The sequence below is a fragment of the Phymastichus coffea genome, unplaced genomic scaffold (assembly GCF_024137745.1).
Source record: "Phymastichus coffea isolate CEN01 unplaced genomic scaffold, Cenicafe_Pcof_1.1 PCOF00012, whole genome shotgun sequence".
Lineage (NCBI taxonomy): Eukaryota > Metazoa > Arthropoda > Insecta > Hymenoptera > Eulophidae > Phymastichus > Phymastichus coffea.
The window spans coordinates 4,223,647-5,154,616 of NW_026706823.1; the positions used below are offsets into that span (position 1 = coordinate 4,223,647).

General features: G+C 38.3%; 3 protein-coding genes and 1 pseudogene across 4 annotated transcripts; all 4 read right to left on the reverse strand.

Annotated features, from left to right (window-relative positions):
- Positions 1-13,236: 13,236 nt before the first annotated feature.
- Positions 13,237-642,996, reverse strand: LOC131672672 (Golgi to ER traffic protein 4 homolog). 2 transcript variants are annotated; one of them, XM_058950047.1, is made up of 6 exons: positions 642,644-642,988; positions 605,318-605,396; positions 420,701-420,935; positions 229,869-230,007; positions 149,669-149,809; positions 13,241-13,648 (listed from the first exon to the last, which is right to left on the reverse strand). In XM_058950047.1, exons 1-6 carry the CDS (start codon positions 642,748-642,750, stop codon positions 13,408-13,410), a joined length of 942 nt encoding a protein of 313 aa, XP_058806030.1. In that variant the 5' UTR covers positions 642,751-642,988; the 3' UTR covers positions 13,241-13,407. The 2 variants fall into 2 exon arrangements, with proteins under 2 accessions (XP_058806039.1, XP_058806030.1); XM_058950056.1 differs by lacking the exon at positions 149,669-149,809 and having other exon boundaries at positions 13,237-13,648; positions 642,644-642,996.
- Positions 642,997-669,671: 26,675 nt separating this feature from the next.
- Positions 669,672-671,611, reverse strand: LOC131673022 (uncharacterized; annotated as a pseudogene).
- An 11,048-nt stretch (positions 671,612-682,659) lies between these two features.
- On the reverse strand, positions 682,660-684,018 carry LOC131673029 (uncharacterized). The gene has a single exon (XM_058950669.1). The coding sequence runs from the start codon at positions 684,016-684,018 to the stop codon at positions 682,660-682,662; it is 1,359 nt and encodes a 452-aa protein (XP_058806652.1).
- Positions 684,019-684,286: 268 nt separating this feature from the next.
- On the reverse strand, positions 684,287-773,911 carry LOC131673035 (uncharacterized). The gene is made up of 7 exons (XM_058950682.1): positions 773,613-773,911; positions 761,049-761,117; positions 760,565-760,769; positions 760,368-760,475; positions 703,690-704,080; positions 701,966-702,367; positions 684,287-685,254 (listed from the first exon to the last, which is right to left on the reverse strand). The coding sequence occupies exons 1-7, from the start codon at positions 773,909-773,911 to the stop codon at positions 684,287-684,289; spliced, it is 2,442 nt and encodes an 813-aa protein (XP_058806665.1).
- Positions 773,912-930,970: the final 157,059 nt, after the last annotated feature.

Below are 930,970 nucleotides of genomic sequence, written 5' to 3' on the forward strand. Positions count from 1 at the left end.
TCAAAATTCGATTTTCAGTCAATATGTGGACAGGCTTGATTGGTAATCAAGTTATTGGTCCGGTACAACTTCCAAACCCACTAAACGCTGAAAATTACCTTGAATTCCTGCAGGATATACTTCCAGGATTGCTTGATGAAGATGGTGTGTCAGAAGAACTGCAAAAAAATCTTATTTTCATGCATGACGGTGCACCAGCACATACTGCTGCGAATGTAAGGAATTATCTTGATCAGGTAATTATCATAGTATACATTGTTGTTGGAAATATGTAAAAGCATCTCACCTATTTTGCTCTGCGCATGTGCGAGACTACATCTCTCGCTCTCTCTTGGCGGATAGCGGAATTGCCGCTCAATTCGTTCTAGTCTCTTCCGTGACGCGGACGCCAAAGGCTTTCTCTCGAATAAAGTATTTCTTTTCTACAACTGTTTATTCACTTATTCTGCCTGCTTTACCCTTCCTTACCAAAAATTGTATTACGCGATTTCTCCTAATGAAAGTCTTAACGCTCTGAAATTTCATGTAGGATAATTTTGTCGTGGCTTTATGCCAATTATTTGCTGAAGGGAATATTGCTCTGACTTGAAATGAAATTTAATTACTTTTATATTATTCTTTATAAAAATATAAAAGTCGTTCTAGGACAGATAGCCTTATGAAAATTTTCTACTTTGTATCATACTTGACGAGTTTTATTTCCGTCGCTCAAAGATTCTCAAATCTCAATTAAAATCCGCTCTCCTCCTCTTTCCCTTTTATTTCAACTCTACTTTGAATATAAAATTTTTTAATCTCTACGTATGCTGTCAGTATTTTGATTACTCGTACTACTTTAGTCTACAGAAGTTTTAAAACCAACACGGCTTCATTAGTATACTTTGGGGAGCATGTGAGAGTACATTCACAGTACAGCGCTAGAAAGCAAACATGTATATGTCTGTACATGCACCTGCATGTACAACTGTCGGCTAGAAAAATTATTGGTTTCAAAACAAATTTTACGCAGGTATATTAAAATCGCTTATAAAATATTTTAATTCTTCAAGGTATATGGCGTCCATTGGATAGGCAATAATGGTCCAGTACGCTGGCCAGCAAGATCTTCTGATTTGAACCCATTGGACTACTTTTACTGGGGGACATCCAAAGAAGCAGTTTATCACAATGGCGGCCTCAATGACCCAAATGACATGATACAAAGAATCCAACATCACGCCCAGCATCTAGAACTCGAAAAAATACATGCAGCTACACATCAGATAAGACGTAGAGCTATTTTGTGTATTCAGCAACAGGGGGGGCATTTCGAACAATGCTTGGATGGTGATGATGGTGGTAATGGTGATGATGGTGGTAATGGTGATGTTGATGGCAATGATGAAAATGGAGAAGATGATGATGATGATATGAACAACGATGGTGAAAATGATGGCAGCGAAGACGGTGAGGCTAATGATAGTATGGATGAAGATCTCTCGTTATTCTACCTTTTTTCCGCTCTCGTCCTTCCTTTCCCATATTTCCCAAAACATCGACTACGTCTAACTCTTAATCATTGACACTTATACCACAGCTTTCCTTTGGTCTGTTGCATTACCTGTTCCGCCCGTTGCTTTTGTCTTTTAAATATTATCTGCACGTCTTCTACGGCTAAACCAGGCCACACTGTGCTCCTTTGCCTTTCTACCAAAGTCCATGTTTGACTCTGACTCTTCTATTAAGCAGCACTGAGCACATCTGCCCTTCACACAAATCTCTATATATCTGACACACTTCTGAGACCGCCCTAAGGTTGACCGCGTTTTCTTCCGAGTCATTGCTCTACCTTCCCATCTTCTTAAACTATGCTCGCTCCGCCCTATTTTTTGAGACTCTGCTTCGACTAACTCTTTCTCCAAGTCAGAATGGCCTCGTCCGCTCTCTTTTCCGAACCCAATTTCGTCTAACTCTATTTTAAACCTGCATTGGATACATCCGTCCTCTTTTTCCGAGAACCCGCTCCGTTTAACATAATTTCTAGTTAGCAATGTGGTCGTCTGGGATCATTTCCGCGCCCTTGCTCCGTCGGACCCATTCCTAAGACCCTATTATGACCGCCTTATCTTGTCCCTAAGCCGCCTGCTGTTATTGCTCGTCGTTAACTGTCAATCCAAGTTAACACTATGCTCGATTGGCCTTTTCCAGAGAAGAAATGGGCTCGACCACCTTCTTATTCAAGCCCGACTTAGCCCGACCCTTTTCCAAGGCCACCCCCTGCTCGTCTAGCCTACAACTAGCGCCCTCGCTTTTATGTGCCGTTATTCCCAGTCAGCACTGCGTTTGCCTAAGCGTTTTTCCGCACCCACACTCCGACTAACCCCTTACTAAAGCAGCACAACTTTTGCTAGGCCTCCCCATATTCGACTGGCTACAAGCTATACAACCACTTCCTCTGCCGTTTTTTCCATTCAGCACAACGCATCTGCACTCTTTTCTGCGGACTCGGACACGGACATAGCCCTGTGCTCGTCTACCCTTCTGAACGCAACCCCCCGCTCGTCCGTCCATTTTCACCCAGCCCTCAGCTTGTCTGCCCTTGAGGATGCAGCTGTCTGCTCGTCCATCCTATTTTACACAGCCCTCCACTCGTGTGCCCTATTTCACTCAGCCCTCTGCCCGTCCTTCTTATTTCGAAGTCTCCCCCTCGCCGTCCATCTATATTTCGACGTAGCCCTCGGCTCGCAAGCCCTTTTAGATGCAGCCCTTCGCGCGTTCGCATTATTTCACACGCTCCCCCCCCCTCCGTCCGTCTCGTTTTACTCTGCCCTGCGATCGTCTGCCCTATTTCATCATGCCCACAGCTCGTTTGCCCTTTCCGACATAGCCCTCCGCTCGTCCGTTCTATTACGACCCGCCCTCAGCTTATCCGTCATATTTCGACGTAGCCCCCAGCTCGTCTACCCTTTATGACGTAGCCCTCTGCTCATCTGCCTTTCATGACGCTGCCCTCTGCCCGTCCGTCTTATTCCGATGTCTCCCTTTCACCGTCCGTCGAATTTCGACGTAGCCCTCCGCTCGTCCGTCTTATTTCTATGAATACCTCCCACCGTCTATCTAAATTCGACGCAGCCCTCTGCTCGTCTGCCCTTTATGACGCAGCTCTCCGCTCGTTCGTTCTATTACGACCCGCCCTCAGCTGGACCGTCACATTTCGACGTAGCCCCCAGCACGTCCGTCACATTTTCGACGTAGCGCCCAGCTCGTCCGTCTCATTTCACCTTGACTTCCGCTTGTCCGCCCTATTCCGCTCAGCCCTCTGCTCGCTTGCCCTTCTAGACGCAGCCCTTCGTTCGTCTACACTTTTCAACGTTGCCCTCGCTAATCTGCCTTTTTATATTTCCGCACTCGACTCATACCCCTTTATCGTAGCAACACTAGACTCGTCCGCTACTTTTTAGAGCAGCACTGGGCTCGTCCGCCCTTCATCAGACCAGCGCTCGGCTCCTTTGACATTTCCCGAACAGCACTGGGCTCGTCTGCTATCTTCCCACCGCCGTTGCTTCGCTTGTTGTATTTTTAGTCATGACTGCGCTCGTCTGCCCTGCTTCATAAAGTCCCAGCTTCCTCCTGCCTATTTCTAAGGCCGCGCCGTGCTCGTCTTCTTTTCCTCCCCGTGCCTCTGCTATATGTGACCTTTTTCTCCGAGCAGCTTAGCGCACGTCTACCCTCTTCGCCTAAACCTCGGTATTATCAGAATTTTTACTTGAGCCTCGCTCCGTTCGCAGCTTTTCTGAGTTCGCACTGTCGTTTATTATAATCATGGAAGAGCAAAAATCTTATGACCGTCGATTTCGGTTCTAAAAAAATTTTGAAAGCATCATGTTTTTTTCCAAAAAAAGTTTTTTCCATTGTATTTTTTGTCGTTGACCCCGAATCTAAAGTCAAATTGCCAGTTTGACAGTTAGCAGTTGTCATGACAGCTGTGATGACAATTGACTTCAAACTCGCGCCTAGGAAACGCGAAAAGAGTAGGCCGACTTTTTCTGTTTCCGCATATCAAATTTTGTCGAACTTTTAAGTTGTCGAAACAAGTTAATTTCAGATTCGTGTTCAGCGATGAAAAATACAATGGGAAACACATTTTCGAGATCGAAAAATAATTGTGGAGCGTACAATTTTCAACGCGACCTTCCTGAAAGCGAAAAACTGAATTTCCCAGTTTTTGACTGTGAGCTCGAGAAAAAGTATTACACCGAACTTTGTAATCGCAAAAATCAGTATCCTTTTTCATTCTAGGCCCTTCAAGGTACAACTTGCTGCTTTCAAAATTTTTTCAGAGCCAAAATCGACGGTGTTAAGATTTTTGCTCATTTTAAATTCAAAATAAACCTCAATGGGCCGTCCCATCTGCGTCCGCAATTCTCTTAGGTCGCACTGCGTTCGTCTGTCCTCATGCCCCCCAGCCTCATCCACCGTTTCGTTTATTCTTCTCAAAATCCGCACCTTCGCCACATCCACTACTCTCTCCGAGCAGCCTGGCACCTTTGACTCATTACGAATCTTCTTTCATACGTCGGTTTTTTAAACGATGAAGTTACCATGCGGAACAGGGCAACGAGAGATTGATTTTTAAAAAAATTATGGAAATTTGTTTTTGGAATTTCTTTTCACCGAAAAGTGGCGACGACTTTTATAATTTTCAGTTTTTTATTATTTATAATTCTTAATTCAACTTAGAAAAATTGATGTACACACATTTACGCACTTTATGAAAAGCGTTTCGCTTCCCAGACTACGACTTAAAGTTCTAATGGGTTCTTCAATAATCCTAACTATTTTGATAAATGTAGCTTGCTCGTTAGATTGATAATAATATTTTAGAAATGCGCAATGTATTGTAGATCTAGTCTTCAGCATTGCGATATTTTCTTTATAATTATTATGTGCTAGAGATAATTTCATGACTAATGATCATTACTGAAATTCAAATTTCACTTACTTGATTCGAGGCGCCGAGTTACTGCAAGCTATCGTAGCGACAGCATTCTTGTTTACGAGCCGCCTACTTATCAAAACGCATTTTTTCTCGGAGATTTAAAGCTCCTTCTATTATAGGCTCTATTAGAGTCTCACCCATAGTCTCAAATTCAGATGTGATACGATACGCACGCGTGAGAAATTGTAGGATGGATTTCCTGTGTGTGACTAGTGTAAATCATCTCGCACTCGCGTATTGAGACTTTGTTCCAAGTGTGATGACATATCAGGAGTGAATTTCCCACATGGGAATTTTCAGCCGAGGGTTGTCAGTATTTATTTATTATTATTATATTTCTTAATCTTAAAAAAACGTATAACCAAGCTAATTGGAAACACACTGTACGCTTCTACCTATTGATCTCAATTTTCTCAAACGCAAAAAAAAGCAATGATGTAGAAGCCGATCACAGCGATTTTCAGCATTAAATGAACATAATTCTTAAGTAAGACAGCGAGTTTGAATTCGACGACCACGAATACTAAATAACCTATTTCGCAAAGTAAATACAAAAGCTTTCACGTGTATCATTGTTATTAGTCAATCGGTATTGAACCATTCTTACTATTGATACGCGTTCAATCAATGAATACGTATATCAGTATGTAGACATGGGAGCTCCGTGTTGCACGATTGGGTTGAGTACCGCTTGCAATCAGCGGCGGCGCGGGCCGCTGGCCCCCCCTCACTGCTCCGCGCTCGCCACCAAGCACCCGTTCTTCTAAAGCTGTGCGCTCATTGGCCGATCTTTGAAGCTAATTATCTAATTACCTAATTATTTAATCGAAAAACTAAGAACACAATTCTGAATTAATTTTTCGAGACGAATCGAATGGAATTATTAGTTACTTATGTTTTTGAATCACCCTGTATAGTGAGGGCTTATCAGAAAGTTTCGAGACGCACCAGGGGCTAAGGCAGGGGTGCCCATTAAGCACTAACCTATTCTGTTTGTTCATGGACGATATGGATGATAGTTGGAAAAGAAAGAAATAGGAGGAACGGCAGTGGAAGGGAAAAAATTCTATTGTTTAAATTTCACGGATGATATTGTAATTGTGGCGGATAATGAGGAAGGAATGAAGGGAATGTTGAAAGAAAAAGAGATTTACAGTGACGGGAAAGGGATGGAAATTAATACAGAGAAAACTAAGATAATGATTTGTTGTGAAGGAAAAATAGGCAAAGAGAGGATTTTTACATACAAGGGAAAAAAAGTGGAGGTAGTTAGGGAATTCAAATATCTGGGGTACTGGTACACTCAAAAAAAATGTGAATACAACACATATAAATAAAATAACAGGGAAAGCAAGTAGGGCAATCAATGCGGTGTGGGGTATTTTGAAAAGGGCAAAAATTGAAAATCTAAGGAAAAGGCTATATCTTTCGGACAGTCTAATGAAAGCGGAATGTTTATATGGGTTAGAGATTTGGGGGTGGCAGAAATGGGAAATTCTTGAGAGGGTACAAAGAAAATTTATAAAAATGGCCATGGGATTAAATAGTAACACACCAAATTATATAGTGGCCATTGAAGCGGAAGGGCATCGATGGAGTTGCAGACAGCTAGGACGGTAGTTAAGTGTTTGGTTGAGATAGAAAAAATAGAGAAAGGGAGATGACCAAAAATTTGTTTGAGGGAGTAAGTGAGGAACATACGAAATAAGAACCCGACAAAATGGAGAAAGAAGGTGCTAATGCTATTGGAAGCGGTAGGGGATGGGGAAATTTTAAAAATGATATGGGACAAAAAAGAAATCGAAAAATATAGGGCAAAATATAGAGCGGGGTAGAAAGTAAAGCAGAACAAGAACTACAAAGCCTGTGGGGCTAAATAGACGGCTCAACATATAGCGAACTTTATAAAAAACTGAAAGAGACGGTGGAGGATGAGGCTTATTGGAGGGATAGGAAGATTCCGGCAAAAGGGTATAAAGAAAGTGAGTCTAGAAGAGAAGAGGAGAATTTGTAGCAAATTTTAGAATGTAGGAAAGCAAAAGAGGAAATAAGGGATAGATAGGTAAGGGGGCTTGAGGAGCAAAAAATTACCGGTAGGTGAAGGGAAAATAAGAATAAATTGATTAGAATATTAAGGGGAGCTCGAATAAAGCAATTTGTAACTATGTATACATTTTCGAGAAGTTGGCCAAATCGAGGAGAGATCGTGAGCATCCTGAATAAGAACAGAGGCAGTAGGGTAAAGAGCAAATAAGGGAGAGGGAAAGTATATATGTACAAATATTTATATTGTTAAAGCGAATATAGGTGGATTATATAACGAAGCGGTTGAATTGAGGTAGTTTAAGTTCTGAGACATTAGGTGTTAATATAAAGTGAAAAATTTTGTAAAAGGCCGTGAAGGCTATACATGAGCAAATAAAATACTACTACTACTACTACTACAAGTACTTATACAAATAAATAAATAAATAAATTTTCCAGTGGTACCCCTGTGCCCTACGCGCTAAATGTAGCAAAGTGCTCGCTCGCCCTTCTTTTAAAGCTGCCAAGCTACGGTGCATGCCTCAGGTCTGAGAAAAGGGTGTTCCAAAGACGGACACCCATTATCTGAAAAGACCTGCAGGCCGACTCCATTTTTGCTTTAGCAACTCTCAGTTCCGCCTGCCCTGCCCTGCCCGAATACCTTAACTTATGCTCTTTGAAGAGCTATGCCAGTTAGCTTCATTCATACGTAGGCACTTGTATATGAGCAGGGATACAAAATACTCCCTGCTCATATCCACTTGAAGCCAGCTCAACTTTAGCTTAAATGGAAAGACTGAGACATCACACGGGAGACCATAGATGTATCTCATATATGAGTTGCTCAGTCTCTGGAGACGTTTCCTCTACTCAGCCGAGACTCCTAGACCCACCACAATACAGTAATCCAGATTATATAGATTGGACCATCGATTCCATCAATTTATGCCGGAGTAGCTCTGTAGTGCACAGTCTAAAAAAGTGTAGACTGTACAGAGCCCATCTGACTTTCGCTGCGACATGGTTGATGTATGATCTCCACGACAGCTTACTGTCTAGCACGATCCTAAGACTAGTTACCTCCTCGCTGAAGGGAATAAATACACCCAGCTGTATTTCAACGCCAGGCAAGTCTTCCGCATAGATTTCATTTATTTCTTTATCGATATTTTATAGAATCTCCCCGTATTATGACGTCTTTATGTTTGATTAATCAGTGGTTATGGTTTTATAAATAAATAACATGATTAATTATAAACTGAAGATAATTTATTTATAAGTAAGCTCAATTACAGTTCGTTGCAGGTACATGCGAAGGTCTTACGGGATCGAGCCCGGTAGTCCAGATTGACCATATATTTGCCGTATTACAATGGCCCGCGGAGAGCGTCGTAGGTCGTGCAGCTGCAATCGCGAAAACTATGGAAAGCAAATGGAAAGAGAGAGTACATAAAATAAAAGGGCAGGGACAGTAGGTATGCAAGAGTTTCATGTATATTTGTATATTATACAAGTGTACTGGGCTGTGTAGAGAGAAAAGCAAGCTAGGCAGAGAGAGAGAGAGAGAGAGAGAGATAGATAGATAGATAGTACATTTATTACGCCAATGAGGTAGAACCCCGTCCGGCCATTTGAAAAATGCTTGAACATACAAATAAATAATCAATGACGTGACATAGAAAATTTACAAAATAGAGAATAAATATAGAATACAGGCGTTAACCTAAATTGGACGGCATAAGAGACAAAAATATAAAATGAAAATGTAATAGAGACGCCTAAATTTACAATACGAAACGCAGAAGAATATTAGAAGGTGCTCACTCTCCTATTACAAGACAATACGAAAGAATAAGATACGGTACAATAAGATTGATTTACATAGACATTTACATTAATCAGAGCTGCGTGAAAAGAAACGTGTGAGGTGTTCGTCAGAAAAGATTTGAGTTAAACAGATGTTATTTATATCGCGCATACAAACGGTTCCATTTCTAATAATCGGTGGTGCATAACCTATGGATTCAGACAGTTTTCTAGCTTTTACAAATAATAAGTATGTGTGTTTTGGTAGCAAGTTTGTTACGCATAATTTACTTGAGGTTTGGGTCCCGAAGAGTAAATTTAAACCTTTATGAGATCTCGCTCTCTTTACAAACTCATCGCGGATTGTCGGCGACGCAAACTTAACAACAAAAGAATGAGATGATCTTTGCAGATTTATAGTTTTTACCATTTTCGGTTTCCATTCTCTAGTATACATAACATGACTGATGACATTTGCTAGATTCAAGAACGTGAGAAATTTGTTTACAATTTGAATGGGATTTAGCTTTACAAACGATGGAATGCCCGTTATAAGTACTTCACATGGATCATCACTTATTACGCTCTTATGATGTGATGTGATTTTTTGGCGAGATGGAGATATACAAGATTTTGATTTTGATTTTGAGGACGCGACTACGCCAGCATCCGGCTTTGCAGAAATCTTAGGTTGTGGTACATTGAGTTCAGCATGAGACCTAGCTGGCACTGAGATATGAGATTTCAGCAAAGCAACCTCATCTTCGAGCTGAGAGATACGCGAGGTTAGACTTTGAATTAGTTCAAGTTGTTTTGAAGATGTTTCGCTAACCATATCAATGACCTCGCGAAACATATCTCTGACTTCCTTTGTTATAGTATCGATATGCGTTTTTGAAAAAGATTGGAAACATACATTAAATTCACGCCGCGTAACAAATTTATCGAGATCCAGGTCAGGCATTCTGAAAACAAGGGCCCACTGGTTGCCAAGACCTAGCGACAGTTATATAATAGATTATGAGTTCCGAAAGATTTTAATTAATAGCGCGGGTGAAAACAGTGGCCCAGCAGAAAACTAACCACACACGATCAAGCGAAACTCACGAACAGGCCAGAGAGAGAGAGAGAGCGAATTCGCAAAGAAACGATGTGTAGGTAAGATAAATGCCACTTAACGGGATTTGTGGTATAATAACACGTAGTATTATAGAACAGAAACAGAGATAATAGGTTGCGAAGTCCACAGATAATCAATAAATAGGGAGCACGAGATTATACAAATATAATATATAATAATATATAATAAATATATTATAAATATATACAAATTGACAAAAATTATTGCTTGAGCACCATGTTACACGTTGTTTTGCAATAATAGTCCATAGAAACAATAAAATTCGATTGCAACTACACCACTCTACACAACAGGATACACAAAAAGACTTGATTTAACACTGAATCGTAATGTAAAGACGTAAGAGAAAAACGATAACACAGTCACTAGTTCACATATTCAGAGAAGACACAATTTTCACTTCCAACGCTTTTTGGTGCGATTGACTGCAGAGACAGCAAATGATGAACCCAATTCAGTTTTTTCTTCTGAGTAAGATGTAGAGAGCCAGGCCTTGTGTGTGCTTATGTGTGTCTGGATGTGTGTGTGACAAAACTTTGAAGGCAGATGGTAAAACACTCGGCTGATGCACAACAAAGAATGCAATAGTTAGCGAAAGCTTGGGCCGAGATGTCCACCCTGCCTGAAAAGAATTCAACTCAAAAAGTTGAAGAAAAGATTAGTATTCTGTATACTTTGCAGAGATACGAGCGGAGCCGTGATAAACACGTCCGACACCTACCGTGAGAGAGAGAGAGAGAGAGAGACGTAAAGAACGGTCGGTAATTACTTAAAGCATAGCCCTCGTGGAGGATCGGTAGGCTTGAAATAATGCAATCACGCTGCCAGCTATATCCTCAGGAAGATCGCAGTAACACACACTCTTCCACCGTTCTACGCGCGATACAATGCCCCACACACGGGGAAAACGTCTCGGGAAGCCAAGCGGTAAAATCGGCTAGAAGTGCCTGTTGGAAACTTTTTTAATCGCCTGAGGCTTGCTGGGCATCCTATCGGCTCGGAAGCAGTTGGTTAATTGCCGGCCCTTTGTCACGCGGCACGCGGCGTGCGGCTCGTCACCCATACCACGTCAACACACATACGCGCGCCCTACTCTAACTGTTGGCTGTCTCTCCTACCTTGGCTCTCGGTTGTCGTCGTCTGCTGCTGCTACTAAATAAATGTATAATATTTAAAAAATAATAAATATATATAAATTTACATAGGGGTACATTTTACATAGAGAGAGACATGGCGAGTTGACAACAAACTAAACATAATATAATGGATTATACACTTTTTAAAGCAAAATAATGAAGAAATATAATTAATCGTTTATCATAGCTTATATTGTAAATTCAAAAACGCTATATGCTTGAAAATCTAGTAAGAAAGCTTGTATATTGACCCATTGGTTGATATTACCGGCTTAATCTCTTTATTTACATTTTGCGTATACCAAGTAGTATAGTATATATAGGGCTCATACCCATAGAATCGGATGTGATTACTATCAAATTTATTTATTTAACTAAAAAATGATACGTAACTTCAAAGACCATGTTCAAAGACCCACGAAGAAAATCGAACAAAATAGTGATTCTTTTACCAAAAAAAGAAAAAAAACATGTTAAGTATAGGACCAAAGCTGATTGGTATAGGTAATACAATATACAAGCACATGTCTTTATAGTTCAAAAAGATAGTGAGAAGTGGGCTTAAGATTGTAATGTTGCAAGAGAAATAACTTATGACGAACCTGTTTCTGCAGGAAATTCTTGTAAGACTTTGTTAAACGAAATAATCGTTTATTCCTGTTTTTCTAAAAAGTTAGATCTAAATTTTATTTATACTATGAAGGAATTTCGTCAAAGTTATTTATATTTAAATATTAATGTTACTTTTAAAGCTCATACGATATTTTATCACGTATCTATTTCTGTTTAAAAAATAACAAAGGGCTTGGGTTTTTCAGTAAACAAGTAATGGAACCCGTTCATTGTGATTTAAAAAAGACTTGAATGGAACGCAGCACACACCCAGAGCTCGCAAATAATTTATTAAAAACTATATATAACAATGAGAGTTATTTGTAAGCTATGACAAGCAATTACATTTCTTCATTATTTTGCTTTAAAAAGTATAAACTTCATTAAATATATAGCTTAAAAGTATAAATAAATTATCTTAAGTTTATAATTAATCATATTATTTATTTATAAACCCATAACCACTCGAACCTTAAAATGTCATAATACGGCTAAATTTTATAAAATGTCGATAAAAAACTTTAAATTAGCCAAAAAAATAAAACCGCTAAATTCTAGATTTTGATTTCACTTGTAATAGTTTTGTAAAGGGTTCTACAATCACGTTCAGGAATAAAATCCATAAGTGTTTTCCATTTGATTGATTTTTTTTTAAAAACAACGTGGATAGAATGGCGTTAATGATAAAAGTGTCATACACATTTTCGATGTATTTTTTTGCGTACAATACAATTGTGCTATCAATTTTATAATAGAATGTACCAATAAAGTGCTAGAAGCGAAAAATCGCATTTTTTAGTATTATTTATTTGTTTTAAGATTGTTACATTATTTCAAAAAATTTGAAAAAAAATCATACATATTGTTTAGTATATAGAACGTGCTAAAAATTTTTATTCCGTTGTATATCAGAACCCGAAAAAATGATGAAAAATTTAAGTTATTGAATAGCTGTAAAAATTTAAATATCGTACCAAAATTATTTTAGACTTAATAAGTTTGTAGGGCTTAAAAGATCTTATAACTTGCTTTTTTTATTTTTTTTTCCTAACTCAAAAATTGATTAAGATACCCAAAATTTCAGAAATTGATTGAAAAATACCCAAACCGACACAATAGCGACCCATATTGCCCCGCGGTGCTTTAGGAATCTGAAAATTTAGATATAGTCATAACTTTTGAAGACAAAAACGTCGATCAAGTCCGAATTCCGGTACCGTCTAAGGCATTTTTGACATGCTTACCCGACAGACTCTTAATTAGGTATATCTTTTTTGTAGTTTTATTAGATTTTGTACTTTTTGTATCATGAAACTGTCTAACTACGTAAGACAGCTTTTAATGTTGGATTGATCGTTAGTTCAATCTTAATTTTTAGTGCTGTCAAGATCTCTAACATTATAGAAATGTAATAACCATCTCTGAACGTAAATATGACGTTCTATTATAAAAAAAAAATTATCCTGAGTTGTGTTTCAAACTTAAGCAATAACAACTTAGTTTGTATCAATTTCAAAATCTTTTAAAATTGATTTAAATTTATTATATGTATCTTAAACATAAATATATAATAATATAACATAATTTAAAAATGAGATAAAAATCACAACTTTCTGAATATTTCATTATTGATAAATCGATCCAGATAACTTTATTTACGTAATTATTTTTTTTAAAAACATTGAATTGACTCATGAAGTAATCAATCTTTAGTCTAAGTCAACCATTAAGTCAGTTGATAATTCATTTTTTTCAAGAGCCTTATCTTCTTCTATACCATCGAACAATGATTGTAAAAATGAGCTAAATAATCCTCTGTCGGAATTGTGGCTTGATGATGTATTGAAATATTGCTTGCCGATTTTCTCCAAATAATGTAAAAATGAAGGGTCTCTCGTCAAACTTGTAAAATATTGTTCACACAAAATAGTAAATGAAGACAACGTTCCACTGTAAAAAATAAAAATTATGAAATAATAATATTGATATAAGCATTACAAATTTGCAGTGACTGTAAGTTGATTCAATAAATTATTTCTTTAAAATATTATGAATAGAAAAGTAACATAGGCATGTAGAGAACAAAGTTGCCTGCACACAATCAACGTACATATATTTTTATATATTTGATACACTGAATCCAGATCTCGGATCGGCTCAATTCCATGAGTAAAAGGTCAAGTTCATTTCTAGGTGAAATATATTTATTTCACAAAAAATGAATTTTCGACTTTCAGCTTAAAAAAAAACGAAAAATTTTACGTCCACGTAAGTGTTTTATTTTTTTCTATCATATCATTTCAAAGTCACATTATTTTATTATACAGAGACTCTATATAAAAATTGCAAAAATAGGAATACGAGGGTGGTCCGATAAGTACTTAGCCTCACCGCCCGATGGCGCCACTCTCGCAAAAGATATATTCTATCACGTAGTACAACATTCTCGATGATTACTGTCAAGATTTCAACCGGATCGGAGTTGTAGTTTATTTTTGAGAGCGTGTGAAAGCAAGTGTGTCCGTTGATTTTTGAAAAATGGAAAAAGAGCAGTATCGGTCGATGATTCGATTCTTGCTTTTGGAAGGGAAATCACGCGGCGAAATCAAAAAGCGCTTGGATGCTGTGTACGGCAACTCTTCTCCTTCGATGGCGACCGTCAAAAATTGGTTTAACGAGTTTCAACGTGGTCACACGTCGATTTTTGAAGAGCCACGTCCAGGTGCTCCGAAAACGGTTACCACGGAGGATAGCGTGACAAAAATTCACGATTTCGTATTGGCATGAAATTTTGGGCATGAGAAAGCTGTCGGCGCGATGGGTGCCGCGTTTGCTCAGTCCGGACAACAAACGCAAACGTGAGACAACTTCAGAGCAATGTCTGACGCTGTTTAAGCGCAATCCGAAGGAGTTTCTGCGTCGTTTCGTGACAGTCGACGAAACATGGATCCACTGGTATACACCAGAGACCAAGGAACAGTCGAAACAGTTGACTTTACCCGGCGAAAGTGCTCTGAAGAAGGCGAAGACTGCCCCATCGGCCAGAAAGGTGATGGCCACCGTTTTCTGGGATTCACAAGGTGTGATCTACATCGACTACCCAGAGTGGCAAAACGGTCACAGGGCTGTACTATGCCGAATTATTGGGCTAATTCGACGTCGAATTGCAGAAAAAACAGCCCCATTTAGCCAAGAAAAAAGTGCTCTTCCACCATGACAACGCACCGGCTCACACCTCCGCCTTGGCCATGGTCAAATTGGTCGAATTAGGCTACGAACTGCTGCCCCATTCACCGTATTCTCTAGATTTAGCTCCGTGCGACTTCTTTTTGTTTCCAAACTTGAAAAAGTCACTCGCCGGGCAGAAATTTGAGTCGAAAGAGGAGGTAATCGCTGCCACGGAAGTCTACTTTTCAGACCTCGAGGAAACGTATTTTTCAGACGGGTTAAAGAAGTTGGAGCATCGCTGGGCCAAGTGTATCGCACTAAAAGGAGACAATATTGAAAAATAAAACGCCACTTTTCCAAAATTTTCGTTTATCTTTTGTAGGCTAAGTACTTATCGGACCGCCATCGTATGTGACTTCATAGGACTAAATTAGTGTATTAACATACGTGGGGTTACTGAAATTAAATATGGGGTATGTTTGATCCTATCGGGAAAGCTTCCAAAGTATTTTAAGATGAAATACATTTAATTTAGAAAAATGATTTTTTCACTACAGAATTTGAAGACAGAAAATTTTACGTGGATATTATTTTTCTCGTCAAGGCTCCAAAGTTATTTTAAATTCATATGATAGTATCATATGAGGGGGGGGGGGATCAATAAGTGTTTACAAAAAGAAGGAAAAAAAAGTTTTGCGTATGTAATTTTTTTTTATTTTTCAACGTAATCTCTTTGAAGGTCGATACATTTTATTAAATGGCCTTACAGTTTTTTCAGCTATCAGAAAAATATGATTTCTGAAAACCCTCAAAATAGGCATTTGACTTCTTCATTCGACGTGAATCGTTGTCCGGCAAGCTATTTTTTGAGGTTAGGAAATAAGAAAAAGTCACTGAGAGCCAAATCAGGCGAATATGGTGGATGGTCAATTAATACAAACTTTAAATCGTTAATTTTTCCATCGAAACTGCACACGTGTGAACTCGAGCATTGCCTTGAAGAAAGAGGTATTTTTTTTGTTCAAGTGAGGACGTTTTTCTCTGATTTTTTCTTTCAGCTAACCAAATAATGATGCATAATATTGTCCAGTAATCGTCTGGGCCTTTTCCGAGTAGTCGATGTAGATGATTCCATACGCATCCCAGAAAACCGTGGCCATAATCTTGCCAGCTGACTTTTCTATCTTTGCCTTCTTTAAGGCTGGATCTCCTGCGGTAATCCATTGTTTGGACTGTTCTTTGATTTCAGGAGTGTAGTGGTGTACCCATGTTTCGTCTGCAGTTACGAGTCGACGCCAAACGAGTACGATTACGAGTACGACGTATGCGTGCCAAAAGAGCCTCAGAGGTGACACGCGGGTTCGTTTGTTTTCAACAGTGAGCAAACGCGGCACCCATCTTACTGATATATTTTTCATCCCCAATTTTTCTTGCAAAATTGAAATAATTGTACCCTTTGATACCCCTGTGGCCTCAATTAATTCTCGCAATTTTAATCTTCTATCACTCAACAACATATCGTGGATTTTGTTGTCCATTTCGGGTGTACTCACTTCTACGGGGCGTCCTGAACGAGGTTCATCTTTTGTTGTTATACGGCCGCGTTTAAATTCATTTACCCAGTTATAAACAGTCTTAAGCACAGGGGCAGACTTGCCATGAACGGCGTTCAACTCAACTGTGATTTCTCTTGGTGTAAGGCCTTTTAAATGAAAATGTTTTATCACCGCTCGAAATTCCGTTTTTTTCTATTTTTCAAATAAACCAATAACTTTTTGTTCAACCAACGCTCACAAAAAAACGACTTAATGAATCCAGCTGAAATTCTGTACAATATCTAGTTAGTAGTATTGCTTGCCAAAAAGATCATAATTTAAGCGTGACGAGGATCATCTCTTGGATTTTGTAAAGACTTATTGATCCCCCCTCGTATTCATTCATATTATAGAGCACCAGGTACAATTCATTCACAAAGCACTTGGGACAACATTTTTAATAATATCGATACACATAGTCATGGGCGATTTTAACGCTCATCACACAGCATGGAACTGTAAAGATGCTGATGACAATGGTATAAAATTTTTGAATTCCTACCTCAATTCTGACACATTTTACATAACAATGATTCCCTGACTAATAAAAATATAACTCCAATAATCATATTTTATACTCCAACTGGCGATATAATATTTATCTTTATAGCTACCATACTCTGTTCAGTTCATTTGATATTGATACTGACTTTGGAAACTCAATTAAGAATGCTACGGATCCTGACTCACTCATTAACCTTAGACTAATCCAAGATGCTGCTTGTGCAATATTCACAGACAGCAGTAAGATGGCTGGCAGCAAATCTGTGGGATCACCAGTCATTTGCGATCATTTTAATATTAAAATAACTCGTAGTCTCCATAGTGAAGCATCCATTTTTACAGCCGAATGTATAGCCATCAACGAAGCTATCAAAATCGCTATGACTAATTCCAACCTCAATGTAAACATTTTCACCAATTCTCTCAGTGTGCTGCTATCATTAAAAATATCAAGTACAACATAAAAATTAATCCTTATTTACTTGAAATTAAAATAAATCTACTCAAATTCCAGACGAAAAGTATCAATAATAGTAAACTTCAACTTTTATGGATGCCAGCTCACTCAGGAATACAGGGTAATGATAATGTAGATTGCTTAGCCAAACATGTAACAGAGTTACCAGCTACGCGTAACATCGATCTTAAGATACCTTTTACCGACTTAAAACTGTATATAAAAAAAGTTCGATCCTTAATACTAGTGAAATTATAAAAGAGGAAGGCTGTAACGGGGGAGGTTATCTAAAAAAATGGGAAATTTACTTAAGAACAAACTCCCACGGTGCAGAGCTAACCGCCGCTCCGTTAAACACGTATGATTGTACGTGTATTCGCTTTTACGTCAGATGATTTCGCTTAATTGTATTCTATCGAACGGAGATGAACTCACCTTAACCCATTTCTTCCCAAGGCGCCATTTTATAGTCGATTTGTTTTTGACCGAGGAAAACCTCAAAATAATCGAAAATGTATACTAGAAGTCACTTTTCTATTGTAAAATTTCCCGCTCTTTATGAATCTGCAGTCAGAATTAGGATATTTTTCACGGAAAATTACAAAATGGCGTCTTGAATGTTAATGAAAATTTAGTATTACATTAGAATTTTTCTTTCAGAAATTAGTTGCTGAAATTTATAGAATCAGGATGAAAATGTAGATTTACATTGAAAATGTTAGTTCTTTGATAAACCTAGGCATTACGAATTTTCCTGGAACATTTTTCCAAGATGGCGGCCAGTAACATGTTGACAAGCGGGGAAATCTAAAATTTTCTAAATAAAAGCCGATTTAGAGAATGAATATATATTACCTATACTTTCGATGTCGCTGAATACAATGCTAGTGTCAATTTCAATTTTATAAAATGGCGGATCCAATATGGCGTCGTTAATACCAAAATGATGAGCACTAGTGAGTGGGTACTCAATTCCTATGTTTTCGATATCGCTGAATACAATGCTAATGTCCGTTTTCAATTTTACAAAATATCGGATCTAATATGGCGTCGGTAGTACCAAAATCAGGTAATGTTGATAAAATTGCGAATCTAATTACTATATTTTTTTCTGGATTCTTTGTCCCTACAGTGAGATAAATCCTTTGTCTTCTTGAGTATTGTAAAGTGTGTATTTTATAACGGTCTTTTTCAAGATAGTTAGAGCATATTCATATTTTCTTCGGCTGCCTTTCCAATAGTCCTTTTCAGGATAATTGGCGAACTTTCCCATCTTGTGGAGGATTGAAAAGTGCGTATTTCTCTAACGGTCTTTTTCAAGATAGTTGGAGCATATTCACTCTTTTTCTTCGGCTGTCTCTCCAATAGTCCTTTTCAGGATAATTGGCGAGATTTTCCATCTTGTGGAGGATTGAAAAGTGCGTATTTCTCTAACGGTCTTTTTCAAGATAGTTGGAGCATATTCACTCTTTTCTTTGGCTGTCTCTCCAATAGTCCTTTTCAGGATAATTGGCGAGCTTTACTATTCACCGAGTATTTTTTCAAGATAAATATTTATCAGATTTGGACTCTAAAAGAAGTTTCATAAAACTGGCAAAATCATGCCGAAACGTAAGTCGATGAGGAATGCCAGTGTTGATAGCAGTGTTGTAGAAAACAATGATCATAGTGATGAACTTCTAGATTCACTGATGCAGTAGCCTTATCTTATGAAGAAGTGTATCAAAATTTTTCCGCGAACGAGAAAAAGTTAGAAGCCTCACATAAATACGAATAGATAGATCAAGAAAGACCATACGATGTTCAACTTGAATCAGAAATATATAATTTTGAAGCAATAAAACAAAATGTACTAGGAAAGGAACCTCGAGAATTATTTGAAATGTTTTTTTGTGATAGAATGAGAGATTACATTATTGAAGCGATAACTGAAAATGGATTTGAATTAGATCCAGATCATTTCAACAAATTTTTAGGTATTATCATTTTTTCCACTTCCAATATTCGTAAAAGCTGTAGAGATTACTGGTCGACTGATGAAATGTGGCATTCCGATGTTGTTTCAGAAACGATGAATAGAAATTTGTTTGAAAAAATTAAGTCTAATTTGAAAACTTCGAAAAATTCGGATAAGACTGATAATGACAAAGTTTGGAAAGTTCGTGTAATTTTAAACATTTTCAGAGAAAATGTAAAACAGTTTGGATTTTTTTGCTCTTCTTTATCAATAGATGAAATGATGATTAAATTTTTAGGTCGCACGCTTCTAAAACAATCCATCAAAGACAAACCAATACGTTTTGGAATAAAATTATGGGCTCTTTGTACTTCTAATGGATTTATTTTAGAAATAGATATCTATTGTGGAAAAAATGATTGTCAAAGTGACACGAAGTTCTCTAAATGCAGTTTAGGATCTCGGGCAATGATGAATATGCTTCATGTTTTTCTAACATCGGTCGATAAGAATGATGTAGCTAAATATCATTTATATTTTGATAGATTTTTCACATCCCCTGATTTACTGGTACACTTGAAAAAACAAAACCTGCGTGCAACAGGTACGGTTAGAGATGATCGTGTTTTTACAAAGGAGATGTTTCCAATAGTGTTGGATAAATCAAGTAAAAACTCAATAGATAGATAAACATAAACTAGATAAAAAGAAAGCTGTTAGAGGATCTTATGTTGTAAGTCATGATAAAACCAGTGGTATAAATTACATTACGGTAATGGACTCGAAACCAGTGTCCATATTATCTACAGCCGTTGGCGTTACACCTACTATTCCAATGGAACGATTCGATAAAACAGCTAAACGTAAAGTACCAATTGAATTTCCTGGAGTATTCAAGACATACAACAAATTTATGGGAGGAGTTGATCTTCATGATCAATACTGCAGTGATCTAAAAACGAATATTGGTTCAAAGAAATGGATATGGGTTATTTTATGTAGATTGATCGAGTCTTCACTGACAAATGCTTTGATTTTGTACAATATGGTGAACAAAAAGATAATGTCTAGTAAAGATTTTGCAAAAAGTGTTGCAAAGTCTTATTTAGAGCAACCGATTGAAAAGTTATCAAAGCATTTGAAACTCACAATAACTGATCGTAGACGAATGTGTATAAAGTGTACCATAAGAACAATATTTTATTGCTATGAGTGCAAAACTTATTTCTGTGATACTTGTTTCAGAGTGTATCATCATATCCACAATAAATCCACAAAATCTTCACAAAGAATATGCAAAGCTAGCAATGACTGCAAGAAACGTACGAATATTTATTGCGAACGATGTCAAGAGTATCTATGTGCAAATTGTTTTGACTCTTACCATCTTGAAAAAACAGGTACGCTTGATGAATAATTTCTTCCACTATTGCATCAATTATTTTGGAAAATACTAGAAAAAGTGCTAAAAATTCAAGATAAAATGTAGCACTTAGATTTGCGATTTTATCAATACAAACTGATTTTGGTATTACCGACGCCATATTGGATCCGCCATTTTGTAAAATTGAAATTGACACTAGCATTGTATTCAGCGACATTGAAAGTATAGGTAGTATATATTCATTCTCTAAATCGGCTTTTATTTAGAAAATTTTAGATTTCCCCGCTTGTCAACATGTTGCTGGCCGCCATCTTGGAAAAATGTTCCAGGAAAATTCGTAATGCCTAGGTTTATCAAAGAACTAACATTTTTAATGTAAATCTACATTTTCATCCTGATTCTATAAATTTCAGCAACTAATTTCTGAAAGAAAAATTCTAATGTAATTCTAAATTTTCATCAACATTCAAGACGCCATTTTGTAATTTTCCGTGAAAAATATCCTGATTCTGACTGCAGATTCGTAAAGAGCGGGAAATTTTACAATAGAAAAGTGACTTCTAGTATACATTTTCGATTACTTTGAGGTTTTCCTCGGTCAAAAACAAATCGACTATAAAATGGCGCCTTGGGAAGAAATGGGTTAAGCTACTGGGAAAATTAAATGACGTAATCGGCGAATAAATTTGACTAACTTTAATTAACAAAAATAACTACAGTCTTTATTGGGCCGAAAGACTAACGCTCGCGAACAGGATTTTACAATGAATACTATCCAGTGAGAGAGAGAGAGAGAAGATTCGAATTTTACCGTGAACTAACACTCGGAGCGAATACAAAAAAAATCGCTATCACGATTGACAAAATACAGAAAGTATTTTGTCACGCAATAACGACGGGAGGTGCACCTACCCTTCGGTGCAATTACGGTGATCAGCCGTAATTGTTGATGAAATATATCAACTGCCGCTGCCCTCCTATTTATCAGCTGCGCTGCCTTACTCTGCCTTTAATCTGCTGCAATACCGTTTCTGCACTGCTGCTACTTGCTGCTGCAATACCGTCGTTGCACTCACGCACGTAATTGTCCCAGAAAATCTTTAGTAACGGCGAAACACGGTGCAAAACAATATCGGCGGTAAACTCGCGTAAACATCTGAGGCGTAACTGTTTATTCAAATGATCGCGCGCCCCCTCTCTCTCTTAATTATTCGTACTAACACGCGAGAAGCAGAATCGCGAACGGATCGAATAATTGAATCGACTACCGTTGCAAGGCACATATAAGGACAGTCACTTTTTCATTTACTTTCATAATAACAAAGCTAAACCATGGTTTTCTGGTCTTAACCTGCCGCGTATAGTTGTCACTACGATCAACCGCTGTAGGTCCAATCACTATAAATTAAAAGCTTCACTCAATAAAATAAATTTATGCCATAATACTACTTGTGACTATGGCTTCGAAGTGCAAGATCTTTATCACATTTTATGGCAATGCCTTTTATATGATATACAAAGAGTCAACTTCATTCAAAATCTCCACCGCTCTAATATCTTCCTTCCATCTTCTAGCACTGTACTTTTATTCAATGTAAATGCTACTATCACTTTCACTAACTGTAAATAATTAAATGATTTCAACCTAGCTATATAAATTCTTGTATTCGTACTATACATATCATACGCTAATTATGTTAATCTTTATGTACTTCTTAGCAAAATAACCCAATAGGGTTCAATTTGCTTAAATAAATTAAAAAAAAAAAATAATTTGCATGTTCCGTGCATGGTAATTTTAAAATCCATTTTTTACAACCATTTTTTGAGAATTCAACATTATGTAATATTTCTTACGAACAACGTTCGACTGCTTCATTCTTATTAGTTAATTTTAATGAAAAGATAAAAGCTTGCATACACTGCTATTTCGTGCGGTATTTCATGAAAATTTCGGATTTTCAAGTAACAACTAAAAGCTTTTTACGAGTCATTACTAACCAATATATTATATAATATAAAATTAGTGTTTGTCAGTGTTTTGTTATATTTGTTGACGAGAGGATTGACACATCAAGCGCACAGGGGGCAAAGCCCATCTAGTGTACAAACACATACACGCTGGGAGTTTATATTTACACAGGTATATACTTTGCAACGATTACCGAAAATCGTAGACTCGCGCGAGGTTAACGAGCGGCTAAGCGCGAGGAGCCGCGTTCGGTCCGCGGGAGAGAGAGAGTGAGTAAGGGGCGATGACCGGGAGAGGAGGCTCCGATCGGCAGTATGACTGTGCCACTCAGTCCGTGCGTGCCTCCGCTGTTCAAAGTTTTCGTTGTTTTTGTCAATTGACATTGCGAACTGGAGTGCGTGGGTGGGTGCTAGCAGCAGCAGCAGCAGCAACAGTGGCAGCAGCAACAACTGCAGTAGCAGCAACAGTAACGACAGCAATAGCAGTAGCATCGGTAGCAGCAACAACAACAGAGCAACAGTTACGAGGCAGCACAGCGAGCATCGAAGCGGCGTCTAGCAACTTGTTGTTCGGATACGGTTGGCCACCGTATCCTCATCGATATCGCGGTAGGTGCACCTTCTTTCCCCTGTTAATTGTTGTAAAATTGCGAGCGATCCCGCGCGGCGTGCGCGAGGAGAATTTATCTATTGCGTGCGAGCAGGTAGTTCGCGGTAATCGCGGTTTTTTTTCTCTCTCTCGATCAGCGTGTGTTGTCATTCACGCGTGCGTGCGTAAGTCTCTCGGCCAATTCCCCCGTGTAGGTTAATTGCAGTAATAAAGTGCATTTTTTACCGTTTCTACCGAATTAAAGAGTCGTTTTTGTGTCTTTCCTTTGTCCGGAGGTCGCGCCCGTGTTTATTTACATTCGTTCCGAATTCGCCGGTTGCGTTGCACGAACCGTGCGAGTGCAGGTAGACGCGGATCTTCAACTTAGGTTCTAGTAGCGGCCGCTCGAGCGCTACTAACAAGGGGCGACAGCGCCGCCAAGCGGTGAGTTGGGGGAACTCAACTCGGAACGGTGAAGAGACTCTGCGCAGGCGCACTTCGAGGCAAGGTAGGTTACTGTGCCTGGTGCACAGAGATAACAAGGGGTCGTTTAGTCGCAATTAAAGGTACGTCTGCAGGATTATAGACTAAACGGCAGCCTGTTACAACTTTTTTATAGCATTATTTTATAAAACTGCCAAAGTAGGATTCGTAAATTTTCAAAAAAATAAACGATTATGATCTTGGATTTAAGCTTGAAAGTTAGTGATCAAGATAATTTGCAGGTAAACTTTGTTTTTTTTTTTCAAGACGATGCTTTATTTTTTATTGCAGTTTCAGTAATAAAGTTAAAGTAACAGTTCGAAGTAGAAAGGTCAAATTTTTTGGCATTGAACTTCCTTTCTTTAATTAAAATTCTTAGTTTATCTTCCTATCGATTAATTATCCATCAAATTTGAATTGATTTTCATCCAAAAATAGCAATGTTTCTTCCCTGAACTATTATACTTCTACATATCAATTTACATACTTCTCTTTGTTCAATATTATTACGTTGTCTGTTCAAAAAATAATAAAAATAATGTCAATGTATAAATAATTATTTCCGTTTATGAATACTTATACCATTGCCTGTATTCTATCATTAGTAGAATATCCAATATCCAGAGCCCACGGCGAAGGGGTAAGAGAATGGATTATCGAACCTCGATATGATTCAATCGATGAAGGAAAAACTCGAGAACTCAGCCAAACGGGCAATGTTTGAGATTCCAGGTTATTTGTTATGTAACGGTCCTGTCTGATTTTTGCTTTCCTGCGCAACTACAGTCTAGCAGACATCTAAAAGTTTGATTAAGGTGGTATAAATCTAGCGGCGCTACCTCGGCTATATATAAATGAGTGAGAACATTTTCACAGAAATTTGACCATATAAGGAGCGTGACATCACTATATGCTGAATTTTCTGGCTAATTTTCACAAAATTTTGTAAAAACAATTAATAAGTGCTTTTTTAATTAACAAAAACACTTTTTTTTAACTCATAGGTGCGTAAAAATCGAATAAGTAACATTAAAACCAATTTCATTGTTAAAAAATAGTGAAAATTAACTGTGATTATTTAATGGTTAATAAAATTGTTAATATTAATTAATCAGGCGGTTCAACTTCATTCATAAACGACAATTAACCAAACCAAAGTAAGAATTTGTTCTACTACTAGCCAACTACCAATAAAAATTATAAATAAATAAATAATAATTTTTTTTAATAAATTAAAATATTTGTCGAGATAGAGTTCGATCTGTAAGTCAAAGATTATGAAAAGCGAGCGTAAAACATTACAAGAACTTATATCAACAATTAAAAATTATGAAAATTTTAAAATTTATTTATAATTCTATAACGAGCGGCCAGACCCTCGTTATGTCTCTCTCTCCCCACACATAATTATAATTATTTTTATATAAATATATTTGTCACATAATTATCTCACTTGTATGGCAGCCAAAGGTAAGTCAGAGAGAGCGCTAATAGAGGGCGAGCTAGAGAGAGAGAATTCGGGAGGCCGGCGCGACGCGCGCGAGTAGGAGAGTGGGGCAGGAAAAAGCCCCGCGATAAGAACTCTCTCTTGTACCGGCGACTTCGAAGCACGTGGACGTGTGACAAGCGGATATACGTGCTTGCGACCTTTTGTGATCTGCGACTATTTCCGCGGTGTTTCTGGCGAGTACGCGAGTGCCCACTCGGTGTGAGGTTTGGTGCCGAGATTGCTCAGTGTTTTGGCGAGCTAATTCTAGCGACTACGCGTGCGAGCCTTCAAAGCCGCCCGCCTTTTGACCGCATTCGAGTTGCGTACTGCGCGTCCTCGCAGACCACGTGCGAGGCCGAGAACACCGTCTCCAGGGCTGACTCCGAGACGTCATTGTAAGTACCACCTCGAATACGTGTCTCTCTCGCTAGCTTTTCGCCGCTCTCTCTCCCGCTTACGCTGCGTACTAACTTTGTACTATTCTCTGTAGTAAACTCAATGCTGCTCGTATATCTGTTTTCTTCCTTTGCGCTTCCTTTTTACCTATCGTAAACAATCCCATTCCGTCCGGCTTTCGCACCTGAATTTCGTGATCGCTCCAAAGCGCCCATAGGACTACACGACGCTCTCCGCGGGCCAAGGTAACGGACGCTGCACCACGACGTTCCTGTTGCTGCTGGGTTAGGCTTTGCGCAGCCTATTACGAGGCCCACACCGAGCTGTTTCTAATTCCCTCGTAATTTATATAACAAGTGACCCGCGCTGGGTCAAAACCCCGTTATAATTCAAATTCTATGGTTTAAACTGAAATACGAAAGACGCTAGTATGCTCTAAGAATTAAAAGCTATTTTTTTATATAAATCAAATTTATAATTTTATTGTACATTTTGCGATATTAACTAAAAAAAACATTATTTATTGTACGGTCGGATAGCCAATAATAATGTTACGTTCTGGTATAATAAATAAAACACGCAAAACACAGACTTTAAACTTTTTGAGCTGTGGCGTAAACTTTGTTAAATATAATGCAAAACGTAAACATAAACATAATGTCTCCAACTTGACGCTCAGACGTCAATTAACTGAACTAAAAAAAACATTCACTCTGACATTGCCGCGAATACAAACGTTTGAATTAGACATTCAAAATCACATTCGTAATATTACCCCCTCCTTTGAAAAATTGTCGTCCTCGACAATAAGAAAATCTTTGAATCAAGCGGGTTAATCCGTCTTCAACCAATGAAGGCTCCAAGGTTGCCCAAAACACCAAATCTTCAAGCACAACCAAACCAACATTCCGGAAGAAAAATGGGACCCGTCTCTTGACTCTTGAATCTTCTCTCTTGACTCCCAGCAGGTTAATCTTCAGTCTTCCAATGATAACTCTAGGCCTCAAGCCAATTATCACTCCAAAAAAACAAAGGATCCATCTCTTGAACATCAGAAAATTTCGAAAGGAGTATTATCGGGCACATACACGAGATTGAACTTGGTTGGGAGTTGACGCTCTGTGGTCCAACCCAAGATTCTGTTCTGGCATCTGCCCATAGCGTGAGGAAAACCACAGCACTAAAAACTCAAGCAGAACAGTTCTCTAATTAACAATGGTCAACGTATTTCACAAGTCTATCACTATGTACAATTTTATTCTTATGTCTAGGGGACTGTCTTATACAATAAACAACGTCATTAATCTTTCGAATAACTTTAAATGGACCTTCCCAATCGGATTGCAGCTTCGGGGTTTTTCCGATTTTTCTCTTCGGATTGAGAAACCAAACTTTTTCTCTAACTTCAAATAACTTAAAAGCAGAAGACTTGTCATAGGTTATCTTGGTACGATTGGATTGTAAATTCATGTTCCTTCGAGCAACATCATGAATTTGGTGTAATTGTTGACGAACTCTTGTGACATACTCGTAATTGGAGGGAGTTTCGAGAACAACGTCGGGTGGACATCCTTGGAATAAATCAATAGGCAACAGATGATTTTGTCTAAGGTACATCTCCGCAAGAGTCATCCTAGTTGTCTCATTTCGTGAAGGACGAAACGCCAGAAGAAAGAGAGGAATAAGCTCATCCCAATTCCGTCGATTCTATGAAAACGAACAACGACAAATACTGTAGAATTGTTCTATTGAGAAGCTCAACTTGACCATTAGATTGTGGCTGTAAAGGTATAGTTCCAGATTTATGGATAATCAATAAATATCTTAATTCTTTAAAAAAATTTGACTCAAAATTCCTACCCTGATCTGTATGGATTTCTAAGGGAATTCCATGACGGGAAATGACCTGGCAGACTAACGCCCGAGCAATTGTCTTCACCCAAATATTTTTTAAAGGAATTACTTCAGGCTATCTCGTAAAACAATCAACTATAACCATTTAATACCTATTACCCGATGAAGAAGGTAATTTACCTAAAATGTCAATTTAAAGTATTTCTAATGGAGCTCCAACATTATAAACCTGTAAGGCATTTTTATTTCTTCCTGTTGGTCCCTTTTTAGCATTACAAACATCACAACTCTTACACTAATTTTCAACATCTCTTTTACAGAAATCCTAGTAAAAACGACGACGAACCTTGTACAGAGTCTTGTTTATACCAAAGTGGCCACTAAGTCTAAAAAGAAGATCATTACGAACAAACCGAGAATCCCAGTGAAAAAAAATAAAATTTAAACGAAGGACTTTTTGAAAAAATAATACCTCTATCAGGGTGTTTATCCTCCCTTTTAACTTTAAGTAGGACACTAATGTCCTCATCTTTTTCTCTTTCTATTTTCCAATCAATAGAATTATTCTCAAGAAGACAAATTCAACCAACTACCTTCTCAACAGCATAGTTGTCTTCAATTTTTTAGCAATATCTACAAAAAGATTCATCGCAGGGACGACGTGAAAGTCCATCTTCATTACTATGAGAAGATCCTTTCCTATGATAAACGTCAAAATTAAATTTATTCAATTTTCCTAAACACCTGGCTAACTAATCGTCTAAATTCCAGAAAGACATTAACCATTAAAGAGCTGAATGATCTGTACGAATTGAAAATTTTTTACCAGTGAGATAATGAGAGAAATATTCAGAAGAATCTATAACCGCTAAAAGTTCTCTTCTAGTAACACAGTAATTGTTCTCAGTCTTAGACAAAATCTTACTATAATACGCAATTGCTCGTTTAACACCATCCTGAATTTGAAGAACAGCACCAATGCCATGTCCTGACGTATCAGTATCTAAGATGAATTCGACATCTTTATCTGGATATGCTAAAATAGGAGGGTATTTCAAGGCCTGCTTTAACTTATCAAAAGCTTTCTGACATTCTGAAGTCCAAACAAATGGAATGTTTTTCTCAGTCAACTTATAAAGAGGCTTGACTATCTCAGAAAACTTTGGGACAAATCTTCTTAAATATGAAGCGAATCCAATAAAACTCCTAATCTGTTTTTTTGTTTTAGGAATTGGCCATTCCAAGAGAGCAGAAACCTTCTTAGGGTCCATACTTATGGACCCTCCTGAGATATTACATGACCCAGGTACTCTGTCTTCCTCTTAAAGAGTTCACGCTTCTTCGGGTTAAGCTTCAAATTCGCCTCATCTAAACGAGAGAAAACCTTACCTAAATTACACAGGCCGACAGAATTTGACAAAAATATTTTACCAAGAACCCGAGTATAGTTTTCCGAAGGTTTTTTGCGCGCTGAATCCGAATCCGAGGTCAGAATTACTCTGGTGGCTCCGGTTTTCGAGATATCCTAACCTTAAAGTGCAAAAAACGCGATTTTTGCTTATATTTGAGGTTATGTAGCAAAGAAAAGAAATTTTTTTTCAAAAAACTGTATAAATCAAATTAAAGTATGAGTTTTCTTCTTTCAAATGCCGTTGAGTATGCTCGGATATCTTTTTTTTTTCACGAAGTTACACAAATTTGAAAATTTCAAATTTTATGAATTTAAAAAGCACCACACCAATCAGCCGAAGCTATCTAACAAGTAACCATATTAAAGAGCCACTCACCAAATTAAACCAAACTTGGAAATATGACAAAACACTAAAAAATATTGTGAGCATCGTGCTTCTATTTACAAAATGCTCTCTTACGGGTAGAAACCACCCCTGCCAACCCCTAAACAGGCTCACCCACATAACCCTGGGTAGAGCAAGTTTAATTAACTGCTTTTTGATAAAAAAACTCATTTTCTAATCACAGGTATGCGTACTAATATGATCTAGATAGGCCTCATCCCCAAATACCTCCTCAACCCTTTAAAACCAGCCCTCCCAACCGCGTACAAAAAATAAGCTGCGTATGTCTATCTGTGATTAATTCCTTCATCGAATTTCACATGATTAAAATAGCTTACCCAGGGTTCTATGATTAGCCTGCCCAAGGGTTTTTAAGGGTTGTACATGTATACAGGGATAAGGCATATCCAGGTTAAGATGTGTATGTCTATTTGTGATTAAAAAATTAATTTTTTCATCAAAAAGGATTTAATTAAACTTGGTGTAACTAAGGTCACGTATATAAGCCTGCAAGGGGTAGATAGGGGTGGCTTTTAACCCTTTTCGGCATACATTTTTCTATTGACTATTCTGGCTTAAAATTTCTTACTCGGAGGTTTTCGGGGTCGCTGAATACGAATCTACAGTCAGAATTTTCATTTTTGAAAATCCAAGATGGCAGATTCAAGATGGTGGATGAAAATCATAGAATTAGCATATTTTTGGTTGGAAATTAGTACTCGGGGGTTTTCGAGGTCGCTGAGTTCGAATATACTACCAAAATTTCGTTTTTTCAAATCCAAGATGGCGAACGCCAGATAGCGAATTCAAAATGGTGGAGGATATTTTTTTGAAATCAATATTTCGCTCGAAAAATAGTAACTTGAAGGGTTTCCAAAACCCCCGAGAATGAGTTTTTTTTACCGAAAAGCAGTTGATTAATCTTGCTCTACCCAGGGTCATGTGGGTGTGCCTGCTTAGGGGTTGGTAGGGGTGGTTTTAAAGGGTTCAGCAGGTATTTGGGGATGAGGCTTATCTAGGTCGAGATTAGTACGCATACCTGTGATTGGAAAATGAGTTTTTTTTATCGAAAAGCAGTTAATTAAACTTGCTCTATCCAGGGTTATATGGGTGAGCCTGTTTAGGGGTTGGCAGGGGTGGTTTCTACCCGTAAGAGAGCATTTTGTAAATAGAAGCACGATGCTCACAATATTTTTTAGTGTTTTGTCATATTTCCAAGTTTGGTTTAAATTGGTGAGTGGCTCTTTAATATGGTTACTTGTTAGATAGCTTGGGCTGAATGGTGTGGTGCTTTTTAAATTCATAAAATTTGAAATTTTCAAATTTGTGTAACTTCGTAAGAAAACTCATACTTTAATTTGATGTATACAGTTTTTTGAAAAAAAATTTCTTTTCTTTGCTACATAACCTCAAATATAGGCAAAAATCGCGTTTTTTGCACTTTAAGGTTAGGATATCTCGAAAACCGGAGACACGTAATTCTGACCTCGGATTCGGATTCAGCGCGCAAAAAACCTTCGGAAAACTATACTCGGGTTCTTGGTAAAATTTTTTGTCGGCCTGTGTTATTTAACATTTCTTCGAAGCTCTTAGCCTTAACCATCATATCGTCTAAGTAAACTAAACAAACTTTGCGGATCAAATCTTGAAGAATGTCCTCCATTAACCTTTCGAAGATAGCTGGAGCATTGCATAAACCGAAAGCCATAACTTCAAACTCCCAAAGACCATTACCTACAGAAAATGTTGTTTTTTCTTTACCCTGAGACCTAAGTTTAATTTGCCGATATCCTAACTTTGAATCTAACGTCGAAAACCAAGAATACCCTATCATGTCATCGAAAAATCTGAAATATTTGGCCAAGGAAAAGAAAGGAAAGGAAAGGAAGGGAAAGGAAAAGAATCTTTAATTTTAACAGCATTCAACTTTTTAAAATCTACACAAAACCGTAATGAACCATCCTTCTTTCTTTTTATAACTACAGGGGAACACCAAGAACTTTTAGATTTCCAATAGTTCCATGTTCTTGCATCTCCAAAATTATCTTTTGGATTTCTGCATTATAGTGAAAAGGGGGTCTACAAAGAGGTTGTTTAACCCATTAACGTCCAAAATGTCAAAATTTCTTGCACGTTTTCAAAGTGATTTTTTTCTATGTAATTGGCGTTGAAAATTCTTGAACCACATATTCTGATGTAAAATTGCATGCTCTTTCAGAATCCGTTGCCAGAATCATGATAAAACTCACAGAAAAAGAGATATGCTCGATTGAAACATAAAAAACACCTAAATTTTCGAAAAAAAAAATTTTTAGGATTTTTTTTCGAAGTGTTACGGTGAAGATATCACCTTGCGACCGTGATCAAAGGTGATCATGGGATTTGAAGTTTACCAGGGAATTTTTTTGTTTACCTTGAACCATCGCTTCTTCACAAAATGGCGGAAAAAACGAATTTTTTTTTTCAATCTTCATCAATTTTTTTCTCAAAATCTATGGACTTTAGAAAAAAATTCATAAAAACAAAAATGCCATAGCATCGCTCGAGGAACATTCTCAAATTTTTTCAGAATTTTTTGAGACAATTTTTGATTTTCCGGGAAACTTGGGAAATGGAATTTTCAAAAATATCTCCAAAAATTCTGAAAAAATTTTAGGATGTTTCTCGAGTGATTCTAAGACATTTTTGTTCTTATGAATTTTTTTCTAAAGTCCATAGATTTCGAGAAAAAAATTGATAATGTTGAAAAAATAAAAATTCGTTTCGGCCGCTATGTTCTAAAAACCTATTGGCAAAAAACGATTTCTGTGCAAATTTTAGGAACATTTTTTTACTCTTAGCGTTACCCAGAGACTACGGCGTGGACATGGTAAAATTCTGTCTCCTTTGGGGTGCTTTTTTCCCGTGAGTCCCCTTGCCTCTCACGTCTCGGGGTGCTTGTTTTCCGTGAGTCCCCTTGCCTCTCACTTATTCATACTTTTAGCTGTGCTTTTTTAGCCAACATTTATTGCAAATATTTAAATTACATGTTTTGCAGAAAATTTTTGTTCTTATTGGACAGTTTCCATTCGAACAAATCCTCAATTTGTCACTATTAGATCGTTCATGTGCTTTACTTTTGCGACTACTTTTTTGTAAGTAGTATTTGGCAATCGAAATAGTGAACTCTTTTATTCCAACTTTTTTCTTTCCATCGTTAGCAGCATTGAAAATTACAAGAGAATTAGTAATAGACGCCTGTATAAGTCTCATAAAAACTACCCATGTCCATTTTTTTGATCGTATACTTGGGAGTATGTCATTGCAATGTCCGTCATGCAGGTTAACACCTCCCATGAATTTGTTATATAGGTGAAAAGCTTGCGGAAAAGGTATTTCAATTTTAGATTTAGCCTCTGCGCTGTATCTTTTTGAAATAGATAGAGGATTGACACCTGCTGCAGTTGAAGCTATTGAGACGGGCTTCGAATCCATGATAGTAATGAAATTTATGCCACTGTTTACGTCGTACTTCACCACATATGTCCCTCTTGGAGCTTTCTTATCAAGCACATTTTTTTCTTTGACTCGATTATCTCTGATAGTACCAGTGCATTTCAAACGCAATTTCTTCAAATGTAATACCAAATCCATATTCGTGAAGAAGTTGTCAAAGTACAGATGAAATTGAGAAATTTTGTTATAACTTATTATTTGAAAAAATGGTTGTAATAAATATAATACTACTCGTGAACCTAAAGCACATTTAGATAACTTATCTCCAATTTGAGAATTCTTGCCGCAATAAAGATCCAAATTCAGTAGATAGCCGTCCGAAGTACACAAGCCCCAAAATTTCAAACCAAATCTTATCGGTTTTCCTCGAATAAATTGTTTCAAAACAGTTTTTGAATAGGATTTGGCCATCATCTCATCAACGGATAGAGCAGTTCTCCATATTCCGAATTTCATGATGTTATTTTGAAAAAGTTTCAGTAGAGAACGAACGCGCCATCCTCGATCATTTGAATCTTTGTCTTTGTTTTTTGAAAACTTCAATTTAGATTTTGTGATTTCAAATTGTTGGCGAGACATTGCAGAAGAAACTACTTCATTAGATAAATACGGATCAGATGACTAGTAATCTTTCTGTGATTTTCTGGGATTGAATGTAGAAAAAATAACTATTCCAATAAAAGTATCAAGATCTTTCAATTTCAGATCATAACCATTGTCTTTACACGCATCAATAATATATTTTTTCATTTCAATAGAAAAAAAGGTTTCAAACAATTGAAAAGGTTCGCTCCTACGTATTTTCTTTTTTTGCGATTCGGACAATAATACTTTATCTTCACAAGAATCAGGGTGTAACTTTTCACCCTCAATCCAAGTGAATTCATGACCTTTTTCAAGTTTATCTTGTTTTTCAGAATAATTTGCACAAGCTTTATTGTAAGTGATATTGGGTATTTCATGTTCGCAATCTGAATCAAAATCGGAACCAGAATCATCGGAACCTGAATAGTCAGGATCCGGAATCAATACGTTGCGTTCTGAATCACTATCTGAAGAATCTGATTCATATTCAGAAGATCTTACACGTTTCCGCGACATAATGTATGAAATTAATGATTTCGTTTATTTATCACTCATCCGTATGTACAAAAACACGAAAGAAAAGAACAAAAAAAGACGAATATTCATGAATACATGAGACCAAAAATTACGCTTATCTGGCGAAATGAAATGGAAATAAAGGATGAATTTTTTGTCGGAATCTATAAGTCTTTGAAAAAAGAATGAAAATAAGTTAGAATCATTCGAGCAATATTAAAATTTTTTCCGAGTTTTCGTAGCAGAACGTTTTTTTACCAATAGGTTTTCAAAACATCGGCCGTAACGAATTTTTATTTTTTCGACTTTATCAATTTTTTTCTCGAAATCTATGGACTTTAGAAAAAAATTCATAAGAACAATAATGTCTTAGAATCACTCGAGAAATATCCTAAAATTTTTTCAGAATTTTTTGAGACATTTTTGAAAATTCCATTTCCCAAGTTTCCCGGAAAATCAAAAATTCTTAAAAAATTCTGAAAAAATTTGAGAATGTTCCTCGAGCGATTCTAAGGCATTTTTGTTTTTATGAATTTTTTTCTAAAGTCCATAGATTTTGAGAAAAAAATTGATGAAGATTGAAAAAAAAAATTCGTTTTTTCCGCCATTTTGTGAAGAAGCGATGGTTCAAGGTAAACAAAAAAATTCCCTGGTAAACTTCAAATCCCATGATCACCTTTGATCACGGTCGCAAGGTGATATCTTCACCGTAACACTTCGAAAAAAAATCCTAAAAATTTTTTTTTTCGAAAATTTAGGTATTTTTTATGTTTCAATCGAGCATGTCTCTTTTTCTGTGAGTTTTATCATGATTCTGGCAACAGATTCTGAAAGAGCATGCAATTTTACATCAGAATATGTGGTTCAAGAATTTTTTCAACGCCAATTACATAGAAAAAAATCACTTTGAAAACGTGCAAGAAATTTTGACATTTTGGACGTTAATGGGTTAATGGGACGGGGGTCAGAAAGCTCTATCTTATGTTCAACCTTATTACAAGCACCAACATTTACTGACCCATCCGTAAAAGATGACTTATGTTAAACAAGAAAGTCTTTGAACTTCTCTTTCTGAGAAATATTCAATTCAATACAATTTCTCTCATACAAGTCTTGTAAATATCCAGAAATTTCTGAGGAAGAAGAAGAAGAAATACAACACAAGTTCATTGCTCAGAAACTGGGAGATCACCAAAAAGGCCTGTTTTTATACAGGAAGTAATGCCTGCATCATCAAGAAAAACTAACCCTAAAATGCAATCAACTTCTATGTCAGCAACATAGATAATTAAATTCAAATAATGCTTTCCTAATTCCATACTAAGAGGTGTCTGTGTCAAATACACAGGAACATTTTCACCTGTAGGAAATTTAAGGTTAGAAGAACCACAAGGAATTGTTTCTTTACTGGGATCAAACAATTTAAGATTAAAAATTGAAACATCAGAGCCGTAATCAATTCTAAATGTACATAAAGTTCCATTACCTTTACCACAAAAATAAAAAACTTTCGAATTCCTTGAAATTCTTCCGAAATAAAAAGAATTAGGACTACACGATTGCAATGCGGCTTTGTTGCGATCTATCAAACTCGCCTCAAATAGTTTGATAAATTCTAATTTCTCTTTTTAGTAAACTTAGAGCAATTAACGCCGATATGATTAGTGGAACCACCCTCCCAACAAAACCCAGGATCAGTAAACTTTCTAGTGGGACATGCTCGTTACCGGGGAGAGGTTTTATTGTTAATGGAAATTTTGGATAGTCGCAGTTGGGATAACAGGAGCAAAACCAAGCAATGGCGGTGGAACCTGTGGAGTCAATCTACGATTCTGTTCCCGAATAACTTTTATCTCAAAAGCACGAGCGACAGTATTTTTTGAAAGGACTACACATTCTAACTGTAACTGTTTACGAATAGCATCAACAAACAAAGCAAGGTTAAATTGCAAACAAGCAATCTTATCCTGTTCTTCCGGTGGAGAACGAGCAAATACTGATCTGGCTAATCTCTCCAAATCCATAGCCAGTACAGCGAAATCTTCATTCATTTGTTGACGTCTATTTTGAAATAATGAAAAACTATTCAATGCCTGAAAATCATCACCATAACGAAGGTCTAATTTTGAGCGTAAATCAACAAAATTTACACAGCCATCCTCAAAACTATCTAACACGGTTCTAGGTTGTCCACGTAAACAAGAAACTAAAACAATACAACTTTTGCTGTCATCCCATCTATTAAACTAAGCAATAATGTCGAACTGATGAATGAAATCACGGAAGGATGAAGTACCATCAAAAGTGTCGGATTGTATGTTATATCCTAAACTGATATGGGTATTTACAATTGGAAGTGGTTGAGTGTTAGAAAGGCTAGATGTGTTTACATTTGTAGTTGATACAGGAGTATATAGCGAACGTTAAGGGACTGAAACGGATGTATGTGTAAGAGTAGGGTTATGTGTTTGTGGGGACGGTTGAAAAATAGAGGTAGATGGAACCGGTACAACATTACAAGAAATCTATGGTGGAATGACAGATGTGGTGCAGTTACTTAGCTGCGTCAATCGTTACTGCATCTCTGCTAGCTCTCTGCGAAACTGCGACTTCATGTCGGTTCGTAAGCGATGCTCGTCTTGGCTAGCTTTCGCAAATACGGCTTGTCGTCGAGCTAATCGCTCACGTTCCTCCCGGTTGGCTTGTGTATCTTCCTCTTGAAGACGATGTAAAGCCGCAACTTTTAGACGCAACTTTTCTAATTCTGCCTTCGCTGCATCAAGTTGGCGAAGAAAAGACTGTTGTCCATCAACCGACAGCACACCACATTGCATGGGTGGTTCTTGACGTAAAACTTGTATTTCATCCACCGACAGAGAAGCTAACAACCGTGAACCTTGATCCAGCGTCATCGAGTCATTCGGCAAGCTCGAAGACGAAATTGTTTATTGAACAAATGTACAATGAGAAATATCAACGGATGATCTACTTACATTTTCGATGGTGGCCTCTACTTCGAAAATATCCATTGTAGCAGTGTCGTCCGAAGCAGCAGCAGCAGTTGCAGCTTGAATCGCAGACTGCGCCCTCGTCTTTGTCTGCGGCGGGACGCGTAGTGGTGTACGTGTTGTTTTCCCGAACTTTTGGAAACTCATTGCCGTTTTACACAAACGGCTCACTGCCATAAAAATACATAGAACCCGGACAAATTCAAAACGGACGAGACCCCAAAATATTACGTTTACATATAATAAATAAAACACGCAAAACATAGACTTTAAACTTTTCGGGCTGTGACGTAAACTTTATTAAATATAATGAAAAACGTAAACATAAACGTGATGTCTCCAACTTGACGCCCAGACGTCAACTAACTGAACTAAAACAAATCATGCACTCTGACGTTACCGCGAATACAAACGTTCGAATTAGACATTCAAAATCACATTCGTAACAATATAAGAAGTGTGCAGCAATCCATCAAAAAATTGGTACAAAGACAAATGAATTGAAAATAAAATAATATTTAAAGTAGATTTATGAGTAGGCATGATAATCATACAATTTCTTTTATTATACTCAAACTTGTTCTTCAATCTTCAATAGTTTTATGCTATATTAGTTTCCTTGAACAATTTTATTCCAACCTTTTTTGTTGAATATAATGCTGTAATTATAAGAACGATCAAATTCATAGCTACTTGTTTATGTTTTTTATTAAAAATATATGTTATACTTGAATAACACTACTTAATATAGCTTGTAACGGGGTTGATTAACTGTTGCAATGACGGTTTGTAGAAGAACAATCGCCCACGATGCAGAGCTGACCGCCGCTCCGTTAATCACGTATGAGCATACGTATATTCTCTTTTACGATTGATACTTCCGCTCCAATGTCTCCTTTCCAACACAGTTGAACTCACCTTTAGTCACCTGACTTGTGATACTTGTATTATCCTAGGTGTACGAAGACTAATGTATATTTCCCACTATTCCCTAGACAAAATCGGCTTAAAATATTTCAGGAAACGGATCCATTAAATTAAAGGAAACAAAAGAACGTAATGCTACCAATAGAAATGAAACCTTTCATAGGATTAATAATTGGAGTCTTTTATGAGTCGAAAGACTTACGCACGCGTATAGGATTAACACTTATCCTTGGAGAGAGAGAGAGAGAGAGAGAGAAAGAGAGAGAGTACAAAATTCTACTACGAACTACAACGCTCGGCGCGAATACGAAAGGGTCAACGGTCACGTACAAATCTACGCTCGGAATTATTTCGCCGTGCTGCAATAAGGTGGTTGACCTATCCTGCGGTGCGATTACGGTAATTATCCGTAACCAATTCTCAACAATATTATTACGGCTCGTAGGACAATGCTGCTGCTCCACTGCCTCAATCACCGTTGCTACCGTCGGTGTATGCTGTTGATGCCACACACAAAAAACTGCTGTCGCTACTCGTTCAAGTGGAATGTTGTTGCTGAGACGCTTCTTAATCAGTACACCCATTTTCGTCTAATAAACTCAAAAGCACGACAATCGCAAAACAAAAAGAAAATCAGGCGGTTAACCGATTAACAGTTAAGGTTATACTGAAAACTCGCGCGCGCCTCCTCTCTCTCTCTTGACCGTTTGCTGTAGCGCTTCGAGTCTTGCCAAATCGCGAACGTATCGATTGTTTGAATAGACTACCGTTGCAAGTACAATTCCCACTATTAATGTTGTTGCTTTTGAATAGTAGAAAAAATATAAGGTAACTAAATAGTTTTATGCGTGTTCCATCATCGCTTACGTCGCTCATTTCTAAGGGATTGTACTTTCGTTCAATTTCCTGTTGAAACATCATTAACATCATACGTTGAAATGTTTCCAATAGTGGAAATAAAGTTTGAATAAACTTTATAACAGTTCTCATAGGGCCCGTCGTTATGAAAATCAAAACGACTGAAACGGTATGTATGATTGTCCTGATATTACAAATAAAAATATTTCTTTCGTTCTATCAATACAGAATAACATGAAAAGGTACAATGATATCTTGTCAGAAAATGTAAAAAAATAAATTTAGCTGTATGAATTGAGATATGTGAAGACAGTAATTTATACTCATATCAGGCACAGTATCAATCCGGAATCATCATAGCTATGTATGATTTTGTTTCGTTATTGATATTCATAACGACGGGCCCTATGAGAACTGTTATAAAGTTTATTCAAACTTTATTTCCACTATTGGAAACATTTCAACGTATGATGTTAATGATGTTTCAACAGGAAATTGAACGAAAGTACAATCCCTTAGAAATGAGCGACGTAAGCGATGATGGAACACGCATAAAACTATTTAGATACCTTATATTTTTTCTACTATTCAAAAGCAACAACATTGATATTGGGAATATAGAAACTATTACAATAGACAATGTACAGTATATATAACAGTTACTTATTAATTGTATCAATCTACTCGTTTAATAAGATAAGTGATGTCACATCGTTCTCTAGTTCATTGCAAGTACAAACTAACATATATATTTTTTTAATATACTTCTATGACGTTGTAACTATAATTGTAACGATGTAGGTTGGTCATGGCCTATACCGTGCGTCTCTTCTCTCTCTGACATCGGCAACGGCTCATGGCGGGCATCTGGCGAACGTATGTTTCGTGCCTGATGCCAGTCTTTTGTTTCAGCATCGGTTTCTCTCTTCATCTAGAAAGAAAGAGAGAGCAGCAGCAGTATTAGTGGCCAGAAGCGCGCAACAACATGCGCTCTCGTTAGTCACAGAAAGTGAGAAAGAGAGAGAGAGTGCAGCTATAGTGTGGCTAGGCGCGCGACACTGGCCACGCTTGGCGGTGCCGCGTGCCGCCGATTAGGTAAGTGACTGGGGAGGACGTGAGAAGCAGTCTCTCACTCACTATTGCGTCGTTTCTCGCGAGCATTAAGGAAGTGACCCCACGAGCGAGAGCATACCAGTTAACGCACCAATAGTATTCTCGAGAGTAGCCCTTTGTCCATCAGTCATACCATATCCGAGGAGGTCACCAGCCGGCAGAAGGACGATCAACGTGCCAGCTCAGCGGAGTTCGCCAATAAACAGGTCATACTCTCTCCTCTCGTTTCTCTTCCTTAATCGGTTTCAACCTTTTTTGGCTATTCGCGACTTGTGCACTGTACCAGGCTCTCTCGGGCCGGCACAGCTGAATTAGTGATTAAGTTTTCTTTCTTTATTGTGTATCGAGTCGGTCGTGAGATGGCAAGACGCTCACGTGCCGGTCATCTCATTTAGTTGGTAAGAAGTTATTGTATATTAGGTTAAGGTTTGATAGATTGTTCTATTCGTCATCGCTCAATCAGGTAGCGATTTTATAATAAACGTACATGTTTGGTAAAAGATGAGAATATTTATTGCGATAGCCTTTCCTCTTCTGCCTTGCTGGGAGCGATACATCGCCTCCCTTACCTCTCCCTTAAAAGAATTTGGTGATAGCGGCCAAGGACGGCCGACGCTATTACATGGCATCCCTTGTGGGGAGAGGCGAGGCAGTAAAAGAGGACGATCATTAGTGCGCGAATTTTTTAAATAAGGTAAAAGAGCGAACGCAAGTGATTTCTTTTTTTTTTGTGTGAACAAGGGCAAAAAGACGTATGTTGGAAAACAATGTGCCGCCTTGTAAGTATAAGTCTCAGATATCGACTCGCGGTGTAGCGGGGTCGTTTGCGACGTGACGTGTTCGTGTTGAGGAATTCGGCTAGTGGAGGTGTTCGCTTACAACCGCGTGACGCATTCCTTTGTCGTCTCATGCTAGGCGATAACTTGCCAACATATGACGCGTCGAAGGCACGGTTAGCTTAGTTTTTGTTTCGTTTTCTCTCGTTTCTTTTATGTGTTGTGTTGTTAAATTGCTAGCGTGTTGGTTATCACGTTCTACGCGCTTATTTAACTGTCCGTCACCATTGCAACTGCACCGTTAAAAGAAAACAAATTTTTTTTCAATATGCCGCTCGCATGCAAAAATCGGCTTACGATGCGTAGGTTGCTTCGCGATGCCCGCGTTAAGAAAGTCAAGCGCCGCATTGATTCTATAAAGCCGGCCGCCCAGCTTGAATTAATGCGTTACCGTAGGTTAGCGTTGCACGGCGAGATGGATGAACTTAAGGAAAGGTACTTGCGTTTCATGATCGCGTTAGAGAGGCCAGAGTTTGGGTCACCCTTACAGCCGAACGATTTTACGTCGTAGTGGGCGACTCTTACAGAATTCAAAAAGAATTTTTCGGCTAATTTTTGTCGTCGACTTAATCGCGAACAGCTGTATAGAGAGCTAAGACAGAGATTGCAGGGAGAGCGCGAGCGTATCTCTGATTATGTAGCAGTTTTTCAATAGATTTTGAGACGCTTCGATCCTCCGATAAAAGACAAGTAGCTATCATATTAGAAGGGCTACACCCGCAATACTAGCGTTATTTAGAGATGAAAACCTTCAAAAATTTGAGTCAATTCAAGGAAATAGGGTTAGCTCTAGAAGACCGTATGGCTGGTTGGAAAAGGTGGCAGCGTCCACCGAGTGCGAACGTTACGCTCGTATCGGAGTCTGCTTATACCGAACCTAAAAATCTGGCCGAGAAGGAAGCAGTCGCGGCGGTAGAACAGGTAGCAAGCGAAATAGATGAGGTTTTGGCGTTAGAGCCAGCCAAAAATACGCGCGCGAGCAAGAAGAAAGCAAAGACCAAGGGCAATGGGCCGAAGGGCGAAGTTGCCGCGGCTGCTGCTCAAGGCACCAAGCCGCAGGCGACGAATCGCCCTTCACAGCAGGCAGCGAAGCCGAATGTTGCAGCGCAGCTGCCGGCCGCCCAGGTGCCGATTTTTTTTGCGCCGAGCTTAATTCCTTAACAACGAGAATGAGCGAACGGCGGTTAAACAGACAATGCGAGAGGACAACGTCCTTTCGCTGGCGCGTGTTTCGCGTGTGGTCTGGTTGGCCATCAGAGGTCTCAAGGAATTTCGATCGCGCTGTTAGTAGAGTGTTAGGTGAGAAGTCGGGTGCAATCGAAAGAAAACAAATCATTTGTAGGTCGGGTAGTGAAGTTCCTTACGATGTAGCTAACGAGAAGCTGGAGAGATCAGATCTCGTAGTTAGTGAAGAGTTTATTTCCTTGGCGTTGGACGGGCCTATAAAGCCAGAGAACCAAAAATTAAGTAATTCGCAAGGCGAAAAACACTTGGTTCACCGTGTTAGTGCTCGGGTCGGTCATAAACAACGGGACGAGGCGACAAGCGGAACATTGTTTAAGTACGATGCGTGGGATGCGGTCGGAAAGAACAAAGTTTAGCTGAACGTGGACTCTTCTACATCTAATGACGTAGCGGGCTCAATAAATTCGGTTATAGAAAATACACAAGTATTTAACGAACCCGCTAACACTATAGTTTTGGGCAAACGTCCGGTTGTCTGTACAGATGCATCGTCCGTTTCGGTGAGGGGAGAGACTGAGTATGGCTCAGATGTACCTTTGCTAACGACGGAAGAGTCAGATGAAGCGCTAGTAGCCGTGGTCGAGAATAGGTTTTTCTGGAAGGTAAAAATAGGCAATGAAGTCTATACCGCGCTGTTAGACTCGGGCGCTCAAGTAACAGTTGTAGGAACGAGGCTTGCACAAAGGTATGAGGAACGTTTAAGGCCGCCTATGATATTTATTCAAGGTATTTCAGGTGAAAAGCCGCGAATATTGGGCGATCTTAGATTGTGCTTTGAGATCGGTGGTAGATTTGCTTGGTTTACCGCGACGGTCGTGTCAACTTTAAAACACGACCTTATATTAGGCGCGAATTTTTGGAATAAATGGGACATTAATATTAATTTGGGGAATCGTTCCTGGCGGTTATGCGATCAAAGCGACTGGTATCAACTAGCCGACACCAATAGCGAGGTAGTTGATGTGTATGCAGAATGCGCAGGTCTGAATAGATACGAGAAAACTCAGCGCGAGACGATCATGGCGCTCGTTCGCCGGATCGTCCCTGAGCCCGGAGACCCGCCGGCTGTCACGAGTGTTATCGAGCATATCATCGATGTTGGTGATGCGCACCCGATCAAAAGATCAATGCGTCGAATGTCGCCGAAAATCTTGGCTTTCACACAGGAGGAAACAATGCGCCTGTGGAAAGCAAAGATAATCAGGCCGTCGAACAGCCAGTGAAGTAGTGCGCCGGTAGTTGTACGGAAACTAGACGGAGGTTATAGGCTCTGTCTAGATTTTAGGCCAGTAAATAAAGTGACGAAGATTGATGTGTATCCAATGCCGAGCATGGACTCAATCTTGGATAGGTTGCGTGGCGCGGTTCATCTTTCAAAAATCAATTTAAAGTCAGCGTTCTGGCAAATTCCACTCTCGGAATCGAGCAAGCAGTACACAGCTTTTGCAGTACCGGGATTAGGTCTATGGGAGTTTGAAAGAATGCTGTTCGGTTTGATAAACGCGCCGGCAACATTCATGAGAGTCATGGATGCACTTTTCGGACCTGAATATGAACCGCATGTTTTCTGGTATCTTGACGATTTATTGATAGTTAGTGCTGATTTCGATAGTCATGTCGTTTGGTTAGAAAAAGTTTTAAATAGGTTAGTAAGTGTAGGCCTAGAGATTAATCTCGATAAATCGGACTTCTGTACCGGAATAACGTACTTGGGCTATCGCTTGGACAGCGAAGGTTTGCGACCGGATGACAATAAAGTGCAACCGATTGTAGATTATCCGGCTCCAAGCAACGTAGCTCAGTTGCGCCGCTTTCTCGGGATGGTAGGTTGGTATGCGAGGTTTATTGAATACGAAAGTGATATCAAAGTCCCTCTGACAAAATTAATTCGTGAAGATCAACCGTGGGAATGGGGTTAAGTACAGCAAGTAGCATTTGAATGGTTGAAGCGCGCATTGACTAAGGCGCCTGTTCTTGCGCGCCCGGACTTCACGCTCTCTTTCTACTGGTATTACGACGGATCATCTTTTGCGGTTGGCGCGTGCTTAGTACAAATATTCGAGGACGGTGAGCATCCAATATGTTACGCCAGTCGAATGCTTAATACTCATGAGTGTAATTACACAGTTAGTGAGATCGAGTTTCTAGCCGTTTTATTCGCTGTAAAGAAGTTTAGACCGTACATAGAAGGAATCCACTTAATTGTAGTTACTGATCATAGTGCGCTTAAAAAATTCTGAATAAAAGAGAACTTACTGGTCGGTTAGAAAGATGGGTACTTCAGTTTCAGCAATATGATTGTGAGATGCCAGACGCGCTATCTAGAGAATTTGAGGATGAGTGCGAGGTATGCGCGTTCGAGGATACGAACGATAAATGGCATTTACAACGGATTCAGGACGTATTGTCTAGGTCAAAAAAGTATAGAACTTGGAAAGTAGAAGGTAGCACGCTCAATAAGTTTATGCCGAATCACTTGCTCGATCCGATTACAAACAGAGAGAGTGTTGGTGCATGGTAGTTCCGATTGAGCATAGGGAACATGCATTGCGCGGCGGTCATTGCGAACCTTCTTCTGGATATTTGGGTAGGGAAAAGACTTATGATAGAGTAGCACGTGAATACTACTGGCCGGGCGTTTGGTGCGATGTTAGTACTTTCATTTCTGAGTGTAATAAGTGCCAGGAGTACAAAACTGTAGAACAGGCGCCGTTCGGTTTAATGGGAAAACGTGCAGTAGAGAGCCCATGGGTCGTAGTAGCCACGGATGTAGTCGAGCTACCACGTAGCAAGAATAGGTTTCAGTATATGGTCGTGTTTCAGATCTATTCACCAATTGGGTAGAATTGAAACCGCTTAGGTCGCAGATGGACCTGCTCTGGACACTGCCTGGGAAGAATTAATTTTATATAGATGGGAGACGCTAGAGTATTTAATTAGTGACAATGCGAAAGCATATAAGAGTGTGGTCTTCCAGGGCGTATTGCGGGAGCATGGCATCGAGCACGTGCTGTGCCCTGCCGATCACCAGTAGAGCGATCCAGTTGAACGTGTTAATAAGGCATTAAAAACTATGATCGAAATATTTGTCGACAAAGACCATAGAAGCTGGGACCGTTACTTGCACGAGTTTAGGCACGCATTAAATACCGCGACGCAGTCGTCCACGAAAGTGTCGCCGGGATTTTTAAACTTTGGTAGGGATCCTCAGCGGGTTAAATATCTTACGAGGAAGATAGAAAAGAAAATTGATACGCAAGCGTGGACGGACCGTTTAATTCAACTCAATGTGCTTACAGATCTAGTAGTGAAGCATATTGAGGAAGTTCAGGAAAAACAGAAGCAGCAATATGACCGAGGCATGAAGCAAGTACTTTTCCAAGTAGGAGACTTAGTATGCCGGAAAGTTCATTCGCTCTCTAACGCTGCCGCGGGTAAGAACGCGAAATTAGACCCTAAGTATGACGGCCCATTCAAAATCGTTAAAGTATTATCACCGGAAGTATATGATTTGCAGACGGACAACAAACATCGTAGTGCGCGAGTGCATGTATCGGAATTAAAGCAATACCTTGCACCTCGAAAGGTTAAGGGATATTAGGATATTAGTTGAAGGCAAGGAGGCATGCAGTTTATAGGTGTGATAACTTGGATGTCTGTTATTTTATTTTTAAGGTGTTGATAACGACGATGGATAATAGAGCGACGGATTTGGGAGCCACCGCACCTTTTGAGCCCGAACGTACCGCGCAGTCGTCTGCCGCGATCGGGATGAGTGTCCCCAACGTAACGCAGCAGCCGATGGCGCCGGAAGTTGAGGGGTTGAGCCAGACCGAGGGGCTTGCCGATTGTCCTTCACAAGAAGAGCAGGCAACCACACTGGTCGAGGCTCCACCACAGCTTTCTGGCACCTCGAACGAGACGTTTGATAGTGCCAGTCTCAGGTCGCGAGGAGTGCCGACTCTTCCACCGTTACCGATGGGTCCGGTTCCCTACGAAACGTCGGGTTTGGTGAGCCTTAAAAAAGGCAAGGCCCCATCCACGACGTTGCGTTTGGCCGATCCAGTTCGGTACTGGGGAGAGGCCGTACGCAAGTGTGCGTCCTACCGCCTGACGTCTCTCGCAATACGCGAAGCGGCGGAGAGATCACGTGTGGCTTTCACCGCGGAGGGCCTGTATCAGCCCATGGTCGATATAGATACCTGTTTAGGATCGTCACCGGATCGGCGGCGTATCTCGATCGGTCGTTCCCCACGGCCGAATTTCCGGAGAGTCACTAGGACGCGCGCGAATTCACGAGGACGAGGCGTCGGTCGCAAAAGTACGGTATTGTGTTCCGCGGGTACTAACGGAGTGTTGGAGATCCTCGACGAAGACGGCGATGTGGCGAAGGAAATTTCATAAGCTCCTGAAGTGCCTCGAGTGGCACCCCAGAGGCACGTACATGAACCTTTGCCGTGGAAACCTCTTCGAATCCAGAGGCTCTCCGATCCCGCTTATTAATTCGTGAGGGCTAGTGGACCGGGAAGTTATATGCCGACTTGCTTCTCGGTTGATGAGCGAAGGCGAGAACATAAAGAGCGCGTTAATGCAGGGCGGAGGCGGCGTCGGGCTCGGCTTGATTTGTCCTCCTGCAACATAGAGTCGCCGTTGCGCTCTGGGGACCCGCAGCCGCCACTATCCGTTAGGATGGTTGCGGACGCTGCATCGGTGGAAGCCGACCAGCGTCCCGTGGCCACTACGGATCGGGCGGCGAGTCAATCCTTGACTCGAAGGCCTGGGCCCCGTGAGCGCGTCGACGGACCTATGGAGGCGGAGGAGCCGCTGCTACGTCTGTCATCTCCTCTGGCCCGTTCGTCCCGTGCCGACAACTAGGCATGCCTAGACATCGTTTGAGGCAACCTAGTTTGTAAGGCGTGGGGAAAGGTCATCGGTTGGATCGGCCCCGGCGAGTGTGCCAGTTAGGTCTGGCACTTCAGAAGCAGGGTTCGGGCTCGTGAGGGGGCTTTTCTCCGAGGATTAGCGTCTGTGCCATGGGATAATCAGTTAAACCTCCCGCTGTTTAGGTGTTTTAATTGCCGAATGGACTCCCACCACAGGGCCGACTGCACAGAGCTGCCGCTCAGATGCGACTGCTACCGCAATTGCAGACGGTTGGACACAACCGTCAGCATATTCCCGCGGTGTCGCCTGGCATACTTGCTGGAACAGGCGAGAATTAGTTCTAGCCGAGATGCCCCAGCTCTGGTCTTAAGTGAGCCACTGCCCAGCGTGCCGCCTGTTCCACAAGACAGACCGGCGCCATAGCAGACTCCTCAAGGACACGGACCTGTGACAACGGGACAGCCCGTTCCCCTGGTCACCTCTCCGAAGGTTACGCGAAAACCGCGCCATCGATCGGGTAAGGCTTATCGAAAGAGGCTGGCACACAAAAGTGCCCGTCAACAGACGAACGACGCGGAGTCGCGGTCGCGAGACGAATCCAGTTCGCTCTCGACGGAGGTAGCCCCGATGGATACATCGGAGGCTGCCCCGATGGATACGTCGGAGGCGTCCCCAGCGTTAGTGACTGCTGCGTTTGTTCATCGGCTCAACGGTGCTAGCGCCCTTACACCTGTAGCCGAGGAGCTTAGGGCCCTCAGGCTCAAGTACCTGGAGGGTGTAACCGTTAGTCGTCGAGCTTTAAGGTATGGTATTCTCATTAGTAATCTAACTATCTTTAAAGGTGAATACGCACGCAGGGTGTCTTGATGCATTGTCGAACCGATGGTTGAGTTAATTTTCTTTCACAGTGCATGGACCACGCGTTTGCCCTTGTAATTAACCCTTGTAAAATTTAGTCGTCGTTATTAAGCTGAACTTCAGTTTTGTTCTTATACTAACTTAGAATTAAGCTAATCATAAGCCTATTAAGTTATTGAATAAGTTATCTATTGTTCCGTCAGGCCAAGTCGTAAGTCTATGCCGAAAAGGTGAGAGAAACTTGAGGTTGGAATAAGGCCTTGTTGTCCTAGGGAGAACTTAGGCCTTCGGAGGGGTTGTAACGGTGTAGGTTGGTAATGGCCTACACCGTGCGTACCTTCTCTCTCTCTGACATCTGCAAGGGCTCACGAGAGAGAGAGAGAGAGAGAGAGAAAGAGAGAGAGAGAGTGCAGCTATAGTGCGGCTAGGCGCGCGACACTGGCCACGCTTGGCGGTGCCGCGTGCCGCCGATTAGGTAAGTGAGTGGGGAGGACGCCAGAAGCAGTCTCTCACGCACTATTGCGTCGTTTCTCGCGAGCATTAAGGAAGTGCGCGAGAGCATACCAGTTAACTCACCAACAGTATTCTCGAGAGCAGCCCTTTGTCCATCAGTCACGCCATATCCTGGGCAATTCTTGGCTATTTCAAACAGTTTAAAACTTCAAATCACCAATTTTGTTCAAAGTTGGTAGACTTGTTACCTATACAGAGTTCAATATCTGTGCAGAGTTTTAGATCAAAATATTGATAAGAGACCGTCTTATCAACTGTTGAAAAAATATTGGACTTTTTTTTATTAATTCGATTTCTCGGAGACTAATAAAGATATGGACATGATGCTTTTTTTAAAAGATGCGGAAAGAGTTTCACTTTTAAAATGTATCTAATAAAATACCAAATCATTTATTTATGCCATTGTTACAAACAATTTTTTCAAAAAATCGACGATATCTCAAAAAACGATATATTTTTTTAAAATTTTTGTACCATCGTGTTCTTTGTCATTTTTTACATAAGAAACCGTTGAGAAAATTGAGTGCCCGCTATTAGGATTAAGATAGCACTAAAATGAAACGAACCGCGCGCTAGCCGCTCGGCCGCATGGCCGTCTGCTACTTGTGCGGTTCCAACGTTGCTTGCTGCAATTGCCTTTATTAAAGAATAAATAATTTCATATTCTAACAGTCTATATGTATTTATTTAAATAATATATAAATGTATTAATTAAATAAGTAATGTAAATGAACTATTTTTTTATACAATCTGATATAATATTGAAATTAAACATTTGCTCTCTGCGTTTGAGCGGGCTTGAGACCGACGCATATTTAGGATGCGGCCGCATTAAAAATGTTTTTTTATCGGACCTATACCATAATACTCTTAATAAGTTATTTACAAGTAATTTTACAAAAAAAAACCTCTAAATTATGCGTTTTATTTCAAATTCAGAAGAGTATGAAGTTTTTTTTACTTTAATTTCCGTTGTATTGTCATCACTAACTGGAATGAATGCAGGCAGTGATTGTCTTCCTTGTATAGTAAGAGCATCTTTTAATTGACTATACATGCTACTTTCAAAAATTTCATATTCTTATTGACTTCAGTAAATAAACGTTATTTTAGGCATAGCTTGCTTGACCCATTTGTAAAATTCTGCAGAATTACTTATGATTTTACCGAGCAAGCTTTTTCGTTGAGCTAATCTTTTTATACCTCCACCAATTCCATCACACGGACTTTTTTTATAGTATAGTATAGTATAGTATAGTACTATAGTATAGTATAGTATAGTACTATAATATAGTATAGTATAGTACTATAGGATACTATAGTATAGTACTATAGTATACTATAGTATAGTATAGTACTATAGTATAGTATAGTATAGTTTCATTCAATGTTGTTTCAGATTGTACAAAATAATAGTTCATTTATATTACTTATATTACTGTTACGTCGCGTGCATCAACTACGAATAGCTAATGAATGAGACGTTCCAATATGTTGACTAGTGGTTAGATATGTCTCATTTATAATAAATGTATGTGGAAATGTAAATATGTATGTATGATAATTGCACTACTTTGATAATCGTAGTTTTTAATTGTTGATAAAAATGCAGCAGGCTTTAACTGCTTGTTGAATTGTATTGGATAGGTCGTTGAATAATACTTGCACGATATGACTTTGTAACAGTCGCGAGTTTATTAAGTAAAGTAATCATCAATTGTCGGACCGGTGTGTACGGAGTTGAGTCTCACAGGTACTTATTGACTGACTGACGAACTACTGATCAACTGCCCCCTGAGTAATTTTGTTCATTCCTTTTTATATCTTTTACAGCTCTTTTCAGCTCAGTATTGCGATATGGTGTGACATTTTGTTTTTTCTGAATATAAATTCTTGCGTCCGGTGACTTTATTACGGAGTGTCATTTACCTCGCGTTTCGTCAGCTTTTTGCTGACGTGTGAGTAGTTTAGCAGCTTTAAATTTCATGAATGTGAATTTGTTACAAAAAGGATGCGTCGTAAGACGTAACACCCCAGGGCCTAACACATTGCAATGTTTGCATGAAAATACTTCTGAAATTCAAAGCTACTAGCGGTTTATACAGAAATTTTGCGGTGTGTGCACTTTATTTAGTATATAAGGAGCGTGGTTGCTCGACTTTGTACAGATCGATTTTGACTTGTAATTTACAATGCTTGGACCTCCAAGGAAGCGTCATTTGATGGTCTGCGTAAGTATTTTACAAATTGATTGTAGTTCTTGTTACTTAGGTTTTTTTTATTTTTTGTTTTTTTTTAGTCGTTGTTATTATTATCATTATATATTTTCCTTTCTCTAGTTTGCGGATTACTCTTTTATGATTTGCCAGCACATTGCAACGGCCCTTGTCGAGCACGCGTGGAGGCTCCTAATGATTTCCACAATGCAATCACAGGTCCAAGTGCGGACCATCGATATAATTGCAATTGTATATAAGTGCAATTATATTTGTAAACATAATTGTAATTTTGTAAAAATAAATATCTCTTTTTCTTTTGTTTTTAGATAAAAAATTTGTTTTTTAATTTAAATTCCTTTGCAGTCTTAGCCTAATATCCTAAAGCGAATATCTCGCTTCCCTCCCCGCTTAAAATGTAGCCATGACGTAAAGCATTTGGGGTACTGAATGATACGACAATTAATTAGACTTCTGTTGAAAATAGGTCATGTTTGTATTTGATTAGTGTTGATTCAAGAGGTAAGCTTTGTTGAGGAATAGAACAGTGGGTATAAGGGTAAATTTGTATCTTGACGTCTGTGTCGTTCAGGTTTGTGTGCCCTGTGTCCAGTTGAATTTCTGCGTTTTGTTTGTTATTTTTTGTCATACTGTCATGGTTTTGTCGTTCTAGTATCACTAGCAGGTGGGTTATTGAGCTGAAGAAGGCCCATAGTAGGTTCATAGACCAGCCATAAACCATGTGCAGCGTATATCCTCTGATGATGGTATCAATCGTCAATTTTATTATTTGCAGTAATATTAATATCATTATGATAACTGATGAGATTGATCAGCACGTGATTAGTTTGTTGAACATGTGATTCCAAGTGCTTTCAGCCAATTTCGCAAGTGTATTTTCTGTAAAAATGTTCTTTGTTGTTCCTTCTCCTGATATCTCTTTAGCTATAATATTTAACAGAGATGCTTTTTCCATAGGGAACATTATTTGTTGTTGTAGTTGGTCCAATTCTTGTTGTGAGTATATACCGTTAGTTGCTAATGAATCTATGGATTCAAATTTCCATTTTATGTTTGTGTTAGGTTTGAGTGCTTGTGGTGGTATTTTTCCATTGGTTTGGGCGTTAGTTTTATCCATTTGTTGTTTACTTTGTAGTATGTAGGTATTATGGAGTTGCAGTTCATTGGAGTACCTCTTCTTTTGAGGATATGTGTTTTTGGAGTAAGAAACCAGGTTTTATTGCTTGAAATTACTGGTAATTCGTTGTAGCATTCGCTGAGATGCTGTGCGTTCACTACAGTAGAGGTGCATTTTATGACATGAACTGCTTCTCCTGCGATCCTGGCAATGTATCCAGGTTTCTTCATGATGTTGTATGCAAATTCGTCAGGGAGAGGGTTGCAAGGGATAGGGAGTTTTGTATTGTTTTCCTCTCTACTTCGCACCAATCTGTAATGACTTTTCTGTAAAGGTCGTTCAGCTGTCTGCCCAAATGCTTTTCGACATGTATAAATTTAGAATTTACGTATGTGAATAAATCTATGTTGACCTTGCTTTTGCTAGTAACAGTATCTTTATCGAATTTGTATTTGTTGAAGTTATTGTTTTCTTCCGCGATAAAGAGTTTTGGGTGTTCTGTTCTTATGAACTCTCTGTAGCATTTCAATATTTTATCTTTAGCTGTTACAGCAAAGGTCGTGTCGCTAGTGTTTACCATGTATATTATGTCGTCATTGTGTGTGTTAGAATATTTTGTTACTGGATCTTTATATAAAATATCATAAGTGTTAGTAAAACATTCTTCCTGAGGTAAAATGTCCCAAAATGTATAACCCCCGTCAGAGTCTACGCAAGTTGTGTCTGAAAATGTACACGTCGTTCCTGAGCTTAAATGTAATTTGTCATTACTCAGACAAATTTTCGCATAGGCTTGTATTAATGTGATTTTAATTGTGCCTTGAACAAGTACCTTACTCCACGATCCGAACATGTCTGCGTAGGCTACGCCACTGCAGCTTCCTGCATCGCCAGCGAAGTCTATGCCCTTGGTTGTTGTGGCGTTTATTTTTAAATCAGCAATCGTATGAAAATTGTCATATTTAAAAATTCTCGTTTCGTGGATAGTTTGGCATTGTCCGTGGCTCAATTCATACATGTATTCTTGTTCTCCGTTTTGTTCAGGTTCGAGATGTCCGAATAATCCGCATTGGTATACTGTCCGATGGATTTCAATTTTGCATTGATGTACTGGAACATCTCTAAATTCGGCTGCTGGGATAAGTTCTACATTTACTATTGTTGAGTTTATGGTTTCGGTGTTAAAGTCGCGTTCGTCAGAGTCCAGTAGGGAGAATGTTGTGATGTTAGTGTTTGTGGTGCCGCAGTGATATCCAATGTATGCATAAGTAATTTGAAAGAATGTAATGAATAACGTTATTTTTAAAAACATGATTTCTTTGTCCTAAAACAGAGAAAAGTTTATCAGTTTATAGTTAGTTAGTTTATTTATTTACAACTTATATGTTACATTTGGTTTACATTTCTTATATTACTATTTGTGTCTCGTATCCAGTTTGTGTAGTTGATTATGTATGTGTTTTGTGTGTGTGTGTGTGTGTTTGAGTGCGCACGTGCGTGTGTGTATATGTGTTGTGTAAATATGTGCCTTTGTAGGTGTGTCTGCAACTCTTGTGTCCCTGTCTTCTGCGCCTGCCTGTTCCTCTTTTCTTCTCATTTTTCTTCTGATTAATCTTCTCTTCCTCTTTCTCAATCCAAAATCTTCTCTTTTTTTTTTTTTTTTTTTTTCTCTTTCTGGTATGTTTTCTTTTCAGCTTTTCCTTTATTACTTTCTTTTGCCTTTTCACCTTTGCCTTTCCTTTGCTTTTGCTTTCCCTCTTGCTAATCATTTCATCTATCTTTCTCCTTATTAAGGCTTTGACACCTTTTTCTTGTTTCCTATTGCTCCCTCTGCCTTTTCTTTCCTCAACCTCACTTATTTTTCCTTAGTATCTTATTATTTGCCTTCTAGTTTACCTTTTTCTTTCTCTCCTTCGATTCTTCTTCTTTTCCATTTTGCTCCATCCTCCAATACCTGCTTCCTCTCGCTTGTGTAGTTGCTGTTACTTGTGTCTTGTGTGTGTGTGTGCATGTGTATGTTTATGTTTGCGCGAATGTTTGTGTTTTGTGTGTATGTGTGTGTATGTATGTGTGTGTAGATGTGTCTGCGAGTCTTGCTTCTCTGTCTTCTGTTTCCGTCTCTCCTTAGGGTCTTGTAGCTTCGTCTTCTTGCTTTTCTTTTTCTTTCTTCTCTTCATTTCTTCTTCTTTTCCATTTTATCTCCATCATCCACGCTATCTTTTCTTTGCTTCCTATTATTATTTTTTCCCATTCTTCCCCTTCCTTTTTGCTTTTTCACATTTTTCTACCATGTGCTTCCAATTTTCTACCTCTTTCATACACATTCTGCATCTCTTATTTTCTTTTTTTTCCCAATACCTGCTTTCTCTCGTTTCATTACCTAACCTAAACCTTTCCCTTATTTGCAGGTCTCTTATTCTTCCCTCTCCTTGAATTTCCTTTAACCTATACCTTTTCATTTCTTCTTTCAGCTCTTTCCACTCATTTATGTATCTTGATTTTTTTAGTTTTTCTTCTAGTTCTTTTTCATCTTTTTTCTTCAGCTCATCTCTAATTTCTTCCCAAAACTCTTCCTTCATTTCATCTCCCTCTTCTCTCTCTCTGTATATTTTACTTTTTTCCAGCCTTTCCTCTCTCTCCTCCTTCTTACCCTTTTTATCTTTTTCATTTCTTTCCCTTTTCTTTAATTCTCTCCATGCTTCTGTTTTTATTGAGCCATCTCTTTTTTCTCTTATTTTGTTTTCATACTTCATTGCTCTTTCTAATGCTGTTTCTTTCATTTCTTGTTTTCTTGTTTCCCATAGTATTAGGTAACTTGGCGTGTTTCTATCTAATCCTAATACCCACTTTATGTATTTTAGTTGTAGTCTATCTATTTCCTCATATCTCTTCCATCCCCAGATTTCTGCTCCATACATAATCACGCTTTTCGCCAGAGCATCGAACAAGTTCATCCTTAGCTCCCAGTTTTCTCTAAATAGCTTTTCTCCTAGCCCCCCATAACTTTCCGAGTCCCATATTTATTTTCCCTTCTACCTTCTTTATCTGCTTTTTATTTCTGTTATTTCTACTTATCACATATCCTAAGTAGTTGTACTCTTTCACCATCTCTATCTTCTCATCTTCCCATTCGAATTCTTCTTCCTTCCCCCTTCCTCCTCCTCTCCTGCATTTCATCACCTTTGATTTTTCTACATTTAATTCCAATCCCCTTTCTTCCAGGTATCTTTTTAATTTTTTCAGCATTGCTTTCATTCCACTTTCACTCTTTGCCATCATCACTATATCATCTGCATATCCTAATGTCCATATTTTCTTCCTTCCTATCACTACCCCTCCTTCCTGCACCTGCTTGATCTTCACTTCCAGGTCGGCGAAGGCAAGATTAAATAGCGTGGTGCTCAAAGGGCACCCTTGCCTTACGCCATTGTAAGTCTCAAACTCCCCAATTAGTTCTCCTCCATCTTTTACCTTACTCCCTGTTTTCTTGTAAATTTCTTCTATTCTTTTCCTAATTTTTCTATTTATCCCTTTCTCTTTCATTGTTTCCCATATTTTCTTCCTCTTTATTTTATCAAAAGCGGTATATCCCGTATCCATCAGCGTTATTCCTCTATAGTTTCCTACTTCTTCTTTCCTCCCTTTCTTATATATTGGTACTATTATTCCCTTCCACCATTCTTCCGGATATCCTTCTCCGTTCCATATTCCTTTTAAGCATTTTGTCATATCTTTTATCAAGCCTTCCGTGCCTTCCACCCACGCTTCATTTGCTATACCATCTTCTCCTGTCGCCTTTTTCTTTTTCATTTTTCTTATTACCTCCTTTACATCTCTTTCTTTGATTTCTTCACCTTCCTCTCCTTCGATGTCTTCGGTTTCTTCCCCTTTACTTTCTTCCTGTTCTTTCTCTCCCAATTGTTCCTTGTAGTGCTTTATCCATTCTTCTTTTCCTATATTTTCATCTAATCCAATTCTTTTTTTCCTATTGCCATTCACTTTATCCCAGAATTTTCTTCTCGTCTTATCTGTTCTTATTTCTTCTGCAACTCTTTTCCCTTCATCTTCTTTTGTTTTTCTTATTTCCTCTCTGTATTCTCTCTTTGCTTCTAAGTATTTGCCTCTGTCTCCTTCCCCTTTTCTTACCTTATTTAACTCTGCCATTACCCTATCCCTTTTTGCCTTACATTCTTTTCTCCACCAGCTTTTTTTTGATCCTTTTTTTCCTTATCTTCTTTTTTACAACTGCGTTCTTCACTCTATTTTTTATATCTTTCCATTTATCTGTTCCCTCTATTGCGTCTATCCATCTCTGATACTCCCTTATACCTTCTTCACTCCAGTCGTCTATCATTCTTTCTTCCTCTTCTTTTCTTTCTTCAGCTATTTTGTCTCCCAATTCCACCTCTATGGGTAGGTGGTCCGACTTTACCGTCTCCTTTATTTAAACCTTTTTTATCGCCTCATCACCTTCCTCGTTACCTACTACATAGTCTATCGTTGACATTCCTCTCGCTCCTATATATGTTATTTCTCCCTCTTCATCTCCTTCTTTTCTCCGATTCGTTATCACTAAGCCCATTTCACCTAGCCATTTTATCATTTCTTCTCCCTCTGCGTTTAACACTTTATCCTTGGCCTTAATTTCTTCTAGGTTTTCTTCTGTCTCCCATTCCCTTCCTTCGTTTCCTATTCTTGCGTTGAAGTCTCCTCCTATAATTATTGTTTTTCCTCTGTTCTCCTCTATCTCTTCACTTAGGTATTCATAGTTTTCCTTCTTCTCATGTTGCATATACACCGATGCTATCATGTACTCCCTCCCACCGATCTTTATTTCTCCTACTATTACCTCACTTGTCCTTTCTTTCTTCCATTCAACCTTATTCATCCCTTTCCTCTCTCTTACCGCCATTATTCCTCCCCCTATTTCTCTCCCCCTTCTTCCTTCCCTTCTTGAGTCCCTCCACTCTATGCTGTACCCTTTCAGTTGTTTCTCCACACCAGTTCTTGCCCCTTACCTCTTCACTCAGGTTTCCGTCAGCACTATTATGTCGAATTCCCTAACATATTCCCAGTCGTCTTCCTCCATGCACCTCACCCCCTACACGTTCCAGAATAGTATTTTTACTACCTTTCTCCACTCTCTCACCCTTCTCTCCTCTCTCTCTCTTTTATTCCTATTATATTCGAAACCCTTCCACTCCCTTTCTTACCATTTTTTTCTCTCTCTCGCTCCATCACCATTCTTCTTCCTCTGATTTCACCCAGTTATGCCACATCTTTACCTCTTTACCTTTACTTCTTATTTCTTTCGCTTTCCTTCTTACTTCCTCGCTTATCCTTCTCTGCTTCTACGTCCAGTCCTGATCTATGTATATCTTTTTCTGTGCCAGATTCTTTTTCTTCTTCATAATTCCTTCTTTTTGTTCCCATGACGCGCATATAATTTGCCACATGTTTTTTCTTCTTTCTCTCTGATCATCTCTCTCCGCTGTTCCTCCTATTCTTCTGAGATTCACTATCTCTCCTTTCATTTCTAGTACCTCCCTTAATCAGACCTCTGCCTCTCCCTTCTTTTCCCATCTTAACTCACCCTCTAAGTCTGTCACTATTATATTGTTTATCCTACTTTCTCTATCCATTTTTTCTCTCGTATGCTCTAATTCTTCCTTATTGCCTACTTCTGCTCCTCTTTGCTTCTTGTTTCCTCCTTCTATGCTTTCTTTTAGTTTCACGCATTCCTCTTCCAACTGGTCCATCCTCTCTCCCCATTTTTCCTGCAGTTTCTTTTCTCTATGTTCTGCTTTTTCCCTTTCTTCTTTTGTCTCTTTCTTTCTTTTCTCTCTCTCTTGTTCTTTCCTAACTTTTCCTATTTCCTTCTCCCACCTTTCTTCTCCTCTTTCCCCTCTGCCTCCATTCTTTCCATTTTTCCCATTATTTCTTTATACATTTCTGTCCATTCTTTCCTTTCCTCCTCCCATACCTCTCTTAATTCCCTTATGTCTGTCCGTATCTTTTTCATTATATCTTCTGCACCACTACTTTTTCCCACTTCTCTTATCGTGTTGTCCAATCCTTCTCCCCCCTCCCCATCCATCTCGCTTCCCTCGCACTCACTCTTGCATCTCTTTGCCTCTCTCATTTCTCCTCTATTATTCTCCCTCAGCGCTTCCCCGCTCTCTCTCCCCCTCACCACCTTTACTCTTTTCTTCTTTTCTTCCTCTGGGCCTTTCTTATCCAACTTTCCACCTTTATCTCTTAATTTTTCTGTTGTCACAAATCTTTCCATCCTATCCCGTACGCCTTAATTCGACTCTCTATAACTACCCGTGATCCCACCTTTATTCCCTGTCTTACCTTTTCTGTCTCTGCCTTTACTTCTTACCGCCCCTCCTCTCTGCCTGCCTTTCCCGCTTTCTAATTTTCTCTCTTAACCTCAATTTTTATTTTTTTTCTTTATTCCTTTCTCTCTGCTTTTTCCTGCTCTTCTCCAGGCCTCTCTCTCTCTCTTCTCCACTCCTTCTCCACCTCCACGCTCTTTTCACCTCTATTTCTCTCCTCAAACACTTTTCCTCTTTGACTTTCTCACCAAAACTCGCGCTCACATCCAAGACACGTCCACACTCCCCTCGAGTGAAATCTAAGCTCCGTTTATCAGTTTATATACTCTTGTGTAATATTAATTTATTTGCATGAACTGTATTTGGTTTTCCACCCTTATTTATAGTTACGTTATATTTATCTGTGATGTTTAATATTTCAAAGGGACCCAGGTTGTGATTCTTGTCTAATTTTCCTGGTTTAGGTTCTTTAATGAGCCACACTTGATCTCCTATTTTGAAATTGTAAGGGTTTATGTGGCGATCATAGTATTTTTTTGATTTTTTTTTGCTGTTACGAGGTTTTCTCGCGCTAAGTATGCAATATCCTGCATGTTTTGTATAAGTGTTGATAGATAATTATTGAATGTTGGTAATTGTTCTGAAATTTTTAACGGTTCACTAGACGGTAATCGTGGTGGGTAAGCGAAGACCAGTTCATGCGGAGTAAATCTATGTGCGCTGTGAACGCTTGTGTTGTAATGAAATTAGGCTAATTCTAATAAATTGTCCCATTCAATTTTTTTACTAGAAAAAATTTTCAAATATTCACAAAGGGGGTGATGTGCTCTTTCTAGGGAGCCTTTTGATTGTGGTGAAAATGCGGTTGTTTCTATTTTTGCAAACTTAAATCTACGAGCAATGGCTTTTAAGATTTTACTTGTAAAGTTCGCTCCTCTGTCGGTGAGGACTACTTTTGGTGAACTAAAAATACATATAAATCTTTTGATTAGGGCGTCTGCAATTGTTTCTGCGGTTTGATTAATGAGTGGAACAACTATTATGAATTTTGAGAGTAGGTCTTGTATGTTGAACTGCTTGAACGTTTTCATCAGTTGTTGACGTGCTTGGGCGTCCAGAGCGAGGCTCATCATTGGCATCTTCCCGGCCATCTTGGAAGTTTGTACCACTTGTAAACATTTTTTTTACTCAGAACAGTTTCACCGTATGCCACCGTCAACATTTCGAGTGTTTCACAGCACTTTATTTTATTTTTTACACAAAATTTGATGCAAATCCTTTCATCCATATTTTTCGATAGCAAGAAATCGCCGAGCACGCAAAACGCTTATAACCTTTACGCCTCTCACAACCAAACAAAAATGCTATACACTTGAAACTTGGTACAGATATTCGGGAAGAGTGTACCAACATAACAACATATCAAAATCGATAATCGAAAGTACATTGCCCGTGAAATTTGAAAAGTCACCTTACTTTTTGAACACACCTCGTATTTTGGTACAGTCGTTTATAATTTGTTGATTAATATCAGTACTGTTTTTAGCTATATCTGTCTGTAGCATGGTACTTTCTATTTTCTTTACATTTCCTTCGAATTTTCTGTATACGAGGTGTGATAAAAAAGTAAGGTGAATTTTTATTTTTCTCAAAAAATATTTATTTATTCATCAATTTTTATTTTATCTCCTTCAAAGTAATCCCCTTCGGATATAAAGCACTTGTGCCAACGCTTTTTCCAATCCTCAAAGCATTTCAAAAAATCATTTTTTGTGATCTTGTTTAGTTCATCCTTCGATGCCGTCTTTATCTCCTCAATCGAGGCAAAACACCGTCCTTTCATGGACCTTTTCAGTTTTGGGAACAAGAAGAAGTCACAGGGAGCCAGATCTGGGGAATACGGTGCCCGTGGCATCGTTACTGTGTTGGTTTTAGCCAAAAATTCGCGCACAAGCAACGATGTGTGAGCAGGGGCGTTATCATGGTGCAAAAGCCAATTTTTATTTTTCCACAAATTCGGACGTTTCTGGCGGATTGCTTCGCGCAAATTGCGCATAACTTGCAGGTAATATTCCTTATTTACTGTTCTACCCTGTGGCAAGAACTCATGATGCACCACGCCCCTGCAGTCAAAGAAAACTGTAAGCAAATCCTTTACATTTGATCGAACTTGGCGTGCTTTTTTTGGTCTTGGTGATCCAGAATGCCTCCACTGGGACGATTGAGTCTTAGTCTCGACGTCATAACCGTATACCCATGTTTCGTCACCTGTTATAACCCTGTTGAGTAAATCTGGATCATCGTTGACGTCATTCAGTAGCTCTTGGGCGATGCTCATGCGACGTTTCTTTTGGTCGAAATTGAGCAATTTCGGAACAAACTTCGCTGACACACGTCTCATGTCTAAAACACTCGTCAAAATTGATTGGCACGAACCAAATAAGATGCCAATATCATCAGCAATTTCTCTAATGGTAATTCGACGATTTCCCAACACTATTTTCTTCACTTCTTCAACATTCTCATCAATTGTTGATGTGCTGGGGCGTCCAGAACGAGGTTCGTCGTCGGTGTCTTCTCGGCCTTCTTGGAAGAGTTTATACCACTTGTAAACATTTTTTTGGCTTAAAGTAGACTCACCGTATGCCACTTTCAGCATTTCAAGTGTTTTGGAACATTTGATTCCATTTTTCACACAAAATTTAATGCAAACTCTTTGATCCATGTTTTTAGACAGCAGCAAATCGTGGAGCACGCAAAACACTTCTAACCTTGATGCCTCTCACAAACAAACCAAACATACTACAAAGCTGAAATTTGGAACGTATGTTCTAGACGAGTGTACCGACATAACCAAATAAAAAAGTCGAAGATCGAACGGACGTAGCCCGCTAAATTTCAAAATTCACCTTACTTTTTGATCACACCTCGTATATCTATGTGTTGTTTTGTTTGTGTTGGGAGAGTGGATGTTTCGTCGTGGAACGTTTTTATTGTCTGCTCATTCCGTAGGCGTTCCTTGCCAAAGGAGCTCCAGAGTTTTCCGAGTTTATCCCATATTTGCGGCATTGTTCTGTTGTATGACCGACACCTTTACAGGTTCTGAAAAATATTCTTTCTTCTTGTAATCTTTTAATTTTTTCACAGTTATCTATGTTATGTCCTGTTTCCTTGCAACCTTCGCATGTGATTGAAATATTTTGAAGTGGGTAATTTTTTAGTCCTTGTAGTTTCCTACATTCACTCGCTGTGTGATCCATATTTTTGCAATAGGCGCAGAATTTTTTCCTTTGATCGTTGTTACAATTGTTTCTGTAGCCGTTATTGTAGTTTCTATTGTAGGTATTGTAGTTTTGTGGAGTTTGCTGAGGGTTTGCAGATTGTTGTGTATTCGCAATTTTTCTGCAGAACTTTGCTGTGTGACCTAATTGATCACATAATTGGTACTTGTAACTTGATTTGCTTCTTTGTTCTGTGAAATATATTCGCGTTTCTTCACAATCTTGTTCTTCATTTCCCTGTTCTTGGCATAGGTTGCATATTCTATAAGGTGATCTATTTTTCCTGTTGTGCAAAATTTGATAGAGTGACCTTTTTTGTTGCATTTTTTACAAAAGACTTCAGGGCACTCTTGCGTTGAATGACTTCCCTCTTCGCAAATATCGCATTTGTTTACTTTTTGTGTGATCTTATTTTTACACTTGATGGCTTCATGTCCCTTTCTCCACATTTCCAACATTTTATGTAGTCGGCAATGTAGGGGCATTGACCTACCTCATGTCCTACTTCTTGACAGTATTGGCAATGGATATTTCTTTGTTTGTTTAGCGGGCAAGCGTTTATTGAGTGTCCTTTTTGGCTGCAGTATTTGCATATCAAATTGATTTTGTCTACTCAATTTTTACAGTTATTGGAAAAGTGATTTGATCCTTTGCAATAGACGCATGCTGCAGAATGGCAAAATAGCGCTTCGTGTTGGGGGTCATGACAAATTTGACATATCATAATTTTTTTTGGTAGTTCAGGTCTATTATAATAATCATTGTAGTCGGCATATGTGTTATTAATTGTCACATTGTCTGTTGCTTTTCTAATATTTATGTCATTTTCAATTTCTATAGCTTTTTTGGACATTTCTTGTAATGTTGTCTCGTTGCCCAATTCGTATTTTATTTCCACTCGCATTCCTTTTTTAAAGCATTTTGCTGCGTCTGCATCTAATTTTTCGTTGAAATTTTTTCTGGCTGTTTCATTTGTTACTTGTATTCTGTATATTTTTTTTATTTCTAATACTAGTTGACATAATCTATTTGTATATTGAATAATTGATTCTGTATTTCCTTGTGTTATTTTGCGTATCCTAGCACGCAGTTCGTGTATGTCTTCTTGAATTGGATATAGTATATGAGTAGACTTCGTATTGCTGTAATTAATTCCTCTATTGTTTCCACATAGCTGTTTCCTAAAGCTTCTTCTGCTTCTCCCTTCATTCTCACTTTCAATAGTTCTACTACATTGTGTTCATCTTGGTTATCTACTAGATTTTTTACTCGTCGTAGTCTCCTGATGTACTTTGCGGGCGGCATAGTTTTACCATTGAAGTCCGGGACATGATTTACCAATTCTTTGAGAGATAATTTGATTGGATGTGAATTTGCCATATTTATTGGGTTTGTTGCTGGGCTTGTGATACGTTGGTTTTCTTGAATTTGTTTTCCTTGAATTTGCTGAGTATTTCTTTCACTCTCTTTTTCTTTTGTGTATTGTGTTTTGTTTATTTGCCTAATGTCTTTTTTTGAGTCTTCACTGTTCTGGTGTTGGTTAATAGATTCGTCAGAGATTTTTGATAATGCGTATTATGTGTAGACTGATTCTTCGTTTTTGTTTATGGTGAATAATATGTCCTTTGGTGTCCCTAATATTAGACTTTGTTCAAAATTTTCTAAAAATCCTCCAATGTCTGAATATCTATCGTGTTTTTCTGAGTCAAATGTGTCAAACGTCTGGTCTAATAGTGATTATCTATCTGATTCAGTGTAGTCTGTTATGTTTGTTTGCTTTTCTGTTAAATCAACTAATTGGTCAGCTGTCGGTATGATTTTCTTTATTGATCCTGTGATTTTCTCTTTTTCTGCGATTTTTTCTTTGGTCTTAGTCGGCGATCTTCGTAGTTTGTTACTCTTTTTGAAAGCTAATTCATCCGGTTCTTTTTCTAAAAGGTTTTCTAATTTTGGATTCTTGTCAATTTGTGATCGTGTAAGTTTCCTAATTACGGATGATGTGTCCTTCGTTGTGCTGGACTTCTTGCTCATTTGGGCATTTTTTTTTTTTTTTTTATAAACAAAGGGAATTCGACAAAATCAAAATAGAGTGAAGCAGGGAAAATATAAGAAAAATTATTGTTAGCAAAAAAAAGTTATGGTAGAAATATATAGAAGCACAATTACTTATTGAGATGGCAAAAAAAAATTGTAACAATGAAATTGTTAGATAAATAATAATATATATATTGTTTGATTTTCGTACCGGAACCAATTATTACGTCTCGTGCATCAACTACGAATAGCTAATGAATGAGACGTTCCAATATGTTGACTAGTGGTTAGATACGTTTCATTTATAATAAATGTATGTGGAAATGTAAATATGTATGTATGATAATTGCACTACTTTGATAATCGTAGTTTTTAATTGTTGATAGAAATGCAGCAGGCTCTAACTGCTTGTTGAATTGTATTGGATAGGTCGTTGAATAATACTTGCACGATATGACTTTGTAACAGTCGCGAGTTTATTAAGTAAAGTAATCACCAATTGTCGGACCGGTATGTACGGAGTTGAGTCTCACAGGTACTTATTGACTGACTGACGGACTACTGATCAACTACCCCCTGAGTAATTTTGTTCATTCCTTTTTATATCTTTTACAGCTCTTTTCAGCTCAGTATTGCGATATGGTGTGACATTTTGTTTTTGCTGAATATAAATTCTTGCGTTCGGTGACTTTATTTCGGAGTGTCATTTACCTTGCGTTTCGTTAGCTTTTTGCTGACGTGCGAGTAGTTTAGCAGCTTTAAATTTCATGAATGTGCATTTGTTACAAAAAGGATGCGTCGTAAGACGTAACATTACTTTACTTATATTACTTTATATTACGTTATATTAAGTAAATAAGTCATTAAATTTAATTTAAATTTAATTACTTATTTAATTAATTAATTTATATATTATTTAAATAAATACATATAAACTGTTAGAATATGAAATTATTTATTCTTTAAAGAAGGCAATTGCAGCAAGCAACGTTGGAACCGCATGAGTAGCAAACGGCCGAGCGGCTAGCGCGCGGTTCGTTTCATTTTAGTGCTATCTTAAACCTGATAGCGGGCACTCGATTTTGTCAACGGTTTCTTATGTAAAAAATGACAAGGAACACGATGGTGCAAAAATTAAAAAAAAAAATATCGTTTTTTGAGATATCGTTAATTTTTTGAAAAAATTGTTTATAACAATGGCATAAATAAATGTTTTGGTATTTTATTATTTACATTTTAAAAGTGAAACTCTTTTCGCGTCTTTTAAAGAAAGAATCATGTCCATATCTTTATTAGTCTCTGAGAAATCGAATTAATAAAAAAAAGTCCAATATTTTTAGAACAGTTGATAAGTCGGCCCCTTATCAATATTTTGATCTAAAACTCTGCACAGATGTTGACCTCTATATAGATAACAAGTCTACCAACTTTGAACAAAATTGGTGATTTGAAGTTTTAAACTGTTTGAAATAGCCAAGAATTGCCCTCCTCTCGTTTCTCTTCCTTAGTCGATTTTAACCCTTTTTGGCTATTCGCGACTTGTGCGCTGTGCCAGGCTCTCGCGGGCCGGCACAGCTGAATTAGTGGTTAAGTTTTCTTTCTTTATTGTATATCGATTTGGTTGTGAGTAGGCAAGGCGCTCACGTGCCGGTCATCACATTTAGTTGGTAAGAAGTTATTGTGTATTAGGTTAAGATTAGATAGATTGTTCTGTTCGTCATCGCTCAAGATAGCGATTTTATAATAAATGTATTTGGTTGGTAAAAGGTGAAAATATTTATTGCGATAGCCTTTCCTCTTCTGCCTTGCTGGGAGCGATACACCACCTCCCTTACCTTCCCCTTGAAAGAATTTGGTGATAGCGGGAAAGGATTATCGGCCAAGGACGGTCGACGCTATTATATAATAAGTTGTGTTATTCAAGTATAACATATTTTTGATAAAAAACATAAACAATTAGCTATGAATTTGATTGTTTTTATAATTACAGCATTATAATCAAGAGAAAAGGCTGGAATAAAATTGTTCAAGGAAAACAATATAGCGCAAAACTATAGAAGATTGAAGAACAAGTTTGAGTATAATAAAAAAAATTGTATGATTATCATGTCTACTCGCCTGCAGAAGTTTACCTTTTCTTAAAGGCTGGGTGGTGGGAGGGAGGGTGGAGGGGGGAGATTTCATTCACTGGACTAGGTTCCTGGATAATCTATGAACAAATTCATGATTTATTAAAAAACGTTTCAAATGAAATTAAATCGTGTTTTAAGACTTATTGCTTATATTTTGAACTAGGAATTTCGCGGAGAAAAAATATATAGGCACTCTTAGCGCACTTTGGCCATTGTTTCTTATTGACGTATAAATTAGCAACTTTGAACCACTGATTGTCCCGTTTAAGCATATTATAATAATCGCATTGTTTAAAGTCAGTTCCCACGGGGAACAATCCGCTTATAACGCTATAATGTCAATTATTTATTTTTGACCGTTTAATTTTTTAGTTTTTGACATCTTTAATTTTTATATTTGTAATATCCGATACTAGGAATTGTAGAATTAATAGTTTTTCGGATGCGAAACATTGACTCTTTGGTGAATTTTTCTATTACAACTACTGGCACAAGGCGTATTCGTTTGTAACCAGTTACCCATATTAATATCGATGATATTCTGTAAAATTTCGTTTATAATATATAATTACTAACCATAAATTTCGAGGATTTAAAATTTTAAGTACTTATAAGCAATATATGATTTTAAATACAATGTTATAGAAGTTATTTGAAAATATATAAATATATATATGGGACGATCCATGTCAACCGGATCACTGCTATGTCCAAAATTTGATGTGACCAAAAAAATCGTGCAACGACTCATTTTAAAGCTTAGGATATCTACTTTCTGATGCTGTGTGCGCCTTTGCAAAATCCAACATGGCGGCTCCAATATGGCGGCTACAAAAGACAAACTCGTAAACAAAAAATTTTATTTTTCAAATTTTTAGTAATAAATGTTAAAAAAATTAATATTTCATATTTTTTTATGAAAATCTGGCTCATTTCCTACAAAAAAGTAACAGAGACCATTTTCGCTAAAATGAAAAAAAAAAAGTTATAATTTTTTGAAAATTTTCAAAAATAAAATGCGATTTTTTTACTCGGAAGGAAATGACTTTGGAAAAAAAATTTAAGGAAAAAAATTGCTTGAAATTCATCAAAACACAAGTGTGAATTTTTTCGAATTCCTTTGAGCGATTTTTTTGAATTTTTGTAAAAGATCTTGGGAAGTTTTTTAATTTTTCAAACAATCCGATAAATCCAAAAAGCAAAAAGTCGCTTAAAGGAATTCGAAAAAATTTACACTTGTGTTTTGATGAATTTCAAGCAATTTTTTTCCTTAAATTTTTTTTCCAAAGTCATTTCCTTCTGAGTAAAAAAATCGTAAAGTTTTTTATTTTTGAAAATTTTCAAAAAATTATAACTTTTTTATTTTTCATTTTAGCGAAAATGGTCTCTGTTACTTTTTTGTAGGAAATGAGCCAGATTTTCATAAAAAAATATGAAATATTAATTTTTTTAACATTTATTACTAAAAATTTGAAAAATAAAATTTTTTGTTTACGAGTTTGTCTCTTGTAGCCGCTATATTGGAGCCGCCATGTTAGATTTTGCAAAGGCGCACACAGCATCAGAAAGTAGATATCCTAAGCTTTAAAATGAGTCGTTGCACGATTTTTTTGGTCACATCAAATTTTGGACACAGCAGTGATCCGGTTGATATGGATCGTCCCATATATATTTTTAATTTTAAATATATCCTTATTTTTTAGAAAATCATAAATTATTGTGTAAAATGGTTGCATAAACATCGTCTTATTGTAGAAATAAGTTTTGCATTTCAGATATGAAAATTGTGAAACAAAATATTTTCAGCAGTTCAATGTCAGCATATACAGATCATGTCGAAGCTATTAATATTGGCCGATTCTATCTCAAATCATACAGAGCTCCATGGGCACCCATGAGCAAACTACACCAAACTATTTTTTTGAGATTCTATGATGAAAATAAAGCGACACGTATTTTTTTTTTGCCTTAGACGCATATTTGATTTAATATTGAATTTTGAAAATTCACTTCTAAAATTCAAAGTTAAAAAAAAATTTTGAGAGTTGGATTTCGACTTTCTACTGCTCGGTCATTATTAGTCCAAATCGGATGAAACTTTTTTTATATTGTAGCAAAATTGAAGACCTTCAAATGTACGTGATCAAAAATGTGCATAAATGCATTTTTCAGAAGATTATGCACTTTTGCATAAAAATTGCATCCTGTAAAAATACCGATTTATCTCAAAAAAGCCATCTTTTTTTTGGCCCATTTTTTTTTTGTAGATTCGTTGTACCATCGTGTTCAAACGTATACCAGTCCGGTTTCCGGTTTTTGCTTTTTTATGGAGAAAAAAAATAAAAAAAAAATTTTTTTCTTCCGTGTCGAAAATTTGAATAATTTACGTAAATGTATGTTACTTCTATAAAAAAAAACTGTAAATCATTGAACGCTCATGTTTACAAACACTGCCGCATTCTTTGAGTACGCGAGTACTATCCACATACGCTTATCTGGAATTTGACGACAGTAGAAGCTTGGCTTTCTTGTAGTTATCATGTCTACTCTCGAAAATTATTCTGCAAAGAGACTGAAATGCCCCGATTATTTTCAAGTTCACAAAAAGTGCGTGTATCAAAGTAGAACATTGAACTTTCAAGTTGTGGGTGATTACGCAGGATTTTTGCAAACAAAGTTTGCAGATGAAAGTATAACTGCTAACAGTAGTGTATGTAGTAATTGCTACAAGCGTATTTACAGAGCTCATAATGATAGTGTAGATCATAATGATACGGTTGAGATCCCCGATTCGGTGGAAGTGAATGTGATTAACGTTGGTGGTGATAGTGAGTTTGAACTGGATTCTTCTGTACATGTTGATGAATTCAATAATGCAGTTATTTCAAAATTGGAAAATCCAGTATCGCCTTTGCGAAAAAAAGGAAATCTTTCCCACATGAACATCGAAACATATGTTCTTAAAAAAAAAGACAACTCGTGTCATCGTTTACTAAAGCTACGAGCCGGAAGTTAAGAAAAATATATGATACACCACTTGAGGAAGAGCAAAGCTATTTGGGTCATATGTCCAAAGAATTAAAGGATAACGTAGCTAAAGCCTTTGATAGTTGTCGGAATATTTCAGACAAGATCAAGCTCTTGACCATTATAGCTCCTATATTATCTAAATGCCAAATCTTATCTTTGTTTCCACAAGTTACGGCTTACATGGTTGATAAAGCAAGAACAATTTCTTCAAATGAAGGTAACTTTATTTTTAAAATATTCAAAATTAGATATATTTGTTGATAGTTTATTCTAAAAGCAGAAGTTTTATTGTGTAATTTTCGATTATAGGAATTTACAGTGAACCAGATCGCTATAATGGACATCCATTAGAAAAAGAAACAAGTGAAATAGTCATGCAATATTTTTTGAACGATGATTTTAACTGCTCAAGACAAAGTCCTAACAAATGTGACGTTATTACTGTGATTGAACATGGGCAAAGGGTGAAAAAAGTTAAACGTTTTTTAACGAGGAGTATGAAGGAAGTATACAAAGTTTTCAAAGAATACAATCCTAGTATAAAAATTAGCAAATCAAAATTCTACTCAATGCACCCAAAATATGTACTAATAGATCCAGTGAACGATGTATGCTTATGTATTTATTGTGCAAATTTTGATCTACTTCTCATTGCTTTGAAAAATTTTATTGGGCAAACAAGTACTAGTCTTTCGAGTATGCGCTCTGAAATGTTATTAAATGTTGTTTGTTCAGCCCCTACAGAGTCTTGTAATTTTCAAGAATGCACTTCATGCCCTGGCGCTAATGGCATCACATTCGACAAATTAAAAATTGACGAATCTGAGGTAGATAGTGAAATATCATTTGCATTTTGGAGTAAAGGTACTCTAGAAATGAGAACGGTATCTATTGCTACGTTCAAGGAAGAGATTGCAGAGCATACCATCAAAATTATTTCTCACTTAAGGATTAAGGAAATACAAAGGTTAGAAATAAAATCTGAAAAAGAAGCAGTATCAAAAAACTGTCGATGGTTATTGATCCATATTAATTTTGCTGAGAATTGGACAGTAATTTTGAAAAATCCCGTTCAAGGAAACCACTGGGTAAACAAACAGATTTCAATTTTTACTGCAGTTATTTATGTAGGAAATATGGTGAAGAGTTTTTTTGTTGTCAGCGATGACCAAAAACATGATTTTTGTCATGCTTTATTAGCGATGAAAAAAATTATTGATATAATTGAAAGCACACTTAGTGAAGACAATATTGTACTGGAGTCGATCACCATATTATCGGACGGTGCTGCAAGTCATTTTAAAAATCGTTTTCAGTTGCATGAGTTTCGAAAAGGAACCATTAATAAAAAATGGATATTTTCTGCAACCGGTCATGAGAAAGGTGCTGTTGATGGTTTAGGAGGTTTAGTAAAAAATTATGCAACGGTACATAATTTACGTTCTTCCGAGATCGACGCTATTTAATGTGCTGAAAAATTTGTTGAATATGTTCAAAGCTATACTACTTCAATACAGTTAATACACCTAGAATCTGAAGAACTTCAAAATTTTCGTAACGAGAAAATTGAAGATAGGAATAGTTCCATGAAATTCGATGGTATCCAAAGATGCCACATGTGGAAGTCTGAACCATCCAATGGGAAGAGCAAGTGTTTTATCGCTAGAACTGCAGTACATGAATGGATTGAGATGGAGAAAAAAGTAAAAATGACTAAAAGGAAAGTCAAGGTGAAGAAAACTTCGGCTAAAAGAGGAAAATATGGTCAAGTACGTCAAAAGAAAAATAAAGTTTTATCAGGAAAAGTTAAGAAAGTGAATAACAGGCGAAAAAACAAAAAAAAGAAAAATAAATAAAGAATAGATTCAAGATATACTAAAAAATAAATGTGAAACATTATTTTATTTACTTTTGAACCTTTTTTTTTATAAAAGTAATATACATTTATATAGATTATTCAAATTTTCGACACGGAAGAAAAAAATTTTTTTTTTATTTTTTTTCTCCATAAAAAAGCAAAAACCGGAAACCGGACTGGTATACGTTTGAACACGATGGTACAACGAATCTACAAAAAAAAAATGGGCCAAAAAAAAGATGGCTTTTTTGAGATAAATCGGTATTTTTACAGGATGCAATTTTTATGCAAAAGTGCATAATCTTCTGAAAAATGCATTTATGCACATTTTTGATCACGTACATTTGAAGGTCTTCAATTTTGCTATAATATGAAAAAAGTTTCATCCGATTTGGACTAATAATGACCGAGCAGTAGAAAGTCGAAATCCAACTCTCAAAATTTTTTTTTAACTTTGAATTTTAGAAGTGAATTTTCAAAATTCAATATTAAATCAAATATGCGTCTAAGGCAAAAAAAAATACGTGTCGCTTTATTTTCATCATAGAATCTCAAAAAAATAGTTTGGTGTGGTTTGCTCATGGGTGCCCATGGAGCTCCGTATGATTTGAGATGAAATCGGCCTATTATATAATTGTATTTGAAAATTTTATATAAAAGTACATGTTACATTTTTTAAACAACATTTGGAGTATTTTCTCGTGTACCCTCTATTTGCACTAGATTGAGTTTCATTATTAATTTCCACAACGAAGAACCCGACAAGTAGTCTTATAACTTATATTTGTGGCTTATGGTGACTAATAATTAACGTTGAATTATGTGACTTATAACCATATTTTTTTAAAGCCAACATAGTAATAGTTATATTTATTAACTATATGAATAAACTCGCCTTATGTATAAAAATGTTTTCATATTATTCTCTGGTTTACTGAAAGTTTAGACTACCGATTAAATTTTTTAGTTATATCTCCTAGTAATTTTCGACTACCTATATAGAACAAATAATATGCATAATTATTCAAATATTATCTTTTCTGTAAAAAAATTGAATTGACTTAATGATGTTGAAAATGTTCGTATGATTGACTACAGAAAATTATACTATGTTAGTAGGAAATATTACTGATTACACAGAGCTTTAGGCAGGAATAATATTTTCAACTATAAAAAAAATCTTTTTTACAAATCAAAGTAGATACAATTAGGCAATATTTTGAAATAGGTATTGTATGCAAAGATTGTGTAATGTCTACTCGCCGACTAGTTTTTAACTTTTTTGAAAAGTATGTGGGGGTGTGTGATGATAATTACGCTGTAAGGAAAAAAATAATATCATTATGAATATTTCAAATTTATTAAATAAAATAAGAAAATAAAAAAAAATATTAACTGTAACGGGGAGGGTTAATTAACTAATACAAAGGGAATTTATTGACGAACAAACTCCCACGATGCAGAGCTAACCGCCGCACCGTTAATCACGTATGGTTATACGTGTATTCGCCTTTGCGTTTGATACTTTCGTTTCAGTGTCTTCTTTCTAACAGAGTTGAACTTACCTTAAGTCACCTGACTTGTGACACTCGATCTATCTTAGGTGTGAGTGACCTAATTCTTAATCCGAGTAATCCCCTAGATGAAATCGGTTTAAAACTTAATCCATAATAGATTCGTTTAACTATTAGGAATGTGGCGAATAAAATTAATAACGTTCATGACTAAAAAATCACAATCTTTTACGGGCCGAAAGACTAACGCACACGAATAGGATTTACAATTATTAATAATATGGGGAGAGAGAGAGAGAATTCAAACATTTGCCGCGAAAACTAACGCTCGGCGCGAATACAAAAAATAAAGATCGTGTTAAACAAAATACTTTCGATAGTATTTTGTCGTGCAATAAAAAGGGAGGTGCACCTACCCTGCGGTGCAATTACGGTGATCAGCCGTAATTGTTTATCCAGCTAATTCAAAGGTACTCCTCGGATCCAAATCAGCTGCGCTGCCTCACTCGTAATATCTGCTATTACTCTGCTGCTGCTGTAATTGCTGCTGCTGTAATACTGCTGCTGTGATGTTTCCTCGTTACACTCGCACGTATTAAAAAATCCAGGAAAACTTTTCTATGAAACGGCGAAAAATTGTGCAAAACTAAATTGGCGGTACTCTCGCAAAAGCAGCTGAGGCTTAACTGAACTTTTCAAACTCTCGCGCACCCTCTCTCTCTCTTAGTCGTTCGTACTAACATCGCGAATGTACCGAATCGCGAACGGATTGATTAATCGAATCGACTACCGTTGCATGAACAAGATAATATTACAATAACAAAAAACACTATATTATATTATATCTACCTTGATAAAAAATTATATAATCAAGAGTTATATTAAAAATAAATCAATTTAAATTAATAATATAATAAAATATGATAATTTTATAATTTGATATAAATAAATTTGATATAAAAAATATTGATAGATAACAGTGCCTTTTTCTTTCATTGAATTTCAGAGTTTGATCTAAGTAACGTAAAATATAACGTAATATAAACGGTATTTTGATATACACCTGGGAAAAATTATTATATTTATTAATTATTATAGTTTGACAAAAAATCAAAAGAATTTATTCTTGAATAACTTTTAAAAAACAGCAATAATTAAAATGAATTTTTTTGAGGCATAGATGTTATCATCAACTTTTAATTTGACTGATAGGAAACCAGAAGGTTTATAGGAAAATAGAAAAAAAAATAAAAAGATTTCAGTTGGCTTGAGAACAGCCATTTTACTGTATAAATAGTGTCTGTCGGATGGAGTTTCGACCAAATTCGTGCGTACGCTCCTGCGACTGTCGACCGAGACCCTTGATCATCAGAAACAATAGGCAACTGAATCCGAGTCATAAACGTAAAAAAACTATTTCGAACTCCTCTTTACATTAATAAAACAAATTTTATCTACGCAGACAGGCAGCATATTAACGTAGAATAGTTGAAAATAAATGATTTCATGAATAAATTTGATTATTATATTAAATTGAATCGCATATTTATGGTTTTGCATGATTATTGATACTATACCAATGAAGAACCACGATTAAGAATCGAGAACCATGGATTCATCAATTTTCGTGAAACAACATAAAAGATCCTCTAATCTCATTGTGTACCATAACAAACAATGATGAACCATGAACCCATCGAGATCCCATGAGGAACCATAGAGAACCATGAATTCGTCGAGATCCGTCAAACAACATAAAAAACCTTAAAATACCATGGACATCCATGAATACCATGAGGAAGCACGGAGAACCATAAATTCAATATCCGTAGAATACTGTAACGTCGGGCCGTTTATTATCAATAAATTATTTTTTCCTTCATGTACTTTTGCGTAGCTTAAATTTTAACTCCGTAAATGAGCAAAGGGAGAGCATTCAGCTGAAGCGGCTGGGGGACACGTGTACATAGCCGTCCCTTTGTCGCGCGCTTTCCGAATTTTACCTCGAAAGTTCGTAAAGTTTTTTTTTAGTAGGTTTAGATATAGAGTAAAGGAGCCGCGGAATTCCGCCTGCATCCTGTTCTTCGATTTCACCCAAAAGTTTTCCACTTTTAGAAGCTAAAACTTTTGCTGTATAAAAAAAAATCTTAATAATTGATTTTACACAAATGAATCGGGAAAATAACAGCATGATAGGAAAATTTCGCAGCTTCTTGAAACCTCCCACACACTTTTTGATTAGAAACATAGTTACCGCGCAATCATCAAAAATATCTCAAAGTTTTTAAATTATAAATTAGAAAATGAGATAAATAGTCGAAAACAGTTACTTGAATGAATTTTAACAAATCAGTTATATAGTTCACAATTAAATAATGCCCCTTTTTCATTCCATATTATTTAAAGAACGAATTGAGTTAATTATTTAAGTTACTAATTGTAAACATGTAGGATCAAAGATTTTCGCATAAAATATGTTAAATATTAAGAATTGCGTTATTATTAATTGTAACAATTTTACGTAATAAATAAATTAATAATTATAAGAAAATCTGTAATGAAAATGGTACTTGGAGAGTCATCTAGCGAGATAAGGCCCAAACTCCTGAACGCGCGCCCCCAATTCTCACCACGCCCCTGAACCAATTAGGGCCCGAAATCCGAAAGAGAAAAGGAGGGAAAATCTCGGTCAGCCAATTAGAATTTACTAGCATTTCCACTCTTCCCAAATTTTGAGGGACTGAAAGAGGGATTTTCCTCCCAACCACCCCCAGGGTTTAAAAGGGCGTGCGCAAGCGAAAATCGTCCACTCTCTCGCTCCTCGCAAGCTTCATAAGTATACCTCGTTCGATCAAGTGTCAGGACTCTCCAAGTACCAGTCAACTACATTGCATAAAAAAAAAGTAAGTTTAAACAAATTTTTTTTATTGCTATCTCTCCTCTTCCTTTCTATTAAGAATAGTTAGACCGGAATTCGAAAAAAAAAGCAAGTCTTCGAAAAGTATTTCAACAAGGATTGGGATACTTTTCTATAAGACAGTCGCGCCGTTAAACAAAATTTAAATACTTTTCATGTGATAATTCTAGCAAGGTTTGGGATTTTCACATCCAAGTCCCGATTCCATTGGACCCTGGTGTTTGATGGAAGACTTGCAGTTGTAACAAAACTCGATCCTTTGTTACCAATTCTTTTGCGGGGTAAGTGAGGCACTTTCGCTCATGACAATTGAGAGAGAAGAACGAGGGGAGGTTGATAAATAAATTATACACAGACAAGAATCAAATCTCACTTACAACCTATTATTATTAATAGTTATCACACAGAACATACGCGCGCATAACATAATCTAAATTACCGACCAACAAACTACAAATCGAACAATAAACTACTTAAGATAATCACAAATGAACATTTCGCATTTTATCCTAATACTTAATCGCGTACTTAACCTATTACAAACTTACTTAAAACTACGCGAACTAATACCGGGTAAATTGCCCGGCACGTAGGCGCCTGGACAATTCACCGGTCGCAACTTATATCACTACAAATTAATCTTAGCGCGAACCTTCAGATGGCCGGCACGTGAGTGCCAGGCTATCTCTTTCACCGCACACCGGTCGTCGCATCAACAGAGAGAGAGAGTGTAGAGAGAAAGAAGAAAAGGAAGACTTGACCTTTTTTTCTTGTTCCTCGCAATGTCGAGAATCCTGGGCGATATGCTGCCGCAGGAAGTACCGGGCGTCGTCGCTGGTCAGATCGTCGCTAACCGCTGTCGCTGACCAGGTCTCCGTCGGCGACGTTGACTCTCCTGGCAGGTGGGCTGGCTGCAGTTGCTGGCAGAGCCGTTGCCGGTAGGGTTGATCTTCCTTCCTTCCGGCTATCCCAAACTGCTCTCTCTCTGCTTGGCTGGGACTTCCGCACTCTCGCAGGACTAGGCTTCTACTCCCTCACTCTAGTAAGGCTCGGCTGCGACTCTCCTCACGCACTAATTCTTGCGCGCATCTTGCAGTCGCTCAGCGGCGCTCGCTCCTCTCCCTACCTTGACCTATTAGTTAGGCGGCACGCGACGCGTCGCTTATCGGTCACGCGTTGCGCGCCTGCCAATCCCTGCATAGGCCTAATACTCTCTCTCTCTCTCTCTCTTTCTCACTCTCTCTCTGCGCTTTTCAACTTTTCTTGCGCTCAACTGCGCTGGCTCGTTCTTGGCGCTGAAACAAAAGACCAAGTGTTAGGCGCATACTTAAATGCGCCCAACGTTGGCCACCACGCTTAGCCGAGTGGGGGAGGGAGAAACGCGGACGAGAGACGGGCAGACGGCCTGCGCTCGTCACACAGTCAAATTTTATTTTTCACTCTTTTAACGCGAAACGCGAAATAGAAAAGCTCTGATTCTCCAATTGCTCGTCCCGGTTTAAGCGTACGCACGCAAACCAAATAGAGCACCTGAGATTACGTCCGCCTCAGACGTACCTGAGAAAGTGACCCGGACGTCACAATACCATAAAACACCCATGGAGTACAATAAGGAACAATCGAGAACCATGAATTATTGATTATTTTGTACGTGAGTAGTAGACGTAAATGACGTAGAGATGTATAAAAATAATAATTTTAATTATTGACCGCATCATCAATTATTCTTATACGTGAGTAGTAGACGTAAAATACTTAAATACATAGAGACGCATTAAAGTAAAACAAAGCGTAAAAGAATCTTAAAATGTCGAAAAGCAACATTATTCAAAACTTCAAACTCAAATAACTTTCTTAAATCAAAAGCTATCGAAGTAAATCTTTTTCGGATAATAGAAAAGATTCTAGACTTTTTAAAATATATACCACATTAGGAAATCGATACGTAGAAGTATAAAAAATAGGTATATTCTATTTGACCAATCTGATTTTTCTTTATTTTACTACATAGAGTGTTGCGGCCGGCCAGCAGTCGTCGTGGCCACTTCGTGCCTACTCGCCTACGGCTCTCAACCGCGACTCCTGATATAATTTTTTCTTTTCATCGAATAAGTATAAAAATAAGATTTTTCCTATAAAGAGTTATAATAGGAATTCATATACATTTTTCCAGTTTATTTTAATTAGAAACAGGAGTCACAATCCCTATAATTCAATTAAAAAGATAGAAACTATTTAACTCTATGTCCTTTTGAATTACAAATCAAAACTAAACTATTGATTTACTGCGATAATTCATGTCAATTTTTCAATTTTTACGTATCAAAAATAGGAGTTGCAACTTCCAATAGTCAAACACGCTAGAATTTGTTAGACTTTTTAGAGGATTAATACCCAAGTGGTTTTACTAAATAATATAGATTAGGAGAAAAGTTATTTGAAAAAAACTGTTTTTGGGGTGAACTTTGGGAATAAATTTTATCTGTAAATATGTTTGTCCACTGATAAAAAAAATTACGAATCGATTAAATTTATTACAACATATACAAAAATTATCAAAATCGGTGAGTTCGGGTTGGATACCTTTTTGTAAGTCATTTCAAGATAATCTTTATTTTTTTTATAAAAACCTTATTTTGTATCTTGGATTAATGTTTTATGTATAATCTACTAAGAGACTTCATGCTCTTTCAAATAACCTCATGTCCCAATAAATCAAGATCACAATGAATATTTATTATCAGTTGACTATTTAAATCGAAATGAAACGAGAAAGAACATTTTTGTTTAGAAAAAAATCTACAACATAGTTATATACAAAAGTAAACTTCAAGGGCAAAGTTTTCGTTCTAGGCGAATCTAGATATTTTACTACAGAATAGATAAACTTGTCGAAGTGTGAATGTCGTATATATTGATTTGCTTTCATTTACTATTATTCTCCAGAAGTTAAACTAATTTTAAAGGTGATTTTTTATGTAGTGTTGTAATGTTTTCGTTGCTATCGTTGCCTCTGGGTGTACTGTTAAAATTGATGTATCATCTGTATATGTTGCTGTTAAGATATTAATAGACTTTGGTAGGTCCGAGATATATAAAATATATAGTATTGGACCTAGAACACTGTTGGTTATTGGTTTTCCAGTGGATATTGGATTGTAATTATTTTTTGTAGTATTTTATACAGTACTATGTCTCTGTATGTTGGAGTTGATGATCTTGATCCCCACCACGAATGTTTCGCGTTGTAATCGCCTTCTACTATAAAGCGATTTCTTAGTGTATTGGAAAAGTCTGTTCAGTTTTCTTTTGTTTTGTTTGTTTTATTTGGAGAACAGTAAACAGTTAATATTTTTATCGATCCGTCTTTATCCTTGACGATTAAATTGGTTTCTTGTAAGTAGATTTTACTAGTGCAAGTGTGGATGTACTGATTTTTTTTTATTATAATCGCAGTACCTCCGTGTACTTTATTAAACGGATGAATGGTTTTATGTACAGTGTAGTTAGGTATATTAAGATAGTTTTTATTTGTAAAGTGTTTTTCTGACATCAAAATAATGTAAATATTTTTATAGATTACAAATATTTTAATTCAAGGTGCTCTGCATAAGACCGTTTGTATTCCACGTAGCGAGTTTTGGATTGCTCATTATGCCATTTAATTTAATAGTACAGTTAAAAAATTTAACATGGTATCAATTCTTTACATCAGCTGCATCATTATATGTTCTAGTTTATTAATTGTGTTTACTTCGTTGGTATGTCTACTGAGCTCTGCTTGAACAGCTGTTTGTTTTGTAACGGAGAATCTCGGCTATGCCGATTTCGTCCGTTTGGTTCTCGCAAATATCCGCGCGCCGCGCCAAGCTAAGAGTGTGTACGTGTGGCACGCACACTCATGCTGGGATTTTTGTTTTCGAGGTGCAATGTACGGGCTGAGCTGACAGCTGGAGCGATCGAGATGGCGTAGAAGGAGAGAGAGAGAGAGAGAACGCTCTAGCTGCGAATCACCGCAGAAAATTTGAGAGAGTATCTGCTGGGCTAGAGCAGAGAAGATCACGCGCGCAGATTAAAACCGTAGTTAACGGTTTTCCGGAGTTGTCCCCGCGACCTCGTCAATGTTTCGTTTTTCGGAGACACGCCCGGTACGTGGACGAGAATTAGAGTGTTGTGACTGGGTTATGCCCAGCTGTTTCCCGAAGGATACCCGGCACCAGTGCGTGTGGGTAACCGGCGAGGTGCGCGGATGCGCGCATAGGTAGTCTTCGTTGCTGCTGCAGTACCGAGCAACCGAGGGGTAGCGGAAACAACAACAGCAATCAACGAGCGAATAGACTGAGGTAGCAATATTGGTAAAGCGAAGGAGAAGACGAGCGAGAGAACAAACAGCGACGACAATAAACACCAGCGAGGCGGTCAGCGAGAAGGAGTGTACGAGTGACGTCATACTGCGAAGCGTTATAGCCATCGGAGAGGCTGAAGGTCGAGATCGGTGCCGCGTTCTCTCTTGTCTCTCTCTTGCGTGTTTAGGCGCCAGCTGATGGGTGTGTAGTGCGGCAGATCTGCCGACTACTCCGTTGATGAAATAACGGGGCATTTATTATAATAATTAGTTTTAAAAAAGGAATCGGTAGGCTGACCAGCCACCCATTCACCTTCGCGTTCGCGTTTGTTATTGTGCCGCTTGTAGTGGTTTTGCTCGACGCGTTATTCAGTCATGGGAACGTCTTCTACTTACCGAATCTCTAAATAAATAATTTGTGCGGAACGCCGCGAGCTACCCAGACGGGAACGGTTGCATTTCTCCGTTACAGTTTTGATATTTCTATCTTACTCTTATTGTTTTGTTTTGACATTACTTGTGCATATATTATGTTTGGTCTAACTCTATTACCGTTGACATTTAAATCGAAATTGGAATTTTGATAGGTTTGAATATTGTTTTGATTTAACGTTTTCTTTCGTAGTCATGAAAATAGTTTTTGCTGTAATTGCTTACGAACTGGCCATCCTTTATAGTTTGCGGTATGATTTCCTTTGCAGTTTGGGCATGTTACGTTTGGTATTTTTTGTTTAATAGACATTCTTTAGTTTAGTAATGTTCATCAACATATTTCACACACACAGGACTTTTTTAACAATAGTTTTTGTACGAGGTGTGTTCAAAAAGTAAGGTGAATTTTTTAATTGAGCGGGTTACGTAGATTCGATCATCGATATTTTTTGTTATTATGTTGGTATACATGTCCCTCACATATGCTTATAGTTTCAGCCAGTTTGTATGTTTACTTTTTTTTAAAAGACAGAAATGCTAGACGTGTTTTCTGTGCTCCGCGATTTCTGCTGTCAAAAATCTGGATCAAAGAGTTTACATAAAATTTTATCTAAAAAATGAAATTAAGTACTCCAAAACACTTGAAATGTTACAAGTGGTATAAGCTCTTTCAAGATGGCCAAGAAGACACCGATGACGAACCTCACTCTGGACGCCCCAGCTCTTCAATAACTGATGAAAATGTTGAAGAAGTGAAACAAATGGTGTTAAAAAATCGTCAAATCACTATTGGAGAAGTGACTGAAGACGTCAGCATCTCTGTTGGCTCGTGTCATGCAATTTTTTCCGAAGTTTTGGGCATGTAACGTGTAGCAGTAAAATTTGTTCCGAAGCTGCTTAATTTTGAACAAAAAGACCGTCGATGGAGCATTGCTCAAGAGCTGTTAAACGACGTCAATGATGATCCTGATATGCTCAAAAGAGTCATAACTGGTGACGAATCATGGATTTATGGTTATGACGTCGAAACGAAAGCCCAATCGTGCCAATGGAAGACTCCAGAAAAGCCAAGACCGAAAAAAAGCCCGTTAAGTTCGATCAAATGTCAAGGTTTTGCTCACTGTTCTCTTTGATTATCGTGGCGTAATAAATACACAAATTATTTCATAAATTAAAGTTTAATATGTAGTGGAGGTAATAGGACCTGTTTACTGCCAATCAGTGGATCTTTAGAAACGTTAGGGTCTCCAGCTTTGAGAGATTTACAAAGAGGCCAATCGTTTTTTTCATAATGCTGTTTCTTGTATCTACTATCCCATAAACATATGAAACATACGCTTTTGTGTAACCAACTTGTTGAGCAAGAACCATAGATATGTTTTAAAAATCTCCACATACTTTCCACTTATATTCAATTGCATTCAGAATAGTCTTTACATTTTCATAAGATTCCTTAAGACATATTGAATGAAGAATAGCTAAAGAAGCGTCTTGATTTGTACTATGTAATAGGACTGCTTTGAAACCTATTTTAGAGGAATCAAGAAACAACCTCCAATCCACTTAATCCTAACTTTTCCATCAAGCCACATATGTTACTGCAATAAGCGTAATCACTTTCTTTAGAAAAAAATGTACTAGTTTCTTTTTTTATTGTCTGTACCTTGAAAAAGTAGTTATAAGGGCAAGAAAATTTCTTTCGTTTAATTGCGAACCTAATAGCTTGGATTTATCTTTGGGTAAGATTAATTCCCTCACTAAGTCATTAAGTGCAGCTTGAGTGAAAAGAATGGGATCAGAAGATTCATCATCAGTTTCTTCTCCTTCATTAGAAATAAACGCGAATTCAGCACATTCTTCTTTCACCCTCATGACTGGAGGAATTGGAAATTCGCCAAGGCTTATCTTGATGAGATATGGACAATTTGAAATAATTTTTATAAGGGATCATGACGTTTTCATTAATACAAATCTTTTGCTTCTCGAGCGCCAAACGACCACATATGTAGCAAAATTTGTCAAGATGACTTGAACACTAACGAGATGACATGCTGACAGTGACCGTTTATCAAAACAGAAACAAAAAACAGCAAAACCCTGTACGAAAACCCTGATGTACAAGCAAGTAACTAACAAGGGAACCACCCCAACCCTCCGCCTCCGATTTTTCTGCAATTGAGATATGTTATAGTTCGTAAAAAAATAAAAGACCCGTATATTTTTATCGGCGGAAAAAGCTATCTAAGGGATGAAACCCACCCTCAAAAAACAGCCCCAAAAGCAGTTCTATAGCAATATCTTTAGTTGTAATGAATATTTTTTTATGAAACAAAAAAACACAAGATACTTATAAAAAAAGTAACAGACACATAAACTTGATCCCCGGGGGTTGCAAGCCCTATGTTGTATAGGGGACAAACTGTATTTTTAAGTGTATTTTTACCTTACAAAAGCAAAAAATTATGTTAAAAAAATTAAAAAAATGATATTCTAGTAGAAAATGATAAAACAAAATTGACGTGTTTCGGGATTTTCCTATTATCTATTATTTCGAGGGTGAACTACTCCTTAATGTCATTAATACAATATAAGCAGTTATTAATCGCAGATTATGCAGGTTATTTCATGTTATATGACGCTCAAAAAAGCCAAACACATGTATACTTTTGTTCTACCGAATAAACTATTTAGAGGGTGAAAGATACCTCCGAAAGTTACCCCTCAACACCATTTTATAGCGAAATTTTCATATTTTATGCACAGTTGTCGACGAAAAAGAACGTTGCGGGCGCGTTTACCAGGCCGAAGGGCATTCTTTCGAACTCCTACAGTCCAACCCCGGAACCGCAAACGCAGTAAATTGTTTACTTTCCTCGTCCAAGGGGATCTGCCAAAACGCCGACCTAAAATCAACCTTTAACAAAAATACGGCGCCGCGCAATCGATCCAGAATTGAGTCGAGACTAGGCATTGGGTACGCATCGATCTTTGTCACTTTATTTTCTGGTCGGAAGTCCAGACAAAATCGATACGTCCCGTCTGCCTTTTTCGCCACGACCGGCGCGCTACTCCATTAACTATCTGGCAGCCTGATTACCCCCGTGAGCCACATTCTCGTCGTCTCTTCCTGAGTAACCTTCAAGATCGGTGGCGACATCCGACGTATAGGCGTTTTAATCGACCTCGCATCCATGCATCCATGCATTCCAAAAATCCGCGCCCAAGATTAGGTCATGCGCGCACTACGCCACGGCACACGCGATCAACGTCCCGCTTTTTCCTCCTATCTCGAGGTATAATTTAAGATCGCCCAAAGGGTCGGGTTCCTCACCCGATACTCCTCTTACAAATATCGTTGGCGGCCTCAATCGCGACCTAAACCTACTCGCTAATCCTGGGCCCACGACCGCGACCTGAGCACCCGAATCCAACAACGGTAAATAATTAATTGTTTCCATTTATTTTAATGGCCAGAAAAAATCTATTCTCCACTACGGCCACCTGGGCTGCGTTATTGTCTTCACGAGGGCTTGCGAACCGATCATCTGAGCTGGCCGGATCCTCGACCACCGATCCCTGTTGCATCGCTTCACTGCCTCGCTCACGAGTATCCGAGAGCCGCGGAGAGGATCGCGGTGATTCCATCGCCCCGTGCTCCCCCCGCGCTCCATCGGACCTCTCTTTTCCTTTTAGCGCATCCGAGAGCAGCTAGGAGCGTCGTGGCGACTCTCCGGCCACGCGCTCAACCTGCGCTCGATCGGATGGCTCATTCATTACTCCGGACTTCCCTTTTTCGACAGTACGATCCTCCCCTGTTTCGATTCCTACCGTTTTCCCGAATTGAACATCCTCGAGATCCGACACGTTCAACCGCTCATAACGGCGCGATAGACTATCCCAAAATTCCTCTGCCCTATCCTGGGTTGCTTCGGAGTGTGCGCCTCTAATTCCGCGCACTGGTCTATCAATCGCGCCATTCTTATTCTGGTCGCGCGGCTCGGCTGCGAATAACAACGCAGTCTCATCGAGCTCGACCTCTTTATTACCATTTACTTCCCCGTTAACGGTTCTCATTGCGCGAGCTACCCTGTTCCGGTGCACTTCAAGCGCCAACCGCGCTCGCCCGAGCAGATTCAAACAGAGGTCGACGAGCGAGTTTCGGCCCCCGCCTGCGAGTTTCCTTGTGGTGCTAGACCACCCACACACGTGGGGCAGTTCTGGAAAACCACCCGCAGGGTCCCACAAACGTGGTAGCCAACCACGGCCCCCGGACATACATTGGTAAAGTGTCCGGCCTGTCTACACCGATAACAGATGGGGGGGCGGCCTACCTCCCTCGCGGTTAACGCGATTCGGACCTTGCGAACTCCTATGCCTCCGTCCTCCACACGAGAAACAATTTCCTCCGAACGCACGCGGACTCACGCCTGCGCCCTCACTGCCTCGCTGCGCGCTCCTCTGCTGGGGGTTCTGTCTCTGTCCTGTCTCCTACATTCGGGTCCACCGGAGCGGCCGAGGGTACGGAATTATTCGCACTTTCTCCCCCTCCGGCACCCGAGGTTAGCCTACCATCCTCGCCTTGCTGTGCTGCAGCAGTGAGCACTTCGTTCCTTGACTTGTCGCTGCTCTTTCTCTTTGACCGCCTCTTTGAACGTCGCGCACCCGATCTATACTCCGGTGTCACCTCCATGTTCTTTTCCGCCTCTATCACCGCGGTTCTTGCCACTTTTCTCGCTGATCCCACTGAACTTCGATTCACCGCGTCCTGAACCAGTATACTGTCGGCCGCCGGGGGCGGTCGCCACCTCTTCTCCCTTGCCCGCAGACGCTCGAATTCGCAACATACCCTTTTCAGCTTCTTGAGCGTAGCGAACAGCTTCCCGTACAGATATCTCGCGAAGGTGGGATGCAAACCTTCTTTGCAAATCGCCACCTGCCTTTTCTCTGAAGGAGGCCTATCAAAATGGCGAACGATACATTGGAACGCGGTCATGTAATCACCCAGCGTCTCTCCCTCAGCCTGCGCCCGTAACCGTAACTCCTGGTATAAATCCTCCCTTTTATAATGCCTTCCTCATTCCTCCTTTAAATCCGCGAGAAACTCCCTGAGGGTTCGCCAAGTATTTTCATTATTCCGGTACCAGAGCGCCGCCTTTCCCGTTAATACTATGCCCACCGCCCTGAGTATTTCATCATCTTTCAAACCGTAACAATCCTGACACTTCCTAATATCGCTCGCGAAACCAGCCACATCCGCTCCCCTGTCGCCCGAAAACTTCAGCGACCAAGACCGAAAGGCTTTCACCGCGTCGACCGGTTTATAACGTTGAGGCTGACGTAGCCCTGAGCGCCTGCAAGTACTCCAGCGCTTCGGTCTGCGATTGGCCAGCCCTGCTGCGCCCGGCCCGTACTCCTCCGAACTCGATGACTCGCTCCAACTATCCTCCCATTCGCTTGCCGATGGGCACCTCGGCCTATATTCCTCCCTAGAACCCCTCGGATCGGCAAACCGTGGTCCAGCGCGCGGCGACGTTCCCTCTTTTTTCACAGCGTGATCGTTTTGAACGCCGCCCTTCAACAATTCCCTTACTAAGTCTTCCCAGTTCTTCATGGCCTCCCCTACCTCACGTGGTAATGCCGGGGTACTCGTTCTCCTGTCGGATGACCCCAATATTTCCAGCCCGGTGGCGTCGCTTTCTTCCTCGGAAAAGAATTCGTCCTCCGAAACCGGGTCATGCGAGCTATTTCTCCGCCGCCGGCGCGACGCAGAGCGAGACAATCGCTCCTTCCGCTTCCGTCTATGCGGTGTCCGAGCTGCCGTCATGCTCTCAGCGCACGGCACATCCAGCCTACCAGCCTGCATCCCCAACGCGGCCTCTTCTACGCGATATAAATTATTTGCGCTCTCAGATAACGCTGCTCGCACTTCCCTACGCATAACCAATTCAGGCAGGCTCGCGATGATGTTCCACGTCTGTCCGAAAACGTTAGACCCTCCCGCGACACCTTGGAACGCTACCTCTCCGTGAGGTGCCAACTCTTTCCTCGCATCGTCGGGAGCCGTCGCCCCATCATTTGACGCAATTTGGGCATTATCCTGCACGCCCTCGCTCCTATACTTTAACCCGCTTCTCTGCGCCGCAACTGGTTGCGGCCGCTCGTCCGCGGATGTCAAGCTCTCGCGCCTGCGAATTAACGCAAGCTCGATCCGGCCATTTCTTAAATTGCCTCGTTTATCCGTTCTTTTACCGGCCGTATACTATACGTATGGTGAGTAGTGGCCTTCGACACGTTAGGTCGATGACTCACTCGCCCGTGCCAGAGCGCAGCAACGACAACACAACCATGCTACAAATTCGACCGCGTATCTCTCTCTGGATCGGCGCGCTCTGTGAACTCGAGATGAGGAGTGTAAACAAACACTGTTCGAGCTGCGACTTAACGCAACTCAGCCGATCGTTCGATCATCTCCCCTCTCTGCCTCAACCAACCTTTTCGAATTCCTTTGTTTTCGCGAAATGCTTTTCTACTTTACAATTACGGACTATAATTTCGCGCCCTGTCTCTCTTTCTCGCGACTATTTCAATCCCGATTTCCACGAGTTCACCACAAGGGATGCCATGTAACACGTACGTTAATAATTTTTCAATTCCGCGTGGAAAATAAGCCCAAACAACGTCGCGTCACAAATTATTTTAAGGGGAGAGGCTCGTAAAGCGTATTCGCTTCGAGGCGGAAAATTAACGAGGGCTTATGTCATCCGGTAGTGTCAATAATCGCGGTTTACCTAATTACGGGAGAGAGACAGGTTATACAAAGAAACTTATCACTTCTAATAGTTATTTACATTTTATTACAACTCTTATCCTACATGCGGCGTTCGACGTGTGTGTCGGCCAAGTCCGGGCTAGTCCGTTCCGTGCGAATTAACGCACAGGAGATAGAACATCGCCTTACAATTTTCCCGCGAGTTCCTGCGAGTGCGGTGCGAATTCACGCACGCAGCCACTCGAGAGAGAGAGAGAGAGAAATCGAGGCGCGCACCGAAAAATGGAATAGAGTACCTGACCTTAGGTGGAAGCGCTGCCGTGGAACTCCACGTCTGCTGGGCCAACTACGTAGTTCTCGAAAAGGGGGATATCTATGTAGGCGCAGCTGGTCTTCCTCTTCGATACTGTACACTCGATAGCAATGAACTGGTCACGCACTTTTCGTCACGAGGCTTATCCAGCTCGGAATTCGTCGCTGGTCAAAGCCATACTAATGCCGCGATCTCGCGCTTTCCGCGGCGTCATCCGCGCCCCTCCCTATAGGTACCTAATCGGCCGTGCGCCGCCGACTACGCACACATGTGCGACTCATGCCGGCGACACTATTTCTCTCTCTCTTCCTCTCTGCTCTTCGCTCTCGCTCCATCCCTCCAGCGCCAGGCATCTCCACCGATCAGGAATGAAACCTGCAACAAAGCTGCATCATGCGTCGATACTCGGTTTTAATCAACCGAGACCGATGTGGCAGCGGCTCAGGGGAAGGCGCGCGAAAGAGAGAGAGAGGCGAACAGGGCAAGCGAACTCAACGGTCGCTTTGCCCGTCACATGCTATTTTGTCTCCCAATTCCACTTCTACTGGTATGTGGTCCGACTTTGCCTATTACCGAGTTACCTACTACATAATCTATCGTTGACATACCTCTCGCTCCTATACGAGGGTCGTTTGAAAAGTCCGTGCAAAAATAAAAACTGATTGATTTTTTTAATAAATCTTTTTTATTTTTCAACATAGTCTCCTTTTAGGCTAATACACTTCATCCAACGCTGCTCTAGTTTGTTAATTCCTTCCAAATAATAGGATTTGTCCAAGTCTGTAAAATAGGCATTTGTTTCTGCAATCACCTCCTCGTTTGAATAAAATCTTTTCCCCGCCAGGAATTGTCTTCGCCTTTTTCGGAGCAGATTCCCCCTTGGTTACCCATTGTTTAGACTATTCTTTGGTCTCAGTGATCTATCCATGTTTCATCTACAGTGATGAAACGACGCTTAAAGTTTTACGGATTTTGTTGGAACAGCTGCAAACCATTCTTGCAACACTTCACACAATCTCGTTTTTGGTCAATCGTGAGCAATCGCGGCACCCATCAAGCGGAAAGCTTTTTCATGTCCAAATGTTGGTGCAAAATATTATATACCCCTTCGCTCGAGATGCCTACAGTACTAGCAATCTCACGCACCTTCACTCTTCCTTCAGCCATCACCATATTAAGGATTTTATCAATGATTTCTGAAGTGGCAACCTCAACAGGGCATCCAGAACGTTCAGCGTCTTTTGTGCTCATATGGCCACTCCAACAATTTTGAAACCACTTATAAACCGTTCTAATCGAAGGTGCACAATTACCATAATGTTTATCAAGCTGCTGTTTAATTTCCTGAGGCGTTTTGCCTTCGAAAAAGCAATGTTTAATCAATACACGAAATTCTTTTTCGTGTTTTTTTAAAACCACTCGATTTCTTTGATTGAAACGAATGTAAAACGCAAAGTAATTGGCCGATCTGGCTGAAACTTGGTGTGTGCTCTTCCAAGATATGCCACTAACTGAAAATAACCTTGATACGCACTAGTAGCGCCATCTCTTGGCGCTATCCTTGGCATTTATTTCTTCTAGGTTTTCGTCTGTCTCCCATACTCTTCCTTCATTTCCTGTTCTTGCGTTGAAGTCTCCTCCTATAATTATTGTTTTTCCTCTGTTCTCCTCTATCTCTTCGCTTAGGTATTCATAGTTTTCCTTTTTCTCATGTTGCATATATACCGTTGCTATCATGTATTTCCTCCCTCCAATCTTTATTTCTCCTGCTATTACCTCACTTGTCCTTTCTTTCTTCCATTCAACCTTACTCATCTCTTTCCTCTCTCTTACCGCCATTATTCCTCCCTCTATTTCGCTCCCCCTTCTTCCTTTCCTTCTTGAGTCTCTCCAATCAAGGTTCTACCCTTTCAGTTACTTCTCTACCCCAGTTTTTGCCCCTTGCCTCTTCACCCAAGTTTCGGTTAGCCCTAATATATCGAATTCCCTAACATATTTTCAGTTGTTTTCCTCCATGCTCCTAATCCCGCCACTTTCCAGAATAGTATATTTACTGCCTCTCCTCGCTCTCTCTCCATCCCCCCTCTCTCTCTCTTTTTTCCTATTGTTTTCGAAACCCATCCGCCCTTTTTTATACCATTTTTCCCTCCCTCTCGCTCCACCACCATTCTTATTTCTTTGACTTCACCCCGTTATGCCAGAGCTTTAACTCTTCACCTTTACTTTTTATTTCTATCGTTTTCCTTCTTACTTCTTCTCTTATCTTCCTCGGCTTCAACGTCCAGTCCTGATCTATGTAGATCTTCTTCTGTCCCAGCTTCTTTTTCCTCTTCATGATTCCCTATTTTTGTTCCCATGATGCGCATCTAATATTTATCACATCTTTTTTCCTCTTTCTCCTCTATCCTCCCTCCCCGCTGTCCCTCCTATTCTTCTCAGATTCACTACCTCTCCTTTCATTTCTAGTTCCTCCCTCAACCAGTCCTCTGCCTTTCCCTTCTTTTCCCATCTTAACTCACCCTCTAAGTCTGTCACTATTATATTGTTTATCCTACTTTTTCTATTCATTTTTTCTCTCATATACTCTATTTCTTCCTTATTGCCTACTTCTGTTCCTCTTTGCTTATCGTTTCCTCCTTCTATACTTTCTTTTAGTACACTCTTCTTCCAACTAATTCATCCTCTCTCCCCATTTTTTCTGCAGTTTCTTTTCTCTAAGTTCTGCTTTTTCCTTTTCTTCTTTCGTCTCTTTTTTTCTTTCTTCTCTCTCTCTCTCTCTCTTTTCTGTTTTTTCTAACTGTTCCTATTTCTTTCTCCCATCTTTCTTCTCTTCTTTTTTCCTCTGTCTCCATTCTTTCCATTTCTTCCATCATTTCTTTAGACATTTTTGTCCATTCTCTCCTTTCTTCCTCCCATACCTCTCTTAAATCCCTTATATATCTACCCGTATCTTTTCCATTATATCTTCTGCACCACTACTTTTTCTAACTTCTCTTATCGTGTTGTTCAATTCCTTTCCCTCCTCTCCTTCCATCCCGCTCCCCTCACTTTCACTCTTGCATCTTTTTGCCTCTCTCATTTCTCCTCCAATATTCTCCCTCAGCCACTCTTCGCTCTCTCTTCCCCTCATCACTTTTACTCTTTTCTTCTTTTTCTCGTCTAGGCCTTTCTTATCCATCCTTCCAGCTTTATCGCTTAATTTTTCTATTGTCACAAATTTTTCCATCACTATCCCGTACGCCTTAATTCATCTCTCTAATTCTGCTCGTGATCTCACCTTTATTCCCTGTCTTATCTTTTCTGTCTCCGCCTTTACTTCTTACCGACCCTCCTCTCCACCTGCCTTTCCCGCTTCCTAATTTTCTCTCTTAACCTCAACTTTTCTTTTTTCTTTATTCCTCTCTCTTTGCTTCATTCTGCTCTTCTCCAAGCCTCTCTCTCTCTCTCTCTACTCCACTTCTCTTCCATCTCCACGCTCTTTTCACCTCTATGTCTCTCCTCAAACACTTTTCCTCTCTAACTTTCTCACCGAAACTCGCACTCACAGTCATAACACGTTCACTCCCTTCCACAAGTCGAAACCCACTCCCACCTCCTTTTATTATTGTACGACAAATTACTTTCGATAGTATTTTGTAGATCGCGAGCGTAATTTTTTGTATTCACGCCGAGCATTCGATTTCACGTCAATTTTAAAATTCTCTCTTTCTCTCTCTCAACGAATTATAATCTATAATTGTGAACCCTATTCGCGTGCATTAGTCTTTCGGCCCATAAAAGATTGTAGTTTTTTATCAATTAAACTTTGTTAATTTTATTCGCCAGTTACGTCATTTCGTTTCCTATTAGCTTTATAGATATCTATAAAGGCTTAAGTCTTAATCCAATTTCGTCTAGGGGATTAGGTGGGTTAAGCATTCAGTCATTCCTAAGGTGTTTACAGAACGATTGTGACATTTAAATATGACATGAATTCTGACACCATGACAGGTTGAAATAGGATATGTCATGAGCCACTGCGCAGCAAGCCATGCGCAGGTGATTTCTAGGGATTTTAGAGGGGAGCGTATTTTGAATACAAAATGATAAAAATGAAAACAAACAAAAACATTACAATTTGTTTTCATTTTTATCATTTTGAGAAAAGGGTAAAACTATGTAACGGGGATTCAGACTTCCCCGTGGAGGGTGGTGCTAGGTGGCTACTCAGCTTGTTGGTAGCTCGTTTCGGGGTCATGCGAGAATCAGCCCAATGGCTCAGTCATGCCACCGGAAGGCAACCTTGCCTTCGGCCCGCGTGTTAGCAGAAAGAGTGTTTGCTAAAACGAAGGTAATAGCGAAAGCATACAGGTGGCATGAGCCGTGAGAGAGACAAGCAAGAAGCGAGCGAGAGAGAGACTTATGATCGAGCAGGCACTTACACGTCGGTTTCGCAGCAGCCTCGGATTCGCTTCTGACACGCGCAGGTGTTCGGCCACGAGGCAGTTCTCTCGGCCTGGTCGACGGTTGTCCGCACGTACGCACGCTCGCATACGCAGTCCGCAGTAAACTCTCGGTGCCTTATCTTCTCACCCACTTGCACGCACTCTGCACTCTCGTTCTTTGTCGGCGGAAAACACTGGCTACGTAGCGCGGGGCACCTATTCGTCGCACGGTGACAGCCGGGCTTGCGTTCGTCGCGAAGGCGGGCAGCTAATTGTTGCTCGCACGCGGAAGAGGTCCCCCTCTCTCTTGCTGGCTATTCGGCAGCGGCGCGTTCCAGCCAATTAGGCAAACGTGTGCGACACTCGAGCGTCCACGCACTCACGCATACACGCGGATCTCTCTCTGCTCAGTGCTCTCTCACTTACCTCGTGCAGCATCAGCAGCTGTGGCCAGATAGGAAAATTACATAAGAAAAATACATAAGTTGTTAATAGATGTAGGCCCTTGGATCAGCTAAGACCTTCTTAACCCGATTCCGGTACCAAGGGTCTTTCGTGTCTTGGCTGATGCTGAGAGAAGCTGTAGTGGCGATCTCGTCCTCGTCAGTCTCGTATATACGGGAAAGCGCATCCGGCACCATGTTATCTTTACCGCTCCGATGCACGATGTCGAAGTCGTAGGCTTACAGGCGCAGGGACCAGCGACCTAACTTCCCGTTGGGGCTCCGCAAGTTTCGCAGCCACACCAGGCTGTGGTGGTCTGTCACCACTGTAAAATGGTAGCCCTCGATGTAAGGGCGGAACTTCTCGATCGACTAAATTACAGCGAGACACTCCCTCTCTGTCACTGATAGCCTTCGCTCTGGAGCAGTCAGAGCTCGACTCGCGAAACAGAGTACGCGGTCCACTCCCTCGACGTGTTGTAAAAGAACACTGCCCAGTTCTGTATCGCTAGCATCACATTCAACAATGAATGGAGCGGAGAAGTTGGGCCTTGAGAGCACTAGTGCGGAGGCCAGTAGAGCTTTCACCTGCTCAAAAGCCGTCTCCTGTTTTTCTGTCCACGCGTACTTGCAATCTTTACGAGTGAGTGCGGTGAGTGGCTCGCTCAGGGAAGCGTAGCCCTCGAGGAACTTCCTATACCAAGAAGCCATCCCTAGGAAACGTCTCAGCTGCTTCAGGTTTCTTGGCGCAGGGTACTCAAGGATCGGGCGGACCCGCTCTGGATCGGGCCGACAACCATCGCGGTTTACCAACAAGCCAAGGTATCGCACTTCGGTCATGCAAATCTTCGACTTTTTCCGGTTTATCGTTAGGCCCGCCTCGTTTAGCCGCTTCACGATACACGTCAACCACTTAATGTGCTTCGGGAAGGTTTCTGTTGCGATGAGGAGGTCGTCCAAATACGCAAAAGCGTAGGGCTCCATTTCAGGTGTTATAATTTTGTCAGCTAACATCTGGAACGTTGCGGGACCCCCCGTTAGGCCATAGTGCATTCTACCGAACTCGAACAGACCGAGTCCTGGCACGGTGAACGCAGTGATTGGTATAGACCTCTCTGTAAGAGGAATCTGCCAAAAAGCTCCGGAGCAATCTAACGCGCTTATGAACTTGGCGTGTTGGATTTTTCGCAGTATCACGTCCATATAAGGCAACGGATACGCGGTCACTCTCGTCTGCGCGTTCACCTTCCTGTAATCTATACAGAAACGATAAGTGCCGTCTTGCTTCGGGGTCATAACGACGGGGCTCGACCACTCGCTTTTCGACCTCCGGATGATTCCCATGCGCAGCATCTTGTGCACCTGCTCGTGCATCACGTCCTCAATTTTCTTTGATACGGAGTAGTATCGTTGCTTGATAGGACGCGCGCATTTCAAGTCGATGTCATGCTCAATCCAGCTCGTACAGCCCAGCTGTTCACAGGAGGGATCAGACAGCAGACTGTGCATTAGCTCGTCGATTTCTCTGCACTGACTTTCGGTAATTTCCTCTATCCCGAGCGAGGCTAGTAACATAAGCTCCTCAGCCCGCACTGACGAAAGAGCAGCCGGGATTTGCTCGTCACAGCCCTTAACCTTCAGCGTATTCGTCTCTGGGTCGAGCATCGCTGAGAAAGCGCGGGTGAAGTCGGCACCTAAAGTGCACTCTGTGTCGACTTCGGACAGAATCAGAACATCGAGCCAATGCGTCACCCCCCCTAAGGTGAAAGGTAGTTTTGCATTGCCCATTACTGGCACGTAGTGTCCATCGACTGCTTTTGTCCCCGGGCCTACGTACGGATGCACTCGGCGATTGAGTGCCGAGGCGATTTGTAACGCGTTTGGACCAAGGACAGTGCGGGATGCTCCGGTATCGTACAACCCTCTAAACGAGTAGCCGCCGACGTCTACCGTCATCCACCACCGGGGCGACTTCTCTACGACGGTGCTGGCTACAGTACCTCCATCGCACGACGGTTGCGCGTCGATCGGATTACTCGGGGCTAGCATAGAGTTACCCGCCATGTTGCGAAGCGTCTGCGCTACTCCTGTAACGCTGTCGGTAGAGAAGGTCCGGTTTTCCTGAGGAGCGATAGGGACCATTTCTATGCGCTCCCCATCTCGTTTTTTGGCTCTGCTAGTTTGGCGGAGCACTCCGGGCAGGAGAACCGGGTATGACCGGGCAAGCTGCAAATGCAGCAGAGTACTTTGTTGCCACTGGGGCCAATATCTTTGTCCTTGTTCTTGTCGGACTTTGGAGTGACAATCTGGGCCTGATTACCTCCGGGATGGCCGCTTCTGCCTCCACGGCTTCCACCTTTCCCGCCTCGGCCACCGCCTGGTGGACCGGTTTAGCAGGTGCTAAACTGACAAAAAAAATTTTAAACCTCCCAAATTTGAACCTAAAAGTACCTTTCTAATTTTTGTAAATTTATTAAATGATAACGTACTTTTTCAATGTTCATCGTTCATGACATTATTAATCATTCAATATTTCTTGACATGAATCTTAAAATATCAGTATATAAGTAATTCATTCCATAAAAAACTAATTTGAAGGCAATCTCGTAGATAACTAAATTTATTTACATGAGTGTTTTGATAAATAAAATGAATCAATCGTAATTATATTTCTTCTAATTGATTTATAAATGTAAAAAATATTCTCGTGTTAAATATATAAACATGCATCGGCCAATGAATCAGACGAGCTTTCGTTTTGTTTTTTACCGTATTCATGTGAAACTTTTATATTCGAAATATTTTCCATCGCTGTCCCGCTGTTTTGAAGGAAATAGAACGAATGTTTACGTAAAGTGTATTGAAGGTGAACTATTTTCAGTATAAGTATGTCTTACTTGTTAACTCATGCAGAAGAACATATCATATCTGAATAATACTAGTGTAGTTTTTGTGTTACTCTTACTTTGATTGAACTTTGCATAATTTACATTTATCGCTCATCAGCTTCAGGAAGTAAGTATTCGTTTATATTGTTTGATCTATTTTATTATTTTTATAATTTAACTGTTCATATTCATTGTAATTACAGAATTCTTTTGTGACTTATTATTCAATAATTTATTTATTAATGTGATCTATTTATTACACATTCTGTGTAAATATTTGTATTCTTTTATAGATGATTCGTGTTATAATGCATAGACTTAATGTGATTAATTTCATTATATTTTATCTTCTTAGCGCAATATTGCATGGTTTAAGGACGTTCTCTCGCTGCAGTGGTGCTCAACTTGCACAATATTATTAAAAATATAATTAAGAGTGTTCGATTGTCATCAAAAGCCTGATTTAGTCGGTATACATGACAATGTACATATACATGACAAAATAATGAAAAAATGTTAACATAAAAAAGAAAGTATAAATACGATATTTGAAATTCGTAACCTTTTACGATACCACTATATAGATATACAAATAACACGTCAGTTTTTCTTTTAACAGCTGTATCTTGGAATTTAATGCCGATTGCCCTATTTAGTAAAAAATCGTCGTAATCAGTATTTTGTCAATTATAACATACTAATTTATTTTAAAAAATCAAGAAAACTCGTGTCTTAAACGACAAAAACGCTTTAAAAATGCTACTGGGAACCACTGCTCCCATAAGATCCTGTGTTAAATAAAAGCAACTTTATATTACAATAACTCATAAGTTAGGTCCGGTATAGATAAAATACTTAATTAAGAACATATATTTCAAATTTCACGAAAAAAACAAGAAAAGTGAAAATTAAGAGAACGCCCTTAAAGCCATAAATATACTTTAGTTATTTATTATCACTGTTATAAAACTCTTCATTCTACTAATCTATGTGTATGTGATATACTAGTATGAAACGGAAGGTGCGATCCAAGAGTAAAAATAAGGGTAAAAAACGAGGCAGGCCGAGTAAAAAAGGTGGGAAGAGGTTGAATGCGGGCAGAAAACGCATGTCAATAGAAAATGCTTCTAAAAAAACAATTCGTAGGCGAGCTCAAGAGTTGTTACAATCTGAAGAGTATAATTTGGACGTAATCAACGTAGCTGTAGCTGCAAGAATCGGTGAATCCAAGTTTACTAATGTTAGTGATAGTGATGACAGCCTTATTAATAATCATAAGGAGAAGGAAATTCGTAGACACTCTAAAGAGTCAGCTTTAGCATTTTTCTTAGAGTACGATTATTCTGTTAAGAGTTATAAGGCTTTAGTTAGTGATGCTTTTGAAAAAAAGTGCCCCATGTATCCTGCTTATGAATTTGTCCATAATGCAATGGTCGAATGTAGACCACAAAATTATAGTGTGGAGACTGATGTAGAAGTTATGGTATCCCTTCAGAACATTTAGATAAATCTGCCGAACGGTTGTGTGAAAGTGTGGCTTCGGACTGGAGTGAGCAAGATCTACGTAAATTAGAATTAATCGTGACTTTAGGCTTCGACAGCTCATCGGGACATGTTAATCCTCAACAACAATGCAAAAACTCTGAAAATGAAAGCTCTAACGCTCTTCAGTCGCTTTTCGTGAGCAGTTTCATCATAATTAATTTAAGAAGTATAAATTCAGATGAACCCTTTTGGCTGAATCCCACACCACAGAGTATTCGATTTTGTCGACCTCTACGAATAGCCCTAGAAAAAGAGGACAAAGATGCAACACTACATGAACATGTTCGCTTAAATGAAGAAATAAAAAATCTTATTCCATACCGTTTCAAAATGTGCAATGGCAAATCAGTCAGGATTCAGTATAATGTTTATCAAACATTATTTGACGGAAAATGCTTAAATACTATTGTACAGAATGATTGTTCGAGTCGATGTCCTATATGTTTGCGTACGTCACATAAATTTTCTAATTTAAAAGACGACTTCACTCCAACAGCAGCATCTCTTAAATATGGATTGGGACTGTTGCATTGCGAGATAAAATCGTTTGAACATATGTTGCACATTTCTTATCGAATCAGAATAAAATCATGGGATGTACGGAAACCAAATAAAGGTAAGTTTGACCTATTTTTGCGTTTTTACAAAAAAATTTTGCTAAGGAAGATATCTGGAACGTTAAGAATTAAATTGTAACAAACAACGAATACTAATTAAAATAGTCCTATAAGAATTTCTTAGGGGTATATTAAACCTGTTAAAAAAAATATTATTGCAAAGTATAGCTTATGATTCTTCACTCTCGAAGTTACCATGTATTTTTTAAATTGAAGTTCTTTTTTATTTGTAGCATTGGGTGTAATTTCAAGCCAATGAAAGTAATAAAATCAAATGATAATGCTGTCAAGCATTTAACTAATTGCTTGCTTATAATATACAATATTTTACTATTATAATATATCAAATTTAAAAACAAAACAAACGAATTTTAACGTACGTATAAAGGACACGGGTAGCTCCTGCAAGTAGGTTGTTATACTTGCAGGGGCCTCGACTGTGGCCCTTGATAACATAATATAATTGCACATAAAACTACATTTATTAAATTCTAGTGATTGCACTTGTCTCAAGCTTAGAATATTAAATTTAATTTTAAAAAATGCTCAAACTATTGAATATAAAAACATCTATTACCCTCTTGGGATTTTTTTAGAGGAATTTGAGGAACGAAAGAAAAATGTACAAAAGCAAATTTATGATAAAATAGGTGTGCGAGTAGATCAAATTTTACAGGGTCATGGCACCACAAATACTGGCAACCTTGCAAGGCGATGTTTTGCTCGTCCCAAGGATTTTGCAGAATCATTGGGAATTGATTTACAATTGATAACTGATATTGCTAAAATAATATCAGCTTTTAAGTGTAAGAAAGAGCTGAAACTAGATGAACTGGAAAAATTTTGCTGGAAAACTTATCAGTCATACTATAAGCTCTACCCCTGGGCACGTATGAGTCCCACCTTACATAAGCTTCTGAAGCATGGCTGTGATATTTGTCGACAACTACCTCTGCCAGTAGCATTCTATGCAGAAGATGCCAATGAATCCTGGCATAAGTATTATAGACAAAACATGATTCGTCATGCTCGACAGGATAGTAGAGCAAATCGGATAAAGGATACATTCGATCGAGCTCTGTATGCTTCGGATCCTAAGATATCGCTGATTCTTATAGATCGTCGATTGAAAACTACATTCACAAATGATTCCTCCGATGTGACAGAATTTCTTGCAAATCCGTAAGTAAAGTAAAGAAATGCTTATTAATCATACTTCAACTAGAATAAAATATGCAAATGAAAATAATTTACAGATCCACTGCAGAAAACGAATACGAATCCGACGGTCATGATTCCTATGTCAAATGAATATCAAATACTTAATGAAAATAAATGTTATTATTAAAAAAACTCATAAAAATTAGGCAGAAACTTTTAAGTTCAAATTTGGAAAGTTTAAAATTGTTTTTTCACTTTAGTACCTGTGATTCGAATTCCTTGTTGTAAAATCTACAAAATAGGATAGTTTGTATGATAAAAAAATTTTTTTCAGAAAAATGCGAGATGAAAATATACATTTTTTTCAAAAAATCGTAAGTTTGACCTTGAATTTGAAGGTCAAATTTGCATTTTTTCGCTCCCGGACTATTTTTCCCTGATTTAAAATTACTCAATCATTCATTTTCTTTTTTTTTTAATTCAAATTTAATATCAATCGTAAGATAATTGATTTTGTCCCTCATTTTATCAAAATAGTACACTGTGCGCCGCCTGAGTACCCTGCTCGGGCTTTGCTACAGCACCTTGACTTCGGGTTGACGACGTCTGGGCCTTCGCTTCGTTGGCCGGCTTGAATTTTTGCTCTAAAAATTCCCTAAGGCATTTTTCCCAGTTCAGCTCCGCAGCTTGTTCGCCGACTGAGGCGATGCCGATTGACTTTATCATGGCCGCTCTCGACCTGGGCTTGTAAGCCGCTTCCGGCAGCATACTTTGTTCCGCCGGGGGAGGACGTCTCCAATGGCCTACCTCATCGTCTTCTGCTTCTTGAGCTTTTTCCAGCAGCTCTTGGAAGTCGGTCAAGCTATCCTTGCACCACTTTAGTCGTCGCTGCAGCCGTGGAAGCATATTATCTATGACCAGGTTCACTTGGTCCTGTGCCTCCCAAGGCTCCTCGAATCGGCTGAGAATGATGAGGAGAGAGACGACGTAGTCTCTCACAGGCTCATCTTCCCCCTGAGTGCGCAGTTGAGCTTCCACGATCAGGCTCCTTCTATTCCTCTTAGTCTTGCTGTACGTCTTGAGTGCCGTGTCCTTGAATTCTTGGTACGTTTTCCACGCGGGCCTCAAAGCTCGAAACCAGAACAGCGCGGGCTTCTCGAACAGCGGCGTCATCGAGTCCAGCAACTCGTCTTTCGCAACTCGGTCCAGCCGGCGATTCTCCTCTACTTGCTCCAGGAACTCCTCAATACTGACTCCTTTTTCGCCCGAGAATTTTAGTTTCCACTCTCGAACCGTCTTTCCGAGGTGCTTGCTCGTGAAACGCGACATTTCCATTGTGTTGATTGTGTCAGGTGAGGGCCCCCCTGTGCTGTGGCTCGCTGCCTGTCTTGGTACCGGCAGCGCGAGCGAATCGTCCGCCGTCCTCCGGACAACCCCCCTTCCCTAGCTCGAGCTTGCGGGGACAAAAGGGCCGAATAGCTGGTCACCCGATCCAGCAGCATACTGTGGTTTTGGAGTGGCTCCCCTTCCCCCGATTGTACCTGCGGAAGTAAGCTGTGGAGCGTATGTTGTTGTTGCGATCGTTAAATGCGTACTTGCTGCTGTAATCGCCATTCGCGGCGCTTCGTGCTGGTTTTGAACTGACGGTCTTGTAGTCGAGTGAAACATCGGCGCTTGCGGGTTCAGTGTTAAGGGTTACGGTCGCATTGAGCCATCGAACTGGCTTGACAGCTCGTAGTAGTTTAAATCGAACGTGTCCTGGAAATGAAGCCCTTTGCCTGTTCGTGTCGCGTTCAAACGCGTTTGGTTTTCGGCCGTCTGCTGCTGAGCATTAGCGACTACGTTTTTCATTTGCGCCTGTAGGTTGCTGTTTATTCGCTCTACATTGCTTTTTTCTGACCGTAATGTGGCGATGGTTTGCAGCAGTTCCTCTATTTGTTTTTCCTGTTTTGTGCTACGCAACATTAACTCTTGTGTTTCTGCTTGCTGCGTAGCTCAGAGGTCGTTCAAATTTTCTTTTAGAACGCGCGCCTGGAACTCTGCTTGCCACGTCCGTTTTAGCTCTGCAGCCGCCGCCGCACTCAGCCAATGTTCGCTTTGATCGGGGAACATTACGCGCATTGTTCGGTTTGTAGCTAGAAAAGTGGCCGGTTCGACTGCCGGAGCGGCGTAATGTTGTGCAGTATACGTCTCGCTGCTATGCGTTAAGCTCATTGCGCTTGCCGTAACCTGGGGCTCCGACTGCATGCTAGAGGTCACGATCGGCTCGCTCTGCGTAACGTTCGGCGAGTTTAAGAGGTGGTTAGGATTCCAGCTTTCGTTGACTGGCGTCTGCACGCGAGCTCTGCCCTGAATAATCGGTGTTGCTTGCGGGTTCGCTTCTAACGTGAGCGATCTTCATTATGTTAGGTTCTAATAAAACAAATTATCATTATTTATGTTATTATAAACAAATGTTGCTACTGCAACGAAATCTATTACGTTTTGAGAATAAAGATTTTTATCTCGCTAAACTAATACATAGATTAATAATAACAAGAATAAATGAAAAAACGACGAGATTCATATTTTTGTAATATTAAGGCTAAAATTTTAAAAGTACTTCATTCTTGATAAATCTAATATATTTTTTTGTTTTACCTCTAAATGACCTTGAACTGACCTCAAAATGACCTGATAAGATCAAACTCACCTTGGATTCGGACTCAGCGACCCCGAAAACCTCTTAGAGGAGCCACATTATCCTATTCCATTGTCAAAACGTGTATATTCGTAGCTTGAGTACGAACTGGTGGATTACAAACTTCAGACGTCAATTAGAGGTCAAATATCAACTTTTATCAAAAAATTCTTCTTATGAAATTTTCGTATTTTTTACCGTAGAATCTGAAAAAAAAGTATGCATGTTCCATTTAAAAAAATGAATTTTCAGGTACTTCCGTTCCGAATAGGCCATTTCCGGTTGGAACCGGAAGTTGATTTTACGTCCAATCGATAGAGCGTACTCGATTTATATATAATTGTGTTATCAATTTTTGAAAAAAAAAAAATTCTTCGGCACACTTTGGGGGGTGGACGGGTGGTCTGAGACACCCTGTATAGACTAATTCACGTAATTATTCAATGATTGAGTGAATTTCATTAATAAGACTAAGATTACTAGCTGTTTTTTTAGCTATAAGTAATCTTAGTCAATCAACAAGCTCATTCTGGTCATTTCATTTTGTAGCGAGATAAAAGACCATAACCACCGATAGACTTTTGTTCCTTAGCACCACTATGTAGCGTAGAAAAGTAAGTTAAGACCAATGTAGGTTTTGAATTTTTTTACATGTTTATTTCAATGTTCTCCATTTGATTTATATTGCTTCAGATGAGTATTAGTATTTTCAAGAATTTTTAGATAATTTTCTTCATTCAATGAGATAATTAATTTAGGATTGGGTTCTTTACGAAAAAAAATCTTCATTAAACCTAGAGACTTACAATTACTGTATCTTTCATCATTTACCATGAATTCATTACTTTTGGAATAAATAGGAGTATTACCAACCACACTTATTTTTCTTTAGACGGACACCAAATGTTTTATCTAGATTACTTTTCATATCATTTGACGAATACGATTTGTCAAAAAATATAGTAGTGGTATCTATGGATTCATCATAATCATCACTTGTTGAATTCATCAATAGTGTAATCATTACCGTCAGTAGTAGATTCATATAGTATCAAACAGTTGCAAAGCATTACTTAACTCGTTGGTAGTACTATTAAAGTATCGTGATCTCTTAGAACTGTTTACTTTTGCTGCTTTTGACTTAAATATTTTTTCATAGGTGATTCTATTCTTTCGTCAGTGGTAGGAAAAGTATTATTTTTCTCAGTAGCTGTTCCTACAAGCTTCTTCAAAGGATCAACATCCAATTTAAATATTTTATTCAAAGTCTTTTCTAAATCTGTTTTTTCGCTTTTTAATAGTTGATATTCAAGATTATTTGCATCGCGAGTCTCAATTAATCATTGAAGTACTATCTTTTTTCGTTGAAAAGCAGTCATGTTGTTGGCAGTTATATCAATGAAAGAGAAATAACACTCATTGACTTATTCTTTAATATTTATCGCAAAATAATCAAATCTGTTTCCACATCTTTCATGATTTTTTGGTCTATTTCTATCGATAACTAAAAATTATCATCCCTCCAACATTCTGAAAAAATCTCCTTAAATTATTCTAAGGGCATACTTGAGTTAACGTGATCATTATTAATATATATGATGTTAACATCATTTTGTCGAAGTAAATCTATTAGTGTTTCAGGTATTTACCCTCCAGGACATCGAAAACGCGCCGCGCTCTTCACTTTATTTTATTTTTGTTTTTCATTCGTATATTATCCAGGAAAGTAAGACCGCTGATGGCCAACATGTTTCCTTTTACACCACTTGTGTCACATCTGCGAGCGGGTACCGAGATGTCATCAGCGGCGGGTTATAGATGCGAACATAAGGAACGTGTCGTGGCCATAAACAGCTCACACCCATAAACGACGAGGTCGCCTCGTTGTAATGACCATGTGGTGGTTTCCATCGACCGCCCGCTGAGCGGCACGCATGTCCCGGCTGGGTTAGCCGTCCACACTTTCACGGTCTTTCGGTCGGGCGCTTCACGGGCCCACGACGTGCCCTCTCAGCCCCGTTTATTACACAGACTAACGGAGAGAGGGGGTATCTCACACCGACTTATACCAGCACCGCTTTTCCGACAAGAGTTAGTTGGCGTCTCAGAGTCGACGAAGCGGATCTTCCGCTCTAGGATTGATGCCATCAGTGGTTGCGTCATTAAGTGCAACGGTGACTGCGTCACCGAATCAAGAGTAAGTACGATTGTGCGCGCCTATCACCGATTACGACCAGTGAAGTATCACGACCGGGCCATGGACAGGGCGACCTGCTGCTATAGGTGAGAGTGCGCTCAGCTTTCAGGGATCAAGCACGCGGCTCTGCGCAAACCCATCAACTTAGGCGATGTCGTAGCAAAGGCTGCTCCTATTCCCGAGACGTCAGCTTAAAGAGACATAACTAAAAAGAGCTTCTTTCAAAGCAGCACACTCTGCTGTGTAAACGGACGAAGAAGAGTCAATATTTTGATCGAGCGATACGCCGAGCTCTGGGCATGAACAAGCAAATCCTACACTTGAAGAGGTTTTACTATCGGCCGTGTACATAGTTAATGCGCTGTTTTGCGCAATAAGGTCATGTAAGATTTTATCCGGATCGTAAGAATTCACCAGAGACTTTCCTAGAAAGGTATCTGTGGTAATAGTTGAAAACACAATTTAAAAATCGAAGCAGTAAATATTATAATTTGGTTTTGTAATCACTTCTGGAGTGTCATTTAGCCATTCAATTAAAGCTTTAGTAAAAATTTTACTGGTAGGTGCTTTTTTCTTTTTGCTTATATGCAAGTAACAAATAATGGCTCGAAAAGTTTGCATATTATTATTAGAGATGACTTTGATAACAAAATTTTTGTAACCCACGTTGTTAAAAGAGGCAGCTTCGAATCGGCTAATCGATATACTTAGGGTGCTGATACGAATACCGAGAGCGCAATGACCGCGCAGTTTTGAATACTTTCCAGTTTTTTAATTGGATTTTTACGGGTCTGTAAGTAAATGAAATTTGCATAGTCGATAATTAACTCAAAAAAGCTTTTATATAGCGTGATGAGAGTTAGGGGATTAGCAACTTACTAGGTACCACAAAGAAACTTGACGATGTTTAAAGCTCTAAAACATCTTTTATGTACCTCAGCTACATGTTGATAAAATGTAAGTTTACAATCAAAGCAAATATCTAAAAAGCGAACTGGTTTAGTGGATTCGATTTTATCTTTGATTTTAGCACTATATATATATATATATATATATATATATATATATATCATAATATATTCATTCTAATAACTATATAGAGATAGAAACAAGTAAATGTATACCCAAGGTATTAAAAAACGCAATAAATAGCCGATATAACACTTCTCGTGCTACGGATCGTTTGGTGGGGTGAACATTCTGAAGTTGGTTCAATAAAAATTATTAAAATTCATAAAAGTATTTGAATTATTTTAACAAATTATAATTTATAATATAAGAGGTCTGACCGAAAAGTATCAGGCCTACATTTATATTTTCGTGCTAGCGTTATTCTTTACCATCTGGTGGGTGGCATCCTTCAAAGTAATCCCCACTTGATTGAATAACACGGTTCCATCGATGTTTCCACTTTTCAAAATAGTCCTCGAACTCACTTTTAGGGATAGCCTTAAGTACATTCGTCGCATTGTTTTCAACCGTTGTTTTGTCATCATATCGGTGTCCTTTGAGTGGTTTTTGTAGTTTTGGAAACAGCCAAAAGTCACAAGGGGCTATGTCAGGACTGTAAGGAGGTTGTCGAAGCAATGCGATATTGTGTTTGCTCAAAAACTGCTGCACAAGATTGGATGCATGCGCTGGCGCATTATCGTGATGGAGAAGCCAGTCACCACTTTCCCAAAAGTGCGGCCGTTTTCTTCTTACTGCATCACGCAAACGTTTCCAAATTTGAACGTAGTATTCTTTATTGATTGTCTGACCTGTTGGTGCATATTCGTGATGTACAGTACCTTCACAATCGAAAAAAACAATCAACATTGACTTAACATTACTCCGACTTTGACGTGCTTTTTTGGTCTTGGCGATTCAGAATGCTTCCACTGTGAAGATTGTTGTTTTGTTTCAAGATCATAACCATAAATCTATGATTCATCACCTGTAATAACTTTTTTAAGCACATTATCATCATTATTGACCATTTCCAGATTGTCCAGAGCGATTTCTAAGCGAATGTTCTTCTGTTCTGCTGTGAGCAATTTTGGGATGAATTTCGCACACACGCGTTTCATTCCTAAATTTTCGGTTAAAATTTCTGAAATGATAGTTTTTGGTATCCCCAGGTCTTCTTCTAGTTCTCGCACAGTCATACGACGATCTTAATCGATTGCAAGTCGCACCCGCTCAATATTATCTGCGGTTTTTGTCGTCGAAGGTCGGCCGGAACGAGAATCACTATCGACAGAAGTGCGACCATCCTTGAACCGTTTATACCACTCTTTTATTCGTGTTTTGCTCATACACTCGCTTCCAAAGGCTTTTTGCATCATTTCAATAGTTTTCGAACTCGTTTTTCTGAGTTGAAAGCAAAATTTGATGCAAATTCGTTGATCTTGTTTTTCAGTCATTTTTGACAATATCAAAATCCGACGAACGCGAAAAAGGCACTGTAAACAAATACACGCTGCGCATGAACTACACGTCAGGTGGTCACCGGCAGGTGTCAGTAAGTAACCAATAGATTCGTGAGGCTTTACTGTTGACGTTTCTGTCCGGTAGAGGTCGCTCGAAATCTATGGCGCGAAGATATAAACGTAGGTCCGATACTTTCCGGACAGACCTCGTATATTTACATTTTCCAAAATAGGCAAGCACCAACGATATTTTCCATTGTTTCTTTTTATTTTAAACCAAGTATAAAAATTTAAATTAACATTTTTATAACACTTTTCACCAGTGGAATTTTTGAATATAAAAATTGTTATAACCAATATATAGCTATCCAAAAAAGAAAGAGAATATGAACGGGATTAAGAACAAACTTAGAGTGAACGAAAAATTTTTCTTATCTCAAAATATAATTCCTCCTAGTTAATTATAAATTTTTTTTAGATTCTGGAGTGAGTTGGGGTTGTAGACGTGACCTATAATTTTTTTAAAACAAACTCCTATTACTTATTTGTATGGAAGTATTTTTAAAGGTATTTTTGTCCTTTTTTGTAAGCCATCACAGCAAATCCTTTAATCGTATCGTGTATTTATTTTTAGTCTAAGTCTGAATTTCATTTTAATCGAAGACCATTGCACCGGTCTTCTGATCGCATAAGAATATACCCTTTTTATGGAGAGAGAGAAAAAAAGAAGGAGAAAGAGAAAGAGAGAGAGAGAGAGAGTACGCGTTCCCCTTCTCCGCGAGCTCGGATCCTATACCAAATATGTAGCTAATATAAACAATAAGAACTCTCCATGGTATATGCGGCAGTGCTTCTAGTAGTAAAATACTCACCTCCGGAACTAGAATATGCGGGTTTGATTTTCTTAAATTAGTCAAACATCTCTCTTTCCATTTTCAATTTGAAATTAAACATTATAAATAGATAAAAATTTTTAATAGCAACATAAATAAAATTTTAATATGCATTTATATAAATTAATTATACTACCAAAACGAGAGCACGAGGGTTCATAAGTAAAAGGGACTTTCGCCACCCCCAACCACGTGGTCTCTCAAAGGAAATGGTCTGGAACATACATTGCTATACTACTCGGGATTTCAATATCGCAATGAATAAAAAAAATGAGTTAAAAAGCCTCATGCTAAAAGCAAAATCTTCAAAAGAAAGAAATGGATAACCAGTGAGATCATGGTATGACGCAAAAATGAGAAAATACTGTATAGTTTATGGAAGAAAAACCCGAAAATTGAGATACTGAGAATTGATTACAAAAAAATAGATTAAAATCTTAGACAAAGTTATAAAAGATGCTAAAATTAAATTTGAAACAGAATAAGTGAAAATAGAGGCGATAAGTAAAATAAATTATGGAACATAATTAATAAAAAACATATAACGGGAGAGGTTATCTAACAAAATGAAAAATTTATTTAAGCACAAACTCCCACGATGCAGAGCTAACCGCCGCTCCGTTAAACACGTATAGTTGTACGTGTATTCGCCTTTACGTCAGATGATTTCATTTCGGTGTCTTTTTTCCAACTGAGTTGAACTCACCGTAAGTCACTTGACTTGTGGCACTCGATCTATCTTAGGTGTGAGTAGCTTTATACCTAATCCGCTTAATGCCATAGATGAAATCGGATTAAAACCTAAGCCTTTATAAATCGCTTAAGCTAATAGGAAATGAAATGACGTAATCGGCGAATAAAATTAACTAACTTTAATCAATAAAAACTACAGTCTTTCATGGCCGGAAAGACTAACGCATGCGAAAAGGATTTACAATGAATTATTAATATTCGATGAGAGTAGATAAACAATGTATGTTCTAGGACACAATGGAGCCGACAAAGGATGCCGCCAATGTATAAGGGATACGTGTATGTTCTGGGACATAAAGGAGCCGCCTGATGAAGGTGTCATGGTAGCGACACCTGTTAATTTAAGGTGAGATCCCATGCTGAGTGTTTAAAGGGCATTTGATGTTCGTTTAACACCTCCCGCGTGCCAGTGGGCCCCTTCGACAGTGCCCCCCCCCCCCCCTCACCCACTCACCTTCAGAGGTTGATAAGGTAGGATGCTGTAGAAGTCGGTAGGGTGTCTGGTAAACTATATGATGGTCTCCCCCCCTCCTCTCTATCCCTCTCTCTAACTCTCCTTCGATAGTAGGGTGCTTATGCTGGCTGAGCGTGGACCCTCGGAGAGGGGGTAGCGTCTCTAGCTTGTTAAGCGCGTACGCCGTATAGTGTGGATGCTGTTTTCTCTCTCTCTCTCTCTCTAAAAGGTATTTGATGTACCTTTGACACCTCCCACTGAGTACCTAAAAGGTAATCGATGTAGCTTATGCATTGAAGATGCGCCGCCAATGCATAAGGTATATGTGTATATCCTGAGACAGAAGCCAGTGGGCCCTTCGACAGTGCCCCCCCCCCCCATTCATTCACTCTCCCACCCACCTACAGAGGTTGTTAAGGTAGGTTGCTGTAGAAGTCGTTGCTAAGAGTCTAAAGCACAATCGATGTTCCTTTATAAATGAAGATGCGTTCTAGCAGCGTGCACTATCCTTTTTCAGGATCACATTTAATTTAGAAAAGTTTCGACCACTCACACCAGCTTGCACTCTCTCCAATAACGCTTAACCTCATGCTAAGGGTTAAAACGCATTCGATGTTCCTTTTTCAATGAAAATGCGTTCGAAAGTATGTATTACGCAACAGGTGATTGGAGATAGAGTAATCTTAATGACGAATTGTCTATTAGTCATTTTATTGCTTTTTGCCTTATGGATAGGGTTTTTGAGTTAGCCTTGATTAGTTGCGTTAACATTCCCCACATGCTGAGCGTCTAAAGCGAAATCAATGTTCTTCTTCCTTTAAAGATTTTTATCAATTTGACTAGAGTTTCTTTTGGAGAGTAGGAATCATCCTGATTTTTCCGAAAATCTTTTCCGGACTCAATCGTTCGGTAGTGCTCAAGAAGAATACATCGACGAAGCATTTAGTATTTTTTAGTAACTGTTCTTTGGTTTTTATAAAAAAAAAATTAAAGAAATGGATAGTGTACAAATAATTAGTACAATAAATGCCATGATTATTTTCATGGTTAATGTAAGTATTTTATGTCAGTTTAGTTTATTTATTTACAACTTATATGTTACATTACTTTACATCTCTTATACTACTATTTGTGTCTCGTATCCACTTTGTGTAGTTGATTATGTATGTGTGTGTGTGTTTGTGTGCGTGCGTGCGTGTGTGTGTGTGTATATGTTGTGTAAATATGTGCCTTTGTAGGTGTGTCTGCAACTCTTGTGGCCTCGCCTTCTACGCCTGCCTGTTCCTCTTTTCTTCTCATTTTTCTTCTGATTAATCTTCTCTTCCTCTTTCTCTCTCCAAGATCTGCCTTTTTCGCTTTTCTGTTTTTTTTTTTTTTTTCTCTTTCTTGCATGTTTTCTTTTCAGCTTTTCCTTTATTACTTTCTTTTGTCTTTTACACCTTTGCCTTTCCTTTGCTTTTGCTCTCCTTCTTGCTAATCATTTCATCTATCTTTCTCCTTATTAAGGCTTTGACACCTTTTTCTTGTTTCCTATTGCTCCCTCTGCCTTTCCTTTCCTCAACCTCACTTATTTTTCCTTAGTATCTTATGATTTGCCTTCTAGTTTACCTTTTTCTTTCTCTTCTTCGATTCTTCTTCTTTTCCATTTTGCTCCATCCTCCAATACCTGCTTCCCCTCGCTTGTGTAGTTGCTGTTACTTGTGTCTTGTGTGTGTGTGTGTGTGCATGTGTATGTTTACGTTTGCGCGTATGTTTGTGTTTTGTGTGTATGTGTGTGTATGTATGTGTGTGTAGATGTGTCTGCGAGTCTTGCTTCTCTGTCTTCTGTTTCCGTCTCTCCTTAAGGTCTTGTAGCTTCGTCTTCTTGCTTTTCTTTTTCTTTCTTCTCTTCATTTCTTCTTCTTTTCCATTTTATCTCCATCATCCACGCTATCTTTTCTTTGCTTCCTATTATTATTTTTTCCCATTCTTCCTCTTCCTTTCTGCTTTTTTCACATTTTTCTACCATGTGTTTCTAACCTAAACCTTTCCCTTATTTGCAGGCCTTTTATTCTTCTCTCTCCTTGAATTACCTTTAACCTATACCTTTTCATTTCTTCTTTCAGCTCTTTACACTCATTTATGTATCTTGATTTTTCTAGCTTTTCTTCTAGTTCTTTTTCATTTTTTTCTTCAGCTCATCTCTTATTTCTTCCCAAAACTCTTCCCTCATCTCATCCCCCTCTTCTCTCTCTCTCTGTATATTTTACTTTTTTCCAGCCTTTCCTCTCTCTCCTCCTTCTTACCCTTTTTATTTTTTTCATTTCTTTCCCTTTTCTTTAATTCTCTCCATGCTTCTTTTTTTATTGAGCCATCTCTTTCTTCTCTTATTTTGTTTTCATACTTTATTGCTCTTTCTAATGCTGTTTCTTTCATTTCTTGTCTTCCTGTTTCCCATCGTATTAGGTAACTTGGCGTGTTCTATCTAATCCGTTTCTATCTAATCCTAATACCCACTTTATGTATTTTAGTTGTAGTCTCTCTATTTCCTCATATCTCTTCCATCCCCAGATTTCTGCTCCTTACATAATCACGCTTTTCGCCAGATCATCGAACAGGTTCATCCTTAGCTCCCAGTTTTCTCTAAATAGCTTTTCTCCTAGCCCCCATAACTTTCCGAGTACCATATTTATTTTCCCTTCTACCTTCTTTATCTGCTTTTTATTTCCGTTATTTCTGCTTATCACATATCCTAAGTAGTTGTACTCTTTCACCATCTCTATCTTCTCAAATTCCCATTCGAATTCTTCTTCCTTCCCCCTTCTCCTCCTCTCCAGCATTTCATCATCTTTGATTTTCCTACATTTAACTCTAATTCCCTTTCTTTCAGGTATCTTTTTAATTTTTTCAGCATTGCTTTCATTCCACGTTCACTTTTTGCTATCATCACTATATCATCTGCGTATCCTAATGTGCATATTTTCTTCCTTCCTATCACTACCCCTCCTTCCTGCACCTGCTTGATCTTCCCATCCAGGTCGGCGAAGGCAAGATTAAATAGCGTGGTGCTCAAAGGGCACCCTCGCCTTACGCCTTTGAAAGTCTCAAACTCCCCAATTATTTCTCCTCCATCTTTTACCTTACTCCCTATTTTCTTGTATATTTCTTCCATTCTTTTTCTAATTTTTCTATTTATCCCTTTCTCTTTCATTGTTTCCCATATTTTCTTCCTCTTTATTTTATCAAAAGCGGCCTTCATGTCTGCAAAGAATACGAACAGTTTCCCTCCTTTTTCCCTTTTTTTTAACATAAATATCGCGTCCATTGTTCCTCTTTTCTTCCTAAATCTCATCTGCGTATCGCTTAGCGTTTCTTTAGCTTCTAGTTTTCTTTCCAGCTTTTTTCTCAGTATTTCTGCATATATTTTATATCCCGTATCCATCAGTGTTATTCCTCTATAGTTTCTGACTTCTTCTTTCCTTCCTTTCTTATATATTGGTACTATTATTCCCTTCCTCCATTCTTCCGGATATCCTTCGCCGTTCCATATTCCTTTAAAGCATTTTGTCATATCTTTTATCAAGCCTTCCGTGCCTTCCACCCACGCTTCATTTGCTATACCATCTTCTCCTGTCGCCTTTTTCTTTTTCATTTTTCTTATTACCTCTTTTACTTCTCTATCTTTGATTTCTTCACCTTCCTCTCCTTCGCTGTCTTCGGTTTCTTGTCCTTTGCTTTCTTCCTTTTCTTTCTCTCTAAATTGTTCCTTGAAGTGCTTTATCCATTCTTCTTTTCCTATATTTTCATCTAATCCAATTCTTTTCTTCCTATTGCCATTCACTTTATCCCAGAATTTTCTTTTGTCTTATCTGTTCTTATTTCTTCTGCCACTCTTTTCTCTTCATCTTCTTTTGCTTTTCTTATTTCCTCTCTGTATTTTCTCTTTGCTTCTAAGTATTTGCCTCTGTCTCCTTCCCCTTTTCTTACATTATTTAACTCTGCCATCACCCTATCCCTTTTTGCCTTACATTCTTTTCTCCACCAGCTTTTTTTGATCCTGTTTTTTTCCTTATCTTCTTTTTTACAACTGCGTTCTTCACTCTATTTTTTATATCTTTCCATTTTTCTGTTCCCTCTATTGCGTCTATCCATCTCTGATACTCCCTTATACCTTCTTCGCTCCAGTCATCTATCATTCTTTCTTCCTCTTCATTTCTTTCTTCCGCTATTTTGTCTCCCAATTCCACCTCTATTGGTAAGTGGTCCGACTTTACCCTCTCCTTTATTTAAACCTTTTTTATCGCCTCTTCACCTTCCTCGTTACCTACTACATAGTCTATCGTTGACATTCCTCTCGCTCCTATATATGTTATTTCTCTCTCTTCATCTCCTTCTATTCTCCCATTCGTTATCACTAAGCCCATTTCTCCTGGCCATTTTATCATTTCTTCTCCCTTTGCGTTTAACACTTTATCCTTGGCCTTAATTTCTTCTAGGTTTTCTTCTGTCTCCCATTCACTTCCTTCGTTTCCTGTTCTTGCGTTGAAGTCTCCTCCTATAATTATTGTTTTTCCTCTGTTCTCCTCTATCTCTTCACTTAGGTATTCATAGTTTTCCTTCTTCTCATGTTGCATATACACCGATGCTATCATGTATTCCCTCCCTCCGATCTTTATTTCTCCTACTATTACCTCACTTGTCCTTTCTTTCTTCCATTCTACCTTATTCATCCCTTTCCTCTCTCTTACCGCCATTATTCCTCCTCCGATTTCTCTCCCCCTTCTTCCTTCCCTTCTTGAGTCCCTCCACTCTACGCTGTCCTCTTTCAGTTGTTTCTCCACACCAGTTCTTGCCCCTTGCCTCTTCACCCAGGTTTCCGTTAGCCCTATTATGTCGAATTCCCTAACATATTCCCAGTCATCTTCCTCCATGCTCCTCACCCACGCCACGTTCCAGAATAGTATTTTTACTGCCTTTCTCCCCTCTCTCTCCCTTCTCTCCTCTCTCTCTCTTTTATCCCTATTGTTTTCGAAACCCTTCCACCCCCTTTCTTACCATTTTTCCCTCTCTCTCGCTCCACCACCATTCTTCTTCCTCTGATTTCACCCCGTTATGCCACATCTTTACCTCTTTACCTTTACTTCTTATTTCTTTCGCTTTCCTTCTTACTTCCTCTCTTATCCTTCTCTGCTTCCACGTCCAGTCCTGATCTATGTATATCTTTTTCTGTGCCAGATTCTTTTTCTTCTTCATAATTCCTTCTTTTTGTTCCCATGACGCGCATATAATTTGCCACATGTTTTTTCTTCTTTCTCTCCGATCATCTCTCTCTCCGCTGTTCATCCTATTCTTCTCAGATTCACTATCTCTCCTTTCATTTCTAGTACCTCCCTTAACCAGACCTCTGCCTCTCCCTTCTTTTCCCATCTTAACTCACCCTCTAAGTCTGTCACTATTATATTGTTTATCCTATTTTCTCTATCCATTTTTTCTCTCATATACTCTAATTCTTACTTATTGCCTACTTCTGTACCTCTTTGCTTCTTGTTTCCTCCTTCTATACTTTCTTTTAGTTTCACGCACTCCTCTTCCAACTGGTTCATCCTCTCTCCCCATTTTTCCTGCAGTTTCTTTTCTCTACGTTCTGCTTTTTCCCTTTCTTCTTTCGTCTCTTTCTTTCTTTCTTCTCTCTCTCTCTTTTGTTCTCTCCTAACTTTTCCTATTTCTTTCTCCCATCTTTCTTCTCTTCTTTTCTCTTGTGCCTCCATGCTTTCCATTTTTCCCATTATTTCTTTAAACATTTCTGTCCATTCTTTCCTTTCATCCTCCCATGCCTCTCTTAATTCCCTTATGTCTGTCCGTATCTTTTCCATTATATCTTCTGCACCACTACTTTTTCCCACTTCTCTTATCGTGTTGTTCAATCCTTCTCCCCCCTCCCCATCCATCTCCCTTCCCTCGCTCTCACTCTTGCATCTCTTTGCCACTCTCATTTCTCCTCTATTATTCTCCCTCAGCCCCTCCCCGCTCTCTCTCCCCCTCACCACCTTTACTCTTTGCTTCTTTTCCTCTTCTGGGCCTTTCTTATCCAACCTTCCACCTTTATCTCTTAATTTTTCTGTTGTCACAAATCTTTCCATCCTATCCCGTACGCCTTAATTCGACCCTTTATAACTACCCGTGATCCCACCTTTGTTCCCTGTCTTACCTTTTCTGTCTCTGCCTTTACTTCTTACCGCCCCTCCTCTCTGCCTGCCTTTCCCGCTTTCAGATTTTCTCTCTTAACCTCAACTTTTATTTTTTTTCTTTATTCCTTTCTCTCTGCTTTTTCCTGCTCTTCTCCAGGCCTCTCTCTCTCTCTTCTCCACTCCTCCTCCACCTCCACGCTCTTTTCACCTCTATTTCTATCCTCAAACACTTATGCTCTTTGACTTTCTCACCAAAACTCGTGCTCACATCTAAGACACGTCCACACTCCCCTCCAGTGAAATCTAACCTCCATGTAAGTATTTTATGTATATATTCTATTAATTATTATTCAAGACAGTTTTTATAATAAATTTTTTATTTTTTTAGACTCCGCCAATCCTGCTAGCTAGTTTATCGACTAGCATATTTTATTATTTATTCATTGCGATTTTAAGAGTGGTAAGCATTTTTTATATAATATCAAATATATTTATTTTTAACCTTTTAATTTTTTCGTTTCAGCTAAATATAGTCGTGACGGAGCCGTCGCATAGGCGACATATTCAACATATATTAGAAGTAGTTTTAAAGGTATGTATATATATAAATAATTATATTGAAATAAGTATATTTAAATAAGTATATATATATTTTTTTCTTAGTTACAGAGCGATGTTGAGAGAATAGTAAGGGCTGCGGCCGAAAGAGCTGCGGCCGAAAGAGCTGCGGCCGAAAGAGCTGCAGCCGAAAGAGCTGCAGCTGAAAGAGCTGCATCCGAAAAAGCTGTGGCTGAAAGGACCGCAGCGAGAGGGCCGCTGAGCTCGAATAGTGATTCGACGATTTTCTAGAACAATTTTCTTCACTGCTCGAACATTTTCATCAGTTGTTGACGTGTTTAGGCGTCCAGAGCGAGGCTCATCATTGGCATCTTCTCGGTCTTCTTGGAAGAGTTTGAACCACTTGTAAACATTATTTTTACACAGAACAGTTTCATCGTATGCCACCGTCAACATTTTAAGTGTTTCGGAGCACTTTATTTTATTTTTTACACAAAATTTGATGGAAATAATTTGATCCATATTTTTCTATAGCAAGAAATCGCCGAGCACGCAAAACACTTATAACCTTTACGCCTCTCACAACCAAACAAAAAATGCTATACACTTGAAACTTGGTACAGATGTTCGGGAAGAGTGTACCAATATAACAAAATAAAAAAATCGATAATCGAAAGTACGTTGCCCGTGAAATTTGAAAAGTCACCTTACTTTTTGAACACACCTCGTATGCTGCTCTCTCTCTCTCTCTCTCTTTCTCTAAGCAAGCGGTATAGTAGTTTCATTAGATTTCGGGAAGCTTACAACCTCACAGTTGATTTTATTTGAATATTAATTAATAAAAGTTATAGCATTTTAGTTTAATTATTAATTTATTGTTCATTCAACTATACATTGAATATAATACTGTCTGTCTAAAATCTTTATTTATAGTAGTTGACATCGCTATATTGAAATGTTGAGTTGAATTTTTATAGTAATATTGTCAACTTCATCAATACCTTCCATTTCAGATTGCTTCCGTTTAGCTTTTATCCATAAAAACAATCTTTGTGCATCTATAACGGCACATACAAAGTTAGCTGGTTTATCGAAATGATATCTACATATTGTTTCTAATGGGTAAGGTAATGCGCTCATTGGTGGACATTTCATCTCGCTTTCAAGTTCTGAAATTTTTCTAAAAAAGGAAAAAAATTTTTAATTAATAATGATTTTAATTTCTAACATAAAAAAAAAAAAAATACTTACTTTTCAGGTAAAATTTTTTGTAACTATTGTTTCTTTTTTAATCCTTATACATAAATATTTCTAGAATTATTTAAATGATTGTTTAGTACACGTGCTAAATTTTTATATGGAATAAGACCGGATCTCAATCATAAACCATGATCACACGTTTCTAAGAAATGATTCACTTTTCGACACTTGGAAGGAAGTTGAAACCAATGATATGGTGGTTCGAAGAAAAACACATTTGGAACAGTATCTACATCTAATGGTAGATATGCGAGTTCTTTTCAAACAAAAGTCTCGTTTAAACTTTGAAAGCCTTGAAAATCTATTACGAAATCCATTTGAAAAGATGCTGAAGTTAATGTGAACTCTACTAGTTCCTAAAACCGTTATGAGAGTAGAGGCACGTGTTTGTTCTACATAAAGCCTATACCTCACTATTCGAAAGTAGAGGGCGCCATAGTCACCATACCTCACCAATCGAAAGTATAGGGTGTCATAGTCACTATATAGTATGATTATAGGTAGTTTTTATTAAATTCCAACAATATACATAATTTATTTTCTTTTTTATTGAAAAGCATTGTATACATTAATTATATAATGTCTTGTTAATTTCAAACTAATTTTTTATCATCACCAGTAATTGGGTTATATTGTACAATACGGTCGTGTAATATTAAGCAGTATGCTGCAGTATCTTCAGGAAAATCAGTCCGAGTTTCAAATTCTAGGCGAACATCGACTGGTGCGCTTTTTAATGTTTCATTTGGTTTGGAGCAGTCTATAACTATTAGCGGTACTTTATTAATGAAATCTTTTTTATTGAGTAACGGCTCGTTTTTTTTACCATAATAAACGGTTTGAAAATTAGTATACATATCGTTGAGTACAGCATACTGATTTTGATTGATATTGAAATTGAGATTTCCATACGGATAGCATTGTGAATAGCTTCACATAACTAATATTACAATGATCAAAATTACTAGAATTAACACTCGCCGAACTTTTACGTTTAGTTTTGTAACGGTGCCGGTGGATTCGACCTGCACCGTGTGTTCCCCATCTCTCCCTACCATCGGCGTGGACTCATGGCAGACCTATAGCACATAATTCACGTGCCTGATGCATGCCTGTATGTTTTCAGCATCGCCACCGCAACGAGCAAGAGGAAGAAGGATAGAGAGAGGCAATGGCATTGGTCGGCAAGAGCGCCTGTTACTATGCGCTCTTGTAGGAGAGAAAGAGAGAGAGTGAGAGAAAGAGAGAGATAAGAGAGAAAGAAAGAACGCGATTAGTGTAGGCAGGCGCGTGACACTAGCTGCACTTGACGGTGCCGCGTGCCGCCGATTAGGCAAGAGAGTGGGGAAAGCGTGAGAAGCAGTCTCTCACGCACTCGGAAGCGTACTCGCGACCAGTAGTAGAAAGTGGCCATTAGCAGAGAGAGGTGTGCTGACCCCCTGCAGTCAACCGCAAAAAGATTAGAGGAAGCCGAGACGATATCAGTATCGGCTACGGATCTAGCTAATCTTCCGCCGAGTTCTTCCGACCACGGACAGATTTGCCTGTAATCAGACGCCATCACCATCTTCGGCGAGGCCCTGCATCGAAGATCTTCAATCGTCAGGTCAATTTTCTAATCTCTCTCTCTCTAATTCTCACTCTAAGGCTACTCACGGCTTGTGCGCTGCGCCAGGCTCTCACGGGCCGGCGCGGCTGGTTTGGTTATTAGCCTAAGTTAAATTATATCGAGTCGGTATCGAGATGGCAAGGCGCTAACGTGCCGGCCATCTCCTTTCAGCGATCGTAGATTGTAGTGTAGATAATAAGACGCGCGTTTAATTGTCCGAACTGTATGCTCAGGGTAGCATGATGTAATAAAGGGTTTACTAAGATATGAGGAATGATTATTGCGTCCACCTTTCTCTTTACTTTGTCAGGAGCGATACACCGCCTCCCTTGTCCTCCCCCTTCTAAATAATTGGTAATAGCGATAGGTGCATCGGCATTGCAAGCAGACTCTATTACAGTTTAAAAAGCTAAAATAACAAAGCGAGGCTTTTCCAATTGATTGGAAGACTTAACACTCCAAACATGCTTTGATGTACGAGGTAATTTTGGATACTCATACATTTCCCAAGTACTATAACTCATAGTAATTGCACGCTCTCGTCCAATCTGATTAAGTAATTTGATTTTTTCTTTGTCTGCAACCATCACATATGGCATCAACCATTCAACCTTAGTTAAAGTAATTTTTGATTTTTCTGAAGCAACAGGATTCCCTATTGGAGCACACAAAATAGCATTCAAATCATCTCTTAATCTTGTGAGAATAAGTTCATGCTTGACAATGACTACAATTTTCCGATAATCTTCAGCAAAGCCCATCAACATACTAAGAGGTATAGTAACATCAAAAAAACCTAGAGCATTACATATTAAAACTTCATTGTTATCACCATTCCATCCGGCATTTTCAGCAATAGAGCTCTGACATTATTAAGTGAAAGCCAATTTTTCATGAGAGTTGTTAAGCGTACATTTTTCACTTTATCAATTTCAATAGCATTTATTTCATATAGTATTTCCTCGAACAAATGACAGAGGGCGTTGTTGACAGCTGAATGAATGTCTAGAATTCCCTCCATATTATTGTTGTTGTTGTTGTTGTTTTATACAAAACACTAATATGCACAATATTTTCTTCCACGATTTTCGACGACTTTTAGTCTCAAGCTTTTCAGGAATTGAATGTTCTGAGGTGTGAGCGGTCTGATAGCTCGCTGTTGACTGGCTGCTGTTTGACATTTTTGTCTTTTAATATAGCCTCGGCCGCTCTTTATATTGTAAATGATACCCATTACTAAGATATGGACTTTATATGTACTTGCACCGTGATGACTTCTCCTCGAAAGTTAACTAGGTTTTCGTCTTGAACAACTATACGAATTTGAAAATGATAAATGCTCCTCACAGCGCCTGGAAGGTAAATGACGTGAGAGGGAACTTCTATAATCTTATATCCAGGTGGGACTATTGGGAAAAATTCATATATAGTATGTACTTTGCGATCGTTTATCTAAGAGTCTGTAGTAATATTGCACTCTACACGTAAAGCGTTGACTTTGAGTTTAGTGACGGGTAAGTCAGAACTATGTGTTTCGTTTTCAACGAGCGTGCGTTTAGTGAAGCCTAAAATTGATCCAATGGAATATTTACGACTACAATAAATAATCTTAAAAAATCTTTAAATATAATAAGAATACAATTACGATCGTATGGAGAAGCGATTCAATATTTACAAACAAATAATGACAATAATAAGGAGAAAGAAATAAGGATTACGCCGTTTGACTTTTCATTCAATTATAACAAATAGATTGAAATAATGAAAGATCAAAGAGTGGTGGATGAGTTACATAAACCAGCACGTCGAAACTATCCTCGTCGAAAAGTCGATATACGCGGAATAGATGAGACGTGGCAAGCTGATCTTGTTGATATGCAAAGCTATTCTAGAGAGAATAAAGGTTTTCGCTATCTATTAACTATTATAGATACGTTCTCTAAATATGCTTGGAGAGTTCCAGTAAAACAGAAAACTGCTACAGATGTCACTAAGGCAATGGAGTCTGTATTAAAAAAGGGACGCATTCCTAAAAATCTCTAATTGGATAGAAGCAAAGAGTTCTACAATACAAATTTTCAAAGTATAATGAAAAAATATATAATAAACCTTTATTATACTTATAGCAATCTTAAAGCATCAATTTGTGAACGTTTCAATCGAACACTAAAAAATATTATGTGGAAAAAATTCAGTTTAATAGGAAATTATAAGTGGATTGACTTTCTCCTCAGTTTAATAGAATCTCATAATAATCGAAAACATCGCACAATAAATATGAAGCCTAAAGACGTGACTAAAGAAAATGAAATGCAGGTCTTGACACGATTCTCTTACGATCATCGTCTTTTCAAAAAGCCGAAATTCCAGGTAGGAGATAAAGTGCGAGTAAGCAAGTCTAAACACGTTTTTGAAAAAGGATATACGCCTAATCGGTCTAGAGAAATTTTTACTATTCATCGTATTTCGAGAACTAAACCTGTAACATATCACCTACTAGATTATCAAGAAAATCCCATTGTTGGTGATTTTTTTGAGCAAGAACTACAGAAAGCTATGTATCCTGATATTTATCTTGTTGAAAAAATTCTCAGAAGACGGGGTAATGACGTCTTTGTAAAATGGCTTGGCTTTGATAATACTCACAATTCTTGTATAAATAAGGAGACTATACAACAATGAATTACAAATATAAATTTATATGTATCTAGCTTGTATTTAAATAAATAATTGTTTTCATTTATAAATATTACATTGTTTTTTTTTATTTTAAGGATAAAAGTCCCAACCTTCGCTTTTACCTGTGAGGTACTTCCATTTTTATATTCGACACTAGTGAGTCCATTAAGACAAGTCGAAACCTGCTTTAATAGAAACACTAATGACTCATTTACCTCTCCAGAAAATAAATTTATATAATATAATCTTTATTGAAATATAATAAGATATACAAATACATTTTACTTAATATTAAATTGAAATCGATCACATCCATGATATTGAATAAATAATGCATATTTTTGTACTGGATCAGAAAGATAAATAAAAAGATCTAAATGATGAATTATCGCTCTTGACATTCGGTCCGGTAGAACAATTTCGAACTCACAATCGAGTTCAAGAATAATTCGAGATTCATCTTATCTCATGAATGTTATCAGATAATTTTCATTTTCATGCAATTCATAATGACTTTTTTCAAGAAGTATATCGAAAACTTCATTCCAATGTTATTCAACATTTCAAAATTTATCTTGCTGTAGGTAAAGAGATCTAAAATGTTGCGTATTCTTCTTCTAATACTATTTCTACTACTACTTATACTACTGCTCTCACTGCTGTTGGTACTGATGCTGCTGCTGCTGCTGTTACTACTACTACTACTACTCGATTCTTGAGACAGAACGCAGCTCTTCGAGGCTCACAGCTCTTTTAAAACCTTTTCCCACTACTTTGGTTTTCGAGCGGCCACAACCGCCTCCCTCTACTTTAAATTAGATTTCCATTTTATTTAACATATATATAGTGTGATGATTTTCTAATATAGGACCGAGCATTCGATTCATCATCAATATATGTTTCTTGAGTAATATACGTGATATAACTTTATTCAATTCAGCAATACGTCTTTGGAAACGTTCGTGATCTCGTGCTATCTGCTCCCAAATACCTTTTCTAGAGTCATTTTCTTCGTATGGAAGATGATGTATTTTAACTTTCTTCGCAAACCATACATGCTTAGAAGAGGAGTGAGATCTCCTGTTGTCTCTTATAGCTGGCATGGCTAAGCTTCTACTACTACTTCTTCTTCTTACCACTGCTTCGAACAGAATGGGCTTCCTATTAACATCTTATCGCTATTTTAGAATATAACCCCACTACTTCGCTTTTCGAGCCGCTGAAATCGCCCTCTTCTTTCTTTCTTATTTTTTTGTTAGGGAATGGTGAGAGTCCCAACCATCGCTCTCACCTGTGAGGTGCTTCCACTACTAACATTGCTTATGAGACCTGTACACTAAGTCGAAATTCGGTAGAAAGAACGCATAAGTAATTACTTCAACCTGTCCAAAAAAAAAAGGATTTGAAGGAATAATTAAATTAGGATTAAAGACATAATTAAAATTTTAAATATAAATTTATTTACTATGTATACATTTACACATTATACTAGATTAATTTTTAAATTCAAAATTCGAGCCTTCTCGATGGTAAATAAACAACTTCTTCTTCTCCATAGTCTCGAATAATTTCTTCAACATATCTTCGTCTTTTTCTAACGCTAAGCTTACTCGCTAAGGTAGAAAAATTTCAAATTAGTCGTCTACGGTTATTATAACACTGAATCCATAACGAGTATTCAGCCATCTTAATTTCGTTATCATATAGGTGCAGTTATTTTCTAATTGCGACATTGTTTTTCTAGGTAAGAATGCCGATTTGGCTATTTTGTTAATTGATGAAAAATCCATTCTACAATAAAAAAAAATCAATCAATAATTAATACTACTAGGATATAGTTAGAGAGCTACTCGTATACAAGAAACTTACTTTTAAGAGAAAATCTAGAAGTCGAATAGGAGAACTAGGAAGAGAGACTACTGCTGTTGCTTCAACCTACTGCTGAATAACTACAACGGACTGAGGTGTGTTCTCCGTTTTGTACCATGCGTCCCCTCTCTGAGAACTCGAGCCGCCGTAATTTCCCTCTCTTTTCGCCTTATCCCCACTTGAATAATTTCTCATATGATTCCATTGCCCATACTCCTCCGACTTCTGTCGCCATGTGTGCCGTGGTCCCCCACTTTACCGTTGTCCCCACTCTCTCACTATTCTATCCTTAGTCTTTTCCTAACTAAGCCTTCTTCCTCCGCACTATTACTACTCTGTTATAAGCGACTTCTATCGGAGGTTGGAGACAGCTTACAACTTTCTTGAGGATTTTCTTCCATTTCTATGATCTTTTTTTTCCTGCGTTATTCCGCACTCTTGATTTTAAGCTTTGACGTTTCAATAGTTTTGTAATGACCCCATGGAAGTGTATCAGGATTTTTATCGAATATACATCGTTTATCATCATATGGACTAATTGTAAGTGCTACTTTCTGCACTCTTTCTGTCCTTACGTGGTGCAATACACTTCGTATATTGCATTGCTCACGCCTAATAATTTCTAAATCCAATAAACAGTTTCGAAAACCTTCATGATCTATTGTTTTTCTGACAGTACGTGTTTTTGCGCCTTTTGCTTTCTTTATTGCTTGATGATTTTCTATTAGTATACTATACATTTTACTTCGAATTTCAATGAATTCTCTCATAATATTACCATTGCATTCATTTTTCATAATACCGAGAACTTTTTTATTAACTAACGGCATATTAAACTGATTATTTTCTGAGTAATCTGATGTATCAAATTTATTGACATCTTCTTTCATTATTTCTTATATATTAACACCTTGAAATTCATAGTATACGAGGCTATCTGTATCAGTATAAAGTAATTTTGCTTTATGAGGTAGTCTTTCTTTTATGTAGCCATAGTGGAAGTCGTATACTAATGTTTTTGAGAGATCTAGCACACAAAGTCCAATATATGTTGGTTTTTTAATACTAATAGACGTCCATGATAACTGTATTGCTACTAAATTTTCATCAAAGATTGAACTACTATGAAAGTTGGGTTGGGCGATCCGTGCTTCTGCTCCATATCTGCCACTCCATGCACTAATTAATTTAACGTCTTTTCGTTTCCTTTCATCCTCCATAGTCTTTCCGTATACTGCATAAATCATGAGTTTATAGAATAACTTTTCAAATTTTCATTTTTAGCATGTTTTCAAATAATAACTTTTCAAATAATTTTCATTTTTAGCATGTTTTCTCTTTTCCGTATTCAAATCTACATAAGTTTTAAGCCACGGCTTTTGATTAAACTGAAGTGCTCTGTGTATTTGTTTTATTTTGAGTCCGTATTTAATAGCCTGCTTTAGCGCTCTATAATGAAAGACATACCGTTCTTTATTATACAGTGTTGTTAAAAGTTTTTTTTGTCTTGATCCGGGTGGTATATTATGTTCAGGACAAAGTGGAAGGTCCTTATGTTCGTCGTGTAGTTCTTTTGGATACTATAGATCAACTTCTAAAATATATCCAACCTCATTATTATCGGAAACATTGAAAAAATGAGGCTCATCGATGTTAGAGACCCACTTAAAATTTTTATATGGTAATGATTGCGTCATCGCCCATCCATATAAATTGTTAACATCAAAGTACATCAAAGTATTGCTAGGTTATTTTTCATTATATTCCGAGCCCATATATCGATTATTAGCTTTTGAATATCTATTACAGCATTGACTAATACCTCCTCGAATACCTTTTTGGATGAATAAGACCATGTCTACATCGGTTAAAAGTTCTAGCTCAATTTTTGTACACTTTAACATAGTATCCCATGTTAATCCAGGAGTAGTATAATAGTGTGCTGGGTCGAGTTGATACGCATCCATACAAGTTTTACGAAAATTTTCAAAAATATGGGCTAAGAGTAATACGTTAGTTTTTAAATATAAATCAGAATACTGTCCTAAATCAATGATGTCTAATGCATGCCACAGTTTTTGAGCATGCTCATAGTCAGCTTCAGAGATGTTGCTATCTATCAATTGACTATGAAAATCTTCGATAGGTGGTAATTGAGTCTGTTTTAATCTTTCAAAACTGTTAACATACTCATATGGAAAAACTCCTTTTCTCTTCAATAATTCTATTTGTGTTTTTGTATATTTATCTATCTTGAATTCATGCTATACGATATTTAGTTTGGTTAAATGTGAAGCCAGTTTTTCGAGAGATGATGGTATAAAACGAAACGAATCAATAAATCGAAAATTTATAGTACTACCGTCCACGTGTTTTGTGAAAGCTATATATCTTTCCTTGTTTTCAGCTAAAACAGTTACATTTCCCTCAAGATCAGAGCTAGTAGCTATTTCTTTTATTATAAAATGAGAATCATATCCAGTAAGGTTATGGAAGATGACTGGTATAAAATAAGGATTCTTATAATTTAAATTACAGGATGCGTGAACACCACCTCTAAATCGGCCCATCAAATGACAATGATCTCTAACTCTTGTTTCATCACGTTGAAAATATTTTCTACAAATATGACACACTTTGCTCATCTTGAAATCCATTTGATTACGCCATGAAAGATTCATTTCTATTGCATTCTTATATATTTGATTCATTTCATCTAACAAAATCTCAAATTGTTTGATAATCCATTGTGCGGGTGATTGTTCTTCATTCAGTTTTTTCTATACATCTTAAAGACTGATTTGGAATCATCATAACTACATTTTATATAAAGCCCCAACTAAAGGCTTCATGATCTTGGAAGGATCGTCCATTATTTACTGGTTTCAATAAGCACTCTAAATCAGCATAGATAATAAACGGAACCATTTCTTTTCAATCATAATGATTAAATTTCAGAAGAGAAAAATTAGGTAGATTAACTCTATATATTTATTTAATTTTGAACAATCTGTCTCGTGAATATTCAATTTTTCTTTATTATTAAAATAGTGGAGACAGCGCTCACATAGATAAATTTGTGCAGTATGTTTCGTTACTTGACTTCTAATAAGAGCAGATAAGATTTTAATCCGTACATAGTGGAATTTTAATTTGAAATTATCATTGTTATTTGATCTATTAGATTTTTCTGTTTTATTCTCATCAATATAATCACTTTGTAGTAACAAAAGATTTACATGGTTATCTTGTTTTAAAGTTGATATATAATATGGTGAGATTTTGAATTTAAACCCGTCTTTTTTTAGTATGTATAGATTTATTGAAATACTATTTAATTTTTCAAATTTAAGAATATTTTTTACCTCAACAGGAAAGTTTATATCATCGAATTTCAATTCATTCGCAAAGGGCATATAATTTTGAACTCTTTCGCTATGAAATCTAGCTGGATGAAGAAGGCAAGCACAGCCTATTTAAAACATTCATTATCTGTATTTTGAACGTTGATAATTGCTTTTTTATCTGCTATTTGTTTTGGTAGTTGAATATAGGAGCCAGGTTTGAAAGGATTAAATTTATTTATATTAACAGGAGGTTAGATTTCACTTGAGGGAAGTGTGGACGTGTCTTGGATGTGAGCGCGAGTTTTGGCGAGAAAGTCAAAGAGGAAAAGTGTTTGAGGAGAGAAATAGAGGTGAAAAGAGCGTGGAGGTGGAGGAGAAGTGGAGAGGAGAGAGGGGCCAGGAGAGGAGCAGGAAAAAGCAGAGTGTGAGGAATAAAGAAAAAAAATAAGTTGAGGTTAAGAGAGAAAATCAGAAAGCGGGAAAGACAAGCAGAGAGGAGGGGCGGTAAGAAGTAAAGGCAGAGACAGAAAAGGTAAAACAGGGAATAAAGGTGGGATCACGGGTAGTTATAGAGAATCGAATTAAGGCGTACGACATAGGATGGAAAAATTTGTGACAACAGAAAAATTAAGAGATAAAGGTGGAAGATTGGATAAAGAAGGCCCAGAGGAGGAAAAGAAGCAAAGAGTAAAGGTGGTGAGGGGAGAGAGAGCGGGGAGGGGCTGAGGGAGAATAATAAAGGAGAAATGAGAGTGGCAAAGAGATGCAAGAGTGAGAGCGAGGAAAGGGAGATGGATGGGGAGGGGGGAGAAGGATTGAACAACACGATAAGAGAAGTGGGAAAAAGTAGTGGTGCAGAAGATATAATGGAAAAGATACGGACAGACATAAGGGAATTAAGAAAGGTATGGGAGGATGAAAGGAAAGAATGGACAGAAATGTTTAAAGAAATAATGGGAAAAATGGAAAGCATGGAGGCACAAGAGAAAAGAAGAGAAGAAAGATGGGAGAAAGAAATAGGAAAAGTTAGGAGAGAACAAAAGAGAGAGAGAGAAGAAAGAAAGAAAGAGACGAAAGAAGAAAGGGAAAAAGCAGAACGTAGAGAAAAGAAACTGCAGGAAAAATGGGGAGAGAGGATGAACCAGTTGGAAGAGGAGTGCGTGAAACTAAAAGAAAGTATAGAAGGAGGAAACAAGAAGCAAAGAGGTACAGAAGTAGGCAATAAGGAAGAATTAGAGCATATGAGAGAAAAAATGGATAGAGAAAGTAGGATAAACAATATAATAGTGACAGACCTAGAGGGGGAGTTAAGATGGGAAAAGAAGGGGGAGGCAGAGGTCTGGTTAAGGGAGGTACTAGAAATGAAAGGAGAGATAGTGAATCTGAGAAGAATAGGAGGAACAACGGAGAGAGATGAGCGGAGAGAAAGAAGAAAAAATATGTGGCAAATTAGATGCGCGTCATGGGAACAAAAAGAAGGAATTATGAAGAAGAAAAAGAATTTGGCACAGGAAAAGATATACATAGATCAGGACTGGACGTGGAAGCAGAGAAGGATAAGAGAGGAAGTAAGAAGGAAAGCGAAAGAAATAAGAAGTAAAGGTCAAGAGGTAAAGATGTGGCATAACGGGGTGAAATCAGAGGAAGAAGAATGGTGGTGGAGCGAGAGAGAGGGAAAAATGGTAGGAAAAGGGGTGGAAGGGTTTCGAAAGCAATAGGGATAAAGGAGAGAGTGAGAAGAGAAGGGAGAGAGGGGGGACGAAGCCAGTAAAAATACTATTCTGGAACGTGGCGGGGGTGAGGAGCATGGAGGAAAATGACTGAAAATATGTTAGGGAATTCGACATAATAGGGCTAACGGAAACCTGGGTGAAAAGGCAAGGGGCAAGAACTGGTGTGGAGAAACAACTGAAAGGATACAGTATAGAGTGGTGAGATTCAAGAAGAGAAGGAAAAAGAGGGAGAGAAATAGGGGGAGGAATAATGGCGGTAAGAGAGAGGAAAGGGATGAATAAGGATGAATGGAAGAAAGAAAGGACAAGTGAGGTTATAGTAGGAGAAATAAAGATCGGAAGGAAGGAATACATGATAGCATCGGTGTATATGCAACATGAGAAGAAGGAAAACTATGAATACCTAAGTGAAGAGATAGAAGAGAACAGAGGAAAAACAATAATTATAGGAGGAGACTTCAACGCAAGAACAGGAACCGAAGGAAGGGAATGGGAGACAGAAGAAAAACTAGAAGAAATTAAGGCCAAGGATAAAGTGTTAAACGCAGAGGGAGAAGAAATGATAAAATGGCTAGGAGAAATGGGCTTAGTGATAACGAATGGGAGAAAAGAAGGAGATGAAGAAGGAGAAATAACATATATAGGAGCGAGAGGAATGTCAACGATAGACTATGTAGTAGGTAACGAGGAAGGTGATGAGGCGATAAAAAAGGTTTAAATAAAGGAGAGGGTAAAGTCGGACCACTTACCAATAGAGGTGGAATTGGGAGACAAAATAGCGGAAGAAAGAAATGAAGAGGAAGAAAGAATGATAGATGACTGGAGCGAAGAAGGTATAAGGGAGTATCAGAGATGGATAGACGCAATAGAGGGAACAGAAAAATGGAAAGATATAAAAAATAGAGTGAAGAACGCAGTTGTAAAAAAGAAGATAAGGAAAAAAACAGGATCAAAAAAAGCTGGTGGAGAAAAGAATGTAAGGCAAAAAGGGATAGGGTGATGGCAGAGTTAAATAAGGTAAGAAAAGGGGAAGGAGACAGAGGCAAATACTTAGAAGCAAAGAGAGAATACAGAGAGGAAATAAGAAAAGCAAAAGAAGATGAAGAGAAAAGAGTGGCAGAAGAAATAAGAACAGATAAGACGAAAGAAAATTCTGGGATAAAGTGAATGGCAGTAGGAAGAAAAGAATTGGATTAGATGAAAATATAGGAAAAGAAGAATGGATAAAGCACTTCAAGGAACAATTTGGAGAGAAAGAAAAGAAAGAAAGCAAAGGACAAGAAACCGAAGACAGCGAAGGAGAGGAAGGTGAAGAAATCAAAGATAGAGAAGTAAAAGAGGTAATAAGAAAAATGAAAAAGAAAAAGGCGACAGGAGAAGATGGTATAGCAAATGAAGCGTGGGTGGAAGGCACGGAAGGCTTGATAAAAGATATGACAAAATGCTTTAAAGGAATATGGAACGGCGAAGGATATCCGGAAGAATGGAGGAAGGGAATAATAGTACCAATATATAAGAAAGGAAGGAAAGAAGAAGTCGGAAACTATAGAGGAATAACACTGATGGATACGGGATATAAAATATATGCGGAAATACTGAGAAAAAAGCTGGAAAGAAAACTAGAAGCTAAAGAAACGCTAAGCGATACGCAGATGAGATTTAGGAAGAAAAGAGGAACAATGGACGCGATATTTATGTTAAAAAAAAGGGAAAAAGGAGGGAAACTGTTCGTATTCTTTGCAGACATGAAGGCCGCTTTTGATAAAATAAAGAGGAAGAAAATATGGGAAACAATGAAAGAGAAAGGGATAAATAGAAAAATTAGGAAAAGAATGGAAGAAATATACAAGAAAACAGGGAGTAAGGTAAAAGATTGAGGAGAAATAATTGGGGAGTTTGAGACTTTCAAAGGCGTAAGGCAAGGGTGCCCTTTGAGCACCACGCTATTTAATCTTGCCTTCGTCGACCTGGATAAGAAGATCAAGCAGGTGCAGGTAGGAGGGGTAGTGATAGGAAGGAAGAAAATATGGACATTAGGATACGCAGATAATATAGTGATGATAGCAAAGAGTGAAAGTGGAATGAAAGCAATGCTGAAAAAATTAAAAAGATACCTGAAAGAAAGGGGATTAGAGTTAAATGTAGGAAAATCAAAGATGATGAAATGCTGGAGAGGAGGAGAAGGGGGAAGGAAGAAGAATTCGAATGGGAATTTGAGAAGATAGAGATGGTGAAAGAGTACAACTACTTAGGATATGTGATAAACAGAAATAACGGAAATAAAAAGCAGATAAAGAAGGTAGAAGGGAAAATAAATATGGTACTCGGAAAGTTATGGGGGCTGAGAGAAAAGCTATTTAGAGAAAACTGGGAGCTAAGGATGAACCTGTTCGATGCTCTGGCGAAAAGCGTGATTATGTAAGGAGCAGAAATCTGGGGATGGAAGAGATATGAGGAAATAGAGAGACTACAACTAAAATACATAAAGTGGGTATTAGGATTAGATAGAAACGGATTAGATAGAACACGCCAAGTTACCTAATACGATGGGAAACAGGAAGACAAGAAATGAAAGAAACAGCATTAGAAAGAGCAATGAAGTATGAAAACAAAATAAGAGAAGAAATAGATGGCTCAATAAGAAAAGAAGCATGGAGAGAACTAAAGAAAAGCGAAAGAAATGAAAAAGATAAAAAGGGTAAGAAGGAGGAGAGAGAGGAAAGGCTGGAAAAAAGTAAAATTTACAGAGAGAGAGAAAAGAGGGAGATGAAATGAGGGAAGAGTTTTGGGAAGAAATAAGAGATGAGCTGAAGAAAAAAGATGAAAAAGAACTAGAAGAAAAGCTAGAAAAATCAAGATACATAAACGAGTGGAAAGAGCTGAAAGAAGAAATGAAAAGGTATAGGTTAAAGGAAATTCAAGGAGAGGGAAGAATAAAAGGCCTGCAAATAAGGGAAAGGTTTACGCTAAGTAATGAAATGAGAGGAAGCAAGTATTGGGAAAAAGAAGAAAATAAGAGATACAGAATGTGTATGAAAGAGGAAGAAAATTGGAAGCACATAGTAGAAAAATGTGAAAAAAGCAGACTGGAAGGGGAAGAATGGGAAAAAATAATAATAGGAAGCAAAGAAAAGATAGCGTAGATGATGGAGTTGAAATGGAAAAGAAGAAGAAACGAAGAGAAGAAAGAAAAAGAAAAGCAAGAAGACGAAGCTACAAGACCCTAAGGAGAGACGGAAACAGAAGACAGAGAAGCAAGACTCGCAGACATATCGACAAACACACACACATACACACACACACAAAACACAAACATATGCGCAATCATAAACATACTCATGCACACACACACACACAAGACACAAGTAACAGCAACTACATAAGCGAGAGAAAGCAGTATTGGAGGACGGAGCAAAATGGGAAAGAAGAAGATTCGAAGAAGAGAAAGAAAAAGGCAAATTATAAGATACTAAGGAAAAATAAGTGAGGTTGAGGAAAGGAAAGGCAGAGGGAGCAATAGGAAACAAGAAAAAGGTGTCAATGCCTTAATAACGAGAAAGATAGAGGAAATGATTAGCAAGAATGAGAGCAAAAGCAAAGGAAAGGCAAAGGTGAAAAGGCAAAAGAAAATATGCAAGAAAGAGAAAAACAGAAGAGAGGAAAAGGCAGATCTTGGAGAGAGAAAGAGGAAGAGAAGAGTAATCAGAAGAAAAATGAGAAGAAAAGAGGAACAGGCAGGCGTAGAAGGCGAAGCCACAAAAGTTGCAGACACACCTACAAAGGCACATATTTACACAACATATACACACACACACGCACGCACGCACACACACAAACACACACACACATACATAATCAACTACACAAACTGGATACGAGACACAAATAGTAATATAAGAGATGTAAAGTAATGTAACATATAAGTTGTAAATAAATAAACTAAACGATTTATATTAACAGTAATACCGATGATAGTTTTTAATGTACAACTGGAATCTTTTTCTTGAAATTCTTCTAAATTTTTAAGTATAACATCTTCAATATTTTCTGTAAACCATAATTTAAGATCTGTCGTTCTATAAATAGAAACATTTTCGCTGTTGAAATACTTTACTTGAATATCCTCTACATTAACTTTTATTACGATAAATTAAGTTGACATTTCTATATTTATTTTTAGAGCATTATGAATTGAAAGATATTTTGGTATTTGTAGTTGTAATAGTTTATTTGCTGCTTTTAAGAATGACTTTATATCTGTATCTTCTTGATAGACTATGAATCCAGTAATGATACGTTTTTCAAATGCTGAATCTATTTCACGCAAAATAACTCCGTCCCCTTCAATTTGGTTTGGAATGACTCGTAATGAATTAACATTTCCTCCGACTTTTATGAAATTATTTAAATTAATTACGATTGAATTCAAATGAGTAGCACATGTTTGACATCTCTGTCGTATTGCTCTACTTATATTAGGCCGTAACATATATTCTTCAAGAGAATTCAAAGAAGTAATTATTATATTTTTCCATCTAATAAAATCATCCTTATTAGCGTCTGAGTTGTAATAGGCTTTCCATAAATCGCGTACTGTATTTTCAAAATAAGAAATAGAAGCCATTGTAATGAAAATGCGCATAGGATAATTAGTAATACTACTACTACTACTACTACTACTACTACTACTAGTACTACTACTACTACTACTACTACTACTACTACTACTACTACTACTACTACTACTACTACTACTACTAGTACTACTACCATCAGAAAAGCAGCGGATAAGGCATCGGCGGTTACACAATCGCTCAGTCGACTAATGAGAAACGTCGGCGGCTCCAGGGCCAGCAAGAGGAAACTTCTAATGTCAGTCACAGACTCCATCCTACTCTATGGATCGGAGATATGGGGAGAGACACTGCAAAAGGAAGTTTACCGCATAAAAATAGCTCGAGTCTAGCGTAGGGCTGCTCTCAGAATTAGTAGTGCATACCGCACGGTATCAGAGCCTGCGGTATTAGCTATTGCGGGAGTTATCCCAGTAGACTTGCTGGCGATGGAGCGGAAGACGCTTTACGAAAGAAGACGCGACGCAGAAGGAACTGGCCAAGCCTTGGACAGAGTAAAGATAGCGACAGAAGAGAGGACTGCAACTGTCGACCAGTGGCAACAGAGGTACGAAGGGGACCACCGAGGCAGGTGGACCGCACGCCTCTTACCAAAACTTAAAGAGTGGATAGAAAGGGGCCTCGGGGAGGTAAACTACTCGTATTACCTTACCCAACTGATGTCCGGACACGGGTACTTTCGATCTTACCTGTACAAGCGGGGAAAGGTAGCAAGCCCTAACTGCCTCGGCTGCGGACACGACGCCGACAGTGCAGAACACACTTTCTTCACGTGTGATCTGTGGCAGGCAGAACGACGACTATTAGAGAATAAGATTGGACAATTCACTCCAGAAAATATCGTGGAGTTGATGCTCAAGAAAGAAGAAAACTGGAACGCCGTAGCCAAGTTCGTGGAAACGGTTCTAAGGTTGAAGAAAGGACGTGGACTGGTCGACGATTAAGGTATGACAGTACGAAGACGTGAGAATGCTTGGTCGACAATACACGGCACACATGAGATGACGACCTAGCACCACCCCTGTGTCTTTTGAGGCGCAGAACAGTATTTTTTCGACGTGCCATAGGCGAAGAAGAAAGAAGAAAGAAGAGACTACGCAAGCCTGGAAGCGGGCGTGGGACACCGATGAGTAACCCCGTGAGTGATCTCCGGAAGAAGAGGAAAAGAAAGGAGTAAACGCCATACCAGCGAAGAAAAGGCCACCCTTTGTAATGCGAAAGCGTGTCTAGGGTGGTGTTCTCATGTTCGATGAGAACTGGTAAAAAGAGGAAGGGTTTTAGTGGGTCGTACAAGTAAGGTACAGCCCCACACACCAGTGAGTCTCGCATGGCCACTGACGGTGCGGTTGCGCATTTCCCCCCTCTTCGGATATATAAAAAAAAAAAAAAAAAAAAAAAAAACTAGTACTACTACTACTACTACTAGTACTACTACTACTACTACTACTACTACTACTGCTTGTCATTGCTAAGAAAGCTAGTGAAGCGGGCTGTCTCGAAAGACTGCGCTCTTTTCCAATCGAGCACGGCTTTGAAGCACTATGGTGGCGCTGAAAGCAACGGTTTCGGCGCTGTAGGTTCAAGAGGGGGTAGTCAGACGAAAGGTGGGAGGTGGGTGGGTGGGTGGTGGCTGCGCTTAGCAAGCTAGAGACGCTACCCCCTCTCCGAGGGCCCACACACAGCCAGCATAATCTTACTAAGCGCCCTACTATCAAAGAAGAGCGAGAGAGAGAGAGAGAGAGAGAGAGAGAGAACAGCATCTGCACTATACGGTGTGCGCGACTAGCAAGCTAGAGACGCTACCCCCTCTCCGAGGGGCCACACTCAGCCAGCATAACCGCCCTACTATCGAAGGAGGGCGAGAGGGAGGGATAGAGAGAGAGAGAGTGAGAGAGACCGTCATATAGTTTACCAAACACCCAACCGACTTATACAGCATCCTACCCTAACAACCTCTGAAGGTGGATGAGTGGGTGAGGGGGGGGCACTGTCGAAGGGGCCCACTGGCACGCGGGAGGTGTTGAACGAACATCAAATGCCCTTTAAACACTCAGCATGGGGTCTCACCTTAAATTAACAGGTGTCACTACCGTGACACCTTCATTAGGCGGCTCCTTTGTGTCCCAGAACATACACGTATCCCTTATACATTGGCGGCATCCTTTGTCGGCTCCTTTGTGTCCCAGAACATAAATTGCTGATCTACTTGTGAGAGAGAGAGAGAGAAAATTCGAACACTACCGCGAAACTAACGCTCGGCGCGAATACAAAAACATTCAATATCGCGGTTGACAAAATACTTCCGAACGTATTTTGTCACGCAATAATAAAGGGAGGTGAACCTACCCTGCGGTGCAATTACGGTGATCAGCCGTAATTGTTGATGAAAAAAATCAACTGCCGATGCTCCTCCAATTAATCAGCTGCGCTGCCTCGTTCTCCAATCCGCTACAATTTGCTGCTGCTATACTACTGCTGCTTACTGCCGCTTTACTGCTGTTGCACTCCCGCATGTAAAAATCGTCGCAGGAAACTTTATGAAAACGGCGAACACAGTGCAAAACAATTTGGCGGTATTATCGCGAAAGCAGATGAGGCATAACTGCCTATTTCCAATGCTCGCGCGCCCTCTTTCTCTCTCTTAATCGTTCGAACTAACACGCGAGAAATAAAATCGGGAACAGATCGATTAATTGAATCGACTACCGTTGAAAACAATAAATAATAAAAACAAGATAAATAACATTCAAGTTTACACGATAAAAAATAACAATAAAGAAATAAAAAGCAAACTAGAGATTATATTAGGTGTACAAATAAGTTTCCGCGGTTTGTCAAAAGATGGCTCCACCAGAAGGTTATGGAGAAATTGTCAGATGTAAAACGTAATATCCCAAGTTTTGTCATCCGGCAACACCATAACCTTAAAGTACTAGTGATTCCGTATCAGCATCACGTAATTTTTTTCGTGCAAAAATGTCAAGTTTTATTCCGAATAAGCATCATTTGCGGGAACTTATGATTTACTTCTTTAATTTGAAAAAATCTGCAGCTGAGGCGCATCGATTGCTTCTAGAAGCATATGGTGAAGCTGCTTTAAGTGAGAGAAGTTGTCAGGAATGGTTTCAAAAGTTTAAGAACAGTGAGTTTGACGTGAAGGACAAAGAACGCAGTGGAAGGCCGAAAGTGTACGAAGACATGGAATTAGAAGTACTATTGGAGGAAGATTCGTCCCAAACGCAAAAAGAACTTGCACTTACTCTACAAGTGACTCAACAAGCAATTTCACATCGTTTAAAATCGTTAGGAATGATTCAAAAACAAGGAAATTGGGTTCCATATGAACTAAAGCCGAGAGACGTTGAACGCCGATTATGCATGAGTGAAATGCTGCTTGCCAGGAATAAAAAAAAAGAGTTTTTTGCATCGTATAGTCACTGGTGACGAAAAATGGATTCACTACGATAATCCAAAGAAGAGAAAGTCATGGGTTAAGTCCGGCGAACCATCAACATCGACAGCTAAGCCGAATATTCATGGAAAAAAACTCATGCTGTGTATTTGGTGGGGTCAGCTTGGTGTCGTGTATTATGAATTGCTGAAACCAAGCGAAACCATTACTGGAGCTCTCTACCGAACACAATTGATGAGATTGAGTCGGGCACTTAAGGAAAAACGCGCCCATTACTACTCCAGACACGACAAAATTATTCTTTTACACGATAATGCTCGTCCACATGTTGCGGCGCCGGTAAAAACATACTTGGAAACACTCAACTGGGAAGTTTTACCCCACCCGCCGTATTCACCAGACTTAGCCCCTTCTGATTATCACCTGTTCCGGTCGATGGCACATGGTCTGTCTGAGCAGCGCTTCACATCATATGAAGACACCAAAAATTGGGTAGATTTGTGGATAGCGTCAAAAGATAAAGAGTTTTTTCGACGGGGTATCCGAATGTTGCCAGAAAGATGGGGAAAAGTAGTGGCAAATGATGGAAAATACTTTGAATAAAACGTAATGTACTTTTCCTTTACAATAAATTCCTAATTTTTTATAAAAAACCGCGGAAACTTATTTGTACACCTAATAAATTATATGAATAATTTTTTTTTGTCAAATAGTCCTCAACGTAGATCAAAAATACGAAAACTGAATAATGAAAAATCAAAGACATCATCATAAAAATAGATATAGTTTACAGTAATACATAATAATGAAATGCATAAAATTGTTATTAACATAAAAAACGAAGCGAGTGTGGTTAATGGAATAAATGTAAATATAAAAAAATATTATTAATTGTATAAAAGAGTCGTTGCAGTAGATATTACAATATGTGTATTGAAAAGGCAATTTGCCTAGTATACTTAAAACTGCAGAAATAGTCCCATTTTACTAAGGAGGAGGAAGGTTATATGTGTCGAAATATCAACAGATATCATTAATATCAAATTTCGCAAAAATATTCAAAAAAATTATATATAATAAAATACATTCTTTCCTCGTAAAAAATAAAATAATATCAAGTAAATTTTCTGATCAATTTATATAGTATATGCATAAAAACCTCGATAAGAGTGAACCTACTAAAGTAACTTTCTTAGATCTGTCTGAAGCTTTTGACACAATTGATCATTAAATCTTGCTATATAAATTGTAAAGATATGGAATAAGTGGTCATGCATTTGAATTAATAAAATACTATCGTTCTAAGAGAAAGCAATTTGTCAGAATAAATAGTAGTAACTAATATGACTACAGTTCAATTACCACTAGTGTTACACAGAATACCATTTTAGATTTGAGGACTCCTACTTTTCAGACTTTACGTAAATGATCTATTGGGAGATATGATGACCATAGAAATAGAAATCATATGTGGATGACATTATTATCATTCTCAGTAATACTACGTGATCATCCACTACAGATGCAATGAATATTAATTTGCAGTTCCTCGCAATTTAGCTTGCATTAAATAAATGATCTCTTAATATTAATAAAACTGCTGCAACGGTAGTCGATTTAACTAATCGACTCGTTCGCGATTCTGCTTCTCGCGCGTTAGTTCGAACTATTGAGAGAGAGAGGGGGCGCGCGATCTTTTGAATAAGCAGTTACGCCTCAGCTGTTTACGCGAGTTACCGCCAATTTGTTTTCGCACTTTGTTTTCGCCGAATAAAGTTTTCTCTGGGACAAATACGTGCGGATGTGCAACGACGATATTGCAGCAGCAAGCAGCGGTATAGAAGCAGCAGATAACAGCTGATAGAGGAAGTACAAGGCGGAGCAGCTGATTAATCGAGGTGCAGCGGCAGTTGATAATTTTACAACAACAATTACGGCTGATCACCGTAATTACACCGCATGGTAGGTGCACCTTCCGTCATATTAAGCGAAACAAAATACATTTGGTATTTTGTCTACTCGTGATAGCGTTTTATTTTTTTGTATTCGCGTCGAGCGTTAGTTCGCGGTAGAATTCAAATCTACTCTCTCTCTCTCTTTCTCACCAAACAAAATTAAATTGTAAAATCCTATTTTCGTGCGTCAGTCTTTCGGCCCAACAAAGACTGTAGTGATTTATTTTATTAATTAAAGTCTGTTAAATTTATTCGCCGTTTTCGTCATTTGATTTTCCTGGCAGCTTAAGTATTTGAAACAGGCTTAGATTTTAGTCCAATTACATCTAGGAGATCAAGAAGTTTAGGGGAAAAGTCGCTCACACTTAAAACTCATCAAGTGTAACAAGACACGTGACTTAAGGTGACTTCAACTCCGATCGATAGAAGACAACTAGGATAAATCATCTGACTTTAAGGCGAATACACGTATTATCATACGTGTTTAACGGAGCGGCGGTTTGCTCTGCATCGTCGGAGTTTGTTCTTAAATAAATTTCCCATTTTCAGATTTATCTCCCCCGTTACATGGCGCCCAACTGGTATTAAGACCCGTTTCGTGCGAATAGGATTGTGCATCGAAGGTAGTCGACGCACGAGAGAGAGAGACGATTGCGCGAGCGCTTAGGAAGGTTTGATCGGGTGGTAGTGCGAGATCGTGAGCGGTACGCCATCTGCCGGGGAAAAAACGAAATCACTTCGAAACTTTTAATTAAAATTGTTAAGTTGATTGTAAAAAGGGCCGAAAGCGATAATTGTAAGTAGGTCGAAGTGATTTCGGGTCGTTCGGAGTAATCAGGTGTTAACCTATTTCAGCTATAGTTTGGTGGATAAAGGGGAGTTGGAAGCACCTGATCGACGACAAAGGCAGAGAGCGCGACCTAAGCGTTCAGTCCAGAAAATATTAGCCAGGCGGAGCAAGCAAATAGCAGGCTCCGACCTTAGGTAGGATATTTTTATAATATTTATAGATAGTTTGCGGAGACTGCGCGCCCTCATAATCTCGCGAGCTTGTGCCTTATAAAAAGGAGGCATTAAGGGTAGGTACACTAAATAATGTATACCCCGCTCATACCTTGGGTGATAGAAAGCGGTAGTAGTCGATTAGGCCGATAATTTCAAACCTCGACCGCATCCTACACCCGTGCGGAGGCAAGATGGATCTGTTGTCAGCTTAGATGGACAGTTGGGCATTAGAGCTGACCTCCGCACAGAGCGAACGCTACTTGGCGGATTTAGAGCTGCGCAAGGATGGAAGTGTCATTCAGCAGGCGGCTAGGCTTGGGAGATAGTTGCTAGGAGAGTACACCGTCACAGATTTTGAGGAAACCACGCACAGTAAAGAGGTGGCGGGGCTCAGGAGGCGCACCCGACAAGCGTGGCTCGACACAGTCTGTGACGAGTTGGAAAACCACAGCGCAGATGAAAACAGCGACCATCCCCTCAGAATCATCAATAGGGAGGGAATATCCTTGACAGATATGTCAAGGACATTCGCCAGCCCAGATGAGAGTTCTGAAGGTGAAGCCAGACGCCAGGAAGAGGACGAACTCATCCGCAAGGCCCTCCACACTCAGGAGCAGGAGGAGGGAGAGAGGAGACGGAGCAATCCGGATCTCAGGTCGCAGGAATCCTGCACCCAGAAGGAACCTCAGGAAGAATTATCCTTGAGTGAAGCTTTCCGGGAAATAGAGTACCTGAAGGAGGGAGTCGACCGTAACCGCAAGCTGGTAGATCGAATCCTAGAAACCCTTCAGACTCTACAGGGAATACAGGTGTGTGCAGAGCGCGAGACACAGGACATGCGCCTACGAATACGAAAGCTGGAAGACGCAATGCATGAGATGGCCAATGCTAGCCGTTCTTCTCAGCGCGATTCGGTTCAACCGCGCTCCGGACGTAATGTGGACTTTCAGGACACATTCACTAAGATTCTGGAATTCCGGGAAGCACACCGGCTCCTCCAAGACCATTACCCAGAAGAAGGGACGTCACCCCACCGGAAGCCCTCCGTAGAAGAGGAGGTGAAGAGGATCCGGAAGAATATGGGAGATCCGCACCTATTCGACAGAGGAGTCGAAGCGGATCATCTGGCACCGGTCCTCAACTATCCTCAGGGCTCTCCACAACCCGAGATGTTGGAAAAATTGTCCGCGGATGGAAATTGAGGTTTACAGGCAGTAGGGCACAGAGCATAGATACGTTTCTGTCAAGGTTGGAAGATCTGCGCGTGGGCGCAGGGCTAACTGATGACGAAGTGCTTTGTTCCGTATCAGAGATCCTCGAAGGTAACGCGCAAGGATGTTGCGCAAGTTGGCCAATGAAAAGCAAGGTAGCCCTCCAGAACAGCTTAAGAGCCGATGGCGTGGGGGAAGGAAAAATTCTCCTTCTCCCAGGTCTCCTGGCGAGCGGCGAGAAGGACAGAGGCGGAAGATCGACTTCACCAAGCCCTCCAGTGTTCCGCTTGTGGAAAACTGGGATTTAGTAGTAAATTCTGCCCAGATTGTAACAAGGGAAACGGCAAGGAGAGCGAAGAGAAGAGGTCATCTTCGCGCCTCCAGTAGATTTGACCTTTCGCTGCGGGTCGCCGATGGGAAATAGCAAGTTGTCGACGACCCAGGGATCCAAACAGGTCCTGGAAGGGCATCAAGAGAGCCCGGGGCCTAGCGGTATGTTGGGGCAGAAGGCGATCGAACCTGATGCCAGCCATCGGCAGAATAGAGGAGTGGTCATTCTGGAGGGACCAGATGGCTACATACAAATTGTGGAGGAAGGGGAAGAGTCCAGGGAGAGCCTCTCTACACAAAAAGCTCCTCTGCCGATGGAATCCACGAGTAGAAGCAAGTCCACCGTCGTCGCAGCAGCGGATGGGAAAAAGCCACTGAAAAGCACGACGATGGGAGGCAAAGATGCGACTCGTGGATATGACCCTGAGGATAAGACTAGGTGGTGGTTGCGGGTAGACATAGGTGACTTTAAATTTAGAGCACTCTATGATACCGGCGTCTCATCCACGGTCATGGGTTAATTAGGTCTGAGATTGGCATCAGAGATGGGACTCGGATTGAATGTGACCAGAGCGCGCGATGCAAGGCTCGCTGATGGGCGACCATGCCCTATAATTGGTCACGTGATGTTCCCCTTTAAAGTAGGAGCAATCACGAAGGAAATCAGAGTCGCCATTACGCCACTGCTCACGGACGACTGCTACATAGGCGCAAACTTTCTAAGAGAGTTCCGCGCAGTTTTGGATCCCGACGAGGATGAGTTATGGCTTAAGGACGCCCAAGTGAAAGTACCAATGGAAGTGGCTGGAATTGATGGTACGGCATTTCTCGCACCGGTAGGACTGTGGAAGGCCACGGAAACACAGATGGAGGAAATAGAAAACCTCGTTAATGGATTGATTCCTGATGGAGGTCAGGCTTTAGGCTGTGCCGTGGGGGTTGAGCACGAAATAGATGTTGGAAATGCTCGACACATCAAACAGAAATATTACCCAGTCTCTGATAGAGTGCGAGAGGAAATGTACGCGCTGGTCAAAGATATGCTGGATAAAGATGTAATTGAACCAGCAACCAGCGGATGGTCAAGTCCAATAGTAATGGTAAAGAAGGCTGATGGAAAATATAGGTTTTGCGTGAATTACCAAAAGGTAAATGCGATTACCAAACTTGATGCCTCCCCTTTACCATATATGAACGACATCCTAAGACGAATAAGGAATGCAAAGTTCATATCTACTCTGGACTTGAGCAGTGCGTACCATCAAATTCCCCTAGAGGAAGAATCGCGTCCGATATCAGCGTTTACAGTACCTGGATTACGGCACTTTCAATTCAAGAGAATGCTCTTCGGACTGTCATACGCAGGAGCGACATTCCAGAGGTTGATGGACAAGGTGATAAGCCAGGATATGGATCCATTCGCTTTTGCTTACCTTGACGACGTAATTGTGGTTTCGTCGTCCTTTAAAGAGCATAAGCGGCGTCTAGAAATGGTATTAAAGAGAATTCTAGATGCGGGCTTAACCATCAACAAAGCCAAAAGCCACTTCTGCAAGACGGAAGTCAGGTACTTGGGAGTTCTTGTAAACCAGGACGGAGTAAGACCAGATCCAGAGAAGATACGACCGATATTGGAATATCCAATACCCCGGACTATCAAACAGGTGAAGCGATTCATGGGAATGACCTCGTGGTATAGACGTTTTATACCCGACTTTGCCATGATCAGTGAACCTATAAACCGCCTGACAAAGAAGAACGTACGTTTCTCTTGGGAGGAGGAGCAAGAGCGAGTTTTCACGAGGTTACAGAAGACGATGACTTCCGCCCCAATACTGCAATCTCCCGATCCTAACGGTCAGTTTATACTACAAACTGATGCTAGTGACAGTGGGATCGGGGCAGTCCTCACGCAAGACGTCGATGGAGAAGAGCGTGTGATAGAATACGCTAGTCGATCACTCAACAGCGCTGAGAGAAATTATACGGTCTCAGAAAAAGAGTGCTTGGCAGTGGTATGGGCTATTGGAAAGTTCCGGCCGTACATTGAGGGGCATCACTTCAGGGTCATTACTGATCATAGCTGCCTGAAATGGCTCCACAATATGAGAAATCCCACGGGAAGACTAGCGCGATGGGCGCTAGCATTGTAAGGCAATGTCTTCGATATTGAATATGGAAAAGGGGATCTCAATGTGATGCCTGACGCATTGTCTAGAGCCTATGAGGAGGAGGGGATTGAAGTGAGTGCCATAAATAGTCGGCCGGAGACCACTGACGCCTGGTATTTGCAACAATACCAGGAAGTATGCCAAGATCCACACTCTCACCCTACTTGGAAGGTAGTGGGAGGGAGGGTGTATCATTATTAGCCTGACGAGGACAATGAAGGGTCCATCGACAACGATGAAGCGTGAAAGCTTGCGGTGCCTAGGGAGAAAAGGCACCAGGTGCTCCAGGAGGTCCATGATGCTCCTACAGCAGGACATCAGGGACGAGAGCGTACGTTCTCCAGGACTAGGCGCTTGTACTACTGGCCTAAGATGTATGATCAGATCAGGGAGTACGTAAAGAGTTGCCCGGTGTGTCAGCAATGCAAGGTGGAACAAAGAGCACCTTGCGGGCTGATGGGTCGTAGACAAGTGTCACGACCCTGGCAGGTGGTGGCTGGTGATGTCACTGGTCCATTTCCCAAAAGCTCTCGAGGTTTTGAGTACATCTTAGTCTTTGTAGACTTGTTTACTTGCTGGGTAGAGTGTGTTGCAATACGTAAAGCCAATAGGAAAACAATCGCAAGGGAATTACACGAGAGAATTGTCACTAGGTTTGGTGCGCCCGAGGTATTCATGTCGGATAATGGAACCGAATTTAAGAATCAGGAAGTCGATTCATACCTCCAGACGAACGGCATTCAGCGCGCCTTGACTCCCGTGTATCATCCCCAAGCGAATCCCACAGAGCGAGTAAACAGGACACTCAAAACCATGATCACGTCTTACGTAAGCCGTGATCATAAGAGCTGGGATGAACACCTGTCAGAGTTCAATTTCGCGTTGAACTCGGCAACTCATAGCGCCACGGGATATAGTCCTGCGATGCTCATGTTTGGACGTCAGCCGGTACCTCTTTTGACGTTCAGAAGAGCCCAAGATCAATAGGCCCTTGAATGTTCGGAGGGTCAAGCTGTGGTGGATTGGGCTGAACATATGGAGAAGCTCCCTAATTTTTGGGAGAGGGCCAACTCCAAGTCAAAGGAGGAAGCTGCGCGTCAGGCGGCTTATTATGACCGGAAGAGACGGCAACCCGAGTTTAAGGTCGGAGATTGGGTTTGGAAGAGGCTCTCTTCGGCTGCCCAAGGCATATCAGCCAAATTGGCGCCGAAATATGCCGGTCCGTACGTGATTGAAGAGGTTTGTGGTTCCAACACGTACAGACTAGGCAATCAGCTGGAGATCCTGTCCGAGCTCTTCCATGCCAAAGACCTTAAACCGTACTACGGTCCGGGTGAGGATGAGGAAAGCGAGGAGGTCATCGATCCTCGCGAGCCGCAAGTTGAACAACCGTTGGAGGCGAACGATTCCGCGAACGCGTGCGAAGATCCGGGGAGAGATTTACCGGATAGCGAGCGGATCGAATTAGCAGCCCCCACGCCGTAGATAAGGATCTCACCGAGACGTCGGATTTACCGGTATCTGTCCCAACCAAGAGAGGTCGAGGTCGACCTCGAAAGGTCCCAGAGACGGTCACCGGTCCAGTAAGAGGCAACAACTCTCCCATGAAGGAAACTAGAGGGAGAGATAGGCTTCGAAAGACCGTGCCCGTCGTGCAAAAGACGGTTGGGCCGATAAACCCGAACGGTAACCGACGAGGGCCAGGACGTTCCCGCAAAGAAACACGAGGGAACGTATAACTCGGTGGGATGCGGCGTATATTTTTTGTTTTGGATGTTTTAGATGGACCGGAGAATCGTCGTCGAAGAGGAGACCTTCGAGGTGGTCACTCAGATACTGTTGGATCTGCAAATGGGCCCTGATGCTACGCAGTTAATAGAAGATCTGCGGATCTGCAGGGTCCAGTTGGAGGGGACCAGCCGAAGGGAGCGACAGAATGGTTCGGTGGCAGACGTTGTCCGGGACTCATCGCGGGTCGTCCCGAAGAAGGCTTCCCGGGACGCTTCGACACAGACTTAAGGTGAGTTCAACTCCGATCGATAGAAGACAACTAGGATATATCATCTGACGTTAAGGCGAATACACGTATTGTCATAGGTGTTTAACGGAGCGGCGGTTTGCTCTGCATCGTGGGAGTTTGTTCTTAAATAAATTTCCCATTTTCATATTTATCTCCCCTGTTACACTGTATTCTGACTTTTGGAAACTATAGTAATAAAAAGATAGAAATATACGAGGTCTATCCGTAAGGTATCGGGCCTACGTTTATATTTTCGCGCCATAGTGTTCGAGCGACCTCTACCGGACAGAAACGTCAACAGTAAAGCCTCACGAATCTATTGGTTACTTACTGATATCTGCCGGACGTATAGTTCATGTGCAGCGTGTCTTTGTTTACAGTGCCTTTTTCGCGTTCGTCGGATTTTGATATTCTCAAAAATGACTGAAAAACAAGATCAACGAATTTGCATAAAATTTTGCTTTCAACGCGGAAAAACGAGTTCGGAAACTATTGAAATGATGCAAAAGGAAGCGAGTGTATGAGCAAAACACGAATAAAAGAGTGGTATAAATGGTTCAAGGCTGATCGCACTTCTATCGGTAGTGATTCTCGTTCCGGCCGACCTTCGACGACAAAAACCTCAGATAATATTAAGCGGGTGCGACTTGCAATCGAACGAGATCGTCGTATGACTATGCGAGAACTAGAAGAAGACCTTGGGATACCAAAAAATATTTGAGAAATTTTAACTGAAAATTTAGGAATGAAACGCGTGTGTGCGAAATTCATCCCAAAATTGCTCACAGCAGAGCAGAAGAACATTCGCTTAGAAAAGCATTACGTGCATGTCAGAAAAGTATATGTGACTCATATATTATATTGAGGTGAATGAGTATACAACGACTAAAATTGAAATGGAATAGAAAGACAAATTAATCGGTAGTTAACTGCGGCTATATGTTTTGACCGAAGAATGCTTGCTAGGATGTATGTATGGAAAGTAAAGTACAAAAGCGAATAAAATGACTTATATAAAGTAAAATTGATTGAATTGTATGCGACTATATTTAAAATACGATAATCGTGTATATCAAAATACAAACATTATATGATTCATTCATATAATAAATTGATACTACACTGTACAAGTAGCCAGACATAGTACGAGTATATAGCGAAATTGATCATACCAACAATTATACCGCAAATTAGCATAAAATAGAAAAAGTGCCATTGACACTATACAATAGATAAGCCAATAAAAGGGTAGCTTTCAGAAACCAATTTCCGCTCTTATCAACCATGTGCTCGTAGGTGAAAGTATATTTTAAACACGAATTGAAATATATTGATAGACCAAATGGGGGTTAAAACAAATAAAATATTGCCAAAATTTAGGAGGAATAGAGAGCGCATTAGACATCTGAATTAGCGAATCCGACCAATTATGAATTTCTTTTATGTCAAGAGGGGAATGAAAAAGATTTTGGAAGAAGATGGACCGATACTCGTCAATTATTTTAGAGTTCACTAAGGTGCGTATTGATTTTTACAGTCCGTTTACTTGCTGACCACGACATTTTTGCATTGAGACGATTCGATCAATTTTGGAAGGTAAAGTACCACTGTAAGGTATCTTTATTAAAATAAAATAAAATAAATAAATAAAATAAATAAATAAAATAAATAAATGAAATAAAATAACTAAATAAAATAAATAATAAATAGTTCTCCATTAACTATTCGTTGTTAATTCTGTCGTATATTCGTAATTCGGAAAGTATGAATCTGTCGCCACCAATCACGGACCATAGGATAGAATCGTAAATTCACCTCGCTGACCATCTACCATTAGCAGTGATCGTGAAATTAGTTGCGGTTTCTGACCTCAGAGCGAGTTTAAAAAATTAATGGATCTTTCATGATTTCTTAGATGGATCCAAGATTTTCAACTGACCCAAATTATGCCCGCGATAATCCAAGAAAAATAAACGTCAATAAATTTTCCGTTTTGTAAACATCCGCTAATACCCTCCTCTGGATTGGGGTGCAATGACCAAGGACTATTATTTGGACTAAAAAATTTTTATAAAAGGACTAATATTCGGAGCAGAGTATAATCAATTTGAATCACGCCCGGTCATGCAAAAACGCCGTACTTGTCGTAGTCGGTAAGTTTATGCGAGTTAGTACTTTTTTTGCGTTTTTTGACTAAAATTTCCCACGATTGTTGTCAACTAAGAAAAGCAGTCTGCCACCCTGTTAAATTAGTCGGAGAGACGAGTCACCACAGGGTAAGCTATGATTCGAAGTTTTACTGGTGGATAAAACACCTAAAATGCTCCGTCACATTGTATATATAAACAAAATTAAGAAATTGCAAAAAGACACTGTTTTTAATTTTAAAACGGGAGGAAAATATAGTTTACGTTGACAAATTCAAAATGAATTTAGAAAAAGATTGTATAAAATTTTTCTTACGCGGATTGTGGTAAGAAATAAAACTTCATAAGTAAAAACCTATTACGTTGAACAAAGCTAGTGAATCTGCTACAGAAATAGAGCGTGAATAAATCTGTTCAATAATAAATAATTCTAAGGAGTAATTTTATACAAAATAAGTTAATAAAAATCGTACTTATTTATTTAGATGTATTTTTTTTAGGAAGGCGGTGTAACATGGTGGTTTCTGTCGACTAATAGGTTACCATGATACTGGCGGTTTAGGTAAGAAACTAAGAAGGATTAAGAGGAAATAAGGGCGCCAGGCACTTCTATGTCTAGGTATCAGTATGTAACGGTGTAGGCTGGTCATGGCCTACATCGTATGTTCCTTCTCTCTCTCCGACCTTGGCAAGGGCTTATGGCGGGCATCTGACGCACGTGTATTTCCGTGCCTGATGCCAGCTTTTGTTTTCAGCATCGGTCTCTCTTCCACAAGCAAGAAAGAGAGAGCAGCGGCAGTACCTGTCGCTCCAGTCAGTCACCGATGGAGAGAGAGAGAGAGAGAGAGAGAGAGAGAGAGAGAGAGAGAGAGAAAGAGAAAGAATGCAACTATGGTACGGCTAGGCGCGCGGCACTGGTCACGCTTGGCGGTGCCGCGTGCCGCCGATTAGGTAAGTGAGTGGTAGGGGAGGCGTGAGAAGCAGTCTCTCATGAACTCGTTAGTCCGCTCTCGCAAGTATTAAGACCCTCGCAAGTATTATCCTCGCCAGCGTCAGTGCAGCAGTCCAGCGCAGCAAGACAGTATTTTGAGCCAGCCTTTGTCCACCGGCCGTGCCATAACTCACGAAGTCGCCAGCCGGCAAGAAGATCCATGTGCCAGCCCAGCGGACTTCGCCGATTCTTCAAGTCATCCTCTCTCATTTTGTCTCACGTGCCGACTATCTCATTTAGTTATTAAGGATTTAGTGTATAATAGGTTAAGGTATGTGATAAAGTGTTTCGACCGTCAACGCACGAAGCAGCGTTTTATAATAAATTTGAATTCGTTTGTGACAAGGAGAGTCGTCATTGTGATCACCTTTCCTCTTCTGCCTTGCCGGGAGCGATATACCGCCTCCCTTGCCTCCTCCTTAAACAATTCGGTGATAACAGTGTGACACTAATGATTAAAATCTAACGCGTTTTGGGGAATGGTAATTCCTACGAGCCATGCAAGGGCCCGTGCCCAAGCGCCGTATCACAAATTATTTTTTAAGAGGAAGGTAAGGGAGGCTCATTCGTTCCTCTGAACGGTGACGATGGGCCTCATCACTAAATTGGCATTTTGGGCTTCGGTTTGAGAGGAAAAGAATAACATGCGCACACAATAATCACTCACGATAACCGTTAACAATATTTATTCTCGACGTTTAACAATAAAGAGCGACGGCGCGAGTTCATGCGTCGTCCTCAACGCCCTTGTCTGCGTTCATGCGGACAATCGCACGGGGGCACGGTACAATGATTTGAGAGGGTTACAAAGGAGGGACTCGTTCTGATCGTGAAATTCACCGTGCTCGCGGAAAATCGCGAGCACTTTGCCGACCCGTCGCGCACTCGCGAATAGAGAGAGAGAGAGAGAGAGAGAGAGAGAGAGAGAGAGAGAGAGAGAGAGAGAGAGAGAGAGAGAGAGAGAGACAACCTGACCTGGTGAAGGCTGCTGGCAGGAGTCGCTGCTGATGCTGCTGGCAGGAACCGTTGCTGAAGTTGCTGGCAGGAAATGCTGCTAATTCTGCTGCAGGAAGGAAATGCTTCAAGAACTGCAGGCAGGCTCGTGGCAGGCTCAGATGTGGATTCTACGATGCTAGAGTCGTTGGAAGTTCTTTTCATGCTGCAATCTGCTCGTTGTTCTCTGCTTTATTTGTCTGTTTAGCTCTCTTTCACGTGCCCTCGCTCAGCCGTCAAATGATCCGTCTTACTCAGAATCTCGGCTTGAACTCTCTCCTTTAATCGTTCGCGCATTGGCTCGAGCAACGCCGGCGGCTTCGCTCTCGCGAGCGGATCGCCGCGGATCACTCGCGCTTGCTTACTCTCTACTCGCGACGCGACATTCTCTCTCTCTTCTTCTTGCCGCAGCCGCTCTCGCTCTCAATTAGCTCCTAATGACGATACCCGGCTCAGGTATTGGGTCCTGAAATAAAGCGGCGCGAGCATCGGTATCGGCTCGTAATTTTCAAACGCTCGCCAGGGCAACAGCGAAGAAGGGAGGCTGTGTGAGAGAGAGAGAGCGAGCCAGACAGGGACGGCTATTCTAGCCAGGGCCCCGTTACAGCGGGAAGGAATTACCGGCCACGGACGGCCGACGCTATTACAAGTATTACTCAAATTACCTAGAATCCGAAGGGGTGCTACTTCGTCTAATTATTCAGATTAAATAATTTAATTCTAGTTAATAAATTTGGCGAACGCGAAGTGCTAAGGCCAAGGCCGGCTTCGAATGATAGAGAGTTGAACGTAATCAAGGTCGCGGTTACTCCGATAGCAAATAGTCGGATTAACTTGTTTTCTTCAACTTTTCTTAGTCTATTGTCTTTCACGGGAATTATGACGCGCTTAATAATGTAAATACAGGAGAGGAAGGTGAAGAGTAAGAAACTATGAGATTCATACGGCTGATAAATTTTGGTATAAAAGTTGAGCCTTTTATCGACCAAGTTAGAACGTGTAATTGTTAGTGTAGAATTTACAAAATAAAAATTATATAAAGTGTAGCGTATTGTATGAGTGTGTTGGATCGGTACTTAAAATTAATAAGAATGATTAAGTTGCAAAGTTATTTATAATACGCTAATGAGAAATTACAAAGAAATTGATAATTTTAAATAAGTAATAAAATTAATACTAGAATCGCGGGAGCGCTAATCAGTACTCCACATTGCTTTTACGTTACCATTGAAATTCAATTGAGAACCGGCACGCAATATCTTCCGTTAAATAGTGAGAGGAATTGCTTAAAAATTAAGGCTGGCTGAATTACAAATCTTGTGGTACTCACTCTACGGAAATGGAGTTGTGATTCCGAGTTTATAATAGAATCTTAGTCACCCAGGGCTTCCAGTAATTAAATATAATTTTCTACAAATATTCCGGCAATTCCACAGGCAATCACTAATTATGAAAATTATTCTGAAAGCTCAATAAATCCTGGAGAGTTGTTTAACAATTTATAAAAATTAATTACAATGGGCACGAGCGAGCTATGATGCTAACACTTTAATTTTAATTTACGAAATTGCAACAATAAATTAATTATAAAAACTCAGAAAATTGATAGCTGGAACTAGACGTCCAGTTTATCGTAAAGCCATCGGCACACTCTCGGCCTTCCCTCTCTTATCATTTTCTCCTAGCCGTAGATCTTAGCAGTATCAATTCGAAGTAGCGAGATATTATTAACTAGCGCTGTCCTTTTCTCATATGATTTGGCTATTAGTCTATCTCTCACTAGGCCACGTCAAAGTAAATGCGATGAGCTCCCCTTGTCTAATTTATGAAGCTATCTCTTGAGTTTCGTGTTATTGTAAGCCTATTGTAGAATGTTCAGATTCAATATTTTTCAAATGACCATATCTCCGTTGAAAAAATTATAAAATTAATTTTGAATAGTGCTTTTCGTATACCAAGAGTTGTTATTTTAGAAACCATAGTTAGAATTACGCAGAAAAAATCCTTCGTCATGTTACAGGTGGTCAAATATAGCAAAAAATCGTGTTTTTAATGCTTTTAGGTTAAGATATCTAGAAAACCAAGGGTGATAGAGCAATTTTGCGCCCAGATTTGGAATCATCGTCTGAAAATCTATTATACTTTGTCTGGTTTCAGGTTCTTAAAATTGTTGGCCCGTAATTATCAGACTGTAACTGACTATAAGAGTTTCCTACAATTCACTCAGTAACTTCAGAAATAAAATATATAACATTTATGCTGTGGTTTAAATAACTATTTTTATTAAAGGAAAACATCAAAACATGTGAAACAAAGATACTTGATAGATATATGTCTATAAAAGTGAAGCATAGTTATAATACTTGTGCTATTACTGACCTATAATAGTTCAATGTGCTAGCGACTAAATGCAATGAAAGTATTAACCATACTTACTACTATATTTTACCATACCCTCATATGCCACACATGATATGCGTATCATTCATCATTTTACTTTATTGTTCTTATAAACACAGTACCACTACGAACTATTTATGGCACAGGCAGCAATTACATAAAAGCGGATTGAAATCACGCAGTACCATAAGAATATGGATAAACATACTTACTTTTTAGTTAGCTCAAGTAATAAAAATGAAAAATTCAGTAAAGGTAACATAAATGGTATTGTTCCTTCAATTTTTGGATGTTTTTTTATATAGAAATCAAATGCTTCCATTGCAGAAATTTTATCATCTAAGCAAAGATACCTAAAACAAATAAAAATATTATTTCTGTATAAATTACTCGATCACAAATTGAAAATCGGTTTTATTTTTAATAAATCTTGATAATAGCATTTTATTAGTCATTTAATTGTAAAATTTCCTACACACACACAGATACACATACACACAATACTATTGTGACTCTTCAATGGACAGATATATACTCTTATACAGGAAATGAAGGAGTGAGTACTAGAGAAATACGTCAAGATGGAATACAACTGTCTGAGAGATTTAAGACTGTGGCTGTTTCAGACTAATTTAATAAAGAGGGCATACCTCCGGGATGTATTATTTTGTAGTAAACCTGGTGCAGACTGATAGGAAGGTTCATCTCCTAGAACGATCGTATTACCATCATTTTCGAGATAGGAATATCAAAACATAAAATGCAGGAGAAAGCTTAAAAGCAACAATTGGAAAGGATATAAGGAAGAGTTGAAAGAAAAATTGGCTTACTGCTGTTGGAAATAAGGTAAATTCATATTCTCAAGCTCACTTGTCATGTTCATTTTCTCAAGTTGTACTGCGGGAACTCCAAAATAGGCGGCGCGCGACTCGTCGGCCCCCATTAACTTATTTAAATACGATAACGAAAGGTGTGAGCGATGAGCGAATAAAATGTACTCACTTGCTTGCCGTTCAAATCGAAATGCAAACAGACGTATAGAATAAGGCTATTATAGCCATTTAATAATAAATACCATTTTTACTAATATCGTGCGTCAAAATAATTTAACCAACTTTATACACCTCATTCCAAGAACTTCAAAGGATGTTACAGCAACAAAATAATAAAACCAAAACTATATAAGAAATCAAGTAACATGCCATGATAGAATAAACACATTGAAATAGCGAGAAGAAAAGCTCGAAAATTTTTCAACAAGACTACAAAATAAAAACCCCCCCAAAAAATGGAGGGTGGACAAAGAAATATTCAAAGACTTCAAGAATGAGATAAATGAGGATGAAAAATAAGTATGGTAGGACTACTGTTCAAGTTTGAGTAGCTCAATAGATACAATTAAAATAGCCCGGCTTCTGACCACGGAAAATAGTTCTCGACTACAGAGTCTTAGAAACAGATCGTACGAAATAGAAGAAGACACACTTGAATTCCTACTAAAAATAAACTTTCCCGACTTTGCAATGGAAGGTGAGATACATTAAGCAACTGAAATCAACGAGGGGAGAGAACTTATAGAGGAACTGACTGGGAAATCGCAGCACAGGTGATGACAGAAATGACCCCGAAGGAACTAAAATGAGCAATAAATACCTTTGAATCTCATAAAACATCGGGCTCTGATAACATCTTTTCTATAATGCTCCAGAGAGAATGTAAAAGCAATCTAGGATTAATTAAGGGTCTATACAGGGTATTCCATTTTAAAGGAACCACCCAAAAATTATCGACGGTTGGCGTGGTACAAAAAAATTGTCCAGACAACAGTTGTTTGGGACAATGGGGTCAACCTTTCTGTGAAATCCGATTTGACCTTGAGATTCATTTTCAAGGTCATTTCAGGGTCAAAGTCATGTTTTGAATAGGAACCCATATTTTTGATCCCGGATTCGGAAAGAGCGGAAAATTCTACGTTTAGATAACGTATTACGTGTGGGGTGCGGTTAACCCCCCCCCCCTCGCCCAAGATCGTGTAGGGGTCAAATTTATGATTTTCTTCATCTATGCACAGGGATGATCGGGCAAGGGTAAGGTTAATTGTAATAACCCAATAACTCCAATACCCAATAACTTGATAACCCCAATAACCCCAATAACCTAATAACCAAGAGATATTTTGAATAAGGACCCCCATTTTTTATCCCGGATTCGAAAAGAGCGGGAAATTCTACGTTTAGATAAAGTATTATGTTGGGGGAGCGGTTCACCCCCCCCCTCCCACCAAGGCAAGGGTGAGGTTAATAAGGTATTGATTACCCAGCCAGTGAAGGCAAGGTATTGATTACCCAGCTAATGAAGGCAAGGTATTGATTACCCAGCCAATGAAGGCAAGGTGGGAATGTAAAGAGAGAGACGTCGACCCCGAATACGCAGAAATCGTCGTCGCATTATGATGCCGAACAACGATGATCCACGAATTCTCGTCGTTTTGGCAATGGTTGATTTGGATCATCATATCTCGTTGCGTGAAATTCAGAGACGTACTGGAATCCCAAGATCAACAGCCAATAGATTTATGCAGCTGTACAGATTTCATCCGTATCACATAACTTTGACTCAAGCTTTGATACCAGATGATCTCCGCCGCAGACTCGAATTCTGCAATTGGGCACAAGCAAGGATTCGTGAAGATCCTGAATTTTTCAGATACGTCATGTTTTCGGACGAAGCTACATTTCATGATAATGGGCAACTCAATCGCCATAATAGTAATTATTGGTCTATCCAGAACCCTCATTGGGTACGTCATGTTGATAATCAGCATAGATGGAGCCTCGTAGTTTGGTGCAGTATAATAAATGGTTATCTGATAGGACCTTATTTTTTCGATGGGAATGTCAACGGCGCAGCATATCTTGATTTCCTGCAGAATGAATTACCAGAATTATTGGAAGATGTGGACTTGGAAACCAGAAGACGATTATGGCTTCAACTGAATGGTGCACCGTGTCATCGCTCATTAATGGTTCGTCACTTCTTGAACCAACGATACCGAAGACGATGGATAGGTATTGGTAGTGACATTACTGAGTGGTGTCCAAGATCACCAGATCTGACAAGTCCAGATTTCTTTTTATGGGGCTATTTGAAAAATGTTGTTTATGCACAGCAACCAACAACTTGGCAAGATATGATTCAACGCATCATATAAGCTTGCAGAGCTATTCCGCGTCACGTTTTGATGTCCACAGTTGAAAATATTGAACGTAGAATTCAACACTGCATAAATTTGAACGGGAGTATTTTTGAACATCTTATAAGATAAATGTTTGTATTACAATCTTGACCATAACTCTATCTGTAGTCAACGTCTTGTCTTGATCGGCTGAGCATTCCCACCTTGCCATCATTATCTGGGTAATCAATACCTTGCCTTCGCTGGCTGGGTAATCAATTCCTTGCCTTCATTGGCTGGGTAATCAATACCTTGCCTTCACTGGCTGGGTAATCAATACCTTATTAACCTCACCCATGCCCCGGTGGGATAGGGGGGGGGGGGGAGTGAACCGCTCCCCCAACATAATACTTTATCTAAACGTAGAATTTTCCGCTCTTTTCGAATCCGGGATAAAAAATGGGGGTCCTTATACAAAATATCTCTTGGTTATTAGGTTGTTGGGGTTATTGGGATTATTTAGTTATTGGGTATTGGAGTTACTGAGTTATTATAATTAACCTTACCCTTGCCCGATCATCCGTGTGCACAGATGAAGAAAATCATAAATTTGACCCCTACATGACCTTAGGCGAGGGGGGGGGGGGGGTTAACCGCACCCCACACGTAATACGTTATCTAAACGTAGAATTTTCCGCTCTTTCCGAATCCGGGATAAAAAATATGGGTTCCTATTCAAAACATGACTTTGACCTTCAAATGACCTTGAAAATGAATCTCAAGGTCAAATCGGATTTCACAGAAAGGTTGACCCCATTGTCCCAAACAACTGTTGTCTGAACAATTTTTTTGTACCACGCCAACCGTCGAAAATTTCGGGGTGGTTCCTTTAAAATGGGACACCCTGTACTTCTACATATCAATTTACATACTTCTCTTTGTTCAATATTATTACGTCGTCTATTCAAAAAATAAGAAAAATAATGTCAATGTATAAATAATTATTTCTGTTTATGAATACTTATACCATTGCCTGTATTCTATCATTAGTAGAATATCCAATATGCAGAGCCCACGGCGAAGGGGTAAGAAAATGGATTATCGAACCTCGATATGATTCAATCGATGAAGGAAAAACTCGAGAACTCAGCCAAAAGGCAAGATTTAAGATTCCAGGTTATTTGTTATGTAACGGTCCTATCCTTACTAATCGGATTGCAGCTTCAGGGGTTTTCCGATTTTTCTCTTCCGATTGAAAAACCTAACTTTTTCTCTAACTTCAAATAACTTAAAAGCAGAAGACTTGTCATAGGTTATCTTGGTACGGTTGGATTATAAATTCATTTTCCTTCGAGCAACATCATGAATTTGGTGTAATTGATGACGAACTCTTGTGACATAATTGGAGGGAGTTTCGGGAAAAACGTCGAGTGGATATCCTTAGAGCAAATCAAATGGGCAACAGAAGATCTTGTCCAAGGTACATCTCCGCAGGAGTCATTCCCGTTGTCTCATTGCGTGAAAAACGAAACGCCAGAAGAAAGAGCGGAAAAAGTTAATCCCGATTCTGTTGATTCTCTGAAACGCACAACGACAAATATTGCAGAATTGTTCTATTAAGACGCTCAACTTGGCCATTAGATTGTGGGTGTAAAGGTGTAGTCCTAGTTTTATGGATACCCAATAAAACTGTTAATTTTCTAAACAAAATTTACTCAAAATTCCTACCCTGATCTGTATGGATTTCTAAAGAAACTCCATGACGGGAAATGACCTAGGAGACCGCGAGCAATTGTCTCGACCCGAATATTTTTTAAAGGAATTACTTCAGACCATGTCGTAAAACAATCAACTATAACCATTAAATACCTATTACCCCATGAAGGAGTTAATTTACCTAAAATGTCAATTTAAAGACTTTCTACTGGAGCTCTAACATTATAAACCTGTAAGGCACTTTTACCTCTTTCTAGTGGTCCCTTTTTATCAATACAAACATCACAACTCTTACAACAATTTTCAACATCTCTTTTACAGGAAACCCAGTTAAAACGACGTCAAACCTAGTCCAGAGTCTTGTTTATACCAAAGTGACCACTAGTAGAAAAATCGTGGGTTTCTTTGAGCACTTCATTGACCCTACTCTTTGAAACAATCAATTGCCACGCACATGTTTTCAAATCATATGAATCCCAACGTCTAAAAAGAAGATCATTACGAACAGAGAGAGAATCCCATTGAAGAAAATAAAATTTAAACGAAGGACTTTTTGAAGAAATAATACCTCTATCAGGGTGTTTATCCTCCCTTTTAAATTTAAGTGGGACACTAATGTCCTCATCTTTTTCTTGTTCTATTTTCCAATCAATAGAATTATTCTCAAGAAGACAGATTCGACCAAATACCTTCTCAACAGCATAGTTGTCTTCAATTTTTTAACAATATCTACAAAAAGATTCATTGCAGGAATGACGTGAAAATCCATCTGCATTACTATGAGAAGACCCTTTCCTATGGATAACCTCAAAATTAAATTTACTCAATTTTCCTAACAACCTGGCTAACTGACCATCTAAATTCTGAAAAGAGATTAGCCATTGAAGAGCTGAATGATCTGTACGAATTGAAAATTTATTACCAATGACATTATGGGAGAAATATTCAGAAGAATCTATAACCGCTAAAAGTTCTCTTCTAGTAACACAGCAATTGCTCTCAGTCTTAGACAAAATCCTACTATAATACGCAATTGCTCGTTCTACACCATCCTGAGTTTGTAGAAGAACAGCACCAATCCCATGTCCTGACCCATCAATATCTAACATAAATTCGCCATATTTATCTAGATATGCTAAAGTAGGAGGGGATGTCATGGCCTGTTTTAAATTATCAAAAGCTTTTTGACATTCTGAAGTCCAAACAAAGGGAATGATTTTGTCAGTCAATTTATAAAGAGGCTTGACTATGTCAGAAAATTTTGGGACAAACCTTCTTGAATTTGAAGCGAATCCAATAAAACTTCTAACCTGTTTCTTTGTCTTAGGAATTGGCCATTCCAAGACAGTAGAAACCTTCCTGGAGTTCATACTTATACCCTCGTGAGATATAATATGATCCAGATACTCTGTCTGCCTCTTAAAGAGTGCCCACTTCTTCGGGTTAAGCTTCATATTCGCCTCATCTAAACGAGAGAAAACCTTACCTAAATTATCTAACATTTCTTCGAAATTTTTAGCCTTAACCATAATAACATCTAACAAGGGAACTACCCCAACCCGACCTTAATGATTTGAATGATTTTGGGATATGTTATGGTACTGGAAAAAAATTAGATACGTTTTTTTTTTATCGGCCCATAAGGGCTTTTAAGAGGTAAAATCCACCCTGAAAATCAACCCCTAAAATAAGTTTTTTTAATATTTCTCAGCATCAAATGAATATTTTTCAGTAAACTCAAAGATAAAAAATTTCTTATAAAAAAGGCGCTTTTAAGGACATAACATTTATACCGAAGGGTTGCAAGCCCCTTTTTGATAGGAGAAAATACACTATTTTTTGTACTGTTTTACGTCATGTAATATAGTAAATCAGCTCGAGTGATTTAAAAATCGCAATGATAATGAGAAAATACCAAAATTAAATTAACGTGTTTCCGGATTAAAAAGAAATATAATTAAGGGGTATTTCACCCCCTAGAAACAACCTCCGTCAAACTATTAGCAGGTTAATCCACAAAGAGTAATAATAATAGTTATTATTTTTTAAACATAATGTTAAATCGTAATAAAGAAAAATAACAAGTAATAACAGTTAAAAATTATTAATTTCAAAAGTAGAAGTTTAATATAGTTATTATTTTTTTTTTAATCATGTACAATTTGTCAATGAGAAAAGAAATTATAACAAATAATTGATTATATTAATAGTTATAAATAGTTATTATAGTCTCAATTCCTATACTTATAACCTGTTTACTTTTTTCAATTTTCACTTGTGGTTTAGTTTACTTTTTGTTGGTACTTTACTTTGCTATACACTTTATCTTATTTACAATTTTGTCTTATCAATGGCTCGAAGAAGATAAGTTATATCAAATTTACGCCCCTTACGATAATAAGACATCCGATACATATTTCATTATTCATAGTAGTTGAAGAAAAGTCAAGTATTTAAAAAGTTAAAGTTTTTTATAGTGCTGGATTTATAAATAAACTTATTTCTATATTTACACACAAATTTCCCGAACACCAAAATATAGTACATAACAAGAAGAAAAGTTTTTATCTACTACGTAAGTATTTATGTCACTTATCATATATAATTTTATTCAAATATTTTGATTTATAAACATGTGAAATATAACTGTTAAAAACGTATGATCGAATTCTATCTATAGACTAGGTTTTCTTTTGTCTTTTGTAAAATTATTCAACTGCAAAAATGAGTATTTATATCTTGATTTTGTTTTGGATTAAAACATGAAGATAAATCCCTTGAACGTAGTCAATTTATTATTAGCATATTTTCAATACAAATACCAGATAGCGAGATTAATTTCAAAGAAATTAAATTGTCAGAAAAGTTGAAATAAATATTAATAGATACCGTGTATGAGTTTAATGATATTGATATGATTGTTGAAGAGACGTTAGATTTTCATGAAGATTATAAAGATACTAATGCTAAAACAATCGAAGATGAAGTTCAATATCACTTTCCTGATTCTGATTTTGCACCAACAAATCAGTGCACAAATGATGAAGAAGAAATCACATTTGATTATAAACAAAGAGCCGTAGAATTTTGGAGGAGCGGAAAAAACAAAAACTTAAAACTGGATACTGTACAACATAGATTCAAAAAAGTTTCATCTATAAGTCAACTTAAACGTTGGGCGAAAACAATTAAAAAAAATGGAACTTACCGAGAAAAAATTGCGCAAATTTGCCAATACACGTTCGATAATTTAGAAGCCGCTATTGGAGCTGGTACGATAGTGCATGATCGAGATATACGGAAATGGACATTGCAAGCTCAAAAAATTGTTGGCCATAAAGATATAAGATTTAAGGCTTGTCAAAATTGGTTACTAAAATTTAAAAAAGCTCATAGAATAGTATCTAGAAAAATAAATAAATTTATCACCAAAAAAACATTAAAAATTAAAGAAGAACTACAAACTAATGCTGATGCTTTTGTAGCTGATGTTAAATCATGGTAAATCGGCATTGCAAACTTTTATAATTCAGATCAGAGTGGATTCCAATTAGAAATACACTCGGGAAGAACATTAGTAGTTGAAGGAAAAAAGCAGGAGCAATGTCTGGTATAGTCGGTTTCATCGACAACGCACAGTTATACAAGTCAGCCAACTATGTCAGCAACCGGGAAACTTTTATCACCACTTTTTATAGTATTAAAAGAAAAAAGTGGTCAATTTGGTCCCATAGTGGAATCTTCATTATTTAGACCAAAAAATGTGCATGTGGAAGCATCTAAATCTGGAAAATTAACGACAAGTTAGTATATTTTTGTTTAGTATAATGCAATGACATAAAAAAATTTTGACATTTTCTTATTTTAGATCATTTTAAAATTTGGTTGAAAGAAGTTTTTTACCCAAATGTTGGACCTCAATCTGTACTTTTACTCGACTCTTGGAGTGGACAGTAATGTTTGAGTATTTCTCACGTATGTTTTTTCATCTAAAGACGTTTCACTATATCTCAAACAACCCACTACATTATTTATTTCAAAAGTTACACTCTCCTGCTCAGTATCCATTTTCATCCTTAGACTTCTCATAGTATCATAGCCTATGATGCAATCCTTTACTAAATGTGGAATAATGAGGAAAGTTAGATCTACGTAAAGGTCACCTAATTTAACATTTAAATAACTTTGCTTTTTCAGCTTAACCGTTTTTTGTCCAGTGGCCACTTTAATTACATGTCCACTAATAGGCAAGGTCGGTTTTAGATTGAAAGTGGATGCATTTCGATTATAAAATTCATCGGAGATAGCTGAAATCTCGCTACCCTAATCAATCAACGCGTTAACCGAAATGCCTTCTATAATAACTTTAATTTCAGGGCATTTTCTAATATAAGTGTTATCTTCGTTGTTTTCAAGCTCATTCTTAATCTCATCCCGAGGATCATCAAATATAGTGCATATTGATCTATCCTTTGAATCTATACTCAAATCGCAATTATTTACCGTTGCTACTCGCTGAGATTTGTTTTTCTTATCCGAGTTGCGAGAAGCAACGCTTACTCGTTTCCCGAGGATGCAGTGTTTTCTTGTAATTTTACTGAGTCTTCACTGATCTCCTCAAAGGAGGCTTTGGGCTTGCGCTCTCGCCGTTTATTTTGAGGTTTTTGAATCGAAGAATTGATTGAAATGCTATTGACTTGGTGTTCATTAGCGTTCTCTTTAGATGAGTTGCGATTGCTCATATAATCGTCGTTATCAAATGAAGAGAGGATTCTAATAAATTCAGAAACTTTGCGTACGCTTTTAGCTTGCACTAGTAAGCGCACGTCCTTATCAAAATGACGTGAGAGTTTATCGATGAGTTCTTCCTCCTCTAAGCTCTCATTAATATCATAAGCTAAATTTATTTTGCGAATTGCATAATTATACCTAGATATTTTACCACTAGGGTAATACTTTCCAAATTCAATTTCCCGCATAATATTTCTACGGATTTCTGCATTCCAAAATTTTTCTCTAAACAAACGTTCAAAATCATTAAAATTATTGATTTCCCGTTGTACTAGATCATACCAAGCAGAATTCACACCGGCTATTGATTGGGAAATTAAACAAAGCAACTGAGCCGTGTTACAATTGCTTGCTTGTAAATATCTTTTGAAATCATTTAGATATTTAATGGGACGATATTTGTAGCTGTCATCAAACTTTGGGCACGTCAACGTGGGCTGTTTGAAAGTCTCTACTATCGTCTCGTTAACCGTATGTTTACTGTTTTCATTTACTATTGATTTCTCTACTTCTACTCTAAGCTCTGAAATATTCTCTTTCATTTCGTCAATAATATTATCCTTAGCGCGGATAATATCATTTAAGTTTTCATCACAACGTTCTTTCAATTGTTCGATAATTTCATTTGAGTCATTTAAATTTGATTTTAAGGTAGAGATCAATGTCTCTTGTTCATTTACTTTGCTTGTTAGTCTTTCGACTTTGTTGCAAAGTTTGCTGATAGTTTCAGACATAGTAGCAAAATCATGAAATAGTTTCGTTTGTTCACAATCTAGTTGTTTTAACTCCCCAACAACCGCTTTTTCCCATTCTCGAGTTTTCTTATCGTGATCGTTCAAATCATCATCCAGAACGTCATTATTTAACTCGTTTAGGATCGCTTCTGAAGTGATTTCAGTTGACGTGAAAATAGAGCGTCGTTTATTTCCCGACATTTTGGGAAATTAGCTTAAAACGTCGCCTTGATCAAAGAAATAATGAGAGAGTCAAAACATAAGAGATCGTACTTTAATTACTCAAATTTAATAAACAACAAACCGATGAAAGACTACGCTATATTTTCTAACTACATAAATACATTTGAATAATAGAGTAAGAAGTAAAGCATGTTTATATCAAGCACTAGTCATTAGGCTGCTGGAACGGGCAGCGAATCGACCATGAATGTACACATATTGTGTACAAACAACAGGTCCTCGTGTAAGGTACGAATATTCGTCGCCGTTACATGGCACACCGTCTCGAATCGCGATTCTAATATATTAATTCGTTCTCGCAATTCCTGAACTTCTTTTCGCAACGCAGCATTTTTGCGTTTCGCTAACTTCAATTTTCGGCTATTCGTCATTATACAGATTCGAATACGCACGCGACAAATCAATAATCTTTCGCTCGAAAATTGTTAACAAACTTCTAAAGAGTCCCTGTTCGGGCGCCAAATGTAACGTTTGAGTATTTCTCACGTTAATAAAAGTTCGGACTCTTTACAGAAAATTCGCAATAACGTTTCCGAAAAAAGCAAGAATTTGACACGCGCGCAGTCTGAAAAATCAAAAGGAAATCTTTCGAGTGGCAAACCACGACGTTTGCCAACTCGATGAATCGTTTTCGAGATGTAATTGAGAGCAATTGCATCTATCGGGGAAAGGCCCGACAGCGCCGCAATTACTGCTCAATCTGATCTCTCAATAGCAAGTGTATTTAGAAGGGAAGATCTCTAAGGCTGCTTTTTTCTCATGAGAGATATGGTCTCATGAGTTGAGCTCTTAGAGATCTATAGGATGGGAAGTTAACAGGCTAACCACTGATTAAGAAATTCGTCTCAGGAGATAGCTGAGGCTTTATTTCCAACAGTGCTCGCGCTGCTAAGCAAGGTAGGAGAATGAGTCCTTTTGCCGCAGCGACGAGCGAATTTATACATGCGAAATAGGCTCCTTTCTACGCTTGGTAGCCCCTACAACGCTATTTTTGTCTTTGGCGCAAATTTTATACATATTTTATCGCAAAATGGCTCGAACGAATTTACAATTATGTGATTTAAAAAATGAAACTGGAAAAGATGAATTTTTTAATATAAATTGCATTTCTAGGAAAAATCGCCTTTTAAAGTTATAAGCTATACAATTTAACAATCAAATTACGCCATTTTTACAATAAAATTATGGAAAATTTTTACATGGAAAAATCGCTTGTTGTTAGAAGATTGTTATCCATATAAAAGATGATTAATTTTGCTCTTTAATTTTGAATAATAATTAAAAAACAGATTTGCAATTTTCTTTTTTAGCGGTTTAAAAATCAGCAAATGAGTAACAATCTTAATCATCAATTTTACAGATACTTATGATCGATTTTCTATCTAACCGTGTCATTTTAATTGTTTAAAAAAATTATAAATTGTTTATTTATTGATAACTCAGTTAATAATGGGTTACCAAAGTGTCAAATTCTTGCTTTTCTGTTTTAATACGTCGAGATTGTAATCGCATACTTGAAATAACAATATCGTTGTTTATTGCAAAATAACTAACAATGTTAACTTGTAAATTAGATTTGACTAACAAATATCGGTTTGAGAGTTAAATTAACATGAAATTCAGGATCAGCGCATCAAATTTGACTAAGAAATACTTTTGTTCGTTTAAAAAACTTTATAATTAACGATTTTCGGTTGTAAACAATAAATTTTCCCACGGTCGTGACGTCACGCTCCTTATATGGTAATGTTTTCGCAGAGTTGCCCTAACACATTTGCATATACGTGTGAAAAGCGCCTACGCTCAATTACCGATTTTCTCTAATTGTTTCGTGTATGACGGGTTGCCGTTTTGCAGACGAAAATAGGAGACAAATCAGACAGGACCGTTACAGGACATTGCGATAAAGTTGTAAGGAAAATGATGTCGACAAACAAAATTGTTAATATAAAAAAAATTCCCACAGGAACGACTAGGAACATCCAACCACTCGATGTTTATGGATTCGTATCTGGAAAAACTTCGTTCGACGTTTATCAGATCAAGTAATTTTGATGGACTATGAAATGAATCTACATTTAAGAAATTACATCATAAAAATGCAGTCTCTTGTCCATAACCAGCTTTCTTCACCAGGATATATAAATGTTTTTAAATGCGCTTGGTATAAAAGCGGCTACATTGCTGAAAAACCAGCTAAAACAGATAACCCTGTTGATTTTAGTTTTGGAGATTCTTGCAATATACATTGCGAAATAGTAGCATGTAAAAATGTTGCTATAATACGGTATGATTGGTGTAAAAGATCATTATGTTTCAAACACCTTTTCGATGATTATCATTTCTGTAAGGAATTCGTTGAATGATACATTTTGATTTACCAATAAATAAAAAAAAGAAAAAGATGACAATTATTATGAAAAATCAAAATATATGTAGTATCGCGTACAATGGCTCTTACGTAAATATATTTATGTATCTACATACGAATATAAATATATATGTGTAGATCTATAAATCATAATTAGACATCGTGTTATTCTCGTGTTTATTTTTAAGAGATATTTCTCGCCATTTTGGTACTATTAAAATAAAATGTATTAAACATATTTTTATTTGTCATGAATTATGTTTGAGCTACAGATATATTTAAAAAAAAATGGGATACCCCACCGACGGTGTAGAAATCAATTATTTTAAGAAAAAGCAACTGATAAACTTAATGGTTTCAAAGTTAGGTCTATTAGCCTACATTTGGTTGGGTAAGGGTGGTTTATGAGGGTTTGGTGGGCTAGAGGCAGATTGGTTAGTTGATGTAGCTCGCTCAGGCATACGATTAAATTATTTCTGGAAATAACAAACGACTTAACTCGTGTTTCCCAGGGTTAGGAGGATTAGGGGGTTATTAGGGGGAGGGTCTTATTGGGGGGGGGGAGTTATTAGGAGGTTAATGGGGGGTTGTAAGCAATGCCATTGGGGGATATTAGGAGGGTTATTAGGGGGAGGTTTATTACCATCGCCATTCGGTGATTAGGAGGGTTGATAGCATTGCCATTGTTTTTATTGGTTGAGTTTTTCTCCTTTCTTGTGACTAAAATTGTAAACTGCCAAGTAATATATATTTAATTGATTTTTATATGCGTTACTATAATTCATTCAGTTACCAATTAAAAACAATCAAAAAAATTAGGACGGATTTATTGTTCATACTTCTTACAATAATGATATTCTTCATAGAAGTGCTCGAAACATAATGATTTTTTGCACCAACCGCAACGTATAATAGCCACATTTTTGCATCCTTCTATGTCACAATGTGTATTGCAGGAATCTCCAAAACTGTAAGCAACAGGATTGTCAAAATTTTCTGGTTTTTTAGTGAGGTAACCACTCTTGAACCAGGAATATTTAAAAAGATTAGTATATCTTGGTGAAGATAATTGATTGTGGACTAACGACTGAAGTTTAATGATGTTGTTTCTTTTATGTAAATCCAAATCATAATTCATCAAAATTACGGTATCTGAAAATTGGCGGACAAAGTTCTTCCATATGCGAAATCCAAAAACATCAAGTGGCTGAATTTTTCCCGTTGTGCCAGTCGGTATTTTTTTAAAATTTATAATTTTATCACGTGGAGTTACAGTTTCTATGGCACTGTCACAATGACCGCTCCAGGAGTCAAGCAACAGCATCGTATTGGAACCTACATTAGGGAAATATACTTTTTGCAGCCATATTTTAAAGAGATCTAAAATCAAAAATCTTATTTGTAAAATCATTTATAATGACATTAATTGTAACTAGATGGGATTATGCATACCTGTAGTCAACTTTCCAGATTTAGATGCTTCTACGTAAACATTTTCGGGTCTAAATAAAGTGGTTTCAACAATGGGTCCAAACTCACCGCTAGATTCCTTCAAAACTAAAAAGAGTGGTGACAGTAATTCTCCTGCGGCTGATATGAGTGGCTGTATAGTATAACTGTGGGTTGTTGAAGAAACTGACTGTACTAAACACTGTACCTGCTTTTCTCCTTCAACCGCTAGCGTTCTTCCGGAGTGCATTTCCAGTTGGAATCCGCTCTGATCAGAATTAAACACATTATGAATTCCAATTATTCTTATGCCTGCTTTAACATCAGCAATAAAAGTATTTGCTTTAATCGTTAGTTCTGAATTACTTTCTAGTGTTTTCTTGGTTATAAACTTTGCAACGGTAGTCGATTCAATTAATCGAACCGTTCGCGATTCTGAATTTCGCGCGTTAGTTCTAAGAATTGAGAGAGAGAGGGGGCGCGCGATCTTTAAAATTGGCAGTTACGTCTCAGCTGTTGATACGTGTGGATACCGCCGAATTTTGTTTGCACTGTTTTCTCGCCGAGTGATAGTTTTACCAGGAGTAATTACACGCGCGAGTGCAACAACGTGATCGGCAGATTACAGCATCACGGGAGCAGCATTTGCAGCATTTGCAGCTGATAGGCGGCACGAGACAGCGCAGCTGAGATAACAGTTCCGGAGGCAGTTGATACATTTTATTGGCATCAACAATTACGGCTGATCACCGTAATTGCACCACAGGGTAGGTGCACCTCCCTTTATTATCGCGTGTCAAAATATATTTATTATTTTGTTTAGCCGCGTTAGCGTTAATAATTTTGTCTTCGCGCCGAGCGTTAGATCGCGCCAAATTTCGTATCTTCTCTCTCTCTCTCTCTCTCTTTCCCACGGAAAATTATTTAATTGTAAATCCTATTCGCGTGCGTCAGTCTTTCGGCCCGACAAAGACTGTAGTAATTTTTATTAATAAAATCTACTAAAATTATTCGCCGATTTCGTCATATGATTTCTCCTGGTAGATTAAACAATTGAAATAGGTTTAAGTTTTAATCCGATCATAGCTAGGGGATTAAGTGTATTAGGAGCAAAGTCGATTACACTTGAAACTCATCGTGTGTCACAAGGCACGTGACTTAAGGTGAGTTCAACTCTGCTTGATCGAAGACAACCAAGTTAAGTCGGCTGACGTTAAGGCGAATACACGTATTAACATACGTGTTAACGGAGCGGCGGTTTGCTCTGCATCGTGGGAGTTTGCTCTTAAATAAATTTCTCATTTTTTGCAAGATTCCCCCCCGTTACATGGCGCCCAACTGGTATTAAGACCCGTGTCGTGCGAATAGGATTGTGCGTCGAAGGTAATCGACGCACGAGAGAGAGAGACGATTGCGCGAGCGCTTAGGAAGGTTTGAGGGGGTGATAGCGCGAGATAGTGAGCGGTACGCCCTCTGCTGGGGAAAAAACGAAACCACTTCGAACCTTTAGCTAAAAATTGTTAAGAATATTGTAATAAGGGCCGAAAGCGATAATTATTGATAGGTCGAAGTGATTTCAGATCGTACGGGATAATCAGGTGTTAACCAATTTCAGCCACAGTTTGGTGGATAAAGGGGGGTTGGTAGCACCTGATCGACGATAAAGGCAGAGAGCGCGACCCAAGCGTGCAGTTCAATTATTAGCCAGGCGGAGCAAGCAAACAGCAGGCTCCGACCTTAGGTAGGATATTTTTTATAATATTTATAGAAAGTTTGCGGAACTGCACGCGCTCATAATCTCGCGAATTTGAGCCTTATAAAAGGAGGCAATAAGGGTAGTTACACTAAATAGTGTATACCCCGCTCATACCTTGGGTGATAGGAGGCGGTAGTGGTCGATTAGGCCGAAAATTTTAAACCTCAACCCCATCCTACACCCGTGCGGACGCAAGATGGCTCTGTTGTCAGCTCAAATCGACAATTGGGCATTAGAGCTGACCTCCGCACAGCGCGAACACTATTTAGCGGATTTGGAGCTGCGCAAGGATGGAAGTGTCATCCAACAGGCGGCTAGGCTTGGGAGATGGTTGCTGGGTGAGTACACCGCCACAGATTTCCAAGAGACCACGCACAGCAAAGAGGCAGCGGGGCGCAGGAGGCGATCCCGACAGGCGTGGCTCGACACAGTCTGTGACGAGTTGGAAAACTCCACCACGGAGGATAACAGCAACCACCCCCTCAGGATCATCAATAGGGAGGGAGTGTCATTGACTGACATGTCAAGGACATTCACCTGCCCGGATGAAGACTCTGAGGGTGAAGCCAGCCGCCATGAAGAAGATGAACTCGTCCAAAAGGCCCTCCATACGCAAGAACAGAAGGAGGGGGAAAGGAGGCGGAGCAATCCGGATCTCAGGTCGCAGGGAACCTGCACCCGGAAGGAGCCTCAGGAAGAATTGTCCTTGAGAGAAGCCTTCCGAGAAATAGAGTACCTCAAGGAAGGAGTCGACCGTAACCACAAACTGGTAGGTCGAATCCTGGAAACCCTACAGACTCTGCAGGGAATACAGGTGTGTGCGGAGCGCGAGGCGCAGGATATGCGTCTGCGAATACGAGAGCTGGAAGAGACAATGCAGGATATGGCCAATGCAAGTCGTTCTTCTCTGCGCGACTCGGTTCAACCACGTTCCGCACGTAATGTGGACTTCCAGGACACATACACCTGTCACTACGACTCTGGGACCCCGGGAAGCACACCGGCTCCTCCAAGACCACAACCCAGAAGGAGGGAAGTCACCCCACCGGAAGTCCTCCAAAGAAGAGGAGATGAAGAGGATCCGGAAGTTTATGGGAGATCCGCACCCGTTCGACAGAGGAGTCGAAGCGGATCATCTGGCACCGGACATCAAATATCCTCAGGGCTCTCCACAACCCGAGATGTTGGGAAAATCGTCCGCGGATGGAAATTGAGGTTTGCGGGCAGTAGGGCACAGAGCGTAGATACGTTTCTGTCAAGGTTGGAAGATCTGCGCGTAGGTGCAGGGCTAACTGATGACGAAGTACTTTGTTCCGTATCAGAGATCCTCGAAGGTAACGCGAGGACCTGGTACGATAATAACAAGTACCAGTGGCTGAGTTATGCAGAGTTCGTCGCGGACGCCCGGGACTGGTTCGGCACAAGTACGCAACAGCAGCAAAGGCTATTGCAGGAAGCTCAGAACCGGTTCCAGGGCGAGGACGAACTAGTGCGAGACTACGTGTCCAACCTGGTGGCTCTTGTCAATAGACTAGAACCACCCATGCCCTTGGAGAGGTTATTAGACTTACTCCATGCAAACCTCCTTCCAAACATCCAAATTCAGCTGCGTCGGAGCGAGATGAAGTCGATACGCGAATTCAACAGGAGGGCGACCGAAGTACAGAACACCTTATCTTACGGTCGTCGTCCACGTGTATTCGCTGACCCCAATTCGACGATCTTCCCTCAGCACGCCTACCAGCCGAGCAAAAGAACGGCTGGTAGTAAATCCCAAACCGCTGCAATGGCCAGCGAAGGGAAAGAGCGTGCGAAGAAGGAGGGAGATCCGCAGCGCGGACAGGGAGTGGAGAACCCTGCCAGGAGGCCTACCGAACAAGCGTCGGTATCGGCTACGCAAGCTCCCACTTCTGATAAGAAGATGGAAGAGCGTCTGGAGGGCATCGAGCGGATGTTACGCAAGCTGGCCACTGACAAGCAAGGCAGCCCTCCAGAACTGCGTAAGAGCCGATGGCGTGGGGGAAGGAAAAATTCCCCTTCTCCTAGGTCTCCTGGCGAGCGGCGAGATGGTCAGAGGCGGAAGATCGACTTCACCAAGCCTCTCCAGTGTTCCGCTTGTGGCAAGCTGGGATTCAGTCGCAAGTTCTGCCCAGATTGCAACAAGGGAAACGGCAAGGAGAGCGAAGAGAAGAGGTCATCTTCGCGCCTCCACTAGATTCGACCTCTCGTCGCGGGTCGCCGATGGGAAACAGCAAATTGTCGGCGACCCAGGGATCCAAACAGGTCCTGGAAGGGCATCAAGAGAGTCCAGGACCTAACAGTACGTTAGAGCAGAAGGCGATCGAACCCGATGCCAGCCCTCGGCAGAATAGAGCAGTGGTCATTCTGGAAGGACCAGATGGCCATATACAGATTGTGGAGGAGGGGGAAGACTCCAGGGAGAGCCCCTCCACGCAAAAAGCTCCTCTGCCGAAGGGATCCACGAGTAGGAGCCAGCCCACCGTTGTCGCGGCCGCGGAAGGAAAAAAGCCGCTGAAAGGCACGATGAAAGGAGGCAGAGATGGGACTCGAGGATATGACCCAGAGGATGAGACCAGGTGGTGGTTGCGGGTAGACATAGGTGACTTTAAAATTAGAGCACTCTATGATACCGGCGCCTCATCCACGGTCATGGGTCAATTGGGGCTGAGATTGGCGTCGGAGATGGGACTCGGATTGAATGTGACCAGGGCGGGCGATGCAAGGCTTGCTGATGGACGCCCGTGTCCTATAATTGGTCACGTGATGTTCCCTTTTAAAGTAGGGGGAATCACGAAGGCAATCAGAGTCGCCATTACGCCGCTGCTCACAGATGACTGCTATGTAGGCGCGAACTTTATAAGAGAGTTCCGCGCAGTTTTGGATCCCGATGAGGATGAATTATGGCTTAAGGACGCCCGAGTGAAAGTACCAATGGAAGTGGCTGGAATTGATGGTACGGCATTTCTCGCACCGGTAGGACTATGGGAAGCCACGGAGTCACAGCTTGAAGAAATTGAAGACCTCGTCGGAAGATTGATTCCTGACGGAGGTCAGGCTTTAGGTTGTGCGGTGGGGGTTGAGCATGAAATAGATGTTGGTAATGCTCGACCCATCAAACAGAAGTACTACCCAGTCTCAGATAGAGTGCGAGAGGAAATGCACACGCTGGTCAAAGATATGCTGGAAAAGGATGTTATCGAACCAGCGACCAGCGGATGGTCAAGTCCAGTAGTGATGGTAAAGAAGGCAGATGGAAAATATAGGTTTTGTGTGAACTATCAAAAGGTAAATGCAATTACCAAACCTGATGCCTATCCTTTGCCATATATGAACGACATCCTAAGACGAATAAGGGATGCCAAGTTCATATCTACTTTGGACTTGAGCAGTGCGTACCATCAAATTCCCTTAAAGGAAGAATCGCGTCCAATATCGGCGTTTACAGTTCCTGGATTAGGGCACTTTCAATTTAAGAGAATGCCCTTCGGACTGTCATACGCGGGAGCGACCTTCCAGAGGTTGATGGACAAGGTAATAGGCCCGGATATGGATCCATTCGCTTTTGCTTACCTTGACGACGTAATTGTGGTTTCGTCGTCCTTTGAGGAGCATAAGCGGCACCTAGAAAGGGTATTAAAAAGAATTCTAGGTGCGGGCCTAACCATCAACAAAGAGAAAAGTCACTTCTGTAAGACGGAAGTCAGGTACTTGGGGGTTCTTATCAACCAGGACGGAGTAAGACCAGATCCCGAGAAGATACGCCCGATATTAGAATATCCAACACCCCGGACTGTCAAACAGGTGAAGCGATTCATGGGAATGACCTCGTGGTATAGGCGTTTTATACCCGACTTTGCCATGATCGCTGAACCTATAAACCGTCTGACAAAGAAGAATGTACGTTTCTCTTGGGAGGAGGAGCAAGAGCGAGCTTTCACGAGATTGCAGGAGGCGATGACTTCCGCCCCAATATTGCAATCGCCCGATCCGAACGGTCAGTTTGTACTGCAAACTGATGCTAGTGACAGTGGGATCGGGGCAGTTCTCGCACAGGATGTCGATGGAGTGGAGCGCGTAATAGAATACGCCAGCCGATCACTCAACAGTGCTGAGAGAAATTATACGGTCTCCGAGAAAGAGTGCTTGGCAGTAGTATGGGCCATTGGAAAGTTCCGGCCGTATATTGAAGGGCATCACTTCAGGGTCGTCACCGATCATAGTTGCCTGAAATGGCTCCACAATATGAGAAACCCCACTGGAAGATTAGCGCGATGGGCGCTAGCATTGCAAGGTAATGTCTTCGATATCGAATATCGAAGGGGGGATCTCAATGTGGTGCCAGACGCTTTATCTAGGGCCTATGAGGAGGAGGGGATTGAAGTGAGTGCTATAAATAGTCGGCCGGAGACCACTGACGCCTGGTATTTGCAACAATACCAGGAAGTATGCCAGGACCCACACTCTTACCCCACTTGGAAGGTGGTGGGAGGGAGGCTGTATCATTATCAGCCTGATGAGGATGGTGAAGGGTCCATCGACAACGATGAAGCGTGGAAGCTTGCGGTACCTAGGGAGAAAAGGTACCAGGTGCTCCAAGAAGTCCATGATGCTCCTACAGCAGGACATCAAGGACGAGAGCGTACGTTCTCCAGGGCTAGGCGCTTGTACTACTGGCCTAAAATGTATGATCAGGTCAGGGAGTACGTAAAGAGTTGCCCGGTATGTCAGCAGTGCAAGGTGGAACAAAGAGCACCTTGCGGGCTGATGGATCGTAGACAAGTGTCACGACCCTGGCAGGTGGTGGCCGGTGATATCACTGGTCCGTTTCCTAAAAGCTCTCGAGGTTTTGAGTATATCTTAGTCTTTATAGATTTGTTTACTCGCTGGGTAGAGTGTGTTGCGATACGCAAGGCCAATGGGAAGACAATCGCAAGGGAATTGCACGAGAGGATTGTCACTAGGTTTGGTGCGCCAGAAGTATTCTTATCGGATAATGGAACCGAGTTTAAGAATCAGGAGGTTGATTCATACCTCCAGATGAATGGCATCCAGCGCGCCTTAACTCCCGTGTATCATCCCCAAGCGAATCCCACAGAGCGAGTAAACAGGACACTCAAAACCATGATCACGTCTTATGTAAGCCGTGATCACAAGAGCTGGGATGAACACCTGTCAGAGTTCAACTTCGCGTTGAACTCGGCAACTCATAGCGCCACCGGATATAGTCCTGCGATGCTCATGTTTGGGCGTCAGCCGGTACCTCCTTTGACGTTCAGAAGAACCCAAGATCAGCAGGCCCTTGAATGTTCGGAGGGTCAGGCTGTGGAAGATTGGGCTGAACATATGGAGAAGCTTCCTAATTTGTGGGAGAGAGCTAACTCCAAGTCAAAGGAGGAAGCTGCGCGTCAGGCGGCTTATTATGACCGGAAGAGACGGCAACCCGAGTTTAAGGTCGGAGATTGGGTTTGGAAGAGGAACAGGATTCTATCTTCAGCTGCTCAAGGTATTTCAGCTAAATTAGCGCCGAAATATGCCGGCCCGTACGTGATTGAAGAGGTTTGTGGTTCCAACACGTACAGGCTAGGCAATCAGCTGGAGATCTTGTCTGAGCTCTTCCATGCCAAAGACCTTAAACCATATTACGGTCCGGGTGAGGATGAGGAAAGCGAGGAGGTCATCGAACCTCGCGAGCCGCCAGAAGAACTGCCGTCGGAGGATGCGAACGACTCCGCGAATGCGCGCGAAAATCCGGGAGGGGATTTAGCAGATAGCGAGCGGGTCCAGTTGGCAGCCCCCACGGTCGTAGATAAAGTTCCCACCGAGACGTCGGAGTTACCGGTATCTGCCCCAACTAAGAGAGGTCGAGGTCGACCTCGAAAGGTTCCAGAGGCGGTCACCGGTCCAGCGAGGGGCAACAACTCTCCCGTGAAGGTGACTAGAGGGAGAGGTAGGCCTCGAAGGACCGTGCCCGTCGTGCAAAGGACGGTTGGGCCGATAAAACCGAGCGGTAACCGACGAGGGCCAGGACGTTCCCACAAAGAATCGCGAGGGAGCGTATAACTCGGTGGGATGCGGCTATTATTAGGATTGTTTCTTCGCGCAGGGAGATTCATACGAAATTTGTTGTTTTTTGGATGTTTCAGATGGACCGGAGAATCGTCATCGAAGAGGAGACCTTCGAGGTGGTCACGCAGATGTTGTTGGATCTGCAACTGGGCTCTGATGCGACGCAGCTAATTGAAGATCTGCGGAGCTTCGCCAGGGTCCAGTTGGAAGGGACCACCCGAAGGGAGCGGCGCAATGCCTCGGTGGCAGAGGTTCTCCGGGATTCGTCGTGGGTCGCCCCGAAGAAGGCTTCTCGGGACGCTTCGACACAGACCGAGGACCAGGACAGTGTCGAACGTCCCAAGTCTACAGTGGACCAGGGGGTGCAGACCCTCAAGTCCGGCGTAACCCTTACGTCGGACAGTGCGAGCCAATGCCCAGGATCCAGGGAAACCTGTGGGGCCTCGCACTGGGTCTGCAATCATCCCCGGATCCCTGAGCAGCCTACTCTCCTCCTCGACTTCAGACACGTGCGTCTGGGGATCAACGAGGTGGGGAGTGCCTGGCGGTTCGCTCAAGAACTCCAGTCTCAGGTGCAGGAGCACCTGAGACGCTTTTTGAGCCGCCAGGGCGCAGAAGAGCTGCTCGGGGAGTGGGCAGGGATGGCTCAGCGTCAGAGGGCCTATGGAGAGGCCCTGCTGCGGGTGGATAACGGACAAGAGTCCTCCGCAGCGCTCCCGGCGCCGGCTCAAGGGAAGAGAGCCCCGGGAGCTACTGACGCTGGACCAACGCTCACGGTCCATGTGGACGGGCGCATGGCTCCTGATACCACCATCGTGGTTAGGTCGCAGGATGGACGTGCGACCGCCACGGTGGGAGGCGTGACTATCGTCGCCTCACAGGGAGTCAGTGCCCAGCAGTCCCCTCTGGCTGCTGAGCAGCCATCACGAGGACGGGAGGCTGCTCAATCTCGGGCGCAGCTGAGGGGCTGCTACATCTGTGGAGAGCCTGGGGTGACCAACTCCCAGCGGTGCCCGAAGAAGGCTACACACTGGCGCTACCCGAAACATCGCGCGCCAGGTGTAGCCAAACAATGATGTAGGCCCTGGAGGGCAAATAAATTAGCCGAAATAAAGAAGGGAGTGTTATTTTGTTTCCTTTCCTTCTTTATTACTTTCAGGTTCCTGATGGCAGCGAATCGCGGGTATTCGTCCTGCCCGGGTAGTCAGGACTTGGAGGGGGCTGCAACGGTAGTCGATTCAATTAATCGAACCGTTCGCGATTCTGAATTTCGCGCGTTAGTTCTAAGAATTGAGAGAGAGAGGGAGCGCGCGATCTTTAAAATTGGCAGTTACATCTCAGCTGTTGATACGTGTGGATACCGCCGAATTTTGTTTGCACTGTTTTCTCGCCGAGTGATAGTTTTACCAGGAGTAATTACACGCGCGAGTGCAACAACGTGATCGGCAGATTACAGCATCACGGGAGCAGCATTTGCAGCATTTGCAGCTGATAGGCGGCACGAGACAGCGCAGCTGAGATAACAGTTCCGGAGGCAGTTGATACATTTTATTGGCATCAACAATTACGGCTGATCACCGTAATTGCACCACAGGGTAGGTGCACCTCCCTTTATTATCGCGTGTCAAAATATATTTATTATTTTGTTTAGCCGCGTTAGCGTTAATAATTTTGTCTTCGCGCCGAGCGTTAGATCGCGCCAAATTTCGTATCTTCTCTCTCTCTCTCTCTCTCTTTCCCACGGAAAATTATTTAATTGTAAATCCTATTCGCGTGCGTCAGTCTTTCGGCCCGACAAAGACTGTAGTAATTTTTATTAATAAAATCTACTAAAATTATTCGCCGATTTCGTCATATGATTTCTCCTGGTAGATTAAACAATTGAAATAGGTTTAAGTTTTAATCCGATCATAGCTAGGGGATTAAGTGTATTAGGAGCAAAGTCGATTACACTTGAAACTCATCGTGTGTCACAAGGCACGTGACTTAAGGTGAGTTCAACTCTGCTTGATCGAAGACAACCAAGTTAAGTCGGCTGACGTTAAGGCGAATACACGTATTAACATACGTGTTAACGGAGCGGCGGTTTGCTCTGCATCGTGGGAGTTTGCTCTTAAATAAATTTCTCATTTTTTGCAAGATTCCCCCCCGTTACAACTTATTTATTTTCCGGGATACTATTCTATGAGCTTTCTTGAATTTACAAAGCCAGTTATCCGAAGCTTTGAATCTTACATCTTCTGATCCTATAATCTTTTGAGCTTGCAATGCCCATCGACGTATGTCACGATCATGAATGATGTAACCAGCGTCTACTGCTGCTTTAAAATTATCAAAAGTGTACTGACAAATTCTTGCAATTTTTTCTCTATAAGTACCACCTTTGTTGACTGTATGTGCCCAACGTTTCAACTAACTCACAGATGAAACTTTCTTAAATTTTTGACGTACACTTTCAACACTTAAATTTTTTTTTTGCCACTTCTCCAGTATTCTACGGCTCTTTGCTTATATTCAAAACTGACATCTTCATTGTCTTCGGTACAATGGTCGGTGGGTGCTTCGAAATCGTCAGGAAAATGGTGTTGAACTTCATCTTCTACTATTTTTGCAGCATGATCTTTGTAATCTTCTTGAAAATCTAATGTATCTTCAACGATCATATCTACTGCATTGAAATCATTCACGGAATCTATTAAAATGCTTTTAATTCTTTCCGACAATTGAATCTCTTTATAATTTGTCTCACTTTCAGGTATTTGTAGAGTTTGAAAGTAAGCTAATAATAAATTTAAAACGTTCAGAGCGTTAATTTTCATTTTTTAATCTGAAATAAAAAAAAAAAATATATATATATATCTTATATATCTTCTATTATATTAAACAGAAGACGCGAAATTCTCCGTGCGTCCGTCATCCATCCGTCCCCTTTTTTTCCTTATTTTTCCTCTGTATAGGTCTCTCCTGATATCGCTGGGGAATAAGAAATAAACTGAATAACAAATAAACAAATTAGGATAAAAACAAATAAATAAACAAATTGATAAGTAAACAATAATGTTAAACAAACTTATAGAAAACATTCATGAAAAAAATTAATTAATAAATTAAAAAGTAAACATATTAATTAATAAACAATAATAATAAACAAATCAATAAGTAAACAATAATTATAAACATCATTAATTAATAAATCCTCATAATCAGTATAATTTCAATTTTTTTAATAACAAATATTAAAAAGCCGTAAAATTATTTGCATATAAAAAATAATTTTATAGTTATACTTACGTAGCAGGTACTACGAAATACGAATTAACGAAATAGTATCTTATTATTATTTGTACTTATAATCTTATATTCTTATTACTATTTATTATGCTGTTAGTTCAATAGCCGATACAATACGTCCAACAACAAGAAAGTTGTGTTGGCTACTGATGAAGAATTACTTACTCATATTTATCAATCATGAAAAAAACAGACAATCGTCAGAGACGCTGATAGTAGGACGTAAATAAAATTCTGATAATACTATCATTCATATACCAAAATTTTTGCGCATCCGAGAAACTATACTTATCTTCTAGGTATACTTATAATATTATATTATTCTTGACTTGTTTTTTTATATAATAAAAGTTATTTATTTTTTGATAGAATTAATAAACGATAGAACGTAAAAAATTTAAAAGAGAGCAACAAAATAGCTATGAAATCATAGCTTATTTGATTTAGAAGAGATTGCAACGATATGTCAGAAACTTTTTTTAGGATGGTTTTTCAACATTGAGGGTGGTTTTGAAAATAAGTTTGAACAGGTAAATTTTTTATTCTTATTCTATCCACGGTAATATTTTTTCCAATTTTTTTAAGCTCATTATGAACTTTTCTTAAAAAATAGGTACAAAGAAGGTAAAAATTTCGATGACAGAAATTAGGGGTTGCAACCCTTGTGGTCGAAACTGCACGAGATAGTTGTGTTTGTACAGTATAAATGATGCTTAACGTATTTTACACTAAATTATCAACACCACCTGTAATGTATTGAAAACAATTTTTTAGGGGTGGTTTTTCAACTTTAAGGGGATAGTTTGAAAAAAAGCTTGACTAGATTAACTTTATTTTTGTATTTTATGTAGGGTAATATTTTTTCCAATTTTTTTCGGGTTATTTTAATTTTTTTCATAAAAATAGCCATGAAATAGATAGTATTTTAAATAAAAAAAATAAGGGTTGCATCCCTTGTGGTCGAAATTGCATGTGCTAGTTTGCTTTTCACATGAGAAGTGATATGAAATTTGTTTGGTCGTAAAATATCAATTAGATGCTGAGATACATTGGAAAATCTATTTTTGGGGGTGAACTTTGAGGGTTGTTTTCACCCCCTCAAAGTGTTTTTCCGCCGATAAAAAAAAATACGTATGTCTTATTTTTTGATGAACTATAACATATCAAAAGATTATTGAAATCGGTGAGGTCGGGTTGGGGGGGTTTCCTTGTTTTTTGCGAGAATTTTGCGAGGTATATCAGGAATTAGCGCTGAGAGCTCTTTAGTGTTTTAATGTTTGCACTCGTCAGGCGTGGTAACTACTTGCGAATTCTAAGTGTCATTTATAACTATAATTCATTATGGTTCCATATTAAGCAAGTTAACAATAGTATTGTGTTTGATTTCCTTCTGCACTCAAGCACCATTTGTTAATTTATTGCCTTCTGCACAACCCTTTGAATATTAGTTATAGCTTTCAGTAATACTTATTGAAGTGTTACGTGCCTTCTACACATAAATGGTTCTGAATTGCTGAAGGCAATTGAATTTAAGTTCATTTCATCGAAGAGAATTTTATTACTTATTTGAAGCTTCAGTTGAAACGAAGTGTACTTATATTTTTTCAAATTTGATTATTAAAAGCTTGAGTTTCCTTATTTTGAATTTTTATATTTGATTTTTTAAATCGCTTAAAAGAATTCTTCTTAATCTCTCCAAACCAAGAGAACTACACTAATACTTAGTGAACGAATTGTTACTTCCACGGTATAAATTTAATTTATAGAAGTACAAAATAACATACGTAAATATGTTAGAGTTTTATTATTTATCTTAATAATTCATATTTATAAATAAATAATTTTTTCTAAAGTGTCAAACATGCTGAGTAGGTGTTTCCATAAAAAAATCGCCTTTGTACAATAAGACCCTATTGCGATTTCAATTCAAAATAGTTAACAAAATTGTTGAGAAGTATAGATGTATACTCACGATAGTCATTCCAGTATTCAAGTTTACATTGAATGAATCTTAATATTATTTTTGTGGATATTTATTATTCTTTCGAAATAAAGAAATCTATGATTACGGTACATCAGAACTGATCTTAAGAGTAGGAATTAAAGTAAGGTTGTTAGTGCTAGAATTGAACGTGGTGAGAGGAATCGAGCACCTACATTGGGATAACGTAGACATGCCATGGTGATCAACCGGGATAATCCATGAGTTCTTGTTGTTTTAGCAATGATGAATGTAAATCCTTACATGTCTTTCAGAGATTAGTATTTTTGAAAATTCTATAAGATAAGTCCTCAACGTCTTTCTTCGTTAAATGATTACTCGCAATTACTTTCTTACCATAATCAGCAGGAGTTTCAAGCCTGTCCTTTATCAGCTATGTTTTCGAGTCTTGCCTTGGTCGGCTGTGCTTTCTAATCTTACACTAATTGGCTGGAATGTCATGGAATATCAAACCTTGCCTTCATCAACTATATCATGATGATTCATCCTTTTTTTTCGAGTTTTCGAGCAATTTTTTGATTTTACTAAAATGGACCAATAATAAGAACCAAAAATTTCCTTGGAACTCTTTAAAAAAATTCCAGTGTGTTTCTGATATGAATCTAAGAACTTTTATTTTCTTGGTACTCTTTCCATGAGCTCATAGATTTTAAGTAAAAATTTCGTAAACATATCGGAAAAAATGAAGCATTCCAGGTGCTATTTTCGAAATTCTCAGGTGGAAAATCGATCCGGGAATTATGTGTTCATTGAATTAAAATATTTAGCTCACTGATTAGTAAGATATCAACGTCATCGTACACCGAAAATCTTTTGAAAACTCGATTTCAAAAAAAAGGTGTTAAATATGTTTATTTATTTTAACTGTATTTTACCCCGATAAACAATTTATTTGTAAAATTTTCTGGACATAGTTGGAAAAAACATCTCTTAGACATTAAAAGTACGGCCTTTACAATTTTTGACGCTTGAAACGTTAGTTATGAGCGCTCAAAGATCAATGTACCAAAAGTGGCGTTTTCGTCCGAAACTTGTTAAGTGATAATTGTAAGGATTAGATAGTCATAATGTTATATTTTTTAAAAACTTGCTCTTGTTGAATTATAAGGCACTTGTTGCTTGTTGGTATCAATTGTAAATTTTGCTTCTTTTATGTTGCTAGAAACGCTATGTTCACTCAAAATTTTTTCTATATCTATATTTTTGTTATTTAAAAAAGCGAAGACCTGTTTGAAACCCGCGTTAGTTATTGTAGCAATATCTAAGTTTTGCCGTGTTACCGCAACTAGTAGAACCTTCTAACTCGGAGTTTGAAATATTTACTGATTATGCTGTTCCATTGATATTTATTAAAATCTCCATCTCAATAAACACAGTTTTTTCGAGACTTAAGTTATTTCCAGTCTTAGTGTTCCATAGGGAGCGAGTAATTTTACTTCAGCTCTTAAGTAGATTGCTTTATAAAGTAGGTGGCGTGAGTAAAGCTATGTAATTTTCAAATCTGAGTTTTTATTTAATTGAACTCGTGTCAAGCGTTTTGTTTTCTCAAAATCGACTTTTTTTGTCATTTATTAATAACACAGGTATAGAAGATTTTGTATTACAAGCGAACTATAGTATTCTCAAAAGATTTTGGTGCGCTGAATCCAAATATAGCCTTAGAATTGTTGTTATGTTAGGTTTTTGAGATATCCTAACCTAAAAGTACAAAAAACACTGTTTCTTGACATATTTGAGGTTATATAGTATCGTAAATAAATTGTTTTCATAGAAAGCGATTTAAAGCATCTTAAAGTAGAAATCTTCTCCTTTCAAATACCGTGGGGTTTATCTACATTTTTTTAGCCAAGACATCGCGATTTAAAAGATATATATGGGACGTTTCACGTTAACCGAATCACCTGCGTACCCAAAATTTGTGTTGATGGATCTTGACGTTTGAGGTATCAAAATGTATGTTTGGACAAGAATTTTCACAATTTTACCGGCGAAATTATAAATTCAATATGGCGGCTACAATATGGCGGCCGGAAGCTGGAAAAAAACCGCGTGTAAGGCATAAAATCTTGCAGAAAGAAAAATACGAAACCTATCGGGTCATTTTTAGGCTTAAATTGTAGCTTAGGGATACCCTTTATTAGCTGTTGGGGTTGGATGAAAAAATCCAACATGGCGGTTCCAATATGGCGGTCGAAATTCACTATGGCGGACAAATTTTTAAAAATCAACAAATTTATACCAAATTCGATATATGGGGGTTTTTAAGGTCGCTGTTCACAAATCCGGGGTCAGATTTACAAAATTCAAGATGGCGGACCTAATATGGCAGACAAAATTTTAAAAATTAACCGACTTTTCTTAAATTCGTTATAGGGAGATTTTTCGGATCGCTGTTCATAAATCTACGGTCGGATGTACAAAATTGAAGATGTTAGATACAGGATGATGGACCTAATTTTAAAAAATCAATCGATGCCCCCAAATTCGGTATATTGGGATTTTCGGGGTTGCAAAATTCAATGTGGCGGATGTAAGTGTATAGACCACTATTTTTAGTGAAAATTGCTACTCTTAGCACTACCCAGGAGCAACGACGTGGACGTAGTAGTTTTCTGCTCCCTTTGGGGTGCTTGTTTTTAATGAGTCCCCTTGCCTCTCACTATCAGGATGCTTATTAATTTTTAAAAATCAACTTATTTGTAATTATAATCAATTTTTGCAAGTAGTTTTTTTGCATGAGAGTATTCTAGTACAGATAGAGTTTTATCGGTATTCGGAACGAATCCATGCGATGATTGGATTTTTGTAACTTTTGGACATTTATCAAATCTCTTTTTCAGAACTGAAAAGACTTTTTCATGATCCTTCTTAGAATATAAGAAAAATTTTATGCCAAATTCTCGTTTATTAGCTCAATTAAAGAGGCTCTGAACATTCAAAATTGCTTAATTTTCTGAAACTTGCAAGCTCGTTCTTGTAGCTTCTCTTTTTACAATGGCTCCTATGCCATCTGGAGCTCCTTTTCCTTGAGCAGTGGCGGAAGTATGCCATTCAGCATCCACTCCAAAATCCATCTTGTGGTTCATTAGATTAACCATCTGATAACGATTTTTGAAGTGCTGTTTGGCACCGTCACTGATATATATGATCTTTTTAACATTCGGTATGACTTTGCAGATTTCAGGTACAAGTTTTTTTTGCATCAAGTATACAGCAGCAGCATCGTGCTTAGTACACTCCGACATCGATAAACAGCTAAAATGTTTTAATTCACCTTCTGATTTATAGTAAACAACAGCTGGAAATATTGTAGATTGATCATTATTATAATGAAATTGCTGCGCGGCATTTTGAGCAACGTAAGCATAATTTTCTGAAAAATCTAATTGTACGAGCACTTCACCAGCTGAAAGATTATTCTTTTTTTCTTCAATAAACTTAGACTGTTGCTTAGCAATAAAGTGATGAGGTATCAACTTTTTCAATGCAGAAGAAAGAACTTCAATGAAATCTTGCGTTGATAGACACTGCTTTATCAGTGTACATCTGTCGGTTGCCTGCCAGGTACTGAAGATTACTTGACTAATATTATTCTCTTCCATAACATTTTCAACGTAGTCTATGAATTTTTGAATTTTCGGACAAAGATCACACTGCTCCAAATAACAGTTTTCTGTCGGATTCTTACAAAGAACATAATTTATACAGTCTTTATAATCTTTGAGAGTACCATTAGAGATATTTTCTAGATTAATAGCGTCAATCATCGCTTTGAAGTTTTCATGTATAATACACACGCATACATCATGCGTACCAGCGGATCCTGCGAGTACACACCACCTTGGTCTGAGCTCGGCAAATTCGGTAAGACCAATCGGATATTCAGGAAAATTTTTTTTAAACTCTATGTGAAGATTTTTAATATCATTTAGTAATAATCTTTTTTGTTTTTTTGTCTTTTTATCATCAATACGAACAGTAACAGTATCTTTTTTATTGGACATGATTCTGCTGTTAATATCGTTTTCATAATAATCTATAACTGCTTTTATGGTTTCTGGCGGTAAAGTTTTTCTAGATTTTGCAACTGGAGACGCCAAAATCCCAGTTGATTTTTTTAACTGTTTGGATATACGTGCCTTCCTATAAGAGGTATCAAATTCCTCGGCAATTCTACGTATACTCCATCTTTCAGGCAAAATAGTGAGTATACTCGTACGTAATGGGTCATTCTGTGGAAGAGAATTAAATTTGTTTTTAAGTCCAGTTAAAATGTCTTTAAGATCATCAGCAGTATTTGAATCCTCCTCTGCCTCATTTGAGTCAGAAGGAGGCTCACTATCTTGTAATTCGGCATTATTACAAGAGTCCTGCTCAGAATCGAGACTCATATCGTTTACTGAAGATGAGGTATATAGTGTATCAAAAGATTTTCTGCATGCATCACAAATTACTGACCATTCTGGAAATTCAGGATGTACTTCGTGAATTTTCTTAGAGATCTTCCTGATAATTTTGCTATGTCCTCTATCAATACCGAAAGGGTTAATACATCTGTCTCCACGGAATTTTTTTTCTGGGGGAGACATTGTTCAGAAAATGGACGAACAAATTGGAAAAAAAAGGAAAATATAAATAAAACTGAGAAAATAAAAATAAAACTGAGAAAATAAAAATAAAAAAACCAAAAAATGTGTGAATGATAAAATAAAATTTAGAAAGACTGGCCTACCAATTATCCTAAAAAGAACGATTGGGAAAAAAGTTGCCTACAAGTTGGTATTAAATGTCGCTGTTGGATTCTGAAAAAGATCTTTGAAAAACTCAGATAGAAATAGTAAACATCGATAAAAATTGCTGTATTTATAATTTTGACAAAGTAAATCACTTGTGTCTAGTCATGCATCACCTAATGATGATAATTTGAAGTTTAACTATCGTATGATGACCAAAATGGAAAATTCAAATTAATTTGATTCTGCACAAGTTTGCTCTAAAAGAGTGTCAAAATTCAACGTTGTAACTCTAATTTCCTATATGGGGGTGTTTCGAATCATGAATCCAGATCTACAAAATTTAAGATGGCCAATGCAGATAGCGGAAGAAATCTTTAAAATTTGACTGATTTACTCAAAATTTGATATACAGGCGGTTTTGGAATAGCTGATTGTGAATTCGTGGTCAGATTTTCCAAATTCAAGATGATAAATTAAAGATGGCAGTACATATTTGCAAATTTGTTTCGCATCTTGGATCTGTCATATTTAACCCTTAATTGGCACTGTGGGTAAAAAATATCCCAAGTAATTTTTGAGCTTAAAATATACGTACGTACTAAATTCGATAAAATGGATCATGTGGTGACATCTATCAGTAGTTGATATTACTAACTACAGGTACAATAGGTACGCGTAGTGCAGCAGGTGTCAGTGTATGTTGGGCAGTCGCTCAAAGTAGACGCCAAAAATTGTTGGGAAATTGATTACTCTGTGTATTTTGCAAAATGAATACCTTTTTTTGGAAGCATCAATGTCGCAGTAAATTTTTTCTTAAAGTATAATATCTCAAACATTTACCCATAAATTTATAGCTAAAAATATTAAAAATTATGCGACTTATGATTATTTAAGTGAAATTTTTTCATGTTTTTTTGCAAACTATTTTTCAAAAATTTTTTTTACTAGATTAATTTAAATAAATGACTATGAAACCAATTAGACTTCGAAAAACATACCCTAAAGTACATTATATAATGTTTTTGAGCAAAAATATTAGATACTAGCTGAAGAAAACTTATTTTAACGCGTTGGGATATTAAATACCCCATGTGTCAGTTACGTATATTGGAACCAACAGTGCCAATTACGGGATAATTCCAAATTTGACATTCAATTTATGAATAGCAACTTTAAAAATTCCATATACCGAATTTTAGGGCAATCAGTTGATTTTTGAAAATTTTGTCCGCCATATTGGATCCGCCATCTTGAATTTTGTAAATCTGACCCCGGATTTGTGAACAGCGACCCTAAAAACCTCCATATATCGAATTTCGTATAAATTTGTTGATTTTTAAAAATTTGTCCGCCATAGTGAATTTCGACCGCCATATTGGAACCGCCATGTTGGATTTTTTCATCCGACCCCAACAGCTAATAAAGGGTATCCCTAAGCTACAATTTGAGCCTAAAAATGACCCGATAGGTTTCGCATTTTTCTTTCTGCAAGCTTTTTATGCCTTACACGCGGTTTTTTTCCAGCTTCCGGCCGCCATATTGTAGCCGCCATATTGAATTTTGAATTTCGCCGGTAAAATTGTGAAAATTCTTGTCCAAACATACATTTTGATAGCTCAAACGTCAAGATCCATCAACACAAATTTTGGGTACGCAGGTGATTCGGTTAACGTGAAACATCCCATATTTATGATTTCTCAAAATTCAAAAATCCATTGACCGCATGAAGCACACATTTTTCTATGAGCTTTGATTGCATGAAGAATTCTACTCAAGAATATTTGAGGTCGCTTAATATGAATTGACCATCAGAATTTCAATTTTTCATAATCACAAGTAAAAAAGCTAACTAGAAAAATGTATGCTTTAAAAGGTTAATGAAATTTCGAATTTTGAGAAATTTATAAATATAAATATTCCAAACTACGATATCTTAGCGAAATAAAAGATATTTGGACAAAATCAACAGCATTTGAAAGAGGAAGATTTGTACTTTAAGATGCTTTAAATAGTTTTCTGAAAAAAAGTTTATTTACAATGCTACATAATCTCAAATATGTCAAAAAATATTTCTTACACTTTTAGGTTAGGATATCTCAAAAACCTGACATGACAAAACAAGTCTGAGGTCAGATTTGGATTCAGCTCACCAAAATTCTTCGGGAATACTATAGCTCGCTTGTGATACAGAAAATGACATATTATTTGTATACCTGTGTAATTGGATAATTACAACATTCGCGTACTATAAACAGGAACAAGAAAAATAAATCCAAACATTTTATAATAGTCACCGGTAATAACTTCCTTTTTTTCCCAACGTTTTAATAAAAAAATGAAATTACTTCTGAAATTATAAAATGTATTCAAAATACCCTGTTTGTACTGGATCTCTGGAAAAATCCGGTAATCCTCAATTACTATTTATCTATTTGTTAAAATAATGTTACTGGTTTTCTAATAATCACTTTCATTATAATTGTTCTACAACTGTTGTTTCATAAGAAATTGTTAACTATTCGCTACGATACTAAGGCAGGATATACTTGATCGTTGCATTAGCGTTTCTTCGTTAGCTACTGATTTAGTTTCCTTGGTCTGCTATGCTTCGATGAGATAATTGAGAATGGGCAATTATTTTACACCAAATCACTATCTCTAATACTCAATAAAATGGTTTATTCAACCTCAGTATAAATCCCAACTGGCATATTTTTAAGATATATATAACGTCAGTGTTCTAGATTATTTGAAGTAATAAATGTTCAAGCGATATAAATTTAAGTTAATTATAAAATTCGAAATGACATTTAAGTTTTTAAGAACTAATACAGTTTTCACGCATCAGAAATCAACTGACACAAGGTTGAGCTTTTTCTTAACTTATTGATTTTTCGACATATATTATTTTGCAGATTTCTCAAAAATCGAAGTATCGTCAACCGCTTCGATTTTCGAATTACCACCTTCATGCTAATTTCGATTAATTGCAATATCGTGAACACATTAACGAAAAGAATTAAACTAATTACATTTCAGGAGATAGCATTATTATTATTATTAAAAAAAAGGATACTTCAAGAAATTTAGTCGTATTCATTATAAATCACTATCTTCCGTTTTCCTAATAGTATGTCAGAAGGTTTCTCCAAATCTTACGGTATTACTAAAAGCAAGTGCGTTCTTCAGAGTTACCTCACTAAATAACTTCGAGTCAAGGAGTACCTCACTAAATAACTTCGAGTCAAGGAGTACCTCACTAAATAACTCGAGTAACGCAGCCCAGCCATTTACGTTATTGTACCATTAATTCTGGAGCGATACACAGAATGAGAAAAGGTGTTTCTTCTTCATTACATCACCTGCATTGGTAACTATGGCCCTGAGTTTTGTATGTATAATATCACAGATCTTAATGTTCTATTAATAAATCCAAGATTTTTTAGCGTCACTTTCATTTATGATTTCAATCTCTTTGCTCTTCTGTTGATGTTTTTGCCAACTAGAGTCTTGGATCATCTACATTCCTGAAATTATTCCCAGGTTGTCTATCTTTCCTTTTCGATTTTGCTGCTAATAAATTAAAACCCTTTCTTTATGGCATAAATATAATCTCCCAGTCCGGATAAGCGATTGATTCTACTCCTTGTTTATCAAGTGTGTATGCTCTCTCATTTCCCTTGTACTCTGAGTGTTCGGGTATACAAATAATGACAACGATGATTCTCAGTGCTAGTTCAATTAGAATATTTTTGATCTATATGACTAGAACTGAAGTAGTACACAAGTTTCCTAAGGCTTTTATTGACGCCTGACTGTTAGCACGTTGGCACAGATTCTAATTACTCTGTTACAAACATATCCCTGTCCAATATTTTTCTTAAAATGTTTTCCGATCTTGGTATATTTTACTAACTTATCTTCGGATTCTCCAGTCGCGGGCTCTCTAGATAGTATCCTTTGGATAGTCGCGTTTCCTATACTATTCTCTTTCTACTTATTGGGGCATGAATAGTCGTTTGTTGATTTAGTGGCATAGTTCTTAATATCAAGATCTAGTCTCCATCCTATCCCAATAACTAATTTACATTGCATGAATACGTTTATCATTTGTCTGCTTTGCAACTGTAGATGCTGTTTCCGATTGAACTTTTCATCTAGGTATAGTTCTAGGTATTTATCCTTTTTAAATATGGTATTTTACCTACGTATAAGGTTATTTTTTTATTATCTTACTTTTGTTTTTCCTTGTGAAGTCGACAATGTCTATCTTGCTGGAATTAACCATCAAAGCCTTGCTATGATACCATGCCTAAATATGTCACAAAACTCTTTGTAAGAGGTGCAGTAGTATTTTTCCGTAGCTTTCTTTGACAAAATTTTCAAAGTCATCGGTATAGCGGACTGTGCTGACTTTTTTTTATCAAAAGTATACATAAACTTATCTACGGCTAGTTTACACAAGAAACAGAAAAGTATCTGTCCCTAAGAATATCCTTTGTTGATTATTCCTTGTAATATTTTAACTTTCAGTTTACTAAATACGTTTATGTAGCTTAATATTCCCTTAATACATCTTCTGATGACTTTAGGTACACCCCACAGTTCATGGTCTATAATGTTCCTAGAAATGTCGTTGTAAGCTTCCTCTATAACCATAAAGACTTCTATAACAGTTTTTTTTTAATTCTATTACCTCACTAATCATTAAGTGTAGGCCGATCTCTGTGGATCATCCCATAGCGTATGCATGCTGATTATGATGAGACGGCCAGTGCACTCGTTGTCTTGCCTGACATACAGATTCATCAACCTTTCCATCTTCTTCAACACAAATGAAGTCAAACTAATCTGCCTAAAACTTTTCTCACTTTTAAATAGTCATTTCTTCCGGCTTTCGGAATGAATAACACTCGTGTTATCTTTCTCCAACTTTTTTGTATACAGGGTGTCCCATTTTAAAGGAACCACCCCAAAATTATCGACGGTTGGCGTTGTACAAAAAAATTGTTCAGACAACAGTTGTTTGGGACAATGGGGTCAACCTTTCTGTAAAATCCAATTTGACCTTGAGATTCATTTTCAAGGTCATTTGAAGGTCAAAGTCATGTTTTGAATAGGAACCCATATTTTTGATTCCGGATTCGGAAAGAGCGGAAAATTCTACGTTTAGATAACGTATTACGTGTGGAGTGCGGTTAACCCCCCCCCTCGCCCAAGATCGTGTAGGGGTCAAATTTAGGATTTTCTTCATCTATGCACAGGGATGATCGGGCAAGGGTAAGGTCAATTGTAATAACCCAATAACTCCAATACCCAATAACTTGATAACCCCAATAACCCCAATAACCTAATAACCAAGAGATATTTTGAATAAGGACCCCCATTTTTTATCCCGGATTCGAAAAGAGCGGGAAATTCTACGTTTAGATAAAGTATTATGTTGGGGGAGCGGTTCATCCCCCCCCCCCATCCCACCGAGGCAAGGGTGAGGTTAATAAGGTATTGATTACCCAGCCAGTGAAGGAAAGATATTGATTACCCAGCTAATGAAGGCAAGGTATTGATTACCCAGCCAGTGAAGGCAAGGTATTGATTACCCAGCCAATGAAGGCAAGGTGGGAATGCTTAGCCGATCAAGACAAGAGGTTGACTACAGATAGAGTTATGGTCAAGATTGTAAAACAAACATTTATCTCATAAGATGTTCAAAAATACCCCCGTTCAAATTTATGCAGTGTTGAATTCTACGTTCCAAATTTTCAACTGTAGACATCAAAACGAGACGCGGAATAGCTCTGCAAGCTTATATGATGCGTTGCATCATATCTTGCCGTGTTGTTGGTTGCTGTGCATAAACAACATTTTTCAAATAGCCCCATAAAAAGAAATCTGGACTTGTCAGATCTGGTGATCTTGGACAACACTCAGTAATGTCACTACCAATGCCTATCCATCATCTTCGGTATCGTTGGTTCAAGAAGTGACGAACCATTAGTGAGCGATGACACGGTGCACCATTCAGTTGAAGCCATAATCGTCTTCTGGTTTCCAATTCCACATCTTTCCATAATTCTGGTAATTCATTCTGCAGGAAATCAAGATATGCTGCGCCGTTGACATTTCCATCGAAAAAATAAGGTCCTATTAGATAACCATTTATTATACCGCACCAAACTACGAGGCTTCATCTATGCTGATTATCAACATGACGTATCCAATGAGGGTTCTGGATAGACCAATAATGACTATTATGGCGATTGAGTTGCCCATTACCATGAAATGTAGCTTCGTCCGAAAACATGACGTATCTGAAAAATTCAGGATCTTCACGAATCCTTGCTTGTGCCCAATTGCAGAATTCGAGTCTGCGGCGGAGATCATCTGGCATCAAAGCTTGAGTCAAAGTTATGTGACACGGATGAAATCTGTACAGCCGCAAAAATCTAGCGGCTGTTGATCTTGGGATTCCAGTACGTCTCTGAATTTCACGCAACGAGATATGATAATCCAAATCAACCATTGCCAAAACGACGAGAAATCGTGGATCATCGTTGTTCGGCATCATAATGCGACGACGATTTCTGCGTATTCGGGGTCGACGTCTCTCTCTTTGCTCTATGATTCGGATTCTCACGTAGTTCGGGTAGTGAAGCCTCCCTGGGTAATTTTGGCGGTAATACCTTGCCGCAGCACGATATCGGCCTTGACATGCCTCGAGAGACAACAGAATATCAACAATTTCGTTTTCCGAATAATCCGGCGTATTCCCTCCTTTTAAGTCGACTAAGAAAATTACACTTGAACTATCCTGAGAAGGACTGTTCGCGAATCACTATTGTCATAAACAATACTAAAAAAGTGTTTTTAAACAATTTAGTTCAAAACTTTGTAGGCTTGTCTGGAATCACACCAGAAAAAAGAATGGAAATAACATGTTATCCCACAAAATGGAAAATGACACTTCTCATGAAGGCTTTGAATACATGAAGTCGATTTTGAAAATCAACCTGAAGTTTAAGCTCAAGGTCACTGTAGTTTGCCCCTACAATTTTTTTGGTATATTGGGGTTATTGAATTATTGGGGTTATCGGGTTATTGGATTATTGGGTTATTTAGATTATCGAGTTATTGGGTTATTACAATTAACCTTATTCTTGCCCGATCATCCCTGTGCATAGATGAAGAAAATCATAAATTTGACCCCTACATGACCTTAGGCGAGGGGGGAGGGGTTTTTCCGCTCTTTCCAAATCCGGGATCAAAAATATGGGTTCCTATTCAAAAAATGACTTTGACCTTCAAATGACCTTGAAAATGAATCTCAAGGTCAAATCGGATTTCACATAAAGGTTGCCCCCATTGTCCCAAACAACTATTGTCTGAACAATTTTTTGTACAACGCCAACCGTCGAAAATTTTGGGGGTGGTTCCTTTAAAATGGGACACCCTGTATAATAGTTCGGGGAAGAAACATTGTTATTTTTGGATGAAAATCAATTCAACTTTGATGGATAATTAATCGATAGGAAGATAAACGAAGAATTTTAATTAAAGAAAGGAAGTTCTATGTCAAAAAATTTGTCCTTCCTACTTCGAACTGTTACTTGAACTTTATTACTGAAACTGCAATGAAAAATCGAGTATCGTCTTAAAAAAAAACAAAGTTTACTTCCAAATTATCTTGATCAATAACTTTCAAGCTTAAATCCAAGATCACAATCGTTTATATTTTGAAAATTTACGAATCCTTCTTTGGCAGTTTTATAAAATAATGCTTATAAAAAAGTATATACCTGTGTATATATAAAACCCCAGCGTGTGTGTGTTTGTACGCTAGATGGGCTTTGCCTCCTGTGAGCTTGACGCGTCAATCCTCTTGTCAACAAATATAACAAAACACTGACAAACACTAATTTTATATTATATAATTGGTTAGTAATGACTCGTAAAAAGCTTTTAGTTGTTACTTGAAAATCCAAAATTTTCATGAAATACCGCACAAAATAGCAGTGTATGCAAACTTTTATCTTTTTTTAAAATTAACTAATAAGAATAAAGCAGTCGAACGTTGTTCGTAAGAAATATTTCCTAACGTTGAATTTTCAAAAAATGGTTGTAAAAAATGGATTTTAAAATGAGCATCGATATTTGCATATTATTTCTCCAGTGCTTCAGTAATTTACGGTTTAATATTTATTATTCATCACCTTTAATGACATTAATATAACATAACTATTTGAATTAAATACTTTTGAATAATATTTTACTCAATAATTTGAAATAAATGAATATTAAAATATCTAAACATATTTTGCAAACAAATATTAATTCCGAAAAATTATCACCGCCTTCTCAATATCTCTTATTAAACCTATATTAAATTACTTTCATCACATAATTAAAAAAAGGGGCAAAGCGTGCCTGAGAGAATAATAAAGCTTTATTCCTATATATATCTACACACATTTTATAATTTCTATACTATTTTTATTCTTCAACGATGTGATTATCAATGTTTGCTCTCTCGCATAATGATACGGGCGCTAATTACTCTGTTACAACCTTTTAAGACAAAGCTTCTGCTAGCTAGCACACGGCCCTATGTATAAACTTATACATACGCTTACACCAGCTGATTGCGTAGCACATCTTGTCAGCTGATAAAGCGCTATCACCGCGTCCACATCACTTTCTCACTGCCGCCGCCGAAACTGCCGCCATCACCACCGGGACACCTCACGAACATACACTAATTAACCCATTCAGGGGCACTTTTTTCTGCTGCACTTATCTCAAACCCGAAAGTGTATATAAAGGTTTTCAGGGTCACTGATTACGAATCTGAAGTTCGACTTTCAAAATTCAAAATAGCGGATCCAATATGGCGTCTATTTTAATACTCAGGAAACCGCAATTCTAACCTAAAATAGCCGCCATATTGGATATTAGATTTTTCAAATTCTGATACCGAATTCGTGATCAGCGCCTTTAAAAGCCCTTTTACACACATTTTCATATAGTTATCTTGAATACTCTGTCCAAGACCGAATTCGAAAAATATTCGAAAAAACTAAAATTTTTCCGTCTTTGATTGTTTACAAATAATTGAATAAATAAATTTCCAAATTTTTAATCAAAGTATTATGAAGCCTAAGCACTAATAATGGTATAGAAATTTATTCGAGAGCGATTGAGCTCAAAACGGTAGCGATATGGATAAAAAACTGAAAAAATTTAAGTGTATCATACGAGGTGTGATCAAAAAGTAAGGTGAATTTTGAAATTTAACGGGCTACGTCCGTTCGATCTTCGACTTTTTTATTTGGTTATGTCGGTACACTCGTCTAGATCATACATTCCAAATTTCAGCTTTGTAGTATGTTTGGTTTGTTTGTGAGAGGCATCAAGGTTAGAAGTGTTTTGCGTGCTCCACGATTTGCTGCTGTCTAAAAACATGGATCAAAGAGTTTGCATTAAATTTTGTGTGAAAAATGGAATCAAATGTTCCAAAACACTTGAAATGCTGAAAGTAGCATACGGTGAGTCTACTTTAAGCCAAAAAAATGTTTACAAGTGGTATAAACTCTTCCAAGAAGGCCGAGAAGACACCGACGACGAACCTCGTTCTGGACGCCCCAGCACAACAACAACTGATGAGAATGTTGAAGAAGTGAAGAAAATAGTGTTGGGAAATCGTCGAATTACCATTAGAGAAATTGCTGATGATATTGGCATCTCATTTGGTTCGTGCCAATCAATTTTGACGAGTGTTTTAGACATGAGACGTGTGTCAGCGAAGTTTGTTCCGAAATTGCTCAATTTCGACCAAAAGAAACGTCGCATGAGCATCGCCCAAGAGCTACTGAATGACGTCAACGATGATCCAGATTTACTCAATAGGGTTATAACAGGTGACGAAACATGGGTATACGGTTATGACGTCGAGACTAAGACTCAATCGTCCCAGTGGAGGCATTCTGGATCACCAAGACCAAAAAAAGCACGCCAAGTTCGATCAAATGTAAAGGTTTTGCTTACAGTTTTCTTTAACTGCAGGGGCGTGGTGCATCATGAGTTCTTGCCACAGGGTAGAACAGTAAATAAGGAATATTACCTGCAAGTTATGCGCAATTTGCGCGAAGCAATCCGCCAGAAACGTCCGAATTTGTGGAAAAATAAAAATTGGCTTTTGCACCATGATAACGCCCCTGCTCACACATCGTTGCTTGTGCGCGAATTTTTGGCTAAAACCAACACAGTAATAATGCCACAGGCACCGTATTCCCCAGATCTGGCCCCCTGTGACTTCTTCTTGTTCCCAAAACTGAAGAGGCCCATGAAAGGACGGCGTTTTGCCACGATTGAGGAGATAAAGACGGCATCGAAGGATAAACTAAACAAGATCACAAAAAATGATTTTTTTAAATGCTTTGAGGATTGGAAAAAGCATTGGCACAAGTGCATTATATCCGAGGGGGATTACTTTGAAGGAGATAAAATAAAAATTGATGAATAAATAAATATTTTTTGAGAAAAATAAAAATTCACCTTACTTTTTGATCACACCTCGTACTCGTATATGATACGCTGCCCCTGAAAGGGTCAAGGACTATGAATAAAAACCATCATAGAGATATATACCAATCGTCGATCTGCGTTGGTCTCACTCTTTTAGAGTACTAATATCAGGGCCTTTGAAATCGGGAAAAATTGTGTGACAAAAAAGGTTTTTGAATATTTGCCGTCGATGTACGACATTCAATTCGATCGTATTCTTCAATATTCCAAAAAGTAACTTGATACTTATTGCACTGACATGGTAGTTGGCAGTGGACCGCCTACTCTGCAGATAAAATTTCGAGAAGTTTCACAACCGAATAACTTGCACATTACCAAAAAGAAATTGATTAATTTAGATAATTTGATGAAAGAGGTGAGTTGTAGTGTAATAGTTAACCAAAGACTATATCATAAAAATTTATTGATGATTTACATTTTGTAAAATCTCTTTTATCAAGGACAGTTGGAGCGTAACATCAGTCTAAATGATATGTTACGTCTTGGGCGTTAGCTACCCGTTAAACCTAATATTTAAGATGTACCAATATGTAATCTAGTGGACAAGGCTTATTTATTATTTTACTTATATTTTTTATGTATGGTGTGGAAATATGAGTAAAGAGAAAAGAGAGAGATCAATGAATGAGTGTTATGGTACCTGGACTCTTATCGTAGAGACGTTTCGTACGTTAAAGAAAGATCCAGAAATAGGCTGGTTTTAATATTTTTTGATCAAGTAGAATGTATTTAATGGTGTTAGGTACGCTCGCAACTACCAAATACACCAATTTTACGTAAAGGTGTGAAAACGGAGGTCTAAGATGTAGTCTTTGACGTGGACTCTTATAAACTGCTCGCTGCAGGGCTTCGCGGATTTTATAGCTGCCGAATTTGTTAAATTATCAATATTTGAAATCTTATGTGGGTTTTACTTGCTTCATCGCAATTTGGAGAGTAAGACTTTTTAGTTTTGCCACCTGCCCGAGAGTTCATGAGAGTACAATGACTTGCTGACGTACACAGAATTTAAGTTTCTTTAAGAGCTTAAGTTTCGGAATTTGATAAAGGAATTTAGGAGGCGTCATAAGACGGAACACCTCAGGGCCCAAGATGTTGCAGTTAATATGTATTAATCGTAATCCTTGGTTAAATAATAATAAAGAAAAGAAAAAAAAAATATAAAAAAGTTATTGTAGTTCCGAACGTTCAAATTCTTAAATTTTACAATCCAGCGAGTGTTGAGTTTATTTTCATTAGTTTGTGTTTCGCTTCGTGGGCATATTTTATGTATATAAGTCCTATGTTGGGCCACTTTTACATAGTTTGGTTTTATCCTTTGCGAGTGACTGTATCAAGATATTGTGGTTGAGAAGAAAATAATATGTATGTATATTCAATTCTAGTTTGAGGATTAGCAACATTCTTGTACGGTAAAACAGGCTAGGAGGAACGGCTTTTGAATTCAAGGTGGATATGAGGAGGTATCAGCGGATATGTATAAATACATAATTAGTATGTTGTGTAACGGGGGTTCTGACTTCCCCGTGATGGGTGAAGCTAAATAGCTACTCGGCTCGTTGCAGGCTTGGTATGGGGTTCCGCGGAACCCAGCCCAGTGGCTCAGCTATGCCACTTGAAGGCGTCCTTGCCTTCGGCCCGCGGAGAGCGTCGCAGGTCAGGTAGTTGCTGGCGGTGCGAGTCAGTACGTGTATAGCGCGGGAGGGGAGGGCGCCGAAAGGAAAGACACAGTGGTTAAGAGAAATAGCATTTACTAAAATGAAGGAAATAAGGAGGCGTACAAATGATATGCGCCGTGAGAGAGACAAGCAGGAAGCGAGCGAGAGAGAGATAGATAATCGAGCAAGTACTTACACGTCGGCTTCGTAGTAGCCTAGAGCTCGCTTCACGAATATTCGGCCTCGGGCCAGGCTTCTTGACACGATCAACAGCTTGTCAGCACGCACGCATACAGCACACAGTCCGCAGGATGCACTTCGGTGCCACGGTCTTTCACGCGATCACGCACACTCTGCACTCTCGGTACCTAATCGACAAAAACGCTGGCTACGTAGCACAAAGGCATCTACCGATCGCGCGTTGACGGCTAGGCTTGCGTTCCTCGTGGAAGCGGGCAGCTAATTGTTCGTACGCGGGAGAGGTCCCCCCTCTCTCTCCTTGGCTATTCGGCAGCGGCGCGCCTCAGCCAATTAGGCAATGCGCGGGACACTCATGCGTCCACGCACTCTCGCATACACGCGGTTCTCTCTCTCTCTCTGCTCGGCGCTCTCTCACTTACCTTGTGCAGCGTCAGCAGCTGCGGCTAGGTAGGGAAGGATACATAAGAGAGTTATTAATAAATTACAATTGACTTAAGGGAAGAGAGAGACATAACGAGACTTAACTCGTTATAGTTGGTGTTGTTTGGATTGTTTATTTAATTTTTTGTTTTTTGTTAGTTTCAGGATTGGGTTGTTCTGAGGACCTGAAGGCGATGTGATCGCTTGTGTCGGTAGGCCTTCTATATGGGGGAGTATGGTCCTGATGAGAATCCTTGGGATTTGAGTAGTCTGTTTTTTTACGAGTTGCAGACTTACTCTAATGGATTTCAGCGGATATATATAGGAGTGTTTAACAATTATTACAATTTAGTAATTGTATATGAGTTGTATGTGCGTGTTGCGTAGAATTATGATAACATCCTTCGGCGGCGGAGTGTGTCACGTGGAGGTGAATGCATCGCAATTGTTTAATGAATTATAAAATAAAAATATGTTATTTATATAGTGTATTTTTCTCCTATTAGTCTATTTTATTTCAGGTGACAAGGTAAGAGTTTAAGTGTCTAAAGAAAACAATCCATACGATAGCTTTGTGACTGAGGTATTAATTACTGTATTTTGGGGAGGGAGGATGGTTCATACGGGATAGATAAGGATAGTAATTTAGGTTTTTATGAGGATTGATGTATAGCTATGTCTCGGAGTTCGATGTTTTCTTTGTAATGGTTTCAGCTCTGTAAGGTTGTAAATAGGTGTGTTATTGAGCTGACAATTGCCCCGAAAAGGTGTAGAAACCAACCATAAATTGTATTCAAGGTGTATCCTCTAATGATGGTGTCAACTATTAGTTTTCCTATGTGTAGGATTATCAGTATCATGATGATTGTTGACGAAATCGATCCACATGTGATGATTTTATCTATAATCAGATTCCAGGTGCTTTTAGCTAATTTTTTCTGTGAATTTTCCGTGATGATGTTTTCCAATATTTGTTCTCCAGCTGTTTCTCTGGTTACGATGTTTAGGAATGATGCTTTTTCCATTAGGAACATTATTTGATTCTGTAGCTAGTTTAATTCTTCTTGAGAGTAGATTCAATTGATTCGAATGTCCATCCAGTTTTGGTGTTTAGTTTGAGTATGTGTGGGGTGTTACTTTAGATAGTATTGGTGTGAATTTCATCAATTCGTTCCCAATCTTGTAGTGAGTGGGTATTATTGAATTGCAATTAACTTATGTACCTTGTTTTTTCAAAATGTATATTCTGGGTGTCACAAACCAGGTTTCGTTTCCCGAGAGGACAGGTAGTTCGCTGTAGCGCTCTTTTAGATGTAATATCTTGACTGTTGTAGGTATGTATTTTATTATGTGTACGACTTTCCCTGCAATTGTTGCCATGTATCCGGATTTTTTCATAATGTTACGTGCAAGTTTATCTGGGGAAAGGATTGCAATGGATAGGGAATTTTGGATTATTTTCTTTTCGATTTCGCATTTACTTGTTATAAGGTCTACATATAGATTATTAAGTTGACTCCTGAAATGTTTTTATACGTATATAAATTTCGAGTTGATGTACGTAAAAAGATCAAAGTTTACACTATCTCGATTGCAAACGATGTCGTTTTCAAATTTGTAAGTATTTAAATAGTTATTTTTTGTGGCAATAAATAGTTTTGGATGTTCTGTTCTAATGAATTCACTGTCGTATTTTATTATTTTATCTCTAGCTGTTAGTACAAATGTGATTTCGCTGGTGTTCAACGTATAAATTACTTCATGGCTTTTATCACTAGTATATCTTGTTGCTAGCCCTTGGTATTAGATATCATATTTATTTTTAAAACATTCGCCTTCTGGTAGAATATTCCAGAATGTGTATCCTCCTTCCATGTACAAGCAAGATTTTTCTGGAAATACTACTCCGGAATTGAATATTATTTTATCATTATTTAAGCTAACTTTTGCTTTTGATTGAACAAGTGGAATTTTAATTGTTCCTTGAACGAGTATTTTATTTCAGGAGTCGAAATTATTTGCAAATGATATGCCATTGCAGATACTGCCTTCTGCGTTGCCCACGAAGTCGACTTCTTTTGATGTTGAGGTGTTTATTTTTAGATTTGCTATTGTGAGAAAATTGTCGTACTTGAAAATACCAGTGTCATGTATGAGTTGACATTGCTCGTAATTTAATTTATAAATATATTCTTGTACGCCATTGGACTTGGATATAAGGTGTCCATCCCATCCGCATGAGTAAACTGTGGTGTAATATACATAAATATATGTTATACTCTTTGGTGAATTTTTAGTTTACATTGAGTTACGTGCACTAAACGAAAGTCGGCTTTTGAATTAGAGTTCGATGTCTATTATTATTGAGTTAGCGTATGTGTTGTGGAAGTCACATTCTCCGGAGTCAAGGGAGAAGCTGGTGATGTTTGGTGTTGTTAGTACAGAGTGATATCCGATGAATACGTAGTTTACTTTAAAAATTGTAGTTAATAGCAAAAATTTCATCATCATGATAAAAATTATCTAAAACATAGTAAAAAATTAATATTTTTCTAATGCACAATTAAATTATTTGCATAAATAAATAATCCGCCCACTGATGGAAAGAAATAAACGCGTTATTATCTCCAATATGAATCCTATCATTCCAAATAAAGTTTTAATCAGTGCACTAGAATCAAACTTGTATTCCAAATACATTATATTCGAGCTAGTACACGCGAGAGGACGCACTCACATACTCTCTTTCCGTTGACAAGTATATATAAAGGATGAGGATGAATCGTGTTTGCCAAATTCGCTCCAAATCAACTATAACAATACAAATTACTGGATCTTGTTTAGCACTAACTCTACCAGCTATTTCATTTGTAATCTTACTGACCACATTACTAAGAAATGTCCGAGGAATAACAACGTCGAAACTACAGATAAACAAATTGATTCATCTATTTCTCAGAATCAAAGCGGTGATGTCACTTCACCATTAATACCTAATGATAATACAATTATACATTCACCACAAGAAAATTCACTATCATCTGAAGTCGTTAATCGTGATTCAAGTGCGCTCAATGCTCACAAATCTCAATCTTCGCAGCTAGCTGGCTCTGAAGAATTTAAAATCCCAAATCAGTCAAATACTTCAAATAATAATGTTGGCTTTAAAAACGAGGCTATTTCCACTTCCAGCTCCTCTAACTCATCACTTAAACCTCCTGCTTTCAAGAAGCTGAAAAAGTCGAATTTAATCTATAACCTTCGGAAAGAGGATATAGTTTGCGAACAGTAGTTAAAAACGACATTGAACTCCATCCAATGGAGTACGGCAAGAGCAATGTGCTTAAAATTGCTCTCATATTTACAACTAATATCCCGGCTTTATACAGTATGCTCACCAATTTAAAATCTTTAATCTTAGAAAACAATCTCAAAGCTAGATGTGGTAGGATAATTAAAAAATTGTCCGAGAATGATCAAGATTTATTCGAGTAAGGCAGTGAAATTGAATCAATTCATTCCCAAAATGGCTGAAGAAATATCAACGGACCTAAAAATTGTTTTCTGGAACTGTAAAATCCTTAAGTGAAGAATAGAAGAAATACCTAAAATTCTCCGACACTTCGACATTCTACTATGCGTAGAATCTTGGATCAATAAAAAAAAGCAGAATATCCAGTTTCCCGGTTTTAAGACTTTACGTAAGCAGCATAAAAAAGAAGGAGGTATCGTCGCTTTTATCAAATCTAATTTAGCGTATTGCGAACTTAATAACCTACAGACATTTGATCAATCATTCGAGATTCTAGGCGTTCAAATTACCAATACCACACCTAATATTACTATGAGGGAGGGGGGGAGGGTTAATAAGTCTTTACAAAAAGAAGGAAAAAAAAGTTTTGCGTATGTAATTTTTTTTTATTTTTCAACATAATCTCTTTGAAGGTCGATACATTTTATTAAACGGCTTTCCAGTTTTTTAAGCCATCAGAAAAATATGATTTCTGAAGAACCTCAAAATAGGCATTTGTTTCGACGATGACTTCTTCATTCCACGTGAATCGTTGTCCGGCAAGCTATTTTTTGAGGTCAGGAAATAAGAAAAAGACACTGGGAGCCAAAACAGGCGAATATGGTGGATGGTCAATTAATTCAAACTTTAAATCGTTAATTTTTGACATTGAAACTGCACACGTGTGAACTCGAGCGTTGTCTTGAAGAAAGAGGCATTTTTTTTGTTTAAGTCAGGACGTTTTTCTCTAATTTTTTCTTTCAGCTAACCTAATAATGAGGCATAATATTGTCTAGTGATCGTCTGGCCCTTTTCCAAGTAGTCGATGTAGATGATTCCATACGCATCCCAGAAAACCGTGGCCATAATCTTGCCAGCTGACTTTACTGTCTTTGCCTTCTTTGGGGCTGGTTCTCCTACGGTAATCCATTGTTTGGACTGTTCTTTGGTTTCAGGAGTGTAGTGATGTACCCATGTTTCGTCTACAGTTACGAGTCGACGCCAAAAGTCTTCCGGATTACGTCGTATGCGTGCCAAAAGAGCCTCAGAGGTAACCACGCAGGTTCGTTTGTTTTCAACAGTGAGTAAACGCGGTACCCATCTTGCTGATATTTTTTTTATCATCAATTTTTCATGCGAAATTGAAATGATTGTACCCTTTGATACCCCTGTGGCCTCAACTAATTCTCGCAATTTTAATCTTCTATCACTCAAAACCATATCGTGGATATTGTTGACCATTTCGGGCGTACTCACTTCTACGGGGCGTCCTGAACGAGGTTCATCTTTTATTGTTGTACGGCCGCGTTTACATTCATTTACCCAGTTAGAAACAGTCTCAAACACAGGGGCAGACTTGCCATGAACGTGATTGCTTTTGGTATAAGGCCTTTCAAATGAAAATGTTTTATCACCGCTCGAAACTCTGTTTTTTCCATTTTTCAAATAAACCAATAACTTTTTGTTCAACCAACGCTCACAAAAAAACGACTTAACGAATCCAGCTGAAATTTTATACGATATCTAGTTAGTAGTATTGTTTCCCAAAAACATCATAATTGAAGCGTGACGAGGGCCATCTCTTGGATTTTGTAAAGACTTATTGACGCCCCCTCGTATTCATTTATATTATAGGGCACCAGGTACGATTTCTTCACAAAGCACTTGGGACAAAATTTTTAATAATATCGATACAAATAGTCATACCTTGATCATGGGCGATTCTAACGCTCATCATACAGCATGGAACTGTAAAGATGCTGATGACAATGGTAAAAAGTTTTTGAATTCCTACCTCAATTCTGACACATTTTACATAACAATGATTCCCTGACTTACTATTGTAACTCAAACTATTTCTCAAATTTAGATTTAATTTTTTCCACTAATAATTTTGCTGACGAAATCTACGTTTTAGTGAATGACGAAACCTGGGGCTCAGATCACTTTCCAATTTTCATTGATGTCAATGTAAACACATTTTTATATCGGAAAAAATCTTTTAATATTAAGTCGACTCCAAATGACTGGGACAAGGTACTGACTAATCTCGAGGAAAAATATAAAAATTTTCTTAAAGATGGCTACGTACTAGTTCAACCCAACGAAAAATACTCAATTATTACCGATATAGTTGTTAACGCTATTAGAGCATCCACACCTGTCAACAGAAAAGTAAATAACAAGATACACAGAAATCCAGTTCCTTGGTGGGATTCGAAATGTGACAGAGTAAAGAGACTTCGCAGAGCTGCCTTTAAAAAATGGAGATTTTGCAATAACCAACACGATTATTTTGAATATAAAAAGACTTTTGCAGTAGCTCACAAAACCTTTAAGTTTAAAAAAAGAATCAATTTTCGTAATTTTGCTGAATCTATACTCCAATAATCACTGGTATATCTTCTTACTAGCCCTTTGTATAAGATATCATAATTATTTTTGAAACATTCGCCTTCTGGTAGAATATTCCAGAATATGTATCCTCCTTTCATGTGCATAATAAAAATATGACTAATAATCATATTTTATACTCCAACTGGCGATATAATATTTATCTTTACAGCTACCATACTCTGTTCAATTCTATTGATATTGATACTGACTTTGGAAACTCAATTAAGAATGCTACGGATCCTGACTCACTCATTAACCTTAGACTAATCCAAGATGCTGCTTATGCTATATTCACAGACGGCAGTAAGATAGCTGGCAGCAAATCTGTAGGATCACCAGTCATTTGCGAGCGTTTTAATATTAAAATAACTCGTAGTCTCCATAGTGAAGCATCCATTTTTACAGCCGAATGTATAGCCATGAACGAAGCTATCAAAATCGCTCTCACTAATTCCAACCTCACTGTAAACATTTTCACCGATTCTCTCAGTGCGCTGCTATCCCTTAAAAATATCAATTATAACATAAAAATTAATCCTTATATACTTGAAATCAAAAGAAATCTACTCAAATTCCAGACGAAAAGTATCAATAATAGTAAACTTCAACTATTATGAGTAAATAAGCAATGTATGTTCTGGGACACAAAGGAGCCGCCCGATGAAGGTGTCACGGTAGTGACACCTTCTAATTTATGGTCAGACCCCATGCTGAGTGTCTAAGAGGCATTTGTTTTTCGTTTGACACCTTCCGTATGCCAGTGGGCCCCTTCGACAGAGTGCCCTCCCCCCCAATCGCCCACCCACCCACCTACAGAGGTTGTTAAGGTAGGATGCTGTAGAAGACGGTAAGGTGTTTGGTAAACTATATGATGGTCTCTCCCTTTCTCTCTCTATCCCTCTCCCTCGCTCTCCTTTGATAGTAGGGCACTTAGTAAGCTTATGCTGGCTGAGTGTGGGCCCTCGGAGAGGGGGTAGCGTCTCTAGCTTGCTAGGCGCGTTCACCGTATAGTGCGGATGCTGTTCTCTCTCTCTCTCTCTCTCTCTCTCTCTCTCTCTCTCTCTCTTTCTCGCTCTCCTTCGATAGTAGGGCGCTTAGTAAGCTTATGCTAGCTTAGTGTGGGCCCTCGGAGATGGGGTAGTGTCTCTAACTTGCTAGGCGCAGCCACCACCCACCCACCCATTTCCCACCTTTCGTCTGACTACCCTCTCTTCAACCTACAGCGCCGAAACCGTTGGTTTCAACGCCACCATAGTGCTTAAAAGCCGTGCTCGATTGGAAAAGAGCGCAGTCATTCGAGACAGCCCGCTTCACTGGCTTTCTTAGCAGTGACAAGCAGTAGTAGTAGTAGTAGTAGTAGTCGTAGTCGTAGTAGTAGTAGTAGTAGTAGTACTACTAGTAGTAGTAGTAGTATTACTAGTTATCCTACGCGCATTTTCATTACAATGGCATCTATTTCTTATTTTGAAAATATAGTACGCGATTTATGGAAAGCCTAGTACAACTCAAACGCTAACAAGGATGATTTTATTAGATGGAAAAATATAATAATTACCGCTTTGAATTCTCTTGAAGAATATACGTTACAGCCTAACTTAAGTAGAGCAATACGACAGAGATGTCAAACTTGCGCTAGTCATTTGAATTTAATCGAAATTAATTTAAATAATTCGATAAAAGTCGGAGGAAATGTTAATTCATTACGAGTCACTCCAAACCAAATTAAAGGGGACGGAGTAGTTTGGCGTGAAATAAATTCAGCATTCGAAGAACGTATCATTACTGCATTCATAGCCAATCAAGAACATACAGATATAAAGTCATTCTTAAAAGCAGCAAATAAACTATTACAACTACAAATACCAAAATATCTTTTAATTCATAATGCTCTAAAAATAAATATAGAAATGTCAGCTTAATTTACCGTAATAAAAGATAATGTAGAGGACATTCAAGTAAAGTATTTCAACACCGAAAATGTTTCTATTTATAGAATGACAGATCTTAAATTAAGGTTTACAGAAAATATTGAAGATGTTATACTTAAAAATTTAGAAGAATTTCAACAAAAAGATTCCGGTTGGACATTAAAAACTATTATCGGTATTACTGTTAATATAAATAAATTTAATCCTTTCAAACCTGGCTCATATATTCAACTACAAAAACAAATAGCAGATAAAAAAGCAATTATCAGCGTTCAAAATACAGATAATGAATGTTTCAAATGGGCTGTGCTTGCCTGTCTTCATCCAACTAGATTTCATAGCGAAAGAGTTCAAAATTATATGCCCTTTGCGAATGAATTGAAATTCGATGGTATAAACTTTCCTGTTGAGGTAAAGAGTATTCTTAAATTTGAAAAATTAAATAGTATTTCAATAAATCTATACATACTAAAAAAATACGGTTTTAATTTCGAAGTCTCACCACATTATATATCAACTTTAAAACAACATAAGCATGTAAATCTTTTGTTACTACAAAGCCATTATATTGATGAGAATGAAACAGAAAAATCTAATAGATCAAATAACACTGATAATTTCAAATTAAAATTCCACTATGTATGGAATAAAAACTTATCTGCTCTTGTTAGAAGTCAAGTAACGAAACATACTGCACAAATTTATCTCTGTGAACACTGTCTCCACTATTTTAATATAAAAGAAAAATTAAATATTCATGAGACAGATTGTTCAAAATTAAATGAATATAGAGTTAATCTACGTAATTTTCCTCTTCTGAAATTTAATCATTATGATCGAAAAGAAATGGTTCCGTTTATTATCTATGCTGATTTAGAGTGCTTATTGAAACCAGTAAATAATGGACGATCCTTCCAAGGTCATGAAGCCTTTAGTGTGGGGCCTTATATAAAATGTAGTTATGATGATTCCAAATCAGTCTTTAAGATGTATAGAAAAAAACTGAATGAAAAACAATCACCCGCACAACGGATTATCAAACAATTTCAGATTTTGTTTGATGAAATGAATCAAATATATAAGAATGCAATAGAAATGAATCTTTCATGGCGTAATCAAATGGATTTCAAGATGAGCAAAGTGTGTCATATTTGTAGAAAATATTTTCAACGTGATGAAACAAGAGTTAGAGATCATTGTCATTTGATGGGCCGATTTAAAGGGGGTGCTCACGCATCCTGTAATTTAAATTATAAGAATCCTTATTTTATACCAGTCGTCTTCCATAACCTTATTGGATATGATTCTCATTTTATAATAAAAGAAATAGCTACTAGCTCTGATCTTGAGTGAAATGTGACTGTTTTACCCGAAAACAAGGAAAGATATATAGCTTTCACCAAACACGTGGACGGTAGTACTATAAATTTTCGATTTATTGATTCGTTTCGTTTTATGCCATCATCTCTCGAAAAGCTGGTTTCATACTTAACCAAACTAAATATCGTAGAGCATGAATTCAAGATAGATAAATATACAAAAACACAAATAGAATTATTGAAGAGAAAAGGCGTTTTTCCATATGAGTATGTTAACAGTTTTCAAAGATTAAAACAGACTCAATTACAACCTATCGAAGATTTTCATAGTTAATTCATAGATAGCAACATCTCTGAAGCTGACTATGAGTATGCACAAAAAGTGTGGAATGCATTTGACATCATTGATTTAGGACAGTATTCTGATTTATATTTAAAAACTGACGTATTACTCTTGGCCGATATTTTTGAAAATTTTCGTAAAAATTGTATAAATGCGTATCAACTCGACCCAGCACACTATTATACTACTCCTGGATTAACATGGGATGCTACGTTAAAGTGTACAAAAATTGAGCTAGAGCTTTTAACCGATATAGACATGGTTTTATTCATCCAAAAAGGTATTCGAGGAGGTATTAGTCAATGCTGTAATAGATATTCAAAAGCTAATAATCGATATATGGGCTCAGAATATAATGAAAAATAACCTAGCAATACTTTGATGTACTTTGATGTTAACAATTTATATGGATGGGCAATGACGCAATTATTACCATATAAAAATTTTAAGTGGGTCTCTAACATCGATGAGCCTCATTTTTTCAATGTTTCCGATAATAATGAGGTTGGATATATTTTAGAAGTTGATCTAGAGTATCCAAAAGAACTACACGACGAACATAAGGACCTTCCACTTTATCCTGAACATAACACACCACCCGGATCAAGACAAAAAAAACTTTTAACAACACTATATAATAAAGAACGGTATGTCATTCATTATAGAGCGCTAAAGTAGGCTATTAAATACGGACTCAAAATAAAACAAATACACAGAGCACTTCAGTTTAATCAAAAGCCGTGGCTTAAAACTTACGTAGATTTGAATACGGAAAAGAGAAAACATGCTAAAAATGAATTTGAAAAGTTATTCTGTAAACTCATGATTTATGCAGTATACGGAAAGACTATGGAGGATGAAAGGAAACAAAAAGACGTTAAATTACTACGTTAAATGACTATGTTGAAAAATAAAAAAGATTTATTAAAAAAAATCAAGCAGCTTTTATTTTTGCACGGACTTTTCAAACGACCCTCGTATGTTAAATAAAATGGAAATCTAATTTAAAGTAGAGGGAGGCGGTTGTGGCGACTCGAAAACCAAAATAGTGGGGAAAGGTTTTAAAAGAGCTGTGAGCCTCGAAGAGCTTCATTCTGTCTCAAGAATCAAGTAGTAGCAGTAGCAGCAGCAGTAGCAGCGGCATCAGCACCAACAGCAGTGAGAGCAGTAGTAGAAGTAATAGTATAAGTAGTACTAGAAGTAGTATTAGAAGAAGAATACGTAACATTCTAGATCTCTTTACCTACAGCAAGATGAATTTTGAAATGTTGAATAACATTGGAATGAAGCTTTTCGATACACTTCCTGAAAAAAAAGTCATTATAAATTGCATGAAGATGAGAATTATCTAATAACATTCATGAGACAAGATAAAACTTGAATTATTCCTGAACTCGATTGTGAGTTCGAAATTTTTCTACCAGACCGGATGTCAAGAGCGATAATTCATCATTTGGATCTTTTTATTTATCTTTCTGATAGAGTACAAAAATATGAATTATTTATTCAATATCATGGATGTGATCGATTTCAATTTAATATTAAGTAAATGTATTTGTATATCTTATTATATCTCAAGAAAGATTGTGTTATATAAATTTATTTTCTGGAGAGGTAAATGAGTCATTAGTGTTTCTATTAAAGCAGGTTTCGACATGTCTTAATGGACTCACTAGTGTCGAATATAAAAAATGGAAGTACCTCACAGGTAAGAGCGAAGATTGGGGCTCTTATCCTCAAAAGAAAAAAAACAATGTAATATTTATAAATGAATACAATTATTTATTTAAATACAAGCTAGATACATATAAATTTATATTTGTGATTCATTGTTGTATAGTCTTCTTATTAATCCAAGAATTGTGAGTATTATCAAAGCCAAGCCATTTTACGAAGACTTCATTTCCTCGTCTTCTGAGAATTTTTTCTACAAGATAAATATCAGGATACATAGCTTTCTGTAGTTCTTGCTCATAAAAACCACCAACAATGGGATTTTCTTGATAATCTAGTAGGTGATATGTTACAGGTTTAGTTCTCGAAATACGATGAATAGTAAAAATTTCTGTAGACCAATTAGGCGTATATCCTTTTTCCGAAACGTGTTTAGACTTGCTCACTCGCACTTTATCTCCTACCTGGAATTTCGGTTTTTTGAAAAGGCGATGATCGTAAGAGAATCGTGTCAAGACCTGCATTTCATTTTCTTTAGTCATGTCTTTATGCTTCATATTTATTGTGCGATGTTTTCGATTATTATAAGATTCTATTAAGCTGGGGAGAATGTCAATCCACTTATAATTTCCTATTAAACTGAATTTTTTCCACATAACATTTCTTAGTGTTCGATTGAAATGTTCACAAATTGATGCTTTAAGATTGCTATAATTAGAATATAGGTTTATTTTATATTTTTTCATTAGACTTTGAAAATTTGTATTGTAGAACTCTTTGCCTCTATCCACTTGGAGATTTTTAGGAATGCGTCCCTTTTTAATACAGACTCCATTGCGTTAGTGACATCTGTAGCAATTTTCTGTTTTACTGGCACTCCCCAAGCATATTTAGAGAACGTATCTATAACAGCCAATAGATAGCGAAAACCTTTATTCTCTCTAGAATAGCTTTGCATCTCAACAAGATCAGCTTGCCACGTCTCATTTATTTCACGTATATCGACTTTTCAACGAGGATAGTTTCGACGTGCTGGTTTGTGTAACTCATCCACCACTCTTTGATGTTTCATTTTTTCAATCTATTTGTTAGAATTGAATGAAAAGTCAGACGGCGTAATCTTTATTTCTTTCTCTTTATTATTATCATTATTATTTGTTTGTAAATATTGAATCGCATCTCCATACGATCGTAATTATATTCTTATTATATTTAAAGATTTTTTAAGATTATTTATTGTAGTCATAAGCGTATCGACGTTAGCTTCACTAGTTTTTTGCAACGTTCGTAAGTTTACAGCATCGTTACTTTCCTGAGGATCAGCTATATTAGAAATTCTTTTGTTATCCACGTCGTATTGTCCGTCTTTAGTAATTTTATACCCTACACCAGGAGGACCTCAATTACCCTCCTTTTTATTCAATATACGTCAAACACATCAACACTCATTTTATTACTGAATGATTACCGGACAAAATGTCCACAAAAAAAAATCCACACCTAAAAAATTCACACCAAGATGTCCACAAATTAAAAAGTCCACAATTACAAAATCCACAAATTAAAAAGTCCAAAACATAAGAATCCAAAAAATAAAAGTCCACATAAAAATAAAAAATATAATTTATTCAATGTTAAATATCACATATGAAGGTGGTATCCAATAATGTTCAAGTATGCCAATTCTCTATCTTCATCAACATAATCTTGATAATTTTCAACAATTGTAGTAATACGCTCTTCCAAACGAAGGAACTTTTCTTTAGGTACATTTTTTGCTTTCTTTCCCAAATTCAATTCACGTAGCATGTATTCAACGTCTGCTTGTTCTTTCTGCAATTCGGTTAGAAAACTGTAAAGGCTCGGGTGACTTCGTCCGACTAGTATCTGGAAGCGATTATGCCAGCCTTCTGAAGCATTATTAGTGTGAGCTACTTCGTGAAGAACAGTGTGGTATTGGTTCCAGAGGGCCGGTGGGTATCGTACCTTCACTGCCTTTTGTCTACCAATCGCTCGTATGCCTCTTATGTAATTAACTTCAAAATAGGTTGAAATAAGGATAAATCCTTCAGGTACTTCATTATAAAAAATGTCGAATACATTGGGTACATCTTCCGGAGGCACAAAAGCTAAGGCACACATGCTATGCGTAGCTTCTCGAATGGAGTTATCGTTTGGGTCTCCGTATGCTCCGTTGCTGAAGACCTTCTGCTTGTATTTTGCGATAGACGCTTTGACAAAGGTGAAACAAACAGAGTCTTATGGTATCTTCACTCAAATGGATTTTTATAGCATTAATAATCGCAAGCTCAAAATCAGTCATGACATGCTGAGAGTGTCGTATTCGAATGCCAGCAGTTTCAGCAAAGTTTAATGTAACTTCTATAACTTTTGAATAAGCTTCTTCTTTTTTACTTTCTAAGAGCGCATAGACGAACGGTAAGGCGATCTTTCGTTCGATATCTTTACACTTTTGCACGACAGAACCCATTATTGCGAATAGTTGGAAAAAAATGGAAGGTACCGTTTGAAACGTACTGAAAAGCAATCGCAAATTTTCACGTGTAGCAAATACTATTATTCGGCCGCATCCCAAATTATAATTTTCGTCTTCGTGAGAGTCATAAATTAGAAAATTTTCACAGACGTTAATTTTTGTAAATTTATCAGGCAAACCTAATGAATATATAAATGAATATGTTAATATAAAGAGCTTATGTACTTGAATGCAATCAAGTTTACCTTGTAAATCTTGTATATTAGTAGGTTTAAGCGGCAAGTCTCTTACACGTTCCCTCCGAACGGTTTTTTTAATATTCTCAAGCTCTGGTAAGCGGACTTGCACAGCCTCGTTGCAAGTGTTTGCTTCCCGCGTAACTGCAGAAGTGGGACGTTCTGGTTCTTCTGTGGCTATGCGCTGAAGAAGCATGTACATCTATATTAAGAGTACAATGAGTCAATTTTACTTCTTGTGCAGGTACTTTAATATTGAACATTATTCGTAAAGCCTCCACTGCTTCAGGATCAGATCCGTGATTGTGAGACTGTGCTGAGCCACCCTTACGAACCATAAGGCTTCGTCCCATGTTCACAGTAGTCAAGCGAGCTGAACACTCGGGCTGATTTCGGCACTTCCAATATTTAACGTCGCCTCTTGAATGTGATCCGGTGTATAAAAATCCTTCAAGGTGTCCATAAACATTACGTCCTTTTTTAATAATCTCTTGTGTACTAACTGCCATTTTTCACAAAAATTTTCACGCACCGAAATGAAAAAAAAACTGCCTCGAAGTCAATGAAGAAAGGTTATGAAAAAAAAAAACAAAAACAAAACATTCTACAGAAGGAATATGATTATATGTTTATTGTGGACTTTTTGGACATTAAATAGTTGTGGACTTTTTAGGTGTGTACTTTATAGTGTGGACATTTTGTAATATATATAGCCAGCTTCACGTAATTGTTCAATGATCGAATGAATTTCATTAATATGACTGGGAATACCAACGGTTTGTTCGGCGATAAGCAATCTCAATCGATCAACGAGTTCGTTTGGATCATCCCAATATACATAATCAAATAATGTTCCTTTTCTTGCTATTTTATAGTTAGGAAAAAGACCTCTTCCATCAATAGTCAATTTTCGCTTCTTAGCACTACCACTTAAAGATAAATTTAGACCAATATACATTTTGAATTTATTTACACGGTTATTGCGATATTCTCCATTTGTTTCATAGCTCTTACGATGAGCGTTAGTGATTTCAAGAATTTTTATATAATTTTCAATATCCAATGAACTGATTAATTTAGAATCAGTTCTTTACGAAAGAGAAATTCCATTAAACCAAGCGTCTTGCTGAATGCTTTATCATTCACAGTCACATTATCGTTTTGGAAAGAAATTAGAGAATTGCCTATGACATATGTATTTTCATGCAAGCGAACGCCAAATGTCTTGTCTAAATTCTTTTTCTGTTACAGTTCATGCAATAGTCGAATATAGTTGCCTACAATCGAGTCATCTTATAGCTGTTTTTGTAGTTTTGTAGTTACATTTGAACTAACATTGTCTAAATTTATTGCAGTTCTATCAAGTGAAGATTCACTAGTCTTACTAAATTCGTCTTCATCAGCATTATCATCACCATCATCAGCAGCATCAGCAATAGACATAGCGGATTCAAATGTAGAATCAAGCGGATGTAATGTAGAATTTAAGTCATTAACAGTACTATTGAAATATCGAGATTTATAGGGAGTGACAGCTGTTTTGACTTGAAAATTTTATCGAACGTAATTTTCTTCTCCTTGTTCGTTTCCTGTTCAGTATTATCGTTAGTTTTACCAATAGCTACCTCCACAAGTTTATTCAATTGATCAACTATAGGTTTAAAAGTTTCATTCAATGTATTTTCTAAATCAGCTTTGTCACGTTTTATTAGTTGATACTTACGTCTGATGGTATCACGAGCCTCAGATAATTGCTCGAGCATCTTCTTTTCTTTTTCAAAATTAGCCATGTTGACGCTTGTAATTTCTAAAGTTAAATAATCTTCATTCATTCACTCCGCTATATTTATAGCAAAAGAATCGAATCCTTTTCTATACCGTCCATGATTGATTGGTCTATCTCTATCAATAACTATAAATCCATGATTATCGTCTCTCCAGCATTTTGAACAGATTGCTTTAAACTTCACAAAAGTCATATCTGAGTTAATATGATCGATGTAAATATGTTTAATATTCACGTCATCTTGTCGAAACAAAACTAGTAAATTCACATCATCTCGAATGAGATGCTTCGGCATGCGAGCGTATGATTGAAAGAGATAGAAACTATCTACTTTTTTATGTCTTCCCATACAGAAGAATGCTCTCACGTTGTCTTGCTTTTCAGTGGCTATATCGTCAAAAATCATGATGGAATTTGGATTAGCTTTATCCGGTGAAACAACTGCCTCGTGCTCGCTGAATGCATAATACTGTATACCATCAATCGGATCTAATAAATCTTTTAAATACTTATACTTTGGTTGATTGAGGGACTTTGAATAAACATAAATGTTTTCAAATCTAAGTCCATTAGGATGTGTGATTAGTGTTAGCAAACAGTTAGTTTTCACACAGTTACTAGGACCACAGAAAACTGCTCGTATACTGTCAGGCAGTAGTTCACCATGTCTTTTTTCTCGTTTTTCCGTCTCAACCACATTATCAAAATTTATGACTTGCAACTCAAGTGGTTGCTCTTTGAAGTCCATATTGTTTTCTAATCACCGATCGAACAACGAATGAGACTACTAACTATAAAAAGATTGTTTATATATTTTTCAGTTTCATTAAGACTTTGTCTTCTGATGAGGTATGATCATTTGTTACAAAAGAAAGACTGGTGGTGCTGGCTTAGTGAATAAGATCATCAATAACTTACCATTCGAAGCTCATTTGCCTGGTTATCAGTATTGCAGGAAACTAAATTGAAAAAACGACTTGCTTGTGGTGATGCTGAAAAAAATCCGCTAGACGCTGCTTGTAAAGATCACGATATTATGTATTCTTAGAATCGAGAGAACATTGAGGCGAGAAACGAAGCCGACAAAATTCTAGCTAAACAGGCCTGGGATAGAGTGCAAGCGAAAGATAGTAGTTTTGGTGAAAAAGTTGCTGCGTTTGCTGTAGCCAACATAATGAAAGTTAAAAGTAAACTTGGTATGGGTGTTAAAATTTTAAAACGAGGAAAGAAATGAGGTAAGGGATTAAAATATCGTCAACAACAACGACAGCGACGAGAGACACATGTAAAAAGTAAAAATCTATCAATTACATTGAAAAAAATTATTAACGCTGCCTCGAGAAGTGTTGTACCTAGTAATAAATCACTCTTTGTCATTTGTTCGGCTATAAAAGGCGCTAAAGAAGCTGTGAAGAAGGCTGGAGGAAGAAGAAAAATAAATATGCCTCGTATACTACCAATTCCTAGTAAAGTGGGTGGAGCTCTTCCTTTTTTAATTCCATTATTTGCCGCTTTGAGCGCTACTGGAGCTTTAGCTGGAGGAGCTGCTTCAATAGCAAAAGCCGTTAACAGTGCTAAGGCCGCTCAAAATTAATTGAAAGAAGCTCATAGACACAATAAAACTATGGAAGCTATTGCTATTGGTAAAGGACTTTATTTGAAACCACATCGTAAAGGTTATGGTCTTCATCTGAAACCATATTCAAGTGGAAACGGTTTAAAAAAAAAGCTCGAAGTAACTTTACCTAATCGAGCACTGACAGATCATGATATAAGAAAATATCCTAAAATACTAAAAATTGCAAATATTCGAGGTGTTTTTATGCGTGATGCTCTACCGACCGATGGACCTCGATATCAAGAGACAGCTATTGTAAATTTAGATAACAAACGGGGACCAGGTACTCATTGGGTAGCATATAAAAAGAAAGGTGATGAGGTTATGTATTTTGATAGTTCTGGTAATCTACAGCCGCCTATAGATCTATTACTTTATCTCAAAGTTAATAGAATCATGTATAATTATATTAGATATCAAGATTTTAATACATATAATTGCGGCCATCTTTGTCTCAAATTTCTTTTAAACAAACTAAAGAAAAGACAACTAGTAGAGAAAATACTCATTCGACGAATGACTATCATTTGATATGAATCTGTCATGGAGAATACACTGACATTGAGTCTCTCGGGAACATCATCCGTATTCGAATCATATTATTTTCCACCGATCGAATTGATACCAAACAAAAAATATGTTCTTGGTCTAGTTGAGCTATTAACATTTAATTCAATACCAAATATTGGCGTTGGTTATAATAAATTTTACATTGAAGGTCAAGACGCTTTCACTTGACCGACTGGTAGCTACGAAATAGATGATATTGAAAGCTTTCTCAAAGAAGCATTAGCACCTAAAGGTATATCCTTTAGTCTGAAACAAAATAATAATACTTTACGTAGTGTCATTCAGTGCAGTCAAAAAATACATTTTGAAAAAGAAGATTCTATTGAATCAATTCTAGGCTTCACTAAACGCACGCTCGTTGAAAACGAAACACATAGTTCTCACTTACCCGTCACTATACTCAAAGTCAACGCTTTACGTGTAGAGTGCAATATTACTACAGGCTCTTACATAAACGATTGCAAAGTACATACTATATATGAATTTTTCCCAGCAGTCCCACCTGGATATAAGATTATAGAAGTTCCCTCTCACGTCATTTACCTTCCAGTCGCTGTGAGGAGCATTGATCATTTTCAAATTCGTATAGTTGTTCAAGACGGAAACCTAGTAACTTTCGAGGAGAAGTCATCACGGTACGAGTACATATAAAGACCATATCTTAGTAAAGGGTATCATTTACAATATAAAGAGCGGCCGAGGCTATATTAAAAGACAAAAATGTCAAACAGCAGCCAGTCAACAGCGAGCTATCAGACCGCTCACACCTCACAACATTCAATTCCTGAAAAGCTTGACACTAAAAGTCGTCGAAAATCGTGGAAAAAAATATTGTGCATATTAGTGTGTTGTATAAAACAACAACAACAACAACAATATGGAGGAAATTCTCGACATTCATTCAGCTGTCGCTTTCGATGAGTCTATAGCTTATTATGAAGTTCATGCGCATCAGCATTATTCATTATCATATTTCAATAATAGCGATGAAATCCATATAGCAATTCAACATCAAGATTTATCTCTGCTTCCATCACGCAGTATGATTTATATTTGTGGTAGGTTGACCAAGCCGGACGGTACTACGCCAGTGGAGAAAACTTTATTAGTCAACAACGTCCTCTGTCATTTGTTCGAGGAAATACGATATGAAATAAATGCTATTGAAATTGATAAAGTGAAAAATGTAGGCTTAACAACCCTCGTGAAAAATTGGCTGTCACTCAATCCATGTCAGAGCTCTATCGCTGAAAATGCCGGATGGAATTGTGATAACAATGAAGTTCTAATATGTAATGCTCTAGGTTTTTTAGATGTTACTATCCCTCTCAGTATGTTGATGGGCTTTGCTGAAGATTATCGGAAAATTGTAGTCAATGTCAAGCATGAACTTATTTTCACAAGATCAAAAGATGATTTGAATGCTATTTTAAGCACTCCAATCGGGAATCCTGCTGCTTCAGAAAAATCACAAATTACTTTAACTAAGGTTGAATGATTGATGCCATATGTGATGGTTGCAGACAAAGGAAAAATCAAATTACTCAATCAGATTCGACGAGATCATGCAATTACAATGAGTTTTCGTACTTGGGAAATGTATGAGTATCCAAAATTACCACGTACATCAAAGCACGTTTGGAGTCTTAAGACTTCCAATCAATTAAAAAAGTCTCGCTTTTTTATTTTAGCTTTTCAAACTAAACGTAAAAGTTCAGCGAGTGTTAATTCTAGTAATTTTGATCATTGTAATATTAGTAATGAGAAGCTATTCCTCAATTCACAATGTTATCCGTATGGAAATCTCAATTTGAATATCAATCAAAACCTGTATACTAATTTTCAAAACGCTTATTATGGTAAAGAAAACGAGCCGTTACTCAATAAAAAAGATTTCATTAATAAAGTGCTGCTAATAGTTATAGACTGCTCCAAACAAAATGAAACATTAAAAAGCGCGCCAGTCGATGTTCGCCTAGAATTTGAAACTCGGACTGATTTTCCTGAAGATACTGCAGCCTACTACTTAATATTACACGATTGTATTGTACAATATAATCCAATTAGTGGTGATGTTTAAAAATTAGTTTGAAATTAACAAGACATTGCGTAATAAATGAATACAATGCTTTTCAATAAAAAAGAAAATAAAATATATATATTGTTGGAATTTAATAAAAACTACCCATAATCATACTATATAGTGACTATGACGCCCGATACTTTCGAATGGTGAGGTACGGTGACTATGATGCCCTCTACTTTCGAATAGTGAGGTATAGGCTTAATATAGCACAAACACGTGCCTCTACTCTCATAACGGTTTTAGGAACTAGTAGAGTTCACATTAACTTCAGCATCTTTTCAAATGGATTTCATAATAGATTTTCAAGGCTTTCAAAGTTTAAACGAGACTTTTGTTTGTAAAGAACTCGCATATCTACCATTAGATGTAGATACTGTTCCAACCGTGTTTTTCTTCGAACCATCATATCATTGGTTTCAACTTCCTTTCAAGTGTCAAAAAGTGAATCATTTCTTAGAAACGTGTCATCATGGTTTATTATGGAGATCTGGTCTTATTCCATATAAAAATTTAGCACGTGTACTAAACAATCATTTAAATAATTCTAGAAATATTTATGTAAAAGGATTAAAAAAGAAACAATGGATACAAAAAATTTTACCTGAAAAGTAAGTATTTTTATTTTTTGTTAGAAATTAAAATCATTACTAATTAAAAATTTTTTTCCTTCTTTAGAAAAATGTTAAAACTTGAAAGCAAGATGAGATGTTCACCAATGAGCGCATTACCTTACCCATTAGAAACAATATGTAGATATCATTTCAATAAACCAGCTAACTTTGTATGTGACGTTACAGATGCACAAAGATTGTTTTTATGGATAAAAGCTAGACGGAAGCAATCTGAAATGGAAGGTATTGATGATGTTGACAATATTACATATAAAAATTCAACTCAATATTTCAATATAGCGATGTCAATTACTGAAAATAAAGATTATAGACAGACTGTATTATATTCAATGTATAGTTGAATGAACAATAAATTAATAATTAAACTAATGTGCTATAACTTTTATTAATTAATATTCAAATAAAATCAACTGTGAGGTTGTAAGCTTCCCGAAATCTAATGAAACTGCTATAGCGCTTGCTTAGAGAAAGAGAGAGGGAGAGAGAGAGCAGCATATGGCTTACCAAGCTATATGCTACCCTCTCTCCAAGGGCCCACATGCCCTACTATCGAAGGAGAGCGAGAGAGAGAAAGAGCAGCATCCTCACTATACAGCATATGCGCCTAGCAAGCTAGAGACGCTACCCATTCTCCAAGAGCTATACGGCGCACGCTCCTAGCAAGCAGCTAGAGACGCTACCCCCTCTTCGTGAGCCTAGACTCAGTCAGCATAAGCTTATTAACGAAGCGCCCTACTATCGGAGGAGAGCGAGAGAGAAAGAGACACTTTTTATTATATAATTTATTTATTTATTTATTTATACAATTATTAAATATAATATTAATTATTACAATTATTTATATATTTAATTATTTATTTACATAATGTTTTTTAATTTTTTTTTTTACCGTATGGTTTGGAAGGTGGTGTTGGCCTTCGAACCATTCCTGGATACATCATATTCAGTTTCTATTTTTATAATTTTTATTTTCCGCTTGTTTGTGGCGGTGGTAGTGGTGGTGGTGGTGGTGGCGGTGTTAGTGGTAGCGATGGCATCGGTGGTAGTGGTGGTGGTAGTAGTGTTGGTGGTGATGTCAGCGGCAGTAGACTTTGCCCTTAGAAGGGTATTTTCAATACTGCTCAAGGGCTCTCGAGCAACATCGTTTAACTGAAAAAAAAATAATAATTTTTAAAATTTTAATTTTATAATTAATGATATGATTATTAAAAAATTATACCTTAAAAAATTTTTTTTTGTGGTAACGACGCAAACGGATTCCTCCTTTTCCTCGCTGTTTCTACTGACACCTTTTCGGATGCAGTCTTTTCAGCTGCAGGCTTTTCGGCTGCAGCCTTTTTCGATTGCAGCCTGTTTGGCTGCAGCTTTCTTGACTGCAGCCCTTTCAGCTACAGCTTTTTTGGTCGCAGCCTTTTTAGCTGCAGTTTTTTCGGCTGCAGCCCTTTCGACTGCAGCCCTTTGAACAGCGGCTCTTTGGGCATCAGCCCGCTGTCTTGCTGAGCGCTCAGCAAACTCCAATATCTGCTGCAACTAAAAAACAAACAAATATTTATATATTTATATGAAGCAAATTATAAAAAAGTAAAATTTCTTACCTCGATCACCCCCTGCAGCAGCTGGCCAATCCTCAGTTTTTGAGCAGGATCAGCCATGATTGAATGAAGTTGAAAAAATATATATATATAAGATTGTAATATTTAAAAATAAATATATAATAAAATTACTTACGACTGATAAAATTGCTAGTAGTAAATGGTAAAATGATGCTGTTGGAATGCCCGCCAGCAGGTTTGGAGGAGTCTAAAAAAAAAGATATATAAATTAAATTATAATATTAATATAAAGATTGTTTTTTTTACTTACATTCGCCATGAATACGATCATGGCATTTATTGTTCTTATAATTTCGATTGGATTCATGATACACTTTTTAAGAAGTCTTTTCTTGGAGACCTAGTCTACTAATGAAAGATTTTCTGAAAATGAAGACATTTTTATTTCGTTCCTCCCAAAAGTTTCCTACTCTCGAAACTCCATTCAAAAATAGCGAACGTATTGTTTTTTAATGGAAGAGGTAATAAATTTAGTTTTAGTTGCTCAGTATGCGATTCGTAATTAAGATACAAGGTAACTTCAAAAGAAAAAGGTACAACGAGTACGTCTTAAACCCTCAGCATGAGGTAAAACGCCATCAGAGAGTGCATTCTGCGAAAACACATAAGCATGCGACTCTGGAAAACAAAACATAAAAAAAAAAAAAAGGTGGGGGGGGGCACTCTGCCCACTGGCACGCGTGAGGTGTCTAACGAAAAACAAATGCCTTTTAAACACTCAGCAAGGGGTCTCACCTTAAATTAAAAGGTATCACTACCGTAACACCTTCATCGGGGGGCTCCTATGTGTCCCAGAACATACACATATCCCTTATACATTGGCGGCATCCTTTGTCGGTTCCTTTATGTCCCAGAACATACATTGCTTATCTACTTTTATGGATGCCAGCTCACTCAGGAATACAGGGTAATGATAATGTAGATTGCTTAGCCAAACATGTAACAGAGTTACCAGCTACTCGTAACACCGATCTTAAGATACCTTTTACCGACTTAAAAATGTATATAAAAAAAGTTCGATCCTTAATACCAGTGAAATTATAAAAGAGGAAGGCACATATAAGGGCAGTCACTTTTTCACTTACTTTCATAATAACAAAGCTAAACCATGGTTTTCTGGTCTTAACCTGCCGCATAAAGTTGTCACTACAATCAACCGCTGTAGGTCCAATCACTATAAATTAAAAGCTTCACTCAATAAAATAAATTTATGCCATGATACTACTTGTGACTATGGCTTCGAAGTGCAAGATCTTGATCACGTTTTATGGCAATGCCCTTTATATGATATATAGAGTCAACTTCATTCAAAATCCCCAACGCTCTAATATGTTCTTTCCATCTTCTAGCACTGTACTCTTATTCACTGTAAATGCTACTATCACTCTCACTATCTGTAAATAATTAAATGATTTTAACCTAGCTATATAAATTCTTGTACTATACATATCATACGCTAATTATGTTAATCTTTATGTACTTCTTAGCAAAATAAACCAATAGGATTCAATTTGCTTAAATAAATTTAAAACAAAAATTATTTGCATGCACCGTGCATGGTTTTCCACCTTTAAGTATAGTGATGTTATTATCAGTTTTATCAATGATTTCGAACGATCCTAATTTTGATTTTTTTCTAGTTTTCCAGGTTTTGGTTATGTTATAAGCCAGTAATAGTCGCCTTTTTTGAAGTCGTTTGGATACAGTTTCCTATATCTTTTGTCATATTTTCCCAGTAGGATTTGTATTTAATGCGGTTTATTGTTCTATTTGTTTTTGAATGTCCGCCAAGCGTAGATGTATGATGGAAGTTGAATATGTTAAACCAATCTTTGACTCATTAAACCAATCTTTGACTCATTAAACCAATCTTTGACGGTCTCCATCGAAGGAAAAGAGTCACCGTACACAGTATCCAAACGTTTTTTGATTTCGCTGCGCGATTTCCCTTCCAAAACCAAGAATCGAATCACCGACCGATACTGCTCTTTTTCGATATTTCAAAAATCAACGGACACACTTGCTTTCACACGCTCTCAAAAATAAACTACAAGTCCGATCCGGCTGAAACCTTGACAGTAACCATCGAGAAGGTTGTACTACGTGATAGAATATTTCTTTTGCGAGAGTGGTGCCATCGGGCGGTGAGGCTAAGTACTTATTGGACCACCCTCGTAAATGTGATTTTCTCTATCTTTGTTTGAGAATTAGTGTAGGATTCTATAACTGTTCTAAAAGTTTCCAAAGAGCCAAGCTCGATTGTTTCCGCAGAATCGCTTTCATCATTACCTCTAAAATCGCTATGCGACTCAGCAGAACCGTCAGAAACTCCCGATTCTTCGGTGTCTGGTATTACAGAGACATCGTAATATTCATCACATTCTGTAACCTGTATTTCAGGTTGGCAACGTCTTTTTTACATTACCACTTTTCCTTTTAGACATTGTAATTTTCTTCAGCTATACCTTTCAAATTAATCAAAAACTAAAAAGTAAAATATTGGACAATTCTTTTCAGTCCGATAATATTAGTTATAATCCATCTATGTATTTACCTCTCCACAATCTACTCCAAAATAGGCCTAATAATATGAATGACTTACTGAGAATTTTTGTTTACATTACAATCATCATTTATGTATTTTAACAAAAGCCAGTTGGTATTTTTCAAGCTGATATAATGAAACCATCAGATATTTTGGAAAAGTGATTTCGAACAACGTGTATGAAAGTATGGAAAAAATTTATTCTACAAGATATGCTTAAAATTAGTCAGAAAACTCATAGGATTTTTTTCAGAATTTTTACGTAAATTTTTTATTTTTCAAAATATGGTCAAAATAAAAAAATCCAAAATTTTTTTAATCAGCTCTAAAAAAATTCACACGTATTCTTTGAATAATTAAAAGTATTTTTTATAGTACTAACTTTTTTTGTAAATTGATACTTTTGGAGTATAAAAATTATAAACTTTCATAGAGCACTGCCATAAAAAACCGCCATTTTGTAAAAATACTGGAAGAAAAAAAAATTTCCCCGAACGGTTTCTGAAAGCTCAAACATCGGGACCGCGATTTCTGTTGATAGAATATTGACTTGAATGCCGCAACAGGAAAATAATCGAGAAAAAATTTTAAGAAATCCGGAAAAAATGGGTCTTTTTTTATTAAAACGCAAAATAAATAGGGTTGTAGACAATTTAACATAAAACTGGTACCAGATTCTGAAAGAGTACCCTCAAAAACCCCCTAGGTAGTATTTTGGGAAAAAGAAACCGTCTTTTTCTGTATGAGTCGGGCGCTTGAAATTGTGTACACAAAAATGCGATTTTGCGCGTTAATAGGTTAATACTGGCAAAACCAAGGTTGTATTTGTTGGGACAAACAAAGATATTAATAACCTATATGCGAAGGAATTGCCCGGTATTGAGGTAAAGAATGGGATCTTTGTTCCCTTTAGCGATGAGGTAATCAATCTTGAATACATGCTAGATTCTAAATGAACTTGGAGGTTGCATGTCAACCTAGTTTCAGGAAAGGTTAAGAGAACTCTTTACAGTCTGCGATTTATTAGACCTTGCACTACAGAACTGCTAAACGTAGGCTGGTGGAGTCACTGGTTCAGCCGCACATTGATTATTGTACGGTAGTGTATTTAGATGCCTCTGCGGAGCAGAGAGTTAGGATACAGAGACTGAGAAATTCATATATGTGATATATTTTTAGTACACCACGTGATGAGTCTATATCTCTCTATAGGAAAAAGTTGGGTTGGCTTCGCACGGATGCGCGCAGGGATTACTCTACGTCCCTGCTCATGTTCAAATGTGTACGGATGAGAAAGCCTAGTTACGTAGCTGTGCTCTTTAATAAGCACAAGTCACGGTATCCGGGAAGGGTGGGCTGGGCGGAGCTGAGGCGAGGACAGAGATGGCCAACAGATCTATTCAAATTATGACTGCCCATCTTTGGAACTCTCTCCCTCAGCCTCTGAAACATGTTCTGTCGCTTGGGGGCTTTAAGAGGAGGATGCGTGCACACTTTTTAAAATTAGATGCGAAGGCACTGCTGGACTTATTCTGTAACATATTAAGACTGATAAAATGGTCTTTATAAATTCTCTCTGACTACATTACTGTACCTGAACAATTTTTACTGGTCTTGATCTGATATCTTGTCTCTCAAACTATGTCAATTATTATTAATACAGTTAATACTATCATACTCTGAAGCTGTGACTTTCAATTAAATAAGAAAAATTTGTATGCATCCATAAAATTATATATTTTTATAATTTTTAATTTTATAATAGATATCTTGATTGAACAAGAAAAAAATGAATGTATATATGTAATGTGTAATTCCTAATTTTTTTTTGCATATGGCGTATAAATATTTTTCAATCAATTAATCAATCTCTCTCTCTCTCTCTCTCTCTTTCCTTGGTGAGTGTCGGACGACTAATCTACCTAACATCAATATCATCAATATGGCTGTTACTGTTTGCTATTCTTCGCCCCACTGCTTCTGATCCTCGCTACTCCACGTAACCATAATTACCAGGAAATTTGATCTCTTCAACGACTACAGCATTTTACACTTATTTTCTACGAGAAGAGACCTACAAACATTCTGTAAATTTTTTGTAAGAAAGAACATCATTGAACTTCAACTTTCGCATGATATCGTCAACTCAGCTATTGTTCATTATTCTGTTCCTTGCATTTTATTAAACTTTTACTCCTGCTTTCTGATAATTATATGTTTATTTTTCATGCTTCATTCATTTTTATAATTAAAGTCATAATTCTGCATTTTTATGGCGCATTCTAATCTTAATTCTAGGTCACCTGCGAATATAGTTCAGCTACATATTTTTCCGGCAGTGTTTCGCTTATATAAAATTTTCTCACAGGTATTGGTGTGGCTACCCCACGTAAAATACAAATCTAACGCTGTCCTAGGCTACGCCCAGTCATTTGTCGAAAATAACAAGGTTTTTGCAGAAAAATAACGCGCTTTCAGCTTATTCCCATCGTCACTAAAGTTGACATTCATAAGCTTCCATCTATTACTGTTCGCACTTCCGACCATTCAGCCAGACAGGCATAAACTCTTTGTGAGGATACCATTACTATGGTACCGTCTTTAACGCTCGCCAGGCGGCCACATATTCACGTGGAAGGAACTCTAACCTTCCACGCATATACGTATTCGGCTGACGGTGAATTAGTAGACAGCTAGAGACAGTTAGACGACTAGTGAGCTTCCAGCCGACTACGACTTTATATAATTCTATTTTTAGTGTGAATAAATACATTTCTCTTCAAGATTACGTCTGATCATTCTTATGGCCCAAATGATCCTCCCGGGAACTAGGTGCAGTCCGAGCACGATCACGGTTGTGGGGATTTCCCTGCGTGTGGAGTGCGTTGCACTAGTAAGCGCTTCTAGTGCATGCTCACTCTAACGTTACATCTTTAAGATTAAAAATCGCCAATTCATCGAAATAGCTCTAACACAATAGCTCTTCATTCAATAGCTCTCACACTCATAGTCAAAGTATAACAATGTATTTACCTCAGCATTCATCTAGCCCTCTGCTATAATTAAAACCTATCAGCACTATTCAATCATCAAAACGATAAAAAGTCACACTTCAATAGCATACGTATATCAACATAAATAGACTTAACAACACGTCAGATTTTGTTCTACTCAAAGTTCAGATTCTCACCAAAACTTACGACTTTATAGCTAACACGAGAATCAAGCTCAACAAAATCTTTTCCGACTCCCAACTTGCTCTTCAAAACTACAAATTTTTCCGACTACATCGTGAAGCCAAGCAAGTCAACGGTGTTAGTTTTTATGTCCATGACCAACTTAATATCAAAATTCTCGTAGCATATCCGGTGTTGGATAATACCTAGAAATTTTTTATAGCAGAAATAAAATATATATGTTCGTTTCTGTCATACGCCTCTGCGCTTTCGCGTTCATTTTCAGCTAGCTGAATTTTAGCAATTTTAGCTATACGAGGTGTGTTCAAAAAGTAAGGTGACTTTGTATTTTTAAGAAAAAATATTTATTTATTTATCAATATTTATGTTGTCCCCTTCAAAGTAATCCCCCTCAGATACAATTCACTTATGCCAACGGTTTTTCCAATCCTCAAAGCACTTCTCATAAACACTTTTCGGTATAGCCTTGAGCTCCTCCTCCAGCGATGCAGTCCTTATCTCTTCAATCGTTGCAAATCTCCGTTCTTTCATAGGTCTCTTTAGTTTTGGGAACAAGAAAAAGTCACATGGGGCCAAATCCGGTGAATATGGTGGCTGAGGCATGATTGTGGTGTTGTTTTTGGCCAAAAAATCTCTCACAAGCAAACATAAGTGAGCAGGGGCATTATCGTGAGGCAAAAGCCATGAATTGTTTTTCCACAATTCTGGGTGTTTTCTTCGTATTGCTTCTCGCAAACGGCGCATAACTTCAAAATAATACTGTTTATTGACCGTACGTCCATATGGTAAGAACTCCTGATGCACCACGCCATGGTAATCGAAGAAAACAGTGAGCAAAACTTTTACATTTGATCGAACTTGGCGTGCTTTTTTCGGTCTTGGCTCATCTGGGCTCTTCCATTGGGACGATTGGACTTTGGTTTCAATATCATAACCATATACCCATGATTCGTCACCAGTTATGACCCTTTTGAGTAAATCTGGGTCGTCGTTGACGTCATTCAATAGTTCTTGAGCGATGCTCATGCGACGGTTCTTTTGGTCAAAATTTAGCAATTTCGGAACAAACTTCGCTGACACACGTCTCATGCCCAAAACGTTAGAAAAAATTTCATGGCACGAGCCAAGCGATATACCAACATCCTCAGCAACTTTTCTGATAGTGATTCGACGATTTTCCAGAACAATTTTCTTCACTGCTCGAACGTTTTCATCAGTTGTTGACGTGCTTGGGCGTCCAGAGCGAGGCTCGTCATTGGCATCTTCCCGGCCATCTTGGAAGAGTTTGTACCACTTGTAAACATTTTTTTACTCAGAACAGTTTCACCGTATGCCACCGTCAACATTTCAAGTGTTTCGGAGCACTTTATTTTATTTTTTACACAAAATTTGATGCAAATCCTTTGATCCATATTTTTCGATAGCAAGAAATCGCCGAGCACGCAAAACACTTATAACCTTTACGCCTCTCACAACCAAACAAAAATTGCTATACACTTGAAACTTGGTACAGATGTTCGGGAAGAGTGTTCCAACATAACGAAATAAAAAAATCGATAATCGAAACTACGTTGCCCGTGAAATTTGAAAAGTCACCTTACTTTTTGAACACACCTCGTACATCCGAGCGTGGTAGAGGGTGTCCAGAAAAAGTAACGGCAGCATTTAACGGGGACTTCGCCCGAAATCAAGAGCACACGCCCAAAGCAACGTCGCGATGCAAGGTTCAATGCAGAGAAAGCATTTGGGGTTGTCCTCTGTAAGCGCACAGAGCGTCGCTATCGTATGCGCCATTGCGCAGCGGCGCGGTGACGCTCGCACAGTTCGCGCTTATCTGTGTGCACATGAAGAGGCTTGTGCGCGAATCTATGTATCGTGTAGCCCATCAAATATCCACCCATTATAATTTACGTAATATTATTTTTTCTTTTACTGATGCAATCTGTAAATTATTTCGAATAACTTCGTTTGGAATGAATCACAGTGCGTGTAGACTTTCGATTGAAATCTTTTTAGGGTTTTGACATTCCAATGCGAAGCGGCTCTCTAAAGTTGAATGCCATAGGTCCAGACTGGTTTGGGTACAGCTTTGTAAAGCAGAAGTTTTTTTTCGATTGTTAACTCCGATTTTCCTCCAATGAGCCAGTAAATATTCCACTATTTCAGTCCTAGTTGTTTTCCTTTTGTGAATATATGTTCTCTCCCACGCAAATCTTCTAAGTAAGTGTATTTCTAAGTATTTGACATGGTTTTTTTGCGGAATGTATTTTCGTTCAGTTTAATAGACGGTCAACGAAGAGTACATGTCTTTATGGAGAGTAATGTAGTGTGAATTAATTTACTCTCGTTTACTATTATTCTTCATAAGCCAATTTTGAAGATGGTTATTTACACAATTTTATTTCTGATGCTATTGTTGCTTCTTGATGTATTGTTAATATTGCTGTATCGTCTGCGTATGTTACTGTCCAAATATTTGGAGACTCTTGTAGCCCCGATTTATATAACAGGTATAGTGTTTGGCCTAAAACATTACTCTGCGGTACTACTGCTTTTAATACTTGGCGTTTCAAAATTTGTTTATTGATTTTTACTCGAAAGGTTTTATCTTGCAGGTATGATTGCAATAGATCACTGTAGCGTTCAGAGAAAAATTCCTTCAAATTGGGTAGAAGCCCCTTATGACAGACCTGAGCAATGTCAAGAAATATGCTTGTGCAGTGTTAATCATATTCGATGGGTTGCCTCGCTATAGATATTATTCTGTTCACTTGTTTGATCATAGAGTGATGACACCTGAATCCGAATTGGTGATCCGAGATAAGTTTTCCATTTATGATAATTGGGTTAATTCTAACTAGTATGATTTTCTTATAAATTTTTGAAAGTATGCAGATAATTCTTACTTGTAAAGTTAGTTTCTGGTATTAGTACGGTTAACTTTGAGGACGATTTTCACCTTTTCAGTGTTTTTCTACTGATAAAAAACACGCATATATCTTATTTTTTCATGAATATATCAAAAGATTATTGAAATCGTAGGTTGAGCGTTACATCCTATTTTCTCTTCTCTGATGACGAGGGACTCTCCTTCGACTTCTTTTCAACTTTATCGTTCAAATGTAAAGAGCGCCTGAAGCATCACTCACAGCTATGCACATCATACAAGTCGAGAGGAATTGGCGGAGAGTTTAAGTTTTTCAATTCATTTCGAAGTTTTTCAACTATTTCGATGAAAATGTTTATTCACTTCGTTTCTTTTATTATAAACTCCTGATAATAATACTATTTGCCCACGCTTTCTATCTGCCTTTGCTGATTGTTCCCGAATAAGGGACTCCTTGCGAATAACTTTCAGGCTCCTTAACCGTGCAAGAGCGAAAAAAGTAAGTCACTCATTGGCGCAGTAATAAATGTCACCGTCCAATCGGCTAATCACTCCGCTTTCCATATTGTAAAATAAACCACGAGAATATATGATTTCCTATTTCATGTGACGATTTTTATGAAGGCGAGAAAGACAGAGCAAGTTCGAACATTAAATAGAGTGATAAGATCGGAGACGGAGAGAAACGAGAGACGGATCCAAAAAAAAATGGATCATTGAAACACATCATAAGAATAGTCAAGGATTTCAAGATTACGATGATGAACGCAATAAGAACCAATGAGCTAACATCAGACATTGATAACAATAAGAATGACAACAACAAATAGTACATAAAGTTTTTAAAAAGATAGCTTTTATTAAAGAATCTTCTTTTGAACCAGAATTATCAACAGGTTGTTTAACAAACAATATAAACCTATTAAAATAGTTTTTAACACAATAGACAAGATAGCTGAAGATAACAATAATAAAATAAAATATGCCAAAGCAGTACCTACTCATGGTAGGTAATCTGATACAGCAACCAAACTGTTATCGGATGAACTACCGGGACATCAACTATCTAGAAAATAACAAAGTTCTACTCTATTTTGATAGAAGATTCAAAGGAAAGCAAATTTTCATCAGATCAATGCATTCAATGAATATACAACCAAAATATAAAGATCTAATAGTTGCTGATGACACAGTTTTTACATCTACCTGCAAATGTAATTTAGATACACAACATAAAAAAATGTTTCCTCATAACAAAGTAACATGTGAATTGGACTCACATATCCACCTAGATTAAATTCATATGAAAAAATAATGTATGCAAGGGACAGAACAACAGCCACAAAATATTATACAACAGCTAGATCCATGCTTATTAAATTATGGAAATAAAATTATGATCTACACAGTGCGTTTGTATCTGCTTAATTAAGATGGTAGACTTATGCTACTAATGTATAAGTAGGCAGAACAATATACAATATATATTAGTTTTTTAAGTTTGTTATATTTAAGTCATCAGACTAGCATACAGGAAATTACTTTTCTGTACTACGGCTGAATTATTACTATGATTTATGTATAGTACTCTGATAATAAATAAATAAATACATTAAAAAAAATAAACATAAATAATTTAAGGCCAATTTCCGCAAATTTTTCTGTCATGAGATCAATCGCAATGACCTGTGCGACAAAATTTAGCGTCGTTACCAGAGGGAGAGCGAGACCATTGTCGAACACCTCAAAGCGTTTCAATGTATCATGCATTGCATGTAGCCATGTTTTTCTGCTGCCAATTATTGAAGGTTATTTCTCAAAGTTCTGCATTTCGAATACCAACAGTATTTCGAAGATAAGAGGATCGATGATCTGAGCGATGTGCAATTCTTCGGCGACAAGCTGGAAAACTGACACGGACGTGAGAGAAAGTGATGCGAGACACCTCCCCTCCCCCGCCAACCATCACAGTTGTTGATCCCAGACGCGGCTTATGCTTTAGCAAAGACGAAGTCGGCAGTCGCGAAGTCGGTGTCCAGAAAACGAAAAGGTTAGTTAAGAAGCGTAATAAGAAGGTGTGGTAATGTTATGAAATATTATCGTGCGGTCAATCAATGCGTCGACTTCAACTCCCAATCTTCCATACGCTAACACCAATTCTATGACTGTAAATAGGACCGTCATAAGGATTGCAGGAAAACCGTGTAGTGCGCTGTTTGATGCTGGCATAAAGGTAATAGTTGTAGACCTCAGGATAAGAAACGCGTTAACGAGCGGATAAATAATGCGCACCAATCTTGCTGGATCGGCGACCATGGTACATGGTTTCGTAGGCAATTCAGTAGAGATCGTGACGATGCTCCGGCTAATAATAAAGATAGACGGTGTAGAGCGTACAATCGTGGAACTAGCAGATCAACAAGGGAAAGAAGGGCATACATTTCGCAAAAGTCACAAATTAGTCTTCGTCCCATTCGAGCTTTATAGAAAGTTCAAACACATGGAATCGGGGTTGTTGAAATTATAACCTTGACGTGACATTATATTATCCAGAGCGAGTCGACGAAATAGTAAAGCATGTACAACCTTTGGAACCGATAATATTTTAGACCATCTGCGTGGAGCATACTTTATACCGAAGACAACCTGAAAAGCGCGTATCTTCAGGTATCTCTGTTGGCAGATAGCAAGTGGTACATAGCTTTCGGTGCCAAAGACTGCGAGTTCTAAGAGTGCAACTAATGATATTCGGACTAGTTATTGCGCCGCTATTAATGAGGAAGCCATGACCACGTACAACGTTCTTAGTGCTCGAGAAACAGAGTCATGCCGACTCCAAGTCAAATAACCAAATAACCTAATATTCCCCTGGCATTCCCTCCTCCACATCCCAGATCGCTCCCGCTGACATCTCTATCGCTCTTTTCTCATCCAAGGACACAATTGTCGTGCGTGTCCTTCTCGATAACTCCCACACTGATCTAACCGCTTGCACGTCCGTCGCATCCACCATGGCAGACAATTCCGGCCAAGTGAATCTCTATTAAGATCAGTGGCAGTCATATGAGCACTGGGTATCTTTCGTTTAGCCTTCATTAGCTCGCGAAACACACCCTCATCCTTGAAAATTACAATGCAGGTGGGTAAGGCCGACCTTGACTTCCGCGTTTTCTCTTGAGCCATCTCCCCGCATTGATAGCAACCCCCCGTAAACCGCCGCAAGTTCATTATTAATAAGACAAGTCCAGAGTCCCAAGGAAGTGATCGTCAATACTCTTATATCCATCTGTTTTACTGCTTATTTCCATTGCAGTATCATTCTGGGTCGATGCTAGACAACACGCTCGACAGAGCTACGAGTCTCAGTCAGCTAGGGCCCTTTGGCAGCTCTCACAGGTTCAATCAATCACTTTGGCGATAGGTTCCGCTTCTTTGCAGAATTTCTTTGCAGACCAAGAGTGGTCGAGCATCAACCAGCCAATTTTATTATTGCGCAGCTTTCTCACCTGAATTTTTCTTGCGAACACTCACAATAGCCTCCACTGATCACCTTGCTGTATTCTGAGTACTACTAGCCGATGTTGATGACTTTTGGGTCTCAGCTCGATAGTTGTTATAAGATCCATATTTCGTTCATTTGATGTGAGCGAAAATAAAATTTAAAAACAAAAAAAGATTTTTTAATTTTCCGCGCTCCTTTTGTTGAGTTGATTCAGACATAGCGATGGATAGGCGCAGGCGCACTAACAGGCAAAGATTTTGAGTACGGTGTTCAAGCCGTGTAAAGACAGAACTGCATCGAATATGATGACTTACCAGGCAAGAGAGAGAGAGAGAGATTCAATAAGCGAGTTTTGCTGTGATCAAGTTTGAGTGATTGGATCGGCTAACGATATGATTGAATCGTCCTCGTGTGGTGTAGAAGGGCTTTTTATCCACTCCTTCTCTTTGTTTTACCGCTATTTCTCTAACGTCGACAATTCATTCACTGTGCTGTATTTATTTTTTTCACTCTTATGAACTTATCTTATGAACTGCTGTGCGGCACGAAAGTAGTACTTATTATGAATACCGAGGAATATTCCTATGAAAAGATACATGCTACAAAAATATATAATGCAAACTTAAAGAATAGGAAGAAAAAGAGAGAAAGAGGAAAGTATAACGAGTATAAGATTTTTTACTCCTTATTATATCTGTGTGTGTGTTTGTATGCGTGTATGTATGTATTAATACGTTACTTTCCGTTGTAATACATTTCAAAAAATTATTCTTTTACTGCATTCGCATAAATGTTTAGTTAAAAATGGAAAATTTTCAAATAACTAGAGATTAAAATATTGATAATACTATTTCACTTACTGTAATACTATTTGTGTAATGAAAAGATCGATTTCGTTCGTATAACCTTGCTCTTCGTAAAACTCTACCATCATTGTAGCACATTTATCGCCGTTGCTAGAATACAGAAAATGTTGACGAGCATACAAATAATTTTTTTCTGAAACAAAAAAATTTTGATAATTATAATAACAAAATATAATTAAATTTTTTAAATTTATAAAATATTTCTAACGTAAATTAATTAGTGTAGTGATTTAAAAATATTAAAAAAATATTTAGATAAATTTCAAACTAGAAAATATTTGAAACTATGAAAAATGTAAAAAAGGTAACAGAATATTTGGAACAGAAGAGAATACTATTTCAGATCTATCTGGAAGTACGTCTATATTATAAAATTTACAATGTATTTGCCATAATAAACGACGAACAAAAAAAATTTGTATAAAAAAGTGTTACTCAAAAGGTAACGGTTTATTATTAGTGCAGGAGTCAGCATTCAGAGCTTATAGCTGTTAATTATTATCAATATAATGGTCAAAAGTAGAACGTACAACGTATATTCTAGTAAAATCTAAAAATACAGACGAGAGATAACTAGATAGAAGATCCTTTAATTGCCCCGAGGCAAAAGTAAAAATACATTCTTTAACAATATATATGACAAAATTTAATCAAGAATATCTTTCAAATAACTAAAAGTCATGAAACCATGTCACACGCATAAATAGAGAAAATCAAGTCTAGATACTTTATCACAATTCAGTAAAACTAGTATAATTTATTTTAATTTACAGAGAGAATTTCATAGGTGAGTACCAGAGACCGGTAAGGATATAGACTCAGTTTCAATTCTCACTTTAGGAATATTGAGCATTGACCATTTTATACTACTAATGAAACCGGGTCTGTGAGCAGCGAAAAATTTAATTAAATATATCAGCTCCCTCGTACGTGTATTTTTGTACATAATAAAGGCAGTAAAATAGATTCCGCGAGAATTAACGCGGAGTAAATCAAACTTCGTCCGGTAGGAGGTGATGTGCTTAACTCTCTTCACACCAAAAATATACCGAATACAGGCGCTACTGCTTCTGTACAGTCAAACTAGCTTCTTGAAATGCATCTAAAGAATCTAGCATGAAGTAATCCAGATACGTCTAAATCAGAGAATCTAGTAGTCTTCTGCGTAACGTCACCACGATACTAGATTTAATAATAATGTGCAAACTATATAGCGCCTTATTGACCTCTGTTGTAACTTGCTCCATATTCTGTCTCTATGTCAATTTATTATCTAGCATGACACCAATGGTGACAACCTCATCACTAAAAAGAACGAGAACTCCATCGCACAGTTAAATGACCCAATACCTTTAATGGTATTGATGTTTTTAATATTTCTTTGGAAAATATCAATAATTCCTTTGTTTTGTTGGCATTGTTTTTGGAAGGCCACTTTGAGCCATTCGACACAAAAAAAAATGGATACCTGGTTTTTCAGGATTCGTCGTTGCTGATGCAGCTAGTTTTTTTACTTTGAATTCGTTGCGTATGTATAGAATAGACTCCACCTCCATTGACGTTCTGATCATTTCTCGTCACCGAAAAGTCTTGTTTCTAAATAAGACTGTCATTAATCACAAATCCGACTTACAATATTATAAAAATGCGATAGAAGGGATTGTCGACCAAAAATAGACGGAGTTCCTCAATGCATACCGTAATATATAATTCACATTGAGAAAACCCACACGGAGGGATCTCACACATCCATCCAATCGTGCATCGAGCGGCGAAAACAGTTATTGCGATGACTGTAGTACCGCATCGCTCGTCTTTTCCAAATTTACGGGAATAAGCTGTAGATATAGTTTGTGCCTTTTTAGCTTGATGGAGCTTTTTAGGGGTAGCTGCGCTTCTCTCTCTAATCGCTCGAAGATCAACAGCAGACGCGGAGACATGCGCCCGTCCGCGAGATTTTCGTTTCACTAGGAAGTTACTGTCACTATACCACATATATTGAAGCTGTCGAGGGCCTTAGATTTTTGTATATCTCAAACCATGGTCGAGGTAATAACTCGTTTATTAAAATTTTCCATTGTGGCAGAAACGGCGTTTTGCTCTTGTTACGTCTAATACTTCCTCCCCGGATACCAAGTGTCACCACACAGAAAGGAAATGTATTTCGCAATGTCGTTCAATTATTAGATTCTCCATCATCTTCTTCACCAAACTAATGATACTCCTCTTATCCAATGAGTGTATCCGTGTGAATCCATATTTCTGATAAGGGAAAACAACTGTCTTTTAAAACATCATGGAGAATCAGCTCGCCACCCCAGACATCTTCATTACCAAAGTTCAAATCCAAACCACCAGTGCCTGCCAACGAGGGGGTATGCTCGTGTGACTGAGAATGTCTTATTGAATTTTCGAGCACTATACTATTGGTAACCATGTCAAATATAGTTTTACTACTAACACAAGCGTCATGATTACATTTTTTATTACTATTGTTCTTGATTGCCACCCTGGCTGTCTCCTGCCTGTATTAATGTATTATTTAATTGTTGTTTTAAGGACTGATTTTCACTTGAAAGCATAACAGTAAAAGGCAACATTTACCTTGCATCTTCAAAAGCATTGAGGTTGATCACTCCAAGAACATTAATCAATCACTCAAGAGTCGAAATTCTATAAACTAAGGTTCACTCAGTCTCGAATAGTATATGGACATTGGAAGGCTCCCTACGATAGAGCGTCCCCTTACAAGGGATCCGAGTTTACGAGGGTCGTGCAATAAGTCCGTGACTTCTCGGGAGATGGTGGTGTTATCGTAACGTATTTTACATTGTAAGAGTATCTGGTATAAGTGCTTATATAAAGTTTCAAGTCAGTACGTTGGTTTGAAAATTTGTTATAGTCATTTAAATTTAATTTTTCACTGTATAAACAAATCATGGAAAAAATGAGTTTCATGCGCTTGTTTAATATTATTTCCTACGCGGAAAATCAATCAAATAAACTAAAGGAAAGCTCAGAAAATAATATGGAGACTTTGCTCTATCGCATGGCATGGTTCAAAAGTGATTTACTGAATTTCGTTTCGAGTGTAAATGCACGAATGATGCTGAATGAGCGTCCTGGCCGTTAAAAGGAGGTGACTGCTCTAGACATGATCGATAAAGTTCATAATATTGTACTCGCCGATCTTCGATTGAAAGTGTGTGAGATTAGTGAGGCTCATAACATTTCAGTAGGAAGGACACGAAACATTTTACATGAATGTTTAAGGAATTTGTCTGCAAGACGTGTGCCGCGCTTGCTCACAGATAATAATAAGCAAGCTCGTGTGGTTACGTCTGAGCAATGTTTGAGTATATTTTAACGTAGTTCAAAGGAGTTTTTGCGACGTAAGGTGTCTGTCGATGAAACACGAATTCATTATTATATGCTAGAAACAAAAAATTTAGACGAAAATGCAGACTTTGCCAGGTAAATCTGCGCCAAAAATGCGAAGATATTCAGTCGGAAAAGTCGTGGCTACAATTTTTTAGGACTTAAGTAGTATAATATTAATCGATTACCTACAGAGTGGAAGAACTATCACAGGAGAATATTATGCTTCATTATTAGATCGATTTGATCAATTTAATTTAAAGGAAAAGTAACCCCATCTGTCAACAAAAAACTTCTTTTCCACCAGTACAATGCAACAGGTTACAGGAGTTCTATTACAACGACAAATTTCATTGATTTACGATAAAAAATATTTCCACATCCACCTTGTTATTCAAATTTAGCCCCTTCCGATTATTTCTTTCTTATTTTCTAACATGAAAAGTTGGCTTACGGGTTAAAGATTTTCATACAACGCAGAAGTGATTGCTGCAACAAATGAACATTTTAAGGAGTTTGATGAAAACTACTTTTCAGAGGTCATAAAAAAGCTTTATAATTAATGTATAGAGTTAAAAACTATATTGGAAAATATATATATATATATTTTTATTTACAACTTATGTTACATTTGGTTTTTTTTTATTTCTTACATTACTATTTGTGTCTCGTGTCCAGTTTGTGTTTGTGTAGTTGATGATGTATGTGTTTTGTGTGTGTATGTATGTAGGTGTGTCTGTAACTCTTGTGTCTCTGTCTTCTGCGCCTGTCTGTTCCTCTTTTCTTCCTATTTTTCTGTTGATTAATCTTCTCTTCCTCTGTCTCTCTCTCTCCAAGATCTGCCTTTCCGCTCTTCTGTTTTTCTCTTTCTTGCATATTTTCTTTTCAACTTTTTCCTTTGTTACTTTCTTTTGCCTTTTCACCTTTGCCTTTCCTTTGCTTTTGCTCTCATTCTTGCTAATCATTTCATCTATCTTTCTCCTTATTAGGGCTTTGATACCTTTTTCTTATTTCCTATTACTCCCTCTGCCTTTTCTTTCCTCAACCTCACTTATTTTTCCTTAGTATCTTATAATTTGTCTTCTAACTTACCTTTTTCTTTCTCTTCTTCAATTCTTCATCTTTTCCATTTTGCTCCATCCTCCAATACCTGCTTCCTCTCGCTTGTGTAGTTGCTAGTACTTGTGTTTTGTGTGTGTGTGTGCATGTGTATGTTTATGTTTGCGCGTGTGTGCGTGTTTTGTGTGTATGTGTATGTATCTAGATGTGTCTGCGAGTCTTACTTCTCTGTCTTCTGTTTCTGTTTCTCCTTAGGGTCTTGCAGTTTCGTCCTCTTGTTTTTCTTTTTCTTTCTTCTCTTCGTTTCTTCTTCTTTTCCATTTTATCTCCATCATACACGCTATCTTTTCTTTGCTTCCTATTATTATTTTTTCCCATTCATCCCCTTCCTTTCTGCTTTTTTCACATTTTTCTACTATGTGTTTCCAATTTTCTTCCTCTTTCATACACATTCTGCATCTCTTATTTTCTTCTTTTTTCCAATACCTGCTTCCTCTCGTTTCATTACCTAACCTAAACCTTTCCCTTATTTGTAGGCCTTTTATTCTTCCCTCTCCTTGAATTTCCTTTAACCTATACCTTTTCATTTCATCTTTCAGTTCTTTCCATCTGTTTATGTATCTTGACTTTTCTAGCTTTTCTTCTAGTTCTTTTTCTTCTTTTTTCTTTAGCTCTTCTCTTATTTCTTCCCAAAACTCTTCTCTCGTTTCGTCTCCCTCTTCCCTCTCGCTATACTACTGTGGGCAAAAAGTAAGGTGAATTTTCAATTTAAACTTCGCGGGCTTAACATTTCGGGCTAGTTCTTTTTTTCTTGAGTTGGTAGGACTGCGAATGACATCTGGGACAAATTTCATGTCAATGTCATCATCAGTAATATATTTACGCTTGTGTTTACCAAACGACCAAGAGTGCATGTTTCGATTTTTACAATGTCTGATTTAATTGAGCAAAGAAGTGCCATCAAATTTTGTTTGCGGAATGAAATTTCGGCTGCGGAAACGTTGAGGATGTTGCGGAAGGCCTTTGGTGATTCTACCATGTCGCAGAAAAATGTTTATAAGTGGTACAAAGACTTCAAAGAGGGTCGAGAACGTGTTGATGACTTGGAGCGCTCCGGACGACCATCGACGTCAACAGATGACCAACACGTCAATAAAGTGAAGGAATGAGTGCTCGAAAATCGTCGGTTGACTGTTAGAGACCTTACTGATATGATCGGAATATCATCGGAAAAGTCAAATCTCATTTGGTACCGAAAACGCTCAATTTCTTGCAAAAAAGTCGCCGCGTTGATGTGTGTGAAACAATGCTTTCTGACTATCAGGACAAGCTCAAATGCATGATTACGGGAGATGAGACTTGGATTTATGCTTACGACCCTGAAACAACCGACCAATCAAGCGAATATCGTGCTAAAGGCGAGGCCAGACCGAAAAGAGCACGTCAAAGTCGTTCAAAAATCAAGGTCATGATGACAGTTTTCTTCGATTTTCGTGGTATGGTGCACTATGAATTCCTTCCACCCGGCCAAACTGTTAATAAGGAATATTATTTGAGCGTTATGCGTCGTTTGCGTGAAGCAATTCGTCTAAAAAGACCAGAATTATGGGCCAACAACTCTTGGTTTTTGCATCACGATAATGCACCATCTCACACTGCACTCGTTCTTCGTGACCATTTCGCCAAAAATTCGACGCATATCGTTCCGCAACCACCGTATTCGCCTGATTTGGCTCCGTGTGACTTCTGGCTATTCCCAAAACTCAAGAGACCACTCCAGGGACCGCGTTTCGAGTCGATTGAGGAGATAAGAGCTGAATCGAAGAAAGCGCTGATGGCTATACCGGAAAGGGACTATTTGGCATGTTTCGAGGATTGGAAAAAACGTTGGCATAAGTGTATTTTGTCGGGAGGGGATTACTTCGAAGGGGATGACATTGATGTAGAAGAATAAATAAAGATTTTTCATTTTACAAACAAATTCACCTTACTTTTTGCCCACAGTAGTATATTTTACTTTTTTCTAGCCTTTCCTCTCTCTCCTCCTTCTTACCCTTTTTATCTTTTTCATTTCTTCCCCTTTTCTTTAGTTCTCTCCATGCTTCTTTTTTTATTGAGCCATCTCTTTCTTCTCTTATTTTGTTTTCATACCTCATTGCTCTTTCTAATGCTGTTTCTTTCATTTCTTGTCTTCCTGTTTCCCATCGCATTAAGGGGGTATCCTCGTGTAAATGGCGAAAAATGAATGTGATTTTTAGGATTATTTTTTGAAAAAACTATACAATATTTTTATTTGAAATTTAAACAGGTCCTCAATGTTTATTTCAGCATACAAAAAAAAAAATTTCTTTTTCAATTATTACAAATAGTTGAAGCTTAATATATTATTGAAGGGACACACTTTTTTTTTTTTTCATTTTGTGCCACGTTTAATGACCGCTGTATCAATCTGAAACATACCAAAAACATTTTTTTGTTATTATAGTACAAAAAACTTGTCGATAAACATTTACGATTATAAAAAAATTTACTAAAAAAATGGCTGACTTTTAAACAAATTAAGAAAAAATTTTTTTTATTTTTATTGCAAAAAAATGGTTAAATAATAATTTTTTTCAAAATCCTTTCAGTTTGTCGACTAGATAATTAAATTACCTTTAAAATGGTTTTTTTTTTCGATACGTTAAAAATTCGCGGAGTAATCATCGGCAGAAACTCGAAAAATCATTTTTCGAGGAAACCCGAGAAAACGCGTTTGCAATAAATCAAAATTTCTTTTTTCATATTTTCACTTTCAAAACCATTTTTTGAATTTACCTGCAATGCCTGATCCATAGAGCAAACCTTCTGACTTTTCTAAGTGCACATTTTCCGCTGCATTTTTCATTTTCTTCAATAATCGAGCTTCTTTTGAGCAACTCTCACTTCGAGCATCTTGCCGCTTGACTCGCTCTTGGTCCACTGTTTTCGCATAACTGGCTGTAACGTTACCGACTTGCAAATCTAATATCCTCATCATCTTCAAAATGCCTTAGAATCCATCATTGAAAACTACAGCAGAAATATAAGCAGCAATTTCAACAGTTTTAGGGCCAGAATGTAAATGTTTTGGAGCTAGACGACACAAAGGTAAATGTTTTGGAGCGCGTTGAAACTTTCGTTGGCGTTTTGAGCGTAACCGCCTAAGCACCTTTTCAATAAATCTTCTTTCGAAAGATCTTTGTAGATTGGTAATAAGTGCTTTTGCAAGTCAACATGTAAAGCTGGAGGATGTTCATATACATTTGCCCCTACAAGGCGTGATGATTGCCACTCGCACCAGCTGTCAATTCCAGGAGGGCAAGTTTCGTGCATTGGATTTTCATCTGTAGAGCACATGTGATAATAAGTTGACATTATGGCTTTCTTCATATCTTCAACGGAGTCCATGTTCCTCCTTATTGCTAATCCGTAATAATTAGTCAACTTTGTAATTAGTGCATCTATGTGTTTACCCTTTCCGCCTAATTTTTCAGCTTTTTTCAAATTGCGCAGTCTTGTGCCCATTCTCTTTTGCACATGGCCAATGCACTCACATTTAGTAACTGTATAGGCATCACCGTAAGGATTTTCGTTCAATATGGCTAGAAATATTTTGAGTCGCCATCACCTATATAAACTGTATACATTACACCGTGTAATCCTTGTGATCGCAAAAACATTTCGAGTACGGCATCGACCTCCATTTTACCAGCGGAGCCTTTATGATTCGCACTGCACTCATCAGCGTGATTCTTATACCAATCATTATATTCCGGCGTATTTTCTTTATAAGGATACGTAGAGCAACCTTGACAGAGCGTACTTTTCACAATCAAATCAATAATTTTTCCCGTCTCGTATGCTATCAACATTGTAACACCAATTTTTGACAAAAAGCCACGCTTCTTCCACGAGCCATCGCCTGATGCTTTTAACTCTAGCAGTGGTCTGTTGTTTTCCTCATTTAATTTCTTTTCTTCTTTGACGGCGTTATCACAACTTGTGAGAAAACAAGCCTTCGAGGCATCATAAATATGCTGCAGTATACCATCATAGGCTTTCTTACTGAGACCTTCGCCAATATCCAGTAAACTTGCAAATAAGTTAATTCCTTTCAAGCCAACACCTAATAATCTCATTACAAATACTATACGACGGTTTATTTCGAATCCATTATTGATGAAGGGTCCTGAATCAACTTTACTTTCACGACACCTACACGAAACAACGAGTTTCCAGCCGATGCCGCGGTGCCCAGCTTCTAAAAACTTTACAGATCCTTTGCACGATTTGCAGCACAGCAATTCAGATAATACAGAGAACATAGTCACAAACTCAATGATGCGATACCGGTGCCCATTACTTATTTTGATTTCGTCCTCCGATGCCAACGATAATTTTCTTGCACTCGCACTGGCACCTTTCGGTTCGCCTGTTTCAGTTGTAAAGCGGTTTCCATAAAACTTTCTTTTGCGCTCTGATGCACGATATCTTGAGCCTCCCTCGCCCTTCCGATACGAAGAAGATGACATGGTAAAACGTGCAGACTTGCTTATAACTCGGAAGCTACGAGAGAACTGAAACAGCTGCAGTAATCGCGCCGAAACTAGCAGTTCGAAAGCTATACTCTACAACCTCATCTCAAAAGTATACTAAACATGAAAAACGTTATATTTCAAACATGGCTGTATACATCTTATTGTATACCTTTGAGTCCCTACTCGATGAGGGGCCTTTGTGTTAGAGCGCTCACCTGTTTACCTGCTCCGCGCGCTGACGGACCTTTCCGAAAACGGTCATAAAATTTAAACCGCTTAGAATTTTGCTCCAAAATTCTAACAGCATACTTTTGAAAGGTTTAACTTTAAAAATATGCACAAAAAAAAATCAATTTTTTTCGCCATTTACACGAGGATACCCCCTTAAGTAACTTGGCGTGTTTCTATCTAATCCTAACACCCACTTTATGTATTTTAGTTGTAGTCTCTCTATTTCTTCATATCTCTTCCATCCCCAGATTTCTGCTCCATACATAATCACGGTTTTCGCCAGTGCATCGAACAGGTTCATCCTTAGCTCCCAGTTTTCTCTAAATACCTTTTCTCCTAGTCCCTACAGTCTTCCGAGTCCCATATTTATTTTCCCTTCTACCTTCTTTATCTGCTTTTTATATCCGTTATTTCTGCTTATCACATATTCCAAGTAATTGTACTCTTTAACCATCTCTATATTCTCATCTTCCCATTCGAATTCTTCTTCCTTCCCCCTTCCTCTTCATAATCTTTGATTTTCCTACATTTAACTCTAATCCCCTTTCTTCCAGGTATCTTTTTAATTTTTTCAGCATTGCTTTCATTCCACTTTCACTCTTTGCCATCATCACTATATCATCTGCATATCCTGATGTCCATATTTTCTTCCTTCCTATCACTACCCCTCCTTCCTGCACCTGTTTGATCTTCACTTCCAGGTCGGCGAAGGCAAGATTAAATATCGTGGTGCTCAAAGGGCACACTTGCCTTACGCCTTTGTAAGTCTCAAACTCCCCAATTATTTCTCCTCCAACTTTTACCATACTCCCTGTTTTCTTTTATATTTCTTCTATTCTTTTCCTAATTTTTTTATTTATTCCTTTCTCTTTCATTGCTTCCCATATTTTCTTCCTCTCTATCTTGTCAAAAGCGGCCTTCATGTCGGCAAAGAATACAAACAGTTTTCCTCCTTTTTCCCTTATTTCCTTCCCTATTATTGTTTTTAATATATATATTGCGTCCATTGTTCCTCTTTTCTTCCTAAATCCCATCTGCGTATCGCTTAGTGTTTCTTTAGCTTCTAGCTCTCTTTCCAGCTTTTTCCTCAGTATTTCCGCATATATTTTATATCCCGTGTCCATCAGCGTTATTCCTCTATAGTTTCCTACTTCTTCTTTCCTCCCTTTCTTATATATTGGTACTATTATTCCCTTCCTCCATTCTTTCGGATATCCTTCTCCGTTCCATATTCCGTTTAAGCATTTTGTCATATCTTTTATCCAGCCTTCCGTGCCTTCCATCTACGCTTCATTTGCTATACCATCTTCTCCTGTCGCCTTTTTCTTTTTCATTTTTCTTACTACCTCTTTTACTTCTCTTTCTTTGATTTCTTCACCTTCCTCTCCTTCGCTGTCTTCGGTTTCTTCCCCTTTGCTTTCTTCCTTTTCTTTCTCTCCCAGTTGTTCCTTGAAGAGCTTTAACTATTCTTCTTTTCCTATATTTTCATCTAATCCAATTCTTTTCTTCCTATTGCCATTCACTTTATCCCAGAATTTTCTTCTCGTCTTATCTTTTCTTATTTCTTCTGCCACTCTTTTCCCCTCATCTTCTTTTGCTTTTCTTCTTTCCTCTCTGTATTCTCTCTTTGCTTCTAGGTATTTGCCTCTCTCTCCTTCCACTTTTCTTACCTTATTTAACTCTGCCATCACCCTAGCCCTTTTTATCTTACATTCTTTTCTCCACCAGCTTTTTTTCGATCCTTTTCTTTTTTACAACTACGTTCTTCACTCTATTTTTTATCTCTTTCCATTTTTCTGTTCCCTCTATTGCATCTATCCATCTCTGATACTCACTTATACCTTCTTCGCTCCAGTCTTCTATTCTTCCAGTCATCCTTTCTTCCTCTTCTTTTCTTTCTTCCGCTATTTTGTCTCGCAGTTCCACCTCTATTGGTAAGTGGTTCGACTTTACCCTCTCTTTTATTTAAACCCTTTTTATTGCCTCATCACCTTCCTCGTTACCTACTACATAGTCTATCGTTGACATTCCTCTCGCTCTTATATATGTTATTTCTCCCTCTTCATCTCCTTCGTTTCTCCCATTCGAATATCCCATTCGTTATCACTAAGCCCCTTTCTCCTAACCATTTTATCATTTCTTCTCCCTCTGCGTTTAACACTTTATCCTTGGCCTTTATTTCTTCTAGGTTTTCTTCTGTCTCCCATTCTCTCCCTTCATTTCCTGTTCTTGCGTTGAAGTCTCCTCCTATAATTATTGTTTTTCCTCTGTTCTCCTCTATCTCTTCGCTTAGGTATTCATAGTTTTCCTTCTTCTCATGTTGCATATACACCGATGCTATCATGTATTTCCTCCCTCCAATCTTTATTTCTCCTACTATTACCTCAGTTGTCCTTTCTTTCTTCCATTCAACCTTACTCATCCCTATTCTCTCTCTTACCGCCATTATTCCTCCCCCTATTTCTCTCCCCCTTCTTCCTTCCCTTCTTGAGTCTCTCCACTCTATGTTGTACCCTTTCAGTTGTTTCTCCACACCAGTTCTTGCCCCTTGTCTCTTCACCCAGGTTTCCGTTAGCCCTATTATGTCGAATTCCCTAACATATTCCCAGTCGTCTTCCTCCATGCTCCTCATCCCCGCCACGTTCCAGAATAGTATCTTTATTGCCTTTCTTCCCTCTCTCTCCCATCCCTCCTCTCTCTCTCTTTTATCCCTATTGTTTTCAAAACCCTTCCGTTCTTTTTCCTACCATTTTTCCCTTTTTCTCGCTCCACTACCATTCTTCTTCCTCTCACTTCACCCCGTTATGCCACATCTTTACCTCTTTATCTTTACTTTTTATTTCTCTCGCTTTCCTTCTTACTTCCTCTCTTATCTTCCTCTGCTTCCACGTCCAGTTCTGATCTATATATATTTTTTTCTGTCCCAGCTTCTTTTTCTTCTTCATAATTCCTTCTTTTTGTTCCCATAAAGCGCATCTAATTTGCCAGATATTTTTTCTTCTTTCTCTCCGATCATCTCTCCCCGCTGTCCCTCCTATTATTCTCAGATTCACTATCTCTCCTTTCAATTCTAGTTCCTCCCTTAACTAGTCTTCTGCCTCTCCCCTCTTTTCCCATCTTAACTCACCCTCTAAGTCTGTCACTATTATATTGTTTATCCTATTTTCTCTATCCATTTTTTCTCTCATACGAGTATACTCTAATTCTTCCTTATTGCCTACTTCTGTTCCTCTTTGCTTCTTGTTTCCTCCTTCTATACTTTCTTTTAGTTTCACGCACTCCTCTTCCAACTGGTTCATCCTCTCTCCCCATTTTTCCTGCAGTTTCTTTTCTCTACGTTCTGCTTTTTCCCTTTCTTCTTTCGTCTCTTTCTTTCTTTCTTCTCTCTCTCTCTTTTGTTCTCTCCTAACTTTTCCTATTTCTTTCTCCCATCTTTCTTCTCTTCTTTTCCCTTGTGCCTCCATTCTTTCCATTTTTCCCATTATTTCTTTAAACATTTCTGTCCATTCTTTCCTTTCATCCGCCCATGCCTCTCTTAAATCCCTTATATCTGCGCGTATCTTTTCCATTATATCTTCTGCACCACTACTTTTTCCCACTTCTCTTATCGTGTTGTCCAATCCTTCTCCTCCCTCCCCTTCCATCTCGCTCCTCTCGCTTTCACTCTTGCATCTCTTTGCCTCTCTCATTTCTCCTCTATTATTCTCCCTCAGCTGCTCTCCGTTCTCTCTCCCCCTCACTACCTTTACTCTTATCTTCTTTTCCTCCTCTGTACCTTTCTTATCCATCCTTCCACCTTTATCTCTTAATTTTTCTGTTGTCACAAATCTTTCCATCACTATCCCGAACGCCTTAATTCGTCTCTCTACTTCTATTCGTGATCTCACTTTTATTCCTTGTCTTACCTTTCCTGTCTCCGCCTTTACTTCTTACCGCCCCTCCTCTCTATCTACCTTTCCCGCTTCCTGATTTTCTCTCTTAACCTCAACTTTTCTTTTTTCTTTATTCCTCTCTCTCTCTGCTTTTTCCTGCTATTCTCCATACCTCTCTCTCTCTCTCTCTACTCCGCTCCTCTTCCGCCTCCACGCTCTTTTCACCTCTATTTCTCTCCTCAAACACTTTTCCTCTTTAACTTTCTCACCAAAACTCGCACTCACAGCCAAGACACGTCCACACTCTTCCACCGGCCTTCCTTCTATCTATTGGAAAATATATTGGAATTATTTAAAAATATAGTGTGTTTTTATTTAAAGTCATGGACTTATTGAATGATCCTCGTATGTACCCGCTTCTCAAGCTTATCAAAACGCTAGAAAAGCAACTCCAAGGTGCTTACTGAAATATAAATATGATTTACTAGGCAGTTCCGGACCTACGAGAAAATGGTTGTCAATGCTGGGGCGCACTGTACGAGGGTGGTCCGATAAGTACTTAGCCTCACCGCCCGATGGCGCCACTCTCGCAAAAGAAATTTTCTATCACGTAGTACAACCTTCTCGATGGTTACTGTCAAGGTTTCAGCCGGATCGGACTTGTAGTTTATTTTTGAGAGCGTGTGAAAGCAAGTGTGTCCGTTGATTTTTGAAATATCAAAAAAGAGCAGTATCGGTCGGTGATTCGATTCTTGTTTTTGGAAGGGAAATCGCGCAGCGAAATCAAAAAACGCTTGGATACTGTGTACGGTGACTCTTCTTCTTCGATGGCGACCGTCAAAAATTGGTTTAACGAGTTTCAACGTGGTCGCACGTCGATTTTTGAAGAGCCACGTCCAGGTACTCCGAAAACGGCTACCACGGAGGATAACGTGACAAAAATTCACGATCTCGTATTGGCAGATCGACGATTGAAGGTGCGCGAGATAACTAAGATCGTAGGCATCTCAAAAGACCGCGTGGATCATATCCTGCATGAAATTTTAAGCATTAGAAAGCTGTCGGCGCGATGGGTGCCGAGTTTGCTCACTCCGGACAACAAGCGCAACCGTGAGACAACTTCAGAGCAATGTCTGACGCTGTTTAAGCGCAATCCGAACGAGTTCCTGCGTCGTTTTGTGACAGTTGACGAAACATGGATCCACTGATATACACCAGAAACCAAGGAACAGTCGAAACAGTGGACTTCACCCGGCGAAAGTGCTCCGAAGAAGGCGAAGACTGTCCCATCGGCCGGAAAGGTGATGGTCACCGTTTTCTGGGATTCACAAGGTGTGATCTACATCAACTACCTCGAGAGGGGCAAAACGGTCACAGGGTTGTACTATGCCGAATTATTGGGCCGATTCGACGTCGAATTGCAAAAAAAACGTCCCCATTTGGCGAAGAAAAAAGTGCTCTTCCACCATGACAACGCACCGGCTCACACCTCCGCCCCCGTCGCCATGGCCAAATTGGTCGAATTAGGCTATGAACTGCTGCCCCATCCACCGTATTCTCCAGATTTAGCCCCGTTCGACTTCTTTTTGTTTCCAAACTTGAAAATGTCACTCGCCGGGCAGAAGTTTGAGTCGAATGAGGAGGTAATCGCTGCCACGGAAGCCTACTTTTCAGACCTCGAGGAAACGTATTTTTCAGACGGGTTAAAGAAGTTGGAGCATCGCTGGGCCAAGTGTATCGAACTAAAAGGAGACTATGTTGAAAAATAAAACGCCACTTTTCCAAAATTTTCGTTTTTCTTTTGTAGGCTAAGTACTTATCGGACCACCCTCGTACGTGAGGTGTCGCCGTTCTGTATGCTAATTGATCGATGTAGATTTGCGAGTTTAGCGGATTGCCGTAATACAATGAAAATGAGAAAATTGTCTAGGAGCTCATAGATAGGATCGTTACAAAGTCGACTATATCGTGATTATCGTAATATTTGCTGATTTTTACTATAATTATTCTGAGCATCTACTTTTTTCGAAAATACAATAGAGTAAACACACTAATAGTCGACCACCCTAGAATTATCGGCAACTACTGTTTTAAGTTTAATTAAATAGATTTCTTTAATTTGAACAAAATAATTCGTTTGATACTAATCTATTCAACGTAACCCATATAATTCATTAAAACTTGTTTTGTGGTATAAAAATATCAAATAAATTTTTTTGATAATAGTATAACAGTGTCCAACTATTATGTATTTGTTACGTCTCAAGACGTATCTTTACTCATTTACATTCTTTAAAAGTGCAATCCCGAATTTCGTAAAATCAAAACTATATACACGTCCACCAGAAAACGATACAGCAGCAAAACACAAAGACCATACTCAGCATTACACAACACACAATGAACTCAAAAAGAAAATTACTCAACTACACAAGAAACATCAGCGATTTATTGAGCACAAATTTATGTATATAAGACGAACCACCCGAAAGGTGAGCAGAAATTATCTTTACTCCGTACACACCGGTCCGACAATTGGTGATCATTTTTCTTAATAAACTCGCGACTGTTACAAGTAATATCGTGCAAGTATTATTCAAACCTATCCTATTCAATTCAACAAGCAGTTAGAGCCTGCTACATTTATTCAATTCAACAAGCAGTTAGAGCCTGCTACATTTATTCAATTCAACAAGCAGTTAGAGCCTGCTACATTTATTCAATTCAACAAGCAGTTAGAGCCTGCTACATTTATTCAATTCAACAAACAGTTAGAGCCTGCTACATTTTATCGACAATTAAAGGTAGTACAATCATCAGACATACATTTCCACATATATTTATAAGTAAAACATATCCGACCACTAGTCAACATATTGGAACGTCTCATTCATTAGCTATTCGTAGTTGATGCACGAGACGTAACAATTGGTTCCGGTACGAAAAATACATTCGATTGAGATAAAGAAAATTATTTTTATACATATTAAAACTTATTAATGAATTAACGCATCAAACGGAAAAAAGAGAGTTCGAAAACCGCGGATATACGAGTAGGTGTTGTATTACAGAAGTAAACAGCACATGTCACTTTCTTTCATAGTGACCGAATTTCAAAAATTGCAATCTTGCAAAATTATGAAACTAAGACAACAGCAGAAATAAGTGACCGAGAAATAATTTTCAGCCAGTAGGTCAAATACCATACGTAGATAGAATTTCCTTTTTTTCTTTTCTTTTTCCCCTTTTATTTTTGCCATCTCAATAAGCAATTGTGTTTCCATATACTTCTACCATAATTTTTTTTGCTAACAATAATTTTTCTTATTTTATATATTTTCCCTGCTTCACTCTATTTTGATTTTGTCGAATTACCTTTGTTTATTCCATTTATTACGAAAGTGCGATAAATGAGCAAGAAGTCCAATACAACGAAGGACACATCCTCCATAATTAGGAAACTTACGCGATCACAAATCGACAAGAATCCAAAATTAGAAGACCTTTTAGAAAAAGGACTGGATGAGATAGCTTTCAAAAAGAGTAATAAGCTACAAAGATCGCCGATTAAGACCAAGACTCAAGAAGAAATCGTAAGAAAAGAAAAAAACACAGGAGCAATAAAGAAAATCATACCAACAGTTGACCAATTAGTTGATTTAACAGAAAAACAAACAAATAAAACCGACTGCACTGATTCAGACAAATATTCACTATTAGACCAGACGTTTGACACATTTGACTCAGAAAAACACGATAGATATTCAGACAGTGGAGGATTTTTAGGTGAACAAAGCCTAATATTAGGGACACCAAAAGATATATTATTTAGCATAAACACAAACGAAGAATCTGTCTACACAAAATACGCATTACCAAAAAACTCTGACGAACCTATTAACCAACAACAGAACATCGAAGATTCAAAAAAAGACATTAGAAAAATAAACAAAACACAATACATAAACAAAAAGGAGAGTGAAACAAACACTCAGCAAATTCAAAGACAAATTCAAGAAAACCAACGTATCACAAGTCCAGCAACAAACCCAATAAACATGGCAAATTCACACCCAATCAAATTATCACTCAAAGAATTGGTAAATTATGTTCCGGACTTCGATGGCAAAAATATGCCACCCGCAAAGTACATCAGAAGACTACGACGAGTAAAAAATTTAGTAGATGACCAAGATGAACATAATGTAGTAGAATTATTGAAAGTGAGAATGAAGGGAGAGACAGAAGAAGCTTTAGGAAACAGCTGTGTAGAAACAATAGACGAATTAATTACAGCAATACGAAGTCTGTACCCAATTCAAGAAGACGTACACGAACTGCGTGCTAGGATACGCAAAATAACACAAGGAACTACAGAATCAGTTATCCAATACACAAATAGATTATGTCAATTGGTATTAGAAATAAAAGAAATATATAGAATACAAGAAACAAATGAAATAGCCAGGAAGAATTTCTACGAAGAATTAGATGCGGACGCAGCAAAATGTTTTAAAAAAGGAATGCGAACGGAAATAAAATACGAACTGGGCAATGAGACAACATTACAAGAAATGTCCAAAAAAGCCATAGAAATTGAAAATGACATAAATATTAGAAAAACAACAGATAGTATAACAATTAATAACACATATGCAGAATACAATAATTATTATAGACCTGAATTACCAAAAAAAATCATGATATGTCAAATTTGCCATGACCCTCAACACGAAGCACTATTTTGCCATTCTGCAGCATGCGTCTATTGTAAAGGATCAGATCACTTTTCTAATAATTGTAAAAATTCAGTAGACAAAATCAATTTGTTATGCAAATACTGCAGCCAAAAAGGACACTCAATAAGCGCTTGCCCACTAAATAAACGAAGAAATATCCATTGCCAATACTGTCAAGAATTAGGACATGAGGTAGGTCAATGCCCCTACATTGCTGACTACATAAAATGCTGGAAATGTGGAGAAACAGGACATGAAGCCATTAAGTGTAAAAATAAGATCACACAAAAGGTAAACAAATGCGATATTTGTGATGAAGGAAGTCATTCAACGCAAGAATGCCCTGAGGTCTTTTGTAAAAAATGCAATAAAAAAGGTCACCCTATCAAATTTTGCACAACAGGTAAAAATAGATCACCTTATAGAATATGCACCCTATGCCAAGAACAGGGACACGAAGAACAAGATTGTGAAGAAGCACGAATATATTTCACAGAACAAAGAAATAAATCAAGTTACAAATGCCAATTATGTGATCAATTAGGTCACACAGCAAAATTCTGCAGAAAAATCGCGAATACACAACAATCTGCAAACCCTCAGCAAAATCAGCAAAACTATAACACTTACAATAGAAACCACAACAACGGATATAGAAACAATTTTAACAATGATCAAAGGAAAAAATTCTGCGCTTATTGCAAAAATATAGATCACACAGCAAGTGAATGTAGGAAACTACAAGCACTAAAAAATTATCCACCTCAAAATATTTCAATCACATGCGAAGGTTGCAACGAAACTGGACATAACATAGATAACTGTGAAAAAATTAAAAGATTACAAGAAGAAAGAATATTTTGCAGAATCTGTAAAGGTGTCGGTCATACAACAGAACAATGTCGCAAACATGGGACAAACTCGGATAACTCTGGAGCTCCTTTGGGAAGGAACGCCTAAAGAAAGAGCAGACAAAAACGTTCCACGACAAAACACTCACTCTCCCAACACAAACAAAACATCACATAGATACATACAGCAAATTCAAAGAAAATATAAAGGAAATAGAGAGTACCATGCTACAGACAGATATAGCTAAAAATAGTACTGATATTAACCAACAAATTACAAATGATTATACCAAAATATACATTATCAAATTAAAAAAACCTGCTCAAGTACATAGAAATAGTCGAACCAAATTCGAATAATAAACTGCAACTACTAGTAGACAGTGGAGCACAACTAAATATTATCAAAAATAGTAGCATTCCACAAAAGCAGTTAAATAGAAATGAACAAATATCTATATCAGGAATCACAGAAGACGCAATAAGAACAATAGGTTCAACACAAATGTATATTGCAGATGAACCATTTGATTTCCATGTAGCACCAGATAACTTCTCTATTCCTTACGATGGAATAATAGGAATAAATGCCTTATCCAAACACAAATTAAGATTAGACAGAGGATACTTGGAAATAAATAATCAAAAAGTGCCATTAAAAGAAATCACTAGCAGAAATCAAACAAACACATTTACAATACAAACCTGAAAAGAAATTAATGAACATCATGACACATGGAAACCCATACCATTTGATAAAAGACACATAGTAAACAAAAATGATATTGAAACAAATACGATTACACACAGCAAAGACGTATCAATATATAAACATGTAATTCAAATTTTAAATATAATAAGCGACATACAAGAAGAAACGAAAAATAGTACGAATGATCAAATATATGGGAATCCAGAAACAAAAATATCTCAACCTAACTATAACTCAAGCTTGACACAATTTATTGGAAACATTAATAAAGCCCTGGAAGACGAATCTATTGAAACCAAGGAGCACTATACTATTAACGATTATTCAAACTTTTGCGACACATTGAGAGATAACGATGAAATCCGGAAACCATCGATATGGTTTCCGGATTTCATCAACTAAAAATGAAAGAGTCAGATATACATAAAACGGCATTTAGTATCCCTGGCATGGGACGTTTTGAATTCAAAGTATTACCTTTCGGACTAATAAACTCACCTAGAGTCTTCCAAAGAGCACTAACAAAAGTACTCGGAGACCTATTGGAAAAAGGGTTCTGCTACTTGTACATCGATGATATAATTATCGTTGCAAATACAGTTGAAGAACATAATGAAAGATTCAAATTCATAGCAGAAAAATTAAGAATAGCAGGATTAAAAATTGAAACGAGTAAATGCAAATTTTTCCAAAAGGAAGTAGAATTCTTAGGCTACATTATAAGTGAAGAAGGTATCAAAACAGACCCAAAGAAAATAGAAGCAATAAAGAAATTTCCTATCCCGAAAACTATCAAAAATATCAGAGAATTTTTAGGCCTAACAAGCTATTATAGACGCTTTATTGGACACTTTTCACAAATAGCAAAACCTATCATAGATTTACTACAAAAAGAACAACCATTTATTTGGACTGAAGAAAGACAAGAAGCTTTTGAAAAATTAAAAAACGCCCTATGCACAACTCCAGTTCTTCAATACCCAGATATGGAAAAACCATTCATCATTACAACAGACGCTTCAAACTACGCGCTGGGTTGTGTACTCTCTCAAGGAGAGATCGGTGACGACAAACCAATAGCATTCGCATCAAGAATCATAAAATCAGCAGAGAAAAAATACCATACATACGAAAAAGAAGCACTTGGCATAGTATTCGCAATAAAAACATTTAAGAATTACATTTATGGAAACAAATTTACCGTCGTTAGTGATCACAAACCATTGTTATCCTTTAAATCAGCAGACAACAATTCAAGAGTACAAAAATGGAGACTAAAACTGGCAGATTATGATTATGACATTATCTACAAACCTGGCAAAATAAATACAAATGCCGATGCACTCTCACGAAATCCGATAGAAAATATAAAAATAAATGCAGTTACCAGAGCACAAAAAGCAAAACAAGAATCAAAAGAAATAGTAACAAATGAACAAGAAAAACAAGAGGAACAAATCAAAATAATAAGAAAACAAGACAAAGAAAAAAGAAATAGAAATAAAAATATTACACAAACACAAGTACATATGGAAAATGACGAAAATACAACACAGAAACAACATAACATAAGATTTACGAAAAAACCCATCGAATCAAGAAAAGACAACATTATACATTTTATCGATTACAAACATCAATCATTAGATAACACAACAGAAAGTCTAATGAAAATCAATCATATACAAGCAGACAAAAATCTACAGCCCCAAGAAATTGAAATAATACAGTCAAGAACAAAAAACATCTTCATAGCCTGTCTTGACACAAGACAGTCCGCTATAAGGATAAAGGAAAATCTCAAAAGTCTCTTCAAATTATTAAGAACATTAATAATTCACAAGAGAATAAAAACATTCAGCATCTCAAAAGACCTAATATTAAAAAACATACACTGGATCGAAATAGAAAACATTCTAGCAACAACATTCAAAAATTCTAAAACTAAAATTATCATTTGCCTAAATTACATCGACTACGTAAAACTCACAGACCGAGACAATATATTCGACCAATATCACTCAAGCGCACTAGGAGGACATTCGGGAATCAACAGAACATGGAACAGAATAAAGAACAAATACTTATGGGAAAATCTGAAAACTGATATAGAGAACCGTATTAAAAATTGTGAAATTTGTCAAAGAAACAAACTAAAAAGAATAAAAACTAGACAACCAATGATAATAACGGATACTCCCATGAAAACATTCGACAAAATCGCAATGGACATAGTAGGACCTCTAAACGTTACTAATAATCAGAACAAATACATTCTTTCTATACAAGACCTCCTCTCAAAATTCATAATAGTTGTTCCACTCAGTGATCAAATGGCAGAAACAATTGCAGATGCCCTAATTAAAAAATTTATATGTATTTTCAGTTCACCAAAAGCAGTCCTCACCGACAGAGGAGCAAACTTTACAAGTAAAATTTTAAATGCCATTGCTCGTAGATTTAAATTTGCAAAAATAGAAACCACCGCATTTTCACCACAATCAAACGGCTCTCTAGAAAGAGCACATCACCCCCTTTGTGAATATTTAAAAAATTTTTCTAGTAAAAAAATTGAATGGGACAATTTATTAGAATTAGCCCAATTTCATTACAATACAAGCGTTCACAGCGCACATAGATTTACTCCGCATGAACTGGTCTTCGCTTATCCACCACGGTTACCATCTAGTGAACCGTTAAAAACTTCAGAACAATTGCCAACATTTAATAATTATCTATCCACACTTATACAAAACATGCAGGATATTGCATGCTTAGCGCGGGAAAACCTCATAATAGCAAAAGAAAAATCAAAAAAATATTATGATCGCCACATAAACCCTTGCAATTTCAAAATAGGAGATCAAGTGTGGCTCATTAAAGAACCTAAACCAGGAAAATTAGAAAAGAATCAAAACCTGGGTCCTTTTGAAATATTAAACATCACAGACAAATATAATGTAACAATAAATAAGGGTGGAAAACCGAATACAGTTCATGCAAATAAATTAATATTACACAAATGTATATAAAATGATAAACATTTCTCTGTTTTAGGACAAACAAATCATGTATTCAAAAATAACGTTATTCATTACATTTTTTCAAATTACTTATGCATACATTGGATATCACTGCGGCACCACAAACACAAACATCACAACATTCTCTCTACTGGACGCTGACGAATGCGACTTTAAAACCGAAACCATAAACTCAACAATAGCAAATATAGAACTTATCCAAGCAGCCAAATTTAGAAATATTCCAGTACATCAATGCAAAATTGAAATCCATCGGACAGTATACCAATGCGGACTATTCGGACGCCTCGAACCTGAACAAAACGGAGAACAGGAATACTTGTATGAATTGAGCCATGAACAATGCCAAACTATCCACGAAACGAGAATTTTTAAGTATGACAATTTTCATACGATTGCTGATTTAAAAATAAACGCCACAACAACCAAAGGCATAGACTTCGCTGGCGATGCAGGAAGCTGCAGCGGCGTAGCCTACGCAGACAGGTTCGGATCATGGAGTAAGGTACTTGTTCAAGGCACAATTAAAATCATATTAATACAAGCCTATGCGAAAATTTGTCTGAGTAATGATAAATTACATTTAAGCTCAGGAACGATATGTAAATTTTCAGACACAACTTGCGTAGACTCTGACGGGGGTTATACATTTTGGGACATTTTACCTCAGGAAGAATGTTTTACTAACACTTACGATATTTTATATAAAGGTCCAGTAACAAAATACTTTAACACACACAATGACGACATAATATACATGGTAAATACTAGCGACACGACCTTTGCCTTAACAGCCAAAGATAAAATATTGAAATGCTACAGAGAGTTCATAAGAACAGAACACCCAAAACTCTTTATCGCGGAAGAAAACAATAACTTCAACAAATACAAATTCAATAAAGACACTGTTACTAGCAAAAACAAGGTCAACATAGATTTATTCACATACGTAAATTCTAAATTTGTATATGTCGAAAAGCATTTGGGCAGACAACTGAACGATCTTTACAGAAAAATCATTACAGATAGGTGTGAAGTAGAGAGGAAAACAATACAAAGTCCCTATCTCTTGCAACCCTCTCCCCTGACGAATTCGCATACAACATCATGAAGAAACCTGGATACATTACCAGGATCGCAGGAGAAGCAGTTCATGTCATAAAATGCACCCCTACTGTAGTGAAGGCACAGCACCTTAACGAATGCTACAATGAATTACCAGTAATTTCAGGCAACGAAACCTGGTTTCTTACTCCAAAAACTCATATCCTCAAAAGAAGAGGTACTCCAATGAACTGCAACTCCATAATATCTACATACTACAAAGTAAACAGCAAATGGATAAAACTAACACCCAAACCAATGAAAACAATACCACCACAAGCACTCAAACCTAACACAAACATAAAATGGAAATTTGAATCCATAGATTCATTAGCAACTAGCAGCATATACTCACAACAAGAATTAGACCAATTACAACAACAAATAATGTTCTCCATGGAAAAAGCATCTCTGTTAAATATTATAGCTAAAGAAATATCAGGAGAAGGAACAACAAAGGACATCTTTACAGAAAATACACTTACAAAATCGGCTGAAAGCACGTGGAATCACATATTCAACAAACTAATCACGTGCGGATCAATCTCATCAGTAATCATAATGATATTAATATTACTGCAAATAATAAAACTGACGATTGACACCATCATCAGAGGATATACGCTGCACATGGTTTATGGCTGGTCTATGAACCTACTATGGGCCTTCTTCAGCTCAATAACCCACCTGCTAATGATACTAGGACGACAAAACCACAACAGTATGACAAAAATTAATAAACAAAATGCAGAAATTGAACTAGACACAATACACACAAACCTGAACGACACAGACGTCAAGATACAAATCTACCCTGATACCCACTGTCCTATTCCTCAACAAAACTTACCTCTCGAATCAACAATAATCAAATACAAACATGACCTATTTTCAACAAAAATCTAATTGTCATGTCGTTCAGTACCCCAAATGCTTTACGTCATGGCCACATTTTAAGCGGGGAGGGAAGCGAGATATTCGCTTTAGGAATCTAAATTAAAAACAAATTCCTTATCTAAAAAACAAAAGAAAAATATATTTTTACAAAATTACAATTATGTTTACATTTACACTTATATACAATTACAATTGTATCGATGATCTACACTAGGACCTATGATTACATTATAAAACTCACTAAACACCTCCACGCATACTCGACGAAAACCATTGCAATACACTAATAAATCATAAAAAAATAATTCGCGCAGATTCCAAGTGTCCTCGTCTGGACCATACTCTCCCAAGAAGAAGGCCGTCTGCGTCACTCGATCGCAATGCCTCAGAGTACGCACCAACTGCCATCTTTGAAACTAACAAGCAAATAGGAAACAAATTAATCAGACATATCAATATACCAATATACAAACATACATTGTAAAACACTTACATCTATTCTCACATATTTTCGGGTCCCAGGTTTAGGTGCGACCGGTAAAGGCAAGCCCTCCCGTCTGGCCTTCTTTACTGCACGAGAATGCTGCCAATCCGCAAACTAGAACAAAGAAATATAATGATAATAATAAAAATGAATAAGAAATCAAATTGTAAAATACTTACGCAAACCATCGAACGGCGTTTTCTCGAGAAACCATACATGTTGAATTCTGGTCACAAGCGCAGAGAACACTTTGTAAACTATCGAAGCGACGCAGCCTTTATATACCAAATAATTTGTACACCTTGCAGAAAAATGATTCCACCGACGCAATCAAATTCCAACACTTCCGAAACTCGGAAATGCACATAATGAAATAATCTTTTCACCGAAAACCAACCATTGCAATCAATACATATTAATTGCAATATCTTATGCCCCGAGGTGTTACGTCTCAAGACGTATCTTTACTCATTTACATTCTTTAAAAGTGCAATCCTGAATTTCGTAAAATCAAAACTATATACACGTCCACCAGAAAACGATACAGTAGCAAAACACAAAGACCATACTCAGCATTACACAACACACAATGAACTCAAAAAGAAAATTACTCAACTACACAAGAAACATCAGCGATTTATTGAGCACAAATTTATGTATATAAGACGAACCACCCGAAAGGTGAGCAGAAATTATCTTTACTCCGTACACACCGGTCCGACAATTGGTGATCATTTTTCTTAATAAACTCGCGACTGTTACAAGTAATATCGTGCAAATATTATTCAAATCTATCCTATTCAATTTAACAAGCAGTTAGAGCCTGCTACATTTATTCAATTCAACAAGCAGTTAGAGCCTGCTACATTTATTCAATTCAACAAGCAGTTAGAGCCTGCTACATTTATTCAATTCAACAAACAGTTAGAGCCTGCTACATTTTATCGACAATTAAAGGTAGTACAATCATCAGACATACATTTCCACATATATTTATAAGTAAAACATATCCGACCACTAGTCAACATATTGGAACGTCTCATTCATTAGCTATTCGTAGTTGATGCACGAGACGTAACATATTTATTTATTTATTTATTCCCAGAGTATATATACATTAATTACATAATCGCAATAAACATACATATATTACACAATTAATAAATTGTGTAATCCAGCAGAAGAAATAGTATTCCTGTTTGTAGGTCTGGACATACTTAAACTTAAAACTAATAGAATAAAAATAAAAGTATTGAAACAAAAAAATATATTTGTATAGTCCGCTTGAAATTTGATAATCAATGACTATCAAGTCAAGCAAACTATTTTCAGTTTATGTACTTCACAATATTACACACTTATCACCAAAATCGAATGAGCATTATTCTGGCTGTAGTTCTATTGCTGTAAGTTGCTGTTCTGTCACTTGCGTAGCAGATTTTCTCTATGTGATTAAGTCTGGTCGGGCACGTAAGTCCTACGCACATGTAACCCTATAATAGAGAAAAATGCTTTGATGTTGTTGAGAAGAGTAGTACTTACAGTTTGATGTGAAGACTATGTCATCGACAACTATTGTATCTTTATGCTTAGGTTGGTATTTTAGTCTGTAAACGGAATTGGTACAAATTTGAGTACTTTATACTCCTCTGCAGAAGTAAAGAATAGCTTTATTATTGCCTAGATAGTTGATGTCACCATAAGTCATTATAATGTAATTTGGTTGTGCTATTGCCTTGCCTGGAGCTGTCTCAACTTTGTTTGTTATTACTTTAGTCTTGTTAACTTCAGCCATTTGATCTATTATATCAAACACTTTTTCTATAGGATTACATTTTATAATGTTTTCATTAGATGATGATTCCGGTTCTGAGTATAGTGCTTTGAAAAAAGTTATTGGTTTAAAACCCTTAATGCAGGGTTTATAGGAGTCGTCATTGTTTGTATCTAGTATAGTTTTATTAATTTTTATATTTTGTGATTTAGTGAATTTGTTGGTTAGCTTAATTATGTTTTCCATTTCTTCAGTTGGTCTGTTTAGCCTTTTTTTTGTAATTGTAAATGGTCATTCTAGAGTGTGATCTATTATTATGTAGGTTACAATTAGCTTGAGCACAAATGTATGTTCTAATATCTAGTAGTATGTTGTTTGGGAAAATTTTATTCTCATGGATTTCTGATGTCAGATACTCAATTCCATTTTGCCATTTTTTCAATGATATGAGTAAATTCTTGCAGTTGTATTTATCTTTCTTAATTTTCTTACTCGGTGTAATAAGTTTTATGGATTCTGTTGTATCCATACTTTGAGTATTGTTTTCCTAGTATGTAAATTTTCTAATGATTAAAATTCTGTAGGTAATTTATTAAATAATGTAATAGCTCTAATATAACTGTTTTTGATACTGATTTGTCTCAATCTTTTTAGTTCTTGTAGGCTGTTGTTTCTTGTTTTCTTATTTTTATTGTTGTATGTTATAGAAAGTTCATCGTAATGGTACAGTACTGATTCTAATGAGAAGGTTTTTCCTACATCAAGAGTTTCTTTCTCAATGATGAATTTATTTTTATTAACTATTTTAAGTAATCTATTTTGTTAATTTTGTAGTCCTTTAATTCTGTCAGAATAAGCTCATCACAATGCAATCATTCCGTAAAATGCAATGCTGTCGAATAGGGCTCAATAGATCATTCTGAGCACTTCTGTGCTCGTTATTCTCGATAATTTGTAAGAGATAAAGGTTAAATATTTGGCTCTTTTGTATAAATTATGTAAGTGAAGGTCCCATCTCATATTGCTATCGAAAGTTACACCTAAGTTCTTTATGTAGTCTTGTCTGTGAACGTGTTTTACCTTGTATAAAAGCATTCCCATTTTTGTGTGTGCTATTACAGTTATTTTCAAATTGAAGATAGGTTGTTTTATCAGTGTTTAATGATAGTCTATTTAAGGCTAACCAGTCACCTACTTTTTATAATTGATTATTCATCATTCTTTCAACTTCTATCTAACTGCTACCAGATGTGATGACTGCTATATCATCTACCAAAGATAGGATTACATTTTTTGACATATTCGAAACAATATCATTTATGTAGAATATAAAAAACAAGGGTCCTAGGATCGTTCCTTGTGGTACTCCCATGTATACAGTTTCAGGTTTACTAATGTGGTTATTTACTTTCATAAATTGTTTTCTGTTAGTTAGGTAACTTTTGATAAGATTATAAGCTTTACCTCGTACTTCGTAGTGGTATAATTTATTTAGCAGTATGGTGTGATCTACTGTATCAAAAGCTTTTGCTAAGTCAAGGAAGATGATAATTATAGGATCTTCTTGATCGAGGTGATAGTATATATTGTGCTTTTATTTTTCTGGAAACCATATTGTTTGTTAGAAATTAGATTGCAATTATTTACAAAACTAGTTATTCTTTTGTGCATTAGTTTTTCAATAACTTTAGCTAAGTTCGATATAAGTGATATAGGCCTATTATTTGTTGGTAAATATCTTTCTTGGGCTTTGTGAATGGAAATTATTTCCGCTTCATTAAAGGCATCTAGCCATTTTTCTTTGTCTATGCTAGTGTTTATTATGTGGATTAGGGTTGCTGAGATAAAACTTGTTAAAGTTTTGAGTACTTTTGAGCTTCATCCGTCAACACCACCTTTTTTCATTTTCATTTTATAAATTATTTCTTGTATTTCATATATATTTGTTGTCTTCAAAAAATATAGTTTTGTTGTTCATCGTTGGCATTTCTATGTTTATGTTATTGGAGGTATTGATTTTATTACTTAAGTCTTTTCCCACGTTGTAGAAGAATTTGTTCATTTTATCGGTTACTTTTTGTGTGTCTTTAATTTTAATATTGTTATCAGTAATAAAATCTATATTATTGATTTTTTTTAGTGTTCTTCACTAATTTGTTGTCTATAGATTTCGTGGGTTGTTGGTATTGAGGTTAATTTTTATTCTATCAAAGTTTCCTTTTGGTTTATTAATTACGTGGTATAACGTTTTAACATATTTCTTATAATTTTCTTTTTTTTACTAAATTATTAGGATCCTTTTTCCAGATGCCATATAGTTTTTCTTTTGTTTTACATGAATCAATGATTGCCTTAGTTATCCAGGCATTTCTCGGTTGGTTACTAATATTATTCTTTTTGGAACTGTAATTTGCTGCATTTATACATAATTGAATGTTTCTTATCAGTTTCGTGATAGCTTGGTTAGGATCTGTTATAGTTATTATTTTTGATTAATTTATTGTTTTTGCCAAATTTATTAATTTGTGGAAATTTATTTTTAGATTGTTATTAATCTGCTTTATATCTTTTTTGATGGATTTTAATGTCATTAAAATTGGATAATGATCATTAAAAGGTATGTTAAGTAGGTCAGTATTGTATTTAATATTTTCTAGTTTTATGAAAAAATTGTTTATACACGAGCCCTTACTATTATCATCAATAGAAGATCGGGTTATGGAGTTGTATCCTGGGCAGTAACCATTTTCTACTAAAAGTTTTCTACTACTAGTAGAAATTCTTGGTCTAGTAATTCTTGACTTACATTAGTGTGTCATAATTGAAATCGCCAACTAAAATACAATTTTTCTTATTTTTATGTATTAGCAAAAGATTTTTAATACTTGTTAGAAATTCTGTTTTGTGTATGTCGTGTGATCTGTAGATAGCTAATAATACTAGTTCCTTTTTATTCTCAAGCTTAATTGCAGTATTTTCAATTTTTAACTTCTTGATTTGAATGATTTCAGTGGTTTCTGTAATTTTATTGTTTATATAGACTACAACTCCATCCGATTTATTCAATTTACTATTATTATAGTGCATAACATAACCATTTATATTGAAAAACTGATGATAATCAAGATTCCATGATTCTGTGCACACTATAATATTCGGTTTTTTTTCTAAGCTATTAATGAAAGTTAATAGTTTATTGTAATTAGCATTTAAACTTCGTATATTTACACAAAGTATTACATCATTTTCTGTTTTTAACAATTCATTTAAAGTGGCTGTGCTGTTGGCATTTATTTCATTCGTGATAAATACATTGTCGGACTCCATTATTTCATTTTGGTTATTTTATTGTTACCTATTGAGCTTGATGGAGATAAACAGACGAATGTCGCATTGCTCTCAATTCCGAGTTGCATATTCGTTACCTCGTGTTGTGAATTATTGCGCTCTACTTTACCAAAAAATCTTTGATAATCAGGTTGCATTAGGTAATCTGTCATTTCTATAAATTTTTTCATTTTGTTTTTAAGAATTTCACAGTTTCGGCTGTCATTCGCACGGTGAGTAACATCGTAATTACTTTTAAATTTGATATTGTAAAAATTGCAGTTCGAACACTTAGGTGTGTCATAATTGCACTTATCTGTTAAGTTTTTGCCAGCGCATTCCATACCTGTGGCGTCGTTTCTGCATTTATTTGCACTATGACCAAATTTCTGGAGCATTTGTAACATGGTATTGTGTTAATGATGTTAAAAACTCTGCAATTCTGATAGCCTATGAAAATTCTATTTTTATTTTCTCTTATGTGTTTGTATGAGTTGGCTGGTACTTCAAGTATTGCTGTACTAGTTTTTGTTCTTTCATTTGTGTAGATGTGCAAAATTTTACATTTCTCCTCATAATTAGCAAAATTTCTTTGGTTTATATCTATTTCAATATCTTTCTCATTAGTTGTAAATGATTTACTTATACCTGTAACTTTGACTGTTGGTTTTTTGATTTTTCCTTTTTCTACTTTGCATGATTTGAAGAGTTTTTTAGTTAAAGTATCTTCTAATTTTTTAATATTTTTGTTACGTGACGGACCATTTTATTTTCTTTGTTATAATATATCTAATTAGGATTTTGCTTTCGAGAGCGATAAAACACTATAGTCAGCAGTATACTCGTGTACGCACCTTGGCGGGAATGAGTGGATGAAGCTGAGCATGCTGCGCTCAGCGTGTTAGGCTAGGAAATATGAAGCGATTATAAACGCGTAAATCAGAGAGAGACAGAGTGTAAGGAATAAGAGAGGGAAACAAAAATGCAGAGACGAAAAGTGAGCGCCCGAGTAAGTAGGCTGCAATTCTTTCGCTACGATATCATAATTAAATTTGTCAGAATTATGAACTTTATAAGAGAGTCTCGATAAATTGAAGTTCAATTTTATTAAAGTTTGCATTTACTAGAATATTAAAGTCTGAATTTATCGAAGATCAATTTGATTAAAGTTTGTGTTTACTAAAAGATTAAAGTCTACATTTGTCGAAGATCAATTTGATTGAAAAATATCAGAAAGGTGCTAAGTGCGATTACTTAGAGCTGCAAAATCGAATAAAATCATAAATTTATATTGGACCAATAAAACTATCAAAACTAAGGAAGACTATAATTGCATATTAATATAATAATACTAAAGGAACAAATCAGACCAATATTTGTGGCGGAGAATTTCGGGGGGTCTTAATCGCACTCTCGGAGCTTTTCCGCCACAAGGCCTGAATGGCCCTTTATCCCCGATTATTTATTAGGGCTCCAGACCGCCATGTGATTAGGGCAATAGTCGGGGATAGGGCCTATGTATCGCGACGTATTCCTGTTTGCTTCTAATGCGACTGCGCAGTGTGGGTAAACGTACGTGGATCCACGATTTCCTCTAATTCCGGCCTTTGATGTCCAGCAGTTTGGTTTCTTTCCGTCCTCTTGTCCGTAAAATGCTGGCAGCTCAATAAATTTCAATTAAATTGTCATACGCATACGATAAATTAAATAGTGCTGGCCAATTACATGCGCGCCTTTAGTTATTTCCTCTATCTCTTTCTTTTAAGATGGCTCGCTATCTATCTATCGCGCTCCCTCTCCTTTGCTCAGCCTATGTTGCTCGGTTTAGTATAGTCTTTCTCGCTCCCACTTATGTTTAGTCTATTGCTCTCTCGCTTGATCGAGCACGCGTACACCTCGTTTCGGTGCCGGTCTTTGGAGCGCCTCCTGGAGCGCTCCTTTTTCGGTCGTGAGATGTGTGTGTGTTCGAGTATTGTGTTCGTGTCTCCGGGTGCCACTAGTGGTCAGCATCAGTGGAAGTGTGTGGCGCTCAGGATGTCACCAATGGTGCGCAGCAATCTGACACAGCTGATTGCCGGCTGCCGCTTCATCGGTGATTTTCTGCTCACCCCAGGTGTTCCAGCGTTCTACGGGTGTCAGTACTAGTGTCTGGAAGTGTAACGGATCTGCATGTGTCATCAACATGCATTTCCGTTGCATTTACCATTAAGTTTCCCGTATTTTCTCTCCGGTCGACAACACGTTGTCGTGAGTGTGTGAGCGTGCGCTCTATTATTTCACGTAGTGCGCTCCATTTTTCGAGTATCCGTCGGATTATGTTCGTCAACTTGTTTCGTTAATTTCCCCGGTGTTGGTGTACAGACATAAAAAGAAATAAGTTTTTGTATTAGGGCGCGTCTGGGTTCGCATTATACGGCTGGTTACGGGGTGGCAAGAGACGAGGATGGCTTTCCTGAGATGTTGCAAATAATGCAACACTCTCAGGCAAAGCCTTGTAATGTACCGCATTACATACTATAATTACGAAGTGAGTACCACTTATGTTTATGTACTAAAAATAATAGACTACGCGAGGCGAAACTTACGCGTCTGAATGCTTGCATATCTCTCTCTCTCTCTCTCTCCACTTGGTTACTTCATTTTATTGTAATAATAATAATCAAAATAAATATTATAAATACACATACATGACTAAGTTTATCCATATGTTTGCCGGTTATTGTAAACATTCAATTATCAAAGACCGGGATCCGAATAATAGTAATATTATTATTGACTCGCGAACAGGGCCTGGGTCCCTGATAGTCTGAGAATCACCCAAGTCAAAAGCCGCTCGGCTGTTAGAAAGGCCTAAACACGGGGCAAATTCATCTCCCGCGAACTACCACCTGTGACGAGAGCAGGCCATGTGCCGGTCTCTCGTCTGCGTTCTCCCTCCCCCACTCGGCAAGGCGTGTTGGCCAACGTTAGGCGCATTAAAGTATGCGCCTAACACTTGGTCTTTTTGTTTCAGCGCCAAGGACGGGCCAGCGCAGTTGAGCGCAAGAAAAAGTTGAGAAGCGCGGAGAGAGAGTGAGAAACAGAGAGAGAGAGAGAGAGAGAGAGAATATTAGGCCCATGCAGGGATTGGCAGGCGCGCAACGCGTGACCGATAAGCGGCGCGTCGTGTGCCGCCTAACTAATAGGTCAAGGTAGGGAGAGGAGCGAGCGCCGCTGAGCGGCTGCAAGACGAGCGCAAGAATTAGTGCGTGAGAGAGTCGAAGTCTAGTCCTACTAGAGTGAGGGAGTCGAAGCCGAGTCCTATTAGAGAGAGAATCGAAGCCCAGTCCTGCTAGAGTGCAGTAGTCCTACAGAGAGTGCAGTTTAGGATAGCTGGAAGATCAACCCTACCGGCAACGGCTTTGTCCGCGACTGCAGCCGACCCACCTGCTAGGAGAGTCAACGTCGCCTGCGGATACCTGGATCAGCGATAGCAGACAGCAGCTACCAGCGATCTGACCAGCGACGACGCCCGGTACTTCTTGCGGCAGCGCATCGCTCAGGATTCTCGACGTTGCGAGGAACAGGAGATAAAAGGTCAAGCCTTCCTTTTCTTCTTTCTCTCTACACTCTCTCTCTCTCTCTGGTGATGCGACGGCCGGTGCGCGTTGAAAGAGATAGCCTGGCACTCACGTGCCGGCTATCTGAAGGTTCGCGCTAAGTTTAATTTATAGTGATGTAAGTTGCGACCGGTGAATTGTCCAGGCGCCCACGTGCCGGGCAATTTACCCGGTATTAGTTCGCGTAGTTTTTAAGTAAGTTTGTAATAGGTTAAGTACGCGGTTAGGTATTAGGATGGAATGCGAAGTGTTATTTGTGACTATCTTAAGTAGTTTATTGTTCTATTTGTAGTTTGTTGGTCAGTAATAAGACTATGTTATGCGCGCGTATGTTTAGTTGGAATAATGATTAATAATAATAGGTTGTAAGTGAGATTTGATTTCTGTCTTTCTATAATTCATTTATCAGCCTCTCCTCATTTACTCCCTCAATTGCCTTGAGCGAAAGTGCCTCACTTACCCCGCAAAGAATTGGTAACAAAGGATCGAGTTTTGTTACACACCTATCAATTTTCTTCATTCATATAGTTAATAGTTATAGTATCTGTTTTATAAATTACTTTTTTAATTTGTATTGTTTAGTCTTTGATCAGATAATGAGCTATTGTATTTTCTAAATTCAAATTATCATCATTATTTATTTTTTTATAACTAGTCTACTCGTAGGTACTCTTTTATTTTTAGGTTTGTTTTTTGCAATAATCTCTGCATATGAGTTTTTTAAATTGTTACTCATTTTATTTTGTCTTTCTTTAGTAAGCAATTCTTGTAGTAATTCGTTCTTTTCTTTAGTTTCTTTGTAAACTTCTTTTCATGAGTTATTTTCTAATTTTAATGCATGTATAGTAATTCATCATAATTTTCGAAAGTAGTTGTTTCCATTATTTGACCATCTGAATCTTGTTTTTTCATGCCCTATTTCGTTTAGTATTTCTTGTCTAATTTGTTCTTTACTTACAGTTATTTGTGCTATGAATTTTGCTGCTTCTTCTGATAGTGTGCCATATGGTATCTGGGAGTTAAGTTTAAGGTCTGTATGGTCTTGACATATCAGAAAAGAGTTGTTTATTATTTTAATTAAGCTGCCAGCATTTATTTCTGCCACTATTTCTGATGTGTGATAGAAATTTCCACAAACTACGGACGGCGCCGTTCCGCTCGGCGTCATGACTGTGACATTAATACATTAACTTTATACATTTATATCAGTTGGAGAGTCATTAAGAAAATGTAATAGATTAATACCCTTTTCTAAGAAAAATTAAAAATTTGAAAAATTATATTTGTAGTTCTCCAAAAGATATGTTACATTTACTATAAATTATAAAAATACTTCATAAAATGAGCTGTATAACATGAAAATTTTTAAATATTATAATCTTATGACATAATTTATTATTTTCTGACTTTCGGACGCCATTTTGGTTTGATGAGAAGTTGATTTTTGATGTTCTTAGAGATATGAATTTAAAGGAAAAATAATTTGTGCACGATTTCTGGAGATTTTAGACATCTAGCTCACAGGATTCTCTGTTAAAATTTTGGTTTTTCAAAAAAAAATCTGAAAATTTTATATTTTTTTCCTACAATTGCAAAAATGAGGCTCAAAAAAGCTTTTTTCAGAATTTTCACCCCATATTCTGAAAGCTTATTGAGAAATCTATCAGAAATCATGGTTTGCAGGATCATTTTTGCTCGATTTGATTCTTCTATACAGCGTTGAAAGTGGGCATGAGCAAACGTGCACATTTGACGTTAATGGGTTAACATTATGCATATACTATACAGGGTGTCTCATTTTAAATGATCGATTTGAATATCTCGAAAAATTGACGTCATACAAAAAAATTGTTCAGGCAAAAGTTATTCAGGGCAGTGAGGGTCATGTGAAAGTGTCATATCAGGGTTTACCTTGACCTTCAATTTCAAGGTCATTTCTAATTGGGAACACCTATATTTAATGGAGGATTCGAACAAAGCGGGAAATTTTACGATCAAAATGATATTAAAAAGATCCGACATCAAGGTCAAATTAAGGTCGAAATCCTATACTATAAAACAACAGGTAATTGAAGCGCGATCTAGATTATTAAGCGCCACATCATTTGCCTCTTTATCAACAATTAACCCGAGCAGTAAAAGCAGTACAAAGTACAAAAAAAAGGACAGAAATAAAGATAATATTAGTAATGAAATAATTACTAATGATACCTGCGCGCTGAGCTACCATATAAAAGCAGAAAATGAAATTATAATAAATTATTAACATTCATTGATACCTTGCAAATAAACCTAGCATGACAATATGCACTGAAATCTGGCATCTGGAACATGATCTATTATATGACATTGAAGCTTACAATATGTGCTATAATAATAATAAAATTAACAAATCAGATGGAGTGGTAACATATATTAGAAGTAATGTAAAAGAAATCACAGAAACAGTGCAAATAAATAACCTAAATATCATACAAACAAAATTACATCTACAAAATAATAAAGAAATAGGATTATCAGCTATTTATAGATCACATGATTTACAAAAGTCACAATTCATACAGTCTACAAAAAATTGATTAAATCAAACAAAAAAAATTAAAAACGCATGTATCACAGGAGACTTCAACTGTGATATAATGGATCAAGAATTTTTGTAAACATTAATGGAAAATGGGTTTCATCCACAATTTAGTTACATTACACGACCATTCCTAGATAATAGCAATAAGGGCTCATGCATAGCTAAGTATTTTATCAAACTAGAAGATAATAATTATGAAACCTTCCTTTTAAACATACCATTTAATGATCATTATCCACTGATAATGACATTAAATGGTATAACCAAAACAAAGAGCTTATTTTACAAAATCAAAAAACTTCATTACCAAAAACTTAAATTCATTACCCATACAATGAATAGGAATGAAATCAATATAACAAATGACCTAAATCTATCGACAAATAAGCTGATCACAAAAATTGAATATTGTATTAATAAAGCAGAAAACAATAAAAATTCAAATAAAAACAGTAACAATATGTTACTATGAAAAGAATAGATTACGAAAGATTTAATAAATTCTTATAAATCTAAAGAAAAGTTATATAATATATGGAAAAATGATCCAATAAATAACACAAAAAATATATAATTATAAAAACTATGTCAAAACGCTGGATAACATAATAAAAAACACTAAAGAAAAATATAAAAAAAATCTTATTTAAACAGCTCAATATAACCCAAAGAAACTATGGTCCATTATAAACAATAAAATAGGAAGGAATAGAAAAAAAGATTACAATATCGACTACATCATAAATAACAATAAAAAAATAACAGAATCAGAGATTATAGCAGATGAAATGAACAAATTCTTTTGTAACGTAGGAACAGATCTAAGTAACACAATTAAACGACCACAAAATGAAAATATTATTTTGCCAGATAGAAACACAAAAAGTATATTTTTAAACTACACCAGCATACATGAAATGCAACAAATAATATCCAAATTAAAAAACGAAAATGATGGAGTTGATGACATTAATACCAAGGTACTAGAAATACTAACAAACTTCATATCAGAACCTATTATCAATATCATAAATAACAGTAGAAAAAGACATGGTCTGATGCTCCGAAAGATGCCGAAATTATTTTTTTTTAATTTATTTAAGCAAATTGAACCCTATTGGGTTATTTTGCTAAAGCCGAAATTATACCACTACACAAATCTAAAGAAAAATACTTACCTAACAACTCCAGACCAATATCATTCATTTCTAACGTAGCCAAGATATTCGAAAAAATCATACACAAAAGATTATTCATAGAAAGTTGCAACTTGATATCTACAAAATAATTTGGATTTCGCAAAAATAGAAGCACCAAGCACGTACTACACCACATAACTAATATCATTTACAACAAACTCGACTCAAGTGATCCAATAGCAATTACCTTTCTTGACCTGGCCGAAGCTTTTGCCACAGTAGTACATAAAATTTTATTAAACAAATTATACAATTATGGAATTAGGGTTTGTGCATACAACTTTATTAAAGATTACCTTGACAACAGAAAACAAAGAGTAAAAGTTAACAATACCATAAGCAACACAGAAACAGTAAAAATGGGAGTTCTGCAGGGAACAATTTTAGGATAACTATTTTTCATACTCTATTTAAATGATCCATCACTAGTAATGTCAGAAAATGCAATACTATCTTTCACTTATTATACAGCTATTATCTCGAGTAATCAGAGTTGGAATGAAATAGAAACAAATATAAATAAAAACTTAAAAGTAGTTAGAACCTGACTAGCGTTAAATAAACTTTTATTAAATATAGATAAAACAGTTTACATGTAATTCTGTAGTAACTATAACAGTACACCAAAGAATCTTAAAATTGAAATCCTTGGCAATAAAATTAGTCTAGTAGATAGTACAGAATACCTAGGAAGTACTTTTGACAACAACATGAAATGGGATGAAATATAAAAAGTAATGAATTTTGACATATTAAAAATGCTCTATTACGCACTCTTTCACAGCATTATGTCCTATGAAATTAGTGCTTGGGGAACAGCCTATTCAGGTAGAATTAAAGGGATTCAAAACCTACGAAACAGACTACTAAAGTAGTATATAAAAACCATTTTGTTATAGAGAAATATTCACTTAACTTGGAACAGATTTTCTCACTAGAATCCCCACTTTTTCATTATAAAGAATTACAACAGAAATACATTAAAAAATACAAAAAAAACTAGATTTAACAAATTATAATACCCGAAAAGAACATAAAAAATTAGTATAAAAACAGTTACACAAGAGCCATAATCTACCAAACGAGTTCAAGACTATAGTTCGAATTAGAAAAAATAAGCTCAAAAAATGGATAAAAGAAAAATAATTAAAAAAAATGGTTAATAAAATAAATTGTAAAGATACAAAAATTAACTGAATGCTGTGGAGATTTGCTCTCTACACTAGAAGTCCGTGAGGATGCAAATAACCACACTAAGTTACTATTAGATATAAGAACATATATTTGTGAAAACAAAAACTCTATCATGTACTACAAAAGATCTCACACAAGATTGATCTATTTCAATTACTCAAAAACGCTAGATAGAACTAACGAAGACAGAAACAAAATAATCAATAGCAAACAATTTTTTAAAACATTCGAATGTAGAACCATATAACAAGAATATGAAAAATTTTCAATTTATAAAAGCTACGTACTCGGATCAAAAGCCGAAAATAACGAACAAAACTTCTATTCAAAAAGTTTTTGATGAAATAGATAAAATAGCAGAAGAAAACAATTGCAAGACACGTGTGAAGAAACCAATATCAGTCTCGGAGAAACCTATACAGGATCAAAATTGTAGCAGGATGACCTACGGAGACATAAACTATTTGGGAAATAACAAATCTCTACTGTACTTCGACAGGGGTATAAAAGGAAAACAAACATTCATTAACTTAACATCTTCACTAGAAGCTTATAACGTGTGCTAAATCATTCGTTATGTCTCTCTCTTTCTAACAACCACTCTTATATATATATATATATATATATATATATATATATATATATATATATATATATATATACTTATATATTTATGTTTAAATCAACTCATGTAACTATATGTACGAAGCCTAGAAGTGGCAGTCGCAGCAGACAACAGCGTGCGAGGTAAGAGAGAGACGGCCGCGCAACAGGAACCGACTTAGGTTCGACAGAGTAGAGGAGAGAGAGTGGGGGAACGCTCCCGCGACATTAGCTTGAGAATCGCGGCCGAGAACACACGTGCTCCTGCCAGCCGGCTTTCACAAAGAAATTGAGATATTGCCCTTCTTCACATAGACGTTTTGGTTTGGCCCAGCGGCTGTAGGGAAGAGAGGCTTCCTACCGTAGATAGTGCGCAGTGCTGCAAGATAGTGTGTGGGACTATTCTAGTGCGAACTAGTTGATCGTTTCCCCTGCATTCAAGTATTTGACAAGGCTCATCGGTGGCCCCGCGCGCACTTGTAAGTACCTACTTGCGTACCTTGTCTCTCTCTCGTTAGCTAGCCGTTCTCTCTCTCTTTATCGCCGCACTGCTTTCTTTGTAAACTTATAAGCTGTATAAATATTATTTATTTTACGTAACCTATTTTCTTATTTACACCTGACTCTACAACTTTCCACGCTTTTCCGTCAGTGAATTTACTTAGAGATTAGCTGCTGTGTCCTTGACGCTCCCGCGGGCCTTAAGGCGTAACTAAGTATCCAGGCATAGTCTCGCGCGGTTGCTGTACGCCCGCATCGAGCCATATAAAATAATTATTGATCTCTCGCGAAATAACGCGGGCAAATATACACCCCGTTATATTGACGCCCAACCGACACTGGCATTCGAAGTAGCTTTTGTTCTCGTGCGAGAGACACGACACCGCGTGTTTACGAAAGCGATAGAGTACCAGTGCGTGTATAACAGCGACTCAGGTTGCGCAGCGAATGTAAACACAGTGTGTTATTTACACGGCAACCTTGAAATTGCTATAAACCTCGCTAGTCGAGCAATTTCAAACTTTTTCAATATCGAAATATAATATATTTTTCAAGGCTACGCCGTTTGAGAAATATCACACAATTGTAAGTAAGAAAATGCGTATGTAAACATAAGACTAGGCAAGAAGCGTGTAGCGGTACGCGAATTCGACAAACGAAGCCTTTCGCTCGCCCGTAATTAAACAAGCTAATCAAATCAAAACAATAATATACAGATAAATATATAAAAATATATAACAACCTTTCTCAACAGCGCATACACATGTTTTCTTCCTTTTACATAATTGCCTCGCGATTATTCTTAGAACGAATCAAACTAAACGGACGCCAGGAAGAATTCCAACTCCGCTTTTAGAGCGAACGCAGTATACATTGCGCTAGATATCGAATTAATTAACAATCGTTTAACCTAGCCTTTAACGATTCCGGCCAACAACTTTTGTTCGTCTTCCTCGGCAACGCCTACGAACTAGCTCAGTCCGCTAACAATTATATAATAAAAATAATAAAAATAAACTCAAGAAACGACAACAATGGCAACTAATTGGACGCTCGACGACTTAACAATCTTTAAAGAAAGATTGAACGAGCAACTGCTGGCCTGGGTCCGAAACTTATCAAGTATCGACTTAGACAACGCACTGTCACAATTGGAATTGCACAACGAGGGACGCTTTCTTGAGCGAGCGGACAGATTATACCGCAGACTACAAGGAGACTATACAGCACAGGACTTCGTGGCGCCCAAAGACGAAGATGACACGTCGACCCGTACAAGACGAGATGACTTAGCCAAAACATTCTTAAAGACCTTAGCCGACATTAGTAAAGACCTACATACAGCTTTGGAAATGGAAAGATATTTAAGCCTTCAAATCACCATAAATGAAGAAAATGAAGAGCATCTGGCAACCAGCTCACCTCACAACAATAACAGCGAAATGTCGCTAACCCTCGGAGCAGACTCACAGTCTCCCGAACTCACAGGGCAAAGCCATCAAATATCACCATCACAACAAATAAGTACATTTATGACGACAAATGTAACTCCCGTAAACAACGTCACTACTACCGCACCAACGCCAAAGTACGACAGCACTAGTCAAGAACTAATAAAAATCGTACTGCCCAATGGCCAGACAGAGATTACGACGAAGCCGATAGCAGACGAATTGCGCAGAGGATGGAGACTAGAAATGGCAAGACACGCAGAACGAACACAATTCCAGACGCAATTCGCAGCCTGGCAAAAAGAGGTAGAAGAAACTAAAAACCTGCTGAAACAATACGAAAGCCATTTCAGTCACCTTGGAACGGACTTACAAAAGCTTAAAACAGAAAAGGACACGCTACACACAGCGAACATACAACTGCACGAGCAACTAGAAACAAGCTGGTCCATCAACCAACAACAAGCAGCAGAACTAACTCGTCTAGAAACGCAAAGTTCAAAAACAGTACAGTTCCAAGATACCTTAAATTATAACTACTACGATGAAACACAAAAATTTGACGACACAGTTCATCCCCCAACCACTTTGTCACTGGACCCACGGACTCCGATGTTCCATTCCACCACAAATCCCTCTGCGACGGCGGCGCCGAATACGTTCCTCTCCACAATCACCTCGACGGCCCAAAGGCATTTTACGCCACCACAAGCCCACTCACACGACAAGCGGCATGCCCCATGCACTGTCCTTTCTTCGCTCGACCCGACGGCTTCCCTCGTTACCTCGACTGCCCCGGCAAGCTCGACCTGGGGGAGGGGGGCCATACCTAGCGCGACAGTGAACTCATCACAACATATTTCTACCCACCGGTAGCCAGCCAGACGACTAGTTTACATCAAAAAGGTCCAGCTTACTACCCCTCGAGCAGGAACCTGGGGAAAACAGTCAGAGAGTGGAAAATCAAATTTTCTGGTGCCGAAGGGCTAAGCATTGAAGAGTTCTTGGAAAGAGTAGAGGAGAACCGGCGCCTAGACCGAGTGGCGGATACAGAGCTGTTGGACTCCATGACTCCCTTATTCACTGGATCAGCTCTCTTTTGGTATAGGGCCCTAAGAAAAACCTGGGACACTTTCGACGAATTCAAAGAAACTGCTCTCACAACCTACAGCAAATCTAAGAAAAATCGGAGAAACCTAGTGGTAGAAGCTCATTGCCGGACCCAGGGTGCAGAAGAACCAGTGACAGAATATACCGTAGCTCTGCTTACCATTTTGAAAAGAATGGATCCGCCGTGGGAGATGAAAGACCAGATAACTCTCGTCATAGATAATATGCTGCCCAAGCTTCACAAAAAACTGAAGCACTATAGGAATAACTTGGAGGACGTGCGGGTACTTTTGACCAAAGCCCAAGAGGCCGAAGACGATGAAGCTGGACAGTGGAAGCCCCCACCTCCGGCTGAGTACAGCATCCTACCGGAGACCGCATATAGGCCTCCAAGGGGCACCAAGAATAAGCCGTCCGGCCTATCCTCCATGAACGAGAGCTCCCCTAGCACCTCGGTGGACGAGTTGGAAAAGTTAATGACGAGAATCCTAGAGAAGAAGCTCAGAGAAATGAAAAACTCCAAATCACCCACTATTCAGGCCAAGGAAGGGAGCCCTGGCACCAACTCCGAGCTCAACCGCCGTGAGGAGCCTAAGAACCCTCGTTGGGACTCGCATAGAGGCAGAGGCCGTGGTCGGGGAGGCTTTAGACCCCGCGATAAAAATCCCTCTTTAATGGCTACGCCAAGGTCGGATAAGAATAAGGACCGGGCAGCCGGCCCTGACGGAGATAAACTTCTTTGTTGGAACTGCAGTTGGCCCGGCTATACGAAAAAGTCCTGCCCTGAGTGCGGTCCACTGGAAAGTGCTAGACTCAAAGCAAAAAACGGCGAAGGGAGCACGTAGATGAGGTCCCTACGGCTCCCCCAATCCACGGGACCTTCGAAACTAGCGGCGACACAGGAGCTCCGCAGGCTGTACACAACACGGTGAACGACCCGATGCTAGCTCAGGTTAGTTCTTCCGACGTGCGACAGCCCTGCGATGACGGTACTGTGGCTAGCGCCCAGGTTGAGAAGTCACTTCGCTGGTGGCTGACCGTGAGTGTCGGCGACTATAAATTCAGAGGCCTCTGGGATACCGGATCTTCCTGTACTGTCCTTGGTCCACACGCAATTTTGATTGCCACCGCCTTGAATAGGCGCGTACACCCCTACGTGGGCCCAGGAGCCAAGGCAGTCGATGGTCACTACGTACCTATTATGGGTATCGTAAAGTTACCCTTTACTTTAGGGGGGGGGTAACTCATGCGATCAACGCTCTCATTTTATCAGAAGTCGACACCGAGTGCACTTTAGGTGCTGACTTCAAACGCGCCTTTTCGGCCATGTTAGATCCCACGACTAACAGGCTGACTTTCAAAGGTTACCCCGAAGGCGTGCCTGCAACTCTCTCCTCCGAGAAGTCTGAAGAGGCAATGGCCTTGTTCTCTGGGGATCGAAGATCTCACAGGTGAGCAGAGAGCCGAAATCGATAGGGTCATGCATAGCTTGATCCCCGAAACCTCTGGTGAACAGTTAGGTTGCACCAGGTGGATCGCTCATGAAATTAACCTCATGAGCCCGCGTCCGATTAAGCAAAGATACTATCCAGTGTCTAAGAAAATTGAGGACGAAATGCACGAGCAAGTACGTAAAATGTTGCAGATGGGAGTGATCCGAAGATCCAAGAGCGAATGGTCTAGCCCAGTGGTAATGATCCTGAAACCAGATGGAACGTATAGGTTTTGTGTAGACTATCGCAAAGTTAATGCGGTTTCAAAGATATCGGCGTATCCATTACCTTATATGGATGTTATTTTACGCAAGATACAACACGCCAAATATATAAGCGCCCTAGATTGTTCGGGAGCCTTTTGGCAGATTCCGCTTAAGGAAGAGTCTATTCCGATTACGGCCTTCACTGTCCCTGGTATGGGTTTATTTGAATTTACTCGGATGCCTTATGGTTTGGCTGGCGGTCCTGCTACGTTTCAAATGCTCGCGGATAAGCTTATCACGCCCGAAATGGAGCCTTTTGCCTTTGCCTATTTAGACGATCTGATCATTGCAACGGATACTTTTGCCGATCACGTAAGGTGGCTCACGCTGATTTTGAAGCGAGTTAACGAGGCTGGGCTCACTATAAATAGGAAAAAGTCCAAGATTTGTATGTCCGAGGTGCGCTACCTCGGCGTACTGGTGAATCGAGACGGCTGCCGCCCGGATCCAGAGAGAGTGAAACCCATCTTACAATACCCAAGACCTAAAAACTTGAGTCAACTACGTCGCTTCCTGGGCATGGCCTCATGGTACAGGAAGTTTCTGGGTGACTTTGCAGCTATTGCGGAACCACTCACTTCCCTTACTCGGAAAGATTCCAAATATGTATGGACCGAAGAACATTGGGCCTCCTTCGAGCAAGTTAAAGCTCTCCTTGCCTCCGCTCCAGTTCTGGCTAGACCAGACCCTAGTGCTCCATTCTCTATCGAATGTGACGCCAGCGACACGGGCATTGGTTTCGTGTTGGCCCAAAAGGTAAAGGAAATCGACTATGTCATTTGCTATGGCAGCAGAATCCTTACTGCTGCCGAGCGTCGCCTGTCAGTCACCGAGCGAGAATGCCTTGCGGTAATCTGGTCGATTGAGAAATGTCGCCCGTACATCGAAGGCTATCACTTTACAGTGGTTACAGACCACCATAGCTTGACTTGGCTCAGGAATCTGAAGAACCCCAATGGGAAACTGGGCCGCTGGTCGTTACGCCTTCAAGGCTACGACTTTGATATAGTGCACCGTAAAGGTAAGGACAACGTCATGCCCGATGCACTTTCGCGTATGTTCGAGACAGACGAGGATGTCGCCGCCGCTCTAGCTTCTTTCTCCCTCGATGACAATACCAAAGACCCCTGGTATAGACGCAAGATCTCGCAAGTCGCTCAGGATCCAAAAGCGCATCCCTACTGGAAGATAGTGGGTGGCCGCTTATATGTTTATCGGCCTGACCCGATAGTCGATGATTTGTTGGGCAATGATGACGACGCCTGGAAGCTAGTAGTTCCTCGAGAACAACGAGAGAAAGTCCTGGCGGAATGTCATGACGAACCGACAGCGGGCCATCAAGGGCGATATAAGACCCATCAACGAGCCGTATTACGCTATCATTGGCCTGGCATATACAAAGATGTTGCGCATTTTGTGCGTAACTGTATGATTTGCCAACAAGTAAAAGTGGAACAAAATCCCCTGCAGGACTCATGGGTAAACACGTAATTACCCGACCCTGGGAAGTGGTCTGCGGCGACACTATGGGGCCTTTGCCTCGCTCGCCCCAAGGCCATGAGCACCTGCTTATCTTTATGGATGTGTTCACTCGTTGGATCGAATGTATTCCAATCCGTAAGGTTAACGGTAAAACCATTAAGAAAGAGCTCAATCAACGGGTCTTCCTTCGCTTCGGAACCCCTGACCGTTTTCTTTCGGATAATGGTACGCCCTTCAAAAACAAGTTAGTCGATGAGTTCTTGAAGTCAAACGGAGTGATCCATGGAACATGCGCCCCGTATAATCCTCAGTCGAACCCCACTGAGCGAGTAAATCGGACTATTAAAACTATGATTGCCGCTTTCATCGAAGATAAGCATGTGAAATGGGATGAACACATTGCGGAATTCGCATTCGCCTATAACTCAGCCATCCATGAAGCTACTCGCTCAAGCCCTGCTTTCCTCAACTACGGGCGACATCCTGCGCCCCCTTACACAGTTCGATGCGAGGAGGAGCGTGCGGCGGTTCTACAATTGGAGGCTACAGCCCGTGACGAATGGCGCGACCATATGGAAAAACTCGTCGAAGTACGAGCCGGAGCTCTGGAAAATAGCAAGGCCGCGCAAACGCGACAAGAAAAGTACTTTAACGACTGCCATCGCGACGTCGTCTATAATGTCGGCGACAAAGTCTGGGCGAAAAATCACGTCCTCTCTTCGGCGGCTAAAGCCATTGCCGCCAAACTTTGCCCAAAATTCTGTGGTCCGTTCATCGTGGCTAAACGTCTGGGAATGAATTCCTACCTGCTCCAATCAGAAAGTGGAGTAGATATTGGAAAAGTAGCCGTAAATCAGCTGAAAATATGCAACGACAAGGAACAATTCCCCCACGACGCCCCCTCAGAATCGGTAGACAACACAGAAGGGCAACATAATTTAACTATTCGGGAGAAGACCGGAGGCAGCGGGTCATTCGGCGACTCAGGACTCTACTACAGTGGCTACGCCTTCTCCTACAGCTGACCTGACTTCTCAACCAGACTCAAGTCAAGCTCTACCCGTTCGGGAGACGGTAGCCCCACGTAAAAGAGGCAGACCCCGTAAGTCCCAAAATCTACTGCCTGCGTGGCCACCAGTTATACTTTCACCTCGCCGACTACGTTCGAGACACAATCCCTCATCGTAGTTATTAGTGAATATACGCTGCCTTGTCACTAACCTTTCCTACCGCTCTAACGCTTCTTATATAATAAGCTATGTTTTTGCTTTTTCTTGAACATATTACGTTAATACTCATACATGTACTATAAACGACGATCTCCCTTACAGATCATGTTACCGGTAAGGCAAATGTCCGGTAAGCAAGAGACCGTTAAGGTCGAAGTTCCGCGCTTCGTTGCCACCCGGCTTTTGGAACTGGTCAACGAAATGGCCATGCGAACGGCCACACTCCCTTCCGAGCTGATTCCTCAGCTCCCCTCAATCGAAGAGCTGCTCCTCACCTGGGCCGATACAGCCGGTGGTCGCCAACCCATCCGTGAGGCCCTAGCCAAGCCTTGGGTACCGGCTCTTCCGGCCCCTTCGGCCTCGACCCGTCAAGGAGGAGATATGGCCAATGCCGTCTCCCCCCAAGAACAATGGTCGGCCGTTAGGCAGAAGATAAAAGATCTTCGTGCGGCTCGCCGTAAGGCCGAGCAAGCCGAAGGCCAGGCCTACTCTGAGGCCCTAGCCCTGGCCAACCATCCTGACCAACGGATCCGGGCCCTCGCCCCCGACGATCTGATCTTCAAGGTCCAAGACGAGGTGGAGCGCCGCGTTTTCCTAGCCGATGCAGTGTCTCGCTGGGATACGGCGAAAAATATCCAGAAGGAGCGAGTTCGTCTGCTGGAGCTCCAGGAACAAAAGCGCCGGGAGGGAGAAGAAATTCAGCGCCAATTAGCCCAGCTAAACTTACTGGAAGCGGAAGTCAAACCGCTTTCCGTGCCTGCTGGGGTGTCACAGGTCTCTTCCAATCCCGCCGCAGAAGCCGAAGACCTAGCGTCGAGAGAGATCCAATTCTCTCTCGATCAGCGCCGAGAGCTGGCTCATAGGGCCCAAGCCGCTCACTATTGCGAGGGCAACCAGAACCTGGTCCCTCAGCACCACGCGCTGAAGCACATGCATGCTACCAAGCCCTGTGGCAAGTGGGATGGGCCTAATGTGCCAAAAAGAGGTGTCCGGTACTGCTTCGTGTGCAGCCTCACCGGCGTAAGCAGGACCGAAAACTGCCCGAACTTCTTCCAGCACTGGAAGTTCGAGCTGGGACTGGCAGACAGGTACAATTACCTCGAGGATTACGGCCCCAGGGCCTTCCATTAGAGAACCATCCAGTAGCCGTCCCCACGCCTCTTTGGCTACGCCGAAGACTGGAGAGGACGACCCCTCGTCGAGAGATCACCTTATTTTTTTTTTTTTTTTTTGGCCATTGACACCTGTTACGCGTTTCACTTATTGCGTCTATCTAACAACACATCGTAATCCGCGTGAATCAGTTACTTTCTTTAATTCTTTTTTTTTGGGCATTGCCTCAGTCCTAACCTCTAAGTCTTGTAAATAAAGCGAGGGAGAATAAGGGGGCTACTCGTAATAAAACATTATGATTCTTATCCAGTCTAGTTATTATACTCATTTTGTCCTAAACCATTACAGTTACCGACCTGCTCGATGATTAGCGGTCTTTGTCTTTCATATACCCCTGGTAGTTTTCTTCCCAGGACGAGAGAGATCAAGGTATCGAGTGAGTACCGCCGGCGTTACCAACGTCTGGGGGAGGGGGATATAACGTGTGGTAAATCACTCGTTATGTCTATCTCTCTCTAACAACCACTCTTATATATATATATATATACTTATATATTTATGTTTAAATCAACTCATGTAACTATATGTACGAAGCCTAGAAGTGGCAGTCGCAGCAGACAACAGCGTGCGAGGTAAGAGAGAGACGGCCGCGCGACAGGAACCGACTTAGGTTCGACAGAGTAGAGGAGAGAGAGTGGGGGAACGCTCCCGCGACATTAGCTTGAGAATCGCGGCCGAGAACACACGTGCTCCTGCCAGCCGGCTTTCACAAAGAAATTGAGATATTGCCCTTCTTCACATAGACGTTTTGGTTTGGCCCAGCGGCTGTAGGGAAGAGAGGCTTCCTACCGTAGATAGTGCGCAGTGCTGCAAGATAGTGTGTGAGACTATTCTAGTGCGAACTAGTTGATCGTTTCCCCTACATTCAAGTATTTGACAAGGCTCATCGGTGGCCCCGCGCGCACTTGTAAGTACCTACTTGCGTACCTTGTCTCTCTCTCGTTAGCTAGCCATTCTCTCTCTCTTTATCGCCGCACTGCTTTCTTTGCAAACTTATAAGATGTATAAATATTATTTATTTTACGTAACCTATTTTCTTATTTACACCTGACTCTACAACTTTCCACGCTTTTCCGTTAGTGAATTTACTTAGAGATTAGCTGCTGTGTCCACGACTCTCCCGCGGGCCTTAAGGCGTAACTAAGTATCCGGGCATAGTCTCGCGCGGTTGCTGTACGCCCGCATCGAGCCATATAAAATAATTATTGATCTCTCGCGAAATAACGCGGGCAAATATACACCCCGTTATAAGCTCAAACAAGCTACTGTGATATAGTTGTAGTTGATATTGTAATCAGATCACCTTGTAAATGTACAACCATAATGCAACATAAAGAAATCTTCCCGAATTACAGAAAAACATGTAAAATTGGACTTACATGCTGAACAAGACTCAACAATTTTGAAAGACTATATACAGAAGAAACAAGAATGTGACCACGACATACTACACAACGGTAAAACATATGTTAAATAGAATTTGATAATATAGAAACTATAAGTGCAATGAACAGTGATCTGTTTACTGAAACAGTGCAATACTATTTCAGCATAAATGGACACGCCTAGACTATTCTAGTTAAGTTATGTATGTATTTCATATAATATTAAGCTTATTAGTTTTAAGTTTTTAGTTTTAATTTTAATTTTACATCAGACCAGCAAACAGGAATAAAATTTCTCTGCTGGATTACATTTAATATGTAATGTATGTATGTACAGTGCCGGTCAGCCACTTTTACCCCCCCACGGGCAAAATCAGTCTAACTTCAAAGTTTTATATCTCTCGTAGAAATTAACGTACAGAGATGCGCGTGGGTGCGTTTGAAAGGTCTATCGGAGAGTTTTCAAATGATATGACTCACGGTTGCCATCGATTGTTTTTTTAAATTTTGCAACAATTATGCAAAATTGAAAATTCTGAAATTTTTTTATTATTTTTGACAATTAGCCAATTTTGGAAAAAAAATCGTACGAAAATTTGAAGTACACCATTTTTTAGCTATTACCAAGCCCTATCTGAATCACTCATCAAAAATTTATTTTCGTCAAATATGACGCGCGCACGGGCATTTTTTCCTGGAAGTGACAGTTTTTTTCAACATTTTTTATCTCCGTCAAATTGTAACAATCGAAAAAAATTTATAGGAGAAAAAATGTTTGCTTTTTCACGTAGAATACTGCAATAATTTTTTTTTCGGTTTTTCGAAAAATTTTTTTTTTCGGTTTAAATTATTTTTCAAGGTCGAAAAAAAAAAGATTTTTTTTTATGTAATTTACGATACTTGTTATGTAGTATTATTGAATGGGTGGAAAAAAATTTTTTTTTGTGTTTTCTCATCTTTTTAGCGTACCGACTGTGAGAAAAAAAAATTGAAAAAAACCGAAAAAAAAAAAATTTTTCGAAAAACCGAAAAAAAAATTATTGCAGTATTCTACGTGAAAAAACAAAAAATTTTTCTCCTATAAAATTTTTTTCGATTGTTACAATTTGACGGAGATAAAAAATGTTGAAAAAAACTGTCACTTCCAGGAAAAAATGCCCGTGCGCGCGTCATATTTGACGAAAATAAATTTTTGATGAGTGATTCAGATAGGGCTTGGTAATAGCTAAAAAATGGTGTACTTATTTTTTCGTACGATTTTTTTTCCAATATTGGCTAATTGTCAAAAATAATAAAAAAATTTCAGAATTTTCAATTTTGCATAATTGTTGCAAAATTTAAAAAAACAATCGATGGCAACCGTGAGTCATATCATTTGAAAGCTCTCCGAAAGACCTTTCAAACGCACCCATGCGCGTCTCTGTACGTTAATTTCTACCAGAGATATAAAACTTTGAAGTTAGACTGATTTTGCCCGTGGGGGGGGGTAAAAGTGGCTGACCGGCACTGTATATTATATAATTTGTATATTTTACTCTGGGATAAATGAAGAAAAATAAAAATATATAATTTCTAGATAGCTAACAGTTATAAACTGTTTTCTAGATTCTATTTTCATGATCACTTGAACAATGTGGATTCATATTTTTATTATAGCTTCGCTTGAAAGAAATGATATCTCCAAAAAACTACTTTTCACAAAGTAAAAAGGTGAATAAATGCTTTCTTTCAAATACATTATTTTATCATTTTATTCCATTTATTATCAATCTTATTTCAATATCATAAAAAATTTCTACAAAGTAAAAAGTTTCGTAATTTTTGTATTTTACTACTATTGCTCCTTTTATAACTAACTGTGAGCTTCAATCTCAGTTTTTACAGTTTTTACTTAGTACTTCCGAGTATATACTAACTAGGTTCGACATTTTACTCTATCTACATTCAAATAATAAGATTACATAATCTGCGACGAGGGAGAGGGACGGGAAAAATAAATGAACGACAATTATCTCTCCGGTCTCGCACTGTCGCCAGCGGCGCAGGGAGCCGAACAACGCGTGTAGCTTTATTTTGTTTGTTGGGCGCCAGCCACCGTGTTCTCGCGTTAGGAGAGCAGGTAGCGCTGCAACGTTAGCTGGTTCGGCGGAGGTCCTGCTGGTCGCTGTGATGGTCGGGTGGTTTCCCCGCTGCCTCCTTCCTCTGGTCGTCGTTGGTCTTGCACTCGGGCTATCACCTGTGGGAGATGAAAGTGGGAGCACGAAATCCTAGACTGAGATCGTTCGGGTTCGACACGGGGAAAAACGTCGAGCGAAAGAGAGAAGGGGGCAACGGGTGGTTTTTACGGGCCACCCACGGCTACGGCTCATTCGGCTAGTCAGGTGTGATTCGGGGCACGATGGCTCTTGGCTCAGAAGCGGCTATATCAAGGGAGGCGTCGCAGTGGCGCCTCAGCTGACGGACTAGCAATCTGGAATGAGGTTCCCTCCGGTCCTTCACCAACTAGTAGTGTGTTCTCCGCGACAGCGGCTATCAAACTGGATGGCGATTAAATTGCTCGCGTGCGCGCTAACTAACCTCGAAACCGATCGCGAAAGCTACGGGGGATGAGGCAATCAAGTGGGTGCAGTCAATAATGAAGACAATTTAAATAAGATTCAGATTTATTAGGCCAACATTCCCAGGTCAGCCCAGTAGTCAACCCTTCGCGATGGTCAGCCTGATCTAAATTCACGGGGGCGCGAATACTACGACGCGAAATTGATTTAGGCGGACAATAGCTCGGGTGAATAGTCTCGGATTTCGAACACAGTTACGCGATGTCGGGTTGTTTACCCGTGGCGAAAATTCCAGTTCACTCAAGGTAAATACGCATAAGAATTCGGTCGGTCGCGCGAAGGTTAGTCACTGCTCGCGATGTTGTTAGCGCCTCATAGCGATGATCGCGTAACGAAACAAAGATAAACGATGTGTGAAACTTTGCCGGTCGAACGAAGGTCGGGCGCGACTCGCGTAATATTTTCAACCGGCTTCGGAGAAGGAATTTGTCATATTTCCAAGTTTGGTTTAAATTGGTGAGTGGCTCTTTAATATGGTTACTTGTTAGATAGCTTGGGCTGAATGGTGTGGTGATTTTTAAATTCATAAAATTTGAAATTTTCAAATTTGTGTAACTTCGTGAAAAAAAAAGATATCCGAGCATACTCAACGGCATTTGAAAGAAGAAAACTCATACTTCAATTTGATGTATACAGTTTTTTGAAAAAAAATTTCTTTTCTTTGCTACATAACCTCAAATATAGGCAAAAATCGCGTTTTTTGCACTTTAAGGTTAGGATATCTCGAAAACCGGAGCCACCAGAGTAATTCTGACCTCGGATTCGGATTTAGCGCGCAAAAAACCTTCGGAAAACTATACTCGGGTTCTTGGTAAAATATTTTTGTCAAATTCTGTCGGCCTGTGTTATTAACATTATATAGATAACAATCTGAAAGTTATTTTAACTCTCAAATGTTATTTATTTATGTTTTAAAAGCTAACTTAGAATCAATTTGTTTTCGTTTTTCGAACAGGTTCATTTGAGTTTACAAATTCATAATTTTTTATTGTAAAAATTTTATGTAGTACTAAACAGAAAAATGAATTCTCGTAAGAAAACGTGTAAGAAATATTTTATCTTTCTTTAGTTCTCTACGTTTCCGAACAGGGTTTGAGCATCGGCTAGCCATGCTATTAACGCAAGTACGTCCTAAGTAAATTGACGCGCACAACAAAGTAGTCAATTTTTCTTTTTTTTTTTTATAGCTATGCTTTCAAATGGTTAGTTATTTGGTTAGCTTGTCTTCTCTAGGAATCAAAGTAAATCTTGAGAAGAGAAACTTTCCAAATATTTTCGCTTTCTAATGGCATTCGAAATTTTTTACAATTTAGTGCATTTTTACTGTAAAATATAAGTTAGAATAAAATACAATATTATTATTAGTTTTCCAATATTACGTTATCATAATAAATCCCTATGCCAAATTTGAATAAAGTTCATAGTCTCGTTTATAAGTTATGGCAATTTGAAATTAACATGTGTTTTTATGGAGTGCCACATAAAATGAGGAAATTTTTCGGTTTGAAGTGAAATAAGTCTACGAAAAAATAGTGAAAAATTTATGAAAATACTTTTAGAATAAAGATAATTTTCTTATGAATACATCAACAAAAGAATTAGATATACTCACAGCTTCATGTCAAAGATATAAAAATGTAATAGAATGTCAGACTACTTGTCAGTAAGAGCGTTGAAGCTTGGCAACGTCGTAATATTCTTTTCTGCTTTCTTGATTCAAAATCGCTACTGTCTAGTCTAGCTGAACGTATGCCGAGATAGTTATTATTGATGTTTGAAATATCATATTATATATTCATTTATAAGTATGTTATTAAATATTTATATACAGTTATTTTTAAAGATTGAAATAGCTTTTATTTATAAACGGCAATACGCCAATGATGCAATGCGTAAAAACGTCTATATAATCGTCGTCGAAGATGTTATTAATAAAATATCAATTCTTCTTCCATAATATATCAAAACAAAAATAAAATTGAATAAATATAATTGTAATAATAAATTTATAAGCTTTGTTATAAAACTTTTAATATTTAAAATTCTTAACATTAGTTACAAAATTTTTGTCAATTGTTATAACATTCTTCAGTTCAGAAATAATTGACTTTTCTTCTAGAGAAAATATCGCATTAAATAGTACAAAAATATCTGGTTTTCGAAACTGATAATTTTTTTAAATATATAGTATTTGGAAGAAAACATTTTCAAAGTCTTGTAACATTTATGAGTGTCATATCTAAACAATTTTTCCATTTTTGTTCAGTCAGGCAAGTAATTTATCAATGCTTTCTTTGTATGAAATAACTATAGCTTTACCATTTACTTTACAACCTAGTAAACTAACAATACCCAACGTTCCAGAGGTACTGTTCCCAGCTTTTAAGTTTTCAATAATGATCTCAGCATTTATTAATCTTTTTTGATGCTCTTCACTCAAAACACCGTTGAGAGAATGCAAGGAAGGTAGTAAATCTAGTATGCGCTTATCCGACTAATATTTCTTCAAGAGGTGAGAGCATCCGTTTACCTTTTTTACCAAAGGGTCATACGTAATTTTAGTTTTACTTATATTTTTTTCCATCATAGGTACATCTGCACTCGCATTGTGAGCATCAACGTTTTTAATATTTAACCACTTCGTTAAGCCTGTAAGAGTACATTACTATTTTTTTCGTAAGTAAAGATTCTTTATTAATGATACTCAAAGAATCAATCAAACATATTACAATATCACGGATTTCTTCATGTAATGAGCAAGCTGTGATACCATCGGTCAACCTGGGATTATCAAAACCTTGATTATGAGCAGCAATGTAGCATATTTTACCAAAATTTTCAAAAACTCTAGAAAATTGGCAATAGCAAGCCTCATTGGTACAGATGCAATTTTTTTACCATGCAACATCTATTCAACTTCATATTTTCCTAATCCGTGTACGGCAGAAGCAACAGATGAAATTTCTCTTGTCGGCGTTGTGTAAACGTTGAATTCGTGTTACCACATTTTGTCGCAATTTGCAAAATATCACAACGTCTTTAAAAGCCTTCAGTTTCAAAATCCACATAAACAATAGGAATATCTTCGTTACTTGTACCTTTATCTTTACTCAGAACGTTGTTACATTCAGCTACAACTAGCTCCGACGATGCATAATTAATTTCATATGTAATACCATGTTTCTTTTCCGGAGCTTCTTTTAGATAGCGTATGGCATCATGAATATCTGACGATACAGTGAGACTCATGCATTTTGATTATTGAGCTTTACTCGCCATGCTTGCATTCAAACTGTCGTTGACGTTGCTGGAAACTTAGACAGAGTACTTTGCTGCATTTGACGCTAACTTTTCAAAATTATCTTTTAGAACTTTGAAAAGTTTTTCATCACGAAAACTTCCAGGTACTATTTTATAATTTTAATTTACAAGGTCTTGAATAAAACCACACCATTCGCCATATTAACCATGGTATGGTATGCAACGTATTGCTTGCGCCATAGCTGCACTTTTTCCCTTATTTTTGGCCATGGCATAAGTAAAACATCTGTGTAAATACTTAATACTATTCCTTCGATAACTCAGCATAACTTCTTACGACATCATGTAATTGCTTTTTTGCTTTTTTTGAAGTGTGGTTCACGTCGGAAAGTTTGCCAATTGGGTGAAAAGCTCCAGCACGACAAGAAGCAATTGCTGAGCTATCGTCGTTACCAACGAGAATTCCTGCTTGTACATTTGCAGATTTTAAAATGATACTTTTATTAACTAGTCTATCAGCAACATGAGCCTTCATAGCTTTTGTTGATCCATGAAATGGGCCTAGCCGGATAAGATGGTCAAATCTCGACCCCTCAAAGGTTTCGGCAACGGAATAATAGCTTCTTGTAGGGCTTGATAAAAGACTCTTCTAGCCAAAATTTCAGACCCCTAGGTACCCAGGGGGGGGGGCTCTATAGACTCAATAACCTGACAAATCGTTTTTTGATGATATCTCGGTCAATTTTTGGCGCGAAATTCAAATTTTTAAATCAGTATGAAATATTTAAAATTTATTCAAAAGAAAACAAAAAAAGCAACGGGCTGAAAAAAATATATTTTGTTCATTTTACGTTATTCTATAAGCCTGAATTTTTTCAGATTATCAGAAGAGGTAGAACATCGAAAAAAAAAATTAAAATCCCATTTTCCATGTATTTTTCCGATTACACATAGCTACTTTGCGATTACACATAAACAGCCTGGCCTATATCAAGCGCTGGTCGAATCAATCATTTAGGTACCTATACTCAATATGATCACAAAATCAATAGAAACACTGTTTTTATTTTCTTTGTCCCAGTAGACTTGGCGTATAGTTGAAGAAAATCTTTATCAGGAAGTATCGAAAAATCATTTCGAAATAAATTCTTTATCATTCAATAGTTTTCACAACGAATAACAGGCACTGTATGTATACATTTATGACATGATATTCAAAAAGGCAAGCCTCATCTTTGATGGTAGTTTTAAACAGTAAAAAAGATATATCACTGTATCAAACTGAAATATAAAATGTTTGACATCGCCTATTTCAAACCCAGAAAGATGGAAATCATTAAGACATTATTTTCAAGAGCGATCATTTATTAATAATACAATTATTAAATTACAATGTATCAAAATTTAGTCTTCATCACTGTGATGTTCGTATCACTTATAAATAAAATAACTCGAACTCTCGTATCTAGCTAATGAGTAAGAATTTGTTTCCAATAATTTTACTCTACTTGTCAATAAAATAGATAGATAAATCAGATGTAATCAATAAGTAAATCAAATATATATAAATAAGTACAATATTTCGAGGAAAGTCAGACAATGCCCTAGTTTTTTATGGTGCGAATTGTCCCATAAGCAGAGCTAAAGTCTTCTTTGATAGGATATAATTCGGCCCAAGTTTCTTATAGCGCGAGATGTTCTATAAGTCGAGCTCAAATTATAAGGAAGGAACAGTCTTGCTTAGTTAATCACAATGAGAGAAAGAACTTAGGTATAATCCAAGTTTATTCAGACTCATGCGCTCACCTTGCAAGGCTAGAAGTGAATGCTAGCCTGTGCAAAGGTGGGCCTATTTATACACAGATTTTCCTGCTTATTTTTGCAGGAGAGATGTCATCGAAAATTCGAGAGACATTCGCGAATTTTGAGAAATGAGTTTTCTTAATGTACAAGTAAATAACCATTAATATTAAGCTTTTAACACATGTAAACTTTACAGAATTTGTTATTTGTTGATTTTATATAATATACAATTATCGCCAATAGTGTCGTCAAAAGTTATTAACTAATAAAGTTAATTAACGTGATATTACAATATTTACAATAGAAAATTATTAAATTTTCATATAACTTTATAGTTGATTAATTTTGGAAGTATTCTCTAAAAATAGATATTTAAATTAATTAATAACATTTGAATTATGACTAATTTTTTATATTTGTAACGGTTTTTTCTAATCTTATTATGCAATTATTAGATTAATTATCTTAGATTTCTAAATCATAAAGTTATCATTATCAAGTATAAACTTAATATTTTCGTTCTATATACAGCTTATTGTTTAAATAAATTATTAATTGTTTATTTACTAATAACAGCTATTGTTCAACTCTTATTAATGAAACCAATTCTTACTCATGTTCTATACTTATTCACTTTGCATATGAATTATTTACATTTTTCTAATATTTCATATGTTAACGTAATAAATAAATCAACTTTGCATATTGATATTCATTATTATTTCATAATTGAATGTAATTTTTGTTATTATATTATGAATCTACATGCTAAAATCTATATAATCAATACTTTGTTATATTAAAATTATCTCTAATTAACATATTTTTCTTAATATCCAAAATCATTATATCTAAAACGATTACTTTGTGACGTCACGCTGTTTATTTTGATTCGACTCTTATTTGTATACAATCGCGTAAACAGTAAGGTAGCGCCGCTTAATGTATTGATTTGAATAAACAGATAGATACATTAGACCAGTTGCAGTAATTCAGTGATTTAATAAATAGCTCATAAATAGGACCGTTACATCACTGTCATCATTGATGACTGGAACCATCTCTTTTCTTTCATAAATGTTTGTCAACTTCTCAGCTGGCCTTATAATTTTTGAGAAGTACCTTGCACGAGATAGAAAATAAATTATTGCTGCTACATGTGAGCAGCAGCCAATAGTTCTCAACCCATTCGCACATTCACAACAATATCGTTTGTTTTCGGTAGCTCCTATTGACTCTGGTGTATGTACTCGATATAGCAGTTATATTTTTTTGCAGATATGTGACGAGAACGAACTTGAATCTTAATTATAGTCTTTGTTTCCTTTAGATAATCTACGTGCAATTTTTCGTCATCATCCATCAATTCGGCTAAATAGAAAATTGCCTAGTCTAACTGATAAATCCCAGTGAAAAAAATCTCCAAATCCTGGTCAGTCATCTCTGGGAAATCTAAAAGGTTATTTGAAGTAAGTTTTTCGAATTTAGTTTTTTGTCTACTTCACCGTTCAGATTCTGCTTCTTCTGCCAAGCTATTGCCTAATTTTTTATGACTTCTCATGGAAGCTATTACTTCTTCACTACTAGAGATGCTAGCGACGAATCTCTTTCCAAATGTGTTAATAAGAAAGCAAGCAATTCGACAGTAGTTCCTTGCGTGCAGAATCAGTTTGTTATCAAATTGATTGTTTAGCAGTCTGAATTTTTGACTAATTACGCCATGCACTGCTTCAACGGCTGTTATGTATTCTCCTCTGATTTCGAACGAAATACGTTGCTAAGCGATTTTGTTAGTTTGTTTTTTTCGCTTTGTTTTTCTCAGAGTATGTTTTGCATTGAGACGATAAACATATAATTGTGGTTATTTTAAATAAATCCGTTCTCGTTCTTTTTATAACAAAGTTATTATTATTATTTTGTGTGAGTGTAACATTTTTGGGGGTTCAGCCGGAATATTTCGAGATGTCAGGAAAAACGCCGCGCACACCAACGCATGTACCATTCCAGACAAAGACAAGAGCACAAATTGCTGCGGACGAACAAGCCGCTGCAGTTGCTATTACCAGTGCCGAGATTGTCGCTATGGCCGACGTTGTGCTTGTTAACAATGACACCGCTGTTCCTATTGAACATCGACCGGAAAAACAAACAATACCTACTAAAAATACAGGTACTGTTGCTCATGTCGATTCAGGGGACGACTCGACGGCTGACGGCTCGCGCTCAGGGAGCAATGTCCGGGTAGTGATTGCGGATGTTTTGCCGACGCCGCCGATGGTCGCAGATGCCTCGGGTGCACTGACCGATGAGTTACGGGCGGTGACTGAACCCGTCCTTGCGTCTACAGTGACCGATATCCCGTTGCCACAAGCTACTCTCCAGGAAGCGCTGTTAGCACTTAACGATGCAAGGGTTGAACTCGATAAGTACCGAAGACAACTGGAGGTTATACAAACCGAACGAGAGGCCGAGCGAACATATAGCAGACAATTGGAAGAAAGATTACAACATCGCAGCGTCGAAGAACAGAACGCTACGACGGAGCTTCGTCTACGCGATGCTACTGTTGTCGATCATCATCGAACAATTGAGAATCTACAGTCACAACAATGTCTTCTTGAACAACAACTGACCCAGTTCCGTCACAAACTAAACCAGATGAGTTCCTCTTCCTACCTTACTACACAAATTACACCAACAACAAATACAGCGAATACAAGTAACACGTGTACACAACAGATAGGGTTAGATAATAGAACAAATAGGGAGGTAAATACACCTACTGTAAACTCAACCAGATCAATTGAAGAAGGGTTAGGCTATAACTTCAAACCTGACACTTATGATGGCACAACTCCTCTATGTGAATACTTAAATCAATTTAATTTAATTGCAAGAGCTAACGGGTGGAATGATAAAAAGAAAATTATAGCATTAGCAGCTTCGTTACGTGATAAGGCAAAAGGTGTATTGAGTAGCTTTACCGATATGGAAGTTTTGGATTTGAAATCATTATTGGAGAAACTAGAAGCACGATTCGGTGAACATTTAGAATCAAATAGTTATTTCTTGTTTCAAAATAGAAGACAGAAAATAGGCGAAGATCTTCCAACATTAGCTGCTGATATCGAGAAACTGGCATCGTTAGCTTATCCTGAATGTTCATTAGAGATTCGCGACAAAATTGCTTCTGCTCAATTTATTATAGGTATCTATCATACTGGGTTAGGGAAGTTCTTCAATTAGAGCATATCACTTCTTTGAAAATAGCTTTAGCTCGCGCTCTAGAAGTGAAATCGATCAAAGAAAGAAACAAGATTCCCGTCTTTCGAAATACGCGAAATTTCCAAAATAACCCAAATTCTTCAGAAAATAAATTTCAAAATGAAGCAAATAGTATAGATAATAGCAAACAGAGTCAACCATTCGATCCTCGAGAATGATTGAAGAATATTGAATGTTATCATTGTCATAAAAAAGGACATACACGCTCTCGATGCCCGGAGCAGGGAAACTAGGATGTGTCGAACTTTCAGGAGCGGGTTTGACATTTAGTGAACAAGCTCCTTCCAATAATGATTTGTCGAATATGCGCGTTCGTAGAGTTCTTGGAAATTTGAAAACTTTTAGGTTTGAGGGTAGTATAGACAGACAGTTATGCGTTTTTAAATTAGATACAGGCTCAGACGTGACGATCGTCAATCTTCGATTTGTTGATCCTCATTATCATAAAATTTTCTATGATGCTCCGAATGTGAGGTACCCCACTGGTGAAGAAGTTCCTATTCAATTCAGAACAATTGTCCGCGTTAATTTGGGTCGATATTCAATTTTGATGACAGTTTTTGTTGCAGACATTACTGACGACTGTATACTTGAGTGTGATTTTTTGAATAAGACCGGAATTACAGAATCAATAAGTGACATTTTTAAGAGTACTACAGGTATGGTTGTCAGTGATGCTACCGCAGAATGTTGTAGAATGACAGAATATGTTAAAGAAGTACCAGATTTCTTGCTAGACCTCTTTGAAAATAACATTAGTAATTTAGATCCTTCACAAAAGAAGAAATTTGCTCAACTTCTGACTGATTTCCAAGACATTTTTCAAGATGATGATGTTGCGGGAAAATGTAATTTAATGGAACATAAAATTGAGCTGAGCGATCCTCATCCTATTAAACAACCGGTTCGTCCGGTTCCTTTTCATATCCAAACAAATATTAATCAAATGATTACTGATATGCAAAAGCAGGGTATTATCGAAGAATCTTCTAGTTCTTGGTGTTCTCCAGTAGTTTTTTTTTAAAAAAAGAATAAAACTTGGAGATTTTGTGTAGATTTTCGGAAGTTGAATGAAAAAACACTTAAAGATTCACATCCATTACCTAAGATCGACCATATTTTCGATAAATTAGCTGACAAATCTTGGTTCTCGACTCAAAAGTGGATATTGGCAGGTGAAGATTCGTCCGGAAGATAGAGAGAAAACAGCCTTCTCAATTGGAAATGGTTTCTGGCAGTTCATTGTTATGGCTTTTGACTTATGTAATGCTCCGGCCACATTTGAAAGGTTAATGGAGAAATGCTCCGAGATCTTTTAAATGAAATCTGTTTAATTTATCTTGATGATGTTATGGTTATGGCAAAATCATTCGATGAGATGTTAGCTAATTTACGCAGAGTTTTTCTGAGGATACGTGACGCTAATTTAAAATTAAATAGAAAAAAATGTGTTTTCTTCCAACACGAGATAGAATACTTAGGACACATTGTTTCAGAAAACGGAAAAAAAACTGATCCCAAAAAGATAGAGGCTATGGTTACATGGCCTGTCCCTCGGTGTAAGAAACACGTGAAAAGTTTCACTGGATTATGCTCTTATTATAGACGGTTCATTAAAGGATTTTCTTCTATTGCTAAACCTCTGTATCGCTTAACTGAAAAGGGAACCAAATTCAATTGGACAAGTGATTGCCAAAATTCATTTGTGAAATTAAAAGAAGTTTTAACAACTCCACCTATTTTAGATTTTTCTCGTACCCGATTTACCTTTTATTTTAGACACAGATGCTTTAGATTATGGGATAGGAACTGTCTTGTCACAAGTTCAGGATGGGATAGAGAGAGTAATAGATTATTATAGTCGTGTTCTAACAAAAGCCGAGAGAAATTATTGTGTTACGCGTCGTGAATTATTGGCAGTAGTAGATACAACTAAACATTTTCATTACTACTTATGTGGTACAGCTTTCTTCATTCGTACCGATTATTCGGCGTTAACATGGCTTCTTTCTTTTAGGGATTTGGATGGTCAATTAGCTAGATGGTTAGGAAAATTAGCTCAATATAATTTCAAAATTTTACACCGCAAAGGTACATCACATGGTAATGCAGATGGTTGTTCTAGACGACCCTGTAGGAATTCTTCGTGTAGATACTGTTTTAATATAGAATTACAGTATGCACAGGGTGATTGTGTAGGGCGGATTATCTTTGAAGAACCTCCTCATTCAGTTTGGAAAGATCGTCAATTTCAGGATGATGTCATTCGTACTATTTTAAATAGTAAAAAGAAAGGTAAAAGATTATCATGGCAAGATATTCCTTCTGAAGATGAATACATGAAAATATATACATCTCAATGGGACTCCTTAGTTATTTTAGATGACATTTTGTATAGAGAATGGATCTCTTCTAATTTGAAGTCAAAAGTTCTTAAGTTAATAGTACCTAGTTAATAGCTAATTAATAGTACCTAGGAATTATATTAACACGGTTTTAGAAGAGGCTCGTGATTCCCCTTCCGGTGGTTATTTTGGTGTTAATAAAACACTACAGAAGATACGGAAAAGATTTTATTGGGCTTTTTCTAAGAAAGATGTTGAAAATTGGTGTAGATCTTGCTCGAAGTGTATAGCGAGAAAGGGACCTTCAGATAAAGGTCACAGTAAGATGAAGATCTACAACGTAGGATTACCTTTCGAAAGGGTTCAAATGGATATTTTAGGCCCTTTTCCGATTTCTTCTTTAGGAAATAAATACCTCTTAGTCGTAACAGATTGTTTTATAAAATGGGTAGAAGTTTTTCCACTCTCTAATATGAGAACAAAAACTATCGCCGAGATATTTGTTCGTGAAATTGTATGTAGATACGGAGTTCCTCTTGAAGTTCATACTGACTAGGGTCGTAATTTTGACGCTACACTAATCAAACAACTATCCCAATTGTTAGGTATACAAAAGACTAGAATAACACCATTACACCTACAATCAGATAGCCAAGTAGAAAGACAGAATAGGACAATACTTGACTACTTAGCTAAATACATATCAGATAATCAAAAAGATTGGGATCGTTGGATTGCCTTGTACGTTTTAGCTTACAGATCTTCTGTTCATGCCACAACTGGAGTTAGTCCAGCGGAAATGTACACCGGTTCAGACCTGAGACTTCCCTTAGACTTGATGCGCGGGCGTCTTCCTGAAGTAGAGACTCCTCATACACAAGAAAACTACATACACAAACTCAAAAACAACATCGACAAAATACATCATTTTGCAAGAACACACATCAAGATTACATCACAAGGATCGAAGAAATATTACGATAGAACAGCTCGACACATAAATTTCACAAACAACCAAAAAGTATGGTTTTTCAACCCTCGACGGCTCAAAGGAAGGACACCAAAACTCCAGAGAAATTGGGAAGGTCCTTTTACAATTATCAAGAAGATCAATGATGTAGTCTTCTGTATCCAGAAGACTCCACGACATAAAAAAAAGATTGTCCACATTGACCGATTAGCGACATACCACGATAGGTAGATTCTTCTGCTCCGCTCACGGCTTTTGAGTCGTGGTTTTCCCGTGAGCTGTAGAGCGAATGCTGGAGCAGGCATGAAGTTGCGATACCACGACAAGTTTACCCCCCACTTCCATCCAAGAATTACCTAAAAGATAGATGTTCATCGATGATTCCCTGATGTTACCTGGATTTGATGATTGTAATACTATTGTCACCAAGCGTGACTCATTCGCTTCTATGACTGTCGGTTGCCTTCGTTTACCTCTCATTGCAGGCATGAGTGCAACATATTGCAGTTCATTCAACTTATCAATAAAATCTCTGAAACCCTTATCAACAAAAAATTTATCACCTGGTCGCAAAAATGTAACTGAATCTTCAGGATCTTCAAGAATTCCTTCAAGAATTTTAGCATCATTATCGTTTGCATAATAGGGCCCCAACATGTCCACTATGTACGAGGGAGGGTCAATAAGTCTTTACCAAAAGAAGAAAAAAAAGTTTTGCGTATGTAATTTTTTTTTTATTTTTCAACATAATCTCCTTGAAGGTCGATACATTTTAGTGAACGGCCTTCCAGTTTGTTGAAGCCATCAGAAAAATATGATTTCTGAAAACCCTCAAAATAGGCATTTGTTTCGGCGATGACTTCTTCATTCGACGTGAATCGTTGTGAATTTTTTGAGGTTAGGAAATAAGAAAAAGTTACTGGGAGCCAGATCAGGCGAATATGGTAGATGGTCAATTAATTCGAACTTTAAATCGTTAATTTTTGCCTTCGAAACTGCACACGTGTGAACTCAAGCATTGTCTTGAAGGAAGAGGTATTTTTTTTGTTTAAGTGAGGACATTTTCCTCTGATTTGTTCTTTCAGCTGACCTAATAATGACGCATAATATTGTCCAGTAATCGTCTGGCCCTTTTCCGAGTAGTCGATGTAGATGATTCCATACGCATCCCAGAAAACCGTGGCCATAATCTTGCCATCTGACTTTTCTATCTTTGCCTTCTTTGGGATTGGTTCTTCTGCGATAATCCATTGCTTGGACTGTTCTTTGGTTTCAGGAGTGTAGTGGTGTACCCATGTTTTGTTTGCAGTTACGAGTCGACGCCAAAAGTCTTCCGGATTACGACGTATGCGTGCCAAAAGAGCCTCAGAGTTGACACGCGGGTTCGTTTGTTTTCAACAGTGAGCAAACGCGGCACCCATCTTACTGATATTTTTTTCATCCCCAATTTTTCTTGTAAAATCGAAATAATTGTACCCTTTGACCTCAACTAATTCTCGCAATTTTAATCTTGTATCACTCAACACCATATCGTGGATTTTGTTGACCATTTCGGGCGTACTCACTTCTACGGGGCGTCCTGAACGAGGTTCATCTTTTGTTGTTGTACGGCCGCGTTTAAATTTATTTACCCAGTTATAAACAGTCTTAAACACAGGGGCAGACTTGCCATGAACGGCGTTCAACTCAACTGTGATTTCTCTTGGTGTAAGGCCTTTTAAATGAAAATGTTTTATCACCGCTCGAAACTCTGTTTTTTTCCATTTTTTAAATAAACCAATAACTTTTTGTTCAACCAACGCTCACAAAAAAAGGACTTAATGAATCGAGCTGAAACTTTGTACGATATCTAGTATTGCTTGCCAAAAACATCATAATTTAAGCGTGACGAGCGCCATCTCTTGGATTTTGTAAAGACTTATTGACCCCCTCCCCTTGTACCCATTTGTCGTGCAAATCGTAAATGGTTTGCATAGTGGTGCCTTTTTTTGTCTTGAATAAGACTTGCGTTGATATTCATTGTTCTTAGTTTTCTCATACTTGAGATATGTGTCATCACATACTAAAGCTAACTATTGATCGCTTACACCATGCAATAATTTGACGACTGAGGCTGTGTGATTTTTAATCAAGTATTTACGATTCGCTGCTTCTATTCCAAAATGAGTTGGTAGCACATCTCTCTCGAATGATTCCAATACAGAAATCGAAAAATCTGATACTTGTTGAGGACATTCTAGTCCGAGTATAGAATAAATCAAGTTATTAGAGTTTCCTGTCCATATTCTGAATACAAATACAACAATGGCTTGAGTAACATTTCGAGAATCTGAATTTCGAAGCGATGTTATCATTTCGCGTAGCATGAAAAGATTTTCCCATGTCAAACCCATCAAAATGATAAGACGACTTTTGGGTAAGGAGAATTCTCCGATTTTATCAGTCACTTCCTTGTTAACATCTATTCTGAGTTTCTGTAAAATATTTGAAACGTCGGAAACCTTCATCCTACTCAAATTAGATGCTATTGTAATACTATGCATATCTTTCCCGTAGAAACGTTTCTTGATAAGATGCTCTTTATCTAACTAAGATATTTCTCACAGTGAAGACTTTGAATCGGGCTTGAAATGGTACTGTAGTAAGTTTTTGACGTTTTCCACCTAGACAACAATATTTGTGTGTGGCTACATACCTTTGTATAGTAACTCCACGGTTTCTTCCTCTTCTATATTTTTTATAGGATATGAAACAAGTCGGTCTGTTGGGTTAGTATTTTGAGAGGAACTTGCAGAGGAAGAGTAAGATAGTTGACTAAGAAATAGCGATGGCATTGCATCAGATACATTTTCCACTGTTGGATGCAGAATTTTTTTTTCTGAACGTAAAAACTGTGTGGCAGGTTTTGCATAAATAATCTCCTACTTTAGCATTTAAGTTTAATCATTCTTTCAAGTCATAAACCATGGTTTCTGTTTTAACGTATCTTTTATATCCAGATACTTTTTTCTCGTTCAAGTTACATTTAATACAATTTTTATACTGTTTTGTAGTTTCCGACGACATACTAAATCTGAAAATGGATACAAATAGAAATTATTCATAATGAGAATTTTGAGTCGATAGCTAGAAGCAAATAAAAATATGGCACTATCAGGAAGAACTTAATTCTCAAAAAAGACTTGGAAAAAAAAAAATTTAGGTTTTTCCAATTAGATTTTAATACATAGTACATAGCGGATCATTATAATAACGAAAGCGGAGTGTCGGTATCAAAACTTTGTATTACATGGAAACATCGATGATATGTGTTAGAATACAATGGTAATATGCACATAGCATAAGCAAACTATACACGGAAGCAGATCAACCCATCGGATCTCTTTTCTGACCTGGTTTTTATTGCCCCGAAGGAATAGACGCTCATTCCACGCAAACGGTCATCAGCTCGAGAGCGATAACCGACAAGTGCAGCTCACGCCTTAATAGTGTCTCATTTTACTATTTTCTTTTTCACATACAATATATTGAACAATAACGCTACGTGGTTTATATTAAATAAAGGAATTCATTATTATAAAACATTATCTTTATTTCGCCTACAATATGCATTTTCATGAAAATAACTTATTTTAATATTTGGTATTATCAACGAAGATAGACGCTTATAGAAGAGCAGGCCAATGTATAAGGCCAAGAAGTTTCGAACTATCGGATGGCGCTCAGATAGACGAGAAAAACGTTTTGTAGTCGGAGAGTGAAAAGATAAAGCGCGTGGCTGAAACATGGGAGCGGAGCACGTGGAATTGACGAGCGAACAAGTCCTCAACTCGGATTTTGAGTTTTCTGGCTCTTCCGAGTAGCTAGACTGGCATGCAATGAACTTGAAATGGTCGGATTTTTAACTAATAAAAAACGTGTCGTTGGGGGGTATGAGCGGGCATATGCCCCCGACCCACACTTCAGGCTCGCGCTCACATAATTATCGTACATACACTACACCGGACATGCCCATGCAATCAAGTTGAAATCGTCGGATTTTTATGATTACAGTTTTGTTGGATTTCTTTTGCAATACGCTGTTTAATAAAATAATAAACATTGCAGTTTCAAATATATTAACAAAATTGGTAAATGGATAAAAGAGTAAATACGGCCACAAAAAGACCAGTCGCTCGGCTATCTGAGCACTCGGCATAGAAGGGTCAGCAGTATAACTCGGCGCTTGTATATCAGCTCGTCGAGCGAGCCGTTAGTCAGGACGAACCGAGGTTCATAGTTTCGTACGCCGAGTACAACGTTTCCCAATAACCGACTGTAGCATGGTTTCAGAAAAGATGGTGGTCCGAAGGACCACCTCTCGGCATTGTGCAGTTTGTGATCATCTGTGAAAAAAATCCGCCAGGGAGATACGTCTCGAAAAGGCACATTTGAATTCCCGCGGTTCTACGGACGTGCAAACAAACCTCACTCAACATTATAAAAAAAAAGTTCTATCAATAAGTTTTCGCACATAAATATTATTTGAAAAATTATTGTATGAAAAAAAAATATAAAAAAATCTATATCTTCAATTAAAAAAAATAATGTATTCGGTCGACTTGCCTATTGACCAAATAATTTATTGTCTTTAATATAAAATGTATGACTTTTCGACACACATCTCTCTGGCGGATTTTCTCTGTACTACCACACAACTGTCAAAATATAGGGTGGTCCTTCGGACTTCCTATCTTAGACCAAGCACTATAGCTTTATTAGTTGTTAGTCAGCCCCTTAACTGACCCCCCCATTAAACTTGCGCTGCGCTTCTATAAATGTCTATCTTCGTTGGTATTAACAAAACTATGAATTTTTGGTACAATTTGTTTGTGAATTATCATAACTACTGCTTTGAAATGATGTCAAAAACTAAAGAATTAAGAAAAAAATGTTACGTAAAAGTAGAAAACCAATGAGAAGATTTTAGTTTTCTTGATATTTATAGTATAGATTTTCCCATTGAAAGCAAAAAAAAACTATTGATGTCCCAGACATACATTACAAACAGGACAGAGACCACTGCTATCTGGGTAAGGGGCGCCGCTCAATTTAGAGTCTCCAACCGCGGAGTCGGGGACGACTACGTCTGGGCTACAGTCGGCGCTGTCACTTATGTCAGCGTCTACTTGACACCCAACTGTACCGCGGCGGAGTTCGAAAGGAAGGCGACGCTGTTAGAGGACGGGATCAGGGACCTGCCCGGAGATGTCATCGTTGCGGGGGATCTTAATGCGAGGGCGATCGAGTGGGGAATGAACGAAACAAACCGACGTGGACGACTGCTGCTGGAAATGGCCGCAAGGTTGGACCTAGCAGTAGTAAATACGGGACACACGCCGACGTACAGACGACCAGGGATTGGAGACTCCATCCCTGACGTCTGTACGTCGGACAGAATCCTGTCACGGCTGAGGGGGTGGCGGGTGGTCGAGGACTATACAGCCAGCGACCATCAATACATCGTCTTCGAAGTGGCGGGACGGACAGAAACGAGACAAACGAGAATCCACCAACCCCCGCGGTAGAACCTTAACAAAATTGACCGACAAAAATTTTCGGAGGAGTTGACGGCGGCATCAGCCCCGGGGTCGAAGATTCCTCCTGAGCTAACGGGCCGGCGAAGAACGGAAAGACTGACAGACGAGACGGCGAAATTAATAAACAACTTGTGCACCAGCACAATGACGAAACGACGACAGATACAAAAAAGACGACCACAATACTGGTGGACGGACGAAATAGCCGAGCTACGCAAGATATGCCTGGCAAATCGGCGACGTGCGACGAGGGCTGGAGGTGGACCCGAAAGGGAAAACCTTCAGGCCATATACAAAACAGCACGGAAGACGCTGACGAAAGCAATACGGGACAGCAGGACGCGATGCTGGAGGAAGCTCTGCGAGGAGGTGAACGAGGATCCCTGGGGAACCGGCTACAAGATTGTGACCGGGAAACTAGGGGCCCGAGTCTCACCGGAACTTAAAGATGCCGAAACAGCAGGACGGATTGTTACGGATTGTTTCCGACGCACTCGATTAGGACAAACGTGATGGATGACGTGGACGCACAAATGCCCCCCGCTTTTACCGCTGAGGAGCTCATCAGAGCAACGAATGCGATGAAGACGGGTAAGGCACCGGGACCGGACGGAGTACCATCCGAGATCCTCCGGCTCGTGGCTCGTCTACGGCCGGAGATACTTCTCGACCTGTACAATATGTGCTTGACGACAGGAACGTTCAGCGATCGGTGGAAGGAGGCGAGGCTCGTTCTTATTCCAAAAGGTAGGGGTGATCCTGGCACTCCTTCGGCCTACCGGCCGTTGAGTTTACTTGACACTACTGGTAAACTCTTTGAACAATTACTCAGACCGAGACTGACGGACGCGATACAGGCCGGAGGGGGTCTCTCAGATTTGCAATTCGGCTTCAGGAAGGGTCGGTCGACGATTGGAGCGATCCAAAAGGTGATTGATTCTTTCCTGGAACTAGACAGACACTGCCATGCGGCGCGACCCATTGTGCTGCTAGCGACGCTCGACATCAGAAATGCTTTTAACTCGGCCAGGTGGGTGGATATCTTGGAGGCGCTGAAAAGCAACTTTCGGATTCCACCGTACCTGGTTCGGGTTGTGGAGGATTATCTGAGAAACAGACGAATAACGTACGAGACGATCGAAGGACAGGTAACGAGACAGGTCACCGCTGGGGTGGCTCAGGGGTCGATACTGGGACCCGACTTTTGGAATGGTCTATACGATAGTCTGCTTCGGCTTGGGATGCCACTCGGAGTGACCCTCGTCGCCTACGCTGATGACGTGGCGGCGGTGATCACGGAGAGATCTCCCGAGCTGGCGCAGCTGACGTTGAACCAGACCATGAGACGAGTTGGACGATGGATGACAGAACACGGACTGCAACTCGCAACAGAAAAGACGGAACTTATGCTTCTCACGAGAAGACGCATACAGACGATACTACCCATGAGAGTGGGTACATACGAAACGGAGACCAAAGGGGAAGTCAAGTACCTTGGGGTAACCCTCGATACGAAGATGACCTTCTGGCCTCACATACAGAAGACAGCCCGAAAAGCGGCAGAGAGGATAACATCCTTGAGCCGCCTGATGGCAAACACGACGGGACCGAGACCAGGAAAGCGGCGACTGCTAATGGCGACAGCTCACTCGATCCTCTTATACGGCGCGGAAATATGGGCAGATTCCTTGAAGACAAAGAAGTACTGTAAGACAATGACGATGTTACAGAGACAGGGCGCTCTGCGAATCGCTTGCTCCTACCGAACAGTCTCTGCGCAGGCTGTCCTTGTGGTGGCGAGCGTAATACCTGTGGATCTTCTTGCCTCGGAACGCAAAAGGATCTATGGGAGCAGCGCAGACATAGGACGAAAGAACGCGGCAATCGTTGAACGCGAAAGGACGATCGACATGTGGCAAGACCGATGGACAGAAGAACGAGGTAGCAAATGGACGAGACGACTGATACGGGACGTGAGACCGTGGCTTGGAAGGAATTTTGGTGATGTGAATTTTCACGTCACCCAGCTCTTGACGGGCCACGGGTACTTTCGACGGTACCTCCACAATATGAACCGAGTACGAACACCCGACTGCAAGTATTGTGGACACGATCGAGACGACGCGGAACACACGTTTTTCGGGTGCGACCGCTGGACAAGACTCAGACGAGAACTAGAGACAACAGTTGGCAACATCACCCCCGATAACATTGTAGAGGTGATGCTGCATAAACCCGAATGGTGGCGTTTAGTCGCTACCTATACGGAAACCATACTAAGACGTAAGAACGCGGACGACTGTCTGAAGGACGACTGAGCAGACGGATTGACGCGACGTAACGATGCACGGTAAAATGATACGAACGAAGGAACACAGACAGAACCCCCAGTCAGAAGTAATATCAACATAGTCCCTGGCTGGGGGAAGGACAACAAGGAGATGGCGGTTTAGTGGGTAGGCCTGTCTTTTTTTTTTTTTTTTGGGGGAGTCCCACATACCTCTTTAGATCAAGACTAAGGGGAATCCGCAAAAAGGGTTCCGCAACTGCTTGTACAAAAAAAAAAAAAAAAAAAAAAAAAAAAAAAAAAAAAAAAAAAATAATAATAATAATAATACCAATAATAATAATAATAATAATAATAATAATAATAATGCCGGGCTGGTCCAGTGAGTGGTAACACCTCACTGGGCAAATGCTAGCTTCCAACGTCCACGACGTGCCCGGTGGAAACGTTGTCCGTCGCGTCAATGCTCTGAGCAGCAACGCCATAACGGACACGGCCAAGAGGAAGATATGGCTCACAAATGACGCAAAAAATAATGGTATTCTGCCGATGTGTCCAACCATTAATCACTTATACACATACACACACACACACACTACGCAAACACTCACACATACACGCCTTCTGGCAAACCGGGGAAGTGAATGCTCGGCAACCCTATAAACGGGTCTTACCGAAAAGCGAATGGTAGGGGACTCCTATAAATGGAGCCGCCCAAAAGCGAGTGAAGGGGATCTCTCTAAACGGGCTCTCCCCGTGAACGAAGCCCGGTTTTGCCTATGGGCACTTACATATACGCACACAACACAGGGGGGAACACTGAACACACAGGGTAAACATACGGGGGGGGGCCTCAGGGGCCGTGCGTTGTCCCAGTGCGGTTCGTGGAGTCGCGACCACGAGGGACCTTCAGCACAACGGGACAAAACAATAAATATGAATATGCACAATGAAAACACTAATGTACCTCAAGTGGTAACTCCTTCTCAGGAAGAATCCACCCCGGGTTCCGATCGGGTGAAAGCCCCGGCGGCCACGGGCAGCGGCACGGATTTTGAGGGCCGCACTTTGTGCACGGGAATGGGGAGAAAGACACGAAAAAACGACATGATCCTACTGAACTTACCGAGACGACAGAGGATGGACAGTGCGTCAAGCGGCGGCAGCGATGTGAGCTACGCCTCTGCCGCTGACAGCCAAGAACCAACGACAGGACGAACACCGACAATAACAAACGATACACGAGACGTGACGGAACTGCTGCGGCTCATACAAGAGACGGCGACGAAAACGGCCAAGGCAGCAAACATACAAAAAAACATGAACATGATAATGAAGACGGAAATTAAGACAATTCTTGAGACTGTGGACATCGCGCTGCACAAGCGATCGGACACAGTTTCGGAAAGACGTTTCCAAGACAACAACAATACGGACAGGACAGTGGCGAATAACGAAGAAACGCCACGGACGAAACGAAAACGTTCGCCGGTTGGAACCACGCCGGAGACCTCACAAAAGAGGCCACAGACGATCGAACCGACCAAGGACTGGCAGACGGTAACACGAAAACGATCAGACAAGACAAAAAAGAAAACGAACGTAAAGAATCGGCCTGACAGAGGGGGACCGGACCACCGGAAAAGGGGTCTAGCTGTCCTGATCAGGCCGGGCACGGACACGACGTACTCTGACATAGTACGGAAAATACGGACGACGATCGACCCGAAGGAGAGCCACGTGCAGGTGACAACCCTGAGGAAGACGAAGAACGGCTTATGTCTTCTGAAGCTACAGGTAGACGCAGACAAGCCGGAAGGACGTGAGATGTTTGGACGACAGATCCAAGACACGATCGGGGAAGCGGGCAGTGTCAGGGCCATGACCTCCAAGGTCCAATTGGAGATCATGGATCTGGACTGCGTTGCGACTCCGAAAGACGTGACTAACTGAGGGGTTATGTGGGACTCCCCGAAAAAAAAATAGGCCTACCCACTAAACCGCCATCTCCTTGGTGTCCTTCCCCCCAGCCAGGGACTATGTTGATATTACTTCTGACTGGAGGTTCTGTCTGTGTTCGTCCGTTCGTGTCGTTCGTCCGTATCTCGTTCCGACGCGTTACTTCGTCTGCTCAGTCATCTGTCAGGTAGCCGTCCGCGATCTTACGTCTCAGTATAGTTTCCGTATAGGTAGCGACTAAGTGCCACCATTCGGGTTCACGCAGCATCAGAGCCACGATGTTATCGGGGGTGATGCTGCCGACCGTTTCTTCCAGTTCCTGTCTGAGTTTTGTCCAGCGGTCACACGCGAAAAACGTGTGTTCCGCGTCGTCTCGTTCGTGTCCACAGTACTTACAATTGGGTATTCGTAGTCTGTTCATATTGTAGAGGTACCGTCGGAAGTACCCGTGGCCCGTCAAGAGCTGGGTGACGTAGAAATTTACATCACCAAATTTCCTTCTGAGCCACAGCCTCAAGTCCCGTATCAATCATCTCGTCCAGTTACCACCTCGTTGCTCTGTCCATCTGCCTTGCCAAATGTCAATTGTCCTGTCGCGCTCAGCGATTGCCGCGCTCTTTCGTCCTGTGTCCGCGCTGCTCCCGTAGATCCTTTTGCGTTCAAAGGCCAGAAGATCCACGGGTATTACACCAGCCACCACCAAAACAACCTGCGCAGAGACTGTTCGGTAGGAGCAAGCGATTCGCAGTGCGCCCTGTCTCTGTACCATCATCATCGTCTTACAGTATTTTTTTGTCTTCAGGGAGTTTGCCCATATTTCCGCGCCGTATAGAAGGATCGAGTGAGCTGTCGCCATTAACAGTTGTCGTTTTCCCGATCTCGGTCCCGTCGTATTTGCCATCAAGCGACTCAAGGATGCTATCCTCTCTGCCGCTTTCCGGGTTGTTTTCTGTATATGAGGCCAGAAGGTCATCTTCGTATCGAGGGTTATCCCAAGGTACTTGACTTCCCTCTTGGTCTCTATCTCGCATGTCCCCACCCTCATGTGCAGTATCGTCTGTATGCGTCTTCTCGTGAGAAACATCAGTTCCGTTTTTTCCGTTGCGAGTTGTAGTCCGTGGTCAGTCATCCATCGTCCGATTCGTCTCATGGTCTGGTTCAATGCCAGCTGCGCCAAATCGGGGGACCTCTCCGTAACCACCGCCGCCACGTCATCAGCGTAAGCGACGAGGGTCACTCCGAGCGGCATCCCAAGCCGAAGCAAGCTATCGTATAAGCCATTCCAGAAGTCAGGTCCCAGTATCGATCCCTGTGCCACCCCAGCGGTGACCTGTCTCGTTACTTGTCCTTCGAACATCTCGTACGTTATCCGTCTGTTTGTTAGGTAATCCTCCACAACCCGAAGCAGGTATGGCTGGATCCCGAAGTTGCTTTTCAGCGCCTCCAAGATATCCTTCCACCTGGCCGAATTGAAAGCATAACTAATGTCGAGCGTCGCCAGCAACACTATAGGTCGCGCAGCGTGGGAGTGTCTGTCTAGTTCCAAGAAAGAATCGACCACCTTTTGGATCGCTCCAATCGTTGATCGACCCCTCCTGAAACCGAACTGCAAATCTGAGAGACCCCCTCCGGCCTGTATCGCGTCCGTCAGTCTCGGTCTGAGTAATTGTTCAAAGAGTTTACCAGTAGTGTCAAGTAAACTCAACGGCCGGTAGGCCGAAGGAGTGCCAGGATCACCCCTACCTTTTGGAATAAGAACGAGCCTCGCCTCCTTCCACCGATCGCTGAACGTTCCTGTCGTCAAGCACATATTGTACAGGTCGAGAAGTATCTCCGGCCGTAGACGAGCCACGAGCCGGAGGATCTCGGATGGTACTCCGTCCGGTCCCGGTGCCTTACCCGTCTTCATCGCATTCGTTGCTCTGATGAGCTCCTCAGCGGGAAAAGCGGGGGGCATTTGTGCATCCACGTCATCCATCACGTTTGTCCTAATCGGGTGTGTCGGAAACAATCCGCCAACAATCCGTCCTGCTGTTTCGGCATCTTTAAGTTCCGGTGAGACTCGGACCCCTAGTTTCCCGGGCACAATCTTGTAGCCGGTTCCCTAGGGATCCTCATTCACCTCCTCGCAGAGCTTCCTCCAGCATCGCGTCTTGCTGTCCCGTATTGCTTTCGTCAGCGTCTTCCGTGCTGTTTTGTATATGGCTTGGAGGTTTTCCCTTTCGGGCCCGCCCCCTGCCTTTGTCATTCGTCGCCGATTTGTCAGGCATATCCTGCGTAACTCGGCTATTTCGTTCGTCCACCAATATTGTGGTTGTCTTTGTTGTATCTGTCGACGTTTCGGCATTGTGTCTCTGCACAAGCTGTCTATTAATTTGGCTGTCTCGTCTGTCAGTCTTTCCGCTCTTTGCCGGCCCGTCAGTTCTGGGGGAATTCTCTCCCCTGGAGCCGGTGCAGCCATTAGTTCTTTCGAAAATTTTCGTCCGTCGAGTTTACGTAGGTTCCACCGCGGGGGTTGATGGGTTCTCGTTCGTTTGTGGAATCCGTAAAAAGAATTCCGCAACTCGTTGTAAAAAAAAAAAAAAAAAAAATAATAATAATAATAATAATAATAATAATAGGTATAAAATTTTTTCGTAAAAAAATGCTATAAGTAGTATTAATGATCGTGTATACAATTTCTTGTTTCTGCGCATATGCAAAAAAATAAAGATGGCGTCGCTTCGGGAGCACTACTGTTCATATTTTCGTATTTACAAATTACAAATGATTACCAAATGCCAACAACCTGTTACGTATAGTATTTGAAGAAACTACCATCAAAGATGAGGCTCGCTTTTTTGAATATTATGTCATAAATGTATACATACAGTGCCTGTTATTCATTGTGAAAACTATTGAATGATAAAGAAATTATTTCGAAACGGTTTTTCGATACTTCGTAATGAAGATTTTCTTCAATTATACGCGAAGTCTATTGGGACAAAGGAAATAAAAACAGAATTTCCATTGATTTTGTGATCACATTGAGTATAGATACCTAAATGATTGATTCGACCAGTGCTTGATATGGGCCAGGCTGTTTATGTTTAATCTCAAAGTAGTTATGTGTAAACACAAAGTAGTTATGTGTAATCGCAAAGATGCCCGAGAGTAGTTCCTGGAACGGCACTTCAAGAAAATGCCAAAGAATCAGTCATGCACGAGGAGCTTCTGTTGTTCATCGTCCTTATAACCGGAAAAATACATGGAAAATGGGTTTTAATTATTTTTCGATGTTCCACCTCTTCTGAAAATGTGAAAAAATTCAGGCTTATAGAATAACGTAAAATGAACAAAATATATTTTTTCCAGCCCGTTGCTTTTTTTGGTTTTCTTTTAAATAAATTTTAATTATTTCAAACTGAATTAAAAATTTGAATTTAGCACCAAAAATTTTTAAAGTCAAGATAGATTTGTAGAATTTAAAAAAATCCTATAAATTGGTTTTTTTATTTTTTTTCTAGCTCAAAAATTGACCGAGATATCATCAAAAAACGATTTGTCAGGTTATTGGGTCTATAGGGCCCCCCTGGGCACCTAGGGGTCTGAAATTTTGGCTAGAAGAGTCTTTTATCAAGCCCTACAAGAAACTACTATTCCGTTGCTAAAACCTTTGGGGAGGATTTGACCATCTTATCCGGCTAGGCCCTTTAGCCGATGATCATGGTCAAAAGGAGAACGTGCTATATCGCATTTTTTGCAATTCCTGTTGCAAGTAGAAAAATCGAGGATCATTTGACTAAAGTTACCAAGGATGCAGCGAAATCCATTTAGACTGTCATAATTTCTGCCAGAGCCTTTCGTAGTCCATCCTATGTCATAAGAAGCCATAATCCGTACTATCGTGTTGAACGTCACTAGAGCAGGCTCTTTTTGTTCTGAATTCTCAGGAGAGTAAAAGCAAAACTTCGTGCATTCAGACCTTAAAAGTAAATACACAATAATTAATAAAACACAATAAGGTAACAATATATTTGCAATATTATTGTAATTACAAATACATGAACAATCATTTATTCATAACACTTTTGATTATTATTTGAGCGCTTCGCAATTTCAAAATTACTTATAAAATTACTCAAGTAGGAGAATATGATGTTACAATTAATTTATAAGCTATGTAGTAATTACTTATAGAGCATAAAAATATACAGTAAACAAAATATGACGTTGCCTTCACAGACGCATGTAGTTAATTTAAAAAGTAAAATCTTATGTAAATATTTTTTTTAAATATTCGACTGACAAAATGTGATGTCTTTTTTATAATTGATTAAAAAACAATTTTTCGTATAAAAAATGACTTTAAAAAATATTAGAATATGTACAATTTGATACATAGACTCTGATTTGAAAAATTGAAAATGTCTGTACTTTTGAACAAACTAAAAGCTATAAAACATGCTTGATTAAAAAAATAAGCGTATCAAGAAAAATTAAACAAAAGATTGTAGAATAAAAACACCACGATTCTTTTCCAAGAAGAGGTAATTAGACCAAACGACGTCCTTCTCCGGGTATTATTTCATCTTTACTTGATTCGTCATCGTCGTTTTCTGCGAGCCGTCTTTTTGGACTAGAAACTCTGTTTTCAGCAATGTTTTTTCTAGTTTGCGTTTGCTTTAATCTCTGATTGTATACTTTTTCTGACACTATTTTTCCATTCCACATTATCCTCTGAACTTTCAACATCGCAGCACAGCTAAATTTATTCACAACAAAATAAAAAAATCAGACGTTTGTTTTTGTGGCAAGCATTCTCTATCTTCGAGTGAGCTCAGCCGTCTCATGCTTTTGTATTCACAGTGCTGCCACCATTTCCAGATTAAAATACATTCGATGATGCGGTGTTGCCGTCATCAAATACTATATGAATGCTTCCAGAATCACTATATTTCTATTATTTTTTATAAAATAAATGCATAAAACGTTAATAAAATAATCTTGTCGACGTTATTATACCGGGATCGTATATTTCAAACGTTGATTTTGTGAGCTCAAGTTGAACGATTTTTATTTTGTTAGGTTGAAAGAAAGAGATTTTCGCGTTCAAAAGTTAAAGAAAATATTGCGACAAATATAAAAAATCATTATTATAACTATTTTTACAATGGTTAAATTTATTTTAATCTGTTGTCTTACTTGTAATACGTATTGTCGTTACGCACGTTATACTATAAATTTAGAATTCTACAGACTGATAAACAGTGTATTTCAGTTTCTCGTCATTTTTTTTCAGAGACTGTATAGCCAATATAACCTTAAATGGTAAGTTTACTTAAGGTTTTTTTCCATATTAGATTAAACCATAACGTGCATATTTTTTGGTATTACATATTTAGTAAATTTTTATATCATATTATACGATATATAACAATTTTTTATATGTAAAATAAAAATTTATTTCAACTTGTTATGTCGGAATAAATATTTTCAAATACTTCGATTATTACTGTGATAAATATTAATTAAAATTTACTAGATTTTATATTATATAATATTATATAACAACATGTATATTTATTTTTATTACATATTCCGTAATTACTACATATATAATATTGTATGATATATAATAATTTTTTTATATATTAAATGAAAATTTACATCAACTTAATGTTGTTCCATAAGATATGAAATAAAATGTAAATTAGAGTAAATTTTAATTAATATTTATCACAGTAATAATCACAGTATTTGAAAATATTGTATTTATTCCAACATAACAAGTTGAAATAAATTTTCACATTCATTTTCAAATTCAATTTATTTTCAAACGAGCCTCGACGTGGGTCGATTAATATCAAACTTGGCAGCACAATTATGTTTTCGACAGAGCAGTCCAGCTCATGGACATGTAGAGAACATCGGGTGGTTATACTTCATGGCTGAAAAACGCGAAGAAGGAAACGTACGGTCGCAACACTGTAGAAGGATAGTATGCGAGCCGGAAAACGTAAATAATCAACAGCGTTAGAGTAGAATTCAGAAATATAATGAACTACAAGATCGTACAACAGAAAAATACGTAAGCCGTAATTGCCTGTGTATGTGTGTGTATGTGAGAGAGAGAGAGAGAGAGAGAGAGAGAAAAGCAACAAGCCAATAGAGAGAGTAACACTGGTACTTACAAATGTGCCGGCGGCTTCTTTCGGTTTGGTTAAGCGCTGTTCAAATCGTCACCGAGAAATGTGTCGAGAACACAATGAACGAGCGCTGCATGAACGACGCACTTGTCACCCACTCACTCAGACACGAGAGTTAGTTCATTGATTAGCTCGAATGGTCTCCGGACCACATTGACGCATGGGCGTACGACGGCGCAGCCGAAAACGTTCTGTTCTATACTCAGCGGTGACGCTTATGTGAGCCACGACTATTATTTGATATCCTTGTCCTTACGGGAGTCGCAACCTGTATTTTTATTCTAGCTCTCTCTTCTTTGTAACGACCTAACGTGTTCTGCTATTTCTCCTCTTATGCCGTTGCTTGCTGAAAGTAACATAGTGTAATACATTTCAAATATAATTAATGATTGATAATTAACATTGTATACCGAAGAGCTAGAAGAGAAAGACATAATGAGAGGGATAACCACACTGGATATAATATTATATAATATGTATAAAATATTTACTAAAATGTGATACAAAAAAAAGCATGTTACGGTATAATCTTATATAGAATAAAATTTAATTTAGAGTACATTTTTTTATAATATTCAATAGAAGACAAATTTCGATATATTATATAATAAGACCAGAGGTCCGGCAAAAATAAAAGTTATCTAAAATATATATAAATTTTTAATGACTTGTATTTAACGTATAACATACTTATAACATTATACTCTTATTTTCTTTCTTTCATTACTTCTAAAACTATGTATTCCAACGTTGTAATTGTCATAATTGTGATAATATATTTAGTAAAGAAACTATGACAAAATATAAAAAATGAATGTCCTTTTTCATAATGATTGTGAATAGTAGATTAGATTACTTATCTTAATGTAATTTGCTATATTATAAAAAAAACTTTCTATACTATTTACCAAGTTATGTATAGTATTTCAAAGTTATTTTGTAGTATCAGTGGTAATATTTAGAGTTGGTATTCTAATCGTTTAATAGAATATTCTTGATTTGATTGAAATTTAATGGTAACACTTGTAATGCGGTTCATTACAAGGCTTTGCCTGAGAGTGTTGCATTATTCCATCTCCGTTCCTTGCCGTCCCGTAACCAGCAGTATAATGCAAACCTAAACGCGCCCTAATACAAGCACTCATTGTTTTTTTATATCCCTACACCGACACCGAAGAAATCAACGAAATAAGTTGACGAACGCGATCCGACGGATGCTCGAAAAATTGAGCACACTAGATGAAATAAGAGAGCACACATACACACACGCACTCACGACCACGTGTTTGCCAACCGGAGAGAAAACACGGAAAACTTAAGTGGAAAATGCAGGGGAAATGCATGTTGATGACTCATGCAGGTCCGATACACTTCCAGACACTAGCACTGACACCCGGAGAATGCTGGCACACCTCGGGCGAGCAGAAAATCGCCGATGAAGTAGCAGCCGGCAATCATCTGTGTCAGGCTGCTGCGCACCATCGGCGACATCCTGAACACCACACTCACATACACCGCTGCTGACCACTAGTGGCACCTGGAGACACACACACACACACACCACAAAATCTGAAAAGGGAGCGCCCCAGGAGGCTCTTTAAAGACCGGTACCGAGACACGAGGTGCATGCGTGAGAGAGCGGGTGGCCATTTTTAAGGACCGAGTTAGACTAAACATGAGCGAGCGAGACAGACTGAGCGAAAGCGAGCGAGACAGACTAAATGAGAGTGAGCGAGATCGACTATATGAAACGAGCGAACTGATAAGTACTATAGAATTAAATGTAAATGCGATGATGACAGCGCTACGAATAAAACGACTTTAATTATTTTATTATTCACAATTAATTTAAAGTTGTAATTTAAGTATGAAACATGAAAAATACATAAGTAGTAAAATTTGTAAGCGACTGACACAACCCTTTTTATGTAATGATAAACGATAAACATTCCGACAAATTAAATTGATAAATTGACTGACAAAATTCGAACTTCTGACGAAACTCGCTGGTGACGTCACGACCAATAAGCGGATTAGAATAAAATTTGATTTCCGTCCACATTGAAAAATAGGTAAGAGTAGGGGTAGATCTTTCCCATCGATCAATGCTAGCCGACTTAGTGAAGGGTGAGAGAGGGTAAATAGCAACGAAAGTAGGAGATAAAATCAGGGCGCTTTATCTTTATAATTTACATACTGAACAATGATCAAATATTCGGAGAGCGCTACCGATATCCAAATTAGCATATCGGCCAATAATAGGTTTTCTTCTCGGAAAGAGGAGAGGAAGGGTGATCTTTGACCGCAAAAAGCCGATTCTCGTCCATTTTGCCGCTATCTTTTGAACTGGAAAGAATAATCTGTGCCAGACAACTTCCATTTTCAATTTTCGCTCGCAGAATCTTCAGCAGAAAATCGCAAGTAGGCAAAGTGCCTCTCATTAATAGTAATTGCGGAATGCGGGCGTGAATTTCTCGGTCTAATAGGTCGCTGCGACGCGTGGATCCGTCGACGCCGATATACTTTAGTACTTCGAGTGATTCGCGCTGACCATTCCGTCATTTCTCTGAATTGACGGGAGTAGTAAAGAGTGACCGAAGAGAAAATCAGTGTTTTAGATAATTCGTGCTGATCTTTCGCTATCTCCCCGAATTAAACGTGAGTGTTAGAATTGAGTGTACAGAAAATCAGTGTTTAGATAATTCGCACTGATCATTCGCGGCGATTCTAATTTAACGTGAGTGTTAGAGTTAAGCGAAAGAAGATTAGTGCTTAGTTTCATTCGCGCTGACCCTTCGCCGTTATTCTAATTTAACGTGAATGTTAAAGTTAGGCGAAAAGAAGATTAGTACTTAGTTTCATTCGCGCTGACCATTCGCTGTTATTCAGAATAAACGTGAGTGATAGAATTAAACGGAAAAATATTAGTGCTCGAGTTAATCCACGCTGACATTTCGCCGTTCTTCGAATTTAACGTGAGTGATTAGATTAATCGGAAAAAGATAGTGCTTGAGTTAGGTCTCGTTGACCATTTGCCCGTTTATTAGAATTTAACCTGAGTGCTAAATCTAATCGGAAAGTATATTAGTGCTTCAACTACGTCGCGTTGACTATTCCGCCAATTTTCTTTTAGTTGAAGATCAAACGAAGAGAATTTTAGTCTCAGTTAAGTCGCACTGACCTTTTGGACGTTTCTCCCAAATTTGTCGTGATTGTTAGGAAGGGGTATACGGTCAAAATGTCCACACTATAAAGTCCACACCTAAAAAGTCCACAACTATTTAATGCCCAAAAAGTCCACAATAAACATATAATCATATTCCTTCTGTAGAATGTTTTGTTTTTGTTTTTTTTTTTCATAACCTTTCTTCATTGACTTCGAGGCAGTTTTTTTTCATTTCAAGACAGTTTTTTTTTCATTTCGGCGCGTGAAAATTTTTGTGAAAAATGGCAGTTAGTACACTAGAGATTATTAAAAAAGGACGTAATGTTTATGGACACCTTGAAGGATTTTTATACACCGGATCACATTCAAGAGGCGACGTTAAATATTGGAAGTGCCGAAATCAGCCCGAGTGTTCAGCTCGCTTGACTACTGTGAATATGGGACGAAGCCTTATGGTTCGTAAGGGTGGCTCAGCACAGTCTCACAATGATGGACCTGATCCTGAAGCAGTGGAGACTTTACGAATAATGTCCAATATTAAAGTACCTGCACAAGAAGTAAAATTGACTCATTGTACTCTTAATATAAACGTACATGCTTCTTCAACGCATAGCCACAGAAGAACCAGAACGACCCACTTCTACAGTTACACGGGAAGCAAATACTTGCAACGAGGCTGTGCAAGCCCGCTTACCAGAGCTTGAGAATATTAAAAAAACCGTTCGGAGGGAACGTGTGAGAGATTTGCCGCTTAAACCTACTAATATACAAAAGATTTACAAGGTAAACTTGATTGCATTCAAGTACATAAGCTCTTTATATTAACATATTCATTTATATATTCATTAGGTTTGCCTGATAAATTTACAACAATTAACGTCTGTGAAAATTTTCTAATTTATGACTCTTACGAAGACGAAAATTATAATTTGGGATGCGGCCGAATAATAGTATTTGCTACACGTGAAAATTTGCGATTGCTTTTCACATCGGATATATGGTACTTAGACGGTACGTTTCAAACGATACCTTCCATTTTTTTCCAACTGTTCGCAATAATGGGTTCTGTCGTGCAAAAGTGTAAAGATATCGAACGAAAGATCGCCTTATCGTTCGTCTATGCGCTCTTAGAAAGTAAAAAAGAAGAAGCTTATTCAAAAGTTATAGAAGTTACATTAAACTTTGCTGAAACTGCTGGCATTCGAATACGACACCCTCAGCATGTCATGAATGATTTTGAGCTTGCGATTATTAGTGCTATAAAAACCCATTTGAGTGAAGATACCATAAAACTCTGTTTGTTTCACCTTTGTCAAAGCGTCTATCGCAAAATACAAGCAGAAGGTCTTCAGCAACAATACGGAGACCCAAACGATAACTCCATTCGAGAAGCTGCGCATAGCATGTGTACCTCAGCTTTTGTGCCTCCGGAAGATGTACCCAATGTATTCGACATTTTTGATAATGAAGTACCTGAAGGATTTATCCCTATTTCAACCTATTTTGAAGTTAATTACATCAGAGGCATACGAGCGATTGGTAGACGAAAGGCAGTGAAGGTACGATACCCACCGGCCCTCTGGAACCAATACCACTCTGTTCTCCACGGAGTAGCTTGCACTAATAATGCTTCAGAAGGCTGGCATAATCGCTTCCAGATACTAGTCGGACAAAGTCACCCGAGCCTTTACAGTTTTCTAACCGAATTGCAGAAAGAACAAGCAGACGTTGAATACATGCTACGTGAATTGAATTTGGGAAAGAAAGCAAAAAATGTACCTGGAGAAAAGTTCCTTCGTGTGGAAGAGCGTATTACTACAATTGTTGAAAATTATCAAGATTATGTTGATGAAGATAGAGAATTGGCATACTTGAACACTATTGGATACCACCTTCATATGTAATATTTAACATTGAATAAATTATATTTTTTATTTTTATGTGGACTTTTATTTTTTGGATTCTTATATTTTGGACTTTTTAATTTGTGGATTTTGTAATTGTGGACTTTTTAATTTGTGGATATCTTGGTGGGAATTTTTTAGGTGTGGATTTTTTTTTTGTGGACATTTTGTCCGGTAATCCTTAGCTCATCACGAGTTAGTAAAATTCGATATTTGCACGTAGAGGTAGTGTGTGAAGTTGACACTGTCCTTGTGTTGACCTCGTTTGTGTCAGCCTTATAATTGAAAATTATAGAATTAGAAAATTAAAATTAAATAAATGAATAAGAAAAAATAATTAAACAACTCTTATTATAATCTAATACATGGAGAAAAACTATCAGTGCAGTCAATTAATGTTTTTGTTACTATAAGGCAATTATAACGGAGATGCAGATTCACTTCGGATGTTTAGGAGAAGACTATGAATTCTGATAGATTATTAATAGATGTTAGAAAATTCTTATGCGCACATAGTATATGTAATTTATGTAACGGTCCAGTATGATTTGTCCCTTTTCCTACTGCAAAATAGCAACCCGCCATGCACGAGAAAACCAAAGAAAAGCGGTAATTGAGCGAAGGCGCTCTTCTCACATATATGTAAATGTGTTAGAGCAATTCAGCGAAAACAAGACCATATAAGGAGCGTGACGTTACGACCGTGGGAAATTTATTGTTTACAATGCAAAATAGACAATTGCAAAGTTTTTCAAATGAACAAAAGCATTTTTTTAGTCAATTTTTAATGCGCTGATCTTGAATTTCATGTTGTTGTAGTTATAAAATATGTATTTATCAATTTAATTTAATTAAAAAGTTAATAGTGTTAGTTATTTTGCAACAAATAATTATATTGTTAATTCGAATATGCAATTGCGTTCGTAAAGTGTTGAAACAGCAAAGCAAGAATTTGACACTTTGGTAACTAATTTTTCACTGAGTTATCAATAAAAAAAAATTTATAATTTATTTAAGCAATTAAAATTGCGTTGTTAGATAGCGATTCAATTGTATATATCTGTTTAAATTAATGATAATGATTGTCACTAATTTGCTGTATTTTAAATCGCTAAAAAAGAAATTTGCAAATGCAATAGTTATATTAATCGTTTTTAATTTAAATAATGTTCCACTAATCACAAGCGATTTTTTTATGTAAAAATCTTCCGTAAATTTATTGTAGAATTAGTGTTATACGATTATCAAATTGTATTACTTATGACTCTAAAAGGCGATTTTTCCTCGAGAAACGATTTATGTTAAAAAATTCGTTATTTCACACTTAAATTTTTAAATTATAAAATTTCAATTTAGATCGAGCCATTTTGCGATAAAACATGTGCAAAGTTTATATCAATTTCAAAAATAGCGTTATAGGGGCTATCAAGCGTAGAAAGGAGCTAATTTCGCAAGTATAAATTCGCTCGTCGCTGCGGCAAGAATATTCACTGTCCTACCTTGCTCAGCAGTGCGAGCATTGATTTGAAATAAAGACTCAGCAATTTTCTGAGACTAATTTCATTATTCAGTGGTTAGCCTGCTAATTCCTTTCCTTGCGATACCTAAGCGCTCAACTCATAAGACTATCTCTCTTATAAGAAAAAAGTAGCCTTAGATATCTCCTCTCTTCAAATTCATTAACTGCTAAGAAATTGAATTGAGTGTTTGTTGCGGCGCTGTCGGGCTTCTCCCCGATAGATGCAATTATACTCAATCATATTTCAAAACGATTCATCGAAATAGAAAATATTTGTTTGTATATTATAAATAGTGTTTGCTATTCGATGAATTTTGAGATTTCATTTCTTGTAGAATATACAGTGCCGCTCACGCACTTTTACCCCCCCACGGGCAAAATCAGTCTAACTTCAAAGTTTTATATCTCTGGTAGAAATTAACGTACAGAGACGCGCGTGGGTGCGTTTGATAGGTCTTTCGGAGAGCTTTCAAATGATATGACTCACGGTTGCCATCGATTGTTTTTTTAAATTTTGCAACAATTATGCAAAATTGAAAATTCTGAAATTTTTTTATTATTTTTGACAATTAGCCAATTTTGGAAAAGAAATCGTACGAAAATTTGAAGTACACCATTTTTTAGCTATTACCAAGCCCTATCTGAATCACTCATCAAAAATTTATTTTCGTCAAATATGACGCGCGCACGGGCATTTTTTCCTGGAAGTGACAGTTTTTTTCAACATTTTTTATCTCCGTCAAATTGTAACAATCGAAAAAAATTTATAGGAGAAAAAATGTTTGTTTTTTCACGTAAAATACTGCAATAATTTTTTTTTTGGTTTTTCGAAAAATTTTTTTTTTCGGTTTAAATTATTTTTCAAGGTCGAAAAAAAAAAGATTTTTTTTTTTATGTAATTTACGATAATTGTTATGTAGTATTATTGAATGGGTGGAAAAAATTTTTTTTTGTGGTTTCTCATCTTTTTAGCGTACCGACTGTGAGAAAAAAAAATTTTTCGAAAAACCAAAAAAAAAATTATTGCAGTATTCTACGTGAAAAAACAAATATTTTTTCTCCTATAAATTTTTTTCGATTGTTACAATTTGACGGAGATAAAAAATGTTGAAAAAAACTGTCACTTCCAGGAAAAAATGCCCGTGCGCGCGTCATATTTGACGAAAATAAATTTTTGATGAGTGATTCAGATAGGGCTTGGTAATAGCTAAAAAATGGTGTACTTCAAATTTTCGTACGATTTTTTTTCCAAAATTGGCTAATTGTCAAAAATAATAAAAAAATTTCAGAATTTTCAATTTTGCATAATTGTTGCAAAATTTAAAAAAACAATCGATGGCATTCGTGAGTCATATCATTTGAAAACTCTCCGATAGACCTTTCAAACGCACCCATGCGCGTCTCTGTACGTTAATTTCTACCAGAGATATAAAACTTTGAAGTTAGACTGATTTTGCCCGTGGGGGGGTAAAAGTGCGTGAGCGGCACTGTATACATATCAACTTCTTGCTACTCTCGGAAACGCGATTACAAACATAATAGAAAGAGTCCGAACTATTTATTTGATAACGCGAGATAGACTCAAACGTTACAATTATATAATAAGAGATAACATAAAACATAACAATATATAATTGAAGAAATATGAAATATAATCCCTGATGAATTGAATAAAATAATTAAAATAGCAAAAGAGTTTACTAACACTTGGAGCGTGAAAATGGATTTTAATAATCAAATAGATAAAATAAAACAAAAGCAAACAATGACAACTTCACCAAACCTGCTCACAAGAAGATTGATTGAAGAAAATCGCCGATTGACTGTACGTAAACTATAATATGATCTTGGAATTTTCCATCCCACTATTAGTGAGTGTTACGTCTTAAGACGTTGCTTTCTATTGAATAGAATTAATATTAAAATAAATAAAAATCGATCATGAATAAATTACAAAGTGTAACCAAAGCACTTAGAGCAATATACGATATTTCGCGCAATACTTAAATATACATTGCGAGACTTATTTTAGAAGCTTCTATTTGTTACGCTTCGGTTCAACATATCTTTTATTTCTACTTCTATACGTTAAACATTTGACTATTTACAATAAATCCGCGACTTGTTGAAATTCTGCTGATTCAGCAACTTATTCTAAACTATATTTTGTTACCTAACAACTTTATTAGATTTTTATTCGCGTCCAATCCAATAATATATAGGAACATCCCGTTCATTAGTAATTAATGGTCTAGAACTAATGGTAACAGGGAAATTTGCGTGAAGTTCTAAAACAATTGCGTAACACAATAATAAAAAAACGGTTTCAACTTTGGTCAAACGATGACGGGCTTCTTTAACACGATAATGCGTAAGTGCCTTCATCGAACTTTGTGCAGCAATATTTTACAAAGCACCAAATCTAACGTCTTTATCTGTCTCTGTACAGTAACAACATAGATCTTCGTGACTTTTGGCTATTTTTTAAATTAAAAATACGGTAAAAGAACACCAGTTTGAAAATGTAGAGATGATTCAAGCAAATGCAAGTGCATGATTGCTTCTCCGAAAACTGACTTCTAAGACTGCTTCAAGAAGCGGAAAAGCCACTGGAAGGACTTTATTTAATTAAATAAATACTACTTTGAAAAATGTCACTTATCCAATTATAAAGATTAATACCGGCGTGAAGATATGAAGATATTCCGGATACTATTCGAACGCACCTTGTATTTATGTATTCAATAAAACTAAATCGGAATCGAACGCGCATCCTCTGAATCCGCACGCCGAGCTCCTGCCACTAGTACTACAGGCAATTTGTATTGTGTATATTAGCTACACGATTGATATGGGGGGCCCAAGCGCTAATATAAACAAATAATAAGTTATTATATATAATTAATGTAATTAGTATATAATGAATTATTATTATATAATTAATTATTATTATTAATTATTATTATTAATAATCATTTATTATTAAATAAAAAATATAAAAATATAAAAGAACATACATAAATTTATAAAATATCATTAAAAATAATAATAATAACTGTCACTCAGTTATCGTTGTCGTTGTCGTCATCGTAATCGTCGTCGTCGTTGTTGTTGTCGTCGTCGTCGTCGTGATCAGCGGGGAAAAATTTTGCAATTTTATAGCGCGGAGCGCCGTCAATTGTGTCGTCCATGATGTACAGTGGCTTTTTCCCCATGGTGACGAGATCCTGCAGTAGCGACGTTGTGGATGGTCCTGCGGGGCTATTGACGGAAGTTGGTGACAGTGATCGGGATAACTGGCGCAGGGCGGAGAAATTTTCGGAATAACCGGCGTACTACGTGTCTGACCGGTCCAGTCCGATCAACGTGCCGCCTGCTCCCGCGCTGTGGCGGTGATTCCACCGACTGCGCTCTCGACTGCAGCGATCAGCGGCGCAGTATGCGCGATCCCAGCTCTCACACACTGGCATGTTGTCGTCATCGTGATCGTCGTCGACCTGCAACAAATTGAAACTTATAACAAACTACCCCAATTAGAAAAAAAAGAAAAAAGAAAAATTCATACCTGTTCTTGTTGGTAGGATGTCTCTTGTTGCTTTGGTGAAACTAAGTTCACCAAGAGTGGCTAAGGCGTCGTAAGATCGATCAAAACAAGAAATTTTAAGTACGTGAGAGAAAGAGAGAGAGAGAAAGAGAGAGGGAAATTCAATTTGAAATTAAGTATATTGTAACGGGGTAAAACCGTTTAATTATTTTATGCGCGCGAATACACTAAAAGGACGCGCGCAGTTAATTATGCTCGGTACGTAAATCGGAGAGCGTGCAAAGACAGGCGCCAGTCAACCAGTAAGTTCTCTTATCGAAGGAAAGTGAGTGGAAGCTATGAGATATAAGCGAATCAAAAGAAAACACTTGTTAGTAAAATGAACTAGATCTTTTATTATTCCTTATACTCTACAGAAGGTCAGCCCGCGCGTTTGTTTACGTTGACGCTCGCTCATCGACAACACGCTTTGCCGGTACGCTCGCTGCTCTTTGTTATTAGAGCCGTTACATGCACGCATCAAATATTAGAATTAAATTATTATTCATACGATCGCGATCGCGAAATTAAGCTGGTCAGCTTACCTTATATTTGCAGGCGATCAGAGAACACAGCGACAAATCGCACAGCACGGAACAATTTTTCTATTGTTTTACTCGCGGCTCGCGAATGCGCGCACACACTGGTTTCGCCCTCGATGGCGAAACCTCACACACTCTCTCTCTCGTCCTGGTCTCGAGCTGGCGGATGTCTGGCACCTCGGTGGCAGCTGTCACGGCTATCTGGCACTCTCGGATATCGCTAATCTGGCGTGTAGTCGTCAAGGGCACGTGAATCGGCAGTTGTAATAGCGAAAGCGGGCGGACACAACAACGGTCAATGCTTCACTAGTTTGATTTCAATCACGCGCGTTCCGTCTGCTCGCGTGCCGAATTCCTTCGTTACGTATTTTGTCCCCCCGGCAGGTGCTGCCCTCACAGGCAGCAATTAAGTTAAATAATCAGCGCTAATTTGACGTTTACCGTCACAGCCTCCTTCCAATCTGGACCTATAGGGTCCTCGACGATAATTCCATTAGCGCTGCCCTTTCCGAGGAGGAGAAGAGGAAGGATAATAAAGGGTTATAGTCCAAGTGATGTTAAATTTGTACTTTATTGTACGACAGGGCGATATATCGGTGGCCCTGCACGGGGGCAGGGAATCATCACCTAGCTGGTCTCGGTGGCAGTTCCTGACCTTGATCGTCCAACGGGGGTCGGCCGCGCGCCTCCCACCCCAGCCTCTCTTGGACCAGGTTGGCGTATTGTCGCACGCGTGGGCAGCGGTCCGTGCGGGTCACCCCGGGGTAGTGGCACACGTTGCACCCTTCCCACTGAGCGCGGGAAAGGGTGCCCCGTGGGAGACCTCGCTCTCTGGGGTTTCGTTTCTACGGTTCGGGGCGGACCACAACGATCTTTCAACCGTGGGGTCCTTACCCGCGGGGCCTAGAACCACGTTGATGTGGATGGGCCCCGTTGCTTGACCGCCCTGGCTCCCGTCCACATTCACCACCAGGTTTACCCCGCACGTTTGCGGGCCCTGGTGCGACGTGATCCCCGACCTGACCTCCGGAGCCGCTGTTCTGGTTCCGGTGATCGGAGGCTGGGGAAGGCTCGTGGGATCGCCACTCGCCGGGCCCTCGATGGCCTGGCGGTGGCGCTGCTGGACCTCTCTGATCGCCGACGCGAACTGACGACGGCGGGACACAACCTTATCCCAATGATCTAAATCGTCCGGGTGGTATCCCGCGGCTGTGTACGTGTCGTATTCGGCGTATACAGCCCGTTGGAGGGTGTTGAGGGTCGCCCAGCCGTGCTCGACTTCCCTCAACCCCTCGACGATGTCCTCCCAGGTCCGCCCGCCAGACGGGGGTGTCTGACTGGTGAACCTGGGGCGCCAGGTCCCGTCGGCGGCACCCTCCTCCGTCTGGGTGCCGATGGTCGAGGTTGGGGCCTTCCGGGGGATTGGTCCCGCTGGGGGGCCGGGCAGCGGTGCGGCGTCACCACGTGCGATGCCGGGGCTTGTCGACAGCATCGCGGTCGGCTCTTCTGCCGGGAGCTCCTCTATGAGCACGGATGACGAGCTCTCGTGAGCTCGCACCCGTGCTCGCTCCTCTTCTTCCTTCTTTTCGCCGAGCAGGTGGAGGGCGGCATGCACCACCCCCTCGACGGCGGGACCTAAGTCCAAGCCGATGAGGGCGGCTGCCGCTTGCTCGAATTGTTCGAGCGTAATCTGCATCCTGTAAATGTCCAGCGAGTTAGTATCCTGAAATAATTTTGGATATCGAAGGTGGGCGCCTGTTCGGCTGCCCAGGGCCTTCGTCGCCGGAGTCGAAGGTGGGGTCCTTGGCGTCGGTCTCCCAGGTCCTTCGTTCGCCGTGTTTCATGCATCCACGGTTGTCGCTTTCGGTGGTCTGCCCCTCTTCCTCTTTCCGATGATGGGAAGAGGGGCTCGAGTAATCTGTCGGTGTTGTGTAGTGTGTGTAGTTCGCGTGGACTTACGAGGTCTTCCTCGTGGATGCTTCATCGGGTTAGTAGGAGGGATATTTAGTGAGACTCGGCTGGGGGGATTACGGCGAGTACGGCGAGGTGATTTCGGAGTTGTCGCGTCGTCATTTCGAAGTGTATTATCTGAAGTGTCGGCGCTCCCGTTTCCGTGTATCGATGTGTCGCTCGCATTGGGCGGGACGCTTATCGCCTCGGTTCCCTCGGTGGTAGAGGTCTCGTCGTCATCTCGTGTTCGGGTCCCATTTTCCGGTGTATCGTCCTCTCGTCCATAATAGGGTTTGAGGTCCTTAGCGTGTATTAGCTCCGTGACCTCCTCCTGTTGGTTGGCGAGGCGATATGAGTTGGCACCGAGTACCTTCGTGACGATAAAGGGGCCTATGAATTTGGGCGCTAGTTTCGCGGAAATGCCCTGCGCCGCGCAGGACGGTATGCGATTCTTTTTCCACACCCAATCACCTTCTTTAAACCTGTGGTCCCTGTGTTTGGCGTTGTAGTACTTGGACTGCCTCAGGGACTCATCCGAGGCGCTCTCGTGAGCTTGTTAAATGGCGGAACGGCTATTCTGCATGTGCTCGTTCCATTGCCCGATTCGAAGCAAACTCTCCTCTTGTGCGGCGAGCTCGTCCATTCGTTTCCGGAGAGTATTCGGAGCTCCCGGTTGTCTGCCGTAATTGAGCATGGCCGGACTAACCCCGGTGGAACTATGGACGGCCGTATTCAACGCGAACATGAGTTCGGGTAGCGCTCGGTCCCATTCCCTATGATTCCCCTGCAGATACGACGTTATCATCGTCTTCAAGGTGCGGTTAACCCTTTCCGTAGGGTTAGCCTGCGGGGTATAGGTTGGGGTGAAGGTCCGTTTTATCCCCTGATCTCTCAGGTACCCGTCCACCAACTGATTGCGGAACTCAGTGCCGTTGTCGGACAAGAAGATCTTTGGCGTGCCGAAACGTAGGATTATTCGTTCCCGAAGTTCCTTCACTATCGTCTTGCCGTTAGCACTACGTATGGGTATACATTCGACCCATCGTGTGAATACGTCGATGAATACCAGGACGTATTCGTGCCCTCGTGGGCTCTTCGGAAAGGGTCCGGCGATGTCGCCCGCGACCACTTGCCAAGGCATAGACCATGTTCGGTCCTGCATGAGCCCGCGCGGCGGTCGCTGCTCGACCTTGCACTGTTGGCAGACCTGGCATTTTCGGACGTATCCCTTCACATCCGTGTACATTCCCGGTCAGTAATAGGACTGGGTGACGCGAGCGAAGGTCTTCTCGCGTCCTAAGTGTCCTGCCGTCTCTAGGTCATGATTTTCGAACAACACCGCTTTGCGTTCTTCCGGGGGCACGACGAGTTTCCATTCGTCGCCATATCCGTCTCCTCCTTGGTGATCGTAGGTCGGCTTTCGGTGATACATCACCCGGCCGACGACCTTCCAATTCGGGTATCTCTCTGGTTGGCTCTCGACGCGTCGGAATTGATCCGTGTACCAGGCGCTGTCCCTTGACTTCGGTTGGTCCATTGCGCCAACCTCTGCCTTCGTGGGCTCAAAAGCGCGTGATAAGGCGTCGGGCAACACATTGTCTGCCCCCTTTCGGTATTCGATCTCGAAAGTATGGCCTTGAAGTTGTAAGGCCCATCGGGCGAGACGTTCAATCGGGTTCTTCAGGTTGTATAACCATTTCAGGCTATTGTGGTCAGTTACCACCCTGAACGGGTACGCTTCTATGTATGGGCGAAATTTTTGGATGGCCCACACGACCGCCAAGCATTCGCGCTCCGCAGCTGAGTAGTTTTGCTCAGCCGGATTAAAGACTCTGCTAGCGTACTCTATGATTCGGTCGCCGTCTCCTGCTTTTTGTATCAGGACGGCCCCGATTCCGGTAGCGCTAGCATCTGTCTCCAGCACGTACTGCCCATCGGGTTCCGGTAATCCCAGGCATGGTGCGGACATCATGAGTGCCTTAATTTTGGCGAAGGCTTGTTCCTGTTCCTCTCCCCACACATATTCGCTCTTTTTTCCTGTTAACCTCGTTAACGGTTGAGCGTGTGTGGCGAAGTCGGTCAAGTATCTGCGGTACCATGAGCAACCCCATGCGCAGCTGTCGCACGTTTCCTGGTCGTGGGTACTCCATGATAGAGCGCACCTTTTCAGGGTCTGGCCTGATCCCCTCGCGGTTGATCAACAGGCCCAGGTATTTGGCTTCAGACTTGCAGAAGACGCTTTTCTCTCGATTAATCGAGAGGCCAGCTTCGCACACCCTGTCCAACACGGTTTTTAGATGTCGTAGGTGATCCTCGAAACTGGACGATACCACTATGATATCGTCCAAATAGGCGAAAGCGAATTCGCCTAGTTCGGGGCCGATCACACTATCGATCAACCGCTGGAAGGTGGCGCCGGCGTACGAGAGACCGAACGGTATTCGTACGAACTGGTAATGTCCCAGTCCGGGTACGGTAAAGGCCGTAATCGGCCGAGATTCGATCTTGAGTGGGATCTGGTGATACGCGCTACTGAGGTCGAGCGTCGATATATAGCGTGCGTTTCGCAAACGCCTTAATATAGTATATCTTGCATAAACAGCAGGGGATACGCACTCGGCTCGGTGACTTTGTTGACCTTTCTGAAGTCAATACAAAATCTGTACGAACCGTCCTTCTTGCGTATCATAACCACTGGGCTCGACCAGCCACTGTCAGCTGGTTCGATTACCCCTTGGGTTAACATTTCCCTTACCAGTCTATGCATTTCCTGCTCGACCTTGTGCGATACCGGGTAGTAACGCTGTTTAATTGGCTTCGTATCACCGACCCGAATCTCGTGCTTTTTTTTTACGCTTCGTTTTCAAATGTCTAGGGACGTAGTAAATCACAAAAAAACTAAAACTAATCGTAAAAAAAAAATTAAATTCCTCTATTTTTTTAATGCGCTAAAAAACCGAAAAAAATTTTTTTCTCTATTTCTTTATTTTGACTTTATTTTCGTATTCTTGGGCACAAAATGAAACTTTTTTCTCCTTGGCATTTTTTTCCAAAACGTACGCAAGTTGAAGTAATTGAGGATTGAAAAAAAAGGTTATTTTTTTACAAAAAACGCCGTAACTCGGTTAAAAAACATCGGGTAGAACCCCGCGGGGGCTAATTTTAAAGGGAAAGACATTACCCTCCGAACCCCTCCGGTCGATTTGCCCTCTACCGCCTGGTTCTAAATTGGCATTGATTTAAGTCGAGGTTAAAAAAATTGAAATTTTTTTAATCAGTTTTTTTACTGTAAAAACACATATTTTCATTTTTAAGTCTCTGCACGTCTTAAATGGAAGCTTTTTCAATTACCTTTAAAATGCCCTGCTGTTTTTTGTGATACGATGATTTCCGACCGAGATACAAAACTTTCAAGTTTGCCTAATTTTGAGGTAAGCATGGCAAAAGTGATTGACGGGCAGTGTATATGTTCAATAAAAAAACTTATATAATTTTTATAAATCAGCACTTTTAAGTGATATTCAAACGTATGTGCAAATATATCGTAGCCGCAAAGGTAAGTACTAAAAAACAAACGTTTCGACAAAAAAAATAATAACAATTCCAAATTACGAATGAATCCAACCTCATGATTTTCTTTATTCCAACCCTTTCTCCATTTTCAGCGAAACGAGCAGGTAAGTATAAGGTAAGTATTTTTTAATTAGTTAAAAAATATACTATATTAAAATAGTTCATTTAATTCAGTATACAAAATAATACTAAAAATGATAATTTTTTGTGATGTTCGTATCACTTATAATATAATTACTAGTTCGTACTCTCGTGGTCTTGTCGCATTAATGAGTAAGGATTCGTTTCTTTTCAATTTTACTCTAATTGTCAATATGAAATAAATCGATAAATCAAGTATATGCAAATATAAGTAAAGTTTCAAGGAAAGTCAGACTTTGCCCTAGTTTCTTATGGTGCGAATTGTCCCATAAGCAGAGATAAAGTCTTTCTTATAAAGGATATAATTCAGCCCAAGTTCCTTATAGCGCGAAATGTTCTATAAGTTGAGCATGAATTATAGGAAAGGAAGAGAATTGATCAGTTAATTACAATGAGAGAAAGAACTTAGGTATTAGCCAAGTTTATTCAATCTCATGCGCTCACTTTGCAAGGCTAGGAGTGAAAGCCAGCCCGTGCAATAATCAGCGTATTTATACATAGATTTTCCCGCCTATGTTCGCAGGAGAGTTCACTTCGAGAAGTTTTCGGATCTTTGAAAAATATTCGCAAATTTTAAGAAATGAATTTTCTCAATTTACAAGTAAATAAACATTAATACTAAAGTTTTAACATATGTAAGCTTTACAAAATTAGTTATTGGTCGATTTAGTGTAATTTACAATTATCACAAATAGTGTCGTCAAAAATTATTAACTAATAAAGTTAATTAATGCAATATTACAATATTTACAATAGAACAATATTATATTTTTACATAACTTTATCGTTTATTAATTTTAGAAGTAATTTCCAAAATTAAATATTCAAATTAGTTAAGAAAATTTAAATTATAACAAATTTTCATGTTTGTAACGGTTTTTTCTATAATCTTATAACGCAAATACTAGAATAATTATTTAAGATTTATAAATTATTAAGATATCATTATTATGTATAAAATTAACGCTTTCGATCTATATATAACTTAATGTTTAAATGAATTATTGATTATTTATTTATTAATAACAGTTACACAGGCCAACAAGGTTTCAGAACCAGAGACCAGACATAGTACACCCGAAGGATTTTGGTGCGCTGAATCCAAATCCGAGCTCAGAATTGCGCCAGCACGTCAGGATTTTGAGATATCCTAACCTAAATGTACGAAAATCACGTTTATTGGCTATATTCGGTACCTTATAACATTGTGAATAAATTTTTTTATATAAAACTGACAACGGCATCTGAAAGAGCAACTCTTGGTCTACAAAATGCACTACAGCTTTTTGTTTTTATGTCTTTTGGTAATGGAGATATCATCGTTTGAAATTTAACATCTATGAATTTGTTTATACTGCGACACTACAGAACGAGTGACCAGACATAGGACCTGAAGGATTTTAGTGCGCTGAATCCAAATCCGAGCTTAGAATTGCGCCAGCACATCAGGATTTTGAGATATCCTAACCTAAAAGTGCGAAAATCACGTTTTTTTGGCTATATTCGTTACCTTATAACATTGTGAATAAATTTTTTCATGCAAAACTGACAACGGCATCTGAAAGAACAGCTCTTGGCCGACAAAATGCATTACCGATTTTTTCATGTTTTTTTCCAGCAGAGATACCGTCAATTGAAATGTTCCATTTATCAATTGATTTATACTGGAGTATGAAAAATCTTGATTTTTTTTGCAATCTTCAGTAGTAGGAAAAACTTACACTGGCATATAAAGATTTACCATTGTACTAATTTACGGCGAATCTAGCTGAATTTATTAGACGCACTCTAAAATGGCAGCTATAAATTTAGGGCAGGATAAGGTAGATGGTTATGACCTAAATGCACTGAAAATCCTATAACTCTAGAACCAGCGACAGATTAACTTAAGTGCGCTATAACCTGCAAGCTCAAAACCTTGACAGGATTGCCTAAGTGCGCTATAACCTACACTCAGCTTAAAACCACGACAAGTCAACCTAAGCGCTCTATGAGCCGCGAGAGGTTAAGCTAAGTGCGTTATAATCCGCGGCTGGTTGACTCAAGTGCTCTATAACCTCCAAGCTCAAAATCACGGCAAGTTAACATAAATTCGCTATAACCTGCTACAGGTTAATTTAAGCGCGCTATAATCCGCAACAGGTATATTGAGTACGATATAACTTGCAAACCAGAATCCACGACAGTATAACCTATATGCACAGTAACCTTCGAGCTCTAGCCCACTACAGGTGAACTTAAGTTCGCTATGATCTGCGAGCGCTAAACTCACAACAGGTTAAAATAATGCAGTGAACAGTGAGGGTCAAGCATAGGACAAATTAATTTAAGTGGACTGTAATCCATAGCATTTCAATCTAAGCTCCAATGTAGTTAGAGAGGTTACACTAAGAAGCTGACAGTCTTTAGAATGTATATTCTTAAACCTATAACCGCCAATTCTGTGATGTTATACTTTCTTTTTGTGAAAACGTTAGCTCTTCATTTCAAACGATCGTTGAAGATATTTACGTTTGTGACTAGTAGGGTTATTATCATCCCTTTTCAATGACCAGCAGTAGTCGGCCATCATTTTTCCGTCCCACCTTCCTTGGTAGTGTTGTTCCTTTTGTTTAAAGTCTTGGTGAAGTCGTTCACCCATCTCCTCACTACATGCTCCAAGATTTTCTGGGAAATAGTACAAATGAGAATGAAGGAAGTGTATTTTAAGGCTCATTAGACAACCCATTTTTCGAAAATTCTGTAACATGTTGGACACAATAGTTTCAAACTGCGGATCTCGATTATTGCCTAAAATTTTTTCTGTAACATCTTTGAAGCTCAACCAAGCATTCTTTTCAACGAGAGTCATGGTTTCGATAAATGTATCATCTTTCATGAGTTTTCGTATATCAGGCCCAACGAAAATGCCTTCCTTAATTTTTGCATCACTTAATTTCGGAAATGTGGCTTTCAAATGATTGAAACATTTACCTTCTTTATTCAAGGCTTTCACAAACTGTTTCATTAAACCTAATTTGATGTGAAGTGGTGCCAATAATACTCTCTCTCTCTCTATCAACAAGACCTACGTAGGCAACATTATGAGAACCTATTTTCCATACAGATCTTGTGGGTCATTTTTTTGTTACCCAATGCTTATCTCTTGCACGGCTGTCCCAAAGGCAGAGGAAACACGGAAATTTGGTATTTCCCGACTGCAAGCCAACTATAAGATTTATCATCTTAAAGTCACCACAAACAAGCCAATTGTGAGTCTTGTAATTTATTTTTTCCAGTAGAAATTGAAAACTATTGTATGACTCTGTTAGTGCAGTTGAGTCACCCACAGGAAGTGCCGCATACTCATTTCCGTTATGTAGTAACACAGCTTTGAGACTTTGTGTGGAAGAATCAATGAAAAGAGGCCAGTTTTTTGGCTTGTACAAATCTTGGATATACAAGTTAACCAATTCTTCGATGTTATTACAGTACACCATCACATCCTCCATTGTAAAGTACTTTATAAACGCCTCTTCTCGGTTTCTGTAAATTGACACTTTTGTTCCAGGTAATAATAGCTTCCTTTCTTAGAGTCTTGAAGCACAGAGTTCAGCTTTATCCTTTGGAAGATTGAGGTCTCGAATAAAATCATCTAACGAACTTTGGTCAAAAAGCTTAGGACTCTCGTCATCAGAACTATCTTCAAAAGAGACATCTTCAGTTGTATCAATATCTATCGGTTCAACTTTTGCCGAACCAACTTCTTTTCCGGGTTTACTTACTTTTCCTACTTTGGCTGGTGTTACACTCGCTACCGCAGGGTAGATGATTTTATTTGAATTTTGTTTATTGAAACCCGTTGTATTACATAATCAGAAGTAACAATCAGTTTCATGGTCCTTGGGCTCACGCCAGATGGTCGGTTCAATAACAGTCATATTGCTGCTATTATCATCCCACTTCAACATAGCAAGTCTGCAAGGATTACAAATTGAAGATGGTACCCATGTCTTATCTAAATTGTCGATCGGAACCTTATAACATTTCATATATAGAGTTTTGATTGAATCATTAATCGATCGTCGATAAGAAGTTGTTTCAAACTTCCCACAAACATAACAAAATGTATCAATTTTTCTTGCACAAGGGCTTCTGGAACTCATTTTTCTTATAATAAATAACAAAAAGGATAAAAAATGTTCTTATGATAAATATTCTTATAATAAATAAAGTAGAAGAAAATAAGATAATAGTATTTACAGGAAATTCAACCGTTAGCCCGCCACTCAAACGTGATCTTTAACACGGAAGGATTAGCATGTCACAAAATCAGTTATCTCAGTTTTCACCTATCTCAGCTTCAGCATACAATCATACATTTCAAGTTACGTAATATTCTACATCATCTATCTACAGAATTTAAAAAACGAACGAAAGATTTCACGGTTTTTGATTCCGCTGATCGTATCGGATATCAGATTTTCACAACTTATTTTATTCAAGCAATTGGTTAAACAAATTTTTGCACAATTGAATATTTTTGCAAGTTGCACCTCATTTTCATGGTTTTAGGGATTACTAATCATGAGTTTGATGTCAGATTTGTACATTTAAATTTATTTAAACAAATTATTTAAATTTTTATTTCTAAGCACGTCAGTATTCCGAGATATTCTAGAAGGCTATAATCTGCGTGGCTATAACCCTAAATTCGTTAACCCAAAAACCCCCGAACCCTTAACCTTTAACTGCCCCCTTAACCTTAAATCCGTTAACCCTGTAGCCCTGAAACCTGTGATGTTATAACCCTCGATGCCGTTACGCAAATCCCTTAATGCCTGAGCTCAGTAATTTGCGCCACAAGAAATCCAGGGCTATTGTATCGCAGGTTACAGGATTCCGAGGTGAAGAAATTGAGGGTTAAGTTGGCAGGTTTTATTGCCGCGCTTGTTACCTTCTTGGGTTAAAATATTGGGGGTTAAGGGGACGGGGATTATTGCATCGAAGGTCACAGGGCTCGGTGGTTAAGGGATTTAGGGTTAAGTGGGCAAAGTTTATTGCCCCGCAGGTTACAATGCTCCAAGATCAGGGATTTGAGTTATAAGAGTCAAAATTCATTGCGTTGCCGTATAAACCAATTGATAAGTAGTACATTTCAATTGACGATAAAAGAAGACTTAAACTAAAGATTGTTAGTGCTTTTGTACGATAAGAATTGCTTTTTAGGTGCCGTTGTCAATTTTGCACGAAAAAAATTATTCGCAATGTTATAAGGTACTGTATATAGCCAAAATACGTGATTTTCGCACTTTTAGGTTAGGATATCTCAAAATCCTGACGTACTAGCGCAATTCTGAGCTCAAATTTGGATTCAGCACACCAAAATCCTTCGGGTGTACTATGTCTGATCACTCATTCTGGTGTGTCGCAGTATAAACAAAGTCATAGGTGTTAAATTTCAAACGACGATAACTACATTACCTAAAGATATAAAAACAAAAATCGGTAGTGCATTTTGTAGGCCAAGAGTTGCTCTTTCAGATGCCGTAATCAGTTTTGCATGAAAAAATTTATTCGCTATGTTATAAAGTACCGAAAATAGCCAAAATACGTGATTTTCGCACTTTTAGGTTAGGATATCTCAAAATCCTGACGTGCTGGCGCAATTCTGAGCTCGGATTTGGATTCAGCGCATCAAAATCCTTCGAATATATTATGTCTGTTCTCTGGTTCTGAACCTTTATCAAATTTTGTTGGCCTGTGTTATTATTTAACTGATATTAATGAAACCAATTCTTACACATGTTTTTCAGATATTCATTTTGAATATAGAGTATTCACATTTTTCTAATAATGAATATTTATAACGTAATAAACTAATTAACTTTGCATATTAAAATTCATTATTATTTAATAAATAAACGCAATTCGAGTTATTATAATCTAAATTTATGTACTAAAATCTATATAAGAAATACTTTGTTACATCAAAAGTACGTCTAATTAAAATATTTTATTCAAATAACAAAAACTATTATATCTATATCTATCAGTCTGTGATGTCACGCTCCTTATATGGTCATGAAATTAGACTCTTGTACTAAGACAATCAAATAATAGGTGAGGTGGCACCGTTTCATATGCTAATTGATGTAAACAGATAGATGAGTTTAACGGGTTGCAGTAATTCAGTTGAATAATAAACTAGCTCTTATATAGAACCGTTACTTTTTTCTTAAATTATAAAGTAATATACAGTTACTACGCACTATCTTTAGAAAGAGCGAGAATGGCTCAGACGGTAGAGCATTGTATAGATGTAAAATAGACTAGGTTCGATTATCCTGTATGTCTATTCTTTTTTTTTAATTTTTTTCTTGTTCTTAAATGAATTTTAACGATAAGTCACATTTTCTTTACTGAAAGATTATTACGAGAAAAAATACGATAAATAATGTTACTAATTTTTTTCTTATAGAGTATTAGATGTAGACAATTAATTATTTATATGTACGTTGTCAACAATTAAATTCAACAGAAACTGACAGGTAATTTCTTCCTAATTAAAATGGTTGAAATATCGTTATTAAAAAACAACAACAATAAAAAATGTCTCTAAAATCAGTGCGTATATGCGACAGTTTTAAATGACGTCACTCATATAAACCGTTAAGTCAATTCCCCACGAGTTATATGCTTTACATACGCATACATACGTGCGCGCGCTCGCACGTATATGTATAACTTATTAAATGAATTTTTTATAGAATGTATGGCATGTATGGAATTTTTTTAATAAATGATGGAAGGGGAAATCTCAATCGTCCGCTATAAAAATGAACTGTATCTCATCAGCAGTCGCATTCGCATCGAGCGTGAACAAGTGTAATGTGCGAAAGAAAAAAAAGGTGATACGAGCATTCTACAATGAGCTCCAACAAGATTGACTAAAAGTAATTATTTGTTTTATTGTTTATAGTACATACTTTATATATTTTTTTCAATATTTTTTATTTGTGGAGATTTGAGCAAGAGAGGCTGGATAGCTTCAGGTCTCAATGGACATGCGCACAACATACAACCAGCAGATTTTGCTGCGGCCGGCTTTTATTATACAGGGAAGATTGCTCGAGTGCCCTATTTTGAATGTGATCTGGAAGTTAGTCGTTGGGAGGAAGGTGACGACCCTGTGACGAAACATCAGCGCTGGGATGGCGACTGCCTTTTCATTCGCAACAGAAATTGCGGCAATATGCCGATCGGATCGAGCTCTGTAGCAGTACGTCCTCGAAAAATTAGAGATGTTTGTGGACGATATAAGCTCGAGTATCGGGCAGCAAAAACGTGGGAACAGCTAGCGTGCGCAACGACTAGCCCACCTACTGTCAACCCACCTTCCAGTACAGACGAGCCTGCGTTATCGACGATAGAGAGCCTTGTTACAAAGCTTTTTTCCTATTTACATTTGACGGAGATATATATCAACTATATCTCCGTCATCGATATCATCCATATCAAATACAACTGTTGGTATGGTATCTGTCTGCGAAGAACTTGTACGCGTTTATAAGAAAAGTATTGACAAACAGAATGAAAAAATGAATAAAATTCGCAAAAGGGTTGATTGATACTTTAATTTTTTATTTATTTCAAACTTAGATATAAAAATCAAATTACATATCATCACAACTTGCGAGCGAGCATTCATCTACTGATAACTAGCGCGATTTTAAAGGCACACGGCGGATTTGAAAGATTCTTGAGTGATGGACAACCCAAATGTTTAACGTTAACCACAGTCATTCTGTAAAAATAAAAGAAGCAAAAAAATAATCATTAGATATCATTTTTTTTTCGATGATATGCGACAAAAAGAAATTTACTGTGCGTCAACAAATTTCTCAGCTATTTTGTTTTTTCAAGACCTTTGACAAAAATAGTTGCGCTAAAAGTGATTTTTTCATAATTTTGCCAAGGTCGTCGTGAAGTAAATCGCCAGATCCCACGAAATAGCATGAAAATTTCTCGCTAACCACCGGTTTTCATACTGATTTTTCTTTAATAACCACTCCCATAGGTAAGGTAGTTTAAACAAAACACCGATGGAGTTGGATCTTCTTCCAGAGAACAAACAGCAATCACCTTGAATACGAATTCGTTCAAGGTAGTTTTGAAGCCCTGTATATCTACAACAAAATCCATCGTAGTAACTGAGGAATCGACGACGTCGACGACTATGTCAATACAGTCGAATGAATGCCTTTTTACGCTGAACTTGCACTTGTTGTTGACCCACTATAATTTTTCGATCAACCACAATCGTTCACCTCCCCTCTCCATACTTTTTCCAACCAATCAGCATTGACGAGTAGTGAATATAACGCGACGGATTTGTCAAATCTGCTCAGTTAAGTAATTAGCATCACGGCTGAGTATTTCAAGAACATAGCCTTGTTGCTTTCGCGCGCATATTGTCTAGCGAATGCTGGTCGTGTTAGTGTCAAAGACATCGAAAGATGGTTGACACTGGGTTCATTGGCTTTGCGCAAAGCTGATGAGCTTTCTCGTTCACCTAGCTTGATCGTGGCTGACAGGCAGCAGCTACAGGCAGCTATGTGCATGATTAGAAGTGTTTTACATCTGCTAAACGAATACAAGAGTGGCTATTGGTACAGTCCCCCCATTGCCACTGCATCGATTGCCGAACTTGTTGTGAGCAAGCATAGCGAACAATCGATATACGAAGCTATCGTTATTTTGGATGTAGTTGGTGAAGACCTCGAACCGGCTAGTACTACTACTACAACTACTACACCGGCTATTGTTAATCCAACTTAAGAATCAACAGTTCGCTGGAACGACATCAATAGCGCGTTTGAAGGCAGAATAAAGACTGGTGTAATAACCAATCTGAAACATCTGGATTTAAATACGTTTTTGAGGCATGCTAAATCATTATTCCAAGCTCAAATTAAGGAGACCTTGAAAAAACATAGTTTTTTAAAAGTGAATGCTGTACTAGATGCCGAGTATACTCGTACAGTCGAAAAGAATAATTTCGATGAAAAGCTCGATGTGAAGCATTTCAATACGAAGGTGGCACCGATATACTTAACTACAGACATAGACGAGTGGTTCATTGAAAGCGTTTTAAAACCAATCAGTAAGAGCACGGAAGAATTTCAAGAGTAAGAGTCGGGCTGGTTTCTTCGTGTTATATTAAACTTAACCATAAACATCAGCAAGTACAATCCTATAAGGGCTGGTTCTTACGTTGAATTACCCGACCCTATTACAAGAAAGAGATCCTGTGAATATGCAGAACAACTATATCGAATGCTTTAAATGGGCCATCCTTTTGGCATTACATCCAGTCGCAAAGAATGCACGTCGTGTCATTGTCTATACTGCTCATCAAGATAAATATAATTTCAAAGATCTATCATTTCCAGTACACCCGAAAAAAGTCGTGAAATTTGAAAACCATAACAACGTTTCAGTGAACGTGTACTTTTTAAATTTGAATAATGGGTCCTACAATGTTTTGTCGCAACATTTGACCGATGAAAAAAAATACAGGCACGTGAATCTTCTTCTAGTGGAAAATTATTATATCGACGTTAATGCCGATGTGAACGAAGAGCAAATGGAACGTCCCAGTATACCTTACAAAGTGCACTATGTTTGGATAAAAGACTTATCTCGATTGATGTATCGACAGTTGTCATTCCGCAGATGTAAGTCGTACATATGCAATCATTGCTTACACTATTTTCTAACTGAACAGAGATTGAAAACGCACGAGATCGAAGCGGTATCCAACGATGAACGGATCTATCAACGTCATAAATAGTATAGCGTTGGCTTTTTCGACAAGTGTAGCTACGATGACTCTTTTTCGTTTTATCGTAGCTACAGACAGAATACCGTCGATGACGTTGGTCCAGCCCATTGGTTCGTTCACAATTTTCACGATTCGGCTAAGTACCTGCACGATTTGTGCAAAAGGCCACAACCGATAGAAAATTTAACGTTCTAAGAGACATTTAGCTTTCTTCGTGCTACGCTATGTCATATACGAGGTGTGATCAAAAAGTAAGGTGAATTTTTATTTTTCTCAAAAAATATTTATTTATTCATCAATTTTTATTTTATCTCCTTCAAAGTAATCCCCCTCGGATATAATGCACTTGTGCCAACGCTTTTTCCAATCCTCAAAGCATTTCAAAAAATCATTTTTTGTGATCTTGTTTAGTTCATCCTTCGATGCCGTCTTTATCTCCTCCATCGTGGCAAAATGCCGTCCTTTCATGGGCCTCTTCAGTTTTGGGAACAAGAAGAAGTCACAGGGGGCCAGATCTGGGGAATACGGTGCCTGTGGCATTGTTACTGTGTTGGTTTTAGCCAAAAATTCACGCACAAGCAACGATGTGTGAGCAGGGGCGTTATCATGGTGCAAAAGCCAAATTTTATTTTTCCACAAATTCGGACGTTTCTGGCGGATTGCTTCGCGCAAATTGCGCATAACTTGCAGGTAATATTCCTTATTTACTGTTCTACCCTGTGGCAAGAACTCATGATGCACCACGCCTCTGCAGTCAAAGAAAACTGTAAGCAAAACCTTTACATTTGATCGAACTTGGCGTGCTTTTTTTGGTCTTGGTGATCCAGAATGCCTCCATTGGGACGATTGAGTCTTAGTCTCGACGTCATAACCGTATACCCATGTTTCGTCACCTGTTATACCCCTGTTGAGTAACTCTGGATCATCGTTGACGTCATTCAGTAGCTCTTGGGCGATGCTCATGCGACGTTTCTTTTGGTCGAAATTGAGCTATTTCGGAACAAACTTTGCTGACACACGTCTCATGTCTAAAACACTCGTCAAAATTGATTGGCACGAACCAAATGAGATGCCAATAACATCAGCAATTTCTCTAATGGTAATTCGACGATTTCCCAACACTATTTTCTTCACTTCTTCAACATTCTCATCAGTTGTTGATGTGCTGGGGCGTCCAGAACGAGGTTCGTCGTCGGTGTCTTCTCAGCCTTCTTGGAAGAGTTTATACCACTTGTAAACATTTTTTTGGCTTAAAGTAGACTCACCGTATGCCACTTTCAGCATTTAAAGTGTTTTGGAACATTTGATTCCATTTTTCACACAAAATTTAGTGCAAACTCTTTGATCCATGTTTTTAGACAGCAGCAAATCGTGGAGCACGCAAAACACTTCTAACCTTGATGCCTCTCACAAACAAACCAAATATACTACAAAGCTGAAATTTGGAACGTATGTTCTAGACGAGTGTACCGACATAACCAAATAAAAAAGTCGAAGATCGAACGGACGTAACCCACTAAATTTCAAAATTCACCTTACTTTTTGATCACACCTCGTATGTAATAAGCCTTTTGACAAGAAAAGACACAAAAGTTCGCGATCATTGTCACTTTACTGGAAAGTATTGTGGAGATGCTCACAGCACGTGTAACATTGCTTATCAAGAATCGAGAACTATACCCGTTTTTTTCATAATCTCAGTAAATACGATGCCCATCTACTTATCCGAGAAATCGCGAACGAATTTCTCGGTCGAGTGAGCCACATTCCTCAAATCAAGGAAAAATACATATCTGTTACGAAGTACGTGGAAGGTACCGATATAAATATGCGTTTCATCGATTCGTTTCGCTTTATGGCGTCTTCTCTCGACAAGCTATCGTCGTACTTGGAAAAACACGATATTCTAGAGTGAAATTTTCAGCAAGTTGACGGATACACACTGCCGCAGATTACCTTACTGAAGAGAACAGGTGTATTTCCGTATGACTATGTATCGTCGTTTTAAAAATTTGAGGAGACGACGCATCCACGGAAGAAAGATTTTTACAGCAGTTTGTACAATGCGGATATCAGTGACGAGGAGTTTAGTCACGTGGAGAATGTTTGGAGAACGTTCGATATCACCGATCTGGGCAACTATTTGGATTTGTATCTCAAGTCGGACGTTCTCTTGTTGGCAGGATTTTTTGAAAACTTCAGAACCAAGTGTTGAACGGCGTATCGTTTGGATCCAGCCCACCACTATACGACGTCCGGATTGAGTTGGGATACCATGTTGAAGTATACGGATGTAAGGTTGGAGCTCTTGACGGATATCGACATGCTCATGTTTATTGAGCGCGGCATTCGCGGTAGAATCAGACAGTGTTGCAACAAGTACGCTGCCGCAAACAATTCATACATGGGGTACGACTATGATTCACAGAAAGATGACAAATATTTGATGTATTTCGACGTCAATAACTTTTACGGATGGAGTATGACCGGACCTCTTTCACTCGGTGACTTTGAATGGTGCGACACTGACGCAAACTTTTCTTTCGATATTCCCGACGATTCATCCTTTCGTTACATACTCGAGATGGATTTGGAGTGTCCAAAAGAAATTAACGATGCGCACAAAGATATACCATTTTGTTCGGAACACAAAGCCGCTCCAGAATTCAAACAGAAAAAGCTAATGACGTCTCTTGATGATAAGGAGCGTTACGTAATCCACTATACGTAAAACTCTGAAACAAACAATAAGGCATGGCTTGCACCTCGCGAAGATACATCGGACTTTAAAGTTTAATCAAAGCCCACGGCTCAAGACGTACATTAATTTGAATAGAAAGATGCGTAAACAAGCGAAAAACGAATTTGAAAAAATGCTATACAAACTGTTCAAATATGCAGTGTACGGAAATCGAAAAGAAACGCATCGATGTTGGTGAATAAGTGGAAGGGGCGATACGGTCCCGAAACTCTGATAGCTCGACCAAACTTCCACAGTAGCGACATTTTCGACGACGAACTGGTGGCGATTCAACTATTGCGGACAGAAATCACAGTGAGAAAACCCATTTACATAAATCTCGCTGTTCTAGACTTGTCCGAAACTCTCATGTATCGATTCCACTACGACAATATGACCAGTGTAACCACTTTCTTATTGACTGCGGGATTATTGAACCGATTTGGTTCTGGAAAACCCGATGTATCGAATTCGCGAATATCTCGACGCATGACGTCGTACATGTCTACATTGGTGATCTCGTACTGTCCGTGTCGGTGTACAGAAGCTTGCAACGTTCTTCACCAACGGCACTGGTCATAGAGTCGTAGTGAGATGAAAGCAGAGAACGCCGGAATGCTCATGCTTGAGTTCGTTGGACTCAGAGGCAAAATGTACAGCGTGAGAGTTCAGAATAAAAATCCAATAAAGAAGGCAAAGGGGATCAAAAATTTGGTGTTGAATGCTACGATTACATTCGAGGACTACGTCAAATATCTCCAAGAAAATGTGATTCTGAGCCGACAGCAAAAGTCTATCAGATCACGTCATCATCAATTGTACAGCGAGAAACAAACAAAAATCGCACTCAGCGCACATGACAATAAACGCTTCTTGCTACCTGTAATCACCGATACGCTTCCTTGGGGTCATTACGGTATTCCATTGGTGGAAAAGGAGGGGATAGAAGCACTGGGAATGGTTGCAGTCGAGTCGCCAACCGCCGTCGTCAAGCCGCCAATCGCCGCCGCCATCGAGCCGCCAACCGTCGCCGCCGTCGAACCACCGGAAAAGACCAGAGTGGGGAACGGGTTATATCAATGAGCACCCGAGGCTTCGGAGCTCATTCTCATCGAGAAAAAGTTACCTGCAACGACGAGTAGTGAGCAGCAGCAGTAGCAATCTTCTAATTTCATTTTTAGTCAACTTTGTGATGTTCGTATCACTTATAAATAATAATAATTCGAACTCTTGTATCTAGCTAATGAGTAAGAATTTGTTTCTAATAATTTTACTCTACTTGTCAATAAAATAGATAGATAAATCAGATGTAATCAATAAGTAAATCAAATATATATAAATAAGTACAATATTTCGAGGAAAGTCAGACAATGCCCTAGTTTTTTATGGTGCGAATTGTCCCATAAGCAGAGCTAAAGTCTTCTTTGATAGGATATAATTCGGCCCAAGTTTCTTATAGCGCGAGTTGTTCTATAAGTCGAGCTCGAATTATAAGGAAGGAACAGTCTTGCTCAGTTAATTACAATGAGAGAAAGAACTTAGGTATTAGCCAAGTTTATTCAGACTCATGCGCTCACCTTGCAAGGCTAGAAATGAATGCTAGCCTGTGCAAAGGTGGGCCTATTTATACACAGATTTTCCCGCTTATTTTTACAGGAGAAATGTCATCGAACATTCCAGAGACAATCGCGAATTTTGAGTAATGAGTTTTCTTAATTTAAAAGTAAATAACCATTAATATTAAGTTTTCAACACATGTAAACTTTACAGAATTTGTTATTTGTTGATTTTATACAATATACAATTATCGCAAATAGTGTCGTCAAAAGTTATTAACCAATAAAGTTAATTAACGTGATATTATAATATTTACAATAGAAAATTATTAAATTTTTATATAACTTTATAGTTGATTAATTTCGGAAGTATTTTCTAAAAATAAATTTTTGAATTAGTTAATAACATTTGAATTATAACTAATTTTTCATATTTGTAACGGTTTTTCTAATCTTATATGCAATTATTAGATTAATTATCTAAGATTCCTAAATCATAAAGTTATCATTATTAAGTATAAAATTAATACTTTCGTTCTATATACAGCTTATTGTTTAAATAAATTATTAATTGTTTATTTACGAATAACAGTTATTATTCAGCTGTTATTAATGAAACCAATTTTTACTCATGTTCTATACTTATTCATTTTGCATATGGATTCTTTACATTTTTCTAATAATTCATATTGTTAGCGTAATAAATAAATCAACTTTGCATATTGAAATTCATTATTATTTCATAATTAAATGCAATTTGTTTTATTATATTCTGAATCTACGTACTAAAATCTATATAATAAATACTTTGTTATATTAAAATTATCTCTAATTAGCATATTTTTCTTAATATCAAAAATCATTATATTTATATCTATTACTTTGTGACGTCACGCTATTTATTTTGATTTGACTCTTATATGAATACAATCGAGTAAACAGTGAGGTAGCACCGCGTAATGCATTAATTTGAATAAACAGATAGATACGTTAGACTAGTAATTCAGTGATTTAATAAATAGTTCATAAATAGGACCGTTACAACTTGTTCCAAGGAAAAGAAATTTACTGGAACTCGGTTTGTCGATTATAGAAAAAAGAAAATTTCCGTGATTGAAATTGCTCAAAGTAATTGTAATTTTTTTGTGTATGGGTGTTTTGTTTCAAGTCAACTGAATTTATATATCATTTTTTTTTCTACAGAAACCCACTAAGAAGATTTGTGAATTGGAGACCGAATCCAAGTATATGATCACCAGACTCAAACAAGGTGAAACATGATTGGGTGAAAAATTGTAGTCAAAGTGAACGAGGGGTTCCAGCTGTTTCTACCAAACAAGGTATCGAGTGCATTGATCGTGAATGAAAAGCTACTGAACGATATGGCAGAGTATGCTAATAAACTTGCATTATTTCTCACCCATAAAGGTGATGGTTGTATAGAATTTATTACTGCAAATATATATATATATATAGAAGTCTTAAGTCTTCGTTAAGGATTCTGGTTTTGGTGAGAAAGCATCTGTTAACGCCATGAAATTAAAATTAAAGTTTAGTGTGGGGTCTCAAGAGAGAAAAAAATGGACCAAGCCGAAAGGACACAAGAAAACGAAAAGGTTAGTTAATTTGAAAAGCGGGATCAAAGCGGCCACATTCACATGGTCCAAGGGTAAATGTGCACGCAAAGTCATCGTTTCTGCTTTGAAAAAGCTCGTACAACGATTAAAAAAACTGATGGCAAAGCAAACATCAACGTTCCACTAATTCTGCCAATATCAACTAAGATGGGTGGAGCTTTGCCCTTCCTCATACCACTTTTTGCAGGCTTGAGTATAACTGGCGCTCTAGCTGGTGACACCGATGGAATCGCAAAAGCCATGAGCGATGCAAAGTCTGGAAAACAACAACTGGAACAGAACAAGCGACACAACAAAACGATGGAGGCCATTACTCTGGGAAAAGGCTTGTATCTCAAACCTTATAAAAAAGGCTTTATATAGACTTTATCTCAAACCTTATCTGGGATCAGGTTTGAAAAAAAAAGTTCGAAATAAATCTACCGGATAGAGCCCTCACAAACATTGACTTGATGAAGTATGCAAAAATTTTGAATATACCAAATTTTCGCGGAGTGTTCATGAAAAATGACTTACGTTGAAGGAACAGGGACGCACTGGGTGGCTTATCGGAAAATCGGAAAAAATGTCACATATTTCGATAGCTTTGGAGATCTTAGGCCACTTATTGATTTAATGATGTATCTTGGTGATATCGAGATCAAATGTAATACGAAAAGTTATCAAGATTTCAATTCTCACTTGTAATACTGTTGTAATAAGAGTTATTTCGTCGACTGCCATCTTAATCATTCGTTGTACAGTATTCAAGTTTACTGCATCTTTTAGTTCTTGAGGATCAACTATATTGTAGAATCTCTTGTCGTTTACGTTTACTGGCCATTCGTAGTAACCTTGAATGCAATACCTAGAGGACCTTTCGTACTAGCTGACGCTCCAACACACCAACGCTCATGATGATAATGATTAGAATATTAGAAGTCTCAATATATATACCTTTTCTCGCGTAGCTCCTGATTGATTGAGTGAATTTCGTTCACGTGACTCGGATTACCGGCTAATTGTTCTGTGATTAGCAATCTGAGTCGATCGATCAACTCGTTAGGATCATTCCAATAAATATAATCCATTGACATGTCTACTCTAGCAACTTTATATCGAGGTAGTACGAGGTCTGTCCGGAAAGTATCGGGCCTACCTTTATATTTTTGTGCTAGCGTTATTCTTTATCATCTGGTGGGAGGCATCCTTCAAAGTAATTCCCACTTGATTGAATAACACGGTTCCATCGATGTTTCCACTTTTCAAAACAGTCCTGGAACTCACTTTGAGGGATCGCCTTAAGTACACTCGTCGCATTGTTTTCAACCGTTGTTTTGTCATCGAATCGGTGTCCTTTAAGTGGTTTTTTTAGTTGTGGAAACAGCCAAAAGTCACTAGGGGCTATGTCGGGACTGTATGGAGGTTGTTGAAGCAATGCGATATTGTGTTTGCTTAAAAACTGCTGCACAAGATTGGATGAATGCGCTGGCGCATTATCGTGATGGAGAAGCCAGTCACCACTTTCCCAAAAGTGCGGCCGTTTTCTTCTTACTGCATCACGCAAACGTTTCAAAATTAGAACGTAGTATTCTTTATTGATTGTCTGACCTGTTGGTGCATATTCGTGATGTACAACACCTTCACAATCGAAAAAAACAATCAACGTTGACTTAACATTGCTCCGACTTTGGCGTGCTTTTTTTGGTCTTGGCGATTCAGAATGCTTCCACTGTGAAGATTGTTGTTTTGTTTCAGGATTATAACCATAAACCCATGATGCATCACCTGTAATAACTTTTCTAAGCACATTATCATCATTATTGACCAATTCCAGATCGTCCAGAGCGATTTCTAAGCGAATGTTCTTCTGCTCTGCTGTGAGTAATTTTGAGATGAATTTCGCACACACGCGTTTCATTCCTAAATTTTCGGTTGAAATTTCTGAAATGATAGTTTTTGGTATCCTAAGGTCTTCTTCTAGTTATCGTACAGTCATACGACGATCTTGTTTGATTGCAAGTCGCACCCGCTCAATATTATCTGCGGTTTTTGTCGTCGAAGGCCGGCCGGAACGAGAATCACTATCGACAGAAGTGCGACCATCCTTGAACCGTTTATACCACTCTTTTTTCGTGTTTTGCTCATACTCTCTCTTCCGAAGGCCTTTTACATCATTTTAATAGTTTCCGAACTCGTTTTTCCGAGTTGAAAGCAAATGTAATACGAAAAGTTATCAAGATTTCAATTGTCACGTATGTGGTCATCTTTGCTTATAATTTTTGTGCGAGGGTATAAAAGTATAGGCAACGTAAAACCTAGTCATGTTCGGATAGTCATGGACAATTCGTTAACTCTGACTCTCTCGGGTTATTCTTCACTGTTGGAAGCGCACTATTTTCCACCAATCGAACTATCACAGCATAAACATTACAAGTTGGGCTTAGTCTAGTAACTAACGTTAAACTCGATACCTAATATCGACGTACATAATAATAAATTTTACGTCGCAAATCAAATTATAGACATACCTGTCGGGATCTACGAGATCGACGATATTGATAAATTTCTTCGCAAAGCTGTGCAGCCTCTATACACTGATAATAATAATAATATAATATTAAGTTTGAAACCAAACAACGCCTTGCATTCTACAATCAAGTGTTCTGAACCTATCACTTTTCGTCCGCACAATTTTATCAGATGATTGTAGTTTTTTCACAACGTACATTAGAGGTAAACGTTTCTCACAACTCTGATCTGCCCGTCAGTATTCTCAGGATGAACGCTGTGAGAGTCGAGTGTAACACAACCGCTGGAGCTTACTTGAACAGAAATACCGTTCACGATATTCACGAATTTTTTCCAGCAGTACCGCCTGGATTATTGAAATTCCCTCTCACGTGATTTATCTTCCAGTTACGAAAAAGTCTGTAGATTATTTACAATTACGCATCATCGATCAAGACGGCAAATTAATTAATTTTCGTGGTGAAGTCATAACCATCAGATTATACCTCAAAAGCTTATAATGGGAATTGTTTACGATTGAAAGAGTGGTAGAGGCTATATAAGCATTGAAAAATGCAAACCCATCATCAGTCGTCGACTGAAATTGAAAACGTCAACACGACGAACTCCAGTCATCAATTGTCATAGGAAAGCGAAAGCTTTAACCGTCAAAGCATAAAGTTCCTAAAAAGTCTTGGGTTAAGAGTAGTTCTTAGTAGAAAATAAATGGCCTAATTTTTTTTTTGTGCATTTAACGAAACAATGGAGAACACTCTAGAAATACAGTCACATGTCGTCTTCGATGAATCTTTGGCTCATTACGAGATCCATGCTCATCAACCCTACATCAATTCATCGTTCAAAAATATTGACGAAATTCGTATGTCAATTCAACATCAAGAATTGTGCCTTTTACCATCTCGCAGCTCGTTACACATTTGTGGACGATTATGTAGCAACAATAACACTTTGTTAACGAATACGAATTTTGTTAATAATGCCATTTGTCACATGTTTACAGAAATTAGATATGAGCTGAACGCTATAGAAATAGATAAATGTAAGAACGTTGGTCTCACAACAGTTATGAAGAACTGGTTATCTCTCACTCCAAGTCAAACCTTGATTGCCGAAAATGCCGGATGGACAAATATAGAACAAGAGGACCGTAAAATAACTAATGCGAATGGCGACTTTGATATTTTGATACCTCTGAGGTTCATACTTGGATTCACTGAGGAGTATCGCAAAGTGCTAGTGAATATGAAACATGAATTAATTCTCATACGATCGAGTACTGATTTAAATGCAGTTTATCAAACGAAGAAGACCGTACGTTGAGCTTACGAAGAATTCAAGATTAATGTAACACGTCTCGAATGGCTAATGCCCTATGTGACTGCATCGAATGCAAAGAAAATACATCTACTATACTCGACTTTCTAAAAAGCGAACGAAGTACGTATTTCAATGAGTTTTCGTACTTGGGAACTGTACGAATATCCAGCGCTGTCAGCAAACACAAATTACGTCTGGACAGTCAAAACGATAAATCAGTTGGAGAAACCACGCTACCTCATCTTAGCCTCCCAAATCAAACGAAAAAATGAACCAAATTCTAACGCTAGTATATTTGATAGTTGAAACATCAGAAATATAAAACTGTACCTCAACTCTCAGTGCTATCCATACGGTAATCTCAACATTGATTTCAGTAAATCCAGTACGCACTGCTGTACGATATGTATGCCAATTTTCAAAACGTATACTACGGCAAGGATGCCGAACCGATGCTAAAAAAAACTCGAATATGAAAATTGCATGCCACTCATAGTGATCGACTGTTCGAAACAAAGCGAATCATTAAAGACTGCTCCAGTAGATGTGCGCTTGGTGTTCGAAACCAAAGAAAATATTTCCGCAGGAACTACAGTGTATTGTCTTATTCTACACGATCGCATCGTTCAGTATAATTCGATAAATGGAGATGTGAAGAAATTTATTTAGGAGAGGGGGGACGGGTATTAAAGAATTGACTCTTTTCTTAAGCAGCTCAGTAGTAGCTTTCTATCGCAATGGAGTACGTAGTGGATATGCAAGGCTCCATGATGCCTGGCAAAACTTATGCTGTGAAAGAGTTAGCAATACTTTCACTTAACTACAACGAAGAACCACTCGTACGCTTGTTCAAACCTCCCTTTCCATGGCGAAGACTAACGCAGAAATATAAGCGAAAAAATCTCTGGTTAGAACTCTACTATTATGGATTAACATGGAACTCTGGCGATTTTAAATATGAAGAGCAGAAATTTATCATCACAGATGCACTGAGAAGTCACCAAAATATTCTTTCCCTTAGATCTGAAAAAAGAGAGGTTAGAACGATATGACCTCAAAGTTTTTAACTTGAATGATTGGGGGTATTTACCTTTAGAAAAATTAAAATCAGTTACCGTGTGTCCTAATCATAACGGAAAATACATAACGACATGTGCACATCAAAACGTTAAATCAATGAAAAAGTTGTTGCATGGATTGGGAAGAGAGCGATGCAGTCGTTGAAGAATTTCTATAGTGATTTTTTTTAAGTAGATTATTTGTAGAATAACATGTACTTTTAAGAACATATAGATTAAGATATATTTTTATCGATAAAAAATATTTTTTTCAATTGATACAAAAAAATATTTTTTTATTTTTTATTAAACCATCCAAAATAAAGCGAAATTCTTCGCTGACTCTGACGATGACAGCAACAACAGCAACAACTCATCTTTCTATAATAAATTTTGTATTTTTATCAACAAAAAAATATTTATACAACATAGAATTGAGATGAAAAAAAATGTTTATTTATTGTAGTTGAGCTGGAGTATAATAATGCCATGTGTACATATGATTATTAGTCCTTCTTTTCGTTATTGAACTGCTGATAGCCTTTTTGTCCAGGAGAATTATTAGCATTTTTCGGAAATTTGTAAATACTTTGTTTCCATGTCGATGATTCTTTGTTCTTCTTTTCGTCCGGGTATTCCTGTGAAAGACGAGAGTACTTTACTTTAGAGTAGCAGTCCATTTTATTTGAATACTGATTGATGAATGATTCGATAATTCTTACACCGTGCTATTTATAGTAGCTTACAACCACGAAGGCTACAAATGAAAGAAAGTAAGCAAGATTTTGTGTTGCATTTTATTCATCTTTTCCTTCACAGGTACTTGCACTTTTTTTCTATAAAATCATCTTCAGTAGATTAGATACACACACACACACATGGACATGCACTCACACACACATTATAATAAAATTATTTAGAGGAGGGATATTAGTATCACCATAATAATAAATTAATAATATATATACGAGATAAGAACTGTCCGGGGTACCAGTGGCAGTAGTTCTTGCGGTAGAGCAGCGGCCTGTGGATCCAGAAGATGTGCGTTCGATCCCCTGATCCGTCCGTCCGTTGTTTTCCCTAAAAAATTTAACAAACACACAATAAAATCAAAGCGTTTAACATAGAACGCACGGGCATCAAGTGCACATCAGCTTAGTAAGGAGGAGAAAGTGCAAAGAAAGCACGGGCATCAGAGAACAGTAGGGGAGGGAGAGAGAGGAGTGCATAAAACGCACGGGCATCAGAGCACATCAGCTTAGTAGGGTGGGGGGACGGGGGAATGCATAGAACGCACGGGTATCAACTCAGTAAGGTGGAGAGTTGAGTCGACAGGGAAATTGGGCATCTTGGCTTAGTAGGCGGGGGGGGGGGGGGATGAGGTGAGTTGACAGTGCTGAGCTGAAAATGCACGGGCATCGGCTCAAGGAGTACATCTAAGCTCAATGAGCCGATATCCTTCTGAGCTGTGGTCTCTCTAGTTTACCTACTACTGAGGTCCTTCTTAATTATCTTATGACTAAAACCATCACACAGATTCCTCAACACGTTGAGTACTCCAGTACTCCTGGTTTCCATAGAAAGAGAGAGAGAGAGAGAGAGATAAAATATAAACACGCGATTAAGTGCGAGCCAATACCGATCGCTCCACTCTCACGTCGAAAACCTTTACAATCACATTGGTATTCAATAGATTTATAGGCATTCACTACCTTTTTCTGGATACCGTTGCTGCAGTCAACAATTCCGATATTCAAATTCTCTGTGGGAGCAGCAGCGGCGGCTGTAGGTATCTACTGGATGATTGCAGCGACCTTCGACGGGTTCTCGGACCGAGGGTTGCGTCTGGAGAGTAACGATCCAGGGTCTTCAATTTCCTTTCTCTAATCAATCTCGGGCGTCAAGCTCTCGACAAACGCAATTTACTCCGAAAAAAAAGTTTTTTTTTCTTCTGATATCTTTCACAAGGAATTATCGTGCGTCACTCTCATGTTATCTCAAGCAATACTACTCTTCCCTTTTCCTGTCGCGTACTGCTTTTTTCTCTCTCCACTTCTCTTATGCCCTTGTGTACCAATGTTTTGAAATTATTGACTTATTTCCTTCTTGTTTGCACTCGCTATTCTCCATTGCGGTCGCATTTATCAAATATACTTTGGATACAGACGTTGGATCAATAATAATTAAGAATTTATTGATATATGCATACAGGAATATATAGCTATATATTACGACTCACTCGAGATTTTATTGAACCAAGTACTACTATACATATATTAAGTGACGTGTATACACTGTGGCTCACGTACTTTTATTCTCCCCCCTCCGAGCAAAATTGTTCAAACTTTGAAGTTTCATATATTCCTTCAAAACTAACGTACAGATACGATCGGTAGCGCATTTGAAAGCTCTTCGAAAGGCTTTCAAATGATATATATATCATAAGTACAATCAAATGGTTTTTCTAATTTTTACAAACGATTATTCATCGATGAAAATTCCGAAATTTCAAGAACATTTTTGATCTCTTGCCAATTCTAGGGAAAAAATTGCAGAAAAATTTTGAGCGTAGGATTTTCTTCCTCTTTCCAAATACTATTTTAATCACTCATTCAAAAATTAATTATATCATGTAACGGAGTATGAATTCCGTTTTAATTTCTTTGTCTCCCCCGATGTGCAGTCGTACCGGAATGCGCGCGGCGAAATCGAAATAATTAATTCTATTAACTAACCGGAAAGCAGGAGAGTATAGGTGTCAGTCAACCAACTTAATAACAGCAAAGACAACAATAGATTAACATTTCAATCATGCACAGACTAGTTTATTCATAACGTAGTCTACAATGCACTTGGCCCACGCATTCACGCTTATACAATGTGTGCAACAATCTTACGTATCGTCATTTCGTTTGCGATATTCGTTTGCATGCTCGCTACGATTTTCTTGTATTCGCAGGTGTGAAGAAAGAGCTAAGATGTTACGCGCGGTAGCTTATCGAAACAATAACGCGAAGCTGGCCAGCTTATCTTATGCGATTAGTCGCGCAGTCAAGGGGAACAGTTAACGCTTAAACACGAGGCTCTCTCAGTCATCGTGTTGCTTTCGTCGGACGGATTCAGCAACCTCGTGGCTGGCTTCCGATGGCGTCTCAGCTAGCCACTCGAACTCGCAGCAACAACAAAGAACTATTGGCCGTCTAACGTTCACATTCCTTGTAGCGTTCATACGCACGCACGCCGTTGCCGGTGCTAGAGGCACTCCTGGGTTTGGACACGTTATTCGCAATTATCGGTTAGCTGCGCAACTCTAGCGTTAGTGCTCCTGGACTCCTGCACGTTGTTACCGGTGTCAAAGGCGTTCTCCCACTGATCCTTTTCTCTTCATGCGTGTTCCTTCCCATTTGGGACTTAACCGAGTTCCCGTTTTCGACTTACCCGGCTGGTAGGTGCTGCCCTCGCAGGCAGCCGCATGATCGAGACGGTAGCGCAAACCGGACGTTTACCGTCAAAGCCACCTTCCAGTCTGGACCCACGGGGTCCTTGACGAGAGAATCGTTTGTGCTACTCACGTCGAGGTAAGTTAAATAAAGAGCAACATGGAATCGTGTTTACCTATAATACCCTTTATTGATCGGGTATTACCCGCGGTAGGTTCTGTCCACAGTGGCAGATACCCTTACAAAGGTAGGTGGTCGAGGGTATCTAAGGGATGCTTCTTTGTATCCGTCCTCGTTGAGATTGGGGCGTTATCCAGCAATGGTCGGTATTCTCGGGGGTCTCCCTATCTTCCTTTAGACGATGACGGGAGGGGAGACACGTGGTCTTTTTTGGTACGGCGGGGCCCGAATAGTCAGCGCGTTCTTGCGAGGTCGTTCCCGTGGGCGCTTTGCCGTACTATTCGATGGGGCTATTATCGAGGTCTTCTTAGGGTGATTGGAAGGGATGCGACGGGATTGGCTCGAACTCGCTATAGGCGGGTGATTCGTTGCCTCGGCTCCCTAGGTGGTAGGGGTATCTTCGTCATCTAGCCTTCGGGTTTCATCTTCTGACAAGGTGTCCTCCTGCCCATAATAGGGGTTAAGGTCTTTGGCGTAGACCAATTCTTTGACCTCTTTCTGTCGGTTGGCAAGGCGGTACGAATTGACTCCGAGTACCTTAATGATCACCTAAGGGCCCACGAATTCCGGCGCTAGCTTCGCGGAAATACCGTGTCGCATTGGATAGTATGCGGTTTGTTTTCCATACCCAGTCCCTTTCCTTGAATCCCAAAGCCCTATGCTTGGCATTATAATATTTCGCCCGTCTAAGGGATTCGTTAGAGGCGATCTCTCGGGCTTTATATGTTTATTCCATTGCTCTATTCGGAACAAGTCTTCCTCTCGGGTCGCAAGCTCGCCCTTTGCCTACGGAGGGTATTCGGAGCTTACGGATGCCTCCCGTAATTGAGCATAGCAGGGCTGGTTCCCGTGGAGTTATGGATAGCAATATTCAGTGCGAACGCGAGTTCAGGCAAGATTCGGTCCCACTCTTTATTATTCCCGTGCAGGTACGAGGTAATCATCGTCTTCAGAGTTCTATTAACTCTTTCGGTAAGGTTAGCTTGTGGGGTATAGGTCGGCTTAAAGGTCTGGTTTATCCCCTGTTCCCTCAGGTATCCATCTACGAGCTGGTGCCATTATCGGACAGAAAAATCCTAGGTGTGCCGAAGCGTAGGATCACTCGTTCCTTGAATTCCTTCGCGATCGTCTTACCATTAGCACTAAGTATAGGTATACCTTCGATCCATCGTGTGAATAAGTCGACAAACACTAGTACGTATTCGTGCCCACGAGAGCTCCTCAGGAACGGCCCGACAATGTCGCCCATCACAACTTGCCAGGGCGTGGACAACATCCGATCCTTCATGAGTCCGCGCGGCAGTTACTGCTCAACCTTACACTGCTGGCAGATCTGACAATTTCGGATGTACCTTCCGACATCCGCGTACATACCTGGTTAATAGTAGGAATGGGAGATGCGTGCGAAGGTTTTCTCTCGTCCGAAATGCCCGGCGGTCTCAATGTCGTGGTTCTCGAATAGGAAGACATTTAGGTCTTCCGGTGTCACGACAAGCATCCAGGTATCCTCGTACCCGTACTCATCCTGGTAATCACTATTGGGCTTTTGGTGAGAAAAATACACCTTGCCCATTATCTTCCAATCTGGGTATTCCTCCGGATTGGCTTCGACGCGTCGGAACTGTTCCGAGTACCAGGTATCGTCCCTTTCTTTAGACTGGTCTATCGCAATGACTTCTGTCTCTGCGGGCTCGAACGCGCGTGATAACGCATCGGGCAATACATTGTCATCTCCCTTTCGATATTCTATCTCGAAAGTATAGCCTTGGAGTTGCAAGGCCCATCGGGCTAGACGTCCTATTGGGTTTTTCAAATTATACAGCCATTTCAGATTGTTGTGGTCCGTTACGACTTTGAATCGGTACTTTCTATATATGGGCGGAACTTCTGTATAGCCCATACGATCGCCAAGCATTCGTGCTCCGTGGCAGAGTAGTTCTGCTCCGCCGGGTTAAAGACATTACTAGCGTACTCGATGATTCGTTCTTCGTCCAGTACTCTCTGAATCAGGACGGCGCTGATTCCCGTAGCGCTAGCGTCTGTCTCCAACACATACAGTCCGTCGGGTTCTGGCAATCCGAGGTATGGTACGGATATCATGAGTGCCTTAAGTTTGGCGAAAGCTTATTCTTTATCTGGTCCCCACACATATTCGCACTTTTTTCCCGTTAATTTCGTTAACGGTTGAGCGTGTGTGGCGAAATCACTCAAGAAGCGGCGATACCATGAAGCAACCCCCCAGGAAAGTACGCACCTGTCGTACGTTTCCTGGTCGGGGGTACTCCACGATAGAGCTCACCTTTTCAAGGCCGGGTCTGATTCCTTCTCGGTTAATCAGCAAACTTAAATACTTAGCTTCTGATGTTGATGTTCAGTTGTTGAAGAGAAGTTGATACTGATTGGGGAATTGTCTGAAGTTAAATCAAGGCATGATTTGGCTGTTAAACGTTTTGAGCATATGTCTTCAATGATTGCAAAGTCTATTGATTCCGGTAGTTTGTTTACATCAGAGGGCCAGTAGGTTGTCTCGCTTGTCGATATTGGGATTAAATTTTGTGTTTTCATCACTTTCTTTCATTACTATTACTGCGAGGAAACGCTTACCCAGGCTATTAAAATATTTTTTAAATTGCTCTTTGGTTGTTGTATGTCTTGGCGGACAGTATAATGCTGAGAGTATAACTCGTTCATTATTAACTGTAATTGCGACGTTTGTTGCTGGTAGGTAGTCGGTTTTGTGTGGTTCGCTTTCATAATTTTTAATAGTATTTTTAATGAATACTGATGTTCCGCCATGAGTTTTGCTATTAGGATGGTTTGTAGTATATAACGTGTATCATGGAATATTAAAGAAGTTTTTATAGGTGAAGCCTGTTTCAGATATTAGCATTATGTCTATATTATTTTCTATGAGAAAAGGTTTGAGTTCTATATTGCTTTGCGCTAAACCATTAGCGTTTCAGATTGCTATTTTCATTGCCATATTCATTGTTGTTATTTATAAGTATAATAAGCAGGCATTCGATTCATCAGTTGAGTCATTATGTTTACTAATTGGCTATTGCTACTATTTACTGTTATTGTAATGGCTGTTTTTTTTTATTCTTCTTTTGTTATGATTTCGTTAACACTTGCTACTTGCGCATATGTGACGTTTGATTTAAAATGTTTTGATATCTTATTATTTATTTTAGTCTAAGTGCTGGGAAAAGTTTTTATTGCGGGAGTTTTCTTGTACCGCATCCTTTGTAGCTAGCTATACGATTTTTGGCGTAATTCGCACACTTGTCTTCCTTTATTTTGTTTTGAGTTGGATAGTTAGATATAAGGTGACTTTCCTTGCATTTAACAGACTGGTGTTCTGAGACAATAGTTCTTAATATGACCATATTTTTGGCAGCGCGTGCATTGTGTGATTTCTCTTTTTATACGTGGAGGTTAAAAACACATAATTTGATTCATTAATTTATCAATATCATATATTTCTTAGTTATTACACAGGTACGAGTATACAAATAATAGGTCATTTTCTATATCGCGAGCCAACTATAGTATTTCCGAAGGATTTTGGTGCGCTAGTAGTATAGCAATGTATGTTCCAGCACACCTGCGGGGGGTCTGTAATTAGCCCCCCTGGCTTAACCCTTTCATGTTAATAATAATTATTATTGTTAACAATTATTATTAACAATATTCGTGGGGGTCCCTGGTTTAACCCTTTGATTCCCTGGCCTAACCCTTCCATGTTAATTATTATTAATGTTAATAATTATTTATAATGTTTTGAGGAAGGTTTCTAGGGCTCCTAGTCCCTAGGGCTCCTAGTCCCTGGGGATCCTGTACCTAGTGTTTTCAGTCTAATTAAATTTAAATGTTTTTTTTTTTTAAAAGTTATAAATATATATTATTGACAATTTACTTGCTACATTGAGATTGAAACAAATAGAAAACAGCGACGATTTTTTGAAAAAAATGAAGAGACAGACCGGAGAGTCGAACCGGAGTCCTCTGGGTTGGCAGGCTAGTGTTCTACCACTAGAGCCAATGCCACATGTACCTTAGAGGATGCATATTGTGTATATTAGCTACACACGCATACATTTGGTATAGGGCCTGAGCGTGCGGAGGAGGAGGGGAGCGCATGCTGTCTATAGTTCTGGCCTGATGGGGATGCGCTACTATAGTAGTAAACGTATGCTCTCTCTTTCTTTCTCTCTCTCTCTCTCTCCTACGCTCTGACTCAGCGTGGACCACAGTGCGTGGAGGACGAGGGGAGCGCATGCTGTCTATAGTTCTGGCCTGATGGGGATGCGCTACTATAGTAGTAGTAAACGTGCGCTCTCTCTCTCTCTCTCTCTCTCTATCTCTCTCTCTCCTACGCTCTAGCTAAGCGTGGACCATGGTGCGCGGAGGGGAGCGTATGCTACTTATAGTCAATACGTGCTCTCTCCACGAAGGGAACTGTTTTCGTGAGAATGCTAGAGACTACGAATGCAGTCGCTCGACTGACACCTCCTTGAAATGTTCCTCCTAAACATCTCTGCTAGGAGAGAACCTTATTCCCATCCGTTCACCCTTTCTTACAATCGTTATGATTATTTTACTATTTAAATAAGCACACATTTATTATTTATTTAATATTTAATATTTTTAATTATACATTGAATAGAGTACACTTTGTCTATGATCTTTATGTTCAGTGTCTGACATAGCTATTTTTAAATATTCAGTTGAATATTTATATGAATTATAGTCATCTGTAAATCTTTCGACTGTGTCGATCCCTTTTGATTTTGCTTGTTTTTGTCTTTCCATCATCCAGTCGTGTATCTTTTGTGTATTTACTGCAGCACATACTATATTCTCGCGATTTTGACTATGATATATGCATGATGGCTTAAATTTAAGACTTAAATCTTCCAATCGCGGACATCTCATTTCAGTTTCGATATCTAAAATATTTGAGTAATTAAAAAAAAAAACTAATTAAATTCGAATTTAGAATTTTGTACTATTGTATATTATTTGAACCTACTTTTCAGGAATAATTTTTTTGAGCCATTGCTTCTTTTGTAATGCTTTCACATAAATATTTCTACAATTATGTAAATGATTACGAATAGTACAATTTAAAAAATTATATGATAAAATACCATTTCTCCATAATATAACTATAAAATTGATTATATTAAATATTTCAAATAAAATCAATGTTAATTAACGATAATAAAAATAAATACCATGATGATGTAACTCCAACCACTTATTAACACTTTGATATTCAATCGGCAGTTTGAGCCAATGATATGGAGGTTTAAAAAATAGTACTGTAGGTGAAGTATTAGAACATACTGGTAAATAGGCAAATTCCTTACAAATAAAAATATTATTAGGACTCTGAAAGCCTTGAATAACTAAAATATAGACCATCTTAAAGTATAAATCCCATTATTCTCTATAATATATGAGCTGAATCGTATCTCAAAGCAATAATGACTATATTTTTATTCTGAAAATCTATATATAAACCCTTTAATACTAAATTAATAAGTTAGATGGTGCTACAGTCGGTTCACCCCCACTCTTTCGTTTGAGATAACTAACAACATGACTTCTATCGCCTATTTTGAAGAAACAATTAAAAATTTATGGAAAGCTTATAATCATTCGGACGATTTAGATATAGACGATTGTATTAGATGGAGAAATCTAACAGTTAATGCTATAATTTTAATTAATGAATTTATGAAACGATCTGATTTAAGTAGAGCAATTCGACAAAGGTGTCAAACTTGTGCTTGTCATTTGAATTCTATTGAAGTCAATTTAAGTAAAACTATAAAAGTTTGTGGAAGTATACAACCATTAACAGCTATTCAGGATGAAATTCCAGGAGATGGAGTTGTTTGGAGACCAATTCATTCAGCCTTTAAAAATCGAATTAGTACAGTCTGTATAGTTAATCAACATCATTTAGATATAAAAACAATTCTAGTTGCCACAAATCAACTATTACAAATTAAAATACCTCAATTTCTTGCTATCCATAATAACTTAAAAATAAATACAGAAATGGCATCACAATTTATCATAAAGAAAAATCAAGAAGAAGATATTCAAATCAAGTATTTCAATACAGAAAATGTTTGCATTTATAAGACTAATGATCTTGAAAGATGGTTTCAAAATAACGTTAACGATATTATACTGAAACAAATCGAAGAATTTCAAGAAAGAGACTCAGGCTGGTCGTTAAAAACTATTGTTGGTCTCACTCTTAATATAAATAAGTATAATCCATTTAAGCCATGCCCGTATATACCATTACCGTCAAGCATAGATAATAAAAGAGCCTGTGTTAATGTTAAAGATGAAGACAATGAATGTTTTAAATGGGCTATACTTTCATGCCTTCATCTAGTTGATAGAAATCCAAACAGAGTAATTAAGTGCAAGCCCTATGAGAATGAACTGAATTTTGATGGTATAAGCTTCCCTGTAAAAATAAAAAGTATACCTAAATTTGAAAAGTAAAATAATATAAGTGTAAATTTATATATACTAAAAAAATATGGATTGAAATATGAAGTCTCACCATGCTATATAACGAAATTAAAACAAACTAAACATGTGAACTTACTCTTAATACAAAACGAATATATTGATGAAAATGATACTAATAGACTACGAATACCAATAGATGATGAAAAATTCAAATTAGAAACTCACTACGTATGGATTAAAACTTTATCTGCTCTCCTTCGTAGACAAGTTACTCAAAATACTGAAAAAATTTATCTTTGCGAACGTTGCCTTCATCATTTTACTAACCCATTAAGGCCCATGCCAAACCTGGGAAAGATAGCGCCAAACTAACTATGCCAATCGTAGCTAAATCGAAAAAAAAAATACCCGTGTTTTTTCTTTTGCCATTTTCAATTGTTTATAAAAAATTATTTAAACAAATTATCAAAAAGTTATTATTTTCAAAAAACTGATAGCGGCAATCGATTTTACGGGAAAAAACATGAAAGAAATGTATATAACGTTTTTTTGTCAGACGTCAATTTGTTAGTGTAAAACGGCTATAAACAATTGCAAGTCTGTCAGGTACATGTGTATACGCCAAATCCCAAGCAAAATCTATTGCCGATAGCGCCAAACTAACTATGCCAATCGTAGCCAATTGAAAATGGCAAAAGAAAAAACACGGGTATTTTTTTTTACGATTTAGCTACGATTGGCATAGTTATTTTGGCGCTATCTTTCCCAGGTTTGGCCTGGGTCTTAATGGGCTAATGAGGAAAATTTGAAATCTCATGAAGTTGACTGTTTCAAAATAAATAAGTGTCGAATTAATTTACCTGATGATGCTACTTTAGAATTTAAAAATTTTAAGCATAAAGAGGAAATTCCATTTATTATATACGCTGATTTTGAATGTCTGTTAAAACCTATAGAAGATCCGAATAGAAATCTCGATGTGAAGAGACATAGTTTCCAAGAACATGAAGCCTATAGCATTGGATTATATATAAAATGCCGTTATGATGATAGTAAGTCGATATATAAGTCATATAGAAAAAAATTAAATGAAGACGAATCTCCAGCATTATGGTTTATAAAGCAATTGAAGTTCCTAGTGATTGAGATAGAAAAGATATATAATAATGCAATAAAAATGGAGTTATCGTTTATTAATGAACAGGCATTTAAAACGGCAAGAAAATGTCATATTTGCAACAAATATTTTCGAGATAACCAAAAACGAGTTCGTGATCATTGTCATCTAACTAAAATAAAAATGCTGCCTTCATACCAGTCGTATTTCATAACTTTACAGGCTATGATTCACATTTTATTATAACAGAAATTGTTACTAACTCAGAATTTGAAGGAAAGATCTCTGTTCTCGCTGACAACAAGGAGCGGTACACATCCTTTACAAAAGAAGTTGCAAACAGTCGAATTAGCTTTCGTTTCATTGATTCCTTTCGATTTATGCCTACATCTCTAGATAAATTAGCATATTATTTACCTCAGCTAGATATTGTACAGAGAGAATTTCAGAAAGATAATTACACTTTAGAACAGATTAATTTACTCAAAAGAAAAGGAGTTTTCCCATATGAATAAATCCAAAATTTAAATAGACTAACTAAGACAGAGTTACCATCTATTGAAAATTTTCATAGTTAATTGACAGATAGTGATATTCCTACTGTAGAATATAAGCATGCTCAAAACGTATGGAATATTTTCGGTAGTATTTGGAAGAAAATAGATTTAGGAATGTATTCTGATCTCTATCTGAAAACTGATGTAATTTTAATAGCTGATATTTTTGAAAATTTTCGATCAACCTGTAAGAATGCATATGATCTCGATCCTGCTCATTATTACACTACCCCTGGATTAACATGGGACGCGATGTTAAAATATACAAATATGAAGCTTGAACTATTAACAGATATAGATATGGTTTTATTAATTTAAAAAGGTATTCGTAGAGGTATTAGTCAATGCTGCAATAGATTTTCAAAAGCAAACAATAAATATATGGGTGAAGAATTCAATAAGGATGAGCCAAACAAAATTTTAATGTATTATGACGTAAACAACCTTTATGTTTGGGCTATGACTCAATCACTACCATTTGAGGAATTTAAATGGGTTTCAAATGTGGATATGTCAAATTTTTTTAATATCTCTGATGATGGCGACGTAGGCTATATTTTAGAAGTAGATCTAGAGTATCCACAAGAGCTGCATGTAGATCATAAAGACCTACCTCTTTGTCCTGAACATACTAAACCACCCGGATCAAAACAGAAAAAACTTTTGACAACGCTTTATGATAAAGAACGATACGTTATTTATTATAGAGCGTTAAAACAAGCTCTCAAATATGGACTAAAACTCAAACAGATATATAGAGCACAAGAATTCAAACAAAAACAATGGCTGAAACCATATGTTGATTTAAATACTGAAAAAATAAAGCAAGCTAAAAATGAGTTTGAAAAATTATTTTACAAGCTTATGATTAATGCAGTATATGGAAAAACAATGGAAGACGAAAGAAAACGAAAAGATCTCAAACTGATCAATCAATGGGGTGATAGATATGGCGCTGAAGCTCGAATTGCCCAACCAAATTTCCATAGTAGTTCCATCTTTCATGAAAATTTAGCTGCTATTCAATTATCCTGGACAGCTATCAGTATTAAAAAACCTATATACATCAATCTATGTGTATTAGATCTTTCAAAAACATTAGTCTATGACATTCATTATGGCTACATGAAGCAACAAATTGGTGAAAAATGTAAATTACTTTATACTGATACTGACAGCCTCATTTATGAAATTCAAGATGTCGATATTTATGAGATCATGAAAGTAGATATTAATAAATTTGACACATCAGACTATCCTGCTGATAATCAATTTGGAATGCCTCTAGCTAACAAAAAAGTTCTTGGTGTTATGAAGGACGAGTGCAATGCTGCTATTATGAGGGAGTACATTGGGTTACGAAGTAAACTATACAGTATCGAAATAATAAATAAGGATCCCTTGAAAAAGGCAAAAGGAGTGAAAAAACATACAGTAAAAAATAGAATAACTCACTCAGATTATCGAAAGTGTTTAAACGAAATGGAAATTATTAAACGTATACAATGTAATATTCGATCTAAATTACATCAAGTAATAATAGAGAGAGAGGAAAAGACAGCATTAAGCCCTCATGATGACAAACGTTGTATTTTTGATAATAATCCGGACACACTTCCATGGGGGCATTATAAATCTCTCGAAATTGCTGAAATGAAAGAAAGAGTTGAACAGCTACAAAGAAAGAGGTATAGAGAAGAAGACGAAGTGATAGAATAAAATAGTAATATGAAAAGATCCAGAATTGAAGAAAATAATTCTAGAGGACAGCGCTAGCGAAAGAATTCTACTCCTTTGGCAGTTACTAGATGGCGTTGATGACTAGTAATGGAGAGGGAGAAACAATGGATATCGGAGTCTACAGAGTGGGAGAATGGTTTTAGATGAAGAATCATGAGAGAGGGGAGACTGAAAGAGAGGGAAGCGGCGATGGCGGATTGATCTTTAAGAGTGGGAATGTCACTTATAAAATAAAGAGCTCACTCTTGTTCGAAACAGTCGCTCAGCTCTCACTCAAGCAACAATCTTACCTCAACCTCTAATACATCTTCCACTAACTATTGAAACAAGTTAAGATATTTAAATAATTTTAGTTTATTAATACCTTAGTAATAAATAAATAAATAATTAATTCTTTGATTTTTTTCCTATACAGAATGGATTTCTCAGCAATAAATAAAATTTCCAAGACGACTTTCCTTCCCCGGAAGGCGATGTCCCAACTTACATCGAATACATTATATCAAGTTACTAAAGTTAGATCATTAACAACGAAATAAGGATTTAGCGTTATTATTAAAATAGATGACGAATTTGATGTGTTCCTGCCCAAAAGGGTTAATATAGTACTCGAAAAAGATGAAGAAATGTTGAAAAACCTACATCAGACTAGTGGGAAGGAGGAGTTATTTATTTACCATATTGTCGGTTCAAACTTCGAATTTAAACATAATTGTATCTTCAACGAATAATAATTAAATATATTATAATACTAATGTAAATAGCTGCACTATAAATAATAAAAAAAAATATATATAATTGAATAGTCTTTTTTTCCTTTATTTAAGCATCCTCTTATTTCCTTTTGTGGAGAGGTAAAAAAAAAGAAAAAAAAAGTTCATAATGTAGCCCTTTCCAATGAATTTTATCTCAATGTAAAGGTGACTCATGAGCGATGATTCGAAAGGAAGTACCTCACAGTTGTGAGCGAAGGTTGGGGTTCTCACTATTCCTATAATTAACCTCAAGTTCCGATGGAGGGCAGTCATTCGAGTTCTAATATATTTATAAGAAGTATGCATAGTTTGCTTTACCATCATTCAGTGAGAAGAAATAGCTATAGCAAGACTATCCTCTTGTGATTCATCATGGCGCCTATTAGAAGAAACAAGAAGAGCATTCATGCTTCGAAGTATGTATGGTTCTCGGATAATATTCAAATTCATCATCTTCCTATTGAAGACAATGACTCGAGGAAAGGAGTGTGGGAGCAGCTTGCGCGAGATCGAGAACGCTTCCAACGTATTATGCAACTAAGTAGTATAATATCGCGAGCACTATTTAAAAAACGTATAATAATGATGAATTATATTCTCGAACCTATACTAGAAAATCATTGTATAGTATATACACTTAACAAACTAAAAATCTAAGTGGAGGTGGAAGAAGCAGCAAATGGAGGTGGAAGAAGTAGCAAGTGGAGGGAGGCGGTCGTGCCGGCTAGAGAAAAGTGTAGTAGTGGGGTAAAGGTTTTAAGAGAGAGAGAAGAGCTCGGAAAACGTCATTCTGTTAGAAGAATCATTACCAGTAGTATCCACTTCCTTCTCCACTATTCTCAAGTCTTCGATAGCAAGATGGACTTAGAAATGTTAAATAAAATAGCTATGAAGCCCTTTGATCAACTACCGGAGAAAAATCATTATGAACTTGAAGAAAATCATTGATATTTAGTAACAAACTTTAAGGAAAAAGATAACAATCGAATCTTTCTCGAGCTCGATAGTGAATTCCAACTTATTTTACCAGATCGAATTTCAAGAGCCATCATGAAACATTATGATCTTTATATATTACTTTCAGATCATGTACAAAAATATTGTTTACAGATTGAATATCATAGCGCTGGTAGATTTCAATTTATTATTTAATGTAACAAAAATGTATCTTTATATCAATAAAGTATGTACAATAAATTTATTATAAAATATATTGTGGAGAGGTAAATGAGTCACAGGTGCTTCTACTAAAGCAGGTTTCGACTTGTTCTAATGGACTCACAAGTGATGATGCTCAAATGGAAGTACCTCACAGGTGAAAGCTAAGGTTGGGGCTCTTACCATTAAAATAAAACAAAAATTATTTATTATTATTATGATATTTATTTGAATAAAAGTTACTTTACATAAACGTCTTTATTCTTTCATACGTATAAAGTCTTATCTATCCATGAATTGTGCGAATTGTCGAATCCCAACCATTTAACGTATACTTGATTACCAAGTTTCCTTAAAACTTTTTCAATGAGATATACATCAGGATACATAGCTTTCTGTAGTTCTTGCTCGTAAAAACCTCCAACAATTGGATTGCCTTTATAATCTCTTAAATGATAAATGATAGGCTTTGTCTTCGCAACTCGTTGAATAGTAAAAATCTCAGTAGACTAGTTAGGAGTGTATCCTGTTTCGAAAACGTGTTTAGACTTGCTCACACGTACTTTATCGCCTACTTGAAATTTAGGGCTCTTAACGAAAAGATGTCGGTCGTAAGAGAATCTTCTCAACACCTGCATTTCATTCTCTTTAGTTACGTCTTTAGGCTTCATATCTATCGTACGATGTTCTCGATTATTGTAAGATTTCAATAAATCAGCTAGAATGTTGATCCATTTGTAATTTCCTTCAAGACTGAATTTTTTCCACATGACATTTTTTAGCGTGCGATTGAAACGTTCACAAATAGTTGCCTTAAGATTGCTATAGGTTGAATATAGATTTATTTTATACTTTGTCATTAGTCTTTGAAAATTTGAATTGTAGAATTCTTTGCTATAATCCACATGTAGATTTCTAGGAGTGCGTCCTTTTTTTAATATAGACTTCATTTCATAAGTAACATCTACACCAGTTTTTGTTTCACAGGAACTGCACAAGCGTACTTTGAAAATATATCAATGACAGTTAATAGATATCGAAAGCCTTTGTTCTCTCTCGAGTAGCCTTGCATCTCTACAAGATCAGCTTGCCATGTCTCATCAATTCCACGTACATCAACTTTTCTACAGAGATAGTTTAAAAGTTTCATGCAATGTCTTTTCTAAATCAGCTTTACCGCGTTTTATTAGTTGATACTTGCGTCTTATGGCATCACGAGCCATGGATAATTGCTCGAGCACCTTCTTTTCCCTTTCAAAGTCAGCCATGTTTACGCTTCTAATTTTAAAAGTTAAATAATCTTCATCCACTCACTCATCTATATTTATAGCAAAAGAATCAAATCCCTTTCTATATCGTCCATGATTTATTGGTCTGTCCTGTCGATAACCAAAAACCCATGATTATCGTCTCTCCAACATTTTGAACAAATTACTTTAAACTTCTCAAAAGACATATCTGAGTTAACATGATCATTGTAAATGTGCTTAATATTCATGCCATCTTGTCGAAACAAAACAAGTAAATTCACATTATCTCGAATGAGATGATTCGGAATGCAAGCGTACGATTGACAGACATAGAAACTATCTACTTTTTTATGTCTACCCATACAGAAGAATACTCTTACGTTATCTTGCTTCTCAGTGGCTATATCCTCTAAAAATCATGATAGAATTTGGTCGTGTTTTATCTGGTGAAACAACTGTCTCATGCTCGCTGAAAGCATGATACTCTATATCATTAATAGGCTCTAATAAATCTTTCAAAAATGTATATTTAGGCTGATTAAGGGATTTTGAGTAGACATATACGTTTTCAAATCTAAGACCATTAGGATGAGTGATTAATGTTAATAAACAATTAGTTTTTCCACAATTACTAGGTCCGCAGAAAACGGCACGGATACTATTAGGCAATAGTTCACCATGTCTTTTTTCTTGTTTTTCCGTCTCCACCACTCTATCGAAATTAATGACTTGAAGCTTAAGAGGTTGTTCTTTGAAATCCATGTTGTTTACTCATCATCGACACCTCATGAGTTTGTTATTTATAAAAAGTCTGCTTATATATCTTTTATTTCATTAACATGCTGTCTTTCGAAGAAGTATGATCACGTACTATAAAAGAAAGACTGTTGTTGATCTAATGAACAAGATTATAAATAACTTGCCTATTGAAGCTCACTTACCTGGATATCAGTATTGTGGTCCTGGTACAAAATTGAACAAACGATTGGCACGTGGAGATCCTGGTAAAAATCCACTAGAAGTTGCTTGTAAAGAACACGATATTGCTTATGCGTAAAATCTGGAGGATATTGCGACAAGAAATAAAGCTGACGAAATTCTAGCCAAAAAAGCTTGGGAAAGAGTGCAAGCTAAAGATAGCAGTTTTGGTGAAAAAGCAGCTGGCTTCACTGTAGCCAACATTATGAAAGTTAAAAGTAAGCTTGGTATGGGTGTTGCTATGAAGAAAGGTAGTAAGAAACGAGATAGAGGATTTGAAAAACGCCAAGCACGAAAGAAATGAAGAAAAATCAAAAAGCCTCAGTTACATTGAATAAAATTATTAAGACGGTCTCGAAAAGTAGTGCACCTAACAATAGAGCTCTTGTAGTTATTCGTTCGGCTATAAAAGGAGTCAAAGAAGCTGTGAAGAAGGCTGGAGGAAGAGGAAAAATAAATATGCCTCGTATTCTACCAATTCCTAGTAAAGTGGGTGGAGCTCTTCCTTTTTTAATTCCATTATTTGCCGCTTTGATCGCCACTGGAGCTTTAGCTGGAGGAGCTGCTTCAATAGCAAAAGCCGTTAACAGTGCTAAGGCCGCTCAAAATTAATTGAAAGAAGCTCATAGACACAATAAAACTATGTAAGCTATTGCTATTGGTAAAGGACTTTATTTGAAACCACATCGTAAAGGTTATGGTCTTCATCTGAAACCATATTCAAGTGGAAAAGGTTTAAAAAAAAAAGTTCGAAGTAACTTTACCTAATCGAGCACTGACAGATAATGATATAAGAAAATATGCTAAAATACTAAAAATTGCAAATTTTCGAGGTGTTTTCATGCGTAATGCTCTGCCAGCTGATGGACCACGATATAAAGAGACAGCTATTGTAAATTTAGATGATAAACGTGGACCAGGTACTCATTGGGTGGCATACAAAAAGAAAGGTGATGAAGTTATGTATTTTGATAGTTTTGGTAATCTAAAACCACCTATAGATCTATTTCTTTATCTCAAAGTTAGTAGAAACATGTATAATTATATTAGATATCAAGATTTTAACAGATATAATTGCGGCTATCTTTGTCTCGAATTTCTTTTAAACAAACTATAGAAGAGACGACTTGTATATAAAATACTCATTCAAAGAATTACTATCATTTCACATGAATCTGTCATGGAGAATACACTGATATTGAGTCTCTCAGGAACATCATCCGTACTCGAAACATATTATTTTCCACCGATCGAATTGATACCAAACAAAAAATACGTTCTTGGTCTAGTTGAGCTATTAACATTTAATTCAATACCAAACATTGACGTTGGTTATAATAAGTTTTACATTGAAGGTCAAGAAGCTATCACTTTTCCAACTGGTAGCTACGAAATAGAAGATATTGAAAGCTTTCTCAAAGAAGTATTAGCATTTAAAGGTATTTCGTTTAGCCTGAAACCAAATAATAATACTTGACGTAATGTCATTCAGTCCAGTCCAAAAATACATTTTGAACCAGAAGATTCTATTGGATCAAGTTTAGGCTTCACTAGACGTGCGCTCGTTAAAAACGAAACACATAGTTCTGACTTACCCGTCACTATTCTCAAAGTCAACGCTTTACGTGTAGAGTGTAATATTACTACAGGCTCTTACATAAAAGATCGCAAAGTACATACTATACATGAATTTTTCCCAGCAGTCCCACCTGGATATAAGATTATAGAAGTTCCCTCTCAAGTCATTTACCTTCCAGTCGCTGTGAGGAGCATTGATCATTTTCAAATTCGTATAGTTGATCAAAACTGAAACCTAGTTAACTTTCGAGGAGAAGTCATCACAGTGCGAGTACATATAAAGACCATATCTTAGTAATGGGTATCATTTACAATATAAAGTCCAGTCATGGCTATATTAAGAGACAAAAATGTCAATCAACAACCAGTCAACAGCGAGCTATCAGATCGCTCACACCTCAGAACAGACAATTCCTGAAAAGCTTGAGACAGAAAGTCGTCGAAAATCGTGGAAGATAATATTGTACATATTAGTGTGCTGTATAAAACAACAACAACAATATGGAGGGAATTCTAGACATTCATTCAGGTGTCGCTTTCGAAGAGTCTATAGCTCATTATGAAGTTCATACGCATCAGCCTTATTCATTATCATATTTCAATAATAGTGATGAAATCCACATAGCAATTCAACATCAAGATTTATCTCTGCTTCCATCGCGCAGTATGATTCATATTTGTGATAGGTTGACCAAGCCGGACGATACTACACCAGTGGAGAACACTTTATTAGTCAATAACGCCCTCTGTCATTTGTTCGAGGAAATACGATATAAAATAAATGCTATTGAAATTCATAAGTGAAAAATGTAGGCTTAACAACCCTCATAAAAAATTGGCTTTCACTCAATCCATGTCAGAGCTCTATCGCTGAAAATGCCGGATGGAATGGTAATAATAATGAAGTTTTAATATGTAATACTCTAGGTTTTTTTGATGTTACTATACCTCTCAGTATGTTGATGGGCTTTGCTGAAGATTATCGGAAAATTGTAGTCAATGTCAAGCATGAACTTATTCTCACAAGATCAAGAGATGATTTGAATGCTATTTTAAGTATTCCAGTAAGGAATCCTGATGCTTCAGTAAAATGAAAAATTACTTTAACTAAGGTTGAATGGTTGATGCTATATCCGATGGTTGCAGACAAAGAAAAAATCAAATTACTCAATCAGATTGGACGAGATCGTGCAATTACTATGAGTTATCGTACTTGGGAAATGTATGAGTATCCAAAATTACCTCGTACATCAAAGCATGTTTGGAGTGTTAAGACTTCCAATCAATTGGAAAAGCCTCGCTTTGTTATTTTAGCTTTTCAAACTAAACGTAAAAGTTCAGCAAGTGTTAATTCTAGTAATTTTGATCATTGTAATATTAGTAATGTGAAGCTATTCCTCAATTCACAAGGCTATCCGTATGGAAATCTCAATTTAAATATCAATCAAAATCAGTTTGCTGTTCTCTACGATATGTATACTAATTTTCAAAACGCTTACTATGGTAAAGAAAACGAGCCGTTACTCAATAAAAAGGATTTCATTAATAAAGTGCCGTTAATAGTTATAGACTGCTCCAAACAAAATGAAACATTAAAAAACGCTCCAGTCGATGTTCGCCTAGAATTTGAAACTCGGACCGATTTTCCTGAAGACACTGCAGCCTACTGCTCAATATTACACGATGGTATTGTACAATATAATCCAATTAGTGGTGATGTTAAAAAATTAGTTTAAAATTAACAAGACATTATATGATCAATGTACACAATGCTTTTCAATAAAAAAATAAAATTATATATAAATATATATATATATATATATATATATATATATACATATACACTATATATATTGTTAGAATTTAATACAAACTACCTATAATCATAGAGAGAGAGAGAGAGATAGAGAGAGAGAACAGCATCCACACTAAACGGCGTACGCACCTAGCAAGCTAGAGACGCTACCCCCTCTCCGAGGGCCCAAACTTAGCCAGCATGAGCTTACTGTGCTCCCTACTATAGAAGGAGAATGAGAGAAACCATCATATAGCTTACTAAATACCCTACCAACTTCTACAGCATCCTACCTTAATAACCTCTGTAGATAGGTGTGGGTGGGTGGGTTGGTGAGGGTAGGTTGACGGATGTGGGTGGGTGGGTGAGTGTGGGTGGGTGGAGTAGGTGGATGGGTGGTTGGGGAAGGCATTCTGTCGGAGGGCCCACTGGCAGATCCAATCAGCGGTGATGTGAAGAAATTAGTTTTATATAGTTTACTCTCTAAATAAATTGGAATTAATAGAATTAAATATAAGCTAAATAAATTTAAATGTGTAACATACAGTACATCACGTTAAATTTTATGAATAAAAGCATTTAATTTTAAATATAATAATAATTTAATTTTAAATATATAATACCTAATCATAACAGCATATGTAACTCTCTCTCTCCCTCTCTCTATCTCTCTATCACTAGTTCTCTCACTCTCTCACTTCTTTCTCTCCCTCTCTCTAATTAAAAAAATTAAGCATTTTCTTTATTTTAATTTATTTTATTCAAAATTTATATTAATTATTACAAAAACAATATTATTTTATTTTATCTTGCGCCCTAATCGTGAGAATTCTTGTTTCTTTCTCATTATTTCTGCGCGCTTCTGGCGACATAGCTGCGCTCTCACTCGCTCTTCTACGGTCTTCTCAATTTGATAGGCCAATTGTTGCGCGACCAGTCTTTCAGTCATTGATTCTTTGATCCATTGTAAAATGAAAAATCTGTATAAGTACATGTATAGAATTAAATAATAATATTAATATACTTACTTCACGAACAATCGCAATAATCTGGGTTAGTTGGGCAATGTGTTGTGCGTTGTCTGCACACCTAAGCAACTGAAAAGAAATAAATAAATAAATATTTATATATTAAATATTAAATAATATAAAAAAAGACCTTACAGCGTTTAAAATAATAATGAGCAGCCGATACAGCAGCTCGCGTGGGATATCATTAGTACTCTATAAATTATAAATAAAAATTATTAAAATTATATATATATTTTGTAACGGGGTGGATACCGTTTAATTATTTTTATTCGCGCGGATTCATTAGAGGGCGAATGTAATCATCTATGCTCAATACGCAATCCGGAGAGCACGGGGAAACAGGCGTCAGTCAACCAGTAAATCTACTAACCTACAAGAAAGTGAGTGGAAGCAATATGAAATAATATAGTCGAGAGTACTCGTTAATGACTCGAATAGAACCTTTTATTATCTATTATATGCTACATCAGATCGGCCCGCGTATTTGTTTACTTCGACGCTCGCACGACGACAACATGCAGTGTCGGATCGCTCGCTGCTCTTTGTTAGAAGAGCTAGTACATGCACGCTTGAGATGTCGGAAAATTAATTGTTATTCGGGCTATTGTATCACGACCGCGAATATAAGCTGGCCAGCTTACCTTAATATCACAGGAGTATGAAGCGGACGATGGAGAATCGCACTGCGCGGAAACTGTTTCTTTTTATTTGTCTGTGTCGCGGGTCACGAATTCGCGCGCACGCGGTTTCGCCCTCGATGGCGAAACCTCACACACACTCTGTTGGCCTCGTGGAGGGCGACGCTTCTCCCTCGCCTCAGACTCCTCCTTTTGGCAGCTATCTGGCACTTCGGCAACAGCGATTACTGATGGCACTGGTCTGGGCGTTCCTCTCCTATCTCTTTTAGCGTAACGGCACGGGGATCGGTATTAGCGTAGAAGACAAGCGGGCGATCGTGATGGCGATCATAGCTTCATTGGTTCGATTTCAATCGCGCGCGTTCCGTCTGCTCGTGCGCCGAATTCCTTCGTTACGTTTTTCGTCTCCCCGGTAGGTGCTGCCCTCGCAGGCAGCAATTAGGTTATATTATTAGCGCTAATTTGACGTTTACCGTCACAATATATATATATATATATATATATATATATATATGCATAAATTATTTTTTATTTTAAAAATGTTTGCTTACGGTTTCTAGAAGCTGACAAACATTAACTATATTTTCCATTTTTTTTTTTACCAACAAAAATTTTTTCACAAATAAATAGAAAAACTAATTTTACAATGTGCTGTGACCAACTCAAAGTTTCCCTTGAGACTGACTGTTGAAAATTCTACCGAACGCTCGTAATATTAACAGGTAATATTTTTTCTACAATATGAGGATAAGATAAAGAGGGTTGGTAGCAAAACATAGCTGCTCTCTTTTTCTCTCTTCCAGAAAGTAGTGGAGAAGCTTGATCACCCTCAAACCAGTTGTGATCTACATTTGTGATAGACATAGTTAACTTAAGATAAGAGGGTAGGTAGTAAGCATAGCTGCGTAGGAGAGAGAGAGAGCGCACGTTTACTACTACTATAGTAGCGCATCCCCATCAGGCCAGAACTATAGACAGCATGCGCTCCCCTCCTCCTCCACGCACTATGGTCCACGCTGAGTCAGAGCGTAGGAGAGAGAGAAAGAAAGAAAGAGAGAGCATACGTTTACTACTATAGTAGCGCATCCCCATCAGGCCAGAACTATAGACAGCATGCGCTCCCCTCCTCCTCCGCACGCTCAGGCCCTATACCAAATGTATGCGTGTGTAGCTAATATACACAATATGCATCCTCTAAGGTACATGTGGCATTGGCTCTAGTGGTAGAACACTAGCCTGCCAACCCAGAGGACTCCGGTTCGACTCTCCGGTCTGTCTCTTCATTTTTCTCAAAAAAACGTCGCTATTTTCTATTCATTTCAATCTCAATGTAGCAAGTAAAATGTCAATAATATATATTTATAACTTAAAAAAAAAAAAAAACATTTAAATTTAATTAGACTGAAAGCACTAGGTACAGGGTCCTTAGGGACTAGGAGCCCTAGAAACCTTCCTCAAAAAATTATAAACAATTATTAACAGTAATAATAATTAACATGGAAGGGTTAGGCCAGGGAATCACAGGGTTAAACCAGGGACTCCCACGAATATTGTTAATAATAATTGTTAACAATAATAATTATTATTAACATGAAAGGGTTAAGCCAGGGGGGGCTAAAGGGTTAAGCCCGGTGGGGCCAAAGGGTTACAGACCCCCCGCAGGTGTGCTGGAACATACATTGCTGTACTACTTGCGCTGAATCTAAATCTGGTCTCAGAATTGTTTCATCACGTCAGGTTTTTAAGGTATCCTAACCTAAACGTGTAAAAAGCACTGTTTTTGACATATTTGAAGTTATGTAACATCGTAAATAAATTTGATAAGAGAAAACTATTTAAAGCATCTTAAAGGAAAAGTCTTCCCCTTTAAAATGCCGTTGCGTTTGCCTAAATATCTTTTTTTTCGCCAAGATATCGCATTTTGAAATTTTCATATTTATGAATTTCTTAAAATTCGAAAATCCATTAACCCATTAAGTCTTAAGTGCACGATTTTCTTTTACTTTTTTCAATCAATCTTCTATCAGGAATAAATATCAGAAATAGACATTTCTGACGTCAAATTGTTTGAACTTTCGATCTATGCTATTAGAATTTTGAAAAAATGCGTGCGTGTGTGTGTGTCTATGTGTGCGTGTCCATTGACTTCAGATTCGTGATCAAAGATCCTAAAAGACCCAAAATTCTAACAACATAGATCGAAAGTGCAGACAATTTACGTCAGAAAGGTCTATTCTTAATTTCTATTTCTGATAAAAGATCAACTGGAAAGAGTAAAATGAATTTTCGAATTTTGAGAAATTTATATATATATAAATTAAAAAATGCGATATCTCGGCGAAAAAAAAAAGATATTTGGGCAAACTCAAAGGTAAACTTAACAGGAAATGATTTCTACTTTAAAATGCTTTGAATAGTTTTTTGTGAAAAAATTTATTTACGATGTTACGTAACCTCAAATATGTCAAAAAACAGTGCTTTCTACACTTTTAGGGTTAGGATATTTCAAAAATCTGACGTGATAGAACAATTCTGAGGCCAGATTTGGATTCAGCGCATCAAAATCCTTCGGAAATACTATAGCTCGCTTGTGATATAAAATCTTGTATACCTGTGTTACTGTTTGTTTATATTTCAACGAAAAATATTGGTAACGGTTACTTTGTAATTTTAAGTTTGATATTTGTTATTCATAATACTACATGGTTGAACGATTCAATTTCTTTTTATAGTTCATCGAGACTTACTGATGGGTGCATATTTTTTAACCGCTTTATAAGGTTTGTTTTCTTTTTTTGGTAAATGTAAATCCGTATATTTCTTTTTTAATTCTATTATGATTGGGGAGAAAAATTCTGGGCTGTTAATTTAAATTTTCATCTGGTTATTTTGAAATACTTTTAAAATATATTCGTCTCTTGCAACCTGGTCAAGCAATTTTCTTAGTGGACCGATATTTAAAACACCATTAACAAAGATTGATGATAATTTCATGGATTTAATCGTTGTGGTAGTTATAGGTGAAGTGCTTGATTTACCTGTGTTATTGATGATATCTTTTCCATTTAACCCGAACTCTTTAACGCTCAATTAGCCAAAATTTTAATATCAACTTCAAGCTCGTGCCTTTGAATTATAACCCGTGTGGAAAAAATATTGGGATATATATTCTTGTGGAAGAAAATCTCATCTTTCAAATGATATCGCCAAATTTATAAATAAATGAGCATAAATTGTTTATTTTTAACAATAAACAAAAAAAATGCCGATATTCGGTTTATTTTTAAAGAATTTTTTTAACTATGTTTTCGGCACTCAAGATCATTCTTACCCATTAGGATGCGGAACCCAAAAGTTATACTACAAAAATATATTCTGATATACTTTGATATTTTTATAACCAATCCAAAATAACGCCCGAATGCCCGAAATTATTGCAAAATTACAGTAATATGCACTTTTAAAGTGTAATCAAAGTGTTAGCAGGAAAAATGACATTCTAAGTTTTGTGACGATAAATTGGATACATATTAGCAAAATTAGCTCGGAACATTGATTCTCAAGATGGCGGCCATGATAAATTAACTAAAATAACGTATTTTATTTAAAGCCACTGTATAGTCTTCAATTCTCTTTATTCAATAGTTTTATGAAATTTCAGGACCATTGGATCTGAATTCATTATTATCTTATCAAAATTTAAAATGGCGGATCCAAGAGGGTAGACCACAAACTCAAAAATGGCGATTCAGGAAAAAATAAAAAATACTATCGTATTCTACGTAAAATTTGGAATAAAAATTCTCCTATTTTTTTTCACAAACGTGAAAGCGATTCAGAATTGATCCTAAGAAAATATTTGGTCATGTAATCATTCAGATAACTTTCGATTGCAATTTTTGATAACTTTGCATTGGATTAGATAAGGGCTTAGATTCGTATAACTAGATAACCTAAAAATATTGTATCTACATTTGTATATAAGGCACAATGTCTAAAAGGGAATCAAATTATACACATGAGAATAGTAGTTCTGCAGATTCAGAAAAACCCAATCAATGGAATCTAGTTGCACAAGAGTCTATTGAGTATCACGAACGTGAAGAGTTTATCAATGCTAATGTTATACCAAATGCTGATGATTCTGGTGAATCTGATTTAGATATTTCAATCAATGAACCTTCTAAAGATTCTTCAGAAGACGATTTAGACTCGGAGCAAGTTACTAATTCCATGTCCACATTTATTGTTAATTCTTATGATAATGTTTACAGCAGTAACAGTAGTTCACAAAAGAAATTAGAGAATGATCACCATTAGAAAAGGCTCGATAGAGAGCATAATTATAATAGGACTTTCATAAATAAGATATTTTTTAAAGAGTCGGATAAAGAAAGCATATTGAAAAGTACTTGAACAAATTTATTTGAATACTTCTTTACTCACGAACTGACGGATCACATCATTGAATACACAAAAATGAATGGCTGTGAAATGTCAAGAACTGAACTTGATGTATTCATTGGTATTATTATATTTACCACGTACAATAAAAAACTATCTCAGAGGGATTATTGGTCTGCGGACCCACATTTCAGAGCTGGACTGGTAATGACTCTAATGTCACGTAGAAAATCAGAACAGATCAAGTCAAAATTCAAATTTGAATCAAAATAAGACTGTAGAGGGAAACAATACTGATAAGATCTATTGCGTCAGAAAAATTTGATGCGTTATGGTATTTTTTCAACAGCATTGTCAATAGACGAAGTGATATCGAAGTTTTATGGACGAATAGTTTTAAAGCAATTCATAAAAGGTAAGCCCGTGAGGTTAAGAATCAAATTATGGGCTCTCTGTAGTAGCAATGGCTACATTTTTTTTTTTAAATTTGCGGATTTTAAAAATACGGATGGGGTATTATCAAGATTGCTTTAGGTAGTCGCGTGGTTGTCAATATGCTGCAAGTAATTTTCAGTACTGTATCTCTTCTATAACGAGTGAAATTGCTGACTCGTTATATCTCTCTCTCCCTAGTAAATGTAACATATTTCTCCGAACCTATCCTATGTATTTATGAATTTATTATATTTATATTCATTTGTTATATATATTTACATATGTAGTTACACTTTTGTTCTGATATAAGGTAAGTGAGGTGAGAGAGAGATGCGAATACGCAGGGATACTTCCATGCGTGACAGCAAGGCACGGAGAGAGAGAGAGAGAGAAACATAGTCGCGCCTTAGCGAGTGACCGCGCGCACTGATTGGCTCATTAAGATGAAATCGAGTAGTTAAGCCCACGGCGCTAGCAGTAGCTGTCTAGACACGCGAGTGAGCAGACAGAGTCCTTTGTTCCAACTGTCTTCTTTCCTTGGACCTTGACTGTCACCTGTCGCCCTTTTTCTACGCCTTTGGAGTGTGTGTCCCTGTTCAGGGAGGAATTGGAATCACAAAGGGAAACTGAGCTGCGTAGTGCACGTGGTGCCCTATTGTTCGCGCGTACGCGTCAACGCAAACTGTAGAAGTCGTCGGCGTACCTAGAGTTCAAGCACCTTTATTGTAAGTACCGGCTTGATGGTTTACTCTCTATCTCTATCCATTCACTCAGCGTGCTCTCTCCCTCCTTCCAACCGCCTGTGTTAACTTTTGCTATTGATTAAAGAGATTTTTCTTTGTAAACGTTTTAACTTAATCATATCCCGCTGCTTTATTCGAACATCCTACCTTTTCGCGTCGACAACCGTTTTTGAATTTCCGATTTCCGCGCTCCTTAGCCAACACTACGAATATAGTTATAGTACCATTGAATACTCAAATTTTCTCTATTTCAAAGAACGATATCCTCGGTTCAGAAATTTCAACTGAAAAAATTAAGTAGTGTTTTTCGAAGTACACAACTTGCCCTTTCGAATGCTCTTTTCAATTAAGACTAATATGCAAATTAGTGACGTAAGTACGAGGTGTGTTCAAAAAGTATCCGGAATTATCGTTTTTCCAAAAAAATATTTATTTATTCGTTTATATCAATGTGGTTCCCTTCAAAGTAATCCCCCCCAGATATAATACACTTATGCCAGCGTTTTTTCCAATCTTCGAAGCACTCTTGATATTCACTTTTTGGTACATCCTTGAGCACTCTCAGCGATTCGGCCTTTATTTTTTCAATCGAGGAAAAACGCCGTCCTTTCATGGGTCTCTTCAACTTTGGGAACAGTAAAAAGTCACACGGAGCCATATCTGGTGAATATGGAGGTTGGGGCACGACTACGGTATTGTTTTTGGCCAACAAATTACGAACAAGCAACGACGAGTGAGCAGGTGCGTTATCGTGATGCAAAGGCCATGAATTGTTTTTCCATAAATCGGGGCGTTTTTTTCGGATTGCTTCACGCAAACGTCGCATAACTTCAAGGTAATACTCCTTTTTAACCGTACGACCTTGTGATAAGAACTCATGATGCACCACGCCCCTGCAGTCAAAGAAAACTGTAAGCAAAACCTTCACATTTGATCGAACTTGACGTGCTCTTTTCGCTCTCGGTGACGTTGAATGCTTCCAGGTGGACGATTGTGCTTTGGTTTCGACATCATAACCGTACACCCATGTTTCATCACCAGTTACGACCCTTTCAAGCAAACTTGGATCGGCGTTGACGTCGTTTAACAACTCCTGAGCGATGTTCATGCGATTGTTTTTTTGGTTAAAGTTCAGCAGTTTTGGAATGAATTTTGCTGTCACCCGTTTCATGCCCAAAACCGTTTCATCAGCAACTTCTCTAATTGTGATTCGGTGATCATTCAGAACAATTTTTTCCACTTTTTTCACATTTTCATCGATTGTTGATGTGCTGGGTCGACCGCAGCGTTCGTCATCTTCAACGTCTTCGCGGCCATCTTGGAAACGCTTATACCACTCGTAAACACTTGTTTTTTTTCATAGCAGACTCACCATAGGCTTTTGTAACATTTCACACACTTTTTTACACTTTATTTCATTTTTTACGCAAAATTTAATACAAATTCTTTGATCCATTTCTTTTAAAAAACGAAAATCGCCGAGCTCATAAAAACACGTCAAACCTTAACGACTACTGCAGACAAAGTAAACAGTGAATATAGCTGAAAATTTTATCATACTTCAGGGGCATGTATACCAACACAATAAAAAAAAATTTTAAGAATCGGACTCTCCAGACCCGCGAAATTTATAAATTCCGGGTATTTTTTGAACACACCTCGTACAGTTCAAAAACAGCGTAAAACAGTATTTTTTGCACTTTCAGGTTAGGATATCAGAGAAACTGAGGGTGCTGGATCAATTCTGACGCAAGAGTCGGATTCAGCTCTTCAAATTCCTTCAGATACACTATGTCTGGTCTCTTGGTCTAAAAACTGTCGGTTTGTGTTATACTTCAAATGTGCACATTACTGTGATTTTGCAATAATTTCGGACATTCGGGTGCCATTTTGAATTGGTTAACAATAAAAATCAAAGTATATGAAAGTATATTTTTGAAGTGGAACTTTCAGGTTCCGTATCCTAATGGGTTAAAATGTTCTTAAGTGTCGAGAACATAGTTCAAAAAATTCCTTAAAAAAATCGAAAATCGGCATTTTCTTTATTTATTGTTAAAAATAGGCAATTTGTGCTCATTTATTGATAAATTTGACGATGCCATTTGAAAAATAAAATTTTTTAAACAAGAATATGTATCCCAATATTTTTTTCACACCGGTTATAATTGAAAGGCACTTAGCTTGAAGTTTAAATTGAAATTTTTGCCATTTGAGCGTTAAAGGGTTAAAGCTTCAAACTGGTTACTTGTTTCTATAGCATTGTTACCATTTGCAGGCCAATATTCTCTGATGGGTGTTTACTTTCTCATCACAGTTTGTTTTCCTTCAAGGCGATTGTTTTGTTTTATTCTACCTTTTGTTTTGGACAGTTTTCCACACTGTTGGCTCACTTATTGTTTCTTTTGAGTTTACAACAGTATGTAATGACTCAGCAGTATGAAATGAATGTATGTAATTTTTTGTTTATTTGTAGCTATTATGGCTGATCATAGTATACGTAACTATGTATTATTTTATTTGCACTGTTTATTTACTTTGACTTAGTAGTCGTCACAACGCACCTTAAAAATAAACAAACATGCTTGAGTGTGTGCATGTTGTTCACACACGTGCAGGTTAATACGGCGCGTGATCATTGTCGAGAGCTCGACGGCAGACCATCGACCGCGCTGTGATTCTCCGTCACAAAATTCATTTCCGTTGTCCTAACGTCTCGTCTGTTACCAAACCACTTTTACTGAAATTTTCTGTTGGTAAGAAATTATTGTTCTTCAAGGAAGTGGATTCTGTCCTCAGCACTTTAAGATACCTCGAGTAAATGAGAGATGTAAGCGTAAAAAAAATCATCAGTCAGATGGTACTGTATACTCCTAACCAAATGATGCTCCGCAATTATTCACGCAAGGTCTCTTCAACAATTTAGTTAATAATTAGAACCTGCTCATGGATAAATCTGAACTGCTAGGTTCCAAATTAAAAGAGGTCAATCTCCTAGCTCCAAAAATAACTTTTTCTTTGTACAGGAATAAAGTAAAAGAATACATCAGATACTTCTCAGAAAATGATGGATTGACCTACTGCCATAATACGAGGGTCCGTGCAAAGTCAGAGAGATGGCGCTATTAGTGCGTATCAAGGTTATTTTTAGTTAGTGGCATATCTTGGAAGAGCACACACCAAGTTTCAGCCAGATCGGCCAATTACTTTGCGTTTTACATTCGTTTCAATCAAAGAAATCGAGTGGTTGTAAAAAAATGAACGAAAAAGAATTTCGTGTATTGATTAAACATTACTTTTTCAAAGGTAAAACGCCTCAGAAGATTAAACAGAAACTTGATAAACATTATGGTAATTGTACACCTTCGATTAGAATGGTTTATAAGTGGTTTCAAAATTTTCGGAGTGGCCATATGAGCACAAAAGACGCTGAACGTTCTGGACGCCCTGTTGAGGTTACCACTTCAGAAATCATTGATAAAATCCATGATATGGTGATGGCTGACAGAAGAGTGAAGGTGCATGAGATTGCTAGTACTATAGGCTTCTCGAGCGAATGGGTACATAATATTTTGCACCAACATTTGGACATGAAAAAGCTATCCGGTAGATGGGTGCCGCGATTGCTCACGATTGACCAAAAACGAGATCGTGTGAAGTGTTGCAAGAATGGTTTGCAGCTGTTCCAACAAAATCCGTAAAACTTTAAGCGTCGTTTCATCACTGTAGATGAAACATGGATACATCACTACACTCCTGAGACCAAAGAACAGTCTAAATAATGGGTTACCAAGAGCGAATCTGCTCCGAAAAAGGCGAAGACAATTCCTTCGGCCAGAAAGGTTATGGCGACTGTCTTTTGGGATTCGCAAGGAATAATCTTCATCGACTATCTGGAAAAGGGTAAAACCATTACAGGAGAATATTATTCATCGTTATTGGATCGTTTGAAAACCGAATTGCTAGATTGGCTCATAAAAAAGTCCTCTTCCACCACGACAATGCGCCAGTTCACGCCTCAGCAGTTGTGGCCGCAAAACTGATGGAGATAGGGTTCTAACTCGTTTCATATCCCCCCTATTCTCCAGACTTGGCTCCGTCAGACTACTATTTGTTCCCTAATATGAAAAAATGGCTGGGGGGGGGGGGGGGGAAATTTTATTCAAACGAGGAGGTGATTGCAGAAACGAATGCCTATTTTATAGATTTGGACATATCCTATTATTTGGAAGGGATTAACAAACTAGAGCAGCGTTGGATGAAGTGTATAAGCCTAAAAGGAGACTATGTTGAAAAATAAAATAGATTTATTAAAAAAAATCAAGCAGTTTTTATTTTTGCACGGACTTTTCAAACGACCCTCGTACGGCTTAATGACAAAATTAAGCCTGACTTATGACCCTTCTCAATGGCGCCTCTTAATCGATTTCTTTAAAAAGAGTTAGAAGGTTCTTCTCCTTCATAATAGAAATGAATATGCCTTAATCCCAGTTGCTTATTTGGTGTAACTGAAAAAATTCTATAAAAATATGCATAGAGTCCTTGAAACATTCAAATATGAAGAATATAAATGGTAGATATGTGGTGATTTCAAGATAGTAACTATATTTCTTGAACAGCAATCAGGGTACATAAAATTCCTTTGGTACATTTGTTAGTAGGATAGTAGAGCTACTGAAGATCATTGGAAAAAATCTAATTGGCCATTACGCAAAACTTTTGTCCCAGAATTATTCACTATTTTCAAGAAATTGTGATCCAAGAAAGATTGTTTCTCCCTTGCACAAAAAATTAGTATTGATAAAGCAATTCGTTAAAGTACTAGTTCAAAATAGAAAATACTTGAAGTACTTTTTGATTGTAAAAATAAAAGTTAGTAAGGTCCAGGACAAAACTGATTAAAGGAGTATCAAAGTATGTATTTACAATAAATATCTGACTAGTTTATTTTATTATAATAAACAAAACCTTTTTAAAAACTTCAGTTTTCTATCACAAGAATGTGATTGTAGTTAATAAATTAATTAATATAATTAATGTGATTACAATTAATAATTAATTCCATAAAGCTCAGAGGCTCAAACTGTTGACGGAAGCATTAAACTAACTATTGAATAAGGTATAGAAACGAAAAAAAATACTCGTATTTCTTTCTGTTGTCTTTTAAATTGTTTATAAGAAGCTATTTAAGTGTAAAACCGTTATAAACAAGTGAAAATTTAAAGAAATTTTGTAATTTTGCAAAACGAATTTTACCTTTCGATTCTATGGAAAAAAATTGTAAAGAAAATCTATTTAGCGTTTTTCTATGAGAACTCGTTTTGTTGGTGTAAAATCGTTATAAAAATTTACTGCTAACAAATATCTGTCTTGGAAATTATTTATAACGATTTTACACTAACAAAACGAATTCTCATAATTTTTTATTTGAAAACTTTTGTACATATTTGAATGTGCTGAGAAGTGAGAACACAATACGATGTATAGGGTTTGTAAATAGGTATATAGAGGTCAGCATATAATATCTGTCGAAATGCCGATGCCTGATTGGCTAAAAGTCAGGTGGTTGGTAACAGAGGTGAATTTTACAAATATTCGAAAAAAAGCGTCACTTTGAAAACTGAGTTGTGCATGTTATTCTAATAAATATTATTGTTTTTTTATTTATTTTCTGTGCAACGGTAGGCGATTCAATTAATCGAACCGTTCGCGATTCTGATTTTCGCGCATTAGTTCTAAGTATTGAGAGAGAGAGGGGGCGCGCGATCTTTCAAATTAGCAGTTACGCTTCAGCTGTATTCGAACGAACATCGCCGATTTTTATTTGCATAGTTTTTCTCGCCGAGTAATAGTTTTCCTGGGACAATCTCGTGCGTGAGTGTGATAGCGATATTACAGCAAGTACGGGGATTCGGAAGCAGTTTGCTGCTGATAAGCAGAGTGAGGCAGCGCAGCCAATTATTCAGAGGACAGAGGCAGTTGATATTTTGCTGACATCAACAATTACGGCTGATCACCGTAATTGCACCGCAGGGTAGGTGCACCTCCCGTTATTATCGCGTGTCAAAATATATTTATTATTTTGCTCAGCCGCGTTAGCGTTGATAATTTTGTATTCGCGCCGAGCGTTAGATCGCGCCAATTTTCGTATCTTCGCTCTCTCTCTCTTTCTCACCGAAAGTTATTTAATTGTAAATCCTGTTCGCGTGCGTCAGTCTTTCGGCCCGATAAAGACTGTAGAGATTTTTATTAATAAAATCTATTAAAATTATTCGCCGATTTCGTCATATAATTTTTCCTAATAGATTAAACAATTGAAATAGGCTTAAGTTTTAATCCGATCATAGCTAGGGGATTAAGTGGATTAGGAGCAAAGTCGATTACACTTAAAACTCATCGTGTGTCACAGGGCACGTGACTTAAGGTGAGTTCAACTCCGCTTGATCGAAGACAACCAAGTTAAATCAGCTGACGTTAAGGCGAATACACGTATTGACATACGTGTTAACGGAGAGGCGGTTTGCTCTGCATCGTGGGAGTTTGCTCTTAAATAAATTTCTCATTTTGCAGGTTTATCCCCCCCGTTACATGGCGCCCAACTGGTATTAAGACCCGTGTCGTGCGAATAGGATTGTGCGTCGAAGGTAATGGACGCACGAGAGACAGAGACGATTGCGCGAGCGCTTAGGAAGGCTTGAGCGGGTGGTAAAGCGAGATCGTGAGTGGTACGCCCTCTGCTGGAGAAAAAACGAAACCACTTCGAACCTTTGGTTAAAAATTGTTAAGATTATTGTAAAAAGGGCCGAAAGCGATAATACTTGGTAGGTCGAAGTGATTTCAGATCGTACGGGAGAATCAGGTGTTAACCCATTTCAACCACAGTTTGGTGTATAAAGAGGGGTTGGTAACACCTGATCAACGATAAAGCAGAGAGCGCGACCCAAGCGTGCAGTCCAAATATTAGCCAGGCGGGGCAAGCAAACAGCAGGCTCCGACCTTAGGTAGGATATTTTTATAATATTTATAGAAAGTTTGCGGAGACTGCACGCGCTCATAATCTCCTTTTAAAAGGCCTCATAAAAGGAGGCATTAAAAGTAGTGACACTAAATAGTGTACACCCCGCTCATACCTTGGGTGATAGGAAGCGGTAGTGGTCGATTAGGCCGAAATTTTAAACCTCAACCGCATCCTACACCCGTGCGGAGGCAAGATGGCTCTGTTGTCAGCTCAAATCGACAATTGGGCATTAGAGCTAACCTCCGCACAGCGCGAACATTATTTAGCGGATTTGGAGCTGCGCAAGGATGGAAGTGTCATCCAACAGGCGGCTAGGCTTGGGAGATGGTTGCTGGGTGAGTACACCGCTACAGATTTTCAAGAGACCACGCACAGCAAAGAGGTAGCGGGGCGCAGGAGGCGATCCCGACAAGCGTGGCTCGACACAGTCTGTGACGAGTTGGAAAACTCCACCACGGATGATAACAGCGACCATCCCCTCATGATCATCAATAGGGAGGGAATATCATTGACTGACATGTCAAGGACATTCACCTGCCCGGATGAGGACTCTGAGGGTGAAGCCAGCCGCCAAGAAGAGGATGAACTCATCCAGAAGGCCCTTAGTACGCAAGAGCAGGAGAAGGAGGAGAGGAGACGGAGCAATCCGGACCTCAGGTCGCAGGAATCCTGCACTCGGAAGGAACCTCAGGAAGAATTATCCTTGAGTGAAGCCTTCCGAGAGATAGAGTATCTGAAGGAGGGAATAGACCATAACCAAAAGTTGGTAGGTCGAATCCTAGAAACCCTTAAGACTCTGCAGGGATTACAGGTGTGTGCAGAGCGCGAGGCGCAGGACATGCGCATACGAATTCGAGAGCTGGAAGACGCAATGCATGATATGGCCAGTGCTAACCGTTCTTCTCAGCGTGACTCGGTTCAACCGCGCTCCGGACGTAATGTGGACTTTGAGGACACATACACCTGTCACTACGACTCGGGGATTCCGGGGAGTACACCGGCTCCTCCAAGACCAATACCTAGGAGAAGGGACGTCACCACACCGGAAGTCCTCCAACGAAGAAGAGGTGAAGAGGATTCTGAAGTTTATGGGAGATCCGCACCCGTTCGACAGAGGAGTCGAAGCGGATCATCTGGCACCGGACATCAGATATTCTCAGGGCTCTCCACAACCCGAGATGTTGGGAAAATTCTCCGCGGATGGAAATTGAGGTTTGCGGGCAGTAGGGCACAGAGCGTAGATACGTTTCTGTCGAGGTTGGAGGATCTGCGCGTAGGTGCAGGACTAACTGACGACGAAGTGCTTTGTTCCGTATCAGAGATCCTCGAAGGTAACGCGAGGACCTGGTACGATAACAACAAGTACCAGTGGCTCAGTTATGACGAGTTCGTCGCGGATACCCGGGATTGGTTTGGCACAAGTACGCAACAGCAACAAAGGCTGTTGCAGGAAGTCCAGAACCGGTTCCAGGGTGACGACGAACTAGTGCGAGACTACGTGTCCAACCTGGTGGCTCTTGTCAATCGACTAGAACCACCCATGCCCTTGGAGAGGTTATTAGACCTACTCCATGCAAACCTCCTTCCAACCATCCAAATCCAGCTGCGTCGGAGCGAGATGACGTCAATACGCGAATTCAACAGGAGGGCGACCGAGGTACAGAACACCTTATCTTATGGTCGCCGTCCACGTGTATTCGCTGACCCCAACTCGACAATCTTCCCTCAGCACGCCTACCAGCCGAGCAAAAGAACGGCTGGTAGTAAATCCCAAACCGCTGCAATGGCCAGCGAAGGGAAGGCGCGTGCGAAGAAGGAGGGAGATCCGCAGCGCGGACTGGGCGTGGAGAACCCCGTCAGGAGGCATACCGAACAAGCATCGGTATCGGCTACGCAAGTTTCCACTTCTGATAAGAAGATGGAAGAACGCCTGGAGGGCATCGAGCGGATATTGCGCAAGTTGGCCGCTGACAAGCAAGCCAGCCCTCCAGAACAGCGTAAGAGCCGATGGCGTGGAGGAAGGAAAAATTCTCCTTCTTCCGGGTCTCCTGGCGAGCGGCGAGAAGGGCAGAGGCGGGAGATAGACTTTACTAAGCCTCTCCAATGTTCCGCTTGTGGCAAACTGGGTTTTAGTCGCAAGTTCTGCCCAGATTGCAACAAGGGAAACGACAAGGAGAGCGAAGAGAAGAGGTCATCTTCGCGCCTCCAGTAAATTCGACCTCTCGCTGCGGGTCGCCGATGGGAAACAGCAAGTTGTCGGCGACCCAGGGATCCAAACAAGTCCTGGGAGGGCATCAAAAGAGCCCAGGACATAGCAGTATATTAGAGCGGAAGGCAATTGAACCCGATGTCAGCCCTCGGCAGAATAGGGGAGTGGTTATCCTGAAAGGACCAGATGGCCACATACAGGTTGTGGAGGAGGGGGAAGACTCCAGGGAGAGCCCCTCCACACAAGAAGCTCCTTTGCCGAAGGAATCCACGAGTAGAAGCCAGTCCACCGTCGTCGCGGCCGCGGAAGGAAAAAAGCCGCTGAAAAGCACGATGAAAGGAGGCGAAGATGGGACTCGTGGATATGACCCAGAGGATGAGACCAGGTGGTGGTTGCGGGTAGACACAGGTGACTTTAAAATTAGAGCACTCTATGATACCGGCGCCTCATCCACGGTCATGGGTCAATTAGGGCTGAGATTGGCATCGGAGATGGGACTCGGGTTGAATGTGACCAGGGCGGGCGATGCAAGGCTTGCTGATGGACGCCCGTGCCCTATAATTGGTCACGTGATGTTCCCTTTTAAAGTAGGGGGAATCACGAAGACAATCAGAGTCGCCATTACGCCACTGCTCACAGATGACTGCTATGTAGGCGCGAACTTTATAAGAGAGTTCCGCGCTGTTTTGAATCCCGATGAGGATGAATTATGGCTTAAGGACGCCCAAGTGAAAGTACCAATGGAAGTGGCTGGAATTGATGGTTCGGCGTTTCTCGCACCGGTAGGACTATGGGAAGCCACGGAGTCACAGCTTGAAGAAATTGAAGACCTCGTCAGAAGATTGATTCCTGACGGGGGTCAGGCTTTAGGTTGTGCCGTGGGGGTTGAGCATGAAATAGATGTTGGAAATGCTCGACCCATCAAACAGAAGTACTACCCAGTCTCAGATAGAGTGCGAGAGGAAATGCACACGCTGGTCAAAGATATGCTGGAAAAGGATGTTATCGAACCAGCGACCAGCGGATGGTCAAGTCCAGTAGTAATGTAAAGAAGGCAGATGGAAAGTATAGGTTTTGTGTGAACTATCAAAAGGTAAATGCAATTACCAAACCTGATGCCTATCCTTTACCATATATGAACGACATCCTAAGACGAATAAGGGATGCAAAGTTCATATCTACTTTGGACTTGAGCAGTGCGTACCATCAAATTCCCTTAAAGGAAGAATCGCGTCCAATATCAGCGTTTACAGTTCCTGGATTAGGGCACTTTCAATTTAAGAGAATGCCCTTCGGACTGTCATACGCAGGAGCGACCTTCCAGAGGTTGATGGACAAGGTGATAGGCCCGGATATGGATCCATTCGCTTTTGCTTACCTTGACGACGTAATTGTGGTTTCGTCGTCCTTTGAGGAGCATAAGCCGCACCTAGAAAGGGTATTAAAAAGAATTCTAGGTGCGGGCCTAACAATCAACAAAGATAAAAGTCCCTTCTGTAAGACGGAAGTCAGGTACTTGGGAGTTCTTGTGAACCAGGACGGAGTAAGACCAGATCCCGAGAAAATACGCCCGATATTAGAGTATCCAACACCCCGGACTGTCAAACAGGTGAAGCGATTCATGGGGATGACTTCGTGGTATAGACCTTTTATACCCGACTTTGCCATGATCGCTGAACCTATAAACCGCCTGACAAAGAAGAATGTACGTTTCTCTTGGGAGGAGGAGCAAGAGCGAGCTTTCACGAGATTGCAGGAGGCGATGACTTCCGCCCCAATACTGCAATCTCCCGATCCGAACGGTCAGTTTGTACTGCAAACTGATGCTAGTGACAGTGGGATCGGGGCAGTTCTCGCACAGGATGTCGATGGAGAGGAGCGTGTAATAGAATACGCCAGCCGATCACTCAACAGTGCTGAGAGAAATTATACGGTCTCCGAGAAAGAGTGCTTGGCAGTGGTATGGGCCATTGGAAAGTTCCGGCCGTATATTGAAGGGCATCACTTCAAGGTCATCACTGATCATAGTTGCCTGAAATGGCTCCACAATATGAGAAATCCCACAGGAAGATTAGCGCGATGGGCGCTAGCATTGCAAGGCAATGTCTTCGATATAGAATATCGAAGAGGGGATCTCAATGTGGTGCCAGACGCTTTATCTAGGGCCCATGAGGAGGAGGGGATTGAAGTGAGTGCTATAAATAGTCGGCCGGAGACCACTGACGCCTGGTATTTGCAACAATACCAGGAAGTATGCCAGGACCCACACTCTCATCCTACTTGGAAGGTGGTGGTAGGGAGACTGTATCATTATCAGCCTGATGAGGATGGTGAAGGGTCCATCGACAACGATGAAGCATGGAAGCTTGCGGTGCCTAGGGAGAAAAGGTACCAGGTGCTCCAGGAAGTCCATGATGCTCCTACTGCAGGACATCAAGGACGAAAGCGTACGTTCTCCAGGGCTAGGCGCTTGTACTACTGGCCTAAAATGTATGATCAGGTCAGGGAGTACGTAAAGAGTTGCCCGGTATGTCAGCAATGCAAGGTGGAACAAAGAGCACCTTGCGGGCTGCTGGGTCGTAGACAAGTATCACGACCCTGGCAGGTGGTGGCCGGTGATATCACTGGTCCATTTCCCAAAAGCTCTCGAGGTTTTGAGTATATCTTAGTCTTTATAGACTTGTTTACTCGCTGGGTAGAGTGTGTTGCGATACGCAAGGCCAATGGGAAGACAATCGCAAGGGAATTACACGAGAGGATCGTCACTAGGTTTGGCGCGCCAGAGGTATTCTTGTCGGATAATGGAACCGAATTTAAGAATCAGGAGGTCGATTCATACCTGCAGATGAACGGCATCCAGCGCGCTTTGACTACCGTGTATCATCCCCAAGCGAATCCCACAGAGCGAGTAAACAGGACACTCAAGACCATGATCACGTCTTACGTAAGCCGTGATCATAAGAGCTGGGATGAACACCTGTCAGAGTTCAACTTCGCGTTGAACTCGGCAACTCATAGCGCCACCGGATATAGTCCTGCGATGCTCATGTTTGGGCGTCAGCCAGTACCTCCTTTGACGTTCAGAAGAACCCAAGATCAGCAGGCCCTTGAATGTTCGGAGGGTCAGGCTGTGGAAGATTGGGCTGAACATATGGAGAAGCTTCCTAATTTGTGGGAGAGAGCTAACTCCAAGTCAAAGGAGGAAGCTGCGCGTCAGGCGGCTTATTATGACCGGAAGAGACGGCAACCCGAGTTTAAGGTCGGAGATTGGGTTTGGAAGAGGAACAGGATTCTATCTTCAGCTGCTCAAGGTATTTCAGCTAAATTAGCGCTGAAATATGCCGGTCCGTACATGATTGAAGAGGTTTGTGGTTCCAACACGTACAGGCTAGGCAATCAGCTGGAGATCCTGTCTGAGCTCTTCCATGCCAAAGACCTTAAACCATATTACGGTCCGGGTGAGGATGATGAAAGCGAGGAGGTCATCGAACCTCGCGAGCCGCCAGATGAACTGCCGTCGGAGGATGCGAACGATTCCGCGGATGCGCGCGAAAATCCGGGAGGGGATTTATCGGATAGCGAGCGGGTCCAATTAGCAGCCCCCACGGTCGTAGATAAAGTTCCCACCGAGACGTCGGAGTTACCGGTATCTGCCCCAACTAAGAGAGGTCGAGGTCGACCTCGAAAGGTTCCAGAGACGGTCACCGGTCCAACAAGGGGCAACAACTCTCCCGTGAAGGCGAATAGAGGGAGAGGTAGGCCTCGAAGGACCGTGCCCGTCGTACAAAGGACGGTTGGGCCGATAAAACCGAGCGGTAACCGACGAGGGCCAGGACGTTCCCACAAAGAATCGCGAGGGAGCGTATAACTCGGTGGGATGCGGCTATTATTAGGATTGTTTCTTCGCGCAGGGAGATTCATCCGAAATTTGTTGTTTTTTGGATGTTTCAGATGGACCGGAGAATCGTCGTCGAAGAGGAGACCTTCGAGGTGGTCACGCAGATGCTGTTAGATCTGCAACTGTGCTCTGATGCGACGCAGCTAATTGAAGATCTGCGGAGCTTCGCCAGGGTCCAGTTGGAAGGGGCCACCCGAAGGGATCGGCGTAATGCCTCGGTGGCAGAGGTTCTCCGGGATTCGTCGTGGGTCGCCCCGAAGAAGGCTTCTCGGGACGCTTCGACACAGACCGAGGACCAGGACAGTGTCGAACGTCCCAAGTCTACAATGGACCAGGGGGTGCAGACCCTCAAGTCCGGCGTAACCCTTACGTCGGACAGTGCGAGCCAATGCCCAGGACCCAGGGAAACCTGTGGGGCCTCGCACTGGGTCTGCAATCATCCCCAGATCCCTGAGCAGCCTACTCTCCTCCTCGACTTCAGACACGTGCGTCTGGGGATCAACAAGGTGGGGAGTGCCTGGCGGTTCGCTCAAGAACTCCAGTCTCAGGTGCAGGAGCACCTGAGACGCTTTTTGAGCCGCCAGGGCACAGAAGAGTTGCTCGGGGAGTGGGCAGGGATGGCTCAGCGTCAGAGGGCCTATGGAGAGGCCCTGCTGCGGGTGGATAACGGACAAGAGTCCTCCGCAGCGCTCCCGGCGCCGGCTCAAGAGAAGAGAGCCCCGGGAGCTACTGACGCTGGACCGACGCTCACGGTCCATGTGGACGGGCGCATGGCTCCTGATACCACCATCGTGGTTAGGTCGCAGGATGGACGTGCAACCGCCACAGTGGGAGGCGTAACCATCGTCGCCTCACAGGGAGTCAGTGCCCAGCAGTCCCGTCTGGCTGCTGAGCAGCCATCACGAGGACGGGAGGCTGCTCAATCTCGGTCGCAGCTAAGGGGCTGCTACATCTGTGGAGAGCCTGGGGTGACCAACTCCCAGCGATGCCCGAAGAAGGCTACACACTGGCGCTACCCGAAACATCGCGCGCCAAGTGTAGCCAAACAATGATGTAGGCCCTGGAGGGCAAATAAATTAGCCGAAATAAAGAAGGGAGTGTTTATTTTGTTTCCTTTCCTTCTTTATTACTTTCAGGTTCCTGATGGCAGCGAATCGCGGGTATTCGTCCTGCCCGGGTAGTCAGGACTTGGAGGGGGCTGCAACGGTAGTCGATTCAATTAATCGAACCGTTCGCGATTCTGATTTTCGCGCGTTAGTTCTAAGTATTGAGAGAGAGAGGGGGCGCGCGATCTTTCAAATTAGCAGTTACGCTTCAGCTGTATTCGAACGAACATCGCCGATTTTTATTTGCATAGTTTTTCTCGCCGAGTAATAGTTTTCCTGGGACGATCTCGTGCGTGAGTGTGATAGCGATATTACAGCAAGTACGGGGATTCGGAAGCAGTTTGCAGCTGATAAGCAGAGTGAGGCAGCGCAGCCAATTATTCAGAGGACAGAGGCAGTTGATATTTTGCTGACATCAACAATTACGGCTGATCACCGTAATTGCACCGCAGGGTAGGTGCACCTCCCTTTATTATCGCGTGTCAAAATATATTTATTATTTTGCTCAGCCGCGTTAGCGTTGATAATTTTGTATTCGCGCCGAGCGTTAGATCGCGCCAATTTTCGTATCTTCTCTCTCTCTCTCTTTCTCACCGAAAGTTATTTAATTGTAAATCCTGTTCGCGTGCGTCAGTCTTTCGGCCCGATAAAGACTGTAGAGATTTTTATTAATAAAATCTATTAAAATTATTCGCCGATTTCGTCATATAATTTTTCCTAATAGATTAAACAATTGAAATAGGCTTAAGTTTTAATCCGATCATAGCTAGGGGATTAAGTGGATTAGAAGCAAAGTCGATTACACTTAAAACTCATCGTGTGTCACAGGGCACGTGACTTAAGGTGAGTTCAACTCCGCTTGATCGAAGACAACCAAGTTAAATCAGCTGACGTTAAGGCGAATACACGTATTGACATACGTGTTAACGGAGCGGCGATTTGCTCTGCATCGTGGGAGTTTGCTCTTAAATAAATTTCTCATTTTGCAGGTTTATCCCCCCCGTTACATCTGATAATATTGACAAATAATTATTTATAATACATTTGATTCGTCAATTTTTTTCCTACTTTTTATTTCATTATGTAATAATTTTTAAATGTTCAAAAAATCTTGAAAAATTATAATATAATAAGTTTATAAAAAATTTAGAATCGTAAACGAAACGTGTTAAATAAGGAATTGAAATCTTAAATGAATGCTAAAATACTCATCTTTTATAAAGAATTACATTTATAATCAAGATCATCAAACATTCAATATTACCTAGATTCTTTCACTTTGATCTTAAGAATTTTTGATTCATAAAAAACAAATGAAAACAATTTTGTTTTTTAATTTTCATTTATCATAAAAATATTATCTTAGAAGAGTAATTAAATTAATTTACCTTGCACACAATGTCTTGAAAATTTGTATTCCAGTAAACAGCTCTACATAATAGTTTTACTACTAAGCAATAATCGCTGATTAAATTCTAGCGTAAAATTCTTATCATCTACTGATCAGTATAGTAAACTTTGCATTTGACTTTGTAAGAATTATTACATTACTGAAGAATTTGTTTTCAAAAACTTTAATAAGCGAGTAATCCTTTTAATTTTCATGCCATAATTTACTGTAACATTTTCATGAAATAAAATTAGTATATATTCCTAGAAATATACCTAATGCATGCTTAAAATGTTTCACAGCTTACCTTTTGAAATGTCTAGCACACGCTAAAAAAATTTGGCTGTACCACTGAGTGACAACAATAAGTACATCAACATAGAACAATGTATTTGAGGTATTGTTAATTCCCATCAATAAAATCTTTTCATAAGATTAGCACATCACATTATTTACACAGGATTGGACTCATGTTATTGTAGATTGAAATAAATATAAATATTTACGTAACATATACTACCAACATTTCTTAACTATCCCACTTTTGAAGATCAATGCAATTTCTAATTCGACTGTTGGTGTGCATATATTAATAAAATTCTGAATATTTAGCGATTAATATTTACTAATACTTTTGTCTAGAATCTAAGAGAGTATTTTTGATTAGCAAGCGTCCGTTTAGCAGTTCAAATGAGGGAAACGCCTGAACCTGAATCGTCTAACTTCGGCCCTTCGAGAATGCAGTTCCGGATTGCGGATTTCGTCGCAAGGAGACCAAGCCTCGAGAGGGCGCCAATTAATTAGAATAAATTAACAAGGGAATATATACCTACATGCACTAAAGCTATAGTTTATGTTGGGTATAGTTAAGCCAATATTTATATAGGTATTCTAATCACATTAATTTTTTCTAATTACGTGGCGCCCTCTCCTGGTTTAGTTTCCATGCGACGGAACTCCATTCATTTCTCATGATGTAATGCTGCTAATGATATATGTGTGATACATGTTTCCGATGTATTTTTTGACGTAGAATCTGATGGTGCTAATTATTTTAACGTATAATTTAAATGTATGGCGCTAGAAGCAAAAAACCATATTTTCATGGAATTTAATTTTTTTAGAGGTGTTCTACATATTTTAAAAATTAAAAAAAAATATAGGCGTATTTCTAGAGGATAACTACACAATATATATTTTTTCCAGGGTGGAGTATATCTTGATTTTCGATAAAAAAATTTTTGAAATTTTTAGAACGTTATAAAAATTTGAATTTGGCGTCAAAAATTTTTTTATTCGGACGGTTTGATGGGGTCTCAAAAACCCCACCAAACCAACAAAAATTTTTTTCCTAGCTCAAAAATTGATCGAGATATCGTCGAAAAACCGAAAAATACAAAATGGGGCCCCTCCACGTAATGAGTGGGTCTAGGGGTCTGAAAATTTGAGAAAATGAGTTTCTGTACATACCAAACATGACCTATGTACTTTTCCGAACGGCTCAAAGGGCATTTTGACCATCTTACCCGGCTAGACCCTTTGAGTCCTTGTTCCGGTCCTTACTACATATCACAGAGATTAAACTGGCACTCAAGAGTCTGCAATGAAAACCTCACATCTTCATTCTTACCTGAATTTTTGCCTCATTTAACCTTTTCATTCTATCTTTTAACTGTAAATTTGATTATCTGCTTGTTCCTGATCGATATCTAAACTCAAATCTTTTGTTCTCAATTCTACATCCATCTCACCATCCCCTCTCATTTCTTGCTCTTTATATCTATAAATTCGTATGTAATTATGCACTGTGTTAAATATACTGTATTAAATACACAGTAAATTACATAATGTAGTGTAATAAACTAACTGACAATTTAACTATATTATTTATATTAACTTAATTTTATTAACTGTCAAATTAATTATATTATGTTTGTAACGGTGTAGGCTGGTCATAGCCTAAACCGTGCTTCCCTTCTCCCTCTTCGACATTGGAAAGGGCTTATGGCAGGCATCTGGCGCACGTATATTTTTCGTGCCTGATGCCAGCCTTTTGTTTCATCATCGGTTTCTCTCTTCCACAAGAAAGAAAGAGAGAGCAGCAGAAGTACTAGTGGGCAGGAGCGCGCGACAACTTGCACTCTCGTAAGTCACCGAAAGTGAGAGAGAGAGAGAGGGAGAGACAGAGAGAGAGAGAGAGAGCAGCTATAGTGTGACTAAGCGCGTGACACTGGCCACGCTTGGCGGTGCCGCATGCCTCCGATTAGGTAAGTGAGTGGTGGGGAGAGCGTGAGAAGCAGTCTCTGACGCACTATTGCGTCGTTTCTCGCGAGCATTAAGGAAGTGATCTCACGAGCGAAAGTATACCATCTTGACGCACCGCCACAGTATTTTCGAGAGCGACCTTTGTCCATCAGTCACGTCACATCTCACGGAGTCTCAAGCCGGCAGGAAAAAAGATCAACGTGCCAGCCCAACGGACTTCGCCGATTACACAGGTCATCCTCTCTCCTCTCGTTTCTCTTTTTTAATCGGTACAACCCTTTTTGGCTATTCGCGACTCGTGCGCTGTGCCAGGCTCTCGTGGGTCGGCATGGCTGAACTAGTGGTTAAGTTTTCTTTTATTTATTGTGTATCGAGTCGATGATAAGATGGCAAGGCGCTCACGTGCCGGTCATCTCATTTAGTTGGTAAGAAGTTATTGCGTATTAGATTAAGGTTTGATAAAGTGTTTTAATCGTCATCGCTCAAGGTAGCGATTTTATAAAAAATATAATTCGTTGGTAAAAGGTGAGAGTAGTTATTGCGATCGCCTTTCCTCTTCTACCTTGCCGGAAGCGATCTCCTTTACCTCCTCCTAAAAATATTTAGGTGATAGCGGGAAAGAATTGCCGGCCAAGGAGGTCGACGCTATTACATGGCGTCTCTTGTGGGGAGAAGCGAGGCAGTAAAAGAGGATGATCGTTAGTGGGGGAATTATTTAAATAGGGTAAATTATCGAACGTGTGTGATTTCTTTTTTTTTTGTGTGAACAAGGGCAAAAAGACGTGTGTTGGAAAACAACGTGCCGCCTTGTAAGTATAAGTTTCGGATAACTGCTCGCGTGGCGGGGTCGTTCGTGCTGTGACGTGTTGTGGAATTCGGCTAGCGGAGGTGTTGCTTACAACTGTTCGACACATTCCTTTGTAGTCTTATGCTAGGCGATAACTTGCCAGCATATGACACGAGAAAGGCGCGGTTAGTTTAGTTTTTGTTTCGTTTTATCTCGTTTCTTTCTTTTTGTGTTGTGTTGTTAAATTTCTAGCGTGTCGGTTATCGCGTTCCATGCGTTTGTTTGACTCTCCGTCACCACTGCAACTGCCCCGTTAAAAGAAAATTTTTTTTTATAACATGCCGCTCGCATGCAAAGATCGGCTTTCGATGCGTAGGTTGCTTCGCGACGCCCGCGTTAAAGAAGTCAAGCTCCGCATCGATTCAATAGAGCCGGCCACCCTGTTTGAACTAATGCGTTACCGTAGGTTAGCGTTGCCCGGCGAGATGGATGAACTTAAGGAAAGGTACTTGCGTTTCATGATCGCGTTGGAGAGGCCAGAGCTTGGGTCACCCTTACAGCCGAGCGGTTTTACGTCGGGTTACGTGCCTGATCTATTGCGCGATGAGCCGATGCATATGGCAATTAGCAACGACGAAAGCGAGAATAGGGCAGTCGAACTGGTTAGGATTGCACCGCCAAGGGCGGCAGAGTGGCGATCACCAGGACATGGGACGCGATCAACAGAAAGCGTTACCGTTTGCTTGAACCAATTCGGCCACCGGGCGATAGGGTTATTATTCCCATTCCTGAGGAAGAAAGTTTACCAGTAACCGTCGGCGCTAATGCAGTAACACCAGAGGTAGGTGTACGTACGCCGGCTGCGTCGAACTAGAAAGGCGTAGCAATGGTACATTTAGCCAGGTTTGGGGCGCGATAGCAGCGATCCCGCGATGGATTTACCGACGGGAAGTGCAACAGGGTATCACTCATTGTACCAATGCGGTCTATAGGGTAGAAAGAGAAGCAGTGCAGGGTGGAACAAATCAGGCTGCGCAATAGGCTAAACAGTCGTTGCAAGCCGATCCGTCGACTGGCCGCGCGGCGCTCAATGTGCCAGAGTTTGCCGGTCCTGCTCATCAGGCTCGTTCAAGCATTCTCCCATGCGGAGAAATACCGGTGAATCAGGTACCCTTTTCGAATAGTTCTCTGGAGACTATTTATAGATCGCCCCCGTTACCTGAAACAGAGACATGGATTCGTGAATGAGAAAGGGCTGTGCGTGCACCTTGTAGTGAACGCGCACGCGCTTCAAAATCATATAGAGTAAACTCGGGCTCGGAGTCTAGAGCTTCGACGAGAGCGTCGGAGAGTAGGCCGGACAAAAGACGAAAACGAAAATTTTGCCGGACCATGGCAGCACTGTTGACCTCTCAAGCTCCGCCAAGTCTGAAGTAGAGAATCGGAAGAAAAGCGTGTCGCATAACGGCAACAAGTCGTTTCAAATTTATTGCTGTAAGATATGGAGTTGAAGTGAAAAATATTTTGAGAAGATGGACAGAATTCAGATTTGACCTTGCTGCGGCAAATGCCAGATGGCAATTTTTAATTAATTGTAGACTAGAGGATTTGCTACCTTCACATATAGGACGTTTTCGTTCGAAGGGTTTTCATTTTTATAGTAAGTCATGCGTGATGGAATTTGCAGCATTTTGTAATTCACAGTCTAAAAGAATTAAAAAATTGGAAATTAAGGATTTATGCGTACATATGGATCATGTCAAGAAACGACTTAATGCTTTGGCTTTTGTGTTGGATGGTTTGCGTATTGATAGTGATATTTTAAATTCATTTAGAAACTTTACCGAAATAAAAGGTAGTAACATTTTCCAAAGATTGAACAAGACATTGAGTAATAAGTTTAAAATGATATACAGAAAGAAGTATGTTATTTGTAATGTTGAACATCGTGAAAAATAGGTTAAAAATCTTACTAATATTGTGTTACCTACTGAAGTAATAGATGTTGTATCGATGGGTCCTAATTTTAGTACATTTGAATTTACAAAAAAAGATATTATTTTGACAATAAAAAATGTCGAGTATTTTTTATGAAATAAATCACATGTTAATGATGAAGGTTATGTTAATATTGTTGATGATACTACTTCTCGTAAAAAAGGAAAAACAAATAGTTATATAATTAGAGATACTATAATAAAGAATTTACTGGCAGTACTTTACATGCGTCAAAGTTTGAGAGGGAATTGAAACACAAAAGACATCACACTAAGCAATTTCTTAGAGATAATGACAATATATTTTTTACAAGAGCTGATAAGGGTAATTTAACGGTTTGTTTGGAAGTCGGGGATTATAAATCAAAAATGAGTGAATTATTGTATGATGTGAATACATATAAAATTGTAACTGCCAAAAATGTTTTGAGATCGTTGCAATTTAGTGTTTATAAAATTCTTCGCGATTTTAATGATAAGGGTTATTTACATTTTAAGTACAATAAATTCGCTCTCACGCAAACCAACACGGTACTCTCAAAAGCTTATGACCTTCCTAAAATTCATAAAGCTGGATATCCACTTAGACCTATTATTTCAACTGTCAATAGTCCGGTTCATTTCTTGTCTACGGTTTTAGACAAAGAAATAAAAAAATGTAACTTACGTCCACATTCTCATATAGATAATAGTTTTCAACTTATAGAAAGACTTCAGAACATAACAGTTCCGTCGGATCATATGCTAATTTCATAAGATGTCAGCTCTTTGTTTACAAACGTTCTTTGTGATTTGGTCATTGAGAGTCTTGATAGACGATTTAATAAAATTCACTCTGTTTCCAAAATACCTTTTCTTGAAATAGTAGATACTGTAAGGTTTTTGTTTGATAATACTTTTTTTCAGTTTGACGGAATAATTTATAAACAGATTTTTGGCACTCCCATGGGTTCTCCGATATCGCCGTTGTTTGCTGATTTAGTAATGGATGATTTAGAGACTGATTGTTTATGTGTTTTGCGTGAAAAATATAATTGTTCTCCACTTTTTTATTTTAGAAATGTAGATGACACAATTTTATGTATAAAAAAGGAAGAGTTACTATTGGTTTTGCACATTTTTAATAATTATAATAGACATTTAAATTTCACACATGAAATCTAATTTAATAATAGCATAACTTTTTTAGACATTTCGTTAATAATTAAGAACAGTAAAATTATTACTAATTGCTACCAAAAACCGACTTGTTCGGGTAGAATTTTGAACTTTTATTCGAACCATACAACTCAGCAAAAAAGAAATATTGTATACAATTTAATTGACAGATCTTTATTATTGTCTGATGCAACCTTTCATGAAAATAATATAAAAATTGTTAAGAGTATTTTAAAAAATAATCATTACCCGGAAAAATTTGTCAATACATGTATATCTGATCGCATTCGTAAACATAGATTTTGCAATAGTATGACTGCTCATGATAATAGAAAAAATGCGAATATTAAAGCGATGGTTTTACCGTTGTCTTTTCAAAAAAAATTTTTTCACTTATGTAACTATGGTTTAAGAAAATTTAATATTCGCTGCATACCACTAATTAACCATAAGCTAGACAATATAATAAGACTAGGTAAAGATGTTACAGATAAGTGGAATGAGACAAATATAGTATATAAATTTTTTTGTGACAGTTACCCGTCTGTATATATTGGTCAAACTAAGAGAAGCTTAAGAAAACGCATAGATGAGCATAGTAAGACACCTATAGATTAATCTCTTCCTATTCCGATGCATTTGAAAAATTATCCTACGCATTCGTTTGACTGGGACAATACAACAATTTTAGATAGAGAGTCTAATTATTGTAAGAAACTAATTTCGGAAATGATATATATTAATTTGTCTAATAACACTATAAATGGACAGAAGGACACTAATTTATTAAGTAAACAATATAAAGGTTTATTTGACGTTTTATCTGATTGATTTCACAATTTTATAGTTATAGTTTGGTAGAATGTTTTTGAAAATTTGTTTTGATGTGCAGTGATGCTGACTGTACCGGTCTTTCCCGGCATATGAGAGGGGATACATTTAATTGTATATCTATATGTGATTTGTTTTGATATAAAAGGCAACAGACACCGGTCGGCTTGTATTATTTCATAGTTGTTGCTTGAGATAAATTTTAAGTATTTGTACGATTGAAAGTTAAAAGATGAGTTGTGACGGTAAACGTCAAATTAGCGCTGATAACCTAATAGCACCGAGTTCCGCAACCAGTTGGTAGACGGATACCTAAGAGATCAGGGGGTAAAACGGACCTTTACCCCAACCTATACCTCGCAGGCTAATCCTACGGAAAGGGTTAATCGTACCTTGAAAACGATGATAACATCGTATCTGCAAGGGAAACACAGGGAATGGGACCGAGCGCTACCCGAACTCATGTTCGCATTGAATACGGCCGTCCATAGTTCCACCGGGGTCAGCCCTGCCATACTCAACTACGGCAGACAACCGGGAGCTCCGAATACCCTTCGGAAACGGATGGATGAGCTCGCCGCGCAAGAGGAGAGTTTGCTTCGAATCGGGCAATGGAACGAGCACATGCAGAATAGCCGTTCCGCCGTTCAGCAAGCTCACGAGAGCGCTTCGGATGAGTCCCTGAGGCAGGCAAGGTATTACAACGCCAAGTGCAGGGACCACAGGTTTAAAGAAGGGGACTGGGTGTGGAAAAGGAATCGCGTACTGTCCTGCGCGGCGCAGGGCATTTCCGCGAAGCTAGCACCCAAGTTCATAGGCCCCTTTATCGTCACGAAGGTGCTCGGCACCAACTCATATCGCCTCGCCAACCAACAGGAAGAGGTCACGGAGCTGATACACGCTAAGGACCTCAAACCCTATTATGGGTGAGATGACGATATACCGGAAGATGGAACCCGACCACGAGATGACGAGACCTCTACCACCGAGGAAACCGAGGCGATGAGCGTCCCGCCCAATGCGAGCGATACAATGATACACGAAAACGGGAGCGCCGACACTGCGGACAATACACTCCGAAATGACGACGCGACAACTCCGAGCTCACCTCACCGTACTCTTCGTGGTCCCCCCAGCCGAGTCCCACTAAATACCTCTCCTACTAACGCGACGAAGCGCCCACGAGGAAGACCTCGTAAGTGCGCGCGAACCACACACACTACACAACACCGACAGATTACTCGGGCCTCTCCTCCCATCATCGGGAAAAGGAAGAGGGGCAGACCACCGAAAACGACAACCGTGAATGCATGAGACACGGCGAACGAAGGACCTGGGAGACCGACGCCAAGGACCCCACCTTCGACTCCGGCGACGAAGGCCCTGAGCAGCCGAACTGGCGCCCACCTTCGATATCCAAAACTATTCAGGATACTAACTTGCTGGATTATTACAGGATGCAGATCACGCTTGAACAATTCGAGCAAGCGGCAGCCGCCCTCATCGGCTTGGACTTGGATCCCGCCGTTGAAGGGGTGGTACATGCCGCCCTGCACTTCATTGGTGCCAAAAAGGAGGAGGAGGAACGAGCACGGGTACGAGCTCACGAGAGCTCGACATCCGTGCTCATCGAAGAGCTCCCGAAGGCGGATCCTACCGCGATGCAGTCGACGACTCCCGGCATCGCGCACGGCGATACCACGCCGCTGCCCGGACCCCCAGGGGGATCTATCCTGCTGAAGGCTCCGACGTCATCCGTCGGCACCCAGACGGAGGAGGGTGCCACCGACGCGACCTGGCGCCCCAGGTTCATTAGCCAGACATCCCCGTCTGGCGAACGGACCTGGGAGGAAATAGTTGAGGGGTTGAGGGAAGTCGAACAAGGCTGGGCGACCCTCAACGTCCTCAAACGAGCCGTGTACGCCGAATACGACGCGTACGCGGCCGCGGGACACCACCCAGACGATATGGACCACTGGGATAAGGTGGTGTCCCGCCGTCGCCAGTTCGCGTCGGCACTTAAGGAAGTGCAGCGGCGTCACCGTCAGGCTCTCGAGGGCCCGGCGAGTGACCTCCACATGGGCCTCTCCCAGCCTCCGATCATCGGAGCTAGGCCAACGGCTCCGGAGACCAGGTCGGGAGCCACTTCGTGCCAGGGCTCACAGACGTGCGGGGTGAACCTGGTGGTAAACGTAGATGGTAGCCAAGGGGGTCAAGCAACAGGGCCCATCCACATCAATGTGGTGGTGGGGCCCGCGGGTGAGGACCCCACGGTCGAAAGACCGTTGTGTTCCGCCCCGAACCGCAGGGATGGGTTGCCGCTGACCCCCAGGGAACGAGACCTCCCACGGGGCACCCTATCCCGCGCTCAGTGGAAAGGGTGCAACGTGTGCCATTACCCCGGGGTGACCCGCACGGATCGCTGCCCCCGCGTGCGACAGCACGCCGACCTGGTCCAGGAGAGGCTGGGATGGGAGGCGCGCGGCCGTCCTCCACTCAACGACCAGAGAGAGGAAATGTCACCGAGACCAGCTAGGTGATCCTTCCCTGCCCCCGTGGGCAGGGCCACCGATATCTCGCCCTGCGATATAATTAAGAATAAAATTAAACATCACATGGACTATAACCCTTTATTATCCTTCTCTTCTCCTCCTCGGAAGGGACAGCGCTAATGGAATTATCGTCAAGGACCCCGTGGGTCTAGACTGGAAGGGGGCTGTGACGGTAAACGTCAAATTAGCGCTGATAACCTAACTTAATTGCTGCCTGGGAGGGCAGCACCTACCGGGGGGACGAAATACGTAACGAAGGAATTCGGCGCGCGGGCAGACGGAACGCGCGCGATTGAAACAGAACCAGTGAAGCTTTGACCATCATCACGATCGCCCGCTTTTCCTTTCGTTATTGTCAATCCGAGTGCCGCTTAAGTCAATCATTGGGAGAAGAACACCCGGATCAGTACCAGCTATCAGTGATCGCTGCCGCCAAGGTGCCATACTACTACCAGTTCGAGACCAGGTCGAGAGAGTGTGTGTGAGGTTCCGCCATCGAGGGCGAAACCGCGTGTGCGCGAACTCGCGATCCGCGATATAAACAATAGAACAGTTTTCTCGCTGTGCGACTCGTCTGTGTCACCTTCGTACGCCTGCGATGTTAAGGTAAGCTGGCCAGCTTAATCTCGCGATCGCGGTTGCATGTTTAATGATTAATTTCCGATATCCGAAGCGTGCATGTAACGGCTCCAATAACAAAGAGCAGCGAGCATCCCGACAATACGTGTTGTCAATGAGCGAGTGTCGATGTAAACAAACCCGCGGGCCGACCTTATGTAGTATTTGAGTGATAATAAAAGGTTCTGTTCGTGTTACTAACAAGTGTTTTTCGACTCGCTTACTTCTTTTGCTTCCACTCACTTTCTTATAGGTTAATTAGAATTACTGGTTGACTGACGCCTGTCTTCGCATGCTCTCCGGACTACATTTTGAGCATAGATTATTACGTTCGCCCTTTCAACAAAGTCGCGCGAATAAAAATATAATTAAACGGTGTTACCCCGTTACAGAGTTTAATATTGTATTTTTGGTTTTACTGTAATGGTTAATTTGATTGTGATTAGTGAATTGAGGTAAATGTTTGTTAGCGTGACTTTTATTCATTCTATATGTATTAGTTATTGTAACCATTTTTTCATTTGTTTTTAATAAAGATCTGATGAGGTTGGATATCTACCAACGAAACACACGTGTGTAACCGGAGATGATTGTTTGATTATTCATTTTTGATAACGGGTTGGCTCTCAAAATTGGATTAGAAAATTTTGTTCACCAACAAGTCGGTAAAAATTGATGAGAAAAAAAAAAGCCTGAAACGCGTTAAGTACATAAATGGCGTGCCGGCCGATGGCGTTAGTGCATTGACTGCTTGGTCGCTTCGTTTCTCTGGCGATGATGACATGAGCGCGATGAGTTATTTCTCAGGACTAGAGGACTGTCAGCACTACTATAGGATTCCGGATAAAGATATGCTAAATGCTATTTGCACTAATTTTCGTGACAAGGCGCATTCGTGGGCGACTCTTACGGAATTCAAAAAGAATTTTTCAACTAATTTTTGTCGTCGGCTTAATCGCGAACAGCTGTATAGAGAGCTAAGACAGAGATAACAAGGAGAGCGCGAGCGTATCTTTGATTATGTAGCAGCTTTTCAATCGATTTTGAGATGCTTCGATCCTCCGGTATCTGACAAAAGACAAGTAGTTATCATATTGGAAGGGCTAAACCCGCAGTACAAGCGTTATTTAGAGACAAAAATCTTCAAAAATTTAAGTCAATTCAAGGAAGCAGGTTTAGCTCTAGAAGACCGTATGGCGGGTTGGAAAAGGTGGCAGCGTCCACTGAGTGCGGACGTTACGCTCGTGCCGGAGTTTGCTTATACTGAACCTAAGAAGCTAGCCGGGAAGAAAGCTGTCGCGGCGGTAGAATAGGTAGCAAGCGAAATAGATGAGATTTTGACGTTAGAGCCAACTAAAAATATGCGCGCGAGCAAGAAGAAAGCAAAGGCTAAGGGCAATGGGCCGAAGGGCGAAGTTGCCGCGGCTGCTGTTCAAGGCACCAAGCCGCAGGTGACGAACCACTCTTCACAGCAGGCAGCGCAACCGCCGACCGCTCAGGTGCCGACGTTTTCTGCGCCGAGCTTAATTCCTCAGCAACGGGGGCGAGTGAACACAAGTATTTAACGAATCCGCTAAAACTACAGTTTTGAGTAAGCGTCCGGTTGTCTGTACAGATGTACCGTCCGTTTCGGTGAGGGGAGAGACTGAGCATGGCTCAGATGTAGCTTTGCTAACGACGCAAGAGTCAGATCAAGCGCTAGTAACCGTGGTCGAGAATAGGTTTTTCTTGAAGGTGAAAATAGGCAATGAAGTCTATACTGCGTTGTTAGACTCGGGTGCTCAAGTATCAGTTGTAGGACCGAGGCTTGCACAAAGGTATGAGAAACGTTTCAGGCCGCCTACGATATTTATTCAAGGTATTTCGGGTGAAAAGCCGCGAATATTGGGCGATCTTAGACTGTGCTTTGAGATTGGCTTACCGCGATGGCCGTGTCAACTTTAAAACACGACCTTATATTAGGCGCTGATTTTTGGAATAAATGGAACATTAACATTAATTTCGGGAATCGCGCTTGGCGGTCAGGCAATGAAAGCGATTGGTGTCAACTGACCGACACGAATAGTGAGGCAGTTGATGTCTACGCAGAATGCACAGGTCTAAATAGATACGAGGAAACTCAGCGCGAGACGATCATGGCGTTCGTTCGCTGGATCGTCCCTGAACCCGGAGACTCGCCGGCTGTCACAAGCGTTATTGAGTATGTCATCGACGTCGATGATGCGCGCCCGATCAAAACACCAATGCGTCGAATGTCGCCAAAAATCTTGGCTTTCACACAGGTGGAAACGATGCGCCTATGGAAAGCAAAGATAATCAGGCCGTCGAACAATCAGTGGATTAGTGCGCTGGTAGTTGTACGGAAACAAGACGGAAGTTATAGGTTCTGTCTAGATTTTAGGCCGGTAAATAAAGTGACGAAGATTGATGCGTATCCAATGCCGAGCATGGACTCAATCTTGGATAGGTTGCGTGGCGCGGTTCATCTTTCAAAAATCGATTTAAAGTCAGCGTTCTGGCAAATTCTACTCTCGGAATCGAGCAAGCAGTACACAGCTTTTGCAGTACCGGGATTAGGTCTGTGGGAGTTTGAAAGAATGCCGTTCAGTTGGGTGAACGCGCCGGCAACGTTTATGAGAATCATGGATGCACTTTTCAGACCTGAATACAAACCGCATGTTTTCTGGTATCTTGACGATTTATTGGTAGTTAGTGCTGATTTTCATAGTCATGTTGCTTGGTTAGAAAATGTCTTAAATAGGTTAGTAAGTGTAGGCTTAGAAATTAACCTCGAGAAATCGGACTTCTTCTGTACCGAAATAACGTACTTGGGCTATCGCTAGGACAGCGAAGGTTTGCGACCGGATGACAATAAAGTGCAACCGATTGTAGATTATCCGGCTCCAAGCAACGTAGCTCAGTTGCGCCGCTTTCTCCGGATGGTAGGTTGGTATGCTAGATTTATTGAACACGAAAGTGATATCAAAGTCCCTCTGACAAAATTAATTCATAAAGATCAACCGTGGGAATGGGGTGAATTACAGCAACTAGCATTTGAAAGGTTGAAGCGCGCATTGACTGAGATGCCTGTTCTTGCGCGCCCGGACTTCACACTCCCTTTCTACTTGCATTGCAACGGATCATCTTTTGCGATTGACGCGTGCTTAGTACAAATATTCAAGGACGGCGAGCATTCAATATGCTACGCCAGTCGAATGCTTAACATTCATGAGCATAATTACACAGTTAGTGAGATCGAGTTTTTAGCCGTTCTATTCGCTGTAAAGAAATTTAGACCGTACATAGAAGGATCACAGTTTATTGTAGTTATTGATCATAGCGCGCTTACGAAAATTCTGAATAAAAGAGAACTTACAGGTCGGTTAGAAAGATGGGTACTTGAGTTTCAGCAGCATGATTGTGAGACAATACACAGGAAAGGGGCATTACATCATGTGCCAGACGCGCTATCTAGAGAATTTGAGGATGAGTACGAGGTGTGCGCGTTCGAGGATACGAGCGATAAACGGTATATGCAACGGATTCAGGATATATTATCTAGGCCGAAAAAGTATAGAACTTAGAGAGTAGAAGGTAGCACGCTCTATAAGTTTATGCAGAATCACTTGCTCGATCCGATCACAAACAGAGTAGAGTGTTGGCGCATGGTAGTACCGGTTGAGCATAGGGAACGCGTATTGCGCGACGCTCATTGCGAGCCTTCTCCTGGACATATGGGTGGGAAAAAGATTTATGATAGAATAGCACGTGAATACTACTGGCTGGGTGTTTAGTACGACGTTAGTACCTTCATTTCCGAGTGTAAAAAGTGTCAGGAGTATCAAACTGTACAACAGGCGCCGCTCGGTTTAATAGAAAAACGTGCAGTAGAGCGTCCATGGGGCGTAGTAGCCACGGACGTAGTCGAGCTACCGCGTAGCAAGATTAGGTTTCGGTATACGGTCGTGTTTCAAAATCTATTCACCAAGTGGGTAGAATTGAAACCGCTTAGGTCAGCAGACGGGCCAGCTCTGGCTACTGCCTTGCAAGAATTAATTTTATATAGATGGGAGACGCCAGAGTATTTAATTAATGACAATGCGAAAGAATATAAGAGTGTGTCACCGACGTTTTTAAACTTTGGTAGAGATCCTCAGCCGGTTAAAAGTCTTAGGAAAGAGTTAGAAAAGAAAATGCCTATTACGAAAATTGATGCGCAAGCGTGGACGGACCATTTAATCCGTAGGCCATTTAATCCGTTCATCTAATGAAAAAAAGATCAACGTGCCAGCCCAACGGACTTCGCCGATTACACAGGTCATCCTCTCTCCTCTCGTTTATCTTTCTTAATCGGTACAACCCTTTTTGGCTATTCGCGACTTGTGCGCTATGCCAGTCTCTCGCGGGCCGGCACGCTCGAACTAGTGGTTGAGTTTTCTTTTATTTATTGTGTATCGAGTCGATGATGAGATGGCAAGGCGCTTACGTGCCGGTCATCTCATTTAGTTGATAAGAAGTTATTGCGTATTAGATTAAGGTTTGATAAAGTGTTTTAATCGTCATCGCTCAAGGTAGCGATTGTATAATAAATATAATTCGCTGGTAAAAGGTGAGAGTAGTTATTGCGATCGCCTTTCCTCTTCTGCCTTGCCGGAAGCGATAGACCACCTTCCTTACCTCCTCTTTAATTAATTAGGTGGTAGAGGGAAAAAATTGTCGGCTAAGGAGGTCAACGCTATTACATGTTTCACCTTTAGAGAACGGGGATTTGGAATTATTAACTGCTCAGTATTTTCTATAGAAAACGCATGATATGTGTGTCTTATATCGGAGAATACTTATATATGAAGTGGCGATCGATTGTCGAGTCCCTATAGTGGCTTTCCCGTCCTCAGGGGTGATGCTAATTTTGATACTTTGAAAAATTGTTTTATTTGGCATAGGGAGTTAGTACCTTCGCTCACTGGTAGGCGGCACCTTTCTATCAACAAGCGAAATTATGCCGGCTGATTACACAGGTCTGCAAGATTTTGTTATAGAAAAGCCATAGGTCATTTTCGAAGTAATTTTTGGCGTAGAAAACGAATCCGGAGTCCAAATTGCTCCATCACGTCAGGATTTTGAGATATCCTAACCTAAAAATGCGAAAATAGTGGTTTTTTGCTATTTTTGAGGCTATGTAGCACCGCGGCATTCTCATTAATCAGAAAAAAACCAACGACACCTTAAAGTATAAGTCTGACACTTTCAAATACCGTTGAGTTTGCTCAAATAGCTCATTTCTGCATCAAAATATTCCATCTTGAATTTTTCAAGTTTCATGAATTTAGTTGTTTACTTCGTTGGTAAACTCACATAGTTCTGGAGAAAAAGTGTTTGACTAATCGCCTTTCTTTTAAAAAATAAACAACTTAACTTCAGATAGGCTAACATGACTTAACCCTCAAGTATTTTATCCAAATACATCTTATGAACCCTCATAAACCACCCTAGCACATCAAACAGACTAGCCCACCTAACCCTGGGTACACCAACTACTTTTCTTTAAGCAAACCGAATTCTCCATCACTGATGGACTACCCTATTTTAAGCTTTATAGACTTCATTATCACATACCCTTAAAACTCTTGTAACTGCTATACTTATACTTCTATACTCAAATAGGTGAACCCACCTACCCTAGGTAAAACAAGTTAGTAAATTTTTTTTTTCGAAAAAAAACCTAATTTTGTTATTTAGCAAATCCGATATTTTTGCAGTTTATCTAGTTGTAGATTTATACTTAAGATGTAATTCTAGTTTTAAATCTTGAATCGACTTTTTTTTTTATTCAAAAGTTTTTAAAAGCCAAAATGACTCAAAGTTCAACATCCTAAAATACCGTTGAGTATCCTAAATTAGTGAAATTAGTGATATATTGTTATTCAGTTTATGTGTCTGTGTATTTCTGTAAACTTTTGTATTTTCATTACTAAATCTTCGTTTCCAAATTCTTTCGTAACCGTATTTTCATGGGATTATTAAACAAAATTCGTATTCAAGTTCATACAATTTATGATTAATGTAAATGACGAGTGTTAAGTTATAAAAACTACAACGTGAACTGCTATAACTAACTTTTTTGATAATACCTATCAAGCTTAAATTCTTAAATGAGTAAAAAAAATTTATGCTGTAATCAATATTGTTATTTTTTTATTTTTATTGATAGAGTCACCTTAACCTGGTGCTAACAACTTGTGAAGCTATATACTTCTATCGTAATTTAATAAATTTTGGTAATAATTTGGTTGCTTGTCCACAAATCAGCCGTTATAACGGCTACTTTATTTACACAATGGGATCTCGTAAGTGTTCTAATGATCCTGATCAATTTTGCTATATTTGTGGCCGTTTTACGTTTGAGAACAAAAAAGTAAGTATCAATGAATCTATTAAAACTCAATATGAAACTTACTTTAATATGCCAATTTCTCATCAAGATAAGCCGTGGGCTCCACATGTTGCATGTAAGTCATGCGTTGCATCTTTAAATCGTTGGAATAATGCTACGAGCAGGACGACACCAATGCCTTTCAAAACACCTATGATTTGGCGAGAACAATCTAATCATGATGAATTTTATTTCTGCTTGACTAAAACTATTGGATTTAACAGTAAAAATGCACATAAAATAGAATACCCAATGTCTTGAGTGTAACAAAAACCATTTCTTATGATTCTCATGATAAACCTCCGATTCCTCCTCTCTTAGAGCAAAAAGTTAAAGATGATGAAATCCTCGATAAAAGTGATTTATATGATGCAGATTTTTGTGACTCTGATCCTATTCTCTTTGATCAAGCTGCACTAAATGATTTAGTTAGAGATTTGGATTTACCTAAAGATAAGTCCGAGCTACTTGGTTCACGACTGAAGGAAAGAAATCTTTTAACTTCTGGAACAACTTTTGCGTGGTATAGACATCGAGAAAAATCTTTAATAGAATTTTTTTCTCAAGGCGATAACTACGTCTATTGCAGTAATATTAAAGGCTTAATGCAAAACTTTAAACTAACTTATAATCCTGAAGATTGGAGATTATTTATTGACTCATCTAAGAGGAGTTTAAAAGCAGTTTTGTTGCATAACACAAATAAATATGCTTCTATACCTATTGCTCATTCCGTATATTTGAAAGAATCTTATGATAATGTAAAAACTATACTGAATGCAATTGATTACAAACAGCATAAATGGAAGATCTGTGGGGATTTGAAAATCATATCGATGATACTTGGACTTCAATCAGAATATACAAAATATCCGTGCTTTATTTGTTTATGGGATAGCAGAGATAAGGATCAGCATTATATCCAAAACAGTTGGCCTAGACGTAACTCTCTTAAAGCTGGAGATCCAAACGTTCTTGAAAACCCTTTAGTTGATAGCAAACAAATTTTACTACCCCCCCTTCATATTAAACTAGGACTCATGAAGCAATTCGTGAAGGCTCTTGATAAAGATGGTGCTTGTTTTAAGTATCTTGTACACACATTTCCCGGTTTAAGTGATGCAAAAATAAAAGAAGGTATTTTTGTTAGGCCCCAAATACGTCAACTGATGAAAACAATTGAATTTGAAAATGTGATGACCTCCGTTGAAAAGAATGCTTGGACCAGCTTCAAAAAAGTTGTTAAAGGATTTTTAGGAAATAACAAAGAAAATGATTATGAAAATTTAGTAAAAGACATGCTAGTTAACTATAATAAACTAGGTTGCAACATGAGTATTAAATTACACTTTTTGCATTCTCATTTGAACTGGTTCCCAAAGAATTTAGGTGATGAAAGTGAAGAACAAGGAGAACGTTTTCATCAAGATATAAAAGAAATGGAACGTCGCTATCAGGGAAAATGGTCTCCATCTATGTTGGCAGACTATTGCTGGTGTCTTCAACGTGATGAGCCAAATGCCAAACACAAAAGACGATCCAATACAAGAACACTAGAAGAAAAGAAAAAACGGTTTTACAAAGATGACGACAGCGATCAGCAAAAGGCCACACAAAAATCAAAGATTCCGATTCGTAAGCAACAAAAAAGCAAACAAAAATCTAAGATACCAGTTCTCACGTAAATCCAGCACCCCGTAAATCCAGACTCACGTAAATCCAGCACCCCGATTCGTGAGAGGCGAGGGGACTCACGTAAATCCAGCACCCCGATTCGTGAGAGGCGAGGGGACTCACGTAAATCCAGCACCCCGATTCGTGAGAGGCGAGGGGACTCACGTAAATCCAGCACCCCGATTCGTGAGAGGCGAGGGGACTCACGTTAATCCTGCATCCCTTTATGAAGACGTTAAACAGTGTTAGTCTACATATGATTGATATTTTAGTTTGCTTAAATGGAAAATATTGATTGAACTCGCTCTACCCAGGGTTAGGTGGGTTAGTCTGCTTGGGGGTTGGTAGGGGTGGTTTATAGGGGTAGTGAGGGTGTGTGAAGGTATGTGGAGATACAATCCATCAGAATTGAGTCTGCTCATTTTATTTGTGATTGTGGTATCAACTTTTTCAAGGAAACCAGTCGATAAAACTCGCTCTACCCAGGGTTAGGTGGGTTAGCTTGCTTGGGGGTTTGTAGGGGTGGTTTATGAGGGTTCATAAGATGTATTTGGATAAAATACTTGAGGGTTAAGTCATGTTAGCCTATCTGAAGTTAAGTTGTTTATTTTTTAAAAGAAAGGCGATTAGTCAAACACTTTTTCTCCAGAACTATGTGAGTTTACCAACGAAGTAAACAACTAAATTCATGAAACTTGAAAAATTCAAGATGGAATATTTTGATGCAGAAATGAGCTATTTGAGCAAACTCAACGGTATTTGAAAGTGTCAGACTTATACTTTAAGATGTCGTTGGTTTTTTTCTGATTAATGAGAATGCCGCGGTGCTACATAGCCTCAAAAATAGCAAAAAACCACTATTTTCGCATTTTTAGGTTAGGATATCTCAAAATCCTGACGTGATGGAGCAATTTGGACTCCGGATTCGTTTTCTACGCCAAAAATTACTTCGAAAATGACCTATGGCTTTTCTATAACAATCAAAATTCTGATTTTGCAGACCTGTGTTATATAGCGTCGGCGGATTTTCCAGTTAATTCATTCGTTTTTTGCTTGGCTCATCGGCAAAAGATATCACTTATGTGGTGACTCAAATGCACCAGGTGAAATCAAAAGTTACCAAGCTCGCTGCGAATTCCCTGCGGTCACTTCCAGGGCTCGACTGTATCGTGAAAAAATCATATCACTTTTTCACTCTTGGAAAAATATTTTTTTTAAATCCTATTCCATATACTTTTTTTTTAAATGAGAACCCAATAAAAACAACAATAAAAAAAGGATATGGTCAACCGGCAATTGTCACAGTCGTAATCGCTTGCCGGGAAATTCGGCACTATAACCTTTGCAGCTTGAATTGGCCCCCACGACCAGGCCCAATGCGACGAGAAAACTCTGTGATCCTTCTTCAGGAAGGAGGAAGGAGTCAGTTGTTCTCGAGAACTCGATCCCTGCACCTCGTTGCTCTCTCAGTTACCTCGTTGGTCTCTCAGTTAACTTGCTGCTCTTCCAGTTCTTTCCCTCGTTGCGATCTCTGATGGTAATAGCTTTCACTGGTAACGCATGTGCTGAATTGAAGTGCAAGTGCCTGGCTTTACATCATGTTCTGTGATCAACAGTTGCATGCGAGCACTGTGTTGTGCTTTTAGTATTAGTGACTTGGTGAACCCGTAATCACAACAAGGGCTACCGGTACCCGTTGACCTTGCTGAGGTAACGCGTGGTATCTCCGGCCTTGGGCAGCTTAAACAGCAGCAACTCGGCCCTACTCATAGGGACAGTATAGTGCGGGTGCCGTGACCAAGACGTTGGCACTGTGCTGCTCTAGAAGACGACCTTCCTTCTCGCACAAGGTACAATTAGCATCGTGCGGTAAGCGAGTAGTTTTAGTTTGAATGACCATTCAGAGACAAAGCGAGCCTGCCGAAATTTATTTTATGTAAATTAGTAGCGTAAGTCTCTGTATATTTGTCGATTGTGCTCGTATTTAGATGGCTATTCCCTACTTATGACTGGGGTTTATATGCCGGATGAATACGAGCTTGATATACTTGATTAAAATCTAATAAATTTAAATCCATGTCTTTTATTTATTCAAAATTCACGCACCATATCCGTATTAAATTTCAAGGAACTTGACTTACATGAGACTTACAAATTCTTTCTTATAGGTGACTTGAATTTATGTGCTGAATGTATTTAGTTTGGAAATTTTACTAAAGTAACTGTCTTAATTGTTCAGATGTTGAAAAAAATAATAGTGAACAAAAATATAAAAAAATGAAAAAAGCATAAAAATATAAAAAAAAAGCATAACAGTATAACAATACAAAAATACAGAAAAAAAGAATCTACACGCTCTGTACGTTTACGTCATTAGTTCTGAGTAACACCAAAGTAGAGTATTTGCAATTACTGATCTCAAAAGTGAAATGCTGTGTTCAGTTTCAAGTATAGTCAACTTTTTTGAAAAAGCATAGTTCTTTCATCGATACAAATGAATTTTTACTTCGCTATATTGTATTCACCATTTTGTATTTTTTAAATTTGACAGTGGCTACATATATCCACAATCCATTACAATTAAAAGTTTAGTTTTGTAACTAAAAGGGTAGTGTACACTTATTTTAGGGGTGGTTTACAGTCTTTTCGTAATTTTGACCTTGGAATTCGATCTAGCATTGAAAAATACCTCAGAAAACAATATTCACACTCATTAAATGATAAAATTTGTAATAATGGAAAGAAGGGAAATAATGAGAGCTGGAATTCATTTAATTTTAATTATATTCAGAAACGTTTCGTTAGCACATTTGTTGACCTCTTCAGACTTTATTAACAGAAAAACAACAAATTATTAACAATAAAGTTGTAAATGTAATTTTAATGGCATATAATTATATGTATATGTATGTACCTGATTTCTCTCGTAGTCAAATTATTATAGGCTGCAACGAATAGCTCGTAGCCAGTCACGTTAGAATACAGTAAGAAATCAAGTATTTCACACACACACATATATATATATTTATCTATCATCCCTTCTTCATCGATCCTAATAAAGGCTTATAAATATGACTAAGATATTGTATATCCTCTTTCCTATTTAAAGTGTTTTTATGTAAGCCGATGTGCAACATTTCGGATATTCTGCGTTTCTCATAATTCTTTTCATAATCCAATATCTTAGCTTTGTCCCAGTCAAATTCGTGTGAGAGTGTTCTTCTATGTGTAGCTACTATACTGTATCTGTATCTGAATTTGTTTATAATAAATTTTGTTGAACACAAAATATGTGTTATTAAATAAAAATCTTATACCTCTCCAAATCTCTTCTATTGGAATCTCACAATTTTTAATTTGTTCATAACGTTTGTCCAATTCCTCCAAGACTAAATCACAAGATATGTTCGTGAATAAGGAACTTACATCTAATGATATTAAAACGCGATCGTTTGGAATAAAAATATCTTTTAATTTCTGTTTTAACTGTCCACTGTTTAAAATGTGAGAGTAAGGTTTATTTATAACTGTTTTAAGAACAGTATATAAGAATTTTTCTAATTTGTGAGTAGGGCTATTAATTGATGAAATTATTGGTCGTAGTGGCAGATTTTCTTTATGTATTTTTGGTAATCCATATCATTTTGCTATAGATGTGTCGGTTTGAGTCAAATCATTATTATGCCAATATTTATTCAGAAAACCATTATTCCGATCTTTTAAAATCATTTTTACGTCTCCTTGTAATTTTTTCAGAAGGTTTGATTTAACTTTGATATAAGTGATATTATCGTCTAATAAAGTATTCATTTTTTCTAAATATTCTTTTTTCGACATGACTACTGTGACATTACTTTTGTCTGCATTTGTAAACATAATGTCTGGATACATTTTCAGGAAATTTTTTGTTGATTTTATTTTTTTGTTCAATAGATATATGTTTAACGTTTTTATTAGCTGTTTCTAATATTCTAGTTATTTTACTGCGGGTATCTTGTTTATCATAAGTCGTTTTTATCTAGTCTGTTTCTAATAGCCCTTCTACAATTTTTATAGTAGTTAATATTTGTGGTTTATAAACCTCAGTGGAGTAACAAAATTTTGGACGAAGTGAAATAATTTGAGCAACCTCTTTAGGAAGATCGATGTTTGTTAAATTTTGTATCCAACTTTTGCAACCAGTGAATTTATGTTATTTCTTGTTATGATTCTTTGACATCAAATTCTGGAATTTCCTTTTATATGATAAGTCAAGCTCTTTTCTAAAATTGTTCAATTTCATATTCACACTCCCTTACTATAGAAAATTTATTTTCGCGACTAAAAGGATAGTTTACCCTTATTTTGGAGTTGGTTTACGGTTGTTTCGTAATTTTTGACTTATGACACCAAATTTGTAATCAATATGCCCAAAACCCCAGAATTAACCTATTTTACAGATTAATTTGAGAAATTATTTTAAGCCACTATAGTGGTTTTGCCGTCCTCTAAAGGTTAACTATTAGTAACTCTTTTGTAACTTCGCATAACTCACAATTATCTATTACTTGATTATAATCGATTCTACTGCTATTAATTTAGTATTATTTAATTACCTACGTGTAATCATTCTAATGAACACTACTGTGCGATTTACGTTTTATTACTTACTAATTTGTCATACTATATAACTTTACTTTGTATTCATCACTTATTATTTAAGTTGTTAACAATTCTTAAAAATAAATTTAAAAACTTTTGAAAAAAAAAATTACTATTTATTGTAGTAATTTTTTAAAAAGTGTAAGGTGTTGCACGTATTTTTTAAAAAAGCTTGATTTCGATATCATCATTAGTTTTTGAAATATAGTGTTTTGAAATATTTTCATTATTTTTCCTGGATAATTAATAACTTTTGATAAAATTAGTATTTAAAGTTGAAAATTTGAGAAAAAATTTACTTGAATGTATACAACAATTATGCAAAACTTGAAAAAAGTCCGTGATCTGGTTTCTCTGAGTTCATCAAAATAGTCGAGAATCATATATATATATATATATATATATATATATATATATATATATATATATGAGCCGTTTATTTTGAAAGTGACCTAACTCCGTTTTTCAATTTTCTGCCGCTTACAATGGTTACATGTACAACTTCATGTTATTTATCAGTGACGCATTTCAGATTGCTTATATTCAGAGAAAATAATACATTTTTTACATATAAGTTTTCCGAATTAATTGAATAACTGAGCCGTGTAGTTTGAAAATGGCCTAAACTTTCAATATCTCAATTTGAAGATGAATGGAGTTAGGCCACTTTCAAAATCAGCGGCTCATATATATAGTGAAACAAAACGTGTTATGAAAATTCTGAAAATTAAAAAGGAACAAAAAGGTTGACTCTGTAATAAATATACATATAGCTAAATTTGAATATAAATTTGAGTGGAATATTATTCCAATTATGGACTGATAGTGAGTGCAACTAGAAAGAACGATTATTTTCCGGAACATCGAGGGCTTTAGCATAGGACAGAATAACCCTAAGATACAATAACCTAGGCTACCCTCTAGATAGCTTAACGTTAGATTGAAATAATCAGTAAACATTAAACCCAAATATATACAATAATAAACAAACGTAAAACTCCAGAGATGTTTACCCAAATAGGTGTAACAAAGTAAGAAAGTTGGTATTTATGGATCAATGCAAAGCCATTTGAAAATACTTCTCTTTGTGTTTAGTTTCGAACAGTTTATCTCGGAATTCGATATCTACGTTTTTTGTTTAGAAAAATTATAACCTCAAAATTTACTACATTATTTATTAAAGTTAGACGCATGAATATATAGGTCTTAATATTCATTAAACAAAATTATAGAAGCTACTTACGTTAGTGAAACGACCTACTGTAGCAGCATTGATTTTCGGTACTTTGCAGCAAATGTTTCTTTAATAGCATAAAAATCAATGGTGATATACAATATTCTACACGGCAATCGCTTTAGAAATTAATTATCTTTACTGTGTCAAAAGTTTTTTGCGATGAACAAAATTGTTAATAGAATGGAGCCAAAATCGATGTCATAGCAGGACGCCGTTCCACTAAATAGTTTCTATAATTGTATGTTGTAAATATCGAGGCCTATAAATTGATACATGAACTCTATTATAAATAAATTTATCTTATAAATAAATTTCTAAATATTAGTAAGAGACTATTGTCGATTAATGTTAAAAATTTCGTAAATTTCGAGGTTATTTTTTCGAATAAATAAGAGTAAATATCAAATTCGAAGGAAGATTATTATCTATATTTTAGAAACTAGATACCTTGAGGAGTACTTAAAATTTTTTCAATATGATTCATACAAAACTTTTTTATCATGAGTGCATGGAAGACAAAATGTATTTTTTCTATCAAGCGGCTAACCAAAGTTGAATATCTGGCCATAGAACTATCTCAACTGTTTTAATTTGTTCAATAGACATATTCTCCAAAATTTTCATTTTGTTTATTGCAAAAAGCTCTACATCGATGTCTTCAAAAAATTGACCAACATTTTCTTTTGCTGTTAATAAGTTGAATAATATATTCTTTCACTGTTCTAACGACTCCTTATGTTTTTGCATCGTTTGCAACGATTACCGAAAATCGTTAGACTCGCGCGAGGTTAAGGAGCGGCTAAACGAGAGGAGCCGCGTTCGGTTCGCGAGAGAGAGAGAGCGCGTAGGGGCAATGACCGGGAGGGGAGGGTCTGACCGGCAGTATGACTGTGCCACTCAGTCTGTCAGCGTCGAGCTAACCTCCATTTCCGAGCCGGTACGTTTTCCTGGTGACAGTGCGAGAGCATAGCGAACTTTGGTGCGGTGTGCTGGGTGCGGTAGCAGCAGCAATAGCAGCAGTAGCAACAGCAACAACAACAGTAGCAGTGACAGCAGCAACAACAACAGCGGCAACAGTAATTGAGGCGGTGTAGCGAGCAGCGAAGCGGCGTTCTAGTAATTTGTTGTTCGGATACGGTTGGCCACCGTATCCTCATCGTTCTTGCGGTAGGTGCACCTTCCCCTTTTTACCGTTGTAATTAGCGTGCGATCCCGCGCAGCGTGCGCGAGGTAATTAATTGTTGCACGCGAGCGGTTAGTTCGCGGTAATCGCGGTTTTTTCTCTCTCTCTCATTTGGCGTGTTTTGTCATTCGCGCGTGCGTGCGCAAGACTCTCGGCAAAACCCTCATGTAACTAAGTTGCATTAAATAAAGCGAACATTAATCGTCATCTTTAAATTAAGTAGTCGTTATTGTGTCATTCCTTTGTCCGGAGGTCGCGCCGATATTTGTTTACAGTCGATTCGAATTCGCCGGTAGCGTAGCACGAATCACGTGAATATCGGCAGGCGGGAATCGGCAACCTAGGTTCCAGCGGCGGCCGCACGAGCGCTACTAGTAAGGGCGACAGCGCCGCCAAGCGGCGAGTTGGGGGAACCCAGCTCGGAATAGTGAAGAGATTCTGCGCAGGCGCACTCCGAGACAAGGTAGGTTGCTGTGCTTTGAGCACAGAGATAACTAGGCGTCGTCTAGTCTTAAATAAAGGTACGTTTACGAGATTACAGAATAAACGGCAGCCTGTTACACGTTTTAATTTTTACGAAATTGTCTATCGACGTTGACGATCCTAAGAATTTAAACGATTTTTTTGAGGATCATCCATAATATAATTATATTATTGTCTTCTAGAAATGACATTTCATTTTAATGCTGTTATCGTCTATAATAATTATCTTCATCATAGTTATTTTAGCATTAACGTCCTTGGTTTATCATCTCTTTGGTCACTGTATTTATCATTATCATAATTTCTTAGAGCTTAATTATCTCTATTTCTTTATATTTTTCGACTTTATTTTATGATATCTGTTGGTACCATTGTAATTTCTATTGTCATAATGAACTTAATTCGACAAAATGCCGAAATCGTCGCTTCGTAATTATAAAAAAATTATTAATTTATAATTTTTACTTGTATGTAACTACACATAAATTTTAAAATACTAGATAGGTTCTAAATATTAGTGGCAATTTACTCGCATGCAAATTTAACTTTTTGAGAAAAGTGTGATGGACATGGATGTTTCATTAACTGTACCAGGATCATGTATGTGACCATATAAGATGAAATCCGTAGAATGGAGTGCTTAGAATTAAGCACACGATAAACCACTTATGATCGTCTGTGATAAATTTTTAAATTATATTATTATGATGCGTCATCACAAGCAAACTTTGCACCTACAAAATTCGCGGAACGCTTGAAAAATCCTCTCCAGATGAGAGGACGTGAACGACCGATCAGCTGATGCCGCCGTAGCTCTTATAACCACACCTAATAATTACCTCGATACCTCGCGAAAATAAGACCTCTCAGGACCAGCCCGATCGATGCATACCATCCTTAGACCCGCGCACACACGCTGTCATACACAGGAGCCCGGATCGATGCTTCCTCAGGAAACAAAGTGACGAGGAAGATTGCAGTTGAGATCAGCTGATTCTGGTAGTTGGTCACACAGTGGGGGGAGCACCGTACACACACTGACAATGGACGATTGTACGATACCCAATCAACGCTCCCGAAAAGACAGCTCGACGCCACACATATACACACCGACCGACTTTGCGAGCACCGAGAAATGACAATGGAGAGCGGTGATGGCACGCGACGTTGATGCGATAGCCAAGCGGCAGCCATGTTGTGACGCGACTATCAACGAGCATGAGTCAGAGAGAGCGGGCGTAGCGAAAGTGTGAGTGCGAGCAAGGCGACCGAGGAGGGGCATGAATAGGCGCGAGCGGGAGCTAAGCGGAAGCGTGCATACGAGTGAGATAACCGATAGAGCAGGCTCGAAAGGGGTACCGATATAGTAGTAGGGGCCATTGGTAGGACTAATGAGCGTTAGAGAGCAAAGGATAAATGATACCCGATTCGGGTAACGCTAGGTTGACCGACCCGCGCACTCTTGACCAGCTAATAATAACAGGGATAGGATTAAGCCCATGAATAGGACAAATAGACGCTAAATAATCAACCTGTAAAAAAATTACGCGGGCTAAATTAGTAAAAAAGACGGCGCTGTTGTTCGGGTTGACGTCATAATTTCCCATTTTTATAAATAAATTTCTTGTTTTAATCTACTTCCTACCAATCTCATTATTTGCTTAAAATTATTTGCAAAATTTTGAAAATAATAAAATCTGTTAAAAATGGCACGAATGCTGAAAATTATTTTTAGATCTTGTATACAAATAAAATAAATATGTATTAAACGAGATAATAACAAAAAATGGATCAATAAAAAATTAAAAAATTATGTGGATAATATTCTACGCTTTAACTATTATTTAGATATATTCGATATATGATATTTATTTTCTTCATGGAGGTGTTAGTTAAACATCATTAATGAATTTTTGAATTTTTGAAAGTATGTAACGAGGTGAATGCTCCGTCTTTTTGTTTCGATTATTTGTTCGTGCAATTGCATCGAAGAGCGCGCGGTGTTGTCGAAACGTTCAAATTCATTAATAGAAGAGCAGGAGGGGACGGGAGTCAGTCAAGCAACTTGCTACTAGTGAGAAATAACAACAGCGAAGTTATAATCAGTATCACATGCGAGTTAGTTTATTTCCCTATTCTCTACAGTATACTTGGCCCGCGTGTTTATGTTTACAAAGCGCGCGCGCGTCAACAACATGCAGCGTCGGAGCGATCGCAACTCTTTGTCCGCCGGGTTAGAACAAGCACGCTACCGATTCTTACAAAGTACGAGGGATTAACGATTAGTTCCGCGCAGTCGTGAGAAAAATAAAACAAAGCCGCGATATAAAGCTGGCTAGCTTACCTTTGTATCGGTCGCACTACTAGCAAGGGGAAAGGAGACAAGTTCGTTATTAGTCTTTCACAGGAACAGTCCGCTCTCGGTTTCGCTCTCGATGGCGAAACACTACACCCACGCTCACTCACACTCACTCGCTACCACAGCGACGAAAGCAGTTCTCTCGAGCTCGAAGGTGTCACTTCTACGTAACATCTTGAAAAATCGGCTGGCTCACTTCGTATTTCTCATGAAAATTTTGGCGGAAAACTCTGGCTTTTTTTACAGCAGCTGGATGTACGGATATCTTATCCTCGACTGGTTCATTTATATTCGCGTGCGTTCCGTCCCGTCTCGTACCGAATTCTCTTATTCCATTTTTCCCCAACCAGTAGGTGCTGCCCTCGCAGGCAGCCGCATAGTTGAGGTGATAGTGCTAATAAGACGTTTACTGTCACACGTAATAAAAAGACATAGTTTTTTCTTGCCAGGCATGTTATTATCTATTTAATCAATAAGAAAATAATCTATAGATTATAATGAAAACAATTTTTATATATTTTACTTTGTCAAAAATGCTTTATTTATTGTGTTATAAAATATGCAAGTATAAATATTGAAAGAAGAAAATATTATGATTTCTTTATAAAATTTTTGAAGTAAATGAATGTTATCATAAATAATAAAAATAAAAAAAGTTACATTGAAAGAATTTGAACCGACGGCTCTAGAAATGCTATCCAAACAATTCACATGACTAAAGTTACGATCAAAAGTTTATGCCTGAAAAGTCGTGTATTTTCATAGATGTCCCCAACTACTTAGATCAAAATATTCCTGTTTAATTATTATTTATAATAATCTTATGATTGATAATTTCATTATAAAATATTCATATACTCATGAATTATTGTAATAGTATGTGTTACACCCGCATTTATCATACATACCAACAGCACATATTAATTACCATCAGTCATTCTAGTTATGGCTCCCTTATAAAATGGCGCGCGAAGCAATGGCATTCTTCTGACAGTTTCAAATACGATTGAGTACCGACGGCTTATACATGATACTCCCTCTTCTCTGTATAGTTTTCATAGTGTATATATTTTCTCATGTTTGTTTCTCTGTTTGACGTGCGGTGGACAGATTGATTGATGGAGTCAGCAAAAGAATAGAGAAGGCGAACGCGAGGAGCGCGAAAGTAAAATAGAGAGAGAGTGAAAGACAGAGAGGGAGAGAGAGAGATGTCAGTTGCTCATGATTGCAACTTACAAAAGTTTAATGGGATGAGAGACAGTAATAGCTTGATTGTCGAATCACATATATCACCGATTTATCGTTTGTTGGACGATTTTCGTTATTTTCGAATTCGGTCTCGCCGGATTTTGATTACAAGTATAACCGTACAGTTCCTGTGTTTATTGATTTTTGTTCGTGGTTTGTGGCTAAGTTTTGTCCAGATACTTTCATCGTTCGACACCAATGTGTGAATGGGATCACGGTGAGGATCAGCGTTGTCAACGCGCGTGACCATTTTTGGTCCGCAGTTAAATAATAGTAGTAACAATAGTAGTGACAGTGGTAGCAATGCAGTATTAGCGAGGAGCAGCAGAGGCAACAACGAGAACCGGTAGCCGAACCACGAAAGCTCGATGCCGTGTTCTTTCTTTCTCTCTCTCTCTCTCTCTCTCTCTTTCTTTCTTATTCTCTCTCTTACTCGTGTTTAGGGATTTTGTGTTAATTTTGTGGACAAGAATTTTTGCCGACCCTCGCGTCGATACTAACAGTTAGTTTCGATAGGTTTAAAAGAGAGAGAGTTTGCCAATAAGTTTGCTATAACTTATTTTGCGCGCGCTGTGAGTTTCATGCCATCGGTTTCGCATTGAGTTACAGTGACGTCACTAGGTGCACTTATGGTATATATATACATATATATATATATATATATATATATATGTATCCTTAGCAAAGTAATGAACGTTATTCTTATAAAACTTTAGCTTACATTGATGTAGAAACTAAAATATGATTCGCAAATAGCTACTATGACCAATTTTATCAAGTACTGAGTGTTGTATTGTATTGAATATAAAATTGAAACTCACCTTTCCAATAAATTTCTGCAAATCGTTGGTGTAATTTAGGATGTCCAATCCTATAATTAGTACCAATATTACTCCAACGAAGAGCATTGTTTACAAATGTTTCTCTTTCAGGAGAAGTTGAATCCATTAATGAAAACAAATCAATAATATTTTCAAAATATGAGAAAGATGGCTTTTCTTTCGACTTTTTAAGTACGTCTATATATAACATCCCCAAATCAGCTCCACTTGTGTACTGAAAATAAATTTGTATGCATAAAAATAATTTGTTTTCACATCATATTTTAATGTTATTTGTTGTATTTTCTTGAGATATGTATGTTTTAAAACTAAATGGAAAATAAATCTTATATACCGATTGTAATAAAATTCTTCATCCAATATTACTACACCAGATCCAACATTTAATTTTTCAATTACATAAGATTAAGAATTTCATATTACGACTTATCATAAGTTAAGGTGAAGTCAAACAATTATTGTTTGTATATTTTCTGATTAAGATTTGTAACGATATAGTACTGCTCATGACCAATTATTTCGGGTGGGGAAAAGACGCAATGACGCTCTGAGCAATTGAGAAAGAATTGAAATAAAAGAAAAGAAAAATAAAGAGATTTAGACTCGTTAATTGCTAATCTTATCCTTTATTCTACGTATTCAACTTAACCTATGGTACAAAAAAAGCCTAACAATCAGTTGAATTTTATTCATATGATATTCATACTTTATTCATAATGTTCGTCAATTTTTCGAAGATATCAAGAACTACCTCATTGGAATTAAAGATAGAAATTTATAAAAGCTTTTTTTTGAATACTTAAAATCACAACCATTTATTGTGAAGTTAATGAGTAGTTTTTGTTTAGGAATAACTTACCATATGTAAAATAAAGATTTAATAGAGTAGATAAGTAATGGTTGTTTCAGGACAGATTTGTTCCTAAGTACTAATCCCTATGCACAAGAATATATGTATATTTCAGGATAGATTATTCCCTAGGCACAAGAGATCTTAGTTTTTCGATCAATAGAATTAATAGATAGATTAATTTAGAGATGGAAGGGGAACATTACTCTCTCTCTCTCGCTCTCTCTCTAGCAGAGGGGATATGGTTTCCTGGGCGGCCGCCGATACCTTAAAGGTATTACTGCTACCCTAGCTGAATGCTCTCACTCACTCTCTCTCTCTCTCTCTCTCTCTCGTAGAAGCAATACGATTTTCCGGGCGGCCGCCAATGCCTTAAAGGCGTTATTGTTGTCCTAGCTGAGGACTGGAGACTGCTAGCTCAATCCCTAGACTGCTTCTGTCTTGAAACGTTGCACGCTTTCTTCTCATCCCAAATCTCGTAGTTAAATGGGATATAGTGCTCTCTCTCCTCTTCCTCTCGCTTTCTATATCTAAGCAAACGCTACTATAGCTTTATTCGATTTCAGGAGCATTTCAATCATTTTATTCGAATCAGTACATTTTATTCAAAATATTAACTAGAAGAATTCATAGAATTTTTTTGAATAATTAATTTATTATTCAATTATGCATGGAATATAAAACGGTCTATCTATAATTTTTATTTTCAGTAGTTGACATAGCTATTTTGAAATATTCAGATAAATTTTTATATATGTATTACTAACAACTTCATCCATGCCTTCGAGTCGAGGTTGCGTCTGTCTATTTTTAATCCAAATAAACAATAAATGTAAAATTTTACATTTGTAACGGCTCATACAAAGTTAGCTCAATTACCGTAATGATATATACAAGACATTTTTAATGACAAAGTTAATTCATTAAATGGTGGATATCTCATGTCTCTTTCAAGATGCAAAATTTTTTTATAATAGAAAAAAAGTTTTTAATTAATAATGATTTTAATATCTGAATACATAATAAAAAAAAATTTTTTTTATACTTACTTTTCAGATAGTATATTTTGAAGCCATAATTTCTTTTGGAATCTTTTTACATGAATTTTTCTAGAAATATGTAAATGATTATTCAAAACACATGGTAAAATTTTATATGCTATAATGCCAGATCTCAATAATATACCATTTTGAAACATTTCTAACAATTTATTGACTTTATAAAATACGATAAGATAGGCAGTTACAGCCAATGATATGACGGTTCAAAGAAAAGCACAGTTGGAAAAGTATCAATATCTAATGGTAAATAGGCGAGTTCATTACATACAAAAGACTCATTTGAATCTGAAAAGTTTTAAATATCGACTACATAATCCATTTTAAAAGATAAAGAATTTAATATGAAATCTATGAAATACCAAAGCCGTTATGAGAGTTTATGTATGAGTTTGTTTTATACAGGGTGTCCCATTTTAAAGGAACCACCTCGAAATTTTCGACGGTTGGCGTTGTACAAAAAAATTGTTCAGACAACAGTTGTTTGGGACAATGGGGGCAACCTTTCTGTGAAATCCGATTTGACTTTGAGATTCATTTTCAAGGTCATTTGAAGGTCAAAGTCATTTTTTGAATAGGAACCCATATTTCTGATCCCGGATTCGGAAAGAGCGGAAAATTCTACGTTTAGATAACGTATTATGTGTAGGGTGCGGTTAACCGCCCCCTCTCGACTAAGGTCATGTAGGGGTCAAATTTATGATTTTCTTCATCTATGCATAGGGATGATCGGGCAAGAGTAAGGTTAATTGTAATAACCCAATAACTCGATAACCCAAATAACCCAATAATCCAATAACCCGATAACCCCAATAATTCAATAACCCCAATATCCCAAAAAAGTTGTAGGGTCAAATAACAGTGACCTTGAGCTTAAACTTCAGGTTGATTTTGAAAGTCGACTTCATGTATTCAAAGCCTTCATGAGAAGTGTCATTTTCCATTTTGTGCGATAACATGTTATTTTCATTCTTTTTTCTGGTGTGATTGCGGATAAGCCTACAAAGTTTCAACTAAATTGTTTAATAACATTTTTTTAGTATTGTTTATGACAATAGTGATTCGCGAACAGTCTTTCTCAGGATACTTCAAGTGTAATTTTCTTAGTCGACTTAAAAGGAGGGAATATGCCGGATTATTCGAGAAACGAAATTGTTGATATTCTGTTGTCTCTCGGGGCATGTCAAGGCCGATATCGTGCTGCGGCAAGGTATTACCCGCAGCACCCGGCTAGGTAATCAGTACCTTGCCTTCGTTGGCTGGGTAATCGATACCTTACCTTCATTGGCTGGGTAATCAATACCTTGCCTTCACTGGCTGGGTACTCAATACCTTATTAACCTCACCCTTGCCCCGGTGGGATGGTGGGGTGAACCGCTCCCCCAACATAATACTTTATCTAAACGTAGAATTTTCCGCTCTTTTCGAATCCGGGATAAAAAATGGGGGTCCATATTCAAAATATCTCTTGGTTATTGGGTTATTGGGGTTATTGGGGTTATTAAGTTATTAGGTATTGGAGTTATTGGGTTATTACAATTAACCTTACCCTTGCCCGATCATCCCTGTGCATAGATGAAGAAAATCATAAATTTTACCCCTACATGACCTTAGGCGAGGGGGGGGGGGGTTTATCCGGGATCCGGAGGGGGGAATCCGAGATCAAAAATATGGGTTCCTATTCAAAAAATGACTTTCACCTTCAAATGACCTTGGAAATAAATCGCAAGGTCAAATCGGATTTCACAGAAAGGTTGCCTCCATTGTCCCAAACAACTGTTGTCTGAACAATTATTTTGTACAACACCAAACGTCGAAAATTTTGGGGTGGTTCTTTTAAAATGGCACACCCTGTATAAAGCCCATACCTTACCATCATTCGTAAGTATAGGGCGTCATAATCGCCACAAACTCCATTTTTCCATTTTGTTACCTTTTCCATAGGCTACAGCGTCATCATCTTGCTTAAAATGTAATTTTTATTCGACAGACGGTGCAATTTTTTCTCTAAAGAGCCGGCGAACAAAGCTCAGTATACCTCATCCTTTCTCAGAAGTGTATTAGTAGTAGCAGTAGTTATTATTGATATTTATTTTATTTTTTTTTATTAGATGATTTTATTGATTGAAATTGAATCGATGATTTTATTAGAATGAAAATGTTAGCAGTTATTGCTATCAATTCAGTAGTGATTTATATGAAACAATATGGTTTAACTAGAGCAATACGATAAAGATGTCAAATTTGCGCTTCACATTTAAATTCTATCAGAAACAAAATAAATATCTTAACAAAAGTTGACGAAAATATACATACATTACAAAAAAGTACAAATTAAATTCAAGAAGATGGGGTTAATTGGCGAGAAATTAATTCTGGAAGCAAAGACGTTACCACGACTGAATAACGCGTCGAGCATAAACACGTTAAACGCACAGATTCGAAATCGGGATGAGGAGTGATACAGCGGCGAATAAACACAACAGCAGATTAACACACTAATACTTTAATCGTCAACAATAGGTTACAAGACGGCGACCTCGTACTTATACACTACGAGCGGCACAATAACAAACACGAACGCGAAGGTGACTCGGTGGCTGGTCAGCCTACCTATTCCCTTGTTAGAACTAAATATTATAATAAATACCCGACAAACACTTTCCGCCGATAAACTATCAACGAGTAGCCGGCAGGTCTGCCGAGCTACCATCCATAAACTGGCGCCCAAACATGCAAGAGAGAGAGAATCAAGAGAAAAACACGGCACTGACCTCGACCTTCAGCCTCTCCGACGGCTAGAGCGCTCCGCAGTATGACGTCACTGGTGTACCTCTCGCTGGCCGTCTCGCTGATGTTTGTTGTTGTAGCTGTCTATCTTACTCATCCTTTCGCTCGCTCCACAATACTGTCTCAATCCGTTGTTTCACCCGAGAATTGCTGTTGTTGTTGCTTCCGCCACCTCTCTGTTGCTCGGTGCTGCAGCACGTCAAATTCCTCGCGTGCGCACCCGCGCACCTCGCCGGTTACCCACACGCACCGGTGCCGGATATCCTTCGGGACACGGCTGGGTGCGACCCAGCCTCACACTCTATTACTCGTCCGCGCACCGGGCGTGTTTCCGAAAACGAACGATCGTCGACGAGGTCGCGGGGCCAACTTTGGAAGACCATGGCCTTTCGTGTTTATTCGCACGTGCGACTTTCTCCGCTCATTGCCTAGCAGAGACTCTCGAATTTTCCGCGGCGAATCGGCAATTCGAGCGCTCTCTCTCTCTCTCTCTCTCTCGCTCTTTCTTTCTTCTTCTGCGCCATCTCTATCGCTCCAGTCGTCAGCTCAGCCCGTATTCAGCACCTCGTAAACAAAAGATCCAAGCATGAGTGTGTGTATCAAACGCACACACTCTCAGCTTGGCGCGGCGCACGGACATATGCGAGAGCCAAACGGACGAAATCGGCCTAGCCGATATTCTCTGTTACAAGCTATTGAAATAGATGAAGCTAAAAATGTTGGCTTAACGGGTCTTATGAAGAACTGGATATCAGTTAATCTAAGTCAAAGTTCAATTGCTGAAAATGCTGGCTGGACTAGCGACAAAGAAGTAGCACTTTCAAATGATAGATGTTATTTTACGTTACTGTTCCCCTCAGTATGCTGTTACGATTTCCTGAAGATTATTGAAAAATCGTAGTAAATATCAAACATAAGTTTATCATTACAATATCAAGAAATGATTTGAATGCTGTTATAACTACACCTACCAATTCACAAGAAGTAATTACTTCAGAAAAAATGTGACACTGATGATTAAAAATCTAAGGCGTTATGGGGAATGGTAATTTCCACGAACTATGCAAGAGCCCATGCCCAAGCGTCGTATCACAAATTATTTTTAAAGGGGAAGGTAAGGGGGGCTCTTTCGCTCCTCTGAACGATGACAATGGGTCTCGTCACTAAATTGGCATTTTGGGCTTCGGTTTGGAGAGGAAAGGAATGACAGGCGCACACAATGATCATTCACGATAACCGTTAACAATATTTATTCTCGACATTTAACAATTAGTTCAAGTTGTATGGTCATAGATTTCTGATACATTAATTTAAAGATTGAATTGAAAGTGAACAAGATGCTTAAGTATCTATACCACACTCATGGCTTGTACCATTAATGAATAAAACAATTTTATTGTAGCCGTGGAAGATCGATACGTATATTTAAATTAAATATTATAAGTGAATTCATAAAAATTTGTTTTTTATTCATTTATTCCAGAAAGAACATTTTGTCCATTAAACTAAAAATTTTATAGTAATGATTTTGTATTATGTATGTAAAAGATTTAGACCAAGCTTGAATCATAATGCGTATAGTACAATCCGCATGAGATTCGATGAAAAACCACTAGAGAATGCAATACCATTATTGTTCTATGACGATTTTTATCAGATATACTTAAAAACTGACAGCTTCATACATCCGACATAATTGCAAGTGGAACATTATTACTAATGGTTTAGTAATAGCAATGAGTAATACACGTACGTTTTATTTGTAGTTATGTTATAATTTTGACTATGATCTTAATATAATTTTTTTTTACTTCGACATATAAACACAAGTCATACACCCACAGTACGATACTATATATTGTCTCATATATCGGAATAACTTGTAATGATCAGGTGCCGTCATTCTTCATTCGCTTACATGCGGCAATACGTCGTTTCTGCACATATTAAGAAATAGATTATCAATCATGATGAGTTATAACAATATTATATTTCTGTATATATAAGTATATTTCTATACTCATTGCCATACAAGATCCATGACTTCACGACGATTACACAGGCTAACAAAATTTTGAAAAACCCAGAGACTGGACAGTATGTTTCCAAAGATTTTTGGTGCGCTGAAACTGAATCTGACCTCAGAATTGCTCCATCACCCTAGGTTTTCGCGAAATCCTAACCTAAAAGCTCAAAAATTCGATTTTTCACTATATTTCGCGTAGTATAATGTCGTGAGCCAATTTTATTTTAAAAAACGAGTAAAGATATCTCAAAGTACTACTCTTACCCTTCAAAATTCTTCTTTCAGATATGAAAAATCTTTTTTTTTTCGTTGAGATATCGTAAATTGAATTTGAGTGGTATAACGATTTCGTTATAGCATGATAATAGTGGTAAAGGCCATAGACGACTTTGTATGGGGCTCTGGGCCCAGAAACCGATTTCAAAACTGAATAGCGGATCATATTTGGGATGCTAAAAGATGACTTTTTACCGGGTTATAGCTCCCGAAATGCACTTGGGGCAAAATGGGACACAAAAAACTGCTAAAAATCGTGATTTTTGACTTTTTTCACGTTTTGGCCTCGTAACTCAGACGCAAATCAATATTTTTCAACGTACTTGTTTTAGTTTTACTGGTGAGAAAATTTACTAACAAATACATTTGTTTTTATTGTTTTCTGAGGCTAGAGCGCTTTTTCGGACAAAAAAAAAGCACTTTTTTTCATTTTTTTTATCTTTTTCTCCATTTTTGACCGGGAAGTCGGCCCGTCGCTAACTTTAGACCTATTCCATTCGATTCCTCGGAAAAAAATACAAAAGAATCATTGCCAGTGAACCAAAGCTCAACGCACAATCATTGTAACCGTGGTTTCCCCATGCAATAGTTCTCCGCATTGATTGCTATACCGCCACGGGCGCACACAGAAGGGATATCTGTATTTCCGAACATATATCTTTATGTATTTTGATTCGCTGAATCTGAATTTCAAGTCAAAATGATGCGAAAACCCCTGGGAATCTCAGAAAAATAAAAAAATAGCCAAAATCGCAAAAAATTGGAAAAAATGATGTTGACGAGTGTGAGAACATTCCATAACATTTTTGTATTTTTGATTCATATTGGGTATGTTTCTTACGTATTTTGATGCGCTGAATCCAAATCTGCAATTATATATAATATTATATGATTAAAAAAATAGTATCGTACATTTATTTTACAGCCACTTTGGAAACTTGAATTTGACAATGGGTCTTGAAATTGGATCAGTATTAAATAGTTTTTCATTCATTTTCAATACAAAACCATTTCTTCTAATCATAAAATATATTTTATAATTATGCAATTTCTGCGGCTCTACTTAGATTTAAGAATATTGTAACTTGGTGTTGGAAAAGGTACAAAATGAAAAGATAAATATGTTAACTCTCAGAGTATTACAAGAATGAAAAATATACAATTGCCGAAAATCGAAAAATCTTTATATAGAAACAGTGGCTACATTAAAGTCTTGAAGATTTTTAACCGTCTTCCACGTGAACTCAAGTTATTGAACTGTAATAATAAAACTTTGAAGAAGAAGTTAAAAAATTGGATTGTTGGAAACATTTAACATTCAATATTACCACAGTGAATATTAAAATACATATTTCATGATCAGCATAAATCAAATATAGTTTAGTTTCTCTAGTACGTAAGTTAGTTTTAAGATACCAATCCTGCGAACAGGTGATTATATCACCTCTGCAGGCTGTACAGTGTAATTTGTATGTATGCTTTTTACAACTGTAATGCATTTGGTTTTGAATAAATAAATAAATACAAATAAAAATTAAAACATTGTCAAATTCAAGTTTCCAAAGTGGCTGTAAAATAAATGTACGATACTATTTTTTTAATCATATAATATTATATATAATTGCAGATTTGGATTCAGCGCATCAAAATACGTAAGAAACATACCCAATATGAATCAAAAATACAAAAATGTTATGGAATGTTCTCACACTCGTCAACATCATTTTTTCCAATTTTTTGCGATTTTGGCTATTTTTTTATTTTTCTGAGATTCCCAGGGGTTTTCGCATCATTTTGACTTGAAATTCAGATTCAGCGAATTAAAATACATAAAGATATATGTTCGGAAATACAGATATCCCTTCTGTGTGCGCCCGTGGCGGTATAGCAATCAATGCGGAGAACTATTGCATGGGGAAACCACGGTTACAATGATTGTGCGTTGAGCTTTGGTTCACTGGCAATGATTCTTTTGTATTTTTTTCCGAGGAATCGAATGGAATAGGTCTAAAGTTAGCGACGGGCCGACTTCCCGGTCAAAAATGGAGAAAAAGATAAAAAAAATGAAAAAAAGTGCTTTTTTTTGTCCGAAAAAGCGCTCTAGCGAGCTCCAAAGCCTCAGAAAAAAAATAAAAACAAATGTATTTGTTAGTAAATTTTCTCACCAGTAAATCTAAAACAAGTACGTTGAAAAATATTGATTTGCGTCTGAGTTACGAGACCAAAACGTGAAAAAAGTCAAATATCACGATTTTTAGCGGTTTTTTGTGTCCCATTTTGCCCCAAGTGCATTTCGGGAGCTATAACCAGGTGAAAAGTCATCTTTTAGCATCCCAAATATGATCCGCTATTCAGTTTTGAAATCGGTTTCTGGGCCCAGAGCCCCATACAAAGTCGTCTATGGCCTTTCCGAATAAGGAGTTATAGTGTAATTCTATGTTTTTCTGGTCACGCAATCGAAATTTAACGTCAGAATGATTCTATAATCTCAATTCCTAACTCTAGAGCCCCATAACCTGCAACGTTGTAACTCCCAACCCTCACATCCCAATTTCCTTAATCCTTGAACCCTTCAACCTGCTACGGTATAACCCTCGACTCTCACACCCCAATTTCTTTAACACTCGAGCCCATTAACCTGCTAAGATATGAAGAAAGTAACTACGTTAGCAGATATCAGATTCACTCAGGGCTTACTTTTCCTGACTTGAGGATAACTATGTATGACATTGCTCAAATACTACAAATTTTTATGCTTCGCTCTTCATCTGTGTTAGAGATCATGTACGAGCAATAAGCTAACGGATAAGTCACTGGAATTCAATTTTTTGTATTACTCCTCCTATAACACTGCGTGTAGTACTTTCATTGATTTTTATTATAACTTTATTTTCCAGAAATCTAATCATTTGCCCATTCCGGTATTAAATTGAGTTTATAATATTATTCGTGTTTTAACCTGCTTAAAAACTGCAAGTTTTTGTGTTCGACTTTTCATCCGAGTTAGAGATCATGTTTGAGTAGCAGGCTAAAGAAGAAATCACTGGAATTAAATACTTTCTATTATGTCTCATATAACACTGCGTGCACTACTTTTACTGATCTTTATTATTACTTTATCTTCTAGAAATATATCTATATTTACCCATTTCGTTATTAGAATAATTTATAATATTATTCGCCATTTTCCTAGTTAACTTACAAATTATTAAAGATGTCGGCATGTAGAATTCCATATAAAGGAAAAGTCGATTCCTTTCGTAATATCTGCGGTAAATTTGAGGTAGTTCGACTTCGTCGATCATTCACTGATATTACTAAAGATTAGTTTGAAGAAGTTACGAGACACTTATAAAGAATTTAGACACACCATGGGTTCCTAAATATATTTGTGAAGACTGTCGCCGAAGTTTGAAAAACTGGAATAAACCTAAAACCGAAGTTGTTCTCAAACCAACAATTTGGCATGAACCTAAAAATCACCATGATTACTAATACTTTTGTAAATATGATACTTTAGATTTTAATCGTAATAACAAAGCTTCTCTCCTTTATCCGAACATTTCTAGTGTAACACCAGCTCAGTATGGAAAAATAGAAAGAAAAAAATATTCTGATTCTGAGCCAAAAAAACTTTAACCTATAGAAGTTCCGGTAACAAACAAAAGCAACAATAGTGATGGAGAAGATTTTTCTGACTCATGAAAGCCCAAACTTTTCGTCCAAAATTCTTTGGATGATCTGATCCGTGATTTGAATCTTCCGAAAGATTCTTCAGAACTCTTAACTTCAAGACTAAAAGAAAGAAATCTTTTATTACCTGAGACAAAAGTTTCTTTTTACAGGAAGAGAGATATTAAATTACGGCCTTATTTTACTTGTGTGGATTACCTTGTTTACTGCAACGATATAAAGCATTTCATTAGTTTATATCGAGTGCAAGGAGGTTATAATCCAAAGAACTGGCGACTCTTCAGGGATGCATCTATATAAAGTCTTAAGGCAGTACTTCTGCACAATGGAAATGAGTATGCAGCTATTCTCATTACTCATTCCACTGCGATGAAAGAGTTTCATGATAATTTTCGATTCTAGAAAAAATAAATTACAACGAACACGAATGGTTGGTTTGTTGCAATTTTAAGATGATTAATATATTAGTTGGCTCACAATCGAGAAATACGAAGCACCCCTGTTTTTTGTGTCTCTGGAACAGTCGTGCATGAGAAGAACATTGGATTCGGAAGGAATGACGGAAAAGAATCAGATTGGTTGTTGGATTACACAATATCGTCCACAAGAGCCTCGTTGATACTAAATATATCTTGTTACCTGCACTCCGTATAATACTGGACTTGATGAAGCAATTCGTCAAGACACTAGTTAAGGAAGATGAATGTTACAAGTATCTTCAAGGCAAATTTCCTAAAATGTCTGATGCAAAAATTAAAGAAGGCATATTAATAGGGCCAGACATTCGAGCACTTATGAAAGATGATGAATTCCTCTTGACCATGACGGCTAATGAGAGAAATGCTTGAATAAGTTTCAAAAGTGTCACTGAGAATTTTCTTGGAAACTATCGGGACCCTAAATACAAAACTATTATGTTGACAATGCTACATAATTTTCAAAAATTAAGGTGTTTGATGAGCCTGAAAATACACATTTTGTTTTCACACTTGGAATACTTTCCAGACAATGTTGGGGTGTTCAGTGAAGAAATGGATGAAAGATTTTATCAAGATTTTAGAAACAAAGAGAAACATTATCAAGGTATATGGAATGAGAGCATGATGGCTAACTATTGCTGGGCTCTACACTGACACGATACATTGACAGATTATCATAGACGCAAATCTCTTAAACGTTCGTTTAATATAAACGACAGCGTTTTCATAAAAAAAAGAAGTGATAAACAGTAGGGTTGCAGATATTCAGATGCAATACTCACTAACTGAATAAATGAGATTTAAAAGGCGTAATTGAATGCTGCGTAGAATACAAGGCTTGGATATTGAAGAGATTGAAATGTGGAGACATACGGTTATACGATAGCATCTTGAAGTTCTGATTGAGGAAATTCTAGCAAAGGAATCTGAGGTGGCAGACTTGCAGGGCTCGGGAGTTAAATATAATTTAGAGGCTAGAGGTATTCTGCGTAGCGAATTTCGGTATGAGGATCGGGGGAATAGTAAGGGTGGAATTAACAATATATGAACCATTAATTCAGAATAAAGATTACATACTATTTTAATATTAATTAACAAATACATTTGAAAAACTGCTTAGCATATTGCATCTTAGCAATTTATTATACAAAGTACAAATTAAATACTATATAGCATTCAGAAACTATTTATATATTTTGTGAATCTAATGCGAGTAAACGTAAAGTATCTTGATCCTTTTTAGAGTAACATTATATTTACAGATTCTTCAGAATAATATTTCCATATAATTAATAAATCGATATTTCCAAGAGTTTAGGTAGAAGTCGAAAGTATTACGTACCTTCTATTGCAAAAGAATTTTGATGAAGAGCTCTGAATTATGTACTTTTACATCATTTACTTAATTTTTTATTTGAAATTATTCATAATACATTGTAGAGTATGTAATTTATTTTTTAAGACAATATTTTTTATCTCACGCTCCGTAACATACGTTAGTATAGCGATATACGAGTAAGTAGGTAACTAGATACCATAGATCAGGGGGGGCCTCAGATCAGTTTGGGCCTCAAAGCAGTGACCCGAAGTACATGAGCTATCAGATTAACACTCGTAGATCACACGCAAGAGCTCCCCCCCTTCATGTAAAATACGTTTTAAATACATATTAAAATTTATTTATATATAATTTAATTTAATTTAATTTATTTATATAATATTATTTATATAAACAATATAATACAGATTTAGCTGAGTGAATTTTGAAAAAATGAACGGTTGCTACGGGGAATCGAACTCATGTCCTATAAATCCATAGACCTGAGGTGCTACTCTTATCTTTTAATAGTTCATACTATCTATATTAGCTATAAAGCCAAAGCAATTAGAAAAGCCGACTTCACCCCCAGTGATCTTAAATACGACTTAATATCACGCGTTATATATTTATATTTATTGTAAAGTCAAGCTACTAAATAAATCAAACACGACGATAAATCAGCGCGTTTTTATGCAAATTCGAGCAAAACTTCTACCAATATACCGTTAATTATTGAATTATTAAGGAAAAGGATCGGTACTCTACGTCGGTCTGCTTTGAATGTGCTCTGTGTGGTTCCGCCTCAATCTATCGCATATATCTGGCTCAAGCTTAATAGCGCCGTAAGAGAACTTGGAGGTCACGCAGAGCCTAAGGTTCAGAGAGTTAGCAAGGAAAAGAGAGAGAGACTTAGGCTACTTTTCTCGTGAGAGGTAGTCGTCTCATGAGTTGAGCTACTAAGTCACGGATAGGTTTAAGAATAGCAAGGCAGGCTACTGAATAAGTTGAACTGATCTCAAGTGAGTGCAAAGACTTTATTCTCTCTTATACAGGGCTCGCGCTGTCGGGCATGTGCGGAGTCTGGACTCTTTGATGCCGCGGCAACGAGCAAATTTATAATCGCGAAAGTGGCCTCACTTTACGCTCGATAGCCCCTAAAACGCTGTGAATATAAGTCTTAATTTTAATTAATTTTGTTGATAAGTCTACTCTAATTGCTATGTTGCCATGCAAGTTTACAAATTGTTTATTTATTTATTTATTTCGGTCCTTAAATTGTAATCTTTATTTTGAAGTTTCGCTCGCGTAGCTATGATTATTCTGGTTTCTTAGCTCTCAAGCAGCTGTTGTACAATCGGGTTTTTTAATTATCAACGATTAATTGTAGTTTTTGACTGTAGGACGTATTCGGAAGTGCATTTGGAATTATAATTCAGAACTAAATTGATTATAAATATATTTTTTGTTCGTTGGAATCCTTAAAAATCACAGAGTATGACATCATGCACCATATTTGGTTAGGATTATTTGAGATTGACAACATAGGTGAAACCTTGCCTTGATCAAGACCGATGATATTTAAATTAGTACTATATATATTTTTTTTTATACCAACACTATATGGCTCATATACATGTTTTTTCATATACACGCAAGGGGCTAAGTCCCAACGCTACTCGTCAAAACTTCGTTTCTGAAACATGCAAGAGAAGAGAAAAAGGCTTAAAACTGCGATTAACTGTGCGTCTGATAAGAAAACAGTTTTGGTTACTCTACAGTACGCGCTGAAAAAAAATATTTGGAATTCTGCATCGATAAAGAGGGCATAGCCCTGTTCGCTCTATAATACCCGTTGGAAGAGAGAAGTCATGCGCTCACAAGAGAACTTAGTTGCGCGAGCGTAATACAATCAGTGTCGACTGTATAGTACTAGTATTAGTATAGTACTCGTATTAGTCGCGAAGCACTGTGATATAGTCGGTGCAATTGATCACTTTCTCCTCACTACACATAAGTTAATCAAATAGTTTTGTAGTTATGAGCGACGTGGTGTCTCAGATGCTTGCCACACTACATATACACATGCATTCATGAATTTCAATAATGCAGCGATTACTGCACACACATAAATTGATTATTGACTAGCGTCATGGTTATAACTTATCAATAAGGTGTACAATTAATATATGGCTCATCAATGTATAAGTAGATATGAAATAAGAAAATCAACTAAATGATATATCGAAACTTTCTTTCATTTATTATATATGGCAATATTTAATGCATATGTAGTTTACAACATCACTCATAAAGAGAAAAAAATAAAATTTTTAGATTAGTGGATACAATTAGCTAGAGAACTGATAGATAAATATGTTCCCCATTGTTCAACAACGAAAAGGCTTAGTGGTAGTCTAAGTAATAATAGTTCGAACCCGATTAATAATCAACATTTCCAAACCAATATTTCAGCAAATGATAAAGTAGTGAGTAAACGATGTTCTTTAAGCTGCAATGAAAATAAAAAATCTAAATGAATAACTATAATGTGCCGTATTTGCAACAATATTACATTATGCTGTGGCGGGGAATTTCGGGGGTCTTAACCGCGCTACCGAATCTTTTCCGCCACAAGGCCTGTTTGGCTCTCTATCCCCGGTTATTTAGGGCGCCAGACTAGGGCGATCGTCGGGGATAGGGCCTAAAGGTCGTCGCATATCCCGGTTTGCTTTCACGACGACTGCGCAGGGTGGGCAAACGGATGGATACTCGCGATCTCCTCTACTCCAGGCCTCGGTGTCCAACAATTCGTTTCCTCTTTGTCTCCTCGTTTATGATATACCGGCAGCTCAGATGATGACTTCTTATTTCAGGTCGGAAGTCCGTTCCAATTCGCGTGTTATCTATCGTGGGAACCGAAAATACACGAATCAGTGTTACCCGATTATAACCGTTCGCGGCTGAAAATAATCAGCATGCTAATAAGGCAGGGTAACAAGAAGTAAAAATTTTGATAAAGAAAAATTAATCACTTTTATTGACTTATTTCATAATTCATACGCATGTGGTCTGATTAATTAGAGTCAGTATGATTCTGCATAATTATACGTAATAGCAAGGACACGAAATGCTAGAAAAGCTAATGTTCTCCCGGTCGGTCTTTGATTGACGGAAATGGCGGAATGGTCAGCGCGAATAATTGGATCACTGATTTTATTAGTGTAAGTCTAACATTCGCAATAAACTACCATATTGGCGAAAGGTCAGCGCGAATAACTTAATCACGGATTTTCTTTGTCTGATCCCAACACTCGCAACAACTACTATTTTGGCGAAAGGTCAGCGCGAATAATTTAATCACTGATTATCTTTGTGTGTTCCTAATACTCACGTTCGATTCTACGGAATGGCGGAAAGATCAGCGCGAATCACTCGAAACAATAGGCACCAGCATCGACTGGTTACGGGGCGGCAACGGACAGGAATGGCTTTCCTGAGATGTTGCAAATAATGCAACACTCAGGAAAAGCCTTGTAATGTACCGCATTACAATGCCTAACACCTTGTTTTAAAAATTGTCAACAAAATTACAAGATTTTGTTGATACACACATCCAAACTACAATCCACGATAAAAAAAGTAACTTACAATGATAATAAAGTTATTACAGCAAATATTATTTATAAGATCTTGTTGATAGAGAAGTACCATAATATCTGATTGCATCTTCATTAGCATTGTAGCATTGTAAGTTACTTTTTTGTCATAGATTATAGTTTGTTTTTAAGACAACACCAACATCTGTTAATTCGTAGTCATAATCATACTAAAATGGCTACTGTTATTTACAATGACAGGATTGAATGTACTAGTATTAAATGCACAAGATTATAAAACCATATTTATTTATTCGTCATAATTGTAGAATTTCAGCAAGCATTACAAAATACAGGGCATCAGTTACACGTATCATTAGAGACATGATGATGTAAATTATCCATGATTGTAATAAACAGCAAAACTATATCACTATGCATTTCAATGTTTTAACCTTGTCATTTATAATTGTGATTGGCCTGAATTGTACACTTAATCATGTAAGCTACAGAAAAACAATTTCATTTTTTATCTTATTTTAATTACTGAGTTAATCATTAAATTGAATACAAAAAACTAAATTAACAATTTGCTGCAAGTCACTGTGAACATTTTGGGTCTGACACAATCTTTGATGCAAGATTTTTGATAATTATCTATATAAATTGTTGATGCTAGCATTCTCCTTGGGATTTTTTACCTGCAAAAAAATATATTCACAAAGCAACAAATTTTTTATCTTTAACCGAATAAAAATTTTTAATTAGTAGAGTATTTGCTGATATGTCTGAAAATGAGATCTTCTTAATTGTCATTAAGTTTTTGAACTTGTATATAGCTATAAAAAAGCAGTAAAAATGTGAACAGTACACTTTTTATTTTATTATGAACTGTTCTACGAGGTGTGTTCAAAAAGTAAGGTGACTTTGTATTTTTAAGAATAAATATTTATTTATTTATCAATATTTATGTTGTCCCCTTCAAAGTAATCCCCCTCAGATACAATCCACTTATGCCAACGGTTTTTCCAATCCTCAAAGCACTTTTCATAAGCACTTTTCGGTATAGCCTTGAGCTCTTCCAGCGATGCAGTCTTTATCTCTTCAATCGTTGCAAATCTCCGTCCTTTCATAGGTCTCTTTAGTTTTGGGAACAAGAAAAAGTCACATGGGGCCAAATCCGGTGAATATGGTGGCTGACGCATGATTGTGGTGTTGTTTTTGGCCAAAAAATCTCTCACAAGCAAAGATGAGTGAGCAGGGGCATTATCGTGATGCAAAAGCCATGAATTGTTTTTCCACAATTCTGGGCGTTTTCTTCGTATTGCTTCTCGCAAACAGCGCATAACTTCAAGATAATACTGTTTATTGACCGTACGTCCATATGGTAAGAACTCCTGATGCACCACGCCATGGTAATCGAAGAAAACAGTGAGCAAAACTTTGACATTTGATCGAACTTGGCGTGCTTTTTTCGGTCTTGGTTCATCTGGGCTCTTCCATTGGGACGATTGGACTTTGGTTTCGATATCATAACCATATACCCATGATTCGTCACCAGTTATGACCCTTTTGAGTAAATCTGGGTCGTCGTTGATGTCATTTCATGGCACGAGCCAAGCGATATACCAACATCCTCAGCAACTTCTCTTATAGTGATTCGACGATTTTCCAGAACAATTTTCTTCACTGCTTGAACGTTTTCATCAGTTGTTGACGTGCTTGGGCGTCCAGAGCGAGGCTCGTCATTGGCATCTTCCCGGCCATCTTGGAAGAGTTTGTACCACTTGTAAACATTTTTTTTACTCAGAACAGTTTCACCGTATACCACCGTCAACATTTCAAGTGTTTCGGAGTACTTTATTTTATTTTTTACACAAAATTTGATGCAAATCCTTTGATCCATATTTTTTGATAGCACGAAATCGCCGAACACGCAAAACACTTATAACCATTACGCCTCTCACAACCAAACAAAAAATGCTATACACTTGAAACTTGGTACAGATGTTCGGGAAGAGTGTACCAACATAACAAAACAAAAAAATCGATAAGCGAAAGTACGTTGCCCGTGAAATTTGAAAAGTCACCTTACTTTTTGAACACACCTCGTATATGACGTGACTGTTTTCCTAATATTATTTATAATGAGGCTATAATATATGGCAAGTTTATGATTATAGTATCAAACAACTAATTAATAATTTGATTAGTTTACGGGTTTTTTTTGCATAATTGGTTGTAAGACATAATGGCAGTTGCAATCGGGGCGCTCTCAGGAAGTTCGATTACGATCCGCTTAGCTAAAACATAGATGATGCACATGGTGCACCTTATGGCCAGCCTCGCGGCTGGTCAGGTCACTTTGTGCAAAAATCTTTTTGTTAAAGCGGCGGATTATGATTGTCTTCCTCAACAGAGAATTGATACATCTCAAACAAACAATTCGTTGCTTTGGGAGAGAATGTCATAAACTTCTCTTTCTGTACAGGCATATGCAAATGCTGATGTACAAAATGCGTCACCGATTGCCCTCGACAAGCAGTAAATGCAAGTCGACCCGAAGTGAATGCAATGTAAACTGAAAGAATACTTGCAGTCTCATATGCGGATGTATGTACCTTCACGTGGTGGGGCTGAAAACACTATCTCCGTGAGGAGATAGAAGACAAAGCACACAACGCTCTCCTATGAGAACGCAGGCCATATGGTCAACATAACAATTTGAACAATAATTTCGAACGTTAATTAAACACCAGATTTAAGCCTGAATTTCGGAAATTAATTCGAATGAGTGGCATGACTGGCACGAATATTGAAAATTGCCTGGGGAATCGCCTTGTCGGCTAGGCGAGACAGCGACCCTGACCCAAAGTCAGCAAATATTAATCGAAAGAGCAGATATCAATATCAGCGAGTCATAAAAGCCTTTCCATAGAAAGCGAAATCCAAAATAGAGGCGAAAATCAAGAAACAACTTTTCGAATAACGGATACCCACCAGCGTGAGCGGGGATGACCGAAACGCAATGGGAAGACGTGCCTTGGTACGTCGAAGCGAGGGACCTGTGAGTTGTGGGAGCAATCCCTTAATACAGGTACGCAGGGCGGGATGTTTTGAACGAGACCCTAGGAGGAGAGGCTTAGCTGGTTGATTGTCTTAGGAATTTCCTCTAGCTGTCCTAGCTGGGTCTCTCTTCTGTCATCCCAATTTGGGTTGGCCTCTGCGGTGTAGTGGCACCAGGTCAAGCAAATCTCGTAAGATTTGTATGCTGCGTGATTCTGATGCGGTAGACATTGAGACAACTAGAGTCCCGTCGCGCCCAAACCCAGGGTCAAACCTTTAGTTCCGCTCTCTTTAAGCATGAACCTTGAAAAGATCAGTACTCCTTCGAGGAGGTCGTCGTCTTAGATTAACAAGGCTCCGACTCCCTATGAGCGTCAGAGATATCGTAGCAAACTTGACTTCCGGATCTCCAATGTATCTTCGAAAGCGAAGGAGTGAAAGACAGTTGACTATGCCAACCTTCGGGGCCCAGGAAGAGGGATGGTATTGTTTGATTACGCTGTGCCTCCCTTAAAACGGAAAAGTCTGAACAACGCATACACTAACTGTAAGACATATACTAGTTAATTATAGAATCTAAAGTTCATTAAAAAAGATCAAGCTGTTGGTATATGTTTTTCATCAGGGTATGAATAATAATATACATTTAATTTCTCACTTTAATATATTTTTTAAATTCTGCGTAGCTCATTTAATATTTGTAATAGCGACATCTGTTTCATTGAATAAATTATAAAAGTTTATATAAATAATAAAAAAAAGTACGTACTAATTCATTTAAAATATATTCCTATTGGTAATATGATATTGTGTGTGTATATATATATATATATATATATATATAAAATTAAAAAAAATATTTTCTTAACTTCACACATTATAATGGTAATAATAATTTCTTCATGTAAGTAGTACGTAATTTTTGCTTGTTATCCATGTGTATTTTTATAATTTATTCAGAAATGTAATGTTGTTACAAAGATAATATTATATACAATAAATTAAAAAATATATATTTAGAAATAAAATATGAAAAATTGAGAGAATATTGTTATTATTGCCACAATAACAAATTTATACACTACCAAATGTATTGATAATTGACGTATGATTAGTAAAATATGTATATATATGTATATACATACAGGGTGTCTCCGACCACCCGTCCACCCCCCAAAGTGTGCCGAAAAAGTTTTTTTTTTCAAAAATTGATAACGCAATTATATATAAATCGAGTACGCTCTATCGATTGGACGTAAAATCAACTTCCGGTTCCAACCGCAAATGGCCTATTCAGACCGGAAGTGCATGAAAATAAATTTTTTAAATGGAACATGCATACTTTTTTTTCAGATTCAGATTCTACGGTAAAAAATACGAAAATTTCATAAGAAGAATTTTTTGAAAAAGTTGATATTTGACCTCTAATTAACGTCTGAAGTCTGTAATCCACCAGTTCGTACTCAAGCTACGAATATGCATGTTTTAACAATGGAATAGGATAATGTGGCTCCTCTAAGAGGTTTTCGGTGTCGCTGAATCCGAATCCAAGGTGAGTTTGATCTTATCAGGTTATTTTGAGGTCAATTAAGGTCATTTAGAGGTAAAACAAAAAAAAATATTAGATTTATCAAGAATGAAGTACTTTTAAAATTTTAGTCTTAATATTACAAAAATATGAATCTCGTCGTTTTTTCATTTATTCTTGTTATTATTAATCTATGTATTTACATAGCATACTTTTATGAAATTAGGGGAAATGAAATTCCAAAACAAATTAGTTTAGCGGGATAAAAATCTTTATTCACAAAACATAACAGGTCAATCCGCCAAAGAGATGAGTTACACAGATCTGTTCTATCTTCGGATGAATGTACCGTCAAGAGTGATGCAGAAGTTAATACGTGGAATTGTCGTTATTGGTCACCACAAAATCCCCGGAAAACCTCCCACTGCAGTTACGGCGTGACATGTGGTTTCAGCAAGATGCATGTCCTGCACATACGGCACATATCTGCCGAAATAGTTTGAATCGTATGTTCCCCAATAGGTGGATTGGAAGGTTTGGTCCTGTCAATTATCCACCTCGATCCCCAGATCTGACTGTCCTGGATTACTATTTGTGGAAAAGAGTAAAGAACATAGTTTACCAAGAACGTCCGACAACGAGAGCCAATATGATTGGCAGAATCACGGATGCAATTCGGTCGCTGCAGGCAGCAGAAATTAGAAGAGCTGTTGATAATTTCTAAAGAAGAGTATTTCCAAAAAGGCATGTATTTCATGGCGGAGCGCATTTTGAACATTAAAGTTTTTGCCAAATCTTCACCGTCTATTTTCGCACAGTTATTTCAGCGTTATTCTTAAAAGAATTTTATTTACAAAACAATAGAAGATAAAATCTAATTATGTTACAAAAATTTTCATTATGTTAGGTTCTAATAAAACAAATTATCATTATTTATGTTATTATAAACAAATGTTGCTACTGCAACGAAATCTATTATGTTTTAAGAATAAAGATTTTTATCTCGCTAAACTAATTTGTTTTGGAATTTCATTTCCCCTAATTTCATAAAAGTATGCTATGTAAATACATAGATTAATAATAACAAGAATAAATGAAAAAACGACGAGATTCATATTTTTGTAATATTAAGACTAAAATTTTAAAAGTACTTCATTCATGATAAATCTAATATTTTTTTTTGTTTTACCTCTAAATGACCTTAATTGACCTCAAAATGACCTGATAAGATCAAACTCACCTTGGATTCGGATTCAGCGACACCGAAAACCTCTTAGAGGAGCCACATTATCCTATTCCATTATTAAAACATGCATATTCGCAGCTTGAGTACGAACTGGTGGATTACAGACTTCAGACGTTAATTAGAGGTCAAATATCAACTTTTTCAAAAAATTCTTCTTATGAAATTTTCGTATTTTTTACCGTAGAATCTGAATCTGAAAAAAAAGTATGCATGTTCCATTTAAAAAAATTGATTTTCATGCACTTCCGGTCTGAATAGGCCATTTCCGGTTGGAACCGGAAGTTGATTTTACGTCCAATCGATAGAGCGTATTCGATTTATATATAATTGCGTTATCAATTTTTGAAAAAAAAAAAACTTTTTCGGCACACTTTGGGGGGTGGACGGGTGGTCTGAGACACCCTGTATAACATGGGTGAATTGATTGATGTTACGTGAATAACGTTTTTCTTGAATCAACTTTTATGAATATCTATATCTGTGTTCTCTGGCAAATCAACAAATATATGTGACTAAAGCATTCCTGCTTACCAGTAAAATCGCAGTTAAATATGATCGGCAAGGTAATATTATTGTTTTTGTTGCTCTATCTTAGACTATCCTACAAATAAAACGAAATACCACAAAGTAAAAATTTTTTACATTTTTAAGAAATATGTAACGGAGAATTCCGGCCGTACCCGTCTGGGTTGCTCGCTACCGTCCGCACAAATTATTTATTCGGAGATTCGGGAAGCAAAAGACGTTCCCACGACTGAATAACGCGTCGAGCATAAACACGTTAAACGCACAGATTCGAAATCGGGATGAGGAGTGATACAGCGGCGAATAAACACAACAGCGGATTAATACGCTAGCCTTTAATTGTCAACAAACGATTACAATACGGCAACCTCGGACTTACACACTACGAGCGGTACAATAATAAACGCGAACGCGAAGGTGAATCGGTGGCTGGTCAGCCTGCCGATTCCCTTATAAAGACTAGATATCATACAAATGCCCGACAAACACTTTTCGGTGATAGGCCATTAACGGGTAGCCAGCAGGTCTGCTGTGCTACCAACCATAGACTGACGCCCAAACATGCAAGAGAGAGAGAGATAAGAGGAAAACACGGCACCGACCTCGACCTTCAGCCTTTCTGACGGCCAGAATGCTCCACCGCGTGACGTCACTGGTGCGCTCCTCGCTGACCGTCTCGCTGATGTTTGTTGTCGTCGCTATCTATCTCCTCGCTCGTTCTCTCGCTTGCTCTACGATGCTGCTCTCTCAATCTGGAACTCGCTCGTTGATTGCTGCTGTTGTTGTCTCCGCCTCCTCCCTGTTGCTCGGTGCTGTAGCACGTCACGTTCCTCGCGCGCTCGCCCGCGCACCTCGCCGGTTACCCGCACGCACCGGTGCCGGGTATCTTGTGGGACACGGCTGGGCGCGACCCAGCCTCACGCTCTATCACTCGTCCGCGCACCGGGCGTGTCTCCGGAATTAACAAAACGTCGGCGAGGTCGCGAGGTCAACTCGGAAAAACCGCGACCTTTCGGTTTATCCGCACGCGCGACTTTCTCCGCTCATTGCCTAGCAGAGACTCTCGAATTTTCCGCGGCGAATCGGCAATTCGAGCGCTCTCTCTCTCTCTCTCTCGCTCTTTCTTTCTTCTTCTGCGCCATCTGCGTCGCTCCAGCAGTCAGCTCAGCCCGTGTTCAGCACCTCGTAAACAAAAGGTCCAAGCATGAGTGTGTGTGCCAAACGTACACACTCTCAGCCTGGCGCGGCACACGGACATTTGCGAGAGCTAAACGGACGAGATCGGCCTAGCCGAGATTCTCCGTCACAAATAAAAAATCAAAACAACTTATCTAATATGATAGCCTGATGTATTTATTCAATAAATATCTGTTAAATAATCAACAATTGAAAATAGTCTCATTTAATACAGTAGAGCATGAAAATAGACTATGGGTGTTCACAGAACGATTCTGACACTTAAAAAATGACATGAATTCTGACATATGGAATGTACGTAATACGTTGTTTTTAAGCTAAAAAATACTCGAGATGTTTAAATTAGCGTCTTATAAACACAATAATAGCAATAGAATACATATAACAACTTTCCGCAAAATGTTAGTCTTTAAATCATATATATGGCACGAATTAAAGCGGTTATCTATATCATTCTGTGTAATTTGAAATATACGCTCACACAAAAATATTGAGATATTTTATTATCATAATTGATCCTTAAGAATGCTACTAAGATGATTATTTAAATATTTCGAGGATTTTCAATCTAAAATATCCTTTTATGTATAATTGTCATGTCAGAATTAATGTCATTTTTATTGTGTCAAATTCCTTCTGTAAACCGCCTAAGCCAAAGCTAGCTAGACGGTTAAAGCGTTAAAGGCATGGAGACTACATACAGGAGACGAAGCGCAATGCAGCGATGAGCATTCAGTCACCCATCCCATACTTCATTTTCTCCTATTCATAACGCATCTAGGTCTGTTGTACACTTGTGGCTGTTCTATCATTATACCGTGTCCGAATTCCGCGTTTCAAATTAGTTTTGTTTAAAAGAGGGAAAATAAGAAAATTCTCAATTGTATAATATATAGCTATTGTTTGGTCATCAGCATATTAAATTGATGTTAGCCTCGGGAAGTACTGATTATTTATTTTCAAGTATAATTCAATATGTAGCTTAGTAGTAAGAGCAAAAGTCCAAAGAAAGAGGTATTTTAACAAATATAGTTTTTATTCTCATACTATTTTTTAAAGAAGTAAGAAAAATGTAAACATATCATAAATTGTCAAATCCTAATTAGTTTATTCTTATTTGAGCTCTGTAAATTCATATAGGTCATATGGGAAATTTAATAAATTATAATTCTTGTTTGAAACATTTTCTTTATTATAACTAACAGTAAATGAGTCAATAAATATAAGATAATTATATCTAAAGCGTAATACCGAATTGAAATTTCCAGAGCAAATTGAACAGAATGGAAAGAGTTGACGTCGGTCCAAATAGAGTCTAACACTGAAAATGTTAAAAGTAATTGTGAAACAGTGTCAAAGTATGTTTAATTATTAAAATTTTATAGATTAATATTTATTGTTTTTAATTCTTTATTAATTTAGATATTACAGGTCTGAACCAAATGCTGAAGTGTCAAAACATACTACTGACGATAACAGTAACAAAGTAAACTCTTTATATTCTGTTCAATTTGCTCTAGAAATTTTAATTTTGCACTACGCTTTAGACATTGTCTAGCTATAAGAAAGAATTTAAAATGTTTCAAACAAGAATTATAATTTACTAAATTTACCATATAAACTATGGACTTATAGAGCTGAAATAAGAATAAACTAATTAGGATTTGACAATTTATGACATGTCTACATTTTTCTTCATTCTTTAAAAAATAGTATGAGAATAAAAACTATATTTGTTAAAATACCTCTTTCTTTGGACTTTTGCTCTTACTACTAAGCTACATATTGAATTATACTTGAAAATAAATAATCAGTACTTCCCGAGACTAACATCAATTTATATCAAACAATAGCTACGTATTGTACAATTGAGAATTTTCTTATTTTCCCTCTTTTAAACAAAACGAACTTGAAAAGCGGAATTCGGACACGGTATGACGATAGAACAGCCACAAGTGTACAACAAACCTAGTAGATGCGCTACGAATAGGAAAAAAAAGAAGTTTAGGATGGGTGACCAAATTCTCATCGCTGGCGCAATGTATAAGAATTCTCCAGGTCAAGTCCCCCAAAGTGCCTTAGAGGGCTACCGCCATCTAGTGGTGACTCGAGTTACGACGCGCGCTTACGCATGGTAACTGGTCGGCGTTACCGCTGGTATAGTAGTACCCGCAAGAGATTGTAACACAAGCTCTAGTTCCGAGTGCCCTGTACTCTGCGACTTTTAAACGCCAAAAAGGATCCGGCCAAGCTCTAATTAAACTCACTAATAATGTCAAATAGCTAGCCGTTACAGATATAACCGAATTCTCTGTAGTGTATCTATCTGAATAGCGCCTTTCATGGTGCCTTTCAGATGCATTTCCTTTCGTATATAAACAGAAAATTTTTAAGAATGTAGTTCATTGACAGTTTAACTGGCAAAGAGTGTTAACGCAACATTGTTACGGAATATTTTTCTAAAAAATAAATAATAATTGTGAAAGTTTGTGTCGTACTAGGCTGCAATAGTGGGTCAACTGCTGATTTAAAACAAAGAGCTGAAGATGAGGTCCGAAAATGCGGTTTATTTAAAGCACCAAAGGTAAGTTAATTTTTTTTTCTATTCTGCGCCATTTCTTTCGTTTATTAAAAAAATTTGATGAATTTAAATCTTTAACATTTTATTTGCATATATGTAATAAAAACATGTCTGATGTGTATGGTTTACAGCAAAGAATTAATCATAATGAATCAAGTTTATAAACATACTAGTTAAATCGTTGATAATAATGTTGAAATATTATCCTATTCATCATTTCACATTCGTCATTGCGATGTTTTAAAAAAATTATTATACACAAAATTAATCTACGTTACCTACCTATCATTTATAAGTGCATCTATTTACGTGCAATCTCAATAAGATTATATTTTCTTCATTTGATAAACGCTGACAGTTTAATTTGAATTCACGTAAACGTCCTAAGCTATGCCGTTGCAATGGAGAAATCGTCAACAACAAGTATACGGTTAAAACACAGAATGCATGGACACTACCTAGTATTTGTTATTCTCGTGCGGTCGTTGTATACGTTGCGAATATATATTTTAGATTGATTTTAGATCTCTTATGTTTTAAATCAAATTTGAAATAGATTTTTTTTTAGATTGAGATTCATTTTTTATACTTTTACTGGATCCACAAATTCGCTGTAAATGGGGAAACGTATTATGTATCAAGTTAGATGATAATAGTAAAGTGTGCGAATTACACTTTCTGTGTAATTTCTTAAGGATCATAATTGATCCTTAAGAATGTTACTGATATGATTATTTAAACATTTCGAGGGTTTTTCAAGCTAAAATATCCTTTTATATATATTTGTCATGTCAGAATTAATGTCATTTTTATTGTGTCAGATTCTTTCTGTAAACAGCCTTAGGGAGATTATACTGGCTACAGTTGGAACTAATCTCCGTTCTGACTAAGGGTCTGTGCACGAAAGAAGTAATAGAAGGAACAAAGAGGAACAAAAAGGAACAGATAGCTATTTGTGATTTTTTGTTCCACTCTGTGTGTATTTGTGTAGTGCTATCTCTCGCCTGCTATATAAACTTTGTCATTTCAGTTTTAATTATTGTTAATTATTAGTGTTTATAAATTCTATAATATTTAAATTAAATTTTTGTGCATAATTAATTATAAGTAATACACTAAATACTACTGTGGGCAAAAAGTAAGGTGAATTTTCAATTTAAACTTCGCGGGCTTAACATTTCGGGCTAGTTCTTTTTTTCTTGAGTTGGTAGGACTGCGAATGACATCTGGGACAAATTTCATGTCAATGTCATCATCAGTAATATATTTACGCTTGTGTTTACCAAACGACCAAGAGTGCATGTTTCGATTTTTACAATGTCTGATTTAATTGAGCAAAGTAGTGCCATCAAATTTTGTTTGCGGAATGAAATTTCGGCTGCGGAAACGTTGAGGATGTTGCGGAAGGCCTTTGGTGATTCTACCATGTCGCAGAAAAATGTTTATAAGTGGTACAAAGACTTCAAAGAGGGTCGAGAACGTGTTGATGACTTGGAGCGCTCCGGACGACCATCGACGTCAACAGATGACCAACACGTCAATAAAGTGAAGGAATTAGTGCTCGAAAATCGTCGGTTGACTGTTAGAGACCTTACTGATATGATCGGAATATCAGAAGGATCTGTGAAAACAATTTTGAAAGACCATTTGGGCCTACGAAAAGTCAAATCTCGTTTGGTACCGAAAACGCTCAATTTCTTGCAAAAAAGTCGCCGCGTTGATGTGTGTGAAACAATGCTTTCTGACTATCAGGACAAGCTCAAATGCATGATTACGGGAGATGAGACTTGAATTTATGCTTACGACCCTGAAACAACCGACCAATCAAGCGAATATCGTGCTAAAGGCGAGGCCAGACCGAAAAGAGCACGTCAAAGTCGTTCAAAAATCAAGGTTATGATGACAGTTTTCTTCGATTTTCGTGGTGTGGTGCACTATGAATTCCTTCCACCCGGCCAAACTGTTAATAAGGAATATTATTTGAGCGTTATGCGTCGTTTGCGTGAAGCAATTCGTCTAAAAAGACCAGAATTATGGGCCAACAACTCTTGGTTTTTGCATCACGATAATGCACCATCTCACACTGCACTCGTTCTTCGTGACCATTTCGCCAAAAATTCGACGCATATCGTTCCGCAACCACCGTATTCGCCTGATTTGGCTCCGTGTGACTTCTGGCTATTCCCAAAACTCAAGAGACCACTCCGGGGAACGCGTTTCGAGTCGATTGAGGAGATAAGAGCTGAATCGAAGAAGGCGCTGATGGCTATACCGGAAAGGGACTATTTGGCATGTTTCGAGGATTGGAAAAAACGTTGGCATAAGTGTATTTTATCGGGAGGGGATTACTTCGAAGGGGATGACATTGATGTAGAAGAATAAATAAAGATTTTTCATTTTACAAACAAATTCACCTTACTTTTTGCCCACAGTAGTATATTCAAATTAATTTCGTCGCTAATTTTTTTTAAGTAAATAATGCAAAAAGTGTTCAAATTATATTTTACCTGTGATTTTTTTAGCATCAAAAAAAATGAATGAGCAAGAATTATTAACAAATTTAAATAATTCAATGGAAAAAGTTTTTAATGTACGGCAAATGGAAAGAAGAAAGCATTGGATAATAAGAAAGTGGCTTGTAAGACCTTCCAACAGAGTTTAAGTTTAAGACTTTTTAACACTGCTTTTCAAGAAATAAAAGCTGATTTTGAATTATTTTTTTTATACACACATATGAATCTGTCTACATTTAATTTGTTACTTTCTATGCTGATACCACATACGAGGTCTGTCCGGAAAGTATCGGGCCTACCTTCATATTTTCGTGCTAGCGTTATTCTTTATCATCTGGTGGGTGGCATCCTTCAAAGTAATCCCCACTTGATTGAATAACACGGTTCCATCGATGTTTCCACTTTTCAAAACATTCCTGGAACTCACTTTTAGGGATAGCCTTAAGAACACTCGTCGCATTGTTTTCAACCGTTGTTTTGTCATCGAATCGGTGTCCTTTGAGTGGTTTTTTAGTTTTGAAAACAGCCAAAAGTTACAAGGGGCTATGTTGGGACTGTATGGAGGTTGTCGAAGCAATGCGATATTGTGTTTGCTCAAAAACTGCTGCACAAGATTGGATGAATGCGCTGGCGCATTATTGTGATGGAGTAGCCAGTAACCACTTTCCCAAAAGTGCGGCCGTTTTCTTCTTAATGCATCACGCAAACGTTTTAAAATTTGAACGTAGTATTCTTTATTGATTGTCTGACCTGTTGGTGTACTCGTATTTTCGTGATGTGCAACACCTTCACAATCGAAAAAAACAATCAACATTGATTTAACATTGCTCCGACTTTGACGTGCTTTTTTTGGTCTTGGCGATTCAGAATGCTTCCACTGTGAAGATTGTTGTTTTGCTTCAGGATCATAACCATAAACCCATGATTCATCACCTGTATTAACTTTTCTAAGTACATTATCATCATTATTGACCATTTCCAGATTGTCCAGAGCGATTTCTAAGCGAATGTTCTTCTGCTCTGCTGTGAGCAATTTTGGGATGAATTTCGCACACACGCGTTTCATTCCTAAATTTTCGGTTAAAATTTCTGAAATGATAGTTTTTGGTATCCCAAGGTCTTCTCCTAGTTCTCACACAGTCATACGACGATCTTGTTCGATTGCAAGTCGCACCCGCTCAATATTATCTGCGGTTTTTGTCGTCGAAGGTCGGCGGGAACGAAAATCACTATCGACAGAAGTGGGACCATCCTTGAACCGTTTATACCCCACTTTTATTCGTGTTTTGCTCATATACTCGCTTCCGAAGGCCTTTTGCATCATTTCAATAGTTTCCGAACTCGTTTTTCCGAGTTGAAAGCAAAATTTGATGCAAATTCGTTGATCATGTTTTTCAGTCATTTTTGACAATATCAAAATCCGACGAACGCAAAAAAGGCACTGTAAACAAAGACACGCTGCGCATGAACTATACGTCCGGCAGGTGTGAGTAAGTAACCAATAGATTCGTGAGGCTCTACTCTTGACGTTTCTGTCTGGTAGAGGTCGCTCGAACACTATGGCGCGAAGATATAAACGTAGGCCCGATACTTTCCGGACAGACCTCGTAGACAGTTAAGCCTCAGCTGCTTTTGGAAGAGTACCGCCAATTATTATGCACAGTGTTTCGTCGTGTTTTATATAAAGTTTTCCTGGATTTTTTTAATACGTGCGAGTGCAGCGAGGAAGATAAGCATCAGCAGCAGAATTTACCGCAGCAGCAACAAAAGTAGCAGCAGATTTGAAAGCGAGGCATCGCAGCTGATCTATTTGAGGAGCACCGTTGATTCTTCAACAATTACGGCTGAACACCGTAATTGCATCGCAGGATAGGTGCATCTCCCGTTATTAGCTCGACAAAATACTTTCGACAGTATTTTGTCTATCGCGAGCGTAATTTCTTTTATTCACGCCGAGCGTTAAATTTCGCGGCAAATTTCGAATACTCTCTCTCTCTCACCGAATTATTAACAATATTTGTAAATCCTATTTCGCGTGCGTTAGTCTTTCGGCCCATAAAAGACTGTAGTTCTTTATTAATTAAGCTTTATTAATTTTATTCACCGTTTACGTCATTTCGTTTCCAAATAATTAACCCATTAACGACCAAGACGGTCGATTTTAGACTAACTTTTCGTAGCTGAATTTCAAGTATTCAACGAAGTAATAACTGGGTCCGACATATCAATCTTTATGTATTTTTGTCTGCTGAATCAGAATCTGGACTCGAAATTCGAAAATTTCTATTGCAAAAAAAGATATGGCGATATTTTGTAAAAAAATCTGAAAAAAAATCGCATTTTCAAACTTTATGATTTTTTTTCAGGCAGAAATCGCATGAATTCATGGTGAAATCATTAACCATCGGTGCACAAATTTGTTGAAGTTTAACGATAAATTTTTACATATATGTATTTTTTGCCAAAATGGCGGCCAAAATGCAAAAAATTGCATAAAATCGCATTTTTTGTTCATTATTTTTTTTCTCGAAAACTAAAGGATTAAACAAAAATTGTCTAAGAATAAAAATGTCTTAGAATTGATCAAGGAATACTCTCAAATTTTTTCAGATTTTTTTGAGACAATTTTTTATTTTTTGAAAAATGTCTGCAAAAAATCTGAAAAAATTTGAGAGTATTTCTTGATCAATTCTAAGACATTTTTATTCTTAGACAATTTTTATTTAATCCTTTAGTTTTCGAGAAAAAAAATAATGAACAAAAAATGCGATTTTTTGCAATTTTTGCATTTTGACCGCCGTTTTGTCGATAAATTCAGATATTTAACAAATATCGATCTTGACTCTACAGTGATTTTTTACTCTTTGCATAACCCAGAGACAACGGCGTGGACGTGGTAAAAAAATGTCTCCTTCGGGGTGCTTTTTTACCGTGAGTCCCCTTGCCTCTCACTAGTCGGGGTGCTTTCTTACCGTGAGTCCCCTTGCCTCTCACTAGTTGGGGTGCTTTTTTATCGTGAGTCCCCTTGCCTCTCACAAGCACCTATATTTTAGTGCCTTTTTTCATACACGAACTGCAAAAATATAATTGGCAATCACTACATAAAAGGTATGTTCTTACAGGACAATTACAACAACTTTTTTGCTTGCTTTCTCTGATCGATTAATGTTTACTTTGCTTTATTTTACCATCATGAATATAACTTTTAGCTATCGATATAGCGATGTCTTCTGTTTCAACTTTATTTTCATTATTCTTAGCAGCATTGAATATAACAACAGAATTTGTAATGGCAGCCTGGATGAGCCTGATGAAGACTACCCAAGTCCATTTCTTTGACCGAATACTTGGCAATAAATTATTACAGTGTCCATCATGAACATCGACCCCACCCATGTACTGATTGTAAAGGTGAAACGCTTGTGGGATTGGTATCTCAATTTTTGCCTTTTCGTTCGAACTATATCTCCTTAGTGGTTCTAATGGAGTGACCCCTGCTGATGTTGATAATATTGACACTAATTTTGAATCTATTACAGTAATATAGTTGATCCCACTGTTTTTTTCATGTTTTACTGCATATGTACCACGTGGAGATTTTTTATTGACGACATTTTTTTCATTGATACGATTTTCTCTAACAGTTCCAGTGCATCTCAATTGTAATTTTTTCAAATGTATAACAATATCTAAATTTGTAAAAAAGTTGTCAAAATATACGTGGTACAGAGGAATTTTTCCAGGAGCTGTCATTTCGAAAAAAGGTTTCAATAAATTCATAATTACACGAGAACCCAATGCACATTTCGCTAATTTTTCTCCTACTACAGAATTTCCGCAGTATAAATCAAAATTTAATAAATATCCATCAGCAGTGCAAAGACCCTAAAATTTAAGTCAAAATCACGTAGGTTTTCCGCGTATGAATTGCTTCAATGACGTTTTAGCATATGATTTGGCCATCATTTTATCTATTGGCAGAGCAGTTCTCCAGAAACCAAACTTCAGAATATTTCTTTGAAAAATTTTCATCAATTCACGAACATGCCACGCCTTATCGTTTGCATTGTTATCTTTAGCCTTCGAGTACTTCAATTTGGATTTTATATTTTCAAACTTAGATCGTGACATTGCGGAAGAAATTATTTGACAAGACAAGAAAGGGTCTGTCGACCAATAATCTCGCTGACTTTTTCTTTTATTGAAAGAAGTGATTATAATAATTCCAATGAATGTATTCAACTCAGCCAACGATAAATTTAAACCATTTTCTTTGCATGCATCGATAATATACTCCTTCATTTCAATTAAAAAAAAAATATCAAAGCGTACCCTTGGCTCACTCTTTCGTATATTATTTTTTGCACTTTCTGTCAATAAAATTTTATCGGTACATTTATCGGAATATGTCCTTTCACCATCTACCCAATCAAATACATGTTCATTTTCTAGCTTCGCTTGATCTTCTTGATATTTTTTGAAACTTTCTAGTAAATAATTCTCGGTAATTTTGCGTCAGAATAATTTTCAGAATCAGAATCAGAGTCACCTGATGAACCGGAATCATCTGCATTTGGTATCAAAACCGTTTCATCATCCTCTGAGGTTTCAACCTCAGAATCAGAAGAAACAGATCGTCTCGTACGCTTTTTTGACATTATTATGAATGTTATTGTGACGAACTATTCAATTGAAGTATTTTACTTGTACTATGGATAATAACTTTTTTTGCCCAATATGACAAATCGTATCTGAGGACTACATGAATACATAACAAATATTGAAATTTCGAATGTACATTGACGAAAAAACATTTCAAGATGGTTGACTAATTTTACTACTAACACATAAAAGCAGACCAATTCGAAAGGTTATTATCTAATGCCAGCAACAAGTGTCCACCATTGGAAAATGCATGTAATCAAGTTCAACAATGTTTTTCTCAAAAACTAAAGGCTTACATGAAAATTGCCTAAGAATAAAAATGTCTTAGAATTGATCAAAGAATACTCTCAAATTTTTTCAGATTTTTTGCAGACATTTTTTTAAAATTTGGTTTTGGCATTTTTCAAAAAATCAAAAATTGTCTCAAAAAAATCTGAAAAAATTTAAGAGTATTCCTTGATCAATTCTAAGACACTTTTATTCTTAGACAATTTTTGTTTAATCCTTTAGTTTTCGAGAAAAAAAATAATCAACAAAAAATGCGATTTTATGCAATTTTTTGCATTTTGGCCGCCATTTTGGCGAACAATACATATATGTAAAAATTTATAGTTAAACTTCAACAAATTTGTGCACCGATGGTTGATGATTTCACCATGAATTCATGCGATTTCTGCCTGAAAAAAAATCATAAAGTTTGAAAATGCGATTTTTTTTTCAGATTTTTTTACAAAATATCGCCATATCTTTTTTTGCAATAGAAATTTTCGAATTTCGAGCCCAGATTCTGATTCAGCAGACAAAAATACATAAAGATTGATAAGTCGGAACCAGTTATTACTTCGTTGAGTACCTGAAATTCAGCTACGAAAAGTTAGTCTAAAATCGACCGTCTTGGTCGTTAATGGGTTAATAGATCTATGTTTTAATATCTTAAGTTTTAATCCGATTTCATCTAGGGGATGAGGTGGATTCAGCATTAGGTCACTCACATCTAAGATAGATCGAGTGACATAAGTCAAGTGACTTAAGGTGAGTTCAACTCGGTTCAACTCGGAAAGAAGACACTGAAACGAAAGTATCAAACGTAAAGGCGAATACACGTATAACTATACGTATTTAACGGAGCGGCGGTTAGCTCTTTATCCTGGAGTTTGTGCGCTAATATATTTTGTCAGATAACCACCCCATTACAAATTATAGATAATTAACTGGAAAAACAAATCTAAATTCATCTACAAGTAACAAATCTTACATTAAAGGACAAGATACGCAATCTAATAATTGTGCATCACCAATACCATCACCTACATCAATACCACCTATGACTAATTTTCAACTACAAGATGATTTAGATATTGATACCACCATCAGTAATATAATAGATGACACGGTAAATTGAATGTTTTAAAGTGTAAAATATATAATATTTTAGAATATCAAAGTTTAGTTAAAAAAGCATGAACCTAGTAGATTAACTATTGTAATTTGTAATTTTTCTCATTAGATTATTCCTCTTGACTCATCATCAACATCTACTGCAACTGCAATAAGCGATTTACACAGTAACAATCTTGAAGTACACAATGTAACGGGGTGGATTAGCTAGTACAAAGGGAATTTAGTAAAGCACAAACTCCCACGATACAGAGCTAACTTTCGCTCCGTTAAAAACGTATGAGTATACGTGTATTCCCTTTTACGTTTGATACTTTCATTTCAGTATCTTCTTTCCAGTAATGTTGAACTCACCTTAAGTCACCTGACTTGTGACACTCGACCTATCTTAGGTGTGAGTGACCTAATGCTTATGCCACGTAATCTCCTAGATGAAATCGGTTTAAAATTTAATCCGTAATAAATCCGTTAATCTAATAGGAAACGAAATGACGTAATACGGTGAATAAAATTAATAATTTTTAATTCTAATAAACTACAGTCTTTGACGAGCCGAAAGACTAACGCACGCGAATAGGATTTACAATTATTAATAATAATACGGGGAGAGAGAGAGAGAGAATTCAAACTTTGCCGCGGAAACTATCTCTTGGCGTGAATACAGAAAAAAACGATCGCGATAGACAAAATACTCTCGCTAGTATTTTGTCGCGCAATAAAAGGGAGGTGCACCTACCTTGTGGTGCGATTACGGTGATTAGCCGTAATTGTTCATCCAGCTAATTCAAAGGTGCTCCTCGGAACAAAATCAGCTACGCTGCCTCGCTCGCAAATATATGTTGCTTTAGTTGTTGTTACTTTAAGTGCTGCTGCTGTAATGCTGCTACTGTGATGCTTCCTCGCTACACTCACACGTATCAAAAATTCCAAGAAAACTATTTTATGAAAACGGCAAAACACAGTGAAAACTAATTGGCGGTACTATACTAAGTAACAGCTGAGGCTTAACTGAAACTTTGAACTCTCGCGCGTCCCGTCTCTCTTTTAATCGTTCGCTCTAGTATCGCGAGAGCTACCGAATCGCGAACGGATCGATTAATCGAATCGACTACCGTTGCAACACATAGTATAAAAATATTTTAATTGTTCGTTTCATTCAATATTAATTAATTTTTCTTTAATTTTAGAATTCTTCTGATCATAACATATCAATTAAAAAAGAAAACGTATTTGAACAAGCGGAAAATCCACATTTCTCTATACATAATTCAAATAATGAAACTACTTTAAAGCAGGTATTCATTATAGTTTTTAGAATATATATCTGTGGTTGAAAGACAAAATAACTTAACTATTTATTTTTGTTTTAAACATTTTAATTTCCATAAGACATAATGTAAATTTTAATTATTTATTTCATATTTTTTATTTATATTTTAATTTTTTGGAGATTCCGTTTCAGTAGATTGAAAGATATATACTTTTTACACATTTCTATCAGACTAACTCAATTTAAAAAAAAAAATTTTAGTTAAGTCGTTTTTCCGGGAAGCCACAGATATATTTTGTTGGTTTTTCATGATTTCAAATAAAAATATTGGGCATAAGACAATTTCAAATTCAGCAAAATTATTAGGCAACCTGAACCATTATCACATTTGACAAATGTTACAATCCTAAAAGAAGATCTAAAAGATTTAAAGAAAGATGAAGAGAATGATATTGTCGCTGAGCTTGTTCTAAAGAGGCTTCAAAAAATGGAAAATGTATAAAAAAAAATGATTTAATATTGAAGATTATGGATAATATTTTTGAATAATATGTAAAAGAATAATATTTCAACTTTCCATACTATAGCATTTGTTATTTATTAATTAATGTTTATATCTATTTTAGTTAATAAATAAATATCAGAACAAGTATTTTTTTATTAATATTTATTGTCATTTATACAAATTTGTCATACATTAAAGTTTTTTCATTGAATCTTTTAAATCTGTTAATAATTCTGGCTCATTAATTTTTTTGATGCTAAAAAAATCACAAGAAAAAATATAATTTTAACACTTTTTGCATTATTTACTTAAAAAAAATTAGCGACGAAATTAAGTTGAATATATTTAGTTTATTACTTACAATTATGCACCGAAATTTAATTTAAATAATATAGAATTTATTAACACTAATAATTAACAATAATTAAAACTGAAATGACAAAGTTTATATAGCAGGCGAGAGATAGCATTACACAAATACACACAGAGTGGAACAAAAAGACACAAATAGCTATCTGTTCCTTTTTCTTCTTCTCTGTTTCTTCTATTCCTTCTTTCGTGCATAGACCCTAAGTGTGCCAAATTAATGAAAATTGGTGGTTTCATATGCATTCCATAAACGTCTAATATGGTAATTTGGACTGCTGGATTTGTGACGAAGATTTTGAAAAAAAAAAAATAATCTACGATCACTAGAAGTCAAGTTAGTGTTTTTTTTTAAATTACAGACCTTATAATAATACTAATTAAGAAATCAATTTTGCGTCATTCTATAGTTAAATAGTGATCCCTCAATATATTGTTAATTATATTTTTAAAAATTGGCTCTTTTTCATTGATGACGAAGATTATAAATAATGATGCATTTATTTTCATCAACGAACATGTTATTAATACCTTTAGGCAAAAAAGTTTTATTACCGTACTTTGGGAATCTCTTACTTAGAAACAAATATTCAACATATTAAAAATGGCTATTTCCGAGAGATGTTTGTAGTTTTTAAAATAATTAATTGACGAAAACAGTCTCGCCGTAGATTAAATTGTAGCTTTTTCAATTACCTATAAATTTTTATTTAAACTTTTTGATGTATAATGTATACCGTGGCTTACTGAATTAAGAAACTTGTTTTTATTAACTTTGAGCACTCATAAACAATAAACGATACTATTTATTGAGTTACATTTTATATAGGGTTTTTATTTATATTGTCCTGAAAATGCCTATATAGGTTTCATCTATTATATAATTATTGAATGACAATTTTTTTATTGATTGGCCTAATAAACCTTTATTCTAAACTAAAAATAACACGTATAGTACGAGGGTGGTCCGATAAGTACTTAGCCTACAAAAGAAAAACGAAAATTTTGGAAAAGTGGCGTTTTATTTTTCAACATAGTCTCCTTTTAGTTCGATACACTTGGCTCAGCGATGCACAGTGTACTATTTTGATAAAATGAGGGACAAAATCAATGATCTTACGATTGATATTAAATTTGAATTAAAAAAAAAAAGGAAATGAAAGGTTGAGTAATTTCAAATCAGGGAAAAATAGTCCGGGAGCGAAAAAATGCAAATTTGACCTTCAAATTCAAGGTCAAACTTACGATTTTTTGAAAAAAATGTATATTTTCATCTCGCATTTTTCTGAAAAAATTTTTTTTATCATACCAACTATGCTATTTTGTAGATTTTACAACAAGGAATCCGAATCGCAGGTGCTAAACTGACAAAAAAAATTTCAAACCTCCCAAATTTGAACCTAAAAGTACCTTTCTAATTTTTGTAAATTTATTAAATGATAACGTACTTTTTCAATGTTCATCGTTCATGACATTATTAATCATTCAATATTTCTTGACATGAATCTTAAAATATCAGTATATAAGTAATTCATTCCATAAAAAACTAATTTGAAGGCAATCTCGTAGATAACTAAATTTATTTACATGAGTGTTTTGATAAACAAAATGAATCAATCGTAATTATATTTCTTCTAATTGATTTTTAAATGTAAAAAATATTCTCGTGTTAAATATATAAACATGCATCGGCCAATGAATCAGACGAGCTTTCGTTTTGTTTTTTACCGTATTCATGTGAAACTTTTATATTCGAAATATTTTCCATCGCTGTCCCGCTGTTTTGAAGGAAATAGAACGAATGTTTACGTAAAGTGTATTGAAGGTGAACTATTTTCAGTATAAGTATGTCTTACTTGTTAACTCATGCAGAAGAATCTATCATATTTGAATAATACTAGTGTAGTTTTTGTGTTACTCTTACTTTGATTGAACTTTGCATAATTTACATTTATCGCTCATCAGCTTCAGGAAGTAAGTATTCGTTTATATTGTTTGATCTATTTTATTATTTTTATAATTTAACTGTTCATATTCATTGTAATTACAGAATTCTTTTGTGACTTATTATTCAATAATTTATTTATTAATGTGATCTATTTATTACACATTCTGTGTAAATATTTGTATTCTTTTATAGATGATTCGTGTTATAATGCATAGACTTAATGTGATTAATTTCATTATATTTTATCTTCGTAGCGCAATATTGCATGGTTTAAGGACGTTCTCTCGCTGCAGTGGTGCTCAACTTGCACAATATTATTAAAAATATAATTAAGAGTGTTCAATTGTCATCAAAAGCCTGATTTAGTCGGTATACATGACAATGTACATATACATGACAAAATAATGAAAAAATGTTAACATAAAAAAGAAAGTATAAATACGATATTTGAAATTCGTAACCTTTTACGATACCACTATATAGATATACAAATAACACGTCAGTTTTTCTTTTAACAGCTGTATCTTGGAATTTAATGCCGATTGCACTATTTAGTAAAAAATCGTCGTAATCAGTGTTTTGTCAATTATAACATACTAATTTATTTTAAAAAAATCAAGAAAACTCGTGTCTTAAACGACAAAAACGCTTTAAAAATGCTACTGGGAACCACTGCTCCCATAAGATCCTGTGTTAAATAAAAGCAACTTTATATTACAATAACTCATAAGTTAGGTCCGGTATAGATAAAATACTTAATTAAGAACATATATTTCAAATTTCACGAAAAAAACAAGAAAAGTGAAAATTAAGAGAACGTCCTTAAAGCCATAAATATACTTTAGTTATTTATTATCACTGTTATAAAACTCTTCATTATACTAATCTATGTGTATGTGATATACTAGTATGAAACGGAAGGTGCGATCCAAGAGTAAAAATAAGGGTAAAAAACGAGGCAGGCCGAGTAAAAAAGGTGGGAAGAGGTTGAATGCGGGCAGAAAACGCATGTCAATAGAAAATGCTTCGAAAAAAACAATTCGTAGGCGAGCTCAAGAGTTGTTACAATCTGAAGAGTATAATTTGGACGTAATCAACGTAGCTGTAGCTGCAAGAATCGGTGAATCCAAGTTTACTAATGTTAGTGATAGTGATGACAGCCTTATTAATAATCATAAGGAGAAGGAAATTCGTAGACACTCTAAAGAGTCAGCTTTAGCATTTTTCTTGGAGTACGATTATTCTGTTAAGAGTTATAAGGCTTTAGTTAGTGATGCTTTTGAAAAAAAGTGCCCCATGTATCCTGCTTATGAATTTGTCCATAATGCAATGGTCGAATGTAGACCACAAAATTATAGTGTGGAGACTGAGGTAGAAGTTATGGTATCCCTTCAGAACATGTTAGATAAATCTGCCGAACGGTTGTGTGAAAGTGTGGCTTCGGACTGGAGTGAGCAAGATCTACGTAAATTAGAATTAATCGTGACTTTAGGCTTCGACAGCTCATCGGGACATGTTAATCCTCAACAACAATGCAAAAACTCTGAAAATGAAAGCTCTAACGCTCTTCAGTCGCTTTTCGTGAGCAGTTTCATCATAATTAATTTAAGAAGTATGAATTCAGATGAATCCTTTTGGCTGAATCCCACACCACAGAGTATTCGATTTTGTCGACCTCTACGAATAGCCCTAGAAAAAGAGGACAAAGATGCAACACTACATGAACATATTCGCTTAAATGAAGAAATAAAAAATCTTATTCCATACCGTTTCAAAATGTGCAATGGCAAATCAGTCAGGATTCAGTATAATGTTTATCAAACATTATTTGACGGAAAATGCTTAAATACTATTGTACAGAATGATTGTTCGAGTCGATGTCCTATATGTTTGCGTACGTCACATAAATTTTCTAATTTAAAAGACGACTTCACTCCAACAGCAGCATCTCTTAAATATGGATTGGGACTGTTGCATTGCGAGATAAAATCGTTTGAACATATGTTGCACATTTCTTATCGAATCAGAATAAAATCATGGGATGTACGGAAACCAAATAAAGGTAAGTTTGACCTATTTTTGCGTTTTTACAAAAAAATTTTGCTAAGGGAGATATCTGGAACGTTAAGAATTAAATTGTAACAAACAACGAATACTAATTAAAATAGTCCTATAATAGTTTCTTAGGGGTATATTAAACCTGTTAAAAAAAATATTATTGCAAAGTATAGCTTATGCTTCTTCACTCTCGAAGTTACCATATATTTTTTAAATTGAAGTTCTTTTTTATTTGTAGCATTGGGTGTAATTTCAAGCCAATGAAAGTAATAAAATCAAATGATAATGCTGTCAAGCATTTAACTAATTGCTTGCTTATAATATACAATATTTTACTATTATAATATATCAAATTTAAAAACAAAACAAACGAATTTTAACGTACGTATAAAGGACACGGGTAGCTCCTGCAAGTAGGTTGTTATACTTGCAGGGGCCTCGACTGTGGCCCTTGATAACATAATATAATTGCACATAAAACTACATTTATTAAATTTTAGTGATTGCACTTGTCTCAAGCTTAGAATATTAAATTTAATTTATAAAATGCTCAAACTATTGAATATAAAAACATCTATTACCCTCTTGGGATTTTTTTAGAGGAATTTGAGGAACGAAAGAAAAATGTACAAAAGCAAATTTATGATAAAATAGGTGTGCGGGTAGATCAAATTTTACAGGGTCATGGCACCACAAATACTGGCAACCTTGCAAGGCGATGTTTTGCTCGTCCCAAGGATTTTGCAGAATCATTGGGAATTGATTTACAATTGATAACTGATATTGCTAAAATAATATCAGCTTTTAAGTGTAAGAAAGAGCTGAAACTAGATGAACTGGAAAAATTTTGCTGGAAAACTTATCAGTCATACTATAAACTCTACCCCTGGGCACGTATGAGTCCCACCTTACATAAGCTTCTGAAGCATGGCTGTGATATTTGTCGACAACTACCTCTGCCAGTAGCATTCTATGCAGAAGATGACAATGAATCCTGGCATAAGTATTATAGACAAAACATGATTCGTCATGCTCGACAGGATAGTAGAGCAAATCGGATAAAGGATACATTCAATCGAGCTCTGTATGCTTCGGATCCTAAGATATCGCTGATTCTTATAGATCGTCGATTGAAAACTACATTCACAAATGATTCCTCCGATGTGACAGAATTTCTTGCAAATCCGTAAGTAAAGTAAAGAAATGCTTATTAATCATACTTCAACTAGAATAAAATATGCAAATGAAAATAATTTACAGATCCACTGCAGAAAACGAATACGAATCCGACAGTCATGATTCCTATGTCAAATGAATATCAAATACTTAATGAAAATAAATGTTATTATTAAAAAAACTCATAAAAATTAGGCAGAAACTTTAAAGTTCAAATTTGGAAAGTTTAAAATTGTTTTTTCACTTTAGTACCTGCGATTCGAATTCCTTGTTGTAAAATCTACAAAATAGGATAGTTTGTATGATAAAACAATTTTTTTCAGAAAAATGCGAGATGAAAATATACATTTTTTTCAAAAAATCGTAAGTTTGACCTTGAATTTGAAGGTCAAATTTGCATTTTTTCGCTCCCGGACTATTTTTCCCTGATTTGAAATTACTCAATCTTTCATTTCCTTTTTTTTTTTAATTCAAATTTAATATCAATCGTAAGATAATTGATTTTGTCCCTCATTTTATCAAAATAGTACACTGTGCGATGCTCCAACTTCTTGAACCCGTTTGAAAAATACTTTTCCTCGAGGTCTGAAAAGTAGGCTTCCGTGGCAGCGTATGACTCCTCATTCGACTCAAATTTCTGCCCGGCGAGTGACTTTTTCAAGTTTAGAAACAAAAAGAAGTCGCACGGGGCTAAATCTGGAGAATACGGTGAATGGGGCAGCAGTTCGTAGCCTAATTCGACCAATTTGGCCATGGCGACGGCGGAGGTGTGAGCCGGTGCGTTGTCATGGTGGAAGAGCACTTTTTTCTTCGCCAAATGGGGTCGTTTTTTCTGCAATTCGACGTCGAATCGGTCCAATAATTCGGCATAGTACAGCCCTGTGACCGTTTTGCCCCTCTCCAGGTAGTCGTTGTAGATCTTACCTTGTGAATCCCAGAAAACGGTGACCATCACCTTTCCGGCCGATGGGACAGTCTTCGCCTTCTTCGGAGCACTTTCGCCGGGTAAAGTCCACTGTTTCGATTGTTCCTTGGTCTCTGGTGTATACCAGTGGATCCATGTTTCGTCGACTGTCACGAAACGACGCAGAAACTCCTTCGGATTGCGCTTCAACAGCGTCAGACATTGCTCTGAAGTTGTCTCACGGTTGCGCTTGTTGTCCGGAGAGAGCAAACGCGGCACCCATCGCGCCGACAGCTTTCTCATGCCCAAAATTTCATGCATAACAGAACCCACGCGGTCTTTTGAGATGTCTACGATCTTAGCTATTTCGCGCACCTACAATCGTCGATCTGCCTATACGAGATCGTGAATTTTTGTCACGTTATCCTCCGTGGTATCCGTTTTTGAAGCACCTGGACGTGGCTCTTCAAAAATCAACGTGCGACCACGTTGAAACTCGTTAAACCAATTTTTGACGATCGCCATCGAAGGAGAAGAGTCACCATACACAGCATCCAAACGCTTTTTGATTTCGCTGCTCGATTTCCCTTCCAAAAACAAGAATCGAATCACCAATCGATATTGCTCTTTTTCCATTTTTCAAAAATCAAAGGACACACTTGCTTTCACACGCTCTCAAAAATAAACTACAACTCTAATCCGGCTGAAAACTTGACAGTAACCATCGAGAAGGTTGTACTACGTGATTGAATATTTCTTTTGCGAGAGTGGCGTCATCGGGTGGTGAGGCTAAGTACTCATCGGACCACCCTCGTATATAGCCATTGGGTCAGTTACTGTTTGAATATTGTCTCGTAAGCGTGGATTTTAAAGAGCAAACTGTAAAACTTCCTGTCAAAAATTTCGACGTCATCGTACGGAAAGATAAACTACTAAAGCGTCATGGTGATTTACTTCCACATAGTATTAAAGATATTTTTTGTGATCCATCTAATTGTGGTAAAATCAATAGCCTTTTGGCGTTAATTACTTATAACAATAGCGTTAGATTCGGGAACGTTTACGTTTACTCGAAATCTCTCAATCAACCAAAATATAAATTATTGGAAGAGATGCTGAAGCCTATAGACGGAGCGAAGTATTTTCCCTTCAAAGAGGATGAGTCAGTGATTGATCCCTAACGTGCATTACCCAATTCGATAATGATATTCGATGACATCGCGTGCGAGAAGCAAGACAACGTGCGTGCTTTCTTTTGTATGGGTAGACATAGAAGTGTCGACTGCTTCAATCTCTCACAAACGTATGCTTGTATTCCTAAACATCTCGTAAGAGTTAACATTAATTTGTTGGCGGTTTTTCGACAAGACGAAGCAAATATGAAACATATATTTGATGATCACGTGAGAAATATAATCTACTGAAGCATGCTCGAGATTGCGTTGATAAAGTCTTGAATAAGTCATTCAAGCCAATAATTGATCAGCTAAATACTATAATAAGCGAAGTGGAACCAATCAAACATTTAGTAGAACCAATCAAGAATTTTGTGAGTAAAAATCCTTCTCCTCCTGAAGTTTTTTCAGTTAAAAAGACAGAGTTTTTCAATAAAATACCACAACATGAAAATAATTATTTTGCTGCTGTAAGTGATGAGTATGAAAACCTACAGTCTAGCAGTAAAGATACTGATGATACAGTTACACACAACAATACAAAAATTTATCACAGTTTATCTGAACTAAGAGAGGATGAGAACTTGCCTGTCGATAAGTACATAAATGCTTTAAATAAAAGTGACTTTAGTTTTTTGGATTTGATTTATGATGTGTGCAAAGAAAAAAGTGGAGCTTATGTACTTGGTAACTCTACAGTGACTTTTGATGAGAATATCGTAAGCGTTGATAATTTCAAGTATCCGAAAACAAATGGTTTAATGGAGTTACTTGTGACAAAGGAGCCTGATAGAAGTATAATAACGCAAGACGATCTCATGAGATATCGAGAAATTTTGGAAAAGTATAGCGTACATAGAAAAAGCATGTATCCAAATGAGCATATACGAGCACACAATAGTCACAAATTGAATAACATCATTGGTCCATTATTTAATAAGACCAAAAAACCTAAGATAGAAGAGAAGGAATTAAAAATTGGTGCATCTTTACCTGGTAATAAGGTTGTACGAAACAACAATAACTACAACAACAACAACATTAATATAGATTATGTGTATTGGGATGATCCACATGAGATCATTGATCGTCTGCAATTACTTGTAGCTGAACAATCAGCAGGTAACAATAGTCATATGAACGAAATCCATTCGATAATTCAGGAAATTCGCGAGGGTGGATATATATACAGAGAGCATTACTACCATCCATTCATTATCTAAATGAGCGTTGACGTATTCGGACGTAAACTTAGACATCGAGGTAACAATCGTTGTAGTCCACCAAGTCTTGGATTCAATATCACGTCAGAAGGTCATTTCAATCTGCAAAATAAAAGATTAGAGAATGTTGCTCCACCACTAAATTCTGACGATGTCGTTAATTTGCAAACTGTTCAACTTATCGTTCAGTCGGAAGTCAAAACTGTTACAGATACAATCACAACATACTTGAAAAGTAATCTCAGTAACTTAGTTGAAATAAATAAATCAGTGATAAAAATAGATACTCAAAATACAGAAGTAGACGTGTTGTCAGCCCATGGAGCATCAAAAAGTGGTGGTGCTGGAAGAACTTCACAAACCAGCCAGACGTAATTATCCACGACGCAAGTACGATATTCGAGGAATAAAGAGACCTGGCAGGCCGATCTCGTCGATATGCAGGCTTATTCTAAAGAAAATCGCAGCTACAAATGGCTTCTTATGATAATCGATAATTTTTCGTAGCATGTGTGGACCGTGCCAATGAAAAAGAAAACCAGTAGTGATGTGGGCAGCAGCACTGAAATCTGCTTTAGTGAAAGGTCGAGTACCAAATAATCTTGACACGGACAGAGGTAAAGAATTTTACAATGCAACTTTTGAAGATCTCATGAAAAAGTATAACATTAATCTCTCCTCGACTTATAGTTGACTCAAAGCATCAATATGTGAACGATTCAATCGTACATTTGTGACGGGCGAATCGATCATTAGATTCGATCGCCCTGTTCGCCTCTCTCTCTCTTTCGCGTGCCTTCCCCTGAGCCGCTGCCACATCGGTCTTGGTTGAGTAAAACCGAGTATCGACGCACGATGTGGCTTTGTTACAGGTCTGATTCCTGATCGGCGGAGATGCCTGGCGCTGGAGGGATAGGCATAGGCGGAGAGCAGAGGAGGAGAGAGAGAAATAGTGTCGCCGGCATGAGCCGCACATGTGTGCGTAGCCGGCGGCGCTCGGCCGTTGAGTACCTATAGGGAGGGGCGCGTAAGAAAGCGCGGAAGCCGCGAGACCGCGGGCAGTATAGTTCTGACCGGCAATTAATTGCCAGCTAGTAGAACTTCGCGACGATAACGGTTTTTTGTGCGGTTAAGTGCTGTTTGGAGACCATCAGCAAGAGGGAAGATCAGCTACATCGAGGATCCTGCTTTGCGAGGACTACATCGCTCGCCCAGAGGACGTGGACTTCCGCAACAGCGCTCCCTCTCAAGGTCAGGTACCCTTTTTAGTTTATCGGTGCGCGCCTCGATTTCTCTCTCTCCGAGCATCATATAGGCCGGACGCGGACGAGTGGATAGATGCGTAAATTCGCATCGCCCTCGCGGAATTCGCAGGACGAATTGTAAGGTGACGTTCTGTTTCCTGTGCGTTCACTCGCACGGAGCGAACTTAGCCCGGGCTCGGCCGACGCACACGTCAAGGCCGGATGTATAAAATTGTCGTAATAAAGAGAAAAATATTAGAATTGATGAGTTCATTCTGTTAAACCTGTCTCTCTGTAATTAATTAAATTGCGATTATCGATATTGCCGGACGACATAGCCCTCGTTAAATTCTCGCGACGAAGCGAAGGTGCCTTCCGAGCCTTTCCCCCTTAAATAATTTGTGACGCAACGTTGTTCGGGCTTAAATCATTAACGTACGTGTTACATGGCATCCCTTGTGGGGAAATCGCGGAAATCGGGATTGAGATGATCGCGAGAAAGAGAGACAGGACGCGAAATTCTAAATAGAAAAGTAATTCGCGTAGACAAAAGAATTTGAAAAGGTCGGTTGACGCCGAGAGGGGAGGTGATCGAACGATCGGCCGAGCTGCGTTGAGCCGCGGCTCGAGCGGTGTTTGTTTACATTCCTCATCTCGGGTTCACAGAGAGCGCCGATCGAGAGAGAGATACGAGGCCGAAATTGTAGCATAGTTGTGTTGCCGTCGCTATACTCAGGCACGGGCGAGTGAGTCATCGACCTAACGTGTCGAAGGCCACTATTCATCATACCCACGGTATACGGCCAGTAAAAGGACGGATAGACAAGTCCATTTAAGAAGCGGGTGTTGTTAGCGTAGTTAGATACTTATGCGATATGGCCACTGGGTACTAATCTGTTTAGATCAGCGGATTAGAAAGGTGCGCCCTTGCCTGAGAGCCGCGACGAGAGTGAGAGTAGTTAGTCTTTGTGTTTTTATTTTGAGTTTTATTTTGAAATTAAGGACGCAGAGCAGTGCGTATAATTCGCACTGCCTGAAAGTTTATTTTATATTGTTGATTGAGTAACGGCCGAACGAAAGAAAGCGAATGCGTAGAAGTCGCATTCGCCGTTGATGAAAATTGGCCGGACGATAATTTAGGGCAAGTTAGTGTTGGTCGCTAGTTTTTTTTTTTTTTTTTTAATTTCATTTTATTATTTGGACAGTTGCGCGACGCGGTCGTCGGTTGTGCCCACATCGCGAGCGTGATATTGGACCGAGCGTTCGGGCGGTGTGAGAAGCAGGGGGGCTTGTAGGGATGCCGCCAAGCGGGACGGCAGGCGCGATTATGCGCGAAATATTAAAAGATAGGTCGGTGCGGGCTCTTAAGCGGCGAATCAACGAAACGCCGCCTGCGGAGTTGCTGAGTCTCCTTAGGAGCTATGGCCTTAGCGTGACGGGTAGCTTCGGGGTACTTCAGGAGCGCATGCTGCGCTACATGATCTCGCGTGAGAGGCCGGAGCTTAATCCGCCCCTGAGTCCGAGTGACTTTGAGTCGGGCGTTATGCCGGGCCCGCCGGAGGCTATTCTGCGGGAGGAGTCGCGTGAGGTCAACATGGACCTGCAGCCTGATAGAGGCGAGGTGAGCCGCGGACGTCTGGAGGGCCAGATCGAGCCTGCGTTAATTCGCAGGCGAGAAAGCTTGGCATCCTCAGACGAGCGGCCGCCGCCGGTAGCAGCGCAGAGAAGCGGGCCAGAGCATAGGAGCGAAGACGGGCAGGATAACGTCCGGGTTGCGTCACATGAGGGGGCGACGGCGCTCGCCGAGGCGAGGAGAGAGTTGGCGTCTCGCGGAGAGGTGGCGTTCCAGGATGCCGCGGGAGGGCCGAACGTTTTCGGACAGGCGTGGAACATCGTCGCAAGCCTGCCTGGCTTAGTTATGCGGAGGGAAGTACGTGCAGCATTATCGGAAAGCGCGAATAACTTATATCGCGTAGAAGAGGCCGCGTTGGAGATGCAGGCGGGTAGGCGGGATGCGCCGCGCGCCGAGGACATAACGACGACTCGGACACCACATGGACGGGCGCGAGAGGAGCGACGATCTCGCTCGGCGTCGCGCCGGCGGAGGGAAAGTAGCTCGCGGGAGCCGGTTTCGGAGGACGAATTTTTCTCCGAAGTGGAAAGCGACGCCACCGAGGAGAGAGTATTGGGGTCGTTCGACCGGAGAACGAGTACCCCGGCACTGCCACGCGAGGTTGGAGAGGCCATGAAGAATTGGGAGGATTTAGTTAGGAAACTGTTGAAGGACGGCGCGCGAGGAAATTACGCTGTGAAAACCGAGGGAACGTCGCCGCGGGCCAGGCCACGGTTTGCCAACCCAGGGGAATTTGGGGAGAGGTATAGGCCGAGGTGCCCATCGGCAAGCGAATGGGAAGATAGTTGGAGCGAGTCCCCGAGTTCGGATGAGGACGGGCCGGATGGGGCGGGGTTGGTCAGTCGCAGACCGAAGCGCCGGAGTACTTGCAGGCGCTCAGGTCTGCGTCAGCCCCGACGCTATAAACCGGTGGACGCGGTGAAGGCCTTTCGTTCTTGGTCGCTGAAGTTTTCGGGTGACGGGGGAGCGGATGTGGACGGTTTCGTAAGTGATATTAGGAAATGCCAGGATTTTTACAGGTTAAGAAATGAGGAAGTACTCCGGGCGGTGGGCATAATATTAACAGGGAAGGCGGCGCTCTGGTACCGTAACAATGAAAATACTTGGCGAACCCTCGGGGAGTTTCTTACCGATTTAAAGGAGGAATTCGGAAGGCATTATAAGCGGGAGGATTTATATCAGGAGTTACGATTAAGGACGCAGGCAGAGGGAGAGACGCTGGGTGACTACCTAACCGCCTTCCAGTGTATTGTTCGCCGTTTTGATAGGCCTCCTTCGGAGAGAAGGCAGGTGGCGATCTGCAAAGAAGGTTTGCATCCCACCTTCGCGAGGTATTTGTACGGGAAGTCGTTTGCTACACTCAAGGAACTGAAGAGGGTAGGCTGCGAATTCGAGCGTCAGCGGGCAAGGGAGAAGAGGTGGCGGCCACCTCCGGCGGCCGACAGCATGCTGGTTCAGGACGCGGCGTATCGGAGCTCGGCGGGACCAGCGAGAAAGGTGGCAAGGACCGCTGTGTTAGAGGCGGAAAAGGGCGCCGAGGTGACACCAGAGGACGGATCGGGTACGCGACGTTCTAAGAGGCGGCCAAAGGGAAAGAGTGGCGACGCGTCCAAGAGCGGGGTACTCACGGCTGCCGCGCAGCCCGGCGGGGGCGGGGGGCCGACCTCGGGTTCCGGAACCGGCGGGGGAGTCAGTGCGAATAATTCCGCAACCTCGGCCGTTCCGGCGGATCCAGGTGCGGCGCGGACACAGACCCCGATTCCGCCAAGTTTAGTTCCCCAGCAGAGGGGCGCGCAGCGAGGCGGTGACGGCGCTGGCGCGAGTTCGCGCGCGTTCGGAGGTAATTGTTTCACGTGTGGAGGCAAGGGACATAGGAGTTCGCAGTGTCCGAATCGCGTTAATCGCGACGGAGGTAGGCCGCCCCCCACTTGTTATCGGTGTAGGCAGGCCGGACACTTTGCTAATGCGTGTCCGGGGGCCGTGGTTAGTTGCCAGGTTTGCGGGACCGCGGGGGCGGTCTTCCAGAACTGCCCCACGTGTGCGGCTGGCCTGGCGCAGCAGGGAAACTCGCAGGCGGGGGCCGAAACTCGCTCGTCGACCCCTGTTTGAGTCTGCTCGGGCGAGCGCGGTCGGCGCTTGAGCTGCATCGGAATAGGGTGGCTCGCGCAACCAGAACCGGTAACGGGGAAATCAATGGGGGCGAGAAGGTCGGGCCTGGGGAGGCTGCGTTGTTATTCGCGGCCGAGGCGCCGGACCAGAATAAGAGTGCCGCGATTGAGGGGACGGCGCGCGGAGTTGGAGGCGTATATCCGGAAATAGCTAAGAGTAGGTCAGAGGAATTCTGGGATAGTCTGTCGCGCCGTTATGAGCGGTTGAACGTGTCGGATCTCGAAGATGTCCAGTTCGGGAAAGCGATAGGAAGCGAAAGAAAGGAAGATTGCACCGTCGGGAAAGGGAAGTTAGGAGTAGTGAGAGAGCGATCCGATCGAGCGCAGGATGAGCGCGTGGCTGAAGAGTCACCACGACGCTCCCTGCTGCTCTCGGATGCGCCAAAAATGAGTGAGCGATCCGATCGAGCGCAGGTTGAGCCCGTGGCTGGGGAGTCACCACGACGCTCCCCGCTGCTCTCGGATGCGCCAAAAATGGTTGAGCGATCCGATCGAGCGCAGGTTGAGCCCGTGGCTGGGGAGTCACCACGACGCTCCCCGCTGCTCTCGGATGCGCCAAAAATGAGTGAGCGATCCGATCGAGCGCAGGTTGAGCCCGTGGCTGGGGAGTCACCACGACGCTCCCCGCTGCTCTCGGATGCGCTAAAGATGAGTGAGCGATCCGAGCGAGCGCAGGTTGAGCGCGTGGCCGACGAGCCGCCGCGACGCTCCCTGGAGCGCTCGGGTGCGCCTCAGGTAGGAGAGGGGTCCGATGGAGCGCGAGGGGGGCGCGGAGAAGCAGAACCACCGCGAGCCTCGCCAAGGCTCTCAGACACCGGTGAGCGGTACAGTGGAGTGATGCGACAGGGATCGGTGGGCGAGGATCCAGCGAGCCGTGCGAGGGTGGCGGAGACGCCTTCCGTAGTAACGGAGGGAAGAGCCGAGCCAGGCTCAGATGATCGGTTAGCGAGCCCGCGCGAGAATGACGACGTGGCCCAGGTGGCCGTAGTAGAGAACAGATTTTTTCTAGCTATCAAAATAAATGGGAAAAATTATCTCGCGTTATTGGATTCAGGTGCGCAGGTTACGGTGGTGGGCCCAGGATTGGCAAATAGGTTTAGGTCACGGTTGAGGCCGCCAACGATATTTGTAAGAGGAGTGTCGGGTGAGGAACCGGACCCGTTGGGCGATCTGAAATTGTACCTCGAGATAGGGGGAAAGAGCGGGACGCTGATCGCGTGTGCCGTGGCGCAGTGCGCGCACGACCTAATCTTGGGCGCGGATTTTTGGAATGCGTGGATGCAGGATATCAGCATCGAGAGACGGGAATGGCGACCGAGGGGCTCGCGAGAATGGATTCCTTTCGTGAATAATGAGGACGGGACGGCGCATGTATTTGCTGAGTGTGCGGGACTCGTGAGTTACGTGAGCGCGCAACGTGAGCGAGTGTTGGCGTTGGTGCACCGCATCGTACCGGAACCCGGAATTGCTCCGGCTGTGACGAATTTGATTAGGCACGTAATAGATGTGGGGGATGCGAGACCGATCAAAACGCCTATACGTCGGATGTCGCCGCCGATCTTAAAGTTTACCCAGGAGGAGACGACAAGAATGTGGCATGCAGGGGTAATCCGGCCGTCAGATAGTCAGTGGAGTAGCGCGCCGGTCGTGGTGAAAAAGGCAGACGGGACGTATCGATTTTGTCTGGACTTCCGTCCGGTAAATAAAGTGACAAAGATCGATGCGTACCCGATGCCCAGTCTCGACTCGATTCTGGATCGGTTGCGGGGCGCCGTATTTTTGTCAAAGGTTGATCTTAGGTCGGCGTTTTGGCAGATCCCTTTGGACGAAAACAGTAAACAATTTACGGCATTTGCGGTTCCCGGGTTGGGGCTGTGGGAGTTCGAAAGAATGCCTTTCGGCCTGGTAAACGCGCCCGCGACGTTCATGCGCTTCATGGACGCTCTATTCGGACCGGAGTTCGCGCATAACGTTTTCTGGTATATGGATGACTTATTGGTGGTGAGCGCGAATTTCGAGGACCACATGCAGTGGTTAGAAAGAGTACTGCGGCGTTTAGTTGAGGTAGGGTTGGAGATCAACCTCGAAAAGTCGGACTTCTTTTGTACGCAGGTGACCTATCTTGGCTATAGGTTGGACGGCGAGGGCCTGCGCCCGGACCCGGATCGGATTCAGCCGATTATGGACTACCCGGCGCCTCGTTCAATAGAACAGCTTCGCAGATTCCTGGGTATGGTGGGTTGGTACGCGCGATTTATCGAAAACGAGAGCGATATAAAGGTACCGCTCACGAAGTTATTGAGGAAAGATCAGTCGTGGGTTTGGGGCGAGGAGCAACAGGAAGCCTTTGAGCGACTGAAAAGGGCGTTCACTGAGGCTCCTGTGCTGGCGAGGCCGGACTTCGAGCGGACGTTTTATCTGCATTGCGATGGTTCGTCATACGCAGTGGGAGCGTGTTTAGTGCAGATTTTTGAGGATGGGGAACACCCGATTTGCTATGCGAGTCGTATGTTAAACGCGCATGAGAAACGATATACGGTGAGTGAGATTGAATTTTTGGCGGTTCGATTCGCAGTTCAGAAGTTTAGGCCGTATATCGAGGGATTTCACTTCGTAGTAGTGACGGATCATAGCGCGTTGACGAGGCTTTTAAGCAAGCGAGATTTGACCGGCCGACTCGAGCGGTGGGTGCTGGATTTTCAACAGCTCGATTGCGAGATAGTGCATAGGAAGGGTGCCTTGCATCATGTCCCGGATGCACTCTCGCGCGAGTTTGAGGACGAGGCAGAGGTCGGCGAATTTACGGCAATCAAGGACTCTTGGTACCAGCGAAGACGCCAAGAAGTCCAGGAGCGGCCGGAGAAATATAAAAATTGGAAGGTAGAGGACGGCCTGTTGTATCGCTACATGACAGACTATCTGCTTGATCCAGTTACCAATCGCGAGGAGTGCTGGCGAATGGTTGTTCCGCTCGAGTATCGGGAAAGGGTTTTGCAGGACGCCCATTGTGCGCCTTCGGCCGGACATTTTGGACAGGATAAGACGTGCGATCGGGTCATAAGGGAATATTATTGGCCAGGGGTGCGATATGACGTACGGACGTTCGTAAATCAGTGTCAGGTTTGCCAAAAATATAAAGTCGAGCAGAAAGTACCGAAAGGGTTGATGGGAAGGCGGATGATAGAGCGCCCGTGGGTGGTGGTTGCGACGGACGTGATAGAGTTGCCGCGAAGTAAAAATCGATTTCGGTACATGGTAGTATTCCAGGATCTCTTTACTAAATGGGTCGAGCTCAAACCGTTGAGCTCCGCGGACGGAAAGTCGCTCTCGCACGCGTTTGAGGAAATGATCCTGTTCCGATGGGAAACGCCCGAGTATTTGGTTAGTGGTAACGCGAAAGCTTATCAGAGCAAGGCGTTTCAGGATACGCTCCGAGAATACGGCGTTGAGCATGTGTTCTGTCCCCCGTACCATCAGCAGAGTGACCCAGTAGAGAGAGTTAACCGGACGCTGAAGACGATGATAGCTATGTTCGTGGACAACGATCACCGGACTTGGGACCGCTACCTGCACGAATTCAGGCACGCGATTAATACCGCGACTCAGTCTTCCACGAGGGTTACGCCGGCGTTCCTGAACTTCGGTCGGAATCCTCGGCCAGTGAAAAGTTTAAGGAGGGAAATGGAGCGGCGTTCTCCCGTGATCAGGATCAAACCCGAAATTTGGCAGGACCGATTAGAAAGACTTAATGCTTTGCGAGACTTAGTGGGACGTCATATCGAGAAGGCGCAGGAAAGACAGAAGAGAGAATATGACAAGAGGCGAAGGGACGTAGTCTTTAGCGTAGGCGATTTAGTTTGGCGGAGGAACTACTCGTTGTCGTGTGCCGCGACGGGCAGGAACGCGAAACTGGACCCCGAATACACCGGACCGTATAAAATAGTGAAGAAAGTCTCGAACCTAATATACGAGTTGGAGACTGACAATAACTATCGGATCCCGATGGTCCACGTGAAGGACTTGAAGCGTTACGTTCCGCCGCGCGGTGTGGGCAACGGACGGCGACCGACCGCCGTCGGGTAACGAAGTAGACGGGTTGGATCGTGTTTTCGTTTTTCTTCTTTAATTGTTTTTTTTTATTACTGATTTTGACCGAAGAAAGACCAAATGACTAATACGCCTTAAATTTACAGATGGAAGATGAAATTACGACGTTGGCCGCTCTGACAGCCGAAATAGGCGTCAGGAGCGAGCCTTCCCCAGGACGAGACCGGACGGTGGACCCAGAACCCGAGAAAACGGAAGCAAGCGTGGCCGAGCCCTCGTCATCTTTGGCTCGGCCCGAGCAGTCGCTTGCCGGCTCCGCGGAGGGTGATGGAGAGGAAGAGCTCCCGGATCCGTGCGGCCTGGAAAGCACGACCGAGGAGGCGGCTCCCGGGACTCTTGAAACCCGGGGTACGCGAGTGCTGAGGCGAGCCGTGGCTATGGTCGCGGAGCTTTCGGCCTATCGCGTCCTGAGCGTCGGCCCGGGGTTTCCTGAAGAGAAACCGGGCGCCGAGGGAGGAGAAGCGGCTGGCCTGATAGTGGACAGCAACGCCGCAGAAATGGAGCTGGAGGAGCTCTTGCTAAGGAGTCCTCCGGCGCAGCCGCAGGAGCTAAGGGGCGAGACGCCTGTGCGTGAATTCGCACGTCCGTCGAACCCTGAGGGCTCTGCGGACCTGCCCGGCCTACCATCATCAGCGGCAGCGGACCGACCCCAGGAGTTGGGCTTTACCAACGGGAGGCTGCAGTTAGAGGGGGAGCCGGTTCCGGGAATTGCGGCGGGCTCGGCAGCGGCAACGGCGGTGGTTCGGCCGGAGATGCACATCCACGAGCCAATGGAGTGGGTGCCTATGCACCAGCAGCGGTTGGACCCAAGATACAGTTTCCGCCGACAGGGACCGCCGTCGAGCATCCCGCCTGCCGGGTACCTAGAGGACGAGCGGAGGAGGACCGCGGAGGAGCAGCGGGGCGGCGGCAAGAAGAAGAAGAAGAAGAACAGGGGCCCGGATTTCTCGGCGAGCAACTGGGTCTCGCCCCTGACCGAGGCCGGCGCGGAGGAACCGGAGCAGCCGTCCAGGAGCCACCGCCGCACCGAGGACGCTGGGCCGGGAAATGAGTGCGTAAATTCGCACCGTTTCCATGGCGAGGCGTCCGCGGAGGCAATAGCATTGGGGAGGCGTCCGCGGAGGCTAGAGATAGGACGAGCCCGTGGGCTGCACTGCCCCCGTCGCTCCAGGGAGGCGCGTGTTTCGCCTCCGCGTTCCGGTGAGACGCCGATGGCGGGTGGCCCTGATGACCGTGATGGGGGAGTCTCCGCGAGGCCTGCCCTGAGGCCTCGCGACTCGGCCGGTCGGGTGTCGGAGGCCGAGCCGCCGCGTCTGGTGCTCCGGGCTGGGCGGTGGATCCGGGAGACGGACGGGGCCCGGCCGGTTTTGGGTTTCTTTCCCCATCACCGCCGACTGGAGTGGGAGATGCCTGACGAGAGGCCGCCTCCGCCGGAGACCCCGCGCTTGTCGGCTGTGGTCCGACCCGAGCCGCGACGAGGCGAGGAGGACGGGCCGATTGTATCAAGTGAGGGCTCGCGGCTCCCGTTGCAGGACGCCATTCCCGCCGAGACTCCAGTAGTAGGAGCCAGGGAGGAGGGCGTCATGATGGGCCGATTGACGGGCACCTTTCTGGCCGGCCTGAACTCGGTGCCGTTCGACCGGGAGTTGGACGTGCGGCCGTTTATATGTTTTAATTGCCGGACCGGAGAACATCGCCGCTCGAGATGCCCGGAGCCGCCGAACCCGCGGGAATGCTGCAGGAATTGTGGGCGCCTGGACGCGACGGTTGCTCATTGCGTGCGATGTGCGGCCGCTTACGCGAAGTATTTACGCGCTCGAGCGGGGGCCGACGCTGTAGCCGGGGCGCCTGAGGAGCAACAGCACAAGGAGGCGGACGGACCTCAACCACCGGGTGAAAGGAATGGAGGGGCTCGTAGCGAGGAGGCCGGGGAAGAGATGGCAACCGAGCCGCGTAAGAAGAAGCAGCGGCGTGGTGGCCGTCTCCGAAGAGAAAGAATGGAGAGGAGACGAGCTCTCGAAGCTGATCGGGCCGGTCCGGACGAGGCAGTTTTAAGGCTGCGAGAGGACGCGCGGCTGGAACACCAGGCTGCAAGTTCTCTTCAGCGAGACGCCGAGGTTGCCCTGCGGCGCACTCCGCCAGGATCCGGCGACGACGCAGAGAGGGCTGATCCTGCCCCTGGTCCCTCTGGGGAGCCTCTTCAACCCCGAGCGGAGATGGTGGGGTCGACGCCTGAAGAGCCGTGGACGGACGAACAGGCCCAGGAGTTAGGTAGATTGGCTGGGGCGGTTAATCCTAGCCACCCCACCACGGCCGAATACATCAGGATGGTGCGGCTGCGACGCTTCGCGTTGCAAGCCAGCACACCTGATGCCCGGAGTGCCGATTAAGGCAAATGGGTGAGTAGTGGTGAAGGTTATTTAATTGGACTGAATGTTGAGTATGATTGTTGGCGTGTGCGAGTGTTGCCCTGGTATTATTTCCGTTTTTGTCCCTCTGAGTTTCCGAGGCCGATGGCGGCGGTGCTAGGGAGGTCGAGGTGGTCGTCCACCGATGATCGGGGGTATCGTTGGACTTGGGAGGGGGTGTGACGGGCGAATCGATCATTAGATTCGATCGCCCTGTTCGCCTCTCTCTCTCTTTCGCGTGCCTTCCCCTGAGCCGCTGCCACATCGGTCTTGGTTGAGTAAAACCGAGTATCGACGCACGATGTGGCTTTGTTACAGGTCTGATTCCTGATCGGCGGAGATGCCTGGCGCTGGAGGGATAGGCATAGGCGGAGAGCAGAGGAGGAGAGAGAGAAATAGTGTCGCCGGCATGAGCCGCACATGTGTGCGTAGCCGGCGGCGCTCGGCCGTTGAGTACCTATAGGGAGGGGCGCGTAAGAAAGCGCGGAAGCCGCGAGACCGCGGGCAGTATAGTTCTGACCGGCAATTAATTGCCAGCTAGTAGAACTTCGCGACGATAACGGTTTTTTGTGCGGTTAAGTGCTGTTTGGAGACCATCAGCAAGAGGGAAGATCAGCTACATCGAGGATCCTGCTTTGCGAGGACTACATCGCTCGCCCAGAGGACGTGGACTTCCGCAACAGCGCTCCCTCTCAAGGTCAGGTACCCTTTTTAGTTTATCGGTGCGCGCCTCGATTTCTCTCTCTCCGAGCATCATATAGGCCGGACGCGGACGAGTGGATAGATGCGTAAATTCGCATCGCCCTCGCGGAATTCGCAGGACGAATTGTAAGGTGACGTTCTGTTCCCTGTGCGTTCACTCGCACGGAGCGAACTTAGCCCGGGCTCGGCCGACGCACACGTCAAGGCCGGATGTATAAAATTGTCGTAATAAAGAGAAAAATATTAGAATTGATGAGTTCATTCTGTTAAACCTGTCTCTCTGTAATTAATTAAATTGCGATTATCGATATTGCCGGACGACATAGCCCTCGTTAAATTCTCGCGACGAAGCGAAGGTGCCTTCCGAGCCTTTCCCCCTTAAATAATTTGTGACGCAACGTTGTTCGGGCTTAAATCATTAACGTACGTGTTACACATTGAAAAATGCTATGTGGATAAAATTTAGTCTACGCGGCAATCACAAATGCGTAGATATACTACCAAAGCTCACTGCTACTTACAACAATAGTAAACACAGAACGATTGGTATGAAACCTATTCAAGTGATAACGGTGAATCATGCTCAAGTATTACGCAATTTCGCTTAAGAATGTATAAGAAGGAGGCCAAAGTTCAAAGTTGGCGATAAAGTGAGAGGGAGTAATGCAAAGCAAATGTTTGAAAAAGGATATACATCGAATTGGTCTACGGAAATATTTTTAGGAGCGGGGTACGAGATGCGATGTGAGTAGAAAAGACGAGTAAATGATAACGAATTTTTGGTTTATTTTGTTGAAGATGTGACGGTGTAGGCTGGTCATAGCCTACACCGTGTATGCCTGCGTCATCTCTCCCAGGCGAAGGCACACGGCTGGCATCAAACGCACGTTGAATTTCACGTGCCTGATGCCTCCTTCTTTATTCCAGCAACACCCGAGAGCAGAAGGCGAGGCCAGAGGCAACAACGCACGAGTATTGAGAGTGTGAGAGAGAGAGAGAGAAAGAGAGAAGTAGCATGCAGTTCGGTGGTTGGGCTTGGCGCGCGGCACTTGTCGCGACGGGCATTGCCGCGTGCCGCCGATTAGGCGAGTGGTGGGAGAAGGCGTGAGAAGCCGGCTCTCACTCACTCGCGACAGTGATGCGACGCACGCATTAGCGACCGGCCGCAATTAAGAAAAAAGAGAAGTTAGTGACCGCAGTCGCATAGCCGTCTCTCCTCGTGCAGCTAAGCAGCCAGCAGCCAGGCAAGAGTTGGGCCGGTTTCGTGGTCGGCATACAGCTGCAACTTCCTCGACGAACCACCAGCAACGCAGCCAGCGAGGATATCTGCGAAGCTATCTGCAGAACTGCCAGCAACAGCGATACCCATCAGCAACGGTCAGGTCATTGTTCTCTCTCTCTAGTTCTCTCTTTTCCTCGGCGATTGGTCTTCGTTCGTGTTGCTGCGCCAGGCTCCTCCTTGAGCCGGCGCACTCTTTAGTTTAATATAATTGTGATTTGAGCCGGTTAACGAGATGATATGGCGCTAACGTGCCGATCGTCTCGTTTAATATAAGTGCGCGTGTTAGTAGTGATAAGCGACTTGTATTTGTACTCTCGTCGGCACTCAAGGAAGTGCATTTGTAATAAACGGATTTGTTAATGAAATTGAGTGTGTGTGTGTGAAGTTATTTGCCTGTTGTTCTCCTTCTTGCTTTGTCTGGAGCGACACACCGCCTCCCTTACCTTCCCCCTTATAAATAATTGGTAATAGTGGTGGGTTTATCGGCATTGCACGCCGACGCTATTACATGGCATCCCTTGTGGGGAAGGGCAAAGCAGAAGTGAAACTTGTATTTATTAAAGTCGGCAGTGAGTGAAATTGTGAAAGTGATTCGTCGCGTTCTTTGTTAGCAAGGGCAAAGCGCATCGAAACGTCGCGTCTTTGTCGAGAAAAAAAAAATATAATAGAAAATAGAAAACGCATAAAAATTGAAAGCATTAGTGTATCGGGTTGCGGCGCGGAAAGGTCGCTCGCGCTAACACGTGTTCGTCATAGAGAATTCGAGCGCCCGAGTTTGTTTACACTCGAGCGCTGCATTCCTTTGTGGTTCTAGGCTAGGCGATAACTTGCCAGCCTAGTTCAGTGAAGGAACAAAATTCTCTTTCGATTTTGGTTTTCCTTTTTTTTTTTTCTTTCTCTCAATTAGTTTTTTTTTCTCTTTCGTACTGTGGCGTGTTTTGTTGTGGAATTCGGCTAGTTGAGGTGTTCATTTACACCCGCGTGACGCATTCCTTTGTGGTCTCGTGCGAGGCGATAACTTGCCAGCATATGACTCAAAGAAGGCGCGGCTAGTTCGGGTTGCTTAGTTTACTCTCATAATTTTTGTTTTGTTTTAGGGTGTTATTGAATTTCTAGCGTGTTAGTTACCGCGTTCCGCGCGTTTGCTTGACTGTTCGTTGCTATTGCATTTACGCCGTCGAAAGAAAAAGAATTTTTTTTTTTAGACAACATGCCGCTCGCGTGCAAGGATCGGCTTGCGATGCGTAGGTTGCTTCGCGATGCCCGCGTTAAGGAAGTCAGGCGCCGCATTGATTCGACGGAGCCAGTTTCCCTACTCGAATTAATGCGTTACCGCGGGTTAGCGTTACACGGCGACATGGACGAACTTAGGGAGAGGTACTTGCGTTTCACGATTGCGTCGGAGAGGCCAGAACTTGGGTCGCCCTTACAGCCGAGTGATTTTGCGTCAGGTCGCATGCCTGATAGATCGCGCGACGAGCCGATGCATGCGGCAATTAATAGCGACGAGAGCGGGAACAGGACGGTCGAATCGGTTAGGATTGCGCCGCCGAAGGCGGCAGAATGGCGATCACCAGGACAGGCGACGCGATCACCGGAACGTGTTGCCGTCCTGCCTGAGCCCATTCGGCCGCCGGGTGACAGGGCTATCACTCCCATACCAGAGGAAGAAGTTTTACCCGCCACCGTCGCCGCTGGTGCGGTGGCACCGGAGGCGGGAGTACGCACATCGACCGCGCCTGAGTTGGAAAGACGCAGCAACGGTACCTTTAGTCAGGTTTGGGACGCGATAACGGCAGTCCCGCGATGGATTTACCGACGGGAAGTGCAGCAAGGTATCACCGATGGTACCAATGCACTGTACAGGATAGAGAGAGACGCAGTGCAGGGTGGAACGGATCAGGCTGCGCAACAGGCTCAACGGCCGTTGCAGGCCGATCCGTCGGCCGGCCGCGCGGCGCTTAACGTGCCAGCGGCCGCCGGCCCCGTCTATCAGATTCACCCAGGCGTTCCTCCGTGTGAAGAAATGCCGGTGAATCAGATATTCTTTCCAAACAGCTCTCTCGAAACTACTTATAAATCGCCCCCGCAACCTGACACTGAGACGTGGATTCGTGAATGGGAAAGGGCTGTACGCGCACCTTGTAGTGAACGCGCGAGCGCGTCAAAGTTAGAGAAAGTAGGCTCGGGCTCGGAGTCTAGAGCTTCGACGAGAGTGTCAAAGAGCAGGCCGGTCAAGGCAAAAACAAAAATTTTGCCGGACCATGGCAGCACGGTTGACCTCTCGAGCTCCTCCGAGTCAGAGGTTGAGGATCGTAGGAATAGCATGTCGCGTCATGGCGATAGGTCGGTTAAAGTTGAAGGAAGAGGAAAGAGCCCGAAACGCGTTAAGTATATCAATGGCGTGCCGGCCGATAGTGTTAGTGCGCTGACCGCATGGTCGCTTCGTTTCTCTGGCGACGATGACATGAGCGCGATGAGCTATTTGTCAGGACTAGAGGATTGTCAGCGCTACTATGGCATTTCGGATAAAGAAATGCTGAATGCTATTGGCACTACTTTTCGCGGCAAGGCGCGTTCTTGGTACGAACTTAATCGTAAACAATGGGAAAATCTTACAGAATTTAGAAGAAGTTTTTCAGCTAACTTTTGTCGCCGGCTTAATCGCGAACAGCTATACAGAGAGCTGAGGCAGAGATCGCAAGGAGAGCGCGAGCGGATATCGGATTATGTAGCTGCTTTTCAATTAATTTTAAGACGCTTCGACCCTCCGGTAACCGATAGGAGACAAGTAGCTATCATTGTGGAAGGGCTACACCCGCAGTACAAGCGTTTTCTAGAGACTAAAAACTTTAAAAACTTAAGTCAATTCAAGGAAGCAGGGCTAGCTCTAGAAGACCGCATGGCGGGCTGGAAAAGGTGGCAGCGACCACCTAGTGCAGACGTTACGCTCGTGCCGGAATCTGCTTATACCGAGCCTAAGAAGCTAGCTGGAAAAAAGTCAGTCGCGGCGGTAGAACAGGTCGCGGGCGAATCAGATGAGGTTTTAGCAGTAGAACCGGCTAAAGATACGCGCGCTAGTAGAAGAAAAACGAAGGTCAAGGGCAAAGGGCCGAAGAGCGAAGTTGCCGCGGCCAATGCCCAGGGCACGAAGCCGCAGGCGACGAATCGCTCTTCGCAGCAGGCTGCGCAGCCGAACGTTGTAGTGCAACCGAATGTCGCAGCGCAGCCTCCGGCCGCCCAGGTACCGATGTTTTCCGCGCCGAGTTTGATACCACAGCAACGGAGGCAGGCGAACGGCGCTCTCACAGGTGCCGCGAGAGGACCACGTCCTTTTGCTGGCGCGTGTTTCGCGTGTGGTTTGGTTGGCCATCAGAGGTCTCAGTGCCCGGCCGCGCAGAATGCGCAGCCGATTGTTTGTTATAAGTGCCGACAACCTGGGCACTATGCAAACAATTGTCCACTGAGACCGACGGAGGCCAAACCGGAATGTCAGGTCTGTGGAACCGTTGGTTTTGTCTTCCGAAACTGCCCAACTTGTAGTCAAGTAAGACAGGGAAACTCGGGTGCGGGAGCCGCCGACCGCTCAGCGACTCCTGCTTAAAGCAAATCGAACGGGCGGTATGGATAAGCGAGCTACTAAAAAGGAAGAGTAACTCGGCTGTTGCGTCGGAAATAAGGAATTCCGATCGCATCATTAATGTAAGGTTAGAAATAGAATCGGATACAGGCGAAAGAAAGCAAGTCGTCTGTAGGCCGGTAGTTTTAGATGTAGGTGAGAAGTTAGAATCGGATGCGAACGAAAGAAAGCAAGTCGTTTGCAGGCCGGTAGTATTTGGTGTAGACGAGAAGCTAGAATCGGATGCAAGCGAAAGTAAGCAAGTCGTTTGTAGGCCGGGTAGTGAGGTCGTTTACGATGTAGCTGATGAGAAGCTGGAGAAACCAGATCTCGTAGTTAATGGAGAGTCTATTTCCTCGGCGTTGGACGGGCCCCTAAAGCCAGAAAACCAAAAATCGAGCATTTCGCGCGGCGGAAAAGCCTCGATTCAACGCGTTAGTGCTAGGGCCGGTCATGAACAACGGGACGAGGCGACAAGCGGGACTTTGTTTAAGTACGATGCGTGGGATGCGGTCGGAAAGAACAAAACTCAGCTGAACGTGGACTCTTCCACATCTGACGACACAGCCGGTTCAACAAATTCGCGCATAGATAATGCGCACATACTTGACGAACCCGCCAACTCCGTAGCTTTGGGCAAGCGTCCGGTTGTCTGTACAGACGCACCGTCCGTTTCGGTGAGGGGGGAGACTGAGGATAGCTCAGTACCTTTACTAAGAACGGAAGAGTCGGATCAAGCGTTAGTAGCCGTGACAGAAAATAGGTTTTTCTTGAAGGTGAAGATAGGCAATGAAGTCTATAACGCGCTGCTGGACTCAGGTGCTCAGGTGTCAGTTGTAGGACCGAGACTTGCACAAAGATACGAGGAACGTTTGAGGCCGCCAACTATATTCGTGCAAGGTATTTCAGGTGAAAAGGCGCGAACACTAGGCGATCTTAGACTGTGTGTTGAGATAGGTGGTAGAATCGCCTGGCTGACCGTGACGGCCGTGTCAACTTTAAAACACGACTTGATATTAGGCGCGGATTTCTGTAAGAATTGGCAAATCAACATTGATTTCGGGAATCGTGCTTGGCGGTCAGGTGATTAGAGTGACTGGTGTCAATTTGCTGACGAAGGTAGTGAAGCAGTTGACGTGTTTGTGGAATGCGCAGGTTTGAATCGGTACGAAGAGACTCAGCGCGAGACGATCATGGCGCTCGTTCGCCGGATCGTCCCCGAGTCTGGCGATTCACCGGCAGTCACCAACGTTATCGAACATATTATCGATGTCGGTGACGCGCGCCCGATTAAAACGCCAATGCGTCGAATGTCGCCGAAAATCTTGGCCTTCCTGCAGGAAGAAACGATGCGCCTGTGGAAGGCAAAGATTATCAGGCCGTCGAACAGTCAGTGGTGTAGCGCGCCGGTAGTCGTACGTAAGCAAGACGGCGGTTATAGATTTTGTCTAGATTTTAGGCCGGTTAATAAAGTGACAAAGATTGACGCGTATCCAATGCCAAGCATGGACTCAATCTTAGACAGGTTGCGCGGCGCGGTCCATCTTTCGAAAATCGACTTAAAGTCAGCATTCTGGCAGATTCCGCTCTCGGAACCGAGCAAGCAGTATACAGCTTTTGCAGTACCGGGATTAGGTCTCTGGGAGTTTGAAAGGATGCCCTTCGGTTTGGTGAACGCGCCAGCAACGTTCATGAAAGTAATGGACGCACTTTTCGGGCCTGAATACGAACCGCACGTTTTTTGGTATCTCGACGATTTGTTAGTAGTCAGCGCAGACTTTGAAAGTCACGCGTTTTGGTTAGAAAAGGTGTTAAAAAGATTAGTAAGCGTAGGTTTGGAAGTTAATCTCGAGAAATCGGATTTCTTCTGCACAGAAGTGACGTATTTGGGCTATCGCTTGGACAGCGAGGGTTTGCGACCGGACGACAATAAAGTGCAGCCGATCGCAGACTACCCGGCTCCGAACAACGTGGCTCAGTTGCGTCGCTTTCTCGGTATGGTAGGCTGGTATGCTAGGTTTATAGAACACGAGAGTGATATCAAAGTTCCTTTGACAAAATTAATTCGTAAGGATCAACCGTGGGATTGGGGTGAAGCTCAGCAAGCTGCATTTGAAAGGTTGAAGCGCGCGTTGACTGAGGCGCCTGTCCTTGCGCGCCCGGACTTCGCGCGCCCTTTCTACTTGCACTGCGACGGTTCATCTTTTGCGGTAGGCGCGTGTCTAGTTCAAATATTCGACGATGGCGAGCATCCGATATGCTATGCCAGCCGAATGCTTAACACACATGAGCGTAACTACACGGTTAGTGAGATAGAGTTTTTAGCCGTTCTATTCGCGGTAAAGAAATTTAGACCGTACATAGAGGGGTCACACTTTATAGTAGTTACTGATCATAGCGCGCTTACGAAAATTTTGAATAAGAGAGAACTTACAGGTCGGTTAGAGAGGTGGGTACTCGAATTTCAGCAGCACGACTGTGAAATAATACACAGAAAAGGGGCATTACACCATGTGCCAGACGCGTTATCTAGAGAATTCGAGGACGAATGCGAAGTATGCGCGTTTGAGGATACGAGCGATAAATGGTACCTGCAACGGATACAGGACGTTTTGTCTAGGCCAAAAAAGCATAGAACGTGGAGAGTAGAAGGTAGCACGCTCTACAAATTTATGCAGAACCATTTGCTCGATCCGATTACGAACAGGGAAGAGTGTTGGCGTATGGTAGTGCCGGTTGAACATAGGGAACGTGTGTTACGCGATGCTCATTGCGAGCCTTCTTCAGGACATTTAGGCCGGGAAAAGACTTACGATAGAGTAATACGTGAGTACTACTGGCCGGGTGTTTGGTACGACGTTAGTACCTTCATTGCCGAGTGTAAAAAGTGCCAGGAGTACAAAACTGTACAACAGGCGCCGCTCGGCTTAATGGGAAAACGTGCAGTAGAACGCCCATGGGCCGTAGTAGCCACGGACGTAGTCGAGCTACCTCGCAGCAAGAATAGGTTTCGGTATATGGTCGTGTTTCAAGATCTGTTCACCAAGTGGATAGAACTGAAACCGCTTAGGTCGGCAGACGGGCCTGCCCTCGCCGCTGCCTTGGAAGAATTAATTTTATTTAGATGGGAAACGCCAGAGTACTTGATAAGTGATAATGCGAAAGCATACAAGAGTGTGGTCTTCCAAGGTATGTTGCGAGAGCATGGCATCGAGCATGTGTTGTGCCCTGCCTATCATCAGCAGAGCGATCCGGTTGAACGCGTCAATAAGACGCTGAAAACTATGATTGCTATGTTTGTTGATAAAGACCACAGAAGCTGGGATCGTCATTTGCACGAGTTTAGGCACGCGTTAAATACCGCGACACAATCGACAACCAAGGTATCGCCGGCATTCCTAAATTTTGGTAGAGATCCTCGGCCGGTTAAGAGTCTTCGGAGAGAGTTAGAAAAGAAATTGCCTATCACGAAAATTGATACGCAAGCGTGGACGGATCGGTTAACGCGATTGAATGCGCTTCGAGACCTAGTGGCGAAACATATTGAAGAAGCTCAAGAAAGGCAGAAGCGTCAATATGATAAAGGCAGAAAGCAAGTACTTTTCCAAGTAGGCGATCTAGTCTGGCGAAAAGTCCATACGCTTTCTAACGCTGCCGCGGGTAAGAACGCGAAATTAGATCCGAAGTATGACGGTCCGTTTAAAATTATTAGCGTAGTCTCACCTGAAATTTACGAATTGCAAACAGACAGCAAACACCGCAGTACGAGAGTTCATGTATCGGAATTGAAACGATACATTCCACCTCGTAAAGCTAAAGGTTTGACTTAAAAGTACATCTAATTTGATTTTAGTTGTCTAACGAACGCGCTATGTTTTACTTTGTTTATAGGTTTTTGTCATAAGTCTTTGATGGAGGGTACCCCGATGGAGTTGGGAGCAGCCGCACCCACAGAGCCTGATCGCCTTGCGCAATCCGTTGCCGCGATCGAGCCTAGAGCCACGCTTTGCGTCGAACAGCCGATGGTGTTGGAGCTCGTGGAATCGAGCCCGACTGAGAGACTTGCCGCTCCTCCTTTGCGGGAAGAGCAGGCGACCTCTCAAGTCGAGGCTCAACCATGTTCTCCAAGTGCCTCGGCTGCACCGCATTTTGGTGCCGTTCCGGGTCATGTCGTGCCGACTCCTCCCCCGTTGCCGATGGGACCGGTCCCAGCCGAGACGGTTAGTCTGGTGCGCCTTGTCGGAAAAGGCAAGGCTGCACTCACGACGATTCGTCTCGCTGCCCCGGTGAGAACTTGGTCGGAAGCAGTCAAGAAGTGCGCTTCGTTCCGCCTTGCGACTCTCGCGATACGCGAGGCCGCCGAGAGGTCTCGCGTCATTTCGGCCCGGAGCGGTTTGTTTCAGCCGTCGGCTGAGGTGGACTCCCGAGGTGGTTCGCCACCGGGTCAACCACGAGTTTCGATCGGTCGCGGCCCAAGGCCAACTCTCGGGAGAGTTACCAGGACGCGCGCGAATTCGCGAGGTCGAGTTGGCCGTATCTCGTTGCCACCCTCGCCAACGCGCTCCACGGGCACTAACGGGCTGCTAGAGATCTGGGACGATGACGGTAGTTCGGCCGAGAAGAGTGTGCAGGCCGCTGATGTGCCTAAGGTGGCGCCTCAGAGGCACGTGCACGAGCCTTTGCCGTGGAAGCCTCTCTGGCTTCAGAGGCTTGACCCGGCATACCAGTTCGTAAGGACTGGTCGCCCGGGAGGCTTTGCACCGGCGGGCTACTCGGCCGACGAGAGAAGGCGCGAACACGAAGAACAGATGAATGCTGGTCGGAGGCGAAATCGAGGTCGGCTCAACCTAACCTCGAGCAACATAGAGTCGCCGTTGCACTCTAGGAGTCCAGTGCCGCCACCCTCGACTCGTCTGATTATGGACGTTGCGTCGATTGATCTCGACCAACGTGCCGGAATTTCAGCGAGTCGAGTGGCGGGTCAAGCTTTGGCTCGGAGGCCTGGGCCCCGTGAGGGCGGCGTCGGCGCTATGAGGGGGAACGAGCCGTCGGTACCCTCGTCGTTACCAGTGCTTCCCGTGCCAACTGTTGAGCGCGCCTCAACGTCAACCGAGGTGTGCCCACCAGTAAGGCGCGAGGAAGCGCGGGTACGTGTATCGGTGCCAGCGAGTATGCCGGTTAGAGCGAGTGCCTCGAACCCGGAGGTCAGGCTTGCGAGGGGAGTCTTCCTCTGTGGATTGGCATCTGTGCCGTGGGACGATCAGCGAGATCTCCCACCGTACAGGTGTTTCAATTGTCGGACGGGCTCCCACCGTAGGTCTGACTGTACGAGGCCGCCGCTCAGACGCGACTTTTGTCGGAATTGTGGCCGGCTGGACACAATAGTAGACAACTGCCCGCGTTGTAGCCAGGCGTACTCGCTGGAGCAAGCGCAGCTTCGAGCGAGTCGGGACGCTCTGGCTCCAATCTCAAGTGAGCCGCAGGCGAACGTGGTCTGTGTCCCGCAGGACAGGCCCACGCCGCAGCAGGCTCCTCGAGAACCGGAGCCTCAGGTTTCGGTTTCACCGATAGCCGCGACAGCTACCCCGGAGGTAGCTCGTAAGAAGCGCCATCGCTCAGGGAAAGCGTACCGCGAGAGGTTGGCGCGTAAAAGTGCTCGGCAGCAGGCGAGCGGCACTGAAACTCGGTCGCCCAACGGATCGGGTTCGCTCTCGGCGGAAGTTGCCCCGATGGAAACATCGGAGGCGACTCCGTCGGTAGCAACTGACGCGGGCGGTCATCGGCTCAGTGGTGCTGGCACCCCTACTCCCGTGGCAGAGGAATTGAGAGCTCTGCGCCTCAAATATTTGGAGAAAGAAAGATAGTCTCCAAATGAAAGGTATAGTATTCTTTAAGAGGTGAACACATGTATGCGGCGTCTTGATGCGCCGTTGATTCGATCGGGTTTCGCGTTAATTAAAGTTCTTCTACTGGATACATTTTCTAGAGTAATTGTTTAGATCGCGCATTGCTCTTGCGTTTGATGTTGTAAGATTTAGTTTGTATAATTCGGTCATGAATTCAAATCTTCGTTTAAATTATGAAACTTAGATTAAGCCAGTTTAAGTATTATAAGTTTATGTATAAGTGTATTCTAGTTAGTAGCGTTTGATCAAGCCGTGAGCCACTTGCCGGAAAAGAGAGAAAGGCTTAAAGAGAGGTAAGGCCTCGTCTCCAAGGAAGAGCTTCGGCCTTCGGAGGGGCTGTGACGGTGTAGGCTGGTCATAGCCTACACCGTGTATGCCTGCGTCATCTCTCCCAGGCGAAGGCACACGGCTGGCATCAAACGCACGTTGAATTTCACGTGCCTGATGCCTCCTTCTTTATTCCAGCAACACCCGAGAGCAGAAGGCGAGGCCAGAGGCAACAACGCACGAGTATTGAGAGTGTGAGAGAGAGAGAGAGAAAGAGAGAAGTAGCATGCAGTTCGGTGGTTGGGCTTGGCGCGCGGCACTTGTCGCGACGGGCATTGCCGCGTGCCGCCGATTAGGCGAGTGGTGGGAGAAGGCGTGAGAAGCCGGCTCTCACTCACTCGCGACAGTGATGCGACGCACGCATTAGCGACCGGCCGCAATTAAGAAAAAAGAGAAGTTAGTGACCGCAGTCGCATAGCCGTCTCTCCTCGTGCAGCTAAGCAGCCAGCAGCCAGGCAAGAGTTGGGCCGGTTTCGTGGTCGGCATACAGCTGCAACTTCCTCGACGAACCACCAGCAACGCAGCCAGCGAGGATATCTGCGAAGCTATCTGCAGAACTGCCAGCAACAGCGATACCCATCAGCAACGGTCAGGTCATTGTTCTCTCTCTCTAGTTCTCTCTTTTCCTCGGCGATTGGTCTTCGTTCGTGTTGCTGCGCCAGGCTCCTCCTTGAGCCGGCGCACTCTTTAGTTTAATATAATTGTGATTTGAGCCGGTTAACGAGATGATATGGCGCTAACGTGCCGATCGTCTCGTTTAATATAAGTGCGCGTGTTAGTAGTGATAAGCGACTTGTATTTGTACTCTCGTCGGCACTCAAGGAAGTGCATTTGTAATAAACGGATTTGTTAATGAAATTGAGTGTGTGTGTGTGAAGTTATTTGCCTGTTGTTCTCCTTCTTGCTTTGTCTGGAGCGACACACCGCCTCCCTTACCTTCCCCCTTATAAATAATTGGTAATAGTGGTGGGTTTATCGGCATTGCACGCCGACGCTATTACAAAGAATTGTCAAATATGTCTGTTACGGGACTGAGTTTATTCGGACTACATTACAAGTGAAAACGCGCGCTGAGAACGTGTGCCGCGCGTCGTGACTCGAGAGGAACTGTCCACGGTAGTGCTTGTCGTTGTTTTTATGTGTAATTTTGGAGGCGTGGAAAGGGAAAAACAAATATAAAAAATGTAAGGAAAAATGGGTTTTCCCCGGGACGTGCAAGAAATAAAAAGGGACAGGATGGAAAACAGGAGAAATTGTAACTACTCAGATTTATTGGCGGTTGTAACAGTGTAGGCGTAATTAGTGTAATGGTGGGGAAATCCCAAAAAGAAAAAAAAAGGTTACTCAGGTATTTGGAAACGGATCGGATTGTTTCGGGTATTCGTGTGTATGTGTGTGTGTGCGAGTGTATACTACGTGGCCACCACATATTTACTATTGTTCGTGTAGTTTCATCAAATCCAACTATTTATCACTTGAAAGATTATCAGCCCATTCTTGGTGGTTTTTACGAGCAAGAACTACAAAAAATGAAACATCCCGATATATCTGGTTGAAAAAATTATTAAATGGCGTGATAATCGAGTGTTTGTGAAATGGTTAGGATTCGATAATTCGCATAATAGTTGGATAGATAAAAGTGACCTATAGTATAACGGGGTTCCTGCTCAGCTTCGCTCGAGCGGGACACGCTATATAAAAGTAACCGCGGAAGAGTAGATAAATGGCTCTCCAGAGCAGATCGGCACTCTTGCACCGAACGTCCTGGGTCCAGCAGCTCAGTTGCCTCCTTCTCGAGTCGAAAATTTGGCCCGCGGAGAGTGTCGTAGGCTACGCGTGAAGATGCGCGACGTCCAAGAAGAGAGACTCGCGCGGGTACAGTCGCACACACAATTACGGTTCGAGGAACGGGGAGTCGGCGGACAATAAACACTCGAATACGATTAATAGTGGATGCGTGTAAATTTTAATTAGCAACAATGGAGTACATAATATCACAACGCGTCGATATAAACAAAGTCAATCGTAACGCAAGGAAACTCGCAATAATTTGACGGAGAAGCGGACGAGGCTGCGCACGCGCTGTGCGGTTATGGTCGCGCAAGCATTCGCTCTGTTGTGAGCTGTGCACAATGACGACAGCGAACCGGCGCGCACCGTTCGAACGAGGAGGCGACAGCGCTTAACCTTGTCGGATCAAGTAGCAGCAAAATCGCCTTGTAGGAGCCGGGTGTTCACACACGGCAAGCGGCACTTATCCAGTTAAAGTACGACGAAAGTACGAAAGCGACAGCGCACTCGCGGAGAGAGAGAACATGCCGGTATCAACGGTGGTCGCGGCGCAACGCGTACAAGAGAAAAAGGCGAGCGTAAACGCGCGACTTAACTAACGTAACAAAAGGGAGAGAGAGCGGTATAGAGAGAGAAGACAAGCGCTAGACCTGGTACTTACAGTATCGCCGCTTGCACGCTTAATCTAGCCGCTGTCCAAGAGCGTTAAGTAGCGAACTCGCTTCTGTCGTGTATCCGCTCTTGTCGTCGATAAATTGGCGATGACGCTTCTCCCCTGATAGGAGCGGCGCTGATCGTCCGTAGCAGGCCTCTGCTTCAGCCCCGCTGCAGCGATATTCTCTGCTACCTCCTAATACCGATTCGTCGAGAAGAAAAGCCGGAGAATTTTGGGGTGACTCGTGCGAGAAGTCTTAGCCGGTCGCGGATTGCAAGCCAACTGTCTCGATTTTCGAAACTCTCTCTCTCTCCTCGCAAGGAAGCGTCTCTCCGCGAGGTCCGCGCCGCGAGTCGATATCGATTATCGTACGCCAGTCGCGTCGCTTACCAGTTCGCTGACGTCCGCAATGCTGTAACTATTCAAACGATATGAAAATTTATAATGTTTAATAAATATATTAGTCACTGGCTTCTTGGGGAGAGAGAGACATAACGAATATACAAGCGATTCGTTATATCCCCCTTCCCCAGACGCTGGTTGCCAGTGGGTACCAGATCGAAGCCTAGTCTCTCTCTCTGCATGCATATGGGTTTATTTACCTCCTAGGGAAAATTTAAAGCGCGGGCCATCATGTCAGGGCAGAACAAGCGCAACCACAAAAGGATAGGAAGGGCAAGGTAGTTAGAATAATTCTCTCCCTTACAAAAATAGGCGTTTATTCGCTACAAATGTAATAAAAAAGGGTGAAACAATTAAATACATTATATCTTTTTTTTTTTTGATCAGGGGCACAGCCCTCGCTTAGCGTTACGCGCGCCGCGTAACAATCAAGTATGAGAAGAAAAAGAAAAGAACAGAACGTGATAGTGAAACTCGCTTTTAGCGTGTACGCGAAGCGTAGCGCTTACTTGCTGCTCTTATGGGCGCGCAGCTCATTTGCCGTATAGGCGTACTGCGCCTGCTGCTCCGACAACCACAGCGGGTGGAGCGAGAAGTTCGGGCAGTCAGTCGAGCGAGCGACGCCAGTCAGGCCGCACATGCGGCAAAATCTTACGCCTATGAGGTCGTCGCGCGGTCCGTCCCATTTTCCGCAGGGTTCCGTGCGGAATGCATTCTTAAGGGCCATGTGGCCGGGTGGCCGTTTAATGGTGCCCCGCGCGAAGCTCGGGGTCAGGCCTCCAGGCCTGGCCGGAGCCTGGGCGACGACCATTTCTGCGCACGGTCCCGCCTGGTCAGAGGTAGACTCCGTGTCCCAGGGCCTTCCGGCTTGGCAGATACGGAGCGCGTGGCGACGGGGATCCACCGCCAAGCGATCCAGCTGCCTCATCTGGGCACGAAGGTCGTCCACCTCCCGCAGCTTGGCCTCGACGGCCTCAGCGAGCGCTCGCTTCTCCTCCTCGGCCATGCGCTGCGCCAGCCATTCAGTACGGACGTCAGCGACGTACGCTTTCCAGTCCAGCTCCTGCTGGATCTTCGCAGCGTACTCGCCAGCGACCCGCCTTGCCTCGGGGCCAACGACGCGGATGAAGTCCGCCGCTTCCGTAAAGACGGCGGTCTCCTCCAGGTTGGCGGCAATACGGGCAGCGCGGGCGCCTTTTACCCGCTGGAAGAGTTCTTCCCAGGCCTCTTTAAGGGCCCTTGGCCCATAGACGGGGGAGGGAGCGTCGTCGCTGGACTCGGTGTCGTCCTGGGCTGGTGACGAAGCGACGTCCGCGGCAACCGCTGAGTCTCCCTCAGTGCTCGGCTCTTCCTCGGGCGTCCTCACTCGCTCGTCGGGAGCTTCGGCCTCAGGGGCTGGTCGGAGGAGCTCAGGCGACGAAGCGGGCTCTGCTCCAACGTCGAGGGCCTCTTCCCCGGTCGCTTCAAGCGTTTCCCCGGGGACAGCGGCCTCGGCGCTCAGCGATTCCTCGCCTTCGTCGGTTACGACCTCGACGCATACCGCGGCTTCGGCGACCGCGTCTTCAGCGACAGCGCCTTCAGCCGGAGCGACGACTCGCTGGGGCTCTCCCTCGGAGCTCTGCTGCGTAGATTCCATCTGAAAAATCCCAAGGTAAAGTAGTATCTCTTGGAGCTATCAAGATGACCCAGCAAGCAGGAGAAGATCAAGCATTAGAGAGCGACGGAGTAAAGCAGCAAAGCAGAAGTTGAAAAGACAGTAGATCGAGTAAAAGCATAAGCAAAACAAAGCAAGAAAAAAAACAAAAATAAGGCGCAATTGAGTCGCTTAATTTCGGTTGGAACGGAGTCGTCTCGGTGACGGCGGATTCGCACGCAACGCGGGTCTCTTCTTGCCTTTCGGTCGGCCGCGTTTTTTCCGCGGTTCGGCGTTCGCCTCGCTGTTTCCCGACCTATTCGGTTTAGACGCGCTCTCGACGGGTACTGGAGAAAACAGATCGTTGAGGTCAAACTCTTCTTCGGACTTAGGTTCCTCTTCTACTTCTTGGTCCGCGTCCGGACATTGATCCTCGTCGTGGCAAGGTCGTAAGTCGCAAACGCCAACTTTACCCACATCGTGGCCTTTTTCGGTGCTCAATTGGTATGAGTTCAGGCCTAGACGGGCGGTCACGACGAAAGGTCCCGCAAACTTCGGGCTCAGCTTAGCAGCTATTTTCATTGCTGCTGAAGAGAGCAGGCGGTTCTTAGCCCAGACTTTATCTCCAATGCAATACTCTACGTTTCTTCGTTTTATGTTGTAATACTTCTGTTGACGATCTTGCGCAATCCGAGTATTTTCCCTAGCGACGGCACGGAAATCATCCAATTTCTCCATCCTTGCGTGCCAGTGTTCCACTGCCGCAGCTTCAAGGTTACGGACTCGGTCTCTATCTTCCTTTTTTTTCTTGGAGTCGGGAAGTTCAGGGTGCCGCCCGTAATTAAGGAAAGCTGGACTAGCGCGCGTCGCTTCATGTATCGCAGTGTTGTAAGCGAAAGCGAATTCCGCTATGTGCGCGTCCCAAGTGGTGTGATTTTCTTGAATGAAGGCACTAATCATGGTCTTGATAGTGCGATTCACTCTCTCCGTCGGATTGCTCTTAGGAGAATACGGCGCGCACGTGCTGTGCGTTACGCCGAATGAGTCCAAGAACTCATCCACCAACTTATTTTTGAACGGCGTACCGTTATCCGATAAAAATTTATCGGGCACTCCGAATCGCAGAAAGATTCGCTCCTTTAACTCGCGGCGGATCGCTTTCCCATTAGCTTTGCGTAATGGAATGCACTCTATCCAGCGAGTAAAGAGGTCAACAAAAATGAGAAGATGTTCGTGGCCCTGCACTGACCTTGGAAACGGGCCCATAGTGTCGCCTGCCACTATTTCCCATGGCCGAGAGACTATGTGCCTTCCCATTAAACCTGCAGGAGCGACTTGCTCCACTTTGGTTTGTTGGCAGACAAGGCAATTACGGACGTAATGTGCCACGTCTCTATTCATGCCAGGCCAATAATATTTCAGCGCTGCTCGCTTTAGCGTCTTATATCGCCCTAGATGTCCTGCTGTCAGGCTATCGTGGCTTTCTACAAGCACTTGAGCTCTGCGTTCTCGCGGGAGCACTAGTTTCCATGCGTCCTCGTCCGCGCCCATCAGATCGTCAACTAGAGGATCCGGCTTGTAGATATATAGCTTATCTCCGCTATACTTCCAATATGGGTGTTCGGTTGGATTCTCTCGAACCTTTTGAACCCATTTCAAATACCAAGGGTCTTTGATTGGAGTTAGCGCTGAGAGCGATGCTAAGTCGGTGGCAGTAGTCGTGCCATCTTCTTCGTGCATCCGTGATAAGGCATCTGGAACGACGTTGAACTTTCCCTTGCGATGCACTATATCGAAACTGTACGACTGTAAGATCAACGACCAGCGTCCAAGCTTACCGTTCGGATGCTTCAAATCTCGTAGCCATTTCAGACTATAGTGATCGGTTATCACTGTAAAATGATAACCTTCTATATAAGGCCTAAATTTCTCAATCGCCCAAATTACTGCGAGACACTCTTTTTCCGTTACTGAGAGCCTCCTCTCCGTAGCGCTGAGTGCTCGACTGGCAAAACAGAGCACTCTGTCTTCTTCTCCAATGTGTTGTAGGAGAACGCTGCCCAGTCCTGAATCGCTTGCGTCACATTCGACTATAAATGGGGCCGCGAAATCGGGCCGTGCCAAGACTGGGGCAGTGGCGATCTGTCCTTTGATGCGCTCGAAAGCGTCTTGCTGCGCTTCTGTCCACTCGTACTTAGTGTCTTTTCGGGTTAATAAGGTAAGCGGATCCGCTATGCTCGCAAAATCGGGCAAAAACTTCCGATACCAGGACGCCATGCCGAGGAATCTGCGCAACTGCTTCAGATTCTTTGGCGGCGGATAGTCCAAAATAGGACGAACCCTTTCAGGATCAGGACGAGTCCCATCCTTGTTGACTAAAACACCTAAGTAGCGAACTTCTGTCATACAGATGCGCGACTTCTTGTAGTTGATGGTTAGACCCGCCTTTTTGATCCGATTAAGGATACACGAAAGCCATTTTAGATGTTCATCATAGGTCTCTGTGGCTATGATTAAATCATCTATATATGCGAAGGCGTAGGGCTCCATCTCAGGCGGTATCAGCATATCTGCCAGCATTTGGAAGGTAGCTGGTCCTCCAGCCACTCCATAGGGCATTCGCACAAACTCGAATAGCCCGAGGCCAGGAACAGTAAATGCTGTAATCGGCGTGGATCGCTCCGTAAGAGGGATCTGGTGAAAGGCCCCAGAGCAGTCAAGAGCGCTAATATACTTAGCGTGCTGCAGTTTTCGCAGAATCACGTCCATGAAAGGAAGCGGGTAAGCGCTAACTTTGGACACTGCGTTGACCTTTCTAAAATCTACGCAAAAGCGATACGAACCGTCTGGTTTTTTAACCATAACGACAGGGCTCGACCATTCGCTTTTCGAACGCCGAATTATCTTCGCCTCAAGCATCTTATATACCTGCGCATGCATCTCCATTTCGATAACATGCGAAACAGGATAATATTTCTGCTTGATCGGCCGGGCATCTCCAACGTCAATGTCATGGGAAATCCATGAAGTATATCCGATATGGCCATTCTTTGATTCCGGCAGTATCTCCTCAATTACTCGGTCGATCCCTTTTCGTTGCTCTGGAGTAATCTCTACAATACCAAGTGCGGACAGAGCGAGCGGACTATCAACGCTCAAAGACGAGAGGGTAAGTGACACGTGTTGATCACACCCTTTTACCCGTAAGGTATTCGTCTCGGGATCAAGACAAGCGGAAAACGCACGAATGAAGTCTCCTCCTAGAGTACATTCAGACTCGGCTTCGCTTAAAATAAGGGCATCTATCATATAAGACGCTCCTGCGACCGAAAACGGTAATTGAACACTGCCAATGATGGGCACGTAATGTCCATCGATAGCGCGCGCTCCTGGGCCGTCGTACAATGTGACCGGACGATCCAGGGCCGCAGCTATTTGAAGGCCAATGGGGCTTAAGACGGTCCGAGATGCACCGGTGTCATAAAGTGCTCTAAAAGTGAAGTGGCCTACTTGTACTGGTAGCCACCACCGAGGGTATGTTTCAACTAAAGCGCACGTCGCAGTACTTTGGTCTGGCAGAAGCGTAATCGCTTGATCGTTCTGTGCCGGCGAACAGACGACTTTTGCTGATTGCTGTGCCTGACGGTCTCCTGAGTCGGCGTTAGTTGATGAGGCCCTCGGAATCAGGGGAGCGATAGGGACCCCGTCTACTCGCTCCTGTCTGCGTTTTTTGCAGGCTCATTTTTCGAGCATTCAGGACAAGTAGCCTTAGTATAACCGGGCCAACTACACTCCCAGCAGAGTAACTTATCTGCGTCTGGTCCAGGAGTTTTATCTTTATTCTTGTCTGAGCGTGGTGTGATAACTCTTGCTCGACCTCCAGGCAGTCGATCACCTCCTCGACCACCTCTAGCGTTCCATCGCCCTCTATTCCTGCCCCCTCTGCCACGAGAGTCGGATCCCCTTCGTGGAGAAGTAGGTGACTGTCGTGCTGCAGCTTTCGTCGAAGTTGGAGTGGTATCCACTCTAGCGATAGGCAGGCTTTTGGGAGAAGACACTGTAAGCTCCTGGTATTTCTTCAGTAGGTAATTGTGGAGAGATTTCTCTAACTCAGCGTCTGATAAACTCGAAGCTTCCGCCATTGAAGCGATATTCGCCTTTGACTTCGTCGTTGTCTTGGTCTTCGGCTTATATGCGGCCTCTGGGAGCAAGCTCTGCTCTGGAGACGGCGGCGGCTTCCAAAGTTCATCGGATTCCGCGATTTCCACCTCTTGCGCTCGATGGAGGAGCTGAGCTAGCGACGCGATGGTGTGTTGCTGCTTCTTTAGCTCCTTCTTGAGTCTTGGAACCATGTTATCTATTGCCAAGTCCACTTGGTCAAGGATACTCCATGGGCGCTCAAAGCGGCTGAAAATCGTATGTAGGGCTGATAGGTAATCTCTCACGGGTTCATCAGGTCCTTGCGTCCTTAAATGCGCTTCCACCGACAAGTTTCGGCTGTACCGACGTGACTTGCTATAAGCGGTTAGCGCTGCATCTCGAAACTCTTGGTAGGTATTCCATGTTGGTCTCAAGAGGCGGTACCAGTGGAGCGCTTGACCTCTGAAAAGCGTAGACAGTGAATCCAGGATTTCATCCTCTGTGATACGGTCTAAACAGCAGTTTTCTTCTACACGCTCCAGGAATTCCTCGATGCTGGCACTCGAGTCGTTGGAGAACTGGATCTTCCAGTCTCTGACCGTTTTTCCCAGGTTTCTTGTTTGAATTCGTGTATTGTCGAAGCCGTTAGCGTTTGTTCTCCAATTTGGAAGTCCGTGACTAGTGGTCGCTTGCCGTGTTGCATTTGTTGGTTGCGATCCCGTAGCATGCGAGAGCGAAAACGCTTCGTCTCTTAGGACCCCCCTTCCCCAGCTCGAAGCTGCGGGAGTAGAAGTCATTCCGCAAGGCCGAAGGTCTTGCGTACTTGTCGCATTAGCTGTTCCAGTAGGTACTGCATTCCTTAGTATGCTTGTTCTGTTGGTAGCTATTTGCGATCTTCTCGTTGACGAAAACAAAGCTGCATTCGGATTCAGTTTTGACTTTTCAATTACTGTTAAATCGTACTCTGGATCTATAAGACTGTAGGTATCACGAAAATTCACATTTTTGTCCTGTCTTGTTGCTTTCCAGTTATTGATAGTTTCGGACATCGACTTTATCTGTTGTTGCTGAGACTCGATTTCGTGTTCGAGTCTAGCGTTCTCGTTTTGCATTCTTGATAAGTCGTTTTCCATGTTATCGACTTTTTCTTGAAGCGTAGTCGCCGCAATTATGGCTTTTTTCAGCTCTCTAGCCGTAGATTCTGGTATGTGCTGCGTTTTCCCTGTTGGTAGCAGACACCATACCATTTTCTCCGGCGTCTGTGATATTTCGCTTGTCGATCTGTTCTCCCATGTCGATGTCCTCGGCCTTGTATTGATAAAACTTGTTGTTGTCATTGTCTGTGCCGTATGTGTGCTCCCTGCGATCGTATTGTTGATTAAAGTTTCCTTTGTTAAAATTTGTGCCGTGTTAGATGTTGGTGTTAACGACATGTCCTTGTGTACGTTGTCTTCTTCATCGTTGGTGTTATCCGTATTGTCAAAATTTTCTTCCTTATCCAATTCCGCAATAATTTTAAGATCGTCGCGTAAAGATTCCGGTATGACTTCTGATTGCATCAGCGTCACCCATAGTTTATCGCGTCTTTCTTTCGCTTTTAGCGTTAAATTGTCGATCGTTTCCATAAAGTCATCCGTTGAATAATCACCTTGTAGTCGCCTGTAAAGTTTATTAGCGCGCTCATACATTGAACCGTTGTTATCTATTTCAAGGTCATTTAAAATGTTATTTAACGTGTCACTGGGTAAAGATTTTATCCAGTCTTTAATTTTGTTATCAATTTCATCTTTAAATATCGTTAAGTCGCTAATGTTATCCATATTTAATTTAATTTAATTTGTTAACTATTTATACTTTATTTATTTATTATTAATTATTATATCTTGTTATGACTCTTGATTTGGTTCTTGTATTTCTTTTTAAATAATTTTGTATTATTTAATTTAGAATTTATTTGATTTATATGCGCGTTTTAAATAATTATGGATTATGTTATAATCGCTATAAATTGTGACGATATATAATATAAATCAGGATTGACATGCATACACAGTGGAATTCAAAATAATTGCTTATATTCGCAGTAACCATATACGTAATATATAGCGCTAACGTTTAAATTGAAAATGTTCGGACAATACGCATTAATATAAATATACGTTTGGGTAGCGGTTTTCGTTTCGAACGCTTTTATCGCCGAGTGTGTCTGTACGACGTAAACACTCTGAATTCCTCAACACTGTTGATATCGCAAGCAGCTTTTATAACTAGCTTGGTCGATTTGTTGTGTTTACGTTGCCACACGTATGTCTCTCTAAATTTTCCGCGAAGGATATCGCAGCAAAGTTACACGAAAATCGATGAACACGTTGGGCGCCAAAATATAACGGGGTTCCTGCTCAGCTTCGCTCGAGCGGGACACGCTATATAAAAGTAACCGCGGAAGAGTAGATAAATGGCTCTCCAGAGCAGATCGGCACTCTTGCACCGAACGTCCTGGGTCCAGCAGCTCAGTTGCCTCCTTCTCGAGTCGAAAATTTGGCCCGCGGAGAGTGTCGTAGGCTACGCGTGAAGATGCGCGACGTCCAAGAAGAGAGACTCGCGCGGGTACAGTCGCACACACAATTACGGTTCGAGGAACGGGGAGTCGGCGGACAATAAACACTCGAATACGATTAATAGTGGATGCGTGTAAATTTTAATTAGCAACAATGGAGTACATAATATCACAACGCGTCGATATAAACAAAGTCAATCGTAACGCAAGGAAACTCGCAATAATTTGACGGAGAAGCGGACGAGGCTGCGCACGCGCTGTGCGGTTATGGTCGCGCAAGCATTCGCTCTGTTGTGAGCTGTGCACAATGACGACAGCGAACCGGCGCGCACCGTTCGAACGAGGAGGCGACAGCGCTTAACCTTGTCGGATCAAGTAGCAGCAAAATCGCCTTGTAGGAGCCGGGTGTTCACACACGGCAAGCGGCACTTATCCAGTTAAAGTACGACGAAAGTACGAAAGCGACAGCGCACTCGCGGAGAGAGAGAACATGCCGGTATCAACGGTGGTCGCGGCGCAACGCGTACAAGAGAAAAAGGCGAGCGTAAACGCGCGACTTAACTAACGTAACAAAAGGGAGAGAGAGCGGTATAGAGAGAGAAGACAAGCGCTAGACCTGGTACTTACAGTATCGCCGCTTGCACGCTTAATCTAGCCGCTGTCCAAGAGCGTTAAGTAGCGAACTCGCTTCTGTCGTGTATCCGCTCTTGTCGTCGATAAATTGGCGATGACGCTTCTCCCCTGATAGGAGCGGCGCTGATCGTCCGTAGCAGGCCTCTGCTTCAGCCCCGCTGCAGCGATATTCTCTGCTACCTCCTAATACCGATTCGTCGAGAAGAAAAGCCGGAGAATTTTGGGGTGACTCGTGCGAGAAGTCTTAGCCGGTCGCGGATTGCAAGCCAACTGTCTCGATTTTCGAAACTCTCTCTCTCTCCTCGCAAGGAAGCGTCTCTCCGCGAGGTCCGCGCCGCGAGTCGATATCGATTATCGTACGCCAGTCGCGTCGCTTACCAGTTCGCTGACGTCCGCAATGCTGTAACTATTCAAACGATATGAAAATTTATAATGTTTAATAAATATATTAGTCACTGGCTTCTTGGGGAGAGAGAGACATAACGAATATACAAGCGATTCGTTATAATAGAAAAAAAAGAAAGTTAGTGTAAACTTATGTATGTAGATTTAAGGATAAATAGCTAAACATTTGATGTAAAAATATGACTAAAGTATTTCCTTATTAATAATAATGTATCTACGCGCTACTAAATTCTATACAGTTTCCTCCTTGATAATTTATAAATAAATTAAGTTTGTTGGCGTTGTCCATCAAATTGTCTATCAATTTTTGATTTTTTTTAATTGGATTCGACAGCTTGGATGGCAGAAATAGATGAAATTCCCCGTTAATCTCAACAATTATTTTGTCACCAAATCGTGTTGCAACTGGCTTTACTTTGGTGATCATATATTTGCATCCTTTCGTCAATTCACTAATTTTTTTGGTGGGCTTAAATTCACGACGTGCAATAATATTTAGTAGAGTAATATCGTTCTGTAAAAGAAACAAATTAGTAATATTGACTCAACTTGTAGAAAAGAAAAAATGACTTGTAGAATATTTTGTATTTACCTCAAAGATGAAATAATTTTGTTTTCTTTCAATCACTTAACTTTGAAATTTCAGCGACAAATCTACCTTGTAGTAACTTTCTTTTCCTCAATGTAATTTGACTTAGAATATAATCAAAAGAAGACTGTTGCTGCTCACTGGTTGCTGCTGCTGCTGCTGTTGCTATTGTCGACGACTTTTTTTCGACGAGAATGAGCTTTGCAGTCCGTGGTTGCGATTGCTGTAACGTTTCTCCCGTCCCATTCTCTGCTTTCTTCTCCAAATTCGTCGTCGGTTCATTAGCGGCGACCAATGCTGGAGTTACGGCGGCGGCGACGGCGACTGGAGCGGCAGCTGGGGGCTCGATCGATACCATTCCCAATGCTTCTATTTCCTCTCTTTCCACCAATAGAATACCGTAGTAACCCCAAGGAAGCGTATTGGTAGTACCAGGAAGCAAGAACCGCTTGTCATCATGCGTACTGAGCGCGACCTTTGTCTGCCTCTCGCTGTATAACTCATGATGGCGAGATCTGATGATCTTCTGATCTCGGCTTAAAATCGCATTCTCACGAAGACACTTGATATAGTCATCAAATACGATAGTAGCTTTCAATACGCAGCTCTTTAGTCCTTTCACCTTTTTTATTGAATTTCTATTCTGAACTCTAAGGCTATACATTTTACTTCTGAGTCCGACAAACTCCAACATGATTTCACCGTTGTTCTCAACTTTCATCAGTCCAACCACTTTCTTATTGGCTCTTGGAATATTGAACTGATTTTGTTCGTCAAAGTCTGAGGTATCGAATTCATGAATATCTCGACGCATGACGTCAGATTATCCGTGTCAGTATATATCAATTTGCAATGCCCACCCACAGCAATGGCCATATAGTTATAGTGGAAGCGAAACACGAAAGTTTTTGACAAGTCAAGGACAGCAAGACCGATGTATATGGGTTTTTTCACTGATATTTTCGTTCGCAAGATTTGAATCGCCGCTAGCTCATGGTCAAAAATATCTCTACTATGGAAATTTGGCCGAGCTATGAGAGCTTCAGCACCATGTCGCCCCTCCCACTTGCTCACCAATTTCACTTCGATGTGTTTCTTTTTATTTTCAATTGCCTTCCCGTACACGGCATGGTTGAACAGTTTAAATAGCATTTTTTCAAACTCATTTTTCGCCTGTTTACACATGTCGCTGTTCAAATTAATATATTTCTTCAACCACGCCCTCTGATCAAATTTCAAAGCCCGATGGATTTTCTTGAGACGTAAGCCGTCCTTTATTGCTTGCTTCAATGCTCTATAGTGGATCACGTAACGTTCTTTATCATCCAGAGTCGTCATGAGTTTTTTCTGTTTGGATTCAGGAGCAGACTTGTGCTCCGGACAGAATGGAAGATCTTTATGTGCGTCATGAATTTCGACCGGATACTCTAAAAGTCAACTTCGAGTATGTATCCAAAGGGTGAATCATTGAGAATATCGAAAGAAAAGTTTGCGTTAATATCGCATCATTCAAAACCGCCTTGTGGAAGAGGTTCAGTCCTATTCCACCCGTAGAGATTATTTATGTCGTAATACATAAGCTGTTTGTCATCTTTTTGTGAATTATAATCAGTCCCCATGTACGGATTGTTGGCAACGGCATACCTGTTGCAGCACTCGCTGATCCCCCCACGAATACCGCGTTCGATAAACATGAGCATACAAATATCCGTCAGAAACTCAAATTTTACGCCTGTATATTTTAACATAGCATCCCAAGTTAATCTGGGTGTAGTATAATAGTGAGCAGGATACAAACTATACGTAATTCGACATTTGTTCCTAAAGTTTTCAAATACTTCAGCTAATAAGAGAACATCAGTATTGAGATATAGATCCGAATAGCTATCGAGATCGGTGATATTGAACGTTCTCCAAACCTCTTCCCGCGTGAGCGTAATCCTCGTCGCTGATATGCAAATCATAAAGACTGCTGTAAAAGTCTTGTTTTTGTGGAAGAGATATCTCCTCGAGTTTGATAAATGACGATACATAGACATAGGGAAAAACACTTTTTCTCTTCAATAAAGCGATCTGCTGCATGGTGTATCTATCTTCTTGTTGGAAGTAGCGCTCTAGTATATCATATTTTTCCAAGTTCGATGACAGTTTGTCGAGAGACGAAGCCATAAATCAGAATGAATCAACGAATCGTAGATTAATGTTACTACCTTCCACATATTTGGTAAATGATATATATTTTCCCTTCGTTTGAGCAAGAAGACTCACTCGCCTGGGAACTCATTCGCAATTTCTTTGATGAATAGGTGTGCATTGTTTATCAAGAATGCTATGAGCAGGTCCTCGATACTTTCCCGTAAAGTGACAATGATCGCGAACTTTTGTATCCTTCTTGTCGGTGTCGAAGGGCTTGTTACATATGTAACATTTTGTAGCATGAAGAAAGTTGAATGTCTCATGAAAAGTTAAATTTCTCACAGGCTGTGGGTTTTTGTATAAATTGTGTAGGTACGTAGCTAAGTCATAGAGATTATGTACGAACCACTTGGCTGTACTAATGTCATCGATAATTTTCTGTCTGTAGCTTCGGAAATGTGAATTAGAGTTGTCATAGCTACGCATCACGAAAAAAACAACACTACGAGTATACGGTTTGTGATGCTGATAGACGCGTTTATCATTAGACACCAGCTTCAAGAGACTCTCGAAATCAGCATACACAACGTACGGCAAAGGATACACATTTTTCAAATTGTTAAATTGTAAAAATTTGTCTTTCTCATCAAGAAGCACAATTTTACACATATTCACATTTTTACAATCAATATTGTCTATTTTCAATTTTTCTTAAGTTCGGAAATAGTGCAGACAACGATCACTAATATATGACTTACATTTTCTAGATGATAATTGTCGATACATTAGTCGAGCCAAGTCCTTTATCCATACATAGTTTACTTTATAAGGCATATAAGGACGTTGTTTTTTATTTTTATTCTCTTCATTATTTACATCAACGTAATACTTCTCCACTAGAAGAAAGTTCACGTATTTTTCCTTCTTCTCAGCGGTCAAATGCCGAGGTAAAACTTCGTGGACGCCATTTTTCAATTTTAGAAAAGACACATTTACTGAAACATAATTTTATTTTTCAAATTTAATGGCTTGCCTCGGATCCACGGGGAAATGTAAGATTCCTAAAATTATACTTATGCTGATGCATAGTATATGCGCTGACACGATTTGGATTCATTGCAACCGGATGTAATGCTGAGAGGATAGCCCATTTGAAACACTCATCATCATCATCATAGTTTTGCACATTTAGACAGGCCCTCCTTTTTTTGATAGGTTCTGGCAATTTAATGTAAGAACCAGCCCTCATAGGATTGTATTTACTGAAATTAACAGTTAAATTTAGTATAACGCGAAGAGACCGTCCTGAATCTTGCTCTTGGAATTCTTCCATACTAGTGCTGATAGGCTCGAGTACATTCCTAATATACCATTCCTTTATATGCGTAGTTATGTATATCGGCATCATCTTAGTATTGAAATACTTTACATCGAGTGGTTCCTCATCATTTTTCGTAACTGCATACTCAGCATCCAATACAACATTCACTTTAATAGAATTATGTCGCTTCAAAGCTTCACCGATTTGAGCTTGAAACAGTCGTTTGGCATGTCTCAAAACCGTAGCCAAATCTAAATGCTTCAGATTGATAATTACACCAGTCTTGATTTTATCTTTGAAAGCACTGTTAATGTCACTCCAACGAACTGTTGCATCTTCGGCTACATTTATCGTTCTATGTGTAGCATTGGATGCTTCTACACCAGTACCTACCACACTCGAAGGTTCGAGTACCGATGATGATGATGATGATGATTGCGAGGCCCCAGCTTCTTCACACGATATTATAGCATTAATCCTTTGAAGCATACATTTTTCTCTCCAGGATATTTAGATGAAAATTTATATATAGGGGTTTTTGAGGTCGCTGATCATGAATCTGACATTAGATTTTTCCAATTTTGCATCTAAGATGGCGGATTCAGAATGGGGAACATAGATTTTTTTTCTATATTCGCTTGAAAACTTTAAAATTCATAACTAATGAGTTTTAGGGGTCACTGATAACGAATCTGATATCAGGTTTCTTAAATAATGTATCCAAAATGGCGGATCCAAAAATTCGGATATCAAATTTCATTTTTAGGGACTTCATTTTCATGAAACGTAATTTCTAAGGGTTTTCGGTCGTGCTGATAACAAATCTGATAATATAATTTAGTATTCTGTTTCAAATATTCTAGTATTTTGTTTTCTGATTAGGTGAATGAATCTCTCAAAAAAAAATATATATATATATATATATGGTCCTCAGACCCATGGAGAGTACATTCAATACAAAGTGTTTGGTGCTCATACAAATCGCCAAAAGGCCCTCAACCCCCGACCTACGAAAAATAAATAAAGATCGGCTCTTTGCTTCTGGAGTCATCCATATATTTGTTGACACTCATTGACTAAAAGACCGGAGTGGATTCACTATATTAGTTGAAGAGCAAATAGGCGTTTTGTATATTTGTGTTCAGAATATTCTTGTTTTGCGGGCATTTTTTCCCGCCAATTAGGGCGAGATCAATTTTTACGTAGTACTCTTCAATTTTCATATTTTCTATATCAACAAATTTAGAAGAGATTTATTTTGTAACCATGGGGAGAAGAAGGCGAATTGTGAATGAAATTCCTAGTGATTCAGAGTCTGTTGATGGGTTGTGCGATTCTAATGATGAAGATGAGGTATTGGATCGCAGAGTAGATCATGTTGCCCCTTCAATCAACAATCTTCTCGAAGATGAGGCACACGAAGAAGAAATTGACGACGAAACAACCACTACAGATTCAAATAAAAGTGAAAGGGTACCCCCCGTTAACAATGGTGAAATGCCCCCCTTCGAAAAACTCAAAATGAGCTATGGCTACCTCTTTGGGACTATTTAAGATACAGTTTGGCCATATAAGTAGTCCCCGACCCCTATATATATAACCTAAAAACCACTATTTTCAAAAACTATTTTTTTTCTTGGGTACCAATTATGATATCGCTACGAAAATAAATCACGCGTATACTGTTTATTAAGACAAGTATGTGTGAATTTTTTCGATCTATATCAATGAGTTTTTCTAACCTAAACAAATTTTTTAAGTAAAAAAAAATTTTCAAAGTGAGATATCTTTGCTTCAAAAAATGGCTACACAACATTTTTTTTTTTTTAATTACATAGTTTTTTATGAATAATTCAATGGTATACTTAAAAAGTTGAATTTCGCTGTGGGTCCCTGAAAAAAAAGTGAAAAACCAATTTTTTTTGACATTTTTTGTGGTTCTTGGCCATTAAATCTTCGCACACGATTTCTATGTAAAAACTAATTGTACCATTCGATTCTACACAAAAAATTACATAGAAAACATGTATAATAACCTATGAAATATTGTTAGCTTATCGTCATATAAATTGAAAAAGTAAAATAATCAAGCCGTAGAGACGTATGCAATCATAAATTTTACGTTTTATTAGGAAACTAGTCGTAAAATCGAGTAATTACGTTGTATATATGTAAACACATACACACGCACACGTGTGTTCGTGTGACTGCGTGCATGTGTGTACATATGTTCGAGCGTATCTGTAAATTTACTACTTGAACATACATATAATTATATAAGATTATATGTTTATTTATCATTATATAATTATATGTATATATCATATAATTATATAAAAAACTGGATTTTTCAAGATTTTTCTTAACTGTTAATGCTACTTCAATGACTGCGTCGATTTCTGAACTTAGTAGAGGTAAACTAGACATGTACCTGTAGTTATTAGCCTTGGTTTCTTATAATCAGGAGAGTCAAATATTTCAAAATTAAGTCAAAATATTTTGAAAACAGATTCAACCGCTTGGATTTGAAGTCGATTTGTTGTACCGATATAAGAGAATATAAATAAACAGACTTTAGAAAATTGAAAGGTTAAAATTATTACATTTTCAAAAACGCTTCCATAAATAACATTCACGATAGCGTGAGAACGAATTCGCCGCTGGTAGTGCTAGTGATATTAAAAACATAGATTGCGCGTACTACTTTATATGGAGATATTTTCACACTACAGCCCTGTATTCCAGTATTGATGGCACTAGCGCCTCTAACGGTGGAACTGCTTCCAATCATGATCAGCGCTGTTTCGAATCTGTGACAGTTAAGACACGGAACGTGGAGTGGAATTTGCATCGAGACGGAGTATGCAGTATACTGTAGCAAAATAATGGAGACTATCTCCATGAGCAAAATCAAGATGGTTTTACTTGCTTACTTCTACGAGTTTTGTTCATAGTAGTTCATATATAAATACTCATAAATACGTTGAGTTTCGAGACTGACTGCCAATTCGTGTGAGCGAAAAATATCCTGATCTAATATTTAGGCACTAAGAATTACAACTGGCATACTATATGAAAACAACGCCGACAACTGGAGTCGGCTTTAACCTGTAGTCGATAAACGGTAAAGTTTAACGTTTAAGAAATACGAACATACTAGGTACATATATACGTCTGCACAAAAACAAGTTATTTTTTTTTGTCAACCATCCCGTACTTTATCATAATTCTTACCTCGAAAAAAAAATATATAAAAATTAGAGCTCTTTTGAAAAGAATATTTTCTTTTTTTTCTCAAAGTTTTCAACCTAACGAAACAATCATAAATGTTATCTACCAATTAACTTTAAAATTATATTCACAATTTCTTGTTGATTATAATTCCAAAGATATATGCACGCTATCAATTAAGTGAACTTTCGAAATCATATTGTAAAAATTGTAAAAAAAAAAAGATACGTGTTGTCCTTATAACTTGAAATTAAGAAAAAATTAGTACGCGTGCTATTTAAAAATCATTGTACATATACAACTCAGAATGAACTATTGATATGTACATATGCATTGATAAAAGTAATGTTAAATTTTTAAGGCAATATTAATTTCACTGAATTTTTAACATAACCTGATAGCTTATCTAATAAAAATGATCATTGTAATTAGTTTGAAAAATATAATGATCTTAGCTCTGTAAGAAAGCAATAATTTTCTTAGCGTAGATTCACATTTTTTAAATCATTCAAAAATTCAGAAAATTTTCTACAACACTATATAGTCCTAGTAACCCAGTACTTCATAAAATTGAGATCAGTATCCACTAATCTTTACAGATTCTTAAATAGAAATTTAATAGTTATCCAAATTTTTTTCCCCATGGGCAGTTTACTTTTTGAAATTAATAGTTTTATGTACAAAACTTGAACTACTCAGTCATTTGAGAATTTTATTCATTTTGATTATCCAACCTCTTTGACTATAACCTCTTATTCTCTTATTTTTCAAAAATAAAAGCTATTTAGAAAAACTTGAAATTCACCAACTGTTACATTCTGATTTTTGATCCAGAAATTATTTTAATGTTTTTTTAATGCTTGAATAATACATACTAATAACAAAAATATTAATAATTATATTAGCAATAAACAAAAATATTAATAATAATAAACTGATATAGAAATCTTTTTCTTTGCTTTTTGACGTTGAAGTTTTAAGATATTGTAATTATTACCCTTTTTCGGGGTTCAAATCTTTGAAAAATAATACCGTTAAAATCGGCCGCATAGTTTTTGCGTTGTAAATTAAAAACAATTGAAATACGCTAGTTGTTAGTTAATTAATTCATGACTTGTGCAATTTGAAAGATATTTATTTCAAACATCAATGAAAAAAAGTGCTTTAACACGAGAAAACTATAGATTGAATTTCAAAAGAAAATTTTAAAAAGTTTTGCTGGAAAAGCAGTTGTTGTTAATAATCTCGTTTTGTTAATAAGCAATTTTTTGCCCGTAGAATCGTCATACAGTTAACAGCTGGCGCTCATTCTTTTCGTTGAGAATTTTAGTTTAACTGAAGTGCAGAGGTCTGATCATTTTTTATTTAAAACATTTGAATAAGGCTTAATAACAAAAATTGTCTAATATTTGTTCGATATTAATTAAAATTCCGATTTGTATTGTTGGAAATATTTTTTTTTATAATTACCTATGCAGAATTTGATATTGGTCGAGCTATCCCAAATAAAAAAAATGGTGATTTTAAAGCCAGACCGGTGTCAACTCCTTCTGGAAATGTTTGTCGCCAGGCTTCAAATTCAATTTGAGTAGAAAAAATTGATTTGTAGCAAGACTAATGAACCGGATTTCACAGTTTTTTTTAATTTTGGGTACTTCGATAAAATTTTAACTTCTGCATAGGTAATTATAAAAAAAAATGTTTTCAATAACACAAATCGGAATTTTTTTTAATATCGAACAATCTTGAACATATTTGATATTAAGCTTTTTTCGAATCTTTTAAATAAAAAATTATCAGACAACTACAATTCAGTTAGACTAAAATTCTCATCGAAAAGAATGAGCCCCGGCTGACAACTGTACGATGTTTTTACGGGCAAAAAATTGAATATTAATAAAACGTTTTTTTCAACAACAACTGCCTTAACAAATGCTGCCAAAATTACAATTTTGTTTTTTTTTATTCCAGATATTCAAAATGTCGTCTGATGATGAGCCTCCGGTGAAAAAATCTAGAACAAGGGATGAATCAAAATGTATCTCATGTAATAAATATTTACGAAACTTGAGTGGATCTCATTTGAACATAAGCAGTCGTGAACAAGCTTCAGATTTTCATAAAAAGTATGAGATATTTGTACAAGAGGATGATGCTATTTGCTCCAAATGTTTCACTAAAATTCGCTTAAAAAAAAGTCAAAAAACAAATAATTTGACTCAAGACCGAATTCCATCGGAGACCAAGACGACTGGTGCAGAAGGCTTTTTGAAAAAAGATCTTGTTTCAGATGAAGTAGAAAAAATTCCGTCTGAAATTGAAGAACAAACGTCAAAAATATCACTTGACAATTCACAAGACAGCAGCGTAGAAGCGAATACACCTTCTTGGAATAGAAAATCTAGAGACACTAAAATCAGTCAAGATTCAATCACAGATTCTAGTCAACAAATAGATTCTTCTGGTTCTGATCCAACATTCATAGCAGTTGAAACCACGGAAATTGAAATGGTATCAATGCCTTTTGCAAGAGTCGTCGTTACTCACAAATATTGTTTCATGTGCAAAGATACGAACGACCTTCAAGACGTACCATTCGATGCTCGTATACAAGTTTTTGTAAAAAAGAGGATATTCATACCAAGAAGGAATAGGTGTTGTAAGAAGCATTTAATTAAAAATCGTTTCTATGATCAAGAGTTATCGAACATATCTACTGCTGACAACGAATGTTCGATAGAATCAAAGGAATTGACAAAGTTTTTAGAATCCTTATCAGATTTGAGCGATGCTCGATTTCATGATAAAATCAACGAGTATGCAATTTCTGAAGAGAGAGTAAAAGCATTGACGGATTTTACGTGGGAAAATATTATTACTCTTCGAGAAATGATGAAAACTATGCGAAGTTCAGATCATCGAAATGTTACTCAAGCACTAGTCATATTTTTGATGAAAATGAGAACGGGAAATTCTGATCTTTGTATATCTGCTATACTTGAAATCAAAGAAAAAATGGTTCAAAAATGTATCAATGCGGTTTTAAAATGTTTTAAAGAAGAAGTTTTACCGAAACATTTTGGATTCCAGGGGTACTCTAGAGAATTCTTATTGAGCCAAACCTCCCCTGTAGCCAAAATATTATTTAATTTAGGAAATAGTCTGGCTATAGTATGTGATGGCACATACTTACGTCACCAAAAAAGCAGTAATAATGCTTATCAAAAGAAATCTTACTCTGGACAAAAAAAAACTGCACTTTGTAAGCCTTTCACAATCGCAACTACGAATGGCTTTACAGTTGATGTCGGTGGACCATTTAATGCTAACCTCAACGATGCTAAAATTTTGGAGGAGCTATTAAATTCACCTGAAGGTCTTAACAGTGTTTTAGAAAAAGGAGATTACTTTATCTTAGATAGGGGATTTCGTGATGTAGTCCCACTTTTGACAAGTATGGGTTACAGAGTACTTATGCCGGCGTTGAAAGGAAAACGAAATCAATTGACAGTAGAAGAATCAAATGAATCTCGATTGGTAACTAAAGTTAGATGGGTTGTTGAAGCTATACATGGTGTAGTTGGACAAAAGCATAAACTTCTTCACAACCAATTTCATAATTCTCAATTGCACAGTGCTGGATTGTACTGTCGAATTGCCTGTTTTCTCAATAATTTATTTGGAAAACGTCTCAATTCAGATGTCGGAAAAATAAATTCGATCATCGAAAGAATTAACGAGACAAAAAATTTGAAAAATACTTTGGCTGAATTCGTTGAAGAGAATAACTGGAATAGAAAAACTACACCATTCAGTACAGTTTCATCAAACGATTTACTTGATTTTCCAGAACTGACTATTGATGAATTACAAATACTGTTCACTGGTACATATCAATTGTCTCAAGCTGTGTGTTATTTAGCGGAAATGATGGACGAGAACGGATCTGTATCTCTCAAGTCTTCCAAAGAAGAAACTGGAATTATCAGATTTGAAGTAAAATCAAGACATATCAATAGCAAAACGTACAAGTCCTACGTGCACTACCTACCAAATACTTATGGTATAAAGGGTGTGAAAAGATACTGTTGTAATTGTGCTAACGGTAACAGAACCGTAGGCTGTTGCTCTCACGTTGCATCCATAATTTATTACTTGAGTCATGCTCGATATTTGTCGCGCATCTTGAAGCCAGCAGAACACTTAACTCATTTGTTTGATATTGATAATATTGTACCTGTCATTAATGAAGATAGTGATGAAGATTGAAGTTTTATATTTTATGCAAGAATTCTTGAAAAAATGTCATATATTGTTATTATAACGTTTTAAATTACAGATATTTGAAAATCAATGCTCAGTAGTCTTCATTATTTTCCTTATACAACGTAATTACTCGATTTTACGACTAGTTTCCTAATAAAACGTAAAATTTATGATTGCATACGTCTCTAGGGCTTGATTATTTTACTTTTTGAATTTATATGACAATAAGCTAACAATATTTCATAGGTTATTATACATGTTTTCCATGTAATTTTTTGTGTAGAATCGAATGGTACAATTAGTTTTTACATAGAAATCGTGTGCGAAGATTTAATGGCCAAGAACCACAAAAAATGTCAAAAAAAATTGGTTTTTCACTTTTTTTTCAGGGACCCACAGCGAAATTCAACTTTTTAAGTATACCATTGAATTATTCATAAAAAACTACGTAATTAAAAAAAAAAATGTTGTGTAGCCATTTTTTGAAGCAAAGATATCTCACTTTGAAAATTTTTTTTTACTTAAAAAATTTGTTTAGGTTAGAAAAACTCATTGATATAGATCGAAAAAATTCACACATACTTGTCTTAATAAACAGTATACGCGTGATTTATTTTCGTAGCGATATCATAATTGGTACCCAAGAAAAAAAATAGTTTTTGAAAATAGTGGTTTTTAGGTTATATATATAGGGGTCGGGGACTACTTATATGGCCAAACTGTATCTTAAATAGTCCCAAAGAGGTAGCCATAGCTTATTTTGAGTTTTTCGAAGGGGGGCATTTCACCATTGTTAACGGGGGGTACCCTTTGGAGATCGACGAGTATTCCAAAGACTGATTTACCTTTCAGTAGGAGTCACGGACCCATCATCCCTGAATCCGCGTCTTCTCCAAAGGATATATTTCTTTGTTTGTTCCCTGAGTCTCTATTAGATGTTATTGTAGAGCAAACAAATTTGTTTATTTCTCAAAAGAAGATAAAAGGAGATCTTATCACCAAAGATGAGTTGAAAATTTTCATAGCGATCAATATCCATATGGGTTACAAGAAGTTACCTTCGTATCGGGATTATTGGTCTAATAGCCCTATATTCCATGATTCATATATTTCTTCACTGATGACTGTGAATCGCTTTGGATTTTTTTTGTCTCATTTGCATATCAATAATAATTCAAAAGAACCAGCAAAAGGAGATCCAGAATACAATAAATTGTATAAACTATGACCTCTTCTCGACACTCTTTCTGAAACATTCAGAGAATGCTGGAAACCAAGCCATCACCAAGCTATTGATGAATCAATGATCAAGTTGAAAGGGAGGAGTAGCATGAAACAATATATGCCAGCCAAGCCAACTAAACGTGGTTACAAAGTTTGGACCCGAGCAGATGAATCGGGATTTGTTTGTCAATTTCAGATCTACACAGGCAAAAGAGATAGTCCTGAAAAAACAATTAGGAGCACGTGTGGTTCGTGATCTTACACGTGACCTTGTTGGTCATAATCACCAGGTGTATTTTGATAATTTTTTCACAGGAGTAGAGCTTCTAATATCTCTAAAACAGGATAACATCCTTGCATGTGGCACAGTACGATCTAATCGCGCGAATCTCCCCAAAAGTGATAAGTCTGATAAAAAAATGGTTATTGGAGAGTACGAATATAAGACCTCGACATCAGGACTCACATGGATAAAGTGGATGGATAAAAAACCAGTATACTTTTTATCCAATTTTCACGACCCTACCGAAAGTAACTGTTGTGAATCGGAGGCAAAAAGATGGTACTCTAACTCCTGTCAACAGTCCTGTCTTGTGTTCAGACTATAACACACACATGGGATATGTCGACTATGCGGATCGTGCAATATCTACTTACCAGATTGATCGTAAGTCCAAAAAATGGTGGTTTAGAATTTTTTGGCACTTCATCGATCTCTGCATATGTAACGGATTCATTTTGTACAAGGAAAAACAAATCAAACCACTTTTGTCATTGAAAAAATTCCGAATGAGATTGGTAGAACAATTGGTGGTACATAAGATCCCAACTCCAAAAGGTAGGAAAAGAACGGCACCAAATACTCCAAGCCATGCAAAAATCAAAGTACCTGATGAAAAGAGACTTTCTAATGCTACTCACATGCCACAAGTCTCAGATACATATAAAAGATGTAACCACTGTTCTACAAGAGATAAGCCACAGACGACGAGATGGATTTGTAGTACTTGTAATGTTCCTCTGTGTCTTTTACCGGAAAGAAATTGATTTCAAAAACATTACATATAGACAGTAATGAGTTTTGTTGCTCTGATTGTATGAAGAACATGTTTTTATGTCTAATTTCAAAGAATACTCAGTAACAATATTACAGTACAAATTTATTGATAATGCAAAGGGGATCCTCCTACAGAAAGAATGGAGGAAAAGAGGAAATAAAAACCCTGAAAATGAAACATAAAAAATGCAGAAAATAATATATAAAAAATAAAAAATAATATAAAATATAAAAAATAAAAAAAATATATAAAATATAAAAAATACAAAAAAAATATAAAATATGAAAAATACAAAAAAAAAACGTAAATGGAGCTTGAACTCATCACGTCCTCGTCGTAAGCTCCGGGTAATGCCGAGAATGAGTGAAAGAAGTATCCACTATTCTGAGATATTATACTTTCAAGTCATGCAAATAATCATGTACATCAATCATATCCTTTGGCCATCTTGGCTGCAGAATTTCAGAAAACTAGTATGATATTGATTATCACTGAGATTGAGGCACTTTAGATATGAGTTTGAGAGTATTCAAGCCAATATAAAAATATACATATCCGCCATTTTGAAAGCATTATTTCGGAAACCTGATATCAGAATCGTTATCTGCGACCCCTAAAACCCTTTAGCTATGAATTTTAGAGTATTGGTATCAATATAGGAAATCTTCTTGCCCGCCATTTTAGATTCGCCATCTTGGATACACAATTTTTGAAATCTGATGTCAAATTATTATTCAGCGACCCCAAAAACCTTTGTATACCAAATTTGAAAGGGATACTCTCATTATTCGCGTCAATAATGAATTTCTCCCCAAAAATTCAATTTTTTTCTTCTTTGTTCATTTAAAAACATTAAAAAATAACCCAATATTTTGATTTCAACTGCAAAATTATGTTTTTGAACTATTAATGAACTGAAAGAATGCAAAAGATCCTGTTGAAATCCATAATGTTGTTCTAAAATGGCAAAAGAAGCAATAAATCAATGTGTCCATCAGGATGGACACTGTGCTTCAAAGGGTTAAGTTGCGTAGTAATGGGCTGCGCTACAAGTTTAATTTTATAAACATTGAGTAGATGTAAAACACTTTTAATAATACACATAGCTGCCTGCAATTTCTGTTTGTCAGCTATTGTTAAGTTTGACGTTTGAGCAAGTTTCTGAGTTTTCTGCAAAGCCAACGAATACAATGTCAACCACCTTCCGATATCTTCAACGGTAGCATCACCAGCCTTCGTAAAGCGATATGCGCGCAAAAGTATTGAAGCAGTGTCCTTAAAGTATTGAGCCATGATGTGGAATTGTAACGACGCGTGAATAATATTTCACTACAGTTGACACAAGCGAGGAACTATTGATCAAATCTAGAAAATTGACTGACATTTTATTCAAGACTAGTGAAATCTGATTGGTTACAAAAACACTATGGTGGGAGATCAAGAAATATTATTTAATGGAAAAAGAAATTTTATTCGTTAAAAAAAAAAAAAAAAAAGGGAATGAGTGATTGCATGCCGTATATAAAAGGCGCTGATTCAAGTGTTTAATGTTTAATCAGTCAAGATGGAGTTTGTCGTAGACGTACAAGGCCTCAAGAATTCCCTCAATTAATTTGTGTTCAAGGAGGTGGCCATCATTTCTATAGAAGAAGATGCAACTTCTTCAATATTCCTATTCAAACCACCTTATCCGTGGAGCTGGTTATTGAAAAAAAATTAATCGGAAAATCGTTGGCTGCTAAAGAACTTTCATAGCATTCCCAGGGAATGTGGCGATTTATCGAACGACGAGCTTTCGAAAATTATGAGAAAAACTCTCTTTGGAGCTACTATTTTTGTTAAAGGCTACGAAAAAGTAAATTGGTTAAGGTCTTTGCTGACCAATACAAAGTAAGTTTATTCTTTCTCACATATATAATTATAAAGGGTCATATCTATATATATGATATTATTATTTTATTTTTTAAAGAACAACTGTGATCAATGTTGAAGATTTGGGTTGTCCGTCACTCAAGCAACTATCGAATCAAACTTTTTCTTTATGCAGTAACCACACCAAGTGTCGCTCAAACCCATCGTGTGCCTAGAAAAACGCACTTGCTATCACCAAATGGATGCCTGCTCGTCAAATATACAATTAGTTATCATTTATAATTACACTATTATTTTATGTATTAGAGTTTATATAACTTAAAATAAAATCAAAATGAATACTAATTTATTAAAAAAAGTCTTTTCGATTTTAATCATGAGATAAATATGTTAGTATAAACAATTTGAAATATTTAATCCTTTTGAGAAAATTAATTGAATGATTGATAGTAAAAGAAACACATACGCACAATTTAAATAAAAATGTTTTATTAAGGAAAATTTATATAAAATGAGCATTTACACGTCTCTTAATTACTTGGCGACATATCGTACAGTGATTGAGTTTTACTGCATATGCACCGCATGAAACAACATGCGCGCATGGTAAAAAGACTACACTAATTCTCGTATCCAAACATATTTTGCATGCATTAAAATCAAGCTGTTGTAAGATATCAGCTATATCTTGTTCTGATTTTTTAATGACTTCTTCCATATCTTTATTGTATTTAGTAATAATCTTTTCGAAATTACTATCTACCGGTGAAGCTATCCAACCTCGTTTGCTCAAATCTAGAAAAAATGCATGCGATGAAAAGAAGTTATATAAATTAATTTCGAATAAAAATATTTATCTATAGTCCATCACCTTCTCGCTAATAATCGTTGCAGAATATCACTTTTTCACACGAAAACGTTGCGTTACAGAAAGCTATTACCATTTCTTTTTCAAAACTAACACGCTTGATGCGAATAGTCAAATGCGACTGTCACTTCGTTTCAGTCCATTTTTATATCATGAGAAGCAGATGGACTAGATGAAAATCCGCCCCCTCCCCCTCCTCCCACTTCCCTAATTTTCTATCCATTCATACTAATCGACTATATAAGGAAACACATTTTTAGTAAACGCTTTAGTCAATTATTAAAATTTGATGACACCACAAGTATTTAAAAAATTATCAGTGGTTGATCTTTAAAGATTAAACTATTAATATAACGTATTTTGCTTGTTGTAATCATTTTTCAGAAGAATGGGGCAGAAGAATAGTGTACCTTATACACGTCTTCCCGACATTAGTAAAAGTTCCAATGCAAATGATAAGAAAACAAAACCATCTTTGCAATGGAAATCATACACTGAAAATTATATAATCAACACCAAGTCTATACCAAAGTCAGAAGGATATCAAAAACTTTAAACCATCTATATACAACATGTTTTATTTTTTATATGAACAAATAAATTGAAATTTTTTTATAATATATCAACTTATTCTTTCATGACAGTCATATCCTTATACCCTTCCATTTGAAAAACGATTGATTAAATCTCTAACAGAAAAAAGATATTTGGATATTTCAATATATTTGAACATTTAATTATATTTAAATATTTGATTTTACTTAAAATATTTAATTATATTGCAACGGTAGTCGATTCGATTAATCGATCCGTTCGCGATTCGGTAACACTTGCGATATTAGAGCGAACTACTAAGAGAGAGAGGGCTCGCGAGAGTTTAAAAATTTCAGTTAAGCCTCAGCTTTTGCGAAAGTACCGCCAAATAGTTTTTCCATTATTTTTTACCGTTTTTGCTGATCTAAAGGAGTTTTCTGGGATTTTCATATGTGCGTGAGTGAGCATATAGGCAATCAAAGTAGCAGCAAGCGGATAGCAGCATTAAGTGCAGCAACAGCAATTTGGAAGCGAGTGAGGCAGCGCAGCTGATACCTGAGGAACACCAACAGTCGATTTGCTTCAACAATTACGGTTGATCATCGTAAATGCACCACAGTGTAGGTGCACCTCCCTTTTATTGCGCGACAAAATACTAGCGAGAGTATTTTGTCTATCGTAACTGTTATTTTCTATTCGCGCCGAGCGTTAGTTTTCGCGGCAAAGTTTCGAATTCTCTCTCTTTCTCTCTCTCACCGTATTATTGTTAATAATTGTAAATCCTATTCGCGTGCGTTAGTCTTTCGACCCACTAAAGACTGTACTTTTTCTAGTCATAAACGTTATTAATTTTATCCGCCGGATTACGTCATTTCGTTTCCTATTAGTTTAACGGATCTATTACGGATTAAATTTTAAGCCGATTTCATCTAGGGGATTAGGTAGAATAAGCATTAGATCACTCACACATAGGATAGGTCGAGTGTCATAAGTCAGGTGACTTAAGGTGAGTTCAACTCTGTTGGAAAGAAGACACTGAAATGAAAGTATCAAACGTAAAAGGGAATACACGTATACTCATACGTTTTTAACGGAGCGAAAGTTAGCTCTGTATCGTGGGAGTTTGTGCTTTACTAAATTTCCTTTGTACTAGCTAATCCACCCCGTTATAGTATTTAAATATTTAATTGTATTTAAATTGCAGCGGTAGTCGATTCAATTAATCGAACCGTTCGCGATTCTGATTTTCGCGCGTTAGTTCTAAGTATTGAGAGAGAGAGGGGGCGCGCGATCTTTCAAATTAGCAGTTACGCTTCAGCTGTATTCGAACGAGCATCGCCGATTTTTATTTGCACAGTTTTTCTCGCCGAGTAATAGTTTTCCTGGGACAATTTCGTGCGTGAGTGTGATAGCGATATTATAGCAAGTACGAGGATTCGGAAGCAGTTTGCAGCTGATAAGTAGAGTGAGGCAGCGCAGCCAATTATTCAAAGGACAGAGGCAGTTGATATTTTGCTGACATCAACAGTTACGGCTGATCACCGTAATTGCACCGCAGGGTAGGTGCACCTCCCTTAATTATCGCGTGACAAAATACATTTATTATTTTGTTCAACCGCGATAGCGTTGATAATTTTGTATTCGCGCCGAGCGTTAGATCGCGCCAATTTTCGTATCTTCTCTCTCTCTCTCTTTCTCACCGAAAGTTATTTAATTGTAAATCCTATTCGCGTGCGTCAGTCTTTCGGCCCGACAAAGACTGTAGAGATTTTTATTAATAAAATCTATTAAAATTATTCGCCGATTTCGTCATATCATTTTTCCTAATAGATTAAACAATTGAAATAGGCTTAAGTTTTAATCCGATCATAGCTAGGGGATTAAGTGGATTAGGAGCAAAGTCGATTACACTTAAAACTTATCGTGTGTCGCAAGGCACGTGACTTAAGGTGAGTTCAACTCTGCTTGATCGAAGACAACTAAGTCAAGTCAGCTGACGTTAAGGCGAATACACGTATTAACAAACGTGTTAACGGAGCGGCGGTTTGCTCTGCATCGTGGGAGTTTGCTCTTAAATAAATTTCTCATTTTGCAGGTTAATCCCCCCGTTACATGGCGCCCAACTGGTATTAAGACCCGTGTCGTGCGAATAGGATTGTGCGTCGAAGGTAATCGACGCACGAGAGAGAGAGACGATTGCGCGAGCGCTTAGGAAGGTTTGAGCGGGTGGTAGAGCGAGATCGTGAGCGGTACGCCCTCTGCTGGGGAAAAAACGAAACGACTTCGAACCTTTGGTTACAAATTGTTAAGATTATTGTAAAAAGGGCCGAAAGCGATAATTATTGGTAGGTCGAAGTGATTTCAGATCATACGGGAGAATCAGGTGTTAACCCATTTCAGCCACAGTTTGGTGGATAAAGGGGGGTTGGTAACCACCTGATCAACGATAAAGCAGAGAGCGCGACCCAAGCGTGCAGTCCAAATATTAGCCAGGCGGAGCAAGCAAACAGCAGGCTCCGACCTTAGGTAGGATATTTTTATAATATTTATAGAAAGTTTGCGGAGACTGCACGCGCTCATAATCTCCTTTTAAAAGGCCTTATAAAAGGAGACATTAAAAGTAGTAACACTAAATAGTGTACACCCCGTTCATACCTTGGGTGATAGGAAGCGGTAGTGGTCGATTAGGCCGAAATTTTAAACCTCAACCGCATCCTACACCCGTGCGGAGGCAAGATGGCTCTGTTGTCAGCTCAAATCGACAATTGGGCATTAGAGCTGACCTCCGCACAGCGCGAACACTATTTAGCGGATTTGGAGCTGCGCAAGGATGGAAGTGTCATCCAACAGGCGGCTAGGCTTGGGAGATGGTTGCTGGGTGAGTACACCGCCACAGATTTTCAAGAGACCACGCGCAGTAAAGAGGTAGCGGGGCGCAGCAGACGATCCCGACAAACGTGGCTCGACACAGTCTGTGACGAGTTGGAAAACTCCAACGCGGATGATAATAGCGACTATCCCCTCAGGATCATCAACAGGGGGGGAATATCATTGACTGATATGTCAAGGACATTCACCTGCCCGGATGAGGACTCTGAGGGTGAAGCCAGCCGCTAAGAAGAGGATGAACTCATCCAGAAGGCCCTTAACACGCAAGAGCAGGAGAAGGGGGAGAGGAGACGGAGCAATCTGGACCCCAGGTCGCAGGAATCCTGCACTCGGAAGGAACCTCAGGAAGAATTATCCTTGAGTGAAGCCTTCCGAGAGATAGAGTATCTGAAGGAGGGAATAGACCATAACCAAAAGTTGGTAGGTCGAATCCTAGAAACCCTTAAGACTCTGCAGGGATTACAGGTGTGTGCAGAGCGCGAGGCGCAGGACATGCGCATACGAATTCGAGAGCTGGAAGACGCAATGCATGATATGGCCAGTGCTAACCGTTCTTCTCAGCGTGACTCGGTTCAACCGCGCTCCGGACGTAATGTGGACTTTGAGGACACATACACCTGTCACTACGACTCGGGGATTCCGGGGAGTACACCGGCTCCTCCAAGACCAATACCTAGGAGAAGGGACGTCACCACACCGGAAGTCCTCCAACGAAGAGGAGGTGAAGAGGATTCGGAAGTTTATGGGAGATCCGCACCCGTTCGACAGAGGAGTCGAAGCGGATCATCTGGCACCGGACATCAGATATTCTCAGGGCTCTCCACAACCCGAGATGTTGGGAAAATTGTCCGCGGATGGAAATTGAGGTTTGCGGGCAGTAGGGCACAGAGCGTAGATACGTTTCTGTCGAGGTTGGAGGATCTACGCGTAGGTGCAGGACTAACTGACGACAAAGTGCTTTGTTCCGTATCAGAGGTCCTCGAAGGTAACGCGAGGACCTGGTACGATAACAACAAGTACCAGTGGCTCAGTTATGACGAGTTCGTCGCGGACGCCCGGGATTGGTTTGGCACAAGTACGCAACAGCAACAAAGGCTGTTGCAGAAAGCCCAGAACCGGTTCCAGGGTGAGGACGAACTAGTGCGAGACTACGTGTCCAACCTGGTGGCTCTTGTCAATCGACTAGAACCACCCATGCCCTTGGAGAGGTTATTAGACCTACTCCATGCAAACCTCCTTCCAACCATCCAAATCCAGCTGCGTCGGAGCGAGATGACGTCGATACGCGAATTCAACAGGAGGGTGACCGAGGTACAGAACACCTTATCTTATGGTAGCCGTCCACGTGTATTCGCTGACCCCAACTCGACGATCTTCCCTCAGCACGCCTACCAGCCGAGCAAAAGAACGGCTGGTAGTAAATCCCAAACTGCTGCAATGGCCAGCGAAGGGAAGGCGCGTGCGAAGAAGGAGGGAGATCCGCAGCGCGAACTGGGCGTGGAGAACCCCGTCAGGAGGCCTACCGAACAAGCATCGGTATCGGCTACGCAAGCTTCCACTTCTGATAAGAAGATGGAAGAACGTCTGGAGGGCATCGAGCGGATATTGCGCAAGTTGGCCGCTGACAAGCAAGGCAGCCCTCCAGAACAGCGTAAGAGCCGATGGCGTGGAGGAAGGAAAAATTCTCCTTCTTCCAGGTCTCCTGGCGAGCGGCGAGAAGGGCAGAGGCGGAAGATAGACTTTACTAAGCCTCTCCAGTGTTCCGCTTGTGGCAAACTGGGTTTTAGTCGCAAGTTCTGCCCAGATTGCAACAAGGGAAACGACAAGGAGAGCGAAGAGAAGAGGTCATCTTCGCGCCTCCAGTAAATTTGACCTCTCGCTACGGGTCGCCGATGGGAAACAGCAAGTTGTCGGCGACCCAGGGATCCAAACAAGTCCTGGGAGGGCATCAAGAGAGCCCAGGACATAGCAGTATATTAGAGCGGAAGGCAATTGAACCCGATGTCAGCCCTCGGCAGAATAGGGGAGTGGTTATCCTGAAGGGACCAGATGGCCACATACAGGTTGTGGAGGAGGGGGAAGACTCCAGGGAGAGCCCCTCCACACAAAAAGCTCCTCTGCCGAAGGGATCCACGAGTAGAAGCCAGCCCACCGTCGTCGCGGCCGCGGAAGGAAAAAAGCCGCTGAAAAGCACGATGAAAGGAGGCGAAGATGGGACTCGTGGATATGACCCAGAGGATGAGACCAGGTGGTGGTTGCGGGTAGACATAGGTGACTTTAAAATTAGAGCACTCTATGATACCGGCGCCTCATCCACGGTCATGGGTCAATTAGGGCTGAGATTGGCATCGGAGATGGGACTCGGGTTAAATGTGACCAGGGCGGGCGATGCAAGGCTTGCTGATGGACGCCCGTGCCCTATAATTGGTCACGTGATGTTCCCTTTTAAAGTTGGGGGAATCACGAAGACAATCAGAGTCGCCATTACGCCGCTGCTCACAGATGACTGCTATGTAGGCGCGAACTATATAAGAGAGTTCCGCGCAATTTTGGATCCCGATGAGGATGAATTATGGCTTAAGGACGCCCAAGTGAAAGTACCAATGGAAGTGGCTGGAATTGATGGTACGGCATTTCTCGCACCGGTAGGACTATGGGAAGCCACGGAGTCACAGCTTGATGAAATTGAAGACCTCGTCAGAAGATTGATTCCTGATGGGGGTCAGGCTTTAGGTTGTGCCGTGGGGGTTGAGCATGAAATAGATGTTGGAAATGCTCGACCCATCAAACAGAAGTACTACCCAGTCTCAGATAGAGTGCGAGAGGAAATGCACACGCTGGTCAAAGATATGCTGGAAAAGGATGTTATCGAACCAGCGACCAGCGGATGGTCAAGTCCAGTAGTAATGGTAAAGAAGGCAGATGGAAAGTATAGGTTTTGTGTGAACTATCAAAAGGTAAATGCAATTACCAAACCTGATGCCTATCCTTTACCATATATGAACGACATCCTAAGACGAATAAGGGATGCAAAGTTCATATCTACTTTGGACTTGAGCAGTGCGTACCATCAAATTCCCTTAAAGGAAGAATCGCGTCCAATATCAGCGTTTACAGTTCCTGGATTAGGGTACTTTCAATTTAAGAGAATGCCCTTCGGACTGTCATACGCAGGAGCGACCTTCCAGAGGTTGATGGACAAGGTGATAGGCCCGGATATGGATCCATTCGCTTTTGCTTACCTTGACGACGTAATTGTGGTTTCGTCGTCCTTTGAGGAGCATAAGCGGCACCTAGAAAGGGTATTAAAAAGAATTCTAGGTGCGGGCCTAACAATCAACAAAGATAAAAGTCCCTTCTGTAAGACGGAAGTCAGGTACTTGGGAGTTCTTGTGAACCAGGACGGAGTAAGACCAGATCCCGAGAAAATACGCCCGATATTAGAGTATCCAACACCCCGGACTGTCAAACAGGTGAAGCGATTCATGGGGATGACCTCGTGGTATAGACCTTTTATACCCGACTTTGCCATGATCGCTGAACCTATAAACCGCCTGACAAAGAAGAATGTACGTTTCTCTTGGGAGGAGGAGCAAGAGCGAGCTTTCACGAGATTGCAGGAGGCGATGACTTCCGCCCCAATACTGTAATCACCCGATCCGAACGGTTAGTTTGTACTGCAAACTGATGCTAGTGACAGTGGGATCGGGGCAGTTCTCGCACAGGATGTCGATGGAGAGGAGCGTGTAATAGAATACGCCAGCCGATCACTCAACAGTGCTGAGAGAAATTATACGGTCTCCGAGAAAGAGTGCTTGGCAGTGGTATGGGCCATTGGAAAGTTCCGGTCGTATATTGAACGGCATCACTTCAAGGTCATCACTGATCATAGTTGCCTGAAATGGCTCCACAATATGAGAAATCCTACAGGAAGATTAGCGCGATGGGCGCTAGCATTGCAAGGCAATGTCTTCGATATCGAATATCGAAGAGTGGATCTCAATGTGGTGCCAGACGCTTTATCTAGGGCGTATGAGGAGGAGGGGATTGAAGTGAGTGCTATAAATAGTCGACCGGAGACCACTGACGCCTGGTATTTGCAACAATACCAGGAAGTATGCCAGGACCCACACTCTCATCCCACTTGGAAGGTGGTGGGAGGGAGACTGTATCATTATCAGCCTGATGAGGATGGTGAAGGGTCCATCGACAACGATGAAGCGTGGAAGCTTGCGATGCCTAGGGAGAAAAGGTACCAGGTGCTCCAGGAAGTCCATGATGCTCCTACTGCAGGACATCAAGGACGAGAGCGTACGTTCTCCAGGGCTAGGCGCTTGTACTACTGGCCTAAAATGTATGATCAGGTCAGGGAGTACGTAAAGAGTTGCCCGGTATGTCAGCAGTGCAAGGTGGAACAAAGAGCACCTTGCGGGCTGATGGGTCGTAGACAAGTCTCACGACTCTGCCAGGTGGTGGCCGATGATATCACTGTCCCATTCCCCAAAAGCTCTGGAGGTTTTGAGTATGACTTAATCTTTGTAGACTTGTTTACTCGCTGGGTAGAGTGTGTTGCGATACGCAAGGCCAATGAGAAGACAATCGCAAGGGAATTACACGAGAGGATCGTCACTAGGTTTGGTGCGCCAGAGGTATTCTTGTCGGATAATGGAACCGAATTTAAGAATCAGGAGGTCGATTCATACCTGCAGATGAACGGCATCCAGCGCGCTTTGACTCCCGTGTATCACCCCCAAGCGAATCCCACAGAGCGAGTAAACAGGACACTCAAGACCATGATCACGTCTTACGTAAGCCGTGATCATAAGAGCTGGGATGAACACCTATCAGAGTTCAACTTCGCGTTGAACTCGGCAACTCATAGCGCCACCGGATATAGTCCTGCGATGCTCATGTTTGGGCGTCAGCCGGTACCTCCTTTGACGTTCAGAAGAACCCAAGATCAACAGGCCCTTGAATGTTCAGAGGGTCAGGCTGTGGAAGATTGGGCTGAACATATGGAGAAGCTTCCTAATTTGTGGGAGAGAGCTAACTCGAAGTCAAAGGAGGAAGCTGCGCGTCAGGCGGCTTATTATGACCGGAAGAGACGGCAACCCGAGTTTAAGGTCGGAGATTGGGTTTGGAAGAGGAACAGGATTCTATCTTCAGCTGCTCAAGGTATTTCAGCTAAATTAGCGCCGAAATATGCCGGGCCGTACGTGATTGAAGAGGTTTGTGGTTCCAACACGTACAGGCTAGGTAATCAGCTGGAGATCCTGTCTGAGCTCTTCCATGCCAAAGACCTTAAACCATATTACGGTCCGGGTGAGAATGGGGAAAGCGAGGAGGTCATCGAAGCTCGCGAGCCGCCAGATGAACTGCCGTCGGAGGATGCGAACGATTCCGCGAATGCGTGCGATAATCCGGGAGGGGATTTATTGGATAGTGAGCGGGTCCAATTAGCAGCCCCCACGGCCGTAGATAAAGTTCCCACCGAGAGGTCGGATTTACCGGTATCTGCCCCAACTAAGAGAGGTCGAGGTCGACCTCGAAAGGTTCCAGAGACGGTCACCGGTCCAGCGAGGGGCAACAACTCTCCCGTGAAGGCGAATAGAGGGAGAGGTAGGCCTCGAAAGACCGTGCCCGTCGTACAAAGGACGGTTGGGCCGATAAAACCGAGCGGTAACCGACGAGGGCCAGGACGTTCCCACAAAGAATCGCGAGGGAGCGTATAACTCGGTGGGATGCGGCTATTATTAGGATTATTTCTTCGCGCAGGGAGATTCATCCGAATTTTGCTGTTTTTTGGATGTTTCAGATGGATCGGAGAATCGTCGTCGAAGAGGAGACCTTCGAGGTGGTCACGCAGATGTTGTTAGATCCGCAACTGGGCCCTGATGCGACGCAGCTAATTGAAGATCTGCGGAGCTTCGCCAGGGTCCAGTTGGAAGGGACCACCCGAAGGGATCGGCGCAATGCCTCGGTGGCAGCGGTTCTCCGGGATTCGTCGTGGGTCGCCCCGAAGAAGGCTTCTCGGGACGCTTTGACACAGACCGAGGACCAGGACAGTGTCGAACGTCCCAAGTCTACAATGGACCAGGGGGTGCAGACCCTCAAGTCCGGCGTAACCCTTACGTCGGACAGTGCGAGCCAATGCCCAGGACCCAGGGAAACCTGTGGGGCCTCGCACTGGGTCTGCAATCATCCCCGGATCCCTGAGCATCCTACTCTCCTCCTCGACTTCAGACACGTGCGTCTGGGGATCAACGAGGTGGGGAGTGCCTGGCGGTTCGCTCAAGAACTCCAGTCTCAGGTGCAGGAGCACCTGAGACGCTTTTTGAGCCGCCAGGGCGCAGAAGAGTTGCTCGGGGAGTGGGCAGAGATGGCTCAGCGTCAGAGGGCCTATGGAGAGGCCCTGCTGCGGGTGGATAACGGACAAGAGTCCTCCGCAGCGCTCCCGGCGCCGGCTCAAGAGAAGAGAGCCCCGGGAGCTACTGACGCTGGACCGACGCTCACGGTCCATGTGGACGGGCGCATGGCTCCTGATACCACCATCGTGGTCAGGTCGCAGGATGGACGTGCGACCGCCACGGTGGGAGGCGTGACCATCACCGCCTCACAGGGAGTCAGTGCCCAGCAGTCCCCTCTGGCTGCTGAGCAGCCATCACAAGGTCGGGAGGCTGCTCAATCTCGGTCGCAGCTGAGGGGCTGCTACATCTGTGGGGAGCCTGGGGTGACCAACTCCCAGCGGTGCCCGAAGAAGGCTACACACTGGCGCTACCCGAAACATCGCGCGCCAGGTGTAGCCAAACAATGATGTAGGCCCTGGAGGGCAAATAAATTAGCCGAAATAAAGAAGGGAGTGTTTATTTTGTTTCCTTTCCTTCTTTATTACTTTCAGGTTCCTGATGGCAGCGAATCGCGGGTATTCGTCCTGCCCGGGTAGTCAGGACTTGGAGGGGGCTGCAACGGTAGTCGATTCAATTAATCGAACCGTTCGCGATTCTGATTTTCGCGCGTTAGTTCTAAGTATTGAGAGAGAGAGGGGGCGCGCGATCTTTCAAATTAGCAGTTACGCTTCAGCTGTATTCGAACGAGCATCGCCGATTTTTATTTGCACAGTTTTTCTCGCCGAGTAATAGTTTTCCTGGGACAATTTCGTGCGTGAGTGTGATAGCGATATTATAGCAAGTACGAGGATTCGGAAGCAGTTTGCAGCTGATAAGTAGAGTGAGGCAGCGCAGCCAATTATTCAAAGGACAGAGGCAGTTGATATTTTGCTGACATCAACAGTTACGGCTGATCACCGTAATTGCACCGCAGGGTAGGTGCACCTCCCTTAATTATCGCGTGACAAAATACATTTATTATTTTGTTCAACCGCGATAGCGTTGATAATTTTGTATTCGCGCCGAGCGTTAGATCGCGCCAATTTTCGTATCTTCTCTCTCTCTCTCTTTCTCACCGAAAGTTATTTAATTGTAAATCCTATTCGCGTGCGTCAGTCTTTCGGCCCGACAAAGACTGTAGAGATTTTTATTAATAAAATCTATTAAAATTATTCGCCGATTTCGTCATATCATTTTTCCTAATAGATTAAACAATTGAAATAGGCTTAAGTTTTAATCCGATCATAGCTAGGGGATTAAGTGGATTAGGAGCAAAGTCGATTACACTTAAAACTTATCGTGTGTCGCAAGGCACGTGACTTAAGGTGAGTTCAACTCTGCTTGATCGAAGACAACTAAGTCAAGTCAGCTGACGTTAAGGCGAATACACGTATTAACAAACGTGTTAACGGAGCGGCGGTTTGCTCTGCATCGTGGGAGTTTGCTCTTAAATAAATTTCTCATTTTGCAGGTTAATCCCCCCGTTACATGGCGCCCAACTGGTATTAAGACCCGTGTCGTGCGAATAGGATTGTGCGTCGAAGGTAATCGACGCACGAGAGAGAGAGACGATTGCGCGAGCGCTTAGGAAGGTTTGAGCGGGTGGTAGAGCGAGATCGTGAGCGGTACGCCCTCTGCTGGGGAAAAAACGAAACGACTTCGAACCTTTGGTTACAAATTGTTAAGATTATTGTAAAAAGGGCCGAAAGCGATAATTATTGGTAGGTCGAAGTGATTTCAGATCATACGGGAGAATCAGGTGTTAACCCATTTCAGCCACAGTTTGGTGGATAAAGGGGGGTTGGTAACCACCTGATCAACGATAAAGCAGAGAGCGCGACCCAAGCGTGCAGTCCAAATATTAGCCAGGCGGAGCAAGCAAACAGCAGGCTCCGACCTTAGGTAGGATATTTTTATAATATTTATAGAAAGTTTGCGGAGACTGCACGCGCTCATAATCTCCTTTTAAAAGGCCTTATAAAAGGAGACATTAAAAGTAGTAACACTAAATAGTGTACACCCCGTTCATACCTTGGGTGATAGGAAGCGGTAGTGGTCGATTAGGCCGAAATTTTAAACCTCAACCGCATCCTACACCCGTGCGGAGGCAAGATGGCTCTGTTGTCAGCTCAAATCGACAATTGGGCATTAGAGCTGACCTCCGCACAGCGCGAACACTATTTAGCGGATTTGGAGCTGCGCAAGGATGGAAGTGTCATCCAACAGGCGGCTAGGCTTGGGAGATGGTTGCTGGGTGAGTACACCGCCACAGATTTTCAAGAGACCACGCGCAGTAAAGAGGTAGCGGGGCGCAGCAGACGATCCCGACAAACGTGGCTCGACACAGTCTGTGACGAGTTGGAAAACTCCAACGCGGATGATAATAGCGACTATCCCCTCAGGATCATCAACAGGGGGGGAATATCATTGACTGATATGTCAAGGACATTCACCTGCCCGGATGAGGACTCTGAGGGTGAAGCCAGCCGCTAAGAAGAGGATGAACTCATCCAGAAGGCCCTTAACACGCAAGAGCAGGAGAAGGGGGAGAGGAGACGGAGCAATCTGGACCCCAGGTCGCAGGAATCCTGCACTCGGAAGGAACCTCAGGAAGAATTATCCTTGAGTGAAGCCTTCCGAGAGATAGAGTATCTGAAGGAGGGAATAGACCATAACCAAAAGTTGGTAGGTCGAATCCTAGAAACCCTTAAGACTCTGCAGGGATTACAGGTGTGTGCAGAGCGCGAGGCGCAGGACATGCGCATACGAATTCGAGAGCTGGAAGACGCAATGCATGATATGGCCAGTGCTAACCGTTCTTCTCAGCGTGACTCGGTTCAACCGCGCTCCGGACGTAATGTGGACTTTGAGGACACATACACCTGTCACTACGACTCGGGGATTCCGGGGAGTACACCGGCTCCTCCAAGACCAATACCTAGGAGAAGGGACGTCACCACACCGGAAGTCCTCCAACGAAGAGGAGGTGAAGAGGATTCGGAAGTTTATGGGAGATCCGCACCCGTTCGACAGAGGAGTCGAAGCGGATCATCTGGCACCGGACATCAGATATTCTCAGGGCTCTCCACAACCCGAGATGTTGGGAAAATTGTCCGCGGATGGAAATTGAGGTTTGCGGGCAGTAGGGCACAGAGCGTAGATACGTTTCTGTCGAGGTTGGAGGATCTACGCGTAGGTGCAGGACTAACTGACGACAAAGTGCTTTGTTCCGTATCAGAGGTCCTCGAAGGTAACGCGAGGACCTGGTACGATAACAACAAGTACCAGTGGCTCAGTTATGACGAGTTCGTCGCGGACGCCCGGGATTGGTTTGGCACAAGTACGCAACAGCAACAAAGGCTGTTGCAGAAAGCCCAGAACCGGTTCCAGGGTGAGGACGAACTAGTGCGAGACTACGTGTCCAACCTGGTGGCTCTTGTCAATCGACTAGAACCACCCATGCCCTTGGAGAGGTTATTAGACCTACTCCATGCAAACCTCCTTCCAACCATCCAAATCCAGCTGCGTCGGAGCGAGATGACGTCGATACGCGAATTCAACAGGAGGGTGACCGAGGTACAGAACACCTTATCTTATGGTAGCCGTCCACGTGTATTCGCTGACCCCAACTCGACGATCTTCCCTCAGCACGCCTACCAGCCGAGCAAAAGAACGGCTGGTAGTAAATCCCAAACTGCTGCAATGGCCAGCGAAGGGAAGGCGCGTGCGAAGAAGGAGGGAGATCCGCAGCGCGAACTGGGCGTGGAGAACCCCGTCAGGAGGCCTACCGAACAAGCATCGGTATCGGCTACGCAAGCTTCCACTTCTGATAAGAAGATGGAAGAACGTCTGGAGGGCATCGAGCGGATATTGCGCAAGTTGGCCGCTGACAAGCAAGGCAGCCCTCCAGAACAGCGTAAGAGCCGATGGCGTGGAGGAAGGAAAAATTCTCCTTCTTCCAGGTCTCCTGGCGAGCGGCGAGAAGGGCAGAGGCGGAAGATAGACTTTACTAAGCCTCTCCAGTGTTCCGCTTGTGGCAAACTGGGTTTTAGTCGCAAGTTCTGCCCAGATTGCAACAAGGGAAACGACAAGGAGAGCGAAGAGAAGAGGTCATCTTCGCGCCTCCAGTAAATTTGACCTCTCGCTACGGGTCGCCGATGGGAAACAGCAAGTTGTCGGCGACCCAGGGATCCAAACAAGTCCTGGGAGGGCATCAAGAGAGCCCAGGACATAGCAGTATATTAGAGCGGAAGGCAATTGAACCCGATGTCAGCCCTCGGCAGAATAGGGGAGTGGTTATCCTGAAGGGACCAGATGGCCACATACAGGTTGTGGAGGAGGGGGAAGACTCCAGGGAGAGCCCCTCCACACAAAAAGCTCCTCTGCCGAAGGGATCCACGAGTAGAAGCCAGCCCACCGTCGTCGCGGCCGCGGAAGGAAAAAAGCCGCTGAAAAGCACGATGAAAGGAGGCGAAGATGGGACTCGTGGATATGACCCAGAGGATGAGACCAGGTGGTGGTTGCGGGTAGACATAGGTGACTTTAAAATTAGAGCACTCTATGATACCGGCGCCTCATCCACGGTCATGGGTCAATTAGGGCTGAGATTGGCATCGGAGATGGGACTCGGGTTAAATGTGACCAGGGCGGGCGATGCAAGGCTTGCTGATGGACGCCCGTGCCCTATAATTGGTCACGTGATGTTCCCTTTTAAAGTTGGGGGAATCACGAAGACAATCAGAGTCGCCATTACGCCGCTGCTCACAGATGACTGCTATGTAGGCGCGAACTATATAAGAGAGTTCCGCGCAATTTTGGATCCCGATGAGGATGAATTATGGCTTAAGGACGCCCAAGTGAAAGTACCAATGGAAGTGGCTGGAATTGATGGTACGGCATTTCTCGCACCGGTAGGACTATGGGAAGCCACGGAGTCACAGCTTGATGAAATTGAAGACCTCGTCAGAAGATTGATTCCTGATGGGGGTCAGGCTTTAGGTTGTGCCGTGGGGGTTGAGCATGAAATAGATGTTGGAAATGCTCGACCCATCAAACAGAAGTACTACCCAGTCTCAGATAGAGTGCGAGAGGAAATGCACACGCTGGTCAAAGATATGCTGGAAAAGGATGTTATCGAACCAGCGACCAGCGGATGGTCAAGTCCAGTAGTAATGGTAAAGAAGGCAGATGGAAAGTATAGGTTTTGTGTGAACTATCAAAAGGTAAATGCAATTACCAAACCTGATGCCTATCCTTTACCATATATGAACGACATCCTAAGACGAATAAGGGATGCAAAGTTCATATCTACTTTGGACTTGAGCAGTGCGTACCATCAAATTCCCTTAAAGGAAGAATCGCGTCCAATATCAGCGTTTACAGTTCCTGGATTAGGGTACTTTCAATTTAAGAGAATGCCCTTCGGACTGTCATACGCAGGAGCGACCTTCCAGAGGTTGATGGACAAGGTGATAGGCCCGGATATGGATCCATTCGCTTTTGCTTACCTTGACGACGTAATTGTGGTTTCGTCGTCCTTTGAGGAGCATAAGCGGCACCTAGAAAGGGTATTAAAAAGAATTCTAGGTGCGGGCCTAACAATCAACAAAGATAAAAGTCCCTTCTGTAAGACGGAAGTCAGGTACTTGGGAGTTCTTGTGAACCAGGACGGAGTAAGACCAGATCCCGAGAAAATACGCCCGATATTAGAGTATCCAACACCCCGGACTGTCAAACAGGTGAAGCGATTCATGGGGATGACCTCGTGGTATAGACCTTTTATACCCGACTTTGCCATGATCGCTGAACCTATAAACCGCCTGACAAAGAAGAATGTACGTTTCTCTTGGGAGGAGGAGCAAGAGCGAGCTTTCACGAGATTGCAGGAGGCGATGACTTCCGCCCCAATACTGTAATCACCCGATCCGAACGGTTAGTTTGTACTGCAAACTGATGCTAGTGACAGTGGGATCGGGGCAGTTCTCGCACAGGATGTCGATGGAGAGGAGCGTGTAATAGAATACGCCAGCCGATCACTCAACAGTGCTGAGAGAAATTATACGGTCTCCGAGAAAGAGTGCTTGGCAGTGGTATGGGCCATTGGAAAGTTCCGGTCGTATATTGAACGGCATCACTTCAAGGTCATCACTGATCATAGTTGCCTGAAATGGCTCCACAATATGAGAAATCCTACAGGAAGATTAGCGCGATGGGCGCTAGCATTGCAAGGCAATGTCTTCGATATCGAATATCGAAGAGTGGATCTCAATGTGGTGCCAGACGCTTTATCTAGGGCGTATGAGGAGGAGGGGATTGAAGTGAGTGCTATAAATAGTCGACCGGAGACCACTGACGCCTGGTATTTGCAACAATACCAGGAAGTATGCCAGGACCCACACTCTCATCCCACTTGGAAGGTGGTGGGAGGGAGACTGTATCATTATCAGCCTGATGAGGATGGTGAAGGGTCCATCGACAACGATGAAGCGTGGAAGCTTGCGATGCCTAGGGAGAAAAGGTACCAGGTGCTCCAGGAAGTCCATGATGCTCCTACTGCAGGACATCAAGGACGAGAGCGTACGTTCTCCAGGGCTAGGCGCTTGTACTACTGGCCTAAAATGTATGATCAGGTCAGGGAGTACGTAAAGAGTTGCCCGGTATGTCAGCAGTGCAAGGTGGAACAAAGAGCACCTTGCGGGCTGATGGGTCGTAGACAAGTCTCACGACTCTGCCAGGTGGTGGCCGATGATATCACTGTCCCATTCCCCAAAAGCTCTGGAGGTTTTGAGTATGACTTAATCTTTGTAGACTTGTTTACTCGCTGGGTAGAGTGTGTTGCGATACGCAAGGCCAATGAGAAGACAATCGCAAGGGAATTACACGAGAGGATCGTCACTAGGTTTGGTGCGCCAGAGGTATTCTTGTCGGATAATGGAACCGAATTTAAGAATCAGGAGGTCGATTCATACCTGCAGATGAACGGCATCCAGCGCGCTTTGACTCCCGTGTATCACCCCCAAGCGAATCCCACAGAGCGAGTAAACAGGACACTCAAGACCATGATCACGTCTTACGTAAGCCGTGATCATAAGAGCTGGGATGAACACCTATCAGAGTTCAACTTCGCGTTGAACTCGGCAACTCATAGCGCCACCGGATATAGTCCTGCGATGCTCATGTTTGGGCGTCAGCCGGTACCTCCTTTGACGTTCAGAAGAACCCAAGATCAACAGGCCCTTGAATGTTCAGAGGGTCAGGCTGTGGAAGATTGGGCTGAACATATGGAGAAGCTTCCTAATTTGTGGGAGAGAGCTAACTCGAAGTCAAAGGAGGAAGCTGCGCGTCAGGCGGCTTATTATGACCGGAAGAGACGGCAACCCGAGTTTAAGGTCGGAGATTGGGTTTGGAAGAGGAACAGGATTCTATCTTCAGCTGCTCAAGGTATTTCAGCTAAATTAGCGCCGAAATATGCCGGGCCGTACGTGATTGAAGAGGTTTGTGGTTCCAACACGTACAGGCTAGGTAATCAGCTGGAGATCCTGTCTGAGCTCTTCCATGCCAAAGACCTTAAACCATATTACGGTCCGGGTGAGAATGGGGAAAGCGAGGAGGTCATCGAAGCTCGCGAGCCGCCAGATGAACTGCCGTCGGAGGATGCGAACGATTCCGCGAATGCGTGCGATAATCCGGGAGGGGATTTATTGGATAGTGAGCGGGTCCAATTAGCAGCCCCCACGGCCGTAGATAAAGTTCCCACCGAGAGGTCGGATTTACCGGTATCTGCCCCAACTAAGAGAGGTCGAGGTCGACCTCGAAAGGTTCCAGAGACGGTCACCGGTCCAGCGAGGGGCAACAACTCTCCCGTGAAGGCGAATAGAGGGAGAGGTAGGCCTCGAAAGACCGTGCCCGTCGTACAAAGGACGGTTGGGCCGATAAAACCGAGCGGTAACCGACGAGGGCCAGGACGTTCCCACAAAGAATCGCGAGGGAGCGTATAACTCGGTGGGATGCGGCTATTATTAGGATTATTTCTTCGCGCAGGGAGATTCATCCGAATTTTGCTGTTTTTTGGATGTTTCAGATGGATCGGAGAATCGTCGTCGAAGAGGAGACCTTCGAGGTGGTCACGCAGATGTTGTTAGATCCGCAACTGGGCCCTGATGCGACGCAGCTAATTGAAGATCTGCGGAGCTTCGCCAGGGTCCAGTTGGAAGGGACCACCCGAAGGGATCGGCGCAATGCCTCGGTGGCAGCGGTTCTCCGGGATTCGTCGTGGGTCGCCCCGAAGAAGGCTTCTCGGGACGCTTTGACACAGACCGAGGACCAGGACAGTGTCGAACGTCCCAAGTCTACAATGGACCAGGGGGTGCAGACCCTCAAGTCCGGCGTAACCCTTACGTCGGACAGTGCGAGCCAATGCCCAGGACCCAGGGAAACCTGTGGGGCCTCGCACTGGGTCTGCAATCATCCCCGGATCCCTGAGCATCCTACTCTCCTCCTCGACTTCAGACACGTGCGTCTGGGGATCAACGAGGTGGGGAGTGCCTGGCGGTTCGCTCAAGAACTCCAGTCTCAGGTGCAGGAGCACCTGAGACGCTTTTTGAGCCGCCAGGGCGCAGAAGAGTTGCTCGGGGAGTGGGCAGAGATGGCTCAGCGTCAGAGGGCCTATGGAGAGGCCCTGCTGCGGGTGGATAACGGACAAGAGTCCTCCGCAGCGCTCCCGGCGCCGGCTCAAGAGAAGAGAGCCCCGGGAGCTACTGACGCTGGACCGACGCTCACGGTCCATGTGGACGGGCGCATGGCTCCTGATACCACCATCGTGGTCAGGTCGCAGGATGGACGTGCGACCGCCACGGTGGGAGGCGTGACCATCACCGCCTCACAGGGAGTCAGTGCCCAGCAGTCCCCTCTGGCTGCTGAGCAGCCATCACAAGGTCGGGAGGCTGCTCAATCTCGGTCGCAGCTGAGGGGCTGCTACATCTGTGGGGAGCCTGGGGTGACCAACTCCCAGCGGTGCCCGAAGAAGGCTACACACTGGCGCTACCCGAAACATCGCGCGCCAGGTGTAGCCAAACAATGATGTAGGCCCTGGAGGGCAAATAAATTAGCCGAAATAAAGAAGGGAGTGTTTATTTTGTTTCCTTTCCTTCTTTATTACTTTCAGGTTCCTGATGGCAGCGAATCGCGGGTATTCGTCCTGCCCGGGTAGTCAGGACTTGGAGGGGGCTGCAACGGTAGTCGATTCAATTAATCGAACCGTTCGCGATTCTGATTTTCGCGCGTTAGTTCTAAGTATTGAGAGAGAGAGAGGGGGCGCGCGATCTTTCAAATTAGCAGTTACGCTTCAGCTGTATTCGAACGAGCATCGCCGATTTTTATTTGCACAGTTTTTCTCGCCGAGTAATAGTTTTCCTGGGACAATTTCGTGCGTGAGTGTGATAGCGATATTATAGCAAGTACGAGGATTCGGAAGCAGTTTGCAGCTGATAAGTAGAGTGAGGCAGCGCAGCCAATTATTCAAAGGACAGAGGCAGTTGATATTTTGCTGACATCAACAGTTACGGCTGATCACCGTAATTGCACCGCAGGGTAGGTGCACCTCCCTTAATTATCGCGTGACAAAATACATTTATTATTTTGTTCAACCGCGTTAGCGTTGATAATTTTGTATTCGCGCCGAGCGTTAGATCGCGCCAATTTTCGTATCTTCTCTCTCTCTCTCTTTCTCACCGAAAGTTATTTAATTGTAAATCCTATTCGCGTGTGTCAGTCTTTCGGCCCGACAAAGACTGTAGAGATTTTTATTAATAAAATCTATTAAAATTATTCGCCGATTTTGTCATATAATTTTTCCTAATAGATTAAACAATTGAAATTAATACTTAAGTTTTAATCCGATCATAGCTAGGGGATTAAGTGGATTAGGAGCAAAGTCGATTACACTTAAAACTCATCGTGTGTCACAAGGCACGTGACTTAAGGTGAGTTCAACTCTGCTTGATCGAAGACAACTAAGTCAAGTCAGCTGACGTTAAGGCGAATACACGTATTAACATACGTGTTAACGGAGCGGCGGTTTGCTCTGCATCGTGGGAGTTTGCTCTTCAATAAATTTCTCATTTTGCAGGTTTATCCCCCCGTTACAAAATATTTAATTGTATTTAAATATTTAATTGTATTTAAATATTTAATTGTATTTATATATTTAATTGTATTTAAATATTTAATTATATTTAACTGAATAATTCTTAAAAATAAGACCATATATATCATTAATTACAATTATAATATTAATAAAAAATATATATCAATACTACGGATAATCGAACTCTTGCTCCTCATGCGTTCGCTAAAATAAACGTAGCCATTCTTTCAGAAAGTCCTAGTCGCTATGCGCGTTGCGTATTCTTAATATCCATCATCTCTAATAAATATTAATATTCTGTAATATAATTAAATCTATAAAAATTGGTAAAGATTGTTCAAAAGATTTAATTTGTGGCTATGTATAAATAATTAAAATTTTTTATAAAAATAAAAGACTTTTAACGAAAAGGTAATTAAAAAATACCTACCTTATACTTACCTATTGACTTTGCTGCAAATTGGATTGGGAAAAGAAAAAACACTAGACAATGTTTCTAATAATTTTTTTGATTTAGCACTGAAAAGCGTTGTTTTATGGAAAATTTAATAAAATTTTCAAATATAATTCGTTTATTTATTGAACAAATATTTTTTCATACGTAATTTAGTACTGAAAAGTGCTGTTTTATATTTTAATTGAACGTTTGAATAGCTGTGTGATTGTCTTGAAAAAATGGTCCTCAAAGAAAAGGGCCGTTCAAGTCGTTGCAGCTATACCACCCATGGCCTCTTCGTTGATTTTTACGACTGATTTGCTGTGTGTGAAAAGCCGTTGAATTGACGTTTATGTCTTGCCTGCTGCGTGAAAAGAAAAGCGCACGCGCGACTAAGAACACATATTAATATACACATGCCAAGCTGTTTCACACAAATCCCCTTAGACTTAGCTACTCCCACTACTAATTATATTCGACTTATGCGCGCGACAAAATCAGTGCTCTTGCATAACTCCCCGACTAGTGGACCAATGATCGATGTGCGCTCAAATTTGGTGAAAATGAATAAAATATTCCTCAGTTTGCCTCATTGTATCAGTATACGGTTTTAAGAAGCTATAACTACAAGTGTGAGTGTCAAGTGTAAAAATATGCAGTGCGGAGATAATGTAAACGAGTTTTTTCGCCGGAGTGACTTGAGGAGGGATGTTCTTGACCGAGCTATTGAAGCTCTGGGAGAAAACTTCCCCATAAACGATGAATTTGATGCTGTAGAGCAAGATATTATCAATGCGCTACAGACACCGATAAGACAACCGGATGATGAGAAAGAGCCATCAATTCATTCGGCGAAAACCATAAAAATGCACTTAACACAACCACAATTAATCAGATAAGATTATTAGTTTAATTACTTATTTGGTTTTTTTCTTTCATTCCTCACTGTTTCTTTTACAGTATTTTTTCAACAGGTTTTCAACTATTTGAAACAGTTTACATGTAAAAATAATTATGAGCCTGATTATCAGCTTACCTTTTATAATGTTTTGTTTCATTGAATAATAACACAGGCCGACAAAAAATTTTACCAAGAACCCGAGTATAGTTTTCCGAAGGTTTTTTGCGCGCTGAATCCGAATCCGAGGTCAGAATTACTCTGGTGGCTCCGGTTTTCGAGATATCCTAACCTTAAAGTGCAAAAAACGCGATTTTTGCCTATATTTGAGGTTATGTAGCAAAGAAAAGAAATTTTTTTTCAAAAAACTGTATACATCAAATTAAAGTATGAGTTTTCTTCTTTCAAATGCCGTTGAGTATGCTCGGATATCTTTTTTTTTCACGAAGTTACACAAATTTGAAAATTTCAAATTTTATGAATTTAAAAAGCACCACACCATTCAGCCCAAGCTATCTAACAAGTAACCATATTAAAGAGCCACTCACCAATTTAAAACAAACTTGGAAATATGACAAAACACTAAAAAATATTGTGAGCATCGTGCTTCTATTTACAAAATGCTCTCTTACGGGTAGAAACCACCCCTGCCAACCCCTAATCAGGCTCACCCATATAACCCTGGGTAGAGCAAGTTTAATTAACTGCTTTTCGATAAAAAAAACTCATTTTCCAATCACAGGTATGCGTACTAATCTCGACCTAGATAAGCCTCATCCCCAAATACCTGCTGAACCCTTTAAAACCACCCCTACCAACCCCTAAGCAGGCACACCCACATGACCCTGGGTAGAGCAAGATTAATCAACTGCTTTTCGGTAAAAAAAACTCATTCTCGGGGGTTTTGGAAACCCTTCAAGTTACTATTTTTCGAGCGAAATATTGATTTCAAAAAAATATCCTCCACCATTTTGAATTCGCTATCTGGCGTTCGCCATCTTGGATTTGAAAAAAACGAAATTTTGGTAGTATATTCGAACTCAGCGACCTCGAAAACCCCCGAATACTAATTTCCAACCAAAAATATGCTAATTCTATGATTTTCATCCACCATCTTGAATCTGCCATCTTGGATTTTCAAAAATGAAAATTCTGACTGTAGATTCGTATTCAGCGACCCCGAAAACCCCCGAGTAAGAAATTTTAAGCCAGAATAGTCAATAGAAAAATGTATGCCGAAAAGGGTTAAAAGCCACCCCTATCTACCCCTTGCAGGCTTATATACGTAACCCTAGTTACACCAAGTTTAATTAAATCCTTTTTGATGAAAAAATTAATTTTTTAATCACAAATAGACATACACATCTTAACCTGGATATGCCTTATCCCTGTATACATGTACAACCCTTAAAAACCCTTGGGCAGGCTAATCATAGAACCCTGGGTAAGCTATTTTAATCATGTGAAATTCGATGAAGGAATTAATCACAGATAGACATACGCAGCTTATTTTTTGTACGCGATTGGGAGGGCTGGTTTTAAACGGTTGAGGAGGTATTTGGGGATGAGGCCTATCTAAATCATATTAGTACGCATACCTGCGATTAAACTTGCTCTACCCAGGGTTATGTGGGTGAGCCTGTTTAGGGGTTGGCAGGGGTGGTTTCTACCCGTAAGAGAGCATTTTGTAAATAGAAGCACGATGCTCACAATATTTTTTAGTGTTTTGTCATATTTCCAAGTTTGGTTTAAATTGGTGAGTGGCTCTTTAATATGGTTACTTGTTTAAAAATCCTAAAAAAAGTACTCAAAATAGTCCTCCAAAAAGTCCTCGAAAAAGTCCTCAAAAAAGCATGTGAAAAAGTCCTCAAAACAGTTCTCAAAAAGACTTCGAAAAAGTCCTCAAAAAAGTCCTGGAAAAAGTGCTCAAAAAGACCTCGAAAGAGTCCTCAAAAAAGTCCTCGAACAAGTCCTCAAAATATCCTCGAAAAATTCCTCAAAAAAGCATGTGAAAAAGTCCTCAAAACAGTTCTCAAAAAGACTTCGAAAAAGTCCTCAAAAAAGTCCTCGAAAAAGTCCTCAAAATATCCTCGAAAAATTCCTCAAAAAAGCATGTGAAAAAGTCCTCAAAACAGTTCTCAAAAAGACTTCGAAAAAGTCCTCAAAAAAGTCCTCGAAAAAGTGCTCAAAAAGACCTCGAAAGAGTCCTCAAAAAAGTCCTCGAAAAAGTCCTCAAAATATCCTCGAAAAATTCCTCAAAAAAGTCCTCGAAAAAGTCATCAAAACAGTTCTCAAAAAAGTCCTCGAAAAAATCCTCGAAAAAGTCCTCAAAACAGTTCTCAAAAAGTCCTCAAAAAGTTTTCGAATAAGTCCTCGAAAAAGTCTTCGAATAAGTCCTCAAAAAAGTCCTCGAAAAAGTCCACAAAAAAGTCCTCGAAAAAGTCCTCGAAAAAGTCTTCGAAAAATTCCTCAAAAAAGTCCTCGAAAAAGTCATCAAAACAGTTCTCAAAAAATTCCTCGAAAAAATCCTCGAAAAAGTCCTCAAAACAGTTCTCAAAAAGTCCTCAAAAAGTCTTCGAATAAGTCCTCGAAAAAGTCTTCGAATAAGTCCTCGAAAAAGTCCTCAAAAAGTCCTCGAAAAAGTCCTCAAAAAAGTCCTCGGAAAAGTCCTCAAAAAAGTCTTCGAAATAGTCCTCCAAAAAGTCCTCAAAAAAGTCCTCAAAAAAGTCCTCAAAAAAGTCCTCGAAAAAGTCCACAAAACAGTCCTCAAAAAAGTCCTCAAAAATGTCCTACAAAAATCACCATCAGAGAAGTTGCTGAGGATATTGGTATATCGCTTGGCTCGTGCCATGAAATTTTTTCTAACGTTTTGGGCATGAGACGTGTGTCAGCGAAGTTTGTTCTGAAATTGCTAAATTTTGACCAAAAGAACCGTCGCATGAGCATCGCTCAAGAACTGTTGAATGACGTCATCGACAACCCAGATTTACTCAAAAGGGTCATAACTGGTGACGAATCATGGGTATATGGTTATGATATCGAAACCAAAGTCCAATCGTCCCAATGGAAGAGCCCATATGAGCAACGACCGAAAAAAGCACGCCATGTTCGATCAAATGTCAAAGTTTTGCTCACTGTTTTCTTCGATTACCATAGCGTGGTGCATCAGGAGTTCTTACCATATGGACGTACGGTCAATAAACAGTATTATCTTGAAGTTATGCGCTGTTTGCGAGAAGCAATACGAAGAAAACGCCCAGAATTGTGGAAAAACAATTCATGGCTTTTGCATCACGATAATGCCCCTGCTCACTCATCTTTGCTTGTGAGAGATTTTTTAGCCAAAAACAACACCACAATCATGCGTCAGCCACCATATTCACCGGATTTGGCCCCATGTGACTTTTTCTTGTTCCCAAAACTAAAGAGACCTATAAAAGGACGGAGATTTGCAAACGATTGAAGAGATAAAGACTGCATCGCTGGAAGAGCTCAAGGCTATACCGAAAAGTGCTTATGAGAAGTGCTTTCAGGATTGGAAAAACCGTTGGCATAAGTGTATTGTATCTGAGGAGGATTACTTTGAAGGGGACAACATAAATATTGATAAATATATAAATATTTTTTCTTAAAAATACAAAGTCACCTTACTTTGTGAACACACTTCGTATTCTCAAAAGCTTGTTGATGCCCTGGCAACCATAGATAGCCTTTGCCCTGTTTCAATAAATCTATTAGAGGTCGACAAACTGAGGTATAATTTTGAGTAAATTTCGTATAAAAGTTTACAAACCCAAGAAAATTTTGTAGACTCTTTAGGTTCTTTGGAGCTTTATAATTTTCTATTATTTCGAGCTTTCCTTTTTGTGGTTTAATACCTGAGGGTGAGATAACGTGACCTAGAAATTCAATCTCGCTCTCAACTAAATTTGATTTTGAGAATTTCGAAGTATAATTATCGCGTTTACAATAAGTGAATAGTATACTTATCTATATTGTATACAAATATTGTATACGAGGTGTGTTCAAAAAGTAAGGTGACTTTGTATTTTAAAAAAAAAAAATTTATTTATTTATCAATATTTATGTTGTCCCCTTCAAAGTAATCCCCCTCAGATACAATACACTTATGCCAACGGTTTTTCCAATCCTCAAAGCACTTCTCATAAGCACTTTTCGGTATAGCCTTGAGCTCTTCCAGCGATGCAGTCTTTATCTCTTCAATCGTTGCAAATCTCCGTCCTTTCATAGGTCTCTTTAGTTTTGGGAACATGAAAAAGTCACATGGGGCCAAATCCGGTAAATATGGTGGCTGAGGCATGATTGTGGTGTTATTTTTAGCCAAAAAATCTCTCACAAGCAAAGATGAGTGAGCAGGGGCATTATCGTGATGCAAAAGCCATGAATTGTTTTTCCATAATTCTGGGCGTTTTCTTCGTATTGCTTCTCGCAAACGGCGCATAACTTCAAGATAATACTGTTTATTAACCGTACGTCTATATAGTAAGAATTCCTGATGCACCACGCTATGGTAATCGAAGAAAACAGTGAGCAAAACTTTGACATTTGATCGAACATGGCGTGCTTTTTTCGGTCGTTGCTCATATGGGCTCTTCCATTGGGACGATTGGACTTTGGTTTCGACATCATAACCGTACACCCATGTTTCATCACCAGTTATGACCCTTTCAAGCAAACTTGGATCGTCGTTGACGTCGTTTAACAGCTCCTGAGCGATGTTCATGCGATTGTTTTTTTGGTCAAAGTTCAGCAGTTTTGGAATGAATTTTGCTGCCACCCGTTTCATGCCCAAAACATATGAAAAAATGTTATGACATGAGCCATCTGATATGCCAACTTCATCAGAAACTTCTCTAATTGTGATTCGGCATTCATTCAGAACCATTTTTTCCACTTTTTTCACATTTTCATCGATTGTTAACGTGCTGGGTCGACCGGAGCGTTCGTCATCTTCAACGTCTTCGCGGCCGTCTTGGAAACGCTTATACCACTCGTAAACACTTGTTTTTTTCATAGCAGACTCACCATAGGCTTTTGTAATATTTCACACGCTTTATTACACTTTATTTCATTTTTTACACAAAATTTAATACAAATTCTTTGATCCATTTCTTTTAAAAACGAAAAACGCCAAGCCCATAAAAACACGTCAAACCTTAGCGACTACCGCAGACAAAGTAAACAGTGAATATAGCTGAAAATTTTATCATACTTCAGGGGCATGTATACCAACACAATAAAAAAAAATTTTGACAATCGGACTCTCCAGACCCGCGAAATTTAAAAATTCCGGGTATTTTTTGAACATACCTCGTATATATTACTTTCAGATCATGTACAAAAATATTGTTTACAGATTGAATATCATAGCGCTGTTAGATTTCAATTTATTATTTAATGTAACAAAAATGTATCTTTATTTCAATAAAGTATGTACAATAAATTTATTATAAAATATATTGTGGAGAAGTAAATGAGTCATAGGTGTTTCTACTAAAGCAGGTTTCGACTTGTTCTAATGGATTCACAAGTGATGATGCTCAAATGGAAGTACCTCACAGGTGAGAGCGAAGGTTGGGGCTCTTACTATTAAAAATAAAACAAAAATTATTTATTATTATTATGATATTTATTTAAATAAAAGTTGCTTTACATAAACATCTTTATTCTTTCATACGTATAAAGTCTTATCTATCCATGAATTGTGCGAGTTGTCGAATCCCAACCATTTAACGTATACTTGATTACCACGTTTCCTTAAAACTTTTTCAATCAGATAAATAGCAGGATACATAGCTTTCTATAGTTCTTGCTCGTAAAAACCTCCAACAATTGGATTGCCTTTGTAATCTCTTAAATGATAAGTGATAGGCTTTGTCTTCACAACTCGTTGAATAGTAAACATCTCAGTAGACCAGTTAGGAATGTATCCTTTTTCGAAAACGTGTTTAGACTTGCTCACACGTACTTGATCGCCTACTTGGAATTTAGGGCTCTTAACGAAAAGACGTCGGTCCTAAGAGAATCGTCTCAACACATGCATTTCATTCTCATTAGTTACGTCTTTAGGCTTCATATCTATAGTACGATGTTTTTGATTATTGTAAGATTTCAATAAATCAGCTACACTGTCGATCCATTTATAATTTCCTTGTAGACTGAATTTTTTTCACATGACATTTTTTAGCGTGCGATCGAAACGTTCACAAATGGATGCCTTAAGATTGCTATAGGTTAAATATAGATTTATTTTATACTTTGTCATTAGTCTTTGAAAATTTGAATTATAGAATTCTTTGCCATGGTTCACATGTAGATTTCTAGGAGTGCGTCCCTTTTTTAATATAGACTCAATTGCATAAGCAACATCTACACCAGTTTTTTGTTTCACAGGAACTGTACAAGCGTACTTTGAAAATATATCAATGACAGTTAATAGATATCGAAAGTCTTTGTTCTCTCTCGAGTAGCCTTACATCTCTACAAGATCAGCTTGGCATGTCTCATCAATTCCACGTACATCAACTTTTCTACAGAGATAGTTTCAACGTACTGGTTTATGTAACTGAGCCCACACTCTTTGATGTTTCATTTTCAATCTATTTGTTAAAATTGATGTAAAAAGTCAAACAGTACAATCTTTATTTCTTTCTCCTTATTATTATTATTATTTATTTTTTTTTTTTTTTACAAGGAGTTGCGGAATCCTTTTTGCGGATTCCCCTTAGTCTTGATATCTAAGGAGGTATGTGGGACTCCCCAAAATAGACAGGCCTACCCACTAAACCGCCATCTCCTTGTTGTCCTTCCCCCAGCCAGGGACTATGTTGATATTACTTCTGACTGGGGGTTCTGTCTGTGTTCGTTCGTTCGTATCGTTTCACCGTGCGTCGTTACGTCGCGTCAATCCGTCTGCTCAGTCGTCCTTCAGACAGTCGTCCGCGTTCTTACGTCTTAGTATGGTTTCCGTATAGGTAGCAACTAAACGCCACCATTCGGGTTTATGCAGCATCACCTCTACAATGTTATCGGGGGTGATGTTGCCAACTGTTGTCTCTAGTTCTCGTCTGAGTCTTGTCCAGCGGTCGCACCCGAAAAACGTGTGTTCCGCGTCGTCTCGTTCGTGTCCCCAATACTTGCAGTCGGGTGTTCGTACTCGGTTCATATTGTGGAGGTACCGTCGAAAGTACCCGTGGCCCGTCAAGAGCTGGGTGACGTGAAAATTCACATCACCAAAATTCCTTCCAAGCCACGGTCTCACGTCCCGTATCAGTCGTCTCGTCCATTTGCTACCTCGTTCTTCTGTCCATCGGTCTTGCCACATGTCGATCGTCCTTTCGCGTTCAACGATTGCCGCGTTCTTTCATCCTATGTCTGCGCTGCTCCCATAGATCCTTTTGCGTTCAGAGGCAAGAAGATCCACGGGTATTACGCTCGCCACCACCAGGACAGCCTGCGCAGAGACTGTTCGGTAGGAGCAAGCGATTCGCAGAGCGCCCTGTCTCTGTACCATCGTCATTGTCTTACAGTACTTCTTTGTCTTCAAGGAATCTGCCCATATTTCCGCGCCGTATAAGAGGATCGAGTGAGCTGTCGCTATTAGCAGTCGCCGCTTTCCTGGTCTCGGTCCCGTCGTGTTTGCCATCAGGCGGCTCAAGGATGCTATCCTCTCTGCCGCTTTTCGGGCTGTCTTCTGTATGTGAGGCCAGAAGGTCATCTTCGTATCGAGGGTTACCCCAAGGTACTTGACTTCCCCCTTGGTCTCCGTTTCGTATGTACCCACTCTCATGGGTAGTATCGTCTGTATGCGTCTTCTCGTGAGAAGCATAAGTTCCGTCTTTTCTGTTGCGAGTTGCAGTCCGTGTTCTGTCATCCATTGTCCAACTCGTCTCATGGTCTGGTTCAACGTCAGCTGCGCCAGCTCGGGAGATCTCTCCGTGATCACCGCCGCCACGTCATCAGCGTAGGCGACGAGGGTCACTCCGAGTGGCATCCCAAGCCGAAGCAGACTATCGTATAGACCATTCCAAAAATCGGATCCCAGTATCGACCCCTGAGCCACGCCAGCGGTGACCTGTCTCGTTACCTGTCCTTCGATCGTCTCGTACGTTATTCGTCTGTTTCTCAGATAATCCTCCACAACCCGAACCAGGTACGGTGGGATCCGAAAGTTGCTTTTCAGCGCCTCCAAGATATCCACCCACCTGGCCGAGTTAAAAGCATTTCTGATGTCGAGCGTCGCTAGCAGCACAATGGGTCGCGCCGCATGGCAGTGTCTGTCTAGTTCCAGGAAAGAATCAATCACCTTTTGGATCGCTCCAATCGTCGACCGACCCCTCCTGAAGCCGAATTGCAAATCTAAGAGACCCCCTCCGGCCTGTATCGCGTCCGTCAGTCTCGGTCTGAGTAATTGTTCAAAGAGTTTACCAGTAGTGTCAAGTAAACTCAACGGTCGGTAGGCCGAAGGAGTGCCAGGGTCGCCCCTACCTTTTTGGAATAAGAACGAGCCTCGCCTCCTTCCACCGATCGCTGAACGTTCCTGTCGTCAAGCACGTATTGTACAGGTCGAGAAGTATCTCCGGCCGTAGACGAGCCACGAGCCGGAGGATCTCGGATGGTACTCCGTCCGGTCCCGGTGCCTTACCCGTCTTCATCGCATTCGTTGCTCTGATGAGCTCCTCAGCGGCAAAAGCGGGGGGCATTTGTGCGTCCACGTCATCCATCACGTTTGTCCTAATCGGGTGCATCGGAAACAATCCGTCAACAATCCGTCCTGCTGTTTCGGCATCTTTAAGTTCCGGTGAGACTCAGGCCCCTAGTTTCCCGGTCACAATCTTGTAGCCGGTTCCCCAGGGATCCTCGTTCACCTCCTCGCAGAGCTTCCTCCAGCATCGCGTCTTGCTGTCCCGTATTGCTTTCGTCAGCGTCTTCCGTGCTGTTTTGTATATGGCTTGGATGTTTTCCCTTTCGGGTCCGCCCACTGCCCTTTTGATTCGTCACCGATTTGCCAGGCATATCTTGCGTAGCTCGGCTATTTCGTCCGTCCACCAGTATTGTGGCCGTCTTTTTTGTATCTGTCGTCGTTTCGTCATTGTGCTGGTGCACAAGTTGTTTATTAATTTCGTCGTCTCGTCTGTCAGTCTTTCCGTTCTTCGCCGGCCCGTTAGCTCAGGAGGAATCTTCGACCTCGGGGCTGATGCCGCCATCAACTCCTCCGAAAATTTTTGTCGGTCAAGTTTGTTAAGGTTCCACCGCGGGGGTTGGTGGATTCTCGTTTGTCTCGTTTCTGTCCGTCCCGCCACTTCGAAAACGATGTATTGATGGTTGCTGGCTGTATAGTCCTCGACCACCCGCCACCTCCTCAGCCGTGGCAGGATTCTGTCCGACGTCATCGTCACGTCAGGGATGGAGTCTCCAATCCCTGGTCGTCTGTACGTTAGCGTGTGTCCCGTATTTACTACTGCTAGGTCCAACCTTGCGGCCATTTCCAGCAGCAGTCGTCGACGTCGATTCGTTTCGTTCATTCCCCACTCGATCGCCCTCGCATTGAGATCCCCCGCAACGATGACATCTCCGGGCAGGTCCCTGATCCCGTCTTCTAACAGGGTCGTTTTCCTTTCAAACACCGCCGCGGTGCAGTTGGGTGTCAGGTAGACGCTGACATAAGTGACAGCGCCGACTGTAGCCCAGACGTAGTCGTCCCCGACTCCGCGGTTGGAGACTCTAAATTGAGCGGCGCCCCTTACCCAGATAGCAGTGGTCTCTGTCTTGTTTGTAATGTATGTCTGGGACATCCTTTTCCTGTATGGTTCACACAGGATAAAAATATCCGCGTCATGTTCGTCGACTATCTACGGTAGGAGCATGTCTGCAGTCCTACTTCTGTTCAGGTTTCCTTGTACTACTCTGTCCGTCTTCCGGCACGCCTCCTGCACTCTTCCAGCGCGGCCCGGAACACGGCACACCTGCCGTTTCCGGCGAGGTGGGCGACGCTTCCATGCCCGGCCTCGGAGCACAGTGGGCAGACCGGTTCTCCTTTGCATTCCGTCGCGTAATGTCCGGATGCGCCGCATTTGCGGCAGCATTTCGTCCTGTCCTTGCCTGTGCATTCAGCTTTTACATGGCCAAAGCCCAGGCATCTGAAACATTTTGTCACCGTCAGTCGTTTCCGAACGCGGCAATGCACCCAGCCAATTCCGATCCGACCACGCCGAAGCAATGCGTCGGCATCCCGCGATTCTAATTCGCAAACCGCCATATACTGCTCTGCGCGGTTTGGACCGAAATTATTATTATTATTATTATTATTATTATTATTATTATTATTATTAATATTATCTTCTTCTAACTATTTAATAACTTCTCGATGCATTACTAATTGTGATCTTATTGTCTTCAATGATTTTATAAGATCATTTATCGTACTCGTAAGCGTAGTAACGTTAACTTCACTAGTTTTTCGCACCGTTCGTAAGTTTACAGCATCGTTACTCTCCTGAGGATCGGCTATATTACAAAGTCTTTTGTCACTCGCGTCGTATCGTCCGTCTTTAGTGATTTTATACCCTACATCAAGAAGACCTCGATTACCCTCCTTTTTATTCAATATACTTCCAAACACATCAACACTCATTTTATTACTGAGCAATATTTAGAATTCTCTTAATATATATAGCCAGCTTCACGTAATTCTTCAATAATTGAATGAATTTCATTAACATAACTAGAATGACTGGCAGTTTGTTCGGCAATAAGCAATCTCAATCGATCAATGAGCTCGTTTGGATCATTCCAATATACATAATCAAATAATGTTCCTTTTCTAGCTATTTTATAGTTATGAAATAGACCTCTTCCATCAATAGTCGATTTTCGCTTCTTAGCTCTACTGCTCAAAGATAAATTTGAATCAATATACTTTTTGAATTTATTTACATGCTTATTGCGATATTCTCCATTTGTTTCGTATCTCTTTCGATGAGCGTTAGTGATTTCAAAAATTTTTATATAATTTTCAATATCCAATGAACTGATTAATTTAGAATCAGGTTCTTTACGAAAGGGAAGTCCCATTAAACCAGGCGTCTTGCTGTATGCTTTATCATTCACAGTCACGTCATCGTTTTGGAAGGAAATTGGAGAATTACCTATGACATATGTATTTTCTTACAAGCGAACACCAAATGTCTTGTCTAAATTACTTTTCTGCTGAGGTTCATGCAATAGTCGAATATAGTTTCCTACAATCGAATCATCCAATAGCTGTTGTCTCTGTTCTGTAGTTACATTTGAACTACTTTTGTTCAAATTTATAGCAGTTGTATCAAGTGATGATTCATCATCATCATCATCAATAGAAACAGCAGGCTCAAATGTAGTATGAAGCAGTTACAATGTAGAATTTAATTCATTAGCGGTACTATTGAAATACTAGATTTGTAGACAGTGTCAGCTGCTACTTCTGACTTGAAAACATTATCGAACGCGATTTTCTTTTTCTTTTTCGTTGGCTGTTCAGCAGTAGTAGTAATAGTAGCGTTACTTTTATCAGTAGTTACCTCTACAAGTTTCTTAAATGGATCAAGCATAGGTTTAAAAGTTTCATGCAATGTCTTTTCTAAATCAGCTTTCCCGCATTTTATTAGTTGATATGTAACACGTACGTTAATAATTTAAGCCCGAACAACGTTGCGTCACAAATTATTTAAGGGGAAAGGCTCGGAAGGCGCACTCGCTTCGTCGCGAAAAATTAACGAGGGCTATGTCGTCCAGTAATATCGATAATCGCGGTTTGACTAGTTACGAGAGAGACAGGTTGCATAAATAAACTTATCGGTTCGGATATTTTACAGTTTATTAAAACAACAATATACATATGGCGTTTGACGTGTGCGTCGGCCAAGTCCGGGCTAAGGCCATTCCGTGCGAATTAACGCACAGGAAACAGACTGTTGCCTTACAACCATCCCGCGAATTCCGCGAGGGTGATGCGAATTCACGCATACAGCCACTCGTCCGCGTCCGGCCGATACGATGCTTGGAGAGAGAGAAATCGAGGCGCGCACCGAAAAACAAAAAGGGTACCTGACCTTGGGAGGGAGCGCTACTGTGGAAGTCCGCGTCCACTGGGCCAACGATGTCGTCCTCAAAGGCGGATTTAGATGGATGCAGCTGGTCTTCCTCCTTGATGCTGGTCGCTCGATGGCAATCAACTACACACACTGGTTTTTGTCGCGAGGCTCAACTAGCTAGTAATTAGTTGCCGGTCAAAAACCCTACTACTGTCCGATCTTGCGCCTTCCGCGACGTCTTACGCGCCCCTCCCCACAGGCACCCAAAACGGCCGAGCGCCGCCGGCTATATACACATGTGCGACTCATGCCGGCGACACTATTTCTCTCTCTCCTCCTCTGCTCTCCGCTCTTGCTCTATCCCTCCAACGCCAGGCATCTCCGCCGATCAGGAAGCAAACCTGTAACAAAGCCACATCGTGCGTCGATACTCGGTTTTAATCAACCAAGACCGATGTGGCAGCGGCTCAGGGGAAGGCACGCGGAAGAGAGAGAGAGGCGAACAGGGCGATCGAACTCAACGATCGATTCGCCCGTCACAGATACTTGCGTCTTATGGCATCACAAGCCATGGATAATTGCTCGAGCACCTTCTTTACTCTTTCAAAGTCAGCCATGTTTACACTTGTAATTTCTAAAGTTAAATAATCTTCATCCACTCACTCAGCTATATTTATAGAAAAAGAATCAAATCCCTTTCTATATCGTTCATGATTTATTGGTCTGTCTCTGTCGATAATCAAAAAACCATAATTATCGTCTCTCCAACATTTTGAACAAATTGCTTTAAACTTCTTAAAAGACATATCTGAGTTAACATGATGATTGTAAATGTGCTTAATATTCACGTCATCTTGTCGAAATAAAACAAAATGAGCTGAAAGAGGCTCAAAGACATAACAAAACTATGAAGGCTATTGCTATAGGTAAAGGTCTTTATCTGAAGCCTTATAGTAAAGGTTATGGTCTACATCTCAACCCACATGTGAGCAGACAAGGTTTAAGAAAAAAAAAAAACTTTGAAATAGTTTTGTCTAAACGCGCTCTGACTGACTTAGATATAAAAAAATATGCTAAAATACTAAAAATTGCAAATTTTCGAGGTGTTTTCATGCGTAACGATTTACTATCTGACGAACCTCCCTATCAAGAATCAGCTGTTATCAATTTACATGATAAAAATAGACCAGGTCCGCACTGGGTAGCATATAAAAATAAAGATGATGAAGTTATATACTTTGATAGTTTTGGTGATCTTCAACCTCCTATAGATTTATTACTCTATCTCAATATCAAAAGAGTTAAATATCACATTATGAGATTTCAAGATTTCAATACCTATAACTGCGGAGATCTTTGCCAAAATTTCTTTCGAATAAACTATAAATAGATGTGATGAATGAGAAAACAGTCATTTAATAAAAAACTCCGATGGAGAACACACTAACGTTAAGTCTATCAGAAAATTCATCAGTTTTTGAAGCAAATTATTTCCCACCAATAGAGCGATCGCCTAATATAGATATGTATTAGGCTTAGTGGAGCTAATCACATTTAACTCAATACCAAATATTGACGTTGGTAATAATAAATTTTACGTTGGTGAACACGAAATTGTTTTACCGACAGGTAGCTATGAGATAAAGGATATTGAGAGTTTTCTACAAAAAACGTTAACGCTTAATCAAATATCTATTAGTTTAAAACCAAACAATAATACTCTACGTAGTGTTATTCAGTGTAGTCATAAAATAAATTTCAAACCAAAAGATTCTATTGGTTCAATTTTAGGCTTTACTAAACGAGAGCTATCTGCAAACGAAACTCATAGCTCTAATTTACCTGTAACTATACTCAAAATGAACGTTTTACGCATAGAGTGTAATATTACTACAGGTTCTTATTTAAACGAACGTAAAGTGCATACTATACATGAATTTTTTCCAGCAGTACCACCAGGATATAAAATCATTGAAGTACCTTCACATATAATTTATTTACCAGTCGCCGTGAGAAGTATTGATCATTTAGAAATACGTATTGTTGATCAAGACGGAAACCTCGTTAATTTTCGAGGAGAAGATATTACTGTACGTGTTCATATCAAAGCAATATCGTGATGGGAATCATATTTAACAACAATAAAATTGGACAAGGATATATGAATAGACTACAATGTCAGTCAGCGATCAGTCGACCGACAGCTACCGCAGTGCTCATACGTCAGAACATTCAGTTCCTGAAAAGTCTAGGACTAAAAGTAAAAGAAAATACATCAGCTGGCGCAAAGTATCGTGTATATTAGTGTGTTGCTTACAACAAAATGAACGCAATTCTAAATATTTATTCAGGTGTCGCTTTCGATGAGTCGATAGCTCATTACGAAGTTCATGCGCATCAACCTTATTCATTATCACATTTCAATAACAATGATGAAGTTCGTATCTCAATTCAGCATCAAGATTTATCCATACTTCCATCTCGTAGTATGATTCATGTTTGCGGTAGATTAATTCAGGAACATGTAAATGTAGTAGTTAAAACTAAGTTAGTTAATAATGCTATATGTTATTTGTTCGAAGTGATACGATACGAGATAAATGCTATTGAAATAGATAAAGTAAAAAATGTTGGCTTGACAAGTCTTATGAAGAATTGGCTATCACTCAATCCGAGTTAAAGTTTAATAGCTGAAAATGCTGGTTGGACTAATGACAAAGAAGTATCACTTACAAATGATGAAGGTTATTTCGATGTTACTATACCTCTCAGTATGCTGCTTGGATTTGCTGAAGATTATCGAAAAATTGTAGTAAATGTTAAACATGAGCTTATTATTACAATATCGAGAAATGATTTGAATGCGACTATAACTACACCTACCAATACAAATGGAGTAATTACTTATGAAAAAATAAAAATTATTCTGGATAAAATTGAATGGTTAATGCCATAAGTAGTAGCAGCTGATAGAGAAAAAAATCAAATTACTTAATTAAATTAGTCGTGATAGAGCGATCACTATGAGTATACATAATATATACACTATGAGTATATATAATCGTATGAGTATGCACATGGGAGTTTTACGAGTATCCAAAATTACCTCGCATATCTACACATGTTTGGAGTGTGAAGACATGCAATCAATTGGAAAAACCTCGTTTCGTTATTTTAGCCTTTCAAACACAACGAAAAAATGAAGTAGCTGCTTCTGCTAGTCACTTTGATCATTGTAACATTTGCGATGTTAAATTATTTCTAAACTCTCAATGCTATCCGTATAGAAATCTTAATTTAAACATTAATCAAAACCAGTATGCAGTACTTTATGATATGTACGCTAACTTTCAAAGCGCATATTATGGAAAAGAAAATGAACCATTGCTTAATAAAATAAATTTCATTGAAAAATTACCGTTAATCGTGATAGATTTTTCGAAACAAAATGAATCTATCAAAAGTGCTCCTGTAGACGTCCGCCTAGAGTTTGACATGAGAGAAGATTTTCCTGCTAATACTGTTGCCTATTGTTTAATTGTCCACGATCGAATTGTACAGTATAATCGTATCAGCGGCGACGAAAAAAAAGTAGTTTAATACAGTTAATATACTCTCTAAATAAAATGTAATTAATACAATTAAATATAAGCTAAACAAATTAAAATGTATAACATACTATACATCATGTTAAATTTTATGACTAAAAGCATTTAATTTTAAATATATGTCTTTACTCAATGCCTAATCATAACAGCATATGTAACTCTCTCTCTAGCTCTGGCTCAGCGTGAACTATAGTATGCATGCTGTCTATAGTTCTAGCTTGGGGATGTGCTACTATAGTAAATGCATGCTCTTTCTCCCTCTCTTCTTCGCTTGAGTTCACATCTCTAGTATAGAAGTAAATTACTGTTCTTCAAGCTAAATAAAGCTACACGCAAGCTCTATAGAGCTCTGCACTGTATGCTACTTACTATATACATCGCACGTGTTCTCGTAAAAGTAAATTAACGCATTATTTATTTTTTTATTTAGTTTATTTTATTAGTTTTTTTATAAATTTTACAAATTTTACAAAGTTTTTTTTCTTTTTAAATATTATTGTTGTAATTTTTTTGATCCTACGACCTTCGAGGGGTGAGTAGGTTTCCTCACTGTTGGTTGGGCCGGAATCAAAATAACTTTTCGTCGAACACACTCGACATTCTTCACTGTCGGAATATTTCTCTGTCATAAAAAAATTTTTACTTATCATTTTTAATTTATATTTCTTAATTATTTACTAATTTCTATAATTTAAGTACTTACAGTAGCAGTCAAATCAAGTGGTATATCGACTTGTGCATCTTCTCTTTGACAGCCTATGGATGTTGTTGTAGATGATGACGATGACGTTGCTGTTGATGACGATGACGTCGCTGGTGATGATGACCTTGACGTTGCTGATGATGACAACGATGACGATAATGTTACCGACGCAGATGATGATGTTGACATCATCGAAGATGGTTCATTATCCTTATTCACCATGATGGAGGTTGTTGAAACTGAAAAAAAGAGAAAAGATAATTAAATATTAATAAAAATATACATCGATATAATTTTATAAAAATCAATAATAATACTTACTTGTTGAACAATCGTCTTTATTTGTTGAATTTGTAGAGCTTGAGGACTGCTCTCATCTACAAATCTTTGTAACTGAAAAATAAATTATAATAAATAAACACACACATACACACACATAATGAGAAAAAATACTTACAGTTATTAATATTACAATTAATAGCCAATATATATAACGGCTCTCTTGCTACGGTCTGAACGGTGGGATTAGTAAGCTGAAATTGAGTAATAACATTATTATTAAAAAAAAATTCTAAAACTTATTTAAATTATTTTTAAGTTAAAGAAAAAACTGTACTTACATTTTCTAAAAGTTGACACACTCTAATGATGTTGTCCATTTTATTTTTTATTAAGTAAAGGCTATAACGGGTTAACAATGTTAAAATTGCCTAAGAATGAATCGTTATCGGGGATCAGCTATCTGAAAGAGCATATTTTGAGGCTTTCTCACCTAAATTTTCAGACCCCTAGGTGGCAATAGAAACCACAATCGTAAAAAACTGGTTTTTGTGAAAATAATTTCTCCTGCTTTACTGTTTGCTCAAAAAATTCTGAAAAAATTCAAGGATATTAAATTTTTTACTACAAAATAGCCCGATTTTTTTCAGATTTTTTGGATAAAAATCGGAGCCAGAAAAAATTATTGAAATTTTCAATGATTTTTTAGGTTATGAAGGTCATATTTGGCAAACATCTACATAATCATTTTTCATGTATTTTTTCCCGTACTTTCGAATGCATCTATTCAAATTATCATATTTTGACCAGAACATACTCAAAAACTGAAAAAACCGTTATTTTTCGCGTTTTTCCCATGTTTTTAGCACATAACCTCAAAATTAGTTACTTCACTAGGTACTAAAATAACTATAAATACTCTAGGACTCTTTGCCTGTATGTAAGAATACCAAAAAGTAGTTTAGAAAAATTTTCCAACTCCTAAAAGTTCATACAGTCAAGTATTACTTCCCTGTAACTGCAAAGAGCAAGACCAATCATTTATGATTGAGACATTTTTGTTGCTTAAAATTAATTCAAACCTTAAAGCTATACGACATTTTAAATTAAAATAGTTTGAACAATATAAGCTAGACATTTTTTTAATGAGCCTCTTATTATTAACCTCTTATTATATTGACGATCTTGTGATCCACAAGTTATAGTTATTGTACTTAGTCATACTTATTTGGTATAACCCTTTATTCATTGTTTCATTGAATAAAACTTATGAGATTGCATACTTGGATTACACATTAATATAATAACACATTATATTACGCATTAATGATTAAAAAAACATTGAATTTACTTCTGTGAGGTTAAGAGAACGTTTTAGCACAACATCAGTTGTCTTCTGCTACGCCAAATTATCTCGACGACCTACTAAGTCGCCCGAAAAACGCTCAGTATCACGCGGTAAGCTAACAGGTCGGCCTCAGAAAAAGTACTTTTTGGTTAGTGACCTACCCACTCACTCGATGGCGCTACCGGGCTTCCGTACTCCCCTCCCTCCCAGAAGAGCCTACGTAAACCTACTGCGCATGACAACGAATCGTTGGTCATCTAGCCCAATCATGGCCGACGATTCTGACGGTTCGCTTCTGACTATTTAAATGGAACAAAAATGTACCTCAAATCTGAACGTGGATCCATTTCAAGTTTGTATTTTCATGACATTCAAGGCAAAAATTGAAGAATTCCGTTAGGCGCTTTTCAAAAAAATTGAAAAATGTATTATATTTTGATAACATTTCATAAATAAATATCCTTATAGATATTTAAAATCTAAATAAAATGAGATATTTAGTTAAATTACTGAGGATAGATGTTTCATGAATCATTTATAATGGTATAATATAAATTAATATAATTATGATTAATATTACTATTATTATCTAAAGAAATTATGACTATAATATTAAAAATGATTTCAATAAATTACGATATATGACGGTTTTTTCATGCTGAGTTTTTCTCTGAGGTCTGTACTCGCTCTATGCGAAAATTCTGTGGGTACGTTCGACTATAGTCCGACCATTCATCCGCCATCCCTTTGACACGTACGATGACCGTTAAGTAACCGCAGCACTCGCAGCAGCAAAAGCTACCTTCGCAACAGATTATTCTCGTATTAACACCTATAAGTATTTGGTGGTAACGATTGCATTTCAAATAGAAAACGAAGTCAGTAACAGTATATACTGTAACAGGCTGCCGTTTAACCTTTAAACTATTAAACCTATCCTTTAGTTCGGTCAAACGACGCCTTGTTATCTACGTGCTGTGAGCACGTTAACCTACCTTGTCCGGGAGTGCGCCTGCGCAGAGTTCCCTCGCCAAGCGGAGTTGGGTTCGCGAACTCGCCACTTGGCGGCGCTGTTGCGCTTGCTTCGCAGCGCTCCGTCGGCCGCTGCTGGTATCTCAGATGGCAAGTCGCTTCTCTCGATGTCTACGCGATCCGTGCCTTTTTACCGGCTTATTCGAATCGGACGTAAACAATAACATGCACTCCGGACAAAGGAAAGACAAAGCAATAACTCGGTTACGAATAGCTGTTGATCGCTTTATTGAATTCAATCAAATACACGGGAGGGATTTGCCGAGAGACGCACGCGAAATCGATTGACAATGTAAACGAGGGGAGAGAGAGAGAAAAACTCGCGACCGTCGCGGACTAAACGCTCGCACGCTTATTATAATTTCGCCGCGCACGCTGCGCGGGATCGCACGCCAATGACAATAGCAATATTGTGCACCTACCACGGAGTTGTTGGGATTACGGTGGCCAACCGTATCCGACGCACTAGCTGCAGGTCGACCGCTCCTACGCTCGCTAATCTGCTGCTGTTGCGCTCCGCTGCTTGTTATTGCGTAGCCGCCGGGATTGCTGATGCTCTCGTAGCTGCCGATGTCGCGCACGCAGAACAGTGTTCGCACTCAGCACTCCACACTCTAGTTCTCACTCGGGGAAACTTCCTGGATCTCGCACAACTAAAGAACGCGTTGACAGCTCGAAAACGGTAGCTAGATGCGTAGCCGGACTGAGTGACACAGTCATACTGGCTTACGAACTCTCCCCTCCCGGTCATTGCCCCTACGCGCCCTCTCTCTCTCAAACCGATCGCGGCTGCTACGCTCAGCCGCTTCTTAACCTACGCGAGTCGAAACGATTTTCGGTAATCGTTGCAATACATACCGACCTTAATGGATAAAAATTTTTGTTTTATATTATTATAATCAGTATTATTAGTAACGTTACAATTGTTACAGAGCATTATATTAATTTAGAAAACGGAGTCATTTTGCAGTATATAAGTAAGTATTTGAATCTATTGAAATTTTTGTAAATTAAAAGTATCTTAAAAACTAAAAATTCATCGTATGATTCAAGGTTAATTTTTTTCAAATACCTCCATTATTTTTAAATGTGTACATAAATTGCAGGAAAATACATTTTCTATTCACTATACACTAATTTGTTTTGAAAGAAAAAAAGGGATATTCCAAGATTTTTTTCAACATTTTCATAATATTTTTACAATCTTTGGGTATCAAGAAGGGCAAACGTCATTTTTGATGAATTTTATTGAAGGAAATATAATATTACATTTGTGATTATCATTTATAACTATATAATGATATGATAAATTACTTTTTTCGATGGAAGCATGTAGTTTACCATAATATTTATATATTTATCACTATTCATTGTACCTTCTACAAAATGCAGGTCATCTGTTTCTTTTCCCAACAAACAACCCTAAATTATTACAGATCCACCACCTTTCTATAATTTTGCGGACTGACGATTACTCTTGAATTTTTCGCCAAACGTCTCACTCGTTTGGGTCATAAAAATCTAAAAAAAATCTTGGAATATCCCAAATATTTTTGTTTTTAAAACAAATTAGTTTAAAACTGATAGAAAACGTATTTTTCTGCGATTTATGTATTCAAAAATAATAGAGGTATTTGAAAAAATTGACCTTGAATGCAGTAAATGAAAGATTTTGGAATGATAAAAATTAGACGGTATTTGTATGCGGTTTGAACAATTTTATAGCTATTTGAAATTTTTGTCAATAGAACTTGAAAATTGAAAAAATACAAGGAAGAAAGAACTATGCCATGATATATTGATACAACATTTGTAGAGTGTTTCTACTATAATGAAATCGACGATATTACGTGGTTACAAAAAATATTACTTTTTAAATTCAAATCTGCAAAAAAATTCTGTAGTGAATCAAACCTACATCGGATTGAGGTTTTTTTGTTTATAATGACATTAATTTTGATTAAAAAAAATATTGGGAACGACTACTAAAAAATTCGAAACTCCAAGGCTCTGTAAAGTTTAAAAATCGTAAATAAAATGGAGCGGAATTGGGGGTGCCTCATAATTTTGAGTAGCTTGTCTGACTACATTAAAATTTTTTTCTTTTTATGTGGTAAATCCACTCGTCCATTTTTTTACAATAACATCTATGTCAATTCTGTGATTTTTTTTGTAGACATAGATCTTATATAAATGTTTAACATATTTACCAAGGATGACTCTTTAATAGATTTTTTCACCTTTTTCTTTAAAAATTAGCAATGAATTTTTTAATAATATGCATAATCCCGTAATAAATCTTACAATTTTTTCATTTCAGTTTTTTCATAAAATATGGATAATTTTGATGCAACTGACCAATGTTGCAATTGCTCCAAAAAAAATCTAAGTAAGACAGCCACACAATTAAAGATTATTAATTTAGAAAGTGAAATTGAAGCTGTTCTTCATAATTAAATATAGATAATGTCAGTGTTGGATCTAAACTTTGTGATAAATGTAGAAGACTTGTTTTTTTTTGGTACAAAAAAATCTAAAGTTGATGAGCAACCATCAAGTAGTGATCAAAGTCAGCCAACGAGTTCTCAGGAAGTACCTAGCTCACAGAGTTCGGAAAGTGTCTTCGAGGTAAAATTAAATAATCCTAAAGAAATAAAACCTACTGTTGAGCTACCCCTTAAAAGAACTTTTGCCTCTCATAGCGTGCGTTGTGTCTGTAAAGATACAAATAAATTGATTCTTGTGCCATTGAATGCAAGATTACAATGTTTCAATGAATTGAAAATTTTTATTTCAGATGGCAATCGCGTTTGTTCTAAACATTTAATCAAAAAACGATTTTTCCAAGATGAATTAAAATTAATACAAGTATACTGTAACACAAGTTTTTTAACTGTAGATGAAATATGTTTATTTCTGTATGAAATATCAGACTCAACGTCGCAAACATTCTTAGATAAAATTAAATCATCAGAGCTTAGCGAGAAACAATTATTTTCTTTTACAAGTCTCCCTGATAATCAATTACAAGAGTTAAGTAAATTGTTAATTTTCATGAGATGATCACATTCTAGGGACGTTACACAAGCTTTGGTCATATTTTTATTCAAACTACGGACTGGATCATCGAATAATTTTATTTCGTCTATTTTTGGAATAGATAATGAAATAAAAGTCTCAGGTTTTTGCGAATCGGTAATTCATTCATTTGAAAGAGACATCTTGCCCATATTCTTTGGAGTAAAAAGTATCTCAAGGGAAGAATTAATTCGTGATCATACTTCTATTTTTCTGAAAAAACTTTTTAGTTTAACGAACGTGCTTGCTTTGGTATTTGACGGCACTTATTTACGTCATCAAAAAAGTAAAAATAATGACTATCAACGGAAATCATATTCAGGTCATAAGAAATATCCTTTGATTAAGCCATTTACTATTTGCACCACAAACGGGTTCGTCGTAGATGTTCCTGGTCCGTTCTTAGCTACGGAAAACGATGCAAGTATTATGAAAAAAGTGATGGAAGATCCGAATGGTGTAAGAACTATCATGAGAGAAGGTGATATTTGTATTGTGGATAGAGGTTTTAGGGATGTGGTACCTTATTTAGAAAGTCTTGGATATAGGGTTCTTATGCCCGCCTTGAAAGGGAAAAGGCCCAACTTGACAACATCTGAATCAAATGAATCTCGTTATGTTACAAAATTGAGATGGGTAGTAGAGGCCGTTCACGGTATTCTCGGGAAAAAAGATAAACTTCTCCACCAGCAGTTGGATAACAAGCTTCTACCAAAAGCTGGCGCATATTGTAGAATCGCTTGTTTTCTCAACAACCGTTTTGGAAAGCGTTTGAACAGCGATAAAGATGAAGATGGATTGCAAGACATAATTATTGAAAGAATGCTGAAATGTAATCAAGATGAAAATACTTTGGCATCAGAAGTTGCGACAGCCAGATGGTCTAGACGATCTACTACTATGACTAAACTAACGTCAAATGAAATAACTGACTTTCCGGAGATGACTGAACGGGATCTTAAGATTTTTTTTTCAGGTACCTATCAAATAGGTCAAGCCGTCTGTTATCTGGCTGAATTAATGAATGATAATCAAAATATCAATTTGGAGTATGTTAAGTTGAAACCAAATATTATTAAAGTGTGACGGGCGAATCGATCGTTGAGTTCGATCGCCCTGTTCGCCTCTCTCTCTCTTCGGCGTGCCTTCCCCTGAGCTGCTGCCACATCGGTCTCGGTTGATGAAAACCGAGTATCGACGCACGATGTGGCTTTGTTGCAGGTTTGATTCCTGATCGACGGAGATGCCTGGCGTTGGAAGGATGGAGCGAGAGCGGGGAACGGAGGAGAGAGAGAAGTAGTGTCGCCGGCATGAATCGCACGTGTGTGCGTAGCCGGCGGCGCTCGGCCGTTTTGGGTATCTATAGGGAGGGGCGCGTAAGACGTCGCGGAAGGCGCGAGATCGCAGTTAGTGTGGCTTTGACCAGCAACTAATTTGAGAGTTGAGCCTCGCGACCGAGAAGTGTGTGATAAGTTAATCGTCATCTAGTGAACGGAATCGAAAAGGAGGACAGGACCATCTGCATCCACCCAGAATTCCACCTTTCGAGGACGACATCGTTAGCCCAGTAGACGCGGACTTCCGCAGCAGCGCTCCCTCCTAAGGTCAGGTACCCTTTTCGTTTCTCGGTGTGCGCCTCGATTTCTCTCTCTCCGAGCATCGTATAGGCCGGACGCGGACGAGCGGCTACATGCGTGAATTCGCATCGCCCTCGCGGAATTCGCGGGACAGTTGTAAGGTGATGTTCTGTTTCCTGTGCGTTAATTCGCACGGAACGGACTTAGCCCGGACTCGGCCGACGCACACGTCAAACGCCGTATATACATTGTTGTTGTAATAAAGTGTAAAATATCTGAACTGATGAGTTAATTTGGGCAACCTGTCTCTCTTGTAACTAGTTAAACTGCGATTATCGATATTGCTGGACGACTTAGCCCTCGTTAATTTTCTGAGACGAAGCGAATACGCCTTCCGAGCCTTCCCCCTTAAATAATTTGTGACGCAACGTTGTTCCGGCTTAAATTATTAACGTACGTGTTACAAAAGTATTAGTAAGATCCAGGCATATAAATAGTAAGACCTATAAATGCTACGTTAAATACAAGCCTAATTCAATCGGCTATAGCGGTATTCTACGCCACGCATACGACTGTGCGAACGGATTACGAACTGTAGGCTCTTGCTCACATATCGCAGCAGTTATATACTATCTCAATAATGCTAGATATCAATCGAAAATTATTAGACCAGCAGAAATTCTTTCTGATTTGTTTTCCTCCATAGATATTGATCCAGTTATAAATGAAGATAGTGATAAAGATTAAGAATAATATTGTAATTAAAATTGATAATGTTAAAGTTCTTGTAAATTTTAATTGATATGGATTTATCACATTTACATTGACAATACATTTCATGAACAAATTGAATGCACATATTTATATTTTTTATAAACATTATTCTAATTTCTACTATAATTATATACTTACTTACTCAAGGATATTATTTCATTATAATAATTAATAATTTCAAAATGATAGAGTTTTTCTGTACTTGAAGTTGGCTGAATAGGCTCTTTGCAGTTCCAGGGAAGTAATATTTGACTTTATGAATTTTTAGGAGTTGGAAAATTTTTCTAAACTACTTTTTGGTATTCTTGCATACAGAAAAAGAGTCCTGGAGTATTTTTAGGTGTTTTAGTACCTAATGAAGTATCTAATTTTGAGGTTATGTACTAAAAACATGGGAAAAACGCGGAAAATAACGATTTTTTCAGTTTTTTAGCATGTTTCGGTCAAAATATGATAATTTGAATAAATGCATTCGAAAGTATGGGAAAAAATACATAAAAAATGATTATGTAGTTGTTAGCCAAATATAACCTTCATAACCTAAAAAATCATTGAAATTTCAATAAATTTTTCTGACTTCGATTTTTATCCAAAAAATCTGAAAAATATCAGGCTGTTTTGTTGTAAAAAATTTAATATCCATAAATTTTTTCAAAATGTTTGGAGCAAACAGTAAAGCAGGAGAAATTATTTTCAAAAAATCCCGTTTTTTACGATTGTGGCACTCTATTGCCACCTAGGGGTCTGAAAATTTAGGTGAGAGAGCCTCCAAATATGCTCTTTTGAATGACTGATCCCCGATAACGATTCATTCTTAAGCAATTTCAACATTGTTAACCCGCTATAGCCTTTATAAAAAATATATAAAAACTTACTAAAATGTTTAAATAATAAAAGATCACTAATTCACTATGACCAGCTTGAAGTTTCCCTTAAGACTGACTAACGAAAATCCTACCGAACGCTCGCATTATCACCAGGTACAATTTTTTTTTACAATATACATAACGCTACAGACAAACGCAGACATTCTTTGAGTGAGATAGGACGTTTGGCGTGCCCGTTCCCTCCACGTGTGGGCTAGAAAGTTTACCACTTTCTAAAAAACTTCATGAATCTCGAGCGACGTGCCGGAGACTTTATGGTCATCCGCAATAAACGCATTACACGCAGATGGTCACGCGTCCGCGCTAATAAGTTTGTTTGATCATCCTTAAACCGTCATGTGTGATAGTCATAGATAACATAAGATAAGAGGGTAGGTAGTAAGCATAGATGCTCCGCGCTCTGTGAACCACGCTGAGTCAAAGCTAGAGAGAGAGAGAGAGCACGCATTTACTACTACTACTATAGTAGCGCATCCCCATCAGGTCAGAACTATAAACAGCATGCGCTTTCTTCCTCCTCCGTGCACACACTATGGTCCACGCTGAGTCAGAGCTAGAGAGAGGGAGAGAGAGAGCACGCATTTACTACTATAGCATCGCATCCTCAAGTTAGAATTATAGACAGCATGCGCCCCTCCTCCGCACGCTCGATCCCTATACCAAATGTATGCGCGTGTAGCTAATATACACAATATACATCCTCTAAGGTACATGTGGCATTGGCTCTAGTGGTAGAGCGCTAGCCTGCCGACCCAGAGGACTCCGGTTCGATTGTCCGGTCTGTCTCTTCATTTTTTTCAATCGTCGCTATTTTCTATTCGTTTCATTTTCACTTCATTCATTTTCAATGTAGCTAGTAAATTATCAACAATATATTTATAACTTTTTTAAAATACATTACAATGAAATCATGAAATAATTTCGATTGCTTATTATTTAAGATCTTAAGTTTTCCAACTACGGCTTTTTCCCATTCTCGCGTTTTCTTTTCATTCTCAGTCAATCTCTATTCGTTTATTTCATTTTTTATCTCGTTAAGTAACGCTTCCGACGTTGTTTCCGTCGAGGTAAATATTGAATAGCGTTTCTTTTCTGGCATTTTCACAGAAATGGGACGATACCTGAAATTTACTTACGAAATCGCGAAAGGTCACCGTAAAGATTAAAAAAGTTTCAAATCATAAAGCAATCACATTAAAAGAATTATCAATAGTTTGTGAGATTTTTTACAACAAGAAATTAAAGTTCCATGAATTATAATTGAGAAAGTATAACAAATATAATAACAAAAACTAATATAGTTAACTTAATCCTAATCTAAATTTATAAAAAGGTCTAGCTTTTAATAAAGAGTCCCTGTTCGGGTGCCATATAAAACGTTACTATTTTATGTCATCAAGAATCATACATTAAAACGAAAACGTTATTGAAAGAGTGATTAGACTCTCTGTTATTCAGCTATTTGACCTTACGCTGTTCTTTTATTTTTTGTAATAATCAAATGTGCTTAATGGAACTATGTGGTCTTCCAAATAGGTTTTCTTTTTCGTCTATTACCACATATTTAGCAAAGTGCCAAAGAAACTGTCTACTGAGCTGAGCTCAATAGCGTCGCAATCAATTCTTACAGACGTGTATAGTATAAATTGTAATTCGGGAACGTGAAACATATGATTCGGCTACTTTTGCTTAAGAGATTTATTCCTCTCTTAAGTTGAGCACGAAATCATGAAGGATAGGATAAGGTGACGAGTAAGGACTGCTGCTGTTAAAGAATTACTCATCACAGGTGTTAACTAGATTTTTATTCGAACAGAGCTCGTACCACTACTCGGTGAAGCCTCGGACTCAGACTTCCTCGAGACAGATACGACGAGCGTATTTATAGATGCGAGTCGAAGCTGTTTCCTTTAGATTATTCCCGCTACCTCGCAAGTACGCATACGAGGTCTGTGCGGAAAGTATCGGGCCTACGTTTATATCTTCGCACCATAGTGTTCAAGCGACCTCTACTGGACGGAAACGTCAACAGTAAAGCCTCACGAATCTATTGGTTACTTACTGACACCTGCCGAACGTATAGTTCATGCGCAGCGTGTCTTTGTTTATGGTGCCTTTGTCGCCTTCGTCGGATTTTGATATTGTCAAAAATGACTGAAAAACAAGATCAACGAATTTGCATCAAATTTTGCTTTCAACTCGGAAAAACGAGTTCGGAAACTATTGAAATGATGCAAAATGCCTTCGGAAGCGAGTATCTGAGCAAAACACGAATAAAAGAGTGGTATAAACGGTTCTCCGTGGGTCTTGTATTATTTGTTCTTAATGTTCTTGGTTTCTCAATGCGGGTATGGTCTATCGCAATTCAGGTTCCAATTTTTTATATTTCTTACTTCAACTGCATGTTTAATCTTAGTAAATTTACAGAGAATAATTCTTGTACTATTATTAGTGAGATTTCGCAGCAAATGAAATTCCTCTATGGGTCCGATATTTTCTAACCGTATTAAAAGTTCGCTCAGCGACTTATGTCGTAAGTATCACATCTTGATCCATATTGGATCTATGATAAAATGCTCGGATACGTCACTCATGATGGTATTAAGTACTGGATCACATGATCAATAAATTATTGGTTAGTTTTCATACAGACTCCACTGTGTGGGTCTGTGAACCCGAAGAATTTTTAGATATTATTAACGGATTAGGTTTAATCGCGGAGAGTCTCGGCTTTTTTGAAGTTTGAATGTGGAAAGTTTCAGTTTGAATTTGTTTAATAGATTGTTCTTCGGACATCCGGGTAGATGTTTGTTTATTTGTGATCATTCCAAGGTCATGGAAAGCTGACCTATGTCGGAGATCCGGTGAATTGTGTTGAGACGACTTTGATACATGCACATAAGATAATTCGTGTGTTGTCGCATTAGTCAAGGCCTTCGTGCGTGCGACGCAGTATTTATAAATTATATTGATAATTATTATGATTATGATGTTAATGCTGAATCCTCCATAAATTAGTCCTGATTAGGATGTTGTGATTTTCTTATGTTTTGGTATCATTTCTGTATTTTCCATAATATCATTTAATGTCTTTTCTTGACTGATCCAAGTTTCAGTTTGTGGGATTCACTCTTCTAGTTTTATATCTGTTTCAGATAAATAGGTTAACGTCGGGTAGAGGTTTGTCTGATTACGGGTCAAGTTTAGTTTGTGTAGGTAAACATTCGTATTATCTTTGCTCGCTTCCGTAAGCAAAGTTGCATCCTTAGTATATCCGATGCACCCCGGGGCAATTTTCACTATTCTTACCCCTTATATTTGGGTTTTTTGGTCAATTCGATGCGGGCAAACGATTCGAACCGTACCTTCTCGGTAAGCTGAGAACATCCATGAACCATCCATTCATATATAATTTCAATTAGTTATTCGTTGTATTTTTAGTACTATGTCACAATGATATAATTCATGACTAGATGGCTGCAATATCATCCCTAATTCACAGTTTCTATTTAAGCTAGTATCTAAGACAGGTCCTGCTACCGGACATAGGAAAGTATATTATGTTCTCATACAACTTTAAAACGAATGGTGATTCATCTGTATATACTGTTTTTGATCCGAACTTAATGCCAAGTACGGGTATTTGTGTCTGATATATGCTGATTTTTCAGATGAGCTCGGTAATTGTGGTATCAATACTGAGTACAGACGGTATAGATTATAGTAATTTCTGTCAACTAGAGGTAGATGAACGAAAATGTACGTCTTCCCTTCTCGCTGGATTGCATCAATGCTCGAAATTTTAATGATTTCTTCGATTATGAGGTGTTTAGTTGGAATTGGGAATTCAAGGTCTGTTACCATAAATTTTATATCGTTCGCTATTTGATGCAACATGTTAGAGTCTATAAGGTCCGGATGTACTTTGCCCCTTTTTAACGCATGAATAATTTCGAGTAGTCTTTCCGAGCTTTTGATGTAATGGTCAAGTTTTGCCTCTAGCATTCTTCCAAGCGATTGCACTGAAATCATATATTGCAGTCGAACATTCTCGTTTTCTTATTTCTCGAATTTTCATCGCATTAGAATGCTTAATTTGTAAATTCTGTCCCCGTGAACGTCCATCATGTTATAAAGTTTATCCATTCCTTTGGTGATTATATGAGTCTTATCATTGAAAAGTTTAATGATATCCTTTTGATCTGCATACAGTTGATTTATATTGGCTTCTATTTTATGAGTCTCGTCAATAGTCACTAATCCAAATAAACTATGACTTAGCTTTCCTATGCCTCCAAAAGGTACCAAACTCTTTGGTCTGATATTTTTAGGTTCTTGAACATTGGGGGGTTGAATGTGTCCCATGTTCTTGATAGCTCCTATAATATTTGTTTGTATTTGTTCAAGAGCAACTGTCTTCAGCTCAATATGATCCTTGTAAATTATGTTATAACGGTCCTATCTATGAGCTAGTTTATTATTTCACTAAATCACTGCAACCTGTTATACTCATCTATCTGTTTACATCAATTAGCACATTAAACGGAGCCACCTCACTCATTATTTGATTGACTTAGTACAAGAGTCTAATTTCATGACCATATAAGGAGCGTGACGTCACAGACTAATAGATATAGATATAATAGTTTTTGTTATTTAAATAAAATATGTTAATTAGACGTAATTTTGATGTAACAAAGCATTTCTTATATAGATTTTAGTACATAGATTTAGATTATAATAATACAACTTGCGTTTGATTATTAAATGATAATGAATTTTAATATGCAAAGTTAATTTGTTTATTACGCAATAAATATTAATTATTAGAAAAATGTGAATACTCCATATTTCAAAATAAATATCTAAAAAACATGAGTAAGAATTGGTTTCATTAATAACAGTTTAATAATAACTATTATTAATAAATAAATAATCAACAATTTATTTAAACATTAAGTTGTATATAGAACGAAAGCGTTAATTTTATACATAATAATAATAGCTTTATAATTTATAAATCGTAAATAATTAATCTAGTAACTACATTATAAGATTATAGAAAAAAACCGTTACAAAAATAAATATTTGTTATAAGTCAAATGTTATTAAATAATTCGAGTATTTCTTTTCAGAAATTACTTCTAAAATTAATAAACAATAAAGTTATGTAAAAATTTAAGATTGTTCTACTGTAAATATTGTAATATTGCGTTAATTAACTTAATTAGTTAATAACTTTTGACGATACTATTTGTGATAATTTTAAATTAAACTAATTTGACTAATAACTAATTTTGTAAAGTTTACATATGTTGAAACTTTAGTATTAATGTTTATTTACTTATAAATTAAGAAAATTCATTTACGAATATTTCTCGAAGATTCGTATACTCATTATTGCACAGCCTTGCAAAGTGAGCGCATAAGATTAAATAAACTAGGTTAATACCTAAGTTCTTTCTCTCATTGTAATTACTTAAGCAAAACCTTTCCTTTCCTATAATTCATGCTCAACTTATAAAACATTTCGTGCTATAAGAAACTTGGGCTGAATTATATCCTTTATAAGAAAGACTTTAGATCTGCTTATGGGACAATTCGCACCATAAGAAACTAGGGCAGAGTTTGACTTTCCTTGAAAATTTTACTTACATACGTATTTATATTATTTATTGACTTATTTCATATTAATAATTAGAGTAATTTTGAAGGAAACGAATTCTTACTCATTAACGCGACAAGACCACGAAAGTGCAAACTATTAATTATATTATAATTATATCATTGGATTTATTCTTTCATAGTATATTCCTGGATTGTTGTTTAACTTTTCTATAGTATAAGCTTGGGGGTCCATAATAGAAGGGGCGAATATAGAGAGGAAAAAAAGTAAGATCAGGTACATATTAAATGGAAAAGAAGAATAGTACCTGAAAGAACAGAACAAAGTAAATAGTATAGATGAAGAATGTAGAACAGATAAAATATATGAATATTTGAATTTATATAGTTACGCCTGAAGCTTAAGTTTATCCATATGTTTGCGTATTAATTTTCCATTGGGTGATTCTAATAAGACGTTTTTATGAATTAAAATTTCGACAATTTTTAAAGGTTTTTTATAATAGCTATCGGCTTTTCCTACCTGAGGTTCATTCAATACCCAGGCATAATCGCCAACTTTCCCTTTAAAGAATCTAGCGTGTTTATCGTATCGGTCTTTAGATTTTTCCTTTTAACGAATTTGATACTCACCCGCCGTTATCTTTATCTCTGTAAAGCGTAAGACTATATCGTGTAGGTATTGGTTATAAGTGCCTAATTTATCCTCCCTAGGGATCCTCATAGGGAAACGAGCGATTCGTTCATAAATTAGCTCAAAGTGGGTGTAACCAGTTCCATTATGTATACTCGTATTATATGTGAAAACGGCAAAGGGGGTTAATCGGTCCCAGTCGTCGAATCGTTCCGAATATATTCGTAGGAAATCGATTAAGGGTGCATGGCTTCTCTCGAGAGAACCATTAGTCTGAGGTCTATATCCGGAAGTCGATAAATGGTGAATTTTAAACAAGTGTAATAATGATTCCACAATGTCTGAAAGAAAGCTCGTCCCGCGATCTGACAATATCGCTCTTGGGCACCGAATTGGCATATTAGATATCTAGCCAACGCATCAGCGATAGTGGTTGCTCTAAGATCCTTTATCGGTACTAGGATTAAGTATTTGGTCAGATTGCATTGCATGGTCAGCAGATGACAATTTCTATTACGAGTGGTTCGTAATTTCCCTACAGTGTCTATTGATACCCTGTCCAACGCCTCGATTGGTCTATCCGTGATCAGCATAGGTTCCTTAGGCTTGTGGCGATCAATTTTGTTCACGAGAGAACTCGGACATTTTCATACATAATTTAATATATCTTTTCGTAGTCCTGGCCAATAATATTGTGTTCGGATTTTCTGATACGTCTGATTAACACCCTTATGACCTCCCACTAGACTGTCGTGTAATGTTTTAATTATTTGCGTCGCTGGTCTGGCGGTGGAAGTATCGTCTTCCCATAACATACAATCACCTTTATAGGGCTCTTTTCGAAGATTCTTATTAGTATTTCTGTTAATAGACCAGGTCCAAGATCATCAGTATAATCCCCTCGTCTAGCAGTCCGGAAACTAACTACGTTTCTCTTAATCAGTATTCTTTTCAAATTTATAAGTCCGACTTTCATAGCTTCTATATTAATAGAGTCATTATGTTTGTCCTTTAAAACAACAGAGAAAATATTATGGTTTTTATATTTAGTCGTTAGGATTTGCCTGACATTTGGTTTCAAAGTTTTCATGTTACATAGATCTATAGCCCCAATTTCACTTTATAGTTTTGAAATAGCGGTTTGATCATTGCAGTCTCGAGATATAAAATGTACAATGTTATCTCGTCGATAGGTGAAACATTGTTGGCTCGTGCTTACATTTTTTTGTAGAATATATGTTGCAGGTTCTCCTGAAAAATTACCGCTGGCGGTTTCACTGCTTGAACTTGGGTTCTTATAATTTTCTGGTCTTCGATATTGGTTAATTTGTCTTGGTGGCGGTAATAAGAAGAACAATTCATCATCTACTGGTGGTTTTGAAAAGTGTAATTCCACAGGACTCTTGTTACTAAGATCTGATTCTTCGGGTATGCCCTCAAGCCCTTTGAATCTTACCATAGGTTGAGGTCTTTTAACCATGGGAGTACTTCTGACTCCCGGTATTCCTGTTTTAATGGTCGGGGTTACCGATATCTCTCGATATCGCGGCTGCCTTAAAGATTCTTCAACTTCCTTACGACTCTCAGTACTTGCTCCTTTATAGTCGTTCCTGAGAGACGTTGGTTTTCATATTATTCCAAGCGGTCTGTATCCGAATCACCGTCGTGCTCTAGATGGGTTTTCATTAATTTTTGCGAATCTTCTACTAACTTTGTTATTCTATTCGCCATTACCTCATCATAATCGTTTATTTCATCATATGGATCAAGGTTCCATAACGTCTCTTGTAGTTCTGGTGGAAGCTCATCCCCATCTGAGAAGTGAGAAGGCATTTCTATAATTCGGTTGTCTCGTGCAAGACCCATGTCATCCCAATAGTATGACTCATTATTCAAAATATTATGCCGTCGCAAACAGGCTTCGAATTTTTCTGCCGATTTCCGCACTTTGTTTGCCGATAAACTAGTCCTCTGTGCAGGGGCTCGTTCCTCACATCTTATAGTAGCATTTCTGTTTTCTGTTAACTCATCAGCTTCTCCGGAACTCCTACTAGTTTGAGGTCCACTAAATTCTAACTCTATTCGTTCAGTAGATTCCGATTTATCACTCTGAACTTCATTACTTGAGATGTCTCCTGGTTCCGTTTCGGTCTCTTTTCTTAGCCCACTACGTCGCGGGTCTTCTATTGGAGCTCTGTCATCTGTAGTGTCTTGGACGTTTTTTTGATCTTTATCTTCCATTTTAGTTGAGGATAATAAGGATCGCCGAGAGGAACTTGCCCGTTTCATACCAATCTCGCTATCAGAATCCGAAACACTGGCACTAATGCTTTCCCTCTCCAGTCAATCTAAAATGTCTTGTACTCGTTTGTGTCAACCACTCGGCATATATTGCTCAAAAGACGAGTCTTTGGCAAATTCGTTGTTATCAACGTCTTTCACAGCAACTTCGATAGCGGATTCGTCAGTCGGCGTTACTCCCTCCTGCTTTGTAGCTTGAGGCAGGATTTCTTTGTCCGGTTCATTAGGTTTCAATCCGGATTCATCTGTCGCAGTGTCCAACTTAATCTTTCGCAACAGCGTCAGTCGCTTGGGTAAGGGTTTATCCTTGTTCATCTTAGTCCCTTTTTCGATTTTCAATCCAAGTTTAGAAGTGCCGGGTCTCGGTTCATTCGGCAGTCAGAAGGTTTTGTCTGTCGTTATCACAGATTTCTCACTTCGGGTCCTTCCAGCGATAGTACTATGATCTAAATTCGGCTTTTCCTTATTTGTCTTAGTCCCGACAGGTCTTCCTTTCAGCCTTGGCTCATTCGAGATCGTATGAGACCTCTTACGTTTACTAGTTGATTCTCGTTCTCCTACTGTCTGTTTTTCATCCATTTCTTTTCCTCCAGTTTTATGTTCTAACATCATTACCTGAATTTTCGGAGTATTTTCGTTCAGCTCCTTCTCATCTAAATATTCTTCATCTTAACCCATTAACGCTCACAGGACGGTTTTTCGAGACCTGAGTTTGAACTATTCTCATGTCATGAATTCTCGTGGAAAAAATTCAGGAACCATTGTTTCTTATGTTTTCGAGTGTCCTCTTTCCAATGATGCTGGTTAAAATTGTCGCTAAAAAACTTTTACGGTCCAAAAATCAAAAATAAATAAAAAAAACATGATTTCCTGATTTCATTTTTTTTTAAAATCGACTTTTCGTGTCCCTAAGCATTTTTTTTAATGCCTAAAATCCTTATAGATCGCAGCCTCGAGGTTTTAACTACAAGTTAGTATGGTTCTCCGGATGTGAAAATTTTTTGTATAAATAAAATGGCGACCGAAGTGAAAATTTTTTATCTAAAACTTTACAAATTTTTTTCTCGAATACTATAGATTTTAATGACAATTTTCAAAGAACAAAAATGTCTTAGAATTAATTATAAAATACTCTCAAATTTTTTCAGAATCTTCCGAGAAAATTTTGGGATTTCGGAAAGGTCTCTGAATTGAAAATTCAAAGATGATGTCGGAAAATTCTGAAAAAATTTGAGAGCGTTCTTTGTTTGTTTTTAAGACATTTCTATTTTCAGAGAAACTTTCGTAAAGTACATGGTTTTTGAGAAAAAATTTCAAGTTTCAAACCGCAAGGAACCTTGATGTATATTCTTGTATTTATATGATGCCAGTTAATGATTTCACGTATTATATATCAATAGCTTTTGGGAATACTCCTGAATAATAAAATTATTGAATTTGTTAATCACCTTTTTGTTTTGTGTTACACAATTTTTGTGCAACATACAAATTACTGTCTTATTTGTTAACCGTATGTAAAGGACCATCCCAGCGAACTTGCGCTCTCAATGCTTGGAAATACCGGTATACAGTGTATCGTATATTTTCTTGATTTTCAAAAAATTTGAATACCTAAGAAATATGCTTAGAAAAAGGAAAAGTGATCCTATTTGTGAGCCTGATCCTACGAAAAAACGCGCTATTGAATCAACGATAGTAACGCGTACGAAGAAAAAAAGAATAGAAGCCATAGAAAAGGACGATGTTGTTGATGCTGTTTACATTCCGAATCGTGATGATTCTGAAGACACGGATTTTCTCGAATCTGATGGATGTGATGAGTTTGAAGATGATAACTTTTCTGAGGCTAGTAACAGTGATTCGGAAGTTGACGGTTTTATGCATTATGAATCTTACGAAAAAGTATTGAGTAATTATTCTACAACACAGAAAAAGTTGGAGAATAAATATTAGTATAGATGGGAACCGAAGGAACACCCTTTCAACGAAACTTTGTCCAATGAAATACTGCTCTCTGAAAAAGATAAAACTAAATTGACATCTTACTCGTTTATTGAACTGTTCGAGCTATTTTTTTCATTAGAATTTAAAAAGTACATTATATCTTCTACTCTTGCTAACGGTAATAACCTCACTGAGGATAAATTGAACATATTCATTGGCATAATTATACACACCATTTACAATAGAAGGCTATCTCAAAGAGACTATTGGTCTACTGACCCTATGTTGAAATGAGAAGTGGTAATATCAGCAATGTCGAGGCATGAATTTGAAAAAATAAAATCGTCTATAAAATACTCAATGCCTGAAGATCAGGACGATAACGACAAAGTGTGGCGAGTAAGAAAGATGCTAAATATTTTTAGAAAAAACATCAGACAATTTGGATTTTTTTCGACAGCTCTGATGATGGTGAAATGATGGTGAAATATTTTGGAAGGAATTCCCTGAAGCAGTTTATAAAATCTAAGCCTATTAGATTTGGGATAAAGATGTGGGCTTTATGCAGTGCAGATGGCTACTTATTTGATTGCGATATATACTGCGTAAAGAAATCGAATGCATCCGATTTCTTGCCGAACTGTGCTCAGGGGAGTAGGGTCATTCTTGGAATGCTACAACAATTACTTATAAGTACTCCACCTAGAAAGATATCTCTTTACCAAATTTATTTTGATAACCTCTTCACAAGTCCAGATTTACTAGTTCATATGAAAAAAATTGGTCTTAGAGCAACTGGAACAGTTATAAGTGACAGAGTTGCAGAAAAAAATGATATAGATAAAAAAACTCCTAAAGGTACTTATGTTATGAAACATGAAAAAGGCAGTAAAATGAATTTCATAACAGTTGTTGATTCAAAGTCTGTATCAATTCTTTCTACAGCTGCGAGTGTCACTCCACTATCAACTGTTGAACGTTACGATAAAATTGAGAAGAAAAAAACCGATTTACAATATCCAAATGCTTTTACTTATTATAATAAATTTATGGGGGGCGTAGATGTACACGATAAGCATTGCAACAGACTCCTTCCGATAATAAGATAAAAAAAGTGGACATGCGTTATTTTCCAACGCTTGATACAATCATCCATAACTAATGGTATTGTTTTGTACAACATGTGCAACAAAAATAGTAGAAAAGTTGGTACAAAAGAATTTGCTCTCGAGATTAGTCGACAATATTTATAAAAGACAAAGAAGTACCATTCACTAAAAACTTGTGAAACAAAGAAAAATTGTAATGAAGGAAAATGCGCAGTTAGAAGTAACAAGATTTGTGAGGGCTACAATTTATGTTTCTGCGTCCAATGTTTCAATAAAACTCATTTGTCATAATGGCTGATGATAAAAAAAATTACATAAAAAATTTTAAAAAATTCAAAAAAATAAATCGAGATTCTTGGTAACGTCTACCTCCTCGTGGTGAGAATTGAGCAACATTTAGATAATATAAATGGCTGAATGATATAAATGGTTTTCATTTTTGGTAAACAAAATGTTTGTTTAGCAAACTTTAACATTTTTTTTCTCGAAAAGTATACTCTTTAGGAACATTTTTCTGAGAATAGAAATGTCTTAAAAACAAACAAAGAACGCTCTCAACATTTTTTCAGAATTTTCCGACATCATTTTTGAATTTTCAATTCAGAGACTTTTCCAAAATCCCAAAATTTTCTCGGATTATTCTGAAAAAATTTGAGAGTATTTTATAACTAATTCTAAGACATTTTTGTTGTTTGAAAATTTTCATGAAAATCTATAGTATTCGAGAAAAAAATTTGTAAAGTTTTAGATAAAAAATTTTCACTTCGGTCGCCATTTTATTTATACAAAAAATTTTCACATCCGGAGAACCATACTAACTTGTAGTTAAAACCTCGAGGCTGCGATCTATAAGGATTTTAGGCATTAAAAAAAATGCTTAGGGACACGAAAAGTCGATTTTAAAAAAAAATGAAATCAGGAAATCATGTTTTTTTTATTTATTTTTGATTTTTGGACCGTAAAAGTTTTTTAGCGACAATTGTAACCAGCATCATTGGAAAGAGGACACTCGAAAACATAAGAAACAATGGTTCCTGAATTTTTTCCACGAGAATTCATGACATGAGAATAGTTCAAACTCAGGTCTCGAAAAACCGTCCTGTGAGCGTTAATGGGTTAAATATTCTTTTCATCTAAATATTCTTGTAAATTAATGGAGTTCTTTGACAGTGCGTCTGCATTGCAGTTTAATTTTCCGGGCCTCCAAAGATAGACTACAGGCCTTTCAAGGCCATCTACTTCCTTTGATAAAACCAGTCCTATTGCATAGTGGGAAACATCTGTAGTCAAGGTAAAGGTCTTCTCGAAATCAGGAAAAGGGGTCTATCTAGAATAGGGGTCTCACAAAGCATCTGCTTGAACTTTTCAAAAGCTTCTTCCTGTGGCGGTCCCCAGTTATATGCCTGGTCTTTCTCCGTTAAATCAGTAAGGGGCTTGGCTATCTCTGATTAGTCTTGAATAAAGCGTCCGTAATATCCGGAGAGCCCAAGAAAAGACCTGACACTTTTTACTCCGTTGGGCGTCGGAAATTTTGTTACGGCCTCAACCAATTTAGGGTCTCGCTCGACTCCTTGAGCACTGATAATATGTCCGAAGAATTTTACTTCTCAACGTAGAAAAATTTACTTTGTCCGGTTGTAAGACTAATCCTGCGCTAGAAAGTCTTTCGAATAATTTTTCTACCTTTACTTCATGATCGTGTAAATTCTTATCGTAAACTATCACGTCATCCAGGTGCACTAACATTTCTACATTCAATAGTCCTCGCAGCAACGCATTCATCATTCGTTGAAAGGTCGCTAGCGTATTCGTTAGTCCTTCCGGCATTCTGATATAATGAAATTGTCTATCAAAACTTGAAAATGCCGTCTTCTCCCTGTCTTCAGCCCTTAAGGGAATTTGTTGAAATCTACTAATTAATACGAACGTCGAAAAGTACATCGAACCTCCCAACTGATCTAGAATATCAGCGATATTGGGTAAAGGGTAGTCGTCACCAATGGTCTTTTTATTTTATTCACTAAAGTCGATAACTATCCTCCATTTCGGTGTGCCATCACTCGCCGGGCTTTTAGGAACAATCCAGAACGGTGAATTATAGGGTGAATTAGACTCTTCGATTATTCCTTCCCTTAAACGTTTCTTGATTTGGTCTGATATAACTTTTCGGTGTACGGGCGGATGTCTAGATTGCTTGGTATTCACTGGTACTCTATTCTCCAAGTGTATTTCATGTTCTATTAAATTAGTACACGGTAAGGGTTCTCCAGGAAGTAGAAACATATTCGGATATCTTTTCAATAAACGTTTAATACTCTTGAGTTCATGCGAGCTAAGGTGTCCTGTCCTTGTCAACTGCAACAATTGATCACATCGTTTCTTGGATTGATCCATACCCTGTGCTGGTCCCTGAAGGCTACCTTTCTTATTAGAGTTTATGTCGCTAGAGAATTCCGATTTAGAACATTCAAATGGAATAATTTCCTTCGCGTCCACTTCTATTGTTACTTCCCTCTCATCACGGGTGTTGATAGCCATAATCTTACAGGTCTCATGATCATTAATGACTATGCCTTCTCCAAGGAAGACTTTATCGTCGGCCACATTTATTCTAGGTAAATATCCTTCTGTGAGCGTACTCTTCAGCAGGTTAATCTGTATGACTTGGCGAGTCTTTGCTGCTAATGTGTATCTTACTGTGTCAACCGGCAGTCCCTTTTCGCTATCTGTAGTCTTATTACTTGCACTTCCTTCACAAGCGAGTTGCTCTATTCCTTGATCTAGGTCCGTTGTAGTTTCAGTATCCGATACATCATCCTCATGAGCTCTGATACTCATAGTCTGTATCAGATCATCTTGTAATCCGTCAATGGGAACATCATTCGGTATGAACGGTACCGGGTTCATTACATCGCTATTTACCATTAGGCTGCTATGATAATATGAAATTACTGCGTTAGTATCAATTAGGTAATCTCTGCCTAACATTCCGTCCTTTCCGATAGGAAAATTATTCCATACTATGTGAAATTTCTCAGTTTTTCCATTTATGGTTAATATCGCCGTACCTATGGTCAGAACGGTATGTGTCGTAATACCACTCGAGGTAGTAACTTCCCTCGGATCAAACCTCATGGTCCACTAAACTTAATTAGGTTCACGACTGATCCGTTATCAACCATAAACACGGGCCACTTTTTGCTGGTTTCTGATATACGAAATCTTACTCTCGTTGGCGCATAGATTTGATGATTTCCTGTACCAAGTCCCCAATTCGAGGCAACTGCGATGACTGGTTCAATTGGGCTTGCGAGTTCCTTAGTATCGTCATCACTTTTGCCAGAGGTACTCCCGGTTTCTCGGTCGTCGGTACTTCTTGAATGTCTGTCAACATAGTCTTCGCATTCTGTTGCTGTTGTTGAGTCTTGTCCGGATTCTGGCAGCACGTCTGACAAGGGCCCGCTCCATTTATTGCTGGGCGAGCCCCATCTAAGTTTAAATTACCCGTATTATTCTGTTGCTGGTATCTTGGATTGGGTCTAAGGTCACCTTTTTGCTGCTGGTCGTACGCTATTGTTCCATATCGCTTTCCGGAGGGATGGTGATACGAGTCCGTATCAGGGTTATATAAACGCCCTGCATGCGGTCCATTGTCTTCATAATTTTTATAACAAGGTTTCCATTTCCTATTTTGATACTGCCTCTGCCCTTGAGATCGATTCTGCTGTTGTCCTTAGTTATTCTGGTTATTTGTATATGGTTGCTGTCCATTATTTCTCTGTACAAACAATTGTTGCGGGTAATTCATCCCACACATATTCGTATTGTTCTTCTTGGTCATTTTGTTAGTCTTGTACGAAATTGACATTAAGACTGCACAATAAATTTGTCCATTTATCAGGGTTCGACTCGCCATGCCTTGCCCTCGATTTATTTCTCGTTTCTATACGTAGTTCTTCTTTATAGGTATCCTCCAGGGTTTTGGGCTGCTTAATATCTACTAGATCTCCAATTTCCTTTGGCAGTCCGTCTATAAAAGTCTTTATGGTCGAATTGTGCATTGAAGTCATCGTTGCCTCGGTGTAGTCTTCTCCAAGCTCTTCCTTCAGGGCATTCTGCGCGCAGTTCAACAGAAAATTAATCCTGTTGGGAAATTACCAACAGAGTCCTCTTGCTTCATGCGTAGACTATGAATTTTGGAATCATAGTACACAAAGTCCTTGCAGGGTGCGAATCGCTCCTTCAAAGTTTTGATTAAGCTATCGACTGTTTTGAGATTTTCCATAAATGCAATCGCGTGTGGATCCTCGTAATTTAGCGATTATTATACGAACAAAATTCTGTTCCTGTCCGTCCGATATCAATGCCCTTCAATCACGAATATCCTGGATGAAGTCCTTTTTTCCATCAAATTCTGTAATTCCTTGCGCTATATTTTGTGTGGTAATGCTGGCTGACATACTAATCAATAACTGTAAGGTAGGCGCTTCGGTCGCCATTTCGCTTATAGGCTTGTGTATACTTGTATCTTATCTTCTTTTAATACAGGATCTCACTAAACGTTCCCCGCAGCGTTTCACGGATTATTTATAGGCCACGGTCCCTTTTAGGATAATAAATAAAACGCGAGGACGATAATACGAAAATTTATCGCCGGCAATAAAAATAGAGAAAAAATTAATAACAATAATTCCTGACAACATTTTAATTTATTAAACTAAATTCCTTTAGTAATTACTAACACGATACCAATTATTTTTAATGATATATACCTATTATTTATTAAATAAAGATAATAAAAATAAAAATAAAAATAAAAATAATAATAATTAAGGAAAATTTCAACAAAGGATTATATAAGATAATACAAAGTATTAATCCTTTATTACGAGGGATACAAAAAAAAATCCGACTATTTCACAAAAAGAAATATTTTGCAAACGCGCCCATCGAATTTCAAATGATCATATCATACGAAAAATAATGCTCAAAAAATTTTGCTAAGCCGTGTTCAATTTCGAATATTTTTAAAAAGAATTATGTTGCCAATGCCATTTGGCTAAGTGGGCAAAAACTGTGGGAACAGAAAAAAAATTCACCCAATCTTAGAAGCGAGAGCTCTAATTACACTTACGCAACCGTCGCCAAAAAAAAAAGAAACTCCGCCGAATTCCTAAGCGCTCGAACGTGTGAAATCAGAAAAACAATTTTTCACTTTTTCGGCGTGGCTTTAGCCCGCCTGGAGATTAGCGCCTTCCTTAGCCGTATCGCGTTACACACAGCACGAAATACTCAAAAGAAAATTTTTTTTTTACAAAAGCACGAAATCATAAATTAAACAAATAAATATTCAATCGCGATTATAATTAAATATAAATTATCCTAGATATCGTACAAAATTAAAATAAAATAATATATGATATATGAAATAATAATAATAATAATGATGGAGGAATAATTTAAATAATCGCCCTTAGATTTAAAAATAAAAATATACGTATTTTAATTTTAAGAGATTATCTAATTCATAAGATTTTCAACGCGGAAGAAAAAAAGAAGAAAGATAGAAGTCTGAGAAACCATGCTCTGCTACCAATTGATAGGTGGCAATTCGCAATTTAAAACCCCGGCCCTGTTCGCGCCTTAATAATAATTTTACTATTATTCGGGTCCCGGGTTTCAATATCTCGATTGCAAACTAATTAATTGGATGTTTACCTATAATCGGGAAACACATGGATAAACTTAATCTTGTATGTGTATTTATAATTTTTATTTAAATTATTATTACAATAAAATGAAGTAAACAAGTGGAGACAGAGAGAAAGAGAGAGATATGCAAAGATTCAGACGCGTAAGTTTCGCCTCGCGTAGTCTATTATTTTCAGTACATAAACATAAGTGGTACTCACTTCGTAATTATGATATTGATATGATTTGGTCCTTTAATATATTACATTAATACGCAATAATGGTCTTCCTTCGTTTTGATAATTTAATTGGTCTAATATAGATTTGTTTTTGTTCGATTTTGCAGCTTCAAATAATCGCTCTCAGCACTTTTCTAGTATTTTCAATTAAATTGATCTTCGGTAAATTTAGACTTTAATCTTTTAATAAACACAATCTTCATCACAAACTTCAATCAAATCGATCTTTGATAAATTTAAACTTTAATATTCTAGTAAATGGAAACTTTAATATAACTAAACTTAAATTTAACCAGACTCTCTTATAGAGTTAATAATTCCAACAAATTTAATTATTATATCGTAGCGAAAGAATTGCAACCTACTTACTCGGGCGCTCACTACTAACTGCCGGGTCTCGCTCTCACAGTTTGTCTCTGCATTTTTGTTTCCCTCTCTCATTCCTTACACTCTGTCTGTCTGTCTGTCTCTCTCTCTCTCTCTCTCTCTCTCTCTCTCTCTCTCTATAATTTATGCGTTTCTAATCGTTTCATGTTACTTAGCCTAACACGCTGATTGCAGCATGGTATCGCAGCATGCTGCAGCAGTATGCACAGCTTCTCCCACTCATTCCCGCCAAGGCGCGCACACGGGTACTGATGGCTATAGTGTTTTATCGCTATGTTCTTGGCCTTGGCGCGACACGAATGGGATTCCAGAAAGCGAAATTCTAATCAGACATATCATAACAAAGACAATAAAATGGTCCGTTACGTAATATTGAGTTTTACCATAATTTTTTTTTGATCATTGTAGAAGATGAAACTTAAAAATAGTTGATTTGAGATATGTATATTTTCATATTATTATTATTATTGTAAATTTTCTTTTAATATGTAAGACTCAAACTTTGTGTCGTTTGTCTTTGACAGCCTGAATATATAGATTTCAATCCTGCAAGATAAAATAATATATTAATAAAAGTTTACCAGGATAAGGATCAATGAAATTGAAGCAAATCTAATTTTAGAGATTATTTAAAAGAATCTTTATCCGTTTTGACATTTTGATGGGTGAAACTCTACAAAGTAGCACTTGAAACATTTGTACTTTTTGCACTAAGTTTGTTGTGTTTTTGTTTCGGGTGAAGAACAAATTTGTTTAACATTTTGAAATTCTTCCCTTTCTGTGGTTAGACCATAAGAATACCATGCATATTGTACGTTGTTTTTGAAAGCTGGAGCACTCAACTTGTTGTTAATCAAGGTGTCTTTTTTTATACTGTCATTTCTATAGCTGATATTGATTTGATGTTCAAGCTAAATCAGCTCGAATATCAAATATATAGCTGGAGGTTTCCAGATCTTTCAAGAAATACTTTACTTGATTATCAAAATAAATATCACTTTGCTGCATTAATGAAGCACAGTGTTGTAGAATTTCTTTAATTATCAGCCTTGTTTGCAAATTAACTTGAGCAAATAAATGTCCAGCTTCAGATAAATAATTTAATAATAGTGTGAAGTCTTCTTCTACATAAGACTTTAAAAGATTTTCAATATACTCCACAAATAATTTTAATGATACTTGACCAGTTCTGGAGCATGTAATAATAATATTGCCATAGAATTCTGACAACTCATCGATAGATTTTTCGTCACTCTCAAAAAATTCCTCTTCTGGTTCTGACGCAGATGCAGGGTCTGAATGCATCTGCGTCTGTTAATGTACAGGGTGACCCATTTTAATCTATGGACCCGAATTGATTCTAAACCACGACATCTGCAAAAAAATGTTTCAGACAAAAGTTGATCAGGACAAAGGGGGCCATTTGCCGGTACCATTAGTTTTGACCTTGAAGATAATTTTGAAAGTCATTTCAAGGTCAAGATGGTTTTTTCAAATGGGAACCCCTATTTTTGAATGCGGGTTTGGGAAGAGCGGAAAATTTTAAATCAAAATTGTCTTATGCAAAAATTTTTTTTGTGACCTTGGAAAGGTCAAAAATGAAGGTCAAATGTCTGAAAAAACTACACAGGCCCACAAAAAAAAATGAACTTGGATGTCCATCGACAAAACCCATGTACTCCTACGTATTTTTGCGCGCTGAGTCCGAATCTGGCATTCGTTTAACCTCAGCACGTCGGGTTCAAGGGCATTTGAAGGTCACATTGCAGAAATCAGCAATAACTAATACAAGACATCTGTCTGTTAAGTTTTTGGGGTCGCTGAGTTTAAATCCGGTATTTGTTTTTCTCCATGAGGTAAGTTTGAAGGTTAGTTCAAGGTCAAAGCTGTTTACTCTAGGAAAAATGAATTTTTGACTGCAGATTCTGAAAGAGCGGGAAATTTTACGTCCAGATATATATTCAATTTTTTTTAATATAACCCTCAAGGTCATGTGAAGATCACTTAATCTTGTTGGATGGAGGATTCGTATGACAATAAGATAATGGAATTTCATGGGGCAAACTACCATGTCGTTATGTTTTCAGGGTCGCCGAATCCAAATCCGCGGTGTTCGTTTGTCTCCATCAGGCCGCATTGAAGGTCGTTTAAAGGTCAAATCCTCGACAATTAGTGAAATCGAGTCAAGTTATCATTCTAACATATTTTTTGAGCATCTGAACCCAAATATAAAGACCACTTAATACCTCAGGGTCAAAATCAAGGTCATCCCAAGGTCAAATATACATTTTTTTTATTAAAAAAAGGAAATTTTGACCACAGATTCAGAGAAAATGGAAAATCTTACATCTAGCTGTGATCGTTACTTATTTTTTTGATCACACTCCCGAAATAATCGTGTGCCGCAACCCAGGGTACCTCCACGTGGTGACGGCGGAAAACGGCTTTTTTTTGGCTTTTTGTTTTCCGGCAAAACCCTGGGGTGAAGGCATGATGCCCTCATGGTTGGCACACGAAGAGGTACGATGCAGGGTTTCGGATGCCCAGTATCGGCGATTGGTCAGGATGAGCAAGCAGGTCCGCAATCGTCGTCATCATGCGACTGCAGCTCTACAGTGGTTGGAAACTTGGTCTCTGTAGAGTACAACAATACAAGAATACGCTCTAATTCTCATAGTTGTAAGCAAAAAGTGAATTCCTTTTGCTATGTGTGTGGCAAATACTTTTTGAAAAAGTCGGATCTTCGCAAATTCACAGATGATTTGAAACTAGTATACGATGAGTGTTTCGGTTGTAAAGTCACTGATGGTGAGCAAGATTGGCTGCCACAATTGATATGCAATAGCTGTAGGCTGATGTTTAGCCGGTACAAAAAGGACAAAACTCCATTAAAATTTGTCAAACCTATGGTTTGGAGTGAGCCAGAAAATGTAGAGAATTGTTATTTTTGTATGACAAAAACTATAGGTTTTAACTCATCTAATGTCCACAAAATTGTATACGCGAGTGTGTCTAGTGTAATCAAGCCGTTTATAGCTCCAACAGAAGAAAGAGATACAGATGTAGAAAGTGACCTTTCTTCTGCACTTACTGAATTAGAGATTTCTAGTTCTGATGAGGCCGAGAGTGAAAGAGAAGAAACGGACGAGAGTAATGACGAGTATGTGCCATCTGGATCACAAACAAAGATAAAAGGAGAATTTGATCAGAAAGAACTTAATGACCTAGTTAGAGAGTTAGGCTTATCAAAGGAGGGAGCAGAGTTGCTTGCTTCGAGGTTGAAGGAAAAAAATTTACTGGCGAAAGGTACTAAATGTTCTTACTATCGGAATAGAGAAAAAGACTTCAGAAAATATTTCTCTACGGAGAATGATCTCGTATTTTGCAACAATGTTAAGGATCTGATGAACGAATTTAAGAAGGATGTTTATAAATCTGAGGAATGGAGATTATTTCTGGATTCTTCTAAGCGAAGCCTGAAGGCTGTATTATTACATAACACTAATAAATATTCTGCAATACCTCTGGCCCATTCGGTTACCCTGAAAGAAGATTACAAAAATGTTGAGTTGGTATTAAATAAAATACAGTACAAGAAACACAACTGGCTAATCTGTGGTGATCTCAAGATTCTTACCATCATGCTAGGTCAGCAATCAGGCTTCACAAAGTTTCCATGTTTCTTATGTATGTGGGATAGCAGGGATCGTAAGAATCATTATGTAAAAGCAGAATGGCCTGATAGATCAACGTTCGAACCCCGTAAGGATAACATCATTAACAAGCCATTAGTAGAGCCATCCAAGGTCCTTCTTCCTCCTCTCCATATTAAACTTGGTTTAATAAAACAATTCGTTAAAGCGTTGAATAAAGAAGGGCTATGTTTCTCGTACCTGGGAACAAAATTTCCAAGAGTATCTGACGCTAAATTGAAAGAAGGTATATTTGACGGTCCCCAAATCCGCACATTGTTAAAGGAAGAAGCATTCATAGACAAGATGGACGATAAAGAGAAAGCAGCATGGATTAGCTTCAAGGATGTAGTGGAAAATTTCTTAGGGAATCACAAGAGCGAGAACTACAAAAAACTAGTTGAAGACTTACTTAAAAATTACAATAGTTTGGGTTGCTTGATGAATTACAAGCTACACTTTCTTCATTCACACTTAGACTACTTTCCACAAAATCTTGGAGATTATAGCGAAGAACAAAGGGAACGGTTTCACCAAGATATTAAAGTAATGGAACAGCGATACCAGGGCCGGTGGGACATAAATATGATAGCGGACTTTTGTTGGACATTGAAAAGAGAACATATTATCGACGGAAAGAAACGAAAGCGGAATCCCCTACATAGATCATTCGAAGATAAAAGAACAAGAAAAAAAAGAAAATCATGAGTTTTGTAATACATGATACCCATGTCTCCATATGTGGCTGTTTGTCATGCGACGATTAGTCAGCTTCAGTATTTTTCTCAAATACTAATTTATGGCACATAATTCACTAATATGTGAAATTTTCTATTTTTCATGCAACTGTGGTCAAAATTTCCTTTTTTTAATAAAAAAAATGTATATTTGACCTTGGGATGACCTTGATTTTGACCCTGAGGTATTAAGCGGTCTTTATATTTGGGTTCAGATGCTCAAAAAATATGTTAGAATGATAACTTGACTCGATTTCACTAATTGTCGAGGATTTGACCTTTAAACGACCTTCAATGCGGCCTGATGGAGACAAACGAACACCGCGGATTTGGATTCGGCGACCCTGAAAACATAACGACATGGTAGTTTGCCCCATGAAATTCCATTATCTTATTGTCATACGAATCCTCCATCCAACAAGATTAAGTGATCTTCACATGACCTTGAGGGTTATATTAAAAAAAATTGAATATATATCTGGACGTAAAATTTCCCGCTCTTTCAGAATCTGCAGTCAAAAATTCATTTTTCCTAGAGTAAACAGCTTTGACCTTGAACTAACCTTCAAACTTACCTCATGGAGAAAAACAAATACCGGATTTAAACTCAGCGACCCCAAAAACTTAACAGACAGATGTCTTGTATTAGTTATTGCTGATTTCTGCAATGTGACCTTCAAATGCCCTTGAACCCGACGTGCTGAGGTTAAACGAATGCCAGATTCGGACTCAGCGCGCAAAAATACGTAGGAGTACATGGGTTTTGTCGATGGACATCCAAGTTCATTTTTTTTTTGTGGGCCTGTGCTATTATTCGTACTTTTTCTAAAATGACGTGGTTTTCTTGGTAATATTACCGTTCATAATGCTTGTGAAAGATCAATAAATTCTAAGGGTGTTGATTACTTTGATTAGCTTGACCTTGGCATCAATTTTCAAGGTTATTTGAAGGTTATAACGCATTTTTTATTGGTAAACCATATTTTTGACTGCAGTCCCTGTTTTTTGATATTAGGTCCTAAAAGAATGTAACTTCTTACATGATGACAGAGATTTCTTAGTTTTTTAACCTAACTTTAAGAAGATCATATCAAGGTAAATTTAGGAACCTTTGTTTGATTGCTGATTCTTCTTCAGACATGAGTGGCTTTTTGTAATACAAGAAAAGCAAAACAAAAGTTCTTTTATCTTACTTTTAGCATTACCCGGAAACAACGACGTGGACGTAGTAAGTTCTGTTTCCTTTCGGGTGCTAGATTATCGTGAGTCCCCTTGCCTCTCACGTCGGGGTGCTAGATTATCGTGAGTCCCCTTGCCTCTCACGTCGGGGTGCTAGATTATCGTGAGTCCCCTTGCCTCTCACGTCGAAGTGCTAGATTATCTCGATTCCCCTTTCCTCTCACGTTCGATTAGCCACGGATTAATTGTTCGAAGTTCCCTTTCGTTTTCAGAATTTTTTTCAGAGTACAGTACCTGGTCTAGCTCATTTTTGTTTCAAGTTTCTTTAAAATGCACTCGAAAATCGCTTAATCCCTAGTCTGAAGCTCGTACTGCGTTCACCACTGTTAGATTTATTTTTGATATTGCTGTATCAATAAATATGTATAAGATCTAACACAGAATGGCCCTAGCTTATTGATACAATTTCTTTTTATTAATTACGAATTAAAATAATAACTGATTGAAGGATCTGACTCAAGATTTAAAACGTACTTAAAATTTTATTTTTTGTCTCCGAGATATTAATGCTCAAAGATTGACTGATTTTCATTAGATGGCGAAATTTATCGTGGTACTATCATTTTTCAACTACTTTTAATTGTATTATTGAAAAAAATTGAGCTTATGTTAGCCATTGATTTATTTGTAATATTTTATTTATTCCTTGAAATCTACCTCGTTATTAATTCACACTTCTTGTACTTGATCCGGAAGAAATTTCGTAATATGGCTGATTATCCACCAACACAAATTGTTGATATGATATTAATTTTAGGAGAATGTCACAACAATTTCGCCGCTGCATCAAGACTTTATGCTGTACGCTTTCCAGATAGAAGACACCCTTCTGATATGACAATAAGAACCTTAACTGAAAGAGCTCGCGAAGGACACCTTGTTCGCTAACGCCGTCATCATGATTATGAAGATAATGATGTTCGAACCTTAACAATTCTCGCAGCTGTCCACTTAGATCCGCACATTAGTACTGGACAGATTGAAAGAGAAACGGGTATACCGCAAAGTAGAGTTTCGAGAATCTTAAGATATTTAAATTATCACGCTTACCACATCACTCTAACGCAAGCCTTACAGCCGCGTCATATTTTAGCGCGAATTAATTTCTGCCAATGGGCTTTGCAAACCATACAAAATGATCCCTATTTTTTTCGATACTTACTTTTCTCCGACGAAGCTAAGTTTTATAGCGACGGGCAGCTGAACAGACATAACTGTCACTATTGGTCACACGAAAATCCTTACTGGTTTAGAGCTGTAGACCATCAAAATCGATGGAGTCTCATGGTCTGGTGCGGAATCGTAAACGGATATCTTATTGGACCTTACTTTTTTGATCAAAATGTTGACAGGCATAGCTACTTAGCGTTGATAAGGGACCATTTACCCGGTCTCTTGGAAAATGTTGACTTGGCAACGCGACAAAGAATGTGGCTTCAACAAGATGGTGCTGCGCCTCATTTTGCACGTATTGTACAGGACTTTTTAAATAATCGTTATGATGGCAGGTGGATTGAACGAGGAGGACCAATTGAATGGCCTGCTTCTTCGCCGGATCTCACGTCACCCGACTTTTTCTTGTGGGGGTACGTGAAAAATGTTGTTTTTGCACAACGGCCAACCTCGAGGGAGGATATGATGGAACGAATCCGTACAGCTTGCGCAGCCATTCCTCGAGAAGCATTGCTCAGGACTGTGGACAGTTTTGAAAGACGTGTACGCATGTGTCTTCAAGCCAACGGAGAAAACTTTGAACAATTTATCCGTGGTTAACCGCAGCCATTGTGAGAGGCAAGAGGACTCACGATAATCTAGCACCCCAACGCGAGAGGCAAGGGGACTCACGATAATCTGGCACCCCGACGTGAGAGGCAAAGGGATTCACGATAATCTAGCACCCCAACGCGAGAGGCAAGGGGACTCACGATAATCTGGCACCCCGACGTGAGAGGCAAGGGGACTCACGATAATCTAGCACCCCGACGTGAGAGGCAAGGGGGCTCACGATAAACAGAACTTACTACGTCCACGTCGTTGTTTCCGGGTAATGCTAAAAGTAAGATAAAAGTACTTTTATTTTACTTTCCTTGTATTACAAAAAGCCACTCATGTCTGAAGAAGAATCAGCAATCAAACAAAGGTTCCTAAATTTACCTTGATATGATCTTCTTAAAGTTAGGTTAAAAAACTAAGAAATCTCTGTCATCATGTAAGAAGTTACATTCTTTTAGGACCTAATATCAAAAAACAGGGACTGCAGTCAAAAATATGGTTTACCAATAAAAAATGCGTTATAACCTTCAAATAACCTTGAAAATTGATGCCAAGGTCAAGCTAATCAAAGTAATCAACACCCTTAGAATTTATTGATCTTTCACAAGCATTATGAACGGTAATATTACCAAGAAAACCACGTCATTTTAGAAAAAGTACGAATAATAGTTTTTTCAGACATTTGACCTTCATTTTTGACCTTTCCAAGGTCACAAAAAAAATTTTTGCATAAGACAATTTTGATTTAAAATTTTCCGCTCTTTTCAAACCCGCACTCAAAAATAGGGGTTCCTATTTGAAAAAACCATTTTGACCTTGAAATGACCTTCAAAATTAACTTCAAGGTCAAAACTAATGGTACCGTCAAATGGCCCCCTTTGTCTTGACCAACTTTTGTCTGAAACATTTTTTTGCAGATGTCGTGGTTTAGAAGCAATTCGGGTCCATAGATTAAAATGGGTCACCCTGTATAGTGGGCTCTCATGTGATTTTCAACCCCAGAACTTACACCAAGACTACGAATAATTTTACTTGCCATGTCTAATAAAAAGCTCTGTAATCAATAAATTAAATTATTTTGTATTTTTAAACTGTGATATGAATAAAAATAAATGCATAGTAATGAAAATAAAACACAGATAATAAAATTGCAATTAAGCTTACGTTATTTTAATTGTCGGTCTTGCAGTCTTCATAGAATATAACCAATATATCGAAAAACATATGACCTTGATTTGAAAATGCTATTCTGATCGTATATTATATAAATTTCTATCAATAAACAAAATCTTTAGATTAATCAAAAAATTACTTATTTTAATTTTATTGAATTGAATCACAAAGAAAATCGAATTCCTGTTGGTGCTCCTCTGGAACCAGCTGCGCTGCCTCGGTTCCGAAGATCGGTGATTGCTGCAATTAATGCTGCTGTTCGCTGCTGCTTTTTACTACTACTTCTATTGTCTGCGATCAATCGCGCACGTATCAAAAAATCCCAGGAAACAACTTTTGATCGGCAAAACAGCGAAACACAGTAGAAAGTAATTTGGCGGCACTCTTACAAGCAACAGCTGAGGCTTAACTGAAAAATTGAACTCTCGCGCCCCCCCTCTTTCTCTTAGATGTTCGCTCTAGCATCGCGAGTGCTACCGAATCGAGAACGTATCGATTGATCGAATCGACTACCGTTGCAGCATAAAAAACTTATTTCTAGTACAAACAATATTATCTTCACGTTACTTAAAGCTTTTGCTCTTACCTATAAAATGGTGTCAAGTTTTTTATTCTGCAACTCTTTTTCGCTGATATATAAAACTTTTAAGTTTAGCAAATTTCGCCTCAGGGTGGGCAAAAGTACGTGCCGGGCACTGTATATACAATTTTTATAATTCTTAGCTTTCTTTCTATCGCCACCCGCATCACGCCATTCCATGTAATTTTTTAATATATTACCAATAGTTCTATATGCATCAACTTGTTGGAGATTGCTTTCATTCGCATAGCACCAATAACATGGATGTAAGCTCGAGTGTGACATCACGCCGACAAGAATGTTTGTAAGCTTTAAATCGGTCGCAATAGTTCCCTCAAAATTATTTATACTTAACTCTAACTATAACTGTATTACGTTTTCGTAATTTTTTTGAACACATTTAGCTAAACTTATAATAAATAGTTTCTTTACACTTGAGTCTTGTAACTTTTTAGCCGCTATTCTATCATTGGACGATTGAGGATGTGATAATGCATTATCACACATAAAACGCACGTCCACCTAAGCCCATGAAAATAAATCCTATTGGAACAAGAGGAAGCCGCCGGATCAGCTGATGCCGCTTAACTCACATAAGCGCATATAAACAGCTCCGAGACCTCGCGAAAACACCTGTCAGGACCCGCCCAATTGATGCACACTACACTCACACTCCCGCACATGCACTTTCACACACAGCAACCCTGACCGACACGCCTCCAGGAAGCCAGGTGACGACGAAGGTCGCAGCCGATGCCAGCTAATCCGGGACAATAACAGCAGACTACAGTAACATCACGAATACACATACCCATGATCCGTACCGTCCCTGAATTTACCCAAACCGCACTCAAACACACACACACGATTGACCTCACGTGCCCCGGAAAGCGACAGAAACAGCGATAATGTGGTGCGACGCAAACGTTAAAGCGGAGCAGCGGCCATATTAGATCGCGACCGATAGGAGAGTGGCCGAACGCGAGACAGAGGCGATCAAGCGTATAAGTACGAGTGAGACGACTGATAGGAGAGTGACTGAGCAGCAGATAGTGAAAGTGCAGACAGCAGCAGATAGTAAAAATGTAGACGGCCGAACGCGAAATCAGGACAAAAGGATAGATTATAGGAGAGAGTGCGCGAGTTAACAGAAGGAGACGCAGAGCCTTTAGATACGAGCGATCTCTCGAGCCAATCCGGAGCAGAGCATTTAGTATAGAGCAACGGAACCGCGGAAATGAAAGAGTGATGACCCTCCTTTTCTTTCTTCTTTGCTTCGCGCCCATCTGCAACCGAGATCGCTGCCAACCGATCATAGTGCCGCCCGACCTTCGCGATACCGCCGATGATCCGCGAATTAACGGGAGTGATCACTTGACCGCTCATTGTGAGCTTCGCGACGTTGACCGACGACCCGCGAGTTAACGGGAGTGCGCGAGACCTTTCCGTGGCCATCGTTCACTTGATTTTTCCTCAATTTCCTTCGTTTCCCCTTCGATCTCTAACCTGAGCGGCGCTCGCCGCGCGATATGCGAGGTAGATCGCGATCGCGTCGTGGTGCGCCATTCGTGGAATTTGCAAAGGAATCTGGGCATTAGTTAGACTTTCATGGGTAAGCACCGTCGCGTCAACCGGTAAATTGACCTTGGGCTGACTCGGGAAAGACTGATCACGATTTAATAAATAAATAATAATTTCCGTGAACTCTATGTTATCCTTGAATCAACCTTGTGCTTTGAGACTCCGCATTCCCCCGTAGCTAACGACATCGGGTTACGCGAAACCGGCTAGCGCGTAGACGCTGCGACGCTATTTTGTGTTCGCGTGAGATCGAGACTCTCACTACTCTTCACCGCCCTGGATTGCTGACATGGCGCCTTGAGACGCCACACCGAAGACCCGCTTCTGAGAAGAATCCCTGCCCCGACATTTTAGACTAGCCGCCGCCCGCGCATCTCTTCGCACGCTGGATAGGCTTTCGCGCTCCCTCTTACATTTATAGGTGGCCAGCGAGGTCAGTGCGAGAAAAAGAGAATCAGCGACCCGACATTCAGCGCCCAGAGCCAGCAGACCTGCAGTGCTACCCGCCCTCCTAATGCGAGGACGGTAGCTGGCGCCCAACAAAATTAAGCTGCAACGATTGGCTAACTGCACTGCTGGTGGCGGTTGAGGCCGGAAGAAAAGACAGTTACTTTTCTGTCTCCCTCTCCCCGTCACAAGGAATGTATTTTTTTCAGAAACATTGAAACATCATTTTCAATAGTACACTGCACATTCAAACAAACTTTCAAAAAGCCACCTCCATCGTCAATACTAAATTTCAAATGTTTTAATATAATATTGCGTGATTCAGTAACGTGTTCAATTAATTTCTCTAAATTAATGCAGTATATCAATGTCTCACCAGCAGTAGAAATAATATCACTAACGTTACGTTTAAAATCAAAAACTTTGCAAGCGTATAAATCATCTAATATGTGATTTTTATTTAACAGTTTCCTTTTCAAATGTGGTTTAATAATTCCTGAATTTTTGATTGCCGTACGAATTGCTGTAACAATTCCACTCATAACTTTTTAACTTAGAAGATTGTACGAATATTTGGAATATCCTCTGTCGTAAATAATGTTTCTTTTGGTTTTTTAACTGATCCGACTGAAACTCTCAAGGGTTTTCCACCTTTGATTTGCAATAATTGTACTGAATTACTATCACTCTTGCCTGTAAACGTCTTTTAATGGAGAAGATGATAGCTGTTATATTTTTATCAGCACAACATTTGCTTTACTTTCTTTGATATTATTTACTATCAGCGACTCTCTACAAACATGACTTTTGCTATTCTCTATTACACTTTTACATTTTGAACAGGTTTTTATGGCTGCAGTTTTTTTTTGGTTTTTTCTCACTCAAATGCGACTTACGTTCAGTAGAGAAAACATGTTTCGGGATAATTCTATCCATTCGATGCTTTCTTGCTATTTCACAAAAGTAACAATCACATTTCACATTTTTTTTTAATCTTGATTCTTTCTTAAAGTGAAATTTTGAGAAATCTATTTTTGCCACTTTTTTCTTGTCAAGTGTCGAATGGTATAAAGTTCTCTTGTACGATGGACAAACTACTTTTGGGAAACACTCATTTTGATCATCGTAATTGTGAAATAGATTATTTATTTTTTATTTCAAGGCTAGTCTTATGTTAACCATCGATTTATGTTTACTTCGGCATAATAAACAAACTACACTCCGATTCTCTTCATGTGTAAACATGTGATTCTTAATAATTTTTGGTGGCATGTTGCTCAAGTATCAATAGGAGCTAAACTAGTAAATTATATTTCAATATCCATTTGATTGTACTCTCAGGCATTTCACCTTCCACACCTTCTGATTTTTGTTTACAATATACGAACATTGGTATGTTGAGAATTTGAGTGAAATATAATAGAACTAGATAAACTGAGCCATATTACAGAATATACGAAGTCAATATCGTCTATTTACAAATGTAAATAGATAAATAAACTTATTTATTCTATTTATTTTATTTATAACTTATTATCAATTAATAGGGGAAAATGCATTTTTTTAAAAGATGATTAAAAATAAGTTTTAACTTTAAGATTTTCTGCGTAACGGGGATATGTTGGGGAAGTGACCTTCGATCATATTGAAAAAGAAAATCGGAGGTGCAAGTCACTTAGGGTTGAAGTTCGTCGAGGACCACCGTGCGTACTTATCACGCTTCGTCATAGTCTGCTCCGTCCATGTCCACTCTATTTTTTTTTCCGTCATCTCATCTTTTTCATACGATATTATATATTTATTTGTAGTTCATGTGGCGGGGATTTCAGGGGGTTCTAAACAGCGCTCATGAAACACCCCGCCACAATGCCTGTTGACCCGTTTCCCCGACTAGTTATAAGGGCACCAGACCGCTGTTTCTTGGGTACGGCGATCGTCGGGTTGGGTTAGCACGTACAATCACCTAATTTTCGGAACTATTCAAAGAAATCCTCGCTAAAACCGTCCGCGGTTGAAAATAAAATCAGCATGCAAGGGGAGAAAAGTCAACGAGACATAAGTAACAGATATCGATTACACTTCACTATTCTTTATTCTTCAGTTAGAGTACATGGTCAGTTGGAATAGAGGACGGTCAGCACGGCTCGGTACGGTATTTAATGCATGGTGGTAAGAGATCCAATCGTTCCAGCGAATTAAATACGGGCCGAATTATTCACGCGATCATCAAATTCTCGACGCTGAGCAGCACTTCTCCTAACTATCCAAATCCTACGCTTCTTTTATGCTTGAGTTAGTCGAAATAAAATGGCGATTGGTCAGCGCGATTTAGTCAGGAGTACTTTGTTGCCAGGGGCGACGGATTCACGCGTCACGACGGAATCAAGAACACGATAAATTACGCGCGACAACATCTCATTTTCACTAATACAACCGGCACCTTATCTACTTACGTACCTCAAGTCTGACGAGCCACTCGACGATGCTCCAATCACTGGATTTCTCGGTTCGTATCAGTATCTGCGTGCAGCTGAGTTCGCGATTAGTGGAAAAATGGACGAGCAACGACTCTTTATGGTCAAAGATCTCTTGCTTCTCTTCTTTCCGAGAAGAAATCATTTTATTGATCAATATGCAAATTCGGATATCGGTAGCGCCCTCCGAATATTCCAGGCAGTGGTCAATATGAAAATTAAAAAAGTAGCAGCGCCCTCATTTTATCTCTTATCTCTTCGCTATTTATTCTCTCTCACCTCCCACTAAGTCGTTCAACATTGATTAATGAGAAAGATCTACTCCTACACCTATTTATTTTTCGGTGCGGACGGAAATCAAGTTTTATTCTAATTCTCTTATTGGTCGTCACGTCACCAGCAAGTTTGGCTGCACACCATCGGCGACACCCTGAACGCTACACACACTGCTGATGACCACTGACGAACATCCGAATGCACACATACGACACATGACCGAGGGGGACCACTCCAGAAGGCGCTCTAGAGACCAGTAGCAAAGCATGATGTTCACATGCGTGAGCGAAGGCGGCCATGTTGAGGCGCCGAGAGGAACTTAGCGGGAGTGAGCGAGACAGATAAACAAGAGTAAGCGAGATAGACCATATGAAGGCGGGCGAACTAGGATTTAAAGGCAAATACTAATTCAAAAGCAAACTTGGTGGTAAGGATTCTACGAAGATAAAGTTACTTATGACTATTATGAAAATAGCGAAATGGATAATGTATACTACAAAATACATAGCGACAATAATGATGCGACTGATTATATATAACTTCTAAAGAAAAAAAAGGAAATACATGAACGAGACCGCTATAATTCTATAGGCGTATTCATAAGCAACAAGTCACGACTAATAGGCGAATTAAAATAAAATTTCATTTCCGTCCGCAAGGAAAATTAGATAATAATAGGAGTAGATCTCTCTCATCAATTAATGCTAACCGATTTAGTGGGAGATGAGAGAGGGTAAATAGTGATGCGGAAGGAGATAAGATGAGGGCGATATTAATTTTCTAATTTGCATATTGACCAATGGGTGGAATATTCGGAGGGCACTATCGATATTTGAATTAGCATATCGACCAATAAAATGATTTCTTCTTGGAAAGATGAGAAGCAAAAGATCTTTGACCGTAGAGAGCCATTGCTCGTCCATTTTGCCATTGTTCGTAGCCGAGTGCGGATCAAGTTTTGTGGAGAACCGAGCTGGTAGACTAGCTGAACTAATACTTGTGTTGAGAGGATCCGATGCGAAGTAAGGTAAAGTGCCACTGTAACTTTTGTAATAATTGGGATGAGATGCGTTAAGGAATAGCGTGTATATAAAATCGGGGAGCGTGGATTCGTCGCCGAGCGAGATATGACGCGAATTCGACGCGCTGACCTTCCGCCACTTCCGCGAAGAGCAACAGTGTAACTTAGTAGGCAATAAAGAGTATAAGATTAACTGACTCTTCTCTCTGACCTAGGTTGCATACCTTTTCTGTGCATGCTGTTATTTAATTTTCAGCCAGTTCAGAAAATTAGACGTAGTTAGAGATTTCAGTACTTGCGTGAGTTAACGGTCTTCGCAACTTGTTAGATGGATCTGAGACTTCAGACGAAAGCGAATCGCTGCGTGAATTAAGGTATCAGTAATTGTCCGTTTTGCCAAAATTCCGCTCGCACACTGCCCTGGACTTTAGAGTTGATTACAAGAGCTAGCCAAGCTAACACTGGATTTACATGAGCAAAGAGTACATTCGAGCGTTGGAAGAATAACCGTGCCATTTTGTGAAGGATAACACGACCGTTGAACACCGGGAATCTCCAACCCCTGTTGCAGTCGATAGGCGTTGCTGTAGAAGCCCCGGCGTATTTTCCAACTCCGATTCCCAATGACTGCTGCAGCCCCAGGAACAGAAGTTTGGGACCCGATTAACAACTTGGGAAGACGAGTCGCCGACGACCATGAGGTGGCAAGATTTCGGCTGGTGACTTTATCCCCCGTCACATATCAACTAATTAAGATTCCGAAGAAATCCATTTTATTTTAACCAAGTTTTTGGACAAGCATTCTTTTACAGTGTTCCTTGATTTCTATGTGTCTTAACTTGTTTCCTCCACACGTGTTAGTATTTACAGTGCCGCTCAGATTAAACTTAACACTTAAATTAATTCTGAATAACTCATTACCATCAATGATTTGGTGATATGATAAAAGATCTGCGTTAATACAGTGCCGCTCACGCACTTTTACCCCCCCACGGGCAAAATCAGTCTAACTTCAAAGTTTTATATCTCTGGTAGAAATTAACGTACAGAGACGCGCGTGGGTGCGTTTGAAAGGTCTTTCGGAGAGCTTTCAAATGATATGACTCACGGTTGCCATCGATTGTTTTTTTAAATTTTGCAACAATTATGCAAAATTGAAAATTCTGAAATTTTTTTATTATTTTTGACAATTAGCCAATTTTGGAAAAAAAATCGTACGAAAATTTGAAGTACACCAATTTTTAGCTATTACCAAGCCCTATCTGAATCACTCATCAAAAATTTATTTTCGTCAAAAATGACGCGCGCACGGGCATTTTTTCCTGGAAGTGACAGTTTTTTTCAACATTTTTTATCTCCGTCAAATTGTAACAATCGAAAAAAATTTATAGGAGAAAAAATGTTTGTTTTTTCACGTAGAATACTGCAATAATTTTTTTTTTGGTTTTTCGAAAAATTTTTTTTTTCGGTTTTTTTCAATTTTTTTTTCTCACAGTCGGTACGTTAAAAAGATGAGAAACCACAAAAAAAAATTTTTTTCCACCCATTCAATAATACTACATAACAAGTACCGTAAATTACATAAAAAAAAAAATCTTTTTTTTTTCGACCTTGAAAAATAATTTAAACCGAAAAAAAAAATTTTTCGAAAAACCAAAAAAAAAATTATTGCAGTATTCTACGTGAAAAAACAAACATTTTTTCTCCTATAAATTTTTTTCGATTGTTACAATTTGACGTAGATAAAAAATGTTGAAAAAAACTGTCACTTCTAGGAAAAAATGCCCGTGCGCGCGTCATATTTGACGAAAATAAATTTTTGATGAGTGATTCAGATAGGGCTTGGTAATAGCTAAAAAATGGTGTACTTTAAATTTTCGTACGATTTTTTTTCCAAAATTGGCTAATTGTCAAAAATAATAAAAAAATTTCAGAATTTTCAATTTTGCATAATTGTTGCAAAATTTAAAAAAACAATCGATGGCAACCGTGAGTCATATCATTTGAAAGCTCTCCGAAAGACCTTTTAAACGCACCCACGCGCGTCTCTGTACGTTAATTTCTACCAGAGATATAAAACTTTGAAGTTAGACTGATTTTGCCCGTGGGGGGGTAAAAGTGCGTGAGCGGCACTGTATTAACGCAGATCTTTTATCATATCACCAAATCATTGATGGTAATGAGTTATTCAGAATTAATTTAAGTGAATTATATAGTGCAATTAATTTCTGACAATTATCACAAAATACTCAGCTTTTTAGAATTCAAGAATCTCATGCAACATACGTTTGTTATACGTTGTTTATACGTTTTTCAACCGATAATATCACTTGTCTAACTATCATAAGAGTTTTCACAGGATGCATGTCTTAAAAACCAAATTTCTTTAACATCTTATCTATATAAATTGACTGATTGAATATCATCTCATTCTTCTCTCGATCTCTTCTAATATTTATACCCAAATACATCAAAGTTATTGTTGAAGCAACGGAATAATTCTGAATTACGTAACTCTAAGTAGTTTATATTTGCTATTGTATATTAGTTACTTATATGTCGAATTTTCTTTCAAATGTTCAGGAATACGTAAAATGTTATCCAATGGTGTATTAAATGTATTAATAATAATTTCTTCATGTTCAGTTTTTTTCTACGATTTCATGAATTTTCAACAACATATATAGTTATTTTGATTTCTCATTTATTACACACTTCACGTAATTGTTTTCTTAATAGAGATCGATCATTATATCACTTCTTAGATTTAGTGTCTTCTCGCACTTCTCTATAATCCGTTGTGTTTATTATCATTTTCTCTTAGTAAAACTTTCAACTGTTTGAGTCCAATACATTAACGTTCATGTGATTACCATACATAACGTGATGACAATGTTAATTTTGAATACGTTATTTTAGATTGGCAAATAACGATTCATCACGTAACGTTAATAAAGTAGTGATTTAATTTAATTCATTAGTATGTTTGATAACTTGTACAACATTGTATTGATAACTATATGTTGTAACGAGGTGGTTATCTAGCAAAATGAAAAATTTATTAACGCACAAACTCCCACGATGCACAGCTAACTGCCGCTCCGTAAAACACGTATAGTTATACATGTATTCGCCTTTACGTTTGATGATTTCGTTTCAGTGTCTACTTTCCAACCGAGTTGAACTCACCTTAAACCACTTGACTTGTGACACTCGATCTATCTTCAGTATGACTGACTTAATGCCTAATCCGCCTAATTCCCTAGACGAGATCGGATTAAGACTTAAGCCTTTATAAATCTATTAAGCTATTAGGAAACGAAATAACGTAAACGGCGAATAAAATTAACAAAGTTTAATCAATTGTAATGGGGGGGATAGCTGCAAAAATGAGAAATTTATTTAAGAACAAACTCCCACGATGCAGAGCAAACCGCCGCTCCGTTAACACGTATGTTAATACGTGTATTCGCCTTAACGTCAGCTGACTTAACTTAGTTGTCTTCGATCAAGCAAAGTTGAACTCACCTTAAGTCACGTGCCTTGTGACACACGATGAGTTTTAAGTGTAAGTGACTTTACTCCTAATCCACTTAATCCCCTAGCTATAATAGGATTAAAACCTAAGCTTTTTCCAATTGTTTAAACTACTAGGAAAAAATTATATGACGAAATCGGCGAATAAGTTTAATAGATTTTATTAATAAAAATCTCTACAGTCTTTGTCGGGCCGAAAGACTGACGCACGCGAATAGGATTTACAATTAAATAACTTTCGGTGAGAAAGAGAGAGAGAGAAGATACGAAAATTGGCGCGATCTAACGCTCGGCGCGAATACAAAAAATTAACGCTAATACGGTTGGGCAAAATACCAAATGTATTTTGTCACGCGATAATTAAGGGAGGTGCACCTACCCTGCGGTGTAATTACGGTGATCAGCCATAATTGTTGAAGCAAATTAAAGGCGCTCCTCCGATCAGAATCAGCTGTGCTGCCTCGATTGCAAATCTGCTGTATAATTGCTGTCACTTTTGCTGCTGCTTCCGTGATGCTGCTACTGTTGCTGCTTCCTCGCTCACACTTGCACACGTATCCAAAATCCAAGTAAACTTTTTTATTGGCAAATCGGTGAAACACTGTGCTAAACTATTTTGGCGGTACTACACAAGTAACAGCTGAGATGTAACTGCTAATTCAAAAGATCGCGCGCCCCCTCTCTCTCTCAATACTTAGAACTAACGCGCGAAAATCAGAATCGCGAACGGTTCGATTAATTGAATCGACTACCGTTGCACAATAAAGAACTACAAGTCTTTTATGGGCCAAAAGACGAACGCACGAGATAGGATTCACAATTATAAATTATAATTCAGTGAGAGAGAGAGAGAGAGAGAGAGAGAGAGAGAATTCGAAAATTGCCGCGAAAACTAACGCTCGGCGCGAATACAAAATTTTACGATCGCGATTGACAAAATACTTTCGAAAGTATTTTGTCGCGCAACAATAAAGGAAGGTGCACCTACCCTGTGGTGCAATTACGGTGATCAGCCGTAATTGTTGAAGCGAGATTTAAACGTACTCCTTCGATCAGCTGCGCTGCATCGATACAAATATCTGCTGCTGCTGCTTGCTACTGTTGTAATGCTGCTGCTGCTGCTAAAATGCTGCTGCTACTGCTTTCTCGTAACTCATGCACGTATAAAAATAGTCCCTGGAAACTTTCAATTTAACGGTGAAACACAGTGCAAAAACTTCGGCGGTACTTTCGTGAAAGTAGCTGAGGCTTAACTGAAAATTCAAACCCTCGCGCGCCCCCTCTCTCTCTTAGTCGTTCGAACTAACATCGCGAGTAGATGAATCGCGAACGGATCGATTAATCGAATCGACTACCGTGGCAACGTCATTATAATTATTAATTTTTATTTTGAATATTTCTAATGAAAACTTAAGGAGACTAGAACTAGGACTAAAACTTAAGGAGACTACACCACCGAAAGGTTATTACGAAATATGATGTTTTTTTTCATTAATTTTTTTAGGATTATTCTCAAAGATCTTTGCTGTTTATTGAGAATTTCATATTGTTAGGTAATTAACAATAAACCTACCAGAGCAATCAAATGGCCGCTCCTAAAGCCCGAAAAATAAATGATTTTAAATTATTATATGATAATTATTTTGTGGTTATTGTTTATGCTAAATTCTTTATTAATTATAATCAACTGGAAAAGACTAAAATTGTTTATTTCAAAAACGGTCACTTGACCGCCATTTAGTAGAATTAAGGTCGGTAGGTTTCTGTTAATATTGTAATTATTAAGTAAATTACTATCTTTATTGTTCTTTTTAAACTTAATAATTTGTTATATCAAAAATTATTATATTTTAAAACTTATGCATACATTAATTTTTCCTATAAAAATATGAAATTACTTTAAATAAAGGAATCCGTATTTTGACGTTTCAAAGGATCTTTGAAAGTTGAATTAATCATTTACATAAAACCTTATCTAAACGGAGAATTTCCCGCTTATTTTCAATTGATAGTTAAGAATAGAGATACCGTATAAAAAATAGTTGATATAGATATAACCTTGGGGGTAAATTGGACGCTATATATAATCAATCATCTGAACGTAAAATTTTACGCTCTTTTTGAATCCACTGTTAAAAATGGAGGATTCTATTAAAAAAAATTGGCAATGAGATTATCTTCAAAGATTTAAAGGTCAGATTCAAGGTTAACACAATATATCCTTCTTAGATACCAAATAGTTTATTTGAAATATTTTTGGCTAACTCATAAATTTCAGCTAAATTTAGTGCAAAAAATAAAATAGAACACCCTATATGAAATGACATTTAAAAAACTCCAGAATACAATGCTGTCGTGTATATTATTGCATAAGCTACGACTTCGGTATTAAGGCCGTAAATCGCTGCCCCATCGCTTAATTCTAAGTTCAACTATTAAAAAATACATTACAAAAAAAATAAAAATGAGTAACAAACAGCACAAAAACCCGGCATTTTCGTAGTATAAAAATGCTAAAAAATAAAAAATCCAAAAAAACAAGTTTTCAGTGAATGGAAAAAGTTAGCAACTGACTAATTTCATTGACTATAAGTGATAAAAGTTCAATCACATAAACTGTACAAAATACGTTCGAAAATCTACAAATCGATAGAAAAGAAGTGGCTTTAAATAAAATCTGTTCTGATTGAGCATTGTTTTATGAAGATTGCATGTTACCCTGTAATGTAAACGAATTTTCGAAAACCGAATTGAACTTAATACTCGAATCGCGTAGCGGTAAATCATCCCAATCCTCAGCCTTAACGGAATCGATTAATATGCTCTTAAGAAAATATCTCTTGAATATAAAACTAATACTCATAGATGTATTTAATAAAAGGTATCGTACCTGCACTTTTTTAAAAGACAGGAAAAAATTATATATATTTTGTCGACAAATCTGATAAAGTAAACTTTAGATCCATAGCATTAACGTCAGTTGTATGTACTATAAACTCTTCTTGCGCTCATCTCTTGCTTGAAATAATTGTAAAATTTTTGTAAAATTTTTGTTCTTTTTATTCCCGCATATTACCTTGATTGTTTAGTTTAAATTTAATTTAAGTGTCGTAAGCTTACGTATCCAGTGCCTTTGACGTGTTTTTTTTTTAAATTTTGGTTCTGCGGTAAGATGTCTTTTGTATTGATCTCGAGTGTTACTAGAGGATTTCATTCGAGGCGTTATTGTGCATTTGCCATCGTTGTAATCTGCTCCCTGCTTGATAAGTTACTACTATTTTTAGTTTTGTACCGGTCGGTGTATTTGTTCTCTGTCTTCTGATTTTCTTGCGAATGAAATTTGAACCTTTTACGACGACTTAAATATTGTGGATTCTGCAAGTCCATCTTTTTTCTGCAGCAACCGTAATACGATTTACTATTTCATCTGAGTCTCGTCTAGATTGCGATTTGTGCATACGAGTCGGACTGATCTTGCTCGCCAAAAGTCAATATTATCAGCCAAGAAGCAATGATTTTAAATGATTTTAATTTAAACAAATTTCGCTTTGACTTATTCCTTCACTTAATCATACTCTTACGATAATCTCGACTTTATTTAGATAGCCGAGAAAATTTAGAATTCAAGAATCTCAACTGATGACAATATTAGTATAATAATGAAAATAATAATCAAAAATTATTAGCAAGATTTTATCAGTATTTTTTTCTACACGTGTAGTTTATGATAGAATAAATTAGATAATAAAAATTAAATAAATAAAAAATGAATAAGAAAAGTCAGATTCTCGAAAATTTACAGTTTAAATAGAATAAAACTTATAGACAATGAACTGTAACAATTTTGATTTTAAAACTTACTTGTTTGCGTTGAAGTAATAAAAGAGATCCATTGTGTAATAGGCGAATCAAATCTGAGAAATTTTGTTGACCTAGATATCTGAAAACAGAATTCAAATAGTAGCAAATATCTTACTTATATCTTTAATTATTAAATAATGATCGTATATTTAGTGATAAGTCAACTTTTACGAGGGTTATTCAATAAGTCCGTGACTTTAAATAAAAAAACACTACTTATTTAAATAATTACAATTTATTTTTCAATATAGTTCCCTTTAAATCTATACATTTATTATAACGGTGCTCAAGTTATTTTATGTTCTACAAAAAGTAATTTTTAACAAACTCTTCAAAATACTTATTTGTTGCAGCAATTACCCCGTTGGATGAAAATATTTTATCCGCAAAACCAATTTTCATCTCTAGAAATAAAAAATAATCGGAAAAGACCAAATCTGGAGAATAACGTGGATGAGGAAGTATTTCATAGCGTAAATCAAATAATTTGGTCGATGTAATGAAACTCATGTGAGTTGGTGCATTGTCGTGGTGGAAAAAATTTTTTTTTCGCCAGATGGGGCCGCTCAATTCTTAATATGGCATCAAATCAGTCTAATAATGAGACATAATATTCTTCTGTAATAGTTTTTCTACTCTATAGGTAATCGATTAATATTATACCATTTGAGTTTCAAGAAATTATACCCATTACATTTCCGGCTGATCGTACCGTCTTCGCTTTTATCAGCACAGACTCATCTGGCCCATATTTTCGTTTGATTTTTCATTTTTGGCCTGGAATAATATATCTATCTTTCAGTAGCAATAATGTAGTGCTGCAAAAATTACTTTGGATTACGTTGAAACATGCTCAAATATTGCTCAGATGCAAACACACGAGCACGCTTGATATCAACTGTGAACAAGCGCGGCACCCATTTTGCAGATAATTTTCTCATGCCCAAACATTCATGTAAAATGGTCTATGTGCATTATACTAAAATCTTCAGAGCCTCACTAATCTAACGCACTTTCAATCGACGATTGGCAAGAACAATATCATGAACTTTATCGATCATGTCTTGAGTAGTCACCTCTTGGACGGCCAGGATGCTCAGCATCACTTGTGCTCTTACGGCCATAATGTAATTTGCGCAGACATGAAATTGCAATGAATATCTACTACTAAACTATCCACAGGTAATAGTAACGGTATCACATGTAGTCTTTGTTATTGTGGTTTGTATTTTAGAATTGGATTAAGCTCAGTTTTGCTTATTAGAATAAATGCTCCATAAAACTAATATACATTCAAAATTCATCATAATTAACTTATTAATTTTATAGCCCGCTCATGTATGATCAATAATAAACGATCCTATACTATTTTCGCAGCTTACATTTGCATGAATTTGACCCCGGCAACGGTGAAGCATCAGTTTGCGAATATTTAAATATACGAAACATGACGTCATTCTCAAGAGCGACTAGATCACGAATGTAAACGCCTAGATAATGAACATGAGTAAAACAAATCTATGCGAAACTTTCAAGGTCTTTAAAATCTCACTATTCGAATTTACAAATGTTTCAAATGCCATGCGTTGGAGCAGTTTCCATAATATTTCTTGAACTTTTCTTCAGTTTCATTAATGTATTTTCCTCGTAGGAAATAATGTTTAATAAGCACGCGAAACTCATTTTTTCTATAATTTTGTTACAATGAAAAACTAAATACAAATGACTGTAAAAAATTTCCAAACCAACGTACTAATTTGAAACTTTGTATACGCACTTAGATTAGATCAGACTCTCTTACAGTGTAAAAGACATTACGATAACACCACCATATTCCTAAAAGTCACGGACTTATTGAATGACTCTCGTATATATTTGACATATGCATAATTAATTTATGAGTTCAAACTTTTGTTAAAAATATTCGATTCCGTTATTGTAAATGAGAATTTGAATTAGTGATTATCAAAATTCACGTATAATTAATATCAAATATTAAAATAATGAAAATAGCACTGTGTATTATACATAAATAATAACCTTAGTGATAGACGTAAATTACCAACAGAACGTGCTCCTCGTTATTATTCAAAGTATATGAAGATACGTCGTTATAGGACGTATGATACCGAATTATCAATAATACCTTAAGAAAATGGCCTCTATAGCATCGTATTATGTGTTTCGCAACAATCTCTACATTTTGTACCTTTCAAATAATAAATGGGAATTATTCCAATTTTTAATCTATAGCAATTTCCAATTGTGGTAGATCGTACAGTGCCGCTCACGCACTTTTACCCCCCCACGGGCAAAATCAGTCTAACTTCAAAGTTTTATATCTCTGGTAGAAATTAACGTACAGAGACGCGCGTGGGTGCGTTTAAAAGGTCTTTCGGAGAGCTTTCAAATGATATGACTCACGGTTGCCATCGATTGTTTTTTTAAATTTTGCAACAATTATGCAAAATTGAAAATTCTGAAATTTTTTTATTATTTTTGACAATTAGCCAATTTTGGAAAAAAAATCGTACGAAAATTTAAAGTACACCATTTTTTAGCTATTACCAAGCCCTATCTGAATCACTCATCAAAAATTTATTTTCGTCAAATATGACGCGCGCACGGGCATTTTTTCCTAGAAGTGACAGTTTTTTTCAACATTTTTTATCTACGTCAAATTGTAACAATCGAAAAAAATTTATAGGAGAAAAAATGTTTGTTTTTTCACGTAGAATACTGCAATAATTTTTTTTTTGGTTTTTCGAAAAATTTTTTTTTTCGGTTTAAATTATTTTTCAAGGTCGAAAAAAAAAAGATTTTTTTTTTTATGTAATTTACGGTACTTGTTATGTAGTATTATTGAATGGGTGGAAAAAAATTTTTTTTTGTGGTTTCTCATCTTTTTAACGTACCGACTGTGAGAAAAAAAAATTGAAAAAAACCGAAAAAAAAAATTTTTCGAAAAACCAAAAAAAAAATTATTGCAGTATTCTACGTGAAAAAACAAACATTTTTTCTCCTATAAATTTTTTTCGATTGTTACAATTTGACGGAGATAAAAAATGTTGAAAAAAACTGTCACTTCCAGGAAAAAATGCCCGTGCGCGCGTCATTTTTGACGAAAATAAATTTTTGATGAGTGATTCAGATAGGGCTTGGTAATAGCTAAAAATTGGTGTACTTCAAATTTTCGTACGATTTTTTTTTCCAAAATTGGCTAATTGTCAAAAATAATAAAAAAATTTCAGAATTTTCAATTTTGCATAATTGTTGCAAAATTTAAAAAAACAATCGATGGCAACCGTGAGTCATATCATTTGAAAGCTCTCCGAAAGACCTTTCAAACGCACCCACGCGCGTCTCTGTACGTTAATTTCTACCAGAGATATAAAACTTTGAAGTTAGACTGATTTTGCCCGTGGGGGGGTAAAAGTGCGTGAGCGGCACTGTATATCTACGAATTTCTACTCTCACCGCAAATAATGCTGGCCTCAACAACCTTGGAATATTAATTTGCAGTCACTTTCTATCTTTAGTTAATTAAAATTCGTTCGATCGAGATAGATAATTTTTTACAAAAGTACACCTTCTTTCGATGTTCCTTGCGAGAATTTCCACAAGACTCAATCGTACTATTAAGAAAAGAGTCTGTGTAGCATCATGAGAAATCTTAAAAAGTTTCTCAACGATTTCAATAAGTTAATAAATTAAACGATTACAGAAATAACACTCGTAGGATATTTTACTCAGAGAGATATATTCCTTCGGAGATGTCCATTCAGTGTTATTAGATAGGAGTAACTCGCTAAGTAAAATAGTAAACAAAATTGAAATAAAGATCGAAGAGAACTCCGACAATTTATTGAAATCGGTTTATTATATTTATTATCGTTAGCGCTAGGTTGGATTAAAAATGCTGTTTCTTGCGACACAAATGGGCCTATTTATATATGAGACAGGTGTGTGAATTTCTCCCCACCATTGAAATGGCGCAATTCAACAATCACACAGTTTGAATTCGCTAAAATTCGGATTTGCTACTGACCTTTTCTATTTTTAACCCTTATAAAATGTTAAAACTTAATTAAAATACAGTTTAAATGTACACAAATAATGTAATGAATGTTTGACTAGTAATTCATACTTTTCAAACACAATTTTCATATGATATCAATTTAAATTTATTAGTTTCTTTGGAATTTAAAATCAATGATAGTATTAATAATTTTATTATGTGTATAAATAAATAAATGTCATAGTTATAAATGACTGAACTTAGATAATTATAGAGTTTTTCATCATTCATTATGATTTTCGCTTAAGTTCAATGTTTATTTACTTTACAATCAATATCAAATTGTTTAAATAACATTCTTATACTTAGTTGTTGATAACTTTTATGGAAAAAACAATTATGAATAATTCAATATCTCTTTTTCTATACTGCATTTCGTTAGATAATTTTTCTTTCATTCGGAACTTTGTATTGATTGCAATTAATTATTTTAATTGTTAATAATATTCGTAGTAAATGCACTTAAAGGTACACATTTAAAACATTTGTAAATTCGAAAAATAGGCCTGACTGACTTGTGAAAGACTTCCAGTTAGTCGGCGTTCCGACTCAGATTACTCCTCTCCGCCTTGGCGCTCCAAGTGAACACCGCGACACGCCCCCGCGACACCTATCGGAGCCAGGTCTAGCGAGCTCTTGGCACCCCGAGGACTAGATAATTGCCCGTTCATCCATTCTCTTTCATAGCGGCGCTTCGTTGTTTAGGAGAAGGGATCTGCAACACCAACCGACTAGGCCGCAGTTTCCTCGTTCCTGGCGCACCAAGTGCGGGTCAACTTCGACACTCTCCGGTTCCTCACGGCGGCGCCCCGTCGTGAAAGAGAGGCCGACACCGATCTACACTCCTATACAGCCCGCGCGTACGCTCTAGAATCAACGAAGTACTGGCGCACTAGGACTTCGCTGATTCAAGAGAAATTATTTCTCCCGCAGATGGTACTCCGTCCATGGTTGAAGCAGTCGTTTAGACAGCGAAATATTATACTAGCTAGAACTGGACAGCACTTTGTAACATACACTCAAGCTGAGCGGGCATATTTACACAATTATATTACAATCAGTTTATTCATTTCTTGCAGGCTGACCAACCAAAGATCGCCGAAACGAAGCCCGGATGCTATCAAATTATATATATTAAGCAATAAATAGTCAAATCTCATTACACTGTTCTGCATACTCAGACGACCTTCATCCGAACTCTCCTTTTTTCCCACCGAGATAAAATCCCTCGATTACAAGAAATTAATAGTCAGTCTTGTCCACTGTTTTGGTCATATATATTTATCATCAGGTGGCTAAGAGTGAAAGTTCTCACTGCCGCTTTTTCAGCTGCCCCTTGTATGTGTGACCAGAAGATCAGCTTCGTATCTAGAGTCACGCCCTAATACTTTAATGCCGTTGCCTTAATCTGCGTCTGTATTTATCCGACTGATATTAGAATAAGGGTATTAATTTAACTTCTTGTTAGAAGGATAAAATGATGGTTTATCTCCACGCTCAATACCCCCCTCTCTTGCAGATATCCGTATTGTTCTTGCCAGTTTTCTCCGTACTCATATAGCCTATGCGCTAGATGCATTTGAAAACCAATCGTCTTGTGCTTGTCCCATTGTTGTTCGCTTAGTATTAGTATGTCTGTATTTCATTCTTAAGCTATTTGTGGGACCACCAACCGTAATCATCTGCATAAGTTACCGGTTCTTATCATTTTGGATCAACTTTAAGCGCTCCTCCAGTACGGCCCGGTAGATCGCACACACCCATGTTCCCGGTATATAAACAGTCTCCGTCACCTACGCCTCGGAGCACGGAAAACATGTCGGCTAATTGGTCGGACAGGCTTTCCTAACAAGACCGGTCAAGCCGAATTTCCAATAGCACTGTTCTCTGTCCCGTTCTTGTCAGTCTGCTCGTTTATGTTCGTATTAGAGGCATCGGTAACAGTTAGAAGTTATCAATCTTTTTCTGACGCGGCTGTAGGTTCAGTTCATTTCGATTCTGCCCTTCTTGAGTAGTCTTTGAGCTGTATTTCAGCCTACTTCGCATACGGCTTTGCAAACGTCGCTCTTATTCAGTCCGAAAATGTGGATCTTGAAGTCCCTATCTTGTTCTATTTCCTGTTTGAGTGCGCCCTTGACGTCATTTTGGTCTGAGACACAATCCTGATCGAGAATCGCTAGTGTCTGCCCGTGCTTCAAGTCCTGTACTTTTCCAGCGTCTCGAACGAATTAAAATAGAAAATTCATTTAAATCATATTTCAAAGATTAATTGTTATACAGAATATATACATGAGAAATTTGTTATACAGAAAAATTGTTTCCGTACAAAAATTTAAAATGTGATAGCAACATTTTTGTTTTAATGTAAACACGTATTCTCGTAGTTCTTGGAACGAGAGTTATGAATTTGACTTTCAAGACTTTTTTTCTATCAGGGCTTAAAATAATAATTCTAGAGTATCCACTTATATAGGTTCCAATTTCATCTATTTACAGAAGTTTTTACCCTCTTAAATGTATATGAATTAGGATTAATAGCCCGCGATTACCGTAAGATTTTACCAAATGATTAAATATTCTATCAAATTCATACAAATTTATAAATTTAGTAAATAAACATTTTAGCACTTATATACAAAATATGTTTATAACATTTTCATTGAATTAACTATAAATAATAACAAAAAAGTCATTCTTATGTGAATAATAAATAAATAATAAAAACAATAATACAAATAAAAAAACTCTATATAGAAAACTAATTGATCATTATTACTTTTTAATCTTCATGAAAAGCTATTTCTTTTTAGTCTATTCCATAAATTCATCTGTTTCTTTATCTATTTCAATAGCTTCCTAGTCGTCTCTTTTAGAGTTATCGTCAGAGTTTTCTTCATTATAATTTTCATACTCTTATTCATCTAGTGATACTTTAGATTCAAGAAGACTAAAAATATTATATTGTAATAAGAAAAAATCATTATCGGACTGAATTGAACATAACGAATACTTACTATTTATGAGTATATTGTCCTATTTCACTTGAAATTTTGCGCTTTTTAGCGGTTTATCTTTTCTCAGTATTAATCAGTAATATAAATGGATCACTTAGAATAGCAGAACTATCACATATGTCCGCAAGACGGGACTTCCGAGAAACTTGACGGATGTGTTTTTTAATGTTTGATCGGTAATACATGAGCGAGGATTCTCATCCGTCTTCAGCAAACTAACCAATAAAAGATAAAATTTTCGAGTAATTTGGCAGCCATGAGTTAATATTTAATGTTGAGTTAGGTTCATTTTCACCCAAGGATAAAGTTTATAATACAACTGGTAGGTACTCAATTTTTCCATTTTCACTAAATTGTAACGAAGATAAGCAGCCGTTCCCGTCTGGGTAGCTAGCGGCCGTCCGCATAAATTATTTATTTGGGGATTTCGGAAGCAAAAGACGTTCCCACGACTGAATAACGCATCGAGCAAAACCACGTTAAACGCACGGATTCGAAGTCTGGATGAGGAATGATACAGCGGCGAATAAACACAACACCTGATTAACCCATTAAGGGGGGAGCCTGCTTTAGAGGCGTCAAAAAATCGATTTTTTCGAGAATTTTTTGGGGGAGGAATGAAATATCCGATTGGAATGAAACTTTTAGGGTTTATTAAAACATGTTTCAAGAGTCTTCTTAAATTTTTTTATTAAAATACAGATTATATTGTGGCTCGTAGAAGCATTCGGCCGAGGCGCCTCCACTCTGTAGTTGTCGTGCGGCGGGAAAAATGCAGATCGCAATTTTCATCTGAAACAAAAAATCAGATAAAATTTCCATTCTCCAATAGTGTAGTTTCTAGGTAAACCAAGAAAATTCAAAAAAAAGTGAAAATTGAACAATTTATCGCTAAATGAACAAAAAATTAATTTTTTTTAAAAAAAAAAATTCACTTTAGATTGTTTAAAAAGTTAGTTAATCTTAACTTTCTTAAGTTTTTTTAGGTTCAGCTTGAATAAAATTCAATTCCAAATAATACCCACTTTGTCTCGTTTTGATAGGACGTTTAGTTTTTTCCCTATCTTTCAGATACATACATTTGTTCTTCAGACTCTTCGTAAAACTGATTTTCGCCGAGATTTTCGAGTATACGAGCTGTTCTGGCCTCTTTGCTCGCGAGTAGATTGCGTCTGTTTTCTCGGGCGATGAGCTCCTGGTCGGCTTGCCGAGAGAAATTCATGCATTGCTGTCCAATTTTCAAGTCTAATATCTGCATTGTTTGTAATACTGCACTGTAGCCTTCATTGAACATTCCTCCAGCGATGTAGGAGGCAATCTCGACAATTTTAATGCCTGAGTGAAGGTGTTTAGGTGTCATGCGCCACACAGTGGAATTGAACGACTCGTTCGCATTTTGTGTGTATCCACCCAAGCATCTCGTTAGCAGATCGTCGTTAGATAAGTCCTCGTACACAGGACGAATGTGCTTCTCAACCTCTTCGTCGATGACACGTGGCGCATGTTGAAAATCAGCCAGTTTATTTGCTGCCTCGGCTTTGCGCCACTCACACCAACTGTAGGCGCCTTCTGGGCAATGGTCGTGGCGAGGTAATTCATCTCTCGAGCAATAGTGATCGAGTGTCGCCATTATAGCGTTTTTCATGTCTTCCACAGAATGCAAGTTTCTTTGAATGGCCAGACCGTAGTAAATGGTTAATTTTTTTATTAAAGTCTCGGTGAGCCGCTTCTTTCCACCGAGCTTTTCTTGTTTTTTTTTGTTTCGGAGACGAGTACCCAGGCGCTTTCGGACATGTCCCACGCACTCGTTTTTTGTCACTGTGAGCTCCGGGCCGTATGGATTACTGTTCAGAATGCCAAGAAATGTTTTGGAGTCGCCGTCACCAATGTAATTACTGTACTTTACTCCGAATTTCTCGATGGATCTCAAGAACATTGTCATTATCGAAGAACAATTTTCCTTATGGTTTTGATACCATTCTTCAAACTCTTCGTCGTCCAATGTATTCTTCTTCAGAGCACAAGTATGACAATATCCACTTTTAACGATGAGATCGATCACTTTGCCACTGTAGTACCCGATAAGTGTAGTTACACCGTATAATGAAGTAAAGCCACGTTTTTTCCAAGATCCATCGCCTGAAACTTTCAAATGGTCAGCTGGTCTTCCATTTTTAACGTTAAGTTCTTTTTCCTCTGCGACGGCTTTTTTGCAGGCGCTGTCAAACATTTTTTTCGACGCTGAATACAGGTGCTGCACGATTTGATCATACGTCGATTTAGCTAAGCCTGGTGATATGTCCATAAGACCACAAAAAATGTTAATGCCTTCTCGTGCGACACCCAAAATCCTCATGACGAGCACAATTCTTCTATTGATTTCGTAGCCAGTGTTGATCAATGGTCCAGATTGAATTTCTCGTTTACCGCATTTGCACGCTAAAACGATTTTGAATCCGAGACCTCGATGGCCGCTTTCGGCAAAAGTTATTCGCTGCTTACACGAATTGCAAATAACTATTTCGGAAATTGCTAAAAATACAGAGACAAACTCAATTATTGGATAGCAATGTGACGGATGAATTATGACATCGTCCGTAGTTGCTGAAGCCAATTTATTTTCACTACGGCTCGTATTAGCTTCTTCATCGTCAGATATCGAAACATTTACGAACTGATTGCCATGGAATTTGCGCTTCCGTAGCTTACCAGTGCGATCAGTTGAATATTTACTATCTTTCGGATAGCTCTGCATGATTTCAAGATGTTCACGTACCGAAACACAAAACAAAACTAAACTCGAATGCTAATACAGCTTGGCTCAAGCCGACTCTGCCAGCTCATGTATACTGCTTATAATATACACTTTTATCCTTCCATAGCTCCAGCAAGACCTACGAAGGATCTATAGTGTCTCAAAAGACCGTGATTCCTTTGTATTATAATACGTACAATAGATCAAGGGGCGGAGCGCGCGCACTCCGAGCGACCCGTCCGCTCGTATACCTGCTCGACGCTTACTCACTATTTCTTTTATAACTCCGAAAATATTTCGAGGATACTTCTAAAATTTTAGCGACACATTCTTGGATAGTTTAGGAAGACATTTATGCAAAAAAAAAATCGATTTTTTGAAGCCTCTAAAGCAGGCTCCCCCCTTAATACCCAAGCCGAATCTGGTAGAGATAGCCTTGAAATAACCATTGAGTTCATGTTACAGCTCAACAATAATTTACACGTGTTTTTTCTTTTTGCATTTCCAATTGTTTATAAAAAGTTATTTAAACAAATTAACAAAAGTTTTAGTTTTTTGAAAAACTATTTACGGCAACCAGTTCTACGGGAAAAACCAAGGCGAAAACCTCTGTAGCGTTTTTTTGTTAGACTCGATTTTGTTGGTGTAATTTCGTTATAAACAATTTGAAACTGAGAAGTGATGCTGACAAAAACCTCTCTAATATTATTTTTTTCGACCCAACTGTTTTTGTTAATCATTATGGGTAAAAGAACTACTTTCTTCAAAACAGATCCTTAAAAACAATTACGAATAATTTTCTCTGTGAGTTTTGCAAAAATAAATATCACATTTTGAACAACAATATTCAGTCAATACTGAACAATTTTCGTTGTCACACTTTCTACGTTTCCCAACCTTCATCTGATGTTCCTCTGTCGGAGTTTCAACTTTTTTCTGTCATTTGGGTTGATGAGTATTTTCGAGTTTTTGAATATAATATTCACAAACTTCCTCCACAATATCTTTTGAACCTTTCTTCTCATCTGGATGGAGTTTATTGTAAATAACAGTAGCATTAGCTAATGAAGCTTGAATAAGTCTCATGAAGAGACACCACGTCCATTTTTTGCTTCGGATTGTAGGCATAAGTGCATTACAATGCTGGTCGTGTAAGTCTACTCCACCCATGTGCCTATTATACATTGAGAAAGCTTGAGGAAAGAGAATTTTTTGTTTAGTTTTATTATGCCATCTTTTCATTTCAACTTTCGGTTCATCTCCGTATTTAGTTGAGAGAACTGATACGGGTTTTGAGATCATCACCGTTATGTAATTCAGTTTCGAATTGGCTTCATGAACTGAGATAGTGGTTCCTCTATCAGCTTTCTTTGACATATCGATTTTTGCTTTGACGCGATTTTGACGAACAGTTCCTGTAGCCGATAATCCAATATTTCTTAAGTGAATCATGAGATCTGGAGATGTAAAGAAGTTATCAAAAAACAAATGATATTTTGCCAGATTTTAATTTTTAACCGTCTCCAGGAATCTTTGAAGTAATTTGATAACCACTCTCAATCCCAAATAAACAGAAGCTAAAGGATTTTCAGATTCAGTACCAAACTTGCCCGTATATATATCTAAATCATATATATATATCCATTTGAAGAACATAGTGCCCATAGCTTTATCCCAAATCTTATAGGTTTGTTCCTAATGCATTGCTTGATGCTGAATCTTCCAAAATATTTGACCATAACTTCGTCGATTGACAAATTATAATCAAAAAATCCATATCTCATACAATTTTCCCTAAATAATTCAAATAAATATCTGACTTTCCAGACTTTATCTTTTTCATCTTTGTCTTGAAGTTTATAAAACCTAATGTTTTTTTTTATTTTTACAAATTTTTCCCTTGGCATAAGTTCGTTTATTATTGGACACTGCAAAAGTCGTTTGTTCGACCAATAGTCAGACTGCTTTTTCCTAGAATTGACTATAGTAATCATAATGATCACGATGAATCGGTCTAAATCATCATTGGTCAATTTAAAGTGGTTTTCGGAAGTAGCTTCTATAATAAAGTTTTTCATTGATTGAGAAAAAAAGAGTTCAAACAATTCCAAAGAACTTTTTGAGTAAAATGATGAAATAGATGAAAGATCATAGTCATCATCTGGAAGATCGTTATAATTCAAAGCATTATCACGCTAATCATACTTATGATTCGGTTCTAGTAACTTTTGGTCACTAGTATAAGAACTCTTTATATGTTCATACGATCCTGTAGGAAGCGGCCGAAGTGAAGTATATTCTTCTTCTTCATTACTTGAACCTTGATCTGAGCTCTCATGCTCTGTTGGAAGAAATGCAATATCAACATGATGGTCACCATCTATATCATCACCGTCAACCATATCATTCAAATCAGCAATTCTTCGCCTCGTCATGGTATTATAGTTTTATATTGAAGTATATAAAAAGAACAAAATCAGTTATTTATTCAATATAATAGAATGGTCTTCTATTTCACTGAGTGACAAGCTATCGTCGAAATAGTATATGACACCGAACTATTTAGTCGATTTACATTTGAAATGAAGATAGGAATGAAAATTAGAAAGAATTATAAAATTATGAGGAATTTCTACTGATGGTGTGATTATTTCAGTACAACCGTAGAAAATCTTTTTCAAGTTATTGTTAGTTCACATTCGGTTCGTAAAATTCAAATGATGGAAACTGCTTTACGATTTCTAATTACAATTGTATGATAAAAGACTAAAGAGGTTTTCGCCTTGGTTTTTCCCGTAGAATCGATTGCCGGAAATAGTTTTTCAAAAAACTAAAACTTTTGTCAATTTGTTTAAATAACTTTTTATAAACAATTGGAAATGCAAAAAGAAAAAACACGTGTAAATTATTTTTGAGCTATAACATGAACTCAATAGTTATTTCAAGGCTATCTCTACCAGATTCGGCTTGGATATTAATGGGTTAACACACTAATCTTTTACTTGTCAACAATCGACTATAAGACGGCGATCTCATGCCGATATACTACGAGCAGCACAATAACAAACACGAGCGCGAAGTTGAATCGGTGGCTGGTCAGCCTACACATTCCCTTTTTGAAGCTAATTATTACAATGAATGTCTGATAAACAACTTCCACCGTTATTTCGTCAACGGGCTAGCCGGATGATCTGACACACTATCCGCCCATCAGCTAGCGCCTAAACATGCAAGACAGAGAGAAAAGAGAGAACATGGCAACGACCTGACTCTCAGACTCTCTGACGGCAAGAACGCTTCGCAGTCTGACGTCACTGGTGCGCTCCTTCTCGCTGACCGCCTCGCTGGTGTTATTGTCGTCGCTGTTTATTCTCTCGCTTGTCCTCTTGTTCGCTCTATCAATATTGCTGCCTCAATCTCTTGTTCCGCTCGTCGTTGTTGTTGTTGTTGCTTCCACTGCTGTTGCCGTTGTTCCCGCTGTCCTTCGATCGCTCGATGTCTGCAGCACCGACGAAATCTGCTCACGCGCGCACCTGCGCAGCTCGCCGGTTACCCACACACACCGGTGCCGGGTATCCTTCGGGACATGGTTGGGCGCAACCCAGCCACAACACTTTAATTCTTGTCCGCGCACCGGGCGTGTCTCCAAAAATGAACATTAACGAGGTCGCGGGGACAACTCCAGAAAACCGTTGACTTCGATTTAATCCGAGCACGTGACTTTCTCTGCCAAAGCCCAAAAGAGACTCTCTCAAATTTTCGCGGTAATCCGCAACTAGAGCGCTCTCTCTCTCTCTCTCTCTCTCTCTTTCTCTCTCTCTCTCTCTCTCTCTCTCTTCTCTCTCTCTCTCTCTCTCTCTCTCTTCTCTCTCTCTCTCTCTCTCTCTCTCGATTTCCCGAGCAGGACTGACTGGCGATGCGTGTTTTGACAGAAGGAACGCACAGAAAATTCCTCCCTACTCTTTAGGCTCAGCACCACGGGCGGATCTTAGTTCAGCGATTGAGAGGGCAGTAGAACTCCGCGCGGAGTCCATTGGCTACCTGTGGGTGGTCGGGGCTGACCCTTTTTTTATGGTGCGTGCCCTTAAACAACGAGTGTTGTTCCTCTAGACAATTTAGTTTCCTCAAAACATGCTGACACCGAGAATGGCTTGACATCCATGTGTTCTTCAGCTTTCACAATTTGGGACAAACAACCCCGAAAAAACTATATTAGACTGTAAAACGATGTTAGAAAGTAATTCTATGTTGGAAAGTAATTCGGACTGTTTGAACAGGCCAAGTCTAGATATAACATGGTTTATTGCAGAAAACGCGCAAACTGCCCTAAACTCTCGCGAGACTCGAACTTGACAGCTTTGTGAAGGCTAACATAACCATCAGGAATAAAATATGGCCTATTAATGTTCAGTCGCGATGTCGCCGTCAAGCGGTGCGGAAGTGCAACCGCCTGACGCATCATCGCTACATAAGCATTTCAAGTGTCATCCAAATACAAAAGTAGGAGCAGTTGTGTGTTTAGTATGTGGAAATTTCTATCATACGAGTGAAATAGTAGCAAAAATCATTGCAGGAAATGCAATCAAACTAATAAACAGCTCATTCATAATATGCCAGGAGCATCCAAATTTTGCACTAACATCAAACTTGCCATATGGGGACTTAAGTGAACAAGCTAGTGCTTTTATAACACAATTCAAACTTGTAAGCAGAGAGGAAATAAAACAAGAAATACTAAATGAGCTCGTGCATGAGAAACAAATAATGAATGAAAACGATGAACATATGGATTTAACACAAGTAAGTGAATTAGATGAAATACAACAACTAAAAGCTGAAAATAACTTATTGAAAGAACTCTACAAAGAAACAAAGGAAAAAAATGAATTACTAAATGAATTACTCATCAAAGAAAAGCAAAATACGAATGAGTTATTAGCAAAAGAAAAGAAAAATAAACCAAATAACATATTTAAAAATTCATATGCAGAAACATTGAGTTTACCAAAGCCTAAGCCAAAAAAGGTACCAAGACTTATTATCAAACGAACTAATAAAAATGATACCACTAATTTAGAAAATACCGTTGCTCATTATCTTATCAAAGATAAAACAATACAAACAAAAAAAATTAAAACAGTAAATAACGATACTGTCATAATTAACTGCATGAATGAAGAGAATATTAACACTATAGAAAAAACATTACACAAAAAAATATACACTTTTGCTAAAATTGAAAAAGAGCAAATTAGGAAACCAACAGTTAAAGTTACTGGCATCAGCAAATCTTTCACACAAAATATGCGAGACATTGAGTCAGATATAAACCAAAGAAATTTCCACAATTATGATGACAAAGGTAAAGTAATACACACATACACAAATGAGAAATTGCAAACTATGACAGTTATAATGGAGGTATCAGCTAATTTGTACAAACACATTAGAGAGAATAAAAGCAGACTTTTTGTTGGTTGCCAAAACTGCAAAGTCTATGACATTATAAATACAAGCCCTTGTTATAACTGTGCTAGGTTTGGACATAGTGGGAGCAGATGTAAAAATGAAGCCACGTGTTACAAATGCCGCGGTAATCACACTGGTAGTCAATGCAACAATAAAACATAAACATGTCCTAATTGCACATACCACAATACTAAATACAAAACTAAATTTGATACTAAACACAGTGCAATTGACAGCGAATCTTGTGAAATTTTAAAAGCAAAAATAAACAAATACATTGAAATGACAGACTACCCGATAATGCCAACGCACCAACGCTACTTCGGAAAAATAAAACACCCGGCTGCAGAAAAACCAACAATTAACGCGCGTCCTGCTCTATCAAGCGGCGCATCATTAGCGTCATTAGCCTCCATATCCTCGCTCAACTTACATGGTAACAATAATACGAAATACAAATAAAAATGCATCCCATCGATGAAAATATCAGCAACGAAATTATTATTAATAACACTGATGAATTAAATGAGCACATAATAACAGAAAAGGAAATTATTATCTGTGTTAATATCAGAAGTTTGAATGCCAATTACACCAAACTTCTAACATTTATAAACAACCTACAAAAAAAACCAAGTGTTATAATATGTACTGAAACATGGAATTTACAACATTTCCTAGTCTTCAATATTGAAGGATACAGTATGTACTATAACAATAGTAGTATTAATAAGGCTGATGGCGTGGTGACCTATATCAGAGACGACATAATTGAATCAACAGAAATAATTCAAATACAAAATTTAAAAATTTTACAAACTACAATACAGTTAGAAAATGAAAAAACTATACTGTTAGCAGCTATATACAGATCACATGACCTACACAAACCACAATTCATACAATCGATCAAAACATACATAATTCAACACATAAAGAAAAAAAATTCAATACTAATAGGCGATTTCAACTGCGACATTTTAAGCCAAGATCCTTGGGATCAAGAATTCTTGCAAATGTTAATAGAAAAAGGACACCATCCAGGATTTAATACGATTACCAGACCTTCGCTGGACAACAACAACAGTGGAACATGCATAGATAATTTTTTTATAAAAATGGAAAATAACGCATACAAAACTTTCAATGTCAACACCCCGTTCAATGACCATTATCCACTAATAATGGCGTTGCAGAACCAAACAAAAAGCATAAATCACTCACATAATAAAAAACAAATTAATTACCGAAAACTTCAACATATAGCTCAAACTATAAACTGGAATGAAAATAGTGAAACTAATGATACAAATCAATCTATCAATAACTTAATCATGAAAATACAATATTGCCTTAAACAGGCAGAAAAGAAAAATGTCACAAAGAAAACTATTAATAGCTTGAAGCCAAGAAAAAAATAGATCACCAAAGGCATAATAAACTCATGTAAAACTAAAGAAAACCTATATATTGAATGGAAAAATAATCCTCACGATACAACAAAAAAAAATAACTATAAAAATTTTATCAAAATTTTAGATAAGATAATTACAATAACAAAAGAAAATTACGATAAAAAAATCATAGAAATGGTGCAACATGATCCTAAAAAATTATGGTCAGTTGTCAACAACAAACTAGGGAGAAATACTCAGAATAACAAAACTATTGATGACATCACGGACAAAAATAATAGAATCACCAATCCAGAAGAAATTGCAAACAAAATGAACACATTTTTTTGTGAAATCGGAACGGAACTTAGCAATAATATAATACAACCGCAAAATGCAACGCTCAACCTCCCAAAAATAAACCCGAAAACAATATTTTTAAATTTTACAAATGAAGAAGAAGTAAAGAAAATAATTGGCAGACTAAAAAACAAAAAAGGAGGAGTTGATGGAATTAATTCATTATTATTAAAATCATTAATCCACTACGTATCTGAACCACTTGCACTTGCTATAAATAAGTGCATTATTAATGAAACTTGGTCTGATGCTTTAAAAGAAGCGGATATTACACCAATCCACAAATCAAAAGAAAAACATTTAGCAAATAACTACAGACCTATTTCTCTAATCTCCAACATAGCTAAAATCTTTGAAAAAATAATACATAGAAGAATTCAATCTTTCATTGACTACTGTAATTTGCTTTCCACAAATCAATTTGGCTTTCGAAAAAACAGAAGCACAAAACATGCACTAAATTATATTTCAAACAACATTTATGAACAATTAGATGCAAGTAAACCTATAGCAATAACTTTTCTGGATCTTGCCAAAGCCTTCGACACAGTTGATCACAAGATACTGTTACAAAAATTATACAACTATGGTATTAGGGGTAGTGCCTATAACCTTATCAAAAGCTATCTAATAAATAGAAAACAATGTGTGAAGGTAAATAATGCAAGTAGCGATAAACAAATAGTAAAAATGGGCGTTCCACAAGGAACTATACTGGGTCCGCTACTTTTCCTACTATACATAAATGATCTACTAACGATACTACCAGAAAAATCCATACTATCTTTTGCAGACGATACAGCAATCATAGCAAAAGGTAAGAATTGGAAAGAAGCTGAAACTAATATGAACAGTTATTTAAAAATAGTGGGAATTTGGCTTGCTCTTAATAAACTATCTTTGAATATAGACAAGACAACGTACATGGAATTTGGAAATTATCATGACAGTACGCCAAAAAACCTGAAAATTGAAATCTTAGGACATCCAATACACCGAATTGAAAACACAAAATATCTTGGAGTTACTTTTGACAGTAATATGAAATGGGATTTACATCTACAAATCCTATACCAAAAAACAAAATATCTAACATTTGTCCTATATAAGCTATCAAAAATAATGAATACTAGTACATTAAAAATGATCTACTACGCACTCTTTCACAGCATAATGACTTATGGAATTATAGCTTGGGGAGGAGCGTACACAGGTCGAATTAAAGTAATACAAAACTTGCAAAACAGACTACTAAAAATAATCTATAAAAACCAATTTGTGACACATGAATACCCACTTAACTTAGATCAATGCTTTTCATTGGAATCTCTATTATTCCACTACGATACTTTTAAGGACAAATATATTGGAAAAGAAAGAAAAATAAGATTCGCCTCAATCCAACACCCTAAAGAACACTAACTATCAGCATAAAAAACAGTTATGTAAGAGCAATTATGTTATACAATAAACTACCAAATGACTTGAAAACAATTAGCAACACGACAACTAGGAAAAACAAACTTAAAAAATGGATCAAAGGAAACCCAATATGGCAAATAGATTAAACTGCAAAAATATAAAACAATTAATTGATCTCTATGGTACTCTGTATCCGACATCGGAAGTCCATGAGGATGCAGTAGACCACAACAAATTAATACTAGATATTAGAACATTTATTTGTGCAAATAACAATTGCAATTTATCTCATAAAAGATCACACAAAAGAATCACCCAGTATAACTATGAAAAAATGCTCAAAGGATCAACACAAGAAATCAACAGGATCGCAAAGCTAGCTAACAGCCTCTTGAATAATATGAAAACAACGACAGCTACACAAATCAACAGAATAAAATTCATTAAGTCCACACTCGAAGAACATAACATAAACAGTAATAACAAAATGTCCCTAGAAACAGTTTTCGATGCCATTGATGAGATGGCAAATGAAAATAACTATAGAGCACTGTCAAGAAAACCGATGCCAGCCCCTGGAAAACTGATAGAACCATCAGAATGACCTATGGAGACATAAACTATCTAGGCAACAATAAAGCCCTGTTAAATTTTGACAGAGGTATTCAAGGAGCACAAATTTTCAAGAACTCAGCATCACCTCTAGAATATCAACCACAACACCTAGACATTGTAGTTGTCGATGACATAGTGTTCACCTCAACTTGCAAATGTGTCTCGAACAGACAACACAAAGAAATTTTTCCACACTATAGAGAAACTTGCGCAATAGGACTAACATGTCCAGCAAGATTAACAAGCTTAGAACGTGTCATCTACAGAAGAACCAAGAATGCAACAACAGGATATTTCACTACAGCCAGACAGATGCTAAATAGAACATGGGATTAGAACAACAAATCACGAATTTCTTTATACAAATTACTAATTAGTTTTAAGTATTAGTATTAGTTTATTAAACATGCCAGACCAGCGTACAGGAAGAAATTCCTCTGCTGGATTACATGTATATGTAATGTAATTGTATATTATTAAATATTATTAATGTATATTTACTCTGGACTTAAATAAATAAATAAATAAATGACCCTCTGCTCAGCTTTGAACGCAAACGGCGCGAACAGTCACGTTCCAAAAGAAAAGCTAAGACCAAGCTTTTAGGATGTCTCTTTATTTTTACTTATTTTTGGACTTGGATTTTTCTGATTTTTATTCGGTTTTTTAGCAAGATCAAAAACAGAATCATCATACTTATTTTCACGGATTAATTCTATCGCTTCTTGATGTTTTGTCCTGTTTGATGCTACAGCAATTTTAACGTGTTTTCTATCACTAGGAATACTAGACTATCAACGCTTTTTCTTAGGCCGACCTACTTTGTTTGGCAAGGATACATTTTCTGTGGGCTCTACGAACACAGCTTTTTTTATTTTTTGTTATATTACTAACCATAAGTATATTTCATAACTTCATAATGCACTCATATAAAAAACTATCTCATATTCGAAACATTATAAAATTTTAATTTTATTTGGAGACTTTATATCCAACTCCAAATTATTCTGTGTCTTTCGTAACATTGATTATATAGATAAAAAAAAATTGAAATCACCTCTAAAAATCACTGAAGATGATCAAGGCTGTCAAATTTATCTTTTCTCTACGTTTGTGTGGGTACAAAGCTCCGTAAATAAATGAAATTCCAGCCTAAATAAACCGACACTCTACCGTCAATATATTAAACACTTTAATAGCAACATTTTTTTTGAAGGTCATATTCCTAACCCTAGTTTCAAAAGCAACGAGAATACGTGTTTACATTAAAATAATAATATTGCTATCACATTTTAAATGATACATAGTAATTTTTTTAAATGGAAATAATTTTCTTGTATAACAAATTACTCAATCTTTAACATATAGTTTGAACGAATTTTCTATTTTAATTCGTTTGTGAACTGTTTGATTTTTTTCAAGATTTAGACGATGTGGACCATACTTACTTTATAACTCTCGCAATTAATAATCCATTTTAAGTCGACGTAGGGTGTCTGCATACATTTTTCCGTCCTTTGGCTTGATTAAAATGATGTTGGACCCCCATTGTAGGAGGATCAGACCTCCTGAGCCGAGTCTTGTCTGCATCGGTCATTATATTTTTACGAGCGTCACCGCTGTTGAAACAAGAGACCTCTTATTCGGTATCACTTGCGAGATCGATAATTCCATTGGCTGGATCAACGTCGCTGCTATTGCTGTGCGGATTGTCGTTTATTTCTTGTTTTACAGAGTACCCTGGTCTAGTTCAAATTGTTTGCTACTCCTTGATAAACCACAACCTGCTCAGGACTAGATCCGGTGTTCTCTCTCTTTCGTTTGGATCCTTCTTTCGTCCCGTTTACGGTATTTTTCAGGAGGGGATTCAAGCAGTCTAATTTATTCCATACGATCTCTGCCTCGTATTTTATCGCACACATACCTGTTGTTATGTCAGTGGTGATGTATTTCTGTATTTTGGTGCTAGTCTCCATCTTTTCGAGAGCTGAATCGATGCGTCTGAGATGTGTTCGAATAGTCTGGAGGCTTTCGAGCGTCTATCCGTTGTCTGTCGCATCATCACGTACTCCACTATTTCCAAGTCGAAGTTAGATTTCGAAGTTCCTGATGTGCTATGCAGCATGTAGGACTCTTGTGAATCTACGACATTCTGCGCAGGTGACTCCGATCTTTATCTCTTTAAGTGTGTTCAAAGTATCGTGTTGTGGTCAGAAAAAACTTCTCCAGGTTAAAGAGACCAGTCCGTCCTCGATTACCCCAATATCAGAACACTTCGATAGTCTAGTGGCCACGAAAGTTCCATGTAACAACATGGACTCATCTGATCACCGGTCGGCACAGCTACAAGAGGTAGAATTTCCAACTTAGCTATACCAATGTGCGAGGCAGCCTTCCATGTCGGCTACACCGGATTCAGGCTCCATCTTATTGATAGCTCAGCAATGTCGTCTGGTGTTAATGGCTGTACTCTCCAGAGTGGAGGCGCACACTAACATGAGGTCGTCTTTAAATCACCTTTATATTCCTATGTCAATTTGTGTCTAGTGGACCAGTCTGTTCGCCTCTTGTTTTTCCGAGAGGTACTCGTTTATAAGGTTTTCATCTGACGTACTTCTTAGGGATGCAAACTTTATATATCATCCTTTTCCTCGTTCGCTAGTAGTACTTGTTTATAAAGAAATCTATTCTTATCGCGGAGACAGACTTAAGTCTGTGTAAATGAAAGTGATGAATGGTAGAACACAACCGTAAGGTTGACCTTAACGAAGTTACCCTCGTGAGTACTCTTTTGATCATCTTCTGAATATGGGGCCAGAATATTATTTTCACATTGGGGTAACTCTGAGCTGCTCCATCATCTCCCTGATTTCGATCGGCACTGTATCAACTTTCATCGGTATAATAACTGGTATTTTCTTTATTTGCTTAGTAACAGAAGTTTTGTCTTGTCTAACCTGAGGCTTAACCCATGCTGTCTTATCTATTTACCAATTGTTATTATGGCCGCACTCAACGCCAACTATGCCAGCTTTGTAGTGTACACAATTAATACTACGTTGTTTGCGTAGACAACTAAAGATACATCCTCTGGCATCTCCAGTCTCAGCAAGCCGGCATAGACGACAATCCAAAAATCCGCTCTCAGTATAGATCCCTACGCAACCCTCGCGGTTATCTGTCTAGTTATATGTTCTACTGTCGTTTCATACATTATGTTTCTACCTTTAAGATAATCCCTCATCACACATGCCAAATAGGAAGTACTGTAAGGCCTCTCTGATATTGCGACATGTGGCCAAGTTAAAGGTTTTTCTCACGTCCAGCATAGTTAACAACACTAGAGATTATACAAAAGATCAAGCGGACCATCTTCCAACTATATTGGAGTTTTTGACCACAAACTCACCTGGTACAACTCCAGAAGAAACCCCGGCCTGAGGCAGTCATCTGCTGAAAAAATTTTACTTAAAATTCTATTTAGGATAAGACTGTATCCCGGGGAAGATTCTCTGAGATATTACAGGGACATGACAGGATTACTCCTGGGCATGTACAACGCGGTCTTGTAAGCCGGCATCTTCCCCACACGATAAGAGATGGCTAGACTGGTACTCCTGCATAACGAAAAATGAGAACTGAATAATCCGTCCTCCTACAAGCGCCTGAATCTTTTGGTGCAAACTGTACGAAGCACTATCGAAACTGAGAGTAGCGGGCGCAACAACAGCAAACGGTGGACTGACGGAAAACCAATATGGGTTCCCAAAGGGTCACTCAACTGCAGATGCGATCCAGGAATTCACTGATACCTACCATGGACGAGGCTCATATGCTACGAGGAAAGAACAATAGTTGTTCTGGTGACGCTGGAGATTAAAAACGCCTTTGACACCACTAGGTCGAGGGATATTCTGGGGATGCTTCGAACCTTTGGAGTCCCTTTATACCTAGGATTACCCTTTAGACCCTTTATACATTAGGATGTGGGTGATGGAGGAGTATTTACGAGACAGATGTATTAGATACGAGATGACAGACAAAAGGTGACCAGATGGATCACTGCAGGAGTCACTCAGGGGTCTTTGCTAGGTCCAGACGTTTGAAAAATACTGTATGATAAGCTAATTAGACTGAACATGCCAACACAGGTTAAACTAATCACCTACGCTGACGACGTGGCAGTAGTAATAACGACACGAAACACAAAACTGACACAAATGCTGCTGAACCGCGTAATGACACGAATCATCAGATGGATGACCAGACATGGACTGAGCTTGATCCTGGCTAAGACAGAATTCATTCTTTTGACGGGAAGAAGGATTAACACCCTTTTCCAATTTCAGTCCAAGAGACACAAAAATAGGCTAGAAGGACGATAAAATATCTAGGGATGATCCTGGACACGAAGCTGACATTCTGATATTCTGGCTACACGTATAAGAGACAGCCAAAAAAGTATCAGGGAGAACTTCCGCAGTCAACCTCCTGATGGTAAACGCAATCGGATCAAGCACACATTTTTTTACGCTGAAATACGGAAAGATGAATATTGGAGATGAAAAATCAGCAGCGTTATCAATCATTGCAACATTAGTAATATAAAACTTTTCCTCAACTCTCAGTGTTATCCGTATGGTAATGTTAATATTGATATAAGTAAGCATCAGCTTGCAATGTTGTACTGCATATATGCCAATTTTCAAAAGGCATACTACGATAAAGACTCTGAAACGATACTAAGAAAATCTATCTTCATACACAGGTACCGCTCATTGCTCTAAACAAAATGAGATATTGAAGAACGTTGGAGTGGATGTACGCTTAGAATTTGAAACAAGGGAAAATATTCCTGAAGGATATTCAGTGTATTGTCTCATTTTACATGATCGCATCGTTCAATACAATCCTATAAGTGGAGATGTGAAGAAACTTATTCAGGAAGTGGAGATCGTTGTATTAAAGAGATGACTTCCCTCAAGCAGCTCAGTAACTACCAGAATGAAGTATATAGTGGATATGCAAGGTTTCATAATGCCCGATAAAATGTATGCCTTAAAGGAGCTAGCGACACTTACGCTTAATTGCGACGAAGAATCACTCGATTATTCAAACCTCCCTTTCCATGGCTAAGACTAACTAAAAAATGTAAGCTTCATAATCTTTGGATGAAATTCTACTACCAAATATTAGAATGGGACTTTTGTGAATTCAACTACGAAGAGCATAAATTCATCATCACAGACACTCCAAAATGCCACAAAAATTTTCGTTTCCCGAGATCTGAAAAAAGACGATATAACGATATATCGATATGGTCTCAAAATTTTCCACTTGAATGATTGGGGCTATTCCCCTTTTGAAAATATGAAATCAGTTATTGTGGGTTCTAATCACAACGATAAACACGTAATCACGTGCGCATATCAAAACGTCAAATTTATGAAAAAGTTTTACATAAATGGTTACTGCATGGATTGGGAAGAGATCGATGACATTATTGAAGGATTTCTATAAGTATTCTTTTAATAATTAACTCGTAGGAAAAGATATATTTTTATCAATAAAAAAAATTTCATTTAAGAAAAAACAATGTATATATTTACTATTGACCACCCTCTCCCGCTTCTCTACTTCATAAATTAAAAACAGTACAAACATAGCCATGTTGTGATTAATTGTTCATACAATATATATGCATATACGAATGTATATTATATACAGGGTGTCCCATTTTAAAGGAACCACCCCGAAATTTTCGACGGTTGGCGTGTACAAAAAAATTGTTCAGACAGATTTGAAGGTCAAAGTCATTTTTTGAATAGGAACCCATATTTTTGATCCCCGATTCGGAAAGAGCGGAAAATTCTACGTTTAGATAACGTATTATATGTGGGGTGCGGTTAACCCCCCCCCCCCTCGCCTAAGGTCATGTAGGGGTTAAATTTATGATTTTCTTAATCTATGCACAGGGATGGTCGGGCAAGAGTAAGGTTAATTGTAATAACCCAATAACTCGATAACCCAAATAACCCAATAATCCGATAAACCGATAACCCCAATAATTCATTAACCCCAATATCCCAAAAAAATTGTAGGGTCAAACAACAGTGACCTTGAGCTTAAACTTTAGGTTGATTTTGAAAGTCGACTTCATGTATTCAAAGCATTCATGAGAAGTGTCATTTTCCATTTTGTGGGATAACATGTTATTTCCATTCTTTTTTCTGGTGTGATTCCGGACAAACCTACAAAGTTTCAACTAAATTGTTTAATAACACTCTTTTAGTATTATTTATGACAATAGTGATTCGCGAACAGTCCTTCTCAGGATAGTTCAAGTGTAATTTTCTTAGTCGACTTAAAAGGAGGGAATATGCCGGATTATTCGAGAAACGAAATTGTTGATATTCTGTTGTCTCTCGGGGCATGTCAAGGCCGATATCGTGCTGCGGCAAGGTATTACCCGCAACACCCGGCTGGGTAATCAATACCTTGCCTTCATTGGCTGGGTAATCGATACCTTACCTTCATTGGCAGGGTAATCAATACCTTGCCTTCACTGGCTGGGTAATCAATACCTTATTAACCTCATCTTTGCCCCGGTGGGATGGGGGGGTGAACCGCTCCCCCAACATAATACTTTATCTAAACGTAGAATTTTCCCCTCTTTCCGAATCCGGGATCAAAAATATGTGTTCCTATTCAAAAAATGCAGTTGACCTTCAAATGACCTTGAAAATAAATCTCAAGGTCAAATCGTATTTCACAGAAAGGTTGCCCCCATTGTCCTAAACAACTGTTGTCTGAACAATTTTTTTGTACAACGCCAAAATTTCAGGGTGGTTCCTTTAAAATTGGACACCCTGTATATACATAAATATATATACATTCAAGCATATATAAATGATAACGCGTGATTGTAAAACGCACTTCGAATTAACGAGGTGCGAGGCGCGGGGACGCCGATTTAGTCGCTTTGGCTGTATAGCTAATATAGATAGTCAGAACTACTAAGAGCTAAAAGCTCAGTTGGTAGAGCCACGGTCTATCGATCCATAGGATGGGAGTTCGAGTTCCCGTAGTGTCTGTTTATTTTTTTCGCTGAGCTAAATCTACATTATATTATGTACACACATAAATAAATTATATTACATAAATACATTAAATTTAATTAAACTTTATTAAATTTTAATATTTAAACGTATTTTAGATAGAGTGGGGTGAGGGAGGGGGGGGGGGGCTTTTACGCTCACACTGATCTGAAGCTCCTCTGATATATGGCCTCTCTAAATTACCTGCTATTAATATACTCGTAAATAAATATCAGTTTACAATACTGTATAACATGTGTAACAATTTCTAAAAGGCATATTACGGCAAGAACTTTGAGCTGTTGCTAAAAAAATCTATCTTTATAAATCAAGTACCGCTCGTTGTCTTTCATAAATCTAAATAAAACGAGTAATTAAAGAGCGGTGCGGTGTATATGCACGTAGAGTTGGCAACGCGAGAAAATACTCAAGGAACTACTAATATTCCCACTAAACTACAAGAAAAGACCACTTATTCAAATTACTATTTCCATGGCGAAGACTAATGGAGAAGTATAACGTCATAATCTTTGCTTAGAATTATTTTATTCTGAATGAGAATGAATTTTTGGTGATTTTAAATACGAAGAACATAAATTCATTACCAGAAACACTCAAAGATGCCACTATTATTTTTGCTACTGCCTTTCTTATATTGCCTGTACAGAAAGTCATTGCATAAATATCAATGGGCAAGTGATTAAGTACGTAATGTATTATAGTGTTGTGAATAACCAAAAATAGTTCCAAGTGTCCGGAACTACCCTCAATCATAACACTTCTGTCGTAAAGTAGTCGATCAGGCGATAAATTCAGTATTTCGTCAACAATTTGTTATTACTCGAATATTATTTTGCAAACAATAACTAGAATTCATAATTATCTCCTACGGTATAAGTACAGAAAACGTAAGCAAGTGGACTTACCGCAGATTACCTCTAACTTCATTTGAACATAACCGTTCTGCTGAAATTTTCAGTAATTTCAAATTTCAATTTCCCTCCCTACAGAGGACGTATAGCGCATACGAGTATATCTCGATATTAGGAGTTTTTAATTATTTAAACGATGTTTTGATATATTTATTTACCATTAACATTCTTAATATGAAAGATGGTACTAAAAAGTATACATAGAATTTTTGGCGATGTTTGGAAAATCATACTTCTTTCGTTAAATGGCGCGTATTTCTCAATATTGACTGTTTTTACAATCACTCTCTTTTACAGTTCTCGCGTTGCAAAATGATTTGATAATATGTAGTATAAAAACCGATAAATTTCAAGTTTTGATTTTGTAAAGCTAATAATGCAAAGTTTTCTCCGTTGAAAAAATCCAGCTAGAAATCCATTATAAATCCCTATGGACGTCCAGGTGGATTTCCATATGGATTGATATAAATTCCATATGGATTTCATATTGATATCCAGGATAAATTTCCAGATTAATTATACAACCCATCAAAGCAAATTCAAAATAAAATGCCGGCCAATACGGTTGTCCTGTTGAAAAAATTTAGCTGAATATCAGTGTAGATCATGTAGATTCCATATGGATTTTCTGGTGGAATCAAAGTGAATCTCCTTTAAAAATTCAGGCTGAGTTCATTATACTCTTTATAAAAATCGTCTCTTTTATGAAATTCTTATTTTAAATACCATTTATATATGATTATGTGAATATTAACAACAACAAAAAATGAACATGTCATGAGATCCACGATAGAAACTAAGTTCTATGCACTATTATTCGGCATCTACAAGAAAGATAGAAAAAGAGAGAGAGACCGAGCTAGAGCCTATAGGGAGGGGAGTGCATGGAAAAAAATAGGATAGACTAGTAATAGATCTTCATTCTTTCTTTCGCCTCGTATTTTTGTGACGCATTAAACTTTTTGTAAATTTTTGAAAATTTTTGAAAATTCTTGCAACGAAAATAAATATGGCGCATTCAAAATGGCTGCCAAATTGAATATTTTCGAAAAATCAAAGTTTTTCGCCAAAATACATTCTCTTTGCGTTTGTGAGAGTACTGATTTGATATTTTATGTTACTTTTTGAAAATTCTTGCATCGAAAATCAATATCGAGCATTCGAAATGGCTGATAAACTTAATTTTTTTTTACTTGAGTTTTTTTTTATAAAGTACACATTTTTATATGCTTTTGAAGCTAATAAATTGATATTTCATTATATATAGTTATAAATCATGTAACAAAACTCTCTCCTTTGTTACCAATTCTTTGCGGGGTAAGTGAGGCACTTTCGCTCAAGACAAATGAGGGAGAAGAACGAGGAGAGGTTAATAAATAAATTATATAAAGACAGAAATCAAATCTCACTTACAACCTATTATTATTAATCATTATTCAAACTAAACATACGTGCGCATGACATAGTCTAATTACTAACTAACCAACTACATAATAGAATAGTAAACTACTCATAGTATTCACAAATGAATATTTCGCATTTCGTCTTAATATCCAATCGCGCACTTAACCTATTACAAACTTACTTAAATTACGCGAACCTATACCGGATTAACTGCCCGGCACGTGGGCGCCTGGACAATTCGCCGGTCGCAACTTACGTTACTACAAATTAAGCTTAAGCGCGAACCTTTAGATAGCCGGCACGTGGATGCCTGCCTATCCTATTCAACGCGCACCGGTCGTCGCATCACCAGAGAGAGAGAGAGTGTAGAGAGAAGGAAGAAAAGAAGGCTTGACCTTCGTTCACCGCTCATAGCAACGTCGTGGATCCCGGGCGATGTGCTGCCGCAGGAAGTACCGGTCGTCGTCGCTGGTTAGATCGTTGCTAGCTGCTGGCTGCTATCGCTGACCAGGTATCCACAGGCGATGTTGACTCTCCTTGTAGGGGTGGGCTGGCTGCGGTCACAGACAAAGCTGTTGCCGGTAGGGTTGACCTTCCTTCCAGCTATCCCAAACTGCACTCTCTACACTCTAGCAGGACTGGGCTTGGACTCCTGCACTCTCGTAGGACTAGGCTTCGACTCATACACGCACTTATTCTTGCGCTCGTCTTGCAGCCGCTCAGCGGCGCTCGCTCCTCCCCTACCTTGACCTATTAGTTAGGCGGCACGCGACGCGCCGCTTATCGGTCACGCGTTGCGCGCCTGCCAATCCCTGCATGGGCCTAATACTCTCTCTCTCTCTCTCTCTCTCTCTCTCTCTCTTTTTCTCACTCTCTCTCGGCGCTCCTCAACTTTTCTTGCGCTCAACTGCGCTGGCCCGTCCTTGGCGCTGAAACAAAAAGACCAAGTGTTAGGCGCATACTTTAATGCGCCTAACGTTGGCCAACACGCCTTGCCGAGTGGAGGAGGGAGAACGCAGACGAGAGACCGACACACGGCCTGCTCTCGTCACAATCATTTTCAGTGTAAAAATTATGTTCAGTAAATAGCAGTAGTAAATAATTGAGTTACTGAGATGTTGAAAAAGTATGATCATAACTGTCAAAACATTTACAACATATGTATTTATCGCATTTTTCGCAAAAGTTGTTAGTACGTTGGTTATCGCACTTTTCTCCTGATTTACATGTTTGTTGTGTATATCTTTGAGAACTTTGATGCAAACCATGGTAGGATCTGAAACATTGAACACAATAATGTTCTTTACAATTATAACAATAATATAGTAAGTAGTTCGATCTTTACATACCATACATACTTTGCGTGCCTTAGGAATCATGGCGAGTGAATATTGAGATAGTGATTCTTCGCTTCGTTTCAAGTATACTCTTATAACATTCGAGACAAACTCTTTAGCTGATATTTTCTTACTATGCACTAAATTATATAAGACCATACCATTAGTTAGTGATGATTGTATAAACCTACAAAACATAGGCCATGTCCACTTTTTACCATGAATAGTTGGTCTAAAATCACTGCAATGTTGATCATGAAGAGATCAACACCTCTCATAAACATATTATAAATTATAAAAACCAAAGGAAACTCTAGTGGAATTTTTTTTATACTTTTATCAGTTCTTTCCACTTCAGATCGTGGTGTAACACAGCTTGCAGTTGAAATGATAGAAACATTTTTAGAATCCTTTACTGTAACATAGTTTATGCCACTATTTACATCGTGAGTTACTACATAAGTACCACGCTCAGATTTTTTATCGATGGTATGTTTTTTTTTTAAGTATCAAGTTTGGAAACTACTTCTTGTTTGTTAGCTTTCTGTTTTGTTTGCTTGCCTGCTTTCAAAGTTGATTTTTTCTTTGTTAGATTATTTATTTTGTTTTTTACATTTTTTGCATTATTTTTTTTCGTTGCTTTCGTATATTTTTCTTTTACATTTTTAGCTGCTTGTTTTTAGCTGTTTGTTTTTTAGCTGGTTGTTTTTTTTTTCTGTTTGTTTGTTAGTCAATCTTTTAACAGATTTAACTTTATTTGAAATTGGAAACTTTGTTTTTCTTTTATTTTTTTCTTGATTAGAAGCTAATAATTCTTTGAACATATCTTTAGTAAAAACTCGCTCGTCTCTTACTGTCCCAGTTGCTCTGAGACCATGTTTTTTCAATCGTACGAGTAAATCAGGTGAACTAAAATAATTGTCAAAACTGACGTGGTATTTCAAAATTTCATCTGCCGACTTTCTCTGAAAAATTCTTTTAACATTTTTATCACTACTCTAGAACCCAAAGCACATTTTTCTTCGCTACTTGAATCGTGACCACAGTAAACATCAAAATCTACTAAATATCCCTGAATTGTACAAAGCGCCCAAAGCTTTATTCCAAATCGTACAAGTTTATTTCTTATACATTGTTTGAGTATGGTACGGCCAAAAAACTTAACCATCATCTCATCGATCGAAAGGGCAGAACAAAAAAAATCAAATTGCTGAATATTTTTTCGAAAAATGTTTATTATTTTTCTGACTCTCCATACTCTATCTGCATCATTTCTATATTCTTTTTTATTCATTTTAAATTTATTTTTTAAATTTTCAAATTTATAACGCGACATGGTTTCAGAAACTGTATCGGAATGGTACAAAGAATCGTTAGACCAATAATCCCTATAACATTTACGACTGTTGATAATAGAAAACATAACTATCCCAATGAATTTATTCAAATCATCAGTATCAATGTCTAAATCATTTTCAGTACTTGCTTCAATTATATAATCTTTTATTTCATCTGAAAAAAATAACTCAAACAACTCATCGCATGTTTTTTCACGCAAATTATTTTTTATCTCCTCATCCAAAAATATTTCTGATTTTGGTGTCGAATCATAAAATTTTTCTCCATCTTTCCATACATACTCATGTGAAGGTTCTAGTTTTTTATTTGAAGAAATGAGGGATTCATCAACTATTTGATACCCTTCTGGACAATTGCGTCCTTCAATAATCTGAACACTGTCAGCTGAATTGTTTTCATTGTTTGATTCATCTCCACTTCCAATATCATCAGGAATCAGAGCAACGTTTCTAAATAAACTTTCGGATAAATTAGAAAACGTTTTATCTGTTCCGTCAACATGATTGGAATCTAAATCCATAAGCTCAGTAGTTTCAACAGTAATGCTACTGTCGGATTGCTTTGCGTTTTTCTTTGGCATACTATACACCAGATGTTATTTTGTAAAGTTATTCAAAATTATAATATTATGAAGTTCAAAAATATTATAATAAATCGATCGTAGTAGTAGTCGAAGTTTTTATATAAATTATTATTATTGTAATACAATAGTAATATAAATTTTGTAGTTTATTTTTTTTAAGTATACAAATTTGCGGAATATATCGGGTACCTATATGGATTAAGGATTGCAGATTTTACTGCAAGTACAAAAAAATGACTGTACGCCACCTAGCGGCCGTTTTATAAGTGAAATATGATTTGAAATAATTTTATTGTAACTTTTATTATTTAGAAAATTAATGAATGCTAAACCTGTGGATTTTCGCTAGAAAAAATATATTTATAAAATAAATTAAGTTTATCAGCCATTTCGAATGCTCGATATTGATTTTCGATGCAAGAATTTTCAAAAAGTAACAAAATATCAAATCAGCACCCTCAAAAACGCAAAGAGAATGTATTTTGGCGAAAAACTTTGATTTTTCGAAAATATTCAATTTGGCAGCCATTTTGAATGCGCCATATTTATTTTCGGTGCAAGAATTTTCAAAAATCAACACCAGATATCAAATCAACACCCTCAAAAACACAAGAAATATATATTTTCTCATTTTCCTTCATTTATCAGAATTTTTCAATTATTCGTCCGCCATTTTTAATTTTGGATTTTCAAAAATATCAATAATCGATAACAGAAGTTTGATCAGCCATATTGTTTTTGGATCGCAAAATTTTGAAAATCTGTTTGCAGATTCGGAAAGAGCAAGTCTTTTTGCTTCGGAAATGGTATTTTGCATGTCGATTTCAAGCGATTCTACCCATTTTACAAGACGATAAACCAATCGGTAGTCTCATGGTCGATTGGGAAGAAATGGGTTAAGCACAATCCGAAGGAGTTTCTGCGTCGTTTCGTGACAGTCGACGAAACATGGACCCACTGCTATACACCAGAGACCAAGGAACAGTCGAAATAGTGGACTTTACCCGACGAAAGTGCTCCGAAGAAGGCGAAGACTGCCCCATCGGCCGGAAAGGTAATGGCCACCGTTTTCTGGGATTCACAAGGTGTGATCTACATCGACTACCTGGAGAGGGGCAAAAAGGTCACAGGGCTGTACTATACCGAATTATTGGGCCGATTCGACGTCGAATTGCAGAAAAAACGGCCCCATTTGACGAAGAAAAAAGTGCTCTTTCACCATGACATCGCACCGGCTCACACCTCCGCCGTCGCCATGGCCAAATTGGTCGAATTAGTCTACGAACTGCTGCCCCATCCACCGTATTCTCCAGATTTAGCCCCGTGCGACTTCTTTTTGTTTTCAAACTTGAAAAAGTCACTCGCCGGGCAGAAATTTGAGTCGAATGAGGAGGTAATCGCTGCCACGGAAGCCTACTTTTCAGACCTCGAGGAAACGTATTTTTCAGACGGGTTAAAGAAGTTGGAGCATCGCTGGGCCAAGTGTATCGAACTAAAAGGAGACTATGTTGAAAAATAAAACGCCACTTTTCCAAAATTTTCGTTTTTCTTTTGTAGGCTAAGTACTTATCGGACCACCCTCGTATTGATCACAATATCAACGATTTAAGGGAGTTTACAGGTACTATAGTAGTCATAATCAAGGTAAGGTCGTAAGTGATCCAAGTACTACTCGATCTGGCAACGTCACTTTTTTCAAGCATGTGTCGCGTATCCGTGTGTATATATGAACGAGGATACAATGGATTATCACGTTTATTAGACCGCGACGAAAACGGCAACGTACGCGTAACGATCAATAAGAATGTTACGTACAAAATTGTTGATTACTTGAAAAGCAAGTATTAATTGTAGATAAACTACAAAACCGATTTATTGAATAATTATTTAAGTCAAATTATTGAATTATTGAATTTTAAAGAAATTTATGGTTCAGCAACGTTCATGTGATATTATCTTCATTACAACTCCAATTTCAGTAGATTTAAAAAATGACAACACTTGTAAAGTGATATTATGATTAATAAAAATATGTTTGTATTCTTTTCGCATTTGTTTATTATATTATTACTCAATCTATTATGTTGAATGAGTTACTTAATTACTTCATCATTTCAAATGTAAGTGGTCAAGCCTGCAGTGTTTGCAGGAGTTGTTTGTTTCGTTCAATTTCAAATTGCGCGCACATAACCTGATTCGCGCGACGTTGCCATGTCATGCGAGTAAATGTCCAGATCCCGTTTTCAGTGCTACTCTTTACATTTATTGTCACACAAGGAAGTAAACTTTGTTCATTATTAAGCAGAATAAATAATCCTTAATTATTCTTTTATATGCTATCTCGACTATGATTCAAACTATCCATCAGTTACATAAATATTGGGGATAACGTGCAGTAAACTCTATGACTTCTTATAAGACTCCATGTTAAATTGCCATGTGTAGTATGAAAAAAAATTGCAAATATATCTTATTCAATCTAACCTCGAATCTTGAAAATTTGTATGAGTCATTTTTGTAATATTTTCAACATTCTGCAAAGTTTGGTATTTTACTGTCCATTAATTCTACTTCCTGTACAACTCCCTTAATGAGTTGGATAGAAATTTTGAAAACAATTAGTTATACATACAAACAGAATATAAACATAAACAGCAGAAAACACCATGAAAATATGTTATATATATAAAATACACCATGGGAAACCTGTTGAGAAAATAGCTCAGGCTGTAAAGAATGAGGCTAGAGTGCCAGACATTCCGAGTTCGAGATAAGTTCCGATCACTATGTTTTTTTTTCGTTAATATTAACGTTTTAATGAACTAAAAAAGTATTTAAAATAATAATTTTATAAAAAAGTCGATTTTTATAAATAGTATAATGAAAATCAAGCTGTAATTTTACAGAAAATTCACCAGGATTCCACTTGAAAATCCAGTCTGGAATTTCTTATAGAATCCATATAATCCACATGGACATTCATCTGGATCTTTTTAAAAGGGCACCTGAATTGACTGACATCCAGCTGGTGATATATTATATCCATATAGAAATTCATATTGGATTTACAACTGCTGGAATTTATCAACGAGGATAGCATCCCTTGTTTCAACAATAAAATGAAAACATCCACTTTATATCAAATAATATATTATTTTTATTTCAGTAATTGGCATGTATTTATTTTTTTTTTTTTTTAAGATCAATAATTCGTATCAAAAATAACATCGCGAAACTGAATTTTCATTTTATAGAAGTAATTTATTACGTGACATCACGTAAATTAGACTTTTTTCCTTATGTGATTTATCATATGATACGTTATATACAATGTTATATACGATTTGTCATAAAAAAATCATATAATTTACACGTCATTTATCACGTAAATTTTTTTAGCTGAGTAGCCCTTTCAGCCCGAGCGTAAGTGATTCGATCTAACCCAATTCAATTCAATCATGTTAAAATTATTATGTTAACATTTTGGTAATTGTAAGATAGCGAAACAGAAGATCGATAGAAAAAATTGACACAAAATTTTTTTCATTTTCATATATTATATTGTAAAAGGTCTATGGGCAGTAAATAATATAAATTTTAGATATATCATAGTAATAGTCCAATAATGGTTTGTAGTAAATTGTTTATATTTAATTAAATGAATTGTAGTTTTTCAATCATGGGCCTATTCAAAATTTTGAAAAATTTTCTGATAAACTTTAGAATAACTAGAAATTCATTGATTTCTTCGTCAAATAATGAATGCAAATTAAACTTTCGATTCATCAATACATATCAATAGTCTTAATTACTTGGAGTTACAAAAAATTTTTATGTATTTATAGCCACAATAGATTATTATATTTGCTATGTAGATTGTCACAGTACAATAAATACGATAAAAGCAAAAAAAATTGTACTATGTACGCTGAACCATGCTAGTGATATAAAAATTAAATTTCTACTTATATAAAATTACTTTATAAAATATACGTGTACATTACTCAATTAGCATTTTGTAATTACTTAAGATCTGCATGTAATTTGGTGTATACTGCTGAAATTATCTATTGTTTGTAATTTATTTTTTATCCTCAAAATTATCTATAAAACAACCTTATAATACTTATATATAATATTTATAATACAACTATAAGCTCATACCAAGTATAATTAGCTATCTCAGACTTGTACCTATTAACTCTAATTTATTTAAATTATTTACTTCACTTTATGTTCAGTGATCTCAATTTAAATTTAGCAATAAATTTCTATTTGTTGAAAAAATCACATGTAAAATCTTTGTTTTTCAATTATAAAAGTTATGATTCTATAACTATACCTCAATGTTCTGATTAAACTGTCCTGCTTTCTCCTGTATTATCATTTAAATTTTTAATAAAAATCAGGAAGTTATAAAGTTTAACTTAAATTTCTTATAAAAATATAAATTTCATTGTTAGTATCATGAAAATTTATATATATATATATATACACATATGAATTATCGATCAAATTTCTTTAGAATTGACAAAAAATTAGTTATATTATTTATTATGTAAAACATTCAGAATAATAGTTCATTTAAGAATATTAATTATTTATAATACAAATAAATACCAATTAAAAGAAATTTAATCAACATTGGTTTGTATGGCAAATGATTGCATGATTTAGTATAAAATTTGGAAGTCACTTTAATTTTTATTTTATTTATCTATATCAAAACAATAATATTCATATAAAAATTTCTTAATAATCTTCATAAATATTTAACAACTCAACATAGATTATATTTTTAAATGAAAAAAAATTTGTACAATTAAATATACTTCTTATCATATTCTAGTATAAAAACCGTTCATTTACGTAAATTACAGAGAATTTGGTATTTCATCAATGAAACATCTATTTTAATACAGGAACAAAATTAATACCAGATAATTTCACTACTTAAATGAAAGACCATTCATTTAATCAGAAAAATTTGTATTATTTTAAATAAAACAGAAAGGTGTCTAGAAATTTTGGTAAATATACATATATTTTTGGAAATATGAAACAATAAAATGTACAATAACAATAAAAGCACTAATGATTGATTTTTATTTATTTACATTTTACTTCTTAATTAAAATTATGAATGATTCATTCTTCTCTAAAGTAAAATTCTGGTTCCTGATTATGACATTATACAACCACAATAAAGTTAATAATTCTATAAAAATGTAATACTTAATAGAACCATTGAATATAAGAATATATAACATATAGTAATATGAATTATTTTAATAACTGATTGAAAAAAATTGATTCTTCATAAGTCAATGACAAATTACCCTACAGGTCGAAGTTGCATTAATTTATTTTTAAGAAAATATAATTTTAGCAATTATTCTCAATAAAACACTTTTTTTACATAAATTTTAAATCTCATAACATGAAAATTAGGCAAGATTGTACAATGATTCAGAACTAATGCAGATGAAAATGGATAGAAATCATACCTAAAATATAAAGTTCTATACATTTGATGAGCTTCATAATAATTTCCATTATTAATAGAATTATCAAGTTTTAGCAAAACTCGTTTTACTCCATTACTAACATTCATTGTCTTATAAGTTTAAAGTAAAAAATTAATGGTAATTGCAGCAAAATATTTAAATATATTATCTTTTTATATTGAAACTATTTTATCTTCTAATATTAAAATGAAGATGGCGATTATATATCGAATTGAAGCATATTATATTTTCTATATCAACTTCCGTTTTGTTTATATTGAAAATATTTTTTTATTTATTTTTATTTTCAATTATTAATTTAATTATCACTTTATTTATCATTAAAATAGAGATATTGTAATGATTATATCTTTCATCGAAGCATTAGAAGCCAACTTCATACCCAACCAGAGATTAGTAGGGAGATTGCTGACGGCAATGCTTCCGAGCGTGCCCGACAAATGTTACTGGTTCGAGCGCCCCGTAGTGGCCAAAGCACCGAAGCTGTCGCACATTTTCGTTCGGCGCGAGAGGGGAATACCAAACGTGCGTCTAATATACAGAGGAGAAGAAGAGAATGTGCGTCTGACCAATCACGTTAGCCGATGGACGGGGCGAAGCAAGAGTGCGAGTTTGAGCACTCGAAGAGAATTTCGTCTCGGCAAATCTTTTCTCTTCGACCAGAATAAAGGCTTCGATTCCCACTTGATGCAATTTTTTTTTTTTTTTCATAATTAAATATCTCGAAATATCTTAATTATTACAGCAAATATCTACAACTTAAGCCCCTTTTTTAATCACAAACCCTCGTACATTTCTATGAACATATGTAACTTTCGTACTACATAATCCTAGTGGGTTGATAGCCGAGATGGCTAACGCGTGCTGCTTGGTTTCATTTTTGTCGTCCCGGGTTCCAGTCCACGTAGATACCATAGATAAAATTTTTTTTTTATTACAATTAACTCACAATTAATTTGTATGATGACGAGATTAATTTTTATATTTATAATTTCAATATAAATTCTAACTTCATTAAGTATGAAGTTAGACCGATGTCTCGAGTTGGGTTCAATTCCTACTCAATGTTATGTTTTTCCTTTGGTTTTAACTTTTTTTTAGATATAATTTATAACCGTTATTTCAGAAAATAACTCATGTCTATTTATACAGCTCTTATTAATTATCTGGGTATGAGGATGCAGTTCCTTTTGACAGGGTATTATCACACAAAAGTGTAAATTTATACTATCGACTGATCTTTTTCAGGTACATAATCGTAATGAGAAATAATATTTATTTCTTGAACGGTTATAATATTGATTTTATGTCCAGAGAACACATTGGTACATGTGTTTTGACTTCAAATTTCGAACGTAGAAAGCATCTGACATTGACGTTAATATTTTAAAGATCACACGTCTTTTTATAGTCAATAGCGTTTCGATAATTACTAGAATTGATACTTTGCAAATCGAGCATTCTTCTGTTAATCTGCGTGCTTTAACATAATACACGCGTTAATATTAATGATTTAATACATCTATTCAATTTAAACAAATCATTTTAATAAGCAACTTCATAAATTATAGCTTTTATAGTATACATATAAAGTTAAGCTTAATAAATTGTAGCTTTTATAGTATACATATACAGATGTTACATACAAATAATATAAATGGGTAACGTAGATATATCAATATACTTTTGTTTATATAGAAAACTAAACAACACTATCGCATAACAGTTAACAGCCATTGCCTTATTTCACGTATACGCCACTCCTATAAATTATTTTCTCCTTTATTAATAATATTACTTTGATTATTTGCATAATTATGTAAAAAAACGAAAAAAATCTATTATATCCGTCTTGTAGATGTTCAAAAAATAAAAGACACGTATTTTTTGTTTATTTAATCAATTAAAAACTGGCCGAGAAAGAGCGCGATAAAGCTTTCCGTGACGTCACGATAACATAGCATTTGCATATATCCGAGTAATCGTGGGTACCTTTGGCACGCCGTAACTCAGTCAATTTTCTATTAATCGAAAAAAGAAAAAATACGTGTCTTTTAATTTTGTAAAATCTACAAGACGGATACAATGGAATTTTTTCGTTTTTTTTACATAATTATGCAAATAATCAAAGTAATATTATTAATAAAGGAGAAAATAATTTATAGGAGTGGCGTATACGTGAAATAAGGCAATGGCAGTTAACTGTTATGCGATAGTGTTGTTTAGTTTTCTATATAAACAAAAGTATATTGATATATCTACGTTACCCATTTATATTATTTGTATGTAACATCTGTATATGTATACTATAAAAGCTATAATTTATGAAGTTGCTTATTAAATTGATTTGTTTATTAAATCATTAATATTAACGCGTGTATTATGTTAAAGCACGCAGATTAACAGAAGAATGCTCGATTTGCAAAGTATCAATTCTAGTAATTATCGAAACGCTATTGACTATAAAAAGACGTGTGATCTTTAAAATATTAACGTCAATGTCAGATGCTTTCTACGTTCGAAATTTGAAGTCAAAACACGTGTACCAATGTGTTCTCTGGACATAAAATCAACTCTGAAGTTTAAGTATGATTTATCGATTACTCTAAAGTGATAAGTAAATCTTTTCTAAAAGCATTATTGACTAAATAAGGTCTGATGAAAATATATTCATGTAGAAGACGCCTAAAAGTTTATTTTATAAACATTAATATATTTAACATCATTTTCTTCCCGAAATTAGAATAATTATTAGACGGTTATATCACACTTAACGCAACGAGAATACGAAACTGTAGTGAATTACGGCTCCAACTTGAAAAAACAAACATATACGAATATATACTTAAAGAGCTCGTATTTTTAAGAGTAATAATTACAAGTTTCTGTTGATTATTTGAGGACCAGCAAACGTTCGATTTGTATTAGGAAACATTTTCTAGATGATATATATATACACAAATACTTATTGGTAGTCTTTTTTTAAACGTTGCCTTTTATCAAGCCACTTGTGAAGAAATAAATTTGGCAATGCAATGCACTCTATCATTATTTTGGCAAATAAAATTCTATTTTTATCGTGAAAATATATAAATGTCAAAGTCATGTATATTTAAAAAAAAAAGAAAATTCTAAGTGTGGATGAAGGAACTGAGCGGAAAATTGATGAAAATTGACGTAGAAAAATTATTTAAAAACTGCACATGATTGTGAAAGACCAATAAAACTTATTAACAATTACGCGCATTTTAGTTTTTGTTCATAAAAAAAAATTTTTTAAATTGAACATTCCGAGATCAGTAGAAACTGAATCTATGTAGCATATTGATTTAATTTTTATAGATATAAATGGGCTTAACAGTTAAGAAAATCCCGCGCACTTTTCTATCCAATCAAAATATTATAACCGTTCAAGAAATAAATATTATTTCTCATTACGATTATATACCTGAAAAAGATCAGTCGGTAGTATAAATTTACACTTTTGTGTGATAATACCCTGTCAAAAGGAACTGCATCCTCATACCCAGATAATTAATAAGAGCTGTATAAATAGACATGAGTTATTTTCTGAAATAACCGTTATAAATTATATCTAAAAAAAGTTAAAACCAAAGGAAAAACATAACATTGAGTAGGAATTGAACCCAACTCGAGACATCGGTCTAACTTCATACTTAATGAAGTTAGAATTTATATTGAAATTATAAATATAAAAATTAATCTCGTCATCATACAAATTAATTGTGAGTTAATTGTAATAAAAAAAAAATTTTATCTATGGTATCTACGTGGACTGGAACCCGGGACGACAAAAATGAAACCAAGCAGCACGCGTTAGCCATCTCGGCTATCAACCCACTAGGATTATGTAGTACGAAAGTTACATATGTTCATAGAAATGTACGAGGGTTTGTGATTAAAAAAGGGGCTTAAGTTGTAGATATTTGCTGTAATAATTAAGATATTTCGAGATATTTAATTATGAAAAAAAAAAAAAAATTGCATCAAGTGGGAATCGAAGCCTTTATTCTGGTCGAAGAGAAAAGATTTGCCGAGACGAAATTCTCTTCGAGTGCTCAAACTCGCACTCTTGCTTCGCCCCGCCCATCGGCTAACGTGATTGGTCAGACGCACATTCTCTTCTTCTCCTCTGTATATTAGACGCACGTTTGGTATTCCTCTCTCGCGCCGAACGAAAATGTGCGACAGCTTCGGTGCTTTGGCCACTACGGGGCGCTCGAACCAGTAACATTTGTCGGGCACGCTCGGAAGCATTGCCGTCAGCAATCTCCCTACTAATCTCTGACCCAACTAACTGTTTGGCAGCGTTTAATCCAGGGAGTAAGAGAGAAGGAGACCCCACTCATACGGCCGGCCAACAGAAATCTGCGACGTTTCCACCGGCAAAGATCTTCTTCTTCTTCTTTTTTCGTTGGCGTGCAATGGTTCAAGCTTTGCCGTGCCATCACCAGGCGTTAGTTTGGTGTTGTTTTATGTTTGAGTTTGTGTGAGTGAGTTGCAGCTCTTGATTTTAGTGCGTTTCGGTATGTTTGAGGCTGGTGGCCAGCACTGTTGTAGTCCAGTAAAAATAGGCCTGAAATGTTTTTGTCACAGAAGTGGATGCATTTTTGATATATGATAAATTGAGGTCGAAAAAGACGATTCTGAAATTTGCGGAGTTCTAGGTCCAGGGGTTCTATGAGAAAATCACGTTTGAAACTTGTTTTCGCCTGTATCTCGCGAATAGCTGAACGTACGACAAAATAACATGCATCAATCGAAAGAGCGTGAAATTTTACATCAGAAACAATGTTTAACCCGACATTGATGAGTGGAAAATGTTGGGATAAAAAATAAATAAGAAACTTTACGTGAATAAGGTAGAAGGGGAAGGCTGGGGAAGGCGAGGTATGGTTTCGCTCTCCTCCGCCGCCCCTCCAAGCGTGCGCAGACAATCGACGACACTCGGCAATCGTCGGCCTATAGCAGCCGAAGAGGGAAAACGTGCATGTACACGCGCTTGAATTCATTTTCGATATTTGGTGGCCCGCGATGGAGCGATGGTCGGAAACAAGTCTTATTATGATCTTTTAGGATTCTCTCTTTGCAACTAAACTAAAAAATACTCTCATCACAAGTACTTAAACGAATTAGCTTAACGTAAGCCCCACCTCTTCTAAATGAACATATGTAACATCCATATCATTCAAATAACATGTGACGATAGCCGAGGTAGCTAAAGCATACCATCACTTTTTATTTTCGTGGTAGCGTGTTCGAATCCCATTGAACATACTTTTTTTAAGCATTTTTTTTCTGTACATCCCTTTGATGGTATACTTATATTTTATATATTTTAATTTATGAAAAAAAATTACTTAAAAAGTTGTATTTCCATATTTAGCTGACTTGTACCTGAAAATTACTACAAAATTACATTTGCAATGTTTACTTAATTATCGTATATAAAATTTTAAGTCCTTGCAATGAGATAAGCATTGTTATTTGAACATGGATAAATATTTAACATATAAATATGTATTTGAAGCTTTTTTATCAGTTTGATCAACTTTTAAAGAACAAAATGTGCATCGATATTAATCCTTTTTAATTTCAGAATAATTCACAAATAAATAATTTTGTTAATGAAAGATTGTTCAAACCATTGACGCCCACAGGACTGTTTTTCGAATGCTAACTTTGAGTGACTGTTATGTAATGAATTGAAACAAAAAAAATCAGGAACCCGAGATTCCTAAGTTTTTAAGAATGCACTTTCTAATGGCTTTGGTTAGGAATTTCGCAAAAAAACTCGAAAATTAATAAAAAAATTCTATATTTTGAAACGAAAAGTGAATTTTAAAAATGAATGAAGGACCGTTCTGTGGGCGTTAATGGCTTAACTGGTGTTATGTCTAGGCGAGAAGATGTTACTGTTAGACGTAATAATGTATACAAATACTGTCGCGTTGGTAAAAGTTGGATCTTAGTTAGGAGTTAAGCAGAGGTTGGTTAAAGGGATAGCGCCTTTATTATATGTAGCGCGTTTTAATTAGATAACTTAGTTTCTTACCTTATTAGGATTGCATTTCAGAAGAGGTTTTTACGAACGGTCTTAGGTGTTTGCGCTTGATTTAGGATTTATTGTTTAAAGACAATTTTTATAATCCTTAGCAGAGTATAATCCCGGTTCTGAGTAGCCGGATAGTTAGAATTAAAAAATAACTATATTAGTATTTTGCAAAACGTATGCTGCGCGAACTGAATGGCTTTGAATTGTCAAACTGCTGAACTGTCAACTGTGTGTTGCGGATTTCGATCCAGCCTTTTTATACCGTAGGCTGATGTGCCCCTTCCTGTGTTTTTGCCAAATTAATATACGGTGAATAATATTCGCGGAAATATTATGGAGACGTGCTTAGACTAATCTATCCCGCTAGATAGATTTACAAATGTTCCCGGGAGGGTTGATACAATAGGAAGTTAAATTACCGATACCCGGTTAATTACCACAACCCGTTTATTTACCTATCATTATTCGTCACGTACTTATTCTTTGGTAGCGACGTGACATATCCACCCCTCGGAGTCCTTTGCTGATAAAGAAAGGGACTAGCGCTCTCCGAGCGCTACTGCAACTATTTTGTATGAGTATACATTTTTTGTTATCTTTTTTGTGTCTTATCATTCTACATACATATTTGTATTTTTTTTGTGTTTTGTTATATATATATATTTTTATATCTTATTATATATTTTTCTGTTTTTTTTTCTTTTTTTTTGTTATTATTATTATTATTATTATTTAATTATTCTAAGAATAGGAAGGACTTGGGATAGGATTACAGCAACTCCAAATGATGAACCTGCAAACTCCTCTTAAACCTACATAAAAACTCCTTGCCGATACATCTGGCACAAGGGGCGTTACTGAGCATAAAATGCTCCGGGCGGATACATTCGGCCTCCATGGCTAGATGCTGGTCATTTGAAACGGCTGCTACGCATGCTCGGCAGAAGAAACATCCCTGCCAATGTGCGGTGTCTTGCCCGCACACACGGCATGGATTGAAAGGGGCTCGTTCGAATCCCTCTCCTCCATAGGTTTCCTCGAAGAGGAATCTTAAGTGCAGGTGTCCGTGGTGAGCCTCCTGGAAAATATACTGCGTCAGCTCGTGGTGGTTCCAGCCTCCATCGTCGTCGAATAGCGGCAGCTCGGGATGCTGCATGCTCGTCTGGGCCTCCCGATTCTCCCATCTTGTAAATAGTCGTTCCATTGTTGCTGCCGACGTCCGGTTGTTCAATATCTGTTCCGTCGTCCAGGATCGATTGGCCTTCTTGCGTGGCGGGCCGAGTGTGGTAGTTGCCGTACGTTTCATCGTGCTAGTTTTATGGAGTATCTGATATGACAGGGGGGTATGTTAGCGTTTTTATACCGTTTTTATTTTAGAAAGTGGGAAGAGTTGGAGGAGTGTCTGTTGTTTTAGATTCTTGGAGTGGGACTACTTGCACGGCTACTGGTGGGGAGTGAGGAGTGTCGTAGTTGATTGGTAGCCTAAAATATTTTCCGTCAAGTAATGTTTGTGCAGATTTGCAGATCATTCTTTTTTGAGGAGTTAAGGATGGATTCAGTTCTTGCATTGGTATATTTTCGAACCTGCGGTCTTTGTTACTGCACACTCTATATGCGTAGAGTATGCAACTTACTGCGATTACGGATGCGATAACGATTACAATGGTTACACCTAACGCTAAATATGCGTGCAATAATTTCGCTCGGTCCGAGTGCTCGTATCTGTTCTGATTATTATTTGTGTTTGGGCTTTTCATTACTATTTTGTTTGTAGTTATCAGAGAGATTTTCGGAATTACAAAATTTTCCGCCTTTAGTTTTTTCTTAGCTTCTAAATAAATATGGTGGTTTGTTCTAAGTTCACACAGCTGGGAAATCTGTATTAATCCCGTACCATTCAAAGGAAAGGGTTATACTACGCCGTTACAATTAATATCAAAGGAAGTATTGAGAGTCACTGAGTATAGCAAAACATTATTTTGTAATGTCGGTATAAGATAGTAGTCAGTTTCGGAGCTAGTTTCAAGTTGGCAAAATACAAGATTTGACTTTTCCGGTGATGTTAACAGATTAAACTCGCAGGAATTATTGTTTGGCTTGCGTATAGTCGGGCGCGGGCACAGATAGAAGGAAAAAATACGTTTACACTCGTTATCAATTAAATTCTTGCTTACAAAGGCATGGGTAGTTTCTCCCTCTGTCACAGTCAGGTAATCACTTTGTGGTCTAATGAACTTAGCGATTTGGTTAGTTTTGTTAAGATACTGAAATACTGGTAGTGAATATAATTTGAAACCCTGTGTACTGCTGCTTGCGACAAGGGGAAAAATTACTTCGACAATGATGTTCTTACGAAAGTAGACTACGTTAACTTCTGCAATTTATTGTAGTGTTATGATATTGATTTTTGACATATGTACTGGCAACTTTGAATTAGTAAATGCCTTGATAGTTTTTATCGCGATTAGCAAAAATTGCGGATTGAAAGAAAATTGTTTGTTTTGCAGGAGTTGACGTACTTCAGTTGATATGTAAATAAACTTATGTAAAATGTCGTTAATTTCCGCTAAAATAAGGCTAATGTGTGTAGAATTATATACTGGGCTCATTGCGCTAGTAATGAAATCTGCGCGAGATTTTCTGAAAAGCAAAAGATTTGTTTCTGATTGTAAATTATTTTCGGTAATATAAGATAAGTCATACTCGCCCATTTGTTTGGTCAAATTACTCTCGCGCATATACAAAACATCTTCAAGGGCCTTATCGGCATGTTCGAGTAAGAGGCTGTCTGGCAATGCTAAGGCATCCCGCCCCCCGTTGGGTGTATCAAAAGCGTACGCGTTGAGAGAGGTGCTGACTGCTTCGTTGATGTGTAGGAGTTTTTTTGTTTCTTCGTAGGCTGTGTATATAGAACTTTTGATGAAATCGTTTATCTCGATTGTGTTGCAAGCTGCAGATATTCTTTCCAGTGTTTGGGTGAAATTGTAATGAGAGTTAAGCACTAAGTTGATGTCGAGAGCGGTGATAATATTCCATTTTTCTTGAATAAATCGTATGGTAGGTCCTTTTTCAAAAGTGATTCCAGGCTGACTATCATATTGCTTTGTAGTTGGCTGGTTTTGGCATATGACGGTAGTTAGTAGACTGATGAAAAGTACTCTGGGTAGGGGCATTTTGCTGGTGTTAGCTGGAAGAGTTGTTTTTTTTTTAATTTTCTTATAAAGTTTTTGTCTAGCGTTGACTGCGATTTTGTTAAAAAGCTCCATCAATTCCCAATTGTCTATTTGGTTAAAGATGTTTATTAGTGTGGTTGGGGACTTGTTATAGTTTCTACGGAGCAGGAGCGGTGCTACTCGTGGGGACGAGTCAGAAGGGTAAGTGGTACTCAGTTTGAGTAGCTCGCTGAGCATTGTATTTTTATCTTGGATGTCGCGATGATGACTAGTGGTGTAAGGTGTAGGGGTGTTATGGTCAGTGTGTTTCTCAAGGATATCTCTTATCTCTGCTATATATTTCATGGCTATGTGTAAGCAATTATAGTAGTGTTCATGAAATTGTTTTAAAGAGCGGATGTTTTTTGTTCGGAAAGGTAAAAGGCTGTTAATGCCGGGTGTTTTAGGAATTGAGTCTATAGGTAACTCGAGGTTGGGATAGTGTAGAACGACATGATGTATGCAGTCTGTGCATTTAATGCATCGTATGGCGTATGGTGGTCTGTGAGTGCCGATGATTTTGACATAGACAAGGTTATATGATAATTGTTGTTCTATGGGTATGGTGTAATGACAACTTGTGCAAGTAGGTGAAAAGTTACTATTTACATAATAAGTAACTTCTGCTTCCATTAAATTTGATTTGTTATGCAATGTGTTTTCAGTGATTGATATTGATTTTTAGGTGAGGTCTTTCGGTGTTTAGCAGCTGGTGCCTACTGCAATGTCTTGTAGTTACTTGTCAGTATCCTAAAAAAGAAAATAATGCAAAAACAGTTGTTTTTTTGTGTAATGTTCAGTGTTGTTATTTTCTAAAAGACTCTGATATGGGGCGGATCGAATTTCTTTTGATGCGATTGATGTCTATTAGATTTTTTTCTATTTGTACGGCGTATAAGCGTGCGTCTTGTAATTTGTTGTAAAAAGTAAAAGGGCAAACGTAACGTCTGATTTCATGTTTGAGGCCCTTAATAAAAATATAAATAGCTAATTTTTCTCTCTGAGTTTCGTCTTCTGTAACTTCGAATAAAAAGATTTGCGCGGCCTTTCTCATGACAATGTATTTTTGTAAATATGTATTTATTCTGTGTCCGAATTCCATTGCAGTTTCTTCTTGCATTTGTGTTGACGTACTTAATCTCTTTTTTTCTATTATTAAGTCTTCGAGTAATTTTCTTTTGGCTCTGTGATCCATGTTTTCAGACATATAGCTCTTGTTGACCTTTATATTTTGTTGATTAATGGTGGAATTTCTGGTTCTGATAATACTGGATATATCTGTCTCTGTGTGTAGCTTGGTTTCTGAGTCAATTGATCGTCACGTTCGATTTTAAAGATAGTAGTTCGCTCTTCGGGCTGTATTGCCGGCGGGGCTTCCTTGTTTAGCTTGTCTGGGTTTGTTTCTCTTTCAGGTTTCCTAGCTAGGTAAAGTAGCAAGTTAGTCAAAGAATTCCAGAATGCACCAAGTAGGTGTATGCTAAAGCCATAGAGGGAATGAAGGGCATAACCATGTATAATGGTATCAAGGACAAATCTTATTGCTCTAAAGATCATAAGGATGGCCAAAACAGCGGCACTTGCTGATCCGAATGTAACGAATCGACTCCATAGCGATTCCCACGTGGAATTCGCAATACGATTCAGGGTATCTTCGTCGAGTAGTTTAGATATGGATATTCCCGGGGTTAGATTGGATTTTCCAGCGAAGCCGAGCGCGATTTGATTAAGGACCGCGTTCCGTTCTGTAAGAAACATTATAAACGTACGAAGGTGTTCGATGTCGTTATATGTATAAATTCCGCTTGTTGCCGTGTTTATGGGGCTATTATATTCCCAATTTTGATTATGTGCGGGGTTTCTTGACTAGTGACATCTGGAATAACTTTTACCCATGAGTCACCGAACTCATACATTACCGACATTTTAGTATCGCAAGCAGTTTTGATTCCGTATTGTTTTATTATATGCGTACGAGGTGTGATAAAAATCGGAGTCTCACCGCGCGTGACCGGTAGTTCTTGGTAGCACGTTTCGGCCTTTCTAGCTTTGACTTCTGCAGGTACGCACTTGATAATGTGTACTACTTCACCCGCCATTATGGCCATGTATCCGGGTTCTCATTAAATAATATGCTACAAGGTCCGGTGATAAAGTGGCAATATTTAATGCATTCGTAATAACTTTTCTTTCTAATTCGCATTGCTGTAGTGGTACGTCATGGTATAATTCTTGCAAATGATTTTTGATATGTTTTTCAACAAATAATATTTTTGAATTTACATAAGTGAAAAGATCCAGATCGTGCATATTTTTAACTCTGTTAGAAATGAAATGTTCACCGAGCCGATTTTTTAATATGAATAATCTCGGGTGTTCTGTTGTAATAATTTCGAAACCTCACTGTATCATTCTACCGAGGTCTTTGAAAGCAAAAGATATATCTTCAGAATCTAATACATAAAGTGGTCTTCGTTCATTGTCGATCTCTGTTACTTCAGTGACGGGTCCTGAATATAGATTAGTATACTTGCTAGCTTGGCATGCCTGAGACTCGGTTCTGTCACAGAATGCGTATCCGAATATGCTATCAATGCAACGTTCTTCAGTAAATTGACAAGAAGTTCCGGGCTCGAGTTTGATTTTATTTGTTTCCAGTGTTACTAAGTTAAATCTTTCTTCGCGTGATACGAGTACTTTAACATAGCCGGTAACGTGTACATTGCTGAATGTGCCGTAAGGGTCGGAGAAGCTTCCTGCGTTAGTGCAAGTGCCGTCTGGGGCAATGTATCCTGCCAATTCTATCGGGTGTCCGGTTGTTTGATTTATCATTAAGTTTTGTACTAGATTATCGCCGATCATCATTATTCGATAGGAGTGCATTTTAACGCATTCTTCTCGTGTTACTTCCTTAATATATTCTATTTCGGAAAAAGGGGGGGACCATTCGTGAGAGAGCGCGCCGCATGTCTTGGCTGATCGTTTGACCTCTATTTTGCAATAACGAACTTTTACAGTTGCAAAATCATTAAGTTGGAGGAGGAATATTTCAGTTATAGTAGAATTGATTATCGGATTAGGAATGTCGCATTCAGCAATATCTACAAGAGAGAAGGTAGTGCAGTTAGTAAAACGTTAAAAACAATTATAGGCTATGAAAGGAGTGACTATTTTGAAGTATTGTTGGACAAAGATGCTGAGAATTACTGCTTTCATCTGAAACATAATTTTTCAATTACTACTTGTTTCGATGTACGATTTTTTTAAACGATTCGCGTGGACCGTTCGACTTTCTTTTTCGTTTATTTTTATTTTAATATTTTTTTTTCTCCCACTTCCAGGACCAAGTAGGGACCGGCAAAGTGACTGCCTGTGAGTTTATGAGGCTTTGGGCCGCTTTTTAGAAAAACCCGTTGACCGACTTTGAATTTGCTAGGATTTGTTTTTTTATCATATTGCATTTTTTTTTTATATGTTATTAATTTTTCTCTAGCTATTTCATGTATATTATGTAACTGTTTGACCAAGTTTTCCACGTAGCCTTCGTAGGTAGGTAGTAAATCTTGCTCTAGTAGGGGCTCTGCGCTTGGTAGGCGTGGCTTGCGAGCGAACAGCAGTTCCCATGGCTGTGCCAGGTTGTATTATAATTAAACATAGCAAGTTCGACATATTCGTCCCAATTTTTGGTCTTGGAAGTGAACATTTTTAGATACTCAATTAATGATAAAAGAATTCGTTCAACATTGTTAGCCTGCGGGTGATAAGCCGTTGTAGTAATATGCTTAATTTTGAAGCGAGCCGCAATGCGTTTCATTAGTTTTGAAGTGAAGTTAGTGCCTCTGTCACTTACTATCCCTGTCAAACCCACCGTGCGCGTCTCCGTCGCGACAGGGAGGAAACGCTGGAGCGGTGTGTGTGTATTTGCATACACATCGCTCCAGTAGGCCAAGCACGGGGGGCCCCATCAGTTGGCGCCTGGTGGGGCGATCCTTGGGCTTCGGGGCGGCCTGCTCTTTGAGCAGCTTTGACCGAACCCCTTGGATCTCTGGCCTGCGGAAGCGTGGAGTGGTGCGGTGTGAGTCAGTGGGAGAGGGTACAGGGCTGAAACTGGGAGCCCCTTTCGGAGGGAGGGGAGTGCAAGCCCAGGCCGCGCGGTAGTACCGGGGCCCGAGTCAAGTTCGCCACTTGATCGGGCGGCCCCGTAGCAACGCGTGTAAAAACCGCTGTTGTCCGAAGCGCTGCGGGTGGCACCCGGGCGGGTAGCGTTAGGAGGCAGCGGGTTGCCGGCCCCGAGGCCACTCCCATTGATAAGCACCGTGTAAGCTCAGCGTGGAAGTAGGTTGGGGGTTCTAGGGGGGAGGGAGGCGTGGTTGCCCCGTTGCTCAAGGGCTATCAAGCCAATTAAAATATGAGTAATGAGCAAAAATGATAACATGTTGAAGTTGCACGACCAATTGGGTAACCCAGCCCACAAAAGCGCGTTTCTGAAGGGGAGCAGTGAAGAGAGGAGTATATCCCTGTCGTCTTGGGATGGTGAGGAGAAGGAAAGGGGAGCGAGATCGAGATCCCGCTCTCCGAAGGGAAAGGAAGCGGAGAGGGAGGCGATAGGAAGGAAGGTAGGGAAGAAGGAGAGGCAGAAGATGAAGAAGGAGATAGAGAAGAAGAGAGCAGAGGCGCTAGTGAGAAGAAGGAAGATAGAGGAGGAGAAGAAGAAGAGAGAGGAGGAGGATAAGAAAGAAATAGAGAGGAAGGAATTGGAAAAGAGGGAGAGGGAAAGGAGGGATATGGAGAGAAGACGGGAGGAGGAAAAGGGGAGGGAGAACAGGGAGGAGTAGGAGAGAGAAGGGGAGGAGAGGATGGAAGTGGGGGAGGCCTCGCAGGTGTTTGGGAAGAGGAAGACAATGGACAGCAACAAGGGAGGGAACAAGGAGATCTATATAGTGTGCGAGGACTTGAGGAAAGGGCCCAAGATGATAAAGAAGGATATAGAGGATAGGGAATTGAGTAGGACTAGGGAGGGGAAGAGGGAGGAGGAGGTGAGTGTGGACAGAAAGAGTGAGAGGGTAAAGGAGGTGGAGAGGAGAAAGATAGAGGCGGAGGAGGAGGAGGCGCGGGAGGACGCACTGACCAGGATGCGGTCCATTACCCTTGACCTTAGGGGCATCCTGTTGACGGATGCCAATAAGGTCACAAAATGGGTGGTGGATCGCGTGATGGGACAGTGCATAAAATATGAAGAACTTATACAGGGGCTGATGGAACGAGAGGATAAGGTGGAAGGAGAGATGAGAGAGTATGAGAAAAGTGGGAGGGAGCTAGTGGAAATGGTGGGGCATGCATGGGGGGGGGGGGTGAAGGAGGCGCTGGAGGGCGTCGAAAGGAAGGTGGATGGACTGGAGGAGAGAATGAAACAGGGGGTTTGGGACCCTGGAGATCTGGAGAGAAGAAGGGAGAGAATGGGTGGACTGGAAAGGGAGGGGACAGGGGTGAAGAGTGGAAAGGGGAAGGACGGTAGAGGGAGGAGTTATGCGGTGGTGGTGAAGGGAAATGTGGAGGAGCTCATAGGCGGAGAGGTGAAGAGGAGGATGGTGGAGGTAATGCCACCGACGATGGGGGTTCGGATCAAATTGATTCGGCCCGCCAGAACTGGTGGGGGACTGGTGGTGGAGGTGCCGAGCGAGGCGGAGAGGAGTCGGTTCCTGGGGAACCAGGGGCTGGTGGAGGCCGGGTTGAAGGTGGAGGCGCCAAGGAAGAGGGACCCGAGGATTGTGATCTACGGGGTGGACAAGAAGCTAAAAGATGAGGTGTTGTTGGAGGGGCTGTGGCAGCAGAATTGGAGGGGTGTAATGACGGAAAAAGAGTTCAGGAATAGGGTGAAGGTAGTGAGGAGGATCGCGAGGAGGGAGGATAAGACGGGAAGGGTAATAGTGAGGTGCCCGGCGGTAGGGAAGAATAGGGTGGTAAAGGAGGGGAGGATATACTTGGGACTAGGGAGCTACAGGAGTGAGGAGTTCGAGGAGGTGGAGAGATGCTTTAAGTGCCTGGGGTATGACCACCGGGCACTTTAAAGCAAGAGGGAAGTGGTCTGTTTTAGGTGTGGGGGGGAAGGGCATGTGGCAATAATATGTAAGGGGAAGGAGGAATCTAGGGAGAGGGGGGAACCGGCGGAGCATTCCATAAGGTCGCGGGAGTGCCCCGAATACAAGGTAAGACTGAGGTGGGCGAGGAACAGGACGGATCATGGATAGAGAGGGAAGGGAATGGGTGGGGGTTGGGCTCCTACAGCTGAACTGCCAGCGCACCTACGCAGTGTTGAGCGACCTCGTGCACTACGCCCTGGAGGCGGAAATACAAATCCTCATCCTCCAGGAGCCGTATGTCTGGCGTGGCAGCGTGAGGGGTTTGCCTGGGGGGGCAAGGGTGTACCTGGGGAAAAACGGGACTAGTGCAATATGTGTGATAGGGGGGAGATAGAATGTATGCGGGTAGAGGAGTGTAAGTGGGGGGATGGGGTATGTGTGTGGGTAAAAGGGGTGGGAGGGGAGATGTATGTGGGATCCGTGTATTTGAGACCGAGGGGGAGTGTGCAAGAAGGGTTGGAGTATATCGATGAGATGGTGAATGTGGCGAGGGGCAAGAAGTTGATGATCGGGATGGATGCGAATGCCACATCATGGATGTGGCACAGCAAGGAGATAAAGAGGGGAACAAGAGCTGCAAGGAGGGGGGAAGTGGTTGAGTAATGGCTAATGAGATCAGATCTGGAGGTCATAAACTGCCCGACAGAGCAGTACACCTTCTCGGGCCCACGCGGCCAGAGTGACATTGATGTCACACTGAGTGCGGGGACTGAGGAGGGGTGCATAATAGACTGGGAGGTGAGGAAGGAATGGCCACTAGGGGACCACAATCCCATAATAATAGAAATAAGGGTGAGAATGGGGAGGGGAGAGGAAACAGGAAGGAAGGACAGGAGGATTAGATGGAGGCAGGGAAAGTGCAATTGGGACAGATACGAAGAGGGACTGAGGGAGAAAGCGGAAATGACGGGGTGGGATAACTTCGAGGGTATGGAGGTCAATGGGAAATGGAAATATTGAGTGAGTGGATAACTAGTATGAATGATGAATGCATGAAAAGGGTGAAAGGGGAGAGTAAGAAAGGAAGACTGACGTGGTGGACTGAAGAGCTGGGGGAATTGAGGAGGGAGGCTAAGAGGAGGAGGAGAGATTACCAAAGACTGAGAAGGAGAGAGGGGGATGTAGACGCAAACAAGTGGAGAGAGTGGAAAGACTGCATGCGGAAATATAAGGACAAGATTAAGGAAGAGAAGGGGGACTGGCAGGAAACAGTGAGAAGGGAGGGAAACCGGGATCCATGGAGGAAAATATATAGGATATGTTTAGGAAAGTACGAGAAGAGTGGGTTGGCGGGGTTGAGAGCAAAGAAGGGGTGGACGAGAACCTGGGAGGAGAGCGCTCTGGCTTTGCTAGAGAAGTTCTTTCCGGCCTGCGAGGGTAGGGATGCCGGGGGATGGGAGTGGGACGATCTACGAAGAGCAGGAATTGGACAACGCGGTGGAAAAGATGAGGATGGGAAGGGCCCCGGGGATTGATGGGATAACGAACGAGATGGTGAAGGCAGCTTACGACGGATTGAAGAAGGAGATGAGGGAGATGTACGGGGATTGCCTGAGAAACGGGGTTTTTCCCGGGCCTTGGAAGGAGGCTTGGGTGGTGCCACTGCTCAAGTCTCCGGACAAGGACCCGGCCGAGGTCCGCTCGTATCGTCCCGTGTCCCTCTTGAGCGGGCTAGGAAAGGTGTTGGAGAGGATGATGGTAGGAAGAATGGAGAAGGTTATGGAGGGAAAATGGAATGAAATGCAATTTGGGTTTAGGAAGGGAAAGAGTACGGAGGACGCGTGGAACAAAATGAAAGCGGTGGTGGGTGAGAGTGAATGTGAGTATGTATGTGGGTTGTTTGTGGATTTCTGGGGGGCATTTGATAATATAAGGTGGGATTACGCGCTGGGAAAAATTAGAGAAATGGGGTATAAAGGGTGGGATCTTAGGCTATAGGGAGATTATTTCAGGGATAGAGTAGTATGGATGGGGAATGGTATGGATGAGGTGATGAGAGGGCTGGAGAAAGGAGCGCCGCAAGGGTCGATTGCGGGCCCCTTCATATGGAATGTCTGTATGAATGAGTTGATGGAGAAGTTGAGGGGAATGAACGAGGAGAGGCAGAGGGATGAATTGGAGAGGGGGCAGGAAGAGGGAGATGGGAGGAAATACAGCGCCGTGGACCTGGCCTTTGCGGACGACCTTCTGCTTATAGTGGAGGGTAGTACCAGAGGAGAATGGAGGAATGGGCGAGGCGTAAGATGGAGGTGGTGCATGAGTGGGGAGGAATAGCGGGAGTGGAAGTGTCGGACGCGAAGACAGTGGCCATGGTGCTGAAGGGGGGGGCTAAATATGCGAAACAGGAGGATACATGTTAGGACTGAGTAGGGAGAGGAGGAAGTGGACAGAATGGTGAAGTCTGTGGATGAGGTGAAATACTTGGGTGTGAAAGAGTAACAAGGAAGGAATGGGGGTTGAGCAAAAGGGTGTTGAAGATACTGGTGAAAGGTTTGGTAGAGCCGGCGGTTATGTATGGTGTGAGTGCGTGGGAAGAAGTGTTGGGATGGAAGGGAATCAGGGAGGAGCTCATTTGATTCCAGAGGAAGGTCCTGTACGCCTGTACCCGGACGTGCAGGACGGTCTCCACGGAGGCGATGCAGGTCCTATTTGGATTGCCTCCGTGGGACTTGGAGTGTAGGAAGAGGATAACAATTTACAAGGTGAGGAAAGGGATAGAGTTGGGAGAAGGGGATCTGGCAACGAGTGAGCAGGTGGAACGACTCGGGATAGAAGAGGTTAGGAAGCTGGTGGAAGGAAAGGTAATAGAAAGATGGCAGGAGAAATAGGACAGGAGTGTAAAGGGGCGTGTATTGTATGAGTGGATCAGGGACGTGTCGTTCTCGGCCGGGGCGAAGGGATTCGACCCGAGTCTGAGAGCGACTTACGTCACGGGAGCCTCAACTGGTTCCTTTATAAAAGGAATCTCGTTGGGTCCCCCGCGTGTGTGTATAGGAATGAAAATGAGGACTGGGTGCATGTACTGTGTGAGTGTGATATGTATGTAGGGTTTAGGGATTTGGAGGGAATGAATGTAGCGTAGAGGTAGGGAAAATGGGATGTGAGTGGGGTGCTGAAGAAGAAGGTGAGCTATGAGAGGATGTGTGAGTTTGCGGAGAGGGCGTTTAGGATGAGGAAAAACATGATGGAAAGAATGAGAAGGGAAGAGGAAGGATGAATGTAAACGGGTAAGGCAAAGTAAGGGGAGGGAGGGGAAAGGGGTGGGGGGAAACTTAAATCGCAGGGGGATCGGTGGACGCCGACTTTGCGCAAGCAGGGAAGGTGCCACTGATCTTCGGGTTTGGCGAACCCGCGAACCCGAGCTGGCTGACCGGTGCCGAGGGCGGCAAGGCCCTCTACCGGGACTCGTACCTGAGTATAAACGGTACCACGGGAGACCGGGGGCCCGCGGGGGAGTTTCTTCTCCGTCCCGGTCGCTGGGTTGGACTCGTGGTGGCAGTGGTTACGACCCCACATCGCGGGGTAACAGTGGCGGGCAGGTGAAGGTCGCTTCGGGTGCGAAAGCACCATCGGCGATCGGAATCTACTCGCGCTGCGACGTGTGAGTTGTGGTCTCAACTCGGGAAGCGGCCCGCTTAGCCGTTAGGGATTTAGATGGGTCCCGACCCCCACCGAGGGTCCTTGAGAGACTTTCCCTCTCTCAAGGGAACCGGTAGAGTCGGGGAGTGAACGCGCACTCCTCGGCTCGCGCTGGCTGGGCGTATCCCAGCCCCGTTACGCACGTAGGCGTGCCGTGCGGGTGAAGGCGAAAGCCAGGTACCGCATGTAAAAAAAAGAAATCGACATCTGTCACTTACTATGACGTTAGGTGCTCCAAAGGTACATATTAGTTTTTTAATAAGGTTATCAGCTACAGTAGTAGCTGTTTGGTCTGGCATGGGTGCCGCTATGGCGTATTTGGTAAACGTGCACATGCAGGTAAGTAAGCGTTTGCCGTTTCGGTAGCTTGAGTGGGCCTACTACGTCTATGCTGACTTTAAAAAAGGGAACTGGCAGGGTATCGGTTATGATCATTTTTTATTTGACATTATGTCTATTTAATTTTCTCAATTGGCATGGTAAGAATTTTTGAATGAACTCTTGCATATCTTCCTTCAGATGTATCCAGTTGTATTTTCTTCTTGATACGTTTGTAAGTTCTATTGCAACCGTTATGACCACCTATCGCTGAACAGTGGGCTTCTTCGATTACTTGTTGACGATGCCCGATGGGGGCGAACACTATAAGTCCCTGACAAACTATAATCTTGACTCCAGAAGGTCCCAGTGTATTTTTTATCATTCGTAAAATTTCGAAGAAATCGACGAGCTTAACTTTTTTACTTTGGGCTATACTGACGGTTTTAATTTTATTTTCAGTTATATTTATTACTAATTGCTTCAGTGCCTGGTATATATAATTTCTAATGTTTTCGGTGGTCTCTCTAGTTTCATGACGGATTGGAATAATGAAATGCATCTTGTTTCCTATTTTGATTGTAGTGGGAACGGCTAATTACAATTTGTTCATTTGTGGTAGTTTATCATGTTTAAATAAACTCAGTGCACCTTCATCCAGGGGGGTACCAAATGTGTCAGTGAAGTACAAGTAATTGTCTCGCCTCATAAATAGTGCATCCCGACAATAGATAATGTTTTCATTGGGTAAAGTCACGGGTCCGGTAGGGGAGTTGGCTGAGTCTTCAAGCATCACGTCTTTTAAAGAGGTCATTTCCTGTTTTGGTTGTGAGTCCTGTTTATTTTTAGAGTCTTGATTATGCGTATTATATTGTGTGCCAATTTTATTGCCTTCGGAGCAGTACGTGTTTTCAGTAACTGTAGGGTAATTAATATTCGTGTCAGTTTCCGTTACTGACGTGTCTACTTCCTGAGGAGGCGGATTCTTTTTCTGACGCGGCAGGAGGGACTTGACGGCTTCCAAGTATTTTGCACTTGGTTGTCGGCCCCTTGCGCATCGCGTGGTCATGGCGTGCGTATTTCCTGGCCTTTTTGTATTATCATCGAGTCGAGCTGTCAAGACCAGTGCTTGAACCGGATCTTGCCTAGTTGCTTGTAAATGCTTATTGAGCTGTTCGACTTCCTGTATAGGATTTCGAGAGAGCGCATCTACATTGACATTCGACGCTCCTTTTTTATATCTGACTTCGAAATTAAAATTTTGTAACAATAGTGGCTGATGAGTTGCTTGTGAATTTGGGTCACTTATCAAATATAAATGTACCAAAGGTCTATGGTCAGTAATGATGATAAATTTTCGGCCGCACAGATAAGGTCTGAATTGCGAAATACTCCATACTATTGCTAATAGTTCGAGTCGGATAGCGGGGTAATTACTTTCAGCAGGTGTGAGGGTACGTGAGATGTATGCTACAGCGTGTTCTCGCTCTTGGTCGTCAAATTGAGAAAGCAACCCTGCGATTCCGATTTTGGATGCGTCAGTGGTAAGAAAAAATGTTCTGTCGAAATCTGGGTGCAAGAGCACTGGAGGTTCACATAATTTATCGCGTAGTGTCTCGAAAGCTTTTTGCTGCTCTTCCGCCTAAACGAACGGCTGGCGTTTCTTTAATAGAATAAGTGGTTTTGCGATTTTAGCAAAATTTTCTATAAATCGTCTATAGTATCCTGCCAGGCCGAGCCATTGTTTAACATTCTTTGGCGTGCGCGGGAACGGGAATTTTTTTACTACGCGCAGTTTGTCGTTGCACGGGCGTAGTCCGTCTTTCAAGATTATATGTCCGAGGTATTCGATTTCCAGGCGTAGAATTTTGCATTTCTTCGGATGAAGGAGCAGATTAGTTTCACGAAGGCGTTACATTAATTCGATGATGCTCTCGCAGTGTTCGTTGAATGTTTTAGAGTACTCGTATACGCAAATATCATCGAAAAATGCTACTACATTTTTAAAATCTGATATTAGTACATTTACTAGTGACAGAAAAACTGGTGCACTAGTTTTAAGTCCAAAGGGGGAGCGACTAAATTGATACAGGCCTGACTCGCTTTGGAATGCCGTTTTATGCCTGTGTTCCTTTTTAATGCTTATCTGATGATATGATGAATACATATCGAATGATGAAAATAGTTGCGCACCGGCTATTCGTTCAAATAAATCGATAGGTAGAGGGACTGGGAAATTATAATCTGGAATAATTTTATTTAGCGCGCGATAGTCAAATACGATGCGCGGAGGTTACGGTTCGCCATCTTCCGTATTCTTTTTAGGCACACAAAAGACTGGTGCGCAATATGCGCTAGTTAATTTTTCGATAATACCTCTTTCTAGCAATTCCTGCACTTGTTCATTTATAAATTTACTGATCTACGGGGGATGCCTAAACTATCGTAGTCTGATTGGTACTTTAGAGGTAGTATAGATCTTGTGCTCGATAATACTCGTGGCCTCGAGCTTGTCGCCCGTAACAAAAAATCTGTCGTTGTAATTTTCGACGATTTCTTCAATTTTTGTTCGTTGATTTTGTTTGATATGGTCCAATTTAATCAACTGAAGCAACTGTTTGACTTTTTCGTGACAATTATTAGTTTCTGGGTTAACAAGCAGTGCTGCGCAATGCGCTCTAGGTATTTTTCCCCTAAGAATCGAGCGGGTTGTTAATAATGCATTTAATGCATTACTAACTATGTTTGGCTTTTGTAAGTTACTTTGTGATTTAATAATTGGATCGAGGTACCTATTTAATATTTCGAGCAAGTATAAGCGATCGCTATTAATTTCAGATTCTTTATTATTTAAACAACTAATAATACTGCTAGTTAATTCTCGTATTGACGGATAATCTGATTCTGATTTTTTCTGATTTTTTAATCCTTTCTGATGCTTTGTTTAAAGCGTAGAGTAAATCGGATTCGTTTTCCAGAGTTTGCATGCGCATGCCAGAAGTTACAGATACAGAGTTAATTTTTTCTGAGTTCTGGGAAAGGTAGTTAACAGACAGGTTGTACAGTTTGACGGAATCTGATTTTTTTTGTGCCTCTCGGATTTTGTTTTCAGACAGCTGAGGTATACTAGGTGTGATCAAAAAGTAAGGTGATTTTTTATTTTTCTCAAAAAATATTTATTTATTCATCAATTTTTATTTTATCTCCTTCAAAGTAATCCCCCTCGGATATAATGCACTTGTGCCAACGCTTTTTCCAATCCTCAAAGCATTTCAAAAAATCATTTTTTGTGATCTTGTTTAGTTCATCCTTCGATGCCGTTTTATCTCCTCAATCGTGTCAAAACGCCGTCCTTTCATGGGCCTCTTCAGTTTTGGGAACAAGAAGAAGTCACAGGGAGCCAGATCTGGGGAATACGGTGCCTGTGGCATCGTTACTGTGTTGGTTTTAGCCAAAAATTCGCGCACAAGCAACGATGTGTGAGCAGGGGCGTTATCATGGTGCAAAAGCCAATTTTTATTTTTCCACAAATTCGGACGTTTCTGGCGGATTGCTTCGCGCAAATTGCGCATAACTTGCAGGTAATATTCCTTATTTACTGTTCTACCCTGTTGCAAGAACTCATGATGCACCACGCCCCTGCAGTCAAAGAAAACTGTAAGCAAAACCTTTACATTTGATCGAACTTGGCGTGCTTTTTTTGGTCTTGGTGATCCAGAATGCCTCCACTGGGACGATTGAGTCTTAGTCTCGACATCATAACCGTATACCCATGTTTTGTCACCTGTTATAACCCTGTTGAGTAAATCTGCATCATCGTTGACGTCATTCAGTAGCTCTTTGGCGATGCTCATGCGACGTTTCTTTTGGTCGAAATTGAGCAATTTCGGAACAAACTTCGCTGACACACGTCTCATGTCTAAAACACTCGTCAAAATTGATTGGCACAAAACAAATGAGATGCCAATATCATCAGCAATTTCTCTAATGGTAATTCGACGATTTCTCAACACTATTTTCTTCACTTCTTCAACATTCTCATCAGTTGTTGATGTGCTGGGGCGTCCAGAACGAGGATCGTCGTCGGTGTCTTCTCGGCCTTCTTGGAAGAGTTTATACCACTTGTAAACATTTTTTTCGCTTAAAGTAGACTCACCGTATGCCACTTTCAGCATTTCAAGTGTTTTGGAACATTTGATTCCATTTTTCACACAAAATTTAATGCAAACTCTTTGATCCATGTTTTTAGACAGCAGCAAATCGTGGAGCACGCAAAACACTTCTAACCTTGATGCCTCTCACAAACAAACCAAACATACTACAAAGCTGAAATTTGGAACGTATGTTCTAGAAAAGTGTACCGACATAACCAAATAAAAAAGTCGAAGATCGAACAGACGTAGCCCGCTAAATTTCAAAATTCACCTTACTTTTTGATCACACCTCGTATACTCTTTAGGAGTCAGTATGTCACCTTGTTTTTTGACCTCGTGACCATTTTTTTACATGGGTTTTGTATACAGGTACGTTCGTCCTCTGAGTTTCTACTGCTAGGTCCAGTAGATTCCCAGTAGGGTCGTCGACCGAATGCGAGGAGTTATTGCCAGGCTGTGCATGCCGTTCGTTTGCGAGAGGTATCTTCCTGGATGCCTGGTTAATTTTTTTTGTTACGGGAATAGCTCCAATGTAACAGGATTTACTTTCGGTGAGAATTGGGAAAAACAGGTCATTAATTTTTAAGAGATTCTTGGCGTAATCTCTGTATTTTTTTAATGACTCGCTTCCTATTACACCGTCTTCTAATATAGGAAAATTTTCCGGTACTAGGTGAAAATCTAGTGCAAAGTTATGAAAGGTTAATGAAACTTTTCCTAATGTCGAGATACTTTCTTGCGAGATCCCCCGTAGTTCGTATCTGTCTAAGATATTTATGTGGACATTGTCTGGCTTACTTGAAATTTTAAGTAGTGAGACTGCTGCCCCGGTGTCTACGATGAAGCTAAATTTTTGTTTAGTTGTATTTATTTCAAGTTGAATTGTGGGTGACTGACTTTTAAGATGTAAAAGTATGATTTTTTGTGCGTGCGACGTTTGTGGCGCTGTATTTACAGGGGCTCCCGGGCAGCGCCGAGTGTCTGGGAACCCTTGTCTTTTTCCGCCTGTTGTAATTTTTAATTTCTGAGTTTTTGTTTTTCGCAATCACTCTTCCAGTGTCCAGTTTCTTGACAGTATTTGCAAATCGAGGAATTAATTTGTTGCAATTTTTCTTGCGAATTTAAATTGACTGGGGCGCTTGCTTTTACTTGATTTTGGGCGACCCAAAGTGGCTGATGGCTGGAGCGGGAATTAGTGCTATTGTTAGCCGCCGCGCGAGGCTCCACCCATGGCTGCTGTTTGGGCTGCTGCCGTTGCTGTTGCGTAGTTGGCCGAATTTGATTTTGATTCTGCGGTATCCGATAACAATAGTCTTTAGCTGTGTGTTTGACCTATTGCAAATTTGGCAGGTGTTAGTATCTTCCCCTTTCATTAATCTAATCGGCTCTATTTTAGGTTGGATTAGCGCTTTTATTGTTTCGGTTATTTCTTCAGGTTCCTGTACGTTGAATTCTCGTTCAATTTCTATTGCTTTAGTTGTAGCTAATTCTAAATTTTCGGCTTCCCCAATACGTGCTTTGATGACCCAATATATTTTTCCTTACTGCTGCTTCAAAAAGTTCGTCAGCTACTGTTTTCACTCTATTAGAAAATGTGACTACATTCTCACCACGTTTTTGTTTTAAGGTTGCTAATTCGCCTGTTAATTGATTACAAGTTTTTGCTGATCTGAACAGTAGGTCTAAAAATTTAATCATTTGTTCTACATTATCAAACGTTTTTCCTTGCACGCTTTTAAGTGCTTCACCGTTTAGTTTAATTTTAATTAACTTGGTGAGATCATTTTCATTGATTGTCGGGACTATGCTGCGTGCCTCTCGACAACCGTCGATAAATAAGTGTAAGGGTATGTTAAATCCGTCGAACTTAGGTACAAAGTTAACAGCGTCTTTCAAGCTAAAATTTTTTATTGGCGATACTATGTTTTGTGTGGAATTCATTAGTCCTGTTCTGAAAGTCCCCGGCGTATAATACGTAGTAAATGGGCTGCTTGCAAAATTAGGTTTGTTTGTAGAGGTAAAATGTCGAGTTGGAGTGAAATCAACTTTTTCCGATTTATTATGAGTCATTTCTGGTGATTTAGAAGCGGACGGTGAGTTAGTCATAGATACATTTGTAGTGGGCGCGTTGTACGTGTCTAAATTTTCAATTGCTGTCTCGTAACCCGTTTGATTTTCGATGAGCTCGAGTAATGGAATTTCAGCTATATCTAATTTTAATTTTTTTAAATTTATATCTGTAATAGCGTTAAGAAGGAATGCCGGATTTAAATTTTTACTAGTCATTTCAATGAGGATGTCGAATATTAGGTCATCTTTACATAGAAAGTCCAATGGGTTTGTATTAATGTAGTCTTGTAAATTATATTTTAATCTTTGTAATTCTTCGACTCGGGTAATTTGCTTTGTTTCGGTGGGTGGATATCTTTGATGCAGATATGTGAGACATTCTGTAAGCGTAGGTTCCCTGTTCGTCGTAAAGTTTGGTTCTATTTCGCTAATTGTTTTAGTTAGTATTTTGAGTGTGATTAGTTTTCGTTCGTAAGCTGTTTCGACCATTGTAATTTTTGCGATAAGATCCTAATTACCAAGAAATGAGGGGCACCCATAGTTATGTCTAGGCGAAGAGATGTTACTACTAGACGTAATAATGTATACAAATACTGTCGCGTTGGTAAAAGTTGGATCTTAGTCAGGAGTTAAGCAGAGGTTGGTTAAAGGGATAGCGCCTTTATTATATGTAGCGCGTTTTAAGTAGATAACTTAGTTTCTTACCTTATTAGGATTGGATTTCAGAAGAGGTTTTTACGAACGGTCTTAGATGTTTGCGCTTGATTTAGGATTTATTGTTTAAAGACAATTTTTATAATGCTTAGCAGAGTATAATCCCGGTTCTGAGTAGCCGGATAGTTAGACTTAAAAAATAACTATATTAGTACTTTGCGAAACGTATGCTGCGCGAGCTTTGAACTGTCAAACTGCTGAACTCTCAACTGTGTGTTGCGGATTTCGATCCAGCCTTTTTATACCGTAGGCTGATGTGCCTCTTCCTGTGTTTTTGCCGAATTAATATGCGGTGAGTAATATTCGCGGAAATATAATGGAGACGTGCTTAGACTAATCTATCCCGCTAGATAGATTTACAAATATTCCCGGGAGGGTTGATATAATAGGAAGTTAAATTACCGATACCCGGTTAATTACCACAACCCGTTATTTACTTATCGTTATTCGTCACTGTACTTATTCTTTGGTACCGACGTGACACTGGACGTATCCACAGAATTTTATTTTTGATTTGTATTTCATACACTTTAATTATATTAACAAATTTGATAAAAAACAAGAACTTATTATAAAATTGTTGAATATACTAAAATATTATTATAATGAAAAATATTTTTCGAATATTACATAAATATATAATTTAATATAATAATTAAAATAAATTACAATGTGCAGTATAATTTTTCATTCATCAATTTCTGACTTGTTAAAATTTTCTTTTTGCGCAATATTTTCTTCATTATCGAATATATCCTCATTGGCTTTCTCGATTTCATGTTCTTGCTCTTCTATGTCAGTTTCTAATATAACTTTGCTAGTATTGGCTGCATTTCCCAAATTTGGCCGTTACAATTTGTGCAACTGTAGCTACATTTTATTCCAACTTTTTTGCACGAGCACCGAGACGTGTTACAATTTGTTTTACATTCACAGAATACCTAGAAATGAAATTAATGATTAATTAATTAATTTTTTTATCTCGATAACAATCATATTGATGTATAATTTTGGATTATTATTCCAGGCACATAAAAAATAATTAATCTAAAAGCTCTTTGGAATAAAAATATAACCAAATTTAAGATACGAGAACCCAATATCGCACATTACTCAATATCGGCCATCTATCGAATCTCAAATTCATGCACTAAATGACCGCTCGAAGCTCATAAATTCTATTTATAGTGTTAATTTATGAAATTTCCATACATTAAAATCAGTCCGGAACACCAATTCCGATTTCTAGAACCTATTTTGTGCTCGAGAGCAGCGAATTTCTGGAGTCTTCTAAATCTCCTTAGCAGACTATCTTCGATTCAAGACATTCTAATAACTTTACTTATCAGGGGTCATATATTATTTGATTCGGCTTCTCCCGTTCTTTAAAATGCATCTTTCAAAATGCATTTTCAAATACCGGACATTACAAAGCATCAGTATAAACGAGTTATAATTATACTTTTTCATTTCCTTACACCTTTAAGACTAATAGAAATTGCTATTTGAAGCCATATTCATGTTTTAGACGTAATTTTCAATTTCAAAAATACCTTTTTCATCATAATCCGGTATTATAAATTATAATTATTTTTTTTCGATCGCTTACACCTTTCAGTATAACAGGAATTGATATTGAAAGCCATTTTCAGGATTTACACACGATTTTCAATTTCAAAAATAATTTATTCATCAATGTCCGATATTGGGTACCCTCACCTTTTTGTATCGAAAAAATGTAGTCTATTTAAAAGAGCAATAGCTCGAGCTGACCATCTCCGAATTATGTGGAGGCTCATTTTCTCTTATAAATAGCTTTCAAATGAGATCATACGTAATTAAAAATTCTCTTTCGGTCAAAAGTTATGTCTATTCACGCTTAAGTGTCCGACATTGAGTCCCCGTACCTTATATATTTTATTTCTGGATAATCTAATATTACTCACCAGCTCTATTAACCCTTTAGGTGCAACTGATTCTGTGTTCATTATAGGTATCATCATATTTCTCGTTCTTTTCCATCCCCATAATACTGGATCTAATTCTAAACCAAGCCAAATTTGCATTTGGTAGTATACTCGTTTAGCATGCTCTCTCAATACTACAGCTGTATTTGGTAAATATTTTAAAGAAAATTCTTTTTTTGCTGCTGCTGTAGATTTCAAAAAAATGGTATACGAGTATCTTAACCCCTGCAGAGATTGGCTTTCTTTATCTGCACCATATAATTTCATGATAAGTTTTTCAGCAACTTTACATATATCATCAATAGCTTGATTTGGTATATAATAGATGTTTATTAATTTTTGCAATTCTTCACCTTTTTGTAATAGTGCGATAATGCTTTTTTTGCCTTGGTCATATATAGCACTGGTAGAATCGCACCCGGCAAAGGCATGAGTAAATAGAATATATTTTTGGAATTGTAAGTTCTCTTTACTAGAATATAATTCCTTTTTTGAGTTCGATAGTCTTTTATAAAAATATATATCATAACCGTCAGATTGCGTAATTAGTAAAATTATTAAATCAACATCATTACCAACTACTGCAACCACATTGTCAGTATTATCTTTTAATTCTATAGCCGTTCGAACAATAACTGTATCTGCATCTTCATCCGACATTTTCGTAGCAATATTGTTTCTTTGCAGATATTTTGCAAGTAAGTCCACAAAAGCAAGTTTATTACAAATGTTTGAGAGAAATTTCTTCTGACTGATAGGTATTATTTTATCTTGAGAAATTTGTACATCAGCTCCAAAATTTTTTTCTATTCTACAATATCTTTCGTATGATTTTACTTCAATTAATTCATTGTTATATCCATCAAAAACGACTGTAATATTTTTTCCCAAGTGCCTGATATATAATAAATATGATATATAAACGTCTTGATATGTCGAGTTGTGGGGGGCCAAACTACAGTATTCAATAGCTAGCCCCCATCTATTACATAAATCGTATCTGAATCCATTAACTGCAATTTATCATTACAAGATTTCAGCAAATCGTATATTTTCGATTTCTGTGATTTTCTCATCAAATCTTTTTCATTAAATAAACTTAAGGGAAAAGGTGTAAGTTCATATGCAAAAGCTTCAAGTGTTTTTTGGGGATCCTCGCGAACAGTATTACAAATCCTTTGAAATAATAAATGTGTATCTATAGTAGACAATCCACTATAATCTTCAAGGTGTGTACCAGTAGCAACACTTGCCAGAGTTTTCACTTTATAAATACGTGACAGTGAAATATTGTTAGCATTTTTGCCAACCATATCTTCCATTCCCAACAGCCCCTTTTCGACTGCTTTGTAATAATCTATCTCTGGTCCTCCAATAATTCCCGTAGAAAGCGATACTACGCCATATTCATTTTGGTTGAATGGATTATGATTCTGAAGCCATGTTACAAATTCATTGATATCATTCGTATCCCTTTTCATTCTGCTATCAGAAAGATCGACGTGCTGTTCACTAGTGTACGATTTTAATCCACAATAATTTTCTAAACACTCCATTACATTGAAAACCGACGGCATAGAAAATAAATAACGTGCCACAACGCTAGGAGTGACGCCTCGGCCATGCTTCAAGTCCGTTCCAAAAAATCTAGCCAATGTTTGTTCGATAATCATATCGCTCCATACACCAGACCTTGTCTGATCTACGAATGGTGAAATAGCCATCCTTAGTATAACGTTCAAATTCATAATGGTCCATCGACATATCTAATATTTCCATATCTTGAAGATAAATTTGGGCACATTTTGCATAAGCGCAATGGCCACTGGAATAAAATATTGGTAGCATATCTTTAATACTCTGTAAATGCAATTGCCAGTCGCCTAAGCGTTCTGCTTCTATAAACTGTAAAGATATGATAACACATTTAAAATATTGTATCCACAATTTAGCAGTTGAGTTCTTTTTCTCCAAAACATCGAGTTTTTCTTCCAATTCTTGGGATAAATGTTTCATGAAGTTATTATTCTTAATATCCTTTATGGACAAAGATTTATTCGCAAATTCACCAACAAATTCTTCAAAGAGTTCATCTTTACCAGCGGTGTTTGTGATTGATTTACAAATGAGGATAGCTATAGCAGAAAAACTTAAAATATGGGCTCGCATTGCTCTTGAAAACGTGAGCATTTTTTTTACTGATTCTGACGCATATACCATCGACCACATTTCCTCAAGTCCACTTCCGTCCATGATGTAACCAATTGCTCCTAAGTAGGACATTAATAAATGAAAACCTCCTAAGCAACAATGACGTTTCTCAATTCATTAAACATCGATTGTGCAATAATACAACGGGCTTTCCAGTACAATGGTTGATCAAATGTGACAAATGTGGTTTTTTGACTGATCTTATGAGTTTCCGTAGGTGCATAATGTAATGCAGTATTCAAGGTTGTTAATTTAGAAGGCGGCAGATTAATAAATGGTAAACATATTATATTAGAGAGTGAATAATCGATATCTGCTGATATAATCTCCATGAACCCTTTCCAAGATGGTAGCTTTGTATTTTGTAATGCTTTACCCCATGCATATGCTGCATAATGTACTGGAAAAATGGTCGATTTCCGAGGTGAAGCGTCTGTACAGATTTGAATTCTATGTTTTCTAATGCAGCTGATTCTATTACGCTGAAGGGTATTGTTTGGATTTTTTTTCTCTTTGATATTTCTTCCGCGGTTGGCATTTTCGTACATTTTTCAGAACCACCCTCTACTATAACATGAAAATCAGGCGTATAGACTGCGATACCCCCTGTTACGCGACGCTTCATTGTATTATTTTTTTTTATTTTTATTTTGTCAAATAATATTTCGGACCCGAGATTTCCGTTCGGACATAGTATAATCAGCAGTATTCGTGTGCGCGATTCGGTGAGAACGTGCGGCAGAGGCTGATTCACGCTGCGCCAGCATGCTGCGACAGCATGCTTCGGTCAGCGTGCTTAGCTAGGTAAGACGAGCCGATACGAGAAACGTAAACGTTTAAAGTATATGCGCGAGAGTGAGACGGTATGCTCGGGACAAAGGCTATAAAATAAATCAGCGAAAGCAGAGCGACAGAATTCAGTTAGTTAGGAGCGAGCGCTAAATAAAGAAGCCTACGTTTTTCCTACTTGAAGTTAAAAACTATAATAGAAGTTTGAGAATATAATTGTTTGAGTTGTGAGTAACTACACTATTGGATAAAGAATATATTGGACAAGTTGACTATACGAATTATCACTTTCTTGCAATTAACTACACTATTGGATAAAAGGAATATATTGGACAAATTGACCATACGAATTATCACTTTCTTGCAATTAACTACACTATTGGATAAAAAGAATATATTGGACATATCACAAACCGAACTATATTTTGAACCTAGACAACAGAGTGAGTACTTTTGGGCTCTATTTTCGATAAGCTGAAATGTCTTCCTTATTGTTTTTTTATTATCTCTCTCTCTTCGCTCTAATACTACTAAGCATAATCAAGGTTCCCCTTTCGGTAAATCCACGTGATTGCGTACCGGGACCAAGTGTGTAAGCACCACTGACCGCGCAATTTAGAAGACTTATTTAATAAATCGCGAACCACATAGTAGCGCAATATTATTACTAGAAGTGTTATCTGACGTATTAAAATATATATATATATAAACCTATCTAACGTACCGGTGTAAGTTCATTTAAGTAAACCGGCGAAGTCCCCTCCCTTTTTCCTTCCCGATTACTGCCGCCTACCCCTCGCAGGGACGAACTTCGGATATTATCGGCAAAGACGCGATCCATTCGGTGACACGGTCGGGGAACCGTACTGAAGGACTAGTCCACCCGAGTCAGGACCACTCGGAGCTAAAAACGGTCTAACACGTGCCCGTTTTGAAGAGACATCAAAACTGTCACGTAACAAATGGTAGCAGAGCGTGGTTAGTGCCTTCGATTAGTTGCCGTTGAATAACCATATAAATTTATTTATATATCGGGTAGCACGAGTACTAATGTAACAAGTATTAATACTCTATACTATTACAATATATGTATTATCGATTAGTGTGTAATATATAGTATTATATAGTGTTAATATATTGACGCGTATTAATTAATATTAATACATATTAATTAATCCGCCGTCTTTTTCATCGCTATTAATATTAATATTAATTTTTTTTTTCTTCCTTTCCTCTCTCTCTCATTTTTTTTTGTAACGCGATACGGGTAATAGGACGCTCGTTTTTGAGCGAGCTAAAGCTACGCCGGAGACGCGGGAAAATTTTTTCTTTCATCGGAGCTTCGTTTTCGATCGCGTAAGCGTAATCAGAGTGTTCGGGTCTGAAACTGGGTGAGCCTCTCTTACCGTTCCTACATTTCGTGATTAGTTTACGGAATAGAATTGGCAACGTGATCCTTCGCTTACTAATGCTTGAAAGTCAAAACGCGGTTTAGAAGAACTCCCTTGAGTTACAAACGATCGTTTATAATTTTCACATGCGCGTTTGCGAAATATTCTATTCCTTTTATCCTGTTGTAATAGGGGACTGACCTTTGGCATTAAAATTTCCCTTAATTATTTTTTATGATTACCTTTGCTACTAAAAGTATTTATTACCATAAGAATAATATATTTATTAGGAATAATACTTTATTAATATAATTTATTTAACGACTAATGGAATAATGTAAATTAATTATTAAAACGGAAACTTATAAATATATATATATGGATTTGTTACTGATCAGGGATAATAATTGGTGATTGTTGTTCGAATGAATCATTAATCATTAATTATAATTAATCAATAATCATAATTGGTACTTTGTTAATGCGAAAATTATTTGAATAAATTATAATCATTGTATTATCAGCTTTATCCATTTACTACTGTTTGAGATTATCCGAACTTTACATGATAGTCTTATTGGAGGACATAAGGGAGTCAATCAAACTTATCAAAAGATAAGGGCCCGGTATCATTGGGCTGGACTACGCAATGATGTGCTGGATCACGTCAGAAGGTGCCCGGGATGCCTCGAGAAAAAAAATTGACCGGCATAAAACAAAAGAGCCAATGTTAATTACAGATACACCGATAGAGGCGTTTGATAAAGTATCAATTGATACTGTAGGAAAGCTCTGGACCACCCCTGGTGGAAACTCTCACCTGCTAACGATGCAATGTAATTTGACTAAATACTTAATTGTAGTACCGATAAAGGACCTTAAAGCAACCACTATTGCTGACGCGCTAGCCAGACACCTAATATGCCAATTCGGTGCCCCTAGAGCAATATTGTCAGATCGAGGTACCAGTTTCCTGTCGGAAATTGTAGAATCACTTCTACACCTATTCAAAATCCATCATTTAACCACTTCCGGTTATAGGCCTCAGACCAATGGGTCACTCGAAAGGAGCCATGCACCCTTGATAGACTTTATGCGTATATATTCAGAGCGCTTTGACGATTGGGACCGTTTGACACCGTTCGTGGTTTTCACATATAATACTAGTATTCATAAAGCGACCGGTTATACCTCGTTCGAATTAGTATATGGACGAATTGCTAGGTTCCCGATGAAAATACCGTGAGAAGAAAAATTACGAACGTATAACCAATATTTGAAAGATCTTGTTTTACGTCTTACCGAATTAAAGATAGCGGCCGGCGAAAATCAAATACGTGAGAAAATCAAATCAAAAGGGCGGTATGACAGACATTTTAACGCGTTCAATGGGAAGATAGGAGACTATGCATGGGTCCTAAACGAACCGCGAATAGGAAAGGCCGATAGTTACTACAAACGACCTTTGAAAATCATCGAAATTTTAAATCGAAAAAAATATTTTATTAGAATTTCCGAATGGAAAGAAAGTACGCAAGCACGTGGATAAGCTAAAATTGAAACATTGACTATATGCTATTTAAACTCTACCTTTTAAGGCCATAAATCTACACTTACTATCTCGTACCTTTCAGAAAAAAAGTTCTTCCTTTCCAACATGCAAAACTTTCTCCTTCTTCTCCTATGCTCTTTACTCGCATTATCTGTTACGGACCCCCAAGCTTACACGATAGAAAATTTGAGCCAAAACCCAGGATTATATTCTGAAAGATTGGACCCCATAAGAATAAAAAGAGCGGATTGGAAAGTATACCTTACGGTTGATACGAAGTATTTCTTGGCAAGGACCACCATAATACATGACTTTCATATATTACTTGGGAATTGCACCAAACACCTAGATGGAATTACGTGTAACAACCTGTTAAATAAAGATATTTTGGATATAAAAGAGCTCACGCTTCAACAGCTACAAACGGAAATTGCTGAATCAATCGGAAACATGGGAAACATCCAGCCACCCAGGGTTCGGGGGCCCGGAAGCATCAGGAACAAAAGACTAATACCATTTGGAGGGATAGGAAGTTTAAGCCACAGTTTGTTTGGATTGGTAACTGTGGACGAAACGAATAAAATAGACGCGAACATCGATCAATTATACCAAGACCAGAAATCGTTAATCAACCTCTTTAACAAAAGGACATACATTATTACCACGGGAATAAACAAATTATTCAAAATGATAGACATACATGGTGACAAAATCTTCCAGCTTGGAACCCAGATGCAGCAAAAATTTGAAAAATTAGAAAATGAAAACGCACGCTTAGAATATATGATCTCTGTACAATCTTTTGGAAGAATGTTGGAATCTAGATTAGATTATTTCATTAAAGGTTCAGAAAGATTTCTAGAAATTCTCCGCGCATTAAAAGAAGGAAAAGTGCACCCAGATTTAATAAACACTGATGTGCTGCACCAAATAGTTAATGATATCAAACATACTGTAACGGACCTTGATTTTCCCATTCCAACGGAGCATCACAGAGTGGAAGAAATAGTTAGAATTTCGAAAATCGATGCATCGCATCGCGAAGGAAGGACATGTATAGTAGTGCACTTGCCCCTTGTGGACAGAGATTACTATAATTTATATAGATTGCATTCTATATTAGTACCACAATTATCGATCTCTAAAAAAGGGTCAGCATACATAAAATATAATTACCCTTACTTAGCCTTGAGCTCAGATCAAAAACAGTATATGCAAATGGACCATCAATCTCTATTAGATTGCACTCGAACTCACTACACCTTTGTATGCTCAGTAAAAGGACCCCTTCTAGATGTTAATCTGCATAAGAACTGTGAATTAGGAATGCTAATACAACCATCCGCCCATGAATTGTACCATTGTGATATAGTACTGAAAAGTCAGGAAACGACGCAATGGAATTATATTTCGATGGACGGATCGTGGATTTTCTCTGCTCCTCAACTGGACACTATACGAATCGCTTGTCCGGACCGAATGGACCAGATGATCCACATACAAGGGCTAGGGATACTCAAAATCGCCCCAGGCTGTATTGGATACTCGAGTGACGCTACTCTGTTAACAGAAGCAAAAAGGAATGACACGAACATTTATCTATATAAACCAGATTTGAACCTCAACTTAACGACTCTATACCCTACCGTACATCACTTATTCGATTCAGATATAAAATTAGAAAAATGGGTCCCGCAATCTGGAATGTAGACTAGCCAGGAAAAAGCCTTAAATGATATTATGGAAAAAGCAGAAACTATAAGTCAACACAATAAAATTACTACCTATCAATCCGGACTGATCTACGGAGGACTAAGTATCAATATTATTATGATAATGTTACTAATTGCACTTGCGTATAGATGGTGCACTAACTGCACATGGACCTCGCATAGCACCAAAACTCACAAATCACCCGACGCTCGTAAACCTAACCGAGACTCTATAGCAAGAACCACATCGATTTTCCAAAGTCTAAAAATGACTAGGACCAGGAAGAATTCTAAACGGACGGATGAACCAAGACAATCTATTGTTCATACGTTAAGCGACAATTCATTGGACCAAAACGAAACAAAATCAAAAGCATCATCTAAACCGAAACCTAACCCCCAAAAGCGACACGACAATACCCTTGCACTGCAAACCCAAATCGCAGAATTAACTTAATGACTATTAACATATTTATATGACCAACTCACGATCTGTTTCAGAAAAAAAAAGGGGAGAAGAAAACACGACATGAGTGAAGTAATCAATAATACGGTACAGGACCCTAAAAGTATAAAAATTCTTTACCCTAACCACCTGCCATTAAATGGACTTCTATACAGATTGGAACAGATCGGACCAGTTCAGGAGTTTCATGCACTAAAAAAAAGGGCCAATACCTGCTTAAAATTTCTGTTATGTAAATTCGATCAGGTCGAACATGCTAAAATAGCTAGGAGGACTAAATCATGGACCCCTGACCTAATAACTAAACATTCGCCGCGCATAGAGTTTTTAGAAAATCTTCACCAAGACCAGTTGATAACACACGCTTATTCTGCAGACTACCGTGGAGTATCGAAGAAAATCGAAGCATTTCGTAGAATTCGGACCCTTGCTGTATCATAAAGTATTGAAAGATTCAAGGGGATCATTGGCTCTGGGATATGTTCAATACTACAATGCGACTGACGCAGACAGAGCAGTAAAAAGGTGTGACCCGATATATGGCGCAGAATTCGCGCAATTACAGAAACGACGTTGGAATCAGGACTACGAAACCAAACACCACTGGTTATGCGACGAACAAATAGAGCTTACGATTTACGCAGACCATGACAAGACTTGCACGTGGCAGCATCAGAAAAGGATAAGGGAAAAAAAGGCTAACGAACGTTATCCAAAATCAGAAGTTAGAAGACCATCGTCAAACCTTATAGTTATAAGCACGAACAATACCACAATTGATCCTGAACCCAAGCACGTGAAATCCAATGACCAAGCTGATACTCCACCTGAAGATGAAATAAACACAAACATTGACCAAGAGCGAGAATATTTAGAAACTTATGTATAAAATGGGGCAAAAGGGAGAAAGCTGATTACACTAAAATATAAATCTATTTAAAAAAAAAAAAAAAAAAAAAAAAAAAAAAATATTTTGTAGCTTAAAGGAAATTCTTTCAAACTAAGTATGATCATCTTTGTCACTTTTGTTAATCTTAGTTATACGCGCGCCGACGATTAAATAATACCTTGAATAATTGCATGTTTGTAGATACTACCCGTGAACTAATTGTAAAACCCCGTTTAACGCTTCTCGTAGTAAATCCCACTTCCGATTTATCTACATTTTATCGTTTATCTCTCTAAAGGACCATACTTAAAATTTACAGAGACCTTTAACATGGACCCACGGCTCAGATATGACGTTGAGCCAATGCTTAACGAAAACTATGGACTTACAATGATATACATGGACCCGAACAGGAAAGCGGAAGCAATGTGGCTCGCTTGCCAATATGGACCCTTAGAAAAGATGATTGACGTGGCGATTCCCGAGAAATTCAGGGAAAGCATAGGATGTACAATCTTTTACTTTGCGGACCCCATTCATGCCCTGGAGGCAATCGAGCAGTTATTCAACAATCGGAAACCGTTTTCCAAGGAAATTCTGGGACTGGAAGACGACTTACCGACCTATTATCACCTTGAGAAGGTAATATTTGACAGCAACGACCTCTCGGAAGCCGCCAATGAACCAGACTTATCTGATGACGAGGATGGGCAAAACACCGGCGTGAGTAGTGCCGCCCTGGTCCCCCAACCAAAAAACCTTGGTCCTAAATACGATCGCCTAAATAGGATTCACTTCTTATTACCCTATAATTGGACCGAAGTAATGGCAAATAAGGCCTTACTAAAGTTTGGCCCTATGGACTACATAAAGTACGTCCCGATGCGGAATGGAAACGGTTTAATGGGGTTCGCCGCATTTATCCATACCTCCGACGCAGAAAGGGTGGTCGCAAATAAGCTTGGCCAGTATTTTAAAGCCAGACTTATTCGCCCCAGGATCATAAAATACGGCGAAAACGCGTTGGACCTCTACGAAAAGCACGATCTCTGCGGCCACTGGATTTCCTCTAACGAACGCGGCAAGCACGTGTTACTCTGCGATGTGCAGATCGGAAGTAATTTAAGAAAACACTTCTTCTGCGGCAGGTCCATAGAATTAAGAGAATGGGACCAGCACCTAAAGGGCTGTAATATTAGGAATTTTGATTATGATAGTAAAGTAAAAGAACAGACATTAATCGACCTCGCTGGGCCTACAGAACCAGCAGCAAGGACCAACAACACGGCGCAGGCCATCTCGGATGATTTAGCACGGATAACAATCTAGGACCAGGTTCCTTATTACTACTTATTACTAGGACCAGATTCCCTTATTAAATACATGTACACACCTCCCCCCCCTCTTTATACGCTATCATCCATTATACTAATGGACTAGGAATAAAGGACCTATATATACTTACTAATTTAGTCACTAATTTATTCCTTACCGACCCATTGCAGACCCTGTGGCTCTTGATACATTGCCGAGGACGGCAACGATTCTAAGGGGGGAGGGATGTTACGTGAAACTTCATTGTATTATTTTTTTTTATTTTTATTTTGTCAAATAATATTTCGGACCCGAGATTTCCGTTCGGACATAGTATAATCAGCAGTATTCGTGTGCGCGACTCGGTGGGAATGTGCGGCAGAGGCTGATTCACGCTGCGCCAGCATGCTACGACGGCATGCGTTGGTCAGCGTGCTTAGCTTGGTAAGACGAGCCGATACGAGAAGCGTAAACGTTTAAAGTATATGCGCGAGAGTGAGACGGTATGCTCGGGACAAAGGCTATAAAATAAACCAGCGAAAGCAGAGCGACAGAATTCAGTTAGTTAGGAGCGAGCGCTCAATAAAGAAGCCTACGTTTTTCCTACGTGAAGTTAAAAACTATAATAGAAGTTTGAGAATATAATTGTTTGAGTTGTGAGTAACTACACTATTGGATAAAGAATATATTGGACAAGTTGACTATACGAATTATCACTTTCTTGCAATTAACTACACTATTGGATAAAAGGAATATATTGGACAAATTGACCATACGAATTATCACTTTCTTGCAATTAACTACACTATTGGATAAAAAGAATATATTGGACATATCACAAACCGAACTATATTTTGGACCTAGACAACAGAGTGAGTACTTTTGGGCTCTATTTTCGATAAGCTGAAATCTCTTCCTTATTGTTTTTTTATTATCTCTCTCTCTCTTCGCTCTAATACTACTAAGCATAATCAAGGTTCCCCTTTCGGTGAATCCACATGATTGCGTACCGGGACCAAGTGTGTAAGCACCACTGACCGCGCAATTTAGAATACTTATTTAATAAATCGCGAACCACATAGTAGCGCAATATTATTACTAGAAGTGTTATCTGACGTATTAAAATATATATATATATATAAACCTATCTAACGTACCGGTGTAAGTTCATTTAAGTAAACCGGCGAAGCCCCCTCCCTTTTTCCTTCCCGATTACTGCCGCCTACCCCTCGCAGGGACGAACTTCGGATATTATCGGCAAAGACGCGATCCATTCGGTGACACGGTCGGGGAACCGTACTGAAGGTCTAGTCCGCCCGAGTCAGGACCACTCGGAGCTAAAAACGGTCTAACACGTGCCCGTTTTGAAGAGACATCAAAACTGTCACGTAACACCCCCTAAACAATGAAAAGTTTCGCGACCATCTAATGTTCCAACATTGTGATCGGTATTATCGAATATAAATTGAACAAATGCACTATCAACATGATGAATCGGCGAATTAATGATTGTTGAGGCTTCATATAATTGAATAGATGAATATGATGCGCATACTCCAAATTTCGAAAGAAGGTCAATTACGATTCGCGATCCCGTTTTTCTATAAACATACAATCCTAGAGCCAGCTGTAAATTCGAAAGAAAAGCTCTTGGACGTGTGTAAGTCACTATACTATGTGCAATCATGTCGATTTTCTCTTGATTTTCTTCGACACTTTTCATTCTTCCTTTACTATTTAAAACGCCGTCGAGGAAGTTTTTTAATAATTGTGGAATTTCTGAATTCACGTTATCAAGAAATTTTTCAGCTGGTGGGTACAAAGAATTTTGATATTTTGCGTTCAAAATTTCAGACCGCAGAATTTCAGTAGCAAAATTTATAACGGCGTTCTTTTCGAAATCGCTTATTGACTTTTTATTAACCCAATCGCTACATATTTGAGTGAAATTAATTTTTTTATAGTAAATAAATATTTCCCGACCAGGATGTTTCAAAATAAAAATATCATCGTTGTATTTATCTTGCAATCTATTGCACAATAGTTTATTTCTGATTTTTTTTTCATTCAAACCATGCAATTTCGATAAAGTAAATTGAAATTTGCCACTTTTCTCAATGTAACTACATATATTATCAATTACACGATCTCTTTCAATGTCAAAATTAGAAGATACGGGTTCTTCGTCAGATAGATCAGTTACTTGTTCTGAATGTTCTTCTTCTAACGATACTTTCGAAGGATTATGCCAGAAATTAATATAACACACATAATGGTATTGAAAGAATTTTTCCTTAAAGGACATGTTACGAAGTCGATTCCATACTGCTCCACCAAGTTCATCATTTTTTGTAGAAGCTACTTTTAAAATATTCTGGTAAGTATATAAATGTTGTAAAGTAGAAACTTTTTTATGATAACGGTCTAATAATTTATTGCAAATAAAGCAATATTCATCAAAATTAAAATCATTTGAATCGTTAGAAGTTGTAGGTGAATATAAGGAAGGTATAGAAGATTCTCTTTTTCTTTTACTCGTCGATTTCAACGCAGAATAACGTTTTCTACAGCTTTCGTGAAAATTGACACTTTCTTTCCCTTCCCATAGTATGTGTTTTTCATCTTCTCTACTTTTATTTTTATCTATAAAAGTTTTTAAACCTCGACAATGCACTTGTACGATTGTATCTATATTATTTTCTAGGGGTTCGCCACAGATAGTGCACGTGGTTCCATCTTCCATTGTTAAAGAAAACTAAAAATTATTATACATTATTAAAAATTATTATACGTTCTGTAATAAATCTACGATAAATGAGATTTGACGAAATATTTATAGCAAAGAATCTTATGGCATATGAAATCTAAAATATAACTGACATAACTAATATAAAGGTAGTTTGCTCTTATTGAAATAATGAATAACTTTGAGAATTGATCAGAAATGTTTATTCTTTTATAAACATAGGTTAAATTAATTGTTATTCTCTGAGGATGGTCGACTAACTTGATTATAGCGAACTACTGGTTGAATATTTTCGGATCGGGCGGTAGTTACATTGTCTCCCTCTTTCACAGAATGCAAGACAATTTGGACATAACCTAAGTACGCACTCTTTAGAAGCACATACACAATTTTTACAAATACAATGGAATACTCGAAGCTTAAATAAAATACAAAGTATTGCAATTGTGGCAATAGTATACATAGTATAATGAAAAGTACTGTGATCAGTACTTAACCATGTGCGATAGTGCCAATTTGATGTATAGATTTTCAGCTCTTTCGTGACATCTTCTATATTTTTTGCAGAATGTAATATATCAGACATGTCAATGGACTTAGATGTAAGTACAGGAAGTTTTAGGTCTAATGTATTCAGAGCAATCTTTTCAATCGGTAGAAAATCAATGTTTATTTTATATTCAGAAATTTTTGTTTTGTTACCATGACTTCTATGTAAATATTTATGATGCTGAGAGTAACCTTTACAATTAGATTCAAGTTGGAATATATGAGGTTTAGTAACAGATATTGCTATACTCGAAGACATGCCACAATTCATTATTATATTTTCTGACGTGTTGTCCGATAAAATATACCAACTAAAACCGTCATTTAATGCTAATACAAATTTAGATAGTAAATTAAAATATTTTCTAGAACACCCTTTATCGTCTTTATATCTTATTAAACAATCATAGCAACTTTCATCATTACCGAATCTATGCATGACGGATGTTATTTCGCATACTTGAATATCATTATCAGAAATACAATTATTTAAGTCGAGTACTGTATACTCTGTGAATGTTGAGTCAATAGCAATAGGCTCATTTTTAATGCTGTCAAATATGTAATATTGTGTCCATCCTGACATGGGTATTGGTGTAAATTTATACACAGTATAATCAGCACCAGTTGGTATTGGTGTATGAATTACATATATGAGTCGAGTACCAGAAATAATAACATTAACCCATTAATACCCAAGCCGAATCTGGTAGAGATAGCCTTGAAATAACTATTGAGTTCATGTTATAGCTCAAAAATAATTTACACGTGTTTTTTTCTTTTTGCATTTCCAGTTGTTTATAAAAAGTTATTTAAACAAATTGACAAAAGTTTTAGTTTTTTGAAAAACTATTTACGGCAATCGGTTCTACGGAAAAACCCAAGGCGAAAACCTCTGTATGATTTTCTTGTCAGACTCGATTTTATTGGTGTATATTCGTTATAAACAATTTGAAACTGAGAAGTGATGCTGACAAAAACCTCTCTAACATTATTTTTATCGACCCAACTGTTTTTGTTAATCATTATAAGTAAAAGAACTACTTTCTTCTAAACAGACCCTTAAAAACAATTACGAATGATTTTCTCTGTGAGTTTTGCAAAAATAAATATCACATTTTGAACAACAATATTCAGTCAATACTGAGCAATTTTCGTTGTCACACTTTCTACGTTTCCCAACCTTTATCTAATGTTCCTCTGTCGGAGTTTCAACTTTTTTCTGTCGTTTGGGTAGATGAGTATTTTCGAGTTTTTGAATATAATATTCACAAACTTTCTCCACAATATCTTTTGAACCTTTCTTCTCATCTGGATGGAGTTTATTGTAAATAACAGTAGCATTAGCTAATGAAGCTTGAATAAGTCTCATGAAGAGACACCACGTCCATTTTTTTCTTCGGATTGTAGGCATAAGTGCATTACAATGCTGGTCGTGTAAGACTATTCCACCCATGTGCCTATTATGCATTGAGAAAGCTTGAGGAAAGAGAATTTTTTATTTAGTTTTATTATGCCATCTTTTCATTTCAACTTTCGGTTCATCTCCGTATTTAGTTGAGAGAACTGATACGGGTTTTAAGTCCATCACCGTTATGTAATTCAGTTTTGAATTGGCTTCATGAACTGAGATAGTGGTTCCTCTATCAGCTTTCTTTGACATATCGATTTTTGCTTTGACGCGATTTTGACGAACAGTTCCTGTAGCCGATAATCCAATATTTCTTAAGTGAATCATAAGATCTGGAGATTTAACCCTTTGCGGCATACATTTTTCAGAGAAACCAGTTTTCGTATAAATTGGTATACAAGGGTTTTTGGGATCGCTGATCACGATTCTGAACTCAGAATTTCAAAATTTAAAATGGCGGATCCAAGATAGTGGCAAAAATTTGGGTTATTTTATTTTATTTTATTGAAAATTGGTATACAAGGGTTTTTGAGATCGTTGATCACGATTCTGAACACAGATTTTCGAAATTCAAAATAGCGGATCCAAAATGGCGGCAAAAATTTGGTGTATATATTTTATTTTATTGAAAGTTGGTATAAAAGGGTTTTTGGGATCGCTGATCACGATTCTGAACTCAGAATTCCGAAATTCAAAATGACGGTCAAAATGACGGATCCAAGATGGCGGCGTAAATTCAATGTACAGTCGAACCTCTGCTACTGCACCCTCCGCAACTGCCCGACCTCTGCCACTGCCCGTTACCTAGCCTCTCTAACTGCCCGATTTATGACTCGAGCGCAGTGTCGTACGCTTTCAGTCGCTTACCTGGCACCTGCCGGCGGCGCACTTTTATGGGTCTGGCGCCGACGCGTCGCTCTTATATCTTGCATATCTTCAAGTACAAGATAACTCCTTGTAATTTGTGACTTATGATTTACACTCCTTGTAATTTATGACTCTTGTAATTTGTGGGGGGGGGGATATGTACCTAAATTTGTAACATTTTCTTCGGGCCCCCCTTGAGACCAGCGCGGCACGCCACTCAATGCCCGTACCTGACGGAGCGCTCTTATTGGCTAACGCCAGAGAGCCCGTAGCGGGCAGTGGCGGAGGGCACCAACTCCCGAAAGCGTGCAGTAGCAGAGGTCCGACTGTATATTTTTTATTTCATTGAAAATTTGTATACAAGGGTTTTTGGAATCGCTGATCACGGTTCTGAACTCAGAATTTTGAAATTTAAAATGGCGGATCCAAGATGGCGGCAAAAATTTGGTGTATATTTTTTATTTTATTGAAAGTTGGTATACAAGGGTTTTTGCGGTCGCTAATTATGAATCTAAACTCAAATTTCCGAAATTCGTAATAACGAATCCAAGACGACAGCAAATATTGATATTTCAGAATTTCTTCTGAAAATGTGCATGTAGAGGTTTTCGGGATGGGTGATCATATTTCTTCGAAAATTTCCTTTCTTTCTGCGGAAAGTTCTGAAATTCCATATTTTTAAAAGTCAACTCCTTCAAAACCAATAAAACGAGGATATAAATGTTGGGTTCGTGCGGATGAGTCCAGTTACGTATGTGAATTTCAAGTTTATACTGGCAAAACCGAAAGTTCTAAGAAACAGTTAGGAGCACGAGTTGTCAAAGATTTGACGCATGAGCTTGTTGGTAAAAAACACCATCTGTACTTTGACAATTTTTTCACTGGTGTCGATCTATTAATTTCGCTGAAAGAAGACAAAATATTTGCTTGCGGAACTGTACGTTCCAATCGTACTGGGTTACCTAAATATGTAATGCTTGACAAACAAATGAAACATGGACAATACGATTTTCGAACGTCTGATACTGGTATTACTTAGATAAAATGGATGGATAAGAAAGGTGTTTGTTTCCTGTCAAATTACCATGATCCATCCGAAATGACAACAGTAAATCGAACACAGAAAAATGGCACACGAGTGCAGGTAGATTGTCCAGTCATGTGCTCTGATTACAACAAATACATGGGATTTGTCGATAACGCTGATCGTTTGTTATCTACATATAAAATAGATCGAAAGTCCAAAAAGTGGTGGCAAAGATTATTTTGGCATTTCATTGATCTAACTATTACAAATTCATTCATTATATTTTCAAAAATAAACGCTGATAATATTATAACATTGAAGAAGTTCAGACTACTTTTAGTGGATCGATTGGTTTCTCACAAAATTCCAACTACAAAAACAAAAGATGTGCGAACTAAATGGTCATGTAGTACCTGCAACGTACCATTATGTTTACAAGTAGACAGAAATTGCTTTTTGAAGTATCATTCATGAAAGATTGAAATGAATTAAAAAGCTAAGATAATTAAAAAATTAAAGGTGAGAAGATAAAAATATAAAAGTGAAAAAAAACAAAAAAAAAACAAAAATACAAAAAAAAATCAATCTAATCTTGGATTCACCATTTTGAATTTCGAAATTCTGGATTCAGAATCGAGATTAGCGATCCCAAAAACCCTTGTATATTAATTTTCAATAAATTAAAAAATATACACCAAATTTTTACCGCCATCTTGGATCCGCCATTTTAAATTTCGAAATTCTGAGTTCAAAATCGTGATCAGCGATCCCAAAAACCCTTGTATACCATTTTTCAATGAAATAAAAAATATACACTGAATTTATGCCGCCATCTTGGATCCGCCATTTGAAATTTCAAAATTATGAGTTCAGAATTGTGATTAGCGATCCCAAAAACTCCTTTGTATAAATTTTTGTAAAATTATAACTGAAAGTTTCTTCAATAATGAATTTTGTTTATAAATAAGACTGTTTTTTCGTCTTTGTTTAACAATATTAACAAATTAATAAAAGTTGTGGCACCTATTGACGTAAATTTGAATTGTATATCATCCTATAATCGTAAAACGACAAAAAGCTCAGGGTAAATTCATCAAAAACTATTCTAAATTTGCAAGAAATGCTATGAAAAAAGGTGGGAATACGTATTCCCACTGTGCCGCAAAGGGTTAAAGAAGTTATCAAAAAATAAATTATATTTTGTCCGATTTTCATTTTTAACCATCTCCAGGAACCTTTGAAGTAATTTGATAACCACTCTCGATCCCAAACAAACAGAAGCTAAAGGATTTTCAGATTCAGTACCAAACTTGTCCGTATATATATCTAAATCATATATATATCCATCTGAAGAACATAGTGCCCGTAGCTTTATCCTAAATCTTATAGGTTTGTTCCTAATGCATTGCTTTGTGACGAGAGCAGGCCGTGTGCCGGTCTCTCGTCTGCGTTCTCTCTCCTCCACTCGGCAAGGCGTGTTGGCAAACGTTAGGCGCATTAAAGTATGCGCCTAACACTTGGTCTTTTTGTTTCAGCGCCAAGGACGGGCCAGCGCAGTTGAGCGCAAGAAAAGTTGAGGAGCGCGGAGAGAGAGTGAGAAAAAGAGAGAGAGAGAGAGAGAGTATTAGGCCCATGCAGGGATTGGCAGGCGCGCAACGCGTGACCGATAAGCGGTGCGTCGCGTGCCGCCTAACTAATAGGTCAAGGTAGGGAGAGGAGCGAGCGCCGCTGAGCGGCTGCAAGACGAGCGCAAGAATAAGTGCGTGTAGGAGTCGAAGCCCAGTTCTACCAGAGTGCAGTAGTCCTGCTAGAGAGTGCAGTTTGGGATAGCTGGAAGGAAGGTCAACCCTACCGGCAACAGTTTTGTCTGCGACCGCAGCCAGCCCACCCCTGCAAGGAGAGTCAACGTCGCCTGTGGATACCTGGTCAGCGATAGCAGCCAGCAGCTAGCAACGATCTGACCAGCGACGACGACCAGTACTTCCTGCGGCAGCACATCGCCCGGGATCCACGACGTTGCTAGGAGCGGTGAACATAGGTCAAGCCTTCTTTTCTTCTTTCTCTATACACTCTCTCTCTCTGCTGATGTGACGACCGGTGCGCGTTGAATAGGATAGCCAGGCATCCACGTGCCGGCTATCTAAAGGTTCGCGTTTAAGTTTAATTTGTAGTAACGTAAGTTGCGACCGGCGAATTGTCCAGGCGCCCACGTGCCGGGCAGTTCATCCGGTATAGGTTCGTGTAATTTAAGTAAGTTTGTAATAGGTTAAGTGCGCGATTGGATATTAAGACGAAATGCGAAATATTCATTTGTGAATACTATGAGTAGTTTATTATTCTATTATGTAGTTGGTTAGTTAGTAATTAGACTATGTTATGCGCGCGTATGTTTAGTTTGAACAATGATTAATAATAATAGGTTGTAAGTAAGATTTGATTTCTGTCTTTATATAATTCATTTATCAACCTCTCCTCGTTCTTCTCCCTCAATTGCCTTGAGCGAAAGTGCCTCACTTACCCCGCAAAGAATTGGTAATAAAAGGATCGAGTTTTGTTACATGGTATCCCTTGTGAGTTTGGCAATTGAGAGACAAATGAGAGAAATGGTTTGATAATGAATTTTAGAAATAACGGTTAACTGATTTTCTTTGTGAACTAAGGGTAAAAGAGTGCGCGTAAAAGAATTTCGAGTTTTCGGTATTTTGCATTCTTTGTTAGTGCTTGCCAGTGACCTTTTTTAGTAGCGGTGTCGGATGACAACGGTGCGTCATTGAGTCGCTTTGACGCTAGACGACTGCGTTCTTTCCTCGCTTTAGTTTTTCTTTGTTTTAAGAATTTTACTAAACTACCTATTCAAAAATTACGGTAAGTAAATTTTGATAAATTATAATTTCTTTCCTTAGGCGTAAGCAAGGCGATTTCTTACCGGCTTATAGCTTGGAAAGAAATTAGTTAATAAGGTATCAGGTTACACGGACCGGTCGAGATTTGCTTAGCCCCATAAGCTCGCGTCGTAGTCAAGTTACGGATTTTCATTTTTAGAAATAACAATGTCGCTAGCATGTAGAGATAAAATAGTCTTGCGCAGAATATTACGCGATGCGCATGCGAAAAAATTAAAACGCAAAATTGATTCAACAGAACCGGCTGTTCTGTTGGAATTAATGCGCTATCGCGAACTTAGCTTACACGGTGATCTTGAAGAGTTACAAACCCGGTATTTTCGATATATGCTGTTAAGAGAGCGGCCAGATTTGCAGCAATCGTTGCGCTCGAGCGATTTTGCATCAGGCCGAATCCCGGAAAAGCTGTACGACGAACATCAAGAAACGACGGTAAGCAGTGCGCGGAACGCGAACCTGGGCGATGAATTCGCGGTAGCTGCAGCACCTTTGGCGGCCGAATTATCATGTGAACAAGAGCAGGCAACACAGGCAAGAGCAAGTGTTGCCGCTCCTTGTGAACAAATTCGACCGCCGGGCGAAAATGCAGTCGCGCTCGGTAATAACGACGTGCTCGCCGTCGGACAACAGGACCGAACGCGCACGCGAACAAGTCGCGCAAAACCAAGGCGAGCGTAGCACTAGCGCGATAAGCCAGATTTGGGGAGCCCTCACAGCAGTACCGCGTTGGATATATAGACAAGAAGCGCGGCAAGGTGTTACAGACGGCGCGAATACAGTATTTAGAGTTGAAAGAGAGGCGATGCACAGTAGAGCGGCTCAGACCGAACAGCAGGCTTCATTGCCGCCACAGGCCAAGCCGCTCGGCGACCGCGAGACGCTAAACGCGCCAGCGGTTGCGACTGAGCCATCGGCCCACGCGAACGCACCAAACAATAGAGCAGGTAGTACATTTCTCTATGCCAATTCAAGTAGATCGGCGAGCACGAAATATCACGTGCCTAGAGTAAGTTCATGGGTTGAAGACTGGGAGCGCGAGGTACGGGTAGCTACTAGAGAGGAAGCGGAAATACCAGCTCCATTAGGTGAAGGTTCGATTATTAGCGAGAAAAGCGTAATGAGCATAAGGCGACCTAAACAAAAGCAGGCGAGACAGGTAGAAAATATCAGTGGAAGCGACACTAGCTCGAGTCTATCGAATACTGATAGTTGCAACACCTATAAAGTTAAATCGCCGCGAAAAACCAAGCAAGTAAGAGCGGAAAGACCAAGCAAAAAGAATGCTCCTCCAAGAATCAAATATATAAATGGTATACCTGCGGATGGAGTAAGCGCGCTCAATGCCTGGTCTCTCCGTTTTTCCGGTAAGGATAGTACTAACGCACTAAGTTTTCTATCAGGTTTGAGTGATTGCCAGCGCTATTATGGTATCTCGGATGAAGAGATGCTGATAGCAATAGGCACTGCATTCCGCGATAAGGCGCATCCGTGGTACGAGGTTAATCGCGGTATATGGAGGACGCTGAAAGACTTTAAAAAGAGTTTTTCTAGCGAATTCTGTCGACGACTGAACAGAGAACAACTTTACGGCGAATTGCGTCAAAGAACACAGGGCGAGAATGAGAACATTACGGACTATATCGCGGCTTTTCAGACGATTTTACGCCGTTTTGATCCGCCCGTTTCGGTGAGACGCCAGTTAGCTATGATTATAGAGGGTCTACATCCAAGATATAAGCGATATCTTGAAACTAAGACCTTCTCAGATCTAAATAGTTTTAAAGTAGCGGGTATGGCGCTCGAAGATCGCATGGCCGGTTGGAAAAGGTGGCAAAAGTCGCCCACGGCTGACGTAACGCTAATTCCGGAATCCGCGTACACAGAGACGAAGAAGTCACCCGGTAAGCAAAAATCGGTCGAAACTATTGACGGTTTAAACGAGGCGATTGACGAGGTCTTTATAGTCGAATCTCCTAAAAAGAAAGCGCAGCAGCAAAACAAAAAACTAGGTAAAAAGGGCAAGAAGCAGAACGGTGAAATTACCGTGGCTATTGCCGATAGGCAACAGCTATAGGCAAGAAACCAGCCTGCGAACGAAGCCGCGCCTGCTCGTCAGAGCGCGCAGGCTTCGTTGGCCCCAGCTGCAGGTGTAGCCCCTAGTCTGGTCCCGCAGCAGCGCAATCAGGGAGGTAGCAACTTAAATAGGCCATTCACGGGGGCTTGCTTCAATTGTAACGCGGTGGCACATAGGAGGGCGCAATGCCCGATAGCTCAGGTTAATCCACGGGTGGTTTGTTATAAATGCCGACAACCTGGGCATTACGCTAATAACTGTCCAACGCGAACTTCAGAGCCGACATTATATTGTCAGGTTTGTGGGACAATCGGGTACGTTTATAGAGATTGCCCCACTTGTAATCAAGTGAAGCAGGGAAACCTCAGCGCGGGAGCCATCGACCGCTCGACGACTCCTGCCTAAGATGGATTGAGCGGGCCATTGAGGTAGAGAAAGTGCTTCGCGCAAAGAGCGAAGACATCGTAGAAGAAAGGAATAGAGTTGAAGCATAACGGGAAGGCGAGAACAAGGCAGAAACTACCAGTTCTGCGCCTCCTTTCGTGAATTTGGTAAAAGAGGAATACGAGAACAAGGCAGGAACTGCCAGTTCTGCGCCACCTCTCTTAGACGCGGTAATAGGAGAATATTTGAAAGTCAAGACTAAGGTCAAGCGTGCAGTATTTGTAGAATATGAGGATCCGGAAAAAGGGAGTAAGGAAATCGTTGAGTTTAAAAATGTGTTTAAAGGCGAGTTTAGTCGTTCGACATTGAAAGAAGTTCAGGCGCAGAGTGACGAGGGCGTAAGTTTCCCTAGTAAGATCAGCAATGAACCCGAAGAGGCAAATAAACGTGAGTCGTTACAGCAGGACGCGGAAAATCTTCAAAAAGGTCGACACACTATCATGCGAAAAACTTTGCCCGATAAGGATATGCATGACCCGATAGGGTTTAATAAATTTTGCACGATAGTTAGCTCGCCTGAGAAGTGCCCAGTGAGGCAAAATGAGCTGCCATCGTTGCGCACGAACACGAATGAGGCAGATTCGAGTATTTCGCCCACGGTTGGGCAGGCTTCGGAAAAGGCCGTTGCTTTAGGAAATCAGGGTGAACCTGTGAAAGAATCTGTTGGTAAGGAAACGAGCTCAGGTGCTGCGCTCCCGTCGGAGCGAGCTGCGACAAAGGTCATGGTCACGCGCGATAGAAGTGGGCTTGTTGATAGTAGGGTTTTGTTGTTTGGACGTTCGGTCGTCGGTGCCGACACACCTTCCGTTTTAGTGAGGGGAGGGTCTGAGTGGAACTCAGAAATCCCGAAGAAAACGGCAGATAAATCAGATGCAGCGTTAGTCGCAGTAGTAGAAAATAGGTTCTTTATTAAGGTCGACATAGGCGGGCAAGTCTATACAGCGCTACTAGATTCAGGTACTTAGGTATCGGTAGTAGGACCGAATCTTGGTTTACGTTTCAAGAACCGGTTAAAGCCGCCTACGATTTTTGTACAGGGCATCTCAGGCGAGAAGCCGCAAACGTGGGGCGACTTGAGGTTAAGTATTGAAATTGGCGGTAGGACAAATTGGTTAATTGCGACGGTAGTATCTACGCTTAAGCACGACTTGATTTTAGGAGCCGACTTTTGGATAGCGTGGAATATAAATATTAGCTACGGTAATCGCACTTGGCGGGCAGGTGACCAAGGCGATTGGTATCCGTTAGCAGAGCAGAATAGTAACGAGATAGTTGTTTTTGCGGAATGCGCAGGTTTAAGCAGCTACGAGGAGGCTCAACGAGAGACAATCTTGACGCTCGTTCGCCGGATTGTCCCGGAGCCTGGTGAATCTCCGGCGATTACAAAAGTTATCGAGCACATCATAGATGTAGGCGATGCGCGCCCGATAAAAACGTCGTTGCGCCGAATGTCGCCTCCTATATTAGCATTCACGGAGGAAGAAACCATGCTGCTATGGAAGGCGAAAATAATTAGGCCATCGAACAGTCAGTGGAGTAGTGCGCCGGTAGATTCTGTCTCGATTTTAGACCAGTAAATAAGGTGACGAAAGTAGACGCGTATTCGATGCCTAGCATTGACGCTATTTTAGATAGGTTGCGCGGAGCAGTCTACCTGTCGAAAATAGATCTGCGAGCGGCGTTTTGGCAAATTCCGCTTTCAGAGAATAGCAAACAATATACGGCGTTCGCGGTCCCAGGTCTTGGTTTACGGGAGTTTGAGCGAATGCCGTTTGGTTTGGTAAATGCGCCGGCTACTTTCACGCGCCTCATGGACGCACTCTTCGGTCCAGAGTATAAGCCGCACGTTTTCTGGTATCTGGACGATCTGCTAGTAGTTAGCGCAAATTTTAACAGCCACGTGATCTGGCTAGAGAAAGTTTTGAAGCGTTTAGTAAGCGTTGGCTTAGAAATCAACTTAGAAAAGTCCGATTTCTTCTGTACCGAGGTAACTTACTTAGGGTACAGGTTAGATAGTGAGGGTCTGCGTCCGGACGATGACAAGGTGAAGCCGATAGTAGATTATCCTGCGCCGAATAACGTAGCTCAATTACGCCGATTCCTAGGTATGGTAGGGTGGTATGCGCGTTTTATCGAACACGAGAGTGAGATAAAGGTTCCGTTGACCAAACTCATCCGAAAGGACCAGCCATGGCAATGGAAGGAAGAACAGCAAGTTGCATTTGAGAGGCTAAAGCGCGCATTAACGGAGGCGCCGGTACTCGCGCGCCCTGATTTTACGCGCCCCTTTCACTTGCACTGCGATGGTTCTTCCTTCGCGGTTGGCGCGTGTTTGGTCCAGGTATTCGACGACGGCGAGCATCCCATATGCTACGCCAGTCGGATGCTGAATGCGCACGAGCGAAATTACACGGTGAGCGAACTCGAGTTTTTGGCAGTACTTTTTGCAGTAAAAAAGTTTAGGCCTTATATAGAAGGCTCACACTTTGTCATCGTTACGGATAATAGTGCGTTCACTAGGATTCTTAATAAACGCGAACTTACGGGTCGATTGGAAAGATGGGTACTAGAATTTCAGCAGTAAGATTGTGAAATAGTACATAGAAAGGGAGCGCTGCACCATGTGCCGGACGCACTTTCGCGAGAATTTGAGGACGAACTCGAGATTTGCGCATTTGATAAGATACAGGATGCCTGGTATCTACAACGCGTGAAAGACCTTCTTCAAAGACCGAAGAAATTCGAGAATTGGAGAGTAAAGAATAACGTCCTGTATCGGTTCATGCGCGATCACCTGCTCGATCCGATAACTAATCGCGAGGAATGTTGGCGCATGGTGGTGCCGCTGGAGTACCGAGAAAGGGTGTTGAGAGACGTTCATTGCGAGCCATTCTCTGGACATTTCGGCCGTGAAAAGACTTACGATCGAATTGCTAGTGAGTATTACTTGCCAGGAGTATGGTATGATGTGAGGACGTTCGTAGATGAGTGCTCTCAATGTCAGAAGTACAAGGTAGTCCAGCAGGCATCCCAAGGTCTAATGGGTAAACGTGTGATAGAAAGACCATGGGCCGTAGTAGCGACTGATGTCGTAGAGTTGCCCGGTAGCAAAAATAGGTTTAAATACGTGGTGGTTTTTCAAGACTTCTTTACGAAGTGGGTCGAGCTAAAACCACTACGATCGGCGGACGGCCCTGCTCTTGTTGCCGCGCATGAGGAGTTAATCCTGTTCAGGTGGGAAACTCCGGAATATATCATTAGTGATAATGCGAGGGCATATAGGAGCAAAGTATTTCAAGACAGGTTGCGAGAATATGGTATCGAACATATATTTTGTCCTGCGTATCATCAGCAAAGTGACCCGGTTGAGCGCGTATATCGTACGCTAAAAACGATGATAGCGATGTTTGTAGATGCCGATCACAGGAGCTGGGATAGGTATTTGCATGAGCTTCGTCATGCTATCAATACGGCGACTCAGGCGTCTACAAAAGTATCGCCGGCGTTTCTAAATTTTGGTAGGGATCCGCGTCCGGTAAAGAGTTTCAGACGCGAGATCGAGGCAAAGGCCCCTATTGTTAAGATAGATACGAAGGCGTGGGAAGATAGGCTATCACGTTTAAACGCATTACGCGACTTGGTAGCTAAGCACATTGATGAAGCTCAGGAAAAGCAAAAGAAACACTACGATAAGGGTAGGCGTCAGATACTTTTTCAGGTAGCTGATTTGGTTTTGCGCAAAGTGCATACGCTTTCGAGCGCAGCGGATGGTAAAAACGCGAAACTTGATCCGAAATTTGACGGACCGTTTGAAATTATTTCAGTAATTTCGCCCGAGATCTACGAGCTAACGACGAACAATAAGCATCGTACAGCTAAGGTACACGTCTCGGAAATTAAGCGATATATACCACCGCGTAAGGTAAATAAATAGTTTGCGAAATAGAACAGGTGTAGTAACTGAATTGTTCTGTTTTAAGGTATAAGAGGTTCATCGACGTCAGGTGATGATGGCTGAAACCGAGAAGTCGGGCCGCATCGCTCAAGTCGCCGAGGCCCAAACATTTATAGGCGACGTGACCGCATCGGTGAACTCGGCGGGAATTACTGGGGCGATATAGGTAGACCGAGCATCGGAGTCTGCCGCCCGGTTCTCGGGCCTTGGGCAGGCGGCCTCCTTTGACGTCAAGGTTGCCACCTGTGTTTCACAGTTGGCACAGGCGTCGGTTGGCGGGGACAGTGACGGGCAGGCGAAGGGGTTCCCTTTGCCGCCGCCCTTGCCTTCGCCTCCGACGCCGTTCGTGAGCGACCGGCGAGGGGTCCGTCTATTAACGGGAAACCGCCGTGCGGGTTCGATAATTCGTCTGGCTACGCCCACGCGTACATGGGACGAGGCAGTGCGTCGTAGCGCAGCGTTTCGGCTCACGACGCTTTGCATACGCGAAGCGTCGGTGAAGTCGAGAGTTATCGCCGCAAAAGAGGGAATTGTCTTCTCGCAGGCGGGCACGAGTAGCCAAGGCGAGAAATCGCCGAGTTCTCAAGCTGCCGCGGGAGGATATCTCGCGGGTAGGGCGGCAAATCGAAGCCGCACCGCGAGGGCTTCTATTGGAAGGGGAAGCTGGAGTCCCACAAAGCGAGGCGCCACCAACGGTATACTGGAGATGGTGCTAAGCTCGAGCGACTCCGAGGATGAGGCGATGCCGGTGCAGGAGCTGCCTCGAGTGGCTCCACAGCCACACATCCATCCTAACCTCCCTTTCAAACCGCTCGTGTTACAGAGGCTAGACCCCGCGTATCAATTCGTTCGTAGGGGTGGGCCCGCGCAATTCTACCCAGCGGGGTATATGGAGGACGAGAGAAGGAAGGAGGCTGAGGCTCGCCAGAACTAGTAGGTAGGAGGAAGCGCACAATGCGTTTCAACCTATCCGCGTGTAATTTTGAGAGGCCATCCTCCAGATCGACACCAACTCTACCCAAGATGGCGGAGGGAGCCGTTGTTGAGGCAGCAGGGGCCCTCCAGCCACCGGTTTCGCTGGCTGTCGACAAAGGGAGAGCCTCAGGAGTTAGTGCGAGCACAGTTGCCGAGAAGACGGGAGAGGCAGGCACAAGGATGGAAGTGGTGGTGCCGCCGACCCCGCGAAGAGTGGAGCCGGTTGTGCCGGAGCGACCAACCCTTGGACCGTTACGACCTATCCCGACTCCTCCAGCAACGAGCTCAGCCTCGTCCTCTGCGTCGCCGTGTTGGATCGACGAAACCGGGTTTCGGTTGTTAAGAGGTAGCTTCCTGCAAAATCTGGCTCCGGTCCCTTGGGATGAGGAATTGGAAGTGCCCTCGTTCCGCTGTTTTAATTGCAGAACGGGGTCACATCCCAGGTCAGCCTGCAGGAACCCGCCTCTCTCCCGTCCGGTCTGTAGAAACTGTGGACGACTCGATGTCCGCGTTCACGACTGTCCACGTTGCTGCGACGCCTTCATGGCAGACCAAGAGCGCGCTCGATCGGTGGAGGAGGTAAGGGTTCGGGCTCGACCGGGCGAACCAGTAGAGCTCCCGGCGACGCAGGTAAAGACTGTAGAGCCGGAGCTCGAAGTTTCTAGGTCGATGCCCGAGGTAACCAGCCCTGAATCCTCCGTCGGGGAGCCCAAGGTGAAAAAGCCCAGGCACCGATGTGGCAAGCGTTTTTGCGCTAAGCTCACGCGTAGGTCACAGGCGCTTGTGGCAGAGGGAGCCGGTTCGGCTGACAATACGGGGATGGAAGTCGCGCCGCGGACGGAGCAGGCATCGGTCCCCGTGGGTGAGCCAAGCTATCGGAGCGCCGAGGTGATTGGGTCCGAGGCGACTGATGATGCCGGCCAAAGACTATCCGGGGCAAGTGCCTCGTTTCCTTCGGCGGAGGAGCTTCGAACGCTCAGGCTCCGGTATTTGGAGTCGTTGGAGCGGCAGTAAATGGTAAGATTCTTGGTTTAATTGAATACTGAGTTAGTCGCGATCTTGACGCAGTGGATTAGTCGGCTCGCTATGACGAAAGGTTAGGCATATCACTCGGATTAGACTATTGGGTTTGTTAGATTTTCTCTTAGTTGATCTGGTTGTTACCAACTTAGAATTAATTATGATTTAAGCTAACTCTAAGATATTATTATATAATTTAGCGTCTATCGTTGGGCGCCATTGACGGTCGACAGGGAGAGAGAGAGGGAGAAACGGAGTCAGGCAGTTCGCGGGTGCGAACTTTGGCCTTGGAAGAGGGTGTGACGAGAGCAGGCCGTGTGCCGGTCTCTCGTCTGCGTTCTCCCTCCTCCACTCGGCAAGGCATGTTGGCCAACGTTAGGCACATTAAAGTATGCGCCTAACACTTGGTCTTTTTGTTTCAGCGCCAAGGACGGGCCAGCGCAGTTGAGCGCAAGAAAAGTTGAGGAGTGCGGAGAGAGAGTGAGAAAAAGAGAGAGAGAGACTATTAGGCCCATGCAGGGATTGGCAGGCGCGCAACGCGTGACCGATAAGCGGCGCGTCGTGTGCCGCCTAACTAATAGGTCAAGGTAGGGAGAGGAGCGAGCGCCGCTGAGCGGCTGCAAGACGAGCGCAAGAATAAGTGCGTGTAGGAGGCGAAGCCCAGTCCTACTAGAGTGCAGTAGTCCTGCTAGAGAGTGCAGTTTGGGATAGCTGGAAGGAAGGTGAACCCTACCGGCAACAGCTTTATCTGCGACCGCAGCCAGCCCACCCCTGCAAGGAGAGTCAACGTCGCCTGTGGATACCTGGTCAGCGATAGCAGCCAGCAGCTAGTAACGATCTGACCAGCGACGACGACCAGTACTTCCTGCGGCAACACATCGCCCGGGATCGACGACGTTGCTAGGAGCGGTGAACAAAGGTCAAGCCTTCTTTCCTTCTTTCTCTCTACACTCTCTCTCTCTGCTGATGCGACGACCGGTGCGCGTTGAATAGGATAGCCAGGCATCCACGTGCCGGCTATCTAAAGGTTCGCGCTTAAGTTTAATTTGTAGTAACGTAAGTTGCGACCGGCGAATTGTCCAGGCGCCCACGTGCCGGGCAGTTCATCCGGTATAGGTTCGTGTAATTTAAGTAAGTTTGTAATAGGTTAAGTGCGCGATTGGATATTAAGACGAAATGCGAAATATTCATTTCTGAATACTATGAGTAGTTTATTATTCTATTGTGTAGTTGGTTAGTTAGTAATTAGACTATGTTATGCGCGCGTATGTTTAGCTTGAACAATGATTAATAATAATAGGTTGTAAGTGAGATTTGATTTCTGTCTTTATATAATTCATTTATCAACCTCTCCTCGTTCTTCTCCCTCAATTGCCTTGAGCGAAAGTGCCTCACTTACCCCGCAAAGAATTGGTAACAAAGGATCGAGTTTTGTTACAGCTTGATGCTGAATCTTCCAAAATATTTGAACATAACTTCGTCAATTGACAAATTAAATCAAGAAATCCATATCTCATACAATTTTCCCTAACTAATTCAAATAAATATCTGACTTTCCAGACTTTATCTTTTTCATTTTTGTCTTGAAGTTTATAAAACCTAATGTTTTTTTTTATTTTTACAAATTTTTCCCTTGGCATAAGTTCTTTTATTATTGGACACTGCAAAAGTCGTTTGTTGGACCAATAATCAGACTGCCTTTTCCTAGAATTGACTATAGTAATCATAATGATCACGATGAATCGGTCTAAATTATCATTGGTCAATTCAAAGTGGTTTTCGGAAGTAGCTTCTATAATAAAGTTTTTCATTGATTGAGAAAAAAAGAGTTCTAACAATTCCAAAGAACTTTTTGAGTAAAATGATGAAATAGATGAAAGATCATAGTCATCATCTGGAAGATCGTTATAATTCAAAGCATTATCACGCTAATCATACTTATGATTCGGTTCTAGTAACTTCTGGTCACTAGGATAAGAACTCTTTATATGTTCATACGATCCTGTAGGAAGTGGCCGAAGTGAAGTATATTCTTCTTCTTCATTACTTGAACCTTCATCTGAGCTCTCATGCTCTGTTGGAAGAAATGCAATATCAACATGATGGTCACCATCTATATCATCACCATCAACCATCTAATTCAAATCAGCATTTCTTCGCCTCGTCATGGTATTACAGTTTTATATTGAAGTATATAAAAAGAACAAAATCAGTAATTTATTCAATATAATAGAATGGTCTTCTATTTCACTGAGTGACAAGCTATCATCGAAATAGTATATGACACCGAACTATTTAGTCGATTTACATTTGAAATAAAGACAGGAATGAAAATTAGAAAGAATTATAAAATTATGAGGAATTTCTACTGATGGTGTGATTATTTCAGTACAACCGCAGAAAATCTTTTTCAAGTTATTTTTAGCTCACATTCGGTTCGTAAAATTCAAATGATGGAAACTACTTTATGATTTCTAATTACAATTGTATGATAAAAGGCTAAAGAGGTTTTCGCCTTGGTTTTTCCCGTAGAACCGATTGCCGTAAATAGTTTTTCAAAAAACTAAAACTTTTGTCAATTTGTTTAAATAACTTTTTATAAACAATTGGAAATGCAAAAAGAAAAAACACGTGTAAATTATTTTTGAGCTATAACATGAACTCAATAGTTATTTCAAGGCTATCTCTACCAAATTTGGCTTGGGTATTAATGGGTTAATCTTACTTAGTTTCATGTAGAATATGTAATAATTTTCTCTTAACGGAAATGGTAATTGTGGGTAAAACAAATTTTTATAAATAGTATTCAGAGCGATCATGAAATTTCTTGGGGATATTAATCTTGGATACACAATCCCCAATTTTCCATCATTAATTGAGTCATAAACTAAAACAATGTTTTCTGTTAAGTCCTCCATGTGTATATTTAGATCATATATAGATTCCAGCATATTGTTATTAAAGGCCACTCTAAAAGTACTTTGAAAAAAAAGTTGCAGTGTTCTCAAATTTTTTTCATAGTAATCAGTAAGATTAACAAATTCTCGGAGAGTACTTTGCATAATCGCTGTTTGATTATTTACGAGTATTGCTATGCGCCCTGTTCTATTATATACGAGGTGTGATCAAAAAGTAAGGTAAATTTTTATTTTTCTCAAAAAATATTTATTTATTCATCAATTTTTATTTTATCTCCTTCAAAGTAATCCCCCTCGGATATAATGCACTTGTGCCAACGCTTTTTGCAATCCTCAAAGCATTTCAAAAAATCATTTTTTGTGATCTTGTTTAATTCATCCTTCGATGCCGTCTTTATCTCCTCAATCGTGGCAAAACGCCGTCCTTTCATGGGCCTCTTCAGTTTTGGGAACAAGAAGAAGTCACAGGGGGCCAGATCTGGGGAATACGGTGCCTGTGGCATCGTTACTGTGTTGGTTTTAGCCAAAAATTCGCGCACAAGCAACGATGTGTGAGCAGGGGCGTTATCATGGTGCAAAAGCCAATTTTTATTTTTCCACAAATTCGGACGTTTCTGGCGGATTGCTTCGCGCAAATTGCGCATAACTTGCAGGTAATATTCCTTATTTACTGTTCTACTCTGTGGCAAGAACTCATGATGCACCACGCCCCTGCAGTCAAAGAAAACTGTAATCAAAACCTTTACATTTGATCGAACTTGGCGTGCTTTTTTTGGTCTTGGTGATCCAGAATGCCTCCACTGGGACGATTGAGTCTTAGTCTCGACGTCATAACCGTATACCCATGTTTCGTCACCTGTTATAATTCTGTTGAGTAAATCTGGATCATCGTTGACGTCATTCAGTAGCTCTTGGGCGATGCTCATGCGACGTTTCTTTTGGTCGAAATTAAACAATTTCGGAACAAACTTCGCTGACACGTCTCATGTCTAAAACACTCGTCAAAATTGATTGGCATGAACCAAATGTGATGCCAATATCATCAGCAATTTCTCTAATGGTAATTCGACGATTTCCCAACACTATTTTCTTCACTTCTTCAACATTCTCATCAGTTGTTGATGTGCTGGGGCATCCAGAACGAGGTTCGTCGTCGGTGTCTTCTCGGCCTTCTTGGAAGAGTTTATACCACTTGTAAACATTTTTTTGGCTTAAAGTAGACTCACCGTATGCCACTTTCAGCATTTCAAGTGTTTTGGAACATTTGATTCCATTTTTCACACAAAATTTAATGCAAACTCTTTGATCCATGTTTTTAGACAGCAGCAAATCGTGGAGCACGCAAAACCCTTCTAACCTTGATGCCTCTCACAAACAAACCAAACATACTACAAAGCTGAAATTTGGAACGTATGTTCTAGACGAGTGTACCGACATAACCTAATAAAAAAGTCGAAGATCGAACGGACGTAGCCCGCTAAATTTCAAAATTCACCTTACTTTTTGATCACACCTCGTACAGCATCTATATCTCGATTGATTCTCTCAGCATCATCTGCTAACATAGTACCAAATAAATAATGTTGCACGGTGCCAACTATATTAAATAACCCTCTTTTTTCTCTCTTCTCGTGACTTAATGAAAGTAATGAATAGATTTCACGTTGAATTTTCTTAAATTTGTTACGTATTGAATTCAAAGATTGGGCATGAATGCAATAGTCATATAGGGAACATTTATGTTGAAGATCTTGTATATTTATATTCAGCTGTTTTGCACTATGTACCAGGTCATTCATGTCAACAAAATGCACTGTCGTCCAAATTTCATGATAAAGCCTGGCTTTAAACAATTCGTCTTGCAATATAGATACGGTAATAAACGATACGTTAATCGGAGACCCGACACGGCGGTTCTGATAAATATCGTTTATTTAATCACTTGCTATCGCGGCAAATTATGGATTTTTCGAAAAAATAGATTAGAGCACTTTTGTATATTGTGACGAGCTGAACAACTTTTATTCGAAACATTTTTTCATAGGACATTTAGTTTCCGAGAAAAATGCATTTATTTATTTAAAATGTGAATAACTTTTGATCGGATGGTTTTTGCGAAAGAGGGCCAAAAAATTCGCATTCAGCAGGTCGATAAGCACACAAAAAAATGATAAAATCGCCATCAGCTACGTAAATAAATGCGCCAACAGCTATAAGCCACGCTAAGTCAGCGAACGGCGAGCTCATCTAAGACGTCGGCTGGGGCGTTTCCAGCTCGATCGCGTTCGTCTTAGCACGAGCACACATACCCGGCTACCCGTGCACCAACCAGCGGCTACCCGAAGCACGGGTAGTCTGCGGCTGCTTGACGCTCAATTTTTACCTACCCGAGGCTGGAGCTCATGGCTTATAGCAGCGCATGATACTTTCCACTTGCATCACGCAACTTTCTTCTTCCATGCGAACTAACAGAGATTGCGGAAAATAAATCTAAATTGAAAATCGGAATTTTGTTATAAAATATATAATTTTTCTCCAAGAAAGCGCAAGGCATACTTGATTTTACTATTTCAAATCGTCATTTAATACAAATTACCTTTCTATGAGAAATGTACGTGGTACATGCGATTTTTATGTTTTTACCAACAAAAATTTAGATTCTTTGCTATGAATACTAAAAATATAATAATAAGCGTATTGTATTCAAGTGAAAAAGAATTGCGTAAATATCAAAAGATCAAAGTGGTTTGAAAAGTTCAGATATTTTTGTTTATCTTAATTGATGGTACGTAATTAATCAATAGTTTTCAATACAGGAACTTGTAATTTATTCCTCTTTTGTTAGCGTTAGTTAATTAAATAATCTATTCATTTTTTTTCCGTGTAGGATCGACCTGATTGTCAAACATAATTTAAACTGCAAACGTAAAAATAATAAGTATCGACTCTTTTCTGTGGTTGAATAATTCACTTGAAAAGTTTTGCATTCTGGAGAGGACGTCCTGTTTGAAAGTGATACTCAAAAGCTGTTACGCGTAAGTAAAAAATCTATTCTTTTAAATTTGCTTATGACAGAATAGCTATTAGATTTCAAATTTTTAAACGACATACGAAAGTACTGGACTATTATAACTACTAAAAAAGGTTACTTTTTGTAAAATCCGCTATTATTAAATATAAAAAGAAATATATTCTGAGTGAATAGCTAATAATAACTGCAAACAGCTGCTTTAAACTTTTATAATAGTAATCATCACTTTTTAAAACTTAAACTGAAACCATTTTTTTATCATTTTCTCTTGGATACTTCTTATATGCATACATATAAAAAAATAAACCTGTTCTACTTACTGCGATAATCCTATTAGCACAACTGTTCGCGATAAGAGTAGTGTTAATAAAAACAATTATTACAAAATTATATCTAATTTATTATTATGACAAAAAAAATTATTAGTATTTATCAATTATAAATAAACAAATGAAATCGAATTGTAAAAACAAATAATATCTTTAGACGATCAACTTGCCTCGCTGATAGCCAAGAACTTTCTGACTAATACTTGAATTATGCTTGCCGAACGAGCCGAGAAACCAAAGCATTATTTTCCTCCATGCGATTCGAGTTGCGAGCTTGAGAGCAGGTGGCATTAAATTTTTGTATTTTTTTTGTTTAAACATGACATGTGGCAATTGTACGGTTCTCCTTCCGATCAAATTTTACTCTATGTTTGTTATAATTCAGCTCGAGTCGGCCGACATCATTCTGCATAGTTTTAATCGCTCGGTTTACAATAATTTTCGCCAATAAAATTATGATTGCGCTCACTCATTCAGCTTATGTCTAGGTGATTAATACTACGAAGGTTACAATTTATAATCGCAGAGAAAACGTAAAACGGTTTAAAATTAAACTAAACTTAAATAAATGGCCGGCATAAAAAACCTCGCCGTCTGAGAGGAAAAAGCCTGCCATTTTACAAGCCAAACTTAATCTAAAAAAGGCGCAGAGACAATATTAAAAGATGGCATAATCGCGTACATTTCGTTGCAATTTATTTTTCTTCTCCGAAGAATTTTTCGAATGTCGGCTCGGCGACACTTGATTGTATGGTCGTAGATTCGAGAGCGAAGGCTTTATCGGATTTTGTATGCGTATAAAAGTTGTATCGTATATCGGCTATAAATCATGGAACAAAGAGAGAAATTTGAAATAGAAACACTATGAAAATTAAGACTTTCAGGCACACGTCATCGTCGGCACGAGTTTCGATTTTGACACAAGCATCTTGATTTCGTTGCAAGCAAACCACGGTTAAATTATACTCGGTCGTACGAAACAACAACAGAAACTGAATTACATAAAACTCAACACTGGTTTTGAAGAATTATTTTTAAATGAAATCTTTCTTATAGATTTTATCGATTGCCGTGGTGGCATACATGAGAAGCAGAACGATACTGATCTTTGATAGGGATCGTTCTGAAGCTCAAATCATCGATTGCGAATGAAGAAATTCAAATATTAAGCATATATAAACCATTGGTGACAGAGTGTGTATGTGAATAAAGAGATAAATATAGTATGGCTTTCAAATGTATAAACATTTGGTGACAGTTCATTTGGATATATCACTGCGCAGTTTATGTTATTTTAAAGTGTATGGAACCGATGGAAAAAGAAGTAACCTTCATCGGTTACAAATTTTCATTTCAAAATTATTTTGTCTTTTAAGAAGTTGAATCACCATTATTTGGAATCTCGGTATTAATTAGGTTTAAATAAAATAATAACACAACACATAAATACATTTTTTATGTAATTACACGGGAAGTATGCATTTTCATAAATCAACATTTTCTGGCGCTCTAAATTATTTAATATAATTCTCACGTCTTTCAATATAATTAGAATATCATCTCATAATATTTACGACATTGAAAGAACTAAAAATTTTATGAGCGACATGAAAAGCCTCTGTCCAATTGTGTGCAACTTGGCTTACTATAATCAATCACTCTCTTGCGAAGAAATAGATATTCATCGCATGTTGTATCATAAATTTGATTATTATACACTTACCAAGTATTTAAGCCGAAAATATAATGAAATTTGTCTTTTATCCAAAAATATCAATATACGATAATTAAGTAAACATTGCAAATGTAATTTTGTAGTAATTTTCAGGTACAAGTCAGCTAAATATGGAAATACAACTTTTTTAGTAATTTTTTTTCAAAAATTAAAACATATAAAATATAAGTATACCATCAAAGGGATGTACAGAAAAAAAAATGCTTAAAAAAAGTATGTTCAATGGGATTCGAACCCGCTACCACGAAAATAAAAAGTGATGGTATGCTTTAGCTACCTCGGCTATCGTCATATGTTATTTAAATGATATGGATGTTACATATGTTCATTAAGAAGAGGTGGGGCTTACGTTAAACTAATTCGTTTAAGTACTTGTGATGAGAGTATTTTTCAGATTAGTTGCAAAGAGAGAATCCTAAAAGATCATAATAAGACTTGTTTCCGACCACCGCTCTATCGCCGGCCACCAAATATCGAAAGTGAATTTAAGCGCGCGTACATGCACGTTTCTCCTCTTCGGCTGCTATAGGCCGACGATTGCCGAGTGTCGTCGACTGTCTGCGCACGCTTGAAGGGGCGGTGCAGGAGAGCGAAACCATACCGCGCCTTCCCCAGACTTCCCCTTCTACCTTATTTACGTAAAGTTTCTTATTTATTTTTTATCTCAACATTTTCCACTCATCGATGTCGGGTTAAACATTGTTTCTGATGTAAAATTTCACGCTCTTTCGATTGGTGCATGTTATTTTGTCGTATGTTCAGCCGTTCGCGAGATACAGGCGAAAACAAGTTTCAAATGTGATTTTCTCATAGAACCCCTGGACCTAGAACTCTGCAACTTTCAGAATCGTCTTTTTTGACCTCAATTTACCATATATCAAAAATGCATCCACTACCGTGACAAAAACATTTCAGGCCTATTTTTACTGGACTATTGTTTTTTACAAGGAAGTAGGAGTATTAGGATTATGTATCTGTTTTTATTGTTTTGTTTTTTATACTTGTATTGTGGTTTTTTCGAGGAATTCTGTGACAGCAAGCTTTTGGAGTTGTTGTATTATTTAGAACGCGTGTGGTATCTATTGGCCATGTTATTTTGCTTTTCTTAGTTTTGTTAATTAGAGATTTTCTTTGGTTAGCGTATTTGGGACAGTCGACAACTACGTGTTCAATATCCTCAGACCAGTAGCCACATTCGCATCTGAGAGAGTCTTTTATGTTTTTTCTATGCATGCTTTATTTAGTGAGTAATGGTTGGATGTAAGTCTGTTCATCATTGTTATGTGGTCTCTTTGCTTGTTATAGTTCTTAAACCATGCGCTGTTATTAAAGAAGGTTTGGAAGTATTTGACACCTTTAAATTTGCCTTGTTTTATCAGATAATCTTTTGTTTTAGTTATGTACCTATTTTTGAATGTTTCTTGAAAGTCAGAGTATGGGAGTGCTATTTTAATTTCGCTTTCTTTTTTTGTAACTTGTTTTGCTAAAGTGTCTACCTTTTCATTACCTGTGATATTTTTGTGCGTCGGAATCTAGCATAGTTGTAGGGAGGTCTGTTGTTCAACAAGTTTGTATATTTTATCTTGTATTTCAAGGATTATATAATTAATATTTTTTGTTTTTGTAGGGTTGTAATGGAGTAGAGCTGAGATGACACTTTGAGAGTCTGTGAAGATTGTGGCTTTGGGGATATTTCTAATTTTGATAAGATCAAGAGTTTTAGATATGGCTGTTGCTTCAGCAGTGAAGATGGAAGCATTATTATTTTTAATTTTGTACATTAGTTGTAAGTTTGTGTTGGGAGAGTAAACGGCAAAGCCAACTGGATCAATATCTTGTATTTTGGATCCGTCTGTGTAGAATGTTGTGGAGTTATTTAATTTATCTGCAAAGATTGTGTTAAATTCACTATTGGGATTTTTTGCTTTAGATATATTGTGTCGGGTGTTGTTGTCAATGATATCGGTTAAGTTTAGTGTTATTGCTTTAAAGTTATATTCGTAGGGAAGTGGTGTTAGTTGTTTTTTAATTAATGGCCTGTAGTAGTAGAAAACATTTTCGAATGTTTTGAATAGAGGAAAGTTTAGGCGTATGTTAGCGAGCATGTTGTTGTTTCTTGCTGTTAACATAAGTGAATACATTTTGTTTATTAGCAGGTCATCGTCTATTGATGCTAATTTTAGAGTAAGATTGTTCGATAGGAATTCTCTTCTTATATGTAAGGGGGGTTCATTTGCCTCTGCAAACATTACATTGATCGGTGTTGTAAGTCTGTATTCTAAGGCTAGTCGTATTGCTTGATTTTGGATTTTTTGGAGTTTTTCTATTAGGTTGTATTATATTGGTAAGAAAGATGTTATATTCTAGGTTAGATCTTATGAGTCCTCTGTAAATATTTATTAGGATCTGGGGGTGTCCTCCCAACCAGGTTCCTCTTAAAACTTTGATGATGTTTACTAATTTAATTGTTTTTGATATTAGATGTTCGGTGTGATGATTCTAGTTTAGTTTTGAATCTAGTTAAAGACCACGGTATTTAACTGTTTGTATATTGCCAATAACTGTATTGTTTATTTTAGCTGGTATCTATTTGTCTTGATACTGTTTTTGTGAAAAATTATTTGTTGAGATTTATGGGGGGCAATTGTTAGTTTTAGATTTTCAAAGAATTTGATGATTGCATTAATATTGTGTTGTATTGCTTCTAGTCCTTGGTTGATGGTTTTATTTCTGTTAAAGACTATTGTATCATCTGCAAATTGTATAGATTCATTTGGTGTGGAGAATTGTTTAATTATGTAGGCCACATACAGTATATATAGTAATGGGCTGAGGACATATCCTTGGGGAGTTCCAATATGTTTTATAAAGAGACCTTCGAGTTCATGATTGATTTTGAACCATAGTTTTCTGTTTATAATCATATTATATATAAACTTACGTAGTTTTGATGGTATATTGAAGTCAATTAGGATTTTATTCAGGATGACAGGATCTACATTATCAAAGGCCGCTTTAATATCTATTAAGAGACAAATGTGGTATTTATTTCAGATAAAAGACTCATGAATTTCTGATATCAGTGAGGCTAATGCGTGGAGCATGATTTGTATTTACGAAATCCATGTTGAGTGTTAGGAATAACTTTGTTATTTTCTAGATAGTGTATTAATCTGTTTTGGATCATTCTTTCAGTTATTTTGAACATACACGAAGCTAGTGTAATGGGTCTGAACTTGTCTTTGGACTGTTTAGGAATTAGGACTGTTAGGAATTCCTTCCAGTCTTCTGGAAAGTCTCCAGTGTTAATAATTTTATTAAGTGTTCTTAGGAGAAGTTTTCTATAGTTTGTGGGAGTGTTTTGGAGCATTTCATTTGAAATCTGATCCAAGCCTGGGCTTGACTTTTTTTTTGCTGCGTTAATTGCAACATCTAGTTCGTCAAAGGTAAAGTTTGAGTCTAGGTATTCGTGCTGCGATTTAGAAGTGTACGTGTTGATGGAATCAAACAGTTTGTAGTTCTTGGATAAGTTTGCAGGGCAGAAGTCGTTCCTAAATTTTTTCATGTTATTTATTACTTTGACGTCATTTTGTGGGTAGTAGTTATTGTTATTTTAAAATTTATGTATAGTTTTTCAAACTTCGCCTACGTCTGATTCTCGTGACAATTTTTCCTCAGTGTACTTTTTAAAGTTTTCAATTTTAATTTCTTTTAGTCTTTTTTTAGATGCTTTTTCATGGGCTTCTAGTTCATGGAGCCCTTTAGTTACCGGCAAAGATCGCCAGGCTCGCTCATCGAAATAGCTGACACTAGCTAGCGTCAGACCCCTCTAGCAAGCGCTATTCGTACTGCGTAGCAAGTTGATTTTATCTACTGTTTTCTGTTAACTAACATGCAACAACGTATATGAAATTATGCTTCAAAACTGTGCTTAATTATGATGATGATATGATTTGAGTTGACATAAATGATAAGTCAGCTATCAGGAGACTCAAACCCCAAATACTATAACTATAAACTTAATCACAAGCCCATCTCGGCAACTTAAATATTACTTTTGATATTTATACAATGATATAAGCACGTTAGCCGAGAGGCTAAGGTTTTTGCTTTGAATTGTTAGGATCGCCGGTTCGAATCCTAGAGATGAATTTTTTTTTGTCATTATGGAGAATATTGGAATCATATAAATACGTAAAACTAAATTGAAAATGCAAATAAGATATAATTATTGATTCTGTGTTTTAAAGATAAAGCACATACAAATGAAATTTTTTGAAGATGATATTTAAGAAAAAATTAGCATAGACTTTCACCATTTTTTCCAGTACCTATTCAAAATATAAAATGATAGAAAACGTCCATGAACATTTGAAGAGTTTACTGGGACATTTTTATCAACAATTTGATATATTTATCCTTACCTGAAATGCGTGCCATAAAAACTAAGCTTTAGCGCTTTTAACATGAATGCTGAAGAAAATAATAACACTATGGTATTATACGAAAAAATGAAAAATATCGTCGGTTAGAAACATACGAGGTGTGTTCAAAAAGTAAGGTGACTTTGTATTTTTAAGAAAAAATATTTATTTATTTATCAATATTTATGTTGTCCCCTTCAAAGTAATCTCCCTCAGATACAATACACTTATGCCAATGGTTTTTCCAATCCTCAAAGCACTTCTCATAAGCACTTTTCGGTATAGCCTTGAGCTCTTCCAGCGATGCAGTCATTATCTCCTCAATCGTTGCAAATCTCCGTTCTTTCATAGGTCTCTTTAGTTTTGGGAACAAGAAAATCCGGTGAATATGGTGGCTGAGGCATGATTGTGGTGTTGTTTTTGGCCAAAAAATCTCTCACAAGCAAAGATGAGTGAGGAGGGGCATTATCGTGATGCAAAAGCCATGAATTGTTTTTCCACAATTCTGGGCGTTTTCTTCGTATTGCTTCTCGCAAACGGCGCATAACTTCAAGATAATACTGTTTATTGACCGTACGTCCATATGGCAAGAACTCCTGATGCGCCACGCCATGGTAATCGAAGAAAACAGAGAGCAAAACTTTGACATTTGATCGAACTTGGCGTGCTTTTTTCGGTCTTGGCTCATCTGGGCTCTTCCATTGGGACGATTGGACTTTGGTTTCGATATCATAACCATATACCCATGATTTGTCACCAGTTATGATGCTTTTGAGTAAATCTGGGTCGTTGTTGACGTCATTCAACAGTTCTTGAGCGATGTCCATGCGACGGATCTTTTAGTCAAAATTTAGCAATTTCGGAACAAACTTCGCTGACACACGTCTCATGCCCAAAACGTTAGAAAAAATTTCATGGCACGAGCCCATCGATATACCAACATCCTCAGCAACTTCTCTGATAGTGATTCGACGATTTTCCAGAAAAATTTTCTTCACTGCTTGAACGTTTTCATCAGTTGTTGACGTGCTTGGGCGTCCAGAGCGAGGCTCGACATTGGCATCTTCCCGGCCATCTTGGAAGAGTTTGTACCACTTGTAAACATTTTTTTTACTCAGAACAGTTTCACCGTATGCCACCGTCAACATTTCAAGTGTTTCGGAGCACTTTATTTTATTTTTTACACAAAATTTGATGCAAATCCTTTGATCCATATTTTTCGATAGCAAGAAATCGCCGAGCACGCAAAACACTTATAACATTTACGCCTCTCACAACCAAACAAAAAATGGTATATACTTGAAACTTGGTACAGATGTTCGGGAAGAGAAAAGTGTACCAACATAACAAAACAAAAAAATCGATAATCGAAAGTACGTTGCCCGTGAAATTTGAAAATTCATCTTACTTTTTGAACACACCTCGTATAACACATTCTTCAAAATATAAGTTCATTGCGCTTGAAATTCAAATAAGTAAAACTAACGCATCAACAGACTGTGCTGTCAGTCCGTTTAATCGATACAAAAAATCACTTTATTTTCTATATTTTTCAAGAGCTACTGAAAATTATTTTCAATAATGCGTCGTTTATTTGAGATCTACTTTTTTGTTATACGATATGATGATATCATTCGTATATGTATGGATAAACGAATGTTGCAGTGATGTTGTATAAAAAAAATATATTTAAAACAATGGAAATGTTATATGAACATGTGTGTGTGTGTGTGTGTGTAAAGAGGAACATCTGAAAGCTTGTATGAGCAAAAAACTTTCGCGTATTTGAAATGGTAAAAATTATCATCTAAAATAATGTCGAATGAAAGGGTTGAAAAAGATATTAATGCTAATTTGTCAAATATTCTTTATCCTTTTCTACTACTATATGCACCTCAAATAACAATCGAAAAAACGTCCGAAGACGCAGTGAAATTTATTTTTAGCGCGTTAATAATGTGTCGTTTATTTGAGATGTTAACAGATTTTTTTTCAATCGATTTATTCAGTATATATTGATGCATGATCATTATATATTGATGTTAATTATATTAAAATAATTTGAACTGTCTTTTAAATGTGAATTGGAATTGACTTCAAGGGTATTTACACGAGTATAATTTTTCTATAATGATTTATTTATACGTCGATCTCATACCTTCGAAAACAATATTATTTATATATATGGTAACATGACTGGCTACGAGTTGTTCGTTATAGCCTATAATAATTTGATTACGAGAGAAATCAGCCTGAAGAGGTCAGCAAGTGTGCTGTTAACATCTCAAATAAACGACGCATTATTAACGCGCTAAAAATAAATTTCACTGCGTCTTCGGACGTTTTTTCGATTGTTATTTAAGGTGCATACTCGTATAGTGGTAGAAAAGGATAAAGAATATTTAACAAATTAGCATTAATATCTTTTTCAACCCTTTCATTCGACATTATTTTAGATGATAATTTTTACCATTTCAAATACGCGAAAGTTTTTTGCTCATACAAGCTTTCAGATGTTCCTTTTTACACACACACACACACACACACATGTTCATATAACATTTCCATTGTTTTAAATATATTTTTCTTATACAACATCACTGCAACATTCGTTTATCTATACATATACGAATAATATCATCATATCGTATAACAAAAAAGTAGATCTCAAATAAATGTCGCATTATTGAAAATAATTTTCAGTAGCTCTTGAAAAATATAGAAAATAAAGTGATTTTTTGTATCGATTAAACGGACTGACAGCACAGTCTGTTGATGCGTTAGTTTTACTTATTTGAATTTCAAGCGCAATGAACTTATATTTTGAAGAATGTGTTATTTGTTTCTAACCGACGATATTTTTCATTTTTTCGTATAATACCATAGTGTTATTATTTTTTTCAGCATTCATGTTAAAAGCGCTAAAGTTTAGTTTTTATGGCACGCATTTCAGGTAAGGATAAATATATCAAATTGTTGATAAAAATGCCCCAGTAAACTCTTCAAATGTTTATGGACGTTTTCTATCATTTTATGTTTTGAATAGGTACAGGAAAAAATGGTGACAGTCTAACCTGATTTTTTCTTAAATATCATCTTCAAAAAATTTCATTTGTATGTGCTTTATCATTTAAACACAGAATCAATAGTTATATCTTATTTGCATTTTCAATTTAGTTTTACGTATTTATATGACTTGTGACGGTAAACGTTTTGTTTGTGCTACCGTCTCAATCACGCGGCGACCTGCGAGGGCAGCACCTACCGGTTGGGGAAAATATAGAAAAAGGGAATTCGGTATAAGACGGGACGGAACGCGCGCGAATATGAAAGAACCAGTCGAGGACTAGCAATCCGAGCATCCAGCTGCAAATAACAACATTAGAAGTTTTCCTCAGTTTTCCGAGAATGCCAGTGATCCAGCTGAGTTACCGAGACAATAACTGAAAGTGATACTTTCGTCGCTACCGTCACGAGTGCGTGTGTGAGTGGGTGAGGAGTTTCGCCATCGAGGGCGATACTGAGGGAGGGAATCCCCTCCCTCAAAAGACTAAGATACCGGAAGCGGCATACGAACTTGTTTTTCCCCTCTGATAGTGCGACCGATACTGAGGTAAGCTGGCCAGCTTAATATCGCGATTTTTTTACGTATGACTGCGCTCAACTTATTGCTATTCCTTTGTACTCTGTAAGAATCGGTAGTGTACATGTTAGCTAACTTTGTGAACAAAGAGATCCGGACGATCCGGCGATGTATGTTATTGTCGCACGCGTTGTGTAAACATAAACACGCGGGCCAAATATTTTGTAGAGTATAGGAAAATAATCTAACTCGCATGTAGATCAAACGATAATCTCGCTGTTGTCATTATTAGCTAATAGTAAATTGGTTGACTGACCCGTTCCCTCCTGCTCTCCGATTAATAAATTCAAAATTTTGATATCACCGTGCGCATTCCGGTATGATTGTGTGTCGAGCGAATTAACGGAATAAATAAGAATAAAAACGGAGTAATCATCCCGTTACAGATTCCAATGTTCTCCATAATGACGAAAAAAAAATTCATCTCTAGGATTCGGACCGGTGATCCTAACAATTCAAAGCAGAAACCTTAGCCTCTCGGCTAACGTGCTTATATCACTGTATAAATATCAACAGTTATATTTAAGTTGCCGAGAGGGGCTTGTGATTAAGTTTATAGTTATAGTATTTGGGGTTTGAGTCTCCTGATAGCTGACTTATCATTTATGTCAACTCAAATCATATCGTCATCATAATTAAGCACAGTTTTGAATCATAATTTCATATACGTTGTTATATGTCAGTCGACAGAGAACGGTAGATAAAATCAACCTGCTACGCAGTACGAATAGCGCTCGCTAAAGGAGTCTGACGCTAGCTAGTGTCAGCTATTCCAATGAGCGAGCCTGGCGATCTTTCCCGGTATGGCGTTGAGTCTGCTTCTCTCTTACTCTCTGGTTTAATCCTTTCCCCCCACTTCCCATGACGAGTCAACCATTATTAATTATTAATTAATGCAAACAAATATTTAAATACCTAAATCGGAAGCTTTTTAATTGCCCAATTCAACTTAATTATTTAATTTGTTTGCCCATTTTTAGTTTTTGCCTAAAAATCAATAATTATAGCCTGTATCGCCCACGAATTCGAACGTCAAGATCTCGGTCATTATGCAATACATTTTTGTTCCTGAAACTACAGAAAATTAACCTACAGATTTCATTTAATCCTATGATTACAATGACAATTTATCAATTTATTATATGAAAATTATTAAAAAACTATACTGTTTCTACGGTTAACGCATCTTCATTAATATATAGATTCTGCAATAGTTAGTAATTTTCTACAAGCGGAATTAAATTAAGCGGAATTAGATTAAGAACGAGCGATTCTACTCGATTCTGGGGAAAGTATTCGATTCTTTTTATGAAAAAACGATTATTTTAGCAATTCTTTTCCGAATCAATTATTATAGAATCGTATCTATATTGGCTAGAAATCAAATATGCACGCATGCGTAATGCAAAACAGGAAAAGGAGAATTCACTTCTTCACGATGATTTTGAATCATGATTTCCTAATTCCACTTGTCTACGTTGAAGCTTATTAATTAAGTTATGATATATATTCAGTTAATGAATTTTTTTCAAGAACTATTTTATTTGAGTAATAGAATATATTTCCTACTAAAAATTCTTACATCAGTTCTAATGTAAGAAACATCGCTAGATTCCGTAGGATGTTTTCACTCCCTATTCCTTATACTTGAACCTGTTCTCATGCAAGATCCAACGTAAGAAATATATAAAAATGACTCGTATTCCATTCTCATGAAATATTTAATGCATGAAACTGCGTCTTCACGTATGACAGACGTATGGTCAAATCATATGTAAGAAATCAAACTTTTATAAAAATTTATAATAAATAACAGTTTTCATGTTACCAAAACAATTACCATTGTTTATTATAAATTTTTATAAAAGTTTGGTTTCTTGCATATGTATTAGTTTTATTACATTTTTTATTATATATTTGTTAATTTTTTACATCAAATACTTAAATTATTTAATCATTAAAAGGTATAACATAAAATTATTTACACTCTAGGATCTAATGAAGGAGTAGCTACATATTTCAAAAATAATTTACTTAATATGGCTCATGAGTTTCGGACCTTGTCTAAATTTGTTGTTGACTTGGACTAGTAAGTGCTATAGAAGCATTCTGATTACGTTCAATTAATCTATATATATAATACTAACCATTCTCATTTTTTTCTTGATATACTTAGTATAAAAGTGTGACAGCAAACTAATAAAAACAATGAAAGTAATGTTTTGCTTACTCATATTCTTCCAGACAGAAGTATAATATACAAAACTTGTGACGTAGTTGCTATGTAGATAATTCACAGAAATTTTGCATTTGGTTTAAAACCAATGATAATGAAAATGAAAAAGTAAATAATTTGTCCAGTGAATAATATTTGTTATTGAAAAGTGAGCCATTATTTATTATTTTATATACATATATACAATTAATTATATGAAATTATCTAGATTATTTAATTATTATTACATTTTGTACTACAAAAATGTTTATATTCTAGGATCCAATCATAAAGCCGTAGAATACGTCAATGATAAATTGTTCTATGTACTTGATCAAGATGATACGCTTCAAGTGCTATTGAAATATATCAATGATGTAGCTAAGTAAGTTATATACGAGTATAACCGTTGTTATTACATCCAATTCATCTCTACATATTCTAATAACAATTTATATTTGATTTCTTGGTGGATCTATAGCACAAGAGTCTTGGAACCATTAGATAAATTCGATGTCAATAATAATTTAAAAATCAGAATTCTTCTAGACACTAATGAAATGTTCAAAACATGTGACAGGTGTGAAAAGCCGGCTTATAAAACTAAAAAAGACTGAAGGAGCAAGTGGTAAGATCAAGTTATTGTTATGACTATATGGAATCTGAAATTGTAGAAGTCCACATATATTTAAATTTTTTGACGCTGCTACTTATAAAAATAATTTTGTAGATCTAATTATTTTTTAAATTTTGACAAAACAGGAGATATGTTATACAATGCAGCAATCAAATCGAATTATAAAGAGAAACTTCAATCTTATACATATATATACGAGTAGGTCTTCCACACTTCAAAATACTAACTCAGACAATGCTTCATTTAATAATTCTGTTAATTCTGAAGTTGAAGCTGTGTCAAATACTTTTCAAAGTGTTAACTCTCAGGTTACTAGCATGAATACTAAGTAAATAGTACTTAGTTAATTAAATAAATTTTTAATAAATTTTAAATGAATGGATGAAGAAAATCAACCATTATTTGTAGGGTTAAAAAATCAAGTTATATTATTTGGAAGCATTATATAAAAACTACTGTTAATTAGAAGTAGGTAGACTAGAGAGGCCATAGCTCAGAGGGGTATTGGCTCACTGAGTTGAGATGTACTTCCTGAGCTGATACCCGTGCATCTTTAACTCAGTACTGTCAACTCGCCTCACCTACCCCTTACTAAGACGAGATGCCCGTGCATTGTCAACTCACCCCCCCCCCCCCTACTGAGTTATCCCCGTGCGTTCTATGCACTTGCCCCTCCCCTACTGATCTGATGTGCTCTTGATGCCCGTGCGTTCTATGTTACGTGCTTTGATTTTATTGTGTGTGTGTGTGTGTGTGTGTTGCATTTTTAGAATTATCGGAAAAAAACGGATGGATCGGGGGATCGAACGTGCGTCTTCTGGATCCGCAGGCCGATGCTCTACCGCTAGAGCTACTACCACTGGTACTACGGGCAATTCGTATTGTGTACCCTAGCTACACGATTGATATAGGGGGGGACGGGCCCAAACGCTAATACATACAAATAATAATGCTATTATATATATTTATTATAATTAATATATAATGAATTTTCTTTTTTATTATATACACTAATTATAATACATAATATACAGGGTGTCCCATTTTAAAGGAACCACCCCGAAATTTTCTACGGTTGGCATTCTACAAAAAAATTGTTGAGACAAAAGTTGCTTGGGACAATGAGGAACACCTTTCCCAGCAATCGGATTTGACATTAAGATTCATTTTCAAGGTCATTTGAATGTCAAAGTCTTTTTTGAATACAAACCTATAATTTTGATCCCAGATTCGGAAAGAGCGAGAAATTCTACGTACAGATAAAGTATTATGTGTGGGGTACGGTTAACCCCCCCTCCCGCGTAAGGTCATGTTGGGGTCAAATTTATTATTTTCTTCATCAATGCACAGGGATGATCGGGCAAGGGTAAGATTAATTTTAATAACCCAAAAACTCAAATAACCCAATAACCCAATAAACCAACCTCAATAACTCCAATAATTAAATAACCAAGTAATTTTTTTAATAAGAACTCTCATTTTTTATCATGGATTCGGAAAGAGCAGGAAATTCTACGTTTAGGTAAGGTATTAAGTGTGGGGTGCCGTCAACGCCCCTCCTATCCCAACGAGGTACGGGTATATTAATAACAATAATAATAATAATAATAATAATAATAATAATAATAATAATAATAATAATAATAATAATAATAATAATAATAGAGGCCTGCAATGGCTCGGTCGGTAGGGCGATGGACTCGCACCCGGTAGGCCCGGGTTCGATTCCCAGTTCCTGCTGATTGATACAAGCACCACTGAAAAAAGTTTCATGTGCTTTGTTCTCAAACACATTGCAAGCCTCCGTCGCTGATTAGCACTGATGGAGCATAAATAGAGCGACGTTAAATAGAAAAAAATAAAAAAAAAAAAATAATAATAATAATAATAATAATGTCCCCCGAGCTGGCGCAGCTGGCGTTGAACCAGACCATGAGATGAGTCGGACGATGGATGACAGACCACGGACTACAACTCGCAACGGAAAAAATGGAACTGATGTTTCTCACGAGAAGACGCATACAGACGATACTGCACATGAGGGTGGGGACATGCGGGATAGAGACCAAGAGGGAAGTCAAGTAGCTTGGGGTGACCCTCGATACGAAGATGACCTTCTGGCCCCATATACAGAAAACATCACGGAAAGCGGCAAGAGGATAGCATCCTTGAGTCGCCTTATGGCAAATACAACGGGACCGAGATCGGAAAAACGACGGCTGTTAATGGCGATAGCTCACTCGATCCTTCTATACGGCGCAGAAATATGGGCAGACTCCCTGAAGACAAAAAAATACTGTAAGACGATGATGATGGTACAGAGACAGGGCGCATTGCGAATCGCTTGCTCCTATCGAACAGTCTCTGCGCTGGCTGTTTTGGTGGTGGCTGGCGTAATACCCGTGGATCTTTTGGCCTTTGAGCGAAAAAGAATTTACGGGAGCAGCGCGGACATAGGACGAAAGAACGTGGCAATCGCTGAACGCGACAGGACAATTGACATTCGGCAAGGCCGATGGACAGAGGAACGAGGTGGTAACTGGACGAGACGATTGATACGGGACTTGAGGCTGTGGCTCGGAAGGAAATTTGGTGATTTAAATTTCTACGTCACCCAGCTCTTGACGGGCCACGGGTACTTCCGACGGTACCTCTACAATATGAATAATACGAACACCCGACTATGAGTACTATGGACACGAACAAGACGACGTGGAACACACATTTTTCGCGCTGGACAAGACTCAGAGAGGAACTGGAAGAAACGGTCGGCAGCATCACCCCCGATAACATCGTGGCTCTGATGCTGCGTGAACGCGAATGGTGGCGCTTAGTCGCTACCTATACGGAAACTATACTGAGACGTAAGAATGCTGACGGCTGCCTGACAGATGACTGAGCAGACAAAGTGACGCGACGTAACGAGAAGCGGAGGAACGACACGAACGGACGAACACAGACAGAACCTCCAGTCAGAAGTAATATCAACATAGTCCATGACTGGGGGAAAGACACCAAGGAGATTTTTCTTTTTCGAGAAATCCCAGATAACCCCTCAGTCAGAAAGACTAAGGGGAATCCGCAAAAAGGATCCCGCAACTCCTATAAAAAAAAAATAATGATAATAATAATAATAATAATAATAATAATAATGATAATAATAATAATGATGATAATAACCAATACTCAAGAGAAAAAAAAGTTCGATTATCAAGGTAGTTTTTAATTTAATCATTACATGTGTTCAGAGGGAGTGTCCAGTCTATCTAGGCAAGATGAGAATGCTGAGCCGATCAAGACAAAACGTTGGCTACCCAACCAATGAAGGCAAGATATTGATTACCCAAACAATTAAGACAAGGTGAGAATACCAACACAAACATTTATCTCATAAAATGTTAAAAATACGGCCGTTCAAATTTATATCGTGTTGAATTCTACGTTCGAAGTTTTCAACCGTGGACAACAAAATGTGACGCGGAATAGCTCTACAATCTTGTATGATGCGTTACATCATATTTTGCCGTATTGTTGGTTGCTGTGTATAAACAACACTTTTCAAATAGCCCCATAAAAAGAAATCTGGACTTGTTAGATCTGGCAATCTTAGACACCACTCAGTAATGTCACTACCAATGCCTATCCATCGTCTTTGGTATCGTTGGGTCAAGAAATGACGAACTATTAATGAGCGAAGACACGGTGCCACCATCCTGTTGAAGCCATAATCGTCGTCTTGATTCCAAGTCCACATCTTCCAATAATTCTGGTAATTAACTTTGCAGGAAATTAAGATATGCTGCACCGTTGACATTCCCATCGAAAAAATAAGGTCCTATCAGATAACCATTTATAATACCGCACCAAACTACGAGGCTCCATCTATGCTGGTTATCAACATGACGTACCCAATGAGGGTTCTGGATAGACTTGTTATGTCGCGACTACGTAGCCGTGACGTGTATTTTTAAAATATGTATGATCATTCATTTATTAGTAAATATTATAGTGACAGGAACTTACCTGGGTTATTATTTCGAGTTAAGTTGGCTGTTTAGCTTTATCTTGATAAAGTATATATGAGGTCGGTCGGTAATGATGCACGAACACTCGATTCAAGTAATTATTTATTTATTCAGTGACAGAAATGGTTTCTCAAAAATAACAGTAGGTGAATTATACGTTGTTCGGCTGTCGCGCGTCGCGAATCAGCCCGTAAGAACTTTAACAAATTTTAATGTTATTGAGTAATCGCGCGTCGCGAATCAACTGCCGAATAGTCGAGTCTTCTGTTTTTATATTGACTCTTCGGCCCATATTAATGTGTTGAGTAATCAAAAAAATCAAAATGTCGGGCGCCCCAGATTTTTGGACTACTCATCTTTTAATTTCGCTGAGTTTGTATTTTGTAAAAATGCCGTTCGTTGTTTATACATTATTTCGTTTTTCAATTGATTGCTGATGAAATCAAAATGAAGAAATAGTTACGTCTCGGGACGTAACACCTCCGTGGCTAGATCGTTGTATATCAACGCAAAATAAACAGAGAGAAAAAAAATAAATAAATAAATAAATAAGTAAATAAATGTGCGTTACTCTTAGTTATTCGGCAATCGATTGAATACGCTTTAATTTTACCTTAATAATACTTTTAATGTTACGCGGACAATAATACTCCGTATCACGGTATAGTAGAGCTTCATTTCAGGGTTCGATATGTATATATATAACAGATTTGTGTTTTTAACTAATGTGATTCTAATGTGAAAATTGGGATATGTTGCTTCTTCCTGGTGGAAATTTCTTTAGGAGTAGGGACGGGGGATGTGGTGTTTAAGGTCTGATTCGTGAATGGGGTTATTGCTTGTGGGTTCTCCTTTTTTTGTTTGTCTATTACTATTTCATCCAATGCATATTCTTCCTCTTTTGACGGAGTTTGGCTTCTCTGTTTGAGCAGCGGTTTGTTCAGTGCCACCAGTAATTGTGTTATTGAACTAAATATGGCTCCTAGCAAGTATGCAGAATTTCCATATATAGAGTGTACAGTATAGCCTCTGATTATTACATTGATTAGACTTTTACCGCATTGAAATATAATGGCGGTCATTATGATGGCAGAACTTATAGAACCAAATTTAGTTAGTTTGGTGATGAACTTATTCCATGTGCTTCCAGCGATGTTGGCTAATGTTTGTTCTGTCAGTATTAGGTTTGATACTAATCCTCCCTCTACACTTTCGTCGCCTCGCATACTTCTCGCGATTACGTTGAGGAGTGATGCTTTCTCCATGGGAAAGAGGATGTGATTTTGTAGTTTTTGTAGGTCTTCTTGGGAGTAGATCCCACTGGTTGCCAATGATTCTAGTTCCGTCGGTTTCCATGTTATTTTGGTGGTCGGTTTCAAGGTTAGAACTGCGTTGGTTGTTCTTCTCGGAGTTGGTTCAAATTTATCCATTCGTTTCCTATTTTGTAGTATTGGGGAATGATTGTGTTGCAGTTTATTTCTGTTCCTGTTTTCATTAAGATGTGTGTTTTTGGTGTGAGGTAAAATGTTTCGTTTCTTGAAATGACTGGAAGTTGCGAGAAACATTTATCTGTGTGAAGTAGTTGAACTTCTGTAGGCGTACATTGTATAATATGTACGGCTTCCCCTGCCAGGCAAGCTATGTACCCGGGCTTCTCCATGATGTTGTACGCAAATTCATCTGGTGAGAGGGATGCCAGGGATAAGGAGTTATATAGGACTTTCTTTTCCAATTCACATTTTTGTTGCAATATATCTATATAGAGGCTTTTTATTTCGACCCTGAAATGCTTTTCTACATACACAAATTTGCTATTGAAGTACGTGAATAGATCATAGCTAAGTATCCCTTGCTTCGTTTCAATATCATTGTCGTACAAAATATTGAATTGGGTTCGTTCATATATAAAAATTTTTGGATGTTCAGTTGTTATTAAGATTCTGTTGCAAAAACTCATGTTCCCTCTAGTTGACAATGCAAAGGATACTTCGTTCGTACTTATGCTAAAAATGGTTTCATGATCGAGTGAGCTTATTTTAGTGACCGTTCCCCTATACAGTATATCGTATTGATTTTTGAAACAGTCTTCGTGCGGTAGTAATGACCAAAAGGTGTAACCTCCTTCCATATCGATACAATGTTGGTCCGAAAACTTACATACTGTACCCGAATTTAATCTTAATCTACCATTATTTAATTCGACTGCTGCATAGCTTTCTAACAAGGTTATTTTTATAAGTCCTTGTACGAGAACATCGCTCCACGTACCAAATCGGTCGGCGTAGGCTGCCCCTGAACAAGTTTTACCCTTAACGTTTCCTGCTAGATCTAAACCTACACTTTTTGTCGAGTTAATCCTTAGGTCGGCTATTGTGTGTGCGTTATCATATTTAAAAATACCCGTATCATGTATAGCTTTACAGTTGTCGTGTGATATTTCGTAAATGTATTCTTGGATTGCATTTTCGGTTGGGCCTAAATGACTAAACATACCGCAATGAAAAATTGTTCGCCTTATTTCTATTTCACATTGTATAATTTTCATTGATTTGAATTCCGTTTTTTGTAATAGTTCGATAGTGGCTTGTGTGTTATTTACTTGAATTTCTTGAAAATTGCATTCCCCTGCATCCAAGAGTGAGTATGTTGTAATGGTAGGGTTCGTTGAGCCGCAATTGAAAACAATAAGTCCTTTGCTTGTTGAAAAGAAGGTGATTATGATTAAGATAGTCATTGATTGTTGCGCCATTGTGTTTCCTGGAAATAGAATAAGATTACTATGCTTGTTTTGCTACGCTTAATTTATTGGCGTGAATTGTTTTTGGTTTTCCATTGTAATCGATTACAACACTGCCTTTTTCAGTTATTTTTAATACTTCAAAAGGTCCTAAATATTTATTTTTCTCTAATTTCCCCGGTTTTGGTTCTTTCATGAACCATACTTTATCTCCAATTTTAAAATTTACTGGATTTGTAAATCGGTCATAATAATTTTTTGATTTTTGTTTTGAGATTATTAGATTTTCTCTAGCCATGTGTGATATTATATTCATGTTTTTTATTAAATTCTCTAGGTATCCATTAAAAGTTGGTAATTGTTCGGATTTTTTTAATGGTACGCTAGATTAGATTGAAGATATCTTTCGGGTGCTACCTGATGGAAACCGGATTTTAGATCGACAACATGATAAAATTTGGCTTTCCCGAGTTGATCAAATATTTCTGTTATATTTGGAATTAGATATGGGTCAGGAACAGTTTTTTCATTCAATTTCCTGTAGTCAATTACTAATCGCCATCTAGCTTTCCCGTCTGCTAAGCTCTTTTTCTTCACTACCCATGTTGGTGCATTGAAAGCACTTTTCGATTTCCTTATTAAATTATTAGATATCAATGATTTTACTTCTTCAATAGCAATGTCCCGTAATTTGTGTGGCTAGGGAAATTGTTTGACGTAAACCGGTTTGTTGTCTGTTACATTAATTTCATGTTGTTCTATATTACATGTACCTAATCTGTCGCCATCCGCCCAAAATACATCTTCGTTTTCCTCAATAAGTTCTTTCATTATCTTATAGTTGTTTCCGACTAAATCTCTCAAATTTATTTTTTCTAATACTTTTTCCTTGTGGTTTAATTAATTTCCTTCAATTTTTTTTTATTCCTCTCCTCAAAAATTTATGCTCCCCGCGTATACAATTTCATTTTCATTGACGTTGAAATCTATATTTTCCGTTAGTTCAATACTGTTTGGAAAGTTTTCTAAGTCGAAAGATAAATATTGATATGTTTGGATTTCTTCTGAAACAGTATTTTCCGAAGGGAATTCTATTCCTATATTTTCTTTTATAACCGATATAAATTGTTTATAATCGTAATTGTCTGCATAATCATCCTTTGTGTTAGTCATTTCATCAGTACTCATTGCTACATTTATATCGGTAATCATGTGTTCTATTTTGGAAGGGTCTTTCTCTAATTCAGCTTCCAAGTTCGTTATTCCGTTGGAAGAAAAAGGTATTAGTAATGAGTTTTTACAATTTTCGATCTCGCGTTCTACTTTTAAATCTTTGGCAGTCATTATTTCATTATTTATTTTATCCGTTGTTGTTGTGTAAGGAAATGTAACAGATTCGGGGTCCTCTAGTATATTTTCTCTTTCTAGTGGATGAAATTTGTTATTTTCCTCAAAGATTTTCGATTCTTCGTAGTGTTTTTATTTTTCGTTTTTTGTTTTATTTTCCTTATTAATGCCATGTAAAATTTTACTTAAAAATCCCTTTTGTTCTTCTGTTATCCTTGATTCCTCTTTCTTTTTGTTTTCGGTAAAAACGATTGAGTTCATTTGAGTTAACGGTATTGATACAAGTTTTATTTTCCTACTATTTATTTCCAAATAACCTTTATCTAATCTTAACTTATTTTCTTTCAGAACAGGTATGCTAAGAATGCCATCATAAGGGATTGAAAATTCTCTTGGTACAATATGAAAATCAATTAACAACCCATTAATTGTTATTTTTATCAAACCTAATGTTTGAATTGTTTTATCAGTAATACCGGATAATGGAATTTTTTCTGAGTCCAAAATAGCGTTTGATGGTATACAATCGCTTTTTATGATATTGATTTGAGCTCCGCTATCTATAAGTAAATTAAAATTAACACCCGAAAACGGATTCGGTACCTGTATGTATTGTAACAAATTTTTTAACTTTAGGAAATACATTGGCATTTTAGTTTCAATGATACTTGTAAGTTCTATATTGCCATTACATTCATTATAGAGTTTCTTTTATTTGTCATTTCGGAGGCATACTTTATTATTTTTTTCCGTTTTGGTTTGCGACTCATATTGTCTTGTTAAATTTAATGCGTGAGTTTCATTTTGATCATCAATGTCCATTTTTCGTGTTGTCGTTATTTCGTCTCTTAATTCTGTAGCGAGTGACTTTTTATTTGTTTCCTCCGTGCACTCATGTTCGGAAGAATCTATTCGTTTCCCTGATTATTACGTCTAAAACAAGTCGACTCTGTATGATCGGTACGTTTACAAATTGTACAAAATTTTTCTTGGTTATTTTCTAGTGATTTTATAATTGGACATGATTCGACTTTATGACCTGATTCCTTGCAATAAGTACAAATACTAGTGGTTTTTGCGTTTCTTTCTAAAGCTCTCAATTTCAAACAATTGTCAATTACATGATTATTCATGTGGCAATAATCACACTTAGTGTCATTATTTCTTTTCCCAACATTATTGAATCGTGAAGGTCCGTTATCGTGATTAAAATTTCCATTTCTGCGTTTATTGTCACTAGAATTTGTATTTGAACTGATTTTATTATCGTTACTTCTATTGTTCTTACTATAGCTAACCAGGATTCTTGCCAATTCACAATTATTTGCTTCATGATCTTTTTCTTGACAGATTGTACATATTTCAAATCTACGTTCTTTCGTTTCGTCCGCGTTTGGGCAATATTTTACTGAGTGACCGATTTCATTGCAACGTCTGCATGTCACATTTGGGCAATTGCGTATCGTATGGTCGCTGCTGTCGCAAACAGCGCAAAAGTTCGTTGATTTGAAAGATTTTGAACAGTTGTGCGGGGCGTGTCCGCTTTCCTTACATTTCCAACATACTTCAAATTCTATAATAAATGGCTAAAATAAATGGTATGACCCATCACCTGACAATATTGACAATGATTTCCTTTAACTCTGTTAAATTTGCAACCGTCTATAGATTGCCCCTGAGCATTACAGAATTTACATATCAATTCGATCTTTTTATTTACGATTTTACAATTGTTTGACAGGTGATCTTTGTTCTTACAATATACACAAGCTCCTTTGTAACAAAATAAAGCTTCATGGTTATAGTCCTGACAAATTTGACAATTATATATGTGAGTAACATTTGTTGAAGCAGTAACCGAGTCTACATTACTATGAAAGGGACTAGCGATATCACCCCTCAATAATCTTTGTTTTTTTAAATTTGTTTCAATTTCAATAGCGTCTTGTAAAGCAGTGCCCAAATTATTGTGATTTCCTAATTCCAGATGAATGTCTTGTTGTAAACCTTGTTTGAAAATTTTTAACGCGTCAGCATTTAATACTGTTTCATACGTTTTGAAATCTTCGTCAGTTACATCTGCTTCTAACTTTTTCATTTCTTTAATTTGCTAAACTATTTCCTGTAAACTGTTTGCATATGCTAAGACGGGTTCATTTGGTTTTTGGATGATTTCCGTAAATTTCCCATATAAACTATGAATATTGTCAAAGAAGGGAAATAGCTGCCTTATCACTTTGATATAATCATTTATCTTATCTATTTTGATGTTTACTAATGCTTTATAAACTTCTCCGCCCAATTTAATTTTCAGAATTGATATTAAACTTGGTTCATCTAACTCAGAAACAATTGTTTTTACGTGTTTCAATTTTTCAATATATTCATTAGTTGTCATATTTTTTCCATCGAACTTTGGAACTAAATCTGCAACGTATTTAAGTGGTAAACGTAACGGTTGCGTCATTTTGTTGTCTGTTTTTATACCGTCGTTATCGACTTGTTCAAAGTTATTTGTTTGGATGATTGGATTATAGAATGCTATTTGTCTGGTCGTTCCGTTCGTATCTATTGTACGTTTCGCGTCTTTGCAAATACTCTCTTCGTTACAAATACCAGCAATGTCTGTGTATTCGTTATTATTAAATGAAAATTCGTAATTCTGATCAAGAGTAAAGTCCAAATCTAATAATGAATTTGAGTGTTCAAAATTTTGTGTTAATCGTTTAAGTGGATTTTCTACAGAATTGTTTACGTCCAATGTATTAAATACTTGTACTTCTTGTACCGTGTTTTCGTTAGGTGTTACTATATTATTTAATGCTTTTTCCGTATTTTCCCTACTAATTCCTTTAGGAGGAGAGTGTACTAATTTCCTTGATCGTTTAAAAGGATCTATAACGGATGTGCTCGGTTGCACTATATCACTTTCCAACTCTGGTTTATTTTTTACCTGAAGCCGCGTCAGTCGTTTTGCTTCAATAGGGCTAGAGAGGTTTTTGTTACTCATTAAAATGTAATTTCATTTAGAATGTTATTTTATATAAAACAAACACCCATTTAGTACCGGAACCAATTTGTTATGTCGCGACTACGTAGCCGTGACGTGTATTTTTAAAATATGTATGATCATTCATTTATTAGTAAATATTATAGTGACAGGAACTTACCTGGGTTATTATTTCTAGTTAAGTTGGCTGTTTAGCTTTATCTTGATAAAGTATATATGAGGTCGGTCGGTAATGATGCACGAACACTCGATTCAAGTAATTATTTATTTATTCAGTGACAGAAATGGTTTCTCAAAAATAACAGTAGGTGAATTATACGTTGTTCGGCTGTCGCGCGTCGCGAATCAGCCCGTAAGAACTTTAACAAATTTTAATGTTATTGAGTAATCGCGCGTCGCGAATCAACTGCCGAATAGTCGAGTCTTCTGTTTTTATATTGACTCTTCGGCCCATATTAATGTGTTGAGTAATCAAAAAAATCAAAATGTCGGGCGCCCCAGATTTTCAGACTACTCATCTTTTAATTTCGCTGAGTTTGTATTTTGTAAAAATGCCGTTCGTTGTTTATACATTATTTCGTTTTTCAATTGATTGCTGATGAAATCAAAATGAAGAAATAGTTACGTCTCGGGACGTAACAGACTAATAATGATTATTATGGCGATTGAGTTACCCATTACTATGAAATGTAGCTTCGTCCGAAAACATTACGTATCTGAAAAATTCAGTATCTTCACGAATCCTTGCTTGTGCCCGATTACCGAATTCCAGTCTGCGGCAGAGATCATCTGGCATCAAAACTTGAGTCAAAGTTATGTAATACGGATGAAATATATAAAGACGCAAAATTCTACCGGCTGTTGTTCTTGGGATTCCAGAACGTCTCTTAATTTCACGCAAAGACATATGATGATCCAAATCAACCATTGCCAAAACAACGAGAATTCGTGGATCATCGTTGTTCTGTCTCATAATGCGACGACGATTTCTGCATATTCGAATCTTGTTCCTCCGCGGCAGGCTAAAGACGCTATAAATTGGGAAACAGTGAAAAACATCGTTAAGATGGCAATCAAATCTTTCAAAGACGTGATCACACGATTGAGGAGTGATCATGAGGATTTGGATGCAATTATAAAAGAGGAATTACCACGAATAAAGTAAAGTGTTGAAAATTTAGAAAACAGTCGATTAGTCGATTAGATGGAAGCGGTGGTGGAGGAGTTGCACAAACCATCGAGACGTAATTATCCAAGACGAAAGTACGACGTTCAAGGTATCGATGAGACGTGGGAACCCGATCTCGTCGATATGCAGGCCTATTCTAGACAAAATCGCGGCTATAATTGGCTTCTCACGATAATTGATAATTTTTCCAAGCATGCGTGTACTGTGCTAGTGCAAAGGAAAACCGGTCGCGATGCCACAGTAGCCATGAAATCTATTTTAGCGAAAGGTCGACGGCCAGAGAATCTTCATACGGATAGAAGCAAGGAATTCTACAATGCAGATTTTCAAGCTCACATGAAAAAATATAACATCAATCTGTAATCTACCTATAGTTCGCTCAAAGCTTCGATATGCGAACGATTTAATCGCACGTTGAAGAACGCTATGTGGAAAAGTTTATTCTCCGTGGGAACTACAAATGGTTCGACGTACTACCGGAGCTCATAGCTGCTTACTATAATCGCAAATACAAAACTATTGTTGTGAAACCTATCCAAATTATAGCGGCGAATAAAGCTCAAGTATTAAAAAAATGTATACAATAAGTTGGAAGAAGAAGAAGAAGAAAGCCAAAGTTCAAAGTTGGCGACAAAGTCAGAGTGAGCAAAGCGAAGCAAATATTTGAAAAAGGATATACACTAAATTAGTCAATGGAAATATTAGTAGTATAGCAATGTATGTTTCAGCACACCTGCGGGAGGTATTGTTAATAATAATTGTTATTGTTAACAATTATTATTAACAGTATTCGTGGGGGGTCCCTGGTTTAACCCTTTGATTCCCTGGCCTAACGCTTCAATGTTAATTATAATTAATGTTAATAATTACGCTTCAATGTTAATTATTATTAATGTTAATAAATGTTTATAATTTTTTGAGGAAAGTTTCTAGGGCTCCTAGTCATTAGGGCTCCTAGTCCCTAGGGACCCTATACCTAGTGCTTTCAGTCTAATTAAATTTAAATATATTTTTATAAAAAGTTATAAATATATATTATGCTTTCTTGAAAATAAAACGAGTAGAAAATAGCGATGATTTTTGAAAAAAATGAAGAGACAGATCGGAGAATCGAACCGGAGTCCTTTGGGTTGGCAGGCTAGCACTCTACCACTAGAGCCAATGCCACATGTACCTTAGAGGATGCATATTGTGTATATTAGCTACACACGCATACATTTGGTTTTGGGCCTCAGCGTGCGGAGGAGGAGGGAGCGCATGCTGTCTATAGTTCTATCCTGATGGGGATGTGCTACTATAGTAGTAGTAAACGTGCGCTCTCTCTCTCTTTCTCTCTCTCTTACGCTCTAGCTAAACGTGGACCATGAAGCGTGGAGAGGAGCGTATGCTGTCTATAATCAATGCGTGCTCCATCCACGAAGGGAACTGTTTTCATGAGAATGCTAGAGACTACGAATGTAGTCGATCGACTAACGCCTCCTTGAGATGTTCCTCCTAAACATCTCTGCTAGAAGAGTACCTTATTCCCATCCGTTCGCCCTTTCTTGTAATCGTTATGATTATTTTACTATTTAAATACACATTTTATTATTTATTTAATATTTATTATTTTTAATTATACATGGAGTAGAGTACACTTTTTCTATAACCTTTATGTTCAATGTCTGACATAGCTATTTTTAAATATTCAGTTGAATTTTTATATGAATTATAGTCATCTGTAAATCTTTCGACTGTGTCGATCCCTTTTGATTTTGCTTGTTTTTGTCTTTCCATCATCCAATCGTGTATCTTTTGCGTATTTACCGCAGCACATACTATATTCTCGCGATTTTGACTATGATATATGCATGATGGTTTAAATTTACGACTTAAATCTTCCAATCGCAGACATCTCATTTCAGTTTCGACATCTAAAATATTTCTGTAATTAAAAAAAAAATAAAAACTAATTAAATTCGAATTTAGAATTTTATACTATTGTATATTATTTGAACCTACTTTTCAGGAATAATTTTTTTGAGCCATTGCTTCTTTTGTAACCCTTTTACATAAATATTTCTACAATTATGTAAATGACTACGAATAGTACAATTTAAAAAATTATATGGTAAAATACCATTTCTCCATAATATACCTATAAAATTGATTATATTAAATATTTCAATAAAATCAATGTTAATTAACGATAATAAAAATAAATACCATGATGATGTAATTCCAACCACTTATTAACACTTTGATATTGAATAGGCAGTTTGAGCCAATGATACGGAGGTTTAAAAAGTAGTACTGTAGGTGAAGTATTAGAACATACTGGTAAATAGGCAAACTCCTTACAAATAAAAATATTATTAGGACTCTGAAAGCCTTGAATATCTAAAATATAGTCCATCTTAGAGTATAAATACAATTATTCTCTATATGTGAGCTGAATCGTATCTCAAAGCAATAATGACTATATTTTTATTCTGAAGATCTATATAAACCCTTCAATACTAAATTAATAAGTTAGATGGTGCTACAGTCGGTCCACCCCCACTCTTTCGTTTGAGCTATCTCTTCCATATACTATCTACAGCGCCCTCACTTTATAGGCAGCGCCCTCAGTTTGCTGGCAGCGCCCTCACTTAACCTTTAAAAACCGCTTTGACCTAGCAAAAGAGCACAGTCTCTCGAGACAGGCTGCGAGCTAAGCTTGCCTTACCTTACTCAATTTGCAAGTATTTCCTCAATAGTTAGTTGAATCCTTATTAATTTGTTAAACAAATCAATATTAATTACCAACTGAGAACAAGTTCATTTCAGAGTTGTTCACTACCTTTTTCATCCTTTCATCATAATAATCCTTTATACAACTATAGACAAGTGACTCTACCAGACAATAAAAACTAGATAACTAACAACATGACTTCTATCGCCTATTTTGAAGCAACAATTAAAAACTTGTGGAAAGCTTATAATCATTCGGACGATTTAGATATAGACGATTGTATCAGATGGAGAAATCTAGCAATTAATGCTATACTTTCTGAAATATGAAACGACCTGATTTAAGTAGAGTAATTCGACAAAGGTGTCAAACTTGTGCTTGTCATTTGAATTTTATTGAAATCAATTTAAGTAAAACTATAAAAGTTGGTGGAAGTATACATTCATTAACAGCTATTCAGGATGAAATTCCAGGAGATGGAGTTGTCCGGAGACCAATTCATTCAGCCTTTGAAAATCGAATTAGTACAGTCTGTATAGTTAATCAACATCATTTAGATATAAAAACATTTCTAGTTGCCGCAAATCAACTTTTACAAATTAAAATACCTCAATTTCTTGCTATCCATAATAACTTAAAAATAAATACAGAAATGGCATCACAATTTATCATAAAGAAAAATCAAGAAGAAGATATTCAAATGAAGTATTTCAATACAGAAAATGTTTGCATTTATAAGACTACTGATCTTGATAGATATAGTAGTTTCAAAATAACGTTAAAGATATTATACTTAAACAAATCGAAGAATTTCAAGAAAGAGACTCAGGTTGGTCGTTAAAAACTATTGGTGGTCTCACTATTAATATAAATAAGTATAATCCATTTAATTCATGCTCATATATACCATTACCGTCAAGCATAGATAATAAAAGAGCCTGTGTTAATGTTAAAAATGAAGACAATGTTTTAAATGGACTACACTTTCATGCCTTCATCTTGTGATGTTCGTATCACTTATAAATAAAAATAATTCGAACTCTCGTAATGTAGCTAATGAGTAAGAATTTGTTTCCGATGATTTTACTCTAATTGTCAAGAAAATAGATAAATGAAACAAATATAACAAATAAGTAAATCAAATATACATAAGTAATTGCAAAATATCGAGGAAAGTCAGACAATGCCCTAGTTTCTTATGGTGCGAATTGTCCCATAAGCAGAGCTAAAGTCTTTCTTTGATAGGATATAATTCGGTCCAAGTTTCTTATAGCGCGAGATGTTCTATAAGTCGAGCTCAAATTATAAGGAAAGGTTAGTCTTGCTTAGTAAATTACAATGAGAGAAAAAACTTAGGTGTTAATCCAAGTTTATTCAAACTCATGCGCTCACTTTGCAAGGCTAGAAGTGAATGAATCTAGCCTGTGCAAAGGTGGGCCTATTTATACACAGATTTTCCCGCTTATTATTGCAGGAGAGATTTCATCGAAAATTCGAGAGACATTCGCGAATTTTGAGAAATGATTTTTCTTAATTTACAGGTAAATAGCCATTAATATTAAGTTTTTAACACATGTAAATCTTACAGAATTAGTTATTTGTTGATTTTATACAATATACAATTATCGCCAATAATGTCGTCAAAAGTTATTAACTAATAAAGTTAATTAACGTGATATTACATTATTTACAATAGAAAATTATTAAAATTTCATATAACTTTATAATTAATTAATTTTGGAAGTATTTTCCAAAATTAATTATTTGAATTAATTAATAACATTTGAATTATGACTAATTTTTCATATTTGTAACGGTTTTCTTCTAATCTTAACATGCGATTATTTGATTAATTATCTAAGATTTCCAAATCCTAAAATTGTCATTATCAAGTATTAACTTAATATTATCGTTCTATATATAGTTTATTGTTTAAATAAATTATTAATTGTTTATTTATTAATAACAGTTGTTATTTAGCTGTTATTAATGAAACCAATTCTTACTCATGTTCTATGCTTATTCATTTTACATATAAATTATTTATATTCTTCTAATATTTCATATGTTAATAAATAAATTGACTTTACATATTGATATTCATTGTTAATTTATAATTGAATGAGATATTGTGAATCTGTATGTTAAAATCTATATAATTGATACTTTGTTATATTCAAATTATCTATAATTAACATATTTTTCTCAATATTATGGTTCATTATATCTATGTCTATTATTTGTGACGTCACGCTATTTGTTTTGACTCGACTCTTATTTGTATACAGTCGCGTAAACAGTGAGGTAGCGCCGCTTAATGTATTGTTTTGACTAACAGATAAATACGTTAGACTAGTTGCAGTCATTTAATAAACAGCTCATAAGTAGGACCGTTACAATCTAGTTGAAAGAAATCCAAACAGAGTAATAAAGTACAAGCCCTATGAGAATGAACTGAATTTTGATGGTATAAGTTTCCCTGTAAAAATAAAAAGTATACCTAAATTTGAAAAGATGAACAATATAAGAGTAAATTTATATATACTAAAAAAATATGGATCGAAATATGAAGTCTCACCGTGCTATATAACGAAATTAAAACAAACTAAACATGTGAACTTACTCTTAATACAAAACCAATATATTGATGAAAATGATACTAATAGACCACGAATATCAATAGATGATGAAAAATTCAAATTAGAAACTCACTACTTATGGATTAAAACTTTATCTGCTCTCCTTCGTAGACAAGTTACTCAACATACTGAAAAAATTTGTCTTTGCGAACGTTGCCTTCATTATTTTACTAACGAGGAAAATTTGAAATCTCATGAAGTTGACTGTTCTAAAATAAATAAGTATCGGATTAATTTACCTGACCATGCTACTTTAGAATTTAAAAATTTTAAGCATAAAGAGGAAGTTCCATTTATTATATACGCTGATTTTGAATGTCTGTTAAAACCTATAGAAGATCCGAATAGAAATCTCAATGTTAAGAGACATAGTTTCCAAGAACATGAAGCCTATAGCATTGGATTATATGTAAAATGCTGTTATGATGATAGTAAGTCGATATATAAGTCATATAGAAAAAAATTAAATGAAGATGAATCATGAGCATTATGGTTTATACAGCAATTGAAGTCCCTAGTGATTGAGTTAGAAAAGATATATAATAATGCAATAAAAATGGATTTATCATTTATTAATGAACAAGCATTCAAAACGGCAAGAAGATGTCATCTTTGCAACCGATATTTCCAAGATAACCAAAAACGAGTTCGTGATCATTGTCATTTAACAGGAAAATTTAGAGGCGCAGCTCACAATCATTGCAATTTGAATTATAAAAATGCTGCTTTCATACCAGTTGTATTTCATAACTTTACAGGGTATGACTCACATTTTATTACAACAGAAATTGCTACTAACTCAGAATTTGAAGGAAAGATCTCTGTTCATATGATACATATGAACATATCCTTCACATAATACATATCCTTCACAAAAGAAGTTGCAAACAGTCGAATTAGCTTTCGTTTCATTGATTCCTTTCGATTTATGCCTACATCTCTAGCTAGATAAATTAGCATATTATTTATCTCAGCTAGATATTGTACAGAGAGAATTTCAGAAAGATAATTACACTTTAGAACAGATTAATGTACTCAAAAAAAAGGAGTTTTCCCATATGAATACATCCAAAATTTAAATAGACTAACTAATACAGAGTTACCATCTATTGAAAAATTTCATAGTTAATTGACAGATAGCGATATTCCTACTGAAGAATATAAGCATGCTCAAAACGTATGGAATATTTTCGGTAGTATTTGGAAGAAAATAGATTTAGGAATGTATTCTGATCTCTATCTGAAAACTGATGTACTTTTACTAGCTGATATTTTTGAAAATTTTCGATCAACCTGTAAGAATGCATATGATCTCGATTCTGCTCATTATTACACTACCCCTGGATTAACATGGGACGCGATGTTCAAATATACAAATATGAAGCTTGATCTATTAATAGATATAGATATGGTTTTATTCATTCAAAAAGGTATTCGTGGAGGTATTAGTCAATGCTGCAATAGATTTTCAAAAGCAAACAATAAATATATGGGTGAAAAATTCAATAAGGATGAGCCAAACAAAATTTTAATGTATTATGACGTAAACAACCTTTATGGTTGGGCTATGACTCAATCACTACCATTTGAGGGCTTCAAATGGGTTTCAAATGTGGATATGTCAAATTTTTTCAATATCTCTGATGATAGCGACGTAGGCTATATTTTAGAAGAAGATCTAGAGTATCCACAAGAGCTGCATGATGATCATAAAGACCTACCTCTTTGTCCTGAACATACTAAACCACCCGGATCAAAACAGAAAAAACTTTTGACAACGCTTTATGATAAAGAACGATATGTTATTCATTATAGAGCGTTAAAACAAGCTCTCAAATATGGACTAAAACTCAAAAAGATATATAGAGTGCTAGAATTCAAACAAAAACAATGGCTGAAACCATATGTTGATTAAAATACTGAAAAAAGAAAGCAAGCTAAAAATGAGTTTGAAAAATTATTTTACAAGCTTATGATTAATGCAGTATATGGAAAAACGATGGAAGACGAAAGAAAACGAAAAGATGTCAAACTGATCAATCAATGGTGTGGTAGATATGGCGCTGAAGCTCGAATTGCCCAACCAAATTTCCATAGTAGTTCCATCTTTCATGAAAATTTAGCTGCTATTCAATTATCCTGGACAACTATCAGTATTAAAAAACCTATATACGAGTACATCGGTCTATGTGTATTAGATCTTTCAAAAACATTAGTCTATGACTTTCATTATGGTTACATGAAGCAACGAATTGGTGAAAAATGTAAATTACTTTATACTGATACTGACAGCCACATTTATGAAGTTCAAGATGTCGATATGTATGAGATCATGAAAGTAGACATTGATAAATTTGACACATCGGACTATCCTGCTGATAATCAATTTGGAATGCCTCTAGCTAACAAAAAAGTACTTGATGTTATGAAAGATGAGTGCAATGCTGCTATTATGAGGGAGTACATTGGGTTACGAAGTAAACTATACAGTATCGAAATAATAAATAAGGATCCCTTGAAAAAGGCAAAAGGAGTGAAAAAACATACAGTAAAAAATACAATAACTCACTCAGATTATCGAAAGTGTTTAAACGAAATGGAAATTATTAAACGTATACAATGTAATATTCGATCTAAATTACATCAAGTAATAACAGAAGTTATTATTATTATATTACATCAGTAATAACAACTAATTTTGATTTTAGATGATTTAAAGGCAAAACGTTTCTTATATATTCAACGAGGTCGTTTCTTTCAATAATATTTAAGTAATAATAATTATTGTAGAATTATTGTCGAATAGAATTGTAGATTATTGTAGAATAGAATTGTCTCTATAATTATTAAAAAAAGTTATCTGACACATTCAAATTCTCTGGAGAGAAAGGTTCAAAATCTGTGATTGAAAATGAATTGAATATTTTGCAAAATGTTAGAATACTGTTTTTTATAAAAAATAATAAATGTATATATTTGAATATACCTACTTTCGATTGAATTATATTGTTACGTCCTGAGACGTAAAATTAAATCATTTTGAGATCAACGGCAATCATGCGAATTGAAAGTAGCAAAATAAGCACAAAATGTATTTCACCTTCTTTTTTTATTTTACGAAACGCAAAAATTAATAAATCAAATTCAGCAGAAAACTCAATTGAGAAATTGAAACATCAACTTGATTACTCGACAACTAAATGTAAGTCAGTAAGCCAATATATAAAACAGCGTCTCAATTTTTTAGCCAGTTGATTCGCGACTCGCGACAATTCTACTGTACCACTTGACTCTGCCACTCATTGAGTGAAATCCAATTATTAAATAAAGTGTTATTAAATATTATTAAATAAAGTGTATCAAGTTCATTTCTATAATTTCCATACGAAATATTCTCAATAATAAAGAAACCAATTTAAGAAGATGTAACAGGCTGTCGCCTAGCCTATAATCTCTAAAAAAAAGTGCCCTTATTATAACTAGACGAAGCCTTGTTATCTATGTGCTCAAAGCACAGTAACCTACCTTGCCTCGGAGTGCGCCTGCGCAGAGTCTCTTCGCTGTTCCGAGTTGGGTTCCCCCAACTCACCGCTTGGCGGCGCTGTCGCCCCTTGCTAGTAGCGCTCGTGCGGCCGCCGCTGGAACCTAAGTCGTCGACTCGCGTCTATCGATAATCGCACGATTCGTGCTACGCAACCGGCGAATTCGAATCCCCTGAAAATAAACACTGGCTCGACCTCCGGACAAAGGAAAGACTAAATAACGACTATTTAACTCGAATGTAACGATCAACATGCACTTTATTGATGCAATTTAACTACACGGGAGTTTTGCCGAGAGACTTTCGCACGCTCGCGTGAATGACAAGACACGCTGTTTGAGAGAGAGAGAAAAAAACCGCGATTACCGCGAACTACCTGCTCGCGCGCAACAAACAAATTCTTCGCGCTCGCTGCGCGGATTCGCACGCAAGTGATAACAACGATTAACAATGGGAAGAAGGTGCACCTACCGCGATATCGATGAGGATACGGTGGCCAACCGTATCCGAACAACAAGTTGCTAGACGCCGCTTCGATGCTCGCTGTGCCGCCTCGTAACTGTTGTCGCTGTTGTTGTTGCTGCTACTGATGTTGTTGCTATTAGCACACCCACGCACTCAAGTTCTCAATGTCAATGGCAAACACACGAAACTTGAACGGCTCGGGAAAACGGAGGTTAGATCGGCACGAACTGACTGAGTGGCACAGTCATACTGCCGGTCGGAACCTCCCCTCCCGGTCATTGCCCCTTACGCGCTCTCTCTCTCTCGCGAACCGAACGCGGCTCCTCTCGCTTAGCCGCTCGTTAACCTCGCGCGAGTCTTACGATTTTCGGTAATCGTTGCAAAGAAAATAATATAAAGGAACAAGGAGTAAGATAATAATTTATCAACATCTTCAACAATATATATATAACCCAGGTAAGTCCTGCCATTATATATATTATATTATAATCATACCGTGATAAAATAAATTTTACTCATATTAAACGAATACATGTCACGGCTACGGAGTCGCGACATAACAAATTGGTTCCGGTACAAAAAGGGTGTTTACTTTGCATCAAGTAAAACTTAAAAAAAAAAAAAAAATTAAATTTTAATGAACAATAAAGATTCTTCTAGTTCTGACAACGCGAAAAGACTTACGCGACTGCAAGTAGAAACTAAACCAGAATTAAAAAGCGGTATAATTAAACCAAGCACATCTATTACAAATCCTTTTAAAAAATCAAATAAACTCCCGCGTTCTCCTCCTAGAACAAATAGCGAGAACAATAAAATAAAAATTTCAGAAAATCTAGAGAAGTTAAATAAACAAATAACACAAGAAAAATTAATTGATATATTAGACACCGATATTCCAGAAGAAAACTCACAACAAAAATTAACATTAAATTTTGAATATCCGAATTCACCGTCGAATTTAGACTTCACTTTCGATCAATATTACGATTCTTCATTTAATAATAACGAATACACGGACATCGGTGGTATTTTAAACGAACAAAGTATTTGTAGTGAGTCAAAAAACTTAATAAACAAAAACGAAAATTTCGGACAATTAGTGCCTTATAATTCAAACATCCAATTACAGAAAACTGAACAAATCGAAAATATTAATACGAAAGCAAACGTCAGCGAAATGTCGCAACCGCTGAGATTACCACTCAAGTATGTCGCGGATTTAGTCCCACAGTTCGACGGCAAAAACATAACACTCAGCGAATATATCGACAAATTAAAAACTGCAAAGTCAATAGTTTCTGAAATAGATGAATCAAATTTAATATCAATTTTAAAATGCAAGCTAAGTGGAGAAATTTATAAAGCACTAGCTAATATAAAAATCAATAAAATAGACGATTATATTAAAGCTATAAAACAATTATTTCCTTCTTTAGATAATATTCATAGTTTATACGGGAAACTTACGGATATTATTCAAAAACCAAACGAATCAGTTCTTACATATGCAAATCGGTTGAAAGATCTAGTTGTACAGATCAAAGAATTAAAAAAACTACAAGTAGATACTGATGAAACCTTTAAGGCATTTGAAAAAACAATAAATGAAGACGCATTAATAAATTTTAAAAATGGCTTACAACAAAATATTCGAATAGAATTAAAAGATTATAACAATTTAAGCACTGCTGTACAAGAAGCCATACAAATCGAAACAAAATTCAAAAAACATAAAATATTAATTGGTGGAATTACCGACATTACCCAAAACACACCTGATTTAACTACCGTTTCGGCAAATGTTAATAATATTTACAATTGTCAAATCTGTGAAAGCTACAATCATGAAGCTTTATTTTGTCACAACGGGTCATGCGTATACTGCAAATCTAACGACCATTTATCAATCAATTGTAAAGTGACAAAATCAAAAATCGAACTCATATGCAAATTTTGCAATGCTAAAGGACACTCAATAGACGGTTGCAAATTTAACAAAGTAAAAGGAAACCATTGCCAATACTGTCAAGTGATGGGACATTCTGTCATACAATGCCCATTCATTACAGAATACGAAGTATGTTGGAAATGTAAAGAAAGTGGACACAGCCCATACACCTGCTTAAAACTTCTTAAAACACCAGATCCTTGTGCGGCTTGTGACAGTACAGGACACACAGTATTGAATTGTCCAAATGTAACATGTAAACGTTGTAATAAAATCGGCCACTCGGTAAAATTTTGTCCAAACTCAGACGAAATGAGAAATTACAGAATCGCAGCGTGTGCAATTTGCAACGAAGAAAGTCATGAAACAAACGACTGCAAATTGGTAAAAATTTTGAACACCTACACTAAAAACAATAGAAGCAATGATAACAGAGATAATACAAACTCAAATTTTAATAACAATACACGTAGAAATGGAAACAACGATTACAACAGTAGACCTACACGATATAATAATTTTGGAAGAAACAACGATACAAAATGCGACTATTGTCACATGCGAAATCACACAATCGAAAATTGCTTAAAAATAAAAGCACTTGAGAAAAATGCAAAAAAAAGCATTGTATGTTCTTATTGCAAAGAAACAGGTCATAAAATCGAAGCATGTCCAATTATAAAATCACTAGAGAGCAGTCAAGAAAAATTCTGCTCAATTTGCAAACGAACGGACCATACAGACTCACAATGCTTTAGACGAAATAATCAGGGAAACGAATAGATTCTTCCGAAATCAAGTGCACGGAAGAACAACATAGTGAGTCACTTACTACAGAAGCAAAAAGCAATATAATGACAACACTAAACGTTGAAACTGCTGACACAAACGAACTTGACATAATTAACTCAGCAAATCAAAATAACGTGAAAATAACAACAGAAGAAAAATTATGTTTCGAATGTAAAGAAAACGTAGAATTCAAAAATACATTCAAAACTAAAGTATCAATGTATCTTTTAAAATTAGAAAATTTATTACAATATATACAAATACCAAATCCATTTTCAAGCATTAATTTCAACTTACTGGTTGATAGTGGAGCTCAAATAAACATTATAAAAAGTAACCAAATACCAGCAAACGCCATACTAGATTCAGAGAAAATTGCACTATCAGGAATTACTGACAAAACAATAGAAACATTAGGACTAGTAAAAATAATCATCAATGGATTATTAGTCGATTTCCACGTTGCTCCAAAAGAATTTTCAATTCCTTACGATGGAATACTAGGAATACCTATTCTGAAAGAACACAAATTAAGACTAGACGAAGGTTACTTGGAAATAAATAATCGGAAAATACAACTCATATCAGTCCCTTTAAATACAAACAATTCAATTGCTATTAACGAAAAAAAAGAAAGGACAGCAACAAGAATAACAGAAGAACAAAAAATTTTTCTAAGCAAAACTCTACAAAACATTAATAAAGAAAAAAAAAAGAATGTGAAAAAGAAAAAGACAAAAATTATACAGTACCTGAAAATAATTATAATTTACAACAAAATGATACAAAAATAATATACCCCACAATCACCGAACAAACGAACACTGCAACAGCAAATAAATTAAACAATGAAATAATTTCATCAGACAATACGAAACAGGATATAGAAACCTGTAAAGAGTCAACCAAAACATTCTTCCCTTCAAAAGGACTTACAAATTTAAAATTAGAATTAGAAAAAAATCCTTTACGAATAAAACTTTTGATTAACCATATAAATATGACAATGAATAATGACAATATATCCAACACAAATGACGAATTTATCGAAAATTATAACTATAAACAATTTATGTCTGTCATAAAAGAAAATACTGAAATAGAATTCTCTCCTGAAAACAACATACTAGAAGAAACTCAAACATACCAATATATTTCTTTCGATTTAGACAATTTTCCAGACAATATCGACCTAACGGAAAATACAGATTTCAATGTCAATGAAAATGTAATTTTTCATGCAGGCAGTATAAACTTCCTAGGAGAAGAACAAGAAGAATCAGAAAATAATCAATTAAACCACAAAGAAAAAGTCTTCGAAAAAATAAATTTAACTGACCTACAAGGAAATGATTATAAAAAAATGAAAAAATTGATTGAAAAAATTGAAGACATATTTTGGGTTGAAGGCGATAAATTAGGTACCTGCAACATAGAACAACATGAAATAAATTTAATTGACGATAAACCAGTCTATGTGAAACAATTCCCCTTACCACATAAATTACGAGACATCGCAATAGAAGAAGTGAAAAAACTAATATCTCAAAAACTAATCCAAAAATCAAAAAGTGCTTTTAATGCACCAACATGGATAGTTAAGAAGAAAAGCTTGGCAGATGGAAAAACCAGATGGCGATTAGTTATCGACTACAGAAAATTAAATGAAAAAACTGTTCCCGATCCATATTTAATTCCAAATATAACCGAAATGTTCGACCAACTAGGGAAAGCAAAATATTATCACGTCGTTGACCTAAAATCAGGCTTTCATCAAGTAAAAATGCATCCAAAAGATATTTTTAAAACAGCATTCAGTATACATCCTTTAGGACGATTTGAATTCCTTGTTTTACCATTTGGCCTAATAAATTCACCTAGAACATTTCAAAGAATACTAAACACAGTTCTAAGCGACCTAATTGCCAATACATGTTTTGTCTTTATTGACGATATAATTGTTTTCGGAGAAACAGTAGACGAAGTCAACGAAAGATTTTATACAGTAGCCCAAAATCTAAGAGAAGCTGGTCTAAAACTCGAACCTCAAAAATGTGACTGGTTAAAAACAGAAGTATCATTTTTAGGACACATTATAAGCGAATCGGGTATCAAACCAGACAAAAAAAAAATACAAGCCGTCGAAGCTTTCCCAACACCAAAAACTACAAAAAACGTAAGAGAATTCCTCGGACTCTGCAATTACTATAGACGTTTTGTTCCGAATTTCGCTGAAATAACAAAACCATTAACTATACTCTTACACAAAAATGTAAAATTTTTCTGGAAAATAGAACAACAACAAGCATTCGACAAATTAAAGAAATTACTATGTGAAGCTCCTATTCTACAATATCCAAAATTTAACAAACCCTACATCGTTAGAACAGATGCATCAAACCATAGCTAAGGCGCAGTACTATCTCAAGGAGAATTGGGACACGATAGACCCATCGCATACGCATCAAGAGTTCTAAGTAAAACAGAACAAAATTATATGACTTACGAAAGAGAAGCTCTGGGAATAATTTTCGCAATCAAAACATTCCGAACTTACTTATTCGGTAACAAATTTACTGTTGTAACGGATCACAAACCCCTACTATCATTAAAATCAGCCGATAACAATAGCAGAGTACAAAAATGGCGATTAAAATTAGTCGATTACGATTTCGACATAATTTACCGCCCGGGTAAAGAAAACGGCCCAGCTGACTGTTTATCAAGAAACCCTATAGAAGCTAAAATATGTGTCACAACGCGAGCACAGAAAGCAAAATCAAAAAATGAAATAATACCAACTCAAAAATTAAATAACAACGAGAAAATAAAAATTATGAATAACAAAAGAATTCAAGAAAAGAACAAAAGAAAACGTACACGCAAGTTCAGCAACACGAATAATAATCAAAACAAAAAAAATAAACACACTAACAAAAACAAAAATAATGACACGAATAGTGATAACATCGTTTACAGTAAAAATTCAATACAATTTCGAAACGACAACATAATTCACATAATATCCGAAAAACACAAAGAATTAGATGAAAACACTAACAGTATACTAATAAAAAAGAACCTAAAAATCAATGAAAACTTATCTATAAACGAAATAGATACATTAAACTATGGAAAAAAGAAAATATTTATTTTATTTCTAACACTGCTACATCAGCAGAAACAAAAAAGCAAAATCTAACCGAACTGTTCGAAAATTTAAAACACCTTTTAATACAAAATAACATTTCAACAATAAGTATTTCAAAGAATATCAACATAATAAACATATGGTGGTCGGAAATAGAAGACATAATCAAAACAATCTTCAAAGAAAGCAACATTAAAATCATAGTTTGCATGAACCACATCGAATACATAAGCGATCTAGATCAAAGAAACGAACTATTTAAAATATATCACACTTCTAAACTCGGAGGTCATTCAGGAGTAAACCGAACCTACAATAAAATTAAAGAAAAATATTGCTGGGAAAATTTAAAGAAAGACATACAAAAAAGAATTTCAATGTGCCAAGAATGCCAAAGAAACAAACTAAAACGAAAACCAACAAGACAACCGATGACTTTAACAGATACACCTTTCAAACCATTCGATAAAGTTGCCATGGACATAATGGGACCATTCGAGATTACAAAAAATAATAATCGATATATACTCTCAATTCAAGACCAACTTTCAAAATTTATTACTCTCACAGCGTTAAAAGATCAAACCGCGGAATCGGTAAGCGAAGCTTTTATAAAAAGATTCATTTGTATTTTCGGAACACCAAAAGTAGTATTAACCGACAAAGCTCAGAACTTTAAAAGTAAACTGCTAAAACAAATAGCAAAACGATTTCAATTCGAAAAAATCGAAACAACATCATTCTCACCACAATCCAACGGCTCTGTCGAGAGAGCTAACCATCCTCTCTGTGAATTTATTAAACAATTCACATGAAAAAAATGTGAATGGGATGAACTTTTAGAATTGGCACAATTTAATTATAACACCAGCATTCACACTGGTCATAATTTCACGCCACATGAACTTGTTTTTGCCTTTCCAGCCAAATTACCATCTAGCGTACCGCTGAAAAAATCCGAACAATTACCAACATTTAACGGATACTTAGAAAATTTAATAAAAAACATGAACGAACTAGCACACATGGCTAGAGAAAACTTAATAATTTCAAAACAAAAATCAAAACAATACTATGACCGATTTATGAACCCTATAGAATTCAAAATCGGAGACAAAGTCTGGTTCATGAAAGAACCAAACCCGGGGAAATTGGAGAAAAATAAATACTTAGGACCGTTTGAAATACTAAAAATAACAGAAAAAGGCAGCGTTGTAATAAATTACAACGGGAAACCAAAAACAGTTCATGCGAATAAATTAAGTTTAGTTAAACAAATAAATTAATATTCTTTTTATTTCAGAAAATACAATGGAACAATATTCACTAGTTATATTAATACTAATCACTCTCATTCAAACAAGCAAAGGGCTCATCGGATTTAACTGCGCTTCAACCAACCCAACCATTACAACATACTCCCTTGTGGACACTGGAGAATGTGACTTCCACGAAACAAAAATAAATTCAACACAATCTATAATAGAATTACTACAAAAAACCGAATTTAAATCGATAAAAATCATCCAATGTAAAATAGTAATACAACGTACAGTTTTTCATTGCGGCACGTTTAGCCATTTAGGCCCAACAGAAAACGCACTTCAAGAATACGTTTACGATATATCACACGATGATTGTAATAACATACACCAAACGGGTATTTTCAAATACGATAACGTACACATTATAACAGGACTAAAAATTAACTCTACAACATCCAAAGGATTAGACTTAGCAGGAAAAGTAGAGGGAAAATCTTGCTCAGGAGCAACCTATGCCGATAATTTCGGAACATGGAGTAACAATTTTTGTACAAGGTCTTATAAGAATAACTCTATGGGAAAGTTACGCAGCAGTTAGATTAGAAAACGACAAAATCAAATTAAATTCGGGTACGGTATGCAAATTTTCAGACCAACACTGTATTGATATGGAAGGAGGCCACACTTTTTGGCCATTATTACCACGCGAAAATTGCTTTAAAAATCAATATGATATTTTATATAGAGGCTCGATCACTAAAATAACCTCACCTAACCAAGAAACAATATTTAGCCTAAATACAGAAGAAATATCTTTTGCATTGTCAACTAGAGGGAATATAAGTTTTTGTAATAGAATCCTAACAAAAACCGAACACCCAAAACTCTTTGTATATGAAAAGTCTAACATCAATGTACTATATGACAATGACATTCGGACAAAGCAAGGGATACTTAATTATGATTTATTCACGTATTTTAATAGTAAATTCGTGTATGTAGAGAAACATTTTAGGTTAGAAACAAAAAACCTTTACTTAAATATTTTAAAACAAAAATGTGAACTGGACAGAAAATTCCTATACAATTCCCTATCCATTGCATCCATTGCACCTGACGAATTTGCATATAGCCTCATGGAGAAGCCTGGGTACATAGCTCGGCTGGCAGGGGAAGCCGTACATATCATACAATGTACGCCAACTGAAGTCCAACTACTTCACACAGACAGATGTTTCGTACAACTTCCAGTAAAATCAAAAAACGGAACATACTACCTCACACCAAAGACACACATCTTACTGAAAACAGGAACAGAAATAAACTGCAATGCAATCATCCCCCAATACTACAAAATTGGAAATCAATGGATAAATCTTACACCAACACCAAGAAAAGCAACTAACGCAGTTTTGACATTGAAACCAAATACTACAATAACATGGCAACCGACCGAACTAGAGTCATTAGCAACCAGTGGCATTTATTCTCAAGAAGATCTGCAACAGTTACAGGACCATATACTCTTTCCTATGGAGAAAACAGCACTCCTCAACGTAATTGCAAGAGGTATGCAAGGCGACGAAAGTATGCAAGGAGGACTAATATCAAACTTGATATTCACTGAAAAAACTCTAACCGATCTAGCAGAAAACCTCTGGACCAAAACCATCAATAAACTCACTAAATTTGGCTCTATAAGTTCCGCCATTATAATGAGTATTATCATATTTCAATGCGTCAAAAGCGTGTTTAACGTGATAATCAGAGGATATACGTTGCATTTAATATATGGATTCTCTACATATTTGCTAGCAGCAGTGTTCAGCTCTATCACACACTTACTGATAGCGTTAAACAAACCACTCGCCAAACAAAAATACAAAGACACAACGAAAAATAATGAATATGAATTGCAGCAAATAGTGATTGACCACCCAGAAACCACCATACAAAAATCATCACCTCTATATCTCCAAACCATACACAAAGAACCACCAAAAATCATACCTGCAGCACCAATTCCAAACAAAATTTTCAAAACAAACAAATATGATACTCCAATCTTCACATTAGACTTGCATTAATAATAATCACAAATTTATATAAATAAAGACCCTAAAATGGAACTCTACTGCACCGTTATACAAAATATTATCATTTTCAGAATATAATTACTATTAGTTTTAAGATAAAATTTATAACCAAGTAAAATTGACGAAGACCTCAAATTGATATAAACTTAACTATTTCTTTCTTTTACGTTGATATCGCATCGATATGCAACTATCTAGCCACGGAGGTGTTACGTCCTGAGACGTAAAATTAAATCATTTTGAGATCAACGGCAATCATGCGAATTGAAAGTAGCAAAATAAGCACAAAATGTATTTCACCTTCTTTTTTTATTTTACGAAATGCAAAAATTAATAAATCAAATTCAGCAGAAAACTCAATTGAGAAATTGAAACATCAACTTGATTACTCGACAACTAAATGTAAGTCAGTAAGCCAATATATAAAACAGCGTCTCAATTTTTTAGCCAGTTGATTCGCGACTCGCGACAATTCTACTGTACCACTTGACTCTGCCACTCATTGAGTGAAATCCAATTATTAAATAAAGTGTTATTAAATATTATTAAATAAAGTGTATCAAGTTCATTTCTATAATTTCCATACGAAATATTCTCAATAATAAAGAAACCAATTTAAGAAGAAAATAATATAAAGGAACAAGGAGTAAGATAATAATTTATCAACATCTTCAACAATATATATATAACCCAGGTAAGTCCTGCCATTATACATATTATATTATAATCATACCGTGATAAAATAAATTTTACTCATATTAAACGAATACATGTCACGGCTACGGAGTCGCGACATAACAATATTTATCAAGTGGTTCGTTGATTCCATCAACATTGTTAGAAAATTTATCGATTGGTATAAAATTTTCTTTTTCTTGATGATCTTGTGGCGGGGAATTTCGGGAGTTTTAACCGCTCTACGAGTTTCTTCCGCCACAAGGCCTGTTTGACTCATTACCCCCGATTATTTGGGGCGCCAGACCGCCGGCTAATTAGGGCGATCGTCGGAGGTAGGGCCAAAATGGGGTTTCCGTTGCGTGTATCCCGGCCTGCCTTCACGGCGACTGCGCAGAGTAGGCAAGCGGGTGAGTACTCGCGATCTCCTCAGTTCAGGCCTCGGTGTCCAACTACTCGATTCCAATTTTTCCTCCTCAAGTATGGTAAGCCGGCAGCTCAGATGATGGCTCCTTAATTCAGGCCGTAAGTCCGTTCGAATTCGCGCGTATGTTACCTATCGTGGGACCCGAAAATATAGCGAATCAGCGTTACCCGATTATAACCGCCCGCGGCTGAAAATCACCAGCATGCAATTGAGGCAGGGTAACAGAAGTAAATTATATGTAAAACAACAATTAATCACTTTATTGACGTATTTATTAATTTATAAGCAAGAAGTCGGAGTGATTAGGGTCAGTATAACTCTGAATAATTATGAAATAGCAAGGGTACAAATTAATCGAAATTTTAATAATTTTCCGGTCGGTCATCGATTAACAAAGATGGTGGAATGGTCAGCGCAAATAACTAAATCACGAATTTTCTTTGTCTGATCTTAACGTTCACGTTCGGTTTGCGAAATGGCGGGAAGGTCAGCACAATTAAATAAGCACGGTAAGTTTATTCGGCTAATTCTGCGTTCACAATAAATTGTTAGCGAAAGGTCAGCGCGAATATCCTAAATCACGAATTTTCTTTGTTTGATCTTAACGCTCACATTTGGTTTGCGAATTGGCGCGAAGATCAGCACAATTAAATAACACTTGTTTAGTCTATTTCGCTCGCTCTGTCTTGCTCGCTCTCAGTCTGTCTCGGCGTTTCAAAATGGCCACTCGGTCTCTCGCGCGTACGCCTCGTGTTCCTGTATCGGTTGTTGGAGCGCCTCCTGGGACGCTTCCGTGTCGGTTGAGTGACGTGTTCCCGGGTGTTTGTGTGATCGCTGTTGTGCTTGTGTGTGGCGCTCAGGATGTCGCCGATGGTGTTCGACAGCCCGACACAGCTGATTGCCGGCTACCACTTCATCGGCGATTTTCTGCTCGCCCCAGGAGTGTCAGTGCTTTGTGAGTGTTGGTGTTGGTGTCTGGAGTGTAACGGATCTGCATGTGTCATTAACATGCATTTCCGTTGCATTTCCCAGTCAAGTTTTTCCGTTTTCTTTTGCCGGTCGGCAACACGTGGTCGGGAGTGTGTGTGAGTGAGTGTGTGCGTGCGCTCTCTTTTTCCGTGGTGCGCTCCTTTTTTCTCTCTGCTCTTTGAGTGTCCGTTGGATCGCGTTTGTCGAATTTGTTTTGCCCATATTTCCGGTGTGGTTGTTCGGGCATGAAAAAAAGTAATCGTTTTATATAGAGCACGTTTGTTTTTATTTTATTCAACCGGTTACGGGGCGGCAACGGAAGGGAATGGCTTTTCTGAGACGTTGCAAATAATGCAGCGCTCAGGAAAGGCCTTGTAATGTACTACATTACAATCTTTTGATATACTTATTTCATCTGAATTTTCATTGAGAGAGCTTTCAGACCAGTCTGAAAAGTTATCTGACATATTGAAATTTTTGGAGAGAATGGTTCAAAATCTATGATTGAAAATGAATTTATTTTACGAAATGTTATAATACTACTTTTTCTTATTTAACGATTATTCGAACTAAATAATCCTTACCGTCATCGAAGTAAACTTTATCACGTTTATCAATAAATAACTCGTTTATTTGATTACTCATATTTACAGATAGCTCACAATTATCAGTTATCGAAAAGGCTTTCTCAGGATTTGCCATTTATTTCACGATGAATCTCAAAACCGTTAAAGAAAGAAATTTGATAAGTTACACATACATATACAAACGTGAGTTGAAAGTTACACACACATATACAAAAGTTAGATAACATGTTTCTGGGATCCCAGAAACTACCGAAGAAATGCAAATATTAATATAGATACTATATTACACATACATATACAAACGTGAGTTGAAAGTTACACAAACACATACAAAAGTTAGTTAACATATAGAAACATGTTTCTAGGATCCCAGAAACTCCCGAAGAAATGCAAATATTAATATAGATACTAAATTCTTTTCTAATTATCATATCGAAATAAGCTCAACGGCTTTCGATTCCTGATATAATTCAACATAAGAATAGGCATGTTTGAAACTTTAATTTTCTTTGTAATAACAATATCTTGGGTTCTTACTATTATTGCAAAAAAAAACGCTTATATCTTTTTTAATTTTAAATACATTTTGTCGAAATTTTCAGGACCGATACATCAATTTTGAAAAATGAATAATAGTAAGCCGATCCAGTTTTTTGAGAGTCAATTGTTTACCAGCTAGAGCGCGACAAAGTTTCAACTTAAACGGTATACATTGCGGCCATCCTGACCAAATTTCGAAATAAAGACCAAAAGTGACATAAAAAAGTCGATTGAATCTTTTAGTCAAAAAATATGATATTTTTTTTTGATAATGAGTTTCCAAGAAAAATATGAAAAACTAAAATTGATTAGTTGTAATATACAATCCCTTTTAAGAAATGAGATGGCTTGATGAGTGAAGCCAGTTTATTCGTAATGTGATTGGCTGAGAGAGAGTCACGTCATCTGTAGTGTTGACGGCGTATCTAGGAACGAATTTAACCTTAAATTGGAGCGCACGGTGACTGTCTCTCGTTTTACCATGAAGTAATAAACGAATCGGAATTAAATAAAATCTATTCGAATGGCAATTGAAAGACCTCCAATTAAAAAAAATTATCTTACTATGATTAGGAGCCAAAATATCATTATTTTCAATTTTAACGTATAATTTATCAAAGGTAATAAAGCAAATTTAATTGCCGATTTCGATTTGAAGAGAATTCATCGACACGCTGAATTTTCAACTATGCAGGATCTTAATTTCTAGGTTGAAAGTCAATTATAACAATAGGAGCGCAGCACGCGGCCACACGCGCCTGCTACGGTTGTGATGGAGGTTAGAGGAATGACCCTCTCCTTACGGCTTCTGAGCTACCTTAATTGCATAATTAATTGACGTAACTTCTAAATATGGTAGAAAATTTTATTTTCTAAGTATTTTTTCTTCACTTTTCGATTATTTCATCTGAATTTCGTAAATTATTGTTTATTTTTTTCAAATTTGCACAATAGAACGTGAAAATTATAAATTTTGTTTTCATTATGTATCTCATAAATTTCATGTTCTTTTATATGATATCAAAATAATTTGTTCATACGCTGACCTGGACATCGTTCTGGAATCTGTACATCGTCTTCTGGGTGTGCCAAGGTCACAGATGGAAATACGCTATATATTAGGCCAAAAATCTTAGCAAACAGTAATTTTGTGACATAAATCTTTATACGTAGCCGATGGTAACTATTGTGCAATGTACGACCTCCTCTTCGGGTTTTCTTATATTTGAATTGAAAAAAATGTATTTAAAAAAATATCGAATGACGTTGATCCTATTTTTTCATTAGTTTCATCACAAGAACTGCAATTTTTTATTTCTTTTCCAATAATCGTAACCTTAACCCAGAGGTTCTTAAAAAAATCAGTTACCTGACCCCTAATTACTGTCCGTAGTAGCCAAAAATGAATTCCTATCGATTCCAAATCCAATAATTTGCAAGTTAAGTTTTCACTTTTGCAGTGCATCCCGTAGCACACCATTTTTTTTCAAAATTTTCACACTTCCGTGCCGATGATGTCCAATTGCCAGGACGGCTCCCAGATTGACGAGAGACCGCATCCATGAGGTCAAGCACCGGATATATAATGTTTCCATTGGAAGACATTGATGGGCTTAGAGTACCAGATGCCAGGATGACCCTCAGGTTAATGAAAGACCACCCCTGTCACCGTTCCATTAACAGCCTTGCCGCGCTTGAAAAATTGCACTCAAGGTCCCTAGAAATTCCGGCACTAGATTATTAGATGTTTATTGTTTGGGTTGCGTCATTTGCTAGGTCAGTGTCGTATCCGTCTTCGATTGTAAGTGTGCCAGTAGTTGAGGGCAATTTTTCAATGAGGGCAACGCTGAAATGGACGAATGGAGCATTTTAAAAAAGACTGAGCTCTTTTCCCTCCATCTTAGCAAATTTTAAACAAAAATACTGTTATTGTTTTTGTTTAAAATTTGAGCAATTAATCGAAAAAGCGGTAACAATCCTATATTAGAAAAACATAGTGCTGAAATTGACGTTCTTATCGGAGACGATGATTCTTCTACAATCTCTGCAATTCGAAAAAAATCGAATAAACCAATTGAAAAATGGTCTGATATGAATTAACAAGAAAAAACTCTCACATCTGCTTTATATGCCATAAAATTATCAAAAAAAATAATTGATTATTTTTCAAACTCTTTTATAATTGCAATTCGACAGAATAAAGGTAATGCCGTAAAAGTAAGATTTGCATTGTTAAACGTCGTACCCTATGCATTTGGAGAAGATGACGGGTGTGGAGATTGGTGTACATTTCATAAAGTAGAATTTAATAGTAGTTCATTGCGATGAACGTAGACACCGCGTCTACGTTCATCGCAATCTTCCACACGACAAACCTTTGACTGAAGTAGATTTACGAGTTTCATTTACAAATTTATTTACTAAATTTGTTAATAATGCAAGTAAATTAGCTCCATGTGCATCAACGTAGATCAATGAGTCCTTCAATAACACTGTCGCTAGTAAACACGCTAGTGTCTCTGAGTAGGAACCGAATTCTATTATTATTATTATTATCATTATTATTATTATGAAGTCATTTTAATTATTATACGAACAAAAACGACCATCTACATTCATTTCAGTGAAAATATATCTACTAAAAGCAAGGAGAATTTTTCTAGGATCCTAGAAAAATATAAAAAATTAATCTAGGATCCCAGAAAAACGTAAAAATTAATCTAGGATCCCAGAAAAATGAAATAATTTATCTGGGATCCTAGATAAAAGTGGTCCCAGAAAGTGGCGTTTTACATATATATATATATAAATATATATAAACATATATTTCCAATATATATAAACATTGTAACAGGCTGCCGTTTAACCGTTACCCTATTAAACCTACTCGTTATTTCGGTCAAACGACGCCTTGTTATCTACGTGCCGTAAGCACGTTAACCTACCTTGTCCGGGAGTGCGCCTGCGCAGAGTTCCCTCGCCAAGCGGAGTTGGGTTCGCGGACTCGCCACTTGGCGGCGCTATCGCGCTTGCTTCGCAGCGCTCCGTCGGCCGCTGCTGGTATTTCAGTTGGCAAGTCGCTTCTCTCGATGTCTACGCGATCCGTGCCTTTTTACCGGCTTATTCGAATAAGACGTAAACAATAACATGCACCCCGGACAAAGGAAAGACGAAACAATAACTCGGTTACGAATAACTGATGTTCACTTTATTAGATTAAACCGAATACACGGGAGGGATTTGCCGAGAGACTCACGCACGCGAATACGATTGACAATGCAAACGAGGGGAGAGAGAGAGAAAAACTCGCGACCGTCGCGGTCTAAGCGCTCGCACGCTTTAAACAATTTCACCGCACACGCTGCGCGGGATCGCCTACAAACAACAATAAATAATTTTGAGCACCTACCGCGGATCAGATGGGGATACGGTGGCCAACCGTATCCGGCGCACTAGCTGTTGATCGGACGCTTCGATGCTCGCCGCTCTCAAGCTCGCTGTAGCGTTGCTGCCGGGACCGCTGATGCTGCCCAAGTCGTCGTCGAGGTAACGCACCTAGTATTGCAGGTGTCGGAGCCGCGCATGTTGAACAGTGCGCGAACTCGTTCCACCGCACTGTTTATTGTCACTTGTCGTCACTGCACACGCCTCGCTATGTGCACACCCACTGCAGCACTCTCTAACAATGAATCCCGGCTTCCTGGATCTCACTCGAAAATGTCCAATGTGTTGGCAGCGCAAAATGATAGCTAAGCTCTCGCCGGACTGAGTGACACAGTCATACTGGCTTACGAACTCTCCCCTCCCGGTCATTGCCCCTACGCGCCCTCTCTCTCTCAAACCGATCGCGGCTGCTACGCTCAGCCGCTTCTTAACCTACACGAGTCAAAACGATTTTCGGTAATCGTTGCAACATATTCAATATATATATATGTAAACAATATATATAAACACAATACAATACTCGTATTGCTTATGCGCAAAATCTGGAGGATATTGCGACAAGAAATAAAGCTGACGAAATTCTAGCTAACAAAGCTTGGGAAAGAGTGCAAGCTAAAGATAGCAGTTTTGGTGAGAAAACAGCTGCCTTCACTGTAGCTAATATTATGAAAGTTAAAAGTAAGCTTGGTATGGGTGTTGATATGAAGAAAGGTAGTAAGAAACGAGGTAGACGATTTAAAAAACGCCAAGCACGAAAAAAATGTAGAAAAATCAAAAAGCCGTCAGTTACATTGAATAAAATTATTAAGACGGTCTCGAAAAGTAGTGTGCCTAACAATCGAGCTCTTGTAGTTATTCGTTCGGCTATAAAAGGAGCCAAAGAAGCTGTGAAAAATGCTGGCGGTAAAAGTAAAATAAATATACCGCGTATTTTACCTATTCCCAGTAAAGTTGGTGGAGCGCTTCCTTTTTTAATTCCATTATTTGCTGCTTTAAGCGCCACTGGAGCTCTAGCTGGAGGAGCTGCTTCAATAGCAAAGGCCGTTAACAGTGCTAAGGCCGCTCAAAATTAATTGAAAGAAGCTCATAGACATAATAAAACTATGGAAGCTATTGCTATTGGTATAGAACTTTATTTGAAACCATATCGTAAAGGTTATGGTCTTCATCTGAAACCATATTCAAGTGGAAAAGGTTTAAAAAAAAAGCTCGAAGTAACTTTACCTAATCGAGCACTGACAGATCATGATATAAGAAAATATGCTAAAATACTAAAAATTGCAAATTTTCGAGGTGTTTTCATGCGTAATGTTCTGCCAGCCGATGGACCACGATATAAAGAGACAGCTATTGTAAATTTAGATGATAAACGTGGACCAGGAACTCATTGGGTGGCATACAAAAAGAAAGGTGATGAGGTTATGTATTTTGATAGTTTTGGTAATCTACAACCGCCTATAGATCTATTGTTTTATCTCAAAGTTAATAGAATCATGTATAATTATATTAGATATCAAGATTTTAATACATATAAATGCGGCCATCTTTGTCTCAAATTTCTTTTAAACAAACTATAAAAAAGACGACTAGTATATATAAAATACTCATTCAAAGAATGATTATCATTTGACATGAATCTGTCATGGAGAATACACTGACATTGAGTCTCTCGGGAACATCATCCGTACTCGAAACATATTCTTTTCCACCGATCGAATTGATACCAAACAAAAAATACGTTCTTGGTCTAGTTGAGCTATTAACATTTAATTCAATACCAAACATTGACGTTGGATATAATAAGTTTTACATTGAAGGTCAAGAAGCTTTACCGACTGGTAGCTACGAAATAGAAGATATTGAAAGCTTTCTCAAAGAAGCATTAGCATCTAAAGGTATATCGTTTAGCCTGAAACCAAATAATAATACTTTATGTAGTGTCATTCAGTGCAGTCAAAAAAATACATTTTGAACCAGAAGATTCTATTGGATCAATTTTAGGCTTCACTAGATGTACGCTCGTTAAAAACGAAACAATAGTTCTGACTTACCCGTCACTATTCTCAAAGTCAACGCTTTACGTGTAGAGTGTAATATTACTACAGGCTCTTACATAAACGATCGCAAAGTACATACTATATATGAATTTTTCCCAGCAGTCCCACCTGGATATAAGATTATAGAAGTTCCCTCTCAAGTCATTTATCTTCCAGTCGCTGTGAGGAGCATTGATCATTTTCAAATTCGTATAGTTGATCAAGACGGAAACCTAGTTAACTTTCGAGGAGAAGTCATCACAGTGCGAGTACATATAAAGACCATATTTTAGTAATGGGTATCATTTACAACATAAAGACCGGTCGAGGCTATATTAAGAGACAAAAATGTCAATCAACAGCCAGTCAACAGCGAGCTATCAGACCGCTCACACCTCAGAACAGTCAATTCCTGAAAAGCTTGAGACTGAAAATCGTTGAAAATCGTGGAAGAAAATATTGTGCATATTAGTGTGCTGTATAAAACAACAACAACAATATGGAGGGAATTCTAGACATTCATTCAGCTGTCGCTTTCGATGAGTCTATAACTCATTATGAAGTTCATGCGCATCAACCTTATTCATTATCATATTTGAACAATAGCGATGAAATCCATGTAGCAATTCAACATCAAGATTTATCTCAGCTTCCATCACGCATATGATTCACATTTGTGATCGGTTGACTAACCCGGACCGTACTACACTAGTGGAGAATTATTATTTATTTGTCAACGCTGCTCTCTGTCATTTATTCGAGGAAATACGATATGAAATAAATGCTATTGAAAGTGCTAAAGTGAAAAATGTAGGCTTAACGAGCCTCATGAAAAATTGGCTTTCGCTCAATCCATGTCAAAGCTCTATCGCTGAAAATGCCGGATGGAATGGTGATAACAATAAAATTTTAATATGTAACGCTCTAGGTTTTTTTGATGTGACTATCCCTCTCAGTATGTTGCTGGGCTTTGCTGAAGGTTATCGGAAAATTGTAGTCAATGTCAAGCATGAACTTATTCTCACAATATCAACAGATGATTTAAATGCTATTTTAAGTATTCTAGTACGAAAGGAATCCTGATGCTTCAGAAAAATCATAATTTACTTTAACTAAGGTTAAATGGTTGATGCCATTAGTGATGGTTGCAGACAAAGAAAAAATCAAATTACTCAATCAGATTGAACAAGATCGTGCAATTACTATGAGTTATCGTACTTGGGAAATGTATGAGTATCCAAAATTACCTCGTACATCAAAGCATGTTTGGAGTGTTAAGACTTCCAATCAATTGGAAAAGCCTCGCTTTGTTATTTTAGCTTTTCAAACTAAACGTAAAAGTTCAGCGAGTGTTAATTCTAGTAATTTTGATCATTGTAATATTAGTAATGTGAAGCTATTCCTCAATTCACAATGCTTCCCGATGGAAATCTCAATTTAAATATCAATCAAAATCAGTTTGCTGTTCTCTACGATATGTATACTAATTTTCAAAACGCTTACTATGGTAAAGAAAACGAGCCGTTACTCAATAAAAAGGATTTCATTAATTAAGTGCCGTTAATAGTTATAGATTACTCCAAACAAAATGAAACATTAAAAAGCGCTCCAGTCGATGTTCGCCTAGAATTTGAAACTCGGACCGATTTTCCTGAAGATACTGCAGCCTACTGCTTAATATTACACGATCGTATTGTACAATATAATCCAATTAGTGGTGATGTTAAAAAATTAGTTTAAAATTAACAAGACATTATATCATCAATGTACACAATGCTTTTCAATAAAAAAATAAAATTATATATATATATATATACACTATATATATTGTTAGAATTTAATACAAACTACCTATAATCATAGAGAGAGAAAGAGAGAGAGAGAGAGAGAGAGAGAGAGAGAGTTTGGGAGAGAGAGAACAGCATCCACACTAAACGGCGTACGCACCTAGCAAGCTAGAGACGCTACCCCCTCTCCGAGGGCCTAAACTTAGCCAGCATAAGCTTACTATGCCCCCTACTATAAAAGGAGAATGAAAGAGAGCTTACTAAATATCCTACCAACTTCTACAGCATCCTACCTTAATAACCTCTGTAGGTGGGTGTGGGTGGGTGGGTTGATGAGGGTAGGTTGGTGGGTGTGGGTAGGTGGGTGGAGTAGGTGGATGGGTGGTTGGGAAAGGCACTCTGTCGGAGGGTCCACTGGCAGATCCAATCAGCGGTGATGTGAAGAAATTAGTTTAATATAGTTGACTCTCTAAATAAATTGGAATTAATACAATTAAATATAAGCTAAATAAATTTAAATGTGTAACATACAGTACATCACGTTAAATTTTATCAATAAAAGCATTTAATTTTAAATATTATAATAATTTAATTTAAATATATAATACCTAATCATAACAGCATATGTAACTCTCTCTCTCTCTCCCTCCCTCTCTCTCTATCTCTCTACCACTAGTTCTCTCACTCTCTCACTTCTTTATTTCCCTCTCCCTAATTAAAAAAAATAAAGCATAATAATTATAACAAAAAACAATATTATTTTATTTTATTTTGTCCTCTTTCTTTTTATGCGTTCCTACTACCTTGAGGAGGCGAGTCGGCTTTCTCGTTGTCGGTTCAGCGGGAATCATGATTATTCTACGCCGAATAGCCTCACTACTCTTGATTTGTGGCTTCTTCGGCACAGTTCTCTGTAAAATGTTAAAAATATTAATTAATTTTGTTTAAAATAAACGCATAAAATATATAAATTTTATAATAAATATAAGTGTTTTCTTACCTTAGTAGACAAATCAATTGCCTCATCATGTTGTAAAATGTCAAGCGAAGGCATCGATGATGTTGCAGACGCAGATGTGGTAGACGTAGACGTAGATGAGGCAGACGTAGACGATGCTGACGTAGACGACGATGACAACGTCTCCGATGCTGAAGATGATGTAGATGAAGGCGACGCTGATGACGATGATTTTGCTGCAACTAATCTTTTTTTTATTTTGTCCGCTAATTCATCCTACACCGTCTTGGCCAGCTCAGCTTTTCTCTTGCGCTCTAATCATGAGAATTCTTCTTTTTTTCTCATTATTTCTGCGCACTTCTGGCGACATAGCTGCGCCCTCACTCGCTCTTCTATAGTCTTCTCAATTTGATAGGCCAATTGTTATGTGACCAGTCTTTCAGTCATTGATTCTTTGATCCACTGAAAAATGAAAAATCTGTATAAGTACATGTATAGAATTAAATAATAATACTAATATACTTACTTCACGAACAATCGCAATAATCTAGGTGAGTTGGGCAACGTGTTGTGCGTTGCCTGCACACCTAAGCAACTGAAAATAAATAAATAAATATTTAAATATTAAATATTAAATAATATAAAGAAGACCTTACTGCGTTTAAAATAATAATGAGCAGTCGATACAGCAGCTCACGCGGGATAGCGTTAGTACTCTGTAAATTATAATTAAAAATTATTAAAATTATATATATATATATAATTATTTTTAATTTTTAAAATGATTACTTACGGTTTCCAGAAGCTGACAAACATTAACAATACTTTCCATTTTCACTAACACAAATTTTTTTACACAAATAAATAGAAAAACTAATTTCATAATGTGCTATGACTAACTCGATGTTTGCCTTGAGACTGACCGTCAAAAATCCTACCGAACGCTTGTAATAATAATATTTTTCTACAATATGGAGTATTAGATAAAGAGGGTTGGTAGCAAAACATAGCTGCTCTCTTTTTCTCACTTCCGGAAAGTAGTGGAGAAGCTTGATCATCCTCAAACCAGCTGTGATCTATATTTGTGATAGACATAGTTAACTTTAGATAAGAGGGTAGGTAGTAAGCATAGCTGCATATGCGCTCCTCTACTCCTCCGCGCTGTGGTTCACGCTGAGTCAGAGCTACAGAGAGGGAGAGAGAGAGAGCACAAATCCTCAAGTTACAACTATAGACAGCATGCGCTCCTCCTCCTCCACACGCTCAGGCCCAAACCAAATGTATGCGTGTGTAGCTAATATACACAATATGCATCCTCTAAGGTACATGTGGCATTGGCTCTAGTGGTAGAACACTAGCCTGCCAACCCGGAGAATTCCGGTTCGATTCTCCGATCTGTCTCTTCATTATTTTCAAAAATCATCGCTATTTTCTACTCGTTTCATTTTCAATAAAGCAAGTAAATTGTCAATAATATACATTTATAACTTTTTAAAAAAATACATTTAAATTTAATTAGACTGAAAGCACTAGGTATACGGTCCATAGGGACTAGGAGCCCTAGTAACTAGAAGCCCTAGAAACCTTCCTCAAAAAATTATAAACAATTATTAACATTAATAATAATTAACATTGAAGCGTTAGGCCAGGGAATCAAAGGGTTAAACCAGGGACCCCCCCACGAATATTGTTAATAATAATTATTAACATTAACAATTATTATTAACAATACCTCCCGCAGGTGTGCTGGAACATACATTGCTATATTACTAATATATACAATTGTGCGCGTAGCACCAACAAATCCAACTACTTATCATTTGAAAGGTTATCAAAATAAGCCTATCCTATGTGGCTTCTATGAACAGGAACTTCAGAAAACCAAATATCCTGATATCTATCTAGTAGAAAAGGTTATTGAGAGGTGTGGTAATCAAATTTTCTTAAAGTGATTAGGATTTGATTATTCGCACAATAGTTGGATAAATAGAACCGAATTGTAAAAAAAAAAGAAAACTATGTAGATTGAAGAATTAATAAATAAACACACATATTTTGATTTGATAAAATATAAAGAAAGTTTATTTTTTTCTTTTTTTATTATGCGTACATTGATATATATATATATATCGGTCTGTCCAACAGATTTTTAAAAAAAGCTGTGAAGGTGGGGTCAACCGATCTTGGCGGCGACTTTTTCTATGGTAGTACATGCAACAAGAGAACTTTTGGCTATCTCAGTTTTTTTTTAAATATATATATATATATATATATATACCGAAATATATATTGTAACAGGCTGCCGTTTAACCTCTAATCTCTATCGAATATGATTATTCGTATGGTCTAACGACGCCGTGTTATCTATGTGCTGTAAGCACACTAACTCACCTTGTCCTGGTGTGCGCCTGCGCCGAGTTCTCTTACCGTTCTAAGTTGGATTCTCGATCTCTCCGCTAGGGGCGCTGGCGCGCTCGTTTAGCAGCGCTCCGTCGGCCACTGCTGACAACTCGGTTGGCGAGCAGCTTCGTAGGTTGCTTACGTGATTCGTGCTGAACTACCGGCGCGTTAGAATCGAACGTAAACAATAACACCGCTTTCGGACAAAGGGAAGCCAAAACAATGAGATCGTTGCGTGTTAATCTCTGATCACTTTATTTACTTAAAACGTGTATAAGAGAGGGATTTGCCGAGAGATTTTCGCAAGCTATTTCGAATGACGATTTAATCGGGGAGAGAGAGGGTGAATCTCGCGATCGTCGCGGACTATTCGCTCGCACGCTTATAATAATTTCGCCGCGCGGGATCGCCCGCTAATTACAATAAATAGTGCTATGCACCTACCGCGGAATCGAAGTGGATACGGTGGTCAACCGTATCCTTCTAAACTTGTTGGATGACGAACCGCCTCTGCATCTGCTCCTGCGCTGGGGCTGACTCGCTGCTGCTGATGTTGCCGAGGTTGCTCTAGCAACTGCTGAAGCCGCGCACGTTTAACAGTGCGCGCACTTGACACTCCTCTCACTCCACTCTCACTAATTATATGCTGCACTCCCTGGATCTAACTCAGAAAACGATAAAACACGTTGGGATCTCGAACTCAATCGCTATGATGCAGCCGGACTGAAGGTCACAGTCATACTGGCTAGCTAACTCTCCCCTTCCGGTCATTTCCCCCAACGCGCCCTCTCTCTCTCTCTCAAACCAATCGCGGCTGTTACGCTCAGCCACTGAGTAACCCACGCGAGTCTAAACGATTTTCGGCAATCGTCGCAATATATATATATAGATAGGTAAAAAAATGAGCCTTTTTTTGGCCATATTTGAAGACCCATAACTCCGTGAGTTTTGAAGATATCAGGATGGGCGACCTCTCATTCTATTCGTCTTTTCATCTACTTTTAAAAACATGGCGGTCAAAAACCTGAAAATACACTCTGCTGGATGTGCCCGCTGGTTCATTGCACTCATAATTGCTTGATTTTGAATCATACTCACGGGCTCATAGTTCCGTCATTTTAACATTTTTTGAAAAATTAGAAAATATTTTTTTGTTTGCCTTAAAAAGAGCTTTAATTTGCGACCCCGTCCATCTCGCTAGCTTAATTAGGACCAAAGATATGCGTATTCAAAGTTTGCTATTATTCCGAAAATAGCAAAATATTGCTATTTTGAAAGTACATTTAAAAAATACGAACATCATCTTTTTCATCAAACAAGGTTTTTCTAAGCAGTTCTAGTATTGTAGAATATAGTCCTATAATAACATCGGTGGACTTTTGCTTCCTCGTTGACTTATGTGATTTTTCAAAATCACTAATTTCGGGTATTTTGAAAAATTATCTACGGTTTACTATTGTAATTAAAATTGTAATAATGACTTGATTTCATGGTATTTCACTTTTAGTTCCTGTTTCATAACTAGAACTGTATCAGTACGTTTTGCTTACTGTGGTTTGCACGTGCTATTGGGGTTTGACCTGTAGAATGACGCGACTTCTCGTGCCGATAAGCATAAACAAATGAAATTAAGGCTCAACATGGGCAGGAATGGGAACAAATAATAATTGTTGAAAATTATTGATATCAGACGAAATGTGTAAATTGGACGATGTCAATAATAAATGAGGGCGATTTGGTGGAGATAGGTGAACACCAATTTTTCCAAAAAAAAATCGTAAATCATCGTTAAAGTGTCCCTATTACTTTTTTACATCAACCTATTTGCATATTTCGTTACAAAATATCGATAATTTTGATAATTAATACTTATGTTGACCATGCTAAGCTTTACGTCTGTTTTTCCTTACCGACGTGAGAGGTCGCATCAGTCTACAGGTCAGAACCCAATTGATTGAGTTGTAGGTTATAGTCGACGTCAAGTAAACAAGCCGAAAGCTAATAGATTTATTTTAAGAAATAAATAATTAATCCAATAATTTTACGCTGCCCTATCAATTGTTCACAAGCTTATTGATTGCTCAGTCTTTTCGTACATATTGACGAAATATAGATAATTAAATTTGTTTATTAAACCATTTATTTATTTCTTCTTTTACATATTCATGAGAAATCGAGCAAACCAAAACAACCTATGAGCATTCGATTGGCGAGCTTAAGATTATTGAAAAAATCTTTTTATTAGCAGAGCGGATTGTGTTCGCTTCATTGCTTGCAGCTGATCGTAAGTATCAACGATAGTAAATCAAAAGTTCTAATGCAGCCCTGTATATCGTTGGAGACTGTTACCGAAATTTACATATATAGATATTTTTTGTTATTCTAATGTGAAAAATGTTATTTGAATAGTTTGTATAAATCAATTATTCAAGTGTCAATGCACTGATTTTCGTTTTTCTGCAGGCTATTCTCGTAAGTGTTTTTTAGTAATTTTATTTTTGAGTATCTGTGGCTTACTTAAAAAAGCCGGCTAGTCAAACAAATTTTTTTCTACGTGATCCATGAATCTTATCTTTATTTCTTACTAGTACAATTGAAATATTTCTAGACTTTATATGTATACTTTTATAATTTTATAAGATTACACGGAAATAGTTCATATTGTATCAATTATATTAAAAACTGCCAATATTGACAAGAATATTCAAACAGTCTCTATTCGACAATGCACTGCAATTTTCATTACTGTGAAACTTCATTACTACGAAATAAACAACGTAGTCTATATACATTAGTTAGAAAATTACTGTCAAAGATCCCATAAACATTCGACGAATGTTTATGGAATCTTTGAGAGTTAAATTCCTATTAGAGAAAATTAAAACTTACAAAGAATCTTTATGAGTTTTAATTGTTGGGATCTCAGTCACAATTTTGTCTTTTTGAGTTATATTTCATTAAAAAAGTAATAAACACTTGGGCTTAAAGTTAAAGAAATGATTTGTTCAATAATAGTCGTAGTAATTGTAATGACTGATTTAAATACTTTTTATTTTAGTATTTTTTAGAAAATAGGAGTTTAATGGTTTAAAGGTAACGTTTCAAAGAGATTGTGATGAAATATAAATATTTAAGCATCGCAAGTACTGATTGTTTTTGTAATGTGTATCAGATTTATTGATGATTCAAATGAAATAAAAAGGATATTTTTGAGATAGCAAACTGTTTTTGTCAGCTGATAACGTTTACTTGGTACTTTAATAAACAATTCCACAAATTCTTAATTTTGCTTGTTGGTTAATTCTTTTGTTGCAACTTTAAAATATTTTTTTCAAGATTACGTGAAAGATTACGCACTAGCGTGACATTAATAATACTAAAATAAAAAGTATGTAAAACAGTCATTACAATTTACTACAAATTACTACGACTATTATTGAACAAATCATTTCTTTAATTTTAATCCCAAGTGTTTATTACTTTTTTAATGAAATATAACTCAAAAAGATAAAATTGTGAGTGAGATCCCAAAAATTAAAACTCATAAAGATTCTTTGTAAGTTTTAATTTTCTCTAATGGGAATTTAACTCTCAAAAATTACATTGATTATCCCGCTATAGCCGTTACTGTCTTTTTAGATATTTTATGGCTTATTTCAAGTCATTTTTGTGTTCATCAAAGAAAATCTGCCCTCGGACAACTATTTCAATCATTTTATAGTATGCATGCAACATTTTGTGTTCAAACTCAAAAAACAATTTGAAAAGCTTATAACGTGAGTTTGAAAAACTGAAAACAACTCTAAAAAGTTTCAAAATATTCTTTCATCCAATTAAGGAGCATATTTGTCTGGGGTATCTATTGGAGATGTAATATAAGGGTTTTTGACGTAGCATATTACAAATCTGAAATCAGATTTCCGAAAATCAAAATTATTGATCCAATGTGACGAACAAATATTAATATTAATATTTGAATATTAATGTTCCGATCCTTTCAAAAATTTTTTGAATAATAGTAATGTAAGAAAAATTCTAAACAAATAATATGTAATGAAACTCTATGAAGGATACTTGAAAAAAATATTTCAGAGTTCTAGTTGTCCCTATCAAGAGAAAACCGATTTTTTTTTGTTAAACAAAAACGCGATTCTACACGTTACTTTATTTTATGACGTTGTTAATGAATAAATTATTCAATCTTTTTTAAGTCGGGATGTTGAATATATCCTTGATACATTTTCTAATAAATTAAAATTCTAAAGTAGTTCATAAACTCATCAAATATAATAAAAATTTTATTATCATAATTAAAATATTTTCATTTCTTTTCATTACAGAGAAAGTAGATAATTTGTTAGCATCCACAGTCTCCAGTAATTTTCACTTTTTCAACATGAGTGAGACCGATTGTATAGTCGGTCATTTGGATAACTCTAGATCTTGTAAAGGGCAAGGGCAAGGGTAAAAGTCATATATTTTATAAGGAAAATTTAATTGCTTTTCAAGATTTAGATGCGCAAGATTTGAAACATCTTCAATATAGAGTACCAAATTTTTCTCTGATTCCCAATGGTTTTATTTGTGCAAATCATCGAAAAACTATATTTAGTAGATTTTCCTGAACGTCAAGTAAACTGCTGCAACCCTTTTAATAAACATTCTGGAATTAAAAAAGGTTTTAGAACTCTTTCTTTAGAAAATTGTGATAAATTGTATAGTATTTGCAATATAATAGGTCCTTCTGGTGGGAAACTTTGACTTTGTACTACGTGTCGAGCTTCTATGCTACAGAAATTGAACGATTGGGAATCAAAACAGAATATCTTGGCTGTTGAATAACACAGTTCTGCAAACATTTAAGAAAAATCAGAGATAGAATTGCCTTCTTCACCAAGTGCTGCAGTAACTGATCAAAGTCAATCTTCTGACCCAACAATGTCTGATGCCAGCTTGGAGTTTGTTTCTGAAAGCTAAGAAAAAATTTTGAAAGAAGAAAGTTTAAAAAGAATCTTGGATGATTTTGAGCTTCCGATGCCAAAAAGAAAAAAATTATCTCAAGAACGACAGCAACAAAATTTGGAAAAAGTAGTTGAGGGGATTTATGAAAGAAGTATTGAAAAAATAAATGATTTTTTTCAATCTGACTTACCTGTGAGCCAAATAACTGAATTGCAAAGAGATAGTGAAGTTCTAAGTTAAATAATTAACAATCTACGCATGACATACAACAATCAATCCACCACCTCTGGAAAAATCAAGATTTTAACCTTGTTTTCTGTAGAACTCACTTATAGAGGAATCAGAAAGTATATCTGTTGTTCTAGATACATGATAACAAAAGCTAATCACATTAGAGAAACACATGGTGAGTTAATATTCATATAAATATTCTTTAGCGATAAGATTTACAAGCCGGCTGAAATAAATTGTTTTCCGAATTTCCGATATTTCCTAAAACATTTGAAAATTTTAATTATCATATGAGTGAATTTACAAAACTTATTGAAACTCATCAAATTTGCTCATTTACAATATTTATTCTAATAATGTTGATATTTTCCGTTCTCCATTCATAATACCTTATTTGTATTGTCTCAGAATTATTTGAAATAATAAAAGTACTCATGTTGGTACTATTTTCTGATTTATAATTATTTATATTCCAATTGATAAGGTCTACAAATTTCAGGTGCACTAGTCGACCCACCTAGAAAAAAGTTTTCTTTTTACTCTGAAGAGCTTGTAGAATCCATAGGAAGTTATTACAAAGATGATAAGAATAGCCGAGCTTGTGCTGGTATCAAAGAATATATTATTGTCGTGAACAAAAAGACGAAAGTGAAATAAAGATTACAGAAGAGATTGCTTTTGTTCAGTCTCAGAGATTTGCACCATAATTATCTAGACGATCATGCGGACGAATTAGAAAAAGTTCCCAGTTTGTCATATTTTGCTGAGCTACGACCGGACGAATGCTGATTTGCTGGTGCTCCTGGTACACATTCCGTTTGCATTTGTATGGAACATCAGAATGTAAAATTGAAAGCAAGAGTAATATCATGGTCATTGGATTACAGAGAATTATTAGATGTTTGTGTTTGTTCAGTAGATAACGAAAACTGTATGTTGAAAAACTGCTCTGAATGTCCCGGGGAAAAAGCCATTCAGGACTTTTTGCAAACTAAAAACTTTGTAAAAAAATGGCTACATCAGGTACTTAACTTGGTCATCCGTTCATTTTACAAGTAATAATGATGAAACAACTAGCAATACTCGCGTAACACTTATTCAAAAGGTCGAGGATGTCAAAATATTCTATGAAGGATTTATGAAAGATGTTTTGAAATTAAAAGAACATCATTATGTCAATGAAACTCAGAAATATTGCTTCACATTCATGAAGAAAAATTTGAAGTATGACACTGGTTTAGTAGTAATGGATTTTTCTGAGAACTACTCATTTATAGCTCAGGATTTCATTCAGGCTTTCTATTTTAACAATATTCAAACTATGGTACACCCTTTTGTCCTTTACTATAGAAGCAATGATGGAATGAAGATAGAATGTGCTAGCTTTTGTGTCATTAGCGATTACTTGAAGCATAATGCATACGTTGTAATATCTTTCAAGAGAAGGTGATAGAAATGATTAAAGGTCTCTTTCTGGAGTTGAAAAAATTGATATATTTTTCAGACGGAGCCCCAACACAATACAAAAATAAGTAAGTTTATTTTTTTAGCTTCACATATTTTTGCGAAGCTTGTTTAAAGAATGAAAAAAAATTACTGACAATTCTCATCATTTTTACAGGAATCATTTTACAAATATTTGTCATCATGAAAATGATTTTGGAATCAAAGTAGAATCCTATAATTTCTTTGCACCTAGCCACAGTAAAGGACCTTGTGATGGAATCGGAGCTGTAGCGAAACGCTTTGTCAGAGATGCATCTTTGCGATTGCCAGTAGAAAAGCAAATTTTGAATGCACGTGATATGTTCCTGTACCTGAATGAGCATATGGAAAAAAATCAAGTAAGGCATTATTTATAAAACCGCTTTTTCATACAATAGACTTTCGAAAAACTAAATATTATTCAATTTTTTGTAAAGGTTTCAATGGGTTAGCAGCGATGAATGTGAACGTCGACAGAAAAGGTTTCAGAAACGATTTGATACTGCACAAACTGTCAAAAATACTAGAGGATATTTTTACATGAAACCGATTAATAAGGACAATGCCGAGTTTAAAATTACAACTCTGACGAGAGTTGGCCTGAAAGTATAAGTAAAAACTGAACATGCAGAAAAATGAATATTTTTTATCATTTACCATGAACTAATATGATTTATTACGCTTCAGTTTTGTCCTTCTTCAAAAAGTAATTCAACCTGAACTCTGAAATAACTTTGAATTTTCGCGCTACTTGTGTGCTCCACCAATCACAATGCTGGATGTTGGCGAATCATTATTTCTTAGGGTAGGAATATGTATTTATAGAAGATGCACACAATTTCGCCCTTATTCTTAATATAATATTATCATGATGTTAATTACAATAGTAAACCGTAGATAATTTTTCAAGATACCCGAAATTAGTGATTTTGAAAAATCACATAAGTCAACCAGGAAGCAAAAGTCCACCGATGTTATTATAGGACTATATTCTACAATACTAGAGCTGCTTAGAAAAATCTTGTTTGATGAAAAAGATGATGTTCGTATTTTTTAAATGTACTTTCAAAATAGCAATATTTTGCTATTTTCGGAATAATAGCAAACTTTGAATACGCATATCATTGGTCTTAATTAAGCTAGCAAGATGGACGGTGTCACAAATTAAAGCTCTTTTCAAGGCAAACAAAAAAATATCTTCTAATTTTTCAAAAAATGTCAAACTGATGGAACAAACGGTTGTGCGAAGCTGTAATCAAAAGCAAAGGTGGATTCTTTGACAGAAAAAAAGTTTAAATTTGTTTACTTTGTGATATGTTTATTTAGTTGACTAAAGAAGACCAAAGAAGTTATTTTTTGTGTGACAAATAATTGATAGTTTTGATTGTTGTAATTGATCATAATTTACAAAATGAAGTTAATGAATTAACCCATTTCTTCCCAATCGACCATGAGACTACCGATTGGTTTATCGTCTTGTAAAATAGGTAGAATCGCTTGAGATCGACATGCAAAATACCATTTCCGAAGCAAAGACTTGCTCTTTCCGAATCTGCAAAAAGATTTTCATAACTTTGCGATTCAAAAACAATATGGCTGCTCAAACTTAGTGAAAATTTCATTTTTTATTTTAACTGAATTTCCTTTTTTTTTCGAGTAAAGTATGTAATGTATACCTACTAAACAATTTTATTTCACTATTAGTATGGTTGTAGGACTTCTGTTATCGATTATTGATATTTTTGAAAATCCAAAATTAAAAATAGCGGACGAAAAATTGAAAAATTCTGAAAAATGAAGGAAAATGAGAAAATTTATATTTCTTGTGTTTTTGAGGGTGCTGATTTGATATCTGGTATTGATTTTTGAAAATTCTTGCACCAAAAATAAATATGGCGCATTCAAAATGGCTGCCAAAATGAATTTTTTCGAAAAATCAAAGTTTTTCGCCAAAATACATTCTCTTTGCGTTTTTGAGGGTGCTGATTTGATATTTTATGTTACTTTTTGAAAATTCTTGCACCGAAAATAAATATGGCGCATTCAAAATGGCTGATAAACTTAATTTTTTTTACTTGAGTTTTTTTTTATGAAGTACACATTTTTATATGCTTTTGAAGCTAATAAATTGATATTTCATTATATATAGTTATAAATCATTTTCAGTGTAAAAATTATGTTCAGTAAATAGCAGTAGTAAATAATTGAGTTACTGAGATGTTGAAAAAGTATGATCGTAACTGTCAAAACATTTACAACATATGTATTTATCGCATTTTTCGTAAAAGTTGTTAGTACGTTGGTTATCACACTTTTCTCCTGATTTACATGTTTGTTGTGTATATCTTTGAGAACTTTGATGCAAACCATGGTAGGATCTGAAACATTGAACACAATGATGTTCTTTACAATCATAACAATAATAAGTAGTTCGATCTTTACATACCTTACATACTTTGCGTGCCTTAGGAATCATGACGAGTGAATGTTGAGATAGTGATTCTTTGTTTCGTTTCAAGTATACTCTTATAACATTCGAGACAAACTCTTTAGCTGATATTTTCTTACTATGCACTAAATTATATAAGACCATACCATTAGTTAGTGATGATTGTATAAACCTACAAAACATAGGCCATGTCCACTTGTTACCATGAATAGTTGGTTGAAAATCACTGCAATGTTGATCATGAAGATCAACACCTCCCATAAACATATTATAAATTATAAAAACCAAAGGAAACTCTAGTGGAATTTTTTTTTAATACTTTTATCAGTTCTTTCCACTTCAGATCGTGGTGTAACACAGCTTGCAGTTGAAACGATAGAAACATTTTTAGAATCCTTTTCTGTAACATAGTTTATGCCACTATTTACTTCGTGAGTTACTACATAAGTACCACGCTCAGATTTTTTATTGATGATATGTTTTTTTTTTAAAGTATCAAGTTCGGAAACTACTTCTCGTTTGTTAGCTTTCTGTTTTGTTTGCTTGCCTGCTTTCAAAGTTGATTTTTTCTTTGTTAGATTATTTATTTTGTTTTTTACATTTTTTGCATTATTTTTTTTCGTTGCTTTCGTATATTTTTCTTTTACTTTTTTAGCTGCTTGTTTTTAGCTGTTTGTTTTTTAGTTGGTTTTAACTTTATTTGAAATTAGAGACTTTGTTTTTCTTTTATTTTTCTCTTGATTAGAAACTTTAGTAAAAACTCGCTCGTCTCTTACTGTCCCAGTTGCTCTGAGACCATGTTTTTTCAATCGTACGAGTAAATCAGGTGAACTAAAATAATTGTCAAAACTGACGTGGTATTTCAAAATTTCATCTGCCGACTTTCTCTGAAAAAATTCTTTTAACATTTTTATCACTACTCTAGAACCCAAAGCACATTTTTCTTCGCTACTTGAATCGTGACCACAGTAAACATCAAAATTTACTAAATATCCCTGAATTGTACAAAGCGCCCAAAGCTTTATTCCAAATCGTACAAGTTTATTTCTTATACATTGTTTGAGTATGGTACGGCCAAAAAACTTAACCATCATCTCATCGATCGAAAGGGCAGAACAAAAAAAATCAAATTGCTGAATATTTTTTCGAAAAATGTTTATTATTTTTCTGACTCTCCATACTCTATCTGCATCATTTCTATATTCTTTTTTATTCATTTTAAATTTATTTTTTAAATTTTCAAATTTATAACGCGACATGGTTTCAGAAACTGTATCGGAATGGTACAAAGAATCGTTAGACCAATAATCCCTATAATATTTACGACTGTTGATAATAGAAAACATAACTATCCCAATGAATTTATTCAAATCATCAGTATCAATGTCTAAATCATTTTCAGCACTTGCTTCAATTATATAATCTTTTATTTCATCTGAAAAAAATAATTCAAACAACTTATCGCATGTTTTTTCAGGCAAATTATTTTTTATCTCCTCATCCAAAAATATTTCTGATTTTGGTATCGAATCATAAAATTTGTCTCCATCTTTCCATACATACTCATGTGAATGTTCTAGTTTTTTATTTGAAGAAATGAGGGATTCGTCAACTATTTGATACCCTTCTGGACAATTGCGTCCTTCAATAATCTGAACACTGTCAGCTGAATCGTTTTCATTATTTGATTCATCTCCACTTCCAATATCATCAGGAATCACAGCAACGTTTCTAAATAAACTTTCGGATAAATTAGAAAACGTTTTATCTGTTCCGTCAACATGATCGGAATCTAAATCCATAAACTCAGTAGTTTCAACAGTAATACTACTGTCGGATTGCTTTGCGTTTTTCTTTGGCATACTTTATACCAGATGTTATTTTGTAAAGTTATTCAAAATTATAATATTATAAGGTTCAAAAATATTATAATAAATCGATCGCAGTAGTAGTCGAAGTTTTTATATAAATTATTATTATTGTAATACAATAGTAATATAAATTTTGTAGTTTTTTTTTTTAAGTATACAAATTTGCGGAAAATATCGGGTACCTATATGGATTTAGGATTGCAGATTTTACTGCAAGTACAAAAAAATGACTGTTCGCCACCTAGCGGCCGTTTTATAAGTGAAATATGATTTGAAATAATTTTATTGTAACTTTTATTATTTAGAAAATTAATGAATGCTAAACCTGTGGATTTTCGCTAGAAAAAATATATTTATAAAATAAATTAAGTTTATCAGCCATTTCGAATGCTCGATATTGATTTTCGATGCAAGAATTTTCAAAAAGTAACATAAAATATCAAATCAGCACCCTCAAAAACGCAAAGAGAATGTATTTTGGCGAAAAACTTTGATTTTTCGAAAAAATTCATTTTGGCAGCCATTTTGAATGCGCCATATTTATTTTCGGTGCAAGAATTTTCAAAAATCAATACCAGATATCAAATCAGCACCCTCAAAAACACAAGAAATATAAATTTTCTCATTTTCCTTCATTTTTCAGAATTTTTCAATTTTTCGTCCGCTATTTTTAATTTTGGATTTTCAAAAATATCAATAATCGATAACAGAAGTCCTACAACTATACTAATAGTGAAATAAAATTGTTTAGTAGGTATACATTACATACTTTACTCGAAAAAAAAAGGAAATTCAGTTAAAATAAAAAATGAAATTTTCACTAAGTTTGAGCAGCCATATTGTTTTTGAATCGCAAAGTTATGAAAATCTTTTTGCAGATTCGGAAAGAGCAAGTCTTTGCTTCGGAAATGGTATTTTGCATGTCGATCTCAAGCGATTCTACCTATTTTACAAGACGATAAACCAATCGGTAGTCTCATGGTCGATTGGGAAGAAATGGGTTAATTCATTAACTTCATTTTGTAAATTATGATCAATTACAACAATCAAAACTATCAATTATTTGTCACACAAAAAATAACTTCTTTGGTCTTCTTTAGTCAACTAAATAAACATATCACAAAGTAAACAAATTTAAACTTTTTTTCTGTCAAAGAATCCACCTTTGCTTTTGATTACAGCTTCGCACAACCGTGGCATTCTGTCTAACAATTTGTCTAGTGTTTCTGTTGCTATTTTCTTCCATTCATCTTGTAGAATTTCCCACAAATGAGCAGCTAAAGTTGGACATGATTTACGTACTTTTCGATCAAGTTCTTCCCATAACAATTCTATAGGATTCAGATCCGGTGACTGTGGTGGCCATTCCATAATTTGTAATTTATTTTTTTTCTCAAGATTTGCTAAGTAATTTTTACATATTTTCGCTGTATGCTTCGGATTATTATCTTCTTGAAAAATAAAGGATGGACCGATGAGTCGTGTACCAGACGGAACCACATTATATTGTAAAATTTTTTTGTACTTCTCCTTTACCAAAATTTCATCTACTTTTTTAAATCACCGACTTTTGAATTTCTGAAGCATCCCCATACCATAAGTGACCCACCGCCGTGCTTCACCGATGGAATTAGACAACTTTCCAAATATTTTTCGTTGTTTTGCCTTCGAATATACGTTCGACGTTTAGAACCAAAAACTTCAAATTTAGATTCGTCACTCCTTAACACACGTTTCCAGTCACTTAAATTCCAAAGCCGATATTTTCTAGCCCATTCCAATCTCTTCTTTTTGTTTACTTTTTTTAATAATGGTTTTTTCTTTGCAATTCGGCCGTGTAAACCTTTTTCAACAAGTCTTCTTTTAACAGTAGATACACTTACAGATCACAGTAAAGGCAAGCCCTCCCGTCTGGCTTTCTTTACCGCACGAGAATACTGCCAATCCGCAAACTAGAATAAAGAAATATAATGATAATAATAACAATGAATAAGAAATCAATTTGTAAAATACTTACGCAGACCATCGAATGACGCTTCCTTGGAAATCCAAACATTGTAAAAATTGAACTGTACAAAGTCGAGCAACCGCGCTCCTCATATACTAAATAAATGCACACACCGCAAAAATTTCTGTATAAACCGCTAGTAGCTTTGAATTTCAGAAGTATGCAAATATTGCAATATCTTAGGCCCTGGGGTGTTACGTCTTACGACGCATCCTTTTTATAAAATAAACATTTGCGAAATTCAAAGCTACTAAACTATTCGCACGTCAGCAAAAAGCTAATTAAACGCGAGGTAAATGACTCTCCGAAATTAAGCCTTACGACGCATCCTTTTTGTAACATATGCACATTCAAAACTGCTAAGCTATTCACACGACAGCAAAAAGCTGTCGAAACACACTCCGAAACTAAGTCACCAAAACGCAAGAATTTATAATCAGCGAAAACAAAATGTCACACAATATCGCAATACTGACCTGAAAAAGAACTATAAAAGATATAAAAATCAATGAACAAAAGACACTCAGGCAGTTGATCAGTAGTCCGTCAGTCAGTCAATAAGTACCTGTAAGACTCAACTCCGTACACACCGGTCCGACAATTGGTGATCATTTTACTTAATAAACTCGCGACTGTTACAAAGTAATATCGTGCAAGTATTATTCAACAACATATCCTATTCAATTCAACAAGCAATTAGAGCCTGCTACATTTATTCAATTCAACAAGCAGTTAGAGCCTGCTACATTCATACAATTCAACAAGCAGTTAGAGCCTGCTACATTCATACAATCCAACAAGCAGTTAGAGCCTGCTACATTTTATCAACAATTAAAGGCTACGATTATCAAGGTAGTACAATTATCAGACATACATTTCCACATATATTTATTATAAGTGAGACATATCCGACCACTAGTCAAAATATTGGAACGTCTCATTCATTAGCTATTCGTAGTTGATGCACGAGACGTAACACACTTATTGGTGTGTCAAGATGTTCATTAACTTGAGCTGTGAGTTCTGGAGTTGTGAGACGTCTGTTTCGAATACTCAAAAGCGCTATGTAGTCATCTTCTTTTGCTGTAGTTTTTCTTTTCTTTTTCTTTGGTTTTGTAGAGATGTTTTGTTCAGTCAAAAACTTCTTTATGTTGTAATCTACAGTGCCTTTAGCGATTTGCAGTTCATTTGCTATTTTTCGTCTACTGTATCCAGTTTTATACAAAATAATTATTTGCAAACGAACTTGCTCTGTCAAGTGCTTGGCCATGGTTATCGATCGATCGAGATCCGTAGACAACTAACTAAATCATCGATTAAACTTGTAACTCTCCTTGAACCATGGTCACGAAAAATTTTTGTAAACACAAAACACTGTTTCGCATATACATAGCAGTGTTTTGCGGCGCAGAAATACCGTAAAACTTATAGTCTTTACTTTTATATCAAGGTATTTCGATGCGTGCATTCATTGTATACTAACTACTATTATCATAGGTACGATACCATTATAAAGTAGATTGTATACCGATTGTAAAAAATGTCCATTATTTATTTTAATCAATACTACGTATACAAGTCGTATAACTCATTATAATATTTCACTAAAAATTTAATAAATAATTGTAAATAAAAAAATTTTTTTTTTAAATTTGAATATTTTACGTTGAATTCGTATTCGTTGAGTAAAAACGCATAATTTTTGCTCTTATGATTTTTTTAGTTTGATTCAGAGTTTTTGAGTTATGAGCTGTTGAAAAAAATGTGATTTTTTTACATAAAATTAAAAAATTCCCTAAAAAATAAATAAACCGAAATTCTGCATAGCGCATTTTAAAGAGGAGTACCATAGCTTTAACCTCCATTTTTTTTTAATCCGATTATTTTTAACAAAGTTATGCCAATTTGAAAATGGACGAAAAAAATTGAAAATTTTCTTCCAGGTATCTTTTTAATTTTTTCAGCATAGCTTTCATTTCACTTTCACTCTTTGCCATCATCACTATATCATCTGCGTATCCTAATGTCCATATTTTCTTCCTTCCTATCACTACCCCTCCTTTCTGCACCTGTTTGATCTTCACTTCCAGGTCGGCGAAGGCAAGATTAAATAGCGTGGTGCTCAAAGGGCACCCTTGCCTTACGCCTTTGTAAATCTCAAACTCCCCAATTATTTCTCCTCCAACTTTTACTTTACTCCCTGTTTTCTTGTATATTTCTTCTATTCTTTTCCTAATTTTTCTATTTATCCCTTTCTCTTTCATTGTTTCCCATATTTTCTTTCTCTTTATTTTATCAAAAGCGGCCTTCATGTCTGCAAAGAATACGAACAGTTTTCCTCCTTTTTCCCTTATTTCCTTCCCTATTATTGTTTTAAATATAGATATTGCGTCCATTGTTCCTCTTTTCTTCCTAAATCCCATCTGCGTATCACTTAGCGTTTCTTTAGCTTCTAGTTCTCTTTCCAGCTTTTTCCTCAGTATTTCCGCATATATTTTATATCCCGTATCCATCAGCGTTATTCCTCTATAGTTTCCTACTTCTTCTTTCTTCCCTTTCTTATATGTTGGTACTATTATTCCCTTCCTCCATTCTTCCGGATATCCTTCTCCGTTCAATATTCCGTTTAAGCATTTTGTCATACCTTTTATCAAGCCTTTCGTGCCTTCCACCCACGCTTCATTTGCTATACCATCTTCTCCTGTCGCCTTTTTCTTTTTCATTTTTCTTATTACCTCTTTTACTTCTCTTTCTTTAATTTCTTCACCTTCCTCTCTTCGCTGTCTTCGGTTTCTTCCCCTTTGCTTTCTTCCTTTTCTTTCTCTCCCAATTCTTCTTTGAAGTGCTTTATCCATTCTTCTTTTCCTATATTTTCATCTAATCCAATTCTTTTCTTCCTATTGCCATTCACTTTATCCCAGAATTTTCTTCTCGTCTTATCTTTTCTTATTTCTTCTGCCACTCTTTTCCCTTCATCTTCTTTTGCTTTTCTTATTTCCTCTCTGTATTCTCTCTTTGCTTTTAAGTATTTGCCACTGTCTCCTTCCCCTTTTCTTAACTTATTTAACTCTGCCATCACCCTATCCCTTTTTGCCTTACATTCTTTTCTCCACCAGCTTTTTTTTGATCCTTTTTTTTTCCTTATCTTCTTTTTTACAACTGCGTTCTTCACTCTATTTTTTATATCTTTCCATTTTTCTGTTCCCTCTATTGCGTCTATCCATCTCTGATACTCCCTTATACCTTCTTCGCTCCAGTCATCTATCATTCTTTCTTCCTCTTCTTTTCTTTCTTCCGCTATTTTGTCTCCCAATTCCACCTCTATAAGGTAAGTGGTCTGACTCTACCCTCTCCTTTATTTGAATCCTTTTTATCGCCTCATCAACTTCCTCGTTACTTACTACATAGTCTATCGTTAACATTCCTCTCGCTCCTATATATGTTATTTGTCCCTCTTCATCTCCTTCTTTTCTCCCATTCGTTATCACTAAGCCCATTTGTCCTAGCCATTTTATCATTTCTTCTCCCTCTGCGTTTAACACTTTATCCTTGGCCTTTATTTCCTCTAGGTTTTCTTCTGTCTCCCATTCTCTTCCTTCGTTTCCTGTTCATGCGATGAAGTCTCCTCCTATAATTATTGTTTTTCCTCTGTTTTCCTCTATTTCATCGCTTAGGTATTCATAGTTTTCCTTCTTCTCATGTTGCATATACACCGATTCTATCATGTATTCCCTCCCTCCGATCTTTATTTCTCCTACTATTACCTCACTTGTCCTTTCTTTCTTCCATTCAACCTTACTCACCCCATTCCTCTCTCTTACCGCCATTATTCCTCCCCCTATTTCTCTCCCCCTTCTTCCTTCCCTTCTTAAGTCCCTCCACTCTATGCTGTACCCTTTCAGTTGTTTCTCCACACCAGTTCTTGCCCCTTGTCTCTTCACCCAGGTTTCCGTTAGCCCTATTATGTCGTATTCCCTAACATATTCCCTAACATATCACCCCCGCCACGTTCCAGAATAGTATTTTTACTGCCTTTCTCCCCTCTCTCTTCCTTCCCTCCTCTCTCTCTCTCTTTTATCCCTATTATTTTCGAAACCCTTTCGCCCTTTTTCCTACCATTTTTCCCTCTTTCTCGCTCCACCACCATTCTTCTTCCTCTGACTTCACCCCGTTATGCCACATCTTTACCTCTTTACCTTTACTTTTTATTTCTTTCGCTTTCCTTCTTACTTCCTCTCTTATCCTTCTCTGCTTCCACGTCCAGTCCTGATCTATGTATATCTTTTTCTATGTATTCTTTTTTTTTCTTCATAATTCCTTCTTTTTGTTCCCATCTAATTTGTCACATGTTTTTCCTTCTTTCTCTCCGATCATCCCTCTCCGCTGTTCCTCCTATTCTTCTCAGATTCACTATCTCTCCTTTCATTTCTAGTACCTCCCTTAACCAGACCTCTGCCTCTACCTTCTTTTCCCATCTTAACTCACCCTCTAAGTCTGTCACTATTATATTGTTTATCCTACTTTCTCTATCCATTTATTCTCTCATATGCTCTAATTCTTCCGTATTGCCTACTTCTGTTCCTCTTTGCTTATTGTTTCCTCCTTCTATGCTTTCTTTTAGTTTCACGCACTCCTCTTCCAACTGGTCCATCCTCTCTCCCCATTTTTCCTGCAGTTTCTTTTCTCTACGTTCTGCTTTTTCCCTTTCTTTTTTCGTCTCTTTCTTTCTTTCTTCTCTCTCTCTCTCTCTTGTTCTTTTCTAACTCTTCCTATTTCTTTCTCCCATCTTTCTTCTCTTCTTTTCCCCTCTGCCTCCATTCTTTCCATTTTTCCCATTATTTCTTTAAATATTTCTCTCCATTCTTTCCTTTCCTCCTCCCATACCTCTCTTAATTCCCTTATATCTGTCCGTATCTTTTCCATTATATCTTCTGCACTACTACTTTTTCCCACTTCTCTTATCGTGTTGTCCAATCCTTCTCCCCCCTCCCCATCCATCTCGCTTCCCTCGCTCTCACTCTTGCATCTCTTTGCCTCTCTCATTTCTCCTCTAATATTCTGTCTCAGCCCCTCCCCGCTCTCTCTCCCCCTCACCACCTTTACTCTTTTCTTCTTTTCCTCCTCTGGGCCTTTCTTATCCAACCTTCCACCTTTATCTCTTAATTTTTCTGTTGTCACAAATTTTCCATCCTATCCCGTACGCCTTAATTCGACTCTCTATATCTACCCGTGATCCCACCTTTATTCCCTGTCTTACCTTTTCTGTCTCTGCCTTTACTTCTTACCGCCTTTCCCGCTTTCTGATTTTCTCTCTTAACCTCAACTTTTATTTTTTTTCTTTATTCCTCTCTCTCTGCTTTTTCCTGCTCTTCTCCAGGCCTCTCTCTCTCTCTTCTCCACTCCTCCTCCGCCTCCACGCTCTTTTCACCTCTATTTCTCTCCTCAAACACTTTTCCTCTTTAACTTTCTCACCAAAACTCGCGTTCATATCCAAGATACGTCCACACTCCCCTCGAGTGAAATCTAACCTCTCTCTCTCTCTCTCTCTCTCTCTATATATATATATATATATATATATATATATATTTATGCAGTAGTAAATTCTATACAACCAAAACCTTTATAGGTGAGAAATAATTTAAGTTTATTAGCGTAATCTACAATATCGTTCAGCAGCTTTTCATTCATGATCAGTGCACTCGATACCTTGTTTGGTAGAAACAGCTGGAACTCCTCGTTCACTTCGACTACGATTTTTGCACCGAATCGTATTTCAACTTGTTTGAATCTGGTGATCATATATTTCGATTCTGGCTCCAATTCACGAATCCTCTTAATGAGTTTGAATTGATTACAAGCTATATTATTCAGCTGCGCGAGATCCATCTTTAGAAGAAAAATAATATTTAAACTCAGTTGACTTGAAACAAAACACCCACACACAAAAAAAATTACAATTACCTTGAGTAATTCTAATCACGGAAATTTTTTTTTTCTAATTTTATCGACAAACCGAGTTCTCGCTATCAGTAACTTTCTTTTCCTTGGAGCAAGTTGACTAAGAATGAAATTAGAAGACTGTTGCTGCTGCTGCTGCTTCTGCTCACTACTCGTCGTTTCAGGTAACTTTTTCTCGATGAGAATGAGCTCCGAAGTCTCGGGTGCTGATTGATATAACCCTCACTCCGGTCTTTTTCGGCGGCTCGACGGCGACGACGGTTGGCGGCTGGACTGTGATCATTCCCAGTTCTTCTACCCCCTCCCTTTCCACTAATGGAATACCGTAATAACCTCAAGGAAGCGTATCGGTGGTTCTAGATAGTAAGAAGCGTTTTCGTCATGCGCACTGAGTACGATCTTTGTTTGTCTCTCGCTGTACAACTGATGATGACGTGATCTGATAGACTTTTACTGTCAGCAAAGAATCACATTTTCTTGGAGACATTTTACGTAGTCCTCGAATGTAATCGTAGCATTCAACACCAAATTCTTGACCCCCTTTGCCTTCTTTATTGGATTTTTTTTGTGAACTCTCACGCTGTACATTTTGCTTTTGAGTCCAACGAACTCGAGCATGAGCATTCCGGCGTTCTCTTCTTTCATCTTACCAACCACTTTCTTATTGGCTCTGGGAATATTGAACCGATTTGGTTCTGGAAAATCCGATCTATCGAATTCGCGAATATCTCGACGCATGACATCGTACATATCTACATTGGTGATCTCGTATACCAGGCTGTCCGTATCGATGTACAGAAGTTTGCAACGTTCCTCACCAACGGCACTGCTTATGTAGTCGTAGTGGAATGGATATGCGAGAGTCTTAGACAAGTCGAGAACAGCGAGGCCTATGTAAATGGGTTTTCTCACTGTGATTTCCGTCCGCAATAGTTGAATCGCCACCAGTTCGTCGTTGAAAATATCGCTACTGTAGAAAATTGGTCGAGCTGAATGAGCTTCGGCACCGTATTGCCCCTCCCACTTATTCACCAACTTAACGTCGATGCGTTTCTTTTCGTTTTCCATAGTCTTACCGTACACTGCATTGTTGAACAATTTGTATATCATTTTTTCACATTCGTTTGTCGCTTATTTACACATCTCGCTATTCAAATCAATGTACGTCTTGAGCCATGGGCTCTGATTAAACTTTAAATCCCAATGTATCTTCGCGAGGTGCAAGCCATGCCTTATTGCTTGTTTCAGAGCTCTATAGTAGATTACGCAACGCTCTTTATCATCGAGAGTCGTCATGAGCTTTTTCTGTTTGGATTCCGGAGCGGCTTTGTGCTCCGGACTAAATGGCATATCTTTGTGCGCATCGTGAATTTCATTTAGATACTCCAAATCCACCTCGAGTATGTAACCAAAGGATGAATTATCGAGAATATCGAAAGAAAAGCTTGCGTCAATGTCGCACCATTCAAAATCACCAGGTGGAAGTGGCTCTGTCATACTCCATCCGTAAAGGCCATTGACGTCGAAATACGTCAAATATTTGTCATCTTTCTGTGGATCATAGTCGTTCCCCATGTATGGATTGTTCACGGCAGCGTACCTATTGCAACACTGGCTGAAACCACCGCGAATACCGCGGTCGATAAACATGATCATGTCGATATCCGTCAAAAGCTTCAACCTTACACCCGTATACTTCAACATGGCATCCCAACTCAATCCGGGTGTCGTATGGTAGTGGGCCGGATCCAAACGATACGCCGTTCGACATTTGGCTCTGAAGTTTTCAAAAACTTCGGCCAGCAAGAGAACGTCCGTCTTGTGATACAAATCCGAATAGTTGCTCAGATCGGTGATATCGAACGTTCTCCAAACATTCTGCACGTGACTGAACTCCTCGTCACTCATATCCGCATCATACAAACTGGTGTAAAAATCTTGCTTTCGTCGTCTCCTCGACTTTTGTAAACTACGACACATAGTCATACGAAAATACACCTTTTTTCTTCAGTAAGGCAATCTGCGGCAGTGTGTATCCGTCAACTTGCTAAAAATTTCGCTCTAGAATATCGTGTTATTCCAAGTACGACGATAGTTTGTCGAGAGAAGACGCCATAAATCGAAACCAATCTACGAAACGCAGATTTATATCGGTACCTTCCACGTACTTCGTGAAAGATATGTATTTTTCCTTGGTTTAAGGAATGAGGCTCACTCGACCGAGAAATTCGATTTTCCGGATTAATAGATGTGCACCGTATCCACTGATATTGTGAAAAAACGGGTATAGTTCTCGATTCTTGATAAGCAGTGTTACACGTGCTGTGAGCAGCTCCACGATACTTTCTCGTAAAGTGACAATGATCGCGAATTTTTGTGTTTTTTTTCTTGTCCAACGGCTTATTACATATATGACATAGCGTAGCACGATGAAAGCTACATGTCTCTTAGAACGTTAAATTTTCCATGGGCTGTGGGCTTCTTTACAACTCGTGCAGATACTTGGCCAAATCGTGAGGATTGTGAACTAACTACTTGGCTGGACCAACATCATCGACGGTTTTCTGTCTGTAGCTTCGATAACACGAAAGAGAGTCATCGTAGCTACCCTTGACGAAAAAGCCAACACTGTACGATTTGTGACGTTGATAGATACGTTCGTCGTTGAACACCGCTTCCAAGAGTCTCTCAAAATCGACGCAAACAACGAACGGTACTACGCACTCATTTTTAAAGTTTTCAAATTGTAAAAATTTATCTTTCCCACTGGGAAGCACAATTATCACATATTAACATTTTTATAGTCGATCTCGTGCGTTTTCAATCTCTGTTTAGTTAGAAAATAGTATAAGCAACGATGGCATATGTACGACTTACATCTGCGAAATCAGAACTGTCGATACATCAGTCGAGATAAAACTTTTATTCAAACATAGTGCACTTTGTAAGGTATACCGGGACGTTCCATTTGCTCTTCGTTCACATCGGCATTGAATTCGAGTCTACGGAGGAGATTATCTGGCATCAGAGCTTGAGCCAAAGTTATGTGTTACGGATGAAATCTATGAAGCCGCAAAATTCTACCGGCTGTTGTTCTTGGAATTCCAGTACGTCTCTGAATTTCACGCAAAGAGATATGATGATCCAAATCAACCATTGCCAAAACAACGAGAATTCGTGGATCATCGTTGTTCTCTCTCATAATGCGACGACGATTTCTGCGTATTCGTGGTCGACGTCTCTCTCTTCGTTTAATGATTCAGATTCTCACGTGGTTTGAGTACCAAAGCCTCTCTGGGTAATTTTGACGGTAATATCTTGCTGCAGCACGATATGGGCCTTGACTTCCCCCGAGAGATAACAGAATGTCAACAATTTCGTTTCTCGAATAATATGGCATATTTGCCCCTTTTAAGTCGCTAAAAACTAAGAAATTTCCACGTGAACAATCCGGAGAAGAACTGTTCACGAGTTACCTCTTTCATAAATAATACTAAAGAAGTGTTATTTTCCGATTTAGTTGAACCTCTGTAGGCTTGTCCGGAATCACACCAGAAATGAGAATAAAAATAATTAGTTTTCCTACAAATTTATTTTCAAAAATTGATTCTACGTGAAAAAATATAAGAGAAACGTATGTAACGTTTTTTTGTCAGACTTCAAATGATTACTTTTCGATAATCTGTTTAAATAGCTTTTGATAAATAATTGTAAATGGCAAAAGAAAAAAACACGTGTATTTTTTTTTCGATTTACCTACGATTGGCATTGTTAATTTGGGGCTATCTTGCCCAGGTTTGGCAAGGGCCTTAATGGATTAAGACAATGTGGAAGAGACCAGTTTAACTTTCTTTCCAAATCCGAAATAAAAAAATGAGGTATTTTGAGTAGCCGACTTGGTAGCCAGCCAATTTAGGCAAACTTGTTAATAATAACGAAAGCTTATTTTCCATTTCTTATCCATTTTTCAAGACATTATTCAAGGATTCATTCAAGATTTATTGAAGATTACGTACAAATTTTTTACATTTAATTAACGGAAGCTTATTTTCCTTTTTTTAGCTTAGACTCCGTGTAAACTTCTTAATTGTTGACATACTGTTATCTCTCGAAGCGTATTCGTGGTCGACGTCTCTCTCTTCGTTCAATGATTCGGATTCTTACGTGGTTCGGGTACCGAAGCCTCCCTGGGTAATTTTGACGGTCAAGGCCGATATCATGCTGCAGCAAGATATTGCCGTCTAGTTATTAGGTGGGAGGGGGGGCAGATATTACCAGCAAGTTATTGGGTTATTGTAATTAATCTTACACTTGCCCGATTATCCCTGTGCATAGATGAAGAAAATAATAAAATTGACCCCTACATGACCTTACGCGGTGGGGGGGGAGTTAACAGCACCCCACATATAATACCTTGACTGAACGTAGAATTTCTAGCTCTTTCCGAATCCGGAAATATAGAATAATATAATATAATACAATCAAAATTATAGGTTTCTATTCAAAAAATGACTTTGACATTCAAATTACCTTGAAAATAAATCTCAAGGTCAAATCCGATTTCTGGGAAAGGTGTCCCTCATTGTCCCAAACAACTTTTGTCTGAACAATTTCTTTGTAGAACGCCAACCGTAGAAAATTTCGGAGTGGTTCCTTTAAAACGGGACACCCTATATAAGAAACAAAATATATATATATGAAACAAAAAATATCATATTTCCAAAATTTTCAATTAACTTGAACAGATATTTTTTGTATCAAAATAAAATTTAACATTAAAATACAAAATAGTAGATTAAAAGAGAAAAAATAACCGCCTAACCGCCGCTCCGTTGAACATGTATAGTTATACGTGTTTTCGCCTTTACGTTTGATACTTTAATTTCAGTGTCTTCTTTGCAAGCGAGTTGAACTTACCTTAAGTCACTTGACTTGTGACAATCGATCTATCTTAGGTATGAGTGACCTAATGCTTAATCCGACTCATCCCCAAGGCGAATTCGGATTAAGACTTAATCCTTTATAGATCTGTTAAGCTATTAGAAAACGAAATGACGTAAGAGGCGAATAAAATTAATGATGTTTATTTAATAAAAAACTACAGTCTTTTACGGGCCGAAAGACTAATGCACGTGAATAGGATTTACAATTATTGATAATAATTAGGTGGGAGAGAGAGAGATAGAATTCGAAATTTGACGCAAAATTTAACGCTCGGCACGAATACAAAAAAAATTACGATCGCGATAGACAAAATACTCTCGTTCGTATTTTATCGCGCAATATAAGGGAGGTGCACCTACCCTGCGATGCAATTACGGTGATCAGCCGTAATTGTTGAAGAAAATCATCAGTGCTCCTTGAATCAGCTACGCTGCCTCTCAAAAATATTTGCAGCTTTTGTTGCTGCTGCTTTAAATGCTGCTACTGTGATGCTGTTGCTGTGATGCTGCTTGCTATCACTCGCACACGCCAAAAATCCAGGAAACTATCGATTTGCAAAATAACGGCGAAACACAGTGCAAAAACTAAATTGGCGGTACTCTTACAAAAGCAGCTGAGGCTTAACTAAATATTTAAACCCTCGCGCGCCCTCTTTCTCTCATAGTCTTTCGAACTATCATCGCGAGTGTAGCGAATCGCGAACTGATCGATTAATCGAATCGACTACCGTTGCAATTTATTAATGTAATAGTATTAATCGTTATATATGTATACGTATGTATGTGTGTATATGAGAGAGAGAGTATATACACACAATTTCAAATTTAATTTCCATCTCTCTTTCTCTCTCTCTCTCTCTCTCTTTCTCTCACACGTACTTAAAATTTCTTGTTTTGTTTTCGATCGCATTCTTTTTACGTTACTTTACGCCTGGTTTTCGTCGTCATCGTCGTTATCAGCTTCGTATACGGTTACTTCGTGCACTCTCAGTTTTATAATACAGAGAATTTCATACGAAGTATCGATATGTTCCTATTATACAATTTATATTTAATATATTTATTAATATATATGTAATACTATTACAGCAGGCGTTGGTCGCCACTCCAAGTACTACCACCGTTTCCATGCTCCCGATCGTCTTCGAAGGTGAATGTGGAAGTTTATTATATATTAATTTTTAATATATGTATATATATTGTAACAATCCTATCTGTCAGTTATTTTCTTATTTCATGGAATCACTGTAACCCGCTAAACTCATCAATTAGCAGGTTAGATTATCGCTGATTAGCACTGATGGAGCATAAATAGAGCGACGTTAAATAAAAAAAAAAATTAGCAGATTAAACAGCGCCACCTCACATATTATTTGATTGTACAAGGTCTGTCCGGAAAGTATCGGGCCTACGTTTATATTTTCGCGCCATAGTGTTCGAGCGACCTCTACCGGATAGAAACGTTAAAAGTAAAGCCTCACGAATTTATTGGTAACTTACTGATACCTGCCGGACGTAAAGTTCATGCGCAGCGTGTCTTTGTTTACAGTGCCTTTTTGGCGTTCGTCGAATTTTGATGTTGTCAAAAATGACTGAAAAACAAGATCAACGAATTTGCATCAAATTTTGCTTTCAATTCGGAAAAACCAGTTCGGAAACTATTGAAATGATGCAACAGGCCTTCGGAAACGAGTGTATAAGCAAAACACGAATAAAAGATTGGTATAAACGGTTCAAGGATGGTCGCACTTTTGTCGATAGTGATTCTCGTTCCGGCCGACCTTCGACGACAAGAACCGCAGATAATATTAAGCGGGTGCGACTTGCAATCGAACAAGATCATTGTATGACTGTGCTAGAACTAGAAGAAGACCTTGGGATACCAAAAACTATCATTTCAGAAATTTTAATCGAAAATTTAGGAATGAAACGCGTGTGTGCGAAATTCATCCCAAAAATTGCTCACAGCAGAGCAGAAGAACATTCGCTTAGAAATCGCTCTGGACAATCTGGAAATGGTCAATAATGATGATAATGTGCTTAGAAAAATTATTAGAGGTGATGAATCATGGGTTTATGGTTATGATCCTGAAACAAAACAACAATCTTCACAGTGGAAGCATTCTGAATCGCCAAGACCAAAAAAAGGACGTCAAAGTCGGAGCAATGTTAAGTCAATGTTGATTATTTTTCTCGATTGTAAAGGTGTTGTACATCACGAATATGCAACAACAGATCAGACAATCAATAAAGAATACTAAGTTCAAATTTTCAAACGTTTGCGTGATGCAGTAAGAAGAAAACGGCCACACTTTTGGGAAAGTGGTGACTGGCTTCTCCATCGCGATAATGCGCCAGCGCATTCATCCAATCTTGTGCACCAGTTTTTGAGCAAACACAATATCACATTGCTTCGACAACCTCCATACAGTCCCGACATAGCCCCTTGTGACTTTTGGCTGTTTCCAAAACTAAAAAAACCACTCAAAGTACACCGATTCAATAACAAAACAACGGTTGAAAACAATGAGACGAGTGTACTTAAGGCTATCCCTAAAAGTGAGTTCCAGGACTGTTTTGAAGAGTGGAAACACCGATGGAACCGTGTTATTCAATCAAATGGGGATTACTTTGAAGGACGCCACCCACCAGATGATAAAGAATAACGCTAGCACGAAAATATAAAGGTAGGCCCGATACTTTCCGGACAGACCTCGTATTAGTACCAGAGTCAAATTTCATGACCATATAAGGCGTGACGTCACATACTAATAGATATAGATATAACAGTTTTTGTTATTTGAATAAAATATGTAAATTAAGAGTAATTTCGATTAAACAAAGCATTTTTTATATAGATTTTATAACATACATTTAGATTATATTAATTTTAATTGCGGTTAATTTTTAAATGATATTGAATTTTAATATACAAAGTTAATTTGTTTATTACACTGTAAATATTAATTATTAGAAAAATGCAAATACTATAAATTCATAATGAATATCTTAAAAACATGAGTAAGAATTGGTTTCATTGATAACAATTTAATTATAACTGTTATCAATAAATAAGTAATTACTAATTTATTTAAACATTAAATTGTATATAGTTCGAAAGCGTTAATCTTGTACATATTAATGACAGCTTTATACTTTATAAATCTTAATTAATTAATATACACTCCTCGCAAAAATTAAGGGAACAAAAAAATTTGTCAAATTTTTGGCTGATTTTCAACAGGCGGTATTTCAGTGAGAAATGGTCGTACAGGAAATAACAAAATAAAGCTGTTGAAGCTTGAAGACTCTAGTTTTTAGTTTTTTTGGTTAAAAATTTTTTGGAGCTCCGTATTTCATGCAATCCTTATACAAAGCGCAAAAAAAATTTTATCCAAATTTTTTACATTTTGTTTCTTACTCTACGGGCATGAAAAAATTTGGTCGAGCTACGTCAATACACAGGTCTTTTAGCCTGTTAATTCAGCTTCACGCTGTTTTTCGCGGAGCTCAATTACGATCATTTGTCTCCGAGATATCGAAGTTTGAATACAAAAGGATCCTTTTGCATTCAAAATTCGATATCTCTGGAACTACTGGTCGCACAGCGAGCGGACACCGAATTTCATCATCTGCATAAAATTTCCGATGAAATACAGTCAAACTTTAGTAAAGCAAAAAATTTCTTGCCATCTCTAACATTGAATTGAAAAAAGTGAAAAAAAGTGACACTTTCCCCTTTTTTGGTTTCTTGACTGTATCTTCAGTAATACGGGCGGAAAAGGTACGGTTAAAGAGAAATTTTACAGTCTAATGCCCCCCAAAGAACCCCCTAAATTTTTGGAGCGATTGGTTCAGCGGTTTTTTCGGACCAATTGATCAAAATTTATAAAAAATTAAAGGAACAAGGTTTTGGTTCTTTAACTCGAAGCAAACTTTTTAAAAATCAAAAAATTCCATTTTTTTTCGTCTGTTTACACAATTTTATGTCTGTTTACGATTAATTTTGAAAAAAATGGAAAACAAGAACAATATTTTTCAAAAATAAAAAAAAATTTTACAAAAATCAAAAAAAAAATTTTTTTTCATCTTTTCCACTGACTATAAAATATGGTTTGTAACGGCGGCTCAAAAAAAAAGACAACAAAATACCGACCACACACTTAGCTCGTAAATTAAGATGAAAAACTGCGTACAGCTGAATAAAGACAATTTTTCCAGTGAACGGCAGTTTTCAGCTCGCGTATCTGGCAATTTTGGGATGCTGGAGACAATCAGAGCTATTTTACGATCGCGTCATCCGGAGTAGCCAGATTGCCAGCATCTTTAGAAAGTAGAGATCTGCAGCGCACATGTGCTTCCTGCCGATAGTACTATTATTTTATTTTAAATAATTTATTCTTATTATTACTAATTTCTTTTAAATTAAAGGAAGCGCATTTGCTTGCAAGTCTCTTAAAAAATTGCGAAATTTATCTATTGTAAGTAACATTCGAGTAATCAACAAGGACTATTTTAATTAATGGTTTTTTGCTCGAATAAGTTTTAATTTCATACCTAAATATAAATATGGGAATAATTAATTATCTTCCCGTATTTATTGGTTTATTTTCTTTGCGAGTTTTGTATGTATAATTGTTGGATGCGCTCAACTTTGCGTTAGACAATTTAAGAATGGCTTGAAAGAAAGTTATTAATTATATTTATTGTAATTAACTCTGATTTTATCAGCATCTCTCAAAGCTTTTTAATAATTAATTAATAGTTAAAACTATTAATATCCTGATTGTTTTTAGATAAATATAATTCTTAACTTTTGTTCTGTCCTTTAGTTTTATTATAATATTAATTAATATTATAATAAAGAAATATTTTTGTAAAATTAGAGTACCACACACACAATTAATTTTAAATAGAATTAGTTTAAATAATTAAAGGCAAAAATAGCACATAGAGGGCCATCTATGTGAAGAGGGCCCAAAGCACTAAAATGAGACCACACCCGCACACTGGCCAATTAGGGTTCGAATTTTGCTTACGCTTGAGACACTCCCCAAATTTTCCAACCAATTAAGTTGAGAAAATTTGAGTTCTTCCTGCCCAAAAATGACAAAGATTTTCGAGTGGGAATCTCCTGCGAAAAAGTATAAAAGAGAGCTTTTCACGAAAATTAGGCAGTTGTTTTTTCCAGTTCGTTCAGAGTTTTCTAGTTTCTCCAATTCGCTCAGTTCGTGCAATTTTTTCAAATTCGTTCAATTCGTTTAGTTTGTTCAAGTTTTTCCAGTTCGCTCAGTCTGTTCAGTCCGTTCAGCCTAATATTTTATAAAATTGACCTGCGTGTGTGTGGGAAAATAAGTATATAAAGTGAGTAAAAGAATTTAAATAAAAACTTAAACTCTAATTTCTTTCCGTTAATTTTTCTCTAATTTTTAGTTCATTTCTTTCCTTATTCTTTCCTTTCCTAGTTTCGCCTACGGTTTTTCTTTTTTTTTTTAGATAGTTACACAAGAGTGTGGTAAAATAACGCGAAGCATTACTATATTGCCAAGCGTGTGGTATGGTAAAGCTTCAATCCTCCGTCGCCGAAAAAGGAATTTCCCGCGATAGTGGCAACGCACGTCCCGGTTATTGTCCGCAAGGATAGACCAAAAAGTGCGCCTGAGAATTGTTCCGACAACCGACGTCACAGGTTCTTTAGCCATCGTGATTGATAACTGATTTACCCTTGAAAAAAAAATTTTTTTTTTAATTGAAAAAAAAATAACATTTTTTTAACATTCTTTACTGAAAAAAAAAATTAATAATCGATTAGTCACTCATTTTGATTCATTTGAGTCATGGATACATTCAAGCCTCAATTACGCTTAAAAAAAATTGATTTGAAAAAAATCAAAGTTGATACCTCTAAGGCGTATCCATTACTCGGTCTGTGAAATTCCGCACGATAAGTTTTTAACGTCTTCTGTGAAGCCAAAACGTGATAAAAAAAAAACAGTTTTTTTCTAAACTCTTTGACTTTTTAGTAAAAAACTACTCAACAGTTTTTTTCAAAACTAAACTTTTCTTTTCGTAAATTCTAAAAAACTTTTTGACGGCTGCTTGATTCCTGTAAACATTAATTTTTTTCATAATGCCTCCGAGGCTGAATTATCTGCCCCAGAAGTCGCTGTGGGAATACCCCAGATTACAGCTGTATTCAGCTGTACGTAGTTTTTCATCTTAATTTACGAGCTAAGTGTGTGGTCGGTATATTGTTGTCTTTTTTTTTGAGCCGCCGTTACAAACCATATTTTATAGTCAGTGGAAAAATTGAAAAAAATTTTTTTTTTGATTTTTGAAAAATATTGTTCTTGTTTTCCATTTTTTTCAAAATTAATCGTAAACAGACATAAAATTGTGTAAACAGACGAAAAAAAATGGAATTTTTTGATTTTTAAAAAGTTTGCTTCGAGTTAAAGAACCAAAACCTTGTTCCTTTAATTTTTTATAAATTTTGATCAATTGGTCCGGAAAAACCGCTGAACCAATCGCTCCAAAAATTTAGGGGGTTCTTTGGGGGGCATTAGACTGTAAAATTTCTCTTTAACCGTACCTTTTCCGCCCATATTACTGAAGATACAGTCAAGAAACCAAAAAAGGGGAAAGTGTCACTTTTTTTCACTTTTTTCAATTCAATGTTAGAGATGGCAAGAAATTTTTCGCTTTACTAAAGTTTGACTGTATTTCATCGGAAATTTTATGCAGATGATGAAATTCGGTGTCCGCTCGCTGTGCGACCAGTAGTTCCAGAGATATCGAATTTTGAATGCAAAAGGATCCTTTTGTATTCAAACTTCGATATCTCGGAGACAAATGATCGTAATTGAGCTCCGCGAAAAACAGCGTGAAGCTGAATTAACAGGCTAAAAGACCTGTGTATTGACGTAGCTCGACCAAATTTTTCCATGCCCGTAGAGTAAGAAACAAAATGTAAAAAATTTGGATAAAATTTTTTTTGCGCTTTGTATAAGGATTGCATGAAATACGGAGCTCCAAAAAATTTTTAACCAAAAAAACTAAAAACTAGAGTCTTCAAGCTTCAACAGCTTTATTTTGTTATTTCCTGTACGACCATTTCTCGCTGAAATACCGCCTGTTGAAAATCAGCCAAAAATTTGACAAATTTTTTTATTCCCTTAATTTTTGCGAGGAGTGTATATTAATTAATTAAGATTTATAAAGTATAAAGCTGTCATTAATATGTACAAGATTAACGCTTTCGAACTATATACAATTTAATGTTTAAATAAATTAGTAATTACTTATTTATTGATAACAGTTATAATTAAATTGTTATCAATGAAACCAATTCTTACTCATGTTTTTAAGATATTCATTATGAATTTATAGTATTTGCATTTTTCTAATAATTAATATTTACAGTGTAATAAACAAATTAACTTTGTATATTAAAATTCAATATCATTTAAAAATTAACCGCAATTAAAATTAATATAATCTAAATGTATGTTATAAAATCTATATAAAAAATGCTTTGTTTAATCGAAATTACTCTTAATTTACATATTTTATTCAAATAACAAAAACTGTTATATCTATATCTATTAGTATGTGACGTCACGCCTTATATGGTCATGAAATTTGACTCTGGTACTAATACGAGGTCTGTCCGGAAAGTATCGGGCCTACCTTTATATTTTCGTGCTAGCGTTATTCTTTATCATCTGGTGGGTGGCGTCCTTCAAAGTAATCCCCATTTGATTGAATAACACGGTTCCATCGGTGTTTCCACTCTTCAAAACAGTCCTGGAACTCACTTTTAGGGATAGCCTTAAGTACACTCGTCTCATTGTTTTCAACCGTTGTTTTGTTATTGAATCGGTGTACTTTGAGTGGTTTTTTTAGTTTTGGAAACAGCCAAAAGTCACAAGGGGCTATGTCGGGACTGTATGGAGGTTGTCGAAGCAATGTGATATTGTGTTTGCTCAAAAACTGGTGCACAAGATTGGATGAATGCGCTGGCGCATTATCGCGATGGAGAAGCCAGTCACCACTTTCCCAAAAGTGTGGCCGTTTTCTTCTTACTGCATCACGCAAACGTTTGAAAATTTGAACTTAGTATTCTTTATTGATTGTCTGATCTGTTGTTGCATATTCGTGATGTACAACACCTTTACAATCGAGAAAAATAATCAACATTGACTTAACATTGCTCCGACTTTGACATCCTTTTTTTGGTCTTGGCGATTCAGAATGCTTCCACTGTGAAGATTGTTGTTTTGTTTCAGGATCATAACCATAAACCCATGATTCATCACCTCTAATAATTTTTCTAAGCACATTATCATCATTATTGACCATTTCCAGATTGTCCAGAGCGATTTCTAAGCGAATGTTCTTCTGCTCTGCTGTGAGCAATTTTTGGGATGAATTTCGCACACACGCGTTTCATTCCTAAATTTTCGATTAAAATTTCTGAAATGATAGTTTTTGGTATCCCAAGGTCTTCTTCTAGTTCTAGCACAGTCATACAATGATCTTGTTCGATTGCAAGTCGCACCCGCTTAATATTATCTGCGGTTCTTGTCGTCGAAGGTCGGCCGGAACGAGAATCACTATCGACAAAAGTGCGACCATCCTTGAACCGTTTATACCAATCTTTTATTCGTGTTTTGCTTATACACTCGTTTCCGAAGGCCTGTTGCATCATTTCAATAGTTTCCGAACTGGTTTTTCCGAATTGAAAGCAAAATTTGATGCAAATTCGTTGATCTTGTTTTTCAGTCATTTTTGACAATATCAAAATTCGACGAACGCCAAAAAGGCACTGTAAACAAAGACACGCTGCGCATGAACTTTACGTCCGGCAGGTATCAGTAAGTTACCAATAAATTCGTGAGGCTTTACTTTTAACGTTTCTATCCGGTAGAGGTCGCTCGAACACTATGGCGCGAAAATATAAACGTAGGCCCGATACTTTCCGGACAGACCTTGTACAATCAAATAATATGTGAGGTGGCGCTGTTTAATCTGCTAATTTTTTTTTTTATTTAACGTCGCTCTATTTATGCTCCATCAGTGCTAATCAGCGATAATCTAACCTGCTAATTGATGAGTTTAGCGGGTTACAGTGATTCCATGAAATAAGAAAATAACTGACAGATAGGATTGTTACAGTATATATACATATATTAAAAATTAATATATAATAAACTTCCACATTCACCTTCGAAGACGATCGGGAGCATGGAAACGGTGGTAGTACTTGGAGTGGCGACCAACGCCTGCTGTAATAGTATTACATATATATTAATAAATATACTAAATATAAATTGTATAATAGGAACATATCGATACTTCGTATGAAATTCTCTGTATTATAAAACTGAGAGTGCACGAAGTAACCGTATACGAAGCTGATAACGACGATGACGACGAAAACCAGGCGTAAAGTAACGTAAAAAGAATGCGATCGAAAACAAAACAAGAAATTTTAAGTACGTGTGAGAGAAAGAGAGAGAGAGAGAGAAAGAGAAAGAGAGAGAGGGAAATTAAATTTGAAATTGTGTATATATACTCTCTCTCTCATATACACACTTACATACGTATACATATATAACGATTAATACTATTACATTAATAAATTGCAACGGTAGTCGATTCGATTAATCGATCAGATCGCGATTCGCTACACTCGCGATGTTAGTTCGAAAGACTATGAGAGAAAGAGGGCGCGCGAGGGTTTAAATATTTAGTTAAACCTCAGCTGCTTTTGTAAGAGTACCGCCAATTTAGTTTTTGCACTGTGTTTCGCCGTTATTTTGCAAATTGATAGTTTCCAGGATTTTTGGCGTGTGCGAGTGATACCAAGCAGCATCACGGCAACAGCATCACAGTAGCAGCATTTAAAGCAGCAGCAACAAAAGCAGCAAATATTTTTGAGAGGCAGCGTAGCTGATTCAAGGAGCACTGATGATTTTCTTCAACAATTACGGCTGATCACTGTAATTGCATCGCAGGGTAGGTGCACCTCCCTTATATTGCGCGATAAAATACGAACGAGAGTATTTTGTCTATCGCGAGCGTAATTTTTTTTGTATTCGTGCCGAGCGTTAAATTTTGCGTCAAATTTCGAATTCTATCTATCTCTCTTCCACCTAATTATTATCAATAATTGTAAACCCTATTCACGTGCGTTAGTCTTTCGGCCCGTAAAAGACTGTAGTTTTTTATTAAATAAACGTCATTAATTTTATTCGCCTCTTACGTCATTTCGTTTTCTAATAGCTTAATAGATCTATAAAGGTTTAAGTCTTAATCCGAATTCGTACTAATTTTGTAAAGTTTACATGTTTTAAAATTTTAGTATTAATGTTTATTCACTTGTAAATTTAGAAAATCCATTTCTCAAAATTACGAACATTTCTCGAAGATTCTAAAATTTCTCGAAAAGAGCTGTCCTGCGAAAATAGGCGTAAAAATCTGTGTATAAATACGCTGATTTTTGCACAGGCTCGCATTCACTCCTAGCCTTGCAAAGTGAGCGCATGAGATTAAATAAACTTGGCTAATACCTAAGTTCTTTCTCTCATTGTAATTAACTGAGCAAATCCTCTCCTCTCCTATTATAATTCATGCTCGACTTATAGAACACTTCGCGCTATAAGAAACTTGGGCTGAATTATATTCTTTATAAGAAAGACTTTAGCTCTGCTTATGGGAAAATTCGCACCATAAGAAACTAGGGCAAAGTCTGACTTTTCCTTGAAAATTTAACTTACATACGTATTTACATTATTTATTGACTTATTTCATATTAATAATTAGAGTAATTTTGAAGGAAACGAATTCTTACTCATTAACGCTACAAGACCACGAGAGTACGAACTATAAAATAAATTATAAGTGATACGAACATCACAATATATTAATTAATTTTTTCATAAATAATTATTTTGATAGGTCTGATGATGATGACGACGTGAAGATGGTTTGTCAGGTCATTGTCTCGCATCCACCACCAGCACCACGATACGTGAGTCACGGCGACCTGGTGACTCCTCGAGAAGCACCCGTGATCGATATCACGACGCCTCAGCCGCTCTTGGTGAACTTAGTTTCACCAGAGCAACAAGAGACATCCTACTACCGACAAAAACAGGAATGAATTTTTTTTCTTTTACCCCTATCGGGGTAGTTTGTTCTAAGTTTTTGTTTTTTCTTGTTGCAGGTCGACGACGATCACGACGACGATGATGATAACGACAATGACAACTGAGCGTCAGTTTTTCACACACACACACACACACACACACACACACACACACACACACATACACACTTTGAACAGCAAAAAATAATTCATCATATACCAATTATAATAAATATATATCATATTTATTATAATTAATATATTTATTCAACTTATCATAATAATATATATTATTTATTATAATTAGTGTATATAATAAAAAAAGAAATTCATTATATACTAATTACAATAAATATATATAATAGCATTATTATTATTTGTATGTATTAGCGTTTGGACCCCTTCCCCCACATATCAATCATGTAGCTAATATACACGATACGAATTGCCCGTAGTACCAGTGGCAAAAGCTCTAGCGGTAGAGCATCGACCTACGGATCCAGAGGAAGCGCGTTCGATCCCCCGATCCGTCCATCCGTTTTGTTTTCCGATAAGTCTAAAAATTTAACACACACACACACAAAATAAAAATCAAAGAGCGTAACACAGAACGCACGGGCATCAAGAGCACATCAGATCAGTAGGGGAGAGCGAAGTGCATAGAACGCACGGGCATCAGAGCAAATCAGCTCAGTAGGGGAGTGCATAGTACACACGGGTAGGGGGGGGTCGCCAATGCGCGGGCATCTCGGCTTAGTAGGAGGGGAGGTGAGGTGAGTTGACAGTGCTGAGCTGAAGATGCTCGGGTATCAGCTCAGGGAGTGCATCTCAACTCAGTGAGCCAATACCCCTCTAACTGTAGCCTCTCTAGTTTACCTACTATAAGAAAATTCATATAGAATATTCACATTGCCAAAAACTATTCATTTGACAAAGAAATACTAGAAATATGCACAAACATCTATCGACCATTCATCCTGTGTTTTATGATAAAAATGAGTCAAAACCAGGTGAGGTATAAAATAGGTAATATGTTTTCCTGTAAATAAATAAATCACCTTATAAAATTTGAAATTATTATTCATAATGTAACGGGGATTTATCCCGTTGACATAAATAAATAAAAAAAAGAATCAGGGCTCAGTCAGTCAGGAAAGCTCGGCTTGTCTCCTACCTAGGACTCCAGTGCACCAGGTGTTGCCGGGACGTCGTGGCTTCACTGCCGAGTCAAGGCGCTAGACTCCCACACCTAAACATGAAACTCGAGGAATCAACAGGATAGGCGGATTAATGAATAAAGAATAAATCGTGAGAGAACAGTATACGGCGTATTTAATCGTAATAGTATGATCGTTACAACGAACAAGTAAAGAATATATATATATATATATATATATATATATATATATATACACATAGGCGGCAAAGCAGAGAGAAAAAGAAAGCGAGAAGCCAATTTAAGAAAGAGAGAAAAGGTACGCGATGGTACTTACAATTCGCAGCCCCGAAGAAGATGGTTCGCAGCAGACGCATAACAACAATAAGGGCCTCCAAAGAGGCAGGCGCAGGTGGCAGAAGGCCGTCACACGCATACAGTTGCTCAAACATTGTTTCTCCTGCACAGAGTTACTCTCACTCTCTTTCTTGTCCTTCGACACTTCGAGTTCTCCTCTCCTGGGTGTCGCAGCCTATATCATCGTCGAAAATGGGGAAAGAGACCAAGGGAAATTGGATCACTTAGGCCGGCGCACGTGTGCTTGCGTCGAAGAACTTGAGCAGACTCGCTCTTGCGCGCCAAAAAACCGAGCGTCTTCCACGCGGTCTGCGCGTTCGATAATCGAACCCGTCTCTCTCTCTCTGTCCAACCCTCTCTCTCTCACTTACCTCACTTCAGCCCACTGAAACTTAGTTATACGTATCAATACATATTTAATTTATAAGTATGTATTATGATATGGGAGATTAAGACATAACGAGCAGCAGTTGCGCTTGTTATAATATGTACATATATACATATATTCACTTTACCATATTTATAACCAAACTATGAATAACATGATACTTACAGAATGAATTAAAGGCTACAACACCAAGCATCAACTCAGCTTGAGCTATTTAACAAATTTTAAGGTATGAAAAAATTCTATTAATATTGATTACTTTTTACGAAAATCAACAAATTGTTTTATAATTGCAGTTAAGGCTAGCAAAGATGATGAAATCACTCTTGACATTCTTTATATGATATGTATCGACTTAATGCCACTTTCAAAGGTTGAGATAACAGGTTTTTTACACCTTATGAAAAAAGTTTTTCGTCTCTATAAAGTACCCTGCTGAAAAAGTTTCATTGAAAACCATTGAAAATAAATAAATGATTTTTTATCCTTGATCATAATCGTAAAAATGACAATCGAAGCCGTTTCATAATCAAAGTTATTGAAATCTATTGAAATCTATACAATGGATTATGATTCATTTCAATTAAAATGTATTGACTGTGAATCATTTCGAATACTAAATTTTCCGATTGGCTGTATATTCTTTAAGTAGTTATAATAGTGAAATAATTATTGAAAACCAGTGTTTTTTAATACAGTTCAACTACATGCATTTCAAAATAATAATAGTTTTTATTAACAACAAAAATAATTCATCGAACTTACATTTTAATATTTTATTATTAAACATTACCTTAAATAATTCATCACGTTTATATTAATATCATTAAATAATTAAATTGAATTTAGAAATATTTTGCACCTATTGGGATTCGAACCCATGATCCTTTTATCCACTGAGCCACGATCACCATTTCAAATTAAAATTAGAATTGGATATATTTTCAAGAAAGTGTGAATGTATTGAAAGACTTTTAATGTATTTTAATCAATCTTACGAAGAAGAATATGTAATCGTGTTTTATCGAATCATTTTTATGTATTGTAACGTTTGATTCTATCTCGCGTTAGTCAAATAAATAGTTCAGACTCATTCTATTATAGTTGCAATCGCGTTTCCGAGAGTAGCAAGAACTTGACACGCATATATTCTATAAGACTGAAATTTCAAAATTCACGGAATAGCAAACACAATATTCTCTATTCGATGAATCGTTTTGAAATATAACTGAGTATAGTTGCATCTATCCGGGAGAAGCCCGACAGCGCCGCCACAAACACTCAATTATATTTCTTAGCAATTAACGATTTATAGAGAGGAGATATCTAAGGCTAGTTTTTCTCATAAGAGGGATAGTCTTATGAGTTGAGCGCTTAGGTATCGTAAGGAAAGGAACTAGCACGCTAACCACTGAATAATGAAATTAGTCTCAGGAAGTTGCTGAGTCTTTATTTCGATTCAATGCTCGCGCTGCTAAGCAAGGTAGGATAGTGAATCCTCTTGCCGCAGCAACGAGCGAATTTATACTTGCGAAATTGGCTTCTTTCTACGCTTGGTAGCCCCTACAACGCTATTTTTGAAATTGATATAAACTTTGTCCATGTTTTGTCGCAAAATAGCTCGATCGAAATTGAAATTTGATGATTTAAAAAATTAAGTGTGAAATAACGAATTTTTAACATAAATCGTTTCTCGAGGAAAAATAGCCTTTTAATGTTATAAGTGATATAATTCTGATATTCAAATAACACAAAATTTACAATAAATTTACGGAAAATTTTTACATATAAACCGCTTGTGATTAGTGGAACATTATTCAAAATAAAAACAATTAATTTATCTATCCAATTGTGAATAATAATTAAAAAACGAATTTGCATATTTCTTTTTTAGCCATTTAAAAATCAGCAAATTGGTAACTATCATTATCATTAATTTTATAGATATTTACAATCGAATCGCTACCTAACAACGCAATTTTAATTGTTTAAATAAATTATAAATTTTTTATTTATTGATAACTTAGTGAAAAAATAGTTACCAAAGTGCCAAATTCTTGCTTCTCTGTTTCAATATGTTACGAACGCAATTGCATAATCGAATTAGCAATATTTCTATTATATTTATATATTTGTTGCAAAATAACACTATTAACATGTAAATTAAATTAAACTAGCAAATACATATTTGATGACTACAATAACATGATATTCAGGATCAGCGCATCAAAATTAACTAAAAAATGCGTTTATTCATTAGAAAAAAACTTTACGATTGTTGATTTTGCATTGTAAATAATAAATTTCCCACGCTCGTGACGTCACGCTCCTTATATGGTCTTGTTTTTGCCGAATCGCCCTAACACATTTACATGTATGTGAGAAGAGCACCTTCGTTCAATAACCACTTTTCTTTAGTTTACTTGTGCACGACTGGTTGCTATTTTGCAGTAGGAAAAGGGACAAATCAGACCGGACCGTTACAGTATTTTAAGCAATCTCAAAGGACACATAATCATGTTTTATTGAATCAAATTTTATAAATATTATTGAATTTCAATAAAAACCAGTGCTTTATCATACATAATTGAATTTTGCTTTTAATACGTAACATACTATCTTGATTCCCTTATAGTTTTCTTAAATGATTTTTGTAATAATGGAAAGAAGGGAAATAGTGAGAGATGGAAATTCACTTAATTTTAATTATATTCAGCAACGCTTCGTCAGCACATTTGCTGACCTCTTCAGGCTTTATTAACAGAAAAACAACAAATTACTAAGAATAAAGTTGCAAATATAATTTTAAAGGCATATAATTATATGTAGATGAGTAGATAAGCAATGTATGTTCTGGGACACAAAGGAGCCGACAAATGATGCCGCCAATGTATAAGGATACGTGTATGTTCTGGGACACAAAGGAGCCGCCCGATGAAGGTGTGACGGTAGTGACACCTTTTAATTTATTTTTTATTTACCCCATGCTGAGTGTCTAAAAGGCATTTGATGTTCGTTTGACACCTCCCGCGTGCCAGTGGGCCCCTTCGACAGTGCACCTCCCTCACTTGGGCCCTTGGAGAGGGTAGCATATAGCTTGGCAAGCTATATGCTGTTCTCTCTCTTTCTCTAAGCAAGCGCTATAGTATTTTCATTAGATTTCGGGAACCTTTCAACCTCACAGTTGATTTTATTCGAATATTAATTAATAAAACTTATAGTATTTTCGTTTAATTATTCATTTATTGTTCATTCAACTATACATTGAATGTAATACAGTCCGTCTATAATCTTTATTTTCAGTAGTCGACATCGCTATATTGAAATATTGAGTTGAATTTTTATATGTAATATTGTCAACTTCATCAATACCTTCCATTTCAGATTGCTTCAGACTAGCTTTTATCCATAAAAACAATCTTTGTGCATTTGTAACGGCACATACAAAGTTAGCTGGTTTATTGTAATGATATGTACATATTGTTTCTAATGAGTAAGGTAATGCACTCATTGGTGGCCATCTCATCTCGCTTTCAAGTTCTAAACTTTTTCTAAAAAAGGAAAAAAATTTTTAATTAATAGTGATTTTAATTTCTAACAAAAAAAATAAATAAATGAAAATACTTACTTTTCAGGTAAAATTTTTTGTAACCATTGTTTCTTTTTTAATCCTTTTACATAAATATTTCTAGAATTATTTAAATGATTGTTTAGTACACGTGCTAAATTTTTATATGGAATAAGACCGGATCTCCATAATAAACCATGATGACACGTTTCTAAAAAATGATTCACTTTTCGACACTTGAAAGGAAGTTGAAACTAATGATATGGTGGTTCGAAGAAAAACACAGTTGGAACAGTATCTACATCTAATGGTAGATATGCGAGTTCTTTACAAACAAAAGTCTCGTTTAAACTTTGAAAGCCTTGAAAATCTATTACGAAATCCATTTAAAAAAATGCTGAAGTTAATGTGAACTCTACTAGTTCCCAAAACCGTTATGAGAGTAGAGGCACGTGTTTGTTATATATAAAGCCTATACCTCACTATTCGAAAGTAGAGGGCGCCATTGTCACCATACCTCACCAATCGAAAGTATAGGGCGTCATAGTCACTATATAGTATGGTTATAGGTAGTTTTTATTAAATTCCAACAATATATATAATTTCTTTTCTTTTTTATTGAAAAGCATTGTATACATTGATTACATTGTGTCTTGTTAATTTCAAACTAATTTTTTAACATCACCACTGATTGGGTTATATTGTACAATACGATCGTGTAATATTAAGCAGTAGGCTGCAGTATCTTCAGGAAAATCAGTCCGAGTTTCAAATTCTAGGCGAACATCGACTGGCGCATTTTTTAATGTTTCATTTTGTTTGGAGCAGTCTATAACTATTAGCGGCACTTTATTAATGAAATCTTCTTTATTGAGTAACGGCTCTTTTTCTTTACCATAATAAGCGTTTTGAAAATTAGTATACATATCGTAGAGAACAGCATACTGATTTTGATTGATATTCAAATTGAGATTTCCATACGGATAGCATTGTGAATTGAGGAATAGCTTCACATTACTAATATTACAATGATCAAAATTACTAGAATTAACACTCGCCGAACTTTTACGTTTAGTTTGAAAAGCTAAAATAACAAAGCGAGGCTTTTCTATATGATTGGAAGTCTTAACACTCCAAACATGCTTTGATGTACGTGGTAATAACTCATAGTAATTGCACGATCTTGTCCGATCTAATTCAGTAATTTGATTTTTTCTTTGTCTGCAACCATCACATATGGCATCAACCATTCAGCCTTAGTTAAAGTAATTTTTGTTTTTTCTGAAGCAGCAGGATTCCCTATTGGAGCAGACAAAATAGCATTCAAATCCTCTCTTGATCTTGTGAGAATAAGTTCATGCTTGACATTGAGTACAATTTTCCGAAAATCTTCAGCAAAGCCCATCAACATACTGAGAGGTATAGTAACATCAAGAAAACCTAGAGCATTACATATTAAAACTTCATTGTTATCACCATTCCATCCGGCATATTCAGCGATAGAGCTCTGACATGGATTGAGTGAAAGCCAATTTTATATGATATTGTAAATGATATCCATTACTAAGATATGGTCTTTATATGTACTCGCACTGTGATGACTTCTCCTCGAAAGTTAACTAGATTTCCGTCTTGATCAACTAAACGAATTTGAAAATGATCAATGCTCCTCACAGCGACTGGAAGGTAAATGACGTGAGAGGGAACTTTTATAATCTTATATCCAGGTGGGACTGCTAGGAAAAATTCATGTATAGTATGTACTTTGTGATCGTTTATGTAAGAGCCTGTAGTAATATTACACTCTACACGTAAAGCATTGACTTTGAGTATAGTGACGGGTAAGTCAGAACTATGTGTTTCGTTTTAAACGAGCGTGCGTTTAGTGAAGCCTAAAATTGATCCAATAGAATCTTCTGGTTCAAAATGTATTTTTTGACTGCACTGAATGACACTACGTAAAGTATTATTATTTGGTTTTAGGCTAAACGATATACCTTTAGGTGCTAATGCGTCTATGAGAAAGCTTTCAATATCTTCTATTTCGTAGCTACCAGTCGGTAAAGTGATAGCTTCTTGACCTTCAATGTAAAATTTATTATAACCAACGTCAATGTTTGGTATTGAGTTAAATGTCAATAGCTCAACTAGACCAAGAACGTATTTTTTGTTTGCTATCAATTCGATCGGTGGAAAATAATATGATTCGAGTACGGATGATGTTCCTGAGAGACTCAATGTTAGTGTATTCTCGATGACAGATTCATATCAAATGACAGTCATTTGTCGAATGAGTATTTTTTATACTAGTTGTCTTTTCTATAGTTTGTTTAAAAGAAATTTGAGACAAAGATGGCCGCAATTATATGTATTAAAATCTTGATATCTAATATAATTATACATGATTCTATTAACTTTGAGATAAAGCAATAGATCTATAGGCGGCTGTAGATTACCAAAACTATAAAAATACATATTCTTTTTATATGCTACCCAATGAGTACCTGGCCCCCGTTTATTATCCAAATTTATAATAGCTGTCTCTTGATATCGAGGTCCATCGGTCGGTAGAGCATCACGCATAAAAACACCTCGAAAATTTGCAATTTTTAGTATTTTAGCATATTTTTTTATATCATGATCTGTCAGTGCTCGATTAGGTAAAGTTATTTCGAGCTTTTTTTTTAAACCTTTTCCACTTGAATATGGTTTCAGATAAAGACCATAACCTTTACGATGTGGTTTCAAATAAAGTCCTTTACCAATAGCAATAGCTTCCATAGTTTTATTGTGTCTATGAGCTTCTTTCAATTAATTTTGAGCGGCCTTAGCACTGTTAACAGCTTTTGCTATTGAAGCAGCTCCTCCAGCTAAAGCTCCAGTGGCGCTCAAAGCGGCAAATAATGGAATTAAAAAAGGAAGAGCTCCACCCACTTTACTAGGAATTGGTAGAATACAAGGAATATTTATTTTTCTTCTTCCTCCAGCCTTCTTCACAGCTTCTTTAGCGCCTTTTATAGCCGAACAAATGACAAAGAGTGATTTATTACTAGATACAACACTTCTGGAGGCAGCGTTAATAATTTTTTTCAATGCAATTGATAGATTTTTACTTTTTACATGTGTTTTTCGTCGCTGTCGTTGTTGTTGGCGATTTTTTAATCCCTTACCTCGTTTCTTTCCTCGTTTTAAAATTTTAACACCCATACCAATTTTACTTTTAACTTTCATTATGTTGGCTACAGCAAACGCAGCAACTTTCTCACCAAAACTACTATCTTTCGCTTGCACTCTATCCCAGCCTTGTTTAGAATTTTGTCGGCTTCGTTTCTCGCCTCAATGTTCTCTCGATTTTAAGAATAAGTAATATCGTGATCTTTACAAGCAGCGTCTAGCGGATTTTTTTCAGCATCACCACAAGCAAGTCGTTTTTTCAATTTAGTTTCCGGCCTGCAATACTGATAACCAGGCAAATGAGCTTCGAATGGTAAGTTATTGATGATCTTATTCACTAAGCCAGCACCACCAGTCTTTCTTTTGTAACAAATGATCATACCTCATCAGAAGACAAAGTCTTAATGAAACTGAAAAATATATAAACAATCTTTTTATAGTTAGTAGTCTCATTCGTTGTTCGATCGGTGATTAGAAAACAATATGGACTTCAAAGAGCAACCACTTGAGTTGCAAGTCATAAATTTTGATAATGTGGTTGAGACGGAAAAACGAGAAAAAAGACATGGTAAACTACTGCCTGACAGTATACGAGCAGTTTTCTGTGGTCCTAGTAACTGTGTGAAAACTAACTGTTTGCTAACACTAATCACACATCCTAATGGACTTAGATTTGAAAACATTTATGTTTATTCAAAGTCCCTAAATCAACCAAAGTATAAGTATTTAAAAGATTTATTGGATCCGATTGATGGTATACTACAGTATTATGCATTCAGCGAGCATGAGGCAGTTGTTTCACCGGATAAAGCTAATCCAAATTCCATCATGATTTTTGACGATATAGCCACTAAAAAGCAAGACAACGTGAGAGCATTCTTCTGTATGGGAAGACATAAAAAAGTAGATAGTTTCTATCTCTATCAATCATACGCTCGCATACCGAAGCATCTCATTCGAGATAATGTGGATTTACTAGTTTTGTTTCAACAAGATGGCGTGAATATTAAACAAATTTACAACGATCATGTTAACTCAGATATGACTTTTGAGAAGTTTAAAGCAATTTGTTCAAAATGTTGGAGAGACGATAATCATGGATTTATAGTTATTGATAGAGATAGACCAATCAATCATGGACGGTATAGAAAAGGATTCGATTCTTTTGCTATAAATATAGCGGAGTGAACGAATAAAGATTATTTAACTTTAGAAATTGCAAGCGTCAACATGGCTAATTTTGAAAAAGAAAAGAAGATGCTCGAGCAATTATCTGAAGCTCGTGATACCATCAGACGTAAGTATCAACTAATAAAACGTGACAAAGCTGATTTAGAAAATACATTGAATGAAACTTTTAAGCCTATGGTTGATCCATTGAAGGAACTTGTAGAGGTAGCTATTGATAAAACTAACGATGATACTGATTAGGAAACGAACAAGGAGAAGAAAATTACGTTCGATAAAGTTTTTAAGTCAAAAACAACAGCTGACATTCCCTATAAATCTCGATATTTCAATAGTACTGTTAACAATGACTTAAATTCAACATTACATCCGCTTGATTCTACATTTGAATCCGCTATGTCTATTGCTGATGCTACTGATGATGGTGATGAAGACGAATTTAGTAAGACTAGTGAATCAACACTTGATAGAACTGCAATAAATTTAGACAATGTTAGTTCAAATATAACTACAAAACAAAAAAAACAGCTATCGGATGACTCGATTGTAGGAAACTATATTCGACTATTGCATGAACCGCAACAGAAAAGTAATTTAGACAAGACATTTGGCGTTCGCTTGCATGAAAATACATATGTCATAGGCAATTCTCCAATTTCTTTCCAAAACGATAATGTGACTGTGAATGATAAAGCATTCAGCAAGACGCCTGGATTAATGGAACTTCTCTTTCGTAAAGAACCTAATTCTAAATTAATCAGTTCATCGGATATTGAAAATTATATAAAAATTCTTGAAATCACTAACGCTCATCGTAAGAGATATGAAACAAATGGAGAATATCGCAATAAGCATGTATATAAATTCAAAAAGTATATTGGTCCAAATTTATCTTTAAGTGGTAGTGCTAAGAAGCGAAAATTGACTATTGATGGAAGAGGTCTTTTTCCTAACTATAAAATAGCAAGAAAAGGAACATTATTTGATTATGTATATTGGGATGATCCAAACGAGCTCGTTGATCGATTGAGATTGCTTATCGTCGAACAAACCGCTGGTAATCCTAGTCATATTAATGAAATTGATTCAGTCATTGAAGAATTACGTGAAGCTGGTTATATATATTAAGAGAATCCTAAATATTCCTCAGTAATAAAATAAGTGTTGATGTGTTTGGACGTATATTGAAAAAAAAGGAGGGTAATCAAGGTCCTCCTGGTATAGCGTATAATATCACTAAAGACGGACAATACGACGCGAATGACAAAAGAATTTGTTATATAGCCGATCCTCAGGAGAGTAACGATGCTGTAAACTTACGTCCGTTGCGGAAAACTAGTGAAGCTAAAGTCGCTACGCTTACGACTACAATAAATAATCTGCAAAAAACTAGTGAAGCTAACGTCGATACGCTTACGACTACAATAAATAATCTTAAAAAATCTTTAAATATAATAAGAATACAATTACGATCGTATGGAGAAGCGATTCAATATTTACAAACAAATAATAATAATGATAATAATAAGGAGAAAGAAATAAGGATTAAGCCGTCTGACTTTTCATTCATTCAATTATAACAAATAGATTGAGATAATGAAACATCAAAGAGTGGTGGATGAGTTACATAAACCAGCACGTCGAAACTATCCTCGTCGAAAAGTCGATATACGCGGAATAGATGAGACGTGGCAAGCTGATCTTGTTGAGATGCAAAGCTATTCTAGAGAGAATAAAGGTTTTCGCTATCTACTAACTATTATAGATACGCTCTCTAAATATGCTTGGGGAGTTCCAATAAAACGGAAAACTGCTACAGATGTCACTAACGCAATGGAGTCTGTATTAAAAAAGGGACGCATTCCTAAAAATCTCCAAGTGGATAGAGGGAAAGAGTTCTACAATATAAATTTTCAAAGTTTAATGAAAAAATATAAAATAAACCTTTATTCTACTTATAGTAACCTTAAAGAATCAATTTGTGTCCGTTTCAATCGAACAATAAAAAATATTATGTGGAAAAAATTCAGTTTAATAGAAAATTATAAGTGGATTGACTTTCTCCCCAGTTTAATAGAATCTTATAATAATCGAAAACATCGTACAATAAATATGAAGCCTAAAGACGTGACTAAAGAAAATGAAATGCAGGTCTTGCACGATTCTCTTACGATCATCGTCTTTTCAAAAAACCGAAATTCCAGGTAGGAGATAAAGTGCGAGTAAGCAAGTCTAAACACGTTTTTGAAAAAGGATATACGCCTAATTGGTCTACAGAAATTTTTACTATTCATCGTATTTCGAGAACTAAACCTGTAACATATCACCTACTAGATTATCAAGAAAATCCCATTGTTGGTGGTTTTTATGAGCAAGAACTACAGAAAGCTATGTATCCTGATATTTATCTTGTAGAAAAAATTCTCAGAAGACGGGGTACTGAAGTCTATGTAAAATGGCTTGGCTTTGATAATACTCACAATTCTTGGATAAATAAGGAGACTATGCAACAATGAATTACAAATATGAATTTATATGTATCTAGCTTGTATTTAAATAAATAATTGTTTTCATTTATAAATATTACATTGTTTTTTTTTATTTTAAGTATAAGAGCCCCAACCTTCGCTCTTACCTGTGAGGTACTTCCATTTTTTATATTCGACACTAGTGAGTCCATTAAGATAAGTCGAAACCTGCTTTAATAGAAACACTAATGACTCATTTACCTCTCCAGAAAATAAATTTATATAATACAATCTTTATTGAGATATAATAAGATATACAAATACATTTACTTAATATTACATTGAAATCGATCACATCCAGAATATTGAATAAATAATGCATATTTTTATACTCTATCAGAAAGATAAATAAAAAGATCCAAATGATGAATTATCACTCTTGACATTCGGTCCGGTAGAACAATTTCGAACTCACAATCGAGTTCAAGAATAATTCGAGATTCGTCTCATGAATGTTGTTAGATAATTCTCATCTTCATGCAATTCATAATGACTTTTTTCAGGAAGTATATCGAAAAGCTTCATTCCAATGTTATTCAACATTTCAAAATTCATCTTGCTGTGGGTAAAGAGATCTAGAATGTTACGTATTCTTCTTCTAATACTACTTCTACTACTACTTCTACTACTGCTCTCACTGCTGTGTGTACTGTTGCTGCTGCTGCTGCTGTTGCTGCTGCTGCTGCTACTACTACTACTCGATTCTTGAGGCAGAATGAACAATACTGAATCCATAACCAGTATTCAGCCATGTTAATTTCATTATTATGTAGGTGCAGTTATTTCCTAATTGCGCCATTGTTTTTCTTGGTAAGAATGCCGATTTGGCTATTTTGTTAAGTGATGAAAAATCCATTCTACAATAAAAAAAATCAATCAATAACACAGGCCTGCAAGGTTTTGTTCTTTTGCAACTGAGGGTCATTTCCGAAATAATTTTTGGCGTAGAATTCGAATCCGTCATTAGAATTTCTCCATCACGTCAGGTTTTTGAGTAATCATCCCCTAAAGGTCGAAAAAACACGTTTTTTGGCCATATTCAAGGCTTGATTACATCGTGAGTTTATATTCTTTTCAAAAACAGTTGACGGCATCTTAAAGAAGCACTCTTACTCTTCAAAACCCATTTTTCAAATTTAAGATATCATTTTTTTTCATCAAGATATCATCAATGGAAATTTGCCATTTTTGAGGTTTCACCATGAGCTTAAAAGTTCGGCCAATTGTCCTGGAAGAATACGATATATTTCTTAGTATTTTTTGGATAATGATTCTAGAATCATTATCCAAAAAATACTGGAAGAATACGATATATTTCTTAGTTTTTTTTTTTATAATGATTCTAGAATCATTATCCAAAAAATACTAAGAAATATATCGTATTCTTCCAGGACAATTGGCCGAACTTTTAAGCTCATGGTGAAACCTCAAAAATGGCAAATTTCCACTGATGATATCTTGATGAAAAAAAATGATATCTTAAATTTGAAAAATGGGTTTTGAAGGGTAAGAGTGCTTCTTTAACATGCCGTCAACCGTTTTTGAAAAGAATATAAACTCACGATGTAATTAAGCCTTGAATATGGCCAAAAAACGTGTTTTTTCGACCTTTAGGGGACGATTACTCAAAAACCTGACGTGATGAAGCAATTCTGACGACGGATTCTAATTCTACGCCAAAAATTACTTCGGAAATGACCGTAAGTTGTAAAAGAACAGTGACGACACTCTATTTTGCAGGCCTGTGTAATTAATACTACTAAGATATATAGTTAGAGAGCTACTAGTATACAAGAAACTTACTCTTCAGAGAAAATCTAGAAGTCGAATAGGAGAACTAGGAAGAGAGACTACTGCTGTTGATTTAACCTACTGCTGAATAACTGTGACGGACTGAGGTGTGTTCTCCGTTTTGTACCATGCGTCCCCTCTCTGAGAACTCGAGCCGCCGTAATTTCCCTCTCTTTTCGCCTTATCCCCACTTGAGTAATTTCTCATATGATTCCATTGCCCATACTCCTCAGACTTCAGTCTCCATGTCTGCCGTTGTCCCCAGTCTCTCACTATTCCATCCTAAGTCTTTTCCTAACTAAGCCTTCTTCCTCCCCACTATTACTACTCTGTTCTGAGCGACTTCTGTCGGAGGTTGGAGGAAGCTTACAACTTTCTTGAGGATTTTCTTCCATTTCTATGATCTTTCTTTTCCTGCGTTGTTCCGCACTCTTGATTTTAAGCTTTGACGTTTCAATAGTTTTGTAATGACCCCATGGAAGTGTATCAGGATTTTTATCGAATATATATCGTTTATCATCATATGGACTTAGTGCTACTTTCTGCACTCTTTCTGTCCTTACTTGGTGCAATACACTTCGTATATTGCATTGCTCACGCTTAATAATTTCTAAATCCAATAAACAGTTTCGAAATCTTCATGATCTATTGTTTTAATGACAGTATGTGTTTTTGCGTCTTTTGCTTTCTTTATTGCTTGATGATTTTCTGTTAGTATACTATACATTTTACTTCGAATTTCAATGAATTCTCTCATAATATTACCATTGCATTCATCTTTCATAATACCGAGAACCTTGTTATTAACTAACGGCATATTAAACTGATTATTTTCTGAGTAATCTGATGTATCAAATTTATTGATATCTTCTTTCATTATTTCATATATATCAACATCTTCAAATTCATATACGAGGCTATCTGCATCAGTATAAAGTAATTTTGCTTTATGAGGTAGTCTTTCTTTTATGTAGCCATAGTGAAAGTCATATACTAATGTTTTTGAGAGATCTAGCACACAAAGTTCAAGATATATTGGTTTTTTAATACTAATAGACGACCATGATAACTGTATTGCTACTAAATTTTCATCATGAAAGTTGGGTTCTGCGATCCGTGCTTGTGCTCCATATCTGCCACTCCATGCACTAATTAATTTAACGTCTTTTCATTTCCTTTCATCCTCCATAGTCTTTCCGTATACTGCATTAATCATGAGTTTATAGAATAACTTTTCAAATTCATTTTTAGCTTGTTTTCTTTTTTCTGTATTCAAATCTACATAAGTTTTAAGCCACGGCTTTTGATTAAACTGAAGTGCTCTGTGTATTTGTTTTATTTTGAGTCCGTATTTAATAGCCTGCTTTAGCGCTCTATAATGAATGACATACCGTTCTTTATAATACAGTGTTGTTAAAAGTTTTTTTTGTCTTGATCCAGGTGGTGTGTTGTGTTCAGGACAAAGTGGAAGGTCCTTATGTTCGTCGTGTAGTTCTTTTGGATACTCTAGATCAACTTCTAAAATATATCCAACCTCGTTATTATCGGAAACATTGAAAAAATGAAGCTCATCGATGTTAGAGACCCACTTAAAATTTTTATATGGTAATGATTGCGTCATCGCCCGTCCATATAAATTGTTAACGTCAAAGTACATCAAAGTCTTGCTAGGTTCTTTTTCATTATATTCTGAGCCCATATATCGATTATTAGCTTTTGAGTATCTATTACAGCATTGACTAATACCTCCTCGAATACCTTTTTGGATGAATAAAACCATGTCTATATCAGTTAAAAGTTCTAGCTCAATTTTTGTACACTTAAACATAGCATCCCATGTTAATCCAGGAGTAGTATAATAGTGTGCTGGGTCGAGTTGATACGCATCCATACAAGTTTTATGAAAATTTGAAAAAATATCGGTCAAGAGTAATACGTCAGTTTTTAAATATAAATCAGAATACTGTCGTAAATCAATGATGTCAAATGCATTCCATACTTTTTGAGCATGCTCATAGTCAGCTTCAGAGATGTTGCTATCTATCAATTAACTATGAAAATCTTCGATAGGTGGTAATTAAGTCTGTTTTAATCTTTCAAAACTGTTAACGTACTCATATGGAAAAGCGCCTTTTCTCTTCAATAATTGTATTTGTGTTTTTATATACTTATCTTTCTTGAATTCATAGTCTACGATATTTAGTTTGTTTTAGTATGAAGCCACTTTTTCGCGAAATGATGGCATAAAACGAAACGAATCAATAAATCGAAAATTTATAGTACCACCATCGACGTGTTTTGTGAAAGAAATATATCTTTCCTTGTTTTCAGCTAGACCAGTCACATTTTCCTCAAGATCAGAGCTAGTAGCTATTTCTTTTATTATAAAATGAGAATCATATCCAGTAAGGTTATGGAAGACGACTGGTATAAAATAAGGATTCTTATAATTTAAATTACAGGATGCGTGAGCAGCACCTCTAAATCGGCCCGTCAAATGACAATGATCTCTAACTCTCGTTTCATCATGTTGAAAATATTTTCTACAAATATGACACATTTTGCTCATCTTGAAATCCATTTGATTACGCCATGAAAGATTCATTTCTATTGCATTCTTATATATTTGATTCATTTCATCTAACAAAATGTGAAATTGTTTGATAATCCATTGTGCGGGTGATTGTTCTTTATTCAGTTTTTTCTATATATCTTAAAGACTGATTTTGAATTATCATAACTACATTTTATATAAAGCCCCACACTAAAGGTTTCATGATCTTGGAAGGATCGTCCATTATTTCCTGGTTTCAATAAGCACTCTAAATCAGCATAGATAATAAACGGAACCATTTCTTTTCGATCATAATGATTAAATTTCAGAAGAGGAAAATTAGGTAGATTAACTCTATATTTATTTAATTTTGAACAATCTGTCTCATGAATATTCAATTTTTCTTTATTATTAAAATAGTGGAGACAGTGTTCACAGAGATAAATTTGTGCAGTATGTTTCGTTACTTGACTTCTAACAAGAGCAGATAAGTTTTTAATCCATACATTGTGGAATTTTAATTTGAAATTATCATTTGTGACAAAAATTCACTCTTCCTTTGCCACCAATTATTTTGCGGGGTAAGTGAGGTACTTTCGCTCAAGGTAATTGAGAGAGAAATGAGAGGATAGGTTATAAATAAATTATACAATGACATAAAGCGAATTAAACTTACAACCTATTATTATTAATCATTATTCACACTAAACATACGCGAGCATAACACAGTCTAATTATTAACCAACTAACTACCAAATAGAACAGTAAACAACTAATAATATCCACAAATAAATATTTCGCATTTCATCCTAATACCTAATCGCGCACTTAACCTATTACAAACTCACTTAAAAACTACGCGAACCAATACCGGATAAATTGCCCGGCACGTGGGCGCCTGGACAATTCGTCGGTCGCAACTTACACTATTATAAATTAAACTTAAGCGCGAACCTTTAGATAGCCGGCAGGTGAATGCCAGGCTATCTTATTCAACGCGCACCGGTCGTCACATCACCAAAGAGTGAGAGAGTGTAGAGAGAAAGAAGAAAACAAGGCTTAACCTTTATTCACTGCTCCTCGCAACGTCAAGAATCTTGAGCGATGTGCTGCCGCAGGAAGTACCGGTCGTCGCTGCTGGTCAGATCGTTGCTAGCTGCTGGCTACTGTCGCTGACGAAAAATCCGCAGGCGACGTTGACTCTTCTTGCAGGTGGGGCTGGCTGTAGTCGCAGACAAAGCTGTTGCCGGTAGGGTTGACTTTCCTCTCAGCTATCCCAAACTGCACTCTCTGCACTTTAGCAGGACTAGGCTTCGACTCTCTGCACGCACTTATTCTTGCGCTCGTCTTGCAGCCGCTCAGCGGCGCTCGCTCCTCTCCCTACCTTGACCTATTAGTTAGGCGGCACGCGACTCACCGCTTATCGGTCACGCGTTGCGCGCCTGCCAATCCCTGCATGGGCCTAATACTCTCTCTCTCTCTCTCTCTTTTTCTTACTCTCTCTCCGCGCTCCTCAACTTTTTCTTGCGCTCAACTGCGCCGGCCTATTCTTGGCGCTGAAACAAAAAGACCAAGTGTTAGGCGCATACTTCAATGCGCCTAACGTTGGCCAACACGCTTTGCCGAGTGGAGGAGGGAGAAACATAGACGAGAGACCGGCACACGGCCTGCTCTCGTCACACCCCCTTCTAAGGCCAATGTTAGCACCCGCGATCGGCCTGACTCCGTTTCTCCCTCTCTCTCTCTCTCTGTCGACCGGCAATGGCAACCAACGATAGACGTTAAATTATATAATAATATTTTAGACTTATCTTATATCATAATTAATTCTAAGTTGGTAATAACCAGATCAACTAAGAGCAAAGTCTCACAAACCCAATAGTCTAATCTGAGTGATATGTCTAACCTTTCGTCGCAGCGAGCCGACTAATCTGCTGCGCCAAGATCGCGACTAACTCGGTATTCAATGAAACCAAGAATCTTACCATTTACTGCCGCTTCAACGACTCCAAATACCGGAGCCTGAGCGGTCAAAGCTCCTCCGCCGAAGAAAACGAGGCACTTGCCCCGGGGAGTCTCTGGACTGCATCCTCAGTCGCCTCGGACCCAATCACTCCAGCGCTCTGATCGCTCGGCTCACCCGCAGGGACCGACGCCTGCTCCGTCTGCGGCGCGATTTCTATCCCCGTATTTTCAACCGAACCGGCTTCAGTCCCGGCTCCCTCTGCAGCAAGCGCCTGTGGCCTACGCACGAGCTTAGCGCGAAAACGCTTGCCACATCGGTGCCTGGGCTTTTTCGCCTTGGGCTCCCCGACGGAGGATTCAGGGCTTGCTACCTCGGGCACCGACCTAGGAACTTCGAGCTCCGGCTCCACAGTCTTTACGTGCGATGCCGGGAGCTCTACTGGTTCGCCTGGGTGAACCCGAACCCTTACGTCCTCCACCGATCGAGCGCGCGCTTGGTCTGCCATGAAGGCATCGCGGCAACGCGGACAGTCTTGCACGTGGACATCGAGTCGCCTACAGTTTCTACAGACCGGACGCGAGAGAGGCGGGTTCCTGCATGCCGACCTGGGATGTGACCTTGTTCTGCAATTGAAACAGCGGAACGAGGGCACGTCCAATTCCTCATCCCAAGGGACAGGAGCCAGGTTTTGCAGGAAGCTACCTCTTAGCAGCCGAAACCCGGTTTCGTCGACCTAACACGGCGACGCAGAGAACGAGGCTGGGCTCGCTGCCTGAAGAATCGGGACAGGTCGTACCGGCCTAAGGGTTGGTCGCTCTGGCACAACCGGCTCCACTCTTCGGGGGGTCGGCGGCATCACCACTTCCATCCTTGTGCCTGCCTCTCCCGTCTTCTCGGTGACTATGCTCGCACTAACTCCCGAGGCTCTCTCTTTGTCGACAGCCAACGAAACCGGTGGCTGGAGGGCGCCTGTTACCTCAACAACGGCTCCCTCCACCATCTTGGGTAGAGTTAGTGTCGAACCGGTGGATGGCCTCTCAAAATTACACGCGGATAGGTTGAAACGCATTGTGCGCTTCCTCCTACCCGCGTTCTGACGAGCCTCGGCCTCCTTCCTTCTCTCGTCCTCCATATACCCCACTGGGTAAAATTGCGCGGGCCCACCCCTGCGGACGAATTGGTACGCGGGGTTTAGCCTCTGTAACGCGAGCGGTTTGAAAGGGAGATTGGGATGGATGTGTGGCTGTGGAGCCATTCGAGGCAGCTCCTGCACTGGCATCGCCTCATCCTCGGAGTCGCTCGAGCTTAGCACCACCTCCAATATACCGTTAGTGGCGCCTTGCTTTGTGGGACTCCAGTTTCCCCTTCCAATAGAAGCCCTCGCAGTACGGCTCCGATTTGCCGTCCTACCCGAGAGATATCCTCCCGCGGCAGCTCGAGAATCCGGCGATCTCTCGCCTTGGCTACTTGTGCCCGCCTGCGAGACGACAATTCCCTCTTTTGCGGCGATAACTCTCGACTTCTCCGACGCTTCGCGTATGCAAAGCGTCGTGAGCCGAAACGCTGCGCTACGACGCACCGCCTCGTCCCATGTACGCGTGGGCGCAGCCAGACGAATTATCGAACCCGCACGGCGGTTTCCCGTTAGCAGACGGATCCCTCGCCGGTCGCTCACGAACGGCGTCGGGGGCGAAGGCAAAGGCGGCGGCAAAGGGAACCCCTTCGCCTGCCCGTCACTGTCCCCGCCAACCGACGCCTGTGCCAACTGTGAAACATAGGAGGCAATCTCGACGTCAAAGGAGGCCGCCTGCCCAAGAACCGGGCGGCAGACTCCGACGCTCGGTCCACCTCCATAGCCTCAGCAATTCCCGCCGAGTTTACCGATGCGGTCACGTCGCCTATAAGTGTTTGGGCCTCAGCGACTTGAGCGATGCGGCCCGACTTCTCGGTTTCAGCCATCATCACCGGACGCCGATGAACCTCTTGTACCTTTAAAACAAAACAATTCAGTTATTACACCTGTCCTATTTCGCAAACTATTTATTTAACTTACGCGGTGGTATATATAGCTTAAGTTCCGAGACGTGTACCCTAGCTGTACGATGCTTACTGTTCGTCGCTAGCTCGTAGATCTCGGGCGAAATTACTGAAATAATTTCAAACGGTCAGTCAAATTTCGGATCAAGTTTCGCGTTTTTACCATCCGTTGCGCTCGAAAGCGTATGTACTTTGCGCAAAACCAAATCACCTGCCTGAAAAAGTACCTGACGCCTACCCTTATCGTAGTGTTTCTTCTGCTTTTCCTGAGCTTCATCAATGTGCCTAGCTACCAAGTCGCGTAATGCATTTAAACGTGATAGCCTATCTTCCCACGCCTTCGTATCTATCTTAACAATAGGGGCCTTTGCCTCGATCTAGCGCCTCAAACTCTTTACCGGACGCGGATCCCTACCAAAGTTTATAAACGCCGGCGATACTTTTGTAGACGCCTGAGTCGCCGTATTGATAGCATGACGAAGTTCATGCAATACCTATCCCAGCTCCTGTGATCGGCATCTACAAACATCGCTATCATCGTTTTTAGCGTACGATTTACGCGCTCGACCGGGTCACTTTGCTGATGATACGCAGGACAAAATATATGTTCGATACCGTATTCTCGCAACCTATCTTGAAATACTTTGCTCCTATATGCCTTCGTATTATCACTAATGATATATTCCGGAGTTTTCCACCTGAACAGGATTAACTCCTCAAGCGCGGCAACAAGAGCAGGGCCGTCCGCCGATCGTAGCGGTTTTAGCTCGACCCACTTAGTAAATAAGTCTTGAAAAACCACCAGGTATTTAAACCTATTTTTGCTACGGGGCAGCTCTACGACGTCAGCCGCTACTACGGCCCATGGTCTTTCTACCACGCGTTTACCCATTAGACCTTGGGGTGCCTGCTGGACTACCTTGTACTTCTGACATTGAGAGCACTCATCTACGAACGTCCTCACATCATACCACAGTCCTGGCCAGTAATACTCACGAACAATTCGATCGTAAGTCTTTTCACGGCCGAAATGTCCAGAGAATGGTTCGCAATGAGCGTCTCTCAACACCCTTTCTCGGTACTCCAGTGGCACCACCATGCAGCAGCATTCCTCGCGATTAGTTATCGGATCGAGCAAGTGATCGCGCATGAACCGATACAGGATGTTATTCTCTACTCTTCAATTCTCGAATTTCTTCGGTCTTTGAAGAACGTCTTTCACGCGATAGATACCAAACATACTGTATCTTATCAAATGCGCAAATCTCGATTTCGTCTTCAAATTCTTGCGAAAGTGCGTCCGGCACATAGTGCAGCGCTCCCTTTCTATGTACTATTTCGCAATCTAACTGCTGAAATTCTAATACCTATCTTTCCAATCGACCTGTAAGTTCGCGTTTACTAAGAATCCTAGTGAGCGCACTATGATCCGTAACGATGACAAAGTGCGAGCTTTCTATATGAGGCCTAAACTTTTTTACCGCAAAAAGTACTGCCAAAAACTCGATTTCGCTCACCGTGTAATTTCGCTCGTGCGCGTTAAGCATCCGACTGGCGTAGCAAATAGTATGCTCGCCGTCCTCGAATACCTGAACCAAACACGCGCCAACCGCGAAGAAAGAGCCATTGCCGTGCAAGTAAAAGGAGCGCGTAAAATCAGGGCACGCGAATACCGGCGCCTCCGTTAATGCGCGCTTTAGCCTCTCAAATGCAACTTGCTGTTCTTCCTTTCATTCCCATGGCTGGTTCTTGCGGATGAGTTTGGTCAACGAGACCTTTATCTCACTCTCGTGTTCGATAAAACGCGCATACTATACCACCCTACCATACCTAGGAATCGGCGTAATTGAGCTACGTTATTCGGCGCAGGATAATCTACTATCGGCTTCACCTTCTCATCGTCCGGACGCAGACCCTCACTATCTAAGTTCGCGGCTTCTCACCCCTGTACGATGCCCTGTACGAATATTGTAGGCGGCTTTAACCGGTCCTTGAAACATAAACCAAGATTCGGTCCTACTATCGATACCTGAGCACCTGAATATAGTAGCGCTGTATAGACTTGCCTGCCTATGTCGACCTTAATGAAGAACCTATTTTCTACTACTACGACTAACGCTGCATCTGATTCATCTGCCGTTTTCTTCGGGATTTCTGAGTTCCACTAAGACCCTCCCCTCACCAAAACGGAAGGTGCGTCGGCACCGACGACCGAACGTCCAAACAACAAAACCCTACTATCAACAAGCTCGCTTCTATCGCGCGTGATCATGACCTTTGTCGCAGCCCGCTCCGACGGGAGCGCAGCGCCTGAGCTCGTATTCTTACCAGCAAATTCTACCACAGGTTCGCCCTGATTTCTTAAAGCAACGGCCTTTTCCGAAGCCTGCCCAACCGTGGGCGAAATACTCGAACCTGCCTCATTCGTGTTCGTGCGCGACGATGGCAACTCATTTTGCCTCTCTGGGCACTTCTCGGGCGAGTTAATTATCGCGCAAAATTTATTAAACCCGATCGCATCATGCGTATCCTTATCGGGCAAAATTTCTCGCGTGTTAGTGTATCGATCTTTTTGAAGACTTTCCGCGTCCTGCTGTAACGAGTCACGTTTATTTGCCTCTTCGGATTCATTGCTGATCCTACTAGGGAAACTTACGCCATCGTCACTTTGCGCTCGAGCTTCTTTCAATGTCGAATGACAAAACTCGCCTTTAAACACGTTTTTAAACTCAAGGACTTCCTTACTTCCTTTTTCCGGATCCTCATATTCTACAAATACTGCACGCTTGACCTTAGCTTTGACTTTCAAATATTCCCCTATTACCTCGTCTAAGAGAGGTGGCGCAAAACTGGCAGTTCCTGCCTTGTTCTCGCCTTACATTATAACGAAAACGGAATTGGAATCACATAAAACCATCTGCAATTACCCAAACCAAAAAATGTTACGGATCCATTGGTTTTGTAGAAGAGGTATTTACCTCACTGATTAGGACCATCATCTGAAGATCTGTAATCAAAGTACTTAGGATTATAATGGGTCCCCTTATGGTCATACTGAAAGGCTCACCTGATTTCTCAGAAACCCTTCCACCAATCACTCTTAGGAGCGCGATCTATTAAAGGACCAAACCTCTTATTCGCGAGAGTTAGAAGCATTTGATATGACTGCTGGACAAGGGTCCTGCCAGCTTGTACTACGAAGACCAAGGACATCACCGGGACCATAATTCAGCCTTCACTGTCCTTCATAGTATTTCTCACCACGCTTCTATTATTTTTTTCTTTTGTATACCAATAAAGTGGATCATGAAATTTACTCGTGATTATATTTAATTTTTTTTCCTTCTTCTTAAATTATTATGTCATGGACCTTTAACCAACGTTACCGAGAATGGCAACGATTATAAGGGGGGAGGGATGTTATGTGACAGATCATTTTCTATGTTTGTATGTATTAATGTAAATTTGGTCTGGGAGAGCTTCACTTGCATTACGCCAAGGCCAAGCGCATAGCCATAAGATGATATGGTCAGCAACACATGTGTGAGCGCCTCGGCGAGAATGAGTTGGAAAGACCAAGCGTGCTGCTATAGCATGCTGCGACAGCACACAAGGCAGCGATTAAAAACGCGTGGATCAGAGAGAGAAAGTATGAAGGAAAAAGAGAGGAAAACAAAGCGTGCGAAGCGTCCACGGTTTTAGAGAAAGAAATAAAAAAATGCAACTTACGTCCACATTCACATATAGATAATAGTTTTCAACTTATAGAAAAACTCCAGGACATAATAATACCGTCGGATTATATGCTAATTTCTTTAGATGTCAGCTCTTTATTTACAAACATTCCGTGTAATTTGGTCATTGAGAGTCTTGATAGACGATTTAATAAAATTCACTCTGTTTCTAAAATACCGTTTGTTGAAATAGTCGATACGGTAAAATTTTTGTTTGATAATACTTTTTTCCAGTTTGATGGTTTAATTTATAAACAGATTTTTGGTACTCCTATGGGTTCTCCGATATCGCCGTTGTTTGCTGATTTAGTAATGGATGATTTAGAGACTGATTGTTTGAGGGTTTTGCGTGAAAAATATAACTGTTCTCCACTGTTTTATTTTAGATACGTAGATGATACAATTTTATGTATAAAAAAGGAAGAATTACAATTGGTGTTAGATATTTTTAATAATTATAATAGTCATTTAAATTTCACACATGATATCCAATTTAATAATAGTATAGCTTTTTTAGACATTTTGTTAATAATTAAAAATAATAAAATTGTTACTAATTGGTACCAAAAACCGACTTGTTCAGGCAGAATTTTAGACTTTTATTCGAACCACACAACTCAGCAAAAAAGAAATATCGTATACAATTTAATTGACAGAGCTTTATTATTGTCTGATTCAACTTTTCATGATAGAAATATTGAAATTGTTAAGGGCATTTTAAGAGATAATGATTATCCTGACAAATTTGTTGATGCATGTGTATCTGATCGTATTCGTAAACATATTTTCCGTAATAGTGTTACTACTCATGAGAATAGAAAAAATACGAACATTAAATCAATATTTTTACCGTTACCTTTTCATAACAAATTTTTTCACTTATGTAACTCTAGTTTGAAAAAATTTAATATTCACTGTATACCACTAATTAATCATAAGCTGGATAGTATAATAAAACTGGGCAAAGATGCAACGGATAAATGGAATGAGACAAATATAGTATATAAATTTTGTTGTGACAGTTGCCCTTCTGTGTATATTGGTCAAACTAAGAGAAGTTTAAAAAAACGCATAGATGAACATAGTAAAACACCTATAGAAAAATCTCTTCCTATTCCGATGCATTTGAAAAATTATCCTTCGTATGCGTTTGATTGGGATAACACAATAATTTTAGATAGAGAGTCGAATTATTATAAGAGACTGATTTCGGAAATGATATACATTAATTTATCTGACAACACTATAAACAGACAAGAAGATAGTAAGTAGCTAAGTAAGCAATATAAGAGTTTGTTTGATATTTTATCTGATTGACTTGATTGAATGTTTTTGAATGTTGTTTTGATGTGCAGTGATGCTGACTGTACCGGTTCTTCTCGACATATGAGAGGGGATACATTTAAGTGTGTATATATTTGTGATTTGTTTTGATATAAAAGGTAACAGACACCGGTCGGTTTGCATTATTTCATAGTTGTTGTCGGAGTTGAAATTTGAATATTTGTGTGAGAGAAAGTTAGAAGATGATTTTGATACTTTAATTTTTGTTAATTGGATTATGATTGATAAATTGAGGTAAATGTTTGTTAGTTTGATTTTAAAAAAATTTTTTTATATATATTTGTTTTTGTAACCATTTTTTCATTTATTGTTAATAAAGATCTGATGAGGTTGGATAACTGCCAACGAAACATACGTGTGTAACCTAATATGAGTGTTTGATTTATTTTTACAACGGGTTGGCTCTCAAAATTGGAATTAATTTTACGAAATAAAGCAAAGTTTAGAAAATCTCGAGTCCACTATAATTAATTACAAAATGAAAAATCTCCGATAGCAGAGTATTTTAACTAGAAGTATAGCTTTTAGGTCGGGTAAATTAAGTAACTAACCTAAGTAGGAAAAAAAAGAAATCATATATGTTTACTTTAAATAATGAAAATATGACCCAAACAAAATTTCAACATAAATAATTTCTCTCCTATACTACAGATTATAAATTATACTGTGGAGTCCAGATATCTTCTATCTTTAGGATCGACTCCCGTTCTATCAACATCATCTTCTGTGAGATCAAACCGTCGTGCTTTGTGACGAGAGCAAGCGTTGCGCTTGTTCTCGTTGGTATTTTCCTCAATTCCCCCTCTCTCTCGGCAAAGCACGGTGACCAGCGTTATGCGCATTTAAGAATGCGCCTAATGCATGGTCTTTGATTCAGCCGACGGAGATTGCCGAGCGAGACCGAGACGGCCCGAAGCTATTACGCTGACGACAGAGTATAGAGGTATTAGAAAGAGAGAGAGTTAGGGGCGTGGATGCCCCACGCAATATTAGGCAGGCGTGCGTCGCGAACCAATTAGCGCATTGGCCGCGCGCCGCCTAATAAGTAGGTCAAGTCGGGAGAGAAAGAACGAGGAAGAAGCTGTCGATCGCGGAAGAAAAAAAACGAGCGACATAGATGGTACTGAGTCGAGCAGTCAGTCAGAAGGTTTTCCAGTCGATCGGAAGTTAAGACGGTTCAGTCCGTCAGAGTCGAAAGTGCAATTGAGAACAAAGGATCAGCCAAATGCACACGCCACCAAGGAACCGAGAAAGACCGAGAGGAAAGAGGACGACTACCTTGATTCAGCATCTGCTCGGGACGCTACCCGGAGAATCCGGTAGGAGTTGCCCAGCGACAGCTAGCAACATCGTCCGCAGGGCGCAGCGAGGCCTCCCGTTCCTGCATTGAAGGTCAAGGCTCGTAAACTAATTTCTCTCTCTCTCTCTCTCTCTCTCTCTCTCTCTTCAGCAGTATGGCACAGCGCGTAATTATAAGCGTTAGGTAGGTAGCGAGGCGTGCACACGCTGGCTACCTGCCCTAATTACGGTCGGCGTCATAAATTGTTCAAATAGAAAATCATCCAGGCGATCCCTCGCCGGACGGCTTTCTCTTTTTGTTAAGTAGGCTAACTCGATCCGTCGTCAAGGCGGTTATCTGCCGGGCGACGCGCGTTGTATATCGTATAGATTTGTAAGCGCGATAAGTTAGTTAATTTGTTCTTTGTTCTCTATTGTTCTATAGTGTTAAGACGTGTTCGCAACATCGTTGTGTTCATTAGGTTAAGATTTGTAAAGCTGGTTATAAGTAGAATAATGCGGTTTGTTTTTTTTGCGGTTGTTCATGTACGGTTTTGAAGTTTGAGTGTAATTTGACTTTGATTTGATTAGAATTAGATTTGTTTTAAATGCGAATTTTGTTGTGTCTATAATTCCTTAATCACTTTCATTTCTTTATCTCCCCCCCCCCCCGCCTTCCCGCCTCGATTGCTATGAGCGAGTGGGACTTGCTCACTTGACACTTGACACTTGCCCACCTTAAAAATTGATAACGAACGAGCTTTCGTTACAGCTTTTCGTAACGTCGGTCGTAGAGCAAGGATAGGGTTCAATGATTCAATTCCTTTCACTGTAACGAGGTCCGTAGATGTATCTGTCTTTATTTCCGTACCGGACCAGTTTATTTTGGCAGATTCTGTATTGTTTACCTTCTTTACTTCTGACTTAGGATATCGTCTCTTGACCTTACAACTAGTAGTATCGTGGTCTTCATAGATTGATACGTCTATTCAATAATCACATAGCCAGGGGTGTCTAGTTTCATTACTTTGATCCCATCTTCTTTTCAGTATCTCGGCATATACGAGTATAGGTATACATAAGGTCACATTCTTTTAATGCTCTTGCCGCGTCGGCAGCTTTATAATATTTGGTGTATTCAAAAGCGAGAGTTTCTTTATCGTCTCATACCACTTTATCATACAGTAGAGGTCCAAAATACACGAAATGTTGAAAAAAAGATATTTTCTTATAGTTTTCTTCTATTGCCCAAGGTAGTCGACAAAAGAGTTTGGTTTTCTCAGTGGATCTCGTAGCGTTCATTCTCGATGGCCTCGGTTTTTCGGTACGGGATCGATCTTTAATTGTGTTCAGGTTCTAGTTTTATACTCTTCTCGCTTCGATTGCACGTTCAATCCAAGATAATTTACATAAAATAATTCTTCTGCAGCTATTGGTGAGATTTAGCAACAAGTGAAATTCTTATATTGGTCCTATATTTTCTAAGCGTGTTAAAAATTCACTCAGTGAGTTATGACTTAAATATCGTATTTTCATACACGTTGAGTCTACGATCAAATGCTCGGATGCTTCAGTCATAGTGGTATTAAGTACTGAAACAAACGATTAATAGATTATTCGTTAATTTCATACGGACTCCGCCGATTGGGTCTGTGAGCCCGCGGGATTCTTAGGTTCTATGAACAAGTTAGGTTTAGTCGCGGAGGCTTTCGAAAATTCATGGATAATTCGTGCGCAGTTATATTAGGCGAGTCTTCGTGCGTGGGATGCAGCATTTATAAATTATACCGATGATTATTATTACTATAATATTAATACTCAGTTCTCTATAAATTAGTCCTGCATGGTATGTTGTAATTTTCTTGTGTTGTCTTATAATCTCTGTTTTTTCCATAATATCATTCAATGCCTTTTCTTGACTGGCCTAAGTTTCAGTTTGTGGGGTTCACTTCTCTAATTTTATATCCGTTCCAGAAAAATAGGTTGATGTCGAAAACTATTCGAATCGTATCTTGTCGATGAGCTGAAATTATCCATAAACCATCCATCGATATATAATTCCAATTGGTTATTTGTTGTATTTTGAATACTATATTGCAATGGTATGATTCGTGTCTAGATGGTTTCAATAACATTCTCGATTCACAGTTTCTATTTAGATTAGTATCCTATAGGGGACCTTCCACTAGACCTTCCACATGAAGGTATAATGTGTTTGCACACAGTTTTCTAATTAGTACTGATTTAGTTATATGTATTGTTTTTGGTTCAACCATAATGCTAGGTATGGGTAGTTATGTCTTATGTATGCTGACTTTGCAATGGAGCTCGGTAATTGCGGTGCCAGAACAAAGTGCAGACGGCACAAATTATAATAGCTTCTATCGACTAGAGGCAAGTGGACAACAATGTACGTCTTCCCTTCTTGATGTATTGCGTCAATGTTTGAAATTCTAGTAATTTTCTCTGTTGGAATTGGGAATTCAAGGTCTGTTACAGTATGTTTTATATCATTATCTATGTGATGCAATATGTTGGAGTCTATAAGATCTGGATGTAATTTGCCTTTTTTAAAGTATATACGCATGATTTCAACCAGTCTTTCCGAAACTTTGATGTAATGGTCCAATTTGGCCTCTAGCATTCTTCCAAGAGATTGTACTGTAATCATTTATTTCAGTCGAGCACTTTTATTTTCCAATTTCTTGAATTTCTGTCACATTTGAATGTTTAATTTGTCAATTTTGTTGCCGTGAACGTCCTTCATTTTGTAAAATTTATCTATACCGGTGATGATTATGTGAGTCCGATCATTGAAGAGTTGAAGGATATCGTTTTGGTCCGCATATAAATGATTAATATTAGCTTCTATTTTATCGGTTTCGTCAATAGTTACTAACCTAAATAAACTATGCCTTAACGTGCCTATACCTCCAAAAGGTACCAATCTCTTTGTCTTTTTGTGCTAATATTTCTGGGTCCTTCAACATCTGGAGGTTGGGTATGTCCTATGTTCTTTGATGTCTGCTCGTATTTGTTCGAGAGCGATTGTTTTCGGGTTAAGATGGTCTTTGCCAATCATATTATTACACGTTTTCTCATCAAAATAGCCAGTGCACTCTGTAATAACGAGCCAAGATCAACTATATCAGTGGTCCTTGCCAAGATTAAGTTTGTATCAATAGATATGTATATTTTTCAATATGCCCTCTTTATTTTTATAGGATCGATAATATAGTCCTGGATTACTGTCCAGTTTTTCTATGGTGTAAGTTTGGGGGTCCGTAATAGACGAGGCGAATACAGAGAGAAAGAAAAATAAAGTCAGGTACATATTAAATGAAAGAAAGAATAATACCTGAAAGAGTGGTATAATATAAATAGTATCGATAAAAGAGGTGTATAAATAGATAAAATGTATATAAATATTTGAATTCGTATAATTATGTCTGAAGCTTGAGTTTATCCACATGTTTCCGTTAGGTAGTTCCAACAAAACGTTTTTATGATTCAGGGTTTTAATAATCTTTAAGGGTTTTTTGTCATAACTGTCGACTTTCCCTAACCTGGGCTCATTCAATACCCAAGCATAATCACCAACTTTTCCTTTAAAGGGTCTAGCGTGCTTATCGTATCTGTCCTTAGATTTTTCCTTTTTACGAATTTGTTTTTCGCCCGTTGATATTCTTAGTTCCGTCAGACGTAAAATTAAGTCGTGCAGGTATTGGTTATAAGTGCCTAGCTTTTCCTCCCTTGGGATCTTCATAGGAAAACAAGCAAATCGTCCATAAACTAACTCAAAGGGGGTGTATCCGGTTCCGTTGTGTATGCTTGTATTATAGGTGAAAGCAACAAAGGGCGTTAACCGATCCCAGTCATCAAATCGTTCCGAATATATTCGTACACAAACAATTGAAAGTGCATGGTTTCTCTCGAGAGAGCCATTAGTTTGATACCTATATCCGGATGTCGTTAAATGGTGAACTTAGTAACAAGTGTAGTAATGACTCCACAATCTCTGAAAGAAAACCTGTCCCGCGGTCCGACAGTATTACCCTCGTTTTATTCTTCGGGTATCCCATTAGACCTTTAAATCTCACCGGAGGTGGAGTATATATAACCATAGGAGTGTTTCCGGCCGTCGGTATATCTGTTTTAATCGTCGAGGTTACTGATATCTCACGATATCGCGGCTATTCTAAGGTTTTTTCGGTCTCCATATCTTTCTCAGAACTTATTTTTTTAATAATATCCCGATGATGTTCGTTTTCACGTTTCAAGTAGTCTATGTCCGCATCGCTGCTGTGTTCTAGGTCTCTACTAATTTTTCCGATTCTTCTACTAGTTTTATTATTTTGTTTGCAATTACTTCATCGGAGTCTTTTATTTCATCGTATAGATCAAGGTTCCATAGTGTTTTCTGTAGTTCTTGTGAGGGATCATCCCCATCTGAGAAGGAGAGAGCATTTCTATAGTTGGTTGTCTCGAACGAGCCCCATGTTATCCCAATAATATAACATATTGTCTAAGTTCTTATACGGCCGTAGACTAGCTTCAAACCTTTCTGCCGATTTCCAAACTTCATTTGGTAACGAACTAGTTCCTTGTTCCAGAGCTCGTTCCTCGCATTTTTTGGTCTTACTTTCGTTTCCTTCAAATGCACCACCTTCGGGTTCTCCTGAACTCCCACTAGTTTAAGGCCTACTAACTACTAGTTCTATAGGTTTGGTACCAGTTTCATTCGCTATTTGTTTTGTAATAGGATCCGCTGGTGCACTGTCAGAGTCCAATTTATCACTCTGAATTCTTTCACCTATTTCTCTCCTGATTCCTCTTCAACTCATGCCTAAAGGCCACTACGTCGCCGATCCTGTACTGAAGGTCTATTTTCCGTGATGTCTTGGGCGTTTTCCGGGTCTTTATCCTCCACTGTAGTTGAAGATAATAAAGATCGCAGAGTGAAAGTTTCCTTTTTCGTACTAGTTTCGCCGTTCGAATACGAAGCGCTGGCACTAATGCTTTTCCTGTCTTAAATATGCTAGTGTTTTATAGCTCTTTATCTTTAAAGAAGTGGGGTTTAGTTAAAACTTTGTAGTTGTTTTTGCGTGCTCTTATGTTTTTTACTAATTTAATATTAATACGATAAATGTACTCTTTATCATCTTATATATGTATCTTATAACTTTTCCATTCTTATATTTATTTATTTATTTATTTTTACGAAATAAATTATATTAGACTCACTAATATATATTGTAACGGGAAGGATTAGCTAGTACAAAATGGGTTTATTAAAGAACAAACTCCCACGATGTAGAGCTAACCGCAGCTCCGTTAAACACGTATGAGTATACGTGTATTCGCTTTTACGTTTGATACTTTCGTTCCAATGTCTTCTTGAACTTACCTTAAGTTACCTAACTTCTAACACTCGATCTATCTTAGGTGTGAGAGACCTAATGTTTATTCCAACTGATCCCTTAGATGAAATCGGTTTAATTTACCCTTTTCCAAGTAGTCGATGTAGATGATTCCATATGCATCCCAGAAATCCGTGGCCATAATCTTGCCAGCTGACTTTACCGTCATTGCCTTCTTTGGTTCTCTTGCGGTAATCCATTATTTGGACTGTTCTTTGGTTTCACGAGTGTAGTGGTGTACCCATATTTCGTCTACAGTTACGAGTCGACGCCAAAAGTCTTCCGGATTACGACGTATGCGTAAAAGAGCCTCAGAGGTGACCTTGCGGGTTCGTTTGTTTTCAACAGTGAGCAAACCTGGCACCCATCTTGCTGATATTTTTTTCATCCCCAATTTTTCATGCAAAATTGAAATGATTGTACTCTTTGATACCCCTATGGCCTCAACTAATTCTCGCAATTTTAATCTTCTATCACTCAACACCAAATCGTGGATTTTGTTGACCATTTCGGGCGTACTCACTTCTACGGGGCGTCCTGAACGAGGTTCACCTTTTGTTGTTGTACGGCCGCGTTTAAATTCATTTACCCACTTATAAACAATTTTAAACACAAGGGCAGACTTGCCATGAACGGCACTTAACTCAACTGTGATTTCTTTTGGTATAAGGCCTTTCAAATGAAAATGTTTCATCACCGCTCGAAACTCTGTTTTTTCCATTTTTCAAATAAACCAATAACTTTTTGTTCAACCAACGCTCACAAAAAAACGACTTAATGAATCGAGCTGAAACTTTGCAGAATATCTAGTTAGTAGTATTGCTTGCTAAAAACATCATAATTTAAGCGTGACGAGCGCCATCTCTTGGATTTTGTAAATACTTATTGACCCTCCCTCGTACTTTTCTACTAACCAATCTAATTACTTATTTGGATATCTGACTCTAAATTAGTAATTATAATTTGGAGTTTAGTTTATAAGAAGCAATTATTCATCCTATGTTATGTTTTTTTATAAAGATTTAATGAAAGTACCTCATTAACGTGCATTTCAGTGGTAGCATCTACTGGTTCTTTTTTAGCTGGGATAAATATACACATGCCAACTCGGAATCTTCTATAGAATCTTTGATCGAGACCACAGCTAAGCCAAAATATATTAAAAAGACTGATCGTCTGACCTTCCTAGTACCTTGTAGCTGTACGAGTCCACTGAATACATTTTGTCGGAATATCAATTGCAAATGAAATTTATTTATTATATATGATTATTGCAATATTCTTTTTGTTATCCTCTGCTTCGAGCATTACTTTTGATAGTTTACATTCTTCAGGCCTATTAGAAAAATTATATGTATAATTTCATCATCACATAATTAAATTTATATTAAAAACAAGTTATAATTATACTTTTCTTTGGTCTACTATCAACAAAATCTAAGACAACTGTGCCTGAAAGTTTCCTATCAGTTATTATAATACTAATTTATGGAATGTTGGAATATTGCACCATTGCAAGCAGAGGTCAACACAAAAGCCATGTTCCATATCAGATGTACGAGCCAGAACAACTTAAATTCATAAAATAAAATAAATAATTCATCTTAGCCAGCAAACAAAACTGATCATCCAGTGTATAGATATATTTATTCAGTTTAGGATAAGAAACTTAATTTCTAAGTCCTTTAAGACTTTTAATTAGTTCATTATTTGTTTGTTCATTTTGCATTTAACTACAACTTTTCAAATTTAATTATATTGTAACAGACATCATTGAGTAAAATTAGCAAATAAGCTAACATACCAGATTGTCTATTCCTGCATATTTGGTCCAACATGAATGAGCCAACTCTAATACTCTTCCTGCAGTATTACTTATGCGTGAACATTTCCATCATCTCTGAGAGTTTGAAGATTGTTTGCCAAAAATAACATAGTGATAACATTAAAAAGCTACTATTGCACTATATAAATAAATGTTCAAATTCAGTCAGAAAATATTTTTTACTTACTCAATTGAAAAAACGTCCCAGTGTCGATATCCGAAGCTGGTGAACACTGGACGAAACACACGCTCCAAATGAACTTGTCAACTCGTGAGCTGATTAGTTTAATTTACTTTATTTCGGTTTACTAGATGGCGTTGAGTCTCCGACTGAGCAATAATGCGTATATGCGAAATAATGTGATAAGCTTTAAAAATATGCAAGGATATTATTTGATTTTAATTAAATAAGTAATAATTTGTTTAGTAATTTTATGTTGAGTACCAATAATACATGATACGTACTAACGATCGGTTCATCGTAAAAAATTATTTTCAACATATAAACCATCTTATTTGGAAAATTAAATTTCGTTACCAACACTAGCACTTATAATTGATTTTATCTATTTTTCGCATAAATAAAATTAGCATAATTGACGCACAAACGATATGTGATTAATCAAAAGCTGCCCCATTAAATGTTATAAGTAGATTATAGATTTATTAAATATTGAAATTGTTAGGTGCTAACTTTTAAGATCTATGGATCTGTCCATTGATAAGAGTTTATCAGGGAGTAAGAGAGAAGGAGACCCAACTCATATGGCCGGCCAACAGAAAACTAGGATTACTATTCCGGCAAAAATTGCCTCACTCATTGGAATAGCTGACACTAGCAAACGTCAGATCCCTCTAGCGAGCGCCACCCGTACTTTGTAGCAGGTTGGTTTTATTTACCATTCTCTGTAAACTGACGTATAACAACGTTTATGAAATTATGCTTCAAACTGTACTTAATTATGATTACGATATGATTTGAGTTGAAATAAATGATGAGCCAGCTTATAAAGAGACTCAAACCTCAAACACTATAATCATAAACTTAATCGCAAGCCCCTCCCGGTAACTTAAATATAACTTTCGACATCTATACGGTGATGTAGGCACGTCAGCCGAGAGGCTAAGGTTTCTGTGTTGAATTGTTGGGATCGCCGGTTTGAATCCTAGAGATGAATTATTTTTTTTCGTTATTACCTTATTTTTATTGTGTCTTTAGAGTTTATGTATCTCCGTAACTTCGATATCTTACTTTTTTATATAGTATATATTGTAACAGGCTGCCGTTTAGTCTATAATCTCTTGAATGTACCTTTATAATGACTAGACGACGCCTAGTTATCTATGTGCTCGAAGCACATCAACCTACCTTGTCTCGGAGTGCGCCTGCGCAGAGTCTCTTCACTATTCCGAGTTGGGTTCCCCCAACTCGCCGCTTGGCGGCGCTGTCGCCCTTGCTTAGTGGCGCTCGCGCGGCCGCTGCTAGAAACTCCGTTGACGATTCCCGCCTACCGGTATCCGCGTGACCCGTGCTACGCTACCGGCGAATTCGAATCGAATGTAAACAAATATAGACGCGACCTCCGGACAAAGGAAAGACACAATAACGATAACTAGATTAAATAAAGGCTAACGTTCACTTTATTCATGCAATTTAATTACACGAGGGACTTGCCGAGAGTCTTGCGCACGGTCGCGCGAATGACAATACACGCCGTATGAGAGAGAGAGAGAAAACCGCGATCACCGCGAACTAACCGCTCGCACGCAACAATTAATTTCCACGCGCACGCTGCGCGGGATCGCACGCTATTAACAATAGTAAAAGGGGAAGGTGCACCTATGGTCACCGTGAGAACGATAAGGATACGGTGGCCAACCGTATCCGATCAACAAACTGCTGAAACGCCGCTTCGCTGCTCGCCGCACGGCCGCGATTACTGTTGCTGCTGTTGTTGTTGCTGCTGTCGCTGCTACCGCTGTTGCTGCTATTGCTGCTGCTGCTATTACTGCTGCTACTATTGCTGCTACTGCTGCTGCACCCAGCACACCGCACCAAAGTTCGCACTGTTCGCCTTAGCACCACCACACGAAAACTTAAACGGCTCGGGAAACAAAGGTTAGCTGCACGACACAGGCGGACTGAGTGACACAGTCATACTGCCTGTTGAACGCTCCCCTCCCGGTCATTGCCCCTACGCGCCCTCTCTCCCTCGCGAACCGATCGCGGCTTTTCTCGATCAGCCGCTCATTAACCTCGCGCGAGTCGAACGATTTTCGCTAATCGTTGCAATATCTGACGTACAGTGCCGGTCAGCCACTTTTACCCCCCCACAGGCAAAATCAGTTTAACTTCAAAGTTTTATATCTCTGGTAGAAATTAACGTACAGAGACGAGCGTGGGTGAGTTTGAAAGGTCTTTCGGAGAGCTTTCAAATGATATGACTCACTGTTGCCATAGATTGTTTTTTTAAATTTTGCAACAATTATGCAAAATTGAAAATTCTGAAATTTTTTTATTGTTTTTGACAATTAGCCAATTTTGGAAAAAAAATCGTACGAAAATTTGAAGTACACCATTTTTTAGCTATTACCAAGCCCTATCTGAATCACTTATCAAAAATTTATTTTCGTCAAATATGACGCGCGCACGGGCATTTTTTCCTGGAAGTGACAGTTTTTTTCAACATTTTTTATCTCCGTCAAATTGTAACAATCGAAAAAAATTTTATAGGAGAAAAAATGTTTGTTTTTTCACGTAGAATACTGCAATAATTTTTTTTCGGTTTTTCGAAAAATTTTTTTTTTCGGTTTTTTTCAATTTTTTTTTCTCACAGTCGGTACGCTAAAAAGATGAGAAACCACAAAAAAAAATTTTTTTCCACCCATTCAATAATACTACATAACATATATCGTAAATTACATAAAAAAAAAATCTTTTTTTTTCGACCTTGAAAAATAATTTAAACCGAAAAAAAAAATTTTTCGAAAAACCGAAAAAAAAATTATTGCAGTATTCTACATGAAAAAACAAACATTTTTTCTGCTATAAATTTTTTTCGATTGTTACAATTTGACGGAGATAAAAAATGTTGAAAAAAACTGTCATTTCCAGGAAAAAATGCCCGTGCGCGCGTCATATTTGACGAAAATAAATTTTTGATGAGTGATTCAGATAGGGCTTGGTAATAGGTAAAAAATGGTGTACTTCAAATTTTCGTACGATTTTTTTTCCAAAATTGGCTAATTGTCAAAAATAATAAAAAAATTTCAGAATTTTCAATTTTGCATAATTGTTGCAAAATTTAAAAAAACAATCGATGGCAACTGTGAATCATATCATTTGAAAGCTCTCCGAAAGACCTTTCAAACGCACCCACACGCGTCTCTGTACGTTAATTTCTACCAGAGATATAAAACTTTGAAGTTAGACTGATTTTGCCTGTGGGGGGGTAAAAGTGGCTGACCGGCACTGTATTATATTATCCGAGGGCTTAAAATCGACACTTTAACACCCGTTAGTATACAATTGAATGATTAACATGCACTTATACAAGAGGTTATTTATTTATTTTGGACTTCATCTATTCAATTAATTATTTTAACATTCCAAATGATTTAAGGTATCTGATAAAAAAAAGTGAAGTTAAGAAAAGCGTAGAATACATTTCAGAAAGTGTTTTTCTTAGATCAATTTACTCATTATATACTGGTTTATGAACGTTAATTATGCTACAATAATTAGAATTGTCATTGAAATAGAATTGGAATTTATTTGCAACAGCAAAAACAATTCGCCAAATTATTGCAAACACTCTAGCATAAAATTATTTACATATCAATAATTACCACTTAGCTAATTATCTGACCATCAAATTTATATATTTTATCAGATAAATGTAAATAAACGTAAAGATAAATAAATAAATGTAAAATTCAGGCAATACATAGATCGTATACGATTGCCTTGATGGAGAATATTGTAAGCATATAGATACGTAAAACTAAATTAACAGTGCCAATAACATATATTAATTGATTTTGTGTTTAAATGATGAAACACATACAAATGAAATTTTTTGAAGACGATATTTAAAAAAAAACTTAGCATAGACTTCCACCATGTTTTCCTGTACGTATTCAAAGTATAAAATGATGGAAAATGTCCGTGAACATTTGAAGAGTTAACTGGGGCATTTTTATTAACAATTTGGTATACTTATCCTTAACTGAAATGCGTGCCATAAAAACTAGGCTTTAGCGCTTTCAACATGAATGTTGAAAAAAATAATAACACTATGGTATTATACGAAAAAATAAAAAATATCGCCGGTTAGAAACATATATGTAATCGATGATAGTCGATATATGTTCGATATAAACGAACATACACACAAACACACACACACACACACACATATATATATATATATATATATATATAATCGATTTATTCATTACATATAAATGCATGAACGCTAATTATATTAAAATAATTTGAACTATCATTTAAATGATAATTAGAATTTACTTCAAGAATATTTACAAGAGTATAACTTTTTTATAATGATTTATTTACATGTCGATGTAATTATTTACCTTCACAAACAATATTACTTAATTAACGGCGATTCACTATTCACTTAGTTGCAAAACTGTTTTCTATTCCCTTATGTTATTTTTTAGCGGTGGGTTTTACTTCAACTTCGGTAGTGGAACAGGGTGATTTTTTTTGGTGTTTTTCGTAGAGTTCTTAGCTTTAATTTTATCAGGTTGTTCTACGACGCCAACACTATTCATCTCTATCCCAGGGGCATTCGAGAGCTTTTGAAGCTTTCTTCTTTCTCTTGTTATTTTTTCTCAATATTGTCATTTAGTACTAACTTCTAACACTCGATCTATCTTAGGTGTGAGAGACCTAATGTTTATTCCAACTGATCCCTTAGATGAAATCGGTTTAAAATTTAACCAGTGACAGATCCATTAAGCTAATAGAAAACGAAATAACGTAATGCGGCGAATAAAATTAATATCGTTTATCTGTAATAAACTAGAGTCTTCGATTGGCCGAAAGACTTACGCACGCGAATAGGATTTACAGTTTTTAATAATACGGAGAGAGAGAAAGAGAGAGAATTCAAAATTCTACCGCGAAAACTAACGCTCGGCGCGAATACAAAAATAGTCGCGATAGACAAAGTACTCTCGTTAGTATTTTGTCGTGCAGAAATAGGGAGGTGCATCTACCCTGTGGTGCAATTACGGAAATTAACCGTAATTATTGAAGCAAATGGTATGTTGGTGCTCCTCTGGAACCAGCTGCGATTGTCTTTTACGATTATTCACGCTCGTATCAAAATCCTGTGAGTTTTCACGTGGCGAAATAAGTGTAGCCCGACCTTACATAATCGCCTCGCAATTTCTGGAAATATCCGCATATCAGTCCGCGTTATCTAACCTCCGCTCAGTCGTCATCAAATTAAGTCGAAGTCGCGTCACGGTGCGCCACTCAAGCCCTTAGTAATTTTAGGCTAGGCATACCATCGCAAGCAATTGAATGAGTGGTCGTGAAGAACGATGTGAGATAACTGACCTTGGGCTGAATCGGGGGAATAAATCTGCTATTAATAAAGTCGAATTCCGATTAAACCAGTGTTATCATCGATCTCACCCGGTTAACTTTACCCTGTCCCGCGTAGCTTTCGCGATCGGGTACACGAGATTAGCAGACGCGTTGATACTTTGGCATTCGCTTCACAAGCCACGTGACCGGTCGACCTGAATCCTTCACTACCCTTGGATCGTCAACGAGGCGTCCTGAGACGTCACTCCGACTATTCGCTGCTGAAACCAGAGCTTTATACCCCGACAGAACGACTAGCCGTCGAGCTGCAGCTGGGTGGTTAATACCCATCATTCCGCCCCCCCCCCCCCTCCGTTGTTTCTCTCTCGAACATTCAACTTAGGACTTCGCGCTTCCCTTCTCCTTAATATCTTATAGGTGACCGTGCGAGGTCAACGTACGACGAAGGAGACAACGGAACCACCCGAACCACAGCGACCAAAACGCAGCCGATTTGCAGCGCTATTCGCCCTCCTAACGCAAGGATGGTAGCTGGCGCCCAACAATCGAAGTTATTGATAAACAAATAAAAGCTGCGATCATCGGCTCACTGCGCCAGCGGCCGTGATCGTTTATATTTTTCCGCTCCTCCCCTCGTCGCAATCCCAGGAAACAACTTTAGATCAGCAAAAACGGTAAAACACAGTGGAAAAACTATTTGGCGGTACTTTCGCAAGTAACAGCTGAGGTTTTACTGAAACTTTTAAGGTCAGATCAGTATAGAGTGCTCTTCACGACAAAATATTAAGCCAAGAGGCTAAGCATTCAATTTCTGTGCGAAAGACACGTCACTTATACGTATTAATGACTAGAAGATGACTAAGAACTCATTAGAACCTATGAGACTAAAATGTGCACTGAAAATAAACGATATTAAAATTTTATAGTCTAGTTAACTTTTTGAAATTAGGTTCAATTTAACTGCTTTTTTTAAGAAAACAAGTAGTAATTAGGACTCTTCATTCACCATATTTACGAGTATATATATTTTTAGTGTCTACAAAAAATAAAAATAAATAAAATGAACAGTTTTCAAAAGGCAGAGAAACGCCATTCTAACGTATAAGTTTTGCGGGGATATCATAAGCTTGGGCGCCTACTCGTCTTACGGCCCGCTACCATAATCCTTGAATTCTTACTCAAGTAATTATTATTCTGCGGTTACACGTTACTATATATGTTCGTTAATTACTAAAAAATTATACAAAATTAAAAAAAAATTAAATCATTTCAATGATAAAAGTTGAAAACACATGTCAAAAATACTAACAGTGTAATCTAGTCTGTGGATCCTGTTGGCTGGCTTTAAATTTTTGATACAGTAGGCACTTTGTGACAAAATTATATGTGTCAATGTACATTCCTCGCCAGTAGTATTCAGTAGCGATTCTCGTATACGTTTTTTCTACTCCTAGGTGTCTTGCTGTAGGTAGGAAGTGTGCGTTTTTTATGATTTCCTTACGGTATTCGTCAGGTGTCACTAGTTTCCATTTTGTCTCTCCATTTGTTATTGGATCCATAATTATGTCTGGTCATTTATAATATAGCATGTTATCTTCAATCTTCTAGTCAGGGTATTTGTCTGGTTTTTCCTTCACGTCATTATGCTTTTTTAAGTATCAATTGTCTTGTACCATTCTGCAAGCTGAGATTTTATTAGATTTTTCATCAATTCGTGACAGGACGTCTGATCCTTTATGCAGTGTGCCTTTACGGTGTTTAAACAACAAATCTATTAACTGATTTGTTTTCGTTATCTATCATTCATCTGTCGACGTCACATTTGTTGTATTTGTTTTTGCGCGCTGATTAATGGCTCTGTTAAAGTCGGTTTCATGTTCTTCATTCCATAATGTTCTTGCAAATAGTGGAAAAGTGTGGATCCTTTCTTCTCAAGCTAGTTCGAGAAATAGCGGTTGGTCAGTGGCACTCTTGAAGTACTCTATTCCCAGAGTCGACGGATCCACACGTCACGATGGGATTATTGACACGAAAAATCACACACAACACCCCACAACTATTACTACTAAGCGCCACTTTGTCTACTTACAGATTACAGCTACAGACTTACTCGGTGAAAACACAAAGTCCTTCGACGGTCTCAGCTCTTCTCGGAATTACATGTATCGGAGCTCATGATCAGCGGCAAAATAGACTGGAAACGGCTCTTCGCGATCAAAGATCCTTTACTTCTCCTCTTTCCGAGAATAAATTATTTTATTAGCCGATATATTGATTGGGATTTCCAAATATTCCGTCATTGGTCAATATGCAAATTAGAAAAGTAATAGCGTCCTCATTTTATTTCCTATTTCGTCGCTGTTTATCCTCTTTCACCCCCCACTAAGTCGATCAGCATTGATTGATGAGAAAGATCTATCCTTACTCCTATTTATTTTTTGGTGCGGACGGAAATCAAATTTATTCTGATTCGCTTATTGGTCATGACGTCACCGGCGAGTTTCGTTAGAGATTCAAATTTCAACAATCAATTATCAATTTAATTTGTCAGACTAATTGTTGCTTATGAGTACGCCTAGAGGATTGTAGCGATCGCGTTCAAGTATTTCCAATTTTTCATTAGTACGTTTCACATTTTAAATCGCATCGCTAGATATTTTGTAATATAATACAATAGTTGTAGGTCGGTTTCATTTTCGTAGCGCCCTCATCATCGAGTTTGCGTTCGAATTAGTATTGTATTTATTCTAGTTCGCTTGCTTTCATGTGGTCTGTCTCGCTTGCTCTTGTTTAGTCTGTTTCGCTTGCTCTCGTCTAGTCTGTCTCGCTCGCTCCCGCTTAGTCTATCACGGCGCTTCAAAATAGCCGCCCTCGCTCCCGCGTGTAAACTTCGTGCTCAGCTGTTGGTATCCAGAGCGCCTCCTGGAGCGCACCCCCTCGGTCGTGTGGTGTATATGTCTGTATCCAGGTTTTGTGTGTGTATCTTCGGGTGTTCGCCAGTGGTCAGCAGCAGTGTGTGTGGCACTCAGAATGTCGTCGATGGTGCACAGCAACACAGACACAGCTGATTACCTGCTGTCACTTCATCAACGATTTTCTGGTCGCCCCAGGAGTGTTAGCTTCTTCGAAGTGTCCGTGTTAGTGTCTGGGAGTCCAACAGGTCCACATTTATCGCTAACATGTATTTCCGTTTCATTTCTCAGTCAAGTTTTCCGTATTTTTCCTCCAGCCGGCAACACGTGGTCAGGAATGTGTGTGTGCGTGCGCTCTTTATTTTTCTCGTCGTGCGTTCCATCTTTTGCTCACCCGTCAGATCGCGTTCTTTGACTTGTTGCGTCGTTTTCGCGGGTGTTGATGGGCGAAAATGAAAATAAAACAGTGTGTCTGTTAGAGCGTGAGTCGGATATAATTATTCAGTTGATTACGGGGCGTGAAGGGACGGAGAGGCTCCTCTGATGTGTTGTAAATAGTGCAACACTCAGACAAAGCCTTGTAATGCACCGCATTACAAACCTTACAACTTCGTATTGTAAAATATGTAAAAAAAAATAGATTCATTTATTACAGAAAATACAACAAAATTCATCAAAACAATACGTTTCAGTTGATGCGAATTAAAGTAAAAATTATTGTATAACTGCTACTCAATCAATGATAGAATAAAAAACTTGAGATTCTCGATAGAGTGATTTTTTGGTTTTCTACAAACAAAGTTTGTATAATATTATACTACTTTCTTTATCGTATAAGTAAAAATGGTATTATTATTAAATTACATCTCATAATGGTTTCACGGCGATTTTTCGGCATGATGCATAATTATTACGGTTCAAATGACCATTCCGATTCGGCGCTATTTTTACAAACTTACAGGCTTATTTCAACTTACTCATTAGTAAAACCACCGGAAGGGTTGAACGTTATGGGCAGTGACTTATGATAAGCTTAACTTCAATAAAAGATGCTACAGGTATTAACGACCTAGAAAAAAGACAACAATGGAATGCACTAATTGACACATTACTAGACAGAGGAGTGGATATGAATCAACTTGAGAAGGTTGCTGTCAAGTTCGAAGAGCACGATTATATGAAATGTACTACCTCTGAATACGTAATTGCATACGTAGCTGGGTATGTAGTTAGAAAATCAGCTCGATTTGCCACTGTAATGGGAATAGACAGTAAAAAGGGTCGTCTAGTTTATTCAGCTTATACCACAACACTATCTCTTGACAACAAAGAGTTCATCCCACATTCTTACAAACTCATACAAATCAGAAATAGAGGTGCTTTAATACAGTCTTAATTTAATTAATATTCTAAAAAAAGCTATTTCGATAGTTATCAATGATCAGCAGATCATTTATGCGGAATTATTGCACGACGTTACAACGAAATTGGCAGAATGATCACTACTTCCACTACTTAACTGTAAAGAACATAATACGGCATTCACTCATAAAATTGTTACTTTCTTCTTGACGACTCGAATGTTTTTTGTCGCGAAGCAATCTAACATAAATGACAATATTGAGAAAAAATAACAAGAGAAAGAAGAAAGCTTCAAAAGCTCTCGAATGCCCCTGGGATAGAGATGAATAGTGTTGGCGTCGTAGAACAACCTGATAAAATTAAAGCTAAGAACTCTACGAAAAACACCAAAAAAAATCACCCTGTTCCACTACCGAAGTTGAAGTAAAACCCACCGCTAAAAAATAACATAAGGGAATAGAAAACAGTTTTGCAACTAAGTGAATAGTGAATCGCCGTTAATTAAGTAATATTGTTTGTGAAGGTAAATAATTACATCGACATGTAAATAAATCATTATAAAAAAGTTATACTCTTGTAAATATTCTTGAAGTAAATTCTAATTATCATTTAAATGATAGTTCAAATTATTTTAATATAATTAGCGTTCATGCATTTATATGTAATGAATAAATCGATTATATATATATATATATATATATGTGTGTGTGTGTGTGTGTGTTTGTGTGTATGTTCGTTTATATCGAACATATATCGACTATCATCGATTACATATATGTTTCTAACCGGCGATATTTTTTATTTTTTCGTATAATACCATAGTGTTATTATTTTTTTCAACATTCATGTTGAAAGCGCTAAAGCCTAGTTTTTATGGCACGCATTTCAGTTAAGGATAAGTATACCAAATTGTTAATAAAAATGCCCCAGTTAACTCTTCAAATGTTCACGGACATTTTCCATCATTTTATACTTTGAATACGTACAGGAAAACATGGTGGAAGTCTATGCTAAGTTTTTTTTTAAATATCGTCTTCAAAAAATTTCATTTGTATGTGTTTCATCATTTAAACACAAAATCAATTAATATATGTTATTGGCACTGTTAATTTAGTTTTACGTATCTATATGCTTACAATATTCTCCATCAAGGCAATCGTATACGATCTATGTATTGCCTGAATTTTACATTTATTTATTTATCTTTACGTTTATTTACATTTATCTGATAAAATATATAAATTTGATGGTCAGATAATTAGCTAAGTGGTAATTATTGATATGTAAATAATTTTATGCTAGAGTGTTTGCAATAATTTGGCGAATTGTTTTTGCTGTTGCAAATAAATTCCAATTCTATTTCAATGACAATTCTAATTATTGTAGCATAATTAACGTTCATAAACCAGTATATAATGAGTAAATTGATCTAAGAAAAACACTTTCTGAAATGTATTCTACGCTTTTCTTAACTTCACTTTTTTTTATCAGATACCTTAAATCATTTGGAATGTTAAAATAATTAATTGAATAGATGAAGTCCAAAATAAATAAATAACCTCTTGTATAAGTGCATGTTAATCATTCAATTGTATACTAACGGGTGTTAAAGTGTCGATTTTAAGCCCTCGGATAATATAATACAGTGCCGGTCAGCCACTTTTACCCCCCCACAGGCAAAATCAGTCTAACTTCAAAGTTTTATATCTCTGGTAGAAATTAACGTACAGAGACGCGTGTGGGTGCGTTTGAAAGGTCTTTCGGAGAACTTTCAAATGATATGATTCACAGTTGCCATCGATTGTTTTTTTAAATTTTGCAACAATTATGCAAAATTGAAAATTCTGAAATTTTTTTATTATTTTTGACAATTAGCCAATTTTGGAAAAAAAATCGTACGAAAATTTGAAGTACACCATTTTTTACCTATTACCAAGCCCTATCTGAATCACTCATCAAAAATTTATTTTCGTCAAATATGACGCGCGCACGGGCATTTTTTCCTGGAAATGACAGTTTTTTTCAACATTTTTTATCTCCGTCAAATTGTAACAATCGAAAAAAATTTATAGCAGAAAAAATGTTTGTTTTTTCATGTAGAATACTGCAATAATTTTTTTTTCGGTTTTTCGAAAAATTTTTTTTTTCGGTTTAAATTATTTTTCAAGGTCGAAAAAAAAAGATTTTTTTTTTATGTAATTTACGATATATGTTATGTAGTATTATTGAATGGGTGGAAAAAAATTTTTTTTTGTGGTTTCTCATCTTTTTAGCGTACCGACTGTGAGAAAAAAAAATTGAAAAAAACCGAAAAAAAAAATTTTTCGAAAAACCGAAAAAAAATTATTGCAGTATTCTACGTGAAAAAACAAACATTTTTTCTCCTATAAAATTTTTTTCGATTGTTACAATTTGACGGAGATAAAAAATGTTGAAAAAAACTGTCACTTCCAGGAAAAAATGCCCGTGCGCGCGTCATATTTGACGAAAATAAATTTTTGATAAGTGATTCAGATAGGGCTTGGTAATAGCTAAAAAATGGTGTACTTCAAATTTTCGTACGATTTTTTTTCCAAAATTGGCTAATTGTCAAAAACAATAAAAAAATTTCAGAATTTTCAATTTTGCATAATTGTTGCAAAATTTAAAAAAACAATCTATGGCAACAGTGAGTCATATCATTTGAAAGCTCTCCGAAAGACCTTTCAAACTCACCCACGCTCGTCTCTGTACGTTAATTTCTACCAGAGATATAAAACTTTGAAGTTAAACTGATTTTGCCTGTGGGGGGGTAAAAGTGGCTGACCGGCACTGTACGTCAGATATTGCAACGATTAGCGAAAATCGTTCGACTCGCGCGAGGTTAATGAGCGGCTGATCGAGAAAAGCCGCGATCGGTTCGCGAGGGAGAGAGGGCGCGTAGGGGCAATGACCGGGAGGGGAGCGTTCAACAGGCAGTATGACTGTGTCACTCAGTCCGCCTGTGTCGTGCAGCTAACCTTTGTTTCCCGAGCCGTTTAAGTTTTCGTGTGGTGGTGCTAAGGCGAACAGTGCGAACTTTGGTGCGGTGTGCTGGGTGCAGCAGCAGTAGCAGCAATAGTAGCAGCAGTAATAGCAGCAGCAGCAATAGCAGCAACAGCGGTAGCAGCGACAGCAGCAACAACAACAGCAGCAACAGTAATCGCGGCCGTGCGGCGAGCAGCGAAGCGGCGTTTCAGCAGTTTGTTGATCGGATACGGTTGGCCACCGTATCCTTATCGTTCTCACGGTGACCATAGGTGCACCTTCCCCTTTTACTATTGTTAATAGCGTGCGATCCCGCGCAGCGTGCGCGTGGAAATTAATTGTTGCGTGCGAGCGGTTAGTTCGCGGTGATCGCGGTTTTCTCTCTCTCTCTCATACGGCGTGTATTGTCATTCGCGCGACCGTGCGCAAGACTCTCGGCAAGTCCCTCGTGTAATTAAATTGCATGAATAAAGTGAACGTTAGCCTTTATTTAATCTAGTTATCGTTATTGTGTCTTTCCTTTGTCCGGAGGTCGCGTCTATATTTGTTTACATTCGATTCGAATTCGCCGGTAGCGTAGCACGGGTCACGCGGATACCGTTAGGCGGGAATCGTCAACGGAGTTTCTAGCAGCGGCCGCGCGAGCGCCACTAAGCAAGGGCGACAGCGCCGCCAAGCGGCGAGTTGGGGGAACCCAACTCGGAATAGTGAAGAGACTCTGCGCAGGCGCACTCCGAGACAAGGTAGGTTGATGTGCTTCGAGCACATAGATAACTAGGCGTCGTCTAGTCATTATAAAGGTACATTCAAGAGATTATAGACTAAACGGCAGCCTGTTACAATATATACTATATAAAAAAGTAAGATATCGAAGTTACGGAGATACATAAACTCTAAAGACACAATAAAAATAAGGTAATAACGAAAAAAAATAATTCATCTCTAGGATTCAAACCGGCGATCCCAACAATTCAACACAGAAACCTTAGCCTCTCGGCTGACGTGCCTACATCACCGTATAGATGTCGAAAGTTATATTTAAGTTACCGGGAGGGGCTTGCGATTAAGTTTATGATTATAGTGTTTGAGGTTTGAGTCTCTTTATAAGCTGGCTCATCATTTATTTCAACTCAAATCATATCGTAATCATAATTAAGTACAGTTTGAAGCATAATTTCATAAACGTTGTTATACGTCAGTTTACAGAGAATGGTAAATAAAACCAACCTGCTACAAAGTACGGGTGGCGCTCGCTAGAGGGATCTGACGTTTGCTAGTGTCAGCTATTCCAATGAGTGAGGCAATTTTTGCCGGAATAGTAATCCTAGTTTTCTGTTGGCCGGCCATATGAGTTGGGTCTCCTTCTCTCTTACTCCCTGATAAACTCTTATCAATGGACAGATCCATAGATCTTAAAAGTTAGCACCTAACAATTTCAATATTTAATAAATCTATAATCTACTTATAACATTTAATGGGGCAGCTTTTGATTAATCACATATCGTTTGTGCGTCAATTATGCTAATTTTATTTATGCGAAAAATAGATAAAATCAATTATAAGTGCTAGTGTTGGTAACGAAATTTAATTTTCCAAATAAGATGGTTTATATGTTGAAAATAATTTTTTACGATGAACCGATCGTTAGTACGTATCATGTATTATTGGTACTCAACATAAAATTACTAAACAAATTATTACTTATTTAATTAAAATCAAATAATATCCTTGCATATTTTTAAAGCTTATCACATTATTTCGCATATACGCATTATTGCTCAGTCGGAGACTCAACGCCATCTAGTAAACCGAAATAAAGTAAATTAAACTAATCAGCTCACGAGTTGACAAGTTCATTTGGAGCGTGTGTTTCGTCCAGTGTTCACCAGCTTCGGATATCGACACTGGGACGTTTTTTCAATTGAGTAAGTAAAAAATATTTTCTGACTGAATTTGAACATTTATTTATATAGTGCAATAGTAGCTTTTTAATGTTATCACTATGTTATTTTTGGCAAACAATCTTCAAACTCTCAGAGATGATGGAAATGTTCACGCATAAGTAATACTGCAGGAAGAGTATTAGAGTTGGCTCATTCATGTTGGACCAAATATGCAGGAATAGACAATCTGGTATGTTAGCTTATTTGCTAATTTTACTCAATGATGTCTGTTACAATATAATTAAATTTGAAAAGTTGTAGTTAAATGCAAAATGAACAAACAAATAATGAACTAATTAAAAGTCTTAAAGGACTTAGAAATTAAGTTTCTTATCCTAAACTGAATAAATATATCTATACACTGGATGATCAGTTTTGTTTGCTGGCTAAGATGAATTATTTATTTTATTTTATGAATTTAAGTTGTTCTGGCTCGTACATCTGATATGGAACATGGCTTTTGTGTTGACCTCTGCTTGCAATGGTGCAATATTCCAACATTCCATAAATTAGTATTATAATAACTGATAGGAAACTTTCAGGCACAGTTGTCTTAGATTTTGTTGATAGTAGACCAAAGAAAAGTATAATTATAACTTGTTTTTAATATAAATTTAATTATGTGATGATGAAATTATACATATAATTTTTCTAATAGGCCTGAAGAATGTAAACTATCAAAAGTAATGCTCGAAGCAGAGGATAACAAAAAGAATATTGCAATAATCATATATAATAAATAAATTTCATTTGCAATTGATATTCCGACAAAATGTATTCAGTGGACTCGTACAGCTACAAGGTACTAGGAAGGTCAGACGATCAGTCTTTTTAATATATTTTGGCTTAGCTGTGGTCTCGATCAAAGATTCTATAGAAGATTCCGAGTTGGCATGTGTATATTTATCCCAGCTAAAAAAGAACCAGTAGATGCTACCACTGAAATGCACGTTAATGAGGTACTTTCATTAAATCTTTATAAAAAAACATAACATAGGATGAATAATTGCTTCTTATAAACTAAACTCCAAATTATAATTACTAATTTAGAGTCAGATATCCAAATAAGTAATTAGATTGGTTAGTAGAAAAGTACGAGGGAGGGTCAATAAGTATTTACAAAATCCAAGAGATGGCGCTCGTCACGCTTAAATTATGATGTTTTTAGCAAGCAATACTACTAACTAGATATTCTGCAAAGTTTCAGCTCGATTCATTAAGTCGTTTTTTTGTGAGCGTTGGTTGAACAAAAAGTTATTGGTTTATTTGAAAAATGGAAAAAACAGAGTTTCGAGCGGTGATGAAACATTTTCATTTGAAAGGCCTTATACCAAAAGAAATCACAGTTGAGTTAAGTGCCGTTCATGGCAAGTCTGCCCTTGTGTTTAAAATTGTTTATAAGTGGGTAAATGAATTTAAACGCGGCCGTACAACAACAAAAGGTGAACCTCGTTCAGGACGCCCCGTAGAAGTGAGTACGCCCGAAATGGTCAACAAAATCCACGATTTGGTGTTGAGTGATAGAAGATTAAAATTGCGAGAATTAGTTGAGGCCATAGGGGTATCAAAGAGTACAATCATTTCAATTTTGCATGAAAAATTGGGGATGAAAAAAATATCAGCAAGATGGGTGCCAGGTTTGCTCACTGTTGAAAACAAACGAACCCGCAAGGTCACCTCTGAGGCTCTTTTACGCATACGTCGTAATCCGGAAGACTTTTGGCGTCGACTCGTAACTGTAGACGAAATATGGGTACACCACTACACTCGTGAAACCAAAGAACAGTCCAAATAATGGATTACCGCAAGAGAACCAAAGAAGGCAATGACGGTAAAGTCAGCTGGCAAGATTATGGCCACGGATTTCTGGGATGCATATGGAATCATCTACATCGACTACTTGGAAAAGGGTCAGACGATCACTGGACAATATTATACGTCATTATTAGGTTAGCTGAAAGTAAAAATCAGAGAAAAACCTCCTCACTTGAACAAAAAAAATGCCTCTTTCTTCAAGACAATGCTCGAGTTCACATGTGTGCAGTTTCGATGGCAAAAATTAACGATTTAAAGCTCGAATTAATTGACCATTCACCATATTCGCTTAATTTTGCTCCAAGTGACTTTTTCTTATTTCCTAACTTTAAAAAATGGCTTGCCGTCCAACGATTCACGTCGAATGAGGAAGTCATCGCCGAAACAAATGCCTATTTTGAGGGTTTTTAGAAATCATATTTTTCTGATGGCTTAAAAAAACTGGAAGGCCGTTTAATAAAATGTATCGACCTTTAAGGAGATTATGTTGAAAAATAAAAAAAAAAATTACATACTTAAAACTTTTTTTTCCTTCTTTTTATAAAGACTTATTGACCCCAGTCGTAGTTGTCAATTGAGATTTTTTATTGGAATTTCAGTGTTTTAATCTAGTACACAGAGTACTTGAAAGTGAAATAATTACACAGGCCGTCAGTTTCGACAGGCCGTCAGACTAGATATAGTGTATCTGAAGGAATTTGATGTGCTGAATCCGAATCTGGCCTCATAATTGATCTATCATCCACAGTTTCTGAGATATCTTAACCTAAAATTGCAAAAGAAACTATTTTTCGCTGTTTTTGAACTTTTCTCACCTCGTTAACTTCCATTTTAGTCAAAAATGGAAAGAGCATTCGAAAAAGCAAGTTATCTACTTTAAAAAACACTATATAATTTTTTTAATTTAAATTTTTGAAGCGGAGATATGGTTGTTTGAAATAGAGAAAATTTGAGTTTTCAATGGTACTATGAACTACATATAAAATGTTCTGAGGTGTGTAAAAATAGATTAATAATTAATATATAATCTGCAAATTCTAGTTAATAATGCAATATACTCAGACAACATTTACAATCTTAATAAATTCAAAATGTCTTTGGCCTTAAATCACGAACCTCAATTGCTCAGTTATCCAATAACGTAAAACATGCATGAAACAAGAATGGTGAACATTCAAAGTCACAAATAATATCAGCTCTTTATACTCCGCGACATTAACGTCAAAGCCAAACCTCAATAACTCTAGATTCCTTATACCCATAACAGGCTAACCCCCAAGTCAAACTCCAAGAATCTTATACATTTTTTCTATTTCAAAGAACGATATCTCCGCTTTAAAATTTTCATTTGAGAAAATTAGGTAGTGCTTTCTAAAGTAGGACAACTTACCCTTTCGAATACTCTTTTCAGTTTTTGACTAAAATGGAAATTAGCGATGTAAAAAGAGTTCAAAATCAGTGAAAAACAGTCTTTTCTGTACATTTAGGTCAGGATATTTCAGAAATTGGGGGTGATCGATCAATTATAAGTCTGGACTTTTATCAAATTTTGTCGGCCTGTGTTATCGATGAATAGAATTTCTTTGTCGAGCATTGATCATCAAATATCATTATCCATGTATTTATAAATTTACACTATACTTGTTTGTATTTTTTCAGACACTTAATGGGTTTCTGATAAAGGCATCATTAGTTCATAAGCGGAGCTTAGCAGCTGGTTATCTTTTGTACCATATCTTAGCAGGAGAAATTGATGTTGTGTTGAATAAAATTTTAAATGAGAGAGATACTATACTTTATTTAGTGTAATCGACAAAATCGTAAGAGATTACAAGAAACTATCTCCTGAAAATTGGACTGTTCCAAATTTACTATTGAATACTGATTAGAGTATTGTTCCAACAACTTATACTCGTAATAATTATTATTTTCTCTATGTTATGATGGTTGATCAATAAGTCCTTAGAAAATCCAAGAGATGGCGCTTAAAGTATCCCAATCTATGTTGCACCAGTAAGAGTTACTACTAAATAGAGAGCTGCTGAAGTTTCAGCCAGATCCATCGAATAGTTCCGTTTTTATCGCCGATCAAAGTGAACAATGGAAATAAGACAGTTCCGAGCGGTGATAAAACATTTCTATTTAAAAGGTCTTACACCTAAAGAAATCAAAGCTGAGTTAGATGCAGTTCATGGTGTATCTGCTCATTTGTTTGCATCTGTTTACCTGCAGATGAGCATCATTCAGGCCGTGCTGTAGACGTGAGCACTCTGGAAATGATCAATAAAATCCACGACATGATGTTAAGTGACCGAAGAATAAAATTGCGCGAAATAGTTAAGGCCATAGGGGTTTCAAACGATATAGTCATTTTGATTTTGCATGAGAAATTGGATATGAGATAAATTCCGGCAAGATAGGTCACGCGTTTGCTCTCAGTCGAGAACAGACGCAGTCGAGTGGTGGCCGCTGAGGCTCTCTTGGCGCGCATTCACCGTAATCCGAACGACTTTCTGCGTCGATTCATAACTGTAGACGAATTGTAGATACACCATTACACTTCTGAGACGATGAAACAGTCAAAACAGTGGATTTTGAAAAGCTTCAAAAAAGGCGAAGACAGTGAAATCGGTTGGCAAGATTATAGCCACTATTTTTTGGGATGCACGTGGAATTCTCTTCATCATCTACTCAGAAATAGGACAAACAATGACTGGAGAGTCTTATGCGTCGTTGTTGGACCGGTTAAGCGTTTCAATGGTTAAAATTAAAGAATTGAAGTACGAATTAGTAGACCATCTACCGTATTTATCAGATTTGGCCCCTAGTGACTTTATTCTCAAACCTAAAAAAGTGGCTTGCCGGACATCGATTTATCTCGAACGAGGAGGTCATAACACAAACAAATGGCAATTTGGAGGAATTTCCAAAATTATATTTTTCTGATGGCTTAAAAAAACTTGAAGGACACCTAGAAAAGTGTATCGAGCAAAAAGATTATTGTTAAAAATTATTGTTGTAGTATTGCTAAAAAAATTGTTTCGTAAATTCGTCAAAAAATAGCGAAAACCATAAAAAAATGTCCGTAATATTAATAGATTTTAAGTGATTTTGTAAATTATTATTATAAGAAACCAAATAATAACCAATTTTAACAATCATCGTAATGTTATGCGCACACTTTCGAAATACGAGGTGTGTTCAAAAAGTAAGGTGACTTTTCAAATTTCACGGGCAACGTACTTTCGATTATCGATTTTTTTGTTTTGTTATGTTGGTACACTCTTCCCGAACATATGTACCAAGTTTCAAGTGTATAGCATTTTTTGTTTGGTTGTGAGAGGCGTAAAGGTTATAAGTGTTTTACGTGCTCTGCGATTTCTTGCTATCGAAAAATATGGATCAAAGGATTTGCATCAAATTTTGTGTAAAAAATAAAATAAAGTGCTCCGAAACACTTGAAATGTTGACGGTGGTATACGGTGCAAATGTTCTGAGTAAAAAACATGTTTACAAGTGGAACAAACTCTTCCAAGATGGCCGGGAAGATGCCAATGGCGAGCCTCGCTCTGGACGCCCAAGCACGTCAACAACTGATGAAAACGTTCAAGCAGTGAAGAAAATTGTTCTGGAAAATCGTCGAATCACTGTCAGAGAAGTTGCTGAGGATTTTGGTATATCGCTTGGCTCGTGCCATGGAATTTTTTCTAACGTTTTAGGCATGAGACGTGTGTCAGCGAAGTTTGTTCCGAAATTGCTAAATTTTGACCAAAAGAACCGTCGCATGAGCATCGCTCAAGAACTGTTGAATGACGTCAACGACAACCCAGATTTACTCAAAAGGGTCATAACTGGTGACGAATCATGGGTATATGGTTATGATATCGAAACCAAAATCCAATCGTCCCAATGGAAGAGCCCAGATGAGCCAAGACTGAAAAAAGCACGCCAAGTTCGATCAAATGTCAAAGTTTTGCTCACTGTTTTCTTCGATTACCATGGCGTGGTGCATCAGGAGTTCTTACCATATGGACGTACGGTCAATAAACAGTATTATCTTGAAGTTATGCGTCGTTTGCGAGAAGCAATACGAAGAAAACGCCCAGAATTGTGGAAAAACAATTCATGGCTTTTGCATCACGATAATGCCCCTGCTCACTCATCTTTGCTTGTGAGAGATTTTTTGGCCAAAAACAAAACCACAATCATGCCTCAGCCACCATATTCACCGGATTTTCTTGTTCCCAAAACTAAAGAGACCTATTAAAGCACGGAGATTTGCAATGATTGAAGAGATAAAGACTGCATCGCTGGAAGAGCTCAAGGCTATACCGAAAAGTGCTTATGAGAAGTACTTTGAGGATTGGAAAAACCGTTGGCATAAGTGTATTGTATCTGAGGGGGATTACTTTAAAGGGAACAACATATATATTGATAAATAAATAAATATTTTTTCTTAAAAATACAAAGTCACCTTACTTTTTGAACACACCTCGTATATCTTTATAAACACGAAATAACTAAGAAATAATTCATCTTTCATATTTCAACACGAAGTAAAACAAATAATAGAACGATAATGAATTATTCTTTATTTTGCAAATTTTCCTAATTGTATTATGATAGATAATTATTAAATCATTGTATTTTATAAGTTATTACGATTTATTATTAATTTTTTAATATTAAGTAAGTATTATGCATCTTTATAGTTAATTAAATCTGCGATAGTAATTATAAATAATAAAGATAATTACTGAAGAAGGGGATTTCTATCCAACCACCCCGTGGCTATTCGCATGCGTTAGTCTTTCGGCCCATCGAAGACTGTAGTTTATTAGAGATAAACGATATTAATTTTATTCACCGTATTACGCTATTTCGTTTCCTATTAGTTTAACGGATCTATTACGGATAACATTTTAAACCGATTTCGTCTAGAGGATAGGTGGAATAAGCATTAGGTCACTCACACCTAATATAGATCGAGTGTCACAAGTCAGGTGACTTAAGGTGAGTTCAACTCTATTGGAAAGAAGACACTGAAACGAAAGTATGAAACATAAAGGTGAATACACGTATATTCATACGTGTTTAACGGAGCGGCGATTAGCTCTGCATCGTAGGAGTTTGTTCATTAATAAATTCCTATTGTACTAGCTAATTTCCCCTGTTGCAGTTTCTCATATTTTTTTACATCACTATATGATACTCTTAAAGCCCTAAAAAAATTATAAAAAGATTAGTATTTATATAGATTTCATAAATTACTGATATTCAATATCGCATGATATTTATGTTATTGTATTACGTTATAGTATTAACTTCTTTTACAGCATATTAGTACATCTCTCGAACATTTATCACTTGTTCCTCTGGAGATGATCTAATGCAGTGCAACGTAACTTGTCTTTTTATTTGTACTTCCTGAAGTAGCATCACAAGATGACTTTCGGTAACTTGTTGTAAAAAAATTATACAATTTTACACTAATACGAAAATCTTTCTTGTGACGAAAAATGTTAGCCAAATGATTTATAGCCAAAGATAAACAAAATTATAACAAAAATTAAATAATGAGAGTAAATTATAAAAAATATTACAAAATTCAGAGTAAAATTCAAGAAAAATTACTTGTTTCAGTACTGCTGTGGTATACCATCAGGAAAATTAATTACATTCTCAATCCAACTGTTTTTTTCCTTGATAATACTCATTAATTTTGCAGTGAAAGCATTTATTGTGTAAGCTAACTGGTCTTTCGTATTACTTATAACGCAATAATTTACATTCAATAATTCATCGCTTTCTTCATTTTCAAAATAAATACAAAAAGGATGTAGCGTTACTTGTGAGTTGCTGTAATAAAATGATTGAACAAATTGTTGATTTATAAACGAATAATTTTCGGAAAATTCCATTACAAAAATACAAGTATCTAATTAAAGTTCTTTTTTACATTGATTAAAATACTATTTTCGAGTGTTCACTAATTGATGAAAAGTGAAGTTATCTATATGGTTATATAAATCTGTATTGAAATCATCAAAATCTTGTGAAAAGCTTTGAACGGAAGCTGCACTTCATTGTTATGCCTAATTTTTGTAATCTATACGTTTCTGGTTATTTATATGTCTTTATCTTCGAAGATTACTGCCAAATGTTTTTGTACTCCTAATTTTCTTGGGTATTTCGTACATTGCTTAGCTATACAACATTTGTTATCGACAATACAAGTAGTACCCCACCAATAAGTCTCTATAATAGATTTTTCTCGATAGTGCACAAAGTTTTAACTTAACATTTCGATTCTGCAAACATATAAGTAGGTAAACTAGAGGGGCATCAACTCAGAGGGGTATCAGCTCACTGAGTTGAAGCGTGTGAGTTGAGGTGTGTGCATGTTCACCTCACCCCACCCCCCTGCTGATCGGCCCATGCGCTGTCGACTCACCCCCCCCCCCCCCCCCCTCCTACTGAGTTATACCGGTGCGTTCTACGCACTCCCCCCTTCCCTACTGAGTTGATCTGATGTGGCGTGCGTTCTTCCCCCTCGCCTACTGATTTGATTCCTATGCGCGCGTCACCTCCCCCTCCTCCTACTGAGTTATACCGGTGCGTTCTACGCACTCCCCCCTCCCCTACTGAGTTGATCTGATGTGGCTTGATCTGATGTGGCGTGCGCGTTCTCTGCAGCACTTCCCCCCTCTCCCACTGATTTGATTCCTATGCACTGCGCGCGCGTTCTGTGTTACGCGTTTTGATTTTTTTACTGTGTGCGTGTGTGCGTGTGCGCGCGCGCGTGTGTTAAAAATTTTTAGATTTATCTGAAAAAAAACGGACGATCGGGGGATCTAACGCGCGTCCTCCGGATCCGCAGGCCGATGCTCTACCGCTAGAGCTACAGCCACTGTTACCACGGGCAATACCGTATTGTGTATACTGGCTACACACACGATTGATATGTGGGGGGGGGGCGGCGGCTGCTGCTGCTGCTGGGGAGGGCCCAAGCGCTAATACAATAAATTTTAATAAATATACTAATTGGTCACGGTGCGCTGGAAGTGCCTTTAAATCGAAGGTGAAGAGCACATCCAATTTTATTGCATAAATAGATTCTACGGTACTTACTGAGTAACTCTCTGCAAAAATTAAAATAATCCCCAGGGCCGTTTTTATTTTTTTTTAGTTTTAAGCTTAGAAAATCAAATATTGAGACGTACACAAAAATTTGACGGAGCGTGGTCGGTGAAATAATTCGATGATGTAGAAAAAATCGTATAACATTTTATTAACTGAATAATTAACATCTGCGGACTGTATGTGTACATCTATATCAAATCTATACATATATACATATGTGTGTATATTTGAAATATATACATTAAATATCCAATAACAAACTATAACAAACAAAGAATAACGAACTATATATGTTGACTATTATATTCTTGCACCGCTTTGAGTAAATTGGCAGCATAATTTTCGTGGGATTTATTCAACTTATATTTCTTCCAAGTGTTTTCAAAATCAGAGTGAACAGACACCACTGCTTGTTCACTGAAATAACCGAGTCCTCTTTGAGCTTTATCACAAAAATATTTGACATGAAAGAACACTGCGTGTACTTTTGGAATGATACTTATATTTAAATCTTCGTAACTTTTTTTAAAATTATCGATGTATAAACTGAAATTTGGATCAAGTTCAACTGTAAAACAAGAATCGACTACTTTGCAAAAATCTTCGAAGCACTTAACAAATTTCAAACAACCAATGTCTGCAATCGAGCGCAAAATGTCTACCTTCTTTAATAGACTATGACACGCATTTCCAGCAAAACTAGAAACTCGAGTTCATTGGTTGTTTGAAATTTGTTAAGTGCTTCGAAGATTTTTGCAAAGTAGTCGATTCTTGTTTTACAGTTGAACTTGATCCAAATTTCAGTTTATACATCGATAATTTTAAAAAAAGTTACGAAGATTTAAATATAAGTATCATTCCAAAAGTACACGCAGTGTTCTTTCATGTCAAATATTTTTGTGATAAAGCTCAAAGAGGACTCGGTTATTTCAGTGAACAAGCAGTGGTGTCTGTTCACTCTGATTTTGAAAACACTTGGAAGAAATATAAGTTGAATAAATCCCACGAAAATTATGCTGCCAATTTACTCAAAGCGGTGCAAGAATATAATAGTCAACATATATAATTCGTTATTCTTTGTTTGTTATAGTTTGTTATTGGATATTTAATGTATATATTTCAAATATACACACATATGTATATATGTATAGATTTGATATAGATGTACACATACAGTCCGCAGATGTTAATTATTCAGTTAATAAAATGTTATACGATTTTTTCTACATCATCGAATTATTTCACCGACCACGCTCCGTCAAATTTTTGTGTACGTCTCAATATTTGATTTTCTAAGCTTAAAACTAAAAAAAAATAAAAACGGCCCTGGGGATTATTTTAATTTTTGCAGAGAGTTACTCAGTAAGTACCGTAGAATCTATTTATGCAATAAAATTGGATGTGCTCTTCACCTTCGATTTAAAGGCACTTCCAGCGCACCGTGAATGATTATTATTGACCTGAATTACCAAAAAAAATCATGATATGTCTAATTTGCCATGACCCCCAACACGAAGCGCTATTTTGCCATTCTGCAGCATGCGTCTATTGTAAAGGATCAGATCACTTTTCTAATAATTGTAAAAATTCATTAGACAAAATCAATTTGATATGCAAATACTGCAGCCAAAAAGGACACTCAATAAGCGCTTGCCCACTGAATAAACGAAGAAATATACATTGTCAATACTGTCAAGAATTAGGACATGAGGTAGGTCAATGCCCCTACATTGCCGACTACATAAAATGCTGGAAATGTGGAGAAACAGGACATGAAGCCATTAAGTGTAAAAATAAGATCACACAAAAGGTAAACAAATGCGATATTTGTGACGAAGGAAGTCATTCAACGCCAGAATGCCCTGAGGTCTTTTGAAAAAAATGCAATAAAAAAGATCACTCTATCAAATTTTGCACAACAGGTAAAAATAGATCACCTTATAGAATATGCACCCTATGCCAAGAACAGGGACACGAAGAACAAGATTGTGAAGAAGCGCGAATATATTTCAGAGAACAAAGAAATAAATCAAGTTACAAATGCCAATTATGTGATCAATTAGGTCACACAGCAAAGTTCTGCAGAAAAATCACGAATACACAACAATCTGCAAACCCTCAGCAAAATCAGCAAAACTATAACACCTACAATAGAAACCACAACAACGGCTACAGAAACAATTTTAACAATGATCAAAGAAAAAAATTCTGCGCTTATTGCAAAAATATAGGTCACATAGCAAGTGAATGTAGGAAACTACAAGCACTAAAAAATTATCCACCTCAAAACATTTCAATCACATGCGAAGGTTGCAACGAAACTGGACATAACATAGATAACTGTGAAAAAATTAAAAGATTACAAGAAGAAAGAATATTTTGCAGAATCTGTAAAGGTGTCGGTCATACAACAGAACAATGTCGCAAACATGGGACAAACTCGGAAAACTCTGGAGCTCCTTTGGGAAGGAACGCCTAAAGAATGAGCAGACAATAAAAACGTTCCACGACAAAACACTCACTCTCCCAACACAAACAAAACATCACATAGATACATACAGCAAATTCAAAGAAAATATAAAGGAAATAGAGAGTACCATGCTACAGACACATAGCTAAAAATAGTACTGATATTAACCAACAAATTACAAATGACTGTACCAAAATATACATTATCAAACTAAAAAACCTGCTCAAGTACATAGAAATAGTCGAACCAAATTCGAATAATAAACTGCAACTACTAGTAGGCAGTGGAGCACAACTAAATATTATCAAAAATAGCAGCATTCCACAAAAGCAGTTAAATAGAAATGAACAAATATCTATATCAGGAATCACAGAAGACGCAATAAGAACAATAGGTTCAACACAAATGTATATTGTAGATGAACCATTTGATTTCCATGTAGCACCAGATAACTTCTCTATTCCTTACGATGGAATAATGGGGATAAATGCCTTATCCAAACACAAATTAAGATTAGACAGAGGATACTTGGAAATAAATAATCAAAAAGTGCCATTAAAAGAAATCACTAGCAGAAATCAAACAAACACATTTACAGTACAAACCTCAAAAGAAATTAATGAACATCATGACACATGGAAACCCATAGCATTTGATAAAAGATACATAGTAAGCAAAAATGATATCGAAACAAATACGATTACACACAGCAAAGAAGTATCAATACATAAAGATGTAATTCAAATCTTAAATATAATAAGCGACAAACAAAAAGAAACGAAAAATAGTACGAATGATCAAATATATGGGAATCCAGAAACAAAAATATCTCAACCTAACTATAACTCAAGCTTGACACAATTTATTGGAAACATTAATAAAGCCCTGGAAGACGAATCCAATGAAACCAAGGAGAACTATACTATTAATGATTATTCAAATTTTTGCGACACATTGAGAGATAACGTTGCAGGAGAGATTGACAGAAAATATGACAAAATGACGAACCTTCACATTATAAATGATATAGAAAATAACTTCAAAAACATCAATGAAAAATTCACACCTAAAGAAACTAATTTAAAACCGACACATATATTTACAACTACGCACAACGAAATTACACAAAAAGAGACACAAGAACATGAAATAACAATACGACGAAAGCAACTGATAGATACAATAAATTTAGAACACCTGACTCAACGAAAAAAAGAAAACATAAAAAATTTAATACTGTCATTTGAAGACATATGCTGGTTAGAAGGAGATAAACTTGGCCAATGCAACATAGAAGAACACGAAATTAATTTAACTGATGATAAACCAGTATATGTTAAACAATTTCCTCTGCCATATACACTCAAGCAAATCGCATATGATGAGACAAAGAAGCTAATTACAAATAACTTAATTAGACCCTCAACAAGTGCATTTAACGCGCCAGTATGGATTGTGCCAAAAAAGGGATTAACAAAAGACGGAAAGAAAAAATGGAGAATGGTGATAGATTATCGAAAATTGAATGCAAAAACTATTTCAGATCCATATCTTATACCCAATATATTGGAAATTTTCGACTGCATAGGAAAAAACAAAGTTTTTACCACCATCGATATGGTTTCCGGATTTCATCAACTAAAAATGAAAGAGTCAGATATACATAAAACGGCATTTAGTATCCCTGGCTTGGAACGTTTTGAATTCAAAGTATTACCTTTCGGACTAATAAACTCACCTAGAGTCTTCCAAAGAGCACTAACAAAAGTACTCGGAGACCTATTGGAAAAAGGGTTCTGCTACCTGTACATCGATGATATAATTATCGTTGCAAATACGGTTGAAGAACATAATGAAAGATTCAAACTCATAGCAGAAAAATTAAGAATAGCAGGATTAAAAATTGAAACGAGTAAATGCAAATTTTTCCAAAAGGAAGTAGAATTCTTAGGCCACATTATAAGTGAAGAAGGTATCAAAACAGACCCAAAGAAAATAGAAGCAATAAAGAAATTTCCTATCCCGAAAACTATCAAAAATATCAGAGAATTTTTAGGCCTAACAAGCTATTACAGACGCTTTATTGGACACTTCTCACAAATAGCAAAACCTATCATAGATTTACTGCAAAAAGAACAACCATTTATTTGGACTGAAGAAAGACAAGAAGCTTTTGAAAAATTAAAAAACGCCCTATGCACAACTTCGGTTCTTCAATACCCAGATATGGAAAAACCATTCATCATTACAACAGACGCTTCAAACTACGCGCTGGGTTGTGTACTCTCTCAAGGAGAGATCGGCGACGTCAGACCAATAGCATTCGCATCAAGAATCTTAAAATCAGCAGAAAAAAAATACCATACATATGAAAAAGAAGCACTTGGCATAGTATTCGCAATAAAAACATTTAAGAATTATATATATGGAAACAAATTTACTGTCGTTAGTGATCAGAAACCATTGTTATCCTTCAAATCAGCAGACAACAATTCAAGAGTACAAAAATGGAGACTAAAACTGGCAGATTATGATTATGACATTATCTACAAACCTGGCAAAATAAATACAAATGCCGATGTACTATCACGAAATCCGATAGAAGATATAAAAATAAACGCAGTTACCAGAGCACAAAAAGCAAAACAAGAATCAAAAGAAATAGTAACAAATGAACAAGAAAAACAAGAGGAACAAATCAAAATAATAAGAAAACAAGACAAAGAAAAAGGAAATAGAAATAAAAATATGACACAAACACAAGTACATATGGAAAATGACGAAAATACAACACAGAAACAACATAACATTCGATTTACGAAAAAACCCATCGAATCAAGAAAAGACAACATTATACATTTTATCGACAACAAACATCAATCATTAGATAACGCAACAGAAAGACTAATAAAAATCAAACAGATACAACCAGACAGAAATCTACAACCCCAGGAAATTGAAATAATACAGTCAAGAACAAAAAACATCTTCATAGCCTGTCTTGACATAAGACAGTCCGCTATGAGGATAAAGGAGAATCTCAAAAGTCTCTTCAAATTATTAAGAACATTAATAATTCGCAAGAAAATAAAAACATTGAGCATCTCAAAAGACCTACAATTAAAAAACATACACTGGACCGAAATAGAAAACATTCTCGCAACAACATTCGAAACTTCTAAAACTAAAATTATCATTTGCCTAAATTACATCGACTACGTAAAACTCACAGACCGAGACAATATATTCGACCAATATCACTCAAGCGCACTAGGAGGACATTCGGGAATCAACAGAACATGGAACCGAATAAAGAACAAATACTATTAGGAAAATCTGAAAACTGATATAGAGAACCGTATTAAAAATTGTGAAATTTGTCAAAGAAACAAACTAAAAAGAATAAAAACTAGACAACCAATGATAATAACGGATACTCCCATAAAAACAATCGACAAAATCGCAATGGACATAGTAGGACCTCTAAACGTTACTAATAATCAAAACAAATACATTCTTTCTATACAAGACCTCCTCTCAAAATTCATAATAGTTGTTCCACTCAGTGATCAAACGGCAGAAACAATTGCAGATGCCCTAATTAAAAGATTTATATGTATTTTCAGTTCACCAAAAGTAGTCCTCACCGACAGAGGAGCAAACTTTACAAGTAAAATTTTAAAAGCCATTGCTCGTAGATTTAAATTTGCAAAAATAGAAACCACCGTATTTTCACCACAATCAAACGGCTCCCTAGAAAGAGCACATCACCACCTTTGTGAATATTTAAAAAATTTTTCTAGTAAAAAAATCGAATGGGACAATTTATTAGAATTAGCCCAATTTCATTACAATAGAAGCGTTCACAGCGCACATAGATTTACTCCGCATGAACTGGTCTTCGCTTATCCACCACGATTACCATCTAGTGAACCGTTAAAAACTTCAGAAAAATTGCCAACATTTAATAATTATCTATCCACACTTATACAAAACATGCAGGATATAGCATGCTTAGCACGGGAAAACCTCATAATAGCAAAAGAAAAATCAAAAAAATATTATGATCGCCACATAAACCCTTGCAATTTCAAAATAGAAGATCAAGTGTGGCTCATTAAAGAACCTAAATCAGGAAAATTAGAAAAGAATCAAAACCTGGGACCATTTGAAATCTTAAAGGTTACAGACAAAAATAATGTTATCATAAATAAAGGTGGAAAAGCAAATACAGTCCATGCAAATAAATTAATTATGTACAAGGAAAAAATATAACAATAATTTATGTTCTAGGACCATTTCAATATGTATCAACAATTCTTAATAATAATTACAATTATCAAAACAACATCAGCCATCATTGGATACGACTGCGGGACAACAACGCCAAACATCACGACGTACTCCTTAGTAGACACGGGAGAATGCGACTTTCACAACACTCCCGTAAATAAATCAAATGTATATATAGAATTAATACAAACCGCGGAATTCCGCGAAATTTCCGTACTACAATGTAAAATAGAAATACATAGAACTGTCTCCACATGTGGAATATTCGGGCACTTAATACCCACACCAACTGGAGAACAGGAATACATTTACGAAATAAGTCATGAACAATGTAAATTTATCCATGAAACGGGAACTTTTGTATATAACAATATTCATAAAATTCTTAATCTAAAAATAAACGCAACTACTTCAAAAAGTATCGATTTCGCGGGTAGCGCAGAAGGAAACTCCTGCTATGGAGCAGCCTACGCTGATAGCTTCGGATCATGGAATAAGGTATTTGTTCATGGCTTTATCAAAATAACATTAATACAAAGTAGAGCTAAAGTAAACTTAGATAACGATAAATTAAGACTAAACACAGGGACCGTATGCAAGTTCTCTGACAAAATATGTATAGACATGGAAGCAGGCTATACCTTCTGGGATATTTTACCAGGAGAAGAATGCTTCAAAAATGAATTCGATATACTATTTAAAGGCATAGCAACGAAATATTCTAGTGATCACGAAATAATTTACGCATTAAATCATAGTGAAATAACATTTGCTCTAAGCGCCAGAAACAAAATACAACGCTGCAACAGAGAACTTGTAAGAACGGAACACCCGAAACTATTCATCGTAGAAAAAGACAATTACATAAACGCATACCAACCAGAAAATGACTTAGTAAGCACAAGAAGCACCGTAAACCTAGACCTATTTACATATGTCAATTCAAAATTTGTATACGTAGAAAAATATTTAAGGAGTCAATTGAACAAACTATACTTGAATTTAATAACAGAAAGATGCGAAGTTGAAAGAAAGGTAATACAAAATGCCCTATCCATTGCCACCCTCTCCCCTGACGAATTTGCATACGACATCATGAAAAAACCAGGATACATCGCAAGAGTTGCAGAAGAAGCAGTACACTTAATAAAATGTGTACCAAAGACAGTAAAAATAATTAAATTAGAAGAATGTTACAACGAACTCCCAGTAACCTCTGGAAACGAAACATGGTTCCTGACACCAAAAACACACATCCTCAAAAAGAAAGGGGAACAGATAAATTGTAACGCACTCGTCCCAACGTACTACAAACTCGAAGAAGAATGGGTAAGACTCACACCCAAACCTCAACCATGCGCAGCATCAAACACACTTAGACCTAACACAAAAATAGGATGGAACTTCAAATCAATAAATTCATTAGCAACAAGTGGAGTATACTCTCAAGACGAACTAGACGAACTACAACAACAAATAATGTTCCCTATGGAGAGAACATCAATACTCAATGACATAGCAAGAGAAATAACGGGAGACGTGACAACGAGTGGAAGCATCTTCTCAGAAAATACCATAAAAAACATTGCAGTCAGCACCTGGAATATGATCATAAACAAAATGATCACTTGCGGATCAAACTCTTCAGTTATAATTATGACATTGATCTTAATAAACACAATAAAATTAATAATAGATACAATAATTAGAGGATACGCACTACACGCAATCTACGGCTGGTCGCTCCACCTACTCGGAGCCATCTTCAGCTCTATTACACACCTCCTCATCAAACTCGAGAAACCAAGCATAAACAGAACAGACAACGACAAAGAAAAACACATAGAACTGCAAGAAATCAAGATTATCCCCACAATACCTATCTCAACACCTAGATGCATAACGCCACCTCCTCTACCAAACAGACCACCTTTTACCTTCAACAATCAAACCACTCTTTCAACTACAAATAAACATTTGTTTTCACTAGAATTAAAATAATACAAACATGACACTCCTTAAATGTGCCAAATTTTAAGCGGGGAGGGAAGCGAGATATTCGCTTTAGGAATCTAAATTAAAAACAAATTCCTTATCTAAAAAACAAAAGAAAAATATATTTTTACAAAATTACAATTATGTTTACAAATATAATTATACTCATATACAATTACAATTATATCGATGGTCTACACTTGGACCTATGATTACATTGTAAAACTCACTAAAAACCTCCACACATACTCGATGAAAACCATTACAATACACTAACAAATCATAAAAAAATAATTCGCGAAGATTCCAAGTATCTTCATCTGAACCGTACTCCCCCAAGAAGAAGGCTGTCTGCGTCACTCGATCGCAATGCCTCAGAGTACGCACTAACTTCTATCTCTGAAACTAACAAGCAAATAGGAAACAAATTAATCAGACATATCAATATACCAATATACAAACATACATTGTAAAACACTTACATCTACTCTCACATATTTTCGGGTCCCGGGCTTAGGCGCGACTGGTAAAGGCAAGCTCTCCCGTCTGGCTTTCTTTGCCGCACGGGAATACTGCCAATCCGCAAACTAGAATAAAGAAATATAATGATAATAATAACAATGAATAAGAAATCAATTTGTAAAATACTTACGCAGACCATCGAATGACGCTTCCTTGGAAATCCAAACATTGTAAAAATTGAACTGTACAAAGTCGAGCAACCGCGCTCCTCATATACTAAATAAATGCACACACCACAAAAACTTCTGTATAAACCGCTAGTAGCTTTGAATTTCAGAAGTATTTTTATGCAAACATTGCAATATCTTAGGCCCTGAGGTGTTACGTCTTACGACGCATCCTTTTTATAAAATAAACATTTGCGAAATTCAAAGCTACTAAACTATTCGCACGTCAGCAAAAAGCTAATTAAACGCGAGGTAAATGACTCTCCGAAATTAAGCCTTACGACGCATCCTTTTTGTAACATATGCACATTCAAAACTGCTAAGCTATTCACACGACAGCAAAAAGCTGTCGAAACACACTCCGAAACTAAGTCACCAAAACGCAAGAATTTATAATCAGCGAAAACAAAATGTCACACAATATCGCAATACTGACCTGAAAAGAACTATAAAAGATATAAAAAGCAATGAACAAATTACTCTCAGCAGTTGATCAGTAGTCCGTCAGTCAGTCAATAAGTACCTGTAAGACTCGACTTCGTACACACCGGTCCGACAATTGGTGATCATTTTACTTAATAAACTCGCGACTGTTACAAAGTAATATCGTGGAAGTATTATTCAACAACCTATCCTATTCAATTCAACAAGCATTTAGAGCCTGCTACATTCATACAATCCAACAAGCAGCTAGAGCCTGCTACATTCATACAATCCAACAAGCAGTTAGAGCCTGCTACATTTTGTCAACAATTAAAGGCTACGATTATCAAGGTAGTACAATTATCAGACATACATTTCCACATATATTTATTATAAGTGAGACATATCCGACCCCTAGTCAACATATTGGAACGTCTCATGCACTAGCTATTCGTAGTTGATGCACGAGACGTAACAACTCAGACGGTAGAGCACTGTCGTATAGATGCAAAGGAGGCTAGGTTCGATTCTCCTGTATATCTATTACCGAAAGATTATTACGAGAAAAAAATTCGATAAATAATGTTACTAATTATTTATATGTAAATTGTCAACAATTAAATTCAACAGATAGGACAAGTAATTTCTTCTTAATTAAAAATAATTAAAATATCGTTATTAAAAATAACAACAACAAAAATCAGTACGTATATGCGACAGTTTTAAATGACGTCACTCGCATAGGCCGTTGAGTCAATTCCCCACAAGTTGTATGCTTTACATATGCATATGCGTGCGCACGTGTATGTATAACTCATAAAAATTAAATGAATTTTTTTTATGCAATGTATGGCATGTATGGAATGAATGGAATGTATGGCACGTATGGCATGTATGGAATTTTTACGCGTGCACACGTGTATGTATAACTCATAAAAATTAAATGAATTTTTTTATGCAATGTATGGCATGTATGGAATGAATGGAATGTATGGCACGTATGGCATATATGGAATTTTTTCATGGAGGATGGAAGGGGAAATCTCAATCGTTCGTTATAAAAATGAGCTGCATCTCATCAGCAGTCGCATTCGCATCCAGAGTATACTACCCTCTATACTTTTTCCAACCAATCAGCATTGACAAGTAATGAATATAACGCGATGGATTTGTCAAATCTGCTCAGTTGAGTAACTAGCATCATGGCTGAGTATTTCAAGAACACAGCTTTGTTGCTCTTGCGCGCACATCGTCTGGCGAATGCAGGTTATGCTAGTGTTGAAGACATCGAAAGATGGTTGACACTGGGTTCATTGGCTTTGCGCAAAGCCGATGAGCTTTCTCGTTCGCCTAGCTTGATCGTGTCTGGCAAACAGAAGCTGCAGGCAGCTATGTGCATGATTAAAAGCGTTTTACATCTGCTAAACGAATACAAGAGTAGGCTGTTGGCACAGCCCCCATTGCCACCTCATCGATTGCCGAACCTGTGGTGAGCAAGCATAGCGAACAATCCATATACGAACCTCTCGTTATTTTGGATGTAGTTGGTGAAGGTCTCGAACCGGCAAGTACTACTACTACTACTACTACTACTACTACTACTACTACTACTACTACTACTTCTACTACTACCACTACACCGGCTGTTGTTAATCCAGCTCAAGACTCAACAGTTCACTGGAACGACATCAATAGTGCGTTCAAAGGCAGAATAAAGACTGGTGTGATAACCAATCTGAAACATCTGGATTTGAATGCGTTTTTGAGGCATGCCAAACCATTATTCCATACTCCAATTAAGAAGACCTTGAAGAAACATAGTTCTTTAAAAGTTAATGCCGTACTGGATGCCGAGTATGCAGTCGAAAAGAATAATTGCGATGAAAAGCTCGATGTGAAGTATTTCAATACGAAGATGGCGCCGATATACCTAACCACAGACATAGACGAGTGGTTCGTCGAAAACGTTTTATAACCAATTAGTAAGAGCACGGAAGAATTTCAAGAGCAAGACTCAGGCTGGTGTCTTCGCGTTATATTAAACTTAACCGTAAATATCAGCAAGTACAATCCTATGAGAGCTGGTTCTTACGTTGAATTACCCAAGTCTGTTAAAAGTAAGAAAGCCTGTGTGAACGTGCGGAACAACGATAACGAATGCTTCAAATGGGCCATCCTTTCGGCGTTACATCCAGTCGCAAGGAATGCATGCCGTGTCACTGCCTACTACTGTGGGCAAAAAGTAAGGTGAATTTGTTTGTAAAATGAAAAATCTTTATTTATTCTTCTACATCAATGTCATCCCCTTCGAAGTAATCCCCTCCCGATAAAATACACTTATGCCAACGTTTTTTCCAATCCTCGAAACATGCCAAATAGTCCCTTTCCGGTATAGCCATCAGCGCCTTCTTCGATTCAGCTCTTATCTCCTCAATCGACTCGAAACGCGTTCCCCGGAGTGGTCTCTTGAGTTTTGGGAATAGCCAGAAGTCACACGGAGCCAAATCAGGCGAATACGGTGGTTGCGGAACGATATGCGTCGAATTTTTGGCGAAATGGTCACGAAGAACGAGTGCAGTGTGAGATGGTGCATTATCGTGATGCAAAAACCAAGAGTTGTTGGCAAATAATTCTGGTCTTTTTAGACGAATTGCTTCACGCAAACGACGCATAACGCTCAAATAATATTCCTTATTAACAGTTTGGCCGGGTGGAAGGAATTCATAGTGCACCACACCACGAAAATCGAAGAAAACTGTCATCATGACCTTGATTTTTGAACGACTTTGACGTGCTCTTTTCGGTCTGGCCTCGCCTTTAGCACGATATTCGCTTGATTGGTCGGTTGTTTCAGGGTCGTAAGCATAAATCCAAGTCTCATCTCCCGTAATCATGCATTTGAACTTGTCCTGATAGTCAGAAAGCATTGTTTCACACACATCAACGCGGCGACTTTTTTGCAAGAAATTGAGCGTTTTCGGTACCAAACGAGATTTGACTTTTCGTAGGCCCAAATGGTCTTTCAAAATTGTTTTCACAGATCCTTCTGATATTCCGATCATATCAGTAAGGTCTCTAACAGTCAACCGACGATTTTCGAGCACTAATTCCTTCACTTTATTGACGTGTTGGTCATCTGTTGACGTCGATGGTCGTCCGGAGCGCTCCAAGTCATCAACACTTTCTCGACCCTCTTTGAAGTCTTTGTACCACTTATAAACATTTTTCTGCGACATGGTAGAATCACCAAAGGCCTTCCGCAACATCCTCAACGTTTCCGCAGCCGAAATTTCATTCCACAAACAAAATTTGATGGCACTTTTTTGCTCAATTAAATCAGACATTGTAAAAATCGAAACATGCACTCTTGGTCGTTTGGTAAACACAAGCGTAAATATATTACTGATGATGACATTGACATGAAATTTGTCCCAGATGTCATTCGCAGTCCTACCAAGTCAAGAAAAAAAGAACTAGCCCGAAATGTTAAGCCCGCGAAGTTTAAATTGAAAATTCACCTTACTTTTTGCCCACAGTAGTATACTACTCATCAAGATAAATATAATTTCAAAAATCTATCATTTCCGGTACACCCGAAAGAAATCGTGAAATTTGAAAAGCAAAACAACGTTTCAGTGAACGTGTACTTTTTAAATTTGAATAATGGATCCTACGATGTGTTGCCGCAACATTTGACCGATGAGAAAAAAGACAGGCATGTGAATCTTCTTCTAGTGGAAAATTATTATATCGATGTAAACGAAAAGCAGCAGCAGCAGCAAATGGAACGTCCCGGTGTACCATACAAAGTGCACTACGTTTGGATAAAAGACTTATCTCGATTGATGTATCGACAGTTGTCATTTCGCAAATGTAAGTCGTACATATGCGATCGTTGCTTGCACTATTTTCTAACTGAAGAGAGATTGAAAACGCACGAGATCGACTGTAAAAATGTGAATATGTGTAAAATTGTGCTTCCCAGTGTCAAGGATAAATATTTACAATTTGAAAACTTTAAAAATGGGTGCGCGGTACCGTTCGTCGTGTACGCCGATTTTGAGAGTCTCTTGGAAGTGGTGTCCAACGACGAGCGGATCTATCAACGTCACAAACCGTACAGCGTTGGCTTTTTCGTCAAGTGTAGCTACGATGACTCTCTTTCGCGTTATCGAAGCTACAGACAGAAAACCGTCGATGACGTTGGTCCGGCCAAGTGGTTCGTTCGCAATCTTCACGATTTGGCCAAGTATCTGCAAGAGTTGTACAGAAGCCCGCAGCCTATGGAAAATTTAACGTTTCAAGAGGCATTTAGCTTTCTTCGTGCTACGCTATGTCATATATTTAATAGGCCTTTTGTCGAGAATGAAAAAAAAAAAAAGACAGAAAAGTTCGCGATCATTGTCACTTTACGGGAAAGTATCGTGGAGCTGCTCACAGCACGTGTAACATTGCTTATCAAGAATCGCGAACTATACCCGTTTTTTTTTCACAATCTCAGTGGATACGATGCGTATCTATTTATCCGGGAAATCTCGAACGAATTTCCCGGTCGAGTAAGCCTCATTCCTCAAACCAAGGAAAAATACATATCTTTTACGAAAGACGTGGAAGGTACCGATATAAAGCTGCGTTTCGTCGATTCATTTCGATTTATGGCGTCTTCGCTCGACAAACTATCGTCGTACTCGGAAAAACACGATATTCTAGAGCGACATTTTCAGCAAGATGACGGATACACACTGCTGCAGATTGCCCTACTCAAGAGAAAAGGTGTATTTCCGTATGACTATGTGTCGTCGTTTACAAAACTCGAAGAGACGACGACGCTTCCACGAAAGCAAGATTTTTACAGCAGTCTGTACGATTCGGATATCAGCGACGAGGAGTACAGTCACGCGGAGAACGTTTGGAGAACGTTCGACATCGCCGATCGTTTGGATCCGGCCCACTACTATACGACGCCCGGACTGAGTTGGGACGCCATGTTGAAGTATACAGGTGTAAGGTTGGAGCTCTTGACGGATATCGACATGCTCATGTTTGTCGAGCGCGGCATTCGCGGTGGAGTTAGCCAGTGTTGTAAGAGGTACGCTGCCGCGAACAATCCATACATGGACGACGACGACGACAACTACGATCCACAGAAAGATGACAAATATTTGATGTATTTTGACGTCAATAACCTTTACGGTTGGAGTAAGACCGAGCCACTTCCACTCGGTGATTTCGAATGGTGCGACATTGACGCCGCCGCCGCCGCCAACTTTTCCTTCGATATTCCCGATGACTCAGCCTTCGGTTACATACTCGAGGTGGATTTGGAGTATCCAGAAGAAATTCACGATGCGCACAGAGATATGCCATTTTGTCCGGAGCACAAAGCCGCTCCGGGATCCAAGCAGAAAAAGCTCATGACGACTCTCCATGATAAGGAGCATTACGTAATCCACTACAGAGCTCTAAAACAAGCAATAGGGCATGGCTTGCACCTCGCGAAAATACATCGGGTTTTAAAGTTTAAGCAGAGCCCATGGCTCAAGACGTACATCGATTTGAATAGCGAGTTGCGTAAGCGAGCGGTAAACGAATTTGAAAAAATGCTGTACAAACTGTTCAACAATGCGGTGTACGGCAAGACCATGGAAAACGAGAAGAAACACATCGATGTGAAGTTGGTGAACAAGTGGGAGGGGCGATATGGTGCCGAGGCTCTGATAGCTCGACCAAATTTCCACGGTAGCGACATTTTCGACGACGAACTGGTGGCGATTCAATTGTTGCGTACGGAAATCACCGTGAGAAAACCCATTTACATAGGTCTCGCTGTTCTCGACTTATCCAAGACGACTACATGCTCGGTGCCGCCATTGGCGAGGAACGTTGCAAACTTCTGTACACCGACACAGACAGTCTCGTGTACGAGATCACCAATGTAGACATGTACGAGGTCATGCGTCGTGATATTCGCGAATTCGATACGTCGGATTTTCCAGAGCCGAATCGCTTAGCGATTCCCAGAGCCAATAAGAAGGTGGTCGGCAAGATGAAGGACGAGAACGCCGGAATGCTCATGCTCGAGTTCGTGGGACTCAGAAGCAAAATGTACAGCGTGAGAGTTCGGAATAGAGATGCGATAAAGAAGGCAAAGGGGATCAAGAATTCGGTGCTGAATACCACGATTACGTTCGCCGACTACGTCAAATGTCTCCGAGAAAATGTGATTTTGAGCCGACAGCAAAAGTTCATCAGATCGCGTCATCATCAATTGTACAGCGAGAGACAAACAAAGATCGCGCTCAGCGCGCACGACGATAAACGCTTCTTGCTGCCCGGAACCACCGATACGCTTCCTTGGGGCCATTACGGCATTCCATTGGTGGAGAGGGAGGGGCGGATAGAGGCATTGGGAATGATCGCAGTCGAGCCAACGGTCCCTGCTGCCGCCGCCAACGCCGCCACCGCCGCCACCATCGAGCCGCCGGCCGACGTCGTCGAACCGCCAACCGACGCCGTCGAGCCGCCAACCGCCGCCGTCGAGCCGCCGTCGCCGAAAAAGAGCGGAGTGGGGGACGGGTTATATCAATCGACACCCGAGATTTCGCAGCTCATTCTCATCGAGACAAAGTTACCAGCAACGTTGACGACGAGTAGCGAGCAGCAGCAGCAACAGCAGCAGTCTTCAAATTTCATTCTTAGTCAACTTGCACCGAGGAAAAGAAAGTTACTGGAAGCTCGGTTCGTCGATAAAATTAGAAAAAAAAATACACGAGGTAATTGTGATTTTGTGTGTGTGTGTTTTGTTTCAATCGACTGAGTTTAAATATCATTGTTTTTTTTCTACAGATGGATCTCGCGCAGCTGAATAATTTAGCTTGTAATCAATTCAAACCCACTATGAAGATTCGTGAATTGGACACAGAATCCAAGTATATGATCACCAGACTCAAACAAGTTGAAACACGATACGGTGCAAAAATCGTAGCCGAAGTGAAAGAGGAGTTTCAGCTGTTTCTACCAAACAAGGTATCGAGTGCGCTGATCGTGAATGAAAAGCTGTTCAACGATATGTCGGATTACGCTAATAAACTTAAATTATTTCTCAGCCATAAGGGTAATGGTTGTATAGAATTTACAACTGCATAAATATATGTATATCAATGTACGTATAACAAGAAAAAAAAAGAAGAGAATAAACTTCCCTTATAGTTTTTTCAAATCAAAATATGTGTGTGTGTGTGTTTATTTATTAATTCTTCAATCTACATAGTTTTTCTTTTTTTTTCTCTACAATACGGTTCTATTTATCCAACTATTGTGCGAATCATCAAATCCTAACAACTTTACGAAAACTCGATTACCACGCCTCTTAATAACCTTTTCCACTATATAGATGTCGGGATATTTGGTTTTCTGAAGTTCCTGTTCGTAGAAGCCACCTAGGATAGGCTTATTTTGATAATCTTTCAAATGATAAGTAGTTGGATTTGTTGGTGCCACGCACACAATTGTAAATATTTCCGTTGACCAATTTGGTGTATATCCCTTTTCAAATACTTGCTTCGCTTTGCTCACTCTGACTTTGTCGCCAACTTTGAACTTTGGCTTTCTTCTTCCCACGTATTGTATAAATTTTTTTAATACTTGAGCTTGATTCGCCGCTGTAACTTGGATAGGTTTTATACCAATAGTTTTGTGTTTGCGATTATTGTAAGCAGCTGTGAGCTCCGGTAGTCGAACCATTTGTAGTTCCCACGGAGACTAAACTTTTTCCACATAGCGTTCTTCAACGTGCGATTAAATCGTTCGCATATCGAAGCTTTGAGCGAACTATTGGTAGAATACAGATTGATATTATATTTTTTCACGAGAGCTTGAAAATCTGTATTGTAGAATACCTTGCCTCTATCCGTATGAAGATTCTTTGGCCGTCTACCTTTCGCTAAAATAGATTTCATGGCCGCTGTCACATCGCGACCGGTTTTCCTTTTCACTGGCATAGTCCACGCGTGCTTGGAAAAATTATCAATTATCGTGAGAAGCCAATTATAGCCGCGATTTTGTCTAGAATAGGCCTGCATATCGACGAGATCGGCTTGCCACGTCTCATCGATACCTCGAACGTCGTAATTTCGTCTTGGATAATTACGTCTCGTTGGTTTGTGCAACTCCTCCACCACCGCTTCCATCTAATCGACTGATTTCTAAATTTTCAACACTTTACTTTATTCGTGGCAATTCCTCTTTGATAATTGCATCCAAATCCTCAAGATCACTCCTTAATCGTGCGATCACGTCTCTTTATATTTACGTCCGAATACGTCGACGTTCATTTTGATAATGCTCGAACGATAGGTGTGCTCTTAGTATATATATATCCACCCTCGCGTAATTCTTCGATTATCGAATGAATTTCGTTGATGTGATTATTGTTACCAGCTGATTGCTCAGCCAATAACAATCGAAGACGATCAACGAGCTCATTCGGATCATCCCAGTATACGTAATCCATAGAAGTATTGTTTCGAGCAATCTTGTAGGTAGGCAAAGACGTATCAGTCGTCTGTAGCAGCCCCTCGCCTCCTTTTGTATTTTTTTTAGTCAAACCAAATAACGGACCAATTATGTTATTGAATTTATTACTATTGTGCGCTCGTATAGCCTCGTTTGGATTATTTTTCTTCCTATGAATATTAGAAATCTCCAAGATTTCTTTGTAGCTCTTGAGATCATTGGAAGTGCTTAAACTTTGATCAGGTTGCTTTGCAACCAGTAACTCCATCAAATCCTGTGTTTTTGGATACTTGAAATCATCTACGTCTACGTTATCTTTGTCAAAAATTACCGTAGATTTACCAAGCGTGTATGATCCATTTCGTTCTTTACATACTCCATAAATCAAGTCCACAAAATTCGAATCACTTTTATCCAATGCATTCGTGTACTTGTCGCCAGCTAAATGCTTATCCTCGCTCGCTTCGTCGGATAAACTGTTATAAAATTGTGTAGTATTGTGCGTGACAGTAGCATCGCTATCTCCGCCACTAGACTGAGCGGTTTCGTACTTGTCGACATTATCAGCCGAATTGATTTCGTATTTTAATTATTTTTTGTTTAGAAATTTCGGCTTTTAATAACTATAACGGGAGTTTCGGGGGGAAGATTTTTTTTTGTTCCTTCTCACTTATTATGACTTTAAGAGGATCGACTATTGGTTTGAATGTCTTATTCAAGACTTCGTCGGTATACTCTCGGTTATGCTTCAATAAACTATATTTTCGTCTTATCGCGTCTTGCGCTTTTACGAGTTGAGAAAGCACATGTTTTTCCCTTTGATGATCAGCCATGTTAACGCTTCGACGATCATCGAGAGACTGTGTACAGCATTACCATCGTGATATATTTATAACAAAACAATCAAAGCCCTTTCGATATCTTCCACAGTTTATAGCTCTGTCTTTGTCGATCACTAAAAACCCATATTTATCATCCAACCAGCATTTTGCACAAAGTTCTTTAAATTGATTGTAAGTCATATCTGAATTCACATGATCGTCGTATATATGTTTCATATTTGCTTCGTCTTGTCGAAAAATTGCCAATAAATTGACGTTATCTCTCACGAGATGCTTAGGAATACGCGCGTACGTTTGCGAGAGATAGAAACAGTCGACGCTCCTATATCTGCCCATACAAAAGAAAGCGCGTACATTGTCCTGTTTCTCACAGACAAAGTAGTCGAATATCATAACTGAATTAAGCAATGCATGCTCGGGATCGATCACGGATTCGTGCTCCTTGAACGGAAATACTTCACTCCGTCTATCGGCTTTAACATCTCTTCCAATAATTTATACTTTGGCTGATCGAGCGATTTCGAGTACACGTAAACATTTTCGAATCTAACGCCATTGGGGTGAGTGATAAGCGACAAAAGACTGTTGGTCTTGCCACAGTTGGACGGACCACAAAAAATAGCTCTGATGCTATTCGGCAGTAAATCTCCGTGACGCTTTGGTTGCTTATCCTCCCGCACGATGACGTCAAAATTTTCTACGGGAAGTTTCACAGTTTGTTTCTTGAAATTCATACTCGCGAGACAGAGTTCGAACGATAACTGACCACATGGCTATATATATACCTGTTTTTATAGTTTAAAACGTTAGTCGTGTGTTGAACTTGGTCGAGGGATGATCATATGCAAACGTCAAATAGCAAAGAAAGGACGAGGATTCGTCAATAATATCATTAATAAACTTCCATTTGAACTCCATATTCCAGACTACCAATATTGCGGACCAGGAACTAAGTTACAGACACGTTTAGCTTGCGGCGATCCAGGAATCAATCCTCTCGACGCAGCTTGCAAGCAACACGATATAGCGTACTCGAAAAATCGAGAAAATATCCAGGCTAGAAATATCGCAGACAAAATTTTAGCTGAAAAAGCGATCAAAAGAGTCTTCGCTAAGGATTCTAGTTTTGATGAGAAAGCAGCTGCTTACGCTATATCTAACGCCATGAAATTAAAATCAAAGTTTGGTATGGGTCTCGCGAAGAGAAGAAAGAAAACCAAGACGAAAGGACGCAAGAAAACGAAAAAGTTAGTTAATTTGAAAAGCGTGATCAAAGCGGCCACATTCAAATGGTCCAAGGGTAAATGTGCGCGCAAAGTCATCGGTTCTGCTTTGAAAAAAGCTCGTACAACCGTTAAAAAAGCTGGTGGAAAAGCACACATCAATGTTCCACGAATTCTGCCAATATCAACTAAGATGGGTGGAGCTTTGCCCTTCCTCATACCACTTTTTGCAGGCTTGAGTGCAACTGGCGCTCTAGCTGGTGGCGCCGCGGGAATCGCAAAAGCCGTGAACGATGCAAAGTCTGCAAAACAGCAATTGGAAGAGAACAAGAGACACAACAAAACGATGGAGACCATTACTCTGGGAAAAGGTCTGTATCTTAAACCTTATAAAAAAGGCTATGGACTTTATCTCAAACCTTATCTGGGATCAGGTTTGAAAAAAAAAAGTTCGAAATAAATTTACCGGATAGAGCCCTCACAAATGCCGACTTGATGAAGTATGCAAAAGTTTTGAGTATACCAAATTTTCGCGGAGTCTTCATGAGAAATGACTTACCGAGTTCTGGACCATATTATCACGAATCAGCTATAGTCAATCTTGACGGCGTCGAAGGAACAGGAACGCACTGGGTGGCTTATCGCAAAATCGGAAAAAACGTCACATATTTCGATAGCTTTGGAGATCTTAGACCACCTATTGATTTAATGTATGTACCTATTGATTTGATGTATCTTGGCGATATCGAGATCAAATATAATACGAAAAGATATCAAGATTTCAATTCTCACGTATGCGGTCATCTTTGCTTACAGTTTTTGTGCGAGTATAAAAGTAAAGGCAACGTGAAAATATCGGTACTCATGTTCACACAGTCATGGAGGATTCGTTAACTCTGACGCTCTCGGGTAATTCTTCACTGTTGGAAGCGCACTATTTCCCACCAATCGAACTATCACAGCATAAACATTACAAGTTGGGCTTAGTCGAGTTTCTAACGTTCAACTCGATACCTAATATCGACGTACATAATAATAAATTTTACGTCGCAAATCAAATTATCGACATACCTGTCGGGACCTACGAGATCGACGACATTGATAAATTTCTTCGCAAAGCTGTGCAGCCTCTCCGTACTGATAATAATAATAATATAATTATCAAACATCAGGAGTGGAAAAAATTAAGAATGATTTATAATATAATATTTAGTTTGAAACCAAACAACAACACCTTGCATTGTACAATCAAGTGTTCCGAACCTATCGATTTTCGTCCGCAGAATTCTATCGGACGATTGTTGGGTTTTTCACAACGTACATTAGAGGCAAACGTTTCTCACAACTCTGATCTTCCCGTCAGTATTCTCAGAGTGAATGCTATGAGAGTCGAGTGTATTATAACCGCTGGAGCTTACTTGAACGGAAACACCGTTCACGATATTCACGAATTTTTTCCAGCAGTACCGCCTGGATATAAAATTATTGAAATTCCCTCTCGCGTGATTTATCTTCCAGGTACGAAAAAGTCTATAGATTATTTACAATTACGCATCGTCGATCAAGACGGAAATTTAATTAATTTTCGCGGTGAAGTCATAACCATCAGATTACACCTCAAAAGCGTATAATGGGAATTGTTTATGATTCAAAGAGTGGTAGGGACTATATAAGCATTGAAAAATGCAAACCCATCATCAGTCGTCGACTGAAATTGAAAACGTCAACACGACGAACTCCAGTCATCAATCGTCATCGGAAAGCGAAAGCTTTAACACGTCAAAGCATAAAGTTCCTAAAAACTCTTGGGTTAAGAGTAGTTCCAGGTGGAAAATAAATTGCCTAATTTTTTCTTTTTGCTGCTGCTTTCAACGAAACAATGGAGAACATTCTCGAAATACAGTCACATGTCGTCTTCGATGAATCTTTGGCTCATTACGAGATCTACGCTCATCAACCTTACACCAATTCATCGTTCAAAAATGGTGACGAGATTCGTATATCAATTCAACATCAAGACTTGTGCCTTTTACCATCTCGCAGCTCGTTACACATTTGTGGACGATTACGCAGCAACAATAACACTTTGTTAACGAATACTGATTTTGTTAATAATGCCATTTGTCACATGTTTGAAGAAATTAGGTATGAGCTGAATGCTATAGAAATAGATAAATGTAAGAACGTTCGTCTCACAACCGTTATGAAGAACTGGTTATCTCTCACTCCAAGTCAAACCTTGATTGCCGAAAATGCCGGATGGATAAATACCTTAGAACAAGAGAAACGTAAAATAACTAATGCGAATGGCGACTTTGACATTTTGATTCCTCTGAGCTTCATACTTGGATTCGCTGAGGACTATCGTAAAGTGCTAGTGAATATGAAACATGAATTAATTCTCGTAAGATCGAGTACTGATTTAAATGCAGTTTATCAAACGAAGAAGACCGTGGCCAACGTTGAAGCTTACGAAGAATTCAAGATTAATGTAACACGTCTCGAATGGCTTATGCCCTATGTGACTGCATCGAATGCAAAGAAAATACGTCTACTCGACTTTCTAAAAAGCGAACGAAGTATTTCAATGAGTTTTCGTAGTTGGGAACTGTACGAATATCCAGCGCTGCCTGCAAACACAAATCACGTCTGGACAATTAAAACGACAAATCAGTTGGAGAAACCACGCTACGTCATCTTAGCCTTCCAAATCAATCGAAAAAATGAACCAAACTCTAACGCTAGTATATTTGATCATTGTAACATTGTGACGAGAGCAAGCAGTACGCTTGCTCCTCGTCTGCCCTTCTTCTCTCTCTCCCTCTTATCACTCGGCATGGCGACGTGGTCAGCGTTCGGCGCATATATTTATTGCGCCTAACCACTGGCCTTTATGTTTTTCCAGCCGCCGAAGATTGCCGAGCAAGATTGAGAGCGCCCGAAGAAACAAGAGCGCAGCGACTATGAGGTAGAGAGAGACAGAGAGAGAGAGAGACAGAGAGAGAGAGAGAGAGAGACAGAGAGAGAGAGAGTGAGAAAGAGAGAGAGAGAGAGTATTAGGCCCATGCAGGGATTGGCAGGCGCGCAACGCGTGACCGATAAGCGACGCGTCGCATGCCGCCTAACTAATAGGTCAAGGTAGGGAGAGGAGCGAGCGCCGCTGAGCGACTGCAAGATGCGCGCAAGAATTAGTGCGTGAGAGAGTCGCCGCCGAGCCTTACTAGAGTGAGGCAGTTCCCGAAAGAAAGTTGAGGAGAGAAGTTGGAAGTAGCAGCGCAATGAGAGAAGAAGTACACGTGCAGCAGTGACCAGACCAGGGCGAGCCGAGGCAACGTGTGGAGGCAACACCTGCAGCAGGGCATTTAGTGTCGCCCTCGCCGCCATGCACGGCATGACTTTCAGGGGGTTCACCACGTGCTACGCCAAGGAAGACGTCCAGCCTGCGGCCAGGTCAACTCCCCGTTGCCGGCTCATCGCCAAGGACAAAGGTCAGGTTATCTCTCTCTCCCGGTGTTTCTCTCTCTCATGGTGATGCGCGGCCGCGTAGGAACGATAGGTAGCCAGGCGATCACTTGCCGGCTACGCTCATCGTAATGCGGTAGAGAGGTTTCAACGTATTCTTTCCTTTGTAAGGAGGTAAATGGCCAAGGCGATTTAGTCGCCGGGCCATTCGTCCTCCCGTGTTAGTTTAAGTTGTTCTGTATATGTGCGCGTGATGTAAACGTTATTGTAACTGATTTTGTATTTGTTTGTCTGAATAGATTTAAGTTGTACGTTCCAAGCAAAGAAAATTATTTATTCGTTCGACCTATCCTCTCGTTCCCCGATTGTTAAAGAGCGAAAGTGCCTCTCTTACTCTCCCCTTAATACATTAGTGACGTCAGTGCCGAATAAGGCGCTGCCCCCGTTACAACATCAGAAATGTAAAACTGTACCTCAACTCTCAGTGCTATCCATACGGTAATCTCAACATTGATTTCAGTAAAAACCAGTACGCAATGTTGTACAATATGTATGCCAATTTTCAAAACGTATACTACGGTAAGGATGCCGAACCGATGCTCAAAAAACTCGAATATAAAAATTACATGCCACTCGTAGTGATTGACTGTTCGAAACAAAACGAATCATTAAAGACTGCTCCAGTAGATGTGCGCTTGGAGTTCGAAACCAGAGAAAATATTCCCGAAGGAACTACAGCGTATTGTCTTATTCTACACGATCGCATCGTTCAGTATAATCCGATAAATGGAGATGTGAAGAAACTTATTTAGGAGAGGGGGGGGGTATTAAAGAATTGACTCTTTCCTTAAGCAGCTCAGTAATAGCTTTCTATCGCAATGGAGTACGTAGTGGATATGCAAGGCTTCATCATGCCTGGCAAAACTTATGCCGTGAAAGAGTTAGCGATACTCCCACTTAACTACAACGAAGAACCGCTCGTACGCTTGTTCAAACCTTTCCATGGCGAAGGCTAACGGAGAAATATAAGCGAGAAAATCTCTGGTTAGAACTCTACTATCATGGATTAACATGGAACTCTGGCGATTATCAATACGAAGAGCATAAATTCATCATCACAGATACAGTCAAAGATGCCACAAAAATTTTCGTTTCCGGAGATTTGAAAAAAGAGTGGTTAGAACGATATGGCCTCAAAGTTTTCGATTTGAATGATTGGGGCTATTCGCCTTTCGAAAAATTAAAATCAGTTACCGTGTGCCCTAATCATAACGGCAAATACGTATCGACATGTGCCCTAATCATAACGGCAAATACGTATCGACATGTGCCCATCAAAACGTTAAAATAATGAAAAAGTTTTATATCGATGGCTGTCGTATGGATTGGGAAGAGAGCGATGAAGTCGTTGAAGGATTTCTATAGTGATTTTGTTTTTAAATAAATACTTTGTAGAATAATATGTATTTTTTTTAAGAACATGTAGAATAAGATATATTTTTTATCAATAAAAAAATTTTTGTTTCAATTGATACAAAAAAATATTCTTTTATTTTTTATTTAACCATCCAACAAAAAAGCGAAATTCTTCGCTGACTCTGACGATGACAGCAGCAGCAGCAGCAGTTCATCTTTTTTATAATAAATTTTGTATTTTTTATCAACAAAAAAAATTTATACAACATAGAATTTAGACAAAAAAAATGTTTATTTATTAGTTGAGGTGGTGTACAATGATGACATGTATAAATATGATTATTTCTTCATTTCGTGATTGAACTGGTGATAGCCTTTTTGTCCAGGAAAATTTTTAGTATTGCTCGAAAATTTGGAAATACTTTGTTTCCATGTCGATGATTCTTTGTTCTTCTTTTCGTCCGGGTCTTCCTGTGGAAGACGAGAGTACTTTACTTTAGAGTAGCGATCCATTTTATTGGAATGCTGGTTGATGAAAGATTCGATAATTCTTACACTGTGCTATTTATAGTAGCTTACAACCACGAAGTCTACAAATAACAGAAAGTAAGCCGGTACTTGCACGTGTTTTCTGTTAAACCATCTTCGGTAGATGAGACACGCATGCACGCACACACGCGCGCCCGCGCGCACACATCGAACATAAAAAGATTATTATTCGTTATATACCAATTATAATAAATATTTATGTATAATATTTGTTATAATTGGTATATTTATTAAAATTTATTATCATTTGTATGTATTGCCGCTTGGGCCCTCCCCAGCAGCAGCAGCAGCCGCCGGCGCCGCCGCCGCCGCCCCCCCCCCCTACATATCAATCGTGTGTGTAGCCAGTATACCCAATACGGTATTGCCCGTGGTAACAGTGGCTGTAGCTCTAGCGGTAGAGCATCGGCCTGCGGATCCGGAGGACGCGCGTTCGATCCCCCGATCCGTCCATTTTTTTTCAGATAAATCTAAAAATTTTTAACACACGCGCGCACACGCACACACGCACACACGCACACAGTAAAAAAATCAAAACGCGTAACACAGAACGCGCACGCAGTGCATAGGAATCAAATCAGTGGGAGAGGGGGGAAGTGCTGCAGAGAACGCGCACGCCACATCAAATCAAGCCACATCAGATCAACTCAGTAGGGGAGGGGGGAGTGCGTAGAACGCACCGGTATAACTCAGTAGGAGGGGGGGGTGAGTCGACAGCGCACGGGCCGATCAGCAGGGGGGGTGGGGTGAGGTGAACATGCACACACCTCAACTCACACGCTTCAAATCAGTAAGCTGATACCCCTCTGAGTTGATGCCCTTCTAGTTTACCTACTCATATACAAATATTGTTGCTACCGGGGTCTCCTATATGTATATATTGTACGGGTTTTACAGATGCGAAATATGAAAATCAAAGTACTTTTTCACATCCAGTATACGAATCTTTGAATTTCAAATACAAATCATGATCTGTATGCAGTAACAGTTTTTTTGGTATGAAAATTTTTCATGCCTATTCATTTCAAATTGATATACTCGTATAGTCCTTTTTTCCAGGACAAGTATATGTATTTTTATCATCAAGATAAAAATTAATTATACGCTGTTGTAATTCTGATGAAATTTTTATGTGCTTGCACCTTACTTAAGTTTTAATGTTATCTAGAAAGTCTATTTTTTATATTATTTTTTTACATACATAGAGAAAAATTAAGTATCAAAATTGAAAACTTACCATCCATTTCTGTAAACTGATGAAATTCTTTGAGCATATCATGAATGTAGTTAAAATGCATTCTAATTTTTTTTCTATTTTAGTCTATGAGCAGTAGAGCTAAACATTCGATCTTTTTATGAACAGTTTTGGATGATTCAAATTTTGTTTGTGGGTTTTTCTAAGATTATTCAATTATTTTTCTAAGATCAACAAAATTTTCAAAAATATTACTAGTAACTGGTTTACGTATTGGAACATTAACATTGCCTAATTTTGCTAAATGTTCAGTAAACCTTTTACAAACTTCGTATATTATTCTTTTAACATGGAGCATTCGTCTATTTTTATTTAACTTAGGAATATTCAAACTTGACAATTGAAGACTATCTAAAAGAATGTTAACTGTTTTTTTTAACTTAAAGTAGTAAAATTAGAAAAATTACTAACAATTGAGCTAACAATACTATCAATTAATTCTTGACTTTTTGGTACGTTAACTTCACTTCAAAATTCTATTCTTTGTTTGGATATTCGTTCAGAATGCCTGATTATAGAGCACTGCAATCTATTTGTTTAGATTTACTTCAATTACCTTTTCCAGACTTTATTTTATCCATTAAATTTTCTTCGCAAGATTTACAAACTTTATCATCTGGCGCTATTTTCAATAACAATATTTCAAGAGCAGATTTACAAGATTCTAGCTTTAATGTTCTTAAATTTGTATTAATTTGTATTCTTTTTGTGGTTTTTCAAGAAATCACAATATTTATACATGAAAGTAGAAAAATAATCTAGATACAATTTCTTATGATGCTCACAAATGGACATTTTTACAAAACCGGGTCTTCTTTAAACAGACTTATCTTGGCTTCCACTGAACAAATTTCAGATCACAAGGTCTCATTTGAAAGGTCTTGAAGGTCTTGTCATGATCTTTAAAATGAGAGTTTTTGAAAGTCATTTGATCTAAAATTCTATTTTTAGGAAATTTTAGAATATTGCATTTTTTTTTGCAATTTGCACTTTACTTTAAAATTTTGTAGAAATCAGGTTTTGTATTTCAGAACTTGAGATATTTACTGAAAAAATTACTTGAAGATACAAAAAAATGGCGGTTTTTTCATTAAAATCGGTTTATTGAAAGCCGAGATAGGGCTTTTAAAAATAGGCCAACAAGGGCCCTTTTCAGACCTTCAATGGGCAATATCTCGGGCTATAAAGGGTCTAGAGGGCTGAAATTTGGTGAGTAACATTTTTTCTTAAGGTATAATATCATCTTAAAGTTTGGTGGAAATCTGTTTACCCTTCCCCCGATCGATGTTGGCGTTAGTGATAGAATTGCTCACACACACACACACACACACAAACACACACACAAACACACACACACACACACACACACATACGAGTATATATATAAACATTTCAACTTTTCTACGTTATAATAAATTAAGTTCGAACTGTAAAATATATTTAAAAATTATATTTCCAAGAGCAAGCATGAAATTGTCATATAGTAATATACTTGAATAAATAAAAATGATGGTTATCAGTGGCTTACTTGCAGTGATTAAAGTGTTCTTATACAAACATCAACAATCATTACTGAAATCTTTGGAAATTTACCACTCAAAATTGAGCTGCAACGAGAACAATTCTCGGTGGCTAGTGACCGTAAGTAAGTGGATTTCAATAACAGTAATAAAATTGAATCATCAAGCAACGAAAACGGTCTAATTTGACACAGTTCACTACTTCGACGTTGAAATTCTGCTAAGTATTGTCGCATCTATCTAGGAAATGTCAGATAGCGCTGCAACAAAAACTTAGTCGAATATCTAGGCTGTAATAATATAGTTGTTAAAGGAGACAGTCTAAGACTGCTTTTTTCTTATAAGAGAAAGGGTCTTATGAGTTGAGCTTTTAAGCTACGAGTATCATGTAGGAGAAGATAGTAACAAGGCTAACTACTAAATAATGAAACGGATCTCAGGAATTGATTGAGATTTTATTTCATACAGTGATGGTACTGCTAAGCAAAGTTGGATTGGAATCCCATTTGCCACAACGACAGACGAATTTATACTTGCGAAAAAATCCTTTTTTACGCTGAGTTGCCTCTATAACGCTTTTTTGGCAAATTTTGCACAAACATTAACCAAGCTTTAACCCTTTCAGGGGCTCATTTTTCTGCTGCACTTATCCTAGACATGAAAGTGTATATAAGGGTTTTCGGGGTCGTTGATTACGAATCTGAAGTCTGATTTTCAAAATTTAAAATGGCGGATCCAGTACGGCGTAAATAATTTTGAAACATTAGCTTATATAAATTAAAATTTGTATACTTAGATTTTTGGGGTCGTTGATTACGAATCTGAACTCCTAATTTTAAAATTGAAAATGACGGATGCAATATGATTGGTGAAACATTTGAAATTAGAAAATAATTTTTTTTATATGAGAGCCTGAGGAGTCGCTAATTCTGATTTCAGCATTCTAGAAAATTTTCTACTAGTTACATATGTTTGTAATTATTTATTAGTTTTGCAATGTAGAGTAACTGATCACGGGTGTAGTCCCGAATTTTCAAAATAAAAATTATGAATCTAAAGTAGTGAATAAATATTTGGACAATTCTACCAACAGAATCTAATTGTAGCTTTGCTCAATATGAATTTAATATTCAGTACCATGCTGCAGTAATTTTTGATTTATGATATTCAGCAAAGCAATTTTTCTTCGCATTGATGTATAAAGTCACATTGCATGATGTGCAGTAGAATTGGGATCAAACTCGATTGTTTTTAGTACTACAAAATTCACAATTTTTGTAGAGTCCTTCATAAACACCAGGCAAATGTTTCTGTACTGACGTCGTAATACTTTGAGGTGTTTGGAGTTTTTTTGAAGCAGGAGCTTTGGGATTATTTAAACATGGTCTTCCTCGCTTCTTTTGGCAATTTAGTCCTATCAACTCATCTACAACTAATAAACGAAACTCTTTCAATTTCAAATCTTTATCAGGATTGAGTAATTTGAAAATTATAAAAGAGTTGACACGAGTGACATCTATGAAGTGCCATAGTAAGCGGTGCCACCATTTTCTACTTTTTCTTGTGATTTCATAGAATGATTTCATCTTATATGATTTGTCAATACATCCCATATGAGCATTATAATCCTTTGCCATTTGAGGGCAAGCTATAGTCTGCAATGAACCATCTTTTTATTTTCTCTCTACCTCAGACAAATCAGATGGATCATGAAAATTTGATAAAAAATGAACTGGTTTTTTGTCTACCTATTTCAAATATCTAATGCCCTCATTTGATGTACGGTATTCGCTGTCACCTATTTTCATGTCTTTATCTTTTCCTTGATTTTTAAGAAGACCTTTTCTATTTTTTCGAATTGTCCCACAGACAGAAATTCCATCTTTCAATAATGTTATCATCAAATTAGTACTTGTAAAGTAATTGTCAAAATAGATATGGTAATTTTTATTTTTCAAAGTTTGAGATAAACTCATGATAACTCTTTCTCCTAAATAATTCTTAGCAACATTATTAATTTTTCCCGTGTAAATTTGAAATTCACATACGTAGCCATTCATATCTGATCTTACCCATATCTTATATCCTCGTTTTAAGGGTTTCTGAGAGATGTATTGTTTCATAGTATTTTTGCCTTTGAACTTTACCATGCTCTCATCTATAGATTACTCTCTGGTTGGATCATAATATTGCATATAAGTTTCAGAAATTCTGTCAATAAATGGGCTTGTTTTGTATAATTTGTCTAAATTAGCTTCTTCTTTTTTAGGTTCTTTAGTTTGATCATTCAAATGCAAATTACTAAGCAGAAAAGAGAATCTTTTCACCGGCATTGACGAGCTTATGTAAGCATCATTCAATTGAGGATTTGAAGACCGATAATCATGATAAGATGGTAAACGTTTGACACCCATCATTATGTTTACTCCAATAAATTTCTTTATCTCATCTGCAGTCACAGGAACGTCATTCTTAATTTTATTCTGTTGATAATATAGATTTGTTTGTTGAACAATGTTTTCGATATTTTCTACAGATAAGAGCATCAAGAAAATATCCCCAGGTGTTCTGACAGTATCAGGAATATTCTTTGGCCCAACGTTCTGTGTGAAAGGTAAGTTATAGAAAGGTAAAGATTGGTTTGACCAAGTTTCATCTGAAACTTTACTGTTTTCGAACCTACAAGAATCATTCCCATAATGTTTTCCAGAGTCTACATTGAGGTCACAACCTTCTTCATCGCTTATGTCATTTCCATCGACAGATTCACCGTCTGACGGGACTTGATCTCCTTCATATTCTTCTTCAGAATCACCCTTTTGTTATTCAAAATTATTTGTTTTTTTTTATTCAACTAACCAATAAGAAAATTCAAGACAAAGTTAAAACAAGGATCACACTATTTTGACCGTTAGCCTGCCACTCAAACGTGATCTGTAACAAGGCCAAAATTTCTTGATTTATCGAAACTACCTGCCTCTTTTATTTAACTAATAAAATAGGAATACATCACAAAGTGAAAACTATGATCACACTATTTTAACCGTTAGCCTGCCACTCAAACGTGTTCTCTAACACGGCCAAAATTTCTTGACTTATCGAAATTGTTTGCCTCTTTTATTCAACTAATTAAATAGGAATATATGACAAAATAAAAACTATCATCACACTATTATGACCGTTAGCCCACTACTCAAAAGTGATCTGTAACACGGACAAAATTTCACATACATGAAAGTTTGTTTTTTCTTTCTCAGATATTCTTTTTCTAGTATAGTAAAAATCGTCAAAAAAAAATTATATCCATTCTATTGGGATAATTCGGATGCAATCAAATATCTAGCCGAAAAGAAATACATAATAACTACATAATAAGTAAATTATGAAAACTTTACGACCATATTTGAACCACCGTTTTGAGTTTTCTACACCCAAGACTCATTTTATCATCTGCGACCTCAAAAACAAGTGATAACAGTTAAGATAACAGAATTTTGTGAATTTTCTTTACAATCAGGCTTTATTCAACACCTTCAAAAACTCCTACATAGATACCAGCTCAAATAATTAAATTGTTTTAGATTTTCCTTACAATCAGGCTGCCATATTGGATCCGCCATTTTAAATTTTCAAAATCTGATACTGGATTCGTAATCAGCGACTTGGAAAATCCATGTGCAGGCAATACCAGCTGTAGTAATTGAATTTTGTGAACTTTTCTTGCGACGAAGCCGCCATATTGGATCCGCCATTTTAAATTTCCAAAATCTGATACTGGATTCATAATCAGCGACCTTGAAAACCCCTATATACCAAATATCAGCGAATTTAGTGGTATAATGAGCTCAAAACCGAATTTCATTAAAAATCTCTCCGTTTTTCGTTTGTTAATTGTTTATAAAGAATTATATATACTCGTAGTGCTATACTGAATTTTGACCTAAGAAACCTATTCTCCAAGCATCCAGTGTTCAAACAAAAAAGATTAAAGCGATCTAGAGCTCAGATTATTCAAGCTATAAAGAAAAAACTGAGGAAAAATAGGATACCAGAATACTGGCACCCGCCCCTGAAAGGGTTAACAAATTAAAAGTTTATAATTTAAAGAATTTAGTTAAAAATGCTAACTTTTATAATATAAATCGTTTCTTAGGGAGAAACCGCTTTCTGAAGTTTTAAACATATAAAGTTAATTAAATGATGAGAATAAAATTTACTTCAAATATGTAGGAACTTTTCAAACTAAAAATTATTTATGATACATTGAGATCCAAAATTAAGATTTATAATTTAACAAAAAGAATTTGAATAATAACACAAGCCGAGGTTATATTGTGACTTGGACGAGAGTAGACGAGTCTTGTGCGAGTGCTGAATATAGGCCGATTCTGGAGTGAAGGAGAGCAGGAAGTGAAGAGAAAAGTGGAGAAAAGGTGCAGGAGGAGTGGAAGGACGTTCGGAGAAAAGAAAAAGTGAACGAGATAAAGGGTGAAGGAAGAAAGGTGAAAAAGAAATAAAGAGAGAAAGGATAGGTTAGGGTGGATAAGTCAGAAGGCGGGAAAAGAGGAGCGTAGAAGAGGGGCATAAAGGCGAAGATAGAGGGAATAAGAGAGAAAGTTAAGGCGGGAGCAAGACGGGGAATAGGAATAGGAAACAGGAACGAGATGTTTACAACGCCAGGAACAGCGAGAGAGAGAGACGGTAAAGGGGATAAGAGGAAGGCAAAGGGGGTGAGGGGTAGAGAGAGTGAAGAGGGCATGAGAGGGGGAAACAAGGAAGAAGTGAGACAGGCGAAAAGGTACAAAAGTGAAAGCGAGGGGAGTGAGACAGAGGGGGACGAAGGGAATGAAATGGACAGAACATTGATAGGGGTGGGGGAGAGTAAAGGAGAAGACAATGTATTTGAAAGAGTACTAGCAGAAATGAGAGTTGAGAAGAGAGGAGAAGAGAGAGAGAGAGGAAATGATGAGACGAATGGAAGAGGCGGAGAAAAAAAGAGAGGCAAAATGGGAGAGAGGTTTGGAAAAACTTAGAGAAGAATTAGAGAAAGATAGAGAGGAAAGGAAAAAAGAGAAAAGAGAAGAAAAAAGAAGACAAGAGAAGTGGGAAGAAAGAATGAAAGGATGGAAAGAAGAGATGAATAAGATGAAAAAATACATAGAAGGAAGAGAGACAAGGGTAGAAGTAAAAGGAGTAGATAATAGGGAAGAAATAGATTACATGAAGGAGAGGATGGATAGAGAAAATAGGGTAAATAATATAATTGTTACAGATCTGGAGAGAGAACTAAAATGGGAAAAAAAGGAGACGCAGAGGAATGGTTAAAGGACAGAATGGGAATAAAGGGGGAAATAATAAGCCTAAGGAGCATAGGAGGCTCAGAAACAAAACAGAACCAGGAAGGGATGGAGTATAGAAGGAAGAGGATGTGGCAAATAAAGTGTGCCTCATGGGAGCAAAAGGAGGGAATAATGAAGAAAAAAAGTAAATTAGGGGAGAAAAAAATATATATAGATCACGACTGGACGTGGAAACAAAGGAAAATAAGAGAGGAGGTAAGAAGAAAAGCAAGGGAATTGAAAAATAAGGGTAAGGAAGTTAAAATATGGCACAATGGGCTAAGAGCAGGGGAGGAAGAGTGGAGGTGGAACGAGAGAGAGGAGAGAATAACAAAGAAAGGAAGGGAGGGGTTTCGGAATTAAAGGGGGGAGAGGAGAGAGGAGAGAAGAGGTGAAGAGAAAGGAAAGCAGTAAAAATGTTATTTTGGAATGTGGCGGGAATAAAGAGCTTGGAAGAAGAGGACTGGAAATATATTAGAAATTTTGATATAGTAGGACTTACGGAGACATGGGTGAAAAGAGAAGAAGCAGAAATAGGAATAGGAAGAAATCTGAATGGGTATAACATTGAATGGAGGGATTCGAGAAGGGAAGGAAAAAGGGGTAGGGAGATAGGGGGTGGACTGATGGCAGTAAGAGAAAGACAAGGGAGAATAAAGGTAAAATGGAAGGAAGAAAGGACAGAAGAAGTCATAGTAGGGGAAATAGAGATAGAGAGAGAGAAATGCACGGTTGCATCAGTTTACATGCAGCACAAGAAAAAAGAAAATTATGAGTACCTAACCGAAGAAATAGAGGAAAATAGAGGGAAAATATTAATAATAGGAGGAGACTTTAACGCTAGAACAGGAGGCGAAGGAAGAGAATGGGACAGCGAAGGACAGATAGGAGAAATAAAAACAAAGGATAGTAGGATAAACGCAGAAGGGGAAGAGATGGTAAAATGGCTAGGAGAGACGGGATTAGTGATTATGAATGGGAAAAAAGAAGGAGATGAAGAAGGAGAAATTACATATATAGGAGCGAGAGGGATGTCGACAATTGACTACATAATAGGAAACACAGGAGGGGAAGAGAGAGTGAAGAAAATGCAAATGGGAGAGAGAACTAAATCGGATCACCTACCAGTAGAAGTGGAACTAGAAAACAGGATTGAAGAAGAAAAAAACAGAGAAAAAGAAAGGTTAAGAGAAGACTGGAGCGAAGAAGGAATAAAAGAGTATCACAGATGGATAGGAGCAGTAGAAGGAACGGAAAAGTGGGAAGAGATAAAAATCAGAGTGCAGAACGCTGTAACAAAAAAGAAAATAAGAAGTAAAAAAGGAACAAGGAAAAGCTGGTGGAGAGAAGAATGTAAAGTAAAAAGAGACAAGGTAATGAATGCTCTGAAAGAACTAAGGAGAGGAACTGGGGATAGAAGCAGATACTTGGAAGCAAAGAGGGAATACAGAGAAGAAATAAGAAAGGCAAAAGAAGAGGAAGGAAGGAAAGTGGCGGAGGAAATAAGCAAGGATAGAACGAGAAGGAAATTTTGGGAAAAAGTGAGCGGAGGAAAGAAAAAAAGAACAAAAATAGACGAAAAGATAAGTAATGAGGAATGGCTAAATCACTTCAAGAAGCAGCTGGGAGAAAAAGAAAATGACTACAATCAAAAAGAAGAAAGAGAAGAATGGGATAAAGGTGAAAAAGAAGAGGGAGGGGAAATAAAAGTAGGGGAGGTAGTAGAAGTGATAAAGAGAATGAAAAAGAAAAAAGCATCAGGAGAAGATGGGATTGTAAATGAAGCGTGGATGGCAGGGACAGAAAGCCTATTAAAAGACCTGACAAAATGTCTAAATGGAGTATGGAACGGAGAAGGATTCCCGAAGGATTGGAGAAAGGGAATAATAGTACCAGTCTACAAGAAAGGAAAAAAAGAAGAAGTAAGCAATTACAGGGGTATAACGCTGATGGACACAGGTTACAAGATATATGCAGAAATAGTAAGGAAAAGACTAGATAGAGAGATAGAAGAAAAAGGAATACTAAGCGATACGCAAATGGGTTTCAGACTAAAAAGAGGAACAACAGATGCAATATACGTGCTAAAAACGGCAATAGGAAAAGAAATCAGGGAAAAAGGTGGGAAATTGTTTGTCTTCTTCGCTGATATGAAAGCAGCGTTTGATAGGATAAGAAGAAAGAAGTTATGGGAAATAATGAAGGAAAAAGAAATAGATAAAAGAATCAGAAGAAGCATAGAAGAAATATACAAGGAAACAGGATGCAGAATAAAAATTAGAGGAGAGATAATAGGTGAATTCGACACAGAAAAGGGAGTAAGGCAAGGGTGCCCGCTGAGCACCACGCTATTTAATCTTGCCTTTGCGGAGTTAAAAGAGAAAATGAGTAAAATTCAGGAAGGAGGAGTGGTAATAGAAAGAAAGAAAATTTGGACGATAGGATACGCGGATGATATAGTAATGATGGCAAAAAATGAAAATGGGATGGAAGAGATGCTGAAAAAACTAAGGAGATTCTTAGAGGAAAGAGGGTTGGAATTAAACGTAGAAAAGTCAAAAATGATGAAATGTAAGAAAGGAGGAGGAAGAGGAAAGGAAGAAAGTTTTGAGTGGATAGGAAAGAAAATTGAAATGGTAAAAGAATATAACTATCTGGGATTCACAATAAACAAAAATAATGGGAATAAGAGACATATAAAGAAAACAGAAGGTAAAATAAATATGGGACTAGGAAAAGTATGGGGGTTGGGAGAAAGATTATTTAAAGAAAATTGGAAGCTAAGGATGATGTTATTTGATGCGTTAATGAAAAGCGTGATAATGTATGGAGTAGAAATATGGGGATGGAAAAGATACGAGGAAATAGAAAGACTACAAATGAAATATATAAAATGGGTACTGGGTTTGGACAGAAACACACCGAGTTATCTGATAAAATGGGAAACAGGAAGAAAAGAAATAAAAGAAAAAGCAATAGAGAGTGCGATGAGATATGAAAATAAAATAAAAGAAGAGAGGGATGGAACAATAAAGAAAGAAGCATGGAGAGAAATGAAGAGAAACGAAAAGAAAAGAGAAGAAAGAAATGACAAAAAAGGAGACAGAGAAGAAAGACTAGGGGAAAGTAAAAAATACAGAGAGAGAGAAGAAGGAGACGATGAAAGAGAAGAGTTCTGGGAAGAAGTAAGAGAAGAATTGAAGAAAAAAGAAGAACAAGAAATGGAAGACAAGATGGAAGAATCAAGATATATAAGAGAGTGGAAGGGGATAAGGGAGGAAATGAAGAAGAGTAGACTAATAGAAATACAAAATGAAGGGAAAATAAGAGGGCTACAGATAAGAGAAAGGTTTAGATTAGGGAACGAGACAAGAGGGTGTAGATACTGGGAAAAAGAGGAAAATAGGAAATGTAGATTATGCCAAAAAGAAGAGGAAGACTGGAAACACATAGTAGAAAAATGCGAAATGACAAGAAAAGAAGGAGAAAAGTGGGAAGAAATAATGGTTGGGAGCAAAGAAAAAATAGCATGGATGAGGGAACTAAAGTGGAAAAGAAGAAGAAAAGAAGAAGAAAAAAAGAAAGAAAAAGAAAAGGAAAAGAGAGAAGAGAGAAAACGGTAAGAGAGAACCGTAGTAAGCATGAGTGAAAGCAGAGGGAGCGGAGGATATCGCAGTAAAGATGTAAAAGCCCTAATACGGACAGATGAAAGAAGAGGAAAAGGAAGCGCAAAGAAAAAGAAAAAAACACTAACTCATCAAAGCACAATCACACACAAATACAACACAAAACACTAACAAGAAACAAGACACGTCACTCAACAAAATTGAAATGTATATTGTAAATAATCATTGTAACATTAAGTTGAGTAAACTCAATATATAATAACACAAGCCGACAAGGAAAAAAACCCAGAAACCAGACAGTACGTTCCCAAACATTTTTGGTGCACTGAAACCGAATCTGACCTCAGAATTGCTCCATCACCCTAGGTTTTCGAGAAATCCTAACCTAAAAGTTAAAAAAACACGATTTTTCACTATATTTCGCGTAGTATTACGTCGTAAGCCAATTTTATTTTAAAAAACGAGTAATGCTATTTCAAAGTACTACTCTTACCCTTCAAAACCCTTTTTTCAGATTTAAAAAATCTTTTTTTTCCATCGAGATATCGTAGATTGAATTTGAGTGATTTAGCGATTTCGTTACAGCACGAAATAGTAGCCAATTTCCGAATAAAGAGTTATAGTGTAATTATATGTTTTTTGGATCACTGAATCCAAATTTAACGTCAGAATGACTCTATAATCTCAATTCCCTTAACCCTAGAGCCCCATAACCTGCGACGCTGTAACCCCTGACCGACATACCACAATTTCCTTAACCCTCGAGCCCTTTAACCTGCTGCGGTATAACCCCCGACCCTCATACCCCAATTTCCTCAACCCTCGAGCCTTTAACCTGCGAAGCTATAACCCCCGACCCTCATACCCCAATTTCCTCAACCCTCGAGCCCTATTACCGCGACGCTATAACCCCCAACCCTCATACCGAAATTCGCTACGCAGAATACCTCAAGCCTCCAAATTATATTCAACCCCCGAGCCCTGCAAGTCTGCAACCTCAGACTCCTTTGCCAGAATTTCTTAAATCAGCACTTCAAGCTGCTATCGTATAACCGTATGTCTCTACATTTCAATCCCTTCAATATCCAAGCCTTGTATTTTACGCAGCTTTCAATTACGCGTTTTAAATCTCATTTATTCAGCTTGTGAGTGTTGCATCTGAATATCTGCAACCCTACAGTTTTTCACTTCTTTTTTTTATGAAAACGCTGTCGTTTATCTTGAAATGAATGTTTAAGAGATTTGCGTCTATGATGATCTGTCAATGTATCGTATCGGTGTAGAGCCCAGCAATAGTCAGTCATCATGCTCTCATTCCATCTACCTTGATAATGTTCCTCTTTATTTCTGAAATCTTGATGAAATCTTTCACCCATTTCTTCACTGAACGCCCCAACATTGTCCGGAAAGTGTTCCAAATGTGAAAACAAAAAGTGTATTTACAGGCTCATCAAACACCCTAATTTTTGAAAATTCTGTAGCATTGTCGACACAATAGTTTTGTATTTAGGGTCCCGGTGGTTTCCGAGAAAATTCTCGGTGACACTTTTGATACTTATCCAAGCATTTCTTTCATTAGTCGTCATTGTCAAGAGGAATTCATCATCTTTCCTAAGTGCTCGAATGTCTGGCCCTACAAATATGCCTTCCTTAATTTTCGCTTCAGACAATTTAGGAAGATTGCCCTGAAGGTACTTGTAAGATTCGCCTTCCTTATCTAGTGCCTTGACGAATTGCTTCATCAAGCCCAGTTTTATATGGTGTGGAGGTAACAAGATATGTTTAATATCAACAAGGTTCTTATGGACGACATTGTGTGATCCAACAACCATTCCGATTCTTTTCGTCCATTCTTTCCGAACCCAATGTTCTTCTCGTGCACGACTGTCCCAGAGACACAAAAAACAGGGGTACTTCGTATTTCCAGATTGCAAGCCAACTAATATATTGATCATCTTGAAATCGCCACAAACGAGCCATTTGTGTTCATTGTAATTGATTTTCTCAAGAAGGAATCGAAAGTTATCGTGAGACTCTTTCATCACAGTGGAATGAGCAATGGGAATAGCTGCATACTCATTCCCATTGTGCAGAAGTACTGCCTTGAGACTTTGTACAGATGCATCCATGAAGAGTCGCCAGTTCTCTGGATTATAACCTCCTTGCATTCCATATTAACTGATGAGATGATTTATATCGTTGCAGTAAACAAGGTTATCCACGCAAGTAAAATATGGCCGAAATTTAATATCCCTCTTCCTGTAAATAGAAACTTTTGTCTCAGGTAATAAAAGATTTCTTTCTTTTAGTCTTGAAGCTAAGAGTTTTGAAGAATCTTTCGGAAGATTCAAATCACGGATCAGATCATTCAAAGAATTTTGGTCGAAAAGTTTGGGCTTTTCTGAGTCAGAAAAATCTTCTTCATCACTACTGCTGCTTTTGTCTATTACCGGAACTTCTATTGGTTGAAGTTTTTTTGGCTCAGAATCAGAATTTTTTTTTCTTTCTATTTTTCAATACTGAGCTGCTGTTACACTAGAAACGTTCAGATAAAGGAGAGAAGCATTGTTATTATGATTAAAACCTAAAGTATCACATTTACAAAAGTAACAGTTAGTGTATGTGTGTTGTTCACACTTTTCCGCTTTGAGGGTGGCGCGGCGTAATCAAACATTACCACCCCTCTCTCTGGGCGCCAATAGGTTGGCATAGCCCACTGTCTTTCACTCCTTCGCTTTCAAACATTGTTGGAGATCCGGAAGTCAAGTTTGCTGCGACATCCCTGACGCACTCAGCGATTCGGAACCTTTTTGATCTAAGGCGGCGACCTCCTCGAAAGGAGTACCGATCTTTTCACGGTTCGACGCTCAAGGAGAGCGGAACTAAAGGCTTGACCCTCGGTTTGGGCGCGACGGGACTCTAGTTGCCCCAACGTCTACTGCGTCGGAAGCACGCAGCGTACAAATCTTACGAGATTTGCTTGACCTGGTACCACTACCCCGCAGAGGCCAACCCAAATTGGGATGTCAGAAGGGAGACTCAGCCAGGACAGCCAGGACAGCCAGAGGAAGATTCCTAAGACGATCGACCAACTAAGTCCCCCCTCCTGGGCTCGCGTTCGAAAAACATCCCACCCTGCGTACCTGTATTAAGGGATTTCTCCCACGACTCACAGGTCCATCGCTTCGACATACCGAGGTACGTCTCCCCATTGCGTTTCGGTCATCCCCGCTCACGCTGGTGGGTATCCGTCATTCGAGAGGTTGTTGTTACTCCATTTTGACTCAAGGTCAGATCTCGCTTTCTAATGAATGGTATTATGGCTTGGCTGATACTGATGTTTGCTCTTTCAATTTGGTTTTTGACTGTTGTGTCAGGGCGGGGTCTCGTCTAGCCGACAAGGCGACTCCCCAGGCAGTTTTCAGTATTCTTGCCTGTTATGCCACGCATTCGGTTTAAAATTCTGTCGTTGGGTCAAAACGGGGTTCATCGCGTTCAAGTATTCCAACTTCAGAATTTAGTTCTGAAGTTGGTGTTCAAAAATTATCTTTCAAAAATTTCAAGCTTTATAAGCTTGTCTTCGTTCAAGATTTCAAAAATTAGGCTATTGTGGGAGTTTTTGTCCTTTGGTTAGGGACCTTGTAAGAGGCGGCGTCTTTCTACCATAGTTCATGACTATTTTTCTACGCTTTCTCTTTGTTATAGGTGCTCCCTCTCTGGGCTCTATGACTTTTCTAGCAAAGTCTTCAAAGGCTTTGTAGATTTTCCTGCTAGATACTAGGGCCGTTTCCGGGCAAGGCCATATATGGCCCTCCTTTTCAACAGCCTCTATTAATGGCTTCCTTAGTTCCCTTATATCTTCGCAGTTAAAGAGAATATGACTTTCGCTTTCTATTTCCCCACAGCTACACAGTTGGTCTTCGCATAGTCCTCTTTTGTGGAGGTATGACTTAAAAGCGCCGTGTCCAGTCATAAACTGGACTGTGTAGTGGTTGGGGTTTAGCCACCTCTTCTTTAATCTGTCTTTGATTACTGGGAAATAGCAGTACGTTCTCCTGCCATTTGTTGCTGACTGCCATCTCTCCTGCCATACCCTTTCGATTTCATCGTTGATGAGTTGTATGGCTTTCGAGAATTTTAGTCTGCCAGATCGAAGTTCTTCCGATTTAATTCGGATGCCGTGCATATTAATCGATTTCCCTTTCTTGACGCAGTACTTTGCAACTCTCACGTCGAGCTCGAGAGCTATTGGTAGGGAGGCTGCTAGCACATGCGCCGCCTCATGAGAGATCGATTTGTAGGCTTTAAGTGTCTTGCAAAGAACGGATCGCTGCAATCTTTCTAACGCAGATTGTTGTTTGCTGTTGGTTCTTTGCCACCAGCCCGCAGCGGCATATGTAACTTTCGATACTAAGAAGCCATTATAAATCTTTTTCAAAGAATTGAATTTTAGGCCCCAGTTTGCTTTTGGAACTTTACTTAGCTCGAAATAGGTGTTATTACAGTCATGAACCACATTTCTAATATGTTCTTCCAGTTGGAAGCCCTTCGAGATTGTGATTCCTAGGTACTTGACTGTTTTGTGCGTTCTAATGTTGTCTTTCCCAATTTTGACTGTAGGGTTCCTATTCTCGCTTAGTTGGCCTTTTAGCCATATTAGTGCTGACTTTTCTACTGCTAATTTCATTTTGTCAGACTTGCACCAGTCCATCATTATATTTCTTGGGCTTGTCTTTCAAAATCAGTGCGTGTCTTTGCCTTAATGATGGGAAGTACATCGTCTGCGTAGGCTAGTACCTCATATCCTGCGTCCCTGATTGCCCGGAGTGGTTTGTCAAAGACGACGTTCCAGCCTACCGGTCCAAATACTGAACCCTGAGGGCATCCCTTCGTTACTGTTTTCAGTGTTTCTTCGAAGTGAGCATATATGCCCACTTCTCGATCGCTGAAGTAACTCTGAAGGAGTTTGTAGATGTTCCTCGGGCAGTTTCTTTCTTTCAATTGGGAGAGCAGGCTTGGCCACCATAAGGCATCGAATGCTCCAGAGACGTCCAGTGGAATAGCGGCTACGTACTTTGTCGACGGATCAGATTCTGCCTCTTCTACTATTTCATATAGTCTTCTAATGGCATCCTCTGTGGATTTGTTTGCCTTGAAGCCAAATTGATCCTCCGAAGACCAGTCCGAGCAGTTAAGAATGTTGGATATTCTCTGAATCACAAGCCTCTCGAGTGTCTTCCCGGCTATAGGGAGTAGACATACGGGTCTATATGATTTAATCTCGTTCTCGGGTTTTTCAACCCCTTTGAGCAACGTGATTAGCATTCCACTTTTCCATCTTCTGGAGAACACTCCGCATTCCAGGCAGGCGTTGAAAAGTCGTGTCAGTTCCTGGTGTAATGGTTTTGCGTTAACAAGCATTTCTGACTCCATTTTATCTTTGCCTGGTGATTTCCCTGCCTTGTTTGCTTTAAGGGCCATTTCAACTTCCCTTTTTAGGAAAGGCGTTGCGTCGTCGGTTTCTGGAACCTCTCGCATATCTCTGCGAATCGTTGTGTGTACATCGTTTTCGCAGCTTGGGTCGTCATCAGGCATTAGTCCTTCTAGTAGAGCCATGCTTGTTTCCTTCCAGTCTTTTGTGACTGATCCATTACAGTTAACCGTGCACATCGCTTTTGAGATTCTGACCTTTTTGGATGCTCGTTTGTACGGGTATGCCCAAGCATTCTTTTCGCTTTCAATGGTGCAGAAATCTCGCCAGCTGTTATTTTTGGCTCTTTTAATAGCCCTTGCATAGTCAGAATTCATTTGTCTCAATTTTCCAAGTAATCTCTGGAGGGTTTTCCTTTGTTTTCTATTCGGTCCTTCCTTGTCTTTCAGAGCGGCGATTCTTCGATGTCCTTGTATCGCCCGCTTCTTACTTCGCAAGTCAGGATTCCACCAGGGTTGAGAGCGCGTTCTTCTCGTTTTTGATGGAATAGAGTCCTTTGCTGCCCTTATCAGAACATCTTCGAATTTTGAAACATAAGTTTCAATGTCTTCAGCGGTTCTTAAAGGGAGTTTAGCTAGGTTCTCTTTCTCGAATTTACAAAGTCTCCCGAATTTCTCCCAATCAGCTTTTCTCGTGTTGAACCTTGGTTCTAATGTTTCTCCGGTTCGTATGAGTCTGGCTGGTTGTGAGGCAAAATCCAGTTCGATCACTATGGGCCTGTGGTCACTGGTGGTCCACTCTTTCACCGCCCAGCTAGCCAAGAGGTTTGACAGGTTTGACGTGTGTAAGGTTACATCGATATCCGTCTCGCCCCTCGTGCTACGGCACGTTGGAAGTTGGTCCCTTCTATTGGCCACTATTAGCCCGAATTGGTCTATGAATTCTTCAATGACTATTCCATTCTTGTCCTGTGTGTTAGACCAGATCTTTGACTTGGCATTTGCATCCATTCCAACTAAGACTCTTTTGCCTTTCAATTGCTTTAGAGTCTCAGCTAGTTTGTCAAGATAGGTCTTCCTGCTGTGGCTGAACTGGCAGTAGATGCTTACGAGGTAAATTTCGCCAAAGGCTCCGACCATTTGTGCGCAAACACAATGGGAGTCGCACAGATTAGAAATCTTGGTAGCGGTGACTTTGTGCGGATTGTAAAGTATCGCAGCTTGGATCTTTTCACCCTGTTTGGATCCATGGATAGCTGCGATGCTGCCCATACCTGAAATCGCGTTATTTCAGTGATATGGTTCTTGTACCAGTGCCACCTGTATGTCAATATTTCTGTCTGTCATGATTTCTCCCAGCTCATCGTTGGCTACTTGCCTTTTGTTGAGGTTCAATTGTATGATCCTCAGTTTCGGGCCCAGTTCGGGGTTTTGTTGTGCGTTCAATTTAACCCTTTTAACTGGTGGGCAATCGTCTTTGCTTTCGTCTGGTTTGATTGGTTGCGAAGGAAACTGAGTTGATACCGGAGTGTTAGAGCAGTGCTCTGGTTTCTCGACGGTCATCTCCTGCTTACGTTTCCTCGCCTTCTTATACCTAGAATGGTTGACCATTTCGCTTTCGAGGTACAACACAATGTCTAGTTATATCTCCTCCTTGGAATCGCTAGTGGCGTTTCCGGAGTATGGCTTTCGATCGTTCGTTTTGGCGTTAACGTGCGCGTTCAGGATTAAGCGAGTGGCGTTCGAGCGGCGTTCGAGTGCGAGCAGTGAGTATGTTTGTGTGTGTTGACTTTGAGCTTTGATGTTACCTTGGCGGGTTTCTCCATGGTTTTTCCATGGCTCTGGTATATTTACAGTTCATTGAGCTAGTTATTTTTCTAGCTATCTCGCTTTCTAACTTGTTGTTAGTTCTTTTATATGTTTTGATTTTTGTTTGATTTAGTTTATTTGATTTCATTTTATTTCGATTTTAATTTTAATCTTTATATTTGATTCTTATTTTAATTTTTGATTTTTAATTCTTGATTTTTGATTTGTCGGTAACTTTCTTATTCTTATTCTTATACTACTGCTTAAGATTACTGCTTAATTTATAGTTAACGGCTTAGAACTAATTTAATTATGATATAACTTAGAACTACTTACGAATGTACAGGCGTGTTTAATTCCACGCTAGGTTTGATATTGCTCAAACCTTGTCTTGGTCAGGGTTAGGTATTTGACGAGTTGCAACCAAAGTAGCATTTGAGTGAGCATGTCGGGTTTCCGCCTTTACTGTCATCTTAGCCTGTGTTCGCCATTAGCAGCACTGGATCTGATGGACTTTCAGTGCATGGTTTTCGCTTTCAAAAGGAGCTGACAGCCACTAATTTCGCTTTCAATTGCAAAATTGCTTTAGTTATTAGGGCTCGAAACAATTCCTTAGCAGGAAGGATGCTGCCCTTCTGTGGAAACATTTTTCCTAAGGGTTTTGGCATCCGTAGTGCGTTCTAGTCATCGAGAGTTACTCGGCCCAATGGACTGTTCTCTCGCACAATTGGTGTCGGGCCTTACTCCGGGAGCTCGAGGCAAAGAACTTTGGGTGGCTGCTATGACCACGGCCGCGACTCTTTACCTACAGTAGTGGCACCTACCGATTGCTGGTCGATAGGGGGAAATTTGTTATCTACCCGAATTAGATTCGGATTGCCTGGACCATTGGCCCTCTGCAACTAGCTTCCGGAGCGGTCTCCCGTCCTCTAAGAGGGCGCGCGGTACCACAATCCCAAGAGATTTCCCCTCAAGTGACTCCCGGATTTTGGCTTTTCTGGGCTCGAGTTGAGCTCTTGAGGTGTGGTAGACTCCGCGTTGAATGTTTGGGCGTTTACAGGCCGCACCTCACCACGTATTGTCATGGTCCGTGTTGTTTTATTTTGTTTGGCCGGTTGGCCTGTAGCCCTGAGGGCAAGCGTTGTGTGTTTTGCCTACTGTTTCTTTCCAGAGACAGCGTTTTCAGCCCCACCGCGTGAAGGTACACACATCCGCACTTGTGATTGCAAGTCTTCGTTCAAATATACTTTGCATTCACTTCGGGTCGACTAGCATTAGTTGCTTGTCGAGGGCAATCGGTGACGCATTTTGTACTTCAGCATTTGTATATGCCCGTACACAAAAGAGAAAGAAGATTCGATGTCCTCGCCCAAAACAACGAGTTGTTTGTTTGAGGGGTCTCCGTTCTCTGCTAAGGAAGACAACTGCCGTCCGCCGCTTTGACAAAGGATTTTGCACAAAGTGACCTGGCCAGCCGCGAGGCTGGCCATATGGTGCACTATATGCATCATCCATGTTTTTGCTAAGCAGATTATAGTCGAGCTTCCTGAGAGCGTCGTGATTGCAACCGCCTTACAAAAGTAACAGTCATCATGGTAATTTTTAGGTTCACGCCATATTGGTTGGAGAACAATTTCGGTTTTAGTTTTATTCCAGTTTTTCAAACTTCGGCGACAGTCTTCACAAATATATTTAGGAACCCATGGTTTGTCTAAATTCTTCATAGGTGTCTCGTAACATTCTTCAAACTGATCTTTAATGATATCAGTGATTTATCGACGAAGTCGAGCTACCTCAAATTTACCGCAGATATTACAAAAGGAATGGATTTTTCCTTTGCATGGAATTCTACATGCCGACATCTTCAATAAATTATAAGTTAATTGAACATCACGAGTAATATTATAAACTTATTCTAATGACGAAATGGGTAAATATAATTAAATTTCTAGAAGACAAAGTAATAATAAATATCAGTAAAAGTACTACACGCAGTGTTATATGAGAAATAATAGAAAGTATTTAATTCCAGTGATTTCTCCGTTAACCTGTCGCTCAAACACGATCTCTAACACGGATGAAGAGTAGAACACAAAAACTTGGAGTTTTCGAGCAGTGTTAAAACACGAATAATATTATAAACTTATTCTAATACCGGAATGGGGTAATGATAAAATTTCTGAAAAATGAAGTTATAATAAAAATCAATAAAAGTACTGCACGCAGTGTTGTACGAGAAATAATACCAAAAATTCAATTCCAGTGACTTATCCGTTAGCCTGCCGCTCAAACACGATCCCTAACACGGATGAAGAACAAAGCATAAAAATTTGTAGTTTTTGAGCAATGTCATACAAGGTTATCCTCAAGTAAGGAAACGTAGGCCCTAAGTGAATCCGATATTTGCTAACGTAGATACTTTCTTCATCGTTAGTAGACAAGAAAAATGTAAGATTAAAAATCCTAGCTAATCGATTTCGCAAGTTATAGACACTTGTATGTAAACGTAAATTATACTTGTATACGTAAGTTGAATATGGATTTTCCTATCACAGACACAAATTCTTCTACCTTCTTTTACCGCAGAAATGACGTCTATCGTTGTTTCATTGACCCAGCGGTATTCCCCGTCCACCAAACCCGAATTTCTTTAACCCTCGATAGGGCCGGAGGTTATAGCTTCGCAGGTTAAAGGCTCGAGGGTTAAGGACTTTGGAGTATGTCGGTCAAGGGTTACAGCGTCGCAGGTTATGGGGCTCTAGGGTTAAGGGAATTGAGATTATAGAGTCATTCTGACGTTAAATTTGGATTCAGTGACCCAAAAAACATATAATTACACTAGAACTCCTTATTCGGAAATTCGCCACTATTTTGTGCTGTAACGAAATCGCTAAATCACTCAAATTCAATCTACGATATCTCGATGGAAAAAAAAAATTTTTGAAATCTGAAAAAAGAGTTTTAAAGGGTAAGAGTAGTACTTTGAGATAGCATTACTCGTTTTTTAACATAAAATTGGCTTACGACGTAATACTACGCGAAATATAGTGAAAAATCGTGTTTTTTGAACTTTTAGGTTAGGATTTCTCGAAAACCTAGGGTGATGGAGAAATTCTGAGGTCAGATTCAGTTTCAGCGCACCAAAAACGTTTGGAAACGTACTGTCTGGTTTCTGGGTTTTTCCATTTTTAAAATTTTGTCGGTCTGTGTAATTAAATAACGAAATCGCACATTATTTCGTCTACAAATATAAAATACATGATCGGATAACAATTGCTTTCACTAATTTTACAGCTATGTACAGTTGGATTACTACGTCGCTAAATAATTTTAACTGTTTGAATAAATTATTAATGTTTTATTTACTGATATCTTTGTTAAAAAATCAGGTATTAATATATCAAATTCTTGCTTCTCTTTTTCAAGATGCTAGTTTCGCTGTATGATATTTAAATTCACATTACATTTATTTATTACAAAATTTTTCGTAAATAAAGCATTCTGTATCTTATCAAATGCGCAAACCTCGAGTTCGTCCTCAAATTCTCGCGAAAGTGCGTCCGGCACATGGTGCAGCGCTCCCTTTCTATGTACTATTTCGCAATCTAGCTGCTGAAATTCTAGTACTCATCTTTCCAATCGACCCGTAAGCTCGCGTTTATTTAGGATTCTAGTGAGCGCACTATGATCCGTAAAGATGACATAGTGTGAGCCTTCTATATAAGGCCTAAACTTTTTTACCACAAAAAGTACTGCAAAAACTCGATTTCGCTCACCGTGTAATTTCGATAGTGTGCGTTTAGCATCCGACTGGCGTAGCATATGGGATGCTCGCCGTCGTCGAATACCTGGACCAAACACGCGAAGGAAGAGCTATCGCAGTGCAAGTAAAAGGGGCGCATAAAATCAAGATGCGCGAGTAACGGCGCCTCTGTTAATGCGCGCTTTAACCTCTCAAATGCAACTTGCTGTTCTTCCTTCCATTCCCATGGCTGGTCCTTTCGAATAAGCTTGGTCAACGGGACCTTTATCTCACTCTCGTGTTCGATAAAACGCGCATACCATCCTACCATTACTAGGAAACGGCGCAATTGAGCTACGTTACTCGGCGCAGGATAATCTACTATTGGCTTTACTTTGTCCTTATCCGGACGCAAACCCTCGCTATCTAACCTGTATCCTAAATAAATTCCCTCGGTACAGAAGAAATCAGACTTTTCTAAGTTGATTTCTAGACCGACACTTACTAAGCGCTTCAAAACCTTCTCTAACCAAATCACGTGGCTATCGAAATCCGCGCTAACTACCAGCAAATCGTCGAGATATCAAAACACATGCGGCTCGCATTCTGGTCCGAAGAGTGCATCCATAAGACGCGTGAAAATAGCCGGCGCGTTTGTCAAACCAAACGGCATTCGCTCGAACTCCCATAAACCGAGACCAGGGACTACGAACGCCGTATATTGTTTGCTATTTTCCGATAGCGGAATTTACCAAAACGCCGCTCGCAGATCTATCTTCGACAGGTAGACTGCTCCGCGCAACCTGTTCAAGATAGCATTCATGTTAGGCATCGGATACACATCTACTTTCGTGACTTTATTTACCGGTCTAAAATCGAGGCAAAATCTATAACCACCGTCCTGTTTACGTACGATTACCGGAGTGCTACTCCATTGACTATTCAATGGCCTAATTATTTTCGCTTTCCAAAGCCGCATAGTTACTTCTTGCGTGAACGCTAATATCGGAGGCAACATTCGACGCATCGGAGTCTTTATCGGGCGCGCATCACCTACATCGATGACATGCTCGATAACTCTTGTAACCGCCAGAGATTCACCAGGCTCAGGGACAATCCGACGAACTAACGCCAGGATTGTCTCTGGCTGAGCCTCCTCGTACTTATTTAAACCTGCGCATTCCGCAAAAACGACTATCTCATTACTACTCTGCTCTGCTAACGGATACCAATCGCCTTGGTCACCTGCTCGCCAAGCGCGATTACCGTAGCTAATATTTATATTTCACGCTATCCAAAAGTCGGCTCCTAAAATCAAGTCGTGCTTAAGCATAGATACTACCGTCGCAATTAACCAATTCGTCCTGCCACCAATTTCAAAACTCAGCTTTAAGTCGCCCCACGTTCGCGGCTTCTCACCCAAGATGCCCTGTATGAATATTGAAGGCGGCTTTAAACGATCCCTAAACTGTAAGCCGAGATTCGGTCCTACTACCGATATCTGAGCACCTGAATTTAGCAGCGCTGTATAGACATGCCCGACTATGTCGACCGTGATAAAGAACCTGTTCTCTACAACTGCGACTAACGCTGTGTCCGATTCATCTGCCGTTTTCTCCGGGATTTCTGAGTTCCACTCAGACCCACCCCTCACCAAAACGGAAGATGCGTTGGCACCGACGACCGAACGTCGAAATAACAAAACTCTATTATCAACAAGCTCACTTCTATCGCGCGTGACCATGATCCTCCATGTCGTAGCCCGCTCCGACGGGAGCGCAGCGACTGAGCTCGCTTTCTCACCAACAAATTCTACCACAGGTTCTCCCTGATTTCCTAAAGCAACGGCTTTTTCCGAAGCCTGCCCGACCGTGGGCGAAATACTCGAACCTGCCTCATTCGTGTTCGTGCGCAACGATGGTAACTCATTTTGCCTCGCTGGGCACTTCTCGGGCGAGCTAACTATCGCGCAAAATTTGTTAAACCCGATCGCATCATGCGTATTCTTATCAGGCAAAATTTCCCGCGTATTAGTGTGTCGACCTTTTTGAAGACTTTCCGCGTCCTGCTGTAACGAGTCGCGTTTATTTGCCTCTTCGGATTCACTGCTGATCCTACTAGGGAATCTCATGCCCTCGTCACTCTGTGCCCGAAACTCTTTCAATGTCGAACGACTAAACTCGCCTTTAAACACGTTTTTAAACTCTACAATTTCCCTACTACCTTTTTCCGGATCCTCATATTCTACAAATACTGCATGCTTGACCTTAGCCTTGACTTTCAAATATTCCCCTATTATCTCGTCTAAGAGAGGAGGTGCAGAACTGGCAGTTCTTGCCTTGTTATCGCCTTCCTCTTTTACTAAATTCACGAAAGGAGGCAATTTCACCTTTTTGCTTCTTGCCCTTCTTTTCTAGCTTCTTGCTCTACTGCTGTGCTTTCTTTTTAGGAGGTTCAATCGTTAGGACCTCATCAATCGCGTCGTTTAAGCTATCTATAGTTTCGACCGATTTCTGTTTACCGGTAGACTTTTTCGTATCTGAATACGCCGATTCGGGAATTAATGTCACGTCGGCCATTGGCGGCTTTTGCCACCTTTTCCAACCGGTCATACGATCTTTGAGCGCTAAACCTTGAGCGAAAAACGAAATAATGTATAAACAACGAACGGCATTTTTACAAAATACAAACTTAGCGAAATTAAAAGATGAGTAGTCCGAAAATCTGGGGCGCCCGACATTTTGATTTTTTGATTACTCAACACATTAATATGGGCCGAAGAGTCAATATAAAAACAGAAGACTCGATTATTCGGCAGTTGATTCGCGACGCGCGACTATTCAATAACATTAAAATTTGTTAAAGTTCTTACGGGCTGATTCGTGACGCCCGACAGCCGAACAACGTATAATTCACCTACTGTTATTTTTGAGAAACCATTTCTGTCATTGAATAAATAAATAATTACTTGAATCGAGTGTTCGTGCATCATTACCGACCGACCTCATATATACTTTATCAAGATAAAACTAAACAGCCAACTTAACTCGAAATAATAACCCAGGTAAGTTCCTGTCACTATAATATATACTAATAAATGAATGATCATACATATTTTAAAAATACACGTCACGGCTACGTAGTCGCGACATAACAAATTGGTTCCGGTACTAAATGGGTGTTTGTTTTATATAAAATAACATTCTAAATGAAATCACATTTTCATGAGTAACAAAAACCTCTCTAGCCCTATTGAAGCAAAACGACTGACGCGGCTTCAGGTAAAAAATAAACCAGAGTTGGAAAGTGATATAGTGCAACCGAGCACATCCGTTATAGATCCTTTTAAACGATCAAGGAAATTAGTACACTCTCCTCCTAAAGGAATTAGTAGGGAAAATACGGAAAAAGCATTAAATAATATAGTAACACCTAACGAAAACACGGTACAAGAAGAAAATCCACTTAAACGATTAACACAAAATTTTGAACACTCAAATTCATTATTAGATTTGGACTTTACTCTTGATCAGAATTACGAATTTTCATTTAATAATAACGACTACATAGACATTGGTGGTATTTGTAACGAAGAGAGTATTTGCAAAGACGCGAAACGTACAATAGATACGAACGGAACGACCAGACAAGTAGTACTCTATAATCCAATCATCCAAACAAATAACTTTGAACAAGTCGATAACGACGGTATAAAAACAGGCAACAAAATGACGCAACCGTTACGTTTACCACTTAAATACGTTGCAGATTTAGTTCCAAAGTTCGATGGAAAAAATATGACAACTAATGAATATATTGAAAAATTGAAACATGTAAAAACAATTGTTTCTGAGTTAGATGAACCCAGTTTAATATCAATTCTGAAAATTAAATTGGGCGGTGAAGTTTATAAAGCATTAGTAAACATCAAAATAGATAAGATAAATGATTATATCAAAGTGATAAGGCAGCTATTTCCCTCCTTTGACAATATTCATAGTTTATATGGGAAATTTACGGAAATCATCCAAAAACCAAATGAACCCGTCTTAGCATATGCAAACCGTTTACAGGAAATAGTTTTGCAAATAAAAGAAATGAAAAAGTTAGAATCAGATGTAACAGACGAAGATTTCAAAACGTATGAAACAGTATTAAATGCTGACGCGTTAAAAATTTTTAAACATGGTTTACAACAAGACATTCGTCTGGAATTAGGAAATCACATTAATTTGAGCACTGCTTTACAAGACGCTATTGAAATTGAAACAAATGTAAAAAAACAAAGATTATTGAGGGGTGATATCGCTAGTCCCTTTCATAGTAATGTAGACTCGGTTACTGCTTCAACAAATGTTACTCACATATATAATTGTCAAATTTGTCAGGACTATAACCATGAAGCTTTATTTTGTTACAAAGGAGCTTGTGTATATTGTAAGAACAAAGATCACCTGTCAAACAATTGTAAAATTGTAAATAAAAAGATCGAATTGATATGTAAATTCTGTAATGCTCAGGGGCATTCTATAGACGGTTGCAAATTTAACAGAGTTAAAGGAAATCATTGTCAATATTGTCAGGTGATGGGTCATACAGTTACACAATGCCCATTTATTATAGAATTTTAAGTATGTTGGAAATGTAAGGAAAGCGGACACGCCCCGCACAACTGTTCAAAATCTTTCAAATCAACGAACTTTTGCGCTGTTTGCGACAGCAGCGACCATACGATACGCAATTGCTCAAATGTGACATGCAAACGTTGCAATGAAATCGGTCACTCAGTAAAATATTGCCCAAACGCGGACGAAATGAAAGAACGTAGATTTGCAATATGTACAATCTGTAAAGAAAAAGATCATGAAGCAAATAATTGTGAATTGGCAAGAATCCTGGTTAGCTATAGTAAGAACAATAGAAGTAACGATAATAAAATCAGTTCAAATACAAATTCTAGTGACAATAAACGCAGAAATGGAAATTTTAATCACGATGACGGACCTTCACGATTCAATAATTTTGGGAAAAGAAATAATGACACTAAGAGTGATTATTGCCACATGAATAATCATGTAATTGACAATTGTTTGAAATTGAGAGCTTTAGAAAGAAACGCAAAAACCACTAGTATTTGTACTTATTGCAAGGAATCAGGTCATAAAGTCGAATCATGTCCAATTATAAAATCACTAGAAAATAACCAAGAAAAATTTTGAACAATTTGTAAACGTACCGATCATACAGAGTCGACTTGTTTTAGACGTAATAATCAGGGAAACGAATAGATTCTTCCGAACATGAGTGCACGGAGGAAACAAATAAAAAGTCACTCGCTGCAGAATTAAGAGACGAAATAACGACAACACGAAAAATGGACATTGATGATCAAAATGAAACTCACGCATTAAATTTAACAAGACAATATGAGTCGCAAACCAAAACGGAAAAAAATAATAAAGTATGCCTCCGAAATGACAAACAAAAGAAACTCTATAATGAATGTAATGGCAATATAGAACTTACAAGTATCATTGAAACTAAAATGCCAATGTATTTCCTAAAGTTAAAAAATTTGTTACAATACATACAGGTACCGAATCCGTTTTCGGGTGTTAATTTTAATTTACTTATAGATAGCGGAGCTCAAATCAATATCATCAAAAGCGATTGTATACCATCAAACGCTATTTTGGGCTCAGAAAAAATTTCATTATCCGGTATTACTGATAAAACAATTCAAACATTAGGTTTGATAAAAATAACAATTAATGGGTTGTTAATTGATTTTCATATTGTACTAAGAGAATTTCCAATCCCTTATGATGGCATTCTTGGCATACCTGTTCTGAAAGAAAATAAGTTAAGATTAGATGAAGGTTATTTGGAAATAAATAGTAGGAAAATAATACGTGTATCAATACCGTTAACTCAAATGAACTCAATCGTTTTTACCGAAAACAAAAAGAAAGACGAATCAAGGATAACAGAAGAACAAAAGGGATTTTTAAGTAAAATTTTACATGGCATTAATAAGGAAAATAAAACAAAAAACGAAAAAAAAAACACTACGCAGAATCGAAAATCTTTGAGGAAAATAACAAATTTCATCCACTAGAAAGAGAAAATATACTAGAGGACCCGAATCTGTTACATTTCCTTGCACAACAACAACGGATAAAATAAATAATGAAATAATGACTGCCAAAGATTTAAAAGTAGAACGCGAGATCGAAAATTGTAAAAACTCATTACTAATACCTTTTTCTTCCAACGGAATAACGAACTTGGAAGCTGAATTAGAGAAAGACCCTTCCAAAATAGAACACATGATTACCGATATAAATGTAGCAATGAGTACTGATGAAATGACTAACACAAAGGATGATTATGCAGACAATTACGATTATAAACAATTTATATCGGTTATAAAAGAAAATATAGGAATAGAATTCCCTTCGGAAAATACTGTTTCAGAAGAAATCCAAACATATCAATATTTATCTTTCGACTTAGAAAACTTTCCAAACAGTATTGAACTAACGGAAAATATAGATTTCAACGTCAATGAAAATGAAATTGTATACGCGGGGAGCATAAATTTTTTAGGAGAGGAACAAGAAAACATTGAAGGAAATCAATTAAACCACAAGGAAAAAGTATTAGAAAAAATAAATTTGAGAGATTTAGTCGGAAACAACTATAAGATAATGAAAGAACTTATTGAGGAAAACGAAGATGTATTTTGGGCCGATGGCGACAGATTAGGTACATGTAATATAGAACAACATGAAATTAATTTAACAGACAACAAACCGGTTTACGTCAAACAATTTCCCTTGCCACACAAATTACGGGACATTGCTATTGAAGAAGTAAAATCATTGATATCTAATAATTTAATAAGGAAATCGAAAAGTGCTTTCAATGCACCAACATGGGTAGTGAAGAAAAAGAGCTTAGCAGACGGGAAAGCTAGATGGCGATTAGTAATTGACTACAGGAAATTGAATGAAAAAACTGTTCCTGACCCATATCTAATTCCAAACATAACAGAAATATTTGATCAACTCGGGAAAGCCAAATTTTATCATGTTGTCGATCTAAAATCCGGTTTCCATCAGGTAGCAATGCACCCGAAAGATATCTTCAAAACAGCTTTTAGCATACATCCATTAGGAAGATTTGAATTTCTCGTTTTACCATTCGGATTAGTAAACTCACCTAGAACATTTCAAAGAATTCTTAATACAATTTTGGGAGACTTAATCGCCAATACATGCTTTGTTTTTATTGACGATATAATCATCTTTGGAGAAACAGTGGATGAGTTTTTCCGAAATAGCTCAAAAACTAAGAGAAGCTAACCTAAAACTTGAACCTCAAAAATGCGATTGGCTCAAAATAGAAGTATCCTTTTTGGGACATATTATCAGTGAATATGGGATTAAACCAGATAAAAAAAAGTACAAGCTGTTGAAGCTTTTCCAACACCGACAATTACGAAAAACGTTAGAGAGTTCTTAGGGCTATGCAATTATTATAGACGTTTTATTCCAAATTTTGCAGAAGTAACAAAACCATTAACTATACTCTTACATAAAAACACAAAATTTTTCTGGAACAACGAACAACAGGAAGCTTTAAATAAATTAAAAAAACTACTATGCGAAGCACCTATCCTACAATATCCGCAATTTAACAAACCTTACATCGTTAGAACGGACGCGTCGAATCATAGTTTGGGCGCGGTCCTTTCCCAGGGAGAATTAGGGTACGATAGACCCATCGCATACGCTTCAAGGGTTTTGAACAAAACAGAACAAAATTATATGACTTATGAAAGAGAGGCTCTTGCAATAATTTTCGCTATTAAAACATTTAGAACATACTTATTCGGAAATAAATTTACGGTAGTAACAGACCACAAACCTTTACTTTCATTAAAGTCGGCTGATAATAATAGTAGGGTACAAAAATGGCGATTAAAACTAGTTGATTACGACTTTGACATAATTTATCGTCCAGGCAAAGAAAACGGTCCAGCTGACTGTTTATCGCGGATTGCGGTAGAACCAAAAATTTGTGTTATGACACGAGCACAAAGAAAAAGAACCGAGAACTTAGAGGAGGTAGTACAGACAAAATCATTAAATGTTGACAAAAAGGAACAAATTACAAATCACGCATGCATTCAAAAAAAGAGCAAACAGAAACATACATACAAATCCAACAATATAGATAAAAAATGTATAAAAAATAGTAGTATTAATAATGATTATAATAGAGGTCATGTCATTTATAGCAAAAGTTCTATACAACTTCGTAATGATAACATTATCCATTTAATCTCTGAAAAACATGAAGGGCTAGACAAAAATACGAGTAACATACTTGCAGAGAAAAATTTGAAAATAAACAAAAATTTATCCAGTAATAATTTAGAAACATTAAACTACGGTAAACGAAAAATATTTATTTTGTGCCTGAACACTGCCGCAGCAACGGAAACAGTAAAACAAGATTGTTCAATTGCCGAATTGTTCAAAAATTTGAAAAGACTTCTATTACAAAATAAAATCTCTATGCTGAGTATTTCAAAAAATATTGACATAAGAAACATACAATGGTCAGAAATAGAAGAAATCATAAATGATACTTTCATAGGAACTAACATCAAGACTATTGTTTGTATGAATCATGTTGAATATATATGTGAGTTAGACCAGAGAAATAAAATTTTTGAAATATATCATTCTTCGAGATTAGGAGGTCATTCGGGAGTGAATCGAACTTACAATAGAATTAAAGAAAAATACTGTTGGGAAAACCTAAAGAACGACATACAAAAAAGAATTTCCATGTGTATAGAATGTCAAAGAAACAAATTAAAACGTAAACCTACACGACAACCAATGATTATAACAGATACACCTTTCAAAACTTTTGATAAAGTTGCCATGGATATAATGGGGCCATTCGATATTACAAAAAGTAATAATCGGTACATACTTTCAATTCAAGACCAACTTTCAAAATTTATCACATTAGTAGCATTAAAAGACCAAACAGCGGAAGCTGTAAGCGAAGCTTTTATAAAAAGGTTTATTTGTACTTTCGGAACTCCAAAAATAGTACTAACGGACAGAGCACAAAACTTCAGAAGCAAAATGTTAAAGCAAATTGCCAAAAGATTTCATTTCGAAAAAATTGAAACAACGTCATTTTCACCTCAATCTAATGGATCTGTCGAAAGGGCTAACCATCCGCTTTGCGAATACATCAAACAATTTACATCAAAAAAATGTGATTGGGACGAACTCCTAGGGTTGGCCCAATTCAATTACAACACCAGCATACACACTAGTCACAGTTTCACACCACATGAATTAGTTTTTGCTTTTCCAGCTAAATTACCATCTAGCGTACCATTAAAAAAATCCGAACAATTACCAACTTTTAATGGATACCTAGAGAATTTAATAAAAAACATGAATATAATATCACACATGGCTAGAGAAAATCTAATAATCTCAAAACAAAAATCAAAAAATTATTATGACCGATTTACAAATCCAGTAAATTTTAAAATTGGAGATAAAGTATGGTTCATGAAAGAACCAAAACCGGGGAAATTAGAGAAAAATAAATATTTAGGACCTTTTGAAGTATTAAAAATAACTGAAAAAGGCATTGTTGTAATTGATTACAATGGAAAACCAAAAACAATTCATGCCAATTGCAACGATTACCGAAAATCGTAAGACTCGCGCGAGGTTAACGAGCGGCTAAGCGAGAAGAGCCGCGTTCGGATCGTGAGAGAGAGAGAGCGCGTAAGGGGGAATGACCGGGAGGGGAGGCTCCGACCGGCAGTATGACTGTGCCACTCAGTCCGTTCGTGCCGATCTAACCTCAGTTCCTCCGCTGTTCAAAGTTTTCGTGTGTTTTTGCCAATTGACATTGCGAACTTGAGTGCGTGGGTGGGTGTGCAGCAGCAGCAGCAATAGCAGTAGCAGCAACAGCAGCAGCAGCAATAGCAGCGAACTCAGTGGCAACAACAACAACAGCAGAAACAGTAATAGAAGTGGTGCAGCGAGCAGCGGGTCCGTTGATTAACAGCGTGTTATTCGGATACGGTTGGCCACCGTATCCTCATCGATATTGCGGTAGGTGCACCTTCTTCCCCTCTTTAATTATTGTTATAATTTGCATGCGAATCCGCGCAGCGAGCGCGAAGAATTTATTGGTTACGCGCGAGCAGGTAGTTCGCGATAATCGCGGTTTTCTCTCTCTCTCAATTTGCGTGTCTTGTTATTCACGCGTGCGTGCGTAAGTCTCTCGGCCAATTCCCCGTGTAAGTCAATTGCATTAATAAAGTGCATATTTATCGTTTCTATCGAATCAAAGAGTCGTTATTGTGTCTTTCCTTTGTCCGGAGGTCGCGCCCGTGTTTATTTTCAGTGTTTACGTCGATTCGAATTCGCTGGTTACGTAGCACGGACCGTACGAGTACAGGTAGACGCGAATCGACGCCTTGGGTTCCGACGGCGGCCGCTCGAGCGCTACTAGCAAGGGGCGACAGCGCCGCCAAGCGGTGAGTTGGAGGAACCCAACTCGGAACGGTGAAGAGACTCTGCGCAGGCGCACTTCGAGGCAAGGTAGGTTACTGTGCCTTGAGCACAGAGATAACAAGGCGTCGTTTAGTCGCAATTAAAGGTACGTCTGCAGGATTATAGACTAAACGGCAGCCTGTTACACAATAAATTAAGCGTAGCAAAACAAGCATAGTAATCTTATTCTATTTCCAGGAAACACAATGGCGCAACAATCAATGACTATCTTAATCATAATCACCTTCTTTTCAACAAGCAAAGGACTTATTGGTTTCAATTGCGGCTCAACGAACCCTACCATTACAACATACTCACTCTTGGATGCAGGGGAATGCAATTTTCAAGAAATTCAAGTAAATAACACACAAGCCACTATCGAACTATTACAAAAAACGGAATTCAAATCAATGAAAATTATACAATGTAAAATAGAAATAAGGCGAACAATTTTTCATTGCGGTATGTTTAGTCATTTAGGCCCAACCGAAAATGCAATCCAAGAATACATTTACGAAATATCACACGACAACTGTAAAGCTATACATGATACGGGTATTTTTAAATATGATAACGCACACACAATAGCCGACCTAAGGATTAACTCGACAAAAAGTGTAGGTTTAGATCTAGCAGGAAACGTTAAGGGTAAAACTTGTTCAGGGGCAGCCTACGCCGACCGATTTGGTACGTGGAGCAATGTTCTCGTACAAGGACTTATAAAAATAACCTTGTTAGAAAGCTATGCGGCAGTCGAATTAAATAATGATAGATTAAGATTAAATTCGGGTACAGTATGTAAGTTTTCGGACCAACATTGTATCGATATGGAAGGAGGTTACACCTTTTGGTCATTACTACCGCACGAAGACTGTTTCAAAAATCAATACGATATACTGTATAGGGGAACGGTCACTAAAATAAGCTCACCCGATCATGAAACCATTTTTAGCATAAGTACGAACGAAGTATCCTTTGCATTGTCAACTAGAGGGAACATGAGTTTTTGCAACAGAATCTTAATAACAACTGAACATCCAAAACTTTTTATATATGAACGAACCCAATTCAATATTTTGTACGACAATGATATTCAAACGAAGCAAGGGATACTTAGCTATGATATATTCACGTACTTCAATAGCAAATTTGTCTATGTAGAAAAGCATTTCAGGGTCGAAATAAAAAGCCTCTATATAGATATATTGCAACAAAAATGTGAATTGGAAAGGAAAGTCCTATATAACTCCTTATCCCTGGCATCCCTCTCACCAGATGAATTTGCGTACAACATCATGGAGAAGCCCGGGTACATAGCTCGCCTGGCAGGGGAAGCTGTACATATTATACAATGTACGCCTACAGAAGTTCAACTACTTCATACAGACAAATGTTTCTCGCAACTTCCAGTCATTTCCAGAAACGAAACATTTTACCTCACACCAAAAACACACATCTTAATGAAAACAGGAACAGAAATAAACTGCAACACAATCATTCCCCAATACTACAAAATAGGAAACGAATGGATAAATTTGACACCAACTCCGAGAAGAACAACCAACGCAGTTCTAACCTTGAAACCGACCACCAAAATAACATGGAAACCGACGGATCTAGAATCATTGGCAACCAGTGGGATCTACTCCCAAGAAGACCTACAAAAACTACAAAATCACATCCTCTTTCCCATGGAGAAAGCATCACTCCTCAACGTAATCGCGAGAAGTATGCGAGGCGACGAAAGTGTAGAAGGAGGATTAGTATCAAACCTAATACTGACAGAACAAACATTAACCAACATCGCTGGAAGCACATGGAATAAGTTCATCACCAAACTAACTAAATTTGGTTCTATAAGTTCTGCCATCATAATGACCGCCATTATATTTCAATGCGGTAAAAGTCTAATCAATGTAATAATCAGAGGCTATACTTTACACTCTATATATGGAATTTCTGCATACTTGCTAGGAGCCATATTTAGTTCAATAACACAATTACTGGTGGCACTGAACAAACCGCTGCTCAAACAGAGAAACCAAACTCCGTCAAAGGAGGAAGAATATGCATTGGATGAAATAGTAATAGACAAACAAAAAAATGTGAACCCACAAGCAATAATCCCATTCACGAATCAGACCTTAAACACCACACCCCCCGTCCCTACTCCTAAAGAAATTTCCACCAGAAAGAAGCAACATATCCCAATTTTCACATTAGAATCACATTAGTTAAAAACACAAATCTGTTATATATATACATATCGAACCCTGAAATGAAGCTCTACTATACCGTGATACGGATTATTATTGTCCGCGTAACATTAAAAGTACTATTAAGGTAAAATTAAAGCGTATTCAATCGATTGCCGAATAACTAAGAGTAACGCACATTTATTTACTTATTTATTTATTTATTTTTTTCTCTCTCTCATTTCTCTCTGTTTATTTTGCGTTGATATCACACCGATATACAACGATCTAGCCACGGAGGTGTTACGTCCCGAGACGTAACTATTTCTTCATTTTGATTTCATCAGCAATCAATTGAAAAACGAAATAATGTATAAACAACGAACGGCATTTTTACAAAATACAAACTCAGCGAAATTAAAAGATGAGTAGTCCGAAAATCTGGGGTGCCCAACATTTTGATTTTTTGATTACTCAACACATTAATATGGGCCGAAGAGTCAATATAAAAACAGAAGACTCGACTATTCGGCAGTTGATTCGCGACGCGCGACATTTTGATTTTTTGATTACTCAACATATTAATATGGGCCGAAGAGTCAATATAAAAACAGAAGACTCGACTATTCGGCAGTTGATTCACGACGCGCGACTATTCAATAACATTAAAATTTGTTAAAGTTCTTACGGGCTGATTCGCGACGCCCGACAGCCGAACAACGTATAATTCACCTACTGTTATTTTTGAGAAACCATTTCTGTCATTGAATAAATAAATAATTACTTGAATCGAGTGTTCGTGCATCATTACCGACCGACCTCATATATACTTTATCAAGATAAAACTAAACAGCCAACTTAACTCGAAATAATAACCCAGGTAAGTTCCTGTCACTATAATATTTACTAATAAATGAATGATCATACATATTTTAAAAATACTCGTCACGGCTACGTAGTCGCGACATAACAACTGAAACAGAGACCATGCATTAGACGCATTCTTAAATGCGCCTAACGCTGGTCACCGTGCCTTGCCGAGAGAGAGGGGAACTTGGGAAAATTCCGACGAGAACAAGCGCAACGCTTGCTCTCGTCACACTTTTAAATATAAAAATACCACATTAATTACTTTGTCGCATATTATTTTATATTAGAAACCCTGGAATAATCGGTGATTTTTGGCGTATGCGTCACATGCGTTATGAATTTTTTTGCATAAATTGTTCTTTTGACTCTCAGATCAGGAATAACGAAAGATTGTCTGGAAAGATTAAGGCAAATAATAAATTTGTTAAGGTAAATAGCGCTGGTGCTCATTGCGTAACATAGCAGCATATGGTGAGAACAAAAATAAATTGTTAATAGTCACTTTATAAACTACTGTACTGGTGCAATATGAAGTACAGAGAGCTGCCGTTGGCCTTTTGGACTGTTTTCCGCAAAACATTAAATATTTTATTTTATAAAATCATAACAATATAGCAATAAAACAGTCCGTTACGTGTTTTCTGAAGTTGACGGTTGAATTTCAATTTAGTTTCGTTCCATTACTTTTAGTGTATAACTATTTTTTGCTATTTTGTTTAATAATTTTTTTAATGGACAACTATCTCCTACGTTAGTCTATATTCTAAATTTTTTTTAAATAGACAAAATGAAGTATCTTGCGATCCAAAAATGATAGCGACATGAATCTACCGGTATTTTAAAGCTCATATAATTTGGAATAGAGAAAAGATAATCCTGTTAACCCATTAAAACCCAGGCAAAACCTGGCAGAGATATCAAGAAACGAACTGCGCCATCCTTTGCATAACCAAAAAAAAAGTATCCCTGTTTTTTTATTTTGTCGATTACAATTGCTTATAATAAAAATTATTTAAACAAATTACCAAAAATTTCAGAATTTTGCAAAACCGAATGCGGATATCAATTCTACGGAAAAAAAATGACAAAAACCTATTTAACGTTTTTTTGTTAGAGTTCAATTTGTCAGTGTAAAATAAGGATGAACAATCGTGCGCAAACTAGTAAAAGTTTCAATAAATTTCCGAGTTATCAACCCAATTATGGCTCATTACCGTGATCTTCTTTGTGTTTTCTGCAAACAGGTTTCGAACATTTCAGACAGAACCATTCAGTTCTTGCCGAACACTTACTTATCCCACATTTTTTTATACATCTTTATTTCATGATGTGGTCAGAAGAATTTTCATGTTTCCTCTTTTTCCTGGAAATACGTACTGATGATAGCTTCGCAATGTTATATTCCCAAACTTCTTGAATAATATCTTTGGAACCTTTCTTTTCATCCAAATGGAGTTTATTGTAAATCATCGTAGTGTTTGCTAAAGATGTTTGGATAAGTTGTATGAAAAGACACCATTTTTACCTCGAATCTTTGGCATCAGAGTATTACAGTGTTGATTGTAGAGATCGACACCATCCATGTGTTGATTGTACATGCAATGAGGAAAAAGAATAGAATTTTTTGATGATTCCTGCCATTTATGCATTGCCACTTTGGTTCGTCATCATGTGTAGTTGAGAGAATCGATATTTAAGCCTCAATTCGCTTCATGCTTAGAAATAGTGATCTCTCTTGCCGCATTTTTTGGCATTTCAACCTTCTCTTTCACGCAATTCTGCGGGACAGTGCCTGTTGATGATAAACCATTCTTCTTCAAATGTATCATTAGGTCTGGATTAGAGAAAAAGTTGTCAAAGTACACGTGGTACTTACTCAATTCTTCTTTTTTGATTTCTTCTAACAAAGTAGAAAGTAATTGTAGTACTACTCTTGAATCCAATCCAACAGAAGCTAAAACATTTTGTCTGTAATTCCCTGATTTACCTGTGTAAATATCAAGGTCATAAATATAGCCATCAGAACAGAGTGACCATGTCTTTATTCCAAACCTGATAGGCTCATTACTGATACACTGCTGATACGAAATGTGCCAAAATATTTACCATTGCCTCATCTACCGACAGGTTATAGTCGAAGAAACCGAATTTCATGCAATCCCTATGGAACATTTCATACAGCGTTCTTACTTTCCAAACTTTGTCAGATGGATTTTCATCTTGATGATTGTGAAATCAAATGTTCTTCTTCATGGTAAGGAATGTATTTATCGTCATAAGTTCGGAAATAACTGGGCACTCTAAGATTCGATTTGTTGACCAATAATCATAAACACGTTTACTAGAATTGAAAATAGCCATCATTATGATTACAATAAATCTTTCTAGATCATTTTTAGACAAATCGAAATGATCCTCAGTAATAGCTTCCACAATGTAATTCTTTATCGATTCCGAGAAGAATAACTCGAATAATTCGAAGGAATTTTTCAAAAACAATGGAGAAATAGCTGACAGATTGGATTTTTCCTCGATATCAGAAGATATATTATCCAGAGTATCATCTTTCCAATCCTAAATATAATTCGGCTCTAACAATTTTTGAGTACTTGTGTAAGTATTTTTAACATGTACGTAAGAACTTATAGCAAGATCATGAAATGCATCTTCTTCTGGATCAACATCCGAATCTCCATCTGAACTTTCATGATTAGCAGGAACAAATGCTATATCGACATATTTATTTTCGTCAATGTCAGAATCCTCAACTAACTCAGGTGAATCCCTAACTCTCCGTCTGGACATTATCAATTGCGTTATCGACACAGAATAATATGATTTATTTTTATGAAAAATTCTATTTCCAAAGTCTTGTTTTTAGAGATAATTTTTTTCAATTGATGTACCACCGTTATCCTGCCACTCGAACGTGATCTCTAACAAGGAAGGTTTTGAAAAAAATAAGCTTATCTGATTGTAGCATGCAACACTACGGTATTCCGCAAGTCTACATCTAAGACAAATGAGAACGATGATTTACATGCGAAAAGTTTATTCTTGTTTTACGCTAACAAATTGAATTCTGACAAAAAACGTTAGATAGATTTTTGTTGTGTTTTTGCCCGTAGAAATGATATCCGGATTCAGTTTTGCAAAATTTCGAAATTTTTCGAAATTCGTTTAAATAATTTTTTATAAACAATTGTAATCGACAAAAGAAAAAACACGGGTACTTTTTTTTGGTTATACAAAGGATGCCGCAGTTCGTTTCTCGATATCTCTGCCAGGTTTTGCCTGGTTTTTAATGGGTTCGGTTATTGAATCCTTCGTATTCAAGGTCAAACTTCAACATTTTTGAAAAAAAATGGGTTTTCGCATTTTTAAAAGCTTAAACAAAATATTTTTCAATAATTGAGGATGTTTTTGGATAGTTTCATCACGTGGAATAAGAATATATATATTTCAAAATTTTTTCATCATGATTTGATGGAGATACCAGAGGTCAAAGTATCACTCATTAACTATATTTTCACACAAAGGTAGCTTTAGCTTCTGACAAAGTAAGTGTCCCAATTCGATAAACTAAAAGCATATTTTCACATATTTTCCTTCACTATACAAGAATCTCGCGTTAGAAATACCCGACAATTATTATTTTTTTTAGAAAATTGGTAAATCCCTTTATAACAGGAAATATCAATATAAGAAACATTCAAAGTTATATCAAACAATTTCAACTACTAAATCAATTTCACTTCATTAAAATATACGGCTATACAAACATAAGTACATATGTAGGTCATCCTATATATACCAATAGTTGTTCTTGTCAATTGATACATGAAAAAAATGTGTTACCTTACTTATAATACGTTTAAATGAATTCTTATAATTAATACAAATTAATCATATAATATACGTTATTACTAAATTATCATCTTATCAGATTGCAATCATCACTATATGGTACATTCCTGACTATGACGATAAACTTTTCAGGGGTAGGTTTCGAATTTTCTTGAAACTTGGTCTACGTGTTGTTTATACGAGTATAGTAGTGTATTTTAGTATGAACCACTGAACCAAGTAATGAAAAGTAATGCAAAATCAAATTAATGGATATTTCTTTCTTCATTAAGGTATCCACTTTAAGCTACGTCATTCGAATGGATATTGAAGTTTCATAGTTTCCGAAAAAAAGGTTTATTAACACTTGTAATTTAACTCGTGAAACCGATGGCTTGAAATTATCTGAAAGGCTTCACATGTTAAATTTCAAATGTTAATGAATTTTTTTCTCGGAAACTGTGACTCTAATAAAAAAAATTATAAAAACACTTTTAACTTAAAATTTCGTGCTCTTTAAAAATTCAAGGTCAAAAGTAGGGGTTCCTATTTAAAAAACCAAGTTGTCCTTGAGATACCTTTGAAAATCATTTCCAAGGTCAAATTAAAAGTCACCGCTGAAATCCTTGATTGATTTACCGAAATTTTGTATGTTTCATATTTTCTGCAAATGCGTTTTTGAAAAACTAGAAGGGGTGGACGGGTGATCTGGGACACCCTGTATAATGTTTTTATTTTCTCCAGATTTTCTTCTTTATTTTAAAGGTTACCTGATTATGGATTATATCACTATCTCGCCAGTCGTAATAAAAATCAATCCATGCGATCACAATCCATGTGATCTTTATATTTAAAACATCGTCAGTTGTACAATGTACAGGACCTTGCAAGCTTTCATTGTTTGTTATTTTCATCTATGTTGGTTTCGAAGCTGTCAAGAAATATCGGGTTAAATTAATTGTACTTTTTATTTTATACACGTAGATTGACGAAACTCTTTTTTTATCAAACGTAATTATGTGCGCAGGTCGTAGCACATTATCACAACAAATATCAACGTATATACACTGCATTGAATACTTCCTTTTTTAGTATCTTTCTTATGTACATTTGTAGTAACTTATTGATGCCATACCATATATCTTTGATTATTCAACTATTCTATGTTATTAATTTATTCGCCAAAACTAGATTATTATATTTTCAATTGCTAATCATATGAACTAATATATACAATACTCGCCTTTTGCTCACGATTATACATCGACATAAGATTTTTGTAGAATATAGAAATTCATACATTTATAAAACATCCAAACTTTGGCTTGTGTATCCGTATATTTTAATGAAGTGAAATTGATTTCCTAGTCAAAATTGTTTAATATAACTTTGAATCTTTCTTATATTGATGTTTCCTGTTATAAAGGCATTTATCAATTTTGTAAAAAAATTCATAGCTGTCGGGTATTTCTAACATGAGATTCTTGTTCAGCGAAGGAAAATACGTGAAAATAAGCATTCAGTTTGTGACGAGAGCACGCCGTGCGCTGGCCTCTCGTCTGCGTTTCTCCCTCCTTCTCCACTCGGCAAGGCGTGGTGGCCAACGTTGGGCGCATCAAAGTATGCGCCTAACACTCGGCCTTTTTGTTTCAGCGCCAAGGACGGGCCAGCGGAGCTGAGCGCAAGAAAAAGTTGAGGAGCGTGGAGAACGTGAGAAAGAGAGAGAGAAAGAGAGAGAGTGAGCATTAGGCTTATGCAGGGTTAGGCAGGCGCGCGACACGTGACCGATAAGCGGCGCGTCGCGTGCCGCCTAACTAATAGGTCCAAAAGGGATGGGAGCGAGCACTGCTGAGCGGCCGCGAGACGGTCAGCGCAAGAAAAAGTGCGTGCGTCAGTCAGTGCATTTTTTGGGTAGTTAGTAGGAGAGAGAGCACAAGGAGCCCAAGGTCGCAGTCCTTAATAAGAGGAAGAGTTGAACCTCGTCAGTAACCAGAGTCGTCATCGCCTAGAGCAACGAGAGTTGAACCTCGCCAGTGATAAGAGTTATCGTCGCCTGCAGCAACGGCTTTTCTGCGTCGATCGCGGTGACCGTTCACCAGACGCCCTGTACGTCAGCTTCGCCAGCGACAACTCTCCTTCACTTGGTCGGCAGCCCAGCGCCAAGAAAGATCTAGTTTCCTTTTTCTTTCTAAATCTCTCTCTCTCTCTCTCTCTCTCGCTAAATCCTTTCTCTCTCTGACGGTACGACTGACAAACGCGTGCAGATAGGTAGCGAGGCGCTCACGTGCCAGCTACTTCACTACGTACGCTCGTTAGCGTATTACGTTAATTTTAGTTTTATATTGCTTCCTTCCACTGCTGCGTTTAGTTTATACAGGGTGTTCCAGACCACCCGTACACCCCCTCTAGAATCCAAAATAATGGATTAATCAAAAACTGCTTCAGACAAAAGTTGCTGGGCTTCGAGGGGGACATATCCGTACGACCTTGGCTTTGACCTTGGAGGTCATGTTCAAGGTCATTTCAAGGTCAACTTTGTTTTTTTTAAATAGGAACCCCCATTTTTGACCCCGGATTCGGAAAGAGCGGGAAATTTTACGTCCAAAACGGTATTTTTAAATTTTTTTTCATGGCCTTGAGAAGGTCGATTTAAGGTCAAATGCTTGAAAACCTGCCTAAAAGCGTTTTTTTAATTTTTAAGATATCGAAAAATGACCTCTACAAAATTTGTTCAGAATAGAGTGGGCCACCCAATGCACCAAAAACCTTTGACCTTTAACCTCATTTTGAAGGTCATTTCATTTTTTTGTAATGGAAACCCCTCTTTTTGACCCCGAATTCGCACATAGCGCGAAACTCAACACAATACCTTATCCAAACGTCGGATTTCGCGCTATGTGCGTATCCGGGGTTAAAAAGAGGGATTTCCATTACAAAAAACACTTCGACCTTGAAATGACCTTCAAAATGAGGTTAAAGGTCAAAGGTTTTTGGTGCATTGGGTGGCCTACTCTGTTCTGAACAAATTTTGTAGAGGTCATTTTTCGATATCTTAAAAATTAAAAAAACGCTTTTAGGCAGTTTTTCAAGCATTTGACCTTAAATCTACCTTCTCAAGGCCATGAAAAAAAATTTAAAAATACCGTTTTGGACGTAAAATTTCCCGCTCTTTCCGAATCCGGGGTCAAAAATGGGGGTTCCTATTTAAAAAAACAAAGTTGACCTTGAAATGACCTTGAACATGACCTCCAAGGTCAAAGCCAAGGTCGTACGGATATGTCCCCATCGAAGCCCAGCAACTTTTGTCTGAAGCAGTTTTTGATTAATCCATTATTTTGGATTCTAGAGGGGGTGTACGGGTGGTCTGGAACACCCTGTATAATTAGAGGACGATGGGTTGTCAAGGCGCTCACGTGCCGGACAACTCGTCCGGTATAGGTTTGCGTAATTTTTAAGTAAGTTTGTAAATAGGATAAGTGCGTGATTAATTGTTTAGTTAGGAAAGACCGCGATACATTTATTCGCGATGATGCTAAGTCGTTTCTTTGTTTTATTTCTTAAGTTAGTTAATTGGTAATTTTGTTTTATCTCGCGCCCGTACATATTTGATTTAAATAATTGTTAGTAATAATAGGTTGTAAGTTTAATTTGATTTCTGTCTTTGTGTAATTTATTTTATGACCTTCCCTCTCTTTTCCCCCTCAATTGCCGTGAGCGAAAATGCCTCACTTACCCCGCAAAAAAAATTAGTGACAGCTAGAGAATTTTGTCACAAGTTTATCGCATTCGGGTACTTACTTTGTCAGAAGCTAATGCTACCTTTGCTTGAAACTACGACGTCTGTCCGGAAGGTATCGGGATTACTTTTATATTTTCGTGTTAGTGTAATTCTTTATCATCTGATGGGTGGCATCCTTCAAAGTAATACCCACTTGATTGAATAACACGGGTCCATCGATGTTTCCACTTTTCAAAACAGTCCTGGAACTCACTTTTAGGGATAGCCTTAAGTACACTCGTCGCATTGTTTTCAACCGTTGTTTTGTCATCGAATCGGTGTCCTTTGAGTAGTTTTTTTAGTTTTGGAAACAGCCAAAAGTCACAAGGGGCTATGTCGGGACTGTATGGAGGTTGTCGAAGCAATTCGATATTGTGTTTGCTCAAAAACTACTGCACAAGATTGGATGAATGCGCTGGCGCATTATCGTGATGGAGAAGCCAGTCACCACTTTCCCAAAAGTAGGGCCGTTTTCTTCTTACTGCATCACGCAAACGTTTTAAAATTTGAACGTAGTATTCTTTATTGATTGTCTGACCTGTTGATGCATATTCGTGATGTACAACACCTTCACAATCGAAAAAAACAATCAACATTGACTTAACATTGCTCCGACTTTGGCGTGCTTTTTTTGGTCTTGGCGATTCAGAATGCTTCCACTATGAAGATTGTTGTTTTGTTTCAGGATCATAACCATAAACCCATGATGCATCACCTGTAATAACTTTTCTAAGCACATTATCATCATTATTGACCATTTCCAGATTGTCCAGAGCGATTTCTAAGCGAATGTTCTTCTGCTCTGCTGTGAGTAATTTTGAGATGAATTTCGCACACACGCGTTTCATTGCTAAATTTTCGGTTGAAATTTCTGAAATGATAGTTTTTGGTATCCCAAGGTCTTCTTCTAGTTATCGCACAGTCATATGACGATCTTGTTCGATTGCAAGTCGCACCCGCTCAATATTATCTGCGGTTTTTGCATCGAAGATCGGCCGGAACGAGAATCACTATCGACAGAAGTGCGATCATCCTTCAACCGTTTATACCACTCTTTTATTCGTGTTTTCTCATACACTCGCTTCCGGTGGCCTTTTGCATCATTTCAATAGTTTCCGAACTGGTTTTTTCGAGTTGAAAGCAAAATTTGATGCAAATTCGTTGATCTTATTTTTCAGTCATTTTTGACAATATCAAAATTCGACGAACGCGAAAAAGGCACTGTAAACAAAGACACGCTGCGCATCAACTATACGTCCGGCAGGTGTCAGTAAGTAACGAATAAATTCGTGAGGCTTTACTGTTGACGTTTCTGTCAGGTAGAGGTCGCTCGAACACTATGGTGCGAAGATATAAACGTAGGCCCGATACTTTCCGGACAGACCTCGTATAGTTGATGAGTGTAATACTTTGACCTCTCGTATCTCAGCCAAATCTTTCTGGAAAAAATTTTTAAATATATATATTCTTTATGTACGTGATGAAAACTATCCAAAAACATGCTCAATTATTGAAAAATATTTGATTAAAGCTTTTAAAAATGCGAAAAACCATTTTATTTCCAAAATTTCAAAGTTTGACCTTGAATATGAAGGTCAAACATTTTATCTGCATTAACCGGACTATCTTTCCTCTATTCTAAATTGCACAAGCTTTTAAATGTTACTAGATTCATGCCGCTATCATTTTTGGATTGCAAGATACGTCATTTTGTCCATTTATAAAAAATTTAGAATACAGTGCGTTGCGAACGAAAATTAAATGGGTTTGTTTTTCAACGTATTTACCTAATGTCCAATAATGAATGAAATTTTCGGTGATAACTGCTCATTTATAGTTATAATAATAACGTTCAGCCAATTGTGAATTTATTGAACCCAATTAGCATATCAGAGGATTGACAATTAATGACAACGGTTATGCAAAGTCCTCCATATACAACTTATTCATCTCTAAAATAGTTAGATTATTAATAATGAAAAGTAACCAAGTGGATTAGTTAACAAATTTATTCATCAATTTTCTTAGAGAAATTTTCGTAGATACAAATTCGTTTATACTTTTTATTGATAAAAAATATTTTGCTTTGACTTATCATGATGCAGTAGAGATTTTGTTATAAGTTTGTACTAATTATTCTCTAGTACAAAAAATTACAAAATATAAATTAAAAATTTGCGTTAGATGCCTGAAAAAATGTCTACAAAAAATGATCCTATAGTAATGAATTACATTTTAAACATTACTATATTTAACGATGAGTTGATATATAATTTTTAAGAATTAATTGATATTAATATCAGCATGTGGACTGAAATTGTAAAGGCTTTTATAAATAAATGAAAAATAAAGCAGACTAAAAAAATAGACGTATTTATTAGTAAAGAAGTATTGTTAATTCTAAAAATTATTTTTTTGTGCCAGGAGAGATAAAATATTTTACTAAAATAAATAAGATTCTAAAATTCTAATAAATAAGAAACTAAAATTAATTTAAGGCATCATAGACACAATAAATTACTAGTTACATTGAAAGTGTAAGTATTATATTTTATACTGAAAAAAATTATTACAACGTTATACGTGATGTGAATAGTAATCGATGGAAACGTGTATCTGGTTCGAATGGAAATGATAAAAAAGCATGGCCCAAGGGGGCCAACGATATTTAAGTATTTTTCTAAAAACTATATTTGTAGTTTTTGATATTTTCATTCAGGAAATTGTCTAGTCTATGTAAGAAGTAACAGTTTATAAAATTATCGAAAAGGATTGCTTGTGACATGCTCGAAGTGCAACGAGTAAAAGTCGGGATTTTTTCGATGTAAGTCACGACTGGGAATCCTATGTGTATATACGTATGTATATATGTATGAATATACGTATGCATATACGCGTATGTATATATGTATGAATGAATGCATGTGTATGAATGTGTGTTTGTATAGATGTAAGCGCCCATCTGCCTGTGTATGAATATATGTGCGAATGGATGTAAACCATGTCCGTGTATTTATGTTGTCTGTGCCATGCCCTATGTAAGTCGACGTTTTTATATACATAAATTGTGGATATGTAGAGATATTTGTTTTTATATACCCATGAAAGTATGTATACATGTGTATGTTTGCGTGTATGTGTTGTGACCGCGATTCGTTCGTTTTTTATATTCCAAGGCATCATCCATATCGAGGGTCCAAAGGCGGAAAGTAAGCGAGAACAAAAAAAGATTGCATGTGTTGATCTTTTTCATGATTTAGTTTACGAAAGGAGTTCAGGAAGCCGAAGATGTATTCTCAGGACCATCGTTCCCTTGACAGCCAGTTCCATACGCAGCTTCAATCGATGACGAGAAAAATATCCATCCATGAGGCAACAATGAAGAATAGGTTTTATTATTATTTTATTGTAATTGTAATCAGATCACTGTTGGGTAGTTATAAATAAATAATTTTTTAAATATAAAAGTTGTAAAAGTTTGCATTTGCTATTTATCTCACACTATTGTTTATCATCAACTTTAAATATTTCGTAAGAAACATTGAAAAACTTTTTCAATATTTTCAGTATTATAAAATATTTTTCTTACTAATGAAAAAACTAATAAACAAGTATAGTAGTCCATGTTTCATCGGCAGTTATATATCGATGCAGAAACTCTTCAGAATTACTACGGAAAAGCGCCAAAACAGCCTCAGAGTTGACTGCATGATTGCATTTATTCTCCACTAAAAGCAAAGCAAATTTTTTGCAACTCAATTGTTCATACAAAATTGACATAACTCTACCTTGTGATATGCCTGTGGTCTCAACTATTTCGCTTACATTGATTCGTTGATCACTTAAAATCATATCGTAGATTCACGATATCGTAAACATTTCCAAACACAGAGGCAGATTTGCCATGAACTTCACCCAATTCAGCTTAGATTTCTTTCAGTGTTAAACCTTTTAATTAGAAATGTTTTATCCCCGCTCTGAACTTAAATTCTTGCATTGCTAACGATAAACAAAAGTTATTTACTTTATTTTATGATAAAACCGGAACTATTTGATGGATCTGGTTGAGATTTTATCAGTACTCTAGATGGAATTGACGTTTGCCATCACGTATAACTTGTGATGTTTTGCGTACTATCTGTCGGATTTGCTGAGAACTTACTGAATGATCTTCGTCAAGCTTGAAAATATCTGTAAAGATTATCTTATTCTTAGCACTCTCCATTTTTTTAAACAAAAAATTTTTTATATCCAATTTTAGAGCCAACCCGTTAATTTGGATTAACGGGTTGGCTCTAAAATTGGATATAAAAAATTTTTTGTTTATCTGTAAAGATGTACTTACAATTGTTGCGATTTTTTTTCGAGAATCGATAAGAGCTAAAGACATAAAAATTTTTTTATTTTGAATTTTCTTCTCAAATAACTAAAATACCGATGGATTAAATTTATCATGCATACCGTTTAAAAACTTATAAAAATAGCTTTCAAATGGTATGCATTGCATCCTTACCAGTCTTTGTAGATTAATTTTCACTATGATATAAAACTTTATTTTGAAAATAAAGTTTAACTGATTTTGTTCGTGATACGGGCGTTAAAGTAAGTGATTATCAGTGTAGTTTCTATAGAAAATTCCTTAAAATATGTCATAATTATTCCTTGATGATGCCGATTCGATATTTAGATATTTGAATTTGGTCCTAACACTTCCAATTTCAATGTCTGCTTCTTTTGGTATAGTATAACTATTTTTAATGTTTACTCGGTTCAAACGACTTAGAATTGTGATATTTTTATGTTTTTTATGTTATTGGACTAGAAGACTGTTTAAACCGATTTTGCTTCCGGGGATCTATAAAAATTCGGTTCCGGGGATCTATACGATTGAAACTGTCAAATGTACCCGAAAAGAGTTTTCGAACAGAGGTTTTGCATTAAGGAAAATCCAAAATATAGATTAATTTAAATTATTCATCTATAAACGTTTATAGCATCATTTTTTAAATTATATCGTCTA

Bases quoted from the DNA above. Each gene is read 5' to 3' on its own strand.
- LOC131672672 (XM_058950047.1), bottom strand. From the start codon at position 642,750: ATGAATGTTAGTAATGGAGTAAAACGAGTTTTGCTAAAACTTGATAAT. The intron at 420,936-605,317 runs GTAAGTTTTAAA...ATTTATTTTCAG, and splicing joins TATTACTTCAACGCAAACAA to TACACAAGTGGAGCTGATTT. The intron at 230,008-420,700 runs GTGAGTTTCAAT...TTTTTGTTTCAG, and splicing joins TGCAGAAATTTATTGGAAAG to AAAAAAATTATTTGTATGCT.
- LOC131673035 (XM_058950682.1), bottom strand. From the start codon at position 773,911: ATGCCAAAGAAAAACGCAAAGCAATCCGACAGTAGTATTACTGTTGAA. The intron at 760,770-761,048 runs GTAAGTATATTA...AATAAAAAAAAG, and splicing joins TTATTGCGATTGTTCGTGAA to ATTAGTTGCAGCAAAATCAT. The intron at 760,476-760,564 runs GTAAGAAAACAC...AACATTTTACAG, and splicing joins CAATTGATTTGTCTACTAAG to AGAACTGTGCCGAAGAAGCC.
- LOC131673029 (XM_058950669.1), bottom strand. From the start codon at position 684,018: ATGGAAGATGGAACCACGTGCACTATCTGTGGCGAACCCCTAGAAAAT.